This window comes from Diorhabda carinulata, chromosome 8, assembly GCF_026250575.1.
Source record: "Diorhabda carinulata isolate Delta chromosome 8, icDioCari1.1, whole genome shotgun sequence".
Classification (NCBI taxonomy): Eukaryota; Metazoa; Arthropoda; class Insecta; order Coleoptera; family Chrysomelidae; genus Diorhabda; species Diorhabda carinulata.
Window position 1 is genome coordinate 1,456,915 of NC_079467.1, and position 1,013,728 is coordinate 2,470,642.

Sequence of the window (1,013,728 nt, forward strand, 5' to 3'; positions counted from 1 at the left end):
TCGTCCAATGTTCAGCCGTACGCTAGAACGCTAATATTTGCGCAAAAGTTAAACGCATCGTGTTGTACCGGCTTAAGCTACGTTCAAATTATACAGGTACTCAATTGGTACAACTACCGTTATGGGACTAGCGGAACTGACAGCGAAAAAGGACATTTGATGGAACACTTAATGAATGAATTGGAATAGCTGCTAGTGATTTCTTCAGAGTTAATACGTTTCTCGTTGTCTTATATCTGAGTTAGTAAAACAAAAAGAGTCCTATAACGGATTTAGATTATCATTTCTTATAAAATTGATTTAAAATCGGAATTAGTTCAGGAAAGCGTACATTTTCGAAGCTACCTTTTACTTCGTATTGTTTGTTATGTGTAAACCAGCACAAACCCTTAATTTTCAAATTATAAACTTGATAAAAAATGTAATTTGAATAATTGTGAACTGAGGAATCGATCTTCAAAGGTCATTATAGGCGACAGTAAATTAAAAGTCTACAGGTGGCCAATCTGTAAATCCGCCACTGCTTACATGATATGAGGGCTTGTGTCTTATCTGAATAATTTATTTGTGATATACTGAAGATCTTACATCAAAATACTGATTTATATTTTCAAAATATTGTTCATGATAGCCTTGTGTTAGATTTTAGAAAATCTGATCTGATATACAGGGTGCGATAAGAACAATGTCTTAAGTTGTAGTAAATTCTGTCTATGGTGATTTTGGAGACTGTTTCCAAGTGGTATGAATGATATAAAAGATAAAATGAGTCAGTTAACGACAGTAGGAACAGTAGGGACGTCCTCCTACCTGAAAAAAAGATGAAAAAGTTTGTTCAAACGGGCGATTAACTAATCGAGACCTTGAAATCTTGTAATGGTTCGGGCAGAGCATTTTACTCACCAGATTTAATAGGACGCAGATAGTAGCTATTCCGAATTGCTTGTAGTCATGGATTCAATGTGTAATGCTAGCAAACAACTAGGAAATTTATACAAATCTAATATTTTTTATCATCTGTACAAAGTTATTTTGCTACGTTTAGTTACAAAATTTGTTACACGTTGTTCGATATTTGTAAAAAGTGCAATCAAGAAATTTTTCAATTAAATTATAAATAAATATCCACATGCAACCTAAAATTTGTAAATAGGTGTGTAGAAACATGGACACGAAACTAATACCTTCCATATTTGCCAATATATTAATAGTTGTAAAAAGTGCCTTTATAAATATTATCTAATAACGAATCTATCATAACACCATGTATGGTAGGTTCTCCCATATAATTTTCCTCTAATAAATGTTGTAAGCTATTATAATTTATTTGGACATTTTGTTAATGAACTATCAGGTATGTAATCGTATGTAATTGTGAACTAATTCAGCCTATTTTTCGGTATATAATAATACTTTGATACATGTTTATCACAAATTGTGATATTCAGAGAAAGTAGATATTCACAACGTAAGAAGATTTTTAAGTAAATGTACTTCTAAATAAATCTATGCAAATACCCTAATTAGATTATTTTCATAAATTTCTAATAACTAAGATTGCATTTCCAAATTTTTTCTTGGAGTTGATATAAAATTGGAATGAAATGTTTAGTTGTGGTGCTCAAATTTTTCACAAAAATTATCTCTGTAGTTCGTCAATACATTTTAGCGAAAACGCAATTTCACTGAGACAACATTAGTAGTACCTTGCATTTTCCTAGTGGTTCCTTATTGATATGTGACTATGTTTCGAACATTCGAACAATTTTGTACAATAAAAACTTGTTTCATGAACTACGACGTCCACTGATTTGAAAAATTTCTGGGTTATTTAATGGAACTTATCCCGCGCGCAACTCAGAAAATCGACCTTATCTCTAGGTGGAACTGGCTTTTTCCGTTCTCCTTTTTCAGTCCATTATTTTAATAACTTTCTTTCGAAAATGAAATTTCTAACATCCACGGTGATTGAATGGTATAAAAATTCTTTAAAATTTTACTAAAAAACTAAGAAAGTGGTTCAAATATTTAATATAAAAAATTTTATTATAAGTTATATAAGAGATAGAGTTTTTTAATTTTTTTTTTTAAATAGTCTTCGTCACATTTTACATATCTTTGCCATCATGTCTTTTTCGTAAAAATCTCTCCGTTTGTGACGGTAACCTTCCTCTCAAGTGCCTTTTTGATTAAACCAAATAAATAATGGTGACAAATCGGGTGCTTCCCAGCCTACTTCTTTTTGGAATATAGTGAAGTACCAAAGTCACGCCTGTGGTGAAAATTGGGTACAATAAATTTCCTCCCCTCTCTTCATACCGCTCCAAGAAACGCGTGCAACTTCCCAGCTTGTGATTTTCTGCTCATACTGGTGACTGAGCCGTTCAAGTATTATTAGCTCAATAATGCCTATGCGGACGCTCAATTTTCCAGCCATATTGTGAACAGTACTGCGTCGGTTTCCCAAAATGAGTTTTTTTTTCTACAGCGGTGACTTTCTCATCGATAAAACTTGTTCTGGGATGCCGCTAAGATAGCAAGTTTGCAATCACTTCTCGACCTTTTCGGAAAGGGGAATCGCGTAAAGGAACTCATCCTCGAATTGCTATTTTCACGGATTTTACATTTTCTTTGATCTAAAAACGATTAATGATGTCAACAGACATTAGTACATCCTTATCGCTCATGGTGGCTATAAGTATACTAAAAAGCGATGTTACACGGTTCCGGCTATTCTTTACGCTTTTTACATACCAGTCTGACATCCAGTGCAGCCACTTTCATGATACTAAAGTTTTTGCTCGATTGTGAGCAGTACTAATCTTACATATAACTCACTCTAGTTCCCTCACTTTTAATCGATGATCGTCCAGTACCATTTTGTGGGATTTTTTTATCTTTTTTTGAGTTTTCATGTCACCTACTGCAATGCTTGAGGTTTTTTTTAAACTCTTATATTCAATATTTTCTTGTTGTTAACAAAGAAACAGCTTCACGAAAATTAGAATCCAATTCAGCTCTTATATTAGTTAACGGAAAATTCAAGGTCAATAGTATATAGCAATATGGAAAAATTCTTTCGAATAGCAATAATAGTGTAAAGGAAAATGATCTAGAAGAAAAACTTTTTGTTACCGCTGGGGCCGAGCCCGTCAAATTCATGGAAAGTAAACTATTCACAAAACGATGAAGATCAAAATGGAGATTAGACCAGTAATTATGTACAATATTGGAACAATAATGAGGCATGCTCCAGCTATTCGAACTATAACCTTGTTGTTGTAGCTGTCCACCATAATTATTACCCTTGTTGCGCATGCGGGGCAAACCAGTCTTGATAAGATCCAGGTCCTGAAGGCGTTCCATAACTTTATTGTTGCGGCGAGGTACCGCAAACTTGATAACTTTGCGTCATGTTGAGTGTTGCTAAATTCGTCGGCGGTCCGCCCATCTGTCCATTTGTTCCTTGCATCATACCCATAGGTGTTCGTGGGGGTTCCCGAGTTGACGCCATTTTATTTCTACTATTAAATTAACAAGACGCATCTATCCACCGCCAAATCCTGAAGTGGAAATATACAATAAAAAATAATAAAAGAATCCTGTAATGACTTTTTCACTGGATATTCTCTTTTCTAAAGTGTGTAAATAAATTTCTGAGGTAAATTTCTGTAACGTTAGATGATAAACCTCCCAGGAATACTTTTGGATAACCTCCATCTTTCTCAGGTTTCTGCAATGTTCTGGGATGCAAGGTTTCGGGTCAATTGTTGTTTCGTCTATTGCATGTGCAAAACTCAATTTACATCTCATCTTACAATCCTCTTGGTCTTCCTGATTCAGCGTTCTTCATAACCACACAGTCATTTACTTCTCCGTATCGAGAGAAATATCTTTGTGAGCTATCCTGGGTTGTCTTTCCAGGATAATCCTCCTACAAAGAGCTTGTTTCTATCGTCGTCATTTATAATTTCTTGTTTTAGTCGCACCATTTTCATGCTATGTTCCATACAGGTTTTCAAACACTATGACTCAGAGGCAAAGGAAAAAGGAAGCTTGACGAATCCTTGGGGCATATATGAAGAGAAGGAACAAAATCTATAGCATACAATTTAATGCAATATGATGTTGTAGAAAAGTAAGAGCAAGAAGTTTTGGCGACTTACCCTAACAAGAGGCGATAATTAGAATGTAATTTGATTCCAATAACCGTTTCAATAATTTGAAGCTTCATCAAAATGTTTCATGCAATAAATGATACATTCTTATATATTTTTTTGTGGAAATTGTACTTGAAAAATGATTACGTATCAATAATTATCCAAAACACTGTTTTAAACAAAAAAATAGAACCACACATAAACATATTTGCGTATCGAATTTGATAAGGTATCACCTTGTGAAACGTGAATCATGATCCGTATCAATTTTAACGTCGTATCTACAAAGTTTTCATTGATGAGATACAAAAAATGTTAAAAAGTTTGTTTTAATACGATTTCAAATCTGAAAGTTACTCAATATGTATATAAACGCATAGATGGTAATTATATTGTAAGTTATTTTCAAGAATCAAAAATTTGAATTCTAGATAACTTGGAAAAAATGATTTCGTTTGAAATATTTTTTTTTCAATGGGATGCGCGCTCATGTAAAATACCAACCGTTAAAATGTCCATTCAATAATCTCTTGTATGTATGTTCATCCATTACCAAATATTGTTAAAATTTATGAATATTAAACGCTGATGAAAATACTGAATTTTTGTTTTATTTCAGTACCTTAATCATACCCATTCATTCAACTCAACGGATGAGCAAAATCTCTTAATACCCTTAAATGCCATTAAACTGTTATTTGAGAAGGACTTTTTGATTATATTTCTATTATTAGATAAGTTACTAGAAAACGTTAAATCAGTTTATCAAAATGATTACAATTAAATTAGTTACTGGAGTGGGCTGGAAGCAATCTGATTGAGTTTCATGCACCAAAGATCGAGGCTGATGTTTTTACAAAGAAGATAGGCACTGCAACTCAGAATTTGGTCCAATCTGGTTATAAAATATAACCATCATACCATAAATTCGCTTGTTGAATGTTGAGGTTGAAGACAATAAGTTCCGTGAACGAATTAGCTAAGGCAGTTTCATAAAAACTTGGAGTCCTCTTTAACACCAAACAGCTATATACCATACAAGGTCCAGATTTCGCAATATTTGGAGTATTGTTCCATATTTGGAGATCGGATTCCAGGTGTACTCGATTCACTACAAAAGAAATCAATTCGACATATAGGCGACTCTGTTTCTGAGCTGTCCAGTATAATCTAGCCTAGAGCAGTATCTGCAAGACCTCCTACTCAACACGCAGACGTGACTCATGCACAGCGAGTTAGCTTGCAGACTTCTTTCTCAAGAGAAGTGCAAGTCTGTGGAACCAGCTACCAAGGAATGTTCTCGGGAACACTACAACGTACAGAAGATCAAGATCGTGTTCCTTTAATACATTTTAGTACATCAACTTGTTTCGGGTTGACTAAGTTTGTTAGGTGTAAAGCTTTTAGATTACGTGGTGACTTGCGTTCAGCACGTATCTGGATGTAAGTTTTCTCCACCCATATAATCTTTAATGATTCTCTTCCACCAGTTTCGGGTTTCTTAAAGTATCCATAAAGGTCACAATGCACTTTTAAAGCTTCTGCCAAAACTTTTAGTACCGAATTTTTCAAGACAAAATTTCCCAGTTGTCCTTTCGCTTCTTTTTATTGTGATTATGCTCATTCCACAGAATGGTTATTGTCCCCTGAAGGGTGTTGGATAGTTCACTTCTGTCACCTTCTTCTCAGTGCCCTGGTATCTACTAAAGTATATCTATGTTAATCATGTCAAGTTCGTTAGGTATGCCTAAAGATGCCCAACCAAAATCATTCTTTGATTATGCCCTACTTCTTATTTATATTTAACTATTCAAATGGAGTAAATTTCCTTTAGGAATTTTGTTGGTATTTTCTTCCAAGCTTATATACTATCTCTAATTTAAAGTTAATGTATTCTGTATGAAGATAATATACTTTTTTCCCATCCCTTTCTGTGTCTTATACATTTTGAGATCCTTTCTACCACAATACTTAGTAGTTTGACGTTCTGAATTACTTCCTTAACTGCTGTAAATTATGTTTTATTTGCTGCTATTATAAATACGTAATCTAGCCTTTGAATATTGGTTAGTTTGTTTCTTGTTGACCATAGCTTGTTTCTGCTACCTCAAACAATAACTCAGTACAAGTTTTCTCAAGATGGTAAAGGTTTGAATACTTAAATTACAATCCTGCAACCCTTGTACGCTTTTACAGCTATTTTTATCGAATGTTGTTATGGAAACTGGAATCAATATTCCATATTATTTGTTTTAGAGATGAATCCTCTAATATTGAGTAATGAAAAATGAACTAAACACTTCACACATCATCAGCCCTACTGATTAGCAAATATTGAGCCTCTAAAAGTTATCCTGTCTGTTATTCCAAAAAAGCCTGCCAGAAATTCTTCCACTCATGAATTCTACGATGGAATAAATGCAGTAGCTGCTGGTACTTTGAAGAAAGTTGACTCATATTTTCTTCTTAATCTTATTTCTTCCATAATTTGTCTATCGTATGATACTTTTCGATATATTTCTTCATTCTATTACCCTATTTCTTTTGTGGTCGACCTTTACTCCGTGTTCTAATCAGAGATTTATCCTTCGCTTCTTTTATCAGTTTGTCGTCTGGCTTATATGCTGGTTCCATTGCTTATCTTCGTGGTCTCCAAGAGCTTTTCCGTTTTAGTTGTTTCTTTTTTGTTTCTAATGTATTAAAGGTATGATTGCAGCTTTGCCTTTTTTTTCTTTATAATACGTTCTGAAGACATCTCGCGACCTTATTTGCTCTGGCTACTAGTTATGTCAATTCCAAGGTACTTGAATTTCATTCCCTGTTGTATTATTTGACGTTCTAATTTTGTTTTGATTAAAATAATGGATGTTACTTTAGGAACTCAAGGTATAGCGCATCTTAGTTAAATATATTACACAATGTAACCTTATATATGGTTTTAAATTCTGCTGATTGTAAGATCGCTTCCTAGTATGGATGAGAAATAAATTTAGGTAAAACACTACCTTGCACGGTAAAGTGCTAATATTTACATGCGTTTTATCTCAATGAAAACAACGGTGGCCTTTAAAAAGCAGACAAGGTTATCGCAAGACTGAAATTAACAGTATTGATTATATAGATCTACCCTTGAAGTCAGATTCACCTTAAAAAAAAGGGACGTACAAATCCCCACTTATTACTTAACTTAAACAAAGTTAAGTGCGATAATATAAATTAAATATGTTTATTGCTTATGAAGTAATTCCACTCCAAATTAACGTATAAACAGGAGTAGAACATAATAGTTAGATAGTGAATAATAAGATGCTAAGACGCCTCATAATAGGTCTTGGAATATTTGTTTTGGCGACAGGAAATGTCCAGTTTAATAATTGTAAGTTATATGAATGAAATTATAGTTTTAATTCCCTTTTTATTTTCGTTATCTTTTTAATAGACACTTTAGATATATTTTTTTAATTATTGTTTTGTTTCTACAAGATCTTGAATCCCTAATATCCGTATTCTGCTAATATTTCTTTTAATTTTACAATTTGGATCAATAAATTTATTTTTAAGACTCTTTTCTTCAGTTTAATGTCTGTTTATTAAACCCAATTATGTTATTGATTATTGTTTATACAATTTGACACACTTTTCTTTATTCAAATATTGGAATTAATGTTAAATACGTATATGAAAGGTATAACAGCATCGTATTTTGAAAATTGAAAAAAGCCGCTAGTTAAATAATTTAATTCACAGCTTAGGAAAAACTATTTATTAACATAAAATATAAATAAATAAAGTGATTTCAAATGATTTACCATTGTTCTCGTTAGAGTTACTATTATATCTGGACTCTATTTTGGTTTATTCTCTCTCAAATACTGACTCTGTTGTATACAAAGGTAATAATTAATTACATTTATAGTCATCACGTCAAATTAAGAAAATAAGTAATTCGGTAAGTAAACGGAACTTCAAGTGTCTTACAACACAAAACGAATAGTAAGTAGGTAGATTTATGATTCTTCACAATCACAGTAATAAAAGACAGAAATTAGTTAAATGGAGCATAAAATGAGAGACATATTGTATAACTTAATTTATGGTTAACGGGTCTTAAATGGTTTCCATCAGGAGTGGTGAGGTTGCAAGTATACAAATTTTAATATAGTTGATGAGTAGTTATACATATTGTAGGTTTGATTGGTAAACATAATCTAGATAATAATAACAAAACATTGACAATTTGAATGAAGAATTTTCTAAATATAGTCTCTTTTCTTTGCGTCTTCAAAAAATTTGCGCGGGTTTCTTGGCTCACGTACACGTGCTTTTGAATTTATCGGCGTCTGATTTAACCTCTTAGATCATCGAATCCGACCTGACCCCTCTCTAGATCTGTGCCTCATGCACAATAATTTGTATGTAGAACAATTTTTTTTAGTAATTTTAATAGAAATATGTGGATAAAACTTAATTTCTCTGAATGTTCGAAAACTCACCAGAATCACGTTCATTGTTGTACTGAAACTGATTGAATTAATCGGATCTTCGCGTGTCTGGAAGTATTCCATGTGAAGAAATCATGAAAATATTGTTCGAAAGATTCGAAAACACTTTTTAGCAATTGGACATTTCTGTCTGGACGTGTCGACAATTAAATCTAGAAGTTGAAAAAGCTCTTATGAAATGTAATTAAACAGCAGAAACTATTAGAGCTCAGATTTGTATCAGTTAGATCTATACACATTTATATTTTTGTGAATTTTTATATGATTTTTTGTCGTACATTCAAGTTATACTATATTCTATCTCTTATTTCGTTACTGACGAAAAGCTGATGATGAATTGTGTATTATGAATTTGTTATTGCCAATAAAGCATTCCCAAGACTTATAATGTTTCAAAGCATCAGTTGTAGTTAAAATTATGGAACAAATTAATATAAACCATTACTCCACTGCAACTACTTTTTGTGATTTTTCTAAAGCTTTGGAATTTAGACATCAGTGGTAAAATATGTCTATTTGCAGACGATACTAGTTTTTCTTGGAGCAGCCCTTTGATAAAATTAAAGTTTTATCAAATAAAAAACAGATTTCTGCACTTTTTATCAATCAATCAATTCTCAGGGCTTGTTGTGGACAATTCCTTGAAATCCTCTTGCTTTGTGCCGAGATCAGTTTTCTAAAGAACTGAACTTATCCACCTCCTTAACAGTTTATTATGCGTCTCATTTCCGATATGCCCTTCCCTTCTGGGGTACGTGTATTGAGCGAATCTTCAAACTACAAAAGAGAGCTGATAGATATTTACTCGGACTTAACAGCAGGGCTCACAGCAAGGACTTCTTTAAAAGATTAAAAAATTCCAACCCTTCCGTCTTATTCATCTCTGAATCTGTTTGCCTAATTCGTAAACAAGCTTCCTCAATTTCAGAAAAGTCGTTCCACGTTCAGAATTAATTAGGGGCTCAATATTTTACAATGAAAATAAATGCACAATCACTTGCCAATTGAAATCAAATCGATATCATCTTTTCCTATATTTCGCTATAATTTGATGGCATATTTACTGAAAAGTGCCTTCTACTCTGTAAACGACTTCTAATAATAATATTTGATTCTGGTCTTGCTGCCTACTGGTTTAATTTTGCTATTATATACTAATTATAACCTATTACAATTACCTATTATTTTGTTACTCATTGAGGTTTTCTTCTGTATATTGTGATTTTATTTTATTTGTATCTTTATTTAGTTATTTTCATGTTTGTTTTTTCAGTATCCACAAGCTTTTGTCTACAAATTATAACGATTTTTTTGACAATAAAGCATTTCTCTCTCTTATCAGTTGTAGCAGAAATTATGAAGCAAATTAATGTCTGTTGATTGATGTGCCACATAATCACTTTTTCTTTCAAGCTTTGATCCAATTCAGTTCAGGATATCGTAAATCAATTGCTTGTAAATCATCTTTAGGTCGATCAATCAAATATGGACTATTTAGAGAATGACTTCCTGAAGTTTCCGATGGGTTCATTGAAGACTGCGTTTTTCTTCAAACATTTTTCTCTTTCAAATTTCGTTCAGGCATAAACTCTACTTTGGAAAACATAAGCACTTATTGAGACCTTTCCTTAGGCAAGCCACACACCAATGGTTGCATGATAACGCCATTTCGAATCAATAAAATGCAGGAATATTATCTTTGGATAATAGTTAATCAAGTTTTGGTAACGTTGAAGGAGCATTAATAACTGAAAAACAACAAACTAGGAATCGAATAATGAAATCACTACAACCTTAAAATCTCTAAATAATAATTATGAAAAAATCGACGATTATGCCTGAAGAAACCATACGATTTTCCTTCATTATCTTGGATAAAATTGCTTGTGTGGCAATAATTCTTGAAGACCCAAACGAATGAAAAATGTACATTTGGTGCAAAGGATTTCTCATTGGTATATTCCCAGATCATATAAATATTCAGATTATTCGATTCAAAAACATAAACTAATTTAATATGTTTCCGGAACTGATGGCGATATTTTTCTATATCTAAGGCAGAACTTGAATACTTTGTTCAAGTTCATTACCAGCATTGTAAGTTTTGTTGCTGGTATAAGTTCAAGTTTATTCCTAGCAACCAGCATAATTTTATAATCGATGACTGTCGATTATGGATGACTAATCGTAAAAAGGTTCGGAACGATGAAGGTACTATTATAATATGTAATTGTAGTTCCGCGAAATGATGAATGTATTGGAATATTTAAGGAATGAACTGTTTGTTATCCTGTGATGAATGTCTAACAATCACAATTTGAATTTCAAAAACCTCATATGTCACTCAATTTGAATTTTTGAGAAATCAATAAAAACTGTTTCAAATAAAAAAAAAAGAGTTTTCAATATCGAATAACCCTCACAGTCTGTTGATAGAAATAATGAAAAAATCCTTCTTAAGTTGTTTTAACGAGAAATAAGATTAGTGGTATAAAATTTAACCAAAACAATCGTAGTAATCATATTTTTTAAAAGCTTATAATAGATAATCACACTTAAAAATCATCTTATCAATATTTTAAATGTCATGTTTTAACGTATTTATGGTACATAGTCATAATCTCCATCATTCTCTTCTGGATTATCTTCAACATTTGCAGTTGTTTTAAATCGTCTATTTTCTTTTTATTAATGGACACTTTCAAATCATAGGCTTTGCTTGACGGAAGTGGAACAATAGTTTTTACTAATGAATATTTGATAAATTCATCAATATTTTCCTCGACTATGATACTTCCTTTCCGATCTGAATCGTACTGAAAACTCATGCATGTCGAAGGTGAGAATGACTTTTTCTGATCCTGACTTTTCTTCCATAAAGATCAATTGACAAACATGTTTTTTTTTACGAATTTGGCCACCATTTCTAAAATTTTAAAACATCTTTAGTTTTTAGCTCTATGACTGTAAATGTTCAGCTGGATTTCGAAACCAAATCAATGTAATCTCCTGGGACGTAGATACGATCATACTTTCGAAATATTTTTCTTATAACAACAAAATCACGGTCATTTGGTAAAAGACCACGTATGGGAAAATATTGACAAACTCTTTCAAATCTTTTAGAGGCAGTCAAAGCGAACATAAATCTCAACAAAGATCGTTGCACGGCTATCCACTTAAGAACGCGAAGCACGATCTTTACTTGCGTACTCCACGTTTAGAATTAGTTGAGGGCTCAATATTTTACAATGCAAAAAATGCACAATCACTCGCCAATTGAAATCAAATCGATTCATCTTTTCCCACATTCCGCAATAATTTGAGGGCATATTTACAATTTCATTGTCTCCTTTGTTGCCAATACCTTCATTTGTCTATTTTAAAATCCTCAATACTAAAAAAGTGAGGCACAGTATTTGCTTTCGAGTGGTAACCTCTGTTATCTATAGGACTCTTCCCTTCATTATAAAAATTACAAAGTCTGCGAACTCTGACTTCAGTAACTCCATACAGGCTGATAAATGCTCTCTTGAAGACTTCATCAGTTTGTCTTAAAACAGAATTTAAAAGCATTTTGCCTCTGTGTACCATTTTCTTTTCGAGGACGCCTCTGTTTTACATGCAACTTATCAATGATATATCCCGCTTGTTCTCTGTTGAAAAAAGTTAAGTTTTGAAATGCAAAAGTCCATATTGCTTGCAATTTTTTATAACATTTCTTTTATATTGCAGGATTACACGTTTTCTTCTTCTTCTTTGGTTCACCATCACTTTCATTTACAGTCATTTTTCAAACTAAAAATTACTTTTGGCACAAAATAATTCAGTAAATGAAAAGTGTACTTCAAATATGACATTTATGGCCATCGTTTATGAAAGATTTTTGAACTAATCAAAAAAAAGCAAATTCAAAAACGTCCAATTCAGTTATAAGCTTCTCCTGCCATCTAGTAATGTATGCAAAAACCTCTTAAGTTGTTGTTAATGTTGATGTTGTTTATGCAATGAACGTCTTTCACGCGGTATTTTTGAAAAAAGAAAAAATGTTTTGACGTACGGGATTTTTCCCCAGAATACGCATCTCCATTCCATTCCAGCCAACAAAGCATTTTGGAAAAAAATTAGACATTAGAGGTTTTTGAAACTAATAGAATTAAATTCTGTAATTTTTATTTATTCTATAATGACAACACTTTTTGTAGTTGCTGATACAAGTTGCGGAAAACGGAAAATCACTTCTCGGTATGGTAAAATTGTTGGAGGAGAAAATGCAATAAAAGGGGAATTTCCATGGTTGGTGTCTTTGACAAGAAGAGGAGGGCATGTTTGTGGAGGAACAGTCATTTCTGAAAAGTTTATTCTAACTGCTGGGCATTGTCTATGCACGTAAGAAATATTTTAGAAACATTATACCATAAATGCAATTAATATTTCATTTAAATAGTGAGTTTTAAATTAACGAATGGTACATTTTGGTTATGAAATGAAATTGCTACTTTTTCCGTTTTGGTTTGGTTTTTTTTTTATTTCCCATCAAAGACTGACTGTTTTTAGTCATATGTTGTTTTCGTCGTCTAAATGCGATAATTTCCTAATTAAAAATGAATTTACATTTTCGTCTCTACACTTTTCTAGACGAATAAATTACAATGATTGTATAACTAACGCGACCGTTCGTTCCGTTTTGAACGGGACTGTCCCTTTTTATAATTACGAGCCCTGCTGTCCCCAAAACTAATTCTAGGACGCAATAATTTGAAAAGCACACTACCTGAAGCGCCACGTTTGGTGGTACACCTGGATGGCAAGTTGATCCTAATTGTACTCACACACTTTTCTGGGTGTATCACACACTATCAACGTCAAAGAATATAACTATGATTTAGAAGAGAAATCATCTTACTAAATAGGAATTTTCTAAATCGTTTGCAAAAGAATTAAACTCATTACTTCATTGAAATTAAGGAAACTATTGATATTCATACAACAATCTTAATCAAGGCCGTGGGAGGTCAAGTGTACTTTGAATTTAGCACAATATTCAGTTGAAGATGCCACAAGTATTTTTATTTCATTGTCATCGGAAGAATTTACTTTGGCAAAAAGGTTAAACGTGATTACGATGCAATAAGCATAGAGGCGATATTTATATCATTTGACCCACGGTCACAGTGTCCCTACATTAGGTAATAAAAGTCATATACAGAGACGCATGATTCAAATTATTAAGAAATGATACGATTTATTAGCGTTTTATTTCATCTTATGTTTATACCTTTCACATTAAGATATATTGACTTAATTATTCACGAGGTTTTGACGATTCTATTTCTCGAGAGATATTTGATCGAATAGTATAACTATATTAAGCCTAGAGGATGTTATGTTGAAATGTCAGACTTTGGGTCACGTTCTTTTTGAAATTTTCAACAGACGTTTTCACTTGTTGTAAAATACTTCTAATAGATTATTTATTGATGTTTTTTGATAATAAATGATGACAGAATGACAGAAATGAAAGACAGTTATGCGAAGAACAATAAATATTTCATAAATACGCACCAGCACTCATAACAATTGTGGAGAAATGAAAAATAATGTTTACTTCCCGTATAAAATAAGTAACAAATCGTGAGTCCACGTGGACTCATTATCTCCACTGTTTACCAATGAAAATTCATGAGATAGCAGCTAAAAAAGAAAACCCTGTATCAATGGATAGCAATAGTTTACATATTTGAACTTTTTTTATATTCCAAAACAAATTATGGACTGTAGAGGACAGGAGGATTGTCTTGATAGGGGGGAAGCTGAAAAGTATCCATCCGTAAACAGCAAATTATTGTTTAAAGACTCACCAAATTAGCGCTGATGTAGAAAGTGGAAAGGATCTGAATTTAGCAGGGTGAAGTGTACTAAGTCGAAAAATTTCATATTTTACTTGACTTATGTAGTTGAAAATTAAACAACAATCAAAATCTCAACTACGTACGTAGTCAAAAATAATTTGGGGATTATAAATTCTCAAAAAAAAAACGTGGAGTGACATTGACAGTGCTTTTCAACTAAACAACCATGTCTGAGTTATTATATTAATGCTATACTAACTAAATTTAAAAAAAAATGTTGGTGTAGACGTTATTGCGTATGATAATCCATATATTAATCATTTTATGTACAATTTTCTACCGGATTTGTAAATTAATAGTTTTGTTCAAGCTTTCAAATGAGAATTTCATTCACTATCCTACTCTAATAATTTCTGTTCCTGTTTTTAGAACCTTTCCGTTTGCTACTAAAGCGTCACCTCAATTTGCTTCTTTTCCACGAACACTTTTCGAATAACTGAAATGGTTCTCTTCACTTTCCACACTCCATAAAATAAATGTTGATAAATGTGCAAACCTTCCTTAAACCTAAAAATTTTCACAGATATGACTCAAATTTTTTTTCTCAAACAAATCATTATTTTCAAACTACCATCTTACTGTTCTGCTTCCAAAATACGAAGACTTCTCCCAAATGAGACTACTGTTTTGGGATTCTTATGTCCCATTTCCCTAGGTGTTGGTACTACTTCTTGAAGGTACTTGAACCTTTTAGCGAAATGAGCAGGACACTCGCAGAGTAGATGTTCTGATGTTTACATGGTTTGCTTGTAGAGCCTGCAGTGTCGTCCTTTGCCACACCCATCGTTTTCAGGTGGTATTTAAAGGGGCAGTGACCTCTCAGAAGACCTACCATCAGTTTCATGTCGTTTCTGGACATCACGGGAAGTTATTTAGACTTTTGAGCTGATACGGTTATGAATCTTTTGGATTTTCTCAGTTTCTCCACTAAGACTTCATCCATTGATTTAGCTAATCGTTCAAAGTTATTGATGTGGCATCTTATGAGGCCACAGTAGGGCTCTGGTCCAAAGTTTGGAGTCGTTTCCCTTTTGTTTTGGAAAGGCTACCTGTTTCCTCATTTCGTAGCCATTCCGATGGCTTGGTAGCCTCATTAGAGTCACTTTTGTTTTTGATAGCTAGTGCTTTTAGAGTTTGCTTGCATTTCTACACTAGTTTGAATCTGCACTCAATAGCTTCCAGGATCTTCAAGGCTCCCTGAGACAATATAAATGTGCTTTTTAGAAAGGTTTCTATACAAACACTCTTAAGCACATTGTCTTGCAATAGTCTCCATTTACATACAACACTCATAATAGTGAGTTTTGGTTATCCTTTTGACAATACAAAAAGAGCATTTCAGTTAGGTTTAAATTGCAATATTATTTTTCAGTGGATTGAATCAAGGTATTTTCAAGCCAGCCGCTTTGAAAGTTACCATGTCACAATACGATCTAACTATAAAAAACAGTGAGGCATACCAAATGAACGTGAAAGCCATAACTATTCATCCAGGATACGTTTGTTCTCAACCGAAGGATGATATAGCTATACTGGAACTGGAAAAAGTGATTCATTGGTCAGACAGCGTAGGTCCTGCTTGTTTACCAAGTGAAGAAGAGTCCCAAGCTGCTAGGAATTTCGTAACTGTAGCTGGTTGGGGCTGGACACATGAGGATAGTAGTAAAGGTAATATCAAGTTTTCTTTGGAGGTGTCTGTTGAGGAATGTTCAAAATTCCAAAAATTTACGATAACTTATTGAAATTTTTTATCATTACTAAAAAAAAAAAGAATGGAAAGGTATGTATTTTCATGAACCATGAAAGGTTTATAATTCTTTTCCAATATTTGTGGGTTTTTGTTATCACTGTCATAATTGATTTATAAACCTTCAACAGATCTTCAGAAGGATCTTGGAAATATTAATTTATTAATAATTGTGATTGAATCCAGTTTACTAGCGTTGCCTTTTTTGAAATGAAGTTTTTTTTTGCTGGGTACTTTTGTAGTGTTTGAATTTATTGGTAAAATAAGTGAAATTATCTTTCCCTTTTTAAGAAGCAAAAGAAGTTTTCCAAGCACCACGATTTTGACGGAAATATCACGATTCTTGACAGAAAAAGGTACAAGTTGAAAAAATTTAATATAAGCTATTCAGAAGTATGCTGAAATTATCTGTTCTTGATTTAAGTTTATAATACATTATTCGATTTGGAATCAAATGGAAAACTTTTTCATTATTAAATTTAAAAAAAAACAAAATGGCTGTCCTCAAACGAAGACGCAGTATGCTAAAGGGTTAAACTTATTCAATAAATTATTGTTTGTAGTGAATTTAAAGCGTTTTTTTGTTCATTAATAAAGACTATGATTCATATACTTCAGGACAGCGAGCCACCATTCTGCAAAAAGCAAAATTGAGCTTAATCAATATGAGAGATTGTCGAGAATGGTACGCATCGCAAGGAAAAGATATAAAAATTCAAGACAGTCATATTTGCGCAGGTTACAAACAAGGTGAAATCGATGCTTGTTGGGTGAGTAAATATCGAATATAATCAACAGAATCGCTTCTACAAAAATTATTTAATAACCAGTTTTTATTAAAATTTAATAAGTTTTCAACATTTAATAAATACTTTTTTGTACCGAGGAAACTTCAACTTTCCCAAAAAGTATTAATTAACTATAATTATTCCATAGGGAGATAGTGGTGGCCCTTTGATGTCAAATATCGATAAGAATGGAAACCAAACCATCGTAATTGGAGTGGTATCAACTGGAATAGGATGCGCAAGGCCTTATCTTCCTGGATTGTATACCAGAATTTCTGACTATATATCTTGGATCCAAAAGACAATTCAAAAATAAATTTACACTCTGTGATATTTTGCGATAAATTAAGTTTTACTATACTCTATTCCGAAATTTGAGCGACAATGGATTGAATTATCTAGAAAGGTTCAAAATTATACGAGGGCCGTTTTTTTTTCAACCTCCGATCGCTACGCAGGCAGAAGAAAGAGGGCGTCAGTCGGCGTTGTGCTACAGCCACGTAAATATGTCCGCCATTATTGATGCTCCCGTCAAGTGTGAATTGCGACATGTGATTCGTTTTCTACAAGCTGAAGGCTATAATGCTGCAGATATACATCGGAAAAGGAGTCGTGTGTATGGGGATAACTTCATAAGTGATGGTGTTCTGCGTGAATGGTGACAAAAGTTTGAAGAAGGCTGTAATGATGTGCATGATGACTGGTTCAACGAGGTTAAAGATTTACTATCAATGCTCTGTCTACGGAATTTCCAGAAGATTCAAGGTATGTTTTGTTACTGAACGGTTAGGCTACATTGGCGACAACTTTTTTTGAAGAGGGTATTGAAAAGCTTGTCCACAGATTTCACAAATGTCTCAATCTCTTCGGTGATTATGTCGAAAACTAAATTTACCAATGTTTTGGTAATAGAATTATTCTTTTATATAATATATAAAAACGGCCGTCATATTTAGAAAGCTACAAAATATATATTTAGGTAGCTACTTCTTATCATCGTTATATTCATCAGTTTATCTTAATTTTTCAGACTTTGAGAATTACTATGTTTAATCAAAAAATTTTTAGTTATTACAAGAACCATGGACAATTTATTTAGATTTCACTAATTTCTTTACTTGAAGTATTTTCCAAAACATCACTGGAATTGCGATAGCAAGTCTCTTAATTTTAAATCTTCCATAAATGTTAGAATTGAAGGTAGTTATTATGAAACTACGACTATAGTCGTTTTGGAATTTTGTAGTATTGGTTGGTGTCGTCAAAGATGGACGGATGATTCACATTACTAATTTTTTCCTTAATATTTTTATGGTACTCTTGAGTCAGTTTTAGCAGTTCTTGTAAATTCTTTTCTTGTAAATAATTTCCTGTGACAAGATATTTAGATTGAAGGGTTCTTTAACTTTAACTTTAACTTTAACTGTCCTCTTCCAATATGTATTATTAGAATAAGAAACAAAATGAAACGTAGATTAACTGGACTAATAAGTTAATTTAAAATACGGTAATTTATAGCAGTCAAATATTAGGAAAAATTAAAAAGTCGAAAGGATTTTCAATGCTCGTTCTGAAAATCCTAACCCCGAATTTACTCGTTGATTCGATAAAAAGATATTAATTAAAAGCGTGGTTGCAAATTCAGATTAGAAAATATTTTTGATTTCCGGCCCATAGTGTCCTCTGGAAAAACTAAAAACACCTATCAAATGTTCCTAATTCTCTCGTTTCAAAAATATTTTTCTTTTTGTCTTTTCTTTCGACCCATATATTTTTTTTAATTTTTCCGAATATTTTGCTGCTAGTTTGATGGAGCTGGAATTTACCAAAGAAATTCAAAAGTACAAAATATTTTTGTAGAGTATTATATTTATTACTGTTCATAATAAAACATTGTTACATTATTGAAGTATTTTTTTCTAACCTTAAAAGTGTATTTACAAATTATAAACAAATATTAGATGTTCAGGTGTGAAGCAATGTGCTGATGACCTTGTTATAGATACGTTCATTTAATGATGAATGAAGTTGTGAAGTCGTGATATTATTATAATTGGGATTTTGAGTTGTATCGAATTAACAATGGTATAAGTTAAGAGGTTGATAGAAATCAAATTGTTTCACCAATAATATATTGCATATAATATTATGAAATAACGTTGTTAGTCTCATAATTAACTAAAAAACATTTAAGGATAAGTTTCATTGCCTTTATTCGCGGTATATAATAACCGTATTGATCGATGGAAAGCAAAAATTATATCGTTGTGTCAAAAATGTACCAGCAATGATAATATACGACGAACTAGAATAAATTCGTGAGAAAAAAAATCTAGTCAGGCGACACCGCTGCAATCGAAAGTCACTGGAAAAAAAACTGAACACAAAATTGTATTTTCCTCTAGAAAATCTTGAAGATAAGGGTGTTGGCTTCAAAATAATATAAATATTACAACGCTTCTTGCTCTCACTGTCCAACAATGAATTAAAATCATCGATTAGAGATAACTAACTTTTATAAAAGATTATCTACTTAACCCAACACTATCAGGTAATCATCAAATGTCAACGATACAAATCTTCGTTAACAACAAACAATAATGGATACAACAATTGATAAATACGCTCAATCGATCGTCTGCGACAAGACCAAGGGTTAGCAAAAAGTAGCCAGTGCTTCTGTTTCCAGAGTTTACCGTCGTTACCAAGAGACTGGTATCTTTCATCGAAGACCCGGTTCCAGTGGAAAAAGGTGCACATCCGATTCATTGTCAGCAAATTGTTCAAAAATCGGATCCTCACTGGTGTTCAATCTAACAAGAACTCAGAGATAAGCGAGGAGTGGCTGTAAATAGCTGGACGGCCAGCTACTGGTCCCAAATTGACTCCAGCCTCGATTTGCCAGACAAAACGTTGATTGGACTAACCAACAATGAGGCAGATTATGCCTGCATGGTAGCTATAGAAGAGTACGAGTCTAGAGAATACCTAGTGAAAGATTCGCGCTGTGTTGGATAAAAGAAAACATGACTACTAGGTAGGTTCCTGGATGGTTTGGGTGGGTATGTCAATGGATGTAAAAACCATTTGGTTATAATTGAAAATGGCGGTGGAGCGCAAGGATTAACGACAAACCGATACATAGAAGACATTTTAGGGGATCACCAGTTTCGTCGGGCGGAAACTTAATTCCAATGTAGGTCAATGCCCATCCACATACTACAGTATTACAGGATATCGAAATTGCTGATAAAGATTGTCCAGTGCGTAGCCCGAATTAAAATTTCATCTAGCATTTATTGGATTTAATTTAAGGAAAAAATTGAGGCTAGAAATCTTGTACCAGCTACGAAATCGCTTCTCAAAATGGTGTTGACTAAAGGATGAGTGAAGAAACTTATTCGGTCCGAGAAAAGGCAAAAGGGCAACGGGCGAAAACACTAGATATTGATAAGTTAATCATAATTAAATTATTTCGAAGAACTTGTGCTTTTATTTTGTGTACTGTTAATTATAACCACTTTTTCATTGTTTAAGTTTCCTTTTCTTTGATATTTCCTCTTTACAAAAAAAAATTAATAACAACGTAGACCACACATTATAAAGCTGATAGCTTTGAGATGCTAAAATGAAAAAAATAATGGAAACTATAGATTTTTTGCTAAAGATTTTTGACTGCGAGTGTAGTTTAGTATCGGTAACTGAGTAGGTACACTACAATATTCGTCAAAAATATTCTAATCTCAATTTTATTTGATAATTTCTTGATCGTAGCGAGTGATAAATCTATTTTATATATGGATGATTATTGGGAGAATGACAATTATATTTTTAAAAGTATGTAGTAAATTATTCCTAATAGTGTTCTTATATATCAAAGGACTCCGATCAAAAGGACGAATTATGGCTATTCCGAAATAGCAGTCTCGAGTCGTTTTTAAATTCGATTTTTCAGCTTTGATTTCAATTCATGGTCTAATCACTCTAATCTAATGGAAGTATTGGAAGATAAATTTTAGAATAAATAAAACAGTAAATGGGTGATTCCATTATAACTGTGATATTCAATGTCCTGTATTGTTTTTTTGTACTAGTCATTAATTAATAATCAATTAATAAAAATTTTGTGTTAATTGAATAATTCTTAAGATATTTAAACATTATTTTTATACAATATAACTTGCCACTTAAAGAAAACTTATACTACATCACTTGAATGTCAGTACCGTGTCATGTCCATTCCTAGAATTTACCGATAAATTATTAATTTTTTTTGTCGTAACAAATGATTTAAACTAATTACCTTATAAATTCTAATGTTTATGATCAAACTGAGGAAAATTGATGCACTTGTTGTTTAATATCTTAAGTTACCATGTCAGTACCGTGGATAAATGAGTCAGTACCGTGGAACTCAAAATCCGACATTTGTGTCTTGCTCGTGATACTTTGAAGTTGTAGTAAATTCCTCTTAGAGTTTTATTTTTACAGTAAAATAGATGAATAATATGCATAAAAAAGTTAGAAAAGTTAAATTTTAAAATCTTGAAATTTTGAATACAAAAAATCACAGTTAGAACGGAATCACCCAAATTTTGAAATTTGCTTTGTTTCCATAGAATTATTTCATATAAAAGTTTCCGTGTATTTTCGACCCACTTATCTACATTTTCAAATTGCAACGTACCATTTTAAGTAAACTATTCTGAATTCTCCATTTTTTGTTTACTCAATTATACGTATTGTTTTTGTCGTTCAAGTATATCCATTTATGAATAAATGACTATAAAAAACGATAAAAAGCTAGTTCAAGGGTTCGAGAACATCCCATCTGTTGAGAAAAATATTTGCAGAATGTCAGTTATTAGACAGGTGATCGAATTGCAAAATATTTTTTCTATAAAGAAATTCGAAACCAATATAGCAATTGACGTTTCGATAGTTGTAAATATATTTATTAAAAAATCAAATTGTCTAGCATAATTTCAGTAGTTTTTTTCATTTCAGGGTTCCATTTTATAAAAATCAATTCAAATTCAAAATATTTTCATAAAAAACGAAGTAAATCAAATGTTATTATGCTATGAATTATCAAGAAAAACAATTAAAAAGGTTAAAGAAGTGGTAAGATAATAAAAAATATTTATAATTACTATTAAATAGAATAGAGGAGAGCTTTAGGAAAGAGACTAGTAAAAAAAAAGTATTTATTCCTCAACCCTCGTAACGGGAGTCGCAAAAAGCGTAAAATGCCGACTAATATACGATTCCCATCTATATCATTTTGATTTTTCGTGAGATTTTCCATTCCGATTTTTCCCATCAAAGTTTTAGTGTTCCTAAAGGGGTCTCGGAAGATATTTTTTACTCTGCATTTCACTGAGTTAGTGAACATAAGACACTGTTAATATCATATTTTGATAACGAGTAAAAGAAGTGGAAACGTCAAATGTTATTTAAAAAATAATATAAGAAACTGATTTTAAAACACAAGAGACCTAAGATCAAGAAAATATTGAAGCACAATCATATCAAAAGGCTTAAGAAATGAGAAATTAAAGAAACAAAAATAAATGGAAGAAACCACTAGAATGCCTGCAAAGACTTGGAATAGTTCTACTGCTTTCTTCCATTTATTTATCTTCCTATGCTTTCATCTTTTTTTCCGTGGACGCCCTCTTTTAGTTTTCGCCCCTTCTGCACAATCCGAAAATTACTTTTCAGTATTTTTCCCTCTCAAATGTTTATTTTGTCTCTTCTTCTTTTTCATCCATGGTTCAACACTGTCTTATAAACACGTGAAATGGAGGCTCTTGAATTATCTTAATAGTATTCCTAGATCTCGAAACGTTTTGTTCCTTCTCTTCAGTCTTTTATCGATTTCCCTGGTTTCTTTGGTACTTTTTTCATTTATTTGTAGTCCATATCCTTTTGCTTTCTGTTTAAAGAATAGAAATATTTTCTCAAGATCCTTTTTGGTTCTATCACACCATCTGCGAAGCCAAGAATTTGTGTTTTGTTATTGGGTTCGGATCATTTTCAGTAAAAGGTTGAAGAGCAGTGGGTCTGATTGCTTTTATTTTTTGTATTTGTTTCCGATAGGCTTCCTTCGATAACTACCTCATTGTCGGTGGTATTTAGTGACATTTTTAATATCTAAAACTAACGTTTTCCATTGATCGAATCATTCACTTGCTTGAAACCCACAAGAGAAGCTTTAGGTTCAACCCTTGGTCATAGCTGTTATTCTCAGTAAGTTATCGATGATCTTGCTCAGCTTCCTTCGACATTCTTCTATCTATAATTGTCGCTTCCTTTTCATCATACTTTCAACATTCAAAAATAAAGTGAACTGAAGATTAACATCTTAATTTTTTTCGACATTGGTGAACCTGAGGTTTCAACTCTTCACTCTGCATTTTGGTATCTAAATCATAGTCTAAATCATCAGTGATTCATCTGTTGTGACTAATTTTTTAAACACATCTTCTTCATCTTATCTATATTACATTGAAAAGATACTACAGTTGTATTTTGAAAAGAAAAATGATGAATGACTCTTCTAGATTGTTCATTCTCTTGAAAGTAATTACTTCTCTTGGTAAGATCTGTCTCCACTTAGTTTGGATCTAAACAAATAAAAATTTTTCCATGATCAAGTCAAAAGATATATCAGAGACTATACGTCGGTAAACTATAATCAACCCCAAGAAAATGAAAGTGATTTTCTATGAGGATTATGCAAACCATCGCGCCTGAATCCATCTTCATATTTTCATTCTTCGCTCGCGTTCGGTACGAATAAAAACTCTTCAGTAATTATTAGACATTCAATGTATCTTATAACTAGTTAATTAATTGTGAAGTATCGGTCTCGTCATTGACCAAGTTATTATCGTTACGGTTAAACGTGTAGATTCAATTAAAATCTAAAGATGCGCTAGTTTTCATCTGAATGAAAACGTATCGATCATTGAGGGAGTGCTCTGTTACCTTGACGTACTTATTGTCTTAACTGGAAACATACCGACTCAGAATAGAAGATAATGACCAAAAATTCCGATGGTTACTATACCATATTACCCAACAAGTCTAATTATCTTTAACGGTTAGTACCAAAGACGATCACTTCTATCTATTTTCAATGATACTCATCGTCAATTACTTTATTACTTAATATGAATTCTTATATGCCGTAATCGTACTAAAAAAAATGTTATGAGATATACGGTAGGTTAAATAAAAATTGGTGAGGGGCACAGGGGACCGGCGGAGCAGAGAGATCTTTTGCTTTAAATCGTACCAAAATATTGTTGTGAAATAGTTCTGAAAGTGCTCGGAAGTACTCGTCTATTGCTCGCCTCGATTCGCTCGTCTCGCAATATTCAGACTCGTCCAACAAAGTAGTATTTCAGCCTAGCCGAACACAACATTTTTTAGACGACGCATAAAATCCAAAACTTTTTCAATTGCACTGAGGAAAGAAAATAAATAATAGAGAATTATAAACATTTTATTTATTGGACAATATAATGTACTTAATGATATTTGCTATGTCAATATTAATTTATTGATTTTTTTTCATCATCATACATTGTTATTCATTAATTTAGTCAAAACTTCTGATAAAACAAATACTTTCAGAATATTAAAAATTTAAGGTTATGCAAAATCATCAAAGTCAAAATGTCAACTGTCAACATTGAAGTGGCTACTCTAGAGCGTCCCGAAAGTATTTTGCAGTACGGAACTGTCACTTTCACTACATGGAACACTCAAAACGCAAATGATTAAGGTTATGCAAAGTCAAAATGTCAACTGCCAACATTGACGCGGCTACTCTAGAGCTTCCCGAAAGTGTTTTGCAGTACGGAACTGTCACTTTCACTACATGGAACACTCAAAACGCAAATTATTAAGGTTATGCAAAGTCAAAATGTCAACTGTCAACATTGAAGTGGCTACTCTAGAGCTTCCCGAAAGTGTTTTGCAGTACGGAACTGTCACTTTCACTACATGGAACACTCAAAACGCAACTTTCGGTATGTAAATGAATACAGAACGAACAACTTTCATATGGCGTCGTCTAAAAAATAAGTTTGGAAAGAAATTCAAAAAGAGGTAATCCCTTTTCTAGGATAGATAGAAAACTGGTACATCCAATGAGATTTGTTTTTATAGAGGGCGCTACGGTTCGTACCATAACTTTTTCAATATTAGACTACCCATAATTATTCAACTTTGAATTTCACACGGCAATAGCCACGGAAAACTGTCATTCATTGATAGTTATGACGTTGAGTCAATAATAATCACATTTCTGGAACCTTGTTATTTGTTAAATTAGATATTGTTAATCAAAATGTAGTCAAATTTTGAATACACTGACATGTGAGTGGCGAGTGTTTAAGAAAATCTAGTGCAGTTGTTTCTTCGAGGAAACTTACAAACTAAAAATACATTTAAAGCTGTTGAACGGCGTTGTCGAGATCTGAAAAAATAAATTCTAGTAGGCCAAGAACAACCAAAATCATTAATAAAAAAATGTAATTGAACAAAATCAGTTCGTAAAAGAATACGGCAAGACAAACGAATACGTCTTTTTAAAGTACTTGAAGGATACTTAAAGAGCAACAGCTACATCTTTATCATTACAAACAACTCTAAGAGGTTTTGCTAGACGATCTATTTTACGTGACAAGGTATGTTTAACTTCCATAATGTAGACTACTGGTGTGGTGAGAATCCACATGTACACACTCATTTAAACTTAATGTTTGGGAAGCAGCTTTAGGTAACAAATCAATAGGTTAGTCACATTCTACCTAGAAATTTAAACGGTGATATGTACCTGGATTAAATGAACGAAGATCTCTATTTTCTATGCACAACTCCACCGCACTTTGATAGAAGGTGCCGTAAATGGTTGAGCAACCATTTTAGGAATCGATGGATTGATAGAAGTGCAGAAGCTCCGATTCATTGGCAAAGTTTATGCTACTATTCTCACTGAACAAACCCCAAATATTTTTCAGTTTTCTATCTATCCTAGAGACGGGATCACCTTTTGTTGAAACATCCTGTATAAGAATAATTATCTTCAAAAAGAATTTTGTGGTTGAACTACGACATTAAGAAGAATACTGTCTTTGAGGCACAAACAACTGGTGGATTTGTGGGTACCATAGGACCGCTTCTTTTGGTTTTGTGATATGTCGATTTATTAAATTTTTTATTTTTTTGCAGTTGATGTGCAATAATAAGTAGAAAAAGTCCAAATTGAACCAAAACATATGGAAAACGCAGTTTTAGCTGTAAACTCTAAAGAAATGCTGGTAAATTTTGTATCAAAAAGATTTGAAATCACTAAAGCACGCCTTTTACGAAGACTTAAAAATAATGATAAGTAGAATTGAGCAGTCAGAGATATTGTTTTAAAAACCTCATAATGGAGGACAACATTTTGAGCATCTACTGTAATCGCCTTTACTGTATATTTGACACAAACATTTGAATATTTGTCTTCAGTTGGTGTTGGCTTTTAGCGCCATGATTTGGATAAATATTTTACTGCGCCAGTTTCGTTAAGCTTTTTACTAACTTACCGACATTCGACCTTGTTACGAGATTTATATTAACACATAAATTATTAAAGAATATTCAAATTAAATGAGTTTATTCAATCGTAAACTATATGATCTGACAACAATGTAAATACCTGCAGTATCACAAAACCCTTGACCACAAAAATTTATAAAAATCGTTGATTCCGAGATAATTGAGGAGTTCCATACATAAAACTCACTCTGTATATGATCCCCCTTTAATATTTCATTACATACTATCGAAGTTAAATATGCAGTAAACAAAAGTGTTTGTAAATAAAATATAAGTTTATATTTTTTACATAATTATGTTCTTCGAGTATTTAATAATAATTATTGACAGGTTTCTAGTTAGTTTTATTGATATTACCGTTTTGTAAACTGTAACTAACTAACATCACATTCTGCTTATCTCCTACATTTCTCAAAATAACGATGCTGTTACCTAATTTACACACAATAAAACTATTACTCCTTTAGTGCACAAGCATGTGTATCATCAACGGCAAGTTGTAAAATTGCAATTTCAAATTTCATTTATGTGTTTGACTGCATCCTTGTCCCAATAGTGAATGTAGATAAATAGAAATTTGATATTATTATACTTTTTGACCTTTTTTGATGCATCTCGCAAGTGTACAAATAATGACTTTATTGCAGATGTTGTCTTAAAGAGCAATTTCCATTTTAGAAAAGAATTACACTCAGATTGTAAGATAATTTTATGAGGAATTTATATAGTTTGAAATGATTATATCAATGATTTTGAGCAAGATTCTCGGACACTTTGTTTTTTTATTATAATATTTATATAACTATTATACACAGCGATGCTAAAACGAATTAGGATTATTCTTTGGTTGAAATAGAGTAGAAACTGAAATGATAAAATGTATTACCTCATACTTCATTAGGACACGACAGTAAAGAATCATCATTTATTATGAGTAGTTTAACTTTCCAATTTAGTGGATCTTCTAGAGTGTTTGAAATAAGAAATTTCAGAATAATGATAGTGGACTATTATTTTTGAATTAAAACATAAATTGTGCTGTATTTTCAAAAATTTTAGTGGGAAAATTAAATTTATGGAATTTAAATATATTTTTAAATATTTTTTCGAAGTATTACTGTCCGTTTTTTCGAGAGATTCCAGACGAACATAAATAGTGTTCAAAATGTATTAACAAATCATTTTTTTACTTCTATACTCTAAGTAATTTTTGAAAATATGTATTATTATCAATTAAATGATATTCGTAAAGATACAGATTGTTCATTGAAGTACAAATAGGAATGCAGCATTCGATAATATTTTATCAATCTTGACAAATTGTAACAAAAGCTTACAGATTCAAGTTCAATTTGTGCTTTTTGAAAGAAAAATCTTTGAAAATGAGAATTAATTTCCACCAAATGATATAGAAAAGGTCACAAGAGACGTAAATAATTTACTGTTAGTAAAATCAGTCAAAGTATACAAAAAAATTTATTCTCAATTTATGAAAGGACAAAAATAAGGGTAGCAGCTTTTTAGAAAGCCTGGTATTTGTTTATTTTAATAGGTTATCTAAAAAATTGAATTCCCCAAAGTTTACGAACAAATTGTTTAATTTTAAAATCCATAAATTACATGTTTTACTTGAAAGAAACTCTGAAGGGTATGAGCCTAAAAAAGCTGAAACGTTTCATACCAAAAAAGTGAATCCTAGTTTTTAATGAAACGTAAATATGAATATAAAACAATTTCAATATAAGTTTAATAAGTTTTGAAAATAAAGTGATTGTTTATCATGCTTATGATCAACCGTAGAAAAAATGATGTACACAACTCGCAATTTATGGCTAATAAGATACTCGTTTTCATTATGGCATTTGTCAAAGGTTCTGTTATAACTTTTATACATCGTGTCTTAATAGCATTTATTAAATACGTGTTGCAGAATATATTTCATTGTTTAGTCCGGTCAATTTAGACATAAAAATTGTGGTCAAAGTGAAATATTCGTAGAGAGACACCATTACAAATAAAGTTTTAAAAATTCCCATCGATCCTATGTGTGTTACAAAAGTTATTTGGGGTCAAAACTTGAAGATTTTCCTCGAAAACGGTTTTATTGAAAAAAACCAATTTTCAAAACATTTATTCAAAAGATAGTCAGTCCCTAATTGAATCCCCTCTACCCACGTGGCCTTGAAAAACATTGGCTATTCTATTGTCCAAAGGCATCGTTTTTTTACCTGTTTCTTTTAGTGCTAAAGGTTCAGTTTAAGTGAATACCCGCTTCTACCATTTGGTTATTTGCGCGATTTTATAACTCAAAAAAATGTTTCAGTTTGTCAGTAATGTACAGAAGGGGCAATACGTCAGTATTCAAATTATTCGAAAAAACAGATTTGACTGATTTCGCTTAAGTATTTACAGAAATTTACCTCAAATAATAATTACGGAAGGAATCCGCTTTCTTCTTGGGGTTTATGGAGCTCCGGAAAAAAATACTTGCTTTGATAAATACTGATACTTAACTTAACAGAAGACTGTATTTTCACCTCAAATTATCCTGAAATTGTCATGACAGTTAGTGGAGTAGGCCTACAGGTCTCAGGAATGGTAACATTCAGAGAAAATATCATAGAAACTAATGTTGTAGAGAATATTAAGACCTACAACTTTGGTTTGATATTTTTTTTTGATAAAACTCACCGTTTTTGAGATAAATCTAAAAATTTTCACCTTTGACCCCGAATAACTTTGGTAGCATACATAAGATCGATGTGGATTATTTATAACTTCATTTGTAATATTAAACCCCAGCTCTCCACCAATATTTGACTTTCCGGAAATTTTTGTTACTTTAATCATCTATTTTGACCGGACTAATTTGGCAACTTTTCGGTAATTTGGGAGTATAAAGTCTATTCATAAAGTGTGCCATATTCTATGCATCCAAAACGTTTTTTTCTTAACAGGCCTACGTATATTGATCTACAGCATACACAAACTTCTTTTTGAAAATCATTTTATCTGCAAATTGTTTTTGATATGATTTAATAAAATATAATAATGAGGTTTGTTAATTTTTGTTAATCATTACTGAAATCAATAAAAAAATTATTTGAGGTTATGTTGTAAGGATCTTGATAATCTATAACTGAGTCAATAATATATTACCAATTCGAATTTACGAGTCTCTTTACTATATTAATCAATCTAAGACATCGCAAAGTTATTACCGTAATAAAAATTTCTCAACTAAGGAACATATTCCATATTTGTGAGAAAAATTTACTCGTAACCTTGCTCTAATTATGAGTGTGTAGAAGATGTGAGTTAGAAACAGGATTTTTGTAAATGAAATATTTCACAATGCCTCTTAAGGCACGAACTAGACGCAACAACGATACAGAAGCGTTCATCCCACTCCAGAATAGAAGGCTCCAACAATATTACGGGCCTTTCCACTTCTTCCGATATATAACATTATTATTAGATGTATCCGAGTTTGATATTCATTAAAATCATAATTAAACATCAATTTATATGATAAAATGGAAAATATGAATTCATTATTGCATTAAAATGGTTTTCAATTGATTTAGTTTCTCCTCTCTTCTAAAATATGTTCTATAATGTACGAGATCCAAAATGGAAAATTTATTTTTCAATATATTTGATAAATAAATTAAATTCTTCTTCTATATTGTTAGAAATTGTATTAAATTTTTTATTTTATTTATGTACACTATAGCTAAGCTGCTGACTTTATTTTGTGTTTGAACTAAATAATTAAACTTTTGAGTATACAAAATTCGAAATGCTTCTATTGATTATTACTAAAAACTAAATTTAAATTAAACAACTGTCCAGCAATATTTAGATAAATTGCAGAAATTGAAACCATTTTTTACAGAAAAAGTCTGTAGTAATTGGATTTAATGCAAAAAAATTTATCTAATTAAAATTAATCCTAAATATAAGCGTCAAATGTAAAAGGTTTAAAATCAAGAAAATATGTATTTGTGCAAAAAATACTGATTTTAATGTGAAAATTATAATGCTCACTTTAATCAATTATTGTGGCTAAATTGAGGTTTTCCACGTGAAATAATATATTAGGAATAAATAATACATCGAATTTAAATACTTGGTTCAAGTTTTAAAGGGTTTTGATGTATTTAAGTACCTCAATATTTAAATCAAACCAATGTAAGAAGGTTGTTTGAATTTATATTAATATATATCAAAGTCGAAACTATAAAAATAATCAACTCTCAGCTGTTTTGTGGCCTTTTTAACGTCGGAACTGTAGTGATGTTAATAGACAGCAAGGTTTTTGGCAGCCAAAGGCTCGTGAAAAAAAGCGATTCGTGTCATGTGACATTGTCATGATAAAAAAGAATGTCGTTGGTCTATTTTAGTGGTTACTTACGTGGCACAGTTTTTTGCAAATGTCCTCAGAATCGAAAAGAGCAATGGGAACGCGGAGCACGATCTTTAACTACCTACTCCACGTTCAGAATAAGTTAAGGGCTCAACATTTTACAACGCAAAAAAATGCACAATCACTTGCCAATTAAAACCAAATCGATATCATCTTTTCCTGTATTTCGCAATAATTTGAGGGCATATTTACTGGAAAGTGCCTTCAACTCTATAAACTACTTCTATTCTAATAATTTTTGCTTGAGACTCATATGCTAATTATTACCTATTACTATTACCTATAATTTTGTTATTAATTATTGTTTTCTTCTTTGTAGCTGTATTTAGTTATTTTTTCAGTTTTTGCAAGCTTTTATCTACAAATTGTAAAAATTTTTTGACAAAAAAGTATTTCTCTCTCTAATACTCAACTTTAATTGACAAGTCGCTCTGAAAACTCCGATTTTTATCCCGGCATCATCATTTTCATCTCCGGTATCAATGAAATTCGGATCTATTGGAAAATGATATTCCAATTCAATTCTAATTGAAATACGAGCTTCGTTTTGTTGATCACTCAACATATTTGGTATTATCTTCTCGTATGCTAATATCAAAATATTTTACCCGAATTCGTGCTAAATTCGCCCAGATCGCTTCTCATCCTTAACTAACTTGTAAATAGTCTTACAACTCACTTTATTATCACTACATATAGATTTTAACATTTCTTTGGTTTATTTGGCTTTTTATTCAAATTAAACTACCTAAATGTTAATATTTTATTCATGTTTGACGACAGACACTGGAAAAATAATCCTACTGTATCAGTTGCCACTGCACACATCCATTTACCGTATTTTTGAATCAGATCTGTGTTTTTCAGTTCTCGTACACTAAATTTTCTCCAGTGCTATTTGAATATCTTTTTGTTCAACTCAATTAATTAGAACTAACCTCAGCTCTATCAACCTACTAAAAAACTGCCTCCGGACCTGATGATATCTCTTATATACTATTTCTAATAAAAGCTTATTGGTGACTTATATAAGCTTTTCGAATACTAATATTTCTCAACGATAATTGCTATTAGGAAGCCCGACCTGGCTGCTATCTCTCCCAACTATTTTCGCCCCAAATCACTTACTTGTACTATGTGCAAGTTAGTCGAAAAATGGTTAATAAACGTCTCCTCTGGAACTAGATCACCTTAAGACAATCTAGTTGTTCTACAATTCCTTATATTTGCGGCACTAAACAAAAAACAAGAAGTCATCATCAATTTTAAATAAACTAATTATCCACGCCCACCAGTTTCGTTTTATTCAGAATTTCCTAGCTATTCGATTTTTCAAAGCCTTTGCTGCTAATGGTACTAATGGTACTAGTCGACTTATATACATAATCACGGTGTTCCCCCAAGGGTCCGTTCTAACCCCCATTCTATTTAGTCTAGCTATTGAAGATCTCTGCTCTGGTCTCCTTTCTTCTATTAAAAATGCTTTATGTACAGACGATCTAATAATTTTTAGGATCTTCCATCTCAACTAGTACTAGTCTAATTCAGTAGATACTCAAAAAAAATTCAAGTCTCTTAGAACTAACTCTATTCGCAACAAAATCCGAAATTCAACTTTCGCCTTAGTTGGAAATAGCATATCATAGAAATCAAAGGCAAATGCTACAAAATATTAAATATCAAAATCCTCTCATATTACCATTGGGGAGCTGACGAAAATTCTTCTTCTTCTTCCTCTTTCAATAGGACCAGGTCCTGTTCAATCCTGTACGTTTGATCCTCTTCTTGGATCTTCCTGAGAAGCTGATTTCCAGCTTCTCATGAAGTAGACGCAGACCTGTAGGCAGATCACCTCTATGGTGTTCTGCCTACAGGTCTGCGTGTGTTCGGTCTCTGAGTTTTAGCCCAATTTGTCCATCTGTCTTCTGGCATTCTTCCTACGTTATCCCTTCATCATCTTTTTCATTCCCTGACCCATTTCACCACATCCTGTACTCTCAATTCTTCTCTTATATCATCACTCCTTATTAGGTCCCTGAGGGTGACTCCCTTGATGGTTCGCAGTATTTTCATCTCTGCGGTTTTGTTGATGTCTCGGCCCTGGTTTCTGAGGCATTTGTGAGAATAGGTCTCACACACGAAAATACCTCGTCTCAAAATATACAGAGCCCCAATTCGCTCAAAATAAAATTACGGTTGCCTCCAAATCTAACATTGACTTTTCAAACTCTGTGCATAATACGGATTTGGAGAAATGAAAACGCTCCGTAACAAGTCTCGAATGTTCGATCCAACGCATCCACAAATCCATATAATGCAACTTGAATTTGAAAAGAAGATACACTTTTGTCAATAGCTGAATAAATAATCTATTTGTACATGTGAAAGTTACTTTTGAGTATCTCTGTGACATTACGATCGTCTCATCTAGATCCCAGAGGGACACAAAACTTGATTCCCCCATCGAAAATACGATTAGCGTATAAAAATTATTGCAAAAAAATCGAATACGGTGACTGCACTAAATACATGATTCTGAATCACGATTCAATGAGTATATAAACAGAGTCTCTTCTTCAAATTCATTCATTCACAGTTTGGATACATCCTTCGGGGTTTAGTTGGTTTTTGTTCCGTATGGTTAGAGGTTAACGAATTTGAAAATTTTCTTTGATTTTAATAGAAAAGAAAATGGACAAGGTAAGTGTGAATTATTTTCGCTCCAAATATATATTCGCAAAATTGATTATAAGACTACGGTCCAAACAAGAGAAAATTCTACTGGTTTGACACATTTTTAACTAATTAATATATTTCAAGCAAATTCTAATCTATATTTTTGAAGATTTTCTAGTAACTGAAATTAGGTTCAATATTGTTTTTCGTAGAGATGATTTTCAAAAAATTGATTTACACAGATCTCTATAATCTAATGCGAAACTTGGTCGCTTCTATAACTTTGTGACGTCCTTTTCAGGTAAGCTCAGTGCCTATCTTTTTAAACCCCGTTGAACGCTTGTCTTCATTTATTGTTATTCATAACCGGCATTTTTTCTCCAATCCCTCACCCCTGTCTTTTCCAAATCTATATCTGCTTAATCGATCCATCGCGATCTTGCTCTTTCACTTTCCGTCCACTCTATCATCATTTTTATCTCTGCTTCCGGTCCAACTCTCCATATATATCTCACTAAACTTACTTTTGTTCTTTCATTATCCTATTTCTTTATTTCTTCATTTTCTTTATCAATATCATCGGTATCATTTCTTTCCATCAGCATTTTCTATTTGTGCAAAGTACTGCTTGTATCTTATCGCTTAGTTCTTCTGTTTTATCTCGGCGTTTTCCCTAACAGTTCAAACTCATATCTTGTATAAACTTTACCTTTTCTTTCTTCTCTTTCATTGCAGAATTTCTAAGCTTTAATTTTCATGACCAGTTTTCCATTAATTCCTCCAAGATCTCTTTCATAACATTTTTATTCTTAGCTACTAATGCTATATCGTCAGCGTACGCAATTACTCGCCCCCTTTATCCCTTATTTAAGTCTTTTTCGCGATTTTTATGTGGCAAGTGTGGGAGGGTATTGAGACAAAGTATTTAATAATACTGATTCTCAATTATCTCCAAGTATGAAGAGTTGGCTAGCAACATACTTCTTCAACAACGATACGGATCTTAGCTTGTTGTAACCAGAAGAAATTTCAAAACTTGACTACTATCATAAGCGTCTTACGTGGTTTAATGACTACTCGTATGTATAAAAGTAGAATTTTCGTTCTGAACTTTCTAAACAGATCTCGTACAACATTTGGGAATGACTCGATGTATTTCACTTTACAGGTGCTAGCATTTATCATCTTGTTAACAAGTACAGCAGTCAAAACAGAACCACCAGTCAATTCATATTTACCACCACAAAGTAAGTACCAACAGACGTTAGAAGTACCAAATTACACACATTGCTATTAATATATTTTTCAAAATAGTTTTATCAAAGAAAATCTCCTATTTTATTTTGATAAGTATACTATACCATGACTTGGTATAAAAGTATTGAAGATCCATAACTTTAAGTCAGATGATTGATATGATTCCTCCACATTGATTGATTGATTTTAAGAAAATAGCACGATAATGAACTTTCCTAGATACTTCAGAAAGTACGGCATTAACTCTTTCTATCATGGTTTGAACATGATCAGATCATAGAAACAGAGAGAAAGAAAATGATTTCGAGATCTTCTATAGTCGAGAAAAACTTACTTCATATTAAAATGCTGGATTTATGACAATAATCAGTTTCTCTTTAAACTTAGTCTACAGTCTTCAGTCTCTGAAGACGATAACTTGATTATCAAAACGCACGTCATACAGTGGAATCGTGAGTGTTGATGTAGTGATGGTGTAAACACTGTATTCATTATGACTGTTCCAGAAATTCCAACTTAATACAACCGAAACTCATTATTTTTTTTTCAGATGGCAACGGTAATCCAAGCTCAGTTTACGGACCACCTGGATACCAGCCTGGGATTCCAATAGGCCCTGGCAATGGAAACGGAAATGGAAACGGAAACGGCGATAGAAATGGTGGAAATGGTAACGGATACCCTTCTCCAGGAATAGTATATGGACCACCATCAAATGGAAATGGCAACGGTAATGGTAATGATGAATATTATCATAATCTCGATGTATTGCCAAATATGGATATTATTAATACTTCCAGGGTACAACAACTATGATGTAGATAGCGATCAACTACCAGGAACTAGCTATCTTCCACCAAACGGAAATGGAAATGGCAACGGATATAGTAATGGTAATGGTAACGGAAACGGCCATGGAAATGGAAACGGTCGTGGGAATGGTAATGGATATAGCAATGGTAATGGATATAGCAATGGTAATGGCAACGGCAATGGTAATGGTAATGGCAATGGAAAACCAAACGGCCTTTATGGTGCACCAAGAAACGGAAATGGTAATGGTAACGGATATAGTAACGGTAATGGTTATAGTAATGGTAATGGTAACGGCAATGGCAAACCAAACGGCATTTATGGACCACCTAGAAACGGAAATGGTAATGGTAACGGATATAGTAACGGTAATGGTTATAGCAATGGTAATGGTAACGGCAATGGCAAACCAAACGGCATTTATGGACAACCGAGAAACGGAAATGGAAGGAACGGCAATGGTAATGGTAATGGATATAGCAACGGTAATGGTAATGGAAATAACAATGGTAATGGCAATGGTAAACCGAACGGCCTTTATGGTGCACCCAAAAACGGAAATGGTAATGGTAACGGATATAGTAACGGTAATGGTTATAGCAATGGTAATGGTAACGGCAATGGCAAGCCAAACGGCCTTTATGGACCACCGAGAAACGGAAATGGAAGAAACGGCAATGGTAATGGCAATGGAAATGGCAGGAGCGGTAACGGTAACGGAAATGGATCGCCCAATGGTCTTTATGGACCACCAAAAAATGGTAACGGTAATGGAAACGGCAATGGTAACGGTAATGGAAACGGCAATGGTAACGGTAAGCCTAGTGCTACATATGGGCCTCCCTCTACTACCTATGGTGTTCCTGTAAACGGAAACGGTAATGGCAACGGTTACAAGAATGGTAATGGAAATGGGTATACAAATGGAAATGGTAATGGATATCCCAGTGGTGGTCCTAATGGAAATGGTAATGGTGAATCTGATGTGAGTATGTTTGTCCATCTTCGATATGATAAAAGCCAATTCCAATGAGATTTTCAATTTATTTTATTTCCATAAGCAATTTTCAATAATTAAATGTATACAATTTCAATCAATTTGTATTAGTCATAGGATTATATGTTTTTGTTGATAAATCTTTCTGCATTTAGTTACAAAGACTTTTTTAAACAGAAAATTTTGACCTACCAAAATATTTGGTAAACAAGCCGAAACATCAAAGTTATTTTTATTGAAAAAAGCCTTTGTAAATAGAAAAGACAACTAAAACATATAAAAGAGGTCTAAGAAGTGAAAAGCTGAGGAGATTTATTTAATTATAATATAACATATCATGTTTAATGTAGGAGCCAGCAAAATATGAGTTTGAATACTCAGTCAAAGATCCAGAAAGCGGTAATGATTTTGGACACAAAGAACAACGAGATGGAGATTTGGCAACAGGTGAATATTATGTCTTACTTCCAGATGGAAAAAGACAAATTGTTACATACGAAGCTGACACTGATGGTTATAAACCGACAATCAACTATGAAGGTAAAATAAATGTTTGAGGTTAAGATATATATCTTAAAAAATATTTTATTATGAAAGTTTATCTCATAAAACAATCCATTACATACTTTTCATTCATTCAAAATATGTTAAACATTGTCATTTTGTAAATATGTTTATTAACGACTTAATCTCTTAATCGTTTCTGGAAAAAGATGATTTTTTACTAGTCAATCTATAAATAGAGCGGTATCAACATGAATGGGAAAGAGCAGAGCTGAAACAAATATAAAAAGATTGTCTTATGAAAATTAAAGTATTTGTAGCTCAAACCAGAACTTTGAGAGAAAATTGAAGTATCGAGACAAGGAAGAAAAGGTTTGAAAAAGGAAGATCGTCTAGCGATCAAATTTTTGTGTAAAAAACAATAGCCATGAGCAGGGATTAAATTTGAAGCTATCATTTATCGACTTCAAACAGCCATATGATATCAATATTAAGAAAACACTTGTACCAAGCTCTAGCCAAACAGGGAATACCTAAGGAATTAATACGATTGGTGAAAATCACACTGAATAAAATCGAAAACGTATAAAAAAGGCTTAAAAAAGGGGACCCGTTATAAACACTAGAGGTGATCCTCAGGGATAGTAGATTACGAACCCAAGGAATGATTCATAATAGCAAAAGGCAGGTACTAGCAAATGCAGATGATGAACAGAACAAAAGAGGAACTACAAAAATTTTTTCTACTATTTAAAAAGACAGCAAAAAGATATGGCCTACATATCAACGAACATATACCAAGTTTATGGTAGCGATACAAGAGTTTGAATTCCTGGAAGTGACTGTAACAAGTGAAGAAGACGAAATAGAAGAATTCGACAAGAGATTGGCAAGAAGCAATGAAATATTTGTAGCTCAAGGAAACCTATTAAGCTCCAAAGATATTTACCAAGGGTAACGAAGCTTAGAATTTACAGGACAGTTATACAATCTACGGTGTTATAAAGTGGGTGAAAAAAGCCTTAACAAGGCGTAAAAAAAGAAGTAGAAAATTGCTAGATGCATGTAAGGAAGACTTACAGAATTTAGGGATAACGAACTTGAGCAGTACAGTCGTGAACAGAAAGAGTTGGAGACAAGCAGTACAGAAACTCCAAGCCATGAGTCTATAAGGCCTGCTGTGCTGTTTTATTTACTTATGTTTATAATTGGCAACAGTGCTAAATATATGGCTTAGAGAAAAGGTTTGACAGTAGTTAAATAATGAATCCGTAAACAAAGAAAATAAATCAACGATATCATTTGAGAAATTAAAAAATAACATACGTGCTAAATATTTTCTTTACAAATGATTATCGTATTTGCAATTCAAGAAATTGTAGCAGTTAAAATAATTTTATTTTTGTAGATGAAGGTACAGCTAATGGTAACGGAAACGGATATGTAAACGGCGGTTATCCAAGTAACGGCAATGGCAATGGAAACGGCAATGGTAACGGCAATGGTAACGGATATGTAAACGGCGGTTATCCAAGCAACGGTAATGGTAACGGAAACGGTAATGGAAATGGCAACGGTAATAGTAATGGTAACGGACACGGTAATGGAAATGGTAATGGTGGATACGCGAGTAATGGTAATGGGGGTTATCCTAGAAATGGCAATGGAGTATACCCTAGCAACGGCAATGGTAATGGAGGGAGTAACGGAAATGGAGGATACAAGTACTAATTGTAGTTACTTACAATTATTTTCAGGCTACTTGTCGAATTTAATTAACTTATCTGGTCTATGCTAGTATTTTATTTATTCAAATCTTCTTAATTAGAACAATTTTTATTTCTATATCGAAAATCAAGAAAGTATTGCAATTATTGCATTACATATATCTATTCCTAATTATTTTATTTTAGTAAATTAATTTATGTAATGTAATGTAACTGTTGTATATTATGTACAAAATAATAGGATGTCTAAGACAATGACGCTTAATCAAATTGTATATAAAACCTTGCCGATAATTAGTTACCGTAGATATAAGTATCCATTTTTTTACCTACTTCATCCATTTCAAGATTAATCACTTCTATTAACGACGACTGCAAAGACAAAAGGCATTGATATTTTGAAATAATGTTAGATATAAGTTTATAAATAAAGAATTTCTTTGATTACTCACGATTTTTATTTTAGCAAACCATAATTCCATTTAAAGATATTTGAAGGGACCATCATTGTTTCTAGATTGATTTACATAAGTTCCAATAATTTCTTACGAGGAAGGTAGAATTGAAGAATATCCTCAAAAAATGACTGATCTAACCACAATTTATTCAAATTTGTTCATTTGATATCATAATCTACATAAATTTGACATATAGAAGTAGTTTGAACATAACAACATAAAAAATAAATAACGTTTTACAAATAACAGTATTTACTTAGAGGATTGAGTAGACTCATGGCTCCTTTTTCAATTTCATCTTCGTCGTTATCTTCTAAATCAACTTTACGAGTTCCGTTTCTCAAATTCATTCAACATTACAAGTAGATCTAAATTTGTTTCGTCCTTAATTAATTTTGCTATCAAAATAATCAACGCCATTATCAAATTTACTGTACAGTTTCCAAAATAATGGTCCCAGAAATACCTGGCGTGACCTAGAGATGGTGGTAGTTACTTGAAAAATAACACTGTATTAGAAAGTACACAATCTATACAGCTTTTGTTCCAAGTTTGAAAAAGACCACGTTGTTTAGTATTTTTTTGGCAGCCATCAATATTGAACGTTTTCAATGGATAAATAAAAGCTGAACTAGATTCTATTCTAGGTGAGATTGCTTCTTCGATATCATAAGTAAAATATTGGGTTGCTGAGATTGAACGAGGCTTTACGACCTGCAAAGACCAGCATCTCAGTAGTCGTCCAAATGAGTTGACGACTCCAGAAATATTGAAGACAATCCATAAAGCGGTATTGGATGATAGTCGATTCAAAGTGCGCGAGCTAGCAGAGGTAGTAGGCATTCCAAAAAGGCAGTACACGGCATATTAACTGAGAATTTGACCATGAGAAAACTTTACTGAAGATGGGTGCCGCGTTTGTACACATTGGAATAAAAACAGCGTGTTCTACAGTTGTCAGGTTGGGAGTTTCCACAACAATCACCAGACTATAAATTCAACCTCAACTCCAGCAACTGGGAATTCAGTTGAGGGCTGCAACCATCCCGGATTTCCATAGATAAGTCCCAGTTTTATCTTCATTATATAGACAAGTCTGAGAGCGAATTTATTATTTTTTCAATAAATTTATTTATTGCTGAAACTTTTTCTATTGTAATTAACAATAAATTTAATTTGGATAATCGTATCCGGGGATAGATTTAGATTGTTTTGAGGTGTTACCAGTTTTTTCGCCTTTTTAAAATAAGTTTTAACGTCCTTCGTTAAAAAGCTGGTAGCGTCCAATTCAATATTAATTGTTCATTAATTCATCTGAGTACCAGTTTTTATATACTTCCTGTGGAAGAGTATCCTGCAGGGGATTCAAGATAAAATGTTTAACTTGATATTTAATAATTCCAAATGTCACAGTAATTTCGTAAAAGCCCAATAAAAATTTGAAAATCCTGAAAATGTTATCATTATATATTCGTGACAAAATAAGCTGGACAAGTTTTTCATTTTTTTATCAGCTACAAGATAAACTTTGAATATTTTACATTAAACAGCTCTGGGTGAATTAAGATTTTACAGATTATCAAGAATAATAATTAAAATTCTAGATTACGTTAGTCAATGTTGAGATTAGGCTTGTATCGATTATGATTTTTGTTTTATTTGTATAAATATTTATAATATCGTTAACAAGTTTATTGGATTTCTCATTGTATGCGATACCCCATAAACCACTTACATGAAGGAAATGTCAATCAAATGGAATAATGGCGAAGAATTAATTTTTATTAAATATCTCCTACACTCTCTAGATTTGATTTGGAAACATTGACAAGATTTACCGGTAGTCGAGTAGAAACAACAAGGAAATCTTTAACAAATTGACAGCTCTTTGTGAAACAGCGTCGAATAATGTCCATTCTGAATAGTTTATTACGCAATCCAATCGCTTAATCTCTCATCGAGGCATTAATCGTAACCACCTGAAATGTACTAACACGGCACGCGAATCAAGTTGCTTTCAAGGAACAATAATTGGAGGACGAAACACAATTTATTCGAATCAATTTTCATGAAATGTGAAAATTGCACCTCACACGACGTACTAAAAGAAAACTATATTTTTTGTTGATGCAAGGGAAATGAAAATAACGAAATCATTAACGAAACTCGATACAAATTAACATTGTGGCGCGAAAACTTTTTAGAGAGATGCGACCCCGAAGTTTGAGCGCATTTTACAAAGAAATGAGAGCTCTTACGAAAAAATCACAAGGAAACTTTTTTGTGGAAAATTTCTTAAACTACATTTTTGTTCTTTCACTTTTTCCGAAATATTGCATATATTTCGAGTTATTTGCAAAGAGAATTACTTAGATCCAGAAAATCAGCCACATAACTAATTTTCGTGGGTAAGAAACTGTGATCACTGGTCTATTGTTCGTATTCTTATTTTCTGCCTGGTGAAATTCAGAGTACAATTATTGAAGATATTCACAAGAAAACAGAAGAAAAGCCGATGGAAAGAGAAGCCACTCCGTGTTTCTCGAAAGGAGTTATGTCTACATCGTTATAAAAAAAAAACTGCAAATAAATCAAAATACATTTATGTTCTCTCATTAAAAATGTATTCACTCTAATCATTCCTTTCCTTAATTGTAGTTTTACTTAATAAATCGAATTAAATTGTTTTACCAATAACTTTATTTCTAATAGAAAATATCAAATTCACTTAATAAAACAGATTATCAATTACTCACTTATCGGTGATTATTCATCTGAATAATTGTTTGTAGACTTAAAATATTTTAATTTTGATATTAACGAATGGTTTTTTCTTTAACCAACCTAAATCCTTTTCACAATATTTTTGATTCGTCTTAAAAGGTAACAACTACTTATAGAGTTTTAAACTAAGGTCAGAAAACTTATTCAGTTACGAAATTCAGGAATAGAATCATAAATATAAGAAATAATTTCAATTTTTCCAATCATTTCCCCAATATATGTACAAGAAAAAAACAAACAAACGTATCACAATACCTTTTTCTAGCTTTACGCACAATCACACAACAACTACAAAAACACAGAAACACAAGGAATCTAATCCTATTCCAATATCAATTAAATATTTTTTCATTTGGGCAGTTAGTGACAAAACTCTTGATATAAAAGGTTGAAAAGTAATTTCAGTTGATAAACTCCAATTAAATAGATTTAATCAGTCATTATTGGACCAATATGTGTTCATTCGATTTCCAATTGAGAGATAATAACTCTAAAGATGTCGATCATGAAATATATAATTGCATCGGAAGTTTTGATCAATGTATATCGATATTTTAATTCATCGATGATTACTTGTTACATAATTTAATAAAAATTGCTTTTTGTTCAACATAAACCTGTAAATGTTCGTAATTGGCACCTATCAAAAGAAAATATTCGCATCTATAAAAAAAATTTTACGGTAAATTTCATTTAGATATCAATTGAATGATCAGTACAAAGGATTACAAAAAATTACTCATTATTCTCATTTCAATAAAGAATATATGTACAAGAAATTAGATTTTTAATATACTAGGTGATCCCGTCTCTAGAATAGATAGAAAACTGAAAAATATTTGGGGTTTGATCTGTAAAAAATTTTCACAACGCCAATCAAGATAAAGGGCATTGAAGAAAAATCGTTTTTTATGATTTTGCCGTAATTACTGGCAACATTGAATTGAATTAAAGAAGAAGGATAATAACAAATAATAGAATTCGATTAGAGTAGGTGTTCAAAATGTCCCCCGACTACACAATTTCATCCTTTTTTCTCAAAAATTCATTAATCTGGGAGTCAGCTATAAGGTCATTAAAATGATGTTGAATTCTGTCTTTCAGTTCTTGAGGTGCATCACGACATCTATCAAAGTGCGGTGAAGCTCCATGGTGCATAAAAAATAGAGATCTTCGCTCTTTTAGCGTTAAATCTTCTAATATCTCGATTAAGCGATTGTTTAAAAAATCCAGGTACATATTTATCACAATTTAATCTCCAGGTAGAATGTGATCACCTATTGATTTGTTACCTAAAGTTACTGGTAATGTGACCTTCAACAGGTTTTGGCTCTTCACCTTCAGATTCTTGCTCTGATGAAAGAATCATATCTAATCAGAGGTTTTTACTTTCGGGTTTATTTGGTTTCGAAGTTAAAAGATTTGGTTTTTTCCTCTTAGGTATAGTTTCACGAGATGTTGATGACTGTGGCTCTTCTTTAAAATCTTGATCTGATTAGATCACCTCCTAGTAAACGCCGAGGAAAGTGAAGAGTATCTCCCTCCAGCTCAATGTCAGAATTGTCGGAGTCCTCATCATAAGGAACATCTTTTCCCTTGTCTGATAGAGAAATTATTATGTTGATGAGAAGTCCAGATTATTTTTTTCCCTCAAGAATGCTGATAAGTTCAATAAAGATTTTTTTTCCAGTTTTTTCTGAATAAAGTGAAAAAAATTAGTTCACTCAAGTGCTCAGCGACAAAATTTGAACATGCAATTTTCATACGTTAAATTTTGTTGTTTGATTTTATTTCTTCACCAAAGTAAAATGAAAGCTTAACACTTTTCTCGATGAAGTTAAGCAGGTAACTAGCAGAAAAGGGAGTTATCCAAAACAACTCGCTTATTTATGAGTCACATAGTTTTGTCAAATAAACCACATGTTCATTCTTTACCTAATAGATCCCTTTGGACATTATAGTTCTTCCAATATCAATTGAAATTTATGAAAAACAAATTTTTGTTTGATCTACCATAAGCGTAGATACCTCATTTTATAAAAAAAAGGCCCACAAATCATTATAAATGCACTTAGTCTCACTTGGTACTTATTATACCTCGTTAACTTGCTACAACTAAATATTAAATTTAATAATTCTACGTAAATAGACGTAAATGTAGCTGCCTGTAAGGGAGTTTGGTTTAAACAGGGTACCAGACATGAACTGAGCCCTTTTTGTAAGCCAATCGTCTATTAGAACATCATTTATTCAGTTTTTTGTGTTCAAAACCACATGCGGACAAAACTTGACACAATGTATCTAAATTGGTATAATTGTATTCTGGATAATCTGCTACCTTTTGCTGTATTACTTCTAATGTCGCAACCCTATTCTGTAAATGATCCACAGCAACCCTTCCAACTCTAGTTAATTCAGTAATTCTTATTATGATTGCATTATCAGATTGCTGAAAATTTTCCTTCATCAAACATTCGATTATATTTTAAACAACTTGCTGTGTTTGTATATCTAAATCTTTATTATTAAATTTATACCTGTCTTTATTCCCACAATTTCATTGTCTAATGAACGCCAAATTTCTATTTATTTAAAGACATTTTTAAATTAAATAAATCTCACCAGGCCAGGCCACTGCTTATTGCAGACTGTCTAGCAGGAATATTTCGAGATTAGGAATTTTACTTTTACTGTTTACAGAGACTTGGATGCAATTTCTTGCAAGTTTTATTGCCTTAAAAAATTTAAATTATGATGCGGCTGGTCGCTAATCGGTTAATATTCTTGAAACTTCTGGTATTTTCTAACATATTTTGGCAGCCAATTTTAAAAAAGAACGTGACTTCCAATTAACATTTAATTAAAATAAAGTTAGGCGAAAAGTTCAAGATCACATTGTCCGTTTTAGAAATGAGCTTTTGTGCTATTTTATCAACAAAATGTTCGAAATAAGGCACGCACGATGTGTTAATATTTGTTACATATAAAAGAGCAAGCCAATCTATGCTACATAATTTAAAATTATATACGATAATTAACGATTAGATATTATGAAAATATCAATAAAGTTCATGAAAAGAAAGCGCGTTCAAATATTTCGAGAAATATTGTAAGAGAAATAAAGTATTAGTTGGGTTATTATTTATAACTTTCAGTTTGTTGAAATAATAATTTAATAACACAAAGTAATATCATATCTATGTTTCTAATTGAATACAGGATGTCATAAATAACAAATGACAAATATTTCAACAAAGAATGTCAAACACGTTGACTATTATGCTTTCCTATTATTTCGAATATCAGAAGTGGGAATAATATACAGTTATACACACACTTTTCAGCTTCTATGCCATTATAAAACTATGATGCATCTTTAGAGTCAAAATGTTCGTGATATTCATACTGAACACACTGTTTACATTACCACTACACCAACACTCACAATTACACTGTCTGACGCTCGTTTCGACAACTAAGTTATCGTCTTCAGAGACAGAATTTACCTTTAGTGCGGAAAATGACGTTAAATCTTCTACCTCTTAACTCGACCTTCAATCAGAGCTATATGGACAACGACGCAATGTGAACTGGAGCAGTGTCATAAAGTATGAGCTGATTTTCGCACACCTTTTTTTGCTAATTTTTTGACGCAACGTTAGTCAGAATAATAAAATGCGTTTTATTTGATTTCTCAAGGTGAATCAAGATGATACCATCGCAATCACTATTGTAGCCATTACTTTTTTGGTGCTTTTCGTGATCATTGCTTCGTTTGGCGCAGTCTCTCCTTTTAATTGCCACTCCATGGAATCTCTCCTGAATGTCGAATCATAGTTAAAAGACAATAGTTTCATCACCAGTTACAATTTATCGGACTACAGTTTCTAGGTCCTCACGGCAAAGCTCTAAAAATCCCTCACAACATTCTACTCGATATTGAGACTTAGGGGCACCCGCTTTGCACTATTCTTTGTCATATTTAAATGCTCATGTAAGATCCTTATTTTGGATTTGCTGGTCTGTTGTCTTTTGTTCTTAGGCTCCGTAAATAGCCTGAATTCTGTTTTTGATTTGTGTTGGTGTTAATCGTTCTGTAGTCAGAAATTTTATAACAACAAAGAACTTAATTTAAGATATTTGTTCTACTTCATTTATACGATTTCTATTCGTGGGGTGAATTAATAGACACTCTCTTACGATCCTAATTTATTTAAACACTATACTAACTAATAATTCCCTTATCACTATCACTTAACGAACTTAAATAATTTATTTAAATTTTTCGATTACTTTGCTAATTCGTTCTGTTCACTACGACTATTTATTATAAACTGAACTAAACCGCGCTACAGAAACTCCTTATATATGTCGTAAAATAATTATAAAAGTTCTAGAAAATAAATAAACGAAACAAATCAATAAATAGACAATCTGCAAAAATCCGCATGCTATAATAAAAAGCTAAATAGAAAACAAACGATGCGTTCGCAGAATTTTAGAATTCTACTGAATCCAGACTGGGCCGGCTCCAGGGCGGAGACGCGCTCTTAACAGAATTAACGTGTTGATACTTTATGTAAATCTTGTGGAAAATTTTCACTGATTTATGCATAAATATTTTTGCGAACGCACTCTATTCACTATATAAGGTTATACTAACGTCTGAGAATCATGTGGTATAAAACAGCGTGTGAAAACATTGCATAGAAACGGGCTCGAAATTCTGGAAAGATTCTTGCATGTTATGGAACCAGGTTTCAATCGGCAAAAGAGCTGGGTTACGAAACGTCCACTAGTACTTTCACGAAGTCCTTCACTTCACTAGCTGACGTGAATTCCGAAATCCTAATAGAAGCTAGCCTTTAAGATAGTCATCCTTAAAAAATTTTTATCTAGAACTTTCATATCTAACTTTATATCTCCAAATAATGAGTTAGGGAAGGTTAATTTCTGTTCTTCGCCCACATCAATTCATTTTTCTTCCAAATATTTGTCTATGAAATACTGATGTATCCACGTGCATGATATTATAATATTTTTTCAAAATGTGCTCAATTTTTTTCATGAAATATTATATATAATAATTTTTTAAGATTAATATGATTTTTTGTGTAGCTCATTTTAAAATCAAACGTCAAATTTGGTTAATAGAAATTGCTTTTTATTTATTTATTTGCTCCTTGAAACCATTCGTACATAACAGGACATGAGTTTAAATTTTACTGATGCGATATGACACAGTCGTTACATCATGCTTGATATAGAAGCCAACAATACGACCTTGGACAGTGTTACATTTCTAGATACATTTCAGTTCCCCAGGTGATTACAGAGCCGGCTTACAAGATCTTTCAAATGATGTATGATTATCAAAATCAACTTTAAGTATATAATTCAGATATATTTCATATTAATTATTCCTTTGCAAATAATATCTTCAACTCCTATCCAATAAATTTCTTTGAGTTTTGAGTGTAATTTAAGCAGTACAAACGAGGATGGCTCCAGAAGTACCTGGCCCAACAAAGAAAACTAAAAATTTGGGAAAAATCGTCAATTTTGGCTATTGCGATAACAGATTTGTGAGCTGGTGCATTGCCTTGATGAAAAAGCACTTTCTTCTGAGCCAAATGCGGTCGTTTCTCCTTAATTTCTTCTCTCAAACGTTACAATAAGTTCGCATACTAATATCCGTTGATAGTTTTCCCTTTATCAAGATAGTCAATGCAAATTATCCCCTAAAGACCCCAAAAAACCTTGCCTGCAGATGGAACGGTCTTTGCCTTCTTTGGAGCCTGTTCTCTCTTTCCAGTCCATTGTTTTGGTTATCCTTTTGTTTCGGATGTGAAATGATGGACCCACGTTTCATCCATTGATATGAAACGGCGCCAAACACTCGATGGAAGCATCTTCACGACGCAAACGCGGCATCCATCTTGCGCACAGCTTTCTCATGACCAAATTTACAGTTAATATGCGTTGTATTGGACTTTTTGAAATGCCTACCATGTCTACTAACTCGTGCTATTTCAGTCGACGATCATCATTTTCTGGAGTCGTCACCTCATTAGGTCCACCACTGTGATGCTGGTCCTCGCAGGTCGTACGGCCTCGTTCGAACTCAAAAATGCTTTATTTGATAGACAAATAGATATATAGACAAAAAGAAGGAAAAGATCCTATAACAAAGCATGACACAAATAAATAACCACATCAAACATTATCTAGACAATAATTTGAACTTGTTTCTAGCTGAATAATAGTTTACAGTTCATATTTCTTACCTCAAAGTATGCGCCTACAACATTTAGATGTTCGTTGGAATGGAATTTGATTCCAAAGTATCCATTTATGAAAATAAATACTAAGTGTATGAATTTAGATTATTGTTATGTGTGGAAGCATACAAAGAAAAACATAATCTGTGTGTGATAGAAAATATTTAAAACACACAGAAACAGTTTTTGTTATGTTTTGAATTATAACGTATTTAATTTTACTTATCTATTGATTAATTTTTTCATACATTTCCAAATACGTCACTGTACCTCATAAATCTATAAACAACGATGTGAAGTGAGAGTAATTTCACAATATTCTTCGATCAGAGACGGATTAAGTATATATGTTACTAATAATGAGAAATTAATTGCTTTTTCAATGGACACATACTGTATTTTCTTACTTAAAAATTTTTCTTTTGATTCTATTCACAGTTATATTCATATTTCATCATAAAAAGAAAAATAATCTGAATCAGACAAGTTTTTCCAGCTTATAGTAGTGCTAACCGGAGGGCTAAATAATTAAAAAAGACCAAGCTACTTCTTCGGGCGCAATGGGAGACGTTTGAGCTGAAGGGGAAACTGGTGATGGCTTCAAAATCAGTTCCTTTGGGTACCAAATTACTTGTGCAACAAGGGCAACAACTGTACTGGCTAGAATCCAATATTGGTGTAGTCAAAAGTGTACATCCCTAAGAAGTCTGCTCTATGGAGATAAATGAAAATAGCTGGCAGCGTTATAAATTGAAGCACACATCAATGAGCCTTCTGCTTGTCTTACCAATCAACTGATTTGCTTAAACAGACGCAAAACACGAATGGCGATGAAATGTTAAGTGCATGATCAGCTTTTCATCACCGCCCATGTCGTAACAGGAATTATGATGCTTTCAAGACGATGTAACATGAAAAGGTCTGTTGGTTTTTAAGAATTCTAAAGTCTATACAAAGTTTGTATCATCTAAAGTCAGGATATTGGAAATTGACGATTCTGTTTATAGTTCCAAATCATTCAATACCTATGTTTGAAAGCAGGTTTCTCATGTGATCAATTCTGTAATATTAATCTAATTTCGACCAATTTTCAATACAATTGAGGCTCTATACAATTTGTAAATTACTTTTGCATTCATGAAAATATATATTTTTGAAATATTATATACACGGCAATACTTTTAAGATTGTTAATGATCCCAGTAAACTCACAAAAAAGTTATTCGCTTATATTTCATCTTCTACCCAAAAATCCTGAGTAGTAAAATTAAAGATTCTGTTTTTTACTTGAATAAATGTTAAATAAAAATTTTAAGTATATTTTTAAAGAGTAATTACACATTTTATTGCCATTTATCAGTAGGTTTGATCAAATTACTAAATGCGAATATACATTTTACTTTTAAAGCCAATACATTTGAAAGAAAGTTTTTTTTGCACTATATATTTCTTCATATTCCTTGGTGTGTGTAGAATATTGAGAAAATATCAAAATTTCTCTCTTCTATGTTTCAACATTAGTTCACGAACCGTGACGGTACAAGTAATTTATTTAGTCTTCACATTCCTAAATATGGACTTCTCAGATGTGTTAATATTTTTTATAATGCTTCACTTTTACGTTCAAAAAAAATACCTCATTGAGTAATTTTATGAAAAAAATAGCTAAATTTGATTTTTTTATGAGGTGGTCATAAGATTTTTGTTTTTTTTTCAATTACTTCTTTAATCACAAACCTAAAACTTTTGACTGTTATACTGAAAACTCCTAATCTAGTTCAGAACCTTTCACTTTCCCTTTTTCGTTATAAAAATAGAATGTCACAACATTTTTTTAGGATACTATTAATTAATTCAGAAAAATTTTATACTATAATTTCACTCTAGAACAATTAGGAACCACTCCAGACCCAAAATGATGGCTTATTATAAATAGAATCGATACATACTTAAAAATCTGCGAAAAACCTATAGATCGTGAAATTAGAAATTATGAGGAGCTACGATTCCCTAAATATGGAATCCGATAAATGAAACTTTGAGCAACAACTCAAAACGGACATTTGGAGCTAAATTGATGATAAACATCAGCTTAATCGTCATGAAGAATGCAAGGTTGGTTTTCGTAATTTCTTGTGTTGCTTTATAATAAAAGCTCATATAAATGATAACAGATTCTATAATTCTTGTTCGATCCATACATAACCGTGAAATAAATTGCACAAAAGTGTCTTTTTCTTCCCATTTTTACAATTTGTTTTAGACTCGAGAAGTGCTCTCATTCCTTCGATGATGAGGTTCAGTTTCTGTACTATTTCTTTGATGATATGTCCCAACGTCTGGTAAAAATGCTTCACAATTTCGGCTATATGATCTCTTCAATTTTTTTAGCAATTTATACTGGGTTGTTCATTGGTGGTCACATATAGTAACCAGCTAGAGCCCATGGGTTAAGTGGCTTATTACTCCAGATGATGGCCCCTAGAAAGCATAAAGCGTGAACACCAAAGCTAGTTATGGTAGCTCAGCGACAGAAAAAATTTCGAGGAATTCTTGGAGCGGGTTTTTTATAATATCTATTAATTATTATTTCTATTTTTAAACACAAGTACTGCCACAGATGTCCCAGCTGTTGATATAACGGTAGAGGATTTACCGAAGGATCTAAATGTACAAAATACTCCAGTGGCAGAAGATTTTGTCTCGATCCCTTCAACTTCTAGAGAGAAACCTTTTCTCAAAAGGTTAACACTCATATAAATATTATTTTGGACTCGTTAATTTGTAATAACCAACTAACAAATTTTATTTTTTGAATCTTAGAATCCAAGTTTACTTCGAAGATTTTAAAGAAATTGACCAAATCTAACCAACTTAGAAAATGTTATCAAAGTACAATCAGAAAACGAAGACAGATCAATTTAAACTCATTGCTGGAGCAATTCTGAAGAGTTGTTAATGTTAAAGGTGTAGTTTTCTCTTAAATTTTGAGCATAGGTTTGTGAGTTGTCCATATGATTTTGGTTATTAAAATACAATGATTACAAAAATTCGAAATTCCAAACTCTGAATATATTTCACCAAAGCAACTATTTAGTATCTTAACAAAACCAAAAGACGAGAAAGACTAGGAGTTTTCGAAAACTATTACCCGAGTACAGGCGGATCACCTTCCAGCTGATCGAGGATCCTATGCCAGAAAGACTTAGATCACAGTTTTTGAACGTCAAGTTTAATTTTTGTTGGAAATTTTAAATCTAAAACATAATTTGTAGGAACTTTTGATTTTTATTATTTTTTTTGTTCGTTAATTCTTCTATGATATTTAAATTCTGGAAGTTTAATATTTGATAATTTAGCAGATATCTAATATTTATCCCCTCTCACGAATTTTGCGCTAAAGTTTAAAACTAATAAGCTAATTTTATGCTGTAATCAAATTATTAAAACCGCAATAACGTTGGTTATGAAAATTAATGGTAGATAATCCTTTAAGAGGAATAAATAACTTTCAAAGTTCAAAAAACCATGGACAAATGAAAGAATCCTTCATTTGATCGCCATTTCCCTACCGGTCTACTAAGGTAGAAAGGATCGTATAAGTTCAACCCGATTAACTCGATCAATTTCGATAAGGATCTTTGGCTTGTAAACTTGAGCTGTTCTATTACCTAAATACGGTGCTGTACCACTCGAGGAATACCTTAAAAATGTAAAGTATAGACATAGCGACGCGAATAGAGGATTTTGCATGAAGAAATTGCTGTGAATTTGTGATATTTTTACCAATATTCAATTCATGGTGGTCTGTCGGAGAATGCCCTTAGGTCGATTAAAGCAACATTATTAATCTTCGGATATTATGACTGTCACTACTGCGCATTATGAATACAATAAATCTACAAGTCAAAGAAAAGAATCGTATTGGTAAAACTGCCGGAAGGTACATCACGAAATCAACTAATCATAGCGCATTATTGAACAAGTATTCGAAAACTCATTAGAACAACATATTCAGAATTCATACCGATGAATTTTGAAATTGTAGCACATATGAAAAAATATGATTGAAATACGTTGGTAGCTGAGGGATCTTTATTGTTAATAATAAATCGAATGGTAATAGCAAGGCCATATAAATTACAGATAATTGTAGGAGCTATATATTTTTTCGTAGTATAATCATTTCTGATGTATCTAATCATAAACTCATAGAGTTTTTAACCAAAATTCAATCATGTATTCACCTATGAAGAAAAGAGATTTCTCTTTTATTTTATGAGCTTAGGGTCATTAGCACTTACATAGGTATGTTATTTTATTGTAAATCACATATAAGGGGTCCAACTAAAACTATTTTGATCAAACAGATGAGTGAGAGCTCGCATTGTCGTGGTATCAAATGATTCGTCTTCTGTGATTGGTTTCCCTGATTTTTTCGAACACTTCTTTCAAACAAATACTGGTATACCATTCAGAATAGATCGTTCTATCTGGCTTCAGTTGAACGGTCGCGATATGTCCAACAAAACAGGCGACCATTTGCTGCGAAGTGCTTCGAGCGCGAGCAACTTTAGTTGGATTTGGCTCGTCTCGGAAGATCCAAACAGTATACAGTCGATAGTTTCGGATTCATATGCATACATCCATGATTCGTTGTCTGCCACGATCTAATACAGATTTTTTGAAGCACCGCGATTAATTTTTCTCAGCATTTGTTTGCACCAATCGAGACGAAGTTTTCTTTGAACGATTGTCAAATTATGCGGTTTCCAACGTGAACAAATATTTTTGACAATCAAATGTTGATGCAATATTGAATCTATGCGAATGGAATTAATGCCCAAGTATGCCTCAATCTCAGGGGATGTCTCTTGACGATCTTGCAATATCAGTTTCCTCCTGTAGTCAAGGGCGGATCCGGGGTATTCACAAGAGGGTGGTCATTAGTATTAGGACGAGCCCTCCCCCAAAGGCATGGCATTTTAATCCTTTTATCCACAAAATATAAGTTAATTACGTTGTTTTTGACAGCAATTTTTACTTTAAACCTTTATTCCTCATCGACTTTGAAACAAAAAACCAAGTAGCAAACCTAGTATAAAGTGAAAGCATGAAATTTTTTTATTAGCACTTTTTTCGAAATATTCTGAATGTTATAAGATTAACAAATATAGAATTAGAACGAAAATCTTGAATAATATCCAATTTGGAGTTGTCTTCATTATAAATATGACACAGTCTTTGTACCAATTTCTTTCGCTAATTTGGAATATAACTTTGACAAATTTGGTTAGGTTATGAATTTTTCATTCTATTCAATCATAAAATACTAACTCTCCTCTCTCCTAACTACTTTAGTAGAAAAAAATTATTTTATACTTATCGTACTTATTTTTATACATATTTATTGGGGTCAATTAAAAGATTAGAAACAAAATTAGTTTGAGTACATTTACAAAAACTTTCTGAAGGAGTAGTCGAGGAATACTCCTGATCTTTTCTCCAATATTGTACCTTAAATCTGTCAAATTTCGTGAATTATTCTCCTAGACCACGCTCTTAAGATAACCTCAGAAGAAAAAATCAGGTGGGGTCAAGTTAGGCCTTCGAGGTGGCCATTCAATGTCAACTCTTTGTGGAATCACCTTTTCTGGGAACAACTCGTGCAAATGCAGCTAATGAGGAGTTCGAAAAATGCGTATCGTGTCGACATAGTGTAAAGAAGTTACAGTCACTATTATCTTCATAAAAGAAGGGCCGAATAACGCAGTTTGGCTATGAAAAGGGCGTTTATGTAAGTTCTGAGGATACTTTTCTCACTAAAAACGATTTACGTATCCATCCAAAAGAAAATGTGCCTCATCGCTGAAGAACAAGTTGTTGAAATTGTTAAATCTCTTATTGCATTCACAAAATTCAATCTTATAACGTAATCTTTCATATAGAGCTTGCACAATGTGAATTTTATAAGCCTTTAGGTGTAAATCAGATCGCATTATGCGGGGAATTGTCCCTCTTGATAATCCCAATTGAGACCGAGGCTTTACGACGTTGAATCGAGGCTACTACTGACTTGAATGTTACCAGGTGTTTTTGCTGTCCTTGGATGACCGTGACGAATTTCGCCAATAGTGTTTCGAGTAGTATTGCGCACGCAAAACGAGCGTCGCACTCCCGCGTACTGCTTGATAACAACTAAAAATTTAAGGAGCGGTTGGATCGTTTTGAGACACTCTATATAAATTATTTTTATGATATACTTTATTAGATACGGTTGAACCCAACCTTTTCTTTTAATATTTCCTGTCAATTACTCGCAGCCTCGCTGTTTTTCAAATTAATACATACATCACATGTTAATAAATTTGAGGTAATTAGAAAGATTCATTGAATCATTGTAGGTATATATGATTGGTAAGGAGATAACATTACCGTTATAAAGATGTTCTCAAGGTAAATACGTCGCCAACGAAGAAGCAATTAAAAGATTATTGTAATTAGTTTATAGATCATCACGATCTGTAGCACGCCAATCATTATTAAAGAGTGTTCATTTAATATTTTCCTATATAATCTTATGCAATTTGCTATTAGATTCTGCCAAGTGTATCATTAATTTTGTGGAACGGTTTTATTCATTGCGCGTCGATTCTGAATTAGATCATTATTCATATAATATGTCTAAAGTACCTGATTATACAAATAATCGACTATTTTTTCACAAGTTCTACTTGAGATGGAATATTATTTTCAGATAAAACTTCTCCGCAATTTATAATTTATGTCGTATTAAGCACAAATTTCAAAAGTTTGAAAATAGGTTGCTATATTATATAATCTCAAAATGGCTTCGTAAATAAAAAATTAGTAGAATAAATAATTTTTGGTGATTATCTGGATTAGATTACGCTCCTCCGATTTCGTTAAAATTTTAGTATGTTATAAAGAAAATTAGGTTAGGTTTCAACGATTAATTTAAATATTACAATCACTGAAAAATCATTACAATTATTTGATTCTTTAAACGCAAAAAAGTTGCATCAGTTGCACTAAAATATCTCTTAAGTTGGAAATCAGAGAAAGCATTTACAATTTGGTTGGACAGATCCCTAAGCCTAAAATAGTTTATTTCTTCTTCTTGTTTGTCTTTTCTAAAGACTTGTTTTTTCTAGGATTCAACCTCCTGAGAAGTAGATGTCCTGGTTTCGTACCATCTCTTGGGATGTACATCGATCATTGTTATGACGTGATTTCGATCTCGTGAATCCTGAATTTTCAGATCTCCTCTTATAGTTTCACTTCTTATTCTCTCTCTTAAGCTCACTCCTTCAATAGTTCAATTAGCAGAAAATTTTACAAGAGAAAACTGTTCGTAAGCACAATAAAACAAAAACAGTGTAGTGAAGATGTTTCCATTGAGTGTTAAGCAACCATGGATAAAACTAGGGTCCATCTCTTCACATCCAATACAAAAGAACAATTAAAACAAAGGATTGGAAGAGGTTCCAAAAAAGGCAAAGACCATTCCATCTGCAGGCGAGGTCATGGTGTCGGTTTTTTGGAATGCGCGTGGGAAAACTTTTATTAACTTTCTTGAAAACGGTAAAACTAATAACCACGAGTATTATGGGAACTTATTGTAAAGTTTGAGCGAAGAAATCAAGCCAAAAAGGCCGCATTTCACCAATAAGAAAGTGTTGTTTCATCAAGACAATGCACCAACTCACACATGTGTTATTGCAACGGCCAAAATTAATGAATTAAAGTTTGAATTTATCAAAGTTTTGCCAACAATGAAGATGTGATGTCGGCAGTTAATGACTACTTTGAGGAGCTAGGAAAAGTGTATGGACCTGAAAGTAGATAACGTTCAAAAATATATACATATTTTCCCAAAATTTCTGTGTTTTCTTTGTTAAGCCAAGGACCATTCCCGTACAGTAAAGTAGGTCTTTCTTAATTTCCGTTTCTCCAGCACATATCATGACCAATCTCATCTGGGTTTTATTGATTAACAATTTGCTCTTCATTGACATGTACTTATCTCTCCAGGTAATATCTCTCTAAAAGTTCGTTACCCTAGTTCTCTTAGACCCCTGTCTCTCCACTTGTTTTGTTAGTTTTCTGCTACAGGTAATATTAAAGTCCTTGAAGCTGATTTACTGTCTGGTAGTGAAGGGATTTCCTACAACTTTTAGAAATATCAAGTCGAGTTAGAATTTTTGATATCCACTGAAACCCATTCTCAACTGTAAGATCAGCATCGTCTAATAATTTTGAGAAATTGGTGGCCTCTAGAGGAAACTCTACTTGACTGAAACCGTCTTATACTACTGCTACTGTTAGTTCCTATGAAAATTTGTTGACCAATCTCTTTAGAGATTTTAGAACGTCTTTCAGTCGTACTCAGTCAAAAGCTTTCGTGAGATTTAAAACACACAAAAGCAGGTTTTTTATCATTTTTATCATCAATTCCAGGATAGTACTTATGGAAAGTATGCAACGGTAGTTTTTGAAGTTCGATTCAGTTTTGGATCGTCTTTCTTTAGAAGCGATTTAGGATTTCAACTTGGAATGCTCCGAATTCATACGAAAAGAACATAATAATTATTAGTAAATTAATGAATATAAATAATATATTGTTGCAAGAATTATATCGATTGATATTAGGCACAAGTTTTTACTAATTTTTATTTATAAATCCTTCTTCTAATCTTGAAAAAATATATAGTCTGCATTCCTCGATGTAGTAATAGATATAATATCATGTAATTGAAACAAATTAAGTCGACGCTTCATAAATAGGAAAAAAAATGTTTCATAAACTTAATGATATACATTAATGTTAATTGCAAAAGAATCTAGATATAATCATACCGAATACTTTAATGTTCTGTATAAATATTTTCTTATTACTTAAACATATTTCAAGGATGATTTTTATTAGTTATTTAGTACTAAAATGTAAGTAATCCAGTCAAAATGGACATTTGACTCGGCCAAAATTTGTATAAAACTGAAAATTTCTGTAGAAAAAAAAATCTTAACCTCTTCTGAGAGATTCTTTTTTAGGAAATGATTAGGGAAACCTCATGGAAAATTAATTTATATTATATAGATTTATTCTGATGAGTTCCTAGCGTGGACCTCGTCAGATCTGCCTTAATGAGGTCAAATTTGTTTTAACCTGATTAGGTTATTTTGATGAAAGAAATGAGGAAAAAATTCTTGTAAGCAAAATGTCTTCAGTGCCTCAAAACATTTCTTTTAATTGGTTTACTAACATTATTGATGTCACATGTAATTTGCACTTTTCATCAAGTTAGTAATTAATGACTGCATATATGGATATCTGAAACTAGAAGATTAATATGGACAAATAGATATTGAATATAATTATTTTTCCATATTCAAGTACATTTCTAAGGAATATCAAACAAAACGCGCAATGCCATATAGGTTTTAATTCATAGTTTTTTTTCAATTTATATCGTAATAGCATTTCGTTTAATTGATTACTTGTAATTAAATTTGAGGACGTGTTGAGTGTCCATTTTTGCATTGCATACGTACCGGTAAACATCAATGGAGTGTAAAAATATTTATATAATTAATATTACTTCTATTGAAATTGGTGGGAACGTTGATATGACAAGTTTATAAGAAGATGAAGTGAGCTTTCAAGGTGGACCATATTATATTCCAATAATAGAAGAAAATCAGTGCAGCATCACGAAATACAAAGTACGAGCCTTGAAATTGCTATGTGTAGTAATACAGCAAAGTCAGATTCGTAGCCACTGAAGTGCAAAATAATTGATTTTAATGAGTAGCACTTAAAAATATTTTATTTTAATTAATATCGTAAATACTTCTTTTCGATGACTTCATTATCGGTTTGGGTTTAATCCGATATGACATTGAAAAAATTATCGTGCATAATTTCTCCAATTTTTTTCGGAGAATATTATTTATGGAAAAAAATGAAATTTCAACTGATATTCTTCATTAATGGGTTTTCCAATAAGGGGTGTTATTTTGAACAGCCCGCTATTTCGGTAAATGTCATTTTTTGACATTTGACAAGTAGAAACTACGCCATTAATGAAAATGGAACGATACACGCTTCAACAACGCATTGAAATTATTAAAATTCACTATAAAAATGGTGAAAATTTGGCAGAGACGGTTCGTAAAACTAAAACATTTTTTGGTCGACGTGAAGCACCTTCTCGGACCGCAATATAGAAATTGGTGGAAAAATTTGAGCTGTTGGGACAAGTTAGTGATGTGAAGAATAAAATCCGTACACGTCGCTCAAGAACAACTGAGAATATTGCTGCTGTAGCCCAAAGTGTTGAAGAAAACCCAGGTTTGTCCATTCCTCGTCGTTCTTTGGAATTAGCCATTCCACAAACGTCATTACACCGTATTTTGCATGAAGACTTGAGTTTTAAGGCCTATAAAGTTCAGTTAACACGGCCGATCATCAACAACGTCGAGTCTTTGCTGATTGGGTCCTTGTAATGCATGAAAATGATCCGGAATTTCATCGAAAAATCATCTTAACTGATGAGGCCCATTTCCACCTTTGTGGTTACGTCAATAAACAAAATTGTCGAATCTGGGGCTCGGAAATCTCAAGAGTTATTGTTGAAAATCCTCTCCATCCTCAACGCGTGACTGTTTGGTGCGGTTTATGGTCTGGCGGTGTCATTTGACCTTACTTTTTCGAAAATGAGGCTGAAGCAACAGTTACGGTGAATGGATTGCGCTATCGAGAGATGATTGATGATTTTTTATGGCCGGAATTGGATGGTATTGATTTGGACAACGTTTACTTTCAACAAGACGGCGCTACGTGCCACACAAGCAACTAAACCATCGATCTTTTACGGGAAAAATTTCCGGACCGTGTTATCTCTCGAAGAGGTGATCACAATTGGCCACCGAGATCTTGTGATTTAACACCTTGCGACTTTTTCCTTTGGGGCCACGTGAAAGATAAGGTCTACGCCAACAGTTCAGCATCGATTCAAGACCTCAAGGATGGAATTTCTGAGGCTATCGAGGACATAGGGCAGCCGCTTTGCAATTTGGTTACGGAAAATTTCATGAAAAGGATATTGTCCTGTAAGCGCAGTCGTGGCGGTCATTTGGCTGATTTTGTGTTCCATTATTAACGGCATACCTTCCTCTTTATAATGAAATAAACATCCGATAATTTATCTCAAAAAATGGCTTTTTTCTATGAATATCAAAATAACACCTCTTATTGGAAAACCCGCTACTATCACCAAGTCAATAAGTGTGGAGATTTACACACGATTCCAAAATTGTAGAAAAAATTTTAAATAAAAATGGTTCAACATTTTTTTCAAGAAACGACAATCTTTCAAACTAATTTTCATAGTTTATTTTGAACTATTTTCACAACAGGTTTATCTGCTTTTTAGTGGTTTTTTTACTAGATTTTTGTCCGGCCGTCTATTTGTAGCAGCCGTATCTTCTCACAAGAAGCATGTAGCAAACTCTGGTTTTTCAGATTCTATTTCTGCATACCTGTTTATTATCCAAATAGACAGAAATTTTGGGCATTATCGAAAAAGAAGTAATTAAATTACCAAAATGTGATCCTGTTGATCGATTAGACGTCAATTGGCTTTTATGGACGTTAATTTATGTCATTTAATCGTTTTCGTTAATATTTACTAATTGCCAACAGTAAAAAATGTGTTTCATGTACCTTATATTTTCTTTATAGCACTTTTGCAGCCTATGTATCAAAATGCTATCAGATTTTACCGAAAAAGCCTTTTATCTCACATTTTATCAAGTAACGAACACAGCGTTGTTACGTTATGCTATGCAATGCTTAGGAAAAGGTCTCTTCTGAAGTCTTGCAGGAGTGGTGAGACAAAATTATGTCCGATAACGATGAAGACATGAATATGACGCTGAAGATCTCAGTGAATTACGCCTTAATCCGCTTTCTTTGGATGGAGATATGGGAGGTAAACAAAAATGTTTGTTGTTGTTTGTTATTTGCTTTTATTTAACTATATTTTTTAGATGTTGCTGGAATGCTTAATATTTTTGGCAGAACCAAATCTAACAAACGTGGAAGTACGTAATTGGGTTGAAAATGATGAAGATCTGTTACCGCTGGTATAAGCAGATGGAAATGAACCTGAAGTTAGCGAGCATGAGGGCTCGGAAGTAGATAATCAAAACAAAACTGTTGAGAACGCTGAAGCAGCTAAAAGTTTTAACCTGTGTTTAAAATGGACCGAAGAAAATGATATTTCACTAAATGATATACTTGTACTTCAAAGATTAAAAGAAATGGCCGTTATGAATAATCAAAGATGCAAGATGCAAGCGAAAATTACAAATTTTAGTGTTACTTATTCGTAATTCGTAATAAAGATTTTGATGAGAAACAACTGCTTCGGCAATTCGAATTATTTGTTAATCCGAATCGCCTTGGTTTTTATTAGTTCAGATTATCGAGTCTGCACAATATAACTGTAATCAATTATTGTGTTTAATTTGAATAAACATCTCTGTAAAAAATATAACTTTTTTAAAAACATACCATAGTTTTTGAAATTCAGCGATTTTTGCTTCTTTTCTTAAACAATTTTTCCAAATTTTTATTTTGTTTCAAACTAATCGTAAGTGTATTTACTAAGCAATATAAAAAAATTCCGAGTAGTCAGATCTGTTCAATAGGGCTTAGTTCACGATTATATAGTGGAGGTATAGCCAGATCTAATTTTTGAATTTATCTTTAGCCTTGTAAACTTATAATTGGTACCCTTTCTCTTGAACTTTTACGGAGAAAAAAGAATTTTAATAAATGGAATGAATCAAAATATGCTTGACTTAACTTACGATCTGCAAACTTTTCTAACAACGAAATGTGTAGGAAGAGCTCTCTGGTTATTTCCTAACACAAATCATAAACGAGAAAATTTTGAAACTACGACCTTTGAATAATACTTATGTCATTTAAAATTGATAAATACTTTCATATACATACATTTTTTCGTTTCAGAATTTGATTTATGAAAATAATTGATTGTTCATTTATTTTTGTTGTAGGAGAACAATGCAAAGGCTTTACAATCTCAAAATCTCGTAAGAAATTCAACAATTAGGTTCTTTGTGCAATATAATGAACAATAATTTAGAAGTACTCTCATAACATCGATTAAATTCCAATTAAAACGTGTTCATCCTTGATCGTGGGTGGCTGATTCGAACTGGGTCGAATGTTTTTATGATATATACATACATACCTAACTTCTTATTTTGATGACTCGTTTACAAAGAACTCATGATATTAGAATCCTTTTTTTGATGAAACAAAATAATCTGGTTTCATAATTTGTCAGTCGACAACGCAATTGCCAATAGCACTGGCCTACGCAGGTTAAACAGTTATTTTCCTAATTATAGGAAAAATATTCACGAAACTTTTTGTACGTGCCAGTTCAATATGAACGGAAAATGAATATTTGTCTATGAAAAATATTGAAAATGTAGTTCAAATGTACCAAAAATTAGAGTTTCACCCACTGAAGTTTCGAAAAATATACAGAATGATCGAAAACCAATTTTTTTTCTGGGGAAAAGGGTAGAAAACTTGCGTTTTACCCCGAAAATATCGAAAATTATATAAACTGAACGATAAATGAATGTTTATCTATGGAAAGAGGTCCAAGAGTAGTTCAAATATAATAAGAATAATTATTTCTTTATTAAAAGAACGAAAACTATCCCACTTAAGTTCCGAACAATTGTTGGTTTATGGAAAAGGATGGACAACTTATGTTCTACCCCGAAAATGATGTGAACGGAACGAGAAATGAATATTTGTCTATGGCGAAAAATCTAAAATAAGTACAAACGTAACAAAACTATTTATTTATCTATGAAAAATAATGAAAAATAGTTCAAATGTATCAAAAATAAGTGTTTCGCCCACTGAAGCTTCGAAAAGTATATGAAATGATCGAAAACCAATTCTTTGTCTATGGAAAAGGGTAGAAAACTTGCGTTTTACCCTAAAAATATCGAAAATTATATAAACTGAACGAAAAATGGATGTTTATCTATGAAAAGAGGTTCAAGAGTAGTTCAAATATAACAAGAACAATTATTTCTTTATGAAAAGAACGAAAACTATCCCGCTTAAGTTCCGAAAAATTGTTGGTTAATGGAAAAGGATGGACAACTTATGTTCTACCCAGAAAATGATATGAATTGAACGAGAAATGTATATTTGTCTATGGCGAAAGGTTTAGAATAAATACAAATGTAACAAAACTATTTATTTATCTATGAAAAATAATGAAAAATAGTTCAAATGTATCAAAAATAAGTGTTTCGCCCACTGAAGCTTCGAAAAGTATATGAAATGATCGAAAACCAATTCTTTGTCTATGGAAAAGGGTAGAAAACTTGCGTTTTAGCCTAAAAATATCGAAAATTATATAAACTGAACGAAAAATGGATGTTTATCTATGAAAAGAGGTTCAAGAGTAGTTCCAATATAACAAGAACAATTATTTCTTTATGAAAAGAACGAAAACTATCCCGCTTAAGTTCCGAAAAATTGTTGGTTAATGGAAAAGGATGGACAACTTATGTTCTACCCAGAAAATGATATGAACTGAACGAACGCCTATGGCGAAAGGTCTAAAATAAGTACAAATGTATCAAAACTAATCATTTATCTATGAAAAATATTAAAAAATAGTTCAAATGTACCAAAAGCTTCTTTGTTCAAAGCGGAATGTGACAGGCGATGAAAATAAACCTTAACCAAACCTAAGTTAACTTAAGCTAACCACATATGTGGGCTATACATATATGTTTAGCGCTTGGGGCACCTACATTTTCCTTTATTGGGATGGATTACTTCCCTTTGTTTTTTTTGTTACATTTTTTATTGGTTCTAGTTTCATTTGTCAGCTTTATCCATTCTGTTTCTGCATATGGCTTTCCAGTCTACTATTTCTAGGATTCTAATATCTTCTTCAATTTGGTTTCTCCAAGTATTTCTTGGTCTTTTGTCCATAGAGGTATCCATTGAGTTATCCTCCTCACCATTTCTGTAGCTTTCCTTCTCATGTCCTCTCCAATTTAGTCTTTGTGCTTCGACATATCTTATTATATATTCTCCTCCCAGTTCTTCTTCTTTTTCTTTATTTTTTTTCAATCTTCTCTCTCCATCTCCTGTAATATTTGGTATACTAATTCTCAGTATTTTTCTCTAGATTATCTTCAGATCTTCTTCTTCTTTTTAACAGTGATATGGGGATGAAAGTTGTAATTTATCAATGATTTTTGGGCGAAAGTTGTCGATAAAGCGAAACAATTAGTTTTTTATCGTAAAACACATCTTCAATCAATTAAATTCATGTCTTCAGACTCCGACGAGTTAGTTAAAATAATAAAAAATTTTTTTGAAAAAAGTTGTAAGCTTTTGTAAATGGCAAATATCTCTCAATAGTTTTCTGATACACTGGCTGGCACTGGAGCTAAGGATTTGGTTATCATCATCACCGCAAATTCTCTTGTTGAGAATTGACCTTGGGAGCGATATATTCTGGCATATGTGGCCGAATTAGCTAAGGTAGTAGCTCCACAATAACTTGGAGCTCTCTTTAAGACCAGAAAGCTATATACCCCGCAGCTGCTTCTGATCTTCTACCAGGTCCAGATTTGGAATATTTTTCGTACATTTGGATCTCGGCTTCCAAGCTTATCCTGAAGATGCTCGACTTGATACAAAAGAGAAGCAGTTCTACTTATAGGTGATCCAGAGTTGACCAAGGACCATAGAAGAAAGATAACCGATAAACGCTCATTGGAGAAGTCCAAGCCTGTGGAATCATCTACCAATGCGAGTTCTTTCTGAGTACTACAACCTACAGAAGTTCAAGCTCAATATCTACAGGCAGGCACCTGGAATTACTCGAGTGGAAACCCTCTTATGATTGCTTTTTATATAAAAAATAACACTTTGTGAATAAATTAACTTGTAGGCTATTGAGGAGTTTATTAACAGGTTGTTCATTTAGAATTTTGGTATTTGTGATACGTAACTACATGACAAACAATTATTGCAATACCTCAAGTTCCGCACATGACTCATTTATGTTATATCCTTTTGAACTTCGTTTTTTTTTCTTGATTTATAAAGGTATTCAAGCGAAGCCTCTTCAATTTATTATCGACGACTTTAGCTCCGCATTCAATGTTCTTGTCTTACAATAAACTTTTGTTTTGCAATAGTTAGTGCCAATGGTAACGTCTATTCACACGTACCTACATATATAATTGTTGCATTACTAAATAATCCATATAAAATAAAATATTTTTCTTCTTTAAAAACTGACAGAATCGTGATAGAATCTTTTTATGTGCATTTATCATTCAGAGCGTTGAATGTACATAATTTTCCACGCTTTGCTCGACTAACTGATGGGTATCCAAGATAAGTAATTGATATTTGATATTCGTTGCAGTTGTAATTTACAAAGGAGTATCAGGTTTTGTAACTGAAAACTATTTCACCACAAAATGGTCAAGTTATGAGTCCAATATACTAATTACTAGGCTTCGTGAAATATGATATGGAAACTGCTTAAATTTATTGAGTCAACTATGTCAAGTAGTACGAGATTTTTTTACGATTAAATCATACTACAGCCCCGTTTAAAATTATGACTCAAGAGAAGGAAGACACTGCTGGGATTCTAGATTTGGTACCGGTGTATTTGCTTAAATAATTAAATAATCTAATACTCGAAAGATTAAATCATTAAATCATATATTTTGAGAGAACAGAAGAAAAAAGCCACCCTCACAAAGCTCAGTTAATTCAGAAGTTAAATGAAGATGATCCTGATAAAAGGCAAGAATTCTGTGAATTGATGATGGACAGAACGAACGAAGATTTGCAGTTCATAAACGAAATAGTTTTTTTCTGATTCAATCTGAACATTTAACAAACAAAACTGTAGATACTGAGGGAAAAATATAATATCTTGAAAGAGTTACGATAAACTTTACATGAGTTGTCTAAAAAACAGAAGAAAAGAGTAAAATACGAATGGATAGTGATTTATGGTAAGAACCAAATGTTAAAAAAGTCAGCTCGTTGCAGGTTTTCGAAAACCCAGAAGAGAACAGCAAACTAATAGCTCCGTATCGCCAGAAACGCAAAGTCGAGAAATTGCATTTAGAAAATGTCAAAATTAGGTGCTTTTTAGGTGCCAAGTTCAAAAATTAGGTGCTCTATAGCTTTCACAGCAACAGAATACTCAAAATAATTATTGTGCTCATTTTTCTAAGATTTGTCGAGTGAAATTGATAGTCAAACTATTTGCAAAAGGATAATTATTCTCGTCAATCTAAAAACAGGCACTTATAGTTGAAAAAACAGTTTCAAAAAATAAGTCATGATTACTTTTAAATCAGTGATCCTCTTAGGAAATATTATAGCTGATGATTGAGTGACCACTTATTTGGCACCTTCATCCTATGGTAGTTTTTCAAGATACAAAAATTTTACCAGGACTTAATACATCAGGCATGGTGCCTGCAGAAATGATATTTCTCGACTGTCTCCTGATTTTTTAGAGAGCATTTGATTAGCACCTTCTTCTATGTCAGTTTGAGCGATAAAAAAATCCTACTAGAGCTTATAACAGCAGGTCTAGTAGTTTTAGAGTCTTCAAACACAATAGAAATGATATTTCTCGACTGTCTCCTGATTTTTTAGAGAGCATTTGATTAGCACCTTCTTCTATGTCAGTTTGAGCGATAAAAAAATCCTACTAGAGCTTATAACAGCAGGTCTAGTAGTTTTAGAGTCTTCAAACACAATAGAAATGATATTTCTCGACTGTCTCCTGATTTTTTAGTGAGCATTCGATTAGCACCTAATTTTATGTCAGTTTTCAAAATGGAAAAATCCTACAAGGACTTAGTACATAATTAACACCTAATGTTCCTGCTTCATTGATACCTGATTTAGTGTTAATTTTAGAGATAAATGATTTTAGATTCGTTGTCTCGCGGAAATTAACTCGTTTATTAATTATTTGGGCACTTGTCCTATATTGACTCTCCAGAATTTGATAATCATCTTATTTTATTATCTCAACAGGGAGCATCACATTCAATTTTTGAACTTGGCACCTAACTAGCACCTGAAAAGCACCTAATTTTGGCATTTTGTAAAAGCAATTTCTCGACTTTGCGTTGCTGGCGAGACGGAGCTCAAACTAATAACTAGCAGATACAGATTTACTGCATCCTCGTTAATAATATTATAACTTGTTCAATACGATGGTTGTTACTGAAGTTTGGTGATACAAATAAAAACAAATATTTATAAGTATTCGAAGTATTCTCCATTAAATCCAATAAACCATTAAATCTATTTTTCCAGTGTATCCAACATGATTTGCATCACAAATCGTCAAGGTTTCTATACCATTCTTCGTATTCTTCCGTATGAGTACATTTTTACTTTTCCCTTATTTCACAAACTTTACAATCAGTCGATTTTACGATTTTATCGATAATTTTCTCACTATATTTACCCGCAAGAGTTATAACACCGAAACATGAAGTGTAGCCGCATTTTTTCCATGTGCTATCTCCAGAAACTGTTAAACAACAATCCATAACTTCTTTTACTTTTTCTTCGATTATGGCTTCTTGTGTACTCCATTTTTAAATGGTTTCAGCAGCTTTAGTTACATTTTTAAAGCATCCAACGAAAGTATTATTACTAAATTTCGCTAGGACATCCATCAAGCTACAAAATAGATTTAGTCCATTGGTACCGAGCATTATCATCAATTGTAGGTCCAAAATTCATATAAGATATACCGTTGGTGTTTTTTTTGCAATTTTTCCAAATAACCAAAGCACTGAAAACTGAGAAAAACTCGATAGAAGAGTATCGAGTTTTTCTCGGTTTTGTTTAACGACAATTTTGTTATTTCCGGTGTGTAAGGGCCTTATCATACTAGCGGATTGCGAGCGTCTTCAAAGCGGAGCGGGCGCGCAACGATCACGCCGCGCACGCGCTTAACGAGACACGGATGTGAAAAAAGTAGTTAATGCAAAGAATGGACGAGAAGATAAATAAAAACAGCGTTGTATTCGGTTGAAGATTTAAAATGGAGATCATGGGCCTAACAGCTATGCTCCAAACTATCTAGGATATTTTACAAGCCCAGAGCCATCCCGGAATAATTCAATGCAGCCAATTAATTCTTCAGTATTTATGACGAGAACAGTAACGCTGAAGATAGAGCTTATAATGATTTTTTTCTGCCTCGAGTCCGCGGTACAGCCGCGGCGTGTTCGCGAGGCATTCGTTGCACGACCGCTCCGCTCCGAAGCCGCTCGCAAACCGCTCGTATGATTTAACTGTACTAGTATTTGCGGTTGACTGTTCATATGTGAAACGATTTCCCGAAATTTTTTTCTCTCTACACATCGATATAGATAAAGGATTATCGTGAGAGCCTTTTTGGACTCGTTTTTGTTACTGAAAAGACGTCTAACGGCTCTAAAATATATTTTCAACGGAAATATACTAATTTCAACGATCGTATACATATATATAGGCCCCCTATATTACCTATTTTCTGTTTACAATGGGACAGATTCTAGTGATTGCACGCTAACGCCCATAGGCAGATGGAGCGGTTTATACCTGCGATTGGTCGCTCTTTAAAACGCTGCTATTCAAAAACTATTTAAAATACGACCTTACCGCTGGCACAGGATATTTTTGAAGATATTAACTATAGAATAAGGCAAAATTTTTTGAAAGTGTCACACTGGATCAATTGTCAGAGCAATATTTTCCATTTTGTATAAGTATAAGATATCGCAACTTTAAAGGCTTATAACTCGGAAGCGAAAAGTCGTATGAGAATTTTTTTATGTCATAGCATTATCTTAATATATTCACTCTGGAATTTTTTATATCAAGTCCCTGAATACCCCGGATGGTGTTCAAATTTTTAATCAGTTAAATTATCTCGGTCCGTCAATCTACGTGAATTATTTAGTTTAAAGACCAACTTATACGTGTCCAATAAAATACTCCTGTGTTGTAATAAACATGTAACACGCACTTAAAATAGTATTCTAAAAATGGTTCGGTAATCGAAAAACGTGCTTTATCTATAAAACAAACTGAAATTGTTTCATAGCCGATCGAAGCTTACCGATGCAATTGTATGCGACGTAGTGACTATTGAGCGACATAAGTGGTGCCGTCTAACGTGCAATTTAGATTTATTTGACTCAAATTGCTGTTTATAACTTGGTCTTCAGTAAAAGCTATTCTTTAGAAAATTGAAACAAACATTCATTGAATTATAACGATGAATTACCAAACATGAATATCGAATGATGCCAATATAATGTGATATGTAATCAAGTTGGGTATTAAATTTTTTTGCGCTCATGAATGAACGTGACAGAGTTGTTACCATAGGATGTGCTCTTTTCAGATGAATAAAGCAACATATAGAAAAAAGAAAAAAATTCTCTTACTGTATCTTCCCAGGCTTGTTACCCTGTGTATTTTGGGGGTAGTAAATCCGGCGAGATAGCAAAGATGAACTTTTAGTGTGCCGAATTTGGCTAGAAAAATTTGGCGTGCAATATTTTTACATGTAAATTTGGCTTGATTATAAAGGGGTAGTTTAAAACAAAAAAAAACTAACCCCAAACGGTTAAAAGCTATAGCGATGATCAGGATTATCCAAGAATGTTATTTGTTTCGTCTATACTTTACTATACTTATATATACTTTTAATCCACTTATTAAATAAATGCAAATTTAAAATCTAAATTAGAGAGTACTGATTTAGTGAAAACCATTGCACCTTCTCCGTTTTCGGGTACCTCCCTGCCTCCTGTGCCTGTGACAGTTTTTAGCTGAATTCACTAGTGAATTCAAAACGATCTTTGTGAAATTCTAGGTCAGGTAATTAATTTGGCGGAACTGTGGTACTTGTACTTTCAACTGCTATTCAGGCTCAGTTTTTCTGTCTATGTTGGTAAACTTTTCTAGATATTTCAATGTTTGGAAGTTATTCGGCAATTTTCTATTACTTAGCATCTTTCATATATAGAATAGACTTAACCAAAATTGTCCAGATGTCCAGATGGTACCAAGCAGTAATTGAGACCACATCAGGAAGAATTTGCTTTTAAAAGAGGCAATTTTATATTTTGCAGCAGATCAATTTTTGTAGGGTTTCTCACATTCTTTTCTTCATTTTGTTTCACGTTTGTTTGTGAGTGAATTCTGCGAATTGCGACTCAATTTTGATTTAAATTCTGGGGTACATAAACACCACAAATCCAATTTTCAAACGGTTATATAAAGAGTACATATTTTTGGTTCCTAACAATCAATTTTGATTAAAAAAGCTCATATTATACACAATGAGTAAGTGAAATAAGCACTATAAGCTCCTCGTAGAAATGACTCAATATAATTTCACTTAGATACCTTTCTTTCCACTGAATTCAATTAGACCCGTGGCTCGAAGGATCTCTACTGATTTTCTTTAACTCTTTATGTTCACAACTAACTTCTGTAAGTCGTCCTTATATGCATCTATCCATTTTGTACGTGGACGCCCTTTTCTTATTTTTGCGCCTTCTCCACTTATTTCCACCCACCCTCTTATATAGCTGATCTCTGCCTGACCATTCTTCTTCTCAATTCATCTTGTTCCACTCGTTTCCCTCCAAAAATTTCTCCTTTCCTCCGTAGGATGTATAACTGCCCTGTAAATTATTAGCTTCGCTACTCTTGAGATATCTTTGGACCTAAATAAGTTTCCTGGAGCTTCAACTGTTTTATTTTCTCTTGCCAATCTCTTGTCGAATTCCTCAATTTCGTGCCCTTTATAAAATAGTAAAAACATCACGCAATAAACAATAATAGCATACAATGAAGTTTTAGCATCTCTGATTGCCAAAAATGCTGTCAGTTTTTGTTACCAATCGAAAGTACTGGAGGTACTTTGCCTAAATGCTCCTGCAGGCATCAATAACGAAGCAACCTGATAATTTTTATATGGAATTGAATTATATGTAATTGCTTACTTATTACCTGATATTACAGTTATAAAACAAATTCCTTGAATAGTTATTCTATTGTCTGATAATTTATTAGAAACAAATGGTTCGAGTACTGAAGATAACGTCGAAATCAGGCTTTTAGACTTTGTTTTTCAAATATTTAGAATGTCTTGAAATTATGTTTTAATTTGGTTTCAAAATATGAGAATTCGAATGAATTGAAATAGTTCAGAATGCAATAAAATGATTGTTTGATTATAATATGTGGAACATAACTTAACCAGATAATATCTAACAAAGAATATTATATTACAAAATTGGGTGATGACCGCGGAGATTTTCCTAAAGAGGCAACATGTACGATTATCACACTCATTCTGTTTTATTGTTTTCTTTGAATGTTAAACTTTACTAAGATTTTAGCTTAAGAGAAACAATGATATCCATATCTAGCAGCTATATATGAAATTTGTTATTTAACATCAAAGTATATTCACAATATGGGACCATAAGACTGCCGCATTAATGAAAACGTCGGATTACTCAAAGGTCATAGATAAAAACACTAAAAATGCATAAAACTTATTTTATTCTACTTTGAAATTTCCGATCTAATATTCAATATATTGGCTGTAAAAACAAACATAAGAGTGCAATTCGAGTGGAGACTTCTGCAGGGTGTAGTGTTCAGGAAAGTGTGCCTTGGTAGCTGATTCCAGAGACTTGTACCAAAGGAAGGATCCCGATAAATTGACATCCTGAGTGTCTGTAAGCGAACTCACTGTTCATGAGCCACGTCAGCTTGTCGAAAAGGTCGTGCAGAACCTGCTGTAGGTAAAATTATGCTGGACAAACTTCTGGTCAACTCTAGATTTCTCTATGTATTGAGTCTAGCATCCTCAAGGTTGCTTGGGGGCCGAGCTTCAAATGTGCAAGCAATATTCCAAATATAAAGGAATCTGGAATGCCCAACAAGCGGATTGCGTTGGTTTTTGCTGCATTTAACTCAATCGGATCGCTTCCATTACACTCCAAATTGTTTTCAAGATCAGAATTGATGGGGGCGATCAGTTGGTGTCACCAATAAGCTATCGTCGTCGAAGCTACAGATCGGGTTTGCTGTTTTTTCGAGTAGATCTTTGATGTAGAGGAGAAAGAGAGTAGGTGACTAGATGCATCCCTGGAGAACATCAGCGTTGATCTCAAACTTTCTGAAGTGTATCCATCGATAATGACCTGGATGGATCGGTCTTTGAGAAATATACTGAGCCAGTCGACAAGATAGGATGACAAACCGTACGATCTCAATTTATTTAGAAGTTTGCCAAGACAAACTCAGTCAAAAGCATTTGATATGTCCATTGCGATTGCTCCGGATTCCATGTATTTTTCAGCTCCAGTCCATACATATTGTGTCAATCAACCATTCAAAAATAATCTGTAAGAAGTTGACTTTTGTACTAAAAAGTAATGTAACATTCAATTAACGCCACGTTTTATTCCATTGGAGTAGAAAACTATTAATTTTCGTTTTAAAGAAGTAGCAGACATATTCCGTTCTTCACAAAAATTGCAAATGAATTCATGAATCCATGAATCGTTGCTTATAGAGAAAGGGCTTTCTCTCTCTTGTCGCTGTCTTATTTTTCACCTTTACTGTTTATCTCTATCACTAACCAGCTACATATATACATTCTCTGTTGTATCTGCCGCTCAATACTTTCCCCATCCCATTGTACTCCAACAAAATCATAAAAGGGCATGATTAAATTATTTACTGCTTGATTTTCACAAGCATTCGCAATATCCAAAACCACATCTTTCAAGTTTGTTTCTTTCAATCACTGCCTTTTTGGCGAAATTTGTAAAGGAAAGTTCAAGATTGGTTTCAAAAATGAAACACGGAAGTTTTCACTTTTTAGTTCGTCTTCTAACGAAGTTGGTGCCAAAAAATCACAAAGAGACCCGATTTGAGTCGATGGAAGCGGTAAAGCAAAAAACGGAAGAGTTTCTGAAGGCACTCACCGAAGAAGACTTCCAGCACTGCTTCAATCAATGGAAAAAACTTATGGAAAGTTGTGTGGTGAGGGGAGGGGAGTATATTGAAGAGGAGCGTTCGAATTTTCGTAACCAGTCTCGTTATTTAATATCCCAAAACGATAACAAATCAGAGTTGTTGACTATCCTGTTTATATTTATTAGCAGTGTTCATCTTATTTGTGAAATCTTTTATAAATCGTTTTGGTTCATAAACGTTGAATATTTCTTTGAACGATTACATAATACTTTCAGTTAAAAAACATTAACTTCCTCCTAAACTTTTGACAGTAATCTTTTGTTTACGTTTACTTTGAAGAAAACAAAAACAATTTGAATTTTGATGGATAGATTTGACATGTGAATTCACCGTTAAAACAATGATATTTGTTGGGATTTCCTGCAGATTTCAGCATTTCCATAACGCATATGTGACCTAGTTTCATTAAACGATGTGAAAAAAAGTAAATTTTTGATGTAAAAGAAATATTAAAGCGATATTGGATAGATAGTAAATAATACATTTTTAGCCGTATATATTCATAAATTCACTATACATTCTACTACAGAATATGTCTATTGAAAAAATGGTTACAGAAATATTAATTTATTTTTATATCGATGATATATTTCATATCATCAACAAAAGAATTGGAGGTTTATAAATTTTTTTGAAAAAAACGATTAAAATAGTATATAGTTAACATACGAACTTAAAAGAACCCATAGAAATATAATGAAAACTATAACATGACACAGGAGGGAGCGAAGACAAACGATAAACTAAAAAGAAAACAAAAATAGAAAACCTTTTTAAAGCTCTAAAAGCGATAGCCATAATCCAAAGGATTGAAAGACTTGATTATGATGATGATGATGATGATGATGATTATGGAGCTGATAAAAACAGATATTATGCATTAATCTATATCAGGGGCTAGAAAGAGTTTTTGTATTTAAATTTTTTATGTGTTTTTCAATCGGGTGGAAGTTGAATATAATTTGTCAAGAATGTCAAGCATTTAAACCTCCACCCAACTGAATCACACTTTTCACACTACCGATACACTAGAACTCAAAATTACACAGTACGACGCGTGTTTCGATAACCAAGTTATCGTCTTCAGAGGCTGATGGTAAACTTACCGCAGTTTTGATCTCAATATTTCTTAATACCATAAGACCTGTCGAGCGTTGGTAACTAAATAATAAATTTTGGAGATCAAATTCAAAAACAAAATAAAAACCAACCGACATACGAGATCGGGCTTCTCTTGATCTCCCATAGTTTTTTTATTTGATAATTTTGGAGGTGTTTTTTCCTTGACTCAATTGATAATTATAGAGCCCAAGCGTGTATTTTGAGATGTATTAGAGAGCGACAGATTAATTTTAATTCATTTTTCAGTTCAACAAGAAAGTCAAAGTTAAAAAAATTTCGTCGGATGTTTTCTCATTTGTCCCAGTTTGTATGAAATGAGCCGAGTCCATAATTTCTCTAATAACCAAGCTTTCTATTGTTCTTGCAGTACTGCAGAAGATTTTTGGTTTGTTATATTCTATGAAATTTCATTTGCAAGTTCTTTTTTATTGTTGACGCTCTCCGCTACATAGCAAGTAGATACAGATTCCAATCTGCCATGTCCCTTGAAAACTAAGACATCAACTTCAACTATTACATTCAACTATTCAAGTATTACAGTGACCGTCAATCTTCTAAAGGAGGGTACAGAATACTCCTTGAAGTTCTCATGGTTCAGAAATTCTGTAATCTTACTTGCAATTGAAGAAATCGAGTTTTTGCATAAGACATAATGAAATTGATAAAAATCTAAGGATAACTTCCTCGAAAAGAAGAAAAATCTCATATTCATCACGGGATGTAATTATATTTAGATCGAATACACACAGATCAACTCGAAAGAAACTCATTTCTGACGCACCTCACTAAGAAGTTTGAGTAACAACCTTTGTATTTGAATGGGGAACTACAGATGGAGCAACTGATTGCCAACCCCAATTCGACCTGTTGATTCGCTAACAACTTGAATCACCCGCCTCTCAAAAGGTTTCAATGGACAAGTTTTACACTTCAACAGGTCTTCATTTATTTATATTTTTTTTCTTGGAACTATATTATTTTTTTTTGTAAAAAGCAAGCACAAAAGATTAAACACTTTTCCAAGAAATTCGAGTGGTGCCTGTCGTGTGGATAGACCTGTGATTAATCCTTCTGTAGGCTGTAGTGCTCGAGAAAGACTTGCCTTGGTTGCTAAATCCACAAGTTGGGACTTCAAAGAAATGAGTCCCGATAAATTGATGTTGTGGGCGTCTGTAGGAACTCGATGTTGCCACGTCTGTCTATCGAGTATCGGTACAACAGGCAAGTCAACGACCTTTTTTCTATGCTATAAGCTGTCTAATTTTCTGGTTAATTCTGGATCGCTAATAAGTCGAATTGTTCTGTTCTTTATTGAGTCCAGCATCGACAGGGTATGCTTGGGGGCCCAGCTCCAAGCGATCATTATTCAAAAGACTTGAAAAAGGGATGTAACATAGCTCCTGTCACTTTGTTAGAATAAGAAAAGAAATATGTTGTTCCAATACAATTATTTATTTGAAAAAAGTCTGGAAAGCTCAAAATTGTTGAAAATTTTAATTACTTCAAGTTATTATGAACCAAATGATTGAACCAAATATTTGTTTATTTTTGAGTCAGTCAGGTTTAAGTCTGATGTGTGTGCAGAGACATTTCACTAATCAGCTAGTGACTTCAGTCACTTTTTTGTTTAGTTTCTTTTCAGTTACTCCATGTGTATTGGGCCTAACTATTCTCGAACCTCATTGCCAGCCCTCGTTAAGGTAAAGACTCTAAATCGTCTCGACTATACTCTATTCGGAAAGAGTGAAGAGTAATTAATCAAATCCACTCCTGACATTCATTTTCTAAGAAATTTATTGCATCAAGTTCAAAATTCCAACTATGTTTACTTATCGACCAAAAAAATTCCTTTGAGGTTTTTTATAATTTAATAAATATAACTGGATACATATATTAAAAAGCAATAATGATATTTCATTAATTACGAAAAATCCATTGCAACCGCTATGATGGTAAGGGTCTTATCTACTTTTGGGGAGATTCAGAGGTTGGTGTGAAAGTATTAAAATAGAGAGAGAAATGAAGATATCCTTCAATGTTGGAAAGAAAAAGATGGCCATTCGGATTATCTAGGTAACCGCTTACATTTTAGTACGGTCAATTATGGGGAAAATATATCTCTGATCTCTGTCCAGTTACGGTAAAGTACCGTACTAAAATTTTCAGGGTTTTGTATTTATGATATTACTTACAATCCTTATAGTATAAATAATTATTGATATGAAACTAATAATATCTGACATGCTTAAATATTTTTTGATCACATTTTTGACGATCTGTAGATACAAACTTTTCTTCTTTCTAAAATATATAAATACTCAACAATATAATAAGTTGTTATTTCAATTTAGCTTCTCGGTCTCCCTCACTATAACGGATAATAAAGAAAAATCGAACTCCATGTACTGGTCATAGATGTAAATAAAGAAAAAAAAATAAATTCTAGAGCTAATTTAATGCCAATTAACGGTAAATTAACTTAAGCTTGATTTGGTAAATCGATCCGTTTGAAGATGACGAATCGACATTGGTTCAATTTAAATAACTTTGAAACTGGTTCCTGTTAAATGATGTCAATCCGCACAATTCTTTCTTGGAATATGCGCAATCAAATAACGCAAATCAGATTCTTTTGTTAGAAAAAAAAAAACAAGTAGTTATGGTATTTTTATCAGAGCATATAAAATTTTCTTCAATAATTTTGAGAAGGGAATAATACATATTTCATCATAACGAACTGTAGAAAAAAATACGATGATTAGCTTTTGGACCATAACTTTTTCAATTTTGATGCTATAACAACTTATAAAAAACGATTTTAAAGGTAATTAAAAGAGCTTCACCTTTTTTCAGTACAGTATATAGTGAAAAACCTTTTATTTTAAAACTGTGAAGGGTCAAAGGGCTCGAGAAGACTGTGATAGCGCTCCTGCGCGCTCTTTAAACAGTCATATATTCGTTAGTTTTTGTGTAACAGAAAAAAAACCAAATTGTTTGTTTTTTTCAGAAAAAGACCTACATTTTTCATAGTCATACTTTTTTACGTATCTTTCATCATTTTTGAGATATTATGAAAAGAAAGTGGTTTTTTTACAAATTCGAATTATTTTTTCTTAAAATCGTGTTTTTTTTTTAATAATATGTGTCCTAAAGTAACCAAACTGCTGGAATCCATCAAACTCTTTATATTAAAGTTAATTCTAGACGGAATAGGATTAATTTTGATTTTGGTGGAAATGACACTTATGAAACTCATTGATTTAAAAGAAAAAACCATCAGATGTTCCTCTTATTTGCATCTCAGCTCACTCATTTTACGTGCAAAAGACTTTTAGCAGTACTCATTTTGAAGCTTATTTCAAGCACAACAAAACCTTATTTCAGTAGAATGCATAAAATGTAATTGTTCGCCGCTACGTGGCATTGAATACATCGATTAAATTTCAGAGATAATAAAAAACGGCTTAAATTTTCAATATCTTGCTTAATATTGCACTTAAAACGCTATATAAGAAACCGATTTGCTCAGTTTTTCACCTACTACCAGTTTTTCATCATAAAATTTTTGTTAAAATGCATATTTTTAAGATATTTGCAAAAATACGATAAAAAAGTGAAAAAACTCCGAATTTTCAATTACCAATAACTTGATAAGTATTGGGTTTTTTGGAAAACTTTATAGAACAACTTTACAACAATTGTTTTATATTATAATACGAGGGGTACTACTTGAGTTTTGAGATATGGCAACACTGATTTAAATATGTCAAATCTGATATCGTCATCGTAAAGTTTGACATTTTTAATTATGAAATTATGATGAAAGTACCTGCGTTGGATACCACATTTTTTTAAAATCGATCGTGTTCATTGGTGCACAGAAATGCTGAAAAAATTCATGACAGGCGACGAATCATGGATGTATGCATATGAATCTTCCGAGACGAGCCAAATCCAACAAAAGTTGTTTGCGTACAATGCACTTCGAAGCAAATGGTCGCCTGTTTATTTGGAATAACTGGAGATGTTTCCACCGTTTATTGTAATCTTATGAATCAAAAAATCCAAAGGCAGAGGACGAATGCACACATCAGTTCAAACAAAAACGTTTCTGATCGGTCAAAACATCGAATTGCGAATGAATAGCGAGGTCAACGTTTTTCTACACCTAAAGAAGCGGTGGATAACTTTAAATTAAATGTATTGATCCTAATAGAGAATATTTTAAAAACGCCACATCCAATTATGAATATTTGTTTCTATTTGTCTTCACAAACTTCACAAATAATGTATCTCAAAATTTCTCACTATTGTCTGGTACTGGAAATGACAATGATGGACCAAGAATGAAGCAGTTAATATACTTTTCTTCGTAATTTAATAAAAAAAATGGAGAAATGAATTTCTCAAATGTTTGTTACGTGATTTTATTGAGTTGGTACCGACAAGAGGTACTTAGACACGTCCGCGTCCTCAAATCAAACAATTTCAGCTAATTAAGTTAAACTAGATACGATTCGCCATAAAAATTACAACAAAACTATACATTACTGCTCACATTTACTAATTGAGTAAATTTTTTAGATACGTGGATAAATAACTACTAATTTTCAGAATCGCGCAATTGGGCTTGAGGACGAACGCTTACAATGTTAAACTAAGTAATTATTTGATATTAGTAGGTTCAATATAATCGATTGAATTCCTCTTTAATGCCGTATCTTCTAGATATCTAATAATCTAATAATATTTATATATATGTAATATTTATATATATATATATATATATATATATATATATATATATATATATATATATATATATATATATATATCAACGTCAATTTGAATATTGAATTTTGATTAACTATTTCCCAGACGATGAATACATAAGTATTCGAAAGCTTGGAAAATATATTAGTTAGTCCACTTTGGTGTTTCATTGCCACGTTCCCCATAAGAAATCACTCATAATATAGCTGGCAAAGACTTCTTTACTTTTCACATACAAATATGGGATACTTTCAAACCATCTCAAAAATCAATATTGCAATCAACTTCAATTTGAATATTGAATTTTCAAACCTATGAATTTTGAAATTTCTTACAAGATTACGATTCAAAACCACCGAAAATCTTGATTAATTATTTCCCAGACGATGAATATATAAATAACTGAAAGCTCGGAAAAGATATTAAAGTTAGTCCACTTTGGTGTTTCATTGCCACGTTCCCCATAAGAAATCACTCATAATATAGCTGGCAAAGACTTCTTTACTTTTCACATACAAATATGGGATACTTTCAAACCATCTCAAAAATCAATATTGCAATCAACTTCAATTTGAATATTGAATTTTCAAACCTATGAATTTTGAAATTTCTTACAAGATTACGATTCAAAACCACCGAAAATCTTGATTAATTATTTCCCAGACGATGAATACATAAATAACTGAAAGCTCGGAAAATATATTAAAGTTAGTCCACTTTGGTGTTTCATTGCCACGTTCCCCATAAGAAATTACTCATAATATAGCTGGCAAAGACTTCTTTACTTTTCACATACAAATATGGGATACTTTCAAACCATCTCAAAAATCAATATTGCAATCAACTTCAATTTGAATATTGAATTTTCAAACCTATGAATTTTGAAATTTCTTACAAGATTACGATTCAAAACCACCGAAAATCTTGATTAATTATTTCCCAGACGATGAATACATAAATAACTGAAAGCTCGGAAAATATATTAAAGTTAGTCCACTTTGGTGTTTCGTTGCCACATTCCCAAAAAGACATCGCTCATAATATTCAATGACAAGCCATTTAAAAGTGAAAATACGTGAATAACTGAAAGTTAGGTAACTATGTGAGGTATATGAGTTGTCTATGGAGTGGTATTCATGGAAATTATCCACAGCTTGTTATACTACAAAAAAAAATAAAATAAAAACGAGGAAGAGAGAAGAACGCGGCAAAAACTTGGTTGTTAAAATCTACCATTTTTACCTAGTATGTAAAGGTCGTAGAACCATCTATAATTCTAGACGTACAGAATGTCCAAACGAGATTTTTACACCAAAAAAATCATAAAATTGAAATAAATATTAAGAAACAGCTAGTTTACAAATGAATACTGTATTTCCCCAAAATGGAATAAAGACAAAAATTGATAGTGCTTTTTGGACCTGCTAAATAGAAATTAAAATTAATTTTTTACATGAAAATGTGACCCGAATAAAAAATGGCAGTTGTGTGAGAGGTAAATTGAAATTGAAGAAGCGTGCTTACGAATTAGGCAAACGAATTCAAAGATGAATAAAGAAGGAAAAGTAAAAATTTCTAAAACAGTCGCTGCAGTAGGTCTGCTGTTTATTCCGACTAATTATCTAACAGTTCCCTTTTGTACTTTGAAGATTGAAAGGCATATCGGAGATGCGACTCAATAAGTGCATAATAAACTGTTAAGGAGATGGATAAATTCAGGTCTTTGCAAACTGATTTCAGCGAAAAGCATGAGGAACCTAATTGTCTTAGATAAGGCGACTCCTATTTTAAGGAATCGTCCACAACAAGTGCTAAGAATTTTATAGATTCAATGACGTCAAATTCGAAGTGCACATCACCAGAGAGCGTGTTTTAGTCAGTTGTTTGACAACGGTGTTTGAAGTTTTGAAAAATTTTTTCCGAAACGATACGGCATTATTTGCGAGAAGCATTTTTAGTATTGAATGCTACCAAAAATTCGGAGAGACTCGAAAGACAGTTAGTACAGTCATTCAACTTTTTCTTCTTGAAAATTTGGAATTAAGTTATAAATTGAAAACTAATGAATTAAAGCGGTAATGGGCTATAGTTATGTTCAAATATAATAAATGTTGATAGTTTTGTATCATAACTTTATTATTTTGATATGTTACAGCTCACCAACCCTTAAAAGCAACCCCTCATACCAAGATTATTAAAAAATGTGATGAAAAACAAGAATAAATACTCCAAAAAGATCAAAACTTAGATGATTTTTTCATGATTTTCCAGCATTGTCTCTTGAAAAATGTATTCGGTTTTTTAATAATAACTCGGCTTCCCTTTAAGCTTTTTCATTCATCCCTACATTATTTCAGAGAATTTTGATGTTAAAAGGTAAAAAAGACTCTCCCTTACCATTGAAATCAATACTTTAAACGCTTATATTTCGTTTAATTTTCAAGCTACGTGAGTTATGAAAAAAAGCAAAATGTTCCAATAGTTTTCGAGATATTTTGAAAAATATACGTGTTCCAAACTATTCAAACTTTTTAAACGTGTTGTTAGGGCTTGAACAAAGGTAATTTTACATGAGCTATGATTAAATTTAATCTTGCCGCCATGGTATCAAATTTACCGACATTTTTTTTTTCAAATTCGAGTTACTTAACTTATTTTCGTCACAGCTCGCTTAATTTTCAAGCTAGACAGTTTTATAAGAGCTCATTTTAAAGGCCCGAAAAAGTAATTTAAAAATGTTTATTACATTTTTCTATGAAAAATTGATCGTTTTTCCGTCATTTGAGCTCAAACTTCTGCATAAATTTATGAAAAAGAAAAATTGTCTTTCAGTGACTCATAAGGTGCTGAATATTATTTGAAAAATTTAATTGAAAGTGACTAATTTCTTTGTTTTTTCATAAGCTTCAATTTTGATAGGAATTTTTTTTCCAAAAAATACGTAATTTTTGAGTTTTTTATGAAAAAATGTTGAAAAACGTGTTTCAATCGCGAATAACTCAGAAATTATTGAGAATAAAAAACTTTATTCCACATTTTCTTCATAAAATTCAATTCTCTATCTATTCCCGGTGTTATTTTGAAATTTTATGGATAAGGAATTTGATGATAATAAGAAATATCATGAAATAATTAGTTTCTTAATGAATAAATGTCATCAATAATATCCCATAATTCTTCACGTTTACAAAAATCTATAAACGAATAAAGTAAATAGTAATTGTTGTAATGAAATATTTTTGTTTACTCCTGATGTTCATATTTGTATAATTACCAATTTTGATAATCACCTTTACTAAACTCATTTATGTAAATTTACATTTGCCTAATTAGCCCTACAGAAAAACACATTTTAAAATTTGAAAATTGACTGGTCTAAGCACAGTTATAATCTCAATATCTCAATAATAATTGAACTATTTCAAGGCAAGTATAGATCTTCGGCGAGAAGAAGGCGCCAAAATGGAAAATAGAAGGGGGGCCGCCTCTCTGGTCCTCCCTGTGGATGTCAAAGCGTATCGAGAAGAACTGGTAGGGTGAAATAAGTTTTTCAAGTGAAGGTTTTGGGAGGAAAGTGAAATATTTTGTGTAAGTTCACCCACTATACGCAGATTTTATAGTATAAAAGCTTCTGTGGTAGCTAGTTTAATCAGATCACTTTCATTCTTCAAACAGATACAAAGTCATCAATTTATTTTTTAGAATATATTGTGTGGAACGTGTAGTGCTTCTATCTATCTTCCAATCAATTTCAACAAGAATATAATAGTAAATATGAAGGTACAGTATTAAATTTTTCATTTTTTCGGGAAACAGAAATCGACTATTGATCCTTGAAAAATATTTTTATTCTTTTATACCCTTTTCTAACATCGCAAAGTATGTTCATAATATTATTATATCATTCGATTTCAAATATTAATGTTTTAATTTTTGTTATTAATGATTCAATTTGATTTAACTCATTTTTTTATATGCTTACGACTGAATAGATTAAACTATAGTTTAAATGAAATATTTCGCTCGAAAAAGTACTAAAAACAAAGTTCAAAAGACTCTGGTTTTGACGGAAGACATATCGCAAATAATTTGCAATATTATGAAATTGCGATAAATTAGAAACTAAACTTGTGTATTTTTGAAAAATCTGCAGTGGTCAAACCAAATCAGTTTAAAAGTTAATACAACAGAAATAAATTTTAATTCTCTTAAATCTCGACAAAAACCCTCAATTGTTGTTAATTCGACTAAATGGATAACATTAAAAGACAATTGTTTCTTACTACTATCATTGCACATTGTAGCTCAGACTTTCAATATCTTGAGGTTAACTATGAAATGCTAAAGAAAAATACAACAAATTGATAGATCTTTACACTCATTTTATATCTCTATTTGGAGGTAAAAAGTGGAAATTTAGAGAAGAAATTGGAAACTAGGCGTGTTCAAAAATGGTTTTGGAGTAATTATAGTGCAAAACAATTTACTTCTAGCATATTTTTTATCAATTTCAATTAATAAACAGAGGAAAGAAATGTGTTCCAAGAAATTATGGAATTATATTAAAAATAATGCGTGATTTTTCAAATTTCAAATTTACCTATCGGGACCAATTTTTTTTCGTTATTTACTCTACTTTCACTTGGTGTTCTCAGAGTTAGCATTGATTAGAAAACTTTCCTGGAAATCCGGAAAAACAAAAAAATTTTTTAGAAACCCGATCCTTAATTTGCGTGAGTTTTGGGTATGTTTTCCAGGAACCCCTGACCTACCTATTTGCCAAACGGTGGTTAACTGAAATGTCCCGTTCGGAAAATACGGGCCCGCAAAGAAAATGTCGGTTTTGACCTATAATGGCGGCCGTTTGAAATGAGTGCACCATTTGAAATGCTTAAATAACGTATTCACAACGTAGACTTCAATGAAGTTTTTCGGGAAAATGAAAGTGGCCATCGATTTTTTTTGTTGCGAGAATCCATTTGTAACGGGCCATAAATGGTAAAACTGTAAAACCGATTCAGACCAGCGACTTAAGCCCAACTTTTCTACCATCGAACGAATTCAAATTTATTTGTTTTTCTGGAACGTTTCTGTTGAATTCGGAGGAAATTTTATTTTATTTCATGCAGCTTAGTTTTTTAATGAAACCATTTTATGCGAAACGATAAAACAACGAGCCTGAAATCCTGAGATCCATTCAAAATATAGTAAAACGTTTCTCCATCTATTGTACTCAAAAAAACATTTCTGATTAATACTTTAATTGTGGAAAAGCGTAAGATATTAATCAAATCTCTTTCTGTAATGATAAATTTCACTTTAGTACTAAGCAAGTTTCTGTCAACAAATAGGTTTGTACATTCATAAGATTAGACACTTCATATTGTGAAGCAATATATAGAAAATTTAGCCGCGTGGTATGCTACCTATTTCGTGATTTCCACCGAAAACTATTATAAGGGGTTTTCCAATAAGAGGTGTTATTTTGATATTCAAAGAAAAATGCCATTTTTTGAGATAAATGATCGGATGTTAATTTCATTATAAAGAGGAAGGTATGCCGTTAATAATGGAACACAAAATCAGCCAAATGACCGCCACGACTGCGCTTACGGGACCATATCCTTTTCATGAAATTTTCCGTAACCAAATTGCAAAGCGGCTGCCCTATGTCCTCGATAGCCTCAGAAATTCCATCTTTGAGGACTTGAATCGATGCTGGACTGTTGGCGTAGACCTTATCTTTCACGTGGCCCCAAAGGAAAAAGTCGCAAGGTGTTAAATCACAAGATCTCGGTGGCCAATTGTGATCACCTCTTCGAGAGAAAACACGGTCCGGAACCTTTTCCCGTAAAAGATCGATGGTTTCGTTGCTTATGTGGCACGTACCGCCGTATTGTTGAAAGTAAACGTTGTCCAAATCAATACCATCCAATTCCGGCCATAAAAAATCATTAATTATCTCTCGATAGTGAAATCATTCACCGTAACTGTTGCTCCAGCCTCATTTTCGAAAAAGTAAGGTCCAATGACACCACCAGACCATAAACCGCACCAAACAATCACGCGTTGAGGATGGAGAGGATTTTCAACAATAACTCTTGAGTTTTCCGAGCCCCAGATACGACAATTTTGTTTATTGACGTAACCACCAAGGTGGAAATGGGCTTCATCAGTTAAGATGATTTTTCGATAAAATTCCGGATCATTTTCATGCATTTTAAGGACCCAATCAGCAAAGACACGACGTTGTTGATGATCCGCCGGCTTGAGTTCTTGTGTTAACTGAACTTTATAGGCATTAAGACCCAAGTCTTTATGCAAAATACGGTGTAATGACGTTTGTGGAATGGCTAATTCCAAAGAACGACAAGGAATGGACAAACCTGGGTTTTCTTTGGGCTACAGCAGCAATATTCTCAGTTGTTCTTGAGCGACGTGCACGGGTTTTATTCTTCACATCACTAACTTGTCCCAACAGTTAAATTTTTCCACCAATTTCTGTATTGCGGTCCGAGAAGGTGCTTCACGTCGACCCAAAAATGTTTTAGTTTTACGAACCGTCCCTGCCAAACTTTCACCATTTTTATAGTGAATTTTAATAATTTCAATGCGTTGTTGAAGCGTGTATCGTTCCATTTTCATTAATGGCGTAGTTTCTACTTGTCAAATGTCAAAAAATGACAGCTTCAAAAGTGACATTTACCGAAATAGCGGGCTGTTCAAAATAACACCTCTTATTGGAAAACCCTTTATATAGATCATCATTATCGACTTATCACTTTCGGCCGTACACGTCTAAAATTAAATTCGACTGAAAACGATGTCACTCTGACCGAGACCTAGATGTAAACTATTATATTGATTTTGTTAACTGTCCACACTATATATTTTCAGTTTTTCGTAATCTTCTAAATTAAAAACACAATCGTCTGCATTTAATAGTTCAATTTGAAATTAAATTAAAATTAAAGTAGTAGGTTTTTGTCATAAATTGTTTTGAAGTGTCATAAATTATTCTTCGTCATTAGTGAAAGATATTTATTGTAAAATAAAAATTTAATCATGTTCACCCAACATGAAAGAATTCTCATGATGAGAATTTACGGTTATTTCAGAATAACTTAAAAAAGTCATATAATGATACGTATCCAAATCGCTACCAAATTTTTGTAACTCCAGTCTGGAGGATTGTAATTTTTGACTCTAGAACTCACCAGTCAAAGACCGTATCAAAATCTCTATAACATGTCGTTGGAGTAGTATCCGTTTGCCAGAACACTATTATAAAGTGATGCTAGAACATGAATATTTTGAAATAATTATGACTGATTTGGAGATAATCATGACTGATTGGAATGTTTTCAAAAAATAGTCCAAAAAATGGATGCAGATCATCAATTTACAAGTTAATTAATCTTTTCTGGTGAAGCCCATTTCATTTAAAATAGTATAGTCAATCTTAACAGTTGTAGATAGTGCAGTAACTCGAAACTTGAATGGATGCGGGGATTTAGAACACAGAAATGCCTCTGAAAGTTGATGTTTGCGCAGGTATTTTGGGCCATTATTCTTTGTAGAAGGCATTCAGAAATATACGGTCTTGGCAATTATAAATACAATATATACAACTATGTGAAAAAATATAGGTTATAGATATTCCTAAGCTTGATTATAATCTATTTATATGAATCAGAGAGTAATAAAATGATGAAGCATTCGTATTCCATAGGTGTATCACTTCTTTAAGTAGACAGTTGAAATATTTTTTCAAGTATACCCCGAATATGAAATAACATTTTCATACATATAATGAATATATCGAATGTACAATTATATTTATATATATTAACTGAATTTTCTCAATTTAACATTGTTTTTAAGCATCCAAAAACAAGTTTAGCTTCGCTCATTTCAATCGGGTTTAGTTCCCAATGATTTAATCGTCTTTCCACGATTTTTTCGAAGCTAGCCATTTCTTTAAATCTTTTTTTAACCACTGAATAGTGGGAAAGTCTCGAGAGATAGCTTAAGATTAATCGTTTTTTCGAACCATTCTTTAAAAGCATTAACATTCATGTCCTCATGGAATTTACCGGAACGAGTAGATTCAAAAGTCGATATACCTTTCAAAAAATGATTTGAACTACCTATACAGTTATCAGTTTATCAGTAGATAAATTATTTGTAAGAACTTATCTTCTATTTTTAACAGTTTTATCTTGCCAAAATTTATTTGATGTATATCCGTCATTTATCCATGTTTCAACTAAGTAAAATATATTTCTTCTATGGTCTCTGTATTTCTGAGGTTATTTCTTCTTCATACTACAATATCATTTCTTTTTATTAAAATAGATTTTCTGAAATGACCTTTGCAACGAAAACCCATTTGTTGTAAGAGTTTTTATTTCGACTCAGTTCAGGGTAATCCTTGATCATCATGAACCGTGACACAAACTTCATCAATTGTCGGAAATTTTTTTATAAAGAAGAACGCATCTACTTTTCTTTGAAGTCTAAATTATTTTCAATTTAAAATTTTGGTTTTTCAAGAGCGTATTGTTTAAAACTGATCCCATTTCTCTGAAGTAAACAATTTCTAACTTAATACACAGGGCTTTGGACCAGTCCAAACCTCTCTCTATCGATATAAAGGCCTCTGGGCTTTCCTTCTTTTTCTAGGGTTCCTTCAGGTGCGATATTGAAATGTCTGCGATTTTTCTTCTTAAGTTACAGGTTTCCGATGTATATCTACATTTTTGCCGTTCAAAGATGTTTTTTAAATGATTTTTGGCGCTATGGCGTATTTTTTCCTCCTCTTTCTGGGTCTCCTGGGTTTTTATTCCAGTATTTTTGGTTTAACTACCTTTTTTCCAATGGCAGGTATTTTTCCTGCAGCTGGTTCTTTGCCCCCCGCCTCCCAGAATCCGTGTGGCAGAAATAGACTAAGAGAGTCTAGTATTGAATTACAAATTGATAAATGCGAGTTATTAATAATAATAAATAACATTTCTTGCCAAATTGTAATGCCAGGAGGTGAAAACCAAGCCTAGATAAAATTCTGGCAATACAAAAATTTGCTATACCAAAAAATTCAAAAGAATTAAAAGGATTTCTCGTATTTTTTGGTTGTTTTAAAAAATGGAGGGATGGAATTATTAATATAAAATTAAAAATAGGATCTGACCTATATGTTGCTTATGCCAGCAGTACCCTAAATGATGAAAAAGAACTTCTTGCAATGGTCTGGTCCTTACCTTTTTGGAAGAAAGTTTACAGTACTTAGCGCTCTAATGGTTATTCTCACACAAAGATCCAAGTTCCACACTTGGCGCTTGGAACTTGAAGAACATGACTACAATATTAAAATACAAAAAAGGAGCTTCAAATACTAACAGTGATTGTTCATCCCGAACTCAAATAAATATCATAAGAATTTCAGGAAGTATTTAGATTATTGTCTTGGCCCAACACAAAAATTTTGTAATAAAATATATATATTTATAGATTCGATACCCTTTTTATAATCAGAATCATCCATGTCCTCAAAATACCCTTTAACTGCCGACATAACTTCTTCAAATCTTTGACCATCGAGCTATTCCAAGCCTGGGAACAGAAAATAATTCGAGAGGAGTAAATCCGGCGAATAGGTTGCATGAGATAGCAATTCAAACTAGATGTATCAGCTGCTGTATTGTCTTGATGAAACAACATTTTCTTCTTAGCTAAATGCATTCGTTTTTGCTGAATAAATTCGCATAACACTCGTCTTTGATAGTTTTTCCTTTTTCAAGATAGTCAATGAAAATTATCCCACACGTATCCCAAAAACCCAACGCTATTACCTTACCTGGTATTTTTCAAGGAACCACCACCATCTCTAGGTCAGATCAAATTCTTCTGAGACCATCTTCGTATAAAAATACGTAATAGAAACATCAATGTGACATAAATGAATATTTTTATCAATGTATCAAATAAGGAAATGATTCTATGTTCGATTTTACACGTTTTGAAGTATCCAATACACATAAAGTTTTAAATACGGAGAAGTGAAAAGTATTTGAGACCATAATTCACATTTATGAGATAAGCAACTACTAAAAAAACCGTTTCAATTAAAATATAGAATTTGTTTCATATTTTCTAATTCATGTTTATGAAGTTACATAATCGTCATCCAACTTTCAAGCATTTCAACTAATAAAGAATCTGAATGTCACTTATTCGAACTACTTTTTATTTATTTATCTATACATTGGGTCATCGTAACCTTAATATATGCACTAAATAAATAGAAATTAATATAATCCTTATTCGGCATTATGCTCGAGATTATAAAATAATTGCACATCTTCACGAGTTATTAAATTAACGTTGATCTCGTTTAGACGCCCATGTTTGGAGGCAGTTATGCAAAAATGAACACGATGGTTGAGTGCAGGTAGTATTATGTAATTTCAAATCAATTAGGTTATTAATGTTAGAAAATCTGACTCAATAGAAACAAACATTGATTAATGTTACTTTGTTTTAAGAAGTTGAAAAAATATACATATATTTACAACAAGTTGAGCTGCTCAAAACTGCTCAACAGTATATCAAATATGTATATTTAGAACGTTGATTCAAATAGCTGATATTTTATAAATTTGCTGGTGAGGAACCTGGAAAGAAATCATCTGATACTCACTTAATAAGCCGTGTATTTATCAATGTAATCTCCATCAAGAGCAATTCAATCATTCCAACTATTCTCTAACTTCTCTACGCCGTGCTTGTAGAAGGATTTGTCTTTTGCTTCAAAATAGACTTCAGTTTTAGTAATTGCTTCTTCATTTGAGCTCAATTTCCTCCAGGTGAGCATTTTTTGAGATCAGCGAATACCCAGTAGCCACTAGGTGCAGATCTGTACTATATGGTGGATGAGGAAGCAATTCGAATAGTAATTCGTTCAATTTAACCATCGTTGCTATCGACTTGTGAATCGGTGGTTTGTCTTCGACATTGAGTCCGTATTCGTTTGATTTTTGCATTCAAACGTTCCAAAAACTATATGTATTATTTGCTATTGATTGTCCCTCCATCTTGGAGATAGTTGTTGAACAATATTCCAAGCACATACCAAAATACTGAAGCTATAACCTTCTCAGCTGACTGTTGCGCGTTTGGACGCTTCGGACGTGGTTCATCGGTAGCATTTCACTTAAATGATGGTCGTTTTGATTACGGAGTGAAGTTATGGATCCATGTTTCATCCATTATCACATATCGATGCAAAAAGTCAAACACTGCTCTGAATCATCAACATGTTGTTGTTCTTGATCCATTGTGAGTAAACGCGGTATTCACTTTGAAAAACGCTTTCTATGATCAAACCTCTATGCATAATTGTGAGCACACCGCCTTCTGATATTTTCAAGGTCTCAGCTATTTTACGCAATTTCAATTTACCCCTAGTTATAGCCAATTCTTGGACTTTTTTTATGTTGTCTGTTGGTTAACCAAAACGTTTAAAAGAATTGATGAAAGATATATCCTCTAATTTCTAGTTTGACGTTATTTTTTATAATTGCACTTATTGTTAAGTGTGGAAGCAATAAAATATTTCAAAACCCTTTTCCAACTGTCCTTTTGTCTTACCAGTGCATTGTAACTTCTTTTTTTTTAGTGAATATGAACCATTGGAGGAAATTAAAACATATATAATTCTCGACTGAAATAACACTAAAAGTTAAATTTGGTTTCAGATTGCTTTGATAACTTTGTTCGCATTCGCTTTGGTATTAGCTGAACCTCCAGTGCCAAGCAACCAATACATTCCTGCAAATACTTATTTAGGACCAAAATTATCAACGCCAGCTAGTACTTACGGAGCACCTGCTCAAACAGAAGCTATTCTTAAACCCAGTAGCAGTTACGGTCCACCCACTAATACTTATATCCCACCTAGCAACTCGTACGGTCCACCTAGCAACACCTATGGACCTCCTAGCAACACCTATGGACCACCCAGCAACACCTATGGACCACCCAGCAACACCTATGGACCACCCAGCAATACCTATGGACCACCAGGATACGGTGGACGAGATGAAGAAGAATCGGTGAGATATTTTAAATCTGTTTAGTAATTCGTAGAAAAGACGAAAATGTATTCACGAATATCAATAATTTGATTGGAATAATTGATGGACATCGAAATATTTGTGATGATACATCGATAATATTTAAATCCATAATATGATTTATGAAATTGCTACCACTATAAGCAAAAATTAAACCTGGTAGACATAACAAAAATTGGAAACGATCTTTTGATTCAATCATAGAAATTGACTTTGTTAAATAGATTTTTTTGAAAATTATATATACTCGTGTCAGAATTTCAAAACTTCTAAAGAAAACTCCCAAATTATTTAACATGAAAGCTACAATTGTCCTTTCTTGTTGATAATTCAATTTTTTTTCAATTATATCAGTGAAGCAAATCTTGTAGCCATATCTTAGAGGTTGGTGAGACTCTGAAGAATTCTATCAATGCGTAAAAAATCGTTTTATTCACTATCTCCTTATAATTGGAGATTTACCCATACTTATATACCGTAAAATGCATCATATTCAATATTGGAATGATGTATACTAGGGGAAAAATGAAAAATACAATTTTCATTATATTTTACTTATTTATTGTTAATATTAACAACAAAACAAGTTTTGTAATTGCACTACTTGGTCGCTTGGTATGGAGCAATATAACATGCAAGAAATTACGAAAATCTTGTGGTTTTTTGACATTATGAGCCTTTTCATAGTACATCAAGGCAACCCCCAGCAAATACTGAACTGAATAAAAAGCTTCCAAATTAATACTAGCAACGAAAATGACGATGGACAGGAAATTTATCACAAAAGACGAGAAGGTTAGTTTCAGGAAAGTATACCAAGCAATCAGCTGAGCAGACAACTGGCACCAAACCAATACAGTTGCAAATGCGAGTTCTTGCACAATTGAACAGCAAAGTTCTATCTTTGCATTCATTTCATCAAGATACATTGGTTCCTGCATTGTATTAGCTCTTCGATTGAAGCACTTTTATAAAATTGACTTAAATCTAATCCTCTGGTTGCTTCGTGTTGTTGGCAATTATTTTCTTTACTTTCAATTTAGGAATGTTGGCAGCTACAATGAAGAGAAGTTTTGGTTTGTGGTAACCATAATATACACTATAAGAAGCGGACTTGGTTAAAAGTTTCAACATATTTCCACTTTCGTCACAGTTATACAGTTTAAAATTTGCAGGGTTGATGGAGAGATAAATTTATGATGAATCTTTGGTTGAGCAGGTGATTAAAAGTCGTATTATTTATTTCAGGAGCCCGCTAACTATCAATTCTCTTATCACGTAGAAGATGCCGCTTCAGGAAACGACTTCGGTCACGAAGAAGAAAGACAAGGAGACGTAGCTAAAGGAAAATACTTCGTTCTTCTTCCCGATGGTCGTCGTCAAACGGTTGAATATACCGCCGATTTGGATGGTTACAAACCCAAAGTAACTTATGAACAAGTTGGAGGTTATCCTTCTGGAGGTCCAAATGGATATCCAGCTTCCAATGGTGGTTACCAGTATTAAAATTTAACTTCTTAGGTGAAATATTTTCGAATTACTTCCGATCTTGGTATACGTAGTTCATAGTTGAATTAAAACAGTATCGAATTGAAATTTTTTTAAGAATTTTGAGTTGATTATGAAAAGTTGAGTTAGGAATTATATTCTTAGGTTATCACAAATATTTTCATGAATTTTGAACAATTTCAGCATTTATTCTTCATTTTCATTATTTGAATCGCATTATTAGCGTGTACATACTTCTATTTATGCAATATCTCGCACCTTCCTAGGGCTCAGTTGAATATTATATTGTTTAAACAGCAAAAAAAAACGAAAATTATCTACACACCCTATAAATACAAAAAGGTACATGTTTGGAGAATTTCATCATCTTTATAAACTATTAAAGGAGCACCCTACAAAATTTATGGATGAAAATAGAAACCTTTGAGAATTCTATTCGAAGAAGAAACCTATTGTGGCCATTTTTATATTTTTGGTATCAGTGCCAACTAACCACACTTGTAATGTAACAACTCATCGCTCTAATATAAACACCCAAACGCTCTTATCTTTTATAGCAGCTTCAAAATGCCTTACGCACACTTCAATTTCAGGGTAATTGTTTTATTAAATTATTTATCTGATGTATATTAATAATAAAATTACTTCTCTCTTCCTTTTTATGTATATATGTCAAAATTATGTAAGAAATATCAAAAATCATTAAAATTTGAATGCAAATTGTTTTCTATATGTATGAGAAACTATATTTTAAAAATTGCAATTCCTTAGTTGTTTCAATTTCAATTTATATGAACTAGAAGTTACCAATTGTATTTATACGTAATGTAATTATCTTTTTTATTTCTTATTACTTATAATGTAAAAACAGGTCAGTGTAGAATATAAAAAGGCTTCCAATAAATGACTTCGAGTTTGTGTAGGATCATCATTGATTACTGCACAAATATTTGTACTTCAAATATATATATTCATTTTTGCCATATTTAATAAGTAGTTTGTAGAAGATGAAATATATTTTTATAATAAAACAATAAAAACGTATTGCAAGATACTTTTGTTTTTTTGTAATCCCTTACATTTTATCTTATATAGAGTAGGAAACAACTAAAAGAAATGGTATCAATATTTGATCGTTGTTTATCTCATTTCAACAAATCTTTTCGATCGACGTTGGAGTGTTCTAAACTATTTAAACCTGTATTTTTTCGTTAATATATACGAGAGATCCTACTATAATTTTGAAATATGACAACACTGTCAACTCGCTTCAACTTTTGGTGATGAAGCACCATCTCGAACTACCCTGCTTTTGCGAATTCAATAGTGGTCGCACTTAGTTACAAATCGCCTGTTGTGCCAAAAAACTTCGATGCTGTGCTTAAACTGATATTGGAAGATCGTCATGTGACATACCGTGAGATTAAGGCATACTTGGGCGTTAGTTTCACTAGCATACCTTCAATATTACATAAACGTTTGACTGTCAAATGGATTTGTTCGCGTTGGATACCGCATAATTTGACAATTGCTCAAAACAATCTCGGGTCGATTGGTGCAAAGAAATTCTGAACAAATTGAAGCGCGGTGCTTTAAGAGACGTGACAACAGACGAATCATGGATACATGTATATGAATCCGGAAATGAACAACAATCGACACTGTTTGAGTCCCTCAAAATTAGGCAAATCTATCAAAATTTGTTCGCACAGGAAGCACTTGTAAACAAATGTACGCATGTTTTTTTGTAATAACCGCCACCATTCCATTAGACGTAGAATGGTCAATTCTGAATGGTACACCAGCATTTGTTTAGAAAAAGTGTTCAAAAAAGTCAGGGAAACCAATCGCAAGAGACGATTCAGTCATCAGCTGAACAAAAATCTTTTTGAACAGTTAAAACATCGAATTGATGGATCATCCGGCGTACAGTCCTTTTTTGGACCCTCAATGATTTCTTCTTATTCACAAATATAAAGAAAATTGCGAGGTCAACGTGTTTCTACACCTGAAAAAGCGGTTGAATCGATCCAATAACATGTTTTGGAGGTACTTCAAAAGGAGTAGAGAAAATGCTTCAATAATTAGTTCAAACGCATGTGAGAGTTGTTGAAATACAATAAAGCCATATCGAATTAAATATATTTGTTTATCTTGAAACTTCAGTACCAACCCTCGTATTTGAATAAAAGATTTTGTAGCATTTTATTGATACTATGAAAAGTTAATAACCAAATTGTATTCTTCCCCGGCATTATCCCTTGCAAGTTCACTAGTCCATTTCTCTACAATTTCTTTGTATCGGATCTTCATCTATTATCTCATTTCCAATAAATGTTTCTCATCCCAGAGTTAATGGTCCTCTACGTCTTCTTCTAAAAGGCTCCCATTATGGTATGAGTTTTGACCCCCAGTAGCATTCTTTAGTCGTTACCATACCATTGGAATGTTATGTTTTCTAGTTTATTTCATCGATTTTTTAAACACATTCTCATATAATACAATACAACGATTCTTCTGACCTATTCAATATATTTTTCCATTGCATCATCTCTTTAAATGCCTTTGATCTTTTTGGCATTAATTCCTCGTTTTTAGCCTATGCTCTAAATCCAGGAGGAGTACAACCACTCAAATCGATTTTCTATTATCCATTAAATATCTTAAAGATTTGCTTTTCAGTCTTTAATGAAACTCAACATTAATAATTCACTTACTTATTTATCTTGCCGCATAATTACTACATTCCTTTTGGCAGATGTTTTGAATATTTGGTATCAGAATAACCTAACCTAACTAATAACCTAGACCAAAAAAGAGACAAGTGTTTTCAATAGAAAATGAAACCTGGCACTTCCACCATTCTCAAAATTATTCATATCTTTTATATTATTGTGAATATGACAATAATTTGTATTGAAATAAAATAAATTAGGAATTCTGTGAAATTTCAGAATTGTAGATCATTATTAACTTCAATATCGTACAATGACTTAATAGAATATCGTCATTATCTCATAATATTATGGCTTGTAAACATCTAATTATTTGGATGGAAAACATAAATTATATATAGGCAACACTCACTACATTGTACAAAGCTATTCAAAATCGTATATAGTCTTGGTTGCATATCTACTAGTTGATATAATAAATATTGAATAATACCTATTTTTAGAGAAATTTTTACTTGAAAATGATTAAAAAAAATGTAGTATGGAAAATAAATGATAGTTACCTGATTAAAACTGATTAATCATAGTAAATGCATTTATTTTCACATAGTGTCCTCTTTTGTTGAGAGGTATGTTCAAGGTCTATCCTTATAAAGAAATCTGTAGTTATTTTGACAATGACAATTTGAAACAATGACGGAAATGACAGTGAAAGAACTTGGGGAACTTGGCTAATTTGTTTCCGTCATAAGTTATAAATAAATTGTTATTCTGTTGATATTTACTGTAGTTGTTGTGCCAAAATGCGTAATTAAGTGATACATATCGTAAGGTACGTTATTGCATGGTAAAATCAATTCCGAAGCGGCCTGTAACCCTTGTCACTCTATTGAATGACCCTAGTGTCAAAAGAATGATGGAAGGTTAATAGTTTTCAGAGTCAAAGTTCTCCAAATAACGCATTACGCTTCGACTGATTATCGAAATTGGCTTGATGCAATCAAATTTATCATAGGACATAAACATTTGCTAGCAGAATTATTTTAACATAAAGTACGACATGTTATTTATTAAGTTTGATAAGACTGATAACTCCGTCCTGTTTGTTTTGCTCAGCATGCTTGTCCCCTTTATTATTAACAGTTTGCAACCGCATGCCTAGTGTAGAGTTTCCATTATTTAGTGTACTAAGTGCTTCAAAATTATTGTCAACATGCAGTCTTGTACTGGAGTAGATGCCTCAAGTATGGGCTCTGTTTGGAAGAGACTGCAAAGGGTCAACAAAAGAGCCGCCAAGTTTCAATTTACCGTCTCCTACCATCAACTCGCAGTGGAATTTACTCCTAAATGGTAAGATTTATTCAATTAATTAAACTGTCAACTAGTATCATGTAGGGTTTTACAGAATTTAATGAAGGTGAACAACTATAAAATATATTAACATAGAGACAGCCTTCATATGAATGGAAGCAATAATATTTAATTACATATAAACAACAACAATGCCCAGGTACTTATAGTGAACCCAAAAATTGTCATTAAACTTTGTTTTATTCTTATATCTTTACACTTTTATGATGCAAAATTAGTATTGATATTCTATATTATCTCTTCAATTATTCAAATGAACAGCTCTTTATATCACAATTAAAAACTTATCCAATACTCGTTAGTCTAAAAATATGAAAATATATATAAGATAAGTAACAACTGAGATTGCTATTTATTTAACTATTTAGAAGATAAAAATAATGAAAATAATCAAAATCTATTCTTTTATTTGAACTTACAAGACCTTTGTTTAATAAATATAATTCTGCAATTGGAAAAACAAGTACCGGGAATGTCAATTTTATTGATCCACATACTGTATATTCCTTTTCACCATTTGATTGATTTTTTTTAAAATATCCCTTCGATTTCATTACTTCCGTGAGTGTGGGAATTAAAAATATATGATTCAATGTAAATATAAGTGGTAGAATTTCTTTTAATACACTTTGTACCAATTCCATGAGCCTTGGCCTCATCCACCACAATTCTCCAGTCATCACAGTCCAACTCTCGGTGTCTCCACCTCCTCTTCAAACCTGGCTCCCGAAGATCTTCTTCAACATTATCCATTCATCGTTTGCGCAGTCGCCGGTTCTCGCGGTTCTGCCGAGACGCTTTGCTCCTCAGCCATTTGAGTCTAACCCTCTTGACTTCTGTCACCAGGTTGACCAGGTCACTAGTGATCCCAAATACATTTTCGCACTCATAGAGGCCTATTTCGAAAGCCCCCTGGGGAGTATTTTGCTTTGGACTTGTTCTACAAGATTCCTCCTCCACCTGCTCAAATCTTTTCTTCCTATTTACATATTTATTGATAAGGTAATGGGTCAAGAAGATACACAGAAGTTTCTTGATTATTTAAACACACATTCCCTCAAGTTAAAGTTGGTGCCCAGAAAATTTTAATTGAAAAATGTAACAGGAGCCTACTTCAAGTCAAATTTCTTCGCAATAAAGTGATGGTAGCAATAGTTTTGACCGGTCCAGCAATTGGTCAAGCAGTGCTTATTCTTCGCATCCCAATGATTCCAAATGATTTTTAAAAAATTCAATTTTTCTTTAAGTTATCTTCTGCTGTAACAATAAATCACAGTATATTCTTTTGCCACAAGAAAATCAAACTAACATCGTTATTTACTCAGAAAATCTATTCTTTTAAAAAATTCTTTATCGCTATAATAATAACAGAAATTGACGATGTCGTGGGCGACAGAAGTAATGATAAAATTAATAGGTAATTTGAAAAGTAATAGATAAGAAATACAGGAATGTATGAAAAAAATGATAAATTGAATTCAATTGTAAACGTCTCCTGGCAAAAAATAAATTAAACATCTACGTTTTCCACATCCTTATTAAAAGAAAGCTTTTGGAAATATTATATAGTTTGAGTACAATATTCCCAAATAAAAATAAAAACCATTCATATAAATTAGAAATTCAGGATGTGACTAGAGGACAGATGATAATAGTTTTATAAATATACAGGAAGTAGAAGAGAAACATACGGGGAATTATGTGTGTTCATATCAATAGGAAGTTCATTTTTGTTTTGCTTTGCTGACTGTAAAAAAAGACAATGACTTGTTTGATAAATTACGTATTTTTTGGTTATATTCCAACACATTGAACTTGATATTTAACGAGTGGATCGCTAGATATATAAAAACCGCAAAAATGTTTATATTTTAACACAAATAAAAATGCTCGAGCTGTGAATCATTGTAATTTTAAATAGTTAATTTACATATACAGTTACTGGATTTTAAGGTAATATCTCATATTACCTATATTAATATGCATCACGACAATATTATGGCTTGTATACACTGCAACGATAAAACTGCACAGTTCATTTGCATCACAACAATGTTTTGGCCTGTATTCACGGCAACGATAAAATTGAACAAACGAACTGCACAATTCATTTGCGCAGTTTTATTGTTGCCGTGTATACTGGACATAACATCGTCTTGATTAGTTTTACCTTTTTTTAAAACTGAAGTTGAGGGAACGAAAACATTTAGTACCTATACGAACTTCGCAAAAAGATGTCTTAGTCCAAAAAGTATAAATCACAGTAACTTCTTTCGTCTCACAGTGCTAATTGGGACTAAACTACAATCATAAACACCAAAGAAATAATTCACAGTTAAAGAGTAATAAACAAATTAGCTAACTTGTAGCATTCACCACATAATATACGAGGATGGTCCCAGGAGTACGTTGCTCAACAAAGAAAATACAAAAATTTTGAAAAAAAATATATATATTTATCGAAAAAATCTCATTTTAGCATCATATAATTTTCCAAGTGATGTTCAATAAACTCGAAACCCTTTTTATAATAAGAATCTTCAAAATATTTGACCACTAAGCCATTTTTTGAAGTCTGGGAACAGAAAATCATCCGAGGGGGCTAAATCTGGCGAATAGGGTGCGTAAGGTATCAATTCAAACTGTAATTCATTAATTTTGGACATTTCAATAACGGATGTGTGAACTGGTGCATTGTCTGAAACAACACTTTCTTCTCATCCAAATTCATCCGTTTTTGCTTAATTTCTTCGCTCAAACGTTGTAATAAGTTCGCATAATACTCGCCGTTTTTAGTTTCTTAAGATAGTCAGTGCAAATTATCTTCAAAGGTCTCCAAATACTAAACAACGCGGCGTGTTTAAACTTCAAACATATGCTGTTTAGATGAAACTACCGTTATCACTAGGTCAGGCCAGGTACTTCTGGGATCATCCTCGTAAACAAGTAAATAATGGACAATATTAATGTGGGGTCTGTAAGAGTCCGTTTCCACCTTTACTTGAGTATATAAAAGAGAAATTTGTTGAAAGGTATTCTTTTGAAATTTAATGAATGGATTAAGGGATTGGCAAAAACTTTTGAACTTTGAAAAGTCTTCAAAAATTAATCTAATATATTTATACGGCAATAATAATTGTAAAAATTACTAAAGCGCTTCAGTTCCCTCATTCTTATAAACAACAGTTGCCCAATTTCATGTTTTTCTTATGCTTATCTATCTATCTACAAGTATATATCATATACTGGTCCGATTTGTCTAATTTTGGTCTTTAATTATTTGTGGAAGTCCAAAGAAGGTTTAAAAGGTGGAATACATATGAAAATGCTCGAAATTAAATAGAAACAACAATTTTGTTCTTCCTTGATGTTTTATCACAAATTAAATTTCTGAGCGCAACCAACTAATATGTCGATCCATCCTCAATGTAGATCGATACCTCAGATACCGTCTATCTTTATGAGTGATAATCACCGCTACGTGCGCGAGAACTTTTTTTACTTCGGTGATCGTTTGTGATAGTGACATTTCAAGTTATGTGCTCTTTTTTTGTTGATCTTTTGTGTTAGTGACACTAAGTACGCGGGAACTTTTCTCACTTTGATTGATTCCAATTTACGATGCCGTAATCAATAAAATGTGGGAAGAGCTACCTCACGTGCTAACCGCACTAATGACCAGATAGAGACAGATCAAGAAAATAGTCGCATTACCATGTCAGAATTGCGAAGAAACATAAAGGGAAAACACAAAGGAAAGAATGTCTTGATCCCGCGTATACCGATGATTCCAATTGATTTACCATTAGATATTAAACGTTTACAATTTCCGGTACGTCTGGCCTTTGCGATGACCATAAATAAATCGCAAGGCCAGTCGTTGGAAGTTCGCAGAAACAACTTGGAGTTTCCCTGTATCGCGCATGGACAATTATACGTCGCGTATTCGCGCGTCAACAAACTCATTTTTGTTTATTTACGCATCTATTTACAAAACACAACAAAAAATATAGTTTATCAGAAAGCTTTAAATTGATTAAGAGACTATATCATAACTGTGTGTATCAATATCAAATTGAAACCTTATAAATAGCCAGTATTTCACGAAAACTCTGTTTTAAGCAACATCATTTGTGATTAATCGAGAATAATAATAAAACTTCATACATACCGATCTTTTTTTTCATTTGTTTTAATAAAAAAAATAGTAGATTAATGAAGTTTGACCATTTTGTAACTTGTATTAATATTTTTCATTGGTTGGCATTTTTAGACTTAGCTGTATTAAAATTTACCACCATATCATCCGGTGATCAGTTGAAATAATATTTAATTTCAAACAAATCAGATCATAATTGACATCTTCGGATCCCTTACCTTGGAGCACGACATCTTCCAATTTCAAAAATTTCAATTGCGATCGTTTGCGACAGAAAGCGACGTCATCACATCATTTTGCGGTACCGCCTTTTACGATAATGATGACGTGCTCCAAGTTAACTTAACCTAACCTAGCGATTCGGTACAGAGCCGTTATTTCCTACCCATTTTCCAAAATTTGATAGATTTATACTAATTTGGGAATATACTTCATGCTAAATTTCTGATTCTTATGTATATACTAGAGAATTTCATCTGTTATTAACAATTTGACACATTTGCATTAATTAATGTCAATATGTAATGAAGGGAACCACACAAAATACTGGTAGTATGGTCGAGACGATCGAGAAGGGTAACTTCGGTACCTATGGAATGGGAAAGAACTCTGCAAAGCCCTTATAAAGGGTTGGTAGTATGGCCTGTTCCTGAAAATCATCAAGTAGCAGTTACATTATTTAAAGATCCTAGAACAAATGAACTTGAGGATAAAGATTGGTCGTTTATCATTGAAGATGTAAGTACTTCGAACTTTATAAATCCACATTTAGGCATTCCCAATTACTTGCTATTATTTTCTAACATAAATTTTAAAACAACTGAAACTTAAAAGATTCTTGACCAGTACAAATTAGAACTACAAAAAAGAAGAATAAATGATTGATATATTAAGGTAAAAGCACCAATTGTTGACACTTCAACTTCAAAATGTAAAAATAAGGTATTGAGGCACTGTAGGTACTCGAAATTGGCGTCATTCTGCTGATAAGAATATAGTTATTGAGTTACAACTAGTTATAACATGCGATACAAATCATCTAGCTGATATTGAAGCCGAAGACAACTGTAGCAGATACTGTCTTGCATATTGGTGAGGTAATGAGTATAAAGAAGATGGTACGAATATTGGTACACGATACTGGTAAGTTCTGAAGCTCTTCAAAATGGTCATCCACATGCTCAAAGTACACTGTCAAGTCCTTTCAAGAACTCTTTACTTTGGCCGTCACCAACAGTCGAAACAACGGCAGCAGAAAAAGTACCAAGCGTTGTAACATCGTATAGTTTTTCACGACAGAAAAAGATGGAAGCGGAAGCTACCAAGATTGAAAAATCTGGAACGTATTAAGAAGAAAGAAGAAAGGGCCCAACAACTCCAGAAAAAAGAGACGATACAAAAAAAATAAAAGAGATGAAGCGCTAGAAACAAGAAATGAAGAAGAAAAAAGAAGGACTAAAAGTTAACAAGTCGCGGCCGATCAAGAAAAGTAGAGGGAGCGTAGGTTACTCATCACCATCAGATAGTTCAAGTTTTAATTCGAGGACGATGCAGGTCTGAAAGGAATCGCAGAAAGAAGATGAGCCGATACCATTACGAGCAGGGAGCAGCAAACAAAGCGTACCTTCAAACATTATATTCGACCAGGCAAAATAAAGTATACAGCTCTGTGTTGCTGAGAAAACCACCACCCTGGAAGAAATAGAACGTTGTGTCGTGACGAGGAAGAAGTTGGACTAATTAATGAAGGAGACATGATTGTGGCTGTGTTGCCTAACACAAAACGTAAACCGGAATGTGTTTGCTTGGTTGCCAAATTTGATTTTGGAGATAAAGCTGAAGTAACACCACTTCTTCCCTGCAACACTTTGAGGAAGGTTTTTAAGCCTTCGAGCAAAGGGAATCGTCTCCTATCGGTCAGCAACGTACAATACAAACTGTCCAAACCCAGATATTACAGAGGCGATCCTTATAAATTTGTGTTCCCTATTTCTGTGTCTGTTCCTCTTCAATTTAATTTAATTAGGTAGGAATGCTAAAAATTCACTTACCTTCCTTTCTGAACCCTTCTTGAAATATATTTTAACATGTTCTGAATATATTTTGTTCATTTAGGCATTTAGGAAAGCGAAGGGTCAATATTTAAATTGGTGTCAACGTTAGGAACTGCACAATTTATAATAATTACTTGAAAGTTTTATTTTCTTGAACACTTTCGTAGAAAGCGAAAGTGAATGATTTGTCTTTCTTATAGTGTCAACATTTGGTGCTTTTACATTAATGGTTTTCATATAAAAGCTGCTTAAAATTGAACTATACAATAGGGTCCTTGCTCCGTAATTTGGGTATTTAACATCTTTAAAAATTAATATATCACTTCTTATTTATGAACTCAGGTTGAATTATATTATAACTTGAAATATTATAAATCGCAAATATAAATTGATGATCATTTGAGTAATAACACGTAACAGAAAACATGTTTCTATTAGTTACTGCGGTTGTGACGTAGAAAGTAAGTAAATACTGAAACGTGGTCGCCGCGTGTCGCCTTTCAAACGCCATTCTGTTATTGTGAGTGGAGATAATTAGTTGTTTGGTGCGATTTGTGTTCTTGTAAGAGTTTCAAATACTCTTCTAATTGAAATGATGTCCGAAATAGGATTTATCGAAGCAAGATCGGACAATCTATCTAAGGTAGATGCATTCATGTTTGCTACCTTCTTTGCTGCTTTGCAGCAGTTTTTTTACATTTTTTTTTTGCATTGAAATGGTCTTCACTTTGGTTTGACGCTCGTATAATCCCTTCCCTTTCGAAGGACTTTCACGAAAACTTTATTTGGTGTTTTTATACTAGTGTTTGTACATTCTGGTACAATACATCAACGATACGTCATCTTGTATTCTTCAAAATTGAATACACAGCCGTGCGAGTGTTTTTTTTTTAAAGAATCCCGACAACTTTGTTCAAACTATATTTATTTCTAACCTCACTTAAGTCTGTTTACTTACTTTCTACGTCATACAACGTCACAGTCCCTCATGTGATAACAAATGCGTTTTGGCGCGTTATTTCGGGATTTAAATTTATTTATTTTTATACGATATATTAAACTTTGTTAAGGTATGCAGGTACCCTATTTGCTATATAAAAATCTGATCCTTGCTCGTTACATTTCACAATAAATTTGTCTGTGATGACAAAACAGCAGATACTACGTCACCATTATCTGACGACTTGATCAGTGATTATTTCTAAATGCAGAATATTCCTTACTCGTTCAGTTTAAGTCTGAGACAAATTTGAATTAATGAAAAAGTAAGCGAAGGAATTGTTAATATGCTTATAAGTTTTGTTGGTGATTATTGATGATTGTTTATTTGATTGAAGGTGCCTCTAGCGGGGAAGAGGAGACAACTTGCCATAGCGCATGTCAACATGCGAAAATATGCAAGTATAGAATCAACGCAAACTGAACTTCAGATAAATTTCAAACCGACTACCAAAAAAATTTCCAGTGCCAAATTAGACTGTACTCTATCATGCGTGTTCCTTAGAGAAGGAAAAGCAACGTATGTTTCATCACTTTTTGTTTATTTAAATATTTTTCACTAGCATTGTATCATCTATCACCTCCAATCTCATATTATGTGGTCTAATCAAGTCATTTATGTTTTTTTTTCATTTATAAAGTGGGAGTTGTCTGCGTTTGACTTTTTATTAGTACGATCAGCATATTTTTCAATACACTCTTTTTATTGTCTCATGTTTTTCTCTGAGTTTATGCAGCTTCTAAAAATCCTTGTTTGTTTCCATACCATACAACCATAATGACTTATGGTTGTATTCTCCCTTACATGATTTAAATGATTCATTTTGTGAAACAGGGTCTAAATAAAACTTTCAAAGCACTCAACACAACCCATATCGTTTCAAAAACTGCATCTCAAAACTCATATATGTAGATGTAGATGGTTTGAGGAGTCGTTTTGGTCACTCTGCATCGATACCTAGAAGATATTTTGTACAAGACTACACCTCATTATTCTATTTCCACAATGCGCCGACTCCTCCCATAGGAAGATATATTTTGGGGGTTCTTACCTCCCATTTCTCAAGGTGTTAGTACTACTCCTTTTACTTAAGCCTTTTAGCGAAATGGGCGGGATATTCGTAGAGTAAAAGCTCTGTTGTTCCTATGTCCAGTTGTCGTCCTCTGATTTATGGTCTTAAGGTGGTATTTGACGAAGCAGAAGACCTACCACCAGTTTAATATCATTTCTGTTCATCACAGCATGCTCTGCTCTTCAGACTTTTTAGCTGATAGTTACGATTTTTTTGGATTGTCTTAAGCCTGGAGTGTTTCTCCAGTAAAACTTCATCTGATTCTTCAGCCTTCCATTCAGTTCGTTATTGATGTGGCCACAGTAGGGCTCTGGTCCTTGGAATGTAGTGGTTGTTTCTTTTTTGCTTCCTCATTGCCTGGCATATCCTAGTGACTTATTAACCACATTAGGGTTACTTTGTTTTTGTTAGCAAGTGCTTTTAGAGTTTGTTTACACTTCCATGCTGGTTTGGAAGTACTTTCAGGCCCTTTAAGGCCGCTTGGGTATCTGAGAGAAAGTGAAGGTACTTTTTAACATTTTTGGAACGCATTCGTTATTACTAGCAACTCTCCATCCAGCTCCTTCGAACCGTCTCTTACCGGAGATATATATTTCGAGCTAAAGGAAAATTTTTATTGATCCATGATTAGTAGGCGTTAATTACCACTTCTGTTAGGATATCATCTTTGTCCATTTGGCCCATTGGTTTGTAACTGCTTTCTAGTTTGTGAAGTAGCCAGTGGACGTCACTTTTTTGACTATAAGGTGAAGAAGAGGCAGATTTAGTAGCTGGTGTGGAGCAGAATGTCCTGTAATACCCAGATAGATCAGCCTTTCAATTTAGTTCAGCCTTTTTTTAAGCTGTTTGTTCAGATTTTCCAATGTGATCATGTTTGATGACTGGTATAAGCACTAAAGCATTTTAGGATTCAGTGACTGTTGAAATTATCTTGTCTAGGTGATTGTTGCAAGTAAGTGCTCCATCCAGGATGGTTAGATCTTTTGCTTGATTGGAAAGTATTAATTTAGTTCCATTAGGTACCGTCTTTCTCCTTATAAATGTTGTTTTATTGAGAATTGCTCTTCATCACTCCAGTTTGCATCCGGGCAGAGATTATGTCTTCATTCCTTGCCTCTCACTACCACTACTAGATCATCCGAACTGTAAATCCAGCGCTGCTAAGTCTAGTGAGTATTTTGTCCACTACCAATGACCACAGAGGAATAACCGGACTCCTCCCTTTGTTCCATTTTCATTCCACCTTCTTCTAACAAAGTTTGTCATTACATTATATTTCAATATTGTAGGGATGAAGATATGCAGTCTATGGCTTCTTTAATGTCTGTAAATAACAACAGTGATGATATTGCTGCTTTAGAAGACATTGAAGATGAAGATTTTTCGACAAGCGATAATGCTATGAAGAATAGCATACATGAGGTTACACAACATCTTCAACTGATGACGAACAGTTTATCTGGATCAGATTTTGCAAGTACTCCAATTAGTGGTAAGTATGAAACTGTAGATATTGAGGAATTGATTTATTTATGAATATTTAACTGATTTTTTTATCTACCCTGAATTGAGCTTTCAACAACACAGTAACCCTTTTCCTGAGTTATTGAAAATAATGTATCCTTATGTGGCTGCTTACTTCGGATAACACTTGTTGTAGAATAAGTTCTAGTACAGTAAGCTTCTTGTTCTTTTCTTCTGTTTTTTATTGAAATAATTTTCATTTATTTCCCTCGCCGATTCAAATATTTTTTCGCTCTAAATTTTACTGAACAAATCCGCAGAAGAATCAAAATATTGATATTCAATAATTTTCTTGAAAATCAACAGTAAGATAACTTTTCGCTTGAACTTGAATATTTTTTTTGTTTGATTTTAGTTGCAAGTATTGTCTTAGACGACAAAACACCTACGGCTGAAACATTTTCACCTTCTAACGAAATAGGTAAACCAGCTCGACCACTTTCAGTACCACCCCCGAAAGAAAGCGATTTCGTTGTGAATGAAAAAGATATATACTCGGAACAGTGTACAGAAACTTTGGATAATCTGGAATTGATTGCCGAAGAAGGAGACCCGAGTGATCCTGTTCTAAAATCGACAGTGGAAAATGAGAAACCAAAAATAGTAGACGTTGACATGAAGAAGAACGTTAATTTGCATTTGCAATTGTTAGAATTGAAAGAACAAATCGAAACGCCTAAAAATCAACAAAAACTTAGTACCCCAGGTAATACATTCATTTTTCGTTAAGATGAATTGTAAGTATTTGTTAACTTTACATTTTTCAGTATCTTTTAACAAATATTTTTAACCCAATCTCAGTATATCCTCTTTTTAAAGAATTGTTTATATAGGACAGACATCCAATATCCAGGAAAATAGAATAAAAAGTCAACAATGCAAAAAAAATTACAAATCAAGAAATAGCAAACACATTCGATTATAAAAGTTTGGAAATTCTCGAAACAGTATCAAATATAAAGGAACAAGGATCTTTCAAAATACAACAAGGATTAAGACAAGGCGACCCCCTATCAACGGTACTATTTAATCTAGCTTTGGAAGGCATAATAAGAAGAAGTAGTATCAACAGAAAGAGCATGATATTTAACAAAAGTCATCAATGCTTAGTTTATGCTGATGATGTGACGTGGAAGAAGTAGAAGAAAGCTTGAAGAAACCACAAAACAACTAATAACACCAGCAGAAGAAGAGATAGGCCTACACTTCAATAATTACAAAACGAAGTTTACTGAAATTAAGAATAAATGTGGAAGCAAAAAAGAAAACAATTTCGAGGTACATAAACATGATGGGACGTTAATAGAATTTGAGGAAGTAAAAAAATTTAACGTATTTGGATGTACTACTAGGTAATAAATGCCAAGAAGAAAAGAGAATCGAATGAAGAATTACCAAAAATAACAGTGTTAGAAGAATATTAATATCTAAAGAAGTGTCCAGATCTACGAAAGAAATTATAAGACAATCTTGAGACCATCCTGGCATACGCATGTGAAACTGCACAGAAATTATAAATCTGGGAGAGAAAAGAATTTTTGGAGGAAAGCAGACAAAATTAGGACGGGAGAGAAGATCAAACCATGAAATTTACCCACTTTTCAATGAGGCACCAATTATATTATAAAGACATAAAGGCTACATCCAGAACTATATATTAAAAACAAAACTGGGACTAATATATGGAAATCCGGTTTGGTTGCAGCCCCCAACTGAATTCCCAGTATTCCCAGTTGTTGGGTGTCAAGTTAAATCTGTTTGTGATGTACAGGTTGAATCCTTTGGCTGTGGTGGAAACTCTAACCTGGCAGATGTAAAACTGCGGGATAAAAATAAAATAAGGAAGGAAACGGGAACACAGATGGAAATTACTGAAGAAGGAATGAGTAGATAAAACAGATTTGCATCTTGTATTGTATCTATTGATCCCAAATACATCAAATTCTAGCCTATAAAAATGGTAATTAGGAAACAAAGAGCAGATGAAAAATTGCAATATGTAATATACAAATTTGAAAAAACAAAAATTGATACTGCCAGAATATTTGTAATGCGAGCTTTTTCAAAAAAGCAACAGTGACTTCTATGAACTATCCTAATGTATATTTATAATATAATAATTTCAAAATGTACTGTAGCTTTTGTCGTTCTAATTTAAAAAAATTATTAATCGATCCATAGGTCAAGATTTATTGGAATGGTGTAAGGAGATGACAAAAAATTACACAGGTGTTAAAGTGACAAATTTGACTACGAGTTGGAGAAACGGAATGGCATTTTGTGCTTTGATACATCACTTTGAACCAGATTTAATGTAAGTATTTCCAGTGACGGATTCAGGCTTCTGCCCTAGGCCCCCTTCGATGCACCGCCTTTTTTCATAAAATGTTTAGATATAGTAAAGAAATTGTCAAGTTCTTGTAAAGTAGAAAAGGAGTCGATTGCTTCTGTTATATGGATTCAACTACACAAGATCATAATTAAATTCAATGAATTGACGGTACAACGAACATAATCTGCTAAAGGATTAATTGTTTTGATTCTTGTCTGTATATATTGCTCGCCTTATCATACAATTGACCACGACAGTTCATTATATATATATCAAAATCGTTATGTTCTAGATATTCCAACAAAAAATTTGAGAAGTTAGGTTAGGTTAGAAAAGCATCTTAAATTTGAGAAGTTATTAAAATTTGGTAATTTCTAAACGCTTTATCCAATAACTTTACTTATAAAAACTATTTTCTAAAATAGAAAAAATTTATACCAACTAAAAAACGTTTCTTGGTGCAAATTTTTTTCAAGGTAACTGTTTTTTCAGTTTATATTGTTATATATGATATATTGTATATAAATGATTATCTTCACTTATTCCGTCTCTAAAATTCTGGTATTATAAAAATTTTACAGTCCTTCAAATTATTCATCACTGAGCACTTCACAATTATTCCGATTGTTATTTTCTCATTTAGCAACAGTTTAATAAATTTGAATCGAAAAATTTATTCGGTTTTAAATATTTTTTAATACTTCCAGTGATTTTGATTCATTATCACCACATGATGTTAAAGGAAATTGTAAGACAGCGTTTGACGCCGGAGATAAACTCGGTATACCAAGAGTGATTGAACCAACAGATATGCATATGTTGGCGGGTAGGCGTATATCTTTTGATTGCAATTTATAGTTTTATCCAAAATTTTTTTTATTTATTTCAGTTCCTGATAAACTGGCTGTTATGACATACCTCCATCAACTTCGTGCTCACTTTACAGGACATCAGTTAGAAGTGCAACAAATCGGCAAAACTGCAGAAGAATCCAATTACGTTATAGGGAAGTTCAATACTGACAAAGATACAGATATCACTAAGCAAGTTTTTGGTCAAGAAATAATGAATCTTCGAAAATCTAAACAATTTAAAAAACAGGATAATAGTAAAGAAGTGGAAATGAATCTTGCCAATAAGATAGATCAAAAAGGGGATGCTTCAAAATTGAGATTACCTTTAAAAATGACTACTGAGCCGGAACCTGTTAAAGAAAATAAACAAAAATCTCCTACTATCGTCAAGGATGTTAAAAATATTATTAATAAGGTACTGCTACCTTCCTTCTAGTGTTGGTATTTACTTCTTTCACTTTTATTTAGGTCGTTTGTCTTAGTTTCCCTTTTATTTTAACCTTTCCTTTCCCACATAAACTGAGTATTTCTACATCTGTTAGGCTTAGGTTTACATTCAAACAACCATTGTTTCTAATATAACTCACATTTATTGTAAATAATTTCATTTAGCGTTAATTTGATTGAAAAATATTATAAATCAAATTATGGAAGTTTGAAAATTTCAATATAACCAATTGCGACTTTTAGTGAGGTTTTCTATAATTATTAAAGGGCCGACCAAAGAAAATTTAGCGGGTAGCAGCAGTTCTATTTTGAAAATCATGTGCTCAACTTTAGACATGGTCCGCATCACGGAACATTTGTTAGTAGCATGCTAGTAAAGCCTTACTGGATCGACTATAGGAGGGCCTCGCAGTGAAAAAGTTAAAGAACAAACACTTTTCAGCTTATTTCAAACTAACTAAAGAAGAAATTTAATTCGTTCCATTTTGAATTAGTAGAAAATGCTTTATTTTATATTTGTATATTTATGAACTATTTTGTAATCCCTAGAAAGCTACTAGCATTCAATTACTATCTGTGAATAATTTGCTAGCGCGCTGGTGTCCCGTATCAGACCGATATTAATAATGATAGAACCTTTGGCGATAGAACCTAATGTCGTTAAAGACGGTAATGAAGAGGAAGGAAGTTGAAATTCTGCAGCAGAGAAACGATGAAGAAAAAGATGAAGAAGAGAATTGAAATTAGAAATTTTTATTAATTTTGACAATAATAAATCCATTAAATGACTCGTTTGATAAAAACATTAATAAAAAATGTATTTCTTCTATTAAATAAATTGACGAAGAATCCAATCTAAAAGTTGATTAAAACCTTAATATAACGAGTTTTTGATCGCGACTACCAGTTGACCTTAGATAATTCTCTGACCGCTCGCTCTAAGCCATCTATCTCAGAAAGAGTTCAAGGTATAAAAAAATGTTAAATACAAAAGTTGTAGAGAATTAAATTCTCTACAATATTGATAAGGAATACAAATAGCGTACAATCCATAAAAAGCGAGATATTTACAAAAAATGTGAAAAAAAGTCTATTTTTGTTACTTTTGACCCCTGGCTTTAAAACTTGTGACCATCCAGTTATATGTGAATTTTGAGAATATTTTTAGGATGCCAAAATAGTTTAAATATTCATTTTGTGTTTTATCAAAGGTGATTCCATCTCCTGTTAAAGATAAACAGGAGATGAAGAAAGAAGAAAAGAAACAAGAAGAGAAAAAGGAAGAATCGAAGAAACCCATACTAATGACGAGAAGGGAATTAACTGATCCCTTCGGTTCTGACGACGAAGATACCTCCCCGGTACAAAACTGTGTTACAGATAGTAAAATTGTAGAAGCAAATGGTGATATTAACAATAAATTAGATGTAGGTGATAACAGAGATAGCGATAAAAAGGACGATCTGTTTACAGATTTGCCAAAACCAAATCCAGTAAGTGACTACTTTTTTGTTACTTTTATGCTACAGTACATGCTTATTAATTATTTATTGTCAATATCAAGTTCATTTTCAATTTTGTATGCTAATTTTTTATTACTTCCATTTATTTTGGTTCGTGGCTGCTTCACGTCATTTCTTCTTAGATCTTCTCTACATGCTTCTGTCCATTTTTTCCGTGGACGCTTTCTTTTCAGTTTCGCTCCATCTCTCCTTAATAAGGATCTTTCCACCCAACTATCTTCGTTCTTTCTGTCTATCTGCTCCATCCAACGTAGTCTTTTCGTTCTGAGCACATATCCCATCACTGCGTTCGTTTTTTTTCTTCCACTAGTTTCGTTCCTGCTCTACTCCGAAAATTCTTAGTAACTTTCCCTCCAATATGTTTATTTTGTTTTCTTCTTTTTTATTCATGATCGAACACTTGCTGCCATACGGCACTGTTGGTTGTATAATTGTCTTGTAAATGCTCAATTTGACGGCTCTTGAAATATCTTTTGATTTAAATAGTCCTCCTAGGGCTCAAAACGTTTTGTTTTTTGTGAATATTTTGTTGATTTTCCTGGCTTTGCCTCCTTCTTTTGTCACTGTCATTCTCAAGTATTTGAACTCCTGGACTTTATCGAATTTATACTCCCAGTTTTGTTTTGTCACTTTTAATTGGTTTTTAAATTCGTTCAATTTATGTACTGGAAGTAGTACTACAGTCCTTGGAGTAAATGCATTTAATTCATTCGATTTATGTACTGGAAGTAGTGCTACAGTACTTGGAGTACATTTATTTACTTTGCGTAATTAAAATACTTAAAAAAATAGTTACTTTGTATTGGGTACTTGAATTGTTAGTTTGAAGTAAAGTTACTTATTGCTCCAAATAATTTTTTTAAAAGTACTTGTACTCATTACTCGGGGAAAATAATTTATAAGGCTATTTGCACTGGTTACTGGGAGTATTTTTTTTGGTACTTATGACAACAACTCTGTTTTACATCAATAAAAAATCTACCGACTTATTATCAGTTTTTTATAATTGAAAATTTAATATATGCGTACGTCAAAGATCTAAAAGGGCATACACATGAAAAGTTGATATGATTTTAAAATTTATATATTTGGTGTAAAGGTTTGGCTTGCAATTAAAAATATTTTGACGCGTCTACAGCAAATACTCATGAGGCATTCAGAACAAAGAGAAAGGGCTCGGATTTTGCTTGAGAAAGTGAATAAAGAAGGATCAAATCCAACTTCACCTTCAAGGGTATGTATATAAAATAAAAAACTATCATCAAAGGAATTACTATTTTCGGTATTGGATAGTTGTGTGATTTTGTAGAATTTTTTTTAGAAATGACATGAAATTATTTTTACTTTTGTACTAATAGACCAGGGGAGAAGCTTTTAGAAATTATAAGTGGAAAAAAATTATAGGGGGATTAAACACATTGGAAAAGGAGGAGAATATAATAAAAATGAAAGGAAAAATAATTTAGTGGGGATTTGAGGGAGGAAAGAGGTAGGGATGAGTTTTAAGGGTAAAAACGGTTTATTCCGTTTCCAGGCAAAACTATAAGTCCAATGGAAAATAGTTAAATAATAAAGTTGTAGGTAATAAGAAGATTTACAACTTTTGTATCCACACTTTTTTCACATAACCTCAAAAATCTTGTGAAAAATTGTAGTAACCAAGTTTTGGTTTTTTATTTTTTATATTTGACAAAAAACACTTTTTTTTCATTAAATTTGATGAAAACTTACTTTTTTATGTCCCAAATACATTGTAATTTATTCGATTTGAAATATATATTTTTTAACCTTATTTTGACTTAATATCAAAAAAGCTACCTAATTTTCAATAAAAAATTCTTCCGTCAAAATATCAACTTTTTTAAAAAGTCGATGAATTTTTATTCGTTGAAATCTACTTTCTGATGCTATAAATAAAATATCACCATCGCCATGGTAAATTTTCTCAAAAAGGCAAAAATTGCATTCGATCGATGATTTGAAATATTTATTTTTTCATTGTGTTTTTTGTGCGTTGAAATCTCTACTCTCTGATCGTGTAAAAAGAATATCATCATCACCATGGTAAATTTTCTCACGAAAGGCAAAAAAATCACATCCAAAATTTTTTTAAATAATTTGTAAAATTTTCAGATATTTATTAAAATTTTACACTTTAGTTACTTATGTTTATCGGTGTAACTCACATTTTTCATATTATTAAAGTATTAAATTTTAATAAACAATCAAAAATTGTACAAATGACTTTTTTTCGTTTTTTCTTGCCTTTGCTGAGAAAATTTACCATGGCGATGGTTACACCATCAAACAATAGAGATTTCAAGGAACAAAAAACTCAACGACTTTTTAATAAAATCTAATATTTTGATGGGAGAATTTGCGATTGGAAATACAGTATATATAGAACATAAAAAGGTAAGTTTCCATCAAATTTCGTGACAACAAATGTTTTTTCTAAAAAGATAAAAATAAAAAGTGTAGATACAAAAGTTGTAGATCTCTTTATTACCTACAACTTTACTATATAAATATATTCCAGAAAACGAAATAAACCGTTTATTACCCTTAAAAAAATCACCCCCTTTTCCTTTGTTATTATATTATCCTCCTTTCCGAATGGGTTTCATGGTTTATTTGTTTCAAAAATTGTCGACTCCGATCTACAATTATTTTTTCAGTTGTAATAAAATATTCGAAAATAGTAATTCTTTAAATTTTTTTGATAATCGTTCCATTTTAAATAAATGTAATGTCTTAAAAATAATACACGGTGAATAAATTTATAGCTGAGCTTTTAAATATTCCCAGTTCCATGGAGAATCGTTCAGTCTCATTATTTCCTGTGCGAAAAAGCTGCGTGGAGTAGATGTAAAAAAATGCAATATGGGTAATTAGTCCTTGGTACTATTCTTTACACTTCTTTCCATCAATCTAGGCTTTTAAAAGACTAAAAAAAAAAGGAATTTGGCATAGTGTTAAATAGCAATTAATATACATTTTCTAGTCTGTCAAACTATTTATCTGTCCTATGAATACAGTTCACTATAGCGCAGTTCACCATCTTTCAGTAATTCTTTAAAAGAATTGTAAGACAAATATATGGTGCTATGGTGACCGCTAGATGGCGCTCGTGTCACAAGGACAAAAGAATGTAACCCGTGAACCCCAAGAATAAATCGATGGAGTGAACATTTGAAGTTTTAAAGAGTTTTAAATCTGAGCTGATTTTACTTTTCCTTATTGCATTAGAGCATAGATGATTTACAAATTATTTTTATTGATCTGAAGGCATTTGTTGGTTCCTTTTTTAATTTATGTGTCAGATACCATCACAGAAATTAAAATTGGAAATTATTAATAATATTTTATTGTTTTGTTACTATTTTAAACTAGATCATAAAACATCTTAGTTAGATGTGTATATAACTAAACTTGAATCTATCCTTTAGTCTGAAGAAGATAGGCAAGCAATCCTTCGCGAAAGGGCGAAGAAACTCATTGCCGAAGCAAGAAGAGGATCTGGTTCCACTATGGAAATAATCAAAATTAGTCCAGATTCTTTAAGAACGTACGTAGAAACCGATGAAAAAATAAAAAAATTGGATAACGATATCCAAATATTAGAACGACAGAATAGTACAGGTAAATTAATTTGAAACGATAATGTTGTCGTTAATTAAATTCTCATGTTTTTCAGGTTCTGAAAAGAACGGTAATATATACTCAAGTAATGTAAATAATTTAGAGGATTCCTCTGTGAAATCTAGTCCAATCGAAAACGGCAAAGAGAGAATTACTCCTGATAGGTTACCAGATGCATTAGGTTTGAAAGAGGTACGTCTTGAATTATCACTTACATATGATAGAATCCTAAGAATTATATCGGTCACAACTTCAATACAAGGAAAGGATGTTCTGTTATTTGCTTTCTGTTGAATCTATCTCCACGTGGTGTATGGTTATGTTGAAGGATAACGCTGTACGTTTTATGCCCTCCAATCAGGAATATAAGATGGAAAATAACGACATCTTCTAGATCACTAACTATATAATTATTAGGTCCAAAAAAATTGCTTGAAGTTGCAAAGGATAGATATTCTAGGGTCCTCCTCGATTTCACAGGATCGACAGCAGTTGAATTGTTCCAAGCTTGGCAAGGTGATTGGTAATTTTATTCCCTTGAGTCCTTTATGTCCATGGAAAAAACCATTTTATATACATCAACAAAGATAAATGATTGGCATAGAACAATAGGGAATAAGAAAAAAAAAAGAAGGCCAAAGAAAATATGGGACGCGGAGGGGATTGAAGACTTATGATAGAGAGGAATTTGGGACTGGAAAACGAAAACGTAAAATAGGAAAAAGTAGAAGGGACTCACTTCCATTTTATGGGCCTAAAAGGCTTGCATGAAGCACCTGTATACATCATTTATTTATTTGAAACTTGTGAGCTATCGATTTAATAATTTTTATTGAATTTATTTTTATAGATGGGTATAGATGTACATTCGTGGATAGATAAAGAAATGGAAGACCTCGAAAGAGAACAAAGAGCTATAGATGAACAAGCTGCCATTTTGGAAAAACAACTCCGAGACGTAATGGAATCGAGGGAAAATAACGTCGAAGAGGAAGAAGCGCTCATGGCAAAATGGTTTATGTTTGTCAATAAAAAGAACGCTTTGCTAAGGCGGCAGATGCAACTTAATATTTTGTAAGTGGGGTTTTTCACCTCTACATTTCCATACAAAAAACATTTTTTTTATTGTATTTTCTCCATATCATCAGACTTGTTAATTTGAAATTTTTGTTAGAAACTTAAAAGTTTTGAGTTGTCCAAAAACATTTTAAATGAAAAAATGGAATTTTCAGTCCTTATTCTTTATTTATACTTGGTTCTGAAGCTTCTCTTAATTGTTTGACTCGTTTTAGAGAAAAAGAAGCCGATCTTGAAACGAGGTATAAGATGTTAAATGAAGAACTACAAAAAATTGCGTCGATTGAAGATTGGAGGAAAACCGAAGAGCAACGTAACAGAGAACAAGTTTTACTTGACGAATTAGTTCAAATAGTTAACAAGAGGGATGAACTAGTGCATCATTTAGATAGTCAAGAAAAAGCGTAAGTATTTTAATTCAAGACAAAATGGAAAATTTGGTCTGATTTTTGTCAATTTATTCACCCTGTTAAATATTTCTGTATTGTTTGTTTTCTACTTCTGTCAGTTTCGTCACCTATTCCTAATTTATAATGTCAACAAAAAAAATGAGAAACGAGTTTCGACACGATAAAAATCTGTGTTTACATGTATATCCCGATCAATTAATATAAACGTATCAACTGTACCATCGACAAAATAATCCCAAGGTAAAATAAGGTCGTTTATAGCGTCAACTTTACTGTCAGCGAAAATTGTTCGTGATCCAGCATTAGAAAAAATGAAAGTTAGGGATCCTCAACCAAAAAAGGATGTTTCAATAGTCCGGGGGAAAGACAAAGCGTCTTTACGCTTATTTTAAAGCACCTGATGGTAGGTGTAGTGGAGGATTTCAACCATCTGAAACAATAGATTTAAGTTGTGACAGTTATTGCATAACATTAAAATCGTTGGAGAAGCAGATACTACTGCAGCAGAACGATATCCAGAAGAATTTGCAAACCTAGTAGCTGATGGAGGATACAAAACTGATCAAGTTGGATACTCTGGATTTAAAAAATCAAAACAAAGACTATCTACTAGGGTTTTGGAGTGCAAATAAGAAAGCGTTGGTTACAAGCGTTATTTTTTATGACTGTTTCTGTTCTGCTTTCCAATCCAGTCCAATTTCTAATGTTTCATAGCTACGATAACTTTTTAAGACATATCTATCTTCTACCCTCAATGTCTCACCAAATAATTGATCTTTCTTGTTTTTTTATATTAATTTTTGATTATTAATTTTTCAGAATTGAGGATGACGAGATAATCGAAAAGGATCTATCCCACATCGAGTTACCAGCAAAACAAAACTGTGTGATATCCTAATTTACCTTTGTATACTAATTAATTTCAGGGAAAGCATAAAGAATAGGAAGATGTTTGGTATGATTTAAATTTTTTGTTTATATGAAAAGGAATCATTGGTGCTTCATGTGATATAATATTAATTTTCTTTTTAAATATTTTTGTGGGATGGTTTTCGAATGAGTCTAATAAATAAAATTAATACACAATTTATATCTAAATATTTTCAAACTAGGATCATTTCGAGAAACAATTGCGGTTTTTTATTTTTTTAAATTGTACCAGACATTGAATATAGCTGATGGGATAAAATTCTCCGTTATGATAGTTCTGTTATATGTAATCTGAAAAGGATATTGTCCGGTTTTTAGCAGGATTTAGCAAGAGTGTTTTAAAACACATATTTTTGTAGATAAACTGATAAGGAACTACTGATATTTTCAAGACATGCCTTAATAATTATTTTGTGGTTAGTGTTACATGCTCATTATGGTTTTTTTATGGCGTTATTTTTTCTTAAATATATCGAAAATATTGTTGGAAATGATGAAAAAAAATCTTGTGAAAGCCATAGCTCTTAATATTAATATTAAGATATCCCGCTTGATAAATTTCAATTTCCCCTATGATTTACATGGAAAAACTTTATTTCCATCAAACTAATTTGTATTATTGTAAAAAGTGAGTATTAAAAATTTGAAAAAAACATTTTTTTAATGGTAAAACTATGTTTAAATTGAAAGTACTTAAAATTGATATTAAGAGCTCAAACTTTGTTAGAATTTTTTTTCTATATGTAGATTAATATTTGGCTTGAGCCCCGAAAAAAAATTTGTTTTCAGAAACGAATTCCCCTACTACCTTCGTTTAGTCATATATATATATATATATATATATATATATATATATATATATATATATATATATATATATATATATATATATATATATTATATATATATATATGAGGGAGAGAGAGATTTATGATAATTTAAATAATGTGATGTAATTATTTATTTATACATTTATTTTGCCATGGCTTAGATGTAAATTCATAGCAATGGAGTTAATAAAGGAAAAAAATGACTGTAAATAAGAGCCATCCACTCCAGTAATTCAATACAATTATAAATTTTCTATAATGTTCAACATTTGATAAAATTGTTTAAAAATTTCGAGGAAAGTTTATTTAATAAGTAACTCGCTACATGATTATTACAATTTTTTCAGAAACTTTGCATAATAATAGTTTGAAGCAAGCCGATTAAAAGTCTCAATGGACACGAAACTCAAAAACTACCCTTGGAGAGTTCAAATACCATAAGAAGAGGGATTTCGGTCAGTTTTTCTAAAACTACCCCTGAAGAGTCCAAGGGTACCATAAGAGGAGAGGTTTGAACAAGTTTTTATGAAACTTGGCAAAAAAATAGTTAAAAAAACTGATCAATATTCTGGATGAACACGAAACCCCAAAACTACCCCTGGAGAGTACAAATACCGTAAAGAGCGGGCTTTCCGTTAGTTTTCCTGAAATTTAGCACAATGATAGTTCAAAGAAAGCTGATTAATACTCTCAATAGGCACGAACCTCCAAAACTACCCCTGAAGAGTCCAAGGGTACCATAAGAGAAGGGGTTTGGACAAATTTTTATGAAACTTTTCATAATAATGGATCAAAGAAAACTGATTAATAGTCTCGATGGACACGAAACCCTAAAACTACCGCTGGAGAGTTTAAATACCATAAGGAGCGGCTTTTTCGTCAGTTTTTCTAAAATTTGGCACAAAGATCTAGACTTAATTCACTGATTCAAGTTACTTATGTAACTTACCTACCCCATTGACGACCCTGTGAGATTTCAATCAGACTGTTCAAACTATCGTTGTGCTAAGTTTCAGAAAAAACTGGTCGAAATCCCTTCTCATATGATACTTAACAGGGGTAATTTTGGGGAACTTAAGAGGTATTTGAGGAATCTCTAGCTTATTGAGATTCTTAATCGGCTTTCTTCGAAACTACTCTTCAGGAGCAGTTTTGGGGATTCGTGCCCATTGAGACTTTTAATCAGCTTGCTTTGAACTATCATTGTGTTTCAGAAAAAAATTGACCGAAATCCAATTTCCATAGGGATTTAGCGGGATCTTTTTTGTAAATGCAGTATACAGTTCGTTTATAATGTGGCACTAAATTGAAAATGATTGTAATGTTCAAAAAAATCATATCTATAACTCAAAAAATCTGACTTGTATAACAATTTAGAGCTATTATGGAACTTCAAAAACTATTTATATATTTGTGGATTCTGTTGCAATGTACTATATTGTTATAACGAAACTAATTTGAATTCTAATATAGGTTTTCAACATTATCTAGTCAAAACAAATGGAATTATTTTATTTATTTAAACTGTTATTAAAAGTGCGGTGATTTTATACACATTGTCTCTACTTACTCATTTACACTAAAAACACTAAACTATTCACTAATTTATCCACTCGGATTTAACTATTCACTAATTTATTTAAATTCGTTCACTTTTTACCATTACTTGCTAATAAACAAACGCCTTTATATACACAACGGATTTTTAGATTATTCGGATTCTAGAATGTAAACTAATAGAAAGCATTCTTAAAAATAATTTCTATAAAAACGACCACAACATCTTGTAAATAAATTATAAAAAAATAAAAAGAAATTGTCCCCGTATATAAAAAAATATAAAACGTCCTTCTGGAATTTGTCCACTGCAAACTTTAGGTTCTATTAACATAATAGAACAGCACCGTCAATAGATTCCAAAAGTATGTAGTAATAATTTTTTCTTATACAAATACATACAAAACTTCTTCCTTCAAATTTCGTCGAATCCTTAAGACCTTTAGTCTATTAACAGTGAAAAACAGCGGGAAGGATCCATATACGTGGCTCGGTTGGGGACCACGTTTTTTGGGTTCGTATAGTTAGACCGTTGATGGAACCGAACAGGTGAAAAGTCGTTCCGATTCACTGGAATTTAGTCAAGAACGAGTGAAATTTTTATTTTCTCATTCGAGAATAGGTGTTCATAGTCGATTTGAAGACCAATTCCATATTTTCCATCTTTGTCGATATCGCTTGAAACGCCAATGAAAACTGATAATTCCAAATTTTAGAATTCTTCGTTGTTACTTTGAGCTTTCGTTCAAACAGGTGCAAAGTTGTTTCCATCCACAGATTCACATTGTTGTGAACGAATGAAATTTTTAATGAAATATATTTTTTTTCGAGAATAAGGTGGTCATTGTCGATTTGAAGATCTTGCTACAAATTACACATTTCCCTTTTTAATACGCTGACTTTAAGGTCGTTTTTTAGATACGTTGTCGTCAGAAATTGGACGAATAATTTCATTATACTTTACAATAGTTGTATCGTCGACTGAACAAGCTTATCTTAATCAGTGGGTTTTGGGAAACTGTCTGCTAAATAATGGATGAATATTTTTTGGAAAATGCTCTTTTTTACTCTATTTCACAATTTAAAAAATGAAGGGGCTGACGACGCCTGCCAGGTCCAAGCTATTGCCCTTAGCATGCTATAAATTATAAGTATACAAATTTCTAACTTTACAGGAAGACCGGTTACTCGGAGGGTTCACCAGCTCTTGGATTACTAGGTTGTACAACATATGCACGTTGAATGCGAATATTATTTATACTTTTAATTGGTTTACAAATCCAAAGCAAGATTTTTTTTACTTTTGATCTTAGAATATGGTACTTTGCAAGGGAATCAAAGAATCAATAAATTTCCTTACTATGTGTGAATAGACGTACATTTATAAAAAAAGTTGTAATTATTTTTTTCCCGTTAACATAGAGCTTATGGTTGTAAGCTTGAGTGGTTGTATGTATATGTAATGTACAATTTTTTATGTCGTTTATTTTAATATGTAAATAAATTCACTTAACAATCTGCAGTTTTATTAATTGTTCCTCTTTACTAAGGGAAAGAATTGTGTTATTTTACCTATTCTTAACTGGCGAACCAGAAGATGAAATTACATTTCCAGTAAAAAACTAACAGAAGCTTTAAGAGTAACTTGACCAATTTTAAATGGAAAAATTCGATATTTTATAAAGAAAATTCAATTTCGGCTATTGATAAAAATTTCTATTTTGCTTTAAATACACCAGTTCAACCTATTCCTTCCAGAATTCGTTTTATTCCAATGGTGAGAAGTCCTGGTTGTAATCTTCTACCAAGCAGTGTTATGTATTTCATCTATTGCTTGTGTACAAAATTTATCATTAACAATTTTAACTTTGAAGGTTATTGTTCATTCTTATAAAATAAAATGTATACGCAAATATGAACAAAACTAATTTAATACTTAATCACAAACTAAGACATACATCTAAATACAGTCTTTGTCTCAATATTTGAACAATTTCATTAATTATGAATAATTCAGTCAAAGGGTCAAGTGCTTTTAAAATGGCAGTCTCATCTAAAGAACCAATACCTGTATTTTTCTTCAAAATATTGCCAACAGCACTTGCTAATTCAATTTTTTGGGATGTTGATAAACTCTTGATAACATCATCAATTGCTTTAATATGTCTATTTCGATTTAAAGATTTTATTACAGTGTACCCTAAAAAATGAAATGTAATCAATCATATATAAAAAAAACACTAATTCTGCTTATAACTAACTAGATCTATCAGTATTCAGAGAATTTCATTCAAATCACATACAAGTATGATAGCCATCGCACATGAGAAGCTGCACATTATTCAGAAGCGCCATTTTTGTCAATGGATAGCCTCGCACTTACAGAGGAGGTGTTCGGTGGTTTTCTTTGCTTTCTTACAGAAACGACAAGAGTTTCTTCGATGTTCTTCAGATGGTAGGTCACAAGTCAATGTCCAGTGAGCATACCAGTAACTCGGCTTAGATCATCTTTATTCAATTAAAGGGCCTTCTGACACCACTTGGAAGAAAATATTTTCTATTGTTTCAAACCTGAGATTTCTTTTCGTTTTCCAACTTTTTTTTGAACTTGACTTGATGGCTTTTTGGGAAACCTATGAAAGGTTGTGGTCCTATGAAAGGAATTGTCCGTCCCGCCCTTTTTCGCCAAATGATTGGTTAGTGCTGTGTACTACAGTGTGGCCAGGTACCCACATAAAAGTTATTTCATTTTTTTTCCCACGGAGTTCAAAGCTTCGATGCAGTCCCATACTAGTTTTGACTCAATTTTTGTAAAAGTTGAATGGAGTGCTTGTAGGGCTGCTCTGCTATCTTTGTATTACGATAATTACGTTGTGCACAACAAGTTGCGCATGTAAGGATAGCTTTCGAATTTTCATTATAATTTTATAGATTTTGGTAGAACATAGTTGGAAAGACAGATCTATGGGTACTTTCCATTCCTTTAGAATGCTGGGATACCTAGTCAAGTCGCCGGGCTTCATGTTCTGTTCCTTGCATGCCTTTATTGCTTCACTTTTTATGAAGGTCCTCAAAAGTGGATAGTCTAAAATGACTTGTAGTGCTGCCGTAGGATATGACCGAATCGTGCCTGTTATCTAGATTTGTTTCAATTTTGGTGTTTGTTTTTGAGGCCTCCATATGAAAGCTTCATAGCTTATCATAGATCGTACATTGAATTTGTAAATTCAGTTCATCATTTTGGGTCTCAAGCCCCATGCTTCTTCGACCATTCTGCATAAGTTGTACAAAGCAATTCATGCCTTATGGCTTAAATAGTACACTCTGATCGAAGGTCTCCTTGAGATATCCATTGTCTGACTTAACAGCAAGTTAGACCCCGTTAAATCTGAGGGTTTTTCTTTCTCCTAGTGGATGGAACTAAGAGGTTTATGCTCAGACCTTCATTAACAAACCTTCTCTAAGCTATTATTGGGGCAAATTGCATTTGATCCCATACAGATAAATTAAAACTTGAATTAGAATTTAAAAAATAGTTACAGGGTTTCATATTGATAAATTCCAAACTGGAAGCTAGATTCTCTTGTATGAATAAAATAATTAATTTTGAATAATTTTCTTGAAATCAACAACTGTTTTTAATTTAAACATTTTTTTGTACTTAATAGAAAAATCTGGAGGGAGAGGGTCATTATTTGATTATATTATTTATGAGATCAGATATATATCACTATCAATTATAATTATTTTATATATTTATTTCGTTTAGCATATTAAAGAGTAAAAAGTATACGGAAAAAATTTAAATTAAGAAAATATGATAAAATATAAAATTATTTTTACATTAATCTCATAATTATGTTTATTAATATGATATTGAATCAAACGTTTTGGTTAACTTATTCAATTATTCTGAAATCTTACTTAATTTGATTATTGCAACTTTTTGTTAAACTCAAAATAATTTTTTAACATACTTCGTAGATATTTGTGGATTGGCTTAGCACAAAATAATTTCTGACACCATTCATACCATATATGTAATACTCCTATATGGACAGTGGTTATAGGAAAAAACGTCCCTAAGTTACGGTGCCGACAATATTGATTTTCTCTCTCTCATTCGAGACAATTTATCTATACTGCGCATGCTTAAGAATTCGCAGAACCAAGATGAAACCTCGGAGGATAGAGAAATCGTTGTCATTCTGTCTTCCTTAGTCGGAACGGCTTCCTCTTATAGAAACTGTCCATATAGAACTATGTATGATTCATACTCAAATACTTATAATATGTAATTATTTTATTATATCAGGTAATTACCTATGAATCCAACAACTGGTACAGCTAAACCAAATCTTCTAGGTAGCAAACCTATTCTATTCGCCAATAGACCTCCTCCAAATAAAATAAACATTCCTCCAAAATGTTTCGCTCGTGGTTTAAATTTGTTATAGGGTATTTCAGCATTGAGGTTATGTTTTTTTGCTAATTTTTCACAAACACTTAATATTATTTTCACAGAGTCACTCATTTTTGAATCTATGTACACAAAATGTAATAATGTTCAATGTGGAAGTTACAAACTATATATAAATCCATTCTGACTTCACATTTTTTTATCAGTAATTCTGAAAAGTCTACAGCTGGCTGACATAGGCGGGTACAAAATTTTTTTCGGATATATGTAGTTGAAGAAAAACGTATGGAAAATATTAATTAATGCTGGTTAATGTAGGCAAGTGAAAATATGTTGCAGAATTCGTTAACAATGATTTTAAATAAATTATAATTATAAAAATAATCTTAGATTCATTACTTCTTGTTAAAAATGTTTCTCAAGTATAAATTATCATACAAAGGATGTTATGTGATGAGTTTTTTTTAAGTATTCCTGAGCCTATTATTATTTTATAGTAATACTGATATTAATGTGGAATACTCGAAATATTTTCTATATTTCTAAATTATATTGTATAATGATTCGAAATATTGGGCTTGTACCAACTACATGTCCAAGAAGCTTTATCCAAGATATGAAAATTTACATTCCCATATAAAATTTTTACGCTAAAATTATTTTTGATTGCACCGAAGACATTTAGACATTATGTACATCTATTTGGCGCCCAGGCAATGCCATTGGTTAGATTCGAATTCAAAACCAATTACAGTTCGAGTGCGAAATGTTTATACAGAATGTCACAGACGCGATGGCGTTACTGTTTATTTATATAGGTCCAGGAAAGTGTAGGGCCTAACCTAACCTAACCTAACCTAACCTAACCTAATCTAACCTCACCTAACCTAACCTAACCTAATCTAACCTAACCTTACCATTTTGCTAGCATTTAGGTGGCATAGCAGCATATCTGTGTGCGGCAAACTGTGACGACATTCCTTACGCGCGTTTGGCACCGATTTACATTCTCTATACAAATTAATTGAACTGTGATTAGTTTTGAATTCAAATCTGACTAATGGAATTGCCCAGGGTGTCAAATAGATGTACATAAAGTCTAAATGCGTATCGAAGAAGTTTTTTCGATAATAAATTTAAATTCTATGTATCACCCGCTACTGCAGGTGACCTAGAAATATATGTGACTCATATAAAGTCATAGGATTCCAAAGCGAGACAAGATTTCATAGTATTATATTAACTTGCATCATCCTAAAATTAACGTAGCCATGAACTTGGAGAACATTGATTTGTATTAATCACAGTTAGGGTCATTAGATTTATTATTAATTTCACATATATCTATATTATACGAGGGCTGCTGCTGAAGTTTTGAGATAGACAAATAAAAACAAATATTTATTATTGGATATGGCTTTATTGTTTTACAAAATATTCTCCATTAACCTTCAGTCGGGCGCATTTAATCTATAAAATGAGTGATATATGTCTTTTGGTCTACCAAGTTTCTGTGTTTCACAAACAGAGAGCAGAGCCTCCAGCTTTATATGAGTTAGAGACGTGTGGTCACAGAGGTAGCTGAATTCAAGAAATTCATCGGATTACTTTACTTGATTGAGGTACTAAGGAGTGATTGGCAATTCTACGAAGAATTGAGAGATTATTAAAGAATCAAATTTCTTTTCATAAGAACTCGATTTTATAATATTAACATCAGATAAGCTCAAGAAAAAATATTATTGTAGAGAACTAGATTTTCCCTATTATGTGGATCTGGCAATGTCGCAATTAGAAGCATTGCCACATGAAGATATTCTCAATATTGTGCAGCTGTTAAATTTCCACGAAAGAAATAAGAACCAACGAATCTTTCCCTAACATAGTTTTTTTCTGGGCACTGGGTATGTTTTGATTGAATCCAGTGGGGCTTTCCCCAAGTCCAATAGCTAGAATTGTGTCGATTCACTGTACCACTTACACAAAACGTTGCCTTGTCTAAATTTTTCTCCTAAATTTTTCGTGAAAAAGTTGAACTTTGTGTGGGTATAGTTGTTCATTTTGTTGTTGGCCAATTTCTGTTATAGTTGCGTGACTATCGTTTCTAATGACAGCAAAATATCTAACTTTGCATCGTCGCTTAGTCCTGTTCTTCCAAATTTTGGAGCATCCCTCACCCACAATAATTCTGCTTACTGAGTAGTCTTTGTTATATCAAGCACATACTTCTTTATGACTTCGAATTCGAATTTATACCCTTTCTCTTTCGGATAAGATAATAATAAATGTACTTTCAGTCCCAGATGAATTGTGTCCGATCAGGATACGAATCATAACGCGCCTATCAGTGGGTTAATATGCATGCGTTTAATTCAATTGTCGAAGCATTTTTTTCAAAGCATGTGATTTGAATATATCAATCACTTCTTCGGTTGTAGAAAAACGTTGACCTCGAAAATTATTTTCAAATATGCGAGAATAAAAAAAATCATTGGGTGCCAAACAATGTATGGTGGATGACCCATCAATGTTTTGACTGTTCAAAAACGTTTTTGTTTGAACTGATGTGTGAGAACTCGCATTGTCGATGTGATGAATGATTTGTCTTTTACGATTGGTTCTTCTTTGATGGATATTTTTAAAATTTATTCACTCCAATCGAGTTTTTATTTGAGCGTTTGTCAAAATTTTGCACATTATTAACATTTCATTTGAGAATAGGGTAAACTGCTCAATAGCGAATCAAGAAAATATTGACAATAACACGAACGACAAATCTCTCGGTGGATTTGCTTGTTTATATGTCGAGTGATGAAATATATCCATTGAAACTTCAAGTACTTATGTGGCCAATATACTTCTTCATCTCGCAACGTTTTCGAAAATTTCCAGTCCACATTTATGTTAACTTACCCGAGTAGAAAATAAAGATCTTAACTACCATTATGCATTTTGATTTTTTGAAAACAAAGTAGTTTTCCTAAAGTTAGAGCAGTTTCCATATGTGCCTGGAACGTAACTTGGCTTGAATTCGTTCTGGCGGGAATTCGCGAACGGATGCTCCGGCTTTCGGCGTTGAGGGAGAAATAATGACTCCAACGAAAAAATAACTCAAGACTTCTTTGTGCTCTACATTTTTTGTCCCAGCAGTTTTTTTCAAATTTATTGTAGTTTTCGAGTTACTCGCGATTCAGAATATTTTTGAGTGCATAAACCCATTTTATGTTGAAAATTTTGAGGTTAGGAACAGACACCTAATAAACTTTTTTGTAGAAATTTTTGTGCTCTACTTTTTTTGTCCTAGCAGTTTTTTTCGAATTCCTTGTAGTTTTCGAGTTACTCGCGATTAAAAATATTTTTGAGTGCATACATCCATTTTAAGTTGAAAATTTTTAGGTTAGGAACAAATACCTAATACACTTTTTTGTAGAAAATTTTGTGCTCTACATTTTTTGTCCTAGCAGTTTTTTTTTTCGAATTCATTGTAGTTTTCGAGTTACTCGCGATTCAAAATATCTTTGAGTGCATAAACCCATTTTATGTTGAAAATTTTGAGGTTAGGAACAGATACCTAATAAACTTTTTTGTAGAAATTTTTGTGCTCTACTTTTTTTGTCCTAGCAGTTTTTTTTCGAATTCATTGTAGTTTCCGAGTTATTCGCGTTTCAAAATTTGTTTGAGTTACAAGTTTCAAAATTTCGAAAACCTATTCCCGTAAAAACCTCTGAGAAGCTAGAAAATCATAAGCGCATCGGTTAATTAGATATTCGAAAGCATTTCTAATACTAAAGTCAAATTTGGTGTGAATGTTTCCTACTTTGGAATAAATCATATCTCGAAAGAAACGTTTTTGAAACATACTAGTATTGAGACATTAGGTATACAAAAGGCGCTGAGGAGACAACTGTAAATAATGAGGAAAATATTTTAAATGTATTTATTAATAACATGTATAACACTATTATTTTTACATTTAAATTAATATACTACAAAAAACCATACTTATTTTAACAAATATCTATTTTTCCTTTATAAAATATATTATCCAACAAAATATATGACACAAGAGTTATTTAAATTTAATTCGAGATAAATATTTTGATTTTATTACTCCTAATAATGATAATAATAATATTATTTTTACATTTAAAGCCTATAGTAGCACATCTTTTTTATATCAATAGTCATAATTTATTGTAACATCACATATATTGGAGGATATCTAATATTTTACAATCCTGTCAAAGGGGACTGTTTCAGTCGATAAAGTCTAAGGAGAAAACCACTCGCTGATGCCTCAATTTTCTGTAAATCTGTATAACTCATGAACAATTGACTTTATATAAAAAAATTATTGAGAAAATGTAAAGATTCTTTTTATAAAAATGACAAGGGAGGTTGATATAGATTACGAATATTTTCTAACGAAAAATCCGGTTGTGTAATAAGTAAGTTGAAATTTGTCTTATTTCTACTTGAATTTTCTCATTTTCTTTAGGCTAATTTTTCGTAATAAAATGCCTTCATAATTTGTAAAACCCAAAAAAATATCATTGTTAAAGTTTGAACATTGCTGAATCTATAACAGCGGAACCGATTTTGCTATTTTTTTTTTATAATATTCCTTCAGTATCTGAACGCGTTTGCCAAAGCGTTGATCAAAACGCAGGGAATGCTCTGTTCTTGGATGCACCTGGGGGAACAGGGAAAACTTTTCTTACAAAAATCATCTTGGCAGATGTGCAAACACAAGGAAAAATAGCTCTCGCTGTGGCTTCATCTGACTTGCTATCTGGAGGAAAAACTGCACACACAATGTTTAAGAAGTTCCTGTGGCTACAAATTGGCGAGGGCAGATACCACGGTAAAATCGTTTTGCCTGATAGTTTATGCCGTAGGGTTGAATGGTTGACCAGACCTCATTTCCATTGTTTATGGCAATGAAATTCAAACTCCTCACGCAGGCTCTTGGCTTTACGAAAGAACCATATGACTCCTCCGAACGATCGAGCTGCCGATGTAAACTGACAGATACTACACAAAATTGAAGGAGAATCTGTTGAGTATGCCTCCATAAACCGAGTTATGGAGCAAGACGACTCGACGAATTACCCAGTGGAATTTTTAAATTCCTTGTGCGCGCCTCATTTGAAAAAAGAAGTTCCAATCATATTATTGCGGAACATAAGCCCACCCAAACTTTGTAATGGTACAAGACTTAAAATATAGTCACTTGAGCGTAACCTGGCAATAAATCGAAGAAGTAATTAGTAAAGAAGACCTACATTTCATAATTTTTTGGAAAAACCAATATCCCCTTCATTATAACACAGGTAAATGTTATCGTTAATTTTGAATTTTGTTTGTGTGGATTTAAAGCTATAATTTCATAGTTTCTGTTTGAATTTCAACATGGAATCTTCGACTTCAGGTATGTAGCAACATTTTAATAAAATTATATCTGCAGAAAAGTTTATATTCTTATTTTTGTCTGTGTACCGATGAAATAAGATAGTGTAAGAATGTTTTTATTTTATCATTATTTTATTTCAGGAACGAAATCAAACACTATGTTTATTTCAAGTAAAGAACTTTTTAATATTCTCAGAATTTCGAATAAAAATGAAATTTATGAACAATGTGATTATTTAAAAGGTTAAATAATGCAGCAAACGAAATGTGAAAGTGAGGAGCTTTCAAAGCGCTCAAATAAAACTTTGTCATATTTCAAATCACATCTTAAATCGCGCTGGATGAAAGCATTCAAGATAGAAAAAAAGTTTCTCAAAAATAATGCTTAGTGGCTTGATACATCAATTTCATTTACAATAAGAGAAGATGTAGACACTCCTAAAAGGAGAAAAGGTCGTTCAGAAATTCCATTTGAATTTAGTTTCGAGCAAACGAAACGACTTAAAACAAAACAGTTGAGAAAGGCTACATCATCAAAAATATGAAATTATGCCACTCAAATGAGTTTAAGAGCTACTGGACAAACGCAATCTTCAAAAGTGTTAGATGATAGAGACTCCCAAAAGGAAAAAAAATCGCCCAGAAATTCCATTTGAATGTAGTTCCGAGCGAACGAAACGACTAAAAACAAAATAATTCAGAGATTCTACATCAATAAAAATATGAAATTATGCCACTCAAATGAGTTTAAGAGCTACTGGACAAACGCAAGCTTCAAAAGTGTTAGATGATGATAATATCTTTCCGAAACTATTTGAGAAGTAGCTTGAGAAACAAATTATGTCAGGTGAAGCGGTTTTAGTGGACGCGAAGTTATCTTGACACCAGTATGACATAATCAGGATGAGTGGTCCAGACAAATTTCTGTATATAATAGCTGTATCTTTTTGAATTAAAATAAAACTCAAAATGTTAACTATGAGATTTATTTGTAGTAATAACACATCCAATTAATAATAATCAACTTTGGCATATATTTACAGATTTATTGCCAGGTTTAAGACCTTTTTGCCCCAGTGTGCGGCGAGCGGGTGTTTGGATGTGACTATCAATAAAGCACAGGGTCAGACTCTACGCGTTTCAGGGGTGGAACTTCGTGTAAACTGCTTCTCACTCCCGAGTGAGTGAAGCGAATAAAATAATTTGTATACATCCCGACAAACAAAACGTCCAACGTTTTATATAAAGAGGCATTGTAAATACTTATTATTTGTATATATATTATGTTGTGAGATTTTTAAGTTTGCTTAATATATTGATCTGTTTATATCAAACATTGATTTTATTTGACCTTGGTAATGGTAATCTATAATAAGAGTTTATGAAATAATCCCTCATTTACGCGAAAAAAGTCGCGGGCACAGCTAGTTTAGAATAGTTTGGTAATTTTTTCAATTTCTTATTTCTTATGCCTTTTGTTATGTTTATGTTTCTAAATCTTCTTGATATTTTAGGTCTCTCCTATTTCAAAATTGATAGTTTTTAAAAGAAAGATAAAATTTGACGTTTTGACTCTTTAAAGGAAAGTCGAAACGTCAAATTTTATCTATCTTTTAAACATTATTAGAAAAAACTAATTTTGAAACAGAAGAGACCTAAAATCAAGAAGATTTAGAAACATAATTTGTTAATTTGTAATCAATAAGTCTAAAGTAACGTCTTTAATGATATTTTTAATAAATCTATTACTCATTCTACTTCAGTTGATCAATAATTACATTCATTGTTCATATTTATTTCAAAATTTGTTGCCGTTTCTTGCCACTGTTTATTATTATATCTAGTGAAAATGCTACAAACTCCAAACTCACTTTTCATTTAATTTCATGAGTATCATATTGATGTTGCTTTTTGGTTTTTTCTTATTTAATTTTCGAGTCTATGATAAGTGTTGATTCTTTCCATTTGCATAGATATGTTTCAAAGAAATGGATTGATGGAAGCGAGTTCAATACAGAATAATGATGCAAAAATGTATATCAGCGTGTCATTTCTTTTATTGTTTGTCATTTTTATGATAGAAGTTTTTTGTTTAAAGACAATCTCGATATACAGATATCCAGAGAGATATTCTCCTTAACTTGGCTATAATATTCTACCCCGAGTGACTGGACTATAAGACTAGTCGACATAATTCAAAGATATTGTGCCAAACAGAATTTTCGTCTCAAACCCAACTACATATTTATGTAGATGCGTTTCAGAACAATACGTTAATTTACAGAAAACTGAATATTGTTGAACTTATTTATTATTAATTTACTCACAATGACATTATTTTTGAAAGATATAAGAGGGAAATGATTTTAAATGAAATAATGACATTTGACACATTATATTTAAATTTGTAGTCAAATTAAAGTTAGTTTTTTATTCTATGATAAAAGTATTAAATGTTTTAAACTAAATAAATATATAGTAGTATAATATTCTTCGATCGGGTTTTTTTAACAAAATTTAAAAGCTAGATGAAGTGGTGAGGCAATAGTTAAGAACAATATTAAACATTTTTATGTGATTTCTCCAAATAAAGTAGTCATATTGTTGTCTACAGAAATTTGAAATAATTATAAGACAATAAATTTCATCATTGTTAATGTTAGAGTTGAAAAATGATATATTTCAAATTTCTTGATATAAAATAATTATAAGTATTATATCAAATATCAAAATTTTGAATGATAAGAACAATTTTTTTTATTCTATTATCTTTGAACTGTTAAAAAACCATTAAATTTTTCGTATCTTTAAATTCCTTCAACTGTCAATTCTACAAATACACGTTGAGGATAAAGTACCACGGATAAACAATAAAAAATGTAAATTAACTGAAGCTATACGATCTCTAATAATTTCCCCAAACTATAAAATTTTGTAATGTATTCCTGCCAATAGTATACGAGGTACTTAAATAGAAAAGTTCCACAAAATAGCTTCACATTGTGAAACTTATAATTTTCAATTCCGGAGTAAAAACGCGGTTTGCCGAAAAATATTTGAATGTAATAAAAGTGGTTACAATATTTTTGAATCTCAATTATTCAGTTTGGGGTTACAAATATACAATCTAGTTTTTTTCATAAAATGGCGAGCACCTCAATTCAAATGCCAACGAAAAAATGTGAAATATCGATAAGGCATATTGCAAACAATGAAGAAATAAAGCTATAGGAAAATACATTCATAGCTCATGAACTAGAATGAAATTTATTCTGATGTTTCAAGAGGAAGTATAACTCACTTTAGTATCCTCGAATGCCTCATGAGGTGCAATGAAACTTGGATATTCTAGAGGGCTGTTTTTTTTCTCAACCTCGGATAGGCTCTAAATAAAAGACAATTTCATATGAAACAATATTTTATCACCAAAAGATTGGTACAATTACGGTTATTTTTCGACATGGTCACCGAAGAGATTGAGACATTTGTCATAACTGTGGACAAGCTTTTCAATACCCTCTTCAAATGAAAGTTGCAGTAACAATAAAGTACAAAACAGACCTTGAAACTTCTAGAAATTCCGCAGTCAAAGCAGTAATGGTGAAATTGCGGTTTTCTTTAACCATTCTGTTGAATCGTTGAACCAGGTCATCTGAAACGACACATCATCACGGTCTTCCTTAAATTTTCGACACCATTCACGCATTCTCCATACACACGACTAATTCTTCTGCTGCACTATGGTCTTCAGCTTGTAGAAAACGATTCACACTTGGCGGGAGCATAAATAATGACGGACATGCTTACGTGGCTGTAACACAACGCCAACTGACGCCTGAATGTCAACAATGGCGGAGTGTATAGTTCGAGAGCTTCGCAATCGGCTACAGTGCATGCCCACTTTCTTTTCCCCGTCTGCACAGAGCGATCGGAGGTTGAAAAAAAAAACGCCAGTTGTATTTATCTTTTATCTATTGTATAATAATTTTTTCAACCTACAAATATTTCGGTGAATTAAATTCATTTTTTACACTTGAAGACGAATGCAAACTTTTAAAATACTTCAGAAAGGACTTTTCGGAAACTATGATCGATTCTGAACTGAGTGTTCGTAAACTAACCAGGATCACGTTCACTGTTGTTTGGAAACTGACCGAATTAATCGGGTCCTAATCATATGATAAGGACCTTTCTGCCCTGATAGACTTATGAGTAAATTCTGACGGGTTCAACATAAAAACAGCCTATTGGTATTATTTTTTGGTACAAAATGTAAGTAATTCGTTCAATACCAATTATTAAACATCTAGAATCTGTCTAACAGCTTGCTGAATATCATGAAAATATTGAAGCACTAAAAGATGATACAAATCAATGGTTTTTTAGATAAAAATTGAACGCGACATTCGAAAACTGTGATCAAAATCTCGTTCTGGATTAGGATTCACAATCAGCTATCTAATCCAAGGTAGTAGTATCCGAAAGTTTGTGATTGTGGAATTTGTGTTGGGAAATAACCGATGGGTTGTTGATTTTTTATATCATTATTGCTGATATTTTTTTTTAATATTTGAAAAGAAGCTTCTCAAAAAATGAGTGATTTTGAATTAACGGACGAATCGAAAAAGTCCGAGTGTTTTGAGCCCGACGCAAATTGTGACTTAGACTTTTTTGATATAATTACAATTACGCCAACTGACGCCTGAATGTCAACAATGGCGGAGTGTATAGTTCGAGAGCTTCGCAATCGGCTACAGTGCATGCCCACTTTCTTTTCCCCGTCTGCACAGAGCGATCGGAGGTTGAAAAAAAAAACGCCAGTTGTATTTATCTTTTATCTATTGTATAATAATTTTTTCAACCTACAAATATTTCGGTGAATTAAATTCATTTTTTACACTTGAAGACGAATGCAAACTTTTAAAATACTTCAGAAAGGACTTTTCGGAAACTATGATCGATTCTGAACTGAGTGTTCGTAAACTAACCAGGATCACGTTCACTGTTGTTTGGAAACTGACCGAATTAATCGGGTCCTAATCATATGATAAGGACCTTTCTGCCCTGATAGACTTATGAGTAAATTCTGACGGGTTCAACATAAAAACAGCCTATTGGTATTATTTTTTGGTACAAAATGTAAGTAATTCGTTCAATACCAATTATTAAACATCTAGAATCTGTCTAACAGCTTGCTGAATATCATGAAAATATTGAAGCACTAAAAGATGATACAAATCAATGGTTTTTTAGATAAAAATTGAACGCGACATTCGAAAACTGTGATCAAAATCTCGTTCTGGATTAGGATTCACAATCAGCTATCTAATCCAAGGTAGTAGTATCCGAAAGTTTGTGATTGTGGAATTTGTGTTGGGAAATAACCGATGGGTTGTTGATTTTTTATATCATTATTGCTGATATTTTTTTTTAATATTTGAAAAGAAGCTTCTCAAAAAATGAGTGATTTTGAATTAACGGACGAATCGAAAAAGTCCGAGTGTTTTGAGCCCGACGCAAATTGTGACTTAGACTTTTTTGATATAATTACAAGGAGTAGGCACAGATCATAAGGTCATTAATAAATAAAAGCAAAACAGTTCATCAAATGTTCATATATTGGCTTAAAACGCATTTGGAATCGTTCCGAAACACACATCGACGAGTTCAAGCTAAAATGATGTAAATACCAATTCCAAATTACCGTAAGCTACAATTCTGAAAATATTGAGTATAGTGTGAAACCATTTTCTGTGTAATGCTCAAATAGCATCTTTTTAGTTTAAGCCAGAGGTGTCAAACTCAATTTTGCAGAGGGCCATATATTGAATTTTGAATTCGTAGGTGGGCCAGATTGAACATTTTATTTATTAAATTATATAAATATATAATATACGGTTGTTAAAAATCATACCAAAGTTATGAAACAACCGTAGAGAAAGCTCTAAAAAACATTTTCTTTCTATGACACATTGGCCCAGGGGCCAGAAGCGGCCCGCGGGCCGTATATTTGACATGACAGGTTTAAACAGATAGAGATACAAAAAAGTTGCTACGATTGAGCTGAACTGTACTAATGAAGCTTTTATAAGGGCATTATGGGAATTATGAAGGTTTTATCGAAGCCGACTGTATTTGCTTTCGCTTTTGATAAAGTCGACTTTAGAAATAGAGTTATCCTAGTATTGTCGCATTTGACACATAGCTGCTATTTTGTCTTTTTTATAAAGTAGTAGTATAGTAGTTGATTTTAATTTATTTTTCACTTGATAAATTATGAGGGTTATTAAACACAATTTTCTTCTAAAAATTAATATCGTCTTCATAGTGAAAACGAAATCGTGTGTGTTTGGACATCGTATCCAAATAAAAAAGGAAAAAAAAACTATACAATAAACACCGAGAATTTGATTACCTATGTATTAAAACCAATATTTTTTTTGTTTTTATTTCTGAAACCATGAAGCTGACGGCACTAATTTGATTATAAACACTTTGTGCGCGTGCGTACCCGTCAGATATGTCACATATAAAGTCGATTTTACTAAAATCACCGTTTCCATAATTTCCTGTTAACCGCAAACATTTTACCTAAAATTGTGAGCAAAATTTCGAACTATTTGAGGTAATTAAGAGTATAATTCAAGGATGCTGGTAATAAAATTAAGTTTTACGAGTTTGTAATCAATTATTTGGCTTATAAGTTATACTTTTTTGAAAGTTTTTGTTTTTATTATTATATATTATTATATATTACTCGCCGTAGTTACTATTCTAATTAGGTACAGTCTTCTTCTTCGTTATAAACCTATTCACCATACACCTAAAAATAATTTAACTACTAAAATAAATAATTGTAGATGAAACATAAGCAAAACATTACAAATTTATTATGTTCAACTTGTTATATGATTATAAAATTTTGATTTTCTCTCAACAATTGATATAGTTATAGATTATATTATTAAAAAATAATTGTTATTGTTAGAAATCTTTTCTCTATTCAATATTATTACCTATATTTGGAGAAAATCACCTTTACATGCATTTTCGAAATTATTACACAATAATATTTACAATGTACAACCTATTTACACTCAGAATTTCCAAGATTATAAATTTCTATTGTAGTACCAGAATTGAATCTTTTTTATTCAAATTACACTCGTCCTACAAGCGTTTACAGAAATTTGAAAACTATAAAGTACGATTTTTACAAATTATTAATTCACAAATAGGTTTCAAAAGTTTTTATCTGCCGCCAGAATCAACATTCCAATACGATATATCAAGCTATAAACTCGTATAAACTTGTGTTTTGATATCCTAAAACTGTTCTTAAAATTCAGATTTGATTCAATGTGAGAGACTTTATGAATCGGAGGTTACAAAATCGATTTTTTTAGACATATCTCGTTTCCTATGGATTTTATTCTATTTGTATTTATGATCAATATTATACAGATCAAACGTCTATACATTTTTTGTTTAAAAATCAGAGAGAGCGGGCGACTAGAATCAAATTTGGAGTCAACTGGTAGTCCCGATCGAAAAAAACCTTAAATTGAGTTTATTAACTATTGCTAAATCTATAATTTTGGATAATTTGCTTATTTTAAACTATTAACTATGATTTTTTTGACCTCCAAATGTCACAACGAATCATATGAGAATTTTGCGTCTAGTTTTAAGATGTCAAAAAATATACATGAATTTAAAGCTGGGGATCCGAAATTCTCTCATAAAATGACTGCACTAACAGTCCTATATGAGGATGGAACCTATTGAGTGTTTCATCAGCTCATAAAGCTTAATTCATAGCAACCTTCTTCTTGGAATTATCAATTTTTGAAACGCATGCTTCTCACGATTTTCATTCTTGCGAATGCTGCCTCTTTGACATATCAGCGTTTTAGAAGAATCTTTATTTTTTTGACTCAATCTCAATTAAATTAAATTTCATTGCTCAATAAATCTAATCTTTTTTTTTTTCATAAAAAAGGCTTCATCAAGAACAAGTGCAACTGTAAGAACCACAAATACTAAGGAATATTCTAGGTGTTTCTTAGTATATTTTGAGGAATATTGTATATGTGGATGTCCAAATGGAATTTATCTTTGAGACTGAATAAAGTAATCAAGAAACATGTGGAAGGGTCCATAAAATCCTCATTGTTGTCTTCAATTCTAGTTGTAGTATTGTAGTACATACGTTTTGTAGAAGAATTTTTATAAATTGAAAACACTTATTTTTGAAATATATCAGAATTCATTAAAAAGCTGAAAGTTGTTCGAAATTAGAAACTAACTATAATGTTTTTATACTTCCAACTAATTTCCTCTCTATATCAAAGTTTCAGATTAATTTTTTTGTTAAAATTAAAAATGAAAAAGCATTTCATAGCAGACAACGATTGTTTGTAATTTTGTTATTGTACGTACTGCTACGCTTTTAATATTTGAAATTTTATTGTCTTCACTTTACATAAAATATAAATTCTTTTGAAAACTCTGAGTCGAACATCAAAAGCACAGTTTTCGGATGGATTTCTACATTAACTTTTTCGATGTTATAACGAAACTTCATAAATCGGTTTTAATACATTTGATTCATATATTTCCAGTTAAAAAAACTTCTTAACATTAAGTCTTAAGAGTTGAAAAGGGAGTGTACCATTTCATAAGTGAAAAAAAACTGGAGAGTATTCAGAACATCTGGTTTAGATTGGTACTTCTGGTACTACTAAATTTCCTTCATTCTTTAAAATATTTAAAAAATTTGTAATGACAGACATATTTAGTTTTGTGACACAGTCTTTCGTGTTTTTCCTTCGATGTCTAAAATACGATTTTTAAATGTTTCTAGACCAGTTATTTTTACTACTTATTCCACAATTATCAGCATATCATCAAAATTCACTTTTGTACAATATCCTCATTCAATTTTCTTCCTTTTCATATTTTAGGACTTACTGTCTTTTCTTTAAGGGTTCCCTATAGTGCGATCATTTTTTTATTTAAGATCACATTGGTAAAATTCTTTGTATTTGTTATCTATGGTACTAAACACATTGTTCACACTACCATTACACGTTTCGTTACTTACCAAGTTAACGGTAGTTCACCTTCAGTCTCTGAAGACGATAACTTGGTTATCGAAACCTCAGACAATGTAATTGTGAGTTTTGACGTAGTGGTGGTGAAAACGGTGTATTCAGACTGAATATTACCAACTTACCCATCCGTGTTCGTTATCCCAAACATAAAAGGGGGGAGAGGATTAATAAGTTGGTGATACGTGTTTTACTTAAGCTCCAGATAGAAAAATGATTAACCAGAATCCAATATTCAAATATCGATAAGCCTTGGAAGTATAATTAGTTCACAGAAGTATTTCTTGGAAGGGACGAAATTCATATACGACCCTTACGGTAACCCGGATTAAAATTTGAATGCGAGTCGCAACTCGTATGCAACCTTGTTATTTGGGTGGAGTCGGATAAATTTCGGGGTTGGCGCATTATGGTAGCGGGGCGTTCGCCTGTCAAGTCGTCACGAAGTACCAAAAAAAATGTATGACCTGATTGGTAATTTTGTTTATCATATAATTAGCGAATAAAATCGTCGGACAAAAAGAATGGTTTACTTGACGTTTCTATATGCATTACACGTTTAAAGAAATAGTACAATTTCAAAAGGACAACTGTGGTAGTAGATAAAAGTAGGGATGAATCGATTCTCGATTCCAATTCTCGATACTACCGATTCTTGGACATTGGTATCGGTATCGAGAATCGATCGCAAAAAGTCGATACCGATACCAGTAACTGGACGGATTTTTTATGAAAACGAAATTATCATATTTTGAAAAATCATTTGTAAAATATTTGTCATTGTTTAAACAACAGGCTGCCTTGATATATTAGGTGTAGAGTGTAGAAAAATCACGATTTTAAAATAACTTGGATAATGATTTTGATTTTTGATACAATAACCAAAAAACCAAAGAGCTTAACGTAGTAGACCATGTGTTTCCCTATGTTAAGGATTGGTCCAATTTAATTTCAGAATAAATGTTTATTGAACCATTGTTTGTTTTTTATTTGCGAAATTACCTCATTTATCCTCGAATAGGCATAGATATTTTAATATTGGTTTTGTAGGTTATTCAAACAAATTATGAATATATTTCTAATAAGAAAATTTTTTTTACAAGGGGCTATTATACATCGATGGTATCGGTATCAAGAATCGAGAATCGAGAATCGAGAATCGAGAATCGAGAATCGAGAATCGAGAATCGAGAATCGAGAATCGAGAATCGAGAATCGAGAATCGAGAATCGAGAATCGAGAATCGAGAATCGAGAATCGAGAATCGAGAATCGAGAATCGAGAATCGAGAATCGAGAATCGAGAATCGAGAATCGAGAATCGAGAATCGAGAATCGAGAATCGAGAATCGAGAATCGAGAATCGAGAATCGAGAATCGAGAATCGAGAATCGAGAATCGAGAATCGAGAATCGAGAATCGAGAATCGAGAATCGAGAATCGAGAATCGAGAATCGAGAATCGAGAATCGATTTTTAAGGTATCGGTATCGAGAATCGAAAAATTTTGTTACCGACACATCTCGAGATAAAAGATTTGCAGGAAATTGACAATCGACTGCGTAAAAATTGCCCAACAAGGTTTCCACGATATAGTAAAAATTTTTGTGGTGGATTCTGTTAAAATTAGCCATATGATGATTTTTTTTATAAATTTAACATATTTGGCGTATCCTACACGTCAAGTGACCTATTACTTTTTCCCAACAAATTTTTTCACTTTGATTTTCACTACTGATTGGAATAAAATTCAAAATGTGGTTATGAAGTTTTTTTTTATAAAATTGACAATTTCGTGACGGTTTGCCACCCAAGTAACAGATACAAAGCGTTTCCAATGGTGTGATTACAAATAAAAAATTGTAGCTGGGCCCAAGTACTATTAGCAAAATTGTTATTATGAAGATTACCTTAAAAATTATCGTTCAAGTTGTTGAGGATTTTTTTTCACTTTTATTTCCACTATTGATTGGAATAAAATTAAAAATGTGGTTATGTTTTTTTTAATAAAATTGACAAACGCAACGATACCATAATGTACACAAGTCCACCCAAATAACAGAACCATATCTTTCTTTATCGTTTGAGACAATCTCATTTATTTATTCTAAAGTTTCATGTCTAATACTCTTATTACGAGTCAGGCTTTTACCCAGTACCATTTTGAATTGAAAAAGCGCATTTAATTTCAAATGTAAGACTGCACTTCAAACTACTTTCCAACGTCACTTCGACTAATATTGAAGCACTTCTCACATTGTCCAATTAGTTTTTGTATTTGATCCTCAAAGAATTCTGTCACTTGTCTTAACAACCACCACAACATGGTCCATGTAATCTTTAATATCGTCGTCGTCATCGAAACGCTCACCGCCCAAGTGTTTTTTAAAATTCTATGATGAAATCTTGGATTTATTAGAGCATTATCATGAAGTGAAATTGTACCATTATGCCATTTTGTTTTAAACAGCACAGCGAAGTTTTTGCCATCAAAATGTTCACCAGAAACTCTTCTTTCAGTTCCAAAGAACAATACTCATGATTTATAGGACTGACGATGTTTTTTAAACTTAAATTGTGTTGTTGTATAAACTGTCACTATCTAGCTCAATACATCATAAATGCTGATAGTTTCAGGTTTCTCCAAAAATTTCGTACAAAACTACAGTGTTCAGATAATGACGAAATCGTGAAATTTCTGTTTAGTAGAATTTCTCTACTAAAGAGTCACTGATCACAGAAAGGCGACTATCGCGTTCCTTATTATGCACATTGCTGGTGTTTTTATCGTTCTCTGCACTGCCTTTACGACGACAATCAATTGTTTTTAAGTCTCTAGGACAAACAAACCAGATCACAGATCACAGACTCTGAAGTCGGTGGAACTATTGATTAACAGACGCAATTTAAAGTGTAAACAACCGTTTTTGCAGCTATGCGTTTCCTGTAGAAATCATAACCTCAATATTTTATTCTTTTTGTACTTCTCATTGAAGGTTGGCGACTACGTTTTTAAATGCGTCTCTGTCCCTTGCAACATGAAACAATTTTCCGACGCTGAGATTTGTCCATTGTTTTATGTTACGAAGCCAGGATCTCTTCTTCCTGTCGATGCTTTTCTTTCCCTCTACTTTGCTCTGCATCAAGTTCTGTAGCAGTAGGTATTTGTCGTTGCATAAAATATGTCCTATGTAAGATGTTTTTCTTATCTTAATCATTGTTAACAGCTTTCTTTTGCGACTAGTGCGTCTTAGTACTTCGTCGTTGTTGATTTTGTCAGTCCAGGGTACCTTCAAGATGCGTCTATAGAGCCAAATCTCAAATGCTCAAAGTTTTTCGATAATTTGAGCTTTCAAGATCCAGGTTTCCACTTGACAAATGCCTTTTGATCCATTCGAATTCTGATGTTGATTTTTTCGTCTACATAAATTTGAGCGTTTATGACTGAACCAAGATACTAAGATTAATATAATTAAACTCATTATTTCTGTACCTTAATTGTTTAAATTGAATATGAAATTATTCTATTGTGAAGCTGATAAGAACCAGTTTTTTCACATTATTCCTGGTAGTATAAAAAATCATTAATTATTGCTAGATTTTTTTAGATTTATGATAATAAAAAGTAAGTATTCGATCCAAAAACTGTGTTCATGTTTTATAATCAATACCTATTTACAATTCAGCATGTTCTAAATTATTGGGTTGATAGAAGAAATCAGTGCCTATTCTATCATCCCTCTTTGGAAAAACATGGTCGTAATATTTTTCATGTTCATACTGCAAAGGTTTTGGTCTAGCCTTATCTTTTTTGTTATATTTTTTGTTACTTCTAACATATTTGTTATCGTTTGGCAGTGAATATCTGTGAGTATTGAAACCAGCTGATGTACCATACGACCAATTGTCTTTTGATATTGAATTTGTGTATCTATTAAAGCTATAATATTTGTTTTGTCGGCAATTATCGGTATCGTTATCAGATTCGAAGAAGTCGGTCGATAAGATACGAGTGTTTGTTCTGTCTGTATGTGTATCCATCAGACTAGAATAGAAGTTTTCTGCCTTTTGTTTCGACTCTCCTAAGCTACTTCTACCATTGAATGTAAGTGTAGTGGGTTGTTGATGCTATATGTACAGCAGTATGTTAGATTTGTTAGTATAAACCTGGCGGCTGAAACGGACGATCTGATTTCAAAAACGTAATTCCAATTTAAATTAAAATTGATTTTTAACATTAAAAAAGTAACTTGACATATTTCAAACAATCGATTAATACCCTCTTATTCATGAGTACTTTTTAAACAACATTTTCATAGTTTCCGAACGAAAACAACTTTTTGCTTATTATCAATTAAGACTTTCGTTACTTAACTTTACAACTAGCTAGAAATTGCTAGAATCGTTCAAAATATTATTATAAATAAGATTCTACAAATTGGAAAATTTTTTTAATCAATGTTAAATGTTACAAGAATGAGTTTTTCGTGATTTTCAACCAAATGGTGAGTTTTATCATAAAAATACTCCAGACAAAAATTGTAGACCATAAAATTATCTACAAAAAATGTATCAATAGTTTTTTTCATACGAGCAACTGTTTCCGAGATATAACGATTCAAAAAGCTGGAATCGTCATTAAAATGTACACGTTTTCACGCCACCTGTGAGGTGAAGTACTTTTTTTAACTTGGTTTTTTCAATTAGTCCGGGAGCGGTCAATATTGCCATGTGCCAAGGATAAAACAGTTGTATTCTTATGTATTTTGAGCCGCTGAATCCAAATATACCCGGCGTTTTTGCGAAAAACTGGTACTTTTTATTTAAATCGCAATTGTTTAAACAAATTATGAATAAATAGTTTTTTCGTTTCGGATAATTTTTTATGCATATATGGACCATTTCAAAAAGATAAAGCTTCTTGTCTTGTTTCCTTATAATGTATACGAGTATTTAAAAATTTATGAATCAACGATTTTTACTATCTTTCGACGTTAATAAGTTTTAACCAACTAAACATTTTTAAAAATTAAAAAATCGTACTTATTCTTTGAACCTTGGTGTACAAATTGGTATACTTCGATATTAATGCAGGTCCGACGTTTGGCACTTATCGTGATTGACAATTAAACGCTTTATCAACGTTGTAGCTCGTGGCGACAAGCCTCGATCACCGCGAGCCGATCGCGGGTAGCTCTATTCTGGTGAGCATTTTATGTTGCGCGGCGTGCAGATTTTTTTGTACTGACATTCTCTCGAAGTTCAGAGTACCGAAACTGGGAGCGTATGAAGACGAAGATCTCTGGCAACTACAGCCATCCCATATGTAGCGTCTAGGTTGTGCGATTTTGCTTAGTCTCGTCTAATAAGGGCCTAAGCATAATAAAATATTTAAAACTGATCATTTGATGTTTTTGATGGTTCCATTGTTTTATAGTCAACAACCAGGATTATTTTCGGCTCAGAATTATAAAGAATTAGTCACCAATTTATAATTTTTGGTTACTTTCGGAAAATCTACTGCACCTGGGTTTTAAAAACAGTTAACAGTTTTTTATAACTTTTGGTTGGGATAAGATGAGGGTAACTAGTTTAAACAGTTATACCCCGAAAACCCAGTGCAGTTTGAAATTTTTATTATTGGTGCTTGATTGATTGATGTCATACAAAATGTCAAGGATTGAGTAGCGGATTTGTTTAAGTTGAAAAGTGATGATTTCTGGGCCAACTGGAGATATTTACATCCATATGTAGATACAAATTTATATATGCCTGTTAATGTATATTTCAGAGGGTAATTTGATAACTAATTTGCTCGAAATTTAGCATCTAGCCTCATTGAAGACATATAAATCATCCAGTTGAATAATCAGTCTATCACGACCCGGGAACATATTCAAATTTGAAGAGCCGTTTATTTATTCAAACCCAAGTGTGAAAAATAAAAATTATTCATTTTATTTTATATACTTTGAATTTTTTCTTCTTAATTCATGGTATTTTCATGTTGTTAGTTAATTAGATTATAATTTGAAGTTGCTTTTCTAAAACAGTTAATTTTTTATCAAAGAAAAGCTATTTTTATGTTATATGTATATTAAATGTCAAGTCGGTCTATGAAATTTTGGTTTTATATTGGAAACTATGATTTAAGGAAAGAAAATCATACTTCATTGTATAATATTCGCATCAGTTTTGATAATATAGAATTCATAGTAAAATTTGGAAGCAATTACGTATTTATAGAATAATATTATATGTTTTCGAAAAAGCATTTATTCTACCTATATAAAAATAGATAAGTATATATACAATCAATAATATTTTTCTACTTTAGGTACCTATAACATAATTCTGAGCATCTCTATTATAATCCGAAAACCCTTCGTGGCATCTCCATTATCCATTTAGGAAGGTTTGAATCCTCGTAGGAGGGTTTTGACCCTAGTAGGAAGCTCGATTACAAAGTAATGTGATAGGTCCTAAGTTGAAGTGACAAGTTATGAATGATTCTAAATTTTTATTCACGAACTTATTCATTTTATTTTTATTATCAATTTTACCTAACTTAGTATTTCAGATCGTTCGTTTCCATTGTCGCCAAGTTCGAGATATACAAGTAGTGTGATAATGATAAAAAATCTAAACTAAAGTTACAAATTTTACCCTCAAGTGCCGAATGGTATTAGAAGTAGCGATAAAAACAATCAACGCAAAATAGTAAATTGAAAAAAAAAAATGTGTGAATGCGATGTGATCGGGCTGATACTGCTGATTCCTCGGCGGCTCAGATCATTTAAAATCAAGTAAGATGGTTTGAGAATGTGCTCAGGACAGGAGTCTGCAGAGTGTTTAAAAGAGTGTCAGTGTATGAATACGGTGTATGTACATAGTGAAAATTATTGTGGATCAAGAAAACTCAGCAGTGATAAAATATTTTACCAGAAATCAAAAATATTCGATGTAAACTAAATTTACGCCGATACGTTGAATTATATTTTTCTAGAATACACTTTTTACATTAAAATATCACAAATATCAAAAGTTTAAAGGACTGTAACGAGATGGGTAGTCCTTGCTGAACAATTTGAGCTGCAACCAAAGATATATTAAGGGTTGCAGTAAATTGGAAATGGGAGCTGTTTTGTAAACATCTAATCCAAGTTTTCGTAACAGTTTTTTCTATGATCAGAAAGACAACAATAAAGAACAATACAAAAGAAATAATTATATTTTACTTCAAATATATAAAAAACAAAAAATTTTTTTATGAACTATATTATCGAACTCGATAAATAAATGGAAGGGGCTCGTTAATGCAAGAAGGCAAGCAAAAGTGTGTAAGAGAGAGAACACATGATTGTAGGATACCCGTCTTGTGATGATTTTGAAGGTTTGTAAATACAAAAATTAGTGAGGTGAGTGTTGAGGACATTTTCATCATATTATTAGCATATTTGCTGCTGTTATAAACTTAAGAGTGGTGTTGTTTGAAGCCAAAGTACAGTTACGATTTTTGAGACATTTTAGAACATCAAAGTTGGTTTTTTTAACTTATAATGGTGTTGAACTGTGTTGAATATAATTGCAATAATGTGCATGACACAAACAAGGCTCTTTCTTTTCGAAAGTAAGCCTGTTTTCGGTATTTCTTGCCACAAATATTTCTAACCTTAAAAATGTTTTTGTAGTTTCCCTTTTAATCGTACAGAAATTTTTAAACTTTAGATAAGACCCTTATGCAGATTGGAATCTGTCGAGAACAAGTAGATTATGTGGGAAACATTTCCTACCATCAGATATAACTGGTAACAAACGAAAAGTGTTAAAACTTGATGTCGTTTTGAGTGTGTTCAATTTTTCAAAACATCTCAAACACGTCACGGAATCTCGAAAAGAACCAGCACGACTAGTAAATTTTGAACGATATTCAGAACCAATGGAACTAGATCCTAATTTGAAATGTAGAATGCACCGTTATTCCAAATTGTGGAATAATGAAATTCATGGAAAATGACAAAACTAATTTTAATCAAAAATTGCTAAAACTTTAAGTTTAATTTAAGCAGTAATTGGGGTTTTAGATAGATTAGACTGAAGTTTCAGTTGTATATGTATTTTTTATTTGAAATATAATGCTTTTATTTCTTAACACCTTGTATATTCATACTTTGAATTTGTATACTTGATAATATTACGTTATTTTTCCCAAAAATACGTTTCGAAATTCCAAAATGTAGATTTTATTACAGTAGCGACGTAAAATCAGGAAGTCCATTTTATTGAATCAACTATTGAGTGAATCATATCATTCGACCCCACTTTTGCAGCGGTACGTACCCGTTCCATTTATTTATCGAGCTCTATGATTACCATAAACCAAACCATAGACAACTGACAATTAAAATAGAGAGCAGAAATTTCCTATTGTTCTAAGTCGATGGTTCAAATTCAAGTAATCAACTTGTGGCAGAGGCTCATGTTGAGAGGATAGCTGATATTTTTCACAAGACACGCCACGCCACAAATCGTTGACAATTGAGAAAAGAGAAATTTTCAAATGATCAGTTGATCTTTGAAGATGAAATTGAAAAAAAAACTAGATGATAGGAAAAACTTTTCCAAAAACTTTGGATTCGTTGTTTAAAGGAAAGTACTCATTTCCAATTTGCTGTAAACTATATACTATATGCTATTGATAATAATGAAAAAAATGTTCTTAGATCGTTTTTGATACATCACGCATCGTCTTTATTAAAGTATGCGTATTCTGAAATAAATGTTTTAGCTATTTCAATAACGATTTTAACCAATTTTTTAACTGTCAAATTATGAACATCCAACCAATTTTATATAATCATGGCCTTAACTGATAAAACCTAATAAAGCGAGCTTATAGTATAAGACCGAATCCGAGAGAGCTATATATCACTATCAAATCGAATCCTATTGAACTAGGTGTATTCGAAATGCACATTCATAAAGATACGTTGAAGGAATTTACATCTTCTTCTACTACGATGCCATTAAGAGGCTGTCGATCCAAATGGCTATTATCGCACGAGAAACCGCAGCTCTGAAAATTTCTGTAGACGCCTGTCCGAGCCATCTGTGCAAGTCTTTCGCCATCAATTTTGTCTATGGCCAACCGATTGTTTTCCTTCGATCTTCCCTTCTATTATAATGCGGTACTGCAAACTTACTCTCCTTCATTGTCGTTAGAAGTTACCCATTTGTGTAAGACCTCTATGTTTGTCTTATGTTCCATCGGAGATATCAACAGGATTCGCCTGTAGACGTACATTTCGAACGCATCAATTTTCTTCTCCGTGGTCCAGCTTTTGCATCCGTGCAGAAGAAAAGTGAAGCATTCTCGTCGGGAGTTCCAGAAGCGCCCTCATGTTGTTCAGAGTTTTCCGCGCTTGCTCAATTCTTAATCTGATCTAATCTAATCTTAATCTAATAGATGACACTTGTTCAATGATCTCTCCATGGAGTCTTAGGGTGGCGTATTCATATAAAGACCTACGTCATTATAGAAAAATGTGATAGAACATGTAGGTGGAGCCCAATCACCACTGAACACAAAAATTTTAATAAAGTCCACGAATTCGTGTTACAAGTTCGCCAAATAGTTGACGATTCACAAGTTGATGGAAACGATCGTCAAATTAAACGAATTACTCTTCGAATTGCTTCATCATCCACCATTTAATCCTGAAGCCTATTTTGACGCAGAAGACAAATCCATCTACAAGAAGGACTTCTACACGAGAAGTAAGAGATTGTATTGTTCTTGAAGAAGATAAAATTGATGGATAAAACTGATTTTTGGCAAAGAAAATGTGTTTTTCTTAGTTAGTCATACGATTTATTGATTGATGTGTTCAAAATTTGGTTCCAAATTAGATGTTTAATTGTTTGAGATTTTAAGAAAAAAGGTTAAAATCGGCAAACTTCTACGTGAGCATTCCAATCTTAATTTATATTATATAGTTGTAATCAATATCTGTTGAGTAATTAAATCACTAACAGGAATATTAGGATTAGTTGCAATATTATAAAAATTTTTGGAACTTTGAAGATTTTGCGAAGATTGATTCACAAAGTTGTTTCAAACCAATATATAACCAATTAATTCAATTTGAATTTAAATAGAATTTGTTCATATGCTGGAAATCTTTTTTTATAAAGAATCATTTTTATATTCAAAAATATATATAATATTGCCACACCCACATTAATTTTGTGTATATTTGGATAAATTTAATATGAATTTCAATATAAAAGTCGAAGGGGTTTTTGTCATTTGACAGAAGTTGCTGTAAATTGTTATACCAAATGGAAGACTTGTTATTTTGAATGTGTTCAATTGGTAATACCTTTTTGATAAACTGAATATTTTCATAAGAAAGTTTATGAAAAATTAATGATTTCTCGAAGAATTTTCTTGTTCTATTCCTTGTGATATTTTTATAAAGACTGTGTAGGAAATGCGATAAAAAACCTTGAAGTTGAAACAATGATAAAATTTTTCCAAGATCTTCATGGAAGATTTTCACTATTTAATGATTTTCTTATATGTCTCTTTAATAGCTTTATAATATTAATCCAAAAATTCTTAAGAATACGTATGAATCAATTAGAATTCGAGATCATTGTTTTTCTTTATAAAATAGTAGGTGGAATGGAAACTTATAATAAATAGATAACGAGTTAATGTGAAGTTAATTTGATACGAGAATGGTACCAGAACTACCTGACCTGACCTATAGATGACGGTAGGTACTTGAAAGTACACTATACAGCATATGTTTCAAGTTTGAAGACTTCTTGTTTAGTTTCTGTTTGGTAGCCATTGATAGTGAAGGGTTTTAGTGAATTTGTGAACATGAAAAAATTTTTCTTAGCACAACCAATATGAAAGCTGAATTAGGTTCTACTCTGGGTGAGATTGTTCCTTGGTTATTAACAGTTTAAGTTTGAACGTGGCCGAACACCAGTATCGAAATGGTGACGATTCCAGAAATGTTGAAAAAATCGACAATGCGATACTGGATGATCGTCGACTGAGAGTGCCTAGCTAGTAGACATAGTAGACATTTCAACAAATGCGTTACACCGAATATTAACTGAAAATTTGGACATAAAAAAGCTGTGCGCGTTTGCTCATAATGGAATAAAAACAGCGCCGTTAAGATGTTGTCATCGAGTGTTTGACCGTGTCTCACAGAAATAAAGCCGTTTGATAACCATGGATGGAACGAGGGTCCATCACTTCACAACCAAAGCAAAAGAAAAATCGAAACAATGGACTGAAAAGGGAGAACCGGCTCCGAAGAAGGCAAAGATCGTTCCATCTGCAGGCAAGGTCATGGCGTGGGATAATGTTCATTTAATATCTAGAAAAAGGCAAAACTATTGATGACGAGAATTATGCCAATATATTGCAAAGTTTGAGCAGATAAATAAAGCAGAAACGGCTGCATTTGACTGAGAAGAAAGTGTTGCTTCGTTAAGACAAAGCACCAGCTCACACATCCATTATTGCAATGGTCAAATTGATAAATTATAGTTTTAATTGCCAGATTTAGTCCCCTCGGATTATTTTCTGTTCCAAGATTTGGAAAAATGGTTCGTTAGTCAAAGGTTAGCCAGCAGGTGATATCGGCAGTTGATGGCAAATTTGGGGAGCTTGACGATTCTTTCTACTTTTGGTACCATCCTCGTAGAAGTTTATTTTATTGTATCTTTGCTATTCTTGCAGGCACAGACGGCTTTTTATATAGTCTCACAAGAGAAAAAAAGCATCTCAATGTTTGAGGTGGCCTGCAGTTGGTCCTCCTTTGCCTCATAAGGGCCTTGTAATAAACTGAAGCACCATAATGTGAAAATATTTGATACGTAATCAAAATGGAGGAAATGCTTCACAAAACATTCAGATTCATAATAAAAAGAATCCGTTTTTGATTATTTTACAATTAATTTAAAAATTAGATAATATCCTCCGACTTACTACTTGAAATAAATAACTAAACTTATTTTTAAGTATAACGACAATTTCATTTGCAATCTCGCCAAAACTATAGTTGAAATTTGTTTCATTCTTCAATGAATGATGTTAACAGTGTAGAAGAGAATATTAAAAATTAGAAAATGGATTGATCATTCACAAAGCATACTATGATTTTATGTAGTTTGGATTGAAACGGTAATTTAACTTTTCATTTGATAGAACAATTTTCACAATCTACAGAATAGCATGTAGTAACCATTTTAGAAAAATATCACTTTTATTCTCTTGAACCACAATTCTTTCAACTTTTTTCATATACCAATAAGAAAATTAATTTAAATTTCATTGTATTAGCAGAGTTATTTTCATGTTAGTAAAAGTACCAAGATACATATTCAACTTTTAAAATTGACACACCGATGTTTATTAACGATATACATTCAATAATTCGATTTTAATAAATTATTGTTGACATTCATGTGGTAATTGTTGAATTATTCGACAGAATTTTGCAGCTGATTATCAAATATTCAATTCGTCGATCATGTAAATTAACGAAGAGCTTATTAAAATATTTTCATTCAATTGGGCACCACTGAAAGCTTCACGAATTTTCATTGTAGCGTTATTCCCAAATCATTTAATGATGACGTTATCAATCAAATGTATTCCTACAGTTTTTTGGTTTTCTATCCACATTATAATGGTAGGAATGTCGCGAAGAATGAATTCATTGCGATTTTAATAATCACCAAGAAAACAATTATATACAAAATTGTTGTAGAGAAAATTGATTTCCTTCTCGAGTTTTTCCATGATTCTTTGTAGTAATTGACAATACTGTATACCATTAAAAGAATATAACTGAAACTAATAACCGAGTACAGGTCATAATTGACTTATAATGGACATTTATGAATCGATATATGTTAATGTTAATACTGGGGTAGCACAAGCAGGGATTTAGAGATTGAGTCGTCGCAGATGGATATACATGGGAATACCTTGTACCTAGTTAATTTTCAACTAAAAATACAGTTGAGTACGAAAACTTATTTTGAATGTTCTGAGCAAATCCTGTAATTCCATAAAATTATTTAATGCTGTTTTCCTAGTATACCATATTCTTTAAGTCCAGAAGGCAATATTTTTAAGCACCCAAGTGCTTTTTACCGGTTCTTGCATATCCAATAATACAAATCGATTGCGTTGTTTGCTGTAAAAACCTTTCAAAATATTTTAATTTGCATGTAATTTCCAACTGGAAAAATTGCGGATATATGTCGCAAGAATCATGTAATAGAGCTCAATCTTTTTTGGTATAATAACTTAAAGATAACTAATCAAAGGCTGAACAGACAAAAGTCACTAAAGCGATTCTTCCAGAATTATTTTCTCGATAGTTTACTCAGATTAAAATGAGTAGGTAAGCAGTTGTCCTTATACAAGTCTCGAAGAGAAGGCGAAACGACAAATTCCATATTTCTTTTAAAAATTATTGAAAAAAATAAATTTACGTTTTAAAAAAAAGTCGAAACGTCAAATTTTATCTTTCTTTTAAAAATTATTAAAAAAAAAATAAACTTAGTTCTTAAAAAAAAGTCGAAACGTCAAATTTTATCTTTCTTTCAAAAATTATAAAAAAAAATAAACTTACGTCTTAAAAAAGAGTCAAAACGTCAAATTTTATCTTTCTTTTGAAAATTATTAAAAAAAAATAAACTTAGGTCTTAAAAAAAAGTCGAAACGTCAAATTTTATCTTTCTTTTAAAAATTTTAAAAAAATAAATAAATTGAGGTCTTGAAAAAAAGTCGAAACGTCAAATTTTATTTCTTTTGAAAATTATTAAAAAAAAATAAACTTAGGTCTTAAAAAACAGTCGAAACGTCAAATTTTATCTTTCTTTTAAAAATTTTAAAAAAATAAATAAATTGAGGTCTTGAAAAAAAGTCGAAACGTCAAATTTTATCTTTCTTTTGAAAATTATTAAAAAAAAATAAACTTAGGTCTTAAAAAAAAGTCGAAACGTCAAATTTTATCTTTCTTTTGAGAATTATTAAAAAAAAAATAAACTTAGTTCTTAAAAAAAAGTCGAAACGTCAAATTTTATCTTTCTTTCAAAAATTATAAAAAAAAATAAACTTACGTCTTAAAAAAGAGTCAAAACGTCAAATTTTATCTTTCTTTTGAAAATTATTAAAAAAAAATAAACTTAGGTCTTAAAAAACAGTCGAAACGTCAAATTTTATCTTTCTTCTAAAAATTTTAAAAAAATAAATAAATTGAGGTCTTGAAAAAAAGTCGAAACGTCAAATTTTATCTTTCTTTTGAAAATTATTAAAAAAAATAAACTTAGGTCTTAAAAAAAAGTCGAAACGTCAAATTTTATCTTTCTTTTAAAAATTTTAAAAAAATAAATAAATTGAGGTCTTGAAAAAAAGTCGAAACGTCAAATTTTATCTTTCTTTTGAAAATTATTAAAAAAAATAAACTTAGGTCTTAAAAAGAAGTCGAAACGTCAAATTTTATCTTTCTTTTGAAAATTATTAAAAAAAATAAACTTAGGTCTTAAAAAGAAGTCGAAACGTCAAATTTCATCTTTCTTTTGAAAATTATTAAAAAAAAATAACCTTAGGTCTTAAAAAACAGTCGAAACGTCAAATTTCATCTTTCTTTCAAAAATTATAAAAAAAAATAAATTTACGTTTTTAAAAAAAGCGAAACGTCAAATTTTATCTTTCTTTTAAAAATTATTAAAAAAAAATAAACTTAGGTCTTAAAAAAAGTCGAAACGTCAAATTTTATCTTTCTTTTGAAAATTATTAAAAAAAAATAAACTTAGGTCTTAAAAAAAAGTCGAAACTTCAAATTTTATCTTTCTTTTGAGAATTATTAAAAAAAAACTTAGGTCTTAAAAAAAGTCGAAACGTCAAATTTTATCTTTCTTTCAAAAATTATTAAAAAAAAAAATAAATTTACGTCTTAAAAAAGAGTCAAGACGTCAAATTTTATCTTTCTTTTGAAAATTATTAAAAAAAAAATAAACTTAGGTCTTAAAAAAGAGTCGAAACGTCAAATTTTATCTTTCTTTTGAAAATTATTAAAAAAAAATAAACAGGTCTTAAAAAAAGTCGAAACGTCAAATTTTATCTTTCATTCAAAAATTATTAAAAAAAAAATAAATTTACATTTTTAAAAAAAGCGAAACGTCAAATTTTATCTTTCTTTTAAAAATTATTAAGAAAAATAAACTTGGGTCTTAAAAAAAAGTCGAAACGTCAAACTTCATCTTTCTTTCAAAAATTATAAAAAAAAATAAACTTAGGTCTTAAAAAAGAGTCGAAACGTCAAATTTTATCTTTCTTTCAAAAATTATTAAAAAAAAATAAATTTACGTTTTTAAAAAAAGCGAAACTTCAAATTTTATCTTTCTTTCAAAAATTATTAAAAAAAAAAATAAACTTAGGTCTTAAAAAAAGTCGAAACGTCAAATTTTATCTTTCTTTCAAAAATTATTAAAAAAAAATAAATTTACGTTTTTAAAAAAAGCGAAACTTCAAATTTTATCTTTCTTTCAAAAATTATTAAAAAAAAAAATAAACTTAGGTCTTGAAAAAAAGTCGAAACGTCAAATTTTATCTTTCTTTTGAAAATTATTAAAAAAAATAAACTTAGGTCTTAAAAAGAAGTCGAAACGTCAAATTTTATCTTTCTTTTGAAAATTATTAAAAAAAATAAACTTAGGTCTTAAAAAGAAGTCGAAACGTCAAATTTCATCTTTCTTTTGAAAATTATTAAAAAAAAATAACCTTAGGTCTTAAAAAAAGTCGAAACGTCAAATTTCATCTTTCTTTCAAAAATTATTAAAAAAAAATAAATTTACGTTTTTAAAAAAAGCGAAACGTCAAATTTTATCTTTTTTTTAAAAATTATTAAAAAAAAATAAACTTAGGTCTTAAAAAAAGTCGAAACGTCAAATTTTATCTTTCTTTTGAAAATTATTAAAAAAAAATAAACTTAGGTCTTAAAAAAAAGTCGAAACTTCAAATTTTATCTTTCTTTTGAGAATTATTAAAAAAAAACTTAGGTCTTAAAAAAAGCCGAAACGTCAAATTTTATCTTTCTTTCAAAAATTATTAAAAAAAAAAATAAATTTACGTCTTAAAAAAGAGTCAAGACGTCAAATTTTATCTTTCTTTTGAAAATTATTAAAAAAAAAATAAACTTAGGTCTTAAAAAAGAGTTGAAACGTCAAATTTTATCTTTCTTTTGAAAATTATTAAAAAAAAAATAAACAGGTCTTAAAAAAAGTCGAAACGTCAAATTTTATCTTTCATTCAAAAATTATTAAAAAAAAAATAAATTTACATTTTTAAAAAAAGCGAAACGTCAAATTTTATCTTTCTTTTAAAAATTATTAAGAAAAATAAACTTGGGTCTTAAAAAAAAGTCGAAACGTCAAACTTCATCTTTCTTTCAAAAATTATAAAAAAAAATAAACTTAGGTCTTAAAAAAGAGTCGAAACGTCAAATTTTATCTTTCTTTCAAAAATTATTAAAAAAAAATAAATTTACGTTTTTAAAAAAAGCGAAACTTCAAATTTTATCTTTCTTTCAAAAATTATTAAAAAAAAAAAATAAACTTAGGTCTTAAAAAAAGTCGAAACGTCAAATTTTATCTTTCTTTCAAAAATTATTAAAAAAAAATAAATTTACGTTTTTAAAAAAAGCGAAACGTCAAATTTTATCTTTCTTTTAAAAATTATTAAAAAAAAATAAACTTAGGTCTTAAAAAAAGTCGAAACGTCAAATTTTATCTTTCTTTTGAAAATTATTAAAAAAAAAATAAACTTGGGTCTTAAAAAAATTGGAAACGTCAAATTTTATCTTTCTTTTGAAAATTATTAAAAAAAAATAAACTCAGGTCTTAAAAAAAAGTCGAAACGAAAATAAAATTATTAAAAATAAACTAATTTCAAAACAGAAGAGACCTAAAATCAAGAACATTTAGAAGCATTAATATGAGTAAATATATAATATATTTTATAAGGAAACAATAAAAGCGTTGAACGAAAAATTAAGCTCATTTTACGCTAGTAGGAAAAATATTGTATGCAATTCGTGTGTAAAGGCGAAAAAAGAGCTTTACACACTTGTTACATTACATAAATAACTATTTGATTGGGTGTTCGGGTTTTGATATCAAAGATTTTTATTAATATAACGATCTATTTTGAAAACAGTTTCCTTACTGCTTTTGGGTAAATATAGCTTCATTTTTAGAGAGCTAAGATTTGCTATGTCTCCGATTGAAACGACATTAAGCAAAAATAGTCCCTCACATACAAAACTTGAAATTTCATTAACCACATATTAATTAAAAAAAAAAAAAAACATTGTGTAGGTACGTGTGTCAATTTAAAAAGTTAATTATGTTATTATTTTCACAAATTTGGGTGCAATTTAGAAATCCCATGGGAATAATTGAACTGAATATGTCTGATCAAGCTACCGTGTTCGATGTGCATGTGCATTATATACAGGGTGCATTCAGAGTGCTGTTAGTGTTCACATAATACATCATCATTCTCTAATATGTACAATTGTCTACATTTTTTTTCTCCATTTTTTCTTAAGTTGATCTTAAAGACAAAGTTAATAATGTGATCAAACATAAAAAAGAGATTTCTTACCCTGTATACGAAAATTTATTGTCCATACATGAAATCGATAAGAGAATTTATTTACAATAATAGTAAAAAGAAACCTCCTTTTTCGGTGAAACACTATGTTATGAAAACGAAAATTTAATAACTGAAAATCAAATGAAAACATCAAAATATTCAACTACTCATTAATAGGTACAAAATTTGATTTTTTAATAACAATGCTACACTTACTAACGAATATTACTTTTCTAAATTCTTATGAAAACATTTTGAATCATAAGCTACGAAGCCAACACTAATCTGAAATTCAAGTCTTACCAACATAACTCTAAAAATAATATAAAAATATTTATGAAAACGTTAATGAATTTTTTCAGCGTCAGATTTATATGATGTGATCACAAAGTATAAAATTTAGTTTTCCAAATTCATATATTTATAAGAAATTTATGGTAATTTTATAGTTTCGCGGTCCTCTCATTTTCTAGCTCTAGTAAATCGAAAAATCATCTGACTCAGATAATTTTTTTCACAAAATCTTCGTTTCTACGGTGGATTTACGAAAAAAATTATGGAAATAAAAAAAATGGAAACTTATATTGGTTTCAGGGCTCTAAATGATCATGAAAATACATTTATTCACGTATAATTGTTGATAACTTTTTTACAAATAATCAAATGAAGTTGTTATTTTTTTTCTTAATCTACACAAAAAAAACAAATAAAAAAATTATACAAAAATGTTGATTTATCATGTTTTTACAATTAAAAATAATAACAATTCCTCTCAAAATTGACCTTTCCTCACATAAAATCGTTTGTAGTTTTTTTATTAAGTAAACATTGAAGATATATGAACAAAAAAATTCTTGAAATCACTTATTGGGATGAAGTGTACAAAATTAAAAGTCAACTTTGAAAAATTGAAAATTTTCACCATTAAAAAAATGGTATCTTACTAAGGTTGACTGTTAAAGAGAATTTAAAGTCTTGAAACGATATAAAATCTTCAAGTGAGATATTTTCTATATTTTTTCACATAAATTCGCCGTGAAAAAGAAGATTTTTGAAAAAAATTCATCAAAATTTTTTCGAAGATTTTTTTATTTTCTAGAGCGTTTATGATAACATTTAAAGTCAGAAAACCATGTAAACATTTTTCAATTTTTTCTTTTTCCAAAATGTTCGTTTTTTTGTGTAGATTAACAAAAACAATATATGAAGTGCGTTTGATGCTTTGTAAAAAAGTTATGAACGATTATATGCGAAGTAGTGCGTCTATGATCACATTTAAAATTATAAAACTTTTCAAAATATCCAGTTGAGATATTTCCCATATTTTTCTCATAAATCCGCATAAAGCTTTAAAAAAAATTCATCGAAATCGGATTATTTTTCTATTTTCTAGAGCCAAAAAACTAGGGAACCGCGAAAGTATGAAATTACCCTCAAAACTAATTGTCAGGGTGAAAGAATAGAATTTATTTCTTTGAATCCTAGAAGTTGAGCAAAAATAAAAGATATTAAAAAAGGACGAGGAAATTACTACTAGTCGATATTAAAAATATTGGAAAAAAGGTAATTATTTCCAATTGGGGCCCCAAGCAAAAATCGCTTCAAAAATTCTTTCCCCACCTGGAAACTCTTTTGAGTTCTTATGGGATTTGATCGAAAAAAAAACGATTTCAAGGTATACTATAGATCTTAATTCAGTATATTAGTGACAAGGATGATGTGGGGGACTAAATAATTTTGTAATTAATAAAAAAATATATGTCCTTGTCAGTTTATTTTTTAAGCTATTCCTATACCTAAAAATCATGTTTATTTCGATAAAACCCCATAAAACACATCTTCCTCCATTTAAATATCTAATTATCTACCAATTTTTGTCTAAAGTTTCAATTCTAAATAATTTGCAAAAATAGGAATAATATTCTGATATTAAAGATAAAGATTAAAAATAAGATTGTACAAAAGTGATTACGCCGATCGTACTTTATGGATGTGAGTCCTGGGTGCTAACCCAGAAGAGTGCTGAAGAAATAGTATGATAGATAATGGGGGCTGGAGAATTAAAAACGAGTCATGGTAAAAAAGAACAACTGCAGATCTAAAGGAAATATATACAGAGCCTAGTACAACACAAGTAGTTAGAACCCAAGGATTCAGGTGGTTGGGATATGTGGACAAAATGAATGCAAACAGAATTGCCAAAAAAGCACAGACGGAGCGCGAGGAAATCAGGAGAAGAATAGATAGACCAAAGAAGAAATGAACGGGAGAGGTAATATCACATTTGAGAAGAGAAGGAAGGACATAAACGAATGGAGAGGTAAAGTAAAGAGAATTAAGGAAAAAGAACACAACAGAGCTTAAAGAGTTTGATTATAGATAGATTCCAATATATATTTTCTAGATTATCTACAATTTTGATATATTTTATTTCGTATACATCATCGATCTGATTTTTACCTGACTAGTAGTTCACATTTGGAAGTGAACTGGGGAATGTTCAACTACACGAACCAAATAGCAGCGCTAGCTGGTAACGAGAGATGCTACGCAGCTCTGATGAGACGCAAGAATGTCAAAACTAGACAGCGCTTACAAATCTTTCTTTGTAATTGCGATCCATTAAGGATGTTGATATCGACAAAAAGGTCAAGGAACATCACGATCTTCAACGGAAATTCAGATTATTTTTTCGAAGTGATAAGTAGCAATCATATATATATATATATATATATATATATATATATATATATATATATATATACACTAAATTCTATATAAATGAATGGAATATCGTTGGATTTGAATTAAATATTAATGGAATGTATGCAATTTATATGATTTTAGAAGTGATACAAGTCATGATGATTTCGTAGTCTTGAATAAGAGCTGCTCAGAAAAATACCTGAGGAGATGAACATGGGCTGGGATAATTAATTAATACCAATTTATTAAGGGAACAGAAGAAAAAATAGGTGGATGTAGGGAAATTACTATAAGAAAACAGTAAAAAGCAACTGTAAAATTGAATGCAGTTCTATTCTTCCAACATGATATTATTTTCAAGAGTTTTTTAACCAGCCGTCATTTCCAATGAAATAATGTTGATTTTCCAAAATCTATTCAATTTATAGGACAAAAAAGTGATCGTGAAATAAATATACACTATTAGAATATGCGAATTTGAGTGCGAAAAATTCAATAATTTTCCAGTTATATTGGTTTGACTTATAGCAAAATATTACTAATAAAAAAAAAACCACAAACATCTATTTGGTTAGAAAAATGAAGATGAATTTTTTCCGTAAAATTTTATGAGATGAGTGTGTGCGCACAGTGCCCAAAAAACAGTTCACTCGGCAGTAACAAAGGTCTATCATCGTTCTGAAACGTTTCGTTGTCTTGAAAAAAAATCTTGTTTCTATAATATATTTCGTAATAATAGAAACGTCATCAACAACTTTACATTGTTATCATGTTTTTGAACCAGCCACATATTTAATCAAACTGCTATTCCCGAATTTAAATAGAATCGATTAAAATAATAATAATTAAATATATTAATTTCACACTTCGATGTAGTAAGCTAGGCAATTCAGTTTCACTAGTTGAGAATGATTAGAGATTAACAAAGCTTTTTCTTGAAAATACATGTTACATATAATATTCATGTATATAATAACTTCTAGAGCAAAAAACAGCATCCAAAGTTCATATTTTGGTCGAAAGTTGCTGTCACTATTAAACTTTGTTCATAGTAAGTTGTAGAAAGCCTCATGTATGGAGATTTTTCATTTTTAGTATTTTATCTAATGTTTACAAAATAATAAACATCCAAAAGAACTAAAACATTTATTTTGTCGATATTTAGCTACGAGGGCCGTTTTTTTTTAGGCTATAAATAAAAGACAAGTTCAAATAAAACAATAATTTTATTATCAAAAGATTGATACACTTTCCGACATAATCAACGAAGAGATTGAGACGTTTGTCATATCTGTGGACAAGCTTTTCAATACCCTCCTCAAAGTTTACCGCCAATGTAGTCTAACCCTTTCAGTAACAATAAAGTACGAAACAGACCTTGAAACTCCTGGAAATTCCGTAGACAAAGTAGTAATGTTGAGTCTGCGGTTTTCTTCAACTATTCTGTCAACTCGTTGAACCAGGTAATCTGAAACGTCCTTGGCCCCTCTTCATTATGAACATCATTACTGCCATTTTTCAATTTTCGTCACCATTCTCGTACAACACCATCATTCATGAAGTTTTCCCCATACACACGAATCATTCTCCGATAAATTTCTGCAACCATATGGCCTTCAGCCTGTAGAAAACGAATCACACTTCGCAATTCACACTTGGCGGGAGCATCAATAATGACGAATATGTTTGCGTGGCTGTAGCACAACGCCGACTGACGCCTGAATATCAACAATGGTGGAGTGTGTAGTGCGAGAGGTTCGCAGTCGCTCAGAGCGCACGCCCGCTTTCCGGCCAATTTTCACGAAAGAAAAAAATTGGCGGAAAAACTTCATGTAGTACGCGCGTCAAACCTTTCATAACTTTGTTTGAACGTCAAATAAAAACGCTGTAATAGCGTAAGTAGTTTTTTAAGCCGGAAAACTCTCGCAAGAATTAATCGAAAGTGTCTGCAAATTCATGCGTTAAGTTTGGACCTCGAATAAGGGAGCTGCAATAGTTCAAGAAGTTTTGCAAGTCAAAATACCATCGAAAGAAGTGATTGAAAGTGCCGGATCGAATTTTTTTAAACAGCACTGGAAAATCCTACGAAAATCACTGATTATTTTGGAAATAATTGAAGTTCGTACACGTTTTTAATCCATATTTGATAGAATTAGATTAAAAAAATATTTCTTAAAACTACTTTGGAAGCAATCGAGACATTCTACGATAAATTGTGTGTTTTCTGCGAATTTGTGTCAAAAACACCCTTGCCTGTTAACTCATATACCCCACGATTAAATCATTATTTATATACCTACATGACAAGTTTGTTTGTAACATGAGAGAAGTATATGGATGTAATTACTTTCGGTAAGTAAATATCTTTTAAATCGCGTGGCTTGTGTTATTACATTATTTTAATAAGTGTTGCCTTTTGATTCATTTATATCATACAACATATGCAAACGTGTTGTATTTATTTACATACTTTCTCTTGCTGATAAATATCACTCATTTCACTAATTCGTCCTTTTTTCACTACGACTATTTATTTAAAACAAACTTACTGCAATTACACAAATCATTTATATAACAAAATAAAATTCCACAAAGTTCTAGAATAAAAAGAAGCAAAAGAATTAAGTGAATAGACTTTTCTAGGAAATATTTAAAAGAAATAATGTAAATAAACCGCCTGGTATTATAAATAGTTCTAAAAGGAAAAGCAAAGAGTCTTATGCAATTCATATAAAGTAAACGACGCCGCGTGAATTCGCTGAATCTTTAACATTACAATTAAAATACACTGCAGTTTTTGTTTGTTTTCAAAAAAAAAATTAATCAAAAAACAGACAAAGTACTACAAAGTGGTATATGAATAAGGTCAACATCTGAAAAAGCCTATGCAGATGATTCCGTATTAATAGTTGAAGTCACCAACTGGAAAGTAAAATAAGTTTTAGGAACATTAACATAAAGATTAACGAAAAGAAAACAAAGAAAATGATTATATTCAAAAACGGAAAGGTTAGTGAAATATATTGAGATGAAACAAAACTAGAACAGGTGAATCATAACTTTAAATACCTAGAATCGAAAATAACGGAAGACGGTAGCATCAAGGATGGTATAAAGTGGCGGCAGAAAGACAGAAGTATCAAAAAAGCCTTTCTTCCAAAGTAAGAGATACCAAAATGAAGAAAAATACAAAATTTTTGTAGAGTAACAACTCCTATACTGACAGGGTTGAAACATGGCTACAAAAATATAAAGAAATAGAGAACAGGGAGCAGGAGATGATATATCTATGGAAAATATAAGGTAAAACAATCAGACAGGATTAAACATTTTTATACAAACAGAAAACATCTAAGAATAGAACCTACAGATACTAAATATAAGAAGTGCAGTTGAGATGGTTTGAATATGTTACAAGAATGAGAAAATCCAAAATGGTTAGGAGAATGTACTCAATAAAAGCAGCAAACAAGAAAAAAGTATGACCAAGATAAACATGGAATGAGGAAGTAATAGACAGAAAGATTTGAGGATACTTTGGAGGAGCTGTACACCAAATAGACATGTTTAAGATTAAGTAGTGATATAGTACTAGAGAATGGAACTAATCAATATACATTTGGTTTCAATATCAGAATAAAGAGATACATCGACTGATCTCAATCAACATCTTGTAAACACCGCAATTCACTGATAGTTTGAGAAGTGATTGTTGCTGATACAGAGGAAATTTGTGTTTCTTGTGGATCCAAATTTTTCATTTATATATTCCAAAGGTCAGTGGTTCGAGTCAAGATTAATGGCAAAATGAAGTTTTGGCGATTCCGTATGGATAAGTTGGCAGTGGTCAGATATAATTTTAGTGACAAATTTCACGTGTATCTATAGAATCGTAGCTTTAATAAGTTTTACTCTACTTTTTCCACATCTGTATTTATATTGTTTATCGTTAGGTTTTAAATATTTGAATGTTACATGGAATATCGTTTTTTAGTTTCATAGTCAGTCAAAGACTTCCATTGAATTCCTAAATTCCTAAATATACATACGGCTATCTGTTGGTGAATTTCCTTAATTTCGAATCGAAAAGTCTGAAAGTGAACGTCGAAACGAGAAAATAATATTATTATTGATGATATTATTTTTGCCACCAACTACCTTTTATCTTGGAAAAATCCCTAAGGGTTAGCATCCCTCAATATAACCAAGCATGTGTTGGGACGTTTTTTAAAGGTACTAAAGTAAATGTTCGAAGGGTCGGATTAGTTTGTCTGTCCAAATAAGGTAAACAACTTTCCTGGAAATTTTAAGCTACATTTACTTAAGGAATAAGGGCTTTGCGCGAAATTCAACATTCTAGGGCAGGGACAAAAAATAGATAAGAGGATTTTCAAACAAACCCCTATTATAGTGACGTTCTTTTTTATTTTTGAATAAATTGAATAGGTGTGGAAGTGAGGAAGGTACATTTGATAAATACTTTTCCATTTTATTTACTTTGATATAATTATATTCAATATACAGTGTGTTTCCAACATAAAATGGAATATTGTTGTGAGCGAGTCCTAATTAAATTTCAAGATTATAAGGCTGCAGAATCTGATTTTCAATAGGATTTATTTCGATTATAATAATGCACTAGTTAAAACTAAACTCAAGAATGACTAAAATGGTTATAAAAAATGAATGAGCATTAAAATAATACTTCAAACTTTCATTAGAGGTGACTCATGAAAAAATTTATGCTAGTTAGAGATTTTACTTTTGAAAATCCTTTTTAAAAAAACTTTATTGTTACGAAAATTATAATTTACAATTTTGTAATTTTACAAGCGAATGATCTTTATTAATTTCACGATTGATTTAAGCAGTTTCATCATTTTATTATTTACCACAATCTTATTTATAATAAAATAAATGCTGATAGTTGTTCATGTAATTTACTTTCACGTAATTTGTAATATGTGATGATTTTAGACTTTTAACAATCCTCAAACTATATTATGACTGTTTTGAATTGATATTTGGATCACTTTGAAATGTAATAATTATTCCGTGCATTCACCGATTAGTACTTTTGTCTGCAAAAGCTGGATACTAACGTACGTAAGGGCTTGGAACGTACCAAAATAGACAATATACGAAATGAAGATATGAGAAAGAAGCTAGAAGATAGAAAAATTGATTATTCGGCTACCTGAGATGAAGAATGAGGAAAAGGTCTAGGAAGTTACAAAGCCAAGAAGACAAAATGTGAAGATCAGAAAGAGACAGCAACCACATGGAATCGCTTATTACTGATGACAAGGAGTTAATGACACAGATGCGATCGTAGCAATGGATAGAAGAAAAAGGACAAAAAATTATGCTTTTCTTCTCCGATTTATATATCTTTCTTGAGAACGTTCATTTTGCAATAAAGATTAAGCTTAAAATGAAGATTCAACTTCGTAAATCCGTAATTTCACAGTTTGTAAGTACAAAGTTAGAATAGTTTGTCGAAATTGCAATTAAATACTCTCAATTTTTACTAGTGACTCTGATGGTTTTCAAAGATAATGACAGAGATCATTCCGAATGAATAAACACTATTCATCACATAACTTTTGGTGTTCTACCAGTTATGGTTTCATTTGTAGAGATTAGCTAATAGCTGGACCCTAGGCGACGACGTATGTAATTTCAAACTCATCAGTATAACCAAATTTTGGAATCTCTATTAAGTTATTTCGTTAAATCAAGTACGACTATGTGAATGGGAATACACAACTAGAGAATAAGGTTCTGACAACTATTTATCCTCCATAGGTTAATTGGCGATCTTCTACAAGGAAATTTGAAACGTACTTAATATTGTTACGAACAACTCCACGACATAAGCCGTGGAGCCGCTCCTGTCCGGTTATAATGAAGCATTAAAATTTGGTGAAAGCGGCGGCGCTTTTAATATGCTTTTTCTATAAACATCGGCGAGTTGTTTATGTTAGAAATAATTTCTAGAAAGTACTTTTCATTTATTTGTTTCGGTGTGTTGTTTCCCAGAATTTTTGAGGTATATAAAGGAGTTTGTTAAGCGGAGTGAGTCAGTTTATAACTAAAAGTCATAATGATCGAAACGAAATAGAAAAGTATTTGAAGAATTTGAATAAATTAGTAGTTAGTTAAATTTAGTGTGAGTGTTCAAATAAATTGAGTGCGTAAGAGACAGTGTTTATAAATTTACCCCACCGATAGATAGATAATAAAACATTACATTATGTGAGCTTTTTATTTTTATGCACACTGCTAATAATTTCCATAAAATCCACCGATAATACTAATTTTGCTGTTACTGATCCCCTTTCATCAAATATCACATTGTGAAATTACTGCTCAGATTTTACCAAAAGCTTGAATCCAAAAGTATAATCCGTAATATTATAGGTTAGTTAGTTATGTTCACTTCCAAATTTGAAAAAAGTAGAAATCAAATCCTCACATTTGAAGCTACAATATGAAATCTATATTTCACTAATAAACTAATTTTCTTATTCAAAGTTAATCATTTCCCACGTACATTTTATGTTTATAATGACTCAATCAGTACATATTTACAATACAAATTCAATAGATTGTCTTCAGAGAAGTGAGACATTGAAATTGAATAACATAATTATCAATCTGAAACCGAGCGTTGTGTCCAACAGTGATTTAGTGACAATCCACACAAGCTGAATACCAACCTTGTTAGAGGTCATGTTTATTAATGCTGGACATGTGTGATAACACGTTCTGCCAACAATCAAATACTATTTGTTGATTGGCTGGAAAATGTTCGAATACAGTGTTTAGGAAACACCGATAATGTTCCTTTATAGGTAATATCTATATGAGGGAACTACATTAATTGATCATATATGTTTATTGGATTGTTTTTTCAATAAATATTATGAACTGGACTTATTTAAATTACATAGAAAACTGTTTCACTGTGAAATTTCACAAAATTAAAAGTATTTTTCAATTTTAAAAAAATAGGAAACCAAAACAATGATCAGTGCGTGATCAGCACGTGAACGTAACGAGCGAAACGCGGCTTTGCATCGTGTCTGCCGCGTCGCTGAAGAAGCCGTTAGATTAGTTGGATTACAAGGCATCGAACTGCATTATTTATATTTGTCTGTTGCATAATTTGTGATGACCTGAAACATTCAACTATGAAGAATTACATTTGATAAGTGAAAAAAGTGTATACAACATGTCCAGGAAAAGGTTGAAACCAAAATGTGAGATATAATAAATGTTGAAGACAGTGGAACTTAAATGTTGTCTGATGGAAATAAGGATACGAGGTCTGGTTATTAAATAACGAGACGTTGGGTATCTAGATATCTTGTTTTTTACTCAAATGAAAAATACAAATAAAAATAAACCACATGGAGCTTGTTTTTGCTTTCAAACGATTCAAAACTAAAATATTTTCGAAAATAAGGTACAAAACCTACTTCTACAAAGAAGAAAGAAAAACAAGAGACATTCATTTAACGTATTAATGTCCAAGAACCAAAATAGTTGAAGTGATTTCATTAAATTATATAAAAAACAAACAAAAATACAGGAAATGAAGTTTGTTTCTGTTTTCAAACGTTCCAAGCCTGAAATATTTTCCAAAATAAGGTACAAAACCTACTTTTCGAAAGAAAAATAAAGAACGTTAACACTCAGCCAACATATTAATGTCCAAGAACCGAAATAGTTGAAGTAATTTTACTAAAATGAAAAAAAAAACAAATAAAAATACACGAGATGAAGTTTGTTTGCTTTCAATCGTTCCAAATCTGAAATATTTTCGAAAATAAGGTACAAAACCCACTTTTTCAAGGAAAAAAGAAAAACAAAAACATTCATTCAACGTGTTAATGTCCAAGAACCAAAATAGTTGAAGTAATTTTAATAAAAGGAAGAAAAAACAAATGAAAATACACGAGATGAGGTTTGTTTCTGTTTTCAAACGTTCTAAACCTGAAATATTTTCGAAAATAAGGTACAAAACCTACTTCTACAAAGAAGAAAGAAAAACAAGAGACAGTCATTTAACGTGTTAATGTCCAAGAACCAAAATAGTTGAAGTAATTTTACTAAAATGAAAAAAAAAACAAATAAAAATACAGGACATGAAGTTTGTTTCTGTTTTCAAACGTTCTAAACCTGAAATATTTTCGAAAATAAGGTACAAAACCTACTTTTCGAAAGAAAATTGAAGAACGAGAAACACTCAGTCAACATGTTAATGTCCAAGAACCGAAATAGTTGAAGTAATTTTACTAAAATAAAAAAAACAAATGAAAATACACGGGATGAGGTTTGTTTTTGCTTTCAAACGTTCCAAATCTGAAATATTCTCCAAAATAATGTATAAAACCCACTTTTTCAAGGAAAAAAGAAAAACAAAAACATTCATTCAACGTGTTAATGTCCAAGAACCAAAATAGTTGAAGTAATTTTAATAAAATAAAAAAAACAAATGAAAATACACGAGATGAGGTTTGTTTCTGTTTTCAAACGTTCTAAACCTGAAATATTTTCGAAAATAAGGTACAAAACCTACTTCTACAAAGAAGAAAGAAAAACAAGAGACATTCATTTAACGTATTAATGTCCAAGAACCAAAATAGTTGAAGTGATTTCATTAAATTATATAAAAAACAAACAAAAATACAGGATATGAAGTTTGTTTCTGTTTTCAAACGTTCCAAGCCTGAAATATTTTCCAAAATAAGGTACAAAACCTACTTTTCGAAAGAAAAATAAAGAACGTTAACACTCAGCCAACATATTAATGTCCAAGAACCGAAATAGTTGAAGTAATTTTACTAAAATGAAAAAAAAAAACAAATAAAAATACACGAGATGAAGTTTGTTTGCTTTCAATCGTTCCAAATCGGAAATATTCTCCAAAATAAGGTATAAAAACTACTTTTCCAAGGAAAAAAGAAAAACAAAAACATTCATTCAACGTGTTAATGTCCAAGAACCAAAATAGTTGAAGTAATTTTAATAAAAGGAAGAAAAAACAAATGAAAATACACGAGATGAGGTTTGTTTCTGTTTTCAAACGTTCTAAACCTGAAATATTTTCGAAAATAAGGTACAAAACCTACTTCTACAAAGAAGAAAGAAAAACAAGAGACAGTCATTTAACGTGTTAATGTCCAAGAACCAAAATAGTTGAAGTAATTTTACTAAAATGAAAAAAAAAACAAATAAAAATACAGGACATGAAGTTTGTTTCTGTTTTCAAACGTTCTAAACCTGAAATATTTTCGAAAATAAGGTACAAAACCTACTTTTCGAAAGAAAATTGAAGAACGAGAAACACTCAGTCAACATGTTAATGTCCAAGAACCGAAATAGTTGAAGTAATTTTACTAAAATAAAAAAAACAAATGAAAATACACGGGATGAGGTTTGTTTTTGCTTTCAAACGTTCCAAATCTGAAATATTCTCCAAAATAATGTATAAAACCCACTTTTTCAAGGAAAAAAGAAAAACAAAAACATTCATTCAACGTGTTAATGTCCAAGAACCAAAATAGTTGAAGTAATTTTAATAAAATAAAAAAAACAAATGAAAATACACGAGATGAGGTTTGTTTCTGTTTTCAAACGTTCTAAACCTGAAATATTTTCGAAAATAAGGTACAAAACCTACTTCTACAAAGAAGAAAGAAAAACAAGAGACATTCATTTAACGTATTAATGTCCAAGAACCAAAATAGTTGAAGTGATTTCATTAAATTATATAAAAAACAAACAAAAATACAGGATATGAAGTTTGTTTCTGTTTTCAAACGTTCCAAGCCTGAAATATTTTCCAAAATAAGGTACAAAACCTACTTTTCGAAAGAAAAATAAAGAACGTTAACACTCAGCCAACATATTAATGTCCAAGAACCGAAATAGTTGAAGTAATTTTACTAAAATGAAAAAAAAAAACAAATAAAAATACACGAGATGAAGTTTGTTTGCTTTCAATCGTTCCAAATCGGAAATATTCTCCAAAATAAGGTATAAAAACTACTTTTCCAAGGAAAAAAGAAAAACAAAAACATTCATTCAACGTGTTAATGTCCAAGAACCAAAATAGTTGAAGTAATTTTAATAAAAGGAAGAAAAAACAAATGAAAATACACGAGATGAGGTTTGTTTCTGTTTTCAAACGTTCTAAACCTGAAATATTTTCGAAAATAAGGTACAAAACCTACTTCTACAAAGAAGAAAGAAAAACAAGAGACAGTCATTTAACGTGTTAATGTCCAAGAACCAAAATAGTTGAAGTAATTTTACTAAAATGAAAAAAAAAACAAATAAAAATACAGGACATGAAGTTTGTTTCTGTTTTCAAACGTTCTAAACCTGAAATATTTTCGAAAATAAGGTACAAAACCTACTTTTCGAAAGAAAATTGAAGAACGAGAAACACTCAGTCAACATGTTAATGTCCAAGAACCGAAATAGTTGAAGTAATTTTATAAAATGGAATTTTTTCGAACAATTATCAATATCCGCAAGTTGATACTACTGAATATTTAATCCTATTACCACCGACTGAAGCGTGAAATATTTTTTTTCCAGATTATTGAAGTTTTTGAAGCTTCTCATCTACTGTCAATATTTACTAAGTAAGGAACATTCGTTATCTGATATCTCACATTAATTTAAATTTCCTATGCACTTTTCAGAGTTAATATTTCTCTAATTCTGGGAAACCATTAAGTTGTTGTTGCTAGCACGTATCAATAGCTCATCTGTTTATCAAGATGTCAGATAACCAAGAAAAAATAAACTTTTTTGTCAAGATAGAAACACAAAGTTGTTGAAAAAGTTATTGGAAGTGTGCTAGAAAAAATTATAATATTCGTGGTTCATTTAAGAAGTAATACGCTTCGTAAATAAATTTTTTTATTGCATCTCAATTTTAGACACCAAATATTTATTCGGTGTAAATCTTTCATTGAAATTATCTTGAGATTTACCAAATTTCTCCAAATGATTTGTACGACATGTATTTTTAAGAAAAAACTGTTTTTCATCACTGAAAATTTTTTAAAGGCTATTAGGTAAACGATATAAGGAAATGAGTGAAGCGTGAACATCAAGTTCAAGTAAGTAGAATAACATATTTTCGCGCAGATTCTCCGAGAAAAACTAACAAGATTCAAGTACGTGATATATCAATATCAAAAAATAAATGGACCGGAATTAATTTTGAAAAAGCAAAATAACCAAGATATTCGATCAAATTATTCGTAGAATTTGAGGCAATAATTTGATCAAATTTACGATAAGCAAATTGCTAATTTTGAACAAAAAAATTGATCTAAGGTATCCGAATGATTTCAAAAACACAATAACTGTTATTACTGTAATCAATGTCCACCACAAATTCCATGGACAAAAATAAGCCGATACATCAGTTCCAAGTCGTAATTGATCTGGAACCGTTGGTGATATTCTGACTGAACACACTGCTTACAAAACAAGACACAATTACACTAAGCCAGTCTCTGAAGGTGATAACTTCGTTATCGAAACGCAGTTCAGACAGTGTAATGGTGATTGTTGGTGAAGTGGTAGTGAAAACAGTGTGTTCAGTAGTTCATTATCACTCGGTTACTCACCATGAGGCTTTGAAGTGAACACCAGGAAACTATCAGATTTTTTGCTGTTTATAGTAGAGATCATTGGTGGAATGAAGAGTTCTTATTTACTGGAAAATAACACACATAATATGTCTTAAAAACTATTGGAAGTCATCCGTTTACACGTTTTCAAAGATTTGTATACTCACAATACTCACAATACTCACAATTACATTGTGTGAACTGTTTACCTACAGCTCTGAAGATGATAACTTGGTTTGGTGGTAGTGTGAACAGTGTGTTCTGTATGAATATCACCAAATTTCAACTTAGTGGTAGAATTCCATCATATATCTTTGAAATTGTAGACAACAACAAAAATAATGCCGATTATTTCAATCCACAAATGAAAATTACGTGTTGTAATTACTGATCTCTATGGCGAGTTGTCAATCCATTAATTCTGTTATGGTTAGGAAAATAAGTTAAACCGTCGTTTTGTAGAACAAACTTTATCTATAAAAAATAGTTTTCCCAAAGTTTTAATCTGATTCTCACTGGCGGAATCATAGTATAAAAAATCTTGTAGTGCTATTTTCTGATCTATTTCTAATTGTCTAGTTGTAGAAGTATTTATCCATTGTTCTTTTGAAATGTTCTCTAAAATTTCTTTGTGAACTATATGAATTATAAAGGCATGTGCAAGAGGAAGGAACAGATATACTGAAGACGTCGCCCGCTGGATGACTTGATTGATTCACCGATTTGGAAACTGAGGAAAAAATAAATTTCTATTTTTATTTTGATATTCATGATGTTGGTGATCTATCGACTAATATAAATAAGCGAATTGTCAGTGTCAAAATAATATTTTGATGAAGATAGTCGAAACGTTAAAATTTTTATCTATCTTTCAAAAATTATAAAAAAACGAGACCTAAAATCAAGACGATTTGAAAACAGTTTGTGCAAGTTTTAGGTATAGAGAATATTATGTAAAAATTAATCAGTATTTCCTAAGGATTTTTAAAAACACAAAATATATAGGGTGATCTATTGTTATTTTCAGTGGGTTTGGGTTCTTTGTTGAGAAATGATGAAGTCCAAAGTTGACAAAATGTTCAGTTCAGAAGAGTTTCAAGAGGTACACAAAAATCGGTATTTAATCTTTTAATAAAAAAATATTCAGGACTTTATATGAAAGCAACTGTTTTGTTTCTTTACAATTCTTACAATTCTGTGAAAGAAAATTAATGAACAAAGTTTTGGCATGTGGCGCCAAGATTTGAATACAAAAATATAAAGTTTAATTTGATACGAAATAAACATACCTTTTGAATCGTTTGACGGATACTTGTTTTGATTAACAAAACTCTTGGTAAATAATCGTCGGATTGTTGCTCAATATTTAACCATTCTTAACATATCAAAAGTACTTATCACCTGCCAACTTGACTAAATTAAAAAATAACATGGTTACCAGCTTTGAAGTAAGGATAGGGTCAAGGTCTGGATAGGTAGGGTCAGCTGTCAATTTGATTAATAAATAACAAAGTTTTAGGAGAAAAAGAAAGATCTGACAACGATGTAAATACCACCACAACACTGGCGACATCACAAGACCCTTGCGCACAAAAAATCGTACAAGCCGTTTTCAAGATAATTGAAGCGTTCTATACATGAAAATAACTTTATATGCTTTTAGGTCTCTTCCGTTTTAAAATTCCGTTTTTTTTTCAATAGGTTTTGAAAGATAGATACAAATTTTGTTGTTTCGACTACTTTCAGTCTTTATCAAAATATGATATTGACACTAAAAATTTGCTCATTTATATATTTTTTGAATAAATTGGAAAAGTAATTGGAACAGATCCCAATTGATATAAAAACTATAAAATCATCCTTCAACAATGGAAAACAGTTTTAAAAAGCGGACGGACCAAATAAAAATCGATTTTTTAACTCTAGGGTACACAATCAAATCTATTTAACCGAGGAAGCGTACGAATATGCGAATATTGTAATGAGAATCTAAACGTAAATCACTTTTTGTTGAACAGTCTGAAGTACAAAATCTAAACAACTTCCCAAACAACATAATCTCTCTACTTAACAATCATTGTAATACCACAAACTTAATGAAATAAATAAAAGACACTCAAATATATCACAAATTGTGAACACACATGTCACTAATAACGAAGTTGATGCGACAAATTCATAAAAAAAAAATAAATTTTCCAAATATTTCTCGAAACATAAAAAAATACGGAAATTTTGCTACTGATATAATTTGGTACTTTTCAAATACTCTCCTACAGACAGCAAAAAATCGTATCAACTCTCTAAACAGGACAAAAATGTTGTTAAAGTTTCCTCAAAACCTTCGTCTAATAATACTAACCGACCAAACCGAATTTTATTGAAATTCAATGAACCGTTTTGAAATATTTATAAAGAAATTGGACTCAATTTCTCTTATAGGGTGATTTTGTTCAAGGAATGTGTGAAGAACTTTTACACATACGTATTGTATAAATATTGGAGTCCTAGTTCGTTTCTACTATCATAGTTTTTCTTACTAAAACATTACATTTAGTAAATGGGATTCTGAATGTCGAGAATAACTGATGAAAAGTGTCAAAATAAGCATAGGAAAATATGCGATTACTATATTTTTCACAGAACAGATGCATTATTCGTTACTTTACCATGACACACTTGAAATTCATGTAGGTATTGAATGTATATCAATTTAAAATACGTTTCAGAACGATAATCAACACTTGTACTCGATGACCGCCGCAGGTCGACCGCTACCAAGTACAGGCAAGGTGACACGGGGCAGTCCGAGCGTGCAGTGCTACACTCTAGTGGGAGGTTGCACCACCATAGCGGCGAGACGTACCTTCATAGCTTCGGGGCTGGAACCGTGGTGATTCGGAGGAAGGTTACCGGTCCCGTTCCCGCTTCGTGGTGTTGTCGTGTAGATAGCGTCGGCGGGAATACCTCCTGGACCAGTGGCAGTTTTTTCAATATCAATTTTCTGCCTAAAACAGAATTCTTTTATTAGCAATTTTTAAAAAGAATATTTATTCCAATAATCTATCATCAAACAAAATCATTTCGACAATAATTTTTCGTTCAACCATTACCAAATGTTTTGTACAATTTTTTCAGAAAACACAATAAAGAACAATCTCACATTGATGAAGGGTTTTCAATTTTTGAGCAAGAAATTATGTTAAATACTGCATTTCCATTAACTATAATAAAAAGGACTTAAAATTCGAAAGAGACCCCGTTGTTCGGGTATTTAGAAATCATCTCAAACACTTTATTAAGAAAATGCGAATTATATTACTCAAGACGGTATGTCTTTAAATTAATTCAGCGGCACTCGCGGCCCTTATCACCGACAACGTTGAGGAAATTTAAATGTCAATTTATTTTACGTTCTTTTCACTTTTTCCTTGTTAATTTTTAGATACTGGGACGCTAAACGGAATCCTAGTAGAGGTGTAACATGAAAAGTAATATATTATAAATCATTAATGAAAAATTTCGTTACGTTGATTATACTAAATACGTAGTGCAGTTCATGAGTTCTTGGACTCGCAAAAATCTTCATACACACACAGTCAGTGACAGTGATCCATTTCTTCGAACAAGTTATTTTGAAGAGGTCTCGAATTGAGTTTCGAGGTGTTATGCAAGAATTGACACCAACACAAATAAAGAAAAGAATGGTGGCTGTTTACGTTGACTCGTGACCATTATTTTTAACAACTACAAATTGATCTAAGTTGTTTCGCTGGGAACGAGAATCAATACAAGATGATCTACGTACAGATTATTCCACAAAACATTAAATTAGTTGAAGAAATTATTGTTGATGGCATCTAAAAATTTAGTGCAATATGGGTGTCTCGATATCTCAGTGTCGAATAGAATTTTGTGACCGATTTTTAGAGCCGTGTCGTGAGGATCAAGAAAGTGTGAGGAACTTGTGGTGTTTCACCATGATCCGACATCCAGAACAAATAGATTTCAAAGAATTGGATACAACTGTAAACGCATTGTATTAACCTGACTTACTAAGGCAGTTGCATCAAATAAATTATCAGAAAAAGACACGGAAAAATCAACTAAGGTGTGCGTTAAAGTTCATGACAATGCTACTGAGCTTTCCAAGAATTGAAAACTTTTTGCTGAAGCTAAAGACCGAGTGAGAGATTTAATAACGACGATGAAATTAAACAGGAGGTAAACCAGCATTTAGTATATTAATAGGGGTATTGGGTATAGAGGCTTCAGTGAGACGTTCTGGAAAATGTGTGGAAATATAGAGAATATATTGGAAAATACTCAAAGTACATTTTAGAATTGCTCAATAGAATTTGAAAACAATCATCCGCTCAATTAGTGACATAACTGAAACAATTGGGAAATCTCTTTTATATACGTTTATTTAAATAGTTGCTATTACGATAACTTTGTCAGATTTTGAGTCATCGTCTGAAAAGTGGAAAATAAAGTATATTATAAGGTAGATTCAATGTTTAAAAATGTAAATTGTGACATATTTCACTTAAAAATCGAGTTTATAATACCAGCTTTACTAAAATATTTTAATTAAACATTTTTTCGTACCGTATAGCGGTCGAATCTTTTGTACAAATTAAGAAACGTGAACGGTAATGAGATGCTAATATATTGAATTCAAATTTATTATTAATTCATCTTATGCCCTTCTTAATTCATTTCTGGGAACTCTTCGTTTGCAGCCATTATTTGATAATTTCATTACCATAGTTTCTTTCAGGTGAAAACATAGAAAATGGTTATTCGACCTAACTTTCACTTTTTTCTAAGCCCCACCCTACCTTTAAATAGAAACATAGTAACTTGGAGTCAGTTTTGAAGACACAGTTAGTCTTCGTCAACATTGAAAGCTGATAACCACTAGCAAGATCGCATCCCGTCGAATAACTAAATATTGATTTATTTAGTCAATTTCGTCGACTTAATTTCAAATCCTTTCAAATTTGAAATAAGTTGGTGAATGAAAACATTCAATACGAACACAAAACTTAGATTTCCTTCGTTGTTATGTTATCTTTCCAAGATTTTATTAATGCCATCGTCTTATGTTTTATCTTATCCCAATGGATAATCATTGTTTAACACCTATAATATTGTACAACAAATCTATCACAGTTTTATTATTATTTTCAAGGAATCGTACGTATTTTTGGTATAAATTGACTCTTATATTCAGACACTGAACTAAACTTCTTCAGTCTCTGAAGACGATAACTTGGTTATCGAAACGCGCGTCAAGCAGTGTAATTGTGGGCGTAAATATCACCAACGATTTCAAAAATTCCAAGTTAAATCTGTATATTATCTTATACGTAGTATATATTATTGATATGAAGTATAATCAATACGAACATTATTCCACAAACCCTTTTTTTCACATTACCTCCTGAAAGGGGAATATGAGAAATTTATGTTGCATCGTTCATATAGATTTTTTTCCCTATGTTGTGGTAATGAAGAACTCCCTTAGAGAGATGTAAATAACGTGTAGTTATATAACAGGCACCAGGAAACTCTAAATTATCCTTGTCGAAACATTTTCCGTGTTGGTAAATAATGAATTTTAATGGGAATGTGAATAGTTAAAAATTTGATTTACTCCTGACGATGTGATAAAGCCACGAAATGTGTATATGGAAGAGAAATAAAGTTCAGGAAGTGGAGTATTTATGTTTCCCGGAATACGGCGATAAGGCAGATGTTTTTGGAGTCGATGGTTCGTTATCTGTTGAAATGTATCCACTAAGATATGAAATTTGTTGCGTCCATTACCTCAACTCCTAATTTAAGATGATTGATTGATGCCAGAAGGGTAGTTCCGTTCAGAAAATGTACTTGATTTTCTATTATTTCCATGGTCATGGTTATATGGTGTGGAACAGTGGAATGGAATTTAACTGCTGATAGAATAAATAGTCTAATTTAGTGTTAATGTTATACTTGTACTTGATAATCTGTCAGTTTGTATCTATATTTTAGAATATTTTCTAACGAAAAATGAACTATTAAACCTAATGCCAAGAAAAAATAGAAGATATAAGAGGCTAGCAAACTTCCAATACAATAAATATTGAAATATTGATTGGAATTTCTATTGCAAAACATGAGAAATTCGATGATATCACAAATTTATTCATAAAAGCACATCTACTAAATACGACGTTGCTTTACTCTATTTCATTTTTAGAACGAAACTTATTTCAAATTTAGAGATTAATACCGATGAAATATCACCAATCTTATCATAGAATTGAGCAGCTGTAACAACAAATCCGCTATACAAATTCTTTTCCCTATCATATAGAAGAGGTCTCCCCCCTTTAGCTTCGTGATTTGCTTTGATTCAACACATACCTTATAAAGGGTAGTAGACAATTCCCATAGCTACCATCCAATTGCTTTAGTTCCAGCCTTTGGTAAGATCATGGAGAAAGTCGTTAACCAGCAAATCTCAAGATATCTTTTGTCTTCTAACATCTTCAGCGACCATCAATACGGCGTAGATAAACTGGGGATCTCCTGATATGTGTATGGACTGAAGCTATAGAGAAATGTAGGCAATCACAAGCAATCGTCCTGAAGTCGAAGGGTTTCAACAGACTTGAGCATGCTAACCTTCTAAAGAAATTAAGATCAATTATCGACTGGCTTAGTAGCTTCCTCAATGACTGATCTACCCAGATCGCTATCGATAGATATATCTTAGAGAGGTTTTAGGGGTGTTCCCCAGAGATGAATCTTGTCCCTGACTGTTAGAGGTGCTTCTTTGGGATAAAATATTAACTTCGCAGTACTTCGCGGTTATTCATTTGAAGAAAATCACTACCTTCACGTTTTGGATTAACATAACACAAAAAACAGTTGAGTATGGTACCGTCGAAGTGGTATGTTGCATGTGAGGGATCTGTTTGCTTTGTCCTCTTTGGACAGATCATGGGAGGCTGAAACTAAGTCCTCTTGAATATTCAACCAAGATCGGTTGAGGGTTTCTCGTTCTTCTGCACTTGGCGTGTCGATATCTAGTGCTGTTGGTTTGCCAGACGAAAATACAGGGTCTAGTATTTATATACATCTAATGCACTCTGGTTTTTGGTCACAATTGATGCATTGCCACCATTGCGAAACTCATAAAGCTCATAATACCGAATATGCTCTTTTAGGGATTCACTTACTTAGACGTGGACAAGTCACAGCAACCGCAAAATGTCTTTGACATGCCTTCTAAGTATGTAATGAGCTAACAAATTACATAAATACACAAAGCCATTCGTAACATATAAATATACTCTGATTTCCACGAATAAGTAACTTAAACAATGTTATTTATTTTATAGAAACTATTTGGAGCCTTTGAGGTGGCAATTTTGTCTGAAAATAGTTTTTTGTTCTTCGCGTATATTATTACTTCAAAGATGAGTTTGATGAATGATTATTTCAACGAAAACAAGATTATTAAAATTCAGACGTTCATTTTTATTGATAGAAAATATTTTCCACGGTGTTTCTGGCCACTTAAGAACAAAATTCTTCACTGCATGTTTGTACGAATGAGAGTTTCCAAGCAATTTGCACGTTCATCTGGCCATCCTGTACAATTTTCTCATTTTTCCGAACAAGAGGTTTTGAAAGGATGAAAAGAACTTGGAGTCGTAGAAAAATGAGATGTTCTTTTTGAAACTTCTTTTTGCGGTACTTCAGGTATTTTATGCACATACTTCTAACACTGTAAGAAACGTACAATGACACTCATTAAAGTTAAATAGCGTAATTTGAAGTGCACTTAAATCCTTCAAAGCGGGAATAAAGCTCTCAAAATAGTAGGCATCAGCTGTTTTGCATTACATTATACTGGAAAACGAACAATAAATGGAAGAGTGAAAGTCTCGAAGAAAGCTCAAACAAACGAGATCCGAATAAATATGGATGCCTTTCCTTGCCTCTTATGCTTTTTCGGTGAACAGGAAAATCTTTACAGATGTTTCAGGACTCGGAGAGCGTACAGGCTTTACAAAAAGGACTTCGCACCTGTTAGAAAATTTACATTTTAAATGTTACACACTAAAAAGCTTTTAATTCAATTTAGGAACTTAAAGAGACGAGCAGTGAAACATACAAGTCTCAAATATATGATACAGATCTTCAAATTTGATATTATGAAAATTTCGAAAATCAAATCGTTACACGCTACTTGAGTTTTCACGGATATGTCAAATCTGACATTATCTTCATAAAATTAGACATTTTTAATGGTGAAAATAAATCCAGAATTTGTTACATGAGTGCTATTGAAGTTGTTTAGAGATATTTGAGACAATCAATTTCGTCAAATGATTTTATATGACTTTCGACGTGGATTAAACCAACAGCAGAGTGCCCATCAACTCCCCAACCACCGTGTTTCGCTGATTTTCCGAATTCAGTCCTGGTCGAACTTCGCTATAGGATGAATTCCTGCTCAGTACAACAGGAGCCGCAGCTTCGGACATTTGGTAGACAAAGAAGCCATGGGATTATGCTTGAACACCTCTAAGGCCGTATCCTCTCTAGTCAAAGGTGGCAACGATATATCTTGGAGTTCCGAGAGTCGAATAGCTGAAAACTTTGCTGCAGTCATCGCACGAGCCTTATGTCTATTCAAAGATCATTTGTTGGAGGTGGGATCAATCCTTGTTATGTACGACGGGATCTTTTAATAGGCGCATATGGGTAAGACAATCATTTCGATGTTTGCACTCGGAATTTTCTGTAAACGGAATCAGTTCCACTCCCATATATTCAATATTGCATGAACATTTGGCTGTCAAAAAGATTTATTCGCGGTGAATACAGTATAATTTGACAATCGCTCAAAAAAAGATCGTGTCTATTGGTGCAAAGAAAAAGTTAAATCGCATGGTTAAATCATGGATTTATGCCTATGAATCCGAAACTAAACAACAATCGACTGTATGGGTCTTTCAATACGACCTAATGATTTTTCTTTTTCCAGAAAATCACAAATAAATTTCGAGATCGACGTTTTTCTACACCCAAAGAAGCTGAATTATTTTCTATATGCATTCAAAGATTTCTCCACGACTATATTTGGAAACGAATTTTAATATTAATACCTCTCTGAACGCGCCACGAGATCGTCGATTATGAACTGTATTGGGATGATTTACTGAAAATAATATTTCGACCATATGGACCCCATTTTGTTTTCATCATGTCAGCATTCTTAGTTATTCATTAAAAAATAAAATATTTTACTATGATATATTTTGGTTTCTGCTACCTGATATCAAGACGAAGAGCTACAACCGATCAGATTGAAAAAATATCGTACTTCATGAAATGTAAACATTGTTCTCAAAAGTGTTAAGCGTTAGTATTCATTCTTTTGGTGGATTTATTGGAGTTCTCGGATTAAAATTACGTCGCCACCAATTATTTACTGACTGTGGCAGATTTCTATTCAATTCGATTCTAGAAAATAAACAAACAAAAAGGCTTCATCTATAAAAATAGTAAAAACACTATGTAAACATTCTATAAAAACTATACAAAGGATGCCGCTCTATAATTGTACCCGGCGCGTCCTCCAAACTTTAGAGTCAACAATTCTAGAGGACCGTTCTTTTCAATGAACGAGTTTGTGTTAATACATTTTTGTGATTTTAATTCTTTAAAAGTGAACAAAACTCTCATTTTTTCAATAAAACGTATCATAACATATTATTTTGGGAAATAATTGATAACTGTCACATCTGTTCTTTTGCAAATTAGAATGATATTTCTTCTTCTTCTTCTTCTTACGTTAGGACTCTAGGTCCTGTATTTTCATCAAGGATTTGCCAGGAGTAGTTGGGATGCTGAGGACCTGCTTTCATATCACTTTATAAGTGGTCGTCCAGGAGGTCGAGTTATGTCTGGTTTCTTTTCCTTTGAAATTTTTGCTAACCGTTCATTTGATAGATATGATATTTGTTAATAATAAACCTGGTCTTGCTTCGTTAATTACTAGATATGAGGCGGAAGTATGAAGTAATTTGTCACTCACTCAGTCTAATAAAGAAAAATAAATAAAATTAGTTGTGTGAAACAAGTTAGTTAGCCAACGAATTCGGGATTTCAACAGTTGGCCATATATTGAACAAAATTCCCACTAACTTGAAAAACGTAACAAAGTTTTCATTACAATGACTTTTCCAAGAAAAAGTTTTAACGGTTTTCATGTTTCTGTTAGCAAACATGTAATAGACTTATCGATCTACTATATAAAAAGAACATAAAACGGAATTTCTGGGAAAGGTTAACGTCGGAAATATCGTATACGGAGCACAACGAGGAGTAAGAGGTAACTCAAAATTGATGAAATATACTGTGAAACTTATTTTTTTATTTAAATTCTCTCAATCCTTGAAATAATTAGAAATAAAAAATCAATTAACATCAATAACTAGACTTTTATTCTCATTTTTGAACGTTAACAGTAATGGTGCAACTTCTGTTATCAGAAACATTTATTGTAGGAATTACTGGATGTATTTCACGCCCTTGATTCATTTTTTTCGCTTTCGACGGATTCTTTCACATATTTTTCAGCCACTGATGAACTCTTCCATCCCATCAATCAATACGAACCTCTAACTGAGTACCGGTATTCTCTATACCTATCGTCTATTTCTAAATAATGAATGTTTTCATTTCAAACCGAAAACAGTATGAAAAAAATATATTACGATATACGTCCGTGAAGTTATTATTTCGGTACTCGATTAGATATTTTTGAATCGGCTCTACATCTATGTAGTACTAAATCACCACAATAACTATTGAATAACTAAATGCAAATATATCTCCGAAGAAAAAAACAACGAAGAGATCAAAGGAATTTATAAAATAACCCAAATAATTTCAACAGAACTTACAATGAAAAAACACCAAGTTTGAAAATATACCAAATGTATTGTTGAAATATCAGGAACACCGACTAATGATGAAGATTAATCAGCTCTTGAAGAAAATATCAATAACCAAACGAATTCCTAGTGATTATGATTAATCATGCAAGGATACAGGAAATCAGAGAAACCTCTTATAAAGATTTTCAGTGCTAGTATTAATTTATCAAAAACTTCTGAAATTCATTAGAATGCGTTCATGGCACTTTTTTAATCAGTTGCAGTAGCGAAATGTTGAAAATCTTGCGCCAGATTCTAGGGATGGAACATTCGTCTAGACCAGGGGTCTCCAAGCTACGGCCCGAGGGCCACATCCGGCCCGCGGACAGATTTTGTCCGTCCCGCGGAGAGCTAGCATACTTGAAAACTCCTTTTAGAGAACATTTTTCTTGTAGCAAATTAAATTTAGTTTACTGAAGTATTCTAATTTTATGTTGAATAATTATTAATATGACATCTACATTGATATGGTCATGGGCTAGAAATATTTACAAGAAATGTATAATTCAAGTATTTCATAAAAGGTGATTGGCAATGAGTTCAGGTAGAATGAACTACATTTGTAAAATAAGCAAGTTCAATGTTGAATTTGCGGTATTTTTGTGTAATCAATCAAGAGTAGTGAGAATTTAGAATTAAACGTGTGCGTTTGATTTGAGTAGAATCGAACCTACGCTCAATTTACATCACAATAAAACGAGAAATCTTACAAAACTTTAGCAGACCAGGCTGTTTCGGTGATTTGAGGCATTGTCAGAATGACGAGAATAAGAAAAATTCCATTCATATCGCCGATTGAAATTCAGACTGATAAAAGAAAAAGTTAAATTTGAGTGTACTCTCAAATTAATAAGGTTTTGACCAATAAAAACACTCTATTATTCCACAAATCTTCTTACCTACTGACTCCTTTCCTAAATTGGACGTCATTTTGGAATATTCAAATGACTATCTGAAATCAGTGAACGAGTTGCAATACTACGATGAAGAACTGAAGACCTCTAAGTAGCTTCTAAATGAAACAACATTCAACTAGTTACTTGAGTAATTAGACACATAGTTTGATAAAAGATTTAGAAATAATTGAAAACGACATACATTCTTCCAGCAATTGAAAGGAAACTGATTGGAAACATCTACAGTTTAAGACACAATAGAAAAAATAAGGGCGTGGGGACAGTACAAACTGTTGGTTTCGATTTAATAATTTGCACAGGACTTTATGAAACAATGGATATTATACTATAATTACACATTTGATACAATTAGAATAGCACCCAGTCGGTACGTTTTCCTAATTTTTGTTTTTGAATATTGCTTCAAATTATGAAATACGGATACTGGTTTTTGCTGGAGTTAGATCCAATTTTTTTTTTCATTTCGGCAAAAACGTTCAATTGTCCAAATTGAGGTGAATTAAGAACATTTTCAGTCTCTGGAAAAACAGAATATCCAAGCCTGAAACAGATCCCGAAGCGTCTATTGTATAATAATAAATTGACATATTTGGCAGAATATCTTTACAAACTGCTTTATTCTAGATCTTAACACACTCTTTTTCATAAATTTTGGTAGTTACAGATTTTTCAGAAGAGCAAATGTATGCTGAAGAGCATCCACCAAAAGATATCGTCAATCATACCACCACTCTCGAGTTGAAGTTTCTTTGTCTTTCAAAATACAATTCTGAATTCTCTTCCTCGCTTTTTGGACAATATTAAGTGTTATTATTCGCCTTTTCAATACGATTCATCGTCAATAGTAATTTCCAAACCTTCAGCGAGCGAATACTTACTGTGACTTAGACTTCTAAGTTTCAATTTTTGTTCCATTTTTTGTTGCTTCTCAGAATATTCGGGTGTCGATTTCCTTCATTTTTGAACAACATTCTATTTATTTAGAATGTTGATCACATATTTCTTATCGATTTTATGCCCAGTTTTTGCAAACCAACTCCCAGTTTTCCGTGAGCCGCTCTAACCAATACTTTTATTTTCTTTTTTGACATTTTTTTGCTTTTCTGCCTGATCATTTTATCGAGCCGTCTAAACACGTCTACAGATATCATAAAATATTTATTCGGCTTTTCTCATTATTATAAAGCAATTAAACATAAGCGATTTTTTTCAATCTTGATTTTGACTATAATTATATATCGTTCGTTTTTTTTAGATTTTCCGTACTTGAAACTAAACTACCAACAGAGACGTGATGTTTCTACTTGTGATATTTGGCAATTGTCAAATTACGAGGAACAAACAACAAATACTTGCTAACCTATCAAAAAATGTATAGGGTTTTTCGCCCCCACACCCTTATTTTTCAAAAATGTGGTTACAAATTATCCTGTACTTTTCTCTATTAAGATATTGTAGTCGATTAAATTGACAACAATTCTGTATACATTTATTCAGTAAGCGCTTTTGAGGATTGCGAAGAACTGTAGACGATCGTGTTTGAACCAACAACGTGACGGTGTTGATGGTTTTGAAACATGACAGGAAGTCATAAATACTAGCGCAATTTCGGAAGTAATTAGTAAATCACAGCGATCGACCGTAATTAGCAGTAATCATTTATCGATTGCCGCAGTGGTCCGACGATGCCATTACTAATCATTTATGTAATTATAGAGGGTTTATAATAAAATTGAGTGGCATCGGGAGGTTAGAGGTATGGACTGAATAAGTGGATTTGATTCATATATGAAAAATTATTCTAATTGACAAATAAATATTGAGAAAATAAAGTGATTGAAATATGAATTCATGAAAATAGAATATTTTCAAGTTCATCGCGAATTATATTTTCTTCTTACAAGTAGAAATCATCATTTTATTCCGTCCATCTTTCTCAAGGTTTCTTTTGTTATTTGTAGGGTATTTGTTGCTTATTTTAGTAGTCTTACAATTGGTTTATCACCATTGATTTGTTATCTACATAATCTGGTCAAACTTATTCTTCTTACGCGTCTACGTGTTCAGTCCATCTCTTCTTCTTGAACTTCTTTTTCAACTAGCTTTAGTGATGTATATTACTCGCGTATACTGTCTCGTAATTGCCACACGCAGGCCGTTTAGGTCTTTAGCTTGGAAGTCATTCCCTTCCACTCTTTCCTATTTTTTACATTTGTTTTTCAGTCCATTCTCTCGCTCAAATCTTCCATCACTACTATGTAACATGTTTTTCTCGATCTTTTTTTTTTCTCGTTCCTTCTTGTTCTATATCAATCATTTTTATGTTGCTGGTATTCTTTGTATGTGAACATTCCTCTCTTTTCTCTTGAATCAAATTATTTCTGTTTCTCCAAATGAATACCGTATTTTGTTGTTTGTCCTCACTTCTTACCTCGTTTTTACTCCCTAGTATTCTAAGTATTTTCCTTTTTCATATATCTAACTTCTCTTTCCATGCTTTGTTAAGAATCCACGTTTCTCTTCGTAGCTCACTATTGGTATTATTATTGTTTTGTACAGATATATTTTAGCTTTTCTGGTGATTTTTTTTAAACTTATCATCACATCTAGTGCTCCCAATTATTTACTTCCCTTTGTGATCGTTGCTTCCAGATTTTCTCCCGTTTACGTCCTCCTTGATAACCACCCCAAGATTGCTTAAGTATATTCTTATTTGTTCATTCAGTTGCATTGAAAAAATTTCCATTGCGTCTTTTCTTCATGGTATTGTCATTATTTGATTTATCTTTGGTTTGCCTTTATCTTCGGTTTTTTGGAATGTGGAAATCGTTTATTATGTTGTACAAATGGTGTCTGTTCATGGTTGTTCATGATGTTTTGATAGATGTATTCACATATCTATGGAAGAGTTTCGAAAGGAACAAATCAGTGTTAAAATATAACTGGAAGGTGTAGGTTTAAATATATTTGATGTATGAAATTACCAAAGAAAAAAATAACTTAGCTAATTGCAAAACGTGTAGGTATGGGTTACATAAACATTTTGTAATGTTGAAAATTTATTTTATAGAAAGTGAAGATATTTCTGAAGCTATTCAGAAATCTAGAATTCCTAATCAAAGATCTAGCTAGAAGATGGAATTCGATGTAATTAAATATATGTTGAAAAGGGATCTGTCCACGTTTTTACTCCTTGTTTTTAGTACAAATAATGGTGCACACGCCAGCAACTCCACCAAAACTGAAAGTAACAACGTTCTAATGAAGATGGATTCTTATTTTGAAAGTATTTGTACACGATGTTCTGAAAGATAGATTAAAAAATCTATGGAAGAGTGGAAGCTGCAGGTATAAATATCTATCAAATGACCGGAGAAAAAATAAGGAAAAAGACTAAAGATATTTCTATAACTATTCGGAAATCGAAAATTCCTAATCAAAGAGCAAGTTTGAAGACGAGTTTGGATGTAATTAAATATATGTTGAAAAGGGATCTGTCCACGTTTTTACTCCTTGTTTTTAGTACAAATAATGGTGCACACACCAGCAACTCCACCAAAACTGAAAGTAACAACGTTCTAATGAAGATGGATTCTTATTTTGAAAGTATTTGTACACGATGTTCTGAAAGATAGATTAAAAAATCTATGGAAGAGTGGAAGCTGCAGGTATAAATATCTATCAAATGACCGGAGAAAAAATAAGGAAAAAGACTAAAGATATTTCTATAACTATTCGGAAATCGAAAATTCCTAATCAAAGAGCAAGTTTGAAGACGAGCTTGGATGTAATTAAATATATGTTGAAAAGGGATCTGTCCACGTTTTTACTCCTTGCTTTTAGTACAAATAATGGTGCACACGTCAGCAACTCCACCAAAACTGAAAGTAACAACTTTCTAATGAAGATGGATTCTTATTTTGAAAGTATTTGTACACGATGTTCTGAAAGATAGATTAAAAAATCTATGGAAGAGTGGAAGCTGCAGGTATAAATATCTATCAAATGACCGGAGAAAAAATAAGAAAAAAGACTGAAGATATTTCTATAACTATTCGGAAATCGAAAATTCCTAATCAAAGAGCAAGTTTGAAGACGAGTTTGGATGAAGTTAAATATTTGTTGAAAAGGGATCTGTTCACGTTTTTACTCCTTGTTTTTAGTACAAATAATGGTGCACACGCCAGCAACTTCACCAAAACTGAAAGTAACAACTTTCTAATGAAGATGGATTCTTATTTTGAAAGTATTTGTACACGATGTTCTGAAAGATAGATTAAAAAATCTATGGAAGAGTGGAAGCTGCAGGTATAAATATCTATCAAATGACCGGAGAAAAAATAAGGAAAAGGACTAAAGATATTTCTATAACTATTCGGAAATCGAAAATTCCTAATCAAAGAGCAAGTTTGAAGACGAGCTTGGATGTAATTAAATATATGTTGAAAAGGGATCTGTCCACGTTTTTACTCCTTGCTTTTAGTACAAATAATGGTGCACACGTCAGCAACTCCACCAAAACTGAAAGTAACAACTTTCTAATGAAGATGGATTCTTATTTTGAAAGTATTTGTACACGATGTTCTGAAAGATAGATTAAAAAATCTATGGAAGAGTGGAAGCTGCAGGTATAAATATCTATCAAATGACCGGAGAAAAAATAAGGAAAAAGACTAAAGATATTTCTATAACTATTCGGAAATTGAAAATTCCTAATCAAAGAGCAAGTTTGAAGACGAGCTTGGATGTAATTAAATATATGTTGAAAAGGGATCTGTCCACGTTTTTACTCCTTGCTTTTAGTACAAATAATGGTGCACACGTCAGCAACTCCACCAAAACTGAAAGTAACAACGTTCTAATGAAGATGGATTCTTATTTTGAAAGTATTTGTACACGATGTTCTGGAAGATAGATCAACATATCTATGGAAGAGTGGAAGCTGAAGGTATAAATATCTAACCTGAGAAAAAAATAGGAAAAAAGACAGATATTTCTATAGCTATTCGGATCCGTCCACATTTTAATTCCTTGTTTTTTAGTACAATTAATGGCGCGTACGCCAGCAAGTCCACTAAAAGTAATAGTAACAACTTTCTAAAAAGGTGAATTCCTATTTTGAAAGAATTTGTACTATAAAGTGAGTGTGGTAGGTTCGATGCGAGAGAAATAGGTCACTCTCTCGCATATAGTTTATAATTTATTTTGTTCACGTATGTCTTTGAGAATTGAAATGCATTAAACATATTATATTAACTCATATCAAGTTATATTTTGAAGAGTAGTTCCTGTTAGATTCTTCCGCCTCAACACATTGTTACAATAGAAAAATTAGCCGATGGCACCGTTAAAGTTGATGCGAAAACGTATAGGGTTTTTAAACTTTTATGGTATTCAGCTAGAAGATGATTAGATCCTACTACGCTTTTTCATATTTTCATTTTGTTTTCAACAAAGTTATCGATAACAACTATATTCTATATCTATTTATTTATATCAAGAGTTGAAACATCAATAACTGAAATCGCTATACTTTTTACCAAATTTGATTTATTCCTACTGTTTTCTACGTTTCCTATTTTATGATTCAATAAAAAACGTGTCTGGTCTATACATAGTAGTAGCTTTGTATAAGGCCATTTCTTTCAAAAATATCCGAGTCAAAATATCCTTAAATTTCTCAAACATACTTTCGTTTCATCAGGTGCACAATTCATAAAGTTACTCAAAGCGATTTCACATTCTTTTGTCTTTATGTATTGATATTCTTTTAAAAAAAATCGTCAGTGCCATCAGAAAAGACTTGGGTTATCATAATGACAGTTAGAAATTGAGGATACTTTCGATTGTACAAGATATTTCCTTTTTTGGTAACATCAATATACAGTATTTCTTTATGTAAATTGAATTTCATTTTATATACGGCACTGGTGACTGAAACGGCAGAATCAATCCTATTTATCTAACGAGACTAGGTGAATAACGATGTAGGATTATCAAAATGACATTAGAGGTACTTACCCATCTATCTCTGTTGGTTTGAAGTCGCCCTTTCCTGAAAATCGACCAGCATGAGTATAGATTCGAACTAATGATCTAATTTCTAATAAAATATTGGATAGGATGCAGTCAATTTACGGGATTGTGATTGTGGTCGGATCGTAACGATTGATCTACATAATGAATTTCACAAAATATACCGTGGGAGTAGATACTTTCGACTTAAATGACACGCGGTGAATGTTAATTGTACATAATTGAAATAATTCATCTCAAACTCTGAAATCGCTTTTTGGATCAAATCGTGATAACATTTCGGTAGAGAATGAATTCCGTGAAATTCGTTCAAAATAGGCCAGAAAACATCAATGCTGTGCGTAAACATTGGACTGTCAAAAATATTCTTTCGCTCTATTTGACAATCGCTCAAAAAAAACTCGTGTCGTAAGGTGTGAACAAATGTTGCAAAAATCAATCGCACTGCTTCAAAAGATGTTCATAAGATCGTGATAGACGACGAATCATGGATCTCCACATCTCCGATCTCCGAAACTAAATAACGATCGACGACTGTATAGGTTATTCAAGACGAGTGAAATCCTACGAAAGCTGGAAAGCACTTTCGTTTCTTTTTTTGGACTAACAGGACATATCTCCATCGTTCCATTGAAGTACCGGCATTTGTTTGCCAAAAGTGTTGGACAAAATCAGGGAAAGCAATCGCATTGCAGAAGACGAATCATTTTCCATCACGAGAATGTGAGTTCTCACACATCAGTTCAAACAAAAACGTTTTTGAACAGTCCAAACATTGAATTGATGGGTCATTTGCCGTATATTTCTTGTTTGGCATCCAATGATTCCGTCTTGTTCTTACAAATCGAAAATGAAATGTAAGTAAGTACCTAAATCAGAATGGAAAGCATGAATGGACAATTTGTTCAAACACATGCATAAGAGTATTGATCTTAATAAAGAATATTTTGGAAACCAATGAAGCCATATTCAATCATAAATATTTCTTTTTATTTGTCTATTTCAAAACATAAGTAGTATTGATAATTTTTTATCCTATAACTACCACATTTGAGGTAATGAAAACATGTTATTGCAATTAATGAGTTAATGATTCATTATTAGACGAACGTTAAGATGAAAAATCTTAGGTAAGTAGCCTTTAAGTCATGCAAGTCGTAATAGTAATATCTGCATATTTCTGTGTTCTTTTCAAAGGTTTACTTCCATTTTACATTAAAAAATAGGGTGGTAAAGATACAAAAGTAGGTTACGTTACATTAACGAAAACAAACCAGAGTAAATAAACGAATCTTTCTCCGTTTTTTCCTATAAAATCACTCAACTCGGTAATGTATTAAGCTCAAAGCCTTATTGCAACATTCAGTTCACGATTATCGTCAGGTCAGTAGAACTAATATTTTTATATATCAAAAAACAGTGTTCTTTTGCTTTCCATCTATTAATTCCGACATTTTTTGTATAAATCCATCCAGTAGCATAACTGTAAAATGTATTTCCATCGATAAATCTGAGGAATACTCCCTTATGAAGGTTTTGGCTTGTTTGCATTGATCAAAACTTTTTTTTTCTCGTTCCCACAACTTGACAAGATTGTTGCCAATATCATCTAGTGTTTCTATAACAATTTTCAATATTATCTTGATCTCATTTTCTCCAATAATCTCACGTTTCCTATATTTTTCTTTATTACCATTTCCATGTCTATCACTACTGCATTGCACAAGTCAATGTTTGTATTTTACATCATTTGAAAATGTTATGCTCATTTGTAGCTTGAGATTTGATAAATTATAGACTCAAATGATCTTCATAATTTTTGAGAAATTGATAAAAAATTGACGTTTTGACTCACTTCAGTCTTTATCAAAATATGATATTACATTTTGATAAAGTTGAGTCAAAACGTCAATTTTTTTTTATCAATCTCTAGAAAATTATTGGAAAAAACTGATTTTAAAACAGAAAAGACCCAAAATCAAAAACATTTAGAATCATAAATATATCAAAAGGTCCAAAGAAATTAAAGGGATTTATCAAAATATTTCGATAAAGTCTTGGATAAAAGTAGAAACGTCAATTGTTATATTTTTTCAAAAATTATTGAAAAAAAAACGTAATTTTAAAACATAAGACACGTAAAATCAAAAACTTTAGAAGCATTAATATATCAAAAGGGCTAAGAAATAAGAAATTGAAGAAATTCATCAAAATATTTTGATGAAGTCTTAAATAAAAGTAGAAACGTCATTGTTATATTTTTTCATAAATTATTCAAAAAAACCTAATTTTAAAACAGAAGACACCTAAAATCAAGAGCCTTTAGAAGCATTAATATATCAAAAGGGCTAAGAAATAAGAAATTGAAGAAATTCATCAAAATATTTTGATAAAGTCTTAAATAAAAGTAGAAACGTCAATTGTTATATTTTCTCAAAAATTATTCAAAAAAACCTAATTTTAAAACAGAAGACACCTAAAATCAAGAGCCTTTAGAAGCATTAATATATTAAAAGGGCTAAGAAATAAGAAATTGAAGAAATTCATCAAAATATTTTAATGAAGTCTTAAATAAAAGTAGAAACGTCAATTGTTATATTTTTTCATAAATTATTCAAAAAAAACCTAATTATAAAACTTAAGACACCTAAAATCGAAAACTTTAGAAACATTAATGTATCAAAAGGGCTAAGAAATAAGAAATTGAAGAAATTCATCAAAATATTTTGATAAAGTTTTAAATAAAATTCAACACGTTAATTGTTGAATTTTTCTCAAAAATTATTCAAAAAAACCTAATTTTAAAACAGAAGACACCTAAAATCAAGAGCCTTTAGAAGCATTAATATATCAAAAGGGCTAAGAAATAAGATATTGAAGAAATTCATCAAAATATTTTGATAAAGTCTTAAATAAAAGTCGAAACGTCAATTTTTATGTTTATTTCAAAAATTATTGAAAAAAACTAATTTTTAAACAGAAAATACCTAAAATCAAAATCATTTAGAAGCACTACTATACCAAAAAGTCTAAGAAATAAGAAATGAGAAAAATTGGTCAAAATATTTAGATAAAGTCTTAAATAGTCAATTTTTATCTTTCTTTAAGAAATTTATGAAAAAAAACTAATTTTTAAACAGAAGAGACCCACAACTAAGAACATTTAGAAGCATTTATATATCACAAGGTCTAATAAATAAGAAACTAATTATTACCCATTACTATTACCTAAAATTTTGTTACTCATTGTGTTTTTCTTCTGTAGATTGAAATTTTATTGTATTTGTATGTTTATTTAGTTATTTTTTTGGTTATTATTCAGTTTTTACAAGCTTTTATCCATAAATTGTAACAATTTTTTGACATTAAATCATTTCTCCCCTCTCTCCCTCACTTAAATATATATGTGATTTCCGATTTAAAAAAAATGGTGCATCTGCTAGAAATACTTATGAAAGGAGTTTATGTGAAGTTGAAATGATAAATAACTTCTGCGCTTTTGTCTACTCTGTATTCATGAGAACGTTTTCATAACTAAAAGTTTTTTATCCACACCCTATATCACCACACTATGAAGTATGTCCAAACATGAATGTAACGGTGTCACACACATAATTACTCATCTACTGAATGTTAATTTGGCGATGAATCAAATTTTTTATCACAACAGAAATTAACCTCATGGCTGTGTAGATGCCAGCTTCGCATTTCGCTCGCCATTGTATCGTGCTTACAAGTTTGAATTGAAACAATGCGACCACCAAACACGTTTTGTTCATTTACGGTGTCAGAATGATGGAAAAAATATGAAAAATTTAGGTGTGCGAATGTGTTCCTGTCAGCTAAAAAAATAAAAAGTGGGAGAAAAAATTCAATACATCAGGTATGAAGCCGCTGCAAAATTATGTCATGCATTTCAAAACTTGAAACCGCATTTCTTTCGAAATCTACGTGTGATATTGAAAACCAGGCTAATCGTGACAACAGCTGATATTTTGGTGATTATTTTCATATTATTAGATAGTGGATTGAAAATCGTTTTGTAGGGAAATTTATAATCTATTACACTGAATAGGTTTGGAATACATTGAACCCTTTCTATTTTTGAGAGAGAAACGTTCAAAGGGCTCCAAAACTGTACCAATCACACGCCAATTTGAACTTTCAAACTCCAATTCCTCTAAGTAACGAGAAAAACGAGGAGATTGCTACAATGTTGCCTGAAATTTTTTATGAAAACCTCGTTAAAAATAAACATTTCTAATGTTAGTGAAAAATGTGTTAGTTCAATGACACTTATGTCTTGCACTTGATACGTTTTGACCACTTTGATGATTATAAGTATTTTTCAAATAATACACAAATCATTTCTTTCGTGATTAAACACTCATTCTCAAGTTTTTGTTAATTCTGTTGATTCTGAAGTTAAAAATAAGTTAATAATAAAATAAAAAAAATCCTAGCTTCTTCTTGTTTAGCAGTTTTAACGTATATTTCCCATTTTCAAGTTATTTTCAATAAAATACGAAATTTTGGAAAATTTAAAAATGCATTCTCTATTGTAAGCATAATTTCTTCCAGAAACAAGCTCTCTGAACCATTCAAACTTCTTGTTCCTATTATTTGTATTCAATTAAAGTGATTTCCAAATTCATAACATTTTATTTCGATTAGGGCGGTAATATCAAGGGTAGAAATGACACAACCTAACCTAACCTAACCTAACTTAACTTAACCAAACTTCACCTGACCCAACCTAACCTAACCGCACACAAATATTTGATAGAATACAATATTTATCTATGCAATATATTGACCTTGCAGTCAATTGCATGCACTTTCTTGCACATTGTCCTGCATCATGTCAAGCGACGTGCAATATTTTGATCTTGGAAAAAATTGCGGGCAATTCTATTGTAAGCATAATTTCTTTCAGAATCAAGCTCTCTGAACCATTCAAACTTCTTGATCCTATTATTTGTATTCAATTAAAGTGATTTCCAAATTCATAACATTTTATTTCAATTAGGGCGGTAATATCAAGGGTAGAAATGACCTAACCTAATCTAACCTAACCTAACTTAACTTAACCAAACTTCACCTGACCCAACCTAACCTAACCGCACACAAATATTTGATAGAATACAATATTTATCTATGCAATATATTGACCTTGCAGTCAATTGCATGCACTTTCTTGCACATTGTCCTGCATCATGTCAAGCGACGTGCAATATTTTGATCTTGGAAAAAATTGCGGGCAATTCTATTGTAAGCATAATTTCTTTCAGAATCAAGCTCTCTGAACCATTCAAACTTCTTGATCCTATTATTTGTATTCAATTAAAGTGATTTCCAAATTCATAACATTTTATTTCAATTAGGGCGGTAATATCAAGGGTAGAAATGACCTAACCTAATCTAACCTAACCTAACTTAACTTAACCAAACTTCACCTGACCCAACCTAACCTAACCGCACACAAATATTTGATAGAATACAATATTTATCTATGCAATATATTGACCTTGCAGTCAATTGCATGCACTTTCTTGCACATTGTCCTGCATCATGTCAAGCGACGTGCAATATTTTGATCTTGGAAAAAATTGCGGGCAATTCTATTGTAAGCATAATTTCTTTCAGAATCAAGCTCTCTGAACCATTCAAACTTCTTGATCCTATTATTTGTATTCAATTAAAGTGATTTCCAAATTCATAACATTTTATTTCGATTTCCTATTATTTGTATTCAATCAAAGTGATTTCCAAATTCATAACATTTTATTTCGAGTAGGGCGGTAATATCAAGGGTAGAAATGACCTAACCTAACCTAACCTAACTTAACTTAACCTAACTTCACCTGACCCAACATAACCTAACCGCACACAAATATTTGATAGAATACAATATTTATATATGCAATATATTGACCTTGCAGTCAATTGCATGCACTTTCTTGCATATTGTTTTGCATCATGTCAAGCGACGTGCAATATTTTGATCTTGGAGAAAATTGCGAGCAATTTCTAGCATCATGTCTCGAGTTTTTTGACAAGTAGACAGAATCATAGATTAGATCTAATCTGTGTGCTTAGCACCCTAAATATTTCCATCTCAACGCATATATTCTCTCTTTTATATCAGAAGTATCACTTAAATCCGCGAGAAACAATTTTTTTCAATTCCCTCCAATTTCTAAAGAGTGAAAATTATCATGTAATTTGTAATTGTCGTATAACTTGTGAGAGTTGGTGTGGTGGTGATGTTCAATCCTTCGTGGTATATCAACATCATCAATTTCATTTGAGCAGGTTCACTGATTCCATGGTTCCGGTGAAGCTTCCATTTATTTCAAAATTTACGTTTTCGTCTCGTATTATTTTGACACATTTCAATTTGCTTTCGCAACACTGGATCTTATTTTCCAACGCTTTTCAATTTACGAGAGTTTTTACGAGTATCTGGTTATGGGATCAGTATGATAAATATGGTTTTCAAGAAAATGTTGTCTATTCCGTATTTTGTATATAGTTATTCATATATGTAATTTTTTGCTCAACTATGAAATAAATTGCAAGTGGTGGTGTAATTTCTCTTATAGCTACAGCTTTCAAAAGTCATTAAAAACGTTGATGGATATCTTTTTGATTTATGCTATAATTAAACCGAGTAAAAATTGTTAATAACGTTGTTAAGGTATTAATTTTAGCAATAATCAACAAAGCAGAATACAAACAGAAGCCTTGAGAATTTATGTATACTAAGCAACTCTATGTGGGATAATAATGCATGGATAAAATACAGTATTGCTGGAAGGTGTAGTGATTCTATTTTTTTTATCAAATAGATATGAAATGTCAGATTCTTTGAACCTGCTTGTCTAAACAGTATTTAGAGTTGTTTTGTATTGTTTTTCCGTTTCATGGTACTTAGAGGTGTCCAAAGATACTTTTTAGATTTGTATCATTGAAACTAATTTAGTTGAAACTCAGTTTTTTCGCATTTTTTGTTTAATGAGTGTTTCAGTAAGGTTTCAAGCAATTTTGGGCACTTTTATCCATTTTGTGATCAAATTACGGAATTTTTCAGACATTAATTGTTGCGTTAAAGGATATAAAAAATAAGTGAAGGTTTCAAAGCTCACAAAATTTCAGTGGAATCAACTTTTCGTTAGATGAAAAGAGCTTAAGTCAGAATCCTGCTCATTTTCCATATTCTTGTGTTTCAGATTTTATTCACCGCTTGCCTGCAATGAATACAACACTGCAAAGTGAAAAAACCGACAAAGTTACGTTTCCGGGAGAAAATTTCATTCTTTAGTGGTAATTGTCTAAAAAGCAATTTCGCAGTAAATTAGAAATGATAAGGTCCGAAATCCAATAAATAAGCTCACAAATCAGCAACTGATTTTGACTATTCATTAGATCACTTCATATGATCAAAGTGACAGGGCAAATATTCAGTTTTAATATCACAAGAATTCAAACACTGTACGAACATGGCCCCGAAGTACCTGACTTGGCCTATGGATGGCGGTAATTGCTTGAAAAATATATACAGCATTTGTTTTGAGTTCGAAGACGCCGCGTTGTTTAGAATTTGTTTGGCAGTCATTGATTATCGTTATATATTTATTTGAGGTGACGAGTCACAATAATTACACAAAACTTATCCGAAATTGATGATAATGAAAGTTTATTGAATATGTTGAGTATAAAGTTGCCCACATTTTTAATTTTACTTGGAAATTAATCCTCCCGGGGTAGGTACATGATTGTAATTTTCACCAGAATAAAATACTCGAAGTACCTAAAAGTACTTTATAAATAATTATGGATTCAGTATACAAATGTTTTTTTTTATTCCAGTATTCTTATTATACATTCAAGGTTTGTACCAAAAGCAATTTTTTCTTCAGTATTATAACGATGACCCAGTAACAAATTGATATGGCAAGATCAAAAAGGGAGGCCAACGTGAAGACAGTCTTTTCTTTGATTATGAAGATATTCTACTTTCTATACATAGAACCAAGAGGGGATTAATCACAATATAGATCATACCAAAGGGAGGCTGACAAACCCACTTTTATTATTCCATCAAATACTACAGTAATAAATTTTAAATTCTGTATAATAATTTTGGCAAAACCACTGATATACTGCTGGAAATTTAAACTAGTACAGTCAGCTTGTAGAACGGAAACCAATCCATTCAAAACACATGTCAACACAAAATTATAGATTGAAATTACACAAAAAAAATTATATAACATTGAATAGTTTGCTTTTGTTTGCAGAAGACTGACTAAACGATATTTTTCAAAAGTTGTGGTTTTAATGTTTAATTGAAGATAGATCTACACAAATAGATATGATTATAATTTTTATCCAGTTTTACTATAAAAAAACCTCACAAAAAAGTGAGAAATACTTTCAAAATGTACACTTTTACTTTTTCTTTTATGCTCATAACTACTTTGTTTCAATAAACCCCCATAATGTTTTCTTTGTATTAGCCTTGATAACGATATTCAAAGTTCATAATATCCTGATGATAACGTTCTCCCTGCTCTTCTGAATACGCTCCCATATTGTTTTTAAATTTATCTAAATGGATATGGAACATATAAACTTTCAACGACATATCTTCAATTAACTTTTCGTACTTTTCAGTTTTGTTGTTTCAGTTTTTGTTGCTTTAAAACTGAACTCGCTTTTTGAGTAGGATTCAGTAACTTTGGAAAATCTTCGTAGGCGAAAATTTGTCTAATTTGCTAACCAACAGAAATGGCAGCTTTAACCTTTGCTTTTTATAATTTAGGGAAAAACTTTTTGTCTGTTTTGTGTTGAAGAAAATCCACAAAGCAGTACTGGATGATTGTCGACGTACTGTACGCAGGCGTTCCGAAAAGTGTGCCGCGTTTGGTGACAATGTAACAAAAACAGCAGCGTCGATGTTTTCATCGTGTTTTTGACAATGTTCATCACTCCACATTCGAAATAAAAAACAATCAAAACAAAGTTTAATATATTAATCTGTTTAAATCAAACATTGATTTTATTTATAAATAATAAAAGTTTATAAATATAAACCCTTATTCACGTGAGTGAGTTTTCCAGTTTTGTATAACTTTTGGTGTTAATTTTTGTATTATTTCACAAATATATGAAATTGTCACTAATAACTTTCCAGTTTTCAATCTCAAACTGTTTTCTTTCTGTTTCTTTCACTCTGGGTTTATTGTTCCTCATTTCAATTAAAAACAGACGGACGAGCAGGAACAAAGAAAGCTATAATATAAAAATTAATTTTGCACGTAGGGTCCTCGATTGTTTTGAGATATGGTGTATCGGACAGATTGACTAAAAAACTTTATTAAAGTCACACAATCGGCATCGAGAAATACGAAACAAGGTGCTTTTCTTTTTCATACAAACAATAGAAACATGAAATGTGGAAAGATTCTAGAAGAATTGTTTCTTACAGTGACGTAACAGACGGTATTATAACATTTGTTCAAATATTAGAATATTACTTTTGATTGAAATCATGCGGACACGACAACCATTAATTTTCACACACTAAGTATAATGTGAAATTTCACAAGAACCCGTTCCTCCGTTTTCACGGTAAAACAAACAAAGGCAATTGGTTTGTCTACAGACACGGTAGACATCGGATTCAAAAGATTAGGCTTGAGGCTAAACAACTGACAATCTTTGCATTCGTACTCTTTCTGTAGCAGTGTCATTATTCAATAGTCACACCTCGTACATAAGTTCCATTGAGGATTGGATGAATAGTCTTTGGCATTCTTGACTTTCTTCGTGTTTCTCAACCACCTACTTTCTTCTTTATGCTTAATTGTAGACTAACTTTGTTGAAACCTGTTAATAAAATCTTCAGCTCAATGGATAAGTTTTATTTTTGCTTCTTTTGAAATTACCTCACTTTATAATATGGTATGGATATAATTTGTTAGTTATGATCTTATATGGGTGATTCCATTATAACTGTGATATTCAATGTCCTGTATTGTTTTTTTGTACTAGTCATTAATTAATAATCAATTAATAAAAATTTTGTGTTAATTGAATAATTCTTAAGATATTTAAACATTATTTTTATACAATATAACTTGCCACTTAAAGAAAACTTATACTACATCACTTGAATGTCAGTACCGTGTCATGTCCATTCCTAGAATTTACCGATAAATTATTAATTTTTTTTGTCGTAACAAATGATTTAAACTAATTACCTTATAAATTCTAATGTTTATGATCAAACTGAGGAAAATTGATGCACTTGTTGTTTAATATCTTAAGTTACCATGTCAGTACCGTGGATAAATGAGTCAGTACCGTGGAACTCAAAATCCGACATTTGTGTCTTGCTCGTGATACTTTGAAGTTGTAGTAAATTCCTCTTAGAGTTTTATTTTTACAGTAAAATAGATGAATAATATGCATAAAAAAGTTAGAAAAGTTAAATTTTAAAATCTTGAAATTTTGAATACAAAAAATCACAGTTAGAACGGAATCACCCATATATTAAAAAAATTGATGATTTCCATTCCGAGTCCATTCAGGCGTTCTACCCAACCGATTTGCTCAATTTTTTTTTCAATGAAAGGTATTGATGCACAGATCAGCCATCAACCATCGAATTTCATTTAATTTTCACCATTCTCAAGTTATACTCAAATGCGATTTACCCCTGTACATTACTTATGGGAGTTTTTCACATATACACGTTCTATCCTCAATATCTCAGGTTCTATTCAAGATAGAGACTTCGTTTTTTTTAAGAACACTCGCTGAAATATTTTCTTTCATTTGAGTTTTTGGACACTTAAACCGGTTGAGTTGGAGAGGAGTTAGTCGCGGACATTCATGTGGGGTTATGGATTTTTGTAGGTTTTTGGCAATTTTTCTACATTCAAAGATCTATATCTCAGGTTCTAATATAGCTTCAGAGTTCGTTTTAGTTTAAAAACACTCGCTGAAACACCTTCTTTCTTTTGAGTTTTTGAACACTTAAATCGGCTGAGTTGGAGAGGAGTTAGTCGCGGACATTCATGTGGAGTTATGGATTTTTGTAGGTTTTTGGCAATTTTTCTACTTTCAAAGATCTATATCTTAGGTTCTAATATAGCTACAGAGTTCGTTTTGATTTAAGAACACTCGCTGAAACACCTTCTTTCTTTTGAGGTTTTGAACACTTGAATCGGTTGAGTTGGAAAGGAGCTAGGCGCGGACATTCAATGTGGAGTTATGGATTTTTGTAGGTTTTTGGCAATTTTTCTACATTCAAAGATCTATATCTCAGGTTCTAATATAGCTACAGAGTTCGTTCTGGTTTAAGAACACTCGCTGAAACACCTTCTTTCTTTGAGTTTTTGAACACTTGAATCGGTTGAGTTGGAAAGGAGCTAGGCGCGGACATTCAATGTGGAGTTATGGATTTTTGTAGGTTTTTGGCAATTTTTCTATATTCAAAGATCTATATCTCAGGTTCTAATATAGCTACAGAGTTCGTTCTTTTCTATTATGATGATTTCTAATACTTATTCAATGGATTCGATGCGAGCGAAGCCGCGGGTAAAAGCTAGTTTTTTTAAATTGGTCTGTATTTTCGAAATTTTTTCGAATAGTGATAAAATCACAATTTAATTAGAAAAAATTCTTTATTATAAAGCCACTGGTTTAAATTTTCCTTGTTCTCTCCTCCTATCCAGTTCAGAGACTTTGCTATTTCATATTTGAAAGACAGTAATTTGAAATTCATATTTTTTTGTCAAGTAACTCTTTAGAATTTTATTCAGGACCTTTCTTTTACAATTTTCTTGGTGTTGTTATTCAGTTCGTTCTTAGAAATTGACATATTTGCACTGGAAAAGCTCTACTTTTTTCAATGTTTTATACACATATCGTTCTTTCGTCCTAGTTCTATATTTAGAGGAATTGATTAGCACCAAGAACTATCCGTTTTTTTCATATCACTCATTATTTGTTCTCTTTCGGTCTTCCCCTATTTTTATTATACAAAGTTTTGAGAATAATGAAGTGAATAAATAACGAAAATTTTTTTCTCAAATGTTTCCATTTTTTGATAAATAAAATTCCACAAACGTGTACGATTACCCGAGACCATTTGATCAACTTTTTTTCAAACGAATCCAACAAATAAGTTCACAAAAACGTGGGGCGGAAACATTTGCTCATCCCACGGCAGTTAATTCGATTTTTGTAACCAATGAATCATCTATACATTCTTCAATCATTGAATAAGTCGACTAACAACCCCCATGTCTCTTTAGGGTCCTAATATCGCTACTTTCATCCTCCAAGCTTGTACTGATTATAGCAGATTTGATACCTCTCTTGAGACTCCCTCGATCAAAGATTTGATATACTAAGCTCAACATAACCTTATCTTACCTCCAAAAAAAGAACAGCAGCCAGATATTTCATTGAAATGTTCCTTCTTTTTCAATTGCTATGAATAAATAGAATTTCCAAACGTGTACGATTACCCCAGACCATGGTATTTGCCTCTAACTTTTGATTAACTCTTTTACAAATATTTTGCAATGGTTTTTCCCAATATAACCTATCAAAGATCTTTATATTGTTACAGATTATATTCATAAAATATTCAAATCTGATTAAATAAACTAGTTCATAACCAAGCATTTTTTGATACTTCTTAAGCTCCCACGTGATATTCTTGATTACAAAGATAATTAACAACGAATCATGTGTTTCAATATAATGAAATGACTACCGGAATAATTCGTTACGTTCCTGATCACAACCATAAAGGAAATATCAAAAAGGTTGTAACTTACTTGCGAAGCAGCATTTTTCGGCGCGAATTGCGTATACGCAACCACAAATAAAAAGTAGAAACGCCACCAGCAAAACTCCTGCTACGCTTACAAGCGTGCTCATCTGCAGAGGCTCTGAAACAAACAAGTAAATTGAAAACTGACTCGTGTTATTCGATATTGTTTGACAAATAAACATTTTTCATTACGTTGAATACCAATAATTCTATATTCATGCAGAACAGAGGTCAACGATATACACCGGAAATCTGAATTCTGAAATAAAAACTGATATGAGTATTTTTTTGATATCCTACCATTCCAAAAATATTCCTAACGAACATATTAGAATATTTTCTCCCAAATGCAGCTTCTAAATATTGTTAGTTTTTTTATAATTATTTAATTTCAAATTTGTTCCATAAATTTGCTTCCTTTTTCTATTTTTTAGCATCAAAATCCATTACAAAAAGCTGATATGGACTCCAGACTGCAGTAGAAACACACTCCGACTAAATAAACAAACAATTGTCTTTTAAAGCTGAATACTAATATCATTTTATTCTTTTAAATGTTCTTGGGTTTAGGTCTCTTAGTTTTTCTAATAATTTTTTAAAAGAAATATAAAAATTGACGTTTTGACTTATTTCAATCTTTTTCAAAATATTATATTGACACTGACAATTTGTTTATTTTTATAAATCAATACATCACCTATATAAAAATAATGTTTTTTTTGATATTTCATGGTTTCTTAATACAGTTTTACTTTTTTTATCGTATTGATAACCTTTTAGTCTATTTTCTGAATACTGAGATGTTTGCCAATAATTAATTTCTTTCAAAGCAGTTTTTGCTTTTTGAATAGCTAAGCATCTAAATTCAGGATCTTATCAAGTGCCTGGTACTAATTGTGACGCTTTCTGCATAGGGCAGACATCTCACTATTTACAAAATAGACTGAAAGGTCATCAATACGATAAAAAAAAAAATAAAACTGCGAACCACAAAATACCAAAAAATATTAAGAAAATCGAGAGAATCTAAATTCAATTATGCATAAATTCTTGGAACGGAATCTAATACACGAAAAAGACAATTACATAAAACGGAAAAGCTATAAATGATAAAAAAGATCTAAATAATTTAAGTGAAATCTATAGCTTTATTTTTCTTTTTTTATTTTATTCTAATTTTGATATTCATGATATGATCTATCGATTTATATAAATATACAAATAGTCAGTGTCAATATAATATTTTGAAAAAGATTGGAATAAGTCGAAAGATCAATTTTTATCATTCTTTCAAAAAATTCTTTGAAAAAACTAATTTTAAACCAGAAGAGACCTAGAATCAGGAACATTTAGAAGAACAATATATAAAAGGTCTAAGAAATGAAAAATTGAAGAAATATCATTTCATATAGAGCAGAAATATGATAAATGACAACAATAATAAGAAATACAAAAAAAAACCGATTGACTATAAGGTGCCTATAAGTCACAAGGATTGACAAAAAACTGTAGAAATACAGCAACAAATGAGAGGTTCGTCGCGTCTAAAAAATACCAGAACATAGATAGTCAAAACTAATACTGGAATGAGAGCCTTCAAGAAGGAGACGTAGATGATAACCAACTCTAAGATGGGAAACAAACAACAAAAACGCTGCTTTTTGTGAAAGACGCTCAAATAAAATAGAATAAATTTTTTTGTCACGAGATATAACTACAAGCAGACCATAGATACTTGCAAGGAACGTTATAATTCAAGAGTGAGAAACAATTGATCAAACGGATCAAGGTCTTTCTGTTCTCTAACGAAAGCAACAAGTCAAGGCTTTTCTAAGTCAACAATTTCACTATTTTCTGAAGAAGATGAGTCAATCGCAGTGACTGCAAAAGAAAAGGCGGACTTGTGGAGTAGCATTAAATTCAATGGAAAACTACAACTCAGCTGGTTCATCGATGCCAGAAGTAGAATTTCGATACTGATATGTGGCCAATCTTCTCAAAGGCTTCAACATCATCAAAGCCACCAGTCCTGATAGAATATCACCAATCGTATTGACGAGAACTAACCAGTTCTCTGTGCAAAATCTTTTCTATATCAAATGAAAGAGGTTTTTTCTCTGAAATTTGGAAGCTTGCTCGGCTTCAAAAAGGAAAAAAGACGGTTCTCAATTACTACCGTCCGATTGCTTTAATCGCAGCTATTGCCAAGATCATAAACAATAATGACGGATCCATCCAGATCGCTATCGATGGAAACATCTCAAGATTTGAGGTCAACTTTGCGGTTCTCTAGGGATCTTTCTTTCTTCTGTACCTCAACGATCTACTAGACAAAACTACAAACCTGAACTAGCTTCGCCGTTGAAATCAGCTGCCCCAATAAACGCGGTTAACTCTACCACGGCAAATCTTTCAGTTTTTGCTAGAACTGTTCACCTGCAAACTCCAAGACCTTCAATTGATCGGGAATCATTTCTTTGGAGAAGTGCAGGCCAGCTACCAAGGCACGAATTTTCCGAGCGCTACAACCCACAGAAGATCTTCAAGTTCAATATTCACATGCATATGCAGACACCACTCGAATTACTTGAGTGAGTGTTTGTCCTCTTGTGCTTGTTTTCTACATAAAAAAATAGAAGGGGATCTGAAAACTGGAGATTAGAATGAAAGAGAACTATGAAAGACCTGAAGGACGAAGAATGGTGAAGGAAAAAACAAATAATCCTCGTAGACTTGTGTAAATTAAAATTCATCATTAGAGTCAAATATTTCAACTCAAACCATTTCTAATAATGTTTCAGACATGCCATATTTTCTATTTGTAAAAAAGTGCGATACAGATGCAGGTTTCTACGAAATGAGTTCTTCTTATAGAAAACAAACCACGTACTCTAATACTTCCTTAAAATTTGTTTAGTGGAGCTGAATAACAGTATGGAATGTTCTCTGTGGCTCTACAGTATTCTAATATGTTTTTGTGAGCCGAAAGCAAGAGCTAGAGCTGTTGTAGGTGAGATGGATGTGAAGAAATTCATCAACTTCAGAGGATTCAATGAGCTTAAATTCCAATTAAAATATAAATATGAGTTTACTTCAATTTAAATGAAATTATCGATGAGTCAGTTATTGATTATGAATTTTCACAGTTGTTTGTTGGGAGTACCTACTGGACAAAAAACACCATTGAACACAAATTTAGAGAAGTGACATCATTTGTTGGAGTTTCTATAAGACAGTTTTGAAAAGTTAATTATATCTCGTATCTGTGCGTCGTTGCTATGGTCTAATTGAGGCTAGGTCGAATTAAAAATTGACTCAATTGTCGAAATTGTCTATAAATGTCCTAGTCATCCGTACTAGCTTTTATTACTCAGTAAACAATGAAAATAAAGAATCACTTTGCATTAAGGGTGAGACATAAAATTATTATCAGTTCCATAGAATATTTAAACTCAAGGTAACAAGCAATTAGTTTAGTATAACTGAAGCACACAGTATATTGAACACAATCAATGATTTTCGATGATTGGAAACATTTCATATTGAAATTTGTGGCTCAATCAACAATTTTCACTGGTAAGCTATTTAGATGAATTCAACGTATCCATCCGGTTAATCGTATTGATGGTCGTTCAATTATCTTTATCGCCATTAGTGCTTTCGGATTGAATCCACTATAATATTCATTTCGAATCGATTTAGTGACCAAAACTAAGTTTCGTTGGTTAAACTGTGACAGCAGCTGGATATTATAAATACGTGAACGGAACTTAAATGAAATAACTTTCCAACAACCGCGTCTTCATAAAGTAACGAACTTGCTAATATTTCTCTTTCTCCTAAGCTTTCAAAAATAAAATGTTGAAAAAAGTTTTTAAAATGATTTAGACCATCTGCAGAAGTTGATTATCAACATACAATTACTCCGAAATAACTTTTTGGCATATAATATTTTTTCAATAATGAATCCTGTATTTATTTTGAATTTTTCATCATCTATTGTATCAAAAATACAACTTAGAAGAGCGCATAATCATAACTAAGATTCTGAACATGATTTAGGGTAGTTCTTATGAAAAAATAATTAACAAGAACTGACAATATATCTTATTTAATTAGATCTGATAATTTGACAGTATCAAAGTGTTATTAGTTAATTTATTTTCAATTTATTCCGATTCTAAAGTTCTGTTTATTAGATATACCATGAGAGAATAATCTGAAGGTGATAAATCGGAGTATCTGGCTGGTCACTTTATTGTGCCTCTTCTTCTAATCCATCTTTCTGGGAAAACTAAATTGAAATTTGTTTAGAAATAAACAGAGAATTCTACTTCTCTACTTTCCTCTCCAGGTTGTCTGCTCGAACATCTCGAAGGGGACCGCAGTTGAGCAATGAAAGCATCTTACGTGATGTTCTTCATGTTAAGGTGTTGTGCTGTACCAGCAGCCAGTTATCAAGGTGGTGATTAGTACCAGAAGATATCGTTTGAATAGGATGGGAGTGTCCCACTATACCTTGGACGAGTGTTGTTTGTCGGTGGTGTCCAATCACCTGTTCTGCTGCGTGCAGCTCTTCTATTTATTGAACTTTTGCTGTAGCGCGTCTTCTCTAACCATCTACACATCTATTTATCTAAACAGAATGTTTAGGAAACCACACAAATACATAGTTATCTACCACTACCATTCCGACTCGAGACCTTATTGGTTGTCGCAGCAGATATATTACGAGTTGTTACAAGAAGCTGTTTCTGCTCCTAGTTGTGCCTTTGACCCATCTGCATATCAAACGAGCCCTTATAGGAAATTGGCAGAGTCATCTTACCACCCCTACCTATCTGAGAAGATAATTTCAAATTGCTTTTCAAGTTGTAGAAGCTGGAACGACGGTCACATCCTCCTCTTCGAGACGAATAGTCTGCTGCTCTCCAGAGTCCTTGTAATTGAAGCATTTTGAACATTTTTACCGCTAGATACAAATTCGGAAGCCTCACATTTAGTGTAGTTTCCGTTGCTAGCATGAGGGTGGTTTCAATTGCCCCCGCAATTATAACTATTGCTAATCGATACATCGATATATCAATCAACATTTATTTTATTTCTGAATGTAGTTCGTCCTCGTTTTGTGGAATTTTTATTTGTTAGTAGACCGTTTTTTTACAAAAAGTTAACTTCTATTATCTCAAGGTAGTTCATAGTAATAACAATATTAAACGCGAAAATAAATTAGATACGAACCGTTCACGTATAATTGGACAGCATGTCGATCCGTTCCTCTGTCGTTTTCTACAGCCAAATAATACGCTCTGGAGTCTGTTGATGTGGTGTCTTTGATATGAAGCGTTGCAAGATAACAGTCTTCCCGTTCTTCTTGCGTAACATCGTCTACTCTATATTTTCCTGAAAAATAAGGAAACATTAATATCCCGTTCGCTCATATTGAAATTCAAAATATTTTTTCTATCATCTCAACTTTATACGAAATTCTCGTTATTAGGATGAATAATGGAGCAGTCTCCAATTTTTCTGTTAGCTGTTAGTGATTAGATGGAGAATTTTGTGACTGGAAAGTGTTTTAGTTTTAAATATGTGTGAAATAGTATAGGTCCAACACTTGTTTTTCTGTGTACACGATGTGCAGAATCAGCGAAAGACTGATTCTGATATTTAAAAATAGTTTTTCTATTTTACTCTTATGGAAATATTCATGTTTTCAAAATACAATTGAAGTTAATTATGAGAAAAAACAGCAACATAATTAGTATATTTAGGAAACGTTGGTGTTGATAGTCCCTTCAGTATTTCATTCTTTGAACTAAAGATGTTAAAGCAGACAGTTCGTTTCCTGATGGAATGTAGCAGAGCTCATATTTTGCAAGTGAGAATGTTCCTGATACTCCATTTTTCTTTGTATCGATTCTTCTTCATATCCTTCATGATCTATGTTTTTGCTGAGTGCGCAAATCGGCGCTGCTTTATCTAAGAATGCCTTAGCTTATTTTCGATATATTCCTCAGGATTTTCCAAATTTCAGGTATTTTGCAATAAGTTTTGGGACAACGCTGATGGTATGGCATCCAAAATGTTGGGTATAGCACCTACGATTTCGGCCTACAACAAATACTCTTCTGCTGTTCATATTTTAGGACGTAGAGCTGCATGTTCACGATAAAGTGCACGGGGTCCTAATATACATTCTTCATAATTTTTTCCATCTTTCAAAACACCAAAATAAAGCGCCCATTATCTTTCACATCGTTCGAACTGAATATATTAGATGTGGTTACTTCTTTTGCCGTTAATACCCTGGACTTTTTTCGTATATAGCCCACACCTTGGTAACTCAGAAAAACAACAGGTTTTGGATTTGTTGTACTGCCAGCAATTTATTGTGTAACTTTACAACTAACCTAACCTAACCTAACCCAACCTAACCTAACCTAACCTCACATAACCTAACCTAACCTAACATAACCTTAACCAACCTGACCAAACCTAACCTAACCTAACCAGAAGAGCCTTTAGAAACTCTTACAGATGATTCAAAGTAATTTTCAAGCAAGATAAGAAGTTATAACTCTTGCATTCAATTTTATTGATTCATTTCTATTGTTATGATTTCTGGTACTTATTTAATGGCGTCAATGCGGGCGATACCGCGTGTATAAGCTAGTAATTCTATAAAAAACATCTAACTTAAGGCTCCAGATGACTGCGACTGGGAGATTTGAATTGACTTAATAAAATGGAATATGATATTCTTCCATTTTTTATTTTAAATTTGCTTTGTTGATTGTTTTAGGAAATAACAAATGAATTTATAAATTTATTAATACATCGCTGATAGTTTGAATTTCAAATGAAAAATAAAATCCAATTTCAGTGTTTCTATTTTTTATAAATTGTTAAATAATTTAATCGCGAGTGCACTAGCTGCAATGAAGCGTTTATTTCGAACAAAAAGCCAATAACAACATTACATTCTATGTATCTAAACCTGATTACACGGCGATATGAATTTTATAAGTTTTATTATAAAAAAAAAATAGTCCTTTCGATCACGTTCAAATTGGAAATGGTTAATTGTGTTTCTGTTAGAATTTATCAGTACATAATTTCCTGTTGCAAAAACTCCTTCCTAAGAAAGGGCGGATGTTGTGGGCAAATAAAGATAAGTAGAAAAGATATCGTCCGTTAGGACGTAACTCGTGGAAGTTATAGGGGAAATTTCGAGCAGTTGTAAGTAAAAAGTATAAGATTATACCGGTACATCCTTTTACGTCCCAGTTTGTCAGCATCTCGAAGCAGTCCTCATATTTATTGGTAAGATTTAGTGTACAATCAGATATTTTTATGGTCTCTGCTATACACGATAAAACATAGGCGTCGGTAATTCAATGTTCGATTAAGTTTCAACACATCCTGTAAGTATTATCAATAAATAATTACAATTTATGATAATTTTCTTCAGAATGTCTCTTTATGGTGAGCGGTTTCTCCGTACTTTTATCGAAATAAAAAAAGTACCTCTTTATTAAAAAATCGATTGAAAAATCTATTTTCGCTGTCTTTGGATTTTACAGGTTGTCCCTGTAAAAGTTACGGACTTTAACCATTCGGCTAGAGCCGCTCCTAGCCCTTAGACAGTACTGTAGAATTATTCATTCCAATAAAAATTTATAATGAATGAATGTATGATTTAGAAAATATATCCAAATATTAGTTCTCATTTTGCAAATTTAAATGTCCATAACTCAGAAGCCAGGATTATTTTCACAGAATCTACTCACCGTATCAATTCCCGGAACACCCTGTATAGGAGAAATCTTTTTTTTTATTTAGAACTGCTTTTATTCGTTTTGCTTGAATACGCAGTTAATGAGAATTTTTCTATTTTTTTTAATAAATTTATTATTTCTTGGAGACTTTCTTATTGTTCTCAGAAATAAATATTAACTTGGAGAATCGTGTCCGGGGATAGCTTTTATTAATTTAGTTCATAAGGTGTTGCCAGCTTTTTTAATATATAATACTTTATCTTCCTTCCTGAGGCAGAGTCTCCAGCTGAGGTAGTAACGTTACAAGGTAATCCATTTTTTTGAGGCGTCTTAGGATGTTGAAACAACAATTTCTATCTTGTACAATAATGTTTATTCACTACCCATTCAGTGCTTTAGGCAATAATATATTTAAACCTCAATAATAGAGCTGAGCTATTATTTTGAGGAATATTTAATGGAAAAACAACAATATACAAAAATGTTTGTAAATATTGCAACGTTTTTCATATTTATTCACATTATTTTTATTCGTGGGCCGAATTAATAAACACTATCTCTAACTTTCTTGATTTATTTACACACTATACAATACACTTAACTTATAATAATTTACTTATAAATATCACTTAAATAATTTCTGCGATTACTTCCACTAATTCGTTTTTTCACTACTACTAATCATTCAAAACTAAATAACTGCGCTTCATTATGTACTTATATACATATTTCAAAAGAATTCTCTAGATTTATAGAACAAAGAATCAAAACAAAAAAATAAATAGACCTTCTTAGAACTTGTTTGAAAAAAATACTGTAAATGTGTCCACAGCTATAATAGAAAAGTTCTAGAAGGAAAAATCAAAGGCGCCTCCGCCATTTTTAAAAACATGAAGGGCGCCGCCTCAAAAGCACCGCGCGGATTAGCCGAATTTTCAAAATTCCATAGTAGCAGGACAGGGTCGGCCTAGGGAACCATTTTGTGAACTTGTTCGTAGCTATAAGCTGAGTAGTAGAAATTTCTTTTGTATTTCCGTAACAATGATTTCATATATATCGGAGGACACTTCTAAATCTTGTAGCTAGCTCAATATTGTCCAAATGTGTTGAAAAAAAATTCAATAAACTGAAATCAGATTTACCAGATAACCATGGTCACGAGTCAATAATCTTTCCACAAATTTGATATTGGTTAATTAATTTTTATTGGCAATATCATTTATTATCCAATATAATCGATTGTTAAAGTTTTTTCTGTCAATTTGATATTCTGTACTACAGTCTCAATAATTTCAATTCCAATCAATTGGCTCTAGTTTCAGATGTTTTCATGATTGTCAGATGATTGTCATGCTTAAGATTCATTCCAATAAATCCTATTATGTCACATTAATCTTTCCAGATTTTCTAGTTCATAAATAAACTTTAAACTATTATTTCGATAGCTTATATTGAAGTTTTTTAATAAACCTATTCTGTATGCAGTTACTAATTTAAAAATGTTATCATCGAAGGAAAGATGTCTTCGTTTGCTTTATAGACTACCAAAAAGCGTTTGACTCCATTCGGCATGACTTACTGTTTCACATCGTTAATAATGTTGATATTGATAGTAAAGACACCAGGATCATACAAGAGCTGTATACAGATCAAACAGCGTAGTGAACTAGCACCTTCAGATACTTAGGGGACTCCGTTAAGGATGCATACTCTTACCCATGATGTTTAACATTTTTCAGCTGGCATGAAAAGACCATCAAGAGCTAGTCAATTCTATAAACGAAATTGGAACCAAATACGGACTCACAATAAACGCGCTTAAAACCAAACTAATTTCTTGAATGTATATTAAATGAGAAAAGGTATTGCGAAGAGGAAGTTGAAACTCGGATAGCAAATGCAGAAACAGCTTTTAATAAGTTCCTAATCCGCCGAGAAGTTCCCCTAAGTCTTAGATTAAGGGTGATAAAATGTTGTATTTGGACAATCCTTTTGTATGGTGTGAAAACATGGTCCTTGAAAGTGAGGTCCTTGAACAGAATAGAAGCAATGGAAATGTTGTTGTTGCGCAGACTTCAACGGATTCCATGGAGCACATGACGAATGAAGAAGTACTGAGAAGAGCGGATGTTGAGAGAGAACTGGTCGCGGTATTTAAACAACGAAAAGTATATTATTTGGGTCACATCCTGCTACGACCGATATATTCAACTCTCAAGCTCATACTGACGGGAAAGATGGACAGAAGGAAAGGACCAGGTCGTAAACAACAATTTTCCGTCGTGCAGAAGATAATAGATTAGAAGTTTTGGACAAGTGTATGGTACTGAAAAAAAAAATAAACTTTCTCCCTCTCTCTAGGATGAAACTCTGAACTCGTTACTCATAATGACAAAGACATTTATTCCCAGTTTTCCAGAAACTAACCCTCAGATTAGTATCGATTAATTCAATTAAAATATATTGATTGTATTTGTTTCTTCTGGAAAATAATCAGACACGGAGTAATCAAGATATTGATATGATTACATAGAACTGATTATGTCTAGTTCAAGATCGAATTGATAGAATGAAAATAAAAATGATTCTTCAATTTCTTGCAAAACGTCAGTAATTATGGATGATTTGGATAAAAATATGTTTCTCTGTTTTTTCTGTAGTAAAATTCCATATATTATATAGTATTGATAATGGTTTTAATGAACGTAATTGACATATAAACTTATTTCCCATGTTTCCCATGGTAACGACTATGATTTCTCAACTTGTATCTTTAAGAAGAAGCCGTAAAAAACTCCCAAGCAAAAGACGTAAACATTTTAACGACTGAAGGGTGCTCAATTTTTGCCGTATATCTCACATATGTTTCCGCATCAGAAATCACTAAAATGTGTTGCATTTAAGAATTTGCCATCTCCTCCGAGCAAGATATGTATGAAGTGAGATATTAGAAAATCATAAAATTTGAAAACTTTTCGAATCGAAGTTGTCAATATTTCATATATGTTGGATATAAGCTTTGAACTCTGAAAGAATTTGATTGGAGTGCTTGTAAATAAACATGTTTTTAGAAGCTTGACATTGAAATTTCAATATAAAATGAAATTAAAGCAAGGAAACTGAATGTAATGAGGATTACGAATCCAGAGAATGGAATCTTTATTGGAGAACAACATTAGAAACAATCTGAATAACAGGAAATCAAAAATATCTCCCAGATTATTTGAAATTAATAGGCAAGATTTGCTGCTGAAGTTTTGAGATTTGCCAAAACTGATGTGAATATGTCAAATCATTTTAAAACATTCTCATTTTTCTTTTTCTGGACATTAATTGGTATATATAATTTATGTCAAATGTTATCTTTCTCTTTACAAAAACAGGACATTAGCGGGTAAGATATTCCAGATAGTGTTTGTAATTTATTAAAATAAGAATATTGAGTGTTATAAAATTAAACTGTTCACTCAGTTTGCATTGGCACTTTGTTTATCTTTATGTATTTGTCCTTAGTAAACTTGATATAGATATTCCATTCTTTTTCCGATATGTAGATGATTGCAATATTGCCGTACCAAAGAATCAAATTGAAAACATAAATAAAAAATTCAACTCTTATAAAAAACTTCAATTCACAATCGAGGTTTGCACATTATATAAAAGTAACAATAAAATAAGAACAGAATGATGTACGAAACCAACTAGGTCCTCAAGATATGTGAACTTCAAATCATGTCATCCTATGTCACAAAAAAGATCAGTGATAATAAGTTTAGCTGATAGATCTATTCAACTATCAGATCCTGAATTAGATGCTTGGATATTCAAAGAGCAAAAACTGCATTGAAAGAAACTAATTGTCCAGAAAATATGATTAACAACATACTCAAGAAAAGGATAAACAGATAATACAATCAATTGAAAAACAGAATAGAAACGAAACATCAAAATTTTTCCTTACCATATATACAAGGAATTTCCCAACAACTATCAAATTATTTTAATAAATATGATATTAGTAAGTCATGAAGTACATAATACGTTATTCAAATACTTCACTAAATTTAAATTTAAAACTCCAAAAAAACAAAAGTAATTTTATATGTCAAGTGCCTTGTACTGATTGGGACGCTGTCTACATGGGGCAGACCTCTGAATATTAAGAAAATAGACTAAAAGGTCATCAATACGATAAAAAAAAATAAAACTGCATTAACGAACCATGGAATATCAAAAAAATATAAATTCAATTAAAGATTTCAAAATTTTTCTAATATAATCTAATACAGAAAGAAGAGTGTTAAAAAAAAAAAATAAAAGAATAATTTTCTATGATTTTCGACGAGGATTTAACCAATAGCTGTGTGTCGATCGCTTGGACATTTGGTGATGAAGTAATATCTGGAACTACCGTGTTCAGCTAGTTTAGGTCATCCAAAATCAGCTGTTGTACCAAAAAACCAGATGCTGTGCTTGAACTGGTATTGCAAGATCATTATGTGACACCGTGAGATTGAGGCATACTTGGACATTAGTCATTGGATCATTAGACATTGGAGTCAAAAAGACTCGTTGGAGACAACATAAACTGATAATCGTTAGAAAAAAGCTCGTGTCGATTGTTGCAAAGAAATGCTGAAAAAATTTAAATGCGGTGCTTCAAGAGACATCTATAAGATCATGACAGGCGACGCAATATGGATTTATGCATATGAAATCGAGTATATAGGTCTTATAAGACAAGCCAAATTCATCAAAAAGGCACTAGGAATTTAGAGCAATTCTGAATGGTATACCAGCTTCTACTTACCCGAATGGTTTGAAAAAATCAGGGTCACCAATCGCAGAGAACGAATCATTCTCCACAACGACAATGCGACATCTCACACACAGTTCATAGAAAATGATTTTTAAACAGTCAAAACCTGGAATTGATGAATCATTTGCCTTACATTCTCTGTTTGGCACCCACTGATTTATTTTTATTGCCGCAGATAAAAAAAATTGCGAGGTCAACGTTTTTCTTCACCTGAAGAAGCGATTGATGCGTTCAAATAAAATATTTTGGAAGTACCTCAATCGGAATGAGAAGAATGCTTCGACGATTAGTTCAAACGCTTGCAAAAGTTTATTGATCTTGATACAGAATATTTTGAAAAACGATATTCAATTATAAATATTTGATTGGAAAATAATCGACTACAATTCGTACTTACCCATCTCGGTACCAGCTTCTAGCCTCAGTGAGCCCCATTCCCAAGCAACAAGCCTAGGACGCGGATCCGCGCATACAACCATACTTAAATCAGCTGATTGACCTCTTTCTACAACTACCTCGGGCATTACAGATTGTCTTAAGACTTGAGGAGCCCCTATAATTGAAAATTAATAAAAAATCTACACTTTCTAATGTACTAGCAACGAAAATATTTCATCATATTATATTTACTACTCGTACAATGATTTTTGGTTTGATGAATTTGATGATCGCTTTAAATTTTTCTCATTCATTTGTATACTACTTGATTTTGCAGTATTTCACTTATTTGTTGCCTTATTTATTTGTTAATTGAATTTGTTGTTATGTCAAGAATTTTTATCATTATTATTATAAGGATATATCATCCTAATGTAAAGGAATTGGAGCGTTACTGGGAAACACAGACGCAAACGATGTTGAATTTACTCATTTGCACGTCGATATCCAATTTTCAGAATAAAGGTACATACGGGTCGGAGAAAACCGCACCCATTGCTCGCATAAATTATCATCATCCGAGTGGGATAAAGTCAACACAGGTGTCTGTGGCTTATGGCCTGAATTACATGAATTACAATCAGGCATACGTAAAGGAGTTTAGCATAATTAACTTACTGTTTTCTTTGCTCGGTTCCACATGTCGGAAATGGATACAGCTGTATCTGCTTCAAGGAATTTTTATTTACCAGCTTAATCAGCTATTTATCACTAAGATATAATTACAAACGAACAATATAATAAAGTTGAGATAAAATGAAGTAGTATTGCATAAACTCCGATAGAATAGATTTGAATTTAAGAGGATGTATAGTATTTTTCACAATCTTTACTGAAACCTATATAAAATAGGTCATTGTGTAAGGCCGCGCTATTATAAGAAAATAAAAGCTGCCGAAGATATTTATTATAGTAGGAAACCCGCCAATTCATTGTGAATGATCTAAGGTTTCTTCATCGAGCATAATCTTTACTTCACCTAATAACTTCAATGATTATTTCATGCCCATAGTTTTAGCAGAGCTTCGTAGTAGCATTAATGACATCAAAAATAAATATCCATCTGGAACTGATGAACTCTTCCCACGTTATCAAAGATCATAGAAATCAGTTTCCAAAGAACTGGACTTATTCAAATCTTTAACAGTTTATTATGCCCTCCGATATGCCCTTTTCTTCTGGGGTACGTGTAGCGCGACTCAATTTGGGCGTACTGCAAAAGAAGGCTGCTAGATATTTACTCGAACTAAACAGCAGGAACTTCTTTAAAAGATTAAATATTCTGATTTTCTCTTCCTTGTTCATCGTTGAATCTTCTCCAATATTCACTTCGAAACCAGAGCAGCCCTTTACCTACCTACTACACGTTCAGAATTAGTTAAGGGCTCAATATTTTACAATGCAAAAAAATGCACAATCACTTGCCAATTGAAATCGAATCGATATCATCTTTTTCCGCATTTCGCTATAATTTTAGGGTATATTTAGTGGAAAGTTCCTTTTACTTTATTTTATTTGTTTTATCTTCATTCATCAATCAATTTCGCTATGGCTACTATTTTAAATTCACTGGAATTGAATGTATTACCATCTCAAAATTTGCACTTAAAAGTAAGATCAGTTGTCATATTGTTGAGTAACATCAATCAACCTCGTCTGTGTCATAGAATGAGACTTGCTGTGAAAACGGTGATGAATAACGTCATTGAGGCAACAATTGTGACAAATAAATACAAAGGAGAGGATGTCTTGGTCCCGTGTATACCGATGATTCCAACGGATTCACCATTCTAAAATTTTCGGTACGTCTGGTTTTTGCGATAACCATAAATAAATCGCAAGGCCAGTTTCCCTGTTCGCGTATGGACAATTATACATCGCGCGTCGAAAAACCGTCATTTTTGTTTATTCACGCATCACAAAACAAAACAAAAACTTATAGTTTATCAGAAAGCTTTAAATTGATAACAGACTGTATCAAAACTGTGTGTGTCCATCAATATCAAATTGAAACCTTATAAATAGCCAGTATTTGAGAAAAACTAGGTTTTGAAAATAAGAAAATGGGAAAATAAGAAAATAATCATGTGTAATTAATCGAAAAATAATAGAACTTCATTCATACCGAGCATTTTTCTATTTGTTTTAATAAAAACATCATTTTATACAAAAGCAAAGTTTTTTTTTATCGATTGAGGCAATATAGAGTCTGCCGGATCAGCTAGTTTCGAATGAAAACCCTAAAGGGTGAAAATGATAATGGCTCGAAATGAACTGACACAGACGAAGGTGTTAGGACCGATTATAATTCGACCAAATTGAGATCTGGTATAAATAGAAGAGTGCAGTCTATTCTATTTTATCTCATATATTAATTGGAGGCTAGACACTTTAGTTTAAGTAAAAATTCTTGGGTTGAGATCTATTTGACATAAATTCCGACGTTTTTTTCGGAAATTCTGTTTGTGTATCGATCTGAGTAGAAATAATCTGAAGGGATACTGTTCTTTCAATGAGCACCTTTAGACAATATAAATGAAAAACAGTGGAAGACGCGAGCCGCCTTTTTCTCGCGTTCTGTAATCGCCATCAATCATTGGATCTCATGCACCAGGAAACCGGTACGAAACGAGGTGAAGTGACAGCAGGCGAGAGGATAGAAGCCAACCATCCACACTCTCGCACCCGTGCTCTCTGTAGCCTACTGAACAATCTGGGTTAGGTTTTAAACATCAGGTAATACATCAGGGGAAAAATAAAGCATACAAATAATTTTTCTTTGCAATAAATAATCTTGCTTCATAAGAGTAAACAAATGAAAATCGTTGATATAGGCAAATGATGAGCTTTTCCTTACCATGAACTTGAAGAATGATAGGCTCACTTATTTCTGTTCTTTCTTCTCCTTTAATTATGTTAGTAACTTTGCATCGATATTCACCTTGGAAATCATAAGTTACATTACTTATGTAGAGTTTGGCATCTCTACCTCTTTCTATAACACTTTCCGAAGGAGTTGGTCTCTTTTGAATCCATTGGTAAGTCGGGGGAGGATTCCCTTCGCCTAAACATTCGAAGCTTGCCGAAGAAAAGAGAGTGGCTGTTTTAACACGTTCTCTCCCTATACTTATAATTTTTGGAGGATCTGAAACAGAAAAATGATATATGAAGATGCAACCATCTCTTTTTATTGCAGCCTTTTCATAGTTCAACTAATTTTAAGATATTCACTTCTAAGAACTATTTTGTATTTTTAGTTTGTTGGGACTGAGGATTTTGTAGGGAAATGGAATGAAATAAAATTTGCTAACGAAAAGTAGGAAGATATAGTATACAGAAGGTTCAATGAAGGACATACGGTAACAAAAATTTTATTCAATTGTAAACGGCAAACATCAAGTTTGATAGATCAGGTTTATTCATCATAATTTAGCTGATGTTTTTGTTTGAAGAAATTGTTGAATCTTTCAGAAGGTTCCCTTGTTTATTGTAAGCATTTCAACGTCTAAATATCGCTCGTATATACAGGGTGTTTCAAAACGTTCGCATGCTAGTTATATCACTGTATTAAGCGAAAAAATCGATTAAAAATCACCAAACAATCACATGTCTATAACGCATAGATTAATCGCAAATTATCAATAAGGTTTAGCCAATCAAAGCTTGTGGAACGTTTAAATTCCTCCCTATCGAGCGGTGGAGAGAGCTAAAAAAGTATTTAGCTGCTGCCGCATTTTTGAACTTTGCGTTATAGACATGTGATTGTTTGGTGATTTTTAATCGATTTATATCACTTAATGCAGTGATATAACTAGCATGCGAACGTTTCAAGCAACATATTTACTAAAATAGTTTAGATTAAAATTCATTGACTCTTTAAATCCGTTTGCCCAATTCGCTTTTCCAATTTTAGAAAGATCATTGCACACCTATCCACGTAGGAACACGTAGCACGATCTTTACCTACCTACTCCATTTTCAGAATTCAGTTGAGGGCTCAATACTTTACAATGGCAAATAAATGCACAATCATTTGCCAATTGAAAACAAATATGTAACATCTTTTCCAGCATTTCGCAATAATTTGAAGGTATATTTACTGGAAAGTGTTTTTTACTCTGTAAACAACTTACCGTCTAGTTAATTCTCACATGTACATTTTCAAAGTTGATTTTGTGAATAATAAGTACAACGCTGTTATACAGGGTCTTTTTAAACAGTCGCTTCTTGGGCGAGTCCCGATTTTTGTTTCCGTTGTCGTAGATTTTTTAAAAATGTTCGTTTAAATGTGAAGATGTTTCTTGAATATTTATAGGTATTCGAAAAATTTGATTGTGGCTACTTTATAACAAATATTAGCATGTCTACAGAATACTGAACAAACTGTTTACACTACCACTACACCACACAATTACACTGTCGGACGCGCGTTTCGATAACCAAGTTATCGTCTCCAGAGACCGAAGTTTACCTTCGAAACGGTTAGGTTAGGTTAGAAGTGTTCGTGTAAACCATGTGTTCAGTATGAATATCACCAACGGTTCCATAAATTCCAACTTAATTCCTAGGGAAAACGTCTATTTATTGGGATTCACTTCGAGCTTGAATTTTTCACAGTAGGATTTTGGAATCTCAAGGTTTTTTTGCAGCTTTATTGGATACTTTGCACATGAGGCGAACAAAAGTATATGAATATTTAATTTTTTATCCAAAGCGTCTCTTTCGGCTCCGTGATTTTGAAAGTGGGTTTCTAAGTCTAAGGGTAAATTTGTTAATAACATCTTCCAAATGTCTACAATGTAACATTTCCATTTCTGACAGTTACGTTAATAAAAAGAAAACCATCGATGAAATCTGTACACGGTATATAACATTCAATAAGTTGATGTAATTTTTTATAAATAAATGAAAAGGAAAAATTTCATATAATTTTTGAACATATTGCGCTTTATCTACATCGTGAAACATTCTGCTCGTACGTGAAACACGAAATTTTCTATTTACACTAGCACATGTTACTTGCCATCCCTGCAGTACATAAACTCTGCACTTTAGATGATATTAGTTGCCATACATTTTTAGATGTGAGCCCCTGGAGATGTTTTAAATTTCAAATGGTTTATAGTAAGTATGAAATATATCGATTCATTTCAGTTTTTGTTACAAATATACTGCAAGTATTATGAAAATTTTTGGAAAGAATTTGAATAATACAAACTAATTGACTCAGAGGAATAAAACATATAAGATTGATACAATAAATTGATAACAGAAATATTGAAAACCTGTTTATATTTGATTCTATTTTATGGTTCGTAGCTTCAAGAGATTCTAGAACTTTGATATATTCTCAATAGTCTGTGAGTATTTGCTTGATTAACGGTCTTAGATTTGGATAATCTTCATGTATAATAACCTTCTCCCAAAGTTATAATGAAAAACAAGGAAAAATTACTCTGGAGATATCAAATTAGTGAATTCGAGGTATTATGATCAGTCGTTTAAGATGACCAATTTCATATCTGCAGTGTTTTATTGGTTTTGTGTTAAACTTAACTCAAAAATTGTTAGCATGTTAGTTTCTACTTAAACCAGTAGTGATCTGCGAACAATCGTATTCAATTTAGAACATCAATTTAATCGTCACCAAAGTCACTAAATGCAAGGTTGATTAATGAAAAATCAATAATGAGGTGCAGATTTTTATTTCTTTTTGTAACATTTATAAAAAATTCTACCTTAAAAAAAGTACAGTAGAATCACCCTGTATTACCATATTTTGTTTCTGCCACGGTTCTAGTGACATTTTTTCAAATTCCACTCAAATTTGATATACATTTATTCAATTATTCCTAATTTTCATATGACGAGAAAAATTTCTGTTATTGGATAAATTTGGAGGAAAAAAAATGAGTGGTAATAAAATATTATTTGTTACGTGGAACAGCGGAGGAAACAAGGAAACCGTTATTTCATTTTCTCCTGAAAATGCTTCTGTCCACGGAATTATTATTCAAGTGATTCTACAATCTTAAGAGTTACCTATGATGACAAACTCTAAGAAAGTCATTTACTGTAACTATCCCAGCAATTATTGGTAAAATACGTATGCAATATTTCAAATGAAACATTACTATGAAGATGCTATCTGCAAGGTGGGTGCCGCGTTTACCTAATGCTGATCACAAGCTCGCTCGAATTGAACATTTGGGATCACTAAGCTGTAATTATACAGGATGTCCCACGATGACTTAAAACTATCTGTATATGGCAAAATACTCATTAAAATCATCAATTATCATGAACTTGTGTGTGAAAATATGTTGAAAATAACTTTTTCATTGAAAAGCGACTAGCAACATTGGATCTCACTCGAGTGTATCTGATCACAAAAAGTAACATTTATGAATGCATCCTTATCCACATTATGAGTTGAATAACATCGTATTCATATCAATTTTATTCTTATTTTGAATAAACTAAGTTGGAATTTCTGGAACCGTTAATGATATTCCATACAGAACAGACCAACACTTACAATTATACTGACACTGACACTGTTTAGTTTACCTTCAGTCTCTGAAGATGATAACTTGGTTATCGAAACGAGCGTCAGTGTGTTCAGTATTTATTTTGACAATATTATAAAATCTAGTACCTGATAAGTCTGCTTTTCTTAAGTGACAATTGACACACTATAAAACCATAATCATTTGGAATATGATAACTAATTTTTTGATAATTTATTAGTATAGAGGAGAGTGATAACAAATTTGAAAACATATTTTAATATCCACTGTTTCGAGTGCCGCTAATAATTAAAATCAATGAATTCAAAATAAGTCATCAGACAACGATGTTTTCTCATGGTTCGGAATTTACAAAAAAACTTCCAGCCTTGTAAATCAACTCTAATTGAAATTGCAAAATAGCTAAAGCTGAATCTCGGCACGGGATGTATGCAGAGGTCCCAGTTTGAAAACTCACTGCATAAAAGATGTACGTACACCTTTATGAACTATTTGGTCCAGTACAGAATGTTCAGATTTGCTCTTGATATGTGCCATATTCAGATAATATAATAAATATTGATTACCTTTAGCGTATTCAAAAATAAGATGCATAACTGTAGAAATGATAGAACTATAAAAAGTTTTATATCAGACAAAAATCAATATCAAATCAATTCTTTTCTTTTGCGACATTTAAAGGTGTAGAAGAAACTGTCGTCTATCTAATAAAAATATATACTAACTCTGAAAGTTGAATAATCGTTGATGCTGTATAATATTTTAGATGAAGTAATATTCTGCAATCAGATATCCTTGGATGAGCTTATTTGTCACTTTAGCTTGAACACTTCGACTTTTCTATGAGTTTAAAGTTGCTGGTTACTCATCGATGACATAGTCTGCAGTTTCTCCATATTCCCATGCATCGGGCAGGAGTCACACCACTAGACGTTGACTCTTGGACAAAATATGAAATATATAACGACCGATCTACCCCATCCAACCCGGAGAAACAAACAGTAACAATAATCCAAACATATGGCAAGATAAATAGGACAAATCAGACACTGGACGCAAAACATACGCGATCTTTAAAATAATTAGAAAATCACCACCGATATTGTTGGAAGTTGCTTCAACAAGACGTTTTAATCAAAGAGACACTGAAGGCAAATGCGACAACTTTAACGAGATTGAAGACCTAAATTATTTAATTAATAAGAGACAAACCGCTAGACAAATGTTGACAGAAAGACTTGGACAAAAAAAACATGACATAGCCCCCAACAATTATCGATATAACTAACAAATAAAAATATTTTTCTCAGAAGAGAAACAGGGTTTTATTTTCCCGATTTTTGGGATGCTTCAATGGGTGCCGTTGACAGTTGTTTCTAAAGCTATTGGATGGAAATGCCTAAAAGTAGTTGGGTCGGATCCGGATTTGCCTACAGCTGTATGTAGACCTTTCATGTCCTCCTTGCACCATTTTCTATAGTCGAAAAATTTCTATGTTTACATACTTACCGATGAAAGAATCGAAATATTGTTTTGCGGCTAACATTAGCTTCACTGTTAATGGTAAGTACTGCTGTAAAACCTCTTTTTATACCTCTTATACCTCCTTCTATCATATTTCTCCTTTTTCGTTAACTTAGCTCAAGTTTCGTATCTTATTCCCATATCAAGTCCAATGTAAAGAGTATGAACTGGTCTATTTGTAGTAGAATATTCTTTTACAGAATTCGCTCAGTTTTTACATACAGGCCTGCACTTTTAAAACGTTCCAACGTAAAGCTATTAACGTAAGTAGAGAGATGAATGTAGATTTGTTGGATACACATAAAGATCACAGCAATCCAATTACTTGTTATTGCGCTTCTGGGAATTCTTCTTGTTTCCATTTTTTTTGTGTATAACGTCGAATTTGAGAGTATTGCGAAATTACAATAAATCAATTCAGCTTTTATTTGAAGAGGATTTAAAATGGGAAATTATGAATTATTCAATAGTAACTAACTATAGTTGTTTGAAACAATTAGGGATTTGAACAGAATTCCACCAAATCTATATACACGATTATGGGATTACAGGTATATAGTGTTATTGAAATGGAATTCTTAATTTGATTCGATAGTTCCAAGAACTGAATCAATAGTACCATTATCTCTGAAAATAAATATATTATACACGACTGGAAATTTCTGCAAAATTTGTAGTTTTTACATTGATATATCATGATTGTCCACACACAAATTTCAATAGGAAGGTATGAACAACAAATACTTTCCATTGAGCAAAATGATATTGTTAACTAATCAACGAATTATGTTGTAAGTTCTAAGTACATTAACACCGTTAATTCTAGATCTAGAAGTTTTTTGTGAAGCTGAAAACCCGTATATGTACCTTCCCTCTCGAAAGACCCATTCAGTGGTTGTTGTTTAGTTTCAGGTTTTTTCGCATAGATCCATGAATCGCTGCCTGTCACAATCTTGAAGCATTGCTATTGAACTTTTTCAGCTTTTCCTTGCACCAATCAACACTAGGTTTTTTTTTAACTATTTTCAAATTATGTGGAGTCCAACGTGAAAAAATCTTGACATCCAAATGTTTATGCAATATTTGATGTATGCGTGAAGAGCTAATGCCCAAAAATGAGACATGACGATGTTTTTTATGGCACAGCAGCCAATTTTTGGTGACCTTCACGAAATTTAGTCTGTAGCGAAGTGCTCGGGATGGTGCTTCATCACCAAAAGTCGAAGCGAGCTCTTCGGCACTCTGCTAATGGTTTAATCCACGTCGAAAGTTTGTCCAAAATGAATATTTCAAGTAAACAACTTAAATAGCATTCCTATGACATGACAGCTCGAAAAAATTACATTTTTCATGTTTGTAATTAAATTGTGCAGAAAAATTGAGTGTATAATGAATGAAAAATTTTCTTGTCCGAGAGGAAACGATTCTGTGAATCGGCGTATCTCAAATGGTTCTAGAATGTTCCGGAAGGCGCGTAAGTCCCTCAGTATTGTGAAGAAAGGATCTCTCAATCCAGGTGAATTATTTTCCGTTTTCTGTTACATTTCCTTCAGATTCTGTGTCAATTTTTTCATTATTTCAACTTCTCCATAACATTACAACTTGAAAAACATATTATCACTAAATATTTTCAGCTTTAGGTTTCCTTATGGAGTACATGCAGTGGACTACTTTACAATCCAAGTAGAGTAATAAAGTTCAAGTTAAATTTTGATGACGAATTTGTGGAACTGTCAAAAAAACGTGCCATTGCCAAATTCACGTTATTCCATCGAATGATAAGCCCATTAGCATTAGACTCGAAAAATATAATCATTCCCGGCTGTGGAAGGCTGTTATACCAGCATTCTTTTTATGGTGATCTTCCCCATAAGTAGAGCTCATAGTTTTTTACTCCAATGTATACCAATTGGGCTCCCAAGCCATTATTTATTATTTTTACTATTATTATTTTTTTTTAATTGTTTCAACTAACTTACAATAGTCGAGTGAAATAAGGAAAGAAAGAAAACAATGTGATCTAATAATTTTTCAAGTTTTTGTACATTTTCTAGTCGATCAAAATTCTTCAAAATCTAGACATTGTGAATCAGAATATTTTGTATCATTAAAAATTATTTTGACAAAATTATAAATTTATATTTGTATAAAGTTGTTTTCTTGAAACTTGTTCCATGATAAATTGGAATTTGCAATTTTTCAATTAATTAATCTAAAATATAAAATTTTCGTGTCACGGTGTTTGTAATTGAGCTCCTCCGAAACGGCTTGACCGATTCTCATGAAAATTTGTGTGCTTATCGGGTAGATCTAGGAATCAAACAAAATCTATTTTTCATCTCCCTAAATGTTAAGGATAGTCCACTCCTGATGTTTTATTTTTTAGATAAAATTTTTCATTTTCATTTTTTTATCATACAGCATTAAAAAATACATACAACCCTAAATTTTGAACCCTCTACGATCAACCCTTATTTTTCCATCGTGATTTTTTCATTTTATCCATAGATCTACAATAGGATTGCGATATTGCAATGGAATAAAATAATTATAGTAAGATAAATTCTTGTTTATAATTTTAATTTCCTTTTTGTATCGATCGTAGCAATGACTGTTATACGTATAATTTTGATTTTTCTGTGCGACTCTCATGATAATTTCACTCTAATCGTAAATTTATCATTGAGTTACAGTGTAATAATTATTTATTAATAACTGGAAAGACAGTATTTACTCTCATGTGAATAAACACGTGTTGTGAACTCCCGCTAACAGCCATTATCGTACCTGTACATATTGTATTTAACATTTCTTGAAAATAATTTCAAATCAAGATAGAGAAGAGAAGAGACCAAGAAGAGAAACGCGTAGATTCATAGTAAAGGGACGTAGAGAAGTTGACCAAGAATATCAACAAGTTCTTTGATCATTTACATCAGATTTATTTCTTCGACTACCAATCGAGTATGAGCCTCATGTAGAATATTAGGCTCTAGGCTCATTCCAAAGTTGTTATTGGACTTTTATATGTGGCATATTCTTGCCCAATTAATAGTAAAAATATAAATAAATATTTTTAATGTCTAGACAGCTAAGAAGAATTTTAATTTGAAATATATTTGTTACTTTAATGAAGAATACTTTATTAACCTGAATAAAGCATACTTCCATTGTCTATAAAACGCTTTCGATTATAAGTACATCCCTATACACTTATATTAAGTTAGTTATTTTTATTGAACTAGAAAAATATTTCGTAGATATAATTCATATGGCAGAACAACGTAGTAATAATATTCATATGAATAATAATTATTGAAATACATCAAATGTACCCTATTAATTAGTAACAAAATAAGTGTGCCAAACTAAAAGTAAGTCATTTATGGTTGAATTGGAAGCAAAAATACATTTTCAAACCTCGCTATTGACTTTTGCGGCGTTTTTTCCTTTACTTGGAAAGAAAAAGATAAAATTGTTAGCTCCACATGTTTTAGTCTTGTCAAAAAGCGTATTTTCATAATAATTTTCCTCATTCTACTTTCCATAGATTTTCAATTTGGTCAATTAAATACCAAGAAAGTTTATAGAAATAAAACCTGTTCTCTCTCATCAAAAAAATAAAAGATATTGAATTTTTCAAGGGTTTCTAGGTAATGTATATTAGAATTTTTGTGTGCTTGAAATCATTTTCAAAGTTAATTAATGAAGGACTCTGCTAGTTCCTGATGTATACGAGAGGTATTAAGAAAACCGTAAACTTGTGGATATTACGGATTAATTTAGAAAGAATTTTAATAAAATAGTGAATTTTCAATCTACGTCAACCTTTTAATAATGATATTAAAACAAAGTTGCCTCTAAAATATTCCTTAATATAACGTGGTATGTCCTGAGTTAAAAAATAATGATTTTATAGAAGGGAAATTGGTTGGAATATTTCATATTAAAATAGAGGTAAGACATTTTCACGGAAATTCAAATAATGTATAATTGAGAGAGACATTAAATAGTTTCAGCTCTTAATAAAAATTTATAAGGATATTGAGGATTTCTCCCTATAATGAGAAAAATTGCTTCCACAAGGTCATTTGGATTCAAGAAGTGAGCAAACACCGAAAACGAGTAAAATAGACGATAGTAAAATTACATCACTTCTTGAATGTCTGCAGAGTCTTTAAACATATCTGACTCAAAAGATTAAGTTTTAAAATGAGAAAATCCTTATTTTCCAGACCTCACACGAGGATACAACACAATTATTCCAATTTAATTCTAGACAGAGTCTAGAATAGCACAAAGTGCAATTCTCATCGGGTGCTCTAGAGTATCCTAGGAGCACCTAACTGACGATGATAACACGAAGAGTTAGGAGACTATTGACCAAATTCACGATTGGAGTACAACCTAGAAGATCACCAACGCAAAGGAGATCCAGGTATTATTCTTGTTAGATGTGAGGAAGATACTAGAAGACAAGGTAGGTAAAGAACCGCCTGGAACGCCAAGGCAAAAAATTGGGAGTCATTCCGAACCAAGTAACAACATTCAAGGATATCCGTCTTGGGCTAGAATAAGATTGTTGATTATAGTACCAGGTTATTTGAAGAGTTGAGAACCCACTATAACCTCAAGCTAGTGTAGCTCGTTTATTATACCAGAAAAGACTTTACCGGTAATTCTAAGATGAGAAAACTGACTAGGAATGAAACAAGAACAATAAGAAAGGCTGGAGGATTACGGGGGTTTCTAATCTTAGAAAATTTTCATGATTTTAAGAGAGAACAACGATTTTTTACGGCTCTAATTTGATTTGATTTAAGTGCTCGAAAATAATATATATACACGCAACTATAGTTTATGTAGAGCGGTCTCAAATATTTGAATGAAAACTGAAGGAATACTTTCCCAAATTATGAATAATAATTTGGTGAATGTTGTGGTTAGGTCACTTCATAACTATTTCAGCGATGTTGGATTTTTTTCAAATAACTTTGTATTTGCTTGGTTCCTAGAAAGTAAAATGTTTGATGCCGCATTGCAGTCTGTTAATTACTGAAATTACTTTTTGTCATCCTTCACCAAACTTTAATAAATACTTCAGGTATGCTTTCCTACGAATTCAATTACATTTTCTGGATTCCAGCGCGTTTATTCGATTCCAATCTGTAGTTTAAAATAGCAGGTAATTTAATTGACGGTTATTCGTTTCATCCTGTCGACAAAGACATATTCCACATTCCACTAAATTGTTGGGGATGTCAAAAGTTCTTTTTGATATAACGATTTTTTCCAATAAACCAGAAAAGGAACGTTGCCTAATTTCAATACAAATTATATTCAAACTAGACCATTCATCGTTTCACCCTCGTTAAAGGAAGTAATTGAAAAGAAAGTCCTTCCATCATATTTTTCGGATCATAGGAATGTTTGTTGAACAATTTGAACTTAGTTCCAATTTTACTATGAAGTAAAAATATTTTGGAATGAGATTATTACCGTTGTCGTAAGAACAATAGATGAAATTTCGTGTGATTCTTATTTATTAATAACGAGAAATGTTGGAAAAATATACTGTTTAGTTTACTTGCTATCCCAAAAATTTTGACAGGACGATATGACCGAAAAAGAGCAAGAAATCTCGACAGTTCAGGATAAAAAATAAAAAGACTTTGTGGTAGAATTACAACTTATAAATTTTGTCCCAGTCTGCCAATCTGGACCGTTGTTGGAATGGTTATTGGAAGCGTTGAATTGATATTTTCTGCGCAATCTCTTGCTATGCACGGTTCTGGTAACAGTACTTGGAGTATAAAGTAGACCGTCCAGGAAACGGTTCACAAACAATTCCTTAGTCGGTTGGAGCATCTAGATTACGCAGAATTGTCATCATACCAAGGTCTATCTGTGTGATGAATGAGAATGAGATTTCTTGAGTCGTTTGATTAGATTAGATCAGATAGTGCATTGAGGCTGTAAGTCAACCATCTATTATTTGGTCCAGACTGTTTATCAGTCAGGTAGCAAAGTGAATAACTGCCTGGGGCGCACTTCTTCTGATTTCATAAATTGCGACTGACTGGTAGTAACAGTAAGAGTAGCAGTAACTCTCCTTATCTCCCGTTTGCTTTATTAAAGGATCATTTGGGTCCAGTTAGTAGAATTTTCAGATTTTGAGGTTCAATCCATATTTCTAATCCCCCTCCATTTTTCCCTTTTGTTGTGATCACCACTTTATGTGAAACCTTTAGAGATTTGTAGTCCTACAAAGGATATTTTCCTGCTTGTCTGTTACTTGCTTCCAGTGAGCACAAAGAATGCTTCCATCCTTATACTAACTTCAACTCAATATTGGAGTGAAGTGCTTGGATTGCTGCTCTTTTTTTTGAATGACCTACATACCCGCCTGGAAAATAGAAGATTCTGACTTATTTTCCCATCAACCCAATAGATGAAGCCACCCACCATTTGTGGGTTATGTGGATGAGTGTCTCCAACACAATTTGGGTGCCGCTGTCTTCTAAAAGAAGAACCAAGCAAGCATTGCCTGCGTTTTTTTTTAGAAGAGAAGACTGATTACCCCGAATACAATTTTTGGTCCCCATGTTTTCCTCAAATTAGTTGAAGAAACTCAAATAAATCGTTATAAATAAATAAATTTTATATAAATGATATTAAAAAATAGACATTGCTAGTATATGTAGATGTACAGTTAATCAAGTTGAACATTTTCGTGTCAACTTGAGATAAATATGACGAATTTCAAGATTTCTCGTGAGAATGATATAGATGACGGCTGTGACTGTCGTACATTCACAGTTAAACTAACTTATTCACTTCACAAACATCTGGCTTCATAATTAGTTGAATTAAAGTTTCTAGAAATACTTGTGTGATGTGCGCTGTTTGAACTGTTACAGTATTTTGCAGGCTTCATCAAGAATAATTTTAGGAAAAAATAATGAAAATGTTTATGATACATCTAATCTAAAGTAATTTTCATTTCAAGTACTGAACACTCTATTTGTTTCAACGTATTTAGTCACAGTGGGTGGCCAAAAATGTGAAAAGATATATTTCCGTCCTTTTCTAACGCATAAGGACTTCTCAAAATTCATGGATTTGTCTAGAAACTTCTAAAATGGGTTCAACTATTTTAATCGATTCAGAATTTTCTAGAAACTTCTAGGAAGTTCCAAAATAAATGCAATTTATTATGATCGACTAGGTATGTTCGAGAATTTTGGATAAACTTCTATAATAATCTGGAGAAATATAGAAATTTCTAGAATTATCTAGAAAGTTCCAAAATGAATGAAGTTTATCATGATCCATTCAGAATGTTTCAGAACGTTGTATTAACAGAAATTTCCCAAATGATCTGGAAAGTTCCAAAATGAGTGCAATTTAATATGATCGATAAGGAATAGTTCGAGAATATTCAATAAACTTCTAGAATAATTCAGAGAAATCTAGAAATTTCTAATATCATTTAGAAAGTTCCAAAATGAGTGAAGTTTATGATCTTCTATTTAAAATGTTCGGGAACGTTCTAGAAATTTCCCAAATGATCTGGAAAGTTCCAAAATTATCTCAATTCATTATCATCGATTAGGAATAGTTCGAGAATGTTTAATAAACTTCTAGAATAAACTAGAGAAATCTAGAAATTTCTAGAATCATCTAGAAAGTTACAAAATGAGTGATGTTGATCATGATCTATTTGGAATGTTCTAGAACGTACTATAAATTTTCCGAATAATCTGGAAAGTGAGTGAAATTTATCATGATCCACTCAGAATGTTTCAGAACGTTTTAGGAATTTCCCGAACGATCTGGATAGTTCGAGAATGTTCAGTAAATTAGAATAATCTGGAGAAATCTAGAAATTTCTAGTATGATCTAGAAAGTTTCAAAATTAATGAAGTTTATGATCATCTATTTAAAATGTTCTGGAACGTTCTAGAAATCTCTCGAATGATCTGGAAAGCTCCAAAATCATCTCAATTCATTATCATCGATTAGGAATAGTTCGAGAATGTTTAATAAACTTCTAGAATAAACTAGAGAAATCTAGAAATTTCTAGAATTATCTAGAAAGTTCCAAAATGAGTGAAGTTGCTCATGATCTAATTAAAATGTTCCAGACCGTTCTAGGAATTTCCCGAATGATCTGGAAAGTTCTAAAATCAGTGCAATTTATTATAAGCGATTTGAAATGTTCTAGAAATTTTTTGATTGATCTGTGATTGATTGATCTGGTGAAGAATTTGGTTGGAAGACTTTTTCTAGGTGGTATAGGCATAAGTATAAGTGAGAATTTTGAAAATTTAGCTACTATTTCAATCTCTGGAACATTTACATTGCAGTCTATCAATATTCAGTATAGAAGGCTTGAAGAAGTCGGAATTCCTATGAATATTATTTTTTCTTCATTACTCGCTTACAGCTGATTCGATATCAAGATTTTTTTTTCTGCCTATGTAGATACCTTGGATTATTAAACATACATGAACTCCGAAATGATGATCTGAAAATGATATTTTCTGATATTTAGTCGTGAACAATGTGTTTGAGTTATTCTCTTAATCAACTAATTATTTTTTTGAATAAACATTAACGTAGAAATTTGGGGTCCAGCATTTTTACAAATGTTTTACAAGAGGCGTTAATTAAAGGTTCCTGCAATCTTATATGTTGTGGTGAAGGTTTCCACATTCTAAGGCAAACTTTAAGGATTAGAAACCAAGAATTTGTTTCTTGATTACATTCACTAATTTGGAGTGGACCTTTCCACCGTTTACTTAGGACAGACCCAAGGGCTAATAGCGCCTCACGGCTGATTTTTAACCTTCGTGTCTTGTTTATTTTACTACCTACTGAATCCGCTATTTTTATAAAGATTAGTTTCTATTGTCACTGGGTCGCTGGTTTTTCTCTCACTTGTGATTCGATTAAATGATTTTGTCAATAAACACGTGTAATGGAATACGATAATTCCGTTTTTTTAAGAAACAAGTTTTGAAAAAATATGTTTCCATATGAGATACACGAATTATATCACCCATTCTCTAGAACACGTACAGCAGAAGCTGACGACACTATTAAATTTAAAATAAATAATTCACATTACGTATAAATCCTAATGACATGTCAACGCAGTCAGATAGTTAGTTGTCACATGATTGCCGTCAATGATTTCCCAAAAAGGTCCAATCGTCGAATATTAAACCCCAAGGTTTAATGATATGATTTTGTTTTAGAAAGGTTATAGATTCTTTAAAATGTTGAACATTTTCTTGGCGGAAAATGATAAGAAGTTATTGATTATCTTGTTTTATCTAACGGAATTTCGCATTAAATGATTTACATAATGCTTCCTAACAAACAGTGGATCCCGTTTTTTATCACATCACCTTTCCCATTATCGCCATCATAGATTTCCGTACAAAATCAGGATTCCTCACTGAAATTTTGCAATTATATTGCGGGCGTTACTAAATTCTCAACATCAACTGAGTAGACGGAAACATTGATGGTCTGTGAGGCGGCATCCGGTTAAAATTGTATAAAAATTATATCAATGTGCACATACCAGCTACGGCTGGTTCTGTAACCAATCGCAGTCCGTTAAGTTTCTCTTTCAATGTACCAAATGAATAATAATTGCATCGGAACTATGATAAATTTTGCGGTAACTAAGCCGTTCATGAAATACTTGATCAATACTACCTACGCTGAAGGTAAATTCTTTAGAATATCACGTACAGTAATGCGTCGGTGGTTTCCCAAAATGAGTTTTTCTACAGCGCTAACATTCTCATTTGTAACACTTGTTCAGAAGTCTTGGATAGGCACTAATGATGTCTTGCTTAACAGATAATGATACATCCTTAAGTAGGACTCGAGGTCAAGCGATCCCAGGTGTTCTGTACGCTTTCTAATAATACAGTTTAATATCCAGTGCAGTACAGTATTTCTTGCAGAAGCACATCATCGGTTTTAGTCAAAACTACACCTATAATATTTCTGTCATCACTACGTCCTCTGTCAACCTAGTGCCTATAGGTACAGGATTTAGTATTTTTTCAGCCTGTAAATTGTAAATTTTTCTCAGCACTTTGACGATTAACTTGTACTTTATATTTTTTTGAACGTAATGGACACAAAACTTCGAAATCCTTCATCGGATGATTCTTCAGCAACAGCGCAAATAGCGTGGATTGCACATCCACATTCTCTTTATGTTTGAGCCCCGCATACCCATTGATATCTCAAATATTCATATTTCCGATTGCTATTTAGACAATGTACAGATTTCCTAGGAAATTTGTCTAATATAATTCATTTTACATATTTTATTTTAAGCACCATATCTTCTTTGAGTAGTAAGTTCAAAATATAAGTTAATTGTAGTTGTATAATGTGAACGATTTATAAAAACTCTCTTTTTCGTGTATTAGATTCCAACAATTTTTGAATCTTTACAATTGAATTTGTTTTTTTTTGATATGTCATGGTTGGTTGATGCAGTTTTAATTTTGTATCGTATTGATGACCTTTTAGTCTATTTTCTGAATACTGAGATGTTTTCCCTATATAGATTTCACAATTAGTACAATGCACTTGATATATAATATTACTTCTTTTGTTTTTTGGTGTTTTACATTTTAGATTAGAGAAATATTTAGATATTGTATTATATCCTTCATTACTTATACTAATATCATATTTATTGAAATAATGAGATAGTCCTTGTACATATAGTGAGGAGAAATATTTCATGTTCTGATGTTTTGATTCTATTTCGATTTTTAATTGATTGTAGTATTTCTTCATTCTTTTTTAGAAACGTATTATTTTTTAGAATATGTTATTTATCATTTTTTCTGGATAATATTTCACTTTTAATGCAAACATTAAACGATTTCCGCGGTTTATAGAAAGTATGTCAAAGGCGCCACGTACCCTTGCCAAATTTTAGAATTCCAATACATCTAAACAGAACCGGCTCCAGGGTGGTGACGCATTCGTAACATAAATATGAAATATAGAAGATTTCTAATTCAGAGAAAAGATTTAGAGCAGATATGAGAATTATATTAGAAGAAGTTCAAGAGTAAATTAGAGAGACAGTTGGTATAGCCAGTAACTAGAATAGCGAGGAACCAGTGAAGCAAATTGATCTTTGCAGCTAGATTATGTAGAATATACTATTTGGCATTTCGAAACGTGACAGCATCTTGACAAGGAAAATTTTATTTATCTCCAATAGATCTTAGATGAGTCTCCCAATCTTCTGTTGGTATACGGTACATGGATGAATATTGAGTTAGTCTGAATAGGATTAAAGTCAGCAATGGATCTATTTTATACAACTTAATCATTTTAACTTTTTCCATCAATTTAATGGCTCTATTTATGTCAGAGAAAATAAATGAATCCATTTAGAAATATTTTGAGCTTCAATATAAATTGTTGTTTGTTTTGGCATTCATTCAATGTAAATTTTACTACTACTATTAATAAGAGATGTCAATATTTTTTGATTTTAGCTCATTTTCATTTGTTTTCTCAAGGAACTGTATCTATAAGATAAGATAATTATTCCATCTTATATGGTATGTTTCCATTAAAAATAGAGTATTTTCAAGAAAAATTCAACAAATGTGGTTTAATTAGCAACACAAGATAACGATGGACAATACATCACAATCTGTATCTGTATCTGACGAGACCGGTTCATTCTAGTACCATAAAATGATGAGGGTCGAATAATTAGAGTCCGAATACGTGTACACTACCCTCAATTGGTAATATTGAAATTTAGTAAATTGAATCAATTAAGCGAGAGAGAGTGTCGATGATAACGAAGGGATTGTACTGGAGTAGAAGGATGCAGGATTAGCATTCCGGGACTTATCGCTCTCCAATCAAGTTGATTGTGTCGTTTTAGGCCAGGTTTCGCCTAAGTACGCGAGTAATTGGAGAATTAGAACTGATAATTGAATAAGGTGACAGAAAATTGTGTTGTGTGGAGTAACATTCTCTTTGTTCTAAGTGATTGTTAAACTTGGAAAAAGATATAATTGAGAAATAAAATTAGTATTCATTGCAATAAGCAATATGGAAATAATTTGGAAATTTAACAGATTTTGGGTCATTCAAATTTCAAATATTTATTAAATGTACTATTAGATCTCAATCTATCTCCAAAAACATATTTCATTCACTAAAAGTACTGCTTGTGATTAAATACGATTTGCATGAAAATTCTTGATGGCATAAAATCTTCAAGACACGATTCTAGTTTTTACTTTACATTAGGATCGAATATCCTAAGGAAAGAGAGAGCGCACGTCAAATTAATTTTCGTGTTTCCAAATCTATATACTGCACTCAGGATTATTGGTCAACTTTGTCACAAAGTCGATCAACAAATTAATCGTTAGTGAGTAAGAAATATGAGATTGAAATTTAAGTCAGTGACTTAATTGAGGATTTTGCTCTTGCAAAAGCACGAAAACTTCAATTAGGTAGATAAATGTTATAATTTAATGTTCATTGGTGTTATCAACTTCAAAATTTCAAATTTCTAGATTTTATTTAGCAGTAAGCATTTTTAGATTCTCTTGTGCGTGTAGAAATTTTATAAATCTCAACCTAACCTAACCTAATTTAATCTAGCCTAATATCAAACAAACTTAAGGTAACTTTAACCTAACCCAATATTAACCCAACATAACTTAATATCAACCTAGCTCACCTATTTTAAACCTAGCCTAAACTAATCTTAAGCAAACTAACCTAATCTTCATCTAACATAAGCAAATTTCAAACTAACCTAACCAAATCTTGACTTAATCTAACCTAATCTTGTCCTATGCTAACCTAATCATTAACTGACCTAACCAAATCTTCATCTAACCTAAGCAAATATCAAGCTAACCTAACCAAATCTTAACCGAACTCAACCAGAGCTAACCTAATCTGGATTTCACCTTATTCAATTTTGACCTAACGTAACCTAATCTTGACCTAACCTAGCCTTGACCTGAGGTTAGGTTAGATTACATTTGGTTAGTTGAGATTGGGGTGAGTTAAATTTGCATTGCGTCATATAGGTTAAGATTAGGGTAGATTAGGATATGATTAGGTTAGGTTGGGGTAGGTTAAGATTAGGTTGGGTTAGTTTGAGATCACATTTGGTGAGTTAAGATTGGATTAGGTTAGGTTAAGATCACGATAGGTTAGATTAGTTGAAATTCTAGCTACTGAGAAGAATCTAAGAATTCTAGCTGCTAAAGAATATCTAAAAATTCTAATAGATTAGAGATAGATATAAAATTTCTGAACGCTAAGAAAAATCTAGAAATTATAACCGACAATTTTTCAAAATAATAATAAAATTCATTTTATCACTGTAAGTACGGTGAATCTTTTTGGTAATTATCTTCTTAAACTTAAACTCAAATGTTCCAAATCACTGATTGATTTTGAACTCTGTAAGTTATTTTTATTTGTTTTATTCATAGTTAGACAAGAGGTCTAAGTTATAGAGAAGATGGTTGCTTCTAAACAAATTTATGAACTTCACTTTTGAAAATAGTCAACAAATTACAAGTTGTTTTCTACTCAAAAAGTTTGTGGTGATTTCAAGTACTGTTTGTACATATTCCATGTTTGTAGTTATTAGGACGCTTGGGTACTAGACATGCCTGTGCTCAAATAGAACAAGAAACTGTTAACCCTCAATGTTTTATTTTAAATTGACGACTTATATTGTATTAAAATATTCTTCCAGTTTTAAAGAATAATTGTTGAGCTTTGGAGTACGTGAATTTATTATTAATGTTAATCATTTATCAAAAATCAACCTTTTTTTGAAAAAGATGATTCTCAATAAACATCTAATGGCATTTTAAGAGAGAATTTGGAATGTATACAAGATTGAATGAAATAGTTATATCATATGAAATGCGAAAACAAAAAAATCTCCTATGAAAAACTTTTTATTTATACACATTTCTGTTTTTCATACAAAATACACCTCATCCATTATTTCACTTGTTTGTTATTCTCATTTTAATAACTATTTACGACTATGGAAATTGTTGTTTATTCTGATGATTTATCATCCAGTGCGCATACCGTTATGCAAATGAGATGTGGGATTTATCTCATACACGTTTTGTTGCATATGAAGGGTTAATTTTTAAACAAGGTTAACTCCGATAAATCTATTTTTCCACCCAAAGATCCTTCTATCAGTTATTAGTTATATTCAGAGAAAAAATTATTTACTTGTAAAGAGCAGGCGAAGTTACAGTAGCCTTATCAATGTTTGAGCAGGATCCACGAGGTACCAAGATCAAAGTTGTTCAATGTAATAGAGGAGGATTTGAGTAGAATGGGATCAAGCGGTGAACAGGAACGCAAGGAGAATAATTACCGAGAGAGAAGAATGAAGAAACACCTCACAAAAAGGATCTAGTAAACATCAGCGCGCTCAATCCCTATATGTATAACCCTTCAAAGGTTATTTGAGGGATATATTTATATTATAAACCCCCTACAATTCCATCTGACATAGATATAAATCCATAATTTTTTATAATACTCTGGAAATCATAGAAATACTTCTTTTTGTATTTGTTGTCTCGCAGAACCGTAAGTGGTGCACTTTTCCAATTTTATTACACAAAAAGAAAAAGTGAATTACGAGGCAATGTATCCTCCAAAATAGAGACTAGTTCTATACGGGTTAGGATGTTGAAAAGTTCGTTTGATATATATTGCTGTTTATTGCCTGAAAACTCGTACGTTGAATAGCACAGAGAAAAAGATGCATCCGAGGGTTTGGTTTATAATCTATTAAAGTACATCGACGTATTCAAAATAAAGTTTCAGTTTGTTTTCTTCGTTACTTTTAATCATTTTTATTGATGACGTCTTTGTTTGTTACTTGAAAAAGGAAATGATGTTTGGCGTACAATAAGTATTCATTTTTCATTTATATGATTTATTTTTTCTTGAAAGAATGAAAGATAAAATGTTAAAGAAATTTGGTTTAAGCGTCTTTCTTATATTAAACTGTATTTTGTGTTATGTATTATGTTCCACACAAAAAAATGTTATTTACTCGTGAATAGTTTAAAAAGAATGAAATCATTCATTGATTAATGAAAAAATATTGTTTTAGAAAAACATCTAAGTCTCCTATTATCTTTATAAACATTGAAATCCACATATAACATTCTTCTATCCATTAATGCTCACTTCTGATAATTTTATTCTGTCCCTAGTGGAATGAATTAATCCTTCTAGATAAGTCTTATCATCATCTTTTTCCCCAATCCTCCTTTTCCCTGTATATTTCCTTTTATCAATCTAGAAGCAAATGGCACCTCTAGCTCCGAATCACATGTCCTAGTTAAGCTATTTACCTGTTTTGTTTCTTGTCTCTGTAAATTTTCAACCACTTATATTTTATTAGAACAAGGAATTCTGAAGGAATTTTCATCAATCTCTTGGGGTTTAAATCGGTTTACCTAAATAAAAATTGATTTTGAGGGGCGAAAATTGGGGTTTTACCAACAGACAAAGCTAAGCTCAACTATGTTGGGATTTCGACGAAGTCTTAACTTCTACACGCCGAGATTCGCTAGCTATCAAAGAACTCTTTCTTAGCACGTTTTTTAGTTATTTTCACATTGTATTGGAGTTCTTAGAAAGAAAAATATCCGAATATAATGAAATTTTAATGAATTTCTAATATAATTATTATGTCCAGCACATTCTCTTTCTAGTCTCCTCAGATTTACTGCGTTAGGTTTTCTTGCCGTCCACAGAACTCAAAATTCTTCGGTAGATCATCATCTCAAATGCCTCCAATCTGTTCATGGTGTTAATTTTCAGTATCCAACCTCCCATAGCATACATAGCATTTTGTGAATCCTATTTTGATGTTGAGGTCAAATTTAGAGTTCGTAAACACGTTTTTGAATTCCTTGAATAACCTCCTTGCCTTTTCTATCCGGCAGTCGATTTTTACGTCTGGTATTCACATAATTAAGTTTGCAGATACTTAAACTTTGTTACCCGTTCAATCACTTCACTATTGTATGATAATTTTACATTCTGGAACTTATCTAAATCTAACCTTTCTTCAACCTGCCCAGTTCTTTCGCCTTCTTCCCATTCTTAGAAATTCTGCATAGAAATCCTTCGACCTAAGCTGAATCTGGTGTCGGTTGCGAAGTCACTACAAACCACGAACTCAATTCTTTCCGATTACCTTCGACGTGTAATGTTTACTATACAGTACCCTTCAGGCTTTCAAATTCATCTCTCCTACCCATGAACATAACTGTCTTTCATCCATACAGTCAATTAAAACCATATTCACCGACCAAGCAAAACATTAACGACATCTACCAAACCCTCATTGATATAATAGTCTCTCTCATCTGGCTTTAAGAAATCCTTCTGAAGTCCCACTTCAGCCAATGATCAGAAGACTACAAAAAAGTACTACAGCATTACATAATATCCACTCATCTACTTCTCACATGTCCCTAAACTTTTTGAGTAGGAGACAATTAGAAGACTTCACCTCAATCACACAAAACTTAATCACGGCTATCCTGTCTCCCAAACTTGTCACGTTCTTGTGTCTGTTGAGCACATCCTCACATACTCTACTCCATACCAGCAGTTTGATATGAAAACCATCTTCAAGGAGACACACTGAACTACTGCCCAACAGAAATGAAGAAAATCCTAGGTAGTTTCTTAAAGCCACCAAGCTGTATGAGAAAATATAATTCTTTTATCTATTACAATAGATTTTGTCGCAGTCCTTTATTCAACTTGTGTCTAATCATATGATTATTTTTGTGTGTCAATGCCCAGCGCTGTTGAGGCACTTAAACTGAAATAAAAAATTCAGTACAAGCATAATTTTAAAAACTTTGTTACTGAAATAGAAGCAGTGGTAGGGTTTGGAAGCTGTACATCAAATTAAAAGACAGCTTTTTAAGAAAAATCGATTTATAGATACCTAACAAAATCAAAGAAGCACGTTTCAATTGTGAAAATGACAATCACTTCAATATTTTCAATTATCAAAATTCAATTCAGAGCTACGAGAAGTCATCGTCGATTGAAAGTATATTTATATAGAATTTCGGTAGAATTTTTCATATTTTTGTAATATAAACGTATTTTCAAATCAAATTATTCGAAAAAAATACCATTATTTGAGGCGGGGTTACAACGAGATACAACTCCGAAGAAAAATCCAGTTGCTGTTTTCTTATTTTTGTATGAGTTGTTTCTTTTCGTATTACCTGCAGTTTTGCAAGGTAAGACATTCAACATTCAAGACCCACATTTTGTAACGAAATACTATAAATGTACGAATGAAAAATGGATTATAATTAGGATATTCAACATCCTCATAATCTTTAATAAGAAAAACTAGTAGTAACATAACCCGTTGTTCTGTAAATTATTGCATGTGTACGTTTCAACTGAGAATATGACCAGGAAGGAAGTTAACGGAGTCCAATTGGCCCATCTGGAAGATTTGTAGCTATAAACACGTGCCAAACATGTACAACGAAGTATCCGGAACCGTTTCTTGCATAGCGCTATTTGCACGATATCATTACCAGGACCGTTACACAAAATTTAAGTTGTTATAGTTAGAAAAATCTTGATAATAACAACGGAAACATTAATTTTTAATTATCATCTATCATTCATTGAGCGGTTTAATAATCGTAATGAATAGTAATAAAGTCATATATAGATCCCTTTATTCAGTTGTTACCCTCCAGCTGTCATTGAGTCAGTTCTTTACATGAAAACACTCTCATTCAAGTTCTTTTGAAAGGCGGAATCTTTGTAAGAGTACCTCACGAATCCCCTTTTTTGTGACTTTTGTCAACAGCGTTTCGAATTTTTATACTTTTTGGTTTAATTACCTTCATTTTAAACAATATCTATATCGTCACTTATCAATGAAAATGTTGATATGAATATTAGAAGTCAATCGTTTCATATTTGTTATCAGAATATAAAAAAAAATATTTTTCTTTGGCAATTTGAATCATACCTAATGCCTCATCTCTACTACTCTACCTAATTTCTTATTTCTTAGACCTTTTGGTATGCTTCTAAATGTTTTCTGATATTTTTTGATTCGTTTTATTTCTTTTATGGTATTGGTGATCTTTTATTCTATTTTTTAAATACTGAGATGTCTGCCCTATGTAGACAGCGTCATCATTAGTATAAGGAAGTTGATATATTATATTACTTCTTTTGTTTTTTATTGTTTTAGATTCTAGGTTAGTATCGCATAATTTCAATAAATATAATATTAGGATAATATGTTTACATAGGACAGACATCTCAGTATTTGGAAAATAGACTAAAAGGTCATCAATTCGATAAAAAATAAAACTGCATCAACGAATCACGAAATATCAAAATAAAGAAATTAATTCAATAAGAACATTCGAAAAATTCTTGGAACGGAATCTAATAAACGAAAAAGAGAATTTTTAGAAATGATTTCCATTCATAAGAACAGAAAAGTAATAAAAAATGATAAAAAAGACCTAAATAGTTTGGATGAAATTTATTTGAGATGCAAAAACTGAAAAAAAATAGTCTTTTTTGTTAAAACAAATTTCTATTTAGATTTCATTCTCAATTTGATATTCATGATGATAGATGGTCCATTGATTAATATAAATACGCAAATTGTCAATATCATATTTTGATAAAGACTAAAAAGAGTCAAAACGTCAATCTTTCATCTATTTTCAAAAAATGATGGAAGAAACTGATTTTAAATCAGAAGAAACTTAAAATCCAAAACATTTAGAAGCATGTCTCATCTGTTGAGTGGACAACATTTAGTTGCATCCACAGTAGAATGATTTAGTCCAATAGACTTTTTTAAACAAGCCTTGGTTCTACCTATTGAAATCCTACTTGTGGATTCAAGTATTTAATTCTGGAAGGAATCAAATATATTCGCACTAAACGGTTAACATATGAACTACTCCATTCGTAAACTTCAATCTGTATCATAACACAGAGATCAATGAATAAATTCTAGTAGACAACAATGTTTTTGCCTAATCTGGATTTATTCATAGGAAATGTATAATTTTCATTCACTTGTGGTTTCCAGTGATAGATTCAGTATTTTTTTCTTCCTTTCAAATGAAAATATACTAAGTGTATCAGTGATTGGTGAATTTAGAAGTGATAACCTTGGCAGGGATTGTTTGGTTTTGCTCGCTTCGGACAGCTATCGATGAGTTCAATACACGAGGACAACTGCTGTTTTGATGTGTCCTCATATTGGATTCTAGATTGACGTGTTTTTATTGTGCCCAAACATCTTTAAATAGAGCTCTGAGTTATCAATTCTACTCTACAGAAAAGTTACCCCAGTTAAAAACAATACTTTTCGACACACGACTTGTTTTATTGTTCAGATAATTTTCAAAAACAATCTATTGGATTAAAAATTTCACTGTTTTTGTTGGAAACATGATACTTTCGAGAGAAACAATAAAAATTAGATTTGTGAAAACCTTTCTTTCAGACAGAGTTCCTTTATGATGACGATAAATCGCTTATAAATTCTTTTGGAATCGTTCAAATTTTATGTCCATTCTATTTTTCTAAATTCACTGAAACCACTAATCATATCGGTGGTTGGAATATTGTAGATATGTTTTGAATATCGTACAAGTGTACCAAATAATTTTCAACACACGAATTTTTCTGTGTTTAAGTATTAAAAACGCATTGAATTTAGTAGGTTCAGAATACTAGTAAAAATTTTAGAAAATACTGTCTGAAATAATGAGAATACTATGAAATGGCAAAATAAATCTCATAATCGTACAAACTTTCCATTATTATGAGATCTAAAGGTGGTTAAAGTTCAGTTTCCACTGGCGAACATCATACGAAGTATTTTTATCGAAGAGAGAAATGATAGAGAAATTCCCAGTTAGAGAGAATTTTTTTTAATCCAAAAACCAGATTGGAAATGTTTTATTTTGAGATATTATAATGGAATAGGAACGAAAACCTACAGTTTTGCGATTTGAAATATATAGATAATGAATCCATTACTAAGAAAAAAATGGAATTGTCTTCAGAAACCATTTTGGGATGGAGTTAATGCGTTACTGGCGGATAAAAGAGAGTTTGATACGAGTTTGTTGATATCGATCTTTTATGAACGAAATTGCATTTTTCAAAGGTTAGGTCTCGATACGGCCCTGTACTAAGACATCAGTATCAGTTAGTAAGTCAAGGAAATAGGGATTTGTTTGCGTGAACCGCATTCTTAGGACTTTTCGGCTTATTAGGGTCTAAGCCAGGAGCTCGGTTATATTTGTGAGAATGACTGCAAAAAGTAAATCGCCATACCACTAGCAAACATTTTATGAACACTTAAGCTGGACTCTTTTCGTTTAACTTTTAGTTTTTGTTGGGTCATTTTCTTTAATTGGTCATGAACTTATTAGATATTTCATCGGAGCTACAAAATAAAAACCAGAATTACAGAAAGTAGTGATAGTTAATTATATCAAATATTTGAATGGAAATTAGGTAATTATCTAAAAATCATCCCCCACCCCCTATCGACTTGTGTTAGAGGGAGGTAATTATAATATATGGAAGGTAGAATTAGCCGGTCATTGTTTTTAAGTTAGATTAGGTTAGGTTAGGTTAGGTTGGGACAGGTTGAGTTAGGTTAGGTTCTACTCAAGACCACTCATTTCATATTTGACGTATCATCAAATGAAACATGTAAGACTTTCAATTGTGCATTAAGTTTATTTATCAGTATTTCCACTCAATTATAGTTACCATAGTTTGAAATTTGTTCAATTTAAAATATAAAATGGGAGCAAGTTAGAAAAAAAATTGTATTATCCTTTTTTATAAGACAATTTTGTGGCACTTATTGAAGTTTGTCCGGAAAATACGTATAAAAGTTGAGTAACAACTTTTGCAGGCATCGCCAGGCTGTACTGGTGCTGTAGATAATCCTATCAACGTTCAGTTCGAGTTAGAGGGCTCTTTGTATGAGTAGAAGTGAGTGGCTGCTTGTTAAAAGTTACCCTTTTCCATCTGCAGTTGGCATGGAGCTCTTTCTGATTAAAGAATAGCGCAGTTTCTTCCGAAGTTAGACAAGATTTTTGAGTGTTTGAAACAGGTTTACGGAGACAATTCTCTGAAGGAACTAACCGTGAACAAGTTCTTTAAGAGGTTTCGAGGAGAAGTGAAAGGAGATTCTCGTCTAGGACGCCCGTCGACATTGACTTCGGGATTATGTTTTGCAATACTGAATAAACTGTTCACACCAACACCACCACCACTAACTGTTCAGAGACTGGAAGTAAACAGTTTATTGGTCTTACGAATTCGATGTGGAGCTTAAATCTCAAAATAAGACATGGAACCGAGAACAAAAAAATCCAAGATCTAATGTGAAGGAAATGTTGATTGTTTTTTTTATTCTAGGGTCATTATTCAAAAGGAATTTTCACATTGAGGTTTGGAGATCTCGTATGGCCCTAGTTCGACAGGATTTAGCACATGGAGCAGGTGGATCTTGCATCACGACAATGCGTCTGCTCGTAGTCGCTCGATGTGAGTTAGTTTTTATCCCGAAGCTCAATCACCCCGACAGACTACCTTATTCACCCGATAAAACCCCTTGTGACTTCTTCTTTTTCACGAAAAGAAGCATGGAGCTTTGAGGGCGGCACTTGGAACGACATGGCGACTGAATAGCATCAAAACTAAAGACTTTCACCATGGGCAGAAATGCATTTTGTCACAGGAAGAGTAGTTAAGAGGCAACCATATCTGTAATATCTGAATAATAATAGAAATGAAATTATTGTTCAACTTCCATTCTTATTATCGAGATTTGTTGTGTAGGAAGCTGTTTTCGAGAAAGTCATTAAAAATATGGAATATTATCCAGATCTCACTGAAATTTTCCACGTTATTTCTCAAGTTTTATTTCATGTTTGATCGTGCAAACGAAACTTTCAATTCGGAGCTTGGATGGAAATAATAAAGCTCCAACAGTTGATCATAAAACAGTAAGTTTCGCTTCATATCCTTATAACCCTTCGGCATCTCTATATTATTGATAAAGCACGATAAAGATCGTTTCCAATGGGTTGAAAAGCCAACACGAGAGAGCTTCATTTGAAATTTTGTTCGGTACATAACTAACGTAAATAGTGTAGGGTATTCCATATTTACACAGTATCTAGAGATGAAATTAATCTTGCATAACGCAATTGATTTGATATACCAATATTTGACAATAAATCTGTCGCGTGAATATAATTTTTCTTCACAAAGAATTTATATTCGTTCTTATTTAGACAGATAGGCAAACGTTATTATGTTGATATATACTTGTATGTATGTATGGATTTGAGGCCTCGTATACAATGTGACCCAAAGGATCTATTCCGTCCCCCTTTCTTGCTACGGTACTGGACAGCTCTATATTTACAGCTGATCCATCAAACCCACTCCTTCTAAGGAGTCTAGAATGTGGGATTGCCAGAGATCTCAATCTTCTATTGGAAGCGCTCCCTGGTGTAGTGCTCTGGAGTTCCTTCGAGTTCTACACTTCGAGAAAATGTGCTTGCTCCTATTAGCAATCTGCAGATCTACTCTGGTTATAGTTTCCCAGAAGAATCTTTCCTGTCTCAGCCCCTATAGGTTCTGGAATCCATTGTTGGGTAATTTTGTATTTCTTGACTAGCTCGTTCAATTTTTGCGATAGTTCCTCTCTAGATTGAACCAAACATATTTTTGAATTGCATAAATTTCTGCTTGAAAAACGCTTGGAGCGCTGCCCAGACTTTCAGAGCGTTTGGTTCTGGGCCAGTACACTCCTATTCCAATTCCGTCTGCTGTTTTTGATCCATCCGTATACCATTTATAATATATAATTAATAATTAGCAATATCATTAACAATGATATAAATTTCTTTGAACAATTTGTTGAATAGACTTTCTTCAACCACTGTTTACACACACCAAAATTAATGTAAATCTAAATATCAATTAAATTACTTACATTTAACGTCGATGTGAACTCTGATGGGCTGCGAATCACCTGCCTTATTTCTAGCATGACAAGTATACAACCCAGAGTGCTGTCGAATTGCTGGAGCAAATTGTAAAAGTTCTTGTAAACTAGCTGGCTGGTTTTGGCCTTCACGACGCCATACAACTGAAGCTCTTGGATTTGCAGTTACTTCACATCGAATTGCTATGGAATCTTTAAGGTCTTCGACGTCAGTCGTTGGGATACCGGTCAATCTCGTTTCTGGTACATCTGGAAAAAGATATATTCGATTATGTGACAAATCGTTTAACAGAAGGTGTGTGCAGGTAGGTTGTTAGATATGTCTACAACATCTTCCGAGGAAAAATAGTATCACCAATAGAGTCGTTAGCACTCATATTTGATAAGACCATTTCCTTGCAACTGATCAACTGAAATGACCAACTGAAAACATTCAAATCTAGCGGTGTGTCAACATTGTCTTTCTGGAAAATGTGTTTTTTCACCACATCATATTACATCAATCTGAGGCTCTAAACATGACTCTACACCAATTATTGAAACCGCATCTCAATAATTCATGAAAATTATTATTATGACAAAAACGAAATTCTATTTATTATTTCTTGAATCTCAATCCGAAAGAGGAGTTTTTAGAAGAAATCGAAATCGTTTTCCATGCATGAGATTCTTGAGACGTGACAGAAGCCAGAAAGTCTGGTGTATTGTGTGAATGTTTAAATTTTACTCTTATCCACTGTTGTTCGCTATAGTTTTTCGATCTGTATGATATGAAAAATTTTTTTCTGCTTTCTGGTGTTAAAGCACGCACGCGGCAGTTCCGGACAACTGAGGATATACCAATGAGTTGACTGATAAACGTGAAACTTCACACATGGTCAAGAAGACGTAGTACCACTTTGGGAAAACTGAAATGAGGGAGGTTATAGCGCAGATATCATTGAACAGTCGGTCAGGTGCGGATAAGTTTTCAGATATTTTGTTTTCAAGAATAGAAATTGAATTTCTGTTTAAAGATAATTCAAAACAATAGATATTAATAAACTTATTTTAAGATAAAGACTTTCTTATTTTGATTAGTCTGAAATTTAATTCAGGTAATAGAAAAAGTCGATATAGGCTGAATATACAATGGATAAACTAAATTCGAGTACCGAATTGAGTGGCGGATATTTATGTTACTAGTGCCGAGCTATTTTTTCAAGTCTCAGAACGGATAATAATCCCAGAGGGCTAAATTTGGCAAATAGGTTGTATGAGGTAGCAATTCAAACATTAATTTATTAATTTTGGTCATTACTCGATTTTTTTGGCTCAAATGTTGCAATAAGTTTGCATAATACTTGCCGTTGATAGTCAATGAAGACTATTTCACACCGTCTTTGTCTCATCTGGAGCCGGTTCACCCTTTTCTGTCCATGGTTTTGATTATTATTTTGTTCTAGGTGTTGAGTGATGGACCTACGTTTCATCCATGGTTATGGAAAAAATTTGGCTTTATGTCTATGGAACATCGACAAACACTCAATAAAAACATCTTCACGAAGCTGTTTTTGTTTCATTGTGAGCAAACTCAATACCTATCTTGCACACAGCTTTCTCACGTCCAATTTCGTGCAATTCCACTCGATGATCATCCAATTTTTTAAAACATTTCTGAGATCGTCACCTGATTTAGTCGACCATTGCGAGGCTGGTCTTCGCAGGTCGTACAGCCTCGTTCAAACTCTGCTACCCAATATTTCACTGTTGATAAAATGCGCAGTGTCACCCAGAGTAGAATCTAGTTCAGCTTTTATATTGTTTGAGCTGAATCCTTCAAATAAAAAATTTGTATCACATAAGAATGACCAATTTTCTCCATGTTCAAAAATTCAATGAAAATGTTCAATATTGATGGCTGCCAAACAAATACTAAAGAACGTGGTGTCTTTAAACTTGAAACATATGCCTTATAGACTCTGTACTTTCTAATACAGTGGTATTTTTCAAACAACCCCCGCCATCTTCAGTGCAGGTCAAGTACATTTGAGATCATCCTTTCAGGAGAGGATTCTCGATTCTTCCGATAATTGATGGTAATATATCACAGGGAAAATATGTCTGTGCTCCTCGTTTCACTAATTTTATTCTAACTTCAATCCATATACGATGAAGTTTCATTTCAGTATAAGACTGCAATCATTTTACTGCTTCAGTTATAGATTTTGAATGACCCTTTCGATTCGGTTTATTGTATTATGTTCATTATGAAATATTAAAACCTTCAGTCTAATTTGTTTTCATTGTAATTGAATGAACGTTTGAACAAATAATTCGAGTAATCTACAACGCAGGTATAAAACATTACAGAATTACATTTTCGGGCTCGTCTAATCAATTATGTATAGACAGAAATTACCTGTCGATTTATGTACACTTACTTGAATTATATCCTGGATATTTTCCTAAGGGCATAAATTCCCCAAATTGAATCCTAAATCAATGCTTAATGTGTTGAATAAATCTTGTTATTTAAAGTTATATTCACTGAAGGATTTATGCCTCATTAATTGGCTATAGAGAGAATCATATTTTGACTGCAATTTACAGCGTCAAAAAGGAGAAGAATGTATGTTCAAACATTTGACAAGCAAGCAATATCTTAGTAATTATCAGGCATACAATAATTTTATGATATTTCTCATGTTGAATACAAAAACTTAAATTGACCATTTAAGAAACTCCTTCGAAGATATTTTATGTATAATATAAGAATGTCAAGCAAGGAATCAATTGTTAATTTTCAAATTTTACCAGAACAGTGAATTTAGAAGAGGGTGGGAATCGCTTGAGGATGAGACATGTGGGTCCAGTAAATTTAATTTGTAAGAAAGAAAATGCTACTCGAAACGATAGAAATACTAAATAACGATGATCATCGTAAACTTTTGAAACTAGTAGCAGAGGATGGAAAATACTTATCGTTCTATGATGTTCTGACCATCAGTGGAGCCAAAGATTTACCAACACTAACATGTACCTAATGAAAGCAATTGAGCACTTTGAGCAAATTGATACATCACAAAATAATTTTATGTATCTCAAAATATATAATGTAAACAGTATGACGTTGAGAATATCAAAACAGGGTTTATAAACTTTGACAAGTTTCGACGTTATTACGTCTCAACTGAGTGGTTTAACAACCCTCGTTCGGGCTTGAGACCCGAACTGGAGACAACGTCTAGGAGCTTAGCTATTTGGTTAATGTAGTTAGAAGAACAGCATAGCATATTCTCAAAATAATAAATTTTGAATTTCGACATAGTAGGAGTCGTTTGTTTTGGTATATTTCATATACCTCATTTACCATCAGAAGCTAAGACTACGGCACTGCAAGCTGTTGGGGATGTTGATATCGACAAAAAGGTCTTCAGAGGAGTTGTAATCCAATATTCGTCGAGGAATTAGCCAAGAAAGTAGTTGTTTTCTCTTTTAAAGAACGGCAGAATAAATTTTCGAAACTTTAAATTTCTAAATTAGTTCAGAGGTGAATAGCCAATGTTTTGTCAACACAAATGTATACCCATTGAAAGCAATTGAGCACTTATAGTAAACTGAAACATCACAAAGAGACTTGTATCTCAAAATATATAGTGTCAACAGTTTGATGTCGAAAATATTGAAGCAGAAGAAAAAGAAGACGTTCAAAAGATGGATGGATGGATTGATTAGATTATATTTCTCATAAATAATAAGTTCAAATATTTTATTCGCAGACCGTAATCATTTGCTTCAATTTTTGTTTAATGATAATGTTCAAAATGCCATTTATTGTACTTTTAAATACCAAAGCACATTGGAAATATTTTCGCGAATATATGCCATCTATATATCATTAGTTATTAATCAAAACTCCTATTGGGTTCTCAATTTCGAATTCAATTGATGCTCATTCTCTATCTCATATATTGCTCAATTCATTCAGAAGATATATGAGAGTAGTAATTCTATATTGTTTCAATTCGTCCAACATCTGATAAGATTTATCTCAAGAATTTCAGGCAGCACAAATAGTTATGAAGAATCACCTAATTATCTTTTTCACTTATAAGTACACGTTCAAAAGAAAGATCTAGTTGTGGGATTGTAGCAGATCAAACACCAAAATGTACTTATTTTAATATTTATTCCGAGCTTTCAAATACTTATGTATCCATCATCGGGTACTAAAATTATGGTCAAACTACAACATTGCCAGCATTAATTGATCGAGAGTTACAGTGTTCTTAAGCTTCTCTATAAAAAAATATGAAATTATTTCAATTGCAAGATCAATATTCAAATTGACAGGTCATAAATATGAAACTTTTTGATTCTTGTTGTTATTCAATATCAATAAAAAAAACCTCCACATTTATGTCTTGTCAATTTAAATATTGTGTGTGTTTGATTTGCTACAATCCCACAACTATAACGTTTATAAAATAATGGGCGAAGACTTCGTTCTATATATTTGTTCTCGGAAATCTGTCAATTACATTCTGAAATCTCTACGCATGTTATTATTTTTGAAAAATCGGATGGAAAAAGAAAAAATAAGTTAAGGATTTTCTGCATCGTCACATACAAAAGCAATTTATCGTGAATACGTTCCAATAAATCCCTTGGCGATAAAGGCTTAACAGCTACAGAGGAAACTGAAAAGGTATATTTGAATAATCCTATGACATATTGAAAATTACCAGAGTGGAATTGATTTTGTTTTGAAAAATTTACGATCAACGAAAACGTAGTTATCACAATTATTTTGTGATTTATTTTCTATAATAAAAAAAATGGATTTACCACCAGATAAGGTATTATGTTTTATTGTACAAATATATTTGAGAGGAACTCATTCTATTTTGTAATATATGTTTTTTTTCCAATGTATGTAACAAAAGTTGCCTTCAATTTAATTATCAAATTTCAATGTAGTTACGAAGTTAGATATATGAAAATGTATGTACAGTTTAGTTGGACCATACCATTAATAAACATTCCAAAAAGTGGGCAGCTTGGAGCTTTGACTAAAGCCCAGACAAATAGATTGGTGGAATGTTCAAAAGACAAAGTAGGAACATCAACTCGAGGGTTTTCTCATCTATTTAGTGTTTCCCCATGATCATCAATCGAGAACTAAGAAGAAAAAGAATTTAACATCCGAAAAGAAGGAAATGCCTAAAAAATATTGAAGATCAGTTGGACAAAAGTTCATATTATCATAATCAGAAATTGAAGGATGCCATAAAAGCTTGGTCCAATGACGTGAAATATGAATCCAAAAAGAAATTTGAAGATAAAGTTTTAGTCTGGTGTGCTCTAACCGAAACAGGCATTTCACGTCCTTATGTGAGGGGTGGAGGAAATGTTTTCCAAAATTGGTTGATTTTATCAATACAAATCATCCCAAATAATAGTTTGCCCGTTTCTAGCTTCTTGTCACTTGGCCAGAACTACCAGAGATTAGTTAGAGGATCACGACATACCATTTACTCCCCAGACTCGCCCCGTTGAAGAGTTTTTGACGACATTGAGTGGAAAAGAGTATGATAAGGGTTAGAAAGCCGAAAATAAGCAGAAACTTGGACCTATAATATTTCAAAACATTATTCCGTTAACCCAAGCTTGCACTATAAATTTTTTACGTTAACTAGATCTATCAAGAAATAACATCCTGTAGAAGTACTAATAAAAAATTCCAACATATTCTCCAAATGCTGTAGATACAAAAAAGCTGTAATAATATATTCTGGCTGCTAGTTAAATATTCCAAAGGATTTGAATTTTATCAGGAATATCAATATTTTGTGTTTCGATAATTTACAGCTTTGATACCTAATTTACTGTCTTCAGGCGTAGTATTACTGATAAAAATTTCATTTTGAATATATTTATATGTATTCTCTTTTATTTTATGAATAAGACAATCTCATTAACATGTCAAAAGTTTCATCCTCTCACCCAAACATCATGGGAAAATTATTTCGAAAAAGAGCGGATCTGACTGTAATTTTATTAGCATTTTTGAAATCTTATATATATATTTCTGATCCTATTTTATTTCGCTAGTCAAAAAAGCCGCCCTATCACAAAAAGTGTTCCAACAGATTTGTAGGTTTTAAAAAGAAGTTTATTCACAGGAAGTGCCTCATGAAACGGTGCAATAAGTTATAGGTAGCGCAAAACCAAAAAAGTATTGTCAGCGCTCAAAAAAGAACACCATCCATTTCATCAGTACTTCTAATGAACTATATTGGTTCCGGTTTAAAAGACAACTAAGTACTTTCGCTGAAGAAACGAACATTTTTGGCATATCTCCATTTTTTATTTCCTTAAAAGAAAGAAAGCTGCTGCGGCTCACAAAGAACTATACGAAGTTTATGGTGCTGATTGCTTAATAGAGCGCACGGGTCCGAATTGGTATGAACAATTCCGTTCTGGAGATTTCTCCCTCAAAAATGAGCAACGTTCTGGTCGGCCTACTGAAGTTGATGATGACCAAATCAAAATTTTATAACTGCAAACATTGATTGAAAAACACTTAAAATGTCTTTGGCTAGTTAGGAAGCTCGAAATTTGGGTACCTCACGAATTGAAAAATTGAAAGAAATTCATTTATGTTATGATGTCAGTTCTAAGGAATTACAGAGATGTTGTGTTTTTTGAACTGCTTCTCAGGAACCAAACAATCAACTCTGATGTTTACTGTTATCGATTAGTGGAACTGGATAAAGCAATCAAAGACCAGAATTGGTAAATCAGAGAGATTTAGTGTTCCACCATGATAATGTAAGGCCTTGAACATCTCGTGAGAAATTTTTGAAGCTTGGCTGGGGAGTGATGCCACATCTCCTAAACAGCTTTGAGCTGGTACTATCTGATTACCATTTATTTCAAAATTTGCAAAATTATTTGACTGGCAAACTCTCACTAGTGACTTTCTATAGCACCTGGTTCAGTTTTTTTATGATAAGGACCAGAATTTTTATGAGCGCGGAGTAACAAAGCTGAAAGAAAGGTCATTGAGCAAAATGGATGGTATATAATTGATTAAAAACTATTTTTTGTTAAAAACCGAGATTACTTTGCCGCAAATAATAATAGTTGCGTTGTATTATCGGATGCAAAGTTGTCTAATTGCAATTAATTATCTACAGAGATATCACTAAATATATAAATTTTGTTATTTTTGAGAATGATTTGTGGTGTTCAAGAAGTGCGAAATTCAAATCAACATTCTGTTGTCAGATTGCGAATTCACTATCAAACAAATAGCAACGCAAAGTGAATGTAAATAAATCGCAACCTCTACTTACTTGATGATAATTGATGGAATATTTTAATGTGGTTTCAATTGGTAACTATCACTTCAGTTCTTATTAGGTTCATATATTTTTGAGCCTACATTTACATTCAAACTTTGGATGATCGGGACAATCCAATCACTTAAATTTATCAGTTTTTTTACTTAAAGAGGATTTGAATCGTTGGAACAGACTCCACATAGAACTCTTCAGCTAAAAAACGATCCTAATCCGTCGATTTTTATGCATGACCCGGTTTTCCCGTATGTTCTCTAAATAATTTAATCTTTTCATGTTTTTTTACGTTCTCATACACAAATCGACAAACGGTCAGTGCTGGTTTTCTTTGTATGAATGTACGACCGAGCCATTTTCGAAATCAGTTTTTTTATTGTTTTTAGAGACCTATAGGTTTAGTTGGTTTTGATGACTGCAAATATCGTAAATTGTTCGTTGTTTTTCGTAACGAAAATAGAATTGAATTTGTTTAATGTACCAGATTTCCTAACCATGGGATTTAGTGTTAATGGTTGATCAATAATTTTGTTCTTCCAGCGACAAATCTATTGAGTTTATTAAGATATTTTTTATCGTTTGAACGATTAGAAAATCAACCTTTTAACAAACATTAATTACAAGAATTTATAATGAAGAACAAATTTGGACAAAAAGCTGAATTCAATCAAGTAAATACGAGGATAGTCCCAAAAGTACCCGTCCCAACAAACAAAACACAAATTTTGGGAAAATATGTATTTATTTTTTAACGTATTTTCCTCTTAGCTTCAGCACTTTTCACAGAGATCTTCAATTATTTCGATACCCTTTTTATAATAAGAATCGCCAAGCTCTTCAGACTAGAAACTAACTGCTGACATCACCTCTTCATTATTGGAAAATCTTTAGACATTTAGACATTCTTTGAAAGAACAGAAACCAATCTAAGGATCTGGGGATTATAGTGCATGAGGTAGCAATTCCAACCGGATATATCAGCCAGTGCATTGTCTTAATGAAACAACACTTTCTTCTTAGTAAAATCAGGCCGTTTTGCTTGATTTCTTCGGTCCAATGTTCATAGTTTTTCCTTTTTGAAGATAGTCGATGAAAATTATCCAACGCGTATCCCGTAAAAACCGACACCATGACCTTGACTGCAGATGGAACAGACTTTGCCTTCTTTGGAGTCGGCTCTCCATTTTCAAGAAGCAGTTTCACCAGGAGTAGAATCTCGTTCAACTTTTATATTGGTTGAGCTAAGGTTATTTAAATAAAAGTATTGTATTACATAAGGATGACCAATTTTTTCCATGTATACAAATTCACTCAAAACGTTCACTGTTGATGGCTTTCAAACAAATTGTAAACAACGTGGCGTCTTCAAATTTAAAGCATTTGCTATATAGCAATATTAAGCAGCTACCGCCATCTCTAAATCAGTCCAGGTACTTTTGGGACTATACTCATACTATACTGTACGTGAAAACAACCTTTGCAATAGAACTTTTGGAAAGATTTTTTTCGCTTTTTTCCATAATTTCAATCTTCAGCTTAACGACTATATTTTTGTTGGAAATATCTATGTAAACTAATGAAAATACTTACAATTTTTGTACTATTTCGATAAAATCAACTAATGATTGTGAGCTTTATCAGACTTACAAAATAAAAAGTTTTTAAGGAGATCTTCACGTTTATTTTACAGGTGTTTACAATCTTTGAATTTCCTCAAGGAAAACATTTCCTCGGAGCGCAAACTTCTTGCCGAGTTAACTAACTTTGAACTTTTACAGATCGTTCAAGTTGAAAAACTTTCCTCTCAGTTTGAACTATCTTCAGTCCATTAGCACTAGAAATTTGAGTTTCCATGAAAATCTCTTAAAAGCTCCTTCTCAATTAACCACATCTTACAATAAATACATGATTATCTTGAACGATTAATTAATTATTCAAATAAATATCCCGTGAATAACTTTTTCCATATTAAATTGAAACGAAATCGTTAAAAAGAGTTAACGAGTTGTGATATAGATTCTATCCAATAATCAGCAAACTTTTACAACAACAACAACATAAGATGAAATAATTTAACAATCAAACTAACCAAGAAAACTAACCACAAATGGAATGTGTATTACAAGGAGCTTTAGAACAAATGAATAAGCATAAGGAAATAATGTTGCAATTTAACATTGCCATCCGCCTGCTTCGAAAGCTTTAGAAGAACAGTACCATGTTTATGATAATCCTGCAGGCTCTGACACCTTGGATAGTTATAGTGGATATCAAATGTACAGAATTCACCAGATAAAGTAGATGTTAATAAACATAAATCCCTGAATCTGCACGTTAGTGAATCCTCAAATAAGGTTTTGGGGGTGTCATTCATTAGCGCACAATCAATAACTTGCTGGCGTCTAGTTTATCATCAGAAGCTTTCATTTCTGCTCCAAAAAGATTCATTTCTCGAAGAGAATTACTTTTGAGACGCCGAAAACAGAAAGGAAACTATTCTAGAGATTTTTCAGCTACTAGGGAATTAAACTGGGGTGAAATCAAATAAATTCCTCTGAAAAAGTGATTCTTAACTTTAAACAAAAATCATCTCTTAATAGAGAATCATTTCTTCTATTTCATCTGATTCAAATGATCCCAGCTATCTCACACCCAATCATTTTTCAATTGGAGAAATCATGACTTCAGTACCTGAACAGATCTTAAAATTCCCGATTATCGATTTAAAATTTGGCAACAATTTGGCTTCTAATTTTCTTAACAGGTATATGACCAAAATGAACAACTTAGTGTAGAAGATGGAACCCTCCATTGGCTTGGAACTTTGTGTGTATAATTGAATTGAAACCCGGGAAAGACAAACTGGTCTGGATGGTAGAAATTCGTAATCAAAAAGGCGGATATTATAGACCACTAGTGAAGCTATGGCTACTGCGATTCTTCATTGCTGATGGAACGTTCTAAGTAGGTAGGGAGGATATTGCAACTTAAAAAAGTGCTAGTTTGGTACCTACGCTACGTCAAAGGATATTTCGAACCCACGAACGGAGCAAATAATTGAGAGGTTGAGAGATTGAATGGTCACATTGTCATTGTCTAAACTATCAGATTACAACGTTAGTAATGATTTTTCTATCACTGTTAGTCAACTGTATGAAGTTATAATTGCAATTAATTAGTTTAAATACCAGTTTTCATCGTTAAACCAGTCGACATCAACGAATATAAATTGAAGGGAGTTTGAGACAATCCTAACATTTATGAAAACAGATATAATTAACATGCCTGAAGATAAGCAGGCAGGCAGGCAGAAACGTAACTGTGAAAATAATACACGGAAAACTGTTAAACTGTCAGATCTACGAGGTCTGGTTATTAAATAACGAGACTGCGCGTCTAGAGGGCACCATAGATAGGGTGAGATAGAAACGAGTAGTGTGTTGGATATTTAGATATCTTGTCTATGCGCGCCCCAAAACACGTTTCCGTTACTATTAATTTTAAATTTCTCTATAATTGGAAAAAAATCCGACTGAGTGCTATAAATCGTTGCAAGAGACCTACGGGGACAATTCTCTATCTCGTGCGCGTGTTTTTGAGTGGTGTAAGCGCTTTATTGAGGGCCGAGAGAGCACTGAAGATGACCAGCGCCCAGGTCACCCTATGACTGTTTCAATTACGGAAACGGTGACCAAAATCAACCAAATTGTGCGTGCAGATCGCCGGATGATTGTTGAAGCTGTAAATGCCGATGAAGAAAAATTTTACACCAGGAATTACACATTACAAAAGTCTGTGTGAAGTTGGTGCCAAAAAATCTGACTACAATCTAAAAGCTCTTGCGTCAACGTGTCTGCTGAAATCTCCTTAAAAGGTTAGAAAAAGATCTGCTTTGAAGGGGATCCGATTTAAGTCGATGGAAGCGGTAAAGCAAAAAATGGTAGAGCTCCTAAAGGCACTTACCAAACAAGACTTCCAGCATTGCTTAGATCAATGAAAAAAATGTATGGCAAGGTGTGTGGTGAGGGGAGAGAAGTAAATTGAAGGGGAGCATTCGAATGTAGAATAATTTTTATGATAAAACCCTTTTTTCGTAACTAGACCTCGTATAATAATTGAGAAATGATTGAGAATAAACGATAAAAATATTGGATACTACTAAACAGAAAAACACATGCAGTTTTCATTGATTTGAAAAGCGCCTTTGATACAGTATTTAAATATGAAGTGATATAGCAAACAACTTAGAAATAATTGAGATTTCAAAATAAATATACTGATTAATATTATTTTAATAAATTAGAGACCTAAAGTTAAATTTTTGAATGTAATACATTTAACTTGGTCAAGTAGAAGTGTCAAGCAGGGAGACCTGTATATTTTTCGCTTTTCAGCTGATTGTAATAAAAATGACAGAGTACAGGGATGATCCATTTAAGTAAATTGGTCAAAATAGAATATATATTTTTGGCTTGGTCCATAATTTGCTATAATTGAACAGTTTGACTTTGATAATGAATACATTATATGGATTCATATTAATTTTGTAATCATAATACGTAAAAACCTTCAATATATTTCAGACGAGTATCAAAATTGATTACAATTTTTTCTAGATTTCTCTCAACTAGTATTCTTTTCTTCAATATAGGATTTAAACTCTGTTCATTTTGTTCAATTTGTTCTAACAAACTGAAATAACTGAAGATGAAGCTCCGATTTATAAGTTCAAACCGAATTTCATGACAATGTAATTTATCACAATTTTTTTCTGGAAATTAGTTAATTTGTAAACTGATTGAAAAAGGTTCCAATGCGCGCGGTAATCCTGGCGTTTTATCACAACAATCCTTATATCATAAAAAAAATTAACTTAAATCGTTTTGTTCCAAATCTCGCCTGAATTAATTTGAACCTTTTGGAGACAAAACCTTGAGTTGATATTCCGCCCCATAATTGTTAGCTTTTTATGAATAATCAGTGCAAATTTCAGCCTGTCGAGGCCTTTTTTTTTATAAATGTATCCTCGGGTACTGAATTTAATGGAATCCTCTCTTGAATTGGAGTATTCCAGACACTCCCTTCAGAAGTTATTTATTCGAAATTAGAATAGAGGCAAAACCAACCTTCAATTACGTCATGTAATGGAAAAGTAGAATAATTAACGTCAAATACAATGAAATTTTAAACAGCAGTAACATTATTTGTAATTAAATCTAAAAATTTTATTTTAATAAACTGGAATTTTGTGGTAATGAAAAAATAAACCGAAAATGCAAATATGTACACATCTACCAAGAACAATACGAAACGTTCTACTAAATTTATGGCAGAATTTGAATGAGGAGAGCTAAATTATGATACGAGTGCTATTTGAGTTGTTTATCTTTGTCAAAAAATGGAATTGAATCGCAAACAATCGTGTTCGCACCTCGCTACGGGATGAATTTCGTGAAGGTCGTTCATAATCGGTGTCAGAAAGCGTCGATGCTATGCGTAAGCTAAGATTTTCATGTGATATATCGTGAAATTGAGGCATACTCAAGCACTACTTGGGCACATTTGACAGTCAAAAGATTTGTTCGCGCTAGATACCATATTATATGAAAAACACTCAAAACAAATCTCGTGTGGATTGGTGCTGAGAAATGCTGAAAAGATTCAAACGCAGTGCTTCAAAAGACGGCTATAATATCATAACAAGCGATGAATCATCGATGTATATGAAACAGAAATTGAACAACGATCGATTATGTTCGAGTCTCTCATGGTGAGACAAATACAACGAAAGTTGTTCGCGCTAGAAGCACTTTGAAGCAAATGATCGCCTGTTTTTTGGGAATAACTGGACATGTCGTCACCGTTCCAGCGTAGAATGGTCAATACTAAATAGTACACTAGTATGCAACTGAGATAAACCAATTAAAAAACAATAAAATAAAAAAAAACGTTTTTCTACAGTCAAAACATCGAATTTATTGGTCGTCTTCAGTATAATCATTGCTTGGTAACTAATCATTCCTTCTTATTCTACCCGCAGATTGGAGATGAATTGCGAGGTCAACGTTTTTATCTACCCGATGAAGCGTTTCTTGCGTTCAAATTACATGTTTTGTAGTACCTCAATCGTTATGGCAAATATGCTTCGACAATTGGTTCGAACGCATGAAAAATTGAATTGTTCTTAATGATTATTTTGAGAAACAATGATGCCATATCTAATTATAAGTATTTGTTCTTAAGTTGCAATCCTCATACAAATAAATTGCAAAATGTTCGATTGATAATATATATAATATTAATCAGATGAACCTCAAGAATATATGAAGTCCATCCAAAAACTTATAAAAATTATGAAGATATTCATAAGACTAGTGCAAAGGGCATTGCATGGAGGTGATATGAAGTCTCTCAAGTATTGTAGATACTTTTAATCAAAGTTTTATTACAAATTTGTGATCGTATTTTGATAATATTTCACTCAAAACTAGGTATTGTTTTATTAGCAATAAACAATGTTATTAAGTATGAAATTCATGTTGTGAAAAATGATATATTTTGTTAAACTAGGAAGATGAGGAACAAAATGTAGCATATCACCAACAGAATTCAAATAAATCTACAAAGAGCACTTAGTGCTGTAAAAATTATGAGAGAAACATTTCTCCAATAACGGAAGTTGTCGACACAGTTCTCAACATCCAATATATTATTGGAAAGTTCGTAGATAATATATTGAAGCTTAATCGAGCTCAAAATCACCATGCATGTTGTAAGTATCAAAGTGGATAGGTTGAGGGTATATGTTTCACACCCAGGGGTCGTTCAGGGTGACTAACTCAAAGGCAACATAGAAGGTACAGATAGGAACAAGTCTTTTGAGTTGAGTAACAGAGGAGACTGAAACTAGCTAGATTAGAGTTTTAACTTGCACCTTCTAATGAATTTTAATAGAAAGACAATCAGATTGCTTAATCCCAGTAAGCTCATATATTAATTATATACAGAAAAATGTGTTCCAAGGCGCATATACAGTTGAAACTGTTGCATATACAGTTGAAACTGTTGCATAAACAGTTAAGACTATCGGATATACAGTTAAAACTGTCGCATATACAGTTAAAACTGTCGCATATATAGTTAAAACTGGAATTAAGATCCCATATTTATTTTATGAAGGTTTGCTGGATGGCATGCATGTTCAAACTTGAATCTACTTATAGAAACAAAGCTACTTCGAGGTAACTGATAGCTCCTATACCAGTTCTACCTGGGAGTTTCTGAATTTAATTCTGTATCTGGGTTATGGTTTCATGATATTTGTACGAAAAGTGCTTCCATCCTTCTTTAAACTTTCAGAACCTTGACTGAAATTTCGTAACGGATATTTTTTTATTATGCTAGAGAAATCTGCTTCTTGGCATGAGTATAAGATTTCACATAACCTCACAAAGAGAAGTCTATAAGTGTTACATCGGATCTCATGTTACCTCTCCTAGAAATCGATTGTCCAGGAAAAATTTCACGAACTCGAAGCAAAGATCTATTGAACGTATATGAAGCTGCTCTTTTCTGCTCGAACCGTGTTTTTAGGTTAGAACCATTAAAGTAATGTAGTTCAGACACGAATAAATCGTCTTACATCTGTTCATAACGCTCTGAATTTCTCGTGGTGACATGCAGCTTCTACAGTCACTTAAGGAACCAACTGAAGTTTTTGAGGACGTAAAAAGCGAAAGAATGAAGATCTACGCACGTTTAAGGTGATGGAATCATGTTTTTGGTTGTAATAATTAAATTAATGCAGATCAGGCACGAATAAATCGTCTAACATCTGGTCCAAACGCTCTAAATTCACTTTAACTCCGCGTTTCCTTTCATTTTCAAAACTGTAAGGTCCCAAAATTTCTCGTGGTGAAATCGCAGCCCATACGGCACTTAGCATTTTTGCAATAACGGAAATTGTCGCCGACAATTACCAAATCACATATAAGGAATGAAAATTCCCTGTATCTATACGTATAATTGTTTTCCTTATTTATATTAATTTCGCATTTCTTGAGTGTAATCTTCAACAATGTTTCTCAACATCCAATATATTATTGGAAAGTTCGTAGATAATATAATGAAACTCAAACGAACTCCCGTTGAAGTTTTAACTTTCCAAAAGATAACCGCATCAAAAAGACCAGAGAAATGATTTTGTGTGAGGAACATTCGTGACAGTTTATATTCGCACAAATGTAGAGGCCCAGGAGGTTCCCATGCAAATAAAGTTGTTTTCCAAGCCAAACAAAAGCGACAATCCTGGACATGATATATTAAAATCCTTAGGATAATATCGCGTTTTTCATCTATTGTGAGCAGTTTGTCATGGCAACGATTTTTATGAAATATATTTGACGATTGAACGTCGCTTGTACAACAACGTGCAATCAATGCAAGACGCAAAAAGTTCAGTTGAATGCAAGATCTTGCACTTGCAACTTTATCGGTTTGATGCCATTCTAATTGCGTTCACGTTGCAATTCTAGGAAGAAATGAGTTTCTGATCTGCTCTGATCTGATCTCATGCCAAGGATTTCTTATTGACCCCATTTTATTTTCCATAAGAGTATTTCAAATGTTTCTTCATCTATTCTCAACTGATTTTTGTATATTTTCTTGTCTAATTCTCTAGCAAAATATTAAGTTTTCCCTTGTTCTATAGAGCCAAAGCCTGGATACTCTTTTCTGTCCATTTGACTCCAAAAGTAAGGTAGCAGTCGCTGTAATTATTGCCAGTGACGCAATTTCTTGTTTACTTCGCCTGCATTGCTACTAATAGAATTTTGATTAACGGCAACCTTAATGCAATTGCAGAAGACTTGCTTAAAGTCAAGCGACGTGCAATATTCATCCTTGCAATATATTGAACTTGCATTAAATTACATACAATTTTTTGCACGTTGTCTTGCATCATGTCAAGCAGCTTTAAAATGTAATCAACTGAATGTTTACTTTTCTATTGATATTTATGCGTATATAGCGAATTTGGAAATACAAGGTGGTACAATTTAATGCTATAGTATTTTATTCTGTTGTTTTGAGAGATTTTACATGTGTTGTTATGGGTCAAATGATCAAACAATCACGCTATTTAAAAACTACAAATTTAAATCTAATTCTTCCCATCAAAACATCTTTTTTCTTCTTTTTACGTTATTATATACATTAATCACTTGATTAAGCATCAAATGAATCACTTTGGAAATTAGTTGGATAAATTATAACTCTTCATAAACGATATTCATAATGGAATGTATTGAGTAAATTGAGTTGAACTTACACATTACATCCAGTCGGACTTCAATGCTGCTCGATTTGGTAGAATAGGATTCGTGAACTGCAACGCATCGTAACATCCTTCCGTGGTTATCCTTCGTAATTGTCAGTTCTAAAACTGAAAGAGCTAGCCAAGTCCTCGGATTATCCAGTTCAGTTGTATTAGTTTGTTTGCGAGTTGGAGTGATTTCCGTTTGATCTGGAACAACAACAAAAATTTGGTATCGATTGCCTCAACTAGAGATATCATGATGAAAATATATTGTTAACTATTCATGAATTGAATTATTAAACTATTCACCCTCAGTAGTAATTAAAACATATTTATCTCCATTTGAATCAAACAGACGTTAGTTCAACTTAATTGTTACATCAACCGTAAATAGAGCGATAGAGAATTTATGTAGCAAGTTTCTTAAAGTGAAAAGCTTTATTTTGAATCTACCAATCTTACTGTTTCTTGATGTTTTGAATTACAAACTCAATTTTATATCTAAACACTTATTCCGCTGTGATATTTGCCCCACAATTTATTTCCAGATCTCCTTTCAAATTCTGAATTTCATTCAAGTTTCCCCTGAAGAAATTACACGATGATGTTAACATTATGGACTGATACTGTGTCTTTTCCATTTTCAATTCAATGGTTAAAGTTAGTGGCATGAAGATTGTAATTGAGCGTCGAAAATAGAGATCTTATCAAAAATTGCATTTATTCTTTTTATTCGTATATTTATTGTACAACGTAATCTCCTACTAGCTCCATAGTCTTTTCCCAGCGATGTTCAATAAGATCCATATCCTATTTATTCCGAGGGGGCTAAATTTGACGAATAGGGTCCATGAGGTAGCAATTCAAACTTCAATTTATCAATTTTTGGCCATTGCAATAACGGATATAAGAGCTGATACAGTGTTTTGATGAAAAAACACTTTTTTCTCAGTCAAATGCAGCTTTTTTTGCTTGATTTTTCCACTCGAACGTTGAAATGAGTTCGCATAATACTTGCAGTTGATAGTTTATTTTTTTCAACATAGTCAATGAAAATCATTCCAAGCGCATCCCAAAAAAACCGATGCAATGGCATTGGAAGTGTCTTTGACTTCTTGGGAGCCGATTCTTTCATTTCAGTCAACTGTTGTGATTGTTTTTTCGTTTAGTTTCCTCCATGGTACTGAAACGATTACATTTCTATGAAAAATCGCCAAACACTCGATGGAAACATCTTCAAGACGCTGCATTGTGAGCAAACGTGGCACCCATCTTCAGCAAAGTTTTCTCATGTCCAAATTTTCAGTTAATATGCGATGTATCGCACTTTTTGAAATACCTACTGTGCCCCGAATCAAGCTCTTATATTCGACGTATAGAATAGTTTTCCAGATTGCTACAGTGAGGTGCAGAAGCTGCTAACTATCTTCGGATCGTCATATTCCACTGCCTGGTGTTTCAACCCTCATAAGGCTAAGAGGGATACAAACGTAATCTCAATCAAAATTTTTATGCTTTTTCTAGCAAAAAAACTTTCTTAGGGTATGGTAATGTTTAGCTCAATCTATTACATACTTTTTCCAAAGATGATAATTTTCTATCTTTTTTCGTTAATTGTTTATGACTAAAATTTTGTTTGAGGTACTTCTCTACCCCATTCAGCCTTATTTTATTTATTGAACTGTATAGACAAATGTCCTGAAGTTTTGGAGGGGGGTATTCCCTTCGTGCATGAAAGCATTGCCTCGGTATTATTTCTTAAATGTGGAGATTTGTTTTTATAGAGTCAGTTGCTCTAACAGAAAGTCTGTTTGTTTATGCTTTGTGTCTACAATTTTTATAACTGCCCCTAAACGACAGGAACCTAACAGATGAAAAACTAATTTATTCTTCATAGAATGACGACCTGGAATATGAAGAATTGTTAGATTTAGAATTATTTAGATGAAGAAAGGGATAATACGATTAGTGGTAACGATGAAGAGGAAGAATTAATTGAAGACGAGGCTCAGTCGAACAGTTTTTCACCAGGTAACCCTTACTATGTATCTAAAGGGGTAACTTGATGGTCAAAGATATATTGGACATCCGAGTAGAAGAAACAAAGAAACAAAGGCCTAGGCACTTTAAAAAAATGGAATTATGATCAAAATTGTGGTTTTTATAAGTAACAAGATAAATATCTTGATGTGAATAAAAAGCTATGGACATTTTGTTTGATTGTAAAGGCCGAGGCATTGTAAAAATAATGGAATTGTGATCATCTGACGAATAAAAAGACTGCAAATATACGATAATGGAAAAAAAATTTCCATAAATGAATAGAAGATAAATTTTTTCCCACAAAAATTCATTTATGTGAGTATTATTTGTCAGTAGCAAAAAAATTATGTGGCTTTTCACAAAACTTTCTAAGTTGTAATTTTCGACTCTCCTGACACAAAAGGTTCGATATCCAACGTTTGTTGTCCGTGATTATTAAAATCGTGGAAATTGTTTCCATATAAGTTCTTGAAAAAAAAATTGTTTCTAGTATCTGTTGGTTATATTCAATTTTTGTTTGGTTGCTGGTGGATTGTGAACCGTTAAAACTTTGAATAATATTTTATGCATACGACAAACTCGAAAAGCGCTAAAACAGAAAAACTGGAAGTAACTTCTTTGTAGTCTGCGATATAATTCGATACATTACGAAATTAAAGGTTACCACGATATTTCGTCGAGCGAAGCATAAAACCAAAGTTTGTACCCCTGGAAGCGAACTTCAGGTCTTAATAAATCGAATTTATGTCTGTGTTTAGTCCAATATGAAAGTAATAAACTGTGAAGAAGATGAGAAACAGTGTTCCAACTTTAGAAAGTGCCATATTCTTACTCCATAGGCAGCGGCAAAATGATGACAAATTAGAGACGTGAGCGACAGAGATGGATTAAGAAAAATACAGCGAGTTTTTGATGTTTTAAGAAACAATTTTTCATTAGATCTACGACAGTCATAAATTACTATCATTATATTCAGACGTTTCGATTTGGAAGAACATTAAACAACGACCGTAAGTGAATTTTACAACCGTAGAAAATTTTCATTGGAAAAGTATGAGTACGTCACCTCAAATTTTCACATAAAATAGTTGAAATTCTGATAAATTTTTCACGATTTTTAACTTGAAATTGTTTTCTTTATAAATAACAAGAAAAATCTTTTTGTTATTATTCTTATGAGAAGCGACATCGCCGTTAGATGAATATCTTCGATGTGAATAGAAAGCTTTGGACATTTTGTTTGAATACCTCTCACAAAAATATTGATAACATTAAACAGTTAAGACATTATTTAATGATTTTTTTCCTTCCATTGCCTTATCTGTTGCGACCTTGGCTATTAACAAGGATAATCTAATCTTGTTCACTGCGATTCTAAACAGATTAACAGATGACACTCCAAGCCACTGGCGTAGGTAGTGCAATCATAAATGCAGTTTTCTCTCTAGTCCCCTTTCACTATCCACCTTACTTTGGACAATCCACTGCAAAATACGGTATTTATTATTTCTTAGCATGTGCCCAAAATACTCCAGATACGTTTTTTTACGGTGTTTTTTTTCCTTCTGTTTACCTACTCTCTGCCTGAGTTCTCTGTTGGTGATCCGTCTAGGATATTTTAAAAATGAGATTTGTGTGCAGGGGCGTTGTCATGCAAAAACAAAACACCTTTGGATAGCTTTCCGCGTCTTTTCTCTAATTTTCTTACGTAATAATGTCGAATAGTGATCTCCAGCTATTGTTCTACCCTTATCCAAAAAATCAATCATGATTACTCCATGGTAATCCCAAGAAACTGAAGCAAGATCTTTTCCTGCAGATTTTTAAACACGAAACTTCTTAGGTCTTGGGGAACCAGAGTGTCGCCATTCCATCGATTGTTGCTTTGTTTCTGGATCGTAAAAATGTACCCAAGTGTCATCCATAGTAACAATTAGGCTTAAGAAGTCTACATCATTTTCAAATCGAACGAGATGCTTCTACCCTTGCACATTTTTGGTCAACATTCAAATATTTGGGGATCCATTTTGCAGAACTTTTTCTCATGTCCAAATTGATATAATGAACGCGTTCGTATGAAATATTCAGTGCTTCAGATATTCGTTTTAGCCCAATTCGACGGTCTGATGAAATCATGTCATGAACTGCATCGATATTTTCGGACTGACACAGAAACTGGCCTTCCAGATCGATCATCAACTTCAATGGAAAATTTACTTCTTTTGAAGCTTGCAGTCCAATTTTCCATGGTCACATACCAAGGAGATTGATCCCCATAACCCTTTCAGATACAGATTCTTGATGATGGCTCGAAACTCTTTACACTTACACTTCTAATAAGTTATTGTTCGTCGCTATGGTAACTAAATATTTTGTTTATCCATGGAACTGGTCTAGGCTAACTAGATATCAATACATTCTCGTATCTACTTTAGTCTCGGTTGTGGTCCAAGCCTTCACACCATAGAACAGAAAATATGTAGAACTTGAATAGTCTTTAATTAATTAATAATTAATATAGTTTCTTCATGTTGTTAAGCGCAATTCAGGCTCTTTCTATCCGTAATCATGTTTCTGATGCTTGGTGCAATTTCGAGTTATTGCGGTTCTGAGATTCGTTTTCTTGATCTATGTCTCGATCGTTTATCAATAGACGCACTGGACAATGCTGAGTTTTGATGATAATTATAAGTTTTGCTTTTGATTTATTCAAAGAGAATCTATGATTCTCGGCATACTTCTTCGTTTATTTTGATCCCATCTGTCAGTACTTTTCTAAATATTTCTTCGAATTAAATGTTGAATGAAATAGGTGACAGAATGCAACCTTGTTGCACTCCCTTATTGACAGCAATCTCTGTTGTTGTTGTTGTTGGAAATCACTGATTTCATTTGAAAAAAATTATATACAGGGTGCAATAGTCGACACGAATGTCTAAATTAATGTTTCTAAAGCTGGTTCTGTAATTTCTAAGTTTAGCTAGTACCAGTCGAATGCTTGATAGTAAAGCTGTGTAAATACTATAGCCAATTGAAATTTGTGGGTAAATTAACAAATCACCCTGTTAATTAGTAAAAAAGAGTTGTTGATACTTTTCAGTAGCCTGATGGTACGATGACAAGAATAGTAGTATTTTGTTTCTTTTCATTTAGTTGTACTTTTTGACACGACTCTGAATGAATTTCCGTTAAAACAAAAGAACATTAATAATAGTTAATCCTTAAGAAAAATGGCCAAGCCAAATTGCTTAATTAAGGTTCCCCAAATTTCGGTTACTTCCATGTTCTTAAAAGTGTCTACCCGTAATCCCAACAAGCAGGATTATTTTTTAACCGCATTACGATTATGTAAAATTTAGTGAGATTAATAAAAGTCTGTGCACAGGAGTCATCTTTATGGATTAGTTGGAAAAGCGTTTTAGAAAATATCAGACGGCGGTGCTAAATTTTAGTTATAGACCTCAAGAAAAACTTTATTAAAGTTTGATAAGTAATATGGATAACAATAGAGTGTTTGAGAAGTATATTATTGAAGTAAAATTTATGCACAAACATCATATTCCAAATTTTACATGAATATTTGTATTTAATGAAGTGGATTCGGATTAGGAGTTATCCTTTCCTGTAATCTTTGACAAAAATCCACTCTATCCGGTAGATCGTCTGGCAAGAACACTTGGACTTTTCAGTAATGATAAGGATCAAGATCCTTGTTTGTCTTGTCACATTCCCGACGCTGTTGGGTTTTGATCAACTAAATTTAAAATCATTTTTTATTTATTAATGTTTCTTGACCTACCACAATTTATTTTTTTAGGTCTAACATTTCCAGTTTTTCGACAACGTCGTTCAATGGCTGTAAATGTGTTTTTACTTCTTCGAATAATCTTTTTTGCATAACGCGTAACAGCTGTACCAGAACTACAATACATGATCTTCAAATTGTTATTTCCTTTTAAACTAAGGTCTCAAATAACTCAGTGCCTTTACGTATTTAACTTTGAAAAAGAATATCCTTTATTCATTAGACTGGACACGTCACAAGAAAGGGAAGCCCTCGGTTGCATTTTTTTTTAAATTCATCCGTTTTAACGATTTACAAAATGCTTACTAATTAATAATAATTGATACCTTTATTAATAGTTCATACCAGTATCGGATATTACTTCATAATTTTCAAATCAGAATATTCCGAAAACGGTACACAATATCAAGTTTTATCACGAGTAACTTTGAGGTGTGAAATTATATGATGTGAGAAATGTCTACAATTTTTTTCTTTAACGCCCCATATCTTGAATCCGGATAATGTTATAAGAAATTTTTACTGATCAAACCCCAAATATTTTTCAGTTTTCTATCGTATCCTAGGGACGAGATCACCTTTTTGAAACACCCTGTATGTATATCAGTTGATTTGATTCATATTGATCTTAGTTTATGCAACGATGATTGAAACTGAATTAAAATTAACTTTAAACTAAACTTTCTTGATTATTATCTTTTGTTTCATGTAGTAAATTGAGGATAATCATAAAATAATTAGAAATTCCCTGTATGGATAGTTTTTGTCATACAAATCTGGAAAGATCCTTAAATTATCATTAGTATTACATCGTCTAAAGGACATTACTGATTTCCAGACATCGTTTTTCTTATTTTTTTATATCTGTTATAAAAATAGAACATCACGGTGGAAAGATGTTGTAAAACAAACAATGCTACCAATACAGACTAACCTAACATATTCTGTGCTCATAACCTCACAAAATTAAGGTATTAAACTAGAAAGTTGGAATTTGTCGAACTCTCAGTTTATTTAAATGTACTGTTAATTTTTTAATTAATTTATTAGTTAATAGTAATTTCTAATTTTCGTTTCATAAACCATCCTTAAAAATATGTTTTTGTGTCGTTTACTCAATTGCGTTAAAAATTATCAGTCCTCGTCATTTCCTTGCAGGGATATTATCATAATCAAACATTATTGTTAAATGATATTTCTAGTAATTAATTATTTCTTTAAACGATTATCAATTTACTAATGATGGGCAATTTCAAACTTACCCAAAAACCACTTGAGCACCGGAGGCGGGTTGCCATAGTGAGATACACACTTTATAACCGCTACTTCTCCGTGAAGGCTGGTGAGGTTATGCCCGGGCAACACTTGGGTACCATTGTATTCTATGCGAGGTCTCTGGGGAGGCACTGAAACGAAAACAGATAATTAGTTACTGGTAGAGGTTTGCTACTGGACTTTCCAGACGATATATTTTCGGATTAAGGGACTGAAACAACATTTTCATTATAAAGTCAGGGCGGTATCAATAAATTTTCCGTTCCGTATTTCACTGCATGAGATAGTATTGTCAATATCCACAAAAAATTTCCATGGATATTAATTGTTGATTGAGGGATAAGTGTTAACCTGATATTATGGTGATAAATTCAATTAATGTTGATACCAGTAATTACATTCAGTATGTCCTATATCCTTATATACCAGAAGAAGTAGTTTGATATGTCTCCGGATAATTACTATAACTGTTTGAATGAGATCATCTATATACCGTTCAGTATTTGCATAGATGAATGATTTGAGAAACGGTTGAAAATTTTTATGTACATAATTATGTTCACAAAATAGTATACAAGTCTTTCTAATTTTTTAGCTGTGTAAATTTACTTGACATTTGTTATCATGTTTATCAAAGTTATCAGTTGATTATTTACAATCAGCCATCTTCCAATTTGGTGATAACGACAAGTATCTGAATGTCAGTTAACCGAGAAGGCATCAAGTACACTTTTACTTCACCTGAACTTAAATTAATTATTGAATTATTTGTCACTGACAATGGAAGTAGCATTGGGTGGGAATTTTGATTTGATCAGGAAAAATTTGAGTAAACACTTCGTCAGTGAACGGAAATGTACAAAAAATTCTCAGTTGAAACATGATAAAATCAATTTCATCAATATCCACGAGGTAACCTTTGTGAAGAGATAAGTAAATGACTTATTTTCTTTTCTCAAACATTAGGGCTGTCTGAATTTTGATTGTGTTTATCCATGATCCTCTACGTGGGATATCTAACATGGTTTCGTTTTCCAGTCCTGAATTCATCTTTCTCTCTTTCTCTTTTAGGTCTTCCAGCACCTTTGTCTACCATCTTTTCTTTGCTCTTCATTTTTTTTTGTTCTTCCCTGTTCTATGTCTATTCATTTATTTCGCTTATTTTCGCTTCTCCAAATAGATTCCTCATTTCATTCTCCTCAGTTATGATTCTATCTCCTTTCCCTAGTATCCTTCTTTCCCATTTATCCAGCTTCGATTCTTCTGATTTATTAAGAATCAGAAACTTTTCGCCTCCGTAGCTCATGGTTTCAACATTGTTTTGTATAGATACAGCTTGTCCTTTCTGGAGATTATATTGGATATTATCATCGCATTCAGCGCTTCTCCTCGTCATCTTCCTTTCCAGATTTCCTCCCTCTCCACCATCGTCCTGGATTACCACCCTCATTGCTCTTTTCCTTTGTGGTGTTGTAATTATCATGAACTTCGGTTTATCTTCATCGACTCGTAGATTCACTGTCTCTGCCGTTTCTATGAAGGCTCTGCAGGTTCCCTCAAGCTCATTAAAAGGATTATTACATCGTCTGCGTATACCAGTAGTTGCGTTGTCGAATTCACGTACTATCCATTCTAATACTATATTGAACATGCTTTGTTGAGTGAGGTTAAATTAGAAGAAAGGAATCAAATGATTGTTGGAGTAATAATTAGACGACACAAACAAAAAATATGATCTGATAGAGCTTCGTTACATCATATAGCTGTTCCGGAAGACTAATGACGAAGTGCTAATGGAAATAAGTTTATGGACAACATTAAAAACATACAAATGGAAATATGGATGCAACTGTAGTTCTAGTTCCACTCAAGACAGTCAAAGGGTTATGCGTCATAATTTGAATATCAACTTACTTAACTTCGTTCAATGAAACATCACGTGGTTGCGCTCAAAAATGACATAATATTAGTCGTGTTTCGAACCGCAGTTACTCAAATTTGTGACGACAAAAATCTCTAAGTAAAATTGATGATTTGATATTTATCACTATTTTTCGGGAACGGCGATGTATAAAATCATATTTTCGATATTAAATTGAATTGATATTACTACTTTATATATATTTTGGATAAAAATTCGATCAAACTTATTTTTATATAATGCTAGATGGAGTTTATTCCATTCAACAACAATGCGATTTGTTTTCCTCTCAAATAATTTCTTACAAATACTTGGAATTAATATATCTGAAAATGTGATCCTCACAAAAAGTTTTATTGAAAGGAAGTCAAAACTTAAACCTCTTCCAAGTCATATGATAGGAAGACTGCTTTGTAAACATGGATGATTTATTCTTCCCTGTCCTTTGTATAACTTTTCCACAAGTTTTAAAAGTGGACGTCCAAATTTCATGGAATGTTCTATACAGTGAAATTATTTAATACAAAAATAATTTGAAACAACAGATTGAATATTTTCTAGTTGAAGATATTTACATATACAATTAGAAGAATTGGATGTGAACAAGCGATGAGAATGGACGAATAGATGGAAGGATAATATATGATAGAAATTTTGATGTAGCAGTGAAGATTGAACAGCATTTAAAGAAATTATGTACACTATCAATAAGTTGGCCTTTATATATCAAGTTTCATAGCAGACCATAGGCTGGATGCTCAGGAAAAGGATAGGATTTTATTTACTATTTGCTATTGGTTATCTAGAAGTTCCAACATTTCGTCGAAATCATTCTTCGTTACCTTCAGCAATCTTGTTTATCTCTTCTCTGACTGTTTTTATATTGAGTTCCAGGTTTAGATTCTTATTAGAGACATACCATGGGGTGTTACCTATATTCCTTCGTATTCGTTTTTGGACTCTTTGCATTCTAGGATAGTTATTTTCACTAGTATAGCCCCATAAATGTAAACCAGTCCATAATGTAGTATTTGGTGAGTTACAGAATAATAGAAAAGGCACTGGAGGAAAAAGTATATAGGACCTCAACCAATTATTGGGACAACCTACAGGGACTGAGACACTCAAAGACTTCTAACCATAAGGACAATCTAACAGATCTAGCAGAAGTCCTTGTGGGATACTGTCGCCTTAACAAACGTTTGAAAACGCTAGACTTAGCAGATAATGCGGCGTGCAGATTTTGATGCATGGAGAACAAAGTATTTATTATTGTCAAATTTTGTCAACTGTCAAATAATTTATCTAATCAATCTAATTTTTAAAAGAAGAATGTTTAACGCGTTGAGTTTCGGCAAATAAACATTCTCCATAGCCCGGAATGGTACTATGGTCTCTTCGAATTTTTTTTCAAATTTGCTCTACGGTGCAAGGGAATGTATTTAAATGTGTTTTACAGTTTGGTTGGACTGTCCTGGATTGATAACTTGGACTTGGAAGAGATTCGATCAAATTGAGTCGTATCACACGTACTCCAGAAAAGAGATGCGACTCAATAAGGGTATAAAATACTATTGAGGAGGTGGCTAAGTTCAGTTCTTTGGAAACTGATCTCAGCGCAAATCAGAAAGAGTTCAGTTCTTTGGAAACTGGTCTCAGCGCAAAGCAGAAGGAGTTCGGTTCTTTGGAAACTGGTCTCAGCGCAAAGCAGAAGGAGTTCAGAATTCAGAAGAATTAATTTTCTAGATACGGCGGCAATATGTAACTCCAAGTTCAAGGAATTGTCCACAAGCCCTAAGAATTTTACAGATTAAATGACGTCAATGGTGGTGTTATTCAATAAAAAAGGCCGCAACGTATTTTTATACGATAAAATTTCAGTTTCAGAAACATTGAGGCAGAGAAGATTGGGATCGTACCATGATTTAAGGGTGATTAGGTCACTAGATATGGTCCTATGAAGTGCCGTGAGATCAAGGTTGCACCAACTTGTATCGTCTGCAAATAGACTTATTATACTACTGATGTCTAGATAGGCTTTTATGAACGGAAGAAACAAAATAGGGCCTATTACTGAGCCTTTAGGTACTTCACATTCTATTGGCTTGCAAGAAGACATCGTTGTATCAACTCTTACAAGCTGACTTTTGTTGGTAAGGTATAACTTAAACCCCTGAAATCATAGTACTGCAATTTGTTAATCAAAATATTATGATTAACACAATCGAAAGCCTTAGAAAAATCATTTTCTATTCGAATTTTTTTATAAGAATGAAATAATCAGAATGAAATAAAAAAAAGCTCAAAAAGTAACACAACAATAAAATCCATCCATTTTTCATTTAGTGATGGACATTTACAATGAATAATTCCAAACAAATCGATTTAGTTCCGAATACAGGGCGATTTAGAAAGTAAGTAGCGATTGTTAGCCTCTTATCAAGATGGCTGCTATATTTCAATCAAATTTGATTTCATTATTCAATGAAAGACATATTAAACTCCTTTCTCATCAAAGCATTCAACTTCGTAGTACCGTAGACTGCGAATGGTTCTGATTTGATTATTGTATCCGTTAAATAATTTGTTCTCATTTCAGTATTCTAAGTAATAATTCTTGGGATTATCAGTTCATTTAAAAAATTAACCTGAAACATTCTTTTCTATGAAAAAATAATTAAACTTTCGAAGAAGCCTTACAAGGTACAAAGAATAAAGTAAATATTGTTCTACGGAGAAGCAAACAACAATTTAATTCTTATTCTGCTGAAACTTCAGCAGATTTATTAATTAAGTTCAAGAAAAGCTCCGTCGGTATCGGTACTTAAAACCTTTAGACTTGTATATAATACGTAAACTTCGCAAAGAAACTTAAGATTAGACGAGGTACAATGTTCGTGTTATACATGGAGCAGCGAGTGGAAAATTAAAAATGTTCTAGAAAAATGAAGAAAAAAGTTCGCGCGTGTTGGAAATTTTTACTTGAGACCGATTAGAATACTTGAAAGAGATTTGAAAAATGTTTTTTATTAAATTTCTCTACATGAAAAAATACACGATATTCTCCCGTATTTTAGGATATTCTCAAGAATCTTACGACATATGAATTATTACATGAAAAATATCAACTACAGCAGGTGCAACATCCCTGACTGTTCAAATCTACTTATCTCTGTGGTAATTTTATCTTTTAATTCCTGAATATTGGCAGGTTTTATTCCATAAACGATGTTTTCTAAGTGACTCCACAGGAAATAGTCTAAAGGATTCATGTCGGGTGATCGCGGGGGCCATTCGATAAACCACGCTTTCCAGTCTATCTTCTAGGAAACACATTATTTGGGCAATGCCTCACCACACCTAACCATCTTGTTGTAGCTCAATATTGTTGTTTGGTTCAAAAAATTTCTAATAATGAAGTTTTGTTTGAACTTAATTAAAAATATTACCTTGGATTTGGAAATATCCGAACCAACTCAAGTTTAAATCTAAATACGCCCTGATTATTTAAGTTACCCTCAATGAAAAAAGGACCAATCATTTTGTTGCTTATTATTCCAGCCCATAAATTCAGTTTCTCGAGATATCGGGTGTGGGATTCACGCATCAAACGAGGATTGTTACGTGACCAGTATCTAAGTTTATACCAATTTACGTTTCCATTAATACAAAAAGCGGCCTCATCGCAAAACATAACTCTACTTGAAAAATTTGGATACTTTTTATTGTAACAATTTTCCATCATTTGATCTGCAAACTCGTCACCTCTATTAAAATCGTCTGACAACTATGAACCAACGTTCCTTTGTTTGGACTAATTTACCAAAAGTAGATTTGGTTATGGGATTTCTGTTAGGATATAAATTATTAAAGATATTACACGTTTATTATTGACTTCTACGCCTATCACTATTCGTTCTTTTTCAGATAAATGATCCATTCTGACTAAACGTCACCAAAGCGCCGGTTTCTTTACGTTCTAATGAAGTGCCAAGTAATTATTAGCCACATAACTTTAGTAGGAACTTTTAATTGTCGTATAAACGCTTACCGTTTCTTCACCCTAGTTGTTTCAAATCTAAACTGATTTAAAAAAATTTGTCACTTTATTATGTACTCAACAAATAGTCAAGTGTTGGTAATACCACGTGTTTTGTTAAGGTTAATGTTGAAGTAGTCGCTACTTGGAGAAAGTTGTATTGGTCTGAAAATTATAGTTTATATTGAAAATAATTGATAGGAAAGGAAAAAGAAAACGGTGATTGTAATTGTAATGATCAATTTAATAATGAACTGATTAAGCTCGTTCTTCTGAAGTTTGCTGTATTTCCTCAATCAATTCCTCGTCAAACAAATCTTCGAAATTTTGGAAAGCATCCATATCGAATATTTAATTATTGGTATGACGAATACTTCCAAAAATGAACTGATCAAATGTACGTATAATAAACAAAAAAACCACTTTGGATATACAATATTTTAGATTAAGTTTGTATTAAATTATTTAATTGACAGTTGTGACTACCTAATAACTTATTTGGCAAATAGCTCGAGGTATTCGGAGGTTTAGAAGCTGAAGAAGTGAAGAAACCTGGCCAAAATGTATTATTTTAACTGCGGTGGAGATATCCGAGATAACTCCGAAAGCATGGCCTTTAGGTATAGGGAACCATTCGAAAAAACGAAGTTTATTATTTTTCCAGGAAAAGGAAAGATCTGACAACAATGATTTAGACGTTTCCTTCCCCTTAATATAAACCACAAAGTAATTAGAGCATAATAGGGAAACTTTTCACTAATTATTTCCTTTGGGCAACTTGGGACGACTGACTCATATCCCAGAAATGAAATTGATTCGCTTAATTTCCCTTCCAAATCTATTAATTACCCTTTCTATTCATACATCAATATATCCGAATGAATATGTAACGATTTCAATCTCACTAATGGATGTTTGGACCCACCGACCTCTGAATAATATCACTTAATGTTTTATGGATGTTCAAAGTACGAAATAATACCAACTGCACGTATAGTTCAGTTTTTGCATAAACTGTTAGGATACATTAACGAAATTTAATAATATCTTCTAGCAATTTTACAATTTCTATCTGAAACCTAAGTAGATTGCACAACGTCTGTTTGCATGGAACCGTATATCATTATCAGCCATAAAACATAGGCGTAGCATATGTTTTTTTTTTCATTTAATTTGGAGAAACGAGAAACTAGCGTATTTTTTACCATCAGCAATGCGTAGAAAGATCAGTACCAACAATGAATATAGATCAGCTATGAGTTTGCAATATTTGCATCATTCTCACTCCGACTCATAATGAGTTTAACAGCTCTTAATTTGGTGACTATAGTAGACTATTGATTCTGTAGCTTCACTCATTTTTTTTACCAATAATATATTTTCAAATGTATCTAATATCCACATAATTCTACCCTCAAAAACACCTTTCTACCCATTAAGCATTAATTGATCTGAATAGTATCTTGATATTTTGTTATCTAACAGGCTACGATTTTTTCTACTCTCAAAAGCAATTTTCGTTTACTCCGACTTAAGAAAATCCTATTTCAAATATCTGGTTTGGATAAATATCACATTATATACCCGCAAAATTTCTATTATTCACCCTTCAACTCAATGAGTTCAAATGTTTTCATTGTAGTGGCCATAGTAGACTATTTAACAATGCTACAACCTTTTTGATACACGAGGGTTGCTACTTATGTTTTGAGATAGAAACAATACAATTTTGTTTGCATTTGAACCAATTATTGAAGCATTTTTTCCATTCCGATTGAGGTACCTCCAAAACATGTGATTTGAATGCATCAATCGCTTCTTCATGTGTAGAAAATAGTTGACCTTGCAATTTATTTTTGATCTGCAGGAATAAAAACATATCATTGGTTTTCAAACTGGTAATATGTTGATGGAACCTATAAATTTGATGTTTTCACTGTTTAAAAACCTTTTTGTTTGAACTCATGAGTGAGAGCTGGCATTCTCGTGATGGAGAATTATTCGTATTCTGCGATTGGTTTCCCTGATTTTTTCGAATACCTCTGGTAAACAAATGCTGGTGTACCATTCAGAATTAACCGTTCCACGTTGTTCTAATGAATCGGTGACGACATGTCACCAGTTATCAAAAAAACAGGCAGCCTCGTGTGCAAAGAACTTTTGTTAGATTTGGCTCATCTTGATAGATGTGGTTTGAAGCACTGCGATTGAGTTTTTTCGGCAAATTTCTTATTTCTTTGCGTATTTGAACCAATTGACAGGACTTTTTTTGAGCGATTTTCAAACTCGGCGGTATCCAACGCGAACAAATCTTTTTGCCACCCAAATGTTCATACCATATTGAATGTATGTTAGTTGAACCGATGCCCAGATAAGCGGCAACGATTCCAAAAACACGTGGATTGAACCAACACACTGCTGTTGGTTCAATTCACGTCGAAAGTCAGAGAAAATTACATTTTTTACCAAAATGAATGTTAGCAGTAAATCTCAAATGTTAGTTCACCATTGAAATTGTGGAATTTCATGACGACATCTTCTTCATCGTATGTTAGGACTTGGTCCTATGTTTTCATCAATGGTTACCTAGCTGGAGCTGGGATGATGAAGACCAGGTTTCATACCATCTTGTAGGTGCAATCTTTGCCAACTTGGCATATTCACATCAATGTTGCCATATCTCAAAATTTAATTAGCAGCCCTGATATTATAATATGTGTTCGAGATCTCTCTCCAGCTTTTTGCTTTGATTTCACAACTTTATTGATGATCAGATATTCAAAATGTCCTTTATCTCCTTTTTGGTAAAGGCCTCTTGACACAATGCAATATAATGTGCAAGAAATTGCATGCAAGTCTCTGTAAACAGTAAAAGTAAACAAATTCCTAACCTCAAATTTTTACATATTTTGTACATGGTTTAACAATGAAATGTTGCGTCTTGTATTGCATCATGTCAAGCGGCTTCAACAAACAAGTTTTTAGTGAAATTTTTAGTATAACATAGCGTCATGTGCCGTGAGTGTAATAATTCTATTCCTAATATCGTCAAAATTGTTATTTCTCAATTATTAGATCATTTTTCAAAATATAATGAGAATGAGCTTCATTTATCGATCTTTTAATAATTCCATTGTTTGCAAATTGCTGAACAATCAAAATTTCAAATATATGTATCGGGTAGGTTAAAGTACACGCGACCTTTCGTGCTTTTATCGAGCCTACTCCCCCAAGTTTCATTTAAATTGCTATTGTCCTTTTCAACTTTCACAAACTGACACGTTTAATAACTGATTTCAGTTTATTGAGTGAAACTTTTTGCAATACTGAAGAATTTCCAGCATTTAAATTGTCATTTTGTTTGAAAATTATTTCTTAAGAATAATGTACAGCGTGAGTAAACTGCTGACCAAAATAATTTGGAAAAAGTAATGAACAAAATAGGAAACAACAAAGTTTCAGAAAAAAATAGATCAACAAACGATTGAAAACTTCATTGAATATCAAAAACCCCCGTTGCATTTTTTGTCGATCTTAAAAAAGCATTAGATAGAGTCCTTGATATAATTCGGAGATAATGGTACTTATGATTCGTATAAAATCAGCCGTTTGTCCATTAGAATGATATCTTTGTTTTACCAAAGCAAAATGTATTATATTTGGAACTGAGTGATCGAATCTATAAACTGAATTGGAAGACGCAGAAATTGATTTTTCCCAATAAAGCAAAAGTGCCTGCCTCAAGGAGATATTGATGACTAAGTTAGTGATTCACGTTTGTCTTAACAAGGAGAAAAATTTTTGAGGTCTACATTGGAAGAAATAACTTTCGGGATAACGATGGAAAGTTAATTTCTTACACACTATTACGATTTGATATGTTCTAACATTGGGGAGCTATTAATATTTTGGAGAAATTATACAAATAGAAAATGACATTCATTCGTCGATGGTTCAGGAACAAATTTAAATTCTGCTAATTAGAAGACAAATTTCAAGTTAAATAACATTGATAATGATTCATTATATTGGCCAAAAGTTTTTTCTGTAAAGATATTTGTAAATTGGTTTCGTGAATTTGTGCATTTTTCCTATGCCGTTTATAAGGCCTTATATATGAATAAGTATTTAGAATTAATTATTTCACAGGATCCTAGACTGATAGGTAAAGAGACATTATTTAATTTGGTTCCTATCATATCTTCTGCGTGGCATTTCATTTGAAGAACTAGGAATATTGTTGTTATTGCTGTCAACTTGATTTTCATTATCAAATGTTTGAAGTGTTTCAGCTTCTTCCGGATTTTGGTCTCTTTCTGCAGATTTCTTGCTAGCTTCGTCCTCCACTGAAGTGTACGTTCTCAGGATCCGTGCTTGAGCGTTGAAACACATGTTTTTCTATGACCCGCACGACTGCGCCAGTTACGTTTTCTCGCGATGAAAAACTTTTTTTAAAAAAACAAATAACAACTTTATTAATATATTATTAACGGAACAAAAGTTATCCTAACAAAATCTCTACCAAAATCTGCACCAAAAATCATAGTCTAAATCCAAGGAACAAGTATATATAATAAAATAAATGCTGAGTTTACAATTGATTATTTTAGGGCAGTTCAACAGTTTCCAGGTCCGTAACTTGAGTAAACGCGGTACCCACTTTGAAAAAAGGTTCGTCATGGTCAAATGAATTAATGTTTTCTGGAGTAACCACATCAATTGGGCGACTAAAACGTTCACCTCCATCGGTGTTTGTACGACCACGTTTAAATTCAGCAAACCAAAAACAAATGGTTCTTTTCGATGAAGCAGAGGCCGATTTACACTTTGGAAGTCATTGCTGAATTTTTACAGTATTTTTTTCATCAACAAGCAATGATAAATTAACGCACTTTTTAAATCCATTGTCACTTTTTTATGCCTAATCGAAATGTCACGTAATCTGTGTCACACGACTTATCAAGTGATGTATTAACTAATTACGTATTGAATAAATAAAAAATTGCTTTCTAATGTCATATACCTATTGGGATTTATATCTTATCAATCTGTGGTTAAGTCCAGTATTTCGCAGAACATTACATTACTTGGTATCATACTGTTTATCAAATTACAAAATACCGTTTTCACATGACAAACCTAGTTTCTCGTTATTCTTGATCTATGATATTCCTTATAACGTTCACCTAATTTCCAATAGATAAATCAAACTGAAAGGCATTGTTCGTATACATAAAGTATAGATGTTCACTCAAACGTATACGTATAGGTTTGACTGTAACATTACGGAAATTCTCGAAGAAACTTTCGAAATCTATCAGTAACTTCTTCATGGCAAGTTACAATAACTTATGTTCTATCGGTAAACGATTCTTAAGTGAATTATTCTATTACGGAGTTTGTTTTGCACCAGTTTTGGTGAAGAGAAGTTTCAACTATTTCACAAACTTTGGGAATGTATCATATCTTTGTTATGAATTCACACGATAATGCATCATTAACCATAGAAACTCGATTCTGTGACAATTTCGAAATAGAGAAAGTCACTTCAGCTCGCATCAATAAAATTTACATTGCAAATCAAAGTTTTTATGGCATCTCAGATTCAGTTGCTGAGTTCAAATCTCTCTAGAAATAATTTAAATTAATTGAGAATCTTTTTAACAGTTACAGTCATTGTAATTGATCACTCTATACATACAATATATAAACATGAGCTCAAAAAATCATGAAAGGATGTTGATGATTAGTCCACTTCAAGCCTAAGATAACGAAATATTCTCAATATAATATAATTAGAATCATTGGATTGGCGATATTTCATGTGTTAACACTATTTGAAGTCGAACCACATGACAAGTACCTCACAAGGAATAATTTATCCCGCCTAAAAAAATCAAATTCCCATATTCTTCTTTTTCCTTCCATAATAGGTCTAAAGCCTGTGCCTTCTCCGATATCTTTCCTCAAACTGGCTCTAAATTATCACTCCAACCTCTACTTCAACTTCTACTCCGTGTTCCAGTTGGAGATTTATCTCTTGCTATTTTTTTGTTTCCATCGTCTGTCATTCGATGTTGGTTCCATTTTTTCTTAGACGGTAATACCCATCGTCAATGTTATCTACGTCACATAATAATAGTCTGATGTTATCGCTTATTTCTCGATCTAATAGTGTTTCTTTCCGAGATCCACCTGAGAATTTTCATTTCTGTGATGTTGTTTCGTTTCCGATGTGTCTAATGTATAGGTGATTATTGGCCGGATTGTCGCTTTGTAGTTTCCTGTCTTTGATTCTTGTCCTAGGTATTTTCTTCGCCATATTACGTTCTTAAGACATCCCACGACCTTTTTGCTTTAGTTATTTGTCCTCTTACCTCGTCTACTACGTCTCCATAACTGATTATGTCAATTCTAAAGTACTTTTATTTCATTTTCTGTTGTATTATTCGACCTTCCAGTTCTAATTTGCATCTAATGGGCTCTTTTGATGTCTGTCTGCTCTGTTGAGTAGCCTAGTGGCACTGGAGGGTTGAGAGGCGAGGTTAGTAGCCTACCCCCAGGAAACTAGCTCAGAATACCGTTAGAAGGTTTCGAAATTGTGATATTCTTTTTCAAAAAATATATCCTAGATGTATATTTTGGCACGATATGGAACGGGAGCTCCTTACCTACATATAAATGAAATTAGAAATTGAGCTTCAGATATTGCTGTAGTGAAGAAAGAAATGAAAATTATGGATTAGAGATTCTCTCCAACAAACTATGTATAGACAAAAATATACCGCGAAGAATGATAAGAATTCATACAAAGATGAGGCAAAGCAGATGGACTGAACTGTTAAACATAAAACATCATCTTGATGTCGTCTTTTGACCATTTCAGTAACAAACCTAATGTCTACAAGAACTTTTGATAAAATAGTAAATACTCTATGTTGATGATGTGGTAATCATATTTCAAGATGGACCTAACCGGCTTATTTTCTACTTTTCTTTTGGTACCTATTGAGAACGAGCAATTTTTCAATCTGATAGAGTTCAGCTGAGTAACTCTTCAAAACGATTGATGGTATTCCAGCTGGACCAATCGCTTTATTGATGTTCAAGTCTTTGAGAAGTCATTCCACATCTTTAAAATATATTTTTGAAAATATACTAGAATGAAAATCGAAGTAAGTTTATCAAACGAGATGAGTACTAGATAGTTCAACAAATTTCCGTTCAAATTTTGTTTTTGTTATAATTTGCCAGAAAGTTTTTGAATATATCTTTGAACAATCAGAACTTCTGAAACTGTACTTTCCACTGAACTTTGTTCTTCCATATAAATATTATTATAATTATTAAATTTATACAAAAGATACATCGCTGGAAACTAAAGTTTCGAGACAGTTCATATTCAGTGTGTCGAGTTTGCGCATAGTTAATTATCATGATTTATTTATTGGATTGAAAACCCGCTTCGTATAGATAATTATATTATTGAATTCAAAGGAAATTTTTGAGTTGCTGCGAAAACTTCACAAGGCCTATGATATATTAATCCGTAATTAATTATAACATTAACACACTTGAATCACATTAAAATAAATCAGTATAATCCATGGAAAACTGATTTTTATAACTATTCCTCCGCAAAGATAATCAAGAATCCTATGCTGTTGACTGTTGACTTGAATTGTGTTGGTATTGATGTGGGGATATCCGTTGCCACAGGGTTGTTTTTCGATACCAAATGGTTGATTGGAGTTGAATAATAGAGGAGGGAAATGTTAGTCTCTATAATAGAATCCCACAATATTTTGTTTGTTAAATGGAGATTTTTAAGCCGAAATATTAATGATTTTGAAATCAAAATACGTCCAATCAAAAATTGAGTTTGCTTAAGTACAATGCGTTGAAAAAATCGCGATACAAATCTTAATACAACAATAAAAGAGAAAAATGTGATTTCGTTCATTTTTCAAAAAAAAATGTTGATTGGATTTAGCTACTTAACAGTTTTTGTTCAATACAGATCGAGAGTACACATTCTGTGTTTTATTAGACATTTTCGAATTAACATTGACTAAAGAAAACAGTGAAAACAGCAATTTGAATTTTAAAAATGGAGATATCTTGCCACTAACAGATAACTCAATAATTGCTTGATTTCTATTGAAGTAATTATGTACTTAATGTCTTCTCAGTTAACTGAAATGCATACATCTGCTATTATTCCCGAATTGGAAGATGACTGGTCTATCAAAAGACCGGCAGAGTGAAGAAGCGATAAGAACAAGATAGGACCTTGCGCCCACAGATCAAATGACGCGAATTAATTGATTTTTCAGAAGACCATCCCTTTGAATCGGCTTCTAGTGCTGCATCAAACTTTTTAGGATCGTCTCTTACGCATGAAGACGAGTTGTAGTTTCGGATTTGAAAAGCTGTGCAATTGCTAGGAAAGAATCGCTTTCAAATTAGTACAATTGTTATAGAATTGTGTTTGATCATGTGTATGGAGATCTGGACTTATGGTAACGATTTGTCTTCACAAACTCAAGTCGTGTAATTTCCACAAAAACTTGAGAAAAATTCAGAATTTGATACTTAAGATATTTATTAAGAAGATGGGAAGCAAAACTTGAAACAGTGTGCATAAATGTATAATGAGATTATGAGAAGCGGTTTGCCCAAAATGATGAAAATAATTTCTCAACAGAAAATTTTGAGGAGGTAAACTTCAAAATAATTCAAATCCAAACATATCCAATGCAAATTTTCATCAATTTCATTCTCAATTTTCATCAGAAAGTTTTATGAGACATTGAAATTTGAGGTTTTTCTTATCGACATTTGTATGTCGGAACAAAACTTTTCTACATTCCGAGGTTGTGGCAAGAATCGATCAATGAGGTAAACTGTACTAAAAACTCAAATTAAAACCGCCGAGATTAATTAAAGAAAAATGTATTGCTGAACTCAAACTTTCTCAATTAATTTAAAATAGTACAAACTTCTCCAAATGGAAAATCGACAAAAGATGTTTCTAGTTAAGATACCAGTGGTGAGGATGTTCGAAAAAACTCTCAGTTTGAGTTAAATACTGATGTCAGTCGAGATGTGAAATTTTAATGAAACGAACTCCACAAAAACTGCAACGTTGCAAGAATTTTCCATTCGGAAAAATTCAACCGTGAAGTTGTAGCTTAACATCCCTAGAGAATAAATCTTTTTCAGGAAAAAACTATAAAGATATTTTTTCAAACATAATACACTGAATTCAAACTTAATTAAAAGCTCTTTAATAAGGAGCAGATGATTATAAAGAACCCTTTGAAAAAAATTTAGTCAAGTTTGTAAGGATGTCAAGTAAGTGAAAATTATCAATGATCATGACGAGAAGACTACAATTTGAATATTTTTCAAATTACAACAAATATGATACGTACAGGGTGACCAGATGATAATTCAAATTGGTTGGAACCTATTCCATTAAAATTGTCCAAATTTTCGAAAGTATTTCTAGATACCATGAATTTAAGTATATTTTTCATGTAAATTTTCACTTTAAGTCCCCCTACGTAAAATAAGATACATATTTTTCGGAAACTGAGCTTTATTTCATTATTTTTTGTCCAATACTTTCAAAGTACTCATTATTAAATGTTTTTCAGTAGTAGTTCCTGATGTTTTATCAAGAAAATATTGTTGAAATAACATTTGAATGGGCTCGTGAAATCCGTAGTTTGAATTATAAGAAGCAGTATATTTAGAAAAACTTTTGTAATTCTATATTTTTTAATGAATAAAAGCGAAATATTTCTCAAAAAGACCTCAACTCCAGCCGAAAACTTTATATCTATATGTAGAAAAGTTAGAATATGTGGAAGAAGTAAACTTCCTAGGAATGATACTCGATTAAAAATTAACATGAAAAATACACATACTGATATTGAGGAAAAAATGCCAACCTGCAAATAACCTACTTAGGTCAAAAGCATTCAAAAACTGGGGTAGGATTTAAACTTGACTAAGGAACGACTGGCTACAACTCTGGTAAGAAAACTATTCATAAATCAAGTTATTACAGCACTACGCATCTGTTTGGGTCATCATCGTACAAGTCCTATCTAAAGCTTATTTGAAGAAACTAGAGAGCTACCACTTCCGTACTGATGTTTCCCTTAAAGTCGAATCTGACCGTTTCAGTAGGAATCTGAAATTTTTAACTAACTATGATAGATGTTATCCCCCATGGACAATAACCCTCCCAACTACAAACCTAGAACTTGCGCTCCTCAATAAATCAGAGATTAATAAAACTACTAAGAGCTTAAGTAGATACGACAACTTTTATAAGGTATACAGAGATGTTTCAAAAAACCAAGACGAAATTGGAGTCGTCTTCTACTCCGAAAACCTGTCAAAATCCTTTGTATTCCCTCCAATTACATCTATCCATTATGCTGAATTGTTTGTTATTCTAAAAGCACTTGAGAAAGTTTTTTTTATATATATAAAATTATTTTATTACGATCTGATCCATCTAGATCAATAAGTAATTTAATCAAACTTAATCAAGGTCTGTCTCTTTAGCAATCTTTAGGTTATAACAATTATTTACACCAATTTTATCGTGCACTAGCTCAGAAGGTTTGGTCCTCTTGCGTCTTCTGTTCAAGTTTACAGTGTCTAGGAGCTGGATTGCCTCGACGTTGATGTGGTGTAGAAGTCGCTGTTCGTGGCTTCCTGCTAATCTTTCACCAAACGTGAGAAACTATTGAAAATTATCACAACTCTCCAAAGTAGGCCCTAGACTTGATCAAATTGATTGCATAAAGCGTGATTGATAGTTTAGAGACCAGTTTAAAGCTTGAAGCAAGCATTGACAGTGATTGATAAAAACCACCGTCTTTTTTTCTTTTTGCAGTTTCTCCCTTTCACAGTAACCAATGTTAAATCCAGGAAGCTCAAATCTACATTTGGCATCATTATACGATCCACACTCCTCCATTTCTCAGCTTCGACTTCGAGAGTTTTGATCAAAAGATTGAAGTGTTAATTGAAGTGCGCTTCAAGCGCCCATCAATCGGAGCCTCAAGCATTTGATCAAACCGCTTGATAGTGTAAGGCCTCCTTAAGAATTAAACACTCGTATCACACATGACGTAACTACTAGCGAGAAGTGCAATAGTGAGTTAACTGTTATATACTTGATTAACTGTTTAAAATATGACAAGGAACGAAAAATTAAACTATTACCACAATCACTGGAAAAGTTACAACAAGAAGACTGAAAGAAACTTGAATGACTGCAAACTAAGTACTTAAGTAGAATATAGATTTTAAACATCGCCCTGCGTGGTTGATGCCGGAATGGAAAAAGAGAAAATTATTAAAGTTATCTTGTTGTTGCGAAAAAAAAGCAACCAATTGTTTCGAGGTGCTTCGTGCGCGAACAACTTTTGATGCATTGCTATTGAATTTTCTTAGGATTTCTGTTCACTAATGGACACGAGTTTTTTTTGAGCGATTTCCAAAATAATAAATATTTCTGACGGCCAAATGTTCATTCAATATTGAATGTATGGGACTGGAACTAAAGCCGAGATATGCCCCAATCTCACAGTATGTTGCACAAAGATCTTTCAATATCAGATTACATATAGTATCGATGTTTTCTGGTGCAAAAACTGATTTTGGACGACTATCTCCACGAAATTCATCCAGTAGCGAAGTGTGACTACGATTATAAATCCAGCGAATAACTTTTGAAACATTACTATTGAATTTTTCCAGCATTTCTTCTCCTCAATGGACACGAGTTTTTTTGAGTGATTTTCAAATTATTGTCTGTCGGGAGTGAATCCTTTAGACGGTTCAATCTTCATGCAAATTGAATGAATGGGACTGGATCTGAGGCCCAGATATGCCCCAATCTCACAATTTATCACAAAAAGATCTTGAAATATCAGTTTACATATAGTATCGATATTTTCTGGCGAAACAGCCGATTTTGCACGACGAGCTTCACGAAATTCATCCTGTAGCCGAGTGCGACCACGATTGAATTCGAAAACCAGCGCAACACGATAGCTCGAGGTGATACTTCATCACCAAAAGTCGAAGCGAGTTAATCAGCATAATGGTGTTGGTTTAATCCACATCGAAAGTTATCGCACCACAAATTCCATTTTTTGACCAAGAAGAATGTTTCATCTGTGAACAACTCAAATAGAACTCGTATGAAAATACGTTCTGAGTACGTTTACCATTTAAAAAGTCGATGATGGCAATGTCAGATATGACATATTCATTTCAGTGACGCAATAACTCAATTCTCGTTTACAAATATCTTTAACTGCTATTGATACAGTGGAAAGTGGTAGCCCGAACCAAATACCGTTAACTTAAGGCAATGAAACGTGAATTTTTTCAAAAGAACGATTCTGTACATATACATCTATCCGTTATCTTGAATAATTAGGAACAATCTCGTTCACCGCATATACGTATGTTTAATTAATGAAATGGCCATACATCATCAACGTACGGCTTTTAATGAATGAACCTTTGCCGTGTATATTCTGATTCTAACAGTCGTTATTGTCGCATTAATCATACTGTGTCTTTATATAAATTTTCAGTTCGTTAGTAAACATTTGTTGAACATGCAAGTATGATATCGTAGGTAAGATTCTTATACTTAATTAGTTTGTACAATCGAATTTAGGACAATATTTTCAATGTACTTAGTCGAAAATACTGATAGCAGAAATTTGGGAATTTTTGGAAGAAACTATTTGTTGAAGGAGCATGCGAAAGCGTCTTTGTTCAAGATAATTGAAGCGGCATTTGGAAAAGGAAGAATTCCAAAATATGCTACGGTCAAACAATCTTGTAACTTCCAGTAGATCATTAACCTAAAAATAAGAATTTTGAAGAGAGCTTCGTAGCATTTCTGATTAAAAAAAGATTTCATTTGATCAGATACCTTACCATCGGTATACTCACAAATGGTTACTTTTATATGGGTGAAGAACTAAATTTCCTGAATCAATTGGTGCCCAACCGACACCTTCTAAATGAAAGTTTTAGTCAAAACCTCTCCCAAGCACTTGAATGGAAGTCTATGCTTGAGACTGTTTTCTAAAAGTTTCTACTAGTCAAGTTTCAATCAACATACCTACTAAAATATGAATTTCAACGGACAACATGTTTGGAAAGCGAGTATGTCTCAATCTTACGGTATATCGAATGACGATTTTTCAATATTAGTTTTCGCACAGGATCGATGGTTTTTGGCACAACAGCCGATTTTGGACGACGACTTTCACGAACTTCGTCCAGTAGCGAAGTATGACCGCGATTATATTCGCAAAACCAGCGAAATATGTGAATTCGATGTAAAAATATTGAATAATTGACGATTAAACGATATAAATAGCCGTAAAAAAATTCATGTCTGCATGTGCGCATCCGCTACGTTTGTCGCGTCGCGACTGCATATCAAGATCTGAAAATCTCCAAGAAACTTCTTTTAATTGTAGATTTGAATACTATGATTTCAGGAAAAGGAAATTAAAAACTTCATCACACAACTTTTGCATTAGTATGTACTCGTAAAAAGTCACAGTACCGTATGAATGATTTTCTAAAATTTCCTGTTTGGTCGGAAAATGCTTTGGGAAGTTTGGACTAGTCTATCTTCTTTTAAAATACGCTCTAATATATGGCATTAAATTTTCATGAAAATATAACGATTAGTTGCAAAGATACAGCGAGTTGAACACGCGAAATTGCATAATATTTTTGGTGAAAAGCTCGATTTTGACCATGTAGCCCCAATTTTAGACAGAAATATATATCATATTCGTATTCAGCGATCCCAAAAATATAAGGATAGATCATTTTTAGTGACTAGAACGAGGTTGGTCGGTTTTTTACTTTCTAAGCGACTTTTTAGGGGTGATCCGCTCCTCTAACGGTAGTTAGCACTCGTTCTAAGTCATTCGCCATTAAAAATGTCAAACTTCATGAAGAAAATGTCAAATTTGACATATTCACATCAGTGTTGCCATATCTTTAAGCTAAAGTAGCAGCTCTCCCAAGATATTATATCATTTGTTTTCAACATAAAAAACTGCCGGGGCAGTTATGAAAGTCATATCAAAAATAACATAAAATCATTTTTTTGAGTAAGATCATAGCTGAAATTATTGTAATTGCATGAAAAATAGAGAGTTCAAGTGAATTCATATTGTCAAGTTGGGATATTGTACGTCATATCAAGATAAATTGTTAGAAATGTAATAAGTTTTCCAAATATAATTAGCAGCAACACAACTCTGTGATTTATTCGATATACTTTGGAGTGATGTTGTATGAAGACGAATTTTTAGATCCAATTGTTCACATATCATTATTAATACCAACAAATATCCAACTGTTGTTAAAGAATGTTACTGATAGAAGACACTTTTTCATATTCATACAAAACAGCATCAAAATCATTCTTATTTTTCTCTTGTTTCCTTTTGCCCTTTGTAATGTGCCAGAAATGTATTTCTTATCCATTTACCTAGTTCTCCCAACTTTTCCTGTCCTGTCCAAGTATAATCTTTTGCTTTATTGTCTGTTGCGTTTTCTTAGTCTGCCTCTTCACCTACTTCCTATAGTTCTTGCTTTCCATATTCGTTTCGTTAATTTATCATGTTTCACGCTTGTTAAATGCCCGAATCAGTTCAAGATTATTTTATTTATTTTTTCTATGATTGTTTCTCATTCTATTCATCCTCTTCATTTTCATTAGGTGCTTTCTCTTGATTGTGTTCACTTCACTATCTACTTTATTGTTAGTTTCAATTCCATCACTTCATAGATTTTTCTCATGTAATTCCATAAATATGTAGAATGTAAATATTATTTCATAAATTAGTTTTCTCGAATTGAATTCGTGTACATTTTTAATCCCAAGTTAATCTATACGGATCGTTTTGTTTCTATCAGAAGTTTCTTTGTTTTTAATAAAAAACCTTCAATACTTTTGAACTTAGTTCAGATTTAATTCTCCTTGTTTATCCTACTAAATATCATATGTAATCTTACTAATATCCTAGCTAGCACCTAAATGTTTCTAACTCGTAATCGCAATTCCAAATAGATTCATATAAAGTTACAGCATATTTTCTAGACAGCCTATTCGAGATTTACTTAAATGTCTCTGAAAGTTCAACATTTTAATCCCCCAGAATATGGATTCTTGCTGTAAAAGCACTTCGTTAGAAGATTAAAGTGCTTTGTTCAATGTTTCAATTATAAAGTGAAATCAGCGCAAGTTTTCGTCAGAATCAAAATATGTTGAAAGTAAACTTTAAGTTTATGTTGATGCAAACTGTGAAAAAATATTTCAAAACTTATTATTTTTTGTCGTACTTGACATTCGACTTTCAAATATCAATAAGAAATTGATAGCTAGCTTTTTAATGTGAATAATTTCTAGTTAATCTTACGTTTAATAGTATGTTTGACTCAAACGATACATTGAAGGACGTAAATATTATATTCAAGATATTTTAAAATAGAATCATAACTGTTTCAAGAGATTTGACCAAGTAGTCATTTCTAAGAAATGAATTAAGAACTGGAATTTGCGATAGCTTGCATAGAATTCGCTGCTCAAGTATTTTGTTGATTGGTGTATAAACTTCATCACGATGAAACGTTGTTTACATTATCTTCTTCTTTGCTATCTATTATTAGATCTTAGCGATCACTAGTAACCATTTTATTCTGTCTCTGGTGGTATCAAAAGCAGATTTACGAAGATATTCTTAATACCCTTGGTGATCAATGTCCTTCGTATGTGACCGTGAAAAATTGGACTGCAAGCTTCAAAAGAGGTAAATTTTCCATTGAATTTGATGATCGATCAGGAAGGCCAGTTTCTATGTCAGTCCCCGAAAATATCGACGCACTTCATGACATGATTTTATCTAAACGGATATCTGAAGCACTGAATATTTCATACGAAGGCGTTCATCATATAGTTCACGTCAATTTGGACGTGAGAAAAATTGCTGCAAAATGACTGCCCAAATGTTTGAATGTTGACCAAAGGCTTGCAAGGGTAGAAGCATCGCGTTCGATCTGTGCTGGATTTGAAAACTTCTTAAACCGAATTGTTACTATGGATGAGACTTGAGAACATTTCTACGATCCAGAAACAAAGCAACAACCGATGAAATGGCGAAAATCTGGTTCTCCAAGACCTAAGGGTTGGAAAAGTTCTTGCTTCAGTTTTTTGGGATTGCCATGGTGTGATCATGATTGATATTTTGGATAAGGGTAGAACAATAACTGGAGATCACTATTCGACATTATTAACCACAGGACAACCCCCCTGCACACAAATCTCATGTTACCATGCAAAAAATTCGAGATTTAGGGTTTGAATTACTAGTTCACACCCCTTATTCACCAGATTTGGCTCCGTCCGACTATCATCTCTTTCCTCGACTAAAAAAAAGTTTTAAAGGTAGTAAATTTCCTTCCAACGAGGAGGTAATAAAAGCTGTAAAGGTCTGGTTTCTTCTTCATTCTTCACCCTCTTCAATTTTCCATCTTGTTATAAAACTGAGCAGAAATATCTCAACTTTGAGACATGTTCTGAATGCTTTTCTTCTTTTGTATGTGTGATATGATATTATAACTTCTTCCCAATTATAATAGTCTTTGTTTATTCCCACATCAATCTTTTGTAGTAGCTTTTGGTTCTAGCATACATCACTAGATTATCTTCCCAATCCCCGAAGAGATTCATCCATATTTGACAAGTTTATGATAGTGCACAGTACAATGTTTTCAGCTATCTAGAATATTAATGATCCAAATAATTCAACCGAAAGCTCCACGCCAAAATCATTCTATTTAATATGGTTTATAGTTTATTTGTATTTAGTAATATTCTTTGATATAAATGTTGTCTAGCAACTGAGTTAAAAGTCGAAATGAAGTTTGAGAATTTCCCGAAAATGTATGAAATTCAATTAAATTTAATTCTAAATGTTTGCATGATGAAATGTACGTTAAAGCTAAGTATTTTCCAGATAAAGCATATACAGAATAAAATTATTCAAGTTACGATTATAACCCGTTATGCAAAGTTTCATATCAAGGTATATTTTGGTGAAAATCCTCTGGCTGTAATCATTTTTAATTTAAATAGAATTCCAGAGGCAAATGGATGAACTAATCAGGATAACGACGCCGTGGATATGGAAAAGGAATGTTATATTTAATAATGTTAAAACAACATAGCTCTTGCAGTGAAAAGGTAATTACAGTTTTCAATGAGAAATAAATTAGTCAAGAATACGTGCTTCATAACATTATGGAATTTCGGGAAACTATAACCCGAGTGCAGGTAGATCATCCATCACCTGATTAAGGATCATAACCAAGGAAGAGCTTATGATCACAGTTTCCGAACGTTTCGTTCAATTTTTGGTGAAAATTTTACAAGAACTTTTGATTTTGATTACTTTCGTTTGAGTTAATTCTTAGCTGATATTTGTTATTGAGTAGCTATCAAGGAATTACCCCCTCTCACGGATTTTATACTAAAGTTGAATATGCCGAACGTATAAAAACCGCAAATCTCAGAAAATTAGCAGCTACTAATAGTATTAATTAGTAATTAGTATATAATATAATAAATAACTTTTAAGTTTTAACAAATTAAACAACCCTTCAACCGATCACATAAACCCCTCGCTCTACCAGGGTAGAAAGGATCATAACGTATGACTACGACCCGACTCATATGAACATGATACAGGTTAGTTTCCGAAAATTCAGATCATGATCAGGTTAACATGATCATAGTTTCCGAAAAGCCATAAAGTGTAAATTTTTAAGATACAAAAAAAATCTTGATTATGGTACATTTTATTTGCAGATATTATTGAGCAGTCTACAGTGAAAGTGCGACAATCAGCACAAAGAAACCTGTTCTTCCTGTCATTTTCCTTGGACATTTATTGCATCTAACCCGATTTTCTAAAGGGTCTGGTAAGCTCCAGACAACCGACAATTAAAAACCCATGAATATTTTGGTTTTTTCAAGTTTCTATAAGAACCGTTAACGACGTCCAATTAAATTAAAGCGTAGAATCCAATGGTGAAGAGAAAAATGGGGGTTGCTATCTAAAAAAATTAAATTTTCCAGGTTTTTAGTTAGCGAAATTCGGCACTATTTTCTGAACACCCTATATAAATTTTTGTCAAGGTTTTCACAGATTTTGAAAGCCGTGAGTGTTATTTGTCCAAATAACTCAAAAATATTAGATCTAACCCACTTAAACTTAGAAATATAACTTTTTAGTAGAGGCGGCATGTGTCCAAAAATTTCGAAAATGAAAATTAAAAAATGGCATACGATGCCTCATATAAAGTTATATTGAATTTTTGCGTAGATTCCAAAAATTTAATAAAAACCATGGCATTTCGTTTAAAATAACGAAGTTTGGATCCACTTCCGGTATAACCGGAGGTTTCAGAGAACTGAAATTATCTTAGCATTTAGCATATTCTTTGGATTTGATCACATCTTTGATGATAACGACGGTTTATTAAATGATACAGCTTTCATTTAATTTTATTATATTATATTCAGTAGTGAACTCCAGCCACGATGGCAACGAAGTGCACCTACGGCATCGTAAAACATTAAATTTTGACATAAACGACTATCTAATGCATCCTCTAGGTATATTAATGTCGAAACTCTAGTTTATGATATTACGGAGATATTCCTGAAAATTATTTCTAGTGCAATAAATTAATGTACTTCATTCTACGATGGAGTAGTCGATGAGTTTCTGATTAAAATTGCGTTTTTCCATTGTTTAATATTCAAGAAATTTTCAGAATGAACTCAACTCTTCTTATATTAGATCCCGAAGATTCCAAATAATATGCATTCTACATGACCGATATGACCTCCATATTTGTAAACCTACTGGTATAGAATTTTTCAGGATCTTAGAAAGTGACTAGCCAAGAACATATCCTAAGAAGAGATGCAAACTTAGTTGTCATTCAATGGAAACAGCATGGAGGATTGTCGATATCAGTGCCCTCTATAGTACGTGGCGGAACTGTATCTATTTTCGTGATTACGTTCAAAGGTTCCTTGTAAAATGACTGGTCTATATCAATTTATCATAGTTGGAATAAAAAGTTGTATAGACTTTTCTTGTACATAGAAAGTTTTAACCAGTAGTTTGCTGTACTTTGTCTATAAACTCGAATCTTCCAATTTCACAATTCATCTGAGTAGACTACAGCCGGTGAACCACGTCTGAAGCGTCCAAAGGCACATCAGTCAGCTGGGAAGGTTCTGGCTTCACACCGTATAGTCCATGTATAGCCCCTAGTGTCTACTGATGACTGTAGTAAATAACTACACAAAAGATTGAGAATGTTCAAAACTCTATAGAACTGTTGTGGTTTTTCATTTGATTGTTGTCTCAACATTACTAAATCTCTGTTAAGACAAGTTTCGTCTCTCTGGTCCGCGTAACTCGTTCCAAGTAGATATATTTTGTATATTTACGACTAATTTTGCATTTCCAGTTAATTTGGATATCAGGCAGTTTAATAAATAAATATTTTGGAAACAATTTGGCGTGTCTAATCTATAAAAGGTATCAATTAATGATTTACATACACTCAGATATCTGTTAAGGTCGTTTGGATTGCCATCGAAATCTGGTACATATTTTAAATATTCTGGTGTAAATTCGGCCATTATTAAGTTATTATCATCTCTACTCATTAAACTTTGACTTGAAATTTCTGAGTCAGCTGAAAGTCTTAAATTTAAACTTTGAAATATATTTGTTAGATCGTCAACTTCAGATATAAGTACAGTAATAAGAGTAGAAATATTTCAAATATTCCTATACACTCCAATTCAACAATTTTCGTCTTCTTCAGAAGAATATCTCTGCGAAATCGGACTATTTCGGTTCCAATTCCCTTTAACGGACTTCTTTGCACTTGGGGTCGTTTCGGTGTTCTATACACTGGGCTGAGTTGACGTTCTATGGATCGCTCTAAACTTCCACTAGTACAAAATAACTGTATCCGTAGATTCGATATTCAGTCAATCGTTAAAACGAAAATCGGCGCGTTCGATTCGTATCAATCCCGAATATCCTACTGACTGCGCCACTTGGTTAGTCATTCGACTTACTGAGTGTTGATTTAACCACATCTCCCCAGAAAATGGATGCTATTCACCATAAACATCCAATAAAATGATTCAATTTGTTTGACAGCATATGGAAAAGATTTATGATGATAGATGACAATAAGACAACACAGTTTACACAGTGCAACGAGAATACACAGAGGTTATTTTAAGTGTCGCTTAAATTACGTACTATAGTGCCTTATTATTCAAAGTATTGTTGTTGAGAAGTTTCTTTAGTGAAGTTCTAATAGTAATCACACCATAAACTTCAAAAATAGCCCCAAGTCAGTTACTTTAGTTGCAGTTGCTAAGACGTAGAGTAATATTATCTATTTGCCTGACGGATTCACCTTTGTGGATGTTTCTACCGAAATTTCAAATGTTATAATCTGCTTGGGAAATCAATAACAGTAACGAAAAGTTCATACTTTAAAGTATTTTGAATGAATAGTTTAAATAAATGTGGAATACTTTTGAGGACATTTGATATTTGATAGAAACCATAAATATTATAAAACTGAGTAATTCATTACCAGAATTTCCAGGAGTGCTGTATCGTATTTCTCCCATCAATTGTCTATGAGAAAATATACAAACATTTCAACGAAATTTGTAAAGAATCGTCTTCTTCAAGGAAGTGATAATAATTCAGAATAATACAGAATACGTCTACGCAAATTTAGAGCTGCTGTAACACATGTTTCACGTAGCTAACCAATCCTGGAATTTACAGGACGTGAGGCTTGAAAATACGAACTAAATTTACGATACAAGTAGAGATTTAAAGTTTACACTATGTTAGAAAATCATTTTTGATTGGCTATGGATCTAGATATGAAATATTTCATATCATATGGAATGAAATATCAAAAAAAAACTAGAAAGTTGATTGAAAAGATGTAAGATTATGAATAATGTTCAATATTTGCTGATGCATTGACAATAATTAGTATTTACTCTATGATTAATACGTAAATTATGAAAACATTGACATTTTTTATGTATGTCTTGAGTTTGTACACAACTGTGTGAGAAATAAGCATCTACTGAGTTGTTACAACATTTTTTTGCAGTTTTTGTGTTGAATTAGGAATAGAGTTTCTGATAATTCATCATGTATAATAATGATGTGTGCAATATGAGATCTGTATGTTTTACGATATGTCCGATAAATGGTATCAACACAAACTACAAAAAGTAGTTCATCATTATAAATAAAGAGGCAGCAAAAAAAACTAGGATACCAAGGTCTGTCATCGAATAATAAAGACTTTGAAACCCAAGAGTACTAACTTTAGCACTAGCCATCGGATCCACAGGGTATGTTTCCACAGAATTTCGCGACCTGGTAAAAATCGAGCTGAGAAGATCCATCAAGTGCAACGCATATACTACGGAAGGTGTTGTCATGAAATCCTTAATAAAGTATATCATAATTAATCACTTCCAGAGGATATACCACCCGTCCGACACTCACTTCAACGTCCAAAGTGTAGGTGAAAATTTGCTAGCAAACTGCTGAATGTGGAACAAGATAATTACCCGACGTTTTTAATAGCGTAGTATCATTTTATTAATTGTTTCATTATTTTATCAACTTTTTTTATTTGTTTTATCAAGTATTTCACTATTTTATTGATAATTTTTATTGATATTCACCAACTTTAGTATCATTTCATCGATTATTTTACTATTTTATTCCCATTTTCTAAACTATAGTATCATTTTATTGAATATTTCGCTGTTTTATTGATTTTTCATTCAATTCATTATTTTATCAACTTTTTTTATTTGTTTTATCAAGTATTTCACTATCTTATCGATATTTTCCTGATTTTATCAACTAAAGTATCATTTTATCGATTATTTCAATATTTTAATGATTTTTTTTATTGATATTCACCAACTATAGTATCATTTCATTGATTATTTCACTATTTTATTGACATTTTTTGAACTATAGTATCATTTTATTCAATATTTCGCTGTTTTATTGATTTTTCATTTAATTCATTATTTTATCAACTTTTTACATTTGTTTTATCAAGTATTTCACTATTTTATTGATAATTTTTATTGATATTCACCAACTATAGTGTCATTTATTGATTATTTTACTATTTTATTGACATTTTCTGAACTATAGTATCATTGTATTGATTATTTCGCTGGTTTATTAATTTTTCATTCATTTCATAATTTCATCAACTTTTTTTATTTGTTTTATCAAGTATTTCACTATCTTATTGATATTTTTCTGATTATATCAATCATAGTATCATTTTATCGATTATTTCACTATTTTAATGATTTTTTTAATTGATATTCACCAACTATAGTATCATTTCATTGATTATTTCACTATTTTATTGACATTTTCTGAACTATAGTATCATTTGATTGAATATTACGCTGTTTTATTGATTTTTCATTCAATTCATTATTTTATCAACTTTTTTCATTTGTTTTATCAAGTATTTCACTATTTTATTGATTTTTTTCAATTTGTTTCAGCTATAGTACAATTTAATTGACTTTTTGTAACTACAACATCGTTTCATTGGATATTCCATTATTTTATTGATATTTTCCTGATTTTACCTACTATAGAATCATTTCATTGAATATCATCATTAATATTTCACAGAGCACTCAACTATCACGTACCTACTCTCTATATAAAACACTTACAGCCTGTATGACAGAATTTTTAGCTACTCAAGTTTTGACTAATAAAAACGCATATTTATAATTGGATATTGTTTTATTGCTTTTCAAAATATTCTTTATTAAAATCAATACACTTCTGCATGCGTTTGAACCTATTGCCGAAACATTTTTTCCATTCCGATTGAGCTACTTCCAAAACATGTGTTTTAACGCATCAACCACTTCTTCAGACGTTGACCTAACAATTCATTTTTTATCTGCAGGAATAAAAACAAATCATTGGTTTCTCAACAGAGAATGTACTGCGGATGACCCATCAATTCTATGTTCTGACTGTTCAAAAATTAATTTTTAACTGATGAGTGAGAGCTCGATAAGTCTTCTTCTCCGAATTTGGACGACCTTCTCAAAATTCATCCTGTAGCAAAGTAAGTCAGCGATTGGGTTCGGAAATTCAGCAAAACACGGTGGTTTAAGATGGTGATTCATCACCAAATGTTGAAGCAAGTTGATCGGCACATTGCTGCTGGTTCAATCCATTTCGAAAGTCATATAAAATCATCGCACGAAAATCTTGACGATCTAATTCCTTTTTTTGACCAAGATGAATGTTTCAAGTATCTGAAAACAACTCAAATAGCACTAGTATGATAACACGTTCTGAGTACGTGATAAATTTCACTTTGAGGCGAGTTCAATTTATTTAAAAGACATTTTAAGAACTTAATTCTTCGATAAATAAATATTTGAGAAGCGTGATTTCAATAATCTCAACAGTTATTGAGGTTTCTTCATACTTGATATACATATTCGATATTCGTGCATCTATCAAAACTGTAATTGTACCAAAACATGAATACTTTGAGATATTTTGGTGAAAAATTTAGTCCGGCAATTAATATAAAATGACAAAATTTCAGTGGTAACGTGTTTAAACTGAACTGAAATATTATAAGCTCCCAGCTGTACAAAGAAGTATTTAACTTTCATCAACAATGATATTATACATAGAATATATATTGTATATCAAACCATAGTTATATCAATATTTGTTCTAATACAATGAAATATTGACTAAATCAACTATTTTGAATAAATACCGATGTCAAATATCCTTTTATTAATCCTCACGATTCATGGATTCATACATTCCAATAAACTGTACACCCTATTAATTCATTGTGGTATTCGGCACATTGATTTTATCTAATCAATACCAATTTCTAGTTGTTGTGTACAATTATTCAACCAAATGAAAATAACTAGTTAATATTATTCACATTTGAACTCAGTTTTTTTTTAAATACATAGAAGATTAATTGTTTTTTCACTGTCTTTAAGTTGGCTAAAATATGCACTGTTTTATATATAGATTTAGGATAATAAATCGGTCCATCACATGCAAATTACATGTGAAGAACTACAATTATCTCAAGTTCAATTTGTGGAACTCTTTTATAACAAAATTCTCAATTTAGACATGCTGTGGTGGTCACTGGAGAATCAGAAGAATTACTGGTGGCCTTGTGAGTATGAATAGCACACGTTTCTCAATTAAACCAGTACATTGAAGTCAGCATAGATCAGAAAAGTTCTAAGAAAATACATATTGTGAATACCTGTGACAAAACTGAGGTATCTATGATGGACTTTAGCCACTCATTGCCAAATCTCAAACTCACTCAATTATGTTATTTAGAGCTCCTTACTCATATTCCAAAATTACAGCGCAACATGCTTAAGAAAATTCGAAGAAAACTAGACATTAGAATTTGCAGCGCACTTCTAACAGTATCAATTGAAGCAGTAGATTGACTGACTGAGTTGATACCTATGACTTACTGGTAAGGGAAAGAAGGTTAACATATGGTGAACATGATGTAATTAAAGTAGAGGAAAAAGAGGTATACGTGGAAAGCTATCAAAGACGACGTAACTATCGAAGATGTCAGGAGAAACGTGGAGCAAATATGAAACAAATCGGTGGTTTATTGTAACCATTGTTATGTAAAATCCATCTGATATGATGATAAAAATAATAAAACAAAAAAAGAAAAATTTGATAGATGGACTAAGATGAATCCAAGCAGTATGATGAAGTAAAATTCCAGCATTCAACATATATTCCAAAGATTTTTCCTTTCACAAAAAAAATCAATCCTTATCGATACTTTACAGTATTCATTTTTTATATAAGAACGGACACAAACTGTCATGTTCCAAACAACTCCAATTTCTCCATCACTTCATTTTTTAATAAGGAATATTCCATGTTTTGCTCAAAAACCACCTGATAAAAACAATTAAGTGGAAGAATATTCTTTGAATCGCCTTACAAGATGCAAAAAATGGAAGAAATAGATATTTTGGCACAAGATTTTAAATAACAGATCCTAATTCTAATATACATAATGTAACAGAGTTAAAAGTATTTAAAAAGGTGTGTGAAATTTAATTCCGCTCCTTTTTAACTCAATTAAATCTAAGATCCAAGTATCAATATAGTATTCTGTTTCGTATATAATTGTTTCAATAAATATCAAGACAGTAATTAGATTAAAAATTAACGGATATTCGATTAAGAAATTATATCGGAAAAAGCGAATTAACAAACCACAAGAGTGTTAAATAAAGTGTGGTAAGATTAAATTATAACGTCGCAATAAATTAATAATTACGTAATAAGAGTTTGCTTAAAATTTTCTGTATTATTACAAAATTCGCATCAATCATATACTGGTTATTAGCAATTAATTTTTTTTAACAGTATAAGTTAAATATTGAATTTTATTAACAGATATTTGTTAAATTGAATTCTTATAGTCAATTTACGATTGTAGTCACATTAAGGTTCAGGTTTAGCATCATCTAAGCAGCTAGTGGTCAGTCGCACATGGCAAAGTCGGAGACGCATTGAAAGAACTTCATTTCTACGATTTTTCGGTAGGATTGGTCATGATTTCGCCGAGTCTTCAATTTCACGAAGCTTATATGTGGACGTTGACCATTTTTTTCCCTTTTAATTGAGTACTTTACGTTTTAGAGTTGATTTTATAACGGCACTAGTTAGAAAGCTCACGCACTCCACATTAATTTTGCTTGTCAATTTGAAATTTTTATCAATCAGTTATTGCAGGTGTATTCTATTGGAGGATAAGATTATTTTGATGTTTTTTTTTTGTTTCTGTAAACGCGATATGTGTAAAAAGGAGGAGTTTATTAGGTTCATGAAGACAAGCAAGTTCATCATTCTTACTTATTAGAACTAATTTCGCCGGACAAAGTCTGTAGGTAAGCAAAAAAATCTGCGAAAATAGTATTAGAACTAAAACGGCAAAAATACCATCGTTAAGTTATATTGAATTAGATTTAATAACAAATACAAGAAAATCTACGAATTTGGTTTTAGCAAATAACCCTTCGTAGGGTTTTGAAACACTATAAATTTCATTTTCAATAGATCTATTAGATAGAGGAAATAAATGGAGATATTTTAGATTATCTATAAAATAATTAACGAAATGAATGGTACAGTATATCAACGTTACTGGGTTGACGGAGATCCTAGTCATTAGTAAACCCAACCTGCAAAGCAAGCATGAAATATTTTATTTTGATGCTTTTGAGCTATTAGACACGTACCTCATGACACTGGCTCCCAAGCCTTCAGAGATAATTATTATACAGAGGAACCATAACCCGTGCAAGTTTTCGAAGGCAACAGCAGCAAACAAAAACATTTTCTTTCTCAGAAAGAGCACAATGATCTAGATCTTGATTTAGATTAATCCCAAACTGGGCGCAATTGCTTGGATTTGCAAAAATTGAAAGTATCGGGATAGGCAATTTATGCTGACCATTTTTTCCGTCACTTTCGGTGAATATAAACGTGAAAAGAAAAATGAATGAATTGTTAAATTAACCAAGTACATATTAGAATGAAGTACAACACAACTGACGTCAGAATATTGAAGGATGTCAAAACCTTTCAAAATGCAGAGCTGTGATATTTATTTCACTTTCGTTTCGTGATCATCTCTTGTTGAAGAATTTACCTGAGAGCCCTCTTCCAAGTATTCACCTGGAATACTTTGCATTATTGTGTCGTCTTTTATCGAATGACATTCTGGAGAATAGATACTGTCACTTTTCTATCGGCGAAGAATTTTTCCAGTTCCTGTTACATTCCGTTTCTTTTATCTTCTGGAAATCTTGTTCTGTGCCAGATTTAACACAATCTACATTTTGATATTACCTCCGACCACAAAAGGTACGTCAGTTTTTGCAGCTGATTGAGCTTCGCTGTTGATAAAATAGCAGCTCTTCGATAATTAATAATTCGATCAATTAGGTTTGGCTATTGGAAACACTCGTTAAAACCTACTAATATGGTCGTATGGAATATGCTTTTTGAATCAACACTGAAGTGTTGGTTGCACAATTAAGTTAGATAACAGTCTGTTTGGAAGGAAGCTTAACTTATTTTCATAAGTTATGGATAACCGCTCTAACCGTTGGCATATGGAGGTCATGCGCTGTGACAAAGTTTGGCACAAACCTTGAAGCATCTACGATAATTCGTAGGATTGGAATCGCTCCAGAATATCAATGTTGGATTGGCTGCTGATATAATGGGACTCCATAGGTCCATACGGGCTTGAGGATCGCTTTGTAGATCGGTACAGTTTTTTAAAGATAATTGGGATTTCCTACCTATCAGTCAGTATGAAGTTTCGAACCCAATTGTTTGCGTTTGAGGAATATGTGTTTCCTACAGGTTAATCGCTTATCCAGGTGCATGTCAAGATATTTGACAACATCACGTTGAGGTAGAGCTTATTTATAGTGACTTCTGGATATTTGCCTTTGGTTAAGGTTACCTGAATTGATCTTGATTCGTTAATTTGTCATTTTTCCAGTCATTTTTCTGTCTTGTTGAGATAGAGCTGCAATGTATTTGATGCAATTATAAGATCTCTGTGTGATGATAGTATGGTGAATGACATAGCCAAAGAAGAAACATTAACCATTTTCCAAAATACAAGAGAAAAACAAGATCATGAGAGATGATGAGACACAAAGAAAAAATAACGCCCTGTAGCAATTTATTGACTCGTAAACATATCTTTAGTACAACTTCGAATCTCAAAATTACGTAATTTTTCATAAATTCGCTCTATATTTATCAATAATGTCGTTTTCCGACAATTTCCTTCAAAAGGTAATATAATACGCTGTCGACGTTTTCATATCCTCCAATTACTTCATGAACATACCTGATGATTGATCAAAATGAAACCTTCGACATATAACTTGACAGAGCACCACTTTGAGCTCGTATTAAATCTGTCAAATAATAAAGTAATACATTGTAGGCTAGCAATGTATAGTGCCTTTGAATCTTGTTCGAAGAGATTGATTGTCGTCTGCAGTTGTAATGTAGTTATAGTCAGGGACTAGAACGCAATACGAAATTAGTAGATACTGAAAACTGGGTGAAAATTTGTATTTATGAACTTCATGATTTCATACACGTTTCCTAATGACTTTCTCATTGTAAGTGATAAAAGGTAGTTCAAATATTTCGTGAATGTATCGATGTACCATCAGATTTTACTGATGAAGACAAAGGGAAGGAAAACGTTGAGACTCAGGGTGTTTCGTTACAATATTCAAATCAATCTTATTACTATAAGTTTATTTATAACGTTTTTTATCCAAATCCGTTCAACAGTTTGAACATAACACGTTTAAATGAAGGAAAGATAGTTTTGGAGGTGAAATTATACGAAAACGACTTAAAAAATTTATCAGATGTCAATCAGCAATTCGAATCTACAATGTATGGTGTCAACTGTCAAAAATTGACGTACTAATAATTCTTCTTCATTATAAATCTACTAATCAGAGACCTTCGTTGGCTTATGCGCCAAAAATTTGCTAAAGGTCATCACATGATCAAATGAACAGTTTACGATTCTATAAATTCCCCATGGAACAAAATCTAAGCGTGAATGTTGTTCTTCGCAATCATCTGCGGATTAATCCTGGATTGAATGCTTAGAGGGACAGGGCTTCCCACGCGCAAGTGTATTTTCTTCTTCTTTATCTGTTAACCTAATGATAATAGACTTTTTGAAGGTGATTAATTCTGAATCATCAAAAGCACTTCATCGATGTTGAGAGTCTCACATTTCGAACTGAAAGCGCAGAAAATGAGAATCATCATTTGAAAGACCAATTTTCCTTAATGCGAGGAAGAATGCAGGTACTGATCAATGGGGCAATTGTCGAAATCATTTGAAATTTGAGATTCTATATATTGCCGTGAAAGTTCATCCTGATTTGAATTGAATTGAAAATTGAAGAAATAGTTATTTATCTAAGATGTGTGCAAAGAGGCCTTTTTTTGACGAATATGAATATTGTTGTATGAGGCGCAGGCTACTGTGATAATCACATAAGTCGAAAAAAGCATTTTCACACGAATCGCATGCAATATTTTCTCTACTAGCGAAAATTTTATAAAAATTTTGAAGTTTAAAGGTAATTTTCCTTATAAAATATGTAATATATTTATCAATATTTTGATTAGATTAATCAAGAAATTAACAAAACAACAGACGAGTAGAAAAATGAAAAACGGTATAAGCGCGACTTGAACCTGGGACCTCTTGCATGTGAGCCTCGTACTTTAACCACTACACTACGCAGATCTTAATAATACGTTTTTTAGGTACTACTGCTTTACGCACTAGAAAGTATGTATAGAGTATGTACTCTACGCACGGTAGTAGGAAAAAATATTATCGAGTGAAGAAGTAGTACTAGAACCTTTAAAGAATACATAGGTGAAAGTACCTTGCTCCAAAACCAATTCAAACGAAAGACAAGAGATAAGATGTTTAGGAATCGCAAAATAAAAAAAATGATAATATGAATGTCCTTCAAGGAGCTGCTTCGGTTCATATCAAAAAATATTTTGGTAAAGAATGGAATAGGTCGAAGAGTTAATCTTTATATGTTGTTTTAAACTGATTTTCGTAGAATATCAAGACAAATCATGACAAAAAACATAAAAAATAGTCTAAGAAGTAAGAATTTGAAGAAATATGTTATTTATATTTATTATCACCTCCACTATATAACCCTCCTCTATCTCTACATAGCTCAATGCAAATAGTCCATTGTTCGAAAAACTGCAGATAATCTTTTTATGTTAGTTCTTTCAGGAAGTGCTACTTTTTCTTTCAAAGCTTCAACAGACTCAAATCATGTTTCTTTCAATGCAGATTTGATTCCTCATACGTTTTTATATTTTCTAATAAGTTCGATTAATTTTTTTTAATGAATTATAAGTTTTAGTTGCAGTTTCTCAAGGTTTCATGTGAAATTTCACAATAATCCGTTGTTATATTTTCCCGTTGATCATTTTTGAGGCTACACTGACTTATCTACAGGCACGGAAGACATCGCATTGGAAAGTGTTAGCTCCAGGTCTTGTTACTTAATAGTCACAACTCGGAATTAAAATTAGACCTACTTCAAACTATAACAAAATTTCATCTGTGATGGTATTACAATTAGAGTCACACCGATTTTGTGATTATGGCTCTTTTAACCATAAGAAAACGATGGTAGAAACTCTACCGATGGAAGGTTATAGCGATAAGATGATGCATATGATTTAAATAACGTAACACATTTCCAAAGACATCCAGTTGCTAGAATCATAGTTAGCAGATTTTTTGCAAAATGGTTAGCGCGAGGAATTCAAAATCTAGCCTAACCTAATCAGAAATGAGCTACAATGTAAACCTAGATATTTTGCTTTAGCTGCTAATGAGTTCTACCACCCTCAAAAGATTTATGTTTGAGAACGAATTGTCAAGGGGAAATTTTTTGGTCGATTTTTCTTTCGCGGGAGTTTGATAGCTGAGTGGTATTCTATCTATTATGACAGTACTTCCTGACATAAATGTGACATTTTCGGATCCAATTCAAAGGGATCGCAGTATTTGAAAAGTCTAGTCTCCACTTACCAACCATTTAAAATACTTAATGAAATGAATTAGACACTCGTATATCAGCTCAACCAATTCTTGTAAGAGATTGTTTTGGTTGAATAGTTTGTTTGGTTAATTTCAAAGCTTGGATCGCAGTATTTGTTTCTAACAAGATGGTGCGCCACAACAACCAGTTTGAAGGAAGGTGGGTTCGAAGACGTGGATCAATTAAGTAAACACTAGGTCGCCTAATCTGACTCACCTTGATTTTTTGCCTTTCAAAAGTCTAGTCTCCTATAACGAACTATTTAAAATACTTAAAGGAATGAATTAGATATGGAATAACTCGCATAGCTGTTCAACCAATTCTTGTAAAAGATTGTTTTGGTTGAATAGTTTTTTTGGTTAATTTCAAAGCTTGGATCGCAATATTTGGTTTTAATAAGATGGTGCGCCACTACTTTACTGTCAAAAGGCGCAAACTTTTTCTCAAAAATGAGCACGTTTTATGAATTTGACGTATTACTCATAGCTCTATATATAATGGTCGAATGATTGTTGGAAATCTCAAACGGATCCTGCTGAATAAATATAATATTGATAATGATTGTATTTAAATATGCATCAATGAGCTCAAATTGATGCAACACAAAACAAAATTAATCAAAAAGCAAAATACATAATATCTATTTGTATCAGAAACAATGTATAATGGTCCACGATCCAAAAACATTCGAAAATGCCCTAACTGCACCATTTATTTGTACTAGTACGAAGCCGCTCTATCGGAACTAATTTTCATTGAGTGTTTTTAATTAATTCTTTGTGTAGGCTTTTAATAAATCGGCGAAATATTACCATCGATATAACTTTTAATTAGAAGTCGTTTTGGTTTTTATTTTGGTGCGTTTAGTCATTAATTGAAACTATAAATTCCATTGATCTAGACTCTGAGTGTACATAGAGGAAATTGAAATTTGTATTATGGACGAGAATCAGTTAGAACTGCATTGTAGGTGTTTTATTTATTCAATTTTTGAATAACATCAATATATTCAGAACTTAATTGATTGACATCGAATTCTGAATTTATCGATCCGCACGACGTATTTTCACCAACTAATTTAACGTATATAGAGCAAGCGTAGCGGAAACACCATTAATTTGATCAAAATTATGAGTACGAGTATTAACCATAGAGATAACATTGAAGAGAGAGCGGCATCTAAATGTAAGTACTATTGGATGAGAAAGAAAGGACGCCGATTTACCTATATCTATCTTCCTCTACTTGTCAATCAATTCGAAACTCCGGCGTCATTTCGATCCAATCAGAATTTAGTAGAGAGAAATGGAGAGTCAGCCGTTTAAGCACGAATACTTCACTCTCTTTATCTTTACTATTTTATCTATGGTATTAACAGCAAATGTCTGAATACAACTAAATGCAGTTCTAATGATAGGTAAATTATGAAACATATCTCTTATAAAATTAAGAAGTTCACTATAAAGTGTCACTATAAAGTGACACTCTATTCTAATGGTCTTTTCTTCTGCTAGAGTGTATTGTGTTTTTGAATTTGTCATCTCTTCATCTAACTCCTGGATTTTCTCGTCCACGCTGTCATCTTACTATCAATACCCGATTTTAGTGATGATATTTTTTTTCGACTTTAGGCAATATCAATTTTCAGTGATAAAATATCTGCATATGTATATATTGCTTTCCATAATCGAAGTACCGTCCTCTTTGGTCGAAATCGTCTGGTCTTGATTAGGAGAAATAATATTCTTATCAGAAATATCGTTCTTTATAGTAGATATCTCATCCATCACAGAAATCGACAATATTAAGGTGGAAGTCTTTGAGTTCTATCCCTTTCAAGTCACCTAGTGCTTCAGCCATATTTACTTAACTATTTATTCACATTACCCTTAATCTGACCCCAATGGAATGTCTTATTTATTTGGATAATCTTTATTTAGAAAACGGTGATGAAAATTTATACACACGGTGTATGTTACTTCATATACTAATAATTTACTAGCACTTACTATCCCTACTATGATATAAAATTGCTTACTAAACTCCCAACTTCTGAAAAATCATTTTATAAATACTAGTATCACATTCTAGAATCTTCCAATTTATTCAAATCTCTAATTTTTCGTTAACAAACAAAAAAGACTCCATCGGTTAATACTGAATGAAACACCAGTATTTGTTTTCCAGGAGTGTTCAAAAAAATTAGGGAAACCAATCGTTGAAAACTTTTTATTCCCGCATATCAAAAATAAACTGTTTGGTCAACGTTTTACAACAGCTGATGCTTCCAAATCACATGTTTTGAAGGAAGTAATAATGCGACTACCGGTTCAAATTCATGCGGAAATATATTGATATAATTATTTGGAAAAACGATGAAGCCATTTCCAATTATAAATATTTGTTTCTATTTGTCTATCTTAAAATTTGAGTACCGCCCTCGTACTTTGAATAATATAATTTGAGCTCTGGTTTGAACTAATAATGCTGATAATGATCAACATTCAAGTAATAATGAATTTTGAGGAAAATTTGATTCACAGAACTTCCTGTGCCTTAGCTAAATTTTCTAAATTCCATAGAGGTTTCACCGGACAGAGAAAGTTTCTTGGCATACAAAAATTTGTCACAATAGGGACATTTTGCGTGTCTCTATTGGGTAACAATATGAGTAAAATTATTTTGAAACATGCGACCCATTATCTGGAAAATATTTGGCTTATTTCAAACCTGGTAACAACAGTGAGATATTTATTGCGTTATATCAAAGATAAGCGGTATATTTGATCAGATATTTTCGAAGAATTATTTGAAATTTTTTGAGAGAGTCGACTATCCACAAAAATTTCGTGTGAAATATTTAACAACTCTTGTTCTTTCTAGCATTGATATTTATACCTCACTGTCTTGAAACTGTCTCTGAAAACCAATTTAGAACCGTAGAATGAATTTATTTGGAGCGTAATCTACTCTTGTTTGAATAAAACTAATGGTTTACACAGTGTATCAGCTTCCACAATTGATCTACGAGTAACAATCTACGTTAGTTCGTACGTTACTTGAAAATATAGCCTAGATTTATTTCCACGAACCGGTCAATTTCCGATTTTACTTGAAATCACGAACTTTGTTAAAATCAATTTGGCACAATACGTTGTTCAATGTTACAATGTGAAAAACGAGTCGCAGTCATAGAAAAACTTCTGCCATTGTGAAATACGTTGAATCAAAATAATTTCTTGATTTTATCTCTTTTTTACAACAAAATGGTGGTGTTAGTGCAGTGATTCATAATTAAAATTAACCAAAATTATTTGATTTTACAATTTAGAATAGTTTTCAATGAATATTTTCAAAAAATTTGCATGGTAAACATATTATAAGAAATTTTCAGATATGCCGAACAACCATATACTTTTCTCAAAACTTTTGAGAGTTTTCATTACAAAAGTTCTTCGTACGTGAAGGAATTTTATCATAAATGACTTTGGAATTATACAGGGTGTCCCAATTCTTCAGTATCGACGTCAACTTTGGAATTTTAAATGGAATAACCCATATTTACAATACTCGAAACTTATAGGGTAAAAAAGACAACTAGTATGATTTTAGACTTTTAGAATTACGAAAATTTGAAGTATACTGAAGAATTGGAACACCATGTATAATCCAAAAGTAAATACTCTTAAAATTCGTTTAAATACAAAGAACTTTTGTAATTAAACTCTGGTTTTGAGAAAAGTATATAGGTCACCTTATGTTTGACACCCTCTACATAAATATTGATGATGTTTTGAAGGGCTATTTTTCAAATAGATCAATAATTCTCAATTTCGATTCAAATACTAGTATAAAGTAGTAGAATTCATTCAATCAAACAGTCTACCTAAAGTTACGTAAACTATTAATGAAAATGATTGTCGCATCTAAATTTTAAGCATAAATTCTTTCCTTATAATATTCCAATGTTTTGCAATACTGGCAAAGATAGCTCTAATCAAATCCTTAAACCTCATGTAAATTGAAAATTTAATTGTCAGGAAATTCGACCAGAAGTAACTGCTGACAGAAATTTGACAAAATATTGAGAAAATTACCACGAACGACTTCCAAACTAAACGCTATTGAAGAAACAAGGTCCGTCCAATCGTGAAATTCACAAATTAGTCTATAATTCGAAGAAAAAACTTCTTGAAAATGGTAATATTTAACAGCATATCGTCCTAGATAGAGTCATACCTTAGATGAAACTGATAATGAGCGATTTTCATTGGGGTTTTATTCATTACTTTATGACTTTTTTCATTTTCAGCCTAAAGACCATCCATAAATCACGTCAGACATCAAGGGGTGGGAGAGGGTCGACGAAGTGGGAAAGTGTGTGGGAAAGGGAGTTTGACCACTGACTTTCGCGAATGAAACAACGTCGTTCTTACTTTTGGTATTTTGTGATTTTTAATTTACGAAACAATTTTAAAATGAACTGTAATCAACATCATCAATTACATAAGAAGCTTTACCTTTCGCGAAGTTTCGTTCTAAAAGACTTGCTACTAGACGTGCCAGAAAACTTCTTTATGTGGGTGATGACGAAGATGCTGTATATTTGGACAGAAAAAAAGTTGACATAACTAATATTACTGAAATTAACAACTCACACGAGAACGAAGTGGCTGCTATTTCAGTTTTAAATAATTTGACACGTTGAGCCCTAACCAAAAATTGATAATTCCTGGAACCAAAATTTTTTCTGTTCTCACACTCCATATGAGGTGTTTAAGATCCAAGGAGAAAATTTACTCGAAAAAAAATGTACCAGAAAATCATGTTTTTGTGTGCGGTTCATAGGCTATCTCTGGGTCCGAGGGTAAGTTCACCCCCAAAACTTTCCCCAGGGCTCAGAGCCCTTTCTACATAGCATGCTGATGAAACAGTGAGCATTGACAGACGATCATCAGAAAGACAAACTTCCATACATCTATCTGAGTTACTGAAAGAAGAAACTACGGATGTTGCTGACAAAGAGACGCCAAAACAAAAAAACTTCTTGCCTATTGAAGAAAGTTGATCTAAATTACAAAGTGAGAAAATATTGCGTAGTAACAAAAATCAAAAAAAAAGTTATTGTGAAATCAGTAGTGAAAAATGTGATTACTTTTTGCATTGTTTGTTTTGAAAACTCACATTATTGTAGTCCGTATTTTGCGGAAAAATATTTTTTGTCGTAGATTTTATATTGTAATATTTTATTATAAAAGGTTCGCGTTTAAACATTTAACAAAAATAGGTACATGTAATGTGAAGATTTGATGCAGAAATTAAAAATATCCATGTTGAGGAAAACTAAGACCAAATGTAGGGTAACGTTCCAAGGATCTAAGATGATCCGACCAATCTGTGAAACACATTTAACTACGGTCACTTGGGCCGTGGAGAAGGTTTGAAATAAAATAATCGTGGGGAAAGTTGAGTTGCTTAAATCAATATAATGATCAATATAATCAATCGTTTTATATTTTGTTAATTGTTTGATTCGATTTTAATTTTTTTCAAACAATAATGGAAATAAAACAGATTTCGGAACTGTTGTTCTCATTCAATAATTTCTAAATGTAATTCGCAAATTACTAGGGAGGAGGGAAGTCCCGCAAATGTGATTAGGACGGGGTGAAGGGCAAAAAATCATGAAAATCGTGTGACGTAATTTATGTATGACCCTTTATTTACTGGAAAAACAACAGTTGAGTAGAATACTAAATGATTCGAGGAGAAAATTCTGAGTAGAGTAGTTGAAAAAGTATAATAAATTATATTGAGACTCCGCTCCATCAATATCAATTGTTAAATATGGTTTTTATGATTTGATAGTAGCTTAAACAGCAATTTTGAAGAAAAAAGGACTTATGATGTATGGAAAGCATTCCGCAAGATGGATCTTGCGATTTCGTATCGACTGCTATTATGTGATAAGTTATCATGGTGTTTGGCGACCTTCAACCGCCGTATGGACGAGATTTTGCACTGTTTAATGATCGTTGACGGGAATTGGAATCATATTAACAGCAGAGACTAACAGCAATTCGGTAAATCGGTGCCAAAGAAGGCCAATGTGTGTTTACTATGACGACCACAACAAAGATATCATTTTTCTAAAAAATAACTGTTGATATGACTCATTTTTTCAAAATTTTGAAGAATTTTGGATATTATATAGTTCAAAAGGGAATAAATTACAGAATAAAATAATTTGTTACACAAAACCTTATTTCGTGGAAACACCGAGACTCATTGACACTCCCTAGTACGTTTAAGTGCCAAATGCTTCAAGGAGATGTTACAAATATGATTTTATTTTACGTCATGTGTAAAATTTGGTATTTTGCACTTATCAATGTTAGAAATTTTAGCGGTTGAAACTAATTGTGAATTATTTGATAGTTTCAAATGTTTGCATATGCAGAAGTAAAGACCTTCTACGCAAACATGTCTGCAAATAATCTTTCCAGAATGTTTAATATATAGTAAACAATTAATTGTAATCCATTCTCCTCACATGATATTCTACTTTTCTTAATACCCTTGTAAAAGCAGACTCACAGGAATAAATGTCGTTGGAAAACCTCTCAACAATCACACAGCTAATGATTGAGAAAGAGCTGAGGTATTCTCTAGGTTTCTTAGAGGTACAAATGCCTTGATAGCTTGAGAAGGCACTTTCACAACAATACCGTGAGAAAACATGCAATCATTTTTCCTTTGAGGAAAACGCTCCGCTCAAACATTTACAATACCTTGAATTTCATTTCCAGCACTGAAGCGGGTACAGAGCTGTGACGGAAAATGAAATTTCCACGAATTCGAGAACTAAATTCGGTCAAACAAATCATACTTCTTTACATGTACGAGACTGAATTTCCTCAAAAAGATATTTTCTAAAATAACTGGCAGAGTAGCTATTTATATTCGTTTATGAAAATTATTATTCGGAAAATTCGGTTAAATCTGGAATTTTCTACTTTCTACTTATCTATAGAGTCGTTTGCGGTTTTGAAATTGGAATACTATACATAGAAGTTTTAATATACTGAGTGATGCTAAAATACACAAAGTAGATAAAATGGTAGCTTCTTTCGATTATTTGAGTAATGATAAAGGTTTAATGGGGAAAATAGTATCATAAGCAGTATTTAACGTTTTCGATACACCAAACCTTCTTGCAATATACTCAAATTGAAATATTATTTGTACATACTTCAGTGAACAAATCTCATGATATTTGTATAGCTCGCACACTTCACTTTGCACTTTTTCACTACACTTAATTAATCCAGGAAGTTTCTAAGAACAAGAAAATATTTTGTTTAGCTTTTGTTGATTCTGTTTTTCTCTGAAATCGCTTCCTATGAAAGAATTATCATTTTTTTTAAATAAATACGATCCTTTTTTCCCAAGTTCGAAGTCAAAACGTGTTTTTTTTCTCTAAATAATCAATAAAGACATTTTTATTTCTTATTTCTTTTCATATTTTATTGCATCTAAATGTTTTTGATTTTAGGTCTCTTCTGTTTTAAAATTTTGATAAATTTTGACGTTTCTACTTAAAGAAGAACATTTATATGCAATAACATGATTTTATAGGCACAAAAAACGGTTTTTGCTTCTTTGGAAGTACGTGCATCGTGTGAAATTCATTATTTCGACTGCATTTTGACTTCAGGGCTCAAACATGGCTTTTTTGTATGATTTTTCATGCAAATATTGCATACACATTCCTTCGAAATGTATAATTCTGCTCTCCGACTTATTTTTTTTGTTATGAATCGCCAAGTTTTGAAAGCACGTATTTTGTTAACCATTTTTGTAGTATGAACCCTGGATGACGGTCCAAGGTTTTCAGCATTAAGGCCGCTACACACATGTCATTTATCACTCCGATCCAATTCCGGTCCGATTGTGGCCACTCTCGCCAAACTCATTTCAATTAAAATCGCGAAAGGTTCTGTGCGCAAAATGTTCAAAACATTCAGCAACGTGACTTAGTCGCAGATTCAGATGAGAATTCGTTGAGTGGCCTCCACGGTCATGTGATGTCGTCCTGAGCGGCCTTCTCAAGGACCGAGTATTTGCAAAAGGACCATGCACCCTTCCCGACCTCCGAACTGCAATTGCAGAAGTTTTGGAAACTCTTAGCGGACAATTTGACATGCTTTGCCAGACCTGTCTCTCCATTGAAAAACGTTGTCGTAAATGCATTGATCAAGATGGGCATTAATTTTTAATCTTGGTTATATTTTTTCAAATTCTTCTTGTAATTTTAATTCTCTTTCTCTCAATGAAAATTTTTTGTCTGACTTATATCGGCCTCTATAATCAAATGATCATAAAAACGACACCAGCTATCTGTCCCTTATCTTTTTTATTTTGTTTGGTATCAAACATTTTTTGTAAAGAGGTTCTTTGACACAAATACTCATATTAACTGTATACTGTACAGCAGAAAAGTAGTTGAAAGCATCGACACAACGACATCATCAGTAGTATCTACATCAAAGAGGGAACGTTGTCGGGCTATACTATTTTCCTTAAGAGAGTCGACAAAAGCAGATTTCGGTTCTTTTATTGACTTGTTTATACTAAAAGTTCACGCATTTTATTGTTGGGCTATACAAGAGGGTTAAATTGGATGAAATTTGATTTGAAATGTAATTTGATTGATACAATATGTTTTACAATTCGATATGTTTAAAGAAGGATGGATTTTCAATATCAATAAAATCATCTGCATCTTTTAATTGAAGGCTTTGGGGAATAGGGGGTCTAATCCACGATTTTCAGAATTTCGTATTACGTATACAAAAAGTTTTCTTTTCGTGGTTTTCACGTACCAACAAAATTTCACACCTATCAGATTACGGATGTTCAAATCACTTTTTTCTCCATGTTAAATACTTTATAATTTTCTGTTTAATGGAGTTATAAGTGTCATCATTGTATCATGGAGACGACGTGCAATTTGAGCTTAATGGAAGAAATTCTGGTAAATTTTTGTGGGTGTATATAGGGCTGCCAGCCTATCGATTTGAAATTGAAAATAAAGTATTGAATAATGGAAATAACCATGGAAATATTTACTGAAATAAAAATCCAATGAAATCAATTAATGAAGACAACCAATCAGTACAACATAGTATTGAAAACAGATCCCATGGGTGGTTGACATTTTATCACATTTATTTCGATTCTGACGTTTCAAATATGTAATTTTTCAAAATGTCACGATTTGATTATAACATTAATGAAATTATGGAATCAAACATATCAAAAAATATCGTTCACAGTACAAAAATTATATGAAAAGCATTAATGGATTCTTGCAATAATAGAAAGTATAAATTAGATGAAAATACGACAGATACGAAGATTTGCCGTTCGTTTTGAAGGATTGGTTTGTGAACATAAGAAGAAAAGAACTGTTGAGAATTGATCGAATTGACAGCTGACCCGACCTATTCCAACCTTGACCCTATCCTTACCTCACACTATTTTGTTTTATATAGAGTTAAAATTGGTAACCATGTTCTTGTTAATTTTAAATTTAGTTAAGTTGGGAGGCGATAAGCACCTTTTGATATGTTCACGAGACAGCGAAAAAACAGGCGAACGTTCTCCAATTTGTAATCTCAAGAATTGTTGAATATTGAGCAGCAATCCGACGATTGTTTAGCAAGAGTTTTGTTAATCAAAACAAATATTGTCAAACGATTCGAAAGGTATAGTCATTTCGTACCAAATTAAACTTTATATTTTTGTATTCAAATCTTGTCGCCACATGCCAAAACTTTGTTCGTCAATTTTCTACCACAGAATTGTGAGAGTTGTTAACAAATAAGATTGTAAAAACTAGATACTGATTTTTGTGTACATTGACAGGTACATTTTGAAATTCTGTTGAATGAACTGATCGTTTTGTCAACTTTGGACTTCATCATTTCTCAAAAAAGAACCCAAACCCACTGAAAATAACAACAAGAAGTTAGAGAAACTACTGTCAAAGCCATGTGGGACCTAACAAGTTACATATACATATAATACAGAAATGAGGGTTATTATCGACCCCTTCAGAAGTATTTTATTTTTACAAGCGGGAGCTGCCGCGATTTTGTATGACGAAAACTCCTATCATATACCTGTGAAAAAAAAAACATTCAATAGCAATATGTTCCGTAAAAATAACGAAAATGATAAATGTTTGCCCTTGAAAAATTCTATGACATACCCGCGGTAAATTAGCTTGACGAGGTGGGGAAGCTGCTGCTTGCTTTACTGACTTTATTTGTATCGAATCAAACAACGATGGTTCTGTAATAAATCGAGTTGAATATAACCCTGTTTTTAGCAATATATGCCTAGGTGGTTTAAGGATGTGTACTGAAAGCTTATTTCTAATAAAAAACAACGACAGTAACGTTTGTTCTGTTAGATTATAAAATTGAGGGGCCCAAATATTGAAGTTAACAGATTTGTATTAAGAATAAATCCTCACTGGAAATCCGAAAATGTTCACGTATCACTAAATACGATTCAAAATTGAAGAAAATCGACTACTGGAGTGGTTGGCTTGAAAACCAAGGAAAAAATGACTAATCACTCCAATAGATCGACTGCGGTTAGTCGTTTGGGCAAAAGTGGTGTACAAAAGCAAGAGCTTATGAAAATTTTGATTCGTAGGAGACATAGTTGAATACCTCTTCGGATAATAAAAATAGAAAAGACGAAACAATTCAAAAGGTACTAATATTAAGAAGATTAGTTTGATATAAATCTCTTTTTTTATCTAGTCGCTCTAACTACTACGGTTATTAGCGACAGAAGATTCACAATTAACCACAGTATATTTCAGAAATAAGGCCCATACTTTCATTTTTTCGAAACCTGAGGCGCCATGTGGAAGTCTAAGTTGTGAATACGTTGTTTCAAGTTGAACACTCATTTCAAACGGACGCCATATGACCATATTCACCACCCATATTCACATTTTGTATATTTTTTTCAGAAACCCCTGACCTATCTTTTAGCCAAACGACAGTTTCGGAAAATACGGCTCCACAACCAAAACATCGGGTTTGACTTATTCAAACCTCACATACATTACTTATTTCTCTCTCAGCGCTTATAATGTAGATTTTATCGTAAAACTAATACCTCAATCGTATTTTACGTGAAAAAATATATTGAAAACATATATCACTGTATTTAGAAACATGTTTAGTGACACTTAGCTTATGTAACAAATAAAAATCGTCAAACGCCACTCATTTACAAATTTCCTGATAAATCAAACGTTATTTCCAAAGCTTGTCATAATTTATATCTTTGATCATTTATTTCGCAAATAAAACAGAAAATTTACATTTGGGAAGTATCCACCTTGCATAATTAGAAGTAATTTCGCCTAAATTCTTTACTTTGAGTCTCTGAAGATGATAAGTTGGTTATCGAAACGCACATCAGAAATTCATGGAAATCGGATGATTTTTCGATTTTCCAGAACCAAAAAACCGCGAAATTACCATGAAATTACCATGGATTTTTTCGTGGATTTGTAAATGATTTTTATTTGTAAAATATTTAACTTGTGTAAGGCTTGGATGGGTCATGTTCGTTGCGGGGCTGAATTTCCGAACGAGGCATTTTGGTTTACTGTCGTTTGGCAAAAAAGTTGGTCAGGGAGTTCTGGGTGGGGTTTTTAAGTAATAGATTTTTGCAAATTGTAATTTTTCAGTCTTAGTAACGAATTAAGGAACGCTTTAAACACTGTAACGTGATTTTATGACATTTGCCCCATTGAAAGGACCATACAACGCATCTGTAGACCGACAACTGATCTGCTAATAAAAGACAGGCATCTGTGCTGGTATTACCTTATTTTTCTTAGTTTATAATTTTCAGGATATTATTCATTTCTATCCGGGATAATAGCATCAACGAAAATTGTGTTAGCTTCTTCATCCATGATCTCAGTAATAATTGCTGTTATTAATTAGATCGTCACAAATTCAAATGATGTAAATGTGAGAAGGCTTATCAATAATTTAGTACCTCCTTCTATATTTGATATTTGTGAGAACCACTCTGCTGAAATATCTTATAATCATTTGATATTATCTTTTGCTTTATCATAAATTGTTTCTTTATCTTCACCACCATCTCCATGCCTTGATATTAATATTTTATGTAAATTTGATTTAACCGATACTATCGAGGCTCTATTTGGTCGTTATTACTATAATTATAATAAAAAAATATTTCGCTAGTGGACATATAATTGAATTTATTTCCCACGTATACAACCTAATTGATTTGAGCCTGTAATATACCGAGTATACCGAGTTTTCATGCTCTCTCCCAATTAATTATTGATGTAAACGATAACAGTGATCATTTTTTCAATTAATTTGATTATTTTTTCAATGTAGAATAACTGGATTTTTATTATTATTTATAGTGATAACTCTTTCTAAATTATTTATTGGTTCGATAAGACGCTTTATTACACAACTTGCATAATTAGGAATCTGGTCCCTCTGATTGGAAATTTCCATATTAGACGTGTAGAACATTTTTCAGACACAAAAATTCCATATATTGCGGGTTTATGGGCAATAATCTATGATGATGAATTATATTGCATTTAATTGCATACATTTATTTATGCACCGTTGGACAAAGTCATCGTAGATCTGTCGAATAGTAGATTGACTGTCTGGTTTACCTTTTTTATTCAAAGTATCACAACAGTCAGATGTTCGAGCCTTATCTACGATATGAAATCGTGGTATTCTAACTAACTTCTTAATGTAACAAGAAGCATACATAACAAATTTTTTAACACTGTTACATCAAGTTTCTGAAGACTATAATTCAGTCATTTATGCGTTTTAGTTTTCGCAAACAATTTGGAGTATAACATGACTTAATATGTCATGTGACTCACACACAGATGGCGCTGCCGTTGTCAAATCCATATGACGTTTATGTAGTACCAGCTTTCAAAACACTATGTGTGAAGTTTCATGACATTACGATTAGTCAGAAAAAAGTGACAGCTATTTAAGTGAAGCTATTTTTGGTTTTGGTCGAACAATTGAGGTGGTTACTCCAGAAACCATCAAAAAGTTCACAAATTCGTTATATTTGATCGTAAATTGGATATTTCGTATAATAGCTGAGGAAGATTTAACCACGAGAAAGCTTTTTTCAAAGTTGGTGCCACGTTTACTCAAAGTCGATCAAAAACAACAACGTTTTGATGTTTTGATGATCCAAAGTAGTGCTTCGATATGTTTACAAGTAAAAAATCAGATATTTTGCATCGATACGTGATAATGGATACAACATGGATTCATTACTTCACTCCGGACTCAAAATGATCATCAACTGAGTAGACTGCAGCCGGTGAACCATGTCTGAAGCGTTCAAAGGCGCAAAAGTCATCTGGAAAGGTTATGGAGTTAGTATTTTGGATGGAATATTCTCCATCGACTATCTCCAAAATGGAGAGACAATCAATAGCGAATACTAGATAGAGTTGTTTGATGATTTGAATGCAAACATCAAAGGAAAACGGTCCCATATATGGAAGAAAAATCACTGTTTCAACAAGACAATACATCAATTCACAAGTCAATGGCAACGGTTGTTAATCTGAACGAATTATACTTCGAATTGCTTCTTCATCCACCGTATAGTCCAGATATGGCCTCCAGTGACTTATGACTATTCTCTGATCCCAAAAAAAAGCTCGCCGGTAAGAAATTCAGCTCAAATGAAGAAGCAATTGCTGAAACTGAATTCTATTTTGTAGCAAAAGACAAATCCTACTACAAGCATGGCATGGAGAAGTTAGTGAAACGTTGGAATGATTGTATTGCTCTTGAAGTAGATTAAATTGATGAATCAAATCGATATTTAGTAAAAAAAATGTGTTTTTCTTAGTTAGTCACACGATTTATTGAGTGATGTTTTTAGCATGTTTTTCGGAAGGAATATCGATGTTTTATAAGTTTATCGATAGAAAATTTATGATATTATCAAAATTTTTGAGATGTAAGAAGGTTATTTTGTTGTTTTATTGATCCTGACTTATATTTTACACAATTCCAATTAAAAAAAAATCAAATCGACTAGAATTGTTTGGTACTGCTTAGCTGCTTAGTTTGACCTAGAAGTGTATGGTGCTTGTTTTTTCATTCATTATATAATTTAATCCAGGTCACATTGAGCTAGATTCTCTGCCCAAACCATTTCTCCTCAATCTCCTCTATCTTCATCTTACAGCATAGTTAGCTGTAAAGGACGCCTAACATTATATTCCCTTTCAAATGAAATATCAAAAAAACCCCTTTGAAAGACGAATGTACAAATATTAAACGACAGAAAAAATTAGACACATTGTATATTGTCTTTGTCAAGATTGATTTTTCTACGAGTCTATGAGGCATTACAAAAATTTATTGCTCGACTACACGCAATGTTTGCCACATAATTAATATTATTTTGCATCTATGGTTAAAAAATGTAAATTATAGGTGACGATGCTGAGCGTTAATATGAAATTCAAATATTTGTGAACAAGAGAATTATTTTTGAATCGTGTGGTAGAAAAATTGCATGTTATGGATAATTTCATATCAAGAGAAGCCGTGATAGTATCGGTCAGACAAAAGTCTATGCTCTAAGTTGTCCAAGTTTCAGGTCAACTCTGGAGCTCTGTATTTAGTCTAGCATATTCAGAGTATACTTGAGATCAGAGCACACATATCTGAGGTATCTGAAGGTGATTACTCGATTACTGAAACGCCTGACAGTGTAATTCTCAATATTTTTGTATTGGTAGTATTCAATGGTGTGTTCTGTATTAATAAAACCACCTTTTTGAAACCTTTAATATATTTCTGTAAAATATTTACTGGACTATCTATCAGAAAAAACCTCACATGAATATTCTTTACAATTTTTATCAAAGTCAAAGAATTTTACTGATCCTTTCACCGAATTGTATCTTTTTTATCGACATATTAGGTATTATATATGTATGACCAGCCATGGCATGTTGCTTTATGTTCTATTTTCGTGCAAATTTGGGGTTTTCTTTTGAGAACGAGCTGATGGATAGAAATCACTCTCGCAAATTCACAGCACGAGAGTCAAAGGACATGTCACCTCTGTACAGGGAATAAATCTCCCATAAGTATGTTTTGTTGTTAGTCTCGAGTCTCATATCAAAACTAAAAGTAAAAATAAATGATATATGATTGTTTGAATGACGGATAGCAATAATTTCAAATTTTTATCAAAGAAAAATTCAAGTTGAAAGAAATATTTCACGAAATGTCATCAAACTACTTATAGCACTTTTCAAAATGTTATTTATGATTGTTCGTATTCAATATACATCAAACTGCTATTCACAATTAATGTGTGCTTTATCTTTAGAAGAAAACTAATTTTTTCACGACCAAAGACTAAATTGAATTGTAGTAATTTATTATCGTATTTAGACAGAGAAGATCAGATATTTATTCAATGATAATGATTTTTAAATCATTCATGTGATACGTTATTATCATTAAATATTAATACTAAACATCCAGGTATTTCGTATTGATATAGAACTTTATCTGATTTGGAAATATTTTCTTAACATAAATAATATCAAAAAAGTGTCATTCTCAACTAAATAGCTTAGGGATGAGCGCAAACGGTTTATACAGTGCAATTAAAAGGTTTTGTCTCATCTTTATTTCTGGGGAATATAATCAGGAGTCCTCTCGGAGCCTCAAATGACACCTAAAGAAGCATGTTTTATCAGAGAGTGCAACGTGCATAAACACCCTGAACTACTGAACTACTACTGAACCATAACCACTTTTGCATGCGTTTTAACCAATTTTCGAGGCATTTTTCCTATTCAGATTGAGGTACCTCCAAACTATGTGATTTGATTTCATTAACCGCTTCTTTGGATGTAGAAAAATGTTAACCAGCAATTTATTTTTGACCTGCAGGTAAAAGAAGCATTCATTGAGTGCAAAATGGAGAATTACCAATCAATCAGATGTTTTGACTGTTTTTTTGTGATTGATTTGTTTTCTACGATCGATTTCCGTGATTTTTTCGATCACTTCTGGCAAACAATTTTGATGTACTATTCAGAATTGACTGATCTACGTTGCTCTAATGGAAAGGTAACCATTTGCTGTGCGCGAATAAATTTTGCTGGATTTGGCTCGTCTTGAAAGACCCATATAATCGATTGTTATTTAGCTTCGGATTCATATGCATAGATTCATAATTTTTCTTATATCTTAAAACTTAAGTAGCAACCCTCGTACATAAATTAGTCAAACCGACTATTGAGGATTGAAAAGATTGTGACAAAATTTTTTAAATAGAAACATATGACAACAGGGCATCAATTATAAAAGTTTTTTGAAATTGACGACAATCTATTCTAGGAGTGAAAAATCTGTTTTATACTTCTCAAATTTGTCTTCGGGAATAGAGTTTATGGGGTGTGAAAGAAGAAGATCTACCTTTATGATACATTATTATAGCTTTGAACTACACTTCCTATATGTCGATTGCTGAGATCAAAATTTCATGAGCTCTTGGGCGATCTAGGATCTCCTCAGAAACCAAATTGATGAAACTTACCCTTGAAAGAACATCGACGGGATTGGAAGAAGAAAAGATCACTAGATCTATTTCAAAACAAGATCTAGATCAGGGAGATCCCTTATTCACGGTTTTATTCAATTCTTAAAAGATATAAGGAAGAGTTTATGAAACTGAAAATGAAATGAATGATATTGTCAACATTCTGCGATAACAATCATAAGCATAAGTGTGAATACTGGTGGATTTTTCTCATTCAAATACTGTCTCAATGCACCATAATACTGTGGTGGATCACCATTGTGTTGTAATGATATTTTTTTAATTATGGAATCCATCCACATAATCCACATTCAGCTTCTCAGGAAATTGAGTATTTGTTTCACGAAACTTGATCAAATTTGCGTCACTTCTATACCTCGTATTCTCATTCATATTTATCTCCACTTATATAGAGAATATTTTCATCACTGAATTGTCATGACCTATTTTTGCTGTTGCTAGATTTTCGTGTTCTTATTTCCACAAAATTGCAGTTCATGATCAAGATCGTCATCTAAGAACTGTAGAATCATTGTTACACACACTCGTATCATGTATTTTGACTGACTTCATAAGTAAATGTTTGATTTATTACGGAAGTAAAATTTAATATTAATTCTCCCAGTATCAGTTTCTTCATCAAAAATTTGTCGTCTGCTACATCGTAACTACAATCGCAGGATACAGGACCTTCAAAACTCATTCACCGCAATGATTATGTGGGTGGTGCCCGGATATCGATAGTTTTCGAAGGCAACCTCGTATCTCAAAAACTACTACTTTTCATAAATGACAAAAGACGTTTCATAATGAAATTGAAAACAATTTTTTTTTATCAATTTAGAAAATAATCACTCTCTTGATGAATTTTCAAGATAAGTTTAGTATTTAAACCATTTAATCATTATTTTTTCTTTTATTTTCTGAGATACGTTTTTACTGCAGAAGAAAAAGTTTTATGAATTATTTCTTTTTTCGAATAAATTAACTTTTTAAATTTCTCAATCGAACAAAAGTTTCATTTTTCATTTCATTTCGTAGTTTGTATGTTTTCATAGATTCAAATTATATGTATACTTTTTTATAGATTTACTAATGTAGCTTCTTCTTCTTTCTTCTTCTTCGTTACAACTGATTTCTTCTATAGTGGATTCATGGATATATTCATGCCATAAGAATGTTATCGTTATTATCAACTTGTTTATTAGATAGAAATTCATCATTATCGTCCATAGTTTTCAATGACTCTTTCATTTTATATTCTTCATCTTCTAGGCTTATCCTGCCATTAGAATCTCCTATTTTATACAATCTTTCCTTTGATTCTCTTCATCCCAGAATATTTTTTTGTTGTTAATTTCATCATGTTCGTTTGGACCTCAATTATGGTTATCTTTTGGTTTTGTTTTGCTTCCATTTGAATTGATCTTGATCTTCAACATCTTCTTCATACGTTTTCTCTTCTTCTGTTTCTGTTATTCCAATTATATTAACAAAGAGGTAGATGTAGATGATATTTTTTTTTCTTTTAGATATTTGAAAAACGTTGAATTTCTCATATACTAAGTAGCCTTCGTCCACTATAATTTCACTGAGGACATCATTAATGAACATGTAGTGGTCTAACGTTTTATAATATTAATTGTGGTTATGTACTTCTTCTTTTTTCGAAAAACAGGCAGTTTACAATTGATTAGTTTCTTGCAATTGATATATAGTCGCTCATTCAAAATATGGAATAACATTTTTCAAGAAAAGGGTTCGATATAGAGGATTAGAAGTGATGGGCCGAATAAATAATATAAATCTATAAAAAACTGATAACTTTATAGGGTCTAACAAAAAACTTTGCAGCTCGAACACCGTTAATATATTTTCTTTGTTACAACTCCTAAAATATCATCTTACTGACTACTAAACTAGACAAGACGACTTTATGGAGCATGTCCAATTTATCAGGAGTTTATCGGAACGGCTATAACTCAGATAACCTTAAAGTTATTTATTCACTTCCTGCCTCCGACACCATATCCATCGATTCAGAATTGATAAAGAAGAAAGATAAAAGAACGGGCGAAATATTTAGCGAAATCATGATTATTGTAAATATATTTTTGAATAGCGTGCTTTTCCGCTTCCCGCTCATTTCCATATTTCGCTTACGAAGAAATAATTGAAACAGCTGTCAGAATATGCTGTGTTAATTGGATAGGTGAGAAATAGTGTGGAAGACTACAAGATATAATCATCTAATTGACCGTAACTCAAAATACACCATCGATCAATCAGTCCCTAATCTGGGTTCTAATTGTTCCTTCTCTCACATGACAGATCAAATTTTGAGATCTTTATTGCTAATAGGCAGTTTTTTTATAATTGCTCCTAAAAATAAGAGTATCTGTATTAGGAATATATGGAATCGTACAAGGTACAAATAGACGAAACAAGATCCAGAGGGCTTAGGATGAAGATATGTGTAGAGCTAAGAGACAACTTCAGTCCTCTTCCATTCATTTTAGCCATTAGTCATGGATAGGATGATGAAAACAGTAAAAAACAAGAATCAGTAGCTGGAGACTATTATCAACTACAGAAACGAAGAGCTGATGAAAAAAGATGGATTCGGAAAGGACATAATGATAAGAGGAAAAATAATATTCTGATGTTTTCTATATTCAAATATCTATCAATTGTTATTTATACATAGAAATTAGAAAACCGTCATATATTTTCCTTGTAAAACATAGTTAGTTATGAAGCCTCATGTTCAACAACAAAAATTCTTTTTAACATCATTTTTCTCATTAGCTTATTCAATTGGTTTAATTACTAAGGCAGTGGCGTCAAAAATTATCGAAAAAAGGCTTGGAAAAATCAGCTCCCATGCACACTGTTTTTTGTTCCCAATTCTTCTGTATACGATTGGGCTATCATTTTGATTAAACACTCGCCTTATATCCCTGATTTGTTCCCATCCGACTATTCTGTGTACGAACATTTTGACTCTAAAGAGAGAAATTTCTTTATAGTGGCATAGAAGCTTTAGTCAGATGTTCTGAGGGAGATTATATTGAAAAATAATAACGGTTTTTGTTGTAATTATAACTTTTCTTTCTATGTTAGACTTAGAACTTATAGACCAAATTACGTATTTCCAAGTCCTCATATAACAAGAGAGATTTTACATTCGTCTGGAACAGTCTTAGAACAATTGATATTGAGATGCTTGTTGAAGAACATTTAAATACAATTTTGCCCCAGGTCTATTTTTCTTCCGATGATATTTTCAGTTTCTTCTATTATATTTACGATGCTGCCTAAATATCAAATACATCCCTGAACCCATCTTTTGAATTACCCCACAGTATTCCCAATCATTTTAACACAGTTTGTTAAAATCTGCATTATTATTGGCATAATGATGATTATTTGGTTATTGGAATGATTGAATCCGACGCCGGACAACGTCGTATTTCCAAAATAGACTTAACATCTGCTGTTCTAGTGTTTGCAGAAAAGTTTTAACGTCTTTCGCCAGATTTTACACTCTTTAAGATAACCAAAGGCTAATTCAGAATATTACTCAATCACGTGTATTTAGTATTTATCATTTTACTATCATCAGGCTCGTCGATAACGTCTTCAAATTGATCCAATTTCTTGAAAAACTCAGAGCTACCAATTTCTCTATAGAAGCTTTAAAAAATGATTTGGAAAAGTTAATAAGCCCCATAAGGAGTATATGTGTTAATGGGTATGTTGAATTTGAATTGATGAAACTCCCTTAAGATGGTATAAGAAGTTTTAAAACCTGTATCATAGATTGTTGGAATGTTACCAAATATATGTAATAGTTTTTATGGATTTTTAGAAAATGATCATGAAATGTTTTATTGCATCTCTCGAAAACATACTTTTAAATCTTTTTGTTTCCAACATAGTCGGTTGCAAATGTTAACATCCGACTTTCTTGAACGACTTTCCTATTAATTTGAATACGATGGGACGGCAATCAAAAAAATTATATTTGAGATCGATTCAAGGTTCAAAGTTTCTGGTATGAAGACATGATGATTGATGAACTGGAAATCTAACATATACGCTTCTAGTGGTTCAAATGGTTCAAACTGCTTTTACTTACAAATTTAAAAGAACAATATAAAAACATTAGACTTTGTTTGATCAAATACACAAGAAAATACTTTGAAATGACTTCATGGCGACCACATCTAAGATTTATAAAAGCTGCACTCTCTCGCATAAATGAGATTGTGGAGAACCATTTAATGAAGTATCCTATAACAACTTTTTCTTAGAAGATTTAGATTACCATTGAAATCTTCATCTCCAAAACATGTGGTTTTATTCAGATGATTCATCAATTCGATATTTCGATTATTCAAGAACGTTTTTGTTCGAATTCATGTGTGAGAACCCGCATTTTCGTGATTCGTCTACTGCGATTGATTTCCCTGATTTTATTGAACACTTTTGCGAAGAAATGCTGGTTTACCATTTCAGAATTGACCGTTCTACTTTGCTATAATAGAAAAGGTGATTAAATATTCAGTTATTCCAAAACAGACAATCATTTACTTCATGCGCGAACAACTTTTGTTGGATTTAACTCGTCTTCAAAGGCACATACAGTCGATTGTATTTCACTTTAGAGCTTACCTCCGTGGACTCATGATTCATAGTCATTTTTTATGCACAAAACTGTTTTCGATTTGTTTCCTTTCCAAGATTTTCCATATAATATAAGTTATCTTATATTTCATTATGGGATCATCATTTTAATACAATTCTGAATCTGTACTCGTTGAGTATCTTTAATAACCCCTTAAAATCTCATTCTCACAATTACATGCACAATATTAAAGCGTACTCACTTATTCATACATTTCCCAGTTTCAGTATTGAGTTTCTCTATATTGCTTTGCGGTAGTCCCCAAATAACCAAATGCTAGAAATGCGAAATTGGAGTTGAAACAGCTCGCTAACATTCTAATTTACTTTGAGTGAAATTAAACACAATACAATACTATTTTGGCCGAAATAATTAAAACCCCGTTAAGTTCTATTATGCTTTAAATCCAGCATATTTAGCATTCAGACGGAGTTCAAAGAAAATTTTATGAAAGCCCGGCCCAGACGTAATTAGATAGCTGAAGAATTCGAGGATTAGCTTGTTTTGTAGCTACCATAATTAACAGATAGATTAAACACTGTTGTAGTGAAACAACGGCGGAACTAACAGGTTTACGTTCACCACACTCTGATAGAAGGAAGGGTCATTAAAATCGGCTCATCAATAAATTATATCCTTCAATAAGTATAATAGGTATGCCAGTAGATGCTCTAGGTGAGTACGGGGACGGAAGTGACGTTTACGGTCTACGTCGTAGTATCCTTATCGCCACGTCTAACTGCAGCATCGAAATACGGACTGCGTTAAGAAAACGTTAAAATTGAAATAGTGGGTATGTTAAAAAGAGGTAACGGAGGCGTGTTTTGCAAGGTGATAACGGCCTACGGGGATATGTTGAAAAAAAGCGTGGCGAAAAAGGTGGGACGTACATAATGATGGGATATACATCAATAGCTATTAAATTTAACAGGTGTGTTTGAATAAACTTGGTAGAACATGTCAAATACCTAAGTTCAAATAAGTCTTCTGTAGAGTATATAAGTAGATTTGAAGAATTTGTTGTGAAAATCAGCAAATTGAATAGAGAACTTGTTTTTTATCATTACAAACGTACGGTTATAAAACAACTCAAAAACCTTTGTTTTGTTCATTCATCGAACATCGAAATAACGCAGTTTGATTACAAAATCAATTGGGCACCTGAAGAATTGGAGTAGTATCATTCCCAGTTACCTCAAACAACAAGAAATGAAGTCCAACAAAGAGTATAACTGAAGTCTTAGAAATCGTGCTTTTGGAGTAATTTCAATAATTTTTTTTTTAAATTTCATGAAGTCCCCCGTACTTAAGGGGGACTTCAAAGCGGAATAATTCTTGGTTATTTATAACTCGTACTTCCTGATTTTATTACTGAAGTTTCCTTTATTGGCTTATTTTTTTAATTGAAATAAACTTATGACTTCAAGAAAGATACAAATTTGGCAAAATAGCAGAGAGGACTTTGATATAATGCTGCCTAAAACCAAGTGGGATTCTGATGACACATCGGTTAATCATCTTCCCAACTTCCAGGAGTACATTCCAGAGGCACATTGTTGACATATTAGACCCGAAAGTTATAATTTGAGCTTCTCTTGGGAGATAAAATTTTTTTTGTTGCAAAATAATGTTTCACATATCACAAGATATATCCAAAATGATCTTGAAAAACTCGAAATTCAATGGTATAACCCAACAATAGGCATGACCTCACTCCAATAGAGCCTCCTTGGAGCGAAGCCGATAGTCGTTTACAATTTTAAGTAAAATTGGATTTTGTTTCAAACTCTTTTCTGTCAAATCTTCGTACTTTCTACAATAGAAATTAAAATTCTTTTATGTGTATTTATGATGTTTTAATACAACTTCAATATAGAATTTTATATTAAAATTTATTGTACTATATTTCCAAATTAAAACTTTGAATTTGTTCATGGGAAGTGTAGTTTTGTAATTCGTTTCTGTACATAATCTCACTTTAGTTCAATACTTTTTCTTTATTTTTCAACATTGAAAGTTCTAACAACAATCATGAAGTTTTTAGAATGAAAATAATGCAAATAATGTAATGCTAATGAAAATCCAAAATCCGAAAATGTTTATTGTTATTTCTAAACCATTTTTGAGCAAGTCAATTGCAATCTTTGGTGTCACCTCGGCTTTAAATCAATAAAGATTTTATTCTGATCCACATCCTAGCATACCTAGCATACCAAGTAAATCGGTTATGTTTTATTCGATATCTAATAATTTTTAAACTAAACATAAATAATTCGATAATCAATATGAATAATATCAAATCTCCTGCGCTAAACTAACAACAATCATGAAGAAACCAATTGAGGAAAATATCCAATTATATGAGATGAAGGTAGCACAAATAAGAAATTTTTATCAAATATTATTTCAATAATGTTGAAGAGAGCAACAAAAATATGGAATGTTTCACATTGGACTTGAAGATCATGCCAAAAAATGAAATGGATCAAATGTTTCAAGGATCCAGGAAGGTCCAACCAAAGTTTAGAGCACATTTAAATACCGTGGAGAAAGTTTGGAATGAAATACGTCGTATAGTCTTTAGGACCGCTCCAAATTGTGAGGAAAATTCACTTACTTATGGACCTCACAGAGGCTCAACGTGTTAAACTGATAATTTCCAAACTAGTCTGGTCAGGTGAGCTGAACTAACAAAAATTATGAAGTTTTAAGAATTTAATGAAGAAATAATGTCAATGCTTATGCAAATCCAAAATCTAATATTTTCACTACACCATTTTTGAGGAAGGAAATTGCAAATTTGGCGTCTGCACATCCACCCCCTCTACTTTGATTCAATTAAGATTTTATTCTGATCCACATCCTAGCATACTGAGTAAAGTGGTTACATAAATCAGACTATAAAATATAAGCAGTAGTATGGGCTGTCTGTTCTAATAAACTTTGTCCTAAGCTTATGCAGGGCAAAATAATGCATTAAGAAATCCAAGAATAAGGCCGTCGGAATGAGATCGTTCATCAGAGTTTATGTGAAAACCGACTGGAATAACTTGAACTCTAAGTGGATGCGCAATTTTCATACACTCGCATACATTTCAAAATTACCTCTAAAAGTAGAATACCGCAGAATATGAAAAATTATTATCGTACCATAATGTACGGCAAAGAATCCGTAATGAGTTTTACAAGATGTCATAACTACGAATGCAAATATACTCCATCTAAAAGAGCATTTTGTTTTTGAAAGGATACTGGCATACAAAAAATCAGGATAAGAGTATCACCGATATGTTGAAATATTTGTTACGTAGTTTAGTAGCTGTTTGATTATTAAAATTACACAGGCCGACAAGATTTTCGTAATACAGGCGAGACCTTTATTTTTAAAATTGAAATATCCGTCAAATAATAGAAAAAATATCTGTTGAACACTAACACGTACCACTTTTCAATAGCTTAATTATCCCTGTTTACATTAGCAGCTAGGTAATTTTATAAAAGTAATCAAATGCCATGTTTAATGCAGTTGAAGCAAAATCAATCAAATTTTCTGCGACGAATCATAACTATAAATGAAGCTTGATTCCACTACAACTTTCCTAAACTGAAAAAACAATCAAGACGGTTTTATCGATCTGCAAACACAGACTGAAGAAGATTTTAACAATGTTATCAATGATGTATTAAATAAAAACATTCCATCGAATTAAGGATAGAAAGAATGCTGTTACCATCATTAAAGACACCATACCATTTTAGATCAACTTTCATGGTTACTTACCATTGAAGTTTCATGGCATGACACCCAAATTTTCCATCCAAAAAGCCTTTGGAGGAAGTTAGAAAGGATTCACGTGAACCATTCGTTGTATACGGTTTTTATCATAAGTTCAAGGAGCAAGTTCTGCAGATTTCATTGAATGATCCAACTGAAGCTAACTTACTATTTAATACAGACGAAAGTGGATTTAATAGTAACCCGTGTAGGGTACGATCAATCGGTGGAAAGGCAAAAACATTATCTAGAGTACAAGAAGGCTCGGTTAGAGAATATATCAAAGTTCTATCTTGCATAGCAGTAGATTTCATTCATTCTCTTCAAATGATGTGATGTGCAAGCTCGTTGTCTATCAGAAAACAGATTTCTAGGCACGGTGAGTACACCATATTCAAAACCACTTGTGTTTTATTTCTACGTCAAACAAAATTTTCACATTTCCCCTATAATATGATTAATTTCGATTTTTGTACAAATTTTTAACTGTATATACATGAAAACACCCACAGGAGAAAGCGCGTTGAAATTTTTAATGCATCATTACTTTCAAAAATATACTTCTTTAAAATATTTTTTCTAGCAATAGTTTACAATCACCCCAACTAACCCTGATTTCTCGTTAAATTTAAATCATTCTCTAATATTCCGTTCCACCTTTTGCCTTGTCCTGTATCCATAAGAACTCGGAATATTTCCAAGGTTTCATCGACAAAAGGTTTATTATAATTATCCGGGAAAAAAGCTAGCCAATCAAAAACATTTGATGAAAAGGGAGAATTCTCGTTACTAAAAATATCACAGAATCCATAAATTCCGTTCCGACCCAATATAAACTGACCACTCAGCGAGTCTTTCATCCAAATCGAAGATAAATAACGAAATGAATCATCGATAAAACTCACAAAAGTGCTAGCAGTCCATCATCCTAATTATAGTAGTAATATTTTATCCAATAAAATAAAATATATGGGTAGATTTATTTTTTCTTTGTAGTTTATCTGAAACGAACGACTTCTTGAAACGGGCAGCTCGACATCTTTCATATAGAGAGAGTTTAAATAAAACAAATAACGGTTTGACACAAAATTCCCGAAATTTCCATTTTCCATGCAGTAAAATTACACAATCTGCTCATTTTCAAAAATAAATATGGAGCTCTCTCAGCTCTACAACTTGTTTTAATCGACGAATATATTGCTAGTCAACTTTTAGGCTTTTTTTATAACAAATACAAACATATTGTGACGTTTTTTTATTTATTTCTATTATTTCTTTCGGTGGGGTGAATTCGTACACCCTGTCTCTCACTTATTTTGTTTATTTAAACATTCATCCTAGACTTAACTAATTCATTTGATACAATCTTCGGCTTACGCCTAATGTTTATAGAAAGTATTCTAGTGTAACTCATGTTAACAGCGCCCTCCATCTTGTTTCTTCTGTTCCTAATCGATTACAGAAAGAATTCTAGACATTTCTAGACATTTCTAGACATTTCTAGACATTTCTAGACATTTCTAGACATTTCTAGACATTTCTAGATATTTCTAGACATTTCTAGACATTTCTAGACATTTCTAGACATTTCTAGACGTTCTAGACATTTCTAGACATTTCTAGACATTTCTAGACATTTCAAGACATTTCAAGACATTTCTAGACATTTCTAGACATTTCTAGACGTTCTAGACATTTCTAGACATTTCTAGATATTTCTAGATATTTCTAGACATTTCTAGACATTTCTAGACATTTCAAGACATTTCTAGACATTTCTAGATATTTTTAGACATTTCTACACAGTCCATATTCGATGATCTTGCCGACCAGTGAATTTTTGTTATCATCTTAGAGGGAGTGATTGGGATCAATACTTCTGATGACTTATTAACAATAAACACAGAACATTCTATTTTCAATTCAATTTACAGGGTGAACCATGAGGTATCAACTTGAAAATTTCGACAATTTCAACTGAAGAGATAAACTATATCGAATTGCAATGAGGACTAATACCAAACAATGAAAAAAAAAAATAATTAATAAAAATAACGAGCAGCAATTTTGAAGCAATGACTAAAATTGTGAACAATAAATGCAAAAAAGAATGAAAATAATTTGAAATACAATCTTGAAACAGAACCCATCAGCCTCTATAAATGTTTGTTGCCGAATTGTTAATTATTGAATTACATATACACCAATTGTCGATTATCAATATTCTCTCGGTGAGCAAGTTGCTTCAATCGGCCTCAAATATGATAATTAATAGAAGTGAAATCGGAGGATCCTGAAGGCCACGAAATAGGACCTTTACGTCCTATCCACCTGTTGCAATAAACATTACTTGGATATTATTTCACTGACATTAAAAAGTGAGGAGCTGTTCCATCGCACTGAAAATAAATACTTTTCATGTTTACGTTGACAAGAAATTTCGGCAAAATATTCCTGTCCTCTTAAGGGAACATCAAAAAAGTAAGGAACTACTAATTGGTAAATAATGACACCAATCCACACACGATAATCGAAAATTTAAGCTAGAGACGACATTATGGAAATATATAGGATTTTTCTTCTGCTCACACTTGTGAAATATGGGGATTATTCATAAACAGTGTCCTGTACAGTTTTCGTCGATGATTATAAATCCATCTACAGAACTTCAACCAAATGGATTTTATCTTCAGAATGTAGTAAATAAAATATAAAACAGCACAGTAGACCTTATAAGCCCATGGCTTGAGGTTAGTAGATTGGTCATTTTGAACTTTTTTGAATCTTCTCCATTTGTTAAGGCCCCAACTGCTTTCTTCCATTGTGGATATATACCTCAACAAACGCAATATTTTTGCCAATCTCTACTACCATAAGTTGTATAACTGTCCTCTGAATTCTAAATTTTTCTATGACTACTTACTTTTGATTGAATTCTCGACTTACTTGTTTGGTGCTCATTTTAGGGTTATCCTCCTATGTTCCATTTGAATGTTGTTCTGTTTTTCCATTAGGAATATTGCCATTTTCTTGCAATCAATACAAATGCTGGATGACTGGGTGTTTTACGATCAGGAAATCTCAAGCAGTGGTTCTACCATTACCATTACAGAACCCATAAAGGAAAATTATGTCGACATATAAAAGCTCTATTAAAGCTAAAGAAATGTGGGCAGCAAAGATACACACAAAAGAAATTCTTGTACATTTGAATAACGGTTCATATGTCAATAAAACATCAAAAAACATCAATTTCCATTAGGTACAGTTGATACAATGTATTATTATATGACATAAATTTTTAATCATAACACGTACACTTGTCTCCGGTAACTAAGGATATGGGATATGGGGGATCTGGTATATTTATCCGAAGGAAAGTTGTTGGGGACATCAGCTTCAATCCTATTTTTTGTAATTCATTTTCTAATATAGAGTGAGGTATAGTTGGGCTAACATTCGATTTAACTAGTCGCTCGGAAGGAGTTATTAATTTTCGTGCTCGCAGAATTTCATTATTGACAATGATATGCCCATGTTTACTCAGAAACAGATCGACAATTTCTGGACTTGATAGGTACACGCACACTCTGTTGTTGGATATTCTTGAGCAGAAGATGATATTTTTGGGGCCGATAAGTGAACCAATATCTAGTATATAGTCGTGAATTTTTGTTTCATTAATAGCATTGAATATTATGGCTTGGCTTTTTTCTGGAAAAGTTGTTGTGGCTGGTTGGTTTAATACTGCTGAGTATTGCTTTTTCATGTTTTGATTGAGATTATGTGTCTGTGGATGCTGCGATTGGTGAGAGCTTTGGGGGTTCCTGTAGTCAGAAACCTCCTCGTTTGAGGTAAACATTGTCATGGATTAAGACAAAATATAGGTAAGTTGTCCTGAATGCGGTCCTGTCTTCATTTGTTTTGACCTCCTCTCAGTTTCTGTTCGTATCAGATTGATTTAATTAATGAATTTTACAATTGTTAATTGATGTAAACAAATTTTCCACTTTTGTTTCGCTAGTAACTTTTGACGTCAATAATACGGAGCTGAAAGAACAGTGTGAATCACTTATACGTCCAGAGCCGGACTCAATATTTGTCGTTTTGTTTTGTTCATTTGAGTAATTTAGAAACAACTCCTTGCATTTAGAAACAAATATTCAATAAGAATCCAAAAATTGATTTGACCATAGCCAATCCTCTGAGTTTTATAACTAATTGAAAGGTATGTTTAATTTCAAAAATAACCCTGTACATAAATAAAGAAGAATTGATATATTTTAGTAGCTTAATGATATTCTCCTTGTGGAACTACAAGTAGTAGTAAATCATTGAGTTAGAGAGAGAGAGAGGGCTTGAATTAATTGATGATCTTATTGAATTCCATATTTCATTCCCTATTACTACCTTTCTAATACAGGGTCATTCACGGGAACTGGATGTTTTTAAAGTGGGTTGTACAAAGGTGGGAGGGGCACGTGACTGGTATCTAACGTTTCTCTTGGGGGATTGTAATGAACTAGTTGGATGAAGTGGACTGTCGAGTTTGTCGTTCACTACAGCACCCAAGTAGATGTGTTGTTTTCTTCGACGAGGTTGCGGAATGAAGGACCAGTCGTAATTTTAAGTAACGTTTAATAAAAACACTTAAATACGACAATATTACACGTAAATCGATGTACAAAATAAGCAACAAGATAAATCAACAAGAATGTCCACAGTGATATATAGTTGATTACAAAAGATAGCGAAGTTTATATGTATATTTCTCCGGGTATACTTGAACGAAGTAACAGAAAATTGCACGTTTTATGTTGCGTCGTAACGCGAGAGATATTTTGATTATTCAGGTAAATCGTAATTTTGCCCGTTTATAAGGTTAAGATTTTTTATGATTTGATAAGTGAGAGAGAATCGTTAAGTTGATTTAGATATAGTTCGTTAGTTTTAACGCGAACTGTATGTTTAGTTTCTGTTTACTGTGGATTCTTTTTTCTCACTGTTCTGTACTGTGTTACTTTCTGCTCTCTTACTGTCCCGTGCATGAATGTTAAATTTTATTTATATGGGCTAAAATGGGGGTTAAAAGTATCCCAATATCGTGGTAATATTTTGTGTTAATTGTCGTGAAGCAATAAAAAGAATCTATATTTTTCAAACAGATTTTTTGAAATTTCTCTTTTGTTTGTATAAGGGTTGACCAGATGAACTTGGAATAGTTTGTAAAAGTATAATGAAGGTTTTTTAAAAGTTTTCAATAGTAATTGCTTTTGTGTTTATTTGAGAGAAAGTTATTAGTGACACTTTAGAAATTTAACGATTGGTCTCTTGCGGAGAGAGAGTTATTTATTAGGGGTTTAAAGGTACAAAGGACATTCGACATTTGTCATTGTCTAAAATTTCCTAAAATTGTGAAAGTCTTAACGATTATGGTATTTACCATATGTTGAATCGCAACAGTTTCCTTTGTTCATAGCATTTCATTTCAGTCATTGAAATGGAGCTGTGGATGCTAGACCAACGCTTGTACTCATATGGTAGTTTTGTGCGAAGTGACGAATCCGTAACTGCTGTCCAACAGCTCAGTTTAATATCTATTGTAATGCAAGATTCTCTTCTCGTAACACAATATTGCGATTGGTAAAGAACCTTCGACAAGTGGATCAATATTGAAGAAAAAACCACCGGGTCCCCAACAAACTGCTAGCACTCCGGAGAACATTGAACGAGTAAGGGGAGCCTTTGTCAGAAGCCTACGCTGCTCTATTAAGAGGCATACAGCAGCACTTCAAATGAACACAAGTGCAGTAAGACGAATTCTGCATACAGATCTAAATTTCCATCCTTCTGCAGCAGTTCACAGAGCAAGATTCCCAACAGCGATTACAATTTTGTAGACAAATGCTTACCATTTTTGAAGAAAATGAAAATTTGATACTATACATACTGTGGAGGACGTAAAGATGTCACCTAGATTGATGTAGACATGCTGCGAAGAATTGAGGCCAGTTTCTGTCAAAGGCTACAACAATGTATTGCCGGACACAATTTTTCGTAAGTGAGTGAATGCTGTGATTTAACAAGTGTTTCTGTACCAATAAAACTTTTTTAAAGTAAATATTCAATTTTGATCATTTTAAAAACATCCGTTCCCATGAATTACCCTGTATGAGCTTATTGCCACATATAATTATGGATAATTAATTAAATAATGTATAAAAGCCTTATTTATTAGTATTATGTGTATAAGGATCCACATCTACATATTATTTACGGTATAACGGCGCGTAACTGACATAGTTAAACCCCTGGCAGTCATCTCGTCTACCATTTAGTGCAGGTGTATGATATATTGTGGGGATTTTAAATATTGTACCTAGAGCGAATATAACGCTACAAAGAGTGTGATTAATAGAGATATAATTCAACCTCTCTATGACACATCAGTTTGAAAATGGGTTTTGTATTACAAGTGTTTTATCTGTAAGGCATTTATGAAATCACATTATATTCATAATTCACATTTTTAGTGTGATAAAAATCCAAATAAAAGTCATTTGGGTTGTGGATTATGGCTCAATAAAAAAATTAATTTGGTAATGGTGTTTACTGAAATAGATTTTCAGAAATAGCCGCCGCTCACAAAATGAAAAGTTTTCTTATTTCGATCAAATACAGTGAAGCCTAAATTTAATGTTTCAAGGGTTGCTTCGGTTCTAAAAAAACAATCAATTATGTAGATAACGACGACAGAATCGTTTTTATGACGCACATTCTTCAAAAATAATTTGAATTTACTGTTTGAGTTACTTTTGCTAATATTCAAACTGTAACTCCATTACAATGAGAACCACTCATCACCTGTTTTCATCTATTACTACCTCTAACTGTTTACGCAGTTTCTTGCGTTTTATATCATCACTTATAACTTTAACATATATATCCCAATATTTTCAATATATTTTGTTTCACTATCATTTTCCACTTATTTTTAATTAAGAGTATATATTGAAAAATTCTCAGCCTACTATAGAACCTAACAAAATTTCAATGTCAAAATATTTTTTTACTCAACATATTCTTCTATTAATTGGATATATTTATTACAGCGAACCTGCAACGTCTCTTGATCTTTCAAAAAAATGTTTCTTCTTGATCTACAAACCAGACCTCCACAGCTTTTATTACCTCCTCGTTGGAAGAAAATTTACGACCTTTTAAACTTTTTTTCAGTTGAGAAAAGAGATGATAGTCGGACGGAGCCAAATCTGGTGGGGTGTTCTAGTAATTGAAACACTAACTCACGAATTTTTTGCATGGCAACATGAGATTTGTGTGCAGGGGCGATGTTCTGCAAAAACAAAACAGCTTTGGATAGCTTTCCGCGTCTTTTCTCTCTAATTTTTTCCCGTAGAATCGTCAGTAATATCGAATAGTAATCTCCAGTTATTGTTCTACCCTTATTCAAAAAATCAATCATAATTTCTCCATGGTAATCGAAAAAAACTGAAACAGGAACTTTTCCGGCAGATTTTTGGACACGAAACTTCTTAGGTCTTAGAGAAACAGAGTGTCACTATTCCATCGACTGTTGCTTTGGTTCTGGATCGTAGAAATTTATCCAAGTCTCATGCGTAGTAACAATTCAGTTTAAGAAGTCTGCATCGTTTTCAAATCGAGCACAGGTCGAACGCGATGCTTCTACCCTTGTACGCTTTTGGTCAACAGTCAAACATTTTGGGGATCCATTTTGAAGCAATTTTTCTCATGTCCAAATTGACGTGAACTATATAATGAACACGTTGGTATAAAATAGTGATTGATTCAAATATCTGGCTTAGCCCAATTCAACGGTCTGATGAAATCATGTCATGAACTGCATCGATATTTTCGGGGACTGACACAGAAACTGGCCTTCCAGGCTTTGAAGCCTGCAGTCCAATTTTTCACGGTCGCATACGAAGTACATTGATCACCAAGGGTATTAAGCATATATTCGTAAATCTGCTTACCTCTTAACCCTTTTAAATACAGGTAGTTGATGATGGCTCGATACTCCAATTTTTCGATTCTCACAATTTCGGTGGACATCGTTTTTCTTTTAATTTATTGCGTAACTCTGGTTCACTTTTTTGTAGTCAAACTTTACACTTACACTTCTAATAAGTTATTGTTCGTTGCTATGGTAACGCAATATTTTGTTTATGCACTGGTCTAGGCTAAATAGATATCAATACATCCTTATTTTGATAATGTGATTGAACGTTGGATGATGGTCCCAGAAGTATTTGGCTCAACAAAGAAAATGTATCTTCCAACGTCTAGTCTCCTAATCATCTAAAAACTTTAATTTCAGTCGGAGCTGCAATAGTTATTTGTAACTTATGTAAAGTAAGCTGGAGTATCTAGATCTATACCCACTGCAAATTTTTGATGAGCTCATGCAATGTTTCCTTGTGTCAATGTGTCAATGAGAACTTAACCCAAATCCTGGAAAAATGAAAATATAAACTGAAGAATCAAAATAAGTGTTGGTATAAGATTGGATCACCTCTTCCAGCAGGGTCAAAAAAAGATTAGTTCAAATAGTAATAGTTTTCTTATTTCGATCAAATAAATTGAAGCCCAAATTGTATTTCAAGAGTTGCTAACGATGATGCAGTGCTTTGTTGTAAAAAAAACTATTAATTACGTAGATAACGACAACAGAATCGTTTTTGTGACGTCTAACGATATGAGAAATTAGCCCAAATCCTGGAGGAATGAAAATATTAACCTCCAGATGTCTAAAGAATCAAAATAAGTGTTGGTATTAAATTGGGTCACCTCCTCCAGCAGGGTCAAAAAAAGGTTTATTTGAATAGTAACAGCACCTGCAAGTACGAGTGAAGCAAATGATAGAAGCAATAGAAACACTTTACCTAGTGATGTTCAATAATTATTCTCATATTCAAACTTAATGAAACTACAAAATCAATATAGCAATGGAGTTGAAGCGGCTGCGTTTATATTTTAGTTTCAAACAACCGGTTTGTCGAATTTTGTTATAATAGTGAATAATTTTACCACAATTAGACGTTAAACAAACAAAAGAGCTTTTCATTTGTACTATTTTTAAGAAAAGTTTTCAAAAAATGTTGAATTTGGTAATAAATATCCTAAAAATAATATTCTACTATTGAGATTTATACATCATTCATTCACATAGAGAAAGCAAATGTTGAAAAATAAATGAACATTGATGGAATAACGGACATGTCATTTTCATGATTCATAACATCAACAAATTATTTATATTTAATAAATTGTCAGATACACCATTATTTTTTTATTTATGTTTTGGACGTTTTGTATTCATTGATCATAGAGTATTTACAGAATTTCTAGCGAAATTTGTGAAGAATTCTACTGGAACATTGAGTTTTTGGACATAATTCAATAATTTTATCATGAATCAATGAATAAACCGAAATCAAAAGTTTGGAAATTTCAAAAAATTATCAATCAGTTTTAATCACACGAGAGTTTCAAATAGTTTTTCAAGACATAAAAATTACTTGCTCTATACAGGATGTTCCGAGACTTGATGTAAACACTAGAAACCAAATAATCGAAAAAATAAACTTCTATTTTGACTTTATAAGGCACAATCCTAGAATGCCTCAAAGAAATATTCACAGTAGACTTCAGAAGTGTGTAGAAGTACAAGGTGCCCATTTCGAGCATCTATTATAGTTTTTTTTTGTTTTTTGTAGGCTAGCAAACTTAATTTTGCCACATTTCAATTATTCCTCATGTAAATAACACCATGTTTCACATTATGAAGTTCACTTAAAAATATTTTTCAATAAATAATCAAAATTTCTGGTAATTTACTTTAGATTGTATAGGTTGTCTCTGTGAAAGTTACGGATTGTTAACCATTAGGCATGAGCCGCCCCTGGCCTTCAAATAGTAGTATAGAATTATTTATTCTGTCGAAGACACTACATGGACATACGTGATCAACCAATGAAAATTCATAATGTTCGAATGTATAATTTCGAAAATATGCTGTTCTGATTTTGCCGCTTTAAAAGCCTGTTACTCAGAAACGAGAGGTCGTCTTATAGCACGAAAACCTACTTCCATTTTATCTGATGAGAAATCGGCAAAATTTTCAAAATGGTGAACAATGGGACATGGTGTATACTTTCGTAATTTGTGAAACTACTTTGTCCACATCTAAGGCCATACTACATTGACATATAAAAACATAAGAAGAATAAAATATCAACATTTCATCAAAATCATCATGGATTTTGGAGAGCTTATCTAATTCAATTTCTAAATATGATTCCATAAGTTCTCCGTCATGAAATAGTAATTTTTTGTGGATTTTTCCTCAATAACGCCTTGAATGTTAATTTCGAGTAACTTATCATTCAAAATTTATCACTCCCATGAATAAAAAATGCATTATCTCCACAAAAGGATACTATAACTTATTTAAAGACCTTCCCATGAAAATCGTTATTTGCAGTTCACCAAGGAAGAAGAAAAAAAGAATTATTGCCCGTTAATGTTGAACTACCTGACCCTACCCTAGTAACTCTAAAAAACTGACTCACTGCGATTCTCTTAGTCCAGTCAAAATGGACATTTGACTACACCGAAATTTGCATACAGCTGAAAATTGGCAGAGAACATCATTATAAATGAAAGGTCAAAAATCTCATTCGATCTTACTTCTGCAAAAAATTTTATTCAATGTCAAAGGTACAAAATTAAGATTCATTCTATAGTTTTCTTTTATATAGTAAGGAATATCTAGGATTGATGGTGGTAAGTTGTCTTGTCAAAAAAATCATATTTTTTTAGTACCGGAGTTTTACGATACTGTTTATAGTTTAATATGATGTCAAAATATAGAACTTGAAGATATCTATCATTTTTCTCGATAAAATTTTATGAAATTCCATAAAATATGGCATTTTCCGAAGTTTGTTTTGAGATTGGTACACTCTGTATGAATAAAAATCAAAATTTGTTTATTCTATCCATAAATTCCATTTTTTTTGGTGGTTCGGAATTTGCATGTCGACGGGTTTTCAATGAATCGCCCTCCACCTCTAATCGTTTATCTAAAATTTTTCAAGTGATGTTGATATTTGCATTTTTTTTATAGAATTTACATTTCGCTATACAGGGTGTCCCACGATAAGTTAAAACCAACTGATATGGCAAAATACATATAATAGAATCATGAAAATTTCTAGGTTTGGGTTTTCAGATACGATATTTTTAACTTACATATGTTCAAATATGGCCGACTTCCGGTTCTACCGGAAGATGACTGTCACTTTGTTATTTTAAATAGAACACCCTGTAAATTAATACATTTTTGAAACTTCGAAAAATTTTTCCATAAATGCATACTTTTCGAGTTATAAATTTTTTTGTCAAAAATTTGACCGTTGCAGACCCTTAGTTTCTATTTGGTTGTGTATAAAAAGTGTTCAAACTTTAACTTCATAAATATCAAATTTCTTCATTTTTTTTAATAGAACCACCCGGTTTTTCTATTTTAATACATTCAGGGGTGAAAAATGAGGAAAATTCATGTAGACTTTCTTATACCTAGACCTCACTGTTATCCAGATATTTAATGTTTTCTGTGAATTCTTAGAAATGCAGGTGTAGTCTAAATTTTATTTTGACCCGTTTATACAAGCACTAAGGAATAAAAAAGTATTTTTCTTTATTTTATCAAGGTCTGTGAATTAAATCAAATCAAATTGTATTTACTAATCCCATTCCAACTTTTAGTCATTTCCGAGATTTTAAAGGTTAAAGGTCCGAGGTTTTAAATTATTATTGTGTTTCTTAACATGTTTTAATTTTTTATCTATACTTTTAGTGGGCTTTATACACTTATTTAACTGTCATTACGTAGATTTCAAGAAAGTATCAATATACAGGGTGATCTATTTAAAATAATAAAGTTACCATTACCATCTTTGAAAATATTTTAGTTAAAAACATCGTATCCGAAAACTAAAATTCCTATTATTTCACTATAAGTATTTTACCATATACAGATAGTTTAAACTCGTCGTGGGATACCTTGTACAATAATTTCAATTAAATTTTATCCCCACAATTAGTATTCTTTTAGATTCACGATGAATCTATTTTCTCCTTTATTATGTAGAACTGAAATGAATTTTATGCAGTTATAAATTCAAAGTCGGTTCTGTCCATTGAAATATTTTTTCTTCATATTCAAACTTCAAAGGAAATGAGGCTCCTTTCTACTGTCACTTTTCTGTTGTAGAATTCTGGCTTTCAAATAACTTCAGGCTAATCGAATTATATTGAGATAATAAAAATTTCTGTACAAACGACATTCACAAACTTGGGAGTAGAAAATATTTCTGAAAATTATATTAAATATGAATGAGACTTTTGAGAGAAAATAATATCAAAACATTGGGTCCAATATTCTGCTTTTTTTGGTAAATATGTATCAATTTCCAAGTCTGTATGGGTAGAAAATTTTTTGTTAGTTTCTTGTACTTCGAGATACAATTTATTTTGTGTCAAAATACAATGTCTTCATTCAAGATTAACCAAAATTTCTTTGAACGTAGTCAATATAAGAATTCAGATCAAAATAATTTTGTCGTTATCTTTTATTATAAATTATAAACTATACTAAGTTTTTCATGTCTTCGTAAAGCTCGTTTAAAAGAGTTACGCTATTCGTTTTCTATATTTATTATTTCTGATAAACAGGAACAAAATTTTCGTCTATTAATGTTTTTATGTTAATGAAAAAAATCATCACACAAAGTTCTTCATTTGAAATAACATGTTAAGTACCAATCCGATCTATTCCAAATTAATTTCGAGAGTACCAAATGCTACGTGCTCGTGTCATTGTTTGTTGTAACACAAGATGCGGTTCCAGTAGTTTGCGGTTTAAAGTCAATTGAAGCAACGTTTCGTATTATTTAATTACAAAGGTAACATCATGTTCAACCAAGAGTATATCAATTAGCAGCCATCCTCACTTAACAGACATCTGTTCGTTCCATGGAAAATGAACACTGACATCACTCCTGAGTTAGTTGTGTTATATTTCTCGGTAGAAGATAATAATATGATCCTTGTTAGTTTAAATTAGTTTCCATATTTTTTCAACGAAGGGACGGTAGCTTTGATCAAAACTTTAGTAGTAGTAGTAGTCCGCAATATCCGTTGATGTTTAATAATGTTTGTTTTGATTCAATTTTGAATATAATTCGACGATTCTTGTCTATAAATTTGGATTATCAATAAAGTTATTTAGTTCAGACAGTTCATACATCACCAATATAATTCAAATACTTGAAAAACATTTGTGAGACACAGAAATACATTGTTCCGTTTAAGGAGCTTTAACAATCAATAAAAACATGTTTAATTTCCATTTTTGGTAAAGAAAAATGTCTATAAGAATCAGAGTTTATCAATTTTGATCATGATTGGTTGTCGGAGTAGAAAATTTGGCAAAAACATAGCTATTCTCAGTTGCTCCGTTTTGGAAAACAATTTTTTCTCTATTCATCTTCATCTTGCCCTTCTCAGCATCTTCTATTAATTTCAAAGAGGTGTCCTTCGGTTCTTCCATAGATATTTACATATTAAGCTTATTATTATCTGTATATATATTCTGTTGGGTTAATTATTATTCTCCATTGTAAACCAGTAGACCCATGGCTTCATCTAAAGCGATATTGAAAACTGTTTTCGACAAATTGGAATTCATTTGTTAGTAATTCTGTTATTTTTTACAGTCACTTGCTCCCCAATGTTTCCATAGATTGCTTTTGTTTCTCTGTTTATACCATGACAAAACTGTTTATTGTCTATGAATAGAGTATTTCAATCATTTGTTTCTGTTGAGATGTATTTTGGATCCATGGTCGAATTCCATTTTTCAGTCAGTAGTTTTTAGTCAGTCTCTTATCTTCCTTTCTGTCTGCCTTTCAAAAGTTGTCAAAACATTAAGAAACTAAACCATTTGTTAGTTTGAAGGCTTAAAATGGAGTGAAACAAATCAAAGGAATCAATTCAGGAGAATTTTATGGAACCAAATATCAATATGCAACAACGTGAGGTATTAGATTCACGTCTCAATCCAGAAAGTTCGAGAATATATAACATTCAATTGATAAAGATGTGTGGAGATGTTAAAGACCTGATCTAGATATTAAATTATCTATTAAAACATCTCAATGTTCAAATATTGAAATATTCAGGTTTCAGTTCAACGTACTTTTATTCCAATTGGTTAGTATCCAATTAAAACATTGGAGCTCAAAGTTTTTTTCTAAAAGTATTTGCCGCGAGTCTCTTTAAATTGGACGAAGTTTGTTGAGAACTCTAAAATTAGTTTCAATGTTATTAAAGTATCAGCATTAGATTAAATCTAGATACAAGTTTGTATGGCTCCTTCTAATCAAATTATCTTGGATTGAATATCAAATTAACAAACTTGGAAACATAACTAATATTCTGATTGAGATTGTCTTGATAATATATTTCTTCAATTTAAATTTATTATTAATTCTGTGACTAGGAAACAAAATAAGTAAGAAAGCAGAAACGGAAATGATAATAAGGACAAGGTGAATAAATGCATGGTGTAAACGTGAAGAAAATTGATTTTTAAAAATGTTCAATCGTAATAAGATTCTTTGAAGTAAATTCTGGAAATATTTTTGATTATGAAGAGAAAACAATCAGGTGACTGTTCACTATTCTCCCAATTCATCAACCTGAAAAAAAAATGAGGGGGCATCATATTATTTTGTGCTCCAATAAATCATTGCTGTCTCCAGAAATATGGTTAATCATTGGATCGATATAATTTCCAAAAGACATAATCAACGATATCTATAGGTTACTAGGAATAACGAATGATCCGACAAGCAGTCCCCAAACTGTGTATGACCTCCAATAAATGAACGTCGAATAGTTTGAATCTATTACTTGCGATTGCTTCTATTGACTTCATCATCCAACTACTTCGCAGTGTATTAGAAGTCTGAGTTTCGTTTACTTATTGAGTATTATCCGAAAACAGTCAACTTCCAACTGAACTTCTAAATTCTTGATCTTGATTGAGATTAGTATTGTCTGTTATGGAGTGCACTGAAAGGAAGTTAATACCCGCGAACAAACTATTATGTTTATTCATCACTACACAACCAATCGCAAATCATAATGTAATTTATCACTTCTTCTATTCGTGGAGTGAATTGATAAACACTATATCACACTTTCTTAATTTATTTACACACTATACAATACACTTAACTTATAATAATTTATTTACAAACAACAATCAAATAATTTCTGCGATTACTTCCACTAATTCAATCTTTTCGCTACGAATTTTCATTTAAAACTAACTAACTGCATTTACACAAATAATTTATATATCTAAATGGAATTCTACAAAGTTCTAGGACAAAAAGAAATGAATAAATAGCCTTTCTTAGGAATTATTTAGAAGAAATACTGTAAATGAACCACCCGATAGTGAAAAAATTATATACAAATAAACATCAAACGAGTTCCGTCATTTATAAAAAATGTGCACCACTCGAAAAGCACCGCGCGAATTCGCCAAATTTTTAAAATTCCATAGTACCTAGACAGGGTCAGTATTTCGCGAACTTGTTCGTAACAACAAGTTTTTTATCAAAAAATTCTTATCCAATCACTTGGTTTATTTGGGTGATTATTTTTTCCCAAAGAAATTCACGAATGAATGGGAGATGAATTAACTAAAATCGTGACATATACATATTTTATGAGTTCAAAAGCTTCCGGTTTGAAATCGAGGCTGTATTCTACAGCACTTTTTTTGGAAAGTTATTCCCAACGCGGTTATTTAGAACAAGTTGTCTTCGTTTCGACACAGTATGTAACTATTTGTCTCAATTTCCTATTAATAACAATAAAAACTTTAACATCCCCATAAAAGACGTTAACAGCAGAAAATGTAAAATTCTTATTAAACCCACTGTTAACAACAGTACTTAAGTCTGAGAAATGATTCTTCCGGAAAACGGTATCGAATTAATTTCATACTAACATAAACTGTTTACATGGAAGAAATCCCACCATAAGAAATACGGTTTTAGTTTTATATGTCATATTAGAGTTGTATAACCGACGTCTTAATTGCTGTTCTGGAGACACAACACGACAATAAAAAACAAAGTAATGAAAACTAACGAAAATCTCTCTGGTCTGGATGTTTAAGAAGCCCGACGCAAAATACTTCCCAGGATGATCCGTTCTCCTGGTATTAAACAAGTCATCTCACCTTTGTAGCTACTAGAAATTTGAGTAATTATATTTCCACTCTCCTCTTCTTTTCCTCATACGCTTGAGTTGAAAGTTTAGGTATTTAGGTCAATTGCTGAAACTAACATTTCCTAAAACGAATTCTGTTCGTTCATCGTTCAAACACTCTCGAAGAGGACGACACGTTTCCATCTAACTCAGGTACTCTACCGATAATTAATAGAAACTTTAGTCTTGTGTATTTGGAGGAAACGTGTCAGGGGTTGATTGTGGATTAACATCAGCATTTAAAATTGAATTGATTGAACGAATGAATGCGAAACAGTTTCTATAAACTATAAAAAAGTGAAAATACAACATATGCCTTTGAGATTGAATGAAATATTTCTGTATCCGTATTTGATCGAAAATAATAATATATAAATTGTTGCAAGAGTCCAATGGGGATGATTCTCTATCTCGTGCGTGTGTTTTTTAGTGATGTAAGCGCTTTAGTGATGGCCGAGAGAGCACTGAAGATGAATAATGTCTAGGTCGCACTGTGACTGTGTCAACTCCGGAAACAGTGACCAAAATCAACCAAATTTTACGTACAGATCTTTGAAAGAGCATCCGGATGATTGCCGAGGTTGTAAAACGCCGGTAAAAAACTAAAAAAAAATTTTACACGAGGAATTACACAAGAAAAAAGTCTGTACGAAGTTGGTGGCAAAAAATCTGATTCTCTTGCGTCAACGAGTCTACTCAGACTTCCTTGGAAGGTAAGAAAGGTTAGAAAACGATCTGCTCCTTGAAAGGGAGACGATTTGAGTCGATGAAAGCGGTAAAACAAACAACGGCATAGCTCCTAAAGGCCCTCACCGAAGAAGACTTCCAGCACTGCTTCGATCAATGGAAAAAACCTACACCTACACATTACATCCTGTTTAAAACCGTTCTTTGTGAGGTGTATACCGCATCTTTCATTAAAAGATAAAATGGAAATTATTCGGCGGCTAAAAAAAGGTGGATAGTAAACAGGAATAAAAAAAAATTTCGATTCAATCACCCTATTATATATATTAAACATGAATACATTGAAAATAAATAAAATTCTTGATAATCCGAACCACCTCTGACATTAATTAGGTCGTATAACCAACCCTCTACTGTATGCATATATAAATCAGATCTAAAATCAATTAACGTCTTCGATTTGAAAAATATGATATCAATTATATAAAAATTTTTCTTTCAACTTCCGTATTTTTTGTGTTTTGCTAAAAAGCTCGGGATAAAATGCAGTAGGAGACGATTCATAACATGAAATATAAAGTGCAATTGCAGTTTACAAAAAAGAACTATAAAGAATATTTTATTATTCCCCGAGAAAGTAATAAAATTACGAGGATGTTCACATGGGACTAAAATATATACAAAAAATTCAATTTCGAAACAGAGTAGTTGAATATTAGGAAGGGAATCTCACAATGATGGCAGACTGAAGAATGTTATTACATTTTGTATGATGTTTTTAACCCTAATTTTCATTCTGATATTTACGATTTGGATTTTAATCAACTTTAGAACAAAGACTGATGTTTATTTTCAATAGTCAGAATCAAATTACATTCAGATATTTTGCATAAATTTATACGAATTCCTATCCACAGTGGTGTATGAGAAACTTGTGTAACGCAGAAATTTTCAATATAATTCGTTCCAATTAACATGGAAAATATTTAAAAAACCATAATACGTAACTTTTATCTATTCTTTAATTTGATTTACATTTGAAAACAATTTAATTCGTGAATTTTGAGGTTGTGAGTGAATATCAAGACAATCAGTGGGTAGACCCCCCATGTTAGTCGAGGCAATCTATCCAAAAATTTACTAAAACCGGACTTTAAAACCAAAAGTAATGATTTTTAGCACACAAGTAGTTTTTTAAGAATGTTCTGCACGCGAACGGCCATGGAAAATGGAGAAAAGACGGGAAAATTAAAAAAAATTGGTCAATAACGTGGAAGGGATTATAAATTTCGATACAATGTATAGAAACAAGTATTTAGAGTGTGAACATCCTAACAAAAAGCAAAATATTTTAAATTTTGGATATACCTTGCCCTAAAGTGTTGTTTTTCAGTAATGAACCCCTGGTGAAAAAGTTAATTTGGCTGTAACGTTATTTTAATAGACTGAAATCAGATTCTCATAATAATTGTTATATAATTGATTTGCCAGTTATATACAATTGATATTTGTTAATTCAATTCTGAAAACAGCATTCACAGTTGTTTTTCTTTCAATGCATATCCAATCATAGATGTAGATGGATGTGGATTAAGAATTATATATCCTGTAATCCTGTCCACTGCCTGATGTTTCGCAGCCAACATATTTTCTTCTCAGGCAAGATATTGACAGTTCGTCGAATTATTTCTGACCTAACAGTATTCCAAAAAAAATTGATTTTTTATTATCTATAGTTCCACAACAATTGAAATTTCTCAATAGTGGGAGAAGGTTTATGAGAAATTGAAATTTTCCAACTGAAATAAGTGAGAATGTAAAACAAAAATTAGTAATACAAATCATCCGAAGTACATCATTGTAATTCAATTATTCAAATATCAACATTATCTTCATCATCACTAGCCTGAGATTACCAAGAAAATAAAGAAAGTCACCGCGAGAAAAAGCAGGTTCCATGTGTAAAAAAAAAGAATTAAAATTCTGTTATCGCACGTTCCTAGGCACATATCAGGGTCTTGGGACTAGAATGACAAGTTCCTTTTATCAACAATCTGCTTTCCATCTGGCAAAGAACGCGATCCGAAAAAATGGACAAACTAAAAAACAACGTATTTATGAAAATGTGATTGAATTTGGTCAAAGATAAGGTGAGAATGGATATTTTATCTCATTTGTCCAATTTCGACCTACTGTATCTTGAAACAGACTCTGCTTGTCGAAGTAATCCAGTCAATAAATATAAGAAACTAGTAAAATTCTACTGTATATTTATTAAACAAAATTATTCCACCTCTGGATAAAAAAATAACTTTTAACGGGTCTAGCCAGATGTATATATCAATTGCTCAGAGATTTTCTTTCAAAATCTCGTTTTTTTTGGGACTTTTCACGCAAAATGATGGGAGTTATAGAAATTTTACTCGAACGTCACGGCAAGTCTTGAAGTATTCCGAATTGAACTATTATATTACCAATTATATCTCATTACCTCGTGAAGCATTTTCAAAATATATACGGACTTTTTTGTACAGATTCTCACGTTCTACAAGTTTAATCATATAATAATACCAATTTTCTGGGATCATCTGGGAGTTCTTTCCCGTTTCCCTAGTCACTTGCGTGAGGATCAATTGTTTTTATTGAGAACCGCTTGTATACCAAAAATAATCTCTACTGTTTTTGGTATCAGGTGATCAAATATCTAAATTTGCAATCTACCATAACACCTGTTCCTTACAATGTAGCCGTACCTGTCCCGAACGTTTGTCAACACCAACTTATAAATAAATAAATTCAAAAACTGCCGTATATATGCCGTTTTTTGCCGTTCAATTCCTATAAAATGCCGTTGATTATTTGTAAAAATGATGGGGTGGGTCACTAACGTACCACCCCCTAAAATATAGCTCTCCTTTACATAATAACTAAAAAGATAATTGATGCTTGGTTTACAGTTAAGATAATATCATTGCTGACATCGGGGGCTGCCTGCGTCCAGGGCAAAACGGCAGAAATAATTTCTACAAGTAAAGTCCGGAATGCTTTGATGGTGAGAAATAGCTTTTTCTTCATACTTCGACCGGCTATGAAGAAAAATCGTATACACTACACGGGCCAAAAGTTAAATTTTCGGTCCTTGCAGTGTAATATACTAATCTCAACTATTGTAAAAAGAAGAATTCAATTCTAGGGGGTGGTGCACACTATCTTCATACTCAAGTTTGCAAGCCACCCCATTATGTTTAAAAAGAATTGGAGGCAAATTCTAGGAATATCACAGCAAAAATTGGCCGTTTTGAAGCTTGACAGACTTCCGTATTGTATTTTATTAGATAATATAGGTTCTTTGAGAAGATCGAAGGAACAGTGTACTTAGCTCACATCTACTCTTGCTTCCAGATTCAGCAATCCAAGTTTGATTGTTCAAACAAAGTTGATTGAATTAGTACGTGATTTGTGGTTGTCAACACAGCAATCAGAACTTCTTGTTTCCTATCAAAAGCAGTGGAACTTACTTGCCAAACAAACGAAAATTACAGATTCTAGAAAACGCAATATAGATAATTGATGCTTGGTTTGCAAAGAGAAATAGCTTTTCCTCGTTTGACCCTCGATGCCGAGGAGCCCCGAGGATTACCAATGATATTTTCTTGAAAGACAAATCAAATATCTGAAAAGGAGAACCATATTCTAGGGGGTGGTCCACACTATCTTCATAATCAAGTTTGCGAGTCACCCCATTATATTTAAAAAGAATTGGAGGCAAATTCTGAAACTATCGTAGCAAAAATCCTCCGTTTTAGATCTTTACAGACTTACGTTCCGACGGCGCTTTTGGATTTGCGAGCTATTGTATTAGATAATATAGTTTCTTTGAGAAGGAACAGTATAATACAAAGTTGAATGAATCAGTATGTAATTTGTGGTTGTCAACACAGCAGTCAGAACTTCTTGTTTCCTATCATAAGCAGTGGAACTTACTTGCCAAACAAACGAAAATTACAGATTCTAGAAAACGCAATATAGATAATTGATGCTTGGTTTGCAAAGAGAAATAGCTTTTCCTCGTTTGACCCTCGATGCCGAGGAGCCCCGGGGATTACCAATGATATTTTCTTGAAAGACAAATCAAATATCTGAAAAGGAGAACCATATTCTAGGGGGTGGTCCACACTATCTTCATAATCAAGTTTGCGAGTCACCCCATTATGTTTAAAAAGAATTGGAGGCAAATTCTGAAACTATCGTAGCAAAAATCCGCCGTTTTAGATCTTTACAGACTTACGTTCCGACGGCGCTTTTGGATTTGCGAGCTATTGTATTAGATAATATAGTTTCTTTGAGAAGGAACAGTATAATACAAAGTTGAATGAATCAGTATGTAATTTGTGGTTGTCAACACAGCAGTCAGAACTTCTTGTTTCCTATCATAAGCAGTGGAACTTACTTGCAAAACGAAAATTACAGATTCTAGAAAAAGCAACGCCGTATTTTCCACATTTTATAACAATTTATAAAAGGTGTAAATAACGAAGGAGAAGAATTCAAATACCTTAGACCAATTGGGCGATATTAATTCTATTGGAAGGAATTCCTAAGTAGTCGCGATTGTTCAAGCTGTTTTTGAAATTTTTATCTTCGTATTATAATACCCCAGCGCAACTTGAATAGAAAATACTTAATTCTGATACATTTTAAGGGGAAACTATCAATCAATATTTCGAACCAGATTTCAATTTATCAACAAAAGTAATGAAATTGATTGCTATTCCCACAATATATATTCTTAGGGAGATATTGGAATCCTCCTGATTTAATAAATTAGATGGTTTTCATGAATAATTTGTTAGATCAAAATCGCTATTTACCAACGTTGGAGCATAGCGTATTCAAATCCTCCCTTATAAATTTACACTAGCTTAAATATATACGAGCAAAGTAGTAACTCAGCATGGGAAAACGAATTCTGAGGCACATTGTGAAGAACGTTGTTTTGAGATATATACCCTGAAGCTTCGAACTTGATAAAAAATGGACTAACAAAACGTATATTTGTGTTGAGGGCACAAAGCGATGTTTATGTGAAAAAAAAAACCGGGGTTGAGTAAACATATATACGCCCAAGGCGATTATGACGGAATGTAAGTAACTTTTCACATCAAATAAAACGGAACAACTGAATAACTGAATTTTTTTCATCGTCCTATTTGAAAAATAGAATTTCATGATGTATGAGACGGAATTTTTCAAATAATGTATACATAGATAAATAACTAATCATTTTACAATGTATTGAAAATTAAAAGGTAAAATATAAGATGAAAATACAAATCTGTATCAAAAATCGTAATCAATAAGCTAGATTAGAAATTGGTTATCAAGAAACGAAAGAAGGGTTAAGCAAGACTATATATTATTTGACCTTTTGCCACTATAAAAACAATTCTTATGTTTATAATCACAAGACTGCACTGAAGATACAGGAGAGAAATTCTACCTGGGCAAGGGATTCTAGAGAGGAACTTAGAGTCAACTCGTCGGAGAGGAAAGTACTTCGGCGCATCTACAGCCCAATCCAAGACCAAGAACCAAGAAGAACAGCGTATTCGGTCTAGCGCTGAGTATGGAGAGCCCAACCTGGTAGCAGAGATCAAGAATGCAAGACTAAGATGTCTTGGTCACGTCAAACGGATGCCAAAGGGGCAAATGTCAAACTTACATACCGACAAAAGACTACCAGGACGATCACAAATAAGATAGCAGGACGATATAGAACAAGATCTAAACAAACTAGGCGTCCGAAACTGGTGGAGGAAAGTATAACATCGAGGAAAATGAAGGATAAATGTCCAAGAGGAGATTCTTCGAAGACTTGCCAGTACCGGCTGATTAAGACGTCTTTTTGTGAAGTTCGTATGGGTAAATATTTTCGTTTTCGTAAATTCAGACTGTAAGTTTTAAAATTGGTAAAACGAAGGAACTATCCGTTGAAAATCGTGCATTAATACCGAGTCTTCATAAGGTAATAGTAACCGTACCGTTGTCGCCGAATTAACAAAATCCCGACGTACCATGGACTACAATGTGAAAAGCTATGCATCAACTATAAGTTTTGGCGATAGAAAACATTCTGGGCGAACTCGAAGAACCACAACTGCTGAAGATAAACGTATTGTATTGATCGACTCACGGTCCTAAAGATAGCAGCTCAGATCAATGGTTGATTTATGGTTTGATGAGTGGAAGGTCGAGGTCGTTGTCCAGCAGGCCCAGATTCTTCAAAGACCTTAGCACCGATTGGTATGGTATGTGTTTATATTTTGTCCGTACCGGTGCTGATTCACTTATTATTGCTTAATTTCTCTTAAATGTTTATGATTATAGTTTAGTCCTAGTTTGGCCTATAAGACACAAAAACCTGTGGTGATTAATACTTTTTCGACCTAGATATCTTTTTGTGAAGTTCGTATGGGTGAGAAATGTTTTGGTCCTCGTGAATTCGGAGTTGTGAGTTTTAAAATTTATTAAACTAAGGAACTATGGGTTGCGAATCGTACTTTACTCGCGATTTTTGGAAATCTAGGCATAAGTAATCGAACTGTTGCCACCGAAATGGAAATACTTTGACCTATCGCGGACTAAAAAAATAAAATTATGCATCTATTACGAGCTTTGGTTGTAGAAAACATTCAGGGCGGCCTCGAAGAACCACAGCAGCTGAAGATAAACGTACTCACGGTCCTAGAGATAGCAGCTCAGATCAATGAATGTTTTATGGAGTGATGAGTCAAAAGCTGATTTTTATATGGTCTATTAAAATAGTGTTTGTGCGGTTGAAGATCTGATGAAAATTGAAAGAATCTTGAAAGGAAAAAGCTATAAAAATATCAAAGGGAAATATTTTACGTTCTGGCAAGTGCCTGATCCGAAGAAAATTTATTTTAAAGTAACACAAGGATATCCCAAGCATTCCTCGAAGCAGACCAAAGAGTATTAGAAAGAATTGGAAAGGATGTAGGTACTGAAAGTAATTATTTAGACGTTACTGTCGCTCGACCTCGAACCGATTGAGTTGTGGGACTGGGAAGTTAGAAAACAATGTCTTACCAAATAATCATGACTAATATATCTTTATATATATATTTTTTCAAAATATAAGTATCAAAATCAATTATATTGTTTTTATTTGTTGTATATCACGCAAACTATAGAGTGTACAATAACTTCACACCAGTGGTATAGAACTGACAGAAGTTTGGATAGGTTTGCAGAGGTATAGAGTAATCAGAATGAAACATGTTGCGAAAGAAAATATAATAATCTGCAGCAAATATTTGACACTTGTATAACGAATATAGAAGAAAAAATAGGGTGGAATCTGGTGGAGGAGGTCACATATCTTGTTGAAACAACTACAAAAAAAGTTTGTCAACAACCACCCAGGGAAAGGAAATTGAAGAAGAAAATTCAACAATAATAAAGAATATTCAACAGTAATAATATCACTGTACTCGTCTATTCATTATGAACCATTTTGTTTGTCCAATATTAAAATCTAAAACACAATACTAATTTGATTAATATATAATTCTCACTTCACTACAATTCAGTATAAAATTTTTAAACTAAACATTGAATGGACAGAAGTGGTAAATTTCAACCTCACGTGTATAATCAAACATGTGTCGGGGTGGAATGACACTATATATCCTGCTAGAATGGTACATTGTGAAACTTGCAATTGGATTTCAGCTCGTTACATGAAACGCTGCCAGCTATACTCCAAAATGAGGTATAATAAGAATTGTTGATTCAAGACAAATTAAATTAGACGTCTATTTTACCGACGAAGGCAGAAGCTTTGTTTAGAAAGATTCAACAGCAGTATATGTTTCTAGAGGAGACGAAAAAAAAATGATGATTGGTATATGGCTTCAATACGAGGTGAAATAATAACTAGAGTTCCTCGTGATGATGAGAAAGATCAAAAATATTTTTCGTTCGATAACTACCAGTATATTATCTTAAAAAAGGATGTTTTATTGTTAATACTTCCTTTAATGTACTTGTTTCATTGATGTTTCAATTTATGGATTCCATCTCTGAAATAAATCAAAAAACCGTGACCTTGCCTGCCAAGAAATAGCACGAAGGTTTTATTCAATTATTCGAATGGAGTGGAAGGTCCATAATAAGTTAATTTCTTAAAAATTTCATAAGTTGTAGGCTAACTAACTAAATTTAACCACATTTCCTATTTTTTCTTTATCTAATCATAAACCATGTTCGATATTTGATTATGTTTCGATACCTCGTGTAAGTATTTCCAATAAATAACTACAATTTATGATAATTGATTAAGAATGTCTCTTTATGGCATGCACAACGATCTAAAAATATACATATCTTCTAAACCATAAATTTCATCGAGTTAAACAAAGAGTAGGTACTTTGTTGTTCAAAAATCGATTGAAAAAGCTTATTTCCACATTTATAAACGAGTCTCTGTAGAATCAAGATTACCCGAAGCCATATTAAGGCCTATATAACGTGTTTCTGGTATCATGACATCTTCAGATATTCTCCACATCCATGGAACATAGTACATTCTAGAATGTGCATATTGCATGCATGTGCATATTTATGAAAGTTACATGTTTTTTACCAGTGTAGAAAAAAATTGAAGAATCCTCTACAGCGTTAATTACTACAGTTTCCACACTTTATGCATATATACATTATAAATGTACTCTAAATTGAGCGTACAGCACGATTTAATAAAAAAGCTTCGCTGGAACGTTGCTATTGGTATTTGTGCTGGCTCAATAAATTTTGTTAGGGTTCGATGCAGAGCACCGATTTCCAAACACAATTCGTAACAAGCAATAATCATAGTTGTAACCAGAGACGCATCCCTGCAATTAACAATATTTGTCGAGTGGATTTTCCGAAACAATTGATGAAAGGATGGAAATAGTTTCCTGATAAGCATGACAGCTATGTAGAAAATTATATTTTATATTGAGAAACTTTGTATTTTTGATACAAATTTTGATATATCTCTCTATATAAGTTAACAGGAAACGAAATTACTTTCCATCTTTAAGAACAGATTTTTTTCCTTGTAAACACACACAACTTTACGTAGGATGAAATTAAATCTTCGCAATAACCATAATCCACTTTTTGACAATAAGGCCAATCGATTTTCGAGTCGATTTTGGAATTCTCGTACATTTTCGTTCTTTCTAATTAGAAAGTAATCGAGAGGAGTCTAATCGGAGGATCTAGCCGGCCATTCGATCGTTACACGTCTTCCAATCCACGTTTTGAGAAAACTCTCGTTGAAGTAATTTCTTGCTGTACGTGCAAAATGCAGTGAAGCTCCGTCTTGTTAATAGTAAATCTATCAATCTATCCCATTTTGTCAAGTCTCAAGGTATGTCATCAGAATAGTTGCTAAAAAGAGTCATAAAATATTTGTAATTGACTCAATTCATCTATAGAATTAATATTTGTTTAATTTTTATCTGTAGTAACCACGTAAGCATCTAGCTACTTCATTGTCGAAATTCTAGTGATATATAGTGCCACTGTGTGACTAACCACGAACCGATTTCGAAACAAAATTTTCAACGAACATCAACAATAGTTGAAATAATCAGGAAGTAGGTGATTTATGAGCGAGTACAGGATGTGTGACAGGAGGCAGTTCGCTAACACATTTCATAGAAGCGGTGACGTTTAATGGCACGAAAAACTCGTTTTAAATTTCTGTGTGTTTTCAATTTATTTGGACACCGAGAAATAATTCAAATATAAAAGACATGCAATATATTACATTATATAATAATACCATCCAACTCCATTTTATATTTGTTTGTAGTCATCTGTTATTAAACTACTATTAAGTCAGTTCTTCTACAGTAAAAAGTGAGATCCCTATTTAAAGGACCTTCTGTCTTAAGTTATTATGAAATCACCAACTCAGCTAACAATTTCATGTTCTATAAAAATCGTTTTCAAAGCAAGTTTTATAGACCACGGTTTGTTCTAAACAGTAAATTTTGTTGCGGAAAAATTTATTATAATTATCGTGAAATATGTGGTACATAATAGTTGTTTGTTTACCAAGAACTGAAAGTGCTACTTTGTTGGACGAGTCTGAACTTCGCGAGACAAGCGAAGCGAGGCGAGCAACAGACGAGTCCAACAAAGTAGCACTTTCAGACGCGGAGAACACAACATTTTTTAGACGACGCATAAAATCCAAAACTTTTTTAATTACACTGTGGAATGAAAATAAATAATAGAGAATTATAAACATTTTATTTATTGAACAATATAATGTACTTAATGATATTTGCAATGTGTTTGTGTCTTCGAATTCGTTTATTCTTGAAACTGTCAACTGTCAACTGTCAACATTGAAGTGGCTACTCCAGAACGTCTCGAAAGTGTTTTGCAGTACGGAACTGTCACTTTCACTACATGGAACACTCAAAACGCAACTTTCGGTTTGTAAATGTATACAGAACGAACAACTTTCAGATGGCGTCGTCTGAAAATGGTAATTTTTTGACGTGTTGTCCGTGTACCTCAAGTTACCCATGATGTTAGAAATTTCCAATATTCATATTTTTTTCTACAATTTAATAATATTTAGCAAACAACTATATATAAAAATAGTGGAAAAGTGAATATAATTCATATTATTAATATCACCTATATATTTATATTGTATTTATTTTTAAAAATATTTTTTTTTCTTTCTTCACAGTATGGCGTAAGAAAGAAAAGTTTTATCATGTACTTCCAATATGAATTCCTCTATTTTTGTATCAATTGCAGCAATTATAGAGAACATATAATAATAATAATAATAATAATAATAATAATAATAATAATAATAATAATAATAATAATAATGATATTATTAATAATAATAATAAATATAAACCGAGGGTCAGATTTATATGCTTCGTAAGCCGCTACATCTATGCCATTTAATATTCACAGTGTTGTCAAATTGTAAGAAATTTCCTGGACCAAAAAAGGTTGTCTATAATATTCGATTTTTTAAATTTACATTTTTTTACCAAGATATTGAAAATATAAGCCTTTCGACGATTTTCATTGTTTATGCTTTGAAACTTATAATTTAAAAACATTTTATAGTTACACCATTAATATTGAAATCTTCCATGTGTGAATAAAATAGGTTGACTTGGCAATTGCATGAAAACACGATGTATAGTGAATAAGATTGTTTAGTGCTCAAAGTAGCTCTAGAAATTCCAGCTATATCCATGTTATCAATTTCATATATTTAGTATAACAAATCGATTATTCCATTCAACAAGGCTTTCACTGAAATATAGCTATAAACACAGAGCTGTTGTGTTTTTTAAATGTAGGCTTTCTAAGTTTTTTTCATAGCTTCTCTTCATTAAACTTTTTTTTATAAAATATTCGAAACTTTTCACTTGTTCCAACTGTATTCCAACTATTTCGATTTTTTGGTCTTCTCTGTCCTCTCTATATTGATATTATTGTTCCTCGAATATATTCCCATATTAATAAATAAATAACAACAAATTCAGAAATTCCAACCATTCACACACTTGTATCTGTTTCACTTCTTTCAATACATCTATCTTTTATTATTGTTTTCATGAATAGCGTCGGACGCTGTAGTACTCTAGTCTTAATTCTTCTTTTGTTGTAGAATTCTCCGACTGATTATCATCTTTCCTCACCTGATTCATTGTTATTTCATGAACCCTGGAAATTGTTTCTAAATTTGGCTCCAATTCCTATTTGTTGTAAATTATTCCAAATTTGCTGTCTTTGAGTGTCAAGTCGTTTTTGAATGTCGTTAAAACCGAGTTATACTTCATGATTTATTTCAAGTTCTTTCTCTATCATCAGCCACAATGTAAATACATGATATTTTTTCTTTCCTAAAACTGCTTTCCGATTCGTCTATTTGGTAGATCGGTAGATTTTCCGTACTAGAAAAATTGAAATTAATGAGTTCGACTCAAGTTAATCCGATCGAAAACATTTTCATATAATTTTCTTTCTCATTATCATTATCATTATCATTATCATTATCATTATCATTATCATTATCATTATCATTATCATTATCATTATCATTATCATTATCATTATCATTATCATTATCATTATCATTATCATTATCATTATCATTATCATTATCATTATCATTATCATTATCATTATCATTATCATTATCATTATCATTATCATTATCATTATCATTATCATTATCATTATCATTATCATTATCATTATCATTATCATTATCATTATCATTATCATTATCATTATCATTATCATTATCATTATCATTATCATTATCATTATCATTATCATTATCATTATCATTATCATTATCATTATCATTATCATTATCATTATCATTATCATTATCATTATCATTATCATTATCATTATCATTATCATTATCATTATCATTATCATTATCATTATCATTATCATTATCATTATCATTATCATTATCATTATCATTATCATTATCATTATCATTATCATTATCATTATCATTATCATTATCATTATCATTATCATTATCATTATCATTATCATTATCATTATCATTTCATTATTATTAATTATCTTGTTTCGTATAACATATATACATACAATAATGTGATGCTATTAAACTGAAAATACCCTTATAATTTACTTGCACAAGCTGTCTTCAAAAACACCTATAAAATTTCCTGATAACATCGATTCACATTGTACACATAATCCCACTTATTCCATTCAATTTGCTGCACAATTGTCTTGGTGCTTTAATGCTTGAGGATTCTCATTTTCAACTACAGCATATTGAAAATTACAATGCCGATACTTACATTCCGACATACCGGTTCTTTCAAGTCGACAAAACTGGGGCAATAGAAATTGTACAATACGAAAAGTTAGTTGCCGAAAGCAACGGAAATCAACATCGACTGCATATTTAAAACAAGGTTTCTTTTTATTTGAGATCTGCTCTAATTTTTTTGAGAATTGCTCAGTGTATAGGAAACAAAATAATGAGTCCTCATCGATTTTGTATATTTATAACAAGGTCTATTATATTTTATATACCATGGCCTTCCAGAATTTATTTTTTTTAGGTCTGACATTCCCAGTTTCTTGACAACGTCGTTCTATGGCTCTAAATGTATTTTTACTTGGTAATTTTCTACAAGAAAAGAATTTAAGAATTTAATTATTATTGACTGAGTACTCAGCTATTGGAGGCCTTAGTATGAAATAAACTACAGTTTGAATCCCAGAACCGCAATACACGATAATCAAATTATTGTTTGTCTCATACTAAGACCTCTAATAGTTCATTGCTGATCTTATTTAACTTTGATGATTCTATAGTGATTAGACTGGATTTTTGTGAAACGTTGCAAGGAACGAAAGCCCTCAGTCCTAATTTTTTTTAATACTGAAGAGTATTTTATTTCCAATATACATTTTTCTCTAAGCTCGACTCCGATAAAACTATTTCCAAGCTTAGACACTTAAAACATCACGATTATTTGCTTACCCTACTCTCGGCCTTCAGGCTATGTATTTCTCTAACTAAAGTTATTGATTGTCTTCCCGAATTTCACGTCTGTATATTATCACTTAATTCCTTGCAAATTCTTGATTGAAGTGTGGGTTTAATGAGTCACACATTCGAAATAAACTTACAAGTGTGGGAACTCAAAGATTTCGTTCACTTTTCCTTTACTAGATATATCTCGCTAACAAGAAGTCATTCCAAGAACCAGCGTAATCGTCTTTCTCTGAAGTTTCAATATACAGGGTGATTGATTAGTGTGAAAGAGTTTTGTCTTTGAGATAATAATTTGAAAATTTGAGGGATTTTAGCTATTTATTTACAATGTTAGAAGGTATCCCAGAATGTTGTGCCATATCAAAGTTACATTTTTTTGAATAGAACATTCTTTATTTTATGATATATTTGGAATCGCAATAATATAGAGTTGTGATATGTTTTAGAATTTTTAAAAAAGTTTATTACACTGTACAATTGAAAAGAATTTCAAAAATGAAGATCTGTTGTAGTCAAAGCATTCGAATAGGAGTAAAAATTCTGGTAAATTAATAATTTCGTTAATATTAATTCTGGTACAAGGTGAATATGAATCAAAACACTGATAAAATATTCTTTCGGTTTTTTTTCAAATTGATAACCCCGTATTTTATTTGAGTACTGAAAATCACTTCCGAATTTTTCGCTTCAAAACCCTGTATTTAATGTTTTTGTCTTGGTTATTTTCAAATTTGCAAACGACAAGTTTTAACAATTTCTTTGTGTTCACTAAAAGTCTCCAGCTGTCTTATAAAAGGGAACTTTATCCTTGAAGGCTAATGTATCCGCTCATTTCATCATTCTTTCTTTTGAACTGTTGTTATATTCAACTATCTCAAAGCTTTAAAATGCATCAAACAAATTATCAGTGAATACATTTTCCATTATTTATATTTATTTCGTAATTATGGCAGCGTGATCGGTAATACCTAGTCGATTTCTCATATTTAAAATAAGCTATGTGCTCCTTAAACCGTACATTAATGGATCTCTTAGTTTGTCCCACATACTTCCAGTCACAATCATTGCAGCTCATTTCATAGATACACAAAAAATGTGAAGATAAAGAGTGTTATCTATGAATTTATCTGCAACGATCGTGACGGGAAGTATGTTGGACAAACTAAGAGATCCATCAATGTCCGGTTTGAAGAGCACACAGTTTATTTAAAATATGGAGGTACTGGAATATCAAGTATTGCCGATCACGTAGCCAAGCCATAATAAATAAAAATAACGTAAAATTGTTTCCCGTCCATTGTTGAGAAAATTTAGTGAATAGGTAGGTCGAGTTAATAGGTTTTAGTTCGTTATCGAAACACATCTCAAACAATGTAATTGTGAGTCAGTAGTCATAGAATTATATCTTCGTTTTTTTCATTTATGTTTTCTTATATATTTCAAATGTTTGTTAACGTTTTTGATGAGCTCGTGAGATGTTATAACATGATCAGAAACTACGGAAGCTTCCAGGAAAGTTCCTTTTTATTCAAAATCTGCTTTAATTTTTTTGAAAAGCCTCGATCTGCTCAGTGTAAAAATTTCTAAGTATAAGAAACAAAATTATGAGTCCTCATCGATTTGGCATATTCATAACAAGGTCTATTTATATACCATGGCCTTCCAGAATTTATTCTTTTTAAGTCTGACATTCCCAGTTTTTTGACAACGTCGTTTTATAGCTCTAAATGTATTTTTACTTGGTAAATATGTTAAAGGAAACTTTTCCTGTATGTATTGTAATTATTATTGACTCAACTATCAATGACTGACAGTGTTCCTTGGTAAACTTAGAGAAAATGATGTTGCCGTGTACAGTCAAAGTCAAATAATTATGAGTACTCAGCTATTGGAGGCATTAGTATGAAGCAAACAACTGTTTGAGTCCCAGAACCGCAATACACGATCATAAAATTGTTGTTTGTTTCATACGAAGGCCTCTAATAGCTCATTGCCCATACTTATTCAACTTCTATAGTGATTAGACTGAATTTTTGTGAAACGTTACAAGGAACGGAAGCTCTCAGTCCCAATTTTTCTAATATTGAAGAGTATTTTCTTTTAAATATTAATTTTTCTCTAGATTGTTCATACTCGACTCCGATTTTCCATAAAAATCCTAACAAGATTAATACACTGTACAATTAAGAAGAATTTCAAAAATGAAGATCTGTTGTAGTCAAAGCATTGGAATAGTAATAAAAATTCTGGAAAATTATTGATTTAGTTGATAAACATTCTGATACAGGGTGAATCTAAATCAAAATACTAATACAAAATTGCCCAGATCACTGTATAGGAAACAAAACAAATATATCCAAGAAGTTCAATTGCAGTTTTATTTTTATTATGTTGTCACCCACTAATTTAACCTCTCTAGTTCGATTATACACTTCTGTATCCTTAACAGGATATTTTTAATGGCTACTCGACTACGACATAACTCATTCAATCTATTTTTACTTATTTCAATGCGATGACTTCGTTTCAAATTTGAATATAATAAAATCTAATACACCCGTCGCTGTCTGTAGATATCCAAAACGTGAGAGAAGCGACATTCTGGAAATATTTTTCAATGTGAAAGGAACGGAATTATTTCCGATACACAAATTTCTAAAGAAGCTCATTAATATTTGATGAAGCAATCCCGAGGAGAAAAATACCGTAATATTTTTGAAGGTACTGAAAGGAATGCCCCATATATTTTTTAAAGAATATCCTGTCGATCGAATTTTGTACGAGGAAAATTTCGAAAACTTCTAGACGTAAAGAATTTATCATTTTAACATGGGGAACGGGAAAATATTTAGTCGAAAATAGTGTTTTTCATTCCATTGCTAGTGATATTAGTTAATCACGTAAATTTTTTATACTATTTGAATTTTGTAACAAACATTTTTTATTTATAAATGAAATAAATTCATTTCGTACAACTAGTACCATCACCGTAATAAATAAAAGTTTGAATCAAAGCTGCTGAACAGATTGATAGAGATGTTTTGAAGACAATATAATCGATTTAATTGACGTAAGACGATAAAGTCACATCATGTAGCTTGAAGTCAGGTTTCATCTTGGATCGACTTGGTTAGCAGTCAGTTTCATCCAATTTTGCTAAACTGACAAATGGCATATTGTTGTGTCTAAAACACCCAACCCCGTGTCTAGAATACACCACAATGGGGGACTTTTCAAGACCAAACCTGTGAGTGTTGATAATTTCCTTTTTTCGCCCCATTATTGGTACAATTTGAATAACACGAAAGAAACTGTAAGGTGTCTTCACATTTCGCAAGACTTGGTCGTGTCTATCTCAAAACTGTGTATACAAACAGTATAGTAGGTAAAAAAGGGGCGTATTTAATGGTTAATTAGATTTACAAATCTTTTTTTATGGTTGACTTGAGAAGCAAAGTTTTCAAGACCTCAAAGTGCTAATTCTCAATATTTCAAAATGGGTGGGAATCATAATAAAGGACTTACGTGTTCAGGATAGTATCAATGGGCAGCATTATGAGAAGGTGCTCAATTGAAATGATAAAATTTGATTATTTGATCACTTTTGCAAATATTTTATATTATTTAATTGATGGTAAATATGATAAATGCTGTTATATACATTCCACAACACATTTGTAACATGCCATTCGGTTTGTTACGTTTTTCTTCAAACTTTTTGAATCCTTTGTTCATATATTGTGACACAGTAGTCACTTCTGATTTATTATAAAACTTTGGAATGTATTCTAAATCGCCCTCTACCTATCTACACTTTAAATAGAAATGAATATCAGTAAATTTGTGGAGATGTTATTTTCCATATTTGCTGGTAAGTTTCTCTATGCTTTTTTTGTACGCACAAAAATTCCAGTTATCTTTATGGATTTCCTCTTGTTTTAAGCAAACTTCATTTGATACTTTTCATATAAATTCTTATTTTATCTTTATTTGGAGAACATAACGCATAGAATAAAACAGATTCCTGTTTGGCTCTTTTTATTCAAACCTGTTCTTTCTACTCGTTCCTTCTTCAGTTATTTCCATCTGTGCTCTCGTTTTCCTCCTTATTTTATCATGTTACCGCAGTTCTACAGCTGCCAGATTAAAATTCTCAACCACAAAGGATCCAAGGATTCAACTCTGGGAATCCAGTTGAGGGCTGCAACCATCCCGGATTTCCATAGATAAGTCCGAGTATTGTCTTTAATATATAGAAATCTGGGTTGTTTTTAATTTATAACTGCCTTTTTTCGTTGTGCTCTTTTTGATAAACTGTAACTGCGAATTTATTAGTTTTTATCATATTGCTAAAACTTTTTTTATTAATAAAATATTAACGTCCTTCGTTTCAACGCTGGTGGCGTCCAGTTTGATATTCAGTCTGGTGCCGATGAATTTAAGGTTTTATACTATAAAATCAACAATATGACTCAATTCATATAAAAAAATGTGATTGATTCCAATTTCTACTCACATTATGTCTAATAAACTTTCTGAAACGATTTACTGGTAGGCTTACACACTTTTATGCCGTCGAAAAAATGTTGAAAATTCCAGCACGTGTATATTGTAAATTATTTACCGTCTTGAGCACATGATTCCCAAAACAGCGATAAAAAAGTGAACTGACTAACAGACTATAACTAATTAACACTGCACCAGGAAAACGAGTACAAACAGCAAAAGTTGATTTGTTACTTCTTTCATCTTATATTCATAGAAATTCAAGAAATTATGTTGAAGGAAACAGCTGAACTCAAGATGATATAAATAACATGATAAGATGAAAATTTCACTTCTACCTTAAGCCGCACGAAATAATGGTTGCAGCGGTGGAATTTTGGAAATCTGATCTTTATTCCTTTTGATAAATGTATAAGATACTGTTTGTTCCATTGTATTTGAATAATACTTCGAAAAAGTTCATCTATAATGACTAATAGACAAATGTCGTTTTTTGGTATTTCAGGTTTTTTCTCGTGATTCAATCTAACTAATATATTTTGGTATGTTCATAAACTTCATATGAAAATATTCAGAGTCGGATTTGTATAAGGGTATGAATATGCACTAACTGGTTCTCATCTCCACCCTAGAGCCAGTTCTGCTTGGATATAGTAGAATTCTAATATTCGCTAATGCGCTGCCATTGATGAAATACCCGAACTCATTTGATCTTTGTTTTTATATCAGTTTTTTATAGCAAGCGGTTTATTTACATAGTTGCTTTTAGATAATTTCTATTCATTTATTTGTTTTGTTTCTTCATTTTTATAGAACTTTTGGAATTCTTTTGAGATATATAAGGAGTTTGTGAAGCGCAGTTTAGTTCAGTTCATATTAGAATAGAAATAGAATGTGATAGAAAAATTTCAAATAAATTATTTAAGTTAGTTAAGTGTTATTGATAAGTGAATTATTATGAGTTAGTGTAGTGTATAGTGTTTGAATAAATTGAGAATATGAGGGACAGTGTCTATTGATTCACCTCGTTTTTTTTATCGTTCATTAACTCTCGCTGCTAGCAAGCTCGAATATATATCAGAAAACAGAAGGAATTTCTAGGATTCTGGAAAGTGAACAGACAAACGAATAATTGAAGAGGCCTTCTTAGAAGTAACATGAAAAAAACAATATAAACAAATGTAGGCTATGATAATGAACATAAAAAATATCAGACGAAACGGCGTATTCGCCAAATTTTAGATTTCCATTATAATAGAAAGGACCGGCTTCACGGTCAATTTCGTGGACGAGCTGGTAACATAACAAATATTTTCCATACTTTTCTTGAAATCGTTTTTTCTGATGTAAAATTTCTTTTGAAGCATCTAAGATTTAACAAAGAATTCAATATTAACCATATGGGTCATTCCGTTCTAACTGTGATTTTTTGTATTCAAAATTTCAAGATTTTAAAATTTAACTTTTCTAACTTTTTTATGCATATTATTCATCTATTTTACTGTAAAAATAAAACTCTAAGAGGAATTTACTACAACTTCAAAGTATCACGAGCAAGACACAAATGTCGGATTTTGAGTTCCACGGTACTGACTCATTTATCCACGGTACTGACATGGTAACTTAAGATATTAAACAACAAGTGCATCAATTTTCCTCAGTTTGATCATAAACATTAGAATTTATAAGGTAATTAGTTTAAATCATTTGTTACGACAAAAAAAATTAATAATTTATCGGTAAATTCTAGGAATGGACATGACACGGTACTGACATTCAAGTGATGTAGTATAAGTTTTCTTTAAGTGGCAAGTTATATTGTATAAAAATAATGTTTAAATATCTTAAGAATTATTCAATTAACACAAAATTTTTATTAATTGATTATTAATTAATGACTAGTACAAAAAAACAATACAGGACATTGAATATCACAGTTAGAACGGAATCACCCATATACCTCATAATAAATCAAAAACATTAATCTTTTCTACTCTATCCTGGCAACTTCCTGAAATTCCATTCTTGTCTGTACGATACAAAAACAGGCTGAAACTTCTAATGCTTTGGTTGGTTCTAATACTTTGAGGCCATATATACGAGAAAACTAGATTAACGTTTCGAAGAGAAATCGCCGAGCAGAGATGATAGATTGAATTCTAATTAATGTCGCCCTTGGGGCATGTATGGAGAAATAATATTCGATCCGACCAAATTAGTCGACGAAAACAGGACGGGAGATAGGTGATTCTAGCGATATGGCGTTGTAATGTCTTTGTAAATCACCGAAATCCTTTGTTGAAATGTGTAAGTGGGTCGAAGACGTTGCTTCAACAAAACTTTAACGATATCGCACAAGTTCTAGATAATCCACGAAACACACTAAACAGGTTATTGTTTCTCAAATTCAATTCTTGTTTTATATTTTCAGTCGGGTAGGTATATCAACAAAGCTTCATATAATACGAACCAGTCATGTGTGAATATTAAATTTCGTGAAATATATTACTCCAAACATTCATATCATCCCTTGTAAATAGTTAGAACGAAAGTTGAAATTTTCAGCTCAAGATATGATTTTAGGAAAAATTTTTTATGCTCAATCGAATGAGATTAAATCAGAATGAAAGCCAATAATCAAAAACTAGACCCACAGATATAGACCGAAATTAGATAGTTTCACCTTAGGGATGGATAGAAATTGGGAAAAATTGCTTGGAAATTTACCATAGAGTTAATAATAAAAATAGAGAAAGCTTTAGTATGAGAGCTTGTTCATTGATCCTGAACTACTGATAGAGACGAAAGAATATTGAGAATTCTCTATCTCTCTCTTGTAAAGAAATCAGAAACGAGTAGAGAGAGTTAGATAATGGTGAACCGATGTTCTACCTCTCTCTTCCAATAGTACAATTCCACCTCTATATTCATTATTGTCTCTATGTAGCACGTGTTTGACAAATTTTTGTCAGTATTATTTGATTATTTGAAAACATTTTCTTCCTTATCAATATTTCATTACCTAAGATCACAAAATTGGGTAATTTTGAAACTCAAAACTATGTATCAACTCAGTTTTTGGCAGTTGAAAATACACTACAGGTGAAAAGTTTTTGATCACCCTATAGTTTGCGTGATACATGACAAATAAAAACAATATGATCGATTCTTGTATCGACATTCATAGATAGAAATAAAGTATTATTATAGGTAAAGTCTGTAATTGCTACATATTTAAATTTTTGATTCATCGATCTAACTTTCTTCTGCTTTTATTATATTGGTAACCAATTTTGTGATTCTTTGTAATAATTTCGACAAAAATCGTCGTTTATTTGGTTCCAATAGTTTTCCAGGATATTTTAAAGATGGCATTAAAGTGGAATTAGGGCACTGCTTTCTGACTTCCATATCCCGGTCTCTCAAAACAACTCAATCGTCCAAATCACTACTTTTTTCCTTTCTAATCCTTTCAAATACTTTTTTCACAGTTTCTAGTGATACTTGGGATTGTTGTCATACTGGAAAATAAATTTTCTGCCAATCAGGTGCTGGCCGGTACTCCATTCTCTGGTAATATTTTCATAGCATTCTTTCTTTAAGACCCTTTCGATTTTCACTGCGTCTTCAGTCGTCCTTCCTCCAAAACATCCTCAAACCATCACCGATCCTCCACCGTATCTTATAGTCGGGATGACAATGGATCTAATATTCTTTGACCTGCACACAAACATCAAACTTGTGTTCGATATTTATGTTCTTCAGCCCACTGCAACCTTTTAATTTCATTTTCACGTCTTCTTCAGTGCCAACCCTTCAGAAAAGCCAATATCAATATCCTTTTCATTGCATGAATACTGAGAAGCAGATTCCTAGAATCATTGCTTTGAGTCCGCGGTTGTGGTTTTTTGAGGCCTCTCTGAACGTTTTCTACTACGGAAGCTTCTGGTGTTTGCATATTTTTTTCACGCTGCAGTCCAAGTCGAGGGTTTTTAAATTCGATGGCAATGGTAGACTAGTGATGAATGCATCGAGTTTCAACTGATAGTTTGTTGGTTCTACTCATTTCAAAAGTCATGAGTTCGAATTTGCGAGAGTGAAAACAATTTGTATACGAACTTCACAAATAATGTGTTGATTCAAAAAGTATAAATTTTGTGTCTAACTGGGCTAATTGGCTTGAAAATATCACAGAAACTAATGACAGAAAGTATAAATTCAATTCAAAAAATGCACCACAACAATGATCAAATAATGGAAAGTATCTTGAAGATGTTAAACGTACCTCTAACTACCAACCGAACAGGATGACTGGTGAGAGCATCTTGAGTGTGAAAGTCGCTGGCTGTAACTTGACATTCCCAGCTTCCATCGTCAAACTCCAATTGAGCTGCTCTAACCCATATAGAGCAGTCGCCATTTTCTTGATTTGGACTAGCCCATTCGTATTTGTGTGGATACATTCCCATCGGCTGAAACAAGAGATATCATGAACTGATCTAGCTCTATCGATTCCAATATTGATGTATCGAAACAAAAAATTAGAAGCTGACAAAAAGAAATAGTCAGATGAATAGTTTTCATAAAATTTCTCTTATTTTAAAAGTTATAAGTCAAGCAGTCGTTTCCGTATGTATGAAAAAAAATCCGATTGTATAGGAATTCAACATCTAATATATGTTGTTTTTTCTTCTATAAAACGTGGAAGGATTTTATTGAGATAGCAGAAATAATATTAATCGCTAAATAACCTTTTTAATGCATGACAAATCATTCTATTCGGAATTTTACTTAAAATGGAGCGTCTTATAAAACAATACCAGCTCTCACAACAGTGATAAAAGCAAACAACAGAATACTTTTCATTGTTTGGCTACGGATCCTTTTAAAGAAAGTTACCTTGCGTTGAAACGCTTCCAATGTTATATTCTAAAGTTTAAATACATAACAGGTAATAATTCAAAAATTTTGTGAAAGCTCACACCTCTAAAATGAATTTTGAAGGAAAGGGAAGAGCCCTAGAACTGAGTTTTCATTAGGAATAAATCATTTAGATACACTGGAAATTTCGTATAAAAGGACCATTTTACTTGATAAAACTCATCAAGTTTAACTCTTGCTTTAAAATAATATCCTTCTGAAATCGTTACAATAGCCAATTTCGTGATGAGAGCTCACAAAGTTTAGTTTTGAAAAACTTAGTCGAAACCGGTTTCAAATTTTAATAAGTAATGAAGGGTCTAAAGACTAAACTACCGTGATATTACGAGGATGATCCCAGAAGAACCAGGCTTCACGTATAGATGGCGGTAATTGCTTGAAAAATATCACTGTATTGGAATGTACACAATCTATATGTTTCAAGTTTGAAGACGCCATGTTGTTTAGTATTTGTTTGGCAGCCATCAATTGTGGACGTTTTCAGTTGTGAAAATTGGTCATCGTTAGACCAGCATTGCAGTGGTGGACCTAATGAGGTGACGATTCCAGAAATGTTAAAGAAAATCCATAGAGTGGCACTGGATGATCATCGATTGAAAGTACGCAAGTTAGCAGACTTGGTGGCATTCAAAAAGTGAAGTACATTGCATATTAACTGAAAATATGGACATGAGAAAGCTGTGCGCAAGAAGGATGCTGCGTTTGCTCACAATGGAGCACAAACAGAGTTTCCATAATATGGATGAAACGTGGGTCCATCACTTCACACCCGAAACAAAAGAACAATCAAAACAGTGGACTGAAAGGGAAGAGCCGGTTCCAAAGGTAAAGACAGTTCCATTCGCAGGCAAGGTCATGGCGTCGGTTTTTTGGAACTTGAAAAAATGGGTCGATATTCGAAGATTCGTGGAAGCAGAACTAGATTCTACTGTGGGTGAGACTGCTCCTTCCTTATCAATAGTAAAATATTAGGTTGTAGAGCTGAAGCCAAGCCATACGCATTTCGAAGACGAGCAACGCTGAAGTCAATCTAAAAAGTGATACTGGATGATCGTCGACTTGAAGTGCGTGAGCTGGCATCACCATGTTATTGGTGGAGAAACAAAGCGATGAGCAAGACCAGAATCTATAAAACGTGTATGAGACCTGTTCTCATATGCCTCAGAAACCAGAGTCGAGACATCAACAGCAAAAAGAATAATGAGAACCACAGAGAGTGATGACATAAGAGAAGAATTGGGCGTACAGGATGTGGGGGGATCGCGTAGAAAGAATGCCAGAAGACAGATGGGCAAAGTGGGCTAAAACTTTAAGACCGAACACACGCAGATCTGTAGGCAGACCACCAAAGAGGTGGTACGAGAGCTGGAGTTCAGCTTCTCAGGAAGATCCAAGAAGAGAGCCAAACGTACAGGATTGAACAGGACCTGGTCCTATTGAAAGAGGAAGAAGAAGAAGGCCATGTTATTGGCATCACAAACAATTCGAAATATATCTAGTGCATAAAAAAGAAAAAAATTATGGACCACTTCATCACAGAGTGCCCAGAGTTGACACTTGAAGTTTAAACACAAAAATAAGCCCAATATTTCGCAAATTGACGATAAAAGATTCAACCAAAGTGCCTGACCAACTTTTCTTACGACATCGATGTTGGTAGACACGAAAAACTTCCCAGAAAGCTTAAATGCGCAACGGTCCTTGACCACTAAGTAACTGGACTCGAACTATATACTTTACTGTATCCAGAGTTTATTGAAATTGGTACCAATTGGACGATAGAATGTGAATTATCAATATCAGTTACCAAAGTTAAAAATAATGGATGAAAATAGAGAAAATCAGAGAACAAATTGTACTAAATCTTCAAGGTGTAATTTCGTGTTTAATCTTTTGTAAGCTATGTTCTGTATTTCTTGTAGTATTCCAACTTCTAGGTAACCGATATTGTCGGGATCATTACCCTTCAGGTATGTCGATTTGGAAATGTTTTGTCTAAAAACCGCACTTCTATTGTGAAATGTGGTCGGGCTCATCATTGCGGTCTATACTATTGGTTAATTGAATATCAGGAAAAAACTGAACTAAATATACTTTGTAGTTGATTCGGATGAAATAATTCTATTAATTGTTTTTACCCCAATACCGTTTGGCATTATTGTGTGCAATTTGGCTTTTCAACCTAACCAATATGAAATATTTGTCAGTGAAATCACCCGGTGACTATGAGCGAAGTAGTAATCAAACTAGTTTATGACATTATTCTTCATAATAGGCAAAAATAATTATGAAATCATACAGGTTGTGTCTAAATTCTACTGCCAACGTTCTAGAGGAAATTCCTTTGGTCAAATTATGCTTATTGGTATACTTATGTCCGCAAATGTTGAAGTTTGAAAAATAAAATGTTTTTTGTCGATAAATTTCAAATGATGTGATCGAATAATAGTTAAATCACTTGCTCTAACATGAATAGATGATTCCTAGTTTTTTCCAGAGGCGTGTAGCAGGGTTAAGGACCTTTTTTCCACCCCTGAATTCTCCGCCGATGGATAAAATTTGTTTTTTCCATTTCTCAATTCTATTATCATTCCCCAATGAGAAAGTAGTGATATTTTAATACGCTAAAACTAACCGTTTTCGAGAAAAATATTTGTTATCGCTCTTATTTAGAAACAGTTTTTTCCGAAACAACTTACATCGATTGGTTAATTATATCCTAAAAACGATATTTGTTCGTTAAACTACACGTTTTATTCGAAAAAAAATTCCAAAAATTCAAAAACTGAAAAACAGTTAATCCAGTGGTGGTGAATTCAGAAGTGAAAGCCTTAACCCCTGCTGCACGCCTCTGGAAGACAAAAAATCGTTTTATTATTCAAAATTCAACACCCTGTATCTTGTAAAGGATGCTTCCCTATCCCGATATGTATAATTTGACCCAAGAAATATCCCCTATAGCGTTGGCAATCGATTTCAGTGACACCCTGTGATATTAAATTATTTATCATAGAATAAATTTCCAAATTGTATTTTCATTCATCATATTTTTGAAGTTGATAGAATCTATCAATAAATTAGCGTTTATTGATATGAAAAATTCAGACTGTTAGATGAAAACAGAATTTTTCATAACACGATCTGATCAAAATGCAATTTATTTCCAAATTCCCATGGGGATTTCAAACTGGTGCTGATTTATTCATACATATTTATATTTGGAGTGCATTGAAGTTTGAAAAATGAAGATTGCATTCATCGTGTTTCACGTAAAAGTAATAACGAAATCAATCTGCTTTTTCTAATACGAATAAGAAGTCATCGAATCAATCCGCATTTTCATTGAATTTGTATGGAATCACGATGATTTAGTGTACCACCAAATCGAAATCGCATCGACAGAAAATGTTATTAGTAATGGGAGAAATTGAATCAACATTATTCCGAACGAATTTTAAAGATGGAAAGAATTTTATGATAACGGTTTGAATTATCAGAAAACATTTATATTACTTAGTAGTTCTCAGCTTTAGTGATTCACTGAGAGTAGAAACAAATTATCCTGACACTTTTTTATTACAATTGTTGTAATTTGCTATCAAATTAACTTTAGCATTAGAGGTAGTAAAGTAGATACTCCATAGAATAGAAAGTTAATGCCGTTTGGCCTGATGCAAGACAATGATGCAATTTCTTGCAAGATCAAAATAGTCGGCGGAATAAGCCCTAGCACTGGATAAGAAAACGATTTTTTCGCACTAAATATATCAATTAAACATCTGTATGTCTAAGCTAATGAAACTCATTAACTTAAACTCATTAAACTATTTCAAACTGAAGAAATTGTTTCATTAATAGTTATGAAAGAAATGGGAGAAAATCATTGACAACCACTTGGTGAATCCGATGATTTATTAGATTCTCTTATCAACGTTAATCTCCATGATGTACCCAAGACTTGAAAACATTCAGTGAAACCAACTATAAACGCGAAATGAGCAGACAATTATGGTAAATATCGACTGTTAAGTAGCCAACGCCATTTATGTTAATGTCTGCTCACGACACAAAAGTTTCTTTTCCAAGATTCGATACGTCGTGCAGAAAATTTATGCAAATGGAAGCAATGTTTTAGTGCAAGCCTCAGTTTACAATCCTTGCTAATGCTTTTCCTCCTAGAACTACGAAACTTTTTCGGAGAGTTACAAATTACTGCCAAGATTATTCGAATATTGAAAATGTTGCCAGTTGAAATTGGCAGCGCAAATAGCATAGATTACCTCAGTCAAAGGATGCATTAGTTAGACCTCAACATCAATAGTAAGTGGAATATTAAATGTAGCCGAAATCTTTTCTATTTGGAACAACTCCGGTCATTTTATTTTAGTTTATAGTATACGGGAAGCAGTTGCATGATTTCAGACAGGAAAATATTCTTGTAATCGTAGTGACTTTAGATTTCGGCATACAACTGTTTTCTAAGTCATCACGTTGGTTATTTTTATGTATATCGATTGATAGTAAATTTCAAGTTTATTTAAAACTAACAACGAATCCACTTTTTGTATGAAATATTTTTTCAGTCACTTACGAGTTTCAGCCATATGGATCAAAAACAAATGAAACTTAAGTATTCTGTTTTCGTGGAATTTAAAGGAAGACTCAATAAATAATTTCCTTTTCTTAGCAATGTTCAATAAGATCGATAAATTTTTTATAATAAGGATCATCAAGATCCCCAAAATAGCCATTAACTGCCATCACCTCCTCATTTTTGTAAAATCCTTGACCATCGAACAATTTTTTCAATCCTGGGACAGAAAACTATACGAGGGACCTAACTGTGGTGAATAGATAGCAATTCAAACTTTAGTTCATTGATTTTGGCCATTGTAATAATGGATTTTTGAGCTTGTAAATTGTGTTGAAGAAACAAAACTTTCCTCTTAGTTAAATGTTTGAGTTTTTCGATCAAACGATGCAATAATACTCGTAGTTGATAGTTTTTTCCTTTTTCAAGATAGTCAATCGAAATGATCCCACGCATATCCCCAAAAACCGATGGAACGGTCTTTATCTTCTCTGAAGTCGTTTCTCTTTTTTCAGTCCATTGTTTTGATTGTCCTTTTGCTTCAGGTGTGAAGTTATGGACCCATGTTCTATCCATGATTATGAAACAGCGTGAAAATTCAGATTTATTACTATGAAACATTGCCAAACACTCGAAGGAAACATCTTCACGATGCTGTTTCTGTCCATGTCCAAATTCTCAGTTAATATGCAATGTACCGCACTTTTTGAAATGTAGTAGTGTAGAATCCAGTTCTAGTTTTATATTGTTCAGGCTCAGGCCTTCCAATTAAAAGTATTAATTCACATAAGGTTGACCAATTTCACATTCACTGAAAACGATCACTATCGATTTCTGCCAACGAGTTACATTCCATGAGAAATGAAGACAGAAGATTATAATGAAGCTCAATATACCTTTCACCGAAACAAAGACATCGATGTGGTTTACCGTGCCAGGTAAACTTTATGAAACTTCTTTAGACCACCTAATGCACTCGACTTTGTTTATGCCACCATACAAAAATTTGAAATAAATAAACTAGATGGTATAGTATGTTTCTGAATGTGGAGATCCTGAATTTTCAAAAACCACTAAATTCAGTGATTTCAGTGGGAATTTGAGCTACCGAAGTAGTGATATCAGAAGATGTTGAAAATTAGTCGTAGTTGCTGAAGATTCCATTGACGATAACATTAACAACCCAACTTGATAAGAAAATTATTTTGGGGTTTTGTATTTTTGTCATGGTTGTATAGGTAATTTAGTGAGTAGCAGCATTCAGTTTTCAAGAAGTTACATCATTTGGAAATTGAAATTAACTAATTCCATTGAAAACCTTTTTCGTGGGTCAATCATCAGCGTAAGCCCTAAAAGCAGGTGAAGTAGTGCTTCAAAACAACTACTTAGTTTTCAACCGTCATACGTAAGAATAATTTTGAGAGTTGTTATAGTACTATTTCAATCATTACCTTTATCAAATGTTAATTATCAGATGATGGCTTACGGGAATATGTAACATAGAAATTTGAGAAAGAGAGCTCCAGACGAGATAATCACCTCAAACTAAAACAAAATGAATGAGCAGGGACTGTTCGTCGAATTTAAATAAGCCCACGGTGCTCTCTAGATGACATTTAGAAGTTTCACTAAAACTAATTCTTGAACAGACATAATGAAGATTATTAGCAGAAGGAAATGCCTCTAAGAGCTTTATACCAAGTCAAGAACTGAAACAGGGAATTCTTCATAGTCTTAATTCAATTTGTTGCTGGAAGATTTTATAGGAATACCCAAAATTTACACTAAATAATTCTAGAGCTCGTCCACTGACGTAGATCGTGAAGCCGTGAACCTGAGGGTTTAATAGCAGTTCCAATCTCCATCGGTACAACAAAACTTATTACAGAAAAAATATTCTCTAATATGGGTAGGAACTTCAGCGGATGGAGTACTGTATTTGAATTTGGAAGTCTGGGCATATTTTTATTTATAAGTAGAAGCACACACAACAAAGAATGCAACTGATTTTAAAAAAGAAGCACTTTTACTTAAGCCTCTATTCCATTTTTATGTGGGATTGTGAGCTTGTTTGTTTGTTTATAATTCTTATTCGGCCTTAGTGCAAGTAACTCATTTAATATACAAAATCTTCAGATATAGAATTCGAACCTCTAATCTCCGCGTTGGAAATTAATCATATCCACAACCTTACCAGCTACACCGTTATGGCTCGATACAAGATTCGACGAGATGTAGTTACATAAGCAGAAAAATATTTTTTAAACAAATGTGTACTGTATTTTTCATTCATTATTATTTTAAGCTTATTTAATATGTGGGAATTATCCATTTCTTTTTTAGTTTGAAGTGCTTTAAAAGAGTGTTTTTTAGTTCTTCAGAATTATATTTATTTCTTTTAAATTAATTACCGACTCTTCTCCTTATAAGCACTTAATTGAATGCATGAAGAAAGAGTCGATTCAGTACACCTTAAAATAAAGTTGATGTAATTTGAATCACCCTGTAATATATCCGAGAAGAATTATGGTGGCATTACGTGAAATTTCAATATGTTCTAAAGAAATATCGTTTTCCATCGTATCTGCTATACACTGTATAAAATATTATAGGAAATAAATTACATTGCGAATCCTGAATAACTCGAAATGTCAATAAATAATAGCTTTTAAGAATTGCTTTTTTAAAAAATGGTTTCAGTTGAATTTGTCTGTAAAGTGTGGGATAAAATATATTTTTTGATAGATTGATTGCTTCCGTCTACAATACATAATAGGCGGGATTTACGATGAGTTATTTCATAATATTGCAATAATTCTTCGATTATATATATTTGGGGTCTTTCTCAACACATCGTACTTTTATTTTGGAATGAGTTGGGGATGTAGAATGAGTTTCAGATGAATTATTACGAGGGATGAATACAATGATAAAAATTTGCAGTCTACAAAACATAGTTTTCCCAGAGTGGAGATAGATTGCACTACTTGTTATACAGCTGTTCTGCGGATAGTTTGTATTCCTAGACAGGTAGAAGTATGAAAATCGCAAATTCTTGGAAATCAAGTAACATGTCACGGCAACTTTACATCAATCACATCATTACAAAAGATAAAACTGGAATTACTGGAAAACTGATATTACCAAAGGATTTTAAGGCTACGCCCTCTGACGGTAACGACGACATGCAAGAATTGTATAAGAATCAGTTGATCTGAAACTGGAAATGTGATTTGAGAATGTCCGACATAAACTAGCTACAAGGAACTTATTAGTATGATAACAATTTGGTTTTGCGTTTTAATAATAAAGTTTCCTTTTCTAAAAATTCGACTTGTTTCTTTTATGTATCCAATTAATCATAGAGGAGAGTAGCATTTCCGTGGCGCCGCGGATTTGGCTTATATAGGCCAAAATAAATCGAAAATGAAGAAAGAAATTTTTTGATATCTCGCTTCGTTTTCGAGATATAGATACTTAAAGTTATAATCGAACGTTAGTTCAAAATTCGCTTTATTGAACAGATGGCGTTCAATACTTCGTTTCTAATAAATATTTCATCAATTCAAATTCAATATGAATCTTGTAATTCAATGAACGAAAGATTTTTTATTCAATTTTTATATTATTTACCCTGATACTCCAAAATTATATTGAAAAAACAGTTTTTTATAGCAAATTGAGCCATTTTTCTCATTTCTATAATAAATAAATAAGAAAAATTGTGTTTAAATGTCTTAGAAGACAAGCGTTTTACACATACAGACTAATATCCTCAGTCCTCCTCTATACGGACTAGTCCTTTTATATATGGTCTATTTTTCATAAACGGTCTGTAACACATAAATTCAAGTATCCGTATCTCGAAATCGAAGCTAGATATCGAAAAATTTCATTCTTCATTTTCGACTTATTTTGGGTCGATTTACAAAGTGGCCGGCGCCTCGGAAATATATTTCTTCTGAGACCTGATTCACGAACCTTTCCATACAGAATAAAATTTTATTGATCACTGGGCATTAGGGTGGGCAAAATATATTTTTTTTTCATTAGTTAGCTTGAAATATCGTTCATGATGATGAGATCAAAACGTTGTGAAACTTTGAGCTCTTAATATTAATATTTACATGGGAATATTTCGAAATTTCCATTCCCCATCCAAATGACGAGAGAAAAGTTCAGTTTAGAATATATTTACTTAACAACTAAGCTTCGAATTGTTAATTTAAAATGTTATTGTTGCAAATACTAACAACGAGCACTCAAAAATTTTTGGATATAAAATAGAAAAACTCATTTACACACTGCAGTAGAAGGTTACTCATAATGTTTGTTGTTTTTTGTCGCAGGTCATCGCAGTCAACGAAGAAGAAGAGACAGATCAAAAAATCTGTTTTTTATAAATGGCGGACGCGCCTTTGATGAACTTTCTATTATAGAAGACGGTTTATTACAGTATATCTTCTAAATCATTTCCAGAAAAGTCTATTCATTCATTTCTTGTGTTTATTTTTGTTCTAGAACTTAGCAGAATTCTATTTGTGTTATACGAATATAAATTTATGTAACGCAGTTAGTTTTAAACAAATAGTTGTAGTGAAAAGATCGAATTAGGAAAAGTAATAATATGAGTAGAATATTATAAGTTAAGTGTACTGAATAGTATGGGAAAAAAGTAAGAACGTAAGGGATAGTGTTCATTAATTCACCCCATGAATAGAGAGATCGTAAATAAATACGAAAACCGAAGAACATACTTTTGAATTTATTTTTGAAAAGGCAACTTGTCATCCATTTAAAAATAGAAGTTAAAGACAAGTTAATGACTTCTTTTATTACACGACGGTACTGACTTTATTAAAAGCCAGATAAGTCACAAAAATAATGGATTTTACTCAAATTGCCGTACCCATAAATGTCTCAAATTTTTACAGAATTTATTTTTCATCGTCTCGAATAATTTTTTTGATGTGAATAATAGAAAAAGTTCACTTATTTGGTTTCCTCCTACTGGACATTGTACTGTTGTCACAAGAATGTAGAAGTGGGTGATTCCGTTCTAACTGTGATATTCAATGTCCTGTATTGTTTTTTTGTACTAGTCATTAATTAATAATCAATTAATAAAAATTTTGTGTTAATTGAATAATTCTTAAGATATTTAAACATTATTTTTATACAATATAACTTGCCACTTAAAGAAAACTTATACTACATCACTTGAATGTCAGTACCGTGTCATGTCCATTCCTAGAATTTACCGATAAATTATTAATTTTTTTTGTCGTAACAAATGATTTAAACTAATTACCTTATAAATTCTAATGTTTATGATCAAACTGAGGAAAATTGATGCACTTGTTGTTTAATATCTTAAGTTACCATGTCAGTACCGTGGATAAATGAGTCAGTACCGTGGAACTCAAAATCCGACATTTGTGTCTTGCTCGTGATACTTTGAAGTTGTAGTAAATTCCTCTTAGAGTTTTATTTTTACAGTAAAATAGATGAATAATATGCATAAAAAAGTTAGAAAAGTTAAATTTTAAAATCTTGAAATTTTGAATACAAAAAATCACAGTTAGAACGGAATCACCCAAGTGCCCTTCTATGACGCAAAAAAGACGTTAAATACCGAGAGAGCATGCGCGAAGGAAGCATATTGTTATAATGTGAATAAAAAATATGGAAAAACAAAATTTTTCAAATCTATTTAGCTCATTCTGCTTAATCCTTTCAGCCCTGGATACTAGAAACCAAAATTAAGCTCCAGGACTTGGATACTTGTTTTTGATAATTTTATGATTTTATTCTATCACAGAGGGTTGCAAATTCACCTTAATTAATTTGTCACAGAGCACAAATTTCAAGAAAATGCGTGATGTCAAGCACGTCTCAAAAATACTATAATTCTCAAGCTCCAAAAATTTATTACTGGCCAATTTTTTTGATTACAAAGTGCGACTCATGACGTTTATGTATTTTTCAACGCTGGATCACGTGGTTATATCACTTTTTCAAAAAAAAACGGTTTTCTCCAAAATAATTAGTGTTATATTTTTTTTATTCAAAAAATTCAAAATTGTAGCATTCCGTTTTTTTAGGTATATTATTTAATTCAAGAAAATTTTCGGCGATTCTCAATTTTAAAAAATTCATAACAATTAATGGGTTGGATATACGATAATGAGTGTTGGGACTTTTTTATTCGAAATATTGTAAAGAATATGAAACAAAAATAATTGTTTGCAAAAAATGCATCTTTTCTATTTTATTCAGTTTAGGATAATCTCTACACCCCTCTGTTGAAGACTCCAATGTTAAAATTAAGTGCTTAAACTTTTAGGAACTTTTTTTCGGTAATTACAACAAAATTCGACGTTGGGATTCAACAAAAAAATAGTTAAAAAACCACCCTTTTGTGCATATCAAAATAAAAAAAAAAAACGCCAAATTATATTCAGAGATTTTTGTATAAATTCAAGTACTCACAGCTAGACAGAATAATTATAAGCAATTCTTTGATTACATGAATGGGCGTTTATTACGTATTTAATTCAATTTAAATCACATATTAGTTTGTTCTTCACTAATTTGGTAGAATCCCAGGTGCACAAAAACCAATTTTCAATTTACATTTGGAATGAAAATGGCGAATTTAATCCAATAGTGGCCAGTAAATTTCAATACATAGGGTATTATCCAGGATTAAACAGAAAAGGGGTCATTCAGATTATCAAAAATACGAAGGGATTCGCTCAAAACCCAGGAAAATGATAATAAATTGATTACCGTCTCTATCAATGTCAATTTCAATAAATGAACTTTCTACAATGAATTACAGAAGTAATCCGCGTAGATTAGATTCAAGTCATAACAATTATAAAAGGTGTAGAAGTATTATATTTCTGAATTATCAAATGTAATATATTCAACATTTTCATTTTCTTCAGTTGAACTGAATATCTGATATGAAGATTATATGAACCATAAGATGAAATTCAGCGAAATGATCTAATTCGAAGATTTTGACTCAATTGAATGAAATTGACCAAATTTCAGCATTCATAACTGTTATATTGCAGAAAGACTGGCACAACTCAAACATTGCTGCTTTTAAGTGGAAACATTTAAAATCTTTCAGTATATTAGACAAGAGTGACTGCTTTTTCCAAAAAAAAAATGTTTTTGTGCAAATACTTGAGGTTATAAAAGTCATTGTCATAGTAAATATACAAAACAAACATTCTGTATCACAATTCTCGAGATCTATTTTCCTGATGAATCTACGTTCGCCATTCTAATCACAGATAATAATATAATCGATTTTATATAAATAATCATTTGGTCTGATCCAACTGGTCGTTGTAAGTCACTGATAGTTCAAATTTCACCAGGAAAATTGTACATTGCCTGAATTGTACATAAATCATATTTCCAAAATACATTCTAGACTAGGATTCTCAACATCTGCTTTTTTATTTTCAATATTGTCAAATAATTTTTCAATATTCTACATTGCATCAACGTTATGATATTTAAAATTTGTCTTTTTTAGCTTCATTATTAGATGTAACATTGTTCCATTCCATGGAACGAGGTTAAAATAAGCATCAATTATATAAAATTTGAATAATAACTCAATTGTTATAAATTGCAGGCGCCACCAGCTGGTGTAGCCAATCCCACCAATGCCTGGCTCGGGTCAGAGCTCTCTGCGTGTAAGTGAGAGTGAGCACCTGGTTTCTGGAAGTTATCCTTCTGCACCTATCGTCGCCATGGAGCTCTGTCCAATTAAAAGACAGCAGCATCAAGTTTATAACAAAGCTAGGCAAGAATAGCTATGAGATTTTAGAGTGTTTTAAATTGAAGCAAACCGGGAACAAGTGGTTGAAAAGTCGAGAAGAAACTCTCGTCTAGGACGCCTGTTGATCACGAATTATGATGAAAATGTTGAACGGATTCATGCTTGTATTCTTAAAGACAGATTGACAGCTAGAATGATAGCTTACGAGCTGTCAATCCCAGAAGCAATCGCTCTGACACAAAAAGATGATATGAAAAAATTCTTTGCGAGAGTCGTACCGAAGCTCTTGGCTACAGAACAGAAAGTGAAGAAGGTTGAGTGCTGTGTTGGAAGAAGAGGATGTGCAGCTCAAATCTCAAAGCTTGAAGACAATGTTGATTGTTTTCTCCGATTATAGTGGCATTGTTCATAAGGAATTTGACCCTCCAGGTCAAATAGGAAACTCAGAGGTCTCAGAGCTCGTATGGTCTGAGTTCGATCAGATTTGGTACAAGTTATTCGTTGTGTGTGAATTTTGGTGTAATGCTTAATCATCGTGACGCATTCACCAGATATAACCCCTTGTGACTTCTTCTTATTTCCGAAATGCAAAATAGTGTTACGGGGGCGGCATTTGAGAGATGTGGAAGGCAGAAACGATATGGCAACTGAACAGCATTATAAATGAAGATTTTCTGCAATGTTATCAATACTAGAAACGGTATCTTGTCTCAGGGGGAGTACTTTGAAAGAGGCCATATTATAATACCTGAAAAATTGTATATATCCTTCGTATATCAAAAAGTCACTATTCTACTTAAATTAATTGAGTGAATAATTCTTATATTTACTTTAAAAAGAGGTATAACTTGAATTGGATTAAATTTTTTGAAATTATGGTGTGAAATTTTCGAGAAACAGATAGAGCCCTTTTTGTTTTGTGACAAGATATGAGATTTGGTGATATTTCGTGGCAGTGGCGCAGAGCAGTTGTTATTTATATCAAAGTTGTTCCAATTTTTCTGGTAATAAAGAAGAATATTCTATATTGAATGCCACAGAAAACTGAAAAAAGTATTTTTCCGACTTGTTTCGGTCTTTTCGGAAAGTAGCGATGTATAATTTCCATTCGTCTGATATCGTCAATAAGAAGAAAACCGTAATCCATGGCTGTCATTCAAATATTGTTTTTTTCAATCAAGATACTGCTGGCAGCCCTTTTTTACGCTGTTTAGACTAAGTTTGTATTAAGAAGATTGATATTTGTGAGGCTTCTCGTTAGTTTGGTGAATTGAGCTCTACCGTGGTGAGAATCCAGCTGGTGGTGATTATGATTGTTAAACATAAGGGTTATTAGTAGGGTACTTGACAAAATTCTCAACTCTTATCGTCTCAAATATTTCTTTTTGATATAAAAAAATCCTCACCAAAGATGCGCCCAGTAGCCCAACTCTAAGGGGTTGCTATTTTCATTTTAGTCTCCCATTTGATTAACATGAGTAAAGTTCCTTTGTTACTGAAATGGAATTTACAAAAAATAATGTAAGATTTTCATGTCATGAAGACCAGAAGAAGATCCAAACAATCAATTTCTATTCAGCCTATTTGCACACACATCGTGTTTTTACTGGTCAAACAATCAATTGCTTTGTTGTAGTAGGGGGAGTAAGGTCACCAGAACTTCCACCCGTAACTTGGTATAATTTTTCTTTCACCCGGTATTCGGACGGTTCATAAACCGTGTATAACGATTGGAGGTGGGTCTTCCAATCCGTAGGAATGCAACAAAACCAAACTTTAAAAATCATCGATAAATTTGGTATCTTCTACTTTATAATTTGAATAACCTCATAAGAAATAATCGAGAGGAGTCAAATTAGGGGATCTGGCCGGCCATTCGATTGTTCCACGACTTCCAATCCACCTATTGGGAAAACTTTCGAATAATTTTTCAATTTACGTATCAAATGCGGTAAAACTCCATCTCTTTGGTAGTAAATAGATCGATCCATCTCATTTGGACGATTAACATCATGGAAAAGTCTTTGTGAGTTCCCAAAAAAATCTAGATAAACATCACCAATAAATTATTTTATTGTTTATGATACCAGCTCAAACGCTCACTTCTTTAGGATATTAAGTATGAGCCTCACACATCCAGTGAGGATTTTCACTGCTCCAATATCTACAGTTCAGTTTGTTAACCGTTCCGTTTAAATGAAACGTCGCTTCATCAAAAAAAAACTATTTTGTTATATTTTGTCCATCATCAATTCATAAAATTCTTGCCGTCTATCAGGATGTTCTGCATTTAACTCCTGAACTAACTGAACAATATTTTTTACAAGACCAGTTTCACGAAACTTTTTCCAATTTTGCTAGCAGTAGACTTCAGTAGACACTTTTGAGTTCTTGTTTCATCAAAATTGAAATGTCTGTTTATTTTAGAATGTGAATTATATGCATATTAGAGTATGCAATTATATCTAAATCCAATTTATTCCGTATAATAAATATTTAATGTCAAATCAAACGGTTTTTTTATATTTTAGTATCGATAAATTCATTTCGGTAGTATTTGAAATAAATCGTGTCCAGCTGAACTTTATACCGACCCTTGTTTACAAAACATTATTTGTGTCGTTTTTAGAGTAAATAGTAATTCGTTTATCCATCAGTAAACGATAACATCAATTAATATATTATATAAACAAATCAATTTTTTAATACAAAGTTGGGACGAATTTAAATGATACATCAAATCCAATTAATTATGGAGTTGTTTAATTTTCATACTTGCTGTTAAATGATTTTGAATCGCTTTTCGAATAAGAAAGATGAAAGGAAATCATAATCAAACGATTACAGATTTTATTAATTTGCTTTGGAGTTATATGAAAACATGAATAAGTTTTACGGAAAGCGAATCAATTTATAAATTAGTATTATGAATGATTGGAATTGAAAAATCTACTCAAAAAAATTTTATGAAAAAATATGTTATTTTTTTCGAATAATTGGAATCAATAAATTCGAAAAATGTTTTGATTAAGGTGTAAGAGCAAGGTACGTGGAAAGTTTTTGACCTCGATTTTAAAATATCAATATAATTCGGGAAATTTATTTGCGCATGCGTTGAAAGATTTTCAAAGTAATTTCAACCATTTTGACAATTGTGCGTCTGTATATAGATCTGCTAGAATGAAAGAGGATATAGAAACTGTGTACGGAAATTCTGCACCTGCTGGCAGCTGTATTAGCATTCGAGATGGGTAAAAAGTATAACAACCAGCGACACCATCGAAACTTTTATCTAATCTAATGGTACATTCCTCTAAGCATTCAGAGCGCCTGAAATGTTACTTATGACCTCATGATTAACGCTCACAAAGACCTATATCAAGAGGTAAGCTCAAAGCAACATAGTTTGTACATAGGAGTCTATCTCATTATTTGCTACGATATTATAAGTACTTTAGAGGCATTCTTGTGACCAAATCTGTTACTATAGCCGCAGAAGACATTTTGATTTCACTCTAATGTATATTAGTTGAATATTCCAGAAAATTCAATGAATTACAAATTGTAACATAACCTCCAACCATTTTATAGTATTTATCCCAAAGCTTGAAAAGCTTCATAATCCATTTAGCACGAGTTCACGATTATAACACTCTAGACTAAGTGGAACTAGAAAGAAGATGATCGTGTACGTGGAATGTAATAGCTCAGGACGACCGTCATATTGAGGTTATAAAGAAAAAATAGGCTATCCACATATCAATAAAATATAATAGAAGATTTTTGGCAGCAATTTTCAACGTTACTTCAATCAGCTCCTACTCTGTTCCTCTCTAAAGTAAGAAAACAAGTTTGACTGTGTGCCTAATCCAAAAGCAATTCGTGGGAAGAGAAAAAATTTTCCAGCATATATTTTCCCAATAAAACGAGAACTAACTAAAGCACAATAAAAGAATGAAAAAAAGACAGAGTATAAGGAAAATTACAGAACCAGAAAGTATTGCCAAGTAGGACTTGCGCCAACTCTTTATTTTAATACTAGTTATAAAATTTTAATCACTGTTACAATTTGCCAATTCGTGATCGTGGGTATCATGAAGATTAGCCAACTCGTGATTGAAGATTATGCAGCTCGGAATTTTAATTATGAAATGAAACAAAAAATAAAATATATACCTAATTACAATGTATTTAATAGAATTTTTTCATTCGAAATACAAAAAAAAGAAGTTACATTCTGTATCTATAGGAGACCTTTTACACAAATTCATATTCTGTTATTCTATTTTCATTTGATATGTTAATTTGTTTCTGAAAAGCGTGATGTCAATGGTCCATATTAACATCCCCAATAGCTCCCAATTGCAAAGAGAGGTTGTAACTACTGACTAGTTTCGACGTTATTACGTCTCATCAGAGCAGTTTAACAATCCTCGTTCGGGCGACTACGCTAGATTTCTACCTGATCAGTGATTCGCAGATGGAGTTGAGGATGGTTACAGTTAGCGTTCGCTGGGGAATGTTTAACTACATGAACCAAATAGCCACGTTGTCTCAATGAATCCGTCACGGTTTGTATAATGTACTCGGACTACCTTTTCATTAACCTGAAATATCCTCGTCCCCACATTACAACGGGTTAAAAATCGTCAAGAGCTGTTGCGCACCCGCCAAAAAATAGATGGGAAGATCAGATTGTACAAGAAATACAATGTATAAGAGTACATGACTGGATCAAACAAATATAGGACAGACAGAAATGACGAACAATAGTCGGTGCTGAAAAAACATGCATTAAGCTAAAATAAAACGTGAGTTAACCCCCACATAATACATGATCAATAAAGCTCAATTGGAGCAGCCATCATTCTAATTATAATGCAGAACCCTGTATATAATGTACATGTATTGTATTGCCAACGAAAGAACGTATCATATAATTTATTATGGATAGCAATTTCAAATAGTTTTGTTTGTAGAGAACACATTTAATATGCTTGTAGTACCATTAGACATGACATCCAAATAACAAATGATTGACTGCACTTGCTTATTCCATTAGTTCTTTTTTTTTTCTCGTTTATTTAGTGAGAGAGCACATTTCTGAACAACTTTAACATGTAACCTTTCAGAGACCCGTAGAAAATGATTATTCCTCCCAGCTTTTAGCAAAATTTCAACGAGGGCGGGTATATATGTGGAACTGAAAGCAATAACGAACTAGGTACATTAAATATTCCGAAGTTGGCGAATAAAGCTTAACCAGTAGTATGAGTATGTACTACTAGCATTACAGCTAAAGGTCATTAGTATTCCTTTCTGGCCTCTTTCGAATCCGGTGAGCGATTTTTGTTGCCGCACTAGTCTTGCCTCACAAACCGCCCATTTCGGACTTGGAGAAAATTTCATTCTAGTTATTATTTCCACTTTACTCCTCATCAAAATGAAAGATAGTCATTATTATTGGGAGGAATTTCGCAGTCTGTCGTAAAAGATTGTTTCAAATTGTTGTTATTTTTTCCTATTACAAAATTTTTACCAGTAATTACAACTAGTATGATCAAATTCTTAGTTGTTGGGACAAATAGTGACGCTTGTTTCGTATATTTAGGCTACTATAATAGTATAATGGCCGATTATCATTATAAATGACTAATAGTTGCATTGAAATTGATGAAACAAAATAATAAGTTATGCTCAGATATTACACGTATTTTTTATTATTGATAGACTTCTAAATTTTATGTGTATGATCCATTTTTAGAAGCCCTCTTTTCATGTATTTCACTCTGTTCCAAGGGTTCTCAAATTTTTAAAATTGAATTTATGTTTGTTTTCGATTTCATGGTTCAATAATTCAGTTGAATCTTCTCATCATAGTTATAATTTCTTCTTCTTATTATTCATTTTTAAGATCTCATGATTTGTTAATTTTGCAGTGTCCTCTGTATCAGGGAGGTGGACTGCCAGCTGTCCATCCATATCTTAGGTGGTCGTCCGGATTCTCTTTTTCCTATTGGTTTATTTTCAAATACGGTGCTTATATTGCAGTATATTCTCTTCCATTCTTCTTACGTGGGCGTACCAGTATCTTTTTCGTTTTGTTGGTTTCCTCTTTAGTTTCTATACCATATGTCATGATTGGCCTGATACAAGTCTTATAGATCCTAACCTTGCTATCCTTTCGCATGTATTCGTTCGCCTACGTTATCTGCCTTAAGCAGCCCAATATGGCAGTCGCTTCGTTAATCTGGCTTCTTAGGTCCTTCACTGGGTCGTAATAACTCGACAGGTCCATACCCAGGTATTTAAATTGTGAGACTTGTTCGATGATTTTGTCCTGAACTACCAGCTTACATCGTACGAGCTCTTTAGCAAAGGTTATGCTTTTCGTTTTTTCTGTGGATATAGTTATGTCATTGTTTGGTTCACCTGGCAGAATTTGTGTAGTTGTCTCTGTAGCTCGTTCTGCTAGATGCCTCCTGGTGGACTGCAGACAGCACTTACGATGGTGTCTGGCTTTTATTTCGATATCAGTGTATTCATGATATCGTAGAGGCGGACTCTATCAAATGCATTGGTCGAATCGATGAGGCAGACATAAGCTGGTATATTAAATTCGATCGATCTTTCTTTTAGTTGTTAAATAATGAATTTGTTTCCTGAAACCTTGTTGTTCTTTCCTGTTCTATATTTGTGGTTCAAGTCTTTTCTTTAAAATGCTAGTGAAGTTTTTTTTTGCCTGTGTTCAACAACGTTATGCTCCTGTAGTTGTCTGAGTCCTTTCTTAAATATAGGAATAGTTATACTTTTTTGCAATTCCGTAGGTATTTCCGATGTCTCTATAAAATTTTGTTGAAGAGAATTTTTAATGTTTTCCTAGCTCGGGACCGGCATATTTTAGAAGTTCGTTTAAGATGAGGTCTGTTCCGGGGGCTTTTCTGTTTTACAGTTTTTCTATTTTTACCATTACCTCTTCTTCGTTCAGTGATATTTGATTATTTGTCGTGTAGTTTTCTATGCTTATGGCCTCTTCGGTGTTATAAAGTATTTTTCCCATACGTCTTTGGTGACTCCTTTCGTTTGCACAAATTCGTTTGATGAATTTTTCCTGTTCTTGAGCATCTTCCACATTCTCTTCTGTGCTCCATGTAGGTTCTGGATCCATGTCGCTTGTAAATTTTGACCTGTAATCTCGTTTTATGGCTCTAATTCTGGCATTGATTCTACTTCTCTCTCCTGTATATTTGGAGTGATTCTCTGGTGTTGGTGATCTCCTGTATATGAGGATTGCTTTTTCTGTTGTGAAATTTCTCTAACTTCGCAACAGAACCAAGATTTTTGCTGTTATTGGTCCCATATATTCCAGATTTTCAGATGTATTCTCTTTATAAACAACATCACAAACGTTACATGAAATTTTATCTATAATATCACCTCTTATAATTTCTTTAACATTTTGTTTTGAACCTCCTGAGATATGTTGATGCTCAGTACATAAAAATTTTATCCATATATCTAAGACAGACTACTCTAAATCCAAACAGAAACAGAAACAAAACTGAACTCAAGAAAACTACAAATACTTTGTGACACACTATATGAATAAATCTTCATATCAAATATTAGAAAAATAGGTAAGACTTCACCGATTCACGGTACCTGGACTAATGAAATACTGTAGAAAAAATAGGACCCTGCCACAAGGTTGAAAATCTAAAGCGGAGCTCTTAAACCGTCACGGCAGAAATTATCACTCATTCTATAGAATCCTCAGAGTCATACATATCTCCTGGAAAAAAAATAATCTGCCCAATTCTACCCCAACAAGGTCCACTAATACTTATGAAGAGGCTTATACCTCTCTTCCATGTTCTTGAGAGACGTTAGAGTTAACTTCATTCCAAAGCAGGAAAGACCCAGTTCCTATCGTCCTTTCAATCCATATCCTTTTCTTTTGATGAAAGGAATTATGGATTCCTACATTAGAATGGAACTGTATACAAAGATCCCACTACACAACCATCAATTTGCATACCAAAATGGTAAATCGACTGAGAAGTCGAACTAAGCTTGGTGTCTTGGATTATTGCAACCCTGGATAGTTGCATTATCAATATCAATCAAAGGGATAAAGCAAAAATCGCAAAACCTGAGAACGAATGTCCAAGGTGGCTGCCTATCGCCAGTACCATGGTCAAAAGTAGTTGAACATTTGATTATAATTCCACCCAATGCATGTTATCGAGTCTGCGTATACGTCGATGACCTGGCGATAAGCGTGAGGAATAAGCATAATGATATCGAGTGAGCATAAACCCCCCAATGAAGACTCAAATTCCATCTACCAGGAGGAATAAATACATTGCAAAAACCTTCAGAATAAAGTGGTCCAACTAGCCCATAAGAAAATCACAATCTTGAGGTGATTTTAGAGACCGATATGGAGACAATGCCTTCAAGCAGTAAGCTATAAGGCACGGATTACTCTATACAACTGAATGGTCAGAGAAATATGGGGCTTGGAGCCCAAAATGATGAGCTGGATGTACAAATCCAAGCCATAAGCTATGCAGCTTCCATATGGTGGCAAAGAGCAAAAACAAAAATTGGGGAAACAACTCTAGATAAGTTGGAACGAACGGTCTACCATTTTAGACCTATATTGAAAAAACTTATGCAATTAAGTAGGAAATAGAGGCATACAAGGTACATAACCTGAAGCCCGGTACCTCAGCATCCTAAGGTACACTTAAGCTTTTACCTAAGTGGTTAACAGTCCAGGGTACACAACAGATCAATAGATCAGAGCATTATCGAGATAGATTGACGACCTTTATCCTATAGTTTATCTAATCAGGATGAAATCCTCTAGATTCTTTTTCTGTTGATAACCATATAATCAGGATTATGGAATCATTGGTTCATATATCCAGCAAGCTACCATATGGGTTACGACGTAAGTAATTTGGACATTGGTTTAGATGCGTATCGGTAAAAGTTCATAAGGAAATATGTTAATGATTTAATTAGAAGATCTAGTTTCAACGAGAGAACGAGATTTTTTTAGATAAATACAATCCTTCTCATAAAAAAATACGAGCTTCGTTTTATTATTATTATCATCACTCAAACACAACCGATTTTGCATCTTTAAAACTTAATGTATATTTCACAACATTGTTTTGTTTTAGTTTCACTTTATGTGAAGTGAAAGGATGGATTTGAAACTACTAGTTTCTATTTTTCAAAATAAAAATTCATGTTCAGTTGATTCATTTGTTTCATAGAAAGTAGTTGGAATCCTCATACCATCATTTCAACCTTTAAATTATGAAAATGGTTTTGCTCCTGCCTAAACCACGATTCCAAGTAATACAAATGTTCGGAGCCGAATAAAACTACAAAAGGTTCCATGATACAAATAAAAGGAAGTGGCTCCCTAGCAATAAATTTTGATTTCGACAGAAAGAACGAGCTCGTGTGTGTCCATTAGTGGTTAACTTTACTGTTTCACGATGAAAACAACATAAATATCAGTTGCAAAGTAATGTGTCACTAACGGCCATATAGTAAACTGTAAAACTTCTATCGATTTCAGTTTCTTCAATCCCTCCAAACATAAGATTTATCGAATAATCAAGTTATCATCTGTATCTAGAGGTTTATCTATATCTGTAACCACTACATGTAATTTTATTTTTAGATATTGTAGTTTGATATAAACCTTTCTTAAGATTAAACTATTTTGAAATATTTATATTGTCATATTTCTATCGTCTTCATCCTTATTTATAATTCCTTATACCGGAAAACCATAATGCCCAGAATGGACAATACGATAAATGGATATTTTCCTTGAATCTATTTGTATATGCAGTTGAATTTATGGTATTAGTATTGTATTATTTTTGCAATTGCTTTAATGAAATAATAATCCTCAAATTCCATAATTAGACCAGCATTTTTACTATTTCTGACCTAGTTGAGTTTTTCGGCCTAAACTAATAATGTTGCAATCAATTCAGATACTTTTAATAGCAGACTTTATGCCGATTTTTTCGAAAATCGTCGTTAAACTAGGCCATTATTTTTTATTTTCTCCATTTTCAAATAATAATCAAGTCTTGGAAGTTTGGATAGTTATATAAGTGGACAAAACTTATAGAGAGAACTTATATAACAATTCAACAGAAATCAAATTTGCTATTCGAAAAACAAACAGCTGTATGATCTACTGAAAAAAATTTGAAATATTTCACCTTTCACACAAATACTCTCGTGGGGTCGAAAGAGATACCGGAGGTCAGGGTGCGTTCAGCCATTATTATGGTAAATGATCCTCCAACTCAAATTTCAAAAGAAGTATTAGACCAGATGAAATTGAAGATGACATATTTTTCACAGCACAACTAGAAATTCGAGTGGGATTAACCAGAGTATACATTTGCACCTTATTGAGTCCAAGCTAGATATATTTCACAAGATACCTCCAATTGGGACTATATGAGGTTTTTCTTAATTGAGATCCCAGTCAACCTCAAGAGGAAAAACCTAACCTAAATGAGAAATCATAGCCTCAATTGGGTGTCGTATAGGTATTGATTGGAATTTTCCTCCGATTGGGCCCCATAAGAGCCCTAAGTGAAAAAACCAAACGACAAAACGACAAACTTTGTTAGTTTTTTCCATTGTGATATTTTTGAGAATTAATAGCAATTACTTCAGTATCATAATTTGTCATAGATAGTGATTATTTTCAGGTTAAAAATCGTTTCAAAAACAAAAAAACAAATTTTGGTTACGCACTTTTCGGTTTAAAGAGTCCTGCTTTCTTTAAAAAACTGATTTAGATAATTTGGGTGATTTCTCAGTACGCTGTTTCTGAAAGGAATCAAAGCAGGAAATCCCAACCAGTTTTAGTTAACAATCTCTAGTCGAGTGATTCTGGGAATTCAAAATCGAAATGAGATGCAGCAGATACTATTCTAGTGATTATTTTTATTGTAAAAATCGTTTCAAGAATAAAAAAATAAAGTTTGTTTATGCACCTTCTCCGTTTAAATTATCCTACATTTTAAACTACAAGGGCCGTTTTTTTTTTCAGCCTGTAATCGCCCCGTGCAGACGCTACGCGAGTAGAAGAAAGCAGACATGCGCTGTAAGCAATTGCGAAGCTCTCGCACTACACACTTTGCCATTTTTGACATTCAGGCGTCAGTCGGCGTTGTGCTACAGCCACGTAAACTTGCCCGCCATTATTGAGGCTCCCGCCAAGTTTGAATTGCGAAGTGTGATTCGTTTTCTACAGGATAAAGGCCATTGTGCTGAGATCTTGATGAGATCTAACGAACAAAGTTATCCATGGTTCGATATCTGTTAGCCTTCCTGAGATAATGGCCACTTCCGGTATCTCCCGAAGTAAAATCTTTCGCATAAAATAGATATGATAAATATCTATTTTAAATAGATAATAGATATAAATAAAAATTTCTTGTAATATCAATAATCTATTTATATAGTTTCATGATGATGGTTGTGGAGTGGCTGTCTAAATTTAAATAGAATATTTTTTGTAGAACCTGGAAGACTGAAATATAATGCTGCGCCTTCCAAGATTCTACCAATAAATCGTGTTCATCTCTCAAGTTCACATTTTGTAGAGCAACTCGTAGAGTAGGAGCCAAATATGGGGATAATCCCGATTCATAAAAATGACTTAAGAAGTGTCAACATCTTGTGAAAATAGATTTGAGTTTAGAGATGATGCAGGCCACAGTTAAAGATATTTTAATCTGCAAGTGAGCACATCGATAGTTTTGACATTATAGAAACTAATAACTAGTGATGACAATGATCACAGAACTCACCTGGAAATAAAAGATTAAATAAATAATGGATGAAAACCAAAATGGGCCCAAAACATAGGTCATATTCTACTAAATTGCCTGGACTATGTAGTTAATCATATTTTCAATGCAGAAGGATGAGGAGCTTCAGATTATTTGAATCTAATGATACAAAATTATATCAAAATTTATTAGCAAGTTCCGATCACTTTTATAGTGAATAATTGTATACTTCCATTTTTTAATATTTTGAAGTAGGACGCTTTTCTTAATTTTTCAATTCGATATTCCTTCTTGTTAGTCCTTAATTCCCATGAGTACTATTTCAGGGTCCTACAAAACTCATTCATTCATGTTAACGTCAGTCAGAAAGTTATCGACCAAGGAGTAATTGACTTTATTGTATTTTTCGCAGGATGATTAATAAGTGTGGATCGGTTGGAAATGACAAGAAGCCAACTTTTAATTTCAGAATTGATTATTAATAGATGGTACGTCAAAAGCGTACATTTATCATCATGGTTTAGAGAAAAACAAAATAATTCTTAGCAAAGATCAATCTGCCAGGATGTATTGTATAAAAAAACATGGATCTGGTGGAAATTGGTTTAGTTAATAGTTGTTAATATTCTACTACAATGAAGCTTTGTCATATATATACGACGAGGACCATATAGTTCATATAAAACAATCATTTCATTACCAAAACATTTGTACTTGTGGTTACTTTTCGACATAATCACCGAAGAGATTGAGACATTTGTCATATCTTTGTACAAGCTTTCCAATACCCTGTTTAAAGAAAGTTGCCACCAGTAGAGTACGAAACAGACCTTGAAACTACGGAAAATTCCGTAGACAAAGCAGTAATGGTGAATCTGCGGTTTTCTTCAACCATTCTGTCAACTCGTTGAACCAGGTCATCTGAAACGACAGATTTGCGTCCTTGGTCCACTTCGTCATGCACACTCATGAAGTTTTGCCCATACAAACGACTCATTATCCGATGGATTTCTGCATCATTATGGCATTTAACCTGTAGAAAACGATTCACACTTCGCAATTCACACTTGGCGCGTGCATCAATAATAGCAAACATGTTTTCGTGGCTATAGCACAACGCCGACTGACGTTGAAATGTCAACATTGGCGGAGTGTGCTAGAACTAGAACAAGAGCCTCGCAGTCGTCGACGGAGCGATCGGAGGTTGGAAATAGAAACGGTCTTCGTATAATTATTATTATTCAAATTAATATGAGCCTAAAGATGTATGAGATGAATGAGATAAGAATAGAAAATATGACAGAAAATTTACCTAATATGAAATAACAGAATTCTTTATCGGTAAATGACTTCATGCAAGTCAATAATTATCAGTTCCATTGTTACAATTTCCATTGAAATAGTAAAATTAGTAGTAAAATTTAAAGATAGTAAAACCTTCCTGGTTTCTTGGCATTCCTGGTAAAGTCTGGCAACGCTGTCGAAAAAGATTAAAACGAAGCGTGTTCGTGCTTAGATATTTGTTTCATGATGACTCGTACTTTTCAAGTAAGTGCGTTTTCAGAATGAATAACCGATACAAGAAAAAGTTTTTTATTGTTACGTCGTATTTGGGGATTACGACACTATGTTTAATGAATTTCAACAACAACTTCCGAACTTGCCGCTAGCAAATCGTTCAACATTGTAGACGACGTATTAGAAAAACGGGCTCTGTTGCCGACGCGCCGCGTTCTGGACTACTGGTCTCTCTAACAACTAAAGAAAATATGCAAACAGTGGCGTTGGTGTTAGTTGAGCAGCCGAACCAATCTGCAGTGCGGCTATAAAAAGAACTCCAAATATCTGATCCTTCTTTATGACCAATGGTGAAACGCATGCACTATCGAGGTACTAAATGAACACCTGAAGACGCTAGAATTAACAAATAAAGCGGCGTGCGTATGAAATAGAAGACGAAGAAGATCTCTACAGCCATTCCATATTCTAAACTTTCTAGAACCAGTGGGATCAATAGATAAGCTGTAAACAATGGATTACCTAAGAAAGTGAATTTCACAGTGTGTATTCTAACGTTTTTCATATTAATTCACAATCTTTTTATTCGTGGGGTGAATTAATAAACACTGCGCTACATAAATTTATTTATATAACAGGAATACAACTCTCCAAAGTCTTAGAACAAAAAGAAACACTAGAAATAAATTAATAGACTTTCCTGTAGATTATTTTAATTCATTCATATTTAAATTTCACCAAAGGCGCATCCGGCATTTATAAAAAACAAATCAAAAGTGCCGCGCGAATTTGCCGAATTTTAAAATTCCATTGTAGCTGGACAGTGCTAGAAAAAAAAAATCCATTTAGCGAGCTTGTACGAAACCGTATGAAACTGCAATATCTACATACATATATACATTCATCGGTTGGACTAAATTTATTTTAGTGTTATGAATGATAGTGGATATAAATTCTAGAACCTATTAGTTTCTTTTATCACTCGATTAAAATTTTTCTGTGTTCGTTTCTGATGTTTCTCTTGTCCCTAGGTCTCTAAGTTCCTTCAAGGTTTTATTGTTCTTTCACATATAATTTTTGAGGTTAAATTCATTATAATACCATCAGAAAGATAGAAATATACTATTTCCAAGAACTGAAGTTTCAAATATTATAGTAGATTACATTTTTGATGATTGAGGTTTACTTTTATAATGAGGTGAAATAAAGTGAAGAATTCACACTAATTAACATAACTAACGTGTAGAGTCCCTTATACAAGTGCTGTTTAGAATGCTTTCCGTTGAAATCAATAAATAGGAATGCGGAATTGTTCACGGCACGTTAACCTGAAAATATATGAAGCGATTCCATGGTAAACAGCCAATTAACTAGCTTAAAGTTTCTCTCTATTCAAACACATTAATATGGAATCTTAATATGTTTTGTTCACAAATGTAATGTTGTGAACGTACCATAGTCTAACAAACTACAAATGAAATTAGACTGCTGCAATATTCGAACACAAAAACATTCATCTAACTAATTTAAGATGAATGTTTTTGTGTACGGATTTTGCAACCGTCTAGCTTCCGTTGTAGTTTGTTAAACTATGGTAAGATGAACACGTTCACAACAGATAGAGTTAGATCAAAAGACGTCCAACAAAGTAACACTTTCAGTCCTTGGTATACAACTATTCTGACAGTGGGAGCAATATTTAGTTTTAAAATTGAGATAGTTATGAGAAATACGTCGCTTTTCATAGCAGTTGTAGAGAAAAATATTTCCAATTCAAAGTTTTCATTTTCCCTGTTTTTAATGATTAATTTTAACTATTTTGAATATAATAGATGATGACATGCGTAATCGTAATGGTAACGAAGAGATATACATTAAACACCACACTATCCGTGCTGCAGAATACACTCCTAATACTGCAGCTATTTCATCATTACCAGGTCGGATTTCAAAGTTTACAGCAGACATACAATATATGTCTACAGCGAAGTTGCTATATGATCGACAGTATCTAATTGAAGTGAAGAGCGAAATTCATTGGATACTAGTTGATAGCGAATCAGACCTCATTCCTAGTTCGAAGTAATTATATTGACAGCTCACCAGAAGCTACATAACATACGAATTTGTGCATAACTAATCAAGGAAATTGCCAATCAACAAATATTGAATATTGCAGAGTATCATTAAATCATTTAGAACATTCTATTTACAAATTTTAATGATGGGATTAATTAGACCGTTTATTTGTATTTAGAGAAACGATATACGAGTTGTTATCACATAATACGGGAAAATATTTTATTAAAGCAAAAATAGTTAAATTTGTATTTGAATTACTAGCAGTAGTCCTATTGTGAACTAGTTGGTGTGAGTAATTATAATTAAATTTCATTTTCGAGTAATACTGAAGATGGCAAGGTTGTGAAACCGATAAAATGGACGAATAAGGATTAAATTTTAACGTTTATAAATTCGAGTATCAGAAACATCACGTGGTATGATTTAGAAGAAAACCGACATACTTTCCAGTAATCACGTGAAGAAATTGGAACTCACATTGTTCCTTTTGGATCTATGCTATCAATCTGAGAAGTCAAGAAGCAGAAATTTTGATTGACCTATATCAAAAAGTTTATACCACTTATAAACATAAATTGAAATTACTTTGTATATTATTATAGTGGATAGATCTTAATATTTCATGAGCTTTTTAGCAGATTTGCGTTGTTTGAGGCTTATTCTTCGTTATAATACTAAAACGAATAGAGGAGCAAATAAAAAGAAGGCGGAACGGTTTTTGAAATGTCAGCCGTTTTCTTAAATCAAAATTGAACCAGTTGTTCACAAAGTAAAAAGCACTTTCCAGTAAATATGCTCTCAAACCATATCAATTTGAAATTCAAATGGCAAGTGATTGTACGTTTTTTCTGCATTGTGAAATATTGAGCCCTCAACTAATTCTGAACGTTCTAAAATATCTAACAGCCCTCTTTTGTAGTTCAAAGATACTGTCGAGGAGGTGGATAAGTTCAGTTATTTGGAAACTGATCTCAGCGCAAAACAGGAGGAACTTAATTAGTATTATATGTAACTGCAATTTCAAAGAATTGTCCACAACATGCCCTAAGAATTTTACAAATTCAACAACGTTAATGGTGTTGTTATTCACTACAAAAGGAAGTACTGTATTTTTTAGATGAAAAATTTTAGTTATAGAACCGTGTTGAGAGAAGATTAGAATCGCACCATGACTCAAAGGTGATTAGGTCACTAGATATGGTCATATGAAGTGCCGCGAAATTAGGGTTGCATTAAACTACAAAAAAAAGCTGCTAGATATTCACTTGGACTAAACAGCAGAGACTTCTTGAAAAGATTCAACATTCTGAATCTTTTCTCCTTATTCATCTTAGAATCCGTTTGCCTAATTCGTATTTTCAGAAAGAGCGTTGCACAGCTATAAATTTGGGAACGCTGAGCCCGACCTTTAATTACCTACTCCACGTTCAGAATTAGTTGAGGGCTCAATACTTTACAATGCAAAAAATGCACAATCAATCGCCAATTGAAATTAAATCGATATAATGTTTTCCCACATTTCGCAATAATTTGAGGGAATATTTACTGGAAAGTGCCTTCTATTCTGTGAACGACTTTTAATCTAAAAATACTATTCAATTCCGGTCATGATTCATACTGGTTTAAAATTTTTCTATTTACTTCTATACGACTTCTATATACTAATTATTATCTAATACTATTACCTATAATTTTGTTACTAATTCTGGTTTTCTTCTGTATCTTCATTTAGTTATTTTTCTGTATGTTTTTCAGTTTTTACAAGCTTATGTCCACAAATTGTAAAAATTTTTTGACAACAAATCATTGTCAAACTATACGGTATCCAACGCGAGAAATATTTTTGACAACCAGATGTTCATGCAATATTCAATGAAGGCGAGTGGAACTACTGCCTAAGTATGCCTCAATCTCACGGTATGTTTTATCTTATCTTTGGACCACCTTCACGAAATTTATCTTGTAGCGAAGTACGACCAAGATTGAATTCGGAAAACCAGTGGAACACGGATGCTCTAGATGGTGCTTCATCACCAAAATTCGAAGCTATTCGAATTAGTCATCGCACGAAAATGTTCACGAGTTAATTCCATTTTTTGACCAAGATGAATGTTTCAAATAAACAACTCAAATAGCACGTTCTAAGTACGTTTAAACATATCAAACCTCATGATGACAATGTCAGATGTAACCAATTCACATCAATTTTGCCATATGGTAAAACTTTAGTAGCAGCCCTCGTATGAACAAATTAGCAACCCTCGTATAAGATATCTCATTCTGAACCAGACCAGACCAAACCATGAAATACGATAAAGTTAATTTGGTTGATTGACTGTATTTGTGTTTATTTCTTTGATTGATATTCATTTATGCATTTCTAAATGCAGAACTTCAACTTTTTAATCGAAATCGTTATCAAAAAATAACCTGATAAAATACGGAAAGATTCCAGGTATACAGCAGGTGTTACTTGGAATTATATATCATACAAAATCAAATTGAAATTATATAAAATGAACTTAACATACATTATATCGTTGGCTGTTACCGCTCCTAATAAATTACGGTGAAATGATTGAAATAATCTTGCAGTTGCTTCATCAAAATAATTATTTACCTAGTATCTTTCGACCTAGCATCACATTTTCTTCATTCTTGTTATTTTTACCAAATAATAAAACAAAGATTCAAATAGAGATTCGGACAAATTAAAACGTGTTTGACAACCTTCCCCTGAATCATGTGGACTGTTACAAAATATTACTGGGAAAATATTTAGGTAATGATATAATTTATAGAGTACTACGTTTCCTCTACAGTCAGAACTCTTTTTGATTTTTTTTCTTCTTAGTTGAAACCTACTTCCAGCTCACCAAAATACAAGTTATGATTGAAAATCAAAATGGAGATTACTCGACACTATCCTCAAGTCGATCTAGTATAGTTTCTGTGTTATCAGAAACAACTCACTTGAAATATAGTGGCTAGAAATGATGTAATTTTTGTCGGAATCGAAATAGTCAATTAGTAGGCATCTTTTCATCTAAATTAAACACTCACAAAAATCAATCTCAGCTCTAATTTAATGTTACCAGTGGGTGAGTTTTCAAACTATAATTCACGTTAACATAAAGAGTGTTTTGAGTGTGTCAGATATTCTTTTAATAGCCACCAGGATCAGAACTTCTTCGTTATAATAGTAAATTTTTCGGACGATTTCACGAGAATAACTTTCTGTCGCACAAAACATAAAAAGATTATTAATAATTCATTCTGTTTGGAAAGTTAGACAACAAAAAAATAAGCGTGTTAATAATAGCATTTTTGTGATGCGATGCTCCGAAAAGCGGAACTATATTATACTGAAAATAGTCTCTGCACATGAAAAATATCACAAATCTGCTTCACTTCGTCTGTTTCTCTTTCCGTACTCTGGGAAATAAAAGGAATAACGTAGTTGTTTTTTCCTCGAGGAGTTAATATCACCCTATTAAATGGTAATATTTCACAAACGGAGATATAGTTGGAGTTTGCCAATATCACTTGAAAAAAAAAATAACTGTAGAATGAATTTGATATTAAGTACTTATCAAAAAATTGCTTATTTACATAGGCATAGCTTTTTGTTTCAATTGTATTAACTTACAAGCTCATAATTTCCTGTTAAAATGATTCTAGCATGGTGATACCTAGATAGTTATGAAATTTTTTAATCGATTTTCAATTTTATCTGTTACTTTTCAAGTTTAAGACGAATTTATATATTTGTTGCTACGATTATGTTGACAATAAAAGTCCTAATTCATATATTCGACTTGCATAATATTAATTACATTCGTTCACTGCAAAATTCTCCCACAAACAAAAAGAAAACGTGAATATTTTTTGAATACCATTGAAATCGCGATAACAACAAATTACCACATACCATGATTGTGCCAGAAGTATCTAGCTCAACAGAGGGAACACAAAAAGTTTGGAAAAATAATCTCCTTTTAGCTCCAAACACTTTTACCTGCGATGTTCAATAAGTTCGATACCCTTCTTGTAGTAAGGATCCTCAAGCTTCTCAAAATAGCCATTAAATGCCAACATCATCTCTTTTCATCAAGTCTGGAAACTGAAATTGATCTGAGGGTGCTAAATCTGGCGAAAAGGGTGCATTAGGTAGCAATCCATTAATTTTGGCCATTTATTTCTTCGCTTAAACTTTCCAATAAGGTCGCATAATACTCGTCGTTAATAGTTTTTCGTTTTTGAAGATAGTCAACGAAAATTGTCGCACACGGACTCCAAAAAACCGATCTCATGTTCTTGTCTGCATATGGAGAGGACTTTACCTTCTTTGGAGCCAGTTCTCTCATTGTTTCCATTTTTCTTTTATTTCTGGTAAGAAGTAATCGTCCGTATCATTCAGGGTTATGAATCGGAGCAAAAGTTTGGCTCTATTTCTGTCAAAAATTACCAAACACTGGAGGAAAAATCTCCACGACGTTGTTTTTTAATTCGTGTGCGATAGACTGCATATCCGAATTTTTCACCGCCCTAACCGGTGTTCCACAAGGTTCTTTCCTAGCCCCACTTTCATACATCATTTATACATTTGATACCAGTTTCTCATGACGGATTGGTGCAGGCAATGGAGGTGACCCTCAATTACCAAAATACTCAAGCCTCAAACCACAAAACTTCCTTTTGAGACTTTGAAATAGGCTCAAAATCCGCAGAGAAGCCGTCTTTCTGGCAGTAAAATTCACTAAAACCCTCAATTGGGCGGCTAATGTGAACAATACCCGAAACAGAGTCTGTATCATCAAAGCGTTCGGAAGAAAATTTGGATGATCCTTACTTCATACGTACAAACAAATTCTAACCTGCGAGGAGTCCAATGTTGATTCAGCCCCAGTAACACGGTTTATGTCAATACAGACATAACCGCCAGACCAAGCCGTCTCAATGACCTTCTAGCCTGCTGGTTCCCCAATATGCGTCTAAACCAAAAAGAACCGTTTTTTATTAACTCTAGCTCTCTCTTTTGGTTTTTTTTTCAGCCAAACCCCGCGCAACATTCATAATCCCAGCCCTGCAGAGGAGCAGGTCAAGGTCAACTTCAACAACCTTCCCCCTATAACAAATTTCACTTATCCTTATCTAAAAGTTTTTCAACGAATCTTCCTAACTTTTTTCTTGTACCACACTTTATGAAATGCCTTGTGTGTCTGCTAGCTCGCGCACTTTTAGTCGACGATTGTTTAGTGATCTACTGAATGGATAGTTGTACTTTGACAAGGAATTTTTACTCTTCAAGACCGAAACCAAGAAGTTCTGACTGATTCTTTGGTAACCCTAAATTACGTACTGAATTATCTATGTCGTTTTGAGCAATCAAATGTGGCTGGCACCAAAACAATATCTTGTCGCACAAAAATAGCAATAATCAAAATGATTGGTGGGCTCTTGCCATACCATTGGAACTGCAAAACGCATATTTTTTCTTTCCTCATCGATCCATTGAATGAATGACACGCTATAGCTGTTAGAGGGTGCTTACTATTTATCTTCATCTTTAGAAAGTGCTCTTGCTTCTGAGTTCATCTTAAACTCTCCACAAAACTTTTTAGAAGAAATTATGCAACTGCGGCGCGTATGAGTTGCCATTTATAACTTTAAAATCGTTTTTCAACTTCACAAATTAATTCAATTCAAAATTCAAATGTATATTGTATAAAATATTAAATGAATCATTTTATGAAATATTTTACTGATAAAATTTACTACCCGCGAGCAACAAAAGATCTGAAGAACATAATGAAATCCTAATGACTACTTTCGTTAAACACACTGTTTATTTATGGCTACTATTGGAAAATATACATAACTGCTCTAAATCTAAATAATTTTTTGTAATTTCTGTAATATTTCATTAGAGAGTTTACAATTTCGAATCTTATTAGACTTCATTAGAGTTATATGAAGAAACGGAATAATTTCTGTTTACTACGACATGGCAATTACAAATGAAAGCATGTGAAATATAAGGAACGATTGTGAGTTTTGAATGAAGGATAATTAGAGAACAATTATCTGCTACAAACGTCCTTTTTGTAAAACTAGACAAAGCCTCTGTAGTTATGTGGAAATTGTTGAATTTTGAATGCTATTTTCATTATCAAAACAACACTACTGAGAATTTCAAAGACGTTAATGGTCTATTTGGAAAAAGTTGGATTCTACTCTAGATTATAGATGCTCCAAAAATTGAATAGAATCAAAGAAAATTCCAGATGAGGTTTAATTTCAAAGTAAGTTTATTGATATGAAATGGTTATGATCTTACTGAATAATATAGTAACATGATTAGGCGTTGCTTCTTAACTAAGATCAATCTCATTTTTACTTCAATAAAAATAATATTTAATCAGAAACGAATTTGGTTACTTCAAGATATTATCACAAATAAAAATGGTTCGGATTTCCTTGAAATGTATTGAGTTGCGATTGAGATATCAATGACTCTAAGACAAGGTTACATGTTTTCTTCTTTCTGAAAATCGATGCAAGATTTTCTTGGAATAAAAAGTCCAGTATTCTCGCAATCGTTTAGGCGTATGGTCTTCTTTCTTCTGGGTTGTTTATTTTTGAGCTCTTCCATTCTTTTTGTATGTTTGCTCCAGAATTTTCATCTCTATCTTACCTACCTTCTTATGTCTTGTATTCTACTTTGCTGTTTGATATCTTCTTCAATAAATGGAATAATCCAAAATATACAAGAAATCAAAAAAGTAATGTTTAAATAAGTAATTACATTGTCGATGATGAGGTCGGTAGTAAAAAAAGTCCGTTATTAGATATTTACCTAGATAACTCATATTACCTTTTTCTGTAAATCAAAGATCATTCTAATGTCACCTGTAGTGAGCTCAATTTGTTCATTTACAACCACAAGAGTTCTAAGGAACTGCTTGATGTATTTTTGACTAAAGTTTTTCCAGAATGATTGTTATTGAACCTCCCTGTCGTAGCCTAAAGCTGTGTTCACACTATATCGATCGAGAATGCTCGTTCGACTTTGATCTGGAACTAATTTGGGTTTGGTTCGACTCGACATGACATGGATAGACAAAGTTGGTCTACACGTCCACAATCTTTCTACAAAGTCGAATGATGTCTAATGATGACTAATTACCCTCTTCCTCCAAGCCCCTTAAATCTTCGTGATGGCATATTCAGGTATAAGATAATTCTTTGGTTATTAATTCATCATCAAATGATGTAATCAGTTTAATTTTTTCATGATAACTTTGTATTACCATGAAAACTGATATAATTCTTTCCAATCCATCAAACTCACGTTTGATTAAAAACACTTTTTGGCTCTTCATTCGCTTTGTATTTCGAGATTAAATAATTCATGTATAAATATGTTTTTAATCACAATTCTAACTGTTATGTAAACTGGAAAATGCAATTATGCTAAATTCTATTGCACAATATATTTACGTTTAGGATTAATTCAAAATTTATGTGCGATATTCTAAATTTATTTAAGAGTATACGAGGATGGTTCCAGAAGTACCTGGCCTAGACTAGAGATGGCGAAAGATGCTTGAAAAGTACCATAGTATCAAAAAGTACAGTAGAATTTGTTTACCAGCCATCAACAGTGAACGTTTTTCAAATTATACTCTGGGTGAGACTGCTGATTGGTACTGAATGATCGTCGCCTGGAAGTGCGAGAGCTATCTGACATAATAAGCATTTCAAGAAGTGCGGAACATCGTACATCAACTGAAAATTTGAACAGGAGAAAGCTGTGCTCAAGATGGATACTACGTTTGCTCACAATGGAGCAGAAACAGCATCGTGAAGATGTTTCCATAGAGTGCATTATGGGTCCATGACCTTACACAACAATCAAAACGATGGACTTAAAAGGAAGCTCGAAAGAAAGCAAAGACCTTACTTCTGCAGTCTTGTCATGGCGTCAGTACTTTGTGATGCGCCTGGAATAATTTTCATTGATTATCTTCAAAAGGAAAAAACTATGAACAGCGAGTATTATGAAAACTTATTGCAGAGTTTGATCCAAGAAATCAAGAGAAAGCAGCCGCATTTGGCTAAGAGGAAAGTGTTTTTTCATCAAGACAATGCAGCAGATCACACATCCGTTATCGCAATGACAAAAATTAATGACTCAAAGTTTGAATTGCTACCTCATGCACCCTAATTGACCAATTTAATCCCCTCGGATCATTTTCTATTTCCAGACTTGAAAAAATGTTTTGGTGGTCAAAGATTTTCCAGCAATGAAGAGGTGATGTTGGTAGTTGATAGCAATTCCTTCAACATCGCTGGGAGAAGTGTATGAAGCTCAAACGAGATTACCTTGTAAAACGGAAATATATTTTATCCAAAATTTCTGTTCGACCAGGTACTTCTGGGACCATCCTCGAAAAGTTATGTTTGAATTGATATATGATACTCTAGAAATACAGTATACGCTACATAGAAACTCCTGCCACACGTAAACTGGAAAAAGGAGTTAATTAACCTCTATCAAAGGAGCTACCGCTCTTTGAAGACAATGCTATTAAACAAACGAGTTTCAAAAAACCCTACCTAAAACTGGGTACATCATAATAACCTGCAGCGATAAGTTAAGAGTATAGAATTACATAATTATTTAGTATAATGGTTGTCTCTTCCATTTCATTCCAAGCATTGAACGAGGAGATTCATCCAATTGGTCTGCACAATTGTTGGATTCTAATTAATGGCATTCTTATTTCTAAAATTGAAGAAAAGCTATCATAACTTGAAAATAACGAACAATCAATAGCAAAAGAATGAATACCATCGATAACATGGTAAAGGATAGGATTAAAACAGATGTACTGTATTGTAATGTAGTGATTTAGAAAGGATCTGAGGTTACCGCTACAAAAAGATGAAGTTGAATGTTCATAAGGAAGTTCTTAGGATCAAGTAAAATGTACAGAAGGTGAAGAAACACAGAATAACATGATAATAATTCTTAAGAATCATTATGTTGTCATCCAAATAAACATTAAACGGGAAAAATTATGTGATCTAATGTATTACTAAATGTGATTTCGCTTGGTAGTGGCCAAAAAAAGTTTCATTCTAATATATTGACGATATTACATGTAAAATAAAGCAGCTTGTTTAAATTATTTCAAGAGGATAGTTTATTAATGGTAATTTGGTTACATTGCTTGCATCCTACCAATCAACGATCAACCAAATGCGACCCAATTATTTTTTGTGAAGAATCCATGCAATTTTGTTGCTGAAATGAACTGTTAACAACTTATCACTTTGTTGGATCAAAAAGTAAAAATTACCACAACATAGAACTGAACATGAAGCTCTGGAAGGAACTGCTCTTCTGATATCATTTATTTTTATAAGTTACGAGGATATTTTCAAAAGTACCTGGCCTAACTAATAAAACACAAAACGTTTGGAAAAAATTATATTTATTTTTCTTTCAGCTTCATATACTTTTCACAATAAGAATCTTCATTTTTGTAAAATTAGACTTGAACTTAAAAAACCACCGGAGTGGTTAAGTGTAGGAACAGAGAACAATCTGAACGGGCTGAATCTGGTGAGTAAGGTGGAGGTAGCAATTCAAAATTTTATTCATCAATTTTGTTGGCTATAGTATGTTGAGCTGGTGCATTGTCTTGATGAAATAAGACTTTTTTCTCAGCTAAATTCTATCGTTTTTGCTTGATAACTTCGCTGAAACGTTGCTATAAGTTCGCATAATAATCTCTGTTGGAAATTTCTTCTTTCTCAATATAGTGAACGAAAATTATTCAAAAAAAAACCGACGCCATGACCTTGCTTGCAGATGGAACTTTGGAGCCGGTTCTGCCTTCTCACTCCTTTGTTTTTGATGTTCTTTTTTGTTTCGGCGCAAAGATTTGGACTTATGTTTGTGAAACATTCCCAAACATTCCAGGGAAACATCTTCACGATGCTATTTTTGTTCCATCATGAGCAAGCGCGGTATCCATCTTGCGCAAGGCTTTGTCATGTCCAAATTTTCAGTTAATATACGTGGTACCGCACTTTTTGAAATTCCTACTAAGTCTGCTATCTCTTGTACTTTCAGTCTACGTTTATTTGGTACCACTTTCTGGATTTTCTCCTCATTACCTCATTTGGTCGACCACTGCACTTGACGTTTACAAATTCTCTGAAAACTTTCACTATTATTGCTGACAAACAAATACTAAACGACGTGGCGTCTTCAAATTTGAAACATAAGCTGTATAGTTTGTGTACTTTCTAAAAGAGTGATATTTTTTTAAGTAACTACCGCCATCTCTAGGTCAGGCCGGTTACTTCTGAGACCATCCTCATTTATTACCAAATATTTTTCATAATATAAATATAATTTGATTTTTTTAAAGACGGTTTCATTTACCTCAATGTTACAGTCAATCTTGGTTGTAAAGTTACACACTATCGAAAAGTTTGAGTGTTTTTGAAGTTCCATTTTAACAGATTTAAATATATAAACAAATGTAGAAGGGAAGGAATACGTGTATATTCAAAAAAGTTCTTGTCTCTAAGCTCTTCATTTGATCTCTCAAATTCCTGTTTTCACTTCTAGATGTGAAATACTTGAGAACAAATACTTTTTTATTCAAATTTTCCAATAAAATAAACTTCATGACAGGTGTGTTTAATATAGAAAGTCGTGAACAGACAAGTTCGCAATCAAATCATGTGAATTAATTATCTTACGAATTCTTATCCAATGTAAATGCAGCCTAACATATCCAAACTTTGCATGTCTTATTCCTGAATTATACCCTGATACAACATCAAAATTCTAATTTAACTGTAGTAATGTTTTAAATATAAATGAAGATCAATTTGTTGTACAAATCGTATCGCGATCTCGTATCATCGTAGCATTTCGTTTGACGTGTTCAGACCGAACTCAATCGAGTATTGTGCTAATCTGTAAACATGCTTCAATAATTCACTCCTATCTGTATTCGGAATGAGATTCAATTGTGATTCAATTACATATCCGAAATATATATGGCTTCAGCCGATGTCTGGATGTTCGATGAATTGTGTTTTCGATTCACATTTTGTGATGATAAATAAAAAATAGCAAAAAACATCAAAATTATATTGTACATTCGAGAAAAAATAATCATCATGATAATCTGAAGCAACACTGTAATGTTTTTCATATTTGTTCACACTTTTTTATTTGTGGGATGAATTAATACAAAGCAATACTGTAAATAAGCCGCCTGCTATAATAAAAAGGTTCAAAAGGAAGCATCAAAGTCACCAATTATAAAAAGCAGATGACGAGCGCCGCGCGAATTCGCCTCCTTTGATGGAAGTTCCTCCTCTGACTCATGGATAGCCGAGACTGCTTAAATCGGACTTTCAGGTCATATAGATATAACAGAGGGTCTTTATTGAGTTCTGATGATAGGGTGGATAGCCAAAATGTATATGTGCACCTCAGTATCCTGGAATATCATATCTACCATGCTCTTGATGACCAGGCAGTTACTTGCTATATTGGTTATAGCCAGTTTCTTTTTGGTTTTCAACACATGGTCGCGGAGGCTTCGATGCGATTCCCACACATCGCGATAGGTGGATTGATCTTGAAATTAATTACCATATAAAAGATGTACAACGAATCGTATTTGATTCTCGGCGTCTTGCCTAGGGCTGGGATCTACTCTTCAAGTTTCATTATGTTTAATGTGTTCTTTAGATCCCTTTTCGTTAGCTCACTTAAAGTGAATGAATTTGTGTAATTAATTACAATGTTTTAACGATAAATATGGCAAGTTTCACGCGGGGCACTTTGTGGAGATTTCATAGTTATATCACATGCCAGACAATTTTCCAAAAATGTTCTGCGTGTGCCCTAAATGCTACTACAGTGTGGGAAAGCTGTTATATCAGCTTTTAGTTTAGAATTGGAAGGGGAGAGAAAAACTACTTCCAAAATAATTCAAAAAATACACATCAAATATCACTTTTTGAAGGATTTATTTCCAATAGAGTGAATTATTAATTGGTTAATCATAATTAATTGAACAAAATTATTTATTGTAATAATAATTCATAGTAAAGTTGGAGAAGAATAAGTCTCACAAAATATCCCGAAGATATTTGTTCTAGAGTTGATTCCACAATTTCATCAGATAATTTTTTTGTAGAAGATGTACAATCCAATATATTGCTGGAAATCTCACTTTTTGGACTGATGAACAACAAGCATCAATAACGTCAAGATGTATTGAGAGTATATATTTTCAATCTATGTGAATTCACAATTACAGTTGTACAAAAAATGTTGTTTATATTTCGCGTCTTCATGGCAAATTCGTGAGGATCTTTATCCTTGAGCTGCAGTCTTGGTCAAAAAGTGTGCTATTAAAAAAAAGGATTCAACACAAAAAAAAACTATTCCTCCATTCCAATTTATCATTTTTTCCTTTGCTAAGATTTCAAAATACTGCGAATTTTGTGTTATCCAGCCAGAATGTCTAATTTCTGCTGGTTTTTGAAAAGTAGGAAAGGAAGAAACGAAATTAAGAACGAATTAATATTTTCAATTTGTTAATTTCTCTCAATGACACAAATAACGTCGATAAATTACATTCAAAAACTAGTCATTTTCTAAATAAATATGAGACATGAACGTTCGGTATATGTTTCATTCGATGTATCAAAAATACATTACGTGTTACAGCTTTTTGCTAGCGTTTTACGCAATGAGGTTCATATTGCATCCCAAAGTATGGTATTCAACTATATGTTACTAAAAGAAACATTTTTTGTCTACTAGTGTAATCAACAATCAACTTCTAATTATTAACACTATTGCTACCGATACTTCTCGAATATTTATTCCTACTGAGGTCGGTTATTTCACAATTTATATTTTCAATAATTGCGGAGGCCATCTTCGAGATTTAGATACGCCAAATTTGGTGCTCTTATAGGTGCGTTCCAACCCATCATCCACCCACCGTCCTCGGTACGGTGACGATGCTTGGTTGATAGATAACAAGTACTGTTTCAAGAATCGTGCGTAGCTGGAGATTGTGCACAAAATATCATTTGAACATTTTCACTAACCGTTCGAAAACTGTCCAGACTAGCAGGTTGGAACAAACTTATTGAAAATAAACCAAAGATTGCGCAGAAAATATCATTTAAACGCTTCCAATAACTGTTCAAGAAAGGTCCAGACTAGCAGGTTGGAACAAACCTTATACAATTGAACAATCTCCGATGTTAGGGTGTCCTCAACTTGTACAGAGTAGTGTATTGAAATGAGAATTAGGACTTTAGTTTCTGATGTGGCGTTGTAAACTTTCAACATACAATTATATGAGATATAGAGTTTGATCGAGAAAAGTGCCATGTCGTCGTGTTTTAGTTTCGCCAGTCCTGGTAACTCTTTTTTATTGGCTCTAATTGTCCCAGCAATCGTAGTTCTTCTAAAAGTTTGGTTGCTAAATGTTGGCGCATGAAAAAGTTGTCCGTGGCATTTTTCCACATCCTACATACGGTTCTACTATTTTCTTATTGACAAACTCTTCAAATGCTGCTTGAGGTTTTCTACTTTAATATTTTCCAAAGATGGAAAGTCGTTTATTATATATGTGCTACGTGCATGAGATAGTAACCAAAATTTTATTCCAAATTTGTCTGGTTACACCTTATTTTCGTTAGAAAAAATTGTTCATCGGTAGGAATGAATGGTTCCAGTTTATTGTGTGAAACTTCGGAAATAATACCGAATTTATCGGTTTCTAATCATTGACTCCGTTGATTTATGTCGTGATAACTGATAAATCTCATAATTTCCTCAAGTCATCTCTGTAGATGGTATTTGAGAAAAAAGCGGACCTCACTTATTATTTCATAAAAGTGCTATATTCATATTCTTAGCCTCATATAAGCCGCGCGCATATGCAATTGCCAAAAATGCATATAAATTTGCAGTATACAGTTCCAGTTCATATCCTAAAACTCTAAATGCCTCTTTATCTGTGCACTTTCTTATAAATTCGATTGAAGTCTTCTTAATCATCAGAGATAATGCCGTCCTAACTATAAAATATAGATAAACAGTAATCTAACCATTTTCTGGAAAGCACTTTCCACCTTTTCACGTTTTGGCATTGAGACATAGAGATAAACTATTGGAGAAATGTATAAATCATACTACCGATCCTACTAGGTAATACAAACTATAGATTTTTCTCAGAAATCAGAATAAACAATAAAAAATAATCATACATATATATGAGAAAAAGTTTCACAGCGAATCACTAAAGTTGAATGTAGGAAATTCCAAATGATAATTTAAAAACGGACGTTTTGACAGGTCCTGGTAGGAAAAGTATTCAAATGAGATTATGTCCATAAATTGAATGAAATGGACGCCTACTACCACTACTACTATACTTGAATAAATCGATAGTAAGCATTTTTATTTTCCCCCCGAATTTGATGATAACGAAATTCAAATCAATGTGAAACGCGGCGATAATTTATACAAACTCAACCGAAACACAAAATTCATATGAAGTAACTTCGAGTTTCTGAAGTCAATTCTCGAGCAGATGTTACAGGATTTTTTTCCGGATAAATCCCTAGAAGAAATATGCGATTCGAGAAAATTTAGAGTCCTTTTCGTGATTTTCCTGACCACGCACTTTACCTTGCTAAAGTAATATTTATGCCACAGGCCGACATATGCAGAAAATGAACGAATTTCATTTTTATGGGATTAGTGATTTATATATAGGAGTATTTGTGATTGTGTATGTGTAAACTTTTCTGCAATAGGTTATTTAAACAAAATAAACCCTGGTCCACTGGAGGTTTACTGGTTTATCTGCAAAGAACACGCGATCTTTATCTTACTTAAGGAAATTCTCAGATATTGTCTTATTCAAATCAAAAATCACGTGAAACTATACAGAAAAATTTATCATAAGACAATAGAAGTTGCCAAAGATATTTATTATTAAAAGAGATTCGCCAATTCTCGTAATGTTTCTAAAGAAACACGGTCCATCAATAATTGATTATAAACATAATTGAAAGCCTCAGAAAAATCACAAAAAGTTGTTGCAGTGGAGTCAAGGCTGTTTAGGCTAGAAAGGAAATTTTAGTATATCAAAAAAATACCAGAAAGAAGTTGTCATGATCAATTTTTATATCTCTTTCTTCTTAATAATGGTATAAACTGCTTCTTGTGTCCCAAAATGCATAAAAACAGTCCCTTTCGGACCTAACAATACAATTCGAAGCCATGGACACAGATTATCCTCAACGAATTGCAATATGAACCGACTGACCATGCAAAAATCTAAACGCAAACGAAAATTTTATCGTTTTGATGGGCAGTGAACAAATAGTACCTTAAATCGTTAATAATAAGGGCTGATGGGAAGCATCACGTACAAACAGTGGACAAAAGACTTTAAGCTCCACCACCACTATTTGGTACATGGATCAAAAGCCTTGGTAGAGGTGAAACACCTTCAAATAAAAGAATTTTTTCCCCTTGGAAAAAATGCTACCAATTTCCAAGCTATAATGAAATGTTAACTTGATTGATGCCATAAAATGGATAACAGAGCTGATGGAATAGAACCGTTGGTGGTCTAACTAATTTGGATACTTGGTGAAGGAAGAACCATCCGATCATGTCATCTGTGAGTGCACTATGAGCATTATAGTTTGCCTAGTGACGTTGAAAGGTTGAAGACAAGCTGTCTGGTGATTTGTTTAAAAGATGACGGTGTTTGATCGTTTTAAATTGGTGCCAAAGGCTTATAAGAAGGTATTCTATAGTTTTTAAGGCTTAGATGCATTAGTGCATTTGTTATTTAAAAACTCAAATTGATGGTAGTAAGTATTTTATATTTAAACAGAAATGATTAAAGATTCTTTTTGACCAATATTTCTATGATCTTAGATAACGTAGAGGAATGCAATTGGTCAATAATTTGATGCTTGATTTTTATTTTCTCATTTATGCAGAAGTATATTTATAGCTATCTCAAGACAATTGGGAGATTGAAACGTTAATAAAAATACTGAGTTGATTTAATGTGCAATTGGGCAGACTCGAAAATAACTTTAATGTGCGCACATCAGTTCCAGATGAGTATTTATTTTTGATGTTGTTAATTATACTACGAAGCTCTACTAAAACTACGGGCATGAAGCAGAAACTGGTGAGTTAGTATTAGCATCAGGAAAATATGAAAGCGGATCATGAGGAGTTACAAAGTAATTATTGAGGTTATCAGGTGAACTAGAGAGTCTGCTCGATGTACTCACTAAGTGACGTTGTTGGAAAAAAGCAAATAATCATGGAAAAAACTTATTCTGACTCGCCTCGCCTTTCTCTAAAAATTGAATATATGGAACAAATAGCAACCATTTTCTAATTATTGATGGTGACGAATATGAAAAATAATTTGAAAAATGTATATTTAACATAACAATTGCCGCGCTAGAACTGCTATCTGAAAATAACAGCATGACCCATCCATGAATGAGGTAAGTAGGACGTGCCTGGGGCGAATAGAGAAATGGAAATAATGGAAAAAGGCTCGTATTCAGCGCTGATGCGAAAATTGATTTTTTTGTATTTCACAAAATGTGTGTAATGGAGAATTTGTGTCACATACTGTACTTGTTAGGTATTCGCGGAGAAGTGTGATGCAAATAAGAGAATAGAGTTTAGGGAGATCTATTCAAAAGATACTGACAAAGGGATTTCGAATGAGATGAGATGCTTACGTGTTTGGTTAAATTTGACAAAAACTGAACGTATTAAATTGACGTCTGCTGAAGATTTACTATCAGTAAATATATAAATTGTAGTTAAGTACATTTTATTATTTGCTTATTGAGACTCAACATTCCTTAATTTCAGAATCCTCAAGTAAATTGGATAGAGATTCGTACATGAGAAAACGTGGAAAAAAAATGTATCCATCAGGAGTTTTGGCGTCAGAAAATATTCTGGGCGGCCTCGAAAAACTACAACTACTGAAGTTAAGCTTATTTTATTGATCCACGACTCACGGTGCCAGCTATGTTCAATTAATCTAGAAATCTGCCTTTGAGAATCACTTGAAGGAAAACGAGATTAATAGAAGCTGGCTTTTTTGAAATAGTGACCCTTTCAAGACTTCAAAATGAAGAGTATTTCTGTAAAGGTCGAAGGAAGAACGGATGATAGATTCATGCGTATCCCTGATTGTATGATACTGAAGAGAATCGGTAATGATTTGGGTGATTTTAAAGAAACATGGCTACATATAACGCACATAGTCTGTTTTAGGTTTTCCAGCATAACAGCGATCTCAAAACAAACAAAACTTTATCAAATTCCAAAACTTTTTAGCTAATGATTGGATTGGTTTTTCTAACGATATTGTCTCCAAATTTTCGGACTTTATCGAGTAAATTATCAGCTGCTACAATTAACATTTCCTTTCTGCCGCGGTGAAATCACGGTCTGCGGAAGGAACACGTATTTCATGGAGAGTTAAAAAATCGTAGATAGAAACTTGATTTGACAATTATTTCGTGACCCTTAGTGAGAATATCACCTCTAATATATCCCCATGTCGTGATGATCTTCCTTTTCTCGTTCCTTCTAGAAAAATAATTGACTGTCTCTTCCTTACATCTGTAAACAAGACTGCGACATCGATGGGTTATCAGCTAAATTATTTTTGATTTTCCAGAAGTCTAATGTTCTCGAATCAACTAATCCTTTGAAAAGGAGCTTTTTCCGAGCTGTCTAAAAACAGCTAAGCACAAGATTGGTGTAAAAAATAACACTAACAGTCTACAACCCTTTTTTTAAACATAAAATTTTGATTGCTCAACAATTTGGTTTCTTACCTAATGAATGTTTCAATGACGCTTTGTTTTCTGTTTTCAATGACATATATTCCTCACTTACCAATTAATTTTATACGGTTTTTTTTGTGATTTCGCTAGTGCCTTCAATTGTGTTGATCATAAAATTCTGATTAACAAACTATATTATGACATCCGAAGTGTTCTCTTCAGAGTTCAGTTTTGTGTCCAGTTCTTTTTTTTTGTATTCATTTATGATGTCACAACCTTATGAATTGATCGTAAATTCACTTCACTCGCAGATGACACCAGTGTAACCTGGAGTGGTCCAGATATACAAGCTTTACCTTCCACCATAAGCCACCATCTCATTTCTATTAAGTCCTGGTCTGACGCGAACAGTCTCTGTTTGAACAACGAGAAGTTTTATCGTATAAAGGAGCTTTACCATCTCAAAGACTCAACAGTGGCTTAATACGATCCTCAAATCCGATCAAATTTATTGGTCCACATATGGACGGTGCTCTTCAATTCGAAACAAACTTACTGATCGTTTTTCGTTATATTTTGGGTTTGAGTGATAGAATAGATTGTGAATATTATTTTAAAAAACGAAAAATTCTAACTCTTCCCGCTCTTTTCAATTTAGAATCTGTTTGTTTGGTTTGCAAACACTTTCTCGACTCAACTCATAGACCCAATCTTGTCAACTCTACTGGAAGAAAGAATTTGAACATTTATTCAACTACAACCACTTTGAATCTGGTAAGAAATTTGATCATTTTCAGCGTCAAAAAATTATTCAATCAGCTACCTTCGAAATTGAAAACGGCAAATACATTTAAGAAATTCTGAAGATAGACAAAGACATTTCTTCTTGGTAGACCTTATTGGGGCCACAGGGACCATCTTTAGAGCATTGATTAAGTACATTGAGATCTCGGTTTTCACTTAATAAGAAACCTTTCGGTCAAATTATCTGAGCAACAAATTATGGGAATTTAATTTATAGAAACATATTTTGAAGATTTTTTAATTCTCTACAATATTGCACAAAGTCTTGCATAGGTTCAGCGAAAAACGCAAAAAACAAAATTTGTACCGATTTTTTTCATGTTTTTATTGTTTAACTTTTATTTAATCCTTACAACACGATGGGGTTTTTTTCTATTACTAATTTTGTCACGTAATTTCGTAAATGCCCTGGCCTAGAATAAATTTGGGCCTCACAACATAAACAGTTTTCCAATCCGAAGGAATTTTCAAATCTTGTGGTGTAGAGTATTATCTAGTTAATCGAATAATTCGTCACGTTTTCCATTAAATTTTGATCTTCCACATAAAGTACTTGTTTCATACATTCTCGTCCCAATTTATTCCTAGAATTATTACCTCATCGGAATAAATACGCGAGTTACCATCTATAACACAAATTGTTCCGTATTAAATAGAGCAAAGTAATGGGCGAGTGAATTAAAATTTACTCTTGTAATCACGTTAGTAAGATATCCGGAAATTAAATTTCAAAGTGTAATCTCGCACATATGTGCATCTCACGGATGCTCACAATTTCATTAGACAGCGTCTCAATTAGTCACTAATAGGTGTTCCTGCTCGAGTTACCAAAGCAGCTGCTTCCATATGATTCCAAAGATAACTAATAAACCTTTAACTCATAGTTAATTGATATTCCAGTTTCTACGATGCACATTTCTATTTAAATAGCCCCATTAAATATTAATTTTCATTTATTAGGAATATATAATTCATTTTAACCAATCAAAATTCTTGCTTTGGGTGCGGATTCAAAATTTGAATTCCTATATTGATTCTATATTCATATATTTGCTACGTGAATGAATGGTCAGTTTGTACTTCTTGCAAAACCCAAAATTTACCTAAGGCTGGTGTTATTAGTCATCATATAGATTTTAATTCTCCAAGGAAATGGATTTTCGCTCATTTGATAGGTCCTTATCCAAAATCAAAATCTGGTAACGGAAGTTTCTTAGTATTTGGTGTACTAAATTATGTCTTGTGTATCCAGTGCCCAAGCAAATGCTAAGGTTATTGTAAAGTCTGTAGAAAACAAAGTTTTTCTTTTTTTTGGTGTTTCACAGATATTTTCGCACTATAAAGTGTGATTTCTTTTTCTTATGAACCTGGTAATCATCCTCAAGCAAATGACACAGAGAAAACAAATAAGATTATAAGACAGCTCTAAAGAGTTATATTGAAAAAAATTCGTCCCATAATAATTTGGATACTTCGTCACACAAAGTTCCTCAAGCAATTAGAATCCCGAAAATATGAGGAACGAGGTATTTCCCAGCTTTTCCAGGTTTTGTTCGAAACGTTTCGTTAACTGGAGATTTTCACGGTGCAAAGTCTGAAAATTCGATTAGACAATATACACAATTGATTAATGATGTTCAAACCCTGCTTGAATTGGTGATAGATCATTTCTAATGTATCTACAGATTGTTTCAATATGATTCTGTCTCTATGATCGATAGAAAATACGTAAAAACGCGGGAAAATTTGTGTTATAGATGGTAACTCGCGTATTTATTCCCATGAGGTGATAATTCTAGAAATAAATTGAGAAGAGAATCTATGAAAGAAGAACTATATGTGGAAAATCAAAATTCAATGAAGAACGTGACGGATTATTCGATTAACTAGATATTATACGCCATAAGATATGAAAATTTCTTCGGATTGGAAAACTATTTTTGTTGTGAGGCTCAAACCTATTCTGTTTCGATGGTGAATAAATATTTTTTAATGTTTCGTCATCTGAAAAAATGTCAAAAATGTGAGCCACATACACTATTGTTTGTAAGTTTGCGTGATACACAACAAAATAAAAATAATACGATCGATTTTGATATTTTTGATAACATTTATAGATAAGAATATAGTTATGATGAAACTACAGTCGTCTATTTTGCTCCATTGGTTTTTCAGGATATTCCAGAAATGTGAAGTGGTAGTGAGAGACTGCTTTCTGACTTCCTTGTCATACCTGTCAATACCAATTTGTCCTACAACAATTCAGTCGGGTTGATGACGGTCAAATTATTAGTTTCAGTACATTCTTCCTTTCCAATTTTTTCAAATACTCTTTGCACAGCTTCCAGGAAAGCTTGACAGAGAGAGAGAGAGAGAGATAAACTTTATTGTCATTGTGAAATTTTATAATTTTTAGACAGAGCGATACAATTTTATACTTTTATAATATAAAAATATTAAGAATATAAAATAACAATTTAAGTTCATATAATAATTATAATATCTTATTTCACACTAAATTGAATTATGCTATTGTATTGAGTCTATGGTAAATTGTAGAATTCTCCCATAGCATAATCAGGTGTTCCAAGCAGAAATGTCTTTGTCAATCTTCGGAACTTTTTAAATGTATTTAAACGATGATCGAATTTTCCACCAGATCCGAAGTGGTTATAGTTGTAAAGTCCAAATTCTTTCTTTTAGTAGAGTAGACGTGACTGGGTCTATCAGTTGAGTTGTGAAAGTTTTTGCGAACCAAACAAACAGATTCTAAAATGAGCTGGGAGATTTAGAATTTTGTGTTTTTTTTTTTCAATTAAATTTATACTCTGTTTTATCACTCAAACCCTAAATATAACGAATAGCTCTTTTTTGTAATTTGAAGATAGATTCGAAGAGGCGCAATTTACAAGACCCCCAGAAAGGCCAACCATATCGAAGAAAACCATTGAAGAGCATCGTCAATATTTGGGGTTTGCTCAATGAAAAATTTTCGTAATTTCATCCATATTCGAGATAAGAGCGTTGTACGCTAACCGTTGGATTTTGATCAACTGATTTCAAAATCATATTTTCTTGTTCTTGGCCTATCAGAATTTATTTTTTCAGGTCTCTCATACCCTGTTTCTTGACGACGTCGTTTAATGGCTCCAAATATATTTTTACTTGGTAAGTTTCTTCGAGGAAAATTACAAAGTAAACAGCTGCATTAGATTTTCTTAAACACTTGCCTAAGGTTGATAACATGTCAGAGTATTCAAAATTTGAGTTGAACAAATAACAAAGTTTCAGAAATTCATTTATTCAGAAAATTAATTCGATATACCGACTTCCGAAACATATTCGTATAAAATTTCAATACATTGTTGCCGCAAAATCGTGAGATATACGTATATTTTTTTTTCTAACCCCTTTATCTTGAATACGGTTGACGTTACAAAAATTTTTCTTTAGTAAACTCCAAATATTTTCCAGTTTCATATGCATATGAAGTTTGAGAAAACAGCATATTTATTACTTCAAAATACTTTTTTAAATAAACTGAAACATACATTGAGTATAGCGAGTGAACGAAAATAATTTTGTACAAAAACGAACTTTTTCATTGAATAAATTCCGAATTTCACTCAAGCATAACATTGATATTATAATTAATGAAAATATTTATTGAAAACCGAGATGATGACATAAAATTTTGAGCTTTTCATTACAATAAAAACCGTAGCGCATGGTCACTGATTTATTCATCTTTGGAATAAAATATTTGAAAAATTAAAGGAAAATCACAATTTTCAATTAACGATTGTAACGAAATCCTAAACGATTACCCTGAAATGAAGAGTTCAATGATACGTGTTTAGTTAATTTGATAGATTGATCAAAAAATAGTTACTTATATCAAAATTGAGTATTTGATTCTATAAGCTCTAAACATCATGTGAATTTCTTCAAGTTTTTTAAATAAACTGAAACATACATTGATTGTAGCGAGTGAACGAAAATAATTTTGTAAAAAACGAACTTTTTCATTGAATAAATTCCGAATTTCACTCAAGCATAACATTGACATCATTAATTAATGAAATTATTTATTGAAAACCGAAATGATGACATAAAATTTTGAGCTTTTCATTACAATAAAAACCGTAGCGCATGGTCACTGATTTATTCATCTTTGGAATAAAATATTTGAAAAATTAAAGGAAAATCACAATTTTCAATTAACGATTGTAACGAAATCCTAAACGATTACCCTGAAATGAAGAGTTCAATTATACGTGTTTAGTTAATTTGATAGATTGATCAAAAAATAGTTACTTATATCAAAATTGAGTATTTGATTCTATAAGCTCTAAACATCATGTGATTTTCTTTAAGTTTTTTAGATAAACTGAAACATACATTGAGTATAGCGAGTGAACGAAAATAATTTTGTAAAAAACGAACTTTTTCATTGAATAAATTTCGAATTTCACTCAAGCATAACATTGATATCATAATTAATGAAAATATTTGTCGAAAACCGAAATGATGACATAAATTTTTGAGCTTTTCATTACGATAAAAACCGTAGCGCATAGTCACTGATTTATTCATCTTTGGAATAAAATATTTGAAAAAATAATGGAAAATCACAATTTTCAATTAACGATTGTAACGAAATTCTAAACAAATACCCTGAAATGAAGAGTTCAATGATACGTGTTTGGTTAATTTGATAGATTGATCAAAAAATAGTTACTTATACCAAAATTGAGTATTTGATTCTATAAGCTCTAAAAAATCATGTAAATTTCGTTAAATTCTTATTCCTCAGACCTTTTGATATGTTTATGTTTCCAAATCGTCTAGATTTTAGGTCTCTTCTTATTTAAAATCAGTTTTTTCTAATAATTTGGTTGAAACGTCAAATTTTCATCCATCTCTGAAAAATTATCAGAAGAAACCTAGAATCAAAACGATTATGAAACATAAAGAATCATATAATCACATTTCTTGGTTTTTAAATAATCTGTTTGTTCACACTATTGTTGTACTTTATCCTATTTCCATGTAACAAGCTCTTAAGTCTGTTTGGATGAATATCCGTATCGGATTACCCAGTGCGTGGCTGAGATAATCCGTATTTAGAGGGGTGTGTTAATGTGAATCGCGATTTATTCATGAGAAGTGAAAATAATGTTTAGTATTGAAATGGCTATAAACGTTATCATTTAATTGCAATATTCGCAGAAATTCCCATTATAATATGAACTATTTCCATAACAGCTATTTGATCTCCATCGTTACTGCGATACTCGAATTTTTCAATTTAATTGCCTTGTTTTGTACGAAAATTCAAGCGGTAACAGCGTTGTTAATTTTCAAGATCTAAAGATGTTATTTTGCTTGCTATTTCGCCTGGTTTCAAGGTTGTTTACATATGCAAACACCTAATAATATTTTCGCTGTTAAAATGTTAGTTTTGATTTAACATTGCACTGTTGCTGAATTAAAAGCTGTAACGAATAGTTTCACCGAATAACCTCATTAACTAGAAACCTAATATTATCTTACTTACCACGCAGTAATATTATTGCATCGGTTTAGGGAAAGTGGTGTAAGTTTTGTTCTAAAATGTTCGCTGATCATTAAGTTTATCTATTGAAGAAAAATAGTAAACTAAAACATATCCACACAAAGTACATGTGATCAGAGCTGAAAACGCCAAAGCCGAGCGTGTAACAGGACAACACTTAAGAAATAATTTGCGGTTTGGAATGGATACAAAGTGAAGGGCCAAATTATGGAATACGTTCTTTTAAAAATTCGAAAACATTTGAATAAAATCTTCATTTTGTACCTCAATAAACACCTATCCCTATTCCCAATCAGATTACATTGAGCTTCTACTGTGGTCATCGTTCATTATAAGGGGCTCAACTTGCAAATCAAAGACAGTGTCTATACTCCACATTTTGGTTTCAACTTTTTCTTGGAAATGTTGAATACACTTTTTCCATTTATCAATAGCTTCATGAAAATATTCTTAACGCCAGAAAATTTCAATGTTTTATTTTTTTTATTATTTATTTACATAAATATCGATATGAAACATACAAATATTCGAAATGGAGACTTCGGCAAGAGGTGGAATATAGATAGAAGTATCAAAGTGCGTACCGATTCGACGATCGACTGATATTTGCAAGCTCTAGAGCTTAGTGCACATTTTATCTTGCTCCCTTCCATATGCCGTGTCGAACTGGAAACTTAGAGTTGGAAAATAGTTGAAAGAATAAAGAGAATAAAGATTAGATGGATGAATTGGCTGCGCAGAGGCTGCGCAAAAGCTTCACAGTTACAGAGAATACAAGGCTCAGTAGGGTATGAATTATTTTCTTTTGATTTTGGTTCATTTCATCAATAATTTTTAAGTTATACTTATTTCTATGCCCTTTGATAATTTGTAAATCTCTGCCCTTAGCCATCTTTGAAGACCTGCTTTCCTTGTTGTCATTGTTGGAATTTTTTCTCTTCGTATGATTTTATGACTGTTCAAAACAATTTGGTAAACAAATGCTGGTATACCATTCAGATTTAACCGTTCTACATTGCTCTAATGGAACGGTTGCCACGTGTCCAGTTATTCCGTTAAGCTTCGGGTTTATATTCATGGATAAATTATTCGTCCCCAGTCACGATCTTATAAACGTCTTTTGAAGTACCACGTACCAATTTTTTCAGCATTCAGTTTGTGGTTTTTCCGGTGCTCATGAGAAAGAAAGTTAATTTAGTGCGTTTAGTATAATTAGTCCATATGGTTGAGACGTGTGTTGGTTCAAATTGATAACTTATTGAATTCAAAAGATGCCTACATAATAATTGACACATACATACATAATTTGGTGCTTTGTCACCGCTAATTCGCTCTACTTCTTGTACCTGATCTGTTAATTATCCATCGTTCTGGGAATATAAAATCTCTCAATTTTCTATGATGCAAGTTGATTCGTTTCTGAGACAGAAATAGGAAGATCGTGTTCCATTTAACACATCCTCGAAATCAATTATTTAAGCTCTGAAATACTGTAACCTCAAATCATTTTTGTGATTGCAAGTGGTTTGAGGAAAAAAATGTTTTTGGTAGTTTATATACAACCTTTTATTATATATTTTTTTCAATTCTCTGATCAATATTTATAATAAAAAAATTATAAAAAATTCAAAAATTTTGTAGGTAGTTTGAACATTTCAGTGAGGCTACCATAATGCGTGATATGAATTGAACACACAATAAACGATAGTTACTCTCTCAGTTATTCTAGAATAAACGTTTATATTAAACTCTGATTAATCTGAAAAATGGTATTTAAATCGTGTTTTGTGCCAGGATGTGAAAACACCACGACTAAAACACCTTATAAAGCTTTTTTAATGATGCCAAGAAATTCGAATGGTTAAATCAACTTATTTTAATATCTTATGCTGATTTAGTTTATCACGCTTCCAATTTTTAAGGAGATTATGAACTAATGTGAGAATTTAACCTATAAAAGGTTTAGTCACTTTATTTTTATGTATAGAAAAATGTTTTGTTTGTAATATAATATAATAGATAAAAACTGTATTATAACAGCACACGCTATGTTGCCGGCAACGATAACCTAGTGATCATCAAACAAACAACTGCTAAATGTTTTTTAATCCCATGACGTCACAACTGAAAACCAATGAGAATCGTTTTCTTATGTAGTTAAAAATTTGAAATTTTTGCGATTTTCAATGGATTATTTGGATATTATTTACTTTCTGATATTATTACATATCAAGAACTTTGAAATAAACAAATAAATAAATAAACGTGTCTCATTAATTCGGTTTTCGAGTGGGTTTAATAATGTATTATGCAATAGAAACTATCCTTTCAATTTTTCGAAAAGTCATAAACCGCCTTAATTCTCAATCGAATCAATCCTAAATAATTTCAAATTTTAAAACAATGGAATTTTCAAGAACTATCAATGCGTTGAAAGCAGTTTTCAGTATTCTATGAAAAGCGAAAATTTATTATATAAACACAACGAATACCACTGATTCACGTTCTGGTGATTTTTGCGAATTACGTTTCGCCGTTCATAAACTAATCTATTAATTACCTAGCTTTTGTTGTGCTACTATAAATCAATAAATTCATCAATATTCATAAACATTATTCATCGGAAATTTGGCCTCTTTACTAACTTCAATCATTTCCTAATTTTTTCCACAAGTCGAGGAAATATCCACTGAAATTTCACCTTTTCTTTTTTGTGAAACGTCTAATCCAATCATATATTTTGAGAGTTAATGAGGATACGAACGTTAAAAAGAGAGAAAGGAGCTATTTGGGTCAATGAGAACAAGAAATTCAGTCATTAACATTTTCAAAGTCGAGAGAAGTGGTTACAAAAAAAGGTCTCGAGTTAAGTTATGCAATCGGATATGTACTAGAATCAAATTATTTCACAACACAGTCACAGGCACTGTCTAGATACGTTCACGGTGAAAACACTTTTTTGAATAAACATCAGATTTGAAATAATTTTCCACAAAACTATCTGTGTTTTAGAAAATATCTATTATATCATCAACCAAGTAAAATAATATTCATTTTATTAATTGGAAATAAATTATTATTCTGAGGATCTCGAAACATAATTAAAATGTAATTATCCCGAACCTCTAACGATATCGATTTAATAATATTCAGGTGAGTGAAACAGATTAGAAAGAGATTAGGACATGAGCACTTGTGAAGATATAACCCATCGACGGGAAAGAAAGTTTCAATATCTCAGTTTTGGAGAACCATAATGAATATAAAACAAATATTCTTTCTCACACTCTTTCAATTAAAAAATTTAGTATTTGATTAATTTCCACATGGAAAAGACAAAAATTTAAGAAAAAATATTCCCCCTACTATGTTTCTGTAAATACTTTTTGGAACCATTCTTCTTGATATCGCAACTATCACAATAGTTCTTGTCTTCCCTTGATTCTTTTTCAAAATCAGTTGTTCCAAAACATTCAACTTATTTTGTGGTGTTTTATCCAAGTTTCTTTTGATTAGATTGCTGTTAATCTTGTTGTTGTTCTAAGTCTTATGATTCTCAGAATTTATTTTGACTAGGATTTGATGTAGCCTAGCAGGAAAGGTGATCTGTACTTTTCTCTCTCGTTTCTCTCTTTTTTAGCTCAAAAATCTCATTAACTTTTCCCTTATTGTTTATTCAGGCCTATTATTTATGCTACTTTTACTAATCTTACTAATTTCTCTGCTATTATTTTGAGTCTTCCTCTTTCCATTACTATGATATTGTTTGTGAAAGCCAATCACTTGTGATTTTGTTTGTAGACTGCTTTAAGGCACAATACATTTTCTAGTCTTACGATTAACATTATTAGGCTAAAAAAATGGAACAATTTCCAATTTAATGCTCATATGCATAATTTTTATTAATTTTGTTTTTTTTTATTTCTGTTCAGAGATATATTCATGTTACACGAAGATGATCGCAGAAGTACCCGAACTTACCTAGAGATGGAGTTAGTTATTTCAAAAATGCCACTGTATAAGAAATTACACAGTCTATACAGTAGGTGTTTCAAGTTTGGAGACGCCACATTGTACAGTATTTGTTTGGCAACCATCGATAGTGAAGGTTGCCAGTGAATTTGTAAACATGGAAAAAGTGGTCATCCTTATGTGATATATTGCTTTTATTTTAAAAGCATTAGCCAGACCAATCCTAAAGCTAAACTTGATTCTACTCTTGGTGATACTGCTCCTTCGTTATCAACAGTAAAATATATATAAGAAGAAGTATCCGAGTAGTCGACCAAATGAGATGACGACTCCAAAAATGCTGAAGAAAATCAACAAAACTGTACTGAGTAATCGTCAACTGAAAGCGAACGAGCTAGCAGACGTAGTAGGCATTTCAAAAAGTGCAATACATCACATCTTAAATGAAAATTTGGACATGAGAAAGCAGTGCGCAAGATGGGTACTGCGTTTGGACAATGGAACAAAAATTTCGTCGTGAAGATGTTTCCATCGAGTGTTTTCTAATGTTTCACAAATTTTTCCAAACCATGGTTTAAGCAGAAATAGAATATTGATAAAAAAAATGGACTAAAAAGTGAGGAGTGGCTTCAAAGAGGACAAAGAAAGTATTGTGCGAACTTATTGCACCGTGTGAATGAAGAAATCAAGCAAACACTGCTGCTTTTGGCTAAGAAGAAAGTGTTTTTGCATAAATACAATGCACATAGCCAAAATTATTGACTTGAAGTTTGAATTGCTACCCCGTGCACCCTATTGGCCAGATTCAGTACACTCGGATTGTTTTCGGCGTTCAAAGACTTTCCAATAATGAAGAGGTGCCTATTTTGGGGAGATTGAAATGTATAGAGCTGAAAAGAGATTACGTTAAAAATAGATATAGTTTTTCCCAAAATTTTCTCTTCTCTTTGTTGGGCCGTTACTTTTGGGACCATCCTCGTAAATAGTTGAAAAATAATTGTTGTCTCTGCTCAATGTGATAATCTACTCTGTTCCTCACATCACGTTTTGCTCAGAAAATTAGATTGCGCTTTAACAAAACGAAATTCCATATTTGTTATCTGATCCTCACGCGGAACAATTTAGTGTTGGACATTGTTTTTAGTAATCTTGGAAAATATTATTTTGGAACTACCTCGAGGTCGTAACAACTGTTTAACCAAGCCAACCATAAAACGTTACACCCTTGCAGGTTTCGTATATTGCAACACATTTAGTTTTATTAGTTTCTGACTAAAAGTTCAACTTATATAGGAAGTCGAATAAATTCACCTCATATCTCATATCTCACGCTCAACAAAAATCCTAAACCGTTTAATTTTTTTTTTAACCCATTATAGTCCGGTCAAATTAGACCAAAAAATAAGAGTGAAAACTGAAAATCAATAAAATTGCTTAAAATACAATTTAAAATAGAATTTGAAAGTTTTTCATCATTTCAGTGTATGCAAAATTTTTATTCAAGGTCAAAAGTAGAAAAAAAATGAGTTTTTCAGTAAAACGGTGAGTTTTACCATCAAACTACTTAAGACAAAAATTGTAGATAATAAAATTATCTATAAAAAACTTGTTAATTCTTTTTCCCCATAAGCCACCGTTTATGAGATATAACGATTCAAAAAGTTGTAAAAGTTATAATGTTTCAGATTTACTGTCTTATTTAATTGCTATAATGGTTGCACGAGAAATATCAAAACTGTAGAACAGCATCGTCGAACTTTAGCAACATCTTCGTCAACAGAAATTTCTTAGAAATATTGACAAGTCTCTGTTCATATCAATGTTGTAAGAAAAGTTTACTGCTGAAAATATATTGGGGAAACCATTAAACACGACAACTGTTACAAATTTTTGGATCATTATATCTCAAAGAACAGTGGCTTGTAAGAAAAAATTGTAAATACGTTTTTTGTAGATAATTTTATAATCTACAATTTTTGTCAGAGGTATTTTCATCATAAAACTCACCGTTTTGCTGAAAATTACGAAAAACTCATTTTTTTGACCTTTGACCTTTAATAAAATGTTTTCCATACACAGAAATGTATTTAAAAATATGGGTTTCCATCAAAGCTTTGATTTTCTGAAACCTGCAAGTTATTACACAATATCAGTTCTACGCCATTAACAGATTCTTCACTTTTATAAGAGGATTACTCCATAAGTATTTATTTATTTAAATTTTCATAAATCATATTTCCTTTTATAAAACTAGATATCATATAATCGGAACATCGGGATGCTTCATTATTTGATCGCTTAAATTAAGTTTAAAAAATAAAATGTAAAAAGTTTCTTGATGACCTCTATCATGATCTAGATAATGACGATAAAGAAAGTATTTCCGAACTAGAAGCTGAATTTGAACGAGATAAGTTTTGGTACAAATATAGATTCCGTAGACCTGGTTGTGGTTCCAATAGAATCTGATTCTTTTAGTGAAGCAGATAAAGGCGACGATGATGTTCTAGATCTGATGGATGCTTATGATACACCTGGTACGTACATTATCAAGAAACAGATGAAGCTGAAGCTGGGGAAACTATAAAGCTGGTGAAGAGGTTCTAGCTAGTACTAATAGTGATAGAAAAACAGAAAAAAAAGAAGAAAATCAAGATTAGTGGTATCAAAATGGATAAAGGAGAATCCTGTTTGTAAAAACGTGTCTCAAACTATTGAGTCTGAGCAAACTGTGGTTGAAAATATATATGAAGAACTTGGTAAGCTTACACCGCTTCAAATATTCTTGAACGAAGATTTTCATCAACATTTTCGCTCTGAATCTATTCGCTATGCGAAAAGAGTAAAGAACAATTTTCCTATCGAAATTGACGATCTCAAAAGTTTTGTTGGCAAATTATTATTTACGAGGAATCATACTCTGCAATCTGAGAAATTATATTGGTCATATGATGAAGAGCTAGGCCTACCAATTGTTCAAAAACAATGTCAAGAAATACCTACTTGAAAATAAAATCAGTACATTTTGTCGATAACGATCAAATAGGCTCTGAAGATAAACGTTTCGAAGTGCATTGTCTAATTCAAATGAGCAAGAAGGAATAGCGGTGTTGAATAGACTCGAGGAAATAAGGAATGACATAATTAGACCCGAATTGAACGTAGTGAGTCCGGTGCAAAAAATCGATCAACAACAATTGGGATAGTTTGGACACATAGTGACAATAAAGGCGGACAAAACAAATGAAGTGATATTGGAGAGCCTAACAAACAAAAATAAGAGAATAGGCAGAGCCAGAAGGAGAAGGAATGTAAAAAGAAGAGACGAGCTAAACAGGAAGCGGGTAAGTAAGTAAGTGAGAATATTGTTAATATAGGTCATTCCCATAAATAGAAACGAAAATTTTGTAGAATAGAGTCCAACAATATTTGTTTCTCATCATAATATCATCATAAAGAGTCCAATTTTTGATAGTTCCTATTCTAATTTATCAAAACGCAGCACGAAATAAAATCAGTGAAATTGAATGCAAACCGACAGAAATTTATGGGGACATTTTTATCATGAAATTTTAATTAAGAATCATGGAATTATTAGAGACGCGATTTGTCCCCGAAGGTCATAAAAAGCCAATAAGAACTGAGTTGAACCGACACGAGGACAAGTTTAATTACAACCAAAATTGTGTTCATAATATTGTTAAACATCTAAGAGGTAGTTATTGTACATTTAGGAACTTATGTAGATATCAATAATTGAACCATACTATAAGTCTCAGATAAGGACCATGTGATGAAAATATAAATAGATTCTGGTACAATTTTGAATATAGTTGAATAGTTGTATACAGTAGTATGTAGTATTGGGGTAAGTCTTCATTTACATTAACCAGAGTTGGCATAATGATGGTATACCTTTAGTAGAGTTCTGAGCAAATACCTTTATAAATAGTTTCGTAGATAATGGACTAGAAAATGCGAAGGGCTGTAGTGGTTCAATGATAGAGATGCTCGTACAATAAAAGTAGTTTCGAGTAGACATTCTCAAACTTTTTGAGTATCAACTTTAAAATCTGATTCATTTAAACGTCAAATACAATTAATTTCAATTCGATCACAATAAATAAAAATTTTCGTAAAATTTGTCACAAAAAAAAGTGAACGATGCGTTGTTTCCCAGAATATAATAAATATTAATAAAAATGGGGGTGCATTTTTTTGAAAAATGATAAAATTATGAAGTGATTGATTCGAAATATGGAAAAAAAAGTTCTGGAATTCACATATATTTCATTTCTATCCGTTAATAAAAAATCTGCGGCATTTATAATATTTTTTCAGAAATTTTAATTAAGAATCATGGAATTATTAGAGACGCGATTTATCCCCGAAGGTCATAAAAAGCCAATAAGAACTGAGTTGAACCGACACGAGGACAAGTTTAATTACAACCAAAATTGTGTTCATAATATTGTTAAACATCTAAGAGGTAGTTATTGTACATTTAGGAACTTATGTAGATATCAATAATTGAACCATACTATAAGTCTCAGATAAGGACCATGTGATGAAAATATAAATAGATTCTGGTACAATTTTGAATATAGTTGAATAGTTGTATACAGTAGTATGTAGTATACAGGAGTGTATAGAATTGTGTATAATTGTACATAGAAGGAATGTAGATAGAAATTGCATTTATTGTGATTATAAACCCACCCTCTATTGGGTGGGTATTGGGGTAAGTCTTCATTTACATTAACCAGAGTTGGCATAATGATGGTATACCTTTAGTAGAGTTCTGAGCAAATACATTCATAAATAGTTTCGTAGATAATGGACTAGAAAATGCGAAGGGCTGTAGTGGTTCAATGATAGAGATGCTCGTACAATAAAAGTAGTTTCGAGTAGACATTCTCAAATTTTTTGAGTATCAACTTTAAAATCTGATTCATTTAAACGTCAAATACAATTAATTTCAATTCGATCACAATAAATAACAATTTTCGTAAAATTTGTCACAAAAAAAAGTGAACGATGCGTTGTTTCCCAGAATATAATAAATATTAATAAAAATGGGGGTGCATTTTTTTGAAAAATGATAAAATTATGAAGTGATTGATTCGAAATATGGAAAAAAAAGGTCTGGAATTCACATATATTTCATTTCTATCCGTTAATAAAAAATCTGCGGCATTTATAATATTTTTTCATCTTTAAAATAACCATATGTAACCAAAATGCGAACGAAATTTCACTTTAAATCTCTTCCGATTCATTTGCAGTATCTCGTTCAACTTTGTTCCAAGATACTTGATTTAAAGATGCGAATGTTGAAACTAGAATCAAAAAACTAATATAGCAAATACTTCAATGATTCATTTCGATGACATTCGGATTGAAGAACGAAAAATTCCACAGAAAACGCTACTTTTTCAAAGATAAAACGTTGATATTATAAGTTTTTCATTCGGAAGTGATCTCTGTTCCATATAACTCATTTTTTGTTCGAGATAGATGGCCATGTCAGACCCCCATTAGACTTGATAGGAATTGGTCATTCTTTAGAACGAAAAACACACATTTCAAATAGTCAGAGCAATATTATATACGCGATAGCTCTCTATTTTGGTTGTCATGTTATAACGACACTCGTATTTCATGCTTAGTGTTTCACTGTTCCAGATATGAATGAGATTTGTAAATATTTTGTACTTTATGTTTATATTAGTGTTCTATAAACTAACAAAGCTAGTGAAGTGGTTTTTCTTTTTTGCTTCATCCTTTCTCTTATCGAGTATAATGAGCTTCATACAGTCTATTCAGGATTATCAACAGCAAAAAGGGTCATAGCCATTCTTGAAATGATAACGGTTTTTAAAGTGATTTTTTATGCAACATCTTAATCCGGCTTCGGGACTGGTTTATTACATCAATTTTCCGAGTAATCAAATTTATGGGCTACGTCATATAAATAAATTTTCATCAAGATATCATAGTAGGTTGCCGGATCTCTTATCTTACATCAGTTGTTTATTAACACGTTGACTGCCAAGGCAACTTCCGCAATTCCATTTAATCGCATTAAATTATTAAAAATGATAATTTTAATGAAAATTGTTCACTGAAAAGTGTAGAAAACGTAGGATTTCCATTTCTTAGTTGAATTATGCAAAAAAAACTCAGGGGAGGTGAATTATGAATTATTTTGTAGTTGGCAGTCAACGTGTTAATCTTATCTTGGGATTTGTTGGCATGGCGTTCAAGGACTTCCCAAATCAATTAATCCCATAAATTCTGAGCAGAAAGTGTTTAGCAGATTCCATGATTATACTAATAAAAAAATTGTGTCCAATAAAAATATTAAAAGTGTAATACAACAATTTTAATTAGAGACAAAAATTAGTAAATTCTGATTTTTATCATCAATTTCAATTTAAACACATAAAGAAACTCTTATTCATAGGGTAAATACAGTGTACTACACGTTTGTAGTGATCCAATTCCGTGGTTTCAACCTGCCTATTCCAAGTAATGAATTTTGGTTGATTCTAAGGCAACAATCTTTGTACTCCTTGGAATTTCACACCAAGAAAATAGAACCTAAACATAAAAAAAATATATAAAAAGGGTGGAGATATATGCAAACGATAATGCTTTTACCTTCAAGAACACAATCACATCTTGATCCAACTAGTGATCTAGCTGTCTATGATCTTGATCCAACTAGTGATCTAGCTGTCTAAACTTTGTTAATATGGTGTATCTATTAGAGAATTTTGTCTTTTTGTGTATGGGAAGTATATTATTGACGAAATGAGTGTCTTCTTGAAGAGCTTTTGGAAAAAAATGGCACTGGAACAAACCAAAGTGACATCGGAAAGAGGTAGATGAAGAAGATGTTTCCTAGTTGAAGGTAATCTCTGCTTGTGTTTAGAGAGATGGTGTCCGGTATGGACGTGACGTTGAGCGAGGTTAGATGAAATATCGGAATTTATGACAGACAACGATTGTTCTTTTGCCCTGACGGAAATATTGAGGCCATTGAGTCAACCAAAAAGGTGTGATTCGTTACGTTGAGTAGGCATATTGAGACGAAATCCCCCCTTTGTCGAAGTGAGAACTGAAATATCTAGAATATTCAATAGTCACATAAAATAATTGCACAATGTCGTAACCTATCAAAGATTCCGTTGATAATATGTCAAAATATTTTTGCATATTCCAATCCCTGCTCAATATTCAATTCATAACGGGCTTTGTACAGTTTTTATTTAATTGTATGTGTAAGTGAAAAATGCCAGTCCATTACCATGCTCTACCAAAACCAAAATACTTTCTTTTTTCACTTATACGGTTAGGACAGAATGTCACTTGGTAGCTATTACAAAATAACTTCAAAGAAATTAGATTTTAATATGTAAAGATGACATTAATTATGACAATACTATTTCGTACATATGTTGCAATGAATATATCGAGCAACAAGTGGGGAAGGTTCAACTTTTCTCCCGAATGTGGGTTTACGTAGAGCAAGCCTCGAGGACAAATTCCACAAAAACAAGAGTGAGAAAGGTACTTTCCTTTCCTCAAATGTTCCATATTATACTTTTTCTATGAGTGCACAAATTTGTATAATACAAATAAAGTTATACAAGGGTTGCTATTCAAGTTTTGAGATAGGTAAATAAAAACAAAACTTATAATATAATTGTATTCATAATATTCGCATGAGTACACTTCTGGATGCGTTTAAGCCAATTGTCGATGCATTTTGTCCATTACGATTGAGGTACCTCCATAACATGTGAATAAAATGAAATCATTGGGTGCCAAACAAGGACTATACGGCGAATGACCCATCAATTCGATGTTTTGACTGTTTCAAAACCGAAAAAATAGGCAGCCTTTTGTTGTTTTATTGTTTAGTTTTTAATTCATATTCATAAATCCATGATTTCTGTCACGATGTGTTTTGAAGCACCGTGATTGGATTTTTTTAGCATTTCTTCGCGCCAGTTGACAAGAGTTGTATTTAAGTGATTGTTAACGCGAACAAATCTTTTTGACAGCTAAAGGGAGTGGAACTAATGTCCAAAAATGCCTCAATCTCACGGTGCCTCACATGACGATCTTGCAATATCAACTTATGCTCAGCATCGATGTTTTCTGGTACAACAGACGATTTTTGATGACTTCCAACGAAATCCATTCTGTGGCAAAGTGCGACCCGAAATTTTCGTGATTTAATACTTTTTTTCATCAAAATTGGTGTTTCAATTTCCAAGTATTTGTAAACAACTCAAATAGCTCACGTTCTGAGTACGTTCATGATTAAAAATGACAAACATCTTCACATCAGTGTTGCCATATGTCAAAACTTTAGTAGCAAACTTCGTATATCGATACTATTTATCATATATAGATTAACTCCACAATAATTTCTTAAAAACAACTTCTAGAATTTGGCAGATGTAGTTACTATTGAAAATTGAACGATAGTTTTCTTATTTCTATTGATTTTCCAAAGGATTGGTAGATAATAGTTTATATTAGAATAAAACTTTGAAAGGCTTTTTATTACAGCAAGAGTTCTAAATTTGGACACGCATAGCGCAAGTAGCCGATGGAACAAATACTGGAATGACTTTCTGTTACGAGTGGTTTACACTCTGTTTAGGCCTCTATTTACCTTACATATTCATAGAAAAATTGTTGAAAATACACATTGAAGAAATTACACCAAAACGTAAGTGATCGGTTGGTAGCACTGATTCATGCTTGACAGTTGACTTTGGAAATATTATTTGAATTTAAAAGTTATTAACTTCAAAGTTAGATCTTTCCAAGAAACTTCTTCATTGTAAATTTATATGTTTTGTCCATATTTCATGACTTTATTCACTTTATTAGAAAACTATTCATAACTCATTGTAAATAGTATCTTGAAATTGAAATAACCTCACACCGCCTTCATACATGACCGAATAATGCTCCGTCCAGTCAACTGTCAAAATGAAACTTTTAATCAGGGTTACCAACCCACCACAGAAAATATAGTTTTGCTATTTAGTAATAATGACATGAAGATATAGGAGAAGTATTTGTCTATGTACATGGAAAAATTAGTTCGAAATGATTTTGTGCAGACATAAATTGTTTCGATTCACTCGGCTACCAAGTTTTTTACGACATTTGCATTCGTCTGAAATCAATATAATCAATATATTAATCCCTATAATTATTTAATACAATAACTGAAATCTGCAATAAATGAGGTTTTTATAGCATCTTTGTGAAGAAGATATCCATTCTTAAGCTATTCTGTTACTTCTCATATTTTTACGCAGTTGGCGAATATCTGATCTGTAGTAATTTGAAACCCTTGTATTCCACATTTCGATACTCCTAATGGTGCCAGTAAGGATCTTTTCCACATTTAAACGATAATAATTGAATATATAAATAACCTTTTCAACCCTTTGGCTTACGAGAATTGGAGACATTAATAATGGACATCGAACGTCTCTAAATAAATAAAGGTAGGTGTATAGCTTCTTATTTAAAATTCAAATTTACGATTTCCCTCGAATTAAATGCACCATTCCGATTTAATACAGATTTATGGTATTGAATTTTCGCTCAACCAAAAAGGAAATATTTTATCGTTATCCAACACAATACAAGATAAATAGCTTCAACTCACAAAGTTAATGTAAACCCAGTAGAAAGAAAAAATATAACCCATTATTAAATAAGCATCTTCTCAAGAATATGATCCGGTGAATGCAAGTGACGTGATACGATAAAAGTGATTTTAACATTGACATTTAGTATAGTACGTGTAAATACAAGGATCATTTCAAAAGTGCAATGCACAGATATTCATGGTTTATCATAAAATTCTGATGAATAAACCGATGAATAGGAATTGGAAAATAGATTTTTTTCTAAAATATGAACCTCTATAAGTTTAAGTCCAGTAGAACACGAAAGAAATTTATTGAGATAAGTTGAGGATATCGGAGTAAAAAATATATACAAGGGCCGTTTTCTTTTCAGCCTCCGATAGGCCATAAATAAAAGACAAGTTCATAAAAAACAATAATTTCATTACCAAAACATTGGTACATTTAGTTTTCGATATAATCACCGAAGAGATTGAGACATTTGCCATATCTGTGGACAAGCTTCTCAATACCCTCTTCAAAAAAAGTTGCCGCCAATGTAGCCTAACCGTTCAGTAGCAATAAGGTACAAAACAGACCTTGAAACTTCTAGAAATTCCATAGACAAAGCAGTAATAATGAATCTGGGAATTGATTTAACAACTCTGTCAATTCGTTGAACCAGGTCATATGAAACGACAGATTTTAGAGTACCAAACAGACCTCGAAACTTCTGAAAACTTCATAGACAAAGCAAAAATGATGGATCTGCGGTTTTCTTTAACCATTTTGTCAACTCGTTGAACCAGGTCATCTGAAACGACATATTTGCGTCTTTGGCTCCTTCGATCATTCACAGCATTACAGCCTTCTTCAAACATTCGACACCATTCACTCATGAAGTTTTCCCCATACGCACGACTCATTGTCCGATGGGTTTCTGCAGCACTATAGCCTGTAGAAAACGAATCACACTTTGCAAATTCACACTTGGCGGGAGCATCAAAAATGCCGAACATGTTTACGTGGCTGTAGCACGACGCCGTCTGACCCCTAAATGTCAACAATGCGTGTATTGTTTTACAGAAACTGCTCTTGTGCTTTAGTCCTCAACTTCTCAAGCTGTTGATAAAGTACCAGAGCTTCCAGTACGACTATCGAAAGGTAAAACAAGTTAAATATTACAATAAATATATTCAATTATGTGAAAAATTGTAAAGAGTTTTGAAAGGTGTAGATGAAAGATTAAAAGATGGCGATCTTTTGTTTAAAATGGCATAGAAATGTTAAAGAAAATACAAAAATAACCGGTATAGTGGTAGTTTCATAATAATTATCTATGTCGCTGTCGCCTCGATGGATATCTTGAGATGCTAGATTTAGCACAAAATGCAGCATGTACGTACTAGATCATACTAGATACATGTCCCAATAGATCTATGTGTCGCGGTGTATATGATACGTACGTACATATATTTATCTATATATTTATAGCTCTACTTGAATGTAATAAAAGACTGTCGTTTGTCTCATTTTTTTTCGGTTGCATTTGTGAAACTTCTTTCTCCCCATAATTGGAAATATGTATAAGATCACGATCGTATCGGTTGGTACAATTCCAATGAATTACTTCGAAAAATAGTTGGAGGAATGATTAGAATTTGGAATATACCGCAAAAAGTAGGGAGGAAACTGTTGTTTTCATGTACGTTTAGTACTACTAGTGAACCAAGAGATGGCAGTGGAACGGTAACTCGAGTTAGTTATCACAGACACGCCGACTCAACGCATGTGCATGCTGCTGGATCTATCTTTGTTTAGTAAAGTTATAGCACGAAAAGTATGAGTAATTTCTTACTTTCCTTGGTATCTATGGAATCAGACATGATAATTAACAGATAATTTGTTTATACAACTTTATAATTATTATTATAATCATTTGAGTTTTGGGTTTGTCTTAAGTCTACAGGAAAATTTGTTATGATTAATCAGAATTAATTAAACGAAATATTTATTTTGATCTATCGCTTTTCCTAATTGGCATATCGTTGCTTCGATTTTTACTTGTTCAAACTCACTGTATCCATAAGAGCTCCTAAAACGATGCGACGTATTTCTGTGAGATTAGACCATAATAACATAAACCAACAAAACACCATCCGCATAATATGTTGCCGTCAACCGGTATACCTAATCTCCTTAATTGGTAATCTCCTTCCGAACAGAATATTTAGTTTGAAAATTAAACCATTTTATTGGATTTAGTTCCATTATTTATAAATTAGTGATACATGGGTAAAAAACATATTTTGTTGTGTGCGGATGAAATTTCCTCTACTATAGCCTATTATAGAAATTAACTTATTCATAAAACGGAGAATATTTACCAGCTTTTGACCTATGATGATAGTTTTGTTATAGCGATAATAAGGAATTGTTATTGATAATATATAATAAACTCACCTTGTTGTCCTTTTGCCAGGAACAGGATCCGCGTTTGTTGAAAACTTTGCAGACAATGAGCGCATCTTGACCCGGATTAACTTCCGTATACGTAGGTTGTTGTTCAAATCTTTGAACACCGACCGTTCCTGTAATAAAAGAGTGAATTGATAACGTATCGTACAGTTGATTATAATCAACATTTTGCTTATGTTTTCCATTACAAAATGGTGGCCATCAAGTTACAACCCAAAGGGTGTCTAGTCGACATCATGGAAGAACAGTCATTTTCTGTTTACATAAATATTGTAAAGTTACTTAGTTTTCTCTGCTATTTTTGCTATAACCATCTCTTATTATATTATTCTCCTTTGAATTGATTATCATGATCATACGAGGAGCGGTTATCAAGTAAGGAGACCGGCTCTACTACAGAAAAAGTATCAAATATTGCCGTATCAAATAACCTCTCTTCTTTACTGCTTAAGATACTAGCCTCATAAGGGTTTGCCATATCAATGATTCAACCAAACCTATGTAAAGCCTTGTCCATGAACGGACGACACATCAGAACATTAAATTGAGAAAACAAACTGTGGAAATGAATGATTATGCACCATGGCAAGAGATATAACTAAATTTCATTAACCCAGAGTTATATATAAGCTACCTATTTTTTTAAAGGTCATCTTTTAACTTGAAGCACATCTTGAAAAGTTGGAAAAACTTCCAAAAATAACCTTAAAACAATAAAGAACAAAAAATACTGGTGAAAGTATAGCACAAAGTGCTCCAGGCTGTGAAGCTTATTTTAAAAATTATTTCCAAATTCTCAGTTCCATGTGCTTTAAAAGCTTGTTTCTCAGTTTACGTAACCGTATTCCTTTTTCAATTTTTAGTTCCATATCTCGTTACAGGACTGATGGTTTGCTGTATAATATACTAATTGTAAATTTCCTAAAAAATAGATACACGGAACAAATTCTGATTAAAAAGCCATTCAACAACCTTACCAATTATACGGCTCGGTACAAGTTTCGACGAGATGTATCAATTAAAAAAAAAACGCTAGATGATAGAGATTCAACAATTCTTCTAAATCAAAAAATACGTTCGAAACGGTACTAATGACTTGCAGATAAACACGATTTTTACATTTCTTGTAAGTCTTCGGAGGCTACTTCTTGTACGATCACTATTCATCACCGGAAATTCAACAATAACTGGATGCTATTTAGCATAAATATGTGCGTCTTTTTGCTACGTCCCGTATAAAATATTTTTCCGTGTCGCGAGTTCGCAACGTCATTTTCTCTATGGCCCATTTGACAATAATTACACCCCGCGTTTTTTATTGATACATCTCATCGAAACTTATACCGAGCCTTATAGTTGGTAAGTTCATAGAAGTGTTTAATTTCCAACACGGGGATCGAAGGTTCGAAATTTTCATCAAATAAACCACGTGATCTTAGTTTAGTTCAAAGGACAGTTACAAAAACAAACCCACATACAGGTGAAGCGTGTGAGATTTGACTGATTTTTATTATATAATCTAATATTAGGCTCTTCTTAACCAAATTACTAATTTAGATTACTCAAAATAATAATAGATATTGAATAATAAATTAAATATTGATAAGTGTATACTGAGTGATATAATTCATCCCCTACATAACCATATGATGGTTGGAAATCTAGCAATACTGTCCTCTAAGTTGAAATATTTGGAATTATTGGTGATATTCATATTAAACACACTATTCACACTAACACTTCACTAACTTGGTTATCGCGAAGGTAGTGTAATTGGGAGTGTTGGTTTGGTGGTTACCTATTTTTGGGCTCAAAAGAGAAACTCATTCTTTTGACTTGTACAAAATAAAATTATTGTTTATAATATCTACTCCCAACGTTGCTGATGCAATACTTATTAAAATAATTGACACAAATTATTGCTGTTTGCTTTGTATCGTTTGATATTGAGTCGGTGTGTCAAAATAATTGGTCACAAATAACATATTGTATTATTTAGTTACTGTATAATAATTATTAGTATTCTGGAACCCCCTCGTTTTAGTACTTGAAGTGTGTATGCTGCTCATAACGAAATTCCATGTAAATAGAGACGACTATGAAATTGGTAATCCTTCAGTGGGCGCAATAATCTAAGCCCATGTTTCGATAACAATAACGGTATGTTTGCTCACACTAATCTCGGATATCAACGAACTGAAGCTCAACATCGTTTCACGTGTAAATTTAGGGGAAAATTCTGTAACAAGACTCGCCTTTTGTTTTCTTCGAATATAAATTTACAAACTCAACTCCTCGCTTGCATGAAATTTTAGGCTAGAAGCTTACCAGCACTGGCGAATTTCCAGATTTGTTTGAATATGTAAATTTCGGGAATATTTTTGGTGAAAAACTCACTCTGATGAATTTCTCGAATGATTTGAGCGAAAAATGATACAGTGTTTATTATAATTTGTGCGAAAAATCTCAATGTAATATATATAGAGTATAGAGTATAGAGTATAGAGTATAGAGTATAGAGTATAGAGTATAGAGTATAGAGTATAGAGTATAGAGTATAGAGTATAGAGTATAGAGTATAGAGTATAGAGTATAGAGTATAGAGTATAGAGTATAGAGTATAGAGTATAGAGTATAGAGTATAGAGTATAGAGTATAGAGTATAGAGTATAGAGTATAGAGTATAGAGTATAGAGTATAGAGTATAGAGTATAGAGTATAGAGTATAGAGTATAGAGTATAGAGTATAGAGTATAGAGTATAGAGTATAGAGTATAGAGTATAGAGTATAGAGTATAAGGTTAGTGCAGTCCATATCTCAATAACGGATTATCTTAGAGCTTCAGGGAAAAAAATCACAACAAAAGTGGCCTAGAGAAACAAGCGAAAATTATTTTTAGAATTTTACGTACACTACTAGAGAACGTATTTGCCCATGTTGAATTAAAAAAGGCAAAATTTTGAGTCCAGTTCAGCTAAACCTATTTCCATAAACTAGAACTTGAAGAAATATTTTATTTTTGACAATAAATCGAACTAAAAAAATTTCTAGCATCCATTTTGTTATTTGATATTTATTGAGTCAGAATTTCAATAAATTGAAGGCGGGTGAAGTGGGGGCTACAAAAAAAACGGTGTACCCTAGTTGACATGATTCCAGCTCTTGTAGTGATTTGGAACAAAAAAAATTTGAAAATTCTTTATTTGTAAGGATATCGCCATCGCATTGACCTTAGCAAAAAAAATTATAAAATGGTGTCGACGTGAGATAATACAAATTCGGTGATTTACCAGAGACTTTTGATTTGCCCACACTTTTGCACACAGCGTCGAGTGCATTTAGGAGTTTCTCGTAAAAAAATGAATATTTGATTGAAAAATACAAATTATATATAAATTCTAAGTAATTAAATTGGCAATATGAATGTTAGTGGGCTAGTGGGCGTTGTGATTTCTCTTAGCAATAATTAGACCTTCATTTTTTAATAACTAACCTAATCATTGGTGGTGACATATTTTTATATATATAAATTTAAATTCAGTAGAGTGTCGATTATCCCAACTAATGTTGTTAGAGATGGTTCGAATAGTTGAAATTTTTATTTATTTTCCATCTATCTCTATCTGTTATTAAAATTAAAGCTGTGGTATGAAGAATGTCTTAATAGTTGTCCGCTTCAATGTCGACTCTCTCTAAATAGCAACTAGATCTCTAATTCTCTTCAATTGTAATAACCGCCTCACCATGAGATGGTTCCGAGTCATCTTCTTTCGGTTCCTCATTTCAATTTGCCGTATCCTATGTCGTAATTTGAAATTTTTCAATCAAACAGAACTTGGGATGAAATTTGAGTCACCTCCAAGCTTCATGTTTAGTTATAATGCTTTTTAATACAAAATGGACCCCGATATGGGCATTCCAGAAGACCGTTTTTGCAAAAACAAAGTGTAAGCAGCATTTTTCACCAGTTCACTTTTCGCTTTTTCCATCGTTCCACGATTTGATCGGTTTGCCTTACTGTCAAGATTATGCGTACTTGGTGATTGGCATTTAAACCTAATTTCATGTATTATAACATTTTTTTTCGTATAATTCTGTCACCTTCATTTTTCTACAAAAGAATTTTTGTATATTTTGCCCCGTTAAAAAGACAATAGATAAAAAAACTGGAAAAAACGTTGTTTTTGCCCTAATTATTTGGCTTTTCTGTAAACAATTGCGTTGAAAACATTATTTCATCTTCAATTACCCCTTTTGAAGTTTCCTTAACTACAATTGGAATATCATGGAAGTACTTGGCACTTGGTAATTCTATACTTCCTTTCTAGAACTAGAAGTAAATAAAAGAATGATTTCTTCAGATGTTAGGTTAGGTTAGGTTAGGTTAACAATAGAATATGCGGATGTAATTTGTTTTTCATCAATCTCATGTGGTTTCGTTACAATAAATAGTTAGTTTAGTTGTTTCGGCAAGGACATTATACCGAATTGACATAATGACGATGCAAGAGACTAAGCAGAAAGAGGAAAAGATAATACCAATTTAGGATTATACCTTCCTCAGTAGCGGGAGACTAAATAGGCGTCTAGGAACAGGATTTAAGATGAATAGAAAGATCCAGGACTTGCTGTAAGAATGTGAAAAACAAGAAGTATAGATTTGATAAAGTCCAGGAGTTCGAATAGCTGCGAATGACAATGACAAACGAAGGAGTTGATATCAGGGAAATCAACAAAAAGAGTCGTTTGGAGCCTTGGAGGACTATTGAGATATTTCAAAAGACACCAAGTTACGCAGTTATACAACCAATGGTGCTGTATGGTAGTGAGTGCTGGATCATGAACAAAAGAGATGAGAACAAAATAAACATATGGAAGAGAAAAGTACTAAGGAGGGTTTTCGGAGGAGTTGGAAAGAAGAACAACGAACACAGAGATCAAAGAACTGTATAGCCAAGTTGAGATGGAATATGTGGTCAGAGCAAAAAGATTTCGTTAGATGGTGCATATAGCCAGAATGGATGAAAATAGCTGGGTCAAAAATCTTTGTTAAGGGAAGAAAGAGCGAAAAAGGAAAGATTTAGAAAGAATAGGCGAAAAGAACTTGCGTGAAGCAGCCACGAACAAAAATAGATGGAGGAAAGCAGTAGAGTGAATCTAAGCCTTGTGCCTCTAAGGCCTGCTGAGCTATTTATATGTATAATGTTGTCTAGCTATTGACCGGCAGTGTATTTGTATGTACCAAAAAAATATGAGAACTTTTAATCACGTTGGTATTAGAAGTATTATATTGTATTTGAACTATTCGTAAGCTTTCGTTTGAAATTGATATCTTACACGAAATAATAACATTAATATTCATCCAGCGAACAACTTCATAAATAGTAAGCGTCATGCCAATGTTAAAATATTTCTTGAAGAATAGAGTTTAATTTAAACTTTACGAAAAGCTGTGGAAGTTTACTAATTAACAAGAAAAATAGTATAGTTAGTAAGTTAACTGAATTAAGTGGAATTTCACGTAAATGAAGTTTATTTTGAAATTTCAATAATATCGGTATAATTCAGAAATTTGTCACTCAAACTTAATTGAACGAATACGTATTGAAATATTTAGATGTGGATCATAAAAACTCAATGTGGAGGAAAACACGAGGATGGTTTAGATACAGTTCTTGAATAAACATTCGAAAAATTTAGTAGTAGAAATGGCTTGCACTGGACTTACAAAATCATTAGAGTAATTTCGGAATGAGTGCTTCTCCAAAACTCTAATCTATGAATGATGTTTCACTTTTCGAAAAGGACAAGAAGTAGTAGTAAACTCGCCATACTGCTTTGTTTTCACACAATCAGCTTGTCTTCTATTACATTCTTTTCTCCACCTTTTTTCATTGTTGATTGAGAGTGAATCCACAATTTTGATTGGAATTTTGAGGTACTCAAATATTTTTTCCAAACCCAAACACTGAGAAAAGCTTAATTCGGCCCCAATTATGAATAAATATCATAACTTTCACGTGAAAGTAAATACTCTTTGCACTAATACGTATATTTCAAATTTTATATTGACACTCGACACTTGAAAGTATGGGTGAGAATTCATGTTGTATTATAGTTGTAGTTACGTTCTATATTGTGTTAATATCAAATACAATACGTTATATAAACCTAGGAAAATGATATATAAATCAGAATCAAATATCAAACAAAAATTATGACGAATTCAAAACAGACAAATCTTACTTAAAAATAAAAGGGGTAAACACAATCTTGAAATGAAGCTACACTTAGAGAATGATCCCAGTACGTAATCTCCTTTTAGCTCCACACTCGTTTCCAAGCGTTGTTCAATAAGCTCTTTACCTTTTTTTCAATAAGAATCGTCAAGCTTCTCAAAATAGCCATTAACTGCTGACATCACATCTTCATTTTTGAAAAAGCTTTTTCGTAGGTGTAGACGAATGCTCTGTGCTTGCGGATCAGATTTAACTGCTGCAACTGCTGAAAATAGTCTCGTAAATCGTTTTGATTAATTTTTCTGCTCAAGCGTTGCAATAAGTTCGCATAATGATATTTTTTGAAAGTTGTTTCTTTTTCAAAATAGCTAATGCGAATTATCCCAAGCACATCCCAAAAAATCGACACCATGACCTTGCCTGAAGATGGAACAATCTTTGCCTTCTTTGAAGCCGTTTTGATCCATGGTTATGAAACTCTGCAAAAATTGGACTTTATTTCTGTGAAAAATTACCAAACAAATGAAAACGTATTCACGACGCTTTTTTTGTCCAATTGCGACTAAACGCGGCACTCATCTTGCGCCGAGCTTTCTATAGTCCAAATTTTCAGTTGATATGCGATATACCGCACTGTTTGAAATCATCTCCAATATTTCTGAAGTCGCCACCTCATTTGGCCGACCACTGCGATGATGGCCTTCGCAGTGGTCAACGTAAAAGGCTTGCAACCCTTCTATTCCTATTGTTTTCGAGTACAAGCCGGCAATAGCGCCGGTTTCAGTGGATATTCTCAAATAGCGACGACGTTGACACCACCTGCATCACCATCCGCCGTCAATATATTGAAATCCATTTCCACTCCTACCTCCATCACACTTTATTGGAACACACCCAATGAGGTAAGTCTCATTACTAACACCCTAAAATCAAAAAAATAATGAAAAAGAACAGTATGTAATACAAGATACTAAAAAAAAGAAGCAGACAATAACCTAACACCTAACACAGTTTCACCTAGAGTAGAATCCATAACATTACGATTACCAATGTTTACAAATTAAATGGAAACGTTGACTGTTGATGGCTGTAAAAAGAAATACTCAGCACCGTGAAGTCTTCAAACTTGAAACATACACTGTAAAAATTGTGTACTTTCTAATAGAGTGGTGTTTTTCAAGTAACTACCGCCATCTCTAGGTCAGGCCAGGTATCTCATCTGAATGTCCTCCAAACGACTATATGGAGAGATTGGAGAGATTTGATAAAACAAATGCAGGTGTTTTATCTTCAGATTATAATTTGAAAAATTGGTGATTTTTCTTCTAACAAAAGTACTAAATAATCACATCCATTTTGACACATTGTGTATGCTGAACACAGTCCTTAGTACAACGATTACATTGTCTATATATCGCCTATTGCCTTAAGAATCGGAAATATTGTCTATAATTCGTAAAAAGTCGATCGATATCAATGGATTTTTCAAAGAGGCCTCAGCTTATAAATATAAGGCCTTGTCAAATAAATATTACGATGTTCTTGAACTAAATATGGGCAAACAAGTACAATTGTGATTGCTACGCTTTGAAAAATATTTCGGATTTCAATCTCAAATGTTGAAAAAGGAAATTTCAACCTTTTCATACCGTCGAACTGATATGCCGTATTGAAAGTATTTGACGCGGGGATTTGTATTTCATTCTTTTGGCTTTAAGAATATGACAGTTCTAGCGGGAAAAAAACGCTTCTGAATCATGAAAAGGGATGTTTATGCCAGTTTCAATACAAATACGACGTTTCAAATGCAAATGGAAATTATCGATTCTTCTTATTTCTATTTTAATGAATAGGTAACAAGTCTTTTTGTATAAATCGAAACCGATTTGAAATATTGAAAAATTTTCTACAACAAGATTGATTGTATTCTTCTGGTGATACTAATTACGTATGATAACATTATTTTCATCACAAATCCCATGGATAATGAATAATATATTAAGAATTACTTGCGTTTTCAAGGTGATAAAATGACAGTTTTTCATTTTCTTGTTTTGGGCTCACCAATATCAGAGTATAAAGACATTTTATTTGGGGTGAATGCTTCACTTGATTGTTGATTTATTGAACGAGGGTTGCTACTTTTGAGATATTTGTTCGCGTGGATACCGTATAATTGGACGATCGCTCAAAAAAAGCTTGTGTCGATTGGTGTGAAGAAATACTGAAAAAAATCAATCGCAGTGCTTCAAAAAACGTCAATTTTCCAGTGGATATTTTAAATGCTAATATCTCATTTATTTTACAAGTAATAAAAATAAAATAAAAAACAAAATTCTTCGATTTTGGTGTCCTTTCACTAATCATATATTGCTTTGTGAATCATTTTATAAAATAAGATTCTCTATACCATAATTTAGTTTTCTGCACTATTTTCGATAAAATGCGTGGTTTTAGAGTTATCGCGAAAAATACTTTGAAGACGTGGTTTTCTTCAATCAAAATTCCAACTTTCCAATCGTGAATATCTAAAAATCTAACTTTCCTTGGAATTTTGCTTCATAAATCTAATATTGGAAAAGTTCAATACTGCTTGGTAAGAACCGTGTAAAATTTTTTACTGAGCAAACCCCAAATATTTATCAGTTTTCTTTCTATTCCAGAGACGGGATCACCTTTTTTGAAACAACCTGTATAATTGTGATCATAGGCATTTGAGTAGAAAATTAACATTATTCAGCTCATTCTCTACTGTATTATCAATTTTCAAATGAAATGCCACATTAATCGTATTCTAAATCTACCATAAATGGAATGAGCTAGTTCTAAACTAGAACAAAACTAATGTGTTGATAATTATCTCATATTTTCCAAGGAGGAAACATCCTCATTAGTAATAATTATAAAGTAACACTCCAATTATATGTTCAAACAAACACAATTACTCAAAAACGACCGGAATAAAGTCGGAGACACATAGCGTGTTGGTTGACCATTTATTTTATGTTGTGTGGCGAGTACGAGTTGGAAAGAAGGTTTTTCCTATATATAGTCGAGGAAAATTATCACGTTTTGCTCCTTATTTCACTTGTATATGGCAGAGTTCCGATATGCAATCTTTAAACCGTAATAAATAAAATAGAATCCACCCAAAAAAATTGGTAATTGATTTTCGAAACAATTAGATTCTGATGACAAGACTATAAAATTTCAACAATTGAGAAAAATGAGAATGTTTCAATATATTGAGATTAAAACTAAAAATTAACAATCAACAATGAACAATATTTGTCTCACAGTTTCAAATGACCAAAGTAAAGTAACTAATCAAAACTTTATTCACAAAATACAAACAGCTTTTTAATATTGAACCGTGATCTTAAGGATGTGGAATGAATTCGGGTGAACAGACAGAGGACGAATGAGGAATAAACAAGATTCATGTGAATGGATAATTGAGGATATTTTCTATAAAATTCAGGAACAAATATAACGGTTATGAAAAATTATCTCTATAAAAAAACCATTGCTTCGGAAGGAAATTAGTTCATCAAACTTAATTTAGCGAAATAATAAGTTATCTGGAGGGTTTACGGTGATAATGCTGTGACTAATTGTACCGTTGTGGAAATTTAGTTGTGGACTATTTGCTTCACGCTGTCTGATTTCCCTCTAAAAACGCCCACGAAATTTTGCAGCTGATTTGAACTATAATGCGGTGAGCTCAACCATCAAATAAATGTCTTAAGAAACACATTTCTGTGCTCCATCAGTACCTAACATTCAAAATTCAATGAAATGTAGTTACTTTTCGAAACGATTACGGATAAACAACGAGAAACTGATAAAATATAAGAGTATTAAATGCAAAAACGATAAAATACAAAGCCCTGTTAGACGTTCCGTGAAGTGAAGCTGTGTGTATGATGGGAATTAGCGAGAATTATATATTCTTAACTATTAAATTCTATAGCCTGGTTTATTTGGTAATAGCTCCGCCTTAGAGTGTGAACTTCCTAATGATTTATGAATATCCTTCAGAAAAAAATAAACATCTCACAGACTCAGAGAAATGGTTGATGCAAATAAAGACTTCGTATAAAAATTAGTCAATAAGTCGTATGACTGACACAGATGGCGCTGCCATTATCAAATCTATATGACGTTGATGGAGTACTAACTTTCAAAATTTCACGACATTTCGAATAATCAGTGACAACTATCTAAGTTAAACTACTCAAAATAATGAATTCGAAACAATTCAATGTGTTATCATTGCTTCTTGATGGGAAAAAATATTATACAAGCTCAGCAATAGCTTCAAAAGTTTTATCCAGACTCTGCTTCATCGAACAGTACCATTGGTTATTGGTTTGCTGAATTTAAACGTGGTCGTACAGTAAATTGAAATTGTGTGAGATATTTGAATGGAACATGGATGTATCACTTCATTTTGGAATTAGAACGATCAGTAAGCTGGGAAAGTTATGACTTCAGTATTTTCAGATCATTATCTCCAAAATAGCGAGTTTTGGGATCGTTTGAATGCAAAAATTAAGCAGAAACGACCGCATTTGGATAAGAAAAAAATCTTTTTTCACCAAAACAATGCATTTATTCACAAGTCCATGGTAACGATGGTTTATTTGAACTTGAATTCAACTCAAATGAAGAAGCAATTACTGAAATGAGTGTATTACTTTTGAAGAAAATTACATTGATGAATTAAACCTAGTTTTTTTCTTAGTTATTTATTTGACTTATTGAGTGTTATATAATGAGTAAATCTATACGATTTAAACGGTTAAATCCAACGTCACTGCTATTTTGTACTTAAGTCTTTGTTGCTGCCACTCTCAATAAAATTAACGGTTTTTGCGTTGGTTTAAAATGTTTTAAAGAACTAAGTAAGTACCTTCGGTATTTGTGTGGTTTTATTTTTGTGAGATCCCTCTATATTCAAGTGAAAAATTCATTTTTGAACCATAACTCTAAAACTTTTGATGAAAATTAGACGATTTATTACAACTCTACATATAAAACTGACTTACTAAGTAAGTGCAAGGATTTAGAGTTTTGAAAATGAACAATTTCTCATACTAGTATCTATACCCATAATATTTGTTTGTAGTAAATCACGTTTTGTTATAAATCAATCATAAAAATTGTCGATGATCATTATCTCTAATAGCATGGTATATTCCCCATTTAAAAATACTTGTCGTCCTTATAACAAATATTTTAAAATCTAATGGACTGTTTTCTGGAAAACATTACCTTTTTTATTTTCAGAATACTTTCTGTGAGGATTTTTGTGTCCTATCCTTTCAAATGACCTATTTCATTGCTTCATTTCATGTATCCACGTATATATAGAGGAAAATTATCAATATTGATTTCATGTACACCTTTCTACTTTATTTAGTTACCATGAGGTTGGAATAGTTCGTAATTTCGTGTTTGCCTTTGACCTCAGTAATAGATCTCAGTTGATCTTGCGGTTTCTCAGCATCGACCCTCAGTTTGCTATCCTGTCCCTGGGAAATTTGAATTATCTGCAGGTGGCATACCTGAAATGTTCATGTTCTACCAGCTTGCCGCTAAGACAAATAGAAACTTATCGATTCACCATTAGTTTCTAATGGCGATGTGTTGGCAACGTTCATACCTTAAGTTGATTTATAATTATTACCAGTTCTGTCGCTCAAATTATTCAATTCACTTTCTCTTGAAAGACAATAAATCTAATAGTAGTTTCACTACTTTTTGATTGTTGACTCAAACTCCATTCTATACGAGGGCGGTTTGACGAACGGTTAACTTGACATTACCGCTGAAGTAATCACTAAGTCTTTGATGTAATCTGATGAAGTTCTACGTAAATAAAATATCATTCGAGTATTTATTGATATTTTTCAGGTGAAAAAATTGAAGAAACCGAAATAATTCGTTAAAATCATGACATAATTTGTACGGGGTCCTCTGTTTTTAAATGTGGATATAGATAAAAAGGATGTTGATCGTCTAGAATCGTGATCTACTGTTACTAACATAACTGATAATAAAATAACTGAAATGGAATGACAGAAATATTTTTAGAAAATATTTGAATTATATTCAATTCAAAATTGAAAATTTCGACAAAAATAACCTTCAATTTCTACCGGCCAAGGTTATAGAAACGTGATCCGTATGCCCAAGAAGTCCAGATCGCAAATCCAGATAATCCTGTGGACGCTGCCACTCATGATTATGCATGGAGCATGCAATGCTGAGATTTGAAAATTATTTTAATTCAGACAAGGAGTAATGACTTGCATGGAACCCTCAAATATATTTATGAATTTTCTTTCTTCTTCCTTGTGTTGGACTTTTGTTTTTCAAACATTTTTTAAGACTGGAATATTTATTTTTGAGTATTTTTTTGTGTTATTTTGATTTCCAGATGATTGCTCAAGAATATAAAAGTATAACATACTGGAAAATTTGTCAAAAGAAACGTTAAAATTTGGAAAATGAGATTTCACAGACTCCACGTAGTTACTCGTTTGAGAATTTTCTACCTAAGTAACACCTGGTTACGATGTGCAAATTAAAGTATTTTTCTTGATTTACAAATACTCAGTCTACATTTGAGTAACAAAAATGTCTCAATAAATGACTTAATAGTGAAATTATTAATTAGTACACCAAATCTTTTGATAAAAAAAATATTTGGCCTGCGTAATGTATTTCCAAAGTGGCGAGCAAGATCATTTGGGTCGGCCATCCCTGCATTAGAGAATATGTGATCAGAAAGAAATATAGAATTGATAGAGTGACGGAGAAGTTATCTCAGGACGTATTCTATACAAGAGGATGCCGATTAAATGTTTTTTAGAAATAAAATTGAATCAGTATCTGAGATATGATATCCCGAGAATTACACCGATTCAGAAAAATTCGATAACTGTATAAAAAAACAAACAGTGAAGTTAATTCAAAGTTAGTGCTTTGTCGTCATTTGTATTGCTTTAAGTCAAAGTCTCTGAGTTGTTGACTATGATAAATAATTTGATGTAATATTCTTTTGCTTTGTTTGATTATATATATGGAACTTTTTTTAAACAACTGGAAACTGTCTATATCTTTCAACAATTACAATCTATCGACATTTTTGTATGCAGATAACAATATTTTCAACCGGAGATAAAAGCTTGAAATATAAATTGTTTGTTTTTCCTTTTTTATGAATGTTTTCAATAATATAAATTAGCAAGTATATCTCAGACAATTCAATAATAGTTTCAGTATTTAGGGCTCAAAAACTCTGACCTTAAGCATTTTATTATTATATATAAGAGGACACAATCATCGATTTACGGTAATCAATGGAAATTCATAACGTTAGCGTTTCGAACTTTCCAAATACTACTCTTCAATTGATTTGATAATCTTTATAGCACATCCCCAACGGATGTAATAATGTGCAATCCGATTTAGAGATAACAACTCATTACTAGGAAATTATCGGCGCCGTGGAATAGTTTGTACGTGGATTAATCCCTCCGTTTCTATACAAATGGTATCGATTCTCTGTCAGATAATCCTTTGAAATACGAATGGCAGACTAGAGATAAAACCAATGCAGGATACATAATACTCAAATAATGAATGTAATTCATTCAAGCTATTGCAGTTTTCACTTTATCCTATGGAAAAATTATTATTTATACGGGAAAACTAGGGAGGTATGAGAATATTTGTTATTCTATCAACACATTCAGACTCATTTTTTGTGAATCACCTCAAATGTACCTTCAGGTTTGATTTTTTCTAGTTGCAAAATAATTTTTCTCGTAATTCCATATTACTTCCCTAACAATATAGAACTTATCACATTGGAGCTTCAGGAACAGTTGGAGCCATTCACACTGAACACACTGTTAACACCAACGCGCGTTTCGATTACTCGAAGTTATCGTCTTCAGAGACTGAAGGTAAACTTTTAACTCTGAAGACGATAATTTGGTTATCGAAACGCGCCTCAGACGTGTAATTGTGAGTGTTGATGTAAACCGTGTGTTCAGTACGTAACCTATTAACATTGTGATATTAGTATTTCTTACAACGTTGAAACCATTAATGTTTTCGTTCGTGCCTGCTCAGTTTTTTTCCGTTGGTGACTGAAAGGCCCATTATTTTTTCAAACTCACATCGAACATTCAAATAAACATAAAGAAACGAAAGAGTTGGTTAAAAAGTTTTATTCTATATTCAAGTGCCCTTCGCAATAGAAAACTTGACAAAATATATATTTTCGTGTCGTGAAATATGTACAAAAACACATTTATAAAATTTTTTCCATCCACTTAATTTTCATTTTTTGACAGTAAATTTATGTAGCTTATTATAATGTCAGTAAATTGTTAGGAACAAGTTCACTGAATGATTTCCTAGGCCGGCCCTGTCCGACTATAATCGAAATTCTAAGATTTGGCGAAGGCGCCAACCAGTGGTCTTGGTATTGTAAATTTCGGCAGACGCGTCTTCTTTGATGTTTGTAACAATTTTTCAAAGCAAGTAATCAAATAATTCAAATAAATTATTTAAGTTAGTTGAGTGATAGTGATAAGTGAATAATTATGAGATAGTTAAGTGTGTGTAAAGTGTTTACAGTTTACAAGCCGAAATCTACCATACATACCATACCCAGTTTGGATTTCGCGAAGGTCTAGGAACAAGGTAAGCACTAGCCAGCTTATTAATACTCTTCCAGAAATGTCGAGACATGAGGAAAGATGTCTATGCCTGTTCCATAGACTACTAGAAAGCCTTCGATCAAGTTAATCATACCGTCCTTTTGACATTACTACAGAAAAAAGGGTTAGACAAACAATACATCGAGTTTATTATAAATCTTTATTGGAACAAAGAAGCGACGGTTAGATATGGACAAACGACATCAGAACCTGTTTATTCTGCGTACATATTTAACCAAGCAATAGGCATGGTTATCATTGCAGACCAATTTATGTAACAAAAACAAAAGTAATGGCCAGGAGAAGACTTCCGAACCAACAACTAAACATTAAAATCTATGACACCGCAATAGAAAAAGTTGAGAAATTCAATTATCTTGGTAGCTGCATAACGAAAAATGTAGACCCTAACGTCGAAGTGAAATCACATATAGAACAAGCTAGAGCCAAATTCCTAAAGGTGGAAATCCTATTATGTAACGCAGCCTTGAACTTGAACTTAGGATGAAGTTTTGTAAAGACGTACGTGCACTCGGTTCTCTTGTATGGACATTAAAAGTGGATACCATGAACAGACCCGAAGGTTTTGAAATGTGGATCTTCCTTAGACTACTAAAAATATCATGGACTCAACATATACCTAACCATGAAGTGTTCAGACGTTTGAGAAAGGAAAGAGAGTTACTTACAAAGAAAGACCGCTTATCTGTGCCACATATACCGTAACAATGAGTATGGTATACTGAAATTAATAATAGAAGGAAACATCAAAGGAAAACGTTCATGGTTGAAGAACATACGCGATTGGACTGGTATGAACACATCATCTTCAATTCGCACCACTCAGGACCGAAATAAGTATGTCGAAATTTTCGCCAACCTTAATTAAATGGAGATGGCAGCTGAAGAGATGTTAGTGTTTAAATAAATCAACAACGTGATGTACAGTGATCATTAATTCACCCCACGAATTGAAATCGTAGAAATAAATACGAAAAACATTACAATCCGTATCCACCTATATTATTAGCTTATGATTTGTATAGTTTTGTATACAACTTCATAATTTCTCTACAGGTAATTGAGCAGAATCAAATGCCAAAGGACTGGAGGAAAAAATTACCTCCAATTGTTATCAACGACCATTGATGAATAAAACCATGCAAAAAGAATATGTCGTTGAACATAAAATTTTTTTTGTAGAGAAGAAAAGGTATAAATTGAGGTGTTCTTGCTTGTACTATTACAAAAATAATAATTGCCTCAATATATCGATTGTAAACCTCAAAATTTCAACATTTCGGCATTTTATCATGAAAATTTTCATACTCAACGTTAATTTACAATTATCAATATGTAAAAATCCAATTTCGAATTAGCTCTTCTTAACAGAATAACCAATAGTATTTTAGTCTGTTCGAATCTTCAGCAACAATATTGCTTGGAGCGGAACATCAATCATACGTCTTAAAATAAATATTGAATCTCTGTATTCATTATTCTAAGTGATAAATTTTCCCCAAAAACTCATTCTAACCAACAATAACTCATGTTAATTGAAAAACAATGACCGTACTCAATGACAGCGCCCGTCATGGAATTTATATGGAAATATGAAGTTTATCCAGGAATTCCATTGGTAGGTTGCGTTCAGGGAAACGGAAAACTCCCCGAATTCAGAATCGCCGATCGTTCCTTTCATTTTATTAATTGGAGTTGTTGAGTTGCTCCGGAAAGTATGTTAATTAGAAAACTTTGATAATTGTACAAAGCGCCGTGTTAATAAAACTAAAATTATTGATTTGAGCGATATAATATGAAAAAGAAAATATTTTTTATTCGAAACAAGAGAGAAGACAATTTTTTATACATTTTGGGAAAAATATATCTATATTACCATTTGTTTAAGGTTCTAAAGATATTATGAAAGAAACTAATTTTAGAACAGAGACCCAAAATCGGAAACATTTAGAAGCATGAATATATTAAAAGAAAATGAGAGATTGAAGAAATTTAATACATTTGATAACATTTTAAAAAAGTTATGAGCTGGAATTTTTGAAACTGTTGGCGATATTCATACTAAAAACATTGCTTACACTACCACTACACTACACTGGAACTCTCGACTGAGTTGCTTTTCAAAATGACTCCATTCTATAGAATTCGTCACTAAAAAACTCTTTGGTTTGATTGATAGGTTTTCGAACTGCTTTATCTGGAAATATTGCCTGGTCTGGTCTATCAGAATATTCTTTAGATTTCAAATAACCTCATAAGAAATAACCGAGAGGTGACAAATTAGGGGTTCTAGCTGGCCATACGGTCGTTCCACGTTTTCCAATCTACCTAGGAAAAACCTCGATTAAATAATTTCTAAAAGTACGTGCAAAATGCGGTAGAACTCCGTCTTGTTGGTAGTAAATATATTGATCTGTCTCATTCGGATTATAAACAGCAGGAAAATGCATTTGTATTGTAGGCAATGAAAAGTTGATCAAAAAATCTAGATAAACCTCACCATTAATTGTGATCTCAAAAAAATGAGGACCAATTATTCTATTGTTAATGATACCAGCTCAAACGTTCACTTTTTCAGGATATTGAGTGTGAGCCTCACGCATCCAATGAAGGTTCTGTTTGTTAATGTTCCGTTCAAATGAAACGTCGCCTCATCAGAAAGAACTATTTTATTTATGAACTAATAATCTGCGTTCATTCTGTCCATCATCAATTCACAGAATTCTTGTCTTCTATTAGAATCATCTTCATTTAACTCCTGAACCAACTATACTTTGTAAGGGTGGTGTTTTTCTTTTTGCGAAACTTTCAAAATAAATGTTTTATACATATAATTGTCGACGGCAATTTCTCGAGTTGTCTTTTTCATCATTTCTCCCTGGTTTTTCAATGTTTCTCACATGTCCAGTTCCACAAAACTTCTGCTAACTGTAGACTGCGAAACGTGTTGACCAGGGATTTATTATTAAGGACTAAAATCCCTTTCCAACAAGGTACCACAGGACTCCCTGTCTTATTTAAAATTTTCGAGAGTGTGCTGAAGGGAGATGATATTTTCATATTGTAAATTCAAGAATAAAAATCGACATTTTTTAGATTTTTTCCACATAGTATTTTCACTGTAGTTTTCAATTCAAAACTTTGATTCGCTCTTCCCAATTCATTAATCAGCTGAAAGCTTCCATCTTTCAAATTTTGATAATTTCAATCTGCTCTCCTCAATACAGAATATTTTAATGAAGATCTTCTCTCTTAATTTACAAAGGACACGTGAGTTTCTTCCATCTATTTTTTTATAGTTCAGAAAGTTTTCAGAAATGAACGGTTAGCAAAAATTGCAAAGGAAGAGAGAAACCAGACACAACTCGACCTCCTGGACGACCACCTATAAGGTGGTATGAAAGCTGGTCCTCAGCATCCCAACTACTCCTGGCAAACCTTTGATGAAAATACAGGACCTAGTCCTAACTAAAGAAGAAGAAGAAGAGAAGAAAGTTTCAATAATCACATTCAATGTTCAAATTGAAGCTTCGATATGTTTTCAAAATTAGTATTCAGTCATTGGTAATATTCTTTTAGTCTCATCTGATCGTTTCAGTTGATACTAATCTGCCTGATAAACATTAAAACTAAAACCAATATTATTAATCTGCTTCTGCGGTCAGAAATAAAGACAAAATGAATTCTTACAATTTTTTTCGTAGTTATATACGTTTAAATTTATTATCACTTGCGGAAAACCTTTTGTTGTTGAATGTTAACTCCAATGTTTGAGAATTTGGAAGAGCTGGAAAAAACCCATAGAATCATCAAATTAGAACACTCCATATTTCATGAAATCAAAGAAACTCTTTTATTTTCACTGTTTGTAAACAATAAGAGGAACTTATATCGAGAGATTAATTAATTTATTTGAGTTAGAATCTAGTTGAAACCTTTCGTGACATACAATTCATTTTCATCGATCTTTGAAACTTTTCTTAAAAGTATTTCTCAATAGTCTATCGATATCATGTTGCGTCCGTCATGGATTTATACATTTTCATGAAATATTAAATTTTATCTCAGAGAAATACATCCCGATTTCGATTTAGCAGGATTTGTAGAACGAACAATATAAATTGTTATATTCTCCCTATATATGACTAGTATTTCAGAAATTCCTATCTTTTCATAGCTCTGGAATAAAATAAATAAGTTTTGCTTGAAGACTTGCTCATTCTATTTACATATTTTCAACATATCAGAGGTACAAGAATAAAGAGGGTAGTCCTATCGCAAGAAAAAAATTCTATTCGGCAAAACAGTGAAGGAGAAATAACTTTTTTGTAAGTTTGAGAATCGAAGTTTGAATAGATTCAGTTTGTGGGTGGCTAGTTTTATACAATTTAACACAATTCGTCCATAATGATTATGGTGTGTTTTTAATTGAAAAGACGTATTCTAAATTTTGAATAGAATATAATTAACATTCATTATACAAAAAAAAAGAAATTGTTTGTACAATACGAACGTGAAAACTTTTCAATACTGTGAATGTCAAATGAGTAATGGAGCCAACAAATTATGGAATAGCATGATAAATATACAGGACAGAAAATTAATGAGTTTTAATTATCCAACTATAAACTTTAATAAACGAAAGCATACAGAATCGCCATGTAAGGAACTAAGAAGATTCCTCGTAGCACATTTGATTATCAATTAATAACAAAGCTTTGAGACACCTTTTCTTGGATTAACTGTTACGAAACTTAATTACACCAACCACAAAAGTAGGGATAACTTTCCCTGTATGTCATGCTGGGTGAACGTACTAGAGTCATGGAAGCAGCAAGTAAGAACATAGAAAATTTTAGGAAAATGATCACAAAAGCTGTGTCAATGGCGGAACCATTCTGCGACGTTATTAAATCAGTTAATTTTTAATGTTTATCAACAGGACATTCTAAGTTTATGGGCATCTGAATTCTATAAGACAGCTGTCCTTATGTACACACTGCGGAAACCATTTATGTCACTGTGACAGTTCAATTAACAAATTGCAGTGCCACGGCTTGAGGGAATCACCTCTCGTATGGTTTAAGTCATAACTTACCAATAGAATTCAGCTCATAAGGGTTGATACAACGATGTCTTCTTGCAAGCCAAACCTGATCTCACGGTACTTCATTAGATTCATATCTAGTGACCTAATCACCCTTAAATCATGGTGTGATTCTAATATTCCCTGTCTCAATGTTTCTAAACCCAATGTTTTATCATCTAAAAATATATTGGTGCATTTTTTATTAAATAAAACAAAAGCATTGACGTCGTTGAATCTGTAAAATTCTTAGTGTTGTTGTGGACAATTTCTTCAAATGGTAGTTACATATAATACGAATTATGTTTTTCCTGTTTTGCTCTAAGATTAGTTTCCAAAGAACTGAAGTTATTCACCTCCTTAACAGTTTATTATCCACTTCCCTTCTATGGTAGGTTTGGGTCCACTAAATTTGAGCGAATCTTTAAACTGATAGATAGTTAACGGACTAAACAGCAGGGACTTCTTTGAAAGATTAAAGATTCTGAATCTTTCTTCCTTATTTATCTTTGAATCCGTTTGTCCAATTCGTAAGCTTAAGAACGCCGAGCACGACCTTTACCTATCTACTCCACGTTCAGAATTAGTTCAAGGGCTCAATATTTTACAATGCAAATAAATGCACAATCACTTACCAATTGAAATCAAATCGATACCATCTTTTGATGAAGTGTTAAGTCCCAATGGTACCTGCTCAAGACGGGAGTTGAAGTTACCGTGTACCGTAAACTTCACAGCTCATACGTTGATTTATTTTCTGAAGAGAACGACGTAGTAAACTGTGATGACATTGAAGGCTTGATCTCAAAACTAAGATAAGACTCTTCAATGATTCTATGAAGTCTAAATGCTGTACTTTTCCATGACGGAAATAAATTTAACAGAAACATTTTATGGGCTTCTAATATAGGAACCGTGTGGAACGGAAAATGTTTTTTAGTGCTAATAATGAAACTGGAGTTCCATTTACAAGGATTTTTGAGAAAAATAGATTTATTTCTCACGAAAATATAACATAACTCAATTTTTTTCACCTTTCTGAGTGATTTTTTCTGTAAGAATTACAATTCATATAATCTCATCCACGTTTGATTATGAAAGATAATTTTTGGGTAATTTTTTCATCTTATAATAATTATTTCTCATTTTATACATAAATTGCGGTACATGTCATGCCACTGGTATTTTTCTCACACCCCTCAAGGAATATATATGTCGTTTGTTCTGATCTTCATACATTCAGTTTTGTATCTGACATTGCTGGGTGTAAGTTATTCGTGACGTGCTTAGGAATAGTTGAATATATTCAGATTTTTTCAGAAATAATATTCTGTTGAAGTAGTAGTAGTTGTAGTCCTCGGGGAAAGTGTTTTATCACAATTTGCATTCTCTGATACCAATTTTTTTTTCAAAATATGTGACCTTATCGCGGCAATACAAATCAACTCAAACGTGAATGGAAATTTAATATCTTGGAATGTTTTCTCATCAAATATCGAGATTTTATCCAAGTCTATCGATTTCTTGGATTGTTTTCTTCTAACAAATATTATCATATGATCTCAGAGATATGAGAATTATGAAAATTTATTAATTATAAAAATCATGAAACTACTGATGATGAAAATTTTTTTCTGGATAAACATTTCAATTGATTTATATCATTCACGTATAGAACTAATTAGCTTAATTCAAATTAACACTGAACTAAACTTTCTTTGTGGGAATTTTTTGGTTTATGCAGTAAATTAAGGATAATTATGAATTCATCAGGATGTATCGATGTTGGAAACAAACTAATACCACCAGACTAACCTAACATATTTTTTGCTCATAACCTTACAAAATTAAGGAATTTAACTAAGAAATTAAAAACTGGTGAACTTTTAATAGTCCGGTCAAGTTTTAGGAATCCCCATTGATTCTAGGTGAGCCACAAAAGTTATTCGAGGTCAAAGGTGGAAATTTTGAGTTTGAGGAGAACATGATACTTGTACTTGTTTCTTGCTTAGCGTATTTTTACAAAACTTAAGTATCGGTGTTACTGCAAGAAGAAAGCGAATTCCTTCCTTAATTTTTGATATGTGGCTTATACGTGGCTTATAAGAAGAGTACAGGAAAAAAGCAGACATGTCACTACATTCTCAAACTGGTAAACACCAATGTAATGTGGAAAAGGAAATATTTTTATTCTAAAACTAGAAATAATTCGAATGTTTCCAGAAAACTGAAGTTACATTATAGCAAAATTTTATGATTATAGTACTAAAGTTTTGAAAATTCTTTCAACGACTTTGTTGCCAAGTCAACAAACGAAGTTCATGTTTTTCAGGGACGAAAGCAGCTACGTCATCTAAAACAAACAAGAACCACTTTTGTCACAATTATATTTATAACAGAAAATATAGGAGCAAGTAGTTTTTTTGAAAATTATTTGTTTATTTTCGAACTTTATTACTTGTTAGTTATGTGTCGGGTTTTTGAAAAATGTCACCGCTCTTGGACTACAAATGGCATGAGGCTCATCATGTCTGCAAACTTGAGATTTGTAAGCGGTACAATAACGGAAGATTTGGAAATTTCTGAATTTATCTCTGTAAATCTGATCACACACCATCGTATACAAGAGGAAGCAGCATAAACTCCCCATTTTTCAAAACCTATGTTTGTGTCAAAATGTTTTTCATTATTCCAGGTAGGACATGTCCGTTGTAGGTGGAACGGTAGTAAATAAGACGGTCATGTTCAGATTTTGCCACTATTTCCTTCAAGACTTCCTTTTCAAAAGGATATTTTTATAAGTATATTGAGTTTACAATTCAAACAAAAGGTTTCTGACACACTCACTACGATGAAAGGCGATGGTTTGCAGAGAGAATTTTCAATAACTTCGTCAAATTCTCCTGTGATATCAAAAAAACTTATCAAATTCCTACATTTTTGTCATATTCCAAATAGTAGTGTCCTCTTACAAGAAAGTAATTTTAACTTCTCTTATGCCATGAATTTTATTGTTAACAATAAAATGGATAAATCGAAAAATGACAGAATTTTTATTTTGTTCTCCTGTTGGAGGAGAAACCACTTCATTTGATGCTTTTTTGGCGATTCCCTCGTTAATATATCGACTGACCAAAAGAAAGAAAATGAACGTTAAAAGCATACATAGATCACTGCCGTTTATAATATACGTCATTTGTAGCAATTTTTGGGATGAAAATATTTTTTTGAAAATGCATTATTTTTTGTAAGTTTTTTTGCAGCTCTTCATGCGTTTCTCTTATGTACATCATTCATTATAGTTAATTTTCCAGTATCATCTGTATCTTTTTCAGCTAAAATACTTATCTGAAATTCGTCACGTGTTGCACAAGTATCAGTTCGGGATTATCCAAATGCTATATTAAACTCGTTGTTAAAAATAGTTCTGTTTGTTCCATACGAGACTTTAACATTATTTGGATGCTTTTGATTAAAGAGGTTGAACATTTTTATAATTGTAAGTTCTTCGGGTAAATAGCTTCTTTTTTCTGCATCATGGAGAATAACCGTGGATTAATTTTGACGCGGCCTTTTTTGTTTGACACAGTAATTAGTAGAGCTAGATCTTTTGGAATCTTTCAATATGGAAATTCTTTGCCCATTGTCAATCACAATAGGTCCAGGTTCATGTCTCTTTCTTTTATTCTGTGTCAATAATTTTGTATTTAATTGACTCATCTGACTCACTACTAGCCATAACAGTTAGCTGTGAAAACAAACAACAACCCAAACGTTCATCGAATATTAGTAATGCGTTATTCTATTTGACATCGCTGGTTTTTTACCTGAACATTTGGATAAAGCTGTTTCTTTTCCTGTACGCTATAGATTGAATAAAAATCATCTCAGGTTTAGGTTGATTTATTTACTTTTTGACTGTTCTAAATTAAGCATCTTTAACCGGGAATTGTACGTATCATGTGTAATGTGACTCTTAGAATCGCGAAATCTCAGGAATGATAACTCTTGGAAAAAAATTATAATGATCACTTTTATAGAAAATTCTAAAATCTTCAAATTTAATTCGAAGTTTTTTGTTTTCGAGAAAAATTCCAAAAAACCTCTAATTTAGTCCTTTGACTTGGAATAATTTTTGAAGCACACGTAGTATGAATGTCTAAATTGACCGGACTATAGTTTATAATTTCAATTTAAATTTACCGTTAATTGTCTGCATGAACTGCAAGTACCATTTTATTGTCTTTTAGCTAGTAAGTTAGTTTAATGGTCATTTTTAATTTTTGCCTGATAAACCAAGCTTTAGTGATAGCTAATATCCGTTAAGTCTGCTTTGAAAAAGGTCTATTATTAATAGACCGTTGCGAGCCTTTGAACATTTTAATATCTAAAATTCCTATTGCCATAACAAATACAAAGTTCTGGGTTGGGCTACTACAATGGAGCTTCAATATTATTATGTCATGTTAATAAATGAGTAATTTTAATATCCCATAATACTGTAATTTTTTTATAGCGTGTACAGAACAGGTTCAAAATAATAGTGTTGTGAAAATACAAAGACACATTTTAATTACACCTCTTCTTTGTAGTTGCTTTGTTAAAATAATTATTTTCAAATTAACTTTGTAGCTACACGATTATTTGATAGATACCTACTTCGTTAAAACTTTATTATGACTACATTTTCATTATAGACGGTTAAATACTAGCGAATACGAAATCATATCAAAATTATGAGCAGAATGAGAATAATAAGAAACATTCCAGCAATATTATTATTCAGGTTCTCTCAAAAATACTATGCTGGAAAGGATTAGGGAAGGAGAAACTGGGTACGCGATTAATCAATATTAAATCAGCGACAACTAAATTTGTTATACGAGGTTTTCCTTTTTCTATTTTAATATCCTAGGGACAAAACTTCGAGCAACCTTTGTTAGTTATGGGCTTCACCAAGTTTTTACGAACCTTGATGTGCGCTGTTTGTCGTAATAACAAAATTTGCTTTCATAGTGGAGAAACATCAAGGTTATTACTAATATCTTGGTGATGGTTCATTGGTTTTAGGTGTTAGATCATAAGAAACTTATCAAAGATGGAAAAAAACGGCAACAGCTTTAGAAAAGGGATGATCGATGATCGAAGTAGTTTCCTGTTTTTTATTAAATTAAAAATGTTATTAGTTTCGATGACAAACGTTTGAAACTCATGCGTCGAATTCACTGAACACGGAAGCTGCCTTCTGAGATTACCTAAGGAAGTGGAAACATCATTGGAAACACTTTAAATGGAGGTAGGTATAGCTCTTCCAATATCAAATGCAGAAGACGGTTTTGCGAGGAACTTAAGAAATATTTACTCCCCTTATAAAATTCGGTAAACATCTAGCAAACCGTCAGTCCACGTGGACTCATCATCTCCATTATTTACCAATGAAAACATCGAATCGTGAACATATTGGCCGTTTGTATAGAATTTCTTGGAAATTTTCCTGCTAGAAGGTCTGCGACAAGCTTAGTGATTTCAATTTAATTCAAAAATTTCTTTGAATAAATAGATTTAGACACTTATCTAGCTGAAACATGGTTTGAGAGTCACCCTATAGAGTTGATATGGGCAAAGAAAGTTCTAGCAGCAGAACGTCAAGAGCTTTGGAAAAACTGTGTTGAACATATTATCAAAGTAGGAGATGAGTATGCGGTATCACCCTCTTCAGAACCCTTCATAATTTAATCAAATGATGACTCTAGTTGAAACGATTTTGACCACTATTTTTATTTATAAAGATACTTTGGAATTGTTTTTTCTTCTGTTTCATTTGCAAAGAATTTATTTGCCTTTATGCCTAAAACTTCTCATTTTATATAGGGTGTGTATAAAAAGTGTTTAAATTAATAAATATCAAATTTCTTTATTTTCTTAAATAGAACACCCGGTTTTTTCTATTTTAATGCATTCAGGGGTGAAAAATAAAACAAATTGATGTATATTTTCCTATATCTAAGCCTTACCTATATCCGTATATTAAAAGTTTTCTGTAAATTTTTAGAGATTCTGGTGTGGTCTAAATTTTATTGAGATCCGTTGATACAAGCACTAAGAAATCAAAAAGTATTTTTTAACTTGTCAAGATCTGTAAAAAAAATCAAATCAAATTGTATTTACTAATTCTATTCCAAGTTTTAGTCGTTTTCGAGATACTTGAGACAAAATTTAATTTTTTATGTATACTTTTAGTAGGCTTGTAAGTAGTTTCTGTGAGCAAGTATATATGAATTTGCCTCATTTTTTACCCCTGAATGCATTAAAATAGGAATAATCGTAAGGTTCTATTTAAAAAAATAAAGAAATTTGATATTTATGAAGTTAATTTTTGAAAACTTTCTATACACACCCTGTATAAAATAAAAAATTTCTCAATATAGATTCAAATACAATCGACTTCGCTAAAAGCAACCGAATAAACACTATTTTCATTTCTTCAAGGGTGTCTTCATAAAAAAATAATTTATAAGGGTTTGCAACTGTCAAATTTTTTACAAAAAAATTAATAATCCAAAAAGTATGCATTTTTCGAAAAAAATTTCTAGACAAAAGTATACAAAGATTTCACGTGGATTTCAAAAATGTAATAATATACAGGGTGTTTCATTCGAAATAACAAAGTTACAGCCATCTTTCTTATTCGAAAACCCAAACGTAAAATTTTTCATGATTTTACTTTAAGTGTTTTGCCATATACAGATAGAATCATCTGCTGGTTAAGAGATATTGGAAACCCTTTTTCAATGTATTTAAACTCTCAATTCGACATTGTCGACAAGGAGAAAAAAATATATAAGGGTGGAAAAGCAAGACGTTATTTTTGCACGTTGCAAATTCATCACGATGACTTATATTGCACCTGTAATGCCCCCATTGCTATCTTAGAGGCTTAAAAGCACGCCTCATCAGGATTCGGTCGGGAAGGACCATTCGTCTTGTTCTTGACAGACTACCGTTACGCCATTCTTTTTTATACATCCGAGATTTTTTAGCGAGGACGTGCAGGAATGAAAGTTGACGAAGGAGACAGAACGAAAGGATTTACGTATGGAGAGTGAAAGTAGGCGATTTTTCACAATAGTGTAAATTCGAAATATCATTTATTCGTTGAACGTTATTTGGTTACAAAAAAATTCTATTTGGATTTTGTACAAGGTCGATCATTATTCATGACTATATATGAACATTACTCAAAAATTCAAATTTATTTCAAAAGTCAATTTTCAATTAGTTGCAACGATTTATAAACAAAAAGCATCATCAGAAAATGAACAGGATTTCAACTCCAACAATTTCTGTTATTAACCTAAAGAAAATGTTTGAATGCGTAGTTATCAATATATTTAATAATTACAAAAAACTTGAGTTACAAATATATCTGGTTCTTAACTTTCTTCATTCAAGTACCTTCATCTTAATTTTCAAGAAATCACGAGAGGTAATCCTTCTTGAATTATCCGGTATTTCAATCTACAGGCATGTCCTAAGATCTAGGATCGAAATACCTTACATTAAAAGCACTTTTGGTAGGCTACAGACTATTGTTGAATTAATCAATCTTGAGCATCCAGAAAAGTACACCAGACATTGCTTCAGAAGGCCTTCGTCAACGCTGTTAGCCAACGCTGAGGATGATATCAATGTTTTAAAATGATAAAAAGTACATCCAGTAATTCCTAAAATAAATATTTCTGGTAACGGTAGTAGCACCATTACTGTTAACATTCAAAAATTAGAATAAAAATTCAGTTATTGATGTTAATTTATTTATAAATTATTTCAAACTGGATTTAAGAATTTTATAAAGTACATGGATTCTGTGAAGTGCCATTTTCGGAACTCAAATCAGTAGTAGTAAAAAGAATACGGTGGATGGAAGTCTACGAGGGTAGCCGAGGACTCTGTTGATCACTTCATTGTTAACACTAACCACTCAGCATATTTCGGAACGTCATAATTCAATTTCTACTAGTTGTCATGGTACTGCGAATTCTAAGTTCTTCCTAACATCCCGAGGCATCTGTTCAAGTTGTCAATTAATATGCATGCATAAGCAATAATAATAATAATAAATATTGATAATACGAATTTATCACTATAGTCTATTAACAGAGATAAAAATTAAGATTTGCGTATTCAAAGAGAAATTTGGATCGTTCCTAGTTAAAAGTAATGAAAAATTTAACAACCAGGTGCCCAGGTATCTCCATAAAATATGTATGTAATGTAAGAATTCCAGATTTGCTTCTATTTTGAATACTTTTATCATTACACAAATTAATTTCGGTTTTGTAGTATTTTCAATTCAAATATCTGGTCCTTATCAGCAAAAAACTACACCAGGTACGATTTAAAATTATTCTCAATTGTGAAAGTTTGACCATTCAAAGAATTCTCTAAACTTCGAAATAAGTGATCAGATGGTGCTAGATCAGGGCTGCATGAGGAATGTTGGTAGTAAATATCAAAATTGATCGTTTGGTTCCTTTGGAAATAGCTCAAAAAAACACAACACCTTTGGTTTTCCACCAAACTGCCAGCATGAGGTTTTTTTGTTGTTTTTCAGCTTTCGATGTGGTTTGTACTGGTTCAACGTATTTGCTCCATGATCTGTTTCGAACTGTATTACTGCACAGGACCCATTTTTTCATTACTTTTCATCATTTCGTGAAGTAACCAAATATCAAGCTCTTTTTGGTGTCGTAAGAAAACTGTATTTTGTGAAAATATGTTTTGGTTTTCACGAAATATTGGCAAAAGTTTATTGGCTCATTCAATATTCAAAAAATATAATTGATAAATAGGTTTTTGAAAATCACAGCTACCTACAGAGAACAAAACATACTTTTCTTTGGATTTGAAAATTCTGAAGGTACCCTTATGAGGGTTAAATCAAAATAGAAAGTCATAACTCACTTTAAACAACAAAAACAACAAAATTTTGGACACCGGTTTTAGAATGAAAATTGGTAATTTTATACTTTCGTGGTCCCCTCGTTTTTTGGTTGTAGAAAATCGATAAATCATCCGATTTCGATGATTTTTTTTAAATCTTCGTTTCTACGGTGGATTCAACAAAAAAATTATGGGAAAAAAATGAAAAGTTATATTGGTTTCAGGGCTTTAAATGTTCATGACCATTTTCAAAGGCTTCCGCCTTGGTCTATACCAAACACGTCGAACTATGATTTCATTTGAGAAGTTATTTTAATATCAAGTATCATTTAAATAACATCTGGATGCAGATAAAATGACTAATTGAAGAGATAAATATCAGAGTAACTTTCAATTTCCAGTAATCTATGTTTAATTTTAACGTTCAATCATTTTTTAATCTAGTAGCTTCGTCCAACGTGACGGTACATTTAGCAATTATCCAACGATTTTTCATTCGATGGCCAAGTGATTAATAAGTGAAATTCGAAAATCGATTGTAATAATGAAATTTGAGGAGACGAGTACGTTCAATTCCAGTTAAGTTGGTGTTATTTGTTCTAAGAAAAGTTAATCGGTTTTGTATAAACTCCAGCGAGCATAACCAAAAAGAAGATTTGATATAATCCAAGATTGTCGGAGTCCCGATTGCTCCTTTATCTTCTAGGTTATCGAGTTTATGTCTCCGAAGAGATATATGTGTGTTTCTTAGATTGCAATGATTATGAATTTTGAAAATTGATCATCACTATATATTCTAGACAATTGTGCATATTGAACTTAGAGAATGAGGCACATAAAAGTTACTTCACTTCCATTGTTTTCCATTTTTTTTTTATTATAATAAACTTTCATTAATAATCAGAATATTTATTTACATTCTTTGAGCTAATTTCCTGGCGAGTGCTAAATAATCCAACTTCACTTCATGAGGTTCACATTCAGTGGTGTATCTCAATCGTTTCGCGTCTCTTAGCCTTAATAACTCCTATAGTAGTGGATTTTGGTTGAGCTGATATAGTTTTGCGATGTTTGATTATTCTTTCTTGGACAACTTCTTATACGGTGGGCATTGCCCGGTCCACGTGAATGGTGTGATTCGATATTCACCATAGAGCATCCACTAGTTGATGCAGAATAATATTTATATCAGATTTGGAAGCGTAACCCCACAGCTCAATTCCATATGTCAAAATAGGCATGATATAAAAAGTTCGAACTTTTCCTCGATAACTTTTCTAGTGAAGCTTCTGGTAATTAGTTAAGATTTCAGAAGTGGGTATTAGTTTGAGGGAGAGTTCGTTTAGTTTTATGTAGCAAACCTTGATGCCACCTTTTGTCAGGTGTTTGTCAGCAAAGCAGCAGTATTCTTTGTTCTTCAGGGCTTGGTTTATTTTCTGGGTTTCGGTGTACTTGTTATACTTTAAAATGTTTGTAACTGAATCCTAATTGATGACAAGTTATTCATTCCTTTAGAGGTAGGTATTCAGTTATGCTATGTACGAGAAGGTTTTTTGTTGTTCTGATATTGAATTCTTTCGGTATTCAAATGTATTTTCCAAACACGAAGTGATTTTTCATTCTCTACATCTTGACACCCCTTAAGTTTATAAGTATACCATCTCTTGGTATTCCGAAATGTACCTACAGACAACTAAGCATCAACAGAAAAAATCCGTGCTCAAAAACTTGAAACTTTTTCATATCCTATAATTCACGAAAAGGATTTCAAATTATTATTTTTTATGTAACCCCATTAATTTTGAAGCTATCACATCCTCTAGAGAATCATTTTAAAGGTAATTTTAAAAGCTACAAGCCTATGTTTGTTAGAAGGGATTGGAATCCTCCAAATTTCATTAATAAAGGGTCAAAGGGCTGAGGATATGCAATTCTCGCACTATAGTGACAGATTAATTTGGTTATAACTCCGTCAATTTTTATGCTACAAAAAAATTAAAGAAGCAAAATAATTGTTATAAAAAACGATTGAATTTGACTGATCATTTGTATTTGTGTCTCTTATAGTTATGGAGAAAAAATGGGCAAAAAAAATTTTTTCAAAAATCAAAAAAAATTACTATTTAATACTCATTTTTTTTTCAAAATTATGCATTTCTGATTTGCCAAATTTCAAGATATCATGATATAATGATCATAATTTTGATTTTTAATTGAATGGCATCAGTTTTAGTACAATTATTTTTCAGCTTCAACTATTTTACATCATATCTCACTGAAATTCCAGTCGAAACGACTTTTATCAGTGGTCATTTGAAAGGTCTTTTTAAGCTCTTTAAAAAGTAATACATGACTTTCTGTTGAAAAATGTACCCTTTTCCCGTTATTTGAGGTTACATTCTCTCAATTATGTAAAAAAAAGTATCTATAACTTGCTTTAGGTAGAACATTAAGATCTCAAAATATAACTCAATTTCTTCTTTTTTTATAAGCTTCATTTTTTTTCACTACACTTTTTTTGATGAAACGCATCATTACAGAGTTATACGTAAAAAACTATTGAGAAATACGTTTTTTTGACGAAAAATCATACTTTTCAATTGCGAATAACTCAAAAACTATTGATCTGGCGAAAAAACTTTATATGAAATTTTCTACTCTAAATTTGACATTTTATATTCGGGAAAAGGAGTGGCATCCCCCCCAGGGTTGCACACTTCGACACCATGTAGATTTCGCTTTTTGGATACACACCTATCAAAATTTCAAATAAATCGGTGCTGCATTAAAGAATTCGGAAAGAAAATGCTTGAATACCTGGCCTAAATTGGATGGTGAAATGACAAGTTGGTTGAATTTTACCAATCAATATGATTTGTGCAACTTTATACGATTCTGGCCAGTACGGAGTCTTGGGATTGTTTAGCATGACCACCGCTTTATGTGGCTTTTATTATCTCAGCACTTCGTCGCTTCTAGCCCATGATTCCTGCTCGTTTTTTGAATTTTTCATTGACTTCCGGATGTAATTATCTGTTTTCTATAATTTAGACAAATAGTACATCCCTTATTTCATCAAGTTTTTTCTTTCATTTATAACATGATTTTTGTCTGGTGGAGTCTGGCTCCTTCACCATCTTGCCTGACTCTGTCTCTTTTAAGTCACTCTATTTCGAGTAGGACAAATTTGTTTTCTTTTTTCTGTTTCATGTTTGATGTAGCAGTTTGAGCTGCTAGCTGAAGTTATGAGCTAAATAATTCTATTGCCCTGTCGATATCTCCTGGTATTTCAAGCCTAATCTTCAAATCGTTCCATTGATTCGTTTTCTATATACAGCGAGGACTCAGCAGCCTATGCCACTGTAGTAAATTGGAATAATGAAGTCGAACGTAGCCGATGTTCTATCCAGAACTAAATCCGTGAAGGTTGTTCAAGAATAATTATCGTACGGTTCTATGCTTGGACTAATTGAATAAAATCATCAATACTCCAATCGATTGGTTCACAAAATTCGTATCGAAGGCTCTGTATTATTGTATGGGACTTTTGAGACGACAAAAATCCAATAAATATAATTCGGTTCACTCTGAACAGTGCACAGTCACTTATTTGATAGATCTAATCAGAGAAATTCATGATGACAATGAAATCATACCAGTACTTGATCAATTTTGGAACAGCCAGGAGGTCAAGGTGATAGGTAGAAGTCAAACGTTGCAAGATCTGGTGAATAAGTTGAGTGGTGAAGGCATGGCTGATGAAATGTTTTTGTAAAATTTGCAGAACAGTCTTCAACATCTTCTCGGCCATATTGAAAACATTTAAACTAATAAATAACTCGTGGATGCGACAAACATTCATTGTCATATATTTTTTTTAATAAATGATAAGTTTTAGTTGCAATTCTTTCCAGTTTCATGTAAAATCTCACAACAATTTGATGGTTTATTTTTACGTCGATCATTTTTACGGCTAAACAAAAAAAATATACAAACGAAGACCACGTTTACCCTGGTTTGCCTGCAGACACGGTAGAAATTGTATTTGAAAGAGTAGGCCTTAGGCTAAACAGATTACAGTCGCTAACATTTGGAGATACCTCAGTCCTTCAGTTGGAGGTTCAAATGTATGAAAAATATATTGAGTTTTGATCATACATTTTCTCTTTATTACTAGACCAGAAATATGAATGAAAATTCTTTGTTATATCTACTTGAAGATTGAATTATTTCAATGAAACAGTTGCCTACAATTTAAACAGCTTTCTTTCTAATTATTTCTCACCTTTATAGAGCTACAGAAGCGACACAATTCACAAAAGCTATTACAACCCTTAATAAGTATATATTTTTTCTAAAACTCATTTAGAGACGTATTTCGTTCGAAGCAATACTATTGATAGCATTTCCGAGTTACTTCCAAGTATCTTTTTGATGATATTTATGAAAGCCGGGATAAAAGTCAAAATTTCCATTGTAAATTCAACTTATTCCCAATATCTTGTTAGAATCTTTGAACAAATCGATACCTTTGATGAGAAATGTCTCTTTCGTTCCGCATAACGAAAACGAAAAGTTTGGAATTAATTCAGGTAGTTTAATGATTCGTGAAAATTCCTCAGTTTGACATCCAAGAAATTGCTTCGGATATCGGAATAGTCGTTTTATAATATTCGCAATTACATTTCCACGAAATCAATTACAGTATTTGATAGATCTCGAACATTCTTTTAGTTTCTTCAATTTCTGATACTTTCGGCGAGAACATTTTAGGCGTAAAGGAGGAAGAAAATAATTAAAAAGTGACATTTCCAGGTTCAACTCTAATGTTCTCTGGAATCAATTTATACTGACTTCTGTGTAAATTTTAAATCGCCAACAAGTAAGTTATGAATATTGGAACGTAGAACCTGACATAACCTTATTAATTTTCCATTTTAAAGGAATATTAATAATTCGATTTAAGCTTGAGATTCAACTCCTTCATATAGGCTGAAAATTGTTTTGTTTGTAGAAATAATTGATGTTCCAGGTCGAAGATGATAGCATTAGTTGTCTATTTGTGAATGAATTCACTATAAGTATGTCATGTTGAGAAAGAAAACAGAAAAAGTAAAATTGAAAGTTGAATTTTGAGAACATTAATGAGGTCCAAATGTAAATTGAGAAGACAGACACGTTAACTTAAGTTACGACTTTAGAACTACTGTGTATTTCATCATGGAGTACTTATATCTACAATAGATGTTATCATTTCTGATTATTATCAGTTTCAATAAAAAAATGATTTTATTGAATTTTGTTTATACCGAAATGTAATTTTTTGTATAGGAAAACGCAGCATGATTTGAAACACATGATGTATGTTGAGTATCGATTGTGAAAAACTAAATATCAAATCTCAAAAATACTTATTTCTGTAAAAAATATGTAATTTCCAGATGTAATTTCTAGCACTTAAATAAATTGATAATTGTAACTTAAGTATTCTTTCCAATCTTTCCTTTTCTTTTTCTCTAGAACCTCTGAATGCACTAATAGTATCAGAGTATTAGGTTTGTTTTCAGTTTTCGAACTTTTTTTATCTATTTCTTTCACTCTTTTCTGTCCCTTACTATTCCATTCACTTGCCCTTTCTTTTCCCTTCATGTGCAACTTGGTCTATTCAAGTTTTCTTTTGTCTTTCTTCTTTTGTTTTCTGATCTACCTAATTCCTTACCCTATCCATCGTTGTCTTTCCAGTTATTTTCTGTCTCTGTGTCTGTCTGTGTCTTATTCTCATTATAACTTTTAATATTGTGGTCTATAACTTAATTCGTGCGTTTTTTTTCAAAATTTGAACGTTTATTTAAGAAAAACATTGTGAAGAATATCACCCATACGAATCCGAGGAACAAAACGGCTTCAGAGCAGGTCGATCGACGATAGATAGTATTTTCTGTCTATCACAAATAATCGAAAAGAGAACCGTAAGATCACAAGAAGTGCACCTACTATTGGTAGACTTGAAGAAAGCGTATGACACAGTACCTGTCCCAAAATTATGGGAGGTTCTGGAAAGAACGAGCATAAATACCACTCTAATAAAGGCTATAAAAGAACTATACAGAGACATAACAGCAAAAATAAAAATAGGTAACAAGGTGACAGACGGCTTCAAAACAACCAAAGGCTTGCGACAAGGGTGTTGTTTATCCCCAACTCTGTTCAACATATACATAGATGAAGCCCTAAGAATTTGGAAGAAAAAATGTAAAGGAATGGGACTAACTATTGGGGAGAGCACCTTGTATACACTACACTATGCCGATGACCAGGTAGTGGTAGCACAGGAAAAAGAAGATCTGGAGTACATGTCTAGAAAACTTATAGAAGAATACCAAAAATGGGGTCTACAGGTTAGCACGGAGAAGACACAATACATATGTATAGGATCAGAAGATTCACCTGGGGATTTGGATCTAGAGGTAAAAATAATTAAAAACTGTAAGGAATGCATATACCTAGGTGTAAAACTAACAACAACAGGACGAAACGAGGAAACAATTAGGGACAGAATAACCAAAGGAAGAAAAGTAATAAGAGCCCTGAACTCAGTGCTGTGGCAAAAGAATATTAGACCAGAAACAAAAAAGAGAATATACAACGCCATTTTACAACCAATAATTACATATAGCTCCGAGGTTTGGCAACTTACAGAAAAGCAAAAAAATAACTTAAATGCAGTGGAAATGGATTTCTGGAGGAGAGCAGCAAGAATATCTAGAACGAAACATATAAGAAACGAGGAAATAAGAAGACAATTGAAAGTAGAAAGAACTTTAGTAGAAGATATAGAAAAGAAACAGTTGATTTGGTACGGACACGTTAAGAGAATGGGAAGAGAACGACTACCAAGAATAATATTAGAATGGACCCCCACAGAAAAAAGAAAGAGGGGAAGACCACCTAGAACATGGCTACAAGGAATCACTAGAGCAATGTCCGAAAGGAACCTAGCAGTCGACGACTGGCAAGATAGACAGGCCTGGAGATTAGGAACCCAAAGGCGTATAACGCTATAAAAGGGGATATATATATATATATATTTAAGAAAAACATGTACAATAGTATCATTCAAAGTATTGCCCATCTGTAGCTATTAACTTTTCCCATTTTTCTGGCAATTTGTGGATCCCATCCCAACAGAACTGCGCCGGCTTGGCTGCAAAGAATGAATCAAGCCAGTTTTTGATATCTTGCTCTGATGTAAAACGTTTTCCAGTGAGGGGATCCTGCATCGACCGAAACAAATGGTAGTCAGAAGGGGCAAGGTCTGGGCTATAAGACGGGTGAGGTAAAGCTTTCCATCCACTGTTTTCCAAGTAGCTCTTAACCGGAATAGACTATTGCTTTCTTCAAACGGATTATTTGTAGGGTATCGGTCTCCATTGATGGTTTCGGATCCTACCATTACCTTCGCGCCGTGGATATTCGGCTTTGCCGTTGAATTGGCTGGTTGACCGGATCTCATATATGATATTTTTTGCACTCGTGGTTGTCGTAATGGATCCATTTTTCATCACCAGTAACAATCCGATACAAAAATGATTCCCTTCTCTGGCGTTCCAGAAGCATTTCAAACATGCAAAACCGCCTTTCGACGTCTCTCGGCTTGAGTTCATGTGGAACCCAATTTTGAATATATACAGCTGCTTTGAAAGGTTTTGAAATGGCTGCTTGAGTGACACCCAAATATTCTGCGAGCTCTTCTTGTGTTTGGCAACAATCTTCATCGAGTAATACTTTCAGTTCTTCATTTTCAAACTTTTTTGGCTGCCCATGACGTTCATTGTCTTCCAATCCAAAATCATCACTTTTAAATCGTGCAAACCACTTTTGACACGTTCGCTTAGCTAGAGCATGTTCACCATAAACTTCCATCAAAATACGACGACTTTCGGCAGCATTTTTTTTCATATTAAAGTAATAAAGGAGAATCCCCTTCAAAAACACTTTTTCAGGAAAAAAGTTCAACATATTTGAGTGAAAAAAAAAATTATTATTGTTAACGGTTCAAATAAATGACATATATAGAAAAGACGTACAATAACATCAAAGACAATCAGTATAATGACAATTATAAATATGTATGATTGAAGTAATTCAATATGACTGTAGATACACTTACGGCACAACTATTGCTATTTAATTTAATACATTTTTTTAATCATCCAACATCAACAGTTTTTTCGAAATTGAACGATTTTGCATGGAAAACTATTCCAATGTCCATATTATGTTTTCCAGTGAATCATAAAAATGTTATTTGAAGATTGAATTCTATACACATCCTCCTTATTGAATTTTCGAAATAGCATGAAGCTACAACTGCAATTTATTTGGTGTTTATATGACTTCTCTTGTTGTTCCATGGTGAATTTATGTTCCTCCGGCGTCATACGCGACATCTAGCTGCAATCTCATAAACAGAGACAAAGCTTCGGCGATACCTTCGGTAATCAAGGAGAAAGATATGCCGATTACTTTTGCGCTTTTCCGAAAATAATAACATCAATCTTACTTTCCATTTTATGTAGGATAAAGCATAAACTATAAGTTATTTCATAGGATTCTCCAATTTTCTTAATCGAATGATTTGTTTCTTTGAAAATATTTGCTGACTCGCTGTCTCAATAAATATATTTTCATAATCGGTAGTCCCATTAACACGCTAGAAAATGATAACTATTTCAATGGAATTCTTTCAGTTTTTTTATTTGAAATAATAAAATTTGTTAGTTTGAATATTATCTGATGAGTAACATACATTAAAGTATCCATTCCATTCAATAAAACGTTTCCACTGTTATTTCCCCCTTCTGAAGAAATCCTGCAATTCGCTTTTCGGAATAAGCCTGTACTGAATTACATCACATTGGTTTTAACCTTCATTTTGTTATCTTTAAAGTAGTTTTGAAATGAGAAAAAGTGCTGAGAGTCACCAGGAAATACATCGGGACTGTACAGAGGCTGATAAAGCTGTGTAACTTACCAGCTTTATTGAATATAGTGTGGATGATGATGAATTTAATGACGCATATGTCGAGGTAGTATTCTTCAGTGATCGTGTAATCTTTCGGAGCATATTCATGGTAATGAATATCTTCATAATCAAAGAAAAGCGAAAGAATTGACATCGGACTATAACTTGTTATAAAAAAAGGTGAATACAGTAGAATAAACATCTTGATGAATGTTCAAAATGTATATCAAAGAATTCTTTTCCAGAAATATTAAAAAACGGTTTTACTCTTTTACTATTAGTCAATTTATTGATAACTTTCAACCGAGTTGAATATGTTTCTTTTAGAATACATATTAACGTTTATTTCTGTACGCTAGAAAATCTGTTTCAACTGATAACGTTAAACACCTTTCGTATACAATAGGACAAAAAGTTTAATACGTTGATAACGCTAATAATCCCGAAATGATTCTCATTCCCGCGTAGTTCGTCTTTCATAGAATACACCAGAAGATCGAACAGATATATTTAGCTAGTGTATTCATACATGAAGCGAAGTATACACAATGTATTTGAAGCGAGTACATTGTTGAAGAAACTATGTACAAATCTATATCAAAGTTGATTAAACATACCATTAGTCCAGGAGGTGGAGTTGCAAACAAGGTAGTGGTTCAACAGTGATTGCTTGAAATATTTTTCGATCTATTTCTAATTCCTCACGAGAGAATCAAGCGTCATCTAACGCACTGTGATACAGATCTAAGAAATCCTCATCTGTATTTTGAATTTAAAAGAAAAACACGGATGAATTTCTACTTTTATAATTAGAAATACGAAAACAATGGATAGTTGCTTGTGTAGTGGTGGAAGGTTCGTCAAGGAATGTAGGGAAAATATGGGTCATGAGGAATATTAAGGCAATAGACAGTATCTTCCAGGATCCAGCTACAAAACTCCTTCATCCGCTCCACTGTTCGGCAATCGTAATTTTTCAACTACCAATTTCGCGGGCGTGGGAAATACCGTTCATCCCCGAATAAATCCGCGGATGAATGCCAAAGAGGACATTCCATCGCTTCCTGTCATTACGACAGGACCTTGTCTTTTTCACGTCGCAGTTTCGGATTCGACTCCTTCCCCTCCCCTTAGTTCTATGGGAGATTCTGAGGAGTCTCATCTGTGTATGTTTCTACTGCCTCAGATAAACCCTTTTCATCTCGGCACTTGCTTATGAAGTGAGGATTACCGGGTCGGAGGATGTCCTCTTGTGGGTTGTCTCGGGAAACCTTTTTTATATGTGTTTTGTATTTTCTTTGGAATTTTGAAACAAATTTATGTACCTATCTTAAACTAATAATCTTGTTGTCCTCTGTTTGAACCCTAAAACGACCAAGTTTTGACACTTACTGTTTTTACCACGTGAACATAAACTGCGTAGTACAACGTCGTACTTTTTCAATTAAACTCAAAATCGGTTGGCTAAAAAATGCCATGCCTCGGTCCAACACGCTCCCTCGCAAAGTCGTCAGCTGATTTTTGTTTTCGTAAGTTTTGTTCACTTTTCAACATAAAATCCGCCCGTGTACGTTGCTGACTCATTTTTTGGTAAAAAATTTGCAAATAATAGTAATAATAGTTTGTTTTTTATACAAACGTGTTCACAATGACTCCTTCGACAACTAGCTTCCTTTCTTTCTCCTCGTGTGGATTTTTTTCGTCAATTCTTAAATGCGCTATGCCCTTGTTAATTCTCCTTTAAATTCTGGACACCTCCCACAATATTGATCATGAATTTGATTACATTCACACCACAGGAATCAAAATGGCGTTTGTTGGCAGCTTAAAAATGTTTATTTGGTTGAGAATAATGAGAAAACAATTTCAACCGAATCTCAATATTCAAACGCAAATTTATGTCCAGAACACCTACATTTGTGAGTTATCCAGACCTTCAGGCATTTTTAAAAAAGAAAATTTTACCGGTAAAGTATATATAGAGTATATAACAAATTATATAATACGTAAGCTGCTACTCTAGTTTTGAGACGAAACATGTGGTTTGAATGCATCAACCACTTCTTCAGGTGTAGACAAATGTTAACCTCACATTTTTTTTTGATATGTGGAAATAAGAGGAAATCATTGGATGCTGTACGGCGATGTTTTGATTGTTCGAAAACGATTACATCGCATTGTCGAGGTGGAGTATAATTCGATTGGTTTCCCTGATTTTTTAGAACATTTTCGGCTAACAAATGCTGGTATTCCATTCAGAATTCACTATTCTACGTTACTATGAAGTGGTTACGTGTTCAGTTATTCCTGAAAAACAGTGATTCGTGCGCGGACAATTTTTTTTGGTTTTGGCTCTTCTTGAAAGACCCATACAATCGATTATGCATTTATCCATGATTCGTCGCTTGCCACGATCTTATAGATGTCTTTTGAGGTACCGCGATTTACTTTTCTCAGCACTTCTTGGTACCAATCGCCACGAGCTTTTTTTGAGTCAAATTATGCGAACAAATCTCAAGTTTTCCAAATTATCATTTAACATGTCATGAAGTATCCATTCAACGATGTGACATGACTTATACTATTTTCAAATTTACTCTGATGGGATTCATGAGAATTTTTTCGCAAATTGTGTGCAGAAATTTAAACGTTTTCCTCCAAGGGATGTAATATTTAAGATTCACGTTCTTAGTACCTTTGTACTAAGTTAAAATTCATTTTAGAATCACAAGAACTAATAAGGCACCTATCAAATTATTGTCTTTGTATTTATTTGCATTAGTTTGCTTCAAATTTTTGGAATCAGCTTAGCAAGAGAAAACTGCAAATTGAAATAAGAAAGGGAATTGTCACGGTAATCTAAATCAAAAGAGAATTTACAGAGTTAATAAAGGAAATCTTTCTAAAAAAGCTTATTAATTCTGTAAGTGCGTAAATGTATATTCACAACACAATAACATTGATATTCGAGTATAAATTCCATAACAAAATAGATATTGAGGTGTTATTGAAAATTTGTGGACGGGTAGATAAAACAAGGGTCTATATGGGGAGAATCCTTGGGGATGGACGTTTGAAGTCCTGCGGGAGGATCAAACAGGCTTTCGACAAATGTTCAGTCCTACTCAGCGAATTGTGAGGGATAAACTATTTAGTTACAAGGGCAAATGGGTTTCGTATCCCCAATAATTATACAAGGACTTGTTCGTATAACTGGAGATATGAGATCAATGGGTTTACAGTTTGGGAAGTTTTCATATGGAAACAACAATTATCAATTAACAGTATCAACAACAATTAAGAAATTATTGCATAAATATTTGCAATTATTCCATTAACTTGATACGAATACAACAATTTGATGCAAATGTTCAAACCACGTAAGTTTAAAGAAAGACAAATAAAATCAAATATTTATAATTGGATATATTGGTTTCCAAACTATTTTCAATTAAGATCAATACACTTTTGCATGCGTTTGAAATAATTGTGGGAACATTCTTTCCATCCTGCTTAAGGTGCTTAAAACACGTGATTTAAACGCATTAGGTTCAGACCTAGTTATTTTTTTTTCAATTTGAGTGAATAAGAAGAAATCATTGATCATCAATGTTTCGTCTGTTCAAAAACGTAGGCCAGGTATTGAAGCATTTCCCCTCCGAATTCTTTAATGCAGCACCAACTTATTTGAAATTTTGACAGATTATTGGTGTCTAAAAAGCGAGATCTATGTGGTGCCGAAATGCAAAAAGAATAGAAAAGCATAAATGAACCACAACTGGTGGAAGTAAGCTCTAATAAATGTTTTGCCACTTTTCTTTTGCTGAAGAGAATGGGAGAGTTACCAGTCCATATAACTTATAGTCTAAGAGTTTGGCAGAGGCCAGTCGGTACAACGTTGCCACATTCTCATACGTCTCATATATAGAACAATGACAATAAATGTTTGATTCCAGATTAGTGGTCTATTCGTATACTTGATGACCAATTTCAATTAATAAATTCTAAAAAATAATTCGCAGTGTTAATTTTGAAATTTGGTTTGAGACTTGAATATCTAACTTTCTACTTCCTCACGCGTTTATTAAAAATACCTTTGAACTATTTTATGTCCAGCCACTGCACACTGATTTGAATAAAACTGACAAAAAAATTGATAAAAACTCCCAAGGACTTGAATTTAAGCATTTCCGGCAAGGGTGGGTCCCATGAATATCCATTTATTTCTTTTTTAACCCAATGGTGCGTGTATAAAATATTTTATTTGGATGTTATTCACGATATCTAAAAGTTTGACTGTTTAGAAATGCAAAATTTTGGAAATAAATGAGTATTAAATAAAATTTTTTTGATTTTTCAAAAAAAATAATCAAATTGAATCGTTTTTTATGACGATTATTTTGCTTTTTGTATTTTTTTATAGCATGAAAATTGACGGAGTTATAACCATATTAATCTGTCACTATAGTGTGAAGATTGCTTATGCCCTTTGACCCTTTATTAATAAAATGTGGAAGGTCTCAAGCCTTTCTAACATACATAGACTTGTAGCCCTGAAAATTATCTTTAAAATGGTTTTTTGTAGAATGTGATAGCTTCAAAATTAATGGAGTTACATAAATGAAAAAATAATTTGAAATTTATTTGTGTATTATAGGATATGAAAAAGTTGCAAATTTTGGCGCACGGATTTTTTCTGTTGATGTTAAGTTGCCTGTAAGTACATTTGAGAGTACCAAAAAACGAGATTTTTAAACAGTGGGGATCTCGAAGAACATCTGTTAACAACCTTTCGTGTATATGAATACATTTGTAAGTGAAAGTTGCTGTTTCAGGGGTGATTCTTAAGGGTTGACAGGGTATAGACAATAAAAAAATAACTTCATATAGAGAAAAGTTATTAGATGACAGTTATTAGATTTATTTTTATTTCATTCTCTACAAAGGGGTAAGTTTTACAGGTTGAATAATAAAAATCAATAATCAATCAAATTTTATTAAAATGCTATGAATTTTTCACAGTAAAAATGAAATTGCAATATTTTAAATCGTTGAAAGATTTTTTTCTATATTATTTTCATCGGGAGGGTAGTTTTTAAAGATTTTCAAGGGTTGATACTTCAAAGTATATAAATTTCTTATTATACAATATGTTAAGATATTTATGCTGCAAAAACGAAAAACATTTGAATTGTAAAAAACTAATATTGGTATTTTTCGATGAGAGGTGGTTTTCACCTCTTAAAAACAATTTGCACACCGTGTAGAAATTGACATGGAGGGTAAGATGGACTTAATTCTGAATTCGCACTAATGTGTGATAGCTCGCATCGTCGTGTTGGAGAATGATTCTTCTCCAGCTTCTTTGAGCGATTTTCAAATTATACGGTTTCCAATGCGAACAAATTTTTTCGACAGCTAAATGCTCATGCAATATTGATTATGTGCGAGTGGAACTGATACCGAAGTATGCCTCAATTTGACGGTACGTCACATGACGATTTCGCAATATCAGTTTTGAACGATCTTCACGAAATTCATCCTGAAGCTCAGCGCGATCAAATAGCACTTCCATGACAACACATCAAACATGTCAAATTTCATTATGGCGATGTCAGATTTGATTGTAAAAATGACGGAAATAATTCCTTCCACAGGAATATTGTTTGTTACCTCTTTTGCAATCCGTAGTTGAAATTTTCGTTCCAAACGATTCAGGACTTCTCGTACAAATGTAGCATTCGGTCTATAAGAGATGTCGAGACCCTCTGCTATCTTTCGGATACCGAAACGACGATTTTCGACCACCATTTCTTCAGTTTTTTTTTTTCAAATTATGAGCTTTAGCATAGGTGGAAGGGCGACTCATTAGAGGCAAGTTTTCGATGATTCTAAGACCTTCACTGAATGCATCGTGTCATTCAAATAAAGTAGATCTATCCAAACGTTTCCGCAATATTTTCAACGTCTACTTTACTGTAATTCCATTATAATATCGTCTGATAAATAGACTGAATATGTACAAAAACCAGAATGTTACCATAAGTTCTAGTGATGTCTTGAATATGCAAGTTTTGTATATTTTCATTGGACGTTTGCCCGGTGGTGGATTAGTTAGAATTTCCGTCAATTAAGATTTTTCTCTATCAAACTTATTCGTAATCACAAAAGTATACACCTTTAATTTTATAAGTGTTACCACATTTGTTTTATTAATAACGTGCTTCAAACTGAACCAGTAAATAAATCTATATTGATGGAAACCGATTTATAAACACGCTTTCATCCTCCTTCCACGCATTTTCTTCAGAATTTAGTCAATTTTAGAAAGTTCTAGAATGCCTATTGATATTTTCTTATGAATAAATTCGATGACACAGCATCGTTGGAATTTTCTGTTAATCTTTCTATAAATTCTCCGATATCCCGAATCAAAATACGGGGTATTCCACGAATGAACCAAAATATTTTTCCTATACAAAATTTCAATCAATAATTAAGACGAAATAATGTTCATATTAGATATGAATCTAATATTAAGATGAAGGACAATACAATATTTTACTTTCTTCCATCTAATCTCATTTAAACGTGATTTGAGCCAGAAAACCCACAATATTTGTCATTGTAAATAATAGTGAAAAAATTTGAATCGCTTAAGACAATATTTCTGAATAAAAGTCTTCATTTACAATATCTTCCTCTAATGCAATCCATTAATTGAGGTTTGCGATTTTTTATTATTTTTCTGTACCTCGTGGCGTTTAAATCGCCCATAGGCTTGTCCAATGTCTGATATTTCCCAGCAGACATTTTCCATCTTCCAATCCCACTCCGGCCTTCGATTTTATCCTAAATCAACAGTTGCAGGAATTGATACTTCTTAGTTCGAATTACGTGCTTTAAGTAAGCTGTTTTCTCCTCTTTAATAATTTCAAAGAGCCTCACGTCGTTTGTTAACATGTCTTAATAATTTCAACGCTTAGCATTTGACGAATCTTAATCATAGATCAGATCGAAGTCTCATAAATGCCTGTCGGACATATTCGATGCGGCATTTTGTTTCTTCGTCTGATGTCCAGTCTTCCGAAAGCCATATGCCCAAATACTTTCTATGAGACTTTAAAATGTAGTGCAGAAATTTTGTGTTTATATTTAAACCCATTGTTTTGCTTCGTTCTCCTACATTTTGTAGTCAAATTTTCAGGTCCTCCAGAACCTCCAGATATAAATTAAAGAGTGGAGACAGTACACATGTTCATTCCTATCAATTTTTTCAATATTGGACATGTTGTTACTTATTTGTACTTGGACTGTTTGGTTCCAATCTAAGTTTCCAATGCATCCGATGTCCTTCTGATCTATGTCGAGTCTTTTGAGGAGCTGTTTCAGTTTGTGGTGTCGTACACTATCGAATGCCTTCTCGTAGTTAATGAAGCATAGATCTACAACTATTCTGGACTAATACTTGCGTGGTGACTATCTCGCTTCTCCTTGTCTTAACCCAAATTGTGAGTTGTTCATACCTCTATTGCATTTTTGGTTCTGTGGTTTATGATTTCAAGGAATATGAGTGTTGACTCATCAGGCTAATGAAACTGTGATTTGAGCACTTTTTTGCTTTGTTCTTTTCTTAGATGAAAGGTATACCCCTTTCATCTAGAAGTTCTGTATTTCTGAGAGAGACTGCATTTGAGCCAAGTACTTTATCATTTTTCCAATCATGTGATGCTTTTTCAATATCGTCTTTAAGTATTAGTCGTAGTATTAGTAGAAAGGTCTTTAAATTCTTTCGGTTCCCTCTTTACTGTTCATTGTTTTGATTGTTCTTTTATTTCGGGTGTAAAGTGATGGACCCACGTTCCATGGAAACATCTTCATGATGCTGTTTTTGTTCCATTGTGAGCAAACGCTGCACCCATCTTGCGCACTGCTTTCTGATGTCCAATTTTCAGTTAATATGCGATGTACGGCACTTTTTGAAATGTTTACTTTGACCTTCAAAGCCTCTTGGCTAACTGAGAGAATTTATTTGTTTATTGCTAGCAAATCTACCTTGAAAATGGTGAGCGATGTTCCTAGAGGTATGGAGAACTTACATTTTGATGCAAAAATTTCCAGTCCAACTCCTCGCGCTAGCTTCGAATCTATCTGAGTACCAGAGAGATACATTTTGAGCTTGCGGAAGATTTTTGTTTATCCATGATTGACGGTCGTTATTCACCATTTCGAATAAAGTATCTGCCTCCAACATGCATTTGGTCCATTGGTTCCTCATGGCTTTTCAGCTTTATTCGCTCTAGAAGCCTTTGGTGACCTGTCAGCGTCTCTAAATGCATCTTTCTTCCCTATGTGGAGACGCCACCGAACCTAGTAGCGTCTCTAAGGCTGTAGTAGAGCAGGTAGACATACTAGCCTTTGAATCTTGTTTAGTTTGTTCTGTGCTGTTGTTCGTTCAATTTTCGACCACCAAACAAGCGCATCATACTCGTATTTAATCATGGGTTTTATGACTATTTGATATATCCAGAATATGTTTTTTCGACAAGCTTGCGTAGTAGGACTAACATGGATGAACTTGTTTCAAACTGTAATTGTGAGTGTTGAGGTGGTTATATGATGTATAATTCTTTGTATATTGAAAAAAGAGAATGAAGGATGAAGATTTTAATCAAAACTACTCGGAATTCAAAGATTGTAGTGGCAGTCGTATACTTGAACCATCAGAAATTATAAAATTCTAGACACTTTAAAAAGTCATCACAAACAAATAAAATAAAGTTTTTCATATTCAATACTTTGCAAAGAAAAAAATTGTGATTATGAATAATTCACTCCCTTAAGAAGAATTTTGGTGGAAAACTGGTAATATAATAATATATTGAATGAATTATGACAATAAGAAAAACTGGATAAGATAAATCCAACGATGAAAGAACCAGAAATTAACGAACTCGACGTACTAATCTGTTTAGATGTTTCCTTGGCACATAATTTATTTTTCTTAAAATGTAATAACTTTGGAAAAGTTGTCACGTTCCATTCAAATTAATGAAGGGACGAGAGAAAGTTCGTCATTATTACAGTTTGTGCTCTCCTCGACTGACTTTGATGGAAGATGTGACGCTGTTTACTGATTAAATACGAATATGCGACGGAAAGGCGTATTGAAATAAAACTTAATTATTTTTCACTTGATATACAGTTTATGTTCGTCTCATTGAAGCAAAAGCGAAAATGATACTTACACAGATTCAATTTGTTATCAGCTTCTTGATTTGAAATAGAGAAATGACTAATAATCTCAAAAAAAAAAATAATTCTTCCCGCAAAATGATGAATAACATATTTAAAAGAACGATAAACAAATTCTATAATCAATAAAGCAACAAAAAAGTTCCTAAAACTTGAAAATGTAAACCTTCTGTTACCATATGTATAAAGACTTACCCAACAACTATCAAATTTTATTGAAAAATGATTCTGGAGAACTCATAAAAAGAATTTGAATACCGTTAATTTTCTGATCAGAGATTTTATGTCTATAGAGAATACGATCACGAAGAAAAGTTGCCAAGTTAAAGCCAAGTGACATTATGCACATGCAGGGTGAATATATTGGGCAGGATCCAGACACCAATATCAATATCGATACTTATTTGTCGAAGGGAGAGAATGTGTGATAATAAAATTAACCAAATTAGTGAAATCAACTTCAATTGAACAATGTTCTTCACAAAGAACTAGACATTTGATTTACTAATCACATTAAACATCATCCTTATCTGAAATTATTTGAAACAAGAGTTGGTTTAGCGTTATTACACAATAATATATGAAATTAGAATGACATTGTACCTAAAACAAATGATCAAATGTTCATCTCATATATTTAATACACCTGGAATGGAAAAAAGGTCTCTACGTTACGGTGCTGACAATATTCATGTTCTCTCTCGTTGGAGTCACTTTATCTTTACTGCGCATGCTTCATGCGCGCAAAAGATTCGCAGAACTAACATACAAGGTTCTTCTATTATGAACGTTGCTATTTAAGTTTTGAGATATGGCAACACTGATGTGGATATGTCGAATCTGACATTGTCAAGATAAAGTTTGACAGTTTTCATGATGAATGTATTCAGAACGTGTTGTCGTACGAGGGATATTTGAGATGTTTACAGATACTTGAAACATTCAGCTTGGTCGTGTGTCGATCCACGACTTTTGGTGCTCGAACCACCATGTTTCGCTAGGATGAATTTCGTGAAGTTCGTCCAAAATCGGTGGTTTTCCAAAAAAAACATCAATGCTGTTAGTAAAAACTGAACAACAATCGATTAGCGCCAAATCCAACAGAAGGAGTTAGCGCACGAAGCCCTTCGATGCCTGTTTTTTCGGAATAACTGGACATGTCACCTTTTATAGTATCGTAGAATAGTTAATTTATAATGGGTACAACAGCATCTGTTCGCAGAATTGAGCTACAAAACCGGGGAAGCCAATTGCAGAAGACGAATCACACATCAATTCAACCAAAAACATTTTTGAACAGTCAAAACGTACAGTCCTTGTTTAGCACTCAATGATTCCTTTTTTTCTTATTATCAATAATAACTTAAACGTTAAGGTAAACATTTTTATACACCTGAAGAAGCAGTTGATATATTTAAATCACATGTTTTGGTGGTAGCTCAATCGGAATGGAAAAAATGCTTCGACAATTTGTTCAACCGCTTACAAAAGTCTATTGATTTTATTTATTGATATAAGTTTTGTATTTTTATATCTCAGTTGAGTAGCAACCCTCCTCATACAATCGTAATGTAGACTATTGTCTTTGAAGTAATACAAATTGTCAGACTTGCCATAACTAGGAAAATTTCCATATTATCTATCTATCTATGTTACGTTTAACTAAATGAACACGTTTTAATCATAAAATAAAACTAGGCTTCATCTATTTTACTCCCACGTAAAGGATACAAAAAGAAATTTAGGAATCCTGGGAAATATAACCAATCAAACAATTTTCAGACGTATCTGACAAGGTGCAAAGTTTAAACTAATTCGATTGCTCGAAGTATGGCAGATTTGAGTCCAAAATAATTTAAAAACATACTAAAACACAAACATAGGGGTGAAACTAATAAACTCATGTTACGAATCGTACCAAACAAGAAAAGTTCTGACTGATATCGTGACATAGCAGCGACCGAGAAGATGAAAATCATTTCCAAAGGAGCCCCCATTCTTTGTGATTTCCACGTTAGAAAAAGTGTATTGCTAGCCACAGTTAGAAGATTAATTTAAATTTGATGTTATGAAAACAAAATATTCAACTAATAACGTTGCTTTTCGTATGCATCCTTGGTGAAACTATACGTAATCCAAACTCAAGCACTTCTTGAATCTACGAGAGAATTGACATTATAAAATTCAATTACCGCCAATACTAATTTTAGAATCATGAAACTCCTTTATAGTAATTGCGTTATATATCTCAATCTGTGATGAGTATGGAAGAAAGTAGAAAAAAGTACGTTGTAGGGTAAGTTATTTCGATAAAAAAGATCCCTTACACTTTTTTTGTAAAAGCTATAGTTTTCTCGAAAAAAAATCTAGAAAGTGAACATACGGAATATTGAAACCGTGCATTCTTAAGCTGGAAATCAGAACTTTTCTATGGATGTGTTTATTTTTTCAATCAGCTTAAATATTGAATAGATAATTGTACATTTGTTACGATTTTCAATTTTCTTACAATTCTTGAATGTTCACTAGAATATACATAAGTATGCATAACTTTGCTCAAACTTGATCGATTCGAATGATTTTTTTTTTTCACATATTGAGAAAATGAAATACTTTAAGAAAATATACTGCTACAACGTATACAAGGGGGCTTAGAGAGTAGAATGTGAGGATCGTACAGGTAAGAAAGTATCCAGGTACCAAATACAATGAGCCCGAATGTTAGTATAAAATATTCAGTGGGGACGTTGTGACGATGAATCTGAGAGTGAAAAAACATATTCCGTTATCGAAATTGATGAAAATATAGATTATAGATGATTTTTCTATATTTTAATTAAAATATTATATAATAAAAACAAATCTTAATATGTACTGATTTTTTCCATATTGCGTAGAATGATTTAAAAAAAAATTCAAAATTTTCGATTGTTTGCTTAAAAAAACAGAGGAATTAATTTCTACAAAAATGATTTTATGAATGATTCAATGGAAATTGATAATTTTGGCGTCTTTAGGAGGTATTTAGAAGCTTGATTACCTTAGAAAAACAACTTGATGAATTCTTTCCGGGAAATCACTAGTTTTCACAAAAAAAGTGAATAGGACCGATCTTATCAAGAAAAACTCACTGTACAACGTGCTATTTTTTTATTTCCTTCTGTCTAGAATAATGTGAAATTTTGAAAATCACTCGAAATCTTTTTTGACTTTGGGAAAGTTTTTCTTGAATCAATTAATATACTTTGAAATACATCAACCTTGTTGCTAACAACTTATTCTTTGGATGAAAAATTGCTTTCACCGACTGAGCTATTTTAGTAGGTGTGAATATCGAAAGAGAAATAAGATTACGAAATAACGAACTCAAGTTTTGTTGGAAATTAAGCATGGAGAACGACTATAAACCTTCAGTTTATTGCCAACTATTGTTCAGAAGAGCCAGGGGCTGAAACATCCACAAAAGTTACTCGACTCATAATTATTGTAGGAACCTCAGATTCCGTTGCTTTGATATATTTCCATTTCCTTTCTTGCGGCTAAATTATCGTTTCATGCCATTTCCACGTTTCAGATGAGTATAATTATTCCCTAATTCTTCTAGAATTATTTTCCGTTATCACCAGCTTTCTTTCAGTATAATAGCCTCCATTATTTTTTTGATAAAATGGAATTAAATGATAATAATTATTTGATAGTACTTATATGTGATGTAATTTTGTACTGTTGATAGATAAAAACCGATTCCTTACTATTATAATGGAAATTGTAACAAAGTGTATTAAGTTACATACAAAACTTGTGTGGCAGGTATTTATTTTTTGGGCATAATTTTCGATGGAAAACTTACATGTAAATAATATATTGATTATTTTAAAACGGTCTAAATCTAACAAAATAATTGCTAGCTATAAATAGAGCGCTGACTCTACGTGCTTGGATAATTCAACATATTGAAATTGAAATATACTGCACTGAGAGTTATAACCAATTGATATAAATAGTAGATTGGGCCCACAAAAACGACTTTTTTGGGGCTCATTGTCAAAAAAAAAGTAGACGAAAGCTTGTAAAAACCGAAAACAAACATAGAAATAACTAAATAAAGATATAAATGAAATAAAATTTCAATATACTGAAGAAAACAACAATGAATAACAAAAGTATAGATAATAATTAGTATATAGTCCATAGCACAATTGAACCAGAATGTAGCATGTCCTGAATTGATTAATTTTTATTAGAATAGAAATCGTTTACAGAGTAAGAAACACTTTCCAGTAAATATGCCTTTAAATTATTGAAAAATGCGAGAAAAGATTATATCGATTTGATTTCAATTGGCGACTAATTGTGCATTTTTTTGTATTGTAAAGTATTGAGCCTTTAAGCAATTCTGAACGTAGACTAGGTAGGTGAAGGTCGTGCGTCGCGTTCCTTAGTGAATAGGTGTGCAATGATCTTTCTAAAATAAGACAGGTTTGCTAACGGATTCAAAAATTAATAAGGAAGGAAGTGTCAGAATTTTCAATCTCTTAAAGAAGTCCCTGCAGTGAGCCCTGCTGTTTAGTCCGAGTAAATATCTAACAACTCTCTTTTGTAGTTTGGAGATTCGCTCAAATTGAGTCGAACCATACGTACCATAGAAGGGAAGTGCATAATAAACTGTTAAGGACGTGAATAAGTTCAGTTCTTTGAAAACTAATCTTAGAGCAAAACAGGGAAAACATAATTCGTATTATATGTAACTACCATTTGAAGAAATTGTCCGCAACAAGTCCTAAGAGTTTTACTGACTTAACAACGTCAGTGGTGGTGTTGGTACTATAATATGATAAAACTTTGGTTTTAGAAATGTTGAAAGAGAGAAGATTAGAATCGCACCACGATTTAACGGTGATTAGTTCACTATATATGGTCCTATGAAGTGCCGTGAATTCAGGTTTTCTCCAAGACTAGTGTCTTCTGCAAATAGACATATTTTACCACTAATGTCTAGATAGGCGATGTCGTTTATAAACAGAAGAAACAAAATAGGGCCTGGTACTGAGCCTTGGGGTATTCCAAATTCTATTGGCATGCAAGAAAACACCGTTCTATCAAATTTTACAAGCTGACTTCTGTTTATAAGGTATGACTTAAACAATGCAAGAGGTATTTCCCTGAAACCGTATTACTGCAATTTGTTGATCAAAATATGATAATTAACACAATCGGAAGAAAAATCACCTAAATTTGTGATTTAATCTGCAAACATTTTTGATGTGAGTCCATCAGTTGAATATTATTGATTTTTTAGAAAGTAATCGCATTTTTCACTCAAAACTCGTCAAAAATCAATCTTAAAGAAAATTAGCAATGCGTAAACTCAAAGGGAATTAGATTTTCCAGAAAAGAGCCTTATTAGTCTTCTTCTTCTTCTACTTCTTGGAGATCTGTCGATCTGTTAATTCTGAAGCTGCCTCTGCATCTTTTCCTGAGAGGTGGATTGCCAACTATCTTTCCACCTTTTAGGTGGTTTCCCGGGATGCCTTGAGCCGGGCGGGTTGTTTTCTAGGACTATTCTCGGAAGTCTGTTCTCGTCCATCCGTCTTACATGGTTATACCACTGCCTCTTACGTTGTCTTCCCCATCTCACAATGTCTTGTATCCCGCATTGCTCTTTGACATCTGTATTTCTTACTCTGTTTCTTCTTGTTTTCCCCACTATTGTTCTCAGTGTTTTTCTCTCGGCCATCCTTAGCATTTGTTTCGTCTTGTTGGTGTCCTCGCGGACTTCCGTACATCATTATGGGTCTGATACAAGTCTTGTAGATTCTAATTTTGCTATTTTTACGCATGTACGGGTTGGACCAGACTATATCTCGTAGGCATCCTGATAGTGCGGATACTTCGCTATTGTCATACATTTGGTTTTGCTGATAGAAATGTTCATATTGAGTTGGCGGCTTACCAAGAAGAACTGGAAGAGTTGTCTCTGTAGGTCGTTCTGATTCGGCGATGATTGCTGCATCATCGGCGTAGCATACCATACCAACTCTTTTGTTGCCCATTTTGTATCCGAGGTTGAGAAGTGTTATTTTGTTTATAATTTTATCCATGAGGAGATTAAACAAGAAGGGACTTAGACTGTCACCTTGTCTAATTTCTCCCGATGTTGGGATATTTTCAAACAGATATACGCTGGCATATTGTACTCTGTAGCCTTTTAAAAATAAAAGAAAAAGAAAAGACCTTTTCAGTAAATTAATATAAACAAGTCGTTTTCTTCTAATTGTAACTTGAACATCTATTTTTCCAATTCGGAATTTCGATTTAGGATTTTTGTAACCACCAGAAATATTAATTCAAAATAGTCATAAAATTTTTTCCGATATCTCGCTTCGTTTTGGAGATATCGATACTTGAATTTTGAAAAATTCATTTTTATTTAATACTTGTATATATCAATCTAACCTAACCTAACCTAATCTAACCTAACCTAACCTAACCTAACCTAACCTAACCTTACCTAACCTAACCTAACATAATCTAACCTAACCTAACCTAACCTAACCTTACCTAACCTTCTCGTGGTGCACTTTGAGTGTAAAAAGTTCAAAAATCGTGAATTTTTCACAGCCAAAATTGTCTAAAAAAATTTTCTTCGCGTCAAAATTATTTTAATTTTATTTTATTATTATTTTTGTTTTCTTATGGGGGGCTTCGTTTACAATGTAACAAACTTAATTAAATACTATCGTTATACAGTCGCCTTACTTATTTCTTATTGAAATTTGGAATCTCCATGTGATATCTGTCAAGCTGTATCATTTAACAAGACCACGACTTTTTTTTACTTCTTTCTATTTGGAAAATAGAATTATCAACTCTTGAACTTGATCTTCGAGCACTTCAGAACGTTAGATTGATTCAAAATTGTGTCTAGAAGCTGATACATCGGAATATTTTGATAAGTTTGTTCTTTATCTTTACCAAGTTCAGCAGAAAAACATAGAATATTCACCAGGAGCAAAGTCAGAATATATAAGACCTGTGTGAGACCAGATGCGATAGACACTAGAGCATTGAACACCATAACTAAAAACTACTGAACGCTAGATTAATAACGGGACAAACATTATTTAACCACAAGAGAAATGATGAAATATGTGACATCCAGGATGTAGTGAGATGGGTGAAGAATCGGTGAAGAGAATGGAGAGACCACATGGACTGATTGTCAGATGACGGGTTGGTAAAGACCGAATACATCTCGACCACCAGGACGACCAACTACAAGATGATAAGAAAGTCTTCATCATCCCAGCTGCAGCTAGGTAATCATTGATGTAAACACAGAACTAAGTCCTAACGTACGATATAAAAGAAGAAGTTTAAACGAGAACATATATTCAAATCTCTTCTATTAATGACTAATTTGATGATTTGGCCACATACTGCTCATAGAGATCGTCGGATTAACGATTTCCATAGATTTAAGGTCTGATAATCGTCGTAGATGAATTTCTATCTTCATAATTATTCACTGCCAGAAAATCTAGAAAACACGATTCTGAATTCTACAAAAGAATAAAATGAGTAGTGAAAACATTAATGGCATTGTTGGAAAATCTTGCAGATTCAATATTATTGGTTAAAATTTTCTTCATAGTTTTTCATGGAAATATAGATTCACATAAAGTAGAGAACCATTTTTCAATACTTCATAACCATAAGAAAAATAGTTATAGGAAGCGAATAACAAAAACCAAGGGACGAAAGAGGAAATGTAAATTTTCAGATACAAAATACAAAATTCAAATACTGTAGGGAGAGATTTTGGAATGAAGAATATGATTTGTAATCGCACCGATTACTTTTGAGAGTAATTTTCAACCTAAGAAATGCAGGGAGTGATGTCCGAACGGTAAGGAGGCTGTTGAAGCTGTACGACATGGTGATTGGTTCAATATTGTTGTACAAGTTTCGTTGAATTCGCAGCGTCATGTTGCAGCAGATTTACTGAGTACTCCTCACTTTCTAAATAACGACTTTAAGTTACTTATGTTTTGAGTAGCTTTTGGTGGGAAATTAAGAAGGTAGATTGAGAAAGCAGTTCTAGAAAGTCAATAAGAAAAACAAAGGGATGAAAGAGAATATAGTGAAGTTTACATAAAGTAGGGAGATATTTGGGATTGGAAAATTAGGTAGGGCAGATACAACAGAAATTTTTATATAATGCTACCACCTTTTGATTGATTGATATTTTTAAATCAAAAAATGACATCGTACTTCACAGTACTAGATATATAGCTAGTTTTAAAAAAAAAGATGCAGCTCATTTGAAAGATTTTTGTCGGTTTCATTTAAAAAAGTCGGTGTCAAACGAGTCCAATCTGTCACTGGTACAGCGTTTTTGGCTAAGCGCCAAAAGCTCCCATTGAATAAACGTAATGAGTTAAAAAGTCAAAGGACTGGAAGAGTGAGCCATTAATTTTTGTAACAAGACTACAAATGTAGGGTTTAGACGGTATCCGACAATAAATCAGTAAACTGTAACTGAAGGAAAGTACGAAAGCTTAGGGTTAATTGACCGTCAGAGAGAGTTAGTGCTTGACCGGACCGTTCTAATTTCATTAAACTGTAAATCTGCTTTATTCAACGTATTATAGAGAAGAGAGGGATTGAAAATCAAGATTTATTATGTTTGTTGTTCTAAGACTGAAGCTACCGACCATCCATGTCTAGTTAAAAGGCAATTGCAACTTTTATTAATGATCCACACGTGTCTGACACGTTCTGTTTCAGACATCGGAGAGCTATTCAAGAACTTGCTTAGACATATATGTGTAACCTACGTTAAATTCATCATTCTTCACTAGATGTCTATTATACGAGGTTTGTCCCAAAAAAATCCAGCCTAGCATCATATCTCCCGGTTGGTGTTATTATTAATCAATCAGTGAATGACATTCATGAAATAACATAGTTTTCAAATGACTGGTACGGTATGGAAGCTGTTGAAGCTTCGGTGATTGCGCTGGCGCATGTTTGAGAGGGCATTCCACTGGAAGCAAAAGCCTAGTTGGTTTTCAAGGAAGTAGGGAAAATAACAACGAACGGATACAGTGAAGAAAAACTTCATCCGATTCAAGATAACGTCCTTCTACATACTGCAGGTTTCGAACGTCGCACTTAGACCAAACTTGAATCTTATCAAGCATTTATTGACTGACTGACTTTAAATCCTGCACTAGCCACGAAATAGGTCAGAAAAAGCGATTGGAAGCTGTTATCAGGGCTATTGGAGGAAGCACTATAATAAATCACAATTTTGATAAAATATGAGCTTGTATTTTCTTTACTCTTAATCATAACCCTTCTCGATTGTTTATTGGTGTTATTATTAACTATATTCATTTCCGTATATTTATCAAAACTGTTTTTTTTTCTATAGATATTTATCAAAATCGGCAAAATTAAGTCGCAAATCGTGCTCATTTTAAGCCCCTCTAATATTAATGATCGAACTAATAAATTTTGTTCATAGTGGATTTATAGAGTCAAAAAACGACAGTATAAATTCTAAGTCGATATAAAAACTTGTATTTTTTTTATATTGGACGTTACAACAAAGCTTCTAACGGCATACAAAAGCTATAGAAAACCAAACGCGATGCCAGATTGGATCTTTTTTACACTTGAACGTCACTCATTCGTAACAAATACGGCGTTGTTTTGATTCTGTCTTTTGTCTAGAGTTCTTTGTAAATCTGAGCCATTAAAAACATACAATAGTCGGAGATGTTTTCCGTGTTTCCAGAAATACTAATGTGATCGATTTGAAAATAAAAAATCTTATGAAAAACGCTAAAAATATCAGATTTCGCAAAAATGTTTGAAAGGATTGTAAGAACTAAGTACGTTGGACACAGGGCATGTTTCACTATGAATGTTGTTTGTGTTGTGTCTAAAATGGAAAATAAAGCTCTCAATCTTGTTGATAAGAGAATTGAGGCAAATAATCGCAAACAGTAAAGGCTGAATTATGATTTATGTCCTTATTGGTAATTTTAATTCTACGATACTACTTCTATAGATTTGACTCAAATCCTGAAGAGAATTTATAAGATGAGAGGGCTAGAAATCATGCTACGAATTGGAGCTCAAAAAAGCGCTCACTGAAAAATGGAATGGTATCAAATAAAAGATGGATTAAAGAGACAAACTATTTGACCAAGTATTTTCTTCACAGTTAATTATAACCCTTCAGGATTCCTTTTCGCTTGATATTTTTTCTTTATCAAAAAAATAACTCAATAACAAAATAGACCACTCATTATAAAGTTCAAACTGAGGGCTTAAGATGCTATGATCAAAAAAAAGATGAAAGCTACAGATTTTTTACTACAGACTTTTGTTGTTTGAATTTAAACAGGTTTTGAAGAGTTTACAGAAGAAAGATGATAAATGGAATTATGCATTCTTCAGTGTCATTGAATAAAATACTTCTGAACAGTATTTAAATGTTCAATTATTTCTATTTTATAATCAGAAAGATAGAGAATATTTTTAATTACACCTGATATAATAATTGGAACTTAACACGGATATATTAAATTCGGTTCTACCTATAAAAAGAACTAATAATTCCTTATTAAGTTTATTTGCTTGTGCTCAACTCCACGAAAAATTTCAAATCAAATAACAAGTGCTGAAAATAGTGAAGTCGTTTCATAAAAGATCTACTCAATTTCACAATGTTGGGTTAATAAATGTAATGAACGTGAAATTAACCGTTTAATTATTCCTTTCTTAGCTCCTCGAAAACCCATATTAATTTTTGGTTTAATAGCCAAGGGATCCATTAATTTATTGCTCATTTAAAATTCTCCTTAAACGTAAAAGTTAGTCTCTAATTGACGAAAAATTATACGTAAACTTTTTTGGAATGAGCACATTCTCTGTTCAATTTTTATAATCTTATCGAGAAATTAGTTAGCTAATTCAATCCAATTTTATCAAAATATTAATACGTAAAATGGTAAGGTTAGGTTAGGTTAGATTAGGTTCCACTCCTGGGAACTGTAAGACCTTGAAGTTGGTGGAGTGGCTCAGTAACTTTCTCTCTTCTTGTGCCGTCTTGACGGACTGGTGGAGAGGAGTGAAGCTAAGAAACAGCTCAAAAATCCAAAGGATTAAGTGTTGTACGCTGATGCAATGACAATTTGTTGTCCTCCCGGCGTACGACACTCCCGAGGATTGAGGAGGGTGGTTTAGTGGGTGAGAGTCCCACACAAACTCACAGCATTTGCACCCGCCCGTTTTGAGGAAGGCATTAGCTTCCACCCCACCTCTGAGCAAAAAAAGGTTAGGTTAGATTAGATTAGGTTAGGTTAGGTTAGGTTAGGTTAGGTTAGGTAGTTAACATAATATATTGCTTGACTCTTCTCTAGAGTACGGTTTCTAAAACTTTACTTGTTCTCATACAAATTCTAAGGATGATCCTCGTATTATTAACCTTATCCCTCCATAAAATTTTCTCATGTTATCATTAAGATAGAAGATTGATTCCTTAGCGATATATTATGTTGTCATCTTCTAGTTTTTATGATATTGTTAATATGATTTGTATTTCTTCCATTTGAAAATAGATACGTATCACTAGATTACGAATTGAGCTACCGGGGAAATAACTTCATGATACATAGAAATAGGAACATTAGATATTGGTACTACGGTGGTATGCATAATTCTTAACGCCGATAATCTCAAATAACGATCATGTACTACCGAAGTTACCCTTCCGTGGCCTTGTCCGGGTCCTCTGGTTAGCTGCCCTGTTTCTTGGTAGCGAATAACAACTCTGGATATGGTGCTTTGTTGAATTCCAATTACCCCAGCGACGTATCTTTGACTGCGGCTAACTTGTATGAGCGCGATGATTCTAGCGGCTCCTTCATTCGTCACATGTCTTATGAAACGTTGAGGCACATCTATTTTAAAAAAATAAATTTAAATTTTCACTATACAATAACAGAATTTGCTTAGAAAGTTCTCGATCTAATTGCATTCTCCAAGACAGAAATGATTTACTAGAGCATTTTTGCTTCCAAAAAAATCTGTAAAAAATTGTGATATTTTTTGGCCATGATAAGAAACCAGAAATATCTATTAAGTTGATACATATACAAATTGTCCCAAAAAAATTAAATTAAGTATTACAAATATCCTAAAATACCAGTGATGTGATAATTTTTGTGGTCTGTATATAAACATTGCACATTCAGAAGTTTTCCTTCCGTTTGCCTCATCGTGAAAATATGGTCTAAGACTAATTTTCTGATTAAGTTTTCTCCATATTCTCTAAACCGTTTTTCTATGGTCTTAGCCATTATTTTGTAGCGCTTTTCTGCATTTATCCCTTTTCCATGTATTGGTAACATTATTACCATTTCCCACCATTTTTAGGTGAAAATATATTCATAGATAACGAAATGATCATAATTCATGAGGGGTGATTCAAATCCAAAAGCTCAATGTGTTGATGATATTTCTTTAAATATTAACTCTAATTGAATCGATAGATTATTCAAAATTAATGGTTCAAATACACAAGCGTACAAGGTAAATAGCTAATAACTTAATTAGCTTCAAAATTATCATACAAAGTTGATAGTAATGAAACTAGTTAGTAAACAATACTTATTTGCCGAGTTGCAATTTATCAAAGTTTCTTCCACACTGCTGCGAATTTTACTGTAAAGGTAAATTCACCATTAAATTTACATTGATTATTCATTATTCACCAACTTAATGCTACAAAGTATAATAAACTGTTGGACACGTACATCCATGGAGGAGTTAATTTCTAAATAATAATATTCATAGTCGTTTTAAATGGTATTAAGAATAAATTGAAGTGAGCATTTTGTTGTATTCACGAGATCTATGTTTATATATCGGCTTCTGGCGTGATGTTTATGTTGTTTCGGAAATATGCGAATTGTATAGTGAATAAACTACAGAGCAAAATCAGAGCTAACGCTAATTTTCACTTATAATTATAAAAATATATCTCAAGAATCAACGTTTACCTTTATACTTTCATGTAAGTCTTTTTGTTCTGTTTTTAAATGCTATTCAAATTAATAAAAAGACTTTTTTTATTTCGATAAATATGCTGTTTGAACATTGATTATTCTTTTGTAGGGATCAGTTTTCTTGGTCAGTATTAAATAATAACTCTGAAGTAGTCGCGCCCTGTTTATTGTAAAGTATAGTCTCATATTGAATACATTGTTTACTATTCAAAATTGATTTTTATTCAAAATTACTCAAAAATACTATTAGGCAATATGAATTTATGAGATTATACTTAACTAAGCTGGAAGAACCGTTGATATTATTCATAATGAAGACACTGTTTGTACCTACACTGTCAGTGCCGTCTTCTACCGAAGGTTTGCGACCATCATTTGATAGACTCCTCTCCATTTGGAACTATTCGCGTAGGTTTTTCAGCCAGGAATTACAAGCAATTCTAGATCTGACTAGTTACTCTATCAGCCCAAGGTATTCTTAAAATTTCAAAAGCTTCTAATTTTTAGATTGTTGCTAATTTTAGTGTCCACCCTTCCACACCGTAAAGCACCATGGTGAGTACGTAACATTAGTTGGCTCGCCATCGGGTACCAATGCTCAGGTTGCGGTTGCTCAAGAGGTTTCTTATTTCTATGAAGGTGGATTTTGTCATTTCCATTCTAGTGTTAATCTCTAAATCATCATTTGTTGTATATCCCAAGTATTTGAAGCGGTGTACTCTCTCAACATTTTGTATTTTACTCTTACTAATCACCATAAAATTGGATTTCTTTCGGTTGATCTTAAGACCAGCTTTCATCATCTGTAGATCTTTGACGTTCGACCATTATCACATTATTCCAGTATTCTATAAATATTTGCTCTGATTACAAGTTGAACAGCAATGCAACCCTGCCTAACTCCCCTAGCAATGCCTAAGTCCTGACTTTTCATGTCTCCGTATCGGATATGTGCTGTTTGATTCCAATTCTGATTTTTTGTAATCTGAATATCCTTGATGTCGAGTCCTGAACGATATAATAGTTCTGATACTGGAAGTGAACTGAAGGTAGTATTTCTTGCTATCGAAGATGCCATGTACGGCGAATGAACCATCAATTCGTTGTTTTGACTTTTGGAAGATGGATTGGATGGATTTTTTAAACTGATGTGTCAGAATCGCATTGTCTTGGTGAAGAAAGATTCGTCGTCTGTCACGATCTTCTAGATGTCTTCTGCTCAGAACTTCTTCGCACCAATCGAAAAGAGCTTTACAATATTGAAAGTGTGCGAGAGGAACCGTATACCTCCATCTCACGGTATATCACATGACGATCTGGCGGAATAGTCAATTTTGAAATACTTTCACGAAATTTATATGGTAGCTAAGTGCGACCACGATTGAATTCAGAAAACCAGCGAAACATGGTGGTTCGAGATGGTTATCATCACCAAAAGTTTCGATTTGTCGAAATCATAGAAAATCAACGCACGAATGTCAACACGTTCAATACGCTCACCATTGAAAATGTCAAACTTTATGATGACGATGTCAGACTTTAAGTTTCCAATACTTATGAATAAGCTGATGGAATTCACAAACTCCACACCTCTTATCGTAATTATATTTTGATACAAATATTCTGATGTTCAACAAACTAAAAATTGTAAAAAAAAAACTGTTGTTTGATGGTGATAATGGAAATCATAGCTTTCAAAATAATCGAATTGAGATTTTTAGATGTGGATTAATAGAGTTAATGCCACCCTTATTTAGAATCAGTTTCAAACCCTTAGGACCTACAGTCATTACTTAAGAGTTTATTTTAATCAAGTTGAAGAATTTTAAAGTAGAATCAATTTCATCGAATCATTACTTATAAATGTTCCGAAGCGGTGTTTTCAATTAGTAGTAAGTTATTGTCAATTCCTTCTATTCATCGAGTTCGATTTGATTTATTTTCTTGTAGATTCTGCAAAATCATAGCAATTCAATGGAAAGTTTCTGATATGGAAACTGTATTTTTAGGGTTATTGAGGGCACCACAAATCATTTTCTAGCAACTTAACGCAATAATTTTCCGAACTATTCGAATTTTTATCGATAAGTACAAATCGAATGTAGACTTGAACTTTGAAAACTGTTTCATCAAGAACTTCAGTCGTGGATAGTTAATAATTCAAGTGAGTATTTTCAATTACATTTGAAAAGAACTTCAGACAATATCAATACACCAAACGACAGTCTTGGAAGGCGTGGTTTTATCGAATGGCCCCCGTAATCATCCGACATGACTATTTCCAACAAAACCTGCCAATATTTAGGAATTAAAAGATAGGATCAACACAAAATTTATTGCAACATCCCTGAATTGCAATTTACGTCTTGAAAATCGCCTGGTACAAAATATATAGGGTGATCTATTTGAAATTACAAATTACATAAATTTTCCCGAAAAAAAATTAAAGAAGTGGAAATATTCCATGAAAAATAACAAATTATCATTATCACTACTCGTATCATGATAGAAATTTATAGAAGAGTAAAGAATTTAAGCACGGCTGGTATGCAAGACGAATCTGTATTGTGAGAGATTTTTGTACGTTGAGGATTTTCAAGGAAGCAGTTTCTTGCCTTATGAATTAGAAAATTGAAATGAAAGAGCATTTATATCGAGTTTTATTTTGATACATTGTTTTATGATTACTTCACTTCTGTCGGTTTCTTATCCGTGCTCGCTACATTTTTGTATCATTACGGCAAAATGAAATTCTCTCTTTTATTACTACATCCATTTCAGGAAATATAAAATTGAATACCATATTTGCATAGCATACAAAATTCCAACAATGTTTTTATTATCGTCTGTTTTGATTCATTTCAAAAGTCAATTTTCTTCTCCAGATAAAAAAAAGAATGCTACGTACCAATTTATTTTATTATAATAATTCAGTTGCTCTGATATTGAGTGAATGTATGACACTAGTCAATCCAGAACAAATAATTCTATTTATTGTTCTCACGCGAAACAAGAACGGTTTTAGCTTAGTTTCAACGAACAGCTTCACAAGAAAAAAAAGCATCAACAGAGAGAGATCTGTGAAAATTTAATGGATCTAACGACAATAGCGATGAAATACAAGTTCTTGCAATATATCCATTAATTTTTTATAGAGAAAAAACTAATTTTGTAATAAAACCTCAAAACGAGCGAATAAATATTGAACAACATGTCGTCTTCAAATTTCTTCAAAATTTTAAACATTGCATTGCTCAAGATATACCCTAATATCCTGCCCTGATGATTGCTATTAACTCGAATCTAATTAAGAAATGTAATTAAAATCCGATATACATTTTTAATTTGAACTAAGATAACATACAATTCAACAATTTCTCGAGTCACGATTACCATTTAACTTATTCCATTATTTCAACCTCGTAAAGCTCACCCAATTCAAACAGTAATTCACAATTAAGATTACTTTCAAATTAAACTGATGGTCAAAGTTAAATTGCAGTCTTACCAAGTTATGCGGCATTCAAATTTCCAGAAATCACGAAAATTATTAGCTAAATAGGTTTGAACATTCGGCACCGAATCTGTTCTCGAAATTATTCATCTTCGATGATAATACCAGTATGTGTATATACTGTGTGACTTTTCAGATTTAGAACAAAATTTCATTAAATGATTTCTAAAATGATTCAAAATAAAATCAAATGAGGTTGAAGGTATTTTTGGTGACAGTTAAGTTTTATATCTAGGTTTTATGAACAGTGGAAAACTCTGATATTCCTAATTTTGGTACAAAAAAAAAATGAGAAATGATTAAATTGGAGCTAAATTATAAAAAATTATTGACTTAATATACAATTTTTGCGAAAAATTGCTTTTTGAATTGAAAAAAAAATCGTTTCACTGCTTCAAATTCACTATAACAGCTTACAATGAAAAAATTCCAAAATAACCTTAACATATAAGAATATGGTACATGCCTACTTTTAGTAATTGGCTCTATTCCACTCTCAGATAGAGCCATGCCCAACTTACAAACATAAATATAATCCAGTGCTATGCTCCAACCATAGAAAAACCTGATCGAGAGGTGGAAACATTTTATAACAGAGAATAGTATTGACATGAGAAAACTTAAAAACATAGATACAAATACAAAAGAGAAAGAACAAATAAATGAAGAATTTGTAACAATAAAGTCAACTACAACACCAGATACTAATATAGAATATATCTGGTATCAAATTAAACATGCAATAGTGAAAGCAGAACAAGAAAAAATGGATGAAAAGAGTAATTCTACTGATGATGGACAATCGGAGTCGTGCACAAGCATAAAACATCGAAAAATACAAACAAATAAATAGAGAAATAAGAAAGAAAATCCGAATATCAAAAGAAGAGTGGATGGAAGGAGATTGAATGACATCGGAATAAACAGGACAGGATATGCCACGAATATTCGACGGGAATAATGATTGTATAGAAGCTCCAAAAATGCTAAAATCAAAGATAATCAAAGCACTTAAACTGTGATGTTCGATCTTGGTATTTCATATTTCGATATAGGCGCGAATTTGATGTTTATAACCATTTTTCATAGCTAGCGGTTTATTCACATTGTTTCTGTTGAAATAATTTCTGGGAAGATCTATTTATTCATTTGTTTTGTTTCTCTATTTTTATATATCTAGAGAATTTAAATAAACATAAAGAAACGAAAGAGTTTAAATAAGAACACAAGAGCTGCAAAACCTTTACCATTAGGTGAAAAGTTTTATTCTATATTCAAGTGCCCTTTGCAATAGAAAACTTGACAAAACATTGGGATCTCAATTTCTAAGCAAACGATGTACTTTTTGGATTTTCGTTTCGTGAAATATGTACAAAAACACATTTATAAAATTTTTTTCATCCACTCAATCTTCATTTTTGGACAGTAAATTTATGTTGCCTATTATAATGTCAGTTCACTTAATGATTTCCTAAGCCGGCCCTGTCCGACTACAAAACGAAATTCTAAGATTTGACGAAGGCGCCAACCAGTGATGTTCGATCTTGGTATAGTAAATTTCGGTAGACGCGCCTTCTTTGATGTTTGTAACAATTGTTCATAGCAAGCGGTTAATTTACATTGTTTCTTTTATAATACTTTCTGAGAAGATCTATTTATTCGTTTGTTTTGTCTCTCTATTTTTATATATCTAGAGAATTTAAATAAACATAAAGAAACGAAAGAGTTTAAATAAGAACACAAGAGCTGCAAAACCTTTACCATTAGGTGAAAACTTTTATTCTATATTCAAGTGCCCTTTGCAATAGAAAACTTGACAAAACATTGGGATCTCAGTTTTTAAACAGACGATGTACTTTTTGGATTTTCGTGTCGTGATATTTTTTTCCATCCACTTAATCTTCATTTTTTGACAGTAAATTTATGTTGCCTATTATAATGTCAGTTCACTAAATGATTTCCTAAGCCGGCCCTGTCCGACTACAAAACGAAATTCTAAGATTTGACGAAGGCGCCAACCAGTGATGTTCGATCTTGGTATAGTAAATTTCGGTAGACGCGCCTTCTTTGATGTTTGTAACAATTGTTCATAGCAAGCGGTTAATTTACATTGTTTCTTTTATAATACTTTCTGAGAAGATCTATTTATTCGTTTGTTTTGTCTCTCTATTTTTATATATCTAGAGAATTTAAATAAACATAAAGAAACGAAAGAGTTTAAATAAGAACACAAGAGCTGCAAAACCTTTACCATTAGGTGAAAACTTTTATTCTATATTCAAGTGCCCTTTGCAATAGAAAACTTGACAAAACATTGGGATCTCAATTTCTAAACAAACGATGTACTTTTTGGATTTTCGTTTCGTGAAATATGTACAAAAACACATTTATAAAATTTTTTTCATCCACTCAATCTTCATTTTTGGACAGTAAATTTATGTTGCCTATTATAATGTCAGTTCACTTAATGATTTCCTAAGCCGGCCCTGTCCGACTACAAAACGAAATTCTAAGATTTGACGAAGGCGCCAACCAGTGATGTTCGATCTTGGTATAGTAAATTTCGGTAGACGCGCCTTCTTTGATGTTTGTAACAATTGTTCATAGCAAGCGGTTAATTTACATTGTTTCTTTTATAATACTTTCTGAGAAGATCTATTTATTCGTTTGTTTTGTCTCTCTATTTTTATATATCTAGAGAATTTAAATAAACATAAAGAAACGAAAGAGTTTAAATAAGAACACAAGAGCTGCAAAACCTTTACCATTAGGTGAAAACTTTTATTCTATATTCAAGTGCCCTTTGCAATAGAAAACTTGACAAAACATTGGGATCTCAGTTTTTAAACAGACGATGTACTTTTTGGATTTTCGTGTCGTGATATTTTTTTCCATCCACTTAATCTTCATTTTTTGACAGTAAATTTATGTTGCCTATTATAATGTCAGTTCACTAAATGATTTCCTAAGCCGGCCCTGTCCGACTACAAAACGAAATTCTAAGATTTGACGAAGGCGCCAACCAGTGATGTTCGATCTTGGTATAGTAAATTTCGGTAGACGCGCCTTCTTTGATGTTTGTAACAATTGTTCATAGCAAGCGGTTAATTTACATTGTTTCTTTTATAATACTTTCTGAGAAGATCTATTTATTCGTTTGTTTTGTCTCTCTATTTTTATATATCTAGAGAATTTAAATAAACATAAAGAAACGAAAGAGTTTAAATAAGAACACAAGAGCTGCAAAACCTTTACCATTAGGTGAAAACTTTTATTCTATATTCAAGTGCCCTTTGCAATAGAAAACTTGACAAAACATTGGGATCTCAGTTTTTAAACAGACGATGTACTTTTTGGATTTTCGTGTCATGAAATTTTTTCCATCCACTTAATCTTCATTTTTTGACAGTAAATTTATGTTGCCTATTATAATGTCAGTTCACTAAATGATTTCCTAAGCCGGCCCTGTCCGACTACAAAACGAAATTCTAAGATTTGACGAAGGCGCCAACCAGTGATGTTCGATCTTGGTATTGTAAATTTCGGTAGACGCGCCTTCTTTGATGTTTGTAACAATTTTTCATAGCAAGCGGTTTATTTACATTGTTTCTTTTATAATACTTTCTGAAAAGATCTATTTATTCGTTTGTTTTGTCTCTCTATTTTTCTAGATCTAAAGAATTATTTGGAGATACGTATAAAACGAATTTATGTAGAACAGTTAGTTCAGTTTATAATAATTTATATATTTATAATAAGAATTTGAATAAATTATTTAAGTTAGTTAAGTGATAGTGATAAGTGAATAATTATAAGATAGTTAAGTGTGTGTATAGTGTTTACAGTTTACAAGCCGAAATCTACCATAAATATGAAGCCGATCAAAGCGATACCTAATTCCGATTTCGGTAAGGTCTAGGAACGAGGGCAGCTTATTAATACTCTTCCAGAAATGTCGAGACATAAGGAAAGATGTCTATGCCTGTTCCATAGACTACTAAAAAATCTTCGATCGAGTTAATCATACCGCCCTTCTGACATTACTACAGAAAAAAGGGTTAGACCAACAAGATATCGAGTTTATTAGAAATCTTTATTGGAACCAAGAAGCAACGGTTAGATATGGATGAACGATATCAGAACCGGGGTGTATAGAAAAGGGGGTACGATAAGGTTGTGTTTTGTCGCCAATACTGTTTAATACTCTGAGCTCGCAACTGCATAACGACAAATGTAGACCCTGACGTCGAAGTAAGATCAAGTATAGAACAAGCTAGAACCATACTCAACATATACCTAACTATGAAGTGATTGGACGTTTTGGAAAGGAAAGAGAGTTATACTTACAACAATAAAGAGAAGGAGGACCGCTCATATGGGTCACATACACCGTAAGAGCAAGTATGATATACTGAAATTGAAAATAGAAGGAAAAATCGAAGGAAAACGTGGACCTGGTCGCAGACCACATTCATGGTTGATAAACATACGCGATTGGACTGGTATCAAGACATCATCTTTAATTCGCATCACTCGGCAATTGTCGCGAGCCTTCATTAAATGGAGAAGAAGATGCGTACTTCTTGGATCAATCTATCATCAAGTGAAGCTAATATATCTTTGCACAGTTGGTTTCTACTGAATTCAGCTTAAAAACCACAGCCTTCAATGTAAATAACTTTAAGTTAGAACAAATTTTATTGTAAAACGGTACATTATGGTTAGTTTTAAGAGTAAATCCGCCACTTCCGGTTGCGCTCGTCGTGTACTAAAAAGCGTTTATGACAAAATAGTGTCTTTTAAATATGAATGATATATAACTAATTTAAACTAGCAGAACGAAGAACTTCCTGTGCGGCAACGCAGTGTTTTTATTCTGCTTGTCAATATTTTACGGCTATTTCAAAATTTAATATCCATTAATCAAAATTTCTTGCCAACAATGGTTGTTCCTCATATCAGTCTAGAGTACGGATATAAATCTTCATCACTGTGAACCGTTTTATCAAAAAGATCATTTCAATGTTTTCAAAATTTAGAATTACACTACAACTACACCGTATAGATATAGAGATTTTGATTAATTTTTGAGAGGTTCGGCATAAATTTAATCACAGGCACCACTAACGCTTCTACCTGACGGCAAATTCCGATATCTCCCTGATTCAATATTGACGATACGGTTACAGCGAAAACCAAATTTTATTACAGACCATGCAAACTATTAGAACAAACAATTTTGAGAGGTAAATCCAACGTTAATTTATCGTTATAAATATACAATTCTGTTAACTAACTTTCAATAGGGTATTTAAATTTTTTAAAAAGTATTTATTACTTAACCAAATTTTTAACTACATAAGAAAACGGTTCTCATTGGTCCTAGGTTTCATAAAAACATTGAGTAGTTGTCTGCTTGATAATCACGAGGTTATCGTTGCCGGCAACATAGCATGTGCTGTTATAATACAGGTTCTATTTATTAGTTACGTATAAATAAAACATTTTTCTTCATGTAATGGAATTAATCACTGAAAAATATTAAAACGAGTAGAATTTTAATCTTAGTCACATAAACATGATCCTGGAAACAAAAATAATTATATCTCGCAAGATCGTCAACACTTTCAAACCATTTTTGTTGTATATTCGATTTCTTGGTATCATTGAAAAAATTATCGGGTGTTTTAGTCGTGGTATTTTTGAATCCTGGCACAAAATACGATTTATATACAAATTTTCAGATTAATCAGAGTTTAATAATACTGACCGTGCCAAACAAAATATTAAAAACACATTTTAAAAGAAATTCCCGTGCACACAATTTTCTATTACTTCAAAACTTGTATTAATCTATGAGTTATAAGTTATGTTGAATTCATATAGAAGAAGTTATTACGGAACCCTGTATTTGTTTATTACCAAAATATGAACAAAGTCTTCTGATTATATGAATATAAAACTTCAAAGCTGTATCAGGGTATATCAGTATCAGAAAGTATATTTTCTAGGTTGAAGACGTAAAACTAATTTTCAATTTATTTGCATTTTAAACAGATTTTGTCGTATCTACTTGTGTTGGTGTAGAGCGGCTTAGGGAGTATTTGCGTGTTGATTGCAGTCGAGGAAAATCTTTAAAATTATCTAGTGCTTCTTGTGGCGGTTATGTCGAAATTAAATTTCAGTAATTTGTTTCAAATTACAGTCTGAAATTGAATATTAAACGGTTTATTATTAAATTCTTCTACTGCCTGATACATCGACATGAACTAGTAATAACAAACTGACACGAATATTTATACTTTTATCAATCCAACAATCAACATGAGGATATTAAGAAAACGAAATAAAATATACAGTATGTAAGCTCAGCACGTAACAAATATATGAACTGACTATTGAGATCTGTCTGGCATTGCTTCCAAACCAGTTCGATTGAGTTCAAATTTGATATTGATAGAGGTTGTAGAGTCAGTTCAGTACTGAACATGCGCAGTTTAAAATCGTGCGTGCAAACTTGTTCCGAATACGTACAATGTATCCTCGGACCATACTTTTGAATAAAAAACATTTTTAACTGCCACATAATAATAGACAATCGTAAATCGTTCATTAAGGACTGGATACTTGAAACATATTCTAAACAAAGCATATGCAATTGAAAATTTTAGAATCTATCCAGAATTTATTGGGAATGTGTTCAAAGTGAACGCTAATATTAGTAGTTAATAGATGTTAAATAAGCACTGAGTTATCAACAAAAATTGTAGCTTTTTATATCTCTAAAGGTATCTAACACTCTGTATATTTTCTAATTTGATTTCAATTCTCAATCTCCTTCTTTCCAATACGCAATTTTACCAAATTATATAGGGTATTAAGAAAGGTGTTACGGTTTTTATATAGTTGCTGCAAAATAAACAACCTGTATATAAATAAGTAGTGAATCTTGTTACGAAAGCGTCTCTGTCATAGAGCCGGTCCTGTCTAGATGCATTGTTATTCTAAAATTCGGTGAAAGCGCGTGACACCGTTTCTATAAAAGTTTCAAGAATACATATAAGAAGTTTATGTAGCGCAGTTTAGGTTAGTTCATAATAACTAGTCGTAGTGAATAGACCGAACTAGAATTTAAATAAATCATTTAAGTTAAATAAGTGATAGTGATGCGTGAATTATATAAATTAGCTAAGTGTTGTTTACTTAAATAAATTAATAACGTAAGAGACAATGTCTATTAATTAACCCCACGAATAGAAATCGTATAAATAAAGTGGAAAAACATCAAAATAAGTTACGGTTTGGAGCAATGACTTAGCTAGCTGTCAAACTAGTTGGATAAACTAAAATTTTGTTTTATTTGATTTTCTTGGGTCACGAAAATTCATCATTTTTGCACTAATCAGTTATCTTACTCAACTCATCTGGAATATTTTCATAAAAGACATCCAGATTTTCTTTTAGAGAAAACTCCTTAACAGTTTATTATGCCCTTATTAAGTCGCATCTCCGATATGCCCTTTCCTTCTGGTGTCCGCGTGGTGCGATTCAATTTAAGCGAAACTTCCAATTACAAAAAAGAACTGTTAGATATTTTGTTTCTGACTCTTCCTTCTTTATTTATCCTTGAATCCGTTTGCCCAATTTGTATGCACGCTTCTCCAATTTCAGAAAGATCGTTGCACGGCTATCCACTTAGGAACGCGGAGCTCGACATTTAACTATCTACTCCATGTTTAGTATTAGTTGAGGGCTCAATATTTCACGATGCAAGAAAATGCACAATCACTTGCCATTTGAAGTCAAATCTATATAATCTTTTCTTAACTATACTTTTGATAATCATTATGGTTTTCTTCAGTATATTGTAATTCTATTTAATTTGTATCTTCATTCAATTATTTTATCTTTTATTTTGACCGATTTTTCAGATAACTATATGTTGGACCTCTTTTTCTTAGGTCTTCTATGGATTCTAGTAAAATGGAATGATGGACGGTATCGAAATCCTTCACCAATTATCCCTATTACTGGTTTATCTTTATATATGCATTCGTGAATAGTGAATAGTGGATAGTGTTAATCATAATAATAAATAAATCTCCAATTAACTGGAACTTCACTAATAGAAATTAGATAAAACAAATAATCGAATAGATTCCTACTGTATAACACTTTCTACCAAAATCCAATCAGTCTGATTCATACTTTACATGTATGTATATTAAATAAGCATTTCCCAAATCCAACGCATGGTGATTCATTATCTTAAAACCTTTCCTAATTACTCATAATGTTCTTGTGATTTTCGCTATTAGATACTTTTCATGAGTGCTTGCTGAGTGCCTTTCTTACTCATTACTTTCAAGCACCCTCATCATCGTTGATGGCATGGCATACTACTTTTCTTAAAGGTTAAATGAGGAGTGTCTACTCAACCGTCGTACGGTATTTTCGAAGAAATACACTACCAGATCAAATTTCCATTTTCATTGAGTATTGTTGAAAACGTAGTAGGTGAATCATCCAGGTACGTTAATTAGTTTGAGGAGAGTAGATTCCATCCATTTTTCACCAAGAAATCGATGCAATGAATTTTATTACATCTAATTTAGGGATAAAATGGAAAGGGAGATCATCAAAGGCTTCTCGTCCACTGAATTTAAGAATTCCTGTTAATTCAATCGTACATCAAAGGTTGCCACTTATGCCGAATCTAAGAATTCCATAATAGCCCGACAGGACTGGTTAAAGGACCCGTGTTAATATTGCTCGAACTGGTATATCCTTAAATTTCTATATCGGGAGGCTCTAGAATCATTTACATATCATCAACTTATTTCGATTTGATAGTTAATAGATACAGCAGTGGACTCTTGGTACATGTTCCATAGATGGAGCATCCTCTTCTCTTCTTCTTTAGTTTCTATTTGAGTTACTCTATTCCCTTGGTTGACTGTAGCATAGTTTTCTCCGAAGTCAATTTGGTGAGAGGAATTATGCATTTTTCTCCAATAATAGGTTTAAGTTTTTACAGGAATATCTTCCAAAAAAGTTTCCATATAATTGGTGTATAGAATAAAAGCTGAGAGAAAACAAATTAGATTTCGTAATATTTCCACTGCTCGGATCAACAACTTTATTGAGTTTTGTTGAGAAACGAAATTTGTTCGTTATTAACCAAGGTGGAAAGATACAAAACCTGCTTAATTAGGATCAGATGTCATTTCCATTTCATTTGACGGAATATGTTTGGTGTATCAGAAAACAATGGAACAAGTTGAAACATAACCAATACCTAGGAACAATAGTAGAAGAAATTGGGACACAAAAAGCAGAACGACAGAAAAGTAAAATACTTCAGAATAGTGACAGAAAAAGATGAAGTAATAACTATAGATATAATAAAAGATCTAAATAGACATCCTACATCAGATTATATAGAGGAAAGACAACTAAAATGGTGGAGACACTTACAACGGATGAATGAAGAAAGACCTGAAGAATATGGAAAGAGAAAACAGAACGAGGTGGACCAAGAAATACGTGTTGCGCATACACAACCATCAACACTCTACACCATTAAGTGGTAGAAGGGCTTACAAATTTTACATATCAATTTTTACATGCAGTTTAACCCTTTCCATAAAATACTTGTGAATCTTTAGCAATAGATCAACTTATTTGGCATGTGTTATAATTTCAGAACTACTACAACCACCAAAATTTATCAATTTCAGCAATCGAGACCACCATACAAAAAATATAGATTTTGAATTACATTTGACAGAAGCATGGATGATTTGTTGATAAGGAGAATTTCAAAATCCGTATTTTGATGAATTTAAAAAACTAATAATTTCAAAAATAAAATGTGAAAGAGTAGAAATGACTTAGTTGTGACGGCTAGAGATTCGCACGCTATCTAGCGCCGCCAGTTATATTCTAATATAATGAAAATTATAAAATATGGTGAGTGGCTCCACCTATCATCGTATAAATATGTACCATTTACTAGATATTTCTTGAAAAGAAGTTAACTGTAGTTAAGCAGAAGCTTCTAGACAAAATCTTTCAACAAAAGGGCATATAAAAGGCAGAAACTCACATTAGAACAACTATTGTTAATAACTTATGTAATAAATGATGTATTATGATTTAATTATACGATTTCTCGCTCTCAATTTATTTAAATCCTTCGATTACTTTCGGTCTGTTCACTACGACTATTCATTATACACAGAACTCAACTGCACAAACCCATTTTATGTATACCAAAAGAATTACTAGAAATTATTCGAAAGAAAAAATGTAAATAAACCGCTTGCTCTAAAAACTGATATAAAATCCAAGATCAAACGAATTCCGGGTATTTCATCGAAGGCGAGGCATTTACCGAATTTTATAATTCTACTATGTCCAAGCAGGATCGGCTCCAGGGCAGAAATGAATTCGTAACAGTGATGAAATCAGTTTTTAAGTGTGAAATGAACTGGTACTATTTGAAATATACTACTATGAAATATTGAGTGGAAAATTTCAATGGGGATAAATTTTTTTAGTGAAATCACCCATTCAACTATGAGTTTTTTCAAGTTAATTCGTAGAACTTATTTCCATTCCTATTTAATCAAAGTTCTTCATTAATCGGTATTATTAGGTTTTCAGTAAGCATGGATGTTTGTGCAGACATTTCCATTACCCGTACTGTTCGAGTTGGAATTATCCTTACAGAAGACTTTTGCTCTAATAGCTGATAAACATAACCCTTACTGCGAGTTTTTTCCATTGGTACATATTCATATTAATATATTACTATGTTATAGAGGGTGTCTAGAAATTCTCCTGCCAAAAGCAAACTTCAGATACTAGGTAGATGTCCGTCCAAAAAAAAAAAGCGGAAGTTTGAGTTATTTGAAGACGAAATTTGTAGATCTGTTTTTGGAACATATCTCAAAAAACAACCCATACACTTGGTACATTGTATATGTATGTAACGATGAATTGGTCACTATTTAATCTAAATTTAAAGACCTTTAGATTGAAATTAACAGTGTTAATAAATCTATTATGTCAAGTAGATGCTTTTGCTATTAATATTTGAATATGGTTTCGTCCGATTGGTGCGTACGTGAACTAATCTGGAGGTTAAATTTTCACACACTCTTTGTATTGCTACAAGTTATATTCCAACAAACACGCAACTACTATTTCATGAATTTATCTTAGAGTGAATTACCACATTCCAAATGAGACACAAATGTGGTAATTATGTATATATGTCACTCATCGTTCATTGAAATGTTTTGATCAACAGCATTTCTAAGAATATTAGAGACCCATATAGTTCACCAAACAATTAGTTTATTTAGGTGTAATGATGTTTGAGCCACGGTCCGTGGACAATCAATCAAATTTTTGCATCATTGCAGAGGGGTTTCAAATGAAATTCTGGATCATCGATAATACTTTCTTCAGCCCATTCCGTAATGTACAATTCTAACGATTAGGGTGGTATTTGAAATCTTGCACATGTTGAATTTTATAGACACGCAGAACCTAGATCTTTGTGTACAATTTTTCATGAGGTGGTTGCACACAAGTTCACTGGTTGAGAGCCTTTTCTTTTAAAATAAATTGACGGTTTGAAATAGTTACTCTAGAGCGAAGAACTTTGATGTATCTTAGAACTCTAAAATTTGTCAAAAATTAACAGAATTTAGCCAACGCCCTCTTATTCCCGTTGAACGTTCAGGACGCCGACGACGATTGTGGGCTTATGGTAAATCATTTCTTGTGATAAACGACGCCTGGAATTTTTTTTCGAAATATATCCAAAAAATGAACATAACAACGTGATTTTGAAATGTATCTAACTTCCTCGGGATCAGCTTTTGGATGAAGATGAATCAGGCTAGATGGAGATATATACTTTGCGTTTGAAAAAGATTTTATTGATACCCTTTCTAATGTTTGGGATGAACTACTGGACATCACTTATATTTTTAAGATACGAGGGTTCTCTGAGAAGTTTTCGTCCTCAACCTGAGGAAGTTGGAAAATGGAAAAAAAGATACTGGGCGTCCATCCTAGTGAAGTTACAAACATAAAAGTGGCTATCGTTATATCAAAAGAACTAACTGGACAATTATGTATGCCTTGGGTATCGCATTGGCCTGCTTTTTTTGACCAAAAGCGTATTCGGATGACATTTACCAGGTCTGATGTAATCTGAGCGAAATAAGTCAAATGTTTGGCGTCGTTTAATACTACAATTTTGAAACGAAACAGATCTGGCCCCCAGTGACTTCTTTTTGTTTTCTAATATAAAAATATCACTTGCAAGGGTGGTATTTTGATACGTGAACCTCTCAAAGAATAGATCAACGACCGGGTATAAGGAAAATTCCACATTAGAGACCAAAATTCAAAATATTACAAGGAAGACCAAACAATATATAGGGAGATCAGATTGTATGAGATATGCCACGTCTTGGGAACAAATAAATGCAGGATAGAATGCAATGGCATGCATTCAACTGTAGATAAGTAGTGGTGAAATAAGAGCAAACCTTTCAGAAAATACAGAGTCACAAGAGCCTTGTATATATGTATCGAAAAATATCATGTTTCATGTTAGATCGAAAACTCTTTCTCGTATATCGTTTGAATAGTTTGAATAAATTCGTTACATTTCATTACACATATTCTCTCCAGAACGCGTCTGACACTGAGATAATATCTGTATGTCCATTATAAACAAATTTTGAAATTTCCGTTGTCGGTGAGTAGTCCAGTAAACTACGGTAAAAAATGGTATCACCTCAGAATTCCATAGAGTCGCATTGATTTGCGTCATATACTATATTAACATTTTATTATATTTCTATTATTTAATCGATACTTTGTACCACTCCGAACATTCCTATGTTCATTTTATTATCTTTAGATGAGTGAAAATACTTTCGAAGTAGTTCAATCATAGCATCTCACATTTTTATTTCACAGATGTTCGATACACTCGACGATTTCCATTGAGAAACACAATGATATCCACTGTTCACATTTATTTTAAGACAACTGTACTAAACATATGTGAAGTGGGCGAAAATGGAAAAATATAGTGAAGCTTCCATAAATATTTTTCTACTAGTCTGTGGATGAAAGGACAGAAAATGTAAATACAGAAAATATCACAAAAACTCTTTCAGTTATGAAACTTTGTAAAAGAGAATCGTAATAATAGAATTTACGGAAAGGATCACAAGTTATATTTTCGATGTCCGAAAATATGTTTTTAAAAATTTATTGAATCCAAAATTACAATAATTTTACAAAGTCGAATGAAAAGAATTGATTTCACAAGCGAATTAACTACAATTCATTAAAAGTTGTTCACAGAAATCCTATTTTATATTAAAATAAATGCTGATAATTTATATTTTAGATCTAGAAATAACGGAGGTATTTTTCAGATCTTTCCCTCTTCTTTCTGCAAGTTCATATTCTTCTTTTTTCAATTTTCTGTTTTCTTAAAAGTTTTCTTTTATATTTTCGAATTAACTAAAATATTGAAATAGTTACAGAAATTATTATTATTATTGAAAATTGTCCAATTGATACATAGCTTTGCGGATTTTGTATTTCGTGAATCGGTTTATTGTTTTTTATCTATTTCATTTCAGTTAATAGATTTGAATATTTGATTATTTGAAAACTAAAAATCTATTTTTGATAATATTGATTTTTGATTTTCCTTTTTCAACTTCCATACGATTACTACAATTTTTTGGAATTTTAATAATTGATGGATGTTTTATTCCTAAGTAGCGGTCCGAAACACATTTAGATATATCACTTCAAATACTAAATTTGGGATCATTATTTCATTATTTGTCACTTGAAGATTCACGTCACTAACGGAACAGTGTAGCCATTTCACAGTACAATTGTCTTTTATTTAAATTTGTCTTTACAATAATATTTTTCTTCCAAAACAGAGCATTCTTCTTTAATAAAATTCACTTTTTCTTGATTTCTGACCAAGTAAAGTTGAGGAGGAATAAATATTTTATGGTTTTGGACGCTAGGATAAAAATGCAAAAATTCATAGGTTTCAGGTTTCAAAATTGGTACATTGGTAGCAAAAATGATTTTGGATTTGGAAAAAGTTACTTGTGAGCCCAGAAAGAGATAATACGTTGAAATGTTATTAAATTTTGGAATCTGTTCTTCTTCATAAACAATATTTCATCTTTTCTAAAATTTCTTGACTTGATATTAGTGAACTGTGAATTGTATTTAATTTAGAAAATGTTATTGCGTTTCGATATTATCAATTAGTGTAATTAAACTTTGACAATCAGATTAATTTATGAAATTGTACTATAAAATTTCTCCAAATTATTATAAAGTGTTTACTGATTATTCCATAAAGTTTTAATTGATTTATTATGATGATCAATCAATTTTTTATATAATGATATTTGTAAATTAACTTCGTGAATTATCTGTTTTTGATTTTGTTGTAAAACATTTATTGCATTATTATATCTTTCTTTCTCATCTGAATCTAAAGTTTCAAAAAGCCATTTATATATTTTTCCTACAGCGTTTATTAAACCTCTTTTTGATCTTAAATGGGGATAAATATTTTCTGATTTTTTATCTAAATTGTTAATTAAAATTTCTGTTCTACTAATTGTTTTTCAGCCAAGTTATGATACGAAATAGGATTTATTTAAACTATTTTTTAAAGTATAATAAATTGTTTCAAATTTGTTTCTTGATATCTTCTAAATCTATATAATATATGAATGTATGTTTGGTATAAATAAGATTACATAATCCTAAATTAATTGGTAATAATTGTTTATTATTAATAATTTCTACATTTTCCGCTCTAATCCTTGTAAATTATTAGCAGTATCATTGTCCTTATCAACTTCATGTTTAGTTTTCTGAAGTCCTGTCCCTCGATGAACTTAAGTTCCGTGTTTCTGCATTGAAATACTTGTCGAAACTTTTGACGCACTATGCGTAAAAAATCCTCAACGTGCTAATCCGAATGACAGCGCCAGTCATATTTTCGATGTCCGAAAATATGTTTTTAAAAATTTATCAAATCCAAAATTACAATAATTTTACAAAGTCGAATGAAAAAAATTAATTTCACAAGCGAATTAACTACGATTCATTAAAAGATGTTTACACTAATCCTATTTTATATTAAAATAAATTTTTTCATGTAACTTACATATTTTTTTCTCCTTGTAAGGTCGTACGATGAAAATATGAATCATTGCTATTTATTCATTAATAAGGGTGCGAGAACAAAAAACATTAAACTTCTAGAGACCTTAACAAGCACCAAACAAAAAAAAAACGTTGTAGTTTAATCCCGAATCCGCAGTTTTTAGTGGTGAATTATTTTGTCACTGTCTTGTACCTTCTGAAATATCAAGCGATCAAATCGGTTCTATATGATGTCATCGAAACAATACCTTGTATGTAAAGGATGATATGGCTCAAACAAAATTTTTTTGTCAAACCAAACAATAATATATCAATGAAAAAACAGATATTTCTTAACATAAAATAAACAGCTGTGATTTCGTGATTGTTTAGCTTCTGGTAGGCCCCTTTCAAGTCTCCAATAGTGATCTGCTAGCATTTCTTGACCTTTTTCCCTTGATAGCCCTTTTCTATTAGGGAAATGTTGTTCCTTACTAACAGCATCCAAATTTTCGGGGTAGAAATCCAGATAAGAATGCAGGATATGTAATTTTGAAAACATATTAGATCACAAAGCTTTATATGGAATTATAAGTTCATTGATCAAAAGGTTTTCAAAGTTTTCAAAGACTACGCGGATTGGATGTTTTCTTGGCGAAGAAGGTTGTAAATGGTTTACACGAGGCAGCAAAAACACACACATACACATTAAGACGTCCAGACAAGAGTTTATAGCCAACAGAGTAACTCTTAACAAAAAGATAAGACTTTCCAGATTCTTCTATAAAACTGTGACGCGAACGCGGATTAGGACGACCTGTAGAAATGACAGGGAGTGGTGAAATTTCTTTCTTCGCACACTTGTGTGTGTGTAACGTTCATATCTATTGTTGTGTAGCTTGATCATCCTAATTCTGGATTGCAGCTTCAATTTAACGTATGCAAACTTCTTGCAATAGAATTAATAATTACTAACTGGTAAATATATTTTGTATCGGACTCCTAGCAGCGTAATGGAATTACAGAGTTTCGAACTTCAGTATATTTTTGAGTGATAATTCGTTGAAATTAGTTTAAGTTAATTAAAACATGGCGTATGGTATGAATTTTCCAAAATTAAATTTGATTACATCGACTTTTGACGAAGCTGTGAATGCCGTGTTCGAAATAAGCGTCAACTAGTCAACTCGCAACTCGTTTTAAGCTTGTGAGTTTCGGAATGATATAATGCTTGATGTTGACATAATGAAATGAGCCGTAACAAAATTAAGTATTCGTATTATATGATTATTATCAAATAAATAATGTTAAATCATATTTTAACAACAAAAAATGGCTAGAAAAAATAGTGGAATACTTAGAAGAAATTGATAATATAAGGAAAAATTATCCATGATGAAATATAGTTTGAATATTTGTTGTTAACTTTCTAAATAGTTACTCAACAACATTAAATAATAATTTTTTTCCGACGATATATGGAAAAGCTAGCTGATCTCTATAGCAATTGGACAAATTCTTGAATATTTGAATTTTATACGAATCTATAGAAATGAAGAATAAAATCTTTAGAACTACTCAATAAACCTAAAATAATTAAAAATGATTAGGGAGAGTTGCCTGAAAAGATTTAGACTCTCTGTCATTACGACAAGACCTTCCTCTCTCCTAAGTTCTATGGAAGATTCTAAGAAATGTTATCTTTTTATTAAGAGTTAGTCTTTGGGCTATGCACTCTTGTCTTCTTATTCTGAACGTCTTAACGTGTTTGTGTTTTCGCTGCCTTGAATAAACCCGCATCTTTCAACATAGTCTCCATTCATGTTTTTCCTCTCAGTTCAACCAATGCTGTAACCTTTTCCACCCTTCCAAAAAATAATTGACGACTGTCTCTTTAACACAGTTTACTTACGAGGTAACTCCTTCGTCTGCTAAAAATCTCTTTCCTTCAAGAAAATTTGTGAGTTTAGAAAACGTTGCTGATGGCCAAATCTTTCGTATACGGTGAATTGTCAACCAATCAACCCATTTGAAATACAATTCGTTAATTTGAGCTATGAAAATCACCGAAGTATGAGAATGTGCGTTGTCCTAATGGAGCAGCACTTCAAATGCGGTCGCTTTTAGCAATTTATACCGTATCAGGTGATTATGGGTATTACTCTGTTTTTGTTTCACATTTTGGTAACCCATGACTATGCAAAAAAGCTGTCTCCGGCCTATGGAACCGTCTTTATTCTAATTTTGGAATGTAGTGGTGAATCCAGGTCTCTGAGCTTCCTCAGCCAATGAATAAGGCCTAGGAAATGTTCGTTCTAAAGCTATTTTGGACTAAAATAAACAAGTAGGTTACGGATGCATATAGCAAATGTGTTCTTTTGACGAGCCGATAGCCTCTTCTTTCTCTCCAACCTTAATCCGATGGTGGTTCAGTACGATTTGCTAAACTTTTTTGATGATACCACTGATTGTCGCAGTTTTTGGCTAAATCGAACACTCATTCTCTTTCAAACTGATATGGTCACGTTCTAATTCAGCTACGGTCGTAAATGATGGTGCAGAGTCTCCGTAGACGTCATTATTTTCAAAAACAAATATCTAATGTTATCATAATAATCCTATTCTCAAACATAAACGTTCACAATGAGTATGTCTCAACGTATGCGCAAATATATTTCATTGATAAGTGCTGACATCTTCAGATTGAGGTCGTAAACTTTTTAGACAAACCTCGTATATAGTTGTTAGGAAACCAAAGACTTCTAATTCAATATTAATTTTAAAAATAGAATTTGGAGCTTAACGTATTTGATGATTTTTTCACAGGTTGGATTTGTTTGATTTTGTATAGTCCAAATCATTTGTTTCCTAAGTAGGGCTTGTGTTGGGAAACTTTAAAATGTAGTTTCGCGCATGTACATGAACGGTTTCGTTGGTCAAGTTATTTATGGGCTAAGCTGGAAATCACTCATTCCCAATGGAGAGAAGGGCTACAGCATTTTCCATTAATTGAACATTTTATGATGTAGCTTCAATTGTGAATTATAATACATGATCAGAAAGTAGATATTATTTGAAAAATAAGATATACCAACTGAAAATACGACTCCATAGGCTTCAAATATGAATATACATTCAAGAACTGTGAAGAAATCGTGATAATTACAAAATGGAGATAACTTTCAACCCCTATTTGAAACTACCATTAAATTGGTATAATTGAATCCGCCCATGCTTAAAATGACATTACGTTCCTTGTTATTTCTATAAAACTAGTTAAACATCTACTCATTTCCCCTTGAACAACAAAATACTCCCAATTACCTTTTGTTTGGTTTGCACACATGGGGTTCTAGCGCAGACCGGTAAAAAACTTTTTTCGATATCAATTCCGGGTATAATGAGCCGATTGCAAGTCGACTTTTTTGTTTGCAAATGACGCTTTCTATTCGCCAATTAGACCGGGATTTGGCGGACCGTCGTAGAGCGACCGTCATTGGTTTTTTATTCAGAAAGGTCCGTTAGGTTGTGGCTTTATTTGAGTACGGCGGACACCTGCACCCTTCATTTTCACTTTATTTCATCCAAATTGCTTTTAAAATCGATATTGGGTATTGAATTAGAATGGAACTATTGTAATATTTTGCTTGTTAATGTCTAATTTATCCGTTAATGTTGCATTCGGCTTAATGGTACACATAAATTCATCATATTTTGTACTCTGAACACATACAATCAAGCACCACGTGGTAGATTTAATTGAGAAACATTCTTATCAAACAATCAATTATCATAACGAAATAAAAAAATATAAAGTTCAGTGAAAAATTATCGTCGCAAAATGAATAAATACCGGTCAGTTAACTCATTATATGGTGAGAAAATTTAAGTTATTCTGTGGGTTTTTCCATTTTCATCGTTTCTATCGAACTTTCTCAGATAATTGACCTACCAATATAAGTTTTCCAATCTGCATTATATCCTGATGAAACCTTTCAACATGTTCATCTGATACGACTCCAAGATTTTCAAATCTAAATGCAAGTCCAAAAAATGAATATGAAGTGACATGTTGCGTCCTAAAGCTTGATAAGCAGAAAGAAGCTCCCGAATTGCTTTTATTTTCCCAAGAAAATTGTGACAAACTTCCACAATAACCACCCAAGATCTTTTTTCTGCTTTGCTGAGCTTCTTCTTTCATGAGCTCACGTATATACGGACCTACAAAAATTTCTTTCTTCAAATTGATTCGAAGAAAATTTTGTTTGTAGACATCGAAAACCCCTCCCGGTCGAATAAAAACTTGATTATGAGATTTTATCAAAAAACCATCATTTTTCAATAACCTGCTGTTACAAACAAGCCGGCAAAAAGGGTCCTCAGGCCAGGCCAAATAATTTAATTAGTGAAAGCGCAATAACAGAAATCACTTAAGTGACATTTATAAGTAAATTATTATAAGTTAAGTGTACTGTATAGTGTGTAAATAAATAAAAAAACGTAAGAGACAGTGCTTATTAATTCACCCCGTGAATAGAAAGAGTGTAAATTAGTAGAAACAATTTTAAAATACAGAAACTATACCTAGTGCTTTTTTATGTCGATTAAATTATCTTTTTCGGAAAAAATTCGCCCTTAATAATCCACTTTCTTGAGAGTTTTTTCGTTTTATTCTAATGCGCTTCAGGTCTCAAGTAAGCAATCGCGACACTCAAGATTTTGCGGCTTCTTTGAATGCGGCTTTACTAAGTTTTACGGTCGTAAATGGTAGTGCGGATTCTTCGCGCGTAATGTTCAGCTCCTCTTCTATTTGATATCAAAATTTTCTCAAAAAATCATCCATATGATTGTCTAATAAAAACTAAGAGTGAAAAAACTTCTAGTTTCGGGCAATTAACATCACCAGCCATACTTTCCTTACTTACACCCTGTACCGTTGAATAAATGAAGTATGAAGAAAATAATTGGGGTTCCGAAATATTTCCTCGGAAAGCAGCGTAAACCATTATTTCCTACTAAAAAAATGTTGAAACATCTTTTTATAATCCCAACAATAAATCTCTTTTCAATATTCCCCTCATATTGAGAACTGTCTACTTTTTCTCTTAAAAAATGACAGAAAATTGAAAAACGTGCCTTATCAGTTCAATATCTACTTCACCCTTTTTCTTCACTCGAATGAATATTCTATCGAAAACAGTATTTTTAATCGTTCGTCTTAATTCCAACAATTGAATTCAGTGGCGTTTCAAAATGTATTGTATAGATTATAAATGGAATATCTTGTATTTCTCATCCACATTCATACTATATCCAAACACTAGAACAATCTCTAAGTCTCAAATTCCAAATGAATGAATAATGTTGAGTGGCTTAAAGTGTAACGGCCTTAGCATACTAGCGGATTGCGAGTGTCTTCAAAGCAACGAATCCGTTGCGTAACAGATCGCTGTGAATAGCAACGTAGACGCCATTTCATACTGTGTACTTATTTAATGTTAAAAACATACCTTATAGTATTTACGAGCCTCTCTTCAGGTCTCACTGATAATTTTAAATGTGTGTTTTCATGTCTTAAGTCAGTTTGTACCAAGTGCAACAACTCATAAAATGTAGGTTTTGACATTTGCCGGTGGGTACGAAATTTTGGCTCCTCCCAAATTCGTCGATGCTTCCGTTTTTGTCGGTAGCGTCTTTAATTTCATTTTTGCCACGCGTCCGCTTCGTCCTCCAGCGCAGTCGTAATGTATTCGCGGCGAGTTCGCGGCGTGTTCGCGGCACATTCGTTGCGCGCTTGTTTCGCCTAGCAGTCGCTCGCAAACCGCTAGTAAGACTGTAAAACATTCAATTTCTATCAATTTTTTGTGCTATTTTTATAATGAATTGTAAATATTCGTGTTTGATACAAATGGATACGAACGGGCGAATTTACCTCACCAACACTACGAAGTGTGGTTAATAAGTAACGAGACTAGCACTGATAGAGAAAAAGTACGCATGCACCAAAAGTTAACGACTTCAGCTGCTTAACCTGAAGCCTATCGAAATAAAAATAGATCAACGGATTGTTGTGAAATTTTGCATGAAATATGAACTTATATAATCTATTAGAACAAATGTATGGAATTGAATGATTGCCGCGACCACGTATTTTCGAATGGGTTGAGCGTTTTCAAGATGAACGATAAAATGATATATCGAAATTCAAAATATCGAAAAAGACAGAATCTTGTTGGATCTAAACGTCGATTAATTCTTCGAAAGATTGCTGAAGCTATGGGAATTGAAAAGGATTGTGCGCAGATTTCCCATAAAATTTTTAGAAAACTTTTACCTAAAATCCTCAAATTTGACGACAGAAGCCAGCAAAAATATTTGTACAAGATTGGTACCAGCAGCACCTGGCCTAGCATATAGATGACGGTAGATGACAAATATAAATGCTGAACTAGATTCTACTCTGGTCAAGACTGCTCCTTCGGTACTAACAGTAAAATATTAGATAGTAGAGTTTCGACGAGACCGCACCACCTGCAAAAACCAGCATCGCAGTGGTCAATCAAATGAGAAGGAATTTAGGAATATTTCAAAAAGTGTGGTACATCGCATATTAACTCAAAGTTTGAAAATAAGAAGGCTGTGCACAAGATAGTAGATTGACTATTATACAGGGGGTATTGAATATAAATAGGTTATTCTAATAGTGTAGAAAACGGAAAAAAAATAAGAGGAGGAAAAGAAAGTTCAAAAACCGGGTGTTTACTGCTATATAATGCTGAAACGAAAAAAAAAGTGAGAAAACCACCACCTAGAACATCGTACAAACAAGTAACCTACTTACATAAAAAAATTTCTCAAGTCCAGATATATTATATTATAGTAGTTTTTATCAATAACTGATAAATTGCGTAGAAAAATTAATCAATATAGAACAGACTAGCCCCCAAACGAATATTTTTGTTTATTGACTAAAATTTTTGTTCTAAAACCAAAATTGGGTATCACTATCTTCTTCTGAGAAATATTTTATATTCAATCCTCGTATATAAATGAAAAAAATATCGGTACTCTAAAGAAATATCTCGAATACATACAGGGTGATATTTCATTCGATTCCTTCATATAGCAGATTGCACATTTCTTCCAAAATCGACCGAATATGTAATATGAAGTACTAAGAGTCCCACAACTAGATACTACGTTTATAAAGTAATAATTTATCTAATTGTACAGGTGCGTATTTATTTGTATTATAGTTATTTGATAATTATTCAATTAGCTTAACCATCAAATTGAGTTTTTCTAATTTACCGGGATTCCATTTACTTTAATGGAGCTCGAAATTATGAACAATACATCAAACAATGTCATTTATTTAAATAAAACGTTATTTGATACAACTACTGCGGAATGAACATAATAAGCTAATTGAACTGCATAATTTTGTCCATGCAATCGACAACGTTTCACTGTCAAAATAACTCAATAACTTGTACAATTGAAACTGAACATTGGAAACAAATTCGCTAATTAAACCAGATATACATAAATAATTTCTTTATCTACATGGACCCGAATTTAGAGATGGTTCGATTATAAATTTCTCTATTGAACTGGATGTAACATGATATCAGTTACAAGGTGTTTCTTAATTCTAGCGACAAAATTCAGGAGGTAATTGTTCCTATGAGTTTAAGATAGATCTTTCCTATAACAAAATTTACTCAGCCTCATCCTTGAAATGTAGTGAATTTCTGAGACCGTTAGTGATATTTATACTGAACACACTGTTTACACTGAACCAACACTCAGAATAACTCAACGACGTGTATCAGACAGTGTAATTTTTTCTACCTCAGCCATCAAATGGAATTTCTTACACCAATTTTTTCAAATATGATCTATATCTGTGAATAACTTGAAGACATCGCACTCAATATCAGACTTACATACTCGATGGTGCCCCAGTACACTTTAGTCGGACCGCTAAGCAACATTTGGATGCAACCGTTGGCCTCCGCGATCTCCAGAGCTGAAACCTTGTGATTTCTCTTCATGGGGTAACCTCACATCATTATTCTATACGACTTCCGTAGTTGATATAAACTATTTGAAGAATTGTTTCGAAATAGCGAGTGACTCAATAAGAAATAATACACGGCAATCCATGACACGTATTAAAATAAAAATTTTAGAAAAAGGAGATTCAATTTCAGTCACCACCTGTTATAGTAAATTTGTCATAAGGACATAAGGACACGTAGAATAATTGATTTCTGGTGAAAGGATATATTCCTGATTATGGTTGTCGAGTGATAAATTTGCAAATGAATCCTTCTGCTCCTGCTCAAACTCAGTTTAGCAAACTCATACGTCCGATACATTCATTTCCTTGCAGTAAATTCTCAATGTGATTGATCATGTAGATACAAATATTAAAGTAAAGTTCACGATTAACAATTTACTACATATTTCATTAAAATTTTGCAGCTGGAAGTGAGATTGATGAATAATAAATCGTACGAATAGATTAACAATTCTAGTTTTCAATAAAATTGATGTTATTCATGACAATAAATTAAGGGGTGGTCAAACATGGTAGAGAATCTTTAAGTATTGAATATCATATGATGGAAAATGTGGTTAATTTGATTTTATAGGTTGGGAATACTTTCGTTGTTATTTTCGTTCCATTTTTTTTTTTTTTTTTCGGTAGATATGAGAAAATGGAAGCTGATGATCTGAACGATGCGCATGACTCTTAGTAGACTGAGAAATGGAAAACAACGTTATATATTTTTTATTCCAAGATTATTCAATCATATTTTGGTACATGGGACGTAAAACATTATAATACAAAGTGAAAATTGGATAAAATTTGTTAAATAATAACACTACGTCTCTCTACTTATAAAAATTAGTCTTAATCTATTTGTTACTTACTCTAATGAAAAATATATATTTTTTTGTCATAAAAAACACCCAATTAGGGAATTTTTTTGGTAATTACAATTTGATCATGAAGAATAATAAACAATTTCTTCAACCTCAGTTAACTAACCTGTAAATTCCTAAATGCGAAGGTCCCACTCATTAGTAAGTTCAGTGATTTTAACAACTCTATACCCCGCTTTGAACTAACAACTTCATTTGAACTAACTCGAATGTCTTGATCCTCTTAAGTTTTCTCACTAAATTTGCATTGTCGAAGAGTTGGATAATCTTAACGTTCCAATGTTGTAGTATCAATTGCTAGGCTATAGTCTGGTTAACAATTTCTACATAAAGACTCTATGGAAATCACTATTAAAACAGTACCAAGGTGCATTAACAACGTACCTTAATGCTCTTTTTTGTATCACTGCTCCAAAGTTGTATTCCATATGTCCAATTGGATTTCAATATCTGTTTGTGTAGAAGCCGTTTGAAGTGTGTGGACAATTTGAAGTTCCTCATAAGAAGCCAGTACTTAAATTTCTAGATCTAACTCTTCGCGTTTCTTTCTAATGTGGACGTTCAATTATTAAAAAAAGATTAATGGTAGAAGTTGATTACACCAGGGCAGCCCATGCCGATCGGCATTTAATTTATTTCAGATCTTGAAAGCTTCCAGTTATAGATATACCACCACGCCTTACTTCAATTTTGGCAGTGGAAGTGTTAATCTAGACTTTATCTTATAGTCTTGGGAATCTTGGATTTAGTTGGACGATACCATTATCAAATCGTATGTCCATCGCGTCGCTAATCGTCCAATGTTTCTGATACTTCAAACCTGGAACGTCATTCTAGTAAACTCTACGTTCATTAATAACCTGACAATGTTGCGACATGGTCTGCCCAGTGCCTTTTAAAATGTGTGAATCTTTCAATTACATATGTAACTTTTGCTCTTTTACACACATGGCTTGTAAAGTTATTTTATTCCTAGTTTTTTGTGTCAATTTTAGTGTTTCTGAGCCATGAATCAATACTGGGAGGAATAAATCAATACGGTACATCTGACATGAAGACATGACCCAGCTTACCCAAGTTAGTCCTAACCTTTTGTTCGCAGGTTTGATCTCTTGTCATATGGGATGGTACAGTAAATATACCAAAAACGCTTACATCTAGCAATTGCTCCTAATGTGAGGTGTACGGATATTAAGAGAGTTTCGGGGATAATTGGAATTTGGTTATGTGTACGACAAGACCAAATTCCTACGAGAAAGAGTTGCGCATATTGATGTGATCAATTTATACCTTTTCTGAGTTCGCCTTAGTCAATTTTTCCTAGTTTCCTTTCTGACTTTCCAGCAAAAACGTTGTCAAGTCCGTGTTGAATTCAAATTTAGTATCCAGTCAGTTTTAAATTTTTAGCATAATATTCCAGGCTTTAAGGTCAATTTTGATTGTGGATGTTATCTCCAGATACCCTCAAAATTGCTTCTGAAACTGAGGATTCGTTTTTCTCTCCATCTATACCACTTCCTTAAATCTTTTCTTGTATACGAGAACATTTTATTTTTTTCCGGTTGACATCAAAAGACTATAATCACTTTAATTCGAACTTTGTATTAGATTTAGCATAATTATCGAACATATTCATGCAATTACAAATGACAATAACTCTACTTGTACTTTTTTTTATCTCAGTACCCCAAAATATGTGATTTATACTAAAGAAAGTAATGAACTAAATACTCAACGTGCAATCGTTTATCCCAATGATTCGATTATAAAATGATTTTTGGGTGTATTTCTCTCTTATAATGTAATCCAATTCTTCCTATTCATTTCCACACCAGCTTCTCAATTTGATCTATAACATGATAAAGTGAGTAAAAGTTCCATTCAAATCAATTGCAGCTTGAACGTCTTCAATATGAAATATAATCAACATCGCTTCTATTCGTCTTGATTAGTGTAAATTAGTAACGTATTGTGTTGAATTTTCTCGGTAGTATATGACTCTTAATTAACAGTAAGAGACTTTGCTACCAACTGTTGATTAACAAACAGATGATTATATCTGTGCTTGGATGTATTTAACTACGAGTACTACAACAAAGAAACCTTCATCGAAATTCAATATGTACGAGTATTGTAAATGAAATGAAACTAGACTTTTGAATAATTTTGTTCGTTTTATTTCCATCAATTATTATTACTTACCAGCATTGTTGTTTACGTTTTCGAGCTTTCGTTTTATATGAATACCTAGTAATTGGAAAGCCTGAAATATCTCACAATGACAATTAAATCAAAACTAATCATTATAAAACAGATAATCAATGTGTCTACAACAACGACAACGTCGATGACAAGGCTTTCTAGGATAATTCTTAATATTGAGACACCAAGGAGCAGCTATCTGGTTGCTTTAGGTATCGCGAACTCGATCATGCTCTACGATGTGAAGGTCTGGAATGAGGCATTCAAAGTAAAAAAGAAATTAGAAGCGTAGTTGATGGATATTTTGAGTGCAATTCCAATCTTCTATTTAGAGGAAGCATATCTGGGATGCTGTTGAATCTTATTTAACTATTATCAATACCGAGAAAGTGATTTGAACTCTGGAAAGGATGCTGGTAATTTGAGAAAATCAGAAGTAGTATAAGTTTATCGGACTTTTTCTATGAGAGAGTAAAATTACTATCACAAATAATACCTCTCCAAACTTTTTGTCTTTTCACATCGTATGAGAGTCCTAAACGTTTCACATTGCGTTTTCTGTCCAGGCGATGTTGACGTCTTCTTTCTGTATCAACGTTGTGTTAAAATATGTATGCTCTAGCAAAATATGAGGAATAGTGCGTTGAGTGTTAATAGAGGTCATCATATACATGCAAATGATAAACCAACACGGTATCAGTATCAGATTTGGCAATAGGATAATCACCAGTTTCGGAAGCTAATCTACAGTCAATAATTGGGTAATTTGCTATGCCAATAACCGAAGTGGGAGATGTAACTATAGGAAATATCAATATTTGATCTAGAAAAAGTAGTTTTCTGTGTTCTCACCAAAGAGGTCTTGTTCTTGAAGAAGATTAATGAATAAAATCATTTAAAAAAAAATGGGTTTTTCTTAGTACATCACCCGAGGTATTGAGTGATGTGTTAACTGAAGAGATTCCCCAAAACACTTTGCTTAACTCAAACTTTTTTTTGAAACTATGACATCAAATATCTAAAAAACTCGAGTTAAATTGTTATTTTGCCCGATCTCAATTATACGATGAGTATTTTGATGATCATTCACCTAAGCAAATACAAAACAAAACTAATATATGGGAAGAGCTTATTATTTTATCTAATCAAACTTTCTATGCTATTCCATTAACTATAAATGATACTAAATTTCCATGCAATCTCTCTACTTCAATATTTATTTTTAATACGACCATATCTGTTGGAAGAGTACCGCGGAAAAACTATATTAAGAACTCATCCATATGCATGACATTGCAGACTCTTAACTTCAAAAATTATGTCGTTTATAACTTTCTATATTTTGCATGTGTTAGCAAACTGTGTAAGAAGTTTCACTTTGAGAAGATATCTAACTAACTTCAACGAATATTTAATAGTAATTACGCGAAGGAAAGACAAGTCAGCTGGAAGTATTCACTAATAGATGATTCAAGTCTTTTTCGAATGTTATTAGTACCAGAAGCTTCTGAAATTATTCAAAACAATAGTTTTCTCGTGAGATGGCTCGATAGTTTCTGTATATACATATTGTTACGAGCTCGTCCATATACATGGGACGTGAAGACGGTACTGTTCAATGATATTAATAGAATAAACAGTTTGGTGGACCGGGTACAAATTCCTCGAACGGCTATTTTATAGTTTTTGTAGAATATTCACATCATGTTGTGACTATTTTCATAGAGACGATTCTAAAAAGGTCTTTTTGTTTGTTAACTGTAAATTCTAGAAAGTGGGATTCTGGAATATGAAGATAATGTATATAAAACGAATCCCCTCAACAGCCGTAGCGTCAGTGAATAATTGAATGTTATAGTTAACAATGCGAAATACTAAAAAGTGAACCAAATGGTGAACTCAAATAAATAAATTAGTGCATAGTTAAGTGAACAGTTAAGTGTTCATGGATAATTCAATCGATAGTGATTAGTTTTCTGCTTGTTATTGTTGTTTACACTAAATATGTTTCATAGCAAGCATAGAATTTTCTGTTCAGAGAACTGCTTCAGATCTTCAAAATGAATAAATGGAAACAAGAAATGTCTGTTCATAGGATAGTAATTTATGGAAACCACAATTTGATGAAGAATTAAATGACTGTCATTATTAGAATAGATACATCAAAGATCAATGAACGACTCGAGAGGAACAAAATTATATGAAGAAAATGTCTTTAAAATGAATTTCAATTTAAGCGACAAAAACATAATATGGAAAAGTTGAGATTAAGAAGATTATTATGATGTAAGCTTTGATGGATGTTAATGAAGTTTGAGCGCTCCTCTATCTAAATGAAGTGAAATAAGAAAAAGGGAAATTTTGTTCATTATAGGGCATTATATCGTGATTATCAAAATTGTTTGTGTTTTGAAACTACTACGAGATCGTCATAATCTGTTCCAACTACTGTAAATTCAGAAGGAGATTGCACGTTTAGCGTAGGGTAATTATTCGCCCGCCACTGATAAACATTTAATAAATGATTTATGAAACTTCTGGTTCAGCACATAAATCCAGATTGATGGATTTGACCGGATATAGAAGGAGTTGGTGGGATGGTAACTTTCCGATATCGTGTGAGTAAAAGGCCAGGTGTGCCGAATTCAGCTCAATCACTGTGAAATTGCACCAGACTTTTACGAGATATATCTATTCGCTTTAAGACTTTCTTCCTATTTGTTTTTTCCCTGTTTTTTTTTTTGTAGACACATGTCGCTAAAGCGAATTGCGATAAATAGACATATCGTTCATGACACGTCCGGTATCTGCTGATGGAGTTCTTTTGCTAAAAATAAGATGTTGAGACATTTGTTTCTCAGGATTTTCAACCTATTTGATTGTATTGAAAACAGAATTTGATTTGCGGATAATAGAACTTCATTATTAGTATGGTTCACAGAATATTTTGCTTTGAGAATTATGAAATATTAAATAATGCAATCCAATACTTTTGAAAAACATTACCGAGAAAAACGAACAAAAATTGGAGTAAATCATCATCAGAACACTTTTTAGTGAGTAAATCCAACATTTTACTTTTTCTAGCAGCATAGTTTATATAGCAGTGTTTCGAATTGAAGATGGGATCATCGGAATGATTTTTTGACAATATAATTTAATTCATAACTGTATTATGGACCATTGCATACATAGTCCTTCTAATAGACCCACCTTGCCTCTCTTGAAACTACCAAAAGCCGATGGCATTTGAAAGGCCAGCAGGCACTTTGGTTGGAACGTTACTAGATAGACCAGCCGTAAGGAGTGTTTGAACCTCACACGTGTGAGTGTTGGACACTGACCGAAATCGTGGCCTGCAGTTCCTCCATAGACCAGTACCATTTCAGATCGTCCGTCACGCCTGTAGTTTGAAGATAGCGTCTTGTATAGCCGTAGTTGACTAAAAAGCCCGTCACCAGTCGATTTTCGCACCTGTTTAAATAGAGTATCAGTTTAATAATCCATCTTTGTATGCTTTGGCTTGTATCATTGTAAATGTCCCTATCCATCTCTACAGAGCCAGCTTAGCAAGCAGACTGCGGAAAGATGTAAAAGTAGAAATGGATCACAGAAAGAGGTCTACCAAATATCTGCTGTTAAGCACGCTGCCGTATTGAATACACCACCACATTCTCCAAAATTTCAGTGCATCTGAATTGTGAACATCCAATGTCAAAACAAGTTTCCAATGCGTCTACTTCAACAGACGTTATAGGAAAAAAATATAACTCTACATCCGGATGAAATGTAGATATCACGGTACTAAGCGATCATACCAAATATCTCCTCCCTGTACACTTCTTTTTCTTTTTCCACTTATATTGGGGTTTGTTCTGTATTCTCCGATTACTTCAGTCTCTATCTTAAGATATTGGTCTCCATGATTTAACCTTTCTTTTTGGAGGTCTGCCTGCTAATCTTCTACTGGTTAGCTACTCCTTCAATACTTTTTTCTCCAGCAAATCCTATCTGTCAGAGTGTGCCTTCCACTCTTGTCTTCTCCTCCGTACCCATCTGACCACATTTGTTATCTGTCTGCAGGTGTAAGAACTGCGTTTTCAGTCTCAGCAGATTACTCTAGTTATTGATCTTAGGGTTTTGATCTCTGTTATTCAAAGAAGTTGTTTTGTCCTGATTGTATCCACTCTTCTTTCAGCTGCATAGGTTGGTATGAGCTGGTATACAGCTGTTTTATATATACGCATTTTGCTTGAGGTACACAAAATCTGGAGGAAACTTGAAAGAAGTTATTCAAACCCTACCATGTCTCAAAATTACTTGCAATTGTACGTTCAAAAGTGATAAAATATGAATTTTCTGTTGATCTCGGTCCATTCATTATAAAATAGTAATGAATATCACCTAAGTAATGGAATATAATCGATTATTTTCCACTCTCATTATGTTATCAGTGAGCCCCATCACAATAAAGAAAAAATGGATACAAATTCCTCCAAATAATAGAAATACTTTTTTTATTAATATGGCAACACAGTGTATTGTCGTCCGTAAACTTTTTTATTTAATTTGAAAGTTGAAAATCGTTTCGGAAAATGATGTCGATGTTCTTATTTATGAAGTTTTGACTGTTATTGATGAAGTTGAGACACTTCATAATAAATAGAATGAAAATAACACGAAACACAAAAAAAGTATGTTACAAAACAATATAGGACTTTCTGCGATATTTATAACTGGAAGGCTGACAGAAGTTATTGAGAAGTTAGTGAAAGAAATATTAAAAATTCAATCTTCCAATATCAATTGCAGAAGACAGTTATGAGAGCAACAATCAACATTTCATAAATACGCACGACACCAGATTAAGAAATGTTTACTCCCCGTATAAAATTCGGTAAAGATCTAACCAACCGTCAGTCCACGTGGACTCATCAACTCACACTGTTTACCAATGAAAACATTGAATCGTAAAGATATCGACCGAAGCTGTCGGAATGCGTATGTACACAATTTCCTTGAAATATTCCTGCTAGACAGTCTGCGATAAGCAGTGACGTGGTTTGGTGAGATTTAGTTAATTAATAAATTTCTTTTAATAAATAGAAATATGTAGACCAAGGAATAAAGACAAGTATCAATTCAATAATAAATATTTAGATATACAAACAAAACACATTATTTTAAATATATTCGGATGTTTGAAAAGATTATCAAGAATACAAAAATACCAATTTCGAAACATTGCGTCAAGTTCTAATAGACGAATGGGCTACAAAAAGTGCTCAGATCATGTCTGGTACCCTGTTTAAACCAAACTATCTTACAATTAGGTATATTTTACTCGTCTATTCACATTTTATAATTTAATATCCAGCTGTAGTTAATTAACAAGGTTTATAATGAATTTTTTCTAAGTTCCAAGTAGGACTACAATTAAATGCATCTGTCTAAATACATAAAAATGTCGGCAAGGGTTTTTATAATCTGCAATTGATATTGGACGAACTATACCTGCGTGCATAAAAATCTGTAAGCTTTTGACTTTAACCATATATTTTTTAAATATAAATTTTTTAATTTATTCAATATATGTTTTAATTGGAGTTTAAATTGATAAAAACTTATTGAGCTTCTTTATTATCAACATAAATAAGATTATTGATAATTCAAATTTCAAATAGCATATTTCGTTTTGGATCTGATGAATAATTTGAAAAATAAATCAAGTCAAAAGTTTACCGTGGACCGATTTCTATGAACGCAAGTTTATAAATTGTGAGCCAATGCTAAACAAAAAATCAGTATACAGAAATAATTTCGTTATCATATTTCTGTTTGGATATTCACACTCTACATTTCATAGCTGAACACAATATTCAGAATTTTCACTTGATTATCCACGGCTGCACTACGTTGCGCCGTGCATAAAAATTGCAACCGAAAGATTTAGGGCCGATTCGATAACCCATTCGGCTCCAGCTCTTGCTTTCCAGCACAATACAGAGCAGGAAGAGCAGATTCCAACACCCCGGCAAATTTATAACGCTATTGTTGAATCTTTGTTGTTTTTTTTCCGTTTTCCGGCCAAACTGTAACATATCGAACTCATCGACATGTCAAAAATTGAATTTGTAGCGCAATCTTGTGTGAAAATCCCACTCGCTTTGGAAATGGTAAAAAATAAGCGATGAATCATTCCAAATGATAAAATTTAACGTCCTATTTACTTTCTGTGGTTTGCTGTTTTTATGTTTCCCTCCGTGGTTGATGACCGAATCATATTTTTTGGTATCTTGATCGCGTTTCATTCAACAAATTCGTAATTTCAGTTTAGCAGCAATTGTGCGCAAAAAGTTCTAACTTATTATATGGATTATAATAACAGAAAAATTCTAGATACATCGAAGTAGAAACTATGTAGTTCTTCCGACACTTGCCTTATAAATCAGCAGAATATTCATGTGAATGAAATCAACCGACTACTCAGTAGAAGTTATGACTAATATTCCTATTAACAAATTGATAAATGAAATGGAAATTAAACTTATTAAAATGTTCGTATTTTATTTATATGGTTCACATCGACATATTTAGCAAAACTGTTTTGATAAAATTATCGATATACCGAGTGAATAGTGAAAAACCAAAATTAATATCAGCTAAATTGAAATTACACTTTATGAACTGATTTATTGGAACGTTTTTTTTGGATTAGTCTATAGGTCTTAAATATAAAACTCGTAATCAGTTTGAAAATCGATCTTTTGTTTGATTTATCACCTCAGGGAAACACACAAATGAAAATATCCATAACCGACCTCAGAAATAAAATACGTAGATGAACTTTTGGAAAGTTATTTCGTGAAATTCCATCGATTTCTTTTTAAAAACTCAAACTATTTGAAAAACATTCCATACAATTTTTATGAAAGTACCAGTTTTCTAAGAATCTCAGATAGCAACACTCAAAAATTTATTTCCCTAAAGCCACAATCAAAAACCCCTCAAATTTCCGCAATTACTAGGGATTTATCCTAAAGCAATTTGATTATTTATTAAATAAATAATTAAATATTTTCGAATGAACGATAAATCAAGAATATGAAATATCATCGATGGAATGATTAATTTCAAACAATCGATGAATAATTTCATTCAGCAACATCATTTTTGTCGAATTTTCTATTCATAAATTATCAAAAACAAGTAACAAATCATTCTGATAGTTTAAAATCATCCATATTGACACTAAATGATTTCCTAGAGCTTGGACAATTATGTCTTTATTTTGCTTTATTTGAAATATAATATAAATAAATATTTGAAGTTATAAAAATTCCTAGATATATAACTAACACCTCGACAAACATCCCATCCTACATGTTTTCCCCCTAAATTTGGGGATGAAACACCTAAGCTGCAGATAGCAAAATACGAGGTCCGGCTACTAAATAACGAAACTGCGCGCCTAGAGGGCGCCCTAGACGAGTGGTTTAGAAAACGAGTTGGGTATCTAGATATTTTGTCTATGAATGTCCCAAAAAACACGTTTCCGTCACTATTATACTATTTGTGCAGAATTTCTCCTTAAATTGAAAAAAAAAACTCCGACTGAGTGCTATAAATTGTTACGAGAGCCCTATGGGGAAAATTCTCTATCTCGTGCGCGTGTTTTTGAGTGGTGTAAGGGCTTTAGTGATGGCCGAGAGAGCACTGAAGATGACCAGCGCCCAGGTGGCCCTGTGATTGTTTTAACACCGGAAACAGTGAAGAAATTCGTGCGTGCAGATCGTCGAATGAGCATACGAATCACACATGACAAAAGTCTGGGCGAAATTGGTGCCAAAAAATCTGACTCCTGACCAAAAGCTCTTGCGTCAACGGGTCTGCTCAGTTTTCCTGGAAAGGTTATAAAAAGATCTGCTTTGAGTGGACCCGATTTGAGTCAATGCATGCGGTAAAACAAAAAACGGCGGAGTTCCTGAAGACGCTCACTAAAGAAGACTTCCAGCACTGCTTCGATCAATGGAGAAAACGTATGGAAAAGTGTGTGGCGAGGGGAAGGGAGGATGTTGAAGGGGAGCATTCGAATATAGAGTAATTTTTATAGTAAAACTATTTTTCGTAACCAGTTTCTTTATTTAATTACCAGACCTCGTATGAGCAACCACATGCCATATTATGTGCAATCCTAATTCTTTTTATATATAGAGTATTGTATAGGGTGTTTCAAAAAAACATGATCCCGTCTCTAGAATAGATAGAAAACGATTTTGCCGCAACTACTGGCAACACTGTATTGAAATTTAACAAGAACATGTTTTGGAAACTGATACATCCAATGAACTTGTTTTTTTTATATCTGACTCTCATATAAGGCGCTAGCTAGACAGTTAGTACCAAGTAGTATTGAACATAACTTTTTCAATATTAGATTTATTAAGCAAAATTTCGAGTATACTTAAGCATCATTCAATTTTACACCAAAAAGGTATTCTTGATGAAACTTGGTGTAGATATCTTCTGAATATTTGAATTTAGTAAAAAAGGATTATCCAAATTGATAAAAGTTGCTAGAGATGATAAAATAGATTGAGTAATAATATATTTATTGAAGAAGTTAAAGACAAAGCAGTTATACAGTAAAAAGTATTCAGTGGCGGCCTTAGGGGGTGGCGAACAAGTCAATCGCTCAGGGCCTCGCTCTTGCAGGTGCCTCGCACAACAACCCAAGCAAATTTAAAAAACATGAAATTTTTCAAATATTTTTTTATATATATTGACAGACAGTTCAAAGAAGTCAGAAGACGACGTAGAAAAAGGCATTTTGATTATAAAGGGGAAGATGAAGCTCTTGAATTAAATGCGGAAGAAATTTTCGAAATAAACTATTTTTATGTTATTGTCAACAATGAGCGCGCAAGCTATTGTCCTAGGTTTGAGGCTCTTAAACATCATGAGAGCATATTTGGTTCCATGTATAATATAAAAAAATTAAAGGAAATTGATAATAGTGAACTTTTAAGGCATTGCAGTGACTTGCAAATATCTATGACAGTAGGAGAATCATGTATTGATGGACATGAATTGTACGAAGAACTGAATATGTTCAACCGTGCGTTTGAAGGAAACGATGACATTATCTTGGTGCTAGAATACACAATAGAAAAAAATTCAATTGAAGTTTATCCCACTACAAAATAGTCCTGAGAATTATTACTACCACACCTATTACAGTTGCGTCTGCTGAAAGGAGTTCAAGGCTTAAAATTAGGAAAAGCCGCAAACATCTCTGTATTTGTTAGTTTTGTAAATCTTTCAATGCAAAATATTTTAATACTCAAATTTGATGTATTTGTATAATTTTAGCATTTCTCCTCAAACATGACAAATACCTAAACCAAACAACCAGAACTACTTCCGCATCACATACTTTTCACGAAGGACAAAGGGCCTCGCAAAGACCTGCCGCCCGGAGCCTCGCAATGAGTAAGACCGCCTCTATGTATATCAGATGTAATAAGTTCAATTCATCTGAGGAAAGTGTGGTTGTAGCCGTTAACTGTAGCCTAGGTTAGTTTACATTAATAGCGGTGTGATAACTTGATAATAAATCTGTATCTATTGGTGGCTTGAAAGTGATTTTGATTACTCTATGACGCTGTGGTTGATGACACCATACAGGCATCTCTTAAAATAAGAGATACTACTACTAGAAGGAAGGTATGGAGCGTGCGGAGGAACAGAACTGGATAATTAGGAAACCAAAATCACAGAATATAGAAGAACGAAAATTAAATGTGTATAAGAAACCCGAAGACGAAAAATTTCATATTTGTTGATCACGTAAGTGCCCTGAAATTTCTATATGAGATGTTTTCGGAGCAGATGAGGTTTCAAAATCAATATCCACATCGATATGATTCATCCTCACATATACTTGGAGCTCTTATGAATTTTCTAATCTATATAATATTGATGCAACGTAGCTTTTCATCTTTTTTTATTCAGAAATAATTTGTCGTATTTCTACAGCTTATTCTAGATGATGTGATATGAATTTACGCTCAAAAACATTTACAAAAAAATGTGAATTTTATTAGTATGTTATGAAAATTACATATTAAAAGTTATTTTCCGAAAAACTAAAATTTGCAGTGGACTAATAATTTTTTGGCATGCATACTGGTTATGCTTTGCCAAAAGTAGACCTGGAAATTGGTTTTATCACATCGTCATATCGTTAATATAACCATATTGTTTTAATCGAATATCAACATCAAAATTGAAAGAGGGTTCAATGAATTTTTAAAAGCCTATACGGAAAATCAACTCGTACAGTAAACGCACGTATTAATGATTTTAGCAAATGTGGAATTTCGAATTATCATTATAATTATTAAGATTTTGACTTTGAAATTATAATTCAATTGAACAATGTAACTACTAACTAGAAATTGATAAATGATGAATTTTCACTAATACTTTTAAAATCCCGTCATTTTCTTGATAAAATATATTAGTTTATTAAAGTTCTAATTCTTCAGTTAATGTTTTTGTGGGCTTTTGTATTTTTGTTGTGTTCGTTCTTAACAGTTTGTCATTGTATCATTAATCTTTAAATTTAAACAAAGGCGGTGGTTAATTCCGCAGTGCTTGTGAACTTAATTTTATTATTAAACATCAACTTAACACTCTTTCTTCTCCTTTTCGTTCATTCGACGTCGCTAAGAGGCTTTTCAGCTCATGCCTATTAATATTTAGATTAAAAAAAGTTTAGAAACGAGCACAAAGCTATTATGCGGACTTCTTGTGGTACAATGAAAATAGGACATTTCATTAAAACAGCTCTCATCGTAAAAGTTCCAGAAATATGGAGTTGTAATTTGTTTTTATTTTTGTTATACTAGCTTTGTCTCCATATTGTTTGAATGCTGAACTTGTTCAACTACTCATAAAATAAGTTTTTGTTTTATTGGGCAATATGAGTGATAAATTATTTTTATTATCAGTATAAACTTTCGGCTCCAGCTCTTAGTAAATGAACAAGTTGTGTTTTTTGGAGGAGATGGGTCTTAAATTAGTGGGAATTGGTAAAACCATATCTTGAAAATCACTTATTCTATATATTACATTTACTGAATTTATTCAACACGTCGTCGGTGAGTAAGTGGACAGAAAACGTCACTGACTATCTATATTGCAGATTCTTATATTCATACAAAACATCAATGTTATGAGATGTTATACGAGGATGGTCTCAGAAGTATCTGGCCAAAAAACACAAGAGAACACAAAAGTTTTGACAAAATATATTTATTTTTTGACGTAATCTCCTTCTTACCTTTTTAATAATAAGAATCGACAAGCTAATCAACTGCCGACATCACCTCTTCTTTGTTTCTTTCAACACCGACCAAATAATTCGAGGAAAGTAAATCTGGCAAAGAGGATGGATGAGGTAGCAATTCCAGCTTGCATTCATTAATTTTGGCGTTTGCAACAACGATTGTGTGAGCTGGTGCTTTGTCTTGATAAAACAACACTTTCTTCTTAGCCAAATTTGGCCCATTTCTGCTTCATTTCTTCGCTCAAATGTTGCAATAAGTTCGGATAATATTCGCCGTTGATGTTTTTCCATTTTCCGAAATAATCATATATAATTATCCCACATGCATCCCGAAAAACCAACGCCATGACCTTGCCTGGAGATTTAACAGTCTTTGTCTTCTTTGGAGCTGGTTCTCCCTTTTCAGTCTATTGTTTTGACTATTCTTTTGTCTTGGATTTGATGTAATGGACCCACGTTTCATCCATAATCATGAAACGGTGAAAAAATTTAGCTTCATTTCGGTGAAAAATTGCCAAACACGCTGTTTCTGTTCCATTGTAAGCAAGCATCTTGCGCAGAGCTCTCTCATGTTCAAATTTCCAGTAAATATGCGATATACCGCAATATTGGATTGCCTACTATGTCTGCTAGCTCGCGCACTACCAATCGATGATCATCCAGTACCACTTTGTGGAATTTCTTCAACATTTCTTGAGTCGTCACCTCAGTATTTTAGTGTTGCTAACGAAGAAGCATTCTCACCCAGTGTGAAATCTACTTCTGGTTTTTTATTGGTTGGGCTAAGGCTTTTCTAATAAAAGTACCGTATCACATAACGATGACCAATTTTGTGTATGTTTGCAAATTCGATGAGAACGTTCAATATCGATGGGTTCCAAACAAATAATAAGCAACGTGACGACTTTAAACTTGAAACATATACTGTACAGATCTCTAGGTCAGGCCTGGTAGCATCCTCGTTGATACAAGATTAGTTATAATTTCAATGTCACGTAATCTAATGATACGGGACTATTAACCAAGTCGAATATCACGTATTTCGATTTATCTTAAAATTCTAGATCAAAATTATAATGTCAATTGGTCTAGAGCCCCCACTCTCTTGAATTTGATCATAAATATGAGTAAGAAACAAATTTATTGAAGCTTTTGATATATCCATAAACCTTTTCACTGTTAGTATTACTCTATTAATAATTTCTAAAATCCATTATGGGACTGTTTTAGTCAGTTGCAGCAGTCAGTTGTTGGAAATCTTGCGCCCGCCTCTATGGATGGTCCGCAAGCACAGAAAATTCGTCTAGACCTACCAAAATGGGGTAACACCGGGAAAGCTTCATTAGCCCAACTATAGAAGGGCCTCGCAATGAAAAGGTTGTATGGAACGAAAAAAAATCCCACTGCCATACAGCAGATAAAACTAGCGGTCTCTAAGAACCGCTGTGGCGCTTATTGTATTGAACAATTTTTTCCAGAAAATTTTCTCATAGTTGTCATATGAGAGATATTTCATAGTAAAATACTTGCTTATCCAGGAACATATGTATATAAGGCATGATTTTACAAATTATATTAAATTGGTTCATGACTGTAGCTTATAATGTTTTTGTTTAGTAATTGAGATTAAATTCAATGTTTGCTTAACCAGGAAGAAAATTCTGGTTGCCTCTATACATTTTCAAGATAATAGTGTGCTGTTTTGATACTAAATCCAATTCAAGTGTTTCTAACGAACACAATTTGAATTCCAGAATTTCCAATTAACCCAGAATCACCTCATTAGCCGCCATGTTTCCAAATCATCGTTAAAATATTTAATTTTATGTAAATTGACTTCGTCTAAGATTGTTTTAGCCAAATAAATGAACTGAGTAAGTGCACTTGGGTCTCTGGAGATCTTATTAAGAGAATATTCAAGGCAACTAGTTTGAGTTTTATAACTTGACATTTTTCTTTGTTATTTTTGTTGTTATAATGAAGGAGTGAACATTTTACGTATAAATACGTTGGAAAACGTATTTTTATTGAAACTTGGCAGGAATGGACAAGAATACAAATCAATAGATTTATGGCAACTTCTTGATAATTACGAGGATGGTCTTAGAAGTACCTGATCTGACCTAAAAATGGTTGTAGTTGCTTGAAAAATACCACTGTATTAGAAAATACACACACAGTTTGAAGATACCACGTTGTTTAAGTATTTGTTTGTTTGTATACTTTGAGGGAAACTGCCCTTTTTTTATCAATATTTAGAATATTGGTTTGCAACTAGCATTTTAATACTAAAAATACAAAGGTGTATGTACAGTTTCGTCCACAGAAAAAGCATACACTTCCTACCTAACATCACCGTCATTGTCAGTGACAAATAATTCAATAATTAATTTCAATTTAGTTGAAGTGAAAGTGTTTCAAAGCTGACACGATTGGAACATGACTGGATTGAAAGGGTTAATAATTATGATACAATCATATGTTTTTGTAAATACTTATATACTGATTATATGATAATAAGAAAATAAAGTAAACATTGCATGTGAATTTACACAGCTAAAAAATTGCAAATACTTATCTGCCCCAAGACTTCTAAACTATTCCAATCCAACAAAAATGTTACAAGTCCTCTAGTAGTAATCTGATTTGATGATTCATCATTTAGGCGATGAATCTACATTTGTCCTCAGACATATCGTACAATTCTACGATGTCTGGCTATTGAATAACGAGACTGCACGGCTAGAGTTATAAATTGTTGCGAGAAGCCTATGGGGACGATTCTCTATCTCGTGCGCGTGTTTTTGAGTGGTGTAAGCGCTTTAGTTGTAGCCGAGAGAGTACTGAAGATGAGCAGCGCCTAGTTGCCCTGTGACTGTTTCAACTCCGAAAACAGTGACCAAAATCAACCAAATTGTGTGTGCAGATCGAATGAGCATTCGGATGATTCGACAATAAGTCTGCTCAGATTTCCTTGAAAGTTTATAAAAATATCTGCTTTAAAACGAACCCGATTTGAGCTCCGGAAAGCACTCACCAAAGAAGACTTCGAGCACTGCTTCGACCAATGGAAAAAAAACGTATGGAAAGGTGTGTGGCGAGGAAAGGCAGACCTCGTATATATCACATCATACATTCCTTCCATATTCTGTATATCATCTTAGTTTTGCTGTTGCCAACAGAAAACAGAAAAAATCACTCTCCTCATATGGACACATGATATTTTAATCACAATTTAAACCAATGTAGTAATTCACCTCGTCAAGTTGTTCTACCAAACACATCTTGACGATCCGGAATGGTGATGGCACCTGCATACGAAAACACCACTTGACATACACTACAGAATATTTGGAAGTTGAGATCCGAAGCGAATTTGAAACTTTTATATTTTTAGACACGATTGTAATCCTCTGGAAACTGGAAGAGTCAATTGAATTTGATAAAGCCACAATAAACATGACGAAGAATTATATTTACATTCTGTATATTTCATATATATCTTGTAAAACTCTTTAATAAGTGTTTTTATGAAATTTAAATGAATTCAAATCATTATATTTGCGTATTATGCACGCATAATAGGGAATTGTGTGTTAAATATGGGTATCCAGCTAACATACATCAGTTCGTTGAAGCCTGAAGGAAATTGCGAAGCAGCCACTGCTTATGAAAATCCAAAGTTGCATAGTTCAGAATGTGTCAACGTTTCCAAACAAGAATAAGTTTAAATGGAAATGCATGACTGCTGGTGTCATGCTGATTACCACAATTCTGGAAATGAGAATCAAACAACTAACATGTATGTTTAACGGTAAGTTACGAGGGTTGATAATCCAGTAGTTTAATTTTAAGTTAAACTGTTAAGATTGAGGGTTGTATAACAACAGTGTTTCATAATTTATGGTTTTGAAATGTTCAAACGATTACAGTTTGTTCATAAATCAATGTAACTTACTGATGTTTATAATTTTGATAAAGACTGAGATAGGTCGAAACATCAAATTTTACTCAATATTCAATCAAAAAAACCAAAATTTGGAACGATTTAAGAACAGAAACATTTAGAAAGGTCTAAGATATGAAAAATTGAAGAAATATATAATTTCATATACAGGGTTATTCAAAAAAAGATGATCTCGCCTTTAGGATAAGTAGAAAAATATTTGGGGCTTGTTCAGTGAAAAATTTTTATATTTATCTAATTTATACACATTTTTTACGATTTCGCCGCAACTACTGGCAACACTGTATTGAAATTTAACAAGAATATGTTTTGGAAGGTAATACACCCAATGAACTTGTTGTTTTTATATCTGACTCTCATATAAGGCGCAAGCTAGACGGTTAGTACCAACATAACTTTTTCAATATTAAATTAATTGAGCAAAATTTCAAGTGAACTCAAAATTATGACGTGATAACATATGCTGGTACAAAGTATTGATAAAGTTATTAATTATTAATTAGTACGCATCATGTGAATTAAAAATTTTCTGTCGCGTAAATGAGGGCCCATCGGTAAAACGGATACATTTAAAAAAAATTGGGACTGGTGGATTTCGTTTCTTGTAACGTTTCGCAAAAATGCAGTTTAATCATTTTAAGGTCTTCAAAGTTAAATACGTATGGGAAATTAGGTATTGGAGGCCTTAGAACGAAACAAATAACAATTTGATGATTATGTATTGCGGGTCTAGGACTCAAACAGTTGTTTCATGCCATGGATACGCAACAAAAGAATTTGCCATGGAAACCTTGTTATTTGTCAAATTAGATAAAATTTTGAATACACTGATATGTTATTAACCTTAGACGAGTGTTTCTTCGAAGAAATTTACCAAGTAAAAATACATTTTGAGCCATTAAGCGACGTTGTCGAGAAACTGGGATGTGATACCTTGAAAAATAAATTCCGGTAGGCCAAGAACAACAAGAACCATTAATAAGAAAATATGATTTTGAATTCAGTTGTTTAGATTCCAACAGTTAGCATAAGACATTTCTCAAGATAAACAATTACGTCTTATTTAAGTACTTGGAGGATACTTAAGACGCAACAGCTACATCCTTATCATCAAAGACAAGTCCAAGAGCTCTTGCCAGACGACCTACCAGTTAGAATGATTTTTTCCAAACATCACAAGATTTATGATGAGAATCCACAGGTCAAAAGAGTAGGTACCACATTACCAACACTCATTTGGAATTAATATTTGAGCAGCAGCTTTAGGTAACAAATTAATAGGTTATCACATTCTACTTGGAAGTTTAGGTGGTGATATTTACCTGGATGTTCATCAAGCAATCGCTTAATCGAGATATTAAAAGATTTAACGCTAAACCTGCGAAGATCTCAAGGTGTCTTAATTGATTGATTTGACCATTTTCAAAATCGATGGATCAGTAAAGATGCAGATGCTCCGAAAACATTACACAGTATGGAGTTTCATCACAAGTACTTCTTTGGTGTAAAATTAAATGATATTCACTCGAAATTTTGCTTAATAAGTTATATTCAATACTACTTGGTACGAACCATTTAACTAGCGCCCTCTATGAGAGTCAGACATAAAAACAAACACATCGGATGTATCAGCTTCCAAAACATATTCGTATATAATGTCAATACAGTGTTGCCAGTAGTTGCGGCAAAATCGTAAAAAATGTGTATAACTTTTTTTTCTCCAAATTCTATTACAATTTGTGCTAGGTAAGTATGAAGAAATTGGAGATCCCATTGTACAACTATTCAGTTATTGATAGTAATTATCTTGGAATTGGAAATAATCGTTATATATATATATATATATAAATATAGAGACATAGATAAATCTTCGTCATTATACAAACATATGATTCAATGGTAACAAAATATTTCAAATTAACACAAATTTATCACATTTTCCTGTCAAACGCCACTAATATATCACCCCCAGGTTGTAATTGTGGGAGGAATTTCGTTGTAACATGTCTCGTAGTAAAACTAATTAATATTATTCACCTAGAGATAGATATAGGGAAAGAGAGAGATTTAACTGTGTGTCTTTGCGAGCAAATTCCCAGTCTAGAATAGAATAGATTAAGACACATTCTATTAAGGAAAACCCTTCGCACCGGCCGCACAATACGGTTATACATTTCTGCTTTCATTCAGTGGTGGCACAACGCGATTTTCCATAAAACTTCTACTTGATTTTCCACACAACAAATTTTCCTTATAAGGATACAAATAATACTTTGAAATTTTAAAAAAGAAGTTGGTTGAGGTATATCGAGAATCACAATTTGAACCATCTTGATAGCCGTACCACAAGTGGCTTTTGAAACATTTTTGGGAAGATAGTTTTGTTAATCAATTTCTGATAGAAGTTATGGTCAATTGAAAACCAGTAAAGTTTATAAAAAATACGAAACGTAACGCTGACTATAATAAATTTCTTTCAGTGGATTTTTTTTGAGTTTTTAGCGGCCCTATCGGGTTTTCACCAAATATGTCTATGAAAACCTTGCAGCTAGAAGAGATAGACACATAAGACATAGCAGATGATCTAATGACTGAAATTTCTTGGCGTGCTTATCGTAGCTTACGATGATGATGTGATAGCTGTGATCACCGAATAATATGCGCGGCTTAAATTGAACCAGACAATGAGACGAAACTGAACGGGACAGACGAAATCGAGTCTAGATGAGATTTAAAGCATTTGGGAGTGACCTTTAATACGAAGTTGTATTTCTGGCCACAGGAAGGGGACCAAGTGAACATCATGTTTGAGCCGCTTAATGGCAACGGACTATGGTACGAGAAACGAAGACTGCTAATAGCGAAGACTCACTCATTTCTCTTGTATGGAGCGAAGATCTAGTCGAACGCACTGAGAATAAAAGAATATTGCAAAGGGATGAGGATAGTATACATACAAGGCGCGCTGAAAATAATTAGCTCATACCACTGTCCTAATAGTGGCGGATGTAATCCCCGTGGACCTCCTGGTTTTCGAGCGGAAGCTAAGAGGATATACAGAAGCAACTTATATATAAGACGAGAAGATGCGGTGACCATCGAACTCACTAGAACAATATAGAGGTGTCAATAACGCTGGACAGAAGAAAAATCGGGTGAATGGACGCGACGACTAATAAAAGATCTTAGAAGTGTGGACCAAAAGGAAGTTGCGAACTTCTATATATTCCACCTTCTCCAGAAATTAAAGAAAGTATATTTAAGTGTACGTATTGTGAATATGACTAAGATGATGCCGTGTGTAACCACTGGAGGGGTTTTAAAGAGTAATTAGAGAAGACTGTCGGCAGCAGAAATCCTGACAATATCGTCCAGGTGATACTGTATAAGGTAGAATGGTGGCAGGTGGTTGCCACCTACAAAGAAAAAATTCTTGGTCAAAAAAATGTGAGCAGTACCTGAGATGAGGAAAAGAACGAACAAACGGAATAGTATATATTGAAAGATCACTCAAACTAGAAGTAATATCACCATAGATCCTGATTGGACAGAGACGAAGGGAATGACGGTTTAGGGGGTAGCTTTCCTGGTGGAATCCGTTACTTGAATTTTGAATCTTCTTAAACAAATTGTAACCATTGATCCAGTTTGTTTTGTTGATTACTGAATCTATATTCAATTCTTTAAGATGCCAAAGAAGTTTCTCTCTTATTAGTAAGAGATATGATGATGATAGAAGAGTTTAAAATCAATCGATCGAATATTCAAACATGAAAATATATTCCCTCTTTTAATTATCGCAAATTGCTTTTACTAAATGTGATTAGAACTCGAGTTACGACACTGTTTTCTCAGTATTCCACGGATTAATTGTAATGTTTAACAACTGCATAGGACGCCATTGTTAATTTCCGCTACTATCTATTTCCGGTTGCCTTTGTCAGCTTTAATACCTTCTTAACGCCAGCTATGTGGTTTACTTTTATTCACTGGCATCTCTTTGTTTATGCTCGGAGTTTTTGTTCTTGAATGTCGCCAAGTTTTCCACTCACATTGTTCTTCTCAGTAGCCATTTAAGTAATGCTGGCCACACGAAGTAATACGTTTTAAATAGAATAACGGTTTCTTCATTTTGTCGCGTTGTTTCAATATTGATATTTGCATGAGCAAGTGGAATTATCTTTCTCTAAAAATAATAAAACTATGGCAGAGACAATGATAACTTTAATGAGAAATATGCGCTTTGAGCTCAGAGCACCAATTGTTCCAGAACAGAATTATTTCATGACAGAGAGAGATATAGATAGGCTTTATTGTCAAAACATTGTTAGAATTTGTAGACAAAGCTTTGCAAATACTAAAAATAACTAAATAAATATACAAATACAATAAAATGTCGATATACAGAAGAAAACAACGATGGGTAACAAAATTATAAGTAATATTTAATATATCATATATCGATTTGATTCCAAATGGCAAGTGATTGTGCATTTTTTGCATTGTAAAATATTGAGCCCTTAACTAATTCTGAACGATAGAATTTTCAATCTTTCAAAGAAGTCCCTACAGTGATCTTTGCTGTTTAGTCCGAGTGAATATCTAACTCCTGTTAATTTGAAGATTCGCTCTAGTCACTCCACACGTACCCCAGAAGGGAAGGTGAGGATTATTCAATGAAAAAGGCAGCAATATATTTTCATATGATAGAACTTCAGATATAGATACGTTGAGACAGAGAAGATTAGAACCGCACCATGATTTAATGGTAATTAGGTCACTAGAAATGGTCCTATTTGCCGTGCGATGAGGGTTGTTCCAAGAGAAACTAGTGTCATCTGCATATTTCACCCACGAAGTCTTTTTTAACCATAATAAACTATATAGGGCCTAGTACTGAGCTGTGTGGCACTTCACATTCTATTGGCTTGCAAGAAGACATCGTTGTACCAACTCTTACCATCTAACTTGGTGAGGTATGCCAGAGGTGCTCCCTTGGAACTGTATTACTGCAAATATTATGATTAACATAATCGAAAGCCTTAGAAAAATCACAAAAATTTGTTGCATTGGAGTGATGGCTGTTTAGGCTAGAGTAGAATCATTTGTGCATTTGTTACCTGAGTAGTGAATATTTTTAATTTAAACATAAATGATGAAAACCTCGTTTTGACCAATCTTAGATAACGTGGAAAGTGCAATTGGGCGATAATTCGATGCTAGATTTTCATCTCTTTCTTTATGCAGATGTATAATCATAGTCGTTTTCGGGTAATTAGAGAAAGTGTCATTTTGAAATGGTATTTTGAATGAAAGGAATTTGATGTGCGAATTCGAAAACATTTGTAATGTGTCCATCCGTTTCAGATGAGTATTTATTTTTGATGTCATGTAGAAATATATTTACTCTCATCTCAGAATTTGTGATTTGATAAACACTATCATCGTACTCGCGAGTCCTCAATATAAGTGGTGTAATAACAAGTCAAGTGTATGAATTTCCACATCATGTTCTCAATGTGAAGTGTAAATCAATGTTAGTCAAAGGATAATGTTTGTAGATTGATCGGTATGGGAACTGATCATAACCAAAACTTTCATTTCATAATGTGAATATACTTGGAATAAAGAGTCAACATATTATAAATTTTTGTTAGTTCTAAAGCTATTATGAAGATGAAGATTAAGTTCTTTCTAATAACAAAATGCTAATACTGCCTTCCATCGACATTGATTCTTATTCCTAGATAAAGATATATGTATCGCAGTCTCCTTCTATGATGATTGTCCTAGAAGTGCTTGGGGGTTGTTGCTTGTTGAAAGGCATTAGCCCGACGAATATAGAATCTGCACTAGATCATACTCTGTGTAAGATTGATCCTTCAACAATAAAATATTAGGTAGCAGGGATTAAAAGAGGCCGTACGATCTGCAAAGACTATCATCGCAGTGGTCGACCAAATGAGGTGATGACTTTAGAAATTTTGAAGAAAATCCACGAAGCGATAGTGGACGATCGTCGACTGGAAGTGTGAGAGTTAGTAGAAATAATAGGCATTTCAAAAAATGCACTACAAGATGGGTGCCGCCTTTTCTCACAATGGAACGAAAACAGCGTCTTGAATATGTTTTCATCAAGTGTTTGGTAATGTTTTACAGGAATAAAGGCGTTTCATAACTATGGATGAAACGTAAGACCATCAATTAACACCCGAAACAAAAAAACAATCGTAGCAATGGACTGAAAAAGGAGAACCGGCTCCAAAGAAGGCAAAGATCGTTCCATCTGCAAAGTTATGGCGTCGGTTTTAGAGATACGCATTGAATAATTTTCATAGACAATCTTGAAAAAGGAAAAACTATCAAGGACGAACTTATTGCAACGTTTTAGCAAGGAAATCAAGAAAAAACGGCCGCATTTGGCCAAGAAGAATGTGTTGTTTCATAAAGACAATGCACCAGCACACATATCTGTTATTGTGCCGAAATTCAGCCCTTTCGGATTATTTTCTATTCCCGGACTTGAAAAAATGACTCGGTTGTCAAAGATTTTCCAACAATAAACAGGCGATGTTGGCAGTTATTAGCTATTTTGAAAAGCTGGACAATTCTTATTATAAAAAGTGTATGGAACTTATTGGACATTGCTGGCAAATTTTTGTTTTTTCCTAGGTACCTTTGGAATCATCCTCTTAGATATTCATTTAACCCAAATATCTGTATTCGGGACATTAGCATGCACATATTTATGAAACAGTTCAATTGTGACACTAATTCTTCTTGAAATTATTCCAAATATACTTACATCAAAGAATATTGAACCAAAATACCATCATGGGCGATGAATATAGTTTTAACTTGTAGATTCACTTCGTGATTCATTAGAAAACATAATTATTTCGATACTAAAATCTTGTTAATGTCTGTATGGTCCATGATTTGTTCAGAAAATTTTGATTTATTCGTATGATCATCTTCCAAGCATTTCTGTGAGATGATGAAGGCTTGGCTTGCTTCTTGCTTCTACATTGTAGTGATTACAAAATATTTTGCAATTAAAATTGTTATTTTCTTCTATTAGTATGAATTTTGACAATATTTCATTCAAAAAACCTTCAAATTGAATGGGAGGAATCCTGATCTTCGGATTGGTGAGAATTTATTATTAAGAATATAAGAATAACTTGAAACAGTTTTTTTGTTCATCTGGTTGCTACATTCACTAGTTCTCTTCACGCTTTTTCCATCTGTTTTATATTTTATCTCCACCTACTAGAATCTGGCTAACTATAGCTATAAATCACCAGATCTTCGCCATAACTCTAATCACTATACTATAGTTGAATTAAAATCAGTTTATATGAGATCAACTATTGCATCGACAATTGCAAATTAGAAATTGATTGCATTCATAAATGAATCATAAATAACTACACCTAAATTGAGATATTAACAACTTACTCACATCAATATTTTTTTATATTCTTGTACTTCTCCCAAGCTTTTAGTTGTTCATGTAATCAGGGTTCCATGTGAATCAGCTTGAAAAATATAGATACTTCTAGTCTTACCTGCAAGAAAGAAAATAACAATTGAAAAATAAATTGTGACAAATAGTGACCAAACAATTCATAATCTTTGTTCAATCTAGATGTATCGTGATTCTTTGTAGCTGAAGCTGTTGAAACTTATCTTTGATTCTGATGGATGGAAGTTTTAATTTAATAGCAATGGGTATTAAGATATGATTATGTGTAAACGAAGCAAAGTTAAGAGAAGAAAATGAAAGAGTGGTGTCAAACCTGTTTTTGTTTCATATTCGTGAATATACAATGTATCGATAAGCGCTACTCATTTCTCCAATATGCAGATTTCTTTTGATGAATTGTTGATTGATTCAATTAATATCAATATTAAAGCACCATTCATTTTGGTATATCCTTAAAGGAATTATACTTACAGACACCGAGTAGAATGTGAAAAACTCGAGGATTTCTATTTGTTTTTTGCTCCTCATACTGGTGTTTTCTTTGTTATTATATTTTATATCAAAAAATATATTACTATTGCACCAAAAGAACTGATAATCTACCCACATCGATACAAACTGTTTGTTCTCTTCTAAAAATAGCTGTTGGAGTCATTTTCTCGAGTCTGGGCTAAATCTCTCAAGAGAATTAACGAAAATTATCCCAAGCTTATCCCAAAAAATCGACGCCATGACCTTGCCTACAGATAGAATGGTTTTTGCTTTCTTTGGAGCTGGTTTTCTCTTTTCAGTTCATTGTTTTGATTGTTCTTTTATTTTAGATGTGAAGTGATTTACCCACAATTAATCCATGGTTATGAATCTTCGAAAAAATTTGTGAAACATCACGAATCACTAGATGAAAACATCTCCATGACGCTGTTTTTGTTCCATTGTAAGCAAACGCGGCACCCATCTTGCCCACAGCTTTCTGATATCAAAATTTTCAGTTAATATGCAATTTACTACATTTTTTGAAATGCCTAGTATGTCTGCTCGCGCACTCTCAGTCTGCTTTGTCGATCACTGCTATGCTGGTCATCGTAAGCCGTATGGCTTCGTTTAATATCTGCTATCCAATATTTTACTGTTGATAACGAGGAAGCAGTCCACCCAGAGTAAAATCTAGTTGAGATATTATATTGGTTGGGCTAATGCCTTTCAAATAAAAGTAATGTATCACATAACGATGATTAATTTTCTCCATGTCCACAAATTCACTGAAAACGTTCTCTATTGAAGGCTGCTTAACTAGTACTAAGTAATGTAGTTATTTTTCAAGCGACTGCCATCTCTAGAATATTTCTTCTTATTTCTTTTAGACAAAGCTGGGAATATTAATACTGCATTGGTTATAGAATCACAATCATCCCCTCGAATTGATTATTTTTTACCGCTCATATTACCGATGTTCAATCCACGACAGTATTCACCGACTACTCAACAGATATTTCGATTTGATTATAAAAATTCTAGTTTTTGGATAACAGCATAGAAAATAGTGTTGAAAAATTAACGTGCCATTACAACTGGATGTATTTAGAACTGAACATGAATACTTTATTGCGAATTCTGCATTTTTGAGGTAATCATGTTACCTAATGGAAGAAACTGGTGAATCGTGGAATTCTCTCTAATTTAAAATGACTGAAACTGATGTTACGTGCCCAGAATTGTGTACCACATATGTGACCCTTCGGGGCAGCTTCAAATCAGATACTTCACCTAGTTGAAAACTTATTCAGTTCATATTTGAACAGAATTATTGTCTGGGGTTGTTGCGTTGTTTTGAATAGTTTGAAATAACCTTGTCAGATAAAATGAAAAAGGAAGAACTTGTACAGCAGATAAACTATGAGAATAGGATCAAAACTATTCAATCTAATCATCTGAAGATTGGTTTAGACAAAAACTGTCATTCATCAAACTATAATTGTGAGAAATCCTCAAAATGCTTAAAAAAATTTAGAAATAGCCTTTTCCAAAGTATTTATCCAAAATTTTCAAATAACGATAATAAGAAGTTTAGTATACCAGGATGCTAAGAACTGTTGTTGTCTGTACGTCTCATGATTTTCTCATTAGATAAAAATTTATTCAACTAATCTGAATATATGAAGCCCTCATGGTTTGAACTGATACACGTTATAAATTTTCCGTAAATTCCCTAAAAGGAAAACAGTTATAACGTTATAGAATACAATTCGATCCCAGATTCGGCACTTGGAGGTAACTCGCAGCATACTTAGAAGAGACACACATAGTCGTTGAACATACAAAAAAACACAATTCAACGGATGAGGAGAGTAGTTCAACAATTAGTTGCATATTCTGCTCAAAAACATCCTGTTGTATTAGAGATTCTAGATCTCAGTTCAAAAGAGATTCTGCAATTTGCTCATTTGAATATGGATCGTGCAAAAATAGCAATTCCAGCTTTTTTGGGGATGAAAATAACTCCACAATTATACAAGAAAGACCCTAATATTCTTCTGAAATAACAGAAATTGCGTGAGCTAGCAGATATAGTAGGCATTTCAAAAAGTGTTGTACATCGGATAAAAACTGAAAATTTGGATACGAGAAAGCTGTGCGCAAGTTGGGTGCCGCGTTTGCTCACAATGGAACGAAAAAAGTGTCGTGAAGATAAAAAAGCAAAAACTATCAGCTGCGAGTATTATGTGAACTTGTTGCAGCATTTGAACAAAAAAATCAAGAAAAAACCGATGCATTTGGCTAAGAAGTTGTGTTTCATCAATAAAATGCTTCACCTCAGAACATCCATTACTGCAATGGCCAAAATTAATGAATTAAAGTTTGAATTGCTACCATGTGCACCCTATTCGCCTTATTTATCCCCCTAGGATCATTTTCTGCTAATAGAATTGAAAAATAGCTTGGTGGTCGAATATTTTCCAACAATTAAGACGGTATCGAACTTATTGAACATCGCTGGAAAAAGTGTATAGAGCTAGAAGAAGATTGAGTTGCAAAATAATTTTTTTTTATCAAAATTTTTGTGGTTCTTTCATTGGATCGGGTACTTATGGTATCATCCTCGTATACACAAAGATACATACAGTCAAAGTGTTACGAGCCGAAATTCTCAAGTTTTCGCCTCACTTTTTCAAAGGGATAATTTGAAATAAATGTTTTCATAACTATAGGGGTAAATGTTGGGAAACTGGAAATTCAAATAATAAATGACTGTCGATTAATTTCCTGCGTAGATAGAAATGTTGAAAACAAATTTCAATCACGATTAGGATGTTTACAAATAGTCATCATACGGCTATTAAATAACGAAACTGGTTACGAAAAAGGGTTTACATTTTCTACATTCGAATGCTTCACTTCATCACACACTTTTCCATACGTTTTTTCCATTGATCGAAGCAGTGCTGGTAGTCTTCTTCGGTTTTTTGTTTTACCGCTTCCATCGACTTAAATCGGAAACTTATCTTCGGAAACAAAAAAGGCGCACGGTGCTAAATCTGTTGAGTATGTCGGTTATTCGAGAGCTTACTAGCCAAATACTCCTTCACAGATAGCGCGTTATGGTTAGGTGCAAAATCCACGAGTTGTTCTTTCACAACTCGGGCCGTTTTTTACGAACTTGTTTTTACAGTGTTTCCAAAACTGACAAATAGTAAGTTTGGTTGACAGTCTGATTATTTGAGCACTTTTTGTTTCTAGTCGTGATCGATATTTGGGAGTTATATACTACGAAAATTGAATAGAATCAACCATATTGTCATATGTCCAAAAATTGATACACTAACACTCAAAGTCAAAGGATATTAGCTTGGAGGAGAAGTTTGTTTTATTAAATATCTTCAATCTCCTTCAAAACAGTATAATATCGATAAACGATGAAAAACGTTTTCCAATATTGGAACGATATACAAAGAAAGTTACAAAAAATAGCGATCAAAATTACTTATCAAAAAAATATATGATTATTCAAGATTTCTAATAGAAATTCAGAAAACTATTCTATTGTTGATTTTCTCATTTCCGGAAGGTGGAATTCAAGTCGTATCCCCAATGGCATAATCAATAGTTAGTTTTCTATGGTAAACTTCTTAAATAAAAAGCAATCTCTGCTTATATCTTTCTAAGTTTGTCGCAACATCTCGGATCTTTTAATCAACGTTCAAGATCATCTGAAACAGCCATATAATAATCTAGGCAACCATTTTCCTCGTTCCTAAAGGTCTAATTGAAAAAGTTTTTTATTTTTATCTTCCCCTTTTAGAGAGGTTAATGGAAAGTGATTATGAATTTCGGTGACACTTTCCCATAAATCAAAAATTTTATCGAGAATTGCATTGTGTTTTGAACGTGAAATGTGTCACACATTAATGTATCAAAGATATTCTCGTAATAATAGCAAAATCGAAAATATACCAAGGGAAAATTGAATAAAGAAAATGATATAGTTTGAGCTGTACTAATGCTTTATCATTTCGGAAAATGTTCAATTATTAGTAATTTATATTTTATATCACGAAACAATGTTGGAAACTGGTTTTATAAGATTGATAACTCTGCAATTTCTATGTATATTCAAGTTCTGATCAAATTCTATGATGAGTTTTTGGATTATACGCATAAACTATTCAGAATATCCAATTTTGATCACATATTTTCCCAGATATATTTTACCTACTCGAGACTAGCGCTGCTGCAGAAAGATACGCATACGCCAAAGATTAGCTTTTTAACTTAAAGCATACTCTACCGTGTCCTTGGAAAAACCAATGGCCTTTGTTTGTATAAAGTCTGTTTCCAAGATGTTGTAGAAGATTCACGTTTGGGTCCCCTCCCACGTCAGATCGAAAAAGTCTGTGATCAGCTAAGTATTCGTTCGATTGATGAATCTGTAGGAATTGACAGAAAGTGCGAGGCAAATCTAACATAATAAAATTGTCCCCAAAGCTGGTGCCTCATTTCGCACTGTCCGTCGAGAGGTTTCTGGCCATGTAAAACATCCCAGTGGCAGACCGCCATCTCATTCGCCGAATCTTGTACCGAGGGACTTCTAGCACTCTCCTAAGGTGAAATTTCAATAAAAAGAAACAAGATTTGTGTCTTTAGAAGCTGTGAAAGAAGAACTAGCGCGCGTTCTGGAGTAACTTAGAGAAAAAGGCTTCGTAATTCCATTGATGTACAACTTCTGTGATTTAATGGCCAAAAAATTTTACGACAAAAGTTTCATCAAGAATCATGTGCATTGTTCTGACACAGAATACCATGCCTGTTATGTTGACCATGTTGACAACAGTTCTTCTCATTTGCAATCGATAAGAATATTATACTGAATCAACGTTTTGACCATGTTTAAGACTTCCATATTTTATAGTTTCCTGCTAGTACTACCCTACATACAACATCATTTTAAAGTCCGTCAATTCCAGCTCTGCAGTCTGCATGTTATCTCATCAAGTTTCGAATACGATTGTTTGCACTCAGCATATTTCATCCATTTGTTATCGGCGGTTATCAATCTCTTGAGATAAATCCTCATTTTATTATGTTCTGACAAAATATCCCAGATTTCGACATGTGTGATTAAATTTCATCAACTCATGCAGAAACTAATTTTTTTTCTATATCCAGCCCTTTTACATTGATTTCCAAATAATTTTGAAGTCATCTCGAAAAGTAGGCAATCAACAAACATTTTTCTCAATAAAAATATTACTAATTTCGTATCCTGAACACATATTCATGATTTGGTTGAGTATTTACGAGTTTATATTAGTACTTAGGAACTATTAATCTGCAAAATTTTGCAAGAAGCAAAAAAAGAACTATCTTCATATCTCCGTAATATTTTCTTTGTTTATTTATACTATTTCAATTCGTGGGGTGAAATAATAGACACTGAGTCTTACTATACACTTAACTAACTAACAATAATCCACTTATTACTATCACTCAACTAACTTAAGTAATTTATTAAAATTCTTCGATTACTTTTATAACCCATCTATTCACTTCTTTTTCTTCTCATGCCGTCTTCTCATTGATGGTTGTCGACCACGTTTTTAAATTTAAATACGTCTCAGTCCCTCGTAACATGGAACAATTCTCCCACGCTGAGATTTGTCCATTATCTTATGCTTCTTATGCTTTTTCTGCCCTATATGTTGTTTTCACTACGACTATTTATTATAAACTGAACTAAACTGCGCTACAGAACTCCTTATATACCACAAATAGAAAACTACAAACTTCTACAACATAAAGAAACCAAACAAATAAATAATTAGACCTTCCTAGACATTATCCAGAAGAAACAATGTAAATAAACCATTTGATATAAATATAGATGTGAAAGAAACATCAAACGGATTCCACGGTGTATAAAAAGTAAGTCAAAGGCGTGGCGCTCCAAATTTTAAAAAATCTGTTCAGGTAGGACCGGCTCTAGGGCGGAGACACGTTCCTAACAGTTCTGAGACAAAAGACTAATATTTGATTGACTGAACAACTGCGACAACACGATCTTGCAAACAGAATAGTAATTTTTGGAAAGGGAAATAATTCTAAGGCTTTCTTAGGATTTTTTTCGCGAAAACTATTTTTAAGTACAAAGTTATATAATCAATGATCGTATGATGGAAGAGAACTACCAACAAAGACTCTATATTTGATAAAATGTGATCTGTCTACTGTTTTGTTAATCATTAACGTTAGTCAATGTTTCCCGACCACTACTTACATAGAAATTTGACAAAATTTGAGAGAATTTCTCTACACAACAGATTATTACAACTTTAGTTGACTGATATCACAATATTATTCATAATATTCTGATAAAACAACACTAAAGTACTGTGACATTCAGGGCAGACATCGTAATTAACATGTATTTTTCATGGAGAGACAGAAAAACTTCCAAGTTCACCCCAGTATTCCTTAGATGAAAAATGATTGTTATTATTTCTGATGAAAAAATTATGAGTTATTTCACAAAAAGAAATATGTTGTGTTGGTGTACAACTGATTGTACAATACAGAATAATCTGCTCAACAAAAAGTCTGAATTGTCCATCAAGACCTCCGTACATATATATATAAATAGTCCAGAAACTTCAAAGACAAACAAAAACAAATATTTATACTTGGATATGGCTGTATTGAGTTTGGAAATATTCTCTTTGGATGAATTTGAACTAACCATTCGAACCTTTTTTTCCTTTCCTATTGAGATACTTTCAAAACTTGTGATTTGAACGCATCAACCGTTTCTTCGGGTGTAGAAAAACTTGACCTCATAAATTATTGATTTGCGGGAATAAGAAGGAATCATTGGGTGCTAAAGAACAACTGTACGGCCGATAACCCATCAATTCGATGTTTTGACTGTTCAAAAACGTTTTTGATTGAGCTGATGTGTGAAAGCTTGCAATGTCGTAGTGGAGAATGATTCGTCATCTGCGACTGGGTTTTCTGATTTTTCCGAACATTTTACTGGTAAAAAAATGCTGGTGTACCGTTAATAATTTAGTATTCTACCTTGTACTAATGGAACGGTTATTCCGAATAATCGTTCTTTCGTTCTAAGTCAATGTATGTATTTTCCATAATTTAATTACAACGATTCAAATTTTACAATTAATATTTTTTTTCAATTCACTGTGTATGGATTTGTTTCGGAATCAGGAATGTTCTAACACATCTAACCATGTATTGGAATCTGTTCATGGTCATATAACCATCAAACATCTAGATGCGGTTCTACAATATCCATGTGGATTCCCGTCCGTATCGGACATGTGAATTAACACACCGTAAATGCTTTGGTCATTATTCAGTCATTCCTGGTGTTTTTCATATTGAAAAAAAAATGTTTCACAATTTTGATTACAAATTACAACCATATCAATTTCAAATCTATTTTCATCCAATTCAACACACGGAATCACATTTTTAATTACTGTAATGAATATTTGGTGTTACATGTAGTAAATAGAATCAATGTTGTCAAATTAAGATAGAATATATATTTTGATGAATTCCATGTTTCAGCATAAAACTATGACCTTGACCTTGGAATGTGTGGTACCTGTTAAAATCTTATAAATAAAAAATATACGAAAATTGAGGCCATATCTTACACTTAACGAACATCCCGATGAAGACATGGATTTCTCAGACATGATAGAAAAAAACATCAACGAATATCTGGACGAGGAAAATCAACAAACCCTAGGATTCACAACACCGAAGGAAGTGGAAGATTTACTTAAATTCGGATTAGCAAGAAAAACTCGGATTTATAAAAATGGGTGTGGCAGACCTTTCGACCATTCGCAAAACCATATACCTATAAGTTTGCTACATGCCATGAGTAAAATCGTAGAAAAAGTCATACTAAGGATTCTAAAGAAACAAACAAATACTCTGAACATAATACTAGAAGAACAGTTCGTCTCTAGAAACCACAGCACCGAACTAGTAGCATATTCTACACAACGTTCCAATTAGAAAGAATCCACGAGGATTAATCTTCATAGACGTAAGTAAAGCTTTCGATCGAGTGTGGAACGAGGTCTTGCTTTACAAGATGAAAGATGCAGGAAGTTTCAGGTGAAGATAACGAGAGAACGGAGGTCGGAGAGCAGTTGGCGGGATTACCGCAAAGATATATTTTCTTGTCGAAGAAGATGGAAAGAGTTTACCTGAGGTAGCGAAAACACAAACACATTAAGACGTCCAACCAAGAAGACAAGAATGTATAGTCAACAGACTAAATATTAATCTCCCATAGAACTGAGGGGAAGGAGTCTACGCGCGAAACTGCGACGCGAATAAGGATGAGGACCTGTCAAAATGACAGGAGGGAAGTGGATTTATCCGGGGGTAGATGCTTAGATTGCACACATGTGCAGTGGGAACGAATGGAATTAGAAATTTGATCAGTGAAACGTGGACAATAATGCATATGTACCGAGCGATAACTGTAAATTCAACTTCCAGAACTCAGCTAACAATTCAAGGAACAATTCATAATAAAAGAATAATCGATCAGACATATTCGAAAGAAATACTCAGAACACGTTTTAAGTTCAAGTATTCTGAAAATTAAATGAGATGAATGCCTGTAATTAATATTCTCGGATTAACACGCGCTATAAAAACATTGGAGTTTCCACAAACTCACGGCTCAAATTCTCGAAATCGAGAAGACCATTAATCAATTTATTAACTCAGTTTATAAGTGAAGTGAGGTTTATTGATAGCTTCTCTGCGAAATATGCAACTCTAGACCGGGATAATCCTTCCGACATCCACGGAACAGATCAGATCAATGCGAATGGTATTGATTACGTTGAAATTTGCGGTATAAGCCCTACACATATTAACTATATCCGCAGAAATCTATTCCAAAATATAATAAATTCAACTGCACTCGAAATGGTTTCGATGTAAACTGTCTACTAAACTATCTCCAAAGATTACTTATTATCGAGGCTAGTAAATTTAGAAATAACACAATTGGTTTGTGCAGCGAAGAAACTATTTGGCTTTGATAATTTTATTTGACACTGAAAACACCATAGAGCCATATAATTACACAATTTGGGTTTTAACGGTGATTTTTGTCCATCATCATCAACAATTAATAATTTTTTGCTGGGGACGCTCACCGACATTCTGGAAATTCTGGTGACTACTTCCTACAACATTAAATTAGTAACCGACGCCTTGAAAAAATTGCAGCACAGACTTATATTTCTAAAAAGAGTATTCTAAGGATTGGATCAAGACTATTCTTTACGTTGATCCGACAAACAAAAGAGATTCCATGGAGTGGGATTGTAAACGAAATCCCGTGCCAAAAAAGCAAATACAACTGTGAACAAACAACTTTGACTCACTGAAGCAGTTGCTTCAAAGAATTATACAAAAAAGGCGCCGCAAAATGACCTTTCCGCTTTCCAAGGCTACTTTTCACAAATGTGGCTTTACAGATATTGAACACCATAATATAGCCCTGATCCATTTCATATAGAATATCTCACGCCAATGTGGGTGAACAAAAAAACATCCTGTAAATAGAAATAATAAAAGTAAACTAATGCACAAAGTTGATAGCTTTATTATTGTCAGTTTTATTATGACAGACTCGAAAAAATCAGTAGAGTTTAGACTACTTGAGTTTCTTAACTACTTTTTTACCGGAGATATATCTCCTTTCGCCCCTTTGGTTTTTGATATAAATCTCTACCGGATGATAGAGATATTTCTAGTCACTTTTAATTATATTAATGGCTTTTTCAATGGATGATATTTTTGTTGCTTCGAGCTCATTTTGGTATCATCTTATCTCGACAATTTGTATGATTATATCAATCAAATTTAAAAAGATTTCTATAGCAACAATAATCAATAACCTTAATATTTCTATTAAGTGTCAATTTGAATACTTATTTTTATTCGACGAATATTTTTTTTATCAAAGAAACAACACAATTTTAAACGCCGCAATTAACAACTAATTAATGTAAATAATTTCTATTATTGTTTTAGTTTTGTACATATTTTTATTATAGTATAATTTTAGTCCCATACAATGAGAACATAAGTATTAAAAAGCTCGGAAATATAGTAGATTTAGTACACTTTGATGTTCAATTTTGCCACAATCCCACTACGAAATCGCTCATTATCCAGCTTGTGAAAATTTCATTCCAATTCATCCACCACATTTATATTAGAATAAAAAACAGCCCATCGCTTGCTCTTTCTATCATTGATAGCTTTTCACCTCTAACACTCTTATTTTATTGGTTAACTCTAACGTCCATGCCTCACATCCGTACAAAAAAATGCTCCAAAGCGGAGTTTTCTTACCGCGTCTGGAATATGAGGTTTCTATTGAAGAAAGTTGGTGTCCATGTCATTGTTCAGCCAGCTTAAAATGGTTACCAATATTTATTTGTCAATTTGTGTATAGAAAACATACTCTAAATAATGACACTTTTTATGGGACAATAAAAATCGTAGGTAAGTTTTAGATCTAATTAATAATTGATAAAGTTCGGAAGCATAATTTTGATTAATATTGAAGTTTTTAGGTACTAACTTTGGTGGATTATATTTGCGATGAGTGGTATTTATGCATACTGTCAACAACCAGAAAAGCCATTCATATATTTCCGGGATTACTCCAATGCGTAATTCAAAATACTCTAATAGATATTAACAACGTTACAAACTTTCATATTAATTTAATACCTAATCAACCCTATCAATACCCATTATTTTACAAATGATTGAAGGACGTATATTATGATAAATAATGAAATTTGATTCCGTTAATATCAAGAATATTATGAACAACAATTTGATTCAGTGTCTAATAAGTTTGAATAATGGATTGTGAGAGGAACCAAAAACAAAGTTCTGTACGATTTTCATTTCCACGAACGTGAGGTTTCTTATATAATCGTTATGTGTTAAGCAATCAAATCTACTAAAATTTCATAGCAATCCAGCTGCAAATATTATCAAAAATCAGGAAAATATTTAGCAAAATGTATAAAAAACAAGTACCATATTCGTCCTTGTCCGAGTTTCGGTTCTGTGAGCTTGTTGCTGTTTTTTTTTTACTTGGGCAGGGAGCTGGCCTGACCCATGAACTCTCCTCCTTTTTCCGGGTTTGGAGGCGGCAACATAATCACAGGGCTAGTCAGTTCACCATCGATCATGCAGGTGGAGTGCGCAGGATCGCTGAAAAAAACTTTTTGACTGGGAGAGAAGTGAAGATATTAGAAGATCATAAAAGATTGACAACGAAAACGAATGGATATTGGAATGGAAAAGAAAGAACATTCAGATTGAATTAATGACGACAAAATGGTCAAAATAGCTAGAGACAGTCGCCTTTAGGGCGCCGAAGCGTTGGAAGACCCCACAAGAGATGGAGCGACAACCTCTCTAATAATGAAACGGCATAGGATTCGAGGAATAACAAGCATTTTACTTACATTGAAGAAAGAAGAAGAAAAAGAAGAAGTACCATATTGAAAATTGATTTGAGGCAATTTTGTAAATACTGAATACAGAACTTAATATTAAACAGTGCACATTAGGACTCTGAAGACGGTAACTTGGTTATCGAAATGCTCGTCATTCAATTTTCACATTTTATTCTCATCTTGTTGTCCATTTATAATATCCTTCATTCTTTGTTTCCGGAAATGTTCATTCTAAGCCATGAAAAAACAATTTTTATAACTCGAAACACCTTGGACAGTTTTATTAGTAATTTCATTTTGTAGTCGTTCAAACCAAACAGCAAAAAAAAACAGACACGACTTGGTTCTAGTACCGAAACGCGCATTTCTTGATCTTCTTTAGCATCACATCGCTCATTCCACCAACATTCGTGCTCTGCAAAGAGTTGTACAAATTTTGAAGTATCCTCTTCGTAACTGTAAGTAGGTTTCCGCACATCCAAATATCTTCAATCTATTCACCGAGTCTTTCCTGTCGTTAACAGACGCGTTTTTTTCATTTTGATATAGAATAATGGTTCTTCCGAATGTAGACATAACCCGAGCTTATGCCTTGGTAAGAGAAGGTCGGAACGTTCAATACGTTGTAGAAAATCTTGGCGGTCTAAAATTCACGATGTACTCCGAGATACTGGTTGCTACGATCTGATGACTGACAGTGGGCGATCAAGGGCAACAACAGCGGTAGACGATAAATTGATCACGCTGTCAGTATTGAGAGACGGAATTAGACCCGTGAAAAAAGCTATTTAACATCACCTGAGGTTCGAAACAGACTAGAATTGACGTTTATTTGCCGATCAGAATCCTTATTGGACTGTGAAGCACTGTTTTATTCACGGATTGCTCTCGATTTAGTCTATACCACTCAGAAGATTTGGACAGAGTGTGAAGACGATCATAGAAACGCTTCACTCACTTTGTGAATCACGGATCTTCGAAAGATCTGTTATGGTTTGAGGTGGAATCAATTTCCTCGCTTGTACTGAACTAATTTTCATTGATAATGGGGCTTTGACCGCTGAGAGGTATAAACATCGATAATTTGTTCCTAGTTATCTTTTGCTTAATTTATTGGTAGCCAATTCGTTTTAATGTAGGATAATGGTCGTCGATATACCTCCCAAATTGTTACCGAATACTTGGAGCAAGTGGGAATCATGGTTCTGGACTGGCTTGCATGATATAAATCCTATAGAGCATTTGTGGGATAATTTAGGGAGGCATGTAAGATATGATCACCTCCTAGTGACTCAAATCAACTCTCACAAGTTATTCGTGAAGAATGGGATGCTATATCGGTGGAGTACTAACCAAATTTATTTTCCTCGATGCTCAACGAGGTTGAAACCCTTTGTCATAGCAGAGGGAGAAATATCCGCTATAAAAATAACATAATTTTAAGAAAACGTAAAAAAAATGATAAAGTTTTCGAAAAAATGTCTTCTTCTCTTATTTTTCTCTTTATTTAGTATTTTTTTATTAACAAACGTTTTGTATTGGCAGATTTCATGTATATTGATAATAATTTAACATCCAAATCTGAATTTGAATTTGAATATCTCTGATTCGGTTCTTCGTCTAATTTTTATCAGTGTAGAAAATGTCGAATCTATTTTTCGTTGAAATGTTTTGATTCCATCTATCGAAACATAATTTGACCTGGTTTGTTTGCGTTTATTGCAGGGTTCTATAACCGGAAGTAACATCCAATTACACCTTCTCGAGTTGCTGATGTAATTACAACCATTAAATCCACCAGTGGATGTGATCCGCAGGTAACTTGATTGTCTATTGACATTTAATTAATAGAGAAACTGTTGAGAGACATGAAATACTTAAAACCGGAGATGATTTAGCAGTAATGACAATGGAAATTTTAATTACATGTCTTGTGCGTTACCTCATTTCAAGGAGGGAGCACAAACGAAAAATCTCATCACAAGTTAATCGAACTGACTACTACAATAAAAGATTATTCTAAACCATATTCTGGAACCTACAAATTGTACAAGAAGAATTTGAAACAATCCGGATTCTGTTATTGAAATTGATGACTATAACATACATTTTCGACCATATGAAAATTCATTTCATTTAGATATGTTTTTAAAATTATTATTTTCACCTTTATTGAACTTTTTATGGAAGTAACTTCATTTGTAAGAACTATTTTGAATAGAAAACAAATTATTTATAATCCTCCTTCCAAACATAAGGACAATAGGGAATTTCTGAATCCTGGATCCTTCTACTTGTTCCCGTTAAGAGAAGACGAATGTCTATAACGAGAATAAACCCCTTCTGCTATGCAGATTTCTACTGGTTACTTCGAATTTAACAATCCGATCGCTAACCAAAAGGAATTGTTTGGATTTTTTTTTCTGAGCTGAAAGTAATTGAGGACCACAGAAGTTTTGAATAATCTTTTATTTATGAAAGGTATTGGAGATATTTGATTTTAAATAACTACCTGAATCTATCAAATGTAAATTTTGGCCGGTTACTGCTTTTCTATTGATTTTATTTATGAATAAATTGAGAATAAAGCTTTTGAATAGTGGAACATTGTCTGCAAATTAATTCAGTTGCAAAAAGTTGTTAGAAACATCTTCTAACTATTCAAATTATTCTATATTTCTGTTAATCTCCATATTCGTAAAGTTGTATTAAGAGGAATAAACTGTTACAGTGTGAACTAAATGATGGACCCATTTTTAAAAATTCGTATTCATTAAAGTATAAATACTACATGAATAATTTTTATACCAATGAAAAGGGAAAGTTTCAAAGTTTTTTTTTAATGTATTACAAGTGTAGGCAGCCGGTGATGGTTTCAGAAGCGGTAATAGGGCGCCATTTTCTGTCACTGTTAGTTGTGAGTGAGTTGGCGGCTGTAGAGCACAAGGTGTTCTGTGTTATTGAGTTCGCAAGAAGTGCTGAATTTGGTATTGAACCACCAACTAGAAAAAGCATTAGTCGTTGGGTCAATTTAAAGGGATTGGAAATGTGTGTTAAAGAAAAAGCACAAGCCGACCGCGTGTGTTGGAAGATAACTGTACGGAAAGTTCTGAGACGTCGTTTGCTGTACAAGCCTTACCGTTTAGAACTCGTGCAGGCTTTTAACCTCAATGACAAAGAGAAGCGTCGCGAATTTTGCGGTAATGTGCTAGAAATGATGGAGGATCATTTTTAACGATGAAGCAACTTTCCAGCTCATTGGAAACGTTAACAGACACAATATTCGCATATGGTGTTTGCAAAATCCACATACAACATTGTAACATGAAAGAGACTCGCCGAAAATAAACGTGTTACATGCCTTATCACGTTTATGAACCATTTTTTGCGGAAAGAACTGTGACCCCAAATTATGGAAGATTCTCAGGACTTCAATCGATAATTTAGATGAAGAAAGATAAAATCTTCATTCGCGACCTCTGAACGTTTCGCTTTGGAAGATTTTCCATTCAAACGCAATCAAATCTGGAACCACATTTTTCTAAAATGTTCGGAAAATCGGGAACATCCAAAAAGAAGTAGAATGGCATACGTCTGACAAATAAAAAGAGAAATAAATATTAAATTTTCATGGATATAAAATTAAATGACGGGATCGTTACTTTGGACATACAATTCTGCTCCCTTGGTAGTAAAAAAAATTTATGGGACAGTAAAAGTTAATAGCACGTATTCAGTTATAGTCATATTTTTAAATGACCCCTTATTAATATTTGTAACGTATAGTTTCATACGTTTTTTTCGTTATGATGTTGAAAATATAAGTTTGTTGTATAACAGACTTTAGATTGATACAAAAAAGGATCAATAACTTTCAACAGATCACCATGATCGTCGATTTTAAGTTGATCTATCTAAGAATATCGATATAAAAATTATTTTTGTTCCGTACTCAATTCGATATAACTCAGCTTAATTACCTGAGCAGAATGGTTTTCACTTCATCGAAGAAATCGATTTTAAAAATTTAAATTATATTCTGACTAAATGGGACGATTTCTGAATATACAGGAAATTTGAGTAATACAATATCAGAGTAGTTTTGTAAACAAAAAAGGTGTGAAAAGCATATTTCAATGAGTAACGTTTGGCGGAAATTAGCAAAAAATGATAAAAAATAGCGAATAAAATGAAAATGTCCTAAACTTGATGAAGAATAATTATGCTTAATGCGTTTTGTGCCCTAGCAATGTAAAATATCAACCCACATAAGCCGTAAATTTTGACAGATATATCAACAACTGTCTCATAAAATAACCTCCCCAATTAACCCCAAATTTGTCCAATCTAATATGTTTGGTTACGTTCACTCAAGAAGTCTATGATGTAGGGTGATAAAGCGATAATAAAGAAAAATTCTAGTGTAGAATTATAAGAAAGATACTTGATTTGGCTCAAGTTATTGACTGTGTTACTACATTGAATATACTTATTACAAAAATAAATGACTGAATATTCAATAATAATAATAAATATAAACTTCTGTAAACATGTAACAAGCCGTCAGTCCACGTGGACTCATTATCTCCACTATTTACCAATGAAAACATCGAATCGTATACATAAATGCATTTCTATTGGTCGAAGCCGTATGTATACGATTCCTCTGAAATATTCCTAGAAAGTCTGCGATAAGCGGTGGCGTGGCTTGATGAGATTTATTTAATTCATAAATTTCTTCAAATAAATAGAAATATGGCGTTTCTTAGACCATGGGCAAATCAAGACAATGAAATTGTGAGAGTAAAGACAGGTATGAATTTAATAATGAAGATTTAGATATACAAACACAGCAAGTTATTTAAAGTATATTCGAATGTTTGAAAAAGGAAAATATTCAGCTATCTGATATAATGCAATCATAATAAGAATTACTGAATTAACTAGAGTAAATAAATTATCCGTTTATCGAGTAGCCATGAAAGGGGTTGCCGTGAATCAATCACAGAATCAAAAAACATGTTAAGAAAAACTGAAATCGATTGACAAAGCTTGCGACATTAGATATAATACATCAAAAGGTAGCAGATTATCAAGAATACAATTATACCACTCCAAAAACATTGCGTTAAGTTTTGTCACATGTGGTTTTAAGTGGGTATCCTGGTATAGATGGCTCAAAAAATCGATTTTTTTGTGTATAAGTCGAAAGAATTCTGTCAAAATTTTAGAGTGAAATCGGAGTGGTATTTTGTAAAGGTCGCTCGGACCAGGTAGGCAGGTGCGCGCTACTACACAAAAGACCCCCGTCGAGTAGGGTCTTACAGCCGGGCAGAGCAAAAGTTTCTCGAGTCTGATGTAGCTGAAAAAATGAAGCTTTTGAGGAAGCTTTATGCTTCAGGAATAGCCGACTAACTGAAAAAAAATTATGTGACACGTAAGTATAGACTGAAAGCTTATTTTAATGTACCGCAAACTTTAAACGCGTTTTTTTCAATTTTCTCATTTTGCGCCATGAATCTTTCAGCATATTAAAGAAAATTCAATTATCTAATCCATGAACTTGAAGAATTTTGCGAAAAAAGATTGTTTAACTATTTTTTTGCAATAATAATAAAAACTTTTTTCAAAATTTTTTCGAAAGTCTGCCATTATTTTGTAAATCGTTTATATAATGTTAAATTTAGTTAATAACAATTAGACAATAACAAATAAATTTGATTTTTATGTTTCAGATATGCACAGAATGCTGTAAATCATGGCGCAAATCGAGACGAAAAAAAATGATTGTTTTAAAGTAGTTTTAACTTTTTAATTATTTATATTATCTGTAAGAATTTTTTTTTTTCAATTTTTTGAATAATAAATGAACATTTGTCCAAATTTCAAATTGAAATATTAAATAGTTTTTGAGCAAAAAATTTCCAAATTTTCCGTCAACTTATACCAGGATACCCCCTTAAACAAGTATAACCTTTCATAATTAAATCAAATAATGACTCTAGTTTAGATGATTCTGACTACCAAATGTATTTTTTTTTTGTTTTATTTGCAAAGAATTCATTGAGGTTCAGTTCACGTGTGGTGTTCTGTTTAAACCAAACTCCCCTACAGGCAGGTAAATTTAACTCGTCTATTTACATTTTGTGATTCAATATTCAGTTCATAGTATTTATAAAAATAATAAATTTATAAAATTATGTATCTACGCCTATGGTAGATTAACCAAAATAGTCGACAAGGGTTTTTATAATCTGCAATTGATATTGGAAAAACTATACGTTATAACGTTATGTGCTTAAAACAAAGTATTTTATGAATTAAATTAATATGGACAATTAAAAAAAGAACAAATCGTATGCAAAAATGCCTATATCTAATAAAAAGCATGAAATGGAAAATTATCTCATCATTTTTTATTCCTGCAAACTCCTCAACACATAGCACTCGTTTCTTGACGAATGATCTTTCATTTTAGTATTTTTTTGGTTAGTCAAGTTGACTGGATTCTCAAGGAAAACCAATCTTTGAGATAGTTGTGCATTGAATAAACACTATGTGAGGCAAATTTGGTCAAAAAAGTCCAAAAGTCAACCGGGATCTCAAAATGTTTAGTAGATGTGCCTCATCCAGACCTAAAAATATCTTTTTCCCTTCGCTTTTCATTAAACTTGGACTAATCGAAAGCTTTGTGAAGACAATGCATAAAAAAATTGGAGAATTTGAATATCTAAGACAAGTCTCTTCTCAGTTAAGTGACACCAAGTTTCAGGAAGACATTTTGCATGTCCGATTCCAAAGTTACTGAGCGATATTAATTTCATAAAAAATTTTAGAACTCAGGACTCATCGGTAAGTATGTTATGGGTATTTTTATGAAGGCAGCTCCAGCTAGCCAATCACCTAAATCCTTGCATAGATATAGTTTTTTCCTTATAATTTGGGCGCTGTCAGCGACGAGAAAGGTGTAAAGTTCGACCAAGATATCTGAACAATTGGGTACCAAATGCGATGGGCTCCAGCCATGACGGATATGACACCACATAAAAGGAAAAAATAAATTGTGGTACAACTATTTTCGTAGATTTTCTTCATTATATTCAATGAATATTTAGTCATTTTCATAATAAATATTGGATTAAATTAATAATTCAAACTCGTCCGTATATAGTTTTTGGAATGTAAAAACCTTACATATCACAGATTGTTTTATTCTACCATTACTCCTCTTCAGTTTTACGTTACAGAAAAGAAATTTCTGTCTGTTATACAAGGTGACTAAATTGACCATAATTTATACAGTAAACTGATGAGAATTAATTTTATTCATAACTGATTGGGATAATTATGAACAATATGAAGCTTAATAAGAACCTATTCAATATTTCTTAGAGAATATATACAATATAGAGGAAGAAACAAGTTTTATCATGATGAAAATTTTCCACTGAAATTATCAGAAGAGATAAAACCAAAATAATTTTATGGATGAATTTATAGCAGGTTCGTTCCCGATTCGAGCTCCTTTTCTCAAATAAATGTTTCTAACTAAAGACACGGAGACATTAAAGTTTTGAACAATGATAGAGTAGCCTCTCGGGTTTCCGATACAACTAAATTCCATTTCCTTTAGTAGTCTTCGACGTGTTTGTATACACTCCCAATTAAGTTTACCACACGATCTTGAGATTTATGAGGGCACTAACGTAATGTACAGAATAAATCGAGAAAGCAAAGCCGGAAGAAAGGTAAATCAAATACTTGGATTAGGACGATTCGGACGATTTCCAAATATTTAAATCGATTACTGGTTATATAATTTTCAGAATAATTTTCTTGATTCCTACACAAAGACCTTCTTTCCCATGTAGCTTGATTTTGAAGATGTTCGATGAACAGTTTTTAAGTCTATTAGTAGCGAAAAAGATGATGGATTTTCTATGCTTATTTATGTAGACATTCAAAATTTTGGATTTGTTCGATTTCATATGGCTCTGATAAAGAATATTCTTCCTTGAAAGGCTTGGGCTGGTATTCTTATGCTTAGTTGTTTGTGTGCTACCATTTTAAGTGAGTTTGAATAGATATTCACGTACCTTGAAACTCAAATCAAAATGAGATTGCGGCTCTACTAATAAATCAATGGAAAAAAATGCAAAATGAAGAAAAGATACCCTGCTTTTAGAAAACAATAGAAAACCATAAGTCCATCAAAATTGTCGTGTCAAATTAGCTCCACATTAAACGAAATATATTTGAATTTCAGCACTAGATATTTTAAAACTAAGAGATTCCGTGCACATAAAATCTTATTTTTACTTCAATATCTCATTCTAAATTTCTTCAATTTCTTATTTCTTAGACCTTCTGATATATTAATGCATCTATATGTTCTTGACTCAAAGAAAAGTCGAAACAGAAGGGACCTAAAATCAAAAACATTTAGACGCATTAATATCTCATTTTATTGATCTGTCTGCTTATCTAGTGCATGTAGGGGATTGTAACATCGTATACAATCGGCGCTGATGACGTAGATTTGGAACGAATCTTGACTTCTAAACTTTGTATATTTGTTAATATTAATCTCCTCGACTCGGAATAAAACCATTTTATACGTCTGTTCTAATATTCACGTTTTTTTTTTTTCATTAATTTGCATTAATAAATAATGTAATTTCTGAATCCCTTAAAAAAAGTAGAAAAAAGCACCGTAGCGGTTCATTCTTACACGCTTTTGTATTTAAAAAAATGCCCTAACGTGTCGTTTCTTAACACAATTATAAAATTGTTTTATCAAAGCTGTCACACTTTTATTTCTTGATATTCGTTCAAGAAAATCCGTTTCGAAACTGCACACAAGAAGATGTTGAATTGGCATCTGCAGCGACTATGAATCTTCTCCCTGAGACATCCAGGGGACAGTATTTGAAGGAATATAACTCTTTTTAGGAGTGTTACTAGCTTAAATCCAAAATGTGGAAGTCTTCAACACTTTGGTCGACTTATTCAAAACTGTAAGTCACCCTAATGGTAAATAACGACGTAGACATTAATAAATACTCGAAAATCATCGCATATTTGAAAAATAAATCAGTTGGCTACAGACCCAAAAAATCTAAAACATTCACCCGTGAAGAAATTAATAAGTTTCTGTTGCAAACTCCAGACGATCGTTATCTCATGCATAAGGTATGATAGCAAAACATTTTGATGTAAGTTTAGATATTATTTGTAACATCTTTCAGGTTGTTTTGATATTCGGAATCGCAGGAGCTCTCCGGAGAGAGGAATTATATAAAATGGAATGTAATAATGTTTCAATTATCACAGTATCTGATACAAAAACTCATATTCAACGTCGATTTACTGTTATTGGTGAACTATTTGACAATAGATAAGAAAAATATAAAAATCAACGTCCCACAAATGTTAAAACAGATTGTTTGTAGTATAGGAATAGAAAATGCAGAATCCAAGTTGTAGCTTTCACTACCTTTCCAAAAATTTCCTCGCTTATCGCAACATATTTGAATTTACATAATCCAAAAAAATACATTGAGCATACATTTCGACGCTCTTCGGCGTCTCTATGTGATATAATTCAACTAAAGAATAACGGTGGGTGGAAATCCAACCTAGTTGCGAAGGGTTACATAGACGACTCAATAAAAAACGGATTCCGCAATTAAATTTTAACTAGTACAACTTCAAGCAACATTTTAAATGTTCACGCTCCTACCAACAATCCAGTAAGTACTAATACAACTATAGACGATGTTATTTCTTTGAACTCGTCAAATGTTGCCAATTCAAGCACCTTCTTCACTTCAAATTAATAATGCTTACGCTTGTACTTTTAATATTACTATTACAAAATGAAAATTAATGAAAGTTTCGTCGAATCTTTTTAAGTCTATGGATGTAGAAAAATTTTTGTATGAAACTCGTGATACATTTTTTTCACTGGTAGGAATTGCCGAATCACCGTTTTTTCTCAATACTCAAGTGGAAGATATTGATCCAATTTACTAATTAAAAGTAACTTCTACTTTACAGAGTATTTGAATTTAAATCGATGTTTTATCAAAATCAATGCGAAATTTAGTTCTTCAATTTCACTTTAATGTATAAAAGAATTCCTATATTAAAACCTTTTACGTAAATCCAATTCGGTTCCAAATAAAATATATTAAGCGGTGTTTTACCGTAAGCTGCAACATTTTACAAAAAGAGAAATAAATCTCGCTTTGATTTGAACTCGTTCAGATATATACCACCGAAAAAAAAACTCCCTTTCCTTTTTTTTTCTCTTCCTTTCTCTCTAGGTACCGACTATTCTGACGTTATATTCGTGATGCGCTATTGAACTACGGAGCTGATCTAGCGTGTTTCTATCCGAAACGATGTTTACTTTCAATCTAACGCCGGCAACATTACTTCAAACGAGTGTAATTTTCAACGGTCTGTTGATAGAGTGACGGCCGTCGTCGGTGAGCCGCCAAAGCGCCAATCGAAGATCGAATTGACGACGGTGATAGATTGGTTTAGGTGGTCACTTCGGTGGAAGATGTATAGAGGGATGCTTTTTAAAAATAGGCCAGAGAAATTTTCCAATAACAACTTCAACACTAATAAATATAGCAAGAACATTAGTTCATTTCTCCTATTACATACATCCATTTTGTTATATCACTTCAAACTTTTAGTCCGGTCATTTTAGGTAGATTTAGGCAAGAATTTCGGAAAATCGATATACCCAGCAATAAAATCATTTGAAATTGTTCATTTGACATCCTAAAACTCCAACTCCAACGTCAGCAACTTTAAAAATCGGGGGTCAAAAGTAAAAAAAATCGATTTTTTGCATATTTTTGCAAATAACTCGTTTCTTACGGATTTTACGCTACTTGTATTCGTTATCAATATTGTAGAGCATTAAATTATCTACAACTTTTGTCTCAAAAATTTTTTTATACGGTGAATCGCTTCTGAGATAGAGGGCAGAGCGCGCGCGGCTAGAATCCCGTTTGAAATCAACTGGTAGATCCGATCAAAATAATCTCTTATAAAGTTACTTTTTATTCAACAATCACATTATATTTAAATATTATAATGGGAAAGAAATGAAAATGTAATTAATGTTTATTAAAAAATGTCATTCGATACATTTATGATTGCTAAAATTAAAAAAAACAAATATAAAATAATAATAAGGACAATGAGTTGTAATTTCAGTTTTCTTGTTTTTCATCGTCGTCTTTCCACTGAACTGGAAAGTTTTCTTCTTCAAATGCTAGTGCAAGTTCATCCAAATTATTATCATTTTGATCCGGACTACCAATTGATTTCAAACGGGATTTAAACCGCGCGCGCTAAGCCCTCTATCTCAGAAACGATTCACCGTATACAAAAATTTTTGAAACAAAAGTTGTAGAAAATTTAATGCTCTACAATATTGATAATAAATACAAGTAGCGTAAAATCCGTAGGAAACGAGTTATTTGCAAAAATATGCAAAAAATCGATTTTTTTAAATTTTGACCCCCGATTTTTAAAGTTGCTCACATCGAATTATATGTGAGTTTTGAGAGAAGTTTTAGGATGTCAAATGACAGGTTTATACGACTTTATAGCTGGGTATCTCGATTTTCCTAGGTTTACCACCTTAAATGACTGGATTATTTATGCTTTTTCTCTTTCAATCTTTCACTATAAATTCTTTCTTTTGAAATAATGGAAGAGAATTTTGGAAGAGACGGTAATGAAAATGTACATTATTATAAAAAGTCTAAGAATTCAATTACGAAATTACCAAGAACTACATTTTCAAAATCATTTAATAAACATTAAATTGATACAAAATTCCTATCAAGAAGCAAAATAAGTAGATCCAAAGCTAACAGATCAATGTTTACAAGTTAGGATTTATTTGAATAATGGAATAAAATGAAAAGTAGGAAAGACCGGGGTTGGTTAGGTACAGGTACTTACTACAATCTCAAAATTGCAAAACTTGCTCGTCTATGTGAAGCTCTCGAAGGCATATTATTTTGAAAGAAAGATCTCGATATTTTCATACTCATACCCGGAAGTTAACATTTTTTATCAATTTGGAATAATCGTAATATCAGTTTTATGGATATAGTATACAAATATCATATTTTCAAATATGAAAGCTTAGTTAATATAATTTCCAGGAGTAATTTTGGCATTTTTTCAATAAAAAATTACGTTGGAAATGGTTAGCCCTTTTGGATTAACTCATTGTATGCGAAACTTTCAGAGAAAGTCGCATATTACGCTAAGAAAACCTGACAGAGCAGTGAAAATGCAAGAAGATCAGCGGCGAGTTCCTTCAGCTTTCCATTCAACAATTTTTGAAGATATTACAGCAAGTTTACGCTAGGACGAACAGTTGGCTACTTCAAAGATAGACAGTAAGGTAAAACATAAACTCAAGGTTATCAGAAATCTTCAAGAAATCCAAACGCAGAATACATAAAAAGCTGCAGATATTCACTACGTGCTAACGCCTAAAAAAATGAAAAAAATAGCTTCTTTATTTCTGAGTTCTTTATTGCAGACGCTCCCCGATAGCTGGAAAAGTATAACGTCGTCGTCTATTTTTTCAAAAATCACTGGAGATGTCACCTTCCATTATAGAACGGTCAATTCTGAACAGTAAATCAGAGAAATCAATTGCAGAAACGGATTATTTTAAATCGACAACCATGCGAGCTCTCGCATAACAGTTCAACTAAAAACGTTTTTGAATAGTCAAAACATCGAATTGATGGGTCATCCACCTTATAGTCCTTGTTTGGCACCCAACGATTTCTTTTTAATCTGACAGATCAAAAATAAACTGCGACTGGAACGTTTTTTACACTAGATGCGTTCAAATCACATGTTTTGGAGGTACCTCCATTGGTACAAACGAATACAAAAGGATACGGATCTTAATGGAAGATATTTTGAAAAACAATAGAGCCATATCCAATTAGAAACAGTTGTTTTTATTTGTCTATCTCAGAACTCAATTAGCAGCCATCGTAATAGCAACCAACGACTTCGCACATAGTTTTGGACGAAAATTTTTAGATACCACTTCGTGAAGGGCCGTGAACCGTCTTCTTTATACACGCCTCTTCACATGGAACCGGAAAGCTCAGAGCAACATACATATACAGGAGGTTTCAAAGTTTATTGTTATGAACCACTCCGCAAAGTGGGATTTAAGGCCGGTCCTGTCTAGTTACAATAGAATTTTAAAATTTGGCTAAATAACGCATCGCCTTTCAATTGGTTTTTATAAATGGCGGACGCGCCTTTGATGCTTCCTTTTAGAATTTTTTATTATGGCAGGCGGTTTATTTAGAGTATTTCTCTTAAATTATTTCTAGGAAAGTCTATTTAATTATTTGTTGTAGGATATAGGATATATAAGGACAGTTAGTAAATAGTTGTAGTAAAAAGAACGAATGAGTAATTATTCAAGTGATAATTATAAGTGAATTATTATAAATAGATAGTGATAGATAAAAGATAGTGTTAATTAATTCACCATACATATAGAAAAAGTGTAAATTAATACGAAATACGTTACATTATCAATATAACCAAACTACAATTTAATTCTTTTTGGGTTTAAAATATTATAATGAATATTTAACTAATTCAGATCAAGCAGGATGTTAGATAATGTTATTTTCAGTTTTTTGTAACTTGTTAACGGAAAGTGTAATTCAAGTAATTTGTCGATATATTTTGGAATGATTTAGATATCAATTATCTAGTAGTTAGTAAAATCATAATACTGAATCAATTGAATAAAAATTGGACATTAAATAGCTGCGAAAGACATATAGCAGCGGGGAATTTAATACATTCTCTAAGCATGTACTTCTTCATTATTACATTCTTCATATTGCTTTGTTGTTTGTCTGTTGTGAGTGAATCTGCAACCAAGCCATAAAATTTCGATATGATTTTATGATCTCAAAAATTTACCAAAATTTGAAGACGTTGTTGAAATGTTTCTCTTCCCAATATTCTCTTTGAAAATAATATATTTTTGGCACAAAAGTTTGATATTTAGCCTTTTCAAATTGACAATTAATATATGGCATATGTTCAGGATTGATATTGGATAAACTGGATTAATTTTTTTAGCAACGTACGAGAAAATATTTCACAATGAAAAAGAAAGCATACCATGAAGCTTTTTGTCTGACTTTCCAAGATTCTATAATTTTTAGCTGTCAAATCAAATTTTATAGGGTAGTTTCAAATACAACTCAATTTTCTCTTTATATGATTACATCAGAATATATTAAAATGGAATGGACGATATCAGTTATAAAGACAATAAGTGAAATAGTGATTCAATTTATTCGACTAGAACAAACTGAATATTTCGGAGTTCAATGTATGAATCGGATACAAAAATATGACAATTCCCCTGTACTATAATCGAGTGAAGTGGATAATACCAAAAAATCTTCTTACGAGAGGTTTTTACGAACAAAGCGGGCGGGAGAAAATTTTCGTTTCCCTTTATAACACCATTAATTGACGTGAGTTGAAAAACCGGCCCAGATTACCTCCATTTAAGAAGGTTTAATTGTGATTGTTTGAAAAACATTTAGACCTTAGCAATTACTGGAGAGTAAAAACAAATTGATTAAAAAATGGGTGATAAATCGCACCTAACAAAAATATATTGGATTATTCCGAAAATATAGTTATATATATATATATATATATACCTTTCTTGGACGATATTAATTGTTGTTTTAATTATTCAAGACACTTTCTATTTTGTCTGGTGAGTAAGAGAATTCTACCAGGGAATATTCAATGAATGGGTGTTGGATGTAGAATTTATATCCAACTAACAGTCTTTGATTCTCTAAATCTCAAGTAAATTAATTCCTATCCATAACGACGAATGGATTTTTTGAAGTACATCATAAGATCGTTGCAGAGCTGAATTATTCCGGCTCAAAGTTTTGGTGTTAATGCTTCTCTTACTATAGAATCAGGAAATATGTTACCACTAGTAAGAGGACCTCGAGCAGTTATAGGTATTATCTTGATGTTTGGCATTACAAACTCCAAATATATCGGATATTTCCACAGTATGAACATTGTTTCGAGTTCCGTAAGTTCCGAAAATTCGTATAACTCTTTCTATCCCAAAAGAAACTTTCCCGGTAAACAGAATTTGCTTAAACTTCTTCGGCTTCGGAGAGTTTCGATGATATTCAGTTTTTGGCGTCAGGTAGTGACCCCAGTGATAATAGAGTCCAAAAATTTCACGTTTGCGGTTTCGTAGATATATATAGAAATTTGCAGACCTCTTCCACACTTTCACACGTTGCCATTCAACAACAACAGTAAGATACTAAGCGTTAATTTCGGTACCATTTTTATATAAATGATCCGTACCGCTCAAATAACTTGACATAAAATGTCCAGAACCGATCTTTGTTAGAGCCCTTTGTGTTCTATTGTATAAATTTTTCTATTTTGGATTTCATATCAACTTCCCTCAAACATTTTTAAGTAAGTTTGTCATGAAAAACCAAATTTATAACCTACTTAGTGTTCTCTCTTTGAAAATAGATCGGATATATGCTTTCTGACCCGATTTCTTTAATAAACACTGAAATATATTCATGTTATTCACCATAAGATCACTCCATAAATCTAAATGTTGTTATTCAGTTCATCATGAATCACTGTCGTTCATGGATCACGCCATGCCACCACATACAACGTTTTCACCCTTATTTCGTAATGTAACTGAGAAAATAAAAATGCAAAATAGAAAATTCTGCTACACTGTTAGAAATAGTATTGAATTGAATAATGTATATGGTCTTGAAGGCATATAATGGAACGAAAATTATTTACAAAAGTTGGTAATTTCATACTTTTGCGGTCCCTTCGTTTTTTGGCTCTGAAAAATCAAAGAATCATCCGATTTCGATAAATTTTTTCTCAAAATCTTCGTTTTGACGGCGGATTTATGAAAAAAAATGTGAGACATATCTCACCTGGAGATTTTATATAGTTTTATAACTTTAAATGTAACCATAAACGCACTTCTTCGTATATAATCGTACATAACTTTTTTCAAAGCATTAAACGCACTTCATTTATTTTTTTGTTAATCTACAAAAAAAAACGAACATTTTGGAAGAAGAAAAAATAGAAAAATGTTTATTTATTCATTTTTTACCTCACGTAAAGATTTCATATTTTTTTCTGACTTTAAAATCGAAAAATCATCTGATTTCGATGAATTTTTTCAAAAATCTTTGTTTTCAAGGCGAAAAATACAGGAAATCTCTCACTTTTCTCTCACTGATTTTATATGGTTTTATGACTTTAAATTCTCGTTAACAGTCAACCTTAATGAGATACCAGAGAGAAGTTTTTTTAATTTTTGATTATAAAACATGATAAATCAACATTTTTGTAAAAATTCTATAATTTTTATTTGTTTATTTGATTATTTGGGAAAAAAAGTTATCAACAATTATACACGAATGAGTGCATTTTTCTTGAGCACTTAAAGCCCTGAAACCAATATAAGATCACATTTTTTTTATCCCCATAATTTTTTTCGTGGTAATTTTATTCTTTCGCAGTTCTCTCGTTTTTTGACTTTAGAAAATCGAAAAATCATACGATTTCGATGCATTCTTTTTCAAAATATTCTTTTTTACTGCGGATTCACAAAAAAATCATAGGAATGAAAAAAATGGAAACTTATATTCGTTTCAAGGCTTTAAATGTTCATGAAAATGCACTCATTCACGTACAATTGTTGATAACTTTTTTCAATTAATCAAATGAAGTTGTTATATTCTCTCCATAATCTACACAAAAAACAAAAAGATTTTCACAAAAATTTTCATTTATCATGTTTTTACAATTAAAAATAATAACAGTTTCTCTTAAAATTGACCTTTTCTCGCATACAATCTTTTATACCTTTTTTTATTAAATAATCATTAAGGTTATATGAAAAAAACATTCTTGAAATCACTTATTGTGATCAAGTGTACAAAATTGAAAGTTAACGTTGAAAAATTGAAAATTTTCTCCATTAAAAAATGGTATCTTACTAAGGTTGATTGTTAGAGATAAAAAATGAATGAACAAAAATTTTTCAATTTTTTCTCATCCCAAAATGTTCGTTTCTTGTGTAGATTAACAAAAAAAATATATAAACTGCGTTTGATGCTTTTTAAAAAAGTTATGAACGATTATATGCGGAGAATTGCGTTTATAATCACATTTAAAGTCAGAAAACCATAAGAAATATTTAAGTGCGATACAAAAGTGAATAAACAAAAATATTTCGATTTTTTCTTATTCCAAAATGTTCATTTTTTGTGTAGATTAACAAAAAAAATATATAAACTGCGTTTAATGCTTTTTAAAAAAGTTATGAACGATTATATGCGGAGAATTGCGTTTATAATCACATTTAAAGTCAGAAAACCATAAGAAATATTTAAGTGCGATACAAAAGTGGATAAAAAAAAAAATTTTCGATTTTTTCTTATTCCAAAATGTTCGTTTTTTGTGTAGATTAACAGAAACAATATGAAAACTGCGTTTAATACTTTTTAAAAAAGTTATGAACGATTATATGCGGAGAATTGCGTTTATAATCACATTTAAAGTCAGAAAACCATAAGAAATATTTAAGTGCGATACAAAAGTGGATAAACAAAAATTTTTCGATTTTTTCTTATTCCAAAATGTTCGTTTTTTGTGTAGATTAACAAAAAAAATATATAAACTGCGTTTAATGCTTTTTAAAAAAGTTATGAACGATTATATGCGGAGAATTGCGTTTATAATCACATTTAAAGTCAGAAAACCATAAGAAATATTTAAGTGCGATACAAAAGTGGATAAAAAAAAAAATTTTCGATTTTTTCTTATTCCAAAATGTTCGTTTTTTGTGTAGATCAACAGAAACAATATGAAAACTGCGTTTAATACTTTTTAAAAAAGTTATGAACGATTATATGCGGAGAATTGCGTTTATAATCACATTTAAAGTCAGAAAACCATAAGAAATATTTAAGTGCGATACAAAAGTGGATAAACAAAAATTTTTCGATTTTTTCTTATTCCAAAATGTTCGTTTTTTGTGTAGATTAACAAAAAAAATATATAAACTGCGTTTAATGCTTTTTAAAAAAGTTATGAACGATTATATGCGGAGAATTGCGTTTATAATCACATTTAAAGTCAAAAAAACATAAGAAATATTTAAGTGCGATACAAAAGTGGATAAACAAAAATTTTTCGATTTTTTCTTATTCCAAAATGTTCGTTTTTTGTGTAGATTAACAAAAAAAATATATAAACTGCGTTTAATGCTTTTTAAAAAAGTTATGAACGATTATATGCGGAGAATTGCGTTTATAATCACATTTAAAGTCAGAAAACCATAAGAAATATTTAAGTGCGATACAAAAGTGGATAAAAAAAAAAATTTTCGATTTTTTCTTATTCCAAAATGTTCGTTTTTTGTGTAGATCAACAGAAACAATATGAAAACTGCGTTTAATACTTTTTAAAAAAGTTATGAACGATTATATGCGGAGAATTGCGTTTATAATCACATTTAAAGTCAGAAAACCATAAGAAATATTTAAGTGCGATACAAAAGTGGATAAACAAAAATTTTTCGATTTTTTCTTATTCCAAAATGTTCGTTTTTTGTGTAGATTAACAAAAAAAATATATAAACTGCGTTTAATGCTTTTTAAAAAAGTTATGAACGATTATATGCGGAGAATTGCGTTTATAATCACATTTAAAGTCAAAAAAACATAAGAAATATTTAAGTGCGATACAAAAGTGGATAAACAAAAAAATTTTTGATTTTTTCTTATTCCAAAATGTTCGTTTTTTGTGTAGATTAACAGAAACAATATGAAAACTGCGTTTAATACTTTTTAAAAAAGTTATGAACGATTATATGCGGAGAATTGCGTTTATAATCACATTTAAAGTCAGAAAACCATAAGAAATATTTAAGTGCGATACAAAAGTGGATAAACAAAAATTTTTCGATTTTTTCTTATTCCAAAATGTTCGTTTTTTGTGTAGATTAACAAAAAAAATATATAAACTGCGTTTAATGCTTTTTAAAAAAGTTATGAACGATTATATGCGGAGAATTGCGTTTATAATCACATTTAAAGTCAGAAAACCATAAGAAATATTTAAGTGCGATACAAAAGTGGATAAACAAAAATTTTTCGATTTTTTCTTATTCCAAAATGTTCGTTTTTTGTGTAGATTAACAAAAAAAATATATAAACTGCGTTTAATGCTTTTTAAAAAAGTTATGAACGATTATATGCGGAGAATTGCGTTTATAATCACATTTAAAGTCAGAAAACCATAAGAAATATTTAAGTGCGATACAAAAGTGGATAAACAAAAATTTTTCGATTTTTTCTTATTCCAAAATGTTCGTTTTTTGTGTAGATTAACAAAAAAAATATATAAACTGCGTTTAATGCTTTTTAAAAAAGTTATGAACGATTATATGCGGAGAATTGCGTTTATAATCACATTTAAAGTCAGAAAACCATAAGAAATATTTAAGTGCGATACAAAAGTGGATAAAAAAAAAAATTTTCGATTTTTTCTTATTCCAAAATGTTCGTTTTTTGTGTAGATCAACAGAAACAATATGAAAACTGCGTTTAATACTTTTTAAAAAAGTTATGAACGATTATATGCGGAGAATTGCGTTTATAATCACATTTAAAGTCAGAAAACCATAAGAAATATTTAAGTGCGATACAAAAGTGGATAAACAAAAATTTTTCGATTTTTTCTTATTCCAAAATGTTCGTTTTTTGTATAGATTAACAAAAAAAATATATAAACTGCGTTTAATGCTTTTTAAAAAAGTTATGAACGATTATATGCGGAGAATTGCGTTTATAATCACATTTAAAGTCAGAAAACCATAAGAAATATTTAAGTGCGATACAAAAGTGGATAAACAAAAATTTTTCGATTTTTTCTTATTCCAAAATGTTCGTTTTTTGTATAGATTAACAAAAAAAATATATAAACTGCGTTTAATGCTTTTTAAAAAAGTTATGAACGATTATATGCGGAGAATTGCGTTTATAATCACATTTAAAGTCAGAAAACCATAAGAAATATTTAAGTGCGATACAAAAGTGGATAAACAAAAATTTTTCGATTTTTTCTTATTTCAAAATGTTCGTTTTTTTGTGTAGATTAACAGAAACAATATGAAAACTGCGTTTAATACTTTTTAAAAAAGTTATGAACGATTATATGCGGAGAATTGCGTTTATAATCACATTTAAAGTCAGAAAACCATAAGAAATCTTTAGGTGCGATACAAAGTGAATAAACAAAATTTTTCAATTTTTTCTTCTTCCAAAATGTCCGTTTTTTTGTGAAGATTGACAAAAAAAATATATAAACTGCGTTTGATTCTTTTTAAAAAAGTTATGGAAGATTATATGCGAAGAAGTGCGTTTATAATCACATTTAAAGTCATAAAACTATATAAAATCTCTATGTTAAATGTTTCCCATAAATCCTCCGTACAAACAAAGATTTTAACAATAAATTCATCTAAGTCGGATGATTTTTCGGTTTTTCGAGTCAAAAAACTAGGGGACCGCGAAACTATAAAATTATCCAAAAGTTTCACATACAAAGTAATTGAATAGAAATTTTTGGAACCGTTATCGTCTTCAGATGATAACTCGATTATCTAAACTCGCGTTAGACAGTGAAATTATGAGCGTTGTAGTAGTGTGAACAGTGTAGTCAGTATACAAAGTAATGATGCTTATTTAAATAAAAAAGATTAGTTTGAAATCGACTAGTTTTATAAACAATCAACATCGTTCTTTTTGTACCATAATTTGAGGCTCTTTCTACCTCATTTTTAACCATCCAGTTGTTGTGTGTTGATCTGTGAGACCGGATATCCAATTATATTGTAAAGTCAAAATTGACGAGATCAAGGTAGAGAACTCGTCTTTAAATAAAGAAGTTTCTGTATCAAATCCGTCATTTACCAGTCCCACTTACAATTCTCCACACCTGGCAACAATGTAACGTTTTTCGTATTCATTGACACTCTTTCTAATCGTGGTATTATTATATGAGATTTATTCACTAGTGAGCTAGAAGGAGCAAGATTACATACTTAATAAATGTGAGTAAATTTCCATTAAAGAATAAAATGTTTTACCAAAGGCCTCAAAAAGTTTCTGTCGTTTTATTCTCGAAGAACTAGGAGTAGTTTTTTATCTAATACATGAATATTAATTACTCGATTCTAGGAAATAATTCTGAAATAGAAACGAAATATCGGTCAAATATAACGAAGTCAAATGACGTTTTCCAGAAGAATGCATAATTGATGAATGCATTCAACTACTTACTTGAAATGTTATGAACTGAATACATCGATGATTTCCAGGAAGATTTTATTATTTCATGTATATTGAATAACAACCCAGTTTATAACGTGAAATCTACCATAAGAGCTAATAAAAAATTATATTACGGTTATAGTCACAAGCACATGAATAATAAATAATAAGTGTATGAAATTGTCGTGAAAAATAAATGAATTTAGACGTAGTAAGCATAAAAGAAGAAAATCTGTATAAATAAAACTGAAAATATAGAATAAAAGAACTGAAAAGTGAGAAAACACAATAACAATGAATCGAAAACTAAGCATTATACACTATCCGTGGAGGAGAGCTCATAGCTGTGTTCTGTGCGCTCTTTCCATTACCTACGATGACTCACGTTATAGTCTCGACGATTCAAAACAGTGCCGTGGTTAACTGGATAAGTTCGCAGGGTATAGGCAAGTAAGTGACTTAGTGCTGTGGATAGATGCCGAGTGAAAAGCTTTTGGGACAGATTGAACTAAATAACAGTTCACTAAAATAGTATCTGTAGGATTTTGTGCGGTATTCAAGTCATTTTCGACGAAATATATACCAGGAGATTTTTTCGTCATCTACTCGCAGCAAAGACATGAATTAAAACGAATATTATGCTATTACCAATTATTATCATATAAAAAATGATTTTAAGTAAGTTAGGAAGAGAATTAATTGACTCAAGATATTTATTACCATCCTTTGGTTGTTACTGAAAGAATTCAGTCAATTATTTTCTCTGCTCTGCTGCGATGATTCTGATGTCGATGAATATAATGAGGCAAACTGCAAATGTGTCGAAGTTTAGTTATTTATTAATCATGAAGCACTAGATATCAAGAGTGAAGTAACCCTTACCAAAAGAGGGCAACGATTTCTTGGACCAGAGCCCTACTGTGGTTTCACGAGATGCCACATCAATAACCAGCTGAACGAATATATGGAGAGTTAGATGCACTGCGGGCCTAAGATAATCTAGAAGATACATAACCATATCAGCTAAAGAAATTGAAGAGATTCTCGTGATGACCAGAAACGACTGGTGATCGCTCACTGTCCCGTCAAATACCACTTTAAGACAATGGGTATAATTGAGCAAGACAACTGCAGATTCTGCGATTATCTACTCTGCAAATCCCCTGTCCAGGCTTAAGTTTTTTGAAGGATTAACATCTAACGAAATGAGGTACAAAAATAGGACAATAAGATGTAGAATATCTTCAAGGTGAAGATGCAGAGTATAAAGCCAAAACGACTTCCCAAAACAATCTTTAATTCATATACCAATTGTATTAAATCTAGTCTAGCATTTCAATTCGTTCTTCACATTCATGATGAAAGTTTTTCAAGATATTTTTGAAAATTGAAACATTACAATTTTTTTTTCAAAAGCAATGGAAATAGACTAGTGAATTATAGTGGAACATGAAATGGTGTTGGCCATTCATATTTCCCTTTGAGACAACCGTTAAAATGATCCATCTTTTTAGCACAAGAGCTGATAAAATTGATGGAAATTTCGTTATCATTTTTCTTGATTTTAGATCTTTTCTCATAGAAAATCAGTTTAAAATGACATGACATGTTTTATTTTGACATTTCGACCTACTTTGATCTTTATCAAAAGATTTTGGTTTATGACATATTGGTAACTATTCCATTGAAATGCTCAACTCTCAATTGTAAGGAAACAAAGACTTGTTTCAGCATAAAACCATAGGAAAGTACAACAAACATTTGTGAATAACATTTCAACCAAATGGATCGATTTAAAAAGGATTTAAAAATATATAATGATGTCTTATTCACTTTGTAACATATGTTCAGTGTTTATGTTGTACTTATGACGTCACGCAAAATGGGGGACATACTGAAATGTTTAAATTACCTACAAAATTTTTGAAATTTCTATAATGTCTTTCTTTGTAAATATTGATAAAAGTATTGAAGAAAATTTTGAAAATCATTTTAAAATAACATGTTATAATTTGACATTTCGACCTAATTTTTCTAATCTTTATCAAAAGATCTTGCGTTATTGTATATTTAAATTTGTGGAACGTTCAACTTTCAATCGTAAGCAAACAGAAACTTGTAAAAACATCAAAAAGTACAACAAACAATTGTGAATATCATTTCAACCCAACGGATCGATTACATAAGAATTTAAAAAAAGAAATAGCCACATTCTGCTAATGAAACTGACCCGGACAACGCACATATAGTTTTCCAGATTCAGCCCCGTGTAACTATTTGTTTACAAACCGGAAAAAATGTCTTCAAAGATGATATTTTCTCACAAATACCTTGACAAAAAACTTGTTGTTGCTACGTTTAAAAAGGTCCTGACTTATCTACTTCCCATCGTATGATGATTTTCACTTAAGAGATGTTAATTGAACATTTTCGCGTTTTATTCCATTTTTAATACGAATTATCGTCGTTGAAGGGTTGAGGGGATTCAATATTCCATTAATGTCACAAATGACAGTACCGATTACTGAATACCGATCGGCGAGATTATAGAAAATTAGTAAATGGAAGATTCGTAAACTATTTGAGAATTTGGGGAAATTTTTTTAAAAGCAATGTGAATCATTATAATTATTCAATTGATACTATTTACTAAAACCTCATAATTTGATATTACTGCTACGTTTCACCAATATAGTTTTTGGCGAAGGAGCTAGCAAGCGTTTACGCCAAAATTTAGAGTTTAAAATTCTTAGTTGTATTAGCAAACTCTAATTTATAAAAATCTCTTTTCTGAAGACTTTAATCGGTTCCAGAATGAAAATTCTATATCAACATGAATTTTCCCAATAAAATCGAATACTTTAGAGAAATATACTCAATTCAGATAACTAGTATTAGAGGTTTATTCCGATTACCATTCGACCAATCGAGGAAGTTTCATTACAAATCCAATTATGAACTTGGCGGTGAAACAAAAATCAAATTAGATTACTCAAACCAGATGGTTCGATATTTTAAATACAAAAGAGACACTGAGTTTTAAGAGAACACGTAGTTACCAAATAAAACGAAAATGTGATAATGTTGAAGCGTACGTGGGTGTCAACTAAAGGAAAGTACATAAAACAATCCGCTTTCCGTTTTCGTTATACGGAATATATTTAGTAGAAAAATCAACTGGTTAACTCGTTCATAGTAGGTCGGTTTGATTTTACAATCTTCCAAGGATTGATTATTTATGATATTCAATCAAGAAATAATTACTTTGATGGAGTTGAGTATGCAAAATGTGAAGACGCATTCTACTTAAGATTCTAAATGTTGCAGGGACTCGTATTGGTGAATTATTCAATTCAAAAACTCAAATTTGAACATATGAAAGAAAAATGATACTCGTAATTAGCAATCTTTCTTATTCAGACAATGTTTATTTAAGAATTTGCATGAAGAAATACAATCAATACGTGATTTTTTACAAGAGGAAGCCATTTTCTTACAATTGGACGCACATTTATATGGCTGAATCAACAATTCCCGCAGTGGTTGCGTGGTTATACGTCGTGGGTACAAATTACCATCCTTTTCTTTCATAATCTGAGGAGGTGTACTCAAAAGTTGATATGTTTGGTCAGCATTCACGTATATTTGTGCTGAAATTAACTTATAACAAAGTGCATATTTCTTGTTTGTTTACCACAAATTGAAAATTTCTGATTTGTATCAAGTTTTATTTAATTCACTCTTGATGACCGACGGTTACCAGAAACATTTGATCCTCTGGATAACGTGGAAGAAGAAGCATTCTCCTGCTTTAGTGAAACTTATTCTCGACGCCTTATTTTATCTTCACTGATATAAGTTGCAATAGAAGCTCGATACAAGAAAAAATCGTATGCAGTAAAGTCTGTATCACTTCATATTTTCTTATTAATATCAAATTTTTTGCAATCCGATACTTTTTGAATTCTAATAAACGTTTGTGATTCTGGATTTACTACTAAATCATCCGTTTTATCATAATGAAACACGATAATTCGTTTAGTTTACGCTTCTTTACATTCATCACTTGTAGTGACATTTCCCGAGATTGTATTTGAATGAAACAAACTAATAAAACACTTTACTGCAAAAAAAATTGAATATTGTTACTTAGATATGCAAAAATAAATCATTTTGGGCTACAAATTCTTTTCTACTGACTACTCCAAGCGCTGTGACTCAGCAACGTGCCAAGGGAGAGATAAGGGCGAGGGAAAAGGGAAAGGGACCAGCACAGCTGCTGGTAACATGTGATTTTCCATTATTCAGTCTGAGGTGGAAGAATTTGAGCATAGTTGCCGATCCTCACATTTTGCATGGATGGAGTTGATTACTCTATCCAGTACCTGGACTAATTTTTATCATAATAGTCCAATCAATGACCATTTTTCCGTGTATTTATCTCATACTGCAGAGATTTTGATAAAAATTTGGAATTCTACTTACCTTCTATCTTAAAATGGACACTGTGCAGAGGGTTGCCACCTTTTCATTGAAAATAAGTACGGAAATCGATGAGTTCACTACAATTTTTGTTTTATAAAATTTTTTCTGAAAGTCAATACTTTTCGACTTATTCGCGAGTGAAATTGTTGGTTTTCAGGCCAACAAACTACGTTTTTAGATGTTTTTTATGGAAAAATATATACTCAATAGAAAAATCTGTGGGAAACCAAAATTGTAGTTTATAATAAAGCAAAAAAAATCATTTATTTACGATTTATACAGACCTAAGCCAAACAAAATTATTCCTTGTTGAAAGTTGATTAGTATTTTCGAACGCCAAAATGGAAAGTTTCTACGTACAATAACTGAAAACCAATGCATTTTTTGTGGAAAACTCATGCTCTGAGCGTTTGAACCGTTCACAAAACTTATTTTTGAAAAAAATTGTGCTTGAAGTGTGGAAATTATTCTCGTAATTTAACCAAAAATAGTCTTTTCCATAAAATAACCTAATAGCTATTAATGATATGCAAAATTTTGTAAAGTAGTGAATTATTTGTTTGCCTTTTCTAAAAATTTTGGATTTTTGTTTTTGTGGGATGAAAATTGAGAAAGATACGACCATTTTAAGTTTACGTGCGTTCACGAAAAGTACATTGAACACTCATAGCATCAACTTTTTCAAAAATAAGATATGAAAATAAATGATATTTAGATGAGCTTTTATCTCTTTGAAAAACCTACAAAATGTTATTTTCAGGGACTTGATTTGTTGAAAATTAAGCGAGTTATGGGGAAAAACCAAAAGAAGATTTTTGTAGAAATGATTCAATGTATATTAATATATTGTTGAATACACATACTGTCTATAGTTGAGGCCTAGTTGAACTTTCACAGATCATACGCTTGATATTAGTATTTTTTTTCAAATTGGAGTAGTTTTCATCCCTAATAAATAAAATTCAGCCCCCAGAAAAACCTTAAATTCAATTGAAGGGTAGACAGAACCTATATTACGAGCAAAATCAATACTGTTGAATAACTGCTTCATAAGATGTTATTCATTATTTTTTAATGATATCTGTCAAAAGGGGTGGTTGTTAAGGGCAGAAACTAACTAATTAATGATAATTTATAATAAAAATTGGCAATTGACCTTTATTTATCTAATACAAGTATTATTTAAATTGATTACACGCTCCAAGCTAATTCAAAGCTACCCCTCGGCTCGGGGTAGATTTTGAAATAGAAGGTGAATAAAAACACAGTTTAAACTTTCTTACCGTCATTAATTGGACTATAAATACTTGAAAATATGACAAAAATCGTTCAATATATCTCAAGACTCAAATATTTGTGTAAAATCATAAACTTTCAGCTCATATTCATAAAATGAGAAGGAAACAGTATTAGTTCAAGGTAAATTGTGATAAAATAAATTGTTTTCCCAAATGACGGACGAACAGTTTCCGTTTTCCGCTCTTTGTAGCTATACCAAAGCGCTCCCGTTGTTAATTTCTACTCTTCGCATGTTTTTGAGCATGTCCGGTAGTCGCTTTTAGAAAATATACTTTCCACTCACAATTTCATCGTTTATCTTCTCGAAAATATATACGTAATTAAATATTCAACCAAATCAAATCATTTTTGTTTGAAAATAGAATTTTTGACTTTTCTTTATCTTTTCTCGAAATCAGCAAACAGTTTCGGGAATCAAATTAGAACGGATCCTGGTTTAACGATTTTATGTTTCTATCGACTTATCTCCATGTAATATAATAGTTTTATCGTGATGTAAATTGGACTTAGGTTCGACTCTGCTCAGATCAACTCTAAATTCTCAAAAGACTTCATTTATCACACAAAAATTCTACAAATTGAACATAAACATTGTTGCTTATTCTACAAATATAATTCAGAATCCACCGACTGTATTTTAATTCAGTTCTATCTGATCATGAAGCGGCATTAACAAAATTTTCGGTACAATCGAGTACTAAAAATTCTTCGCGTATATTATGCCGTATCTCTTCGGAAAAAATGTCAAAACTTCAAGTACCGTTGTCATACAACTGTCTGGAACATGTTTTTTGGTGATGTGGACTTGAATTTTCTAGATTCATAAAAACACTTACTAGTCTGGTATCAAATTTTTTGCCTTTCGGGCGTATTAAAAATTGAAAAAGAAAACTAAATACTAAAGGTTTACGTCTATCGAGACTTCTTTTGAAGATCAAAAGTTCTGACTCATCTTTGAATCCGTTTGCTTAATTAATTATCTACCTACTACACGTACAAAATAAAACGAAAATGAATAACAAAATTTTTCGATATCTTATTTCATTTTCGAGATATCGCTACTTAAAATCACAACCAAACGTTAATTGAACATTCGCTGATTTCAGTATAACGTTGTTGAATTGATTTTTTGTCTTCAATCAGGTAGCTTCGAATTAACTGATTTTGCTGGATTTCTACTGGAGCATAAATTTTTTCCTTCCTGTTCTCAGCGTGTAAATTTTCGCTTGAAATTCAATAATTTTTCTACAGCGCTGATATTCTCATAGTTTTTGTTTTAAGGAACCGCGTATGTGGCAAGTTTGTCTTGGAGAATCACTGATCCTTGAATCGCTCGAGCGCGTTTATTCAAAAATTCCTATTCATATTTGAACCACTCTCGTATATTATCTTGAATTCGTCGTTTTAGTTTGCAAGAGGTACCTAGTTGTTGTGATATAATTAAATTGGTATCAGTTTTCAGTTTTTAGAGACGTAGAATTGGCGTTGGTTACTAGAATCACTATCTAAAATTGCTTGAAGAATACAACATCAGCCAAATGGCCGCCACGACTGCACTTACAGGACCATATCCTTTTCATGAAATTTTCCGTAACCAAATTGCAAAGCGGCTGCCCTATGTCCTCGATAGCCTCACGAATTCCATCTTTGAGGACTTGAATCGATGCTGGACTGTTGGCGTAGACCTTATCTTTCACGTGGCCCCAAAGGAAAAAGTCGCAAGGTGTTAAATCACAAGATCTCGGTGGCCAATTGTGATCACCTCTTCGAGAGATAACACGGTCCGGAAATTTTTCCCGAAAGATCGAGATGGTTTCGTTGCTTGTGTGGCACGTAGCGCCACAGTCTTGTTGAAGGTAAACGTTGTCCAAATCAATACCATCCAATTCCGGCCATAAAAAATCATTAATCATCTCTCGATAGCGCAATCCATTCACCGTAACTGTTGCTCCAGCCTCATTTTCGAAAAAGTAAAGTCCAATGACACCGCCAGACCATAAACCGCACCAAACAGTCACGCGTTGAGGATGGAGAAAATTTTCAACAATAACTCTTGCGTTTTCCGAGCCCCAGATTCGACAATTTTGTTTATTGACGTAACCACCAAGGTGGAAATGGGCCTCATCAGTTAAGATGATTTTTCGATAAATTCCGGATCATTTTCATGCATTTCAAGGACCCAATCAGCAAAGACACGACGTTGTTGATGATCGGACGGCTTGAGTTCTTGTGTTAACTGAACTTTATAGGCCTTAAAACTCAAGTCTTTATGCAAAATACGGTGTAATGACGTTTATGGAATGGCTAATTCCAAAGAACGACGAGGAATGGACAAACCTGGGTTTTCTTCAACACTTTGGGCTACAGCAGCAATATTCTCAGTTGTTCTTGAGCGACGTGCACGGATTTTATTCTTCACATCACTAACTTGTCCCAACATCTCAAATTTTTCCACCAATTTCTGTATTGCGGTCCGAGAAGGTGCTTCACGTCGACCCAAAAATGTTTCAGTTTTACGAACCGTCTCTGCCAAACTTTCACCATTTTTATAGTGAATTTTAATAATTTCAATGCGTTGTTGAAGCGTGTATCGTTCCATTTTCATTAATAGCGTAGTTTTTACTTGTCAAATGTCAAAAAATGACATCTTCAAAAGTGACATTTACCGAAATAGCGGGCTGTTCAAAATAACACCTCTTATTGGAAAACTCGAACTTCAGAAGTCATCAACTTCATAAACTACTCTCATCGAGATCTCATATAGCGTCGTCTTTTGTATAAGTAGTACTAAATATTTTTGGTTTTGGCAGAATATCCTCGAGATAAATTAACGAGGTGTTTGAGTAACAACTCTTAAAATTTATTCTGCAGAAAATTTGTGGAGTGGTAATTAAACTCGAGACCGTAAACACGTTCCAAGAAGTTCCTCTATGCATTACAATGGAAAGAAATCTTGGTTCGGAATAGTTTGGATGTGGACAATTGCACACAAAACTTTCAAATAATTCTGAATGTCTATTTTTTTTTAATTATCTCTGGAAACAAAAAACTGATCTTTGAATAGAAAACAAGAGTTATGCCCTTTATGCCTGGTAAAAACGCCTTTACACAAAGTTGTATAGTCCGAACTTTTTAGCATCAATTAAATATACGTTGTTAGACTTTTTGCTTATGATTGCAGTAATAATTCGAAAAAATCTAAGAGTATTTCCAGATATAAACTCACTCGGTCGTAGTTTCGAGACTTTCTAAGCGCGATTAGTCTCTTGAAGTATTTCAATGGCAGACATTGACACTGGTGTCTTATGCACCGTCAGCGACTGATTTCATGTATATACCAATCTTCCAATCTTTCAAATAATCTGACAGGGCGTTGGTTTCTATTCAAAATTTGCTTTCATTGCACATTCCTGAACCACCTTGGCATGTCTTGCTGAATACTCGATTTATTACAGAACAATCGTTGTTTGATTCGATACAATCAATTCAGTTAAATAAGCAGCAGCTTTCTCACCTCGCCAAATCAATTTTACCACGGCTATGTCATAGAATTTCCGTTGCAGCCCTTTATGGGTATTTTCATTCCATTATTATATCACGGCTTCATAAAATACGACAAGCAGTATGAAGTATTTCAATGGCAGACATTGTGAAGCTGCTGTTTTATCCAACGTCAACGACTGATTTCTTGTATGAAACATTATGGACCACATTTTGAACCTACGTGGTTACATGGTTTATTCAATGATTTATTCTCATTGTTGATAATATCAGCTTTATATTTAGATAACGCCATATAACAGCAATAATTAGATTATTATGAGAACAGTTTAAATTGCCGCAGGTCGACCAATGTCAGAAATTTCCATCCAGAATGAATTATTAATGTCCGATTGAGCGAACCGAACGTTTGAAGAAAAATTATCGGCTTGTACATTTCTTAAGATATCTTTGGATAGGAAAAAGATATTGTTTCTCCTATTTTGATCTTGAATTAGTTCACTTTTGGAAAACCTTATATTGCAACTTGTCAAGAGAAATCACAATATCTAAAATATATGAAACAACGTTCTCTAGAATTCACGTTGCCACTTGAGTTACGTTTAATTTATACATTCTGTATTTCTGGAAAAAAAGACAAATGCTGTCTTAGACAACATCAAATTTATAGAAATCGGCTAAATAGAACCGAATTAATAGAAATTTTGTCATAACAAGTTTCCCACTCTCCCCCGCCTCTCATAAAGTGCCACTTAATTGTAAAATTTTTGAGAAATTTGCAATTTTTTATTTTCAACTACCAAATGGTGGACCTAAAATTCTGAAAATAATTTTTACTAGTTTTTCGAGGCAACTTATTTTCATTTTTCTATAAGGGTACTTTGTACTTAGTATAAATATGCATATTGAATATACTGTCCAGTACAACTAGACTCAGATACATCATTTAACTAATATCATCTTCATATATCGTAGATCAACTTTAGTATTTTCATTGTACAATCAAAAAGTTTTTCATCTGCCTACCTAGAAAAATATTGAGAGACGAAAACACTTTACAATAAATGTCATTTGGGAAGCCATAATAAAAAGTTTTTGTCTCTTCAGAACTCTATATAAACCGCTCATCTCGTTCCGATTATTTCTTGATAGTTTTCTTATTAGCAATCTTCACTTCGTAACTTGAAACAAATTCTAAAAAATATTAGCAATCTGTGGAGAATAGCAAAACAAAAATCTTTTGAAAACTCATAAAATTGTTTTCCCAATAAACTGATATATTTTTCTCTCATATACAACAAAAGTTCCATAATTCCGTCGAAAATACCTCACGACCTATGAAACTTTTAACCTTTATTCAATTTGGAAGTTGAACTGAATAGGTGCAGTTGTCGATGACCGAGGAAGAAAAGAACTTCCAACTCTGAATTCCCTCATGTCCGTCCGACAATGGCCAGTTTTCCGTTTTCCCATTTCTATTTGAAGGGTCTACCTCGAAGGACAAGGATTTGAGTTCCTTAAGCACCGCGTTCTGTGATCAGCACAACACAATTTCCAAGTTTTATGTTTGGAGCATGGTAGAAACTTTTTGATTCACTTTTCTTAGCGTCCTGTTGGTAAGGTGGCATTTCCTAACAAAGATTTGTTGTTGTTGGAAGTTTTTCATACCTTATCCATTGATTGATTTTTCGTTGTGATGGGTCCGAAAATAGAATAAATTGCCCTATTCATACGATATAGATACGAGTTTAAACGTTTGAAGATACTGAAAGTGTGTCTCTCAATCCAACTTGATCTGACAAGTCGAATTTATATTTTAGATGATTCATAACCTTTCAAGGTTACAGCACAGTATTAGTAACATACAAAATTGGAATACGAATATATTTATCAGCTTTCCAAAGAAGTAGAAACTAGAACAGGACCAGATTTGTACGTGTCTATCTCAATTATTCAAGTTTACAGAAATGCTACTTAAAGTTTGAGATATGGCAACACTGATGTGAATATGTCAAATCAGACATGGAGCTTGTGAGATTTCCTTTTTTTAATGGTGAACTCAGAAAGAGTTGTAATACGAGTGTTATTTGAGTTGTTTATGGATATTTGAAACATCCATTTTGTTTAAGAAATGTAATTAACACGCAAAACTTTTCGTTTGATGATTTTCTCTGACTTTCGACGTGAATTGAATCAACAGTATTGAGCCGATCAACTCGCTTCGACTTTTGGTAATGATGCACTAGTCCAGGTGCTATAAACAAAATTTTATCTACTACAACTTGACATTAAAACCATAATTTTTGGCACACAAGTAGTTTTTAACGATTACTTCAAGAAAAAAAATTGTTCTATGCATGAATGACCTTGGAAAACGGAGAAAACCAGCGGAATAACTCTTCAATAACGTGAATGGGATTGGAAAATATATGAAAACGAGTACTTAAAGTGTGAAAATTCTCACAGAAATGGTACATGTTTTATCGAATTTGTCGTGCATGCTCAAATTAATTGGGCTGTAGCTGTGTGGATTTATGATTTAAATAAACTGAAATCAGATTCTTATGATTAAGTTGATATTTGTAAATTCACTCCCCGATTCTGAAATCAACTCTGAGAGTTCTTCCTTCACCTAGTGCCACATCAATTGAAATAAATTTCTTAAAGATGAGAGAAAGGATTAAATCATAGGGACCGAGTGAAAATTATGAGAAATTGGAATGAAAAAGAAGGGAGAAAATACTAGTACAAACCAAAATAACTGAAGATGTGTTAATTTATTGAATTATTGAATGATGTTGAGTAATCGTCCGAAGTACATCATCTTTAATCAATTATTCAAAGCGGTCCATGCCAACTTCCTTGATAACTCGTTCACCGTGTATTCAAAATAAAACTGGCCTAAATTTTCCAAAAAAAATGAAGATCATCACTGCGAAAAAGCGCAGGTTTTGAAATACGGATTATCACAGAGCTATCAGAGGAATTTTCATGTCTTTTGGAAAATTTCCGGAATTTCAGGAATCTGCACTTTGATATATTCACGTTAATCGCTAAGACATCGATAAGAGAAATGAATAAACTGAAAAACAACGGGTTTAGAATTTGTCCCTAAGACAAAATGTAGATGACAAAATGTAGATTTCCAAGTTCTACAAGTTTGGTCATGTACATTGTATTGAAATTTTCATTTGTTTCCAAGTTATTTACGAAATACCAATTTTCCTGGATTTTCCTGAAATTTTCCTTATTTGGATTATTTTTTCTGAACGTAGTGTTCAAAAACTGCTCGTATATCAAATATAGTTGGTGTTTAGCTAGTTTTTTGAATTCAATCCTGGTCGAACTTCGCTACGAGATAATTTTCGTGAAGGTCATCCCAAATCGTGGAAACAAAAAAATTTGGCTGCCAAAAAAGATTTGTTCGCGTTGTATACCGCTTAATTTGATAAATTCAATCGCTGCGCTTTTAAAAAACGTGTAAATACTCGTGATAGACGACGAATCAAGAATCTATACATAAGAACCCGAAACTAAATAACTATTAACTGCATGGATCTGTTTTTTAAAAATAACGGGTCACCATTCCATTGGAGCAACGTAGAACGTTCAAATTTGAATAGCACACCAACATTTGTTTACCAGTATCGAATCAATCTCCACCACGACAATGCAATTTCTCACACATCAGGTCAATCAGAAACGTTTTTGAACAGTCAAAACATCGAATTGATGGGTCATCCGCCGTACATTCATTGTTTGGCTCCCAATGATTTCTTCTTATTCACGCAGATCAAAAATAAATTGCGTAGTGAGATTATTATTCAATTATCAATCAGCTGCTGTGGGTAATATTTCAAATTTAGCTCAGGTGTATCCGGAACGCATCAATGAAAAAGATTTACTAGTTAACGAACTTGAATGGTGCTAATTTTCAGTATAAAAATCTATTTCAGGATGGTATAAGTAGACTTTGTTGGGATTATAAATATGAAAACTTCGTGCTCTTTTTCCAGTTCTGTAATTTTGTTTTTGAAAGTTCCCTTTCTCTCTTTTTTCGACCTATACATGTTTTATATATTGTAATTGGCTCAATAATCATCCAAAGGATTTCTCGATCACAATTTATCGCTCCTGGGTTAAATCTACATCTCAATGAAATGCTTCTTCTGGATTCAATTCCATTTGAATATATCCATATAACTAGTCCATTATTCCTGAATATATTTTCATATCAGATCTCTATAAAGAGCAAAATGAAGGACAAATATAACCTTAAGTTTAACCTTAATTAAAATCGAATCGTAGAACCATTGGGTCGTGAGTCGAAGTCATCCCAACCAGGAACCTCAAAATCTGTTACAGACAATATCAAAACTACTTCTAAATTTCTTTGTGAATCAATTCTAGTTCGGGAAATTGACAACACTGCAAAAAAACGTGCAAAACAATTAGCAAAAATACTGAATTTAAATTCAAGTATTAAAGAAAGGAAACAAAACATAGAGAAGAAAATGCCAAGCCTCGATGGTATAAAAAGAGAGCAGAATCGAGTTCTGAAGGAGAATGTAGAATAGATTTTGATAGTAAAGATTCAGCTGGAGAAGACTACAAATATGATTGTATAAGGTACACTACTATAAAACTGAAAAAATCGAAGATTGGATTCTATTGTCTCAAATGGATGCATGAAAATTGTACTGCGTTTGAAAATACTTGGAAAAAAGGCAAAGGAAAAGACTGAAGACAAGAAAAATCGAAGCAAGGGGAAAGACATAATATGGCCATCTTCTACTGCTTGCTATGGCCATCTGTCAGGGATGGGTAGGATAAGATGGACACTTATTTTGATTACTAAAAAGTTGATAATAAGAGATTCATAATATAGAACAGATTTTCATTTCGTTTTTTATTAAATTAAGTTGAATGGGCTATAGGAATATAGGCGTCATCCAAAGGATTCCAGGACATATAAAAATGGAAAAACAAATAGACTTGCTGAAGTAGGTCCTGGATCCTTCTGTGAAGTAGGCTTCAGAAATCAGTTACTGTAAGTAATTTACTGTTGTTGAGACAAGCAAATTTATTCCTGGGAACCTATAATCAAAGGAAATCTATTCCACCTAAGTAAGAACAAGTGATGAATCAACAGGAGACTGATAACGTTAGGTTGACCAAAGGATGCAACGATGTGCTACGGAGAAGATGATTCCCTATCCACATTTGTTTGAAGGATAAGAGGTTCCAAAACCTGGGAACGTATAAAATCGAAAACGAAAATCTTTAGAGTTATCTATCTATTTTTTACTTGTAACCGTTGCTGATGTTCTACTATAGTGATATTTTCATGTTAGTAAAAGATACAAGAAGTCAAAATAGAACATATTATTGAATTTTGAAAAATAGCTTCCATACAGTCTTTCAATTATAGTTAAGGAAATTTCCATTAATCATTTGTTACTTGAAAGAACCACATAAAGTAAATCGAAACTTAAGTTCATTTATAACCTGACTACGTACAAAATTATTTCTCAAGATATTTTTTTCGATCGAATGAAGTTTATCACACACAAAAGAAAATGCTTTCTCTATTCATTTACGAGTCGCTTCACGAATGTGTGATTTAAGTTTATTTCGTTTTTTTTTTGCCAAAACCCTCTTTTATACATCTTCCATCACCATTAGTTAGGAAAACTAAACAGGTTCTGATATAATTGACGAAGTGGTTCATTAAAAGAAATACAAAAGATATTTTTGTTGAGGTAATTTACTGTATCTGTAGTCGAGCTAGAAAATTGAAACAATAAGTTAAAGTGCATAGTAAGTAAGTCATTTTTAAGAAAAAGTAATTTTTCAAATCTCAGATCATCTAGTGTTTTATATCAAATATATAAAACCAACCTCAAAATTTACTAGTATCAGTAGAGAAATTTACTTTTTGTAGGAATTCTATTGTTGTTTCCCAAACAAAGGTCAGTTGTTTTTTCTTTGTGTTCCAATTGATATATTTTGGACAGCAGTTTATTGATGACACTGTTTATGAATTAGCCCATAATTCCGTGTGTAATGGGAAAATTGTTTTCAGAAAGTTGAATGAATAATAACTTGTACGAGTGATTGATTGACACGTGCCTTAATTGAATTTTTATATGGATGAAAAGTAGATTGAATTCAATTATAAGTTCTGAACACTACTAATCCTCATAATGTTTGTAATCACTTAAGATATGAAATATTAACATTTAATCTAATTTATAGATTTTTAAAAAGCATATTCTTTGAATAACTAAGTGTTTTTGGTTTGTCTTTGATTCAAATAATCGTAAACGCCGAGATATCTGATATATATTCTGTAATATTATTCATATAAACTCAATGCCTAAATGTCATAGAAATATTGAAATACCTTCAAATCTTTTACAATATATTTTATTCTCCCATACACAGATAGATCTAGATCTCAATAAAGCATAAAAAACCATTCATTCTTCTACAATTTTTCCTAGCTCACACTAATACACTCAAGGAATGAATAAAAAATATATTTTTTGTCCAAAAGGAGCCATACATTTTTGCTAGCTTGCAGTAAAGACAGGTAAGGATCCCTATGAATTCGTTTATTGTTAAGTGACTCAACTTAAGTACGTCATCTAATTTTTCCCAAGCCTAAACTTGGTATTCACTTTTTTTCGGAAAAAAAGGAAGAGATAAAGTTAAATTTCAACTTCTGTAAAGTCTGCTTTAAAGCAATAGAGAAAATCCTAGAAACGGAGGTGGATATGAAAAAATAAGTTAATGGTATAATCTACAATGTTGGGACAGCAAAATTCATTCTGTTTAGCAGAAAATACAAACTGCAACTGGTAGCTATAGCCATTACATATCCTGAAATATCATTTTTCCCAAGCCTTAAATTTGTATTCACTTTTCTCTGGAAATAAAAAAATAGAAAAAAGATATATTTACCACTCAACAAAATACTTTAATGTGAAGAAAGATAGAATTCCACAAAAGAATCATAACTATAATTGATAATTGATGAAATTTACGGAAAAAATCTAGTTGTTTCACGGAAACAGATCGAGTACACAATCTAAGAAGATGTATATACTTCCTATTGCAAGTCACACCAAACAAATTATGACAACAAGTTAATATTTTACGTATAGAACCAAACTTACAATCACTTACACAAATCCTTATATATCCTAAATAGAATTCTATAAACTTCTAGAACGGAAAAACATAACAAATAAATATATAAACCTCCTAACAATTATTTCAAAGAAATACTATATCTAAACCGTCTGCTATAATAAAAAGTTCTAAAAGGAAACATCAAAGACGCCTCCGCCATTTCTAAAAAGTAGATGAAAGGCGTCGCCGAATTTTGAAATCTCTTTATAGCTGGACAGGGCAGGTCTAAAGACCCATTTCGCGAATCTGTTCATTCCAATAAATATGAGAAAAAGATCTCGAAACGTTGCTTAAGACGGTGACGTGAAATGTTCTTGCTTTAACATACAGCTGATTATTGTAACATTGGAAAATCACAAAACAGTTAATATTCTCTATCTTTTCTCTTCAAAAAACAGCAGTTATATATATTTTCTTATATGAATCTCAATCTCATTAACTAGATATTCGTAGTTTGCATTAATATTGTTGCTGAAAAATACCCTAGCAATACTCAAAGCTCTACATTCTTGCGTGATAAGCTTGCCTCTAGAACAAATATCATCATCTAATTGGTGACCTTGCAAGAATAGCCTTCTTCAACTTTTCTTGGTGTTTAAATGCTTCATCCTCTCTATTCATAGCTTATGTTAAAATTACGTTAAAAATTTGGTTTTGTTTTGTTCCATTTCCCATTGTATACGTGTCTGGTATCATTACCTATATCCATTGAAAAAAATGTTTCCGTTGTTCTATAATAACTATAAGGGTTGAATTTACTATGAATAGAATAGGGTTGTACTCAATCGGTATGAGGAAAATTAAAATGAGAAAATGACATAAAGATAAAAAGAATTCATTTTCAGTTTGTTATGTCTTGACAGGAAATGCAATGTGAACTTTGATAACTTTTGTTGTTCTGAATAGGAATTGGAAAATAACTTATTATGTAACTTCGAATTTGTTCCGAGAATTGATTATATTCTTTCCATTGTGGTACGAATTTATGAGTAACTGAATTCATAGTTTCCTGATGCTACAAAAATATCGATTTGCACAACCAAAATTACTTTCTGGCGCTGGTAACTCTAACGAAATAATTTTGGAATACTTAAATCTGAAAATGATAGAGAATTCTAAGGAAAGGTTAATCTGAAAATACTATTTATTCATACAAAACGATAAAATCGAGAAGAGAGTAGGACAGCGAGAAAACTCTTTGGAAGTATTGTAAATACTCTGCTGATAAAGCAAGAGATACCGGAAGGAATAAAAACAGGCTCCTAAAAATAGAAGAAGATGATAGAATCAACGTTAAAATCGAAAAAAACTGCTAAGCAACTTTGGAATTATCGCAAATACTTCTCTGGTAAAGAAAGAGATAGATAAAAAGATGAGAACACAAATTTTTGAAATAATAATCGCTCCAATACTCACTTTTAGGGCAAGCTTTAAATACTTAAACTCAAAAATGAGGAATGTGATAGAATCAACGATAAAATCGATAAAACTACTAAGCAACAAGAAAATTCTTTGGAATTACCGCAAATACTTTTCTGGTAAAGAAAGAGATACAGAAGTGGGTAAAAACACAAATTTTTGGAATAATAATCGCTCCAATACTCGCTTTTTGGACAAGCTTTAAATGCTTAAACTCAAAAATAAGAAATGTGATAGAATCAACGATAAAATCGATAAAACTGCTAAACAACAAGAAAATTCTTTGGAAGTATCGCAAATACTTTTCTGGTAAAGAAAGAGATACAGAAGGTGAAAAAAACACAAATTTTTGGAATAATAATCGCTCCAATACTCGCTTTTTGGACAAGCTTTAAATGCTTAAACTCAAAAATAAGGAATGTGATAGAATCAACGATAAAGTCGATAAAACTGCTAAACAACAAGAAAATTCTTTGGAAGTATCGCAAATACTTTTCTGGTAAAGAAAGAGATACAGAAGGTGAAAAAAACACAAATTTTTAAGATTATAATCGCTCCAATACTCACTTTTGGGGCAAGCTTTAAATGCTTAAACTCAAAAATAAGGAATGTGATAGAATAAAATCGAAAAAACTGCCAAGCAACGAGAAAATTCTTTGGAATTATCGCAAATACTTTTCTGGTAAAGAAAGAAATACAGAAGTGGATACAAACACAAATTTTGGAAATAATAATTGCCTTAATACTCACTTTTGGGGCAAGCTTTAAATGCTTAAACTCAAAAATAAGGAATGTGATAGAATCAACGATAAAATCGAAAAAACTGCCAAGCAACAAGAAAATTCTTTGGAATTATCGCAAATACTTTTCTGGTAAAGAAAGAAATACAGAAATGGATAAAAACATAAATTTTTGAAGTAATAATCGCTCCAATATTCACTTTTGTGGCAAGCTTCAAAGGCTTAAACTCAAAAATAAGGAATGTGATAGAATCAACGATAAAATTGAAAAAACTGCCAAGCAACAAGAAAATTCTTTGGAATTATCGCAAATACTTTTCTGGTAAAGAAAGAGATACATAAATGGATAAAAACATAAATTTTTGAAGTAATAATCGCTCCAATACTCACTTTTGGGGCAAGCTTTAAATGCTTTAACTCAGAAATATAAGAAGATGATAGAATCAACGATAAAATCGAGAAGAGTGCAAGTAAATTCTTTGGGAGAATCGCAAATACTTTTCTAGTAAAGAAAGAGATACAGAAAGAAATGAGAACATAAATTTTTGAAATAATAATCGCTCCAATACTCACTTTTGGGGCAAGCTTTAAATGCTTTAACTCAGAAATATAAGAAGATGATAGAATCAACGATAAAATCGAGAAGAGTGCAAGTAAATTCTTTGGGAGAATCGCAAATACTTTTCTAGTAAAGAAAGAGATACATAAATGGATAAAAACACAAATTTTTGAAATAATAATCGCTCCAATACTCACTTTTGGGGCAAGCTTTAAATGCTTTAACTCAGAAATATAAAAAGATGATAGAATCAACGATAAAATCGAGAAGAGTGCAAGTAAATTCTTTGGGAGAATCGCAAATACTTTTCTAGTAAAGAAAGAGATACAGAAAGGAATGAGAACATAAATTTTTGAAAGAATATTCGCTCCAATACTCACTTTTAGTGCACAAACGTGTACCAAAATACAGCCAAAGTAATAAGATGTAGAATATGGAAATAAGCTATCTAAAGAAGAGAGAAGATAAAAATAATTTGAACAAAACTAGAAGTGAACAATTTATAGATTCTAAGATAGTCTGGGCATGTTACAATGATGGGTAGGAACAAAATGGTTGCAAAATATAAAGTGAGATGTTGATATAACAGCAGAAGAAAGAATCATTGAATGAAATGAGAAAATAGAAAAGAAGAATGTGATAAATAGAAAAGAATGAAGCACGTTTTGGCATATTTATCTATTTGAAGGAAGCATAGACTCATTCAATTAATATTCCTTTCGTTGGAACTCAATAACGACTGGTGATTTTTGCGAGACAGACCTAGATTTAATGTATTGCATTACTATTAATTTGTTTCTTTGTGATGTCCATTTTCATTTGATGGGCAGCTTGCCATATGTATTTCAAAATCGAGAGACCATAACATTGAAAACCCATTGGTCGGTTATAATAGCTTTCAACGAATTGGGTCCAATCAGATGAAGTTTCGAATTATATGTGTCTTAATTAATCTAAATTGCATCTATAGACACAAATCGTTTCGAAAAATTATTTCTCTTTCTCCTTAACAAACTCAAATCGTTTATTATCTACCACATCGTCGCTGAAACATATTGAATCATCTCTACGACACGCTCCAAAGATCCAAAATACTAAAATCACTTTTGCCATTAGATATTGTTCATCTGAAGCTTCGCATGAAAAAGTGGTTATTTGTTTTGCCGTTGACTTGGCGCTTCAAAAAAAAATAGTTTCCGAATATTTTGTGCTGCCAGTAATTTATTTTATAGCTAAATAACTCTTTGGAATTGAGGTCCAACTTCATAATGTGAAAGTTTTCATATCCTTGTTTCTTTTTTTGACAAAATAAACTAGTAGAATATCATCGCTTACAGTTTTAATTGTTTTGGGTACATTTTACGAAAGTATCGCCACGGCAAAATCCTCATTTCCTGATTCTTAATGAAGTATACCCCTCCTCTTGAAATCTCTCAATAAAAAAACCACTGTTCCACCAAGACTATGCACCGATTCACAAGTCGATGGCAATGATGATTAAATTGAACAAATTACAATTCGAATTGCTTCTTAATCCACTATATAGTCCAAATCCGACTTCTAGTGACAATTCAGCTCAAATGAAGAAGCAACTGCCAAAACTGAAGCCTATTTTTAGACAAAAGACAAATCCTTCTACGACCACGCCATTGAGAAGCGTTGGAATGATTGCATTGTTCTTGAAGGAGATTACACTAATGAAAAAAATCGATTTTTGGCAAAAACAATGTTTTTTTTTAGTTAATCACACGACTTATTGAGTGATGTGTTATCTGTTTATTTTTGATGATGCACGAGGCGAAAAGCAAATTAACAAATTGTAGTCATTAGATTCTATTATTAAGAGATATTGCACTTTTTTCAAAAACGATGAAAATATATTTTTTATGCTGTATCATATCTAGTATATTCCCCATTTCATAAAAAAAGCTTCTAGAAGTGGAAGGGAAAGTATTGGCAAATGTCGACGAATAAAAATCGGAGTATTCCAGCATTTTTTCAGTAAAATATATTAAATTCAATCTATCAATTCATACTGATAAGTATAATTTAATATACAATCAAGAAACTAATCAATTTCTAAATAAAATTCGTTGTAACATATTTCCTAAGCATCTACCACTTAAGGTAACTTTTTGTCCTCAACTACGCATTCTTTAGCCGAAACAAATTCCCTAAGGTATTTCAACCCTCCCGGTGACTACTAGATAAGCATAATATTCCAGGTTTTGCGGAATCTACGCTCTGAATTTAATTGCGTTCTGTGGATTTCTGTTTGTTTTTACTTTTTCACTAAACCTCTCGCTTCCTACAGTTGGTTCGCTGTTTTACTTTCTATGATATGGATACATAATGGAGTACAAGAAACTAGATCATTGCTAATATACAAAAAATTAACTTATAATATAATTAAGAACTCTAGTTATGAGGTAGTGAATCGCGAAACTTTCTATAACATATCTGTTGAGATTTTTTGACAATGTCTTTTTAATTTACAAAAAATTACAATTGAAAAATTTTTACATCATCACTTTCGTTCTAAAATCAACTCAAAGAAAATGTTCCATTCGATTTGAGAACATTTTATGCATAAATAGAATAGCAGAATAGATGAATAGCACTTAATGAGGAATACCACATTTGATGCAAAACATTTTGGCACAATCTGAAATCTACAGAATGTATTTGTATATGTATGTATAGATTTGAGGTCTCGTATACCCTGCGACCCAAATTATCTATTGGGTCCCCCCTTTTTGCTGTGATACTGGAGAACCCAGTGTTTACAACTGATCCATAAATCGCAATCCTTTTAGAAAGTCTAGAATGCGCGATTCCTTCAAGTGCTAAAGATCTTCGTTTTCTATTTCAAACGCATAGAAATCCAAACTGTTGTTTCCATGCAAGGTAGTACAACTAATGAACCCAGAGATGGCACAGCACAGCACCATCGATTTCTTATATTTCCAATCGAAGACATTTGGTACAATGTTTAAAGATTCTTGAGAAGATTTTTTTAGAGGTACCACAACTTTTGTATGAATATACCTCTATTTAGAATTTTTAATTCAAGTTAAAGTTAAGTTAAAACATACCATCAATCTTTATAAATTCTTCAATGATCGATTGAAAAAATCAACTTAGTTTTAGTAATGAGAGACAAGACAAGTTTCAGCGATTAGCGTTCAATATCACTTGAAAGTTGTGATTTCAAGCATTGAATTGATTAAAACTCAATAGTCTCTTTATTGGTAAGAAACTACGTTTCCACAGCAATAAATTTATTTTACTACAGTGCGTTGCAAACTTTCCAGCAACGAAACATCTTTCTTATATTTAAAAGAGGCTTTGGAGAAGACACGACAACGTTTTTTTTCTGTTCCATCGTATTAGAATTCCACAATCTGGAAAGAAATACGAAACAAGATAAAACGGAGGAGATTTTTCCTCAAGTGGCACTTCTTAAATTTTGTTGTCTCATGAATTTATTCAAAGTCTTTAAAATATATTCAGGTTTTCACCAATCAAGACTTTTATGTAAGCATTTTCATAGCACAAAACGTGAAACGTCAATATTGAGTTCCACTTTAAAGAAAGATTTTTTCTATTTCATATTATAGGTAAACGTTCATCAAATTGAGGTGGATATATATTGATCAAATATTATTTTATCGCAAAACTCCATACACTTTATTCGATAGCATTTTTGTAATAAGAATCGTCAAACATCTCAAAATAGCCATTAACTGTAGATATCACCTCTTTATACTTGCAAAATCGTTGACCACCGAGACATTTTTTGAAGTGTAAGAATAGAAAATAATCCAAGGGAGCTGAATCTCGCGAATATATTGCATAAGGGAGCAATTCAAACTTGTGTGAACTGGTGCATTGTCTTGATGAAACAACACTGTGGCCCTTTTTGTTAGATTTATTCGCTCAAACGTTGATAGATTTACGTTTTCCGAAATGGTCAATGAAAATTATCCCAAAAAAATCAACGCCTTGACCTTGACTGCAGGTGGAATGGTTTATGTCTTCTTTGACCCACGTTTCATCCCTGAAAAATTTTCTTCATGGCGCTGTTTTTGCTCCACTATGAGCAGATGCGGCAACCATTTTGTTAATAGCTTTTTTATGTCCAAATTTTCAGTTTATATGCGATGTACCGCACTTTTTGAAATGCCTACTATGTCTACTAGCTCGCATACTTTCAATTCACGATCATCAAGTACAGTTTTGTGGATTTGATTGACCGCTGCGATTCTGGTCTTTACAGATCATGCGGTCTCGTCTAAACTCCACTATCTAATATTCTACTGTTGGTAACGAAGGAGCAGTCTCACCCCAAAGTATAATTTAGATCAGCTTTCATATTTCGATAAGTTGAATAACTCACTAACTTTCACGCTGTTCCAATATTATGACTTACTAGGGACATGAATATGCTCTGCCCGATCTTTCGATAACCTATGTTATAATCCTGGAGCAATTCGATGCGATCAGTCCAGCGAAATGCATAATATACAGTGAGTTAGCTACATACTTTGTTTCACGACTTTCCGGACTAACTATATCGATTTAAACTAAATAACAGTATACTATAATAGAGTGTATATCATTTTGTGCAGTATGAAATTTGTTTTCAACTTACTAAACACCAGGAGATTTAGTAAATATTTGTACTAACAAAATATTATACAACATACGACATCAAATGACAATAGACGTCTATTGGTTTCAATGGACATCAATTCATGTCATTTGAGGTCATTTTTCATTTAATAAACCAATTTTTATGAAAATGATTTGCTCCAGTATAAATCTGATGAAATCAATTAATTTAAAGTCTTCAAGACAACCAATCAGTATATTATACTGAAAAGAGTATCTGGATAAAGTTTGATATTGAGGTCAGAAATGTAACAGTAGTTAGGTTATAACTTTTTTCGATATGAATTGATAGTATAAATACAATTTCCTTCAAATAATTATAGGTTTTAAGACGTGAAAAGCTATGAGAAACTGCTAGCCTCGGTTTCTAAAACACATATAATACTTATCTACAAATTTGTGAAGGATTCTCCGTGAGCGACTTTGTCCCGCAACTGTAACTTTATTTTCCTAGTTTTACTAGCGTTTAACAACATTCTTGTGGCGCCGTAGTGTCTTTACACGAGCGTCACGTCAGCTCACATGATTCGATTACGTTCCAATATGTGCCTTGTATCAACATTTAAATCTTTAATCTTGTAAGTTCGTTACAACTGTTCCCATATGTTTGTGTGGATTTTTGCGATCAATTCCATTTTTTTATCGATCCAAATTCGAATTAAATACATTTATTTAGTTGTTTGGTTATTTTCACAAATTAACACAGCACAAAAAAATCAATTAGAGCTGCACGCTCACGGTTAAAAGTATCTATCAAAAATCTGTAGCTTCCACTCTTTTCCTGATTTTCGGTCACGAAAAAATATGAAACTAAAATGAAAAAAGGTGGTAATTCACAGTAAAGGAAATACAATCTCAAATGCATGAATATGCATTTCATTTGAAATTAACTTATCAATATTTGGTATTTCTTCACCTGGCACTAATAATAGTCCGGGTTGTACGGAACCTGCAGTAAGTGGAGGGGCATTATCTTGCATTAGGATGCAGTTTTTGCACATAAATCTGGCGTAGGAAACAACTTGATTCTCTAAAATTTCTTCTATGTATCGTTTCGCTGTTAATTTCCCGCTCCATCGCTAGTTTCGATAAAAACCAACTCGGTTTTTACTTTTCTAAAATTCCCACCAAAACCATCTAGTTACTTCTTCAAAAATCCACGTTTTCATCTATACAAAACTGCGCAATGTTTTCCCAGGTCTTCTGTATCTTCTTCTATCGCTACCACGCAGGCACTGTTTTCGTTTCAAAAAATCCACTATTCGTCAGTCCAATTGACGTGCTCGGGAGCTAGGACTTATACCTGGCCTTACATTATAGTTAGCTGCCTCAAGTTTTTTTCTGTCCAGCCATTTATTGCGTTTCTCTGAGCTGTTGACTCAATCACAGGTGAGAGCTTGATTTCTAAGCGATGTGATGACACATGGTGCCCACCTATTTGTGCCTCGAGCGACATTATAAGTCTCACACATTTTGTGGACCGCCTTTAGTCGCATTATAGTCCACGATGATGTGTAGTTTGCCTGTCTCTTCATCAATATTTTGATCATCGTGCATGCTGGATAAAAGTAAGACACTATTGCCTTTTTTCGGTACATGCGATACAAGGCTGCAGATGCCGCGATGTCCAAATCAGGCTCAACTTACAGTCATGATAGAGCTTATCCAGCAGCGGAATGATTGTACCAAAATTATCACATGTGATGTTACGATCATTGTTTAGAACATTCACTCAGACGCAAGACTAGTTCTTAAGCTGAGTTAACAATTTTATAGGGACCTTCAGGTTGTTTTCCCACAAACTCTAAAATCTTCCAACTCTCTGTCGATTGTTACAAATTGTGACAAGCTGTAATATTTTTTGAAAGATTCTACGACCTCTTCAAACAACTCTTTAATGGGAGCAAGCTTATCCACTGCTGCGCGTTCTGCACGAGTATCCTTGTCATCCGTTCCAGCTCATAGCTAGTTGAATTATTCCCGAGAAAGACCCGTCAGTTTTGAACAAATCTTTGGCATTCAGTCGATTATTTCTTCTTAATCCTGCAAAGAGTAAAAGACCCGACAACGCTTCAATTTCTATTGGATCAGTTTCTACGCAGTCCCTTTCTCGTTATTTGTGCCTTGAGCAATCCAATTACGAACCTCCATATGTCTAGTGGCTCTTTCGTGTGTTTAGCTCCACCTTTAGGACCTAGAAGTTGTGTTATGAGATTTCTGATACGGCGCCTAACCTCGCTTAATCCAGGAGTTTTATTCCAGCGCGTAAGCCCGTCTTTTCCGAAGTAATAATCTCTGTTAGTTTCATAACCTTCTGAAGTTCTGACTCTGATTGATCATCCTTTTTGTCTGAAAACTGATTTTACCTACAAAATCACCTGTTTCTTCTTAGGCTGGACTACCATCTTCAACTTCGGTATTAAATTCATCATGGTAATTGGATTTTGAACTTTCCTCCTCCAACAACTGTTTCGTCGATCTCACAGACATGTGCGCGAGTATAGGAAGTTTAATTAAGTTTTTATCGTAAAAATAATCGTAGGCGATCGTTATGTCGGAATAATAAAGATCATTTGATTATTCTCAAGACATGTTAAATTCTTTATTTAAGAATAACCTTTTACCCGCGGCTTCGCTAGCATCGAATCCATTAAATAAGTATCAGAAATCATTATAATAAAAAAGAACGAACTCTGTAGCTATATTAGAACCTGAGATATAGATCTTTGAAAGTAGAAAAATTGCCAAAAACCTACAAAAATCCATAACTCCACATTGAATGTCCGTACCTAGCTCCTCTCCAACTTAACCGATTCATGTGTTCAAAAACTCAAAAGAGAGAAGGTGTTTCAGCGAGTGTTCTTAAACTAAAACGAACTCTGTAGGTATATTAGAACCCGAGATATAGATCTTTGAATGTAGAAAAATTGCCAAAAACCTAAAAAAATCCATAACTCCACATTGAATGTCCGTACCTAGCTCCTCTCCAACTTAACCGATTTAAGTGTTCAAAAACTCAAAAGAAAGAAAGTATTTCAGCGAGTGTTCTTAAACCAAAACGAAGTCTCTATCTTGAATAGAACCTGAGATATTGAGGATAGCACGTGTGTATGTGAAAAACTCCCATAAGTAATGTACAGGGGGAAATCGCATTTGAGTATAACTTGAGAATGGTGAAAATTAGATGAAATCCGATGGTTGATGGCTAATCTGTGCATCAATACCTTTCATTGAAAAAAAAAATTAAGCAAATCGGTTGGGTAGAACGCCTGAACGAACTCGGAATGGAAATCATCAATTTTTTTAATATATAAAATGGGTTACTTGAGGTAAGAAAACGTTGATAACATCTCTACATAGGTAAATTGTGTCTCCAATTTGAACAAGTGATTCAGAATATCCTCCCATATGTACTATGAAATCTTATGTGAATTGTTTTGTGTAGGCCACTCTGAATACACTTTCATCAATTTTCAAAAATAAATATTTTTATAAATAAAAGAACATGAATTTGTATATGAAATTTATTCAGCAATATAATCTGTATAAAGAGAAAAATGAACTAACTTTGAAGTGATTATTGATGAGGAAGCATTTCGGAGGCTTTGATAGACGACACACACTATATTCGTGTCAGTGGTAAACACGAATAAGTCACTCACATATCAGTATTACCCGTTAAATTAAGACATACCTGTTCATCGTGCAAATATATTGTATATAATTCAGGTTGATATATGTATGTAATTAAGTCGATATTAACGTTCTCGGTTATGTCTTATGACATGTAAACAGCTTGTATACGTTTATATTGAGTAAGTAGCGATATATCAAGCATACATGAAATTTTTGCTTTAGTTTAAAATGTTTCCAACTGAAAATAATTTCAATCCTTCCGAATCAATTTGGGTTTCTATGTAATTTACATTGATTAGACTGGTAAACACTGTTTTTTCAATGGTTTGGATCTGTTTTCATGTACCTCCATTAAAAAAAATATTTTGTTCTGTTGCCTGACTTCGTTTACGTGTTTAATTTAAGTTACTTTATAACTATTGCATTTAACTAAGTTACATTTGATTAATTGTAAATATGCCGCGAAAAAATCCCGACAGTTTTTGTTATGTGTGTGGAGAATTAACATTTATATCTTAGAGTTGAAAGTTTACGTTAATAGAAAAGTTTGGTTTGGTTTAAGTATGGAACGCCTCAATTACATTGTTGTCAAATCTTTCCTTTTACCCTATATATTTTGTGCTTTAGAGATATTGATTATATACGATTGAATAAACTCGTTCAATTTGAATATTCTTTAATAATTTATGTGCTAAAGCAAATCTCGTAACAAGGTCTAAAATCAGTAAGTTAGTAAAAAGTTTAACGAAACTGGTGCTGTAAAAGATTTATCCAAATCAGGGGGCAGAAAAACTGCATCAACTGAAAACAAATCTTTAGATGTTTGTGTTCGAAGACAATCCACATTTGTGAAGTAGAAACATTACGAATTTTAGAAAACATACAGTGGAGGAGATTACAGCAGATGCTCAAAATCTTATTCATTTACTTCAATACAACAAGCCAAGCGATTTTTAAAACTTTGCAAAACATTTTGCAACATCCCTGTTCAATTCTTCTTATCTCTGGGGTAATCCTATCTCTTAATTCCTGAATATTGGCAGGTTTTGTTTTATAAACGATATTTTTTGAGTGACCCTACAGGAAAATAGTCTAAAGGATTCATTTCGGGTGATCACGGGGGCCATTCGGTAAAACCACGCATTTTAATCCCTTTTCTGAGAAACACATTATTTAAGTATTGCCTCACCATCTTGTTGTAGCCAAATATTGTCGTTTGAGATATTATTGTTGTTTGAAAATTTCTAGTAATGAAGTTTTTTTTTAAATGTAATTCAAAATACTTGATTGAATTTGGAAATATTCCAACGAACTCAGGTTTAATACTATTTTCTAGTAAAACTAAATACTCCGGACGATTTAAGTTCCTTTCAATGAAAAAGGGGACCAATTATTTTGTCGCCTATTATTCCAGACCATGAATCCAGTTTTTTGGAATATTGGGTATGGGATTCACTCATCCAACAAGGACTATTACGTGACAAAGGTCTATGCCGATTAAAGTTTCCATTAATACAAAAAGTGGCCTCATCACAAAACATAACATTAGTTCAAAATTTTGGATCATTTTTCCATCATTAGGTCCGCAAACTCTTCACGTCTATCAAAATCGTCATCTGACAACTCTTGAACCAAAGTTACTTTGTGTGGATGAAATTTATTCACGGAAAATTTTCATTAGTTTGCAAAATATCAAGTTCCCTGGATATTTATCTAGTACTTAAGTGTGGATCGTCTTCTAACAGGACACAAACATCTAAATATTTGTTTTCAGTTGATGCAGTTTTTCTACGCCTTGATTTCGATGAATCTTTCACTGAACCAGTTTCGTTAAACTTTTTCACTAATTTACTGACAGTAGATCTTCTTGTGGGATTTCGGTTAGGATATAAATTATTAATGAATCTCACGTTTCTTGTTCACTTTTTAATTCGTTCTTTTTCAGGTGATAGATAAGAATTTCATTAATTTTCAACAATAATAATTCATTGAAAAATGAAATTTGTCATTGTATAGTCACCTAAATGCATTATTTCAATTTAACGCAAATGTAGCTTTAACTCCGAAATTATAACATTTAGGTCCGGAGAGCATTAAATGAAAAATGATTTCTCAAGGATTTCGAAAAGCGAAAAATATCTGAAAACAATGTAAATACTATTATAATACCGGGCGTATCACAAGACTTTATACACAAAAATTTATAGAAATATTACAAGCCATTTCCGAGATAATTTAGACGTTCAATATATAAAACTCACTCTGTATATTGGGGAACGTAAATGACACTCCTATTAGGTCTAACTAAGCAAGAATCTAGACATTTGCCTCTTGGTATACCAATGATTTGGACGAAGTAATTGTTATTTTTGTTTGATTCACAACCAAATCCAAACACACTCTCCAGTACCCAATTTTGTTATCGTCCAACAGACCAATCCTACATAGTGCCAAACTGCCTGTGCCAAAACCCCTAAAGCAAGCACGAAGTCAGGAATTTGTTCTCAGTCAACTCGATAATGTATCTCAAGAAAGTGACCCAAGTTAGATACGATTAACTTCAAAAGAACCACATTTATTGATACAAAGCTTCTGAGATGTAGATTAAACGACTGGAATTTACTTTCTCCTGGTGCGAAAATTTCAAATTTCCAACATCGTGAGGATGGAATGAAATATTCTTTTGCTGCAGCTGATTTAGTCTATTATAATAATATTCTTGTATGATCCAAAGTCACTAGTTAAGTCATTGACTCCTCAAAAACTAGCTTGAAAGCAGTGTTGCTATACAACGGAAACAAATGTCCTTCAGTGCCGGTTCCTCATGGTTCTGAGATGAAATTCGTTCTTGAAAAAATTAAATACAGTTTCAGAAATTTATGGAGATTCTAAAGTTATTGCTCTTTTTCTTGGGCTACAGCTTGTTTACATAAATTATTGCTGTTCCATTTGCGAATGGAATAGCAGAGACAGATTATTTCATACCAATCAAAGAAAAAACGACCGCATTCAACAAACATTTTATATCATCATAATAAGCTGCTGTTATTGGAAAGAAATTAGTTAAAATGCATTACTATTTATCGCCTTAACAGTCATATTCATTTGATCCGGCTCTTTTTGATTTCTTCATCTTATTTAACTTGATGGAAAGCGGCTTCGGACAAATGAGAAGCTGATTGAAAAAACTAACGCATATTATATGGAAGTGGAAAATTATTATTAGTTGGTTCCAAAAACTTGAAAACTCGTCGAACTAAGTTGAAAATCAATCGTCAATCAAACCGTGTCGTACTGTTTGCTTTCAAAAATTGAAATAATTGATATACAGTGTGTTCCGGGATTTGTTTTTGAGATATGAGCCTTTAAATAAATGATTACGTATGTCCAGGTAGAGTGTTTCACGGAATAAATAATTCTACACTACTATCTAAAGCCCAGGGGCGGCTCTTCCCCAATGGTTAACAATCCGTAACTTTTACAATCTAAAGTTATCGATTTTTCAACAAAAAAATACTCACAACTATAATAAATGTTTGAAGGATATTTGAATGTGAAGCTGGTTCCACTTGAGATGGTTTTATTAATTCTTATAATTTCCATCTATAGAAAGATGACAAACCTCATAGTACAATTGAAACAAAGAATCAAAATCGATTTTGCGTCAATGTAAAGGCACAAATAGTAGGTAATAATTTGGTAGTACAATTTTTTTTGGTAATTTCTCATGATTGATCTCCAATCTATGTTAATTGATATTCCTCCAAAAATTCGCAGAAACCTATGGTTCAGTTCATGCATGATGGAGCTTCTCACCACTCCCTAAATGATGTAAGAAATTTTCTCAATAACATTATTTCTAATAGGTCGGGAAGGTCCATTTGCATGTCCATCACTATCTCAAAAGCACAAGCAACAAAATGATCGATAGAATAAACTTCAATGTAATGTTCCTTCAAGTTAAAAGAAATATCCTCCGTTGACTCCGGTAATTTATTTTTATTTTATAAATTTTAGGCTAACAAACTTAATTTTTCTACATTTCAATTTTCTCCTCATGTAAATAACAAGATGTACGACAGTGTGTAGTTTATTTAGAAATTTTTGATTGTGTTTCAATTTAGTATTAGTAGGATGATAACAATTTATGTCAATTTTTTTCAGAATGTTTCTTTATGACGAATAATTTCTTTGGCATGTATAACGATCTAAAAATTAATTTTTTCTATCTTTAGATTGTACATTTTATCATTATAAAAGTGTACAATTATGTATAATCCCTCGTATTTGAAAATATTTTAATTAAGAAGCTTTAGTTATGATTTGTCAGTTGAAGAGGTTATCTTGATAATTTATGTTCTCGATATATGTTACCCTAAATTAATCTTTTGCCATACAGTTCGTTATTAAAAAAAAATATAATAAACTACTTTTCGAATATTAATCTGACGTTAATGAGGTATCATAGCCACGTATATAAAAACCTTATCACACAACTTGTAGTATAATCTTCGTGTAGAGCTGTGGAAAGGAAAGGTAAGTAAAGTAAAAAATCTGTATGCGTACTTACTGGAATTTCAATAACTCCATAAACACTGTGTAAAAATTACGAATGAAAGACTATTTTGGTAGTGTTGTGAAAAAAATGTCACTTCTAACCTTATTATAATCAATGTACTTCAAGATGAGAAAACTAATTCGGAATTTCTTTCATGTTCCGGTATAAATGGACCCAAAAATTTCATATTAAACTTATTTCTAGTAGACAATTTTGAACTCTTTCCACAAGTCTTGAAATATTGTACTATAATTACTAATAGTCCGGTCAAATTAGACCAAAAAATAAGAGTGAAGCCACATAAATTCCTATCAAGCTGAATATCAGTGAAATTGTTCAAATTGAACATAGAATTTGAATGTTCCTCATCATTTTCGGGTATGAAAAAAATTTTATTCAAGGTTGAAGGTCAAAAAATGAGTTTTTCGCGATTATCAGCAAAACGGTGAGTTTTATCATGAAAATACTTCAGACAAAAATTGTAGATCATAAAATTATCTACAAAAAATGTGACAATACTTATTTTTCTCCGAGCCACCGTTTCTAAGATATAACGATTCAAAAAGTTGTAAAAGTTATAATGTTTCAGATTTACTATCGTATTTAATGGCTATAATGAGAAATGCGGCACAACATCGTCGAATTTTAGCAACATCTTCGTTAATTTATTTGATGAACTTATGACAGTTCTAACAGAAATTTTTTACAAATACTCACAACAAGTCTCGGTTCAGTTCAATATTGTAAGAAAAGTTTAGTGCTGAAAATATATTGGTGAAACCATTAAATACAACTTTTAAACTTTTTGAATCATTATATCTCAGAAACAGTGGCTTTTAGAAAAAAAAGTATTAATATGTTTCTTTTAGATAATTTCATGATCTATAATTTTTGTTCCGAGTATTTTTATGATAAAACTCACCGTTTTGCTAAAAATTGCAAAAAACTTATTTTTTTTTAACCTTTGACTTTGAATAATTTTTTTTCCATATACAAAAATGATGGAGAACATTCAAATTTAAAATTTTATTCTATTTTAGCTTGATGGGAATTTCCGTAACTTCGAATGTCTAAATTGACCGGATTATAAGGTGGAAGTAAAATAATAATTTTGATAAATTGAAATTTTTAGCTGCGAGGGGATACTTTTCAGATCATAAAAGTTATTATCGGTCCTAGTATGGATACTAGAAGAGGGTAATTTATTTTCGAATAGTCTTATCACCATAACATATTTCTCGGAAATATATGTATGTTACTACCAATAAATTTTTTAACTTCTTACAACGATATAGACACGTTATTGCTTTTATGCTTGGAATCTCTTGCTATTAAAAAATTTATGGATGATTCTGCGTGTATTAAATGCAAATAAAGACACAATCCTTATAATTATATACATAAAAGGTAACGCAAAATAAGGTCACTATCGTATTTGAGAATAATGTGAAGAATGCGATATGAATTTTGAAAGATTTGTAATTCAATATTTTTGTGAATTTTATCGTATTGCTTAAATTGAATGAATAATAATTCACAACAACCTCAATGAAGGGTAGAATTAATAAAAGATATCATTTTAATATGAAAAATGTGTCCATAAATGTTAATATTTTATGTGTCCCTTTGCAGAAATACACGAAATTTGACTTGTTATGTTTGTCTTCTGATTTATTCAAGTTTTCGAAGATATTAACTTGTAACCTCACTTCCCCAGCTCGAGAATCTTCCTCAGGAAGTGATAATCGACCTCAGTTGAAGTATATAAACAACTGGTACTTGAAAGGGGTGAACAATTAATATTAAATTAGACGACACCAGTTTTTTAACTAAAGACGTTAAGAGTGAATGAAAAAGAATGTATTTTCTTGGTTTGTTATTGAAACCTTTGTTTAATTCTCAACCTGGCAGCTGTAAAGCTGCGGGAAGAAAATAAAATGAGCGAGAAAACGGGAACGCAGATGAAAATTACTTAAGAAAGAACGAGTAGATAGAACAGATTTGAATAAAAAGGTGCTTATGCTATAGCATATAAAAAAGCTGAATTTATATTTTTTTAAATATAAATAAAAAGAAATATACGCTATTCTTTTCGTTTCGTTCCCCAAATAAATAAAAAATACGAATTTACTATCCTACAAAATTTGCTTGAAACAAAAGGAAATTATTATATGTATGAGAAGCAGTATAAAGAATATCACCACAAATTTAACTAAATTCACTTTGATTTGAACATTTTTAGAGTGTGTATAGATAGAGGACAATTTAGCAACTAAACTGGAGTTTCATCCAATGGATGGGAGGTAGATAACAAATTAATTCCTTCAAAAACTTGAATGTTATAATAAATAAATTAGAAGTGACTACTGTGCCACAATTGGGGACAATTCTCTATCTCGTGCGCGTATTTTTGAGTGGTTTTAGCGCTTCAGTGTGGGCCGAGAGAGACTAGACAAAAGTCTGTACTAAATTGGTGCCAAAAAATCTGACTCCTGACCAAAAGCATTTGCGTCAACGGGTCTGCTCAAATTTACTTGAAAGGTTATAAAAATATTTGCTTTGAAAGGGACCCGATTTGGGTCGATGTAAGCGGTAAAGCATAAAACGGCACAGCTCTTGAAGACGCTCACCAAAGTCTCGTTATTTAATAGCCAGACCTCGTATAATATTAAATTGATGCTAATTACGGAATGTAAATATAAAGAGATAGGAATGGGCCCATATAAGTAGCGTATCTACGGTCAACATTGACATACACATTAAAAACAAAAATACAAAAAATGGTATTCTATCTACTATCGACAATTTATTGGATTAAGTGAATATTTGTTAATTGTCTTCGAAAAATATCGGATCAAATTAATTTCGTAATTCATTTACTCAGGTGGTAAGTCATTTAGAATAATTATTACGTTGTAGAAATAATGACTTTGTTGTTGAAACTAACCATATAAATATATAAAAAATTATTCCAAGCACAAATTAATCTATGGAGTTTTTTCGAAAAAATCAATACTTTTTGACTCTATTCATTTCCACAAATAACTTTAGTTAGATAAAAAAAAGGCAGAGGTTAAATATAACTTTAAAAAAAAATAAAAAGAATGTTCAATACACACCGATCAATGATTTATTGAAGGTGGAACCGAAAATTTTGAAAAAATGAAAATTGAATAAATGGAAAGTCAATTTTGCAGAAAAAAGAACTTTGAAGAATCATTTAAACGAAATTTTATAAGACTGTAATAAATAAAATAAAGGAGTTGTGACGAAAATAAGATAGAATCCCTTAAATTCATGACAAAAACGTCATTTCTAGCCTTGATATTGCACTAATTGGAATAAAATTTTGAAAATTCGTAAATTACTTTGATCGAATACAAATAATAGGATCAAGAAGAATGGTTTGAAAGCTTGATTCTGAAAAAAATTTTGAATTGAGAAAATATTTTCAATTTTTTATAAACATTATCTTTTATTAAAAATAATCTAAAAATACGGAAAATACGTTTAAACTAATAGAGAAATAAAAATAGGGTTTTCTTCTATAAAAATTTCCTCTCCTTATTTTTTTTTCAAATTCAGTATTAACCGTGATGTAACCTTTCACAGTAGCCTAAGACTGGTACCCTTTGAACGTTTTCTTTTTAAAAATAAAAGGGTTCAATGTATTCCAACCCTTCATAGTAGCGTATGACTGGTACCCTTTGAACGTTTTCGTTTTAAAAATAAAAGGGTTCAATGTATTCCAACCCTTCATAGTAACGTATAACTGGTGTCCTTTGAACGTTTTCTTTTTAAAAATAAAAGGGTTCAATGTATTCCAACCCTTCATAGTAGCGTATGACTGGTACCCTTTGAACGTTTTCGTTTTAAAAATAAAAGGGTTCAATGTATTCCAACCCTTCATAGTAACGTATAACTGGTGTCCTTTGAACGTTTTCTTTTTAAAAATAAAAGGGTTCAATGTATTCCAACCCTTCATAGTAGCGTATGACTGGTACCCTTTGAACGTTTTCGTTTTAAAAATAAAAGGGTTCAATGTATTCCAACCCTTCATAGTAACGTATAACTGGTGTCCTTTGAACGTTTTCTTTTTAAAAATAAAAGGGTTCAATGTATTCCAACCCTTCATAGTAGCGTATGACTGGTACCCTTTGAACGTTTTCGTTTTAAAAATAAAAGGGTTCAATGTATTCCAACCCTTCATAGTAACGTATAACTGGTGTCCTTTGAACGTTTTCTTTTTAAAAATAAAAGGGTTCAATCTATTCCAACCCTTCATAGTAGCGTATGACTGGTACCCTTTGAACGTTTTCTTTTTAAAAATAAAAGGGTTCAATGTATTCCAACCCTTCATAGTAACGTATAACTGGTGTCCTTTGAACGTTTTCTTTTTAAAAATAAAAGGGTTCAATGTATTCCAACCCTTCATAGTAACGTATAACTGGTGTCCTTTGAACGTTTTCTTTTTAAAAATAAAAGGGTTCAATGTATTCCAACCCTTCATAGTAACGTATAACTGGTGTCCTTTGAACGTTTTCTTTTTAAAAATAAAAGGGTTCAATGTATTCCAACCCTTCATAGTAACGTATAACTGGTGTCCTTTGAACGTTTTCTTTTTAAAAATAAAAGGGTTCAAAGTATTCCAACCCTTCATAGTAGCGTATGACTGGTACCCTTTGAACGTTTTCGTTTTAAAAATAAAAGGGTTCAAAGTATTCCAACCCTTCATAGTAGCGTATGACTGGTACCCTTTGAACGTTTTCTTTTTAAAAATAAAAGGGTTCAATGTATTCCAACCCTTCATAGTAACGTATAACTGGTGTCCTTTGAACGTTTTCTTTTTAAAAATAAAAGGGTTCAAAGTATTCCAACCCTTCATAGTAGCGTATGACAGGTACCCTTTGAACGTTTTCGTTTTAAAAATAAAAGGGTTCAAAGTATTCCAACCCTTCATAGTAGCGTATGACTGGTACCCTTTGAACGTTTTCTTTTTAAAAATAAAAGGGTTCAATGTATTCCAACCCTTCATAGTAACGTATAACTGGTGTCCTTTGAACGTTTTCTTTTTAAAAATAAAAGGGTTCAAAGTATTCCAACCCTTCATAGTAGCGTATGACTGGTACCCTTTGAACGTTTTCTTTTTAAAAATAAAAGGGTTCAAAGTATTCCAACCCTTCACAGTAGCGTATAACTGGTACCCTTTGAACGTTTTCTTTTTAAAAATAAAAGGGTTCAAAGTATTCCAACCCTTCTTAGTAGCGTATGACTGGTACCCTTTGAACGTTTTCTTTTTAAAAATAAAAGGGTTCAATGTATTACAACCTTTTTTATCCTAAGAGATTATAAATTTTTCTACAAAATGGATTGGAAATCATAAATAATATACTACAAAATCATGTGATCTCGATTTTAATTCTACAAAAGTTTTTCTTTACATTCTAAATGCTTTCACTTTTATTCTATGGATTTTTGACAATAAAAAGTACTTTCCACCCCTTACAATAATTTGCACATATTTGGTAGATCTTGAAGTGCTGTGTAAATAGAACTTAATTCGAAAATTACACGAAAAACCGAAAGTTGATAACATATTTTCACCGTCGTTCACAGAACTAAAAAGATCCATCAATTTATTACACCAAATAGTCAACTTTTGTTGTGTGTGTTTTTTTTATTAAATTTATCAAATTTCAGATCAATCGATACAATAAAAATTCAGATATTTTATGAAATATAATTGTCTACAATGCTAGAGCCAGAATTGTGGGGTAAATCAACAAACTTTCTAGCGAATCTTCACAAGCAGCACATGTCTCATTTGGAAAAACTGATAACATGGAAGGATAACGAATCGATTTTCGAATTTGGAATTGGTGATGGTACCAATACTAAACAAACATTATTACCAATTTTGCCGCAAGACTATAAAGAATTCATTGGAAGTGATATAAGTCATGAGATGATTGAATTTGTACAGAGCAATATGTCAGATACAAGAAGTAAATTCATCAAACTGGACATATGTTCTAAGAACATACCGAATGAGTTATTAAATAGATTCGATCATATTTTCAGTTTTTGTGTGATGCATTGGTTGCAAAACACAGAGTGAGTAAACTTAATATTACGAACAAGCACATAATATGGGCCGTGAAGCCTGTCCTGTCCGGTTATAATTTAATTTCAGTATTTGGTGAATTCATGACGCGTTTATGCTTATATTGGTTTTTTCTCAATTAATTGCTAGGAAAGTCTTTTCATTTTCATTACTTTGTGATTTCTAGAATTTTTGAGAAATCCGTTTTGAGTATATAAACGAGTTTGCGTAACAAAGTTAATTTATAATTAAAAGTTATAATGAACGAAACGACATGGAATAGCAACCGGTCAATTTAAATTGACCCCACCTACATAAATAGCATGAATAAATAAGAAAAACATTACATTGATGTCAGGGACGTGAACATGACTAAGAAATTTAGTTATCTGAAAGGGACGGATCTGAAAGGTAAACTGGAAAATCGCGAGTTGGGGTGTAATAAGCGAATTAGTAGAAAGACACCGGATTTGATCCAGAAACTTATCTATTCAAAGATATTTTCACTAAAATGGACGAGAAGATTTCAACTATCATCAACGATGCTTCCACCATGAAGGAAGATATTTCGACTACTATTAACGATATTCTATAATTAAAAACTGACTTATCAAATGACTTCATTATAACCAGACAGGACCAGCTTCGTGGTCCATGTCATGAATTTGTTCGTAACAATAATTTGAAGGGTTAAAAAATCACTACATTGAACAAGCCCTTTACTGAACACAAATCGAATGGGTATAATTCTTGCAAATCATATATAATTTATTTTCATTATATCTAGCTTCTGTCGTAGCCTCAATTTCTCAATTCTGTTTTGTTATAAAAAATTTTATTATTAAGTTACAGATCTGAAATTTTTGCAGTTTTTGTACATAGTTTTCGTGACACTCTACACACATTGGCAAATCGGAAATTTTCGGATTCCTTTTCAGGAAAAATATCTCGGTTTGTCACGCACGAGTAACTCTAAAATGTCATGGAGGGTGTAAACCAGGCAATGCTGCTAAATCCTTTGTAGATAACTTCGTGGTGAACAAAATGAGAGCATCAAATGTGTAGTTGAATCAATTTAACTACTGGAATTACTTTCGAAAATTGTCCAAATGTGATTATTTTAGATTAAATATCAAAATCTAGAATGTCTTCTTCTTCTTCTTCTTCTTCTTCTTATGTCTTGTGTTTCCAAAGAGGCAGCCTAAGTTCGTAACAGGTCCAGCTCTCATACCAGCGCTTTGGTGGTCTTCCAGGCGGTCTACTTGTATTGGGTCTCTCTTCCTTTGCGATTTTCGCCTGTCGATCGTCGTCCATTCTATTGACATGATCTCTCCATGCTCTTCTTCTAGTTCTGGCCCATTTCACTATATCGGAATCTAGAATGTACACAAAAAAATTACATATTTCTCCTCACTTGATTTGCTTCACTTATCTTTCAGAAAGAAATATGTAATTTTTATCACTTTTCATATCGATTAGTCACTATTCATATATATTTGTGGGGTATTCAGAACCTTTTTTGTGGTGGTAAACATTATACTCGAAATAGTTTTTTGAAATTTTCATTATTTTCTCCAAAAAAATATTGTAGTCAATATTAATTTGTTTTTTTGCATTATTTATCTAGGCAAGCTTTAAAAAATCTGTACGAAATGTTAAAACCAGGTGGTCAAATGATTCTAACATACGTACATGAAACATCAGTGGATGAAGTATATGATTTATTGTCTCATCACCCCAGATGGAGTGAATATAATCATAAATGTTTCACTTCACCTTACTACAAACAAAAAAACATATGCCAAGTATATAAAGCTTTGTTTTCCAAAGCTGGTTTTGTGGAAAAGTATTTCGAAGTTGATAGTAAGAGATCATATAAATTTGAGGATAAAAAAATGTTTGAAGGTGAGTATATTGTGTGTAGCTATTGAGTACAGAGACACATGAATCTTGAAAATATTGCAGCTAATTCATTCACGTACTGGTCGCCCTTCCGTATTAAATATGGATGGAAATATCGAAAAAGTCTGTAATCTTGTATGATCTACCATCGGCTAAGTATTCATGCGATTGCTGGATGTAGAGGAATTGACAAAGAACAAGAAACTTGCAAAATTATTTATGTTGTTAGGCCACCTACTTTATTTGCTTATCGTGCAACTTCTATCTCTTTCCTAATGTTAAAACCGCATTGTAAGGATCAAGATTTGGGACTGCTGAAGCTGTGGCAAAAAAATCGGCGCGCATCCTGAAGGAACTGACAGAAAAAGACTTCCTGCACTAATTGGAATAATGGAAAATCCGCATGGAGCGACAGCAGTCTCGTATTACACAATATTAATTTCTTTTGTTCACTGGTATGAACCCCTAATTTGTTATCCCGTGAATTATACTTATTCTCCCTATGAGTTCAACATCGCAGATTCAACCAACCAACCAATCCCGCTTTTCCTACCATCGTGGTGCATTGACTATCGTCTAACCAAACTGGTAACAAAACTTCAAATCTATAGGAATATTCCTTTGTGTATCCTTGATGATTGATTATTAACTTTCGCAAAAGTGACTGATATGTTTCACGTTGCTACTAAAACTCATGCAGAGTTAACTTATATCACTAGAACAATAATTCATGAACTAGAGAACTGGTGGTTCCGTTTAAGAGATTCTACAATGAACGACTTTGAATGCAAGCATAATATAATTGGGCGAAACTGTCCGACAATCTGTAAGTTGATGTAAGTTGTTTAAGTTTGAGGAAATTGGGAGTTCGTCTAGAAACTATTTTGAGTGGTATCTGTTTGTTTAAAGTATCTCAACGTTCAAATAACGATTGTTATTTGAGCTGTTATTCAGGGTATTTAATGAGTTTATATTTCTAACAGTTTTTCATTGGGAGAGTGTCACATTTTGTTCTTGCTCACTTAGAGTATTCAAATATTGAATGTAAAGATATTTCCCAAATATTTATAAGAATTCTAGAGCTTAAGAGTGATTTCTTCAAAGCAAGAACTTCCAGTCGACTCATATTAATATTCCTAATAATTATGTTTCCAGGAGTTTCATAGTAGGATTCTAAAATCTCAAGGTTTCCTTGCAGTTCTATTTGAGACTCTGCAAGTTAGATCATATCATCGGCCATATTAATATTTTTATTGTTATTAATTCATTAGTGACCAACTGCATCTATTTTGAGAATAAAAAATTTTCAGTTTATAGAGAAACTTTTAATGCTAAGAGGGTGAGGATAAAAAATAAACAGGAGGCTTAGTTGACAATATCATGTGACTTATCGTAGGAATAAGTTCTTTGAGTAACTTTCTTTTTTTTGGCCAGTTACCTGCTTGATTTAAAGTTATTTTCTTTACACAATTTCCATACTCATGATGTCATGAATATTTTTCAATAATTCACTGTTTTCTTTCAAAAAAACAGTAAAATATATTCATTCATTCAAACATTCATTTTCTTGAAAATGGAATATAAGCTGATGATGACAATAATGTCGTTTTAGTTTAAATAAATTGTATTCTAGGGACCCAAAATCTGCGAATTGATATTCCAAACAGAATCTCCATTCATATGGAAGGAATCAATTTGATCGACCAATCCATACCCACATAGAGGATTTGAACAAAGTCCAAAGTAGCTTCATTTTTTCGGACTATAAATGTTTGTATGGTCCAAGAATAAGTATTACATAGGTGGTTAGGTTGCAACACAGATCTTTCACTATTCCAGAGGAAAAGTTTTCTGTACATTCTTCAGAATTATGAACCGCTAGCTTATACTGAATATATTACTAGAAAATTGCCGTTTTTATCGATTACGAAAAGGCATTCGATCGAGTACAACACGATGAATTAAGGGAAAAGTAGTTGAATCATCGAAAAATTATATTGGCACCGAAGAGCGGGTGTTCGAATCAACGGAAAATCAACAGAAGAAAGCAAAATCTTAAGAGGAGTCAGACAAGGTTGCATACTCTAACCACTTCTGTTTAATTTGTACTCAGATAAGATCTTTAAGCAAGCTAGACACAATTTATCATGTGGAGTAGTAAACTTATAAATACAATTAGATACGCAGACGATACAGTTGTAGTGTGTAACGACTTGAATGGACTGCAATGTCTTTTAAACAAACATCAACTGTTCTAAAGCAAAATATATTTTATTTAGTCGTTTGCCATACCATGAGATACAGCTACAGGTAAACGGACAAACAACAAAAGAGTGTCCAGTTTCTAATATCTTGGTTATTAAATTCCTCAACAACTGGATTCCGATAAGGAAATAAAATATAGAATTGACATTTTTTAAAATAAGATCACTTTTCATTATCAAATGTTACATATGGTGTTCAAGCATGGACTTTAAAAATATCTACCATTAATTGATAATGATGGGTAAAGTTGAAGGAATTGAAAGGAAACAACCCTCTTGGTTGAAGAATATTATTTAATGGACTGGTATAAGAGAAGCAGGGCAGTTATTTAGACTAGCTCATGCTAGAGAGAGTTTTGCCATGCTGATCGCTAACTTCAAGGGGACTTGATACGGCACACACAGAAGAAGAAGCTTATACAGATGAGCTTGGGTTTGGATTGATCAAATTATCCAATTTTGAAAAGCAAGACCGAATATAAAGTTTGTGTATTATGTGAAAATCTAATAATTTATTCAAACAATGTTTCATTCTACACGCAATGTTTTTTTGGACTCCTTCAAATCTAAATTATAGATTTTTGACATTTGGAAAACTCTTTGAGGAATATATCATCAAATAAATTTGTCAATTCAGACTAAAGATTAATAATGTTGTAATAACTTTCAAGATTATAGAAATAATTTGGTGGAAGTTACTGCTTAAGTGATCAGAAACTACTTTAGTTATTTAGGACAATTTTGCAACAATATCGAGTGAAAATCATTTTAATAACAAGTTGTGGGAATTAATGGGTTTCTAGTTTAGCGCAAAGATTTTGGAAATAGGATTCCAAGTCTGTGATGAAGAAATTGAATAACAAGGGGCTAAAGGCATCTCCTTGTAGGACATCTCTACTTATTTTAATTATTCCGAAGATTTAATCATGTTATGTGATTGTTCATTATATTACCTTAAGTGTGATTATAATTAAATTTTTTTAATGAGAATAAATTCCATTTTATGTTTATAGATTTCTGCCTTAGTATTAATCCAGTTCTGAAGAAAATTCCGAAAGAAGATTACGAAGATTACAAAGCTGAATACATAAAGATGATGACGAATAATAAATATAATTTCACGACTGTATGTTCAGAGACAGGAGATATTTGTTACAACACTTCCTTTGTGTTAAATTTGGTTGTACTGGAGAAAGCTTGACATATATAAATATGAAAAAGGGATTTCGTGATTCAAGGGACTTGGTAATTGGATAAAATAAAAAATTTAATCAATCACGCAAGTTGTATTTGTTTCTTATATTATAATTGAATAAAAAAAATATCGACCGACACTCTGTATTGTCCTGAGCTAGGATTATAATAATAACACAATATTATCAATACTATCTCCTTGTAATTCAACATTGATTTCAAAAATAACACTGGTTATCTTTGGTATCTACACTAATTACCAAAAAATCGACTTTGGTGACACCTCTGCAATAGCTGCCACAAAACTGAAAAGTAAATTGTATTCTTCTCAGTAGAATCTCAAAGCTAATGGCATTGGCTTGAAAATAACAATCCAAAAATTCGAACATCAACGCCCTTTCTTATGCTTATTTACAATAGTGCAAATCAGTTAACAGCGGGAAAGAATTCCACCTGAAACTTGACACACCAAGTGATAAAGCCGCTCAAGCGATCAACCTATTGCGACAGAATCAGCAAGAAGTGGCCAGGGCGTTGAACATGAGTCATTCTGCTGTTTTCAGATTTCACCGTCGTTACCAAGAGACTGGTAGCTTTCTTAAAACACGCTGCATATACGAGAGAAATGACCGATTCACTGTCAGCATATCGCATCGCTGAGAAATCGAGTCTTTCCTGATGTTCAAGTCCAACAAGAGCTCAGAGAAATGCGAGTAGTGGTTGTGAGTGGCTGGACAGTCAGAAAAAGACTTAAGGCAGCCAACTATGAGCCAAAAAGGTTAACTACTGGCTCCAAAGGAACCCCAGCCCTACGATTTTCCAGAGAACACGTTAATCAGACTGATGACTTCTTTTCTTAGTTGAAAGCAACTTATACCTGCATGGTAGCAAGAGAAGAGGACGAATCTATAAAAGACCTAGAGAAAGATTCACACAGTGTTGCATGAAAGAAAGCGTGGGGCTATTGAAAGAGGTTCTTGGATGGTTTAGGCGGGCAATTCAATGGAAGCAAAAACCGAGTTGATTTCTCTTATTTTAACCGTTGATGGAGGGGACCGATAAATAGAAGGCAATCCCCGTCCAAATAGTGCAGGTTCCGTACGACAGAATAGAATGGAATCCACAAATTTTGTGCTGAAGCGTGCGACTTGGATCGATTATTGTCTTCTCGAGTGTATTTGATTCAAGGAAACAAACATTTATTGTTGAAAGTATACAATAACTTCGAAATTTTAGTAAACTATTTTTATATATCGCTAGTCCGTAAAGACTAAGCGCTAAATAAGAGTGACACGATGTCACTTGCCTGATTGGTTCTGAATTTACTCCCGGCATAAACTTGAAAGGATTGTTTCCACTAAGTTACTCCAAAAACGCTCTTACCCTCGTTTATATTGAAACTGTAGTTGACAGGTCTTTGAATCGATGATTTCTTGTGGCGACTCATAAAAACTTTCATTATATGTTCACTTGTACTTCAAGAGACCTTTCATAGATGGTATCACCTTAAGTATCGTCAAATGTCAGTGTTGGTTTGTCCTTTTGTAAATAGGTAGCACAAGCTCACTTGATTTAGGTCTGTTGAATAATTCATTTGAGTTTGCGCTTCTAGAACGTCATAAAAATGTTCTCTTGTAATTCAAGAGACTTTTCCTAGATGGAATCATCTTCAGTATCGTCAAATATGAATGTGGATATTGTCACTTGAACTTTTATACATTTTATGTAACATCGACTTTGATATATCCCTTTTCTAGTCCTACGATACTCCATTCGAAACTTTCATTGACAGTTTTGGACATTTTTTTTTTTTGTTAACTTTTCCATGACGGCATGTCGTATTTTTTAGTGTCTTGGTGTGTTGAATTTAACTAGAAACTTCTTCAAATGCGAAAGTATTGATAATGATTAATATTTTGACTATATGAAATTACATAAATCCATGAATATCATTTTCACCACTTTGATTTTGTTTTGATTAGTCGATAGACTTTTTAACTTTAGTTGAAAACGATGACAACCATAAAAAACAAGAAAAATACTAAGCATCATATGTAATTATCCTTTTCAAAATGTGTGGGTCTTTTTTAGTAGAAATCGAAGTATTAGTACAAACATTGTTTTAATCTTCTTTCTATTCGAACTTGAGAACTTTAGGCAACAGTATAATTAGATTACTTTGTAATAGAAAAAAGAATATTGAGGACAATTCATAAGCTTTATGTTTCCACTATTATCCTTTGAAATACAAGACTGTGATCGTTCTCTATTGGGTAACAATTTGGTACGAATGTTATCGTTGATTTTTGGATACATAAGTCGTGCCAAATAATTTTATCGTGACATAAATCATTAAGATAAACGTAATAATTTGTCTCCGTTTTACGGTCAACCGATAAAAAGAATGGATGCTTTTAGTAGAATGAACTTGCCAAAATGCTTACTATCGATTTGAGTCATAAAAAGATTTCTTTAATGAGAGAGAAAACTATAAAACAAGTCCTTTGCGCCATTTTCTGGGAAAGACATGCAACTTTTCCTAGCGGTAGGTGACCATAAAAAAAAAACGTAAAATAAATGTCATACTAAATGGAGCCGTTTATAATTATTTTATCTCATGCGATGATTTACTGTTATTCGGATTTTTTAAATGAGAATCGAATACTTCCTAAGGAAATTTTATCAACGATAACTTCCTACGAAAATTCATAGAGGGATGGTACTGGGTACCTGGTCCAACAAAAAAACACAGAAAATTTGGGAAATGAAACATCCCTTTTTCATTGTTAAAAATCTTTCACCACCGATCCATTTTTTCAAAGCTAAGGACAAAAAATGATCGGATGGTGCTAAATATGGTGAATAGGGTGATTGAGATAACTATTCAAACTTAAATTCATTAATTTTGGCCATTGCAATAACGGATGTGTGAGCTGAAGCATTATCTTGATGAAACGACACTTTCTTCTTAGCCAAATGTGGCTGTTTTTGCTTGATTTCTTTGCTCAAACGTTTCAATAAGTTCGAATAATACTCGGCGTTGATAGTTTTTTCTTTTTAATGATAGTCAATGAAAATTATCCCACGTGTATCTCAACAAACCGACGCCATGACCTTACCTGCAGATGGAACGATCTTTGCCTTCTTTGGAGCCGGTTTTCCCTGTTCGGTGCATTGTTTTGATTGTTATTTTGTTTCGGGTGTGAACTGTTGGACCAACGGTTATGAAAAGGCACAAAAATCCGGTTTTATTTCTGTGAAACATTGCCAAACACTCGATGGAAACACGTTTGTTCCATTGTGAGCAAACACGACACTTATCTTAAGAAGAACTTTGTCATGTCCAAATATGCGATGTACCACACTTTTTGAAATTCCTACTATGACTGATAGCTCGCGCAGTTTCTGGAGTCGTCACCTCATTTGGTTGATCACCGCGATGCTGATCTTCTCAGGTCGTACGGCCTCGTTTAAACTCTACTACCCAAGATTTTACCATTCATAACGAAGAAACACTCTCAGTTTGAGTAGTTCAGCTTTTATATCGGTTGAGCTAATGACTTTCAAATAAGATAAATTCAAAGTAGTATTAGGACTTGATTATTAGCTTTTTGACCATTAATTGTTTGTCACAACTGAATTTATATTCAATAACACGATCCAGGAAAAAAGTGCCCAAAAATCTTCGACTGAACGGATCTAAGGTAAATTAGTGAAATTGATAAGAGGTATGTTATTCTGGAGTAGCCAATTTTGAGTTGCCCTTACAAGACGTTAAGTTCGGCCAACATTATATCGACTATAACGTGATAATGATGTACAAAATCAACTTAGGCAGTTGTTGATATACCTTTCTGAATCCTTATTCAGACTCCCCTTCAGACCCACATAAGATCTGGATATACTGGATATAAAACATCCTGTCTCCTGTTTTTACCACTCTTTGTACTTCATATTAGGTGGAAGTTCTTGGTTCTACACTCTTTTTCAGTTTCAATAAATACTTCTGCATAAAATATTTTGTTTTTATGAAATGCAAACTATGTCAGGCTTAGAGATCTGTCCAACCGAATTAAAAACCTTTCTTCTCATTCACGAGTTATAAGTTATTGGTGTAATTGACATAAATAAAGGACTTGTTGAACTAAAGTCACAAAAATTTTGTGCCAAAACTATTGGGATCATATTTCACTGAATATTTGAGCTCACTTTGAACTTACAAGAAACATATTAGTTCCAATCCATTAGTCAACCTTCATTTTCAATTATTTTATTCAAAAACTTGGCAAACCCGCAACAGGAGCGAGTTCATATCGCCCATTTAGCCTACTCCCAATAATGTCAAAAGTACTAGAAAGATTACTAGAAGAAAAAGAAGGTATGTGCTGGAATATTTCTCGACATACAATCTTATATCTTCGACCGCTACTTTCAAGTCAAAGCTGAAGATGACTATTCAAATTACTATACTGAATCTGGAGTACCCCAGGGTAGCGTTCTAGGGCCCGTTTCTGTATCTGATATTCACAGCAGACGTTCCAAGTATAGACGATACCTTTGCAGACGACACGATAATCGTGGCAACATATGTAGACCCAACTGTAGCTGCAGAAAAAGTAATCTATCATCTAAATTATCGTCAATACCAGTAAATCAGACCAAATAATATTTACAACAAGAAAATCTCAACAACAATAATATTACCACCCCGATAAAACCAGTTGTCGAGTACTTACGATTGCATTTAGATGGAAAACTCACATAGAAAACATATATTAAAAACAAGAGGAAACAGTTAGATTCTAAGCTATCTACTCAACAAAAGGTCTCAACTAAGACTCTAAAATAAATTTCTCATCTACAAAACTGTATTCATACCAATCTGATCGTATAGAATAGAGCTGCAGTAAACATTCAAATACGAAAATAGAGCCTTCTGGTACGTTACTCACCAAACAATTCATAACGATCTGAACATCCCATTTCTTCTTCTTATTCTTCATCGTACGTTAGGACTCAGTCCTGTGTTTGCATCAATGGTTGCTTAGCTGCTGCTGGGATGATGAAGACCAGCTTTCATACCATGTTGTAGGTGGTCGTCCTGGTGGTCTCACTACTTCCCGAATGTCACATATCTCCCTTATTTCATCATTTCTCTCTCTCAAATAATGTGTTCTCTGCTCTGGTCTCTATCGCGTATGTCAATACTGGTCTCACACAGGTTCTGTATATTCTGACGTTGCTCCTGGTAGTCATTAAAGATGTGATATTGAACTATTTCCCAAGATACAAAATTCGATCCAATGACCACAACAATGAATTAATAAATAATCTATTCAACGAGGAACTAGCAAAGAGAAGATTGAAGACAATATGGTCAGAAGATCTCCCACAATAAAAACTCTCAGAGTACCGTCAATGGATGGTTCCTTTTTCACTTTAGCGACTTATAGATAATTTAGTTTTTACTCTGTTTATAGAGTATATTGTAGAGCTTTGTTCTTGATTGATTATCAATTTCCAATTCAATAACAAAAACTAGTATTGAAAAAATTGTTTTTGTGCCTCAACTAATAATAATAATAATTAATTGGCAAAGTCAACAACCACTACTTTCACATTTTCCTACTGTTATTTCAGGTAAAAATAACTGTACCTTACAAATTAGACTACCGCGTGTATAGTTACTTTGATTGTAGTATACAAATACGTGGTTAGTTGCCCCGTATCCATACCGTGAAGTTTACTCTACCATATATCCTTGTTCTTGTTGAAATATAAAGACCCCAAATAGTTATGTCTGTTCTATAATGAATAATCTCTTTGTCAAATCAATTGTTGACTAATTAAAAGGAAATTTATCGACATCATGTTACACAGTTTATTGAGGCTTTCAAACATAGTTAATTCCAGCTGATCAAATTTAATAACTGCTCAAATATAAATAAATGTAATAAAATAATCAAAAAATCATTACAATCCATCCAGACATGCTCCAGTAATAGAAAACTTGTATTTTTACAATAAATCAAATGAGAAATAAATTTATTTTCATTCTATACTATAGAAAATATGATGGATGAAAAAAATATTTGGTTACTCATTACGGTGATTATTCTTGGAGAATTAATTATGATCAAGGATTAAACCTGAAGCTCCACTTTGTGGATTTCAAACAGGCGTATGATTCATTAAGTAGAAAACATTTGTTTCAAACGCTAACAGGACTCGAAGTACCAAAAAATGTATTTGGTGAAAGTAACACCGAGAATGGAGTAGGTATTGAAGGAAGCCTATCGGAAAAGGTTGAAACCAAAAGTGGTTTAAAGCAAGGACACTCACTATCAACAGTGCTCGTATTAGAAATTATCCTGAAGAGTAGTGGCATTTGAACCCAGGGGATGATTAATTATAGAAAAAGGATGTAGAAAAAATGCTCCTGCGCATAAATGAACAAGAGTCCAAATATATGGAGATGCAACCAAATGGAAGTGACGAAATAGCAAAATTAGTAGTAAAGATTTGATAAAGTCCAGTGGAAGTGACGTGAAACCAGAGAAATCGACAAAAGACTGACGAGAGGTAACAAAACGTTTGGAGCCCTAGAAGAACTATTAAGATCAAAAGATATTTCAAGAGCCGACAAGTTACACATTTACGTTACAACTAACGATGCTGTACGGGAGAGAAAGCTACTGAGAAGGATTTTCGGAGGAATGTGAGAGCAAAACTTCTCCGTTGGATGAGCCATATAACGGACGAATACATTTGGGTGCAAACATCCTTGTTAAGGGGAGAAAGAGCGAAAAAAAAGAGGGCGTCCACGATAAAAATGGATATAAACATGTAGAGAAGATTAAGAAAGAATAGGAATAGGGAACTGGCGTGAAGCTGCTATGAACAAAAATAAATGGAGGAAAGCGAGTAGAGCGACTCCAAACCGTGTGCCTTTTGAACTTGTTGAGCTGGTTATATATAATCATTTATAATTTTTATTTTATTTAAATTCACTTTTATCAAAATTTTTGAAAAGTGAAATGTAAAAATGTGCTAGTCCAAAAATATATTCGCTTCTTAAGGATGAATTATAAGATTATCATTATGTAAATTTCGTAAAAATTCCACTAAAAACACGGAAGCATGGAGAAATTGGAGGTAGAAGTAATTTATCTACTCCGTAATAAAATATGTAACGTCGGTTGTATAACCGTCCTTAAAATTCGATATCCAACTTTAAATACTGTTTTAATGTACATAGCATGTCTATAAATTATTTTGAGCTTTATACTTGAAAACGGGCTTTGGCTGATGACATTTTTATGCTATTTCCAATTTAATTTTACTATTCTACATGATATAAAAATTATTAGAAAACGGACAAAAAATTTATTGCCCTTTCCAATGAAACGAAAATACAAAACTGTTAGTCGATATTCGACAAGTGATTTCAATCATTAATAATGATTATAATCATACAGCGTGTTTATAGAATAATAAAATTCATATTTCGACGACTAATTTTATTGGAATTAATCAGTTCACTGGAAAAAGTCGGGTGGAAGTGTGCACCCTACTCCAAAATGACATTTTTTCATATATTTTCAGTTTTCCTCAATCACAGGAGTGAATAACGTTAGTTTATGCGGCCAAGATGTTTAGAATTAAAAATAGCTTTCAAATATTCAACATTGTTCATTTACATTAAAAAAAATATTTTTTTCTACATTTTCTCTGCGATCATGTTGGAAATTTAAGTTTGCACATTAATGCATTGCATTTATTAATCATAAATTTGATCAAACAAATTTAAATAAACTTTTGAAAACAATTATCTCTTAATTTTTATCGAACACTGATAACCTTTAAGTTGCTTAATCACTAGTTTGTAACATTCTAACGATGCATTTAAATTAAGTTTGTATGCATAATGTATATAGACAGTGGAAGTTGTTCCGACTAAGGAAGACAGAAGAATGACAACGATTTCTCTATCCTCCGAGGTCCCAGCACGGTTCTGTGCATTCTTAAGCATGCGCAGTATAGATAAAGTATCTCGAACGAGGGAAGAAAGCGCAGAGTTAGTCGCAGTATTTCTGTTTTTCTTGAATATATTATCCTAACATAATATCAGTCTTATTATGTCTGTAAAGAAAAGAGACACGTAAGATCGAAGACGAGTGTCGAGTGTTTCAAGAGAACCGGAGTTAGAGGCATTATGAGACAAAACATGCTTTAAAATACAACGATTTTACTGGAAATATGAGCAAATCCAAAGTGAAAGAACTGAACCGTAAGTTAAAGTTTCAACAAAACTTTTTCCGTGAAGTTTGAGTTTGAAATAGAAGAAAAAGTCAGATTCATTGTGTCCAAAATATTAATAGAAAAAAGTCGTTGAGAGAAGGGAATCTTGTTAAAGAATATATGGAATATGTTACAAAGGTAGGGTTGCCAACAGTCTTTTTCCCAGGACATGTCCTAGTTTTTGTAGTGTCCTGGGACATCCTGAATAGTTTTTAAACAGCGTCCTGGGTTTTACAATTTTAAAATTCGCGCGCCTCTTCTCAAATCTTGCATTAGACTAGAACTAGAACTATTTGTCAAATCTTTTTATTAAAAAGTGTTATTTTAATTACTTGAATTCTATTTCAACTGTTTTCACTAGATATTTTTTTAACTATTGCAACTCTATCAATACGTCCTGTTTTTAAACTGAATTGTCCTGGTTTTTCTAGCTTCAAATTCTGGTTTTTCAAATTTGAGGTTGGCAACCCTAGTAAAAGATATTATTTCGAAAATTAGCCTACGTGGTATGATAGTAGCGAGGAAACTAGTAGAAAGGGCGAAATTAATAAATGTAATATTTGAAAATAGTTCTATTCTATACATATACATAGTGATACTACTAACAGAATTCTATTCAGTTCATTATACTTATATAAACTTCGAATTTCCTGTAAAGTAAAATTCTTTAATGTCCCAAAAGAACGTTCTAGGGTCTTTATATACGGTTGTTATGATTTGCATGTATTAACGGTTGAAATCACTCGCGTACCTAGAGGTTTTTAACCTCAAAACACCGATTTCTAACGGATGTACAATTTTATACGATGTAAAATAAAAAAAAAATACTTTGCAAGTCTAATTTTTCATATTTAACTATAAGACAATCGATTGGTTAAGAACCGTATGTGCAAATCCACCCTTATTAATAAGGGGGTTGGTATTTAAGCTTTGAGATATGGCAACACGGATGTGAATATGTCAAATCTAGCATTGCCAACATAAAGTTTAACATTTTTAATAGTGAACGTACTCGTTCGATAATTTTCTGTTAATTTAGACTTGGATTGAATCAACAGCAGAGTTCCGATCAACTCTCCACGACTTTTGGTGATAAAGCACTATCGTAGTTTGGTTTTCTGAATTCAATCGTGAACGCACTTTGCTACAGGATGAATTTCGTGAAAGTCGTCGATTTTTTCGCCTTGGATTCCCCATAACTAGGCAATTACGCTCAAAAAATAGTTCGTGTCAATTAATGTGAAGAAATGCTCAAAAAATTCAATATCAATGCTTCGAAAGACGTCTAAAAGATCGTGACAGGTGACAAACCATGAATCTGTGCATATTAATCCGAAGCTAAATAACAATCGACTGTATGGGCCTTTCAGGACGAGCAAAATCTGACAAAAGTTGTTCGCGCTCGAAGCAGTTCCATTAGAGCAACGTAGAATGGTCATTTCTGAATAGTAGACTATTATTTGTTCGAGAAAATCATGACAATGCGAGCTCTCATATATTAGTTCAAACATAAACGGCTTTAAAGAGTCAAAACATCGAATTTATGGATCATCCGAGAACATTTTGGGAAACAATGAAGGTATATCCAATTATAAATATTTGTTACCATTTGTCTATTTCAAAACTTGAGTAGCAAGGCCTCGTTTATAAAAAAAGATGAGTGAAAATTTCACGGATATCAAACAGCAATTTATTTCGACAAATAAATCAATCTTTATGAAATATAAGTTGCGGAAAGTTATTTCCGAAACGTTGCTACTAAAAGTTTATGTGGAAGTTTAATAGCGGCAGCGAGTTTGTATCAATTATCTGTCACCTGTATAGGCGTTGTACCGTGACGCTAACTTCCTAAAATCACTCTTTTGTTCTAATATTAGACATACAAGTTGACAAAATATATTTAGGTAAGTAAATTGTGGACCGCATTAACTTCCATAATGTATTTGTAATCCAGGCATTTTAGGTAGCAAGAATTTGGGAAAATCGAGGTACCCAGCTGTAAACTTGTTCATTTGACATCCTAAAACTCTTCTCAAAACTCACATATAATCCAACGTGAGCAACTTTAAAAATCGGGGGTCAAAATTCAAAAAAATCGATTTTCTGCACATTTTTTGCAAATAACTCGTCTCCTATGGGTTTCACGCTATTTATATTCCCTAGTAATATTGTAGAGCATTAAATTCTCTATAACTTTTGTCCAAAAAATTTTTTCATACGGTCGATCGTTTTTGAGATAGAGGGCAAAGTGTGAGCGGTTAGAATCCTGTTTGAATTCGACTGGTAAACCCGATCAAAATAATCTCTTATAAAGTTTACAAATTATTGCTCAATATATATTTATGAATAATTTACCATTTTTTATGAAAAATTATATAATATTTGAATATTGTTTGCTTAATTGTTTATTCCCAATCAAGTTTGAAATCATTTATTGGCATATACCTGCCCGTGTAGTTTCAAAATCGTGGAGAAAAATTTCAATCATAATTCAATTCAAATAAAAAATAATCATAAGGACAATGAGTTCTAATTTCAAGTTTCTGAAAATTGAACTGAACTGGGCAGTTTTCTTCTTCAAATGCTGCTGCAGGTTCATCCAAATAATTTTTATTTTGATCCGGACTGTCAGTAGAAATCAAACGGTTCACCGTATGAAAGAATTTTTAGAACAAAAGTTGTAGATAATTTAATACTTTATAATATTGATACTGAATATAAATAATGTAAAACCCAGGAAACGAGTTATTTGTAAAAAATGTTTAAAAAATCGATTTTTTTGACTTTTGACACCTGATTTTCAAAGTTGTTCACATCGAATTATATGTGAGTTTTGTGAGTAGTTTTAGGATATCAAATAAACAAGAAAAGGCACGCCGGAAATGAAAAACTGACATCAGATTTAAGCAGAGTAGAAATAACTGTATGGGGAGCAAGAACAGTGGACAGAAACGAACAGATATGGGTAATAAAGTGATTGATTGAATGATAAAAATTGATTGAATATTTAACACACATATTAAGTATACACCATAGAATTTTTGTAGGAATTTCTTAAAAAACACGTGAGGTATTAGGGATTCCATAACACAGATCACAATTAGACTCAACATTTTGCGTACATTCTGGAAGCCTGAATTTTCATCTTTAATAAAACTGAGTTGAAATTTACATTACGAGTAATTCTATGTTTATTTTCCATATGAACTAAAATGCTATCAAAAAACTGAGACAAAAAAGCATTTTTCCGATTTTCCGGTTCAATTTCATGTTCTTATAGAACCTAATACTCTAAAAAAAGGAACTGTAATATATCGAAGCAGTTGGTTGAAAACTTGTCAAACGCATTTGACAAAAAAGTAATTAAAAAATAAAATTAAAGTATTGATGGCAGGTAATGTGCAATACCAGCACGTTGAATGAGTACTTTGGAGTTTCTAGAACCTTGGAGATATTCATGCTATTACCAAGTTATCGTCTTTGGTTATCGAAACAGCACTATGAATATCTTTTTCCAGAATTTTGAATTTTGAACTTGTATCTCGTCTTTTTGGGCTACATGCAAGGTGGTAGGTAATGACTTACAACAGCAAAACAAGTCAGAATTTCTCTGAATGAATTATAATTTATTGATCAACCAGGTATATAAATAATGGTTGTGGCAACTAATTTTTGTGTGGTAAAGTGTATACGCAGATAAAAGATAGCTTTGTGACAGCTAGTAGTAGCGTAACGAGGGCTGTGAAATTAATAAGTTACTTGTGAGTATCATGCAAGATGGAAAGAGAAAGAAACGCGTTAAAATTTTACAGTGACTTAGTGGAATTTCTTGGGAGTAGAGCCCTCAACATGGGTCACTTCCATTTGAACAACACTCATCATCAACTGACCGACAAGAATGACAAGAATGGAAATGGTTGCTACAACTTATTTCCTGATCCTCATATTCAAGTTCATTATACGACGTTATTGTTTTTTATGATCGATTTCATTTAATAAGCCCGTGATAAGTCGGCTCTAAATTTTTCAAATCCATTCAAATGTTCATATCACTGCACTCAACACTACCTCTTCAACAACTTTTAAACTGATCAATCAGAAACCGAAGATCAAGCGAAAAAATTATAAGTATGAGTCTCACAATTACTAGGAGCACTTTTAGCGCTGCTAACATGTTTAATTGTAGTACTGTGGAGATATCATAACACCGAAATGGGTCATTTTTAAATGAAACCTTCAGAAAATGATCGAAAGTTAGTAGAGTTTGAATAATATTTATCAAAGTGAATTTTTTAGTTGTATGTTGCAAAAACTATGTAAGAATAGTCTTGAACCTTCAAATAAATAAATGTTGTGTTATATTTTGTTAGGTTTCGACATAAAACAATATTTACGAGCTGTATCAGATTAGGTAATCGAATAATCAAATTATAATTCAGTACAAGAATGTAACTTATATATTCATATTAGAATACAATACATATACATATTTTTTCATAGTTTTTCCAACAATTCCTTATTTATGAAAAAAATTACTTCCAATTCACTATGTTCTATGTTTACATGTTTTATTTCAAAAGCGACGTGAGTTACATTCTTTCGGCGGGTGTAATTTGGGCGCTAACGATCCTTCTTTACCTGTCTGACCAAGAAGGGTAGATAATCCGACATGTATTTTCGGCGCTAAGAAGTGCAGGTAGGTCGAGTCATAAAATAACCCAATAGAAGGAAAGTTGATAGATTTTTAAGTAGGTTAGATTAGTTTAAGTTAGGTTAGGCTAGATTATGTAAGTCTCTTATTTTATATGTAATATGTACTTAAGTACTAAATAAAAATATAAAAAAATATAAAATTTCTTTTATTCTGTAGAGTGTTATAATAATGTTGTGAGGAAACTTTATTAAGGGCAGATTTTTCATTTAAAAAAAGTGCAAAGTAGCCCCCTTTAACGGTAAATTGTTTCAGACCTTGATAATAGGTCATTTCTCTTACAGGAAAATCTAAAAATACAAAAATATATCTTATTACAAATGTCGGTGATTTAATAAATAACTGTATTTCATAAATCATGTACTTCAGTCGGTTAGCGCCCAAAATACACAGGATTGAAACGACCCTTCGGTCTTAGCGCCTAGTTTACATGTTGTAAAAAGTACATTAATCCTTTAGCGCCCAAATTACATCCGCCCACATTCTTCTTTCTATTGGAAAGTATTGTAATAAATTTACAGAAGAGATGATTGAAAATCCACCAATTAGCAGATAATGTTCAACCACATTTTTAACGTACGTTTTTAACTTTGTGAATCGAATGCTTCGTTATACATTTCGAACATACTAAAATAATTTCTCGTAACCAAACAACGTTATCCTTTCAACTTTTTGTTCCATCCAATTGACTAATTTGAAGGGAACGAAAATACCTCTGTGACATAGTTATCATAAACCTGTCATCCTTGAAAATCCTAAATTTAGGGTTCGGGTTATAAAAAGTTACTGAAGTATGTGCGATATTCACCTAACAACCATATCAATTCGGTGCTGCTTTTACTCCCTTATTCTATACGTTTCACATCAATTAGTTTCAAAATCCATGAAACGGATAAATGACATAAATCTCGTCATGTTTCCATTGAGACATTTTTTATTTTTTTGTTTTTTTATCAGTGACGGCGGAAGGTACCTCCATTTAGTGATAAATTAGTTTCAATTGTCACTAGGTTTGATATTTTTCAGCTCATTCAACTACATGATCAGGGATTAATGGTTTGCGTCCAATCCGATTCCAAGGATCTGCCAACAAATTCTTCTCATTATACGAGGGGGTATCCAAAAATAAGCGGAATTATTTTTTAAATGCTGTATATTTACAAAACAACCTTATCCCCTTCAAAATACTCTCCATTACAAGTAATAAATTTCTCCAATCGGTGCTTCCACTGTTCTAAATATTGTTTGAATACAACTTTAGAAATGGCTGCAAGCTCCTGTCCGTTCTTTTCTTCATGTTTTCAATGTTTTCAAATCGTCGTCGTTTCATGCACCTTTTCATGCGTGAAAACAAAAAAAAAATCGCACGGAGCCAAGTCACGAAAGTTAGGTGCGTGGGGCAGCGGATTGCTTAGATTTACTGTACCATTTGAACAAAAACATCTTAAAATATTACGGAATATAGATAATTTGGATTTTCATCACAATACCTCATGAATATTTAACAGAATTCCTCTCCCATGAGTTCGTGAACAAGTGGAACTTAGTACGGATACAGCTTTTATTTCTTCAAAACATTTACTAACAACGAACGTCTGATAATGCAAGGAAATTTCTGTTGCGTTGTCTTCTATTGACAGCAAATTTGCATCGTCACTTATTCCTGGTTTTCAAGATTCATCTTTCACCCATCTTCTACTCTCAAAACATCCCCTGACTGAACTTCTATCTGTTTCTTTTCGGGAACCATAATAATAAATGTACTTAATCTCTCCGATGAAATGCGTATATTCAAGTTACGAATCAAAATGCGCCTGTCAGGGGTTAAGAAGCTTACTAGTTTTGATGAATTTTCAACAAGAAATACAAGGATGTATTGATATCTAGTTATCCCAGATCAGTTCTATGCATAAACAAAATTTTGCGTTACCATAGCAACGAACAATAACTTAGTAGAAGTGTCAATGTAAAGTTTGACGTCAAAAAAGTAAATCAGTAAATTAAAAGAAAAAAGATGTCCACCGAAATTGTGAAAATCGAAAAATTGGAGTATAGAGCCATCATCAAATACCTGTATTTAAAAGGATTAAGCGGTAAGCAGATTTACGAAGATATACTTAATACCCTTGGTGATCAATGTCCTTCGTATGCGATCGTGAAAAATTGGACTGCAACCTTCAAAAGAGGTAAATTTTCCATTGAAGATGATGACCGATTGAGAAGACCAGTTTCTGTGTCTGTTCCCGAAAATATCGATGCAATTCATGACATAATTTTATCAGACCGTCGAATTGGACTAAAACGGATATCTGAAGAACTGAATATTTCATAAACCGAATTGTTACTATGGATGAGACTTGGGTACATTTCTACGATCCAGAATCAAAGCAACAATCGATGGAATGGTGACACTCTGGTTCTCCAAGACCTAAGAAGTTTCATGTCCAAAAATGTGCTGGAAAAGTTCTTGCTTCAGCTTTTTAGGATTGCCATGGAGTAATCATGATTGATTTCTTGGATAAGGGTAGAAAAATATCTGGAGATTACTATTAGACATTACTTACCACTCTACAAGAAAAATTAAAGAGAAAAGACGCGGGAAGCTATCCAAAGGTGTTTTGTCTTTGCAGGACAACGCCCCTGCACACAAATCTCATGTTGCCATGCAAAAAATTCGTAATTTAGGGTTTGAATTACTAAAACACTCCCCTTATTCACCAGATTTGGTTCCGTCCAACTATCATCTCTCTCCTCAACTGAAACAAAAAGTCATAAATTTTCTTTCAACGAGGTAATAAAAGCTGTGGAGGTCTGGTTTGCAGAGCAAGAAGAAACATTTTTTTTTGAAAGGTCTTCAGACGTTGCAGGTTTGCTGTAATGAATGTAGAGAAGAATATGTTGAGTGATAAAATATTTTGACATTGAAATTTTGGTTTGGTTCTGTAGTAGGCTAAGAATTTTTTAATATATTCTCGTAGAGGTGCTATGGAATGAGATATATAGAGTGGATATTGATTAACTATTTATGAGTATCTCCAAGCGCATTAGAGAATGGGTGAAAATTGTGGAGTTACAACACTCAACTTCACTCGATTCTATCGAAATTTGAAATCATATTTAGTCCATTCAACCAGGAAAAAAAAGGTATACGATTATAAAATTAGGTTTCCCGCTGAATATTTTTATAAAAATTTGGAATTAAGCTTAATTCACCCTGTAGATCATTCTCCAAAAGTCTTAAGCACCGGCTTTTCATTATAAAGGGGTGAAAAGCACCTTCCTACGTTTATTTTGACTTAATGTTACACGTTGATATCAATTGGTTGCTAGGACTAAAAATCTTTGGAAAAACTCCTGATTGACTGGACTAATCATGAACTCCTAAATATGTAGGTATGCCAGTTGTCACAGATAAAAATACGTGTTTTATTTATGTGATGAATTTCCCATTATTGATTATTATTTTTTCGTATCGTACTATTTTTTGGTCGAACGTTTTTTTTTTCTCACAACATGTAATCACACATTCACAAGTATAAATTTCTTTTCCATTAAAATGATTTAGCGCATAGGCCCAAAATGATTGATGATCCAAAATTATTATTTGAATTGTATTAAAATGAACTAACGCGCAATATTGTCACTAGCCATGATACTAAAGCCTTTTAACGTAACTACTTACTACATTACTAAAATTGTTACCCAAAATTCATTTTCCATTCCAGAAGGGCAATTATGAGAACCAAGTTGTTTAACAAAGAATATTTATAGTTAGATAAAGAGGAAAATGGCAACAAATATTAACAGATAATTGAACAATATCAAATGATAGTCGGAAATAACATTAATTGTGAAAAATACAGCGGATGAAATCAATCGGTAACCGCATTGGAATTACAATGAAATAAATTGTGACAATCGAAGATTGACTTTTCAGATCACTAAGTTTTAAATTATACACACATACAAAAGTATTAAAGAATAATTATTATTGATATTTACGAGGTCTAAAAGTTGAGAAAAAATTCAAATTTATCATAAAATTATTCCATGATAACATGATCTTCTTCTAAAAAATGCCCTTCCTTTCTAGTAAACCGATTTTTTCAGGCGTTGTAGCATTTTTGGAGCTCCTTAACTAGAGCCTCCGACAGCATCCTCGTCACAGTTGCTTAGATGTCCTCCATTGATTCAAAACGCGTTCCTTTTATGATTTTGGGAGAGAATCGCGTCGCAGAGTGATATAATCGACTATGGTCACATTATAATTTTTCTAGAAGCTATAAACTTCATTATATGTACTACTATTATTCGACAGCCAAATGTTCGTGTAATATTGAAGATATGTTAATGGAGCTAATGCCCATGTAAGTATCAATCTCACGGTACGTCACATGACGTTCTCTCAATATAAATTCATGCATAGCATCGTTATTTTTTGGCACAACATCTTATTTTGGACGACCTTCACGAAATTCATTCTATAGCTATGTGCGACCACGATTGAATTTGGAAAACTCACCAAACAAAACCCAAAATCATCGCACCGAAATGTTCGGGATTCAATTAATTTCATATACTGTAACATACCGACGTGAAAATTCACTTGAATCACAGAACAACACATCAGATCAATTTACAAATCCTTCCATAAAATGATACTTGGTGAAACATTTAAATAACGAAAAGAAAGAATATTCTAGGAACTATTGTCGTTGAGTCAACGTAATCGTAAAGACTCCTAGCTCTTCCACGACTAAATTCGTGCTTTCCACCTACCTTTCCACCTAAAAAAACCTATCAAAGTGAGTCAAGAGCTTTCTCCTTCATCCTGACAATGTACCGTGTCAAAGATCGAGATCTATTCACAAACTTTTAATAACTAAAAACTGTCTGAGAACATCTAACTTATTCTTCAGATTCAGCACCATGTGACATAAATCTACCCTAAAATGGAAAATGTGGAGTGAAGAGAATACTTTGACACCATTCCTGATATTGTATAGGCCACAATAGAACAAATTGCATTCTATAATGGCTTTTAGTCAAATATATCGATGTTTAGAAAAGTGGAGTGCTAGCTTAGAAGAATACTTTAGTGTAGAAATTCATATTGCAAAACCATGCCTCGTATTTTATAGTTACGAAATAAAAAAATGTTCATTGAATCGATTTCGCCATTGTACATATCACAAGTAGTTCAATTGACAATGTTTTTAATAAACAAATACACAAATAATGCTTTATTCTCCCTCCTAAAGAACGTCTACTCTATCTTAAACAGCCATCAATTCACACAACTTGATTTTTCTAAGGCTTTCGATTGTGTTAATCATAATATTTTGATTAACAAATTGCAGTACTACGGTTTCAGGGTAATACCTCTCACATGGTTTGAGTCATATCTTTCTAATAGAAGTCAGCTTGTGAGGGATGATACAACAATGTCTTCTTGCAAGCCAACAGAATGTGGAGTGCCCCAAGGCTCAGTACTAGGCTCTAGTTTGTTTCAGGGCTCCTTCCGTATCATCTTTGATTCCGTTTGCCTAATTTCAGAAAGGTCGTTACACGACCTTTACCCACCTACTACATGTTTAGAATTAGGCTCAATATTTCAAAATGCAAAAAAAATGCACAATCACTTGCCAATAGAAATCAAATCGATATAATATTTTCCCGCATTCCGCAATAATTTGTAAACTTTTGTTGCATACTTATTTAATTTTTGCTATATACTCGTACTAATTATTACCTATAATTCTGATACACATTGTGGTTTTGTCCTGTATATTGAAATTTTATTTTATTTGTATCTTTTTCAGTTCTTTTCATTTTCAGCTTTTCATTAACCATAAATTTGATGGAATGGAAGGAATCAAATATTTCCCTAATCGAGAATTGAAAAAAAAAATTAAGCAATTAACAAATATCTTGTGTACTCAAAATATTTGACCAAACAACGAATTTTATATCGTAAGCGAATGAAAAATCAAAAAATGAGGAATCTCAATGAGAACATGAACGGATGTGCCGCATGTGCTTTTTTATAAATAGAACATACGCAGCATATGAAAATCAGCCAGATGGGGTAGAAATTTGAGCTTGGATGCACTTATTTACCGAGGGACTTTTTCCCAACTGTAAGCAAAAATGATAATAAAAAGATTTTTATTCTGAAGCGTACAATGTTTTCTTGAAGTTTCTATGCCGTATAGAAAGTTAAAACAATCGTGCATAACGAAGTTATAAATTGAACGCTATTTAATTAAAATTTAATTATTTTTAGAATGTTCTGAATTTTATATAAAAGTCGTGTGAAGAATCAATTTTTATTGTTGCGCTACGTAAATGGAATAGATAAACACAGAAACTGGTACTTTGGTTGGGAAAAACATTAATTGACTTTCTTCACGTGATTGTCAACTTGTTGAAGAATATTTAGATCAGACATTGATCCCAAATATAATAGAAGTTAATCGAAGTCAAAGTGTCGATTTCATGAATTTCATTCGAGAGGTGAGTTTCATAGAAAAACACCCAGACCAAAATGTAGATCATAAAATTTTCCAAAAAAAAGTTTGCATTAGTTTTCCCTCCATCTCTCATCATTTCAAAAGTTGAGGAGTTTCACTCTACATACACATACCATGGCCTGACCTAGAGTTGACGATAGTTTCTTGAAAACACCACTGTATTAGAAAGTACACCATCTAAATAGTATTAGTTTGAAGACGCCACGTATATTGGGTATTGCCTGCGAAAACCAGCATCTCTTTGTTCAACCAAATGAGTTGACGACTCTAAAAATGTTGAAGGAAATCCACGGTACTGGATGATCGTCGATTGAATGTGGGCGAGTTAGTAGACAAAGTAGGCATTCCAAAAATTGCTTTACATCGCGTATTAACTGGAAATTTGGAAATGAGAAAGCTGTGTGCAAATTTGGTGCCGCGTTTGCTCACAATGGAACTAAAACAGGCAACAAAGCAAAGACCTTACCTCTGCCACTGACTATCCTGAAAAAGGAAAAACTATCAGCATCAAGAATCAATCAAAAACGGCCACACTTGGTTGAGAAGAAAGTGTCATTTCTTCAAGACAATGCACCAGCTCACACATCCTATTCACCAGATTTTACACCCTCGGATTGTTTTCTGTTCCTAAACTTGAAAAAATGGCTATTCTTATTATAAAAAGGGAATCGAACTTATTGAACATCGCTGGGAAAAGTGTGTGGAGCTAAAAGGAGATTACGTTGAAAAATAAATATATATATTCCCAAAACTTTTGTGTTTTCTTTGTTGGGCCAGGTACTTTTGAGAACATTCTCATGTAAAACAGGGGAGGGGCAAAAAAAATCACTCAATGTTCTTTTGCTCTATTTTCTTTTGATTTAGATGAAAAACTTTAGTTTTGCTTGTGGAATGTGTCCATATAATCCACTAGAATTTCTTCCAACAAGTTGAGAAAATTATGTTGGCGAAGAGGCCGCGGCCAAAGTTGATAACCATGTTGGTTTTTTTCTGTCTCATTCTTGCCAGAACCTCCGATGACAGACTCTCGCATTCTGTTGATGTAAACCCGATAATTCAAAAATTTATTACAAAGAAGTCTGGAACGGTTGAATCGGGGGATCAGGCCCGCAGTTTAAATCATCAAAAATATTTATTATAACTTGAGCAATATGAACCGTTGCACTGGCTGTTGAAACTACGCAATCTTTATTCCCTATTCACACAAACGAGCTAAAAAAATTTGTTCTTTGTGGATGATACCTACACAGATTTTCTATCGCTAGAATTGAAATGAGCTTCATGGCTTGAAATACTTTTAAATTCAAAATCATCCACCTCTTCGTTAACATTCAACATGGTCAACATGGTCAACATTTTTCACCAAAATTCTTCGTACGTACCACCAGCTAAAGCCCAATAGTGTGGCACGTCAGCTAATCGATGTTCGGAGACCCTCTTCAACATCTTCGTCCACATCAACGATATTCTCATCAGATCCGGATCTCTAGCGCCAGCCAGACCTGGGAGGATCTCGTGTTATCCAAATCTTCTCAATGTGAGTAGCCGGATGATGAAGTATTTGTCTAGTTGTTGCCGTAGTTTTTTACATAGTCAAACACTTTATATATAGTTATAAGTAAAGATAGAAACTAGTAACCCTTGTATATTACAACCATATTATTCTGGAAATATATAATCAAAAAATTGTAATTGAACAGTTCAAAGGAATAAAGGGATTGTTGATTCATTGTATTCACTGGATGAACTCCAAACTTCAATTCATAAAATTACGTACTTGATCAAACTGGAAAGACTAACCAAACAAAATTATACTTCAAAGAGTTCTTCTGCTTATCTATGTAAAACAAAACTATTAAAAATATTTTCAAAAAACTATTTCCTTGATTTTGTTAAAGTATATGAGAAAATTAACCCTCTGGAAGCATCAAAAGTCATCGGCTGTTAGTGTGAAGAAACAAAGCGATGAACTCACAGAGCAAGACCAGAATCTATTAAACGTGTGTGAGACCTCAGAAACCAGAGCTGAGACATCAACAACAAAAAGAATAATGAGAACCACAGAGATGAAAATACTGCGTACCATCAAAGGAGTCACCCTCAGGGACCGAATAAGGATTGATGACATAAGAGAAGAATTGGTCGTACAGGATGTGGTGAGATGGATCAGGGCACGAAAAAGATTCTGAAAGGATCACATAGAAAGAGGAGACTGATGGGCAAAATGGGCTAAAACTCAGAGACCGAACACACGCAGACCTGTAGTTAGACCACCAAAGAGGGCCAAACGTACAGGATTGAACAGGATCTGGTCCTATTGGAAGAGGACAAGGAAGAATAAGTATTAAATACAATTTTTCATAAAATTCTATCATAGTAGTGAAAGTCATTTTAAAAAAAGGACAAAGTACACTATTTTCTGATTGTATGAAAGTGTGCGTATCATGTAGAATGCAGCTTCGACCTTGAGACTATTTCTATGGGGATACTAAAAGACTTTAGCTTCATTGGGATTTTTGTTATTTGAAATGTTTTCTTCTATTATTCCCACTCAACATTATCAAGACTAGTTAACATGGTTCGATCCTAAATAATCGCAAGTACTTTCGGTGTCTTGTCATCACATTTATTTTTCATATACAATTATGAGTGTCAAGTCGAAAATACTTCACCTAGTAATTTGCGAACCGACCGAGGAAGCTTTGTGGTCTTTGTGGTAGGAACGTATTCGTTGCAACGAACTAAGCGGTTAAAGATAGTCCAATGAACGCCCATCAAACTGGTCAAACTGCACAGATCGGATAAAACCGCAATCCTTAATTAGAACCAACTGGAGTTTCCATTTCCAAACTTCACACTTACACTTACAGATATTAACGTCACATGTCTAAACACAATTTGAATACATCCAGTTTAACTTTATCGGTTATTGAAAGTTTCAGTTGATGGAAAGTTAGTAAGCGAACTACTATAAAAGCTCTCGGATCAACTAATAATTAATTTTGATGTGCGAGGGATTTTAGACATCAAAACTGATGTACGATTTAATATGAAACACTCTATATTTTTAATCTTATATCAAATTTAACCTCCCAGCATATTTTTATCACAAATGAAATCTAATCTTTCGATGCATCTCGAAACGAATTACATCGATAATAGAAATCGATAAACAATTTTCTGAGGAGCGACCAAAAATTTTATTCTGATGCACAACTTGATATATAGGAGGAATTCGATTGTGATTATATATAATATTAATCTCCCTTCCATTATGGCTTATTCTACTCTTGTTACATCAACCACAATGTATTATTGTATATGCAATCAATTAGCTGTAAATTGGACATAAGTCTATTTATGTTTCAATCTGTTTTGTATTAACGTTGATTTGGAAAATTTATGAATGTCATTCAAAAACTTCCGTAAATTTAAACCACAGTTTCTATTCGATAATATGACAAACTTAATCGATATTTATAATCTCATAGCTTTGAACAGCAATGCTAGACTAGTCCAGAAGTTCAAAAGCTTAAAAACTGGAGATAAAGGTCCTAGGTAGTTTCCCTAATGATGGGTAGAACAATTCCCAAAAACTTGGATTTTCAATTTAATCAAGAGTTTTCCTTTATCCAAAATTTGCTGTAGGCCCTAATATATTGGTTTTTGTTTAAACTAGTCAATGAAGACTATATACCTTCACGACGAGCTGAATCGATATGTATATAGGAAAGTACTGCGACTAGTGTTCTGAAAATTTCCTTGTATGGGTTTCCCGAAATGCTCGTTTCGGCTAAAATAATTTCAGTTTTCTGAAACTTCGTTATTTTAAACGGAATGCTATGGTTTTGATTAAATTTTTGGAATCAACACGAAATTTTTATATAACTTTATACAGGGCATCGTATGCCTAAAGTCCACCATTTTTAAATTATTTCACATTTTCTAAATTTGTGGACACATGCAGCCTTCCACAAAAAAAAAGATATTTCTAAGTTCAAGTGAGCCAGGTCTAATATTTTTGGGATTTGGACAAATAACACTTACAGCTTTCAAAATCTGCAAAAACCTTGACAAACATTTATATAGGGTGTTTAGAAGATGGTGCCGAATTTCGCTACCTAACAACTTCGAAAACTCAATTTTTTCGAACTGTAGCCACAATTTTTCTCTTTACCGTTGGATTCTACGCTTCAAATTAAGGGGACATCGTTAGTGAATTCATATAACTCAAATCAACTATTTTTGTAGAAACTTGAAAAAACTGAAACTGGAAAACTGAACACATGATAAACATTTTTGCAACGCTTAAACGTCAAGCTGTTTCCATTGTTTGTTTGTTTGTTAAAATGTTAGCTTTTTTATGGTCGCTCTAGACAACCGACAATTAAAAACCGTGAAAATCAAATCTCAAAAATCCCCTTAATTTAAAGCGAAGCATCCAATTGTTAAGAGAAAAATGGGGGCTTCCATTTGAAAAAATTAAGCTTTAGAAATTCTTAGATAGCGAAATTTTCTGAACACCCGATATAAATTTTTGTCAAGGTTCTTTCTAGACTTTGAAAGCTGTAATTGTTATTTGTCCAAATCCCAAAAATATTAGACGTGACTCACTCAAACTTAGAAATATAATTTTTTTAGTGGACGGCTGCATGTGTCCAAAAATTTCGAAAATGTGAAATAATTAAAAAACGGTGGACTTTAGACATACTGTGCCCTATATAAAGTTATATAAAAATTTCATGTAGATTCCAAAAATTTAATCAAAACCTTAGCATTCCGTTTAAAATAACGAAATTTGGGTCCACTTCCGATATAACGGGAAGTTTCAGGAAACTGAAATTATTTTAGCTGAAAGGAGCATTTCGAGAAACCCATACAAGGAAATTTTCAGAACACTACTACTAGTCGCAGTAGTTTCCCATATACATATCGATTTAGCTCGTCGTGAAGGACTCTGTATATATAAATATTCATATACTCGAAGTTGAGCTTTGATAAAGTGATGACCGAAGATTGTCTAGTAACGTTTGACGAAATCGAAAAGACTTTAGAAAATGGATCTGCAGTGGCACTAGCAATTGTTAAACATCATCTACGTCTGAACAAATGATGTTCAAGGTGGGTACCTCATTGTTTAGCCATAGCCCAAAGATGGTTGATAGAAAATGAAAACTTCTTCCTGATTACGTGTAGAAACGAACAAATTTTGTTTAGAATTATCAAACGAGTCCTATCATCGGTGATTAAAACGCTTGTCTTTATTTTCCCGCGCGGTAATTTATTCCAGGATTATTTTTTAAAATTATATGATGTGAAAAATGTACATGAAATTAATTTACTAAGATAAAAACGATTAATATCTTGTATAGTAAGCATTCCATAAAAAGGAGATTTGTGTCACAACGGACTTTTTTGTAGATCTATAAAAGAGGATAATCCTACCATGTATTGTTTTGTTATATCTCAAAGGGATTAGGGAGCGTTTCCGATGAAAGCTTCAGGCGGTTTGACTTTTTTCGACACTTCCCACAATTATCCTCATATTTCTAGCAAGATACAAAAAACTTGACAAAGTTAATACCCAATATTTCTCTATTTATTAGTGAAAATTGCATGACAATCTGTTGAATAGGCTTCGAGTAAATCGTGTACAAACCGAGATAGACGCAGTAGATGACATTTTTATGACATGTTGTGATAAAATACTTCATCAATCACATTTAATTCAATCAAATTCATTTTGTATTAATAAACGTATGGAAATAATTTGAAAAATTAAATCAGTAAATGGAAATTTTTCTATTAGGTGATTTTTTATATGAAAATTCTGTTTTTAGATACCATGTTATGATGTATACCGTGTAGTGCCTTTCTTATTTCCTGCGACAGTATTCTGGTGCTGGTTGTTGTTCTTTGTAATAACCTGGTGATACCTTCTAGCTCTGTTTTCGTCCACATTAGGATTCCAAAAGAGTACATTGAAACAGGCGTGGCATAGCAATTGCTTGCAGTTAATTCAGACTTCATGAGTGACTCCAATCTTCTGGTGAATTGATCCTGGATTTTAGCTTCCACCCGTTTGTAGTCCAATAACTTAGCTTATTGAAATGCTAGGTATTTGCAGATCTCCCTGTTTTCCATCGCCTGTACGATATCCCCAGTTGGAGGTTGACATGCCTTTCTCGATCACTGAGGTTGGTAGATAGAGGAGTCATTACAAGGCAGAACCACAAGTTCTGTGATGTCATAAATCATAGTTCTCAATGATTTTCGAATAAGTGGTGTCTCCGGATTCACATAATGTTGTGAATTAATTCAAAATTATTTTGGTCTGACGAAATCCATGGAACAACTCTGACTATATTGAGATTGAAATGTTTTCAATTCAAATTTATAATACTCTATCCAAGCCTTCAACTACTTGCATAAATTTATAACGTTATGAGGGATTTAATGTCTGAAAGGAGACTTAAAAAGGGCGAAATTTTAGGTTTAGGGATTTTCAACAGTCGACAGATATACTTACTATGAATGCTAATAAATTTTAGTAAGGATATATTTCGATAAATATATTATCAAATTAAAAAGAACAACAATAAAAAATTTTTTTAAACTAATAAATAAACTCATTTCAGTAATTCATTTAGTACCAGGATTGTGCTGAAAATTTTTATACAAGCTGTAACGCTGTCTAAAAAATTAAAAGAACTCGCACTTGTACTGAAAACTCTTTATGTTCTTGATTATGTCTTAGAAGTTATATCTACGTGACTACGCTCTAAATATAATAATTTTAAAAAAGACTTTTTTTTATTTAGTTATTTAATATCGCATCAACTATAAGGTTATTAGCGATATGTCAGTGGTTCACAATTTATGATACAGTTGAGTGTCTTTTAGATATTTGATTAAGTCTGCGGTATTACAATTATTGTTCAGCAGAGCGACCATGGTTAGGTTAGACTTTCGTTTTTGTACTTTTGACAGATCAACAATAAGTCTTTCACGTTTAGATTCTTGTTACAAGTTCCACATATTGGTGGGTTGTCTCGTGTAAATAAATAGAAGTGTGTCATTTTGGTGTGCCACAACCTTAAACCATCGATTTTTATTTGGTCCGTACGATTTTTGAAGCTGTTTTTCCATGGTTCGACGGATGGTTTTATAGATTTTAATATCGACTGCGATCTGTTCCACTCACTTTGCCATTGGGACTGTACTTTTGTTTTGATTGTCCCTATATAGTAGTTCACTTTCCTTAAAAAAGATTTAGAACAGGATAAATCGCTTCGCAAGCAACATTAGATTAAGAACCTCGTCCTGATCAACTGCTAAATTTGTATCTCATTGGTTAATCGATGCTCAAAAGGCATCCCGAGTGAATTGAAATTGTGATTACATATATAATGATTTTAACATCATTACGGATGATAAATCGTAGTTGTGTCCAAACCAAAAAGCAGTCTACCTTTAAAACTTCAAAATGGAGCTGTCTGCTGTACTGAGAAATCAAAAGAAAAAGAATAGTAACTGATGATTGGTTTATCACCAAATATGTACCGGATTTGTCTAGCATCATGAAAAAACTAGTACAGCAAAAACTATAGATTTTTTTTTCGTTAAAGTACTGTGCGTTGAGAAAAAGCTAGATTATCGAATGTTCAACGACAACAATGGGAGAAATAATTAAAAAAATTCAAACAAAGTGCTGGTTATAAAGTTTTATCGAATTTGCGTATCTAAAAATGTGGAGCATCGACGTCGTAATCATCATATCTACATGTGCAGGTAAATAGTAATCCTTTAATCAAAGCTACTCTGGGAGTTTATTGATGTATTACCAATATTTTTTTTTCGCGTTTTCGGGTGAATTTAATGCATGTGGCAGTACAAGTTTCTGAATCTAGTTTGTTAAGCAACTGGATTATTTTCCCGTCACAAATGATCGCTCAAAATTCAAGCCAACCGCGTTCCAACTGTCGGTTTTTCAGTAGTCGTATAAAATAGTGTATTAGGCGTAGTCGCCACTTTTATCTTCGACATCCTTGCCTCCTATCCTACTTCAAGGTTGTCGCTCCACCTTTTTCTGGATCAGCCGGTACTTCTTCGGCCCAATGGGTACTTATCGCGTGCTATCTTGACCAGTCTGTTGTTGTCCATACGACATGTGCTCATTCCATTCTTTCTTTCTTTCTTGATACAAACCATTCGTTGATGTCTTCTATTTTGCACAATCTTCTGATGTTTTTACTGCTCTCCCTGTCTAGTAGAGGTTTCCTGCATCTCTGCTGTTTCAATCATTCTTTTCGGAGTTTTGGATGTGGTCATACACTTTGTTTTGGACGCATATATTATCGTATTAAAAGATTTAGCTGTGCAGTTAAACACATGTAAAAGCCTTTCAGTCCCCCATTTGGTAACCCCTTAGCTTTCTTCGGTGTTTCAACTAAAACCAGCCAATGAATTTCTAATAGCGTGTGTTGCCGCCCTTCGCTCTAATTACAGCTTCTATTCGTCTTGGAAAGCTTCTAAACAAGGTTCTGGACGTATCCTTGCGGCATGTTTTCCCAGAAGTTGAAAAGAACGTTTTGAAGATCATCTAGTGCTCGTATTGATGCCGGATGTTGCTGAATTTGCCATCCTAGATGGTTCCAGACATGCTCTATTGGGTTAAGATCTAGGCTACGTGCAGACCAATTTAGGGTGGGTATCTCGACCTCTTCTAAGTACTGCCGAACCACTCTAGCAGCATATGGACGAGCATTATCGTGCATTAACAGAGTTGTCACCGATATGAGGCATATAGGGTTCTAGGATATTGGTTATGTACCTGTTAGGATTTAGTCTTCCATCATTCACTGGTACTAATTCCTGGTTTGACAGGTACGACGTAGCGTTCAGGGTAAACGTTTTAGACACAGCGCAAAAATTCTGCATGACAATGCAAGACTGTGACGTTTGGAGTGGGAAACATTGCAGTACCTACCTCAGTCTCCCGCTTTGTGACTTTGATATCATTGACAAGATTAAGGAACCTCTTCGTAGTAGACGGTTTGCAACCTAACCAATAAGTTCTAATGCTGATGATGTCCACAGCCTGCCATTTCGTGGACAGCTTGAGGTGGCAGCAGCAGAGGATTATTTTTAGTGTCTAACTTTATTGAACTGTGGAGACCATATTATTGAAGCCATTCCCACTGTTTTTCAATAGGTATATAGTAGGTATACAAAAAACTAATTTTCGCACTGTTTATATTTTTTCAAATAAGTCTCAAATTAGGGTTCTTCGTAAAGGGGTAGATCGATTTTATTGCACACTGCGATTTTTCGTATTTTTCTAATGAATACAGCTCTTCTCATTGATTTCAGTAAATTGTATTAATTTGGAGGATCCTGGGATAACTTCATTATTTCCATTCCATTAGCGTTAATTCTTTATAAGGTATTTCCAGCTTTTATACCTTTTTCTTGATTTTGGCGTCCAATTTAACATCAATTGTTCACCTCATCTAAGTATCATTTATGTATACTTCAATCGATGCCGAAGCTTGCAACTGGTGACTTAAAATTACAAATTAATTGAGTCTATAATTGAATAATCTAAGAGCAATATCAGAAAAAGTTGAACTTGGATACCAAAACTACAGAGATGAAGTTATTTACATAAGTTATTATTTTCAGATATTAGCAACTTACTTAGAAGAAAATACTCTTATCTATAAACTTACTCATATCACCAAAGATGTTTGTGATTACCTGAAAAAAAGAACAAATTAAAATTAATTGTGGAATCAACTAAATCAGAGACACAAAATTCACATTCACAGCATTGGATATATACAAGATATGAATTTTTAAGTTGTCTGAAAAGTAATTGATTCAACTTGGTGTTCTATCTCACACATCAGTTGAAACAAAACAGATTTTTAGCAGTTGTCGAATTAATGGGTAATCCCCCGTATAGTCCTTGTTTGGCATTCAATGATTTGTTGTTATTCTTCGAAAAAAGCGGTTTTAATGTATTCAAATCATATATTTTAGAGGTAACTTAATCAGAATGTAAAAACTGCTTCGACAATTGGTTCAAACGTATGGAAAGTGTATTGATTTTAATGGAGAATATTTTATAAAACAATAAAGCCATATCCAACTATGAATATTTGGTTTTAGTTGTCTATCTCAAAGCTTAAGTAGTGAGCAACTCCTCAAAAAATGACAAATATGTTTAATAAGCTCCGGAGATTGACAAAGGCATTCATGCTTGAAAAACCTTTAAAATCATTATTTGGCAGAATTCCACAATCTACCATAGACAAATATAATATGTTTCATAATTATTATAATTAGTTTTAAGGTGTGAATGTATGTATGTCTGTATTTGGTGGTTTTTACAGTCCATCAATCCCACTCCTTTTAAATAGTCTGGAATGTGGGATGGCGTCAATTGCCAGAGATCTTCATCTTCTATTTGAGACATTCAGCAGATCTACTCTGGTTATAGTTTCCCAGGAGGGTATTTGCCTATCTCAGTCCCTGTAGGTTGTCCCAACAACTGGTTTTGCTCCTATCTACTTTCTCTTCCACCGCTTTTTCCATTGTTCTATAGCTGATACCACAGATGGGTTCAGGTTCCATGAAAAGCTTGTCCGCCTTCGCTTTAAATAGCTTATCTGTTAATTCATATCCCTGGCTCCGGTGTGTCCAGGAATCCTTTTTTTCTGGCTATCACAAACGAGTTTGATTTTTATGATATTGGAACTTAGATCTCTAATGGTTGCTTTATTATCGGATTACCTCCTATTTGCGATAGTTCCTCTCTAGATTGAATTGTACACATAGATTTCTGGCTAGTACGCTGCCCGGGCTTTCAAAGTAAGTGTTTTGGTTCTGGATGCGTACACTCCTATTCCAATTCCGTCCTTATACCATTTAATGGCATTTCTTTTCATTTATTGTACGGTGTTTTTGATGCAACGTCCTGAGGCATGTTCTACGGTTGGTCATCATTTAAGAACGGGTTTTATTTGAAGTGGGAGATTCTATCACTTCTAGTGCAGCTGTTGGGCCAGATTTCATGGCGCCAGTTGCACATAAATAAGCCAGTCTTTGTACCTTTAAGAAATTGTTTCTCGAGATATACAGACTACTTTTAGGTAAATTCAATTTATTCACCTGGTGCATTGGAAAAAAGAGAATGTAGTCCACATGAAAGTGATTAATTTTTTGAATAATTTATATCAGTAGAACCATTATTCAACAGTTTTTAGTTTATGCCAGTTGTTTTTTCTACATTTGGGACTGATTCAGTGATATATGAACTTTATTTTTCCAATTTAGTTGTGTTTAACGAGTCATTAATGTTTAATACATTTGAACTTTAAATCTACTACTTAGTTTGCAGTGTTTTAGGTAGTTTATGAGTTTCTTTGGATCTTCTTGATGTAGCTTCTCTAGTGATAGTGGTAATTGATTTATTTTTTGTTCGTTTTCATATTTTAAACAGTCAATTGAGATGTGTTTTACTGTTAACTCCCTATTGCATATCCCGCACATTGGTTTGTCATTTCCCGCTTGCAGGTAATCATGTGTCTTTATAATTATTATTAAATTCAATTATTCAGGTATATGAGACTTTGATAATCATGATTAATAATGTGAAGACAAGTATTTTTAACTCCAATATATAGCTGATTAACTAGAACTCAAGTTTTTTTATATCCAAGCGTTTCATTTGGATTTTTTCTTAAATGTTATTTTCGTTGAAGATTCACGTTCAAACTCACCAATTGTATCTCTTGTTTCAATTACGATCGATGTAATAAATCAACAGATTTAATGAGAAAATAATAGAAGTGAATATCTTCATGAACACAATACATTTTTTGAAATAGAGAAACGAAAATTCAACTCTTAATACTTTTCCAGTAATTGGTATGCAGGACGTTTCGCGGAAAGTGATTTTTCATATGTTGACAACCAAGAAACGTACTCCCAAGAAAACAAACACAGTATTTCGGAATTCCAAAGGTATAATCTTTATTGACAATTAAGAAAAAGGGGAAATGATTAATAATATAGGCAGTAAAAACTGAAACATGTAATCGGTCCTTTTGAAAACATTATAAATAATTCATTTAAAGCAGGAGTTATCCCAAAACAAAAAATGAAATTGCCGCAATAATACCGATTTGTTTCCACCAACAGGAAACAGAAGCTCTATGTAAAATTATAGGTCGATTTTCCTTCCTATTCCAAGTTGCGAAGTTTTTTGAGAAGTTAATCAATGGCAGGAATACATTCAATCATCTCTAAAAAACAATTTGGTCTACAAAAAAAGATGCTGTTCCAAAATTAACTTCAACAATTCATAGTTCGATTAAAAAGAGCAAATCCTCACTCAATATCTTCGTTGATATCGCGATTGCCTTTGACACTGTTAGTCATTCGTAGTTGTTGGAGATATTTGATTCCGGAAGGCGTCCTTGAGACTCTTTCATTCATACTTAATGCAACAGAATGCAAATGTAAGAAACTATGTTAGAGGAAATGAGATTGTGTTTAGTGGTATCCCTCAAGGTACGGTGATTGGCTCTATTCTTTATTGAACAGTATTCTGAAAAACGACAACTAGATAAAGAGATTTAGAGCTTTTGTGACGTTAAGGCGTTATTTTTTACAGCTGAAATTTGAGATTATTGGCAGAAAGAAACTTTTTGAAATATTGTTCACAAAGGCAAATTGAAAATAATACACTTCAGGAACTATTAGTATCTATCGGATATACTATTCAAAGAATCCAAAGTTTCAGTTAGATAAAAGATAAATGTACTGTTTCAAAATTTGTTTAAGCTGTCTCCACTGAATATTCCTTACAGTCTGAATATGCATTATATGAATATAATATTGAAAAAAAAAATGTCCATCATGAATATTGGTCAAAGATGACTAAAAATACTCCACAATCTCTCATTGAACCTAAAAAAAGATTAATTGAGAATAAAATCCTATTAATAAAATTCAAAAAAAAAACATTATAATCATTTCTCTTTAGTCTCCCTCGGCAGGGTATATTTAGATTGGCAAATATTTTTCTTGTATATCTACTGAATCAATTTTATTATTATTCAATTCATAAGTTAATAATTGCAATGTAATAATTTGTAGTTGCAAGGTATTGAGTTATCTGTGCTTGTATAACAGGTCAAAAAAATCACAGTTTCCGTCTTAAGGAAGATGAATTGTTATGGAAATATGTCTTTTGTAATTCTAGTCTTGAAAATAAATAAATAATCGTTATATACTGAAATACTTTGGAACCAAGTTCCAGAAAACCAACATTTATTGAAGCAAATAGTTTACTTTTAATACGACAATGCCGCTGCTCATTCACCCGCTATTGTTAGTTAAAATGTATTATGATTTATTCCTTGATCCACCTTATCCACTGATCTGGCTCCCTTCGATTACTTTTTGTGCCCAAATTTGGATAAAATAGTTTGTTAGATACCGATACCATACAAATGAAGAGGCAAATACTTATTTTGCGAAACTATTCTTTGGACGGCTTTTAGTCAAGTATGCAAAGTAACTGTCAAGTAAACATTGAAAGAAAACTTTCTTTTTCATAGTAAAATTCACTTCAAAGCAGATTATCAATGGTTTTGTTGACATTATAATACTCTACAATATCAAACAAATCGTACGTATCTTTCAAAAGCTCTCGGAGCTTGAAATTCACGGCGACGAAAAAAGTTGCCGGTCATCGCAAAGTAACGCAAAAACTCTCTGAACCGCAAAACGAACATAATACGCTAAAGTTTAGCCGTGTTTCGAGTTACAGATACCAAGAAAAACTGAAATCCCTCATAATCCTTTTATCAAATACATATAAAGTAGGTTTTTGCCAGTGTTGCGGAAACTGACCGCGCTCCAATGAAAACGTAGCGACCGACAATGAAAAAAACTAAGTTGAGAAAAGAGATTTCTAAAGATCCGAATTGTTGCGGTCCGCCTGTTTTCTATATTAAGGCACTTAGTCAAATATTTGAAGGCATTTAAAATGGATGAAAGTTTATTTTCACATTGTTAAAAAAATATCAGAATATATAATAAACATTAAAAAACTTCCTATCCATCCACAACTACAACAAAGAAAATTCATTCTTCAAATTTATATCTAAACGAAACTCAGTCACTTATTAAACAGTTTAACAATCCCAGTACCTTTCACATAATCTACAAACATCCTCAGGAATTAGATGAGAACTTAAATATAAGGTTGGCAATGCGATGAACCAGCACAAACCACATCGAAAAATGAAAAACAACAAAAAACCTCTTGCCGTCAGTTTCGTAGGATTACAAAAATGTTGTGTTTTATTAGCTGCTTTCAAGGAACCAAACGATCAATTCTGATGTTTACTAACAACAATTGATGAAACTGAATTAAGGAATCAAAAAAAAACGGCCAGAATTGGCAGAATTGACATCCAAAATAATGCAAGGCATGACACATGAAATTATTGGAGCTTAGCTGGGAAGTGATGCCACATCCACCATACAGTCATGATCTGGCAACATCTGATTACCATTTATTTTGCAGAATTCTTTGAATGGACAAACTTTCACAAATGACGATGATCTTCAATCGCACCTGGTTCAGTTTTTTTATGGTAAGGACTAGAAAATTTATAAACGCGAAATCATGAGGGATAATCACCAAATTCATTAAAAGATTTTGAACTATTCTTTGTTCTAGATTATACTACAAAACCGAAACTACTTCGTCTACAACCAATAATATATTTTTTTCTATTTTACACCTATAACATAGTCAGTACTATACGCAAAAAAACTCATGCTGTCATTACAAAGATGTGGTGTTTTATTAGCTGCTTTCAAGGAACCAAACGATCAATTCTGATGTTTACTAACAACAATTGATGAAACTGAATTAAGGAATCAAAAAAAAAACGGCCAGAATTGGCAGAATTGACATCCAGAATAATGCAAGGCATGACACATCTTTGGCTCCTCGTGGGAAATTATTGGAGCTTAGCTGGGAAGTGATGCCACATCCACCATACAGTCATGATCTGGCAACATCTGATTACCATTTATTTTGCAGAATTCTTTGAATGGACAAACTTTCACAAATGACGATGATCTTCAATCGCACCTGGTTCAGTTTTTTTATGGTAAGGACTAAAAAATTTATAAACGCGAAATCATGAGGGATAATCACCAAATTCATTAAAAGATTTTGAACTATTCTTTGTTCTAGATTATACTACAAAACCGAAACTACTTCGTCTACAACCAATAATATATTTTTTTCTATTTTACACCTATAACATAGTCAGTACTATACGCAAAAAAACTCATGCTGTCATTACAAAGATGTGGTGTTTTATTAGCTGCTTTCAAGGAACCAAACGATCAATTCTGATGTTTACTAACAACAATTGATGAAACTGAATTAAGGAATCAAAAAAAAAACGGCCAGAATTGGCAGAATTGACATCCAGAATAATGCAAGGCATGACACATCTTTGGCTCCTCGTGGGAAATTATTGGAGCTTAGCTGGGAAGTGATGCCACATCCACCATACAGTCATGATCTGGCAACATCTGATTACCATTTATTTTGCAGAATTCTTTGAATGGACAAACTTTCACAAATGACGATGATCTTCAATCGCACCTGGTTCAGTTTTTTTATGGTAAGGACCAGAAATTTTATAAACGCGAAATCATGAGGGATAATCACCAAATTGATTAAAAGATTTTGAACTATTCTTTGTTCTAGTTTATACTACAAAACCGAAATTACTTCGTCTCCAACCAATAATATACTTTTTTCTATTTTACACCTATAATATAGTCAGTACTATACGCAAAAAAACTCATGCTGTCATTACAAAGATGTTGTGTTTTATTAGCTGCTTTCAAGGAACCAAACGATCAATTCTGATGTTTACTAACAACAATTGATGAAACTGAATTAAGGAATCAAAAAAAAAACGGCCAGAATTGGCAGAATTGACATCCAGAATAATGCAAGGCATGACACATCTTTGGCTCCTCGTGGGAAATTATTGGAGCTTAGCTGGGAAGTGATGCCACATCCACCATACAGTCATGATCTGGCAACATCTGATTACCATTTATTTTGCAGAATTCTTTGAATGGACAAACTTTCACAAATGACGATGATCTTCAATCGCACCTGATTCAGTTTTTTTATGGTAAGGACCAGAAATTTTATAAACGCGAAATCATGAGGGATAATCACCAAATTGATTAAAAGATTTTGAACTATTCTTTGTTCTAGTTTATACTACAAAACCGAAATTACTTCGTCTCCAACCAATAATATACTTTTTTCTATTTTACACCTATAATATAGTCAGTACTATACGCAAAAAAACTCATGCTGTCATTACAAAGATGTTGTGTTTTATTAGCTGCTTTCAAGGAACCAAACGATCAATTCTAATGTTTACTAACAACAATTAATGAAACTGAATTGAGGAAGCAAAAAAAAAACGACCAGAATTGTTAAATCGAAAAGGTATAGTATAACAAGGCATGACACATCTTTGGCAACTCGTGGGAAATTATTGGAGCTTAGCTGGGAAGTGTCGCCACATCCCCTATACAACCTTGGTCTGGCACCATCTGATTACCATTTATTTTGAAGTTTGCAAAATTCTTTGAATTGTCAAACTTTCACGAATGACGATGACTTTCAATCGCATCTAGTTCAGTTTTTTGAGGATAAGGACCAGAAATTTGAATCGGAAGCGCGGAATCAAGAAGCTGAAAGAAAAGTGGCAAAAGATCATTGAGCAAAATAGAAGGTATATAATTGACTGTGAACTATTTTTTGATCTAATTTATACTACAAAACCGAAATTACTTCGTCTCCAACCAATAATATATTTTTTTTCTATTTTACACCTATAACATAGTCAGTACTATACGCAAGCGGGTGTCCAGTACCATACCTAGAATTTGATGGTATAATATGTCAAAAAACTTCTTTTTTGAAGATTTCGTCAACTAAGGGGGATAATCACCAAATTCATTAAAAGTATAATGGTTTTAACAGAAATAGGTAGGCAGTCACAACGAGTCAACGACTATCGAAAGTCGGAAGCTTTGAACATAACCTCAAAATTTCAACTGTGATTCATCGATCTATTAAAAGTTATAGATCCGCCTCATCTATCTTTTCACTAGTAATTCCGAGATGCCAATATTAGAATGAGAGGGTGTACAATATAAACAGGATTATCAGGAAAAGTGGTCAAATACTTGAACTAAAATGAAACATTTTTGTGAATTTCAGATTTATTACTAATTAATACTGAATATTTGGTGTACCAAATGAGTTTACGACTTCAAAAATGTTGAATGGACTGGTTGAACGTCGACTGTAAGTGCACGAGTTAGCAGATATAGTAGGCATTTTAAAAAGTGCGATACTTCGCAAATTAACTCAAAATTTGGACATGGGAATGCAGTGCGGAGGATGAATGCCTCGTTATTATAAAAATAAGTATATTTTTCTGTTTTTTTGTCGGGTCAGTTACATCTGGGACCATCATCATAATAATAATCTGGAATACACAAATAATTCCAAGAGAGTGAAAACTAACAATAATAGTACTCATATACAAAAATTTTAGAGCGATATCAGTACTACATATAGGTTATTTGAAGATAGAATAATACAATATAGGAGGTAAACAACAAAATAAAAGACATAGTCAGCATTTAGATCCAAAAAATCAACGCCAGATTTAATATTCAGTCTGAGACAAATTATTCATGGTGTGAACCTTTATTGTTTGTATGTGTTTGTGAACTGGATCTAATACGTGATCTCTTTTTTCACTGCTTTATATTTTGGTATTAATCTCTTGGGCATCCGCTTATCCTCCATTCTTCGAATATGGCCAAACCATTCCAACATCTGTGCTTTGATGAATCGGACCTTGCCTTCGATTTCTTTATTATTGCTGTTTTCCCTGTCTGTTTTGTTCATTCTAATTCATGCATATATTCTTCTGATAATTTTTCTCACAAATATTCTTGGTCTTGGTCACCCAACCTAAGATTCACTGCCATGAATTACGATTAGTGCAGTCCTGTAGATTTTTAACTTCGTTGTTTCTGTTATTAGCTTGTTTTTCAATAGCTTCAGGTTTGCATAATAAGCTAATTCTTTCTTATACAGCGGTTCTTTGTTTGCTTTAGTTGTTTCTATTTCCTTCAAGATATTTAAATCTATCGACACTTTGAAAGTTTTTTATCTATTATTAATTTTTTCACTCACCTACAATCGTCTAATGAAGACATTTTGATAAATACAATTTTCGATCCATTAATAGTTAGGCCTAAATTTTACATCTTTGGAAAGCTCTATCAGTCATTCTTTATTCCTGGCTATCAATATCATCTAGATATCCCCAAATTTGGATCGATTTATTAAGTACAGAACCTTTGACCTATTTACTTGATCGCTTTGTGCACTATAAAGAGTGTACTTGAAAGACTATTTCCTTGATCAACACCAGATGTGATATCAAAAGGAGACTGACATAAATAACAGACAATAATAGACAAAGATAATGAGATTCAGTTGTAGCAATTGAATCAAAATATGGGAAATGATAGGGAATAGAAAACTTGGTTGACAATCGATGGAAAAACTGTTTGACGAGATGGTGAATATCTGCGATAAATCGTATGGTAATTGAATCAAATTTGCATTAAACCAAAGTACATATACCATAATATTTATTTTATTTACTTACTACCATCTAATTATCAGTCTCTAACGATAAAGTTCATAATCAAATGATAGGAAATAGAAAACTTGGTTGACAATCGATGGAAAAACTGTTTAGCGAGATGGTGAATATCTGCGATAAATCGTATGGTAATTGAATCAAATTTGCATTAAACCAAAGTAAATAATATACAATAATATTTATTTTATTTACTTACCACCATCTAATTATCAGTCTCTAACGATAAAGTTTGTAATCAATGATAGGGAATAGAAAACTTGGTTGACAATCCATGAAAAAACTGTTTAGCGAGATGGTGAATATCTGCGATAAATCGTGTGGTAATTAAATCAAATTTGCATTAAACCAAACTAAATATACAATAATATTTATTTTATTTACTTACTACCATCTAATTATCAGTCTCTAACGATAAAGTTTGTAATCAATGATAGGGAATAGAAAACTTGGTTGACAATCCATGAAAAAACTGTTTAGCGAGATGGTGAATATCTGCGATAAATCGTGTGGTAATTAAATCAAATTTGCATTAAACCAAACTAAATATACAATAATATTTATTTTATTTACTTACTACCATCTAATTATCAGTCTCTAACGATAAAGTTTGTAATCAATGATAGGGAATAGAAAACTTGGTTGACAATCCATGAAAAAACTGTTTAGCGAGATGGTGAATATCTGCGATAAATCGTGTGGTAATTAAATCAAATTTGCATTAAACCAAACTAAATATACAATAATATTTATTTTATTTACTTACTACCATCTAATTATCTGTCTCTAACGATAAAGTTTGTAATCAATGATAGGGAATAGAAAACTTGGTTGACAATCCATGAAAAAACTGTTTAGCGAGATGGTGAATATCTGCGATAAATCGTGTGGTAATTAAATCAAATTTGCATTAAACCAAACTAAATATACAATAATATTTATTTTATTTACTTACTACCATCTAATTATCAGTCTCTAACGATAAAGTTTGTAATCAATGATAGGGAATAGAAAACTTGGTTGACAATCCATGAAAAAACTGTTTAGCGAGATGGTGAATATCTGCGATAAATCGTGTGGTAATTAAATCAAATTTGCATTAAACCAAACTAAATATACAATAATATTTATTTTATTTACTTACTACCATCTAATTATCAGTCTCTAACGATAAAGTTTGTAATCAATGATAGGGAATAGAAAACTTGGTTGACAATCCATGAAAAAACTGTTTAGCGAGGTGGTGAATATATGCGATAAATCGTGTGGTAATTGGATCAAATTTGCATTAAATCAAAGTAAATAATATACAATAATATTTATTTTATTTACTTACCACCATCTAATTATCAGTCTCTAATGATAAAGTTTGTAATCAAATGATAGGGAATAGAAAACTTGGTTGACAATCCATGAAAAAACTGTTTAGCGAGATGGTGAATATCTGCGATAAATCGTGTGGTAATTAAATCAAATTTACATTAAACCAAACTAAATATACAATAATATTTATTTTATTTACTTACTACCATCTAATTATCAGTCTCTAACGATAAAGTTTGTAATCAATGATAGGGAATAGAAAACTTGGTTGACAATCGATGGAAAAACTGTTTGACGAGATGGTGAATATCTGCGATAAATCGTGTGGTAATTAAATCAAATTTGCATTAAACCAAACTAAATATACAATAATATTTATTTTATTTACTTACTACCATCTAATTATCAGTCTCTAACGATAAAGTTTGTAATCAATGATAGGGAATAGAAAACTTGGTTGACAATCCATGAAAAAACTGTTTAGCGAGATGGTGAATATCTGCGATAAATCGTGTGGTAATTAAATCAAATTTGCATTAAACCAAACTAAATATACAATAATATTTATTTTATTTACTTACTACCATCTAATTATCAGTCTCTAACGATAAAGTTTATAATCAAAAGAAATGATTTCAAAGAGTAAATTATAAAATTTGTTATTATCAATGAGTGGTGCTAAAATCAAAATATTTTCGTAACGATCCGAACAAAAAAAAACTACCACAAACTGTGAAACTAAATTTATACCAAAAGTTCCAGCAGCCAGACAACGATTTAAATATATTATATTTGTAAGTCAAAACGGACATTTTGGAAGTTCAAGATCACATTCGCTTTGCCAGAAATACGACGGCGTTCATAGAGGTTATTTTTAACTTTCAAAGTCGTTCTTGATTTAAATTCTTCCTCTGGCATATAATAAGAATGTTAAAGGTATTTGTGAACTGAATTCTGAAGATTAAGGTAGATATTAGAATATAAGCGTGTATTTCATGTAGATCAAAGTCAACTTTTACTATTAAAAATTATTTACACATCTTATTGTACATTATTCTGATAAAATCATGTTAAATTAGAGAGAGAAATGATTCATTGTCAAAAGAATTGTTACAATTTGTAGACAAAAGCTTGTGAAAACTAAAAAACATACAAAAAAATAACTAAATAAAGATACAAAGAAAATGAAATACACACAATAAGTAACAAAATTATAGGTAAGGTACTTTCCAGTAAATATTATCTCAAATTTATGCGGAATGCGGGAAAAGATGATATCGATTTGATTTCAATTGTCAAGTGATTGTGCATTTTTTGTTTTGTAAAATATTGAGCACTTAACTAATTCTGAACGTGAAGTAGGTAGGTGAGTAATAGAATGAAAAAATTATCAACAACATTATTTATAAGAAACATGAACAAGAAGGAAACACAGCACAGACTTAAATATGCTTTTATATAAAGCAACATTTTGTTAAAAATTTTACACATTTTTAGTGCGATACTTATTCTTCTTTTCTTTTTCCGATTCAAGTATTGTTACTTGTGATTTACACACGCCACTGATTTTTCTGTTATTAGCTAGTTTCAAAGTATATTTAAAATGATTTACGTATGGGAAAAACTTGCTCATACAATTAGTAAGAGTCGAATGCTGAAAGTAGTGCAAATGTCAATTTTTTTAAGGCAAATAAATGTATCTGGTAAACTAACCCAACAATTCAGTATTTCTTTCGATTTAACCTGACGATAAACTTTTAAAATTCTTTTTAGTACCACAAATTTTGTCTTCCACAACTTTAGAGCAATATGAGAATCATTAAAAGGAATAGTAATAAAATCTATCGAGTCGAGTCTGTGCAGTAAATTCTTATTTCGGTGAAGACATGTAGTTTAACGTTGTCTCAATAAATGCAGCATTAACGCAGTTAAATATTAATTCACTGAGATTCTTCGTTATCTAGTTTTGATAAACTTGGACTTAATTTTTTGCAGAAAAATGATCTTATCCCTTTCAAACTTTCCACAAGTCTAGAAAGCACTTTACCGTGGAAACCAACGTGGCCAATAAAATGTCTGAATATGCACTTTCCCAGTGTGCCATCTCTAGTTTCGAAAAACAAAATTGGCACTTTTGTCCCCCAGGTAGGAAGGGATCTCAAAGTTATAGCAAGTCCCGATAAGCATTTTTGATATGGTGATCGAAATTTTGAATCAAAATAAAATTCCACTTCTTTTATCTTGTTCCTAACCTAACCTTTTCCATTGAGTTCTTCTCGAGAAAATATTGGAAATCAATTACATATCGTTTTCTAACGAAAGTAATCGCGTAGAATTTATTCAAATTTATAAAAAGAAAGGTTCTATTTGACAATAAGCAACGAGTCTCTTCAAATCACTTTGTATCGATCAAGCAACTTTACCATTACTAATTTTCAGGTTATGTTGCACATTTACAAAATTTGAAACAATCAAATACGAGGTCTGGCTATTGGATAACGATAATTTGCATGCCTAGTGGGCGCCCTAGACGGGTGTCTTTAAGATTATTAATTAATGAATACCAAAAAAGTAATTAGACCTTAGGTACACCACTTTCAATTGGTAAATTATTCGAAACCTCACCATTAGCTCGTATCAGTTGTTTCCACATTCAAACATTTTAAAGGAACCATTTTGTCGCAATACTCTTTTGTTAATCAGAATTCAATGATCAACACAATCGAAGATCTTAGCGAAATCACAAAAAACCGAAGCTATATAATATTAATTATTAAATGAGGTGTATAGCTCATTAAAAACAGAGAACATAGCGTCATTAGTGCATTTATTATAGTCCAGGAGACAATCTAAAAAAGTCTTCTTATTCCGTGCATGTTTTTTTTTTCATGAAAATTGATAGTTCAAAACTATAGGAGTTGAAAACGCGTGGTTTGCGTGGATTTGCAAAGCCGGAAATATGTTTAAAAAATCGATAAATGTTTCTCTTTCATGGTATGAAATGGTTTGCCTAAAGTGTATTCGATAGGAAATTTCATTCTCTTTCAAAAAAATTCACACAAACCAATTTTCTTTTGGCCGGTAGAGTCAGAGAAGCTTTTTTTAAAGTGCGTGAAGAGGGAGGAAATTTCTTTCTCATTACGTAACATGATTTTTTCATTTTGTTGATTTGCGGGCTCAGAAACGGAAATATGCATCAAACCAGCTTGATAACGAAGTAATTTTCGATTTATAGAATTATAGACGATAGATATACGAGGACTGGCTATTAAATAACGAGACTGCGCGCCAAGAGGGCGCTCTATACAATGCACGTCTCAAAACACGTTTCCGTCACTATCATAGTATTTGCGCAGTAGCGGTTTAAAACTATTAGGCCGAAAACCAAACAAGAGCAACGTATCAATCTCAAATTTCTCGTAAAATTGACAAAAAACTCCGATTGAGTGCTTAAATTATTGCAAGAGACCTATGGGGACAATTCTCTATACAGTGCGTGTGTTTTTGAGTGGTGTAAGCGCTTTAATAAGGGCCGAGAGAGCGCTTAAGATGACCAGCGCCCAAGTCGCCCTATGATTGTCTCAGCCCCAGAAACAGTTACCAAAATAAATCAAATTGTGCGTGCAGATCGTCGAATGAGCATCCGGATGATTGCCGAGTCTATAAATGCCGATAAAGAAACGATTAGAAAAATATTACCCAAGGAATTACACATGACAAAAGTTTGTGCTAAGTTGGTGCCAAAAAATCTGACTCCTGACTAAAAGCTCTTACATCAACAGGTCTGCTCAGCTTTCCTTGAAAGGTTAGAAAGGTTAGAAGAATATCTGCTTTGAAAGGGACTCGATTTGAGTCGATGAAAACGGTAAAGCAAAAAACGACAGAGCTACTAAAGGCACTCACCAAAGAAGACTTTCAGCACTGCTGCGATCAATAGAAAAAAGTATGGAAAGGTGTGTGGCAAGGGAAAGGGAGTATATTGAAGGGGAGCATCCGAATGTTGAATAATTTTTATAATAAAACCCTTTTTCGTAACAAGTTCCGTTATTTGATAGCTAGAACTACGATAGTTTCAATACTTTCTGTAGTTTTTATAATTGTACTAAATATTTCTACTCAATTCTTACAACTTATTAAAAATACAGTATGGAGTGTTTTATGTGTAATGCAGGAAGTAAGGAGAAGTTTACACCGTTTTTTTTCTCACAAAAGAAACAATTAAAAAAATTAAAATATGCGAATTTGAGTGTAAACATTTAGTGATAGTGGGTTTCGTGCTACAAAAAATTTATACCTATACCTGTTAATCACCGAGAAGATTAATAGTCGTGGGCGCAAATCGTACGTGAAAATTATAATTATTATGGAAGAATAGTATTTACACAGAGAAACATTTATTGTAGATTATATTCATTGACTTTACGAGTAATTGTATTTATCGAAAATTAGTTCGGAATCAATGGATTCTAAGCTGGTTTGCTGGTTATTTCCGGCCGTTTCTGAACCCGCAAACAAATATAATTTTATTCAAAAACATCGCAAAATTTTTTTTACACGTTTTTAAGAGTTATGTGATAATTAAGAATCGTTTGTCTTAGCCGATTTTTTTCCAAGCGGTCCAGTAATATTTTGGTTTTTCTGCCAGGTCTTCTCTTTTGTGGGGTTAACAATGAATTTACTTTTCTATCCACCATTTTACTTTCTTTAGATATATGAAATACAATGCATCGGCTTATACCTAAAGCAGTACAACACGTTCAGTAACCTTAAATATGAACATAATATGAATTAATACTTTTCCGCAGTTTTTTGTGTTCAAAGACTTGACAATAGAAAACAAAATTTTTATGTTTTTGTAAAACTTCTTGAATGCATGCGAAAAAAATTGTTTCAACAAGGATTTAGATACATTAGCCTTAAGCCCCAAATCTTAAATAGGATAAGCAGTTTTTAAAATTAAACACATTTATAGTTTATTTTTATACGGCCCTTTTGTCAAAGTTATATTCTTTGCATCACCAGGAGTTGTTATAAAAATTGTTATAAATAGAGATATGTAGAAAATAATCTAATCTAATTTTTATGACAACTCCTGTCGATACAAGAATTACATTATTGAAACAAACCTTAGAAAGAGATATAATAACTTCCTGCCTTGTCGCTTCCTCTTTCAAGAATTTTAGGAGATTACTTACTAGCTCCCGATTCTGACCACGCAAAACTTTTTTTTTTAATTTGCTTCTAAACTCTATGTTGAATAAAATGTATAAGAGTACAATAAAAATGAATAATTTCACGCCGAAATTTTTGCTACGGCTGCGAGAGCTTACTGGCACAAAATGACATATTCCGACACGCATGACGACCGCGCATCCAAAACTCAAGTCTCAAGCTACACTGGTCGAGTTATAGACATTAAAACGAACAAAATAAAAAAAAACATGTTACGTAATGAGGGAGAAATTTCCTCCCTTATCACATCCTTTTAAAAAAGGCTTGCCTGACTTTAAAGGCCAACTAAATTGGCTTGCATAATTTTTTTCTGAAAGAGTTTGAAATTTTCTATTTTTCCGGCTTTGCAAATCCACGCAAACTTCGTGTTTCCATTTCCTAGTCTTGAACTATCTGGACTATTAGATAGGAAACAAAATTGTTGAGCTATCAAGATTTTATGTTTAAAAAGAAAAGGTAATAGACGGTTTTTCATTTAGTCTTTCAATTACATAGTCACTAGTGTTATTTTTTCGCCACCATTGTGCAAGGGAATAATTTTAGGTGTTTTTAGACAGCTAGATAAAAGCCCCTTTTCAAAGAATTCGACCCATCAATGCCGCGGGAAATCTTGTTGAGTACGGCGAGCTTAGAGTCGAATATTTGTGGAATACTGAGAACAGATAATTTTTAAATCGACATTAAGAATAATAAATGAATTTATTCAATTTAGTTGCACCACGCTGTACAACTTTTTTTATCTATTTAATTAAATCCAACAAAACGTTATAAAAAGCAATTAACAGTCTTGTAGCATCTTTAAAATAAAAAGTAGCTAAAGTGGTACGGTTTTTTGACAAGCATCGCGTAATATACAAAGGCAATAAGGGTCTTAATTTAAAAAAGGGGTAAAGCTCACTCATTTGACTAATGAGGAAAGTTGGTTCAAATATAAAAGTCGAAGACGAAGGAAGGAAAAAACATGAAAATTACTTCATTCCCATCTTATGCAGATTTTAGGCGTGAGCTTTAATTACATCAAGAATTTTAGACTATTGTCGGGTTGAAAAAAAAATGATCTTAACTTACGTTACTCAGTTTTAAAGCCATTTCTCTGAGGTTTATGAAGGTTTTGATTTCCTCTTGAATTAGCTTCTAAGAGGCTATGAGTGAAAATTAATGTTAATGGAGGGAAATTAAAATGGATTTAAAATAGAAGTATTTATCCACAACAAAAATAGAGGATTCAGAACGCTTAGAGACTTGATAAGATGATCCACGTAATGGACGACCTGTGTAAAGTTCAAGATCGTTCCCATACCGATTTGTTTGCCTATAGAGGCAACTTATAATTCCAACTTTTTGTATGGTGCATTTCCAATCTGGTAATTTGAAAATATGGAGATTAAATACTTACAGTGAAAGATATTTCCTCAAAATGTTGTCAAATTCATCACGACCACGATCTAGATGTCTTTGTTTTAGTGACAAGTGTATTGAATATAAAAATTTTCTATTTATTATAAACTAACTAAACTACGCTACAGAAACTCTTTAACCAAAAGAATTCTCAAAAGTTCTAGAAATTGAAGGAACAAAACAAAAGAAGCAATGTAAATAAACCGCTTGCAATAAAAATTGATACAAAAGCAAAGGGCAAACGAATTCTGGTTATTTCGCCTTCGTGGAATTAAAAAATTCTACTATATCAAAGCAGGACCATCTACACGGTGGAGATTAGTTCGTAACAGTATGTAAGTTTTTCTTGTAGTCAGTTTCCTATTAAACCCATGATTAATGCAATCTGTTCGAAATAGCATCAAAATATCTATTAAAATTCCATTTTATATGTTTTGGTTAGAACAAATGAAAGATCTGGTACTCCTTTAAGAAATTAACTTGAAATTGGCAACCAAGAAGTGAGTTTCAACTGGGATCTCAAAATGTTAAGTTTATACCCCTTGTAGATCCCAAAAATGTGCTTCTGGCCCCCCTTCACATTAAAGTTGGATTGATAAAAACTTTGTTAAGGCTATTGATGAAGAGGTTGATGGATTCAAAGAAAGGTATTTTCATTGGGCCACAAAGAAGAGAAAATTGCTGGATAATGACAATTTTGCAAAAAAGCTCACCAGACAGAAACTTATAGTATGGAAGGGCATGTTTGTGTGGTGAGTTAATTGATGAACTTCTAAACGCCTACAAATCTCTTAATGCTCGAATGTCATTGAAAATTCATTTCCTCCATTCCCATCTGACATTTTTTTCCGAAAATTTGGGAGCTCTCAGTGATGAGCAGGGTGGAAGGTTCCACCAGGATATTAGAACAATGGAAATTCGGTATCGGGACGATGGGATTCGACCATGATGGGTGATTACTGTTGGTTTTTTAAAAAGAAAAAGTGCAACCCCTCATAAAAGCAAAAAGTAAAGCTAATTGTCATTTTAACGGGTTGTTTCTTAAGGTTTTTGTTTTTAATAGATGTGAGGCATGTTTATTAGATGTAAATTACGAATATTGTCAATATACACGATTTATAAAACGTGAAATTAGTTTTTTAATATATAATAAATATTTTACCAATGAATATGGTTCTATAAACGTAACTTAAAAACTTCACGTGTTACATTTATTTTTTTCATATTTTCGGATTTATACAGGTCCATTTTACCGCATTTTTTTTATGGACTAGTGATAATTTGAAAGGAATTCTTTCTTACGCCTCTTTCGAAATAAATATTAAACACCAAGAACGTCTAATAAAAAGCATAAAATGTGAACAATATTGTTTGTTGGTGAGTTTATTCGGTCTCCTGTAAACTGATCAGTTTTCAGTGAATTCAATAGTTATTTCCACCCCATAATCTATTCATTAAATTTGAAAATAATAGACAAATTTCTCTCTCATATTGTCATTTAAAGTTCGAAACTATGTCTTACAAACCAAAAATGATTTTGTGTACGTTATTTGATCATTTTATACAAGCGCATGTATATATTTTCGTCAATAAGTTCGACAATAAAAACTTGCAAAAACCAGCTAATTTGATTATTATTATTTAAATGTAATTAAAATTGTTTTCGTTGCCGCAAATTATATTCAATTCAAAGAACTATCGTATGAAACTTGTCCATTAATCGCAAGTCTTCAGAGTCCAGGCAAAACGTAGCGGGGACTACAACCACCAGAAGTTTTGGTGATACAAAACGTTCAGAGCGAGCTCAGAGAACCACAACTGCTGAGCTGCTGAAGATAAACGTATTGTATTGATCAGTAAACGTGTTTGACAACTAAATTTCCAAGAGATAGCAGCTCGAATCAATGAATCTAGAGAACTTCTACAGTGAAAAGAAAATCGAGAAAGCGGGCCTTTTTTGGAATAGTGTCCGTGGAGAAACCTCTTTCAAGACGTCGAAATTAAATTGAAGGATAGCAGTGAGCGTAAAAACATAAAAATTATTCACATAAAGAGTGGTCAGAAAGTTTTGGATCTAATAAAAGAGTGTTTGTGCGAAGTTCAAAGCAAGAACGGATGTTAGATCCATGTGTAACCCCGACTGTGAAACACGGCGAAGTCTTGGTGATGGAGAAAGGGCAATTGGAGACCTGGTAAAAATTGAAGAGATTTTGGAGAAGAAACTATGGGAAAATGTTATACGTTCTGACCAGCACCTCGTTGGCAGAAAATTTATCTTTCAGCATGATAACGATCTCAAACATTGTTGTGGGAGAAGGAAGTCAGAAAACAGTGTTCTACTTTCACTCCACATCTTTGGAATGATCTGAAAAACGAATGGAACTACCGAAATGATGAAATATAAGGGAGATGAATCAAAAATTCAAATATGGAATATTCACATAGTGTGGTTTATCTATTACTATATTCTTATATGTAAATTTCTTTAATTTCTCATTTCTTAGACATGATTGATGCTTCTAAATGTTCTTCATTTTAGGTCTCCTCTGTTTTAAAAGTAGTTTTTTCTCTAATTGATGAAAAATTGACGTTTCGACTAATTTTAAGTCTTTATCTTTTGACCGGTAGTGTATATCAAAAATAGTTATTGCAGCGTCAGTTTCGTCATTCAATAACTCTATAACTTATGGAGGAAAGTTAGTTGAATTGCAAATCTGAGGTGCCTGCAATGTAATCGAAATTACAAAAAAAATATTGTTATTATCACACAAATTTTCACTGCCGATTGAAAGTCAGTTTTACTTAATTGTTTAATGGAATCTGATGCTTGCGAAAAGCCGTTCATTACGCACTCTACATCCCAATAATACGATTTCCCATGTTTCCATTCATCATCCGTCTAAAAAACACAACATCATGAGGGAACAGTGATCCTCCATTACCTCTTTTTCATCCTAATGACAAAATCGGACGTGTGATCCAAATAGAACACAAAAACCGCGGAAAAACAAACAGCGATAGATATTCTTTCATACATCATTGTCATCGGTTCGCTTTTGTCCTCCAAAACTGTGTATTTGTACAGAAAAGGATTGAGGACGTTAAACTCTTTTTTTAAATTGTTTTTTCACACCTTATATCAGATAAAATCCAGTTACAAAGTCAATTATTCCATCGCAAATTCATATCACCGAAAAAGGTTCTAAGAAACTGATTTCTGTATATTTTTATCAGAAATTTTATTATGATTTATGCGTTAAAAATTGAAATTCAGAAAATTTAGATGAATATACGACATATACGACAAATCAGTGAAGAAGAATGTTGAAGATACATGGAATTTGTGCCATTAGCTATTAGAGAACGTCTGATAAAATAAATAATTATGCAGATCGATCTAAGCTTTCAGAAGGGTGACTATCAGAAGTCGAAGTTTGCAGATAAAAGTCGCTACCAAATGCATTTCAACTTCACGACCTTTTGTAGTGATATATGTTTATAGTTATTCATGCTGTAGCAGCCTAAATTTCTTGGACGAAACGTTAGAGCTATTGCTGTGAGCTAAGACGAGGAGGAAAAACTTCTGTTGAAATTACTAATCAAAGTTTGATAAACTATATCTTTTTTTTACTATATTACTATAAAAATTACTCCAATAGTTTCAGGGTTCAGTCTCAATCTCAGCTATAAAACTGTCTTTATTGAATGGTTCCATTTTTTGAAACAAAGCAAGTATGAAAAGAGTAGAGGTTTATATATATATAGGATGTCCCACGACGAGTTAAAACAAACTGTATATGGCAAAATAACTTTGTTATTTTAAATAGAACACACTGTATATTAATACATTTTTGAAATCTCCGTAAAATTTTACTATTCTTTTGTTTGAAAACTTTTTTCGAAAAATGCATATTTTTTTATAAAAAATTTAACCGTTACAGACCCTTATAAATTATTTTTTTACGAGGATACCCTTAAAGATATGAAAATGATTTCTGTTCGGTTGCTTTAAGCGAAGTTAGACGCATTTGAATCTATTATTAAAAAATTTTCGTTTTATACAGGGTGTGTATAAAAAGTGTTCAAAGTTTAACTTCATAAATATCAAATTTCTTTATTTTTTTAAATAGAAACACTCGTTTTTTTCTATTTTAATGCATCCAGGGCTAAAAAAGACAAATTCATGTTTACTTTCCTATACCTAAACCTTACCGTTAATATTGAATGTTTTCTGTAAATTTTTAGAGATTCAGGTGTGGTCTTGATTGCATTTTGACCCGTTGATACAAGCACTAATACATAAAAAAAGTATTTTTATTCATCTTGTATAGGAAAGTAAACATCCGTTTGCCTTATTTCCTACCCCCGATTGCATTAAAATGGAAGAAACGAGTGTTTCTATTTAAAAAAAAAAATAAAGAAATTTGATATTTATGAAGTTAAACTTTGAACACTTTTTATATACAACCTGTATGAAACGAAAAAAATTTCAATATAGATTTGAATACTTCTGACCTTGCTAAAAGCAACCGATTAGAAATCATTTTCATATCTTCAAGGGTATCCTCGTAAAAAATAATTTATAAGGGTATGCAATGGTCAAATATTTTACGAATAACTCAAAAAGTATGCATTTTTTGAAAAAGTTCTTAGACAAAATTTTACTGAAATTTTACATGGATTTCAAAAATGTATTAATATACAGGGTGTTTTATTTAAAATAACAAAGTTACAGCCGACTTCCGGTATAAAAAGATCGTATCCGAAAACTCGAAAACATGTAGAAATTTTCATGATTTTACTTTAAGTATTTTGCCATATACAGATAGTTTTAACTCGTCGTAGGACACCCCGTATATATAAACCTCTATTTCAACTTGTTCTTTTCATACTTGCTTCGTTTACATAGTTCAAAAAATGGAACCGTTCTATAAAGAGAGTTTTATGTCCCACGGGAGAATGATATTCCTTACGTGGAACTTAAGCTTTTCAAAGACCTTTTCATTGAAGGCTCAGTTCTTATCTTTTTACACCTTCAGCTTATTTACGAACCATCTTCGTTTCTACCTGTTCATATTGTCTTGTTTCCAGTTTCTCACATCCATCGGCTTCTATTTTTTCAATTCACTATCCCATTATTTGTACCCCAGTTTAATCTATATTTTTATTTGTTCTTACATTATACACATCTTCATCTTTTTTAGTCCCATTATAGTCTACATAATATTTCTTTTTATTAGCAGCATCATTTGGACCTCTTTGTTTGTCTCTGCAGCATATAATATAAATAATGATGAATCTTATTGCTGTTCGAATATACTCCAAGTTTTGTTTTTATTTTCATATCTTTTCTCTTCAGCCTTTTTGTATTTGTACCAAGTGCTTTATTCGTTGCTTTATCTTGTTCTGTTCTATATATACCGTTAATTATTATTACAATAAAATACTTGAACTTTTTCACCACTTCAAAATCACATCTTCCAATTTTTACTACATCTCTTCTTCATCCTTCGGCTTTTACTTTTCACTACTGTTCTTAAGTCATCGATGGATATTTTTTAAGTTTTTTCTTGTAACGAGCAAGCTGCTATTACACTCGAGTAGCTGGAGTGATACCTGCAATGTGGTTATCTAGTGGATATTGGACTTGAGCTGTTCAAAGCTGTAATATTTAGAAAATACGTGCCTTTGCAGCTGATTCCATAGAATTGCATGTCATGGACTATTCTGGGCCTTGTAAAGGATTAGAAGCTGTTGCGGAGTATATACAGTGAGATGGCGGAGTAGATTATAGAATTTGAATTATTTGGAGAGTCGTTTTGGATTTACAACCATTCTGTACCTAAACATAGAATATATTTTGTGGAAAACTACATCTCATATTTCTGCTTCCAAATTACATAAACTCATTCCAAAAGAGGTTATTCTTTTAGGTGTAAGTACTGCTACTTCAAGATACTTAAGCCTTTCAGTGAAATAATTTGCTTACAAAATCCGCAGTTGTCATACTCTGACATGTTTAGCTTAGAATTGTAAATCCAGCGCTGTTAAATCTACTTAGGATTTTGTCCTCTAATAATGACGACAGTAGATGTGATAGAACTCGGTTTGCTGGTGGACCCTCACTTTAGTAACAGTGGAAGTGTTTCCATTTATTTCTATCGTTACTGTACGATATTGTAGCATCGCCTCGGTTAATTCTAGAATAGGGATTTGCACTTCTTTTACCGCCTTTTTAATGGATCGATGTGAAGTATTGTTAATAGCTTCTTGTGTATAGATGAAGGCTGTTATTGCAGTAACTTTGCTGTCAACATCCTTTTCTAACTAGGCAATATAGTGTACTTGTGGTGGACTTGCCTTTTTAATAAGCAAATTGTTTGGTGTGAAGTGGTTTTCTTGCGTGAGCCGTGCTTCTAATCTTATACTTCTGATCTCCATAATTTTTAAAGAAAAAGAGGTGGAGATCGGGTGACAAGAATTAGGTTTATCTTCTAGTCTTCTGTCCGTTTTTGGTGTAAACACTATTCTTGCATCTTGCCATCTTTTGGATATATCTTAGGTCAATAGACAAGTTGGGATTTTAGCTAATATCCCAGGACAATAGGCAGTTGGCTGATGTCGCGCCACGCATGCCTATTCTCCCGGAATATTAGCTAAATGCCGGATTATTCGTCGAAAAATGACCAAGCAATTGTCTATTCTCCTGGGACTGTAGATAAAATTCGGATAATAGAATATCTATTGAAAAACGCCAAATTGTTTAATAGTCAGAAAGGTAATCGCGGTATATGGGATAAAGGACAGTTAGACAAAGTAAAGTAAATTTTACTCGCTGGTCCTCCAGATAGAGAAGCTGGACCCAAAGCTTACAATACTTACTATCATGATGTGAAAAGCTATGAACTATTGCAAATCGAAAAAGAATGTCACGTAATCGTAAAAAGAAAGAAAAAAAAATTTAGAAGCTTATACTCAGACTGGTTAGGTTAGGTTAGGTTACGTTAGGTTAGGTAAGTTTAGGTTAGGTGAGGTTAGGTTAGGTTACGTTAGGTTAGGTTACACAATGTCACCAAGCCTCCACGTGTTGCAAAAAATGAATAAATAAGACTTCTTTTATACTATTTTTCTTATTCAGTAAACCAAATAGTCTGTTATTTGAATTTTAGCTGAAGTTCCAGTAGATTAGACAAACGCTTGGTCATTTTTCGACGAATAATCTATTGTCCGGCATTTAACTAATATTCCGGGAGAATAGGCATGCGTGGCGCGACATCAGCCAACTTTCTATTATCCTGGGATATCAGTTAGAATTCCAACTATTGACCTACGACAGTTATATAACCTAAAATCAGGTTCGCTGCAAAAAGATTATGAATATGTTTCTTAATTACAGTCTTTTTGAAGCATGGCTGGGAAAATGCCGTTTTTACTAAGTGATACATAGAGCTTGTAGCTCTACTTGATACTGTTTATTGAAAAGATTTTTTGTGTCAGAATTTTACTTTTCCCTTTGCTTCTTCTTCTTTCTTTCTTGTCAGCATTTTCATTGACTTTTAAGCCTGGAAAATTGAGTATTTCTAAACTTTCTTGCTCACTGTTGCCGTATTATTCGTTTGGCATCTGAAATAGTCCAATTCCTTTTGAATGGGCTTTGGCTAAGACTTTTTGAAGTAAAATACAACGTCGATTCCAAAGCTCCAGGTCTATTATCGACAAACAGATATTCGACTGTTCCAAATATATCTTTCAATTAGGATTTTTTGCAATCTTTCAAAATTTTTAACGTTCAAATCGTCTTTTGTTGTCGGTTTCAACGATCATTCTTCATAAAACGTCGAACTGCATCTTGCCTCAACGAACGGGGTGAAATTCGACAATTCGGAAAAATTAATTAAAAACCCCCTCTTCCAATTCTCGTTTCAATCAATCTTAAGTGTCATCTGAATTCCCTTAACGCCGCAGAAATTAGTACAAACGCGCTGAGAAAAAAAACGTATAAGAAACTTTCGGAGGAAGTTTGTGAAAGTTTTAATAATGAGTGACCCTATTATATGAACGGTATAAATCCTGAAATATGCCACGATTTGCATTAAAAGTTCTATCATTGTGGCGTAAAATATTAAATTGCAGCAGTAATTTCATATTTTAGATATTATACTTTCAAGTTTTTATCGATAAACTTTTTATTTTTTTCGTTAGCTGTAACCGTTGTTAGTCTATTCTATGTTAAACAGCTTCGAAAATTTGATATTTCTCAGCATCCACTTTGAAATAATTATCAAGAGAAGGGGTTCAGGTGGTTACTAGTTAGATTATGTTATATATAAATTAGAAGTGGTTGAATAAGCTTTTCATCACTAATAGTCTGAACCTTTGTAAACCTAGGGACCCAACGGAGGGTTTTGTCTTTTCAGTGCACGTGAAAAGTATGTTATTGACGTTATTGAAGTTCTAGAGGAAAAATTATTATTATTTGGACACTGCTCATATTGAATTAGATTCAGATAACATCGAAAATGGGTAGTTGAAGTTGTTTCCAGGCGGGTGGTTATTTCTTTCCAGCTATTTGCACACTTTTCTATCTTCTTAACTTATTCTTAAACATAAGATCTTTGTTTTATGCTATTAATGATGATCTCTAAATAAATAATGGATTTTTATGGAAAATAATTTTGACATTTCTACTCAATAACGATCTTTATTTAAATATAATTTGATATTAAGAACTTGCAATATATCAGTTGGATATCAAAACAAAATCTCTTCTAACCATACTAAAAAAAATTATTTTCACTCATATCAAAAAAAAAGAAGCAACTTTAAAATTATTAACACTTATATTGAGATTCACAAAATAGAATAATTATATTCTATTTTAATAATTTTGAAGATTTTTAAGTGAAACCATTTAAATAAATCAAGTCAATCAATATTCTACCCTGTATTAAGATATTCGTCGATAATTTCTGTTATTTCTTGTAATACAAATTAACGTTAATCTTGCTTCTTACATATGTTTGGATTATTTTGAATATTTCAAAATGAGATTAAAGTGCCAATAATAGGCTAGGAAATAACTTAGGGTCACTAACTCAAGACAAGAGACGTTTGAGGTTAAATTTTAACTGATACTAGTAGTGTAAATTCCATTTGTAACCCAAGTTGATGGACGTTTGGATCATCTTGTATAACATAGTTTAGTTAATATTAACAATTAAACGGAGTTTATCTCAGATTATTGATGTGTGAATAAGAACTAGGATTATAGATTGTTTGGGGAGTTGTTTTTACTTTTCAGCCAATCTACACGTATAAATAGAAGACGTTTTATGTAAGATTGTAAATATAACACGTAGTCTTTCCAAGTAGACTTTTCTCTGGAGATTTTATATCCCACTTTCCAAGGTGTTATGACTACTCCTTCGAGGTACATTGGCCTAAGATGAAATGGGCAAGACATTGGCAACCTAGATGCCCTGCTGTTTCTATGGCTTGCTTACAAAATCTCCAGTTCTATGCCTATCGTTTGTGCTATTTGACAAGACAGCGACCTGTCAGAAGACCGTCCGGTAGTTTAATATGGTTTTTGGACATGAAGAGAAGTTCTTTAGACTTTTTATCTGATATGGTCTTGAATTTAAGCCTGAAATGTAGTAAGAGTCCAGCCGGCTATTTATCCGTTCGTTAAGTTCGTTGTTTGATGTGACATCTCATGAGGCTAAAATAGAAGTGGATTCCAAAATATGTCGTTACCCGAGTTTTAATAAATTTGATCCTATTCAGTTGATCTTTATTACTGACTTTCCCATATTACCATTTGAGTTGTTTTATTCTTAAATTCAACCCGATGTAACCTTGAGCCAATTATATATCTAGATTGTAATAAGATATAGCTTTTACCCGCGGCTTTGCTCGCATCGAATCCATTAAATAAGCATCAGAAATCATTATAATAGAAAAGAACGAACTCTGTAGCTATATTAGAACCTGAGATATAGATCTTTGAATGTAGAAAAATTGCCAAAAACCTAGAAAAATCCACAACTCCACATTGAATGTCCGCGTCTAGCTCGTCTTCAACTCAACCGATTTAAGTGTACAAAAACTCAAAAGAAAGAAAAGAAAGAAGGTATTTCAGCGAGTGTTTTCAAACCAAAACGAACTCTGTAGCTATATTAGAACCCGAGATATAGATCTTTGAATGTAGAAAAATTGCCAAAAACCTAGAAAAATCCACAACTCCACATTGAATGTCCGCGTCTAGCTCGTCTTCAACTCAACCGATTTAAGTGTACAAAAACTCAAAAGAAAGAAGGTATTTCAGCGAGTGTTTTCAAACAAAAACGAACTCTGTAGCTATATTAGAACCCGAGATATAGATCTTTGAATGTAGAAAAATTGCCAAAAACCTACAAAAATCCATAACTCCACATTGAATGTCCGCGTCTAGCTCCTCTTCAACTCAACCGATTCAAGTGTACAAAAACTCAAAAGAAAGAAGGTATTTCAGCGAGTGTTTTTAAACCAAAACGAACTCTGTAGTTATATTAGAACCTGAGATATAGATCTTTGAATGTAGAAAAATTGCTAAAAACCTACAAAAATCCATAACTCCTCTCCAACTCAACCGATTTAAGTATTCAAAAACTCAAAAGAAAGAAGGTGTTTCAGCGAGTGTTCTTAAACCAAAACGATCTCTGTAGCTGTATTAGAACCTAAGATAGAGATCTTTGAATGTAGAAAAATTGCCAAAAACCTACAAAAATCCATAACTCCTCTCCAACTCAACCGATTTAAGTATTCAAAAACTCAAAAGAAAGAAGGTGTTTCAGCGAGTGTTCTTAAACCAAAACGATCTCTGTAGCTGTATTAGAACCTAAGATAGAGATCTTTGAATGTAGAAAAATTGCCAAAAACCTACAAAAATCCATAACTCCTCTCCAACTCAACCGATTTAAGTATTCAAAAACTCAAAAGAAAGAAGGTGTTTCAGCGAGTGTTCTTAAACCAAAACGATCTCTGTAGCTGTATTAGAACCTAAGATAGAGATCTTTGAATGTAGAAAAATTGCCAAAAACCTTCAAAAATCCATAACTCCTCTCCAACTCAACCGATTTAAGTATTCAAAAACTCAAAAGAAAGAAGGTGTTTCAGCGAGTGTTCTTAAACTAAAACAAAGTCTCTATCTTGAATAGAATCTGAGACATTGAGGATAGAACGTGTGTATGTGAAAAACTCCCATAAGTAATGTACAGGGGGAAATCGCATTTGAGTATAACTTGAGAATGGTGGGAATTAGATGAAATCCGATGGTTTTCTAATATATAAGATTATTCTGTTCAATCACTACGACTAAATCAGGATAATTTTCAGATATTATCTATATAAAAACAAACCACAGCAGTAAACAGTAAATTACAAGTCATATCATCTTATATATCGATACTTTACAACCAATTCAGATAAACTTTTCGACAAATTTTAAACTCTATATTCAAAACATGATTTCAACTTCTATCTGATATCATTCAAAGGGAATGGTCTAACATTTTAGTTCCCAATCTTCGGAAACGAGTATCGCTGACCCATTTCTTTCGAATCTCTATTAAACATTTCAGTCGTCAAGCATATAAGACATATTGCAAAATTGACACGTGTTATACATACAGTTTTGAAAAAATTCAAAATTACTAATTTTAGCTTCCTTTTTATAGCTATTTTAATCAATTTCTTTTATAACTGACCAAAAGTAATCATCTAACATGTTTTCATCTCAAAATCCTAGATGTAGGTTTTCAAAAACCTCTATATCTTGGTAAAAACGTTTCCCCTGTTCCTCATTCATACTTTCTAAGTTTTTAGTGAAAAAACTCAGATGCGAGTGCAGAAAATGAATCAATAATGACATATTAAGTCTCTTATAAAATTTTTTTAATAAATCGGTAACAATGTCCACCATTTTAAATCACTTCCCAGCAGATTTTTCATTAACATATAAAAGGCTTACAAACAGAGAATCTTTTATAATTTTACGGATTGATTCGTGGGCCAACGAATACACCCTCTTTCAGTTTTCCCTTTGCGTCACCGTTTTCATAAAGCGCCTTCAGAATATTTTTTTGCCGTATAAAAAAAATTAATTTTTGTGAAATAGTGTAATCAATTGAAATGTGGCGATAATTTTTTGCTGAACTGATTTCATCTCGATCAAACGCTTCACCACAAGTAATATATCAACAGTTCGTTGAGTATAATATTAGGCAGCCCGCATAAATTTCATTCGTATTTGCTATGTGATAGATCAGCTGGTTAACTAAAGGGCGTATATACATCTCGTAAAACGACGACCTTCCACCAAAGGGCACGTGATAAAGGTGTATTTACTAATGTATTGCTGTTTAAAGTTGTAATGTAATTCAAAATGATTTAGTGTTTCTCAAAAGAACAGTTTATTCAGGGAGGCTATAACTACGAGGGCCGTTTTATTTCCAACCTCCGATAGGCTATAAATAAAAGACAAGTATAAGATAATAATTTTATTATTAAAAGATTGGTACACCTACAGTTACTTTTCGATCGTAGAGATGAAGACATTTGTCATATCTTGTCTCGTGGACAAGCTTCTCTCTCTTCAAAGAAAATCGCCGCCAATGAATTCAAGTAGAGTAGAAAACAGACCTTGAAACTTCTGGTAATTCCCTAGACAAAGCAGTAATGGTGAATCTGCATTTTATTTAACCATTCTGTTAATTCCTCGAACCAGGTCATACAAAACGACAGATTCTAGAGTACAAAACAGACCTTGAAGCTTCTGGAAGCTCCATAAACAAAGCAGTAATTGTGAATCTGCATTTTCTTTAACCTTTTGTGCACAGCATAGACTTTTATTGAATTTCAAACCTACTAGGAAACTGAATCCAGTGATGCCCTGAGAGTTACTCAGGCTCTGAGAGCCTCCAAGGGCTAGGGATACCAAGGGGACTTGTAAGAGTCGGGCAGTTAAGAACGACCTCCAATTCTTATTATTAATAAAACTCTATCTGATTCCAATTGAATATATACTTCACCTTGAGAATTTCAAGAAAATATTACCGAAAATTAGGTTACAACAAATGACTTTACAATACGTATCAAGAAAAACGAAAAAATAGAGAAAGAGCTGGAGGAGGAAAATATAATGAAATATATAAAAGCACAAAGAACCAGCATTGAGAAGAAAACCAATTGAAATGATCAAAAGCATAATGCTTGTGGTCAAGGAGAAGAGGCAGGCTGAGAAAGGACTGGAGGGCAAAATGGCGGAACCGAAAGGAATGGAAAATAATAACAAAAACAGCGAAGATAAACGATAAACTATGAGGAAAACAAATAAAGAAAGCTATGAGTAATCCACCTTAAAAAAGGATTTTAAAGCGCTAAAAGCGATAGCCATAATCCAAAGGATTGAAAGGCTTGATGATGATGATGATGAACTTTCACTGCAACTACAACCTACGAGTGTTTTATGAAAAGTTTGATTAGATATAGTACCAATAAAAGTGAGGTTATAATATATTGTTCCGAGGATCAATGGGTCAATACTGAGACTACCTTTTGCTAAGAAAATATTTTTTATTGATTATAATCTACTGAAACATTCTTTTCATTTTAATCTTTAATCGAAATTTCTAATGTAACTTTTATATATAAATTATTGTTCTTCTGCTTGGTAATTATATCTACTCACTAGTGATTTCGTTTAGCTACAAGTGGTTGTTATAACCCTAGACTTTTCACATCGGACGATTCGCTGAGTTCATTATCTGGATTAAGCTCATTGTACAGTTTTCAAGTTCATTTATACGATCTCACTTTATCACCTTGTTCTTTCGAATCACGATTAGCGCTGTTTCTAAAAAATCAATCGAATTGAATCATTCCCCTGTTTTGTTTAAATAAAATAACAAACTTCATGTCAGTCAAATTTATGAGTGAGGCAAACGTAACGTTAGATATATAAATTAAAATATTAATTACATTGCGAAAATTAATTTTATTAATTTCAATCAATTTAATCGGATCATTTATTCAAATTTTTGTGATGGGATGTGATTGTTATATTTCTATAGAATAATTTTTAACTAAACGAAAATATTGACATTCATATCTAGAAATATTTTTATCGCTGAATAATTTTTATGCTAATAATATAAATTGAGACAAACTATGTCATTTTTTAAAATTTCTCGTAACTATATAAAAATCAATTACGGCTTCCATCTGAAATTCTTTCCATCCCAACAAGATGTCCTCAGAGTGGTTAAACATAAATTTTTTCAATATTTGCTCACATTTTTCAATTCTACATGAAAAAAGGTAAACTTTTAATGCAATTCTATGTATTTAGGTTTCTGCCTTTCTTGAGATATTTCATATTTTACGGAAATGAAGTGTTGGCGTAGAAGCTTGATTCCATTTGATTTGGACAAGTGAACATTACTATGGAACATTGATTTATCAGTTGTGATATGTTCTGTTTCATTATTTCATAATAGAGTGTTCAAATGTTGTAGATCACTTTGGCCAAATACAAATACTTTATGACTTCTAATGGAACACCTCAAGTTTCCAGATATGCAATCGTGAAGTAGAAATACTTGGTCAAAAAATGAAATCGAATCGCGAACATTCTCGTGCGATTATTTTCTATGACTTTTTTTCGTTTCGCTGGTTATCCGGATTCAATCGTAGTCGCACGAATTTCGTGAAGATCCTCCGAAATTGACGGCGTGCCAGGAAACATCGATCGATATAGGTCTTTTGACACGAGCCAAATCCTCCAGAAGTTGTTGCGCTTCAAATCAAATTGTCGCCTGTCTTTTCTAAATAACTGGACAATAGAGCAAAGTAAAACCAACAAATCTTAATGGTACACCAGCGTTTATTTGCCAGAAGTGTTCGAAAAAATCAGGGAAACATATCGCAGAAGACTAATCATTCTCCATGAAGACAACGCGAGCTCTCGCGCAATCAAAAACAGTTTGAACAGTTAAAACATCGAATTGATTGGTCATCCGCCGTACAGTTCTTTTTTGGCAGCCAATGATTTCTTCTTATTCCCGCAGATCAAAAATAAACGTTTTTCTACACCTGAAGAAGCGGTTGATGGATTCAAATCACATGTTTTGGAGGTACCTCAATCGAAATGGAAGAAATGCTTCGACAATTGGTTCAAACGCATCCAAAATTGTTTTAAAATTAATTGAGAAAACGTGAATTTTTTTCAATTTAACTCCCCCACAATTTTGGAGAATTTTATTATGCCAAAAAGAATATCTTAACCAAGTCTGGGATATTTAAGAGCGATAAATTAAAACCGTGAATTTTTTCAATTCAACTCCTTCGCAACCCCCCTTTCCTATCTGACACCTACTTGACTAAATAAATATTTCTACCAATCGGTCGTATGGTTCCGGAGATATCGTGGTTAGTACAAAAATGAAATGAAACACCCAAGTGAACTAACTTTAATATATTTTCCGAGCTTCCGAATACTTATCGTCTGAGAAATAAATAATTGATATTTGTGGTGGCTTTAACTTTTTAAAAATTTTAAATTCATAGGATTCAAAATTCAATATTCAAAGTGACGTTGATAGAAATATTTCTATCCGGTTGAAACGCGTTGGAATTTCAAAAATTCTCGACGTTTCGGCTCCCACTACGGAGCCATTATCAAAAGAAGAGTGGGGATAGGTTGATTATTCGTTCATTGGCAAGAAATGATCCGATTCCGTGGTGTCAATCTTCCTACTCCACGCAACGAATCATCCTTTTTTCCTGGTTGATTCCAAGGCCTCAATCTGCCTACTCCTTGGAACTTTATCCAGGAAACACTAACACACACTTACTGCTGATCAAGCTAGCTCAAGACCAGCAGTAAGTGTGTTAGTGACAACAGTGTTCTTGATGGTAAGCATATTATTTTAAGTTTCTATTTTAATCATTTTATCGTTTTATATTTTTTTGCTTCAGCTTCTCATTTCGTCGGTAAAGTTCCAAGGAGTAGGCAGATTGAGGCCTTGGAATCAACCAGGAAAGGATGGGATGATTCGTTGCGTGGAGTAGGGAGATTCTCTAGATAATGGCTCCAAAGTGGAAGCAGAAACATCGAAGCTTTATAGAAAAACTAGTATTTGCCAGCTTTTTGACTTTGACCATATATCTGAACAGGCCTAAAAGAACTAATATCTAATTAGTGAAAAATTAAATATATGATCCCGAAACCTTCACCTGGGGAAAGAAAGTGAATGTATAATCGACAAAATTTGTAAATGAGCAAATATATGTTCGCTAGTCTTGAGTTGAATTACTCTATGTAGGTAGAATACCAATTTTGCCTCGTATAATTACAGGAACCACGCTCAGCTGATAGGGGCCCGTAGTCGGGTCTGTGAAATACCTTCGTAGCGTTTAGCTCGTGTCGTGGTAAATGTGGTATAAGTCATTTCAAAGTCTCGAATCGTGCTATTACTAACAATTTATAACAGAACCGACTTCATTGCTACAGACCGTGAAGTTAAAATTATAGATACCTAAAAGAGACTAATAAAAAAAGAATAGATATATTTTGATTTCAATATAAAGGATGTTTCAGAAAAAAAGTTGCCTCGTCTCTAGGATAGCTAGAAAAGTGATAATTTGAACACAATTCATCACTGTAATGTAATGTATTGATCTGCACAGAAGTGGAAAATCTTTTTTTTACTGAGGCTGTGAGAATGATAGTTCTAATGGAGAGATTAGGATTATAGAGGCTGAAGAAGGAGGTTCATAGGGGTTCCCATTATTTCTTATATAAACTTTTTTCTAAGTTTACCAAGGGAAACTATCGTTTATTAAAAGTTATGACGATAAGTCAATAATCAAATTGTTGAACTTCAACGTCCTTTATCTTGATCACGGTTAATGTAACGAAAATTTTTTACTAAGCAAACCTAAATATTTATCAGTTTTCAACCTACCTTAAAGACGGTATTAACTTTTTTTAAAAATCCTGTATGACAAAAAGGCGATGCCGTTTGTTAGTCACATCCACGTTTTTTTTTTACAATCTGATTACAAAAACAATTCTAACAAAGAAAGTTTTCGAAACAAACTGTAATAATTTAAATATTCGATTGCGTAGAAACAAAGGAGTACAACACAGATAGTATTGAAAAGTCGCCATGTCTCTGCTGGAATAAATTGAAGTTGAAGTTGAACTCTTTTATAAAAAGATTCCTCAAATTTTCCCGAGCAAGAGATTATTTTCTAAGATACCATCAAAATACTGAGACCTCATTTGGTGAAAACAGCAGACTCCAATTTACTTGTATTATATGGAAAATGCAAAGCTATTATGAAAATACTGATTAAGATTGAGCAACCTCTTCAGTTTATATGCATTATTTTTAGATAGTTAAATAATAATACATGAAGAAGTCACAAACAATTGGGAAAAGTTCGATGTTAAGCACTTGAAAGTCATGTTGAAGTCATACATGAAATTGTATTTTAATTCTACAAGTCTTTTATCTATTACGTAATCCCAATATTTTGAAAGGGCACAACAAAAATCACATAATGGAGACCGAGCAATAAAAGATTGCCTGGTAGACCAAAAAATAGATGGGAAGATCAGATTGTGCAAGATTTGGGAAATCTTGGAGTACGTGACTGGAACAAACAGATGCAGGACAGAGACAAATGGAGAACAATAGTCGAGGCTGCAAAAATATGTGATAAGCTGTAATTATTTAGGGTAAAATGTGGGCTGACCACCCACAAAAATACAGGGTCAAAAAAGCTCAATTTTGAGCGGCTACAATTCTCAATAGAATGTATATATGTTTATATATTTTGAAAGTGAGGTTAGGTCATCGTCAATTGTGAAAGTTTGGCCATTTAAAGAATTCTGCAAACTGCAAATCGATGAAAGTCATGACTTGTGATACTTCGTATTTTTTTTAGCAGACTCTATTTTTTTTGTGTTGTAAGGAAAATGCAAACCTATTATGAAAATACTGATTAAGATTGAGTAACCTCTTCAGTTTATATGCATAATTCTAATGTTAGACAATAATACATCAAGCAAGGACGATAATGACAAAGAATTGGAAAAAGTTCGATGCTAAACACTTGAAAGTCATACATGAAATTGTATTTTAATTATAAAAGTCTTTTATCTATTATGTAATCCCAATATTTTGAAAATGAGGTTAGGTCATCGACAATTGTGAAAGTTTGGCCATTTAAAGAATTCTGCAAACTGCAAATCGATGAAAGTCATGACTTGTGGTACTTCATATTTTTTTATTCGACTCATAACTTCTTTCAACATATGTACATATGTCATCGATAATTACTGAAACTGCTTCTGGTTGTGCAGCATCATCCAGTGTGGGTAGTATTCTGTTATACTCGTATACTTTATATATGACTAATAGCAGGCTTAATGGTCTTTAGTTCTTAATGCCTTCTTTGCTACCTTTGAGCATTAGAATTATGTTGACGCATCCCAGTCTTTTAGTATTCGTTTATATAGTAAGCAGCTAGGACTTTCCACATGTTTTTACTCGCCTCATTTCCATTTTTCATTTTTTTAACGCCTTCCCTACTTCTTGCACGAGAATTTCTGGGACGTTACCTTCTGGTAAACGAGATGTTTCATATGCAAGGGTTTGTGAAGCCCTGTACAAATTGCTATAGAATTTGGTTCCTACTTGTATGGTTTCCTATAATAAGGCATTCTTATAACTTTTTCGGTTTTCTTTCGCAGTTTTTCGTTGTAGTTTGACTCCTTCTTGGAGTTTTTTGTGTTGTTTAAATTGTTTAGAACCACCTAATTCTTTAACGTACATAAAAACGGATTCCATGAGCTATTTTGTTTTTTCTTCTTGACCTTGGATCCTACCATCTATTAGTTGTTCGTTTTTACTGGAGTTCTCTAATAGTTTCGTATTATCAACTCCAGCTGCCACCATTTTCCTGACTAGTTTCAGTCGTTCCATAGAAAAGTTTTGTTCTGATTAGTCTGTGGTGACTACTTGTCCGAAATTTGTTTAGAACGCTTACATACCTGATTGCATCTATTCTGTTGGTGAGATCGAAGATTATTTCATTTTCAATTCTTTCATTAGGTCATTGTCACGTCCATTTTCTACTAGGATTTTTCTTGAAATATGTTTCTCTCCTGTTCGAGCTGGTCAGAACTGACCAATATCAGACTTATGTAAAATATTGACAGATTACATCAGAAACCGAACCGCTTTCGTATATAAAAACCATTATATACAATAGATTTATTCACTTCGAATATTACACATTTTTTATTTGTTACCCACCAGAAATTGAGTAATGAACCAAGAGAAAGATACAATGGAATGGGAAAGGGAAACTTAAAACTTCATTCAGCTTTGAATAAAAATCGTGAGACCCCACAGTTCCTTGAATCCTCCGGTAAAATTACATTTCAGTTCCAATGTAGTTCTTTCAAAATCTTCAGTAGGAAGATGAGGGTAACGAGGAAAACGTCTTAAATGTTTTGAGCTTCCTGAATAAAACGCTTCGTGACAACTTTCCCGGAGATACCGCCAGGCGGTATATCAGGTGAATGGCTTTGTTATTTTGATAAATCATTTGATATGTTATGTGAATTAGTGATACAGTTTAATGTGAATTTAGGTTGAGAATTGAGGGTAGAAAAAACGACGAAAACAGAATGTGTATGAATCCTTTGAGCTCAATTTAACTTGAAACTAATTCACTGAACTAATATATTTATTCCGAGCTTTCACAGTAGGTGGAAATAAATTTTTTATTTTATTTTATCCTGTTAATATTTATATTAACATACGTTTCAATTAAAAGCAGATGCTTTTTGAAATACTAATGTAATTTAATTTAGCTTCCGTAATCGTATAGGTATCTAAAAGTTTTAAACTCGTTTAAAATACACTGGAGTATTAAGCATAATCTGAAGTTACATGTTGGTATGTTCAAAATGTAATATTCCGGTAACCGTGAAGCATAATTTTTAATTCCGGAAAGTTTCCCTTCTTTTGGCTTTAATGGAATAAAAGCTGGTTTTTCGCAATATCAAGCTTTTCAATATGTACCTACAAAAAGTTTACTTTATGAATCACTTAAGAGAAAACGATGTTTTGATTAGTATTTTTGACAATAGAAAGGGCTATTCGGAAACTATGATCGGGTTAACAAAATCATGTTCTGAATGTGAACAAAGATTTGTGAACAAAACTTTTACCCTGCATCTAGTCCCAAACAAGGTACTAAAAAGTCTGTTCAACTGCTATTATGTTTTCATAATCTCAAATATCTGGTATCGAAGGCTTGAAGGTAGACACCTGAATGAAATTGGAACCTCAAAAACATTCCGAACAACGAAACTCGAAACTGTAAATTATAGAAAAAAAACTCATCCCAATCTTGCAATTACTTCATCTCACCGTATAAATAAATTTCACATATTTTGTTAATATTCAAAAAAATTAAGTCAAATAGCAAATAAATATAACAGATAATGTTTTATCTGGAAAAAATAAAGATGTAGTTGATGTAATTAACACCATAATAGTTTGTTCTCACAGCAATGCAGGAAGTATACATCTGGTTTCGAATATATTTTTAGTCCAGACACACATGGGGTTAAACTACCATTTATTTTTGTTTTAACTGAATCTTTCACCAATTACTCTATACAGTGTGGTTGGAAAATAAAGTAAATTCCAAAAACTCCTTGAAATATAAATATCAAAATCGTTCGTATAGTTTTTAGTTGTTGTATATGACGCAAACTATAGGGTAGGCAAAACCTTTTGACTGGTAGTGTATACCATATATACCACTACGTCAAAATAATCAAACGATGAGTAATTCCACCACTCGGAGAGCGATCGAAAGCTCTAGTAGAAAACTAATACTTCTGCAAGTTCTAATGTGACTTTGTACATAAAAAATCGATTTTTAATTGAACAAATAAATATTTAGACCTTCCTAGAAATTATTCTAAAGAAACAATGTAAATAAACCGCCTGCTATGATAAAAACTTATATAAAAAAACAAACATTTTATAATGCCACTAAATCCAAGCAGGGCCGGCTCCGGGGCGAAGACGCGTTTAACAGATTTATTAATTGAAAATAAACAACATAAATAGTAAGTTCTTATATAATCCACTCAAATTAAAGTTTTCAAACAATTAAATTAAACACAGTGAATAGATAAATAAAAAAAAACTAGAAATCCGTAGGCAACTAGTTCAGGAATAACAGCTTATGTAAGCATTTGGATAATATTCGACTCCTAACTTTTGTTAATATGACGCAGGCTTTCGAGTTTAATCTCTGTGCTGGAACCGAAGAAGTTGGTAACTTACACGGCAACTGTATGAGTTGGGATAAGCTCCCTCATAGCTTCTCCAGGATTCTATTAGAGGTGCAACTATATACAAGATAATTCAAATGTCTGATCGTGACTTTGACGGTTCCTCATAGTTCCCAACAGCAGCTGTGGTTTTCCCAAATATCATAATTATCAACATCTTCAGCAGCATTTATTGACAGTTGGCAATGCTCAGGTTCTCGGTTTTCTTCAATGTATTGTCCAATGTAGCTTATAAATCTTGCATCTCCATCTTCAAGGTGTAATTTTTTAGAACGAGTATCTAAAAATGTTGCAATATTTTCCTTATTTATTATTGAATTCTTTAATTGAAAAGCCAAAAACTGTTTCAGGAACCTTATAATGTGAATAGCTTTGCTCGCGACGACATATTTTTCACTGCACATCTCCTCACTTAATTTTTCAAACGGTTTACAACAAAATTCCGCCCATCGTTCGACTCATAGCTATAAACCTTACAAGCATAGGCAATTGTGAATTCCAAAATTTCTGGATTGGTCTGCACCAAATACGCTCTAATGGAGCAATTTACAAAATTTATCAATGAATATTCATATGAGTGAATTTTGCACAAGTTTTATGTCTGAGATATGTAAAGAACTGGTTTTGCTCTACCAATTGCTAATTCAATGGCCTTTACTATATTTGTATCAATGTCGATAGTAGCTACCACAATTTTATCATCGGGTATTTTCTATTTTTCACATATATTTTTAATGGTGGTTGACAAATATTCGGCGGTGTGACTCTCCGAAAGCAGCTACATTTGAAATTGTTGATACTATGAATAGTTTCTCCCACATGGATCTTCATTTGTACATCATTCAATTCGTTAATTGTTACATATATATTGGTAATGGTATGAATTGTAATTTTTTATTATAATTCCTCGTCTTTTCAATTAACGATACGAGTTGTCGTTTTGCGACATGGGATATTATATAATGATGCAAGTAATTTGATAACTTTCCTAAACTCTTCGATCACGCTGAACGTTATTTGTTTTTTTGAACCTCTTGATCCTAAATAGCCGATCCGGGTTATCACGCATACACACGTTCGGTTTTATCTATCATCTGAGTTTAATACCATAAGCTTAAAAACCTGAAACAATCTACCAAGAGCCCTTTGGCCGAATTTGCTACAGACCCCGCGCTAGCTTAATCTGGTATTGCCAATTCAAATAGCCAATTTCTAATGAGTGAACAATTCTATAAATCTTATCTCAGTTTTAAGCAATCCCTTATATTTAATAATAAGTCTTTCTTCACATATTATCAAACAACATGTGGAATAAATTCAATTTCAGCGTTTTTATGTACTATGGGAAAAAACAGGACGATATTTATTCTTGATTTGACAATATATAGTATGAAAATATCATCATCCTCCAGTACCGCTTCTGAATTATAAGCATCTCCTCGAAAATTTTTAATAAGGAAGGGGGTCGTGTTGAAAAGGGATTTCATTTCCCTTTTCAGCAATACGAAGAAAACTAATTTTTAAAATGTAAAATTTTGATTGATTTGATTGACTGGTTGACAATAACCGAGACGATTTTGGAATTCTCGTACATTTTGCACGACCTGGGGGTTATTTTGCTCATTTTTTCCGTCATCTTGTAAATCAGGAATAAACTTTAGATTTTAAATGAACTGACCTTTGATAATAGCGATGATGGATAATCCCAAGAAAATTCCACGAATAGCCATAATTTAAACAATCGATTGTACAAAAATCTAAGGAAACAACAATTTTTCAACACATTCCATCACAAAATCACGCACAAAAGAAAACAAGCAGTTCTTCATTTAAACTTTAAAAAAATTTCGCTCCACAAATCACTTTGATCGAGTCTTACAACCGTCAAATTTTTCCCTCTACCAGTATTGAGACGTTTAAAGAAGTTTCAAGAACTTTACGTGATCGCGAAGTTATTCGAAAATCGGGGATAAATCTACCCTCTCTTCGTGAATGCTAACGCGCAACTAAATTCTCCGAAAACAGTTCGCGAGTAGGATAACGCCGCAAGTCTTCAATTGTTTAAGTTATTCGGCTTGCGTCGTCGAATTGATGCATGTTTACGTTCAGTGAAACCACCCGGTTAGGATTTTTATCAAATAACAGTATGTTCATGCTCTAATGATCTCAAATTTGTTTAGTTGAAATATCATTTCAAATTAAAAGGATATGCGCAAAAAGTGGCAACTTTAGACACGATTCCTTTGTATAGAATGGATATCTAAAATAACTCGACGGAACTTACCTTAATATACAGGTTGTTCCGGAACTTGGTGCAAAAAAATTGGGAAGTGAGTAGTTAACGTGAAAATAATGCTGCTTCTAAGTTATAGGCTTTAAAGTTAACAATCCGTAACTTTTAAAGGGACAAACTGTACAATTTACAAATAGCAAAAATGCATTTTTCAATCGATTTTTAACAAAAAGTACCCTTTGTTTAACTCGAATAAATTCATGGCTTAGGAGATTTTTAAATCTTTGTATTTGCCAAGGGAACCGTTCGCCATAAAGAGACATTCTGAATAAAATCATCATAAATTTCATTTATTTATTGAAAGTACTTAGAGGAGGTATTAAAACACAATCAAACATTTCCATTTGAACTGCTTACTATCGAACATCGTCTTACTTACATGGTTAGCCTACAATTTATCAAATAAAAACAAAAAAAAAAACTACTTTCAAGTTTCAATGTGGTAGAATTTACCTTTAGTGAATATGCATTTGATGTATGGTTTGGCTTCTGGTAACTCGACAGAAGGTTGTATATTGAAAGCTTACAGAGCAAAGTTATACCCGAATCGGATTGGGTTGGTTGAGTTGATTGCAGCTGCTTACGAGAAACAGATTTGCCTACATAAATCAAGTAAACTAGTTTCCATTATTTTACAAGAAATGATGTTTTAGGAGATGTCCTACCAAAAAAAGATAGCGAGGGTCAACAACGAACTATACGAACACCAGCTTTAGAGCAAAATGCATTAAATGCTTTTGATGCTGATCTCCTAACTAGCGTACCCAAAATGTCACTAAAATTTAACAGATCAACAACAACTATCTACAGTATTGTCCAGGAGAAACTTCTTTACCCCTTTACCATCCAGAAAGTGCATCCCAATAGAAGATTATCCAGCAAGACTGGCCTGCACCCATTGGTTTCTAGATAAACAACGAGTTGATGATGTATTTGTTGTGAATGTACTATTTATTCATGAAGCAGGTTTCACACGAGACGGTTTTATCAATTCCCATAATTTCCCATCCATGTTATGTGATATTCCTCTGAGCATTCGTAGAGATATGTGGTTCATACACGATGGAACCTCTCCTCACTTCCTAGATGATCTAAAAAATCAGCTTAAGAACATTTTTACAACTAAATTTCTCCACATTTTAATTTTTTCTTCATGTAAGTACCACGATACTCGACAGTAAGTAGTTCAATTAGACATGTTTGATTGTGTTCTAATACCTCCTGTAAGTACTTTCTGGTAATTTTCTTCAGAATGTCTCTTTATAGCGAACGGCTTCCCTGGCATGTAGATACAACGATTTAAACATCTACATATCTCCTTAACCATGAATTCCATCGAGTTAAGTCAAATTGTATAATTTAGATAATATACTTGAATAAAAATTCTTATTTCTCAACTTTAAAGGCTTATAACTCAGAGACGAGGGATCGTATAAGAAAGTTTTTTCACGTCACAGCATTATTTTCACGTCGACTACTCACTACCAAATTTTTTTGCATCAAGTCTTGGAACACCCCGTATAAACTAAGGGCATAAGTTCACAGACCCCTACTCAAAACGAATCTGACTAAAAGACCATCAAATAACTATGGGGAAACAAAGAAAAACTTTAGGAAGAGAAAAGGCAATCGGGAAGAGGAGAGACTACAAACAGAAAATCAAAAAATACGTAAGGAATGTGGATAATAGCCTACTGCACAAAAAAGAGGATGAATAACGTAGTGCTGAAGCACTTAGAGTGGATGCAAAGGATCAAGAGGAACAGTTGAAGGAAATTAAAATTGACAAGGACCTATAGAGCTAATAGAGCTAACAAAAAATGTGTAATGTATAATAATAATAATTAATTAAGAGGGTCTTTGTTAGAAAAAAGGCATGGAATATCATTTTAAAGATATAGCTAAGAATATATTACAATGCAATTGGTTCAAAGATATATTTCAGAACATCCTACTTCCAGCGACGGATTCTAAAATTTTTCAAAAAACTTTGGACGAGGGAAAAATTGATTGGCGCAGTCAACAGGATCATAAATCAGTTATATTAAATATAATATGAATATTTATCAGAAACTACCTGGAATTTTAATTAAAAATAAACCAAAACACAAAATTATTCACTTCTAAATTCATTCAAACAGTGTAGAATTGATTTTCTATATATGAGGAACCCAATCTCTCAGTGTGAGAAATAGAAATGGCGCAGTCAGTAAGAAAAGTCTTGAAACTATAATATTCACGCAGAACTTTTCATTTAAATAAATAACATCTAGTGATAAAAATAGCAGCAAATGGGATGAATACGACCAAGAAATAAAAAAAATTACTAGGGTAGAAAACCAGATTGCTGCTGGCGCTCGCGAACTAGATAAATAACTAAATGAAGAGTATCTAAGTCGTAAAAAAGATCCGCCTCAATGGTGACATGAGCGTCGTCTAATATATCCTCACGCTTACGCGTATGTATTGAAAAGATTTTGTGAACACTATCGTTAACAAAAAAAGTTGCCAAATTAATATTTTTACATAGTAATACAGTGGAGTCCCGACAATTCGAAATTCCGCTCAATAAAACCGAAATAAAGATATTTTTAAGAATGAAAAAACGAAGAAAGAAAAAAAAATATGTGTATTAATAAAAGTTACAGAATCTTTCGACTACAGTGAAGTGTAATAAACAAAATAGAACAGACGAAACATCTCCGCTCACTGTCATCGTCAGTTTCACCTTCACACTCATCTGACACGGTGTCTGGTTCTTTAAGAACCATATCAACAATCTGCTGCTCAATTCAAATTCCATGATCGTTATCGTCAGCTTGTAGCCACTCTTCCACATCATTTTCATTAGCGTCCTCACAGCCAGGAATATTTTGTAAAAGCCTCTTGGGGTATCTTCAAAAGTTTGGTCAAAGTTTTTTCCAGGATTTTTACAACAGGTTTCCATTTGTTGAGCTTTTAAAATAATGAGTGTCTACATCTTCAAGTATTCGTCTCAATAACTGGTACGAGAACTTAAGATGCTGCAGTATATGTTGATCCATGGGCTGGATCAAAGGAATCACGTTGAGTGGTGGCAGGAAAACGGTCTTCATATCTCCACAAACTAACTCGTTATACGAGGCATTGTCAAGATAAAGTAATGCGCGAATAGGGAAGCCATTTTCTCTACAAAATCGAGTAGCTTGGGAAACAAATTTTCTATCAAACCATTCCTTAAAGAGCTCTCTGAGGTCATCCATACATCCAGTTTTTGTAGCCGAAATGTGGGGCATTTACATTCAGGTTCTTGAACGAACTCGGTTTTGCTAATTTTCTGATAATCATAAGAAGAAGTTTATGATTTCCTGCCGCATTACTACAAGCTAAAACCGTTAATCTTTCCTTGCTTATTTTGAAATCTGGTACAGTTTGTTCTTCTTTAGCAGCCACACTTTTTTTTTGGCAATGCCTTAAAGTATTATATAAGGGGTTTTCCAATAAGGACTTGACAAATTTTTCAAAATAAAATAAAAACCATTTGAGATATTTCTAAAACTTTATTATCGGGTTGAAGTACATTCAAAAAATTTATGAATTCGGCCACAGATTTCGGCCGAAACGGCTGCTATTTCGCAGCATTATATATTTGCTGCGTTGAATAGTTTCCTGCAGTAATCAGGTCAGCAGATGTATTTAAATATTCAGTTGCAGTAGCAGAAAAAGACTCGATTCCATTCATTCATTGATTCAATTGTAGAGTTTTTTCTTTGGTAATGGGCCTACTAATCGGGATACAATTAGTCGTTGAAGAAATACAAAACTACTATTTTTGATCGGTCTTCCTTCCAGTCAGCGGTTGGGGAATTTCTAACTCCAAACACAGAGTCAAAAACTAAAAAAACGTTAGAAAAAAACAACTCACATTGACACAGATCGTAGACGGAATGCAGGAAATATCCGCCAGCGGAATGTAGACTTTTTGTACAGTCAGGTGATTCCCCGTCCAACTCAATGCGAAGAAAACCCTTTCAGAATTGTCAAACAAACGATAATGCAACTTATTAGTCTCATATTGTTCATAATACAAATCGTAACATAAGTTCGTCAACTAGAATAGTGTTTTATTAAATTAAATATACTTGGAAATTTGTGGAAAATATTCTAATATACGATTCTGGTATGTACTGTATTGTATTTTCAATGGGATAACCTAAAAGTAGGAAAATACTTTTAATTTTACAGTAGATTCAAATTGGAAGACTGATTTAAGTAGATCAAAGTGTTAAGAATAAAAATATGCTATGAAATACCATCTCAGTGCAATACATATTCATCCTTATCACTATATTTCCAGTTGGCAATAATATTTTTTCGTTAAACAAATTTTAAAATAACTATTCGTTCAAATTTAACATTATTTTTCTTATAAATCACAAAACGATATTAAATGTACCAGGAAATACCCTTGATCAAGCGTGGTAAATCTTGACAGTTAGGTTTACACGCTTCAAAGTTCAACTCAATTTGATTCAATTTGTTTAATTCAATCAAACTTTGGTTGAGCTACTAAAAAGTTGATCAATTATGTTGAACCTAACTTTCCCACGGATATTTTGATTCAACTTTCGTTCCAAATCGATTTTGAAATTCGGCCGGTGAGATTTTAATAAATATGGGGCGCTTCAATTATTTCCAAATTCTAGATATTGGAAAACAAATCAGTTAGATAGTACATCGCAATATTAAATAATTTTACGAATAGAAAATTTATTTCATTTATTCTTTTTAATTATCATTAGATTTATATCACATTCCAATGGAATGTTATAAAACATTAACTAAGGATAACCGGTTATCAATTATTTTCAGTACGAGGTCTGGTTATTGAATAACGAGACTGCGCGCCCAGAGGGGGCCCTAGACGGGTGGGGTATCTAGATATCTTGTCTATGCACGTCCCAAAACAAGTTTCCGACACTATTATAGTTTTTTTGCAGTAGTGGTTTTCGTATGGACCTCGTTAGTGAGGTAACTTTGTTTTCACTCGTAGGAATTGCCGTAAAACCGTCCTACTAGTGAAAAAAATATTACTTTACTCACTTGCATAAATAACTATTAGTTTTTTTCTATGAAAATCAGTTTTAAATCGCGTGTAGAAATTGACGTTTCTAATATTTTTTCCAATAAACTGTGATCACACAATGCTCATAGTAAATTGTTTTGTAACATTAAATTTCCATGGTGTATCCGCTTTCTGACAATAACTTTCTCGATGTGACTAAGACGGAAAACGAGCGTAAAAAATTACCAAAAAACGCAAGCTATTCAAAACTAAATTGATCGTTGGAAACGATTGAACTTTAGCCCTCTTAGAACTTTGACGAATTTCCACCTAGCTTGCACGCGACTATGAAAAATGACAAAACTTGCGAACAAAAAAAACAGAAAGAATATACTCTACTGAATCGTGCGTTATAGTCTTTTGAATAAAAGCCCCAATCATTTTATTCAGGTAGCAGGCTTCTATTATAACATTGTAAACGTGTCTACAGTTAAGCCCATATACATTTTCGAGCAAAAAAGATTTTGATGAGCATTCTTCTTTGTATAGAAACGTATAATAAAACATTCTTTAAGGTTATTACATTTCAATATGTAATTAAATTGGAAGATTTGTATGAACTAAAGCTCAAAATATAAACTATGATTCGATATATTAGCATGAAAACACAGAATATTTGAAAAGTCATCAAAAAATCTAACATAATTGGATACGGCTTTATTATTCTTCAAAATATTTTCCATTTAGATCAATACACTTCGCATTTATTTCCCTCCAATTGAGGTACCTCCAAAACATGTGATTTAAACGCATCAATTGTTTCCTTAGGTGTAGAATGTTCGATGTTTTGACTGTTGGAGAATGATTCGTCTTCTGCGATTGGTTTCCTTAATTTTTTCGAACACTTCTGGTAAACAAATGCAGGTGTACCATTCAGAATCCACCATTCTACGTTACTCTAATGGAAGGGCTCCGACATGTCCAGTTGTTCCAAAACCAACAACTTTTATTAGTTTGGTTCGTCTTAATAAAACCTATACAGCCGATTGTTGTTTAATTTCCGATTCATATGCATAGATCCATGATTTGTTACCTGTCACGATCATTATAGACGTCTGAAGCACCGCGATTGAATTTTTTATCATTTCTTTGCAATATTCGACCTGAGCGTTCTTGAGAGATTTCTAAATTATGAGATATCCAACACGAACACATCTTTTTGATAGACAAAGATCTTGCAATATCAGTTTACACACAGCATCGATGTTTTCTGGCACAAGAACCGATTTTAGAGGACTTTCACGAAAATCATTCTGTAGCTTAGTGCGACCACGATTGAATTCGGAAAACCAGCGACATACGATGGCTAGAGATGGTTCTTCATCACCAACAGTCGAAGCAACTTGATCGGCACATCACTGTGGGTTTAATCCACATCTAAAGTACGCAATATATTCGTTTTTATCTTCACCATCACTTCTTCATTTGTTTGAAATCTGGATCCACCAAAGTTTTTTAATTTTTAGACACACGTTCCTCGGATAAAGCCCACTGTATTTTTGTTTCTGAAGAATTATTGTGTTTCATCTAGTGTGGCATTCACTTGGATTACGTTACGAAGTACACGTATTCTATTCATGATTTGTGGAGTACAACAGCTCCTCCAGCTTTGCGTTGAGATCAGTTTCAACAGAACTGAACGTATCCACCTCCTTAACAATCTACTATGCCCTTATTGGATCGCTTTTCCGATATGTCTTTCCTTTCTGGGGTACGTGTGGTGCCACTCAAGCGAATCCTCAAACTACAAAAGAGAGATGCTGGATATTTACTCGGACTAAACCGGCGGGCTCACTGCAGGTACTTATTTAAAAGATTAAAAATTCTGATTCTCCATCTCTGAATCCGTTTGCCTAAATGTTCAGAATTAGTTAAGGGTTCAATAATTTACAATGCAAAAAAATGCACAATCATTTGCCAATTGAAATCAAATCGATATCATCTTTTCCCACATTCAGACAAAACACTTCAAGAATAATATTCACATTAACTTTTCCTCAGTTTCTGAAACATGGCTGAAAGTAGTAATATGACCGTATATAGCGAAACTCTCTGAAAAGTCATTTTTTTATCAGTCCACCTTAGTGTGTTTGTTAGTATATGGCAACAATGCAAACGAAATGCGCGTAACAGTAATATTTTAGCTCGAGGTGAAATTAATCCACGAAACAGGATAACTGAGGACTGCTAGAACTCTCTAAGGACCTCGTTGTTCCTTACTTGTCACACCGCGCAACCACTCCTCCCCATTGTTCTCCATTTGGACCATTCGTGAAGCTGAAGTGGAAGATGAACAAAAACAATGACTATTTTTGTTTCTCTAGTCGAGACACTGCAGAATGGAATTGAAATAGAGAGAGAGAAAAGTATATTAGCAGTATGTAAAATTAGATTAATAAGTATAATTAAAAACAGACGCTTCGTGGTTCGAAATGAAGAAATTCTTTTCGAATTCAAGTAGCTATAATTGAAAATAATATAGTCAACCAACAACATATTATTTACAGGTTTCGTTTGGAGCATTCTAGACAATCTAAATTCAATTAACGAAATATTTTTGTAAATTATAAATTGATTGGATTTGATAATTGAAGAATTTTTTTTGTAGATATGAACTTTAGAGAGAGAATAGAAATCTAGTAATGAAATATTCACAAAAAGATATACAGTATTGAAACAAATTATTGCAACTACCAAGTCTCAAATGGATAGAACTTTATCATATAATTATGAGAAAACAAAACCAAAACGATATATTTTATGTATTAGTGTACTTACTCCAGAGGTAGACACCAAAAGGTAGTTTGCGCGCTCTAGACATACCCAATGCCGATCATTTGAGCATGAGGATTCGATATACACTTCACTGGTCAAATCTTACGTATGGAACCAACGTGTAGTTGCCCTGTATGAAGAAAGTTAAAAACTAGAGTGCAACTGGGATCCATGCTCCAACCTGAGCCCTCGAATCCAACTTTTTACCCAACAACATACAATACGAAACCATGATAACGGCATATAGGCTGCTGAATATACTGTTTACACCACCACTACATCAGCATACACAATTATCGTCTTCAGAGACAAACTTTGTTATGGAAACTTAGCATATAGGCAGAATATCCTCAACAAGCAAGTATGCGAATAAGTGTCCGTTCATTTTGATTGTCAGTGTCCAAATGGCGTCTGCGACCGCTAATAATCTGGGTTGTGAGGCACACATCAATGACAGCGAACTGTAAGGTCTCTGACCACCCACAATCCAACTATCGTAAACATAATCCATCCACGGTAAGGTGTTGGTCTGAAAGGACTGAAAGTTAAAACCTGATCACTCCTGACTGACTTATTGCCCTGGAAACTCATTATTTAATCAGAAACTTGAAAGACTACATCATAGATTCTGCCTAGACTAATGGAAATTTTGAGAGGAAAATTTTTCTTACAGATCTATAGCTTCATGTTGAAAATGAGAAAATTAGGTTCCAATAAAACGGTTTTCCTGCATACAATAAACGTCATAATCAATTATTTAGAAAGTACTTCTGATACTAGGGTAATTTCTTCACGTAGTACGATAGAATGGCCTCCCAAGACAAAATAACTATCGCCAAATAATTTTGATGGGGTTATTCGAAACAAAATATTCATCGACATGGCTTTGGAAGAGCCTCAAATCGAATTAAATGGAAAGCAATTGAGTTTTGTGCTAGAAACTTAAACCCAAACGGTTTAAAGATGAAACCATCTCTTTAAAATGAATCTGGATACTGTTCAGCTGGAAGTGAATGGTACCCAAGGTCATTCACAACTCATCATGTCAAGAACCAGCGTAAAAGTGTTGTGGCTGGGCAATCAAAGCCTTTCTGATTGGCACGTCGAGCCCCAATTGATTATCAAAGGCCGATGTTCATGATATCTTCAGGCAAGCTCTGAGGCTTGCTCAAATGTTTGAACCGCGCTTCTGTGAGTACTCAGCTTAATAGCAATACTTTTGGCTTCACAAAAATGGCTTCTGGATTCATTGGTTGCTTTGTCGATTAAAATATGACAAACTAGTAGCTCTGCTGTCTGAACAGATTAAGATTACTGTATTTCTATGAAGTCAATTGAGTATCGCGTGTCCAAATTCCATCACAGCAAACACTTCCGACTTGAAAGACGGTAGCTTCTTCCACAAGCAAGAAAAATTCATACATTTTGCCGTGCAGAAGCCTGGTTCTATTATTCAGTATAGCAGGATCAGATTTATCACTCTACTGCTCTCTATCAGTGATTTGAACCTCCAAGAACTTATTATAAACGTAATTTGATCGCTGCTTATCAAATTTAATGGACATTCACCTGGGGTTGCGTTCAGATTTTAACATGATCCGTTGGTCTAACCTGCCGTTCTTGGAGGTTAATCAGCCTTCATGGCATCAAATTGTATAGTTAGATCCAAAGGTGGAAGACACGGCAGGACTTCGAAGACACTCTGGTTTTTGCTTTCTCTATACAGAGCCATCACTCGATGAAAAGAAGTTTGATCATTGATGATCTTAAGAAAAAGACCTTAAGATCATCAAGGAAAAAACATTTCTGCATGTCCAGAGGCATATATAGAGTTTTTTATTTCGGTATCCACGTGTTCGTTCCAGAGTTACCCCCAGATGTTTTGCAGCTCTAGAGTATGTATGGGTCACACTTGGGGCTGATAAAAAGAAGGAGCTATGTTTTTTAAAGTTATCTTTAGCCCTTAGAACTCGCACTACCTGTTCACTAGACGCAAGCTTTTGCGAGGCGTTGGCGTCTTTGCCTAAGCAAAGAATTATAGAGTCATCAACATAAGCTTGCTTCAACTATCAAGATATCAACGACCACAAGGTTGGAGACAAAACCTCACTCTGCGGCAGTCACTCAGCCTTGAGAACGCTATTCATCTTATAAGACACGTCTCTCGAGTGCCCGAAAAAGTACCTATATCAAAAGGAATATTGTCAAATGCTTCTTCAATATCAAGTAATGTTACTAGATGGTGTAGAACTAGGTCCGTAGATTTGACAGTCTGGTATATATTTTGTTGGGCATGTAATGGTCTATCTATTAACTCGTTTACTTATAATACCGATCCAACTGCATCTCCATTGTACATATTTCGATCAATAATATAATATCCGTATAGACGGATAAACCTGTTGAGATTTGGATTTTACAACAATAGCAGGATAAGTAAGTGTCGATTGTAGGCATTAATCCTTTTTTTTTGACAGGCGAAAATGCAATAAACCGATATTTCACTTTTGTCATAGTTTTAATCTTGTTTAAAGACTTCCAATTACTTCCCGCTCTATAGAATATAACTAATTCCATATGAGATCATTCATGCTTATAAATATGCACCCCTCATTATAATTAAGTACTTTGGTACACAAACTTGAAATTCTTCATATTTAAATAACGAAGCTGGGTTCATCTTAAATTCTGCGGTTGTTGGGACATTATAAGTAGACATTCATTTAGGATTATAGAAAATGGATAGTGATATTTGCATTTGTACACATATAATCTTCTATTTATTTTTCTTGGCTTCCGTAAAGCCCAGATTGGATGCAACAATTATGAACCTCTTATAACATTTCATCATTCCATTTCCAATGAAAGGTACAGCTACTAATTTTAAATACGAGAAGTATTATCAATCAAACCTAACCTTTAAACCTGAAGAGGCTCAAAACAATTTATTAGGACTCCTTTCTTTATAGAAGTGCAAGCCTATGGAATCAGCTACCAAGGCAAGTCTTTCTCGAGCACTACAGCCTACAGAAGTTCATGATCAATATCCATGTGCTTGCTTTTTATAGGTATAAAAAAATATAAAAACTATTCTGATGAACTGGAATATCACATCTAGAATATTCATTCTGGCGCAATTAAAGAGATATAATCACTATTCGGTTGAACTCATAGTGGTAGGGAGTGAGACGTAGTACAGTTTTATTTGTCTTGCACACAAAACTAAATCATTTAATTTTAAATAAAAAATGAGTATTCTTATTTTTTATTGATTGATTTAGTAGATTTAATGTATTATGTATTACATTTAAAATTGAACACATAGAACAATTGACAGTTGACAGTGAATCTAAATATAACAATCTATGAACTATACTTTCTCTATAGGTATAGCTAGAAATATTTGATTTCATTTTAAGTCACTATAACCAATACTCTTACGCAAAAAACTAAATCTTATAATTTGAAATAAAAAATTATTATTCTTATTTATTATTGATTGGAAAATCAGTAGTTTTAATATATTATGTTATGTTTTAAATTTAAAATTGAATACATAGAACAATTGACAGTTGACAGTAAATCTAAATATAACAATCTAACCTCACGTTCAACTTTGAAAATCATTAAAAAATTATTTTGCACGTGTTTGTTTGTAACAAACATTTTGTATGAAATAAATAAAGTATGCCCTTTGGGAAGTGGGCAAAGATTGGAGTTGGCTGGTAAATCATTTTCTTATATCAAATTCCCTGAAACGTCAAGTAAATGAAGTTATAAAATAATAGTTTTATTGCAGGTCTATAGTTGTAGTTGCTGGTATATATTCCTTTTATCTTGCTAAAACAAGTGTAGAAAGCAGGCGATATGAGAATATGAAAATTAGAGAACGTATGCGTGAATCAAACGTGGGAGAATATACGCCAAGTTACAGAAAGTTTTCTACTGTTAAAACCAGTGAATCTTAAGCATTTATAAATTAGTGTAGTTGATTGGTCATCCAAAACGAAGTCTGCAATGGCCCAATCTCAGAAAGAAGTGCAAAACATGCAGCTAATTCAAGAACTAGAAATAGAAATGATGGCTGATATGTACAACCGTTTAACTGCCGCTTGTCACAAAAAATGCATTTCGCCAGTTTATGGTGATGCGGAAATTGCGAAAGGAGAAGCAGTTTGTATAGACAGATGTGTTGCTAAATTCCTAGATATTCATGAAAGAATAGGAAAAAAATTAGGACAAATGTCAGGGCAAGACGAAGCATTATTAAAAAAGTAGTAATTTGTATTACTTTCAGTAGTTGTTACATTTTATTATGTTACTTTAGTTCCTACTCAAATATATAGTTAATATAATTTCATATTAGATTTGCCTTATCCCTTTATTTATAAATAATTAGGTGAAATTCATCATTGTAAATGAAGAAACCTGAGGTAGGTAAAATTATTGAAAGCTCAAATTTCTCAAATTAATTAGGCTCGATTCCGATTTCTATGGCTTCTGAGTTTGATCTTGGATTGTATCAAATCAGAATAATATTAAAACTGACTTTTCTGACAACATTTGAAGCTTTATATAAATGATTAAAATGTCATTCCACATCAATTTAAACAAAAAAGAATAATTTTTTCACGATACACTTTGGATTCTTATGAAACTTGGTACATTTGTTATATTTAGAGATTTATAACACACCAAATTTTGTTGTTACCCAGTTTCCAAGCCTTGGATAGTGCTGAGTAAAACTTATATTAGAATGTTAAAAAATTCTCATTCACTTATTGGACACCCAATCTTGGTAAAATTTTTAAGGTAGGTTGGAAACTTCTGGGACATTAGAAGCAAAGTGAATCAATACTGATGAACATCCTAGCCTAACGTACAATTCAAGAAGATTGACTTTAAATGTGGAAGAAAATTTGTACCCCTATCACTATATTGCTTGTAAATATGAGAATCTCTAGTTCTTTGGAACAATAACAAATGCTGCCGAAGAAGATAGCGATGTAACAGTAAAATTTCTTTATCCTGCCGGACCATCCCCCTCATTTTACAGGTCAAAACCAGATGATATATGTGATGTGTAAATTCCGCACATACTTGCAGTGGTTGAGCCTCCTAACAACTCGACGGGAAGAACATATCAATCAGTGCATAAAATTAATTGAAAATGGATCATCAGGTTTCAAAGCCTTTAATTAAAGTAAATATTGAACTTTCACATTGCTTGTAATTAATTTATTGTAACTTGCAATGGTCTTAATACATAGAAGAACTAAAATACACTAAAATTTTCTTAAATTGAAGCTCATTTCATGCAGATAATTTAAGTCTTGATTCTCTTATTCCCTTTTTGTGATATTTAACTTTATGTTGAGCCATGATTGCGTTTCTAAGATTTAAAAAAGTCCAAAATATGATTTTTTTATAATATTTTATGTTCAACTTTGGGTTCTGTTATATACTGTATATATATATATATATATATATATATATATATATATATATATATATATATTCGATTACTCGTACTTAACTTAAAAAATTCACCAAGATTGGGTGTCTAAAAAGTAAATTTTTTTCTATTCTAAGTTTTACTCGGCACTATCCAAAGCTTGGAAATTGAGATCCAACAAAACTTTAAAATGCCATAACTCAAAAAGTATGTGAGATATAAACTCAAAATTTGGTGGTGTTGTTTATCTCTATATATAGAACAAATGCACCACCTTTTAACATACTTCTTAGAGGGATGTCAGTTCTATCAGAAAAAAACTTTTTCTTTCTGCAAATTCCTATTTTATTTACTCGGAATTTCTATAATAGGAATGAATAAAAAAAATTTATTGTAAAATATTTGCATAATTTACAAATTATTCCATGTTGAAAACACTTTTCTTTGATTTCTTAGTCTCCACTTCTGGATTGAAATGACTAGCTGTTCTTTTTCTAATTTCATCTACTCCTTCTTCCGTAGCAGCCCATTCAAGTACCAAACGTCTTCCATACAAATGAGTACTTTGGGAAAGAGCTTCAAATGCAGCCTATAAAAAAAATTACATCATGATAATTACATTTTATTTGTGCTAACCTAATTAACTGCCTTACAAATTGGTTACAGGATGTATTCATTATATTTAATCAAGGTAATGTTGATGCAAGCATCGCTTTTCTATTGGACAGTGGAAATCCAAAGTTTTAATCTCATTTTTATAGAAACAATAATATTTTTATAACCTAACCACTGGGTTGTATGTTTCAGGATTAAAAAATAAGTAATAGAATCACGAAGGTTACTTCAGTGACTTAAAAGAGGTATTAATAGTGGGGGAAAAGTATCAAAAGATCACTTATATAGATGGTAACGTGAGTCACAAGGCATACCTTCTAGTTATTATGGATAGTGATCACTTTGATCCTCAGGACGTATATAATGTCGATGAAACCAGCGTGCAAAAGCCTGATAGGGTTGTTGTAAGACATGATACTAGGCAAGTGGGTGTAATTACTTCTTCGAAAGAAGCTGTCTGTATGACATTTTCTGCTTTGTTTCAAAGTTTATATTTCTAGTGAACTGTTACATCTTATATCTAAATTAAATCTTTATCATGAAGGTTTAATATGAAATGGATAGTCCGATAACTGGCTTATTAATTACAGTACTTAAAAAAAATTATATGGTTTTAAATATCCCAACATCCACATTAATGATGATCTAACCTTTGCATCTGATGATGTTGTGTAATCGATGAAGGCAAATCCTCTGTGACTATCCGATCCAGCAGCCATTTTTTTAGGTAATCTTAACGCACGAATTTCTCCAAATGTACTAAAACAAAAAGAATTTCAATTTCTATTATTTGTAGATTTTTTCGATTGGTCGAAAATAAATGTTAAATATGACAAACTTACCTGAATAATTCTTCTATTTCCTTTTTTTTAGCTTGGAAAGGAACATTTCTGACTAATATTTTTGAGCCCGTCTGCTTTGTCGCCTTATTTACTTTTCTTGTTGTTTGTACGTCATTTCTACAATTCAAAATACAAAAGTTGAACAAACTGTTTTTTAAAACGGACAAAAATACTAATTTATTTAATGAAAGACTGAATTAAGATACAAATTTCATGTTATGATCAATTTAAGAGTACATAAACCACCAATGAATATTCCGAAAGTGTGAAAGAGACATAAGAGACTCACAATTTGGATTTAGGCACAAGAGAGGCAATAGTCGCAACTCTAATGCTTGTTCAGAACTGCTATGACTGGAGAAAGGACGTTTGCCTCTGTTTCATAGATTATGAAAAAGCATTCGATCGCGTACAGCATCACATACTAATGCAGCTCCTCAAAAGGCTCGATATGGGTCAAAAAAACATCCGATGCACTGAAAACCTATGCTGGAACCAAACAATATGTCAGACAACAAACAGATAAAAATTGGGGTGCGACAAGGAATGCGTGCTGTTTCTACTCTTATTCAATTTATATTCCGATGCAATTTTCCTAGAGAACCTAGAGGATATAGAAATGTGAATCAAAGTGGATACCGTCCTAATCACTGATAATATGCATGACCTACGACATTGAAACGACTACGATTAACAAGTTTGAGACTTCTGAGATGTGGCTGCACTGCAGAATCCTTAAGGAGCCTTGGAGGGCTAGTTTGCAAAACGAAAACATTCTGAGACGCATTGGCAAACAACGTGAATTATTTGAATTAATTAAGAAAAAAAAAACGGCTTATGTAGGGCACAAATATCAATTTTTGCACCTACTGGTCGAAGGTAAAATTGAAGTAAAGAGAGGGATCGGAAGGAAGAGACAGTGGACAGGACTACACGATATACAATCCTTAGAACATACCGGGAAATAGTGAAGCGATGGAAAATGTTATCGCAAACATCTATTACTTGATATGCATTGAAAGAAGAAGAAGAAACCAGCAAAATGGTGGATACCGTGTGGTTGATTAGAATTGATTTGTTCCTTTTTGTTAATTTTTTGATGGAGCATTGCAAGTATGTATAAGTTTCAAATTCTGATTGTTTCAATTTAATATAAAAATACTTATCAATGGTTTGGAATGAAAATATTTCATTAAAAACTAAACAACGAATTTTCTGAAACATAAAAGAAAGAAAAAAATCACGAACGCAAGAGTGAAAATTTTCCAAAAACCAGAAACCGTTACATTCTAGGAGACGTAGATCAGGTATTAAAAACGCGTTTTTTTTTATTTCAAAAGAGCATTCGACTAAACTAACCATTGGATATTACACCAATTTACTAAATTTTAGTACAATCAGGTGCAATCAGTTACTATGAAAGAATCTGTTATTGTACCACTCACAATTATACAGGGAACTTACTTAAATGTCCTCTCGGATCTTTTCAATTCCAATGATTTTCCGTCCAATACGCTCTGTTGTAGGGTTTTTAAAGCCTTATCTGCACTAGCCTTATGTACAAACCGAATAAAACCGTAACCCATCGATAACGTCTTATTAGGATCTTTGGGATCCTTCTTTGAGGCAACATTAGCATAATGAATTTTACCACAAGCCACAAAATGCTGAAAAAAAAAACAAGATATTTCTACAATAACAAAGAACTTAACCAAAAATCACGAAAATTTATTTAATTTTTTACTATATGTCAGGGGACTATAAAATATGGCCCGCGGGCCAGATCCGGCCTGCCAGTGCCATTAATCTGGCCCGTGACAGCCAATGTTTTACTGCTGTTATTATTGGTGTGATAAGTTGAATGGAAGAGAATGAAAACACATAACGATAATCATGTTTTATTTACTTGTAAGGTGAAATTTTGATGACGCGGGAAACTCAACTAAAGTATGTAATATTTATAACAAACAAATATGAAATTAATCCCAACTAATAAAGCAATAACACAACAAAAAATTGGAGTTCCAAGACAATACAATCTTGCCAATCACTATCACACGTTCCCTCGGTATTGCTTTTATAGGAGAAGGAAATACAAGGTTAGAAGCGAGGAAATTGTGAGCTTCGAAACTCTTGTAATTCTCACAGCTTCTTTGGCTGTAAAGTTCGTTCGGAAAACTAGGTACTTAAGTCTGTCTAATTCGCCGCTAGTCCGTATCTTCGTACCATAGTGCAAACGGGTCACTACCACACTTCTGAACTTTCTTCTGTTCAATTTCTGACCATATCCCCTCAAAGAAGTCATATTTCATCAAACAATAATCACTAGCAATGCTCCGGTATATCCTCTATCCTCGAAACTATGGAGGGTAGAGGTAAGGAGAACCATCTCTGTGCTACAGAAAGTGTCCATCAAATCTTTAACGTTAGGGAGGCGCTATTATAGCATGAATTTAAAGAAAGATAATGTCATCGGCGTACTACTTGAGTTACTTTTCATTTTACGTCCACTCGGACAACTTTTCACTGAGAAAATTTTTTTGTCATTATGATTCTATTGTATATTAAAGTTTTGTAATAATGGACTTTATAATTACTTGCAAAAATTGCAAATTCACAATAATTAATTAAAATTCAGCGTTTATTAAATTTTCTAACCCTGCATACTTCACTCTATCTAAAATACTAAGTTCATATGATATCTCGTCCAACAAAAGCACCATTCTGGTCAAATTTTGAATTATAATTTACCGTCTACAAGTGGACAGTTTTTATCTTACCTCTACCTTCCATACTCGAAACACATCAACAGCATGGCCGACGCCTTGATGTCATACCTGCTCAATAGATGGCGCATAAATATCTGGGAGGTGCAATCAATCCGAAAAAATTTTGTTGTAGACTGTTGTTGTACCGATTATTGGAATTTGCACAAAGGAAAATTAAATTTACTACAAAATAAGTATGAAATGCCATTCGCATAAAAAAAATTCTCAGAACTAAATAGATAATTATCATGACTGCTCGATAGATGACGCTCGCGTCGCCCTGCCGGGACCTCGTGCACACCAAGGATTAGTGTAGGACTTGAGTGTCAACATATAATTATTAAATATACGAGTAAGAGACACTGACACATATCTGAGGAACGAAAAAAAATTTTTCCCGTCTCAGATAATTCCTAATAAGTAACATAAAAAAAAATGATATTTCATCCAATCCTAGATACGGCAGTTTAGTTTTGGTATTAATTATGTGAGATCGAAATTTGAGATCATGAAAACAGTAGAGGGGATAATATTCACTATCAAAACTTGAGAAATCTCAAATTTGAACTTACTTGTTTCAGTTGTTCATCTGTAGTTTTAAAATTCAAATTTTTTACAAAAAGCGTCGTATCTGGTTCCGGTTCCTCTTCTTCTTCTTCTTCTTCCACTTCTCTTATGTCTTCCTCAATTTCTTTTTCGTTAGTGAGTTCTTGCACGCCTGCTCCATTTGTTGATTCCACTTTTTGATTAGTTTTGGGGTCTGTCAAACTATTATCAGGAGCCCATTCAAGGTACAAAGGCATATTCTTAAATTTCGTGTAAGCCAATTTGCTAAAAGCTTTTTTGGCTTCAGATGGTTCCAAAAATTCAACAATTGCTAAAATAGAAATAATAGAAAACAATAAACCAAATTTGATTAATTTTTCATGTAATTTGTTGTGGGCACTAACTTCTTACCTGTAATGCCACTAGGTGGTAAAATAACCCTTCCTATGTCTCCATGCTTTTCGAAAATTTCACGAATTTCTTTAACTTCGGTCTTTGATGGTAAATTCTTTAATAATATCAGAGTTTTTGATCTTTTTACTACTGCCTAAAATATTAATTATTGTTATAAATTGATAAACATATACCACTAAAGGAATCACACTTTATTCAATTTGTAACGATTGGCACTACCTAATTGAGAATCGTCATTTACATGCCTCGGAAAGTTATTGTGGCAAAAACTGCTATAGTCCCAAAATAATTAATTTAAATAAGTTGGTTTTGCAAAAACAATCAAGGATTTCCGCTCAACACGCTCAACTCTAACCCCCCGCCCCCCTCAAAAAATAACCAGAAAAACCACCTTTTTCCTAATCTGCAAGAATGTAAACCACTCCTATTCCAAAATAATTCAGGTTTCTATTAAATTATACCTCCTTCCGATGCCCGTGGAAAGCCTGACAATAGGTCCTCTAAGACTCCAGATGAAGTTCTAGGCCTTATACCACAACACATTAAATCTTCCAGGGCCAGGCAGTTTAATTACTTTAGATAATCCTGACAAAGTGCTTTTCCTCAGGATCTGAGTGTTAGGAATCCAAATTATGGTGTTGATTATAATGTTTATAAAGAAGACTACAGCATTTCGTTTGGTGTGCCAAGAACAGACACTTGTTTACGTTGTGATGAAATTGATTTTGAAAATAGAATGATGAGGTCATTGAACATCAGTTATAAGAAAAAGAGGTGCACTTAGGAAAAGTCATTAAATTTACGGAATTGAAAATGTATAAACTAGAAGCAAGAGCAGGCAGATGTATGGCCATATTGTTCAACCATTACCAGTAAGAACTAGCGAAGGTGTTTTTCAAATACCAACTTTGGTACTATGTAGTTGGGATTCCCTACATGGAGAATGATTCAGCATCTTAATCATGAAGATCTTTCTAATAATTATTAGTTATCTTCAGTGATGAATGTACTGGCCAGAATAAAAATCATTTCCACTAAATGCTGATGCATTGTTATAAAGAAACTAACCCACATATCTCCCATTAGAAGCCATTCTGTTCTTCTTAATAACCAGGACATTGCCCTGATTCAGAAAAAAAATCTGTAGTCCAGAAGTGACAGAAGACTGGGATCAACTAATACCTGAATCAAGAGACAACCCATCTCCATTTACGTTAGTTAATATGACTCAAAAAAACTTTTTTCAATAAAAAGCATGTATCTAATATTTTATGAAGAACCTAAAGATCAAGTTTAGGTCCAAGGGAAACTCGTGTTATTTGCAAGATCTTAATTTGTTAAAACTCGCAGTACATATTTTAGTGCATGGATCCGATGTGTTGTTAAAAATAAGAAAGCATCGGGCAATATGATGAAGTTACATAAATTATAAACATACAGTGATTTCTTTTATAAAATACTTGTAGTAAAATGTTTCTATTAGTATTTCTGTCAAAACAGCCTACGTCAAAGTTTTTTTTAATTATTTTTCCACCCAATTTGTTGAAAAATATTTTTCTGTACATATTCTAATTCATATGAACTACAAGTACACAAATATTATCAGCTGATCGATTCCTTAAATTTGACTGTTTTCGAACTGAAAAACCGCATGAGTAAAAAGTTTAGTTACATACATTATTAAATGCATCTAAGATAACCCCTTGTTGTTCCAAATACTTTCTAGTTTGAGCAACAATTTGGGTTTCCCCAAGGGCAAGTCGTACGGCGGCACTTCCTTTACCATCTGGTCCAATAACGTCTTCTTTAGTAGTACCAAAACTATCTGCAATTACTTCGGCTACTGCATCGTGTCCCAAAAATAACGAGTTCCAATTGTGAGATGAACCTGCTTGCGCTTTAAGTTTTGCCGATTTTTTCTTTTTATAGTTGTTTGTATCTAAAATGATTTTACAAGAAAATTTCAGCAAAAAAATGTAAAAAAAAACCGTTTAATTACAATTACCTTCCAAATCTTCATCATTCGTGTCTTTATTTTTACCAGGAAGAAGATGAAGCATTCTTCCATGTAAGATGTAACCGTCTAATTGTGAATAGGCTTTAACTGCATGTTCTGGCAGTAAATATGTTACAGTACCAAAACCTTTCATTTGTTTCGTACTGGCATCTACAGGTAAATTTACTTCAGTCAATGGACCTTGAATAAATAGTAAATATTTAAAACTAGGACGAAATAATGAATTTATGTACAATTGTCATTAAAAATATCACTTTTAATGACAGTCTACAGTGTCCGACAGACCTCGAACATTATATTAAAACCTACTGTAATTTTAAAAATGAAAAATCCATTTGAACATAAATATGGATGAAATCCTCATCTACAAAAGTAGCAAGAATGAATTTTGACCACATTTATAGCAGTTATTCAAAAATGAAACCAATGCCTATCAGAATTTTCCAAAGTGTAAGCAAACCATCAATCATTTGAACTGTTTTCAAACCCATATGTCGAGATATTAAAAAAAATATCCTGAGATGGTATTCATTCACATCAAACGAATTTTGCCGTATTTCAAACGCGACTTCGCCAAATTTTAGAATTCTATTATAACCGGACAGGACCGGCTTCACGACCAATGTCTTCGCTCTGTTTGTAACAGTATTGTCACCTAATATTTTAAGAAGACACACTTCGCGTTTTACAATTTTTTTTATCAATTTATTTGCTACAAACTTGTAAATATGTAATATTTTCAGCATAAACGAATTTTATCTTTCCCCGTCCTGTTCGTTTGTGTATGGTGGTTGCTTGTTTTCTTTTCGTTATTTTTTATGAGATCATCTGGATTACTAACCAAATTTCAAAAATTTGACGATTATACCGATCATACATTGTCTTTGTTATAAAGTAGAAATTTTACCAAAAAATCAATAATTTCTTATGATTGGTCTTTTCGTGACAGTTTTTTTCCACTTTTCCTAAAATTTCTTGAGATGGATTTTGATTCTATGCGCCTCAGATCTATTATTTTACTATTTAGACTAAAATTTCAAATAACACTTTCTATTGTTTATAAAACAACAAAACTAATTCGCATTCTGGTTTTATTGTTCACCTCTATTGAAATTTGAAAGAAAATCAACAGATGCCGCCCACTTCGTAGTTTTCCCGAATATAATTTGACATAAATATCCTCACAAAGAAGAAGAATATAGCAACATTACTGAAGCTCAAAAACGTATCATTTTAAAAACATGGCAAGAAAAGTGGTTGAAAGATAATTGAAGAATATAGTGTAATTTAAAGTATTAGTGCTCAACAATAAAGTGAAAGTATGAATCAATACAGTTGAGATAAATATGTAAAAAACCACTTGAAATTTACCAAATTCCGAAAACAGTTTTTCTATGTCTTCCTCAGTGGTAGTATATGCTAAATTCCTAATAAAAATTCTTCCGGATTCCCCAATGTTTTCCTCGTTTTTGATAGCTTCCTCTTGTGTTTGCCATTTATTTTTAGAAATATTCCGAAGTGTATTATCACTTTGAGATTTTTCTTCGCTAGTTGTATATTTTGCCACTGATACTTGTTTTCCACCTAAAAGAATACAATTCAATGCTGTAGAATTTGTATAATATTTGAACTAATAAACTCACTTATAAAACTCCTATTTTTGACTAGTGCTTTATTCAATTCTTTTTCAGTTTTAAACCCCACAAATGCTATTCCATGTATATTCCTAGGTACCCTTATGCTATAACATGAAACTGGTTTGAAAAATTGTTTTATATCTTTCTTCTTTATATTGTAAGGTAAATCGCGAAGCTGAAACCAAAACATCAACGTGCAATATTGAAAAACACTATAAACGAGAAAGAAATAACAATCAATTCAATTTTGAATGGTGTTGTGGGTTGAGAACTCAAAATAAAATTTTGAGTTTAAGGTTTTTTTTTTAATACCAACGTTTCGATCCTTTATTTACCCCCGTCGTTCGAATTATAATGCACTATATATTTCTAGCCTTGATAAAGATCAAATAAAGAATCAAAACGTTGACATTTAAAAAAAAAACTTAGTTTTATTTTGAGTCCTCATCCCACAACACCATTCGAAATTTCATATACTAGAAAGGACAATAATATCAAGAATGAAATCAATATCAATATAGCTTATTCACAGCATGTTATGGCCGATTTTTTAGAATCAATTTCTAAGACAGCCTTTTTTTTGTTTAAACTCTGAAACCGAATGATCAAAAAATCCGTTTTTAATAAATATGCACTTGTTTAACATCAAGGAAGTCATTAAATAATTAGATATCATCATGATCAAAATATGTTAAGAATTAGATAAGTGTTTAGAAATATATCTTAGTGTATACTTTAGTGAATAGAAAATAGTTTAGTGTACTTAGTGTTAGTGTATAAAAAACAGGTTAAAAACAGGTTAGATTAGCATATTAAGTTTCTATTCACTCTATCTATTGGATGGAGATTAAGTACATTAGATTAGATTAGGTTGGGTTAGGTTAGTTATTAAGTTTTTAATCACTTTATCTATGGTATAGGGATTAAATAGATTTTTAGTTCACGGCAAACAAACAAACATTGCACATATCGTGATGATTTCTCAAAAAATACTTTCTTTTAATAACAATTTAGTAAATTCAACTTGTTTTGGAACAACAAATGAGTAAAAATATTCAAAATTTAAAAAATCAAATCATTCAATTCTAATTTTTTAATAATAATTCTGTTGTTAAATACCTTAACAGTGAACAATTTTATTTTTTCCTTTATCTTTTTCTTCATTTTTTCTCTTGGTTTTTTCTCGGTACCACCTGCTATAAGTTTTTTCATATATTCTAAATCAGATATTTGCTTATTTGCAATTTTATCTGCACTACAATCGTTTTCACTGTTGGATATTTCATTCTCTTCATTTAAATTGTTTTCAGTTTCGTTTTCACATTCATCTTTACGAATTTGTTTCAATTTTTGAAGTTTCTCAATTTCCTTTGGATGACTAACTTGTAAATACTCTTCAAATAATGGATCGTCTTTATACTGAAAATGAAAGAACATATATTGAACACACTTTAATTCACTTATATCCCTACAGATGAATTACCTTTTCCAACAATTGTTCAGTTGCGTCGACTTTCTTTTCCTTTTTTGGTTTAACTTTTTTCTGTTCAGGAATGTCTTCTTCGATAGTAGTTTTGTTATTTTTCTTGAATTCTTTACTATCAGGTGCATATTTACTCCAAGATCTTGGTTTATTCTTATCTCCTAGAATAGTAGTTTCTAATTTTAGTATATTCATTTTTAAAATACTATTCCTGTAATTAACTCCTCGCTTCATGGGGAAAGCCAACTGTGCCATGTGTCAGTCATTGTGGGATCCTGGGCTCGTTCCCACTACTAGTCCTACCCTACAGGACTCACATATGATCCGCCCTTTACCCTCTACTCAACTGTTCCAAAACCAAAACAATAATAAAAATCTAATTGTAAAAAAGTGCCGGTTCTGCTGATACTGATAAGCCAATTTTGTAGTCATACCCAGTGCTGAATACAGGACCAAGATCAAGCTCCCATCTACATTTAAGAATATTGAAACTGCATTAACATATATGTACTTTAAAGTAGCGAGACCCCCGAGATTCGATTGGTCGCCATAAGTATGATGCCTTAATATTGTAAACTATTATTACCTATTATAAATTTAGTGAACATTTTTATAGAGAATCTGATGACCCTTAACTTTAACTATATAATAATAACAATTTAGATAATGTAACTAATAATACTGATTGTACATTATCAAGAACTGGGAAAGCCCTTACAGCATCTAATGAAGGGGGCCCCATTACTGTAAATAATATTTGGATTTAGACAAAATTTTTGTGAGAAATCTGACGACAAAATCAAACAAGTATGAAAACTTGTTGAAACCAAATAAAAAAGTTTTTTCTAGCGTCCGTGGCGGCCACTCATGGGGCCTAGTGCGGCTGCCCCGCATGCCCCTGCCCTATGTACTGCCTCTCCCACTTAGATTTTCCTCCTGTGTTGTAGATTTTGGTAAATAATTTTAATTAGTGTAAATTCAATTCAAAAATGTTCAAAATTTCATAAAAGAAAATGTTATGTTGAGACCGAACTGATTTTCAGCTTTTAGTGAGGATTTCTAAGATTATTAAAGATTGAATTTGTAAAGAAATGCATTTCAAAGTGTTTATAGGCCTATTTTAGTAGACAGCAGTTCAATATTGCGCCCAACTTTGTGGATGGCCCGCATCACGAAAAATTCGTTTAGACCTACTAAAGTAGGGGGTAGAACGCCGGGAAAGCCTTATTGGCTCAACTATAGGGGGACGTCGAAGTGAAAATATTAAATACTTATATATTCATATGATTGTATGTTTCGACTATTCCCTTCACATACATTACAGAAAATTATTGTAATGGGCGCATATAAAAATTAGATACTAATTTACCATGTCATAAAATATAAAAATACCTAATGTGCTACAGGTTTCCACTGTTATTTTACTTGTGTTCATATAAGTGTTATGAAAAGATTTTATTGCTTCCTCGGCCTCAGATTCTTTTTGATATCCCACAAAACCAAACTTTCTAAATTTACCATCCGAGGTGTATTTTAATTGAATATCAGTGATGGTTCCCTTTTGACTAAATAACTGTTTTACAGATTGTTCAGTTGCCTAAAACATAATAAAAATGCAATTAATTTGAACTTGAATTTATTTATATTTCATTACATTTTTGGGAAGATTTTTCACTATCAAACGGGACATGATGTAGATTTCTATTACTTTAGTTTAAAAATAGGTTATGTTTATATTTTTCACATGCCAGAGTTTAAAATCTTATATGTATCAAGAATCTTCTTCTAGAAGTATATTATTCACAAGACCTAACCTCTAGTGTTGACAGTTCAACTAAGAGGCAAGGTATTATAATCAAATTATTCAAATTAATAATAATTGAAAAGTTCAAGTTTCAAATTAGTATTAATTAAATAGTATTAAATCGAAACATAAATAAATCATTCAATATTTGAATGTCTTTCTATAAACATTGACATTTGTAATACTGGTTGCCGCATAACAGCTAAATATTCCTGAATAAATTCAGTAAGTATCACTTTCAATTCAGACTTTCCCTGTGAAATTCAATTGATTCGGTATTATTATTATATAAATGTAATTTCTCATTGTAACGCCGCATTTTAATATAAAATAACATAAAAAAAATTTATTTGATTATGTATTTCCTTAATACTTTAATGCGCCTAATTTGGATTTAACAGAACTAATTACATTTCAATTTTTTGTGTTAAGTTGATTACTTTCGGCAGTATGTAGCGTATTATTTTCTTTTAAAAATACCATACTATATTGATATTAAATTGGCGAATGAAATACAAAATATGTTTCAACTTTAAATGTGGTTTGAAATAATATACTAACTCCAAATAAAATCGAATCAGAACTAATGATTCAGAGTTACATTGAGTTTTAGAAATAGTAACAGCCGGAGGTAACAAGATAAATATTCCTTTGTATTACGATGACTAATTGGTTTCATTGGATTTGTAGAAAATTAAATAAATACGGGAGTGGTTCAAATATGAATTGAATTTTTTTAATAGAAAGAGGCTGCACCTGATATTGGACTAGTCTGGATAGATATAATAAACTTTTACGTTTATACGTATATTATTCAAAATGTCTTATAAATTACACTGACTACTAATTTTTCCAACGATGATCTGTATTAAAAAAACAACATTTGTTTTTGAGAGTAATCTAAAAAATAATATATTTTGTGATGCAAAAATACCTAATCACATGAAAATATTGAAACCTGGCAACGCAGTACTGCTGGAGATTGTAAGATGTGTGGGAAACTTCATATTGTTTTGGTTCATATTGAACTGTTGATATCAATTCTACTGTACATTCGCCCAACTAGTTTTTATACAAAAGTTAAAACAAAATAACCGATCCGCTACACGGTCTATTGGAATGAGAGTTAGAGAATTAGTCCGTGGAATAATTTCCATGTTCCACTGGTTGGGGTATTTAAATTCCAACAATTTGATTTCTCAGTCTCCAACTTCTATGTGAAGCGTTAGTAGGTCGATATAAGTAGAAGTTGAAAGACCGAGCGTGCGTCAGATAAACGTAAACATTATAATGATTATTGTTGTTATGCTTCTATAAAAGTAAATTATATGATTGTCATATTTTAAGTGGATAAATTCTTTATACCCGTTGTTCAGAATTCGTGTGGTGATTGTGTCAAGGGTTGAGGCCGACAGTCAAAAGGTAATGATTATATTTTTTAACTAATTTAATAAAGTAGGTACTTAATATTTAGGTAAAACTCCTTCTAATTAGTAAGATTCCCTCGGAAAGCACGTAATATATTATGCATACTATTTTTTTAAAAGTTAACTCACAAAACCAGCGTGTAGGTGTGTTAGCTTATTATTTTTTAATCATTTGAAGTATGTATACATCTGTAATTATAGATAAGTATTAAAATATTTGAATATTTTACTTTATATATTAACGTCTACATAAGATTAAAAATTATTTAAATGAAATTTTGGTAATTATTCTAACAATTTTTCTTGTGATACTGATAGTGTTTTTTTCTTTTTTAAATTACAAAATGCCTACAAAAACAAATTTGTATTGAAATAGATGGATGACATAATACCCATAAATTGATAGAGTGCTTAAATGGACACTAATGGATCTATGGTAGATTTGAACAAGGATCTTAAGCAAACTATAGTTAAATCCGTTCCAGGACCGTAGCGATACCATTCGAGTCCGGTGGTAATTTAATCGGATGGGACCTTTTCCCTCGCAATTTAAAAAAGGGGAGAGTACAATTACCTTGACGCCGCGATTTAACAGGCGTTCAATACTTTGTTTCAAATGAATATTTTATCACTTTAAATTCAATATGAATCTTGTAATTCAATAAACAAAAAATTTTTTAGTTTAATTTGTATATTATTTATCCTGATACTCACAAATTAAGAATATATTGAAAAAAAAAACAGATTTTTATAACAAAATGATTTTTTGATAACTATCATCACTCATGAAACACATGAATATAACTTGACATACGATGAGGGGTGGCCCCCCATAAGAAAAAAATAATAATAATAAAATAAAACTAAAATGATCTTCACGCGAAGAAAATTTTTTTAAACAATTTTGGCTGTAAAAAATTCACGATTTTTGAACTTTCTACACTCAAAGTCAGAACCGGACTTAGGCATGGGCCAACCAGGGCGTGCGCCGGGGGCCCCCGCTGCGGGGGGGCCTCGCGACGAGCCATATGATTGATTCTTAAACATATGAATGCAAGCGAAAAAATATATCCATAGCCAATGTTCAGAATCAACATATGCGCAATCATTTACGCAAAATATTTTTAATTTATGAACGTAATTTTGTACTATTTTTAGTTAGAAATAATGAATAAATTGACTATAATGAAAAATCAACTTGATGTAAGAATTCACGTAAAACGCCTGCCTTACATAGGCCCCTTAAGTATTTTGGCCCGGGGGCCACGATGACTCTAAGTCCGGCTGTGCTCAAAGTGCACCACGAGAAGGTTAGGTAAGGTTAGGTTAGGTTAGGTTAGGTTAGGTTAGGTTAGATGAGGTTATGTTGATATATACAAATATTAAATAAAAATAAATTTTTACAACTTCAAGAATCGATATCTCGAAAGCGAAGCGAGATATCGAAAAATTTTATTCTTCATTTTCGACTTATTTTGGATCGATTACAAAATATTCAAGTCCAGACACCACGGAAGTCGTACTTGTGCCTTAAAAAAGCTCAATCAACGATAAAGTTTTTTTTATTTCATAATAGATCACTAAATAATTGAGGTATATAAAAGGCTATTATAATTTTTAGTTTAAAGAGCGTACTCAATTGAAATCACAATTTTTTGGGATTCTGTTGAGCAAAAGTGATAATGATATCATCAAATTTCAAATTACGGGCTTTGGAATGTTCACCTGTAACTTTTCTTGTACCACATAAGTTTGAAGAAATAAAACTATTCTTTTTGATTAATAAATCAGCTCCTACAGAGGATGTGGTTTTTATTTCGTGTCTAAAAGTGGATCTAAAAACTGATGTCTTTTTTAAATATAAATATAAACCAACAAATAGGTATAAATCCAATATCAATGCAGATTATAAAAATCCCTTTCGTGATTACTCGATAAATGGAAAAATATTTACTCTATAGTCTATTTCAGAAATGTATAGAGCAATAAAGGTTAAGGGAAAAGACTAATAATCGTCTACATTGTAAGCGAAGAGGGATTTTTAAAAGAAGGTTTACTCACCTTTCAGTCGTGCCATACAGGAGATTACCACGAGGATATGGATTCGGATGTTTTTGAAGACTATTTTAGTGAAATGATAAAATATCTTCCGGCCGATTCAGAAGTAGTAATGGATAACGCGTAGGTTATCATTCTCGACGCATAGAGAAGACTCCAACTTCATCTTGGAAAAAACAAGAAATTATTGATTGGTTAACCACCAAAAGTATTGAATTTGAAGATAATTTGATGAAAAAAGAACTATTAGCTGTAGCAAATTTACAAATACATCGTTTTATGAAATACGCCGTGGAAGATATAGCAGAAAAACATATTGTAACAGTGCTGCGCACACCGCCTTATAATTGCGAACTAAATCCTATAGAACTTATATGCTGAAAGGATTAAGCCATTAAGGAGGTGAACTGGCGAAAAGCAGTCCAGCATGTCATGAAAGAAGAGGAGAAAATGTGGGATTCAGCACCAGTAACATCGTTTATGTTAATAATGACATAACTTTAATTCCAAGCCGTCCAAATGGCATAAGCACGCTTTGTGATTCGTACCATCGAATGCCGCTGCCCAAGAAACTCTTCTAACCTCCTGGCTCAACAAGAGAAAACTCCCCGAGAACTACCGTAAGTTCTTAGATAATTATCCGTTAACCATAAGATAAAACCATAAGTTTCACACCTCTTTGATCGATGGTGTAGCAGGTTTTCTGCGGTTTTTCCCATAACCTGTTGAACCTGTTCACCAAGCAAATGGCCGACGATAGGGAATAATGCACCCGAGGCCCCTATTATCCATATCCATATCCACAACAAAGAAAAATAAAAAAGAGGAAAACAAAAAAAACTTAACATAATACATCCTAAACATGGAAAGAGCCGTTCGTTTTATTAGGGTGGATCTTTCCTCTTTTTTCTTTCTATACAAACCCAACCTGGTCGTTTTTTTCTTTTATCAGCCCGAAGGAGTGCAATCACAAACAAAAACCACAACCCTAGCTCTGCAGAGGAGCAAGTCCTGTATGGGCTAATTCCAATTAACCTTCTTCTTTCCTACCAAAATATATCCAACGATCGAGGCTAGTTACTTTCTTATATATCCAAGATCCTAGGTTTTCCGAGTCAACCCACAAGAACACGAAGGACTAGATTAGATCTTCTCTTGCCGAAGAGGGTTCTCGGGTTCTCCTGAGGTATCGAAAACACACACATACATTAACTGGCTAACTCTTAACAAAAAGTTAAGACTTTCCAGACTCTCCCATAGAACTCAGGGGAGAGGAACGTGCGAAACTGTGATGCGAATGAGGATGAGGACCTGTCGAAATGACAGGAAGTGGTGGAATGTTCTTCGAACCCATCCGCGGATTTATACGGGGATGTAAGCTTATAGGGAAGGGATTTCCAACGCGCACGTGTGTGTGTGTGTTTCTTAGATAGTGAAAAATGTTCGATTTACAATTTTATCAGTTAAATGTCTATTGTATGCAGGTGTCAATTCTATGGAGAAATCAGGTCACTTTTTGATTAACTAACAAACAAATGTAAGATCAGTTGGTTGAATCATCTAATTTTTTTGCTAACCTTGTTAGTTAGTGATTTTTGTTGTTGATATTTATTTACTTTTTTACAATTTTAAAGAATTGATACCCAGAAAGAAAAGAAGTTAGTTTTAGTTAGTGGCAGCTGGCAAAAGCCTTGAATACTATTAAACAACGTGCAATCGTGCAAAAAATTGCATACAAGCCTTCAGAGACGCGATAATTTTTCCCAGAACAACGCATCTTATTGTTTTAAAAATTATACTTAAACTTAGTTAAAAAACTCAATTCCATGGTATATTCTAAGAGTTACAATAATCGTGGTTTGTGTTCATTGGTTAATATAAATTTTCAAATGTGAAATATGACCATAAAACTTTTATCCGTTATGTGGTAATGAAACTACCAGTTAATTATGTAAATTAGAGCTACACAGTTAGCTCATAAACAGTTAAACTATAATTTACTCCTCCAAACTTTTATTTAACATGCATACCATTATTATTATCTCTTTTATCAATGGACCCGATAATTTTTCACTAAAATATTCAATTCGAAATTTATGTAAGAAGACCAGTTTTCTCAGAATTGTTTCCAGAAGAAAATGTTTAATTTGCTTATTATACAAACACAGTTATTTGGAGAAATTTCTTGTATAAATTAGCTGGTATTTCAAAAGAAATCAATAGTAACCCAGCGAGGCATTTCAAGTATTTTACGCAGCCTTTTAACTGCATGTTTTGGTATATCATAAAGGAAATCCAAGTCGAAATAAATCAACTTTCAAAACGCCACAGATGTGCCAGTGGTGTTAATCATATTTGTGGAAAATACGCTCAAGACTTATTGGTGAGGTTATTGAATTTACAAAGTGAGCTGTAAATTTTTGCACTTGAAATTGGCATGAAAATATGACACCAAAATCTGTCCGCTAGAAAGGAAGTTTCCAGAGATTGATCCAATGCAAAGTGATGATTATATGTACTTCTGAAAGAAGTGGGATCTTTATATTCTTTTTAACTAACTTCATTTGAAGGCATAGGGTTAATATTAAAAATAGAGAGTGACACGTAAATGGAAGATGAAGAAAGAGCAAGAGGTTTGTAACTCTCTATCTCTATATACTCCCCATTAAAATCAAAACTTGTTAATCTCCTCTTATGCGGTTCCCACCACTTGAAACTCCGACATCAGGGCGATCCAATCAAAATAGAGTAAATAGAGATAGTGAGAGATTAACTCTATCTTCCAAGAATATAAGCAATAACGTCTTTGGGTGCATACCAGATGTGGCTTAGTAAAATGGAAGCTCGTTGTTGATTTTTAGTTGGGATTTTCGACCTATTAACCAGTTTCATGCCCAATTGCCTTTTCTTGGTTAGCTTGTGTGTTCTCCAGATGAATTCCAACGGTTTTTCTGTGTTGGAAAGCCCTACAAAATCTGGTAAGTGATAGCAGCAAGGGCATTCACTCGCAAGACTGGAATCGAGAAACTCGCCCGAATTCAATTTTGTTTACCTTTCGGGAAACGAGAAAACATCTACTTTCTTGGCTAATATCGCAACGAATATTGAATCCGAAGAACGTGTTGTTTGCCAAATTTCTGCTGATTAGTTTTGATGTTATTGCGTCTCATCAGAGGGGTGCAACAACCTCTAGTTCGGAGTCTTCAATCCCAACAGAAGACAACAGCGAGCGCTGCTATTTGGTGCGTGTAGGTTATAATTTTTAGGTATACCCAACAACTATTTCTTACATCTTGATATGTGTATATATAAATCTGTATAAGAAACAAATTTTACATCTAATATATCCAAATATATAATATCTACTTTCCATCTCGGATAGTATTTCTAATTTTAAAAAACGGAGAATTTTTTCTACCTTTTCGGAAAGGAGAAAACATCTACTTTTCCGGCTAATATTGAATTACATCTAATCCGAAGAACGTGTTGTCTATCGAGGTATTATTGCTGATTAGTTTTGACGTTATTGCGTCTCATCAGAGGGGTGCAACAACCTCTCTTTCGTTGTCTTTATTACCAACAGAAGATAACAGCGAGCGCTGCTATTTGGTGCGTGTAGGTTTTAATTTTTAGGTATACCCAACAACTATTTCTTACATCTTGATATGTGTATATATAAATCTGTATAAGAAACAAATTTTACATCTAATATATCCAAATATATAATATCTACTTTCCATCTCGGATAGTATTTCTAATTTTAAAAAACGGAGAATTTTTTCTACCTTTTCGGAAAGGAGAAAACATCTACTTTTCCGGCTAATATTGAATTACATCTAATCCGAAGAACGTGTTGTCTATCGAGGTATTATTGCTGATTAGTTTTGACGTTATTGCGTCTCATCAGAGGGGTGCAACAACCTCTCTTTCGTTGTCTTTATTACCAACAGAAGATAACATCAAGCGCTGCTATTTAGTGCGATTTTTTCATCAAATTTTTTTCTTCTTTTCTATAAATCTTCTTCTAAGTTTTCTACCGTAATTCCACATATTCTCGAATACACATTTAAATAAAAGAAGCCCTTTTACATTGTAAACCAAATATTGGAACTTATGCCTTCTTAATATAACTTTTTTTTCGTTCTGATTTATCTTTTAGGACCTAAAAACATATAAAAGGGTCTTAGAAGTAAAAAGTTGAATAAAATGAAAATTTTTAAGACACAGTGTGTAGTGCCATCTAGTGTACCTTTACGTACCTTAGAAATAACATTTTACATACAACCACTGTTTATGCCTTTTCAAGCATCAAATTGTTTCCACTCTCCTTATATCCGTTTCCATTCAATCCGGTCTTTGTTACTCCTTAATTTATCATATAATTTTTACCTTTCTTCCTCATTTCTGTACTAATTGTAGCCAAGCATAAACAGGTCTTTTTGTCCCTTTAAAGCTTTGTGGTATTCTTCGCTTTACATGTTCTTACCAGTTTGGAACAAAAACAGCGTCGTGAAGATGAATCCATTGAGTGTTTGGGAATCTTTCACAGAAATAAAGCCGTTTTATGACCATGGATGAAACGTGGGTTCATCGCTTCACACCCGAAGCAAAAGAACAATCAAAACAATGGACTGAAAAGGGAGCACCGGCTCTAAAGAAACCAAAGACCGTTCCATGTGCAGGCAAGGTCATGGCGTCGGTTTTTTGATATGCGCGTGGGATAATTTTCATCGATTATCTTGAAAAAAAGAAGAACTATCAGCGGCTAGTATTATGCGAACTTATTGCAACATTTTAGCCAAAAAAATGAAGCAAAAACGATTTCATTTGGCTAAGAAGAAAGTGTCGTTTCATCAAGATTATGCGTATGGTTCTAATTGAAATTTTAACGTTGACAGATTTCATTTTGTAATTTGGAAATGACACTCTTCGGAATTTTTTTATTAATAATTTATTCCACTTGACAGTTTTACACCGTAAATTTCCATAATAAGCGACGAGCCGTCAATGCACGAAGGTATTTGCATCATCAATATAAGTCACAATAACTCTCTCTGATGTCGAGGTCATTATAGGTATACCGCAACGCTGCTAAATTCAATTTAAGGTGGAGATGCTTGCCATACCATTACCTTATGAAATAATATATGTATGCCATCACCATTGACTTTCAAATAACATAGAAACGCGCATAAAAAGAGGCGAGGTATGAGGTTTGCTCTAACTGATAATTTCAAGCTATACATCAAGTTTTATATACAGAGAACCGAATGTCAATAAGTTCAACATTTATTTGAATAAATTCTACATCGAAATTGGTTGTTTGTAGTTAATTTCATGAAAATTAATCAATTTTTACAAATGTCTAACAAGATTTTACATTGAATTTTCGACCATTCTCTCAAAAGAGTCTTCTGCATTGCAACCTCAAATTAAAAAGAAACTTAGGTTTTGCCGTGACAAGGGTCAACTGCAAAATCGTAAAACATTTAGTTTTCTTTATGTTTTCCGAACAATTAGATTCAAATCGTCAAATCTAAGTTAACCAAATCAAAGGAGCAGTTTTGACACTTGGGATGAAGGAGTATAATTGAACAAAATCAGCTTAAATTTCCCCGTTGATATTTATTTAGCAGGACTACATATTCCGTTTCTATTCGGCTTTGAAGCTTTTATTAACAAAAGGAATATAAGGCCGAAGGTACAAAATGTTAAATTTCCAACGAAATAGAAAAAAGGTGATGTAATTATACCGAACCCCGTAATAAGTTGAAAATCTCAGTATCCCCAACTATTGTTTCAAATACCCAATACTTGAGGGAACAAATTATACTATGAAATTAAAAAAATAACAAAGTCATAATATACAATAATGTTATATTAGAATTTTCACATTAGATCTACGTAGATTTAACTTTGCAAAAAAATTTTGTCCACAACGCGCTTTGGTCATAAAGAGATGAATGAGGATACGAGGATGGTCCCAGAAGTACCTGGCCTGACCTAGAAATGACGGTAGTTACTTGAAACATAACCTTGTATTAGAACCGGTTCCAAAGAAGGCAAAGATCGTTCCATCTGCAGGCGTCGGTTTTTTTGAAATGTGCGTGGGATAAATTTCATTGACTATCTATCAGCGGCGAGTATTATGCGAACTTATTGCAAAGTTTGAGCGAATAAATCAAGCGAAAACGGCCGCATTTGGCTAATAAGAGAATGTTTCGTCAAGACAATGCACCTGGTCTCACTGCCCTTATTGCAATGGCCAAAATTAATGAATTTAAGTTTGAATTGCTTCCTCATGCACCCTATTCGCCAGATTTAGTCCCCTCGAATTATTTTCTGTTTCCAGAAAAAATGAATAGGTGTCAAAAGTACAAATTGGTGAAAATTTTCTTTTTTTTACATCCATTTAGTCAAAAATTTATTGAATTTTGTTAAGAACTGATTTGTCCAACTATAATTTGGTCTCAAATTCAATTTTTTCATTTCAAATTTGGTGAGAAATTGGTTTTCTTTAACTTGAATGGGTGAAACATTGGCTTTCAGAGTAAAAGTTCCATTTTGTAAAGAATTGGTTTGTCCAACTATAATTTCGCCAGCAATTCGATTTTATTTTAATTTGGTCAGAATTTGGTTTTCTTCAGCTTTTCTGAACTAAAATCAGTGAAAAATTGGATTTCAGAGTACAAGTTGGTGCAAATTTGCTTTTTTTGAGTTCCATTTTGTAAAGTATTGGTTTGTCCAATTATAATTTGGCCTGCAATTCGATTTTTGTATTTTAATTTGGTCTGAAATTGGTTTTCTTCAGCTTTTCTGGACTAAAATAAGTGACAAATTGACTTTCAGAGTACAAGTTGGTGAAAATTTGCTTTTTTTGAGTTCCATTTTGTGAAGAATTGGTTTTTCCAATTATAATTTGGCCTGCAATTTGATTTTTTTATTTTAATTTGGTCAGAAATTAGTTTTCTTAAGCTTTTCTGGATTTAAATAAGTGAAAAATTGACTTTTAGATAACAAGTTGGTGAAAATTTGCTTTTTTTGAGTTCCAGTTTGTGAAGAATTGGTTTGTCCAATTATAATTTGACCTGCAATTTGATTTTTTTATTTTAATTTGGTCAGAAATTAGTTTTCTTAAGCTTTTCTGAACTTAAATAAGTGAAAAATTGACTTTTAGATAACAAGTTGGTGAAAATTTGCTTTTTTTGAGTTCCATTTTGTAAAGAATTGGTTTGTTCAACTATAATTTCGCCAGCAATTCGATTTTATTTTAATTTGGTCAGAATTTGGTTTTCTTCAGCTTTTCTGAACTAAAATCAGTGAAAAATTGGATTTCAGAGTACAAGTTGGTGCAAATTTGCTTTTTTTGAGTTCCATTTTGTAAAGTATTGGTTTGTCCAATTATAATTTGGCCTGCAATTCGATTTTTGTATTTTAATTTGGTCTGAAATTGGTTTTCTTCAGCTTTTCTGGACTAAAATAAGTGACAAATTGACTTTCAGAGTACAAGTTGGTGAAAATTTGCTTTTTTTGAGTTCCATTTTGTGAAGAATTGGTTTGTCCAATTATAATTTGGCCTGCAATTTGATTTTTTTATTTTAATTTGGTCAGAAATTAGTTTTCTTAAGCTTTTCTGGATTTAAATAAGGGAAAAATTGACTTTCAGAGTACAAGTTGGTGAAAATTTGCTTTTTTTGAGTTCCAGTTTGGGAAGAATTGGTTTGTCCAATTATAATTTGACCTGCAATTTGATTTTTTTATTTTAATTTGGTCAGAAATTAGTTTTCTTAAGCTTTTCTGAACTTAAATAAGTGAAAAATTGACTTTTAGATAACAAGTTGGTGAAAATTTGCTTTTTTTGAGTTCCAGTTTGTGAAGAATTGGTTTGTCCAATTATAATTTGACCTGCAATTTGATTTTTTTATTTTAATTTGGTCAGAAATTAGTTTTCTTAAGCTTTTCTGAACTTAAATAAGTGAAAAATTGACTTTTAGATAACAAGTTGGTGAAAATTTGCTTTTTTTGAGTTCCAGATTGTGAAGAATTGGTTTGTCCAATTATAATTTGACCTGCAATTTGATTTTTTTATTTTAATTTGGTCAGAAATTAGTTTTCTTAAGATTTTCTGAACTTAAATAAGTGAAAAATTGACTTTTAGATAACAAGTTGGTGAAAATTTGCTTTTTTTGAGTTCCAGTTTGTGAAGAATTTGTTTGTCCAATTATAATTTGACCTGCAATTTGATTTTTTTATTTTAATTTGGTCAGAAATTAGTTTTCTTAAGCTTTTCTGGACTAAAATAAGTGACAAATTGACTTTCAGAGTACAAGTTGGTGAAAATTTGCTTTTTTTGAGTTCCATTTTGTGAAGAATTGGTTTTTCCAATTATAATTTGGCCTGCAATTTGATTTTTTTATTTTAATTTGGTCAGAAATTAGTTTTCTTAAGCTTTTCTGGATTTAAATAAGTGAAAAATTGACTTTTAGATAACAAGTTGGTGAAAATTTGCTTTTTTTGAGTTCCAGTTTGTGAAGAATTGGTTTGTCCAATTATAATTTGACCTGCAATTTGATTTTTTTATTTTAATTTGGTCAGAAATTAGTTTTCTTAAGCTTTTCTGAACTTAAATAAGTGAAAAATTGACTTTTAGATAACAAGTTGGTGAAAATTTGCTTTTTTTGAGTTCCATTTTGTAAAGAATTGGTTTGTCCAACTATAATTTCGCCAGCAATTCGATTTTATTTTAATTTGGTCAGAATTTGGTTTTCTTCAGCTTTTCTGAACTAAAATCAGTGAAAAATTGGATTTCAGAGTACAAGTTGGTGCAAATTTGCTTTTTTTGAGTTCCATTTTGTAAAGTATTGGTTTGTCCAATTATAATTTGGCCTGCAATTCGATTTTTGTATTTTAATTTGGTCTGAAATTGGTTTTCTTCAGCTTTTCTGGACTAAAATAAGTGACAAATTGACTTTCAGAGTACAAGTTGGTGAAAATTTGCTTTTTTTGAGTTCCATTTTGTGAAGAATTGGTTTGTCCAATTATAATTTGGCCTGCAATTTGATTTTTTTATTTTAATTTGGTCAGAAATTAGTTTTCTTAAGCTTTTCTGGATTTAAATAAGGGAAAAATTGACTTTCAGAGTACAAGTTGGTGAAAATTTGCTTTTTTTGAGTTCCATTTTGTGAAGAATTGGTTTGTCCAATTATAATTTGACCTGCAATTTGATTTTTTTATTTTAATTTGGTCAGAAATTAGTTTTCTTAAGCTTTTCTGAACTTAAATAAGTGAGAAATTGACTTTTAGATAACAAGTTGGTGAAAATTTGCTTTTTTTGAGTTCCAGTTTGTGAAGAATTGGTTTGTCCAATTAGAATTTGACCTGCAATTTGATTTTTTTATTTTAATTTGGTCAGAAATTAGTTTTCTTAAGCTTTTCTGAACTTAAATAAGTGAGAAATTGACTTTTAGATAACAAGTTGGTGAAAATTTGCTTTTTTTGAGTTCCAGTTTGTGAAGAATTGGTTTGTCCAATAAGAATTTGACCTGCAATTTGATTTTTTTATTTTAATTTGGTCAGAAATTAGTTTTCTTAAGCTTTTCTGAACTTAAATAAGTGAGAAATTGACTTTTAGATAACAAGTTGGTGAAAATTTGCTTTTTTTGAGTTCCATTTTGTGAAGAATTGGTTTGTCCAATTATAATTTGACCTGCAATTTGATTTTTTTATTTTAATTTGGTCAGAAATTAGTTTTCTTAAGCTTTTCTGAACTTAAATAAGTGAGAAATTGACTTTTAGATAACAAGTTGGTGAAAATTTGCTTTTTTTGAGTTCCAGTTTGTGAAGAATTGGTTTGTCCAATTAGAATTTGACCTGCAATTTGATTTTTTTATTTTAATTTGGTCAGAAATTAGTTTTCTTAAGCTTTTCTGAACTTAAATAAGTGAGAAATTGACTTTTAGATAACAAGTTGGTGAAAATTTGCTTTTTTTGAGTTCCAGTTTGTGAAGAATTGGTTTGTCCAATTATAATTTGACCTGCAATTTGATTTTTTTATTTTAATTTGGTCAGAAATTAGTTTTCTTAAGCTTTTCTGAACTTAAATAAGTGAGAAATTGACTTTCAGATAACAAGTTGGTGAAAATTTGCTTTTTTTGAGTTCCATTTTGTGAAGAATTGGTTTGTCCAATTATAATTTGACCTGCAATTTGATTTTTTTATTTTAATTTGGTCAGAAATTAGTTTTCTTAAGCTTTTCTGAACTTAAATAAGTGAGAAATTGACTTTTAGATAACAAGTTGGTGAAAATTTGCTTTTTTTGAGTTCCAGTTTGTGAAGAATTGGTTTGTCCAATTAGAATTTGACCTGCAATTTGATTTTTTTATTTTAATTTGGTCAGAAATTAGTTTTCTTAAGCTTTTCTGAACTTAAATAAGTGAGAAATTGACTTTTAGATAACAAGTTGGTGAAAATTTGCTTTTTTTGAGTTCCAGTTTGTGAAGAATTGGTTTGCCAATTATAATTTGACCTGCAATTTGATTTTTTTATTTTAATTTGGTCAGAAATTAGTTTTCTTAAGCTTTTCTGAACTTAAATAAGTGAGAAATTGACTTTCAGATAACAAGTTGGTGAAAATTTGCTTTTTTTGAGTTCCAGTTTGTGAAGAATTGGTTTGTCCAATTAGAATTTGACCTGCAATTTGATTTTTTTATTTTAATTTGGTCAGAAATTAGTTTTCTTAAGCTTTTCTGAACTCAAATAAGTGAAAAATTGACTTTTAGATAACAAGTTGGTGAAAATTTGCTTTTTTTGAGTTCCAGTTTGTGAAGAATTGGTTTGTCCAATTATAATTTGACCTGCAATTTGATTTTTTTATTTTAATTTGGTCAGAAATTAGTTTTCTTAAGCTTTTCTGAACTTAAATAAGTGAAAAATTGACTTTTAGATAACAAGTTGGTGAAAATTTGCTTTTTTTGAGTTCCAGATTGTGAAGAATTGGTTTGTCCAATTATAATTTGACCTGCAATTTGATTTTTTTATTTTAATTTGGTCAGAAATTAGTTTTCTTAAGATTTTCTGAACTTAAATAAGTGAAAAATTGACTTTTAGATAACAAGTTGGTGAAAATTTGCTTTTTTTGAGTTCCAGTTTGTGAAGAATTGGTTTGTCCAATTATAATTTGACCTGCAATTTGATTTTTTTATTTTAATTTGGTCAGAAATTAGTTTTCTTAAGCTTTTCTGAACTTAAATAAGTGAAAAATTGACTTTTAGATAACAAGTTGGTGAAAATTTGCTTTTTTTGAGTTCCAGTTTGTGAAGAATTGGTTTGTCCAATTAGAATTTGACCTGAAATTTGATTTTTTTATTTTAATTTGGTCAGAAATTAGTTTTCTTAAGCTTTTCTGAACTTAAATAAGTGAGAAATTGACTTTTAGATAACAAGTTGGTGAAAATTTGCTTTTTTTGAGTTCCAGTTTGTGAAGAATTGGTTTGTCCAATTATAATTTGACCTGCAATTTGATTTTTTTATTTTAATTTGGTCAGAAATTAGTTTTCTTAAGCTTTTCTGAACTTAAATAAGTGAGAAATTGACTTTTAGATAACAAGTTGGTGAAAATTTGCTTTTTTTGAGTTCCAGTTTGTGAAGAATTGGTTTGTCCAATTAGAATTTGACCTGCAATTTGATTTTTTTATTTTAATTTGGTCAGAAATTAGTTTTCTTAAGCTTTTCTGAACTTAAATAAGTGAGAAATTGACTTTCAGATAACAAGTTGGTGAAAATTTGCTTTTTTTGAGTTCCATTTTGTGAAGAATTGGTTTGTCCAATTATAATTTGGCCTGTAATTTGATTTTTTCTTTTTAATTTGGTCTGAAATTGGTTTTCTTCAGCTTTTCTGAACTTAATTAACTTCCACACAAATTCCTCCAAAAATACGATTTTAAATTTTTCCATATAATAAAGAGGTCCAAATATTCTTGACAGTTAATTTTAGTTGGAACTTGCAAGTTGCAATCAATTATGAATTCTAGTGTGATTATAGAAAATTTAAATGAATCGCGTAAACGCCGAAAAATTGGTACAGTAATGAAAAATCATTTACAGACAAACATTTATATGAAAGTGTTGATGTAACAGTTGATTTATTTGATGTGGGAAATCTACTATTTACAAAAGAAAAATGTGGCGACTTTTAAACAGCACTTAAAGTGCCAAAATAACCAAAATTTCATGTTCTTTTCATGTGTTCGTACCAGTTTAAACGTCCTTCAACAATTTTGTTTTTTATTGGTTTCTATTTAAGCTTTTTGATGACTACTCCACCTTGTCCTTCATTGTTTTTCGTGTTATTTTTGTTAGTTGTTTCATCTCTGGTGATATTAATCTAGTCTGTATCTTTTTGTTCATTACCCCTAGGTATTTAAAAATGATTATTTTATCCTTTCATTATTCATCTTTTTGCATTTTTAAGTGGGTCAGGGAATCGGCAAAAGGATCATACCTCATACATCGTAGTTAGTATATTTTTGATTCAATTTAACACATATTGTATGATTATTTCAGACAATAATTTCAGTTCTTTATTCCAATTAGGATTAAATAATCATTATAGTGATAATTGTCAATATAAATAATCCTCATACTTCTAAATATGTATGTATAAACAAATCGTTAAAACTCCATACCGATCCTTCAAGGTTATTATTTAGTACGTTCAATAATTATTTCACGTATTTATGGGAAATATTCTGAAATAAATTTGTTTTATTATTAAGGAAGCGAATTTTAAAAACGTGCACATATTCATGAGAATAATTTCATTTCAGATAACTGAATATTTTCCTTTTAAATATTCGAATATATTTAAAAAAACTTGCTGCGTTTGTACATCTAAATCTTTATTATTAAATTCGTACCTGTCTTTATTCTTCCTAAGCCCATGGTCTATTTTTTTAAGAAATCTATCAATTCAATGAATCTCACTAAGCGACGCCACTGCTTATCGCAGTTTTTCTGGCAGGAATATCTCGAAGAAATTGTGTACATATGCCTTCCGACAGCTTCGGCCAATGGAAATGCATTCATGTTTACAAATCGATGTTTTCATTGGTAAACAGTGGAGATAATGAGTCCACGTGAACTGACGGTTTCCATTTCTCAATTTGATATGAGTGCCTGTCTTCTGCCATTGATATTGGAAGAACTATACTAATAATTGTTGTATTAGAGGATACTATGCTTATGGATTTCTTCTGTGATGTACGGTATGTCAAGATCTTTGTGGGGAGTAGCATTCGATGCTTACCAAGGTTCATTCACTATTGCATGTAGTATTTTGGATTGAAACCTCTAAATGATAGCAATATTTGCTTTACTGACACAACCCCAAAGTTAATATTGGTTTGATCACAGTCAACCCCAAAGTTAATTCAGATTATCTTCCCGATAATTTATGTAACTCTTTGAAGCGCAAATCAATTTGTTTCCTCTTTTTGACCATGTGTTCTTTCCAGTTTAGCTTTGAATCTGACACTGATGGACATTGTTTCTTTCTCAAGGTTCAAGTGATGGTATCCCAGACTCGATCAGTGATGTGTCTGAGATTTCTTATTTGATTTTGATTGTTAAAACTTGAATAATTGAAGTGAGATGGAAGATGGAAGGTAATGTTTTATTTCGAAAAAAAGGCCTTCGTGCCACACCTTTTCAAAGGTTTGACTTATGTCAAGGAATACTGATGACCAATATTTTTTTCCTCGAAGGATCTGTTGATAGTATGTACAATTTAGTGGCATTGTTGGATGGTAGAGTGTGAATATCAGAAACCAAATTGGTAATTCGGACTTTCATTAGAATCGAACTTATTCTGTGTCAAGAAGTTTAGATGTGATTGAAAAAACTCCAATAACTCGAAAACTATTTGAAAAAAACTTTCGTAACAAACAATGTAGGGTACAAAATTCTACACAAAAAAGTATCCCGCGTATTTGTTTCTAACCTAAAAATTTTCACCTTAAAATGGTTTAATACACTCAAAAATATTTTGTATCGCGAATAAATCGAAAACTACGAGGAATTCAAAAAAAGTGTTGAAACAGAAATGTACAGCACAAAATTCTCTACAGATTGAGCTACAAACATTTTTTCCTAGCCTCAAAATTGCCACCGTGATATGCGTTCAAGTACTCAAAAATATTTTAAATCGCGAATAACTCGAAATCCATGAGGATTTTGACAACACTGCCAAGACAAAATATTTAGAGCACAAAATTTTGTACAATAGAGTTTTATATTATTTTCTAACCTTAAAATTTCCATTATAAAATGGGTTTGAACCCTCAAAAATATGTTGAATCGCTAATAACTCGAAAACTACGTAGAATTCGATATAAAATACTAGAGAAAAACCTGTAGAGCACAAAATTCTGCATAGATTGGTTCCCAATCATATTTTCCTAGCCTCAAAATTTTCACCGTAATACGCGTTCAAGTACTCAAAAATATTATGAATCGCGAATAACTCGAAAACTATGTAGAATTCGATAAAAAATGCCGGAGAAAAACTTGTAGAGCAAAAATTCTCCATAAATTGGTTCCCAGGCATTTTTCCTAGCTTCAAAATTTTTACCGTGATATGCGTTCAAGTACTCAAAAACATTTCGAATCGGGAGTAACTCGAAATCCATGAGGATTTTAAAAATACTGCCAGGACAAAAAATTTAGAGCTCAAAATTCTGTACAAAAGAGGTTTATATTTTTTTCTAACCTTAAAATTTCCACTATAAAATGAGTTTGAACGCTAAAACATATGTTGAATCGCTAATAACTCGAAAACTATCCGAAGAAAACGGCCGTAATAAACAATGTAGGGTACAAAATTCTCCAAAAAAAAAATATCCCACATATTTGTTTCTAACCTAAGAATTTTTACCTTGAAATGGTTTTATACACTCAAAAATATTTTGAATCCTGAATAAATCGAAAACTACGAGAAATTCGAAAAAAAGTGCTGGAGCAAAAATGTACAGCACAAAATTCTCTACAGATTGGTCTTCAAGCATTTTTTCCTGACTTCAAAATTTTCACAGTATTATGATTTCATTTTGAATCGCTAATAACTCTAAAACTACGTAAAATTGGAAAAAAAATGGCGGAGACAAACTTATAAAGCACAAAATTCTCCATAAAATGGGTTCATGTACTCGAAAAACATTTTGAATCGCGAATAACTCGAAATCCATGAGGATTTGGAAAATACTGCCAGGACAAAAAATTTAGAGCACAAAATTCTGTACAAAAGAGGTTATATTTTTTTCTAACCTTAAAATTTCCATTATAAAATGGGTTTGAACGCTCAAAATATTTTGAATCGGTAATAACTCGTAAACTACGTAGAATTCGATAAAAAATGCTGAAGTAAAATCTGTAGAGCACAAAATTCTCCATTTATTGGTTCCCAAGCATTTTTTTCTAACCTATAAATTTACACCGTAAAATGGACTCTCGAAAAGTACCACCAAAGTATAGAAGTATTTTTATTTCTTCACTACCTTTATATTGAAGGAAAAAAATACTCAAATAACAGATATTAAATGAAGCTTCGAGAAAGATTAAATATCTTTTAAAGTATACTACACTATTATCTCTTTTAAAAAATATTTTCTTATTGATATAGGGTGAAATTGAGGTTTCTTCTAGAATGTTCCCATGTAGTCAATTATTTCTTTATTAGTAACAATAACAATTAATGCCAATTTTTATTTATTTATGCTAATTAATCTGCTTTTTCATTATTATATTAAACTAGTTATTCAAGCTTAATATCCATACGTATCTGAATTATTCGGATATCTCTAATCTACAGGGTGTTCCGGGACTTGATGCAAAAAATTCGGAAGTGAGTAGATGACGTGAAAATGATGCTGTGACATAAAAAAATCTCATACGATCCCTCGTTTCTGAGTTATATGCGAAATCAGAACTGAATTTTTGGTTGATGATTTCGTAACTTTTACAGAGACAATCTGTACACTCTAAAGACAAGAAAAATGAATCTACTGAGTTTCGAATTTTTTTCATTCACTTCTAAATTTCTTTCGATCTTCATAACTCGTTTCCAAGTCATTGCAGCAACTCTAGTATGATTTATACTTGAGAGGTTATGGGTTCTTAAAACATTATTATTCAAAACAACCTTTAAGAAAATTATTTTTTTTCCAGAAATGAAAGGAGAACAAGAGGAATCCCATTCACCAACCAGTTCGCCAAGTACTAAAAAAGGAAGTATCAGTGACGGGCTGCTGATAGTTCCAAACAATGTGAGATGCTTATCAAAAACGGTTACAGAGCATAGAAGAATGGGTTCCACAGGTTAAGTGTCATGTTTTTGATAGTTTTCCAACAATTTGAACCGTTTGTTTTCCATAGAATTTATTTGCGTAAACTAAACTGCATTGATATATCTAGAAGTCTTTTCCATAAATTTGATATCTTAAACCTTTCTTTTGGTTATACAAGAGTCTACGAACAAAGGATTAATACAATATTCTATGATTCTTTTCTAGAAACAATACAAACTTAACTAAGGAAAACACATTTTCTTTGCCAAAAATCAATTTTATGCCGTGCTTGTAGAAGGATTTGTTTTTTTCCTCAAAATATGCTTCAGTTTCTGCAATTGATTCTTAATTAGAGTTAAACTGCTTACCGGCGAGCATTTTTTGGGGATCAACAAAAAGCCAGTAGTCACTAGAAGCCAGATCTGTATTATATGGTGGATAAAGAAGCAATTCGAAGTGTAATTCAGTCAATTTAACCATCTTTGCCATCGACTTATGAATCGGTGCAATGTCTTGGTAAAACAGACATATGAAGCCGTTTTTTCTTAATTTTTGCATTCAACAACTCTATGTAATATTTGCTTTTGATTGTCTCTCCCTTTTGGAGATAGTCGATGAACAATACTCAATCGGCATCCTAAAATACTAAATCCATAACCTTCCCAGCTGAGTGTTGTGCCTTTGGATGCTTCGGACGTGGTGCACCGGCTGCAGTCCACTCAGATGGGTGATCGTTTTGATTCCGGAGTGAAGTAATGGATCCATTCATTGTCTGATCTGATTTAATACGTGTAAACATGTCCAAACACTGCTCTGAATCATCAATACGTTGTTGTTGTTTTTGATCAACTGTGAGTAAACGCGGTACCAACTTTGAAAAAAGCTTTCGATTAGAATATCAGCAATTTGTAGACTTAATGTGCTCTGGAGTAACCACCTCAATTGGGCGACCATCATCGATGTAAGACTACATTTAAATCCAACAACAAAAGGTTCTTTTCGATGGAGCAGAGTCCGGATAACATTTTTGAATCCATTGCTGAGGTTGTACAGTAATTTGTTCTTGTCAAGAGGCAATGATTAATTATGAAATTATTTTGAAATTAACACATACAAATTCCTGAAGAATTTATGTCTAAATCCGTCATATGCCTCTTGCTGATTTGCTAACTCCGATATGAAACAATTCAAAATGTGTAATCGATCTTTGTTCAATTTAAGTATGTTTTTCTATTTATCGAGAATTGTTTCCTTATCTCAAATCATAATACTCGGGCATGGAAAGGAAATTATAATCTTATTAAACCAGTATTTATAGTTTCTTTAACGAAACCATTAGGTGTGCTATTTTTTTCGACTTTAAAAAGACAATAAAAAAAGCATTTTCTTTTTATATTGTATTTTCGTATCCGCTCAAATAAAATCGTGTCGCTGCATAATACTTTAAAGAGACAATCCTTTACTTGTCCTTGATTTTTTTCAGGTACCACAGGCGATGAATCTTACACAACAGACGACGAAGATGACGTCGACGAACCTGATATCACAATCAAAGATCACGTGACCCGTAAATTGTTCAATAATCATGACCCCGGGACATTTGGTTGTTTTTCTGATATATCCACAATAACCGATAAAGTCAGACACTTAAGTGTGATGCATAGAAATAGTTCGGACAGTTCGGTATATAGTGACAAATACGCCGAAGAATTATGTTTGGATGACAAGAATCACGATAGTGCCGCTAGTAGTAATTGTAGTTGTGCGAATGCCTCAGACGAATCAAAAGAACAATCTTTTGAAAGATTACGAAGCGAATTGAAAGAAGCTAATCAAGTACTGAAGTTACGAGATCAAGAATTGAGTCGATTGAGTAGAATACGACAAGATGTCGAATCGGAATTGGAGGATTTGACAGCCAGTTTATTTCAGGTGAGTTGATATGTAGCTGCCACAAAATCTTGTAAAAAATGAAGAAACAAACAACTAAATAAAGTCACAAATAAAATCTACATACACTTAAGAAAACTACATTGAAAAGGTGGTACTGTTTTGAATTAGTCTTAGAATATGGACGAAAGAATTTCCGGAACCGAGATTTCAACTTTCGTTTGAAATTTGCTCCCTATAATCTCGGTTTTGTGCGTTATGACGGCCTCGGCTTCTCCTCGGGAATCATGACCCGCAAGTCCGAGATTTACCTTTGGATCCGTGTAGTATATACAATTTTTAAACATTCTTTTATATCAATACGTTAAATAAATTCGTTTTAAAGTAAAATTGAATCTAAACATATGATATACTCCAAGTAGTATCAGATGTAGTACGAGGTCTGGCTATTAAATAAAGAGACTGCTTACGAAAAATGGTTTTATTATAAAAATTATTCTAAATTCGAATGCTCCCCTTCAATATACTCCCCTCTCGTCACCACATACCTTTCCATACGTTTTTTCCATTGATCGAAGCAGTGCTGGAAGTCTTCTTTAGTGAGCGTCTTCAGGAGCTCTGCCGTTTTTTGCTTTACCGCTTCCATCGACTCAAATCGGATCCCTTTCAAAGCAGATCTTTTTCTAACCTTTCAATGAGATCTGAGCAGACCCGTTGACGCAAGAGCTTTTGGTCTGGACTCAGATCGCACTACTCGTTTTTTACCCCACTCGTCTAGGGCGCCCTCTACGCTCGCAGTCTCGTTATTTAGTAGCCATACCTCAGACAAGGTTCAAACATCAAGAGTGTTGCCACTTATCCAATATGGGAGATCTAGAAAAAAGTTCAGAAAATAAAATATAACCGTTGGTTAGAGTAACTCCTGCTCAAAATTGATTTATAGCAGTAGAAGATTAAGCAATATAAGACATACAGATGACAGAAGTATATTCTGAGATACTCTCGGAACTCTATAGACGCTGATTAGGCACGTAGTAGAGTATGGCCAGCAAAATGGTGGTTGAAGTGTGTTTTTAACTTTAAGGTAAGTGGAGTAACTACAAATAGAAAAAGGAAACTACAAATATCTAGGCACAAATATAAATTGTCACTCTGTGGACAAAAAAATTGGCATGGAGAAGGCTGAAGCAATGAATAATGTCATTAGAAGCTGTTATTTACCGATAGCGACGAAAATAAATGGCTGCACTGATTAAATGGAGACGAATCATGGACAACGAAGAAATTTTTGAGATGTGGTATTATGGATATGATTACCAATTCCGTGCTACAAAAATATATGAGATCAATAATAATGTCAAACCAAGCAAATTGGAATATTTGTGTCACATAACAATTCCTCACGTAAAATTTATCTAACCGTTTCTCTATCGTCGTTTACAGCTTCGGCAATCATCCGGATGCTCATTGGACGATCTGTACGCACAATTTGGTTGATTTTGGTCACTGTTTCCATAGTTGAAACAGTCACAGGGAGATCTAAAGCGTTTATACTACTCAAAACCACGCGCACGAGATAGAGAATTGTCCGGAAAGGCCACTTGCAACGTTTATAACACGAAGTCGGAGTTTTTTTTTTTCAATTTAACGAGAAATTTGAGTTTGATACGCTGCTCCTGTTTTTCGTCACAGAAAAACTGTTAAACTTTTATAAAATAATCAATTTTAAACTCAGCATTTATTTTATTATATATACTTGTATTTTAGATTTAGAATAAGATCTTTGGTGTAGATTTTTAGATAACTTTTGTTCAGTTAATATTGTATCAATAAAGTTGTTATTTGTTTTTTAAAAAAAGGTTTTCATCGTGACAAAACGTAATTTTCGTTTCAAATCGCTACTTCACAAATACTATAATATTGATGGAAACGTGTTTTGGGACGTGCACAGACAAGATACCTAGATACCCCACCCGTCTAGGGCCCCCTCTAGGAGCGCAGTCTCGTTATTTAATAGACAGACCTCGTATAACATGCCAGAATTTTGACATGAATCCCAATCTTACAACTTTGTTGTAAAGTCCACTAAATAATATTCATAGATAACTAGGAATCACGTTATATTGATTTTAAAAAGTAATTTTATGGTTTCAAAACATTCGAGTGGAAATTAGAAAGATCAAAAAGTTATTTTGAATCGATCTAATCACTACCGTATTATAACTGCAAAGTGATTTCGTTAGTGCCAGATACTGGTGGCCATTACGTTTTTGTCTTTGGAAAAAAGTGTTGAATTAAAATTTTAAATATGTAATAATTACAGAGTGTCCTTCAATTATCACTATATTCTTATTCGTATAAATATCAAATTTTATCGTATTGTTTTTATTTGTTATAAACTATAGGGCGGGCAAAAACTTTTGACCGGTAGTGTATATACGAACAATATATATTTTGCCATCTCAGAACTACCCAGATATTATACTTGCATTTTTAATAAATCGAATCAATTGAAATCTTCGCCACATGATAGAAAATGGCTGTAAATTAATGGAATAGTCCATACTAATTATCTACGAAAGATCATAAATAAAATCACAAAGTAATTACTTAGAAGCATCAAATTTCCTTTTAAATTCTAATATTATATTACTTTTTTATTGCATAATATATCCTGTTTGATGAGTATTAAACAGTATTTGTGGAAAATTGAAAAAAAAAACAGTTTTAATTAATAGTTTGAAGCTAGATCGTGTCAGTATATTTTATTTATTCCATAAAATTACACCCATTTGGGATATTATTTTTATACATAAATATGATTAGTAGAAACGATAAACTTGTTCTCTCATACATAATAATAAGGTTCAACATGCTATTTTCGTTTGAACATGATATATTATATCGTATTCTATACACGAAACTAACAATATAGAAAATTATAGAACCCATCGTAATTTACGGTAGAAAGCTACTACATTTTCTCCGAAATTCCTGCTAATAAGGTCTGGGTCACACCGTCCGGGCAAATAACCGACTCGCTTCCAAGAGAAATTCCCAGTTTTGGACACACGATTCGAGCGAACGCCATGATTGTACCAGATTTTCATTTTAGATCAATAGTCATTCAATCTTTTCGAAAGTATGGAATTGTCGAAGTATAAGATACTAACTGTTCTTCAATACCGAAGCTAAAACGCTTTAGAACTATTTAGTTTCATCCTATTTTGAAAATAAGTTAACATTGAGACGCAATATATAAATTTCTAAAGTTGTTGGATGATTATAATAAGCTTTTAACTATTTTTGAATGTCTGTGGTGTCATTTGAAGAGCTTTTAGGAAAGATGAAAATATATATTCAAGATTACAGCTTGAGAAACTATATTGCAACTATCCCTGGTTATTTTTTTCCTTATAAATATCTAATATTCCATCCCAAAGTTCAGGCTATTTTTATACAAGACCCACCAATAAATCTATTGCCATGATTAAGCACAACTTTACACGGACACTGCTATTCAAACGACACCAAATAATACAAGTTGTTTCGAAACACAATATGTGAGGGTTAAAGACGACGAGCGATTGTCCAGGTCCATCGTCCGCAAATCCTTCGTAGGACCTAAACTATTTTATGGTATCCTTTACAGATCAATATTGACAGTATTGGAGAAGAAGGTAGATAGTTAATGGGACAATCTACAGGGGTTGAGACAGGAAAAGACACTCTTGGGAAGCTATAACCAGCTGAATGTATTATCGTATTAATGACTGATGTTTTATTTTTCATCATAATTCATTGTTATTTATTAATTTAAACAAAAATAAAACAAGTAGTTTCAGAAAACTAAAAATTTAAGGTTATGCAAAATCATCGAATTGAAACTGTCAACTGTCAACTGTCAACATTGAAGTGGCTACTCCAGAACGTCCCGAAAGTGTTTTGCAGTAGGGAACTGTCACTTTCACCACACGGAACACTCAAAACGCGACTTTCGATATGTAAATGAATATAGAACGAACAACTTTCAGATGGCGTCGTCTAAAAACATTATTGAATAGTATATAGAATATCGAATTCGAACAAACCTAGCACTAGAAAGAATATATTACAAGCTAAGTTTAATTAACTAAATAAAAGTTCCAAGACATGTTCTGAGAGCCCTGAACAAACACAGAAAGAGAGGCCACTAAACAGGTCCAGGCTCGGATAAGAGCATTCGAATTTAGGCGATTAGAGACTTTGATTATTTACTTAATAGTAACAGAGCTAGCAAAAACATATATTTCAATATATCTTTCTACAAAAAGCAGAAATTTGAAAAGGTAAAAAATGTTGGATATCATGAAGTTTCTAATAAAGTAGATAATGAATGTTGACGTTGAGAAACGGCGTTATGGAAAAACTATTAACAAATGCTTTTGAAATTTTTAGAAACTTAGTGAATCATCCGTTTTGAATGTGTGATTAACTGATGACAAATAAATATACTTCCTCATAGTTGACGCGAGTTTTAATAGTTTTTATATTAAATAGTCAATGAACCTATTTTATACCACGTTTTTGCTTTTATAAATTCAATTCAAAACGATATTCATCATCAGTTCCGAAATTACAGGAAGAAAAATTTAGATTTTACTGTTTAGCAGTTTATTCAATTCCAACAATGCTTGCTTCAATCAAAATAATTAGTTACGTGATTTAAAAAAATATGAGCCGCTTCTTTCATGTATGTATGCCACTTCCGTTTTCGTTTTTATAACAAATAATATAAAAAAGTGTGTATTAGGTCAGTTTATGTAATATGAAAATAGTCAAATATCACGTTCATAAAATTCTTTGTTTATAAAAACTGCTAACAGCGATTCATAATTTTATCGATTGCCAGTACTACATTGAATCACGAATATTTATCATTTCCTGGTATAGGCAATATTATTAGTAAACCATTATTAACCTCAAACTAGTATTATCTACATTTTGTTCAGTTAACTATTTAGTATTATCATTAGGATTGGAAAGGGTAGTTGTTTCTTATTGCCTTGGTAATTCCTTCGATCGTCCTCGTCCCAACCTTTGGAGGCTTTCTAGAATGGTATAGCTGCAGATATTGAGGCAAAACTCTTCCACTAAATGGTAAATTTCAAAATTTTCCATGCTGTAATAAAGAACAGAACTAGCAGTCTAGATTGTGTTATATCTTTGATAAGCGGCTTCCGTGTGCACTATAATTAGGTCTAATAGTGTCTTTGTCTACCATCTACTTACCTACAGTATTCCCGTCGTCCAGTAAGATATTTTATCTAAGTTTTGGCAATCTACTTTGCTTTTCTCGATTTTCCATAGCTTGAAAGGATTCTTAATCCACTGCAGGTTCGGGTCCCGTTGTAATGATGTTGAATATGATCCTCAACAAATCCCATAAGGATCATTTTTCTTAAATAGGCAAAGTACCTAAATCCTGGAAAATGTTAAAAATTGCACTCAGCGATGAGGATCATTTTCGCTGATTTTCTGATGTTGATATATGCCAGTGTTCTCTGATATTTTGCATGAAATATTTAGAGGATGATCTTCGAGACTGTTGATCGGGTAATAGATCTGTCTGGCTACTTCGAATTAACCTCCAGTGACCCACCTGGAGTTGAATAACCCTAAACGAACCATAATCTAAATAATTTTCAATGTCTACGGAAAAACTTCGAAACCTCATGTAGCTGGAATTACGAATAATGATTTGATAAAAGCAACGCCGACACAAAATACTGGCCGCTGACTTTATTTCTATCATTGCTCAACCATGTTGGAATTGAAGATGTTATTTTATACAGGGTATTTACAAATTGAAGCGAAAAAATTCAGGAGGTGATTGTTCATAATAAATTAAGCCCACCCCTTTCCAAGATATCACCTTTAAAAGGTGGTGGCTAAAATTAAGTTCTTATTTTGTTTTATAAAAAAATGGTTTTAACATTCTCCAAAATATTCTCCATCAAGATCAATACACTTCTAAATGCGTTTGAACCAATTGTGGAAACATTCTTTCCATTCCGATTGGAGTACCTCCAAAACATGTGATTTGAACGCATCAACTGCTTCTTCAGACGTAGGAAAACGTTGACCTTACAATTTATTTTCGATCTGGGGGTATAAGAAGAATCATTGGATGCCAAAACAAGGATTGTACGAACAGATGATCCATCAACTTGATATTTTGACTGTCAAAAACGTTTTTGTTTGAAATGATGTGTGAGAGCTCGCATTGTCATGAATCATCTTATCCGATTGGTTTTCCTGATTTTCTCAAACACTCCTAATAAAAAAATGCTGGTTTGCTTCGTGCGCCAATAACTTTTGTTGGATTTGGCTTGTCTTGAAAGACCCAAACAGTTGATTGCCGTTCAATTTCGGGTTCATAGGCATAGATCCATGATTAGTCACCAGTCACGATCTTGTAGACATCTTTTGAAATACAACGATTGGATTTTTTCAACATTTATTTGCACCAATCGATACAAGCAAACCAATTCTAAAAAAATGGTTTTAACATTCTCCAAAATATTCTCCATCAAGATCAATACACTTCTAAATGCGTTTGAACCAATTGTGGAAACATTCTTTCCATTCCGATTGGAGTACCTCCAAAACATGTGATTTGAACGCATCAACTGCTTCTTCAGACGTAGGAAAACGTTGACCTTACAATTTATTTTCGATCTGGGGGTATAAGAAGAATCATTGGATGCCAAAACAAGGATTGTACGAACAGATGATCCATCAACTTGATATTTTGACTGTCAAAAACGGTTTTGTCTGATTTCTTCTTCGTTTGGTTTCTCTTACTTTCTCAAACACTTCTAATAAAAAAAATGCTGGTTTATAATTCAGAATTGACCGTTCTACGTTGCTCTAATGAAACGGTGGGAACATGTCCAGTTATAAGCGTCCATTTGCTTCGTGCGCGAACAACTTTTGTTGGATTTGGCTTGTCTTGAAAGACCCAAACAGTTGATTGCTGCTCAATTTCGGGTTCATAGGCATAGATCCATGATTAGTCACCTGTCACGATCTTGAAGACATCTTTTGAAGTACAACGATTGGATTTTTTCAACATTTATTTGCACTAATCGACACAAGCAAACCAAATGATCATGCAATATTGAATGTATGTGAGGATGAATGTCCAAGGATGTCTCGAACTCACGGTATGTCACATGACGATCTTGCAATATCAGTTTTGAACAGCATCGATTTTTTTTGATACAACAGCCGATTTTGGACGATGAATGAGTACATCACTATTACTATATCTCAAAACTTAAGTAGCCACCCCCGTATATCTATTGCTAAGTTCTGGTTTTATCGCCAAATCATATTATAATCCTTGACTTTAATTAATTAATAGTAATTTGATAATCGAATATTAATTGCGGTTTTACTTTTTGTGTATTTCTTTGCGTTTTCTTTGTTAAATACCGGATGAATTATCCAAACCTGTTTATTGTTAATTCTTAACAGTGTTCTTGGTTGCATGCATCCACTTCTAATACTATAAAAGAAACGACGTTTCTTATGTATTTACTTTTCCTTGGAACAGAAGTAGCACACTAAATAACTAATTAATAAAAATGGAAAGTGAGCCCGATTATCTATATCCTCTCATATCAGAAAATACATTGAAAGTATTTGAAAGTAAATGTCATCATCATCATTATCTATATTAAAATCATAAAATTGTTGAAGTCATTTAAATACAAAAAAAATCGATAGAAGAGATGTTATCGCGAAACAAATTAATAAGATATAATTAGAGATGGGATGTATTAAATGTTAAGCGAGGAACAATCAATATTTCATAAATATCCACAGCATTCATACCAAATCAAGAAATGAAAAATAATGTATAAAATTCGGTAAACATCTAACAAACAAACCGTCAGTTCACGTGGACTCACCAATTCACACTGTTTACCAATGAAAACATCGAATCGTAAACATAAATGGGTGATTCCGTTCTAACTGTGATATTCAATGTCCTGTATTGTTTTTTTGTACTAGTCATTAATTAATAATCAATTAATAAAAATTTTGTGTTAATTGAATAATTCTTAAGATATTTAAACATTATTTTTATACAATATAACTTGCCACTTAAAGAAAACTTATACTACATCACTTGAATGTCAGTACCGCGTCATGTCCATTCCTAGAATTTACCGATAAATTATTAATTTTTTTTGTCGTAACAAATGATTTAAACTAATTACCTTATAAATTCTAATGTTTATGATCAAACTGAGGAAAATTGATGCACTTGTTGTTTAATATCTTAAGTTACCATGTCAGTACCGTGGATAAATGAGTCAGTACCGTGGAACTCAAAATCCGACATTTGTGTCTTGCTCGTGATACTTTGAAGTTGTAGTAAATTCCTCTTAGAATTTTATTTTTACAGTAAAATAGATGAATAATATGCATACAAAAGTTAGAAAAGTTAAATTTTAAAATCTTGAAATTTTGAATACAAAAAATCACAGTTAGAACGGAATCACCCAAATGCATTTCAATTGGCCGAAACTGCCGGAAAGCGTATGTATATCATTTCTTCAAAATATTCCTGCCAGACAACCTGCGATAAGCAGTGGCGTCGCTTAGTGAGATTCATTGAATTGATAGATTTCTTCAAATAAATAGGAATATGGCGTTTTTTAGACCATGGGCGAATTAAGACAATGAAATTGTGAGAATATAGACGGGTATAAATTTAATAACGAAGATTAAGATATACAAACAGCAAGTTATTTTAAATATATTCGAATATATTCAGCAAAAGGATCCAGTTCACGTCTGGTGTCCTGTTTAAACAAAACAGGCAAATACATTTTACTCGTCTGTTTACGTTTTATAATTTAATATTCAGTTTTAGCAAGTTAACGAGGTATAATAATGATTTTTTTCTAAGTTCCAAGTAGGACTACAATTAAGTGCATCCGTCTAAACAACTACGTATAATGCTGTCCAATTTATAATGATTCGATGGCCTTTTTCTAAAATGATGTATCTACGCCTATGGTAGATAGATCAAACAAAATTGTCGGCAAGGGTTTTTACAATCTGCAATTGATATTGATATAATAACAACAGTGACATAATGTGTTTCACAGTCAAAGGTGACTAATTTGATTATAGTGAAATAAAACAAAAAAACTTCATGACACGCTCCTGGAAAGTTACCGTTGAGAGATTATAAGGTCTCTTCTCGGACTCTAAATAAATTAATAGATTAAACTTGTTCTCAGTATAACTTCTCCTTCTCACTTCGCCCCTAAGACATTCCATTCCATCTGCATTTACTAGGTCGATAAACTCTTGAAAGCAGTGGCGACGTTAGACAAATATATAGGAGAGTGCGATAATGACTGATGTGTGTATATACAAAGTATAATATTTAAAATATAACGGCAACGACGAGATTAAAAATGTTATCGACGAAACAAAAAAATTAACATATAATTAAGTACAAGAAATAATAATACATAATGAGTCAATCGTATATTGAAATATGAGTTTTTCATCTCAGCAAGAGTTTCAAATTCACATTATTTATTTATAGATGAATTGTTAAAAATATACTTTAGGGAAATTACATCGTAACGAAGGTGGTTTGATTTGTAGCTCTGGTTCATGTTTGGCAGTTGATTTGAATTTAAAAGTTAGGTAATTCGTTTTAAGGTTAGATCTTTCCAAGAACTTTCTACACTATAGATTTACTTATATGTCATGACTACATGTACTTTGTCTAAAAACTGATTATTTGTTGTAAATAGTATTTTAAAACTAAATTACACTTACACTAGCTGGAGGATGCGTCGTTCTGTCAGCTGTCAAAATGAAACGGTTATTCAGGGGCACCAACCCACTACAGAAAATTACCAAAAATCGTTTAGGAATGGATTTAATTCTCATACGAAGATGAGTGCGAACTATTTCTAATTTTCATTTTATTTTTAAAAAAGGAAGAACAGACAGCATAGAAAAAAAAGAAACAAACAATAAATAATATTGTCATATTTAGAAATATAATAGAAAGACGTCACGAAAAATGAAAACTCAACGTTCATAGATCTGAGAACAGCATTCGACTCAATCCAAAGAAACAACGTGTGGAAGATATTAAATAAATTAGAAATACAAAAAAATAATAATAACTATCAGAAGCGTATATAAAAGAGTAAATGGGAAAGTATGACAGAATAGACAAAGATCAAAAGACTTTATGATGAAAAAAGAAATAAAACAAAATGACAGTTCAAACCCACTATTGTTCATACTAATAATGGATAAAATACTAAAAATGTAAAGAAACGAAAGAGACACTTGATAACGAACATACGGTACCTCAACATAATTACAATAAACTTAGAAGGCTTACTATACTGGATGTCCCACGACAAGTTAAAACTATCTGTATATGACAAAATACTTTTAGTAAAATCATGAAAATTTCTACGTTTGGGTTTCCGGATACGATCTTTTTTCAAAGATGGCCGACTTTCGGTTCTACCCGAAGCCGACTATAACTTTGTTATTTTAAATGGACTACCCTATATATTGATACATTTGTAAAATCTTCCTTAAATTTTAGTATACTTTTGTCTAAAAACTTTGTTGAGTAATTAAAGATATGAAAATGGTTTCTGTTCGGTTGCTTTTAGCAAGGTCAGACGTATTTGAATCTATGTTGAAAAATTTTTGATTTTATACAGGGTGTGTATAAAAAGTGTTCAAATTTTAACTTAATAAATATCAAATTTCTTCATTTTTTTAAACGGAATCGCACGGTTTTTCCTATTTTAATGCATTCAAGGGTAAAAAATAAGGCAAATTCATATATACTTTCCTATACCTAAACCTTACCGTTATCCAGATATTAAATGTAGAACCGGAAGTCGGCCAAATATTTTAGAAATTTGAGCATCATTTAATTTAGAAGTTCCCAAACTTTTCTACTTCGAAATATTACTGGTTTCGAGAGACCCCCTGCTGAAACATTTCTGCCATATTTTCAAAATTCGTCAAACAATGAATGAAGATGAGTTCTAAAGAAGGAAATTTACGCAGACCCCTTATGAGCCCATCGTGTACCCTTGGGGATTCACCTGGACTACTTTGGAAAACACTGGTTATTGTTACTAGGATAATTTAGCTCCGTTTGTTCATGAAGTAAACATGAGTAGATTGGCTTTTGTTCAACTTGATACGCCACATATTAGTCCATGTGTTAATCTAGTATATGCATGTGTGTAATTTCATATTAGCTTCCTCGTGGTCTTCTCCAATGGCCAAAAAATGTTGTGTTTCCAAAATTGGGTATATCTCTGGTATACAATATAGTACAAGACCTAGTACAATGTCCTCAGCTACTAACACACTCAAATTTTAGTGGTCGCATACTAAACTTATAATTTAGACCCTTATGAAGTTGATATGAAAAAAATGTTCAGTTGTGACAATAAAGTAAAAAGTTCCCATTAATTTTCAATAACTTATTGCCCATGGTACCAATCCAGTAATCCCAACGTTAAATCTATGACTAAAAGAATTCTGGAAGGCTTATTTCGGAATAGCTTTTAGCTCACTATCAGAAATTGTTTCGTAATATTATGTTTGAAGCATTTCTTTTATGGGGAAGAACCAGAAATTGCGTGGTACTGAATCTGGTAAGCGAGGTGGATCTGAACTGTCGTGAAGAAGTCAGACAATCGCGATGGAAGTGACATGGGGCTTTTTTGCAGTCATTCCATTATCACAATTGCCTATTTGAAGAAAAACAAAAGTTTTTACTTTTGCATCTGATTTAAAGACCACATTGCCTTCAAGTGCTGTTTTAAGATTGATGTTTACGATACATTATAGTCGAGATATCACTGAAGCGGCTCGAATAGCCGAAACAGGTTCAAACTTTTCAAATAAATCAAAATAAAAGTTTTGATTAGACATGATTTTAAACCAACGATATCATCAGTAATTTTACATAATATAATCACTCTCAGTCTTGGAAAAGTGAGAATCAATACAATTTTCTATATTAAGCGTGGTTTCACGGGCTGTTAGATGTAAGAATTATTTAAATTTCTATTATTGTGTTTTCTCTAAGACCTTTAAATATTTTTGTCTCTTTTTTTGTTTATAGTCTTTTTCAATAGATACTATCTTTGAAATTTCGACATAATTCCGCACTTTATGAAAATATTTCGAGAAAACTAACTTTCTAAGGTCACCTAGTAATTTAATATCCACAAATATGATAATTCTTGTAGGCGGGTCACAAATACCATCGTAAAGGATATTCACATCCGTTTAAGCGAATACATTCCACAATAAAATAACTCAGATTATAATTGGACGCCCATTGTAAACCAACAAGTGTATAAATTAAAAGAAAAAAAAACTACATTGGTGGGAATTATTTTCCCCACTTGTGTTAATATAGATTTCTACGTTCTGGTAGTCAGTTTACATTTTTGTTCTATTCACCAGCTTTCATTCATGCCTCGGAGAATCCTTGGTTAGAAATAATGTATAATTATACTATTAATTTGTTTTTAGAGGACGTTAGTCAAGAAATTTCACTTATAAACATCTTGAGAGAAAGTTAGTTATCTTGTTTCTCTCAATAAATGACAATAAATTTTTGTCTATAAATACGAAACCATTTATTAAAAACAACCCCTTCAGTTTCAACCAAACGCTCACTTGGAGTTTATATATTGAAGCTGTGATCAGTATGAGCCAAACAGCTCTCTTCTTATACTAATCACTTGTGGACTTGAAAAGAAATTAAGCAACAGACTCTTTAAATCCATAGCGGGGTCAATTCCAACCGTCGCCATGAAGAGTACTCTGGATCTGCCTTCGTTAGATCCGTTTTTAGGATGTGGAGTAGCACGCTGGATCTTCAGGGTGGCAATAGAGCAAAACCAGACAACTCTCGCCTACACAGTTACCTTCTTGTTATGAATGAATATAAGGAAATTTTAAATGTGGTCACATAGATTCCAAAAAACTACAAAGAACTTTACAAGTCACGATCAAAATAATTCGACGGCAAGAACGATCGAAGCTGGAAGAAAGATGAAGTTAGTCTGGGAATGTTGTACCTGGTCATTATCAAGTGCACTACCTTAAATTGTCATATCAGCAGACAAAAAATAAAGCTATAACCACCATCATTGAAGTGATTTTTGAAATTGGAAGATGTCGTGCTCTAAAGTAATGCCAAATTTTACTTTCTAGCAATTCGGTTTATATCAAATATAATTTCACTTATTCAAATCAAAGATGAATGTTGTCGAGTCCATCAATTTTTCGCAAGTATACTATCACGTTTTCGCAACATTTTCTGTTATATAACGACATAGATGATTTACTATTCTTTCATTCAGTCACGACCTCCAACTTCAGTCCTTCGTTGTACAAGTTGAACGCAGTATTAAATGGCTATTTAAATATTTATATAAAAGTTTTTCTCATTCATAGGAAAATAAACATAAAACTAAGGTTATTACTTATTATTTGTAAACAGTTTAAACGGTTAAAGGGGTTTTATCACTGCCTCATCTAAAAATGTAAACAGTAGATTGTTTGGTATTTCAAAAATGTAAATGAATTAGTATGCAACAATTCTGGTTTTGCATTTAATATGAAGATGTTTATTAATTTCTAATTATATAGATTCTGTTAATGGAAAACAGACATAACATCACTTAATTATAAATTAACACACGGAATTATTTTGAATCCATTGTTTTAAAAATATCAATAGTAGCTTCATTTACACAGCTGTTACTTTTTTCTGAATTAACGAAATGTCATGACATTTGACACAGTCTTTTGAAAGTTGGTACTTCATAAACGTCATACGGATTTGACAATTGCAGCGCCATCTGTGTGTCAGTCACACGAGTTATTGAGTGATGTAATATCATCAAGCAACTCACCTATACACAAATTATGACATAATGACAACAGTGTACTGCTAGAAGATGAAAGTACAACGTCTTCGTCACTGTATTCAATTCCGAAAATCTTACTTTTACTTTGTTGCTCATTTTATTCCTATGTTGATCTGTTTGAATGATCTTGGCACCCAAGCACTAATTTAGTAAAGTAATGTCTCGGTAATTTTATACTTTCGCGGTCCCCTCGTTTTTATTTCGCTTTAGAAAATCGAAAAATCGTCCGATTTCAAGGATTTTTTTTAAATCTTCGTTTGTACGGTGGATTCACGAAAAAATTATGGGAATGAAGAAAAATGAAAACTTATATTGGTTTCAGGGCTTTAAATGTTCATGAAAATGTACTCATTCTCGTATAATTGTCAGAAAACCATATAAAATAGTGAGATAAAAATAGATAACAAACAATTTTTTTCCCAAAATGTTTAAATTAACTTAACAAAAATACATGAACTGCGTTTGATGCTTTGTAAAAAAGTTATGAACGATTATACACGAATAAGTGCATTTATGATCACATTTTAAGTCATAAAACTATATGAAATCTCCAGGTAAGATATTTTCCATATTTTTTTTCATAAATTTCGCTGTAAAAACGAAGATTTTCAAAAAAAATCATCGAAATCGGATAGTTTTTCGATTTTCTAGATCCAAAAAACGAGGGAACTGCGAAAGTATAAAATGTCTCTTGTGAAGATCTTATTTAAGTAAGATCTTCATTTCATATTAAATGACCAAATACGAGCGTATTTAAAATTAATCGTTAATTAAAAAACCATATTTTTATTGTGATTAAAACTCCTCAAAAAGTTATCGTTTACTATCAATCGATAATCTGAATTTAAATATAATCTCCCTGTACAAAAGTTATCTATTATAAAGCAAGCAAATTCATTACACTCAATTAAATTTGTCATCGGTACTAAAACGTGGTGTCCTCCATTGACTAGGTACCGACCGGTACCATGCCGTCGATAGTGCGACTTCAAAGATTGGACTTTCACGAGAACAAAATGTACAAGAAGGTGAAACCTCATTGAAGTATTTATGAATGCCATTGATCGCAATAGTTGTGTTGATGTTTCGTACGTCTTGAACACGTGCGTGGAATATGACAGAGAGCGTTATGTAACGTGAACAAATTAAAATATTTTTGTCGATTCTGTTGAATATTCTAGATCCTATTGGAAGTGCTTATTGGAAAAATTTGATTTGAAATGATAGAGTTAAGTAATTACTATGAATTCTAACCTCATCAAGTTTATCATTACTATAAATTGTCTGTATTTCATATTTCTGTCAGTTTTATAGATTGTCAACTTCGTTAAGGTATCATCTTCAATTATTTATTATTAATGTGACTATAATGAACCATAAATATATTTATCTAATTTATAAGATAAGAACTGTAAAACTAATACTTTGATTATTTAATTTGATATTCGTCTAGTACGCCAGTCAGATTAATGTAACCAATTGTAATTTTAAATTATTATTAAATCGTCAGTTTGCTAAATTTTTTTTTAAGAAAGGAACTATAGGATTAAAATTTAGTATGAATCTAGATTTTCAGGTTTAACAGGTGTAAATTTAATCAGGAATTTTAATTTTAATAAATTAATATTGAAGAAAAGATCGGAAGTATTTCGCAATCAATTCTTCTAAAAGTTTTTGAAAATGTACGCAAACGGTTTGAGGAGGAATTCAATAAGAACTAATACAACTATAGACGAAGTTATTTCTTTGACCTCGTTAAATGTTGCCAATCCAAGTACCAATAGTAATGTAACTCCTTTTTCACTTCAAATTAATAATACTCACAGTTGTACTTTTAATATTACTATTACAAAATGAAAATTGATAAAAGTCTTGTCGAATTTTTTCAAGTCTAAGACGTAGAAAAAGTTTTGTATGAAACTCGTGAGTAAAATAACATTTTTTTCACTCGTAGAAATTGTCAAACCGTTCTACTGGTGAAAAAAAGTAATACTTCACTCACTTGTTGTATAAATAACTATTTTTCTACTAAACTCTTCAATTGACATTTCAAAAAACCGAATTTTCAGTTATTCGGTAAATAATAGTAGGAACCAATGAGATTTGAATAAAAATAATGATTAAATGTCCCATCTTATTCTACATGTAATTATTTTTTAAATAGAAATTATTTTTACTTATGAAGAAGATGAATTGTGACATTATATATTTCACAAGAGCCATTAGTAGAACCATTGAAATGCGGTATTGCAAGTGTTTTTAAAATTGAAAAAATGAATCGTATATTTAAAATAATCGTGGAAATAGGTTGCAGCACACATAATGATAAATGTTTTTCAAGCAGAAAATGTTTGCAACACATAATTTCAAACTATTAAGGTTACTTTATATTTTATAACTATTATTTTATTTGGTTAGAATTGGTTAACGTATTTGGGTTTAATATAATTATATAAAGAATATCAATCGTTTTCAAACGGAAACTTTTTAATGCGAAGATATACACAACGAAAACTAAAACACGTGTCATGAAGGTTGCACGTGAAACAACTCTGAAATTCTTAATAGTCTTTTGATGTATAAACCACCAACAAAAGTCTTTTTTTCTATTCAACTTCCAGAAGTTATGGTTGTAATTCAAGAGAAGAAAATTTGGATTGTTTCTAACAATTTGGCACACAAATCGATTCCTTTATTCAGGTGTGAACATTTGCTCTGAATTTTTTTTAAATGTTCCCAATTCCAAATATGTTTTTGTACAACTTACTTGCTAGACAGACAAGTGATCGAGTGGAAAACAAAGTAAACTTCCCTGGAATAAACATGAAAAAGAAATAATCATCAAAACCACAAAAGCTCTGATGGATAATGACCAAACCTGGGATATGTTTCAGGACGTTGTATCGAAAAAGTTAAGCTTTGAGGAAAGTTCCACTTCAATAATAAACTGTAAAAGCAAATGGGATCAAAATGATATACATACGGAAGTAGAATAGGAGTGTACGGGTCCAGAACCAAATACTTTGAGCTCCGATTTCTTAAAATCCAAACTCGTTTGGAATTGCCTAGAAAAATTACACGAACTAGGCAAGAAAAGTAAAATTACCTTCTTCTTCTGTGGTATGAGCTACAGAACAATGGAAAAAGCGGTGAAAGAGAAGGTAGATGGGAGCAAAACCTATTATTGGGACAACCTACAGATGCTGAGGCAGACAAAAACTCTTCTGGGAAACTATAACCAGAATAGTTCTGCTGAATGTTTCAACCTAAGTTGAAACGAATACTAACAAGAGTCCTATCGGGGCACTGTCGCCTCAACAAACACCAGAAGATGCAAGAAGTGTGAAACACTAAGGAATTCCAGAGCACTACACCTGGGTGCGTCTGAAATTGAAGACGAAGATCTCTGGCGATTAAAGCCATCTCACATTCTAGACTTTTTAACAGGAGTGGGATTGATAAATCAGCTATAACACTGTCTTGTCCAGTATCAATCTGTTACTATTTAAATCGAACTAAATTTATCAAACTAATAATATTTTGCTACTAAATTCTGTTAAATATAAAATTTAATATATACATAGATTGAAGTCTTTTATTATTTATATCATTTACAACACAAAAACATATATATACAGATGTCCTAATCAGCTTTCGTTGAACGACATCTAGATATAAAATTTGAAAGAAAAAGCTTTAGATTTTTTACGGGAATTTAATTTTTCAACTTTAACAAGCTGTATCTCTTTAACTCAGTATTTTCGGTCGATTAACGAAATATTATAAAAGCCGTGAGCAGCAGAGCTCCATCACGAAAGTCGAATTTTTCGTCAAATGAAGAATTTAACTAATACACAAACAAATATTTCCTTAAAATGAATTTCTTGGAAATGATATCAATTCTCAATCTTATTTCTTTATATGGAAAATTTGCTATTCCTCAATAACTTTTCATTTCACAAGTTAACTCTCTCTCTCTCGAATGAAAATTCATAATTTCAATAGACCCGGTGGTCTCGAACCCTATTGTTCAATTCCAATTGACAACAAAGAAAAAATTGTCATAATGACAAGAAATTTCGAAAATGGGAATTAAAAAAAAATCACCCTAGCAACGATCATACTCGTATTATTCATTAAATAGGAGGCGGTCCAGTTCAACAATTACAACGATCAAAATGATTTTTGTGCTAGAAGAACTGAAGAAGAAAACTTTGAACTTGAGAAAGACAATTCTTCAACATCACCCCTACTTGCATGCGAAGTTCGAACCCTCCAGTTAAACTTTTTCCGGCCAAAACATAAGAAAATATAACAAAAATGACCATAAAATGGAGAGTGGTGGAGATGGAAAGTTTCGACCTTAGACAGGAAATCATCTCGCAACTAATTGAACCTGGTGAGTGAGCAAAGGTCGAAAACCACTTTTTTTGCACTGCGACCCCTCGAAATATTCATTTGTTTTCAACCAAACTCTAATAGCATCAATCCGCCGCCAAAAAAACCATGTATGCTAATTTTGAACCAAATCGGACCCATAGCATTTGCTCGAGAGACGAAAATAAACTACAGACATTCGAAAAACCATCAAAATCGTGTTCAGGAGGTCTCAAAACATGGGAAAAATTCGACTAATTAGTGTAACTAATAGTTAATCTAAAGTTATGTTTCAAATGTATGATGTGCTCATTATTCCCAATAATTTATTTAAAAAATGAATATCGTTTTTTATAGAAAGCTACAAGTCGATTAGTTATTCGATTCTACTTCAGACACTTTTACCAATGGTACCATTTTTATAATCGCACGAAATTAATTGCGTCGCGTGCTACAATATTTATGGATGACTGTTCGTGGAAAGTATAAAAAGAGAAGATGAAAATCGATTTCTTTTAAAAATAGTGACAATTTCTATGGCATTGAAAACTCGTATGTGATATTTATCATGAAATAAACTACATAATATTGATCTACAAGGAAATTAGAGGAATTGAACCGATAAATAATTTATCAGAGAAAATTTTAGAGAAATCGTTCAAATAATACTAGTACGATGACAGTCTATCAGTTCATGATTTGATTATAAAATTAGTTATTATATTCGATGTAGGAAACCTATTATGGGTAATGATTAAGATCAATACATTTTCGCATGCATTGTCGAAGCAATTTTTCAATTCCTATTAAGGACATTCAAAACATGTGATTTGAATGCATCAACCGCTTCTTCAAATGTGAAAAAACGTTGAGTCGAAATTTATCTGCGATCTACGCTAATAAGAAGAAATTATTCGGTACCAAACAAAGACTGTACGGCGGATGACCCATCAACTCAATGTTTTGACTGTTCAAAAACGTTTTTGTTTGAACTGATGTCATCAACCGCTTTTTCAAGTGTGAAAAAACGTTGATTCGAAATTTATCTTTGATCTGCGCTAATAAGAAGAAATCATTTGGTATCAAACAAAGACTGTACGGCGGATGACCCATCAACTCAATATTTTGACTGTTCAAAAACGTTTTTGTTTGAACTGATGTCATCAACCGCTTTTTCAAGTGTGAAAAAACGTTGATTCGAAATTTATCTTTGATCTGCGCTAATAAGAAGTAATCATTTGGTACCAAACAAAGACTGTACGGCGGATGACCCATCAACTCAATGTTTTGACTGTTCAAAAACGTTTTTGTTTGAACTGATGTCATCAACCGCTTTTTCAAGTGTGAAAAAACGTTGATTCGAAATTTATCTTTGATCTGCGCTAATAAGAAGAAATCATTTGGTATCAAACAAAGACTGTACGGCGGATGACCCATCAACTCAATATTTTGACTGTTCAAAAACGTTTTTGTTTGAACTGATGTCATCAACCGCTTTTTCAAGTGTGAAAAAACGTTGATTCGAAATTTATCTGTGATCTGCGCTAATAAGAAGAAATTATTCGGTACCAAACAAAGACTGTACGGCGGATGACCCATCAACTCAATGTTTTGACTGTTCAAAAACGTTTTTGTTTGAACTGATGTCATCAACCGCTTTTTCAAGTGTGAAAAAACGTTGATTCGAAATTTATCTTTGATCTGCGCTAATAAGAAGAAATCATTTGGTATCAAACAAAGACTGTACGGCGGATGACCCATCAACTCAATATTTTGACTGTTCAAAAACGTTTTTGTTTGAACTGATGTCATCAACCGCTTTTTCAAGTGTGAAAAAACGTTGATTCGAAATTTATCTTTGATCTGCGCTAATAAGAAGTAATCATTTGGTACCAAACAAAGACTGTACGGCGGATGACCCATCAACTCAATGTTTTGACTGTTCAAAAACGTTTTTGTTTGAACTGATGTCATCAACCGCTTCTCCAAATGTAAAAAAACGTTGATTCGAAATTTATCTGTGATCTGCGCTAATAAGAAGAAATTATTTGGTACCAAACAAAGACTGTACGGCGGATGACCCATCAACTCAATGTTTTGACTGTTCAAAAACGTTTTTGTTTGAACTGATGTCATCAACCGCTTTTTCAAGTGTGAAAAAACGTTGATTCGAAATTTATCTTTGATCTGCGCTAATAAGAAGTAATCATTTGGTACCAAACAAAGACTGTACGGCGGATGACCCATCAACTCAATGTTTTGACTGTTCAAAAACGTTTTTGTTTGAACTGATGTCATCAACCGCTTTTTCAAGTGTGAAAAAACGTTGATTCGAAATTTATCTTTGATCTGCGCTAATAAGAAGTAATCATTTGGTACCAAACAAAGACTGTACGGCGGATGACCCATCAACTCAATGTTTTGACTGTTCAAAAACGTTTTTGTTTGAACTGATGTCATCAACCGCTTTTTCAAGTGTGAAAAAACGTTGATTCGAAATTTATCTTTGATCTGCGCTAATAAGAAGAAATCATTTGGTATCAAACAAAGACTGTACGGCGGATGACCCATCAACTCAATATTTTGACTGTTCAAAAACGTTTTTGTTTGAACTGATGTCATCAACCGCTTTTTCAAGTGTGAAAAAACGTTGATTCGAAATTTATCTGTGATCTGCGCTAATAAGAAGAAATTATTCGGTACCAAACAAAGACTGTACGGCGGATGACCCATCAACTCAATGTTTTGACTGTTCAAAAACGTTTTTGTTTGAACTGATGTCATCAACCGCTTTTTCAAGTGTGAAAAAACGTTGATTCGAAATTTATCTGTGATCTGCGCTAATAAGAAGAAATTATTCGGTACCAAACAAAGACTGTACGGCGGATGACCCATCAACTCAATGTTTTGACTGTTCAAAAACGTTTTTGTTTGAACTGATGTCATCAACCGCTTCTCCAAATGTAAAAAAACGTTGATTCGAAATTTATCTGTGATCTGCGCTAATAAGAAGAAATTATTTGGTACCAAACAAAGACTGTACGGCGGATGACCCATCAACTCAATGTTTTGACTGTTCAAAAACGTTTTTGTTTGAACTGATGTCATCAACCGCTTCTCCAAATGTAAAAAAACGTTGATTCGAAATTTATCTGTGATCTGCGCTAATAAGAAGAAATTATTTGGTACCAAACAAAGACTGTACGGCGGATGACCCATCAACTCAATGTTTTGACTGCTCAAAAACGTTTCTGATTGACCTGATGTCTTCTGTGATTGGTTACCTTGATTTTTTTGAACACTTCTGTGTTCCACGTTTATCTAATGAATCGGTGGCGACATGTCCAGTTATTTCGAAAAAACAAGTGACAATTTTCATGCTAAATTGAAAGTATGCGAGTGGATTTAATGCACAAGATAACCTCAAAAGCTTCGATGCTTTCTAGTACAACGGTCGAAATTCATTCTATATCGGAGCGCGACTGCGATTGAATTCGGAAAAGCAGCGAAACCCAGTGGCCGAAGAGGGTGCTTCATCTTCAAAAGTCAAAGCGTGTTGATATGCTCACTGCTGTTGGTTTAATCCACGTCGAATATCTAGCGCTGTTTATTTCTCAATAATTGACTCTTTATCCAACTAGAATTCGAGGTTGCGTTTATAAGGACCGTTCTGTAATATAGTAGGAGATATTCTAGCTATGAACACGTTTGTCAAGTCGTGGCACTAGCTTTTAAGTCCCATTATCAAAAAACTCCGCTATCTGACCGTAAAACCAATCAGTAATAGTTTTTTTCAACTTCTCATCATGCTCCAGGTGTAGAAATGATATAAACTACTGATGAAGAAGCACCTGTTCACCGAAATCGTCATGAACTTTCTATTTGAAGTCTTCATTTATGATATTAGACCATCTAGATGGTTCTTCATCATGAACATTTGTCGTTTCTTTGTTAGAAAACTCCACTTATAGTCTTTATAGTGATTTGCTAATTATTTTTCAAATTGGTTCCATGTTTTCTTCTCTGCTTTTATAATTTCTTCCTTAACTTTGTTATTTATAATTTTGTATGCTTCCTTATTTTCTTCACTTCTATTTTCAATATAATTCTTCCTTGTCTTGCCTTTTTCTGCTTAACAATTTATCTTATTTCTTTTGTCCACCATCCGTTTTTGTGTTACTTTTTACAGAGTATTTTCTATGGAAAATGTTTCAAGTTGCTATCAAAAAGTAAAGGACATTTCAGATAAAGGTAAATTAGGTTAGATGAGACTGTATCACGTGCATCCTACTGAGGGTAAACAAATTAATTCATGATTATTATAATGTTATTCATAGTTATCTTTATTAGACTGTTTGAACATATGATAGTCTGTTTGCTACAATAATCTACAAGCCTGTCCTGGCAAAATAAACAGCGCTTTTATTTACAATATAACATTGTGGTTTCATTTCCTTTGATATATAAATCATTTTAGTTTAAATTGGATTATCTACCTTAATGCCACGTTAATATATTTCAACATTCGTTATAATGAACGAACGACGTTCTAAAAAACAATTAACAAAAGGCCTGAGTTTCAGCCTCCAAGAATTACAACTGGAACTAGAAAAGTTCACTTCAGATAACGATTATGTAAGTTTAAACCTCTCTATACATATTAATATCTATTAACTAACTTAAATTTAAAAATAATACATCAGCATTATACGTTTTTCAAGTTGAATTTATATTTTATATCACTTTCTAAATTGATTAAGTGTTTACCTGATAATATGGAAAATATTCTAATTTCTAATCCCCAAGAATTTTTATTATCAATTCCCAACAATTGTTCTCACAAGGATAACGAAAACACTTTTACTGTATTGTCCTTTTTTTTTAAATTATTATGACTTGCTTATGATACTTCATATTTAAATACTTATTGTCTGTTTTTTTTTAATTTTTTTTTTGAAAATTTCATCTTGAGATATTGAAGGTCAAAGCTAACAAAAAATGGTTTTTCCTGAATATCTGGATACGAATTGAATGTTTTTTTTTCATTATAACAATGGCAAGGTCATATTCGCTAATAAATATGTATAAAGTTAATTAAAAAAATTTGTTGTATCATTACGAAACAAATCAGAAATGATGTTTATATTTTGATCATTGAAATTGATATCGCAAATCAGAACATCTTGGAACTAATTGTTTGAGAAGATACATCAAACAAAAGCGCATACGATTAGACTAATAGATCGAATGATTTTTGACTTTTAGCAGCAATGTTCAATAAGTTCGATACCCTTTTTATAATAAGAATCGTCAAGCTCTTCAAATTATCCGACATCGCCTCTTCATTGTTGGAAAATATTTGACCGAGCCATTTTTTAAAGTCTAGGTACAGAAAATAATCCGAGGGGGTTAAATCTGGCGAATAGGGTGCATGCGATAGCAATTCAAACTTTAATTCATTAATTTTGGCCATTGCAGTAACGGATGAGCGAGCTGGTGCATTGTCTTGATGAAATAGTAGTTTCTTCTTAGCCAAACGTTGTAATAAGTTGAAATAATACTCGTTGTTGATAGTTGTCTCTTTTTCAAGATAGTCAATGAAAATTATTCCAGGCGCATCCCAAAAAACCGACGCCACTACCTTGTCTGCAAATGAAACGGTCTTTGCCTTCTTTTGAGTCCATTGTTTTGATTACTCGATGAAAATATGACCAATTTTTCCAAGTTTATTATTGATGGCTGCCGAACAAATACTAAACAACGTTGTGTCTTCAAACTTGAAGCGTTTGTTGTAGAGAATGTGTACTTTTAAAAAAACTACCGCAATCTCTAGGTTAGACCAAGTTCTTCTAGGACCATCCTCGTATTTTTTTCTGCGGGCTCATAGAATTTTGAACCCAGGTTTAAACGAAAGTTTTATAAACTATAATTTAAAAATAGCTTTCATAAAATGATGTCTAGGCTACCTTAATAAATATTTTGTCCTTGTAATAAAACGTTGTTCGTTGATTCTTATTCTTAAACTACTACGGGGGTTGCTACTTTAGTTTGGAAACATTTACCTTGATCAAAAATGAAGTCAAATACTTTCGATCGCTGATTTTCTGATTTTCTATGGTTTTTATCGTGGATTAAACCAATATCAGTGAGCCGATCAATTCGTTTCGACTTTTTGGTAATAAAGTACCACCAAAACTAGCGCAATTTCTAGATTAGACCAGATACTTCTAGGATTATCCTCGAATTTTTTGTGGAGACTCCTAAAATCATATCAGTTCATCGGTCGGAGGTACGGTTTTCCAATTTTTATTATTTTTCCTTATATTTATTTCCATTATACAGATATCTTGTTTGAGATTCTCATCATCATCAAAAGTTCTTTTTCTATTCTTATATCAATATTATTTGATGCGGTATGGGATATTATAAGTACTTTTGAAGCATTCTTGTAACACTCCACAAAATATTTTACTATCGACACAGAAGATTTTTTACTTCGTTGTAAATTAATGTACTCCATTAAAAATTCCATGATTTACAAATTATAACACAACCTCCTGAAGCCTTCGCTTTATTTTTTCTGTTTTGCCATTCGTTAATATTTATCTCAACGCTCAAAACGCCTCGAAATTCGTTCCACTTGGTTTTATGATTCTAACGCTCTGGACTAAGTGGAACGGGAAAAATCGTGGTAATGAACGTGATTGTCGTGAGTGCTTACTGAAATAAGCCCTTAGTAATACTTTTTAACTAATTCTATTGAATAAACGAAATGTACTAAATTTTCTTCCTCTAGTTTCAAAGTGGTGTTCATTTTTCTATTAATGTAGAAAAGTAATAGATCAAAAAAATAAAAAAAAATAGAAAATCAAAAGTTATTGCTTTTGTATGACCTATAAAAGGCATTAGTCAATGGTTTCCAAATATCAATTAGTCAAATCTTTCTAAATGTATTAACAATTGCGTGAGTTTATGTAAATCTGCTATTTCGATTAAAGAAAGTTACTTAATTAATTGATTCCAATATTTATAATTACTTTCAACTATTATCATAGAATATACCAGAAAACTATATTTTTACCCAGACTTCTTAACATTTTATGTTGATAAAATACCATCAATTTCAATTAATGTATGTGGTTCAAGTGTTTGTTCATTATTTATTAATGGAAAACATGTGTTTTGGCACAAAATACATCATGGAATTCTACATTTAACATAATATAGTTGTACAACGTTTTTTATATCATTTTGAACCCAGCTTTGAACGAAATTAAGTTTTGTAAACTATAATTTAAAAATAGCTTTCATAAAATAATGTCTAGGCTACCTTAATAAATATTTTTGTCCTTATAATAAAAAGTTGTACGTTGATTCTTATTCTTAAACTACTACGAGGGTTTCTAATTAAGTTTTGAAACATTTATCTTGATCAAAAAATGGAGCTAAATATTTTCTAACGCTGATTTTCTACGGCTTTCATCGTGGATTAAACCAATAGCAAATGCGCCGATCAATTTGCTTCGACTTTTTGGTAAGAAGGAACGAATCGTGGTCGCATTTCGCTACAGGATGAATTGAATTAAAGGTAAAGGCAAAATAAGTGAGTGATTAATTCTGGACAATAACTGGCAGACGGTTGGAGTAAAAAGGAAGAGATAGAATCCTGTATTGAAAAATAAATCGCCCGTTTCCAAAATATTCATCGTACCACCCTCGTATATACATCCAACAATGAAAACATGTTATTGTTATGACTAAAAACAAATGTGTTACCAAAGTTTGCGAACGTATTCATGAGCATTCACCTCAATTAGTATTCTGTGCATAAAATTGTTTAGTATGCAGACTAAATCTGGACTTTCTTGTTTATAATAGAATCAACGCCTTTGTTTACACATTTTCTATTATCTCTAGACTATAGATTTTATCGGATATGCTATTTTAAACAAAATATTATGAAAGGGAAAGTTATCTTGAATATAAGTGGAAATATTTTTTCCACGACAAAGAAACAATTGATTAAACAATACATTACAAGTTTTTGTGTGTTAACTCACTGTGTTATTACATAAAACAATACTTTGAATTACAGAGAAACAGTGCAAGTTGAAAAATCGTCGTATTAACACGCCTTTAATAATTTTTCATATTTATTTGTATCTATTTGTATAACGAAATCTTTGATTTCGATTTTCCTTCCAAGATAATTTGTCCTTGCCAGCTTCACTAGAAGAATTCGTAATGCAGTAATTTTGTCTACTAAATGATCAGTAAAATTAAAATTTACATACTTGTTAATGACTAAGAAAATATACTGATTTAATAATATTGTCTCATGGTCCTTATCAGACTTAGGGATCTCCTTTAGTAGATGGAGCCTGAACAACGAAGTCTATCCTGTTAGAGAAGCAAAAAATCAAAAATTAATTACTAATCACTACGATGAGGTCAAATTAGTAGAAAATGTATCGATTGAAAAATTGTCAATTAACATCGACAGTCCACAAGATTGGTTACGAAAAAAGATTTTATTATAAAAATTTATTATACATTCGAATGCTCCCCTTGAATATCCATACGTTTTTTCCATTAATCGAACCAGTGCTGGAAGTCTTCTTTGGTGAGTGCCTTTAGGATCTCTGCCGTTTTTTGTTTTACTGCTTCCATCGACTCAAATCGGGTCCCTTTCAAAGCAGATCTTTTTCTAACCTTTCATGGAAACCTGAGCAGACTTATTGATGCAAGAGCTTTTGGTCAGGAGTCAACTTCGCACAGACCTTTGTCATGTGTAATCCCTCGTGTAAAATTTTTCTTTATCGGCATTTACAGCGTCGGCAATCATCCGAATGGTAATTCGACGATTTGCACGCACAACTTGGTTGATTTTGGTCACTGTTTCCGGAGTTGAAACAGTCACAGGTCGACCTATGTTTATAGGTTCATATTCTCCGTGGGGTTGATTCACACTTAAGCATGTTGGAAGGACCAGGATTGAAGAGAATACAAAATTAAGTTTACTTTAATATATACATGAACTTAATTCTTCAATAAACTCATTTAGATCACACTCTAACAATACCTGACGAAAATAAAGGATGGCCAAATAAACATTTTAATACACACATCAAAAAAATTAAAAGAAACTCAAAAAATATTTGGAAAAAATGGAAAACTTGTCTACTTGCTGTGGAGTATCTGCTTTGAGAACAATGTCTGCGCGTTTAATGCTCGGCTCATCTAAAATTCCAGCGAATCTGAATGTTTTTCCCTTGTCAGATGTTCGCAAGAATAAAACTCCTATGTCCCCATCAATACGAAAAGTATTTTTGCCATTTAATATACAGATCTTCATGGTCCGTCTTATGTTGTATCGAGGAAAGACCAGAGTCATGCACAGAATATTCGTCCTCGTCTTCACTAGTACATTTCCTTCCAATATCACGCTTTCTTTTCTGAGCTTCAGAAGTGCTTGGTGTTGTCAAACATTTTGTTCAATTTTTATTGTAGATAGAAGGTAAAATTAGTATTCCAATATTCAAAAATTGTAATTTAATAGAGACTAAACAGGAAAACTAGGTAGGCAAAGGAATTCTGTTTTTCTAGTGAAGTGCGAGGTGATTTTACGCACAAAAATTTTTAATTTTAATTAAACGAATTAAACAAAAACAAGAACTTTAGGCAATCCTCATTATATACCTAAATAAACTAGTTGATTTAACTCGACTTTTGTTCAGGGAGGCTCCACAAACTAAAGTTCAACACTACTATAAAACACTTGTTTAACGTTTGGTAGAGAAAACAGTTGTTTGGAATGATAAGAAATTCCTAGACCGCCAAAAACTCAGTGGTAAATCTGGGAAGGTTGATTTAAGTACATTAGACGCCTCTCGGTAACTTGGATCAACCTTTTTTAGAGAAAACAGCTGTTGGGAATGATAAGAAATTCCTAGACCGCCAAAAACTCAGTGGTAAATCTGGGAAGGTTGATTTAATTACATTGAGCGCCTCTGGGTAACTTGGATCAACCATTTTTAGAGTAAACTGCTGTTTGGAATGATAAGAAATTCCTAGACCGCCAAAAACTCAGTGGTAAATCTGGGAAGGTTGATTTAATTACATTGAGCGCCTCTGGGTAACTTGGATCAACCATTTTTAGAGTAAACTGCTGTTTGGAATGATAAGAAATTCCTAGACCGCCAAAAACTCACTGGTTAATCTGGGAAGGTTGATTTAAGTACATTGGGCACCTCTGGGTAACTTGGATCAACCTTTTTTAGAGAAAACAGCTGTTGGGAATGATAAGAAATTCCTAGACCGCTAAAAACTCAGTGGTAAATCTGGGAAGGTTGCTTTAAGTACATTAGACTCCTCTGGGTAACTTGGATCAACCATTCTTAGAGAAAATAGCTGTTTGGAATGATAAGAAATTCCTAGACCGTCAAAAACTCAGTGGTAAATCTGGGAAGGTTGATTTAATTACATTGAGCGCCTCTGGGTAACTTGGATCAACCATTCTTAGAGAAAATAGCTGTTTGGAATGATAAGAAATTCCTAGACCGCCAAAAACTCAATGGTAAATCTGGTAAGGTTGATTTAAGTACATTATGCGCCTCTGGGTAACTTGGATCAACCTTTTTTAGAGAAAACAGCTGTTGGGAATGATAAGAAATTCCTAGACCGCTAAAAACTCAGTGGTAAATCTGGGAAGGTTGCTTTAAGTACATTAGACTCCTCTGGGTAACTTGGATCAACCATTCTTAGAGAAAATAGCTGTTTGGAATGATAAGAAATTCCTAGACCGCCAAAAACTCAATGGTAAATCTGGTAAGGTTGATTTAAGTACATTATGCGCCTCTGGGTAACTTGGATCAACCATTCTTAGAGAAAACAGCTGTTTGGAATGATAAGAAATTCCTAGACCGCCAAAAACTCAGTGGTAAATCTGGGAAGGTTGATTTAAGTACATTAGACGCCTCTCGGTAACTTGGATCAACCATTTTTAGAGAAAACAGCTGTTTGGAATGATAAGAAATTCCTAGACCGCCAAAAACTCACTGGTAAATCTGGGAAGGTTGATTTAAGTACATTGGGCACATCTGGGTAACTTGGATCAACCTTTTTTAGAGAAAACAGCTGTTGGGAATGATAAGAAATTCCTAGACCGCCAAAAACTCAGTGGTAAATCTGGGAAGGTTGATTTAATTACATTGAGCGCCTCTGGGTAACTTGGATCAACCATTTTTAGAGTAAACTGCTGTTTGGAATGATAAGAAATTCCTAGACCGCCAAAAACTCACTGGTAAATCTGGGAAGGTTGATTTAAGTACATTGGGCACCTCTGGGTAACTTGGATCAACCTTTTTTAGAGAAAACAGCTGTTGGGAATGATAAGAAATTCCTAGACCGCCAAAAACTCACTGGTAAATCTGGTAAGGTTGATTTAAGTACATTAGACGCCTCTCGGTAACTTGGATCAACCATTTTTAGAGAAAACAGTTGTTTGGAATGATAAGAAATTCCTAGACCGCCAAAAACTCAGTGGTAAATCTGGGAAGGTTGATTTAATTACATTGAGCGCCTCTGGGTAACTTGGATCAACCATTTTTAGAGAAAACTGCTGTTTGGAATGATAAGAAATTCCTAGACCGCCAAAAACTCAATGGTAAATCTGGTAAGGTTGATTTAAGTACATTATGCGCCTCTGGGTAACTTGGATCAACCTTTTTTAGAGAAAACAGCTGTTGGGAATGATAAGAAATTCCTAGACCGCTAAAAACTCAGTGGTAAATCTGGGAAGGTTGCTTTAAGTACATTAGACTCCTCTGGGTAACTTGGATCAACCATTCTTAGAGAAAATAGCTGTTTGGAATGATAAGAAATTCCTAGACCGCCAAAAACTCAATGGTAAATCTGGTAAGGTTGATTTAAGTACATTATGCGCCTCTGGGTAACTTGGATCAACCATTCTTAGAGAAAACAGCTGTTTGGAATGATAAGAAATTCCTAGACCGCCAAAAACTCAGTGGTAAATCTGGGAAGGTTGATTTAAGTACATTAGACGCCTCTCGGTAACTTGGATCAACCATTTTTAGAGAAAACAGCTGTTTGGAATGATAAGAAATTCCTAGACCGCCAAAAACTCACTGGTAAATCTGGGAAGGTTGATTTAAGTACATTGGGCACATCTGGGTAACTTGGATCAACCTTTTTTAGAGAAAACAGCTGTTGGGAATGATAAGAAATTCCTAGACCGCCAAAAACTCAGTGGTAAATCTGGGAAGGTTGATTTAATTACATTGAGCGCCTCTGGGTAACTTGGATCAACCATTTTTAGAGTAAACTGCTGTTTGGAATGATAAGAAATTCCTAGACCGCCAAAAACTCACTGGTAAATCTGGGAAGGTTGATTTAAGTACATTGGGCACCTCTGGGTAACTTGGATCAACCTTTTTTAGAGAAAACAGCTGTTGGGAATGATAAGAAATTCCTAGACCGCCAAAAACTCACTGGTAAATCTGGTAAGGTTGATTTAAGTACATTAGACGCCTCTCGGTAACTTGGATCAACCATTTTTAGAGAAAACAGTTGTTTGGAATGATAAGAAATTCCTAGACCGCCAAAAACTCAGTGGTAAATCTGGGAAGGTTGATTTAATTACATTGAGCGCCTCTGGGTAACTTGGATCAACCATTTTTAGAGAAAACTGCTGTTTGGAATGATAAGAAATTCCTAGACCGCCAAAAACTCAATGGTAAATCTGGTAAGGTTGATTTAAGTACATTATGCGCCTCTGGGTAACTTGGATCAACCTTTTTTAGAGTAAACTGCTGTTTGGAATGATAAGAAATTCCTAGACCGCCAAAAACTCAGTGGTAAATCTGGGAAGGTTGATTTAATTACATTGAGCGCCTCTGGGTAACTTGGATCAACCATTTTTAGAGTAAACTGCTGTTGGGAATGATAAGAAATTCCTAGACCGCTAAAAACTCAGTGGTAAATCTGGGAAGGTTGCTTTAAGTACATTAGACTCCTCTGGGTAACTTGGATCAACCATTCTTAGAGAAAATAGCTGTTTGGAATGATAAGAAATTCCTAGACCGCCAAAAACTCAATGGTAAATCTGGTAAGGTTGATTTAAGTACATTATGCGCCTCTGGGTAACTTGGATCAACCATTCTTAGAGAAAACAGCTGTTTGGAATGATAAGAAATTCCTAGACCGCCAAAAACTCAGTGGTGCCAACGGCAAAGATACCCCGAGCGGCAAAGTCACCCCAATTGACTGTACATCTGTATTTAATTTAGTTCGCCGACAGACCTTCAGATTCATTATTGATATATTGCGTTTAAGCCTAATAAAATAAGAAACGATGATTTTATTGGTTGCAACCTTTGACCTTATATAAATAACAAGATTTTAGTTATAGTTGAATGAAAATGTCAATAGCATTGAAAATTCAAAGATAAAGGTATAATTCCTATGTTTCCTTTCATTCAAGATCAGTGTTGGAAATGTACTAGGTCGATTTAAATAGTTGTCCATTGTTTGAATATTTTTTTTTTGGTAACAGAGGTTTTTCAATTGCAGAAACAAATTATACCGGATGACACCATTTTTTTTAATTTAATCGATTATCATAGTCTATTTTTATTAATAAAATGATCAAGCATTCGTAACCCTAGACTTCTGTTATGAAATAAATATAATGAATATACCGGGTGTATACTTATTTTTCATATAATTAACCTTCTCATAACAGCTAAAGATAAAAATTTTTTCTAAAATGTTTCATTTTTCCATATGGTGTAAAAAAATTGTGTCATACTGTTTATATAGGCATAAGGGTTTAAACTTTCATTTTCAAACAACTTTACGTTCTTAAAAAATGAATTTAATATAAAAATTCACCAATATAAGTAGAGCTAGTTCTTACAAATCCAAATCAGCATCAATAATATGGTCCAATTTCCATTTTTCTCTTCTTCTTTAACACTAAGACTCCGAATGGGGGTCAGTTGACCCTTGCCCATTTTTTATGCAGCTGACTTGTGGGAAAATAAGTTTCTCAAAAATTTCACTTTGAAAATTTGTTATTACTTGTCAAAATCGCTTATATACCCATAACTTTTGCAGTTTAAGTTAGGTCATGTCATTAATTTTATTTGCATGTATGTGTCGCGTAATCGGCATCCCATAGAGACCTAAAACATATTTGTGTGACTATTCTTTACAAAAAAGAAACTATCAAGTACTGAAATAAGACTAAACGCCTGTACACACTTGTCCCAACGAACGGATCGGCGCGGGAAAGCTTCAGGGTTCGGCTCGATACATTCGCAACTCTTGCAAATCCGGAATCAAGGTTTTTTACTCAAAATGGTTATAATTATCAGCCACTTCATTTATTAATGGTGGCATGTATCTTGCACGATTTCATTCGAAAAAGGTAACGAAGTTCTCATCTTCAGAACTCTCCTCGTCGCCGCGGAGGCGGTTCGACTATATAATCGTAGATATGATAGGTGTGACCCGGCCTTAAGACTGTTGTGAGTAAACAGTAATTACCGATCAGAACCGGTGAAACAAAATAAAACTAAAAATTAGTTGTAATAGCACGTAGAACAAGAATGTATGCAAGCACCTTAAATTAATAAATAGAAATCCGATTTTCTCGGGTTGTTATCCTTGAAACATTTGACCAACGAGTAACTAATATTTTTTTTGTTTCAGGAAGCACATACGATGGTTCGAGAAGCCAACGAAAAACAAGCTGCCGCGGAAAAAGCTCTCAAAGAAAGTCAGATGAAAGTCGACGTTTTGACTGCCGAAGTAGCTGCTCTAAAAACTCTAGTCTTAACATCAACTCCTAGTTCACCAAATCCTCATTTACATCCTCAAATAGGTAACGGAAAAGACGAAGCTGGTAAGTTTTTGCAAAAAAAAAAATCAATGTAAGTTTAAATCAAGAATAGATATGATTATTGAATAATTTATGTTTTGAATCATTGGTAATAGAAATAAAAAAAAAAATTGTTTCAAATTTCGCTAAAGTTATAAGTTCTCATCATAAAATATACAGTGTGAAACAGCTAAATGGAAAAAATTCACGTCAATGTCCAATTGGTGTGACAACTTTTCTAAATTTCTAAATTTGACAGTCATCAGGTGTTTACTGGAATCCCTAAATTTCCAAATTGAAACAGCAGTAGCATTTGAAAGTTCTTTTTGTTTGAATAAATTATTTTAGTCCCATAAAAAATTTCATTACAATATAATAAAAAAAAATATAACTATTTATAAATTTTGGGTCGTAAATTTTTGAAAATTATTTAGAATTAATGACTTTTAATTCCCTACAAAATAATAAAAAGTTACTAACAGAAACATACATTTTTTTCTCGACAATCCAATTAGTCCAGTCATTCAAGGTAGTTCACCCAGGAAAATCGAGATACCCAGCGTATAAACTTGCTAATTTGACATCCTAAAACTTCTCTCAAAACTCACATACAATTCGATGTGAACAACTTGAAAAATCGGGGATCAAAAGTCAAAAAAATCGATGTTTTGCACATTTTTTGCAAATAACTCGTTTTCTATGAGTTTTACGCTATTTGTATTTATAATAAATATTGTAGAGCATTGAATGCTCTACAATTTTTGTTTAAAACTTTTTTTCATACGGTGAATCGTTTCTGATATTGAGGGCAGAGCACGCGCGCTTAGAATCCCGTTTGAAATCAACTTGTAGGCCCGATCAAAATAATAATTTGGATGAACTTGCAGCAGAATTTGAAGAAGAAAACTGTCCAGTTCAGAGGGAGGACGACGAATATGAAGAAGAAGAAAATTGAAATTAGACCTCATTATCCTTGTAATTATTTTTTATTTATTTTTTTTAATTTTAACTATCACAAATGTATCGACTGACATTTTTTAATAAACATTAATTACATTTTTATTCCTTCCCCATTATTTTTTATTTACTTAAAAATAATTACTATTAATAAGATTTGAATTATAATATGATTAAAATTTTACTCTCTACGATTTTGAAACTACACGGGCAGGTAAGTGCCAATAAATGATTTTAAACTTGATTGGAAATAAATAATTAAGCAAAAAATATTTAAATATAATGTGATTGTTGATAAAAAAGAAACTGTATAAGAGATTATTTTGATCGGACTAACCGCGCGCGCTCTGCCCTCTATCTCAGAAACGATTCATCGTATGAAAAAATGTTTTAAAACAAAAGTTGTAGAAAATTTAATGCTCTACAATATTGATTATAAATATAAATAACGTAAAACCCATAAGAAACGAGTTATTTGCAAAAAATCGATTTTTTTCACTTTTGACCCCCGATTTTTAAAGTTGCTGACATATGTGAGTTTTGAGAAGAGTTATAGAATGTCAAATGAAAAGATTAAACGACTTTATAGCTGGGTATATCGATTTTCCGAAATTCTTACTTACCTAAAATGACAGGACTAAATGACACAAAAAAACGAACAAAGAAACAAACCTGAGCTAATGCAAGTTTTTGGGCTTTTAATTTGTCTTTTATAATAATAGAAAATAAGTTTTAACTGTTAAAATTACGAATCGTTCATCATTTTGTTACTCTCCATTCATGAAAGTAGACTATAATAAACTATCACAAGTACAAGGTGTCATTTTAATGTATCAATATTTCATTAGAATTATACATTTTCTAGAAAACTACATAATTATGAATCTATTTCGTTTTAATATGTAATTTTTCACTAAAAACGCCACAAAAATTTGATCTGAAATTTTTTTCACAGGAGTGGTGATGTTTGCTAAAAAACATCGACGTTCCCCATCCCATTTCAATCTCAAATATGGTAGAGAAAATTCTCCGCCAGATTCTCCGGTAAAGGAGGTCGTTCATATTTGTTCGGAGATAGAAAGTAAAGATGGTTTGGAGGTAAGTAGGATTGGAAATTATACACACATTTTTTGAATTTTCCTAACAATTCAACCTCCATTTCAAGTACACCCCAAATCTTTATACTCTCAATGAACAATAATTAGTGAAGAGCAGAGAAATTTAATAACTATCGAACTGTTTTTTCAATTGGTAAACTATAAAAATTATAATAGATAGTCATACTATTATCTAATACAAGTAGAAGAGAATAAGTGATTTATAAATCGAACCGCATCATTAGGTTATATGGGGGAGTGCACCAAGACGTGGTTTCAATACCCGCCACAAAATTTTTGTTACAATGTGCGTGATCGCGGTTGTCATGAAGATTAGACCACTAGTGACGGAAAATTATGCAGCTCGTGATTTTAATGATTAAAACAAACCTAACCATCCCTCTACTGAGCAGCATCAAAGAATTTTATCATTTTTTTGTAATCTCTGTTTTTTAAATTTAAAATCATTCATCTTCTTAAAGTGTCATCTTCAGACGAAGGTTCCCCATTCCGTACAAAAAGATTTTTCAATTCTTTATTCAAGTTTTAATATCGAAAGAAGTTTTCCATTTTATATAATGCACTGCGAGCAATTTCAAATCTTACTTTTATCTACATTGCTGTCATTTCTTGAATTAATCCAAGTTCCTAGGTATTTGTATTTCTGTATTTTTTTGTTTTTTCCCCATGATTTGGCATAAAATCTACTATTAATGCAATTTTTAACTTGTCACAAACACCCACAACACGTTATATGTTTGAAGAGTGAAAAACGGAATTTCATTTGACAAAGGGTGGTGGCAATAATGGGGGTAGAATTTTAACCAATTGCAAATGTGTATTAATATATTATATGAAATTGAAGAAATTACGACTTCTGCAAATTTTAAATTTGTATATTGCTCAGTACGTACCTAATTTTAAAGTACAATTTAAATGATTTACAAATTTTACGTTTCAATTTTTTGATTTTCCAACTTTACAAAGTAGTATTAGATACTAAATTCCAGGTAATACATTTAACGAATCCATCACGAGTATTGTATACTCGGACTATTACACTTAATGAGTCCGTCATGAGTTGTATTATGTACTCGAACTACCTTTTCATTTACCTCAACAGATTAAAAATCGTCACGAGTTGTAACTTACCCACATGAGGAAATCAGTCTTTAAGTATGTAAAATTTTTCGTTGTATGTTATTTGATTTTTGTAAAATTGTTATAACATTCATACAGTGGCGTATCAAGGTCTTGTGGCACCCGGGGCGGGATGTTATCTTGTCACTCCGTGAAAAATGAATTCGAGTATTTTCCAGTAAAAAAACGGTTCAAATTCCTTCCAAAAATAAAATTAAGGTCTGTTAAAACACGGTGTTAGGCTGTTTATAATTCCTTCATAGATAAATGGACACTATTTCTGGTGGCTTGATTTAAATTTTTGAATAAACTAAAAATTAACTGGATATTCAGTTCCAGTGCACTGCTGCTGCTGATTGAACAACATAAGTGGATAAGAAAGAATCTTTTTTATATACTGGTTTCATATTCTACAAAGAAGTTGACATACCTTCCTGAAGAAGAACAAATTAAACATATTTTATTACGTTTTTATATAATTTGTGAACAAATTTATTCACTGAATGAAATTTAAAGAAGTATCTCATCTACAAAAAGAAACTATGGAAACGTTGAATAGGTTAAAAGTGTTTTTATATACCTAAAACTGAATTGAAATGAAAACAAATTATTTAAAAATCCCTTTTGATGCTTTAAAGACCTTTAATCTGGCCAATACCAAAAATTATGACAAAATATGATATTATTGAAACAATCTTTCATTTTTATATATTGATATTTGCGCTAGGGTACTTGAAGAACCTTGACCTTCCAGACAATTCTCTATTCTTTTCAATATTGTATTGTTCTCCGCAAGTTTCAGACGCCTAGTTTTTTTAAATCCTATCCTACGTCGTCCTGCCATCTTATGCGTGGTCCTCCTGGTAGTCTGCAGCAGTATAGTTTGACTCCTCGACCCACCGGCATCCGTTCCAAGCCATCTCAATCTTGCACTCCATACAGGACGTAAATCTCAGCATTAGTACGGATGCGCCATTCTCCTTAGTCTTAAATTGGGCCATAGATGCGCTGAAGTACTTTCCTCTCCCGCGAGTTAAATCTCAGTTCGTCTCTAGCAGTCATTACCCAGGAGGTGAATGCAGTAATAAAATACAAAGCTACCTTTTCAACAAATTTCGTAACATACAATCAGATTTTTCGTACGAGTATGTAATATTTATAAAAACTTCTATTACTGATCGCAATACATGGATCTAGATGTTGATAAACAAGTTAAAACTGTCTAAAAAATTGTTTACCGATCAATGAATTATCGAGATACCGTTGAGGATTTAGTCTTATTAGAATTACGCCATATTCTTTAAAAACTCATCTTCATTTTCATAAGTGATAACTCCAACTATTGGTATTTAGTTATAAAGATGCGCCTCGTAGATAGTATACACTTCCTAATGAACGTTACGCAATTATAAACAGGTCGATCCAGTGATTCATAAAGAATTCCTCGCTTGGCGACAGAAACCAGTTGTTGATAAAGGCGATCCATTCATTCGACGAATTTACGACGAAGACATAAATTTATGTTTACATTTCAACAACGAGGAACTATCCAGCCGTGTTGGTCGAGCTGTCGAGTCCGGTACGATCCTCATCGAGGCTGTCAGCGACAAAACCAAGGCGATGTTTCCAAAGTAAGTTATTTATAATTCTCAAATTATTTTGTTGATAAAAAAATACAGTGGTGAGTTTAAAAATCGATTATATAGCGACATCCCTGCAATCCCAAGTTTTCTACTTCATAAAATCTCAAAGCTATTTTTTCTTACTCTCACAGTCCAACAGTTTTGATCGGTACCACCCTTTTTATGCTCGTTTACAATAGTGCTAATTAGGGGTAACTGACCCTTATAAAAAGTTCTCTATCAGTTAGACATCAACAGATACTCATTCAACAACAAATAAGAATTCTGCCTGCAAAAGGACACAAGTGTTAAAGCTGTTCAAGCCAGGAAATCCTGGCTATAAGTGGCTGGACAGTCAGAGAAAGACTAACCTTGAGCCAAAAAGGCAAGCTTCTAACCCCAAATTGACTCTATCCCACCGGGTAACCCGTCTACGATTAGCTAGAAAACTCTTTCCAGACGAAAGTAGGCCTACGATAGAAGATGACGAGACTGCAGAAGATCTGGAGAAAGATTCGCGTAGGTGGTTCCTCATGGCTTGGGCGGACATTTCAATGAAAGAAAAATCGAGTAAAAAACTTTGACGAATTCAAGCTTATGTTTTATTAACTGTTAATCATATCTCTGTTTCATTTTTTTAAGATTTTCAAAAAAAAAAAATTCAATAACAATGTAGATCACTCATTATAAAGCTAAGACTAATGACTTTGAGTTGCATAATCAGAAAAAAAAGATTTTTTAGAATATACCAACTGAAAATATAAAAAAATATATATACAAAACGTAAAATCAATCAAAGTCGCGCGTGCCGAATCGTTAGAAGCAACGTAGCTCCGCTGAGATCTAGGCTTTCGAGATTTGCTCGCTTTGCTGTCCCAATAAAAAATGAGTTCAATCCAATGTTCTTATCTAGGTTTGTGTAGGGGGTGGTGCCATGACACCATGTGAAAGGTAGAAGTATGTTGATTTTTCCTAAAACGTGTACCAAGAATATCGGAGAGGACTATTAGAGCATTAAAAAGGTTATAGAAGAAAAGTGACTTGGAATTACAAAAAAAAGATAATTTCCTGAGTCAGATGTCGGAGGATTATTGTTTTATCGAAGGAGTTGTTCGTGGAAACGGTCAGAGCAAAAAATATGAATGAAAATGTACCTGTTCTATGTATTTTTAAATATGAAGGCCGCCACAGCACCATCTAATAGTCAAATTTTAATTCACGCGATATTATTTGATATTCCAACATTTTTTTTTTGTTCGATCACGTATTGTCTTGAAGAGCTAAAAAGTAAGCGACATTTCAAATCAAACAGTTAAAAGTTATTGAAAATTAGATTAGAAATTTCATCTCAACAAACAGACAAACTAACACTGTAAGTTGAATAATGTGCGATAAAAATCGAAACTAACGATGAATATCCAGGTAATTTATATTCATAATCACAATCACATCAAATAATTAATTATTCTTATACTTAATAATTGCAATAATTGACATTATTGACGTACATCATAGATGTAATTGAGGTATATGTAAATACCTGATCAATTATGAAACCAGTTTAACATGAAAAATTAACAACTTTCACCAATTAAGGGAAATTATTATTGATATTAAGCGGGCCACACACGATACTGCGGCGTCGTACGATTTGACCGCAGAGAGGTCTGACAATTGGATGGATTTTCTATCAACTAACCGGTCCATTCTTTTTGAAATAACGAATATTGTTTTTTGTCGTGTGTATAATTATTATAAAAATGGCTATAAAGAGAATTTTTTGAATTGTACAGAGAACAAAAGTGCGCTTTTAAAAAGTAAAGAGTTATGTATATCATAACCTCAACCCCCGAAAAAGAGCTATGGACATTTTTGTTGAAAAATTTCAAGACAAAATTAATAATTATCGAAAGTGGTATAAACAGGGACTAAAACTAGTAACAAATTCAATTAAATCTCGAAAACGAACTGATGATATTGATAAACCAAAGTTATGGTATTTTGAATTGCTGTCATTCCTTAATTCATTCAAGCTGTACCCCGGGCAAGTGTTTCTAATCTCATTTCCCACAAAGCGAGAGACGCTAATAAAATTATATTTTGGTCAGTCATGACTGACAGTGTACTGTCGTACGACGCGCAGTATCGTGAGAGCCCTCCTTAGAAATTCATAACCTAAAAAATTTTTAGTAATCAAACCAAAATGTTCGTCACTAGTTATATGGTTATTGTGTTTTGCTGGTCAATTATATTGTTCAATGATGGGTAATTCTACGTTCTTAGAACACGGTCATAGAATTTCTCATTTGATTTCCCGATACCTAAATTGATTGTTGTTGAGTGGATTTTGTGCGATATACAAGCACAAAAACATCATGATAACGAGATTATATTTATAAATACTCAAATCATACCAAATATGTTCTGTTAAAAAAAGTAATATAAAATAAAAGAATTAATAACGTCCTTATTGATAAAAGCAGTGAATTTTTGATCTCTTTCAATTTGAGACATAACTGAGGATAATACATCGAAAAAGTTCAACTTTGAGAAAAAATTTACCTCAATACTAAGCTGTAGAAATAAATGGAATCTTAACACCATACGATAAATGAACAGAATTAGTATACGGACAGATCTGGAATAGAAGTGAACGGACTCAGAGTCAAATACTCTGAAAGCCTACGTAACACCACCAAGCAGAAATTTATGGAATTGAAAAATGAGTTCAGTTCAATCAAAAGAGGAACTATCGCAAACAGGAGACCACCATCCTGTCCGATAATCAAGCAGCCATTGGATCTTTAAGCTCCAATATCATAAAATCCAAACTCGTTTGGAATTGCCAAGAAAAATGAAAAGAGCTAGGCAACGCAACTTCTCACACTGACTAAAATTCACGAATTACACTTCGATTTGGTTGACTACCCACCGTATTCACCAGATCTATCCTCCAGCGACTTTTTCCTGTTTCTCAACCTCATAGTTTCACTTGCGGAAGAGAAATTTTCATAAGACGGGGACGTTATCACTCAGGTAAACGCCTATTTTGAGGAGAAAGACAGCATCTAATATTTGGAAGTGTTAAAGAAGACTTTAAAGGAGACGAAGACTATGTTGGAAAATGAAAATAACAAAAAAATTACTGCTCCATCGAAAAGGACCGTTTGTTGTTGGTTTGCTGAATTTAAACGTAACCTTATTACCGATAATGGTGAGCATTCTGGTGGTTACTACAGAAAACATCAAAAAAGTCCACAAATTGGTTATATCTATCAGAAGGCAGTGTGTTTACAATTATGCATGAACATTTTTCCATGATAAAGCTTTTTTCAAAGTGGGTGCCGCGTTTACTCACAATCGATCAAAAGCAACAACCTATCGATGATTCAGAACAGTGCTTGGTCATGTCAAGTTTATGGCTTCAGTATTTTGTGATGGGAATGGAATATTGTTCATCGCATATGTCCAAAAGGAAGATGCAATCAACAGCAAATACTACATAGAGTTGTTGGATCGTTTGAATGCATAAATCAAGGAAATGTATGATGATATGTAGAAGAAAAAACCACTGTTTCACTAAGACAATGCACCCGTTCATAAATTGTTGTCAATGATGGTTACATTGAACGAATTGCTTCATCATCCACCGTATAGTCCATATCTAGCCTCCCTTCTACAAGTACGGCATCGAGAAGTTAGAGAAGCGTTGCAATGATTATATTGCTCTTGTAGGAGATTGCATTGGTGAATCAAATCGATTTTTAGCAAAAAAATTTGTTTTTCTTAGTTAGTCACACGATTTATTGCGTGATGTGTTATTATATTTTAATATTTGACAACAGAATAATACCAAATTATATGATGATGATATATATATTATTTTTATTTTCAGAAAGTGCGCGTTACTGGAAGTTCCAAGGTTATGTTTTTATAGAATGAATATAGGAGAAACTGACGACTGGTACAACATATCTCAAATATGCCGGAATAGGGTAAGGCATAATCATTATTATTTCAATAAAGATAAAAATACATTGATCTTTGTTTATTTTTAGATAATTGCAGTCTGTGATTTTTTAAATTATCTCAAATATATAGAAGGAGGTTTAGTGAAAAGTTCTGGTAAGATTTTTATTATTTATTATCTAAATATATAGCAAATTCAAAGTCGAGTAGAGAAATCGAGTTATAAAATATAACTTATAATAATTCACTTATCACCATCACTTAACTAACTAATAATTTATTTAAATTCTTTGGTTACTTTCTATTTCAGTCTGCTCACTAGGACTATTTATTATAAACTAACTAAACTGCGTTAAACAAACTCTTTATATATCCGAAAAGAATTCTCAAAACTTTTATAAAATAGAGAAACAAAACAAATAAATAGATCTTCCTAGAAATTATTCAAAAGAAACAATGTAAATAAACCGCCTGCTATAATAAAAACTTATACAGAACAAACATCAAACGGATTCCGTGTTCGTCGAATTTTAGAATTCCAACACATCTAGGCAGGACCGGCTTCAAGACGGTGACGTCTTCGTAACAATATTATATAAATATTAAATAGTTTTCATATTTTAAAATTAGTAGATGACTGAAATTTTCTTTGATCTTATTAAATTATAAAGTTGAAATTTTATTGATAACAAATGTAATTTAAATACCTGTGAGCTAATTTTACAAGTCAATAGGGCGAGAAATATGAATAGCCCACATGTGGTAAATCTATAAATCTGCCAAATGAAAGTAATCTATCCATATTTTAATTAATGGTTTGTTGATTTCAGCGCACGACATCTATTGGGAGATCGTACGATTAAGGAAGAATATGTGTCTCGCACGACTAGGTCTCGTTTTATCATGAAATCCTCGTTGTCGCTAGTACTCCGAAGACGTGCCAAATTATTTTTATAGTTTGTTGTAGATCTGATAATTTTATCTAAACCAAAGATTATCGTTAGTTGATAAAAACAAGCAACTATTTCGTAGATACTATTTCAAATAGAGCTAGTAAACAGTTTTTTAATGTTAGCTGTTTAAAATGTACCGTTAATACTTAGAAGATGGTAAATTTCAATGCAGCAAAATGGATAATATGACATAGAGTTTCTCAAACTGTTTTCCTAGTAAACCACTTGTAGTGATGTCAGTGGACGATGAAAATTTACAGGGACTCCTGTCAAATCTTCCCTTGATCCCCAGGGGTTCTTCTAGACCATTTTGGGATCACTAATCTAACATGACAGTAAAAAAGGAGATTGATAAATAAATTTATACATTGGAGTACAGACAATTTATTCATAATTCCCATGGTTGGTTTATAATTATTGTCATTAACAAGAAACCTTTTTTTAGCAATTTTTTCCACAATAAACAATTGTCTGGGAATTTTTTCTTATATTCAGAACGATTTTTATCAGTATGATGAAGTAGTTGCTAGTTTATTAAACGAAAAATAATTAATATCATTTTAATTTAGGCTTTCGAAAAAAATGTGGATTGTTGTAGAATAAATTATATTTTAAAACAGTATCTATTTTTTCACCTTACCCGCCTCCCAAAAACCCTATAATACACACATCTCCAAAAGTCTTGCCCCCCCCTGGAAACTTTCAAGCTTGTTTGTATAGAGCTCATTTTTTGTTCCTCAATTTTGGGGCACCTTAATAAATCATATGACATAACTGAAAACAGACTTGGTTTCAATGGTGAGGGGTCATAACCCCCAAAACTGTCTTACTTTTAGAAAAAAATTTTTATAAGCATCATAGCTTTGACAGTTTGAGCAAAGTGCTTAAATTAAAGGAAGATCACTAAGCAGTCGACATAACACAGAAAAGTGACATCATACAAAAAATAAAGCTTCCTGCATTCTTATTTCACCTATTTGTGGAAAACTTGTAATTTGAACGAAACAAATCTATCAATTTCCTGCAAAATAATTCAAGTTACAATTTTTTACAAATGGAAGAAAAAGGGAGGCACTGAATTATGTTGTATGTATGTTTTGCTACAGTTAGAGTTAAATCAAATACATCTGACAATCTAGAATTATTTTTATTTACAAATAGAAGAGAAAAAAATATTAGGTAATTATCTAGATTAGGTTACACCCTCCATCTATATATTAGTGTATCAAAATATATAAAAGAAGTCAAAACGCCAAATTTTCATGTTTTGAAAAAATTATAAAAAAACAAATTTTAAATCTGAGGAGATCTGAAATCCAGAACATTTAGGAACAAAAATATATCAAAAGGTGTGAGAAATTTGAGAAATAATTTTTTAGTTATTCCAAATATTGTAACCCTCCTTTCAAGAACAATGAAAGGATGATGGACAAACCTACATCTGTAAATCAGTCCAAACTCCATCAGTACCAATGAAATAAGACCCTTTACCCTAAGGAAATGCTGAATAGAGATATTAATTTTTTAATGAATAAATAGAAACACTATAATCACATATATTACTGATTTCCACTTAATCTACATCAAGAAACCTAACTTCACTTATCATCTTCAAAATCAGCAGGATTCTTCAACATTAACCTATGATGTTCTTTCTCTACTTGATCATAAACTAGGTATCCTATTCCAAGTGCTGAAAATATGTAATTATTATTAAATTGAATGAAAAAGTTCTTTTGTTGAGTATTATTTGAACCAACTATTGCAAATCTCATACTCAAATAAATTATTCGGATTATTTATACAACATTCATAACACGATATTATCAATCTTATGAAATTATATTGAAAATAAAAACTAATATTAGTAGATACAGTATTTTTTAAACTTACGAGGAACAACATATATGATTTGGTCTAAAATTCTTCGGATGGTATTTGGAATTCCATGTGATATCCATCCCGCAAAAGATTTTTGCTCAAAATGGGAAATTTTATAAGTAACAATTCCTCTAAGTTTAAACAATTCTCCAAATCCATGACCCATGGTTATTCTAAAAAGATGTAAAGTTATGTAACAATCATTAATAAATATATGAGTTACAATTATATTTTATTTAAGTATCTACTATAGTGGAACAATGATTATTAATAATATTGGTGTAAAACTTACCCGTATTAAAAGAACTAATTATTACTGGGATAATAATGGACTTTAATGATACTTAACCACCAAATATACCATACAATTATTATAGTTGCGTTCGGTAATGCTGTCAGCCGAATAGAGGGAGCACAGAGCGATTTATATCACGTGATCATAGGTTGTACAGATTGATGGTGATAATTGCCGAACTGTAAACGAATAAGCAACAAAACTCAACCCAAGATTGGGTTGGTCATAACCTAGGACACTTCCACAAGGACTACTTCCATTAACCCCACACAATCCACGTCACAAATTACAGAAAGTGTACAGCCATCATATGAAAGCTTTCACCTTGGTTATATCGTCAAGAACAATGGTCATATTAAGTACAAGTCATATTTTTTCTAGTCTTTTGAGTTGATATATTGCTAAGCTTTAGAGTCCGTTTCTATAGAGCAATTGGTAAGCATTGAAATGTCAAACGAAACGTCAAAAGTAAAAACAAATTTAAGAGCTCTCTTTCAAGATTCGGAGCAAAGAGATCTTATTCAGTTTGCTCAAAAATGTATATAATCGAACCGAAATCGACATAAAGTGGATGGTCGAACAATATCTAACAAGCAAAGTACTCAGTTGTAGGTAGCCGAACGCAGTATATACTAATCATTAATCATAGATCAGTCGGATCACCGAAAGAAAGTATTGACTTCAGCGCCTCATTATGTTACCGTTTGTTCATAGAACTTAAATACTGAGGTTGATATAAAGTAGCGTAAAGGACCAAAACAAAAGGTAGAAGATTTTGGCAATCTAACCTTATTTTGGTTAAGTGACATGTGAATGTATATAATCTTTGTGAATGTATCTGTATGAGGAAACTGATAGTTTGATTATTTTTTTCTGTTCGTAATTAAAATTAACTATACTTTTGAACAAAAAAGGGAATAAGTACCCTATCTAAACAACATACCAAAAATGTCATGCTGCAACTATTCATATATTAAGAGAAAAGTATAAAATAGGAGAGAAAACATAAATTTCATTATGATACTTCTAAATAATCATAAAATTTCTAACAGAATTGTTGCATCACACAAAATGTACTTACCTATAGTAAAAAGACAGATTCACAAAGAATATTTTCCGTCTGCAAAGAAAAGAGTGTTTTTACCTAATCCACAAAAACAAAAACAGACCATTACAATTAAAAAGACCCACTCCCCTCGGGTAGAAACAGTTTGCGCTTTCCGTAAAAATAAACTAAACATTCAAATGTTGTCAAAACCAATTTATGACCAAGTTTTCATTGAGGGGTACAAAGACAGTAGTATATCGAAAATCATTCAAAGTTGCCAAGAAGACCTGAAGAAACGTCAAATGGTAAATAGTGATAGTGATTTTCAACGAGACGTTGATTATAAAATCCCCCCTTTAAATGGAAAGAATATAATTGAACATTTTCAAAATATTGGGGAGGAACAAGCAAAACCCTACAGAGATTTAATTCTATCATTGCTTGAGTATACTCCACTTCCTCCAGATCAGTGGAAAATGCAATCAGGATGGACTAGGTATGTGCCTGAGTGTGAACCACAAGCAGTACATTACCCATTAGAAGAAGCTTTAGTATTTGATGTTGAGGTATCTTTTTTTTCTTCATATCTAAATATATGATAGTTTTTATCACATTGTGGGTTCACAGGTTTGTATGATGGCGGGAAAATTACCTACTCTAGCAACAGCAGTTAGCAGCAAAGCTTGGTATGGTTGGGTCAACCCAGCTGTAATTGATGGTATAACTAGACCTACGACTTCCCATCAATACACAATAGAATCTCTCCTGCCTTTAGAAAGCGAATCTCATGATACAGGTTTAAAATTGACAGATCATCAAATGAAACCAAAGGTTGTAATTGGTCATAATGTTTCATTCGATAGAGCTAGAATTAAGGAGCAGTATTGGTTGAATAAAACAGGTACTAGATTTGTAGATACCATGAGTCTTCATATATGTGTAGGGGGATTAACCAGTTATCAAAGAACAGTGAGTATTATTATTCTAATGTTTTTCTTAATCACATAAACTGTTTTTAATGGTGGGGTGAATTTATACACACTTACTTAATTTATTTATACACTAAACTATGCTTATAATTAAACTATTCACTAAGTTATCGTAAATTGTAAAACCACATAATGCCAAAAATTTCAAATTTTTGCTATTGGAACAATTGATTCAAGTCACATTTATGTTTAAAATCACGTAACTCCTATAAAATTAGTTTTAGAATAAAAAGAAAATTACAAATTACCTAACTCTTAGGAGGAAATATTTCTTTTTGCAAACCTTCTATCTCTAGAGGCTTCATTGGTCCACGTGGTTTGTGAGAAGCAGCAGGTGTTTTTGTTTTATCTGAAAATAAATAATAAAAATTTGAAAGTTTGTAGGAAAACATTTCTCGTTACTATGATTTAAAGGGTTGGACTACTAACCAATAGCTCAAGGAAAAAACAGACAATATTCGAAAACGAATTTTTCTCGATAATTCGGATTCTACAATATAAACAAACAAAAAAGTCTGCTTACAAATCGATTCTGAAAAAACAGTCACAACAAACAGTTTATGAGAAACAAGTGCCTCTTTATAACTGTTCTTGGAAATTTATAACCAACGCGTCCACCAAATTTTAGATTCTAGTAACATAATCGAACAGGACAGGCTTCTCGTTCCATGTCGAGGACGAGCTCGTATCATTTTGAATATTTTCATTTTATGTAAATTGAATAGAAATTTGGTCATTGTAATACTGAACTGCATTTGATTAAATAATGTGTAGTGATATAGACAATGATTATCAAATATAAATAGTTTTGAGTCAATTACATTTTGCGTTAATTAAATTTTTAAATAAATATCTCAATAATTGTGTTACTAGGTATTGAAATCACAAAAATTTACAGAAGAAGATGACAATTGGAAACATTTGAGCTCTCTGAATAATTTAGTGGATGTGTACAAATTATATTGTGGAAAAACTATTAAGAAAGAATCAAGGGATTTATTTGTGGAAGGAACTATGTCAAACATTAGAGATAATTTTCAAAAAGTTATGGATTACTGTTCGAAAGATGTAATAGCCACTTATGAAATTTTAGCGAAATTATTTCCTCTATTCTTGGAAAGATTTCCACATCCGGTTACATTTGCAGGTAAAATTTTATTACTCTTTTCAATATTTATGAGACTATACTTTCGAAACTATGAAGATTTGAACATTTCAATGGTATAATTTTATTTATATATATTTATCAAAGACAGTTAAAACATGGAAGAAAACTTAGAAACAAAGTTACCTCAAGAAAGCAAACGGGTAGGAACAATAAACAACAGACATACAGTCATCAGACCAACAGTATTTTATACAAACAAAGCTTGGGTGTTAAATGAAATAAATTGGATATATGGAAATTACTTAGGAGGATATTAGGAAGGATAAAAGAAGATCAAACTAGGAAATGAAGAACTGATCCAAATGACTTGGATGGCTGGGATAATTGGAAAGATTGCTGGAAAGAAAATTACTGATATAAGTATGGTAGGGACACGATAAAGTAAATGACATCCAAAAAGAGATGAAATGAAGAGGCACAAGAAGATCTAATGAAGGAAGGAGTGGAGAGCTGGAAAGCCAAGTTAAAAAATAGAAAAGAAAGGAAAAAACATATTATGGAACTAGATGGAGAATGTGGAGCACAATATATATATATATATATATATATATATATATATATATATATATATATATATATATATATGTATATGATTTGAATATGGTATAGTTTGGAATTCATTATGTTTAAGTTACTGGTTTTCTTTGAATCAAAAATATGTGCCACAACTGAATGATTTATTCAACCTTTAATGTTTATCATTGTCGATTTTTTGCAGCCTCATTCATTATAAATTTTCAGTATGAATATATTTTTATCAATCTACATGATATGATCTTTACAATACTCTTCATTCAGTCAAAATCAACTGTAGTCTCAAAATGTAATTCCAGTTCATTTAAAACTTCAGTAAATTTGGGGGTTATGTTGAAAAATTTAGGAATATATTTATTGGCACTAAATGTTGATTTCTTGAAGAACTGAAAAATTTTTTTACTTCTTTGAACGATTGCCTCAGTTCCTCTAGAATTACAAAAGTTATTTTGTGGTACTACAGTAATTAATTATATTCAAAAATTTTTGAACGACTTGTTGATTTGAAAAAATGGAAGGAAAAAGAAAATAATAAATTGTTCGTTATGAATTGAATTTTTGTACCTACTTTATCATTAAATTTTTAAATTTCAGTACCAATTTTTTGTGTTTTCTTTAACTCTTTACTACCGTTGTGCGGTCACCTTGATGGTAGTTGGGGGTTAAAGAAAACTCAAAAAATTGGTACTGAAATTGAAAAATTGAATGAGATAGTAGTTTAGTAGGAAATTCAATATATAACCATCAATTCATTATGTTCCCATCAACATCAACTATATGGATGACGTCCAGTTGTCGTATCTGACTGCTAGATGGCGCTCGCGTCACAGGGGGCAAAAAATGCAACCCGCATGACTAGAGAGCCGCCCCAATAATTATCTAACACATTTAGTGAAAATGTTGATTAGATTAGTTTTGCTGGACCTATAAATGAATTAATTTTCAGGTATGCTAGAGCTGAGTGTAGCTTACCTTCCCGTAAATTCTAATTGGCCCAGATACATAGAGGAATCAGAACAAGCCTACGAAGATCTAGAACATGAAGGGAAAATTCTACTTGCCAATCGAGCTAATCAAGCCTGTCAGCTATTACATAATGACAAATATAAAGAAGATCTATGGATGTGGGATCAAGATTGGACAGTGAAAGATATCAAAATGAGAAATATTACAAAAAAGAAGAAATTAAAGAAAGCAGTGGAAAAAGAGAATAAATTAATAAAAAATAATGAGGATGATGAGGAAGAAGACGCTTTGGAAGTTAAATTTCAAGAATTAAGCAGTACCAAAGAAAATCTATCAACTGTTAAAACATTGTTGCCAGGTTATCCAAATTGGTACAGAAAATTATGTCAAAAACCTGATGCTCATTGGATTCCAGGACCAAATTTGATAAGTACTTCAATGCAGATAACCCCAAAATTATTATGTTTAACTTGGGAAGGATATCCTCTACATTACTTGAGAGATAAAGGATGGGGATTTTTAGTACCGTTCACTGATGACATTGAAATTGAAAGGAAACTACCTTTGAAACAATTATTAGAAAAATGTCCTTTATTGACGGATAAAGGTGGTACGAGTAGTCCAGAAATTCAAAATTTGTGCCAACAAGTACAGGAAAACTTATCAAAAAGGCAATACTACAACAGACTTAAAAAAGATAAAACCGATGGATTGTATAAAGGAGCCGGAATATGGTGTAATACAGAAGTAGAAGACTGTTGTTGGTTTTTCAAATTACCCCATAAAGATGGACCGGCTTACAACGTGGGCAATCCATTAGCTAAAGATTTTTTGAATAAATTTTCAGAAAACGTGTTAGTAGGTGATAATGAAAGCGCCGAAAAAGTATTGGAAATAGCCAAGAAGTTGTCTTATTGGAGAAATAATAGAAACCGAATATTAGATCAGATGGTTGTTTGGTTAAGTGAAGATAGTTTACCCAAATCGTTAAGGACTAAAGGTGAGTCTAAGAATTGGGTAAAATAATAAAAAAAAATTTTAGTGTTCTATCCTGCGGATCTAGATGGTCATACAACATACACAGCTTCATGCTTTGTTTGCTTACCACTACCTGTAACCAAACCTGAACATCGTTATTCAATCAGTAAGGCTGAGCTACCAAAACGATTCTTCAAAGAGTCGCCTTGCTCTGGATCCTCATCAGAGAGATCTTTACCTATAAAACTTTAACCAAAATGTAATCACTGGAAATAACACTGTTATAGTGTCTTAACTGGAGCTTAGGCAACTGTCAATTCTCAATTTACCACACAATGTCCTGCACGGTCGCCAAAATGAGAGAATTCACTATCGAATTAATTGAGACAAATCGGGAGACAAAATGACAAAAACGAAACAAAACATTTTTGTGAAACTGTTTCTAAAGTGTATAATATATAACAATGTATATTGTCGATACGTCAAGGTGACACACTTAATTAAATAGCTGTTTACTTATTTAATAACCCGGTTCCCAACTACCCCAATAACCTTAATCATTCTTTTCTCGACAAAAGTGCTTGGAAGATAATTTTTTGCAAGAGTTGCTACTTAAGTTTTGAGACATGGCAACAATGACGCGATTATGTCAAATTTGACACTGTCATAATAAAATTTGGCGTTTTTAATGTCAAGGGACATAACGTGAAATTAAGGCATACTTAGACATCAATTCCAATTCAATATTACTTGAAAATTTGGTTGTCAAAAAGATTTGTTCGCGTCAAGGGCGGATCCAGGGTCTTGACAAAGGGGGGGTCATTTGTATTAGGACGAGTCCTTCCCCAAAGACATGGCATTTTAAACCTTTACCCACAAAATATTAGTAAAATACGTTGTTTTTGACATTCATATTAATTAGTTTCTATCAGATTCTTCAACTTCTTAGTCTTTAATTTCCTGAGCATTTTATTTTTGTTTTATTAGGTATTGTTATGATATTCGAAATATTTGGGGGTATTGGCTTCTTTTATCCACGGTGTAAAATAATTCGTACTTTTACATATTCCTACTTACGCCCTTTTATAAGAAACAAAAAACCAAGTTAATTAATCAGGGTTCAGGGTGGGTCATGACCCCAACGTTCTCTCCCCTGGATCCGCGCTTGGTTCGCGTTGGATATAATGAGAATCGTTGAAAAAAGCTCAAAGTGCCTCAAAAGGATCATGGATTTGTGCATATGAAACAAAAACCGACTGTATGGATCTTGCCAAATCCAACACGAAGCACTTTGCCTGTTTTTTTGGAATAACTGGACAAGTCGCCACCTAACCTAACCAGCATTTATTTCCCAAAAGTGTTAGAAGAAATCTGGAAATTTATCGCAGGAGACGATTCATTCTCTACCAAGACAATGTGAGCTGTCACACAGTCAAAACATCGAATTGATGGAACATCCACCGTACACTCTTTGTTCGGTACCTAATGCTCTCTTTTTATTCCCGCAGATTAAAAATAAATCATCTTTAGTAACTTTTTTGCTACACCTAATATGGTTGTTTGATTTTTTCAATTATACATTTGTTTCAGGTTACGTTTTGGGGGCGATTCTTCCACAAGTTGTAGTATGTGGTACCTTAACTCGAAGAGCTGTCGAACCTACATGGATGACAGCATCTAATGCTCAATCCGAAAGAATAGGATCCGAATTACGAGCTATGGTACAAGCGCCTCCCGGTTATAATATTGTAGGTGCCGATGTAGATTCGCAAGAACTTTGGATAGCTTCAGTAATCGGAGACGCGCATTACGCAAAGATGCACGGCGCGACGCCTTTCGGTTGGATGACTTTAAGCGGAAATAAATCAGCTGGTACCGATATGCATAGCGTTACAGCTAAAGCTATAGGAATAAGCAGAGATCACGCTAAAGTTATCAATTATGCTAGAATATACGGAGCAGGACAAAATTTCGCCGAGCGATTATTGAAACAGTTTAATCCAACTATGTCAGATAGTGAAGCGAGGAATAAAGCACAGAAAATGTTCGCACTGACAAAGGGAAAGAAACTTTATTATTTGAAACCCGAATACGTGCTCGACTTCGCCGATCAGCCGTATTCGAAATGGGAAGCGTTCGAGGTAGCTAAAGTTTGTGGTAAAACGGTAGATAAGATGTTTCATAAATCCAAATGGATCGGGGGTACAGAATCGGCGATGTTCAATCGATTGGAAGAAATAGCGAATAACGACCAGCCTGCTACCCCGTTCTTACACGGCAGATTGAGCCGGGCGCTCGAGCCTAGACCATCGTCGGAAGATGCTTATTTACCTACTCGTGTAAACTGGGTGGTGCAAAGCGGAGCAGCGGATTTTTTACATCTCATGCTAGTCTGTATGAGATGGATAACCGGAGACAAAACGCGATTCTGCTTAAGTTTCCATGATGAAATAAGATATCTAGTACCAGAAGAGTACAAATACCAAACAGCTCTAGCTTTACACACCACAAATTTATTAACGAGATCTTTTTGTTCTGTACAACTTGGTTTGCACGATTTACCTCAATCCGTCGCTTTTTTTTCGTCAGTCGAAGTTGATAAAGTTCTGAGAAAGGAATCTAAACAGGATTGTGTAACTCCCTCTAATCCTCACGGCTTAAGTAAAGGTTACGGCATACCGAATGGGGTAGCTTTAGATATTTATGAAACTATAGATAGAGCCGGTGGAAGATTTTCGAGTTGGTATAGTAGATTTAAAAAGGGTTAATGTGTACTAAAAATTTCACCAACAAATCTGTGATAAAGTTACTTTATGTTGAAATATAAAACATATAAGTTGAAAATTTGTTTTTAGTCTATTCCATTCGATGAGAGATTGTGCAGTATCACCCTCATTTTGGATTATGCTATTGTACTAACTCGTCCACGATATGGACCGTGAGGTCGGTATTGTTCGGTTATAATGGAAAACTAAAATTTGGTGAATACGTCGGTTAGCGGCGATTTATTTATATTGTTAGAAATATCGTTTTTCAAAGTTGAAATTAGGTCCTCAATGTCGAAATGTTCTCGTCCATTATAGTAGAAATCGACGAGTTCAAGGTGTAAGATACGTCTTTGATTTCTGTCACTTTCCAGTGCCACTTTGAGTCTTTATACTGATTCACTTTTCTTACCGGACGTTTCCAACTCGCGATTCTCTAGTTCTGCTTTTATTCCATTATTTTAAGGTCACTAAGTCTCTTAGCCATGTTTATGTCACTATTTAATTACAATAATTCTCACCTGATTCAAACTTAATGTAATTTCACATCCAGATAGTTGATCGCTAACATCAATTACTTTTGTATAGTTATATTTCTATGCTAGCGACTAAATTTCAAAAAAAATTATCTAAAATTTTAGTTTATAATCTTTATTTTTTAATCCGTGTTATGCAAACTTGGCAACAATGTGACATGTCTATCATATTTTTTTAAAAACTTAGCGTAAAAGCCATTTAGTACCTTTACATTAACATTCATAATTACACCGTTGACGCGCGTTTCGATAACCAAGTTATCGCCTTCAGAGACCGAACGCGAACTGAAACTTATCTAATTCATCATACACTTAAACTAAATTTCCTGAACCAGGAACTTATCTCGCGCGAAAGAATTCTAGTGGGAAAATCCACTTCAGCGGGAAAATTTTACATTTAAATCATCTAATAAACTATTAAGTTGATTGTAAAAGGTAGTCAATCCTTTTACAAGAATCCACAAAAATTTCTTTTTTTCCGATTCATGTTGTACCATTCTAATTGCGTCTCACAAGATAAATTGTTCTTAAACCACTTTTCAAGTCATACAAATTACAATCAGTAGCTGGGGAGCACAAATGGAGAATATGACAGATGTCGTCTAAACTATTGCGGCTGTTGCATTGACGTACCTGTGCATTAGGTACCTGTGATTATGATTGGACGGTCGGATTAAGACTTAAAGCAGTTAACCTCGAGCCAAAAAGTCGGCTATGGTCCTAAATCAACCCAAGCCCATCGAATCTGTCTGGATGGTTTGGGCGGACATTTCAATGGATGCAAAAACCGAGTTGGTTTTTATTGAAACTGGTGGTTAGAGCGGGGGATTTAACGGTGAACCAATACATAGTTCCCTACCTCCAATGCAGCACAATGCCAGTCCAAATACTACAGATTGTTCGACTTATTTTATCGAATTGAAATAAAACTAAAAGTTGCCACATCGACAGTTTTGACGGGATACTTCCGTCGGTATCTTCACAAAATGAAGAAAGTACAAACACCTGAGAATACGTATTGTGGAAACGACTCAGATGACGGCGAACGCACGTTCTTCGTGTGTAACCACTGGAGGGGTTTAAGAGAGGAGGTAGAGAAGAATGTCGGCAGCATAAATCCTGATAATATCATCCAGATGATGCTGCACAAGGTAGAATGTTGGCTACTGATTGCTACCTATACGGAGAGACAAAATACAGTTGCCATATCGAACTACATAATTTACCCGAATCGGCAACTTACATTTGAATAATAAATACTTTAATATTCATAATTTGATAACATAAAATATTCCGAAAATTTGTTCAGTTTTTCTAAATAATATTCTTTGGAAATCCTGCACCAGACACGAAATCACACCTCGAAACGACGTTCATTGTGATCAAGAAGAAGAGGCAGACCGAGAAATACTCGGAGAAACGAAATAGAGGAGGACATAAGAGCATTTAATATAGAGAACTGGAGAGCAAAATGCCGGAACCGAAAGGAATGGAAAATAATAACAAAAACTGCCAAGACGAACGATAAATTGTAAAGAAAACAAAAAGAGAAAACTAGGAGTAATTCAACTAAAAAAAAAAGGATTTTAAAGCGCTATAAGCGATAGCCGTTGAAAGGCCTGATAATGATAATGATGATGAATCTATACGACGAAATTCAAACTCCACTTAAGAATAAAATATATGCTAAGAGCTATTTTGTTAATCAAATTGTGTCCTTTCAATCTCTCTGTGGTATCTGAAGCTTTTCACATTGCACTTAGAATTCTATGACTTGTGCACTTTGATACTCTTGTTGAGTTTAGTCCTTCCGCAAATGGAAATGTCTTTCTTGATTATTCATAAATGTTCTAATTCGAGTTCTAATCGTTTCACACCACATTTCACAAGATTTTTATTATCGCTACTACTTAAGTTGAATTTTTTCGATCTTCAAGTCGAAAACTTCTTGTCGGTGCCATTTTCTTATCTAGAATTAGTGATTTCTGATGAGTTTAATGTTGGTATTTGTATTCTCCACAGTTAAATGAATCAATTGATTTGTATTAAATTCATTCATATATAAGAAATTCATTAAAATATATCTGTTGAATAATAAAACATATATTGAGTAAACATAAATTTGAAAAGTTTCTTCAAACTACCAAGATGCAAGGAAATTAATTCATTGACGAATGAGGGCTATTTTCTCGGTGTCTTAACATTCTTATAATATTTTCACCCTGATTAATATCGTTAAAAAGTGCTGTACGATCAAAGTTTCGGAATTCCTGCTTATCTCCTAACACGGCTTGTGCAGGCAACTTTTCAGTACCTAACCAAACTAATCCGTGTTGGAAAAAAGTTAATATAAATTCTGAAAATTCTTCTAATGTTTTAATCCAAGCCTCCAGACATGGAGTAAATTCAAAACTAAAGTTCGTTTGATTCATTTCGTTTTTGTAAAGTATTATAAAGTCACTGAATCTCTCCACGAATTTATTCATGTCGGTTTCTTTCATCCATAAGAATATATCTACGACATTAGCCACGTAAGTTAAATTATGATAATCGTCATTCTCTTTGGTATGATCCTTTATGATGCCAATTTGCTTCGCAATCGGTTCTAGAAAAATATCTTCCTCTTGTGCATGTATAGGTTTTTTGTATTTTTGCAGTATTTGCATTAAGTTGACTTCCAGTTTCAACAAAATATTCACTAAAGAGCTCTGATCTTTTAAAACACCACCGATTGAATTGGAAGTTGATAGATAATCGGCGAATGGTCCTTTATAAATATTTCGTAAATAATCAGTCACGTTCATAATTTTGAATGACATTAAATCTAACAAATTGTCAGTTTCAAACATATATCATTGTCGATATTTTGGAAGTACGTTGATTCATGTCAATCAAAATTTTCACTAGAGCTACATCACTTTGAAGATAAGTTACATTAAAAATACATCTAATTTTATCAATTCTGGTTCAATCCTTAACTGATATTGTAATTTATAATAACAATAACGATATGGGAGGGTTAAAATTTTCCTATCTATTCCTCATAATACATGGTGTTTCAAAAAAGGCGATCTCGTCTCTAGGATAGATAGGAAACGTATCCGTTTTATCGATAGGGTCTCATTTACGCGACAAAAAATTCTCAATTCACATAATATTTAGTAATCAATAATAATAATAATTAATAAATTTATCGATACTTCATACCAACATCGGTTATTTATCACTAATTTTCAAATCAAAATATTCCGAAAACATTACACAGTGTTTGGTGTGAAATTAAATGATGTTTAAGTTGACTTGACATTTTGGTTAAGAAATTTAATATTGCAAAAGTTATGTTCAATATTAGTTGGTACGAACGTTGTATCTAGAGCCCTCTATGAGAATCAGATATAAAAATAAATTCATTCTGAGCAAACTCCAAATATTTTTAAGATTTTCTATCTGTCCTAGAGAGGGAATCACCTTTTTTGAAACACCCTGTAGAAAAATCAAAACATCTAATGAAACTTACATATTGAATTGAATTGTTACAATAACAAAATTGGTTTTAAGTATGACTTATAGATGATGGAACACAAAAGGTCCACCTTTTTTGAGTTTCTAAAAACAATATAAAAAAAATTGAGTTTGTATAATTGAAAAAATCGAGACGTGAATATTATTATGTTCCGTGATTTATAAGTAGTTCAAAACTGGCCTTATGAAGAATAATGAGCCTTCAGGACTGTCATTTACTGTTGCTAGCCCACTTAAATCCGTAGCTCTGTACTTATAAATCTTCAAATAAATGTACATGGGATAGTTAATAGATAATTTTTTATGAAAAGTCTATCTGCAAGTAAGTGCAGCGATTAATGTGATATGTGTCAGTAGATAAAACTTGGATGCGTAATTATTATTCATATACAAAAATACAGCTGAAATAATGGATTCCATCCAAGGAATCTGCTACCACGAGAGCTCTTGTAAAACCATAGGTCTAGATTAGGAGATTAGGATAGGTTGGTATGGGAAACCTTGAAAAATTGGAAACTCTCCGGGCTAAGTAAAAGTGAATATATAAAAATATATTATATTGGATAATAGAATATTTATTCCACAGTTTATCATTAAAAAGTAACTTTCCCATGAAATCACTTTCATACAAGGATAGTCCCAGAAGTACTTGACCTGACCTAGAGATGGCGGTAGTTATTTGAAAAATACCATCATATTAGAAAGTACACAATCTATACACTATTAGATTCAAGTTTGTAGACACAACTTTGTTTAGTATTTGTTTGGCAGCCATCAATAGTTAACGTTTTCAGTGAATTTGTAAACATGGAAAAAATTTGGTCATCGTTATACTATACTTTTAATTATTAGGCATTAGCCCAACTAATATAATAGATGAACTAGATTCCACTCTAGGTGAGACTGCTCCTTCGTTTTTAACAGTAAATTATTGAGTCGTTGAGTATAAACGACCTACGAAGACCAGCATTGCAGTAGTCGACCAAATGAGGTGACGACTGCAGAAATGTTGAAGGAAATCCACAAAGCGTACGTTGAATAGTGCGGTACATCGCATTTTAACTGGAAATCCGAACATGAGAAACAAGTACGGCGTTTGCTCACAATGGAGCAGTGTCGTTTCTATCGAAGAGTTGATGTCGAACCTATTGAACATCGCTGGGAAAAGTGTGTGGAGCTAGAAGAAGATTACATTGAAAAATAAATATATTTTTTTCCAAAATTTTTGTGTTTTCTTTGTTGGACCAACTACTTCAAAAGTTAAATGTTTTAAAATTTTAAACAAACTTGAATGGCGAATGGAAATCGTGATAGCAGTAGGTCAAAAGTACCATCCCTTAAAACGTCAATTAGTCGAAAGAAAAGGGAAATTCGTTTTCCATAAACTGTAGAGAATAATACAAGTGGAAACAGTAAAAGTAGTTCAAATGTACCACCCCTTAAAACGCAATTAATCGAATGAAAAGGGAAATTCGTTTTCCATAAACTGTAGAGAATAAAACAAGTGGAAACAGTAAAAGTAGTTCAAATGTACCACCCCTTAAAACGCAATTAATCGAATGAAAAGGGAAATTCGTTTTCCATAAACTGTAGAGAATAAAACAAGTGAAAACAATTAGAGTAGTTCAAATGTACCACCCCTTAAAACGTCAATTAATCGAAAGAAAAGGGAAATTCGTTTTCCATAAACTGTAGAGAATAATACAAGTGGAAACAGTAAGAGTAGTTCAAATGTACCACCCCTTAAAACGCAATTAATCGAAAGAAAAGGGAAATTCGTTTTCCATAAACTGTAGAGAATAATACAAGTGGAAACAGTAAGAGTAGTTCAAATGTACCACCCCTTAAAACGCAATTAATCGAAAGAAAAGGGAAATTCGTTTTCCATAAACTGTAGAGAATAAAACAAGTGGAAACAGTAAGAGTAGTTCAAATGTACCACCCCTTAAAACGTCAATTAATCGAAAGAAAAGGGAAATTCGTTTTCCATAAACTGTAGAGAATAAAACAAGTGAAAACAATTAGAGTAGTTCAAATGTACCACCCCTTAAAACGTCAATTAATCGAAAGAAAAGGGAAATTCGTTTTCCATAAACTGTAGAGAATAAAACAAGTGAAAACAATTAGAGTAGTTCAAATGTACCACCCCTTAAAACGTCAATTAATCGAAAGAAAAGGGAAATTCGTTTTCCATAAACTGTAGAGAATAAAACAAGTGAAAACAATTAGAGTAGTTCAAATGTACCACCCCTTAAAACGTCAATTAATCGAAAGAAAAGGGAAATTCGTTTTCCATAAACTGTAGAGAATAATACAAGTGGAAACAGTAAGAGTAGTTCAAATGTATCACCCCTTAAAACGCAATTAATCGAAAGAAAAGGGAAATTCGTTTTCCATAAACTGTAGAGAATAAAACAAGTGGAAACAGTAAGAGTAGTTCAAATGTACCACCCCTTAAAACGCAATTAATCGAAAGAAAAGGGAAATTCGTTTTCCATAAACTGTAGAGAATAAAACAAGTGGAAACAGTAAAAGTAGTTCAAATGTACCATACCTCTAAACATCGGTTATTTAAAAGAAAACAAAATTTGCAAGGAATTTCAAATAAACTTTAATGGCGAATAGAAATGGTGCATGCTCCGGGAGCATGACACTATATTAGTCGCATATTTCCTACAGGGGGCTATTGACATCGTTTTTTCTGATTCTGGTAGTACTATTAGTTACATTAAACACTTAAATCAAAATTTTTGTCCGCAATCTCGGCCTTGTACTTTGTTTCGGTATCTAGAATATCTCAAATTGCCTTTTTCCATCACTTATAGTTGTAATAATACAAAGCCACAATTTTATAATTGTTAGTTCAATTGTTTTATTCAGGGAAATGGTGTTGGTTTTCTGGACTCATTGATTGTCATTCACATGTCGGGAGCATGGCACATTTTCAAAAAAAAAATTAGATCGCTACGAGTACAAACCATGGAAAAACATGACATGGAAATTATTTCCGTGCGAACAGCAGCTCCCAACTCCCAACTTAATTCGAAATAAATTGTTAGTTTATGAACCAAAGAGGTCAAATATTCTATAGCCATTATCCATTCAATCAATCACAAGATCTCTCATCTTAATTTAAATTTGCATCAGGTGGTGAAATTTTAGTTTATTAGTAATCAGCAGAACTTCGGATTATTCGTATCTATTAACGGACGGTTGCTATTGGTGTAGTATATTTTAATGGTCTAATACGAGGATGGTCCCAGAAGTAGCTGGCCCAACAAATATATTTAAAAAAATATATTTATTCTTCAAAGTACTCTTCTTTTAACTCCATAATAAGAATCGTCAAGCTCCTCAAAATAGCCATCAACTGCCGACATCACCTCTTCGTTGTTGGAAAATATTTGCCAAAAATTCTGGAGACGGAAAATAATCCGAGTGAGCTAAATCTGGCGAATAAGGTGCATGAGGTAACAAATTTTGGCCGGATGTATGAGCTTGATGAAGCAACTCACTGTTTATAGTTTATATAGAAAATAATCCCACGCATATCCCAAAAAAACCGACGCCATGACCTTTCCTCCAGATGGAATGGTATTTGCCTTCTTTGGAGTTGTTCTCCCTTTTCAGTCCATTGTTTTGTCATTCTCTTCATTCGAGTGTGAGGTGATGGACCCACAATTAATCCATGGTTATGAAACTGCTCTAAAATTCCGTTTCATTTCTGTGAAACATAACCACTCGATGAAAATATGTTCACGACGCTATTTCTGGTCTTCGCATGTCGGAACAGTCTCACCCAGAGTAGAATCTGGTTCATATATTGGATGGGCTAAGTCCATCTAAATAAAATTTTTGTATCACATAACCATGACCAATTTTTTCTTTGTTCACAAATTCATTAAAAACGTTCACTATTGATGGCTACCAAACGTATACTAAACAACGTCGTGGCGTCTTCAAACTTGAAGCATATACTGTATAGATTATGTATTTTTGAAGCAACTATCGCCATCTCTATGTCAGGTCAGGTACTTTTGCGACCATCCTTGTATAGACAATACTAATTTTATCAGGACTTCATGGAAAGTTATTATTATCATTCAATCAACTTAACTTCATCGAGAGTGTCTTCAAACTGTTTGGTTTAAGAAAAGGTTTCTATGGGGAGTAAACAGAATTGATAATTTATATCTGATAGAAATAAAATGAATATCAATATTTGTTATTCGATGTTATATTAGAAAAGATATCAGAAGCATTGTATTTTCTTTTATTATCCGTAATTTATAATTAATGTGACGATGTTTCTTGTTATTTCGTCTAACTATTCCAAGTACTAAGAGTGCGGCAGCAGGCAATCTCAAAAGACCCGTGATCGCGGAATTGCAAAATTTTTTATATAAATCCACAGCTATTAATTAGAGGAACAAAATGCACTCGGTAAGCGTCGATTTATTTGACGGAAAGTATGATAAAAAAATAATTATTTAAAAAAAAAGGAAAAACGTATGAAAAAAAGTCGGCTTACCAATTTTTTCCAGCCGTAAGGGTCCGGTTTACCTATTTAAAGGGTGAGATTTGGGGATAAAATTTCCCCATCATTCCGGAAAACTTTTTTTTCTTTAATTTGCTTATTTAATTTAAAAATATCGTGGTATGCGTGCCTAAAACGGCCGGAAATATCGTGCATACCAGTTTTATTGTATACGGACTCGATTCTCATCAATGACAATAAGCCTTCAACTACATCATTTCACTCTGTACTAAATATTTTCTGCAAAAATACTGTCATATCATATCATTACCCTTAATTATAATGTCTTTGCAAGATTTGAATTATTTTTGAAGTTCTTTGCAAGTACGAGTGACAAAGAAGAATTTTATAAAGGCATGATGAATTTTAATTCTAGTAACATTCCACCGTGCTGGAAAGCCTTATCACAAAAAATTTTACGCACAATATTCGTGAATAAAGTGTGGCAAAATGTTACGGAACCAAAATGTATTTCACATGATCCAACCGAATGTGGATGGTAATTCAGGGAAAATCATAAACTCGAACCTTTGTGGTATAACGACCCAGCGGCACCAATAAAAGTTGAAGAGTCAACATGAAAATAATGAAGAATGTGACGAATCAGATGATGAAAAACATTAAAATTTTGATGATGTAGCTTAGATGAATGATAATAATTATCTTCTGCTTTAGTATAAACAATTGTTTATTGTATTATCATAAATTAATAAATTGATACGATATTTTAATGAACTGAGATAAAAATGAACTAGAAAAACATTCCTATATCTCCTTCGATTCTATTTATCCTTTTACAACTTTAAATTTAAGATATTAATTACATTTTTTATTGTTAAATCGACGCTTATTATAGAGTGCATTGATGTAATTGAAGGCTTATTGCCATTGACGAGAATCGAGTCCGTATACAATAAAACTGGTATGCACGATATTTCCGGCCGTTTTAGGCACGCATACCACGATATTTTTAAATTAAATAAGCAAATTAAAGGAAAAAAAGTTTTTTCCGAATGATGGGGAAATTTTATCCCCAAATCACACCCTTTGAATAGGTAAGCCGGGCCCTTCCGGCTGGAAAAAATTGTTAAGCCGATTTTTTTTCATTAATTCACAAAATTTCCTATTGAATAGACGGGTTTTTGTCGAAATCCCCGATGACGGGAAAACATTTTTGCTTTTTTTTGAATAATTATTTTTTTTTATCATACTTTCGACCTAATAAATCGACGCTTACCGAGTGCATTTTGTTCCTCTAATTAATAGCTGACGATTTATATAAAAAAATTTTCAATTCCGCGAACACGGGTCTTTTGAGATTGTCGGCTCCCGGACTATAACATTTTACATAAATCTGATAAATTTATTTCAATACTCATATAAAAAAATGTTTCCATTGTTGAGTAAATATAGGGAAAATTATATTTAGTGTTTATTAAATATTATTTGAGGGAAATGCTTTGTCTTGGTAGTGTTGCTTTTGTCATTTTGTGAATAACCGTACTTGTTCTTTCCTTTCTATACATGTTATAACCGTCTATTCAACATCCATTTCGTCCTCACCTCTATCATTAGTCACTCATTTTAGTTTGATGTCCTAGATGCCCTTCTTATTGCGTGCAAATCTGTAGCATGCATTAACGTGCTTTTGGTCGTACTTTGTTTGCCTATCTCTGTATCCCATAGAATTCCATTAAGTGCTTTTATTATCTGTTTTGCCTTTTTCATCCACGATTTTATTTCGGCGGCATACGTCTCTTTTTTATTGAAATTTACGCCCTAATATCTACAGTCAGTTACGTAAATAATATTCCGAAAGTCTTCTACCTGACGCCATGACATATTAGAGGCTGTTTGCTCTAAAAGTAGCTATATGAACACGGATGATATTGAACGTTCGAAACTATCATTTACTATAACTATTCAAGAAACAATTAATCCAATCCAGGGGTTCCAAACTCTTTTTTTTTTATAGACCACTATCAAAATTTCGCGAAGATTGAATCTAAATTTGCGTTGTTGTCGAACTTCAGCCACGAACTAAAAGTTTTCGACGAACAAAGATAAGAATTGATAGCTTCATATAGTCCCAGAGCTGGCTACATAAAAGAACAATCAGTACATCGTCAAACAGCAGTTCTCGCACTCTGTACAGGTCGGATATGAAAATGCCAGCAGGTTTTTCCAGACGAAAAAATAGGCTGGAAAGCCTCATATGGTACACGAGTGAAAACTTTTGGATCGTGGGGTCCGAACCTCATGAACTTTTTTTCAAAATGTCTGGGAACAGTTGTATATCTTTGCAAAAATTCTTTCATTAATGTTTATCGGTTCATTGTGCCCCAAGAAACTTTCGGCACTTTCGGTCACTTCTTGCGAGGATTTTCCGACCTCCAAGACTTACTGGCGTTATAACAGCGTTATTATTTGAGGTTTGGACCCCTTGATCCAAGAGTTCTCACTCGTGTACCACATGAGGTTTTCCAGCCTGGGACAACCGGCTGGAATTTTCATATGCAACCTATACAGAGTGCCAGAAATGCCCTTTGGTGATGTACTAATTACGAGCCCCCCGTTTCCAATCTCACTATTATGTTATAATCAATCTTCTTCTAAGAGCACTAAAACTTTTTGCGACAAGACATGATGAAGGAAACGCAATTTTCCACAATCCAAGGTATTTCTACCAGCGGTCAAAATGTTTGATATCATCTTTTAAAAATGAGCTTAAGCTCTTCATTATATAGATTGATGAACCTTGGTGGTATTTCCATCGACAGATCTGATTTCAAAATCCTCATGTAGAGTAATCATATCTTGCGTCAATGTCAATATGAAGGCATTCTACCTGCGACAATGCGTTCTCATTGAATTATCTCTATTCAGCTATAAAATGTGGGCGAAGCCGCAACGGGTATTGCTAGTTTTACATATAAATCAAAGAGTCGACGAAATTTTTGTTAAAAATTCTACTGATGATACTCGATTTGTAACCAGTAGACTTCCTTAACGAGCAATTAGTCTAGTCTGTAGGTGACATTTCTCTCATGACTAATGGCTGTATTTCGTATCCCCATTAATTAAGATCATCAGTGTTGTTGGAGTATTCTCATTAAACAAATTTTGTTTTAATTATGCTGAGAACTGACATTGTGCACCTTACGTGCTAATGGAAACCCTCTACATTCTTTTGAAATATTCCAAACAAAGTCTTCCACTTCTCTTCGTGTACAGTAATCAGACCAACCCTTGCACGTTCCATTATCGCCCCCGTTCGTCCTTCTTCGCTTATATTAAATCCCACAGTCATTCGACTATCTTCCTCACTGTTCTCAGTGTGTCGTTGAAAGCGTCACGATGCACCCGTCGGCGTCGGGACTTGTCCGGGCATGGCTGCTTTCGGCGCTCGTTGTGCACGTTGCCGTTGCTGGCAATCCTGACGCTAAAAGACTTTATGATGACCTCTTATCTAATTACAACAAACTTGTTAGGCCCGTTGTCAATACTTCGGATGTTCTGCGTGTGTGTATCAAGCTCAAACTCAGTCAGCTAATTGACGTGGTAAGCTCCAAACTTTTTTTATATAGAACAGAAACATCGTGCTTCAATTCACCTCAAACATAATCCAACATTTTCATTCAATTAATGACGTTGGAAAAATTTTTTTGCTGAGATGAGTTATTATGTAACAAGATGAAATAAATATTTATGTAGTTTCGGTATTATTACGTAACAATAATAAAAGACAGATCTAATTTCATTCAAGCTGATATTTTGAGTACTATTTACATCAAATGCTTTATTCAATGACTATAAAAAGTTGATGCATGTACGACAAACCTAAAATAATAATTTGTATTCAAAATCCCTATTAGCATTAATCGAATGTGTAGAATGCTCAGAATTAAATATTCTTATAGAATACAAAACGTTTACAGCTTAGAAAGCACTTTATAGTAAATTTCCATTCTTGCGAAATGTGGGAACAGATTTAATTTCAATTGGTAAATGATTGTGCATTTTTCTCGCATTGTACAGTATTGAACATGAAATTGGTCGATAAATATCATGCTCCGCAAGCTGACAGGTATACAATGATCTTTCTGAAAAAGGAGAGTCTGGCCAAGAACTAACGAGGAAGTGGATAAGTTCAGTTCTTTGGAAACTGATGTCAACGCAATACAAGAGGAACTTAATTTTTTAGATAAGGCGGCAATATGTAACTTCAAGGAATTGTCCACAACAAGAATTTTATAGATTCAACGACGTCAAAGGTGATGTTTCTAATAAAAAAGGCGGCAATGTATTTCTATAGAAACATTGAGACACAGAAAATTAGAATCACTAGATGTGGTCCTATGAAGGCCTTGAGATCAGGGTTGTTTCAAGAGAAACTAGTATCGCCTGCAAATAGACATATTTTACAAAATAGGGCCTAGTACGAAGCCTTGTGGCACTCCATTCTATTGGATTGCGAGAAGACATCGTTGTATCAACTCTTACAAGCTGACTTCTCTAAGGTATGACTCAAACCATGCGAGAGGTTTTTCCCTTGGAACCGTAGTACTGCAAATATCATGATTAAAACAATCGAAAGCCTTAGAGAAATCACAAAAAGTTGTTGCAGTGGAGTGATGGGTGTTTAAACTAGAGTAGACAAAAACCCAATTTATTTTTAAACAGAAATAATAAAAGCCTCTTTTTCACCAATTTTTCTATTACCCTAGATAACGTAGGAAGGAGTGAAATTGGGTGATGATTCGATACTTGATTTTTTCCGAAAAATTAGCCGCTTCAAACATGGAGAGCGCCTTAATCAAGATATTTTTTTTTTCAATTTAATCTCAAATTTACAATCAACTCAAAAAAATACAGAGTAATAAGTAAATGATATGGTTTCTTGCTAAATGACTTGATGCGGGCACCATCCATTGATGGGTCTCCGTAGATCATTCTATGAAGTCTTCTGGCCAGCGTCTTTTCAATCTTCTCTGTTCCAATGGATCAGTGTGAAGCTTGGATATCAATGGTTTTTGGTGGTTTTCGTTCTGGTTTTTGTTTCTTATCACTGATGTCTGAATAACTTCATTGATGGTTGGAATACCAAGGTCTGTGTGTAATGTGTGGTTGCTTATAAATCATGGAGCATTGGCTATTATGCGATGTATTTTAGATTGAAAAGTTTGCAGTATCTTGGCGTTCGATGGTTTACTGCAACCCCATAGCTCTATGCTATATATCGATATTGGTTTTAGGATGATTTTGTACATAAGTATCTTATTTTCCATTGTTAACTGTGATCATCTGCCGATTAGCCACTTCATATTTTGATTTTTTAGCTTTCGTATGTGTTTCCTCCAAGTTAAATTTTGGTTCAAGTGTAGTCCAAGGAATTTGACTTCTGTTTTTACTGGACAGACACCTTGTTTTGTGGTGAACATGATTTGTGGGTGTTGACTTTCATTCTCCACTGATGTAACAGTTCTTGTAGAAGATTTAGGTGGTATTGTAGCTTTTCTAATGATCTTGTAGGGTCTGTATCTGAAGACATTATTGCAGTATCATCTGCGAAAGTAGCGATTTGATTATCGTCGGTAGATGGAATATCAGCAGTATACATAAGCTACAGATAAGGGCCAAGGACACTTCCTTAGGGAACACCTGATTTTATGGGTTGATAATTGGATAAGAAGGTTTGAACTTTGACTTGTATATATCTATTACTCAGATATGATGAGGTTATTTTTGTTTTATTTTGAACAGTAGTCCTTGTTGCCATACTTTGTCGAAAGCCTGTTGGATGTCTAAAAATGCTGAAGCACATGATTCCTTTTGTTATAGTGCTTGCTTGATATTGTTCACTAATCTATGACACTGTTGGATTGTCGAGAGTTTTTCTCTGAATCCAAAATGATCTGTTAGAAACAGTTCTTCTTTAGGTATAATTTCGATAATTCTATTCTCTTCTGTGTATTCCTAACTTTTGAATTCATATCTTTTACAAAAAATATCCATTGTTGACAAACTTTCCATTATTCAATTTCTTTCAGAATTACTCGCTTTTTAATCATTTTGAATAATTATTTAGCACTTTTCCTACTTCTTATTGATGATACTCGAATTAGAAAATTCAATATCTAGTAGAATATTTGAATAAATTTATTAAAAGATTCGATATATAAAAAGGGTGCCAATTATCTAAGTATCCTTCATTCAATCGATGCATTTACATCCTTTATAGTCACATGGGATTATAATTTCCACGGAGAATGTATGAAAATTATGCTTTATTTCCAATCAATACATTTTCAAGTAATTAAATGTACGTTATGTTTTAAATGAGATTTGTTCGAAAATATCAACTAAATATAAATTACATCTTGAGTAAACCTGTTAGAAATTAAAGAAGCTATATAATCAAGGATGACTTAATTTACGTATTGAGGTGCTTTTTAAAATCAACCCCTGGGTTCAAAGCGAATATAAGAAGGGTAAAAGCGAAAATATTTAACATGGTAGAGCTTCGGTCAATCCATTAACCCCCTAATACGTGCGAGTAACTAGGTCAACCTGTCTTTAAACAAATAATAAATACCGTAAAAGACAAAGTGCTTTCAGGAATGCACAATTTTTCGTATCTAGGACGTTCTTTGTTAGAATCGTGTCGCTGTTATAGCTACTTTTGTAGAAAAGTTCATTTTATAGTCTAAAAAGTTCCTGAAAAATATGAACTTGAAATACAGAGTTGTAGTCGCAGAAACTTCCAATTATGAACACACTTTGTTCAAATACAAGTTTATAGAAGTAGGTAATGACAACCAATTAAAAATCATAACAGAGCAAAACGTGGAGTTCCGGTTCGATAGAGTACAAGAGTTTGAACACCTGGGAGTGAATTAAAGGATTTCACAAGAAATTGGCAAGAAACAATGAAACAATCGTCAATAAAACTTTCTTGGTTGAGGCATATAGTCAGAATGGAAGTAAACAGATGGTTGAATAGAGCCTTAACAAAGAGCTCTGGTCTGATAAAGTACAAGAGTTTGAATACCTGGGAATGAATTAAAGGATTCCACAAGAAATTGGCAATAGAAAATAGAACAGCTGAAGCTCTAGGAAACCTGTTAAGGTCCAAAGATATTTCAAGGGAGCGAAGCTAATAATTCACAAGACAGTTATACAACCTACGGTGTTATATGGTAGTAAATGCTGGGTCATAAATAAGAAAGAGGAAAACAGGCTAAGATACGAGTGGAACAAGATAAATGTAGAGAATAAAAGATTATATGGTCAGGCAGAAATCGTCAATAAAACTGTGTTGGTTGAGGCATATAGTCAGAATGGAAGTAAACAGATGGTTGAATAGAGCCTTAACAAAGAGCTCTGGTCTGATAGAGTACAAGAGTTTGAATACCTGGGAATGAATTAAAGGATTCCACAAAAAATTGGCAATAGAAAATAGAACAGCTGAAGCTCTAGGAAACCTGTTAAGGTCCAAAGATATTTCAAGGGAGCGAAGCTAATAATTCACAAGACAGTTATACAACCTACGGTGTTATATGGTAGTAAATGCTGGGTCATAAATAAGAAAGAGGAAAACAGGCTAAGATACGAGTGGAACAAGATAAATGTAGAGAATAAAAGATTATATGGTCAGGCAGAAATCGTCAATAAAACTGTGTTGGTTGAGGCATATAGTCAGAATGGAAGTAAACAGATGGTTGAATAGAGCCTTAACAAAGAGCTCTGGTCTGATAAAGTACAAGAGTTTGAATATCTGGAAATGAATTAAAGGATTCCACAAAACAAAACAGAACAAAATGAGTTGGAGAAAAAAGTACAGAGCCTTCAAGCCATATGCCTATAAGACATGCTGCGCTGTTTTATATATATAGTAAGTCGGTGAACACAAAATATATAATTATAATTAATTATAAAGAAGTATAGTAGATCCATTCCATTAAGTTACGCGTCGTCCGTAAATAGTCCATTAACCAAAAGATTTTTTGAACGAATCGACGTAAGTACTCCCTTGTATGAATTCAATTAGAGGACGCTTGAATTCGTTCTGGGAAAAAGTGATTGTCGGATTAGGAATATGAAGTTCGCAGGGGTTTGTTATATTTGCAAAGGTCCGTCATTTCATGGAAATGTACGAGATTTTTCTTTTTCAAAATTTGTAAAATGCTCATATAATACGAGGACGGTTTGATAGAAAAGTGACTTTTCTCCGCCATTGGTCTGTTGTCATCTATCATAATTGACGCAAAACTGACAAATATGATACGAGGGTGGTTGTATTGTCAGCAGGAAAGTGTTTTGGGACAACGAAGTTGAATTAATTGGGTTGGAAAACAATGGAAAACCCTCCGTATAGTTATATTTCCGATTTATTTGGTCCATTTGGTGGATTGCGATTCGAAAGCAACGCGTGGATAGAATCCTTCATGTGCGAATGGTTGCGTGACAAGCCGAGAGATTTACACGAAAAAGATATTCGAAAGCTTCCGGGCAAACGTGTGTAGAGTATCTAGTAAAATTGTAAAAAATATCAGCTCTGTAACTTAATAATAAAATTTTTTATAACAAAATTTCGGATTATGTTTGAAGTACCCTCGTAATTTGAATACTCGTTTGAATGAACTGTTTTCGTTGTTCGATAAACGTGGAGAAAAAAGAATTTCGAAAGGATTTGAAAATTGATATCTGCTTTTAAAATTTGTTTTATGAATACTATATTCCAAAAAGATTAATAAAATCAATGCCCTTGTACTGAATAAAAGTATACCAGAATGAAGTAAATATCTCAAATCAGCAGCTATGTAATATTTCGTATGAAATGCCTGCAAGGTGAGTGTCGCAATTGGTTGATACTGATCAAAAACTCGCTTGCCTTGGAAATCGAAATATTTAGGTATCATCAAACGTAATATAAATTGGTTTTTTGTTAAGGAAATTTGTGTATTCTATTATACTTCAAAAATACATACGATACATCTATCTATTCGTTCATTCAGCCAAACTGCGTTATATAATTCATTGTCTCATCCGCCATATTCTCCTGATCTGACTCCTGTTCAAAAATTGCTTGGTGGATAGCGTTTTCTGATAGAACCATCCTCGTATATTATGGCATCACTTGCAAACGCACCCCCATGAATACTAGGCAATTTATTTTTAATTTTGTTATTTTTGAATGTGATCTTTTTGGCCATTCGGAGCTCCCTGAGAACTTCTATGTCTGATTCCTATACCAATAAAAAAACGATGAGATAAGATGAAAGATCGGAAATAGTTTATACATCAGCGACTTCGGAGCTTATTGCTTGGTACTTGGTACAAAGAGGCACAGAAATCTATCTCGCGCTTAGTTGACGACTTCCAGTTACCTTTTGCTTCATATTGTACCAATAATACGGATTCGCTTTTAAGGTAATTGATTGCCGAAGATCTACAAACTCAGAAGATAGAAAACGTTCGTTCTGTCATCTTAATGCCAAAAAAATCAAAATCTTACACTAACACTGTATATACACAAAGTTTTTACACACCCCATAATCCATTCATACACTTTAACAAATTTCTCTTTCATATTGTCAAGCAAAAGGTCGAAACGTTGTCTTACATACTAAAAAAAATGGCGTTTGTTATTTGTTTATATTACTCGAGAGCATGTTATGTTGTGTAGGTGAGTGCGACAAGTTAAAACTTGCAAATACCGGCTAATTTGTTGATTTGTTCATTATTATCCAACTATGAATTATTTTTTCGGTGTTTATAATTGTAGTTTAGTCCCAGTTAGTCTTGTGAAACCCAAGAAAGCACAAGATTTATAATTTGTAAACTTTAAAATGGGGCTAAACCAAAAAACCATCGGAAACGTATTATATCGATCAGTAAACGTAATCGACGACTGATCTGTGACACTTCTACAGTGAAAAGAAAATTTCGAGATGGTAATGAAGAAACCTCTTTTAAAACGTCAAAATATAATCAAAAGGCTGCGATTGGCTGAAGAACATAAAAATTGGACGCACGAAGAGAGGGAAAAAATTTTATGGAGTGATGAGTCAAAGTTTGAGGTTTTTGGATCTAAGAGAAGATTGTTTGTGCGCAGATCAAAAGAAGAACGCGTGAGTAATCCAATCTGTAAAACATGGCGGAAGTTTGGTCATGATTTGGAAATGTTTTAGAAGAAAGGCGACTGGAGATCTGGTTAGAATTGAAGATAAACCTGGCCAGTGCCTGATCGGTAGAAAATTTATCTTCCAGCATCATAACGATTCCAAGCATTATTCGAAGATGTACGAAGATTATTTGAAAGAATGTACTGGAAGTGATAACTTGGTTTTTTATCCCCGAAATTCCGTTTCCGTTTAGTATTTCCAGTATTTAGCAATAAGTTCATATTAATACTGCGAAATAAAAATTTCCTGGAACTATTTTAATACCATGGGAATAATTTCATAGAGGAACGAAACTGTCGAGAACAAGTATACGATAAATTTGTAGAGGTAGAGTATCCGAGTTAGTAATTACAAGTATAAATACTTTAATGTGTTGAATGAATCACTGATAAAGTTTAAATGTGTATTAGTGTATTCAGTGGGGTAAATAAAGTAGGTTAAGATTGAACTTGCGGCAACAATAATGGAATTGCCATATTTCAAACAGTCTATTCACGTCGTCGTAATGTTTATATTCGACTGCATAGTACATTTTCATTACATTAAAATCTAATTGTTACGAGCAGCAATAGCGTATATAGTCTTATTAAAAATAGATATTGAAGGCAACCATCATTTAAATGGGAGTTTAGATATTTATAAACAGGTTACGACATAAACAAACAATACTTTTCAAGTTTATTCTCTATGAATCTTTACTAAATCATAGGATAACTCAAATTTAAAAAAATATGTTTTTTATTCGTGATTATGAAGTTGGAATATTTTTGAACGATTTTTTTAATACTTATTTTATTAAATAAGTAATCAGTGGATAAAATATTATCTCATATCATGTAAATAAGTGCCGAGTTCACTTACTAATGAAGCTCGTTTCAATTATTAATTAAAAATGCTGCCAGAATTCAGATTACTAAGTAAAAATATCTCGTTTAATGGACTAACAGTGATTCCACCTTCGTACTTTTTTATCATCGTTTCTGATATCGATGTCGATCTATTTAATGTCTTGATTCAAACGATCTCTATATTCCTTCCTAACTTCGACTAGATCAATAATTTTATATTCAAACTACAATAAAATTTACGATTCAATCGTGAATAAAGTAGATACTTATCATTGGTTTGTATAAGATATTAATGGGAAACGTAAAATCTATTTTGAAAATTTTATCCTACGTTATTTTGTAAGTTATCTAACCTTAATCTGATGAAGCATATTGAACAGTGAGCTACGGATGCGAAACGAGGTTTCTTAACAAAGAAATTAGATATATGGGAAAGTAAAATACTCATGAGGTTACTAGGGGGCAAAAAATGGAATCTAGGTGAAGGAGCGGAACTAAGCAAAACCATAAGATCCAAATGAATAAAGTGGTTGGGTCTCATACATAAAAATAATGGACATAGGACAAGGATTAACAAGACAAAAATGGAAGACCAAGGAGACGATAGTACGCAGAGCAAAACCTAAAAGAGAGAGGAATTCAGGATTGGAAAACGAAAGCAAGAAATAGGAAAGAGTGTAAGGGAATCACTTCCATGCTATGGGCCTAAAATGCCTGCGTGAAGCACCTATGTATAATTTCTTTATGCATTAATATAATTTATTTATTTTCTTGGATTTAGACGAATTTTCACAACGACATTGTGACACAAACTGTGGATTAATTCCTCAACCAATATTTTGATAGTCTAAAATTAAATATTAAGGTCGAATGATGGAGAAAAAAGCACTTATATACATTTAGTTAGACTCTTTAGCAACTAAATGAACTTGAGCAGGATCATTTATTATACTCGCAGACTCTGAAGCTGCTACTCTCTGTTCTAATTATTTCTATTTTTTTGAAAAGAGCCAAATTCAATGGATGTTATCAATTATTCACATCACAGTTCCAGTAGAAATGGAAAGAGTTTTCTACAAAACTTATAATTCATATTGAAGTTCAAGTCGAGATGAAAAGAAATTTTAGCTACGATTTCTTTTGTAGGAAATATCAGTTTGATAAATGATAATCTGAACGAAAATTTTATTTATCTTGTCCACTACGGATAAACCAACAAAGTTTTATGATTCGTGGTGAGTTTTTTCGTTTTTGAAATCCCTCAGAAAAAATTAAATAAAATAATAGGCAAGTTATGGAGAAAGCAATATATGGTTGCTGAGTAATTAGGGAAGTTATGAGGGTTGATAGTTTAAATTTCCTCCAATTTCTATATTTAATTTATAAATACATAAAGTAACTTTCCTGGTCAAAATTTTGTGAGATTTTTTGGGGCAATTGTATTGACGAAGTTTTTTTTTAGAAAATTCTTTCAGTTTTCTGAGAAAATCTCATCGTTTTTTATATTTATTTTACTTCTTTCGCAATTTTTTTATGTTTCACGAGAGTATAGTTTTTTTAATGTAGATCTATCTATTCACACATACAGACACACACACACACCTGTCTTCACTGTAAGCTAGTCGGAGCCCAAGGTTACCACCAGACAGTCGAAAATTAATTATAACAACATATCAACTGTTGATGAATAAGTTACTATTGAACTGGTATGCAAAAAGAAATTTTAATGAAGTTCCAGCCTTATTATTGGTGATTCTTATGTAAAATGACATCCTGGATCCAAAACCGTTTTTTTCCATCACCTACCATTTTCGAAGGAGCTCCGAACTATTTTAGCTGGAAACATTTATAGAGACAGCTGTCTCGTCTCAAAAACCAGCAGTACTTTGCCAAAATGCTTGCACTCAACTTCATGTAACGGTTCCCCGTCTTCATCAAAGACTGCTTCTAAATTTTCAGGAAAGAAGTCCAGGTGCGAGTGACCTTGTACGCTAACAGCAACATAATCATCACTTTTGTGGCTACCCAAAAAGTTTTGGAATGCAAGGCAAGCACGTTTTTTTTTATTTAGGTGTTCAATAAACGTCGAATCTCAAATTGTACGCTTACTTTCACTCAAAAACCCAACGGTGAGAGTTACAGTCTGTAAGATGACAGCGAGGTTCACGCCAAACCATAGACACAGCAAATTGTATTGATTTTCAGGCACCTTTGACTCATTTGGAGAAACTGCTGTAACAAGTCGTACAGCAAACTGATAGAAACCAAGTCTTGTTTTGGTTGCCAGCTTGGTAAATTTATAAGGTGTTTCAAGAAACGTAGAAAGGGATTTTCGTTGCTGCTTCACAGTAAATTTCCCGCAGATATAGCAAAAGTTATCGAGATGATTTTCACATTCGCGCTTAGAACGTCGGCAAGTTAACTCTACAACGATTATAGATGTACTGATCGAAACTACGTAGTACTAATAACGAGAAGAGCAATGCAAGTTTTAGCTCGTCGTAATTTCTTCCACGAAACTGTGCGCGTGTGGTATTGAGAGCCACAGCGTCGTGCAATTAATAATCCTAATCGTTCCTTCATATATTTGTATTTTATTGTAGTTTTTATATACTTTTACATAGAAACAATGTTGCCATATACTTTGCTTCATATTTTATTACCTGCTTTCGGGTGTTTAACGAAGTTTAAATATGTAAAAAAACGAGTAGAAAATGTCCCCTCCAAACGTAGGGTCATATTTGGATTTAAGAGGTAATTTTACATAAGAATCGTCAAGAATTCATTTCATTTCAGTACAACTCTAACAACGATTACATAGATGATATTGAAACTGTACTCCTGAAAACAGAACAGAAAATAATCCGAGGTGGTTAAATCTGGCGAATAGGGTTCATGAGATAGCAATTCAAACTTCAAGTCATTAATTCTGGCCATTGGAAAAACAGATGTGTGAACTGGTGCATTGTCTTGATGAAATAACACTTTCTTCTTAGTCAAATGCGGCTGTTTTTGCTTGATTTCCAAAAAAAAACGACGAAGTGACCTTGCCTGCAGATGGAACGGTCTTAACCTCCTTTGGACCCGGTTCTCTCTTTTCAGTCCATTCTTTTGATTGTTTTTTTGAAACATTGCCATTGCCAACATTTCTGTTCCATTGTGAGCACACGTGCCACCCATCTTGGGCACTGCATTTTTTGAAATGCCTTTTATGTCAACTAACTCGCACACTTTCAGTCGACGATCATCCAGTACCGCTTTGTGGATTTTCTTCAACATTTCTGGAGCAATTTCCGCCATCTCTAGGTCATGCCAGGTACTTCTGGGATCATTCTCGTATACTTATTATTCTTATGTGAAATTTAGATGCTGGTGGATTTTCTAGCTCCTGAAATTTGTTTTTCCAAAGTTTAGTACAGAATTTTCTGAATGCAGACTTCCTCACTTTCTATTTTCTCCAATAGGATCTGCTAACATATGAAGTATTGAATTAATTACAAAAAAATTACTTGATTTGGATCATTAATTTACTTATTCGAAGCTGTGCTTAATTTTTTGATACGGTGAAAGTGAATTTATCTTAATATAATCAACTTGTAAATCTAACCCTATCGATTTTGCTTAATTAAACGAAATTAAAACGTAAATCGAGATTTTTCTTGCGTGAAACATTTTATCGCATTCCATATATTCCGTATATTTTATCTAAAAAGTTATCTGGTAAAAATGTAAGTTTTTTAACGTTCTATTTGAACTTAGATGAAAAATTTGAATCATTTCGCAAAAGTCTTGACTTTTTTCAAAAAATCCGCTCAGAAAATCTATCTCTTGTTTCCGATTCTTTAGAAATTTCAAATGTGAAATTTACTTTTCTTACTTGTCTTACTTTCGCGTTTATAAATCGCTCGTGGACAATTGAGGATATTAAATACAAAACTTTTTGGTGATTCCAAGGAATTACTTCAATTATTGATGATTCTTTATTGTTATTGAAGATTGGTTGAAGTATACAAAGTATGCTTCATAAGTTGACATTCATACTTGTCTCCCTTTTATCTATATACTTTTAGTCTCTGTGCCCCTTTTTCAATGCACAATATTTTCTACTCAACCAATCGTACTGAAACTTATTTCTACTTCTACAGTCTCTAGATTATCTATATTAGAGGTGTCAACCTCAATTTTGCCGAGGGCCTATTATTATTATTATTATTATTATTATTATTATTATTATTATTATTATTATCATGAAAAAATATGCAATTTCTCATTTAGACTGAAAAACTCTGCACTCACTATCAACTTCACGTTTTTGTGACATTACGCCAAAATCGTAACAATTATGGAACTGGACAAAACAATTATGGATATCGTACGCGCACTACTCAAACAAATGCACAATACATTCACAATCACTATGTCGCAGTACAATAAAAACCGTATCGCTTCGATTACTCGACTCATCTGACTCACGTCGCGCCGACGTACTCTTTTTATATCGTTAAGGAAGGTTCTAGTCCAGACTTGAAGCGCGTGGAAGATTCTATCGTTCTCGAAAAAAAAAAAAAAATAATAGGATATTTCCGATTGTTGCTAAGTGATGGCGATACTGTCTTTCTCTCTATCTGCTTGTCTAGGCACGCGCTGACCTTGAAATTACTTATAAAAATCCGTAGACTTGAGAGTACGAGTATTTAAACCATCCGTAGAGGAATCGAAGTTTAAAAGATCTAAAAAACATGATTCTTCTTTCTGCTGAGGGGTCGGAAGGGGCCCGCGGGTCGTTTCTTTGACATGACTGATCTATATTAATATCTACTTTCCCAACCACGATGGTCTCGGATAATGCGTCAAACTTTATGAGTGAAGAATTTAAGTGATTTTGTTTCTAGAGTGGGATTTTTTAAACTCATTGCGCCGGGTCATCCAGAACGTTCTGGCTGAACGTAATGTTCAGACCCTAAAAAATAATGGCTGACGATCCAGATCCCACGTATGCAAAAGTCCTTTCAGATACAGGTCCACTCCACTGGCTTGTGGAAAATCTCCAGCAGAGCTTGACCTTGGAAGAAACATTAGATGACAACTGGATGTACTTCGTTCAATCAGTCACAAATCAAACGTCGATCATAGTCTCCAGAGCCGCTAATCAAGCGTGGAAGATAACGTGTTGTCGAGGTACTATGAATCAGTGGAAACTTGGCACCATTCTCAAGAAGCTTGGAAGACTTCACTACATCGTTCATCTCAACGATCAACAAGTGGAGATAAAGCGCCATATTGATCAGCTTCGCCGTTCAGAAATTCCAAAGAAAAAGGTTCACTTTGCCCCTGAACCAGAGGGAGATGATTTGCAACCTACCTCGACTGCTCATTCTTCTCCAAACCTATATGACTTTCAGCCTATTCATGATCCAGATTCTTACCGTACTCAACGGCTGAGACCTTCAAGTTCCCAGACTCCAACACCAGAGGTTGCAGGGGCTGCTCCAGAGCCTCCCACTATTAATGTCAGGGGCTCCAACCGTCCTCGCAAAGCGCCCTCTTACACGAAAGACTATATAACATCTTAATAACCGTGGGAGACTGTTGTGACTGTCATGATGAAAGCAGTGAAATTAGAAACAATAATAAGATGATACCGCGTCTGTGTAGGTTGCAGTAATTCTTTTAGTACTTCACTTTTTTTCAAGTTATTTAACCTTGTGTCAGAAATAAAAAACTACTATCAATAAAATCAGTGCTTATACAATTTCACTGTTGTTTAATCTGAAATACAGATGGATCGCTATAGTACAAATGTGATTGCGTAGACAATGTAAAATGCTTTGAAAATTAGATTAGAAGCAATCTCTGGAGAATTCAAAATACGTCATTTGAAAGGGGTTCAGCGTAGGATAATTACCAACAAAGTCGAAACTGTTTAGATTAATTTGAAGATGACGAGGGTAATTTTCGATTGTGGAATCAAGTTAGAGATATAACGAGCTCTTTTCGTGTTGGCAGCAACATCAAGTGTCAAATTTGTCGCTTGAAGTATCAACAAAAAATTTGTAAAGTATAAAGTGCGTTCGAAATAACATGGATCTAGAATATAATTTCAAATATTTCGATTTCAGGCAGACGAATATAGCGTTCCTTAAAATAAAATTACATTGGAAATAAAAGTTGATTTTCTTGTAACATCATAACAGTTTACTAGATCACTATCGGATCCATATACTCATTTATGCTTGGTTTTACCTGGCGCACTATGAACCGAATCTGTCACGTGAGAAAATCGATCACGGGCAACTTAACGATACCAAGCATCGTGTCTCCTTGTATTTATTTGCATTTATGTGCGAAGTTTACAAGGAAAACTTAGTTTCTTTCATAAAAATCTAAATTGTCATGAAACCCAATTTTAGTTATGAAATAAACTGGATTTTATAGAAAAGTTAATATTATATTTACGGTAAAATAGGCAAACATTGATTTTATTTTTATTTAACTGTATATTATTGACTGAAAAATTATTATACATGCATTTTTTATGATGTAATGTAATTTTTATATAATGCGAAACAGAAACATTCAGATACAACCTAATAAAAAAATATATAACTCTGTTTAAAAATATTGCAGGTGTCAATATTACTCCTAGATATTGACATTCCTAGTAAAGTATGTTTTCATATGAATACAAACTTGGCTATATGAAAAACTAAGTCTTGATTCTTGAATATTAATTAAACTTTATTGTTAGAAAATAAACATAACTAATGTTTATTAACACTTAAATTCCTAACTATGAAATGAATACTTAAGAAAAATCAGATCACAATCAATTAAGATCAATTGAGGCTCACGTAATTTTGGTTTATAGTGATATCTACTTCTTTGAATATGTGGTTGCTTTAGAACGATATCAATTAAAAAAATCTGCGCCTGATCTGATACATCAAGTTGAATGAAATAAAGGTTGCGTTGCCGAAGAAATTTCACATCAACTTTTACGTTCAAAATGCTTCAAAATTAACATTGACAAGCAATGTTTACCGAGAACTAGCATTGACATTGTCAAAGTTAATCCAAAAAACAATTTGTTGAAACCAATCTCATGTTATATGAATGTATGATGACTTATAGCAACATAAGGTCTAAACTTACCGTTTTATGCTGAGGGAATCACAAAAAAACAAGTATTATAGAAGTTTATTTTGCACATACATATCAGCTGATACGAATCGCCTAAAGGCTCCAATCATAATATGATTTTAGATTATGTCAATCGGTAGCGCTGTATATGGAGTTGTAGAAAATGGTAAATGTACTTTCAGTTTCAAACCAACTTCTCACATTTTGTTATTAACGTTGTGTCAATATTATCCACATTCCAATGTTGTTCTGTGTTACCTTAACAGAGTTTTCTATCATCTGTTAAGTCATTTCAAGTATAATTCGTTTTATCTTATATATTAAAAAAATTGATGATTTCCATTCTGAGTCCGTTCAGACGTTCTACCCAACCGATTTGCTTAATTTTTTTTTTCAATGAAAGGTATTGATGCACAGATCAGCCATCAACCATCGGATTTCATCTAATTTTCACTATTCTCAAGTTATACTCAAATGCGATTTCCCCCTGTACATTACTTACGGGAGTTTTTCACATACACACGTTCTATCCTCAATGTCTCAGGTTCTATTCAAGAAAGAGACTTCGTTTTGGTTTAAGAACATTTGCTGAAACACTTTCTTTCTTTTGAGTTTTTGAACACTTAAATCGGTTTAGTTGGAGAGGAGCTAGGCACGGACATTCAATGTGGAGTTATGGATTTTTGTAGGTTTTTGTCAATATTTCTACATTCAAAGATCTATATCTCAGGTTCTAATATAGCTACAGAGTTCTTTTTAGTTTGAAAACACTCGCTGAAATACCATCTTTCTTTTGAGTTTTTAATCACTTAAATCGGTTGAGTTGGAGAGGAGCTAGGCGCGGACATTTAATGTGGAGTTATGGATTTTTGTAGGTTTTTGACAATTTTTCTACATTCAAAGATCTATATCTCAGGTTCTAATATAGCTACAGAGTTCGTTTTGGTTTGAAAACACTCGCTAAAATACCATCTTTCTTTTGAGTTTTTAATCACTTAAATCGGTTGAGTTGGAGAGGAGCTAGGCGGGGACATTTAATGTGGAGTTATGGATTTTTGTAGGTTTTTGTCAATTTTTCTACATTCAAAGATCTATATCTCAGGTTCTAATATAGCTACAGAGTTCGTTTTGGTTTAAAAACACTCGCTGAAACACCTACTTTCTTTTGAGTGTTTGAATACTCAAATCGGTTGAGTTGGAGAGGAGCTAGGCGCACATTCAATGTGGAGTTATGGATTTTTGTAGGTTTTTGTCAATTTTTCTACATTCAAAGATCTATATCTCAGGTTCTAATATAGCTACAGTGTTCGTTCTTTTCTATTATAATGATTTCTGATATTTATTTAATGGATTCGATATGAGCGAAGCCGCGGGTAAAAGCTAGTTACGTCTTAAATTCTCTGGTCGGTTAACGTAGACCCTACTTTATAAATGCCCCAACAGAAAAAATAATGAGGGTAGGACCAAGTGATCTAGGTGGCTCCACTGATTCACGTCTTCCAATCCACCTTCCTCCAAATCGGTTGTAAAGAAACCTTCGAAAGTTCATTTGGTGGTACATCTACTTGTTGGGACCAAGAAAAACCAGGAAAATTAATTTTTTGATGTCTCAATCCAGTAGGCTAAACTGTGCCTGGTCTAAAAATATTATACTATTAAGAAATTTGTACTTTCATCACAATGCCTCAAGAAGATTTAACAAAATTTCAAACGTCTGTTGGGATCACCTCCTGAGAGTTTATAAACAAGTTTTATGGATGTGGTTTTGAATGGCATTGTTAAATCACGTTCATAAAGGTTACGAGAAGGATTGGTGGGTTTATAGTAAATAAATTTGAAAAAATATCTTTTCAGTTCAGGTGTACCTTAATTATAGCAATTACATGATTTGTCAAAGATGTTGTTTCATTTATTGTTTATTAATTAGAGCGACTAGCAATCTTTGTGTGTGCTAGGTGACTGTTGTAATGTTACAGTAATAAAAAGGCAGATGAAATGGTCGAAAACGTGCATTGTCATTAATCTGGGGTTGTAAAATCAACATAAATGTGTATGAAGTACAACAGAAGGTGAAGGAATTCATTAGGCCAAAGACAAGCAACAATTTATATTACTGCAATCACCAGTTCATAACAGATACATAAAGACAGGAGAATGGTCAAAATTACTGTCTGTTAATGGGGCATTATAAGCTAATAGATATCTGAAACCAAGAACTGGAGGACTGGAATTTTACAATTTGCCAACAATAATTTTATTGCGCGGCATAATTTCTCTAAAAACTTACTACCACCGACTGATTATCATGTTATTCTAAGGCATTTTATGTTGTAAAGTCGTAAACTATCATCATTAGAATTTCCATTCTTTCTCTTTCGGTTAGAAGAGCCATCAACAAAAAGCACAAGAACGAATACAAGATCTTGAGGTGGTGTTCACCTTCACAAATATATTGGACGTGACATTGTATATTCTAGAAAGCTGAAAGGACAGTCGGGCTAGCGATGATTTTATCAAAAGTCTGATGAGCAAAAGAGCTGGAGTTAGGATCCTGAACAGGTTGTTGGAAACCACTAGCAGGCTCTATATCAAAACCCTCTTCATAGGGCCACCTAGGTTATCTGGAGACGATATCATACAGCTTGAAGAAATCCTGATCATTTTTTGATTAGTGGTATACAGCAAAACACTTCTAGATCAAGCAAGATCCCTAATGTTGAATATCCAAATGTAAAACAGCTCATTTCGCTCCACGTAATGTTTACCTGAGCTCCTCTTCAGTGGTGTTCTAGACATTCTGGTAAAGAGCGTGGTAAAGCACATCAAAAACAAGAGAACAGAATTAGGTAGGCTTCTTTGTTTATTATAAGATGTCTATCTATATAATTTGTACTTCAACTTATGAATTATCATTGGGTTTATAAAGCTGCATTGCTGAGTGTCCAGCTTAATTAGAATCCAGTTCCAATAATTGAACTTTGATGATTTCCATAATCACGTTAAAAGGTTTAACATTATTGAAGATGGGAAGTTTTTAGTCCATATTCAGTTTGGTTTTTGTTATGAGTCGTTCAATTTTCATTAAATAAATTTTAAGCAGCTCTTCTTGTTTCTCTTTTGTATTTATTATCAATTTAAAACAGAAGTCATAGAAAATGAATATTTATAATGCTTTTCCAATATTGAAAACGAACCTAACTATTTTTTTTTTCAAGATCATTCCATATTTTCAAGCATACTAGATGATAGAGTTCAAATTTTCCTATAAGTCATTTTAAATGATTGAACATTTTGTGCAGCTAGTGTATTTGCAATTAATTCTGGTTTTGTTGCAGAATTTGAAGAATCAAATTATGACAACTAACTTGTGGGTAGAACAGGTAAGTTTTACTTTATTTAGAGCTAATTGAATTCAATTTTAGCTACAAGTTCAGCTACTAGCTTTAATAATTCAAGTTTGAAGAATTAAGTATGCCTCGGAAATTTAATTTTAGTAAGAAAATTTAAAAAAAAAATAAGAAACAAACATACAAATCACTGAATAAAGTTTCATATAAGCCCATCATCATCATTACGTCGTTCAATCTCTTGGATTATGGCTAGCGCTTCGTGGAATGGATTACTCCTCTTGTTGTTTTTGTTACAGTTTTTTGTGGCCCTGGTTTCGTTTATCAGCTTTCTCCCTTCTTTTCTTTTTCTATATTTTGCTTTCCAGCTTTCCTATATTTCTAGGATTCTGATATCTTCTACAATTTGGTTTCTCCAGGTATTTCTTGGTCTATCTCTACCTCTTGGCGATAAAGGTAACGATTGTAGGTTTTCTTCTCACGATGTGTCTGGCCCAATTTAGTCTTTATGCTTATATACACTTTAATTATATTTTCTCCTCTCAGTTCTTTTTCTATTTCTTCATTTTCCTTCAATATTTTGCCCCATCTCTTGTAATATTTGGTCCGAGTATAGTCAGATGGTCAGATCTTCTTCGTCCTTTGTATTTATGACTGTTACTTCCATAGTGTACGCAATCACTGGCCTTATTAATATTTTATATGTTTCTATTTTATTCTTTTTACTAATATTCTTGCTTTTGAGTTATTTTTTATTTTCTCCAAATGTTTTATATCCTTTTTGTACTCTCTCTCTCTTATTTTTTCTTTAGACGTGTGTCCTATTCTTAGTCCTAGATAATTGAACGAGTATCAAATACGTATTTCTGTATCATTAGATGGTCCATTCCTCTTTTGTCTTGTTATCTTCATGTATTTGGTTTTTTTCTTGGTATATTTCTAGACTGACTTTTCTTGCTTCTGTTTCCCGTTTGTTGATTATCCTCATTAGTTTTCTTGTTTTAGCCAATATTGTTTTATCGTCTGCATATGCTACAGCTACAGTAATTTTGATTTTCTTATTACGTTTTCCAAGATCATATTAAACCGGGTCGTCTTTTTTGACTCCTTTATTTATTTTTATTTCTTCTGTTAGTGCACCCAGATATCTTACTTGGGCTTTCGTGTTTGTAATATAATCAATATAATATCATTTATTGAGTCAAACGCGCTTTTTCAATCTATTAAATGATTTCTCATGTTTTTTGGACTATTTCGTCCATTTTGTGGATTGCGTTAATTGCGGATCGTCTTGGTCTGAACTCATTTTGAAAATTTTCCAGTATACTTTCTGCGTACGAGTTTTCTATTCATTAAGTTGGGAGTTCTTGTAATGTTAAGAAGTGTTAAGTTTTGACAGTCCTCTTTTTTGTGTATTGGTATAATTATAACTGTATTCCTTTCCTCTGGGATCTTGTTTTGTTCACAGATTGTTTTGTTGAGTTGATTAATTTGTTTTGGTATTTGTTTTCTCCATATTTTAACGACTAAGCTTCAATTACATTATTCCCAGGGATTTTTTTATTTCTTCTTTTACCTCATAAACTAGATGAAACACCATTTGTGCTAACAGTACTTTCATCAGAAAAAATTTATCGATCCATGAAGATTTCTGTTTACTAAATACAAACTAAAACTACAACCGCCTTGGCAGTTTTAGTTACAAATATTAGTATTTGATTTGTGGAATAAACAAAAATAATTAAAAATTACAGTCAACAGTTTTTTTCTATTTGGTTTAAGGGTATGAATGTCCACTCTAAACAACTTATTTTAATAACTTTTTGTAGTATTTGCCTTATAAAAGACACTTTATATCAGAGAAAAATTAGTTTTTGAAAATTTCCGTGTACTCAATTTTTCAAAGCTATAATTATGTTAAAAATTTATCTTCAACTAAGTATTTATATCCGGAAACGGATATAAATTGAATTTCCTCGTAAATTCTAATCTTGAAAATGTGTAGTTTGTTTTGCATAACTATAAATTGTTCAGCCTTTCCGTAGTCACTGTTACTGAAGATACGACCCTTGAGACAAGATGATGCGAACCATAATTTGCATATTTTAATTTCGATTCATAAATACAGTTAACAATTCGGAATAATTGAATAAGAGTATCAATAATAATTCGATTATCAATCTGCTACTAACTCAATACAGAAGATGAAAAATCTGTTTCATGGTCAACGAAAATTTTTATGCTACAATTTAGATTGCGACTAAATCGTTAAAGCTCCAGAAAAACGACAATCAATAAGTCTTTTGTCTCATGGACAGAATTCACCCTCACCATTAATAATATTTTGATATTTTATTCTGGAAGTGTAGAACTCATTATCTTAGATAGTTTATTTGCTGTGATCAACGTTTAAGTTTGTTTAAGCAATGATAAAAACTAATACGAACGCTGAAGCATGAAAAGTCCACAAATTCTTATAAAAAACTGCAAAGAGAATTTGGAGGAAGTGGAAGACATCGTGATTATATAATATGTGTGTTTATACAACTTTATATGAGGATTTAAGATCGAAGAATCTTCTTTCCAAATAGAATGAAGAATTGATATTTAGGTGAAATGAAAAGAATTCTGTGCAGTATTTCTAAATCAAACCAACGGTCATCTGAGCTTCTTCGACAATTTGGAAGAGAAAAACGAGCCACAGTGATTATTGAACTGTTATCACATATTTTTGCAGCCTCGACTATTTTTATCCATTGTTCTTTGTTCTGCATCTGTTTGTTCCAGTTTATGCATATCTTGTACAATCTGATCTTTCCATTCATGTTTTGGTCTATCAGGCAATCTTTTCTCGTTCGGTTTCCATTTTCTGATTTTCCTTGTACCCTGCCATTTTTCCATTCTTTTAATGTGCCCGTACAATCTTTTTGCTGTAATTGTATTTACCATATCTTCATTTTCTAATATATAATTTCATAGTTCATAAGTCCTCTATACTATTACTTCCAGCTTTCACTGGTCCGTGAATTTTCCTAATTATTCTCTTCTCATATATTCTTAGTTACTCTTTGTCTTAATTTGGTTACTCTGTATTATAGTTTTGTTTCGTTTTCTGTGCCATTTTTATTGCTTATCCTAAGTACTTAAAGGTGTCGACTACTTCGAAGATGAGGTCATTTATATGCCCTGTTTCTTGATTGCGAAATTCCTTCTTTCTTTCCATTTCCATATATTCTTCTGATTTATTCTCAATCCTATTTTTCCTGCCTCTCTTACAATTTTTTTAATGTGTTTTCTAGACTCTTTCAGTCTCTTGCTAATAGAACTAAATCATCAGCATACATTATTACTTGTATTGATTTATTAGTGATACAAACAATCCCGCCGAGAGTCCGTCACTCTCCTTACCCTAGCATTTATTTCAAATTCCGCAGATTATCCTTGTCCTAGAATTTAGCATAGTCAATTTCACCAATCGTATCAACTTTTGGGGTACTTGTAGTTTTTCCATGTCCTTTATAATCGTCCTCCTTTTTAGACTATCAAATGCTTGTTTGTAATCGAAGAATAGCATTAATAGCATTAAGCAAACTAATAACTCTATAATTACTACATTTGTTGGGATTTCTTTCCTTCAGTATTGGTTTAATCAATCCAGTAGAGCGCTCTCTTGGTATTGCTTCTGTTTCTCATACTCTTTCTATGATCTTGAATATTTTGTAACTTAGGTTATCTCCCCCAGATTCTATTAGTTCATTCAGTATTTCCTCTGGTCCTCCTGTTTTATTCTGTTTCAGTTTGTTGATTATGTCATTACATTCCGCTTCCGTTAGTTTTTCTTCATTTTCTAGTATGGTACCATTGTCACTTGTATCATCTTCTCCGTATTCACTTTCTTCATTAATATTTGTTGTATTTCGTCTTCTATTTTGTATCTTTAATTTTTTATGTACATTCCTTGTCAAACTAATCGTTATTTTTTCTAAAATCTTTTGTGCCAACAACTTTCTGCTTTGCATTTATAACACTTTTCTTAATCTCTTCTCATCGCTCGTCAATAGTATCTTTTTCTTTGCTCTTTTGTAGTTGTTTTCTTTTCTCTATTCTTCCCCCCTCGTTTTCAGTTTCTGAATATTCCGCTTTTTGCTTTTTATCGTCTTGTTTACTATATTTATCATTCTTCATTTAATATAGATTATTACTAAGTGATGATCAATCTCAACACCTGTTTCTTTGTATAGTCTCACATCTTGTATCATTTTTGATCTTTTTTTTGTTATTAAGACGTGATCTATTTGGTTTCCCTTGGTACTTCCTGGTATAATCCACGTAGTTTTATGTTTTTTCTTATTTATAATTATTGTTAAGGTCTCCGTAGCGTTGTTGTTTCAAGAAAATAAAAAAACACCACGTTGTAGGGTGAGTTTTTCTCGACAAAAAAGGTCCCCTATAATTTTTTTGTGAAAGCTATGGTTTTCTCACAAAAATTTTGTAAATCTATCAAATCGTGTTTCTAAGGCTATCAAATTTATAAATACCTTCTATAGACGCATGAAATTACTTTCGTAGAATGATTATTTCTGTTTGTTTAAGCAACCAATTGAAAATTCTGAACAAGTTTCGAATTTTCGGAATTCAGGGGCGGCAAATTTTGGTAAAAACTAAATATAATTAACAAATTATACCAACTATTGATAGAATTTTGAAAATTCATTTTAAAAAAACTTTTAAAATAAAATAATGCAGGAAGCATAATTAAAATTCAAATTGTATACAATTCCTGAACAATGCTTAGTAATTTCAATCCGAGATAATTCAAATTCTTATATGGTCTGGATTTAGACATAGCCTAGGGCGGCGGAATTCAGGGGGCGGTCCATCACCTTGCCTCGGTACCACGGTAAACTTACAAGGTTGTCTTGGAGGGTGGGACAAATTGCGGATAGCCCAGGGGTGGCAAATTTTCAAATCCGCCTTAAAGAAAAGGTAGAGAATCCAAGTATATAATATTGTTATTAATCAGACGAAAACAGCAAGAATTTGAAGGTTAATATTATCATTAAGAACAGCGTATATCATTAGAGATTAATTAGAGAAAATCCTATATTGAATCCGGTTCAAATTGAGTTGATGATATCGCTCAGTTTAGAAAGTTTTTGTGGAGTTTATTTTGAAGACGATCCTTCAAGCTCATAAGGAATTTTGTGAATTTTGGCACCTTGAGTGTACCAAGCGTGTACATTGCTATTAAGGTACAAACACGAGCTTAGCATTTGTATTTCATTGTGGTTTATTCCACAGAAAACTTAAGATTGGTTATAACGGTATCATTGCTGTTTATTGTTGATGATATCCTCAATAAGAAGTCGAAAGAGGGAACACTTGATTTAATATTCAGTGCTGTTTATAATCAAGTAACTAGATGTTTTTCCATAAAGGTGATTGACTTGTCATGATTTAAATCAGATAAAAAGCAAATAGTCCAGGCAATTTAGGAAAAATCGCTTAGTTTTCTACGATATGTGTGAAACTTTGTATTTTGGTGAAAAGTGTGTACAATGACATATCTTTATCTGTGGTGTGATATAATTTTTTATCATTTTTATCATTTTTTGCTCATAGCTTCGTTACTGCTGACTTTACATAAAAAAACTTCAATCCTTTTTTTCTTGTCCTACAAAAGTAGATGTTGCACGTTGAAAAATATTAATTAGTGCAAGAGATAAACGAAAATAACAATGACTATTGTTGTTTATGGATAAACAATTATAAAGGAGTTTAGTTATTGTCATTGAGTCTTGTAATTGTGCCAAAATATTCTGAACTGGAGATTGTACGTTTAATGGTTCATGACTTATGACTTTATAAACAAATAAACAGTAATAACACAAAACTTGGTCTATGCGTTGAATGTGGTTGTGCTGATTTTTTGATTAATAGATTTCATTATTTTATGTAGGAAGTCGAAGTTCATTTATAAAAATATAGAATCTACTAATCAAAAAATCAGCACGACCACATTCTACGCATAGACCAAGTTTTGTGTTATTACTGTTTATTTGTTTATAAAGTCATGAGTCATGAATCATTAAACGTACAATCTCTAGCTTTTGCCCACGCTTTTTTCCATAGTTCAGAATATTTTGGCACAATTACAAGACTCAATGACAATAACTAAACTCCTTTATAATTGTTTATCTATAAACAACAATAGTCATTGTTATTTTCGTTTATCTCTTGAACTAATTAGTATTTTTCAACTTGCAACATCTACTTTTGTAGGTCTTTTCATGACAAGAAAAAAAGGTTTAAACTTTTTTTATGTAAAGTCACCAGTAACGAAGCTATAAGGAAAAAATCATATCGTGGAAAACTTATCAAAATGATGATTTTTGGGCTATCTCGTCTGGACTAAAATATTGATTGCAAACTGCGAATTATAAGTTCAATTCGTGTCACAAGTATAAAATTCGTGCTGGAAAAAATTATTGTTTTACTTGTCATGCGATGTTAGCCTTGTAAAGCCAAAGAATCATCGAATAGGGTGCAAATCGCCAGACATTGTTAACATAATATTAAAACACTAATTCGATCAAAATTAGATTCCAGACCATTTGTGTTTACGACACTCAACAATTAGCTGACCATGAAAATTGAATGGTGTGCTCGCTGTATGCTTGGGATATAATGAATCACTATTCCTTTCGGATGTTGTCATTGTCTTTTTTGAAACGTTATTCATAAAAACGCGAGAGTGGATTTTTTTTTGTGAAGGTGTACACTTTTGTCATATTCATTTAGCAGTTTTATACAGGTACATTCAATTAAAATTCATTGTTTCTATATTTTCCTCTACGTCGCAATAAAACAAAGAAAATAGGTTTTAATTGTCTGATAAAGGATGAGGGTTCAAATCACCATCCAAAAGGCAATCCTGTACTTTTCAATATAAGTTTATTTTATCAGGAGTTTAATAATTTAAGCCTAACATAATATAACATAGAGAGAAAGATTATAACTGGAAAAAACTGTGATTATTTTCTAATTGATTCTCCTTCTATTTACAAACTGTTTGATTGAAGCATCTATGCCACTATATAAATATTTATACACCGTTTAATTTCATCCTTCAGCTTTGCGATCAAAATATACTCTGACGGAGCTAGATGCAGGCCATTTGGTGGGTGTTCAACACAGTAGTGATGGAAAGATAATCAGTGTGGGCTAGACCATTCTCATAAAGCAAGCGCACACCTCGGCTGATTTTGTTACAACCTATATTTTTTTTACCCAAATGTCAATTTCTTAAAGTCAATCACAGAGATACTCTCGCCAGTCAAAAAATTTTAACTATCACTTTTTAGGTGATTTTCTTGACCTTTCCTTTTTTGTCATGGGCTCTTCTTTCTGATTGAATGACACTTTTTTGGTTCTCACGGAAAAGCTCTAAAAATCGCTCACAATACTCTATTCGACAGTGTTCTGCAGTCCTCTGATTATTTGAGGCATCTACCTTGAACTAATTTTTGTTTTATTTAAATGTTCATGTAGGATCCTTAGAACAATTGTTTTGGAACTACCAGTTTGTGCTGTAATTTCTTCTGTTTTCAAGCGACGTTCACCTAGAGTAATTTTTTCCACTAATTCAACTTTTTTTGGAACAGTCAACGTCAAGAGGACTTCCCTCACGTGGATAATTTTCTAATGATACTCGTCCCCAACGAAATAACTTTTTAAATTGTAATCAAAAGTAACCGTAAACACCCTCCATTTTGTTTTTGATGCAAGTTGGTGTTGATCCTTCTTTAGTCAATAATTTTATGACAGCGCGAAATTCAATTTGAGGCAGCTTCCAAAAAAGCTCGATTGAATGGTGGTTAAAACTCTCGTGAAATAAAATGAATCTGAGCAGTAAATGTAAACTTTGTGTTGAGCTTTTTGAGCTCACGGACCTGCACTACGTATAGGAAAAAGATCGAAAGAAAAGATTTAGGAATTAAAATTTTGGATGAAATCTTTTGAAACACTTTTGATATGTTTGTAATAAAAATTGATTACTTAACCAAAAATTACAAATAAACGATAGTCAGAAATTATGAGTTCTTTTATTTAAATCATATCTAGAAAGCCCAACAAATAAGTTCAGAGATTTAATTATTTCAATTTATTCAAAAGATATGATTATTTTTATGTTTCAAATATTTTCATCCACTAAAATTCACCTTTTTACAAAAGTATACCCACGAAAGTATATATTTACTATTGAAAAATAATTAAACTCAGGATCTCTTAAGAGAAAGCGAGAGAAATATATAGTTTGTCTCTGTTACCCTTAGGCTGGGACCACACTTTAGACACGGTACGTCACTGGCTAGCGTATTCTGTGCCTTACATATTTCATTATAGGATAATGTCTTTAATTTACAAGACACTTCATATCGCAAGTTACGTCAACTTTGAAGAAGAGGTGTTTCAAATCTATGGCAAACATTTATGTCGAAGAAGGCGGGCTTTTGTTTTAGATGGAGACTTCAATCCTTATTTCCAGCAACTGATCAACTGATCAAGCTAAAAGAGATAGAATAAGCTATTGGCATGAGAACGCAACTATCATATTACTGAAGAATTATGGAAGAACAATCAACATCTTCTCGGCAATCTTGAAAACGCTTCAGCCACTCAAAAACTATTGGACGCAACAAATATTCATTGCTTTATACTTTTTCCAATAAATTTTAAGTTTCAGTAGCATTTTGCTCAAGTTTAATGTGAAATTTCCCAGGAATCTGTTGCTTTATCTTACCTCGATCATTTAAACGACAAAACAAAAAACAGCCCCTATACAAAAGAAGCGAACGGCTATACTGGTTTGTCTACAGACACGTTATAGATATTAGCTCGTTGGGTTCTGTGCTATTCACTTTGGGTCAAAAGTTCCTCCGGATGAACATATCCCAAGCATTATTGATGCGGTTTAAGCACAATAAGCGGGATTTTTTGCGTTGAACATAACCGTAGATAAAACCTAAGTCCCCACTATAATTTTGAAAGAAAAGAAACAGTCAAGAAGTTGAATTATATAGAACGAACCTGTTCCTAAAAAGGCGATATTCGATAAGTTATTGCGATGGTTTTTTGGGATTACAAAAAAGCAACTGCATTTGAGGTAAACGATGGATTTATTCAACAGAAGCGATTATTTCCTGTTTCCTGTTTTTGGTTTTCGTCAATGTTCGAAAACAGAGCAGCAATAAGGTTAACAGTAACCTATTGAGGAGAAACGATGATTCCAATAAAAGCTATTGAAGAAAAACTTAACACCTTTGAAAGAAAAGAAAATATAGACCAGAAAAATTTGGATGAAGTACAATATAAAATCCAAATGAACGCTGAACTTGGAGAAATCTTAAATGAGGACACAATCACCAGATATTTAAAATGGCAGCGAATACTGCTAGGACACATAAAACGAATGAAAATAATAATGAAGTTGAATAACTAACAGATTGGAAACCCTTAGGAAACCGGCCCATAGGTAGACCAGAAAACCAATGAAAAAGTCAAGTAACAAGAGATCTGAAGAAAATAAAAGTCCGTGGATGGATCAGAAGAAAAAAGCCAAAACATGCAATAAATATTCAAAATAAAAATGATGTGTTGTTTCTTTGTTAGGTAGGAATCTTTTCAGACAACCCTCGTAGATAATTTTTATCAATAATAGATCAAAGAATAACAATGTTTCTATAACATTCATATACAGTTATTTAACATCAGCTTAAATTATTTCTGAAAAATGGGAACTTCGAATTTCCGAATAGTTTTATTTATGAATCGTCTGGGAATCAAATATCGATGCATTCTATATATTCAAATATAATTTATCTTGTTGATTTTTCGTTTTTCCCAGTGATGTTTGGTTTAGATAAATATTTAACAAGGTTCGAATTAAATGAATGCTACGGAATGGGAGTGGATAGGATTTTGAAAGGAAGTAATGGAATATGACTCAACGCGTTATCCTCTGAGAGTGACGGTCGACATGACGTCTAATTTAGGGCATTTAGGTCAGGTTAATTGGGGTAGTGAGACTTCGGATTCAGGTTCAACACACCCTATTCTGACTAAATGGTAATTTGTCATGAACTTGATACATAAAATTCATCGCCGAAGCTTCTAAACCGTAATAATTTGAATAAACTGATTCAAATTTGGACCATTTGTTATAAAACATCACTAAATAAGCCGTGTGACTGACACACAGATCGCTGAGGCTTTAAAGATATCAGAAGGCAGTGTGTTTACAAATATCCATGAACATTTGACCTTGAGAAAGCTTTTTCAAAGTGGGTGCCGCTTCTACTCACACTCGATCAAAAACAACGACGTGTTGAGTCAGAACAGTGTTTGGCCATGTCTACACGTAATAGATCAGATTTTTTTGCGTCGATATGTAACAATGGATGAAACGTGAATTCATCACTTCGTTCCGGTACCAAAACGATAATCATTTGAGTGGATTGCAGCTGCTGAACCACGTCCAAAGCGTCCAAATGCACAACAGTCTGCTGGAAAGGTTATGGCTCCAGTATTTTGGGATGCGCAAGGAATTTTGTTCATCGACTATCACCAAATATTAGAGGCAATCAATAGCGAATACCACATAGAGTTGTTGGATCGTTTGAATGCAAAAACGGCCTTCCTCATATGTCGAAGAAAAAACTACTGTTTAACGACGACAATGAAAAAGCAATTGCTGAAACTGACGGCATCGAGAAGTTAGGGAATGATAGTATTGCCCTTGAAGAAGATAACATTGATGAGTAAAATCGATTTTTGGTAAAAAATGTGTTTTTCTTTGTTAGTCAAACGACTTATTGAGTGATTGGTTGCAAACTGAAATTTATTAAATAAACTAAGGACCAGACTAAAAACATTTAGCTTTGTCATGGGGCTAATCTAGCAATACTATAGTTGAATTGATTTTTTACAAGATTAAGTCCTCAATTTAGTCAAATAGGAACCGGATTGAGCTAAGAACGGCGTATTTGAATATAGAATTAATAATATTTTGAAAATCTGCCCAGTTAAGTAGCATTTTATATACAATAATAAAATTCTTTAACAAATTCTGCGCATACTTTATATCACTCGATGATATCGATTTGATTTCAGTTAGCAAGTGATTGTGCATTTATTTGCATTGTAAAATATTGAGCACTTAACTAATTCTGAACGTGGAGTAGGTTAAAGGTCGTGCTTCGCGTTCCTATGTGGATAGATTAGAAAATTCAAGAACATTATTCACAATCGTTTTTGTTGACATAGTTTCACGATTTGATCAATCGAAAAGCTCATTGTGAAGCATATGAAACTATTTTAACTGAATTTGTAAGAGAAAGTACTATAAATATGTAGTTATACCAAACATTAACAATTTGTTAAGAAAGTAACCCAACATGACAACTACCTTAGTTTGATTTTTTCGTAAAACTCAGTATTTTTTTTTTCAAATTTGAATTTCTGGATCTTTTTCAGTCATGGTACGACTACAAATTACGATGGGAACCCAAGGAATATGGTGGTGTTCAAATGCTACATGTTCCATCGGATCATATTTGGCGACCAGATATAGTACTATATAACAAGTACGTTAAAGAGTAGAAGTTGAGTAGAAAAAAATCTGTACAGCCGTTAACTTCACACTTTCTCCATCTGTATATATCATACCTTTTGTTATGTTCCCATTTCCTAACATCTGCATGGTCCGTTTTGTTTTTTGTTACTTCCAATATTTCACACGATGAAAACTTCTATAAAGTTACAAATAATCATAATTATGCGGACTTAGATAATATATTCCAAAATAAAATTGTACAAAAGCACAGATATATATTATACGAAGTTGTAAAATAATTTGGGGTTAAAATAAATTAGTCAAATTGTCTTTTGAGTACCAAGTACGTATGCATTTGGTATTTATATGTTTTAAGGACAAACCTGACCCTTCCAAGGGGTTACTTACGATAAAATACTATCCCTAATGATTTATTTTCCAATATTTTTGTTTGGAAGTGTCTTGTCAAATGTTCTTTATCTTTATTACAAATAAATTGTGGATTTTTTCTATCATAGCTCTATTATATCTGTTTATAATTGTATCCTAGACTACGAAACCATCCCCAAATTAACTTGTTAAATGACCCATCGTGAAGAACATTCAATTGGAGGTTACGGTACCAGAAAATAACTTTCTCTCTTATTGAATTGACTTTCTCTGGTATTAACGGGCAATGAAACTAATTATTTCGATTATTGAGAAGATAGATAGTTGAAGAAACTACAAGGGCTGCGAAAAAAGAAATGATTTATTATTATTAATGACTTTTGGTTCTTCGCGAAAACTGCTTTCGCATTTCTACATTTTCAGTGCATTCAGAGACGTTTAAGATTCATTGCTTTCCTTACTGATAAATTTGAGGCTATTTTAGAGTGATTTATGTCAATATAAGACGTTTCCGATTTTTGAGGAACCGCAAAATGTGGTTTCTATCGCAATAATCATCGTTGTGATACACCGAAACAGAAAAAGTGATTAAACCACGTCGCCAAGCGTTTAACCATGTAACTTCCATTTTAGATTTTTGTGTAACTTCCAAAAACTCTTCTTTAGGGTCCCAAAAAACAAAAAATATACGAGTTTTAAAGGAGATTTAAGGGGTTAGTAACGGTTGTAAAGGTAAAAAATGACGCATAATTGAATATTTTTTTTCTTGTTAATTTTATTATAATTGCATACAAAACTTTTTGTTTATAATTTTTTGATAATAAAGTGTTAGAAAAATTATTTTTTTTTTTATTTTCTTTCTTCGACATCAATTTATAGAGGTTGCCAAAGCTGAGACTGCGAAAATTATAGCCTAAAACGAAAAATTAGAGAATGTTTTTAAAGAGGAAGGTAGTTTATATCATAATTTATCATCTTTGAATAAAAAAAAATAAAAAGAAAACAAACTGGCAGCTGTTGATAAAAATATGTAAGACTTTTTTTCAATTTTCTCGCAATTACAGTAAAGTACAATAAATCAAATGAAAATTACAAAGAACTAAGAAAATCTGTCGATCGTTCCAAACACGCGTGCGCACTCGAAATATTTCAACTTACTTATTATTTCGAATTTCGCTATGAAATTCTAGGAAATGTTTTTTGAAAGTGAAAGGATTTGAGAAATGTGAAGAAAATAATTTTTTTTGAAATTAAAAACCGGTATTAGTTCGTTAAATGAAAATTTTCAAGCTTCCCCATCTTTTTTAAAAGATATTTGAAAAATCAATGCAAAATTCACAGCGGGAAACATAGCATAGTTTGAATTTACTGGGACGATCCCTTTGAATAATAGCAGGGCGTTGAAAATGAGTGTTTTTTGTTAGTTTTTCAAGAGTTTCAATCGACTCTAGCATCTTAATTGTTAAAAATTGAAAACCTATACCCTGCGCGAATTAAGTATACATATTGTTACGAACAAGCTCGTGAAATGGGTCCTTAGACCGACCCTGTACAACTACAGTGGAATTTTAAAATTCGGTTATTTTGCGTGGCGCCTTTAATCTTTTTTATATACGAGGTTATATTGGAAAATTCTTAGCCCACTATAGAACCCAACAAAATTTCAATGCCAAAATATTTTATTACTCAACATATTCTCCACTTTTTATTGGATACATTTATTACAACGAATCTGCAACACCTCCTCGTTGGAAGAAAATTTACGACTTTTTAAACTTTTTATCAGTTGAGGAAAGAGATGATAGTCGGACGGAGCCAAATCTGGTGTATTAGGGGGGAGTTCTAGTTATTCAAACCCTAAATCACGAATTTTTTGCATGGAAACATGAGATTTGTGTGCAGGGACGTTGTCCTGCAAAAACAAAACACCTTTGGATAGCTTTCCGTGTATTTTCTCTCTAATTTATTCCCGTAGAGTGGTCAGTAATGTCTAATAGTAATCTCCAATTATTGTCCTACCGTTATCCAAAAAATCAATCATAATTACTCCATGGCAATCTCAAAAAATTGAAGTAAGAACTTTTACAGCAAATTTTTGGACACGAAACTTCTTAGGTCTTGGAGAATCAGAGTGTCGCTATTCCATCGATTGTTGCTTTAGTTTTGGATCATAGAAATGTATCCAAGTCTCATCCATAGTAAGTATTCGGTTTAAGAAGTCTACGTCATTTTCAAATCGAGCACAGATCGAACGCGATGCTCCTACCCTTGCACGCTTTTAGTCAAGATTGAAACATTTGGGGATCCATTTTGCAGCAATTCTTCTCATGTCCAAATTGACGTGAACTATAGGATGAACGCGTTCGTATGAAATATTCAATGCTTCAGATATTCGTTTTAGCCCAATTCGACGATCTGTTAAAATCATGTCATGAACTGCGTCGATATTTTCGGGGACTGACACAGAAACTGGCCTTCCCGATCGGTCATCATATTCAATGGAAAATTTACCTCTTTTGAAGCTTGCAGTCCAATTTTTCGATTTTTACAATTTTGGTGGACATCTTTTTTCTTTTAGTTTATTGCGTAACTCTGGTTTACTTTTTTGACGCCAAACGTTACACTTACACTTCTAATAAGTTATTGTTCGTTTCTATGGTAACGCAATATTTTGTTTATGCATGGAACTGGTCTAAGCTAATTAGATATCAATTTTGAGACGTATTATCTGGTATGGTTTTGCTAAAATCTACTGCAGTATTTGATATCGAACTTGATATGCTGGGATCAACATGAAACAATTCTCCGACGCTGGGATTTGTCCAGTTTATTTCCCACTACCCTGTTCTGCAATATGTTCTGTAGCAGTAGGTGTATGTCATTACGTAAGATGTTTTTTTTTTATCTTAATCATTGTCAACAGCTTTCTTTTGCGACCAACGCGTCTTAGTACTTAATCGGTGGTGATTCTGTCAGATCAGGGTATCTTCAGGATACGTCTATAGAGCCACATCTCTCTCGAAAACGTTGCTTGCTTTTACACTAAGTTTCTGCTATTTTATACATTTTTAAACTTAAATAATTAATAATTTTTAAACACAGTTGTTGGTATGATTGATTTACTTTTCCATTTGATAAAAAAGCCGAAAAATATTCAGTTTTGATACTTGACGCTTTTTACATTTAACGCTACATGTATTTCAGATGGCGTTCTAGTATAATTCGTACCAAGTGACTGCATTTGACGCTCGAATATAGCGATTAGCGACAGCATGAAATTGCACCTTAATGTTTAGTTTCTTTCACTTCATTGGGTTTGATAAAATTTTAATCTGGTGCTTATACACCACACCTAAAGTTATATTTTGGGATTTAAATTATAGTCTACTTGCAAGTTAATCTAGTAATAATTATATTATTTCAAAACAACATTATTTCTATCAATTATTATTATCTGAAGGTCTTCATATAGTGTTTATGCGTAGATAAAAATTTCTATAACTGTACTTATAGTTCATTGAAATGTTACATTTTATGTGAAAGTTTGGAGAATGACAGGAGTTAAAGTTGAAGTCATCGTTGGCAATTCTCCTTCAAATTCATTTTCTTCCATTCATTTTGTTATTTCTATAATGTTGGTACAGGTTTCTCCAGAAAAATGAAGGTACACTGTGGAGCATAGAGGTCTGCTTTCCTGCAACCTCATATGTTTCCAAAATTTCCTTTTCATCTACAGAAAATTAATTTCATAAGAGGTTGCTGGAGGGTCCGAAGATTGAATTGGGGTTCAAATGTTTCGATGTTTTTTCCAGCCCAAATCTTCAGGATTATAGTATTTCACAAGCCATGATTGGACCTGGTGATACACTCTGAAAATAAGCTGCATCCTGTTTTGGAGGAACCGATGATTAACTGAATGAAATTTTTGATACTATCTTGATGAATAGTTTGTATCTAAAAGTGTCCAGAGAATTGTCATTGGTTCCACCGTATAAAACAAGGAAAAGACGTTCGCCAGCGAGACTGAGCAAAGGTGGATCTACTTTCTCATTCAGGAATAGCGCTGCATCATCAACTCAGGATGTTTTTCCAGAATTTTTGTGAATTTTAGTTTTAGAAAAACAGTACATTTTTTGCTATGAAATATCCATACGTTAAGGCTATAAAGCTGGTCAGATGTACGCCCTTTTGAAGGTTTTAAACAGCAAATATTTGACTTTTTCCCCCTAATATCGTGAGCAATACAAGGATGTCGATGTCCTCTGCTAGTCACGTGGCAAATTTGATAGAACAACTGAAAGAATAAAATGAGGAAGAAGAATCTTTGAGGGCTACTTACTACTACTACTACGGATTTTTTTTACCTGTTCGACATTCTTGGAAATGTACACTCCTCTTAGAAATTATTGTAAGAAAAGTAAGTTTAACATATTTTGACCGGGTTGTCATGAGCATTGACGAATCCAGTCAACTTTGGAGCATTGTAACAGCGTTTTAAATGAATGGAATTTGGAAAAAATATAAAGGAGAATATTTGTGAAAAAATCCTCTACAAAATTGATCTGAAATAATTTTTTGATAAAATCATTAGAAAAAGCTATTACGCAAAAAAGGAAATTTTTGATGAAATTTATCCACTTTTTTGCTCATAACTTTTTGAATTTTGGATTTATGACAAAAAGTTACATAAACATAATTGTAGGCAAAGCAATTTGCTACAAAATATGATTTGAAAATTTTCTTGTAACACTGATAGTTTCCCAGATATCAAGAAAAACGTATTTTAACCCCTTTTTGCAAAATGGCGACCAGGGCATAAGAGCAACAACCCCATAAACTTGAATTTAAGCTTGTATTGACCCCCCTACATTTAATATAAATATTTTGTTCCCTAAAAAATGTTAAGTTTGGCACTCAAATTGTAACATTTCAATGATTTCATGATATTCGTTTCATTTTATTAATTTTACTACAACGTTAAAAAGAAACTAAAGGTTTAAATTTTCTATAGAATTCTTATCTTTTGAATAGGCCTTATTATTCATGATTTATTGATGGTAGATACGTTCTAAACACGTTTTGAACTCCATTAAAGACGATTCTTTCCATCAAATCAAAGTAAAACACTATACGTGTTTGTAATTCAATTGGAGCACTTACATCTGACGGATAAGAGAAATCTCCTCGAATTTCCTAGATAAATAAACCTGACGGGTAAAGTTATAAATGAAAATTTGAATACAACCCATTGCAATAGATAAAATTCTCGAGCTGAACTAATTTTTGTTAAGTTAGGATATACATCAAATTTGTTTTAGTAGGTATCAAACTCAGACTTTGAGAGCTCCTTTTGCAAATTGATATTGTCGTTTTTAATTTATTTTGAGGTTGTTTCGAGCTCGCACGTTATCTTAGTATCATTTCTCTTTTTTTGGGTTTTTATTGATCGACTCCTTCACCTTTTTCTGTCTGTTATCAAATTTTTCAATCACTTTTTAATCGAAAATAAATACGAGAACTGATCCTTCTGTTTTGCCACCACCCTATTTTGGTCTACGACGAGCTATATCGTACTATAAGTTAGTGTAATTTATTTTCTTTTGCTTTGAGCATCCCAAAATACAGTTAGCGTGGCCTTCCCGGTTGAATCTTGTTTTTTAAACTTATTTGGCGGTGTCGAACTTGATGTTTAGGCTCCTCACTTTGCATTTTGGTTTAAACATATTAGTGATGGATCCAGAACTCTTGAATTGTTACAAATCATGCGAAAAAACTTTGTTTTGTCCATACCTCTGAATGTTCTCACTACCACTACACCAACACTCACGATTACAAAGTCTGACGCGCTTTTTGATAACCAAGTTATCGTCTCCAGAGATTGGAGGTAAACTTCACTTCAGTGTAATCGTGAGTGTTGGTGTATTCAGTATGAATATCACCAACGGTTCCAGAAATTCCAACTTAGTTGTCCATATCTCATTAGAGTTTGCTAGTGTGCATTTTTATCATTTTCGTGGGTGGTAGAGGTTGTTGGACGCTCTACAATACTTATCGGAGTATTATTTTTTCATTAGGCCATATGGTGCGGATTCTTCCACCAGATATTTGTGTTTTTGATTTAGGATGCGACTCTCCTGAATTTGAGCGTCTAATACACATTTAGGCTGAGATATTCTGTACATAATATGTTACAATGTGACATGGATATAGATAATTATTTAGATTCATCAGTGTTGCCATATCGCGTTTTTTATTTTGGCCACAAGCTTTCAGCGTGGTAGGACAACGACAAAATCCACAGTAATTTGGAAATATTTTTTCCAGAAAAATGTGGTTTTGTTTGAATTCACTAATATTCTATATCTGCGTTTATCCCGATTATCAGGTTTTGTCTGGTTATCTTGTTCAAATATATCAAGAAAAAAAAGTCTGGAGGCTATAACTCAAGAGATCTGTCCAGGCACTTTATTGAACTTTTTGGTTTCTCGTCCAATATAGTATCTTTGGTACTTTTGGATTATATTCTATGAAAGATTTTGCATGTCCAGACATTAATTTTCAAAGGCGTGTTTGTGGTCTCGCATACATAAATGTTCCTATATCATCTTGATTTTTGACTTACCTCCTTTATACTAAATTTTCTCACCAATAAACTTTTCCAGCGAAAAATTAATTTCAGCGTAAAAACCTCTTCGAAATCATCACATTTATTCTGTGACTATAGAGTGGGCTGTAAGGAATTTGCCCCTATTTAAGCTACTCTTACAATTCTACATTATTAAAATACTCGATTTTCCAGTCCGTTCATATTTTAAATGAGCTATGTGCTGTTTAAACCGAACAATAACGGATCTCTTAGTTTGCCCAATATACTTCCCGTCAGAACCACTACAGCTAATTTCATATATACCACTCTCAATCAATTGTTTTAATGAAGTTTAGTATACCTCCAGACTCTGAAGACGATAACTTGGTTATCGAAACCCGCATCAGACAGTATTTCAATTTTGGCGACAAACTGTTCCATTTGACATAGATAAAATAAATTGCCAAAAGTACCTGGTTGATACCGCGATGTTCTTCGGACGATACATGATTCGATAATCGATGTGGTATTAGTCAGGAAGTAGTTGTTTTTTCTTTTGAGGAAGGGTAGATAATATTTCTTCGAATTTTGAAATTCAGCGATCAGTACTGGAAATTATATATTTTGTGTAGATGATTATTTGATATACACTTTTACCAATACATCGTTTATAAACAACATTATTATATGTAGTGGTGTCCGTGAATTCTCAACCTCACATAGAAATAAAATTTATAAAACTGTGACTAGTTTTTGATAAAGTCTCGCACATTTTTCAAAATTTCTAATCAAAGCTTCTACATTACTATGAGAATATGGTTCATCGTCGATGTTGAATCTTTCACACCTAACTCAGCTTTGCGAACAAAAAATAGTCACACGGGGTCGGATCAGGGCTATATTGTGAGCGTTCAATCTCGTGCAGCCTTGGAAAGTGAAGCAGTGTGGACTGTATTATATTTTGATGCTTTATTCAATGGCTTTGTATCAGAAACTATTGGAACTAAGCATTTTAAAACAAGAGTATTGATTATTGTGTTTTTCCGTATCCAATCTTTGAATACTACAATCAATCCTTCAATTTTTTTTTCTTAATATTGAGGTTTTCAGATTTTCACATAAATTCGAATCTAATATCTTCAAGAATCGAGCGAAAAACGAGAAGACGATAATGCGTACTCGCTTATTGGCTATAATGGACGAAATTTAGTAGATGATAGCATTGATTTTATGGAAAAATACACAAATAAAGTTACATCAAGTTACTTTTTTTGTATCTTGGATGGAAACAGCTCGTTCTTAGTGTTATTATAATGAGAAGAACAATGTGTGAAATGAAATAGTGGTTATAAAGATCTTCTGTTTGATCGAACACTTAAACTTTTACGGCATTTTGATGTCAGTTTATGGTAACTGTCTACGCTTAAAGTTGAGATAGATACAAGAAAGTCTAGTTGTTGCAGTTTATTTCTTATAAGAATATAAAGAGACATACGAGGGTTGCTATTTAAGTTTTAAGATATGGCAACACTGATGTTAATATGTCAAATTTCCATCATGAAGTATGGCATTTTGTCATACTTTATGTCATGTTGTCATACAGGCGCCATTTGATTTGTATCCAATAAAGATCCAATAAAGAATCTTCGCGCACGAATCACTTTAAAGCAAATGGCCGCCGATTATAGAAATAATTGGACTTGTCGTTCAAATCACATGTTTTGTAAGTACTTCAATAGGAATGGATGAAACGCTTCGACAATTGGTTCTAATGTGTGCAAAAGTTTATTGATGTTGATGAAAATATTTTGAAAAACAATAAAGTCGTATCCAATATTCTCAAAGCAGCAACTTTGGTATATGACGGTGATGTTGATTTGAAAATTTCCATAAATCATGTGTTTTCGAAAGACAAAGTTGTAGTAACGAAAAAAAAAAATGCATAAAAATAACATTAAGAGAGACTGTGTAAGTTTTTTATGATAGTAATACCATTCAACCTTCTAATAATAACAGTTAAACATCGTAGTCAGATTAGGCTACTGGATGATTATTCGATTTTGTCTTTTCGTTCACAATGGAATCATTGAGCTAAGATGAAGTGGGATTTAAAGGCCGTGAATCAATTTTGTTTGTGTAAACTTTACTAACAGTTTACAGCGGACATACTAGTAACTCTTCTGAGTTAATTTTTGCTTAATGGGAAAACCTTTTCTATATAGTTCATGAAAAAAATCTTTTCGAATGTTTCAAATGTAGGGTTTTATTATTTCCTCTTTATTTTCTTCTTTCATCATTATGACTTGATGTCTTCTTCGAAAAGGAGTTGCCTCAACCTTTCTCACTTTAGGGTAATTTTCTGTTTGCTTTTAGTGAGTTCACTTAATTTTACAAGATTTCAGTTCTTGGTGAATATTTAATAGAATAAAAAATTTTGCATTTCGGTTGACGCGTTTTGAGCAATGTGCTGCGCACGTTGGTGTTTGTTACGATTAGAAAATGGAAGTTTCTGAGATCATTGGGATAGCGCGATTGATTTACGTGCTCTAAAGGCCTACTCCTAATTGTTCATCTCCAATTTTCTAGACTTCAGTTTGAAATAACAGCGAACCTTCTGGAAACGAGATATCTGCATTTGCCCATAACCATTGTGCTCTATTGGTTCCCTGAAACGTTTAAGATGACTCATGAGAAAAAATCTTTTAGATTTTGAAGTCTGCATTCAGATATGCTTTGATTGATGATGATGGTGTGAAGAAGTTGAAGCAAGTTTCTGCAATATTGAAAAATCCTTTATGGAGGCTCTCGAAAGAAAGTGATTGTATTAAATGAAGGTTTTACTATAATATTATAATATTTTCAAAATATGAAAATGTCTAAGAAGTTTGATTCCATTATTGAGCTCGAATTTTTATATTGATTGGATTCTTCAAGTTGTACTATCCTCACAAATTAATACATTTGGACAGTTCAATATGATACTTGAATGGTTTGAAAAAAAAAATAGTTTTAGATGGTTTATTTACAACTTTTATTATAATTTTGTTGTTAACTTTTGGATCCATATTTATAGAGAAGAGAAATATTGAAAATTCAAAAATTTTGTAGGTAGTTTCAATATTTCAGTAAGGCCACCATATTGAGTGACGTCATAGGTATAAAATAAGCACTAAACATGTGATACAAAGTAAATACGACGGTTAATCTCCATTATTAAGCTCTGATTAATCTGAAAAATGGTACATAAAACATGTTTTGTGTCAAGACGTGAAAATATCGCGACTAAAGTACCTGATAAAGTTTTTTAATGATACTAAGAAATTCTACGTGCTACAACAAAAATGGTTTGAAACTATTGCGAGACGTAATTATTTATTACGGTAATTAAGTTTATTATGCTATAATACTTCTTATAAAGAATAAAATAAACAAAAAAAAATATTTTTTAAAAAATGCAAGTACCAAATTGAGCTTTACACAAAAAATATAAAGAGCTCTCAATATTTTATTCAATTCACCCTGTACATGATGAATAATGTTACACATTTTACTACCATTAATAAAAGCTAGGGGTCCTGTTAATATGAACCAGTATTCAAGAACCGTAGGAAAGAGATTTTTCAGTATAATTACAGAACTGTCAAAAATATATTAATCAGGCAAATACCGCAAATCATCCTTCAGGCGCCTAGAATAGCCCAGGGAAATTCCCATAATGATTTTCCTCCTTGTTTTATGTATGTTTGCTAATGGTGTGTTTAGCCGAATACATGGTACGTTTAAAGTACATCATGATTTTAAAAAATTACTGTCGCAGGTAGATCTAATTTCGAATGGGCTCCTTTATTTTGATACAAATATTGATAAGACTTCTGATAAACAAGGCTAGAGCTAGGAATTATAATAATAATAAACATTACTCTTAGAAATCTTTTATTCAGATTATGTAAAATGAAAAAATTAAGGTCATTTATTAATTCATTGATATTCACTTCGAAAAATAATTCAGTTTCAATATGTTATTATAGCCTCTGATACTCCAGAGCTTCCTTTTTGATCTCAAAAATCAAATTCTATAATTCGTCTTGAGTAACTTCTTTGTACAAGTTTGGATCTAATTGAATTGGTATTTTCTCGTTAGATTTTACAAGAACAAAAAGAAGAATCTACTAAATTATTTTCGAAAACATGAAAAAGTGTTATATAAGTAGACTTTTTTGTATAATTAGTAGTCAACCAACCGGATTGTAGAGAGGTCGGGATATTCAGGCAATTTTCTCGAAAAATCGGCATGCATCCGCTCATAAATCTGGCAACGCTGTCGAAAAAGATTAAAATGAAGCATGTTCGTGCTTTAGACAGTTGTGTCGTGTTCGTCGCGTTCTCAAAATTTTTAACCGATACAAGGTCACGCTTCAGGAAAGAAGGTTTTTTCATTACGTCGTATCTGCGTACTTACGCGGATTTCAACAACGATTTCCGAACTCGCAGCTACCAAATCGTTCAACAGTGTGAAAGACGTACCATAAATTCCTAAAAAGGGGCTCTGTTGCCGATGCGCCGCGTTTTGGACAGCCGGTATTTGTAATAACTAACGAAAATTGGAAACAATGGCGCTGGCGTACGCATCCCCTCCACGTACTTCACGAGGATGAATTAGATCGCAGATAGGCATTTTACGAGTATCTAGTATCTCGGATGCAATTCCAGCATCCCATTTCGCGGTTGGAAGGAGCAACCTTCAAGCTGAACGGTATAATTAATCGGTATATCTGCGTGTACTGAAACGACTTAAATTCTCACGTTTTCTTAAAAAAAAAATTAGACCTGCTTGGGGTATGTGTGGGTAGATATCCAAGCGAGAGATCTCGCGTGTTTTTCAGAGACACGTGACGGGCGAAAGTTAACTGGAAATGCTTGAAAATTTAGGTGGGCAAATGGAAAACAAACCAAAACTCGCCAACATCCCTCATTTCATGCAGGTTGGAACGCACTACGCCTTATCTATACGAGTGTACCTTGATGTTTATTTTGGAGAAAGGAGAGGGAGGCGATGATTCGTTGAGTACGGTCATGTGACTCCTCGAAGATGGAACATTCGGTGTTGAACAAACAGGCGGTGTACATTTTCACTCTGAAGTTGTATCATAGTGTAATATAAACGTTTGTCAGACGTTCTGAAAATTGTGTGGAAATATATTGAAAATAAATTTTAATTTATGACTTCTTTTGTATGTTAGGCTAAGTAATCATGGACCTACTATCTCATTATCAGTTACTAAGAGACTCTATGCAAGTGGTGGTCAAAAGCCCGCTTGTGGACCGGATTCAGCCCTTTTGTTTACTTTATCTGGCCCGTTGATAAATCCCGCATGCATTTTTATTTAATCTTTAGCACGTTGAGCCCCAATCAAACTTGATAAACTTCTCTCTAAATCCAAAAATTTTTTTATCTAAAAGGATAGTTGTGGTTGTAAAGCCTCAAACTAAATGGCAAGTAACACAAACAACACATTTTTGATAAGGACGTTGATGGGATATAGAAAAATTGCTATTGAGCTGTTATTTGTTATAGAAATGATAAATGTCCATTTTCTTTATAAGAGAATAACAAAAAAGAGAGTATAGCAATTACTGATGTTTTAACTGTAGCAAATAAGTTACTGAAGAAAGAAACTATGCATGTTGGTGATCAAAAGACGCCAAAACCAAAAAAACACATTGCCTAGTAAATAAAGAAGGTCTAAGTCAAAAGGTGAGAAGATATGGTGTAGGATACGGTGAAAAAAATTATTGTAAAATTCAAAATGAAAAAAGTGATTACTTATTGCAGTGGATGTCTTGGAAAACCACATTATAGTAATCAGTGTTTTACGAAAAATAAAAATAATTCAGATTGCAATAACAAATTTTCAATTTCATATTTATATTATAATATGGTTTTCGTCATGTTTTTCATACAAAATTAACAATTAGGTCGAAGAAAACAAAAAATATGAAAACTAAAACAAAATCAAATGAACCAAGTGTAGGGTAATGTTCTAAGGACCCAGGACGGTCCAACGTAATTGTAAAATATATTTAAATACGGTCCTTTGGCCGTGAAGAAGTTTTGGAATAAAATATACCCACTTTGGTTTGTGGGGAAAGTTCAGTTGCGGGCCTATGGATCGCATCAGAACTCAACGTGTTAATGTTTGTTTTTTGTAAACATAGTAATGAATTGAAAATGAAACTTAGTGTTTTTGACGAAACATTTTCTGGGTAGGGAAAAAACTTTGTCCAAAACATTCGTGTATCCATAGCAAGCGATCTCCAACCCGAGAGATATTTTGAAAATCTCATTAAGGCACACGTTTAGAAGTATTAGCCCACCCTGCTCTATACCATCGCAAGTTGGTGCTATATAATTTAATAAACAGAATCATCTGATAATTAAGATGCCTCCAATAATTTCAATGTAATATAGATTTTTAGTAACCTAAATTACTTTTCTATTTTGTATGGAATGTCTTTTGAATCTTTGGATATAAAAATGAATGTGGATCAATTTCAAGGAATTGTGTCTATTCAGTTCCATATTTAAATTAGATGTACAATCGTGGAAGTATAACTTTAGTAGAATTTACGCCGACGGTCGTGATCATCATCGTTGTATTCCTGAACCAATCGTACTCTATTCGGATTTATGAGAATCCGCGATATACTAGAAACCTGAACTATTTTCTTTAACTATTACAACCTCGTCTGCTTTCCACCGTGTCCGTAAATGAATTCATCAACTTTGAAACATCGGCATCCAATTCTGTTCCACGGGACATGGAAATTTTAATATTATGAAAAAATTAATCAAAAAACTCTAACTTAGTATCTTAAAATAGTAACAATTAATAGTTTACTATCCAATGTCGTGTATTCAGGTAATTATCTATTGCAGAAATTATTTTAATTTTTTAATAAAAACAGTACTTTTCACTAATTCGTTATTAAATTTTATGGAAACAAAATTCAAATATTTTTAGATTCCTCATGTAATTTAAGATGTGATAATGTACAGATTAAAACCATTGTTAGACCAGGATCTAATCAAGGAAGAGAATATGATAAGAATTGAAGGAAAAATAATTTACGGGCCATGTGAGATCGGGAGAAGAGAGGGGGTGAGTTTTTAAGGGTAAAAAAACGGTTTCTGTTAAAACTACAAGTTCTGTAAAAAGAAGTCAAGAAAATCTATAACTTTTGTATTCACAGTTTTTTCACGTAAACTCAAAATTTGAATAAAAACTTCAAAAAATCCAGTTTTTCGTTTTTGATTTTTATCTTATACAAAAAACTTTTTTCTTATGAAATTTTGTAAAAAGTTACCTCTTCTTTTCCCATATAAACTGTTATTTATTTGATTTGTAATATTTATTTTTTCACGTTATTTTGACAGAAAATCGAAAAAGCACCCTAATTTTCGAACGAAAATTCTGCCGTCAAAATATCAGCTTTTTTCAAAAAGTTGGTGAGATTTTTATTCGCTAAAATCTCTACTAAATGGTGTGAAAAATATTATCATCGTCATGATTTGTCAAAAAAGGCAAAAAATAAAACAAAAAAACTAGGATCCGAAATTTTGTTTTAATCATTACGTACAACTTTTAGTCAAATTTTTCTGTCCTATTTACACTAAAAATATGAAATTCCATGATACATTGATGGATATAAGTAATTAGAGTCTAGTATTTTGATAAATATCTAAAAATTGTTCATAATAATTAAAAAAAAATCGGAAGCTAGTTTTTTTCGTCTTATTTTTTGCCTTTTCTGGGAAAGTTTACCATGGTGATGGTAATATTTTTTACACCATCAAAAAGCGGAGATTTAAACTAATAAAAATCTCACCAACTTTTTCGAAAAAGCTGAGATTTTCGTTCGAAAATTAGGATGCTTTTTAGATATTATGTCAAAACAACGCGAAAAATAAATATTTCAAGTCAAATAAATTACAGTGTATATGGAACCTAAAAAGGTAATTTTTCACAAAATTTCGTGAAAAAAACATGTTTTTTGTTAAAGATAAAAATTAAAAACGAAAAACTTGTTTCTTTTTAAATTTTTCACATAAGTTTTGAGGTTATGCGAAAAAAGTATGAACACAAAAGGTCTAGATCTTCTTATTACCATTTGAATTTTTTCCATAAGACTTTCGCCAGAAATCGAGACCGTTTTATATCCTAAAAACTCACCCCCTATCCTTTCCAGATCGCCCATAAATTATTTTTCCTTCTATTTTTATTATAACTCTTCGTTTTTCAATAAGTTTCATCCTACTATTATTTTTTTTTTCGCTTTTTATTTTTTTAAACGCTTATACCCTGGTCTATGTATTCCACCACTTCACAGTTATTTTAAAACTTGTTTCTAGAGATAAAAAAGAAAATATGTATAGTTCCATTGATGTAATGTAACAAGTCAGAATTATTTTATAACTCAGTGTAATTTTCTTATGATATTTTGACTTATATCTTTGAAACGTGTTTGTTTTTATGATCTGTGATTTGTCTACATATTAATTTTCACTACATATCATATTCAAAATAGTAACTAAGGTAGATTAAATCTGTTCATCGTGTGAAATATTAAAAAATTAGTTCGTAATTGCAATTTAGAACGTTTCATTTCACTAAAAACCTATTTTTTAGCCTATACAATGTAGTCTAAACTGCGATTAAGAATAAAACTATAGAAAATCATTTTATGTTAGTGTTTCCACTCATTTTAGTTTGTAGAAACAATCATGTCATCTATGGCATCATCAGCACAGACTCTATTAAGGTATTGTACCTTTTTTCCTTTCTAGTCGCAATTACGCAAATGTGATACCTTGAGTAAAATCTGAAGTATATAATTACGAAAAAATAATTATTCGTTCTGTTCAATTGGAAATAATACATGAATGGCAATAGATAATATAAGTGATAATAAACTTACTAATCTTTATCAATAAATGATTTTGTATAATTCGATGCGAGTTGAATACAAATTGCTATTGAATACAAATTTATCCATCGTCAAATTAAGTTATTCATCTAGTTTCAACTTCATTAAGCTCATTCTATTAAAGATCTAAACAGAATTATCACACAATAATAGTTTGTGCAACTTGTGTGGATTTGATCGCCGTACCAACTGAAGATAAAGTTTGAGGACAAACACAGTCAGTTTCTACATCCAGCAGTTTTTGTAAGTTTACAAGGAAATATCAAAATATACTACAATTCATACATCTATCGATTGGTAATCCATATCATCAACACATAGGAAATGTGGAATATAAACATCTTTTGAAAGATATTAACATGCAGATTTCGAGATTTTTTGTATTCAACGAACACCAATTCAAAGTTTTACTAAATTAGAGGTTATGTATCCAAATTATCCAATTTTAATATTGATTCAATACATAAAATTCGATCTTTAGGTATTTGGTAGGCTAATAAGGGTATTAAAGCCTAAGACTTTAGCTTAAATAGATGAACAAAATAGGTATCTTATATTAGGTAATTCAGATCAAGAATCTTATAAATGCATTAATTGAATATGAAGTATTGGAAAAGAAATGAATGTTCTCGTTTAGAAGACACTCCAAAGTGTCAGTATGGTCTGCTGATAAACCGATGCACAGTTCATGGTACTACTACATGCAGTATTTAGCACATTGCTTCATACCTTCCATCTTATCCTCCTCACAACCATGAGAGTACCAACTCACATGTTTCTGGTTAGTAGCTTTTCTGGGCAAAAGCTTTTTCCAAATTGCTTTTTTTATTGTAGCAAGTCACACATCATCATCTGAACTAGAACCAACATGGAATATCCCAGGTCGTCCAGGTGTCCACTTTCTTTCCTAAAAGTTACGTATTTTCTTTGCTAGCACATTACAGAAGGAGCTGGTATTTCTATGAGTATAGATGGTGCATAAGATGTTTCTGGAGTAGATTGCGGATTGAATGGATGCAAACCAGTTGCTCTGAAATCGTTTATAACCGCTTTCGACCAGACATTTAAGAGAATAATATCAAATCTTGCCTCAATCAGCTTTTTGTTCCATAAAGCTCAAAACTTTGGTATCCTAGTCGTGTTTAAAAGAGTGGTAGACAACTCTATCAAGAGGTTCATAGGTGGTATTTGATAGCGAACAATATAAAGATATATCAAGTGGATCGGCAACTTGAACGATGGATAGATCTAAGTGATCGACTATTATACTGAGCCTTTGTAGACTTTATTACCTACGATCCCGATGGAAGGTTATCTCTGGTCGTCTACCTTTGAATATAATCATCGGTGGTATTGCACTACCAAGTGCATTTATATATACTGCGATGGTGGACTCATTTCTTTACAAAAACAATCTGCTGGTGGTAGTTAGTTGAACGGCCATCTTTCTCATACATGTTATAGATGTTTTTAGGGTGAATCTTCAAATTTAGATGATCAAATACTACACTCAACCTTTCGAAGTGATCGTCAACAATAAAGTTATTCACTTTTTGTGCTCTGGCTGGATTAATAAATAGAGTTTTTCTCCTAGATAATGATGTTTTCGCATAAACGCCTTGAACTAATCTTTACCAGCAACTTTAGCAGATTGATTGGTGTTATGTTTGATGGTATTTAGTTCGCAAATTTTATAAACCATTCTTCAACAAACTAGTGGGCAATCCAATTCCAGCGAACCCTGTAAGTATGGATTTACGTCTTGAACGTTTATTGAGATGAATGACGCCCCACTGCCAACATCGCAAGAGCTAACGTGTTGCGGCAAGTTTAAGGCACCATGTTGTATTTTAGGTATCTAAGATTGTGATTTTAGAGTAATTGAAAGCATTTTGAATTGTTTCTTTGTTGCTCAGGCTTTGTTAGCTGACAGGCTTCAATACCGTAACCTTAGTAACGAATTAGATGTTAACGCCACTTTTTTTTGGTTTATATGAAAAAAAAAAATACTTAATAACTGTTGAAATTCTTTTCTTTCTATACTTTCCCATCAACAAAAACAGTTATCTACAAATCAGAATTTAAACTAATGAATCTGACAGATTTATGTGAAATTTTTAAAAATATCAGAAACATAGCAAACAGGTGTTGCCAAGAGTTATTTTTTTACCAAAACAACCTCGTAATTGTACGTTGTATACTCAATCTCACGTTTTAGTGATGGTATTGATATTCTGAAAATTTTCACGTTAAAATAATTTTGAAAAAAATATAAAACCAAACGTAAATCACATATTTTCGAATATCAACTACGTGTCGAATAGATGTAGCTCGACAGATTTTTTCTTGATCGACTTATAGGTGTTGCTTCTATCTTCCAAACTCACCTTGGAATCGTTGACATGCACTATTATGAGGTTTTTATAATAAAATGAATGAATATTTCAATATATCATCTTCACGAACAAGTTTACATTTGATATTGGAACGTCAACTATTCATCATTCTCCCAACAATTTCATCGATGGAAAGTAGAGTTTATATTGAAATTTATTGAGATGGAAAAATAAATATTATCATGTGAGCCATCTCTTATAAAAGGTTAGTGCTCAATATCACTTATCCTATCCATCCAATATTCTTTATTACCTCAACTCCATATCCCTTATCAATTCTGTCTCTAGGAAGCTCATTCTTTTCAATGTCACACATCATTTTGAGGATAGAAAAAAAAGCAAATTCTAGTTACTCATACGATTACTATATACGGCAACAAAAAAAGTAGCATTATTGAAAACACAGTGCGATTAGGTGTAAAAAAATGAAACATTTCTAAAAAAGAAATTGAGATTTCAAAAATAGAAGATATGTTATTGAACATGAGAATAATGGTATAAGATTATAATTCAATTTCATCTAGTTACCAATAGGTGTAAGACACTATATAACAAAAGAATTTAGCTTCAATTATTTTTCTTCTTTTCTACCTCTTCTAAAACGCCTGCTTCATCTCATGGTCATCTCATATCATAGATTTTATGGTTTATTATATTCTCAACCATTTTATATGAAAAAACTGTGATTAGTTTTCAATTTACTCTCTTACACTCTTACACTCTTACACTCTTACACTCCTCTTACACTCTTACACTCTTACACTCTTACACTCTTACACTCTTACACTCTTACACTCTTACACTCTTACACTCTTACACTCTTACACTCTTACACTCTTACACTCTTACACTCTTACACTCTTACACTCTTACACTCTTACACTCTTACACTCTTACACTCTTACACTCTTACACTCTTACACTCTTACACTCTTACACTCTTACACTCTTACACTCTTACACTCTTACACTCTTACACTCTTACACTCTTACACTCTTACACTCTTACACTCTTACACTCTTACACTCTTACACTCTTACACTCTTACACTCTTACACTCTTACACTCTTACACTCTTACACTCTTACACTCTTACACTCTTACACTCTTACACTCTTACACTCTTACACTCTTACACTCTTACACTCTTACACTCTTACACTCTTACACTCTTACACTCTTACACTCTTACACTCTTACACTCTTACACTCTTACACTCTTACACTCTTACACTCTTACACTCTTACACTCTTACACTCTTACACTCTTACACTCTTACACTCTTACACTCTTACACTCTTACACTCTTACACTCTTACACTCTTACACTCTTACACTCTTACACTCTTACACTCTTACACTCTTACACTCTTACACTCTTACACTCTTACACTCTTACACTCTTACACTCTTACACTCTTACACTCTTACACTCTTACACTCTTACACTCTTACACTCTTACACTTTTCAGTATGTCTGACTAAAGCTTCTGTCATGCGTCTTTAGAGTCAAAATATTCCTAGACCGCAGGTTTTATTTCATCGTTGCTGTTGAATATTCCACCCCTCAACTCGACTTTCAGCTTTGCAAACAAAAAATAGTCGGACGGTTCCAAATCAGGGCTATATGGTGAGTGTGGGCTGGAGCAATTTCATGAAGCAAGCGCACGTATCGGTTGATTTTGCCACGAAATTTTCAATACAAATGCCGCGTTCAAAGTTGTATTTGATTTATTAAAGTCAACTTGTCGTAGTCCAAAAATATTATAGCCATTTTGTTGCTGCCTGTGACATTTGCTTTTTTTGGCACGGGCTTTTAATTCCGATGCCACTTTTGGTTACCAGATCATATTAAAAAATCGTAGTTTATTCACCCGTTACACTTCTTGGACTACGTGGAAAAGTTCTTAAAACGGTTCAGAATATTCTACTCTGCGAATACTTGTATTTTGAATATTGATCAACATCCAATTAGAACAAAAGATCTATTTTTGTCATTTGAACTATTACGTGATTGTAAAAATCAAAATGTCACTTGTAACTATGGAATTTTGTCCTTTTTCTCTGGGCAGCAATTTTTTTGGTTCGTATGAACTACTATATGTAGATTTTTCGAATTTTAATATTGTTCAGGTTGCGAAAAGTGAATTTTTGGGTCGTTTGAACTACAGCATCTTGTTTATTTTAAATTTTGATTTGATTTCAGTTGAGGAAAGCAAATTTTGGGTCATTTTAACTAATATATCTGTTTTTTTTAGTTTCGATATATTTATGTATGTCATTATTCTCTGTGTAGCAATCTTTTTTAGGTCATTTGAACTACTACATAACGTTTTTGAGTTTTGACGTACTTTTAGTTAAAAAAATAAAAAATTTCACTTTTTACTGTAGAATTTCGTCTTTTTCGACTTTAATGAACATACAAGAGGTTAATTGAACTGCTAAATGTTGAGTTTTTTGAGTTTTGTTGAATTTTTAATGTCTAAAGTAAAATTTCACTTTTTAATTTAGAAATTTTTTCTTTTTCTTCTTGTAGCAGTCATTTATGCATCTTTCTGTTTTTTAGCAGTTTCCAGTGGTCTATTTGAACTACTAATTTTTATGCTCATGTAGGATCATAAGAATACTTTTTTCGGAAATGCTTGTCTGTGCTGCAATTTCTTTTTTTATTAGATGCCGGTCAGTTAAAACTAATTCTTCCACTAATTCAAAGTTTTCTGGAGTAGCACAACAACTTACATCAATTTGGAAAATAATGGTAACGAGTTACTGCAAAGAGCCTCCGTTTTGTTTTTGATTTGTCTTGGTATTAATACTTCTTCAGTCCAATTTATAAAATCGCCAAAATTAAGTTGTGAAATTTTTCAAAACAACTTAAGTGAGTGGTGATTCGAGCTCTATCCTATTTACTACATGAGGCCAAGAGCTCATGAATTGCACTACGTATTTAGAGATTAGTTTAGGTTTGGTTAGATTAGCTCTAATTCAGTCTTTTCCTGTTATTTCTCTTATTTTTGTAAGGAAAACCATTTCAGTTGATGATTTTACTTCTTTATTAGCACTCAGGATTTGTTGCTGTGTATTATTGACGACCCAACTGATTTTCTAAACTTGGGTTCTGAGTTATAGAATCCTGCAGCAATTTTCACTAATTCTTCAATTAGTCGGGTTTCAGTACTATATTAGAAAATACTTGCGACAAAGAATAGAATCGATGAAATTTATACTTTTATAGTTCTCAATTCTCAAGCATTGGAATAATGGATAACATCGTACAGGAGGAAAAAATTATTCAAAACAAATTGAGGATGGAAAGAATCCACTTAAATGCGACCATTTTTATCAAACAAAACGCTTTAAATGTTACCCACGACATTGAGACTAGCGGAAAATCCAATTAGAGTTGAGTAACAAAAAATTCTATCTGTATCAGACACCTTCACTGCGTACTCCATTGAAATTTATCTGAAAAAGTACAATCAAGCATGAGTAGAGATTCAAATTATTCAATTTTAAATATTAAATATTTTTATTCCGAAAAGTTCAATTAATAAAAACTATCAATACAAGATCGTATGTCGTATGTCGTAAAATATTTATTTTTGTCCCATATTGAGCGATTTATAAATATAATGCGGAAAAGCCAAATAAAAATAGAATAATTGAAAATCCTTTATTTCCTCAATTTTGAGTTTTAAATTAACGTTTTATAGAGAGCAAATAAGCAGACTGGATCAAAAAACGATTATTTTTTAACGATACTTAAAATATTGTTACGAACTCGCCCTGGAGCCGGTCCTGCTTGGATATGGTGGAATTTTAAAATTCTGCAAAGGCACCTTTTATAAAATACTCCTTGATTTTAGAGAATACATTGTCCGACGTCAATGATAAAATTTCGGCATTTCATAGACGAAATTTTCTCGTCAATATCGGTCGAAATATCATTCTCAAGAGTTAAATGTTCGTCCTTCTTGTCATCCATATTGGAAGAAATATCGAAATTGACCATATCAAGATGGATGCCTCATCTTTAAATAGATGTTTCTGGATCTTTGCCACTTTGAGTCTTTCTACAAATTCACTTTTTTCACCGGACATTTCCAGCTCGTGATTCTTCAGCACGGCTTTCATTTCCGTCACTTTCAGGTCCCCAAGTCTTGTAGTCTTTTTTTGTTTAATTATACATATTGCCAAATGTATAATAACTAAGTTTGAAATGTTTATATAATATTATGAACTTATTTTGATTACTATCAACCTTGTCCTCGCGTCGGTTCAAGTCAGTTCATATTAGAATTTTTGATTTATTGAATTCGGAGTTGATAACCACTACAAAATAAAATCGTCCGATAACAAAAATTTTCTCAATTTTCGTTCAGGTGTATTTCCACTTAAAATATCAAATGACACTTTTGATTAGATCGATCTTATCTTATATGGAGGAAGAGATATTTCAAAAGATATTTCACAAACCCATGATTTCGATTAAAATACTTGATCATTATACCTATAATTAGAGAGATGTTGAAAGTAAATATCAAATTTTCACTTTTTGAATGTAAGTTTAACGAATTGCAGATTTTTCACATTACACTGTAGTATATTCAAATGGATATTTAGAATGTATAGTTTGTTAGTTCATACCAACCAAGTTCAGACCGACTGAGTCGTTGAAGCTTTTGAACACAATTATTGACTTAGGAGTTACTTGAAACTGAATTTGATCGGAACATATTTCCTCAAGTATCTCCATTACGTACAAACGATTCATTGTTTACTTTCACTTTGTTGATATCATTGGATAAATTTATCTATAATAACTAGATGGTTTATTCAACTTGCATTTGATCCATATCTGAAAATTATTTTATCCCTACACCGATTAGTTTAGACAAAATTTTAATTTATAAGCTGAGTTACAGACATGAGAAGTTGTCTTATTTTTAGAAGCTAAACTTGAAGAAGGATCTCGAAATTTTTGTTTTTCAGTTACAGGTTTGAATTGTAATAATTTTCTTATTTATTTATACAATTTCTATCGGTCGGGTGAATTTATATACAGTGTACTCACACTAGACTTTAACTTATATAATAATTTATTTAGATTCATCAGTTACTTTTATGTCTTTTCATTCAATATGGCTTTTGATTATAAACTTAGTTAACTCCTCTAAAAAAACTCGTTTGTATATCCAAAACCAATTTCTAGAAGTTTTTAGAAAATGAACAAATGAAACTGATAAATAAATATACTTTAGTTCTAAAAAGAACAATGTAAAAAAATCTCCGCTGTGATAAAACAAACATCAATGGCGTCTCGAATACGCCAAATTTTAGAATTTTATCATAACCGGGCATGACCAGCTTCATAACCTACGTCGTTGACGAGTTCGTAACAGAATTATGTAGTTAAGACAACATGTATCTAATGTGGCATACATCTCCATGTTAAAGAAAATGTCATTCGAAAGTTGCTACTCATATTTATGAGTTAATAATGAAATATCAATACTCATTTTTCTTTAACCTTATTAGAATAACTACAAACTACATTGCTTTTGAGGATAGAGATCGTGAAAAATATTGTTTCACTAGAAATTATCATTATAATACTTCTTTCAGGTATAAAAAAATCGGCCAGTTTTATAATAAATTCAAAGGAAGCTTTAAATTTAAAGTTTCCATCGAATTAAAATTCGCGCGTTCCATAATTGACATTTAACCTAAATCTTCTTTTAATTTGAGCTTTATAAGATAAAGTCAGAAATAATTAACTTTAGCACATTAAAGTCAAACGTCAAATGCAAACTTAGTTGATGTTTGACATCTTTTTAATAAGTTTTAAAAAATAAAAGGTGCAGGACGCAATGCCTAGATATCGTGCTACATTAAGTTCGAGGGCAAGGACGAAAAATATATTGACATAGATAAAAAAGTACAAACTGCATCCGATCCTCGACTTCGGATTCATAATATTGTGGCTCGCTGGCCAGGTTCCGCTCACAATCAGACAATATTCAATAAGAGTTCTTTGAGAAGGCAGTTTGAGAAAAAACACTTTGGAAGACATGTTGTAGTGGGTGACAGCGAATATCGCATTTAGAGATACCTCATGACAAAATTGGTAAATGTGAATACAAATTTTGAACATTTATACAATATTATAAGAAGAAATGAAGATTTTGCATCAATCATGTAAAACATTTAATTGAATAGAATAATTGAGATGAAGAATTATATATATTGGGAAAGGACAGAGTGTTGTCAACCTCCTTTTAATGTCTTAAAGGCTCATTTACTTGAGAGACCATTACATATCGATTATGTAAACACTTCACTTTGACAAGTGACAAGTTGAAGGACTCTTTAATCTAAAGAAATTTTTAGTTAAAGTATCAGTTAGGGTGAGATTATGGAACCTGCCGTTATTTTTCGCTTAAGGACGAATTTTGATACTTTGAGCTGCGTAAAATCACATGGGCAACAAAGTTTATATAAGGGATACTTAGTGCTGCTAAGGCCAGAAATATAAATAGCAGTCATCATCCAAGTTTTAATATCGTTAATGTTACGGTTTTTCTGTAATCTAGTGACCCGGTTCATCGGCCAAATGGCTGATGGTATGGAATAATGCAGCTGCAGCTGTACCCGCCTTCCCTCCTATTGGCTGCTTCCGATCAAATAATAAACGAAAAAAATTTTAAGAACAAAACAAAAAGAAAACGAATCAAAACAAACAAAATAACAAAATACCTCCCTAAACCTGGAAGAAACCATTTTTTTAGGATAACTCCTATATCAGGACCATCCCACCTAAAATATACCTAACGAATCACTCACTTTTTTGTTTTAATTTTCAAGTTTTAATATAACTTTTAACGACTTTTATGTTTTCACTATAACAATTTGCAGAAATATCACACTCGTACTGGAAATTAATCTGTTTATAGACCATAACCGCTTAATCCATGTAATTGACATTACATATACATTTTTGACATTATTTTACACATAATCTAACATTTGACCATGTTTACGATCGAGAAATAAAATTAATTTATTACGACAATAAAGTTCTAGAAACTAATGTATTTCCGATGAATTAACTACTCACAGTAAGTAAATGACTTGATAATATCATTACAATATAAATAAAAAGGGACAAAAACTTTACTTAACTATATCAACACACTTTTAATTGAACCAAAAGTTAATAAAAGTCACGGTAATTATACACTTTCACGGTCACCTGGTTTTTTGGCTCTAGAAAATCGAAAAATGGATGGATTTTAATGATCTTGGTCTCAAAATGTTCCATTTTATGGCGGATTTATAAAAAAAAATACGAAAATTAAAAAAAATAAATATTTTTTACAGTTTCATGACTTTAAATTAAAAAAAATGACTTTCTACATATAATCCTTCGTAACTGTTTCTGAAAATATTTATTTTTTTTAATTTTCGTATTTTTTTTATAAATTCCCCGTAAAATGGAACATTTTGAGACCAAGATCATTAAAATCTATCCATTTTTCGATTTTTTAGAGCCAACCTAACCTAACTTAACCTAACCTAACCAAAAAACCAGGTGACCGCGAAACTGTATAATTACCATAATTTTTTGTAAAGGATTATTTTGCAAAACCATTTTTTTTACGATTTAAAACAGTAAAACTATGAGAAATTTTCATTCCAGCTATTTCTTCTAATTTTTTTTATAAATCCGCCGTAAAATGGAACATTTTGAGACCAAGATCATTAAAATCCATCCATTTTTCGATTTTCTAGAGCCAAAAAACCAGGAGACCGTGAAAGTGTATAATTACCAAAGTCACTTTTAAGAGTCTGTAGCAGCGATATCTCAGCAAGCAAGTATCGATCTCAGGTTTTTTGCATTTTATTCCTGTATATCTGTAAATTTGTCGAAACACAAGAAATTTTAAGCATTACAAGGAAAATCAAATATTACTTGACATTGACAACTTGCAAAATTATTTTGATTAATAGTACACATGAATATCAAAATAAAAATTAACCTCTACAGGTTTTTTTTCATTTTTTTAAAAATCATTTTGTATTATGGGTACCAAGTGAAGAAAAAATTTATATGGAATTAGATAGATATTAGTAATATAGTCTTGTTGATATATAGGCGTTTACTTTTTTTTCGCTAAAAATGGAAGAATTGGACATGCCTGACATGTAGTTTCAACAAGACGGTGCCACATGCCACACGGCATGCGAAACAATGGCCAAATTGAGAGCCGCTTTCGGTAAACAGTTCAACTGACGTTTGAGGCCCCTTAATTGGCCGCCTAGATCGTGTGATTTAACGCATTTGGCCTATTTTTTGTGAGACAATGTAAAGGCTAATGTCTGCTGGGAAGAACCAGCAACTATTGTCGCACTGGAAGCAAATATTGAAGCATTTATTCGTGAAATACTAGCCGATATGTTGAAGAGAGTGTGCGAAAATTGGACCTGTCGCATGGGTTATTTAAAGCGGAGCTGTAGCCAATATTTGCATGAAATCATTTGCAAACATCAAATCATACTGATCGTTCCATCGATTCCAATAAAGTTTTCATCAATTTTTTCAAATTTTTTTGTGGTTTTTTCCCAAATCAAATCCTATATCTCTTAAAAAATCACTGATTTTATTCAAAACTTGACATTTACACTGTAAATTTTTGAAATTTTTAATCTGCTGTATGAAACCGCAAAATATTCCTTAATAATGGAATGCGATCCTGTTACACATTTTTAATACTGATCACGTGTTCTATGCGTGAATGTGTTTTGGTTTACTATTTTTCTTCGATGGATAAGTTTCAGTGACATTGGATGATTTCTGATTCTCTTTTATATTAACAGCTCATATAAACCGTTTCTAAACTCACTAACCGTTAATTGTGTCGTTTTTAACTAAAATTAGACAGGTTACAATTTTACTGCAACCCTATTTATAATAATGAAAAAATTCAAAACTTGTTCTGTGTTTTGGTTGTTTTTGACTACATAATATTTGTTGAAATAACGATTTTCGAATCCAATTAGAAGTGAAAAATATAGCCACCAATAGTACACATTCAAATTTACTATATAATGAGCGTGTGGTTTCACCTTTCGAGAATTTATATACCGCAATATTGTATTTTAAATTCACGCCATCATTGTTAAAACTCTGATATCCGTTCACCATAATTAAATTGAGATAATGAAGGATTTTAGTGAGAAATGATACGATAACCAAATAATTATCTGATGCGGTGTTGTAACTTCTATCAAATCAACTGTTACTCTACAACCGCATTTTCCGCAGCGCTTGAATTGTATTTTGACGAAATATACGAGGTCTGGCTATTAAATAACGAAACTGGTTCCGAAGAAGGGTTTTATTATAAAAATTTTCCTACACTCGAATGCTCCCCTTCAATATACTCCCCTTCCCTCGACACACACCTTTCCATTGATCGAAGCAGTGCTGGTGAGGGCTTTTAGAAGCTTTGCCGTTTTTTGCTTTACCGCTTCTAACGACTCAAATCGGGTCCCTTTCAAACCAGATCTTTTTCTAACTTTTCTAACCTTTCCAGGAAAACTGCGCAGACCCGTTGAAGCAAGAGCTTTTGGTCAGAAGTCAGATTTTTTAGGGGTTCTCATATTATGAAAAGACGATATTTTGGATTAAACTATTTTTTTTGTTAGATATCATCAATAACAGAAAAAACTTTTACCAAATTAATGACTCGAATGTTAGAAATAGCTTCCGTTGAATCCAATCAAATGGTGGTTACTTTCAAACCCTTTTTTTACATTTCCAAATGCTTCCTGTATCAGTATTCGGCATTCTATTACGGTGGAGTGGCTTATAATTTCGGCTATCGGTGTTCTCATAAAAAGACATCCAAAGGCGAGAGATTTGATGAGTCTATTGAATTTCTTGTACTAATTCGAAACATTGGAAAACTTTGGTTCAAAACCTTATCATAATGAGGACGTGGCTCGTCCTATTGGAATTTTAATTGATTATCTTCATATTATAATATGTCAGCAATCATTGACTCAATAACCTTTTCTGAAATTCGAATGAACAGCTTCATTGATGAGTGAATTAGAAATCACTAACGACAGTTATGTACATCAACTCAATTTGGTGCATCGAATTATTTGCAAGCTGATAATCAGTATCATCTTTGTTTGATTCAAGCACTTATTTAATGTTAAAATTCATGTGTGTGTGTGAAAATTCGATGAAAATGAGATACTAATACACCAGATATTCATTTATTTATAAATGACTTAAAACCACCAATTCAATCGCATAATTTTGCCCCAGATAATGTAGTTCGTGTTTTTTATTTTTAATTTTACCTGTGGCTTCAAAATTTTCTGTTAAATAAATAATAGATTGGTAACTTGTTTGACTAAAAATAAACTAAGAATGTAGCTTAACAATTTTTATACTTTCTTCAGTGGAATATATAATTTTAGTGGTAGTAGTCAACAATGTATTTAGTATGACTTTTTTATCGAAATTCGTCTCCTTCCCAACTGAATTTAACGTTTTTCTAGCAGAAATTTTTGGTTACTGAGGCGGTCAGTTTATCGTTCTAAAACAACGCAGGAATTGTGGCCGCAGTTCAATTAAAATTGACGTGAATTGAGAAAACACTTGACAGCCAAAAATACTGAACGTTGTATGAGTATGAATGAATTTGTAAACATGGACAAAATTTTTATTTGAAACTAAATATTGAGTAGAAGAATTTTAACGAGGCCGGACGACCTGCGAAGACCAACATCGCAGTGGTCGACCAAATGATGTGAAGACTCAAGAAATGTTACAGAAAACGGTACTTGGTGATCTTCGACTGAAAGTGCGCGAGCTAGCAAACATAGTAGACATTTCAAAAAGTGCGATACCACGCATATTACGGAATATTTGAATATGAGAAAGCTGTGCGCAAGATAGGTGCCGCGTTTGCTCACAATGGACCAAAAAAAAGCGTTGTGAAGATGTTTCCATCGCGAATTTGGCAATGTATCACAGAAACCTAGCCGAATGTTTGCACCGTTTCATAACCATGGATGAAACTTCACACCCTTAACAAAAAAACAATCAAAACAATGAAATGAAAAGAGAAAATCGGCTCCAAAGAAGGCAAAACCATTCCACCTGCTGGCAAGGTGATGTTGACGGTTTTTTGAGATGCGCGTGGGATAATTTTCATTGACTATCTTGAAAAAGTGGAAACTATCAACGGCGACTATTATGCGAACTTATTGCAACGTTTGAGCGAAGAAAAGAAGCAAAAACGTTCACATTTAGCTAAGAAAAAAGTTGTTGCATCTAGACAATGCACCAGCCCACACATTCGATATTACAATGGCCAAAATTGATGTTTTACTACCCCATCCATCTTAATCACCATATTTAGACCTCTCGGATTATTGTCTGTTCCTAGACTTGAAAACTTATATTGGTTATATTGTGTTTTTTCCCAAAATTTTTGTGTTTTCTTTGTTGATCCTTTTTCTTTCTCTTATATAACCAGAATTATTTGAAACTCTTTCCACGAAGTTGAAATATTAGCTAATTACGTTACTTCACGAATACACTGTATAAAAACTTCCATCAATTGTATCAGGGAGAATTGAGTTTGGGTGTCAAGTTCATCCTAAATGTGGATAGATCATGTGCGAGGAGTTCGGTTCTATTTTTTGAGCGACATTATCGCATTATTATTGCAGGACATCTTTGGTGGAATTGGAAACTTTTTGTGTCCATCAATCAGCGTCCCCCACATCTCTTTTCATAATTTTTTGTTCGTAGATAAATTAATTTTTCCAAGTTTGTGGTAGAATAAACGTGACAGTTACTTCTTACAAGTGAATTGAATTCCTCGACTTTCTCTCATTTTTGCACAACCACGCACTTACCTACAGAAAAAAAATTTTCTTTCCGACGTCAAGATTCTTATCAGGTGTCGCGCTAGGGATATAAATTGAAGAAATTAGGGTTTTCTCGCGGGAAATCTGACTATTCCGAAAACCTCTCGTAACTTGAAAAATATCCTCCAATTGTGACAGTACTCAATAAATCTGCTAATAAATTTTATAATTAGAAATATTCACTGGGTGTTTTTGCCATAACATAAACATTTTTCATAAATCGTGATTCATTGGCCGGGAAAATTCAGTATCAAAACAGTCGTTAACTAATGTTTCCACTTGATGGATGGTCTTAAATCGCTTGCCTCCAATTACTTATTTAAAAGATTTAAGTATAAGAAAATCAAATTTCAACAAGTTCATACTATAAATTAGATAATAACTTTTTCAATTTTATCTTCAACAGTTTTTACTTCGTTGCAACTGCTGAGAATCTTCATATATACCGAAGTTTAACTCAATCCACCGTTGTGTTGAAGAATATACAGCTCTGGTTTTCAAGGGGTTTTCCTCGTCTTCATTTTTCCATTCTATATTTGCATGCTTTATTTCAGAGGTGTAATAATGCAGGGAAATCTTCCCTACTTCTTCAAAACGAGTTAATCATCTTCCTCAGAAGCCCACGTGCTAAAATTTTTCTATTGTCCTTCTATGATTGGACATTTCCATGGCTGATATTGGCGAAAATTTAAATAGATATATTAAAGCGTCCTTCTTGTTCATTAAATGATAGTTTCCTTGAACTTCATATTTCGATAGACGAGGAAATTACGCGTTTTTATTTAAAAACTCTCTCATATATCCTTGCATTTCAAAGATAATATTACTATTTCTTTCCACCCCTTTCTCTTTATCGTTTCATATCTCAACCTAGAAATTCATATTTTTATCGTTATCTTTCCACTTGACGTTTTTTTTTTCCTGAACTGGCTAATATCTAGCACCAAATTAAATATTTTTTCACTCTCAATATTCCATGTTTTCAAACAATTTAAGTCTTAGCGCTCACCCAAAATATATTTCATCCAGTTTAGTCTAGTCAAGAAGTGAGTTTTCTGCCAAAAATAGTTACGAAGAGACAAAAAGGGAGTCTCCGTTTTTCAGCTATATTTTCAAAAATATACAAGATACATGAAATTTGAGAAAAGATCATAAAAGAGGAGGAAATTTTAGTAAAAAAAGTCTTGACTGCCGGAGTCGTAGCTCCATTATTTATATTTTCAATTTAACGTTGAAAAGTGTCCTCTGCGCGGCCGTTACGGAGCTCAGGCGTCGCCGCCAGTTAAAGCATGCAATAGAAAATAATTTTTTCATAACATTTAATATTAATTTGATGATCTGAATAAAATATAGTGTAATCTAGACACTTGAAGGAATGTAGTCCTGCCAAAAAAATTATCAACCCGATTTTTGTTCACGTTAATTAATTGTTAATTAATTAATTTTTCATAAAATCTTTTATAAAAATTCATAGTTCATTTTATATACATTTAATTCATAATTGGTTTTCTCTAACGTATAAAGAGATGAAAAGGTTTATAATGCTTGCAAATCGATGTTATTTCGAATCAAAATCTATTAGACTTTATTTGTATGAATATCGTCTGGAGACGTAGAAATAACTTCGAGCTCTACAACTTATACAAAGACATAATAACAACAATCAAGATTGGTAGGCTTAAATCAGCTGCAAATGTAGTACGCATCGACAACACGTGCCCTTGCAAGCGTTCAAGGCTAGAGAAAGTCGGCACTCTGAGAGGCAAGGCGCTAGTGATGTTGATGTGTTGATGAGTTTTCCCGTCTATCCCAAATTTTTATTGTTCTCAGATTTTTCCTTTTCAATCGTTCCATCTTTTGTTTCATCATTTGATTGAATACCCATGTCTCACAAGTCCAGCGCCCAAGTCGCCCTGTGACTCCGGAAACAGTGACCAAAATAAATCAAAAGGTGCGTTCAGATCGTCGAATGAGAATACGGATGAATGCCGAGACTGTAAACGCCGATAAAAAAACGGTTTAAGAAAATTTCACACGGGGAATTACACATGACAAAAGTTCTTCTTCTATCTTTTCTATAGGCAATTCTGTCTGTTTCTTTCTTTTGTTGTGATTCTAAGTTATATTATCGCTCCATCTTTTCCGGGGTCAAAAGACACTTCTCCTCCCGGCCGGAGATTTGTCTCATGCGATCTTTACTACCCTGTCATTCTACTTATATGTTCCATTCTTTTTTTCTATTCAATAACCACTTGTTAATTTTCTCCACACTACATGTTGTTCTAATGTAGTCTTACTAGATCTCTCAGTGATTCTCCTCAGTATTCTGCTTCCAGTATTCTTTGTGTTTTGGACGCGTTCGGTCGCGTTTCTGCTGTGTATGTCATTATTGCTCTTATAATAACTTTGTAGATTCTAGTCTTAGTTTCCCTTCTTAAATGTTTGTTTCTCCATATTGTATTATTGAGGCATCCTGCTGCTCTATTGGCTTTCTGTATTTGTATCTCCATAACTTGATAGTGTGATGCCTAAGTAGATAGTTTCCATAACCTGTTCAATGCTGGCACCGTCAATTTCTATCTTACATCTAATCGGTTCCTTGCTAATGACCGGTATTTTTGTTTTTTGGGACGAAATTACCATGTTTAGCTTCTTTGCTACTATGCTATACTTGTGGATAGCATCATCTGCATAGCAGAGAATTTTTATTTTTTCTACTTCCCATCTTATAGCCTTTCCTCCTCTTCACTGCGTTTATTATTCCATCCATTATGAGATTGAAAAGTATGGAGCTGAAGGAATCCTCCTGTCTTATACGCGTGCCTATTTTTATTTCCTCTGTAAGTTGTCCGTCTATTCTAGCCTGTATTTTGTTGTCCTCACATATGTCTTCGATTGTTTTGATGATGTTTATTGTATAAAAGGTGAACTACGTCTTCTAATCTAACTCTGTCAAATGCTTTTGTCAAGTGTGATTTGTCTAGTTATAAATACTGCGTGACAACATTTGGTGCCAGCAAATCTGACTCATGACCAGAAGCTCTTTCGTCAACGGGTCTGCTTAGATTTCCTTGTAAGGTTAGAAAAGGATCTGCTTTGAAAGGGACCCGATTTGAGTCGATGGAAGAGGTAAAACAAAAAATAGCAGAGCTCTTAAAGGCACTCACCAAAGACTTCCAGCACTGCTTCGATCAATGGTAAAAACGTAAGGTGAAAAGGTTTATGGTGAAGGAAAGGGAGTATATTGAAGGGAAGCATTCGAATGCTGAATAATTTTTATAACAAAACCCTTTTTCGAAACCAGTCTCGTTGTGTAATTGCCAGACCTGGTATAATCTTCGAAATATTTTTCCATTTCATTAGCGTCTTTAGTATTCCAAAATTCAAACTCTTTTTCATCTTATATCACTTCTAAATATAATTTTTTTTCTTTTCGTACCGTGACCCTATGATTTGTTTAATTTGCATTTATTATTAATCCAAACTTTGCGGCAATGTTTCCCGACCTTCTTTTGAAATATGCTTTCGAAACAAATTTCTTTGATAAGTATTTTCTGAAATAATATTGAATCACTGCTACCCCGTATAATCGTATTTTAAACTCAAAAACTAAGTTTAAGTGTCAGAAACGGAAAAAAAGTGATAAAGAGATAATCACCATATCTCTCAACTTCCGAACTCCTAATCTTTTTGACGGAAAGGAAAAGTAATTTCGAAGAATCATTAATGAAAGAGTTTTTATTAAAAGGGAGGTTCAATCGAACTGATATTCGATCTCTTTTATTGCCTTTAAATTGTTTTTCGACCCGTGAGAAGTTAATAAAGCGTACGACCGTTATGGGCAACAAATACATACTATTTTGATATTATACAAAGTTAATCTACGGAATTTCAAAAATCGAAAATATCCCGAATAACTGTTTTTACGATTACAAAGGTAAAAAAAGACAAAAGTGAAGGATGATAGTGAATATCAAAAGATGTTACGTCGAAATTACTTCTTTTGATCACTTTTTGTCATTTTCTTCTGGGTATGTGTGAAATATTGATTTCTCAAAGCTGTACATAGGATAATTGGTGATCATAATATGCTTTATTGATCGTGACATCAGAAAGAGATTTGTTTTTCTGATAAAATACACCTACGGTTTCAAGATTAACTTTAATCTCTGCTGAGTAGAAAACTTCAGATGTATACAAATTATTAAGGCTACATAATTTCCTCTTTGCAAAGTTTGGAATAAGGTGTTTCGTAGGATATTGATATCGGGATATACTTTCTTCAATAATCCAATTCAATTATATCTAGAACAATATTTTTTTTTGTTTAAGCTATAATGACATTTTCTTCAGTTGAACTATTCAATATGGAAATGAAAACTTTTGCTAATAACCAATAGAAATTTATGTGGTCTGGTTAAATATTCAAATATTCTCCTCGCTGTCTTTATATCATATAAAGTTGCACAAATTATATTGATTGGTAAACCATGTAAACCGTGTCATCTAACCCTCCAATCTATCTATCTCCAAACTCCTTGAAAAATTACTTCCAATCCACAGGATTGGATCCCCTGCCATCAATTTGGATTCCGACAAAAACATTCGACAGTGCAACCGACTCACGCAGAAAATAAACAAAGCCCTGGAAAACAAAGTATACTGTTCTGCAGTTTTCTTTGATATCAGACAGGCTTTTGACAAAGTGTAGCATCAAGGGCTGCTATACAAAATTAAAAGAACTCTTACCACAAACTACTACCCTGAAATAATACTGAAATACCACAAGCAGATAGTGCTAAATACTTAGGAATCCACTCAGACAAAACCTTAACTGGAAACAACACAACAACAACAACAAAAAGAAAACATCGTGATGTAAAAGCAAGAGAACTACATTGGCTGAGGAAGAAAGTCTCACTTGAAAATAAAGTCTTCATCTACAAATCTGTCATCCAGCCTATATGGACATTGGGAATAGAGCTGCGGGGTTGCGCTTCCAAATCTAATACAATATTATTCAGAGATCCCAATGTAGAATATTCCGTCAATTAGTAGATGCTCCATGGTATGGTACAAATCACACCATACACGTGGACCTGTATAAGAAGTTATCCAAGAGAGGATCACCAAATACCACAAAACTATAGAAACCCATCCAAATTCACTACTAGAGGAGTTGTTGACGCGAAAAGACTGAAAAAAAGTTAACCAATAGACCCAATATGAGTTATAAGAGGTTACAACACTGGATGTAAGCCTCACCAAGACATTGTAGATGTTGGTTTATCTAGGACACGCGAGCAAATTAACCCATAGAATGTAAAAAATATTTTGATTGTCAATAAAAACTTTCTATAATAATAAAAATATCTCTGATCTTCAAAAACTTCTGTACATATTCATTATATTTGGTAATACTGTGTATGGTAGCAAATGCTTCAATACATACGGCAAATCTTTGAACGATATTTTCTCTTATAACACATACCCTGAAACCAAAGGGGTAGTTGTCTAAAGAAGCATAGTTTACTTCACGCCTACACCTGAATTGGAAAATGCCAAATATTTATTCTTCTAATATCTATCTTGTAGTCCCAGAACTACTTGATCTGTCCTAGAGATGGAGGTAGTTCCTTGCACTGTATTAGAAAGTATTCGATCTATACAGAATGGTTAAAGTTTGAGAACGCTACGTTGTTTAGTATTTTTCTGGCAGCTATCAACGTTAGTTCTGACTATCTATACCAGTGGTCGGCAAAGGGCGTCTCCAGAGACGAATGTGACTCTTTGGTTTCTTAAGTGGCGCAATAATATTTTGATAAATTGAAATTCGGTAAATTGAGAACATGTATAATTTTTTAAGTTAAAAGGTAGATAGAGGAAGGAAGCTTAATTTTTGAGATGTTAGAAGAACCAATACACTTGTGGTCAAAAATAACGCACCATTGTTTAATAATTTAATTAATCAATATTGTTATTGATTAACTTCTTTTCAATCACTTTGACGCAATAATGAGAAGTGTGTAGTCATTTTGAGTGATTTTTAATGAGTAAAAAATAAATATAAAACCAAATTTTCTTAAAAATAATTCTAAACAATAATGTTACTTTTTTTAAAACGTTAGCAGCGTGTATTTCCGCCTCTGGATGTAATTGTTGCTAACATTCTCTTGGGCATGTTTTTAATTAGGTGCTGTATCACTTCTTGAGTTATATTCTCTCATTCCTCTAATGCCTCTTGCTCAAGCTCAATTAGATTTTGAAGAGATTGATTTCGACGACAAATGCGGCGTTTTAAAATGTCCCAGACATACCCGATAGGGTTCATGTCTGGAATTCTTGGTGGCCAGTCCAGGGTATGAATTCCTACTTCGTTTAGGTAATTCAGGACATCTGCCGCAACGTGTGGTCTAGCATTATCATGCATTAAACGAAAATCATCATCAATAAATGGTCCAAACGGAACGACGTGATTTTCAAGAATGTCAGTTATGTATCTGGCTGCGTTAAGGGCGGGTCTAGGAAGAGATTAATTTTGTGCGGGCATCAAAACAAATTCCTTCCCAAAACATGATAAATCCTTTTTGGAACGGCTCCCTGGGAATGATACAAGACTGCGCAAATCTTTCTCCTCGCCGTCTTCGAATTTGATTACGTCCATCTGGGCCTCTTGGACTGATTCTTGTCTCATCAGTACCACCAATTTTCTAAATTCCAATCTAAATGTTGCCCTGCAAATCTTAGTTTGGCAACAAGATGCTGTCTGGTTAGCAGCTAAAAGGCTGTTGAACTCGACACTTCTCATTGACCGATTTCTTAATAAATTTAATTGCAAAAAACGGTCATCTCGAGGAGTTAAAACTGAGAGACGTCTTTCTCTAGGCCACCTAGAATGTGAACCGGTCTCTCGAAATCTTTGCATCACAACACACATTGATTGATTTAAATTACTGCTGTCCACAAGTTGATGCAACAATAGAATGAAAGAAACATCAAAATATGCGTAGAATTAGAATTTTAAAAAACCGCAAAAACAGTTATTTGCTCATAAGATATTTTGCTACATTTTATCGCTAACATTCAAGAAACTTTAACTTTTTGTAATAGAAAAAAAGAAACCCAAAAGATTAACATTTTAGGTTTTGATATTGAAATAAAGGGTGGAGCGTTATTTATGGCCACGAGTTTATTATGCGAAAACAAATTTTTATTCAGGATTTTGGAACGGAAACATAATTTTACTTTCCGGTCCTGCTGAAGCATCGCCAAGAAAATAATTCCTCTATTGATAAACGCTATTTTGAAACAATAATTTCAAATATGAGCAGGTTTCAGGAATTCAAAAGCAGCAGAGCAGCTCTAGCATTTGTCAAAAATCGTCTTGATGCTACGATAACAGAGTTGAAACAAGCAGATTTAGCTCGTAATTTTTTTTTAAATTGTTACAATGTTTATATTTGACTCTTTGGCTGATAAGTTTCTAAACCCTTGATCTATACGTATCCACTAATCCAATAATTATTGCTACCTGAAAGTTTTTCCATGCAATTGTGATTTTTTATAAAATTACCTTTAGCCTTAGGTAGATTTAATTGTTAGATACCCTAATAAATTTATTGATTTGTTTTTTGCTGAAGACTTCTGATTTCGTCGCTTCACATCCATCGTTTTTCCTTTTAAGAACTTTCGGAAACGTTTGAGCTAAAATGGTATTTTTCAGCAAGGCGTAGATGTTTCACAGAGTAGAAAGATTCAAGATTATTTATTTTTATGCCAAATAAGCCTAAATTAGATCCTCCGTAATAGTTTTACATTTTTTTAGATCTATCCATTGGGTGGGTAAACTATAAATACTTTTTAGTAGTAATTCTGTTGAAGCAGCAGCTGCTGCATTAGTCATTTCGTCAGGCTCATTTTCAACCTCGCTATATCTACTGGTTTTCATTATTTATTGCAATTATCGCAACCAAAAACCAATGATTCTTTTAAAAAGGAAAAAAAAAAACTAAATTATTAAGATGTCAAATTAGTAAGTTGCTATGTCGTTGCTATAATAATTATAAACTCTATTCTTTTCATGTCTGCTTATTTTACTTTTCGACCTAGTCCGGAAAATAAAATAAAAAAAGTGTCCGGAAAATAGGTACTAGAATAGATTTCTTCTTCAATTATTACAAATAATTAACTTATTAGAATTATTAAAATCATTCTAAACTATGAATTCAATTCCACTTTTAAGCAAAAAAGTTCCAGAATATTGTTAACTACTCGTATATAAATGATTTGATGTTAATCGGAGACTTCAGGTATAATCAAGGTATCACAATTGCTAACAAAGCATCCCTAAAAATGAGGCAAGCTAAGATACTACCGGGTAGTTATTTAGTGTTCTGGTGGTTGGTTTGTCGCTAGTTCATTCCCTTACAGCGCGGATGGCAATTTCGAAGTGACCTTAGCTACCAAGGCCACCATCTATCACCAAGGTCTCGTTGAGTGGAAACCGCCCGCTATTTACAAGAGCTCTTGTGAGATTGATGTGGAATATTTTCCTTTTGACGAGCAGACTTGCGTACTAAAATTTGGTAGCTGGACATATGACGGTTTTATGGTAAGGAGCATGTGATTTTTTGTTGCAGGAAATGATCCTGCTACAGGATAATACTTGAGAAATTTCTTAAATAGTTACGCTACATTGGCCGTTCGTTAAAGTTGTACCTTTATAGTTTACAGAGTGTTTTGGATTGATTTGTTTTGCAAGGTATCTCTAAATAAATAGCTTTAAAAACATGTACCACATTAAAATTATATCCAATATAATTAGTAAAATTTTCATTTATGTTGGTAATAACCGAACTACCTGATTCATTAAGTTATAATTGTGATTATAAATGCAATTGATGATTTAATTAGTTTGCAATCAGACAGTATCCAATTATTTCTCACCTTGACTTTGATTCAAATTTTATGCATACAAATAAAAAATTATTTGCTGAAATATACTCGGTGATATTAGAATCGATAGGCTCAGAAGGAATGATTTCTGATTTTCTAATCTTTGGTTTTATTTAGACCATATTAAATTTCATCTTTGACCTTATTCTCAAACATTCTTTTCTAAATTCGAATAAATCAAAATCATAATATCGTGAAATTGCTAGTCGTTTTAAACGACGGTCATAAGCAGGGGACAGACGACAAATAAGAAATCCAACTGATCATCAAAGGCGTACAACGAAAGTTGCGATGGGTAAACTAGACGAAAACGATTTACTACTTTCAATTAGTGAGAAACTATTTGAAGAAGAAAGTAGATCCATTATATATCCTAAAGAAAGGTCTTCTAACTCTTCTCTGGCAAATTCTTTTGCCATTAGATGATTTGAATGTAGTTCTTGGCAAAACTGTGTCTGATGGAATGTTTTCGCCGTTGTCTCATATATAAAATAGTTTATAACCATGATATTGAATTACAAACAACAACATGTAACATTGTCAATAATAAAATGACATTGGAATGCTTACGAAATTTACGATTTACTCGAATCCTAATTCTCTTTAGTTTCTGTTAGAAAGGACTGTGGGAGTAATAATTTGGAGACTAACCCATCATGATTTGAGCTTATTGGAGGCAAAGTGACAGTTAGTTTTGTTAGAAATGTTCTACAAATTATTCACTGGCAGCATCCTTTACATATTGCACGTAGAACTATGGATTTTCTCTAAGACAGCTGGCGTGATCACCAGATTTAAATACATCGAAAATGTGTCGAATATGATGATCTAGTTTGCATCACTTTCCATAGACTCAAGTGCAGATAATTAAATTTATATATTTCGTTTTGTTGGAAGGCTTTGTGGCTTCCATTTAATATTAATTGTTCACTCCAGTTCCACAGATAGAGCGACTTAACGGTTTAATAGTTAGAGATAGGATAATTGAGGGATTGTTCAATTTACATCGTATCCATAGACGCAGATAATCTGAAAATAGAATAAGGAGGAATAAGAAACCACGGAGAACCTCTTTCTGTCGTACCCTGGACTTGTAATCATCTACGATTTTGCCAAACACATCATTTTTTTATAAAGTAGATGTCAATAAACCCTCCTGCACAGTCACTGCTTATACATGGGTATAAATCTTACCATATGATTCATTTCAATTCGCATGTCAGTTTTTGATTCATAATTGAGAAGAATTGAAGAGAAAATGACACGATTGTTTATTATGTGTAGAAGAAATTAATTGATGATAATAATTGATGAAAATTTTGAGAACAATATCGCTTTTCTGTTAACGTGTTATTCTAGAAGCAATTCATTCGATTGGAATCCAACATTTTTGTTTCAAATGTTCAATATCTTCATGACTAACATAGCCAGTATTTTTTTGTGAGATTGTCTGCTAGAATCAGATTTTTTGAACCAAAAATTGCGGTGGTTCTTGATAATAATTTACAATAATTAAAATATCCTTTACTCGTATTTATAATTTCGCTCATTGAAGATATCCAGCTTTCTGCTCAAATATCGTACATCAATATCTTATCACAACGTTAATGCGTGGGCCAAGGTTTCCAGGATTCTTGGTTTCTCATTTCAAAATTACATAAATTAGTGATTGAAAAGCAGCATCGCAATCCCAATATACAAAAGGAGAAAGAAGAATGATCCAGAAAATTTGAGAATGATATCTTTGCTAAATATCTTAAGTAGGTTGATGAAAAAAATGATTACAATCGACAATAGACGCTATTTTCATCTTCAGACTAATGACTGAAAAATCCGTTGAATATCGAAAAACCCTGTTCCTATGTTTTGTCGATCTCAAGAAAGCATTTGATGTAGCTCAAATATCTGACATCATTGATATACTTCGGAAATATAGAACAGCCGTAGAATAAACGTGATAGAAGAGCTGAAAACACAACAGAGATTTCCCGGACAAGGTACAAGACTAACAGGAATTCGACAAGGTGATAATCTGAACTCATTCATATTCAATTCGATTATGGATAAAATAATTAATAACGTAAAATAAGATCCTAGAGGATACAAGATAGAACGAAGATCAATAAAGATAATATGCTACACCGGTTGCAAACATCAGATGAAAACTTTATTATGCAGGTATTTGTAGGAAAAACAGAATTAATGGAAATAGAAAAAGAGCTTATAAGATGTGAACAAGCTGTAAACGATAAACTCATTCACCAGTGTATGCAATGTACATACTCAGGAGTCGAGATCACAAGCGCCACGTAAACCCCAAGTAAATAAGGCGTCAATAAAAACGAAAAAGCCAAGAGATCAAATAAGACGCAAAACTATAAGAGAAGATCTTAAAATTCTGGATGTAGTACGATTCACGATATCGAGATGACGATGTTGGAGAGACTACGTCGACATAATGATGAAAGATCAGTGGAGTAAATGGATAAAAGATGAAAAAACAACCTCAAGTAGACCTCTCGGCTGTCTTCCCAAGAGATGTTACGAAAGAGGAGCATCTACTTCTGCAGAGGATGAATAGTAGAAGAAACAAGAGTGTCTTTAAAAAAGACGGAGAAGAAGAATAAAAATTGGTATAATTTGTTATCCAAAATTCATGTTCATCTATTTTAAACTTGAACTAAAAATAGTGTACCAAACAAATTTGAATAATTATAATGAAGACTTCAATTTCCACTTTTCCACTATCATCATTGTCCGTAATTTTATCAAACTAGCACTTTATTTATAATATCATTCCCCTCGCGAAAAATAGAAAATCTTATAAATATTCCAAAAAATAAAACGATCGAATCAACAACAAAAACTTGAAACAGTACAATTTGGCTTGCTCAAATTGAAACATGGCAACCTCAACTACCATACTATATAGAGAACTATCCATAGTTTTCTATCTATTGATTCTAAATGTTTCACTATATGACACTTGGAAACGTTTCCTTTCACATGGAAATTTTTTTTGTTCTAGCAGCCACTTTATTCAACTATATGAAAAGATGTGAAGTTCTACTGTACAGATCTAGAAGATAGTTGAATTTTTTTTTATTATAAAGTTTTACATTCTATGGTCTAATTTGCTTGCGAGTGTTAGAAAATCTAGCATCTATAATGTCTTGGTGAGGCTTACATCCAGTGATGCAACCTCTTATACCTCATAGTAGGTCTATTGACCAGCTTTTTTCAGTCTTTTCGAGTTAACAACTCCTCTAATGGTGGATTTGGGTGGGTTTCTATAGTTTTGTGGTATTTGATGATCCTATCTTGGATAACTTCTTGTACAGTGGGTACTCCCAGGTCAACGTGATTGGTGTGATTTGTTACATACCATGGACCATCTAATAGTTCGCGAAGTATTTTAGATTGGGATCTCTGAATAATATTTTATTAGATTTGGAAGCGCAACCGCAAGATAGTGGAAATATAGCTTTCTTCATTCATAACCTCCTATCTAGTATTAATAACCAATTAAATGAATGAATGAAGAGTCAATTTATTGAAAAGAGACTCAGAATTGCGTCTATTTAAACCCCTTATTTGAAAAAAAAATTTTCCACAATAAGACTGATTATTCAAAAACCAGCTCGAGTTTTTCTGAATATACTAGAGAATCCTCAGCATGCTACAGTCTTGATCACTGCAAAAAACTAATTTTATCTCTGTTCTTTCTATAAAGTTCCGTTTGTCTATGTTTTCGATACAACTTCTACTTTAACTTCACTTCAAAACAAAACACTTTCAAACAGAAGTATTAATAATTCATAGCACCAAGTTCACATGTCAGATGATGAAACAATATCAGCAAAACTTCTGGGAATATGGTTGACCCGATAACACGAATTTTCTATTCTCTTCATTGTTCCCAGAACCCCTGTTCAGTAATCTCATGTTTCGCTTTTTAGCAATAACCGTAACAAAGCAGATGTTGAGACCGTTTTGCCAGTAATGATTTTCTATAAATTTCCAATCCATTTCACATCGACAAGAACAGTTAGTAGAGATGAAAGGCGTTCCTTTCTCCTGGATAAAATAATATCCCGAAACGTAATCATTACGTAGCAATATCCAGATTTAAATATATTAAATTAAGCATACGATTCGAAAGATAATGTAAAATATTCGACAATAAGAAAAACAAACTTATACAAATTTACTAGAAAGTCATTTTTAGTTTGAACTTCTTGCACCAAATAAACCTGCGAATCGTGCACAGAGGAGTGTTGAATATAGCAGATGATTCGACTTTTAGAAACAAGTACCAAATATGTATTTGCTCGATTTCATTGATTCAGGGACTGACTTCGACAAAGCTATGAAAGTAATGGATATTAAGGACTTTCTATATTTATATTACTTATTGATAAATTCCAACTAGTGAGTTCTTTCCTTTTTTTGTCTCCAATAGTGAAGCTCCTTCACAAAACTGTATTTGTAAATCATATTTTATTTGAGAAGGTGTTATTTTGAGGTTAGAAAATAAAGACATAGGGACAAGATGTAAACGTAGAATTTCCAAGAACTTTTGGTTCAATGAGAAATTTGTTCAAATCAATTGACTAGTATCCGACTCAAGCAGGTTAATTATAAATTTTCTGGAATGAATTATTGGGATGAAAATGAAATTAATAGAATATATGGGTTTGCAAAACTGATAGGAAAATGAAGTTATAAGTGAAATGTCTACCAGCCATATTTCAAATAACTAAAAATAAAAAAAATAAAGCCCTATGGTGTCTCAGTTTTATTCTTAGAATAACTTGTAGTAGTAATACATCAAGAATCAATTTTTTGGCCTTGAATTTTGATTTCTTCATAATCTATCCCTTCCACTTGAAGGTATTTAACGATACTGAGGAAAATAGAGGAAATAAACTTTAAAGTGAATGTTATATTATGGGTGAGAAACGAGCCTCTTAGGGACAGTGTCAGATTAAAAAGTAATGGGGCCCGGGGCTAAAATCGACCCTCTTAATGAAATCAAAAATTGTTATATAGAGCAAAAAATAATTGTGTGGATTCAATTATACTAATTCATTAATTCCATTTAAATTTCGAAACAATTTTTGCAAAAAAATGCAAATTTTGGTGTAGATTCAAAATTGCTTCAAAAATAATTGATCAAATTAGTAATTTTGCGGGGCCCCTATATGCTCGTGGCCTGGAGCTTCAACCCTCGCTAGACCTAAATCCGACGCTGCTCATGGAGGATATCAAGAATCTCAAAATTCGATACGGTTGATTATTTTAGAAGAAATACGCGACATTCATAACATTTTCTTTTAAATTAATATTTTCGATAAGATTTGATCGTAATACGGATTTCTAAATAATTTCTAAGTTTAGCTAGTACCAGTCGAATGAGCTGTCTGAACTTCATAGACAATTCAAATTTATAGTCAATTTCACGAATCACACTCTAAATTAACGAGGAAAAGGAGTTGACACTTCTTAATAGCCCCACGATATCCTCCCGGAGGTCTCTACATATGGTAAAAGTACGAGGGTCTTTTCTTGAAAACAAACCTTGAAACTGGAAATTCTGTAGACAAAGCAGTAATGGTGAATCTGCGGTTTTCTTTAACCATTCTTGTTGAACCAGGTCATCCGAAACGACAGATTTGCGTCCTTGGCCCACTTCATCATGCACATCATTACAGTCATCTTTAAACTTTGGATACCATTCACTCACAACACCATCACTCATCAAGTTTTCCCCATACATACAACTCATTCTCCAATACATTTCTGCATTATTATTGCCTTCAGCCTGTAGAAAACGAATCGCACTTTGCAATTCACACTTGGCGGGAGCATCAATAACGGCGGACATGTTTACGTGGCTCTAGCACAACGCCGACTGACGGCTGAATGTCAACAATTGGAGTGTGTAGTGTGGGGGAGCTTCGCAGTCGTACGGCCCTCGTATGTAAAGTTCCCCATGACTCACAATGGCTGTAGATTATTTTCTGACTAGCCATATACATTCTCACTATTTAAATTGATAAAAATTCAGTTTTACCAAGACGAAATGTCCTTTCATTGTATTGTTGCGTTCATAAGTTTATCTACATTCCTTTTTCCGTTGAAAAAATGTGTACCATCGAACTGCAAATAAAACTGATTCCGATACGATAGTCAGACTAGCAAAGAATTAAAAGCATCACAAAAAAACTAATATCATTGGAAAAGTTGTGGACCAATTTTGATTTGAGTCAGATTTATGTCAAAGATTTTTCATCGTTTGAGATAGTAAATGTTGACAATACAACTGAATCTTCATTTATTACACAACATGAAAGCAGAGAAATGACAGAGAGCGATTGTACCAAGCGAATAAGATCTGGAAGGTGAAGAAGGATTTTCAATTTCATTTAAGTATTAATTTATTCCAGTATTAACATCACAGTTTGCTATCCAGAGAATAACAAAAAATGGAACTCGAAAAAAGCATACATAAATTTCAGTGTTCGAGCCCTATTGTAGCAAATAGGATCGATCTAAGGCCAAATTCAATCTTATGCTGATTTCTCGCCACGTAGGTACAAAATGAGTAAAGAGACGGTTTTATCTATCACCGCCAACCCCAATCAATTTCCCGTTGGGGTGGTACATACCCCTTGGTCATAGTAAGGGAGTTTGGTCGCGGTGCGTGGGTTGTTGTTCGTCGCGAAAGTGTTAAAACATTTCTGTCCTTTTCTAACGCATGAGAACTTCTGATAGGATCTCAAAATTTGTGGTCTACAAAGTTTTAAAATGTGTTCAACTATTTTGATCCATAGTAATCGATTTAGAATGTTCTAGAAATTTCCCAAATGATCTGGATAGTTCTAGAATGAGTGTATATTTATTATGATCGATTTAGAATGTTCGAGAAAGTTCTAAAAATTTCTAGGAAGATCAGGAAAGTTCCAAAATAAGCTAAATTTATTATGATCCATCTGTAATTTTCTCAGGAAAGTTCTAGAAATTTCTAGAATGATCTAGCAAATTCTAAAATCAGTGCGAACGATTGTAATCGGTTTAGAATGTTCTAGATAGTTCTAGAAATTTCCCGATTGATCTGGAAAGTCCCAAAATGTGCACAACTCATTATGATATATTTAGAATGTACGAGGAAGTTCTAGAAACTTTCTAAATTATCTGAAGGGTTCTAAAATTAATGCTATTTCTATAGATCGATTTAGAATATTTTAGAAACTTCTATAAATTTCTGGAATGATCTGGAAAGTTCTAAAATGAATGCAAACTATTGTAATTGATTTAGATTGTTCTAGAAATTTCCCAAATGATCTGGGTAGTTCTAGAATGAGTGTACATTTATTATGATCGATTTAGAATGTTCGAGAAAGTTCTAAAAATTTCTAAAATGATGTAGACAATTCTGAAATGTGTGCAATTTTTTATAATCGATTCAAAATGTTCTGAAAATTTTTTGGTTGATTTGGAAAGTTTCAAAATGTTTACGAGTGTTATTATTGATTCAAAAGAACTAAATCGAAATCGTCTACATCAGAAATAAAAGAAATATGAATAATAGGTATTAGTTGAAATATTGGACTTATGTAATAAACTGCAGAGAAGAAGAAAATCCTTCGAATTTATGCTTATCCATGTCTAGTGGTATACTGCAAAATCATATCTTTGAATAAAATCATGTTCAGACATAAGCAATCTTGACAACCGTTTATATTTTCGCCGCGTTCTCTATTATAGAATAAATCAAAATCTTCCATTTTCATCACCTCTTAGTTCAAGATCCTAAAATTCAAATTTAATATCTTTCCATCAATTTAAACGTCTGCATTCCTTCAAAGTCTAATCATTTGTAATTAACCTGAAGAATTCAATTTTGTAGATTAAATCAACCTTAGTTTCAGAAAGTTTAAATTACATAACGCTATAATGTTAAATTTGAATTTGAATGAGTGAGGAAAGACCCGTAGAGAATAGAGAATCAAGATAAGAAAATGGTTGGTAATTGAAAATGTTCATTCCTACATAATTTTAAAACTAGTTCAAAGTAGAATATTCTGGAAAAAGGTATGAATGAAAATATAAAATAGGCCAAAGATATTTTGTTATTTTTCAACAATAGTTCAGATTATTATGTGAATGGTATAATGTACTTAATTCATTTAATAAAAAATATCGAAGTATATGTCATTTCTGTATTATGTAGTACTACAAACTGGAAATCTAAAATTTAATTCTGGATAAAAATACGATCATTAATCTTCGACATTTAAAAATTTGTATCATACTCGCCTATGAACAAATCAATGGAAACCAAAGAAAAGGATTTATATTAAGAATTATAATCAATAATCAAGTTGTTTAATTATCCAGATAACGACCAAACAAACCTTGGAACGTTGTAGTGATGAGGAAAATATTGAAAACAAAAATTATTTAATTAATCCAGAAAGTTTACTTTTTACACAATTCAAAATACAAAAGGTTTCTCATGAGTAATTTTAGTTTTCATATGTGAAAATTAGAACGCTGCAGTTGTAACATATCATAACTTGATCAGAAAAATCTCTAATTCAATCAAGAGTATAATTGCTTCCCTTTGTTTAAATTGGTCTTTCGTAACTTGATCAGAAAAATCTCTTTTTTGTCGATAAGGCGCTGGCCAGAACGAAATTATTATTCAATATTTTTTATAACCTTCTGTCTTCAAAATATCTTCAATTTTTACCAGGTCTCCAGTAGCCCTTCTTCCAAAACACCCCCAAATTATTTTTCATGTGTCCAGTTTCTTATGATTTTTAGACCGCTGCAGCATCTTAAATTCATTTTGTCGTTCTCACTGCCACCCTTCCAAAAAGGCCAACTACTCTCAATCTCCTTTTCACTACAGAAGTACTCAAAATCACCTGGATTCATTATCTGGGGTCTTAAGTCGTCGATCACGTTTACTGATCAATACAATACGTTTATCTTCAGTGATTGTGATTTTTCGAAGCCGCTTTGAACGATTATTATCGCCAAAGCTCTTGGTGGATGCATATTTTTCACGTCGTGTTACAGGTATTTTTAATTCGGCGGCAATGGTTACTTTTGTCCAGACTATGAAGACTTGCGATTAATGCACGAGTTTCAACCGATAGTTCCTTGGTTTTTGTTAATGAAAACTGAACTTCGAGAATGAATACAATTCGTATACGAAATTCACGAAAAGATATCTTGATCCAAAAAGTATAATTCCAAAAAAGATGTTAAAAAGGTATTGCGACAATTTTTTTATGAGCCCTAATAACAGTTTTACATCTACAAAACTTAACTTGAAAGTGGAGAAATTTAGAGATTGAAAGTTAAAGTGAGAAGTGATATAATGAAATGAAGTTGCCGAGTCTGCGGTTCCCATAAGGAGCGGTGGGATAATTCTCATGTGAAATTCCAAGAACCGCGGTTTCTGACTTTGATATAATAATTCTTAATTTTAATAACACCAAAGAAGCTTTATATTATTTATTCAGAAATCAATAAAAGTTAAAATTTGTACATGTTTGTGTACATATGAGTTGTCTGGTTTCATATTCAAAATATGGAATTAGGGGAGTTTGCAAATATGGAAAACGTAATTTAAAAATGTGACCACAGAAATTCATCTCACTTCATGAAGCATAACTTTCATTTTGTTTATTTATGTTACATGAAAAAACAAAATACAAGAAAAATATAAAATTAACATGACAGGAATATCGTCAGTTTGATCACAAATAATATTTTCTTGGTCTTTATCACGGTCATCTGAATTATCGACGGAATTATGGTCGGAAGATCTTTCCACTAACTGTTCGTAGTTCTGTAAACCAAATTAGCATTGATTGAATTGAAGATTTGAATTGAAAATTTCATTTTTAACCCCATTTAGGGTAATTTACCCCGGTTCCCCGACCTAAGTAGTAGACGACTTTGTGTAATTCGTATGATTTCTCTATAACATTAGTGGTTTGTACTATAAATATATTACTAGGCCAGGCATTTACGAAATTACGTGACAAAATAGTAGAAAAAAAACAACGCCATCGTGTTCTAGGGGTTAAATAAAAGTTATGTGCATAAAATTTAACATTTTTGTCTATGCGTTATTTTTTTAAACAATAAAAACACCAAATAATCGGTACAAATTTTGTTTTTTCCGTTTTGCGCTGAACCTATGCAAGACTTTTATTTATTAGTCTTTATTACTATGGGGAATATTGTAGAGAATTGGAAAATCTTCGAAATAAGCTATTATAAATGAAATTTCGATAATTTTTTGCTTAGATAATTTAACGGAGAAGATAAAATTTTTAATTTCTTAAATTGTTTATAATTTATTTAATTTTAAATATAAAGGTTTCTTATTCACTGAAAACCGAGATCTAAAAGCACTTAATTAATGCTCTAAAGTTGGGCCCTGTGGCCCCAATAGTTTGGACAAAATGACAATTAATTATGACAATTAACCTTTTTTCATAGGGCCATTCTTGTTCAGCTTTTATTGATAAAAAATTGCAAGCTTCCCCTACAAAATGACGCCCCTTAATATTGAAAAACAAAACCGCAGTGAATTTAAAAAAAAATGTCTTACTTCGCATCAATTTAAACTGCCAGCTTTCCGAATATGACATTGGTATTACGATATTTTTATAAAATGTTTAAAAAATAATAAATTGTCTATAAATATTTTTACCGCTTTTATGAAGTCAAAAAAAAATTCAAAAAACTGAGATGAGAGATTTTTAATTCAACTCTTCTTTCCAACGCGACTTTCCAAATGATGATAGGACAATCCGGTGGGCAAGAATGGGCCTTTGAAAAAAAAGCCTCCTATGGATTCATTACCATAGAGCATTGATTAAGTACATCGGGATCTCGGTTTTCAGTGAATAAGAAACCTTTATATTTAAAATTAAACAATTTATAAACAATTTAAAAAATTAATCTTTTCGGTTGAATTATCTAAGGAACAAATTATCGTAATTTAATTTATATAAACTTATTATAAAGATTTTTTAATTTTCTACAATATTGCCCAAAGATCGAGTCTTGCATAGGTTCAGCGCAAAACTCAAAAAACAAAATTTGTACCGATTATTTGGTGTTTTTATTGTTTAAAAAAATAGGGCATAGACAAAAAATGTTGAATTTCATGCACATAATTTTTATTTAACCCTAAATAAATATTTTTCCTTGCAGATTAATTAGTCTTGGAGACGTTATGACGACGGAGGCATCTTGTATATGAGTTGTGTGTACTTTATATCCATTCTTCAATTTTAAACTAATATGGATACAACTATGTAACATTAATTGAAAAAATATAATAATGCATCTCATTCTCATTGATTTTAGGTCTCTTATGATTTAGAATTAGTTTTTTTAATAATTTTTGGGAAATAGAAAACTAATTTTAACACAAAAAAGACCTAAAATCAAAAACCTTTAGATACATTAATATATCGAAAGGTCTAAGAAATAAAGAAAATAAAAAATAAGGTAACTGTTTTGAGAAATTTCTCAAGAATTTTTCCTGGTAGCATATTTTCATCACGACATTAACCACATTTGAAACATGATAATTTAATTGAAACTGATTAAACTTTTATATCTTGTTGAGTGGAACGTTAACTGTTGTAAGAAAACGAGAAATATCCTCACAGATTTTATTCCAAATGTGGTTATTGTATAATTTAGTGTATAATAGTTTATTAACCATATATAATTTACACCGGGTGTATAGTTATTAATAGAAGAAAATGCAAAAATGAATTAAACTCGAATTTTTCTCCTACATTTCCACCAAAAAGTATATTGTAGTTTAAAAATTGATTAATTAAATTATTTACTTGTCGATAAAATAGTTTATTTCAAAATTGTAGAGAAGTTAGAATATTTGTTTGTCGTGCTTACTGCTTACTTTCCAACACGGAGTTCGGAGGTTCGAATCCACTGTTGATCGAAATCTTCCAACAAACCCATATACAGGTGTAACAAATATAACAGTGCTGAAAACCGACATACGACCACGTTGAAACCAATTTTTAACGTTCACCATCGAAGAGAAAAAGTGTCACTATACCCAGCAGTCAAATTCTCTTTGGTTTCGCTGCGAGATTTTCCATCCGAAAACAAGAATCGAATTAAAGAACGACATCGGTGTTTTTTCAGTTTTCCTCGGACACGCTCGCTTCCATACACGATCAAAGCCAAACTTCGAGTCCCAACTGTCTGAAATTTTAACAGGATGTACTACAAGACAGTAAATTACTTTTGCCATACTGACCATATGGAGCGGTGAGGCTAAGTACTTATCAAATTGTCCTCGTAGTAGTTGGCACATCATTTGATAACAGAAAATTGAAATTATGTAAACGAGATACGAAGTATAGGTTTTTGATTTGTATTATTTGTATTATTTGTGATACAATTGTAGGATTGATCCAAATACGAATTTTTTATCCTTCGTAATAAATGATAAAATGTATATTTCAGTCTCATATCTCAAGTTAACAACTTCTGACAGAAGTACCTGGCTCAACAAAGAAAACACAAAAATTTTTAGCTCCATATACGAAGTTCGATATGCTTTTTATATAAAGATTCGCCAATCTTCTTAAAATAACTTAACTGCTGACATCACTTCTTCATTGCTGGAAAATATTTGTCCACCAAGCCATTTTTCCAAATCTGGGAACAAAAAATGATCAAGGGAGGCTAAATCTGGTGAATAGAGTGGAAATCTAACTTTAATTCGTTAATTCTGCCAACTGAAGTCACGGATGTGTGAGCTGGTGCATTGTCTTAATGAAAAAACACTTTCTTCTTAGCCAAATGTGACTTTTTTTGCTTTATTTCTTCTATTAAACGTTGCATAATGCTCGTCGTTGAAAGTGCAGATGGAACGGTCTATGCCTTCTTTGGAGCTGGTTTTCACTGGTTTTGATTATTCTTCTACTTCGAGTGTGATGTGATGGTTATGAAACGGCGCAAAAATTCTGCTCTAGTACCGTGAAACACTCGTTGGAAACATCTTCACGACTCTGTTTTTGTTCTAATGTTAGCAAACGTGGCACCCATCTTGGGCACAGCCTTCTGATGTCAAAATTTTTAGTTAATATGCAATTTACTACATTTTTTAGAATGACTAGTATGTCTGCTAGTTCGCGTACTTCCAGTCCACGGTCATCCAGTACCGCTTTGTGAATTTTCTTCAACATTTCAGGAGTCATCACCTCATTTGGTCGACTACTTCGCAGTTCGTACCGCCTCGTTTAAACTCTCATATACAATATTTTTCTGTAAATAACGAAGGAGCATTCTCACCAAGAGTAGAATGTAGTTCAGCTTTCATATTGGTAGGACCAAGGCCTTTCAAACGAAACTATTGTGTATCAAAAAGATGCCCAATTTTTTCGGTGCTTAGAAATTTGAAAATCTTCACTATTGATGGCTGCCAAATAAATACTAAACAACGTGGCGTCTTTAAACTTGAAACATATGCTGTATAAATTGTGTACCATTCTATTTCGGTAGCATTTTTCAAGCAACTACCGGCATCTGTAGGCGAGGTCAGGTACTTACAGGACGATCCTCGTTTTTGAAGCAAATAATAGAATGGGTATTGTAGAAATAAAAGAATTGAAATAAAATTTTCTATGTAACAATTATTCGCCACATATATGAAATAGTGGAAGCGCGAAACTCATAAGAATTGCACAACATAAATAATTGTGGGTTTCTCTATAGTCAAAGCATCAAAAGTTTCGGTAGTATGCAGTATTCATTTCATATTCACTTTATAGTTTTGTTTGCATATATAGCTATAAAAGGGAAGTATAATTCCACATATGAAAATAAATTTCTTATACGAACAAACTAAACTGAAAGAATATCAAAACATTTTTTTTATTGAGTGCTAGTTTTTTGTGAAAGCTTGGACATATGTCATTCGTTAGATTTATTAGATTAGATAAAAAAAATGAGGAAACTGAATTACCCAATACATTATGGGAATGTTTCTAAAGAACGGGCGATACTAGAAATTTATTCACTGGTCTTAAATCACTAATTATGTTAATAAGATTGAATTAAGAGTTATCTCAATCATCATTTGGGTATGAGATGCATTCCTATCATACCACAAACTTGAAATCTCTAATTTAGATTCACAGTTTCAGGAAAACAGCAGTAGAGTAATATTTAAAAGGCTCAACAATCAAATATCAAAATTACGAAACGTGTACATAAATAATTAATCGATTAAATTATTCAGTTGATTGATGGTCTTGGTGTTTGAAAAATGATATCATAAAGAGTACATCCAAAGATGAATATGTGTTAAATGATCTTTTTTAACATTGATCCCAGTTCACAAATGATGTGATAAATACATCTAACCAATCGACAAGAATCATCGGGCCCTGCATGGAATTGAGAATGCAAACTGTGAGGACCGCAATCGGTGTATAGTTTTGAACTCAGGAAAGCATGTTGATGATGATTCTGAATGCTACCAGGAGTTGTATTGGTCTATTTTTGTTTTACACCCCAACCTTTTAGACATCTAGTAGAGAAACTGGACATGGATGTGCAATATCTATAGTATCTGGAGGACTGCCACTCATTAGCTGTTCGCTCATAATTTTCCTGGGAAAAATTATGAAAAGCGGACAAAAATGGCTAGTAACGTTCATAGAAATAATTATTGTCATTAATGAACCTCTTTCAGCTGGAGTAAGTGAAGCTATTTGTCGTTTTCTTTGGGGTATCTTGCTTTGAACCACTGTCAGCCCTGATTCATCAACGTTATGTATGTGATTCGGAGTATAGTTGACTTTATTGTAGACTTCTTCAAGAAGATAAAAACGAATCGTCTACTTTTTCTTTACTGAAACTAAAAGCACTTGCTGAAGACGTGCCAGTTGGTCTTCTCAACGAAAGTTTTTGCTTATGAAGTTTTAAAAATAGCTTTAGCCGTTTTTTTCAACCATTCCTAATTTAGTGAAGATAATTCGTTTTCCTATTACAATCGAAACAAAGTGGTTCTTGGTATAGCAAAATGTTTTGCCGCTTTTAAATAACTTCTGTCATGACAATCTATTTTCCATTCTTTTAGGTTTCCTTTTGAACTAGATGACGCTATTCTAAAACCAAAAATTGAATTTGAAATTTATCCAGATGATATTTTGGCATCCAAATATGGAATAGTCCCTATTTAGAGCCCACGCATTATCCATATTTGAAAATCGCAAAATCTAGAAACGTATCCGTATCCAAAAACTTTTCTCACAGTTTCAAAACAAAACATTCTCACCAAGTCTAAACTTGTATGCAGTATAATCATGGAAAGAGACACTGTATTTGGCAACTTTGTATGTATTTGTTTCCTAAAAATTGTATTCCATTTTAGGGATACTATTTCATATTTGGTCACTTTCCTCTAATTAATTTTGGACACTTATTAACTCGCACTTTTTCCTCCCTTTATCAAAATTTGACCCAATGATAAAGTTTGGTTAGGAAACAAAGCAGAACCTCCTTGCTACTGCTCTAAAGTAGTCTTACAGCTGCTCATTTTGTCGCAGCGAAAGCTTTTCATTGCCCAAAATGAAACGTCAACTTTTGAAATGTCTACTGTCTCTAATAGTTCGCGCACGTCCAATTGATCGTCAAAATTTTTGGCGTTTTTTCACAATAATTCCAATATCTTTCACTCATCATTGTTTTAAGCTTATTTTAACTTTTAGCCTATTATTAATCTCCGTAATCCCTTGTATGTGGGCCCGTGGACCATTAGTCTAGTTAGTTAGCTATTTCAAGTCATCAAAATGTAATAAGTTGAAAAAGTGTTGATAACTTCTGAAAATTCAATTCAGCTGTCTAATTTTTTTATCGGAATAGTTTCTAATTTCATTCCATTTTTTGTTTCGATTTATATGGGAATAAAATATTTGTATTAAACAATCTGAGCTTCTCTAAATTTTGAGTTACATATTCAGTTACTTAATTTTAGAATGATAATTTAGTGGAATCATATTTTATGATGATCAAACACCCGGTGTAAACTGTCACTAATAATGGTTATTATTATTTTTTGCTTTTAGTTATGTAGTATGTATTTAATTTATCTACAAACACTTCGACATAGAATACAAATCATAATTTTACATTTTCAGGTAATATAATAAGAAAAATGTAGATTAAATTTTTGTACATGTATATAGATCATCAATTGATTACAACTGATATTTAAACAGGTTTAATACTACTAATGAATCATGGAATTTCAGGATTTAATCGTTTCTATTTTTGAAAGTCACCTCTAGATTTTCTACAGATTTATCCTGAATATCCTTTTTCATTGGCTAATTGAGTGTTGAAGTAAGTTTTTCAAAAAAGTTATTCACAAAATGAACGTAAGTTTTATTAAAAGTGGGCTGATAATAAGAGAGAAATAATTCAGTTCAAAGTCCCAGCGTTGATTCAAGGTTTTAATCTGTTCAAGTGATTACGAATTACGAATACGATTACGAATCAATTTATAAGTGATATTTTGTCATATTGAAACGTATAATTTTGTTGTATAAACTTATATTTCACTAATCCAAAATGTATATTCTTATAATTTTATCTATTATTATGAAAAAATGTTCTGCATCTGCAACTTGTGAAGGAGTGAATTTTTTAGACACTCTTTGCAATAAAAAAGCTGAGTCAGTACTTTTGCACTCATCTACAAGCTCACACTCCTGAACGAGATTGGGAATCGATTAATCTTGAAAATTCCCAAATTGAAAGACATTATTCGGCTTAATTCCAATAGATAAACTTCGATATTAATTTCGAAATGGTTTGTTCGATTTTCATAAATCTTTCTTTTATGTTATAGACGATTTTATAGTTGTATCAGTTTTTAGTTTAGTCTATAAATAATTTTTTTATGTGCTCGAATTTCAGCATTTGGAATAATTGGAAGAACATAGAAAATTATAAAGTAAAAGCAGTTGATTGTATCTAAAGTATTTTGTTGATTTCCTCGACTATATTATTTTTTCTTCTGTTTATTATTATTACTAGAGAAAGAAAACTCTTGTAGATCCCGATTGCCTGGGTAATTCCTTTATAAAATTTTTGGTTTCCATCAGCCTAGTTCATTAATACTCTTCAGAACTGGAGAATCTCACGGACGTCGCTAGCTACTTCATTAAATCAATTCCTTGGATTATCCTCCTTCTTGGAGTATGTATCAAAGTTTCCTTTCCTATTCCAAAGAACCTGCAATCCGCATCGGTGCTCCTGGCATATAATTGGCTACTTGGTTAGGTCTTTACTTTCCTTTCTACTTAGTATTTCTGGCAACCAAACTATGGTTTTCTTTCAGCTATGAGGTTAGCAGTCTCTCTGCTACGTTCTTTTCCAATCATTCCCGCAGTTTAAGGTATTTCTTTAACTGCATGAGGTGGTCCTATCTAATATTTCTTTCATATTGACAGATTTTTTATCAATTGTAAACTCGTATGTCTTACCAGAAATCTTCATCTTTGATGAAAGATAATTGCATCTTCTTAAAACTAACATCAAGTCATAGTTATAAAGTATGAAATTATTCCGAAATCAACTGTAGTTTATCGATAAAGATTATCGAACTATGAACAGAGCATTTTTTCATTTACACGATTTTACTTCTTAGATTTGTTTCAACTTCCCGTTACGGAATCTAATTTTGATAGAAATCTACCTCGAATTACTTTTTACTGCTTTAAAAACAGAATTAAGTTCGTTGCCATTAAACAAGCATGCTCGAATTTCTATTCTGTTTCGAGTGCAATAAATGTACTTACAAGGTTTTATTTGTATAGCCTGAAGTTGGTTATTCAACAAAGTTTAAAACTGTAATCTCTGTTGGGACTTTTATATAAAGTTCGATACATAATTAGATTTTCTTATCTTTTCATTCATGGTTTTCGAACTTTACTATAATATGTTTGAATTGAATTATTACTCAAAAAAATCACAGTCAGCTTATAAAAGTTATTTTTAGTTTGTAAATAAAACATTAAATACGATATAATAAAATTTTCGGCTGGTTCTTAAGTCATAATGATATTTGAGGAATGAATCATTTCTAATTTGAGAATTATGAATTTTTATTTCCTATATTTAACATTCTTTTTTAAATTTAAATCAAGAAGAATTGATGTATACAAAATTCTCGAGACATTCTTCGAATATATAGAAAGTTTCTGAAACACCACGAAAAATTTCTGAACGTTTCATGAAACTTTAGGGAGAAGTCTGAAAGAAAACAGTGCGTTACACATTCCTCGAAATTCCACTTCATTCATTCCTGAAATGTTTCTTTATCTTCTGAGCCAGCCAATTAAAATTTGAGAACTTTCACGAAATACAATAAAAAAAACTTTTTTTTGTTGATTTTCATGAATATTCTTAATATGCAGTAGATGTCTAAAAATCCTTTTCCTCTTTTAACTTTTGATAGATACGAAAAGTCTGAAATTGAGGAGAGTACTAAAACAGATTGCTGATTTTTATTGAACGCAGAAAAGCTACAATGGCAAAAAACCATTATAGAAGAACTCCAAAAGTTTCAAATGAATTTATTAGTCAATCAAGGCTTATATTTTCCATGACCTAGTAACTAAAGAATAAATGATATACGAGGGTTGCTACTTAAGTTTTGCGATTTGGTTTCACTGATGTGACATTGTCAGTTTGACATTTTTAATAGTGATCGTAGTCGTGTTGTCATACGGGTGCAATTTTAAATGTTTACCTATACTTGAAATATACAACTTGGCTCAAAAATCGGAACAAATCGCGAATATTTTCTTTCGTTGATTTTCTATGACTTTGGACATGGATTAATTGAACCAACAGCAGTGGATGAATTTCGTTAGGGTCATCCAAGATCGGCTGTGCTGGAAAACATCCATGGTATGCGTAAACAATCGACTGTATGGGTCTTCAGCTAAATCCAACAAAATTTGTTCGAGCACGAAGCCCAAATGGTCACCTGATATCACCATTCCATTAGAGCAACGTAGAACCAGTATTTGTTTGCCGAAAAAATGTTTTTGAACAGTCAAAACATCGAATTTTCTCAAAACTTAGAAATCCTAGTATGAGTTCTTTATCAATATATCCATGCAGCTTCGTTCATTCTAAATTAAATAATAAAGATGCAGTCCAAATGAGTAGAAAGTTCAATGGAATTTTGAATATTGTGTTTGGGTTTACAATAGGTTTGTTCCAATCTGCTAGTCTGGACCGTTCTAGGAAAAGTTATCGGAAGCGTTTATAGATATTTTCTGGGTGATCTCCGGCTGTGTACGTTTCTTGTAACAGTACTTGCTATTAACTAAATATCAAGAAGACAATCCTGGAAATGGTTCACAAACGATTGGAACGCAAAACAAATCCTCACCGGACCAAGGACGGTTTTTCGATGAATTGGAACGCATCTAATGCAAATTAACTTACTAATATTTATTAATTGATTATTGATTAGTGATACATTACGTAACAAGAGTTGTAAGAAGCCCATTAACGCAAAAAATGAAGAGGTAAATATCACGACTGCGTTCTGGACTTACAATGATATGTTATAAAAATTAACAATATAAATGACATGATTGTTATTGTATGATAACTTGTATAATAATAATAATAACAATTACGGACATTTAGGGGCATTACGCTTTCAATTACAAAGGTTTTGATGGCTTTCTATTGACTAAATTCATGTAAAAACAACAAATAATGTCGTAAGTTGATGAAAATTTCATTTCCACTTCATTACACCTAAAAATTTGAGTTTTTTTTGTCAAAAACCTGTTATGTATGTTATATTTTTCTATCTAATGAACAGAAAAGTCTGCTACTACTTTTTCAAATAATTATTTTAGTTTTAAACGACGGTATATTTGGAAATATTAAAACCAAATATATGCGTTCGTAATGGTTGTATACAGGATGTCCTACGACGAGTTAAAACTATCTGTATACGGCAACATACTTATAGTAAAGTTATGAAAATTTCTACGTTTGGGTTTTCTGATACGATCTATTTAACTAAAATATTTTCTACCGGAAGTCGACTGTAAGTTTTTTATTCTAAATAGAACAACTTGTATATTAATATATTATTGAAATTTACGTAAAATTTTGGTATACATTGTCTGAAAACTTTTCTCGAGAAATGCATACTTTTTGAGTTATTAATTTTTACGTTGCAGACCTTTATAAGTTATTTTTTTACGAGGATACCCTTAAAGATATGAAAATGGTTTCAATTCGGTTGCTTCAAGCAAGGTCAGACGTATTTGAATCTATGTTTGAAAATTTTCTATTTTATACAGGGTGTGTATAGAAAAGCTTAACATAAATATCAAATTTTTTCATTTTTTCAAATAGAACCACCCGGTTTTTTCTATGTTAATACATTCAATGTATACTTTCCTATACCTAAACCTTTCCGTTATCCAGATATTAAATGTTTTCTGTAAATTTTCTTAGATGCAGGTGGGGTCTAAATTTTATTTTGATCCGTTAATACAAGCACTAAGAAATAAAAAAGTATTTTTCTTTATCTTGTCAAGTTCTGTGAAGAAATCCAAAAAGATCAAAATAACATTTAGACCACACCTACATCTACGAAAATTTACAGATAACATTCAATAACTGGATAACGGTAAGGTTTGCCTTATTTTTTACCCCCAAATGCATTAAAATAGAAAAACCGGGGGGCTCTATTTTAAAAAATAAAGAAATTTAATATTTATTTAGTTAAACTTTGAATCCTTTTTATACACACACTGTACAAAATGAGAAATGTTTAAACATAGATTCAAATACGCCTGACCTTACTTAAACCAACCGAACAGAAACCATTTTCATATTTTTAAGGGTAAAAAAATAATTTATAAGGGTCTGCAACGGTCAAATTTTTTACAAAAAAATTAATAACTCAAAAAGTATGTATTTTTCGAAAAAAGTTTTCAGACAAAAGTATACTAAAATTTTACGTAGATTTCAAAAATGTATTAACATACAGGGTGTGTATTTAAAATAACAAAGCTACAGTCAATTTCCGGTAGAACCGGACATCTTTAAAATCTTAAGATCGTATCCGAAAACCCAAACGTAGGAATTTTCAGGATTTTACTATAAGTATTTTGCCATATACAGATAGTTTTAACTCGTGGGACACCCCGTATTTATTAACAATCGTTAATAAATTCTTTTGGAGTTCTTGTCATTCCCTAAAGCTTGAATTGATTATAAAACTCGTGTTCAACATTTTCTTTATAAACCAAAAAAAAAATTACGAAGGTCAATTCTTATGGAATTACTCGGTATAGTTCAAGCAGTTTGTCTTTCTGAAGTTAAAATTTGAGCTAAAGGATTTTAGATGCAACATATATGCAGTTTAAATAACTATAAATATAAATAGTGAGCGAATTTTAAATAAATAAACTCATAAATCTATTGATTAAATATGATAATTGATAACGTCCGGTTGATCCTGAAGAAGATCGAATAAGTGGAATTTTGGTAAAGTTTCCATCTATGAAAGTGCTTTTTTTTATTTTTCTACTCAAATGCTATATTTTAACGCTGCAAAAATTTGCGTGTATCCTATTGTTAACCAAAACTCATCACTGTAATCGTAGAAAATATATAACAAATTCAAGACTCATAATATTTCCATATTTACACTATAATATAAAAAAAAACTTTCTTTATCAAAATCAATGTCTATTTTGCATCTATGCTATATGTACTCGTATATATTTCAATTAATGAGGTTGTTTCACCGTTTTTTTTTTCAAATAAACTTTCAAAATATTCTATTGAAAATGTCACAGTCCCATTTAATTTAACACTTGACTGTATACGGTATCATAAACCCTACATGTAATGAGGATTTAGAAACGGCATCGAGAACAACGGAGCTGTTTACCTTTCACCTAATGCAAAGCTTTACTTTTTCCCGTGTGAATAGAAAGCTCGCCAACGATTTTCAGAAGATGTTTAAAACCAAGAAAGTCAGTAGGACATTTTTTATTTATGACTTCCTTTTTTAGATGTCAGAAGTTATTTCGAGTCAAGTATATTTACATAATTCAGGTCTCAGTTAGTTGTGTTTGCTGTTGTTTTAAATGTTAACATTTTTCTTCATTCAATCAATTTCTTTGTATACAAAGCTTACTACGAAAATTTTGCAAATATTTTAATGATTGATATCTATTAAGTTGAGTTTTTAAATTGATCAGTGCACAATTTTAGAATTCTTTTCTCAAAAATATTTTTTCTTATTATTTCAGTATTGAAGAGGTCTTCTTCTTACTTGAGCAGACTCATAAGCTTAGACATATTTATCCAGAAAACTCTTTCAAGCGACCATAAGCGTTATAATTTCAATTTAAACTGACCTTGAAAAAATTTCAGGTTATTTAATCATTGGTTATTGACCTTAATGTTTAGCATCTTCAATTTCCAATACTCTCATTTAACATGAAAAAAATTGTGAACCAATCATAAAAAAGAAAGGCTTGGAATAAATTGCAATCTTCCTAGATACCCGATAACAAAACAGTATCTGCTAGCTATAGTTCAAGTATAAATCGAACAAGTTAGCTCAAATTTATACAGAATTACATACCAGACTCATCACCCAAACCTCGGTAATTCGAAAAGAAGAGGCTAGGAAAGCAATAGTACAGAGCAAATGATAGTCTTTCTAAAACAACAGGAATATTCTAGACTAACTAACTAGAAACAGTAAACTTTTTTGGAGAAAAACAAATAGTCAAAAACAACCAAATCAGATTGGAACATCTGGAAGCAATCTTCCAGTCTAATTAACGAAAACAGAAATCATTTATGGAGAAAAACAAATAGTCAAAGACAACCAAATCAGATTGGAACATCTAGAAGAAATATTCCTGTCTAACTAACTAAAACAGGAAACGTTTATGGAGAAAAACAAATAGTCAAAGACAACCAAATCAGATTGGAACATCTAGAAGAAATATTCCTGTCTAACTAACTAAAACAGGAAACGTTTATGGAGAAAAACAAATAGTCAAAGACAACCAAATCAGATTGGAACATCTAGAAGAAATATTCCTGTCTAACTAACTAAAACAGGAAACGTTTATGGAGAAAAACAAATAGTCAAAAACAACCAAATCAGATTGGAACATCTGGAAGCAATCTTCCAGTCTAATTAACTAAAACAGAAATCATTTATGGAGAGAAACAAATAGTCAAAGACAACCAAATCATATTGGAACATCTGTAAGAAATCTTCCAGTCTAATTAACTAAAACCGAAATCATTTATGGAGAAAAACAAATAGTCAAAAACAACCAAATCATATTAGAACATCTAGAAGAAATATTCCTGTCTAACTAACTAAAACAGAAATCATTTATGGAGAAAAACAAATAGTCAAAGACAACCAAATCAGATTGGAACATCTAGAAGAAATATTCCTGTCTAACTAACTAAAACAGGAAACGTTTATGGAGAAAAACAAATAGTCAAAAACAACCAAATCAGATTGGAACATCTAGAAGAAATATTCCTGTCTAACTAACTAAAACAGAAATCATTTATGGAGAAAAACAAATAGTCAAAAACAACCAAAACAGATTGGAACATCTAGAAGAAATATTCCTGTCTAACTAACTAAAACAGGAAACGTTTATGGAGAAAAACAAATAGTCAAAAACAACCAAATCAGATTGGAACATCTAGAAGAAATATTCCTGTCTAATTAACGAAAACAGAAATCATTTATGGAGAAAAACAAATAGTCAAAGACAACCAAATCAGATTGGAACATCTAGAAGAAATATTCCTGTCTAACTAACTAAAACAGGAAACGTTTATGGAGAAAAACAAATAGTCAAAAACAACCAAATCAGATTGGAACATCTAGAAGAAATATTCCTGTCTAACTAACTAAAACAGAAATCATTTATGGAGAAAAACAAATAGTCAAAAACAACCAAATCAGATTGGAACATCTAGAAGAAATATTCCTGTCTAATTAACGAAAACAGAAATCATTTATGGAGAAAAACAAATAGTCAAAGACAACCAAATCAGATTGGAACATCTAGAAGAAATATTCCTGTCTAACTAACTAAAACAGGAAACGTTTATGGAGAAAAACAAATAGTCAAAAACAACCAAATCAGATTGGAACATCTAGAAGAAATATTCCTGTCTAACTAACTAAAACAGAAATCATTTATGAAGAAAAACAAATAGTCAAAGACAACCAAATCAGATTGGAACATCTAGAAGAAATATTCCTGTCTAACTAACTAAAACAGGAAACGTTTATGGAGAAAAACAAATAGTCAAAAACAACCAAATCAGATTGGAACATCTAGAAGAAATATTCCTGTCTAACTAACTAAAACAGAAATCATTTATGGAGAAAAACAAATAGTCAAAGACAACCAAATCAGATTGGAACATCTAGAAGAAATATTCCTGTCTAACTAACTAAAACAGGAAACGTTTATGGAGAAAAACAAATAGTCAAAAACAACCAAATCAGATTGGAACATCTAGAAGAAATATTCCTGTCTAACTAACTAAAACAGAAATCATTTATGGAGAAAAACAAATAGTCAAAGACAACCAAATCAGATTGGAACATCTAGAAGAAATATTCCTGTCTAACTAACTAAAACAGGAAACGTTTATGGAGAAAAACAAATAGTCAAAAACAACCAAATCAGATTGGAACATCTAGAAGAAATATTCCTGTCTAACTAACTAAAACAGAAATCATTTATGGAGAAAAACAAATAGTCAAAAACAACCAAAACAGATTGGAACATCTAGAAGAAATATTCCTGTCTAACTAACTAAAACAGGAAACGTTTATGGAGAAAAACAAATAGTCAAAAACAACCAAATCAGATTGGAACATCTAGAAGAAATATTCCTGTCTAATTAACGAAAACAGAAATCATTTATGGAGAAAAACAAATAGTCAAAGACAACCAAATCAGATTGGAACATCTAGAAGAAATATTCCTGTCTAACTAACTAAAACAGGAAACGTTTATGGAGAAAAACAAATAGTCAAAGACAACCAAATCAGATTGGAACATCTAGAAGAAATATTCCTGTCTAACTAACTAAAACAGGAAACGTTTATGGAGAAAAACAAATAGTCAAAGACAACCAAATCAGATTGGAACATCTAGAAGAAATATTCCTGTCTAACTAACTAAAACAGGAAACGTTTATGGAGAAAAACAAATAGTCAAAGACAACCAAATCAGATTGGAACATCTAGAAGAAATATTCCTGTCTAACTAACTAAAACAGAAATCATTTATGGAGAAAAACAAATAGTCAAAGACAACCAAATCAGATTGGAACATCTAGAAGAAATATTCCTGTCTAACTAACTAAAACAGGAAACGTTTATGGAGAAAAACAAATAGTCAAAAACAACCAAAACAGATTGGAACATCTAGAAGAAATATTCCTGTCTAACTAACTAAAACAGAAATCATTTATGGAGAAAAACAAATAGTCAAAAACAACCAAAACAGATTGGAACATCTAGAAGAAATATTCCTGTCTAACTAACTAAAACAGGAAACGTTTATGGAGAAAAACAAATAGTCAAAAACAACCAAATCAGATTGGAACATCTAGAAGAAATATTCCTGTCTAATTAACGAAAACAGAAATCATTTATGGAGAAAAACAAATAGTCAAAGACAACCAAATCAGATTGGAACATCTAGAAGAAATATTCCTGTCTAACTAACTAAAACAGGAAACGTTTATGGAGAAAAACAAATAGTCAAAGACAACCAAATCAGATTGGAACATCTAGAAGAAATATTCCTGTCTAACTAACTAAAACAGGAAACGTTTATGGAGAAAAACAAATAGTCAAAGACAACCAAATCAGATTGGAACATCTAGAAGAAATATTCCTGTCTAACTAACTAAAACAGGAAACGTTTATGGAGAAAAACAAATAGTCAAAAACAACCAAATCAGATTGGAACATCTGGAAGCAATCTTCCAGTCTAATTAACTAAAACAGAAATCATTTATGGAGAGAAACAAATAGTCAAAGACAACCAAATCATATTGGAACATCTGTAAGAAATCTTCCAGTCTAATTAACTAAAACCGAAATCATTTATGGAGAAAAACAAATAGTCAAAAACAACCAAATCATATTAGAACATCTAGAAGAAATATTCCTGTCTAACTAACTAAAACAGAAATCATTTATGGAGAAAAACAAATAGTCAAAGACAACCAAATCAGATTGGAACATCTAGAAGAAATATTCCTGTCTAACTAACTAAAACAGGAAACGTTTATGGAGAAAAACAAATAGTCAAAAACAACCAAATCAGATTGGAACATCTAGAAGAAATATTCCTGTCTAACTAACTAAAACAGAAATCATTTATGGAGAAAAACAAATAGTCAAAAACAACCAAAACAGATTGGAACATCTAGAAGAAATATTCCTGTCTAACTAACTAAAACAGGAAACGTTTATGGAGAAAAACAAATAGTCAAAAACAACCAAATCAGATTGGAACATCTAGAAGAAATATTCCTGTCTAATTAACGAAAACAGAAATCATTTATGGAGAAAAACAAATAGTCAAAGACAACCAAATCAGATTGGAACATCTAGAAGAAATATTCCTGTCTAACTAACTAAAACAGGAAACGTTTATGGAGAAAAACAAATAGTCAAAAACAACCAAATCAGATTGGAACATCTAGAAGAAATATTCCTGTCTAACTAACTAAAACAGAAATCATTTATGGAGAAAAACAAATAGTCAAAAACAACCAAATCAGATTGGAACATCTAGAAGAAATATTCCTGTCTAATTAACGAAAACAGAAATCATTTATGGAGAAAAACAAATAGTCAAAGACAACCAAATCAGATTGGAACATCTAGAAGAAATATTCCTGTCTAACTAACTAAAACAGGAAACGTTTATGGAGAAAAACAAATAGTCAAAAACAACCAAATCAGATTGGAACATCTAGAAGAAATATTCCTGTCTAACTAACTAAAACAGAAATCATTTATGGAGAAAAACAAATAGTCAAAGACAACCAAATCAGATTGGAACATCTAGAAGAAATATTCCTGTCTAACTAACTAAAACAGGAAACGTTTATGGAGAAAAACAAATAGTCAAAAACAACCAAATCAGATTGGAACATCTAGAAGAAATATTCCTGTCTAACTAACTAAAACAGAAATCATTTATGGAGAAAAACAAATAGTCAAAGACAACCAAATCAGATTGGAACATCTAGAAGAAATATTCCTGTCTAACTAACTAAAACAGGAAACGTTTATGGAGAAAAACAAATAGTCAAAAACAACCAAATCAGATTGGAACATCTAGAAGAAATATTCCTGTCTAACTAACTAAAACAGGAAACGTTTATGGAGAAAAACAAATAGTCAAAAACAACCAAATCATATTAGAACATCTAGAAGAAATATTCCTGTCTAACTAACTAAAACAGAAATCATTTATGGAGAAAAACAAATAGTCAAAGACAACCAAATCAGATTGGAACATCTAGAAGAAATATTCCTGTCTAACTAACTAAAACAGGAAACGTTTATGGAGAAAAACAAATAGTCAAAAACAACCAAATCAGATTGGAACATCTAGAAGAAATATTCCTGTCTAATTAACGAAAACAGAAATCATTTATGGAGAAAAACAAATAGTCAAAGACAACCAAATCAGATTGGAACATCTAGAAGAAATATTCCTGTCTAACTAACTAAAACAGGAAACGTTTATGGAGAAAAACAAATAGTCAAAAACAACCAAATCAGATTGGAACATCTAGAAGAAATATTCCTGTCTAACTAACTAAAACAGAAATCATTTATGGAGAAAAACAAATAGTCAAAAACAACCAAATCAGATTGGAACATCTAGAAGAAATATTCCTGTCTAATTAACGAAAACAGAAATCATTTATGGAGAAAAACAAATAGTCAAAGACAACCAAATCAGATTGGAACATCTAGAAGAAATATTCCTGTCTAACTAACTAAAACAGGAAACGTTTATGGAGAAAAACAAATAGTCAAAAACAACCAAATCAGATTGGAACATCTAGAAGAAATATTCCTGTCTAACTAACTAAAACAGAAATCATTTATGGAGAAAAACAAATAGTCAAAAACAACCAAATCAGATTGGAACATCTGGAAGCAATCTTCCAGTCTAATTAACGAAAACAGAAATCATTTATGGAGAAAAACAAATAGTCAAAGATAACCAAATCAGATTGGAACATCTAGAAGAAATCTTCCTGTCTAATTAACGAAAACAGAAATCATTTATGGAGAAAAACAAATAGTCAAAGACAACCAAATCAGATTGGAACATCTAGAAGAAATATTCCTGTCTAACTAACTAAAACAGGAAACGTTTATGGAGAAAAACAAATAGTCAAAGACAACCAAATCAGATTGGAACATCTAGAAGAAATATTCCTGTCTAACTAACTAAAACAGGAAACGTTTATGGAGAAAAACAAATAGTCAAAGACAACCAAATCAGATTGGAACATCTAGAAGAAATATTCCTGTCTAACTAACTAAAACAGGAAACGTTTATGGAGAAAAACAAATAGTCAAAAACAACCAAATCAGATTGGAACATCTAGAAGAAATATTCCTGTCTAACTAACTAAAACAGAAATCATTTATGGAGAGAAACAAATAGTCAAAGACAACCAAATCAGATTGGAACATCTGTAAGAAATCTTCCAGTCTAATTAACTAGAATACTTGGAACACCCTGTATAAGCCATCATTGCAATGACATTCTTCCAAACCAATCAACAATAAATCATTGTCGTATTTTCTGTAATTAAAATTTCTCTTTTTTAAAGCGTTTATTCAATGTTAACTAGTATTTATAATGGAATTTAAACATTTTTGCAACTGAGGATTAAGGTTAACGAAACATTATTCTTGGAATCAAAACATGTAAAAACCATGCCTTTGTCATAATCTAAATCATAAATACCCCATATTTTGATCCAACAATTATGTTTCACCATTGAAAAGCTCGGTTATTCCAAAATAAAGATTCCACAACAAATTTTTAAATATAAATTGAACGGTATCGTGGAGAAGGATAATGAAAGAGAATGATGAGCACTAAAATGTTCGAGTCCTTTGTAAAATAAATTTTGATTAATGCGCCTGTAGTGCCAGTTCTGAAGTGAACAGAATTTGAGAATGTGAATGAGCGAGGCAACTTCTATTCATGATAAGAATTTCAATAATAAGTATCGGTTCATTACGTTACAATCCATTCTTCTGAATCCAAAAGCTACGAGACTTCCATTAAACCATCACTTCATTTGTAGAAATGAAGCTGTTGAAAAAAATAATTTAATCAATCTAACGATTTAGACTGCATCATTACGTTGTATTTAATTATCAGTGGATTACTGAAACCCAACTATGATGTAAAGTTCTAGACTCTGAATATATTTTGGCCATAGGCATCGACTTCATGGGACAAGAGGGGGCTCGAACCACCTCAAAGGTAAATATACGAAACGGAGACTCCTTAATAATTCAATTTAGAACCCTCGGATGTATATACCCCAAAGACAGCCACTTTGTAATTCATTTATTTATTTTTAATAAATCGCACAGTACGTCAAATTTATTTGCAACAGATCTTGAATTATCCTATCGTTTCTACATGATACAACCTGCAATTTATCAAGTGTTTTATCATTCTTCTAGAAACATAACAAAAAATTCTAGATTTCAACCTTGCGTACCATAATTTCCGAGAAGTAGGACATTAAACCGCGCAGACAGAGCTCTCAAGTGCAGCTTTACTAATACAAGAATAATCAACTTTCTGCCTTGTAATAGGTGCAAGAGATGAGTTAATAAAGGATTTTTACCAACGTGTCGCTTCACACTATTGTATATTAAAAAAATTATAAAGAAACCAATTTTCAATCAGAAGAGATCTAAAATCAAAATTATTGTTCATTACATGGATATATTGGGCTTAAAATAATAATAAATGCCCCAAATTTAACGCAATATTTGAATTTGCCGCCATTTATGCAAGTGTTGACAACTCAAAAAAACAAAATTGACAGTTGACAATTTAAGGTTAGTAAAAATGGAGCGAAACACAAAGTTTTATGATGAAGTGTACTGAAATAACGTGTTTCTTCACATAAATGCTATTAACTGATATTTCAAAATGTTTATTCACCTCATAAATTAAGCCACCAACCTCATGATCAGACGAAAACTTAAAAAAACAAACAGTAGCTTTGTCGGCGGGACAAATTTATTTTAACACTTGACAAATGCGCATTTTCAAAATTATTGTTCGAGGGAGGGGGTGAAGTTGTCGATCCATCTTAAACTGATTCGAAATTTGACACACGATTAAGACTAATATTGTCAAAAAACAATGTTTAACCGCGAACTACCAATAAAACCACATGTAAACAAACATTTCTGGTCCACTTGTGACGTGTCACGCAATTTTACAATGACTTGAGCGAGGATACCAAAGAGTTAAATAGATAAAAGTATAGTATAGAATCATTGAAGAAAGCACCAGAAGCAAATAATAAAAAAAATGCAGAATATTGATCTTGATTTTGGTATATGCTACACGGAAGCTGAATTTAAAAAAAAAATTCGAATAGCGATTTTATTGAAATCGACTCGCTTTTACTTTTAATAAAATTGACTTCAAAAATAGACTTATCGGAACATTGTCGCATTCGATATTTAAGTGGTATTTCTAACCTAAAATTTCCTCTTCTTTAAAAAGTGAATTTTGAGATATATTCTCATAATTTACTTATTTGAAATGTGCCCTATAAACTTATAATTTAAATCATATAGTTCACGTCAATTTGAACATGAGAAAAATTGCTGCAAAATGGATCCCCAAATGTTTGAATGTTGACCAAAAGCGTGCAAGGGTAGAAGCATCGCGCTCGATCTGTGCTCGATTTGAAAACGATGTAGACTTCTTAAACCGAATTGTTACTATGGATGAGACTTGGACACATTTCTACGATCCAGAAACAAAGCAACAATCGATGGAATGGCGACGCTCTGGTTCTCCAAGACCTAAGAAGTTTCGTGTCCAAAAATCCGCTGGAAAAGTTCTTGCTTCAGTTTTTTGGGATTGCCATGGAGTAATCATGATTGATATTTTGGATAAGGGTAGAACAATAACTGGAGATTACTATTCGACATTATTGACCACTCTACGGGAAGAAATAGAAGAGAAAAGACGCGGAAAGCTATCTAAAGGTGTTTTGTTTTTGCAGGACAACGTCCCTGCACACAAATCTCATGTTTCCATGCAAAAAATTCGTGATTTAGGGTTTGAATAACTAGAACACCCCCCTAATACACCAGATTTGGCTCCGTCCGACTATCATCTCTTTCCTTAACTGAAAAAAAGGTTAAAAGGTCGTAAATTTTCTTCCAACAAGTAACATTTTTTTGAAAGGACTAGAGACGTTGTAGATTCGCAGTAATAAATGTATCCAATTAAGAGGAGAATATTTTGACATTGAAATTTTGTTTGGTTCTATAGTAGACTAAGGATTTTTCAATATATCCTCGTATAGTGAGCTATCCAGCCAACTATTTCAATTCAGATCGACACGTGGATAATAAGAAAAAAATTAGAGACTTACCAACGCAAAATTGTAGTTTTCAGTTTACAACAATGTTTTAGAAGTAGTTTTTTTGCCACTCACTCAACCAACATATAATGTGTAGACATATTACACTGACAATGTATCTCTCTAAAAAGAATTGTGAATGCAGAACTCGCGAGATAATCTAATCAAGTCTGTCTACACAACCTATACGCTTGATGGATTCTGATGCTTTCCTTGGTTTTGGCTCCAATTCTGTAAGAAGACGTAATTCCAAAGTTTGTTGATTCATTCGCACGTCAAAATATATACTAAAATAGTTACAATGTGTTCCATAAACGTGCGATATAATTTTTTTTATTTTGTAATTATTTCGTAATCAATTTAGTGTATTGAGGTGTTTTGACAATCAAAGTTTAATTTTGGAAAAAGATACTTAACAATCGTCCGGAATGCATAAAAACTCTTTTCAATATCCTGAAGTATAAATGCATTTGTTTTAATAGTTAATTAATGTTAAATCAGTTATATAGGATGTTTCAAAAAAAGGTTATCTCGTCTATAGATAGATAGATAAAAAACTTAACAATGTTTGGGGTTTGTTCAGTAAAAAATTTTGAATTGAACAAGTTATGTTCAATAGAACCGTGCAATTAGCGCCATCTATCAGAGTCAGAAAGTCGTATAAAATTTCAATACAGTGTTGCCAGTAGTTGCGGCAAAATCTGTATAAAATGTGTATAATTTTTTTTCTTCAACGCCCATTATCTTGAATACGGATGGCGTTACGAAAATTTTTTACTTGGCAAACTCAAAATATTTTTCTGTTTTCTATCTATCCTAGAACACCTTTTTTCTTCTAAATAGGTTGCACATAAAACGTATCAAAATATCTAGTTCATAAATCAAAATGACATTATCTCAATCGAAACCTCATTATAAAATCTTCATTCATACATTGATTAGCATACGAGCTTTCCATATTGAAGTTTAGTGAGAAAATCACGCTTCCAACAAGAAACTATCAACTTTTTGTTCTCAATGTCAATGTGTTGACTTTCATATTATTATCTAACAAAGAAATATTTGAAAATACGATATTTTAATTATCCTTTTGTTCCGTAATAAAGTTTAAAACGAAATTATTTCTCCGTTCATTCACTGTCATAGTTTTTATTCTCGTCTGAACGTTTACGGAGACGCCGAATCGCCCAAGAGATCACTTACCCTAGAACGGAAACGAAACGTGGGGCGAGAAACAATCGATGGAAGAAAGGTCGAAGAGTACGGGATGGTTTACTTTCCATATTTACGAAATACGTTTCTGTCATATCGCAGTTTTATTTTTCCCAATAATTTTCATTTGATGTTGAGAATGATTACAAGAAAAAAAAGTTGTTTATGTCAGTTTTTACTCAGTTTTGTATTTGATTCTTATATGAATGCATTTAGGATGATATCGAGATCAAAAATTGTCTTGGTGAAATAGTGGTTTTTTCTTCTACATATGGGGCCGTTTTTCTTCGATTTTTGCAATTAACTATCCAACAACACTATGTAATATTCACTATTGTTTATCTCTTCTTTTTGAAGAACAATATTCTATACGCATCCCAAAATACCGAAGCCATAACATTCCCAGCCGAAGCTTCGAACGTGGTTCGCCGGTTGCAGTCCATTCAAATGATGATAGTTTTGATTCCGGAGTGAAGTGATGGATCCATGTTTCATCCATTATCACATATCAATGCAAAAATTCAAACACTGCTCTGAATCACCAACATGTTGTTGTTTTTGATCGACTTTGAGTAAACGCGGCACCAACTTTGAAAAAAGCTTTGTCACGGTCAAATATTCATGCATAATTATACACACACTGCCTTCTGATAGATATTACCAATTTGTGGACTTTCTTGATGTTTTCTGGAGTAACCCACCTCAATTGGACGACCAGAACGTTCACCATCATCGGTGTCTGTACGACCACGTTTAGAACAGAGTCGGAATAATAATTCTGCAGCCATAGCTGAGCTTGTACAATATTTTTTTTATCAAGAAGCAATGATAAATTAACATTGTTTTGAAAATAGTAAAAGTAGCTTGTCTTAAATGTGTGCCACTTTTTTATGACTAATTGAAATGTCATGAAATGACAATAGATTTGACAATGGTGGCGTCATCTGTGTGTCAGTCACACGAATTACTGAGTGCTGTAATGAATTTATAGTCATTTCGAAAAAATCAATTTTATGTTTTACCTCACTGAAGCCAGTAAAAAATGCATACATACATAACGAAATCATTTATCACGTATCAATGTAAGTGTATGTGAATCTGAGTAAGTATGTATATGATAGTATAGTGAATTAGAGACACCATTATCAACTAGACTAAGTCAGTAGAAGACAGGAAATAATGTATAACAGAAATTCGTCCTTAGATAGAATATATTCAAGGTAGAGATTTGATCTAATCGAATGAACAGCGACTGAAGTAGAAGATTTAAATATAGAAACAAGAGAATGATTTTAATTATAATAGCTAGACATCATCAACAACTTTCTTACCTGAAGCAATATTTCTATAAAAGCATTCGAACAAAATACACTGCACGGTTGTTGAAGCAGTTACAGTTATGTCTAGCAGACAAGAAACTTGATCTTGATCTCGCTGAGCAAGAGCCATTATCAAAAATAGATGATGAATAAATATAGACGGCTGCAGTGCTTTCGTATTTCTCATTACAGCAACCTCTCAATCGCAATTGAATGATTCATTAAAGCGATCCAAGATCAGGTCATGGACAGTAGATGGAATTTTACATGATCATCTTTATGTCAAAAGAATTGTTACTTTTTGGGTACCACATAGCTAAACGACCACATAGCTTAACGATTTTCAAAAGGTATAGCAAATAAAAATCGCGCAAAAACGCCAAAAATTTCAAATATTTGTAAGAATCTTATTTTTTCCAAATAGTAACAGATGATAAAACAAACATACCATTTTATGATATCACTACTTATCACCACCAACAATGGCGGAAAAGTAACGGTCTGTAAAGAAATTTATGTACCTTACTTTAGCAATTGGCACTACAGCTTGATGTGAGTGTTGACTTCACACCGTAGAAATTGGTTCTATTCAATTGACTATACAGTTTACTTGTTTTAATTATGTATTTGCGCAAGTGCTAAATCAAGTTGTTTCCACCATACAAGTAACTAAACTTAGCTACTTGATTTAGTAACTTGCTTTAGCTACTTGACACGTGTAAACTCGGCTTAAATATTATTTTGTAAATAAACGTGTCCCAATTAAAAATTTATCGTGACCGAATTCAGAAAACTGCGAATTCAGAACTGGGTGGAAATGAATAATATAGAATACTGTAGATATTCTATGCTGCAAATTTAAATAAGCCGCGAAAATTAATTAGTTCTGCCACGTATCAACGAGGGCACTGGTATAGATAATCCGCCATGTTAATTCTACTGAATAACAAAGCTTAAATTTTTTCTTGGGGTATGTTCTGTGAACATACCTATTTATGAATCTATAGCTGGTATATTTAGATCATTTACAGCATCTTTCTTTCATATTTATTTCTGTAAATGACGAAAAAGCATAGATATGTCAAGGAATTCATGTCTTTCATAATACATGATTCGTATAAGCGATTAAACTTGAAGATCAACGTACATATATAGCACACTGGAACGCCACAAAAAGTTAACCAGCACTTCTTGGGTCAGTAAATATTCGTTGGATGCATCAACATAATCCATCGTCGCACATTGCGCACCAGACAGTTGACTTTTTACGTGAAAATAATGTAACATCCAGCCTAATCCCCTGATTTGGTACTTCTTTTGTATCTCTAAATATATATCGTTTACTTTTTCAGTTGGAATCAAAAATCTTATTCCTGATTCACTGGATGGTAATGCTACGGCCAGTGAAACTGAAAATAATGTTTTCGCCTTAAGGCAGTGAAGTGAATTATATGGATCAGACTTTATATGGAGTTTTGGTGGTCTAAATGTGACATGTAAAATAATGGCAATGGGGTATAAGTGCATGTATGTAGGACGAGCGAAATACGCAAATAATAAAAAAAGAAAAGGTTATAAAAGTGAAATCGTTTCGGTTGTCATTCGTATGGGTTTATATTTGACATAAAAGATAACAATTCTCAACTTCCATGAACTTGATGGGAACGCTTACGGTTTAACCAAGCCTGAATGACATTTCGATGTCGTTAACTATGGTCATTTTTTATCGGAACGTGTAGAGTGGAGCAGAAGAAGAGTATCTCATCCAATATACTAATGACAGCCACCGTCGAAAATTGGCTTTTAAAAATCGGATTCTCTGATATCTTCAACAAACTTATCAATCATATTAAATGAAAGTATGCAGAATACGTGGTGAAAATTCCAATTTACTTTTTATTTCAATCGAAAAAAGTTTGCGTTACATAATTTTAAACATATTATAGGACAACGACATTATCTTAATTAATCTTTATTTCCAAAAGCAAGCGCAAAAATTATATTACATCAGATAAGATTACAATAAAAGGAGATAATATTTGTTAAGAGGATTATGCTTTGTCACAAACTTTGTTAATCTGATACTCAACGTATAGTTGGAAAAGTAGAAACCCACAAAACATATACGAAGTAATACTAGTGGATTAGAGCTTTGGAAAAACATCGAATGGAAGCTAAACTATTCTTGGAATTAAAGCAAAAATCATTCCATTGATTGGAGAGAAACAAAGAATAATTGGATAAATGAAGAACCTGCTAGGACTGAAAACCTAGAGGAGATACAAATTTTAACAATAAACGTTTTTTAACACCCGAAGAAGCGGTGGATGCGTTCAAATCATATGTTTCGGAGGTACCTCAATCGATATTTGATTCAAATGTATGCAAAGAGATTATTTTGAAAAACAATAAAACCATATTAGAAATATTTGTTTGCATTTTTAGATGTGGTAAGCAGTGCAAAATTAAAAGAAAAATGTTTCTCGGTTATGAAAATCTAGTTTGGGTGAAACTTATATCAATATATTGCGAAAAATTGATCAGAATCGATGCTAATACTTTTCGAATACTTAGTGGAAAGTGATCATTCAATATTTCAGTTAAACATCAGATCACAATTATATGTTATGCTTGGATTTTTGATTGACTAATTTTCACATCACAATGCAAAACCTCGAGAGAACATCAGGAATAATTGGCAATCAATTTCATTCGAGACGGGTCGTAAAATTTCTCATTTACTACACAATTTGCTGGGACTATGGTCGTCTTATTTTTCAAACGAATGTCATCCAACTAGCTCTCAAACCGCACTTCTTTATATTTCTCATAAATAATAATGATACTCCTAGCTTATTATTACATCCACGCTACGTATCTTACATTTTGTTGGAAATCAGGATATGTGTGAAAAAATCTTTATTTAGTGAGATACAAAAACTGATTTTCCAGTACTTTCGTATTTATATGATAGTCTGATCTCGATAATTCGATTTCTGAGAACTCCCGCGAAACCAACAAAGACACCCAGGGAAATAGAAAAAAGAGAAAAAACTCAGAAGAACTGACAGTTCCATTGGACTGGAAAGTGATGTGAAATTATTCTGTTGATGTCTTAATGTGGAGAAAATGAAGCCAATAAATGGAAAACATGAAAGATTAATCATTATTGAACAGGAAGAACTGATGAAGTGGGTTTTTATCTATCGTTATAAATGTTATGAAGAATATTACTAATAATATTCTCCTCTCCGCCAAAAAAGAGAACTTTGGAGCGATCTAATCCTGAACTGATTCGGAATCAGACCCACGAACAAAGCTAATGATCACAGGCATGCGCAGATAGAACATTTGATAATTTACTATTTCATCAGTTTTGTATTATTTTTATTTCTCGTAATCTAAAGATCAAGTAACTCTCGATTTATCAACTAAAGAAATTTTGGTTAGTCCAGCTGATTGTTTGGAGCATTTTTGTGAAATAAATTTTTTCGTATTTCATAGAAAATCTAACATTTGTGTTGATTTTAGTTGCTAGTAAATTCTCCGTTTTCTTTTACTGCACCAAGGATTCTTATTAATATGGTAGATGCATTGAGATACACATAAACTGAAAAATGATAAATTTCATTTTAAATGTTGACTCTGGACAACAAATTTAATAGATGGTGAAATGCTTTGGGGGAAGCCAAGCGATAGAAATAACCTCGTTTGTTATTTTTGACATCTCTAATTAAAAAAATTCAAGGGATTCTGTGATAAAATCGTCGATTTATTCAGTGGTAGAGCTTCCTACCATCGTACTATCACATGAAAACATGGAAAAGCACCACGATACAAGAACCATGTACTATATTACTGCCAAATCTATATACGAGGTGTGGCCATCAAGTAACGCTGCTTTTGTTTTATCGTGAAAATGATGAACGTGAAAATTGTTGTGATATTTCACATGAACCTTAAAAAAAACTGCAACTGTAACAAATTGAAACTAGTGTAATGATGAATGTTTGTCGGGCCCACGTGTTTTTGAGCGGTTGAAGCATTTTCAAGATGGTCGAAAAGATGTTGAAGATGTTTCACAATCGGGTGGTCCTTCCATCTTCAAAGCGGATGAAATTATAGAAAAAATCGATACTCTCGTTTGATCTAAGCATCGGCTAATTATTTCTGAATCTATAGGAATTGACAAAGAATGTGTAATGTGTAATTGTAATATGCAAAAAATATGAACGGAACTGCTACCTAGAATCCTTATATTTGAATAAGAAGCTCGCAAAAATATTTGAAGGCGATTGAAAATGACTCAAACTTATTAGAAGAGTTTATCACGTGTTATTAATCCAATCTGCATTGAAAGGAACAAGATTTGAGTCTGTTGAAGCTGTAGAATAAAATGAGGGGCGCGAGCGCCTTAAAGAAAATGTCAGAAAAAGGCTTCCTGCACCATTTCGAACAATGGAAGATCCGCATGGAGGGATGCGAGCAATATTCAAATTGCTTTTTGAAATCGATGAATTCAATGCTTTCTAACATAATCAACGAATGTAAGAACAACGCAAATATTACCCAATCAATTCTCGGACAATGAATAAATAAGTATTCGAATTCCTGGAAATATATTAGAGTTAGTACACTTTGGTGTTTAATTTTCTGTTTCTGTTTCTAAATCGTCTCGATTTTGGGTCTCATTCTCATGAAATTAGTTTTTTTCCAATTTTTTGAAGACAAATAAAATGTTTGACGTGTGGACCTGTTGCGGTCCAAAGCACAATATTTTAATAAAGACCGCAAACGTTTATATTCTGTACTCGATGACGATATTTTGAATTATTTTGTAAATAATCTAAGAGGTGGTGTTATATTTTCCCCCAGCGACTGAATGCGATTGTTAATAATACTTCACTGAAAGGTAGAATGACGTTTTGACATGAATAACGATATTGAGATTTTGATTTTTAATAAGACTGACGATACGATATTTTACTAAAATGTGCAGAAGAAGTTGACAATGAATATTCACCCTTAGCGCTCTGGTGGTTGAATCGATTCTTGAAACAAGAAATATGATAAATCATTCCTACATACAAAATTATCCAATTATCGGAGTGGATTTCTCCCGTCGAAAAATCTGAGATTAAAATGTTTACGTTCTAATGCCAATAAATGGAAATGGGATCAATTTGTTGGAAGATATCGAAGTGAAATTTTCTTAGACATATTTCCAATTAAATATGAAAAGCATTTTGTACTTTCTAAACCGACAAGTTTATCTTCTTGGGCCCTTGCCAGTGTTCATTGTAAATTTAGCTGACTACTTTCGATCACTCAATAAATCACTCCTCTTCACTCACCCACTTTCGCTGGGGATGATCTTAATCGAAAGTTTATCGATATTATCGTCCCGTTTTCTAGAACACGTTGAAAAAACTACCAAGGAAGTGTCTTATCGCTCTAAATGAGTATTCGCATACGCAGAAAATCGAAGTTGTATAATTTGAGAAGGGACAGAAGATAGGGACATGGTTCGGTATTCAAACTAAGTGAAAGGGTTTGGCTTCATGCGTTTTGTAATCAAATAGTTCCAACATAGCTGGTTTAATAAGAATAGAAATTGAGAGAATTGACAATTCGAATGGTCGATATTGTGTGAGGGTGAACTACGATGCCACGATCTTTAATTTCAAATTCGAAAAATGTTCAATCATTTGATTTAAATAAATTAAATCTCATTAAGTGGAGCGCATCGGTTCAAAAAACTTGCTCATTTCATATCCGATATTCTGTAAAAATCGAGATGATTTCCTTTTTGAGTGAGAACTAACTATTACTGGTCTTAGAAAATATTGCAGCCCCCTTAGACGCACTCACACGAGTACATGGGAGCTTTTCAGATTTGGAGAATACTTCGGGAGTTGCTTGCTAAGGAATAAGTAACTTTGATTAGGTCAAACCATTGGTCTGATCTTCATTTCTCTTCATCTTATTTCCACAACTTGTTGCCAAATGATTCACAGACAGTGGATGTTTTCCCAAACGCCATATAATTTAGCACACTTGCAATAATCTAATACTGTCTTATATCCACTATTTATTTCTATTTTATCTATTTGTTTTATACATAACAGCTCTCCGTTTGTTAATAAGACCAGGAACTGATATAGTACTTTCCTCCTCTATGCCTGCCCATCTATGTTATATCTGAGTTATCCGACCTCATAGTACCATGTGATAAATCCTAGCAAGGTATTTGCCTTGGATCCGGAGCAGCTCTATTTTCCTTAGGCCAGTATTCTATTCCAGAATCAGCTTTAATTCCATGTTCAATATTTTATCTTTAGCCCCTGGTGATTCATTTTTTTATTAATCTATATTTCAACTGCCCTATGTTGTCAATGCCATAATAAACTACCTTTTATTCTTTTTTTTATTTTATTTTTCAACGTTCAATTTTCTATTTAATAAGTTTTGTTTTGATATCGCGCTGTTCTATATTATTTTTTCTGTTATTTTCAACTCTATTTCAATCGAATGCAAACTATTCTGTCGATAAAATTAATTGATGCGCCCTCTTTTAACGATTGGAATATCTGGTTTGAATTGCTCTATATGAATAAATGATTCTGTCAATTTTTTAATAATTCCACTGACTTGAAGTTGAAGGTGGTTCATTTAAAGTGTTTCGTACTTAGACAAGCCCCTTAAACAATAGATATCCTTTCTTGAAGACGGTTTAATGTAACTTTAGGGTCGTTTTCCATATACTTTCTAAATTACTTGACTACGAACAACTTTCTGAGAACTACTAATTGATGTTCAGAACATAGATACAGATTCGATGGATTTTTTATGAATGTGATGGATCATGATCTCATGTTTACAAAAAACCGCCACGTAATTCACCACGTCCACCAGCTGAAGTTGGGTTTGCTAATGTTCAGTTCCTTCTTTTTCGACGGCAACACTAGGAAGAAAATTATTCCTTAAAATGTTTATGAGGCTTGAATTTTGACGTTAAGGGGTGGAATAATGATAATTCAATTGGGTAATTGATATTTATAATTGTCTCTAACTTAAGGTTGCCAACCTCAAATTTAAAAAACCAGGATTTGAAGTTTAAAAACAGGACGCATTAATAGAGTTGCAATAGTTGAATAAATATCTAGTGAAAATATGAATAAAATTATACAAGTTGAAAAATAGTTATTAGAATATGAAACAAACACTTTAGTTTGTAACAAATTTTTGAAACTTAGTTAAATTATACCTTGCTATGTGTATTTAATGCAAGATTTGAGAAGAGGCGCGCGAATTTTAAAATTGGAAAATCTAGGACGCTGCTTAAAAACTCGTCCCAGGACACTATAAAAACTAGGACATGTTCTAGGAAAACAGGACGGTTGGAAACCCTACTCTAACTTAACGTTCTTATCCATTTGATCAATACCATAATTTGTGAATGCCTAAACAACCCCTTAAATACTTTCATCGACATATCACTGTTAGTAGTAATTCCTTGATAACTAGTATCATTCCAAACTATAACGATATTAACGGGAAGTATATTGAAAAGTTCATAGAATAGTTTATCAAAATATAAGTAACAGAAGGCTTTTCATTCCAGCAACAAGTCCAAATTCACGCCACCGGAATTGCGGGACGTGTCCTCTACTGTTATAAATAATTGACCTTTTCATAATATTTTAATGTATTGGACAATACTTCCATCTTAAGGTTGAGTCTTTCTAAGGAATGTCTTCACTGTTGATTTAAAATTTCTGTCCATATATAATGACTACATCTACTTTCTCTAAAATCCTTTTACAATTTATTGTAAATAATATCTTAAAATCGAAATAACTCCATACGTGACCGAATAATGCATCATCTAGTCAGCTGTCAAAATGAAACTGTTATTTATAAGCCAAGTACCGGGTACTTCGACTTTGAAATGTTCAGAGGTGCCCCCTGAATGTAAATTCAAGTGGACGTCATGGGAGGGCGCCCGCGTCAGCCGCCATCTTGAAAAACATTCTTTATCGATTATCTCGCAAATTTCGCATCGTACGACAAAAATAATCATTTTTATAGATAATAATTTTCGCCATATTTATTATTGGAATTTTTTTTATAACGCATTTTTAATTACATCGCTCCAAAATTTTTACAATATTCAATTTATTATAAACCGCTAATTATATATTTAGCAAAAATAATATTAAGCTGGAATTTCTGGAAACGTTGATGATATTCATACTGAAAACACTCACAATCACACTGTATGACGCGCGTTTTTATAACCAAGTTATCGTCTTCAGATACTGAAGGTAAACTAATATCTAATGACTTGACTTGTTTTATAACAAAATCTCCCACCAAATGAACCCTCTCCCGCGAAAATTAATTCCAACGGGAAAAACTCCTTGACTGGAATCTTCACATTCATTCCTTGACAACTAAACTATAGCGTGGGCTGTAAGGAATTGGCCCTTTGTCCCTATTTAAGCTACTCTCACATCTAGCGATTTCAATGCTTTCGAAAGCATCTAACAATTTATTATTTTATACATTCTTTAACAATTTTACATTATTAATATCTATGAAAGGCAATATCTGCTTTTCCGGTCCGGCCATTTTTCAAATGAGCTATGTGCTCTCTAAATCAGACCATGACGGATTTCTTAGTCTGCCCAATATACTTTCCGTCACAATCAACACTTTTGATTTATTTATATTTATATTAATAATGTAAAATTGTTAAAAAATGTATCTAAAAATAAATTGTTGGATGAATTTGAAATTGAAATTGCTAAATGTAAGAGTAGCTTAAATGCGTACAAAGGGCCAATTCCTTACAGCCCACTCTATAGTTTAGTTGTCAAGGAATGAATGTGAAGATTCCCTCCAAGGAATTTTTCCCACTGGAATCAATTTTCGCGGGAGAGGGTTCATTGGTGGGAGATTTTGTTATAAAACAGATAAGTTTAAGTCATTAGATTTTAGTTTACCTCCAGATGATAACTTGGTTATCGAAACGTGCACCAGACAGTGTAATTATTAGTGTTGGTGTATTTGTGGTGGTGAAAACAGTGTATTCAGTCAAAACCGTATTGTAAAAAGTTTGGAAAGCTATAACCATACAAAAAAAAGTTTCGAATAAAAAAGATGTTAAAAATTATTATCAATAAAAATGATCTCAACTGTTTTTGAAATACCATACCCTGTATTGGCGAAATATTCGATAGAACGTCTTTTTCAGTTCTCTAGAACTTTGCATTATGAACTTATTCCTTTCCTTTGGCCCTTGGCCTATCAGGGGTACGAACCCACTACAGAAAATCACCAAAAATCGTTCAAGAATTGAGTTCTTTCTTACCCAAAAATGCGTGCGAGAATAATACAGAAACATCAACATTAATTTTCTCATAGTAATCTACTATATTTCTGATAAATATTTCATTAAATTCTTGAGATTACACACATCGACAGACATTTTGGTGTCTACAAGGTTTTGATTTTTTTTCACGTCATAAATACCACTAATGCTACTTAAAAAATGTATTTATTAAAATCACATGAATTTCTTTATACGAGTACATACTCATATTTGATAAAATAAACTTTTTTGTAAATTAAATTATGTCTTCTCGTGACAGAAAAATGTATTTAATGGTAATATGCAAAATCCACATTAATATGCTAGTTTATTAAATTGGACAGTTTCTGTTTGCTTTATGTCGTTTGGTCAGTGTTTTTTTGAATTCTCGTTCTTCGTTTTGTGAAGTTTTTAAAAATATAAGTCACAATATTTCAATTATTAATTCCAATATTGTTTTTTTTTTCACGAGACACTATGCGAAACATTCCAATTTGATTCATTCTGTATACGTATTATATAAATTTTATGTTTTATAAATGTTATTATTCCAATAAATCTTTTAAACAATAAGGAAATAAAAAAATTCTGAAAGTTAATTTGACGATAATTGTAAAATTTCATAGATGGACAACTATACCACATGACACTGGAAATTCCACAAAATAATCGGTAGGTAATCATCAAAATATGTATGTACATATACGAACTATAGTTTTACTTATTAGTTTATTTCATGTGGAAAGGAATATCGAACAGTTGTGCGGTGGAAAAATTCCACATTAAGCATCAAGAAAATTTTTGGTTCCAGCGCGGACGGCAACTATGAGGTAACTCTGATGACAAAAGCGACGGTTTACTTCAACGGCCTCGTAGTGTGGCAACCTCCTGCCGTCTATAAGTCCTCTTGTTCTATAGACGTTGAGTTTTTTCCATACGATGTGCAGACTTGCGTATTGAAGCTAGGATCTTGGACTTATGATGGTTTCAAGGTTCGCGAGAAATTTTTTTCGCCTTGTACAAAACAGAGTCGTCTAGAGATAATTCGTCTCATAATTATAATAAACCCAATGTTTATGAATTTACAGATACGCGATTTTGTTAAGTATAAAATAATATTTGTTCTGCTATTTCTTGTTGTATTACATCAAATATTAACGTCGATTATATTTGATCAGATCATTTCTTGATTGACACTTTCTTATTCCAATTTATTTACACCAAAGCTTTAAATAAGAGGAATGCAAGTATTAAAAAGAGCATCCTTAAACGCCCAGTGCTCTCCTAGATGAGTTATCTAGTCGCTAAAATCGATTTTACATCGTTGATGCGATGCCAAAACCATGAATTCTGATGTGCCAATATGTATGGAACTCCCAATTTCACTCTTGGGAATGTTTGTGACAACAGAAGCAAAAATATAACCATCCTTATCCCTATCTGGGGCTGATAGCTTTTTATTGATACAAATCTTTCAAACGACTCATATAATTTTCATTTTTTGATATCATGTTGTGAGATGTTCTGTTTTTCTTTTATGTTCTGATCATAAATTTGTTCAGTGATAATTATCTATGAGTAAACATGAACGTTGAAGCATTTTTCATAATGAGAAACCAACTTTCCTATAATCTCTACAAAGAAGTTTTCAAGTAGTACGTTCAGGAAGGTCCTTTCAGCAAATTCAGATTTATCTTTGGTACAAAAACGTGCTCCACCTAAGTACACACTCATTAACTGATTACTAGATCACAATTGTGAAATAGATGGTTGAATATTTCCGATATCAACTTCCAAAGAAGTAATTTTATCGCAGTGACACGAGTAGTGTCAATATCACGGCGTTGTTGTAGATCCCAGCCTGAAATCTTCGTTGGATGCCATATTTTTAAAACAGAAAGTTTCGTTTTTATGCACTGCAAATTGGATAGGCATAAAAAATATAAATATATATTGGTGAATATAATCAGGAACCTAATAATCTATTAATATGTCCTGTTTCTATTGACTACTTACAAATAATGATCCAAAATCCGTAAAAGTTGATATTCTGCCCCTGTTGATATGAATGAAACCTCACATTAAGTTGCAAAGAATAATTGTTATAATATTGTTAATAGACTCAAATATTCAGCTCATTGAAAACTGTGAAACTAGATCTGATACGAATGAATTTTCCTGATGAAAATTTTAATGTTGTTGAATACACGAACAATGAAAAAATTAGAAGTTTAACCTTCTTGTTAACAAGGATGGATTGTAGAAACGTGATTCACTAAATCTTTTATGAGGATATTTAGACTGACATTGATTCTAATAGACATTATAGAAATCTGGTCCTAAATCCGCCATAACCCCAGCACTGCAGAGGACAATGTTTCCTGTATCAGGGCTAAACCTAAAACCTTCGTCGTCTCTTTCAATATATTCAGACACAATGTAAAGACTGGGCTTAGATGGTGTAGAAATATGGTCAAAACAAAAATATTAACTTGGAGTTGTATTGAAATCTTTCTTGGTAGTATTTATAATTTTTCAATATGAGTTGATTTCGGATTTGTACTCCACAACCATAAACTTATTCCCGGTAATTCGATCTGAATTCGAATGAAACGAAACCCATTATATTGCAAGAATTTCGATACCTATGCTTTTAGAAGAAGTTCTTGATTTTGCGGAGAACTTTCATTTACTTTTGTAGAAAAGGATACTTGAGATGTTTCATTTCGTATGTTATTGATTTCTAGTTAATTGTGCTAATAAATCTTTTACTTCAAATAGATTGACAAACAAAAATTAGTTTTCGAACATATTGTGAATACTAAATCTCCAAACCATTCTTGAGTATAATGAGCGATCCAAAAAAGTTTCTAAATCATATAACTGCTTCTTTTCCTTAAATAAGATGTCGCTTTCATTTATTTGAAGAACACATATTTTTAATATGAAACTAAACCAGTGCTAATGCAGATAATAATGAAAGTAAGTTTTCTGTAATATCACCTACTTGGTGGAATAAAATCCCTCAAGATTAAGCACTTCTTCAAGCTGTAGAATCACCCCATAAAAAGTTTTCTTTCATCCACCGATGAGGGATTTTCTACGGAAAGTTAATTGCTAAGTTCAACTAACAAGTTTCAGAAACGCTATTTCCGAATCCAAATTTATCAAACACACAAATTTCATTTTTAATTTTGGAATACGATACAGAAAATTTACGCGACGGCGAAACTCGCTAAAATTGAACAACCGGTGTAATGTCTCATTAAGGGACGAGATAATGAATAGTATCTCAAGAGGAATGTTGAAATATGGCGGAATTTAATTAATTAAATGGCCACACACCTTATTTGAATTATACGCAAATGGTATTCGTTCTTATTAAATGAAATTATTCATTGAGTTGAAAAAACTGAAAATATTTAATCTAAGACAAAAACTTTAGCATTCATAGTTCGGCAAATATTTCTCATCCATCCACTTTATGTTTACTTCATCGTTGATCCACAAAAATTCCAGAGATTTTTGGCATTTTATTCTCATTTTCCTCAATGACAAATACTGCTTTTTCTTCTCTATTCGTTTGAAAAATTCAACTCCAATGTCAAATTTATACTATTGCATATTTTGATAAGATCTATGATCAAAAAATGAGGAAAGGAAAATTATTTTATTGCAGAGTACAGAGGTAAAATAATATTATAAATAATTTTCTTTGTTTTACCCTAATCTCGTATCCATAACTGCCAGCATTTCTGGAAAGCATTTTTCAAAGTAGCCTCTACTTACTGTATCTTGAATTTCTTAATGTCAAAAATGGTGTCGAAACGCTCCACTTCTATCACATTTTGTATTTTTTTGGAGAAGCAAGTCACAAGATGCTAAATTTAGTTATTTAGGTGGATGTTAATGAACAGCAAGATTTTTGGCGGCTAAAAACTCGAATTGTAGAGCGACGTGTTTTCCTGATGGAAAAGAAAACATTTGGCTCGTTTTTCATGTCTCTTACTTAGAACATCAATTCTTAATGTCAAAAATGGTGTCAAAACGCTCCACTTCTATCACATTTTGTATTTTTTTGGAGAAGCAAGTCACAAGATGCTAAATTTAGTTATTTAGGTGGATGTTAATGAACAGCAAGATTTTTGGCGGCTAAAAACTCGAATTGTAGAGCGACGTGTTTTCCTGATGGAAAAGAAAACATTTGGCTCGTTTTTCATGTCTTTTACTTAGAACATCATTTCTTAATGTCAAAAATGGTGTCGAAACGCTCCACTTCTATCACATTTTGTATTTTTTTGGAGAAGCAAGTCACAAGATGCTAAATTTAGTTATTTAGGTGGATGTTAATGAACAGCAAGATTTTTGGCGGCTAAAAACTCGAATTGTAGAGCGACGTGTTTTCCTGATGGAAAAGAAAACATTTGGCTCGTTTTTCATGTCTCTTACTTAGAACATCATTTCTTAATGTCAAAAATGGTGTCGAAACGCTCCACTTCTATCACATTTTGTATTTTTTTGGAGAAGCAAGTCACAAGATGCTAAATTTAGTTATTTAGGTGGATGTTAATGAACAGCAAGATTTTTGGCGGCTAAAAACTCGAATTGTAGAGCGACGTGTTTTCCTGATGGAAAAGAAAACATTTGGCTCGTTTTTCATGTCTCTTACTTAGAACATCATTTCTTAATGTCAAAAATGGTGTCGAAACGCTCCACTTCTATCACATTTTGTATTTTTTTGGAGAAGCAAGTCACAAGATGCTAAATTTAGTTATTTAGGTGGATGTTAATGAACAGCAAGATTTTTGGCGGCTAAAAACTCGAATTGTAGAGCGACGTGTTTTCCTGATGAAAATGAAAACATTTGGCTCGTTTTTCATGTCTCTTACTTAGAACATCATTTCGCAAAGGTCCATTGACATCATTTTGTATTTGAGACTGATATACGATCGCTCATAATCCAAGAAAACAAATACCATAACTTCATGTTCGACATTGAATGGCTGGACTTTATATCGCGAGATGATTCACTGAGGTTCTTCATATAATTTTTTTAAGCTTCTATTTTCTGGAAAAATTTTGCTAATATGATTTGTATCTTTATGAAGGCGATCATTAAATTTTATCCAAATGATTTTTCTTTGTTCATCACTCAAAAGTAATGGAAAAGTTTTGACATTTACTCGACTCTTCTCAAATGCTTCACTAAGATCCCGAATAATCAAAACCTTGTTAGACCAAAGAGTAATTATTGCACATTTTGCATATTTTCTTTTGTTTTAAAATGTCTTTTCTGAATATTACTTGTGAATAGACATTTGAGTTCTTTATGGACATATTCTTGCCTATCGTGAGCTTCTTTAGACCTTTTTTAACTTAAAACATGTAAATGCGTTGGTAAAAATCCATATCACGACAGAAAAATAGTCAGTAGATCGGCTAAAGTAGCAGTTGGACCTGGATTTTCTTTTCCAAATGATACACCCATTAAAGCATTTGGAATATTACAATCTGGTCAACAGTTACCATTAACGCGACGAGTTTTTCTAATTAAAAAGAAAACATTTGACTCGTTTTGCATGTCTCTTTCTTAGCACATTATTTCGCAAACGTCGATTGACATCTCAACCGAATCTTACCTAAACCAACATAACCTACAAGTTAATATTAACTGATTGGATTTCATTGATTCTAATTTTGCATATCTTCGTCCAGTCATAGATGTGGTGGACAATTTTTTGTAGCTTGTTGGTTGTTTTTTTCTGGAAAAATTTTGTTAATACAATTTGAATCTTTATGAAGGCGATCTTTCAGTTATATGCAAATGGAAGCCTGATTTTTCTTTGTTCATCACTCAAAAATCATGGAAAAGTTTTGGCTCTTTTCAAATACTTCACTAAGATCCCGAATAATCAAAAACTTGTAAGACCAAAGAAATTTTTGCACACTTTGCATATTTCCATTTGTTTTAAATTGTCTTTTTTGAATACTATTTGTGAATAGGCCAAATGATACACCCATAAAAGCATTGGAATATTACAGTCTGCTCAACAGTTACCATTAACTTGACGCTTTTTTGATGGAAAAGAAAACATTTAGCCCGTTTTCAATGTCTTTTTCTTAGCACATCATTTCAAAAACGTCGATTGGCATCTCATCCCAATCTTACCTAACCCAACATAACCTACAAAAGTTAATATTAACTAATTGGAATTCATTAAGTTTAATTTTACATCTCTTCCTCCAGCCATAGATGCGGAGGACAGTTTTTTGTAGCTTGTTGGTTGTATTTCCATTGTTCTCCTCTATACAATCTAGAAAGAAATAAAACTTTCCACAGTTTGTCTCATTCTTTTAAAGCATGCGATATATTCGAATGGTATAGATGCAACATAAGTAGTTGCTGATAACCTAAACTTGTTTGCAATGAATAAAGAAACGCGTAGATAAAAAAGGAATTACAAAACTCTTAGGTGTGCTATAATTTCCATTATATACTCTCAACTGTAAATTACGTAAAACATTTTCAAAAATTAACTCAAATATATCTACTTTGTAATTATACTGACACTTATATTCATAAATGTGTGATTTTCGAGTTGTTCCGTTTAACAAAAAATAGCAGAACACAATAATATCGATGAATATTCAGATATATGAACAAAACCTCAAAATTTCTTTTTGATACAATTAATATTTCTAATTCCATCTAGATTTTCATGAGGAAAGTATTGAAGTACACGAAATTTTCAGTTATTCTGTCATCATTAATCAAAAATTCAACTGTCAATTGCAGTTAAACTAACAGGATTATATCTCAACAACAACTCTTTATTAGATAAAGTAACAACAATCAATCAAAAGCAGCAGCTCGGGTTTCACAACAATATATCATCATTATGCAACTAGTTAACAAATTGAAGATACTATGATGATTCTCGTGATTGAAGAATCAGTTTTTTGTTGATAAATTGATAAAATTTTGTTTATTTTACAGTTGTGACGATTTTAGTTTATTAATAAACCTCAAAAACATATTCCATGAAGTATTTACAACAATGAAAGAAATATTTCTCAAACAATATCTAGTGGCTCTAATATATTTATTATATACTAGATTGAATTTACGAATAATGATGCAAATTTACTAAGAATCCATTATAAGGTCTCGGTTTTTAAAATTTTCGAATGGATTAGTTATTTTAAATGAGGAATTTCTAGACGGCTCTGAAAACGACAAAGTTTTGTAACGTAATTTCAGTGTACAATAAAAGTTTTATAAACAAAAGCACTAATTTCATCTGCAACGAAGCATTTTAAAAGTATTTGTTTTTAATATGTTTTTACTAATACCTTTCGTAAACTTTCTATTTCAAAATCATTTCTATTCAACCGTGTAATCAAAGTTCCTCGTTATTTTGATAAAACAAAAATAAAAATTGCTTAAGAATTAGATAAATTCTACCCTAAATTGTAATAGATAATTAGTTATATTGGAAATCGTGAATTATAGACGTGTGAATAGGAAACAATTTGTAGGTGTAGTTCAGTATAAATTACACATTTTCTTCTAACTTAATAATAGTAACTAAAAACTCTGGTTTGGAGATATATTTTTATTCAGTGTAAAATGGAATCAATTATTAGTTCTTTCGAAATCAAAATCAACACTTTCTGTAGAGAAACCTGTATATAATATACAAAATATAAAAGGATGTAAAACTTTTTGGGTTAAGAATTACGATCACTTCGCTTTTATCTTTTCTAAAGTATGTATTAGGCTTAGAATACAATGAAAAGGGATTAGAGAAGCGAACAATTTTCTCAATTCTTATAAATCTTGAAAATGACACTAGGCAACAAAAAATTTACTAATTTTTTCCTCGTGAATGAGATTTTGTGATTCGTAATTCTTTTAGAAGAAATAAATAAAAAAGATGAAGGAAAATTTGAGTCTTATTTTTGTGACAAATAAATTTATTATTTTCAGTATTCGTGAAACTTCAGTTCTATTATTAGCACTAAAAAAAAAATGTTTCCTAGGATTGTTTCACATATTTATTATATTCGAAATCTGTATCTAATTAAAACCAACAGTAGTCTGCAAGTAGTGCCCCCATTTTTCTTGGTAGCGCTTTTTAATTGTGGCGCTTCCTTGGTGAAAGCGCTCCCCATGCTCGTCGCTTAAATCGCCCATATTTTCAGGGAAAAACTTTGGGTGGTAATGTGAAAAGTGTATTTTTAATGACTTTTACAATTTATAAGATGCATCATCATTTTTTTGGTGAGGTCATATTAAGAAGTTTTGTAAATACCCAAGAACCTTTCAGTTACTTTGACAAACGCCATCCAAGCTTCTTTTTTTTATTCAAGATGGTAATTAATGTCAGATCTTCAATTAATCTTTTGGCGTCCAGCAAAGAAGGAAATTTAGTTTTCAAAATTTGGAACCAATTTCATCTTTGTTCGTGGCTTTTACAAAATTTCTGAATAACTCTAACTAATTTGATGTGCAAAGTGGTAATATTGTATTTTCGGGGTTAAATCTTCCACGTTTTTGTCCAGGAGTTCAAACATTTCTGAGAAGCCACATTGCTTTTACATAATGTGTATTTATCTCTCGGTTTTTCCTCTTTCATAAAAAGTACTTTGTATAGCCAGTTTGTAGTTCTAAAACCAAAGCAACAACTTTCAAATCTGCATAGATTAACTATTAGTGTTGTTTTCTTGCTGTATTCTATCATTTTTAACAATACTTTCATAATCAAATAAGCTCTGAAAGCTAATAGTGGTGTTGAAAGTTGTTTTCCGTTATGGAACATTACAGTCTTTATACTTAACTTTGAAGAATCAATGAAGTGTGCCCATTTCTCTGATCTATGTTCATAGCATAGTTTTAACATCAAACCCTCATCGTCATTGCATCACACTCAGTCTTTCTCTTTAGAAAATAAATCAACATATGAGCTGCAAAGTTTACAGTACAAGGTAACTTTAATTCCCGTCTTGAGCAGATACGACTGCTTCAGTCTGGAACTCAACACTTCAGCGTTTTCTTTGGGAAAATCCAAATCTTTTATGAGATAATTAAGCTCCAATTGGTCAACCAAATATGGTGCTTGAGAATTGACATGAGCTGTAAATTCTGTTCCAATTCCTCCGTTTTTAGAACTGCTTGGATTGTTTTTGTTACAGAAGACACCTCCGTGTATTTTACTGAGTGCTTCGATTTCCTCGAGAAGCCTTTGATATTGATCAAGTAAAAATAACAGTCGCTTATGTGTCCATCAAACCATTAGTAGATGTGGGGCACCCAATATTAATCCTGATTGCGATTTCTTAATATAATCGTATTTTTTTTTATTTTAGGTGTATATTTAACGCAAATAATTTTAACAAAAAAGTCCGTAGACACACTTGTGAGATATTTTTTACGATTCAGCTGTCAACTAACTTCCAAAAGCGAAAATAACTCTGAGCTATTTATATAATTTAAGGGGAAAATGACAATTTAGTAAATAAAATATTGAAACAACATGAATGACATAAACTGATATTTTTCTGTTAACTTTTGAGGCGCTACCAATAAAATGCATAACAGATTTGGTTGGAGTAACTTTGAGTATTGCCTAGTGTTATTACTAACACCTCTATCATCCTGAATGATTATAACTTTTTCCAAAACACACGATTCTTCAACCTTTTGTCATGACACTCAATTTTTTTTGTTTAATATTCAAGTTGGGATGAAAGCCATGTGACCATTGCTAATTCTTCTATTTCTGAACAAAGAAAACAGATTCTCGGAAATTTCGCAAATCCATGAGATTAAAATGTTGAAACGTTTCATACTTTAACGAACGAACACCGATTCAAAAGCACCTTTTGATAGTTAAGATTTAGTTAACTATATAATTAGTCACTTTAAAACTTCATAAAGCACATACCCTCGAATATAATAATGTTTATAATAAAAGGAAGATTCATACTACTTTGGAAAATAATGGTTACCACAATATAGAGAAAAAGCTGAATAGACACTATTATTGCCGGATAAAAATTCGAATTTACATAAGAGTCTCATTGCTATTTTGCTGAAAATACTGAATGTTATTCGAAAGTTGATGTGCTTCATGTGATTTATTATGTGGAAGAGAATAGTAGCGGACGTTTCATCGATAAACCGAACTGAAAAATGAAAATATGAACATAAATGGAAAGATTTTGGAAGTAAATCGTTGTGTTACATACTCATTACTCATATATGCAGCCACAACTTTGGGTGAGAAAATACTCCAACTACATAAAAAAAATTTCAAAAAGAATACAGACAATAGTTTTATCCTAAAAAAATTGTGGATATCCAGGATTATATGGAAAAACTTTCTTCGATTTATCAGAAATAGTTGCAAACTATATTGATTCGAGCTACTTCTAACTAATAGTCCGGGAGCCAGTGACATATTTTCATGTCCAATTTCCTCCCAAGTGAAAATTCGTAAAATACAATAGGAAGTTGTGTTATGAAGCTTCTCGACCGTCAGCTGCTGCTCCGTTATGTTACTATGAATGAAAATTAATGTCAGTTTGTCAGCTGGTAACTTGAAATGTGTAACGTAGCAGCATCTATCACCTACTGAATCTTATCAGCTGACGACTTTTCCCTTGATTTACAGCTACCTGATTTTTTCTAATATTTACTGGAGTATATTACCTATTCTTTCATAAATTTTCACCCGGGAGAAAATCACTTTGCTCTAGTTGTTTGGCAGTATACTTGGTTTGAGTTTGTTGATAAAAAATGCGACGTTCAATAATGAAGGAAATATAGGTATAACTAAAGTAATTAATCAATAAATTATTGTGGCATAATTTTATCAATCAATGAACTCTTATTTTATTATAATGAATACAAATAATAATGACAATTATTAATTTTGGCTCTCGCTTTCGATTCTCTCGAATTCACTGTCAGATTCGCTGTCAGACATGCGAATATGTCATCATCATCATCATTATCATCTGTTAAAAGATAAAAAAATTATTGGTAAGCGTGTATAGTAAAATATACTCAATATGAAAAATGAATTGATACTTTCTTCAGGCTGAATAGTTATCTCCTCAATCGACGTTGGTAACTGAGTCCCACAAAACCAATCAAATTCAAATCGATTATCAAATTCTTCTCAACCAAAATCTGAAGGTTCTTCAGTTGTAGGAACTTTAAGGTGTGCGTGTTACCAAATTTGGACAATGTAACACGCCCTTAAATATTGGTTATAAAGTTCTGATTCACGTGGGGGATAGCGAAGAACCGTCAATAACTTTTTTGGGCAACTTTCATCTGTATTGTCCAAAAACTTATAAGTATTTTGGAACATCGCATAGCATCGATTAAAGTTGTACATTTGGCAAGTAAACTCTTGAATTTTGGCAAATAAATCTTCCCTGTTCATCGATGACTCTGACATTTGAACAAAACACTCGGTAAAAGCTTCAGATTTTGACATGATGGTACATGGGCGCTTTTTGCCTTTTCTAAAGAATGCAATCGCAGTAACATATAAACTATCGCCATATTAATTTCAAGTTGAGAAGAAATGATTGAAAATATAATTATTTTTACATATTCGAGCGGCCAGCTGATGTATAATCCGCCATATTATGGTCAGATGACTGAAATTTTAGAATGGGAGGAAATGACTAAAAAAACTTTTTCTTTTCTTCGTGCGTGGGAGGCTGCCGCTGTTCGCCCCACCACCGGAGCCACAGCTGACGGTCGCGAAGCTTCATAACACGACTTCCTATTGCATTTTACGAATTTTCACTCGTGAGGAAATTTGTGATGAAAATTTGTCACTGGCTCCCGGACCATAATCTAAACTATATTCTGGAGATACTTCGCCTACTAAATTCCTTTCGCAATATAAACATGTTTAACGCGTCTCTATGAAGTTTCGTACCTGTTAATTAGCAATTTATTAGATCGTATATCGAACAGTTTAGTTTGAAACATGAATTTGATTTTTCACTATTCTCAAGCTTTCTCCTAATTTACTCATGATTTATTATTAATTAATATAAACAGCTTCATTATTCATATTTTCCATTTTCATATTCTAGAGGTGGAAACATTATTTTATTACAATTCATATGCATTTTCCCGGCAACTACTACGGTCAGTGTCTATTGTACCAATGTATTTGAAAGGACGCACATGATCAATTACGTTTTCCTGCGAATAAACATTTTTTTGTCCGTGTGAGCAACAATCTTGGACCAGGAAAAATAGAGGACACGTAACCTGCTTACCTGTTACCATTTAGACAAAAGCGAGTAGCGTGCAGTGGCGTATCAAAGCATTACAATTGGGAACGAAAAATTGTTTTTAGTTTTCTTCAATTGTTTCTACAAGGCTGATACATCCAATGTATTCGTTTTTATGTCTGACTCTAGTAGAGGGCGTTAGTTACACGGTTAGTACCACACAGCTTTTTCAATATAAGATTTATTAAGAAAAAATTAGTGTACTCAAATATCTTTTAATTTCACACGAAAAAAGTACTCTTGATAAAACTCGATACTGTGTACCGTTTTCGGAATATTTCAATTTGAAAATTATGATGTAATAATCGATGCTGGTATAAAATATTAATAAAATTATTGATTAAACAAAAAATCAAGATGATAATATAGAAAAATCTGATAACATAAAATAGGATTTAACTAGAGTAGGTGTTCAAAATGTCCTCCGTTTTCACGAATACACAAGACCATCTTTTTTTCTAAAGAATCCATTAACACTGCGGGTGTCCTTACAGAAGAACCGCAGCAGAAGGACACCCCTCTGTAGCTTTTCCCTTTAGATTCGGAAGGCTTGTAAGTGAAGGGGATTCATTTTTACAACTTCAGGTAGTGACAGCTGCATTTAGTATCGTTAGAGCTGTCTAACAGTGTATTCTGTTTCCGAATCGTCCAACTCGATAATTTTTTATGAATTTTCAAAGTTTTTCTTCAATAAATTGTTTATGAGTAAGTATAATTTATTACACAATGGATATTTATTCTATCATTTAATATATTTAAACTCTTTTCACTAAATTGTTGAATTTTTGTTGCAGATTTCGATTAACTATATTACATTAAGTTCTATAATTTAAAGAATGTTTTCCTCAAAAAATAAAATAAATAATTATGTAAAGAACTTGTTACCCTCTTTGATTATCAATAATGTCCACCAAATCACAAAATAATAATTTGACTCAATAATCATATGGGTGATTCCGTTCTAACTGTGATATTCAATGTCCTGTATTGTTTTTATGTACTAGTCATTAATTAATAATCAATTAATAAAAATTTTGTGTTAATTGAATAATTCTTAAGATATTTAAACATTATTTTTATACAATATAACTTGCCACTTAAAGAAAACTTATACTACATCACTTGAATGTCAGTACCGTGTCATGTCCATTCCTAGAATTTACCGATAAATTATTAATTTTTTTTGTCGTAACAAATGATTTAAACTAATTACCTTATAAATTCTAATGTTTATGATCAAACTGAGGAAAATTGATGCACTTGTTGTTTAATATCTTAAGTTACCATGTCAGTACCGTGTCATGTCCATTCCTAGAATTTACCGATAAATTATTAATTTTTTTTGTCGTAACAAATGATTTAAACTAATTACCTTATAAATTCTAATGTTTATGATCAAACTGAGGAAAATTGATGCACTTGTTGTTTAATATCTTAAGTTACCATGTCAGTACCGTGTCATGTCCATTCCTAGAATTTACCGATAAATTATTAATTTTTTTTGTCGTAACAAATGATTTAAACTAATTACCTTATAAATTCTAATGTTTATGATCAAACTGAGGAAAATTGATGCACTTGTTGTTTAATATCTTAAGTTACCATGTCAGTACCGTGGATAAATGAGTCAGTACCGTGGAACTCAAAATCCGACATTTGTGTCTTGCTCGTGATACTTTGAAGTTGTAGTAAATTCCTCTTAGAATTTTATTTTTACAGTAAAATAGATGAATAATATGCATAAAAAAGTTAGAAAAGTTAAATTTTAAAATCTTGAAATTTTGAATACAAAAAATCACAGTTAGAACGGAATCACCCATATATAATTAGTAATTGTTATTTGCTATTCTAATAAAAATTGTTAAAAATTCTGCAGCTTTCTATTACAATAAATGAATATTAGTTATAGATGTTTAGCATAAGCTGACCTAATGGGTGTCTATCCCTCGCTTACGGGTTGTCCTTCCGGAAGGACACTTCCGGAAATGCACCTCAGGTTAATTTTTTTTGTTGGATTACTATTAAGATCATTAAGCATGTCTGTATGAAAAATTCAAACATAAAATGCACCCGTAACAGGGCTATTTCCCAAAAATGATATCCACAGTGAAAGTGTTAATCTTCTAAAGGGTTGGAAGTCAGTTCTCTGAGTTCATGAAACGTTGAATTCTGTTTTTCAATTCTGAAGGTGCATTTACCTCTTTAGCATAAACTTTTTCTTTAGGAAACGACCAAACTGTGTAATCTAAGGGATTAAAATCGCGTGACCAAGTCGCCATACCTAAAATGATTTCATCACTTGGTAGATTTATTTCATTCTCAGTCGCTGTTTGCAATTATTTTATAATTCTTTTAGAGACAACAATATCAAGTTCCTTGTCAGACTTTGCTTTGTAGCTATAGTTAACTAACTTCTGTACATTTTGTACTTTTATATTTATTCAATATTTAAAAAAAATTCATATAACTTGGATGAAAGTGAACGACTCGGTTCTAAGCGAGTAGCTAAATTATTTATTATTTGTGGGAATCTCCAAGCATACGTTTAGTTTTTAAGCATAGATAATGTGTGGGTTGCTAATCACTGTCGAGATCCGCTCAACCGCTTCTAAAATAAGCAAAGCAATTACCACCCGCCTCCTATAGTGTTAGTTGAACCGCCCCTATAATTTGCTGTGTACTCGGCAGAATCGGATTGCATAATTAAAAGAAGTTACCTTAATGTGGAATCGGTTGTATAATATTGAAGTACACTATGAATTAAAGATTTTGCAATCAAAACCTTTTTTTCTTCAAAAGTTTTTACCAGGCCCACCCTCATGGAGCCATGTTTTACAGTCGGGATTACACTCTTCTTTTAGCCCTAATAGCCTCAATTGTTGACTCATCACTCCATAAAACTCTCCCACCCTTCCAAAAAGGTCAGATTCTCCCAATCTCCTTCACTGTATCCCTAGATTGATCTGAACTACTATCTCTGGGTTCGTGAGTCGTCGATCACGTTTACTGATCAATATTATACGTTTATCTTCAGCAGTTGTGGTTCTTCGAAGTCGTCCTGAACATTTTCTATCACTAAAGCTCCTAGATGATACAATTTGTGAGAACGGAAACAATTTGTATACCAACTTCACAATAAAGATGTCTTGGTCCAAAAAGTATAAATTACAGCACGTTCTTGAGTGCTACAAGGCTTGCTGGGACTAAACTACAATCATAAATACTGAAAAAATTATTTACCGTTAAACAATAATGAACAAATCAACCGGTAGTTGCAAGTTTGAACTTGTCACACAACTTCGCTTGATAATTTGAGCAAGTGTTGAAGTGTATTATTTTGAAATTTAATGAATGTATTATAGGTAGGGTAAAAACTCATGGCCTTTAGTATATATATATTCTCGTGACTTCTTGAAATAGTTTTAATCAGGAGTCCATTCAGCACTTGTTCATCGACTAATTTCTTGTCTCGTTCATCCGCTCTCTAAATAAGATTAATATTTTTCATTTAGAATGGAAATAGATAAACCCTGATAGTTGAGAACAATGAAAATGATGATACTTTCTATTTACATTAGCTCAAACGTTGCAATAAGTACGCATAATAATAATTATCCCACGTACATCCCAAAAAATTGATGCCATGACCTTGCCTGTAGATGGAACGATCTGTGCCTTCTATGGATCCGGTTCTCCCATTTCAGTCCATTGTTTTGAATGTTCTTTTGTTTTGGGTGTGGAGTGATAGACCCACGTTTCATCCTTGGTTATGAAACGGCTTTATTTCTGTGAAACAGTGCCAAACAATCGATGCAAACATCTTTCTCGACGCTGATTTTGTTCCATTGGGAAAAAATGCGGCACCCATCTTGCACACAGCTTTCTCATGTTCAAATTTTCAGTTAATATGCAATCTACCACACTTTCAATCAATGAATCCAGTACCTCTTTGTGGATTATCTGGAGTCTTCATCTCATTTGGTCGACCAACGCGATTATGGATTTTGCAGGTCGTACGGTCTCAACCATAATAGATTCTAGTTTTAATATTGGTTTGACTGAGGCCTTTCAATTAAAAGTATTGAATCATATGACATAACGATTTTTTTTTATATTTACAAATTCACTGAAAACGTTCGCTGTTGATGGCTGCCGAACAAATACTAAACAACGTGGTGTCTTCAAATTTGAAACATATACTATTTAGATTGCGTACTTTCCAATACAGTGATATTTTTCAAGCAGCTACCGCCATCTCTAGGTCAGGCCAAGTACTTCTGGGCCATCTTCGTATACTCTATCTATAAAAGAATATAATTTGGTAACTTAAGGACGCGAATATTCCTTTCGTTGACATGCATACTGTAGAAACAGAAAACACTTTTGACAATTTTTTATAATTAAAGCTTGAAATATTATTTTATCTTCAAGAAGAATGTTTTAGAAAGCTTGATGCTTGTTCACGATTATCAATAAGATATTGAATTCAAATTACATGTTATAAAGTCAATGTATATATTTCAAAATGTTTCTCTTATGTAAAAATCGAAATAGTTTTATAATGTTACCTAAAATAACTGTTGATTACCATTACATTGTAATATTTTTTTCTAGATGATAGAAGAATGCAAATATTCAGTGCAAGACGTACACATAATTGAATATTTATGTGAATTCACTTATTACAAACAAATAAAAATTTAAACGTTACAAAACTTTAGACATGTACATGGCTTGTATTTTTCGTGTGTAATTTTTGCGTTTTTTGACTGATTTTTGTGTTAGAGAGCTCCTTGTACATAAAAATTTTATAAAGTGTCATTTTTATTTGTATATTTTTAGTATGGTTTTAAGCTTATAATGTCTAGATATTTAACACCAACAATATCAAATGAAATTGAAATAAATTGATAACATTTTGCCTCCATTGAATTATCGATTAATATGGATATCCAGACAAAACTTTCTGTTTACAAATCTTAAAAACTATTTTGAAAATGTCAAGAAATAGAATTAAAATTATACAGAGAATACGTTTATAAGATAAAATTATTTACAATGACCGGCTGAATTATTTAGTTGTAGAAATAGAAACATATTTACGAAAATTTCGAAACAAATCCATTTTCAATTTGTTTTAATTTACAGTTATGTCATTTGTGATGTTATTGTTAATTTTTTCGAAAAGAAATCGATGTTTTATGACATCTAATTCGTTTTTGTTTAGAGATATTATTTTATACAAATCGGTGACATATTTCATTCAATTATTTTATCAGATCTTTTTATAATTAATATGTTCCTCATCTTTCCATAACCAAATGTATTTTTTTTGTTACCTACATCATTATTCATATTGTGGAAGATAATGATGGAGAAAAAAAAATATACTGACATGTGATTGATGGAATATTGATATTAGATACCTTGTTATTGTAAAACAAGCGAGGTAATGTTTTGGAGAATAAATTCTATAACCAACATCACCATTATGACATAGAACCCCATGAATTAACAATGGAATAATATCAAAAAGTATTGCATAGAATTTTTTTAACAGAAAGAAATCGTACAAAAGTTTTAGTTATGTCGAAATCAACACAACAAAAAACAAATACTGAATACTTTGTAAATATAAAACTCGATAAAAAATTGATAATTCTATCGATAGGAAACAAAAAGTTTGAGCAATACAAACAGTGTATTGGTATCCATGTGGTAACTATACAGGCATATCAATTTTTTTCAATATCAGATAATACTTTGAAGATGACTGTAATATTACCTATTACATCTAAAAGGAGAGGTGCAGAAGAACTTTCAAATTTATTTGAGAGATAATTATGAATGTAATTGAGAACTATAGAAGTAGGGGATTAAAAGTGATTAAAAATAAATTCAAAATTTTTTTCAGTACAGAGATTATACATTACTAGCTTTTACCCGCGGCTTCGCTCGCATCGAATCCATTAAATATGTATCAGAAATCATTATACTAATAGAAATATATCAAGATGATAACTTTATTATATTACTTGGTTAGTATTATCGATTTTTAAAAATTACTACATACAATGAAGTTCCCCGTGCATTTTTATAACTTTATCCACTCTAAAGGATTGAAAGCAAGAGTTTTATCTTCTAATTTCACTCAAAAATAGCCTTAACTCATCGGAAACATTCAACAACAAAGTTTTCAACGGTTCTTCTGTTTCACCAAGCAATGAAAGTGAAACTTTACCACTGGAACAGCATATTCCAGGAGTTTCCATTTTAGTGTAGTGCAATATTGACATTTTTTATTCATTGAGCCAATAACAATTAAAGGATGATTGTGATATGCCATTTGTAGGGTCATATTGAAATCCAGTATCATTAAATACAACAATTTTCCTAGCTTATGATTGTTCTCTCGATTCTATCGATCTTTTTAGAGGTGTTTCAGCAGCTCTCAAATCATTTCGTCGCCTTGCTTGCTTGCTGTTGTCTTCTCAGCTCTGCATGATTCGAAAATTCTTGATTTCGTGCAACTTTTGCTGCACGGGCCCGTGACGAATTTTTAGATAATGTAGATTTACGCTTCCGAGGCATTTTTGAAACATACGCTTTCAGTGACAGTTGAAAATAACAATGGTACCTAGCCTCAAAAATTCCAGCTGAAACTATAGTCAATTGAATTGGATGTACACATCAAATAGATATTGACTTGACCGTCCGTAATATCGTACGTCGAGTATTTAGGGTTTGAACTTTATTACTGTATGTTAGATGGCGCTGATGTAGCAAAATGTTGATATTTGTTGACAAATTTTTTTTATTTTTGTAAAAAAATTATCCTATATTATTTCTAGTACCTTCAAGAATATGTGTACAAAGTTTCATGATGATTCAAGTAGTTTTTGCGTGACAGCGTAACAAACATCCACGCTTTCACATTTTCAAAAACCTGTTCAGAATTTCTGAAAATCACAAAATTAGAAAAATCGCACGACAGATGTTTTACCTTTAGGTATTTAAATTATAAGTATATCTTTGTCTTGAAATATGTAAAAAGAAATAAATGTTGGACCCTCACAATGCACTGTACATACAAGCTGAAGATATTTCCGCTGTAAGCCCCATACCACCCCCACACCAGAAAAAATCAGCTTGTCCTTACATCCAAACTCTCTCCAAAAGAGCTGTCAACGAAAATTGACATTCATCGTAGCTCAGAGGAAAGAGTTTCAAATACAACATTCTTCCTTTTGTCCCTCGGTCTGCCCCGCAGCGTCCAGGACGATGAGGTTTCACTAAAATAAATGACAAATTAGAAGGTCCTGACATTTTAGATTGGGAAAATTAATAAAAACACATTTTTCAACATATTATTTAATAACAAATATATAAAAACGTAATGAAAATGAAATTTACATTTTACAAAAAAATAACAAAAATATATTCCTAGATGGGTTTAAATGTTAAAATCTGCTTTTCTTGCCTTCTTTAAAGCAAATTCTTCAATTAAATCTGTAACATGTATACTGGAACAAATATCTTCCTCGATACTAATGACTGCTAAATTTGTAAGCCTCGATTGGCTCATATTTGATCTTAAGTAGGTTTTAATAAATTTTAGTTTCGAAAATGATCGCTCCCTATGTGCCACAGTGAGCGGCATGGTTAAAAATATTCGTAAGGCTACAAATAAATTAGGAAATATTTCTTTTAAGTCGTTAATAATGAGATACGTTAATACTTCTTTGGCCGAAATATAATTTTTATCAATAATATAAATTGACAGAAACATTACTTTGAAATTTAGCTCTGGGGATTGAGTGGGTTCATCTTCATGTTCGTTTTAAAAAAAAATCTTTTTTCTTGTTGGTATACTAACCCAACAGCTGGGAAACAAATTTCGGGATCTATTTTTTCGGCCTCATTAAGCATAAAACCATTTTCAAATCTAATTTCGGTTAAAAATATTTTAATTAATCCAACATTCGCAGAGCTTCAGGCAAAATAACGCTGGACTTTTGCATTATCTTTTACTACGTTTATTTTTGCCAAAATATTGTACCAGACAACTAAGGAACATATAATTTCAAAAGATTTTATTTGATTGATTAGGGACATGCAAGATTTTTTGTGTCATTATCTCTAGGATCATCACTATCGAAGGCAAACAAATCATCATCCACTTTTTCTCATTCAAATCTAAGGGTTTTGATAGCATCAAATCGACTCTCCCATCGAGTATCAGATAGCAGCTTAACTGTTAGATTAGGTTAGGAATTTGTTTCATTAGAATATGCCATCGATAGTTAAGGTATATATTTCCTGAAAAACAATATTTCGGAGAAAGGCCATTATCAAAAAAAGTCACTTTGCGACCAAATATTTTTGGTATGATGGGTTTCCGTGTCTTTTGTACTTCCTACAGAATAATTTGGTCGAATGCCACGTTATTTACGAAGGATGTATTTGCAGCATATTGGGGCATCTTCCACTCCTTGAGGGACTCTACATATGGTAGAGTTCCTCATGAATTACCCTTTTTTATACTGGACATTAGAGTTACTATGGCAAAATATGCAGCCAGACTTTTCCTAGGATTCTTATTCTTTATAATTAAATATTTCAAAACCCCCACAATTTAACAACGAATTGTGTTCATGTGAATCTATAGGATTGATGTGAAAGATTTTGATTTGACGTAAAACTATTCTACTCGATCGTGTTTAATAATAGTGAAATTTATTTTGCGAAAAACATAAGTTTTAAAATAAAACTTTCAGATTCGTGTATAGAAAGCGGTAATTTCTGTTAACACGGACTCGCTGATCTTAACATAATCAATCTTGACGGACAAACTGTAATTTTTAAAGGAATCAAACTTTGAATATATTTTGTATATTCCTTGATTTTTCTCATTATTCAGGGCGTTTAATGGATTCAAATGTTTCGATCGCCTGAACAAATCGTACTAACAAAACGTGAAAAACCTTATCCATAATTGAATAGATAACATCATTCCAGTCCTTCAATCGGTCATAAATTATAATCGATTTTTGGTATTGCATCAATATTGTTTTTGAATAAAATATTTTCACCATAAGTATGATTTGTATAACAAACTCCAATGTCATTTTTTCTCATTACGGGGAATTGAATAAATCCGATATGTTTCTAAGGTTACCCATTCTTCTTATTCTATAAAATACATAAATCTCAAACTCTCTCTAGAATGTTTTGTTCCAATATCTGAAGTACAAACATAAATCACCGTTCAATGCGTAATAATATATCCCCAATGTCACTATAAATTATTTAAAACTTTGTGTTTCAGTTGTGAATGTGACGCACGTTGCTGTAACAAAAAATGCTTTTACGCGGTTGAATGTTTCAATATTGAAGTTTGGTGTAATCAAGAACATGTTTTATAGGGTTTAACGAAATTCATACAAAGGCAATCACCAAGTTCGAGTTTATAAACTATAAATTCAAATATTCTCATTATAGATAATTCATAATTTCACTCGAGACAATAATAAATCTTTCACCGTAGCTCATTAACATTTCAATATTCAATTTCTTACTTCTTAGACTTCTTTTATATAGTTTTATTGATAAATAATCATTATTATGTGGACTATATCCACATTTTCGCTGTGCCACATCTGTTTATTCTCAATTGAGTGATCCGCGTATTTGGACAGTTTCTCCTGGTGTTGAGAACGTTCGGTATAGCTACATCGACAAGAAGAACTGAATTGGCTCTTATATTAATCACTACGATGTCAGGTCTGTTATTCGTCACCTGTCTCTTCATGATGAATGAACCTGTGGTAGCAGAGTCTGAAATTTTCATTTTCGAACACCTTCTGCGGCTGGTACTTCTAATACGGTGTTTAAGTATTGAGAAGACCGTTTTTGGTGGAGATGATGTTGCACACTTGGTTAAGCCGGTGTAGCTAACACACTACAAGCACATTTTCTATGTTGAATGGTCTCTGTTCCTGTTAATAACTTGATCCTGGATAGCCATAATGAAGCCTTTGGTCTTTGGAAAGAGATTGCCGCTAGTAAGATCTCTTTGAAGCTTCCTTGTCAAGCTCGGTGTCCAGTACTATATTCAAGTCAGATTCGGACGATGCGAGGTTGAAGGGTGAACAATCTTTATCCACCTTGGATATAATTTGGTGTGGGGTTGAGGTTTTTGATTTCCTATGAAACAATTTAGATAGTTTCATTACTTGTAGAGAGTGCAGGTTAAGAAGTTCGATCAAGCCACTTTTCGGGATACGAAAAATGTTATTTTGTAGCTTCTTTTTTGTGCATTTGATGTATCTCGATAAACGTTTGGATTTTACTTTTAACTTTTGCTAAAGCAGATCAATATACTCACGCAAATGTTGTTGATGTTCTGGATGTTGTATGTGAGTACATATTTTCTTGTAGATTTTTCTTCCCTCTTTTCGAGGTATGAAAAGTGTTATTCTGTAGCTTCTCCTTTGTGCACTTGATGTATATCGATAAACGTTTGGATTTTGCTTTCAGATTCTGCTAAAACAGATCAATATATTCATGCACAAGTTGTTGATGCTCTGGATGTTGCGTGTGAGTACTTATTTTCTTGAATATTTTTCTGATGTGGTTAGAGGGTTGTGCACAATTCTTGTACTCTGGTGTCCTAGCACGTTACTATTGGTATCGATGGAACGTTCTAGACGGCTTTGCCACCAGGATTTTTTATTGGTGTTGTTGGTAGATTATGTAGACGAAGTAGGCAATAGCTTCACAATAAATATTTGTTTTTGTTGGTCTTCAGTTTAGTTAATTTTGGATGACGTATAGGGTTTGTTATTATTATTAGGAGTTTCCCAGTAACTATCGAATTATTTCAATGAATTTGATATTAGTATAAGTCATAAATGACATAATACATAATACAATAAGTCTAAAACACCCAAAAGAAGTAATATGTATCAAGTACTTTGTAATGATTGTCCACATAGGGCAGACATCTCAGTATTTAGAAAATAGACTTAAAGATCATCAATAGAGAATTTTAAGAAATGGTTCATATACATAAAAACGATTGATAGATAGAAAAGAGCTAAATAATTTTAGGAAAACTCTCATAATTCTATTTTATAAATTTTGATACAACTACGAATAGCTACTACATATTTTTTTTGTTAAAACATACGCGGTGTTCACCTTTTCTTAAGATATAATCAAAAGTATTTAATGTAATTCTCATCATATACTAGAAAAAACGTTGGTTATGTTTAATCAAAGTTAAAATAGGTGATGACATTTCTTTTCCTTCTTGATTTAGTCATTGTATTCCTTCTCTTCTTCTTTGCATTTTTCTGAAGACATTATCCATTAACAAAAAGTCTTCATTGGAAAATCTTGCCAATACAAAATCTGCTTTCTGAGCTGTAACCACAGTTCTTTATGTCCGTAACCAACAAGAAAATAAAAGCTGGATATTTGTTTTTTTTTGTCTGTTAAACTTCATATCAAGAGATTTAAAAAAAATCTGAGAAAACCATATTAGTTATTGTATAGAGAGGTTATTATATAAAAAATTATATGTTTGATATGTGATATGGAGCTTAAAGACAACTAAAAGTGATCCAATATGTGATATTTTACGTTCAGAGATTGTTTTTAATTCTCATTGTGAATTGTATTATTATGTACACATTGTCAAATTTATCTATCGCCGCCTCACAAATTTCATTTTTGATTCAGGGTAAAAACATTTTATGAAAACAGTTTCCATTAATGCCTTTGCTATTATTCAGATAAATCTGCATCAATTACCATTTATATCTATTGATTTATAAGCTTAATTGGGTCCCAAGTTTCAAAACAATTCTGCATGAATGAATAATAATTCTGCACTTCCAAAACTAATTGTACTATGACTGTATTTGCTATTGTGCAGGGGAATCAGAATTTTTTTGTAATCATGTGATAAAATATATCTTTAAAAACTTTATATCCTGTGTCTTCGACGTCTACAGCCTTCTAATTGAAACAGTGTGATAGGAGGGTTGCTACTCAAGTTTGTCATCATAAAGTTTGACATTTTTAATAGTGAACGTAATCAGAACGTGTTGTCATACGAATGTTATTTGAGTTATAGATACTTGAAACATTCATCTTGGTCTAAAAACGGAATAAACCGCGAAAAAGGATAAAACCAACAGCAGTGTGCCTACCAGCTCACTTCGACTTTTGGTGATTTCGATCCAACGTGTTTTCGGTTTTCCGAATTCAGTCGTGGTCGCTACAGGATGAATTTCGTGAAGGACGTCCAAAATGGGCTGTTGTGCCAGAAAACATCGATACTGTGCATAAACTGATATTGCAGGGCTTGGGCATTAGTTCAATTCGCGTACATTATACCGTATAATTTCAAAATCGCTCAAAGAAAACTTGGTGCCGATTGGGACGTGACATAGATCCATGTATATGAACTCGAAACTAAATAAAAATAAAAATCGACTGTATGGGTCCTTCAAGAAGAGCAATATCCAACAAAAGCTGTTCCCGAACGAAGCAATTCGAATTCGAACTGTTTTTTCGGATTGACTGGACATGTCGTAACGTAGAACGGTCAATTCTGAATGATACACCAGCATATCTTTGCCAGAAGGGCTCGGGATAATCAGGAACACCAATCGCAGAAGACGAATCATGGAAATGATGGAACAGTCCTTGTTTTTCTATATTTGAAAAAGGTGTTTTCGTTATTTTCAAATCACATTTTTTGGAGGTACCTCAATTCCAATGAGAAAAAGCTTCGACAATTTATTTGTCTGTCTGAATTGGTTAAAGTAATATCCTTTATGTTACATGTAAAACTAGGCCGACGAAATGTAGAAACACAAAAAATGTTTCACATTCTAAAATAGCATTATCAACCATATCCTTAATTCAGTGCCGAATATTTTTTCAAAATATATCTATTCCTTATGTCTAACCTTCGGTTAGAGATAACGAATGTCCTTATGGTCTTTTATCTAGTGTTCAATTGTGTTCGATTCTGACTTTATAGATCGTTCCAATAATATACGGGATGATATTAAAAATTAATAACCCCTTGACAGGGGTAGATACTCTTTTGAGATTAAAAATTAATTTGGATAACACGGTAAACTGGGGATCTTTTTATAATTATTTATTTATATGTGTAGAGGTGAACAGTTGAAAATGACTGCATTTCTTATTTACAGCAGTGAGCGGTTTTGTTTTATTTTAACTAGATACGAGGGTTGCAACATAAATTTCAATATAGATAAATAAAAACGAATATTTATAATTGAATTTGGCTTTATTGATTTTTCAAAATATTCTCTATTCAGATCGATAAACTTTTGCAAGCGTTTGAACCAACTGTTTTGTTTGATGTCTTCTTTGATTAGTTGCCCTGATTTTTTTCAATTCTTCTGCAAACAAATGCTGGTTACCATTAAGAATTGACCGTTCTACATTGCTCTAATGGAACGGTGGTAACATGTCCAGAAAAACAAAGCGACCATTTGCTTGGCTCGTCTTGAAAACCCATACAGTTGATGGTGTTTAATTTCGGCTGCATATGCGTAGATCTATGAATCGTCGCCTGTCACGATCTCAAACACATTTTTTGATGCACAGCGATTTAATTTTTTAAGCATTAATTTGTACCAATCGATACGAGCTTTCTTTTTTTGAGCGATTGCCAAATTATGCGGTATCTAACGCGAAAAAATCTTATTGACAGCTAAATATTCATATAATATTCTGGCACAACAGCGGATTTTGTACGACCTTCACGAAATTCATCACGTTGCGAAGTGCGACAAGGATTGAGTTCGGAAAACCAGGAAAATACAGTGACTCGAGATATGACAACATGTTAACCATCGAAATGTCAAATTTTAAGATCGCATTGTCATATTTGACATATTCAGTTCTAGCTGACAAATCACGAAACTTAAATAGTAACCCTCGTATATGTAGAGTGTTTAACGAAAGGCTTTCCTAAACCTTGAAGCTATAATGATTTCTCCATTTAAGTCTTCTCGTTTTTCACGCTGATACAGGGATTGCACGTTCTTGTCATTGCATTAGCCATGAAATTTGTTTTCATGCATTTATCTTACTCTATGTGATTCTTATTTCTGTTTTCACTAATACCAATTTCTTTTTTGGTTAAATTTTAGAATATTTTCATACTAAAGTATTGCATGAGTAACAAATACTAAAGGTTTTTTTTATTTTCAAATATGATCCACCTTTTATTGATATGTTTCAAACACTCATTCGGGGCTGGTCGAATATATCTGAAAGTTAAATCTAATAGAAGCAATTGCGTTGGAAAACCTGTTTTTTCATTAAAACGTCGATGTATACTGATGGTTGGAGTGATAAATCGCCTTTTAATTTGCCAATATATGCCAATTGATTTCACTTCAAAGTGTTGTTTACATAGAGTCGGTCATTAATTGGACCAATTTTATCAACTCGTTTTTACAGAGTATCATAATTTTCAGTATATAAAGGAAAAATAAAGCAAAGATTTTGAATATGGAAACTTGAAATAAATAGTGTACAAAGTGTCCAAAAAAATTATTTTCATTTTATCTTATGAAACGTTCGAAGTGCCATAACCAACAACAGGACTTTTCGGAAACTATCATCGAGTTAACCAAATCATGATCTGATTGTTCGGAAACTAACCCGGATCACGTTTATTGTTGTTCGGAAATCGATTCGAGTTGTAATCATACAGTATAGCTCGAAGTAAACAGTACAGAAACTGAAACATAGGTGTCTCTATGTGCGAGTTGTCATGCCCAAATTGACTAGTAAACAATCAATTAATAAGGCCTAATTTTTAAAAATGTTATGAAGTACAGAGGAAAAAGTAAATCTAGTAGAGCAAGTTTGCAATTTGTGTGTGATGAATTCACACTACGGTTTAATAAACATTCTCCAAGTTATGCTGTAATTTTCAAGATTATTGAGAAGTTAGAAATACGTATTGTGCCAACGAAAAGAAAACTCGGGTCGTCCCACTACAGTTAACAAAAATATGAACGTGTTTTTGAACGAATCTTAGAAAAACCGAACGCTAGCCAGACAAGCTTAAAAAGACCTTCTAGCGTTAAAGTATAAAAATTTGACGGGCCAAGTAAATGGTCGATTTCTGGACTTTGCCAGACCAGATGAGTATCAAGAAGAGCCTTTAGTATATAAAGGAGTGTCTAAGAGAATGGTAGGTAAGTCACACCGAATCAACATAATATACAAACAAATTTCAACACGCTTCATCCTTGATCCACGTCAATTCTGACGTGCACGTAATTTGGTAGCAATGTGGTGGCAGCTGGACAGAGAAACTTGTCAATTTCTCTAAGAACATTTTCTAAGCAGATTCGCCTCACGTTTTACTGACTCCCCTCATCCTTCACATTCTCCAGACCTCATTTCTCCAAGCGCATTTCAGACATGGCCAAAACAGACAACACAAACTATGAAACAATAAAAAAATATCGAGTGTTATTAGTGAACCGGAGGCAACTCTTATTCCATAACATGAATAGAAATTAGAACATCAGTATAAAGTGTGTCTTGACTGAGGAGGATCACATTTAATCAAGTGTCAATAATATGTATTTCTTAAAACAATAAAATAATTACAAGTTCAGTACGGCTTATTTTGGGCTATACTGTTCATGGAAAGCACTGTCTTGTTTCCTTGTTGAATTGTAAACTTTTCAGACTGGCCTCAAACATAGAGAATACTATACAGAGTTGAGAGAGTAGTGAAGAGATACAATCTCACATATATTTTTACAAAAAATTTGGCCCCTCAGTATATCTAAAGAACCAAACCACCGAAGAGATGATATTTAGAATTCCAGGAATAACGGCAGTCGTAGCCTCCAAAATACGACGATGGCAGATTGATGCCTCACGTATTCCAGCGGGTTCTTGAACATTTTTCGATTTTGAAATTGTAAAACACACTTCTAGTGCTTGTAGCCGTGTTGAATGTGTGGAACAACATCTGGCTATTCCCACAGAGAAAGTGAAAGCTCAGTAAATTTTCAGCTGTGTTTACAGAAACTGTGTGGTAGTTCTAAATACCGTTTGTTATGTGTCTACAGCCGTATGTATATATTTCCCTCAAGGGAGCTAATCAGATTATCCCTTTGATGTGGAATGCGTATTTAACGAAGAATACATCTCGATATAAAACTTTCTTATATAAAGTTAAAAAATACAGCAGCACATAACATAATAAAATTAAAATTTTGCGATATAGAAATTACGTTAGGCGCTAAAAACGATATACAGATTGAGTTTTATGAATGGAACACCTCAATTATCTCGGAAATTTGGGTATTGTGATACGGCAAGTATTATCGTATTATTCACATTGATGTCAGATCGTTCCATTTTCCGGAAAAATAACGAACCTATATTCTCTTTATAAATACCTCACAACAGATGATCAAAATGTCCACTTCAATTTCTAAAACTTTGCTATAAATTTTGCAATATCCCTGACTGCTCAATTCTTATTTCTATGGTAGTCCTATCTTTCAATTTTTGTATATTGGAAGGTTTTGTTTTATAAACGATGTTATTTAAGTAACCACTCAGGAAATAGTCTAAAGGATTCATGTCGGGTAATCGCGGGGGCCATTCGATAAAGCTACGCCTTACAATCCTTCTAGGAAACACATTATTTGGGCATTGCTTCACCACAAACGCATAGTGAGCTGGGGTACCATCTTGTTGTACCCAAATAGTCTCGTTTGGAATATTGTTACTGTATAAAAATTTTTAAAAATGAAGTTTTTTTAAAGGTAATTGAAAATACTTCAGATATTTTCCAATAAATCTAGATACGCCGGACCATTTTAGTTACCCTCAATGAAAAAGGGACCAGTTATACAGTTTTTCGGGATATTGGGTGTGGGATTCACGCATCCAACGAGGATTTGCGTTTCCGTTAATACAAAAAGTGTTCTCATCGCAAAACATTACATTACTTATAAAATTTGTATAGTTTGGATAACATTTTCCCATCATTAGATCTGCAAACTATTCACATCTATCAAAATCATCATTTGATAGCTCTTGAACTAACGTTACTCTGTTTGGATCGTCTTTTAATGGGACACAATCTGAAGATTTGTCTTCAATTGATTTGGATAAATCTGAACTGAATCAGTATAGTTAAATTTTTTTACTAATTTACTGACAGTAACTTCGGCGGAGATAACGCAAATAACTCCGAAATTATGGCATTTGGGTATAGGAAACATTAGATAAAAAATAATGAGTATTTTCTAAGGAAAAATTCACTGATTGATCCATTTAAAATAACGAAGATCATTATTTTTCTTCAACAATCTCGTTGTTTGATAATAATCATAGTTTTCTTTTTTTTTAAGGGTCATTATATCTAATTACATCCAACGTTCATATTTTGTAAATCTCCTGGTATAAGAAAAATGATCGAGAAATTTTCTGTATGAAAGGTTGCACAAAAACTGATAATAAAAGACTTGAAGATAAAAAGGATCTCAAAAGTATTATTTTTGTGGTCGCTGGAGACGAATAACATGTGAAGGGAGAATACATACGCCATAAAGCTTATAAAGAACCGAAAGAAATATATCAAGAAGGTGTTGGAGAGGCAATAAGAACATCTACAATAATCATTAACGTTAGCTGAAGTGAAGTATGGTTTCAATTTATGAGTTTAATCAATTTTACAGAGCTCATTAGTACGCGAAGAGAAAGATCTCTTTTTCAACAGTCAAGTCAATATAGTGAAATTATTTATGTGTGAATTCGCATAAAATTTCAAATTAAATCAACGGTGACAAATCGTTGGAAGTAGAGACCATTTGTTTTGTTTCCTGTCCTCCAATTAGAGTAATGGTAGGAATCTAAATATTGAGTGATGGACATTAATTCTCATTAGTTTGTTACAAAAATAAATCCATCATCCCAAGCAACAATGAAGGGTGGATTGTGCTGTATGATATATTTGAAAGCAATATGGAGAACTATTCATGATTTAATTATTTTATGGTGAATTATTCTATTAAAAACACTAAACTCCAACGTTGCCTCAATAAATGGAACCATTTGTGGAAGGCTTTTAAAGATATGTTCATAAATTGATTCGTTGTGCTGTTATCAATGCCAGGAATAGTTTTGCCTTTACCTTTTACCGTTCAAAACATTTTTTATTTCCATGAAAAACCAGTCACATTGTATTAAATCGGTTAACTAAGGCTTAAGTCCACATCTGGTATAGCCAGGAGAAATTTCAGCAATCAAAATTTTTGTTTATTAGTCAAAATCTTAGAGTAAACTTTGAAGGTACTTTTCTGATTCGAAAAAATTTGTTAAAATGTTTTGTACGAATCCATACAAGCTTTCAAGCTCTCGAATAATTCAAAACCAATTTGGTCACTTATTTCTATATATTTTTGATATCGTAGGACATTTTCAAAATGGCTAGTCTGACTTATACTAGTTGTTACTCAAGTTATAAAATTTCATTCACCGTACATACAGTTTGAAATTACTGTTATTTTACATACATCTACGAGTTTTTCCTTAGAATATTCTATGAACTTAAAAAAACATATCAAAGTGAATAAAAGAGTATCTTCCAGAAGGATATGATATGGAAGTTTCAAAATAAGATCATAACGCTACTACTACTTGTTTATAAAGTTATTCAACCAATGGTTCTGTTCACGCGGGTCGAGTAAAAGTAGTCAATTCAAGAAAAACATATGGAAACATAACTGGAAATATGTAGTTGCAAAAAAATGAATTTTCCTATACTTGAAGAACTTGTGATCTATGAAACAGAATGAATATATTATTTATATAATATATAATTAATAAGCCCGAATGAATATGTATAATGCTTAGACTGTTTTCAAAAATACATTTATAAGACTCAATAGTTATTTGTATGCCAAGGACTGTGAGTATTACTTTGTTGCACGAGTGTGAAAATTGCGAAACGAGGCGAGCAACAGACTCGTCCAACAAAGTAGTATTTCAGCCGAGGCGTACACAACATTTTTTAGACGACGCATAATAATATAACAAGAAGTCTATTATATTTTCTCTGGTTGAAGTTTTTGATTTTTTTGCAGTGTACCCTTTGTTTTGTTTCTTCAGGAAATTGATGAGTTTTGGAATATTTGTTGATGTGAACATCTTGTTTTATTGCAATAGTACTTTTAATCGTAGAGAATGTAGACCATAAAGTAGAACTTTTCCAGATTTTAGATTTTTCTGAAAAATAAACGAGCACTCCGGTTCCGTTGGGTTTCTCGCCTTTTTTGGTGACACCACTTCATAAAGAGCTCGTACTGTTTTTCGTACCTTGCACGAGATTTATCCGGCAACGAATTAAGAACGACCGCATTGCTTTCTTCGGTGGATTCGAGTAACTTTTCATCATTATTCATTGTGATTAATTAATTTAGACAAAACTTCGGATAAAACAAATAATGTCAGAAAATTTGAGGTTATGCAAAATCATCAAAATGAAACTGTCAACTGTCAACATTGAAGTGGCTAGAGTCACATTTAAGGAAGTTAAAGTTATCTACTTCAGATCGTCCCGAAAGTGTTTTGCAGTACCTAAGGAACTGTCACTTTCACTACATGGAACACTCAAAACGCAACTTTCGTTATGTAAATGAATACAGAACGAACAACTTCAAGATGGCGTCTTCTAATAAAGAATCACTTTCAGAATATCGAAAAAATAATTTGATGATTCACTTCATTTAATAATAATATATAGTACATAATATTTTTATCTTGAATTTACGTTTATCTGAAATTTAAAATTTTTTAATTTGATTGGAAACTTCTATTACCACCACGTCTGATACAAAGTGTCCCAAATTATTCTTCATTTCGATAATAAAAAATATATCAAAGTGAAATTTTACAATTTACAAAAAAATTAAAATCAGTTTTAGATGTTTTTTCTGAGTCATGAAAAAGTTTTACAGTATTTGAGGTGACACATGACCTATTTAAATCAAGTGTTTTTATCGAATTCGGGCTTCGAAGAGTTGTTCAACATGTCCCTGTATCGAAGAGCAGTTTAGATGCTTATATATAGTGCTGTGGTCTTTACTAGCTGAATAAGGTACCATCAAAAGTTTTGAGAGTGTTAAGTGATGTATCCGCAAGAGCATTGCGAAGTAAATCATCGTCAACTTTAAACATCTGCACTGTAAGGATTTTATGAGTGTGAAACCTCAAATCTTTTATCTGTATATTGTGAACAGCCGTTTTTGATCAAATAAAAACTGCTCGTATCGAAAGCCGAATATATGCTAATATAAACCAATATAAAAATGAACCAGATTCTACTCTGAGTAGAATGCTCCTTCCTTAGCAATAGTAAAATATTGAGTAGCAGATCAGCATCGCAGTGATGGATCAAATGAAGTCTCCAAAAATATTGAAGAAAATCCACAAAGCGGTACTGGAAGATCGTCGACTGAAAGATATAGTAAGTATTTCAAAAAGTGCGATACATCGCATATTCAATGAAGAATTAGACATAAGAAAGCTGTGCGTAAGATGGGTGCCACGTTTGCACACAATGGAACAAAAACAGCGTCGTGAAGAGGTTTTCATCCAGTGTTTCGTAATGTTTCACCGAAATAATTCATTCCTTAATCAAGGATGAAACGTTGGTACATTACTCCACAGATTAATCCAAACAATGGATTTAAAAAAACCGGCTCCAAAGAAGACTAAGAAAGATCCATCTGCATGCAAGGTATTATACGAACTTATTACGACATTCCAAGCAAAAATGGTGGCATTTAACTGAGAGGAAAGTGTTGTTTCATGAAGACAATGCACCATCTCACACGCCCATTATTACAATCAAAATTAACGAATTAAAGCTTACATTGCTACCCTATACCCTATCAACTTTCATTATTTTCTCAGTATTATTAGATTTAGTAATTCCAAGAGATAGTTTTTTTTTGTAATGTTGTCGTTTATCTATATTTCTAAATGATCCACTGATTACACAAATTAAATATTGTAATGTGAACTTGGAGTTGTTTACTATTCAGCTCGCAGTGGGGCGTCTTTTATCTCTTTTTGTGAAGATGAGATTCTCGCAATGTGATTACTTTGATTTTTTTGTGAAATTATTCCATAAACTTCACTTTTTTCTCAAACTTTGCCAATCACGCACAAAATAGAATGTTACCTTCAACATTCATAAATAGCCATAACGGATTAAGAATTTTACATCTCACTATGCCAATGATTCATGATCTATCCATTCAAAATCGATTATTTTTTCATCAGTTTCACTTCAGATATTTTAAATTTACTTCAATCTAAAAACTTCGATCAAATTTGTGATTTCTAAAATACTTCGTAGTTCTAATACTGTTTCTGTAGTTAGATCATGTCCAGTTGGTGTTTTGGATCTAAGTCTATTTATATGTCAACAACTCTACCAACTTTTCTTTATATTTTATTTTTCTTCTTTTTTGGTGATTAATAGGTCTCAATTGTAGGTTTGCTTGGCTACCGATACATCTGGATTTGATATATTGATATAAAATATATCAAAATAAAGGATGTGAATTTTGGGATCTTGATTTGTAGCTTCCGTGTTCATCGATTTGGACTTTTTTCAAAATTTGTAAATTATTTATTCTTTTGAAAATAAAACAACACTGCCTCGAAAATCTGTACAACATGATGTACCTAACTATCAATTACTGATATTGAGAATACTGACTTCATTTTTTTTTCATGTACAAAAGCTTGCAGTATGATGAAATGCTATGCCTTTACCTAATTACAATAAAAAATTGTAGAAATTTATTTTTTATTTTCCGATATAGCTTTTGATAATATTAAATAATACATTTTTCAACGACTGATAATACACTTTTACTTACCACTAATTTACTGCACATATACCTTCATTATTCGAAAAAAAAAACGTTTACCACGCAAGATTTTTCTGAAGTATCGATAATCGCAGGGGGCTAAATCTGGAGTATATGGCTAAAGTTCATCTAATTCGAAGCATGACGAACCTGTGACTAAATGTGTTATCCTGACTAAAGAAAATACTTTTGGGTAACCGTTTTTTTCCTTCTGGTATAATTGTGGAGCTCAATTTGTATAATAAACACCTATAACATCTAACACCTATAATAGATAAAAAAGTTTTACTATCTAAGACCCAAACAGGGTCCGATTATGTGTGGTCCCAGCGCCTTTGTCGGTGTCAGCTCATTTTGAGCTATGAGACATTGTGTATTATAAAAGTCTTTTGAAATGTCTACAAAACAGCGAAAATTTTTGCACATTAAGGCAAAAATGATAGTTAAAAGTGACGAATAACAAAAAAACCATAAGAAAGTGCCATAGTAATCCTTTTAAAACACTAGAGTATCTACTGCTATAACGAATGTATATTACAACGAATAAAAGGCGCTTATTTTGTGTTAAGGACAGACGTTTACTGTCAGAAATTTAGCGAAGCACATTATATAGTCTATTGCTAATAATACATACATAATCTCATTGCCCTCCCTCCTAAGTCGAGCAAAAAAATGATATGGCCGAACCATCCTTGTCTGTAAGCTATTCAGGCTATTTTCGACCCCCTATAACTTCGTCGTGGATTAAATTAGAAGCCTGTGTTTCTAGTTCTTCAAATTTAATTCAATCTAAACCAGTAGTCAAAGTTCTTAATTTTTCCGCTCACTGATTGGACCGATCATCAAAACTTTAAGGCACTTCTAGTAGACAAGCTTCAAATTTTTTGGATACAATTAGTGTTTAGTGTATAAATCACGGAAGGACTAAAATATTTTACAATTTCAGTCAAGTTTTGTAGATACACCAACTGCGTAAATAACTTTTTAATCACATATAATATGATATATAAGAAAAAATAAAATATAATTAAAGAAGGTGCTTAAGAGCTTGGTCCGGTCAAAACTAAATTTGAAATTATTAATAGAGCTTATATTCAGTTCTCATATGTGAAGCATATGTTATAAATATACACAATAGTCTCAATAATGCGCTGATGGATATCGGTTCTGCAGTATCAACATCTGGTCAAGCTTACGTGGTACTTACAAGAGCTACAAGTCTGGGCAGGTAACATATAATTAAAGTCGACTTTTACTAAGAAGCATTTACCTTCTAGACTTCAAAAATTGTAACATCAATGCCTCCGACAAAAACCCATAGAGACAGAGTGAGCTCTGAGAAAAACTGTAGCTGGAGTTCAAGAAAAAGTGAAAGACCTACAAAAATAAGAAAAGCTCATAAGAAAGAGAGTGAGCTTTAAGAAAATTCGTTGTTGGTATTTAAGAATTAGAGGATACTGGAAAGAAATAAAGGAGGTCTGTCTATAACTCAGCTCTTCTATCGTAAAAAATTGTGAGATCGATGTAATACCAAGTCGATTGATTTATTCAGTCCCTACCTTCTGTCTTGAGTCATTTTATGATGACCATATTAATATTAAAAATCTTTTATGTTCGAGTGAATTAAATGTATTTATTGAGAGGCCAATCCGCTACCCGCCTTGGAAAGTTTTGCGGTCCGCGATATTTATCAAACATTTATGGAAAAAAAAATATTTTTGAGCCATATTTTGGAATGCTCACTCAACGCGGAATCCGTATTATTAACAACAAAAGTTAATTAAAGATGAAAACCTGCCAAATCAATTACGATGTTCAAATACAAACATTTCTGTTCATTTACGAAAATTTCGAGAAACAAATAGTGAAATTATTGTATATTAATACTTTAAAACTTATTTCATAATAATAATAATAATAATTTTCTGGTATATTTTTGTAATGTGGCTCGCTGAAATGTCAAACATTTTGAGTGTTCCTTTATTCACGTATTGTGGTTCAGTAGTCACTTCTATTTTAATCCTAACATTCGAGTTTTTGAAGGAATTACGTTATTGCCTTTTACTCCATTCAAATAATTCAATAGAATCTCGGTATGTACTCTGAATCGTCCTCTATCTGTCTACATTCTACAACAAATATAAGTAAATTCAATGTAATTTGAAATATTATTCGCTGGTAAGTTTTTTTTATCTTTCTAACTTTGCTTCCAATATAGTGCTCACAACATTCCAGTTAGCTTTATAAATTTCCTTTTGTTTTAATGAAATTTTGTATTTTTTTATATTGCTTTAAGGATCAGAACGAAGAGAATAGAACAGATTTATGTTTGGTTTTATTTAAAAATATATATATATTCAGTATTTTCATATGTTAGGGCATAAACTTCTCTTTATTCAAATCTGTTCTCCCTACTAGTTTCTTCTTTAATAATTTTTATCTGTATTCCAGTTTCCTTCCTCATTTTTTTTTCGCAGCTTTAAAGCTTCCAAGTTCGAGTTAAGGACACCAAGGATTTAAGTTTTACAACCCCCATCTCATTAAATGAAAAAATTACCAATACTAAGTTATGAAAAAAAAATAATTGGGGAGATAAACTTGATCAAAATATGAAATGTTAAACAATATATACGGTATTTTGGGAAAGATATTATGAAAGAGCAAATTCTTTATTGTTTAATGAAATAGAGGTGTACCGGTTGAGTCCTTTGTGTGGTTGAACTCCAAACTAGCAGCTGTAGAACTACAAACAACCCAGATGGAAATTACTAAAGAATGAACGAGTAGGTAGAACGGATTTGAATAAAAAGGATAATAGAAACAACTTGATTGTAGTGAGAAGTAGAAGACGATTTAGAATATGTAACGAGATTTTATTGTCTTCGAATAGATTGGGAGGTTGGTAACAAATTAATTTCTTAAAAAATTCGAATGTTGAAATTAAAATAGAAGTAACAATACGTGAGCAGAGGAATATTCAAAATATTTAAAGAAAAACGTAACAAGCCGAATGGCATTATACAATCTGTATACAGAATGCATTTTTCTTTATTTTTTTAAAGAAATATGTGTGGCCCGTGGGATCATAATTTATTTCCAACGTGGGCCGCATTGGTTTGAAGAGAAAAGTACAATAAGTGTGTTCAATAACAATGCATATGAATAACTTACAAATATTAAGTGCGTTATATTCAAATTTTATATTTTTCAAAATATTTCCACAAATTATACTTGCAGTACCCTTATTTAGCTGCCCGATTTTAATTGTAACATATTGCTGTTTTTTTTTTATTTATTTTGAATGTTGTGTTGTGAAATTTTTCGATGTTTCATGTTGGCTTGTAAAAGTTGGGTTATTATAAGTTGTTACAAAGTTTTAATAGAATTTTTCAATTAGGTTGATTTGAGGCATATGGATGAGAAAATTGGAAGCAATACCGTAGACGTAGGGGTGGATTTATCAGAGTTCTATATGAGTGTTGAATGGGATATACTCGAAGTACCAGCTGTAAGGTAAATATTATTTTTTTTTAAGTTTTCGTGTCAGTTAAATAACAATCAACTTTTACAAAAGTGTCTATGTCAAACTAATTAAATTCAATGCACAAAATAAACAAAAATACCTACTAAATAATGAACTTCAATCGAAGAACGTGCTTCAAAGAGATTCAAAGTATTTTTGTTCAATAAAATCATGGTTTATCGACAATTAAGAGCAGATAGAATATGCTTCTAGTTTGCTGATGCGTTTTTATGTTAAAATTAAATAAAAGACCATTTTTGTTATATCGCGAAAATGTGTCTGACCATTAATATGTACTAGGTATTGTTGTAGAAAAATTTGGCAAACAAACAAAGAGGTAATAAATAAGGCTTACTGTTAAAAAATTTACAAAATATATATTTCGAAATTTTTAAGCTCTGTTTTGTTCTTCTGCCTCTACTATTTTTACTATAACTTTTCATCCGTTTCTGTCCTCTGTTCAATCTCTCTATTCAGTTATTTCCATTCTTTTCCATTCTGTTTGCAATCATTCTGCACCATTTGTACAATCTTATCTTTGTTGCTTTCGAGATTGCTTTTGCTTTAAAAATATTATTCAAAGAACCCATTTTTGTATTTCTTTCTAATTTGGAACACTTGGAAACATTTCTGTTATTTGTATTCTGATACATTTATTTCAGTGACATTTTATTATTTTCCATTTTTTTGGGATCAATGGGACTCGTCCGCTTTATTTATTTATTGCTCAACTTTTTTGTTATACTGTCTTCATACACATATAGTCAATATAACTTTGGAAAAAGTACTAGAATACATCGGAACTTTTTTAATAAAAGCTTTAAAGTTTGTACATCCTTTCATTTCAAATGAGTTTCGAAAAAAACTTCAGACTTTCTTCATCATCTTGAAAACCACATACTAATTTTGTACCTTTTTGCAATTGAATTTTCATATTAATTCTCGTTACTGATACTGTATAAAGAAGAAAATGTTTCAGCATTTCTCAACTAGAATGATTAGAATGATTTTAGTAATACACAAATTAAAAATGATTTTTAAGTTTTACGCTTATTCATTTTTGGCTTTAATGATCACAAATTTTATAATAAGAATTCAGCGTTAATGAAAGTACATTTACAGACGATTGTTTGAACTTAATTTTTATATTAGTCGGTTTGATCAAATACATCATATTCTCCAGCTCAATCCAAGATATTACTATCTGCAAACCGACGGTGATATAGTCCTAAAAAATTAATTAGTCCTTTTCTGTGTCATTTACAATTGGGTAGATGTGATACATATCAAATATGATCTAATTAGTTACTGTAAAATATAAAATAACCGTAGTGAGTATTATTTACAATAATTATGAAAGTCACTTCATAATTATTTCTATCCTACATTAGGTAAATAACCAAGGGGTTGACGGCAGTATTTGCATTTAGGTAGGTGTCTTCTATTTTAAAAGGCATGATTATTTGATTTTCCCTAGTTTTAATTTGAATTATTAATTATTTGAGTGTACTAATCAAACCACGCTTGAATTTTTTATTGATGTAGTTTTATTTTTCTTTAAAATGATGCCACGTTCGCTAAATTATCATTTTGAAAAACTTTTTGTTCTAAATGATTGTGGTATATTATAACCTACAACTATTTATAACAAAATTAAAAATTATCTCCAATAAAAGTATAGTACAGGTATCGGAGACAAAAAATAGATAAAAAGCCCACCCATTCCACTAATCTTAAAAGACAGTGGATGTTATAGGCACAAGTTATAAGTGGAACGCATAATATCTTGACCACTGTAAACTTACATGAATTCCTGTGAATTTATGGTAGTATTTTTGGCAAAACTGGCTGTTGTGAAGAATCATGATCTTTAAATATGGTTTCAAGTTGAAAATATCAGCACCTGAAGCGTACGAAATGCTGAAACCTACGAGGATGGATAAGTACTTGGCCTGACCTACAGATGGCAGTAGTTACTTGAAAAATACCATCTTATTAGAAGGTATACAATCTATACAGCATATGTTTCAAGTTTGAAGACTCCACGTTGTTTACAATTTATTTAGAAGCCATCAATAGTGAATGTTTTCAGTGAATTTGTAAATATGCAAAAAATTGGTCATGGTTTTGTTTGAAAGGCGTTAGCCCAACTAATATGAAAGCTGAAATAGATTCAACTGTAGATGAGACGACTTCTTCGATATCAACAGTAGACCTGCGAAGACCAGCATCGCAGTGGTCGACCAAATGAGGTGACGACTCCAGAAATGTTGAAGAAAGTCCACAAAGCGGTACTGGATGATCGTCGACTGAAAATTGGCGAGCTAGCAGACGTTTCCGTATTTTAACTGGAAATTTGGATATGAGAAAGCTGAGTTGAAGATGGGTACCGCTTTTACTAACAATGGAGCAAAAACAGCGTCGTGAAGATGTGGCAAACGAGTATTTGGCAATGATTCACAGAAATAAATCTTTTTCACAACGCCAAGGTCCTGGTGTCAGTTTCTTGGGATAATTTTCATTGAATATATTTAAAAAACTATGAACAGCGAGTAATATGCAACGTTTGAGCAAAGAAATCAAGCAAAAACGGCCACATTTGGCTAAGAAGAAAGTGTTGATTCATAATGTACCAGCTCACACATCCTTTATTGAAATGACCAAAATTAATGAAATAAAGTAAATAACCTTCTGTGTTTCCGTTGTTTGGCCAGGTACTTAATAAGTGGTATAAGCGATTTAAAAGTAGAAATGCGTCGGTTAATGGTGGAATTCGACCTCAACAACAAATAAAGTTGAAAATGTAAAAAATGTTGACAAACTGGTTCAATTGAACAGGTTATCAATTATTATATAGCTTAACGCAGTACTTATAATGTCCAAAGGATTCGATCAAACACTTACAAACTATAAATTCTAAAAGGAGATATTGTGATGTTTACGAAACGGAAAATGGCGAATTACTTTCTTTTTATAACTGTGACATCGCTTCAATCCAGCAGTCTCCTTTTATCATTTAACAGATTTGGTACCATGCGACTTCTGGCTTTTCCAAAAATTAAAAATAATGTGCTAAAGCTGTACAGATGGCAGACATATCTGGAGAAGCCTTCCAGAAATGCTGGATTTTGTACCCAAAGGAAAATTCCAGCAATTATTTTGTCTTTGTTTGTGAAACCGAAAATTTCAATTTTTTCAATTTTAAAATGACTGTTTTTCCATTTTTTGCAGTAAGCTCCTATCTCTTCAGTCTAACAAACTAATATTGAAATTAGTTAACTACACTAAACTGTTCTAAACTGAAAAATCACGATCTTTGTATAGGAAAATACGAACAACACTGAGGACATAAACTCAGATCTGTTCGAATTGTGGTCTGCATCATTTCTGCATAGTATTGAAGATGGATAATGCTTCTTTTATTATTGTGAAGAAATTTTACAAGCTTAGAAGTTTGCATGCGTCTCTTCCTGCACCGAATATTCACCACAAATGAGACTTGGGTACACCATTATAATATGACTAAACAAACGCCTATAAAGTGGAGGAAAAAAGACAAAGTCGCGCCAGTTAAATAGAAGGTGCCAGTCGAGAAGGTGTTGTGTATTGTGTTGGGAAACATTGGAAGACCCTCCTTATAGTTAGTCTCGATTTGTTGCCATGCGACTATTCTTAATTTGATCCATTGGCGTGACCGAAAAGGTTTTACGAAAATGGCATCCGAAATCTAGAAAAACTGTAAAAAACTTGAACAGAACTGTAACTTGATAATAAAATTTTCTATAGCAAAATTACGCTTTACATTTAAACCAAAACCACCCTCGTACAACTCACGTTTAAAGGAATGAAAGCAAAGTTAATGACATCTATGAGGCTATATTGAGCCGAGTATATTTGATACAAGGTTGATGCAATACGTCGTAGACACCGGTTGGTTCTATTTTAAAAAATAAAAAAAATTTCATATTTATGGAGCTAAATTTTGAACACTACAGGTTGTAATACGTGTCAAAGATTTGCTGATTTTTTTTATTGTCAACCCATTCAATACGGAGAGCGTGCCGGCGCGCTCTTCGATTCCTTTCCCACTGACGGTGCACGTGCGGGCACGCTCTCCTTTCCCTTCACCAATGACGGAGAGCGTGCCAGCGCGCTCGTTTCCCTTCTGAAGTGAAGTGAAGTAATTAAATGAGTACAAGCTATGGGTGAGAACACGTTTGCTGAAATCCGTATTTAAATTGAAAAATTTCTGAATTAAGAGAATCTTGAACTATACATAGAGCACTCTTCTGGAGATCATCCGCAACACTCAAACGATACGGCGGATGGAAATCGTCGATAGTAGCAATCACTTGCAAACAAACTCAAATGTAACAAAACAAACATATCCAGCTGAAGAAAATAACAATGTACAGATACCAGGTACTAGTACATTTAGATAAGTTACAAATCAAAAAGTAGAAATATTAATATAGAAAATTGCAAAAATTGTACATTTATTCTTAATATTAATAGTACAATTAATAATATTTAAGTTAAGTTATTCCCAATTACTAGTTCGTAAGTTTTTTCATGAATGTAAAAAAATATTGTATGTAACTCGTGCAAAAAATGTTTATTGCACTCAAGGTCTTGTCAAACTCGGCCTAACGGCTTCGTTAGACAAATTCACGTCGAGTGCAATAGACAATTACTTTTTGCTCATGTTACATAAATACCTATTTTGGTTTGTTATTTTATAGTATAAAATTTATTTCATGATATAAACGTTCGTTAAAGTTTGCAAAACTTTTGTTGAAAGATATAATATTCGAATAATTTATTTCTGCTACGTTTTGCATAACTTTTAATCAACTTCCTGCGTTTACGTGATATGATAACCTCAAAATAATTTTGGGAATTAGCCGAAACTTATCGTGCTTTTTAGTACTAGCAGATAAGATAAATTGTTTGGAAATTCCGTCGCTATCTCTAATATTTTTCATTCTTTATTACAGGAATGAGAAATTCTACACATGCTGTGATGAGCCATATCTAGATATAACTTTTAACATAACAATGAGAAGGAAAACTCTTTTCTATACAGTGAACATCATAATTCCGTGTATGGGCATTTCTTTTCTAACGGTTCTCACATTTTATCTACCATCAGATAGCGGCGAAAAGGTAAAACATTAGTTTTAGGAAATTTCGGAATTACATGCCGTTACCAAGTTATCTAAGTATGTAGTTCAACAATTTTTCTCTCTATTTGTCTAAGCTGTACGAAATTTCGAAGCTATTGGGCCAACTCAGCGTCGATTCAATAGTATGTAAACATTACTCAAAATACCCCAATCGAGCGCAGAGTTTTAAAATCAGAAAATCTACTTTGTTCAACTTTCACTATTTAATGTAATTAACAATACAAATAATAATATTAATGATAATTATAGAAAATAATTTATTGGGTATTAACATACGCCTGTTATATCTAGAGGTTTGGTTAGAATAGAAAAATTTATGCTAAATATAATGGGGTGAGGGTAAATATGATAAAAGGAAAATCTGGAGTATCATATATGTATCAAACAATCACAATAAATGATCTTAATAACGATAATAAGAAGTAAAACAAAACGACTTAGAGCTGAATGAAGCTCGTTGCAAAGTAATTAACTAAACATCTTAAGTAATCAAGGTCATATGAATAACTCTTAGACTCAACTAGCGCTCTTCATAACCCCTTTTTCAAGGGACAAATCAGAATGATGTGTTCTAGAGATTCGGAGGTTCATTAGTTGCAAATTCAGAAAGCAGTGGAGTGATTAGTTTGTCGTTTGTCGAAATACTGTGTAAGTAGCCTCGTAATAAAAATTTATATTGGGAATTGGTACTAAGTTAAAATTATTCAATGTCTTTCCTGTTAATAGTACCTGGATGAAATATATTCTTAATTCAATTGTATTTGCTTAACATTTAGATTAAACTAGCTGACCCGGCAAACGTTGTTTTGCCATATAAAATATTTCTAAGGAATTTCTAGTCTAGAAAAAAAAAATAACTAACTTATTGTAAGTATTTAAGGATGTGGTATATGAGTGAAACAGGCATGGAACGTTGTGATCAATGAGCGAATATAAAAATAACAAAACACCTAACATTTTTTATTTTATTTATCAATATCTTGATGCTATAGAATGAACAATATTTTTTGTTAGCCCATCTTCTAACACAAACAAACTGGATGGTTTACCCACTTGAGAGCTTGCCACGTATAATTGTCCGTGTGAAAAACATGGTGTGCTCAAATCTAAGCCACAAACAGACATCGTTTGGCCTTGGGACTTATTAATGGTCATTGCAAATGCCAATCTAATCGCACTTAATACGTTGAAATTGGTGGTAGTAATATATTTTTAATAGTTTCAAATTACGAAACAAAATTATCGGAGATCCAACCTTCAATTGTAAATTATGCTGTGCCATGCGTGGCAAATCCAGTGAGCTCAAAAATTCTGTCGGAAAATTTACAGCTTCGCTGGCATCGCAAACTGTATCAATAGATTTGTATGATACCAAGCTCCTTGGCAACAACTGTATCTTCAGATTTAAATCCTCAACGTCCACATTTTTTGCCGCTGAAATTGCTCTTTCTGCAAGCCATTCATGATTCATGTACTGTGTGTGTACATCGGGAAATATTTGTTCAATGAGAACATCTTGCGAAACAATGATTGTGCAGAAATCCGTCTTTAATTTTACGCATCCAGTTTCATCTATAGTAACTTTTCCATCACCGATATCTAAGAGTTCTTTTGAGAATTTTTAAGCGGATGGATCTTGAAGCATTTGAACGCGCATATTGACTTTCAGCTGTACTTTTTCAACATTACGCCACAATTGCGATGATTTTAAGCAAGCATTGATCTCATCAGCGTATGTTGAGCGTGGAATGACGGGAAGTGTTTGTCTGAAATCACCTGAAAGTACTAACAGAGTGCCACCAAATAGTTTGTCATTGTTTTTAATATCTTTCAATGTCCTGTTCAACGCCTCAACGAATGTTTGTGTGCCATAGTAAATTCATCCCAGATGATAATTTAACACTGTTTCAGCACTGTGGCCACTGTGGATTTTATCCAAAAAATGAAAATAAAATAAGAATGCAGCATTTTCCCTAACAGACATGCAATTGTGCTTTGTAAGCTTTGTTTTATACGAGGGCCGCTACGTAAGTTTTAAGATATGACGTGAATACGTCAAATCTGACATTTTCATCAGGAAGTTAGTTACTTGAAACTCATCTTAGTAAAAAAATTGGATTTAATCGTGAACATTTGCGTGCAATGATTCTCTATGACTTTCCATATGGATTGAACCAACAACAGTGTGCCGATCAAGTCGCTTTGACTTTTGGTGATGAAGCACCATCTCGAGCCATCATATTTTGCTAGTTTTCATGGTCAAAGAACATCGAAGCTGTGCGTAAATTGATATTGCAAGATTTGGGCATTAGTTCTAGTAGTATACATTGAATATCACATGACCATTTGACTGTCAGAATGATTTGTTCGCGTTGTACTTCATATAATTTGAAAATTGCTCGAAAAAAGCTCGTGTCGATTGGTTGTATGTTGAAAAATTTCAATCGTCGTGCTTCAAAAGACGACGAATCATGGTCAAACACTATATTTAAGTGTGTTGATTTATATAGAAAAAAGAATATTTGCGAGCGCGAGCGTGAGCGCGAGCGTTTATGTTTATAGATCACAGTTCGTAATCTAATCGTACCGAACATCGAGTTTGTCATATATTAACAGCATTTAAAAGACTGAAATATTTTTTAATTTGAACTGATCAGTTATTTAATTTAAATTATTTTCAGGTGACGTTGTCAATATCTATCCTCATTAGTCTCCACGTTTTCTTTCTTTTGGTTGTTGAGATAATTCCTCCCACATCATTAGTCGTACCGCTTTTAGGAAAGTACTTGATTTTTGCTATGATATTAGTATCAATAAGGTAAGATAATACGTATATATAAGAGTTTCCTCAATATACACATAATATATCTTTCATTTCTAGTATATGCGTTACAGTAGTAGTTCTTAACGTCCATTTTCGGTCTCCCCAAACGCACAAAATGTCGCCGTGGGTGAAAAGAGTGTTTATCCATATTCTTCCTAGACTTCTCGTTATGAAACGACCGACTTATATTTTCGAAACAAGGAGGTACATTTTTTTCAAATAAAAAACGAGGAAGAAAGGAAAATCGTCGAAGTTCGAAACTGTGCAACAATTTAAAACTTGCAAGTACTAGTTAAAATGTTTATTGTTGTAGTTTAGTCCCAGTTTGTCCTCTGGTACTCAAGAATGTGTTGTGATTAATACTTTTTAGATAAAGACATCTTTTTGTGAAGTTCATATACGAATTCTTTTACACTGGAAAGGAGACTGGGAGAAGCTGGTATTTTTGAAACGATGGCAGCGAGGAAACCTCTCTCAAGACGCCAAAATAAAATTTGGAATTTGCAGTGGGCTAAAGAACATGAATATTGAACGCATGAAGAGTGGGAGAGGGTTGTATTGGAGTGATGAATCGAAGTTTGAAGTTTTTGGGTCTAAAAGAAAATTGTTTGTGCGCAAGTTGATGCTAGATACGAAATTAAATTGAGCGCGGGTTTTCGAAATTTTGGAACTTGTATCTCAAAAAAATGTGTAAACGCGAATTACTCGAAAACTAAGAGGAATTCGAAAAAAACTAATGCAACAAAAAATGTAGAGCATAAAATTTTCTACAAAAAAGTATTTTAGTCATTTTTTCGTTGGAGCTACTATTTTTCAGTAAATCTCCCTCATCGCCGAAAGCCGGAGCATCCGCTCGCGAATTCCCGCTAGTGCAAATTCTAATTAATTTACATTCCAAGTGCACATGGAAACTGCTCTAATTCTTGGTTAGGTTAGGCTACTTCGTATCCAAAAAATCAAAATGCATCATGATGGTTAAGATTTCTATTTTTTACTATGGAAATTTTCGAAAATCCTGCGAGATGAAGTTGTATATCGACCACATAAGCACTTGAAGTTTCAATGGATTTATTTCATCACTCGACATATTAACAAGCAAATCCAACGAGATATTTGTCGTTCGTGTTATTATCAATATTTTCATGTATATAACACACACGCACCACTTCTTGGTTTGAAATTAGCTAACTTTTAAAAAACGCAATTATGAACGTTATCTTCGTTCTCGTTTGATTATTATTTCAATATTCACAGACTTCTTAATAGTTTATCACAAAAATGTGGGTACTCATTTTGAAGCTTAGAATCTCAGTTTCAAGTTTATACAAAAACATTCTCAGGATGAAATATCCTTATTCTTACAATTTTGGAAATGCATAGAGACTTCAAAGTGACCCGTTTTTTCGTAAATATGTTCTTAAATATCCAAGAGTAAATTTATTAAAAAAATTCAAGTTGCATTTGTGAAAACACGTTACACAGAGTCAGGGCCGGATTAAGATTTATAAGGCCCGGGGCTAAAATAATGACGGGGCCCCCTTAAGGAATTCGAAAATCAGGAAAAGTTCACAAAATAATATCAATACGTTAGATTTGTGGTATCAACACATCAAAAAATACAGAATGATTTCCAAATGATGGGGCCCTCTTGGACCTGGGGGCCGAGGCTATAGCCCCCCAAGCCCCTAGCTTAATCCGGCCCTGCAAAGAGTTGATTGCGAATCGTGACATTGTATTAGATATTTGGTTTAAGAGGACGAACGCTTTCTTTTCGTCTCTTTCCCATGAATAATCTTGCCACCTGCAGAGATGATCACAACACGAAACGCGCGCGCGCAGACGACGTGTTTAGAAGTAAAGCCACGTTCGTACAATTTAAGGAGAATATCTTGCTCTACAGTTTTGGATTCGGCACTTTTTTTCGAATTCTACGTAGTTTTCGAGTTATTCGCGATTCAAAATATTTTTGAGCGTTCAAACACATTTTATAATGGAAATTTTAAGGTTAGGAAAATATTCTGTACAGAATGTTGTGCTCCACATATTTTGTTCTGGCAGTTTGTATGGAAATCCTCATAGTTTTCGAGTTACCAATTCAAAATATTTTTGAGTACATGAACCTATTTTACGGTAAAAATTTTGAGGCTAGGAAAAAATGTTTGTAGCTCAATCTGTAGAGTATTTTGTGCTGTATATTTTTTGCTCCAAAACTTTTTTTCGAACTTCTCGCAGTTCTCAAATTTTGAGGCTAGGAACAAATATCTAGAATACTTTTTTGTAGAGAACTTTGTACTCTACATTTCTTGTCACGGTATTTTTTTTTCGAATTCCTCATAGTTTTCGAGTTATTCGTGTTTCTTAATTTTTTCCAGAGTCAAGTTCCAAGTTGCTAGACTGATTCAGCATCCCAAAACCTTCCAGAATCTACTCGTAGAAAATCAAAACGGCCCAATTTCATTTAGGGCTTTAGCTCAAAATCGCCTAATTTCCCTGTACTATATCTACTTATGTTCATAATTCTAATATCATTATCAATGGTATCGTTTTTAGTTGTTGTAAATCACTGAAATTATAGGGTGGACAAAAAGTTTTCATCGGTAATTAAACATAAAACATTAGAATCAACTTGTTTGTCCTATTAATTCCACAAATAATTGAATATTATTAGGATTAGCATTACCAAATTTCACTTGTTCAACTGTGACCTTATAAAGGTCCTGAGAAATCACTCGATGAAGTTCTTTCAATTTGTTAGTGATAAAGTCAACAGGTTGATATTCATACAAAGTATGATATCAAGAAATACGGATAATGAATTTATAACAGCAATTACTTGGGCATCTTTTTCAACTAATAAATCTCATACCCACATTTGTTAAGACAAGCCAACCTTCCGCCGGGCGCATTCAATCTTCGAAATGAGTAGAATATCTTTTTGCCTACCAAGTTTCCGTATCTTCCCATCTGCTTTCTAAGAGTTGAAGTCACAGAGGTAGCTGAATTCAAGGAATTAATCGGATTACTTTACCTGTGATATGAACTCGATTTGATAATATTATCACTATAAAAACTCAAATCTTCACCTGACGATTCCTTTCCAAACAAAATTTTTTTCGGGGCGCTTGGTGTGCTTTGATTGAATCCAGTAGAGCTTTTCCTAAGTCCAGTAGCGAAAATTGTGTCGATTTACTGTGCCACTTAAACAAAACGTTGATTCGATTGAAAATACGATTCCTTTTCTAAAATTTCGTAAGCAAGTTGAACTTTATATGGGTGTAGTTGTTTTTTCTTTAAAAACTTTACTACATACGATTGACAAACATTTTGTTGTTAGCCAATTTCTGTTGTAGTTACGTGAGAGTTTTTTGCATAGTTGCTTAGTCCTGGTCTTCCAGATTTTAGAACATCCCTCACCTACAATAATTCTGCTTATTAAGCGGTCTTTCAATGTCTGTTTCGTTAAATTAAGCATACACTTCTTTATGACTTCGAAATCGAATTTATACCATTTCTTATAAGGTAATATTAAATGTATTTGATCTCTCAGATGAATTGTGTCCGACCAGGAATCATAATGCGCCTGTCAGAGGGTTAAGCACGTTCTGGCTTGTCAATCTTATATTACAGCCTCTTTAGTGAGGTCGTAGTTTACGTTACTGTTGTAAATATGTGATTTTCAACAGCGAATCATCATTAAGTTTAATTTCATGTTAAAGAAAACGCATATGAAGCGTAAGAAATAAGCGATTTAAAAGTAGAAATGAGTGAGTTAAAGGTGGCCCTCGACATCAATAATGGTCGAAAATGACAAAAAAACGTTGACAAACTTATAATATAATATAAAACTTCTGGCTTTTCCAAAAAAATTTTAAAAAAATGCTAAAATAGAATTGTTTCAAGCAACTATTGTCATTTATAATGTTAAGAGCGTGCAGATGGAAGCCATTTCTGAAGAAGCATCCCAGAAATGCTTCCAGTCACGAACTCAATTTAAAGAGAAGTACAAGAAAATCAATTTGAATCTCATTGAATTGAAATCAAACAATTTCCTATCCAGCAGATTCTCCTTTTTCTTTTCCCTTATTTTTGATGTTTATTTGTTACCGCTGTTTATGTTCACAGTATTTGAAATAGCGTCGTTGTATATAGTTGAGCGAAAATAGTTGAAAGCCTCTTGATATTTTGATATCCTTTCTTCCTCAAAGTTTACATCGTCTTTAAATTACAAGAAATGAAATCAAATATTTCAATTTAATATCAATGTTTTATTTTTTGCAGTAAGTTCCTATCTAGTCGATTTATTTCGAGAAGTCGGCAATATTCAACTTGCCTTTATCCATACCGGACAACAGTCCAAAGGGAAGATAGTCCGAAAAAAAGATACTTGACAAGTAGTAGGACACCCAGTAAGGAGGACTTATCTCCAAGGTTAGTAATAGTAATCGATTTTTTCGATTGAATATTTCCACTATGTCCTAGCTTCAAAAGCTAAGTTGGTATTCCAGGAACCGTTGATCATATTTGAAATGTACACCCTGTTTGTACTACCACTATATCAACACTCACAATCACACTCTCTGACGCGCGTTTCGATAACCAAGTTATCATTTTCAGAGACTGAAGGTAAACGCGAGTACGACAGTGTAGTTGTAAGTGTTGATGTAGTGGTACGATTTCCAGTGTATTCAGCATGTTGAATTGAAACGATTAAGATAATAAATTTATCATCAGCGACCATCAATACGGCTTCCGTAAAGATAGATCAATCAGGCACCTTCTGGCCTATGTTACTAACGTATGGACTGAAGCTATAGAAAAGTATGGGGAATCCAGAGGACATATCAAAGGCTTTTGACAGGGTTTGGCATGACATCCTTCTAAATAAATTGAAATAGTACGGTTGGTCGTCCTCACTAAACGGCTAGCTTAGTAGCTTTCTCTAAGACCGATCCATCTAAGTCGCTGTCAATGGACAAACCTCAGAAAAGTTTGAGTTCAATGCTGGTGTTCCCCAGGGATGCATATTGTCACCTACTCGACAAAACTACAAACCAGAAAAGCTGGTACTGCAGCTTACGATTGGGTCCTGCCTGAACATAATCTATCACCATCGCCGCCAATTGGTATAGTAACGTGGCTGTTTTAGCTAAGACAGCTTCACAAAAACTTGAAGCTCTCTTTAAGGCCAAAAAGCTATATATTCGCTACAGCTTCTAATCCTCTCCAAGGCCCAAATTCGTCTATTTTTGCTTGCTATTGCTGGCACATTTAGAGCTCGGCTTTCAAGCGACAGACGCTTTTCCGAGCCTAGAGCAGTTGTTGTAAAACCTACTCAACGGGAAGTCCTGCAGACCCCCATAACTTCAATTTATCGGGATTAATTTCTTTGGAGAAGTACAAACTTGTGGGAAATGCTACCAATCACTACAGCCTTGTATAAGAAAATGATTTTAATTACGAATATACTTTAAAAAAAATTTTATAATTTGATAGAAGCTCTTTCGATTTAAATGCGTGTTAACAACATTCACGACTTATCTAGTACAGTTCTGCTATTACGTCTCGGTAGCGAATTGGATTTGACCTGAAAATTATGATAGTAATCAATAATTAAGCACGTAAACAAGTAAACAACAGTGAAATATCGAATTATAACTAGAGAGTATGTAAATATTTGATGCATAGTTTTAATCTAATAATAGCTGAAACATTATTTATAATGTGATGATGGACTGAAATTTCAAATTTCGAAGTGGAAAAGTTTAATCTGCAAAGGGAGTAGAAATTTTCACATTACCGACGATTGATAATGTCAAGAGCACTGAAGATGACCTACGTCCAGGTCGCCCTGTGACTGTTTCAACTCCGGAAACGGTGACCAAAATCAACCAAACTGTGCATCCAGACCGTCGAAAGGGCATTCGGATGACTGCCGAGGTGGTAAACGCCGATAAAGAAACGGTTAGAAACATTTTACACTAGGTATTATACATGGTAAAAATTTGTGCGAAGGTGGTGCCAAAAAATCTGACTCCTGACCAAAATCTATTAAGTCAGCGGGTCTGCTCAGACTTCCTTGGAAGTCTGCTTTGAATGGGACCCTGTTTGAGTCGATGGAAGCGGTAAAGCAAAAACGGCAGAGCTTCTAAAGGCGCTCACCAAAGAAGACTTCCAGCACTGCTTCGATCAATGAAAAAACGTATGGGAAGGTGTGTGTCTCCTCTGTGATGAGTATTCCAAACAAAAAATTTTCTCCTTTCTCTTCAAATTGCTTCAGAAGACGCGTCAAACTTCCCAGTGTGAATTTCTGCTCGAAATTCAGAAGGCTTGGCACCCTCTGATGCCCAAATCTTCAGCAATATCGCGTACAATACTGCGTCGGTCTTCCAAAATGAGTTCTCTTCTCTAGCACTTGTACTGGAGGGGACTTCCCGGTCGGACATCATTTTCGATAAATTTCATATCATTTTTGAGCTGAAACCGAATAATAATGCGTTGCGCAACAAATACTGGTTCATCCTTTCCGCTCTCGGCTATAAGTACATTAAAAAACGAGGTTCCATGGTCTCGACTGTTCTATACGCATCGTAATAGACCAATCTAACATCTAGTGGAGCTTTATTTGAGCCATCCTTGTATAATGCCGATCTTCCTTCAGAATTCAGAAGTATTGCCACTTTAGAGCGGTTTCTACAATAATGTAACCATATTTTCCAAATTACCAATAATTTATAATTTAATCTATAAATTTTGTACCAAATATTAAATCATCCAAAATAAAATAACAGTTATCTGGATAGAACCAAATTCTCATGGTTTGTTCGACGATTTCCAACAGAATTAATCGATGAGTGTATAAAATGAAGTATTTTTGTTCAGCATCATTTGTTAGAACTTAATATATCGAGCCTGTTAAAACAGAATCTTGGTATTTGGTTCAAAACTTACTATTCAACACAGATTAACTGTTTACATTTAGAAGCAATCTATAATTAAAATCATAAATGCCAAATGGGACGGGTATACTTCATATACATTGAGTACGCCGCCGGATTTGATTTAGAACGCTTAGAATTAAAATCATTGTTGAATACGGAAAGGAACTGGCAATGGCAACACCGTTACAATATTATGAAAAAAAAAAACAAAACCTTTCATGTGTACGATCACCAAGTGAGGTGAGTGAGGTCCTAAAACTGATTCGGAATCAGACTTGTAAACAAAGCTGTTATTAACAACATAGATTACATTTGAAACCGAACGATGTTGACTATCCGTTAGTGTAATTGTTGAAACTCTTCTTCATCTCTTTTTTTGTAAGTTTCTTCTTACTGAATTTCACCTTTTTATTTGGGTTCCTTTTTAGGCGTTCTTTCTTGACTTCCTCTGCTTTAGCCTTCTCTCTTTCGTTACTTCCTCCAACTGATCCTTTATAGGAGTGCTAGTATGAATCGCAGATTTTTTTCTTCCTAATATTGTGTTTCGATATCAATAATTAATAATAGGCAATTCAACGGTGTCTTTGTGAATCAACTATACAATAAAGATGGCGGATTTGCTTGTAAAAGTATCCAATCTATAAAGCATATTTTCCAAGTTTGAAGACACCACATTGTTTAAGTATTTGTTTGGTAGCCATCAATAGTTTAAATTTTCAGAGACCTTAGCCCAACCAATATAAAAGCTGAACTAGATTCTACTCTTAGTGATAGTGCTCCTTCGTTACCAACAATAGAATATTACATAGTAGAGTTTAGACGAGACCGCACGACCTACAAAGATCAGCATCGCAGCAGACAATGAAATGTTGAAGAAACTCTGGACGATCTTCGATTGAAAGAGCGCGAGATAGCTGACATAGTAGGCATTTCAAAAAGTGCAGTACTTTCTGTTCGCATTTTAACTGGAAATTTGGAAATGAGAAAGCTGTGCGCAAAAGGAATGTAGTGTTTGGTTCAACCAGCTCTAAATAAGGTAAAGATCGTTCCATCTGCGGGCAAGGTCATGGCGTCTGTTTTTTTGTGATGCGCATGGAATAATTTTCATTGACTATCCTGGAAAAGGAAAAACTAACAAACACTATCGCTATAATGCAAACTTTTTCAACGTTTTAGCGAAGAAATCAAGCAATAACAAAGTGTTGTTCCATCAAGAAAATGCACCAGCTTACACGTCTGTTATTGCAATGGTCAAAATTGATGAATAAAAGTTTGAATTGCTACCTCATGCACTTTATTCGCCAGATTTAGCCCTCTCGAATTAGTTTCTGAGCCCTGTCTTGAAAAAATGGCTTGGTGGTCAACGATTTTCCAACAATATAGTGACGTTGGTAGTTAATAGCAATTTTGAGGTCCTTGACGATTCTTATTATAAAATGAGTATCGAACTTATTGAACACCGCTAGGAAAAGAGTATGAATCCGAAAGAAGATCACTTCGAAACGTATAATGCGAAAGATGGTGAAATTTTTAACAGAACAGGAATACATTTCGTTAAATTAAACACGTTCCTTCTACCAATCTCCATAAACTACACCCCGTCGCTACGTAATGATGTTATTTTATTGTTTGTAGATATGTGAGAAACCAATTAACGACAGCTATTTACTTCATGAATTTTCCCACTTTAGCAACTTGTTCCAGTGATATTCATGGTATATATAATGCCTAGTTGTTTGTGAAGTACTTGGATCGATAAAGTGTGATTAGTTGGAACATTCAATATGCTAATCTCTATAATTGCTATTCTGTAATGTATCTGTTAAAGTGTTGGATAATTATTGATCTAACAGGCTACCAATATATTGTGGTCTATAACAGAAACGTCCTTCTCATATATATCCTAGTCGTTCCTTTAGCATATTTCGTTCAATAAACTAAAAGAATAACTCAGATCGGCTACCACAAAAAATAACCCATTGAAGCTGCGTGAAATTTTTCAATATAATAAAAAATTGTTATTAATTAACTACAGTAAATAATGAAAACAACTAAAGTTTCCTGAAAACATGTTTGTTGCATATTAAAATTAAAAAATTGATGATTTCCATTCCGAGTCTGTTCAGGCGTTCTACCCAACCGATTTGCTTAATTTTTTTTTCAATGAAAGGTATTGATGCACAGATCAGCTGTCAACCATCAAATTTCATCTAACTTATACAAGTTATACTCAAATGCGATTTCCCCCTGTACATTACATATGGGAGTTTTTCACATACACACGTTCTTTCCTCAATATCTCAGGTTCTAGTCAAGATAGACACTTCGTTTTGGTTTAAGAAAACTCGCTGAAAAACCTTCTTTCTTTTGAGGTTTTGAACACTTAAATCGGTTGAGTTGGAAAGGAGCTAGGCGCGGACATTCAATGTGGAGTTATGGATTTTTGTAGGTTTTTAGCAATTTTTCTACATTCAAAGATCTATATCTCAGGTTCTAATATAACTACAGAGTTCGTTTTGGTTTAAGAACACTCGCTGAAAAACCTTCTTCCTTTTGAGGTTTTGAACACTTAAATCGGTTGAGTTGGAAAGGAGCTAGGCGCGGACATTCAATGTGGAGTTATGGATTTTTGTAGGTTTTTGGCAATTTTTCTACATTCAAAGATCTATATCCCAGGTTCTAATATAGCTACACAGTTCGTTTTGGTTTAAGAACACTCGCTGAAATACCTTCTTTCTTTTGAGATTTTGAACACTTAAATCGGTTGAGTTGGAGAGAAGCTAGGCGCGGACATTCAATGTGGAGTTATGGATTTTTGGCAATTTTTCTACATTCAAAGATCTATATCTCAGGTTCTAATATAACTACAGAGTTCGTTTTGGTTTAAGAACACTCGCTGAAATACCTTCTTTCTTTTGAGATTTTGAACACTTAAATCGGTTGAGTTGGAAAGGAGCTAGGCGCGGACATTCAATGTGGAGTTATGGATTTTTGTAGGTTTTTGGCAATTTTTCTACATTCAAAGATCTATATCCCAGGTTCTAATATAGCTACACAGTTCGTTTTGGTTTAAGAACACTCGCTGAAATACCTTCTTTCTTTTGAGATTTTGAACACTTAAATCGGTTGAGTTGGAAAGGAGCTAGGCGCGGACATTCAATGTGGAGTTATGGATTTTTGTAGGTTTTTGGCAATTTTTCTACATTCAAAGATCTATATCCCAGGTTCTAATATAGCTACACAGTTCGTTTTGGTTTAAGAACACTCGCTGAAATACCTTCTTTCTTTTGAGATTTTGAACACTTAAATCGGTTGAGTTGGAAAGGAGCTAGGCGCGGACATTCAATGTGGAGTTATGGATTTTTGTAGGTTTTTGGCAATTTTTCTACATTCAAAGATCTATATCCCAGGTTCTAATATAGCTACACAGTTCGTTTTGGTTTAAGAACACTCGCTGAAATACCTTCTTTCTTTTGAGATTTTGAACACTTAAATCGGTTGAGTTGGAGAGGAGCTAGGCGCGGACATTCAATGTGGAGTTATGGATTTTTGTAGGTTTTTGGCAATTTTTCTACATTCAAAGATCTATATCCCAGGTTCTAATATAGCTACACAGTTCGTTTTGGTTTAAGAACACTCGCTGAAATACCTTCTTTCTTTTGAGATTTTGAACACTTAAATCGGTTGAGTTGGAGAGGAGCTAGGCGCGGACATTCAATGTGGAGTTATGGATTTTTGGCAATTTTTCTACATTCAAAGAAATATATCTCAGGTTCTGATTTCTGATACTTATTTAATGGATTCGTTGCGAGCGAAGCCGCGGGTAAAAGCTAGTTGCTTCTTAAAAATAACATCGTCCAAATGTAAACCGTTGAGCTCACGGCTTTAATTGAATCGAGCACTAAAATGCTCAGGATGACGTTAGCATAAGCTTTAACTTTGACATAACCTCACAGGAAAACGTCCATGGGTGTTAAATCGAAAATGAGACCTCTCTTGTAGACCAATTTACCAGGGAAAATTTCACGAATTTGTATCAGAGGTCTACTGGACAAGTTTGAAGTTGCTCCATCGTTCAGAGTGAACATCAAATCCATCCATAGACTTTTATACTGGGAGTTTTTTCCAATTTTCAACGGTCGTATCCAAGATATTCGTGTATCAATAATTTATTTTTCACGAAATATGTTTATTCTATAAACAAAAGGTTTATTAAAAAGTGGAAAATGCCAAAACTCAATTTCTTCATCACGACAAGCATTGTTTTACAATCAAATACGCAATATCGCAATTCACTTTTATTTTTTCCTGCTGGGACTTCCATAACTAAAAAAAGTTTCTCAAAACAATTTTCGTACACTAATTGTTATTAATTTTCTCTTCAAATAATGTACAATCAAATGATGAAATTAAAAATATAGTTGGGTGATTCCGTTCTAACTGTGATATTCAATGTCCTGTATTGTTTTTTTGTACTAGTCATTAATTAATAATCAATTAATAAAAATTTTGTGTTAATTGAATAATTCTTAAGATATTTAAACATTATTTTTATACAATATAACTTGCCACTTAAAGAAAACTTATACTACATCACTTGAATGTCAGTACCGTGTCATGTCCATTCCTAGAATTTACCGATAAATTATAAGTTGTAGTAAATTCCTCTTAGAGTTGTATTTTTACAGTAAAATAGATGAATAATATGCATAAAAAAGTTAGAAAAGTTAAATTTTAAAATCTTGAAATTTTGAATACAAAAAATCACAGTTAGAACGGAATCACCCAGTTATTTCGATATAAATATTTGTATACTTGCAATTAGCTGTTATCGGTTCGATTAATCTATTCTGATACTAAATTTCGCCCCCAGATAGTGTACCTTTAAGTTTTATACTATTTCTTATAAGAGCTAAGTAAATATTAATGTAAATTCATATAGAACTTAACCTAAAACTATCGTTTATCTAGAATTTTCCTCGAAACAATCAGTTGTAGGTATCGAAAATATCTTTCCGTTTTTGATATCATGCCAAAAAAATGGAAATATGTTCTTAGAATACAACATTAGTGACATTTTGAAATAAAGGCGCAACAAAAATATGATTTTTTTTAACTAAAATGGTAAAAAAAATATTTATTCATTATATAATATATAGAAATTACACCATAAACAATGAAAAGACATGTTTATTTCTGTTCATACTGTTTTCCGCAACATTAATTTCCCAACTTTTATTCAAGGTTGACTGACGGCGCTACATTTGGCGGCAGCTGTCAAATTCACGGACCGTTAAGCAGCACTTTGCCCTTAACAGATATAGAAGATGAAAGTGGCCTTAAAAGTCCAATATTACATAATCCTGCCTACTCACACAGCAGGTGTCCTCCTGAAATTCATAAGTCATGTTTCTGCGTACGATTTATTGCAGAACATACCAAAATGTTGGAAGATTCTACGAAAGTAAGAAATTTAGTAACAATCTTATTTAATTGATGTACATTTTCCATTATACTAACGATTCAAATGTTTTCTCTTTGTATTTAACTAGTATAACTCTCGTCAAATTTCTCAAATCAAAATATATATAGTTTTAACGTGAAGATTATCTGAAGCCAATTCGTAAAAGAGGATTCGATCAAATCTTTGCTCGAGAATTATTATTATAATACTACTTAGAATTAGATCCGAATCCAATTTTCTAAGCCCCGTATTGTATCAGAAAAATATCCTGATGTGAGACTAAGAGCTGGATCAGACGGTGCGGAATGGACTTATCCAATCAGCAACTTGACGCATCCGTCACTGAATTCTGCATCCAGCGCGTGGATGCGGAACCACACAATCAAAACAAAACTAATTTTTTATTATTAGGTAAATAATAGTTAGTAGGGAAGTAAAGAAACCCGGCCTAAGTTCACTAAATTAGTTAATACAAACCCTGTATTCAATTAACAGGTTGAGTCCCGACCATATTTTTGAGGCACTATGACACACCATTAGGTTTTATTTATTTTGTCCCCTTTATTCATGTCATAAATCATGTAAATTTTAGTTTCATCAACTTTTTTTGTCTCAAATTAGCGAAAAAAACGAAGATACTCAGACCGGAGTGGTCGGCGTTAGGAATTAATATTTTCACTGGATGCCGAACACTCGCTATAAATTGAAAGGCAATGTCTAGCGATGGGATTCTTTTTTTGATTAAGAAGATGGACAACTACATCATCACTTGGGTCTAACAGATCTCCTATTACCTCCAGTGGAAAGTCATAAAAACGAAAGCCACGACCTCCAGAGTACTTTCTATGTAGATAGTATGCATTAGTCAAACTTGTACCACCTTATAGTTTTTCTATTGCAACGATACTACGACAACATTTGATCCTGGCGATCAATTCCTAACATATAGTTATTATAGTTTAGAATGGCTTCAAGTTTTTCATTTTCTTTTCTTCTTTTATTGCTTACGGTCACTTCTTAGGGTGCCGGTGCAATAGGCAACCTTGTAGCTAAGTCAACACTGTTGTAAAATATGTCGAGGTATACCGCGTATTCTCAACCTAACTTTTCTTCAAGTAAGATCGTTAGTTCTAGTGTTGGTACATATAAATCTATATCTTGACATATACTTCCGGAAAATGGGTATATTGAAGAACGGATCCGTTTTTTCAATTCCTCGAGCCTTAAGGTACTTCCAATTTGTGATACGTGACTTTGCAGATGCTTCACTGCTGAGAAAAGCTTGAATAGCATAATCATTTGTCTGGTTTACAATCTGCAATAAAAAGTGTCGTCAATTATAAGGCTTAAAAAATCTGCCTTTGCTCGGAACCGGTACTAAAAGCTCTCGATTTTTCTTGTACCTGTTTTTGTCCATTGGAAATTTGCTTGTGCAATAGTCGGAGCAAACCAGGCGACTGTCCATCTACATCAGAATCACTTTCTGTCTTTGATTCCTAGAGGTAATCTCCGACAAATATTCTTCACCTCTGCTAACTTCTAAACACTGCAATAGTTCTTCATCTGTGAGTTTTTTCGAACAATCATCCTTTTTTTCTGCAGTCCAGGAGGTTCAGGCTGGGTAACCTTGTTCAGCGACACAAAAAATAAAAAATGGCGTGACCAACTGGACCACGTGCTCGACAAATGTCTTTAGAAGGGAGCTGGAGCAGCTCCACATCACTCGCTAACGCCGACTGCATATTGATACGTAAAAATCACTTCCATCGGAGTAGCGGGCACTCAACCTGTTAATAATTTTGACTCATAAATTTCCGATAAATAAAAGTTGGTTTTTTTTTTAATGTAGGTAAAAGAAGATTGGAAATACGTAGCAATGGTATTGGATCGATTGTTTCTTTGGATATTTACATTGGCGGTACTCGTAGGTACGGCGGGTATTATTCTACAAGCTCCGACTTTATATGATGATCGGCAGCCTATAGATAAGAAATTTTCTGAATTTGCCACCACGACGGTTGTTCGATGTCCGCCTCAAATTTGAAAGGACATTTGAATATTTGAAATACTACGTTTTAAATATTCAGTTATCGTTTGATCTAGTGAATTTTATTTGCGGATGAATGTTCATACACATTTCCTTCCTATTTTATGAATTTTTCATTAAATCGTGTGAATTTGGAACAAATTTTTGAAGCGAAACTGGATAAATTAATCGCGTTTAGCAAAATTCATATTTCACTGGATCAAACTAAAATATCCGAAGTACTGTTATGTAAATAAAATCCGTTTATATGCCGTTTAAACGAATTTAGCTTTTTGAGAACTATTTTACAAGTTAAAACAAGAGATACTCACTGTTTCAATAAAAGTGAATATTTTAAAAAGAAAATTAACAAAACTATACGCGAGGTTTTAGTACCTAGAGTGTTCATTTTTAAATTTATCTAAATAAATGGTGTCCATATTACAAACATCGAAATGATAAATAATATACAGTAGTTATATTTTTTAGATACATTTGTAATTAGAATTTGATATATTAATGTTTCTAAATCTTCTTGATTTTAAGTCTCTTCTGTTTCAAAATTAGTTTTTTTAATAATTTTTGAAAGATAGATTAAATTGACGTTTCGACTTTTCTTTAAGTCTTTGCCAAAATATTTTGAAACGTCAATTCAATCTATCTTTCAAAAATTATTTAAAAAAAACTAATTTTGAAACAGAAGAAAGTTTTAGAAACATTAACATAACAAAAGGTCTAAGAAATAAGAAATCAAATAAACATGAATATATAGAAATCGACCCAACTAAGAAAACACATTCTTTTGCTAAAAATCCATTGTATTCATCAATGTAATCTCCTTCAAGAGCAAAACAACTTCTCGATGCCGTGCTTATAAAAGAATTTGTCTTTTTCCTCAGTTGCAACAATTGCTTCTTCATTTGAACTGAATTTCTTACCGGGCGAGCAATTTTTTGTGATCAGCGAATAGCCAGTAATCACTATAGGCCAGATCTGGAATATACGGTGGATGAGGAATCAAGTATTCGATATAACCAAGGTTGCCATCAACTTGTGAATCAGTGGTTTTTTCTTCGACATACGAAGACTATTTTTCTTGATTTTTGCATTCAAACGATCAGACAACTCTATGTAGTATTCGCTATTGATTGTCTCTACCTTTTGGATGAACAATATTCCAAAATACTGGAGCCGTAACCTTTTCAGCTGACTGTTGCGCTTTTGAACGCTTCGGACGTGGTTCACCGGCTGTAATCCACTCAGATGATGATCGTTTTGTGAAGAGTGAAGTGATGTATCCACGTTTCAACCATTGTCACATATCGACGCAAAAAATTTGATATATTAGGTGTAAACATGGCCAAAGACAGCTGTGAATCTTCAAAACATTGTTTCCTTCAGTTCTTTATAAATTGCCTCACAAACAAAAGGAATGAAACGAAAATTTTCCCCAATATCTACGTATCTCAGTGTTACCATGAGTTTCTGATCTGCTGATATTACGTCTGTCGCCAAGATTTTTTCAGTTATCTTATGTTTTATTTTTCTTATGAGTTTTTTAAATGTTTCTTCATCTATTCTCGAATAATTTTGTGTTTTTTCGTCGAATTAGCTAGCTAAACTCATGCTTCACCGCCTGAGTGCTTTTTTCTGTCCATCAGACTTCAAAAGCAAAACAGCAGCAGATATAATTATCTCCAGTGATGCACTGATCACTTTTTTTCTTGTTTACTCTACTTTTAGCTTTTTTATTTTCATTCACAAATATTAAATAAAAATTGAGGTTAGGAATTTTTACTTATATAATTTATGATGTAATGTAAAGTGAATTCAACATACTATTTTGTAATTTCTATGTTTGTTTTGGGACATCTTTTGTTAATATCGAGCCGGCGATAAAACCGGATTTGTTTGTTGAATGAAATTTTAATTTTGAAAATTTCTGATTTTGTTATGAAATTAATAGTGCGTATTGTATTATCACGAACGGTTCAATTATTGAATAATTTATTATATAATTATGTGATTTTGTCGAAATATTAAACGGAACTATAAGTACGGCCTGATGTAACTTGAAAGCAATGAGTGTGCCGAAATGGATCAACTTAAATTTTACAAACTATCTTAGCTACACAATTCAAATACAGTTTTCTAATTGAAATGAAAGTTAAAACATTTCCTTATCAGGAACATTTTCACGTTATAAGTTCGATACTTTCTAGAATAGACGTCAAATATGATTATTTTCTAATTTTTCGTTTATAATGATAGATTTTTGATCTTAATAAAACTTAACTGTGGAACTAACTCATACTGACACTTATAATCAGTATACTGTGGCAAATCATCATAAGTAGATTGAATCTAGAACAGAACTGCCAAATTATCAAGATTCACTTCCATTAGTTCTTCTTATTCTTACGGCGTCGTCTCTTTACGTAGGTTGACGATCCAAATGGCTATTTTTCTGTAGACGTCTATCCGAGCTATCTGCGCAAGTCTATCAGGCTTGAATTTTGTCTACGGCCGACCGATTGTTTTCCTTCGATCTTTCCTTCTATTATCAGGCGAACGATCTCTTATCGCTCGCCTCTCATTATATGTCCTAGGTACAGCAACTTTCCTCTATGGTTGTCTTATATTTCATATAAGATACATTTCGAACGCATTAATTTTCTTCTCTGATGCCGCATCCATACATCCAACTTTCGCATCCGTACAGAAGAACAGAAAAAATGTAGCAGCGAAACATTCTGGTCCGGAGTTCCAGGCTGAGGTTGCGGTTTGCCAGAAGTGACCTCATGTTGTTCAGTGTTTTCCGCGCTTGCTCAATTCTTAATCTGATTTCGAGTTTTGGGTCGCATTGCTGGTTGACGAGCGTGCCCAGGTATCTTAGAAATGACACTTGTTCAATAATCTCTCCATGGACTCTTAGGGTGACGTTTCTTTCTATTTTTGAGAATACCAATCGTTTGGTCTTGAACGTATTCACATAGAGGCCGAATTGAAGTTCTGATAGGCTATTGGCCACTACCACGGTATCATCTGCGTAACGAAGATTGTTTATAATGTTTCTATTGACCTTTATGCCAGCAGTTGTATTTTCGAGGACTTCGCTGAATACTGCCTCAGAGTAGAGGTTAAACAGTAGGGAAGACAATACACATCCTTGTCGCACGCCTCTTCTTATTGCTATCTCTTCTGATGTGCACCCTTCGATTTTGACTGTTGCTGTTTGGTGCCAGTAAAGTCCGGTTAGCTCTTAATTTACGTAAATTTCATTTTATAGCATACTTGAATACTAAAATTAGTCGCCAATCATTTGTCGAACTGCAGATAGAGTTCAAATAATATGTTCTATAAATGATGTACTATTATAAACATGTCGTAAAAGTTTTTGCTCTGAAGAGAATATCGTCGCTGTGAACGAAAGTGACGAAAAATATCCAAACTCATCGATTCACATTGAGACCATCATATACGTCGTACTTTCATCAATTGTTTCCTAGATCCTATCTTGTATCACGAATTTTTTGACATTACGAGATTGTTTATAAAAAAATTTTCATATCTATAGAGAAAACAATCCAGAGAATTCATTAAAAACGGAAAATACACCGTAGTAGTATCACCTACGAGACGAGACTTGACTTATCTCGCAAAAAAGAGAACAATCTCGTAACGAGTCCCGTCTCGCAATAAATGTATCGTCTCATGTCACGAATTCTCGCGATTTTTTATGTTTCCTATGAGTTCAAATTTTGATTTTAATGAACACATGGTGATCTAACAAAAAAATTGAGAAAATTGATCATAGATATATAGTATAATAGTAGTACACGTGGAAATATCTCGGAAAAGTCAAAAAGGTAAACTTTGCGTAACAGCTATTGTAAAAACAGGCTGCTCGTTATTATGCAGCCTCAAAAATATGTTTCAATAACTTTCGCAATTATTAATATTTTCCATTTTTATCTGCGATACTTCAAAATTTTTGAGAGACTCTTACGTGAAATTTGTGAAAGCTTCGTCTTGTTTCACAAGAAACATTTTGAGTATCGTCTCGAGTCTCGTATCGAAAACGAAAAGAGACTTTCACCAACTAGAATATCGTGAGCAACACTAATCGTTAGCCTTATTTGAAAAAATAACGAAGCGAGGACTCATGAACAATAATTTTTGGTTCCTTGTGTAATATTTTTCTTATTTATTTATACGATTTCTATAGTGGAGTGAATTAATGGATACTCTCTCTTACATTATTAATTTATTTAAACACTACACTAACTTACAATAATTCACTTATTACTTTCACTTCACTTTTTACTTAAATCATTCTTCGATTACTGAGATAATACTGAGTGGATCCCAGTAAAACATACTTTTGCGGGTTGCGTCAGTCTTCAGAACAACCTCTGCAGTTGATAATACACAAAACACCAATAGACCTAATGATTATCGAAAGAAACTATATACATGAGAACACCGAGAACGAAAAAAAACATAAAAGAAAAGCAAAACCAGAGAACAAACTCTGAAAAAGTGGCAAGAAAAATGGGAAAACGAGACAATGAAAGTACACTTAGTAGACTCGAACATTGTACAATTGAACACTAATTGATAAATAAAAAGAATTTTTATAGTATTACACTAATGGTATGTCCAAAGTATTTTTTCCATATTTGGCACATACGATATAAAAGGAAGACCAAGGATAAAGGTACAATATATCAGGAACTATGGAAATAAACAGTAGGGGAGCCGAAGCAGAGATTTCGGGATTAAATACAAGGGGTTACTTTGAACCTATATAAGGCCGCCCGTCAAGGATAAAAGATCAAATTGATAAAAAAAATTGATCATCAGAAACTGTCGAGGGTGGGATACAAAACGTCATCGCGACGTTCTCGAGCGTGACTGTTTTTTTTATTTTGAAGGAAAAATATGTAATCTGACAATTACCACTAACCGAAGTAACAAAAATTCGTCGATAGAGTTCACTACCTGCAGCTGCGTGATACCTATATTTATTTCTTTTTCTTCACCTATCTATTACTCTCTCACTCTGTTTCCACTCTGGTTTCTGTTGCCGTGACGACATCACAGCAGATTACAGAGACTCGTTCGTTGCATGATATTATTAACAACATGGTTCCAACGTTTTAGCTTATTTTGTTATTTTAATATAAGATAAATATTTGTATGAGTGATATCAATATAAAATGTGTATTTTGTAGTGAAACTTTTTTGCAAAATTTTTACTAATGAAGATGATGATTATTTAATAAAAAGATCATAAAAAATTGAAATTATTGAGCATCTTTTTCAAATTATTCTCTTTTATTTGCATGCTATTTCCTGAGCTCAATTAATTGAGTGCAAAAATTTAAAAAAAATGGTTAGATTATAAGGCGGCATATCTATGACATTTCAAAATGGCACATTATAATAATTTGTATTATTTCGCTTTCCAATTAAACTCTTTGTAAATGACCACAAAGTTGGGTTCTGTTATTTTTGTCAACCCTAAGTGTTTATTTTCTACACACTTTGTAGTAATTTAATGGGTTGTTTGTACAGATTCCATATTAAATCCCTTTTTAACATCGTGGGCTCCCCTACCAAAGAGAATGTTTCATAGATAAAATAAGAGCAAGGGAAATTAAAAAAAAACTATAGACTGAGAAAAGCTATAATAATTTATTAATAATTTTCTTTAAGTTATAACATAGATAAACAATAACTTAAAGTTCTTAAATATTTGTTAAATTCAAATTGATTCATTAGCAATAATTATAATGATAACGTTATTACTTTTTGTTAACAATAGTTTACATTTTGTAGATTGTATTTGTGTAGAATATCCAAAAATGTGGTTACATGTGTTTGTTGTATTGACCACTTTGGTGCCAGAGAGTTGAAGCAAACTATTTTCATTGTCTTCCAGGTTTTCACACATCAGGTAGCTGGTACATTAAAAAAAACTATCATAGCTCGTGTCATCAAGGTTTTGACTTTCCAGCTTCAATGCGATCAGTCGAAAGTTGATTTAGTAGTTTTATAGCTTATCGTATGTCCATTGGTCTATGGAAAAAATGCACAATCAATTGAAACTGTTGTATATATTTATTCAGCATTATTGACAGCATTTCTTACCTGCCAGTTGATAAACTAGTGGATTAAAAACATCAAAAAATTTTTCAACTTCAATTACAGGTCAGAAATATTTGACGATTACCTCACTAAAGGATAAAAATTGCAATCGATAAACCCTAAGACGACTTCTTGATAGTTGTCAAATGAAGAAAATATATAGAAATGCTAGTTGAGTCCACTCAAATATATTTTGAAAAGGTTGGATCCTAAGTCAATGTATTTCACATTTTTTTTTGTAAAAACTGTTAGATAAAAATTAGAAAAACTTTTGATTACCTTCTTTTAGTTGAGTTATTCTTCCAGTGAGAATTTTATATGATCGAATCAATTCATTTTCTGTTATATTTTCCATTACAAGCCTTAATTTTTATTCGTAAGTTCTCATCAAACACACACATTGATCAGATTAGTTAGATTAACTAAAATTGGTTTCTTCACTCAGAAATATTAAATCTTGTGAGCCTTGTCTTGTACTTTAGTTTCTGTAACATCCAAGAAATTGACCAATCAAAGAAAAAACTAATCTCTGGGCTATTATTTAGACACTTTAATAGAAAACTTGAGTGAATGTGATGCACCAATTTATCTAATTTCTTAAATAGTGAGGAAGCTCAACATATAAATATAAGTTTTCTACATATAAAGAAAATAACCAGATAACAGCCAAATAAAAAGTTTCGGTTGCTGTTCAGCTGTTTAGTCTGTGTATTCATTTCAAAGTAGTTAGCGATGTATAACCAAGAAGTTATCTATCCTATTCTTGAGTGAGCGCTATTTTGAGGACCGATTTCGTGGTTTAAATGCGGACTACACGCTAGCTGATCTATAGCGGCAATTTCGACATCCTGTAAGGTCAGTGATTCCCTGAAATTTCTCTTATGTATCGGTTCGCGGTTAATCACCCCACTTCACCGCCAGTTTCAATAAAAACCAACGATTTTTGCTTCTAATGCCCGCGCAAACCATCCAAGAGCCTCCTCAAATACTCACGTTTTCTTTCAAGCAGCACTGAGCGAATCTTTTTGTAGACTTCCACGTAGGCAAACTTTGCTTTCGTCTTAGAAGAGAACGGAGCCCCGACGTTCCTCAGTCCAAGTAACGTGCTCTATGGCAAATCGTAAATGGGCTGGTCGGGGGGCCGAGGGACAGTAGCTGTCTTATTTAGCTTAAGGCTCTTTTTCTTTTTCTCATTCCGTCGTTTTTAAATGCGTCTGTCCTTCGCAACATGAAACAATTCTCCGAGGCTGAGATTAGTCCATTATCTTGTGTTACGGTGCCGATGCCTTTCTTTCCCTCTACTCTGCCCTGCATTATGTTGTGTATCAGTAGGTATTTGTTCAAGGTTAACTGCCTTAAACCTTCTTCTGACTGTCCAGTCACTCACAGATACTTCTCAAGTCTCTTTGAGCTCTTATTAGACTTGAACACCCGTGAGGGTCTGATTTCTGAGCTATGTGTTGACTATAAATCGGATGCGAACCTTTTTCTTCCGGTACCGCGTCTTCGGTGGAAGTTACTAGTCTCTTGGTAACGAAAGGAAACTCTGGGAACGGCAGACTTATTCATGTTCAGCCCACTGGCCACTTTTCGCTGACTTTCACTTCCTTTAGCAGCTTTAGCTAATGGAGATGTGTGTCGGTTGACTTTTGATGACTAACTGATAGTGGTGGCTCATGTAGATATAAAGATCAGTTACCACTAATTAGAACTATACAAATAAAAACGTATCTCGTTTTATAAAAAACTATGATAATTTAGAGAATTTTTATTCAAACTAACCAAACAGAGAAAGAGATAATTCAAACTTGTAGATTAATTTCCATACTTTGAATTTAGTTTGCTTCATTCACTACACCGGAATGTTTTCATGCATATCTAGAGGTGGTGTTGTTTTCCAAAAACTAGTTTTCCAGATTCTGTTACACAGTCAGGAAAATTAGAGCAATTACAAAGCAGATGGTGCTTCGAGCGATAGAATAATTAGTAATGTGATTGTTATGTAGCTTTTTGTTTTTGTAGAATTGACAATATGGCATCATACATTTTGAATTTTATGTTATAATTTCTAATTAAACTTCATTTTATAAAATATAATATAACAATAAATAAATAAATACTTAAAATATAGTTGATGATCATGTAAAGGATTAACGCACAATAATGAACATGTTTTATTCTCAGTAAGACAAAAACGAAATTTTTTATGAATTATGGTTCCATTAGTTTGTTTATTTATTCTCTAGCGATTATATAAATATGTAATCCAGTTACTTCAACTCTTTTATTGAGTTCCACATGCAAATAATTTCAATGTGGATGAAGAAACTGAGCTAAAGTAACCAATATCCTAAAACGTTATATGGCCCCTATAAAACTGCCTACTGAAAATAATAGTTAGTTAATTGACGGTTTTTTCACTTTGCAATGAACCAGATGCCAACCTACACTACCAATGAAAAGTTTTTGCCCACCCTATAGTTTGCGTGATGCACAACAAAAAAGAGCGATTCGATCGATTTAGTTTAAAGAACTTGTATAGATAAAAATGTGATAAAAAAATCAACTACACCCATTAAGGTTGAGGTTATTACTTCCAGAATATTCTATCTTTCCAATTCTATCAAATACACTTTGCACAGCTTTTCCTACTAATATTCTTTATAGCTTTTCAATCCCTTAAATTTTCTTACTAGGTCTCCAGTCACCCTTGCTCCAAAACATTCCCCAACCATCACCGAGCCAGTGTTTTACAACCGGGATTGCACATGGATCTAACATACGTCCTTACTTTGACCTGCGCTTCTCTTAGACTCAAAAACCTCAAACTTTGACACATCACTCTATAAATCTCTCTCCTACAAGCATCATTTTTTTATGTTTTGTAGCCCACTGCAATCTCCCAATTTTATTTGACGTTTGACGAGGATTCTCCAAAAAGTCCAGTTTGTCTCAATCTACTTCACAAGATGTCTTGGTCGATAGCACGTTCTTGCGTCTGAAAGGTCTAACTGGAACTGAAGTATAATCGTTAAAGCCGATGAAATAATTCACAGTGGAAGAATGTTAACAAATAAGTCGGTGCTTGCATGTTTTAACTTGTCGCACTCATATAAACCTGCGCTCGTATAAAGTAAACAAATAACGGACACTATTATTTTTTGGTAAAATGTATTATTTTGGAATTTAATGAATGGATTATGTCGTGGACAAAAACTTTTGACCAGTAGTGTAATTAAATATAAATTTGTTCGTTATTGAATTTCTTTGCATTTATTCTTAATCGTACTTGTTTTGTTACCATCGCTTTTAAAACTAAAAATCGTTTACTACGAGGACCGTTTTTTTCTTAACCTCCGATGGTTCCGTGCAGACGCTACGCGGGCAGAAGAAAGCCGGCATGCGCTGTAGGCGACTGCGAAGCTCTCGCACTACACACTTCGCCATTGTCGACATTCGATGTCAGTCGGCGTTATGCTACAGCCACGTACCATTTGAAGGTGCGATGTCAATGTTGTTTATCATCGTACGTATATAGTAAAACGTAACAACGTACAATGACAATTGAGTACATGTAGAAATATTGATGAATTTTTTAATATTATTTAATAAAATTATCTACTTCATATATCGGTCAACTGTAATAACTTCATCAAAATCGATCATAAATATTGACAATACGCAATTGAGGTTTAAAAAGTGAAATTATACTGGGATTGAAAAATGTCACAAAATGTTTAATCTCAATCAATTCGTGTTAAAAGGAGAATTAGAAATGAAGAATAAATTCATTTTTAAGGGGCTCATGTAAAATTGATTATAGATACAGTAATTGTTTATGACTAATTATATTATAAATCTTTTTACTAACATGGATTTTTTCACCTTAATAAACGATTTTAATAGAAATTTCTGGAAGTATTGATGAAAGGATACTATAATTTATCAGTCAAAGTTCGACTGAGTTTCATCAAATATAGATATTAATTTTCCACTAACACTAACAAGTTTTCATTTTACAACTAGATTGAATTCAATTTAGTGACTAGAGAATAAATTAAAAATGGCAACACTGGGTCGGTGGTACCTTTAGTTTAATTCCCATTTCCGAATTGTTCATTTGTTAAGATGGAAGCTGCATTGAAGAGTTATATCTACTGTACTTAGCTCTAGATCTAACTGTATATTTACAATTCATATTAATCAAATTATATCTTATACTGTTTGTTGAATGCTACAATATCTCTACAAAAAAAATAGATTGAATTAAGTCTGCTAACGTCCATTCTTCTCGATGTTATACTTTTTTCTGCCAGTTTCGGACGCCTAGTTCTTTCAAGTCCTATTCTACATTGTCCTACCATCTTATGCATGATGTCCTGTTATTCTGCGGCTTTCCGACTTTTGTCGGTATGCAAGTTAGACTCCTCGACCCTTCGGCAACCGTTCGACTTGACCAGACCATCTTAATCTCGTCCTCTTGATATCTGCTACCAAGCTGGGCTCTCAATACAGCGTTAGTTAATGTGTCTTTCTCCTTGATCTTGGATTGGGAGATTTTTGCAAAACCGCGCTGTAAAAGTCGAACTATTGAAAAAATTCATGAATAGGGGATGAAGTTACAGCTTAGTCCACCATACTCGCCCGATATACACCTCCGGATTCTCATTTATTTAGTTCGCTACAATATTTTTTTGATGGCAAAAAATTTGGATTGATGTTCAAAATGCCATCTCGAGATATTTCAATCAAAAACAAATTGATTTTCATCTGTTCATGATTTAAAATTTGTACACTAGATGGCAAGATGTTTTTGATAACTGTAAGGTGATTATATTATCGAGTAAAACAAAAACTTTTGAAAATTTATTTGTTTGAATTTAATTTTCATTTAATATTCAAATAAAATCAACAGTCTTGAGGCTTGTTTACTACCTTGAAACTCTCCGAACTTTTGTTGATTTTGAACTGAATAATTTGAAACAATGTTAAATGAAAGAACTTTTGATTTTCAGATTTTATTTTGATGATCATTTCCCTCCACTTCACATAACAATTACCTAGTTATGAATATAGAATATGTAATTAAAATGTATTCCAAACGTATCTTTGAAAATTACGATAACAGATTTCTTATAATAGTCTTATCATTAATCTCCTAATTGCGTAATATCTTAGAATTGGAATTATATAGAAAAATTATTTCCCGATTACCAATCATCACTTGTGACTCCCATCCCCTCGCCACACACCTTTCCATACGTTTTTTCCATTGATCGAAGCAGTGTTAGAAGTCTTCAGGAGTTCTGCCGTTTTTTGCTTTACCGCTTCCATCGATTCAAATCGAGTTCCTTTCAAAATAGATCTTTTTCTAACCTTTCAATCTGAGGACACCCGTTGACGCAAGAGCTTTTGGTCAGGAGTCAAAATTTTTGGCACCAGCTTCACACAGACTTTTGTCATGTGTAATTCCTCGTGTAAAATTTTTCTAACCGTTTCTTTATCAGCGTTTACAGCATCGGCAATCATACGGATGGTCATTCGACGATCTGCACGCACAATTTGGTTGATTATGGTCACTGTTTCCGGAGTTGAAACAGTCACAGGGCGATCTGAGCGCTGGTTATCTTCAGTGCTCTCTCGGCCCCCACTAAAGCTCTTACACCACTCAAAAACACGCGCACGAGATGGAGAATTGTCCTCATAGGCCTCTTGCAACAATTTATAGCACTCAGGCGGAGTTTTCTTTAATTCAACAAGAAATTCGAGATACGTTGCTTCTGTTTTTTGTCCTCGAAACCATTGACAATTAGATCTCTATTAAATCTACTTTTCACATTCTCATAAGAATCCAATGTGGGAGATGGTAAATCAAAGTAACGGAGATCTGAAGTCTGTAATCCATGTAAATATGGACTATGTATGATGTATGGGATGTCTTCTACTATCAGTCGGGTTATAATACATATATAATATGCAATATTATATTGGATGGACGGATTTGCATTTGCAAAATGCTCTGCGTACCAAGATGTTCAAACCGTAAAAATTCGGCTTGAAATGAAATGAAATTCGGATAACATAGAGAGTAATATGCGCTCACGCAGTGCTCTTCACCATCTAAGAGACACAAAAGAACTGACAATACTTGTCAAGTATACTTGCTTGAAGGTCCGTACTAATCCCTACTACCATCATCTAGTAACGCGCATTGAAGAGCGTGGCTATTGTCACATGCATTCCTATGTTTGCCAAAGTGTATTTTGTCTCTTAATCTATCGTTATGTTTCTCTAGTTACACGGGAAAAAATGAGATGACGTTAACCTCTGAACAAACACAAAGCAATAGAAGAAGATGGACAATCTGTATCAAAACTATTTAATATTCATTTATGGCTTTCATTTATGTTGAAAAATTTCATTTTCGAGCATGTTTGTAATATGTCATAAGTTCAAAGTAATTTAATTGTTAATAGTAACAATGCAGCTTCATCTCTTACATACTCAATTCATACTTTAGTTTTATATAGTTACATTGTTAGATTTTATGGATTTTGTGCACTGGAAGTTTACCATAGAATTAAATTATCTAATGATATAATAAAATATACTTTTTGACATTTACTGTGTATTTATTAATCTCAAAATAGGTGTAACAGGTTTGGTAAAAATATTATCCTGTTACATAGCCAACCTATTAAAAATAAAATCATTTCCCGCATCTTTATTTATATAATTATTTTTTCCTTCCTTCTCCTGATAACGTTTATCAAAGAATGATCAGTCTCCCCTTGATACCTTTTTCATCTGTTCGTTTTGAACAATGATTTATTTCAAATAGAAGATTTTTATTATATTTTCTAAAAAACCCTCTTTACATGCAACATTCTATCCAACTTCCAATTTTGAGTGAATAACAGAAAAACCAAAATTGTTCACACGAATTTAAAAGATTTTCATAAAAAGTTGAATGTTGTTACTCAAGATTTGGAAAAAAATTGTTGAGCTTAGTTTTATCACATAATTTGGATTCATTATATTAAGCAACCGTTACAAAGACTTGACAGCTGTCATTCGATGTATTCGAGTACGACTTTGATGAAAAATGTGCCTTTGTCTACTAATTGAACATTCACATTTCCCTTTCCTGTTTTCCAGTTTACTGTTGATTCTTTGTGGAAAATCTAACGATTGCAAAGTGTAGTGATTTAACAGGCCCATAACGCCTTTAGATCCGATTGTTGTGGCAAGAATTGTTGCGCTCTTACAAAATGGTAGAGGGGAACCAGAAAATGCAAGAATTGTTGGTGCTAGTCTTTGTGGTTTGCAAAGGTTGTACCAGCGCTTTCTGGAGACTGGCCTGATCACTAGAAGACCAGGGTCTGGGTGAAAAAGAGTTACCACTCAACGAGATGACCGTTTTATGGTGTCCACAAGTGTGCGGAATAGGACAGCTACTGAGGTTTCACTGCGAAATCAGTTGGAAGGAGTGAGAAATGTCAACGTTAGTGAATGGACCGTTAGAAGAAGACTTTATGCTGGTGGGCTGTCATGCAGAAGAATGGCTACAGGTCCCCCGTTGCAACGCCAGCATCGGACTGCAAGATTGACATTTGCTAGAGATCACGTTCGTTGGAATGATGATGACTGGAGCTGGGTATTGTTCTCAGATAATTCGCGTTTTTGCCTTACTAGGTCAGATGGACGTCGACGAGTGTGGAGAAGACCTGGGGAAAGATATGCTGAAGTTTGAATTGACGAGCGTCCTCTATTTGGCGGTGGATCAGTTATGGTTTGGGCAGTCTCCAATGCAGTCGACATAAGATACCACATGAATTGCTAAAATCTCCTCGATATATCTATCAATCGTTAAACCTCTTCTTCCGTGAATATGGTTTCCCCTACGAATGAACACTGGATCGGTTCGTGCTCCTACAGAAATTGCACCCCAGATCATGCAGGAACTACCTTCATAAGCACTCCGCTCTTCAAAGTAGCAATTTGCAAATCGCTCTTTTGGTCTTCGGCCGCTACCATAGAGGCATATTCTGGTCTCTTCTGAGACCAGAACAAATCCCTCTGATGATCCTGTACAAAACGCAGGTGTGCTTGCCAATGAGCTGGAGAAAGTTTTGACCAATCGCAGGTGTTTTAGGGGTCACGTTATTTTTCTAGAGTCTTCCGTCTCATGGAGCTGACGTTGCACTTGAACGGCATTAACGTGACGATTTCTTAATGTTGTTGACACGAGCGGTTGTAAATCGCCTTCTGCCTATTCCAGGTCGCCTATGTAAGGATCCAGTCTCTTCATAACGCTGGTACACTTCTCGAACTACAGCGCGGGTTTCATCCAATTGTCTAGCAAGTACATTTTTGATTAAATCAATAACTTGGGCGGATTTTTGTGGTATAGTATGCATTAAACTAAAACACTTGAACACTATTGAGTTAATAAAAAACGAATGATAAGCAAATTTATGGAGCAAACGCAATAATTTTAATATTTGACGCATTTGAACGATAAGATAAGCCTTGCTGATAAACTTAAATTAAATTAAATTCTAAATCATGCGTTGGTTTTGGTGGAAATTCTGGCTACTTTGTTTCAATTTAACTCATACTCGATCTGTTCTTTGTATCGATTTCCACACTGTGTGAACACTATATTTTGTATGGGTACTATAAAAAAAATAAACCCAATCTCAGTTTTAATTTTTATTCTTTTTTTGAAATAAATTACAAAATGTTATAATGCCAAATTACAATTAGAAAATAAACTTGACTAGAAAAATCAATAGACTCGATAGTCAATATTCTACCAAACATTAAATACTTACAAATCTATTTTTATACACATTAACAGACTTGACGTATTGTACAAGGAAATTAACACAAATTACGTTTACAGTTCACTCTCCTACGCGGAAAGTTGTGAAAGAAAAATAAATAGTTATTTAACTGGAATAAAATAATTAATTAAATACATAATACTTCAAGGGCCAGTTTTTTTAATTCAACATTTCTAAATAATATAAGGTAAGCTGATAGTACAGTCTTAATTACAGTAAGTGAATAGGATCTCCAAGCTCTTTTAGAACGCATAAAAATTATAGGAGAAGATTATGGCTTTAACATAAAGATAAAAAAGACCAAAACCATGATTGTCTCCAAAACATCCAACCATGTAAATCGAGAAATGTAAATCGAAAATGTCGAGAAATTTAAATATCTGGGGTGTTGGAAAATCCGGATGGTGAAATGCTATGTAGACAGGTCAAGTGATCTCACCAAGGCGCTTAGAGGGTTTAGAAATGTTTATCTTTCGGAATATGCTTAGAATTCCCTGGACCATTCATATAAGTAACAAAAAAAAACGACAGGAAACTTATAGAATTAATAAAAACTCGAAAAACGTCGTATCTGCGACACATATATAGAAATGACAAATACAGACTTTTGCAACTTCTGATCGAAAGGAAAATCGAAGGAAAACGTGGTCCTGGCAGACGACAGGCTTCTTGGCTGAAGATTATTCGCGAGAGGACCGATTTAGACGCTGATAAGAAGGACCAAAGACAGCAATTACTTTTCTGAGGTTATCTCCAACCTTCATCAAAGATGAATATCTAAAAAGCTTAAACCAATATAATTTAGTTAAGTTGAATTGAGCTTCATATCCAAACAAAGCAACTGTTTGGTGTTTTTTATGAGCCAGTAGAAGAATTTCTTCAAAACAGAAGCCGCCCGGAACGCCTGACAACAGACTAGTCCGTGGTCTCGAAAAAAGATTTATTCCATATTCAACACGGCTTTACTGAAACAATTCGGCGAACAAATAATTTGCTTTGGCCCAGTGAATTGCCCGACTAGATCATGAGACATTACACCCTTTAACTTTTCCAAGGTAAACCAATCCTGCGGGGAAAATCGTATTCCATTTCCAATTCATAGAAAGCAGTGTCCGCTAATATAGGACAAAACTCAATATCAGGTTTCAAAGCAACTGGTTCCCATAGTACTCAAGTGCTTAAGAGAATTCTCGATGGTCTTTCGAGAGACACCGAAGCTATTGGTAGAAGCCTAGATTCGTCCATCGTCCATCTTATCATAGAATACCAAGGTTCCAAGAGTAAAAATAGAACGAGAGGTTAAAAAATCCAATCAGGTAGAAATTTAGTCGCGGATGCACTAGCTCCCGAACCTGGAGATCCACGAACTCCTAAACCCAGAGATTCCTCAGCTTTTGAACCAAGACTCCTTCCAATAAAGACTCTGGTGGCATTGAAAAACCTGAGTATATGTCAGAGGTTGTATCTACTTCAGGCTTAAGTCTATCTGCTCTTAAGAAAGCCAAGAATCCAAAGACTTTAGTTGCAAGCGATGTGAATATACGGATAGTGATCAAAATGAAGTGTTTGATGAATCTGCTGCAGATGAAGTTTTCAATCTGGATGATATTTGGGCTTTCTAAGGTTTAGACTTAGTTTGCTTTCTTCACTGTTTTTTTTAACAATACAAATAAACATTTCACTCAATTTTTTGTTCGATTTTCGATAACCCGAATTAATTTTTTGTTCTGTACCAGGTCTAATTTTACTTACTATTCGAAGAAGCATGGGCATAATACTGATTTAAATGGAATTTATAACGTATTTTATAAATGTGCCCAAGTAGCCCCAGATCTGGGGTAGCTCAGGCAACCAATCAATCATTTTTTCAATTTTTCACCTTGTTTTTTGTGTCAGACGACACCCTCTGTTTTTTTTTCAGGATATTCTGCAAATCACTGTGAGACTTATTCGAAAAAATGTCTCGAAAAAATACTCATGTAGCTCCGGTTTATGGTATATGATAATTATGTTGGTTTAATTGAAAATTATCATGATATTGGTAATAGTCTATGAATAAATATGATGATGTTAATGACAACAAAAAATTAATAACAAAAATAACCTTTTTTGATAGATAGATTTAGATTCAGATTGGAAGAAAATAATGGAAATGAAGAAGGTTGACACCTCTCCAAAATGACAGATTTAATTAATTTCTTACCTCAATCTTTTTCTCCATTGAAATTTAAATCGTTTTACTGTAGAAAACTGTTCAAGAAACTTGAAATTCAACTGACCCTAATCAATTAAATGCTTTTATTGTTTTGTATTGATAAAAATTCTCATTTTTTTGTTATAAATTATTATTGTTCATCATTTTAGATAGTATTCTGTGTTAATTTCCATTATAAATGTGTTTGTATGCCAAGTACTTAATTTTTTAGCTAAAATGGATGATTGTATACCAATAAGTTGATTTTTTAAAATGTCAGGTTATTGTTTTGATGATATATTAAAAAATAATAAGAGGATGAAGAGATACAAAATATGTCTTAGGAATGTATCACATAAAATGCAAAATGTTAACAAAAATGGGTCCAGAAGTTTTGATCGAATCTTCATGTTGGGACACACAAATCAGTCAAACACAAAATATCCATTCAAATAATATACAATGAGGAACAGAATTGGGTACATACATAGCTGATATTCGCTTAAAAAATGTTCCTTTTTTCTTTATATTAACTGTTTTAAAACTAAATAATGGGAGATCAATTTGGTACATCATTTTGTCAAGTATCTGATCGTGGAAATCATATTTTAGAAGTGATCAGAATTTCCCTTATAATAATTATATAAATATACGTAATTTTTATTGTTTAAACTCCAACAATTTCTGAACGTAGCGTTTAATTTTCATGAGAAATTTTAAATGTAAAGCTTGACCTACAAGAACTTTTGATAACGTGACCAGATGACTCGTTGGGAACGGGACTGTCCCTCTTTATAATTACGAGCCCCGGTGTCCCTGAAACGAACTCTGGCACTGCTGTTTGCAAGTCGATACATGGAAAATATCGTTAACAGAAGAAAAATGTTCATCCACTGCCAAATGTAATTGAAATATTATATTCATGATGCCCATAGTTTATTCAAGTTAAATATAAAATATTTTATTGAAAATGTTAAAATACTGATACTGATAACTTACAGCAAAACTATAAGGGATCTAACATTTTGTAGAAGCCTTTTATTCTTTCGATATAGATGATGATGATAGATGATTGTGGATCCTAACCTAGAAAGATTTCTGAACGTCTCCTTTAAATTTCGGGAGTAATTTCAAATGTAAAACATGATCTACAAGAACTTTCGATAACGTGACCAGGTGTCCCCGAAACGACCTCTCGGACGCAAAATTGTTCCGTCTTTAGAAACCGAGCGAAAATTTGAATAACCGAATTTAGTGTTGCCCACAGTGGTGGCGGTGATACTGAACAACACTTAAAGTCCGAAGAACATAAAAATAACCATCGTACCGTCGCCGCTAACTTCGGAGGACTTGGATATCGCCGCGACAGAAGGCGTCTGGGCTTATCACGCGATACAAGAAAACCAAAGTTTTCGGTCTAATGATTGTGCATCGAAATTGATTCAATCATGTTTTGATACCAAATTAAGCGATGATCTTGATAAGTGCAGTTGTATTACAAAACTAAACGACGTTTCAAACCACGGGACAAAGAAATATAACAACCTGGTGAAAATTGGCATTTTATGGGGACGATGCCAACGTCAATTTCGGAGATGCGGATAGGCGCGGAACTAAAAATGTATCAACGAAATTACAATCATCACTGAAGAATAATTAATGCCATAAAATCTATTGCAGACAGGCTGCCCTTAGATTACATTATTGTGAAGAAATATTGATTTTTCATTTTTACACGATTCGAGTTGAAGCTCTAGGAAGTTTTGTGTCGAAGCTGGAATGGAATATCAACAAATAGCAAAAGCAGATGGCTTGCTATTATGCCTGCCTCCAAAAATTTTAAAAGTGTCGAAAAATGACCTCTGTTACTAAAAAACTTTTTTGAAGATCCCACATGCGAATTATGGCTTTATTTAATACACTCTCAGTCAGCAAGTTTTCATCAAGCTATCTTAAAACTTGAAGGTTAGAGTGAATCAGCAATTGAGGCTGCATATGAAAGCAATACATCAATTATAATTAACTCAGAAACAGACCAATCGGTTTTTTTCATTTATGGTCGTTTAATTAATGTTGAAATCGAAAGATAATGACACTGATATTGATAAAGAGTTTGTAAAAATACCGGCTATAGAATTTTATAAATCAAGCCGTGAATATTTGAAGCAGTGGACTTGCTTTCTTAACTAAGAAATGGAGATATATTTTATTGGACAGGTTTAGAAAATATGGGAAAATATTAAAAAATCTCTGGATGTATTAATTGGAAATCACAAAAATTAACAGAATCAAATAATTGAAATGTTTCGACGGAAACCCGTTGGGTGGAAGTTTTCAAAAACCTTCACGCTAACAATCTTCAGCATAAAAACTTTTATATTTTATCTTTGGCTACTACGAATACTCCAGAAAAAAGATTATTTTCTATTATGAAAACCTGAGAAAATACAGAAAATATGATAAGTCGCCCCACAACGATCATCATGAAACTCTATACATAGACTATTGATGATACGAGAAATAGATTAATCATATCTATTTTGTACGGAAACATTTACTTCCGAAGATACCGGAAGCCGTCGTTATCTTAGGAAGGCTAACAGATATCGAACCACGGATAACTTTGTTCGATAGATCTCATCAATTTCTTTCTGTGTAAAAACTATGCAACTGCATTATTTTCACGAAAAATGTAATTTTTGTATGATTAGGTGAGGTTAGGTTAGGTTAGGTTTTGTCAGGGACAGAAATAAAGGTAAACAAAAATAATTTTCTTCAAACAGATATTTTAATCGACTTAAATCTATAACTTTTACATTTGAAAATCTTTTTCAATGTTATTCGATGTTTCTGTCCTCCCAATCTTCTGAAGGTACATGAATATAGCGGAAGAATGATCTCAAGAGGTCTCCAGGTGGATTCAATTCTTTGGGTATGAACCCCGCTATCAGAAACAAATATTTCTTTGTGATTAACACACTCATGAGTGTAGCTTCCATTGTTTAGGCATCGATAGGCTGTATGAATTATTCTTCCTGGAGCGACGTGCCTTTTTGATAAAAATGATGCATTTGCATACTTTTTTCGCAGAAAATCTTCTGCGAGTGCATCAATCATCATGACTACACACACAGATAGATCTTGATGAGATCTATCGAGCAAAGTTATGCATGGTTTGATATCTGTTTCCTGAGATAATGGCCACTTCCGATATCTCCGGATATGATAAATCGATTTCTCGTAATATCAATAGTTTCATGATGATCATCGTGGGCTGTCTTATCATACTCTTCATATACACTTCATACTTACTTGAAATCATCACCAGCTATATTAAATTTATTCTTCTGATAAATATAAATATAACTAAACGTTTTGGGCACATATGTTGTTTGGACTAACTTTTTATGAATAGATAAATGAAATTTTAACTTTTTTTAAAGTGTTGATTGACCTAAATAGATCCAAGTCCCTTTTTAAGTCAAAAAATAGACGGTCACGTTAGGTAATGATAATAAATTAACTATCCTAAAGTAACATTCTCTATTATCACACCGTTGACCAAATTCAAAAGATTGTATTTCCCTTTTTATTAAAGAAAAAGAAGTATCCTTACTTTTAAACGTACTATTAGTTCTAGAAGTTAATTTTGTACCACTTTGTATAAAGTAAAGCACGTACAACAATTACTTTATAATATATGAATTGAAAGAGTGTGGAATCGTGCTTACAAATTATTTTTTTTAATGGATATTTTGTGGTAGATTTCTTTGTTCAACGTTTTTCGACTCGAATTTTCTTAAACCCAACAAAAATACGTAACACTAACCTACAAATGGTACTGAAGCTACTTTTACTTTAAAGCGCCATATATTTTATTTACACATTAAATGTATAGTTATAGTTCAGATCCTGACCATATAACTTGATTATTAAAGTTAAATTATCAATTCTGAAACCCCTCGTAATCGTCAAGGTTTATTACAGACAAAACATTTTTTTATAGTCTTATATAAAACGAATATGAAGTTATTTAAAAATATCATGGTCAGAATCTGTATTTTCTATTAATAAATGTCCTTGGTTGTTCTTAATTTTTGAACAAGTTCTTTTCATACTGTATAACAATTCGGATACAACTTACGCTTCATTGTTGTGCAGCATATGAAAAATAAGTTTAACGCACAATTAGGCAATACAGTAAGAACAATACAGTTAAAAATATTTTACTTTTTATAATAAGTACTGAACAAAAGTAAATCGTCGGGAACTTCCATTTAATTTTAATTCTAATTCATCTATTAATTAGTCAACATGGTCCACAAGGATACATCCAGGTGTAAACTCAAATAAATATCTCTCTACACCTTGTTTGTACTTATTTATTTTCATTTTCAATATTTGTCGTCACTAAATTAATGATTTTGTCAATCTACAGACAGATCTCAATAAATTATTCATTTTGATATAGGAATACGAACCCTTACGGGGCCTAGTTGCTGAGATATAGAGCGTTGCCGCTCGAATATAGAAACACCCTGTAAAATCAGTTTCGAATTTTTTGAAGCTGAATGGATTTGCAAGAAAATTTTTTGTTTTAGGCTCAATATCAAAAGTGACATAAATCCGATTGACGTTTTTTTATTTTTTAGGAGTAAAAACTACCCCTAAGTGAAAAAAAATTAAGAAATTGAGTTTTGATTATTTTACTAGTAAAAATCTTGTTCAAGCACATATGCAATTTCATGTTCATGTTTCCTAAAACCCTTAAAAACAACCCCTATGCAAAAAATAATGACAAAACATTAGTTTTTGAAAACTTTATATAATTAAATCGTTGTATTATTTAAAATAAAAGCGATTTTTAAGGTAATAAAAGAACTTTTACCTTTTAACCCCTAAAAAGATTTGAACATTAAGGCTGTATAAGAAAAAATTTAAAGGAAATTTCAAGAGCTATAAGCTCATGAAAAATCTTTTAAGTCCTTCATTTTTTAAAAGAAAAGGATTGAAGTGCTCGAGACAGGTAATTTTTTCCATTAAAGTGGATACTTTAATCCGCAATATCTCCTTTATTTTCCAAGTTACAGAAATAAAAAAAAAACCATAATATTCGTTGAGAAAAGCTAGATTTTTGTTTTGTTTAATTTTGTACGTATCTTTCATAGTTTCGGAGTTATTATACAATTATGGCAATTTTTTTGTATACATGAAAAATAAGTTTTCAACTTTAACCGTACATTTTTCAAAAAATACGTATTCTAAACCGGGCTAACTAAAGGATCGTATAAAAATATTAAAATAAAACCAAAATTGTAGACGGTCTACGTTTAATTTTGATTCTGGTGGATATGATACAGCTGTAACTGCCAATTTTTCTTTAAAAAATATGAGCGACCAATTTATTTTTGACTATAACTTTTTCAATTTTGGTCCAATTTACTTTTGTATATACTGATTTTAAAGGTCTTTTTGAGTACTACAAAAAACTTCGGAAGCATCATGCACTTAAAATTAACCTCCTTTCCGTTAATCGAAGTTGAGCCCATCGATTCGAGTATTCTCCTCAAAAAATTATTTTCTTTGTTTTCCCATAATCTATAATTTTGTTTATCACACTTTTTTCACAAAATGCGTAGTTTATTCGCAAAAAATACTTTAAAAAGCTGGTTTTTTTCACTCAAAATTCCAAGTTTTCCATCGTGAATAACTAAAAAACTATTGACTTCTCGGAAAAATTCTTCGAATATTTTTTATTCTAAATTTGATTCTCTATCAATTTCCAGAGTTATTTTTCACACCTGAGAAAGAGTGTCAATCCCCAAACGGAGTGGAAACGCCAATCGGCGCTGTCACTAATGATTATTGACCTTTTCTCAAACTTTGTGCCAAATTTCGAGTAAATCGGTTCTGTTTCAAAAAATTCGGATAGTTTCAACTGACTGCACTAAATATAAAGCGTATTATGATAACTTGAGAAAGTTAGGTTAGAATTGGAATTAGATGGAATCTAATGTAGCTCTCAACCTAGAAACCGTCGACTTGACACAATTCAAAGAAGAATTTATGTTATCAGTGACGACAGAGGAATTTATAACAAAAACTGAGCAGCTGTTCATCTACGATCTAACATTGTATGAATATTGAAGATAACCAGCAATCTTCAATATTTAAGTATCAAATGAATTAAGAGTAGAAATCTAGTTACACAGAAAGAACCTGATTGTAATTGTTTTAGCAAAATATTCAGTGCCTACTAAAAAGATTGTGATTGTTGTAACTGACGGTTGTGGTTACAAATCATTTCCTAATTTCTCACAAATTATGCAAGTAATTTTAAAAATTATCATCCACATTCGTTTAAATGCTAAAACTTCCTAATGACGTATCTTCGCAATGGTTAATGAGATGGTTATCGGTAGGCAACGTTCTTGGAAATCTACTAGACACATTTGACCAGTTTCCACTGTGGAAAGGGATATCCTGCTCTCAACTTGATAAACCATTTATTAACCAGATGGCAATTTCAAGTCCAGAAGCAATAAGATGTCAAAAGAACAAAATGAAGTACATTGAGGTTTCTTTAAGACTTCTAAGATGTCCTCTTATGTATCTCTGGAACATATTGCATGGAATAGGAAATCTCGCATCTGATTTGGTACAAAATGTATTCAACTTTCTTCAAACAGAAATATTCACTGAATTAGAACGTCTTGAGACAATGTCTGATAACCTTGCTGATGTTTAAGTGAAAAGAGATGATTCCTGCAAGACTAATTTCGAAAAGTGGTGATATCACTTGGCCCCCACGTAACCCTGACTTGACGCCTCTTGATTTTTGTGTGGGGACACCTCAAACATAAAGTCTACATGAACAATCCGAGGGACATCAGTCAGCTAAAGGAAAATATCCGCCAGGAAATGAAAGCAATCGGCCCAGATTTATTGACCAGAATTTTTACATATCACAAATTCATTTTGTATTCATTGTATTCATTCAAAAATTGAAGGTTTAAAGAGAGATATAGAGATTTGTGAAATGAAATAATAATTTTACTCAGTACTTAATTGAGTTATCTCAATCCAATTTTCTTTTCTAATGAAATGTTGTTATTGCTACAATATACACAATTTGTTGCTTGATCCCTTTATTGTTTATTAAAAGTTTTACGAAATAAATTGTATACTTTAAATTTTGAACACTTCTAAACATAAATATAGCAGATTTACTGCCATTACTTTTATTTTATAGCGAGTGCTATAAAATATTATTTCTTATAAAAATTATGGTTTAGAAATTAATCGCTAGTTTACTATACTGAACTGATGTTTATGTTAGGTACAAATTTTACTGATTCTATTGTAAATATTCGTATATATCTGGAATCTACCCCAAATAAAAAAAATTTCGGTTTAATATATAGAAAGTTGCATTAAATTCTACTAAAGTCCAAATCATAAGAAAATGTTTCCTAATAGTATATAATACTTACTTACTAATGATATTTATTATCTAGCAACATTTGAGCAAACCTACTAACTTTGATATAGATATCATTTATTGACTCTAATTATTATTATTTTTTATTTCTACCGAAGGAATCCTAAACGAGTATTAGATTCAATTCAAACTTTGTTAGTTCCAAAACGTTTTTTTTTTAGTTTTAATGAATTGAATTTTAATCATCAAATAAAAATCATTCCAAACATGAATTAGTAATAGTCCAATAATATTTTTCCTATTTAGAAAATATCAGACTGATGTTACACCGGAAATCTTTCAACGGTACCCAAATGCAACGGTACAAACACAAAAACTAGTCTAGTTGTTTATCGACAACCAGCGTATAGCGTCAAAACACAAAATTAAAATTCAACAGTATTCGAAACAAACAATGAAATAAGACAAGTTTGTATATTAAGTCGACTGCTGCACACAATCATCCTTGCTGAGGCTATAAAAAAAAATAAAAACCAGTCTAAAAAGCTATAATGCAGAGCCCTGGACAAAGTAACACTAACATAAATATGCTATGGTGATGACATGATCTTATTTGCAGATGAAGAAGAAACTCTAAACCAAAATCTCGAATCGTGCAACTAATCAAAATCTACAAAAAGACATATAAACCAAAAACGATGACCACAAGCAGCAAAACTAACAAACGAAACAAATAAAAGATCTCAAATATCAAATACAAAACCTGCAGAGCAATACATAGAAGAAAATCAACTAAGATGGTTCAGGATGAGTGAGGAAAGGATTACAAGGAGAATACTAAAAGCCAAACATTAGTAGCGATAAACAGAGGAAGACCTGGATGGACGAAATTAATAAAGTGTTTGAGAACAGAGAGAAGAAACTACATGAGGTACTACCACAAACACAAGACCGAAAGAATTTTGGTAGAAAGACTTTATGAAAAAAGAAATTCAATCCCACGTCTTACATCCGTGAGGGTAGATTGACATAGGATTCAGTAAGTAAGTAATGTATCCAGCTAAAGACTTCATTCTTACTACTTACCTCAAATAGATAACACACGTTCCAGCGTCAATGTTTATGAGAAACTCTTCTTAGAATAATACAATCCGCTTTTACCTCTAAATTGGTTTAAGGAATCGTAAAATTTTTATCGAAAATCGGAATGAATTTTAAATCGATGATTATATTTCAAAGGGGATGAAATGGATTGAGAAAGTTAAATTTAACATGTACTCGAGTAACATTATTAGAATTTATATTTCTTCTTGATGGAATGTTGACATTTTTCATAGCTAATTGATAATTGAATTACATTTTTTAGAAATTCCTTATCAGTTACTTCATCCAGTATATAAGTAAAGATATTTGCCTATATAGTTATAAATAAAGTCATTTGCATGCTATTTTTGAGCTGAAGGTATTAATTTTGGTTCTCATGTATAGATTATAGGTACATATTTGTAAAAATATTTAGATCATAATAAATAGAATAAAAGTTAACTTAAACTAAATAAAATTGTATCAACATAAATAACATTACTTAGACTTAGAAAAATACTCTTAAAAGAAAACAATCAACTTAGAAAAAAAAATACATGAATAACAGGGCTCACCGAAACACATTTTATATTAATTCATTGATTAGAGTGCAAGTTACTTTCATTTAAATGACATCAAAATATTCAAAATTGTGCTCAAAAGTTTACATCAAGTACAATAAACATTCAAGTAATTTGTTATAAACATATAACTAAGCACAACAATCCGTGGTAGGAAGTATTTATTATAGTTCATTTAAATGAATTTTATTATAATGAACTTACTGTTTACACCATCGGTACACCAACACTCACAATTACACTTTCTGACGCGCGTTTCGATTACCAACTTATCACCATCATAAACTGAAGGTAAACGCTTTCGATAACCAAGTTATCGTCTTCAAAGACTGAAGGTAAACGCGCTTCAGACAATGTAATTGTGAGTGTTGGTGTAAACAGTGCGTTCAGTATGAATATCACCGATGGTTCCAGAAATTCCAACTCATTTTATTAAATAGATATTTTGAAAATTTTTTCTAACTTGACTCTTTTCATTGAAATGTAATCTTATAAGTAAACCCCAACAAAAAAGCAATTGTAGCAAGACGAACTGCAATGAAGTGTTTTTATGTTTTCGTTCTATTAAGTCATACTTTCATCTGCCCCTAACTTCATTTCAGTAGGTACATATTACGATCGATATATAATTAGATCCCATACTTTCTTTTGTAACACATAATAATGTTTTAGATGTAAGAATTATTATGAAATGTTTAAATTTTTTGGTATCAAAATATTGACAACACTGCGTTACTTTTTTCCAAATTATCAAATGAAGAAACAGTTAACCTCAAATAGAAAACCAACCATAGTCATATTCACGACATTTTGACGTATTATGTGCTAGATAACCAGTCAGTAATATGATTCAAAACGTTAACAGTAATAAAAGGTCAAATTAAACAAAAATAATTTGAAATTTAAATATTTCAAACACTATTAGAAACGTATTTTAAAGTATAGATACCTAGTATAAAACTCGTACATGAATGCAAACGTCGTTGAATATATAGTTTTTGTGTGCAATATCAACGGCTTAATTATTTGGCTACAAACGAAGCAGTACCGGCCGGCTAACCTTCAAATTGACTACAAATCAACGTGCT

General features: G+C 32.4%; 15 protein-coding genes and 1 long non-coding RNA gene across 18 annotated transcripts; 10 read left to right on the forward strand and 6 right to left on the reverse strand.

Annotated features, from left to right (window-relative positions):
* The first annotated feature begins 12,848 nt into the window (after positions 1–12,848).
* LOC130897404 (serine protease 30-like) lies at positions 12,849–17,425 on the forward strand. Its single transcript, XM_057806241.1, has 4 exons — positions 12,849–13,051; positions 15,947–16,242; positions 16,940–17,091; positions 17,258–17,425. Exons 1-4 carry the CDS (start codon positions 12,849–12,851, stop codon positions 17,423–17,425), a joined length of 819 nt encoding a protein of 272 aa, XP_057662224.1.
* A 16,422-nt stretch (positions 17,426–33,847) lies between these two features.
* Positions 33,848–39,134, forward strand: LOC130897405 (pro-resilin-like). The gene is made up of 6 exons (XM_057806242.1): positions 33,848–33,856; positions 35,001–35,079; positions 35,640–35,825; positions 35,890–36,887; positions 37,250–37,444; positions 38,871–39,134. Exons 1-6 carry the CDS (start codon positions 33,848–33,850, stop codon positions 39,132–39,134), a joined length of 1,731 nt encoding a protein of 576 aa, XP_057662225.1.
* A 43,294-nt stretch (positions 39,135–82,428) lies between these two features.
* On the forward strand, positions 82,429–93,472 carry LOC130897090 (pro-resilin-like). Its single transcript, XM_057805676.1, has 3 exons — positions 82,429–82,557; positions 90,534–90,890; positions 92,160–93,472. The coding sequence occupies exons 1-3, from the start codon at positions 82,552–82,554 to the stop codon at positions 92,415–92,417; spliced, it is 621 nt and encodes a 206-aa protein (XP_057661659.1). The 5' UTR covers positions 82,429–82,551; the 3' UTR covers positions 92,418–93,472.
* Positions 93,473–94,501: 1,029 nt separating this feature from the next.
* LOC130897091 (uncharacterized) lies at positions 94,502–95,271 on the reverse strand. The gene is made up of 2 exons (XR_009059662.1): positions 95,138–95,271; positions 94,502–95,082 (listed from the first exon to the last, which is right to left on the reverse strand). It is a non-coding gene; the product is annotated as an uncharacterized LOC130897091 (long non-coding RNA).
* A 503-nt stretch (positions 95,272–95,774) lies between these two features.
* On the forward strand, positions 95,775–117,646 carry LOC130897475 (EH domain-binding protein 1). Of its 2 annotated transcripts, XM_057806354.1 has the most exons (16): positions 95,783–95,927; positions 96,315–96,445; positions 101,156–101,363; positions 104,017–104,198; positions 106,041–106,243; positions 106,631–106,981; positions 108,457–108,589; positions 109,315–109,433; positions 109,497–109,876; positions 111,120–111,401; positions 112,570–112,665; positions 114,881–115,073; positions 115,129–115,265; positions 115,924–116,147; positions 116,366–116,554; positions 117,380–117,646. In XM_057806354.1, the coding sequence occupies exons 2-16, from the start codon at positions 96,342–96,344 to the stop codon at positions 117,456–117,458; spliced, it is 2,880 nt and encodes a 959-aa protein (XP_057662337.1). In that variant the 5' UTR covers positions 95,783–95,927; positions 96,315–96,341; the 3' UTR covers positions 117,459–117,646. The 2 variants fall into 2 exon arrangements, with proteins under 2 accessions (XP_057662336.1, XP_057662337.1); XM_057806353.1 differs by having other exon boundaries at positions 95,775–96,445.
* Positions 117,647–121,776: 4,130 nt separating this feature from the next.
* On the reverse strand, positions 121,777–124,516 carry LOC130897476 (uncharacterized). The gene is made up of 2 exons (XM_057806355.1): positions 124,201–124,516; positions 121,777–122,077 (listed from the first exon to the last, which is right to left on the reverse strand). Exons 1-2 carry the CDS (start codon positions 124,409–124,411, stop codon positions 121,818–121,820), a joined length of 471 nt encoding a protein of 156 aa, XP_057662338.1. The 5' UTR covers positions 124,412–124,516; the 3' UTR covers positions 121,777–121,817.
* A 17,876-nt stretch (positions 124,517–142,392) lies between these two features.
* On the reverse strand, positions 142,393–700,211 carry LOC130897478 (kin of IRRE-like protein 2). The gene is made up of 13 exons (XM_057806357.1): positions 699,880–700,211; positions 440,280–440,407; positions 371,364–371,550; positions 269,743–269,886; positions 262,645–262,839; positions 245,959–246,219; positions 217,604–217,891; positions 214,706–214,861; positions 206,950–207,111; positions 201,713–201,826; positions 188,838–188,871; positions 173,757–173,898; positions 142,393–142,948 (listed from the first exon to the last, which is right to left on the reverse strand). The coding sequence occupies exons 1-13, from the start codon at positions 699,929–699,931 to the stop codon at positions 142,496–142,498; spliced, it is 2,316 nt and encodes a 771-aa protein (XP_057662340.1). The 5' UTR covers positions 699,932–700,211; the 3' UTR covers positions 142,393–142,495.
* LOC130897480 (juvenile hormone acid O-methyltransferase-like) lies at positions 618,909–630,592 on the forward strand. 2 transcript variants are annotated; one of them, XM_057806361.1, is made up of 4 exons: positions 618,909–618,967; positions 624,690–625,103; positions 626,720–626,997; positions 630,272–630,592. In XM_057806361.1, the coding sequence occupies exons 2-4, from the start codon at positions 624,742–624,744 to the stop codon at positions 630,457–630,459; spliced, it is 828 nt and encodes a 275-aa protein (XP_057662344.1). In that variant the 5' UTR covers positions 618,909–618,967; positions 624,690–624,741; the 3' UTR covers positions 630,460–630,592. The 2 variants fall into 2 exon arrangements, with proteins under 2 accessions (XP_057662344.1, XP_057662342.1); XM_057806359.1 differs by lacking the exon at positions 618,909–618,967 and adding an exon at positions 621,415–621,876.
* Positions 700,212–711,958: 11,747 nt separating the features above from the next.
* LOC130897483 (uncharacterized) lies at positions 711,959–712,728 on the forward strand. Its single transcript, XM_057806364.1, has 2 exons — positions 711,959–712,098; positions 712,173–712,728. Exons 1-2 carry the CDS (start codon positions 712,061–712,063, stop codon positions 712,339–712,341), a joined length of 207 nt encoding a protein of 68 aa, XP_057662347.1. The 5' UTR covers positions 711,959–712,060; the 3' UTR covers positions 712,342–712,728.
* On the forward strand, positions 712,391–712,728 carry LOC130897481 (mitochondrial import inner membrane translocase subunit Tim10). The gene has a single exon (XM_057806362.1). The coding sequence runs from the start codon at positions 712,391–712,393 to the stop codon at positions 712,649–712,651; it is 261 nt and encodes an 86-aa protein (XP_057662345.1). The 3' UTR covers positions 712,652–712,728.
* A 1,421-nt stretch (positions 712,729–714,149) lies between these two features.
* Positions 714,150–726,095, reverse strand: LOC130897477 (probable RNA-binding protein 19). The gene is made up of 14 exons (XM_057806356.1): positions 725,805–726,095; positions 725,543–725,747; positions 724,151–724,311; positions 723,787–724,086; positions 722,674–722,842; positions 722,402–722,614; positions 721,019–721,210; positions 720,690–720,952; positions 719,011–719,146; positions 718,626–718,930; positions 716,750–716,952; positions 715,286–715,402; positions 715,094–715,202; positions 714,150–714,417 (listed from the first exon to the last, which is right to left on the reverse strand). The coding sequence occupies exons 1-14, from the start codon at positions 725,838–725,840 to the stop codon at positions 714,247–714,249; spliced, it is 2,580 nt and encodes an 859-aa protein (XP_057662339.1). The 5' UTR covers positions 725,841–726,095; the 3' UTR covers positions 714,150–714,246.
* Positions 726,096–726,960: 865 nt separating this feature from the next.
* Positions 726,961–791,318, forward strand: LOC130897479 (guanine nucleotide exchange factor for Rab-3A-like). The gene is made up of 9 exons (XM_057806358.1): positions 726,961–727,376; positions 745,658–745,807; positions 747,260–747,708; positions 780,795–780,987; positions 782,876–783,018; positions 785,574–785,788; positions 789,675–789,774; positions 789,838–789,904; positions 790,579–791,318. The coding sequence occupies exons 2-9, from the start codon at positions 745,660–745,662 to the stop codon at positions 790,653–790,655; spliced, it is 1,392 nt and encodes a 463-aa protein (XP_057662341.1). The 5' UTR covers positions 726,961–727,376; positions 745,658–745,659; the 3' UTR covers positions 790,656–791,318.
* An 891-nt stretch (positions 791,319–792,209) lies between these two features.
* On the reverse strand, positions 792,210–793,168 carry LOC130897482 (cytochrome b-c1 complex subunit 8-like). The gene is made up of 3 exons (XM_057806363.1): positions 792,875–793,168; positions 792,595–792,755; positions 792,210–792,394 (listed from the first exon to the last, which is right to left on the reverse strand). Exons 2-3 carry the CDS (start codon positions 792,746–792,748, stop codon positions 792,300–792,302), a joined length of 249 nt encoding a protein of 82 aa, XP_057662346.1. The 5' UTR covers positions 792,749–792,755; positions 792,875–793,168; the 3' UTR covers positions 792,210–792,299.
* Positions 793,169–793,585: 417 nt separating this feature from the next.
* On the forward strand, positions 793,586–801,404 carry LOC130897313 (DNA polymerase subunit gamma-1, mitochondrial). Its single transcript, XM_057806094.1, has 5 exons — positions 793,586–794,491; positions 794,553–794,894; positions 795,788–796,061; positions 797,563–798,582; positions 800,151–801,404. Exons 1-5 carry the CDS (start codon positions 793,895–793,897, stop codon positions 801,326–801,328), a joined length of 3,411 nt encoding a protein of 1,136 aa, XP_057662077.1. The 5' UTR covers positions 793,586–793,894; the 3' UTR covers positions 801,329–801,404.
* A 2,616-nt stretch (positions 801,405–804,020) lies between these two features.
* LOC130897406 (uncharacterized) lies at positions 804,021–804,710 on the reverse strand. Its single transcript, XM_057806243.1, has one exon. The coding sequence runs from the start codon at positions 804,708–804,710 to the stop codon at positions 804,021–804,023; it is 690 nt and encodes a 229-aa protein (XP_057662226.1).
* An 8,521-nt stretch (positions 804,711–813,231) lies between these two features.
* LOC130896999 (acetylcholine receptor subunit alpha-like) lies at positions 813,232–990,853 on the forward strand. Its single transcript, XM_057805457.1, has 11 exons — positions 813,232–813,481; positions 831,431–831,475; positions 842,978–843,087; positions 881,801–881,981; positions 963,776–963,891; positions 968,899–969,067; positions 971,769–971,905; positions 971,969–972,115; positions 976,190–976,339; positions 984,094–984,313; positions 986,163–990,853. Exons 1-11 carry the CDS (start codon positions 813,278–813,280, stop codon positions 986,355–986,357), a joined length of 1,674 nt encoding a protein of 557 aa, XP_057661440.1. The 5' UTR covers positions 813,232–813,277; the 3' UTR covers positions 986,358–990,853.
* The last annotated feature ends 22,875 nt before the right edge of the window (positions 990,854–1,013,728 follow it).

Coding starts and splice junctions, on each gene's coding strand:
- LOC130897481 (XM_057806362.1), top strand. CDS start 712,391: ATGGCCCAATCTCAGAAAGAAGTGCAAAACATGCAGCTAATTCAAGAA.
- LOC130896999 (XM_057805457.1), top strand. CDS start 813,278: ATGCACCCGTCGGCGTCGGGACTTGTCCGGGCATGGCTGCTTTCGGCG. Junction 813,482..831,430: donor TCAGTCAGCTAATTGACGTG/GTAAGCTCCAAA, acceptor GTTTTGTTGCAG/AATTTGAAGAATCAAATTAT. Junction 963,892..968,898: donor CTCGAAGTACCAGCTGTAAG/GTAAATATTATT, acceptor TCTTTATTACAG/GAATGAGAAATTCTACACAT.
- LOC130897476 (XM_057806355.1), bottom strand. CDS start 124,411: ATGAGTGACTCTGTGAAAATAATATTAAGTGTTTGTGAAAAATTAGCA. Junction 122,078..124,200: donor ACCAGTTGTTGGATTCATAG/GTAATTACCTGA, acceptor TTCATTTTTTAG/GGTACACTGTAATAAAATCT.
- LOC130897482 (XM_057806363.1), bottom strand. CDS start 792,748: ATGGGTCATGGATTTGGAGAATTGTTTAAACTTAGAGGAATTGTTACT. Junction 792,395..792,594: donor AATCATATATGTTGTTCCTC/GTAAGTTTAAAA, acceptor ACATATTTTCAG/CACTTGGAATAGGATACCTA.
- LOC130897406 (XM_057806243.1), bottom strand. CDS start 804,710: ATGTTTGAAACTGACAATTTGTTAGATTTAATGTCATTCAAAATTATG.
- LOC130897475 (XM_057806353.1), top strand. CDS start 96,309: ATGCAGTCTTGTACTGGAGTAGATGCCTCAAGTATGGGCTCTGTTTGG. Junction 106,244..106,630: donor TGCAAGTACTCCAATTAGTG/GTAAGTATGAAA, acceptor GTTTGATTTTAG/TTGCAAGTATTGTCTTAGAC. Junction 116,555..117,379: donor TTAGATAGTCAAGAAAAAGC/GTAAGTATTTTA, acceptor TTAATTTTTCAG/AATTGAGGATGACGAGATAA.
- LOC130897313 (XM_057806094.1), top strand. CDS start 793,895: ATGATACTTCTAAATAATCATAAAATTTCTAACAGAATTGTTGCATCA. Junction 794,492..794,552: donor CTTTAGTATTTGATGTTGAG/GTATCTTTTTTT, acceptor GTGGGTTCACAG/GTTTGTATGATGGCGGGAAA. Junction 794,895..795,787: donor TAACCAGTTATCAAAGAACA/GTGAGTATTATT, acceptor TTGTGTTACTAG/GTATTGAAATCACAAAAATT.
- LOC130897479 (XM_057806358.1), top strand. CDS start 745,660: ATGAAAGGAGAACAAGAGGAATCCCATTCACCAACCAGTTCGCCAAGT. Junction 783,019..785,573: donor AAAGTAAAGATGGTTTGGAG/GTAAGTAGGATT, acceptor AATTATAAACAG/GTCGATCCAGTGATTCATAA. Junction 785,789..789,674: donor ACCAAGGCGATGTTTCCAAA/GTAAGTTATTTA, acceptor TTTTATTTTCAG/AAAGTGCGCGTTACTGGAAG.
- LOC130897090 (XM_057805676.1), top strand. Junction 90,891..92,159: donor GACGAGATGAAGAAGAATCG/GTGAGATATTTT, acceptor TATTTATTTCAG/GAGCCCGCTAACTATCAATT.
- LOC130897483 (XM_057806364.1), top strand. CDS start 712,061: ATGCCCTTTGGGAAGTGGGCAAAGATTGGAGTTGGCTG. Junction 712,099..712,172: donor GCAAAGATTGGAGTTGGCTG/GTAAATCATTTT, acceptor GTTTTATTGCAG/GTCTATAGTTGTAGTTGCTG.
- LOC130897404 (XM_057806241.1), top strand. CDS start 12,849: ATGACAACACTTTTTGTAGTTGCTGATACAAGTTGCGGAAAACGGAAA. Junction 13,052..15,946: donor GCTGGGCATTGTCTATGCAC/GTAAGAAATATT, acceptor ATTATTTTTCAG/TGGATTGAATCAAGGTATTT. Junction 16,243..16,939: donor ACATGAGGATAGTAGTAAAG/GTAATATCAAGT, acceptor CATATACTTCAG/GACAGCGAGCCACCATTCTG.
- LOC130897405 (XM_057806242.1), top strand. Junction 35,080..35,639: donor TTCATATTTACCACCACAAA/GTAAGTACCAAC, acceptor TTTTTTTTTCAG/ATGGCAACGGTAATCCAAGC. Junction 36,888..37,249: donor ATGGTAATGGTGAATCTGAT/GTGAGTATGTTT, acceptor TGTTTAATGTAG/GAGCCAGCAAAATATGAGTT.
- LOC130897478 (XM_057806357.1), bottom strand. CDS start 699,931: ATGGCTATTCGTGGAATTTTCTTGGGATTATCCATCATCGCTATTATC. Junction 440,408..699,879: donor CATCATCGCTATTATCAAAG/GTCAGTTCATTT, acceptor CTTTTATTACAG/GAACGGTCGGTGTTCAAAGA. Junction 207,112..214,705: donor AGAAGCTGGTACCGAGATGG/GTAAGTACGAAT, acceptor CTTATTTTTCAG/GAAAATATAGAGTAGACGAT.
- LOC130897480 (XM_057806361.1), top strand. CDS start 624,742: ATGCTAGAGCCAGAATTGTGGGGTAAATCAACAAACTTTCTAGCGAAT. Junction 625,104..626,719: donor CATTGGTTGCAAAACACAGA/GTGAGTAAACTT, acceptor TTATTTATCTAG/GCAAGCTTTAAAAAATCTGT. Junction 626,998..630,271: donor GGATAAAAAAATGTTTGAAG/GTGAGTATATTG, acceptor TTATGTTTATAG/ATTTCTGCCTTAGTATTAAT.
- LOC130897477 (XM_057806356.1), bottom strand. CDS start 725,840: ATGTCCCGTTTGATAGTGAAAAATCTTCCCAAAAAT. Junction 716,953..718,625: donor CAGATGAACAACTGAAACAA/GTAAGTTCAAAT, acceptor TTTTTTTTTCAG/CATTTTGTGGCTTGTGGTAA. Junction 714,418..715,093: donor CAACATCATCAGATGCAAAG/GTTAGATCATCA, acceptor TTTTTTTTATAG/GCTGCATTTGAAGCTCTTTC.